This window comes from Hermetia illucens, chromosome 6 (genome assembly GCF_905115235.1).
Source record: "Hermetia illucens chromosome 6, iHerIll2.2.curated.20191125, whole genome shotgun sequence".
Lineage (NCBI taxonomy): Eukaryota > Metazoa > Arthropoda > Insecta > Diptera > Stratiomyidae > Hermetia > Hermetia illucens.
Genome location: NC_051854.1, coordinates 90,667,807 through 91,662,228, shown reverse-complemented (window position 1 = coordinate 91,662,228; position 994,422 = coordinate 90,667,807). Strand labels below are relative to the sequence as shown.

The 994,422-nt window shown below is 44.7% G+C and overlaps 8 protein-coding genes and 1 non-coding gene across 10 annotated transcripts; 4 read left to right on the top strand and 5 right to left on the bottom strand.

Annotated features, from left to right (window-relative positions):
• Positions 1-2,644: 2,644 nt before the first annotated feature.
• Positions 2,645-2,717, bottom strand: Trnak-uuu. The gene has a single exon. It is a non-coding gene; the product is annotated as a tRNA-Lys (tRNA).
• Positions 2,718-42,295: 39,578 nt separating this feature from the next.
• Positions 42,296-43,857, top strand: LOC119659417 (leucine-rich repeat transmembrane neuronal protein 2). The gene has a single exon (XM_038067493.1). The coding sequence runs from the start codon at positions 42,431-42,433 to the stop codon at positions 43,784-43,786; it is 1,356 nt and encodes a 451-aa protein (XP_037923421.1). The 5' UTR covers positions 42,296-42,430; the 3' UTR covers positions 43,787-43,857.
• A 22,117-nt stretch (positions 43,858-65,974) lies between these two features.
• On the bottom strand, positions 65,975-778,066 carry LOC119658931 (furin-like protease 1). Of its 2 annotated transcripts, none has more exons than XM_038066764.1 (12): positions 776,813-778,066; positions 550,771-550,787; positions 462,992-463,138; positions 394,594-396,067; positions 160,874-161,104; positions 151,714-151,842; positions 150,773-151,647; positions 150,483-150,656; positions 134,278-134,396; positions 127,561-127,730; positions 117,686-117,776; positions 65,975-66,939 (listed from the first exon to the last, which is right to left on the bottom strand). In XM_038066764.1, exons 4-12 carry the CDS (start codon positions 395,266-395,268, stop codon positions 66,236-66,238), a joined length of 3,168 nt encoding a protein of 1,055 aa, XP_037922692.1. In that variant the 5' UTR covers positions 395,269-396,067; positions 462,992-463,138; positions 550,771-550,787; positions 776,813-778,066; the 3' UTR covers positions 65,975-66,235. The 2 variants fall into 2 exon arrangements, with proteins under 2 accessions (XP_037922692.1, XP_037922693.1); XM_038066765.1 differs by lacking the exon at positions 776,813-778,066 and adding an exon at positions 609,417-609,522.
• Positions 87,051-88,370, top strand: LOC119658933 (leucine-rich repeat and immunoglobulin-like domain-containing nogo receptor-interacting protein 3). The gene is made up of 2 exons (XM_038066767.1): positions 87,051-87,227; positions 87,282-88,370. The coding sequence occupies exons 1-2, from the start codon at positions 87,136-87,138 to the stop codon at positions 88,309-88,311; spliced, it is 1,122 nt and encodes a 373-aa protein (XP_037922695.1). The 5' UTR covers positions 87,051-87,135; the 3' UTR covers positions 88,312-88,370.
• On the bottom strand, positions 168,292-169,816 carry LOC119658932 (NADH-ubiquinone oxidoreductase 49 kDa subunit). The gene has a single exon (XM_038066766.1). It carries the CDS (start codon positions 169,756-169,758, stop codon positions 168,376-168,378), a length of 1,383 nt encoding a protein of 460 aa, XP_037922694.1. The 5' UTR covers positions 169,759-169,816; the 3' UTR covers positions 168,292-168,375.
• Positions 778,067-778,515: 449 nt separating the features above from the next.
• LOC119660328 (vacuolar protein sorting-associated protein 33B) lies at positions 778,516-786,834 on the top strand. The gene is made up of 3 exons (XM_038068806.1): positions 778,516-778,694; positions 784,784-784,910; positions 784,992-786,834. Exons 1-3 carry the CDS (start codon positions 778,664-778,666, stop codon positions 786,724-786,726), a joined length of 1,893 nt encoding a protein of 630 aa, XP_037924734.1. The 5' UTR covers positions 778,516-778,663; the 3' UTR covers positions 786,727-786,834.
• Positions 786,835-791,627: 4,793 nt separating this feature from the next.
• Positions 791,628-805,781, bottom strand: LOC119658986 (myelin expression factor 2). Its single transcript, XM_038066868.1, has 6 exons — positions 805,589-805,781; positions 804,867-805,439; positions 803,859-804,021; positions 794,207-795,142; positions 793,994-794,129; positions 791,628-792,633 (listed from the first exon to the last, which is right to left on the bottom strand). Exons 2-6 carry the CDS (start codon positions 805,397-805,399, stop codon positions 792,578-792,580), a joined length of 1,824 nt encoding a protein of 607 aa, XP_037922796.1. The 5' UTR covers positions 805,400-805,439; positions 805,589-805,781; the 3' UTR covers positions 791,628-792,577.
• Positions 805,782-805,899: 118 nt separating this feature from the next.
• LOC119658987 lies at positions 805,900-818,030 on the top strand. Its single transcript, XM_038066869.1, has 2 exons — positions 805,900-805,968; positions 815,301-818,030. The coding sequence occupies exon 2, from the start codon at positions 815,307-815,309 to the stop codon at positions 816,468-816,470; it is 1,164 nt and encodes a 387-aa protein (XP_037922797.1). The 5' UTR covers positions 805,900-805,968; positions 815,301-815,306; the 3' UTR covers positions 816,471-818,030.
• A 4,799-nt stretch (positions 818,031-822,829) lies between these two features.
• On the bottom strand, positions 822,830-993,565 carry LOC119658985 (protein fem-1 homolog CG6966). Its single transcript, XM_038066867.1, has 6 exons — positions 992,504-993,565; positions 846,285-846,645; positions 827,328-827,931; positions 826,957-827,210; positions 826,470-826,888; positions 822,830-824,272 (listed from the first exon to the last, which is right to left on the bottom strand). The coding sequence occupies exons 1-6, from the start codon at positions 992,579-992,581 to the stop codon at positions 824,087-824,089; spliced, it is 1,902 nt and encodes a 633-aa protein (XP_037922795.1). The 5' UTR covers positions 992,582-993,565; the 3' UTR covers positions 822,830-824,086.
• Positions 993,566-994,422: the final 857 nt, after the last annotated feature.

Here is a 994,422-nt window from a genome sequence, read left to right as displayed (position 1 = left end):
CGTTCCGGCACCTGGGCTGTGAGGGATGCATTCCAGACGTAACCTTCGCGTCGGAATAACTGGCGTCGCTGGTGGACGAATTCTAGAAGACTTCTCGACAAGCGACAATCAATACATTGCCTTCAAAGTGGTGGACACAAATTCTTGCCGTACGCCACCCCGGCGATCTTTCTGTGCATGAAAGGTCGCGAAGATGAACACCATGAGGTTTGTCGAAAAGCTTGGAACAGGTGGAGCCGCGCTGGAGGGTACTCCTGGGGGCGGTGGCGCTGTAGCCGACACTGTCGTAAATTCAGTTATGAACCTGATAATGACGGCCTGCGGAGCATCCATGCCCAGGAGGGGATCGACACGTGGCAAACATTTTATGTATTGGTGGACGGTGGAAATTGCAGAGTTCCGGAAGGAGTGTCACAGGCTCCGCTGCTTAACGCAGCGTCTAAGCAGCCGGGAGGAGGCATGTACCATAATGACGGAGTAGAAATTAGTCAAAAGGAGACGCCACAGCGCAATAAATAAGATCAAAGCTCGCTGCTAGCAGGATCTGGTCAGCGAGGTGAACGTGGACCCGTGGGGACTCGGTTACAAATTGGTAACCCGAAAAATCGGGGATTTGCGGAAACCCTGCTCACTTAAGGCCGAGCAGATGGAGCGCATTGTAAGGGTACTATTTCCTGGGCGCCCGATATGGGATGATGACGTCGGCGCGGACAGCGCGGAGGGCTGTCCACTTTTCTCTATAAAAGAGTTGGAACAGGCAGTCCGGAGCATTCAACGCTTGCCTGAAAGAGGGCACTTTCCCTGCTCGTTGGAAAGTGGCGAGGCTTGCGCTGATCCACAAAGGGAAAGGCTACTCATGGTTTCAACCTTGCAATTTTTAAGTGTGCATGGAGGTTTTCAGTCTTACTTGCACAAGATTGGAAAGGCGTGATCTTCGGGTAGTGTGTTTTGTAATAGCGTTTTGGATGACGCCCACCACACTTTTTAAGGTTTTGTGTAAACACAAAACCTTATTAAAATCGGTACTGTCTGTTTGTCTGTCTGTCCGTCACACGCATTTTTCTCAGAGACGGTTGTAGCGATTGCCACCAAATTTGGTAGAAAGGTGGGAACTATGAGCGCTCACGCATATAGCGAGTTACATCCTTTTATGACGAATTTAAGGGGGGTCCATTCAAAAGGGGGGTGTAAATTTTTTTTTCATCAAATATAGTCATGTGGGATATCAAATTAAAGGCCTCGGTTAGTACTTTTCGAAGCCGGTCTTACTTTTGACATTTGTTGAAAAGGTGGGTTGCCACTACATGGTGCCTAGGCTCCGAAATACCCCCCATACCAATACCTGGTGAAGTAAAGTTAATAATAATACATTACTATAATTTTTAGCAATTGACGGGAAACCCCCATTAAGATGACCGTAGAATCACAAAATTTTGCTGCAATCTAGGCTACAGCATAGAGCATGATCATGCCAAATTTGGTGAAAATCGCACTATTACTAACAAAGTTACACTAGGTCAAAGCAGTCGCTCCTCTGCAAATTCAAGACTATGAATGTCAATATCACTTGAAAGTGGGTATTTTCACATAATATATGCATATTTTATGTGCTACATGCTAATGGGACAAATGCACACTCAAATCTTTTTATAAAGGAAATACACAAAACCTTTCATACCTGAAGCGCTGAGCTTTCGGTTTCCCGACTTGTTTTTCTTGCGGAAGGTGGGATGGGATTCGTCAGCAGCTCTATTCAAACACAGGGGATCTCTCTCCAGACAACATTGCGGAAGAGATGCTGAGGAGTGCTGACAGGTGGAGCCGTGTTGCCCATTACGTTCGGGTCCTTCTCGTTGCTAAGAAAATAGAGCTCGACCGGTGGAGGAACCGAATGGCGGGGGGTTCCTTGAACTGACAATTCCCTTCTTCCACTTCCCTTCCGTTAGTGAAAGTAATTCCCTGATTTGAATGCTTCACAAGGTGGAGCGTGGCATTCACCTACCCTACCCCCTTTTCATGCCTGAAACGTTCAGATTCTGGTTTCCCGACTTGTTTATCATTTAGTTTATGGGCCAAGGCGGTAAGTTGCACAAGACTCAGAAAATGTTGCAAATCGGCTGGTTTGACTGCGATGTTTGTTGCTGAAGTGTCACTAACTTACTATTATTATTCGGTGAGGATGTTTTTGATTATTGCTAAAATTATTGCATTTAAGGACGAATCATTTGGAAGCAGATGGGTATTGATGTAAGCCCGAAACGATTCCGCAAGGACTCTGTTTTTAGTAAGACCGAAGTTTCGGGATTCGTCAGCTTTTATATGCTGAAACATATTAGGCCCAGGTCTCATGATTGCTAATTTCTGGGTTGATCCTTTAATTGTACTCAGGCAATTAATCCGGGAAGGTAATGTTTTGTATTCTGCATTTGTCAAAAGTCTGTTTTAGGTTCCTGCGTCATATTTGTCTGACTTTCATGTGTAACATGATATTGTGGGGTAGAGAGTTATGTTCAAGTTGTTGCTGCGACCAAGAAAAGTTTTGACTGCAGCTTCATTTCCTAAACCTTTACGTGGTCTTATACAATGTTTCTTGTACTTTGTGACGTTTCATTATGAGCATCGTGAATGTGGCAAAAAGTCATACCGCCCGAGCAGGGACTTGAACCCTGGACCGTTGGATTAAAAGTCCAACGCTCTACCGACTGAGCTACCCGGGCTACATGACCAACCGATTTATTTTGTATTTTTCTTTATTAAAGTTAACGACGTGGGAAAACCGTTCCAGACCGTATCTCCTTTAGAATGTTCTTATCAGTGTTCACCAATAAAAATTTTGGAATGTTGTTGACTCTATCTATCAGCATTCTATGTTCAGTCTTCATTTACTATCCAAATACTTTGCTCAATTTATTGCAATCAGATTATATTATAATAAGATTACATTATAATCTGATTGAATTATAATTTACTTTATAACTCATAATTTTCAGATTGATTCATTGCTCCAGGCAACACCCAGAATCTATTTATTGAATTGGCGCTATTTATAGAAGTTTTGCGAAATTGGCGCTTCAGATACCAGAATAATAAAGTGTATTAAGTTTGAAAAAGTTTTCGTATTTTAATCTGGCAGGAAGTCCATCGTATTTACTATTTTTTTGATGGATCATATTGACTCTGTGTAATTATTTTAAAACGGTAACAACATGCTTCCATATCTTATCTTACAATAATTTCTGTTTAGCAAATGTCGCAATGCGCAGTCGAGGGCTCTGATGACTTGTGGGTCCATAGCAGGAAAAAATGGGGTTGGAGCCCGAAGATACTAAGATTATTAAGATATTCTTTCTAGTCGGTATCCCTAATTACAGATACCAAGGGCTAACATGACAACGAGGTTTCACTTCGATAAGAAGTTTGAAAAACGTTGGAGTAACAAGGGAAACTGGGAGAACGTGGCTGCGACATACGGCTTAAACCAGCAACTGTTTACTTGGTACACTGACGGATCCCTCACAGCAGAGGGAGCGTGTGCCGGTGTCATTGGTCCAACGAAAATGTATTTTGAGCCAATGAGCAGGTACACTAGCATATTCCAGGCGGAAATATACGCCGTACACAGCTGTGCCTCCTTTAATCTCCAAAGGGACTACAGGGGGCAGAACATTGCTATTCTCACCGGTAGCCAAGCAGGGATCAAAGCACTTAGGTCTATCCAGATGAACTCTAAACTGGTAAGGGAATGCCTTGAGAGACTGAATACACTCGGTTCGTCCAACAAGGTCTGGATACTTTGGGTTCCAGGCCTACCAGGGATGGAGCAGTCCAGGGTGCTTATTGGTGGATACGAACCTATGCGTACAAAGGATTGCTTAAACCTTATCAAAAAGAACCGTCGAATCATAGTGGGAATTCTCACTGGTCATTGTCGGCTGAACTATCACCTAGGGAAGCTAGGGATATCTACAGACACTGCCTGCAGGTTTTGTGAGGAATATGACGGAATCTCGATACACGTCCTGGGACAGTGTCCGGCACTTGTGCAAAGTAGGTCCAGGCATCTGGGAGAACACTTGTGTGTGTGTGTGTGTTTGAGGTGGGGTAGAGGCAAAGCCTCTGAGCGCTTAGACCTTAGTGGTCCATTGTGCTCAATTCCTCCGTCTAACGGGATATCATGGATTCATTTATATATCGCAGGATTTCCGTTAGTGAATGTAATACTATCCGCTGTAGTTGAAGCACATCAACACCAAAAATCAGATGTCTGATGCTCCCGTAAGCGGGGCACTCACATAGAAAATGTTCCGTTGATTCCGCTTCCTCATTATAGAATGGACACGACTCATCTTGGATAATTTCTATTCTGAACATATGTCCAGCTAGTGAATTATGGCCAGTCAGAATGCCCACAATACTTCTGCAAGTCCTCCTGCATTTTCGACAAGATAAACTTTGCAGTGTGTTTGTTTGGTTCTGACAGGAAGAGTTTGGTCTGTCTAGCAGCATTAAGGCTTCGCCACCTGTCATTATTTGAAGCTTGTTTGCAGTTTTTGATAGCAGCATCAGTCAATGCTACCGACACCCCAATTGCTGGTTCCAGTCCAGGCATGGCGAAAGTTCAAGCCTCTTTTGCTAACGCATCCGAAATTTCATTTCCTTCTACTCCACAATGACCAGGTACCCAGAGTAAATCCACCATATTGAATCTGGAAACAGAATTCAATCGGTTTCTACATTCCTGAACGATTTTAGAAGTAATCAAAGTATTATACTACTCAACGCCCTCAATGCAGCTTGACTATCGCTACAGATTGCGATGCGCCTGCCCTTCAACCGCTTGTCAATCATCCAGGTTGCAGCCTTTAGAATCGCATAAACTTCAGCCTGAAAGATCATTGTCTATGTCCCAAAGGAAAAGCCCACCTCTCGTTTTTATTCGAGAGGTAGACTCCTGCTCCAGAACCATTTTCTGTTTTTGAGCCATCGGTGTAGAAGACGACAATATATGCTGACACGCATTTTTCTGGTTCGTCCCAGTTTTCTCTCCATTTCAAGATAAAATCATATCTTCTACCAAACAGATGTATGGGGATCTGAGAATCGGAAGGCATCGCGAAAACTCGATTCAGTTCTCTCAGTGCCCCCAAGCCCATTGTTTTCCTATAGATCTAATCGAATTAGTCTATGAGCTGCTCTCATTGCAGTGCTCTGAATAAAGAAATCCAACGGCTGCAAATTGAGTAATGCATTCAGAGCTGCGCCGGATGTGGTGCTCATGGCCCCGGTGATACCCAGACACACAGTTCTTTGCAGTGTGGCTAGTTTGCAGCGAAAACTCCTCTGTGTCACCTTAACCCACCACACTACGAATACATAAGCGAACATCGGTCTAATGATAGCAGCATCTTCTTCTTTTTCTTCAGCCTTTGTCCCGTTCACAAGCGGGGTCGGCTCGTCATGATCGGCTTCGCCATTTGGCTCTATCGAATGCCTGATCTGGGTGCAATCTCGAGGCTTTCAAATCCCCATCCAGCGTATCAAGCCACCGTTGCTTAGGTCTGCCTTTTGGTCGTTTACCATCGACTTCGATGTTCAGACCAATCTTGGCAAGTGAATTCTCGTTTGCACGAATTGCGTGACCATACCATCGAAGACACCTCTCTCGCAACTTTTCCACGATCGGTGCAACCTCATAACGATCGCGGATATCCTCATTTCGGATGTGATCTAAACGTGTGATGCCACTAGTCCAATGTAGCATCTTCGTCTCCATTACCGCAAGACGCCGTTCATTGTCTTTTATGGTTGGCCAACACTCAGAACCATAGAGAGCGACTGGACGGACGACATTGCGATAAATTTCAGATTTGAGACTTTCGTTGATACGTCGATCACAAAGAACACCAGTTGTGGAGCGCCACTTCATTCAGGTTGCGTTAATGCGTGAAGCAATTTCATAACGCAGTTATCTATTGGCCGATAGCGTTGGCCCGAGGTATTTAAATCGCTCAGTTCTGGGCAGATCACTGCCGCTGACAGTGATTGTGCCTGTTTCATGGGGATCGGTCGTCAAGAATTCAGTTTTGTTTAAATTCAATCTGAGACCGTGTTGCATGAGGCGATCATTCCATTTTTGAACAAGTTGCTCGAGATCATTTTTGCTATCAGATGCTAGGAAAACATCATCTGCATAAAGCAGTGTGTAGGGCGCTGGACGTTGGATATCCCGTGTGACGGTGTCCATAACAAGGACAAAGAGGAGTGGTGAGAGGGCACTTCCTTGATGAACACCAACAGAGACACGAAGCGGTTTTGATACACCCGCCATACTTCGAACTTTACTTTTCGGATCGTGGTAGAGCAATTGAACCCAGCGCACGAGTTCTTCTGGCACGAAGTGTTGTCGTAAAGCATACGAGATGAGTTCGTGTGGTACACGGTCAAACGCTTTCTCTAGATCCAGAAATGCAATATAAAGAGGGCGATGCTTCTCACGGTGTTTCTCCATGAGTAATCGCGCAGCGTGTATTGCGTCAGTAGTTCCGCAGTTCTTGGCAAATCCGGCTTGATTCACGGTTATTTCAACTATTTCGCGAATACGGTTGTCAAAAATGCGTTCAAAAATCTTCATGGTATGGGAAAGTAACCGGATCGGACGGTAATTTGAACATTCTGTTGGACTACCTTTTTTTTTCCATATTGAAATAGTGGTACTTTCTTGCCAGTCAGATGGTGTTCTTCCTTCCTGAATAACCCGGTTAAAGAATTCATTGAGCCACAGTGTTGGGTCCCAGCTCTTCGCTTTCCAGAGCTCAGATGCGATGTCGTCAGGTCCTGTTGCTTTCCCCGATTTCATTTGTTTTATTGCCTCCTCGACTTCAGTTGCGCTGACTGGTGGAACTGCTCCAAATGTCGGCAATGATTGTGGAAGTGGAGGATGAGCAAATTCTTCAGTTGAAATCTGCTCGAAGTATTCTCGCCATCTATCCGTTGCGGCTCGACGGTTGGTAAGCAAAGTACCGTTCTTGTCAATAACACAACAGAAGCGTTCGATATCCTGTGTGCTCGGCCAACTGGAATAGAATTAAACGGGCGTTGGCTGACATAGGTGTCCCCGGATACTTAGCGAATTTGGTGGAAAACTACCTCTCAGAGAGGACTCTCTGGTACGGGACGGATGAGGGCCCCAAAGAGTACATTGTCACAGCCGGTGTACCACAGGGATCGGTACTTGGTCCCCTGTTGTGGAATATCATGTATAATGGGGTGCTTGCTCTTCCCGTCCCAGAGGGGACTACGATTGTCGGCTTTGCTGATGACCTAGCTGTGGTTGTTGCAGCAAAACACCCAGAAGATGTGGAGGTTTACGCAACAGAAACAGTGAGAGCGGTAAAGTCCTGGCTAGAAAAGGCCGGGCTGACCTTGGCGGACGCGAAAACGGAAGCGGTCTTAATAACGAAACGCAGGAAAAATAACACTGTAAAAGTGGAGGTCGGTGGACATATGGTCGTATCAAAGCCGGCTATCAAATACCTGGGGGTAATAATTGACACCAAATTGAGTTTTAGGGAACACCTAGAGTATGCATGCCAAAAGGCAGCCAGTGCCACCACGGCACTTGTAAAAATGTTGCCAAATATTGGTGGGCCGAAACATTGCCGGAGGTTGGTGCTAGCCGGAGTGGTGCGCTCCATCCTGCTCTACTCGTCGCCTGTGTGGGCAGAGGCGCTTGCAAACTCTCAGAGACGGAAGCAGGTGAACTCGGTTTACCGGCGGATGGCTTTGAGGGTTTGCAGTGCTTTTAGAACCATATCAGATGAGGCAGTATTGGTGGTGGCAGGCATGATCCCGGTTGACATTCTGGCCAAAGAAATGAGTGTCCTGTACAATGCAAGACATATGGAGGGGCATGCACAGCGTAGAAGTGCGGCAAGGTCAGAGTCGCTTTACCTCTGGGAACGCAGATGGGACGAGTCTGCGAAAGGTCGGTGGACGCACAGGCTCATTCCCAACATTAGGGTCTGGCTTGAGCGAAAACATGGGGAGACCAACTACCACATTACCCAATTCCTCACAGGGCACGGTGGTTGCTACAGGCAGTATCTGCACCGCTTTGGGTTGGATGATTTTCCGAACTGTCCCAGATGCGATGGCATCCCGGAGGATCCAGAGCATGTGATGTTTCACTGCCCACGATTTGCGATGGAGAGAAGGAGCTTAAACCAGGTGCTGGGCAGGAGCGGGACCCCGGAGAGCTTGGTTACTGAGATGCTGGAGTCCGAGGAGAAGTGGCTTGCGGTTGGCTCCGCAATCATCCAAATGCAGGAGGAGTTGCTGAAGGAACAAAGAAGGAGGAAAGCTGCAAATAGGAGAAGGATGAGTGCCTGAGAGCAAACCTACCCCGCCAAGTAATACCTCAATGGTGGTCCCGCGGGGCTGGGGCTGGAGAGACCGGGGGTGGTTTTTAGTGGGTGTGAATCCCACACGCGCCCGCTGTAGTTCCGCCGTTCGGGCGGCGGAGCTGCGGCGGACGTGTCTTTCTAAGATTTTCCACCTCCGTGTACGCACAGAAAAAAAAAAAAATATCCTGTGTGCGTTCATCACAGCTTTTAGCAAGTCGATACAGATCTCTCTCGCCATCCCGAGTGTCCAGTTTATCGTAAAGATTTTTGAAATGGTTCGCTCGGGTGACAGCGGCCGCTTTCTTTGCTTCCCGGTTGGCATTCTTATAAATTTGCCAATTAGCAGTCGTTTTATCGTCGAGAAATTTGTGGTAGAGGTGTTTCTTTTCACGGACCTTCATTTCAACATCATCATTCCAAAGTCAAGTATCTCGGTTGATGTACCGCTTACCCGGCTTGGTGACCCCGAGGGTTGCAAAGGCCGCTTTGTGGATCGTGTCTTTCATTTGGTTCCATGATTCTTCCACATTCGTAATGGTTGGCAATCGTATGAGTGAGACCGTTTCTTCTTTCTTCTCACCAAATCGCCACTATTTAATGCGCGCCGGGCCAGTGCGTTCCTCACGCTGTTTTATCGGTGGCTTAATTTGCAGGACGGCAATCAACGGCCGATGTTGAGGTGCGATGGTCTCATAGGGAACGACTTTGCAATCAGTGACAGTGGTAAAATGTTGGCGTCTTATGAGAATATAGTCGATTTGCGTTTTATTGTTCCCACTATAAAATGTGGGAAGATGAGACAATCGTTTGATGAACCATGTATTCATAAGTACAAGGTCATGGGTGTCCGCAAAATCGATTATACGCCCGCTACCTTCATTACGCGCTCCGAACCCCTTTCCTCCATGGCACATGTTACCGTCTGCCTTTTCACCCACATGACCATTATGGTCGCCGGCAATGATTATATAATCGTCAGCAGGCAGGTGACAAGTCTTTTCAACGAGAAGTTTCCAGAAGGCATCTTTCTCGACATCAGGTCAACCTGTCTGTGGTGCATACGGGGTGAAGAAGTGAATAGTGCGATCAGCTGATATAATGGTGAGCTTCATCAACCGATCATCAAATCATTCGACTTCTTTAATGGCATCACGGAAACCCTCTGAGATGGCAATGCCAACACCATATTGAGTGTATTGGTTACCAAAATAGAGAAGTTTGTAGCCATTTTTACCGCGTTCGCGTTCAATGTCGCAGCTTTTGGCACCAGACCATCGGGTTTCTTGCAGAGCGCAGATGTCAATGCGCCTTTTCCGAAGAGCTCTTGCGAGTTCCTCCGTCTTTCCAGTTAGGGTACCAACATTTAGCGTGCAGACACGTATTTGTTTTGTTCGTTGTGTGCGGATTAACTTGCTTACGTCCTGACGCCGTCCATGCGTCAAGAACCCTTGCCCATTTCTCGACAGGACCGGGGCCCGTCCTGCCGAGTCGACTGAGGTGGACGCCCTAGCATTTCTCCGAGGCTTGTGACTCAATCCGATCATCATGTTTGTAACGACATTGTATGCATATTCTTGGTCGACCTGTCGCGGGGCCTGTCACCAAGAGAGATCAGGTAGGATTTAGCATAGTAGAATAACTCCAAATATAGTCTATTTATCTCTTTCCCTGATCTCAGCATTTTATTTTTGTTTTACTGAGGATAGTACAGAGTACGTTGCCTCAAACCCTCCTCCTTTACCTGGGCTTGGGACCAGCATACTAATGATAGCAACATATATCCACATTACTACCTGAGGCGTAAGTCCCAATGTCGAGGCAAAGGTCCGCCTACACAGCCCATAAGCTGTGAGAGCTGCGTTCAGTGTGGATCTCACCGGCGTTACCAGCTTGTCCTTGTCACGCCAAGAAACTTCACCCTCTTTCGTAGTGCTTTCCGTTGTCGTCGGCTAGAAGCCCTCCCAGGTTCATGCAGTCCGGGCTGCATGGATTTATTTTCACATACCGGCGTTAGACCGGTTGCGTCCATATTACCATATTATCCCTCTCCCCCGTTTTTTCCGGGTACAAGCGAGGAGAAGATTCTGACAGGCAAGTTTCTAGTCCCGTCTCCTTTGCGGTTGAAGTTTCCTTCTGCCGAGCCTTCCGCTCCCATATTTTAGAAGAGTATGATATTAGTGTCACCGACCGACCGACCGTAGTCAGATTTCCAGTTCTTCTCATTAAGGGAGTTGCTGTACTATCCTTTTTGGCTGACCACGCCATAGACTGAACTTTTCAGAAGAATGAACTTTGGCAGAGTCGGTGAGAGGAAAGAAGGGTCAAGGGTCAGTGTTTCAATACAGTAGCACTATTTTCCGATTTCATTTTCCCATTATCTTTTAGTAATTTAAATTTCCACCTGAATTAAAGATGGCCTGTCTATTGCATTTCTTAAAATGGTTCCAGATTGAACGGCCCAATAAAAGCATTCGCGTTTTATCGTTTGGGGCTGGTGCAAATAATGAAATACAAAATTACGTTTCATAGCACGTTCACATGTGGAACTTCGAACTCTCACCTGCATTCCTTATTTTCCGACTGAATCGTCCTCGTACCCGCTTTTGTTTGTATTTGGAGCGTGCCACTCAGAATGCTATTTGCAACATTGCTATGCCCTCGTGAAATGTAAATACTTAACAATTCATATTGAGGTGAAAGCTTATATTCGGAAATATGGACGTTTTTACGTGTTCTCAGATGCATACCTTCCCTAGATTGCCACCTTTCTGCATACTTGTGTACGGTATATACACTTTGCGATGAAAAGGGACTTCCGGGATTTAAGGACTTCAATGCAAGCAAAAGGAAGCCAACTGTTGAAATGTTTCGCTGTAATATTATTTTTTAGATAAAGATACTACTAGAGTCCAAGAAGTTGGGGATTTGGCAATGCCTTTCCCTAATAAACAAAAGAATCTGCCTTTATTAGTTTAATTAATTTATTCCACGTTTTATCGGAACATTCACGTTATGTCTTTATTAATTTAACTAATTTAGGAGGAACAAATGTAGCCTTTTGTAGGTACACGCAGGGCTTTGGAAACCCAGTGTCGACTGCTTCTGGGAGTGAGCAAGAGGTTCTCTTTCGTCGATATCCAAAGACCGTAGTGCCTTAGCTGCTCTTCCCGTAGAACAGGACAATTGAACCGCAAACAAGAAGAACCATATCCTTCTATAGGTTTTCGTAGACCTAGCCATGACCAGAAAAACATCCACTTTCGCGAGACATGGCCTGGTGAATAAGTGAGCATTCAGAAAACCACTTAGTAGTGTGGTGCAGCATTTCGAATGTTGTTAACTCGATTGACAGTGGCCACCATCGGTGTTCTCCGTGGCGGAGCAGGCCGTGATTTAAAAAAAAAATACTGAAATTTGTAAAATGAATTCAGTATATTGTCAGTACGAGAAAAGAGTCGGGGTAGGGCAGAGAGTTGTCCTGCAATTTATTGTTTCAATTGTATTTCACTCAAAATATAGTTAATTTGTTAAAAGCCGTCAATTTCATTTCAAACATTGCTGATATAACAGAGAATTTAAATTAATCCGTAACCAAATATGAAATAAAGTGCTGATTAACAAAAAGTAGTGTTCCTACAGATTAGGAATGGATCATGCGGGAGAAAGGGGTGCTGAAGGAATTTATAGTGTCCCTTTTCCAGTGCCTCCAGACACTTTCCGTTTCTACGGAGCAGGAAAGTTTGGCTGTTTGCCTGAGGTTCCTTCCGCTTGATAACTACCCAGTCGTCCATGAGAATCCTGGGGTTTTGAAGGCGCAAGGATTGAATAAGCTTGTTCTTATCCATTTGGATTTTCGACAACCGGATGCGAGCAACCAGTCTCCTGGGAATCTCGCCATAGGGAATTTCTTTACGACTTGAGAAGGACTGCAGGGGACCTTCGCTTTTTAGTAAGTTTCTGGTGACCGACGTCCTTACATTTGAGGGATCTCCGGTGTCGTCGGTTTTGGGTTAGGAGTACTATGGCTGGTACGCACTACACCGGGCTTCACGGCAGTGAATTGCAAGCTGGAAACCACTACTCCGTCTCCCGCCTCGCTCCGGGGAGCCCATGTGATTGGGTTCAGCACAGCGGTGCTATGGCTGGCCCTCAGATGATCCGTCTGCCATCACCACGTCTTTTTCTCTCGTCAGTTTGTCAGTTTGTTTTTTGTTAATTGAGTCGACGTCTTGATCCCACAAATAGTCCGGGAAGAATGTCGAGCCTAGCTAGCTCGGCCACCAGGATAAGGGTCTTATTTGACACTGAAGGGACCCAAGGTGTTCAGAGCTTTCATACTAAAGGCCGAGTTCCTTGGCCATGCACCTTCGCCGTATGCTTTCCCACCTTGGGTTGAAGTCCTATTTGCGCCTTCTTCAGTGCAGGGAGGATGATCCCCGGGCTATTGCTTCGGCTCATCCTCCCGCTAGATCCACTTGCCTCTAACCCATGACCAGTAGGCAAACAGATCCTTGTAACGACCCACTACGACATTATCTATCATAGTTCCAAACAGTACAGTCGCCGTCGAGAGCAGTACACTCGGTGCCAGCCGTGGCAGCACTGTGCTGAAACCAACCGCAGGGAGGCAGAGGGACTAGTGGTTTCCAGCTTGGAATCCAATGCCTTCAAACTGGGTGTAGCGAGTACCAGACATAGTACTTCTTGCCCGAAAACCTCAACTTTGGGGGATCCCTCAAAAGTGGAAACTGACAAAAAAGTCGGTCGCCTGAAACCGACTAAGAAGCGAAGGCCCACTGATGTCCTGCTCAAGAGCCAGTACCTGAAGTCCAGCATATTCTTAGCAAGATTGCTAAGAATAAGCAGACCGGTACTGTCGACGAGTGGGATGAAAAAGACTTCGCTAAATACCAGGCGATTGTCGACGACTATAATAGTAAACGCCTGGTAGACGAGCAGAAGGCGAAGCCCATAGCTCTGAAACGCAATCGATTTCAAGACGAGGTCAAGCAAGGAGCCAGGAGCCAGGAGCCACTTACGTGTGGCGCTGGCGTTGAGGCCAGGTTATCGGGCATGGTCTTTGAGCATTTCCTGGACACTGACGGCAAACACGCGGAACTCATCTCCTTCTTTGATTCATCTCAGATGGTTCGTGGGTTCTACATTATAGCTTGCATGGATCAGTTCTCTAAGGACTTTCTCGGTTCGTGCGACGCTAAGATCAGCGACGCCTTGGAGGACGTAAAGCTCAAGCTCATCCTTTACGACGAGATTCCCAGGAGATCGGTCGCTTGCATCTGGTTGCCGAAGATCCGCATAGATAAGGACACGTTCGTCTAGTTCCTGCCCCTTCAAAACCCCGGGATTCCCATGGACGACTGGGTAGTTATCAAGGAGGAGGAACCTCAGACAAACAGTCAAACTTTACTACTCCGTATAAACGAAGAGTGCCCGGAGGCATTGAAAAAAGCCAGAGTCCGTTCGAAGTCAGGAATGCAAAGGTAAAAGCGTTCCACTCTACAAAACCGGACGACGACCTAGATCCAATCGACGAGCTGTTGGAGGAGATGACGATCGGCGGTCAGACGGGGACCGACGAACCCCCCACGCAAGCAGATCATGCTGAGGGTAACGCAGATAAATCTGCAGCACGCGAAGTGCGCCTCGGCTAATCTGCATGTCTTCCTCTTGAAGGAAGTCATCGAAATCGCACTAATGCAGGAGCCCTGCGTCGGAGGCGACCGAACCATCAAAGGGCTTCAAAGCAAATATTTTAATTTATTCCACAGCACAGGAGACACTGATCAGGATAGACCTAGAGCATGAATTCTCGTGAGGAAGGGTCTGCACACTGAGTTCCAGCGACCAATTCGTGGTCAAGCTGGAGCAGGCGGGGGCAGAGAACGTACATATTTCCCCGGCTTACATGGCTTACGACCGATCAGCTCCGCCAGAAGAACTACAACATCTGACGAACACCATAGCAACTAAGAAAGCTGACCTTTTGATAGGCTGCGAAGTTAATGCAAGGTATACTTTTTGGGGCAGCTCAGAAATCAACGGGAGAGGTTAGTCATTCTTTGATTTTATTATTACTTCAAACTTATCGGTGCGTAACAGGGGCAGTACACCAACCTTCCATTTCCCCTGCTCGGAGAACTGTGGCGGTTGGGAGGAGGTCCTTGATATCACCTTAATAACCGACAATGTGATTCTTAGGGTGGAGGACTGGAGAGTGTCTGACCAGAGATCCTTCTCTGATCACACTTGGATACTTTTCAGTCTAGATCTCGCCGCAGAGGTCTCCAAACCCTTTAGAGACCCCAGGTGGATCGAATGGAGAAAGTTTGGTCAAGTAATTAAGAACAAACTCTCCGGTGTGCAAATTCGTAAGATTGGCACGACAGACGAACTGGAGTCAAAGGTCGGGGCTCTGGAAACGGCATTCTATACCGCCTTTAAAGTGTCGTGCCCTACTAAGGACAGCAAAAAGACCCTGCCACTGTGGTGGAATGAAGATTTCTCTAGCCTCAGGAAGCTGACCAGCCATACAAGGACTGCCTGAAGAAGTAGAAGTCGCCCATCAGAACCACAGGTTGTTCTATTGCAAGAACATGAAGAGCACTAGTGAATCCGCGAGGCACAGTAAGATTCTGTCCAAGGAACATAAGAACCCATCCTTTCTTAAAAAGTCGGAACGCTTCTGGACGGAATCTTCTAGCGAAACCTTGGAGCTGCTGATTCAAACGCACTTTCCCGCCAGCGAGGAGGACTGTGAGTCAGAACCTTGCTTAGAGGGTTTGCGGCCACCTCAGCTGTGTGAGACTATCAAATCAGTACCGAGGATAAGATCGGCTGGGCTATAAACAGCTTCTCCGCATATAAATCTCCAGGCCCAGATGGCGTAATGCCTGTCAAGGTACAGAAGCAGCAGGAAAGGGTTGTGCCGTGGTTTGTTAAGATTTATCGGAGCTGCATCTCTTTAGGATACGTACCGCAGTTCTGGAGGCGCGCACGAGTGGTTTTCATACCGAAAGCGGACAGGCGCGGTCATGAGTCGATCAATCAGTCTTACCTCTTTCGTGCTGAAGACCCTCGAGCGCGCCCTGGACATTCACTTAAGCTAAGTCCCAGCATACCTACCTCAAAGAAAAATCCACAGAAACGGCCCTCTTCGAGGTAATTGGTACGGTTGAGCGGTCGCTGCAGTACAAGCAATATACCCTAGATGCCTTCTTGGATATAGAGGAAGCTTTTAACAACGTTACTACCAACGCCATCAAGGAAGCCTTGACCGGTATTGGATTGGAAGGGTATCTTACGCATTAGATTATATCCATGCTAAGTACCAGGATAATCCAATCAGATCTGTGAGGCAACCACTGCATGTGGGCCGCAAGATGCGGACTCAGCATAAACCCAACCAAAAAGCAACTGATGCTATTCACTATCAAGACAAGGATACCTAAATTCCATCTATCACGGCTGAATGAACAAAGATTGGTTCTTTCCTCTAATGTAAAGTATCTGGGTGTAATCCGGGATCCAAAGCTAAATTGGAAGTTGAACATACAGCTGAAGGCTAAGAAGGCCTGTATAGCCTTTTATGTCTGCAAGATAACTTTTGCAAAGAAATGGGGTCTCCGGCCGATGATGGTTCTCTGGATATACACCGATCCTAACCTACAGCTCTATTGGATGGTGGAAGGCTTTGAGAAAAAAAATACAATAGGATGAAGCTTAATAGGCGTTGCTTCTGGGGCTCTGCAGTCCTGCCCGGCAGATGCTCTCAATGCACTCCTCCCCTTAGACCTGCACATTAAATACGTTGCAGTGTGCAGTGCCGTCAGACTACGTGAGTCCGGATGGTGGAGCAACATCCTAGATGAAGTACCTCGGGAAATCTGGGCATTCCCCACTGACTATGCCACACGCAAGCTGAATTTCACGAGAAACTTTGCTGTGGACTTTCCAACCAGGACAAAGTGGAAGACCGGCGGCGTGTTGCAAGGTTATGACTCAGTATTCTTTACGAACGGATCAAAGATGGCCTGTGGAGTCGGCGCGGGGGTTTTCTCGAATACACAGTGTATCCAAGTCATATGGTCTCCCAGGTTTCGCCAGTGTATTCCAGGCGGAAGTCCTGGCGATATTGAAAGTCTCTCGATGGATGGAGCGAGATTCGAGCCCGAAGCGTAACATAGCCATTTTGACCGACAGCCAAGCGGCTATCAAAGTCTTGTACTCAGCGACGACATTTTCCAGGTTGATGGGGCAGTGCAGACACGCGCTGAACTGTCTGCGCGGCAGCTCAAGATCACCCTCCTCTGGGTTCCCGGGAATAGGAACATAGAGGGGAATGAGCGGGCTGACGGATTGGCCAACCGTGGCTCTCCTCTTGGCAGTCCTTCGGTGAATACAGTCGGTGTTCCGCTGGAGGCTGTCGGGGGCCGAGTCTACTCGTACTACCTAGCAGCCGCGGGCCTAAGATGGCGAAGGCTTACGTCAGGGAGACTTTGACCCGGCTGTAACATAGCCCGATAACGAGAGCTCCTGTGCCAGACGCGTACAAATGCATTCAAGCTTACGGCGGTGCGCACAGGGCACTGGCCCATAGGGCACCATGCCGCTAGGCTCGGCATACTCTACAATTCGCATTGCCGAAGCTGCGGAAAAGGAAGGGAAACCCTGATGCACTTTCTCTGCAACTGCCCAGCTTTAGCTAGAGTCAGGCTACGGATACTGGGTAAACTCTTCTTCGGGGACCTCAGAGAGATTTCCAGCTGCAGGGTGGGAGAGTTACTTTCGTTCGTGAATGTTACGGGCTGACTCTGAAGATCCGAGCCGGCTAGACTCTGTCTCCCTGCTCCCATAACAGCAGTCACGGTGTTAGGAGTTTGTGGCGTCAAAATGGCGCACCAAAGCGCTAATTGGGCTCCTCGGAGCGGCCACTGATACCTACCCAAACAGGACAGAGTACAGTAATAATGCGAGCTGATGTTATGTCTCGTTTAAATTATCGTCATCATGTGTTTCCGCATATCTAAACTATGAAGCTTTTGGTCGCCTATTGGTTTGTTATCGAAGGCCCCGATCCTGATTTTCGCTCTAGAGTGTAGATGCATGGAGAGGTCATACTTGAAATTCTGTGAGAATCTGACAATTGGGTAAACATTTTTCAACGTCACGTTTTTGGCAATTAAACTGCTTTGAGCGTTTTCCATAATGGTCTTATTAGGAAACATGGATTAAGGATATGGAATCGTGTTTCAGTAAATCCATCATGTGTCTTCGCACAAATTAATTATTATATCATAGGTGACAGTTAATTGGTTGCAATGTCCGGGGAAGGACAATAAAAGGAATTCAATCTTGTCATCTGGAACTGAAATTGTATCCAATTTAAATATGTTCCCACCTCACTCGTGATTGAGCAAATCTTCCGCTGCTGCTCAAGCTTTATAATGCCCAATAAACGGGAGTTCGAGGTTTTAATTACGTTATAAATATTCTTTTTCATTCCTGGGAATATTTCCTCCTTTTTTGTCTAAATGAACCCTTGATACTGCCTAGCCGTTCACAAAATTTAAATATTGATTCCCACAACCTCGGCAATCTGAAGGTGGTAATTTCGGCACTGCTATGGTTAGGAGAAGCGTGTTTGGAATTACATTGAGGTGGCTTGTAAACGAGAGAAAGCCTGTTCCTGGTTAGTTCGTTACGTGACCGTGTGTCCTTATTAGTCTAAATTAAAGTTGACTTTGCGAGTAAACATTGTAAAATAAAATTAATGCCCGAAGAGTCTGATTAAAATGGGCACAATTTATGGGATTCAGGTTTGAAATTGGATGGATGAAGTGGTCGAGCATAAATCGAACTGCTGTCCGGAAATCCTGGCAGATAATGGTCGTTTGTCAGGTGCTGGCCAAATGGAAATTAGCTTTCATCCTACATAGGCAGTGATGAGGTGGTTATTGACGTATTGTGCATGCATTCAATTAAGCAATCGGGTGGAAACTTTGAAGGTGTTATCCAGGCAGGGCTGTCGTAATGCTGCATTCACATTAGTTTATGTAATTGGGAGCACTTTCAGAACGGTTGGCTTATATGACCGAAAGGGCATTCAGATAATTGGCTTAGTAAGTTTTGCATTATGCCCCCTCCCGGTCGCCATCAACCAAACATTGAATAACATCAACGATTAATTTTCCAACCCCGGAGGTATCATTCGAAGGATGAGTTGGTCGGAAACTGTATTGATGCTTTCCCAACTATAAACCGTATATACCCAAGCCCCAGTTTTACAGGCAGAAATCGGATGCAAACCCGGAGCGACAGCACCTTGTCTGTTCAATCAACCTTTGTCTGTAAGCACGATTTCATGTAGTCACAGTGAGGGTTGTTAATTTTTGATATGTTTCCTGATATGTCAGAATCAATTTGCAATTTAGAATAGCTTAATGCCAATCTCTATTGAATCATTGATTGGGAACGCCGAGAATGGTTAATGTGTTAGACAGGTTCAAATATCCAGAAGATATTAAGTACATTTTGAGCTGAGGATTTGGAATACTGAACGTTAGTCTGCGATTCCGTACATAATCCCTGATTTATGGGATCTAAAGGGGATTAAGTGAAGGATATACTTTGGAAGCACGATAATAACCAAATATTCGCACCTCTTTAACTTGCAGAATCTGCTTTACTATTTTCAGATTTAAGTGCATTGGCTGATTGCCATTGAATCAATACTATATTCTTATACTATAGTCCTTTCCTGACTTTGATTTGATTTTCCTGATAGTCCCTGGCAGTACAGCTTGAAATCCACTTTTACTTCCCGGTTCCGAGGTTATGCTGGTCCCACAACACCCTACAGCTTGGGAACTGCGTCTATGTCTCCTTTCTTTGTTTCAAGCGTAAGTTCAACCACTTACTCGCTCCTCCCTCTGAGGGCAATTTGTAACCAGAAAAGGACTTTCTGTCTATTGTCATTAAAATAAATTAATAACCGAAGTTTTTGAGTGTCAGGCTCTTAGATTCGAGATTGAGTTCGGAATCTGATACGGACTCAGGACTCCCTGCATCCTCAACAAAACATCTGTTTCCTGTAATTGACATTTGTAAGAAGAAAAATCTGGAAAAGGGGAGAACTTTAATTTTTCAGCTCAGCCGAAGGACTCCGTTGAAACGTGATTGCTTTGCTATTAAATCCGCGGAAGTGGGTCGGGTATTTGGTACAACATCCCTTCAGACGGCCTTTTGGGATGGATTTTTATTTTCGAAAACCAGGATAGAACGAAACAATTATGTTCTATGTACTCAGGAATCATCATCAACGGCGCGACAGCCGGTATCCGGTCTAGGTTTGCCTTAATAAGGAACAACAGACATCCCGGTTTTGCACTGAGGTCCTCCAATTCGATATCCCTAAAAGCTGTCTGGCGTCCTTACCTACACCATCGCTTCATCTCAACACAACAACAACAACCGTGCGCGAATTTCATCATCATAGCTGTTATCGGTTGTGATTTTCAACCCCAGATAGGAGAAATTTTCAACGGCCTCAAAGTTGTAATCTCCTATTTTTATTCTTCCCGTTTGACCAGTGCGGTTTGATGGTTGGTTGGTTTTCGGTGCTGACGTTGCCACCATATATTTTGGCTTGCCTTAATTGATGTGCAGCCCAAGATCTCACGCCGATTGCCGCCTGCTGGATCTGGATGAAGGCAGTTTTGTACGTCTCGGGTCATTCTTCCCACGATGTCGATATCGTCAGCATAGGCCAGTAGTTGGGTGGACTTAAAAGGATCGCACCTCAGCATCACAGATCACTTGTTCCAGGGCCAGGTTTAAGAGGACACATGATAGGGCATTCCCTTGTCTTATACCGTTGTTGATGTCGCATGGTTCAGAGAGTGATTCTGCTGCTTTTATCCAGTCTCGCATATTGGTCAGGGCCAGCCTAGTCAGTCTAATCAATTTCGTGGGGATACCGAATTCTCTCATGGCCGTGTACAGTTTTACTTTGGCTATGCTATCATAGGTGGCTTTAAAGTCGATGAATAGATGGTGCTACTGATGTCCAAATTCCAACAGTTTTTCCATTGCTTGTCGCACAGAGAAAATCTGATCTGTTGCTGATTTGGCTGGAGTGAAGCCTCTTTGGTATGTGACAATGGTGTTCTGAGCATATAGGGCTATCCGGCCTAGCAAGATAGAGGAGAATATCTTATAGATGGTACTCAGAAACATGATACCTCTATAATTGCTGCACCGAGTCGATAATGAGTTGCTCTTTGCAACCCCTTGACTCAACTCGGCAGCCCTTCTGCTCCTCGGGCAGAATGTTGTTGGTACCAAGGTGCGCACTGACCCTTCCACTAATAATGGACGTTATGAATTTGTAGAGGGTTGGTAAGCAAGTAATCGGTCTTGTGTCTGCGAGGTTCTGCACCGTGTTCTTCTTAGGGATAAGGTAGGTAATCGCCAAAATGAGGAAGGGTGGAAACTCTTCCGGCGGACTTATGATCTGATTTATGCTATGAACCAAACGATTGCCACTGTCTGGATGCTATTTTGGGATTCGTTGAAAGATCTGGAAAAGCTCCGTTGGTTCCTCGTGTATGGTGCATTCTGGACAAGTTTGGAATGACTTTCGCCATACCGTCGTAACCTTTCTGCATACGACAGAAATTTTCTGCTTTAGTGTGTCCAAAATTTCTACTACTGGTGTCTCACTGACGATGGCATCTGAATCAGTCTAGTAATGTCCACCCTTAGTGAGTCCTCCCGACGTTCCAGATGAATTTTCCAGGGTAGATCTCTTTGGCTACTCAATCAATAACCCGAAAGCGAATCTTCTGACCGTTCAATCTGACAGCCGTAACTGCACCACAATACACAAGTGATTGTAGTTTTAGCAGCGACATATCAGCACACAGTCGAGATGCAATCTCATTATTGATTTGAGATAAAATTCTCGGAGTTGCTGGAGATGCATAGAGCCTGGGAATACCTAGTCTATCCAAAGGGTCCATTTCCGAGAATCCTATACTCGTTCTTTTGAATTCGCCTCGAACCTGAGCTGGACGGAAGAGAAGAGTGCTTCGGCGCGTAGTAAAACTGTTGCCTGCAGTGCGGTGTGGTGTAGTTGATGCCGTCGCCTATGCCCCCATCGACTCTCGGTCCCAGTCTCCGCGGTGACTTCAAGTCGACCACGCTCCCTGATGATGACCGGAATTATGTCGCTGCGAGCTATAAAGCGGTACTGATTTGAGACCCGCTGGAAAGTCATATGTGCGAATTGCGGGAAACGCTCGACGAATCTCTGGTGCAACAAGGGACGGTAAGGGGGGTCTTTTCTTTTTTAGAAGCTTCTTCGATTTTTGTTGCAAAACTTTTTGCCCACTCAGCGAAACGATGCAAGCAAACATGGAGGCTATAGGCGACCCAAGTAATCCTTACTGTTTTTCTGGCTTTGTGAAAAATTTAAAGGCGCTAAACTTAAGAGTCGGATGCATATAGTCTTAATATAGGCTGATGAGTGGTGTATGGAGAAAGCCTGATTTAGAGGGCACTTCTTCCAATTGTCTTGTCTCTAATTTAAGAACATTTAGGAAATGTTCGTTTCTTTTTATCCAGCAATAGACTGTCGCTAAAGGTTGCTACCCCCTTACGCACCTTCATTCCCTTTAGATACTCAGCACATGTCTTGGAAAAACAAGTCCTTATGCGTTGAAAAGACCTTTTTGGAATCCCCTACTAAATTACTTCCCAACGTTCAACTCAATGTATCATATATTTCCTACCACTCATCCAACGCAATCTACGAAGAACACATAGAGAAGAAAATCAATTTCCAATGGAAATATTGATGCAATATCTTCTATTCCATGAAACGTTCCTATCAGAAATATCTGTGGAATTTAACGTCATTTCCATCTTCTTTTAATGAGGACATGACGCTGTTGGCACATCTAAAACATTTTACATGTGAATGAATTCGAAAAAAAGAACCTTCCGTTGGTCCTTCGTAACACTCCACATAAAACGAGATGTCATTTTCCAATTTTCTTACCCCATGTTTGCATTTCGGAAATCGGAGCAATGTTTTCTTTTAATCTTTAATTGGATCGAAAATTGGAAAAATCATGAACCGTTCAGATGCTGGCACTAAATGATATGGGTGTATTTGCAGGTCATGTCCTCCCCACCTACTTGCTACTCTATGCATATATTTGTATGTATATAGCTAGGTACCGCCAAATGAGAACAGATATGAGCTAGTTGACTCAAGTTCAAGGGAAATGTAAAATCCATTGATCAAATACTGGTTAAAACGTAAAAACGGCAAATGTTCCGAATTTACACTATTAGCCCCAGAGAAATTGCGGCAAAATTGTCTCTTGTTTTGGAAAAGTCGCTCACTTTTCCAAAATTTCACTAAGAGGGAACTCATCAGATTTTCCCCTTTGTGCTGAGAGCAGTATGACCATACGTGCCGGTCGGATGTTCGTTGCTCTCTTTTATTAATTCGTATACATCATCATCATTAACGGCGCAACAACCGGTATCCGGTCTAGGCGTGCCTTAATAAGGAACTCCAGACATCCCGGTTTTGCGCCCAGGTCCACCAATTTGATATCCTTGAAAGCTGTCTGGCTTCCTGACCTACGCCATCGCTCCATCTCGGGCAGGGTCTGCCTCGTTTTCTTTTCCTACCATCGATATTGCCCTTATAGGCTTTCCGGGCTGGATCATCCTCATCCATACGGACTAAGTGATCCGCCCACCGCAACCTGTTGAGCCGAATTTTATCCACAATCAGACGGTCATGGTATCGCTCATAGATTTCGTCATTGTGTAGGCTCATGTAGGGGGCCAAAAATTCTTCGGAGGATTCTTCTCTCGAGCACGGCCAAGAGTTCGCAATTTTTTTTGCTAAGAACCCATGCCGCCGAGGAATACATGAGGACTGACAAGATCATAGTCTTGGACAGTAAGAGCTTTGACCCTACGGTGAGACGTTTCGAGCGAAATAGTTTTTGTAAGCTGAAATAAGCTCTGTTGGCTGCCAAAAAGCATGTGCGGATTTCATCGTCGTAGCTGTTATCGGTTGTGATTTTCGACCCTAGATTGGAGGAATTATCAACGGTCTCAAAGTTGTACTCTCGTATCTTCATTGTTTTCGTTTGACCAGTGCCATTCAATGTTGTTCGTTCTTTTGGTTTTGGTGCTGGCGTTGCCACCATACACTTCGTCTTGCAGTCCCAAGATCTCGCGCCGCCTACCCGATCTGGATGAAGGTTGACTGTACATCTCGGGTTACTCTTCCCATGAAGTCGATAACGTCAGCTTAGGCCAGTAGTTGGGTGGACTTGAAGAGGATGGTGCCTCTCGCATTTACATCGGCATCACGGATCACTTTCTCCAGGGCCAGGTTGAAGAGGACGCATGATAGGGCATCCCCTTGTCGTAGACCGTTGTTGATGTTGAATGGTCTCGATTGTGATCTTGCTGCTTTTATCTGGCCTCGCACATTGGTCAGGGTCAGCCTAGTCAGTCTTATCGATTTCGTCGGGATACGGATATCTCTCCGTGTAGAGTTTTATTCTGGCCGCAGAGAGAAAATCTGATCTGTTGCTGATTTGCCTGGAGTGAAACCTCTTTGGTGTGGGCCAATGATGTTCTGAGCGTGTGGGGCTATCCGGCCTAGCAATATAATGGAGAATATCTTACAGATGGTACTCGGCAACGTAATACCTCAATAATTGCTGCACTGCCTTCTTATGTATGAGACAGATAAATCTTCGTTCCCAGTCGTCAGGTATTGATTCGCTGTCCCATACCTTGAGGATCAGTTGATGAATTACTTGGTGTAATTGGTCGCCTCCATATTAACCAATTCGGTTGTAATTCCATTGGCTCCTGGCGACCTATGGTTTTTAAGTCGATGAATTGCACGGACTGTTTCTTCTATGCTTGGTGGTGGCAGTATTTGTCGGTCGTCTTCAGTTGGCGGGACCTCCAACTCGTCGATATTTTGGTTGCTGAGCAGTTCATCAAAATACTCAAACCATCGCTCCAATATGCCCATTCTGTCGGAAATCAGATTTCCCTCTTTGTCTCGGCATGATAACCATCGAGGTGTATAAGGCTTCATCTTGCTGACTTGTTGGTACAACTTCCGCGTCTGGTGCGGTTGCTCCCTGTACTTTTCAAGTTCACAGACCTGTTGGTTCTCCCAGGCTCCATTTTTCCGTCCGTGAAGTCACTTCCCCGCTCGCCGGAAGTCGTGATGACTACCGCCCCATTTCCTTTCTCTCCTCTTGCTCCAAAATCCTAGAAAGATACTTCAACGACTGGTTGACCGCGCACTTCGGTCACCTCATTGTCAAAGAGCAGCATGGTTTCGTGAAACATAGATCAACGGCTTCAAATCTTCTGGTCTTTACCAACTTTGTTGCTAAACGCTTGAATTCACGACAGGAGGTACATGCTGTTTATACTGATTTCTCCAAAGCCTTTGACACCGTTGACCATAACATTCTCCTCTCTAAACTTTCTTCGCTAGACTTCCCTCCTTCAGTCATCTCCTGGCTTTCCTCCTATCTCTCATACCGTTCCTGCAAAATTTCTTTTCATGGTCACTCATCTCGTTCCTTCTCTCCTTCCTCTGGTGTTCCCCAAGGCTCTACACTTGGCCCCCTACTCTTCCTGTTTTTTATCAATGACCTCGCCTCCATCCTCACCTGTCCGTATTTGCTTTACGCAGACGACCTTATATTGTTTGCTTCTGTTTCGTCTCTATTGGACTGTGCTCTCTTACAATCCAACCTTGATAATTTAGCCCGTTGGTGTTCGGTCAGCAAGCTAACACTGAATGTCAACAAATGCCACGGGATGTGCTATTCCTTGAAACCCTCCCCATCATCCTTTTCCTATTCTCTCAGTGGTCAACCCCTTTCACTACTGACCCCCTTCAAAGACCTGGGTGTAATATTCGACGATAAACTTCGTGTCCGGATGGCTCAAGTGGTTAGAGCGCTGGGCTGTCGTAGCGGAAGGTCGCGGTTCAAATCTCGCTGGGGGCAGAGGAATTTGTTATCGTGATTGGATGTCGGACACCAATCGACTCAGCTGTGAATGAGTACCTGAGTCAAATCAGGGTAATAATCTCGGGCGAGCGCAATGCTGACCACATTGCCTCCCGCAGTGTACTGTGGTGTACCGTTACGGTCTTGAATGAAGTGCTCTAACACACTTCAAGGCCCTGATCCAATATGGATTGTTGTGCCAACGATTATTATTATTAAACTTCGTTTCAATTCCCACTTCGTTGACATCATCAATAGAGCTTTCAAAATGTCTGGTTTTATCCTACGTTCCTCGTCCGACTTTACCTCAATCCAGCCCTCCTTAACACTCTTCAATTCCCTTGTCAAAAACATCCTTGAATATTGCTGTGTAGTCTGGTCCCCCTACCGCATCCGTGTCGGCCGCGCTCTTGAAGCTGTACAACGCAAATTCACCCGGACCCTCTTTTACAAAAAGAACCTTCCACGGGTTGATTATCCGTCACGACTCCGCACCCTCAATCTCCCCTCCCTACAGCAACGCCATATCTTCCTTGATATGTGTACTCTTTTCAAACTCTGCAATGGTCTGATGGATTGCTCCGCCAACTCGGATATTACTCTCCGTATCGCCTCGTCTCATAACACACGTAATGCGGACATTTTTGATGTACCGTTCGCCGAGCTCGAGATTTACTTTCACTCTCCGATCCCGGGGTTTTGCCGGTCCTACAATGCCCTACAGCTTGGTTCCTTTGACTCTATGTCCCTCCCTAGCTTTAAGCGCAAAATATGCCATTTACTTGCTCCTCCCTCTGAGGACAATATGTAATAAGAAATTTGCTTTCTGTGTATTGTCCTCATTAAATAAATAAATAAATAAATAAATGGGTCTCTTCGCGTGCCCGCGTTCCTTGAGAATGCAACATTACTCGGGATGCAGCATTCTTTCGTTCCGTTGCTAACTTACATTCATCGTCAAACCAGCCGTTCCGACTTTTCTTGTGGCTGGGGCCAAATAACTTTGTGGCCGTATCAATGATAACGTTCTTCAGGTGGTTGTGAAGATCATTTGTTGATGCTTCATCTCCAGGATCTCTGTTGAATGCGGTTATTGCGGCAACCATTTTGCCTTTATAAGTGTTGCGGAGGGCTGTGTTGTGAATGGCTTCTGTATTCAATCTCACCTGACTGTCAGAAGGTATTGTAGGTGGTGTCGTAATTCGAGATAGTGGTCCGAGTCAATATTGGCCCCCCTATATGTCCTGACATTCGTCAAGGCTGAGAAGTGGCGGCGTTCCATCAGCACGTGGTCAATTTGGTTGAAATTGGTCCCGTCTGGAGAGGCCCATATATGTTTGTGGACCGCTTTCCGCGAAAACCTGGTACTCCCAACAACCATTTCGTGTGACCCTGCTAATTGAATAGTGCGCAGTCTGTTATCATTGGTATCCCTATGTAAGCTATGGGAGCCGACGTATCGCCTGAATACGGGCTCCTTCCCTACTTGACTGTTGAAATCTCCAAGTATGATTTTGATATCATACTTGGGACAGGCTTCAATTGCCTCGTAGAAGGTATCCTTCTCCGACTCTGCAGTCTCCTCTGTAGGGGCGTGAACGTTTATGAGTCTTATTTTTCTAAACTTGCCTCGCAAACACAGAGTGCATAGCCTTTCGCTTATGTTTTTAAAGCCGATAACAGCAGGTTTCATTTTTAGGCTGACTAAGAAACCTACGAGCGATACCATGACCGTTAGGTTGCGGATAAAATCCGGTTCAATAGGTTACAGTGGGCGGGACACTTAATCCATATGGATGAGGATGATCCAGCCCGGAAAGTCTATAAGGGCAATATCTACGGTAGAAAAAGAAGATGAGGCAGATCCTGCCTGAGATGTAGCGATGGGGTAGGTCAGGACGCCAGACAGCTTTTAGGGATATCGAATTGGTGGACCTGGGCGCAAAACCGGGGTGTCTGGACTTCCTTATTAAGGCAGGCCTAGACCGGATACCAGTTGTTGCGCCGTTGATGATGATGATCTAGGAAGGATTATCGACATGTCGCTGACAGATAAGCATATAATGTGTAGGATTTGCGACTCCCTGAAGTGACCCTTTCGCCAAATAAATGATTTGATTTTGTCTGTTGCAGACTGCCAAGGCTATAAATATTATATTGAAATTGGGAGTGTATCAATCGCAGCCAGAAGCGTTTAATTGGATTTTAGAACGTTGCATTCAACGTATGCATGTCCTTTAGGATTTAATTGAAATGTCATAGACATTTGCACTTCTAAATGATTTGCAAATCCTTTCGAGCATTTCACCGAAATCCAATATCAGTGGGAATGTTCATATTATAGTCACATTCCTTGATTTAATTTATTTCTGGTTGGAAAACAGGAATCGTGCTAAATGCTTTGGCAAATACCGAATTTATGTGTGTGCGCTGACTTGAATACGAACTTCAACCGAGCGGAATTAACAAAGCCAGGATAATTAAAACATTACGTGATAAGCCAGCTTGTTAATAGACTTAATGGTTTCGCAATTCGAAGCGAAGGCAAAGAAGGCAGAAGGTTCGTTGCGATTAGAAGAAGGTTTAATCGACGTTTATTAATTATTTGGTGGATTAAGTTGGCGGTAGCGAAACTTGCGTTAATGATTTGTTGTATTCGGACGACATCTGATATGGTTGATTAATTTTGGGCTGTTTGAAATAGGTACACTTTGGCTGGCTGCTAAGTTGAATTGATGTGAATAATTTTCTGAAATTGCATTTTCTGCCTCACTGAATTTGGAATTCCGTTGGGAAACTGCTTGTACCGACGGAAATAGCCGGATTAGAATATTAACTTTCCATCTTTCTATTAACGTTTTATTATTATTCTGTTAAGGGAAAGTCGCACCGCGTCCTTGAAGCACTATTGTGCCCCTTTTACTGGTTATAGTGTACCTATTGATCATAGTATCTCAAGCAGGCCTATATCCGTTAGGAAGTTTAGTATGTTCCCTACTTCCAGATCTTCCAGCTTTGCATCTGGTATTAAGTGTTCTTCCAGACGCATCGACCTACTTTGCACAAGTGCCAGACACTGTCCCAGGACGTGTATAAAGGTTTAGTGATCCTCCTCACAAAACCCGCAGGCAGTGTCCGTAGATATCCATAGCTTCCCTAGGTGATAGTTCAGCCGACAATGAACAGTGAGAATTCCCACTATGATTCGGAGGTTCTTTTTGGTGAGGTTTAAGCAATTCTTTGCGCGTATGTGTTCCTATCCCCCAATAAGCACCCTGGACTGTTCCATCCCTGGTAGGCCTGCCCAGTATAGTTCCCTCATCCGATCCTCTTCATTGGCCCGTGTAAAGGCGTCCCTGCTCCCTTCTTGGCTAGTTCGTCCGCTCGTTGCCTTCCAACCCAGCATGGCCAAAGCATCCAGACTTTGTTGGACGAGCCGAGTATATTCAGTCTCTCAAGGCATTTGTTTCTAATTCCAGTTCGCTCCTGATATCATCGCCCCTTTGAAGGTGGGTAATGTTGTTGCTCAAGTGCGTTGCTTAGGATTCCGAATCCGTTCTCCTGGGATTCCTTATTATTCTTTCTATTTCGGAGTTACCCACAATGTCGAATCTGATTATCCTGTGATCAGGCATAGAGGGTTCATCCGACACCCTCCAATTCCTGGCCATTCCGTTTACTAGGGTATTTATTAACGTTTGCTCATCAAGTGAAGCTCAAAAATCAAGTAACCTCTCTGAAAGTGACCTTCTACATTGCAAATAACTTTCAAAGGCTATATTTTCTAATAAGTCATCTAGCAGATGACAATATACGCAATATTCATGTGGAATCTTTAGACACACCTTCCTATATGTCTCCTCGGTCCTCCCCAGGAGTTGCAGTAATTATCGCATTTGGGGGTGGGGTTATTACAATTTATCTGGCTTCCTTTCTTTTACAGACTCTTCCTGAATATCAAGAACTACCTTAAATTAACGAATAGTGAAATAAGTGATATCATTTGTAGAAAAAATTGTTTTGAAAAGACCTCAACTCCCGATATTCAATTCAAACCCCTTCTGCCAATTCAAACAACCACAGGAAAATACATTCCAACAGAGGAATTCGATCATCCTAAGTGGCCGACAATGACCTAGAGGGCAGAGCTATCCCAGAAATCTAGAAGAATTGGCGAAGTTGACCGTGAAGATCCGCCCGCAAAGATTGAAGCTCCATCAAATTGCTCGGTCGACACGTTCTTGCACACCTCTGTGCTAGCCAGGCGCGGGAATGAGGGGGGGGGGGGGGTCCTTTGAGCGCTTTGATCCCTCACACTTCATTACTACAAAGTTAACGTATCTATTCCGATGCGTGGGTTCGCAACGGATTCCAAAATAGACAATACAAGGGAATTCGCGACGGCCTAACGAATAACGACCAGAACGCGAGGTAAAATAAAAAACAGCTCGAAGGCGCGCGTGGAGTCGTAAGTCTCCGGACCCGAGTGCCGCGATCAAGGAGGAGAAGATCCACGACGGATCACAGTCCCGATTATTGCCTCTTCCGCCTCAGATTTTGAATGAGTCGCGGTCTCTGAGGTTCCCACCCTTCCTTGGCATCCTCAGGCCAGTTTGTCTTTTTGAGAATGTCCCTGTACAGGTTCTGCGAGAGGGAGGAAGTCCTCAAATCACTCAGGACTTAGTTAGAATTCATAATGTTATTATTCAAAAAATTCAAATATGATATATAAAAAAATAAAATAAAATAAAACAAAATTAAATTAAATTACAAGTCGAGAAACCGGAAGCTGGACGCTTCAGGTACGAAAGGTTTTGTGTATTTCTTAGTACGTAGCACGTTATATATGCATATACTATATTATGTGAGAATATCCACTTTCGAATGATATTGACATTCGTAGTCTTGAATTTGCAAAGAAGCGACAATTTTGACGTATTATAACTTTGTTAGTAATGGTGCGATTTTCACCAAACTTAGTGAGATCATACTTTATACTACACCCTATATTGTTGCGAAATTTTGTAGTGTTAGCGTGAGCGTAAGGGGGGTTTTGCAGCCAATTACTAAAAATTATAGTAATATACTATTATTAACTTTATTGGTACAGATATCAGTATGGAAGGCATTTCGGAGCCTAGGCACCATATAGTGGCAGCCTCTTGGTTTTTTTTCAGATTGTTCGGTTGGGTAGTTTCTGAGAATGGCCCTCTTAAAGGAATGGTCACTTTCAACCCCCCGCACTCCCCACCTTTCCATCAAATGTCGAAACTAAGATCGGGTTCGAAAAGTACTAATCGAGACCTTTAATTTGATACCCCACATGACTATATTTGATGAAAAAAAATTTTACACCCCCCTTTTACATGTATGGGGACCCCCCCTTAAATTCGTCGTAAGAGGATGTAACTTGCTGTATACGTGAGCGTTCACAGTTCCCACCTTTTTGTCAAATTTGGTGTCAATCGCTATAACCGTCTCCGAGAAAAATGCGTGTGACAGACAGACAGACAGACAGACAGACGGACAGACAGACAGACAGACCAAAATGGCTATGGGAAGGACACTCAGAAAATAAAACCAACATGGACGAATTGAGAAGGAGTAAAGTTACGGTGCAGGGGCTCGGAACCCCAGTACCGGCGGCTTTTGGGAGTGAGCAAGCGGGCTCCCGGCCGTCGATATCCCTCGACCGCAGTGCTTCGGTGGTGGACAACTTGGCCACCGTTGCATATAATACTACAAGTGTTTTAGATTTGGAGAAGGAGGTGTTCAAACGAAGCACAACTCTGCCAAGAACACCAATTGCGAAGGCAAAGAATGATGGGCTAAAAGGAGATAGCTGGCCAAAAAAGGCGATTTCGACACCCATCGGATCTGATCAAGAGGTACTCCAGCAGCAGCAAATAGATCCATTCAGGAGAAGCTCATCAATTTTATGATCTCCTCCAATATCAAAGCCGGCAAAAGAGAAAGCTCATAGGAGCTCAGCAACTGAAAAAGGTGAAGGAGTCAGTAAAAGGAGTAGTCTGGCCAGGACTCACCGAGAACAGAGCCCTGACTCAGAAGAACTACCTTTTATGCAGCTTGGGACTAAAATAGTTGAGCTGTCCGAATTCATCAAGGACAAGCACAACGTGCACCAAGCCATTAAGAACATGGTGAGAGCCATCAGGGTGCTTTATAATAGGTCACAGGAAGAAATAAGAAAGCCTAAGGAAAAGCCGGACATCCCAGCCTCAACAGTGTCACAGGCGACTCAAGTGACACCCAAGCACAAAGTCGCCGACCTTCGCTCAAGTAAAAGAGTGAGAGACAAGGAGGGGGAAGCTTTGACGAATCAACAGGCCCCAAAAAGGAAAAAAGGGGTCTTGACCAGTCCAACAAAGGGAACTAAAAGTTCAGAAGGGCCCAAAGTACCAAAATTAGGAAAGTCGGCTAGCGAACCGAAACTGAAAGAAAATAAGAACGATGGTTGGACTAAGGTCGTGAATAGAAAAAGAAATAAGAAACCAAAGGTGCGAATTCGCCCGGAGGCAATTGTAATCTCCAGCAGAGGACATCTAACATATGCGGAGATACTGAAGAAGGTGAAATCTGACCCCGACCTAAAAGACCTAGGCGGAAATGTTAGCAAAATCCGGACGACCCAGAAAGGTGATCTCATGTTTGAGCTGAAAAAATCCAGCGTGGGTAAAACTGACGACTTTCGTAACCAAGTTTTAAGCTCACTTGGGGAGAATGTCGCGGTTCGTTCCCAAAAACATGAGATCTATATTCAGTGCAAGGATCTCGATCAGGTAACATCCAGAGAAGAGATCTGCACTGCCTTGAAGGAACAATTCAAGTTGGAGGATTTCAGGGAAGAATCCATCGTGAGCCTAAGAAAGGCTTATGGCGGTACTCAAACGGCCACAATGCAACTGCCAGTGGAGTCAGCGCAGAAGTTGTTGGCCGTGGGGAAGGTTCGGATTGGATGGGTTGTTTGCCGACTAAGGGAACAGATCTCCTTAAAAAGGTGCTTCAAATGCCTAATGTTTGGACACTTCGCGAAAGCATGCACTAGCGGCATCGATCGGTCCGATCGATGTCGAAGATGTGGGGAAAAAGGACATATTGCCAAGGAGTGCAATAGAGACCCCAAATGCATTTTGTGCGAAAAAAAGGAGGGAAGGGATAACCGGCATATTGCCGGAAGTGGGAAATGCTCAGAATTTAGGAAGGCGTTAACTGCAGTGAAAAAATGAGGTTAATACAAATAAACCTTAATCATTGCAGGGTCGCACAAGATTTGCTTGCGCAGACCACTTACGAATCCGCAATGGAGATTGCTATCATTAGTGAACCGTACAGAAATCTTGACGGTGCTGTATGGGTCACAGATTCGACTGGTGGAGCGGCGATATGGGCGTGCGTTCGTCAAGCCATACAATATAGCATGGGTCAGGCGACTAGAGGCTTTGTGTGGGCAAAAATAAGCGGTATATTCATATATAGCTGTTACGCCCCACCGAGCCTCACACTGCCCGAGTTTGAAGAACTGTTAGACGATCTTGTTCACGATGCAAAGGGAGGGAATCCAAAGGTGATAGCCGGTGACTTTAATGCGTGGGCTATCGAGTGGGGCAGCAAAGAGACTAACGCAAGGGGGCGGTGCTTATTAGAAGCATTCGCCCAGTTGGATGTGGTTCTGGCCAACGAAGGCGATATAAACACTTATCGGAAAGGGGGAACTGGGTCAATTGTAGATCTGACTTTTATCAGCCCTGCGTTAGCACGTAACATGTCCTGGCAAGTTAGTGAGGACTTCACGTACAGCGACCACCAGGCAATCACCTTTCAACTAAGGATGGAGCCACAAGGCAGGAGACCCGCACCCCGGAAGCCGAAATCCAGAGGAACACCAGGATGGTCTGCCAAAGCGATGGATGAGCAGACATTCATGGAGGTGTGGCTAGACTTGCCTAGCAAAGCAGGCACCTCCACGGATAGAGCTCTCCATGTCACACAGAGCATCTCTAAAGCATGTGACGCGTCGATGCCTAGGAGATGTTCATTCCCCACTAGAAGACCCAATTATTGGTGGAATAGTGAACTTGCCAATCTTCGATCGATTTGCCACAGAGCCAGACGAACGGCTCAGAGGGCAATAGGTAGGATCGATCAGGGGCAAAAGGAGCATGCCTATAGGGAAGCTCGCAAGAACCTCAAGCTCGCCATCCAGCGGAGTAAGAGGGAATGTTTTAAGGGGCTCTGTTCGGAAGCGGACATAAATCCGTGGGGTAGCGCTTATAAAATCGTGACAGGACGATTCAAAGGCCGATCGTCTCCGCAGATCACGTTCCCTATGCTCTTGTTGAAAATAATCCAGGGGTTATTTTCCCAGCAAGAGGGGGGTGCTGACACCTTCCAGCGCCCCCCCAATGTGACGCCGATTCCACCAGTCACCAGGGACGAGCTGCTAGAGATCTGCAGTCGAATAGGCGACAGTAAAGCCCCGGGTCTTGACGGCATACCGAATAAGGCTCTCAAACTTGCCGTCAAAAGTAGACCGGATATGTTCGCGGAGCTGTTTGAAACGTGCATGTCGGAGGGTATTTTTCTTGCACCATGGAAGCGGCAGAAGCTGGTACTGTTGCCTAAGGCTGGCAAACCTCCAGGTGAACCGTCCTCCTATAGACCCATATGTCTTCTAGACACTATGGGGAAAATGTTGGAGCGGGCCATTTATAATAGATTACTTCCAGTCGTCGAGAGCCAAGGGGGCCTTTCAGATAGGCAGTATGGGTTCCGGAAAGCCAGATCAACCATCGATGCCATCAAAATGATTACTGGCTTGGCCGAAAATGCAATTCACGGAAGGGGTTGTACCAGCAAATAGATGTGAGGAATGCATTTAACTCGGCCAATTGGAATCTTATACGAAAGTCTCTGGCGACGATTGGTGTTCCCACCTACCTCGCCGCTATTATCGATAGCTACTTGAAAGAGCGGACACTCTGGTATGATACCGATGACGGATCCAAAGAGTACGTTGTCTCTGCGGGTGTCCCCCAGGGCTCTGTACTGGGCCCACTAGTGTGGAACATCATGTATAATGATGTGCTCAACCTTTCGGTTCCGGAGGAGGCTACGGTGGTGGGTTACGCCGATGATATAGCACTGGTTGTGGTTGCAAAGCATCTCGAGGATGCTGAGTTGTATTCAAGCGAAGCAATCAGTGTTATTAAGGCTTGGTTAGAGAGTGCTGGACTGGCACTCGCGGAGGAAAAGACGGAAGCGGTCCTCATCACTAAGCGCCGCAAAAGAAGTTACGCCTACATTAGAATCGGGAATCGTATCATCACTTCCAAGCCGGCCATCAAATACTTGGGGGTGATGATAGACGGAGGACTTAATTTAAAGCAGCACATAGAGCATGCTTGTAAACGAGCATCCACCACGAGTATTTCTCTGGCAAGGATGATGCCGAACGTAGGAGGCCCGCGGCATACTTGCAGGCTGCTCATAGCCAGGGTGGGGAGCTCTATCATGCTGTATGCAGTCCCAGTTTGGGGAAAAGCACTGCAGGTTTTAGGCAATACACATAAACTGAGTGCGGTCTACAGAAGAACATCCCTAAGGGTGTGTTCTGCCTTCAGGACCGTCTCAGACGATGCAGCGTTCGTCATCTCGGGAATGATGCCGATTGACATCCTGGCAACCGAAATGATGAACATTTATAACACCAGGTCCATCTCTCCCTTATCTCAGGTGAAAAAATCCGAAAGGGAGAGATCCATAAGCAGACGCGATGAGGCCAGCCAGAAAATAGCTCGTTGGACTGACAGGTTGATCCCTTCCATCGGGGAGTGGCTGGAGAGAAAGCATGGGGAGATCAATTATAATCTCACCCAGTTTCTCACCGGCCATGGAGGATACCGTCAATACCTGTACAGGTTTAAATTGGACATCTCGCCTAATTGTCCAAACTGCGGGGTCCCAGAGGACCCGGCGCACGCTTTCTTCCAGTGTCCTAGGTTCGTGGAAAAAAGGAGGAACCTGGAGTAAACTCTAGGTGAAGTGCTATCACCGGAAAATTTTGTCCGAAGAATGGTAGTCTGTCAGGAAGACTGGGATGCGATCAATTCCATGATCGCTGTAATCCAGGAAAAACTGCGAAAAACAGAAGAAGTGAGGAAGACGCGGTTACGAACCCCGCGGGTAGACGGAAGGAGACCTAGCTAAAGTAAGCTAACTTCGCCCCGTGATGTAATACCTAAAGGTGGTCCCACGGGGTAGGGGGGGGGGGGGGAGTCGGGGGTGGTTTTAGTGGGTAAAAATCCCACACTCTGGCGTGCCCAGGCCAGAGTCTTTTGAAGATTTCCACCTCCTCAAAAAAAAAAAAAAAAAGACAGACAGACAGTAAACCGATTTTAATAAGGTTTTGTGTTAAATTTGAAAAAAAACTTTACACTTACATTTGCTATTAAACACTCCGAGCTCGGCGTTGTCAACAATTCTGTGGTGGGAAGAATATTAAGAACATTAGGAATTCCTAACCAAAATCTGCAATTGTTTATATTTTTCTTTTTTTTTTTATAATAAAAAAAGAAAACCTCTTTGGGTTCGGTGACTTGAAATGCTGTGCGCGAGGATTTTCCCCGATCGGGCTGCGAAAACACACTACCGAATTCGGCTAGATGAATGGTTTGTCGTGGGCAAGCCTCCCCGAAAATTTTACATCAATTGAAGCCGCCTCTTCGCCTTGCTTCCGCTTTTTTCTATTGTAACAATTTATTTCCACAATTTCCTACCGTCAATTTTAATCTAAACCACAACACGGCTAGTTTTCGAGGTAGCCCCGGAGGTTTGTTTTGTCTGGAACGGAGACGACAAAGGGTTCGCGCTGTTCACGTCTTTTCATAAACTCCTTTAATTTATTCACTAAATTACTTCCTCGTCACGAATTCGAGTTTTTAAAATAATTATTTAATTGAAATGTTGAAATATAATCTATTTTGGGGAAAGTAAATCACTACCGATTCATTCAATTCACTGTTATCACTCTCCTGGCCTTCGACCTCCTCCTCCCAACCCAAAAAAATCTCATCACTCCCCTGGCCTTCGACCTCTTCCTCAACCCAGCACCGCTTCACTTGCCGCTATATTGCCTTGAACTCTGTTCAGTTCATGTTGCGGCAACATGCGCATGCGCCTGCTGATGTGGCAAATCATTCATCGCTGTCAAGATTAATTCGCCCGAATTCATTCAATAATGTGCAATCTGCGGCGAACATTAGGGTAGTTGCCCATTATGAGATGCATTATTTGAGCGAATTAATTAAGAAAGAGCCGAATGAAATTCCGCTCCCGTCGCGAAGCTGCGGTCACCACAGCATATTGGTCTACCCCTAGTGTCCCTCGTGTGACACATTACCAGTTACCATACAGACCACCTCTAGCTAACACCTTCAATCAGCAACAACCTCAATTACAACCAATTTTATTTTTCCGATCAAATAACTCGGCAATGCAAAAACCCGAAACCATGGACACCAGTAACGTAAACCATAGACAATCGAGAAAATATCCAACAACTCCCAAACCGCAACGAGGCTTTGTTTTACCCTAAACCTTAAAAACTCTACCTCAAGGGGTCGTAACTTTTTATGTACCGTCACGAGTTTTCATTGCTGTTGAAGAGGGTAGACCTCCCCTCTCCTCTTCATAAACGTCCACCTCCCCCGGCGATGGGCTTGGAAATTCAACCTTCACCATGTACCTACTTTTCAAGCGCCCCATTCCCTTTTGGGAGAAACACCTCATTCGGATAGTACCAGTTGCAATCGCTCACCGCTTTTGCATCTATGAGGACTCTCTTTATTTTTAAAATAGTAGCATTCACTTCCGGGGGAAGGTATAGTTACAAAATTTCCGCCGTGAACCATTTCCGAATAAATCATGTGTGACAGACAAAAAGACAAACAGAGATGCAGGCAGACATTAAACAGATTTTAATAGCATTTTGCTTTAATAATCAATATAATTGTCTAGTTTCTGACTTCTGTAAACCACTAACGTTGACTATATCTAGCTGAGATTACCTTAGTTTCCACATTCCGAATTTTCCTCAGCATAAGATGTTAACTTGGGCAGGATTCCCTAAACACAAAAAAAGTTTCCCGGTATCTTCTGCTCTATAATGGGGGATGACTACATTTTAACAAAGTTAAATTGTGCAGGCGAAAATGCACCCAACAGCTGCTGCACTCCTACAGGGACAGGACGGTATTATATCCTAACTGGAAGTATAATGATTTAGATCAGATGAATAAGAAACTATGGAGATTGTGAAGTATCTTCGCAGAACATCTTCAGGGAAATTAAGTTTGAAAGCACGTATATTTTAATAACAGATATTGCAGTCAGGATAATGGGGACGAATGGAAATTATTGTTGACACAGTAAATTAAAGAAATGAAAGGATAATCGATTTGCCGGTGAGTAAGTATCGTAGGACTTCGGTTGCCACAAGGTATTAAAGTTTAGAACAAGAATAATTGAAATCAAAGTATGTATGCCATTATTAATTATTAAGGTGGTCAAAGGGTAGTATAGGTCCCAGGGCGAAACGTGGATTGGTATCCACGATGGAGCATAACACCTGGCAAACGCCTGCTGAACCAGCACCAACAGCTCTACTACCAAACCCTACCTCCACCTCCACTTGGTGACCGCTGGGAGCTCTTTCTTAACGAAGAGCTACAGACAGAGATAGATGAAGGCCCCGTCTCCCGCGCTAAAAACGGGACAAATTGTACCAATTGGTCCTCCAGGTTGGGGGTTGGACAGGGCTGACAACCCTACACAGAAAATAACTTGTTACGAAGCCACAACAGGAGCCGCGAACAGGATGGATTTTATAACGACGAACCCGGCAACGAAAAAGGAGTAACGATTTACGCATTTTCTCATGGAACGTGCGCTCCCTGTATAGAGATGGAGCTGCCAAGCAGCTAGCCGATACCCTCCCAATATAAAGCTGATATAACAGCATTGCAGGAGGTGCGTTGGTCAGGGATCGGTTCCCTGGAGAAGAGTGTTATCGGCTTTGAAAACATAAGCGAACGGCCATGCACTTGTGGCGCAGCATTGTAAACAACATTCGAAATTTAGGAGCCAGGCGCAGCACCGCGAACGGCTTCGAATGAACGATCGCAAGGAGTTCATTTCGTGGACGTGGCCGCCACGTAGTTGAATACTGCCGAGGACGTCCCGTATCAGCGCCGACTAGAAGTGCGGAAATTTTGCAAAAGCGACGATTGTGCCCAGGGAGAGCCGTGCAGCCGAATTCGCATTCGAGTCCCAGCCTAGCAGACAGAAGCTGAGCGCGAGTGCTCCGTCGTTCCTGACCCGCAGCCACATAGCGGAACACGGACATAGGGCCTCAGCTCAAGTCACTCTCCAAAGAAAAGCCGACGACACGGCTTGCCGCCAGGAACACAGTAGCAATGCGATCTCCAGTATATAGCACCAGCCCGAAAGCTACGTCGACGAGTGGTTGTGGCTATTCCCACAACCTTTGAAATTTGCGGCGGCAAATTCTTCGCGCATTAACACATGCGGTTACAGGCAAGTGGACGTGAGTCTCGGCTTGCGTAGGACGTTCCTGGCGGATGTCAGCTTCCCCAAAGTAGGTGCAGACTTCTTGTGTCACTATGGGTTGTTAGTGGACTTGCAGAACAGGTCCCTTATAGACTCCACAACCAATCTTAACTCGTCAGCCAGAATCTCATCACATCCCAACAACAATCTTTGCGTACTTTTGGAGGACATTACTGACTCTCATGTTCGGGCACTACTCCAAAAGTTCAGCCAGATTACTACAGAATGTAGTCTCTCCAAACCAGTGAAGCAAAATGTGCAGCGCCACATTAACACCACTGGTTCCCCTATCCTCTCAAAGGTGCGTCCCCTACCACAACAGAAGCTGGCTTTTGCGCGAAATGAATTTGAGCAACTTATCCAACAGGGTATCTGTAGACTTTCAGACAGCTGTTGGTCTTCCCTACTCTATATGGTCCCTAAGCCAAACGGCGAATGGCGCCCCTGTGGGGATTATAGAAGGCTAAACGCACAAACTGTTCCTGACCGATATCATATCCCACTCATCCACGACTTTGGGTATCATCTCGCAAACTGCCGCATTTTTTCGACTTTGGATTTAACCAAGGCATATCATCAAATCCCTGTAGCTCCAGGAGACATTCCAAGGACGGCAATATGTACACCTTTTGGACTCTCCGAGTTCACTTGGATGGCTTTCGGGTTGTGCAATGCGGCGCAAACCATTCAAAGGTTCATCCACTCGGTGCTACGAAACCTCCACTTCTGTTTTGTATATTTGGATGATGTTTTGGTCGCTTCCTCCTCAGAATCTGAGCATTCAGCCCATCTCGAGTGCATTTTTCAATGTCTCCTTGAGGCCGGTTTAGTCCTAAACGTTGATAAATGCAAGTTTCTCCAGACACAGGTGAGATTCCTCGGCCACTTCATTTCCCCTGACGGAATACAGCCTGACCCAGAAAAGGTGCAAGCAATCACAAGCTTCCTGCGTCCGAAAATTGTTAAGGAGTTGCGAAGGTTCTTGGGCATGCTAAACTTCTATCGTCGTTCCCCGCTGAAGGCCGCCCAACACCAGTCCGTTTTGAACATGTACTTGTTTGGCCTTAAAACAAAAGACACATGAGAGATTGTTACAAACCCCGTCAACAACTGGCTGATGCTACACTCTTGGCATTTCTTCAAAAAGATGCACCCCTAGCCGTTTTTGTTGATGTCATGTCAGAGGCATCTGTTGCTCTTCACCAAAAAGTGAATCAAGTCTGGCAGCCGTTAAGCTTCTTCTCCAGACAGTTAAACCTTGCTCAACGGAACTACAGCACCTACGATCGAGAACTGCTCGCCGCGTACTTGAGCATTTCGCTTCTCCCTAGAAGGCACGCCGTTCACAGTGTTCACGGACCATAAGCTTCTCATATATGCTTTGAAACAGAAGCCCGACAAAGTGTCCCCGCGTCAGCTTCGATAACTGAGCTTTATAAACCAGTTCATGTCCGACACAAAGCACGTGTGCGGCAAAGACAACATAGTTGCTGACACTTTGACACGTGTCTCCGAGGTAAACATCCCGGTCTCAATCGACTTCTCGGCTATCGTGAAGTCGCAGGAGGATGACACAGTGCTCCTCCAAATACAAATTTTGGGAGTTGCCCATCTTCGGCTCGAACCTCACTTTCTGCTGCTAGTACTCGGAAAAGGGACCTAGGCCATCCATTTCGGCCACCTTTCGCAAGGAAGTATTACACGCGGTTCACGACCTAGTGCATCCAGGCATCAGGACGACAAATCGGTTAGTCACCGAGAAATACTTCTGGCCCTCCATGAATAAAGACATCAACTCCTGGGCCAGAGGGTACATCGCATGTCAGAAGTGTAAAGCCACCAGGCATGTAAGAAAAGAAGTGGGCTCATTCCCTACGAACCGCACTGCCAAGCTATTCCACACAATACACCTCGACATCGTAGGCCCTTTGCGAGACTTGCACGGCTTCAAGAATTGGTGACCTGAACCAATACCTCTGAAGGACATTATGGCGCAATCTTGTACCGAAACTCTCTGTCGAGAGTCGATACCTGGCGTTGGAATCACTGCAGTGATTATCACTGATCAGGGAATACAATTTGAGTCCACCCTTTTTCCGAAGTTAGGTAAACTCCTTGGATTTAAACGCCAGCGAACTACGGCATACCACCCGTAATCCAATGGGATGCTAGATCGTTGGCACCGGACGTTGAAATCCGCCATTATGGTCCGCGACGATCCGTTCTGGACTCAAGTCTTGCCTCTCGTCCTACTCAGCCTACGAACAACTCGCCGAGAGAAATTTGCTGCCAGCCCCGCGGAGCTGGTATACGGGGAGAGTCCAAGGCTCCCAAGTGACCCAGTCTTCGACAAGATATCGGGTCTCACAGACTCTGGATTGCTGGGTCTGCTGAGAGACAACCTTCTCCGCCTTAAACTCGCACCTTCCATGCGGCACATATCCGCACTTGCCTGCGCTCCCAAGGAACTGGACTCGTGCACGCACGCCCGGTCAGGACGGTTGTTGTCCGGAAGCCGTTGCAGCCTCCATACGAATTCCCGTACCGTGTTCTCGAGCGGGGAGAACATTTATTCCAGCTTGAGATCGGGGGGACACAAAGAGGCTGTCTCCTTGTCCAGTTTACGCCCCAAATCAACGTCGCGTTCGCTTGGCCGAATGATGGGAAAGGCAGTTCCGGGTTCGGTCGCTGAAACCCCTAGGTTTCATCTGGGGGCGGAGTGATGAGGCGCAGCAGGGTTAACAACATTCGAAATCGGGGTTGTAAATTTTTATATAGCCAGCTCTTAGACTATAAATTTCACAGTAATTGTCAATGGAATGCAATGGAAATATGCTCAAATGAAACTTGCCTTAGCAATTTCAAAATGGGAGTGGCATTCTATCTCACTAATACTAATATTCTCCTTATGCCTCTTTTTTCGACAATTTGTATGTTTATACATACATCAAACCCTGGATAATGACATGTTTGGTACCACTCAGTGTTTCATTCTACTAAAATCTCCCATGAAAATAGCTCAGTAATTCGTTGAACTCCAATAGTTCTAAACCAAGTGATGATTATCATTACTTGCACATGAGAAACTCATCTAAAAGCGATGATGGTCCCGAAACATCAAAGAAACATATCTCAGTCCCTAAAAACTCGCGGAAGACGAACCATCTCAGTAAGCATAGAATTTCCCTTATCAGACGACAGCGTCTAACTTTTGCCCCCGCGTAGACTTCACTCGGTGTTCATTGAAGACTTCTCACATTAAATTTGGAACAATCACCCCCAATGATGTCGAAAATAGTTTTGTCGTTTGTATTTACGATGCTATGTCAAGGGCTCCATGTGGATATCAAAAATATGTGCCCACGATCCGACAAGTTTTGTGTGAAAGTGAAACTGAACCCTTCCGAAAGCTACGAACTGGATCGCAATGTGACCTATCCCCATCAAAAAGTGACCTTCAGTGGCTCGCGAGTATACGCTATTCCTGGGCATTTCTTCTTTGTGTTTCCCAATGTTCGCTTTTTAACAATGAATCGGTGCAATGTTCGGAACTTGGAGGAAGCAGACTTCATGGGGGCGGAGAATCTGGTCCGGCTGGAAATGTGGAAAAATCAGATTCGCGAATTGCCTCGTGACTTGTTCTCGGGGTGCCGAAACTTAGAGTGGTTGGACTTGAGTTCAAATCAAATAAAAACCCTGCACCCCCACAGCTTCCATGGACTAAGACGACTGAGGAAGCTACTACTCTTTAGGAATCAAATCCATACTCTTCCCCCGATACTATTCCGTGACCTGGTAGCGTTGGAGACTGTTCACTTGGAGGATAACAGGATTGAAATTTTGGAGGAGAATATATTCATTGCGAATTCCAGACTCGGTATTGTCCGCATTCGCAACAATCGTCTGAAAGTTGTTCATCCAAGCATATTCCTTTCCATGCGCAATTTATATTGGCTCGACTTATCGCGCAACTATTTCGACGAAATCCAGACAAACACGCTGGACACGCTCCATATAAATGATGGAATGGTGAAAAAGTGCTTCATCAACGGCAAAATTCGGAATCTCCATGCGGACAATAACGAAATCCAATCGCTCTACATTAGGGACCTTACAAATACGCAGGAAATTCACATATCCAGGAACAAACTGTACGATCTGAGCAGCATTCACGGTGCAAAACATTTGAGCAAATTGGACGCTTCCCAGAACAAGCTGGGCCTCTTGAACTCCTTGGATTTTTCTCAAATGGCGGACTTAATGTACTTAAACTTATCAAATACGGACTTGATTCTTCCGGGAAAGAACGCCTTTGCAAGGCTCACAAATCTTGCAACTCTTGATTTATCTCACAACCAAATGAGGGAGTTGCCTCCAGATCTACTGACTCCTTTGCGAAATTTGCGGGAGTTGCACTTGGATTATAACAAACTGACGCAGGTTAACTATTCAAACTTGCGAGACTCCTCGCCCGCTTTGAAGTACCTCGGGCTCCACGGGAATAATTGGAGGTGCTCATATCTACGGGACCTCGTGGAATACATGGATCGCAATGGAATATCAGTGTCAAAAGGAATCTATGACGACAGCGTTGGTGGGACGCATAACGTGGCAGGTATTAATTGCACACTCTTGTAGTTGTTCCATTCGTAATATTTTATTCTGTATAGGAGTTACGTGTTTTATTTAATAAACAATATTAAGTGTGAGACATGGCCAATTTTTGTTAATCGAGGGAATAAGGGGGTACAATATTGTGATTAATAGGTCAATTCCCTTTCACTCAGGTTGTCCTACTTTTAATAGAAAAATAACTGACACTCAACATTGCTAGTTAACATAGATAGCTAGGACCCCTGTAAACTAAGCCATAATACTGAACCCACAAGAAATTTGCTGGCCTATATTTTGATTAAGCAGGTCAAATCAAGAGACTTTTCCGGTGATGTAAGATGGGTTGTTTCTTATCAGTATCTTTATTAGAAAATTACGCCGACTTACGACTTATCGCTGAATTGAGAGCGGATTCCACGCGAATATAGTTCTAATTTTGTCAAACTTTAGAATTTTTGCGAATCATTTACTAGATTGAGAGAAAAAAAGCAAATATTTGGAAGTTCATGAATGAATTATAAAAGATACGCTTACAGACCCAGAGAGCAAAGGAAGTAAATTTTCTAAGCGTTTTTAGAACATCATCACTATCAATGGCGCAACAACCGATATCCGGTCTAGGCCTGCCTTAGTACGGAACTCCAGACACCTCGGTTTTGCACCGAGTTCCACCAATTCGCTATTATCGGCTGCGATTTTCGACCCTAGATATTTATCTTTATTCTTCCCGTTTGACCAGTGCGATTTGATGTTGCTGGTTGGTTGGATTTTGGTGTTGTCATTGCCACCATATACTTTGTCTTGCCTTCATTGATGTACAGTCCAAGATCTCGCACCAATCGTCGCCTGCTCGATCTGGATGAAGGTAGTTTGTATATCTCGGGTCATTCTTCCCATGACGTCGATATCGTCAGCATAGGCCAGTAGTTGGGTGGACTTAAAGAGGATCGTACCTCGTGCATTTACCTCAGGATCACGGATCACTTTCTCGACGGCCAGGTTAAAGAGGACGCATGATAGGGCATCCCCTTGTCGTAGACCGTTGTTGATGTTGAATGGTCTTGAGAGTGATCCTGCTGCTTTTATGTGACCTCGCACATTGGTAAGGGTCACCCTAGTCAGCTTTATCAATTTTGTCGGGATACCGAATTCTCTCACGGCCATATACAGTTTTACCCTGGCTATGCTGCCATAGGCGACTTTAAAGCCGATGAAAAGATGGTGCAACTGATGTCCATATTCCTAGAGTGAAGCCTCTTTGGTATGGGCCAATGATGTTCTGGCTGTATGGGGCTATCTGGCCTAGCAAGATTGTGGAGAATATCTTATAGATGGTACTCAGCAACGTGATACTGTAGAAACATGAAAAAGTATGTTTTTAAGGTTCTACCCATTTATTCAACAAACACCGAGAAGGTCGAGAGAAAGAGTGTGTAAAAGAGTCGGATGGCGTCGAATTTATATCCTTGCCGATCCATATAGTGACGTTACTTTGTTGAGCATATCAGCTGTTGAAAGGCGTTGCCATGTTGGTGCTGTCATGTCATTACCATGTCGCTACACTGCTCCCTCCTGAGTAGTTTTGACGGTTAACGGATGGAAAACTACGTATCGAATATTACTCGCCTCTCACTCGCTGGTTTCGCTCTTGGTCCTACATACGTTTTGGGAGCCAAACTTATTGGTCGTTGGGCTGCTTCCGTTGGATCAGATGTTACTTCGAAATAGGCAGGTTTTAGTCGCTCGACGCTGATATTTGTTGCTTGCTGAATTTCCATTTTAAAAACGTTGTCGGAAAGTCTTTCTAACACCTTATATGGTCCTTCGTACGGATGCTCTAGCGGCTTCTTCACTCGATCAATCCGCACGAACACGTGTGAGCATGTAGAAAGATCCTTGTGGACGAACACCTTCCTTCTATTGGCGTTGCACGAACTTGCGTCATATGGTGACGAAATTTCTCAACGAAAAATTTCGGATCGGGCGGCATTTCTTCGTCAAGAAAGAACTCTCCCGGAATGCGAATCGTTGTCCCATAGACTAGCTCAGCAGCTGTTGCGCCAATATCCTCCTTAACGCTTGTACGAAGACCGAGCAAAACCGTTGGCAAAACTTCGACCCATTCACGGTTGTTGTGGCACATAATAACTGCTTTCATCGATCGGTGCCATCGCTCAATCAATCCGTTAGAAGCAGGATGGTATGCAGTGGTTCGAATCTTTTTGCAACCCACTAAGTGTGTCAGCGACTGGAAGATCAAGGATTCGAACTGGGATCCTTGGTCCGATGTTAATATAGTAGGTGCTCCAAATCGTGAAATCCAGTTGGTGTAGAATGCGTATGCGATAACATCTGCCGTAATTGATCGTATCGGAACCGCTTCAGGCCATCTCGTAAATCTATCGATCATAGTCAATACATACGAGTGATTTTGTGATTGCGTTAGCGGTCCGACAATATCGATATGTACGTGACTGAATCTCGTGTCCGGCATATCGATTTGGCCATGCGATGGTTTTGCATGTCGTCCAATCTTACTTCGTTGACACGCTAGACATGTTCGTGCCCACTCGAGAATGTCCTTGGACATACTAGGCCAGACATATTTTCGGCAAATCAGCTTCTTCGTGACGCGTCCGCTTGGATGAGATAGTCGGTGAGTAATCTCAAATATTCTCCTCCTGAGAAGTATTGGGATATACGGCCGTATTTGGGAAGTTGACACGTCGCAGTACAGCATTGTATCCTTGTCGTCAACTCGCAACTTTTTCAAATCCAAGGTCGTTTCAGAACGCAGTAGATGTTGGAGTTCCTCATCGTTTCGTTGCGCTGTAGCTAATTCTTCGGGCGTTATGGCAACCGGCAATGTAACAGCACTAATTCGGGACAAGACGTCTGCTGTAACGTTTTCCTCGCCAGTGCCGTATATGATATTGGTCGAGAATTGGCCGATATAGTCCAGTTGCCTTAATTGCCGTGGACTAGCTTTATCGGCTTTCTGTTGGAAGGCAAACTTTATCGACTTATGATCGGTTTTGATTAATAACGGACGACCTTCGACCATGTAGCGAAAAAACTTGACTGCACTGTAGATTGCTTGGAGTTCTCGATCGTAAGTGCTGTACCTACGTTGTGTATCGGAGAACTTCTTCGAAAAGAACCCGAGCGGTTCCCAAACATCGTTGTTCCACTGTTCGAGAACTGCTCCCATAGCCGTGTCCGATGCATCTGATTTGATGGCCAATGGTGCATTCTCAATGGGATGTCGTAGTAACGCAGCGTTGGCAATTTGCTGTTTGCACTTTTCAAATGAGACATCTGCTCGTGGATTCCATTCGATTTTGCGTTTATCCCGTTTCCTCGCACCAATGAGATACTCGTGAAGAGGTGCTTGAATTTCGGCTGCATTCTGCAACGATTTTCTATAGAAATTAACAGCTCCTAGACATCGTCACAAATCGGCAATTGTTGACGGTTTTCCGAAATTCAAAATGGTTTCCACTCGTCCTGGAAGGGGCTTGATGTCATTTTCGCTCACCAAATATCCTAAATATTCGGCAGAAGATGTTCCGAAGCTGCATTTATCGACATTGATGGATAATCCGTATTCACGGAGTCGATTAAATATCGTCAATAAGTGCTTCCGATGCTCCTCGTTCGATTTAGAAGCGATAAGAATGTCATCGATGTATGCATAGCAAAAGTTCAATCCGCGGAGTGCATGATCAATGTACCGCTGGAAAGTTTGTGCGGCATTACGTAGACCGAACGTCATTACTCGGAACTCAAAAAGCCCAAAAGGAGTAATGACAGCTGTTTTGGGAATGTCCTCGGGTGCTACAGGAATCTGGTGGTATGCTCTCGTCAGATCAATCGTGGAAAATACCTTGCATCCACTCAGTTTGTGCGCAAAGTCACTAATGTGAGCGATGGGGTACTTATCTGGGACGGTGATAGCGTTCAAACACCGATAATCTCCACATGGTCTCCATTGTCCGTTTTTCTTCCGTACCAAGTGTAACGGGCTCGCCCATGGGCTACTCGATGGTTGGCAAACTCCCTGTTGTAGCATGTAGTCAAATTCGGCCTTTGCTTCGCGCAGTTTTTCGGGCGTTAATCGTCTGGGTCGGTCAAAAACAGGCGGTCTTTTAGTCAGGATATGGTGGTAGATATCATGAGCCATCACTTTCGCTCCGTCAGATGGAATTGTGATGTCGACAAAATCTCTCAGAATGTCATGATAACTTTCGCTAGACTTCAGTGTTGTCATACCACAAGTTATGGTGCGGTGAGCTTTGCGATGCAGGATAAGTTGGTCTTTTCGTCGATTATCTTCCTCCTGCGTAGGTCCACTAATAAGCCATAATGGTGCAGCAAATCGACACCGATTATTGGTTGTCGAACATCCGCTAAAACGCACCTCCAGGTAAACGGTCGTCGTAAGCCGAGGTCGAGCGTTATGATGCGATGTCCATATGTTTTGATCGGCGTATTGTTGACGGCATAAAGCTGAAATTGCGTTGGCGTGTGCTGATTTTTGTCTTTAGGCAAAACTGAAATATCAGCACCGGTATCCGGCTTTTCCGATCGAGTACTAATAATCGGCTGGGTTTACTGTGAGAGGGGTCGTCCTCGACCGCCGAAATTCGGGACGATGAATTAAGTTTTCCGAAGTCGCGGAATTATTTTGCCACTTACATGGCGGTCAGCAATTACGCGCTTGTTTCCCAAACCGTTGATGAAAGAAGCAAAACCCTCGATTCCGTGAACCTGATCATTTCCTTCTGGTGCTCCGTTGTTTGGATCGGGACCGGTTGCGTGTTGCTCAAGTAGCAACGATCTTAGCATGGCGTCAGTTACCTGCTCTTCGCCAGTGTTTCGCAAGTCCTGCAGGTAATGCGATGGTCTCTTTCCTTCCAAATTCTTCCCTTGGAAAAGTTGTCGCAGCTTGGATTCGGCGGACTCTGCAAATGCTGCCAATATCCTCTCCTTCACGGCTTCGTACTTATTTGTTGCCGGAGGATTGCGTGCTATCGAGATCACATGCGGAAGGATTTCCGGCTCGGCAAATTGTATCACGTACTTAAATCTTGTTTCGTCCGACGTGATGTGATTAGTGTGGAACGCAGCCTCTACCTGCGTGTATGCGTGCCGCTTCGACGAATACGCCTGCTGGTCGATTAGCTATCGGCGGCCGGAAATCACTCTGAAGGGATGTTTTCGGCGTCTCTGGCGATTTGGATTCGGTGGCCATTTTGAAACTCGCGCTTGGTGTCGATTAAACGTATAGAAATTTAAGATCACTGCACTTTTTATTTTAACTCTAGTCGTCGGGGTCACCAATGTAGAAACATGAAAAAGTATGTTTTTAAGGTTCAACCCATTTATTCAACAAACACCGAGAAGGTCGAGAGAAAGAGTGTGTAAAAGAGTCGGATGGCGTTACTTTGTTGAGCATATCAGCTGTTGAAAGGCGTTGCCATGTTGGTGCTGTCATGTCATTACCATGTCGCTACAATACCTATATAATTGCTGCACTGTGTGATATCTCCTGTTTTATGTATGAGGCAGATAATACCTCTTTGCCAGTCGTCAGGCATTGATTCGCTGTCCCACACCTTGAGCACAAGTTGATGAACCACTTGGTGTAATTGGTCGCTTCCATATTTAACCAATTCGGCTGTAATTCCATCGGTTCCTGGCGACTTATGATTTTTTAGCCGATGACTTGCACGGACTGTTTCTCCTAAACTTGGTGGTGCCAGTATTTGTCCGTCGTCTTCAGTTGGCGGGACCTCCAACTCGCCGATATTCTGGTTGTTGAGTAGCTCATCAAAGTACTCAACCCATCGCTCCAATATACCCATTCTGTCGGAAATCAGATTTCCGTCTTTGTCTCGGCAGGATGAACATCGAGGTGTGTAACACTTCATCCTGCTGACTTGTTGATAAAACTTCCGCTTTCTGTGCCTGGTGCGGTTGCTCCCGGTACTTTTCGAGTTCACAGACTTGTTGGTTCTCCCAGGCTTCCTTTTTCCGTCTGTGAAGACGCTTCTTCGCTCGCCGGAGTTTGTGATAAGTCTCTGCGCGTGACCGCGTTCTTTGTGAATGCAACATTACTCGGTATGCAGCAATCTTCCGTTCCGTTGTTAGCTTTCATTCATCGTCAAAACAGCCGTTCCGACTTTTTTGCGGCTGGGGCCAAGTATTTTTGTGACCGTATTTATGATAACGTTCTTCAGGTGATTATCAAGATCATTCTTTGATGCTTCATCTCCAGGATTTCTGTTGACTGGGGTTATTGCGGTATCGATTTCCCTTTTATATGTGTTGCGGAGGACTGTGTTGTGGAAAGCTTCAGTGTTAACGATCACCTGATTGTAACAGGGGATTCTAGGTGGTGTTTTTATTCGAGCTCAGAGCACCATGCTAACGAGATAGTGATCTGAGTCTATTCACCTCTGTATAGGGAGCGTACGTTCCATGAGAAAATGCTCAAATCGTTATTCCGTTTTCGTTGCCGGGTTCGTCATTGTATTATCCGTCCAGTCCGAGGCTCCTGTTGTGGTTTCGTAACAAGTTTTTTCCATGTAGGGTTATCAGCACTACCCAACCCCAACTTGGAGGGCCAGTTGGTACAATTTGTCCCGTTTTCAGGCGCGGGAGACTCACCTTGATCCTTCTCTGTCTGCAGCTTTTCGTTAAGGAAGAGCTCTCAGCGATCACCACGTGAAGGTGGAGATAGGGTTTGGTAGTAGAGCTGTTGGTGTTGGTTCAGCAGGCGTTTCGCAGGTTTTATGCTCCATCGTGGGTAGCAATCCACGTTTCGCCCTGGGACCTATACTACCCTTTGACCACCTTATCCCCAATGCGTCCACAAATTTCTCTTAGTTCTTCCTCGGTCACCCCGGAGATTGCAAAGACGTCCTGTTGAACCGTTGGCTGAGCTCCACTTTCTTTCTGTTTAGGGAAAATTATTGCGATTATTTTGAACAAAAATCGCGGGCACGTGTCTTGGGGTGCTTTTTGTCCATGAAGCTTGTTCATTACAACGTTGTACGCAGCGCCCCACGCTTACTTTGCCGTATAGTCTTCTTAAGGTTACTTCGGAAATCGCGGTATCCTTTCTCAGACAGCCCATGGTCTGACTTCGCAATGTCCTTTAGCAAAGCCTCCTCGCTCGGAGGCATGATGCTCTCAACAGCGCAATTGGGGCTGTTGTCTCTCGCGTCCAATATCAAGCAGTCTAGCGCCTCTTCATATTGCGCCAATGTTACACCAGGAGAACTGTAACAGCATAGATATCGATGCCGCTGTAGATGTCGTTTGCCGTTCACCGTTGCCCTATTCACGATATAATGCTTTGCAGATCAAATATATTGGGAAAATGAGCATTGACAAATGGCAATGACAAATTCATACTTCGTACTTCGTACAAATCGAACAATTTTGCACTCAATGTTTCTTCCATAAAAGAATCACAAAGTCTCGCATACCAGAAGCATCCATCTTTGGACTTATTCTAATTAAATCCTGATTGACTTTCCTACGGGCCTATTGTAGGAACTCCATCTTCCCGTTCCACAGTTAAGCCTGTTTTTCTTACTTTATTGTGTTTAGTTATCCAGGAATACCAGTTTCTACTTTTTTGTGCAACATCTTTCACAAGGATAGATTCCCGAAAGGTATATTTACTTGGACTATCTTTTGGGAATCCTTTGCATTGCTCCATAAAGTTTTAATAGCTTCCAACGAACCTGAATAATAGAAAATTACATGATGAATGGTCCTAATCACAAGCAATAAAAATGTCCACCCTGCTCGCATTCAAATCTCCACAATAGTGTCCTAAGTAAAATAATTAGGATGTGGGCAGGATCGTAACCGACAAACTATATGTGGGAGGAGGTTGGCCATTCATTCTAGTTAAATGGGACATCGCAAGCAAATATTATAAATGAGAGAACATTTAGGATGGGATTAAAAGAGAAGTTCATAATCCGGCACTAGTGCTTGTTGGGTATTATGTTGGTTGTAAACTATAAATTTGTGCATGGATTTTGGTAATTGCTAATATGGTTGGGACTGGACCAGAATTGTGAGCTTCAAACTTTAATCCAAAGTGAAATCCTGGGGAAAATATATACCTTCAATACCGCATTGTACATCGGTTACGGGAAAGATGTTGAAAATTCTGAAATAATGTTTTCGTCTGCCATTTTAGCAACGTGGAAGATGCCAGGCTCGTAGCTAAGCATGTCACTGATGTTGAAAAGGATTCATGCAGCATGCAGTGAATTGCGCCATGCTATTAACATAATATGCTGGTCCCAAGCCCAGGTAACGAAGGAGGGTTTGAGGCAAGGTACTTTGTACTATCCTCAGTAAAACAATAATAAAATGCTGAGATCAGGAATGAGATAAATAGAGTATAGTTGGAGTTATTCCACTATGCTAAATCCTACCTGATCTCTCTTGGTGACAGGTACCGCGACATGCCGACCAAGAAAATGCATCCATGCCATTAGAAATAAAGATTGAGTCACAGGCCTCGGCAAAATGCTAGGGCGTCCACCTCAGTCGACGCGGCAGGACGGCCCCCGGTCCTGTCGAGAAATGGACAAGGGTTCTTGACGCATGGACGGCGTCAGGACGTAAGCAAGTTAGTGTGAACAAAACAAATACGTGTCTGCACGCTAAATGTCGGCACCCTAACTGGAAAGACCGAGGAACTCACAACAGCCCGTCGGAAAAAGAGCATTTATATCTGCGCTCCGGAGGAAACCCGATGGTCCGGTGCCAAAAGCTGCGACATTGATCGCGAACGCGGTAAAAATGGCTAAAAACTTCTCTATTTTGGTAGCCTACACACTCAATATGGTGTTGGCATTGCCATTTCAGAGGGTTTCCGTGAACGATTTGATGATCGGCTGTTGAAGCTCACCATTATATCAGCTGATCACACTACTCACTTCTTCATCGCGTACGCACCACAGACAGGTCGACCTGATGTCGAAAAATTTGCATTCTGGCAACTTCTCGATGAAAAGACTTGTCACGTGCCTGCTGACGAATATATTATCATTGCCGGCGACCTTAATGGTCATGTGGGTGAAAAGGCAAACGATAATAGGTGTCATGGGGGAAAGAGATTCGGAGCGCGCAATGAGGGTGGTGAACGTATAATCGATTTTGCGAACACCCATGAGCTTGCCCTTATGAATACATGGTTCATCAAACGATTGTCTCATCTTCCTACATTTTATAATGGGAACAGAAAAACGCAAATCGACTATTTTTTTATATACCGCCGACATTTTACCACTGTCACTGATTGCAAAGCCGTTCCCTATGAGACCATCGCAGCTCAACATCGGCCATTGATTGCCGTCCGGCGAATTAAGCCACCGATAAAACAGCGTGAGAAACGCACTGGCCCGCCGCGCATTAAATGGTGGCGATTTGGTGAGAAGAAAGAAGAAACGATCTCTCTTACACGGTTACCGACCATTACGAATGTGGAAGAATTGTGGAACCAAATGAAAGACACGATCCACAAAGCGGCCTCTGCAACCCTCGGGGTCACCAAGCCGGGTAAGCGATACATCAACCGAGATACTTGGCTTTGGAATGATGATGCCGAAATGAAGGTTCGTGAAAAGAAACGCCTCTACCACAAATTTCTCGACGATAAAACTCCTGCTAATTGGCAAATTTATAAGGATTCCAATTGGAAAGCAAAGAAAGCGATCGTTGCCACCCGAGTGGACCATTACAAAGATTTTTACGATAAATTGGACACTCGGGATGGAGAGAGAGATCTTTATCGACTTGCCAAAAGGCGAAATGAACGCACACAGGATATCGAACACTTCTGTTGTGCTAATGACAAGAACGGTACTTTGCTTACCAACCGTCGAGCCGCGACGGATAGATGGCGAGAATGCTTCGAGCAGATTTCAACTGAAGAATTTGCTCATCCTCCACTTCTACAATCATTGCCGAGATTTGGAGTAGTTCCACCTGTCAGCGCAACTGGTGCTCAGAGGTGGCGGCGAGGAAGATGGGGCGGCAACCCTATCGGCCAAACCAAAACCAAGTGGTCGAGGAGAACCTCCATAGTGGTGGCACCGGGAGATGCTGTAATCACTTTGGTTTGCCGGCCGTGATTCAGTAGGTGTATGCTCCAAAGACCTAATCAGGGTGATCAGATCCGAGTCTGCACGGGGACTCATCTGAAGTGGCTTCGGTCACGAAACCTTACCAGGGGTGTACTGGTACCGGGAAAGCCCCTGGACTCACATACTTCGGGTGAACTCCTGTTGTATGTGAGGACAGCTCGGTTATTTGTGGTTGGCCCCCCTAGTGGGAGTTTCATGGTGGTTGTGGTTGTGCTCAAGCGAGAAGAGACTTTCGGGCCTCGACGTGGTGTTGCGTGTCAACACGGGTGCCGTACTCCATAGTTCGGTAGAGATTTAGGTAATTCTTGCATCCGCCAGTATGAATGCTAAGCCATGCACTTGGTATAGACTGGTACCGTTGTTGCTTGTCTCAGTGGGGCTCTGATTGTGGTCACAAAATCAATCCGTGTCTTAAGAGGACCGTAGGATTAAGTCTCACGACAGGTGCCTACGTAAAACACTATGGGCTTCACTGTCAGCGCAACTGAAGGAGGCAATAAAACGAATGAAATCGGGAAAAGCGACAGCACCTGACGATATCGCATCTGAACTCTGGAAAGCGAAGAGCTGGGACCCAACACTGTGGCTCAGTGAATTCTTTAACAGGGTTGTTCAGGAAGGAAGAACACCATCTGACTGGCAAGAAAGTACCATTGTTTCAATATGGAAAAAGAAAGGTAGCCCAGCAGAATGCTCAAATTATCGACCGATCCGGCTAGTTTCCCATACCATGAAGATTTTCGAACGCATTCTTGACAACCGTATTCGCGAAATCGTTGAAATAACCGTGAATTAAGCCGGATTTGTCAAGAACTGCGGAACCACTGACATTGCTGCGCGGTTACTCATGGAAACACCGTGAGAAGCATCGCCCTCTTTATATTGCATTTCTGGATCTAGAGAAAGCGTTTGACCGTGCGTCACACGAACTCATCTGGTATGCTCTACGACAACACTTAGTGCCAGAAGAACTCGTGCGCTGGGTTCAATTGCTCTACCATGATCCGAAAAGTAAAGTTCAAAGTGTGACGGGTGTATCAAATCTGTTTAGTGCCTCTGTTGGTGTTCATCAATCTCACCACTCCTCGTTCTTCTTGTTATGGACACCGTCACACGGGACATCAAACGTCCGGCGCCCTGTAGACTGCTTTATGCAGATGATGTTTTCCTAGCATCTGATAGCAAAAATGATCTCGAACAACTTGTCTAAAAATGGAATGATCGCCTCATGCAACTCAGATTGAATCTGAATAAAATTGAATTTTTGACAACCGATCCTCATAAAACAGGCACAATCACTGTTAGCGGCAGTGATGTGCCCAGAACTGAGCGATTTAAATACCTTGGGTCAACGCTATCAGCCAATGGAGAACTGCATAATGAAATTGCTTCCCACATTTACGCAACTTGGATGAAATGGCGCTCCACAACTGGTGTTTTTTGTGATTGACATATCAACGAACGCCTCAATAAAAAATGTAATGTATTGTCGTCCGTCCTGTCGTTCTCTATGGTTCTGAGTGTTGGCCAACTATAAAAGACAATGAACGGCGTCTTGCGGTAATGGAGACGAAGATGTTGCGTTGGATTAGTAGCGTGACACGTTTTGATCACATCCGAAATGAGGATATCCGCGATCGTTATGGGGTTGCATCGATTGTGGAAAAATTGCGAGAAAGGCGTCTTCGATGGTATGGTTACGCAATTCATGCCGGAATTCTCAGTGTTTTGAGATAACTAGTCCATAACAATATTATGGAGTTGCCGCGTGAAATTAAATAAATTTGGCAGTTCGGCGCCAGCGAATTAAGAAACACAAAAATGTATGCCCTGAAGGCGCGCATACTGCAGGGCACCCGGGTTGCCAGACCCGGTCAGTTAAAGGCAGCTGAGCATCCATACCGGCGTGGCTGCTACCTATGCTCGTCACTAAAAGTTGTGTCGTCTTCTAGAGGACGTACAGGACTTCGTAATTTTTTGGATGCTATGATCCCATTGGGAATTTAGAACTACTTGATACCTATGGCATTTGCCAGCCAAGAGAAAACACTCGAAGAAGATAACATTTATACCCACCCTCCTTTAAATGCATGATATGACCTCCTTCAAAGTCAATGCAAAATCTTGGTTTTCACTTACGCTTTCCATCATCTTGACAATAAATTAGCTAAAAAGCAGGATATTATCTAAAACAAGCAGGCAAACAGTCTCAGTTCTCCCGAAGTTCTGCAAATTAATGTGCACTTTGTTTTCAAGCGAATTATATTCGATTCAAGGAAAATCACATTATTTTAATCATATTCCAAGGATACACTCTCGTAAAGAGCACTTGGAGGGGACGAGTGAAGGACTTACTCAATATTCATGCACACACCTCCCAATATTCTAAACAATCCTTCCAACTTCGTTATCTGCTGCCTACTTCGCTGAACTAATCTTTGAAGTGTTTCATTTCTGCATGGGTAACCACAAAATTACTAAGTAGTTTGTGATCATTAATATTAGGTTGAATATTCGTACATGAATGTAGTAGTAATAGTAGTCAAATAGCCACAAGGTGATATGAAATCGATATAAATAATTTGCACAAGTACCAGTATCTTAAGATACTCGCATAGAGCAGGAATATTTACGAGAATATTTCAGGAAAGGTAAAATGTTGTTTGGTATTTACTCGGTTTTTCATGGGTAATTGATCAAAGTCATAAGGCATAAATTAATAGGCACCTCGGAATTAAAAATGGTTAGTAAGGAGTGGCGAAGAAAAGATAAAGTCTGCCGAGAGAAGGCCGAAATTCGTCTCTTAAGCGGAAGCGTTCTCAGTGCCGTCTTTTTGGCTATCTCCATGATCGCGGTGCGGTGAATGCAACTTACTATTCCCAGAGTCAACGAAAGCCGCCTACCGAGTCAAAGGACTTAGAGGTGTCATCCTTTTCCATGATAATGATAGGTTACACAATACGAATTTGAGAAAGGACAGATATGATGAAATGTATTTGGCAGTCCTCGAGTACCCTATGTACACTCTGGATTTGTCCCGCTGTGACTAGTTTTTGTTTGAAAATATTTTGTTTTAGTATTGAAAGATTTTAAATACGCATCCACTTGAGGTCAGACCGGACCAAATGGGGAGCAATTTATTCCCTCTTCATGGACCCCTCGTTTGGGCTTAGCAACCCAAGCTTCAAAAAATAAAAAGCGAACGCGGTTTCGTACCAGGGCAGGCCTAGACCAAAAAAGACGAAGTAAGTTGCTCCCCATTTGGCCCGGTCCGACAGAGGTGAGGCAGCGCCTGACAAGTTGCCTCTGTTTTGGTAGGAAACCGTGAAGTTGCCTTCGCTTTTTATTTATTTTTTGTTTGCCCAAAGAAAGAACCGCTTGGAAGGGATCGGTTCGAAAGCGAAGGAGCAGTCGAGCAGTGTGTGCGTAACTTAACACGTGTCCTGAAACTAGTCTCTCAGCTCTTCAAACTAGTAAAACATTGACAGGAGTGCCTAGAATGTGAAGGAAAAGTTGCGAGAGAGGCGTTTTCGATGGTATGGTCACGCAAATCGTGCTAACGAGAATTCACTTTTAAACATAAAAGTCGATGGTAAACGACCAAAAGACAGACCTAAACAACGGTGGCTTGATACACTGGATGGGGATTTAAAAGTCTCGCGATTGCACCCAGATTAGGCGTTTGACAGAGGCAAATGGCGAAACCGATCACGACGAGCCGACCCCGCTTGTGAACAGGACAAAGGCTGAAGAAAAAGAAGAAGATAACTTTGTCAGTAATAGTGCGATTACCACCAAACTTGGTAGGATTGTGCTCTATATTATAACCTACATTACTACTCGTGGTGCTAGGATAAACTTAAGGGGATTCTGCAGCCAATTACTAGAAATTATAGTAATATACTATTATTAACTCTATTAGAACAGAAGGAGGGTATTTCGGAATCCAGGCACCATATAATGGTAGCCTCTTGATTTTTTCCACTTTTTTCGATTGGATAGTTTCTCAGAATGGGTCCGTTAAAAAGATGGTCACTTTCAACTCTCTGCACTCCCCACTTTACAACAAATGTCGCAGAATATCGGCTCTGGAAAGTACTGATTGAAACCTTTAATTTGACATTACATGACTATATTTGGGTGAAAAAAAAAATGTACGCCCCACTTTTGCATGTATGGGATCCTCCCCCTTAAATCCGACGTAAAAAGATGCAACTCACTGTCTGCGTGAGCGTTCACAGTTCTCACCTTTTCACCAAATTTAGTGTTAATCGCTATAACCATCTCCGAGAAAAATGCATGTGACGAGACAAACCGATAGGTGAACCAAAATCCTATAGACCTATTTATCTTCTGAACACAACAGGCAAGGTCCTCGAGCGGGTAATCTATAACCGACTATATCCATTAATTGATAGTAGCGGTTATTTATCAAATAGGCAGTTTGGCTTTCGGTAGGCTTAATCCATTGGGGACGAAACAGAGGGAAACAGCTTCAGATCATCGGCGTATAACAAGCAAGAACAAGTAAGGATAGAGATGAGGTAGTTAATAAAGAATAAAAATAGAAAAGGTCCTAAAATGGATCCTTGTGACGCACCAGAGAGGGTGGGAAAGGACTAGAAGTGCAACCATCAAAGGAAACGCGACAGGATTGGAAGGAGAGGTACGAGCTAAGCCATGTAATAAGTGATGCAGGAATGTTGAGCGCGGCGAGTTTGGGCAATAGTATCTCGTGCTTAACGGAGTCGAAGGCCTTAGAAAAGACCATAAATTCTGTCTACGTCAGAATGGAATAAAATGAAAGGAGGGCTTGGTCGCAGGTGAACAGTGAGAGAATGGGATCCCAGAGCTAACTTCAAACCCTCAAAGTTGCCCTTACGAAAGTTGAGCTTAGATGATTGCGAACATTATGGGAGTTGAAACGTGGCAATTGTATCTTGAACTCAAGTGTAGGATGATGGGTATCAGGAGCAACACAGGGAAGAGCAAGAGGAGATTGAGAAAGGAGCCATTCTGGCATGTTGGAGAGGAATGGTTGGAAGATTTTGGCCTAACTTTATCTAGCCAATGGACAGAAGTTCACAATAACACTCTGCTCCCAATAGTAGGTCGATTCGCTTTGGAGTATTAAACCTCAGCAAGACGAATATTCTGCGGAATAGGCCACGATGATACCTCAGTGAATGATGGTGGTTGGGTAGAAGCAATTATTGGTATAACATATGCTTCAACTCGGGTCGAGTAACCGGAATGCCTTGAACAACCGTGATGCTCCCTCTTTTCGAAGCACGTGTTTCTGTTGCTCCTATTCCGCAAATGTTTATATTTGAATTTAGTCCGGATAGTTTCAACTTCTTGAGCATTTGACAGCTAATGAAGTTTAGCTACGATCCGGAATCGAGAATGGCTGTACACGTTTTGAGAGCTAATATTTGCCTAGGCAGTTCCTAATAAAATGTAGTTGCTGTGAAATGCCCTCTTGATGTGGGCTGCAAGCGTAGTATCGCTAGGTGTGATGGACGGGGAGTTAGTGGTTGTCACCGTTGGTCTCTTCGACTTGGCAACTACCTTTTCCTGGTGCAGCAAGGTATTGTGCCTACCTTGACATTTGGAGCAGCTTCTCGATGTTCAGTTGCTAACAGCGTGCCGGGCCTTCAAACAATTGATGCACAGTTTAAGCCCTTTGATTGTTGTGAAGCGTTCGTGTGGTGCTAGTTTGAGAAGTTGCTCGCAATTTAAGAACTTGTGGTTCCCCTTGCATACTCTGCAGCACTCGCCAGAAGTACATGATACTAAAGATGCCGACTTAGACTTCGGTTGTTTCTCCTTGCATAATGCCTTTAATGACTGAAACCTCGTTTCCATAAATGTGAGAAATGCATCGATAGTCTGTACCTCGCATGGATGCCGGAGTGATTGCTCTCATAAAGTACATGTTGCTCTGTCGAGTTTTTTGAGTAAGAGATGGAGAATGATGGGATCCCAACCTTCTGTTGAGGTGTCTAAATTCGCTAGTCCTAACAGGCACTCCTTGGTTGTGTCATGAAATCCCTTTACGGATGAGGCGGATTCATTAACAATCGCTGGTTATGTTAACAATCTGTCGATTAGTGATGAAACTAAAAGTCGTTGGTTATTGTATCGTGCCTGTAGGGTTTCCCATGCAATCATGTAGTTGCCATCAAAGAGATGGAGATGACGAATCAGCTAACGTTGTTCTTTAGATACCATATCTTCTGGGTATTGCCAAGTGGTTGATCGCGGATCATTTGTTTGAACAAGTCGTGAAACTGCTTTCACTCTAAACAATCACCATGGGTACGGTGATCTTCGGTAAGCTAACTGCAGCCTGTGTAGTGTGCGCGACTGTGACTGGACTTCTTTCCAGGCACTGGTTGAGAAGGATGATCGCCTCTCGGATTGCATCTTCGGTATTGAGATATGTACTTGGCGTGTAGCCAAGTGCTGTTACGTCGTCGGCACTTTCACAGATGTCTTGATGCAGCCTCCGAGCCTCGTCCAAGAATCAATTTCCTCCAATGGTGTATTTGGGGTTTTGAAGCGCTGAACGTCATCCTTCGCCTCTGTTGATATAGGTGATGCGAATGGTGACGCTGCCTCCAAATTATGCAGAAGTTGCCAGTTGGCGAATACGTTCCGGCATGAGGTTCCAGCTCTATATTGTTTGTGTTGAGGGTTCTCCACAACTGCTCCAACTGCTCGAGCTTGGCCTTCAGGTATTCCGGCAGGATGAGTCCTTCCAGCAGTTTACAACAAGGTGCTGGAATTCGTTCCCCAACTCGTTTTGCTTGCTTGCAAGGAGATATAGTTGGAGGAGGAGGAGCCACCCTTCGTCAGTTTCACGCACGAAAGAGGCGACGGAGCTGAACCAGCTTTATTTCGGATGTAATTATGAACTTCATCAGAAGGAGTAGAATAGACAAGCCTGGTAACGAAAAGGTGCTTAGGCGGTGATGCGACTTGCAGTGGAAGGCCCCTCGAGTTCAGAATGAAGGCGGCTGATGTACGGTGCATTGCCGCGGAAGGCATTGATAATCCGGTGGAAAGATAGCGCGTTGAAGATGAGTTAGTTGCTACTGGAAGAGCTATGGAGCTCCCAAGTACTCCTATCGTCGGGTGAATAGCACCCTCTCCTGACGAAGCACGTTCGACGGGCGAAGTTTTGATTGGACGGTTCGCCGGGAAGGTCGAAACTATCGAAGCCGCATCAAAACAGTGCGAAGCAGTTGGAGATACTTCAAAGGCGGGCATAATAGTGTAGTTATATATATGTATAGTGAATTTTTCTTAAGAAAATATCCAAGCGTAGAAATACAGGTATAATATCTGCACATATATTTATCGACTGAATCAGATTCAACTTAAAACGACTTAGCAGCTGAAATCATCAATTCAATATCCCGAAAGCCTCTTGCCGTTAACTACCAAAAGTGCATAAACCCATTGACCAACCCTCTTTACGATAGTCCCTCCGAAATATAATACAATCAAAGAAAGGATCCCATGATTTTTATTCCAGATCAACTTTTATGGTTCCGTTTAAAGTTGAGATATCTCAAGACGAAAGGAAATTGATTGTCGCTACAGTAGACACTCGTCCAGATACCGAATATCAATAGAATCTAAGAAAATGTCATTTCTTTCTGGTTAGATGTCCTTTGAAAACTTTTCCCAACTTTCCAAATGAGAGTGAGAAAGTAGAAAGATTGTAAGAATTTTTGCAGGAAGTTAATAAAAACTTTGGGAGAGTAAGTGGACGTTTTAGGTCTCTGGACGTTAGTGATATAAAGTTTTCGTGGCTAACGCCAGCAACTTTAAAATTGTCTCCAAGCTAAAATTCTAGTTTGAATAAGTCCAAGAAGGAAATTTCGATGAGATTTAGAATTGATATCGGAAATTCAATGAGTTTTTTTGGGAAGGAGATTGGAGCTATTCAGAGTTCATATTGATTTCTAAATGACTTGTGAATGTGACCCACTTTCAGGTCATTCATAAACATGCATTCGGTGGTATTAATAATAGACTTGGGAGGAGAATGGACATTTAGGAATTCAGAGGAATAACAAGCATTTGCAACGGGAAGTACGTTATTGGCTAAGTTCAGATAAAATAAATCAACTGTAAACCTTTAATTTAGTTGAGGAATAGGATTTGTAATTCATCATCATCAACGGCGCAACAACCGGTATCCCTAGACTGGATTTATATACCTCATACAAGAACCGTGGGTTTATGGGTGGAATAGTCAGTGGCCTAAGCTTTCAACATGCTGACCTGTTGTATGCTAATGGAAGCGATCCACCCCGCTCTTGCATGGTAGTCTCAAAAGACGTCCAGGCTAATTTGGTTAACGACCTATGTGATGGCGACGCCACATCGGCTAAACTTACCATAAAAAGTCAACAGGGAGATAAAGAGATACTATGGTGCTCTGCATATTTCCCCTATGACACAGAAGGCGTTCCCAGTGGAACATTCATCAGAGCTATCCAATATGCCAAAAGTAGAAGCATGGGGGTAATAGCAGGATGTGATGTCAACGCTCACCACGTATGCTGGGGAAGTTCCAACATCAGTGCAAGAGGATGGAGACTAGGGAAGAATCTAGTAGGAACCGATTTCCAGATCCTTAATTTGGGTAATCAACCCACTTTCCTCAACGTGGTCAGGCGAGAGGTCATCGACATCACGGTGGCATCTCCTGACATCTCGGCTTTGATCGGAGAGTCGAGAGTATCAAACGATATCACACTCTCGGATCACCAACGCATTGATTTCATAATGCGCATGGATCCACCTTCACTCACACCATTCCGGAATCCGCGGAAGACAGATTGGGTGATGTATAAAATAGAATTGAGTGCCCGAGTAACGATCCCTGGGAAGCGTATTAAATCGATTGCAGGAATTGAGAAGACAACCCGGATGATCACAACTAGCATGAGAGAAGTTTTCGAAGAAAGCTGTCCAATCACGATGCCAAAGAAGGGTATCACCATGGATTTGCCAAAACGAGGGGAACGACAAGGATGTTCCTCAATCGTGCTCTGCAGTGTGGTTCAGACACTAGCTGGAATCGCTATAAGGAGGCACAGAAGGCTCTAAAGAAGAGCATAAATTCTGCTCAACGATCATCATGGAGATGCTTTTGAGAAGAGACTAACTCTCTTGAGGCAACCTCAAACCTGAAGCGGATTCTGGTTAACGAACGTTTACAGAACGGGAGGTACACAGAAAGTGATTGCTTAAAGTGCACTTCCCAGGCAGCATCCAAAATCTGATCTCAGGGCCAACAGGCGCGTACAGCCCTCGACCGAGAGTCTGGAATCTGGCATGCAAAGTAGTATCACTGGAGCGAGTTAAATGGGCATTTAACTCATTCCAGAGATACTAGTCTGCAGGTCCGAATGGCATCATTCCTGCGCTCGTAATAGAGGGGATAGATGCCTAGATGTCTACATATTCGGAATATATATCGCGTATGCCTAGCACACGCTTATATTCCAATAAAATTGCGGGATGTGAAGGTGTTATTCATTCCCAAACCAGGGAAACCCACCTAAACGGACGCAAAAAGCTTCCGACAGATCAGTCTAACGTCCTTTACATTAAAAGGACTAGAAAGATTAGTAGATTGGTTCATAAGGGATACACACATCCTTAAGTGGCCACTTCACCATAGGCAACACACCTACCAGAAAGGCAAATCCACGGAGGCAGCACTCCATGAACTTACGGCAAAAATTGAAAAGGTGATCCTGGAAAAACAATGCGCCTTAGGCGTATTCATAGGCATCGAAGGTGTCTTCAATTATGTCTCATTCGCGGCAAACCGCATGGAATCGAACCGCTGCTAATCAGTTGGATCCTTCAGATGCTAGAGTGGAGAAAAATCCACATATCAGTCGGCAAGAAGTCTATTGAAGCAGGGGCTGCCCACAGGGAGGGGTTCTCTTTTCACTGTTATGGGTCTTGGTAATGGATACCCTACTGTGACTCCTGGAGGACAAAAAAGTCTTCACGCAAGCATTTGCGGCCGTAATAATTAAAAACAGTCAAGTAGTTAGGAGTACATTTCGACTCCAAGTTAACGTGGAGCACCATATCCAGGAAAATTATCAGAAATTCTGCAGATTGCTCTGGTGCTATAGGAATGCGATAGGTAAGACCTGGGAACTTTCACCGAAACGGATATAATGGATGTATACATGCATAATAAAACCCATTTTGATGTATGCATGCATCGTCTGGTGGCCAAGACTAAACTTTTCTAACAGCAGGAAGCTGCTAACGCAGACGCAGAGACTTGGTTGCCTAAGTATCACTGGAGCAAGGAGTACCACGTCGACTGCGGCACTTGAAGCTATCCTAAGTTTACCCGCCATTCACTTGGAGGTGAAACGGAAAGCAGGCAATGGCGCATATAGGCTCGATACTATTGGGGCGTGGAAAGGCGGCCAATCACAAGGTCATGCGTCTATCTGGAAATTCGGGGGTGTTCTCGGGGAATCCGATTATAGCACTGGCCCGATCCCTCGGAAAAATGACGACGCATATATATGTAATTTCACTGGCAGCAGAAGAATGTCTGCGACAAAAATTGAGGGGTTGCACCATTCGAATCCGTTCTGACGGGGCGGGCGGCATTATCATCACTAAATAGCAACGACATATCAAGACAGTTGGTGTGGAGTTGTCATCAGGTGCTGCTGAAATTTAGCCAACATTCCTGATGTGGGTGCGGGGCGCTCAAACATCGCTGGTAAGGAGAAGGCTAACAAATTGGCTCACCGAGGGTCTGGATCCGCAATGGTGGGGTCAGAACCAGCTCTTGGAATCCAACCATCTACTGTCAAGTCCACTCTGAAGGGTGAAATTGCAAGGATTCACGCAGCGGAGTGGAGAAATTTGAACTCTTGCCGGCAGGCGAAAATCCCTGTGAAAGAGCCTAGGGCCACTAGAGCGGCATTTTTGTTGTCTCTTAAAAAGTGGGACATGAAAACCCTAGTAAGGCTTTTAACAGGACACTGCTCGTTAAACTACCATATGGAAAAGATTTAGGTAGTGGTTTCGGCAATGTGCAGCCAATGTGAGGAGGAGGAGGAGATAGCCCTGCACTTTTTATGCAGGTGCGCGGCCTCGTCATATCTAAGACGAAGACACCTTGGCAAGGTTTTCTTCAATGAAGAATCTGCACACTCTCTGCCGCTGGAGAATGTGCTCAGATTCGCTAAAACCTGCGAACACCTTAGGCGGGAAGCCATTGGATAGGCGATTTAGGGGGATAGTAGAATGGGCCTAACAATGGCGTGAGTACTCGGAGCTGCGGCTCCCTCCTGTAAACTAAACTAAACTAAACTAATAGCCCTGCCAATAGCGCGGCCCCACTAATCCAAAGTCCAAAGCCGTTTGCTCAGTTTCAGCGATCTCGTCTGAGTTTCTTTCTGGAGCAGGATCACTACTAGAGTTTCCGAAACGGCAGTGGCATCACTCCGCGAGACTCCTTTGCCGTACGCACCCTGGAGCATCACCGGATGTTTCAGCCATTTATTCTTCACAAGGCACTGCGACGATCGAATCTTAATGCGTCCCCGACCAATACCGGTCCCTCATGGTTCACCCCTTTGCCAAGCACTTACCTTATCACAATATAATGCCGTTTAGGGGCTAGAACTACTTCCGCCGGTGGCTCAGGGAAGCTGCTCCCCGCATCGCTGACGAAGCCTGATAATTTTATATTTCATTAGCAATTACTGAAGAGGATCTAATTAGACAAACCCGTCAAACCTATTCATTGAGATTAGATGCTCTAGATAGTAGTTAGTTTTTAGATGGGTACATGTGTGAGTTTTATTTGTATTTCTTCATCCTTTTGAGATTATTATAGAACAGATTGAAGACATAATACAACTGGACAGCGACACTGGAAAGTTTTGCAAAAAATAAGCGAAAAAACTTTCGCTGGATAATATGTCAATCAAGATAAGAAAGAACTCAGATGTGGATTTTCAAATAATTTATTTTCACTTTCTGTATTAACTACGTCTAGCACTTACACTTTACTGGAAGTATATTCATCTCTGAAAAAATATATTGAGTAGTACGAAATCTACATACTATAATATTGTCATATTTTAATTGAAAAATAAAAAGCTGCAAATATTACGGATTCATATAAACACTTATCTATATTATTAATACTTCGCTAGAAAGCTGAGCCATTTTGGGAATGATAATCACCACCTTCGCTTCGTTATTCATCTTCAACTCAAAACAAATCAGAATCACTACTTGATTCGATAAGAACTCTATGGACATCCGCAGGTCCACTCGTACCATCCAGACTCGTCCTTGCCGGACCTTTGCTTCCAACAACTTCAACCTCTTCATTCGGAACATCAAAGGCTACTTTCTCATATGAATGAGTGTTTGAGTTCTTCCATCTTGATATCAAATGTGCTCCCAGTAAGCTAAAGACCACGACGAACACAATGACTACCATTGATGGTACAACGACACTCCAGAAGGCACTTAGGTCTTTAAGAAGGCTGTCATCATCTATGTCTTCACCAGAAGACAACTGTCCTGTGGCGCGGCTCAGATTATTTCCATTCGTGGCAGGATAACAGTATGTCTCATCAGCAGAGACTATCGTGAGATGGTTCCCGGGATGACACTGAAGGCACTCATTAGGATCAGGACCACGGCATAATAAACAGGATACATGACAGGGGGCACATCTCTTTTGCGGTATCGGTGGCATGATGGCACGCTTTTCAGAAGGTTCATCAAATAGCGTGGAATTCGGCACATATTGATCATCAAGAGTTGACCGAACGGAGATGATATTTTCGTCAGGCTGGAAGTCGTTGTTCCTGTTACGACTGCGCGGGATTTCGGGGACCATATAACTTTGTTCAGGACAGTGGGACCAGCATCGATCCTTGTAAAGGAACGTACCTGGCAGACATTCTGCAAACAAGAGAAAAATGGTTTTAGATAATGAAAAGTAAAGCTGATAACGTGAATATTTATAACAGTTGACTGAATCCTTATTTAGGGTTCTATAGAAATCAGTTAAATTAATGAAACTAACACCATTCTCTTTGTAAATTTAGTTGCAATAGAGGAAAGTTAGTAATGGTTTACATATTCTTCGTATGCAGGGGACATTCAAATATAACAAAATTACATTCCACAAAATATGCAAGGATGGATATTGGTTATCTAAAAAATACCTAAAGGGGTATATTTACTTAAGGATAAAGTCAAGGAAGTGTGTTATTGATATGAGGGTCTTGCATGATATATTTGGAGAGAATTTTCAAAGTGGGTCGGATGATTGGTAGATCTTTTCTTTACTATTTTCTTACAACCGGCGCCGGAAAAGTGTATTTCCCAGGCCCATTTCTAAGCGCTGTAAACGGAAACTATTAGGTTGTTGCATATGAAATGGCTGATTTGGCAATCAAGTGAAGTTAGTTGTGATTTTGCTGTATTAAACCGCCACCAGTTGGCGCTGTTTGTGTCGGATAATGAAGTATAAAGACTCCTACATTTAATGAAGGAGTCATTTCAGTTTTGACCATCGTTGTGATAACAGTGAATAAAAAGGAAAAAAGGATAGAAAAGAACCAAGAACGTATACTTTTTATGTATGAGTTCCAACTCGGTCATAAAGCGGCGGAGGTACCAGCAACATTAACAGCGCATTTGGAGCTTATATGGTAAGCGAACGAACCATACGGCTGTGGTCCGAAAAATTCCGGTCAGGCGACGTAAACCTTCAAAGTAAGCTACGTGGACATCCAGGACGATCGATTGACAACGACGAGCTGGGTTTGCTAGTCGAATTCGACACACGTCAGTCTGTGAGAGACATTGGAGAGAAACTGGGCGTACACTATTCCACAGTTTCCCGGCACTTGGAAAGGTGAAAAAGCTCGACAAATGGGTTTCGCATGTGGCGCTTCGAATGGAAATTTGTATCTCCCGGAACAGAAGCGATCCCTTTTTGCAGAGAATACTGACATATGATGAAAAGTGGATATTAACGACAATCGTCGCCGATCAGCACAATGGCTAGATTCTGATGAGCCACCGAAGCATATGCCGAATCCGAGTCTCCATCCGAAGAAGGTCTACAGCTGGTGTTATCCACCATTCTTTTTTGGCACCTGGAAAAACGATAAATGCACAGAAATACTGTGCCCACGTCGAGGAAATGCACCAAAAATTGAGTATTCAACGGACGAGATTAGTCAACAGAGATGGTGTGATACTCCTTCGCGACAATGCGCGACCTCATGTATTCAGAACAATGGTTCAAAAGTTGGAAGAATTGCAGTATGGGACTCTGCCTCTTCCACCATATTCACCGGACCTTTCGCCAACCGACTACCACTTTTTCAAGCATTTGGATCATTTTTTGGCGGAAAAACCATTTAGGAATGAAGAGGCCATCAAAATTGCCTTCGACGAGTTTATCAACCCCGGAAAATTGGATTGGAGAAGTGTTTTGAATCGACTGGCACCTATTTTGATTATTTTAAAAAAAATTTGTAAGCTTTTCAGTCGTTTCGAATTCTAGTGCCAAATCGGCCATTTCATGTGCAACAACCTAATACATGTCGATCATTTCCTTGGGGTCGGTCAGTTTTAATCGGAGACTATATTGCAGGTGACCATAATTTCGTTTTTGAACAAGGTGCTCTGGGATCAGCTTTGCTATGAGACGTCAGGAAAACATTGTCTAACCAAAAAATAACAGCGAAAGTTTTCAGGACTTCTGGAACTCTCGCTCGACGAATGTACTACCAAGTCGAGCACAGAGGTTGTTATGAAGTCAGTTAGACTTCTATGTACCGACATGAAGATCGAACCAGATCTGCGACATCACCGTCAGCAGTAGTTTTTGAGAGTGCACGTCAAGCGAGTGGAAGAGATTGACCTTAAAAGGGACCATTACTTAATGGCTTATGTTCTTTACTATTTTGGCTCACATACGTCCGTCTTTTTTCGCAAAATCTCTTCTCTTCGTCTCTTCGTGCGGATAAAGGAAGGACGAAAAGGACACCCAAAAAGGCTTTGAAAATCCTCAGGATTTACCTTCGCTGACCAGTCAAGAGCCGAATATTGAAGTGGCGGTAATTTGCGAATCGTAGCGAAATTAAAAGAAAAGTTACTTGCACGAGAGATACATTGAATAACGTCACTATATGGTCATGTAAGATATATGTTAAGAAACAATGGTATGGAGGTACAGAGATCTGGCTTTCTTAAGGGTAGAAATTAACGGTGCATCTACACCTATAGGGATTATTTGCTGAAGTTTAATGTCACCCTGAAGGAACAGTACGGGAAAAAGTAGGAATAGTAGGGGGGCTAATAAAGAGGACGCCAGACAGCTTTTAGGGATATCGAATTGCTGGACCTCGGCGCAAAACCGGGATGTCTGGAGTTCCTTATTAAGGCAGGCAGACCGACAGACAGACCAGCATACGGATACCGGTTATTGCGCCGTTGATGATGATATAGAAAATACCTTGAAGTATTATTCGCCTCAAGGTTGAACTTTAAACGGCATTTGAAGGATGTTGGGCATAAAGCCTCCAATATTAGCAGAATGCTAACAAGGATGCTAGATGATAAAATGTGTTATCAGTGACCACTCAGTATGGATATCAGAGTTTAACAACTTAGCGAGTCACACACGATTTCAAGCGATATTTTGACCAGGAGCATTCCGCACATGCTACATCTATCGATTGTTATCTTGTGGGCAATAAAGGACGTCGATTGGACAGGGCGTAACAAGGGAGGGCAATCAGAGGAAAAATATCGAGATTGATTTGAAGCAATTCCTGAGTGCAAACGGTGGGTATAATAAGTGCCTTCACCAATATAGTGTGAATTGTAACAGAACACGCAGAATATTTCCTCTTGCCGAAGGTTTGCAGGCTCAGCAGGCGGAACCAATGTCATATACTTAAATAGGCTGGCGCTTATGTGCATGAGGTGAAAAAGGGAGTCGAAAATAAAGGCAAGCGTGGAAGAGTGATTACCATAAACAGATCCGTTCAGGGTGACAGAAACTGAAGCTCCACGGATTGCGTAAACACTAGAAGGAGTAGTCTGGGTTTGGACTATCCCCTTCAAGCAATGCTTGAAACGATGGTCTCGAGAAAACCATGGAAAATATTTGGGAGTCAGTCGCCTTAGTGGGGGATATTCTCACATAAAAAATTAAGCCGTAATAACGAACGTGGTCTGCTGATGAACTCTTAATTTGGGTTTATTGGTTTCGATTTGAGGGAGTGTGAGAATTTTCGTTATCTCCACATGATAATTTTTCCCTCAATTTCATTTTTTTTAAATCAGTCACAGCTACGACTCGATGGTAGATGTGTTGCGTAATGAATAATTTGAGTCTCCACGCGGTGGACCTCCTAACATCCATACTCGTGAGAGTAAAATGGGTAAACAAATTGAAAGCATACAACCTATCGTACATGTAAACTGACCCACAGACGGAGGCATATTTCCGCAATACTGATAAAAAGGTCTAAGGTCCCTGATCAGAGGGCCAACGGCTGAGGCTATCATATCAGACATCAAGAAGAAAACAGGCCTCAGTGACGCAGCGCTAAGTGATTTATTCAAAGAAGGTCTGGATCCAGACGATGTCCGCAATAAGGCGCAGAATGTGTGTAGGGTACGAATCCTCCTGGGGGCGGTGGCGCTACAGCCCATACAGACGTAAATTTAGTTATGAATTTTGCAGAGCTCCAGAAGAAGCGTTACAGGCTTCGCCGCTTAACACAACGTCCAAGCGACCGGGAGGAGACTTGCAGAAGTATTGTAAGCATTCTGACAGGCCGTAATTCACTAGCTGGGCATATGTTCAGAATAGGAATTCTCCAAGATGGTACGTGTCTATCCTGTAATGAGTAAGCGGAATCTAAGGTCTGAGTGCTCAGATCCAAGGTTTGAGTGCTTTGCCTCTCCTCCACCTCAAACACACATACCCTTGAATAGAAACTCTGCAGGAACGATTTCATAGGTATGAGGAGAGCTATGAGATGATCGAGGAAGGGCAACGAACATGGTAAAGGCAAGAAGGTTTGAAGCAATAGATCGATATTTCCCGAAACCATGCGACCCTATCAATATGATGTGATCGAAGAACGGGGTCGACCAATCGTTGGCGTATTTCTCGCCGATTTGGGAGCAAGAGGAGAGAAGAGAGATGGTACGGTAGTTCATACCAAGAGAAGGCTCTCCGTTTTTGGTTGTAGAGATAATAAAATCCTCTTTCGAAAGGAGAGAAAAGGGAAGGAAAGTAGCATGCTTTATTTGTTGAGGATTACAGACAGTGGGGGGGGGGGGGATGTTTTGTTTATAGTTAATAAAGGAGAGTTTAGGATACCATCGGGACCAATTTCGACGATGTGGAACGCACCTATGGAAGGGGTAAGAAGAGAGCGCACTGGTCGATGAAGTAACCACGGAATAAAAGTAAAGAAAGTGTAGGTCACAGGATTGTTCTGGGGGGTTGGCAATGGAGTCAGGAAAACTGATAAAGGAGAGACAAATTGGGTGGGAAATAGCGAGTGTAAGATTAAAATGGTGTGAGTGTGAGATCAAAATGTTTTCAAGTCACCTCGGGCAAAGGCGGCCTCAACATTCAATAAGTATTTCTTATGCGCTTTTTGAAGCGCATAGCCTCGAAATGAGCAAGGTCGGCAGGTCCGCAGTGCGTGTTGAACCAAGTTGGGTAAAAGTAGACAAGTTTCTTCATAACAACAGTATTGTTATTAGGGTAGAGAGAAAGCTTTTAATCTAATCGAGGGATATATATATATATAGTTAAAAAAGCCCACGGACCCTCTTCCCGCCCAACCGGACCGAGGGGCGACTAACCTAAGGATGAGCTGAAGGCAACATCCAAAAGCCCGCATCACAGCGATGATGCGTTTTAACGCAAAGTGTGTGCGGCCATGCGAAAATGTATTACTACATCTCGATTGTTGCAAACACTTCAGCGACGCGACGCGGTGGTTCTACACTACAGAGACATGGATCATGTATCGAAGACAGTGCGGATCAAGACTGAAACCCATTATGTCAGATTGTTACCGGACAGGACTCTTCGGACTATAGCAGAGCTTGGAAGGATAACCGCTTTTTGCATCTCCATGTATAGTCCAGCCCTAAGATCGAGCGTTTTCAGCGCTTTATGTAAGTTCTGCGGGACTAATCCCGTCGCTGAAATTACTACTGGGACTACTTCGATCTTTTGTAGTCTGCAAGTCTGCTTATATTGTCTGCCAAAGGGCCGTAGTTCCGGATTTTTTCCTGCTTTTTTTAAATAGTTTTCCGGTCCAACGGTACGGCTACATCGATTATGAAGCGCGCTCGTTCTTCCTTCAGAAGCAGAACTAGATCGGGTCTGTTATGATTAACACTGTGGTCGGTGGCAATAGTGTGATCCCACAGTAGTTTGACCCCATCATTTTCCAAGATTCTCTGCGTAGTATACTTATAATAAGGATGGTAGGTTGCCACTAAGTTATACTTCAACGCAAGGTTTTGATGGAGAATCTTGCAGACGGAGTTATGACGATTGGTGCACTCGGTACTGCTCAACATCCTGCACGCAGATGTTATGTGCTGGATGGTCTCCTCTTCACAGTTGCATAACCTACAACTGGAGTTGGTGATTGAGGAGTCGTGAAGGATGTACCGTTTATAATTTTTTGTTGGGAGCGAAGCATCCTGAATTGAAGTTAGGAATGCTTCGGTCTCATAAAAAAGTGCACCATTAGTCAACCATTTGTTGGAGGCTTCGATGTCAATGCCTGACAATAACAAATTTTTGATATGACCTCCGTGAATGGGTTTCTCTTTCCACATGTCGATCTTCTGTTGGACTGAGGTAACATTCGACATGGGATCCCATTCTCTGCTTCTCAAGTTCAAAGGAGATAATTTATTATCTGCCATGACGGTAGCCTGATGTATTTGGCTAGAGGATTGTTTCTCATAGAAAAACTCACGAAGAGAATGCACTTGATTGTAGTGCAACGTTTTTAAATCAAGTACCCCCCTTCCTCCCTGATGACGTGGGATAGTGATCCTCAATTTTTCGGCAGCTCTATTGTGCATGTTGTTGTTTGCAAGAACTACCCTTACCCGTCTATTGACAGATTCTAAATCCGTATTACTCCACTGTATCACACCGAAAGTGTATAGAAGGACGGGAATGGCGAAGGTGTTGATTGCCATGATCTTATTTTTCCCGTATAGCTCAGTTTTAAGGACAAGATCCAGATGCCGTTCCAATTCCCCCAGCAACTTAGGTTTGATTATTGCCACAGCAGGTGTTGTTGCTTGCAATATGCCGAGGTATTTGTAGACGTCGTCCGAATCCATGCCCTCAATTCGGATGTTATTTTGGCTGTATCCTTCGTTGTCGGTGTGTTTTCCCCGAACAATTGTTTTTATGCGACATTTTTCCAAACCCAACTGCATGCCGATATCCCTGCTGAACTGGATGGTGATCCAGGCTCCAATTCTTCATTACTGCTCTCAGAAGAAGAACGACATTCGGGTTGATTTTATAGAAGCATAACACTTGTAGTAACCACGAGTGTGATATGAAGTCAAAGGCTGATTTATAATCGATGTAGGCTGTCGAGATAGTTCGTTTCTGATGGACAGCCTGCTTTACAGCGACCGTATCGATTATAAGCTGTTCTTTGCAGGCTCGGGAGCCTTTTGCGCATCCTTTTTGCTCCTCAGCTATCAATTTATGAACATCAAGATGTTTTGAGATGTTCGCGCACAGAACTGAAGTGAAGACCTTGTAGATGGTAGGAAGACAAGTAATTGGTCGACATTTTGAAGGGCAAAAGGCACCCTGTTCCTTGGGGATGAGGAAAGTTATCCCCTTGGTGAAAAATGGTGGAACTAAACCAGGATCGGTAATCATCTGATTAAATTGATTTCCAATATCCTGTGAGTGCTCTTGAACCGCTTCAGCCAGAAGTTGTGAATCTTGTCAACTCCTGGCGTTTCCAGTTACCTGCCTTGTCAAGGGCTGCTTCTTCGTCGACTTCAGTTACGTCAGGCATGGTCATTTCGGGGAGGGCCTCGCATGAATGCATAAGGTGTGGGAGCCACGCTGCTTCTAAATTGCAACGGCTGGATTCGCTCCAAATACTTCTCCAGAAGTCTTCTGCCTGATCCAGATTGAAGTTACTTTCCCTACCTGAGTTGATGAGATTTTTGTAGAATCCTCGTTGATTCTGGAAGAACAAGGTGTTGTCTGTCCTTCGCTGAAAGCTTTTCTGATACCTACGGATGCGATTGGAGCATACCGCAAGTTTCTGCTTCAGCACCTCGAGGATTTCTTCGATTGGCATATCATTGGACAGATGGTAGTTTCCAATGATGTTCGCAACGCATCTGTGCACTCTTGGTGATGGATTTCCAAGGAGTGCTTGCGTCACACGACCAATCTCCTTTCTCAAATTTTCGACTCTTTTGTTTAGTCGAAACACCCAGAACGGTAAAGTCCATCTGCGCATACCTCTGTTATTCGCTCTAAGATGTTGGTTATGGAGACGAATAACCGTGGCAGCTGCAACGTAGATCAGACTGTGAACCTCTGTAGTAGTAGTCTCGCTAGCCAAACGATCAGCCAAAATTCTGTCAACGGCAGCAATAATGTTAGTAGATAGTTGCCGAGGTAAACTTCAGTTTTGGGATCTTTGGCCTAGCGTCTGGGAGAATCTCAGCATACTCTGTGAATGCGACCTGGAATGCGGTCAAAGCCTCATTATAAATTGGGTCGACATCCCCAGTTACTAAGCTTCTCCTGACTACTGGATTCATGGAGTGCCTTACAGGTGGAGTACTTGTGTTACTCCTTTGACTAGTCCGGTAATTTGAGCCAGCCCGAGCTCAAGTGAAACCTCTTGGAAGATTTGTTGCCTAGTTGGTAAGGCAACTCGGTTGTTATTCACTATCACCCGGTACTGGTTGACGACGTTCTGTTCCGGAACATGACTTAGCTCCGGAAATCGGGTTATGAACGCGTCATGTAGTCGATGTCTGTACCCTGATGGATTCCGTTCCAAATCCGTGACACGGTAATAGGCGCGGACGATAAATTCGTTGAGTTGGTTCGTCCAAACCATACGACGCCTAGGTCTCCCGTCCCTGGTGGTTGACGGCATAACCGCCAAAACATCCAAGGGCGAAAAGCCGCTCTGATGTTGTTGAACGACCCTTAACCGTGTTGGGTACTGTCTTCGTGTCCCTGGGGTCCCATTAAGAGAATTTAAATTATTTTCCCCAATTTTGTTCCCACGAGTATTGGGGAAGCAGTCAACCCTGCAACAGAGCCCCAATGTTGGGCGCGTCGATCCCTTCACCCCGGATTACGGATTTGTTAAGGAGGTTTACTCCCCCTGAACGGGAAGAATCGGTAAGGGAGGACGAACACAAAGGGAAACGTTCTGCTTGTCCGCGGCTACTTATTTACAAGATTAACTTGCGATATTCGTAGCTGACCCGGTGGGTCATGTCATTATCCGCAACTCATGACACGCGCCTGGTCGCATGCAGCTCTGCGTTTGCAACTCAGGTGAGGATAAACCTGGTACGCCAGGTGGTGCGTCGGCCGGGAATATATATATATATATATAGAGAGAGAGAAAATAAAACCATAGAAAGTCATTAAATAAAAAACAATTATAAATTTTAATTTTGTGCGTATGCTCCCCAAGTAAAAGCGTTGATGCTTGAGTAAATTAAATTGAATCGGGAGACACTTTGGCATCATACATACCTTAAAATTATTGCTTATAAAGTTGTTATTAGAATTGGAGTACAATGTGAGTTAGATGAAATTAAATTAGTTTACAACACCGTTTGACAGGGAAACTGAATTAATCACATGCAAAATGATCCATTTTTCCTGGACTTTTCCATAAAACAAATTAAAGTGAAACTAAATAAATTTCATGGCACCATTACAGTCGCCTATTAAAATCGAAAATAAAACCACAAAAACGAGACTTGACTCATTCGGTCACATTCGCTACTGAAAACCAAGAGTAACATGAACAAAACATAAATTATTCACATTAATTGTAGATAAATCTAAATGAAAAATCAAACTCATTGTCACGTAGTCGGCCTGCGATAAAATCCATAAAATAATGTGTAATTCAAAATAATTGTCAGAAAAATTTAATAAATGCAATGGCTTAGTGATGAAAATTACCATAAAATCGGTTGAGGTATTTAATGCATGTTATCTGCTTCATAACAATTCTAGGAATATCTTTTACGCATTCACGCCAAACTGGCAGAGCACAATGGCCGCTGGATTACCCAAAACAGTAAGCACGTGTTTAACTATCAAAAGCCCTGGACAAACGCAAATATACAGCTTAATAGGATAATATTTATCTTATAAAGGTGGCGAGGACTATTGACGTTCGCGTTGGTCAAGTTTGAAATTTTGAAAATGTTTGTTCATATTCGCTGAAATATGGTGGGGGTTGAAAAATTAAATAACGAGTACCACGGATGTGTTTGCAAGGACTCGTACGGAGGACATCCAGTGCGTCTGTTTTGGATGGCAGGAAATTATTATACAAACTAATGAGCGTCATTTTAAATCTTCTTTTCGCGGGGTAGGGGGATTACGGAATTGTGAACACGACAAATTGTGTTGAACAAGCCAAAAAGTGAGTGTTTCTGTAGAAATTTTCGATTTTTGATAATTGACTGTATTTTTCACTGTAACGTAGTGTAACAAAAAATATCATTCATGGTTATGAAAAAGTTTTGGACAAAACAAAGAAAGAATGAATGATAATGGACGTAACACAATGAAGTGGAAAAATTAAGCATTTACTCTAAGAGGGTAAAACTAGACAAATCACCAAAACCCAATCAACCACAAATTTTACATGTCAAGCTACTTGTACAGCGTTTAGCGCATGCTACTCCTTATTTTATAGGAAATTTTCATCACTCCAATTATGAATTTATCACTTCAATGGCTGAAAATAACAAATTAGTATCGTTTTCTTGACTTGTGTGTGTGTTAAAATTAATCAAAATTAGGATTGGTCTTTTCGTACATATGATACTTAGACGGAATTATTCGAAAGGCCTACAAATAAGTTCTGTCGGTTTTCACAATAGATGGCGTAGCTTGTTTTTTATTCCATTGATTCACATTTCCAAACATTCATCGGAAAGCTACTGTCAATAGGCACAAACGTCAGTATAAATTATTTAATTGAAATGTAAACAACAATACTTTTTTCATCAACGAAAATGGCCAATTTTGAACCAAATAATGTGTTTTTGCGGGGAGTTCTACTTCATTATTTCAATATGAAGAAAAAAGCAACCGAAAGTCATCGCATTTTGGTGGAAGTTTATGGTAACCATGCTCTATCTGAGCGAACGTCTCAGAGGTGGTTTGGATGGTTTAAAAGTGGCAATTTTGACTTGGAAGATGAAAAGCGCGCCGGACGGCCAACAATTTTTGAAGATGAAGAATTAGAGGCATTGCTCGACCAAGATCCATCGCAAATGCAAGAAGAACTTGGAAAACACTTGGAGTCACTCAGCAAGCCATTTCCCACCGTTTAAAAGCAGTGGGAATGATCCGAAAGGTCGGAAATTGGGTTCCGTATGAACTGAAGTCAAGTGACGTCGAACGCCGTTTTTTTCACGTGCGAACAACTGCTTCAACGACAACAAAGGAAGGGTTTTCTGCATCGAATAGTTACTGGCGATGAAAAGTGGATCTATTACGATAATCCCAAGCGTCGGGCAACGTGGGGATACCCCGGCCATGCCTCATCATCGACGGCCAAAGCAAATATTCATGGTGAGAAGATCATGTTGTGTATATGGTGGGACCAGCTGGGTGTGGTATACTATGAGCTGCTGAAACCGAACGAAACGGTCACGAGCAAGCTCTACCGACGTCAAATGATGCGTTTGAGCCGCGAACTCAAGAAAAAACGGCCGCAATACCAGCAAAGGCATGATAAAGTTATTTTGCAACATGGCAATGCTCGTCCACATGTTGCACAGCCCGCTAAAACATATCTAGAAATGTTGAAATGGGAACTCCTACCCCACCCGCCGTACTCTCCAGACATTGCTCCTTCTGATTACTATTTGTTCCGGTCGATGCAGCATGGCCTGGTTGACCAGCACTTCTCCAATTACGACGAACTCAAAAAATGGCTCGATGAGTGGATAGCGGCCAAGCAGGCCAATTTTTGGTGCGATGGTATCTATGAATTGCCGGAAAGATGGAAGAAAGTTGTGGCTAGCGATGGGCAATGCTTTGAACAATGAATGCATAACCAATTTTTCACAATAAAGCTTCAAATTTAAAAAAAAAACCGACAGAACTTATTTGTAGGCCTTTATATTTTTAGGAATCAGTCTTTTTTTCGATAGGGTGACTCCCCTATGGAATATATGTGTGTCTTCTGTTCAGTTTTTTGTTGGGTAAACTAGACCCCTCAGGGGTCGTCAGCGACCTTTAATGTGTTATTCTTATTTTTAGCGGATTCGGCCTCCTTAAAGTGTTCTTACACCCTGGTGTGAACTAGCCGTTTTGTTTGCCTTACGTAAATCACGTCGCAGTCTGGATCGTAAAGCTATCTACAGCCGGGCAAAGGCGAAAACTTAAGAGAAATGGTAACCCGTGAAGAACGTCAACCCACCCTTACCGAGTGGCAATTCTCTTAGTTCATCGACAATTTAGATCCGTGCCTGAACCGAAAGTACGATGAGATTGATTCCTTCCTTATCCAACTTCTAACTGGGCATGGAGGTGTTCAATCTTACCTGGACAAGATTGGGAAGGTGCAATCTCGTAATTGTGTGTTCCGCAATTGAGTGGGCCGATGACCTCAAACACACATTTTTCCTTTGTGGAAGGTGGGACGATTTCCATCAGCAGGTTTAAGCAAACACAGGGGTGCTCTTCCAGGCAACATTGAACAGAATTCCGTATTGCGCATTGTGTTCGGGCTCTTCCTATCGCGAAGAATATTAAGCTCGACCCGCTGACAGGCCAGATGGTAAGGGGTTCACTGAACTGACAGCTCCTTTCCTCTCCTCCCGTTGATAGAAGAAATTCCTTGACTTGAAGGCCCCAAAAGCCGGGAGACCGGGAGGGCTAGGGAGGTGTTTAGTTGGTTGTTCGACGGCGTGTTGTAGCGGGGGTCCAATACTCTGTGCGTAAACGCATTCACCTACCTTAAGTCCAGTCTTTTCATTCTTACTATTTTTTTTACCCCATTTTTTCAATGCGTTTGTACATCAGTTCCATTACACTTAATGTTATGCAAGTGATAAGCCTACTGGAGTGAAACAAGCACAAAGACGAACATCCGAGATGATAATGATTTGAGCCTAGAACAAGGAGATAAGGAGGCCAGCATCTAAATACAGCTCCGTTGAAGCTTTCCGTTGATAAACTTTTACATGGTGTCTTGGAAATGTTGACGAAATTGCGAATCGTTCTATGAATAGAAAGCTCTAATGAAAGGAAACAAGTCGGGAAACCGCAAGCTAGACGCTTTAGGTATGAAAGAATTTGTGTATTCCTCATAAAGAAATTTGAGTGTGTATTTGTTTTATTAGTATGTAGCACGTAATATATGCATATATTATCTGAAAATATCCACTTTCAAGTGGTATTGACATTCAAAGTCTCGAATTTGCACAGAAGCGACAGCTTTGACTTATTATAACTTTGTTAGTAATAGTGCAATTTTCACCAAATTCGGTAGGATCATGCTCTATGCTGCAAAATTTCGTGATTCTAGGATGAACTTAAGGAGGGTTTGGCAGTAAATTTCTAAAAAGTGCAGTAATGTATTATTATTAACTTTTTTTGAACAGATATCGGTATGGAGCGTATTTCGGAGCCTAGGCACAATGTAGCATCCTTCATTTTTTTTCAGATTTTTCGGTTGGGTAGTTTCTGAGAATGGGTCCGTTATAGAAATGATCATGTTCGACCCCCCGCACTTCTCACCTTTCTAACAAATGTCAAAACTAAGACCGGCTGCGAAAAGTACTAACCGATTTGATACCCCACATGACTATATTTGATGAAAAAAAAATTTACACCCCCTTTGCATGTATGGGGATCCCCCCTTAAATTCGACGTAGAAAAATGTAATTCACCATATGCGTGAGCGTCCACAGTCCCCACCATTCTACCTTCTATAACCGTCTCAGAGAAAAACGCGTGTGACGGACAGAGAGAGAGACAGTAAACCGATTTTAATAAGGTTTTGTGTTTAAAGGGTGAGAGAAAGTGTGATGAAACCTCAAAGTAGGCCGATGCATCCGGGAGAGCACTTAATACCAGATGCAAAGTTGAAAGATCTGGAAGTAGGGAATATATTTAGATTCCTAACGGTTATAGGCTTGTTTGAGATACTATGATTAATATCTACACTATAACCAGCAAAAGGGACACAATAGTTCTTAAGGGATGCGGTGCGACTTTCCGTTAACAGAATAATAAATACCCCGTACTTCCTGCGATGTTTATAAGAGAAAAAGATACTGGAACTCTTTTATATTTTTGACATAAATTGATGCTTTTAAGGACCATCAGAACAACATTTAACTCCACTTCTTCAGAGGTTTTTCGAGCTACTGCTCCTGAATTGAATAAAAACACATTAAGAGCCCTACGTAAAGACCAATCATAATTTCATAATTTATCTTCATTTTACTATTTGATAGGTTCCATAATTGGTAGAAGCCAATTGAAATTCGGGACGAAATATATTAATTCAAAGTATTCAAAATTTTAGAGGGAAATAAACGTTACATAATACAAATCCACAATGTAAAAATATTTTTAATAAAAAAAAAATGATTATTTTATTCAAATCTTGCAAATTTCTATGTTAAAAATTGAGAAATTGAACTACACTCACCTATTACGGATTTTTATATTTATTTATGGAAGGTACGAGTATATTTTGAAGACGAGCGCTGCTAAATGTTAATTGAAAAATTTAATGGTAATCCTGTGAATAGAATTAATAGTAACCTTGCCTTCCACATGTTGGTCCTTCGCTAAGGAAAAACCTTTGTAACTATTAATCTTTTTGTCCATGTTATGAATTAGTTTGTTGAGTAGCGAATGATAAAGTCACTTTTGAAAATTATCTCTAATTATGTATATATTTTCATTTATATCTACTGAAAACACTTGTTGAAATTTGTTGCAAAACTGAACATACTGATTGACTTTTGTTTGTAATTAATTCTTAAACAATTCGTGAAGGATACCCAAAGCAAGTACGACAAGTTGTTTATACTACTAATACTTCCTTCAAATTTGTTCTAGAAAAATAAAATTTTCACCAAGTGGAACGCTTTTTGTCAACCATGCATGGACTAGTCTTTCAGGTTCTATTATTGCCCTTCATAAGTACTTGTTTTGGACTTGCAACTGTGATGGCCACTGAGCTTCACAAGCACAAATTCCTGAATAGTGTGCTAAATCCATGTCATTACGGCTGGTCCATTGTCAAAATTGAGCCCTGTGACAAGGTCCCCGACAACGATATCAAGGGTCCTCCGAATGCTCTTGACCTGGGAGCCAGTTTCCCACAGGGCTCTGACTGTAAGAGTCCGGTCTAACTTAAGGAGAATCATAATTGTACAGTGCTATGCGAAGAATGGTTTCTAGGAGCAATTATATGCAGTTCGGGAGAGGCTTCCTAAAGTGGGTGATCTGAATGTCAAGGTGGGATCTGACAGCACCTTGTTCGGACATGTGATTGATGGGGAAATACGGTCTTGGCGACCGCAACGGTAATAGTGTGGGGATTCGTGGATTTTTGCAATCTCCAGCGCCTCGTCATTGATGTTCGAACACGAAGGCTGACATAAGGTAAGTTCAAGTGACCGATGCCATACGAGGAATCAGATCCACCACTTAGCGATCATTAGCAAATTTAGGATCCTGGATATACGTAACAAGAGAGACGCTGTTTTAACTTTTATATTAATTTCTTTGCAAACCACACTTTTAGGTACACCGGAACATAGACTTTATTAAATAATTTGTGTGACTTTATTAAATAATTTGTGTGACTTTATTAAATAATTTGTGTGACTGTGACTGTATGCTCGTTAGAGGCAGAAGAGAGTCTCGCTTCATATGTTTCTTTTCTGCCCCTAACTCATGGCACACTTTTCTCGCCGGTCCTCCACTCCCGTGGCGAGCTCCGCAAAGTGGATAGATCCGCGCCATCTATTCGTTCGCATTCGCAACATTCGAAATAAGTTTCGAATGCTGCGAATCTTGCCGCGCCACACTGTCATCGGCATCGAAAGGAATCACCATCTGAGGTCGTTAACGTCCACTTGCGTGCTGTATTCGCCACTTTTCGCAGGGTTGGAGAGCTGCAAAACTCAAAATGCAACATCGGCCGCTCGTATGATCCAACTGTCGTTGGGGAGTTACCTTGCTGATCGGGCAGCAAAGACACTGAGTAACCCGCCCAAGAATATCGCAATTCGTCGGCCACGTCCCGAAGGGGTGCCATAGGATCTAACTGATTGTGGAATCATAAGGCGAATCGATGAACGGAAGGGATTGAAGACTCTATTGACGGCCGCAAGTGATGGCCCACGTGATCCACTCGAACCCTAATACCGAACGAAATATCGGGAAATTCAACGTAGTGTGCGCCGTGATAAACGATAATTTGCTATTGCGCTGATGAGGGAGCGGTAGATAACGTAGAACGCAATGATTTTAGAAGTGTATACCGCATCCATCACAAAAGAACTTGCATCTGATCACAAATCTTTCCTGTGAAGGACGTCAATGGTCGACTTCTCATCCATGGTGACGAGCATAGATAATGACTAAAAAAATCCTGGAACGCATTGAAAACCATCGCGAAAGCTTGATCGATAGAGAGCAGGCTAGTTGCCGCTCCGGACCCTTTTGCATTGATCACATCAACATCCTACGGATCATTTTGGAACAGTGCGCGGGGTTTAGATTCTCCGGACCCTGGGCCAAATGGCTCTGGATTTGGAAAGAGAGGTAAATAAAGTTGGACTGAAGGCAAACATCAACGAAACCCAGGTTCTCATTGCGACGGGTCTATCATCTCCCTATTTGCATTAAAGGATAGAACATTGAAGGGGTCGATCTGAGTATATCTAGGAGGCGTGGTGTTTGCTGGCAATGGCCCCGAAGTAAATGTCATCCTACACATCAAGAACGCTAGATGCACTTTCGCTGTCTTGTCTAAAATCTGGGAATGCAGTTATTTCAACACCAAGATCAATTTGAGACTGTTCTGTGCTTGTGTCCTTTCTGTGTTGCTACATGGGAGTAGCACATGGAAAGTAAGCACCACTGCCACTCGAAAGCCCTAAGCCTTCGGCAACAGCTATCTGCGCCGTATCATCGAAGTACGCTGGTCCGCTATTATTTTATCGCTCATGCGAAATGCGATCGGAAGAAGAAGTTGCATTGGATGAGTTACACATTAAGGAGGAGCGACAAATTCATTACTGCCTACGCAGTACAGTGGAACCCTCTGTTCCAAGATGGCCGACGAATGGGTCGCTCCAAGAGCACTTGGCGCAGAAGAATAGCGGAGGAAGGTGTAGTGTTCGCGGATTAGCGGACTAATCTGATAATATGTAATATTTTTTTTATACTCACATGTTTTTCCACCCCTTTAGTTTTCCCAATTATCCCTTAAAATTCATGGTTGAATTTCACTTAAACCTTTTCAAATTCTAGTTTTTATAAAATTGCGTGTATTGCACATTATTGAGTGCAGGCAGACGATTGTTTGTGGTTGAGAGGAATGACCTGCCGAATACTTCAGCAACCGTGTATGTTGCTGTTGACACTGAGCTGGCATGGACTCTTAAGTTTCGAGACCGAGACCGGCTGTTCGATGGACAGCTGATGAGCTGAACCGACAGTCATCATTTAATAAGTGAATCTGGTGAGAGAAAGTGCGTGAGTCGTGTGGAAGTATATAATTTTGTGAAAATAAATCAAAAGAAGTGAAATTTTTCACATTCCAGAGGTCAATGCGGAAAGCAAATTGGAGGCGAAATTCTGGGAAATCATCTACGATGGACATGCATCCGACGGTGAACGCGTGCTACGGGTCGTAGTGGTTGATTTGGAACCCGGCACTATAGATTCAGTACGTAGTGGATCATTCAGTCACAGTTTTTTTTTCGCCAGATAATTTAGTATTCGGACTGTGGTGGTGCTGGTAATAACTGAGTCAAAACCCACTACACAGAAACGCTGAATTAGATGCTTCATTATTTGAGGTTGTACGAAAATAAAATCCACAAGTGACAGAAACATGAGTTTCGTAAAATAATTTTTAGTTCCCTGTATTGCATTTTGACTTTATTTTTATTACGGTGATTAGAGAATATCAGATATGATATGCGGGAGGGGATTGCGTGCGCTGCGACTCATTGTCCATATTGATTTTTTCTGATTTTTCTGATAACGGAATGAGCCCCGCACAAGGAATTTAGCAGAAAGTGAAAGTACAGATTCGTCTAGTTTTCCCCGCACGAAAGTGTGCAGCAGGAAAAGTTGTGCCTGCGCCTGGGCAACTTGGCCCATCCAGGACTAGAACAGCCACAAGAAATGCGAACTACATACTTGCGCATTGTTAGCAGAAGCAATCACAGTAAGGGAAGAATTCGCGAGGAACAGTTTAGACTCACTAGCCGCATGTAACTATTATATGTTGATAGCTAGACTGTTTCGCGTCCGGCAAGACCCAGGACTACCGACTTTGTTCTGATAGTCACTAAAAATTTGGGTTTTTTGACGTGTTTCGTGCTGAATCCACGTTTTACAGAATTCTTTAAAGAAGCGTGTAAACGAGAAAAAGAAAGAAACATTGAAGCATTCACTTCTTCCCTTTTTTTCCTTAACCCCGTAAAACTCTTACTACAATTGAGAAACCCTCCAAAATAATGACCTGAGGATATGTGAGGCCACCCCCCACAAAAACATCTGAGATTCACGAATGAAAAAAGAAGGTTAAACGACGCCTTCAACGCAGTTATCGGATCCCATAATTTCGTTGAGGAGATGCCGAGGTCCACAGCAAATTGGAGTGCGATAAAGGCATTAGCAACTGCGATACAGGAAAAGCTGCAGGAAATGGAACGAGCTCGGAAAGCGCGGCGGACGCGTCACTTAGCTGCGTTGGTGTAAACCAGAGCCCTCCTCGCGAAATAATACTTTACGGTGGTCCCGCGGGGATAGGGCGGAGAAGTGGGGGTGGTTTTACTGGGTGTGAATCCATGCAACCTACCGCAGCTCAATTCTATTTTATACATCACCCAATCTGTTTTCCGCACATTCCGAAATGGAATAGGTGGAGGTTGATCAATGCCCATTACGAAATCAATGCATCTGTGATCCGAGAGTGTGATATCGTTTGATGCTCTCCAGTCTCTGATAAGAGCCGCGATGTCAGGAGACGCCACCGTGATGTCGATGACCTCTCGCCTGATCACGTTGAAGAAAGTGGGTTCATTACCCAAATTAAGGATCTACAAATCGGTTCCTATTAGATTCTCCACTAGTCACGATCCTCTTGCATTGATGTTGGAACTTCCCCAGCATATGTGGTGAGCGTTGACATCACATCCTGCTATTACCCCCATGCCTGTACGTTTGGCATATTGGATAGCTCTTTGGAGATGTCTTCTGCGTTATAGAAAAAATATGCAGGTCACCATAGTATCTCTTTATCTCCCTGTTTATCTTTTATGGTTAGTTTAGCCGATGTTGTGTCGCCATCACAGGTCATTAAACAAATCCTGGAATTCTTTTGAGACTACCGTGCAGAAGCGGAGTCGATCGCTTCTGTTGGCATACAACAAGTTAGTATGTTTGAAGTCTAGGCCCCTGACTGCCCCACGAACAACCCACGGTTCTTGTATGAGATATAAGGGCTGGGGCAATGTAAGGATCAAATACTACGACAGACCAAAAATGCGAAAGATTCTGAATGGGATCTGAGAAAAATTTATCACACTATTTGATGACAAGAAAACCCAATAGAAGCCTCGTGGAGTCAACAAGTTAACGACCAAATTAGCCATTCTGTTGGTGAAAAAATTAAAACACGATGAAATGTCGCGTGAAAGGAAACGTGAATAGTTTGCAAACAGAAGCTAGGATTAGAGAGTGTGCATGAATCGGATGTGAAGAATCACAGAAAAATAGATGGAGGTGTGCAAACTTTTGTTATCACACTTATCAAGCCACTAATTCTTTATGAACTTTACTATCAGCAACTTTAAATGGTGGCCGTAAACTCATTGATGTCAATTTTAGAGGTCCCCACTTAATTCTAAAGAACCAGTGTTTACTAAAAAAGTGAAAATAGTGGCGACGTCAGCTACTGTTTATGGAAGGTTATTTCAACTGTAAAATAGGCTCGTGCAGGTGCTAATGAGTAACCATGAAAATATTCGTATACTCACTAGTTCGTCCGAACCATTTCAGGAAGGGGATTTTCATTCATGCCTCAATATTCAACCGCATGTTTCTGCATTTGAGTGTTTCATAAAACAATAAAAGTAATAGCACTCGCTAAGCCATGAATAATAAAAACATTTTGAATAATTACACAAACTGCCAACCTTGGAGTTGCACAGAAATAACTAGGGTATGCCTAATATCCCCTCAAAGTATCTTTTTCTCGCACATCTACGTCTAGGCATAGTAAACATTACGCTACAACAGATACAACTAAGAATGTCTCGTGTTGACCCGGTAACTAATTGCAAGAAGATTCAAAACTTTCTAAAATTGCAGCAGATAACTGGCAAACATTAATTCCTGAATCGTTTGTTTGCCGAGGATTTACTTTGTTTTTATCTTTGCGTCCAATTCTGCGCTTTGCAGAAAGATAATTTACCTCACGAGCTTTGTTATCAGCAACGTATAAAAGTAAATCAAAATCTTTTCGCGAGTTTAGAAAAGTCAACGTGGTCCCACCATCTCGTTCAAAGCGTCGTCGAAAAAGGAAGGAATAGTGACTTGACGCCATGTTCGGTATTAGGAGCGTTAACCTCGCCGTGCTTCTGTACTTCATTAAACTGATCCGGTCGTCAGCAGGTTTTTATCAGTGCAATTTCAGGTAAACTACTGTGTCCTTTGTTTGAAAAGTTGCCTAAAAGTATCTCATTTTCAGTGAAAAGTTCCATGTTTCAAACTGCAGTCAGGGAGTCAATGTTCGGTACATTGGATTGGATCGCGTTGCGCCTACTATTTACCTGAATAGTAGCGAAGTTATGGATATAACACCAAATGCATTCGATACGGTACCAGAGCTACAGAAGTTATATCTAAATGATAACCACTTGCAGGAGATAAAGCCACAGTGGTTCAGCAGATTGACCAGTCTCTCGTTGTTGGATGTATCCCGAAACAAAATCAAAATTTATTTCCCAGGAACATTCCAGAGTGTCCGCTACTTGCAAAGGCTTTACCTTGGCCACAATGACCTCCAAGTGTTTGATGGGAAATCAGATAATTTTGGAAGGACCATAATCGATTTATCTCACAATCCACTCAATGAGATTTACATAGACAGAGTTCACACTCTACACATAAACCACACCAATGTCACGCAACTGCACTTCACCCAGGCGGTAAACATCTTCGCAGAATACGCGAAGATTGAGAGCTTCTCATCGTCGGAAGGAGTCATCGACAAACTGCATTTACGTGGCAATAACATCCGGGACTTGTCGAATCTTACAGATAGTTTCGCTCGGATGTTGTATTTGGATATATCTCAGAACACGATAAGTGCCATACCAGCCGATGCCTTCCGCCACCTTAAGGGACTACGTCATTTGAATATCTCCAAAGTGGATCTCTACGAGGTGTACTACGGAATGTTCTCTAGCCAACGTGCCTTGGAAGTTCTAGATATTTCCTACAACTATCTATGGCATCTGAATATGAATAAGATGTATCCGGCTCGGCTGCGGGAGTTGTATTTGCTGGGAAATTCTGTTTGGAAGGTAACTGATTCAAGAAGGAGTATGAGGTCCCTCGAGAAGATAGGAATAGCTGGAAATGAGTTGAGCTGCGAACGGCTATTCAAAATCTACCACAAAGCAGTCGAGAGGGGAATTGAATTTCTTATTCCTTCGCATATGGCAAATTATACTAGCGATAATATTGCCGGAATGCCTTGCAGAGATGTACAGTAAGAATGGAAGACCATGTATTTTGTGATGTATTATATATGAATAAAATAAAATTGAATAGATTTAGATTGGAAAGTTACTCCTCCTGAATCTTTCAGGTAATTATATAGCTGCAGATTGGTAGCGATAGACAAGTTATCAATCCGTAGGAATCTCGCGGAAGATATGACAGTAATTTTAGGCATAACAAATTTATTAATGACGCTAGTTAACCGCCAGCAAATAAGCAAACTATCCAAATAAAGAACCAACCGACAATGGTGGAGAGTAAATTCTCCAGTCAGTTCTAAATGGCTACAGCAACCTGACAGTTAGGGTATGGAATAGTATCGGGGTCAAGCAGTGCATTGCAGGATACACTGACGCGGAATATAGCTCCCTGATAGCTGCGTAGCTTTTTAGGGCCAAGCCTCTCGTCTACCAAGACTGTTAGTGAGTGGTGATAGTCACACCCTGTACGAGGTGACCCAACTATTAACAAAACGTTACGGCTCTAGACTGGGAAGTCGAAAAACATCTCTCACAATCCAGGCTGTCATGTGAACTGTGCCCATTGGATAGTTTGCAGTTGGGGGTAACTGACTGTATTCGAACGGAGCCTCGTTGATACCTGGTCGCCTCAGTGAGTAAGGTAAGTAACGCTGTGTAACGGCAGACCTCCTAACCGCTATACTCGTGGGAATCAAATGAGTACCTGCATTAAAATAGAAAAAACTACCGCTAAATAAGCGGGACCCCGTACCGCACACAAACTTAAACTTCATCGGGTGGAGGCACATCTCCGAAATGCTGAGAGCCAGATGATTAGACCCAAGAAGAGAGAAGCTGGGACGGAAAGGGGTGGAGATGATGGAGATCTCAATGCCAGACACTCGTCCTGGTTCGATGCACGGTCGAACCAGAACGGGGACCAGCTTAACTTTTTCCTCACAATTTCAAATCAAACTTCACAACCATTCCTACCTAGACCACTTCCTGATTAGCAGTAACCTGACTGTTATTCCCAACCCAAACACCTTTCCCTTCCTTGAAACGGTCCCCGGAATCAGCGACCATGATGCCATAATCTTTCGCATCAAACTCCCGGATAGGGCGGCCTGGTATGATTATGCTTCAGGTTAAAGTTGCATAATTAGGCAAGTCCTCACACGACCTCCGCGTGGTGGGCGTTGAAAACCGTCTTCGGGCGGGCCAAGAGTGTGTAGGGCCGGGCTGGGAGTAGGCTCATCCAACTAACGAGGATCTGCTTGTCTGCTGGTCATGTGTTAGGGGCAAGTAGATCTGGCGGGGGGATGGACTGAAGCAACAGCCCGGGGATCGTCCTCCCTGCACCGGAGAAGGTGCTAATAGGACCCCAAGCCAAGGTGGAACAGCATACGCCGAGGGCTGCGTGGCCAATGGGGAGCTTGGTCTTTAGTATGCGAACTCTGAATACCTTGGGCACCTTCAGTTTCAAATAAGACCCTTACCCTGGTGGCCGGGCCAGCCAGGGTGGACATTCTTCCCGGACTACTCGTGGGACCAAGACATGGACTCAATTAATAAAAAAACCAAAACGACGATAGAAGAGGAGGCGATGATGCCAGGCGCATGAGCTGCTGGCCTCCAGTCAGGAGACAGTGGCCGTCGAGAGCAATACACTCGGTGCCAGCCGTAGCACCGTTATGCTGAAACCAACCGCAGGGACTTCCCGGAGCGAGGCGTCAGACGGACTAGTGGCTTCTAGCCTGGAACCCACTGCCGTCAGGCTGGGTGCAGTGAGTACCAGACATAGTACTCCTGACCCGAAGCCCTCAGCGTCGGGGGATCCCTCGAAAGCGAAAACCGACAAGAATCGCCGGAAACCGGCTAAGAAGCGAAGGTCCACGGGTGTCCTGCTCAAGAGTCAGTACCAGAAGGCCATGCATATTCTCGGCAAGATTGCCAAGAATAAGGATGCCGGTACTGTCGACGAGCGGGATGAAAAAGACCTCGCTAAATACCAGGCGATTGTTGATGAATACAACAGCAAACGCCGGGCTGACGAGCAGAAGGCGAAGCCCATCGCTCTAAAACGCAACCGATCTCAAGACGAGGTTGAACAAGATAAAAAGCGGAGTAGAGTGGGCAAGAGCGCAGACGCCAAGCAACATACGAAGGAAATTGTACAGCAACCGTCAGCCGGCGGGTCACGTACTGCGAAGACCTTCAGCGATGTGGCCAGGAGTCACTTATGGGTGGCGCTGGCGGATGGCAATTCTGCTAGCGGCAAACTAACGCTGGAGGTGTGGACCAGTGTTGAGGCTAGGCTGTCGGGCATGGTCTATGAACATCTCGTGGAAACCGGAGGCAAACACCCGGGACTCACTCCCCACTTTGATTCATCTCATGTGGTCCGTGGGTTCCACGTAATAGCTTACATGGACCAGTTCTTTAAGGACTTTCTCGGCTCGTGCGTCGCTAAGATCAGCGACGCTTGGGAGGGCGTTAAGCTCTAGACTATCCCTTACGACGAGATTCCCAGGAGACCGGTCGCTCGCATTTTGTTGCCGAAGATCCGCATGGAGAAGGACAAGCTGGTCCATTTGCTGCGCCTTCACAACCCCGGGATTCCCATGGACGACTGGGTTGTTATAAAGGAGGAGGAACCTCAGATAAACAGCCAGCCCGTACTACTCCGCATAAACGAGGAGTGCCTGGAGGCACTGAAAAAGGCCGATTACAAAGTGTGGTTCGGAGTCAGGAATGCCAAAGTAAAAGTGTTCCGCCCTGCAAAACCGGACCACGACCTTGACCCAATCGACGCCGCCAACGAGCTGTTGGAGGAGATGACGATCGACGGTCCGACGGGGGCTGACGAACCCCCCACGCAAGCAGATCATGCTGAGGGTAATGCAGATAGATCTGCAGCACTCGAAGTGTGCCTCGGCTAATCTGCTCGTCTTCCTCTTAGAGGAAGACATCGACATCGCATTAATACAGGAGCCCTGGGTCGGAAGCGACCGAACCATCAAAGGGCTCCAAAGCAAATATTTTAATTTATTCCACAGCACAGAAGACGCTGATCAGGCTAAACCTAGAGCATGTATTCTTGCGAGGAAGAGTCTGCACGCTTTTCTGTGCCCGGACCTGAGTTCCAGTGACCTAGTTGTGGTCAAGCTGGAGCAGGTGGGGGCAGAGAACGTGTATATTTCCTCGGCGTACATGGCTCACGACCGATCAGCTCCGCCACAAGAACTACAACATCTGACGAACACCATAACACCAAAGAAAGCCAACCTGCTGATAGGCTGCGACGCAAATGCAAGGCATACGCTTTGGGGCAGCTCTGAAATCAACGAAAGAGGTGAGTCATTCTTTGATTTTATTATTACTTCAAATCTATCGGTGTGTAACAGGGGCAGTACACCAACCTTTCATTTCCCCTGCTCGGAGAACTGTGACGGTTGGGAGGAAGTCCTTGATATCACCCTAATAACCGACAACGGGATTCTTAGGGTGGAGGACTGGAGAGTGTCTGACCAGAGATCCTTCTCTGACCACAGTTGGATACTCTTCAGTCTAGATCTCGCCGCAGAGGTCTCCAAGCCCTTTAGAGACCCCAGGAGGATCGACTGGAGAAAGTTTGGTCAGGTAATTAAGAACAAACTCTCCGGTGCGCAAATTGGTAGGATTGGCACGACAGACGAACTGGAGTCAAAGGTCGGGGCTCTGGAGAAGGCTTTTGATACCGCCTTCAAAGTCTCGTGCCCTGCTAAGTGCAGCAAAAAGACCCTGCCACCGTGGTGGAACGAAGATCTCTCTAGTCTCAGGAAGTTGACCAGAGAAATCTTCAACATCTGCTACAGGCAAAAATACTGGCAGCCATACAAGGACTGCCTAAAGAAGTACAAGTCGGCCATCAGGACCGCCAAGAGGCGGTCTTGGCTAGACTATTGTCAGAACATTGAAAGCACTAGTGAATCCGCGAGGCTCAATAAGATTCTGTCCAAGGAACATAAGAGTCCATCCTTCCTTAAAAAGTCGGAAGGCTCCTGGACGGAATCTTCTAGTGAAACCTTGGAGCTGCTGGTGCAAACGCACTTTCCCTCCAGCGAGGAGGACTGTGAGTCAGAACCTCGCTTGGAGGGTTTGCGGCAACCCCAGCTGTGCGAGACTATCAAATCGGTAATTACCGGGGATAGGATCGGCTGGGCTATAAACAGCTTCTGCGCATACAAATCTCCTGGCCCAGATGGCATAATGCCAGTCATGCTACAGAAGCAGCAGGAAAGGGTTGTGCCGTGGCTTGTTGAGATTTACCGGAGCTGCATCACTTTAGGATACGTACCGCAGTCCTGGAGGCGCGCACGGGTGGTTTTCATACCGAAAGCGGGCAGGCGCGGTCATGAGTCCGCGAAGGACTTTCGGCCAATCAGCCTGACCTCATTCGTGCTGAAGACCCTAGAACGCGTCCTGGACATTCACTTAAGGACGATTATGGAGAGAACGCCTTTCTCTAAGTCCCAGCATGCCTACCTCAAAGGAAAATCCACAGAAACCGCCCTCCACGAGGTAATTGGCACGGTTGAGCGGTCGCTGCAGTACAAGCAGTATACCCTAGCTGCCTTCTTGGATATAGAAGGAGCCTTCAACAACGTCAGTACCAACGCCATCAAGGAAGCCTTGACCGGTGTTGGATTGGAGGGGTATCTCACGCATTGGATTATATCCATGCTGAGTACCAGGATAATCCAATCCGATCTGGGAGGCAACCACTTGACCAGAGCTGTGAACAGAGGCACGCCCCAGGGTGGTGCTATCTCACCGGTGCTCTGGTTAATAGTAATGGACAAAATTTTACGTACATTAGACAGCAGCGGGGTGAAGGTGGTGGCGTATGCCGACGACTTGGTGATACTAGTATCTGGGATGTTTCCTTCCATTATGAGCGACATCATGGAAGGAGCGTTGCGAAAGGTGTGCCTGTGGGCCGCAAGATGCGGACTCAGCATGAACCCAACCAAAACGCAACTGATGCTATTCACCACCAAGACAAGGATACCTGAATTCCATCTACCACGGCTGAATGAACAAAGATTGGTTCTTTCCTCTAATGTGAAGTATCTGGGTGTAATCCTGGATCCTAAGCTAAATTGGAGGTTGAACATAGAACTGAGGGTTAAGAAGGCCTGTATAGCCTTCTATGCCTGTAAGAGAACCTTTGCCAAGAAATGGGGTCTCCGGCCGAGGATGGTTCTCTGGATGTACACCGCTATAGTGCGTCCGATCCTCACGTACGGATCTATTGTATGGTGGCGGGCTTTGAAGAAGAAATACAATAGAACGAAGCTTAATAGGATTCAAAGAACCGCGTGTGCAGGTGCTACGGGGGCTCTGCAGTCTTGCCCGGCAGATGCTCTCAATGTACTCCTGCATCTCCTCCCCCTTGACCTCCACATCAAATATGTTGCAGCGTGCAGTGCCGTCAGACTACGTGAGTCCGGATGCTGGGCAGCGAAGTCCTACGGCCACAGCAACATTCTAGATGAAATACCTCGAGAAATCTGGGCATCCCCCACGGACTATGTTACACGCAAGCTGAACTTCACGAGAAACTTTGCTGTGGACCTTCCAACCAGGGCAAAGTGGAAGACCGGCGGCGTGTTGCAAGACTACGACACGGTATTCTTTACGGACGGATCAAAGATGGCCTATGAAGTCGGCGCGGGGGTTTTCTCGAATACACACGGTGTGTCCAAATCGTATGGTCTCCCAGGTTTCACCAGTGTATTCCAGGCGGAAGTACTGGCGATATTGGAAGTCTGTCGATGGCTGGAGCGTGATTCGAGCCCCAAGCGTAACATAACCATTCTTACCGACAGCCAAGCGGCCATCAAGGCCTTGTACTCAACGACGACATCTTCCCGGTTGGTGGGGCAGTGCAGAGACACGCTCAACCATCTGGGCGGCACGCTCAAGATCACTCTCCTCTGGGTTCCCGGGCATAGGAACATAGAAGGGAATGAGCGGGCTGACGGATTGGCCAGGCAAGGCTTTGCTCTTGGTAGTCCCTCGGGGAACACAGTCGGTGTTCCGCTGGCGGCTGTCGGGGGCCGAGTCTACTTGCACTACCTAGCAGCCGCGGGCCTGAGATGGCGAAGGCTTACAAGCTGTGCCAAATCAAGGAGAATTTGGCCCGCTTTTAACATAGCCCGATCACGGGAGCTCCTGTGCCAGACGCGTGCAAATGCATTCAAGATTACGGCGGTCTGCACGGGGCACTGGCCCATAGGGGACCATGCCGCTAGGCTCGGCTTACCCTACAACTCGCATTGCCGAAGCTGCGGAGAAGGAAGGGAAACCCTCATGCACTTTCTCTGCGATTGCCCGGCTCTGGCTCGAGTCAGGCTGCGGACACTGGGTAAACCATTCTTTGGGGACCTCAGTGAGATTTCTGGTTGCAGGGTCGGAGAGCTGCTTTCCTTCGTGAATGCTACGGGCTGGCTCTGAAGATCCGAGCCAGCTGGACTCCGCTTCCCTGTTCCTATAACAACAGTCATGGTCTTAGGAGTTTGTGGCATCAAAACGGCGCACCAAAGCGCTAATTGGGCTCCTCGGAGCTGCCACTGATACCTACCTACCTACCTACCCTCCCGGATAGAGTCGTTCTATCCACTCTACCTTCAGTTGCCGACTTCCATCACGCAAACTGGAAACACATCAACCTGGTCCTCAAAACCAAACTTGAGCCTCTCCTACTCCCATCCATTGAGCTAGCGGTCCGGGAATACACCGAAGCAATTCGGCAAGTATGGGATGAACTAATCCAATCCCGTCCCTTAAACTACCGCAACCTAATCACCACGCCCGACGACATCCTAACCGATATCCACTACAAAAAGGACCCTCAGGTGGAGATTATTTGGAAATAGGTACTCCTCGCAATCCTCTCACCTCCTCTCCCGAAATCCGTAAACTGGACAGGTCCATCCACGAAAGAATCCACACCCAATATCGCCACAACCGCCTCTCCAACACCGAACTGAATCCTCGTACATACAGGGAACTCAGGAAAACCTGCGCGCGTTTGGGCAAATCAATCGAACAAAACGCGATCCTACCCCAAAACATCCCACCCACAGAAAAGGTGAACGTCCTCGCTCATCACTTCCTCCAAGCCCACCACTGCACTCTCCACTACCGCGAACCAAGTTTCGACAACGAGGTAAACGGAAAGATCTCCCAAATTCTTGCCCACCCTTCTTTCCTCATTCCCCAACCCACACAAAATCCCTTCACCCAAGTCCTCGCCAACCCAAGTCAGCGAGAAAATATCCTCCCCATTCACTTTGTCAGTCTAGACTCCGTCAGTGCGACCATCGCCACCTCCAAAAACAAACAAGTCGGGAAACCGGAAGCTGAACGCTTCAAGTATGAAAGGTTTTGTGTATTTCTTTTATAAAGACATTTCAGTGTGAATTTGTCCCATTAGTATCTAACATGTAATATACGCATATATTATGTATTCACTTTCGGGTTATATTGACATTCAAAATCTTGAATTTCAAAAGAAGTGACCTGTTTATAACTTTGTTAGTAATAGTGCAATTTCCGCCACACTAGGTAGGATCAAGCTCTATATTATAGCCTACATTGCTGCAAAATGTCGTGGTGATGAGATGAGCTTAAGGGGGGATGTTGCAGCCAATTACTGAAAATTATAGTAATATACTATTATTAACTTTATTTGAAGGGATATCGGTATGGAAGGTATTTCGGAGCCTAGCCACCATATAGTGACAGCCCTTTGATTTTTTCAGATTTTTCAATTGAGTAGTTTCTGAGAATGGCCCCTTAAATAAATGATCAATTTCGACCCCCCGAACTCCCCGCCTTTCCAACAAATAGCAAAACTAAGGCCGGCTTCAAAAAGTACTAATTGAGACGTTTCATTTGATGCCTCACATGACTATATTTGTTAAAGAAAAATCTACATCCCCCTTTTGCATTTATGGGGACCTCCCCTTAAATTCGACGTAAAAGGATGTAACTCACTGTATGCGTGAACGTTCACAGTTTCCACCTTTCCACCAAATTTGGGGTCAATCGCGGTAACAGGTTTCGAGAAAAATGCGTGTGGTGGACAAACAGACAGACAGAAAGAGGGACAGATAGGCAGACAGTAAACCAATTTTAATAAGGTCTTGTTTTACACAAAACCTTAAAAATCGGTTGGACTTGACAAAATCCCCTTCATCGCCCTCAAGAAATGCGCCCCTGCGATTGAGCATGCACTCGTGCTCAAATCGGACGCCCTTCTCGGCCACAACCGGAACGCGCCGACCATAGCCTGTCTCCTTGACATAAAGAAGGCTTTCGACTCCATACGGCAATACGGACCCGCATACAAGCTTTCCGAAGCCCTCCATTTCCATCCGCACCTCTGCAAGCTAATTCTTAGCTTTCTTGACGGGCGGGAAATCTCAAGTCCATGAACACCTCTCTTCTCCATATTCTGGCATCCCTCAGGGATCAGTCCTCTCTTCTCCCTGTTACGCGGATGACCTCATCCTCTACACCTGCACCAGAAATATCCCAGCTGGTGAAGCCCGCCTGAGTTCCTATTTGGACGAGCTCCACCTATATTTCACCCGCTGGAAACAATCCCTAAACCCGCAAAAGTTCGAGACCATCGTATTCTGCGGTAACGCTAAGATGACACCGAAAATGAGGAACGACATATCAGCCCTATCCCTGAAGATCCACAGTGACACAATCCCAACACTTACCTTGGGATGACAATGAATTACCGTCTATCCCACCTCCCACATATCACGAAGGCACTAAGCCGTGCAACTGGTGCCTTCAAATCTCTTTACCCAATCCTAAAATACAGCAGACCAACGCCTCAGAAAGTCAAGTTGTTTTGCTACAAGCAGCTTATCCGTCCCCTCCTTATTTTCGACTTCATCTTCTGGTCGGACACTTCCCCTCACCAAATGGAACGATTCTGTTTCAAAGAGCGCAGAATCTTACGCCACTGTTCCAATATCTACAAAAACGAAAACCTCTCCAAATAAATCTGCAACCAGATCCTCTACAACTCCTGACAAACGCCCCGCATCGACGTCGTCCTAGTCCCTCAGGCCCTCAACTTCCTTGACAAATGACTATCCCATCCAAATCCACTTATCTCCGAGATCATGGAGATGGAGATAGTCCAGGAGGATCTTCTACGAGCTCATTTGTTTCCTCAAATCCTCCTATCTCTCCAGACCCAAAACCTCTTTTTCGACTCCGACGGTAGAGTAATCTTCTACAACGGCACCTACTCCTCACCCAGTTTACAAAACCCACCCGTCCTTAGCGCCACTCCTAGGTTCCTTTCCCAAACCCCTCCCGCATGCTCCTCATCCCAGCCCACATCTTAGCTACTTTTTTATATAAAATTCAGCGAGTGGAGGTTTTTTTTTCGACTTTTCCTCCTGATAAGTCAGTTGAAGCCACAGTTTGTACCTTAAATTAAGCTAAGCTGTTAAGATAGTCCATAAGTTAGGTTAATTTAGCTTTGTAGTGATATAGGGTAAATAAAAATGTTGTTTTCAAGAAAAAAATGTTGTTTTCCACGGAGTTCAGTTTAGTTTTAGAGTTAGAACAGATCGCGTCGGTTATAAATACGCCTCGAATTGTACCGGTTGAAGGAATTGTTTTATAATTAATTGTGCAGTATGGTTGTATAATTTAGTGGAAAATAAACTCCTATATAAAATTTATAGAACGGTATGTAAAGTTAGAAAGTAACACTATTGAACATTTTTCTGAAAGGCTATAACCCGGACCTTAGTTCCGATGTTTAAAACCTTGAAAAAGAAAAGTGAGATTTGATCTCTGTATTAATTTTAATTGTAAAATAATTGTTCATTATTTGCAACAAATTTCATCTTCATAATTGTTTGTTTAATGGAAAATCATACTTTCAAATAAATCATATTATGAAATGAAATTTAGGGAATAAAGCATAGCAATTGAAAGATGATTTTTTAGGCAAAAATTCTGTGAAAACAGTTTCTTATTTTTCCATATTTTTAGTATTCATTCGTTATAATGTTTACGTTTTATATTTATTACAGTTGTTTTTATCTAGTCATACATATTTACGTCTAATTATATGTTTCGCAAAATGATTAGCCCTTACATTTTAACGTATTTCTTGATTTGTTGTATTGTGGTTTTATTATAATTATTTTCGGAATATTTTCACGATTTGCTTTGTTCATGTAACTATTTATGTCATCCTGTTCAGTTCATGTTATGTGAAATTTATTTCAAATTTATCTAAGCAATAATATTCATTTTAATGATTTTATTTTTAGATTTTGGTATATAGCAATACCGCTCCAGATATAATTGTTTTCTTTTTGATTATACCATTTGTTTTGTATAAAAAACCTCTAATTCTGATTTCTCTTATATTTTTTGTACAGAAAGAAATAAATTTATTTCGGGAAAGTTAAATATATTATCTAAAGTGGGCAATCACACACTTAGTATAATTATTTTCCATCATCAAAAGAACTTGTAAAAAATTCAAAATATGAATACAAATCTAATTACGAAAAACTGACGTATAGTTATTTAGAATTAAAAATACCAACCAAGCCCTCTTTTTCAAATTAATAGATACACACGTGGTCGTTACTTGATAATTATTTACAAAGGAGATACAGAAATACGATTATAAAAAATAAATGGAGTTTAATAAAAAATCTATTTAGTTATAAAACAAAATAATATCATCCAACCACAGAATTATATAAAAAAGTTTAACATAAAGTTCTCTCTAATAAAATAATATTAACAACTTAGATATGCATGTATCTTGGATAACAAAAAATTAAAAATAAGTAAAAAAAAACACGAAAAAAGAAAGTAATCACAACGGTCAAAAAAGTATTTACGTTCTCGGCCTTAAATTATTATATTTGTAAATATATTCTCATATTCTTTTAAAATATTCAGTTTAATTGAATACAACTAACAGTAATTATTGTTAATCATCTAAGAAATGCGAAGAATCTAACTTAATACCACAGAAAATCAAAGATATGATTTTAGATATCTCAAATATATATGCAATTGTCAATTGTACGTAAAATTATCCTAGTTTTGAATGTTTAGAAATTATTGTTTTATCAAAAATGGTTGCACATCGGAGTAGATTTGTAATGAAGAGCCTATCGCAAGGATGCATTGAATTGAGTAATGATTATTATTTAGGGGAGAACTTTTCTGAATGCATCAAGTCTAGATCGGTTTGTTACCAACTAAGAAAGCTGATTTGCCCTTATTTTCTTAGTCGATCACCCTCATGAGCTGGATTGAAGTAGTGCATGTCAATAAAAGCAAATAACTGACTAAAACTGAACTTTGTCTACGTATTTATGAGACACCAAAGGATTACTGGTCAGTTAGAAGATTATCTAAAACACAAGGACTCAAAGAACAGCACAGAAGAGGACAATATTGATCACTAGATTTTCGGCTTCTTATATCCTGGCGAGGAAATTAGACGTGAATATTGAGATGCAGTTCACCTAAATGTCAGATATTGTAGCATCTTCAAAGGAGTTGTGGGCAAGTAGAAGTATCTTTATAGGAAGCGGACTTGGGAATAGAGAATGCTGTTAATTTCGCTAACAGGATTGTTGTTATCAGTAAACATTACATGGGTATCTTAGGAAACCGATATATGCATAGTTTGTACTCAATGCATTCATTGGAAACCTTTGGGATAAACACACAATTGTTGAAAACGCATGCATGGGGGCTACTGGTTTCAAAGTAGGTTTTTCGTGGACGTAAATTATGTTTCTGGAGATAGTATAATAGCACAGTGGGCCTCCAATAAATTCACTTTGCTCTATCATGGTACAATGATACGCAAATGACTACCCTTTTGGACTAACTGTTAATGTCTTTTGGGAACCAAGCTTCGCATATATTACAATCCTTAGACTACCATAATGTCTTAAACCGTGAGAGTAAAAGCGAAATCGCCATTCGAGTTATCATCAGATTGTTCTTCAAGGATAGTCTAGATTGACATACTACCAGTAAGTCTAAATCGAGGGGAGCACCTTGAAAGAGAAATGATCGGAGGAAGGTGACACCAAAGGTGATAATCAATGAGGCAAATTGTCACACGCATTAGACGGTCCCAGAAAAAGAGACTTTATGTTGGAGCTCAAGAGATCCCAGGATGTAATCACCAAAGAATTTGTAAGGCAAATCGGATAGTCGTTAGGATAGGAAGCCGACACAGAGGCTAGCAGGCCGGAGATCACTATAGTCTGCAAAGATATATCATAGATGAGATAATAACGACAGAGGTTTCAGAGGCCTCGGAAAAGGAATTCTATCTTATCGACTGCAGCTGTGAAAACGTTAAAGAAAGGTTACGATGGAACACAAACCGCCATCAGGAGCCTACTAGTGAAGGCAGCAACCAAACCGTTGGCAGCAGGGAAAGTAAGAATGGGTTATGTGTCGTCTTGGGGAGCAGATGACATTGAAGTAATATCAGTCGAAATGACAGGTCGGCGGAAGGCTATATCAGCAAAGACTCTGGAGCTGACCCAAATTGCTTACTGTGTGAAGGGAAGCAGGGTGGGGACCATCGACCAATTGCAGGCAGCAGTAGGTATTCGGAATGGAGAAGAGTCCGCAATACAAATGGCATATGAAATTGATAAAAATCAATCCCAACCACTGGCAGGTGGCAAGCACTACTCTCGTAAATCATTCACGAGAGAAATATGGATGTGGCCATAATTAGTGAGCCAGTTCCAAATCACGGTGGTGACATTTAAGTCAAACACCAAACGGGCCAAACAGCGCTATGGGCTTGTGCAGAACAATCGTTTCAGGAAATAATGGAGCACCTGGAGAGAGGGTTTATAAGAGCAAAGGTGAAAGGAGTTTACATCAGTAGCTGCTATGCTCCACCCAGCGTTACACTTGCCGCTTGGCAGGTCAGTAAGGACTATATTCACAATGGCCGCCAAGCAATCTGCATGGAAATCAAAGGCGAATCGAGCTCGGAAAAGAGCTCTTGCCGAATGCCCAGCTGGATGGCGAAAACTTTTGAAAGGGACACGTTTTCCGCGGCACTCAAGCCACCGGATAGCATATGAGTAAAAATTGGTTCAAACAGCTGTGCGACTATGTCCATATGAACCCTTGAGGTGGGGCCTATAAGGCGGTAAAGAAAAGACTGCAGAGATCCCCAATGAGGTAACCTCCCCACACCTGCTGAAAGAGATTGCTGTCACTCTGTTTCCTCACCATGAAAACAGCGGAAGGCAAACGGTTGTCCAGCTAAACGAAGCATAATATCCCGAGTAACTGTGGAGGAGCTGGGGTAAGTATTTGGTAAGATTGGCGACAACAACGCTCAGGTTCGGATGTTTGGATGCCTAACAGAGCTTTGAAGCTGGCAGTCAAGACTAGGTTCGACCTTCGAGGCATGCCAAAAAGAAGGAATATCCCCCGCTCAGTTGGAAAAATAAAAGTTAGCGTTGCTTTCCAAACCTAACAACCCACCGACATACCCAGCATTTTACCGCCAGTACAATGGGGAAAATAATGGATAGAGTCATCTAAAACAGACTGTTATTAAATTCCGGATGAGAAAATGACGTTTATGCAAATAAACTTGAATCATTGCACGGTCGCTCAGGATTTACTTGAGCAGACCACGTTCCAATCTAAGATGGAAATTGCCATCATAAGTGAACCGTATAGAAATCGTCATGGTGGCATATGCGTCACAGATTCGACTGCTGGAGAGGCGATATGAGATTGCGGTCGACAGGCCAAACAATGTGTAAGTCAGGCAGCCAGTGGCTTTGTATGGGCAAAAAAAGTTTGAAGTTTGACACTGTCTGAATTCGAGGAAATGATTGATAATCTTGTTCTTGACGAAAGGGAACGAAGCCCAAAGGTGCTGGTGATTTCAACGCTCGAGCCCTTGAGTGGAATAGCAGAGAATCGAATGTCAGGGGCGCAGTTTATTAGAAGCGTTTGCGCAGATGGACATAGTTTTGACTAACGAAGGTGCTGTGAACACTTTTCAGAAAGGGGCGTCAGGTTCGATTGTAGACCTGACCTTTGTTAGCCTGCGCTGGCGCGTGGTATGTCCTGGTGCGTCACGCACAGCGATCAGCAGGCAATCTTCTTTGAGACATATATCCAACCACAGGGCAAAGACCCATCATGCCCAAAACCTAGAAAGTTTTCAGGCTGGTCTACAAAAACTTTGGATGAGTAGCCCTTCATAGAGGTGTGATTAGATCAACCTGATAAAACAGGCGTCTGTACGGAAAGAGCCGTCCATGTGGCTCAATGCATCGCCAAAGCATGTGACGCAGTACCGAGCTAGAAGAGCGGTTCAGAGGGCGGTAGGTAGAGTCGATCACGGGCAAAAAGAGTGCGCCTATAAGGCAGCCGCAAAACTCTCAAGCTCGCCATCCAGCGAAGCAAGAGAAAATGCTCTGCTCAGAAGCGGACGTAAACCCGTGGGGGAGTGCCTACAGAATCGTGGTGGAACGATTCAGAGGCCATTCATCTCTGCAGATCACGTGTCCTACCCTCTTGCTGAAAATCATCCAGGGGTTATTCCCCCAGCAAGAGGAGAGCACCGACGAAGAAGGCTGAGAGGGAGAGATCCATAAATAGATGGCAAGAGCGGTGGGAACGCTCGGGAAAGGGTCGGTGGACTTATAGCCTCATTCCTGCAATGAAGGAGTGGTTGGGGAGACGACAGGGTGAGATTAATTGTAATCTGAGATTAATTGTAATCTCACCCTCTCACGCAGAAGTAATTGATCATCATTAATTTTGGAATAAAATAAATTTGCTAGATTCAAACACAAGACGAGACATCCATCTTCATAAGCGTTGATTTTTTTCGTAATGAAGATGGAAACAAGGCGTTTAAAGGAGGGGGTAATGATCTTATCAAATTGGGAGCAGGTGAGTTGCTTATTGAATCCTTGGTTCTTTTAGAAGTAGAAAACAATAGTGCCAGAAAAGCTTTTTCAAAGGTTCAAAGTTAGTAGGAAAAGTCCATTAAATGTTGGTGGCTCAATCACGATAACTTGAAAGATACTTTAAAGTGCAGTTGCTCCAGTTGATTTCTCTTACTAGTCGCAAATAATTTCACTCACAAATCAGCGCTATGATCTTGATATGCTTCCTGTGAAAAACAAGATTCTTTTAACTTAAATCAAAATCTAATCATATTCTACTGAAGATCACGTTATCCGCATAGTACATACGTGCAACATGTCTGCTTTTAAGTTATGGTTGTTAGTTCATTGTGTATTGTCAGTTAAATTGTCCTATTCAGTTTCTAACGTTCCGATAAAAATTAAAAATAATCTAATAGAGCTTCTTAAATATTTTAGTTTTGATATGGAAAATTATTCTCTGCATGGAAAAATTGCAACTAGAAAAACGTTGAATCATTGCAGATTCATTCGTTAGTTGAAACTTTAACAGAAAATTGGCTCTAAATTGGCAATAATCTCTTATATACAGTAAAAGGAATGACTTTGTGCTACTGGTACAATATAATCTGGATTGTTTTTATATTCGTGATTAATTAGAAATTCAATAAATAAATAACAACGGTTACAGAACTTGTTACTGTCTTGGAGTCGAAGATATGTAGAAACTTATACTTTAGTGTTTAGGCGATATATTACGTAAATAATTTGCCATTCGACCTCTCCCGCAATGAAACAGTAATTATAGATAAATGTAACACAATCTATCAAACGCATATACATATCTGGATCGAATTATATATCAATTTCAGGATATTTAAGTATACATAGTAAAGATACAATAATTTCAAATCAATTTTTATTATTAAGTGCGTTTACCCAGGAACTTGAATTTTCTTTTTTTTTCGCTCTAAATTTTGCCTACTCGTAAGTTTATGCACACATGAATTATTAATTTTCATTTTCACACTCAACTCTACATTACACATAAATTTTTAACTCCATTTACATTTCTCTCTGAGGGAATTCCAGAGACGAACGTTTTTAATTATTCCCGATAATCCTTGATTTATTTGCTTTTAAATCGAAAAGAAAACACTACTACATTCATCCGCGCTACGTTTAAAGAGCTATGTATACAGCAATGATGAGCTTCGGTTCTTATTTAAGATTTAGTTTGTAATCTACTTTCGAAGATACTTTGGATAAGTGCCTTGCAGTGGTTTCCGGTGTGTGGTTAGGTGCATCCTTTGATAGATTTATGAAATACTCGTATTATCTCTAGAGATTCTTTCAAGGATGTCTCTGGGAGGTGTTGGTTTAGGCTTGATCTCTATCAGGGGAGTATATAATTTCGACAGAGTTAAAAAAGTTGAGGCTACGATTGATGGGATAACTGTCCAGATTAAACCTAATTAAAAGAACAGAGAGTACTAATCAACCCAACGGAATTGCTACCCTGTTGTCAAAAATGCTACCGAATTTAGGTGGTCCTAGCCAAAGCCGTTTGCTCCTTATCTCAAGAGATTTCAGCTCCATCTTGCCTTATGCAGACCCAGTCTGGGGATCAGCATTGAAGGTAGAAATAAATAGTAGAAAAATCGCAGCCCAATACCGACTTACATTACGAGTGTCGTGCACTTATTGTACAACATCAAACGAAGCAGCATTTAGGATTGCAGGCATGGGCCCCATTGACATCTAGGCGAACGAGGGTCGGCGATTCTATGACCCGACATATGCAATCGGCGAGTCCTGTACCAATCACAAGCAATTATCACTGCTGTTATGAGAACAAGGAAGCAGATTCCAGTCGGCTCAGATCTTCAGAGCCAACCCATGCGTTCTCGAAAGAAAGCAGCTATCCCACCTTGCAGCTAGAAATTTCTCTGAGGTCTCCAAAAAATGGTTCACCTAGTGTCTGTAGTCTGACTCTAACTAGAGCTGGGCAATCGCAAAGGAAGTGCCTGAGGGTTTCCCCCTCTTCTCCGTAGCTTCGGCAATGCAAATTGTTGGGTACGCCGAGCCTGACGACGTGGTTCCCTATGGGCTAGTGTCCCATGCAGGCTATCGTGATCTTGTATGCATTTGCAAGCGTCTGACACAGGAGTTCTCGTGATCGGATTTTGTTATAAGCGGGCCAAATCTTCCTTGACTTGGTACAGGTGAGCCTTCGCCATCTAAGGCTCGCAGCTGCTAAGTAGTGCGAGTAGATTCCGCCCGCCCGTTAACTTGGAGAGCGATGGAAAAATTGACAAAGGCGATCCACAATCTGCTGAGGAAGGAGGAACTTCGGAGGAAAGTAGCAAATAACGACATGAGCCGCAGGACGTAACTGATCCTGCCCTACGACGTAATACCAACATGGGAGTCCCGCGGGGTAAGCGAAGGAGAAGTAGGCGGTTTTAGCCAGTATCACATAACCGTATGGTAGAAGTCAGTGGGATGTTTTGAACCTTTCCATCTTCCAACGACAAAAACTAAACCGATTTTAATAAGATTTTCTTCTTAACAAACTTCAGACTTTAAAAAGGAAGTTGCCAAATTAAGTAATAAACAAATCGGATCGGATCATAAAACAGATTTGCTGATTAGCAAAGGCTCTAGAGTCGATGTGGTAGCAATGATCGTGGACTTGATTCATGAGCGATGTCGCTTAGGAAATGCTGCGCGGCGGCGACGCTAGATCACAGAGGCGATTTTAATTCGATCGGATTAGGATAAGAGGGCTTTGGTAACAACTGGCTGCCCCTGGATACTTGGTTTGGTTAATCATAGTTACCTTTCAGAGAGGCTTCTCTGGTACAAGACAGGCGACGGATTGAAAGAGGACATTGTGGCAGCTTTTAAGCGTCATGTGCCAGAGGATGGTTTTTGTAAAAACTGGCTCCCCTGGGTACTTGGTTTGGTTAATCATAGTTACCTTTCAGAGAGACTTCTCTGGTACAAGACAGGCGACGGGTTGAAAGAAGACATTGTGGCAGCTTTTAAGCGTCATGTGCCAGAGGATGGTTTTTGTAAAAACTGGCTCCCCTGGATACTTGGTTTGGTTAATCATAGTTACCTTTCAGAGAGACTTCTCTGGTACAAGACAGGCGACGGGTTGAAAGAAGACATTGTGGCAGCTTTTAAGCGTCATGTGCCACAGGATGGTTTTTGTAAAAACTGGCTGCCCCTGGATACTTAGTTTGGTTGATCGATAGTTACCTTTCGGAGAGGCTTCTCTGGTACAAGACAGGCGACAGGTTGAAAGAGGGCATTGTGACAGCTATTAAACGTCATGTGCCAGAGGATATAACGTCGATTCGTTTTGTAGACAACCTAGCGTTGGTTGTAGTTGCGAAACGCCCCGAGGACCTGAAATTATATGCAGGCGAAACCACTCATGCCATTAAATTATGCTTACAAACGGCTAAACCGAAACTGGCGGCCGAAAAGTTTGGGGCGGTTCTAATTACTACTCAAAGGAAAAATAATGCTGTTAGCATCCGGGTTGGTGATCACGAGATCGCTCACCAAATATCTTCGAGTAATGCTCGATTTCATGCTGATCTTTAAGAGGCACTGAGACTACCCCCAAGAGAAGTCACAAATTTTGCATATTGGGTGTTTGCCCAAAACTAAGGGGTCCGTGGACCACAAACAGTGGAACTAAGCTACTTCACAGTTGAACCAGTCCGCCACCAAATGGATGGTACACACAGGACTCCCCAAATTTCTTAAACAAAATTTAGTTCGGCTTCGGTCGGCTTAAGTCTGAATTTTATTAGCCGGTTTTTATCCTGTTGCCTCTTTTATCCTGAATGTCTAATTGAATATAAAGGTTCGGCAAGGATTGCAACAGAAAGTCGGAATGGAAATGCAAAATATCGACACCGCTTACATTGCAGGAACCAGTAAATGCCCAGTGTTTAGAAAGGCGTTCAAAGCTAAGTACAAGCCAGGTAGGCGGTACATCAACCGAGATACTTGGCTTTGCAATGATGATGTTGAAATGAAGGTCCGTGAAAAGAAATGCCTCTACCATAAGTTTCTCAAAGATAAAACGCTCGTCAATTGGCAAATTTATAAGAATGCCATCCGGGAATCAGAGAAAGCCATCGCTGTCACCCGAGCAGCCCATTACAAACATTTTTACGATGGGGGTAAGAGAGATCTGTATCGACTTGCCAAAAGTGGAAACGAACGCACACAGAGGTGGCGGGGAGGAAGACGGGGCGGCAACCATGTCGGCCGAACCAAAACCAAGTGGCCGAGGAGAACCTCCATAGTAGTGGTACCGGGAGACGCTGTATCGCATTGGCTTGCCGGCCGTGATGCAGTAGGCGAATGCTCGAAAGACATAATTAGGGCGATCAGACTCGAGTCTGCACGGGGACTCATCTGAAGTGGCAATAATCACGAAACTTTACTAGGGGTATACTGGCACCAAGGGAACCGGAATAGCCCCTGAATTCACATACTTCAGGTGAACTACTGTTGTATGTGCGTTCAGCTCGGTTGTTTGCGGTTGGCCCCCTAGTGAGAGCTTCATGGAGGTTGCAGTTGCGTTCAAACGAACAGAGACCTTCGGGTCTCAGTGTGGTGTTGCATTTCAACACGGATGCCGTACTCTTTAGTTCAGTAGAGATTTTGGTAGGTCTTGCATCCACCAGTATGAATGCTGAGATCGGCACCGTCGCAGCTTGTTGCGGCGGGGCTCTGATTGTGGTCACGTAAAACCCGATGACGTAACTGTCAACGCAACTGAAGTCGAGGAGGCAATAAAACCAATGAAATCTGGAAAGCGAAGAGCTGGGACCCAACACTGTGGCTCAGTGAATTCTTTAATCGGGTTATTCAGGAAGGTAGAACACCATCTGACTGGCAAGAAAGAACCACAGTTCCAATATGAAAAAAGAAAGGTAGTCCAGAAGAATGTTCAAATTACCGTCCGATCCTGTTACATTCCCATACCATGAGGATTTTCGAACGCATTCTTCACGACCGTATTCGCGAAATCGTTGAAACAGCCTTTAATTAAGCCGGACTTGGCAAGAACTGCGGAACTACTGACGCAATACACGCTGCGCGGTTACTCATGGAGAAACACCGTGAGAAGTATCGCCCTCTTTACGTCGCATTTCTGGATTTGGAGACAGTGTTTGACCGTATGCCACACCAAATCATCTGGTATGCTCTACAGCAGCACTTAGTGCCAGAAGAACTCGTTCGCCCTGTTCAATGGCTTTACCACGATTCGAAAAGTAAAGTTCGAATTGTGGCGGATGTATTAAAACAATTTCGTGTCTGTGTTGGTGTTCATCAAGGAAGCGCCCTCTCACTAGACTTCTTTGTTCTTGTTGTGGACACTGTCACACGGGACATCCAGCGCCATATACACTGCTTTATGCACATGATGTTTTTCTAGCATCTGATAAAAGAAAATGACTTCGAGCAACTTGTCCAAAAATGGAATGATCTCCTCATGCAACACGGTCTCCGATTAAATCTGAATAAAACTGAGTTTTTGACAACCAGTACCCATGCCTGCCCATAACTGAACAATTGAAATATCTGGGGCCAATGTTATCAATCAATGGAAAATTGGACTACGAAATTGCTTCACGCATTGACGCAACCTGGATGAAGTGGCATTTCACAACTGGTGTTTTTGTGACCAACGTATCAACAAACGTCCCAAATCTAAAATTTAGCGCAATGGCGTCCGCTCTGTCGCTCTCTATGTTTCTGAGTGTTGACCGATGATAAAAGACAATGAATGGCGTCTTGCGGCAATGGAGGCGAAAATGTTGTGTTGGACTAGTGGCGTGACACGTTTTGATCGCATCCACATCATTCCTAAGTCAAGATCCTTCGTTGACGCAGTTGATATAGTCTCTGAGCTAGTTTAGACCACAAAGGAGGAAGACAAATGCTGGGCAATAGCAACCTTGATTATAAAGGGTGCGTTCAACTCCGCAAAATGGAGCTAATTCATCCAGGCATTGTTTACATTGTTATCGAATTACCCCTGGGACTGTAGTAGTATTTTCTACAACTTGCGGTGTCCCATAAGTTTCTATTCTACATTCGATTTCCCAATGTTATGTTCTCCATTTGCAATTCCTCTGGTCAAATATCCTTCTGCAGCCAATCTCTCTCTACGACTGAGATGATAAAATGGGCAATCATATAAAACTATCATAATCCTAAATCTCTTACTCCGTGAACACAGATAGCTGCACTATGTGACATCAATAATGCACTACTGCTATCCACAATCCACTTTTCCTCCATTCCTTCGAATTCACGAATCGTTTAATCCAGTCGAAAACACGCAATCACGGTGGCCCTTTCTATACGCCATGCCAAAACTCTAAATTTTTCAGGAAAGTGAAAATTTAAAATGGATCCATTCCGCCGACTCGGTCCAATACGACTTTTGCGGATTCATGCAATTGAACGACACCATCCCAGGGAGATCGCTACAAACTTGAAAGTTAGGACGACAAATGTCCTTGGCAGCCAACCCTGCATATACATATATGTATATCCAAATATTTGTATTGTATCCTTGCATCCGTTTCGAAAGGAGATTTAATAGATGACGAGAGCAAATGGCGTACGTGTGCCTACGCGCGGCATACAGAACGTTGAGAAAATGGCGGCTATGAATGGAATGAGAATGGCGGCCATAAAGAAACATGTCTCCAGTAAAACTGTAACATTATCGCATTTAAAATGTCTCGTTTCGTTGAAATTTATGGTTCTTTGCTGGCTTCGAAATTTCAGAAAATTTGCTAGTTTTCCGAGGACATATAGGAAGCAGATAAGTGAAGTCCAAAAATGATAAATGACGTTGAATATTTAAAACTTTTGCAGTAGCTGGAGGTGATCCAGTTGCATAAGGGAAGGTGGAGTCAGGTTCGACTCTATTAAAGAGCGCGTTGTTTGTTTTAATTTCCTTTTTTGATGTTATGACGTCTTCAGAATCAGAATATCTATTTCAAGACAACTAGAAAAGTTGAAAAGGGACGAAGAAATGTAGTTGGTGTCGTCAACGAAAAGAGCCCCATTAGATGTTGCTGAAATTTGGAGTCGCGTTAAATTTCTTATTGCTACGTTCCTATAAATAGAAGGTTCTGTTATTATCTTCATGAAGAGTATTAAATCTAGAAGAGAAGGCAAGCTATGGTTAAACTGTAAATTTCAAGAATATGTAGGTCGTCTGTGCGGTGAGAAAACAGACCATGGGAAACGGCGGGCAGGCTTAAAGGGCATAGACTCAAAAACTTGAAACCACACTTTGGGGAAGAGAGCAGAAGGAGATACCGAAGAATCAAGATACAGGGTCAGGAGAAACTAACATTGTGGCGTAAAACAATCGCATACGAGGGCTTTCCTGATGGAAGTTGATATTATCGTCGTGTGCTGCCATCTATCAAACGACGGCAAAACCAATTTCAGACTGATAGGTTAGTTTGGATTTGGCAGCCATTCGAATAAGGCGTGTTTCGTGATTTTCGCTAAGATGTTAATTCGCTTTTTGTTTTTGAATAGGAAAAGATGCCAGGAGATAAAAGCAAAGTTGAATGGTATTTATGGGGACACTTCGCCATCTATGACCACAGTTAGATATTGATTCAACTTATTTAAACTTAAGCGAACATTCGTTTTGGATAAGGAGCGACCAGTACGCCCGGCATATGTGGTTAGAGAGGAAATCGACGAACGAAAGTGCGCGAAGTAGCAGAAGCAATAAAGGTGCCAACCGGAACTTCATTTACGTCGAGTTGTCACCGTTGATGAAACCTGGATTCATCATTATATACCAGAAACTAAGCAACAATCAAAACAATAGATTTCTTCCGGTGAATTTGCTTCAAAGAAGGCGAAGACGGTCCCATCGGCTGGAAAGGTCATCGCGACGACTTTTTGGGTTGCGAACGGCGTCATCCTCATGGATTTTTTAGAAAAAGGAAGAACGATCTCTGGACAATAATACAGCAAATTATTGGACCACTTCGACAAAAAATTGAAGGACACACGACTGCAGGTGCTGTTTTACCACAATAACGTACCAGCAAATTCATCCGGTGTGGTTGCATCCAAACCGCATAAATTGCTGCTGCACCCCCGTGTTCACCCGATCTTACCGCCTGCGGCTTCTTCTTGTGCCCTAACATGAAAAAATGGCTCGTGGGAAAAAAATTTTGCTCAAATGAGGAGGTCATCGTCGTAACAGAGGCATATTTTGGATAGTTCGAAAAATCCTATTTTTGGAGGGGATAAAAAATTGTCAAAGTTCAATTAATTGTCAGAATATTTTGAAAGGGGTTTCTATGCCCGTTATTAAAGCAAAACAAAGTTAGACCTTTGCCAACAGAATGCTTCGTTATATTGCTATGGAATATAAAATTAATCATTCAGTTGGCAAATGTCTAACTTAGCAGCAGGTATCATGATACCAGCCGGCGGTATTAAATGATAAAACCAATGTTCTGCAACAGCAGAAACTCGTTGTCGGACTCCAAGAAAAAATTTGACAAGCCTCTGAACCGATATTGTCGCGTTCACTAAAAGGTGCAGAAAAGTAGGGAGTAAAAAGAGTGGTTTTCTCTATTCTCTCTCTGTAAGTAAATTCGTGGAAACCAGAAAAGCAGTTCATAAATGGGTGTTGCAAAATTCTGAGAAACGTGCATGTAGATTCGAAACAAACGTACTGGAGCGTTGTTTTGGGCCATACCGGGTGAACACAGAAGGGGCAATATGTGGCCAATTGAATTTTTTCACGACTTTCCCAACCTTTGGCCCAAGTGTTAGAATCGAATATTACTGACGACTTGCTTCGGTAAAAAGTCCAATCTTTAGTACGAATTCATCAAGTGTGGGCTTTTTCGCAACGGAGCAGGCCCAAATTGTGGTTTTGAATCTTCTAGGTGATACTCAAATATTACTAGGTGTGATCTCTGTATTGCTAGCATATGATGACAATGTCTTTCTGTCTGTCAAACGCATTTTCCTTAGAAACGACTACACGGACGACACGACAGACTGAGATGAAATTCTGTGGATAAGTACATTCTACGCATCCAGTGAAAGGCATGGCTTTGTGTGGAGTTTAAGGAAGGGGTCATACCAGTGCAAAGCCGGGATGTACAATTTTTTTTTTTCCGAATATAGTCGCGTGGGGTGTCAAGCGAAAAGTCTCGGTTGGTATTTCTTTATTTGATATTGTTTGTAGATCAAAGAGCACAGCTCAAAAGGTACAGATTTGAAGAGGGACAGGGCTCGTATTCAGAACAATCTAAACTCATAAAAAAAATCCAATTGAATAAACTGAAGTTGTTGACACAGCAATGTGAAATAGGCACTCCTGATGAGAGTGGATTGGAAGGGGGGATCCGTGTAACCGTGATCATCACCGTAACAGGTTTAGAGATTCTTTGATAAAACCATTGAATAAATCATCAGAATCACCATTACTCAAATTACAAACGGTGGTGGACCTCACCTTCGTCGGTGATGCGCTAGGCAAGGACCTGTAGTGGCATGTCAGCGAAGAGTACATACACAGTGATCATCAGGCTATGATCTTCCAAACTTCGCATAGGAATAATATAAAGACAAAAAACAGAATAATGCTGAGTTGGATAACCAAAAAATTTGATAGTCGCTCCCAATTGCAGAAATGGAAGGAGGCATTCCTGACAAGCAATTCGGATTTCGTAAGGCAAAGTCAACTGTCGACACAATCAAGCATGAAGGCAAATGCTGTGCAGTAGTAACACTAGATGTAAAGAGTGCATTTAACTGTGCAAAGTGGAAAAACATCATGGAGGAACTAGTCAAACTACAGTCCCTGATATACATATACCGTACGCATTGTGTAGAATTTCTCCTGGATTGAAAACTGTATTGTAACTCGGACGATGGATTGAAAATATTCCCGACAACTTGCAGTGGGTCACAGGGTTCTATCCTAGGTCCCTTGCTATGGCTAATTATATAAGATAGAGTGTTGTTATTACGCCTTCCTAACAGTGTGTCAACCACTGGCTTTTTAACAATACAATAGAAACTGAACGCCTAGACAAGATTGAAATTTATGTAAGCGAAGCCATATGCGAGATCAATTCCTGGTTAAGGAATTCCAGCTTATTATTTGCTGAAAATAAAACAGAAATAGTTTTAATCAGCAAGAGAAAGAAGAAAACAACCGTGAAAATTAAAGTTGGCCAACAAATAATTAACTCCCAATCAGCAACCCAATACTTGGTGGTAATGATCGATGGATGGATGATTGCTCACGGTTTCAGCCTTGTGCTGGAAAAAACCAAAGTAGTCATCTTGACCAGAAGGAGAATTCCGAACATACGTCCTCCTTATGGGAGGAACACAGTCGGTTCTTGTCTATGGGGCGAAAGTTATGGGCTGATGCCCTGGACAAAGAGGTGCATCGTAAGCGACTTGCTCAAGTGCAGACCGCAAGTTTTGCGATTGGCGTCTGCTTATCTCTCCGAACCGGCTGTGATGGTGATTGCGGGAGTGAACCCATTGGCCTCCTTGGCAAGGAGCGCAAAGCTATCTACCGGCGTAAGGGCGAGAACTTAAGAGAAGTGGTTGCTCGTAAAGAACGTCAACGCACCCTTACCGGATGGCAACATTCTTGGCAAAATGATCCAAGGAGCAGATAGACTGCGCGGCTCATCGACAATTTAAACCTGTGGGGGAACCGAACGCACGGTGAGATTGATTACTTCCAACTTCTAAACGGGCATGGGGGTTTTCAGTCTTACCTGCACAGGATTGGGAAGGCGCAACCTCCTGATTGAGTGTTCTGCAATGGAGTGGCGGACGACACTGAACACATATTTTTCTCTTGCGAGAGGTGGGATGGCTTTCTTCAGCAGCTTTATGCAGACGCAGGCGAGCTCTCTCCAGAGAACATTGTCAGAGAAATGCTGAAGAGTGCTGGTAACTGGTATCGCATTGCGCATTATGTTCGGGCTCTTTTTACTGCGAAGAAGATTGAATTCGACCGGCGGAGGGATTGGATGGTAAGGGGTTCCCTGAACTGACAACTCCTTTCCTCCCCTCCTCTTCCGTTGGTGAAAGGAATTCCCTGACTTGAAGGCTCCCAAAGCCGGGATAGCGGGAGGGTTAGCCCGAGGAAATTAAGCTGCTCGAAGACAAGAAACCACTTCCAAAATCCAGCCCGCTGATAAGATTAAACCCCTTTGTAGATTCAGAGCTTCCGTCCCCATGTACTCAGGGAGGGCGATCAGACCCGAGTCTGCAAGGGACTCATCTGAAGTGGCTCTGCCACGTAGCCTCACCGGAGCTTATCTGGTACCATGGGAACCGGGATGGCCCTCTGAGAGCATATGCTCCAGGAGAATTCCTGGAGGATGTGCTCTCGGCGCGGTTATTTGCGGTTGGCCCCCTAGTGGGAGTTGCACGGTGGTTGTGGTTATGCCTACATCGCCGGCAGAGCTCCTCGGAGCTCAAGCGTGGAATTGCGCTGTACAACTCGGGTGTCGTACTCCTTAGTTGCGGCAGAGGTGTTACATAGGTCTCGCATCCACTGGTATGAATGCTGAGCCTGCACTCAGTATAAACCAGGAACGCTGTGCTTGCATGGCGGGGCTCTGATTGTGGTCCCAAAATCAATTCGTGTCCAAAGAGGACCGTGGGATTATGCCTTCACGGCAGGTACTCACGTTAAACGACCCCAGGATTTTCTTGTACATTCAGAGCATTTGCTCAAGGTAGGGGGAAGGATAGAACAGAGTTTGGTTTGCGAGAACAAAAGGCATCCCATTATACTGCCAAGAGGACATTTCGCTAATCTGCATCACCACCTAACGTTTCATGGAACAACGCAGTTGGTCCTTAGTACAATAGGAGAGAAGTATTGAATCATAAACGGCTTGATTGCGGTACAATCTTTAATAAGGAAATGCTTGATATGTTTTAAGCTAAATGCGAGACCGACCTAACAATTGATGGAGGAATTGCCTATCGAGCGGGTTCGCCCAGGAAAACTTTTTGCACGAAGCGATGTTGACTATGCTGGTCCTATATCCATCAAATGGAGAAGGGGAACTAAAACACTGAAAGGATACATCGTCGTCTTCGTCTGTTTGGCTACGAAAGCGATACATTTCGAATCGCTTAGACGCTTCGTGGCACGCAAAGGAATGGCTCATATCCTGCTCAGTGACAATGGAACTAATTTTATTGAAGCAAATAAAATATATTGCTGAAGAATTTCAAGAGCATGGTTGCTGAAGCGCAGGTAACATTGGCGGGAAATATAATAATAATATAATATAAATTGGAAATTCATCCCACCAGGCAGCCCTCATTTCGGCGGTATCTGGGAAGCCGCGATGAAATCTATGAAGCGACACCTATTCAAAAGAATCGGTAGCCACGTACTAATCGTAGAGGCAATGTACACGGTGCTAGCGCAAATTGAAGCCTGCATGAATTCAAGACCTTTAACACCGGTTAGTGACGACCCTAACGATTTCACAGCGTTAACTCCAGGTCATTTCTTAATCGGACAATGTTTGTTTGAGATACCAGATGATGACTGAGGGTCTTCTCACGCATAAGTGGCAGTTGGTGCAGAAATTAAAACAACAATTTCGGGAACTATGGAATCTGGAGTACTTGACGCAAATTCAGCAGAGGGCAAAATGGTTTACGGCAAACGAAGAGATACATGAAGGAAACTTGTTGCTCATCAGAACTGAAAATTGTCCATCAATGCATTGGCCACTGGGCAGAATCACAGCGTTGCATCCTGGAGCGATGGCTTAGAATCGTAACCATTAAGACGACTCACAATTTCATTAAACGTCCAAACACCACAGTGTGCCAGCTACCGAAGGACGAACAAGCCTTCAATTGGGCGCTACAACAGAGTAGAGAATGTCACGTCAATCAGGAGCCATCGACTGCGAAGGAAATCGCCAAAAGCAAGAAAACGAAGGACGCAGGCCAGAGGTAGCTCCCAACCCCCTTTTGTAAAAATCAAGCCAAAACCTTCACCCTCCCTATGGTTGTAAAATCGCATCTCGTTAATATGTGAGACATCCTAGTAATTATTTGTATCTTTCTTAACATATATCTATGCTGTTTTTTCTATTCAAATAACGATCAATTAAGTGGTTGGTTTTATCTATTACTGTTACGATTACGAATTATCCTTAAAAATGTAAATTTCAATTTTGGCAACGTTTTTATATAATAATTGCACTTGAGTGGATTTTCCTTTTTATTCTATAAAGTTACGACTTCCACTGGATGTCCTTGTTCTAGATATTGGTATGAAAGTAGTGCTCTTTAATTAAATTCAACAATTTCACCGAACGTCCTGATAAAAAAATCTTAAATTGAGCAGAACCTAGTTTGGATTTCAAAAATAGCCGCCTTAATTTTTTTTTATTTTTTTAAAGATATGCAAAATTATCAGGAATTTTAAAATTTAAACTAAGCTAACTTGAATATCTCGCTTGGAACCGAGTGTTAGGTGAGAAAGCGAAATAAATCTTACAAAATTTTGAAGATTGATTAATCTAAGCTGCTTTGTTTGCCGTCCGCTCTTATTACGCCCAATAAACCATTTTGGCACTATTTACGATAAATATCTCCGTTCCAATGCTCGACTTCCATTAGGGAACATGAAAGTAGATGGGGAACACTCTTCTGCTGAAAGTTCGCATTATTTAATTTCGTGCAATTCACGCTTACGTACTTTCTCCTAATTCCGCTTCTAGTTCGATTATCCGCATCTTAAGTCTAATTAATTTCCATACGAATAACTACTTACTTTACGCCGTTATTTTATTTCATTATGGTTACTTCTTTGATTACTTTATATCAAAATTTGTTCTTATTATTTAGCCTTCTTAAGTTTACATTGAATCTTTGTTTTTTTCACAATTTCGTATTGAAATATAATATCATAAATAAGAAACCAACCTGATCCTTTTTCAAATCCACACTTGACTTAAAATTAAAAAAATTAAAAATTTTGCCTTCAAAAAATCCCTACATCCCTCTCGAGGATATTGTTAGAGTTCACTATATAGATCAAGTGGAGTTTAGAAGAGAAGTTAACGAAAAATGTAAAGAGTTCGGACAGTTACCGCCACGGTTTGAATTTAGTTAATTATTTTTGAAATTAACTTAAAAATAGAAAACAAGATATTAAACGTAGTTCACCGTTTGCGTGTTTAATATTTAATATTATGATAATTTGTTGCTAATTAAAATTCTAGTTGGGGTTTTATTAAAGTAGCTTATTCCTGATGTTAGGTATTGGAATAAAATAAAAATAATTAAACACAAACCTATGCATCGCTGATCGGCTATGAAATTTGTACAAGCGGTACTGGTTTGGTCATTTGTTGTGCGTTGAACATCAACATGGTTTTCGCCAATCTGAAAATTATGAAAATATGGAAATTTGTATTCAATCAACTGAATCAACTGTTTTTGAATTGAATACTATAAATACTGTGAAAAAACGTGGAAGAATTACTACTTATGTTAGTGAGATTAAAGCCTGTTGACTCTAAGAAACGGGGGTGGCAGGGCGATCCCCCGGAAAAAGAGTTGCACGTGCGGAATAGAAATTACAGTGAAAACAAGTCAGAATACCGGGAGCTGGTCGCGGTTATAGGATAGTATAGGTCCCAGGACGAAACGTGGATTTGTACCTACGATGGAGCATAAAACCTGCGAAACGCCTGCTGAACCAGCACTAACAGCTCTACTACCAAACCCTATCTCCACCTTCACGCGGTGATCGCTGGGAGTTCTTTCTTAATGAAAAACTGCAGACGGAGGGGGATGACAGCAAGTCTCCCGCGCCTAAAAACGGGGCACAATGTACCAAGTGGTTTTCCAGGTTAGAGGTTGGGTAGAGCTGACAACCCTACACGGAAAACCAATGTAACGAAGCCAAGGAAGGAGCCTCGGACAGGATAGATTTTACAACGGCGAACCTGGTAACGACAACGGATTAACAACGTGAGCTCCCTCTACAGACCGAATGCTGCGGAGCAGCTAGCTGATATCCTGTCCCAATATAAGGCTGATGCAACAGCGTTGCAAGAGATGCAATGGACAGGGACCGGTTTCCTGACGAAGAGCCACTACACCATATAATATAGCGGCAATCCAGTAAACCATGTGCTCGGAGTAGGTCTCTTAGTCAGCCAAAAAATGAAACCTGCTGTTATTGACTTTGAAAATATAAGCGAAAGGCTATGCACTCTGTGTTTGCGAAGCAAGTTTAGAAATATAAGCCTCATTAACGTTCACGTCTCAACAGAAGAGACTGCACAGTCGGAGGACCCTCAAAACCTGTCCTAAGTATCATATCCAAATCATACTTGGAGATTTCAACAGTCAGGTAGGGAAGGAGCGATACGTTGGCTCTCATAGCTTACACCAAGATACAAATGATAACGGACTGCGCATTATTCAGTTAGCAGTATCGCACGAAATGGTTGTTGGAAGTACCTGGTTTGCGCGGAAAGCGGTCCACAAACATACGTGGGCCTCTCCAGACGGGACCACTTTCAACCAAATTGATCACGTGTTGCTCGACCGCCGCCACGTCTCAGCCTTGATGAATGCCAGAACATATAGGAAGACCAATATAGACTTGGACCACTCAGAATCCCCTTTGACAATCAGGTGAGAGTGAATACCGAAGCCATCCACAACACAACCCTCCGCAACACATATAAGATCCCGCAATAACCGCAGTCAACAGAGATCCTGGAGATGAAGCATCAGCAAATGATCTTCACAATCACCTGAAGAATATTATTATTGATTTGGCCACAAAGATACTTGGCCCCAGCCGCAAAAAGAATCGGAATCGGTTTGACGATGAATGTAAGCCAGCCACAGAACAGAAGAATGCTGCATACCGACTAATGTTGCATTCTCAAAGAACGCAGGCACGCACGGATACTTATCAAGAACTCCGTCGATGGGAGACTTCACAGAAAAAATAAGCAAGCCTGGGTGAATCAACAGATCTGTGAACTCAAAAAGTATGGGGAACAACCGCAACAAGCGCGTAAGTTTTACCAACAAGTCAGCAGGATGAAGCCTTACACACCTCGATGTTCATCCTGCCGAGACAAAGAGGGAAATCTGATTTTCGACAGAATGGGCTTATTGGGTTGAGTATTTTGATGAACTGCTCAACAACCAAAATATTGGCGAGTTGGAGGTTTCGCCAACTGAAGACGACATACAAATACTGCCACCACCAAGTATAGGAGAAATAGTCCATGCAATTCATCGGCTTAAAAATCATAAGTCGCCAGGAACCGATGGAATTACAACCGCATTGGAAATAAATATATATATTGGAAATAAATAACCCCACACCTGACACCATGCCTGCATGCGACCAGGCGCGTGTCATGGGTTGCGGATAATGACATGACCCACCGGGTCAGCTACGAATATCGCAAGTTAATCTTGTAAATAAGTAGCCGCGGACAAGCAGAACGTTTCCCTTTGTGTTCGTCTTCCCTTACCGATTCTTCCCGTTCAGGGGGAGTAAACCTCCTTAACAAATCCGTAATCCGGGGTGAAGGGATCGACGCGCCTATCGGATGAATTGCAGTGACGTTACACTGTATTTCAGCGGCTCCCCTCCAAATACCTTCCCTACCTTTGGAGGTAACCATGGGGCATTGCAACATTGGGGCTCTGTTGCAGGGTTGACTGCTTCCCCAATACTCGTGGGAACAAAATTGGGGAAAATAATTTAAATTCTCTTAACGGGACCCCAGGGATACGAAGACAGTACCCAACACGGTTAAGGGTCGTTCAACAACATCAGAGCGGCTCTTCGCCCTTGGATGTTTTGGCGGTTATGCCGTCAACCACCAGGGACGGGAGACCTAGGCGTCGTATGGTTTGGACGAACCAACTCAACGAATTTATCGTCCGCGCCTATTACCGTGTCACGGATTTGGAACGGAATCCATCAGGGTACAGACATCAACTACATGACGCGTTCATAACCCGATTTCCGGAGCTAAGTCATGTTCCGGAACAGAACGTCGTCAACCAGTACCGAGTGATAGTGAATAACAACCGAGTTGCCTTACCAACTAGGCAACAAATCTTCCAAGAGGTTTCACTTGAGCTCGGGCTGGAGTCATCAAATTACCGGACTAGTCAAAGGAGTAACACAAGTACTCCACCTGTAAGGCACTCCATGAATCCAGTAGTCAGGAGAAGCTTAGTAACTGGGGATGTCGACCCAATTTATAATGAGGCTTTGACCGCATTCCAGGTCGCATTCACAGAGTATGCTGAGATTCTCCCAGACGCTAGGCCAAGGATCCCTAAACTGAAGTTTACTTCGGCAACTACTAACATCATTGCTGCCGTTGACAGAATTTTGGCTGATCGTTTGGCTAGCGAGATTACTGCTACAGAGGTTCACAGCCTGATCTACGTTGCAGCTGCCACGGTTATTCGTCTCCATAACCAACATCTTAGAGCGAATAACAGAGGTATGCGCAGAAGGACTTTACCGTTCTGGGTGTTTCGACTCAACAAAAGAGTCGAAAAGTTGAGAAAGGAGATTGATCGTGTGACGCAAGCACTCCTTGGAAATCCATCACCAAGAGTGCACAGATGCGTTGCGAACATCATTGGAAACTATCATACCATCTGTCCAATGATATGCCAATCGAAGAAATCCTCGAGGTGCTGAAGCAGAAACTTGCGGTATGCTCCAATCGCATCCGTAGGTATCAGAAAAGCTTTCAGCGAAGGACAGACAACACCTTGTTCTTCCAGAATCAACGAGGATTCTACAAAAATCTCATCAACTCAGGTAGGGAAAGTAACCTCAATCTGGATCAGGCAGAAGACTTCTGGAGAAGTGTTTGGAGCGAATCCAGTCGTTGCAATTTAGAAGCAGCGTGGCTCCCACACCTTATGCGTTCATGCGAGGCCCTCCCCGAAATGACCATGCCTGACGTAACTGAAGTCGACGTTAAAGCAGTCCTTGACAAGGCAGGTAACTGGAAGGCGCCAGGAGTTGACAAGATTCACAACTTCTGGCTGAAGCGGTTCAAGAGCACTCACAGGATATTGGCAAATCAATTTAATCAGATGATTGCCGATCCTGATTTAGTTCCACCATTTTTCACCAAGGGAATAACTTTCCTCATCCCCAAGGAACAGGGTGTCTCTTGCCCTTCAAAATGTCGACCAATTACTTGTCTTCCTACCATCTACAAGGTCTTCACTTCAGTTCTGTGCGCGAACATCTCAAAACATCTTGATGTTCATAAATTGATAGCTGAGGAGCAAAAAGGATGCGCAAAAGGCTCCCGAGGCTGCAAAGAACAGCTTATAATCGATACGGTAGCTGTAAAGCAGGCTGTCCACCAAAAACGAAACATCTCGACAGCCTACATCGATTATAAATCAGCCTTTGACTCCATATCACATTCGTGGTTACTACAAGTGTTACGCTTGTATAAAATCAACCCGAATGTTGTTCTTCTACTGAGAACAGTAATGAAGAATTGGAGCACGAAGCTATCGGTATCTTCGCAAACATCAGGAGAGATACCAGTCAGGCGTGGCATTTTCCAAGGCGACTCTCTAAGCCCACTGTGATTTTGTTTGGCTTTGATTCCGCTATCCCATCTTTTGCACGAAAGCAAATACGGGTTCTAAGTCAAGCATGGCATATTGTCGAAATGTACATTACGCCATTTAATGTACATTGACGACATCAAATTGTATGCCAAAGACGAGAACCAACTTCGCTCCTTGCTGGACATCACCATCCAGTTCAGCAGGGATATCGGCATGCAGTTGGGTTTGGAGAAATGTCGCATAAAAACAATTGTTCGGGGAAAACACACCGACAGCGAAGGATACAGCCAAAATAACATCCGAATTGAGGGCATGGACTCGGACGACGTCTACAAATACCTCGGCATATTGCAAGCAACAACACCTGCTGTGGCAATAATCAAATCTAAGTTGCTGGGGGAATTGGAACGGCATCTGGATCTTGTCCTTAAAACTGAGCTGTACAGGAAAAATAAAATCATGGCAATCAACACCTTCGCCATTCCCGTCCTTCTATACACTTTCGGTGTGATACAGTGGAGTAATACTGATTTAGAATCTGTCAATAGACGGGTAAGGGTAGTTCTTGCAAACAACAACAAGCTGCCGAAAAATTGAGGATCACTATCCCACGTCATCAGGGAGGAAGGGGGGTACTTGATTTAAAAACGATGCACTACAATTACGTGCATTCTCTTCGTGAGTTTTGCTATGAGAAACAATCCTCTAGCCAAATACATCAGGCTACCGTCATGGCAGATAATGAATTATCTCCTTTGAACTTGAGAAGCAGAGAATGGGATCCCATGTTGAATGTTATTTCAGTCCAACAGAAGATCGACATGTAGAAAGAGAAACCCATTCACGGAGGTCATATCAAAAATTTGTTGTTGTCAGGCATTGACATCGAAGCCTCCAACAAATGGTTGACAAGTCTTGTACTTTTCTATGAGACCGAAGCATTCCTAACTTCAATTCAGGATGCTTCGCTCCCAACAAAAAATTATAAACGGTACATTCTTCACGACTCCTCAATCACCAACTCCAGTTGTAGGTTATGCAACTGTGAAGAGGAGACCATCCAGCACATAACATCTGCGTGCAGGATGTTGAGCAGTACCGAGTACACCAATCGTCATAACTCCGTCTGCAAGATTCTCCATCAAAACCTTGCGTTGAAGTATAACTTAGTGGCAACCTACCATCCTTACTATAAGTATACTCCGCAGAGAATCTTGGAAAATGATCGGGTCAAACTACTGTGGGACCACACTATTGCCACCGACCACAGTGTTAATCATAACAGACCCGATCTAGTTCTGCTTCTGAAGGAAGAACGAGCGTGCTTTATAATCGATGTAGCCGTACCGTTGGACCGGAACACTGTTGAAAAACAGCACGAAAAAATCCGGAACTACGGCCCCTTGGCAGACGATATAAGCAGACTTGAAGACTACAAAAGATCGAAGTAGTCCCAGTAGTAATTTCAGCGACGGGATTAGTCCCGCAGAACTTACATAAAGCGCTGAAAACGCTCGATCTTAGGGCTGGACTATACATGGAGATGCAAAAAGCAGTTATCCTTGCAACCTGTGCTATAGTCCGAAGAGTCCTGTCCGGTAACAATCTGACCTAATGGGTTTCAGTCTTGATCCGCACTGTCTTCAATATAAGATCCATGTCTCTGTAGTGTAGGACCTCCGCGTCATTGGCTGAAGTGTTTGCGACAATCGGGATGTAGCAATACATTTTCGCATGGTCGCACACACTTTGCGTTAAAACGCATCATCGCTGTGATGCGGGCCTTTGGATGTTGCCTTCAGCCCATCCTTAGGTTGGTCGCCCCTCGGTCCGGTTGGGCGGGAAGAGGGTCCGTGGGCTTTTTGAACTATATATATAAATATGGAGGCGACCAATTACACCAAGTGCTTCATCAACTGATGCTCCAAGTGTGGGACAGCGGACCAATGTCTGACTACTGGCAAAGAGGCATTATCTGTCTCATACATAAAAAGGGGGATATCACACAGTGCAGCAGTTATCACGTTGCTGAGTACCATCTAAAAAATATTCTCCTCTATCTTGTTAGGCCAAATAGCCCCATACGCCCAGAACATCATTGGCCCATACCAAAGAGGATTCACTCCAACCAAATCAGCAACAAATCAGATTTTCTCTGTGCGGTACGCGATGAAAGAACTGTTGGAATATGAACATTAGTTGCACCATCTTTTCGTCGACTTTAAAGCCGGCTATGATAGCATAGCCAGTGTAAAACTGTACACGGCCATGAGAGAATTCGATATCCCGACGAAATTGATAAGACTGACTAGGCTGACCCTGACCAATGTGCGAGGCCGGATAAAAGCAGCAGGATTACTCTCAAGACCATTCGAGATCAACAACGCTCTAAGACAAGGGGATTCCCTATCATGCGTCGTCTTAAACCTGGCCCTGGAGAAAGTGATCCGTCAACCTGAGGTAAATGCAGGCGGCAATCGGGGCGAGATCTTGGGATGCACATCAATGAAGGCAAGACAAAATATATGGTGGCAACGTTAGCACCGAAAACCAACCAGCAACATCAAACCGCACTAGTCAACCGGGAGAAATAAAGATGGGACAGTACAACTTTGAGACCGTTGATAATTTCTTCTATCGAGATTCTAAAATCACAACCGATAACAGCTATGACGATTAAATCCGCGCACGGTTGTTGCCAGCCAACAGACCCTATTTCAGTTTACAAAAACTGTTTCACTCGAAATGTCTCACCCTAGGGTCAAAGCTCTTACGGTACAAGACAATGATCTTGGCAGTCCTCATGTATTCCTCGGAGACTTGGGTTCTTAGCAAGAAAAATTGCAAACTCTTGGCCGCGTTCGAGGGAAGAATCCTCCGAAGAATTTTTGGCTCCCTACATGAGGATGGCCAATTCCGTAGCCTACATAACGACGAAATATATGATGAACCGTCAGGTTGTGGATAAAATCCGGCTCAATAGTTTACGGTGGGCGGGACACTTAATCCGTATGGATGAGGATGATCCAGCCCGGAAATTCTATAGGGACAATATTTATGGTAGAAAAAGAAAACGAGACAGACCCTGCCTGAGATGGAGCGATAGCGTAGGTCAGGACGCCCGATAGCTTCTAGGGATATCGAAAAACCGGATTGTCTGGACTTCCTTATTAAGGCAGGCCTAGATCGGATACAGGCTGTTGCGCCGTTGATGACGATGATGGTATCTAGGCTCCGTCATGGATCTTAGCTTCGTAAGTAATTCGCTGGTCAAGGGTCTAGACTGGCATGTTACACACATAACGACCCTCAGGCGATATATACTACTATTGATAAGGGACCGAGAATAATAAATTCTCACCTGAAGAAACTAGAGCCAGATTGGTGTGAAAGGAGGGATAGCTTCAGTCTGAATGGCTGTACGCCACCGCAGCGTCTCAGGGAGTAGAGGAGGAAGGTGCAGGAACTTTGCAGTCTTGCAGATTACTCACTGAGGAACCTATTCCCACATCTGGCAGCTATGGATAAAATGCAAAACCAAAAATGGGAAAAAATTTCAGGTCCGGTACGGGTAGCCAGCCGAAGTCGTCTGACTTGGTGACTGGGTCGGGCTCTCATAATGGACAGCACGGCGTCGAAACCGCTAGTTGTGGGGCGGTTCGACGTCAACGCGCCACGACGACCAGGAGCATTGCTCCGCCTGCTGCAACTGTTTCATCACAATCTGTGGCGACCACTTCAGCAGATTCGCGTAGGCAGCGAATGAAATAGACTGAAGAGATGACCCTCTTCATCATCCGTTCCTAGTACGAAATAACGGCGGGGCGGATACATCACCTTACTACCCCTTGCTGCACCAGAGATTCGTCCAGCGTTTCCCGCAATTTGCGCACGTGACTGCGTAGCGAGTCGCAGACCATCACGGCCTTATAACTCGCAGCGACACAATCCCGGCTATCACCAGGTAGCGTGTTCGACTTGAGGTCATCGCGGAGACTGGTAAGCAAGAGTCGATGGGGGCAGAGGCCGCAACATCAACAACACCACGCCGCATTGCAGGCAACAGTTTCAGTACTCGCCGAAGTACTCTGCTCCACCGCCCAGCTGAGGTTCCCGGTGAGGTTCGGAAGGAATTCCAAAGAGCGTGTATAGAATTCTCGGATATAGATCCTTTGCATAGACCAGGTATTCCCAGGCTCTATGCATCTCCAGCAACTCCGGGAATTCTATCTCAAATCAATGATGAGATTGCATCTCGACTGTCGCTGCTGCAACTACAATCATTTGTGTATTGTGGTGTGGTGCAGTTACGGCTATCAGATTGCACGGTCAGAAGATTCACTTTCGTGTTATTTGTTTGAGTGACTGAAGAGATTCACTATGGAAAATTCATCTGAAACGTCGGCGGCACTCACTGAGGCAGGACATTGCTAGACTGATTCAGACCAGCGCTGGCAATGGTTGAGAAATAAATTGCAAAGGGTTTAGAGAAACTATGCCATCCCCAGTGAGACACCCGTAGTTGAAATTCTGGGCACACTAAAGCAGAGCTTTCTGTCATATGCGATTCGTTACGATGGTATGGCGGAAGTCATTCCAGACGTGTCCAGAATGCAACATACGCGGGGAACCAGTGGTGCTTTTTCAGATCTCTCAACGAATCCCAACAGAGCATCCAGACAGTATAGTTTTCGGTGGCGGAAGCGAAAGGATTTTAGGGTGGACTTTGGGGGTTACCCGCCCAGCATACTGAGTGTGCCAATACATCTGGCATGAAATTTGTGGATGTTGCCGAAGAGAAAGTTCGACGAGCCATAAACAGCTCGAAGAACTGGAGGGGCCCAGCTCTGGATTGGATGCAGAATTTCTGAGTTACCAGTACCTAACAATTTTGCAAGGAACCCATGCTCGAGTTAGTGATCTGGAGGATGCTCTAATGTCCGAGTTCCTGCGACGTGTAAAGCTGGTGCTGAAATCGCATCTCTCGGGGAAGAATAAAATAAGCGCGTTGGTTGACGTGGCGGCACAACATCATCGCCAAATCGAATTGCTGCGCGCTTATTTTTACAGCAAAGAACAGGCGAGTCCCTTGCATGCAGCTGTCTGTATGGCAGACTGTGGACTGACTCCACTTAACTTGATGGATCGATCTTTCAATCCTCTGAGTGGGTTGAAGTCGGAAAAGGGCGGATCGATGAATGGAAGTCGAAGGCAATGCACGGTAAACGCGTGAATTGTCTTTGGCAGCCATTTGTCGAACAGATGGCTGTGTGCTGGGGAGCTCTTTGCTGAGATGGAGGGGTTCATGTGTGCCATTCAGGACGGCGTGGTCGCCACCCGAGCTTATAAAAACCTCATTAATAAAGAACGGGTGCAGAATGTGTGGTTCGGCGTTGACGTTGGACTCATTTCTGGCTGCACTATTATGACACCAGTGCAATACACTACCAAGCGTAATGCTGTATGTAAGGCTATCCATCAAAACCTTGCATACAAACATGGGCTGATCACGGGAACATGTCCGCTTTACCGATATGAAAACCAACATGCCAAAAAATATGTTACTCACCTGGTGTAAATCTCTCCATTGTCCCATGGTTTCTGGATCTGCATCAAGGAAATTATTGTCTAGGTCTCCACCATATGATCCAAAATGGCCAGGTCGAATTTGAATAGGATCATCTGGTTGTGGTGGAGTATCCGTTCCGTAGAAAATCAGATCCCATTGCGTTATTTGTGCTGTAAAGAAATTAACCCTTCAATAAAAACCGTGTCGACTCTTGGAAAGTCAAGCAAATTTAAAACAAATTAAAATTTTTAAGTAAATAGTAAGATACCAAAAAAACTAGTAATAATAAAAAAGATCTCAAATTACAAGTGAATAACACGGTTCGCTTAACTTCAGGTAAAATATGTATTGTCAGAAATTTAAGGAAAAACTTGAAAACATTTTTTCAATTAATCACGAAGTTCACTGACGAATGCAAGAGGGTGTTGTCTCTTGGAGGCCTTCGCATCGTTAGATATCATATTGGCTAACGATGGTCAGGTTACTTACCGAAAAGGGGAGTCCGGTTCGGTTGTGGATCTGACTTTTGTTAGTCTTTAACTAGCTCGCAATATGTACTGGAATGTCAGTGATCACCAGGCAATAGTCTTTGACCTGAAGAGCAAGTCAAGCGGTGGGAAATCCGCTCGCCCAAAACTAAGGAAAACGTCAGGTTGGTCTGTGAAAGTAATTGACGAGCAAACATTCATATATGTGGGGTTGGACCAGAACACTATACAAGGTACACCATCAGAAAGAGTCCTCCATACCACGGAGTGTATCGCGAAGGCATGCGACTCATCGATGACGAGACCTTATACTTTCCGCAGTAGAAGGCCCAACTGCTGGTGGAATAGTGAATTGTCAGATCTTCGGTCGGTGTGCCATCGGACCAGACGAGTGGCTCAGAGAGCAGTGGGTAGGATTGACCAGAAGGTGAAACAGCAGGCTTACAAGGAAACCCGAAGAAACCTGAAGCTGACTATACAGCGAAGCAAGAGGGACTGCTTCAAGTAACTGTGGGCAGACGCGGATATAGACCCATGGGGAAGCGCCTACAGGGTTGTGATAGGGAGATTTAGAGGTCATGCAGCTCCACAAATTACATGTCCCGATCTACTACTGAAAATCGTTCAGGATTTGTTCCCTTAGTAGAAGACAAGGGGCCCTTAAACTGGCCGTTAAGTCGAAGCCAGATATTTGACTTGTTTGAAGCGTGTTTGGCGGATGAGATCTTTCCTGAGACATGTAAAAAACAAAAGTTAATAATGTTGCCTAAACCTGGTAAGCCTCCTGGTGAACCATCTTCCTACAGGAATATATGTCTATTGGGCACTATGGGGAAAATGTTGGAGCGAATAATCTATAAAAGATTGCTCCCGGCTGTAGAAAGGCTGGGAGGCTTATCAAACTGACAGTTCGGCTTCCGTATGGCCAGATTAACGATCGACCATCAAACTGGTCACTGACTTAACTGAAAATGCGATGCACGGAAGAGGTGACACTAGCAAGTATTGTGCTGTGATTACCCTTGACTGCTTATAGCTAAAGTGGTGAGCTCAGTGCTGCTTTACACAGTGCCAATTTGGTCAACTGTATTGCATACCGCATGCAATGCACAAAATATGAGCGCGGTGCATAGAAAGACCGCCCTAAGAGTGTGCTGTGGTTATAGAACCATATCGGACGAAGTGGCCTATGTCGTAGTCGAAATGATGCCGATTGACATTTTGGCCGATGAGATGACACGTATCTATGATGGACCCGATTGTTCCTCTGATCGGCAAATGAAAAACGTCAAAAGGGAGGAATCGTTAAGCAGGTGGCAGCAACAGTGGGAACAGGCGAAAAAAGGTCGATGGACCCACAGATTGATTTCCAGTATCAAAGTTTGGACGCAAAGAACGCATGGTGAGATAAACAATGATCTCACGTAGTTTCTCACGGGACATGGCGGTTAGCGTAAATACCTCTATAGGTTTAAACTGGACCCAACTGTACCAGCTGCGACAGTATTCTGGGGGACCCGGTACATGTTTTCTTCCATTGTCTTAGATTCGCTGAGGAAAGAAAGAGTCTAGAGGTGACATTAAGAGGAACACTAGCACCGAAAAATATAATTGGAAAAATATTTGCATGCCAGGAGAACTGGAATGCAGTGAACGACATGGTAGGGCGGATTCAGTGCAGATTAAGAGAAGCAGAGGAGGCGAGAAAGGCGCGGTTCCGAATGCAATCGATGGACGAAGGGAGAGGCTAGAGCAATGTCCACCTCGCGACGAAATACTTTGTGGTGGTTCCGCGGGGAAGAGGACAGGAGTTAGGAGGAAGTTTTAGGGGTAAAAGTCCCACATGTGTACCAGTGTCTTTGGAAAATTTCCACCTCCGGAAAAAAAATATTCAGAGGACTGGTTACATGCCGGAAAGTCAGCCTGAGATGAAGGGACTCCGCAGGCCAAGACGCCAGATAGCTATAAGAAATATCTTTTGGTTTACGTTGGGGCAAAAGCGGGATGTCTAGAGTTCCTTTCTGAAGCAAGTCTAGACCAGATAAGGTTGTTCTTCTACCAGATCAAATAATAGAAGATGATGCTTGTAAATGAAGGAAACTATAAGTCAAGATGACCCGGATCAAGTAATAGAAGACTTCCTTCGAGTAGAGGTGGCAGGTGGCAGGTCCCACCTTTTCAGTAGAGTTAGGTTTTTACTTTCTTTCCACAACTAACCTCTATATAGGAAAAAAGTTGTTACCGATGGTCCTTGACCTGGCGAAAGAACTAGAACATATGGAATGGGGCTCTATATCAAAACGGAGCCTTAGAAGGTAGCAAACCTTCGGACGGTTTTTAAATTTTCTTGCAAAAGCATATTGGCTACGGAATGTGGAAGACTCCCTTCCATAAAAAATAAATAAAATAAAAATTTTCACTAATGAGGGAGGCTCTATATGTTTCCAGAAAAGAAGAGCGACAGTGCGGCCACCATATAGGTACATAGGAGCAACATAACTAGTAAGCAAGAAACTGAAGACCCACACCTGATCAACAATAGAAAATCTGTTGGACGTGGTAGCAGGTTTTGACCGGCCTATTCCTCCTCTGAATGGAGACTGCATATCCTTAATCCCACTTCCGCTTTTATATCTCCTTACTTCCTTTTGCCAATATGGAATTCTGCTTGATTCACGCACTGCTGGGATTTTTTACTGCATCATTACCGATAACGCATGTAGGATCGACACTTTCAAATGTACTTTGCGATGTACAGTATAACGTAATAAACGTTTGGCTTCTTGCCCTAAAAAGGACATTTATTTATTTATTCAATGCCCTCAGAGGGAAGAGCAAGTGAATGGCTTATTTTACGTTTAAAACTAGAGAAGGAAATAGTCAAAGGACCCAAGATGTAGGGCGTTATAGGACCGGCATAGCCTCGGGATCGGAGAGTGGAAGTAATGTCCGAGTTGGCGGAGCAGTCCATCAGACAATTGCAAAGAGTACACATATCAAGGAAGATACGGCGTTGCTGTAGGGAGGGGAGATTGAGGGTGCGGAGTCGTGACGGATAATCAACCCGTGGAAGATTTTTTTGTAAAAGAGGGTCCGGGTGAATTTGCGTTGTACAACTTCAAGAGTGCGGCAATCACGAAACGAAGTTTGTCGTCGAATATTACACCCAGGTCTTTGAAGGAGATCAGTAGTGAAAGGGGTTGTCCACTGAGAGAATGGGAAAAGGATATTGGAGAGTGACATTTGTTGACATTCAGTGTTAGCTTGTTGACCGATCATGAATTGACTAAAGTATCAAGGTTGGACTGTATGAGAGCACAGTCCAGCGGAGACGAAACAGAGGCAAATAATTTAAGGTCGTCTGCGTAAAGCAAATACGGCCAGGTGAGGATGGAGGCGAGGTCATTGAGAAAAACAGGAAGGGGAGCGGACCAAGTATGGAGCCTTGTGGAACACTAGAGGAAGGAGAAAAGGAACGAAATGAGTGACCCTGGAAAGAAACTTTGCAGGAACGGTATGAGAGATAGGAGGAAAGCCAGGAGATGACTGAGGGAGGGAAGTCTAGTAATGAAAGTTTAGAGAGGAGAATGTTATGGTCAACGGTATCAAAGGTTTTGGAGAAATCGGTATAAATAGCATGTACCTCCTGTCGTGAATTCAAGCATTTAGCAACACAGTGGGCAAAGATCAGAAGGTTTGAAGCCGTAGATCTATGTTCCATGAAACCATGCTGCTCTTTGACAATGAGGTGACCGAAGTGCGCGGTCAACCAGCCGTTGACGTATATTTCGAGGATTTTGGAGCAAAAGGAGAGAAGAGAAATGGGGCGGTAGTTTACAGCAAAAGAAGGGTCTGCGCTCTTGAGGATAGGGATGATAAGGACCTTTTTCCAGAGACGGGGAAAGTAGCATTCATCTAGAATTTTGTAGTAGATTATACTCAGGGGGAGGGAAATGTATTTTCTACAATTAAGGAGGAAGATGTTAGGAAGCGCATCGGGGCCAAGTCCGAAATTGGGGTCAAAATTACAAATGAGGAACTCAACTAAGGAAGGCGTAAGGAGAGGAATGACCACAAATTCGCAGCAGTTTGCAGTTATGAGAGGTGTAAACGGTGGAGGGCTCGAGGGAGAAAACACTGAAGAGAAGTAGGTATAGAGAAGGTCGCAGGATTGTTGTGGAGAGTTGGCAGTGGAGTCAGCGAAACTGATAGAAGAAGGGAGAGATTGAATGGGATTATGAGAATTGCGAACGTGAGACCAAAAGGGGTTTAAGTTATCGCGGGCAAGGGCGGCTCCGAGGCTCAATAAGTACCTTTTACGCGCTGTTCTGACCATTGACTTCATAGTAGAGCGTACAGGCTTAAAGTGAGCAAGGCCGGCGTCATTGTAAGAAGCTCGAAACTTCTTCCGCAGTGTATCTTTCAAGCGAATGTTAATAGGAATTTCCGTTGTAAACCAAGTTGGGTACGAACAGCAGGGAGGGAAGAAAGGACATAACAGGAGATCGGACAGAATATTGTAAAAGGTTTTTAGAGCTTGATCACAGGATGAGTTGCCTTATACCCAGTTGACATATTGCAGTTTTCAACTTTTATCTGTATCTTGAAGCACTACAAGACAAATTATGAATGGACTGTAACGACTTTCAGAAATCTCATCGCAAACTATAGAATTTTCCCGAATGACTCTCTTTCATTCTGCTGCGTTTCGTGAATAACGTCGTCCTTGTGCAAATTGAGAGAGATATTTTCAAAAAACGACAAACGTCCAATGTCCAGGTAAAAATAAAGCAATCAACAGATCTACAAAGTAAAAAACACATTTACCGACCCAAAATTCTAGGAGATACGAACCAAACAAATTCCAATGAATAAATGAAAACTGAAGGCAGCAAAGATACACAAGCAAAAAGGATGGATACCCTTCACGTTCTTCCTATTGGGGATATAAATCCCTTCCGTTTGTCTCTCGCGCTCGGCATTTTGGAGGTTTTGCGATGATGACAATGTCGACAACGATGATGTTGATGAAAACTTTTTGGCATTCTCACGTGACGGTTTTGGATTTGTAGCTACAACGACAACTGATGTCCCTTCGCTTCTGCCGTTTCCACTATTGTTGCTCCGACCCCCACCCCGATTGTTAGTGTTACTATTTTGAAATGTATTCCCGCTGTTTGGATAGTAAGGATATTGTTTTTTATTGGGGGCTGGCTTTGTTGGAGGAACGTTATCCCTCGATAATGTTCCGACTCCTCCGCCGGTGTAGGGATGAAATTCGGGGAATATCTGTTCGATTTTGTCGTATTGTTGAAATAGTTTAGGTATCCGCGGGTTGGGCTCATAACGAGTATTTTGCGGTGTAATGGACGTCGGATTGGCAGTGGAAGAGACGATGACTCCGTAGGCATTGTTATCCTTGATTTGTTTTGGTGCTTTCACGGCAACTTTTTCGTGAGCACGAGACTTGTCCGACTTGTATGTGGATGAGGAGCTGGAGCCGCGATTGGATCCGCTATTTGTGTTATAGATTGACTGTTGATTCCCGTTTTTAGGCTTCGATGTTGTTAATGATTGTCGCGTACTGCCTGTTGATGACTGGCCACCTGATGCCGAGGTTTGCAGACGATAGAAATTATTGCGTGCAGGCTGCTGGCCCACTGTTTGGGAGTTCACCGGTCGATTCGATGTGTTTCCTTTTGTATTTGACTTTCCCGCATTTGACTGAGAATGATTTTTGGAATTTTTGCCGTTCTTTCTGGGAGTAGTGAGGATGGTCCCGTAGGGGCTTATCCTATGACCTTGTTGCTGTTTTCGTCCACCTGGTCCTCCTGATCCTCCCCCGCTGAGTGGAACCGTTGATGGATTCGCTTTACTTTTTGAGTTCGGTTTAGTCAGAATTGAAACCGGATATTGATTTGAATTCGGTGGATTGTAGACTGCCTGATGTTGTAATGACGCCGAGGGCGAGGAATAGGTTGGTGTATTTGCGGTGGGTCTTACGGGCATTGGATCGTTTTTATCCACAGGAATAGCTGTTCCATAGAATATCAGAGACCAGCTCTTTAAAGCCGCGAAACCTGTTTTCCATTTATACCAAATTCGAAGAAATAAACGACACATACCCCCAACATAATAATCCAGAAAAGGCAAGCATGAATGGATTTCATTGAGATTGTTAGTAGACATACAGACTTTCGAAAGAAGATATTAGTAAAGCGCTACTCACCTAGGAAACGGCCTTCGTTGTGCACTTCTAACAACCAATTTCCATGGGGTGCTTCTCCCCATGTATGGACTGACATGAATGGCCATTCGTTGAAACCTGACCGAGACACATCATGAACTCTGGAAATGAAAAAAAAAAAATGTTGATATGAATATTTTACTGAAAAGTGATGAAATCAATCTATTTGCCGAAATGAATAGTAATTAAACATAAATGATTAAGGAGAGCTCTCCTCATTCCTTTGCACACATATTCCAATCCCATCCTTGAAGTTTACCTTGGACTTCAAGCAATCTAAGTAAATAAGGAAATGATCACGTATCCATTGCAGCTAGGAATCCATAAAAGAAGTCAACTTCGCCTACCTTCTTATCATTCCGGGGATATTTACACTGGAAACCCATATCTCTTGATAGCTACCGAGTGTCCTAAAAGTGAAAATCATTTTCAAGGAACTGGACTTGGACTGACGTAATTATCCTGCCTTTTAGTACTTACGGAACATATCATGCCAAGAAAACATCTCTGCCTGCGGCGGAATACGTGAATGTTCGTAGGGACAATCTTTTAGAGTGTCGGAATGCCCATTTCCGGTAAGCACGGCAGTTCGGATAGGATTTATTGAATCTTGATACTTTTTCCCTTTTTCCGTCTTCCAGGCTCGTCCTCTCTTCTTGTCATTCGACAATCGACCGAGTTGAAACTTACTTAGCACACGTACGAAGTGCAGTCTTTTGATTATCAGGACCATGTGTTTGCTCCTCTGCAGTGTAAATACTACTTTGGACTAGGGTGGATTATATGTGAGATTTAGGAGCCTTTAAGCTACTTTGAGCTTCTACTATTGCGGGCTAATACATAGGATTGAAAGACGTGAATAGTGCCAAGTTTCAGTTGCATTCATTGCGGAAAGAGGACATGATAGGTAGGTATAATGCTTCCATGTAGCTTTGTAGCTTGAGTACATGGTTGATGTCAAATATTGCAGAGTTTCAGCACCATCACCAACGCTAGACATGGAGAACTGTGTCATTGATATGTTACATAAAATGGTTAAGTCGGCAAACCTTTGTATTTCCGTTGTTACGAGGGACTTGGACTTACAAAGAACTTGGAAATGACCCGATAACAAACATGTCATAATAATTTCAAAAGTAAATATAGATGCTTTTATGAAGGTACGCCAAAGGTTTTACTATAAACCCAACTTGAATTGGGCACGGCGAGCGCCTTCTTATGAAAGATCCTTAGGGATTGTCGCCTAACGATGACATGAAGCCTCGGAATGTAGGAGGTAAGTGTAATTCATTTAGGAATTCAATTTATCCTGAAAAAAGTAGTCAATATAGCGCCTAAATTCAGAGAACTACAAATCTAATCCAGAATGTAAAAGTAGGATGCAACCGGAAGCTAGGCGCTTCAGGTATGAAAGGTATGAGGGCCATGGCATGCTCCCAGGCTCCTTATAGCTAGGGTAGTGAGTTCCATCCTGCTCTATGCAGCTCCAATTTGGGGAAAGGCATTGCAGGCTACACTTAACGCTAACAAACTGAGTTCAGTCTACAGAAGAATAACCCTAAAGGTATGCTCGGCATTTAGGACTGTCTCAGATGATGCAGCATTCGTCATCTCTGGAATGATGCCCATTGACATCTTGGCAGATGAGATGACGAATATATACAATGCGAGGTCTGTCTCTCCTTTATCGCAGACGAAGAACGCCGATAGGGAGAGATCTCTAAATAGATGGTAAGAGCGTTGGGAACGCTCGGGAAAGGGTCGGTGGACACACAGGCCTTCTCCCTGCCATCAAGGAGTGGTTGGAAAGACGGCACGGTGAGATTAATGATAATCTTACTCAGTTTCTCACGGGGCATGGCGGATATTACCAATACCTGTTCAGGTTTAAACTAGATACCTCACCCGATTATCCAAACTGCAATGGAGTCCCAAACGACCCAGAGCATATATTCTTCCACTGTCCAAGGTTTGTGGAGGAAAGGAAGAACCTAGAGGAGACTCTAGGGGAGGTGCTGGTACCAGAAAATCTGGTGCGAAGAATGTTAGCATGTCAGGAATACTGGGATGCGATCAATTTCATGGTCGCATATATCCAGAGCAAACTGCGAAAATATTGTTTTACACAAAATCTTAAAAAGACTGAAATTTTACTTCAACTCCTCTTCAAACTCTCTTTCAGCGGATGAAAATTGAGCACAACGAAGAATGAAAGCAGGGATTTGACCAAGCAACTATACTATATTTACATAATTAGGCGATGGCGTCTTTACGGATTTCCACCAGGACACTGGCAAATCGTCAGACGCTGCCTCACCTCTGTCCTGGGAGCAGCGTGACCGAAGCGGCTCGCAGATGTTGAGTGCTCCTTTATATAATTTGTAGAACACCACATAACTACGAATTATATTGAGCGAAAATCCGCCGATACTATTGACCAGAGCTTGGCCACAGCTGAAAGCATTTTTTTGAGAATTGCGGGATCCTAAGTCCGCATCCACTTGACGTCGGACATCTGCGAACCACTTCTGTCGCGCTGCTCCCAGGGCAGAGGTGAGGCAGCGTCTGATGATTTGCCTGTGTCCTGGTGGGAAATCGTAAAGCCGCCATCGCCTAATTTTTTTAAATTTTGGGTGCTAAGCCCTAAACGAGGGATCCGTGAACCAAAAAAAAGGAATAAGTTGCTCCGGTCCGGCATCCAGTTGATGCGGACTTAGGATTCCGCAATTCTCAAAAAAATATTTACGTAAGTTTAAACCAAATTTGACGCCGATTCCACCTAAAGGAAATGAGTCATTATAGTTTGAAGGCTTAGAAACATCTAGACATCTGCGAGAATAGTTAGGATAGCAGCCTAAACCTGGTTTTAGTCGCAGAAATTGAGTGGTCAAAGGCTGTGGGACGAACCCGAATGTTATTTATCAGTGAAGCAGAAATTCCGTGAAATGTCTTTTGTAAGGAAATTCGGCAGCTCTATTATCGAATACTATTTTCTCCGCTATAGTGGAGAAGCTTTACGCAAAGTGAATCGGGAAACTCAGACACACCCAATAACCAATGCTACCATACCAGGACATAGGCCTCAGGTCGGGTTAAAACAATAGCAAAGATTGCGGCAACGGAAATTGGACCAATATTTTATATACTATATATGATTGCCATTCACCTCTTGGTGGCGTATAGCGCGTCAACCACATCTACGCTTTCCAGATAGCCTTAACGCAGTGGATCCCACTGCATGGCGTAGCCAGCAATGCAACTGTCGCCGCTCCTTAAAGTGCGACCTATCCACTGCCACTTCCGCCTTCCGATCACATAGTGCACAGGTCCCAGACCTGTGCGCCGAATAAGTTCTTCGTTTGTAATAGTATCAGGCCAGCGTACTCCGATGTACCGACGAAGACACACATGACAGTGGTAATCACATTCAATGTGCCACTCCCATATAGCAACACAGAAAGAACGCAAGCACAAAACAGTTTCAATTTGGTCTTGGTATTTATATAACTGCGTTTCCAGATTTCAGGCAAGGCAGCGAAAACGGATCTAGCGCTATTAATGCGTCGAGTGACATCCCCATTGGTGGCACCGGAAGCGAAAGTCACGATTCCTAGATAGATAAAGATATATAAGTTGATCGACGCCTTCGATGCTCTATCCATTAACGCAAATAGCGAGAAGACGATCATCCTCAGACTCATAACTTTGGTTTTGTTGGTATTTATCTACTGCCCTTTCTTAGTTACCTCTCTTTCCAAATCCAAAGCCATTTAGATAAGGACCCAATGAGAGAGGAAACAGATATCATCAGCGTAGTTGTGATCTTTGAGGAAAGATGCCAGCGTCCATTGAACCCTCCCACGTTCTACGGGCAAAGTAGCATGACGAATGTCGCCGTTGACAAGGAGAAATAATATCGGTAACAAGATGTAACCCTGAGTCTGCTTGGTATCTTGAAATCCTCTGGGGTTTTGCCTTGGTACAGCATGTGACATTTTGCCCCATCGTATATCGCTCTAACAATAGCTATTAGTTTCTCCGGAATGCCTCTCCTGCGTACAGTAAGACACACACCCTGTTCCCGCTATCGAAAGCTTTCTCGAAATCAATGAAGAGTACAGATCCGTTGGGTGCTGATGTGGCCAACGCAGGAAGAGCTGGAGCGCCTTCGAGATGTTCATTGAGACGGCTTATTCCGTTTGAGAGCATTGATTCTCGAAATTATTTCCATCCTGTTTGAAGGAACAGTCCGTGTACGCATGTTATGATGACTAGCCGTTTCATCCGCAAGTGGAGGAAACTCACCGAATGCAATACGGTTAAGAACCGTGGTCATATGTTTTTTCAATTTTCTCAAGTCACAATACCATCGAAAGATTTGCGACCACATTAGTTGCATCATCTTTTCATCGACTTTAAGACCGAATTCGGTATCTCGAAAAAATTAATAAGACTGACTAGACTGACCCTGACCAATGTGCGAGGCCGGATAAAAGCAGCAGGATCACTCTGAAGTCCATTCGATATCAACTACGGTCTAAGACAAGGGGATGCCTTATCATGCGTCCTCTTTTGTTTGGCCCTGGAAAAAGTGCTCCGTGATTCTGAGGTAAATGTAAGGGGCACAATCCTCTTTCAGACTACTCAACTATTGGCCTATGCTGATGATATCGACATCATTGCAAGAACGATCCGAGACGTACAAACTGCCTTCGTCCAGATCGAGCAAACGGCAATCGGGGCGAGATCTTGGGCTGCACATCAATGAAGCAAGACAAAATATGAACGTCAGTATCAAAAATCAACCAACCAATAACATCAAACCGCACTGGTCAAACGGGAAGAATAAAGATAGGAGACTACAACTTTGAGACCGTTGATAATTTCTCCTCTCTAGGGTCGAAAATCACAACCGATAACAGCTAAGACGATGAAATCTGCGGAAGGTTGTTTGTAGCCAAAAGAGCCTATTCCAGCTTACAAAAACTGTTTCGCTCGAAACGTCTCATCTTAGGGTTAAAGCTGTTACTGTACAAGACTATGATCCTGCCAGTCATCATGTATTCCTCGGAGACTTGACTCACACAATGTGCCACCTATGACGAAGCACTGGAAGTTGCAGATATCTGCAAACCATCCCATCTCAACTCTATAGTTACGGTCGCCGATCGTGCTTCCCCATCACAGGAGGAAGTCGTCCGATGAAGGTGTTGTTAGAGCCTACCCTGGCATTCAGATCACCCACCACGACTACAATGTCAACTTTAGGAAGTATCTTCTGAACTGAGTTTAGTTGCTCATAGAGAGCATCCTACTCCACTATATCGGACCCACGTACTTGAGGAGGGCGATCAGACGCGAGTCTGCAAGGAACTCGTCTGAAGTGGCTCTGCCACGAAGCCTCACCGGAGGTTATCTGGTACCATGGGAACCGGGATGGCCCTCTGAGAGCATATGCTCCAGGAGAAATCCTGGAGGATGTGCTCTCGGCCCGGTTATTTGCGGTTGGGCCCCTAGTGGGAGTTTTATGGTGGTTGTGGTTATGCCTACATCGCGGGCAGAGCTCTTCGGAGCTCAAGCGTGGAGTTGCGCTGTACAACTCGGGTGCCCTTAGTTGCGGCAGAGGTGTTAGATAGGCCTCGCATCCACTGGTATGAATGCTGAGCCTGCACTCAGTATAAACCAGGACCGCTGTGCTTGCATGGCGGGGCTCTGATTGTAGTCCCAAAATCAATCCGTGTCCGAAGAGGACCGTGGGATTAAGCCTTTACGGCAGGTACTCACGTTAAAACCCCCAGGACTTTCCACTATATCGGACGATTCGTTGGTGCATGGCATTGTACAATTGCGATGATCCTTAACCTGGACCAGAATCGACAAATCGACTAACTGGCCAAGAGAGTGCGCTCTGTAGTAGTGGTCAGAAATAACCCGACATCGAATTCGCGTCTGCTACCGCTGGGCTTTCCAGAGTACAAAAGCACACTGTCGCAAGAGGGAGAGGAGAGTCCCACCATTTTACTTCGCTCAGGCCCAGAATTTCCAGCTTATATGGTTGGAATTTTCTCTCGAGAGAAAGCAAGCATTCTGAAGATCCTCGCTGTCATTGTCGAGGAGCATACATACATTTCAGGAACCAACCATAGTCCGTTTTCGATAGCGAAAGGTCTGCGATGTGAGGTCAGTTCCTATCTGAGGCGTTGTTGACGTTTCGGTAGCAGCGAAGTTTCGAAATTTGCAGGTGGTTAGCCTTCAAATTGTTATCCCTTTTAGTCGCCTTTTAGTACAAACAGGGCCGGTATAAAAGTGGCATTAGGTGCTGCTTATCAAATTCAACTGGACTAAACGATCTTTATGGGGTTGGCAGGACATAATTGGTAATGAAAATGGACACAGTAGTGAAAGGAGAGGGGGCCTTTCGGAAATTCTACAATAATTCTTGCACGCAAGCGAAAATCTTCGTGAAGAACACTAGGACAACAAGGTAGTATTCGTAATGTACCTAAAGAAACAGTACAGGAAGATTCCAGTAGGGCTTCTGGCGGAAGCTCCACCATGTATTGCGAATATGAAGAAAGGTAGGAGGTTGCAAAGATACGATGTTCTCCCCACGTGAACTCATAAAAATTTGGAACGTATCTAGCAGCTAAAGGCGACCCGTATCTTGAGGTATGCATCTGGACTGAACCCCTAAACCAATCTATCAATTATCAGTTTAATTTACCAAAGAGTAAATCCTGGACAAATAAGGTGGACCCTCAAAGCAATGTCTACTAACAACGATTTGTAACCATAATTTCACCAAAATTACCTCCAAGCAAAATACAATTTCGCCTGTATCCTTTTGCAGACTTGTGGTGACAATTAAACGAGAAGGACTGAATGTTTCCATCTCGTATTCCAGCAGTGGTGAACAAAGCTGAATGAAAACTACAAATGTTCGTGCATCATTTTATGTATTATAAACACATATGTATGTGAATAAACTCAGCAAGGATTGTAGCTGACTCCAGTCAAGTTATCCTAGTAACATAGGCTGAACTAAACCAAACGAAGGGAACAAGGCAGTAGAAGCAAAGGTACTAATACGAGGCAGCAATGTGAAGGCATGTGCATGCTAGAATGTAGGAAGCAGAAGACTTCAGAGAATAAGGATGCGGAAAATGAGAATTGTTACCGCCTGAAGAGACAGAAAATTTGCTTTGGAAACTTTGCCGCTCACGTCACGGATGGGAAACGTTTAACTAGGAGGAAAGGCAGTTGCGAATTAAATAGAGTTACCCCAAGTTGAAAAATCTCCGAAGACTCTAAATCAAGTCGACTCTAAAGGGAATGTTGTCAATTGGTGCCGTTCTCTGTGTTTCTAGGCATTCTAGGACCAAATCACAGCCGCAATGCATTGAGATATCATTCAGCGAATATGCGGCGAATGGATATTATGGGAATATCAATGTGTCCTTCACTCCTCGACTTTCATTTGTTACCCAATAACGAAGACCATTAATTGTTCCAATTGATTGTAGATATCGTCCTTGTTTTCACTATACATGTATGTCATAGCCAAGGCAGCTTTCTGCTTTTAAAAATGGAAAATAATTTATGCTTAGTTGATGTTTCGACTTTCGCCGGTAGACCCTTATCTATATTCATTAGAATGGTTCGTCCTACGATATGTTTTTATCCATACTCATGACGTCACCTATTGTGAGCAAAGTTGTTTAACTTCCTCAACACCAATTGCTCCATGTGACGTTTCATTTCTGTAAGGACTGCGGGGAATAAAACTGATTTTTTCCTTACCGATTTCATTATGAAGCCTCTTAATGGTACCGGTTAGTTAGTTAGCTTAGTTTACTGGGGGAAGCCACAGCTCCGAGCACTCAGGCCATTGTTGGGCGCATTGTAATATCCTTGTAAATCGCCTATTCAATAGCTTCCCGGCTACGGCGTTTACAGACTTTAGGGGATCTGAGAACATTCTCCAGAGGCAGAGAGTGTGAGAGTGTTCTCCATTGAAGAAAACCTTGCCAAGGTGTCTTCGTCTGAAATCTGAGGAGGCCAGGCAACTGCATAAAAAGTGCAGGATCGTCTCCTCCTCACATTGGTTGCACATAGCCGAAACCCCACCCCATCTTTTCCATAAAGTAGTTTAAGGAGCAGTATCCCATTAAAAGCCCTATTAGGGTTTTCATGTTCCACTTCTTAAGGGACAAGAAAAATGCAACTGTGGCGACCCCAGGTTCTTTCACAACGATTTTCGCCTGCCGGCGAGAGTTCAAATTTCTCCGCTCGGCTGCGTGAATCCTTGCAATTTCACCCTTCAGAGTAGACTTGACAGTGGATGGCCGGATTCCAAAAACTGGTTCTGACCCCACCATTCTGAATCCAGATTCTCGGTGAGCCATTCTGCTAGCGTCCTCATTACCAGCGATGTTTGAGTGCCCCGCACCCACATCAGGAATGTTTCGCTCACTAGGGCAAGTTTCAGCAGCACCTGATGATAACTCCATAACAACTGGCTTGATATGTCGTTGCCATTTAGTACTGATAATGCCGCCCGACTCTCGGAATAGATTCAAATGGTGCGACCCCTCCATTTTTGTCGTATTCTTCTGCTGCCAATGAAATGGCATATATCTCCGTCTGGAATATGATTGTCAATTTTTCCGAGTGGTCGGAGCTGTTTGACTGGCCCGTCCGTGGAGATTATTAAGTCTATAATCTGAAAAGCTATTTATCGACTATTCTTCCCTTTTGGTGCCGTAATCACCGTAGTGTATATCAGTGTATCTCTTTTCAAAGACGAATCGGGAAACCATATGAACGATGTTTGTCAAGGAATTTCCAGATAGACACCTGACCGTATGATTGTCCGCCTTTCCACGCTCCAATGGTATCAAGTCTGTATGTGTCATTAGTTGCTTTCCGTTTCACCTCCAAGTGAATGGAGTAGATTTAGGATGGCTTCAAGTGCCGCAGTCGGCGTAGTACTCATGGCTCCAGTAATATTTAGGCAAGCAAGCCTGCTTTTTAGCAAAGTCTCGGCCACCAGACGATGCATGCATACATCAAAATGGGTTTTATTATGGATGTATACATCCAGTGTATCCGTTTCGATGAAAGTCCCCAGGTCTTGATTATCGCATTCCTACAGCATCGGAGCAACCTGCAGGATTTCTGATATTGTTTTTGGAAATGGTGCTTCCACTGTTTGTGCCAGTTGGATTTCCTCCCCCGCTAAGGTAAGTAGCGTATAGCTGCCCCACCTGACGTTCCTAGTGAACATAACTAATCCAGTTTTCTAGCGTTCACCGTGGACCCATTGCAGCAACTGTGGATTTTATGCATGTCCGTAAATTTGACGGTAATTACTACGGCTAGGTCGTTCGCAAATGCTTGAGCGAAGACTTTTTTGCCCTCCAGGGGTCACAGAGGGGTATCTATTACCAAGAGTCATAACAGCGGAGAGAGAACCCCTCCAGGTGGGTAGCCCCTAAGACATCCAGTATGTGAAGAATTCAACTGATTAACAGTGGTTCGACTCCATGCTGTCGTGCCGCATCACAGATTGCCGCGAATGAGGCCAAATTGAAGGCACCTTCGAAGCCCATGAATGCGCCTAAGCCGTATTCTTTTTCGGACATCGCCTTTCCAATTTTTGCTATGAGTCCATGGGGTGCTGCCTCCGTGGATTTGCTTTTCTGGAAGACGTTTAACTTTAATAGTCCAATTCTTTGCAAATAACAGTAATTTTATTCAAGGATATCCAGATATCACCTTACGACTAGCGAAAATAAACTTAACTCATTATTTAACTAATTCACTAAATTTCACTTTATTAAATAATTTATTTAAAGAATGAAGAAAAAGTGAAGTTTGCTCGTTAGAGGCAGAAGAGAATAATCTCGCTTCATGTGTTTCTTTTCTGCCCCTAACTCCACTTCCACTCCCGTGGCGAGCTCTACAAAGTGGATAGTTCCGCGCCATCTATTTGTTCGCATTCGCAACATTCGAAATAAATTTCGAGTGCGAGTCTCGCAAAGGCCCTACTATGTCGAGGTGTATTGTGTGGAACCGCTTGGTAGTGCGGGGGAATGAGCCCACTTCTTTCCTTACATGCCTGGAGACTTTACACTTCTGGCATGCGATGCACTCTCTGGCCCAGGAATTGACATCCTTATTCATAGAGGGCCAGAAGTATTTTCCGGTGACTAACCGGTTTGTTGTCCTGATGCCGGGGTGCGCCAAGTCGTGAACTGCGTGGAACACTTCCTTGCGAAATGTGGCCGGAATGTATGGCCGAGGTCCCTTTTCCGAGTCTTCGCAGCAGAGCGAGAGGTTTGAGCCGAAGATGGGCAACTCCCGAAATTTGTATTTGGGGTTGGACTTGAGGCTCTAAAGTGCTGCGTCATCCACCTGCGCCTTGGCAATAGCCGAGAAATCGAGTGAGGCGGGGATGTTAACCTCGGAGACACGAGACAAAGTGTTAGCAACTATGTTGTCCTTGCCGGACACGTGCTGGATGTCTGACGTAAACTGGCTTATAAAGCTCAGATGTCGAAGCTGACTAGGGGACGCTTTGTCGGGCTTCTGTTTCAAAGCATACGTGGGAGGCTTATGGTCCGTGAACACTGTGAACGGCCTGCCTTCTAGGGAGAAACGGAAGTATTTGATGCTCAAATACGCGGCGAGCAGTTCGCGATCGTAGGTACTGTAGTTCCGTTGAGCGGAATTCAACTGCTTCGAGAAGAAGCTCAACGGCTGCCAAACTTGATCCACCTTTTGGTGAAGGGCAGCACCTACTGCGATGTCAGAGGCATCAACAAAAACGGCTATGGGTGCATCTCGCAGAGGGAATGCCAAGAGCGTAGCGTCAGCCAGTTGTTGACGAGATTTGCCAAACGCGCAGATAGCCTCTTCAGACCACACGATCTCTCGTGTGTCCTTAGTTTTGGGGCCAGACAAGTACGCGTTCAAAATGGACTGGTGATGGGCGACCTTGGGCAGGAAACGACGGTAGAAGTTCAGCATGCCCAAGAACCTCCTCAACTCCCTCACTGCCTTTGGACGCGGGAAGCTTGTTATCGCTTGCACCTTGTCTGGGTCGGGCTGTATTCCTTCAGGGGAAATGAAATGGCCGAGGAATCTCACCTGTTTTTGGAGAAATTTGCATTTCTCAACGTTTAGGACTAAACCGGCCTGAAGGAGACGTTGAAAAATGCACTCGAGATGGGCTAAGTGATCAGACTCAGTGGAAGAAGCGATCGAAACATCATCCAAATATACGAAACAGAACTCGAGGTTTCGCAGGACTGAGTGAATGAACCTTTGAAAGTTTTGCGCCGCATTGCACAATCCGAAAGTCATCCGGGTGAACTTGAAGAGTCCAAAGAGTGTGCATATTGCCGTCTTTGGAATGTCTTCAGGAGCTACTGGGATTTGGTGAAAAGCCTTGGTTAAGTCCAAGGTCGAAAAGATGCGGCAATTCGCGAGGTGATGCGCAAAGTCGTGGATGAGTGGAATTGGATATCGGTCAGGAACAGTCTGTGCATTTAGCCTTCTATAATCCTCACATGGGCGCCATTCGCCGTTTGGCTTAGGAACCATATGCAGTGAGGAAGACCAACAGCTGTTTGAGGGCCTGCAGATACCCTGTTGAACGAGTTGTTCAAACTCTTTCCGTGCAATAGCCAGTTTCTGGGATGGTAGAGGACGCACCTTCGAGAAGATCGGGGAACCAGTAGTGATAATGTGGTGCTGCACATTGTGCTTCACTGGTTTGGAGAGACTACACTCGGTAGTAATCTGGCTGAACTTTTGGAGAAGTGCCCGAACACGAGAGTCGATAATGTCTTCTAAAAGAACGGAAAGATTATTGCCTGGGTGAGATACCATTTGTCCCGACGAATTAAGGTTGGTCGTGGGGTCTATAAGGGACTTATTTTGCAAGTCCACCAGCAATCCATAGTGACACAAGAAGTCTGCGCCTAATATGGGGAAGCTGACATCCGCCAGGATGAAACGCCACGAAAATGTCCTACGCAAGCCAAGACTCACGTCCACTTGCCTATACCCGTATGTGTTTATACGGGAGGAATTTGCTGCCGCAAGTTTGAGCGGTTGTGGGAAAAGTTGATGTTGCCGAGGTACGGGAAGAACCGAAACCTTCGCACCAGTATCGATGAGGTAGCTGCGCCTGCTGAGGGGGTCGAAAATAGTTAGGCGACGTGGCGCTGCGTTCTGGGTGGCCGTCGCCAAGACCCCCCGCGGACCTAGTTTTTTGCGGTAGGCGCGAATCTACACGGTAGCGTACATCTTGTCGCTTTATCCCCGAATCTGCGGTGGTACCAGCAAATCCCTCGGTCCGCGGACTGTCCTGACGACCTGCTACCTGGTCGCCCTTTCGGGTGGCAGACCGTGAGCGTGCTCGCGATCTGGCGCCCGAACGCTGAGCGTCCAACGTCGCCCGCATCTCGGCCACACTGGCTGTTAAAGCGGCTATCTCGCGCCTCAAGTCACCCACCTCATCCGACGGTGGTTGAACGGCCGCCAAGGTTGAGCGTACGTACACTTCCTGCACCTGGTCGGCCGTCGCTGCCAGTTCCTCCAAGGAACCGGAGACGCAAGCGAGGATCGCCTGGGTGCCCTCCGGGAGCCGTCGCAGCCAGAGCGACTTGATCAGGTCATCGCCAATCTTGCTCCCACCCAATTGCCTCATTTCGCGAAGCAATTGGCTGGGAGTTCGATCACCCAACGTTAAACCCGCCAGCAAGTGGTCTAATTTTGCCGACTCGCTTGCCGACAGGCGCTTGATCAACTCGCTCTTGAGCTGTGTGTACGATGCCGACTTCACTACGTCGGACACCAGCAAAATAGACTCCTCGTCCAGGCCGACCACCGCGTAGTTGAAGCGGGTCGCGTCCGATGTGATGTCGGACATTTGGAACTGCGTTTCCAAATGCACGAAACACAGTTCCGGGTTCCGCCGCCAAAACGGAGGAACGCGTACGGCAAGGGCGGTCACTTGCGGGTCCGATGGGCCTGCCGCGTCTTTGCTGTCGAACGACATCCTGAGTAACGAAAAGTACGAATTTGCAATAAACACGCGGTGAGTTTATAATGAAACGCGGTGAATTTTGCTCCGACACGGCAGGCCGCACCCACAAATGCACGCACGAACACAGAAATGACGACCGAACCAGGCGCTCTCCAGCTCAGACCGAAATCACCACCCAGAAACCCGCCAAGAAAACGGAGAACCCGCGATGAGAAACACTTCAACGTCGTCTCCTGCAGCGATTTTTAATTATTATTATCTGAACTATGAATGATAGCATAGCCAGGGTAAAACTGTACACGGCCATGAGAGAATTCGGTATCCCGACGAAATTAATAAGACTGACTAGGCTGACCCTGACCAATGTGCGAGGCCAGATAAAAGCAGCAGGATCACTCTCAAGACCATTCGACATCAACAACGGTCTACGACAAGGGGATGCGCTATCATGCGTCCTCTTTAACCTGGCCCTCGAAAAAGTGATCCGTGATGCTGAGGTAAATGCAAGAGGTACGATCCTCTTCAAGTCCACCCAACTACTGGCCTATGCTGACGATATCGACATCATGGGAAGAACCACCCGAGACGTACAAACTGCCTTCATCCAGATCGAGCAGGCGGCGCGAGATCTTGGGCTGCAGATCAATGAATCAACCAACAACATCAAACCGCACTGGTCAAACACAAACACGAAGAATAATAAGGATAGGAGAATACAACTTTGAGACCGTTGACAATTTCTCCTATCTAGGGTCGAAAATCACAACCGATAACAACTACGATGATGAAATCCGCTCACGGTTGTTGTCAGCCAACAGAGCCTATTTCAGCTTACAAAGACTGTTTCGCTCGAAACGTCTCACCATAGGGTCAAAGCTCTTACTGTACAAGACTATGATCTTGCCAGTCCTCATGTATTCCTCGGAAACTTGGGTTCTTAGCAAGAAAAATTGCGAACTCTTGGCCGCGTTCGAGAGAAAAATCCTCCGAAGAATTTTTGGCCCCCTACATGAGGATGGACGATTCCGTAGCCTACACAATGACGAAATCTATGAGCGATACCATGACCGTTCGGTTGTGGATAAAATCCGGCTCAATAGGTTACGGTGGGCGGGTCACTTAATCCGTATGGATGAGGATGATCCCGCCCGGAAAGTCTATAAGGGCAATATCTATGGTAGAAAAAGAAGACGAGGCAGACCCTGCCTAAGATGGAGCGATGGCGTGGATCAGGAGGCCAGACAGCTTTTAGGGATATCGAATTGGTGGACTTCGGCGCAAAACCGGGATGTCTGGAGTTCCTTATTAAGGCAGGCCTAGATCGGATACCGGTTGTTGCGCCGTTGATGATGATGATGATGAACTATGAATATAATATAATAATATATATTAAATATACAAATGCGGAATAAATAGTGTAGAAAACTTGTATGTGGTTTTTATAGTAAAAGGTGTGGTTGTTGTGATGAAGTCAATTGGTTGCCAAATAATCGTTCGTTTTCTAAGTTGCTGCTGCCAATGTTGAAAGGTGGTCGCGCTCGTTGAATTTCTGATGCGGCAATAATGCTGGTGTCAGCTACGTTTGAGATGGTGATGGCTGCGGCTGCGGCGGCAAAGATGGTGGCTGCGGCAGTGATGCTGACGTCTGGCACTGCGGTGCTGGCGTCTGGGGCTGCGGTGCTGATGTTTGGTTAACTTGATAAAACGCGCTCGAGATCAGAGGAACAGAACGAGTCACCTGAATTATCGGCTGCACAGGTTGTTCAATAGTTATGTTTACAGGTGAGGGTCCAGCCTCTCTTTCTTCACTTTGGATACTGATAGTACTAGAGCTTTGTGCTCTTCGGGGTCACCAATTTAACTTTAATAGTCCAATTCTTTGCAAATAACAGTAATTTTATTCAAGGATATCCAGATATCACCTTACGACTAGCAAAAATAAACTTAACTCATTATTTAACTAATTCACTAAATTTCACTTTATTAAATAATTTATTTAAAGAATGAAGAAAAAGTGAAGTGACTATTTGCTCGTTAGAGGCAGAAGAGAATGCTGCGAATCCTGCCGCGCCACAGACGTATTGCTTATGGTGAAGTGGCCACTTAGGAATGTGTGTATCTCTTGTGAACCGATCTACTAGTCTTTCCAGTCATTCTAATAGAAAGGGCGTTAGGCTGATCGGTCACCATAGCAGCCAATTGCGAAGCAGTTATAAACGGATGAGTCGATGCACGCCTTTTCTGTCAGCACTCGTGACCCCGGGCTCCAATTGGCATCACCGCTGAGACTAAAGTCCTATCCACCGGACAACACCCTCGGGTAACACAATGGTTTCGGCAGGTCCCCTTCAGGTAAACCGCATTCGTATAAACAGCCTCCGGGACACCCACAACCATAACCTGCGTCAAAGTTGAGGATAGTGGATCGGGACATCCGCGGTTAAAGGTCAACTGAAGCGGATGGATGGCTCTTGTATAACGACGCCAATTCATTCGGTTGAGATAATGAGTGGTATGAAATACCGCGATGCTGAGAGAACGAAACCTGTTATACATTTTGGGAGTCATATTTTGAGCCCTCACTGGTTTGCGTTCCCGTATTAATTAATTGAGCTCTTTCATTTGATACCCGACAAATGATCTTTTCCCAATAATGCTTCCGTCCTTAAATCTGATTATGGTACTCAACGTCCTTAGCATTCGATCCTTTCGTAATTACCCCGTTGGATGCGGAGAATGAGAAAGTGATTTTTTCTCACGGACTAGAAATTCCATTCCCTGTCTTTGCTGTTGACAGCAATGTAGCTCTTAAACGAAACCAAACTCCAAGCAAAACAATTTGAAATTTTCTAATGAAATTAATCACATTTATACACTGCGCGGATTCACCAAGTTCTTCTCTGTAGTCAGAGAAATCGTGTTGTTCCTCATTTCACACAACATTTCGGAAATTTTAATTAGAAAGTTTTCCAAGTGTTCAGAGGAAACTGAAGGTGAAAGTTACCGAAAATTTGTAAATGGAAAATATTGACACTGACAGGTACGTGGCAGATTGCAAAGAACTTATAATGGAAAATAATTACGCAGACAAATTTTTGTTTCATATTGAGTTTCTTTTTTTGTTGCTTACCTGGACGTGAGAAGGGTGACACGGGTACCAGCCGGTGATTGTAAGTAGATTACTATGTCTCCACGTCGTTGCGAGGTTAAGCTGATTTTTGCCTGAACATGCTCCAAAAAGTTGACACCCATGCAATGTTTCACCGTGAGCTGAAGGGTAATGTAGCGTTTGGCTGGAATCATGCTGGAAAAAAACAAGGATTAGATCCTTTTATGCAAAAATGGCAAAGGGATGAGAGTTAATTGAAAATGCGTTTGAGTTCAAAAAAGGTTTGTCAGAAAATATTTTGAAAAACTTACTGTTCCACATGGGGTGCGTTTATCTCACATCGCTGTTGCTCCGGAACCGTTTGCCATGTCCTAGCCACTTTGACCATTGCTGCAGCATCCATTAATCCATAGCCGAATGAATGGCTAACTCTTCGGCCCACTCCATTCTTAATCCACGTTGGGTCCTTGAGGTTTCCTGGCTTTGCCGTTCTTACAACGATGTGTTGTAAGTCACGCCATGTCAGGTTTCTATTCGCTTCCAGGACTAGAGCAACTATCCCCGCTGCTAGTGGTGCCGAAGCGGATGTCCCTGTATGCGATGTCGTACATGAATGATGAAGGTCTGTGGTCACTACTTGCTTTTCGTTTTGACCGCCACTACTGTAGGTTGTTGCTAATGTGGAACTGCATTTTTCTGAGTACCAAGGTACATGTCCTTCTTCCGTTGCGCTTGATATTGAGAGTGTCCATATGGAGTTAGTGTATCCATCACAATTGCAGTTATCCAACTCGCGACCACCATTTCCCGAAGCCCAAATGAAAATACTTCCTTTTCCGTTGCGACCTTTTGTTACACCTTCTATAAAGGCACGAGTGGCTAACTCGCCAGGTCCGTCGACGGTTTTGCCGTCATCATCAGGACCCCACGATGCACTATATATATCGATATGCTGAGGATTAAGGCTGAGTGATCGCGCCTCAACAGCGTCCGTTACATCACCATCAAGCATACGAACGCCTCCTACGCGAGCACCGAATGCTATTCCTACTGAACACAATGAATTATTGGCAGTTGCGGCCACTTCACCTGCACAGCGGGTTCCATGCCGGTTGGAATCGGTCATGTCATAATGTGGCATTGGATCATCATCGTGGCTATTAACGTCATATGATGCCTTGGGGTCCTGCAAAGACGAGAGCAGATTATTTGGATTACTTGCTTACCAACCCAAACAGAGATCAGTACTTACGTAGTTATGCTCTAGATCAGGATGATCGGATTCCAGCCCATCATCAAGGATAGTGACAACAACACCTTTTCCTGTGATACCTTGTTCCCAGGCAGGTATCACGTTCATATCTAACCCATTGCCGCGATTCTAGAAATAAAAGATAAAGCAGACCATCTGTAAATTCAAACTTTCTCTGAATAAAATAGCATAATGTGGAAATCAGGTATGGATTGCATAAAACGACATATTTAGGAATAAAACTTGTGACTAAAGAATCATCTTGCATCAACCTAAGGTTCAGAAGGATTCCAAAGCAGTGGAGAAGCACCGCCCCCCCCCCACTTCCTGTCAAAGGTTTCAAATTTATCGGTGACTTTTTGGTTAAAGGATTTTCTTAGGATGATATATACCAAGACTAAGTGTCGTCATTGGCTGAATGATCTCTTAAGAAATGACCCTTCCAACATTTCCTTGATAGTCCTTAATAGATATTATAACAACGTTAAACTGGGTGGGATAATTACAGGAAGTACAAGTTCGAAAACCCGTCGCCAAATATGAGTACTCCACAGAAAACAAAAGATAGATTTCGTTCTTGGGAAGGCTGCCCGTCACCAAAAGGTGAACAAAATCTGGCAGCCAGTCCCTTTTCTAAGAAATTGAATACAGCTAAAGAACTATAGCACCGATGATTGTGAGCTATAAGCCACGTACATGGCAGTAAAGTACTTCCGATACTCCCTAGAAGGCAGGCCGTTCACAGTGTGCACGGACCACAAGCTTCGCGTTTAAGCAGAAGCCCAACAAAACGTCCCCTCGCTAATTCCGACACCGGAGTTTCATAAACCAGTTTACTTTGGACATCCTACATGTGTCCGGCAAGGATAATGTAATTGCAGATGCTTTGTCACGTTTTCAAAGATTAGAATGAAGATGCAGTGCTTCAGAGCCTCAGGGACAACTTCAAATACAAATTTCAAGAGTTTTCGGCTCAACCTCCGAAATAGTCTTCGTGCCAGAAGTGCCTCTGGCACAATCGTGCGCCGAGGCGAATCCCACGCTTTAGAGTTCCAGTCGAAGTCATTACTGATCAGGGAATACAGTTCAAGTCTACCCTGTTCTTGGAGTTGAGCAAACTTCAGGGCTTCAAGCACCACCGGACGATGGCGCACCACCCACAATCGAATGGGATGGTGGAGCGCTGGTGTAGGATACTGAAAGCCGCTCTAATGGCTTTGTTCTTGTTATGGACACAGTCACACGGGATATCCAACGTCCATCGTCCTACACTCTGCTTTATGTAGATGATGTTTTCCAAGCATCTGATAGCAAAAATGATCTCGAGCAACTTGTCCAAAAATGGAATGATCGCCTCATGCAACACGGTCTCAGATTGAATCTGAACAAAACTCAATTTTTGACGACCGAACACTATGAAACAGGCACAATCACTGTCAGCAGCAGTGATCTGCCCAGAGCTCAGCGATTTAAGTACCTCGGATCAACGCTATCAGCCAATTGAGAACTGCGTTATGAAATTGCTTCACGCATTAACGCAACCTGGATGAAGTGGCATTCCACAATTGGTGTTCCTTGTGATCGACGTATCAACGAACGTCTCAAATCTAAAATTTGCCGCAATGTCGTTCGTTGTGTCGCCCTCTATGGTCCTGAGTGTTGGCCGACTATAAAAGACAATAAACGGGCTTTACGGTAATGGAGACGAAGATGTTGCGTTGGACTTTTTTTTTTGGGGTAGGGTAGGTCAATGCATTTACGCACACAGTGTTGGACTCCCGATTCGGTACGTCATCGGACTACCAACTAAACACCTCCCCATCGTCAGCGAGCTAGCCTGGAACCGTTTGTCACATTACTTCGGGCCAGCCCCCGAACTCTCCCGCCTTGCGGAGTCTTCAAATCAGGGAATTCCTTTCACCAACGGGAGGGGCGAGGAGGAAGGGAACTGTCAGTTCAAGGAACGCGCCTTTCCAATCTTGTGCAGGTAAGACTGAAAATTTCCATGCCCACTTAAAAATTGGGTAAGGAAATAGTCAGTCTCACCATGCTTCCGATTCAGCCACGCACCTAAGTTGCCGATGAGCCGCGCAGTCCATCTGCCTCTAGTTTCATTTTGCCAAGAGAGCTGCCACTCGTCTAGAGTGTGTTGCCGTTCTTCGCGAGCAACCACCTCCCTTGGCTCATCTCCCTTGCACTTGTATATGGCCTGACGCTCCCTAGCAAGAAGGGCAACGGGGATAACTCCCGCGATCACCATCACGGCCGGTTCAGAGACTGTGCGGTACGCAGACGCCACCCGTAAAGCTCCCCGTCTCTGTACTTGCGTGAGGCGTCTACGATATACCTCCTTGTTAAGAGCGCCAGCCCATACCTCTGCGCCGCAGAGCAGGGCAGACTGCGTTGAGCTCATCAGGAGACGTCGCCTACTAGACGTAGGACCCCCAATGTTTGCCATTAGCCTACTTAACGCCGAAACTCCAGCCGCAGCCTTGTTCGCTGCTGCTTGCATTTGCTCAGAAAAACTCATCTTTGAGTCAAGAGTCAACCCGAGGTACTTTACCGCCGATTTTGACTCGATTATCGACTCGCCGAACGATATGGGACGCAGGGTCGGAATTCTCTTCTTAGTCAGGATGACTACTTCGGTTTTTTCCAGTGCAAGGTTAAAACCATGAGTAGTCATCCATCCGCTTACCCGTCGCATCAATATGCCGAGTCTGCTTTGCGCCTGTTCGACAGTGCGTCCAGCAACAAGCGCTGCGACATCATCTACGTAGCCGACCAGGCACGACTCTTCTGGCATGTCGAGTTTAAGCAGACTGTCATAGGTAGCGTTCCAGAGGTCCGGCCCTAGGATGGATCCCTGTGCTACCCCCGATGTGACCTCCATCCACCTTTGACCCTCTAATGTTTCATAGAGCAGGGAGCGGTTCCTCAGATAGTCCCTCAAAATTCGTAAGAGATAGTTCGACACGTTGAAGGTATTGTCTAGTGTGCCTAGAATGTCTTTCCATCTTACGGAATTGAAGGCGTTTCTGACGTCAAGCGTTATGAGGAGCACCACCCGTTGAGTTCGGCGGCTATGTGCCTCTGCTCGTCGAACGGCGTCCACGACCTGCATGACAGCATCAATTGTCGATCTCCCTGCACTAAAACCAAACTGCCGGGGAGATAAATCTCCGGCAGCGCGTATCGCTTCAGCGAGTCTACTTCTGATGAGCTTTTCGAGCACTTTCCCAGCAGTATCAAGCATACATAGTGGGCGATATGAAGACGGCATTTCGGGATCGTCTTTCCCTTTAGGGATCAGCGCAAGCCTCGCAACTTTCCAACGAGCAGGGAAAATGCCCTCTTTCAGACAAGCGTTGAATGCGCCGAGCAGTAGGTCTGGCAGGTGTTGGAATACCAGTTTGTACACCTCTGCTGGAATACCATTGGGTCCTGGCGCCTTCTTGTTTTTCATAGAGAGGACTGCCTGTTCCAACTCTTTTACAGAGAAAAGTGGACAGTCCTCTGCGCTCTCCGCGCCGACGTCACCATCCCATACGGGGTGTGCAGGAAAGAGTGCCCTCACAATGCGGTCCATCTGCTCGGCCTTAAGTGAACAGGGTTTCCGCAGAGCCCCGATTTTTCGGGTTACAAGTTTGTAACCGAGTCCCCACGGATCCCCATTCACCTCGTCGATCAGATCTTGCCAGCAGCGAGCTTTGCTCTTGTTTATTGCGCTGCGGAGTCTCCTTTTGGTTGATTTGTACTCCATCATTGTGGTACATGCCTCCTCCCAGTCGCCTAGACGTTGTGTTAAGCTGCGGAGCCTGTGACATTCCTTCCGGAGCTCTGCGATTTCCACTGTCCACCAATACAAGGTTTGCCGCGCCTCGATGTCTTCCTGGGCATGGAGGCTCCGCAGACCGTCGTTATCAGGTTCATAACTGAATTTACGACAGTGTCAGCAGCGGCGCCACCGCCCCCAGGAGTACTCTTCAGCGTGGCCCCACCTGTTCCCAGAGTTTCGACAAACTTCCCGGTGTTCACTTTCGCGACGTTCCATACACAGAAAGATCGCTGGGGTGGCGCACACCGAGAGTTTGTGTCCACCACTTCGAAAGCAATGTATTGGTGGTCACTTGCCGAAAAGTCTTCCAGAACTCGCCACCCGTCCACCAGCGACACCAGCGATTCCGATGCGAAGGTTACGTCTGGAATGCTTCCTTCGCAGCCCGGGCGCCGGAACGTTGGGGTGGATCCGGTGTTTAGAACTACCAGTCCTGTTCTCGCCGCCATTTCCAGAATTCGTTTCCCTCTGGAATCTGTGTGAGGCATGCCCCATTCAAGTGCCCTAGCATTGAAGTCACCTCCGACCAGGATCCGCCCATCCGTGCTTAAGATAGCGTCCTCCAAAGCCTCAAGCCTCCGACGAAAATCCGGCATCATCTTATTCGGCATAAGATAGACACTAAAAAACGTTATCCCTGAACACCGAATCCAAACAAAGCCGTCCCCTCGGCCTTGGGCAAGAACCCCCAGGAGGGTGCCGTCCCGAACCCAGATGGCAGCGGTACCTGATATGTCTGGGTGCCATGAAACTGGGCCCTTGTTTCGGTACTGCTCACTGATGAGTACTAAATCAGCTTTGGTCTCTGCAGCGAACTGCGCTAGCAACTCGTGAGCGGTTGCACTCCGGTGCATATTGATTTGTAGGATGCGAATCATGTTGATCGTATCCTAGTTCTTTCCAGTTCTGCTCTGAAAACTGGACACCGCCCCGATCCCGCAGTGTGCGCAATGCTCTCATCAGTCGCGCCACGGTCCCTGCATAGGACGCAGCTTTCCTTTTCACTGCAGCTGTTCGCTTTATGGCCATCCTGACCGCATTTACGGCATGTTGCCCTTCTGTCAGGTCCCCGACAGTTTACAGATGTGTGCCCATAGTCCAAACATCTGTAGCATTTGGTTGGGGCGGCCCGAATTCGTATCCTACACACTACCCAACCAATTCTTATTTTCCCGCTGTTTAGAAGCTTCCTCGCGTATTGCTCGGCAACTTCCACCACAGCGAGTTTTTGGCCTCGGGAGTTTGCGGGGCTGATACCAATCCGGACATTGGTTACCTCCGGGCATTCGCGTTTGATGGCCTCTTCTACCTCGTTCTTTTCCGTGAGATAGTCAAGGTCTCGGATTTCTAAAGCACACGTGGGTTCCAGGCTAGAAACCAAAGCTTTTTCTCCTAGAAGCCCCTTGACTGCTTCACAGAACGTGACTTTATTTATAGTCTTCGGGCCTAGTTTAACTAAGACTCCACCACCCTTCGTTTTACGTATGAAAGACACCTCCGCTCCGTTGTCTTCGGGTTTGATTTTGTAACGGATTTCACTGCGGACTTCCGCAAAAGCCTTGCCTCCCGTCGGCTTAATAAGCAAAGCTGGCGGTCCAGTCCTCCTTCGTCTCCCCACCTTTACTTTTGGCACTCCGTCCTTCGTGTCCGCCTTAGTTTTAGGCAGAGGTTTTTCTGATGGCGCGACGTGTTGTTGTCTTTTGATCCTCTTCGCCTTCTTCTTTTCAGCCCCGGAGAGTACCTGAGTGAAGTCTCCTTCAGATGTCCCTTCATCCTTTCGTTTTTTACCAAGTTCGCTCTGCAATGGGCTGTCAGCGATCCGTTTGGTACTCGTGGTGTTCTCCACGGGAAGCGCGGTTGTTTCTGCTTCCTGCGGATTTTGTCTTACTTTCCATGTTCGCCTATAGTATGAAATCCTGTCCAGGAGCTCTTCCAGTTCCATTAGCCCGTTTTTCACCCCCTTACCGACGTTTTTCTGGAGGAACGTCGAAGATCGCATGTGCTTCACAACTGCGGTGCATTTTTTAATAAGTCTTTCCTCTTCCGCTTGTGCCAGAGTAATCGACAGTCCTCCCACTCGGCTTATATTCGAAACCATTTTATTAGTTTCGGCAGTTTCCACTGTGCCTCTTTCTCCAATTACAGCACTGTGCTGTATGGTCTGGGTTCCTCCTATCTGTGTTGCAGGTGCTGCATCACTTTCCGAGTCTTTCTCTCCGTCTGCGCGTCCCGATGTCTCGTCGGGTATTTCAGCCCTTGTTGCGTCCTTCGCTGGGCGCTGGGGGGAACGGCGCATTTTCGTGCTGCGAATAAACGCAGCCAGCTCACTCTCCATTTCCACTATCTCCTCGTTTTCTTCGTTTTTTTTCTCCATTTGAGTTGTTTACCAGCGCATCGTGTGCAAGGGAGCGGGCCGCAATAGTCAGGAACGGGTATAACCTCGGGGACACAGCCCCTACCCCAGTTCCCTGAGGCCTGACCTACGCTTAGCTGATCCCGGAAATCACGGACGGATCAGCGCTCGCTCGGGGCAACGCGGTCTACTAACACCGGTTCAATGCACACTACCCGACCAGGGTCCCGAAGGGGCTGGCTCCTGATACACGCCACAACTACCACCTTGGCAGAGCTAGGCTCACATCACCCCATCGACGTCGACAGGGAGTTGTCGACGGCTCCGGGGACTCCCAGTGTGTCCCAGCGTGTATCGGTCATTAGCAGCTCGCTCTTCACCGAGAAACTTTCTCGAGGCTACTACCTAGGACGAAAGTATTATGCCAGCTAGGGGGTCAGAACTACTTGCTCGGGCACCTCGGGGACGCCACTCCCCGTATCGTAAACGACCCATGAAAGATCGTTGACGATCCCTGAGGGAGCGTTGGACTAGTGGCGTGACACATTTTGATCACATCCGAAATGAGGATATCCGCAATCGTTATGGAGTTGCACCGATCGTGGAAAAATTGCGAGAGAGGCGTCTTTGATGGTATGGTCACGTAATTTGTGCTAACGAGAAATCACTTGTCAAGTTTGGGAGGAAGCATTAGCGTGTGAGAGTAATCGTAGGAGAGTGAATATGACTTACCGCTTAGCGGCGCTAAGGGTGCCTTCAGAACAATATCAGGCGAGGCAGCGTGTGTTATTGCGGGAATGATCCCGATAGACATTCTGGCAAGTGAGACACGCTGCCTGTACGAGACAAGGAAAATTAATCCTCTTGAAAAGGATGCAGAATGCCGAAAGGCAGCAAGGCGAGAGTCGCTGGAGAAGTGGCAGAAACGGTGGGATGATTCGCAGAGGGGTCGCTGGACCCACACTTTGATTCCCCGTATTGAGGAGTGGATCCAGCGACGACACGGTGAGATTAACTACCATCTGACGGAACTCCTGTCAGGACATGGCAGTTACAGGAAGTACCTGCACCAATTCAGGCTGGATGATTCTCCCTTGTGTCCTGAATGTGGTTGCACACCTGAGGACCCGGAGCATGTTATGTTCCACTGTCCACGATTTCTCTCAGAAAGGAGGAGTCTGGAAGACTCCCTGAAAACCACTCTAAGCCCGCAGAACATCGTCGGGGAAATGTTGAAATCGGAGGGAAACTGGTGTGCGGTGAACACCGCCATCAAACGAATACAAGAGGAACTGGCAAGAGCGGAGCGCGCAAGGAGGACGCGAAGAACGGAAGGCGTGGTCGCGTAAAGCGTAGTCCACCCAGCGAAGTAATGCTTTGCGGCGGTCCCACGGGAAAGGAAAAAGGAGAAAGTGGGGGTGGTTTTAGTGGGTGAGAATCCCACATGCTGCTGCAACCTGGCGCGGCAGTGTCTTTCTATGATTTCCACCTCCATCCATAAAAAAAAAAAACAAAAGACAGACAGACAGACAGACGGACAGACAGACACCGTCTCGATTCTAATAAGGTTTTGTTTCACACAAAACCTTAAAAAGGACGATACAATATTGATTTTGGTTCAGTAAGGCGTGGGGAGAATGAGTATTCAAAAGTTTCCAAGAGAACTTGAAAATTGGTGGGCACAAACGGAGCATAACGATCCGTGAAATCAATTTTACGGAATATCTGAAAATTCGTCATGGAAACAGGATGCGTACTTATTAAATTTAAAATTAAGTAGGATCAAAGTATGTTAGTCATTTTATCGTTAATAATTCATGTTTGGCTTGAAGCCTTAAACTGAATTGAGGAGAATACTGGCTTCCCACAATTTTCTTTTTCTTGGAATTGTTGAAAGCAGCTGCTGTCAGGGAGCTGGCGAAATTCACGTTCCTAGTCCTCGTCTTCTGCGTGTTATTTGGTCATGGAAATGGAGATTTTGTTCACCAAAGCCAAAAACCAGAACGAAGAATAATTTGAAAATTGTGTTTTCTTGTTAAATATCAGCATTTCTATACAAACGTACATACATATGGCATCCAGCACAACAGACGTAGTTTTCAATTTCAGGATATGAAAATGAAATGTCAGAAGAACGCAGGCGATACCATTCGATTTAACAACATTGCTGGCACCGATCTGAAAGGGTTCTCATAAATTCCAAGCGTCTGGAAGAGCTTACATTGTAAAGGAAAACTTCCGTGGTCTCTCGCAATCGAGTAGAGGAGCCCATCAAAATCTGGGGCCCTAAGCCAGCAGGAATCAATTTCGTCAGATAAGATGAAGTGTCCGTTCTCGGTTCCTACCTCAAATACTTTGAATAGAAATTGCACATTCAGTACAGGCCGACTTCCTCCATCCACGGAGATAGTGGCAGCATGAACCGCAGAAATTTGCACAGGGGAGGTTTTTAAATGTTTACGAAAACCAGAATCCTTTATTCATGCTTTCCCTACGTCTGTGAGTAATGCACGGATCCACCAACAGCGCCGCCAAGCTAACGAATCCGTTCATTTTAAAGAAAGGAACTCTTTGCATTGTGGAGGAGATGATATTCTGGTCACGAAATGTAATTTGGCTATGGTGTCATGGACACAATCTGATTACATAATAGGAAAGTCGGTAATTGGGAGATGTATATCTACAATATAAGAGAAGATTCACAGGATTTTCTTGAGGAAATGGGGGAAAGGTGAGGATGTGGTTAAGAGCTATTTGCAATTTGTGGGGCTTAGAAATATTTTGAAGGATAAATCGCTGACCGGGATTAGGCTTCAGTTGATTCGATGACGTTGTGATTCTTATATTGGACTTTGTCCCCACCTGATTTTACATGACACCCGCCAAAATTCAATGTAATTTTGATATTCCCTGGAGATACTGTATTTCCTTCGAACGAATCTAATTGACTCATTGTTCCATGTACTTACCAGGTACCACATTTGGGGCCACTTTGGATCGTTCAGTTCAATTCGACTCACTGAAGATGTCCTCGATGGTCGCATTCGAATATAATCTCGTTTCTGCCGGGACTTGACCCGCTGTTGTTTCGACCAGTGAACCCGATGATCATCTTCAAGTCGCTTCTGATGGTGATGAGATGCATCAAGCGATCTCTTTGATACTGAGTTATGGTGGAAATGGTAGTGATCTTCGAAAATCTGGAAAAGAAATTGAAAATAATATTAGAACAACGAAAATAGTCGGTTCAAGATATTTTGATGTTGTTGTTGTTTAAGGCTATTCTGTTTAGGGTTTTGACGTTACCCGCGATGAGCAGCATGTCCTGAAACCATGGCTTCATGGGAATCTTACGGAAGACACGAGAAAAAACTTACCTATATTTAAGGAAGTGAGTTTGAAAGCTTCGGCCTCATTCGATTCTGAACAAATGGTGTTAAGTGTTAGTTCCCAGACGTAAGAAAAAGCATAAGGAGGTGGAGTCAGGATCCCGGTCGTTCTTGCTCGTTTGGCATCATCATTCGCCATTTCGTTGTAAGAATTCCTGCTATGACCAGGAACCCAGAGTGTGAACACTTTTACAAATGAGCTTTCCTCATTTCATCGTGAGCTCGAGCTGCCAGGTAATTGTCGGGGGTTTTGTTAATGAGGGCTTTAATGGCTTCTTCTTTAGCTTAGCAGTACCTAATAGCTTGATTGCTTGGGCAATGGCTAGTACCTCAGTCGAGAGAACAGAGGTTTTGGCTGTCCTGAGCATAGAGCGGAGTTGTTGTACCTTTAAGAAAACCGCATTTCCGGGGTCGACTGAGGTATCTAGGTAGGTAGCTAGGATCGTAAAGTTAAGAGCTTCCCATTTTTGAGTTTCGATTTTACCATAGGTGCAAGAGCCTCTATGAAGGGGGAGTCGTCATCTCCACAGGGGTTTAATATGGAGAAGTGCTTTAGCGGGACGAAGCATACGTCTGCTTGTGAGTTTTCTAGGATAGAATAAAATTTGTTGAAAACAGCAGTTAGTGTGCATGAGGTGATGTACCAGGTGTACAAGCTTAAATTCGCTGTTTGCTCACAGGTGGTGTCAGTGAGCATATCAAACTGTTATGAGCACGCCATATTTTTTTTTAGTACGACATTTGTCAACAATTGTCAGTCCATAACATCAGCAATTTCATGCAAAAACATATTTTTTCACTTCAATAATCATGTCCAGTTTTGCTCCCGGAAAGAAGCATTTGCGGGAAGCTCGGTTTTTTGTTTCAATTTGAAGAACTCAACCACTGAACCGCATCGAATGCTTGTGGAGGCCTACGGCGACAATGCTCAACCAGAAACAACGTGCCGAGTTTGGTTCCGTGGGTGCAAAGATAGCGATTTCGATCTGAGCGACAAGGAGCGTGAAAATCGGCCCAGGAAAGTTAAGAGCCACGAATTGGAGGTTCTTTTGGACGAGGAAGATACTCAAACTCAGAAAATGCTCGCCAAGTAATTAGGTGTCTCTCAACAAGCCGTCTACGTGCAATGGGTAAGGTTCAAAAGATCGGAAAATGGGTGCCGCATGAATTGAACGGAGGATGGAGCTGCGCCAAAACACATGCGAAATCTTTCTTGCCAGACGACAAAGAATGGATTTATTTTGAGAATCCTAAACGAAAAAAATCGTGGGTTGATGCCGGCCAACCAGCGACATCTTCTGCAAGACCAAATCGCTTCGGACGGAAGACGATGCTGAGCATGTAGTGGGATCAGCGGGGTATTGTCTACTACGAATTGTTGAAAGCTGATGAAACTGTCGATGCCCACCGTTATCACCAATAACTCATCAAATTGCATGGTGCTCTGAATGAAAAACGGCCGGAACATCAACAAAAACATGAAAAGCTGATTTTCCTCCATGATATTGCTCCGTCGCACACGTCGAAAAAAGTTCGAAACTACTTAGAAACGATCAACTGGGAGATACTACAACACCCCGCTTATTCACCAGACCTAGCCCCATCCGACTATCATCTGTTTTCATTGATGGGCCACTCACTCGATGACCAGCAGTCCGATTCTTGCCTGTACAGGATCAGGAAGATGCGATCTCCTGATTGTGTGTTCTGCAATGGAGTGGCGAACGACGCTGAACACATTTTTTTCTCTTGCGAGAGGTGGGACGGCTTTCGTCAGAAGCTTTAAGCAGACACAGGGGTGCTTTCTCCAGACAACATTGTCAGAAAGATGCTGAAGAGCGCTGGCAGCTGGAATCGTATTGCGCATTATGTTCGGGCTATTCTTATTGCAGAGGGATTGGACGGTAAGGGGTTCCCTGTACTAACAACAACTCCCTTCGTCCCTTCCCATCCCGTTGGTGAAAATAATTCCCCGACTTGAGGGCTCCCAAAACCGGGGGAGCGGGAGGGCTAGCGAAGTAATGTGTCAAACGGTTCCAGGTTAGTTATCTAATGACAGGGAGGTGTTTAGTTGGTAATCCGACAGCGTACTATTACGGAAGTCAAAAACTCTGTGCGTAAAGGCCTACCCTACTTCCAAAGAAAAATACATTTTCACATAATAATAATAATAATAACTCCGCCGAAGCCGGTCCCAAGCCCGGTTGTGAAAGGAGTTGGGATGGATAGCTTCAGTCTGAATGGCTGTACACCACCGCAGCGTCTCAGGGGTTAGGTGAGGAAAGTGCAGGAACTTTGCAGTCTTGCAGATTACTCACTAAGGAAGCTATCTCAACACCTGGCAGCTAGGGATAAAATGCACCACCAAAAATGAGAAAAAGGAGAAATTTAAGGTCCGGTACGGATAACCGGCGGGAGTCGTCTGACTTGGTGACTGGGTCGGGCTCTCGTAATGGACAGCACGGCGTCGAAACCGCTAGTCGCGGGGCGGTTGGACGTCTAGGCGCCACGACGACCAGGAGCACAGCTCCGCCTGCTGTAGCTGTTTCGCCACAATCTGTGGCGACCACTTCAGCAGGTTCGCGTAGGAAGCGGATGAACTGGACTGAAGAAATGAACCTCTTCATCATCCGCCCCTACTACGAAATAACGAGGGGGGGGGGGGGGCAGGTACAACATCTTACCGCCCCTTGTTGCACCAGAGATTCGTCGAGCGTTTCCCGCAATTCGCGCACGTGACTGTGCAGCGAGTTGCAGACCAGTACAGCTTTATTACTCGCAGCGACAGAATCCCGGCCACCATCAGGGAACGTGTTCGACTTGAAGTCATCGGGGAAACTGGTGACCGAGAGTCGATGGGAGCAGAGGCGGCGGCATCAACAACACCACGCCGCACTACAGGCAACAGGTTCAGTACTCGCCGAAGCACACTTCTCCACCGTCCAGCTGAGGTTTCCGCTGAGGTTCGGGACGAATTCCAAAGAGCGTGTATAGAATTCTCGGATATGGATCCTTTGCATAGACCAGGTATTCCCAGGCTCTATGCATCTCCAGCAACTTCGGGAATTCTATCTCAAATCAATGATGAGATTGCATCTCGACTGTGTACTGATATGTCGCTGCTGCAACTACAATCACTTGTGTATTGTGGTGCAGTTGCGGCTATCAGATTGCACGGTCAGAAGATTCGCTTTCGTGTTATTGGTTTGAGTGACAAAAGGGATCCACCATGGAAAATTCGTCTGGAACGTCGGCGGGACTCACTAAGGCAGGACATTGCTAGACTGATTCAGATAAGCACTGGCAATGCCAGCCGACGGGTGAGAAATAAAGTGCAGAGGGTTTACCGGAACTATGCAATCCCCTGTGAGACACCCGTTGTTGAAATTCTGGACACACTAAAACAGAAACTTTCTGTCATATGCAGTCGGTTACGACGGTATGGCGAAAGTTATTCCAGACGTGGCCAGAATGTAACATATGCGAGGAACCAGCGGAGCTTTTTCAGATCTCTCAACGAATTCCAACAGAGCGCCCAGACAATACAGTTCTCGGTGACGGAAGCGAAAGAGTATTGGGGTGGACTTTGGGGGTTACCTGCCCAGCATGCTGAGTGGATCACCGCCGAAGGCACCCGCAATGCGAATACACCTGGCATGAATTTTGCGGATGTTATCGAAGAGCAAGTTCGACGAGCCATATAGATCTCGAAGAACTGGAGGGCCCCAGGTCTGGATCGGGTGCAGAATTTCTGGTATAAGAAATTTACCAGCGTACACAGTCGGTTGGCACGCAGTATAAATGAGGTCATGAGTCGGCCGGAGGAATTTCCACCTTTCCTCACTGCGGGGATTACCTATCTTATCCCTAAGAAGGACACGGTGCAGGATCCCGCAGACACAAGACCGATCACTTGCTTACCAAGCCTCTACAAATTCATCACGTCCATTATTAGTGGAAGGATCAATGCGCACCTCGAGACCAACAACATTCTGTCCGAGGAGCAGAAGGGCTGCCGAGTTGGGTCAAGGGGTTGCAAAGAGCAACTCATTATCGACTCGGTAGTTGTAGGACAAGCAACTAGAGGCCAAAGAAACCTCTTCAGTTGCTATATCGATTATGCCAAGGCTTTTGGAAGCGTTCCGCATACCTGGTTAATCGACATTCTAAATCTGTATCGCATTGATCCGAAACTAATAAAGCTTTTGGCGACAGTCATGGACGTGTAAAGCTGGTACTGAAATCGCATCTCTCGGAGAAAGAATAAAATAAGCGCGTTGAATGTATTAGCTATCCCTTCACTGGCTTATGCATTCGGAATATTGCCGTGGACGAAGACCTACCTGGAAAACGTCCAGCGGCGGATACGGACAACTATGTCCAAATTCCGAATGCATCACCCAAAGTCCGCCGTGGAGCCGATGAACCTGCTTCGTGACATCGGAGGTAGAGGCGTGGTTGACGTGGCGGCACAACATCATCGCCAAGTCGACTCGCTGCGTGCTTATTTTTACAGCAAAGAGCAGGCGAGTCCCTTGCATGCGGCTGTCTGTAAGGCAGACTGTGGGCTGACTCCACTTAACTTGAAGGATCGATCTTTCAATCGTCTGAGTGGGGTGAAGTCGGACCAAGAGCGGATCGATGAATGGAAGTCGAAGGCAATGCACGGTAAACACGTGAATTGTCTTTGGTAGCCATTTGTCGATTTGTATTAATCACACAAATGGTTGTGTACTAGGGAACTCTTTGCTGAGCCGGAGGGATTTATGTGTGCCATTCAACATGGTGTGGCTACCACCAGAGCTTATAAAAAGCTCATAATGAAAGAGTGGGTGGAGAAGGACTAGTGCAGAATGTGTGGTTTGGCGTTAGAAACCTTGGGCTATCTCATTTCTGGCTGTACCGTACTGGCACCGGTGCAATACACCAACAAACATAATGCTCTGTGTTAGGCGGTAGATAGTCATCAAAACCTTGTATACAAGCATAGACTGAATATGGGAAGATGTCCGATTTACTGATATGAGCAATAGGCGGTACTTGGTAGTCCTGTTTACAGCATGTTTCGGGACTGGTAAGCTCTAACTGATCGCTATATACCATAGAACAAGCCTGGCATGTTGTTAGTTGACAAGACGGTTCAGATTAGACGCTCCGCGCATATTATTGACATATTATTGTTAGCAACATTGAACGGAAATACGTGAAGAGAAGAAGGTGAACTCTGAGCCAGTGGCTCGGAAAATCAAAGAAATTTGGCGTCTCGAGAAAGTGATTGTAGCTCCCATAATGTTGTCAGCTACAGGTGTTGTACCTAAATCCTTCACGGGGACCCTCGATGTCCTGGGACTCTCGCACACTCTGATTCAAACCATTCTGCGTACGTGTTTGATGTTGCGGGGCGTTTCCGCGGATTCTTCCATTGACCTACCACCAGTGACCATCACCAGCGCCCCTCTATCTTTTAAGTGGGTTTGATCGTCCAAGCCTAAATGCTAAATGCATCTGGCATATGCTGAGATTGTGACATCCAAATAAAGGTCGACCCACTCTCCCAAGATGACTGACGAGTGGGTCACCCCAAGAGCAATTGGTACAGAGGAGTAGAAGGAGAATGTGGGCGTCTCGGGAAGTAGAAGGAGTTGGAGCGCTGAGATGCAAAAAGCGATCATCCTTACGACCTGTCCTGTCTAATAACAGTCTCTCCAGATTAGTACTGTTCTCGGTTTAAAATTAACATGACTCTGCAGCTTAGAACCGCGACATTTCTTTACGACAATTGGGGATGTACCAATATATTTTCGCGTGGTCGCAAACACTTTGAAACGCATCAGCGCTGTGATGGAGGCCTTTGGATGTTGCCTTCAGCCCATCCTTAGGTTCGCCGCCCCTTGCTCCGTTAGGGCGGGAAAAGAGTTCGTGAACTTTTTTTTAACTATACTTATAATAAGGAAGGCCGTTCAGCATAAATTGTTTCCAAAACGAAAATTATTCGATCATTGGAGCTACAAGCGTATTCCTTGGAGAAATGATTCTTATTCTCTTGAGCCATCGATAAAGCTGCTTTTTCCATTAAGAACTTTGTGAACCTGCTGTTTGTTCTCCTTTAGTTCGTTGTAATTTCCGCCTATTTGGTCCTTGACTAGTGAGATGAACGATGTTTAATGCATTTTCATAAATTCTGTACATTCATAAATACGATGCAGAAATTTGTAGCTAAGGCAAGAGTATTAACTCCAGTTTGCATTTCTAAAGTCAACCATGTAGAAAAATGTTGCCAGGCCCATAGACATTGTCGGGTCTTATGTAAATTTAGTTCCATACAAGGACTCGGTAAGGTACTAGAACCCAGGTTCCCCATTGTGTGCAATTATTCAAGCCTTTAACCAAGTTTCTGTGAATAGTGGAGCATATACCAGGAGAATTACTTTACCAGTGCCGCCCTTGCGAGCCTCGTATGCCTCGCAAGAGTTACAATGCCTTGTATATCGTAACAATGTCGCTAAGGAAAACAAATGAACCGTATCTTGAAAGGAATGTTCTCAAATGGGTGTGCTGCACGAGGACACTTCGGGAATAAGGGAGGAAGTAAGGAGACATTACCATTTTATAACAATAGGATTTCCATATGTGGCGCTTTATATTAACACGCTGCATTGGAAAGCTGTTTGTAGAAGAAGAGTGCAGATATGTGTATATGCGAACCAGGCGTTGAAATCACTCCTTGACGGCATATTATTCCTGTGATGCTTAAACACAATTCCGTTTGCAGCGAGGGAACGAATGAAGGGTGCCATTTAAATTTTCAAGAATGGCTTGAAGTACTTGTGAAAATTACTTTAATGCCTTTGAGTTTTCCTCCTTTAGAATCTACGTACTCCGATAAAAAGTTTCTAATTTTCTTTTACAAGTTTCCTTCAATCATTTGAATGTGGATAAAGTGAAAATAGCACAACTCAGACCACACCCGTCCTCTTTCCCAACAGTTAAAATTTAGCTGACAAGTAGCATATTCCGTATATTCGAGATACATAAAACTTGGTTTTCACAACATTCACAAACATCATTCTATAATTAAGTACTTAGCGGTCTACTTCTCCAAAGACGACATCCAGAGTGTTTATTATAGCGCAAACATCCGCTAAAAAATGCTTCTTTGAAAGTTTGTTCATAGCCGCTAAATGGGCGAATCCAGGGGATCGAATATGACATCGATAGGGGCGGGAAGAGCCATTTGACACCAAATAAACTCCCAACTCACCTTTAGGTGCTTCAATCGCGGTGTAGGTGCATCCCGGTGGTACCAAGTAACCTTGTGAGTAGTACTTAAAGTGATGGATAAGTGCCTCCATTGAAGTCTTCATTTCGGCCCGTTTCGGTGGACAAACTTTCCAATCATCAGTTTTAATTTCGCCAGGAGGCATCTGATTCAGACATTGACGAATAATTTCTATACATTGCCTCATTTCCAATATTCGACATAAATAACGATCATAGCAATCACCTTTAGTACCGATCGGGATATCAAAATCTACACATTCGTAGGCTTCGTAAGGTTGCGTTTTCCTTAGATCCCATTTGACTCCAGATGCTCTTAGCATTACCCCACTAAAACCATAGTCGATGGCTTCGTGAGCACTGATAATCCCAATATCAACGGTTCGCATTTTGAAAATGCGATTTTCAGTAAACACATCTTCAACTTCATCCAGAACACCCCCAAATTTTTCAATATACTCATAGATATCATCCATTAGACCGAGAGGAAGATCGAACGCCACACCCCCCGGCCGAACGTAAGCTGCATGCATTCTTGAACCACACACTCGCTCTGAAAACTCCCAAAGCCTCTCTCGCTCTTCAAACAGCCAAAAGAATGGAGTAATTGCTCCAATATCTAGGCCCAAAGTACCAACATTCAACAAGTGATTGGAAAGTCTATCGATCTCAGCGTAAAGCATCCTTATATACTTCGCTCTCAAAGGGATTTCGATGTTCAAAAGTTTCTCAACTGCCAATGCAAAACACTCCTCTTGAGAGTGCACTGACACATAATCCAATCGACTGAAATAAGGTACCGCCTGCGTGTAGGTCCTGTATTCAATTTGCTTTTCAGTTGCTCGATGTAAGTGTCCAATAATCGGCTCAGCCCTTTCTACTGTTTCGCCGTCTAGTGTGAGAACCAGTCGAAGTACTCCATGAGCGGCAGGATGCTGCGGTCCAAAGTTGATGTCCTTAAAAATAATCTTGCGATCTTCCATTGGACGTATCTTTCCATTATAGGGAGGAGGCTTCCATCGGCAAGTTTTTGGGTCGGGATACATTACCGCTCCAGCTGAAGCACTGATAAATTCTGGGTCCGGCCACCACTTGTGGCTTCCGAATTTTTGAAATTGATTAAAGTAAAGACTATTTCTGGGAATTATCCTGCTTGAAAATCGAATAAGGGATAGTAAAAACGACATAATAGGTAGGCTCCCTGTTTAAATTTCGATGGGAAATATCCTGTGTCAGGATGAAAATTATGTGTCAAAACCTACTACGCGCAAACGCAATCGTTTTGCAGTCAACCTACTGATTGTCATTTCTACTCTCAATAATGAAGATTTTGAACAGAACTAGTGGATTAGTTAGGAATCTGATGGATTTCCGCTCCAGATGTCTCCCCAGTTCTACTCTAACGGAGCAGCGAATCAAGAACCTTGGCCAAATAGTCCTGGGTTTAGAAATATAGGAAAGGCAACTTCGAATTGAAGATAAATGCTAACAAAGACAAGTTCATCAGTCTGACTAGTCATCACTCTTTCAATCCGTATTAATGGGCAGAGCATTGGAAGCTTCCAGGAAGCGTAGTTCTTGCCGACGGTGGCATCGAACCTGACATTGTTCAACATATTAGTACCTCAAATCCGTTCTCTGATTTCTCCAAAATCTGGAACTATCTCAAAGCCATCATTAAGTTGGACCTTTCCATGGTGGCTCCGGCAATCCACTATCCGAGATTGACTGATGAGTGGGACGTCTAGACAAGCATGTCGCAGAATAGTGGAGAAGGAGCACAAACTTCTCGTACAATTCTGGAGGAATCTTGAATACGTTTCAGCAAACTGTCAAAAAGAGTGCGTAACGCTTCTGATTATCTCATCATCAACAGCCCAACAATCGGTACCCGATCTAAGCCTACCTTAATAGCAACAATGCGGGCCAATCTGTTGATAGGCTGCGACGCCAATGCAAAGCATACGCTTTGGGGTCGTTCTGAAATCAACGAGAGAGATGAGTCGTTCTTTGATTTGCACTCCAACAACCTTCCATTTCTCCAACTCGGAGAACTGTAACGGTTGGAAGAAGTCCTTGATATCACCCTACTACCCGACAATGGGATTCTTAGTGTGGAGAACAAGAGAGTGTCTGACTAGAGATCCTTCTCAGATCATACCCTTCAGAGACCCCAGGAGGATCGACTGGAAGAAGTTCGTTCAAGTAATCAAGAGCAAGCTCTCCGGTGCGCAAGATTGCCACAATAGATGCACTGGAGTGAAAGGTCGGGGCTTGGCAAGAGGCATTCGGTACCGTCTTTAAAGTTTCGTGCTCTGCGAAATACAGCAAGAAGACACTGGCACTGTGATGGAATAAAGAAATGTCCAGTCTCAAAAACTGACTAGGGAAGTCTTCAACATCATGGCATGGCATAAACACTGGCAGTCATACAAGGATTGCCTGAAAAGGTACAAGTCCGCCGTCAAATCTTGGTTGAACTATTGTCAGAACATCGAAAGCACCAGCGAATCCACAAGAACTTTCTTAAAAAGTTGGAAAGTTCCTAGACTAAATCTTCTGGTGAAACCTTGGTGCTGCTGGTTTAGATCCACTTTCCCGCCACCGCTGGAGGGCACTGTCAGCGATGCGAGACTGTCAAATCGGTAATTGCCGAGGGTAAGATCGGCTGGGCTATAAATAGCTTCCCCGCATATAAGTCTCCGGGTCCAGATTGCATAATGCCAGTCTTGCTACAGAAGCAACAGGAAAGGGTTGTGACGTGGCTGCGGTATTGTTCGAGCCCTAAACATAACATAGTCATTCTGACCGACAGCCAAGAGGCCATTACTCAGCGACGACATCCTCCAGGCGCGTTGAACAGTCTTGGCGGCACACTCTAGGTCCACTAGGTTCCCAGTCATAGAAACATAGAGGAATTGAGCGGGCTGACGGACTGGTCAAGCAGGGCTCTGCTCTTGCCAGTCCTTCAGCAGGTACAATCGGTGTCCCGCTGGCGACTGTTAAAGGCGGAATCTAGTTGCCCTACTTAGCAGCCGCGGACCTCCTGCTTATAACAACAACCGATTACGAGAGTTTCTTTGCCAGGCGCATGCAAATGCATACAAGGTTACGGCGGCCTACACGGGGCATTGGCCCATAGGGGACCATGCCGCCAGGCTCGTCATACCCTACAATTCGCATTGCTGAAACTAAGGAGAAGCGGGAGAAACGCTCAGGCACTTCCTTTACGAATCAGGCTCCAGACACTGGGTAAACCATTCTTTGGGGACCTCAAAAAGGTTTCTAGTTGCACGATGGGAGAGCTGCTAGTGATTAGTATTTAGGTGGGACCCATTTATGAATGTCGTACGTTTTCGGAACGATAAATTGTAAATTTGTAAGGAAGAACTGCTTGTCGTCTTACTACAATGTTGAATTCTCTGACAACGAATTTGTTCTGATAACAAAATCTTATCACGTGAAGCAACTTCATACCGGTTTCTAGCTTTTTTTTATCTAATCCAAGTCGAATAAAAGTGAAATATCCTGGAAATATGCGCATAATTAAAAAAATTAAATTTCCTTCTGCATCTACATATTTCCACAATATTTCTATCAATCCAGTCCTGTAAAAATCCGTTTTGAATGGCTTTTTACACTTGGCTATGTTCTCATGGCTTTTCATATTTCTGAGGTTGAGGTTTCAGCTCCAAGCACCGCAGGGTAGCTTGTCGCACATGTGATTCTCCCAATCCGAAAACTATCATTCAAAAATATTTTTTCGGCCCGCGTGCTGAGCACTTTTCCATAATATTTCCCAGCATTTTTCATATTTCAAGCATTTTTATGCAAATGTGTAGAAACTACACTTGCATATGCACACACAAATGGATGTTGCACTTCCTGCAGTGCATCTGGTGCTCGTCAATGTAAAATCCCATGTTTGCTATGTCGTAATATGCTTTCAATGCTACTGCAACTGCTGGAAGTGCCACTTGAAAAATACTTTTTAGTCAAATTTCCTTTTTGAATTTTCCCAATTTGATCTGATCATTTTTGCGTTCGTGGTAGTCCATGAAAGAGTGAATTTTATTTCAAGGAGGTCCCTTTAAAAATGTGGGGAATTGGAAAAAACTTTGATTGCAAGAAAAAGCGGGAGCAAAAGGAGACCGCTTTTCAGAGTAGCAAATTGGTTGCGATAATGTTAGTATCGCAGTCAGTTTTCCAATTTGAAAATTTATTAAGTGGGAAAAGTTTCAAATAAGGAAGCGGCGAATACCTATATCCTGATGTGCGCTGTGAGCTGGAGCCTCAAAATACACTCAAAGTCTCTCATGCTTATTGTAAGAGGCGGCTAAAAGGGATAGAAATTAGTGGACTAGCAATTTGAAAATCTTGAAACTTTATTGCTACCGAAACATATATATATTCCCTGAAGACAAAATTGTCTGGTCAATTATTTCTCCATGTTTCCAGTCGAAACGAGAAACCAAAAACCAAAAAATCATGATAATAATAATAGCAATTCCATCCATCTAATGAGAAGAAGAAGAAATTTGAGGTTCGGTGCTGATAACCGGCGGGAGGCGTCTGACTTGGTGACTGGGTTGGGCTTTCGTAATAGACAGCTAGTCGTGGGGCGGTTCGACGTCTAGGCGCCACGACGACCAGGAGCATAGCTCCGCCTGCTGCAGCTATTTCGCCACAATCACCAGGTTCACGTAGGCAGCGGAAGAAATGAATCTCCTCATCATCCGCTCCTACTACGAAATAACGGCGCGGGCAGATAGAGCATCTCACCTCCCCTTGTTGCACCAGAGTTTCGTCAAACGTTTCCCGCAATTTGCACACGTGACTGTGCAGCGAGTCGCAGACCAGTACCGCTTTATTACTCGCAGCAAAACAATCCCGGCCACCATCAGGGATAGTGTTCGACTTGAGGTCATCAGGGAAACTGGTGACCGAGAGTCGATGAGAGCAGAGGCGGCGGCATCAACAACACCACGCAGCACTGCAGGCAATAGTTTCAGTACTCGCCGAAGCACTCCTCTCCACCGTCCAGCTGAGGTTTCCGCTGAGGTTCGGGACGAATTTCAAAGAGCGTGTATAGAATTCTCGGATATGGATCCTTTGCATAGACCAGGTATTTCCAGGCTCTATGCATCTCCAGCAACTCCGGGAATTCTATCTCAAATCAATGATGAGATGATATCGCATCTCGACTATGTGCTGATATGTCGCTGCTACAACTACAATCACTTGTGCATTGTAGTGCAGTTACGGCTATCACATTGCACGGTCACAAGATTCGCTTTCGTGTTATTGGTTTGAGTGACCAAAAAGATCCACCATAGAAAATTCGTCATATGCAGAAAATGTCTGTCATATGCAGTCGGTTACGACGGTATGACGAAAGTCATTCCAGACGTGTCCAGAATGCTACATGCGCGAGCAACCAGCGGAGCTTTTTCAGATCTCTCAACGAATCCCAACAGAGCGTTCAGACAGTACAGTTTTCGGTGACGGAAGCAACAGAATATTGGGGTGGACTTTGGCGGTTACCCGCTCAGCATGCTGAGTGGAATTTTGCGGATGTTACCGAAGAGGAAGTTCGACAAGCCATAAACAGCTCAAAGAACTGGAGAGGCCTCTTCAAGTTCGTAACGTCCATTATTAGTGGAAGGGTCAATGCGCACCTCGGGACCAACAACATTCTGTCCGAGGAGCAGAAGGGCTGCCGAGTTAGGTCAAGGGGTTGCCAAAAGCAACTCATTATCGACTCGGTAGTTGTAGGACAAGCAATTAGATGCCAAAGAAATCTCTTTAGTTGTTATGCCGATTGTGCCAAGGCTTTCGATAGCGTCCCGTATACCTGGCTAATCGATGTCCTACATCTGTATCGCATTGATCCGAAAATAATAAAGTTTTTGGCGACATTCTTGGAAGGGTGGTATACCACCTTATTAGTGCGTATATCTGAGGGTGCTAATACCTCAGAGCCCATCCATATACGGAGGGGCATCTTCCAGGGGGATTCGTTGAGTCCCCTTTGGTTTTGTATGGCACTGAAGCCCCTTTCATTGCTACTGAATGATGCCAGAGGGCATTGTTTTGCAATAAAGTATGGCCTACGTGCGAACTGACACACTTGATGTACTTAGATGACATCAAGTTGTGTGCTAGTACTGACGACCATCTTAGAAGTCTGTTTCGAATAATAGACATGTTCAGTCGTGACATTCGGATGGAGTTTGGATTAGACAAGTGTCGAATCCACGACCGCATGCCGGACATAGCATTGGTGACCTCCACATCGAAGTACCTAGGAATTCTGCAAGGAACCTATGCTCGAGTTGGTGATCTGAAGGATGCTCTGCTGTCCGAATTCCTGCGACGTGTAAAGCTGGTGCTGAAATCGCATCTCTCGGGGAAGAATAAAATAAGCGCGTTGAATGTATTCGCTATCCCTTTCACTGGCTTATGCATTCGGAATATTGCCTTTTCCCCTTGTTTTTTGAAAAGACGAGCGAGTGATGTTTTAAGGAAAACTGGCTTAGATTTTGGCATGTGGGTTATTTCCTCTATTAGGTGTAAATTTACCGATTCGCACAGGTTTGTGCGCTTCTGCTTAAACATTCGTAAAGGTATCGAATGTAATCTCTTATTTTACACAAAACCCTAATTGTTGAAGATATTGCCCTTACAGACTTTCCGGGCTGGATCTTCTTCATCCATACGGATTAAGTGACCCGCCCACCGTAACCCATTGAGCCGGATTATGTCCACAACCTGACGGTCTTGTTATCGCTCATAGATTTCGTCGGTATGTAGGCTACGGAATCGTCCATCCTCATGTAGGGGACCAAACATTTTTCGGAGGATTCTTCTCTCGAACGCGATCAAGAGTTCGAAATTTTTCTTGTTAAGAACCCAGTCTTCGAGGAATACATGAGGGCTGGTAAGATCATTGTCTTGTACAGTAAGAGCTTTGACCCTATGGTGAGACGTTTCGAGCGAAACAGTTTTTGTAAGCTGAAATAGAGTCTGTTGGCGGCCAACAACGGTGCGCGGATTTCATCATTGTAGCTGTTATCGGTTGTGATTTTCGACCCTAGATAGGAGAAATTATCAACGTTCTCAAAGTGGTAGTCTTGTATCTTTATCCTGCCCGTTTGACCAGTGCGGTTTGATCCAATAACGGTTGATTTTTGTTGCTGACGTTGCCTTTGGAAAATAAAATTAAAAACAATGGTCGTTCGTTCACTTGAGGTTGAAGAAACTAGTCACCACGCCCGGATGAGAAAGGCCCTATAATTGAGCAGGTAATTAGGAAAACTATGGACGAATGTTAGAGAAGAACAGAGCCTGATGGTCCAGGAGCATCAGTTTGGAAGTGGCTCTCAAATTAACAGGTAAACCTATCCAGAAATAAGCAAAACTTCAACCGTTCTAACTGAAGGGAAAGACAAAAACAAATGGAGACACAGACTTGCTATCACTGTTAGGAAGCATAATAATGTCCTTTAAAGCGAGACTGGGAATGTTAAAAAGTGATGAAAGAACAAGCTAGAGTAAGCATTGAAAGGTCGAAAAGGTTAGGAGATGATACCAGCCCTAAACAATTGTTTTTTGGGGCGAGAGGTGGCGACAGGATACAAAATGGGGGCGGGGTGGTGCTTAGAGTCGGAAGCAACGAGCCACATGAAACGTTTCTTCGACATCGTTACAGACTTGATGACAGTTTGATAGTCCAGAGAATCATCGAGAGGATTCAAATTGGTCTTTAAGAGTAATGGATGCAAGGTTTTCTAAGAATAAGAGGTTCTGTCTTAATCAGCAAATCATGGCAATCTATACAGGCTGAAATTAAAGGGTGCGAATGAGAGACCACGCTTGGCGAGAGAAGCAGTGTGCACTTACTAGTGGCATGCTCCAAACAGGCAACAAGAATACGCTTCTCTCCCTGCAAGGATGAATCAACTTGTAAGAGCTGCACCAAGCCAGTCGAAATTTCAAGAAGTAAAGAGAAAAGAAGACCAATCAGCAATATTGATCCATTCAGCGAACCAATGCAGAGACACCAAATAGACACAGATAATTTCTGATACTCGTCAACGACTATTTCCAGTTCACAGTCGTCATGTTGCTAAAATCGAAAACAAAGGTAAACGAAGCAATGAAATGTGCCGCGGCCTAGAGACAGATTTGGCAAAAAACCAGCGTCGGTCAGATCTGGGAACAGAAAGGAATACGCCTGCAAGGAACTACAAGATTTTCTTCGATGAAAAGGAGTGGGGGCAGCAATTTATGTTCGCATCCACCATTCCGTTCTGGAAAGAAAGAATAGGAAGCAGATTGAATGTGCGAAGTTCTTGCTGCTTGAACTGCTTCTGGGGTGTTGACAGCGGCGTACTTCGAGAACGAGACAAGAACATCGGTTGATCGTTGATAGGTGAAAAACCAAACCTGTCACGTGGAAGAATACTTGGCTCCAAGTTTTCTAGCTCGCTTCAAAGTAAATATGAAGAAAGTGGACAAGAAGGAGTCTTGTTAGGCCATCACGGCAACGTCATCGGATACAGGGTCATGGATCAATGGAAGAGGCCTTGGTTAGTAGGTCGGCGAAGATCGACGATTCGAGCGAAAGAAGAGTTGCTATGAAGAAAACTGAAATAAGACGCCGAACAACGCAATGAAATCACTGGACAAACAAGTCTGGGAAATGCAGATCCTCGAGGTAGAAACACAGAAGCCAACGGTATTGTGTAGAACTACAAACGCACACAAGGCTCGTTTCGTCGTTGGCGGAGGGGAAGGGGGCAACGGTAGAGGGTCCAGGTTCGTTCCTGTGGTCAAACACGAGATAGTCTCAGTTCTACTTACATTGATGCGCAGCAGAAGTTTGATGTTCGGCACTTTGATGTGAAGAGTGCATATCTGAACCGAGAACTTATATGAAGATCGTCATGAAGCCTGAAGGATATCTTGTACCAGGGCAGAAAGACAAGGTCTTGAGATTATCCAAAAGCCTATACGGCCTGAATCAGCCTGTAAGGGTTTCGAATTTGAAGACAGCAGCTATTCTTGAAGAACTACGGTTTAGTAGTGGAAGTGCAGTCAGAAAAGGATGGAACAATGACCTAGGTCGACGGTTTGCTGGCGGCCAGAGCAACGTATGAGATTACGAAAGCAACGAGCAAACAATGAGCAAATACTTCCAACAAAAAAAAAAAATTGGGAAAAGTTAGCCACTATCTGGAGAACCAAATCGAATTTAAAGATGACGGTTCATTTTTGGTAAGCCAAAGGGTCAAAATTGTCAAATTATTGGAAGGGAGGGTTTACTGGACGCAAAACCAGTTGCGATATGATCCGAAATTCCTCATAGCTTCCAAAGACACCATGGAACTGGAAAACAACAAGCTGTACCGAAAAGTGATAGAATTGCTTTTATACATGGTTACAGTGTTAAGACCAGATCTTGCAGTGGCAGTTGGTTTGCTCTGCTGGCGAGTGGAGCACCCAAGTGAAGCTGATTGGAACGGAGCCAAGCAAGTAACGCGATACATGTCACCGTTGACGCAAAGGTAAGATTTCTCTTTGGAAAAGCAGTCTCACTTTCTACGTGGACGTAGGCTGGGAGGGGGGGCAATAAAAGGTGGAAGTTGACAAGCGGATATGTGTCCTTGTATTGCAAAGCGGTGTTCACCTGATGCAGTAGGGAGCACACATCTGTAGCAATATCATCTACATAAGCAGAATATATTGCAGCTTCCTTTTTGAGCATAGAGCTGTTAAGGCTCAGGCAGCTTTTCAAAACGTGGTATTCCAGTGAGAGGGCTAATCACCATGTTCGAAAACAACCACGATTTATATAGAACAGGTTCCGGATTAGCCAGGGGGGGCATGCACATTGACATCTGTTATCACCAGATGAGGATCATCGAGTTCCCGTACTGCCCAACAAAACTGATACTAACTGACATCCTGGCGAACTCGTTGGACAAAGACAAATTTGAAGAACTAGCAAAGGGCGGAGTTCGTAGTATTTTTCACTCGATGCCAAAGAGGCGACAAGGCGAAAAACGCTGTGGTAGATCCACGCTTTTGAATGTCTTCCCGAAATCGATGAAAAGCAGGTGAAGCAATGGGGTGTTGACATGGTCAATGTAGGAGGTTCCAGAGCGAAAACCATCCTCTCTGTCGGTCAAACCTTCTGGATGTTGCTTAATTATTTTAACTATTGCCTTTGCAACGGCAGCGACTACGCAAACACCCCTCCAATTGTCATAATCAAGACGGTTCCCTCTATTTAAGAAAAATCAATTCAAACTGAACAAAAAAAAATTGCGTTGGAGCAAAAAGGCTTACTCAAATTAAAGAACTTTCGTTGTTTTTTCTCTGCTTTCCTAATGGAAATATCATATTCATGGAAACTTCTCAAATTCCCACGCGTTTTCGTTTTATTCCTCCTTTTTCTCTCCTTTAGCAATCAAATCACGATCTCGGAATATCGTTTAATGAAATTCACCTACAAATAATTGCGCCAGGCAAAAAAACGAACCATTTTTGCATTTACATCATCGTCACCATCGAAAAGGAATAATGAAAAGAAGTCCTGACAAACATACAAAGAAAAAAATCCATTCCACCCTCATCATTATTTCAATGCTGCTATCATGAGCCAGAGTGGTGGAGCTTTAAAATATGCCCCGGATCCCATCGAGTGGTCTTGTAAAATGGCACTTAATTGTAAGGCGCTTTCCCAGGAAAAATTAATTTATTCGCTTTGCCAACGGTGGGTAGGAGGAGAAAGTAGAGAAGACATCCTTTTGTCAGAAATTGCATCGCAAAGTACCTGCTTTGGCATTAGATATGGTTTCAGGGATATACGGTATGCAAACCAACGATCTAGATTCTGTTCAAAGGATCTCTGTCGACAAAAAAGCTGCGGAAGTTAGAGTTCAGATTCTGCAATTATTGCTTTGAATTCGCTCAAAGGGTAGTTTTCATTGCATTTTCTAAGAATTGCAAGAAGGCTAAATTGTATGTTGCTTGCTGCATAGATGGCATTTGAGTCGATAAACTCTGGTTACAGATATCTATCAGGAATATAGGATAGAAGACAAACAGAACACACATACGATACAGACTTCAGCCTATATCCTTTCTGCTCATATCCCGACAAAGCTTGCTTACTATGTAAGCAAGTTATCCTTGCTCTGGCAAGTAAAACATTTGGTTCCTGATCAATTTGTGCGGAACATTTATTGAAATTGGTTACGGGCAAGTCCTAGAACGACCTTGGTGGTGGCCCATAACCTAATCTGTTGATTTTGTTTAAAATGCTCAAAATTATCAGTAGCCTAACCTTACGGTTAGACTTCCATATGAGTCATGGGCTATATTCAAATATGTGTACTTTCTCCTTGCTGGATTGTGAATCGAAGAATTCGTTGGGAAGGCGTAATGATTGACCATACCCCATGTCCCCAGCGCAGCGGTTACACCGGAGTCTGCCTTCCCACTTGTGCGAATGCCTAGTAGCATAACTGGTAATACTTCCATCTAGCATGTATTGGGACAGCATATTGCTGCTTTGAGCTAACAATGAAAAAACTTGAAGATACCATTAGCTGCAGGATTGTCCCCTGTAGTTCTGCTAAGGGTTGAACAGGTCAGATTGTTGAGTTCCAGAAACAACATCGATTCAAATTCTCTTTCTTGATCTGAGCTTATCCGAAGTGGTGTGCCGAATCTGGAGTTTCATACATCAAGAAACGCTCTGGAAAATGAGATGGGTATCACTTTCCAGAAGACTTGTGCCGACTTCCAATTTAACCTTTGCAGAAACCACTTAAACTGCACTCTTGATCCGGTGCTCTCTAACCTTTCTGAGCGTTACATTTTTCAATCCCCTCGTGCCCGCACTATCGTTGCTTCTGACGACCATAATCCTGTTTTCGCGTTTGATTCTCAGATCTCCCGACTCTGCTCCCCCTCGTGTGCAAGCCTGCCAAGTTAACTTTCGTAACGCAAATTTCCAAGGTCTCCTCTCTCCGTTCACGTGTAACCAAGCACTCAACACCATCTATACCATTTTGTCAGATCTTCCTGCCTGTTACGTCCCTCCTCTCTTAAGTTCCTGAGCTCTTATCCTCTCCGCTTAACCACTGAAGTTCTCCAAAAGAACTTCGTCAAAAACACCCTGCGAGGAAAAAGTTCCTGTTCTTTTTTATCTATGCTGACGTTGTTTTTTTTTCAAAATTCTGCATTGGTCATTATTAAAGACTCACTGGAGCTCAGAAACCTCAAACCTTTCTGGCCCCACTTTCAAAGCTCCCGCAGTTCCGCCCAGCTGTCTCCTCCTTCCATTAAATTTTCTGGCTCCTCTACTAACTCCCCCCAATTATCTTGCGATTTATTTTGTCACTACAAAGTCTATTTTCCCTTTTCTCTCTCGTCTTCGCACCCGCGGCCAATCTCGTCCTTACCTCTCTTCTTGTCTAGCACCTCATTGGCAAATGTCGACCTGGCTACGACGGTTTTCCAAATCTTTTTTGGCTTAAAGCTGGTCAGTGCATCTCTCTTCCTCTCCAGTATTTTCAACAGAACCATTTTTCTGGTCTATAAAAAGGAGGACCATCCCCTTTTACCAAAGGGGCGATCGCATTCTTGCCGAGAACTACCATCCCAATTCGCTCCCTCCCCTCCTGTTCCACAATCTTGGAAAGGTATGTCAGCGGCTGGTTGTCCGCGCACTTTGGCCACCTCATAATGAAAGAGCACCACGGATTTGTTAAGCGTAGGTACATTGCCTCCAACCTGCTCGACTGCACCAACTTTGTGGCCAAATGTCTAAATTCACGGCGCAAGATACTTCTGCCCAGAATCTCGTCTCTAAGGTTCCCATACCGCTTGTTTCATGGCTTGCTTCTTACATTTCCAATTGATCTTGCCTCGGCTGCACTTCGCCCCCTCCTCAGGCGTTCCACTGGTATTTATTTTGAGTACTTTATTATTTTTATTTTTTATTAACAATTTCCCACTTCTTACTTGTCACTGTTTGCTCTATGTCGATGACCCTAAACTGCTTTCCACTTCGGTTGAATAGGTTCTAAGAACGAGACCTGTTACACTTTTTGAGGGTCATATTTTGAGCCGTCACTCGCCTACGTCCTACCTGATATCAAATATGGGACCAGTTTCAAAAAGTACTAATTGAGCCCTTTCATTTGATACCCCACGATCATATTTGGTAAAAGAAATTTGCATCCTGCTTTCACATGTATGGGGAGTCCCCCTTAACCACTACAAAATGGCGCTACTTTTTATATGTAAACACAAATCACACGTTCTCATCAAATTGGCAGGCAGAGATGTAGAATAATTTTTAAATATACGGTTTTTATGGAGTCATTGTCATTACTTATTTGTCTAACCTCGTAGAAGTACCGACAAATTTTATTCTCATGAACGCTTATGTGGACCATGGTAGTGGATGAACTCCTGGCCGTGCTAACAAATACTGGAATACAATTCCACGGTTGCGCGAATGACATTGTTTTAACCTGTAGGGGCAAATATGAAGATACCCTATGTGATAGAATCCAAACTGGACCAAGGGTTACTAGTGTCTGGTGCAGGAAGGTGGGACTGCGGATCAACCCAGCCAAAACCACCATAGTACCATTCACTAGGAGGCGTAAGCTTGATCACCCGAGAGCCATAAAATTACATGATATGGAGGTGAAACGAGAAACAGAGGTCAAATATTTGGGAATTACGCTAGACCAAAAATTACTCTGGAAAGCCACGAGGACTCTGATGACTTGTAGGTTCATAGCAGGAAAAAAAGAGGGTTACAGCCCGAAGATACTACTTTGGATATATACTGCAATAGTAAGGCCAATGATTAGCTATGGAGCGGTAATCTGGGCAGAAAGAACTGAACTCAGCACACAATCTCCAAAGGCTGGCTCGCTTGGGTATCAGTGGAGTAATGAGGACATGCCCAACGGCTCCCTGGAGGTCCTTCCGGGATTAACCCCTCTTCATCTGCACATACAGATACAAAAAAGGAGGACAATATTCAGGATGGCCGGGAGCTGCCTAAGCCCAAGGAAGTTTGATATTCTTTCTAGGCGGTATTCGGAATTACTGATACCAAGGGATAACATGACAACGAGTTTTCACTTCAATAAGAAGTTTGAAGCACGTTGGAGTAACAAGTGAAACTGGGAGCGCTGGCTGCGACACACGGCTTACCTAAGTCCAGGAGTAATTCCATCGTTCCTGGGAAAGTGCTAGCCAACCCGGACCCCCGACCTAACTTCCCATCTTCAGAAAATCGCGGCTCATCGACAGCTTCCATTCCATTCATCCCATTCAATGAATACGAAACGCAGACCGCATCCTACTCACTTAGTATAAACTAAATTTCTGAAGATACTCTGAATAGTTTCAGCCTTCACCTTGTTTCGTTCAATTCAAAGCATCCGATCGCCGAAGGATATGAATGCTGAGAAAATTAATACTATTTATTTGGATTTAAATGGATTAGATGGAATTGGATTATTAGACAAATAGCCTTTCACTCGTTGAAATACCTAGAATTGCCTTAAAGGTATACATGCACTACAAGGACCTCACTTCAGGGTCGTCAAAAACACATATCTACAATACACATGTAATTAAATCAGAAGCAAACAACTCCCTCGATGTTGTTATGCATTTGCAGCAAAGCAATTCATATGGCGAATGTTGGATTTGAATGGAGAATGCTGGACAAACATGTATATGTGCTGGAAACTTTCCATAGACGGGCATAATCATGACCAAGTTATGATTACGTAAACTGGGACTAGATAAATACTCCTACGTATGCACATAGCCTCTACCCTCCCCATGTGAATGCCAACCGACATTTTCTGACGTCTACGCCTTCAGTCATAGTTTTTACCTATCTTGTCTAACCTACGTGCCGTTTTCTCAATCCAGATAAAGCGGGAAGTGATAAATATTCATTCAGGAGACGATTGAAGTCAAACGAGGTTATGCTCCTTTTCATCTCGCCAGCATCTTTCAATAGGGCGAGGATATTATTCTTCGTCCTATGCAAGCTGACATACATTCGTAAGAGGACTTCCGACCATAAACGCATTCCTTTGCCGACAGGATTTAATTAAAACAGGAAGTACCTGCCATTTCAATTTATTGAAGTTATTCGGATTCTATACTGGCAGCATAAATGAGAAATTACGACTTGATGAGCACCATGTAGTGATAGGGATATCAAGGACGGAGACGAAATGCAGTATTAAATGAAGCCTCGCAAAGGACAAAGGTGTAATTTGTGCGACAAGGGTTGTGGGATTATGGGTAGGAGTGTCTAATTCTGGTGTTGAATTGAGGTTTTTCAGAAGTTTGTAGTTGATGAACGTGCGTTGATTGATGTTGAAGTACTTTGGATGTGTATGGTCTTAATCAGAGTCAAACCCTGGAGTAGAGCTCTCGTCTCCAAAGAAACAAAGATTCGGAATGAGTTCGAACGCCCTTTTAATGTCGTTTTATAATTATTTTCCTATAAAGCTGTTTAGTCGGTTCAATTAATTTATAACTCTTTACAAAACTTTGGTTACTTGGTTACGGAGATGAAAGGCTTTCTTTCTTCTTTGTTCCTTCAGCAACTCTTCCTGTATTTGCACAATTCCGGAGCAAACCGTAAGCCACTTCTCCTCGGACCTCAGCATCTCCGCAACTAAGTTATCCGTGCGCACGCTCAACATATAGTTTAGACTCTTCTTTTCCATTGCAAATTTTGGGCAAACATCATATGCTCTAGATCTTCAGGCTTGCCACCACATAAAGGACAATTCGAAGAATCATCCAATCCAAAGCGGTGCATATACTGCCTGTAGCAACCATCGTGTCCCGTGAGGAATTGGGTAATGTGATAGTTGGTCTCCCCATGTTTCCGCTCAAGCCACGCCCAAATGTTGAGAATAAACCTGTGTGTCCACCGAACCTTCGTAGACTGTTCCATCTGCGTTGTCACAGATCATGCGTCTCTGACCTTGCCGCCTACGCTCTGCGCGCCGCTCTATACGTCTTGCATGGCACAGCACACTCAATTCTTTCCCCAGAATGCCGAAAAGGATCATGGGATCATGCCTGTCACCACCAACACTGCCTCATCTGATGCTGTTCTAAAACCGCTGCAAACCCTCAAAGCCATCAGCCGGTAAAACGAGTTCACCTGCTTCGGTCTCTGAGAGTTTGCAAGAGCCTCTGCCCACACAGGTGTCGAGTAGAGCAGGATGGAACGCACCACTCCGGCTAGAACCAACCTCCAACAGAGTTTCGGCCCACTAATATTCGGCATACCGTGGTGGCATGCCAAAGACAATACATATTCAAGGTGTTCCCTAAAGCTCAATTTGGTGTCAATTATCACCCACAGGTATTTGATACCCGGATTTGATACGACCGTATATCCACCGGCTTCCATTTTCACAGTGTTATTTTTCCGCCAGGTTAGGTCGGTTCTTTCTACCCAGCACTTTACCGCTCTCACTGTTTCCGGCGCGTAGACCTCCACATCTTCTGGGTGTTTTGCTGTAACAACCATAGCTAGGTCATCAGCGCAGGCGACAATCGTAGTCCCCTCTGAGACGGGAAGAGCAAGCACCCAATTATACATTATATTCCACCGCAGGGGACCCAGTACCGATCCCTGTAGTACCACGCCTGTGGCAATGTACTCTTTGAGGGTCTCATCCGTCCCGTATCAGAGAGTAATCTCTGAGAGTAAGTTTTCCACCTAATTCACTAAATACCCATTTGACCGCGTTGGATGAGTTTTTGACGTTCAGCGCCAACACGGCACAGTAGCCATCATAAATCAATGCGCTATTTGCCAGGATTACTATCATGCTAATTGCGTCGACCGTAGAGTGGGCATGTCGGAACCATCACTGCCACAATGGTTAGGAGTCTGTTGTAGATGACTTTCTCCATCATCTTCCCCATTGTATCTAGCAGGTAAATAGGACAATACGATACTATGCCACTAGTCACCTGGAAGACTTGCCAGGTTTCGGGAACAATACCAACTTTTACCTTTTCCACTGGACTGGTAATATTCCTTCTTTTAGGCTCTTCACTACCAGTTTCAAAGCTCGGTTGGGGATACCATCCAAACCTAGGGCCTTGTCGTCACCGATCCTACCGCACATTTCACGAAGCTCCTCCACAGTACTCGGAGTATTATGCCCTCATTTAGCTGAACCAGAATGGTAACAATCTGTTTTAGGAGACGCGGACAGGTCACCTGGAGTGATCTCCACCGCCTTTCCATTACCATTCTGTAGACTTCACTCCAAGGGTTTATGTCGATATGGTCACACAGCTCTTTGAAACAGTTCTTTTAGGCGTGTGTGTGCCTCCTCTCAACCATCGCCGCCGGGTTTTTTCCCTAAGCCTCTGGCAAAGTCTTTTTGCCCGGAAACATGCGGCTGGAGAACTTTGGATTTCGTTGTTCCACCAGTAGTAGGATTCCCTACTGGGGAGCAATCGCCTTTTGATCATATTAGCGTCGCATGCTTCCCTCACACACCGGGTGATATGGGTGGCCTTTTCCCTAGCCGTACCATTCAGGGCTATGTTATGATTTGAGCGCCGTGGAAAACGTACCCCTCAAAAGCTTTCGCTGTCCCGCCGAGCATACCACCTGACATTGTGCGAGAACTCTTTTCGAGCTCGATTGACCTTTCCATGCAGATTGTCTGGCGGTCGCTATAAGTATAGTTATCACTGACATCCCAAGCGACTCTAGTGACTAAAGCGGCCCTCACGTGTGTCACGTCCACTATGGACCCCAGGCCCCTTCCCCGGAAAATGAACGAGGTCCCAATATCCGCCAGTACCACTTCTATCCCCGCGAATGATTCGAGGAGAATAGGTCCCTCACGATAATTGTCCGCTGCGTCGAAAACCAGAGCGGCAAGTATCTGCCCATACTCACCAAATGTATCGTTGGGTGGAGCATAGCAGCTATCTATATAGCTGCTCCACATCTATATGTGGATGCCTTTCACTTTCGTTTTGATGAAGCCCTCCTCCGGGTGCCCTATTATTTCCTCTAAGGCTTGTTCTCCATAAGCCCATAGCGTTGCTTGGCCCGTTTAGTCTTTGATCCAAATGCTACCACTGTGATTTCGATATGGCTCACTAATTATGGCCACATCGATGTTTTTCTCGCGGATGGTTTGCGAGAGTTGAACCTGCGCCGCCTCGCAGTGGTTGAGGTTGATTTGTATCAACCTCATCTGCGATTTGTGTTAAGGGCCCTCCTGTATTCCGGGCATCTGCTGATGCCTACAATGTGCCGATGGTCCACCCTCTCCTCCCCTCCACAGTCCTTGCTGATGTGGCCCTTCGCTCCGCATCTCTGTCATCGGCACTGGAACATGTCTTCGCGATATGACAGAACCCAAAGCATGTAAACAACCGATACCTGCTCTCTGTTCTCTCACATAATCCAGCCTAGTTTTACTCGAACTCTTTTTCCAAAGCCTCATGAACCTCCTCCTTGCAGATTAAGATATCTAGCCCGAATTTCGGCTTCCCAAAGACATTTCAATTTAACTCAAGAATTTATTCGCCGTTATACCCTTGGACTTCTTGAGCTCCAGCATAAGGTCTCCTTTCTGAGACCGTCTAATGCGGCTAACATTATCCCTCAAAAGTGGTAAGTTCGGGGCTGCCTTCACTATCTTGAGAATGTCAGCGTATGACCCTTCGCCACGACTGGAGATGATGATAGCCTTCGGTCGTATCCTCCCCCTATCTCCCTTTTTCCGAGGAGCCATCTTTCTCCAGGCGAAGAAATATTAAGGCCACTCGACTATGCAGCGGTAGCACGAGCGCAACAAGACGACAAGAAACTGAAACAACTATTCGCTCCTTCATCTCTAGCTTTCGGACGAGAAATCTTCGACTTAACACATCGCCTATCTTATCCGGGCATCAAGGTAACTGCGCACGCTTTGAGCATGTACACATCGACATAATCCTTATGCCATGCTCAGAAGGTAAACAATATTGTCTTACGTGTGTATACAGATTCTCTCGGTCACCTGAAGCGTTCCCAATGTCGGACCAAGAAGCTGACACCGTTGCTCGGGCATTCTATAACGGCTGGATATGTCGTTTCGGCACACCTCTTCGAGTGACAACTGATCAGGGAAGACAGTTCGAATCGCACTTATTCAAATCACTCAGTCAGTTGACATGTACGACTCACTTCCATACAACGCCATAACACGCTTAAGCCAACGGACTTGTGGAGCGTTTCTATCGGCAGCTTAAAGCTGCTACCCGATGCCACGAGAATGCTCAATGGACGCCCATATTACCAACGATCCTTCTCGGATTTAGAAGCCACTGCCGCTGACCTTGTTTACGGCCAACCTCTTCGGCTTCCCGGCGAATTGCTTACGAAATCTGAACAACCAGGATCTGGCTTCGTTCATCAACGAGCTGCGTCAACATTGCACCAGTTCAGGTGAATGACCGAGCGACGGCTCGGTGAAAACCAAACGTTCATCTTCAAGGACCTTGCTTCTACGAAACATGTCTTTGTAAGACACGACGCCGTTAAAAGAACGATGCAAATGCCATACCCTGGTCCTTTCCCGATCATCCGCGGCTCAGAGAAGAATGATGAGGAAATTCACGTTCACCCCAGGGAGGCAAATAACGCGATCGACCGTTTGAAGCCTGCCTGTGTTCTTTGGGAGAAGCCAGATGATGAGCAACGAGCCATTCCCAACGATGACATACGACCGCACCAACAATAGCATCCAGCCGTGCAGGACGACGAACAGCTGACGACACATCCGAATATCGACGCTATGGTGCTAGAACCAACAATACATCTACAGAAGGAGTCCGCGGGCACGCCCACCGAGAACCGCTCCGAACATCAACTGATTAGTAAGTCCCATTTTGTACAATATTGCGGTACATAGCCGACGAGGCGCGACTCTTCTGGCATGTCGAGTTTAAGTAGACTATAATAGGTAGTGTTCCAGAGGTCCGGCCCTAGAATCGATCCCTGTGACGTGACCTCCATTCTCCTCTTATCCTCTAGTGCTTCATAGAGCAGGGAGCGGTTCCTCAGATAGTCTTTCAGTATCCGTAAGATATAGTTCGGCATGTGGAAAATATTGTCTAGTGTGCCTAAAATGTCTTCCCATCTTACGGAATTAAAGGCGTTTCTGACGTCAAGCGTTACGAGGAGCACCAAACGTCGAGTTCAGCAGCTATGTGCTTCCGCTCGTCGAACGCCATCCATGACTTCCATGACAGCATCAACTGTTGATCTCCCTGCTCTAAAACCAAATTGCCGGGGAGATAAATCTCCGGCAGCGCGTATTGCTTCAGCGAGTCTACTTCTGATGAGCTTTTCGAACATTTTTCCAGTAGTGTCAAGCATACATACGTCGAGCAGTAGGTCTGCCCGGTGTTGGAATACCAGTTTGTATACCTCTGTGGAATATCATCAGGTCCTGGCGCCTTCTTGCTTTTTATAAAGAGGACTGCTTGTTCCAATTCTTTTATAGAGAACAGTGGACAGTCCTCTGCATTCTCCACGCCGACGTCAAAATCCCATACGTGCTGTGCAGGGAATAGTGCCCTTACAATGCGGTCCATCTGGTCGGCCTTAAGTGAACAGGGTTTCCGCAGAGCCCCGATTTTTCGGGTTATCAGTTTGTAACCGAGTCATCACGGGTCCCCATTCACCTCGTCGACCAGATATTGCCAGCAGCGAGATTTACTCTTGTTAATTGCGCTGCGGAGTCGCCTTTTGACTGTACTCCGTCATTATGGTACATGCCTCCTCCCGGTCGCTTAGACGTTATGTTAAGCGGCGAAGCCTGTGACACTCCTTCCGGAGCTCTGCGACTTCCACTGTCTACCAATACATAGGAGGTTTGCCACGGGTCGATGCCCTCCTGGGCATGGGGGCTCCGCAGCCCGTCGTTATCAGATTCATAACTGAATTTACGACAGTATCAGCTGCTGTGCCACCTCCCCCAGGAGTACTCTCCAGTGCGGCCCCACTTGTTCCAAGAGTTTTGACAAACCTCCCGGTGTTCACTTTTGTGACGTTGCATGCAAAGATAGATCGCCGGGGTGACGCACACCAAGAGTTTGTGTCCACCACTTGGAAGGCAATGTATTGATGGTCTATTGTTTAGGATAGTGAGGGATCCTAAGTCCACATCCATGTTGATGTTGGGCCGCACCAAATGGAGAGTAACTTACTCTCACGTTTTTTGATCCACGGATCCCTCGTTTGGGGCATGGCACCCAAGCATTGAAAAATAGGGACTAATGGTTACGTTTGTTCGTGGACGAAGCCTCCATCGACCATCGTAGCCAGGTCTGGCATTGGCATTAAGTTTGCCAAAGGATAGGGGTAAGAAGGGGAATGGTAGGCGATGCGGGGCAGGCTACATTCACTATCGGGAGGGATTCGGAGGAAGGAGGAGGAACATAGACTGACGAAAAATAGTGGCAGTGTAAAGATAGTTGGGGGGAGTTAGCTGAGAAGCCAGAGAATTTAATAGACGGAGGGGATAACTGGGCAGGGCAGCGGGAGTTGCGAATGTTTGACCAGAAAGGTTTCAGGTTTCCGCGCTTTAGTGAGTCTTCCACACTGGTCAAATATTTGTTTCTGGACTTACATATTAAGGATTTGACCGAGTAACATAGTGATTTGAAAAAAAAAACCAAGTCAGTATCGTTTCTAGAAAGCGGGAACTTCTTCCTCGCAGTCTGTTTTTGACGTAGTTTTTTTGTGAACTTCAGTGGTGAACCAGCCGGGGTAAGAGCGTAAGCACGTAGGAGAGGAGCGAACGTAATAAGGAAGAAGATCAGATAAAATGGTATAGAAAGTGTTGAGTGCTTGGTCACCCGTAAATAGAGAGAGGAGGGGGCCCCGTTGATTGACGCGATGGCTGAGTTCAGACCTTCGAAGTTCGCCTTACAAAAGTTGAACTTGGTAGGCTTGCAAGCGACAGAAGAGTGGAGTTGGGATATCTGAACATCGAACTCGAGACCAGGATGATGGGCGTCAGAGGCAACGTAAGACGGAGCATGAAGGGATTGAGAAAGACAACGCAGAGGAAGGTTAGAGAGGACAAGGTCAAGAGTGCGATCTAAGTGGTTTCTGAAAAGGTTAAACTGGAGGGCACCACAGGTGTACATGAACGTGGATAGAGGAAGAGAAGGGTGGGTCGAGTTATTAAGGAGGGAGGGAAGGCCAGGAGAACATAGGAAGATTAAAGTCGCCACAGAGTATGAAATCCTGTCCAGGAGCTTCTCCAGTTCCATTAGCCCGTTTTTCACCCCTCTGCTGACGTTTTTCTGGAGGAACATCGCAGATCGGGTGCGCTTCACAACTGCCGCGAATTTCTTAATAAGCCTTTCCTCTTCAGCTTGCGCCAGAGAAGTTGACAACCCTCCCACTCGACTTATATTCGAAACCATTTGATCAGTTTCGACAGTTTCCACTGTGACTCTTTCCGCAATTATAGCACTGTGTGGTATGATCTGACTTCTGGCCAACCATAGATGCCGTAGAAAATCATAACTGACGAATGCACGGACCAATTTCGCGCGAACTATACTTAGGAAGATATTCTCAAATTTTGATGACAATCGGTTGGTCCATTACAACGCACTTGCAACAATATTTTAGATATATAGATAAAGATGTAATTTAACTATCTAAGGGTGTAATTCCCAGAATCAGATTGTAAAAAATAAAAAGGCTTTTCCCCAAAGTTCTACGACCTCCAGTTTTTTAATTAGGTTTGAAGGAGGGGGGATTGGTAAGGATTATGCTGCAACTGAACAGGCTGCACTGTGCTGAACTAGAATTTGGGAAATACGGCTCCCACTGCTGTTTATTATTCCACATTGAGGAGCGCGTAAAAGGAATACTTGAACGATCGCACACATGTCTGTACCATTAACATGCGGAGCCAGCCAAATTGAATATAAATCATCAAAGGGAGCCATAATGGCTTACCTTCCCACCCAGGATGCCTATGCCGTAACCGCTCCACTGAATTTCGAAGCAGGCGTACGAATTCCCACGCGGACACGATTTCAACCGGAAGCTCACTCTGCTTTTGACAAATTCTTGAAAAATTCAGGCAAAGCATATCAGGAACAGCTTGTTTGCAACGACATAGCGGGGACGGAATCCCATCGATAAATCAATCAAATGTAGCGTCACTTCTGCAAAAGACTTTCTGTACGTTTGAAGCGTCATCTTTTATGCAGGAATTTCGGAAAATTTCAAAGCTTGGTTTTACAGGCTCCTAGCCATTTACACAGGAGTAGCTAAGCGAATGTATTGGACGCCGATTGTTGTCCTGGCAGACATGTGGCGAACAGGATAAATGGCGAGATTTATGGGAATTGCGGGTAAGGAGAATTTGAAAGGACCGATAATGTTGGTAGTTTGCTGCCGAGGGTATCCGTTGAGGGAGAATGGCCCTCAATGACCACAGATGTCTGCAAGGGTTGAGAGTTATTGCGATAGTAAAAAGTTATAAATTTTGTCTGGTTGTAAAATCGTGCGTTTATGAAGCTATTTGATTTAGGACTGGCAAGCGGCAACTGAACAGGACCCAAATCAGCATAGTCCTGACAGGGTATATATACATTAGGCTTACAAAAGGCGAACAAATGATTGTTTATGTCTAGGATTTATGAATAGCCAATTTGCTTCCGTTATATTTCATCAGAAATTGGGAGATAATAGTGTGTGGCCATCGCTATTTACTCTGCAAGGACGAGCGCGAATGAAAATTGAGAGAATGGCAAAGTGACATCAAATGAGACAATGGCAGTGTGTTTCCTGTATTTATTTCAATATTGTCGATATTTATTGATTCATCCCAACAACTCACAGCTCCATCAATTTCTCCTGGAAGGAATCAAGTCCACAGCCTTGAAGCGTAGGAAGCACTTGAAAAAATCAATGTTTTCGTTGAATACTTAATATGAAAAAAAAAGTTTGATGTTTAAGGAGAAAGCAGAGAAGAAGCGCTTCCCCAAAGGATATTAAAAGTGTTTTCGTAAAGATGCTGTAACCATTCGCATCGTTAAAGGAACGTTCCCGACATAAATATAACTCCATTAGATGCAATTTGTGTAATACCAGCTGCTAAGCCGGAATGAGTCGTTACAAGGATAAGCGGCGAAAGTGGTCCCGCCGTCAGCTGGAGGCAGTAGCGTCTTATCTCACGATTGATGCTTAAACTGCGAATGGAGGGCATACGGTTTAAATGAATCCCTATCAAGTGAAAGTGGCTCGTTTACGAATATGAAAATGTATTTATATCCCGTAAATGTCTGCTGGGGTAGGATTCCAAAGGATTCCCACAAGACATTCGACAGGTAAATGGCGAAATTGAAAATTTCAATGAGTGAAATGTATGCGTGGCGTGTTCGCTTTAATGGTAATGGGACGGCAGCTGTGCAGGTGGAAATATAATGCCTTTTGGGGTTAATGGAGTATGGTCTCAAAGTGGAAATAAATGCTCTGAATGTTCTGACGAATAATTAATATGATCATGGTCTTAATGCTTTCGATAAATTTCCATGAACAGAACATATTTCAGGAGAATTCAAAGTGGAAAGCCAATGGAGGTTGTAAAGTGTCGGTTTAATGTGAATACCTCACTAATTTAATCTAGTTTGAGCCATGATAATGTAGGTATATACACAGGGGGCGGCATAAACTACTATAGTGCCACAGGGATTGAAAACTGATTAATAATTTAACTAGAACTTTATGAAGGAAAAAAGCTTAATATAGAAATTCATCGGCTCATCCCATAAATTTATTGTTTTTGTAGATTTTTGTTTGTCTCCTAGGACCCGGCAGGCTAACAGTCCAAAATAGGGACCTGATACCAACCACGAAGTGCACCAACAGGATTAACGGCAGGCACTTAGCCAATGTTACTAGAGGCACACTATCGTTCTTGGCCAAAAAGATCAAACACAAACTTGTTAAGTTCGATTCTTCATTATCACTTAGAACCACTTCAATGTCAGAATCTATCCGAACAGACTAGACCCAAGCCCAGGTAAAGGAGGGAGGCAGCGTACTTTGTACTATCCTCAGCAAAACACAAATAAACTGCTGAGATCAAGGAAAGAGATAAATAAAGTATAGTTGCAGGTATTCCACTATACTAAATCCTATCTGATCTCTTTTGGTGACAGGTCCCGTGACAGGCCGACCAAGAAAATGCCTCCAATGTCATTAGAAACAACATAGTCGGATTGACCAACAAGTCTCGGAAAAACGCTAGGGCGTTCACCTCAGTCGACACGGCAGGACGGGCTCCGGTCCTTTCGAGAAATTGGCAAGGTTCTTGACGCATGGACAAATACGTGCCAGCACACTAAATATTGGCACTATAACTGGAAAGACCGAGGAACTCGCAGGAGCCCTTCGGAAAAGGCGCATTGACATCTGCACCCTACAAGAAACCCCTCTCCCCCTCGGACACTACCTTGTCGTGGTGGGGGAGCCTGTAGTAGTTTACCACTACACTAAGGGTGTCAAAAATATGAATACGGAAACGAAGGATATAAACTCTCCAAGTGGTAAGACGTCACAGACTTCGAATCCACTCGCGACCATGAGAAATCATGTCGCAGCCGAGGCGCGGATTTTGGAGACCTCACCACATTCATACCCCCCTATAGATAAATCTGTAGAAGGCATGCTTTCCGACTCAGTGGAAAGCTTGCATTTAGTGCCTATGGCGAACTCTCAACTGTTACCAGTTTCTCCCCGAAAACAGGAGCACTCTTGATATAAATCAAGCTCAATCACTACCAGGCAGTGGAGGGTCTACCCGTGCAAACCATCCGCGAGAAAGATATGAATGCGCCCATAATTATTCAGCTACATATAAATCAGGGTTGTGGCACCTGGGTCAAATACCCAACGGGCGAAACAGCGCAATGTGATTGCGGGGGACAAATCTCCCCTGAGAAATGAAGTATCCGGAGCATAGCTTCCTTAAAGCAGAAGTGAAAAAATCTGCATGTAGGGGATTTTACCTTGTGGGCTCTTGAGAAAGAGCTCTGGCAGGTTGCCTGGTTTTCTACGTCGTTCAAGCCCGCTATAAGCCTGAATGGTACCGCCAGATAAATACTCACCAAAATCACTCAAACATGCGATGACACTATGCCGATATGTCGGCTGCTCCCTAGTAGCAACCAAAACAATGGTGAAGCAACGAAAAGCAACTTTGTGAGCAGCATGTTTTCGGATAAGGACGTTTGAGCAGAAGCTGAGCGGAAAGCCTGGCTAGCGATGATAGAGAAGGGACACACAGATAAGTGAATTGACGCTTATGGGAAGCAATTCAGAGGAGTAAAGTGAACTGCTTCAAGCAGTTGTGCGACCATGTCGACATAAACCCTTGAGGTGGGACCTACAAGGTGATAATGAAAAGGATGCGAAACCTCCCTAGGTCATCTGCCTTTACCTCCTGAGAGAGATTGTTGTCATTCTGTTTCCTCACCACCAAAACAGCGGAAGGTAGTTTAGGTCAACGAGTGTGTAAAACCTCCAACCATCGAAGAGAAACTGCCAGAAATATGCGCCACCATCGGCGCCGGCAAGGTCTCATGTTAGGATATAATAGAATCTCTACCGCAGGTAATTTTCATTATTTGTATTCACGATGATTGGTAAGCCCCTGACGATACGAAATATCGGGATTCTACTGCAGTAAAAAGAAGAAGAACACTGTGAAAGTGGAAGATGGTGGTCTTCTAGTCGGCAATCATAAACCTGGGGGTGGTGATTGATGCCAAATGGAATTCTAGAGAACGACTGCTTGCCAAAAGCAAGCTAGTGCCACCGCGGCACTGCGATAATGTTACCGAACGAATGCTAGCATGCCGAAACGCTGTCGGAGATTGCCTTTCGCTGAAGTGATACGATCCATTCTGCTCCATTCATCACCTGTGTGAGAGAAGACGCTTGCAAACTCTCAGAGAAGAAAAAGTGATGAACTCGATTTACCGGCTTATGGTTCTGAAGGTTTACACAAGCGGACAGAAGCAGAAGCACGAGAGCCTATAGGCACACCCATCCTACGAAGTAATTCCTAAAAGGTGATCTCGAGCGGCCTTTTAATGGATGCTTATCCCACACGCGCCACCCTAACTCTGAGCTGGAGTGGACGTGTCCTTCTAAGGTTTTTATACCTCCGTTTGGGAACAGAAAAAAATGGAGAAACTAGTAATCTGACTACGGCCGGCCGCCCGCGATACTACAGCCCAAATCTACCCGCAAACGGAAGAGGAAGGCTCGGCAGAAGGGAACTTCGGCCACTAAGAAGAGGGTCTGCCAGAACCTTCCCCTTCAGCCTTACCGGAAAGAGCGGAAGAACGGGAAGCTTTTGACGTGGACGCTATTGGCTTAACGCTAGTATGTGAAAATAGATCCAGGCGGCCTGCACACCGTGAACCTGGAAAGGCCCCAAGCCGGCGGCAGAAGAGAGCACTGCGAAGGAAGATTAGGCACGTCGGGAATGAGGACGTGGACGTGGCTGCACCACTAGGTGCGGTAACGTTCAGAGAAATCAGGACGCAAGGAAGCGGAATCTCCGGCGGAAGCTGGGGACAAACTACAAACCTTGGTAAGATCCACACTGGACGCACCAGACTCTTCTGTCAGCGGTAATGCGCACAAGAAGCGTAAAACCAACACATTATTTTTATTGTACTCCACTGGCTTACATCCACACGTCTCGCAGGCATCAGGACCGGTGTGCCGGAAGTTGACCGAATCGGCGAAAGAGATCTCAATGGAGCTGGTCCCTCCCATAGGAATATGGACACGACAGCGGGAAGGAAGGCCTCTGTTCTGACTACTAAGGTGAGAGTTTCCTCTAAGCATGGCAAAATGTCAGAGGGACAATCTACAATCCTCCGGGGATGCCGGTGGAAAAAAATGCTGGAGCCTGGAACGAAACCACGATTCAACAATCACGGTTTTCGCGATGGCTTCTCCATTTGGAGTGTACTGACGAGGCTGCCTTAAAGTGGCTCCAGCACGCAATCCCAACTTTGAGTTCCGGCGGTCGGCTCAAGTTCACTATTGTAAACACTGAGCTACGTAGGACAGGGGCCCTCGAAGGAAGGCAGAGGATATCATCCGCATTCTGGGTGAACAGAACCCGGGCATGCACTTTGGACAATGGAGGGTAAAGTTCATGAATGCCAGGAAGGACAAATCTACAAACGGAGGGTTTCAACTTGGTATTCGAACTGGACCAAAAGAGTCTGAATGTGTTCAAGGGAAGTCACCATACGGTGCTCCACTTTCTCCAAGACTGAAATTGAGTCATATCAGGAAACTGTAGAGCATCATCTCCAATTCGAGAGCGAAGAACAATGATGGTCTTCGACTCACAGAATATAGAGCAAATTGCAACATCTTCGGTGCACTCTCGCACAATGGAGCTGCGCGCGGAAAATAGTGCATACAGGAGCAGAACTCCCGTATGGGGGCTCGCACTGGTGAAGGGAATACAGAGTGAATCAAGCCGAAGTTTATGCGATCTTAAGGGCGGCAAACTGGGTGATGGACGAGCGGTTGAAGGGCAGGCACATCGCAATCTGCAGTGATAACCAACTTTCCACAAACAACTCGACTATGCTGACGATATCTGTTTGTTATCTCACAGAGTGGACAAATGGCTCGGGATTAGGAAAAAGAGCCAAGTAGAGTTGGACTAAAGATTAACATGGACAAAAACCAAAGTTCTCAGCCTGGCGCGTCATCACAATCTCCCTATCTGCATTAGTGGGTAGAGCAACGAAGGAGTCGATCAATTTATATATTTAGGAAGCGTGGTTTCTGTGGACGGTGGCACCGAACAGAATGTTGCCCGAAGCATTAACAACGCTAGATCCCCTTTCGCTATGCTGCTACCCATACGCACTGAGACCGGAAGACGGAACTGGCAGTGATTAGAAACATTTTAAGGAGGGGCAACACTTGCATACTTTGATGAACTACTGAACAACCAGAACATCGGCGAATTGGAGGTCCCGCCAACTGAAGATGACGGATAAATACTGCCACCACCAAGTATAGAAGAAACAGTCCGTGCAATTCATCGGCTTAAAAATCATAAGTCGCCAGGAACCGATGGAATTACAGCCGAGTTGGTTAAATATGGAGGCGACCAATTACACCAAGTGATTCATCAACTAGTCCTCAAGGTGTAGGACAGCGAATTAATGCCTAATGACTGGCAAACAGGCATTATCTGTATCATACATACAAAAGAAGATATCACATAGTCCAGTAATTATAGAGGTATCACGTTGCTGAGTATCATCTATCTTGCTACAAAAGGGGATATCACACAATGCGGCAATTATTAGATTTTCTCTCTGTGGCAAGCGATGGAAAAACTGTTGTTACACCATATCTTCATCGAATTTAAAGCCGCCTATGATAGCATGGGCAGGGTAAAACTGTACACGGCCATGAGAGAGTTCGGTATCCCAACGAAATTGTTAAGACTGACTGGGCTGACCCTGACCAATTGCAAGGCCAAACAAAAGCAGCAGGATCAATCTCAAGACCATTCGACATCAACAATGGTCTACAACGAGGGATGCCCTATCATGCGTCCTCTTTAACCTGGCCCTGGAGAAAGTGATCCGTGAGGATGAGGTAAATGCAAGAGGTACGATCCTCTTTAAATCCACCCAACTACTGGCCTCCCCATCATGGGAAGAACCACCCGAGACGTACAAACTGTCTTCATCCAGATCGAGCAGGCGGCGCGAGATCTTGGGCACGTCAATGAAGGCAAGACAAAGTATATGGTGCAACGTAAGCACCAAAAACCAACCAACCAACAAAATCAAACCGCACTGGTCAAACGGGAAGAATAAAGATAGGAGACTACAACTTTGAGACCATTGATAATTTCTCCTATCTAGGGTCGAAAATCACAACCGATAACAGCTACGATGATGAAATCCGCGCACGGTTGTTGTCAGCCAACAGAGCCTATTTCAGCTTACAAAAACTGTTCTGCGCGAAACGTCTCACCATAGGGTCAAAGCTCTTACTGTACAAGACCATGTTCTCGCCAGTCCTCATGTGTTCCTTGGAGACTCGGGTTCTTAGGAAGAAGAATTTCGAAGAGGAGAATCCTCCGAAAAATTGTTGGTCCCTCCATGAGGACCGGTTGTGGATAAAATCCGGCGGATGAGGACCACCCAGCCCGGAAAGTCTATAAGGGCAATATCTATGGTAGAAAAAGAAGACGAGGCAGACCCTGCCTAAGATGGAGCGATAGCGTAGGTCAAGACGCCAGACAGCTTTTAGGGATATCGAAGTGGTTTATCAACGTGTGCTCAAGGTATGGGACAGCGAATCAATGCCTGACGATTGGCAACGAGGCATTATCTGTCTCATACATAAAAAGGGAGATATCACACAGTGCAGCAATTATAGAGGTATCACTTTGATGGGTACCATCTATAAGATATTCTCCACTATCTTGCTAGGCCGGATAGCCCCATACGCGCAGAACATCATTGGCCCATACCAAAGAGGCTTTACTCCAGGCAAATCAGCAACAGATAAGATTTTCTCTCTGCGACAAGCGATGGAAAAACTGTTGAAATATGGACAACAGTTGCACCATCTGTTCATCGACTTTAAAGCCGCCTATGATAGCATAACCAGGGTAAAACTGTACACGGCCATAAGAGAATTCGGTATCCCGACGAAATTAATAAGAGTGACTAGGCTGACCCTGACTAATGTGCGAGGCCAGATAAAAGCAACAGGATCACTCTCAAGACCATTCGATATCAACAACAGTCTACGACATCATGCGTCCTCTTTAACCTGGCCCTCGGGAAAGTGATCCGTGATGCTGAGGTGAATACAAGAGGTACGATCTTCTTCAAGTCCACCCAACTACTGGCCTGTGCTCACGATATCGACATCATGGGAAGAACCACCCGAGACGTACAAACTGCCTTCATCCAGATCGAGCAGGCGGCGCGAGATCTTGGGCTGCACATCAATGAAGGCAAGACAAAATATATGGTGGCAACGTCAGCACCGAGGACGAATCAACCAACAACATCAAACCGCACTGGTCAAACACAAACACGAAGAAGAATAAGGATAGGAGAATACAACTTTGAGACCGTTGACATTTTCTCCTTTCTAGGGTCGAAAATCACAACCGATAACAACTACGATGATGAAATCTGCGCACGGTTGTTCTCAGCCGACAGAGAATATTTCAGCTTACAAAGACTGTTCCGCTCGAAACGTCTCACCATAGGGTCAAAGCTCTTACTGTACAAGACTATGATCTTGCCAGTCCTCATGTATTCCTCGGAAACTTGGGTCCTTAGCAAGAAAAATTGCGAACTCTTGGCCGCGTTCGAGAGAAGAATCTTCCGAAGAATTTTTGGCCCCCTACATGAGGATGGACGATTCCGTAGCCTATACAATGACGAAATCTATGAGCGATACCATGACCACCAGGTTGTGGATAAAATCCGGCTCAACAGGTTGCGGTGGGCGGGTCACTTAATCCGTATGGATGAGGATGATCCCACCCGGAAAGTCCATAAGGGCAATATCTATGGTAGAAAAAGAAGACGAGGCAGACCCTGCCTGAGATGGAGCTTTTAGGGATATCGAATTGGTGGACCTCGGCGCAAAACCGGGATCTTCCTTATTAAGGCAGGCCTAGACCGGATACCGGTTGTTGCGCCGTTGATGATGATGACAATTGCATTGCGGGCTACGCCGTGGAGGGGAATTCACTCTCCCAGGATGGCCGAAGATTGGGTCGCCACAGGGGCACCGGAGGCACAACAATAGAGGAGGAGTGCGAGTATCTCGGGAAGTCTAAGGGGGCAGTAGTTGACGCAATATACCCAACCGAGGGTGAATGACAACCATATTCCTTCCACACAGACCAATTTTGTGATTAACAGAAGTAGCAAATCCGGTCCAGACGAACTGACCGCACTACCATACGGGACGAGGGTTAAAGAAGAAGAAACGGATGTCTGGACTTTTTATGTCTAGGAATAGAAATCTAACACGTGACGACTGGCCGAATCAATATAAGATATTGCCGTATTGGGTGAATTGAGAAAGGGGCTCAAAACTGATGGTCGCTAAAATTGATTGGTTCGTGACTTAGGGAAAATGTCCTTCATTTCGTCTATTATCATCGCTGATACCCATACCATTCTACTGTCCACAAAAAGAGGAACGCAAAATCGTAACAAAATTAGGATCATTCACGTTCGTATACCGAAACTAAAACCGATATCCTGGAAACTGACTTCCAGATCCGTCATCCAAATAATCTGATCTGCTAAGATTCTCACATATTTATTTCATGGATATCCTTATATGTTATTTCTTATAAATACGAACTCAATATTTGGTAGCGTTGAGCCTCCATTTACAGTGGTACCAATGTTTACCTCAACCGACCTTTTCCTTTTTCAGAACAATTTTCTGAATCGGACAAGCCACGTCCGTCCATCAGATTTTGAAAGTTCGAAACCTTATCCGATTATAAACTACCACTCACCACACACACCACCCAATTCATTACAATAAAAGTTTCCTGCAAACTTAAAATTTGAATTCTGCTTGAATACTCCCCAAAAGCTTTGCACTTCAAATCTCATTACTGTATCCTTTGATGGTCCGATTACATGAAGAGCAGGTACAGGAGCAATAGGGCCTCAACAGTTCGGTTTTATAATGCATATACATATGTGCTCCTGGATAAAAGCAGACTTCAAAATATTTGAGAGATAAAAGCAAGAAATCATCCCTTGGTCCTTTCCATTTAACTTCTAGTCGAGTTAGTTCGAACAGTTCGCACTGGTATCATTCCCCATTTGTACTGTACGTCTATCTAGTCGGAAGTGAAGGTCCTCCGGGAGAACGCTAGTAATGCTTTTATGTAGCTTATACGAATTAGCAATGCGTTCCTTCAATGCATGAATGATACTATTCAGGAACAAGCGTCTTGAGAGTTTTACATCTGTTATCTTTCTCCTAGACTAGGTTGGAATGTAACGTGGAATGGAGAACAAGAGGATTTCCTGGGAAGTTTTTGTAATCTTCTACAATTTTCTCCAGTTGATTGTAGTTGTTTCAGTTTTGTGATCTAATCGTTATAAAAGTTTTGGAAGTTTAAGTACAGAAAGAGAATTTCGAGAGATCTGAACTTTTCTACCTCGTTAATGGTGCTATGTTAACCTGAAGCAGAACGCAATGAAATAATGGCATTTAACGGGCAACTTCTATTCTAGGCTTGAAGAAAGTACTTAATTCAACAAGGATTCGCCCACCTAGCGAAAATCCAGTAAAATATACAAATATTGCCAGGGACTCTCGGAACCCGAACGTCACAATCGAGATCTAAACTTTTAGTTGAATACCTTTACCACGACTCTCTTCAGACTCCATTGAAAACCACTTTATTATTTCATCCCTCAAGGTTACATCCACCACTACTGGATGCGGTCTTGTCAAGGACAACATCCCCACTCTGGTCGACTGATTCTATTAACAGAATCTTTCATGCATGAAAGCAAACTATTATCCAAGAGAAAATTCTATCATGTCGACATCGTCTCCCCACAAGCTCCTGTCCTCCTTCCATTGTTTATGCAACGTTTTATGCATGAGCATGAAAGTCTTTTCTGCTGTTTTCAAGATATGGTAATCCAATGGTATAGTAGTCCTTGGCAGACATCTCGGTGCTTGTCATTCAATCAAATATACGAGGAATGAGGCTGCACTCAGTGAAAAATAATCTGATGAAGCTAAAAGGACAGGGTCTAGACAAAACCTGCCAACCCTTCTTCTGAAAAATATACAATGCCTCGGGATAAAGCATTGAGTGGCTGATGGGTTTCTGAGGCAAGGTTGTCCCGGTTGTCAGCGCCCTCGGCAAAGCGCTACCCATGTCGAGTATCTCGATAAATCAGCTTACGTTCCGTAAAAATCCTTTTACACTCTGTGATTTCTAATTTCCCCCAAATTTCGATCTTTTGGGAAACTTTTTAAATAAAAGTCACCAAAGAAATTCCCTACTGAATGGGACTTCTTTCCTTCAAAATGGTGTGTTACGAAGCATGAGATTATATCGGAATAATTGCCTTAGGGAGCAATTTGAATATTCTGATGGTTGAGAGATTAAACGAAATTATCAGCCCCTCTAATTTGCGGTAATCGATATTGCGCATCTTGAGTAGCTCTGTTTAGATTTCATGCTTGATTTTACCTTCATGGTCGAATGGAAAATGGCAACAATAATGATCTTTTATTAAAAACGAAGTATACCTTGGATGGAGTGGTTCCTTGCACACAACGAACATACGAGGGGATAATGGCCACTTTGGTTTTCTTTAGATACGAAAAACCCACAAAGTATCTATTGTTGATGGTTTCGTTCGCCAGAGCAGAAGGAAACTAATCTGTTCTGCGAAGAAAGTTGCCCGAAAACTGGTACGGACGTTGTTCGCTCCCAATGTAAAACCCCAAAATGGGTATGAACTATAGCGACTGAAAAACGTATCTTTTCAATTATTCCTTTTTTTAATTTGTCCTAGAATAAACTATTGTTTCCGTTTCGTTAAGAATTGTTGTGGTTATTATCATTCCCAGGTGATCAAAGGGTAGTATAAGTGCCAGGACGAAACGTAGATTGGTACCCACGATGGAGCATAAAACCTGGGAAACGTCTGCTAAACCAACACCAACAGCTCTACTACCAAACCCTATCTCCAAGTGGTGACCGCTGGGAGCTCTTCCTGAACGAAAAGCTGCAGACGAAGAAGGATGAAGGCGAGTCTCCGCGCCTAAAAACGGGATAAATTGTACCAACTGTTCCTCCAGGTTGGGGGTTCGGTAGGGCTGATAACCATACACGAAAAACCGAAGTTACGAAGCTACAAAAAGAGCCTCCAACCGGAAGGATAACACAAGGACGAACCCGGCAACGACAACGGATAAACGATTTGCGCATTTTCTCTTGGAACGTGCGCTCCCTGTGTAGAGATGGAGCTGCCAAGCAGCTAGCCGATACCCTGTCCCAATATAGGGATCACGTAACAGCGTTACAGGAGATGCGTTGTACAGGGACCGGTTTCCTGGAGAAGAGTCACTACACCATGTATTATAGTGGCCGTCCAGTAAACCATGTGCTCGGAGCAGGTTTCTTAGTCAGCCAAAAAATAAAACCTGCTGTTATCGGCTTTCAAAACATAAGCGAACGGTTATGCATTCTGTGGTTACGAGGCAAATTTAGAAATATAAGCCTCATTAATGTTCACGTCCCTACAAAGGAGACTACAGAGTCGGAGAAGGATACCTTCTACGAGGCAGTAGAATGAGCCCTATCCCAGATATGATATCAAAATCATACTTGGGTATTTTAACACCCAAGTAGGGAAGAAGCCCGTATTCAGGCGATACGTTGGGTCCCATAGCTAACATATGGATACCAATGATAACGAACTGCGAATTATTCAATTAGTAGTGTCCCATGAAACGGTTTTTGGAAGTACCTGGTTTGGGCGGAAGACGGTCCACTACCAAACGTGGGTCTCTCCAGGCGGGACCGCTTTCAACCAAATTGACCTCGTGTTGATCGAACGCCGCCTCTCAGCCTTGATGAATGGCCATCATATATAGACATGGATCACTATCTCGTTGGCATGGTGCTCCGACCTCGAATAACAACACCCAGAATCCCCTCTGATAATCAGGTGAGAATTAACACTGAAGCCATCCACAACACAGCCCGCCACAACACCTATAAAAGGGAAAAGGATGCCGCAATAGCCACAGCCAACAGAGATCCTAGAGATGAAGCATCAATAAATGATCTTCACAATCACCTGAAAAACGTTATCATAAATACGGCCACAAACATACTTGGCCCCAGCTACAAAAAGAGTCGAGACGACTGGTTCGACGATGAATCTAAGCTAGCAACGGAACAGAAGAATGCTGCATACCGAGTAACTTTGCATTTTCAAAGAACGTGGGCGCACGCAGAGACTTATCACGAACTCCTTCGACAGGGAAAGCGACTTCACAGACGGAAAAATTAAGCCCGGGAGAACCAACTGAGCTGTGAACTCGAAAAGTACAGGGAGCAACCGCACCAGACGCGCAGGTTTACCAACAAGTCAGCAGGATGAACACTTACATACCCCGATGCTCATCCTGCCGCGACAAAGAGGGAAATCTGATTTCCGACAAAATGGGAATATTGGAGTGATGGGTTAAGTACTTTGATGAACTACTGAACAACCAGAACATTGGCGAGTTGGAGGTCCCGCCAACTGAAGGCGACGGACAAATACTGCCACTGCCATTGGCTTAAAAATCATAAGTCGCCAGGATCCGATGGAATTCCAACCAAATTGGTTAAATATAGTGGCGACCAATTACACCAAGTGGTTCATCAACTTGTGCTCAAAGCGTGGGACAGCGAATCAATGCCTGACAACTGGCAAAGAGGCATTATCTGTCTCATACATAAAAAGGGAGGTATCACACAGTGCAGCAATTATAGAGGTAGCACTTTGCTGAGTACCAGCTAGAAGATTTTCTCCACTATCTTACTAGGCCGGATAGCCTCATACGCTCAGCGTATCATTGGTCTTACCAAAGAGTCTTCACTCCAGACAAATCAGCAACAGATCAGATTTTCTCTCTGTGGCAAGTGATGGGGAAACTGAATATGCACATCAGTTGCACCATCTTTTCATCGACTTTAAATCTGCCTATGATAGCATAGCCAGGGTAAACCTTTACACAGCCATGAGAGAATTCGGTATCCCGACGAAATTGATAAGACTGACTAGACTGACCGTGATCAATGTGCGAGGCCAGATAAAAGCAGCAGAAACACTCCCAAAACGATTCGCCATCAACAACGGTCTACGACAAGGGGATGTCCTATTATGCGTCCTCTTTGATAGGCCCTCGAGAAAGTGATCCGTGATGCTGATGTAAATGCGGGGGATACGATCCTCTTTAAGTCCACCCAACTACTGGCCTATGCTGACGATATCGACATCATGGGAAGAACGACCCGAGACGTACAAACTGCCTTCATCCAGATCGAGCAGACGGCAATGGGGCGAGATCTTGGGCTGCACATTACTGAAGACAAGACAAAATATATGGTGGCAACATCAGTACCGAAAACCAACCAACCAACAACATCAAACCGAACTGGTCAAACGGTAAGAATAAAGATGGGAGACTACAACTTTGAGACCATTGATAATTTCTCCTATCTAAGGTCGAAAATCACAACCGGTAACAGCTACAACGATGAAATCCGCGCACCGGTGTTTGGCAGTCAACAGAGCCTATTTCAGCTTACAAAAAGTGTTATCTTCGAAACGTCTAACCATAGGGTTAAAGCTCTTACCGTATAAGACAATGATCTTTCAGTCCTTATGTGTTCCTCGGAGACTTGATTTCTTAGCAAAAAAAAATTGCAAACTCTTGGCCGCGTTCGAGAGAAGAATCCTCCGAAGAATTTTCGGCTCCTACATGAGGAGGGACGATTCCATAGCCTGCATAACGAGGAAATTCACGAGCGATCAGTCAGGTTGTGGATAAAATCCGGCTCAATAGGTAACGGTGGACGGGTCACTTAATCCGTATGGATGAGGACGACCCAGCCCGGATAGTCTATAAGGGCAATGTATATGGTAGAAAAAGAAGACGAGGCAGACCCTGCCTAAGATGGAGCGATGGCGTAGGTCAGGACGCCAGACAGCTTTTAGGTATATCAAATTGGTGGACCTCGGCGCAAAACCGGGATATCTGGAGTTCCTTATTAAGGCAGGACTAGACCGGATACCGGTTGTTGTGTCATTGACGATGATTCTCATACCCTTCCCCAACAACTGGTGACCATAACGTAATCTGGAAGGTTCAGCAGGCGTGACGTCAACGATACCCAACCAAAAATTTTAGATAGGTCACCCTTCGCCCAAGGGAAATACTACGCACTTGAGGCGCAAATGTTGGGCACACTCACCATGTTGGCAGACACAGAAAATCGGGAGCTGCTGGTCGACCTCAAGCTTGAGGACCGGATGCCGTCTCAGCTACTCCACATAATGTAAACAAAAGCCGCGGATCGAAAGCTCCATAATTTCTTCAAGACTTTCTGGCTTCAGTGATTACAGTGATTCAGTGATTACATCACTAGCAGGCCATCTTCAACATAGATTTAACCAAGTTGTCGGAAATGGCGCATCGGATCCTTCAGATGCCGGAACCCGGTGGCATATCAGCGGTTTTTTCTTCATAATCGCCTTTGCAAATCAATATTAGGACGAAACTACCCTATATACGGAGGTTGCTCGAGATTACTATGCCCGTAGGCCCGTATTCGAATTGGGAACCATATCATTATTTTTAAGCCCGCCATCACATACTGCCAAGTGATGATAGACTAGAAGCTCAGCTATAAGTACGTGCAGTATGCTTATGATAAAGTCCCACCGCAAGTTTGGCCCTGGCAAGAATGATACCGAACGTGGGAGAGCCACGGAATATTTTAAGGTTGCTTATAGTCAGGGTAGTCAGTTCGATCCTGCTCTAGTTGGGGAAAGGCATTGCATATTTAGCGCTAACAAACCGAGTGCAGGCTTCGTAAAACACTCTTCAGGGTGTGATCTGCATTCCGGACTGTCTCAGATGATGCAGTATTCGTCATCTCAGGAATGATGTCCATTGATATCTTAGCAGATGAAATGACGAACATGTGCAAATTGCAATGGAGTCCCAGAGGGCCCAGAGCACGTTTTCTTACACTGTCCAAGGTTTGGGCTAGACAAGCTTGAGAAAGAGGAGCTAGAGGAGATTCTAGGAGAGGTGCTGGTACCAGAAAATCTGGTGCGAAGAATAGTAGCATTTCAGGAAGAGTGGGATGCGATCAATGCCATGGTCTATGCAGAGCAAACCACGTAAGACAGAGCAGCCGAGAAAAGCGCGATTACGTACACCACGTACAGACGAAACGTGACCAAGCTAAAGTGAGCTGACTCGCTATTGATTCAAGGTCAATCTCTCCACGGGTTCCATAGGCAACGTATATGCAAGTGAATTTTTGTTAAAATGACCTAGCAGGGCAGAAGTGTGAAGAACTCGTCCATTTTCCCGAACTGTTTATCGCAGTGGCATTTCAGCATATAAGGAATTCGTCTGGGACACTTTGTTGGGGATTATTTTCTGCGGTCACTATTTGTCACTTTTTTACGCATCGTTTTGTACTGCTTCGCTCATGTGATTGAAAAATCTTAAAAAATCATCACAAAAAATTCAAAAGCTCCTGGAAATTAAGCTTTTCTAGCCTGTTCTAAAATTAAGCCAACTAGAGAAAAAAACTGGGAATATTCTCTTAATTTTATCATGATACCTTCCGAAAATTAATCTTACATATGGGGGGCAGTTCGCCCCGATGAGGAAGATATTCCATTACCTGAAAGAAGAAAGAAACTATGTTAGCTAAGTCAAAATAGTTTCAAATTACGAAGAGGAGTTCATACATTAAACTATAAAAAAGTCTTGAAACTTGTCACTATGACCTTATACACGCATTTTAATTTCGCTTTTTTCGTGAACTTCAACACTTTCTCTACTAATCTACTAATTTCCAGAATGTCTACGAGAGTCACATGATAATGTATACCGCTGTGATTTGGTATACAATCGCGTACAAACCTGTGAAATGCCCCCCGTAAATAATGTCAACAACTCTGCTACTGAATCCTGGTTTCATCTCCGTGCACCAAAACAAAAAGCCAACCAGAATACCTATCCAAGTTGGAGGTTCGGCGACACACTGACAATGTGTCCCTAGAAAAAGATCCAACTCAAAATATGACATCAGATTGGACGAATTAAGCGATAGTGATAGGCCAAAGGGTAGTATAGGTCCCAGGGCGAAACGTGGATTGGTGCCCACGATGGAGCATAAAACCTGCGAAACGCCTGTTGAACCAACACCAACAGCTCTACTACCAAACCCTATCTCTACCTCCACGTGGTCACCGCTGCGGGTTCTTTCTTAACAAAAAGCTGCAGACGGAGAAGGATGAAGCTGAGTCTCCCGCACCTAAAAACGGGATAAATTGTACTAACTGGTCTTCCAGGTTGGAGGTTCGGTAGGGCTGACAACTCTACACGGAAAACCAAAATTACGAAGCCACAACAGGAGCCTTGGACTGGACTGACAACACAACGACGAACCCGGCAACGTCAAAGTGATATGTTTCTTCTTCTGCTGGTTTTCCTTAACAATCGCCTGGAATTTAAAGAGGTTCATTTGCTGCTTAGAAGAAGCTTTCAGCAATGATCGCAATTTCTTTCGAAGTTAAGAGTAATGCTTTGTTCTTTAGCTCTAAGTTGAGAATGACATCAGTTAGCCAAGCAAGATGCAATGCTTTAAGGAGCGCTGCTCAGAAGCAGGCGTAGACTTCCTGGGGGAGTGCCTATAAAATCATAACGGGACGATCCAGATGTTGTACACTGCCGCAAAACAAGCACCCTACCCTCTTGCTGAAAATCACCCAAGGCTCATTGCCCCTGCAAGAAAGGGAACTGATAGCTTCCAGCGGCTTCTGAATGTGAGTCACCAGAGCTGAGCCGCTAGAGATCTTCGGCAGAATAGGCGACAGTAAAGCCCCGGGACTGAACGGAGTACCGAGTAAGGTCCTTAAGCTCGCCGTGAAATTCAGACCGGATATGTTCGAAGTGTGAACGTCCGAGAGGATATTTCCTGCGGTATGGAAGCGGCAAAAGATTGTGCTGCTGCGTAAATCGCTAGGTGAACCATCCTCATATAGACCCATATGTTTTTGCACAGTGTGGAGAAAATATTAGAGCGGATAATCTATAATGGATTACTCTCGATTGTTCAGAGCCAAGGAGGCTTCTGGTCGACAGTATGAGTTCTGTACAGTTAGATCAACTAACTGACTTGCTTGAAGATGCAACTCATGGCAAGGGTAGTACCAGCAGTTATTGCGTGGTGGTGGCCTTGCACGCGAAGAATGCATTAAATTCGACCAATTAGAATCTAATACCGAAATCCCTAGTACAGGTTGATATTCCCGCCTACCTCCCAGTTATTGTCGATAGTCATTTAGCAAAAAGCTGATGACGGACTCCAGAAGTACATTGTCTCTGAGGATGTCCCGCAGGGCTCACTATTGGGGGCATTGCTGTTGAACATCAGGAGGAGAGAAAACCACGATTATCGGTTCCGCCGAAGACATAGCACCGTTTGTGGTAGGAAAGCATCTCGAAGATGCTGAGTTGGCTAGAAAGTTCTGGTCTGACTCTGAGCTCCTTCTGGGATTGACTTCTCTCCATCTATACGTACAGATGCAAGCAGGTCTCCTTTGCTATTTAGATAGCAGAGGAAAAGCTACCCTAAAATGTTTATTTATTTAAGATAATATACAGGAAAAACCACCATAGTACCATTTACTAGGAGGCGTAAGCTGGATCACTTGAGAGCCATAACATTACATGATATGGAGGTGAAACGAGAAATAGAGGTCAAATATTTGGGAATCACGCTAGACCAAAAATTACTCTGGAAGACACATGTCGGAAACACTTGTCGAAAAGCCACGAGGGCTCTGATGACTTGCAGATCCATAGCAGGAAAAAAATGGGGTTGCAGCCCGAAGATACTACTTTGGATATATACTGCAATAGTAAGGCCAATGATTACCTATGGAGCGGTAATCTGGGCAGAAAGAACCCAACTCAGCACACAAGCTAGCGAATTACATAAGCTCCAAAGGCTGGCTTGCGTGTGTATCAGTGGGGCAATGAGGACATGCCCAAAGGCATCCCTGGAGGTCCTTCTGGGATTAGCCCCTCTCCATCTGCACATACAGATGCAGGCAAGGAGATCAATATTCAGGATGGCCGGGAATATGAGTGAGGCGGGGAGCTGCCTAAATCGAAGGAAGATTGATATCCTTTCTAGGCGGTATCCCGAATTACTGATACCGAGGGACAACATGACAACGAGGTTTCACTTCGGTAAGAAGTTTGAAACACGTTGGAGTAACAAGGCAAACTGGGAGAGCGTGGCTGCGACATACGGCTTAAACCAGCAACTGATTACTTGGTACACTGACGGATCCCTCACAGCAGAGGGAGCGGGTGCCGGTGTCATTGGTCCAAGGAAAATGTACTTCGAGCCAATGGACAGGTACACTAGCATATTCCAGGCGGAAATTTACGCCATAGACAAATGTGCCTCCTTTAATCTGCAAAGGAACTACAGGGGCAGCTATTCTCACCGATAGCCAAGCAGCGATCAAGGCACTTAGGTCCAACCAGGTGAACTCTAAACTGGTAAGGGAATGCCTTGAGAGACTGAATACACTCGGCTCGTCCAACAAGGTCTGGATACTTTGGGTTCCAGGCCATGCTGGGTTGGAAGGCAATGAGGCAGCGGATGAACTAGCCAAGAAGGGAGCAGGGACGCCTTTACATGGGCCAGAACCCTTCTGTGGAATCGGAAACAGTTTCATGGCTATGAATCTAAGGAACGAAGAGAAACGGTTGAGGGAACTATATTGGGCGGGCCTACCAGGGATGGAGCAGTCCAGGGTGCTTATTGGGGGATACGAACCTATGCGTACAAAGGATTGCTTAAACCTCACCAAAAAGAACCTCCGAATCATAGTGGGAATTCTCACTGGTCATTGTCGGCTGAACTATCACCTAGGGAAGCTAGGGATATCTACGGACACTGCCTGCAGGTTCTGTGAGGAGGAGGACGAAACCTCTATGCACGTCCTGGGACAGTGTCCGGCACTTGTGCAAAGAAGGTCGATACATCTGGGAGAACACTTAATACCAGATGCAAAGCTGAAACTTCTGGAAGTGGGGAACATACTAAAGTTCCTAACGGTTACAGGCCTGCTTGAGATACTATGATCAACAGGTACACTATAACCAGTAAAAGGGGCACAATAGTTCTTCAAGGACGCGGTGCGACTTTCCCTTAACAGAATAATAATTATACAGGAAAAAAATTCTTGGTTACATATTTCCTAAGAGGGAGGGGCAAGTGAATAGCTTATCTTACGCTTAAAACTGAAGAACGAGCCCGAGTCAAAGGATCCAAACTGTAGGGTGTTGTAGGACCGGCATAGTCTTGGGATTGGGGAGTGAAAGTAGATGTCGAGCTCCGAGAAGGGTAGTTCAAAAACGTCCGCACTACATGTGTTATGAGAGGCGGCAAATAATATCAGAGTTGGCAGAGCAGATGATCAAACAATTACAGGGACATGTGACGTTGCTGCAGAGCAAGGGGATTGAGGGTACGGAGCCGTAGCGGATAGTCAACCCGTGGAGGGTTCTTTTTGAAGAAGAGAGCCCGGGTGAATTTACGTTGTTCAACTTCAAGAGCGTGACAGTCACGGATGCGCAGGGGGGACCAGACTACACAGCAATATTCAAAGATATTTCTGACAGGGTGGGTGTTGAAGAGTGTTAATGAGGGCTGAATTTAGGTAACATCGTAGGAGGAACATAGGATAAAATCAGACATTTTGGAAGCTCTATTAATGATATCAACGAAGTTGGAATTGAAACGAAGTTTATCATCAAATATTACAATGTCCACTAAGAAAATAGGAAAAGAATATTGAGGAGGGTTTAAACGAATAGGAGGTCCAGTTGCCTTCTGACATTCAGTGCTTGCTTGTTGACCAAACAACAACGGACCAGAGTATCAAGGTTGGACTGCAAGAGAACACAGCCCAGCAGAGAACAAAAAGAGGCAAATAATTTAAGGTCGTCTGGGTAAAGCAAACACGTGCAGGCGAGGGTAGATACGAGGTCAATGATAAAAAACAGGAAGAGTAGAAGGAAAGAGATGAGTAACCATGGAAAGAAACTCGGCAGAAACGGTAAGAGAAATAGAAGGAAAGCCGGGAAATAATTGAGGGAAGGAAGTTGAGTAGAGAGAGTAGAGGCAGTTTGGAGAGGAGAATATTATGGCCACTGGCATCAAGGGCTTGGTGAAATCAGTATAAATAGCACGTGCCTCTTGTCATAAACTAAAGCATTTAGCAAGGAAATTGGTGAAGACAAGAAGGTTTGAAGCCGTAGATCTATGTTTCAGGAAACGATGCTGCGGTGATCGAAGTACGCGGTCAACCAATCATTGACGTATCTCTCGAGGATTGTCGAACAAGAGGAGAGAAGAGAAATAAGGGGTAGTTCAAAACAAGAGAATGGTCTCCGCTCTTGAGGATAGGGATGATAAGAGTCTCTTTCCAGAGGTGGAAAGTTGCATTCGTGTAGACTTTTGTTGTAGATTATACACAGAGGAGGGGTAGCGGGAATGTGTTTTCTATAGTTAAGAAGGATGAGGGTAGGAAGACCATCGGGGCCAGGTCCGACGTTGATGTCAAGATTACCAATGGGGAACTCAACCAAAGAAGTCGTAAGGAGAGGAATGGCCAATGATTTGGAGCAGCAAAACTGAGAGAAGAAGAGAGAGATTGGGTGAAGTTGCGGGATTAGCGAGTGTGGGACCAAAACGGCTTTAACTTACCGCGAGTCAGGGCGACTTCCACGTTTTGACATACGAAGATGCGCAAGGAAATAAAGAGAGGTGATGCTCGCGGAGATCGGAAAGAACGAGATCGAGAGTGCGGCCCAACGAGTTTTCCATCATCATCAACGGGGCAACGACGAGTATTGAAAGTGGTATTGAAAGCGCAGACCAAGTGTTCATAAAGGAAAAAAGTAGAAGGGCAGAATGGGAGAGGTAGTTGCAAGGTATTGGAAGGCTAAGATGATTAGGCCAGTGGAGCATGGGAAGGTTAAAATCTTCTCAAAGAATGAAAGGGAAGGAAGGGAATCTGACAGTACCAAGTTCAGACAAAATGTGAAACAATTCTTCGTACAGGTGAGAAAAGCAAGCACAGGGAATGTATATACGTATCTTGTATGAGTTGTAGAGAGTTGTAGGCTATTCCGAATCGGCCCAAAAAATGCGAGATGAGATCCTACACTGACTCCCCTAACGCTAACAAAAAGCTCTCGCAAAAAACCTTGCTCAAGGACACATCGTAATTCATTTTGTGTATACTCATTACGACATACGTGTATTGAAATGTTCACATTATTTGCTTTCCTTTTCCATTTGAATCCTTGATTATCCTCAGCCTCAAATGCAAATCATTATTGACTCCACTTCACATTTCGTTATTCATTCCAAGAGTGCTGCCTGCAAATTGATAGAAAGCCGAAATTCTTACAAACGGAGAGAGCATATAAGCTTTTTCGGGCCATTAAAATGATTCCCTCGGGTGCTCATTATATCGCTTTCAAACTCCTGTTTCAAGGATCGCAGGCGGTTTTAAGTACATAATTAAGGTAATAAAATGTATAACATCGCGTGAAAGAACACATCAGCGTACCGCATAAACGCAGAAGCGGCCAATGGGACTTCACCAGAAAGTGGAAGCTCATAGTATTTGCTCTGCTTCGATGAGTACTCCATTAAATTCGAGTGAAATTCGCATGACCGAAAATGAAATGTCCTTTATGTCAGGCTAGTGTCGTCATTACTTTCATTACATTGAAGGATCCGCTCACCTAATAATGGCAAACTTTTGTAATGGCTTGCATAGAGCCCTGTATGCTAATCTTGTTTGGGCTTCGTGGTGCCACTTAATAGCATATGAGATGAGGCATCTAATAATGTCCGGCCCGACTCATAGCTTCGCTTAGCTAGTCCAGATTCCCTAGTCCGTTGTGTATCTTTGTCCGGTAATTAAACCTCAGTACACAATTCCATACAAGGAAATGGAAGCAAAATTGGATTAATTTCAGAAAAATTGCCATGTGGGAGCGTAGGAGTGTGTGTGATCGACTTGTGAATATGCTATGCTTCTTGGGGTTGTTAAAATGGGCTTTGCGTAACGGATACATGTAGGTAGGTGAAAGCCGATTTATAACCCAAAATATACCATTATTAGGAATAAAATACCGAACTTCCATAGCAACCAGGTAGTTATAGTTTCCGATTAATTGGCTGCTGGGGTTGTTCAGTAAGAGCAAATATTGGACGACGTGAGTTCCTTGATATTCAGAAACAATGAGGTCTTACTCGAAAATTGGAACGGAGAAATTAGATGTAATATTGATTGGTTTGAATACGTCTTGCGTTTCTGGTATATACTGCATGTGCCGGAAGTCCCACGTGGAGCAACCTCTCATCATTGCTGTTTATTGACGTGCACGTAACTTTATCAGCACTCAAGGCATCATTCAAATATTCGCAGAATGTTTATGATCATAGGCGATGCCTTCTAACACGCTTGGCTTAAGGACATACAAAGCTAAATAAGGCACAAAAACGTATTATATATTTGCGATTGAGGGATGTTAACAATGGTCAAGAGGTGAATGTGAAATGACGATGAACCCGAATTCAGCCAGGATAGTGACTTGGTGCAGTAGAAGTGACCAGGAAAAGCAATCCTGGACTATTTTGTTGGATCTTTAAATATGTAAGACCTGTACAGGCCCAGAGCATTCAAAACTGTTCAAATCTAGCGAGCAAAAGTCCTTCATGAAATCATGGATGTGAGATCGTATAAAATATTAGATGCATTTTATGAGATAGCGTCAAGCTATCTTGGAACCAACTTCATGATGAAGCGCCATCATCAGACTTCAGATCTTAATATATCCCATTTCGTTATAGTGTAAACAACAGTCTTTTGCCAAAGAAACGCGGGGGAAGCTTTACTTTTTTGTTTCAATGGGAAGAAAAAAGAAGCAGAAAGTTACCATGTTTCATCGCAAGAAACGTGTGAGTACTGATTTAAAAATTGAGTTTTTGACGTTGAAGACAAGTAACGGCTTGGATAGCCCAAAAGGAGAGAGAGTGCAAAGGTGTTTTTCAAATGTAAACAACTACTTCAACTGCAAAAGAGATTGTTGCATAACGACGCAAGGGGAGGAGGTCCAAAGGTGATAGCTGGTGATTTTACTGGGTGACCACCAGGCAATCACCTTTGAACTAAGGACGGAGCCACAAGACAGGAGTCCCGCACCCCGGAACCCGAAATCCCAAGGAACACCAGGATGGTCTACAAAAGCAATGGATGAGCAAACATTCATGGAGGTCTGCTTAGACCTGCCTAGCAAAGCAGGCACCTCCACGGATAGAGCTCTCCATGTTACACAAATCATCTCTAAAGCATGTGAGGCATCGATGCCTAGGAGATACTCATTCCCCACTGGAAGACCGATCGATTGCCACCGAGCCAGACGAACGGCTCAGAGGGCAATAGATAGAATCGATCATGGGCAAGAACCTCAGACTCGCCATCCAGCGGAGTAAGAGAGAATGTTTTAAGGAGCTCTGTTTGGAAGCGGACATAAATCCGTGGACCAGCGCCTATAAAATCGTAACAGGACGATCCGGAGGCCGATCATCCCCGCAGGTCACGTGCCCTATTCTCTTGTTGAAAATAATCCAGGGGTTATTTCCCCAATAAGAGGGGGGTACTGACACTTTCCAGCGCCCCCTGAACGTGACGCCGATTCCACCAGTCACCAGGGACGAGTTGTTGGAGGTCTGCAGTCGAATAGGCAACAACAAAGCCCGGGGTCTGGACGACATACCCAATAAGGCCCTCAAACTTGTTGTCAAATGTAGACCGGATATGTTCGCGGAGCTGTTCGAAACGTGCACGCCCGAAGGTATCTCCTGTACCATGGAAACGGCAGAAGCTGGTGCTGCTACCTAAGGCTGGCAAACCTTCAGGGAAACCGTCCTCCTATAGACCCATATGTGTTCTAGACACTATGGGGAAAATGTTGGAGCGGGTTATTTATAATATAATAGATTACTCCTAGCCGTTGAGAGCCAAGGGGGCCTTTCAGATAGGCAGTATGGGTTCCGTAAAGCCAGATCAACCATTGATGCCATCAAAATGGTTACTGGCTTGGACGAAAATGTAATTCACAGAAGGGGTTGTACCAGCAAATAGTGTGTGGTGGTGACCCTGGATGTGAGGAATGCATTTAACTTGGCCAATTTGAACCTTATACGAAAGCCTCTGGAGACGATTGGTGTTCCCACCTACCTCTCCGCTATTATCGATAGCTACTTGTAAGAGCGGACACTCTGGTATAATATTAGTGATGGACCCAAGGAGTACACTATCTCCGTAGGTGTCCCACAGGGCTCTGTACTGGGCCCACTACTGTGGAACATCATGTATAATGATGTACTTAACCTTCCGGTTCCGGAGGAGGTCGCGGTGGTGGGTTACACCGACGATATAGCAATGGTTGTGGTCGCAAAGCATCTCGAAGATGCTGTACTCAAGCGAAGCAATCAGTGTTGTTAAGGCTTGGTTAGAGAGTGCTGGACTGGCACTCGCGGAGGAAAAGACTGAAGTAGTCATCATCATTAAGCGCCGCAAGCGAAATTACGCCTGCATTAGAATCAAAATCGTGTCATCACTTCTAAGTCGGCCATCAAATACTTGGGGATGATGATAGACGAAAAACTCAATTTTAAGCAGCGCATAGAGCATACTTGCGAAAAAGTATCCACCACGAGTATGGCTCTGGCGAGCATGATGCCGAACGTAGGTGGATTGAGTTTTATCTTGTTGTACGCAGTCCCAGTTTGGGGAAAAGCGTTGCATGTTTTAGGCAATGCACAAAAACTGAGGGCGGTTTACAGAAGAACAACCGTAAGGGGGCCTTCAGGACCATCTCAGATGATCCAGCGTTCGTCATCTCGGGAATGATGCCGATTGACATCCTGGCCACTAGAATCATGTGCATTTATAACACCAGATCCATCTCTCCCTTATCGCAGGTGAAAAAAGCCGAAAGGGGGAGAGATCCATAAGCAGACGCGATGAGGCCACCCAGAAAAGGCTCGTTGGACTTACAGGTTGATCCCTTCCATCGGGGAGTGGCTGGAGAGAAAGTGTGGCGAGATCAATTATAATCTCACCCAGTTTCACACCAGCCATGGAGGATACTGTCAATACCTGTACAGGTTTCAATTGGATACCTCGCCTAATTGTCCAAACTGCGACGGGTCTCAGAGGACTCAGTGTACGTATTCTTCCAATATCCTAAGTTCGTGGGAGAAAGGAGGAATCTAGAGGAAACTCTAGGTGAAGTGCTATCACTGGAAAATTTTGTCCGGAGAATGGTAGCCTGCCAAGAGGACTGATATGCAATCAATTCCATGATCGCAGTAATCCAGGAAAAACTGCGAAAAGCAGAAGAAGTGAGGAAGGCGCGATGACGAACCCCGCGGGTAGACGGAAGTAAACCTAGCTCAAGTAAGCTAACTCCGCCCCGTGATGTAATACATAAAGGTGGTTCCATGAGGTAGGGGGGGAGTCGGGGGAGGTTTTAGTATGTAAAAATCCCACACTCTGGCGTAGCCAGGCCAGAGTCTCTTGAAGATTCCCACCTCCTTAAAAAAAAAAAGAAAAAAAAAAAACAGTCTATCTGGACAGACAGATACAGTCGCAGATTACTTGTGGCCGGAGTCGTTCGCTCCACACTATTATACGCGGCATCATCGGAGGAAGCACTAGCGTGTGAGAGTAATCGGAGGAGGGTAAATATGGCTTACCGCTTAGTGCCGCTAAGGGTGTGCAGCCCCTTTAGAACAATTTCAGGCGAGGCAGCGTGTGATATTGCGAGAATGATCCCGATAGACATTCTGGCAAGTGAGACACGTTGCCTGTACGAGAAAAGGAAAATTAATCCTCCTAAAAAGGTTGCAGAATACCAAAAGGCGGCAAGGCGAGAGTCGCTGAAGAAGTGGCAGTAACGGTGGGACGACCCGCAGAGGGGACCCACACTTTGATGACACGGCGAGATTAACTACCATCTGACGCAATTCCTGTCAGGACATGGTGGTTACAGGAAGTACCTGCACCAATTCAAGCTGGATGATTCTCCCTTTTATCCTGAATGTGGTTGCATGTTATGTTTCACTGTCCACGATTTTTCTCAGAAAGGAGGAGTCTGGAATACTTCTTGAAAACCAAACTAAGCCCGCAGAACATCATTGGGGAAATTTTGAAGTGGGAGGGGAATTGGTATGCAGGGAACTCCGCGATCAACAGGAAAAGTTGGGGTGGTTTTAGTGAGTGAGAATCCCACACGTTGCTGCAACCTGGCGCGACAATGTCTTTTTTCCACCTCCATCCATAAAAAAAAAAGATAGACAGACAGTAAACTGATTTTAATAATAAAAATAATAAACGGGACTGGGGAGAACTGAATTCTTCATGAATAGAATTTTTATATTTCACTCGAATGTCAATTATTCTCGATAATTATGATGTCAGCATCTTATTTGCCTGGCTTTGGAAGCAGTGAATTCGCGCGAAATTGTTAAGTTTGAACTGCTATAACTTTGGCGTTAATGCCCAGATTTCCATGAAATTTGGCATGTGTTGGTGGGTGGGCTGGGGTTTTTCAGTAAATTTCTAAAAGTTGGTATTATAATATTAGTAAGCTTATTTGAGCAGATATCGGAATGGGACATATTTTGAGGCCTAGATTTTTGAGTTGAGTATAATAGTTTCCGAAAATGGGTCCTGTCTCCCTTTAGATGTGTACATTTTGACTTCTTACTCGCTCGCTCACTTTGCAATTCACGTAAAGACTAATATCAGATTCGGAAAGTACTCATTGAGTTCATATGATATCCCATATGACTATTCTGTTAAGGGAAAGTCGCACCGCATCCTTAAAGAACTATTGTGCCCCCATATGACTATAGTCGATGAAAAGAAATGTTACATCCCCTTTACATATATGGGAAGCTGCCCTGCTGTTTTACGCAAAACCTTAAAAAATGAGTCGATTTGTAAATTACATCAAAATTCGCATAGCCATTTTCGCACGGACTCCTTATACTACCAGAAAGATTGGAAAACGTAGTGGCTAACGATGGAAAATATTTTGAATAATCGCACTGTAACCACTTTGGCACAGTAAAGGTTCAATTTTACGAAAAATCACTAGAAAAAAAATGGAAGCCATAATGTCGCCAATCCCATTGCAGAACAATCAGGAGATCATGTCTTCCCAATCTTGCGCAGGTAAGACTGAAAAACTCTGTACCCACTCATAAGCTGCTTAAAGAAATAGTCAGTCTCACCATGCTTACTATTGAGCCACGCACTTAAGCTCCAAATGAGCCGTGCAGTCCATCTGCCTCTTGACTTGTTTTCCTAAGAGAGTTGCCATTCATTTAGTGTACGTTGCCGCTCTTCAACAGCAGCCACGCCTCTTGAGTTCTCTCCCTTGCGCTTGTATATAGCTTTACGGTCCTTGGCAGGAAGAAAGACATCACAACCGGTTCAAGGACAATGCGATAAGCAGACGCACCTGCAGAGCCCCTTTTCTCTCCTTTGTGCAAAAAACTTATAATACATCTTTTTACCAACAGCATCAGCGCCGGAAAGCAGAACAGACTGCGTTGGGCTTATTTGAAAACGTCATCTGGTAGATGTGAGACTACCAATGTTTCTCAATAGCCGACTTAAGGCCGAAACTCTGGCCCAAGCCTTGTCAATCTAAAGTACTTAACAGTTGGTTTTGACTCGATTATCGACCGGCCGATCGATATGGGATGCCTCGATTCTGCATCCCATATCATATTCTCCCAACTTTACGAACCGCATCTAAGGTGCGCACGACAGCATCCTACGTGGATCTCCCTGGTTTTAAACTGAACTGCCTTGGGGATAAGTCCCCAGCAGCACGGATCGCTACGGCGAGGTTACTCTTGAAGAGCTTTTCGAGCACTTTCCCGGACCAGTCAACCATATAAAGACACAGTTCCCTTTCCCTTTGCTGATCAACGCAAGACACGCCGAGAAGGTAAAGTGTCGAATGCGACGAGCAGTAAGTCTAAACTATGATGGAATACAAGCTTTTAAACCACTGCCATGGTACCATCAGGTCCTGACGCCTTTTGTTCTTCATGGAGAAGACTATCTACGGGATGTGCCGCAGGACCCGAGGAAAGTTTAAAAAATATGCATAAATCCAGATAGGATCTACACTGCTGTAGGAAGGGCAGGTTCAGACAATGGAGGCAGGAGGGATAGTCCACACCAGGAAGGTTTTCCTTTTCTATTCAAAGAAGAAGGAACGGGTAAATTTACGTTGCACATATTCAAGGGCAAGACAATCACAGTTACGGGTAGGTAACCAGAGCACGAAGCAGTACTGGAGGGTACTTCTCACGAGGAAATTGAAGAGAGCTAAGGAGGGTTGGATGGAGTTCAAATTAGAGAAGGAGCGAAGTTTAAAGCCTGACAGGCAAAGGGTGTCAAAGCGGAGCTTATTGTCGAAACTGACTCCGAGGTCTTGAGTGGAATTTAAGTATGATGTATGAGGAATGTCCGCTAAAGGAGTAGGAGAAGGAAATGGGTCAGGATTTACGCGAGTTGCACACAGAGCGACACTTTCTCACGTTTAGCGGTAAACAGCAGAGCACCAACGAACCAGAAGGTCTAGGTTAGATTGAAGGAAAACACAGCTCATAGGCGACGATGTAGCGAAAAACAGTTCAAGGTCGTCAGCGTAGAGGAAACAGGAACAAGGAGGGGAAGAAGGTCGTTGATAAAAAATGAGAATAACAATTAACCCAGAATAAATCCCTGTAGGAAGCCAGGAAAAGGGGAGAATGGAGCCGGATATACAGCCATCAGAAGAGACGCGACATGATTGGTTGGCAAGGTAAAAGGCAAGCCATAAAACAAGTGGGGTGGGAATGCTTAGATATGAGAGTTTGGATAGTAGTATCTTGTGATTTACAGTGTTGATGGCTTTAGCAAACTCAGTGTAAATGGTATGCACTTCCTGTCGTGAATTTACACATTTAGCGACAAAGTTGGTAAACTCGAGCAAGTTGCAGGCAGTGGACCTGCGCTTAACAACAGCCGTCTGGCCCTTTCAATATGTGATGGCCAAAGTGGGCGGACAACCACTCGCTGACATACCTTTCCAAGATTTTGTAACAGGAGGAATGGAGGGAAATGGGACGATAGTTCTCGGCAAGCGTACAATCGCCACTTTTGTGAATGGGGATGATGTGAGCCTCCCTTCACAAGCCGGGAAAATGATTCTCTTCGAGGTTTTTGTTGAAAATGCTGGAGAGGGGTTTGAAAGACAATCGTAGTCAGGCCGACATTAGCATCAATTTTGCAAATGAGGTACCCCCACTTATAAAGAATCTTTCATCTCTGGATTTTCTTTTTGCTTCTTGATTGATTTATTTTAAAATATTTGGATGTGAAAAAGCAGAGTAACAAGGACCAAAATGTCAACCATCAAATACTCACAAATTTATGTGAATGCACGGTAAGAAGGTCCTTCGCAGACCTCCCTTTGTTGCCATGTCAACTAAATATCCTCCGAGGAGAAGTCCTTTCTAAATTTACCATTTTTTATTCATTTATTTCTGAAGAAAAACCGTCCACAAATAATGTTTAAAGTTCGGTATGTGTTCTCCATATCACCCACACCGCTGCTGGCCATTCTACAAAGCTGAGAATAAAAGGACGAAAAAACAACTACAGCGACGAATTCTGGATAAAAGGCAAGCGAATAGTCCATCAGCAGTGGGCAATATGTATATTCCTGTAGGGAAAATCACAAGAGTAATATCTCGTGTGGCTCACCTAAATTTTTCCCAAGGCAGGATTACAGCAAAGCCCGACTCCGGACGACACGAACGAAGGAACGCCTGGAAGGCTACATACATAACCAGCCAACTTTGAAACTACTCGGATAAATACAATCGAAACATGAAATCTCATTATGTGTTCATTGTTTCTGGTTTAGTATTGCCTTGAAGGGTAGCCTATGTTAACATAGAGCAAACATATCCTGTAATGATATTACTACCGCAACTGACCAATGAACTTCGTTGAAATCCTGCTGTCATAAGGGTAAATGCAATGAAGTAGTTGCATTTGAATTTGGATGACGATATTTTGGTGACTGACGAAACAGGACACTAATAGTCAATTGTTCAAAAGGATTAATCAAGCAAATTGTTTACTTCCATTTGTAGGTTTTCGCGTCTATCAAAACAACAGGACTTTAAAGTGGAGATGATGGGAAATTGCCTGGCCCAGCATTAAAGGGCACACATCCTTCACAAAAAGTTGATATGATTTGAGTTGCTGATCATTGTTAGGTTGCAATGAACTTCTGAAGAGAGAACGAGTTAGTGGAGTTGGTTTCCAAGAATTGTACAAATATTTCGTAATCAACTTGTGTGCAAAAATTTTCCCTGTTCACCCCCGTCTGCTTAACAATGACATTATCATGGAAATATATTCCATAACAATTTAAATGGGCTTCATGATGGTGAATCCATCCAACCAGTATGCCATGAACAAGGACGTGCTAGTTACAAACAGAGTTATTGCCCACATGGAAGGATGAACTTACGATAAAATAATATCCCAAAGTGAAGACTACTTGCTGAAATCAATTTTGGGATTCGTTGGCATACTTCCATTGATCTTTTGCTTAAATATGTATGAATTGGAGTGCAGCCAGCAGGGTAACTGCAACTTTTCTGCTTCCATTTCCATTCAAATCAGCCGCATCCCCACTCAGCCCCGAATTTTCACAATAGTGATCCAACCAAATTTGCCATAAGCTGTGTGCATGGCAGAAATCCTTTTTCACCGAAATATTGTATATTCCAATCACATCCTTTACCAACATCACATCGTGCACAACTGTAACCACATCACTATGTCTACATGACGTTTTATCTCTCGTTTCCGTTTCGATGAACGAAAACCTATTATCGTGGCCCCCACTACTTTCGGGATAGTGATGGAATACGTAATACTCGGATTTCAATAGGTCCTTAGACAAAAAGGCCAAAAAAGAACCAGGTCTGCTGCTTTTTCGCCTCCTTGTAATGCATAATGTAGGAGAACTTGAAACACACAATTCTTTCCTTCTTTTGCGGGAGTACCAGAAAATGGAGAACCACAAAACTTTTGAAGCATAAATTTGAAACAACGGAACGCAGTGGTCTGCCACGAGCATCTGCCCTAGTTCAGACCAGAGCATTTTTGTCCTGGCTGAGTTGCATCATTCAAGCACCGCTTGAGTAGCATCCAGGGGAAATCGATAGTGTGATGTTGGTTGCAGGGACTATGTGAAAAAATCCTTTCAGCTTTACTATTTTAAGCGTGGGAGGAAAATTTAGTTGTTACAAACTTTGTTGTAAAAAGTGCTTTGGCTTTCTTTTTGTAAGTCCTGAATCCTATGACAATTTTTTATAAGGGTGCAAGCGTGCTGTTCCTGTAGAAATTGTAAATGGTTAGCGGCTAGTAGTCATTGGGAAGACGGAAGCAATTTTTCTATTCCAGAAGAAATATGTGAACAAGCTCCATCATTGTTTTCAATGCATTTTGGATTTCATTATCGTCGGTCTAATTTGCAAAACTATTATAATATTTTGAGTGATGGAGAGGCTTAGCAATTAGTCCGCCAATGTGACATTCCTTTTTTTTTTTTTTGTGCGTACACGGAGGTGGAAAATCTTAGAAAGACACGTCCGCCGCCCGAACGGTGGAACTACAGCGGGCGCGTGTGGGATTCACACCCACTAAAAACCACCCCCGGTCTCTCCAGATCCAGCCCCGCGGGACCACCATTGAGGTATTACTTCGCGGGGTAGGTTTGCTCTTAGGCACTCATCCTTCTCCTGTTTGCAGCTTTCTTCCTTCTTTGTTCCTTCAGCAACTCCTCCTGCATTTGGATGATTGCGGAGCCAACCGCAAGCCACTTCTCCTCGGACTCCAGCATCTCAGTAACCAAGCTCTCCGGGGTCCCGCTCCTGCCCAGCACCTGGTTTAAGCTCCTTCTCTCCATCGCAAATCGTGGGCAGTGAAACATCATATGCTCTGGATCCTCCGGTATGCCATCGCATCTGGGACCGTTCGGAGAATCATCCAACCCACAGCAGTGCAGATACTGTCTGTAGCAACCACCGTGCCCCGTGAGGAACTGGGTAATGTGGTAGTTGGTCTCCCCATGTTTTCACTCAAGCCACACCCTAATGTTGGGAATGAGCCTGTGCGTCCACCGACCTTTCGCAGACTCGTCCCATCTGCGTTGCCAGAGATGAAACGACTCTGACCGTGCCGCATTTCGACGCTGTGCATGTCCCTCCATATGTCTTGCATTGCACAGGACACTCATTTCTTTGGCCAGAATGTCAACCGGGATCATGCCTGCCACCACCAATACTGCCTCATCTGATGTGGTTCTAAAAGCACTGCAAACCCTCAAAGCCATCCGCCGGTAAACCGAGTTCACCTGCTTCCGTCTCTGAGAGTTTGCAAGCGCCTCTGCCCACACAGGCGACGAGTAGAGCAGGATGGAGCGCACCACTCCGGCTAGCACCAACCTCCGGCAATGTTTCGGCCCACCAATATTTGGCAATATTTTTGCAAGTGCCGTGGTGGCACTGGCTGCCTTTTGGCATGCATACTCTAGGTGTTCCCTAAAACTCAATTTGGTGTCAATTATTAGCCCCAGGTATTTGATAGCCGGCTTTGATACGATCGTATGTCCACCGACCTCCACTTTTACAGTGTTATTTTTCCTGAGTTTCGTTATTAAGACCGCTTCCGTTTTCGCATCCGCCGAGGACAGCCCGGACTTTACCGCTCTCACTGTTTCTGTTGCGTAAACATCCACATCTTCTGGGTGTTTTGCTGCAACAACCACAGCTAGGTCATCAGCAAAGCCGACAATCGTAGTCCCCTTTGGGACGGGAAGAGGAAGCACCCCATTATACATGATATTCTACAACAGGGGACCAAGTACCGATCCCTGTGGTACCCCGGCTGTGACAATGTACTCTTTGGGGCCCTCATCCGTCCCGTACCAGAGAGTTCTCTCTGAGAGGTAGTTTTCCACCAAATTCGCTAAGTATCCGGGGACACCTATGTCAGCCAACGCCCGTTTAATTCTATTCCAGTTGGCCGAGTTGAATGCGTTTTTGACATCCAACGCCACCACGGCACAGCAGCCGCCAGAAATCAATGCACCTTTTGCCAGGTTTACCACCATGCCAATTGCGTCCACCGTAGAGTGGGCGCGTCGGAAACCAAACTGGCGTTCCGACAAACCATTGCTGGCTTCGACGATGCGCAGGAGTCTGTTGTAGATGACTCTCTCCATCATCTTCCCCATTGTATCCAACAGGCAGATAGGACGATAAGACGTTGGGTTTCCAGGTGGCTTGCCAGGCTTCGCAAGCAACACCAACTTTTGCTTTTTCCACTGGGCAGGGAATATTCCTTCTTTTAGGCACGCCTCGAAGGAACTCCGCCATGCTATTAACATAGTACCCTGGTCCCAAGCCCAGGTAAAGGAGGAGGGTTTGAGGCAACGTACTATGTACTATCCTCAGTAAAACAAAAATAAAATGCTGAGATCAGGGAGAGAGATAAATAGAGTATAGTTGGAGTTATTCTACTATGCTAAATCCTACCTGATCTCTCTTGGTGACAGACCCCGCGACAGGTCGACCATGAAAATGCATAGAATGTTGTTACAAACATGATGATCGGATTGAGTCACAAGCCTCGGAGAAATGCTAGGGCGTCCACCTCAGTCGACGCGGCAGGACGGGCCCCGGTCCTGTCGAGAAATGGGCAAGGGTTCTTGACGCATGGACGGCGTCAGGACATAAGCAAGTTAGTCCGCACACAACGAACAAAACAAATACGTGTCTGCACGCTAAATGTTGGTACCCTAACTGGAAAGACGGAGGAACTCGCAAGAACCCTTCGGAAAAGGCGCATTGATATCTGCGCTCTACAAGAAACCCGATGGTCTGGTGCCAAAAACTGCGACATTGAACGCGAACGCGGTAAAAATGGCTACAAACTTCTCTATTTTGGTAACGCACACACTCAATATGGTGTTGGCATTGCCATATCAGAGGGTTTCCGTGATGCCATTAAAGAAGTTGAACGATTTGATGATCGGCTGATGAAGCTCACCATTATATCCGCTGATCGCACTATTCACTTCTTCACCGCGTATGCACCACAGACAGGTCGACCTGATGCCAAGAAAGATACATTCTGGCAACTTCTCGATGAAAAGACTTGTCACGTGCCTGCTGACGATTATATAATCGTTGCCGGCGACCTTAATCGTCATGTGGGTGAAAAGGCAGACGGTAACAGGTGCCATGGGGGAAAGGGGTTCGGAGCGCGCAATGAGGGTGGCGAGCGTATAATCGATTTTGCGGACACCCATGACCTTGTACTTATGAATACATGGTTCATCAAACGATTGTCTCATCTTCCCACATTTTGTAGTGGGAACAATAAAACGCAAATCGACTATATTCTCATAACACACCAACATTTTACCACTGTCACTGATTGCAAAGTCGTTCCCTATGAGACCATCGCGCCTCAACATCGGCCGTTGATTGCCGTCCTGCGAATTAAGCCACCGATAAAACAGCGTGAGGAACGCACTGGCCCGCCGCACATTAAATGCTGGCGATTTGGTGAGAAGAAAGAAGAAACGGTCTCACTCATATGATTGCCGATCATTACGAATGTGGAAAAATCATGGAACCAAATGAAAAACACGATCCACAAAGCGGCCTCTGCAACCCTCGGGGTCACCAAGCCGGGTAAGCGGTACATCGACCGAGATACTTGACTTTGGAATGATGATGTTGAAATGAAGGTCCGTGAAAAGAAACGCCTCTACCACAAATTTCTCGACGATAAAACGCCTGCTAATTGGCAAATTTATAAGAATGCCAACCGGGAAGCAAAGAAAGCGGTCGCTGTCACCCGAGCGAACCATTTCAAAAATCTTTACGATAAACTGGACACTCGGGATGGCGAGAGAGATCTGTATCGACTTGCTAAAAGCCGTGATGAACGCACACAGGATATCGAACACTTCTCTTCTGTTAATGACAAGAACGGTACTTTGCTAACCAACCGTCGAGCCGCAACGGATAGATGGCGAGAATACTTCGAGCAGATTTCAACTGAAGAATTTGCTCATCCTCCACTTCCACAATCATTGCCGACATTTGGAGCAGTTCCACCAGTCAGCGCAACCGAAGTCGAGGAGACAATAAAACAAATGAAATCTGGGAAAGCAACAGGACCTGACGACATCGCATCTGAACTCTGGAAAGCGAAGAGCTGAGACCCAACACTGTGGCTCAGTGAATTCTTTAACTGGGTTATTCAGGAATATGGAAAAAGAAAGGCAGTCAAGCAGAATGTTCAAATTACCGTCCGATCCGGTTACTTTCCCATACCATGAAGATTTTTGAACGCATTCTTGACAACCGTATTCGCGAAATCGTTGAAATAACCGTGAATCAAGCCGGACTTGTCAAGAACTGCGGAACCACTGACGCAATACACGCTGCGCGGTTACTCATGGAAAAACACCGTGAGAAGCATCGCCCTCTTTACATTGCATTTCTGGATCTAGAGAAAGTGTTTGATCGTGTACCACACAAACTCATCTGGTATGCTTTACGACAACACTTCGTGCCAGAAGAACTCGTGCGTTGGGTTCAATTGCTCTACCATGATCCGAAAAGTAAAGTTCGAAGTATGGCGGGTGTATCAAAACCGCTTCGTGTTTCTGTTGGTGTCCATCAAGGTAGCGCCCTCTCACCACTCCTTTTTGTTCTTGTTATGGACACCGTCACACGGGATATCCAACGTCTAGCGCCCTACACACTGCTTTATGCAGATTATGTTTTCCTAGCATCTGATTGCAAAAATGATCTCGAGCAACTTGTTCAAAAATGGAATGATCGCCTCATGCAACACGGTCTCAGGTTGAATTTAAACAAAACTGAATTTTTGACGACCGATCCCCATGAAACAGGCACAATCACTGTCAGCGGCAGTGATCTGCCCAGAACTGAGCGATTTAAATACCTCGGGTCAACGCTATCAGCCAATGGAGAACTGTGTTATGAAATTGCTTCACGCATTAACGCAACCTGGATGAAGTGGCGCTCCACAACAGGTGTCCTTTGTGATCGACGTATCAACGAACGTCTCAAGTCTAAAATTTACCGCAATGTCGTCCGTCCAGTCGCTCTCTATGGTTCTGAGTGTTGGCCGACCATAAAAGACAATGAACGGCGTCTTGCGGTAATGGTGACGAAGATGCTACGTTGGACTAGTGGCGTCACACGTTTAGATCGCATCCGAAATGAGGATATCCGCGATCGTCATGGGGTTGCACCGATCGTGGAAAAGTTGCGAGAGAGGCGTCTTCGATGGTATGGTCCCGCAATTCGTGCAAACGAGAATTCACTTGCCAAGATTGGTCTGAGCATCGAAGTCGATGGTAAACGACCAAAAGGCAGACCTAAACAACGGTGGCTTGATACGCCAGATGGGGATTTGAAAGCCTCGAGATTACACCCAGATCAGGCATTCGATAGAGCCAAATGGCGAAACCGATCACGACGAGCCGACCCCGCTTGTGAACGGGACAAAGGCTGAAGAAAAACAAGAAGGGTTTGAAGGCATTTTCGGAAGAGAATGTAAGAAGCCTAGCAAATAACTTTTTACTTCTACTTACTTTGTTTTTGTTCCCAGAAATCAACAGAATTTTCCCATTCCCAACATTTTTTAGCTGTTCCAAGCACTTCTGTCAACGTATAACATCGCCTTTGTTTCATTGGTTTGTTAGTTGAACTTTTATCAATCTCAATCTGATTTGGAAGTCATCGATGGTGCCTAACACTGCCCCATAGAAATGTTCCTCATTCTGGATCGAAATCCAAGTAATGCCAAGTAATGGAGGTGCACCTTGCGACTGCGTAAGCGGTAATCTAACACCGGATTAACACTTACTTCCATCAAGCTTTCCGAAGTAAAGTAGCACAATGCCACAAGAACGAGATGAGCGCTGTCCAGATCCCCATCATATAACCTCACTTAACTCTAAAAAGTCCATCCAGTACTGCTGGAACTCTTGTCCCAGTTTTGGCAGCCTTGATACTGTTATCGAGGAGCGTACGCACATACTAAAAACCAATTCGTGCCCTGATACTATCGCCAAAGGTTGTCGCTGGTATGTGCGTCCTTATCCGAAGCATGGAGAACGTGTCTGCAACGAAAAGTTTCAAAATCTTCAGATTGCTGGTCCACAATTTTCCACTTCGCCTGTTGCGACAAACAGAGAATACTTTGAGTGAATCCCTCACCTCAGTAGGGTAAAGACACAATAAATTAACAATGAATACTAGTAAAAAGACCCTACTTACTCCCTGAAACATTTGGATGCTACATGGCCATTTAGACTAAAAAGACTCATCGCTGCTACTTCCTCGAACGGGCATGGGATGCCTTTAGGAGTCTAAATCCGGTCAATTCCGTCGGCGGCTGCAGAAACGCGGAGGATCATATCCACAAGAAACTCCGGAAAACCTTTCTAGAAGCTCACTTCCAAGTTCTGAAGTAAAGATAACGACGGTATGGATGCAGATTAGAACGACCTTCCTGTCTAAGGTAGGGGCGAACCAAGTTCAGCCAAGCCACTTAACTTATTGGGCGGTTGTCCAAAGACATTTCTGGTTGACCGAAGTCAAAGGGGAGGGCTATCCTAAAAACCTAAAAGATGGCGAAAATAACCGTGAAAGTCCGGCCGTAAATTCTAAAGCTTCACCGAAGTATTCAGTCGCCAGCCAGGACCGGGAGTGTGGGAATCCTTTGAACCCTTCTATCCCTCATGTATTATATCATTTTACAAAAACTTCACGAGTCCTTAAACTGATGCATGGGTCCCGGCTGGGGCCTCGAACCATGAATATTGCGCGTACCTATCGGGAGTAAACCCGAGAGCTAAAGTTCCAAATAAAATAAAAACAAGTCGGGCAACCGAAAACTAGACGTTTCAGGTATAAAAGGTTTTCTGTTTCCCTATATAAGGAGCGATGAGTGCACAATAGTGCCGTGCATACATGGTTCAAAATTCCATTGCTTTCTATTTTTAAAAAGCCATTTACATAAATAATTTGATCCTGAAAGCACTGTATTGATAATAGTTAACCCCATACGCTTCACACTAGAAATTCAATACTATTAGCAAATGTGGAGAAGTTAACCTACAACAGATACAAAAAAAGCTGAGTTGAAGTAGATTCCTCGTGAATAGAATTCTAGTATTTCACTCGAATGCCAATTGTTCTTATTAATTATGAATGAATTATGAAATTATGAATTCATGCGAAATTGATAAGTTTGAACGCCAAAACTAATATCAGTTCCGGAAAGTACTAATCGAGACCTTTCATTTGATACCCCACATGACTAGATTCAGTGAAAAAAAATTGCATCCCCTCTTTGCATGTATGAGGAGCTTCATTTTAAACTTCAGGTAAATTTATGTCACTCAGTATATGCGTGGGATTCGAGAGTCCTCATATGACCATCAAATTTCGTTCGGATCGGTTTAGTAGCTTTGAAAAAAGGTGTCTGTGACAGACAGACAGACAGACCGTAAATCGATTGTAATAAGGTTTGGTTTTACACAAAAGGTAAAAATAAGGGCCTAACCGCGAGAATGGAGCTGGAGTGCCGCGATCCAGATGGAGAATTCACGGCGGGTTACATCCTTAATAGATGCTTTTCCTGACCCAGAGCAATTCCACGTGTCACCGCCACCGAACTTGAGCTAGCAATAAAACGAATGAAATCGGGGAAAGCAAGAAGGCTTCAGAACATCGCAGATGAGCTCTGCGGAGCGAAAGGTTGGAACCTAACACTGTGTCCCATTCATCCAAAGCTTGGCCGGAGCTAGACATTTTTGTTTGCGGATTGAGGAGTCCTAAGTTTCCATCCACTTGATGTCAGATCTTACCAAATGGAGAGCAACGGTCCGACATCAAGTGGATACGAAGTTGGGACTCCTCAATCCCTGACACTCAGGAACGATTCGCAAGGACTTCGTACAGCCTAGTTCCAGTCGGATATTCTCTCCAAAAAGGATTAAGACTTCACCCGCCTAAGCAACGCATTCAACCACCGAACGAAGAAGACCAATTTAGGTAGTGAGATGCGTCTTTGAAATCTACAAAGTTTCCAAATATTTACTTGTTTGGAGAGCGGACAAGAAGGCTTTCCACATACATTAATACATCCTCGGTGGACCTGTCAGTTCAAAAGTCCCATTGCCTGCCCGACATTAGAAGAGTTATTCTCATCCCCAGTCGTTGGACTCTTCCCCGTAGATAAAGCTCTAAGGTTCAGTATGTACATCCAATAAGGGATCGCTACAACGACCGATCCTGATCCACTTAGAAGAGAGAAGAACCTTCAAATTCTGACGTGAACAATCGATCAGCGAAAGCTGGTATCAAATAAGAGTGGTATCGATCAGGCTTTCGCCTTATGATGTCAAATAAGAGGCGAAAGCCTGATCGATACCGCTCTTATTTGACACCAGCTGCGAACACACAAAACTGCCTTCATTTATTACATTTAACATAATCGCTTTTTCTGAATTTTAGCAACCATCCAACACTTCCACTGTTTCGGAAACGTTTCAGTCTCATGCCTTCATAATCAAGCCCCATTCATAGTGATTAGCCTTTCCTTCCTAGCACTTTCTTCCGAACTGGTTACTTAATAAGGCCAGTATAATGAAGAGAACCGTAAAGCAAAGGCAAACTCGTGAAAGAGATTCTGTGAGAAAACGGAGGCATTGCAAACGGGAATGCTCTTCTAGAAGACCTCAACTAAAAATCCGATCAATATCATCGGGCGTTGGAGAAACTTACCGGATCATAAACAAGAATTGGCGAAGAACCTCTGGGAGCACTTCTAGAAGCTTACTTGTCAGATCCTGAGATAAGAACCAATGATGAAATCCAGTTGAGGATTCGGTCCTAAATTACAGAGGAAACAACGATAACATATGTTAACCCGATCGTAATTTGAGCAAGTAAAATGGGCAGTAAACACATTTGAACCTACAAAAACATTTGAACCTACAAACCATTTGGCCCAGACAGAATCTAGTCTGTGCTCTCGCAGCAGGGACAGCATCATTAGTGAGGGATCTTGTAGAGGACCGAGGACGTGGAGCTTTATGCAAATGAAGCCATTCATACCATCAAGTCATGGTTACAAATGGTCAAGCTGGACCTGGCGGACGAAAAGACGGAGGCGGTCCTCATTACCAACCGTAGGAAGAACAACACGGTTACCATCCGGGTTGGTAATCGTGAGGTCGTCTCAAAATCGGTTGTCAAATACCTGGGGGTGATGATCGATGCCAAGCTGAGTTTCAAGGGACACTTGGATTATGCGCGAGAGAAGGCAGCAAATGCCAGCTCATCCCTTGCAAGGATGATGCCTAACGTGGGAGTGGTGAGGTCGATCCTGCTATACGCGGCCCCTGTCTGGGCGGGAGCGTTGAGCCACGCTGTCAACCGGAGGAAGATATGTTCGGCATACCGGCCAATTGCGCTAAGGGTGTGCAGCGCATTTAGGACGGCGTCGACGGAGGCAGTGTGTGTCATCGCAGGAATGATCCCTATAGATCTTCTAGCGAGCGAGGCACACTGGCTCTACGAAAAACGAAAGGCAAATCCAGCCGAGGTGAATGCGGCTTTCCGAAAAGCCATCAGGAGAGAGTTGTGTAACAAGTGGTAACAACGATGGGATAACTCCGACAAGGGCCGGTGGACCCATACATTGATCCCGTGTATCGAGAAATGGGTCAACCCAAAGCACGGAGAATTGAATTACCACCTGACACAGTTCCTTACGGGACACGGTGGCTATAGGAAGTACTTGTATCGCTTCGAGTTGGACGAGTCTCCCAACTGTCCTGAATGCGGTGCTATACTCGAGGACCCGGAGCACGTTATGTTCCATTGTCCCAGATTTCTGCAGCACAAAAGGAGGTTGAACAGCATCTTAGGGGCGGGCATCGAGCCCTCAAACCTGGTGGAAGAGATGCTGAAGTCGGAGGAAAATTGGATGGCGGTAAATGAGGCAGTAGCCGTGGTGCAGACAAAACTCCAGGAGTTGGATCGAGCTCGGCAGGCGGCGCGACGGAGACGTGACATGGACGAGCTGGTATAGCGAACCAGAGCCTCCCCCGCGAAGTAATACTTCACGGTGGTCCCGCGGGGAGGGACGGAAAAGTGGGGGTGGTTTTAGTGGGTGCGAATCCCACACACTGCTGCAACCTGGCGCAGCAGCGTCTTTCTAAGATTTCCACCTCCATCCATAAAAAAAATAAATATCAATATTCATATTATAGGAAAACTGTAGCAACAATTCTTAGAACTTGCACAGCCAGCTCTGCGTTTGGAGGAAGGGTGGCGTGATCGAAAAATACTAACCACAAGTCCTAGCAAAACAAGTCCCTTTGCTTTTAATAAGAAGAAAAAGTTTGGATGAATTCGACCTTCAGCTATCAAATAAGGCCAAGTATCTGGGAGTGATACTGAATACACAACGCACATGTAATAGGAAAAAGTAAGCACGAAGGCTTTGCTACAAGAGGAGACATAAGGATTAGAGCCACCCATGGTACACTGGATATAGTTCTTGAGTATAGTGGCCAAAGATTGAGCGCACGAAAGCTGGCGAGGATTTATTTCGATTCCCGAGGCTTTCCTTTTTCTGTATTGTGGGTGCCACGATGGGTCAGTCCACCTTTGCCTTAGAAGTATTGCAGTAACCGCCACCTTCGGACTTTATAATAAAAACAGAGTGAAGGCTTTCTGCAAAAAGGCTCAGATGAACTGCATGTGAGCAGCGACTTCATGTTGTGGTTTGAAGTGCTGCCTAGACTTCAAATTCGGGAGTTCAATAATTAAGGAGGATTGCAGTTCCTGGAGAGAGGCAACCATCTGAGAAACTAGATGATAGGTCAAAACAGAAGATGTATACACAGCAGCAGGGACACATGGAGTGAATCTGAAAGGCAATATATGGATACCCCTAGAACATTACACCACTAAATTTCAGGCAGAACTGTATCTGATAAATTTGTGCGATAGAAAAAATCTATGGAGAAAATGTAGGTGTGCTCAAATCCATGTTCTCTCTGACAGCCAGGCAGCCTTAAAAGCTATTGCATCACTCCAAATCATGGCAATGCCAGCAAAACCTTAAGACTCTGGCCACTAAAAATGAAGTAACTTGGAAGTAAGTAGCAGAATATAAAGGTGTTGACAATAGTGTAGATAACCCTCTAAGGAAGCAATTCTTAGTTTCAGTGACATCGCGTTATATTCATTACTAAGCTCTCTTTGCTCAATGACGAGCGGATGAAAGATCTATTTCCTGAAATGCACCACCAACACCTCCATTTTCTTCCTTATAATTCCCGACACTCATTCATTTTAGAATATTAATTCAGAAATTATAAATTTTATTTTCCATTCTCACAATTTGATCTATAAAACCCCTTTTCAACTTCCCAAAAAACCTTAAGATTCATTTAAATATTTTAAAGTTAATATACAAAAATTTCTAACATTTTGAAAGACGATGCTCGTTCCCCTTTACTGTTGCTGTTTACACATAATTCTAGATCATATTGCATAATGCGAAATGCAATCCTAACGATTGTTTTTGGCTAGAGCGAAAAATATGTGAATGCAAATGGACTTTGTTGTTGGAAGGAGGCCTCTTTGGGGCATACAAATTGTGAAAACGGTGGAAACAGCTTTTGCTCTTGTCCCAGGATTTGCAGGACACTGGGTTCAGTTGCATCGTTCGTGCGAGTTGCTCGCACTGTGTCTATTTCTTGGTGGGCAGTTTCTGCGGTACATATTAGGAAAATTGAAGTAATGTATCTTCTTAAGTGGTAAAAGTGACTCAAAGTTTCCCGTTGCAATTTTTGGGGTGTCGGTGGTGATCAAGTCTTGAAGACAGGGACTCTGGCCGATGGTCTCCTCAGGGCTCTGTGAAGGAATCCGGATCTGGATCGGTAGTGGTGGCCCTTCGATAGGCAATCTGCCTGAAGGAAACATTGATAATCCTAGTGTGCAAGGAGGTTTTGTTCGTCGTGGCTCCAAAACGGGCTCTAGAGGATCCTTTCCAAGTAAAGCCAAAACAGTATTTGCTTTTTAATTGCAATTGGGATATTGAAGGAACTGAGATAGGCACGCCAGAATTTGCGGCATGAACGGTGCGTTCATGATTTTCAAGTGTTGGTCAGTTTCAGCAGCAATCCGAGGTACTTGAAAAGTGTATTTGAGTCGGAGCTTTGATGACGTCGCCTTGTGATATCCAAACTCCTACTTTTCGATAGATTTACAATGTGATCATGGTGCCTGACGCTACCTCGGACAGAACTTCGAGCCCGAGAATGACTCAGGTGTTTATTCGTTGGTTGAGAGCAAAGATCCCCGCGTGAAGGGACCGTTTCTCGGGGCGCCCAAGGATGCTGGGCTACAAGAATCTATTATCGACGTAAACGCATAGAGTGTGCCTGTGTCTGTCGCCGACCGCACATCAAACCAGAGTACCCAAGAGAGTCCGCGCTCCATTGGATCCCGATGAGGCTTCGCTGGACTATGTGGCAATTCCCCTCAGTGAAGTTTGTCTACTGAAAACCTCGATGAACATACTTTTAAGACAAATTACAAGTCTGAAAAGAAAGTGACAATCTAAATGCAGAAAAACATTTACGCGCCTCATTGAATATCTGAGACAGGAGAAGCATCAATTGAGGATCATCATCATCTTCAACGGGATAACAACCGGTATCCGGTCTAGGCCTGCCGGTCTGCCTGCCTTAATAAGGAACTCCAGACATCCCGGTTTTGCGCCGAGGTCCACCAATTCGATATCCCTAAAAGCTGTCTAGCGTCCTGACCTACGTCATCGCTCTATCTTAGGCAGGGTCTGCCTCGTCTTCTTTTCCTACCATAGATATTGCCCTTATAGACTTTCCAGGTGGGATCATCCTCATCCAAACGGATTAAGTGACCCGCCCACCGTAACCTATTGAGCCGGATTTCATCCACAACCGGACGGTCATGTTATCGCTCATAGATTTCGTCGTTATGTAGGTTACGGAATCGTCCATTCTACTCGATCGAGGATGCAATGTGAAAACTACAACGGACTTGGAAAGTAAACAATTAGTCCATCGATGAGGTACAACGGTGGACTACCAGCCAATCCACCCATTCATTCTGAAATCAAAAAGAGAACGCTGATGGGTAGTTACATTGGAGACCTAACATGCAGAATGAGAGAGAGAAAATTGCCTTTCATATCATATTAGAGGTCTCACCCTGCACTTGGGGCTTGATGAGGTGCACCTTGCCAAATATCTTCCGAACCAAGCGAATAAGGACGATTCATTTAACAAATTTTGGTAGAAAATACAACAAGCCACTGGCTGCAGTAAGGAGTCGCAAAAGCCTCTTCGTTTTTCCGTTTAGATTGACAACGAGTATTCTTGAAATTTTGGTATTTACATCAAAGGACAGAGTTAATCCATGGTTGCCAATAATCTGAAATGGGAAATAAAATACGCCTCCAGTCTCGTTTGCTATATTTGAATGAAGCTGGAACTAGGTATTCTTTGAGGAAAACCAGAAATGCTACTACTGGTTTCAGTCAGTCACTCGGTTTAAACTGACCAAACCGAAAATGACCTCAGAGTATTCATATCACCTGCGAGGTGACATTTTCAAAATATGCCCGAAACTGCATTATTGTCCAGTGAAATTAGTGAAAATCCGTGGACCATATTCAATCGCTGGAAACCACGGAGACGGCTTTTGTAGATTCCATTTACTGAGAGGCGACGAACGATAGAGAAAGCTGACCGACGGCCGGGTTCTATCACGTCCTGTCTGTTTTCCCATAGACCGATTTCCCACACTTTTGTGGATCTGCATAGTGGCGTTGTGCATATTCCGTTCCATGATATGAACTAAATTCCCAGATTACGAAACGGGCCCCATTCAACGAGGGGATGAATTCGGGAAATGTAATTAATTACTAGCTTGTGCGGTTGAAATGATATTCAGAGTCTCCGCATTGGTGGCAGTACTACGGTTGGCTTTGTTAACCATAATGCCATGTTTGAGCCTTTGTAGAACGTTTTCTAATTAGACGTCATTAGTTCGAGCACATATTTATGTACATGGTGTCAGTAGATAACACCCTGGAAGAGCGTCTGTTATTTAGTCATTGAGTAATTAAAAGGAAACCTCGGTATTTTCATTGAAACGATTCTGTTGCATAATTCCTGATTTATTATCGCTGGCCATTTGCTATCTAGATTCTACCGGTCAACAGGATGCACTGAAAATCGGCATCGACAATTTATGTCCGTAAACTTCCAACTGAACGAATAATTCCATCCCTTCCTAGTCTACAAACCAATATAATTTCGCCTTGGAAATTCAACTCAGTTGGTGTAGATTTTATCCAGATGACTTGCTGCACCAGGCATGCATTTTGCATTCCATTAACTTAAATGCGATGCCATTCTCTCACCTAAAATCCGAATGCTTTGAAGATCTGCATCTTTGCACTCCCTTAATGGTTCTGGCAGGAAACAAGATGAACTGCTTTTGGTATAGATTTCAACAAAGTTCAAGGTGCAATCTGTAGTGGAACCTTTTCTATGCGTTCTTTTCCGTTTTGACGCCAGAAACCATGACATCCTCTCAATTTTTCAAAACCAATTTTGCTTGGCAGCGGACTAGGGTATAACTTACGCGAGGTAAACACTCTTTTCACTCAAAAGTGGAAGCATTAGATTGCTTTCTGTAGGCACATGAATAATACTCAAATCTCTCAGGAGCGGTTTTGATGTTACTTTCTACCTCATTCACAATCGTATCCAGTAGCCTAGAGGGGTTTGCCCTGGAGTATTCACTTCGTTGCAAATTCAATGCCGCCACCCCATCGGTGAAACTGGGTTATGGGATTGTGCTTTCCTTTGGGTAGACACGATATACATGAACAACCATTCAATTAAGAGATATTTCCAGGTGCGGGATTATTGGGCGATTTCCGCGATGAATTCGATAAACAGGCACCTTGTGTAGACGATTCCGATGACTGTTCAGAGAATTGGGTTAAACATGCGTCTTTAGAAGGATCCAATTTACTACGTGATTCCACACTACGGACAATGGGAGGCGACTTTTATAAAATATGGGCAAATGACCTACCTATCTAGTAATACATATATGGTTGCCATTCATCTCTAGGTGGGGTATAGCGCATCCATCACACTTACAGGACATTGCTCGCGGCTATTTGGAATGCCTTTCAGCTAACCCCACGAATTACCGAAACGCCCGCACTCCTCCTCTCCTGTTCTGTGCCAAATGATCCTGGGGCCACCTTACGCCATCTTACGAGAGTGGATTCCACTAAATGGCATAACCAGCAACGCGATTATCGCCCCTTCTTAATGTGTGACCTATCCACTGCCACTCTGTGATCTTCCGATTATAATGCGTGCGAGTGCCAGGCCTGCGCGTCAACCCAGTTCTTCGTTTGAGATCGTGTCAGGTCAGCGTACTCCGATGATGCGCCGAAGACAGGTATTGACGAAATCTTGGAGATTTTGAGTAACAGTGGAGTTCACTTTCCATGTACTACTCCCATATAGCAACACAGAAAGAACGCTAGCACAGTACATTCTGAACTTGATTAATGCGTCCGGCGACATCTAATTCGGTGCCATTCTCGGCAGAAACCACGCTCAACTCACAAAACTAGGCTCGCTAGATGCTTCGGCGGCGGCTACCCGGAGCGCAGTACTAGGTCACCTTTCAACTTTCGACCGTCTGAACAGACGTTGCTTTCTAGTCGAAACGGGCATGGAAGTTTCGGTTCTCCCCGTACACCGTCTAAACTCGCTAATACCGCAAAACTTACGGCTGACTGCCGCAAACTCTTCTTCCATCCGCAATTACGGCTACAGGCTAGATTACGCCGAACGTTTTCGTGGCGATTCGTTTTGGGAGACATTAGCACCCCCATGTAAGGCGCAGACTTCCTGTGTCACTATGGGCTGTGGTGGACCTGCAGAATAGGGTCTTGATAGACCCCATAACCTCATTGAAGTTGTCAGGAAAAATTTCCACCTGCGCAAACGACACTCTTTCTATTGTTTTCGAGGACATTGCCGGCCATCAGCACTACCGGTTTCCTGATCTTTGAAAAGGTACGTTCCCTATCCCTCCAGAAGTTAGCTGTTGCAAAAAAAGAGTTTGATAATCTTATAAAAGAGAATAAATGTAGATTTTCCAGCAGCTATTAGTCATCTCCACTCCATATAGTCGCTAAGCCAAACAGCGAATGGAAGCCTTGCAAAGATTATAGGAGTTTGAATGCTCAAGCAATTCCCGGCCTATACCCTATTCCACTTATCCATGATTTCGCGCATTATTTGTCAAACTGCCATATTTTCACGACTTTATCATCCCTGTAGCTCCCGAAGACATACAGCGATTTGCACACCTTTCGGACTCTTCGAGTTCACCAGGACCATATTTGGTTCGTGTAACGCAGCGCAGACATTCCGGAGATTCATCCATTCTGGCCTACGAAACTTCAACTTCTGCTTCGTCTACATGGATGATGCTTTGGTTGCTGTTTCCTCAGAGTTTGAGCATTCTCGAGTGGATTCTTAAACGTCTCCTTGAGACCGATATCGTTCTAAAGCAGGTGAAATTTCTCGGCCGCATGATTACCCCTGGCGAAATGCAACCAGACCCAGATAAGGTACAAGCCATTTCAAGCTTCCTGCTCCCCAAAACCGTGGAGGATCTGCGAAAGTTTTTGGGTATGTTTAACTTCTATCGTCGTTTCCTGCCTAAGGCCGTGGATGATGAAGGTTTTTGGGGATTCTAAACTTCTATCGTCGTTTCCTGTCCAAGCCCGTGGAGGATCTGCGAAGGTTTTTGAGGATGCTAAACTTCTATCGTTGTTTCCTGCCTAAGGCCGCACCAAGTAGGATCACTTACTTATCTAGACCCAAAACGACGGACTTTCGCGAGGTTCCATGGTCTACTGAGGCCGCCCAGGCGTTTGAAATCGTCAACCAACAGCTGGTTGATGCTACATTTCTGGTATTTCCTCGGCTAAATGCACCTCTAGCTGTGTTCGTCGATGCCTCAGACATAGTGGTAGGCGCTGCTCTTCAAAAACGGGTAAACCAAACCTGGCAACTGTCAAGCCAGTTTCCTAAGCAACTAAGCCCAACTCAAGTCAACTGCAGCGCCTGCGATCGTGAGCTACTCGCCGCGTACCTCTTCCATTATATACTTTTGTTTTTTCCTTGAGGGCAGGGTTACTGTGTTCACAGACCACAAGCCCCTTAAGTTCGCGCCCGACAAAGCGTCTCCTCGACAACTGCGCCAACTGTGCTTCACCAGCCAGTTTACTTTCGATATCCAACCCACGTTATTTCAAATCTAAGAGGTTACAGTTACCGCCACGGTCGATTAAAAAGTATTGTGTTCACTTACCACGAGCCTCTTACGTTCGCGCCTAAAGGATAGCCCAACAAAGCATCTCCTCGCCAACTTCGGCAACTGAGCTTCATCAGCCAGTTCACTTTCGATACCCAATACACTCGTTGCAGACGCTTTCTCACGGAGCTCGGAAGTTATAGTCACCGCCACGATTGGTTTTACGGCAATCGTCAAAGAATAGAAGGACGACGCAGAGCTTCAAACTCGAGGAGTTTCCTATCAAACTCAAGGAGTTTCCTATCTTCGGCTCAAATGCCTACTTGCATACTGCGAGAACTCAGACAAGGGAACTAGGTCATTTATTCCGGCTGAATTTCACAAGGAAATATTCAAAGCAGTACACGATCTTGCGCACCCAGGCGTCAGAACGACAAATCGGTTAGTCAAAAGAAGAGGCTTCTGGCCGTCTATGAAAAAGGTGGTAAACTCTGGGGCCAGACAGTGCATCGCGTGCTAGAAGTGTAAAATCAACTAGCACAAAAAAAAGGAAATATGCGTATTCCCTCGGTCGACGAAGCGTTTCCATACCATCCATCTCGACATCGCTGGCTCTTGCGGGACTCGAGTGGTTACTAGTATTTCCTCACAATCATCGATAGGTTTACGCGGTGGCCTGAAGCAATACCTCTGACTGACATTACTGCACAATCGTCTATCGAGACCCTCTGTCGAGAAGGGATCCCTCGCTTTGGTGTACCAGCCGTAATCATCACCGACCAGGGAATGCAGTTTGAATCTACTCTTTTCTAGCAGTTCAGCAAACTCCAGGGCTGGAATGTTGCCACGGGACGCTGAAGGCCGCCTTATCAGCTCACAAAGATCCGTCGTGAGCGTAGTCCATGCCTTTTGTCCTCCGGCCTTCGGACAGCCCATCAAGAGGGATTCATGGCTAGCCCCGCGGAGCTGGTATACGGGAAGAATCTGCGACTCCCCGACAACCCTGTGCTGGATATCAGAGATTAAGCGACTCCAGCATGCTGCGTCTGTGGTTTCAAGACTGCAGCCGACTCAAGCTTCCCGACATATGACGCCGGAGGTCGACTCACTCAGGGCCTTCAGACATACTCGCAGGTCCTCATTAGGATCGAAGCTCTTCGGAGGCCGTTGCACCCGCAATATGAGGGTGTCCTGGAGTCCTGGAGCGACGGGAACATTTCTTCAAGCTCGACGCCCCGGGCCGGCCCAAACGGGTCCCCTTGTCGAAACTGAAAGTTTTCGCTGAATCGCGAGATGCGCCCAAAAAGCGTGCATGGAGCGTTATGTTCGTCCGGTGATATCATTGGCGGAATCATGCCCCTGGTCGCTCCATTGAACCCGCGCGGTTTCAATTAGGGGCGGAGTGATGTGGCAGCACAGCCCAAACGATTGGATTGCCGACTACGCGTTGCATTGAACGCACCTTCCCTGGATGCACTGAATATCCGGCGGCCTGGCACGGAGCGGTACTTTCTTTCTTCTGCAGTGTACAGCCGAACGAAGATATTTATCTCTTACTACTGTATACACTTATTGTCTCTCTCAAGTGAAGTTCTAGTCGCGATTTTCTGCAAAATCCACCGTTGCTAATCGTTTCGACTTAACAGTAGTGAAAACAAAGTGACGTGCTTAAGGTGTAGGCTGGTAAAAAATACTATGACGCTAATAACAGTTGGCACATGCCTGTATTTTACACATTTGGAACTCCCATGGCCATTGCATTTTATCACATAAAATGCAACCATATTGAAGGTGCTAGTTCGGTGACGCGTGTCCAACTCGCTAGTAGCTTTTGCACTGCTGAATCTGAGCCTAGAGACTAGAAAGTGGTAAATCGCCAAACTGAAATGACCTGTTCCATCTCTAAAAGGGCATAGTCACACGTTTAGTTTACGTCCCTCTTGCTTTGGAGATGCCTTGGATCCTTAAGTCACTAACGATACCCTCCGTTTTGTAAATTCGATCGGGATTATAGATAATTAGCAAAATCGAGTGAAGAACCTGCCCATTCAATTTCTGAAACCATTATCATTTATATGTTGTTCCAGCGCCGCTTCTCTTTACTTTTCAAGAGAGGGGGGAGGATTTTACCTAATAAGTGGCCGCCTTTCCTAACCTCACGAATTTATTTAAATTCGAACAATTCCAAATTTTATAATATCTTACCTTCCAAATAGTGCAAGCCAATATTGAACGGTGTAAATGTACATTCATCTCATTGGCTTGTACCTAATTGTGAAACATTGTTATTGTTTTCGCAACGCAACGTTCTAACATCTCGAAAGGATCACTGTGTTGTTTGATACATGCTTTATTCGTTCTTTTGTTTTTCAGCGAGGCATGGGGTGCTGAGCCAGCATGCACTTCTAAGTTCAACGCCATGTTTGGGGAATCAGAAATGAACGGGGCCAAGACCGGCTGATCGAGAAACAGCAGAACAGCTGGACTGATGTATACGTTTTCGTCTTTGTAGAAGGGTGAGTGTTTTTTCCATTTTGGTCGTGAACAAGGGACGCGGTAAATTCCTGCAAAATTGAAGTGTCTGCATTCTGAATCGAATCGAAAACGTCTATAAGATCGAGAACTGGAAGACATTGAAATTGTGGGGAGTATTATCAGCGCGATGGAATTGTCGTCAAAAAATGCGCGATTTTCGGCTGCCAAAGACTGTGTGTGGAAGTAGAAATTTCGTGGAAAGCTGGAGAAAGCCAAAGGATCGGGATTCAGAAAGAAAGTTCCTAGCTTGAAGGTTGACAATTGAGGAGTGCTTTCTTTTTAAGGCTTTTCTTGTATTAATTCTCTCCGCTATCATCTAGTTTATTATACATTGAAATAAATTCGATATAATTTCTTTTTAATTCGAGGACTTCCTTCTTCCCTTCTCCTCTCTAGTTCCGCAAAACTCTGTTAGACAAGGGACGTCCTTCAATATGATGCTCTAGGGATGTGAAGGCAGGGAGGGAACCTCAAAGGCGGCACCTCCCAATACATCTGAAGTACTGGAAGCTTCGATCGAGTATGCTATCTGTTGTGAATGGTTTTTCGACCGCGAAACTTGGGTCCGGTTTTACGGCTCCACACGCACGATCGAGCCGGTGCGAACCCATCGGACGCATCGGAAAGGACACGTGAACTTCTGTGAAATTGCACGTGAAGGATTGAATTGTTCAAAGTCCCCGCCCCCTTTTCCGAGCCTGATTAGCACAGAAGCGTGCAAGCACGTGGTGACGGAGAACTTCGATGGAGTTTCAATATTTGCGAGCGGACCTTCACGGTCCATTTCCCCATCTTTTCAGGGTTTTGGGATGGCCTTCTCTTCTTGGTCGTCTTCGGCCACTTAGGATGGTCTTTTGATCATCGTAATCTCATTTATGTCATTACAAACCATTGGCTGATAGCATTGATCCCAGGTATGCACATCACTCAGTCCTCGGCAGGTCGCTCAACTGACAGTGATAGTGCCAATTTCATTGGGTTCGTATGTAAAAAATTCTATTTTATTGAGATTCAGTTTCAGACCGTGTTGCATGGAGCGTTTGTTCTACTTTCGACAGATTAGCTCTGTTATAGGAAAGCATCTACATGGAGTAGTGTGTAGGACCCTGGACGTTGGATGTCCCATGTGACATTGTCCATAACAATAGCAAAGCGAGAGGGCGCCTCCTTGATGAACACCGATAGAGATACGAAGCGGTTGTGGTATACCTGCCCCACTTCGAACTTCACTCTTCGGATCGCGGCATAGTAATTGAACCCACCGCACGAGTTCGTCTGACACTAGATATTGCTGCAGAACATACGAGATGAGTTTGTATAAAGCACGGCCAAACGCCTTTTCTTCTTGATCAAGATTTGATACGTACTTAATTATTACCGCATAATAGTCAGGTTGGAGAAAAGGGAGTAGTAGCCACTATAATGCAGGTGGTTGTCTCAGTACACTTTCAAACCGCTACATTAAGATGTCAATTTGGATTCTCAGCAGCAATATCCTGTAGTTGTTAACTCATGTACACTCAATTCCATATCCTCTTTCCAAGTCACATGTTCGTCTGTAACCACAGGAATTTTTGTTAAATCATCCCCAAACTGTGCAGGGAATCCTTTCTTTGTTGGTCTCTAAGTCCTTCGTTGCATGAAAGTTGGTTCCGCTTCACATGTCCTTTCGTCTGAATAGATTGAATTTCGCAGGATACTTACAGAATCGGGGAAAGAGAAAATAAAAGCTATGAAAGAACTTTTGGCCTTAATCCCACAATGGGGTCAAGCAGTGCACTGCAGGATAGACTGATCCGGAACATAGCTCCCTGAGGCGAACCTATCTCTCTCTAAGGATGAGTTGTTTCTCCTTTGGGACGGTGTGTGCCTTTTCAGGGGCCAAGCCTCTCGTCTACCAAGACCGTTAGTGAGTGGTAATAGCCACACCCTGTACGAGGTGACCCTACTATTAACAAAACGCTACGGATCTAGACTGGGGAGTCGAAAAACACCTCCCCCAATCCAGGGTGTCATGCGAACCGTGCCCATTGGATAGTTTGCAGTCGGGGGTAACTGACTGTATTCGAACGGAGCCTCACTGATACCTGGTCGCCTCAGTGAGTAAGTTAGACCTTACCGTCCTACGGGGGGCTATGGCACGGCGGACCTCTTAACCCCAATACTCGTGGAAATCAAATGAGTACAAAACTAGAAAAGAAAACAAAAACCAAAAAAGCGGGGCCCCGTACCGCACCAAAACTGGTTAATCAGGCGGAGGCACGTCTCCGAATTACTGAGAGCCAGGTGACTACACCCAAGGAGGGAGAAGTTGGGACGTCCAGCAGTGGATCCAAGGTGAGCATTAGTATACTGCGTGGACTACAGCTAACGAACACCACTGCTCAAAGAGCAGGGACCAGAAAAAGCACGTCTGAGATAAATTTAACAGACGTCAGGAAGGAGACAGGTCTCAGTGGAAGGAAGGCCTGAAACCAGAAGAGGTCCTTAAGAAGGCTCAGGACAGACCTAAGCCATCTCTACCGGAGCCGAGAAAGCGGGGAGCAGCAGAGATCAGCCCGCATGAAGGGAATGCTCCCAAAAAATCCAGACCTGAACCCACGGGAGGAGAAAACCCGGGCAGGTCAGGAGTGAAGGCAGGACCCAGGAAGCCCGGCATTAGCTATGCTAGTGCGATCAAGGGCATTCGACTGGCCATACTGCCAAAAAGATTCCCCGAGCAAATACTCACTCGGGAGGAACAGGAAATCATTGAGGAACTTGTCATCAAGCAGATGATCAAGGGTTGGACATCGAAACTGGTGTTCACCGGGATACGCTTTCGACCAGGCCTTATACTGGTGGACTGCGCGACGGAAGGCACCGCAGAATGGGTTAGAACCATAATTCCTAGATTGTTAGATAGTTTTTCTGCCAAAGGCCGCGGCAATAGAAACAGAAGACCTTATGAGACTCCTAACTGCTTAGAATGAAGATCTCCATACTCGACTATGGAGAGTCTTCAGAAGCAAGGTGGAGGAAAAAGGTAAACTCCTCACGATCGGGGTAGATGACCGATCCCTGGAGGCAATTAAACGTCGGAGTTGTCATATCAACTACCGATTTGGCAACATACCCGTGCATGTGCACAAGGAAAAGCCAAGGAAAGAGACCTCGGAGGAGGCATCGGTTGGAAAACTTACCGAGGTCTCTGAAGAAGTCGCGGAAGCCATAGAGGCGGAAAGAATTGGATCAAACAGGGAAATAGACCTGCCGCCCAGTGAAGAGCAGAAGCTGGACGACCAAGACCAAGGACTCCTAGGGCTCCGGGTGGACAGCGGCGCGCAGGAAAGCGCCATGTCGGAGGAGGAGGGTGACACTCCGACAGTGGAGAAGAGCTCCAAACAATAACGGAGCCAATGGCCAGCACTAGGATAGCCCAGATAAACCTCCACCATGCGAGAGCTGCATCTGCAGTGATTGCAAGGGCAAATTCCAAGGAGAACATTGGAATAGTGCTGGCTCAAGAGCCCTGGGTGTACCGGAGGCAGATTCGCGGTCTGCAAGGAGGAGACATGCAGGTAATTTGGGACTCCTCTTGTGAAAAACCAAGAGCTTGCATAATTCTCAAACGTAATTTAAAATACATATGTCTTTCAGAGTTCTTAACCGGGGACCTTGTGGCTATCCAAGTCTCATTGGAAGCCGGGAGGAGTACTTGAGAGGCAATTGTAGCATCGGGATACTACCCAGGAGACGACAGCCGGGCTCCACCGGAACAAGCCGCAAAGCTGACGGAGTATTGCGAGGAGAGGGCGTTACCACTTCTTCTCGGCTGCGATGCCAACGCCCACCACGAAGTGTGGGGAAGCAGCGACACTAATCGTAGAGGTGAGGACCTTCTCGAATTTATTCTTAGTAATAAGTTAGAAATATACAACGTAGGGAACACTCCAACATTTGTGACCAGCACCAGACAAGAGGGACTAGATATAACTCTAGGAAATACCCTAATGAACGGGATGGTCAGGAATTGGAGGGTGTCGGATGAACCCTCAATGTCTGATCACAGGATAATCAGATTCAACATTGAGGGTAACTCCGAAATAAATAGAATAATAAGGAATCCCAAGAGAACGGATTGGGAATTCTACACAACGCACCTGAGCAACAACATTGCCCACCTTCAAGGGGGCGGTGACATCAGGAGCGAATTGGAATTAGAAATGGTGGTGGAAGACCTCAACACAATCGTCATTGACGCATATGAGGCCAGCTGTCCGGCTAAGACAGTCAAGTCATCAAGGGATGTACCATGGTGGAACAGGAACCTAGCCAGAATGAGAACGGAGGTACGAAAACTCTTTAACCGGGCAAAACAAAACGGGGACTGGCGGAGGAATAAAAATGCACTGACTGCGTATAGCAACGCCATCAGGGAAGCGAAACGGAACAGCTTTAGGGAATTCTGTGAAGGGATTGAACAGATCACAGAAGCAACCAGGCTGTACAAGGCTGTAGCCAAAGACGGAGGAATATCCTCTGTCTGCTTGAAAAAGGAAGATGGGACATTCACCGAGAATGAGGAGGACAGGGTACACTTGCTTCTCAGAACTCATTTCCCGGAATCCTACCCCTTGGCGGCAGGCGACAACAATCCGCCTGACACCCCAACAATGAATAAAAGGGGAGGGAAAGAGAGCTGGAAACTAGCAAAAGAGGTATGCTCAGAAGCTAGGCTAAGATGGGCAGTGGGAACTTTTCAACCAATGAAATCTCCCGGAGTAGATGGCATTTTCCCAACACTTATCCAGAGAGGCCTAGGAATTATCTTAGAGTCTCTTCTGAGGGTGGTAAGGGGGAGCATAGCACTGGGTTACATACCAAGGGCATGGAGACGGGCAAGAGTGGTCTTTATTCCGAAAACGGATAAAAAGGATCCTTTTCACCCTAAATCTTTCAGACCAATCTGCCTAACATCGTTCGTACTCAAAACGGTGGAGCAGGTCATAGACAACTATATTAGAACTAACGTTCTAAAGCGTAATCCCCTACATCACTGTCAACCCGCTTACCGGGCAGGACGGTCAACTGAAACTGCCCTGTATCAGCTGACAGAGGTACTACGGGACGCCATAGAAACAAAAGAAATTGCACTGTGCGCGTTTTTGGATATCGAAGGAGCATTCGACAACACATCGCACACAGAGATACAGGATGCCCTGAGCCGCAAAGGAGTGGAAAATACCCTGGCACTCTGGATGGGCAAAATGCTAGAAGGCAGACAAACAGAGGTACAAACAGGTACAAATTCTATTATCATGAACACCACTCAAGGCTGTCCACAGGGTGGAGTACTATCGCCGCTGATGTGGAGTATGGTAGTGGATGAACTCCTGGACGTGTTAACTAATACTGGAATACAAGTCCAGGGCTACGCGGACGACATTGTTCTAATCTGTAGGGGCAAATATGAAGATACCCTATGTGAAAGAATCCAAACTGGATTAAGGCTTACTAGTGCCTGGTGCAGGAAGGTGGGACTGCGGATCAACGCAACCAAAACCACCATAGTACCATTCACTAGGAGGCGTAAGCTGGATCACCTGAAAGCCATAACATTATATGATATGGAGGTGAAACCAGAAGCAGAGGTCAAATATTTGGGAATCACGCTAGACCAAAAATTACGCTGGAAGACACATGTCGGAAACACTTGTCGAAAAGCCACGAGGGCTCTGATGACTTGCAGATCCATAGCAGGAAAAAAATGGGGTTGCAGCCCGAAGATACTACTTTGGATATACACTGCAATAGTAAGGCCAATGATTACCTATGGAGCGGTAATCTGGGCAGAAAGAACCCAACTCAGCACACAAGACAGGGAATTACATAAGCTCCAAAGGCTGGCTTGCGTGTGTATCAGTGGGGCAATGAGGACATGCCCAACGGCATCCCTGGAGGTCCTTCTGGGATTAACCCCTCTCCATCTGCACATACAGATGCAGGCAAGGAGATCAATATTCAGGATGGCCGGGAATATGAGTGAGGCGGGGAGCTGCCTAAATCGAAGGAAGATTGATATCCTTTCTAGGCGGTATCCCGAATTACTGATACCGAGGGACAACATGACAACGAGGTTTCACTTCGATAAGAAGTTTGAAACACGTTGGAGTAACAAGGCAAACTGAGAGAGCGTGGCTGCGACATACGGCTTAAACCAGCAACTGATTACTTGGTACACTGACGGATCCCTCACAGCAGAGGGAGCAGGTGCCGGTGTCATTGGTCCAAGGAAAATGTACTTTGAACCAATGGGCAGGTACACTAGCATATTCCAGGCGGAAATTTACGCCATAGACAAATGTGCCTCCTTTAATCTGCAAAGGAACTACAGGGGGCAGAACATAGCTATTCTCACCGATAGCCAAGCAGCCATCAAGGCACTTAGGTCCAACCAGGTGAACTCTAAACTGGTATGGGAGTGCCTTGAGAGACTGAATACACTCGGCTCGTCCAACAAGGTCTGGATACTTTGGGTTCCAGGCCATGCTGGGTTGGAAGGCAATGAGGCAGTGGAGGAACTAGCCAAGAAGGGAGCAGGGATGCCTTTACATGGGCCAGAACCCTTCTGTGGAATCGGAAACGGTTTCATGGCTATGAATCTAAGGAACGAAGAGAAACGGTTGAGGGAACTATATTGGGGGGCCTACCAGGGATGGAGCAGTCCAGGGTGCTTATTGGGGGATACGAACCCATGCGTACAAAGGATTGCTTAAACCTCACCAAAAAGAACCTCCGAATCATAGTGGGAATTCTCACTGGTCATTGTCGGCTGAACTATCACCTAGGGAAGCTAGGGATATCTACGGACACTGCCTGCAGGTTCTGTGAGGAGGAAAACGAAACTTCTATGCACGTCCTGGGACAGTGTCCGGCACTTGTGCAAAGTAGGTCGATACATCTGGGAGAACACTTAATACCAGATGCAAAGCTGAAACTTCTGGAAGTGGGGAACATACTAAAGTTCCTAACGGTTACAGGCCTGCTTGAGATACTATGATCAACAGGTACACTATAACCAGTAAAAAGGGCACAATAGTTCTTCAAGGACGCGGTGCGACTTTCCCTTAACAGAATAATAATAGTAATCCCACAATGGCAATGGAATTTGAAATTTCATTACGTTTTCATAGTGTCGAATTAAATTGAGTGCGCAAAACGCGACTGAGCATTAAACATTAACCACAGGCATGATGTCTGCCATTGCTGGTATTGTACGAGTGTACATTATGCATTATCCAATGCACCAGTGGATTTTCCGGAAGAACTCATCCATGGCAAAAAGTTTTCCTTTTTTGAAGAGGCCAAAGCAAAGCAGAAGACTCGACTCCAGGATGAACTTGCCGAAAAAACTTGCGGGAACCACAAGATCCAGTTGAAAGTTGAAAATTACTGGGACAATGCTAGTGGTGTTACCGTTTTCCCTGCTATCTCTTCATGCTAGCGGGCAATTTTTTTCCTGTTTTCAATTCAATTTTCCATCAAGCCTTGTAGGAATTAGTTTAGTTTTCATCGAAAATATGTAGCGCCACCCCCGGTGCACACGTATTCATATATAAATTCAGTATTTCCCAGCTAAATAAATTGCAGAACTGTTTTCATTGAAAATTCTCCACACTTACCAGGCGGAACACAAACGAAACTCAATTTTAACACTTTGTTTGCAAGCAAGGATTCAGGAGCTAATTATTCAGCTATATTTGTACCAGTAAAACTTTATGAAATTACGCCCCGTTGTTTTCATCTACTTTCCTAAGCAAATGAGGAACTTCTTAAGTAACTTTCCCTAACTGAATAACGAAAACGTATTGGTTCCCACAATACGCGTCAAATTGTAAACTGGCTCAACATCAGCCAATAATACCGCTGACAACACTTTCCCGCCCCAACAACCCCACAAAAGTAAGCCAATTTTCCACATATCATGTTACCATCCTACTTGCAATACTTATTATGCAAATTTTCAAGAGGTTTCATATTTTTCTTGGTTGTACTCAAAGAGAAACTTCTTGGCGAAGGAGAATATCCTTATTAACAAAATTCGAATGCTAATTCACTCTGGAAAGCCAAGAAAATGCGAGCACACAATGCAGGACGAGGACTGAGAGAGAGAACTTTGTAAATACAGAATGTCATATATGATGGGTTAAAATAAGTGGGATTTTAAGGGCTGGATAAGTAAAGGATCCACTCGAGTCATCTCCGTTTGGATGCTTGCATTCAAGCAGGAAGTTTTATTGGTAATCGTTCATCCAGCGAGAAATTGAACTACTTATTCTCCCGGGAAAGTGGAAGGAGATTAGCTAAGTTTAGATGAGCTTAGAATATTTCCGAGAAAATGTAGTTTTCCTTCTAAAATAATTTTCTGAATAATTCTAAAGCCAAACGCTTTGAATATACATTTTCCACCTTCTTTCTAGATGTAGTTAAGGTAAGACTAGCCGGAAGGAAAAGGACCTTTTTCAGAGTCAAGCAGGCGCGGTGAAGCTTCTAGTCAATCACTGATTTTGGTGGAAGTGGCCACCCATGCTTTTCACATAAATACTTATGAGACGACGTCGGATTGATCTTCTGGAAGACACCGTCTCAAGCACCGGGAGGTGGATCCTGGTTGAGAGAGACTTTAATGTTAAAGCACTTGAATGGGACATGTCTCATCCAGATGTTGGACAGGTGAAAGCACTGCATTTGACACTATCATAAGTTCAGTTGTGGCCTTGATAACATCAACTTACTAGAGATCTATGCGCGGTAGATCACCACAAATCTCTATACCACCAGTCAGTTTTGAACCCTCAGACAGGCTAGCGTAAACCATCTATGGATGACGGAAGTTATCAAGCTGTGCAATGATCTAATAAGGAGGAGAAGACATGCACCAGAAACACGTGCTAGAGATTAGCAGGAAGATCATACGAACCTCTAAGAAATTCTGGCGGACTAAAGAAGGATGAAGATCACGTCATCGGTAGTATATGGGTCCATCTTAGAGATGGGTTTCTGGAACGTTTCCAAAGAAGACTGCACCGGTGAAAATCGAAGAAAAACCGAAACCGGCTAGAAATGTTCAACCTTGGCTCCTGCAATGATTGGTCCGATGATAGTAAAGTGAAAGCCCACCTTCGATTCATGAGCGTAATACAGTCCGTTCTGCCCCATAGTGCGGAAGTATGGACCCCGACAGAGAATATTTCCCCGACATGGAGGTTCCCTGACGCAGGAGAACGCTAGAGCCAACAGTAATGATTCACACGGCTGCAGACTAATTCTCTGATGATCAAAAAATTGGTGCTTCTTTATAAGCTGTTAGTTGCTAGTAGTAGGTTACTTGATTATATATCATTTAGGTTTTTAGCTCAGAAATTCAATTGTGACCACAGGAGAGTAAAATCAATCAATCAATGAACTGGGCGTTTCCCTTTCCAACCAATTTGTTCGTCGATATCGAAACTTTACGACGACCTATTCGTAATTTCGTACAATCAGATTAATCCTCACAACCCTTATGCTACACCGTACATAAGCACTTACAAATTTTGGAAAAACTAGCATTAGCAGGGCCTTGGGGAACAGCATAAAATATTTAATATACCAAAGGGCATAAAAATAAGATGGACTCAACATTTGAAGCATCTATCCAACGCGATCTCATTCCCTAAACGACCTTAAAGAATTAAAACAGGAAAAAAAGGTCAAGAAATCGATAAGATTCCAGCTGAATTTTTGAAATCCACCGCATCACTCTCTTATACCAAACAATTATAGCCATGAGGAGGCGTGGAAACTTCTTCAGAATTGACTCTAATGGATTACTCCGCCCCCAGAGGCACGTCTGTCCAAAAACAAGGAGGCTGCATACCAAAAGCCAGGAGCAGAAAAGACGAGGAAACGAAGAAAGACTAGACCGTCGGCTCTGCTCATTAAGCCGACCGAAGGCAAGACATTTGCGGAAGTCCTGAGTGAAATCCGCTATAGGATGAAACCCGAAGACAACGAAGCAGAGATGTCTTCTATACGGAGAACGAAGAGTGGCGGAGTTCTTCGCGAACTGGGCCCAAAGACGACTAACAAGAGTACGTTCTGCGAAGCGGTCAAGGGGCTATTGAGAGAGAAGGCTCTTGTTTCCAGCGTAGAACCCATGTGCTCTCTAGAAATCCGGTTTGTTTGGATCCAGTGTTTGTTTTGTTTTTGTTTTTAAAATCATTTTTATTTTTAAGAAATGGGTAACAATAGTATATAGACGGGTAGGGAGTCCTAGAAGACTTCTCGGAAAGTGATCACCAGTACATCACGTTCGAAGTAGTGAACGATACTTGCCGGCTAGCACCAACACGACGCTCCTCCTGCCTGTGGTATGTCGCGAGGGTAAACATCAGGAAGTTCGTTGAAGCTCTTGGAGCAGGCAGGGCCGCGCTGGAGATCGCTCCGGGGGGTGGTAGTGTCATAGCTGACATCGTCGTAAATTCAGTGATGAACCTGATAACGACAGCGTGTGGAGCTTCCATGATCCGGAGGTGCCCGAGGCGCGACAAGCCGTCTATGAACTGGTGGACGGCTGAAATTGCCCACCTACGGAGGGAGTGTCATAAGCTCCGCCGTTTGGCACACCGTTTGCACGCCAACGAGGAGGCATGTGCCGTAAAGGCACAGTACAGATCAGCAAAAAGGAGAGTCCGCAGCGCTATAAATAAAAACTCGCGGCTGGCAAAACTTTGTTAACGAGGTGAATGAGGACCCACGGGGACTTGGCTATAAGTCACCCGGAAAATCGGGGCTCGCAGAGGCCCTGCATACTAAGTACCGACCAGATGGACCGCATTGTGCGGAAATTGTTCTCCAGACACCCTGTACAGGTTTTACATCAACCATCAATAGTACGGAAAGCGTTGAAAATTGCCCCTTTTCACAATGAGAGAGCTCAAAGTAGCGGTTCTCACTATGAAAAACAAGAAGGCGCCAGGCCCTGATGGCATCTCGGTGGAAGTTTACAAGCTGGTGTTCCGCCAATGGCCAGAATTGCTGCTGGAATCGTTCAACGCTTGCTTGAAGGAGTGCATTTTTCCTTGCTGCTGGAAAGTAGTCAGACTAGCATTGATCAGTAAGGGTAAAGGAGACCCGAAACCCCCGTCTGCATACCGACCGCTATGTATGTTTGACACGGCCGGAAAAGTGCTCGAGAAGGTCATCAGGAGTAGCCGCGCTGAAGCGATCCGCGCCGTCGGGGAGGCAGTTCGGGTTCAGAACATCTCGACGGATAGTGCTCCTCATAACGCTTGATGTCAGAAATGCCATAAGATGGACAGATATGGACACTAGAACACTCGTTTCACGTGCCAAGCTGTCTCTTGCGGATATTGAGGGATTATCTGAAAGACCGCTCCCTGATTTATGAGACGCTAGAGCGCCAAAGAAGGATGGAATTCATGCCGGGGGTAGCACAGGGATCCATCCTAGGGCCAGATCTCTGGAACGCTTCTTATGATAGTCTGCTGAGACTCAATATGCCCGAAGAGTCGCACCTGGTCGCTTATGCAGACGACGTTGCGGCACTTGTTGCCGGACACACTGTTGAACAGGCGCAAAGAAGACTTGATGCGACGGGTAAGCGGATGGATGAGTGCTCACGGTTTCAGCCTTGCGCTGGAAAAAATCGAAGTAGTCATCTTGACCAGAGGGAGAATCCCGACCCTGGGTCCCATTTCGATTGGCGACTATAGAGTCAAAACCAGCGGTTAAATACCTTGGTTTAATGCTCGAATCGATGATGAGTTTCGTCGAGCAAATCAAAGCAGCAGTGGACAGGGCTGCAGCTGGAGTCGCGATCTTGAGTCGGCTAATGGCGAATGTCGGGGACCCTATATCTACTAGGAGACGTCTCCTTATGGAAGCAACGTAGTCGGTTCTGTTTTATGGCGCGGAGGTATAGGCTGATGCCCTTGACAAGGAGGTGCATCGTAAACGCCTTGCTGAAATGTAGAGGCGGTAAGCTTTGCGAGTGGCGTCTGCTTATCACACCGTCTCCGAACCGGCTGTGAGGGTGATCGCGGGAGCGATACTCGTTACCCTCCTTGCCCAGGAGCGCAAAGTTATCTACCGCCGTAAAGGCAAGAACTTAAGAGAGGTGGTTGTTTGTGAAGAACGTTAACGCACCCTTACCAAGTAGCAACTTTCTTAGCAAAATGAGTCAAGGGGCAGATGGACTGCGCGGCTCATTGACAATTTAGACCCGTGGGTGAACCGAACGCACAGTGAGATTGATTACTTCCTTACCCAACTTCTAAGTAGGCCTGGAGGTTTTCAGTCTTACCTGCACAGAATTGGGAAGGCGCGATCTCCTGATCCACCCCAATGGGGTGGCGGACGACACACCTTTTTCTCTTGCGAGTGGTGAGACGGCTTTCGTCAGCAGCTTTATGCAGACACAGGGGAGCTCTCTCCAGACAACTTTGTCAAAGAGATGCTGAAGAGCGCTGCCAGCTGGAATCGTGTTGCGCATTATATTCGGAATCTTCTTATTGCGAAAAAGATTGAATACGACCGGCGGAGGGATCGGACGGTAAGGGGTTACCTGAACTGACAACTCCCTTCCTTCCCTCCCGTTGCTGAAAGGAATTCCTTGCCTTGAAAGGCCCCAAGCCGGGAGAGCGGGAGGGCTAGGTCGAAGTAATGTGTCAAACGGTTCGAGGTTGGTAGTTGGTAGTTGGTAGTCCGTCAGCGTGCTGTTGCGGGAACACTCTGTGCGAAAACGCATTGACCTACCCTACTCAAAAAAAAATGTATTCTTCTTTTTCGGCTCAACAACAATTTTTAACAAAATCCAATTATTGGCTTTCTATTTTTCTCCTAATAGTATGCCAGCCGATGCATTTTGCCTAAGGGCTTAAAAGAGGCAATAGAGAAACTTTCGTAAAGGACGATCGAAAATCGGCTGGTCGTGGACCTTTTTCCGCAACATCAAATGGAATAAATTAAAGGGGGGCTTGTTATTTCAATTAATAATGAAGTTAATCTAATAAATTTTATTTCCATGTAGGATTGGTCAAATTGAGGGAAGTTATCAGGCGAGCGGCCACGTGCCCGGGATAAAATGCTCTGTTGCAATCTGTTCATAGTTGAGAATTGGAATTCCATACCTATTTCACTTTAATACTAGTCGACTCGGAGGCTTCAAGCACGGTGAACCATATTTAGAAAAGATTCCTGAATAGTATACGAACCTCTAATTTGGGCATAGTATATAAAGGACCTCACTACGGTGGAGCTGAAACATTTTGCTAAAGCCGGGTCGCGAAATATCGTATATCAGCATGTGAACTAATGAAACTAAATTCAAAATTTCTAATCTGATCTGAAATTAAGCTAGGCTCAGGGATAGAGTCATCGCTGTTCGTATACGACAGCAATTATTTACGCTGAGGACGTTACTATTCATCAAGTACCTTTCAGTCAGATTTTGCTGCCTTTCTCATATAAAACGTGTTTCAAGCTTAAACGCCAGTTATGAACTCAGATTTCAATTTTGACTAATATTCCGGGGATAGTTGCTAGTAAAGTCTTGCCAGAGTTCGTAGCCCAACATATTTCATAGGGTCAGAACTAGAAATGCAACATCTAAAGATCTTTAAAACCGATCCACTCTGGCGCCAATGTTGACTTTATGAAGATAATATAGGAGGAGTATCATTCTTAATTTAGTGAAGTCCCAGGACGATAATGCTGACTAAACTGCAAGTTCGTAAAGATCTGAGTGCGAAAGCCACTGCTGATTACACAACCTTAGCCGTTGAGAATATGTATTGTACGTAATCCGCAAAATCAGCTTATTCGTCGGAATCGGTACTTAGGCCTCAGGTTAATACGGATATAGGTTGCTATCATTAGGCCGATGTTCGCTAATACATCCGTAGTGTGCTAGGTTAAGGTGAAACAAAAGAGTCTACCAAAATAGAGGCAAGTTCTCGGTAACTGCTAGGGCCGCACGTGTGCAGTCGACGTAGGCGAACACAGCGTAGTGCTTTCAGTTGAGGCCCAATTAACTTTAGCCGGCGTCACAATGGACGAAATTCGATACAGTCTTTGTTGTTGCAGAGGCTCCCGGAGAGCACAAAGGTCATCTTAGCCGGTTAGCCGAGACCGAGGACCAAATTAATGAGGTCCACGCAGCACATAAATCCAGGTAACCCAACAGTAGCAGACGGATCAACATTCTGAGTTGGCAGAGGCCGTCTTTGCTTTGCTTTCGGGAAGTAGGATTAGATCAAGCTCTAAATGTGCCTCCCGAAATGGATGATCGGATAGTAGGCCGTCAGGATCTTCAACCTTCGACACCGGAGATGCTGGTGTCATCTTAGGATCGCCGAAAAGTCTAAACAAGTCGGAATACCGGAAGCTCGCGCTTCGGTTATAAAGGTTTTGTGTTCATCTTATGTGAGAAACTTCAACGCACATTTTTCTATCCGTATATAGCTACAAATCCAACATAATCCTTCATATTTTTCCAAACTACGAGACATACGTACATATTACAGCCATAGATATGACGCTCACCCTAAACAAACAAACTGCCTATTACCGAATACTGTACACATATATGCACATATATAAATTGATCGTACCTATATTTCCGATTTACTTCTTATATCTATCTGAATTAGGCTCTACCCGCAAAGTTCATTAGCACGCATATATTATATACCTACATAAACACATGTCTGGCTGACAAATAACTAAAAAACTAAAACAAAATAATTCTCTGCGACCCAATTCATAAGAAGTCATTTCGTTGTGGTATTGACGAATTGATATGTCATGATGACGTCATGCAGGTTGTAGGGTGCACGAAATTCACAAAAAATTGTAAAGTTTCACCCCCTATAACTTTGTTAATAATAGTTCGATTTTCTTCAAACTTGACCAAACTGTGCATTATATTCTTCGTTACACGCATGCCAAATTTTGTACTTCTGGGATGAACATAAGGGGGGGTGCTGGGTAAATTTCTAAAATGTGGAAATATACTATTATTAACTTTATTTGTGCAGATATCGGAACCGGATATATTTTGAGGCCTAGATTTCGTAGAGATGCACCACTGTGATTTTTTTCAGATTTTTCGGTTGGATAGGTTCTGAGAACGAGACCTGTTACACTTTTTGTCGGTCCTATTTTGAACCCTCACTCCCCCCCCTATGTTTCATCTAATATCAAATATTGAACCAGATTCGAAAAGTACTAATTGAGACCTTTCATTTGATACCCTACATGGCTACATCCTGTGAAAAAAAAATTTGCACCCTCCATTCACATGTATGGGGAGCCCCCCTTAAACTTAACACAAGATGGCGCCACTTACTGCATGTAAAGGGATCACCAGATTACATACTCTCACCAATTTTCGTGACAATCGGTCTAGCCGTTTCCGAATAAATCGGGTGTGACAGACAGACAGACAGACAGACAGACAGACAGACAGACAGACAGACAGACAGACAGACGGACAGACGGACAGACAGACACCGTCTCGATTCTAATAAGGTTTTGTTTCACACAAAACCTTAAAAATGTACCAGTCCTTGCAATTTCTCACTGAAAAAACTAGACTTGCCGGAATTTCGCGCACTCTACCGCAAACTGCCGTACTTTCCTCACCTTGGACTTAGTCAAGGCATATCATCAATTCCCTGTAGCTCCCGAAAACATTCCGAAAACGGCAATATGCACACCTTTCAGACTCTTCAAGTTCACTAGGGTGAGTTTGGACTGTCCAACGCGCCGCGAACCTTTCAAAGATTCATCCACTCTGTGCTGCATAACCTCAACTTCTGTTTTCTGTATTAGGATGATGTTCTCGTGGCGTTTTCCACTGAGTTTGAGCATTAGATGCTCCTCGAGTGCAATGTTCAACGTCTCCTTGAAGCCGCTCTAGTCCTTAACGTTGAAAAATGCAAATTCTTGCAATCGCAAGTGAGATTCCTCGGTCATCTGATTACCTCTGAAGACATCCAACCGGGCCCAATCAAAGGGCAAACGATTTCGAGCTTACCGCTTCCAAAAACTGTTAAGGATTTGAGAAGGCTTTTGGGCGTGTTAAACTTCTATCGTCGTTTCTTGCCCAAGGTCGTCCACCATCAATCAATCCTTAAAGCGTTCTTGTCTGAGCCGAAAACCAAAAACCCCCGTCTGATTGTGTGTTCCTCAAAGGCTATCCAGCGGTTTCAGGCCACCAAGCAACAGTTGGTGGATGCTACACTTCTGAAATTCCCTCAGGAAGATTCCACTATCCGTGTTCGTCGATGTCTCAGACATTGCCGTAGGTATTGCTCTTTACCAAGAAATGAACCAATTCTGGCACTCGTTGAGTTACTTCTTCAAACAGCTGAATACCGCGCAACGGAACTACAGTTTTTATGATCGCGAAGTTATTAGCCGCGTATTTCGCAATTAAATACTTCCGGTATTTCCTTTAAGGCAGGTAATTTGCAGTATTCACGGATCATAAGCCAATCACTTTTTGTTTCAAACAAAAGTCCGACAGGGCGTCCCTTCGCCAACACGAGTATGGAAAGATAACGTAGTTGCTGACGCTTTGTCATGTGTTGCAGGGGTCGAAATCCGCGCCACGGTCGATTTTCCGGCAATCACCGAGGCGGGGCAAAACGACCCAATTCTTCGAAGCCAGAGGACCAACTCTAAATACAAATCTAAGGAGTTTCCTATGCTCGTTTCAACATCCCGTATATACTGCGAGACCTTCAGTCCGGGGATTAAAACCATATATTCCGGCCAATTTTCAAAAGGAAGGATTTCACGCCGTTCACGATCTGGCATACCCAGGCGTTCAGAGAGCCAATCGGTTAGTTATCGCAAAGTATTTCTGACCATGAATAAGGACATTAATTGTCGGGTCAAACAGTGCATTGCATGTCAGAAGTGAAAGAAGACAAAACATATGAGGAAAGAGGGAGGCGGTCCACCAAGCGTTTCCACACAATCAAAATTGATTTACTTGGCCTATTAAGAGACTCGCACAGTTTCAAGGGTTCACAATCATTAAGAGGTTCACGCAGTGGCCTGAGGAGTATTCTTTGATCTATATACCGAGAGATATTGAGCCTGGGGATGCTAATTGTGAAATTGATCCACTCCTTTTTGATTTGCTTGCTCGCTTTTTCTAACACTGAGACAAAAGCAAACTTCCTAATATTTTCGAATTCTTTAAAACGCAAATTCAAGTATTTCCAAATCTACTGATGATCGCAATGGGATTGATTGGGAACTCTATCTCCAATGCTAAACAAGATAGTAGTCCCATGTCATAACCAACATCATTGTACGGGCCCTAAATTATTTTATAATGTCAGAAGTAGAGTCTCTCTATGTCAATAGTATAGAAACATCAATCAAAAGCTTTTTCGTCTTATCGCGTTGGTATTGAAAAATTCAAATAAGGGACCTGCACTTCTGAATAGGATCGAAACATTGACTACATAGTCCTCTTTCGCAAGAAAATCTCCTAAGCTCATATGAGCATATGTACGTCAGCATTAGGACGTTATTCACTAAAAGAACTCAATCGAAAATCTGTGAAAATGGGAAAAGAGATTTGTAGTCAAGGACTCAACGTTCTGTGATTTGCAGGCGAACTGAAAGTATCTTGCTATTGCCTCTTTTGGCTGCTCCATTCTACTAGTTAGCAATTCTTTGAAATTCAAAACTCAGCTACTTCCTACGCCGTTGTTGACGGAAGAAGTCATTTTCAGAACAGTTTCAGTTTTCAAAAATTGCCAACACGCTTAACAGATGATATTTCAATAGGCATTGAATTTCTCGTTGCCCATTAATATTCACTTCAGCTACCTACGCTACCTATTCTAGGAACATCCGATCCACATTGTAAAGTTGTAATTGGGCATTTCACGTAAGGCTCGTTCAATAAAAGGACAATGCGCTTCAGCAGCATCCCAATTAAAACAGATCGGTAGCCATGGTATTGCCTCCTGCATAATGAACTACGTGAATTTTCCTCCATTGCTTCCGGTGCGAACGGCCAATATTTCTCAAGGAACGAATAAACTTCAACAATTTCATGGAGAAAGTTGAATAAATACTTAAAAAAGATTCAAGATGACACGTACATGGTAATGCGTCAACAAATAGGCAATCACAAGATGTGAAAAATTCGCTGTGTCCTCCTACTTAGGCGTATCGTCATCGGAATACACATGAGTGCTTTTGTAATTCATTTAGTCCTGGGGTGTGCGTGAAGAAAGTTTGGGAGGCGACGATGAAGAAAATCGGATCAGACAGACAACGTGTGTAGGAAGAAGTCCTCGTATGTATATGCAGAGGAATAGAATTATACTTCAAAAGAATGAAATGAGGAGCTGAATAAGGACGACTAGAGAATTTAATTTGGTGTTCAGGGCCAGGGCTAATGGTTGATGGAATTCGATAATTCAATAAGGTGAAAGTTTGGGTTTCAAACTAATGAGTCCTCCGGATAGAAGCTTGTCCTGGAGGTGGAATCCTGGAAAATATCTAAAGATATTTAAATTCAATTTAATGTTATATGAAATCCAGGAGGTCAATAAGTAGTATAAGTCCTGGGGCGAAACGGATTGGTACCCACGATGGAGCATAAAACCTAGGAAACGCCTGCTGAACCAACACCAACACCTTTCCTACCAAACCCTACCTCTACCTCCACGTGGTAACCGCTGGGAGCTCCTTCTTAACGAAAAGCCGCAAATGAAGATGGATGATGGCGAATCTCCCGCGCCTGAAAACGAGACAAATTGTACCAACTGATCTTCCAGGTTAGGGGTTGGGTAGGGCTGACAACCCTACATGCAAAACCAAAGCTACGAAGTCACAACAGGAGCCTCGGACTGGACTTATAATAAAACAACGAACCCGGCAACGACAACGGAATAACAATTTACGAATTTTCTCATTGAACTTGCGCTCCCTGTACAGACCCAATCCTGCTCAGCAGCAATTTAGGCTGATGTAACAGCGTTGCAGGAGACGCGATGGACAGGGACCGGTTTCCTGGAGAAGAGTCACTACACAATATATTATAGCGGAATAAATTTCTTAATCAGCCAAAAAATGAAACCTGTTGTTATCGGCTTTAAAAATATCAGTGGACGGTTATGCACTCTGCGCTTGCGAGGAAAATTTAGAAATTTAGATATATAAGCCTAATTAACGTTCACGCCCCTACAGAGGAGACTGTAGAGTCGGAGAAGGATACCTTCTACGAGGCAGTAGAACGAACCCTCCAACCCTCTCCCAGATATGATATCAAAATCATACTTCATTTCATATTCAGGCGATACGTTGGCTCCCATAGCTTACATAGGGATACCAATAATAACGGACTGCGGATTATTCAATTACCAATGTCACACGAAATGGTTGTTGCAAATACCTGGTTTGCGTGAAAAGCGGTCCACAAACAGACGTGGGCCTCTCCACATGGGAGTACTCTCAACCAAATTGACCACGTGTTGACCGAACGTCCCCACCTCTCAGCGATGTCAGAACATATAAGGGGGCCAATATAGACTCGGATCACTATCTCGTTGGCATTGTGCTCCAAGGTCGAATAACAACACCACCCAAAACCCTTTCTGACAACCAGGTGAGAGTTAACACTGAAGCCATCGACACCTATAAGAGGGAAATAGATGCCGCAATAACCGCAGCTAACAGATGTCCTGGAGATGAAGCATCGACAATCACCTGGAGAACGTCTTGATAAACACAGCTACAAACATACTTAGCCCCAGTCGCAAAAATAGTCGGAACGGCTGGTTTGACGATGAATGCAGCTAGCAACGGAACGGAAGAATGCTACATACCGAGTAATGTTGCATTCTCAAAGGACGCGGGCACGCGCGGAGACTTATCACGAACTCCGCCGAGAAGCGACTTCACAGACGGAAAAAGGAAGCCTGGGAGAACCAACAGGTCCGTGAACTCAAAAAGTACAGGGAGCAACCGCACCAGACGCGCAAGTTTTACCAACAAGCCAGCAGGATGAAGCTTTACACACCTCGATGCTCATCCTGCCGAGACAAAGAGGGAAATTTGATTTCCGACAGAATGGGCATATTAGAGCGATGGGTTGAGTACTTTGAGGAACTACTGAACAACCAGAACATCAGCAAGAGGTCCCACCAACTGAAGACGACGGACAAATACTGCCATCACCAAGTATAGAAGAAACAGTCCGTGCAATCCACCGGCTTAAAAATCAAAAATCGCCAAGAGCCGATGGAATTACAGCCGAAATAGTTAAATATGAAGGCGACCAATTACACCAAGTGGTTCATCAACTTATACTCAAGGTGTGGGACAGCGAATCAATGCCTGACGCCTGGCAAAGAGGAATTATCTGTCTCATACATAAAAAGGGAGATATCACGCAGTACAGCAATTATAGAGGTATCACGTTGCTGAGTATCATATATAAGATATTCTCCTCTATCTTGCTAGGCCGGATAGCCCCATACGCCTGGAACATCACTGGACCGTACCAAAGAGGGTTCACTCCAGGCAAATGAGCAACAGATCAGATCTTCTCTGTGCGGCAAACGATGGAAAAACTATTGGAATATGGACATCAGTTGCACCATCTTTTCATCGACTTTAAAGCAGCCTATGATATGATGTACACGTCCATGAGAAAATTCGGTATTCCGACGAAATTGACAAGACTGACTAGGCTGACCCTGACCAATGTGCTGGGCCAGATAAAAGCAGCAGGATCACTTTCAAGACCATTCGATATCAACAACGGTATAAGACAAGGGGATGCCCTATCATGCGTACTCTTTAACCTGGCCCTGGAAGAAATGTCCTCTCTAAGTCTCAGCTCCATGAATTCCGTTGGGCGGGACACTTAATCCGTATAGATGACGGTGATCCAGCCCGAAAAGTCTATGGTAGAAAAAGAAGACGAGATAGAGCCTACCTGAGGTGGAGCGATGGCGTAGACCATGATGCCAGGATCCAGATAGATTATTTCAAACTTTACTGAATGCTTCAGAACACTTGTTAGTTATAAGCTATTGGTATTCTAGAGAAGGTTCGATGGGAAATGACCTAATGGCTGTCCAAATTAGCGATGGCGTGGCACGATAGATGATGAGCTAAGAACTTCTCGATTCCACTCGGTCCAAGTCAATGACCATGAAAAGGGGCGAATTTGCTAATGTTCTTGCATTACAGACGGAGAAATCGTGCTGTTATGTAGTGGGCCAAAAAGCACTTAATCAGAGACGATACATAGAAATTATTGTCCTCTAGGGATGTAGGTATATTCGGTTGTTGAAGGATATCATGCTTTCCAACAGGCTTTCCCGTAGCAAGAGCGTTAGTAAGGAGTCGTCAATGGTCCACTTCAATGTAAAAAATTCGAAGCACGTTAAAGTACCATGTTCCAGGACAAGCAAGGACGAATCCTAGAGTTGTACCATGCTTTTAGTGCAAGGGGCTGAACTGAAACTTCCGAAGGACTCGGGCATGTTTTTCCACTCTCCTAGATTCGCAGAGGAAAAGAAAATCTAGGGGAGAGATTGGGAAAAAGAGCAGTACCGTGAAGTCTGATTGAAATATGCTTTTGTGCCAGAAGAAGTGAAATACAATCAACCACATAGTAAGGCAGATTCAGTGGAAGTTAAGAGAAGCAGAAGATGTGATAAAAGGCGCGGTTGCGAATGCAATCGATGGGCAAAGCGAGAAGCTAGGCCCAAGTCCTTTCGCGACATAAAACTTTGCGTTGGTTCGGCGGAGAAAAGGAGAGGAATTAAGGGGTGGTTTTAGCGAATGAAAATCGTACAGGCTGGAACATATGAAGCAGTGTCTTTTAAAGATTTTCTCTTCCGGAAAAAAGACAGTGAACCGAATTTAAGGAGGTTTTATTTTCCACAAAATCTTAAAAACGCTAAGTAGAAAATCAGTATTAAACCCGATCCTTTTGCTCGTGAAATACGAAATTTACTTTCCTATTAGTAATGAATGTGTTTCTTGGTCAATCTTTAGATACAAATAAACAGAAGCTTCCTAGTTTAGTTAGATATTTTCATTGAAATAACGCAATTTCTCCATTTGATTTGCAGGCTTATCACTTCTGCGACGAGATGTCAGGTTTTAGACAAAAGGATTAGATTGTACATGCAGCAATGAAAGACAATATCCATTCAATTATCGAATTGTCTTTATAGAGTTCTGTGTAACCTCTATTGATCCGGTTAGCTTCCAACTAAAACAATTTGTGAGGAATTGAATCTTTGTGTCATAATGAAAGCCATGACAATCCATCGTCCTATGGTATCTATTGCTTCAAATATCAGTCAACAACGACTGACCACAAAAGAGCATTTTGTCACAAATCAACGATACAATCCACACAACATATGAAAATAATATTTTTTCAATTGAATACCTACACGTTTTCCAGAATTCTGATCACATTTTCGAACTCCATCACTTGACGGTTTCCAAAGTAACACGTTCCATATTGAAACCCTTCTGTACGTTCAGCGAGGTGAACAGGTTGCCAAGCAACACCAGAAACCAATTTCATTTTATTACATCTCTGAAATCCACCCTACGCATCGTTTTACCAAGAATTCAACGCCATATGTATACATTTTGCCTCAAATCATGTTGCACTCTCAACCTGACGAATTCACTGCCATCAATAGTCCATCCCTTGTGCAAAGCGTAATCCTAGACATGACGAGGAAGTAAAGACCATAATACATTGTAGATTTAGTACATCCTTCTGCCCTGGCAGTTCCGGGCTGGATCGAACGTGCAGCATCCTGGGGGATTAATAATGTCACATGTCCAACCAAAAAGAATACTCGACATCGTCACCATTTCATTTTTACCTTTCATCCCCCAGATATATTCACGCACAAGGATGAGTACATAGTCGTCCATATGCATACGTATCAGAAGATATCCAAATATAAGGGGACCGAAATCGTAAAACATGAACAGGTCAAGAAATTGTTGGGCAGGAACGCTCATTTTTACGACTCGGCAAATATAGGTTTTCGTCAAATTACGTAGGACACCAGCAATAATACCAACATCCTTGTACATTGTCATCACCACTTCGAATGGTATTTTCGCCAAAGATTATCAGGACGAGTTTGAAAGGAACAACTGTATGCAAGGGGGTGATTTTATTTTCTTCCAATTGTGTCTCCTTTTCGCGACGTTGGTTTTCGCATTTTTCTTATTTTCAGGAACCCCCAGTAAAATGTCCTTTATGTTTCACTTCTACAGTTACGCACAAAAGTTAGATTATAAGAGCATCAACAACCGAGTAAACCTGTGCGATGATCCATTAGACTGTAGACCACACATGCACGCCATCATTCGCGATTACTTTAAATGCCCTGCAAGTCCCCCACACGACTTCCCGAGGCGCCCGCACTGCTCCTCTACTGTTCTGCACCAAGTGCTCCATGGACGAAACAATCCTCGGCCACGTTTGGAGTGTAGATTCCACTGCGTGGCGTAGCCCGTAATGTAATTGTCTTCCCTCTTTAATGTGTGATCTATGTATCGATTGCCAATTTCGCCTTCCAGTCGCAGTGCATATTAGTTGCAGGCCTATGGACCAACCAAGTTTTTCGTTTGAGATAGTGTCAGAACAGCGTACTCCGATGATATGACGCATGGAAGGTTTTGTGTATTCCTTGTCTAAATTAGTCCGTAAGGGTGAACAATACAGAGGAAGACACCACGCGTCACTCTATCTGGACAATTTCACCACAGGATGGTCACAACGCCGCCCAAAGAAGACAAGAACCAAAAGAAAATGAACCGCATCCTCGCCACAGCAAAGAAACGGGTTGAATAGGGATATCATTTTGAATCGGATCCAAAAGAAGCTGTAATAGACTTCAAGGTAACAATTTGCTACATTCCTCCAAGAGGAAAGCATAGAACCATGAAAATGGTTAACATTAAATTACCCAGACTTAACGCATCACACCAAAAGACAGCTGTAAAAATATGGATTCCAGGTCACCTCAACCTGTACACGCTACTTACAGAGGACTCGGCTACAATCGTTTAAGGACAAAAAAGAGAACACGGAAAATAGGGGCGTATATAGTACAAGATTTTCTGTCCATATTGTGGCATGGTTTACACAGGACAGACCAAACGACTAGTCCACACGGGGGTCATGGAGCATACAAGAGAAGCCGTATCAGTAAAAAAGAGCAAATGTAGATTACATATGAATTCCACGGTAGCCAAACATATAGTAGGACGAAGACACTAGAGGTGCGCAAAACATAACCTTAGTAGGTAATATGATATCAGATCACTTTTCGAAAGGTGATATTACAATATAATATCACACATTACAATGTAACACAAGCATCGCCTTTCATCACGGTGGCACCAAATAAGTACAGTACCATTGAACAAGGAATGAACCTTTCATGGAAGAGAGGAAAAAAAAGATCCCATAGGGATAGGATAAGATAATATATAGACGAATATTTTCACATGCAAACAACAGGGAATCGCGATTTTTACGAACAAGCATTACTTAACTTAGATGTTATCTTCGCTTGGCATAATTAAACTTTGCCTATTACACTCCAAAGCAAAATCACCTTTTCATATCCAAGTTGGCCAAGGGAACAGATTCGCAACTGATAGTCGATATCAGTACTCGATAGTCACCCTGGCTGCTTCTACTAGGAAATATTACGTGCACCAACGCCATATAGCATCCGACATTTATACTAATCTGTAACATTACAATCTATAACTGAAAGCCAAGGATCTGCATTCCCATATGCGTGTGCACCCGAAATCATTTTCTAGCCCGAAACCAGTCCAAAAGCCAGCCGGAAGCCAACCTAAAGCAAAACCAAGGCCAAAGCCAACCCGAAAACAATCCAAAGGCCAGCCCGAAGCCAGCCCAATGCCAACTCAAAGCAAGCTCAAAGCCAACCCAAAAGCCAACCTAAAGCAAGTTCAAAGCCAATCCAAAAAAAAAACAAAAAATCAGCCCAAAACTAGACTCAAGCCAACCTGAAACAAATCCAAAGCTAGTCTGAAACCAGTTCAGAAGTCAGGGTGAAACCAGCGCGTAGCCAACCTAAAGTAAGCCCAAAGCCAGGGCGTCGACATCTGCCACCGCGACTTGTAGTACGAAGAGCGCTAGCGTTAGGTGATGCTATATTATAACATCACTTTTGCAATGAGATGATGCTTGGTTCCATTTGATGATACTAGGTAATGGGATGATGCTTGGTGATGCGATGATGTTAGGTAATGAGATGATGCTTGGTAATGCGATGATGCTAGGTAATGATGGTTCCCGAAGACGCCAAATGTTTAAGCAAATGAAGGGACTAGTCCTCTCTGCCCGTTAAATTTTATCTTTCTGGGCTCAAGAATTTTGTGTATGAAGAGTGAGCGGTGTCCACATGATGTATCCCCATCCCAGGGTTGGTTAATGCGCAAGCACATGCGCAGCTCAACTGAAGCTGCATTATTGGTAGTAGGCTACCAAGACGGTCAAGATTCATCACTTTTTCGGATTCATTTAAAGTCAAATAAAAAGTCCGACATTCCTGATAGGTGTGATGATTTTCCTGCTCTTTTCTTTAGCAATTGGGGAATTTAGGTAGATTCTCTGGAGATTTTCCAGTTGCACTCAAAGATAAAATTTAATTCTGTGAAAATGTTCTTTCTGGTAAAGAGTTTTGTTCATCTTATCCATTTCGCAGAGTATCTAAGAGGATTTCAATGTGTCAATAAGCACGAGCTGTGATTCGTCAGAAAAATTGTGATGGAAACGCAGTACTTATGGGGACTAGTATGGTGGCCAAGGAAAGAACAAAGTAAGCCGAGAGGAGAATTATTTCACCTCCAAAAACTTGCTAGTCTCTACGTCATTGGCGCCATGAAAAATACACTCATAGTTGCCTTGGAGCTCTTGTTGCAACTGCAACCTCTAGGTCTTATAATAAAAGGACGTACGAGGCTTACGGCTCATGAAATCAGACTAAACGGCATGGCGGTACCTGGGGCGGAAACAAAAATATCATCCACAAAACCATAAACCCATTCCGTGTTACAAAAGTTATGCCGGAGCTCCAAAATAAAGACTTCAATAATTAGGCAGAGAGGTTGTAATTCTGAGAGGGAGCAAATTCTATGATATACAGATCGCTCAAACACAAAGGCTGAGTTCACGATCCCATGGAGTGAATTCAAAACACAATATACAGGTTCAACAAAAATGGTGAACTATAGTCACAGCATGTTTGCCCTGGAACTGATTAAAATCAAAACGAGACACTGACAGGCCTAATAACTGATCAATGTCCTCTATGGAAATATCTGGATGCGAGTCTATAATTGACGAAAAACATGCAACTTAACTTATGGAATCTGTCAAAGTAGCGGAGCGGTGTGGCTGTCTGAAACTACTGCTGGAAAAAAGGCCTACATTGGACAAACGCAGCAGTTTGTTTGCTATGAGTCAGGAGCTACTTGTCGCGTTATGAATTCCGTCTCCCTAATGGTTTTAGGACTGAATCTCGCAAATCTTTCGGAGAGATCATTCCATTCATCTACTCACGAAGTGCGGTGATATCCTACGGAAAATGGAGACTGCTACCATTGTCCAGCGAAACATCTCTATGAATGTCAAAAAAGAAGAGAATCTGAGGAAAAACATATCTCTAGTACAGACCCTGATTGGACAAAAACATAGTGTCCTCAACCTACCACATGGGGATCAAACAATCGACAAAAAAAACCAAGTCAGGGAAAACAGGGTGGATCTACTGAAAAGGACGTAGCAAGAAGAATTCCGCGAACTGGTAACCAAGCGGAGCCAGCAGCGACAAACAGAAGAAAACTCAATAACCAGAACCTAATTTGAATAGTGACGGGAGTGGTTTTACTGTAGCTAAGTCGAAGTCGACTACAAAGACAACATCAGCGTCAACAAAAATGAGAAAGGGCAGACCACTGTCAAAAGCCATTATTATCAAGCCGAATGAAGGAAGATCTTTTACGGAAGTTCTTCGAGAGTTCGTCTTGTGGTTCGGATAGATGTCAAATCAACAGTCCAGAACATTCTAAGCGCGAAACCATTGGTCTCCAACCTACAAGCCATATGCACCCTCGAAGGAAGAAATCTGGATAGTTTCACTCACACAAAAGAAGCATGAAAGGAGCGTTAAAAATGGATTACATACATGCGAGCAACTTTAATCCGCTGGGCTTGCGAACGTGTACCAATGGTCTGTAAAAGGCAGGGCAGAACCACTTTGTGTTACAAGGGTGGCGAACCTGGGCACAAAACGGAAGAATGCTTGTCGTCAAAATGATGTGTTCTTTGCAAGGACCGCGGTCTGCAGAAAAAAATGTTGCTCTTGTACCCGCTTCCGGGCGGTGCCAGGTCTTCAAAGAAGAGCTACACAAAGCGAAAAGCCAAGCACTGTGATCCACGTCCTACAAGTAAACATGCATAGGAATGCAACTGCTGCCATCCGGATAAGAGATACGGTTTACTTGTGAGTTCGGGTCCATGGTGGAGGACTTCATTTGGGTTCGTTGTACGGGACTGACTTTTCAGCTTTTAGCTTACACTGAACGAATCTATATCCGTTTTTCGCAATAGGCTCGCCTTCTTGGCGGAAGAGATTAGAAATACAAACAGGAGAATTCTAGTCGAAGGAGATCCAAAGACACGAAAGTCCCCACTTGGGCATGCCCCAACCTAGATTCTCTAGATTCACAGACAGACTTATTGTGCTAAATATCGGTAGCACTCCCACATTCAGACGTCCCGGGTGTGAATCACTATGCCTGGCGTAACGTTTACCACGAATTCCTTAGTGTCAGCAATTCAACGATAGAAGGTACTGGAAGATGTCACCACCAGTGCAGTTAATTCAAAGTAGCAAACGGCCTCCCTAAATATTCAGACGTCTTACAAACACGTTCCGGGTGAAACATTGGGAAAATTTTCATTGGAAAATTTTGCAGAAGCTCTCTCAAAAGGGGTGATTGAACAAAAAGACCCAGACGTGGACAGAACAACAGTGAACGTTATGACCACAGCTTGGAATGCATCGGCGCCCAAAAGGAAATTCCGCTCCGAGAAGTTGCTTGTGTACTGATCAACGACTGAAATAGCAAATCTACGAACTGCCTTAGAATAGAATATAAGAATAGAATATAAGAAAGGGAAGAAGGAACAACGCCACGAAATTAACAGGCAGAAAACCGGCTGCTGGCAGGAGGTAATTAGCGATGATAATAAGGACCCATGAGATGTTGGGTGTAAGCTGGTTATCAAGAAACTCCATGGAAGCAGTTAAAATGGAAAAATTGTGCAGGCCCTTTTCCTGTCCACCCCATCCGAGCTGACGCTGTCGTTGAGATACTCATTATCTCAGTAAGGAATTCCATGAGAGACCAAAAAGCACCAGGACCCAATGATATTCCAAGCGAAGTGTTGAAAATTGCGCATTCAACGCATGTTTGACAGCGAGTGTTTTCCTCCCGATAGAAGATTGTGAGACTTGTGTTGACAAGGAAGAGCAAAGGCGTCCACCCAGTATGTTGGACACAGCAGAGAAACCGCTTAAGAAGCTCATCAAGCCAAGACTAACTGACATAATACGTGCTGCAGGAGACTGCTCACCAGCCCAATATAGTTTTAGAGCTCCATGCATTGATGCAATGCGATCTAAGCGATGAAACTAGTTGAGATATACAACCGCCACTGACGGCAAGGGGTGATTCTCGTGACCCTAGGCGAAGGAAACACCTTCAATTTTTCGAGACACTGGAAAATCGTTTCCATACTGCAGACTTCCTATTGTGGATATTGAGGGACTATTTAAAGGACCATGTCCTGCTCTACGAGTCCCGGACAGTGCGAAATCAAGGGCAAATCGGGGTGGCTCAATGAGCCTATAACCTAATAATCGAGATGGCTGATGAATCGCATTTGGCCGGATAAACGGATAATGGGGTGGCACCAGTTACCACACGCGCGGTTGAGCAAGGTCAGTGTACACAAGAAATGATGATGCGGCGAATCAACAAATGAAGGGCTGGGAATGGATTCTCCCTTGCTCTGGAGAAAACTGAAACTGAAGTAGTTGTCCTGACCAAGGAAAGTAGTTCTCACAGTCCTCCCTGTTCAGGTTAGTGAAACCATGGTCTTGTCGAAGCCGGCGGTGAAATACTTCGACATCGTGATAGATACGAAGATGAGCTTCTTCGAATAGATTCGCCACAGCACAGAAAAGGCTGCGGTTAGAATGTTTCCGATTTACCGGATGGCCCATTGTTCATTAGGCGTCCTGCTACATCCTTCTTTACGGTTCCGAACTATGGGATGACTCCCTCAGTAACAGATGTACCGCCAGAGCGTAACACAAATACAAACGTGAGTAGTTTTGCGAGTTTCGTTCACCTATTGCACCGTCTCGGTGCCAGCAGTAATGTTGATAGCAGGAGTTTTTCCGACCGCTCTCCATGCTGCTAAGCGGAGGTTTATATACCTCGGAAAAGGTAAGTGAAGCTCGTGCTTTTTGCCCATCACAGCAATCTCGAGAAAAAGTGTCGAAGGGTAGATGGACCGTGGATCTCATCAATCGCGTGCAGCCGTGGTTCAATCCAAGGCACGATGAGGTTGACTATTGCCTAACCCAGCTGTTCAGCGAACATGGGTATTTGCAGTCTTACCGACCAACATTCGGGAAATCACAATCGCTCGACTGCATTTATTGCAAGGATAGGGAAGAAGATCATGCCTGCCACACCTTTTCTTTCAGTAGAAGGTGCTATCGCCATCCTCATCACCTCATCGATGGAAGGGTGTTAAGTGTCTCCGGATACCATAATTAAGGGCATGTTGCAAAGCGAGGACATGTGGAACCGAGTGGCTCCTTCCCGCCAAGGCATTTTTAAGGCGAAAAGGAGGGAGATGGGTATTAGAAATTCCAGGGTAGCTGATGCTTATTGAACCATGCGGTTTTGCTCCCACACTGAATAGGCTTTATCCGCATTAGCCCTAAACGCGTCAAGGGGATGTTTTAGTCGATAGTCTTCCTGAGACAGGAGTCCGGCACTTTGTGCGTAAAGGAGTTTCATCTCCCTATCCCAATAAAAAAAACTATCGGCATAAAAGGGTGGTAGATGTGACGGTATATCTGGAAGGCCTTGGGTCAGAACATGAAAATCGCTAGTAATATTTATTAACCTTGCAACTACCGGGAGTAATCGCTAGAAACACCACGAGATTACGCTTAGATCTGATGATAGTTATGTGGGCAAATGGCAGAACAACAACAGGAGCTGGAAAAAATGCTTCATATCGGAAAATCATCTCGAAAACTTAGTTTGGAGTAGAGGACGTGAAAACCATGGGGTTTAAGATGAGTACCTACCGGTACAAACACGGATTGATTTTAGGACCACAGCCCTATTATCAGTAGTATAGCGGTACTTATTTATACTGATCAAAGGCTCAGCATTCATACCAGAGGATGCCAGGACTACCGAAAACATCTGTGGGGATTAAGGGATTCGATGGGGGTTGTAACTTGCAACTCCATGCATTGAGCTCGCTAAAAGTTTCGCGTATGATATGGGAGTAACCACTACCACCATGAAGCTGCCAGTAAGGATTGAGAGCACATCCTCCAGGAATTCTCCTGCAGCATATGATTTTACAAGGCCACGCCTGATCGCCCTTTCCGAGTACGTAGTACGTCAAATAAAACAAACATCCAACATTCACAGCCATAGGAGACAGGTATTTTTGTATCAAGATAATCTATCTGAAACTAAATTATGAGTTTGCCAGTTCTTACCGTCGTCATACTTCTTGCATGTGCTGTAGAACGCACATTGACGATGAAGGCAATGTAACAACTGCTCTTGTTGTTTAACACGAGGCTCAATAATATCGGGCTCTCCCCTCAAAGGTTCAGTACCGAAAAGACATTATGCTCAATATTGACATTTATCCTCACCATTTCTACCCATACCTGCTCCATATATACTCGTGCAACCACCTACATATGACAGGACGGTACCTTCCTCCCTTTTCCTTATGAACTGGATATATAATAAAGGATCCCGTTTCGTCTCATATTTGGAATTTTCCTTGGAAATCGAAAGTGAGCAGAGGAACTCCATCCATTCAGTATTTGTGTTACAAGGGTGGCTGCAACAGTTGGAAAGTAATTCGGCTAAATATTTCTTCTTTAGCTCGGGGCTGTTGCTCTCGAGGGTGAAATAAATGATTATTGGGGTGCTTTGAGCGCTTGCATAAAGTTGTCTGAGGGAGACTTCCAAAGATTGAATAAAATATTCCTGGCAGCCCAAATATGCGAGAATATATGCCATCTTATGAGGTGCGGGTGAGAGTTAATATTTTATCCTGAAGTAAACAATGTATGGAGCTACAAATTCTTGTATGCGGAAACGCCTTATCCTTTGCAATGAAATATTTGAAAATTTTTTTTTTACTGGTATCACGTTCCAACAAATTCGGTTTCTTTGGTTGCCACATATGTGTTTGCAACAACAAAATACAAGTTGTACCACCAAAACAGATCCTTCATCAGTTTTGTCGGACGAGTCCTATATTTGAATTGACAGGCTTTTAGTCGAGGATACTGATGAAATTTCGCTCCCATTATTTCCTTAGGAGTCAGTCATGTGAGCAGTAGCCAGATCTCCCACCAAACACGTCTCCAGGTTTCCAGTGGAAATATTAACTTTTGATGTGCAAAATGTGGATGTGTGCTCTCTTGCAGATTCCGCATAGATAGGCCACCTGCCTTGCACATTTTTGGAGCAAAGGCCGAAATGGCTCTCAAAAGGATACTGAGAACACAAAACCAGTATGGAGAACAAGCGAAGAAAGGAAGTTAAGGCGAACAAGCTCTGAACTAGAATGGTCGCGTTTTGTGGAGATGTTCAAGTTGGCCCCGACTGCAATGCCTCGGGTTGGAGGAATCAGCAGTCGGGAGGGGTGATCTAGAATGATAAGTGGACAGTCGGTTGAATTGTGCGGTAGGGATCGCTGGAAATGTGTAGGAATGCTGCATACCGAATAATGTTGCATTCTCAAAGAACGCAGGCACGCGCAGAGACTTATCACGAACTCCATCGAGCGGAGAAGCGACTTGACAGACGGAAAAAGGAAGCCTGCGAGAACCAACAAGTCTGTGAACTCGAAAACTACAGGGAGCAACCGGACCAGACGCGGAAGTTTTACCAACAAGTCAGCAGGATGAAGCCTTACACACCTCGATGTTCATCCTGCCGAGACAAAGAGGGAAATCTGATTTCCGACAGAATGGGCATATTGAAACGATGGGTTAAGTACTTCGATGAACTACTGAACAACCAGAACATCGGCGAGTTTCTAGGTCGCACCAACTGAAGACGACCGACAAATACTGCCACCACCAAGTATAGAAGAAGCAGTCAATGCAATCCAGCGGCTTAAAAACCAAAAGTCGCCAGGAGTCGCTGGAATTACAGCCGAATTAGTTAAATATGGAGGCGACCAATTACACCAGGTGGTTCACCAACTTCTGCGCAAGGTGTGGGACAGCCAATCAATGCCTGATGACTGGCAAAGTGGCATTATCTGTCTCATACATAAAAAAGGGGGATATCACACAGTGCAGCAATTATAGAGGTATCACGTTGCTGAGTGCCATCTATAAGATATTCTCCGCTATCTTCCTAGGTCGGATAGCCCCATACGCTCAGAACATTATTGGCCCATACCAAACAGGCTTCACTCCAGACAAATCAGCAACAGATCAGATTTTCTCTCTGCGGTAAGCGATGGAAAAACTTTTGGAATATGGACATCAATTGCCCAATCTTTTCATCGACTTTAAAGCCGTCTATGTTACCACAGCCAGAGTAAAACTGTACACCGCCATAGGAGAATTTGGTATCCCGAGGAAATTTATAAGACTGACTAGGCTGACCCTGACCAATGTGCAAGGCCAGATAAAAGCAGCAGGATTACTCTGGAGACCATTCGACATCAACAACGGTCTAAGACAAGGGGATGCCGTATCATCGAAAATTACAACCGATAACAGCTACGATGATGAAACCCGCACACGGTTGTTGGCAGCCAACAGAGCCTATTTCAATTTACAAAAACTGTTCCGAAACGTCGGAAATGTTTCACCGTAGGGTCAAAGCTCCTACTGTACAAGACAATGATCTTGCCAGTCCTCATGTATTCCTCGGAGACTTGGGTTCTTAGCAAGAAAAATTGCGAGCTCTTGATCGCTTTCGAAAGAGAATCCTCAGAAGAATTTTTGGCCCCCCTACATGAGAATGAACGATTCCGTAGCCTATATAACGAAGAAATATATGAGCGATGTCATGACCGTCCCGTTGTGGATAAAATCCGGCTCAATAGGATGCGGTGGGCGGGGCACTTAATCCGCATGGATGAGAATGATCCAGCCCGGGAAGTCTATAAGGGCAATATCGATGAAGAAAAACAAGACGGGGCAGACCCTGTCCGAGATGGAACGATGGCGTAGGTCAGGGCGCCAGACAGCTTTTAGGGATATCGGCGCAAAACCGGGATGTCTGAAGTTCCTTATTAAAGCAGGCCTAGATCGGATACCGGTTGTCGCGCCGTTGATGATGATATTGATTCAGACAGGAAGAATACCATGTGACTGACAAGAAAGTACCACATTTCCAATATGGAAAAAGAAAGCTAGTCCAGCAGAATGTTCAAATTACCGTCCGATCCGGTTATTTTCCCATACCATGAAGAATTTTGAACACAGTCTTGACAACCGTATTCGCGAAAACGTTGAAATAACCGTGAATCAAGTCGACGACACATTGCGATATGCTGTTCAAGCACCTACGTTTCAAGAGCAGGTACACCATTCATAAAATCAGCGAACTTTACATCATCCCTACCCTCTTCATGGTAGCATGGGAAGGCTACTTGTCAAAATGTTTACAGCGGTCTTTGGGGTCAATGATGAAATCTACAACGATTCTCTTCGACATGATCAGATCACGACTCTACAAACAATGACCCAACGAAACGTGTTGCTCAACACAAGCAAGTTAGAAGAGTTCTTCAAAAAACTGGATGAAATTCAAATCAACAAAATGAGTACTCCAGGATTAGAAATGCATTGTGTGGCCTTGGGGATATCTTTGGTCTGCTGGACGCCGATAGTCAGTCCACGAACATCCAGAAAGTACTAACCAAAATTGACGAATGTCAGTGCCGAAGGATAATGAGCAAATCATTAAATTCGGGTACTTTTACATCAACGGGAAGCATGAGTGCGATACCCTAGGCGACCGGGATTGACGCTTCCTGATCCCTCGAGTATGTGCCCTGATTTTTGCGTAAACTTCACTCAGGAAAATTATTTCAAACTCAATGAGTCTAAGCTCACAACATGCCTTACTCAGGACAGCATCTTCTTCTATGCGTCAACATTTACCAAGGACATTGATTTGATATCCAACTGAATGATAGATCCGATCTAGGGGAGACCGGCTAACCCGAGTTATCCGATCGACAGAATAATGAACAACGAGATATCTTGGAAGGAACTAATGGGACTAATAGCTATAAAAATTTATAAAGTTTCTACAAAATTTGGCCCTGCTGGAGCTTACTGTTCCATCAACCTCTGTGTTATCATTGACCAAATCATTCATCTTTTGAGAGAGATTTTGTAGTGCCCGCGTCTTAACGCCTTGTACGAGGCTAATTTGACAAGATAATGCATTTAATAATGCGTAATAGTCTCTTTATTCTCACCTTTTTTCTACCCTTCAAGTTTTCCAATAAAGAAGGATATCCTTATTTCACAATTCCCATCCCGTCCTCCATTTAAATACAATACTTAATACTTCAATTAATTAAATTTTCTTATGTTTTAAACAATCCAAAACTGGTCCCTTTCCCTTAAATTTCCTGGTCCAATTTCACTTAAGGGAACGTGGCAGGTTAAATTTTTATAAATTTTTATTTTTTTTTTATGATTGATTTTGGTTAAAAATAGATCCCGAAATATGTTTCAAGAATATGAAAGTCATATTCGATTTTGAAACTGAATAGCCAGTGTTTATAGCGCGGCGGGTCAAACCGCATTTTGAGCCTCTTACTTCTTGTACCTTTCTTTTCAAAACGCCTGCCTTATATGTGTGTATTACACATATTTTGCTAGCATATTGTATACATAGAAGGGAACACTTTGAAAACTGGTTTTGCCGGTTATGATTCAGCTTTTGTAGTGAAAAGTCACTACTGTCAATACTGTAATAAATTTTTAAACGCGTTTTTCTCAAAACAACCTTTTTTTGGGTTGGCGTGGAGAATTAAAACAACCACTTGACCATTCGTTTTCAAATTTTAATATGCAATTGTACACATTCAAAGCAATAGAATTAACCTCGAAGGCGGAGACAGGTGCTAAATATTTTATTTTTTTTTTATTTCATCAACTTAATGCTGGACCGGATCGAATGGGGAGCTTAGGGCTTGCACCCCAACTTTACAAAAAAGTCAAACGATGACGGCTTTACGGTTTCTTACCAGGGCAGAGGCAAATCGTCAGAGCCCCGCGCACAGAATTTACCGGAAAATAAAAGTGAATATTCGCGTAGTTTTCCAGCAATGCGCAGCGAGAAAAAATGTGCCTTTGCCTGCTTATACCTGAATTGTATTTGCTGTGCCGTTCCGTGCCCAGAACAATCCGCCACCGCAAAAAGTAGTACGAACTGGAAACTTGCGTATTGATCTCAGGAGAAATCACAGTCGCGGAAGTACTCGTGAAGAATAATCCCATGCAACTGCGTTGCTAGCAAAACTGTATCGCGTCCACCAATGCCCGGGATTACACACTTTGTCCTGACAGTCACTGAAAATTGGATTTTTTTGAACTTGTTTCATGCTGAATTCGCATTTTGAAGAGAATTCTCGACTTTTTTCCTGGGAAAAAAGTATGACCACACGGATCTCTGAATGAAGTAGTTTTTTTTTCAATTTCAGGACTCCCTTCTTCCATCCTCCTCCTTAATCTACGTGGTACTCTCAAATAATATGGTCTGAGGATGTCAAGGCAGGGACCTCAGAGGCCGCGCCTCATAGTACATCCATCGGGGATCCTCCTTTTCGATCGCGACAATCCAGAGTTTTACGGCTCCACGCGCGCGGTCAAACCTTTTTTTTTAAAGATTTGAGGTTTACTGTCTACCTACTTGTCTGCCTGTCTGTCGGTCACACGCATTTTTCTTGGAAACGCTCATAGCCCTTGACAGCAAATTTGGTGGAAAGGTGTGAATTGTGAACGTTCACGCATACAGTGAGTCACACCATCCTACGTCGAATTCAAGCAGGGTCTCTATATATGCAAAAGGGGAGTGTATTTTTTCACCAAATATAGTCATGTGGGACATCAAATGAAAGGTCCCAGTTAATACTTTCCGAAGCCGGTCTTAGTTTTGACATTTGTTGGAAAGATGAGTGCGAGGTTGAAAATGACCATTTCTTTCACGGACCCATTCTCAGAAACTACCCAACCGAAAAAAACATGAAAAAATCAGGAAGCTGCCACTATATGATGCCTTCTTATTTTTCTTCAGCCTTGTCCCGCTCACAAGCGGGGTCCGCTCGTGCCACTATATGGTGCCTAGGCTCCGAAATATCCTCCATACCAATATCAGTTCAAATAAAATTGATAATTGTATTTGTTTAGGATATGAGGGACCCTAAGTCCACATTCACATGATGTTGGACCCGACCAAATGGGAAGTAACTTACTCCCATATTTTTTGTTCCACGGATCCCTAGTTTGGGGCATAGCACCCAAGCATTCAAAAACCAAAAAAACCAAAAAAGACTCAAACTACTGGCGGTTTAGTTCAATATAATTCGCAACCTGTTGCCACTTTCGGTCACGCTGCTCCCAGGGCAAAGGTGAGGCAGCGTCTGAAGAGTTGCCTCTGCCCCTCAAATGTTTTTATAAAAGAAATACATAAAGCCTTTCATACCTGAAGTGTCGATAGATGTATGCGAATCCTCATATTTGAGTATTTTTCAAGATCCAATGTAGAGCCACGTATCAGAAAGGACACGCGCATTTTTGTGAAATGACAGGTGAGGGATCGAAGTGTTCAATTACGCCATCTTTTTTTAGGTGATTGGGATAGCTCTTCATCTAGGTCGTCTCCGGCTACTCAGGGTGGTTGTTTGACTATCGACAATATCATTTTGTCATTACAATTTGCATGTCTAAATAATGTAAATAACCACCAGAATTGCAATTTAGGACCAACAATAAGGACTTTTCTCCTTCCGCTGTAAATCTGAAAAATATCCAGAACCAAACTTTAAGCTTCCTATCAAGTCGCTGCGGTCAATTTTCAACTAAATGCAACATATTCTGCAGTTATTGGATGCTAACGTGTTCAGATAAGTTATGATGTAGCCACGAAGCGCGTAAGTGACCATAATTGAAATTCTCTCTCCTGCAGTGACTACGTCTATCCAACCGTTAAGTGCAGACTGTTCACATCAGCAATTAATACGTATAGTCCATGCACCTGAATTTACCAGCTTCATTGGAATTTTCGGATAAGTTTTCTGCTTGATAGTACGCTTTAACCGTTTGATAGTGCTCTGTGACCATGAGGACGGAATCCATCCGCCAACCCTTGTTATGGGCTATGCATATGCTTCGCAAATTTGATTCCATTTTGGATGAAGTCATCAGAAATTTATCGACATAGTCATCTAGCAAACAAGTTGGGCAGCCACAGCTCAAGCAATCCCCCAGCTATGAGCACAAGCTTTCCTACCGGCAGAAGCCGGAGGAAAGGTGTTTTAACCGTCATCACCATCAACCCTCACCGTCCATATCGCTTGTTTGAATTTACGGTGATGCATGTTGGTGTGTAGCGATAAACGACTGACCTCAATTAATCTTATTTTATGTTTTAAATACTCACATTGAAATAGGACGACCTGCATTGGATACGATGCGGGTATAAATTATTCAAAGGTAAACTCACCTGAAAATTTAGAAAAGAAACGCATTATTAACTTTATTTAGGGGAATGATAAATTAGTTCCTAACCCGTAATTTTGAGAGCGAAACCAAGTAAAGAATGGAATCCATTTTAAGATCTGCATAGAATGTTACATCGCTGAAAAGGAGAATTTTGGGAATAATCGATAATAATCACTAGCGTTGAGCCAAATCCCGTTCAATAACTATCGCATAACAAAAATGCCTATTGACCCAACCATAACTAAATTGCCTTAAGTTCCTTGATATATCTGCTCTATTCGGCGAACAGTCCTTCTTTATATTATTGAATGATGACTTTGCGAAATCAGGTCGCGCCCAAGGCACGGATTTTGGAGGCCTCACCAGATTCATGTTCCCCCACGGAGAAATCTGTGGAAAACAAGCTCTCCACTTCAATGGAAAACCTGTACCCAGGCAGATAGGATAGTACAGCAACTCCCTTAATAAGAAGAACTGGAAACCTAACTACGGCCAGACTGTCCGTGACACTGTTGCCTAACTTTTCCAAAAAACAGGAGAGGAACGCTCGGTAGAATGATACTTTAGCCGCAAAGGAGAAAAGACTACAGGCTTGGCCACCAGGAAAAGCGGAAGAAAGGGAAGTTGATGAGGTGAACGCAACAGGTCTAATTCCAGTATGCGGAAACAGATCCATGCGGCCCAGACACCGTGAACCTGGAAGGGACAATGGAAGGTACTACGAAAAAAGGCGAAGTTTCTTGGGACTGAGGACATAAGCGCTGAGAGGCGTTGAGACATCCTCGAGATCGGGAGCCTGCGTGCTGATGTCAAAACTGTTAGAGGCAACCATGCTGAGACAATTTTGTTCCCAAGACCTTGTTGCGGCCAACTTACAATACCAGGTTAATGATAAAATAACACCATAGTTGCCTGTGCTTACTTACCCTATGATTCTTTGTGTCCTCCGCTGACGCAAGAACTAAGGGATCTGGTAGTGAATGCAGAATCGAGTGGGTTTAAAGGCCCAACAGGCCAGTAGAATCCTAGAAGAGGGAAGTTGTTTGATTTTAATGTAATTTAAAGACCGAATCCTAGGAGAATGGACTGAACAAAGTTCAATGAACTTCTTGGCGACAAAGTAGAGCCCGCTAGAAAACTAAGGACTCCTATGGCGATAAAAGATCAATTGGAAACTCTGAATCTCACACTTCTAGAGTGCTTTGAAGAGGTTTGTTCTATTTCCCGAGGCCAGCCCGACAAAACGGTTCCATGGTAGAACCGCGAACTGCAAGGTCTCAGGAAATCCATTAGACGACCTCTAAATCTTGCTTGCAGAAGCAATAAGGATGAAAACTGGTTGAACTTCCGGAACTCAAAGTGTGAATATTAGAGGCTTGTAAACAGCAAGACTTTTTAAAGCATACTGTGAGGAACTGGAAGGTAAAAAGGAGACTTCAAGGTTGTGTAGAGTCCTTAATAAGGATGAGTCCACCAAGTTGGACCCTCTTAGAAAACTGTATGATACCAATGAAAAGGCGAGAGCAACTATACTATTGTGGTGCAGCAGGATTAGCAACGCCGTCGCTCTCCACGGCTTTTCTAGAACTTGCCACGAGAATGGAGAGCCAGCGGTGAAGGAGTCCGCATCTCTCTTCTACTCTAACGGCCGGCGTGATTACACGCACTCTCACATAGTGAAGTTGAAGACATGTGATATGAAATGAATTTGCGAGAGCCACGCAGTAGGGACAGGAGTAGCCGCGGCAGCGATCAGCAGTAACCCAAGGATATCAGTTCAAGCCTCCGCCCCGGTGAATCGAATCACCCGCGACTGCCGCCCGGATTCACGTCAGGCCGAACCGGAGTGCAACCGATCGCTGGAGCTGTCCGGCCGACAACATCCGACCCCGACAGCGGCGTCGTCTTTTTGTACCCGTCGCAACGGTCCGCTCGAAAAGTATGTTAGTAGCAGCAAGTGCAGCGGCAGCAAAACGTCAATCGGCTGAATTCGACGACGTCGCCGCATCTATTTAGCAGTGAAGGAATAGCTTTAAAATTCAAAACTTCGTTTCAATTTATAATGAATGCGAAATTATTGGAATAATATTAAAAGTTAAACCGCCGCAAGGGGGGGGTCGGATTTCCACTCTTTTGGAGAGCTATTTGTGTCCTTTTCGGTCTGCGCATCAAGCGTCCGCTTCGGGGTGCGTCACTGGTTTCTCTTTTTCGCTCATGCGGAATTTGTGGGTGCGGCCTGCCGTTGTCAAATTAGGGCCCTGCAGAATTCGGTATCGCCGCGTCTTCGACAGAAATTCGCGTCGTAGTATTAGCTTCTGGAAATGTCAATTGACAATAAAGACGCGGCAGGCCCATCGGACCCTCAGGCGGCGGAACCCGGAGCTGTGGTTCGTCCATCTAGTCGGCCTGGATGTCCTTCGAAACCTCGACTTCTGTTTCGTGTATTTGGATGATGCTTGGTCGCTTCTTCCTCAGAGTCCTGAGCATTTAGCCCATCTCGAGTGCGTTTTTCAAACGTCTCCTTTAGGCCGGCTTAGTACTAAACGTTGATAAAAGCAAGTTTCTCCAGACACAGGTGAGATTCCTTGGCCACTTCATTTCCCCTGACGGAATACAGCCCGACCCAGACAAGATGCAAGCAAGGTCTGCCCAAGGCCGCCCAACACCAGCCCGTTTCGAACACGTACTTGACTGGCCCGCAAAACAAAGAACACACGAGAGATTGCTTGATCTGAAGAGCCTGTCCACGCGCGTTTGATAAATCCCGTCAACAACTGGCTGATGCTACACTCTTGGCATTTCCTCAAAAAGATGCACCCCTAGCCGTTTTTGTTGATGCCTCTGACATCGCAGTAGGTGCTGCTTTCATCAAAAGGTGAATCAAGTCTGGCAGCCGTTGAGCTTCTTCTCTAGACAGTTAAACCCCGCCCACGGAACTGCAGCACCCTACGATCGAGAACTGCTCGCCGCGTACTTGAGTATGAGGTACTTCCGCTTCTCCCTAGAAGGCACAGGGAGGCCTCACATATGCTTTGACACAGAAGCCCGACCAAAGCGTTCCACGTCAGTTTCAACACCTGAGCTTTATAAGCCAGTTTACGTCCGACATACAGCACGTGTCTGGCAAGGACAACATAGTTGCTGACGCTTTGTCACGTGTCTCCGAGGTTAACATCCCCGCCGCACTCGACTTCTCGGCTGTCGCCAAGGCGCAGGAGGATGACGCAGTACTTCAGAGCCTCAAATCCAACCCCAAATACAAATTCGGGAGTTACCCATCTTCGGTTCGAACCTCTCTCTCTCTGCTGTGAATACTCGGAAAAGGGACCCCGGCCAGCTTTTGCAAGGAAGTGTTCCACGTGGTTCACGACGTAGCGCAGGCATCAGGACGACAAATCGGTTAGTCCATCGAGAAATACTCTGGCCCTCCATGAATAAGGACATCAACTCCTGGGCCAGAGAGTGCATCGCACGCCAGAAGTTTAAGGTCACCAGGCATATAAGAAAAGAAGTGGGCTCATTTCCCCGCAGTACCAAGCGGTTCGACACAATACACTTCGACATCGTAGGCCCTTTGTGAGACTTGTACGATTTCAGATATTGACTCACAATCGACAGGTTTACGCGATGGCCTAAGGCAATACCTCTGAAGGACATTACGGCGCAATCTTGTGCCGAAGCCCTCTGCCGAGAGTGGATCCCTCGCTTTGGTGTCTCTGCAGTGATCATCACTGACCAGGGAATGCAATTTCAGTCCACCCTTTTTTTAGGAGTTTAGGCAAACTCCTGGGACTCAAACGCCAGCGGACTACTGCATACCACCCGTAATCTAATGAGATGCTAGAGCATTGGCACTGGGACGCTGAAAGCCGCCATTCTGGCCCGCGACGATCCGTCTTGGGCTCAAGTCTTGCCTCTCGTCCTACTTGACCTACGAACAACCCGTCGAGAGGAAATTTGCTGCCAGTCCCATGGAGCTGGTATACGGAGAGAACGCAAACGCTCCCAAGTGATCCGGTCTTCGACAAGAGATCGGGTCTCACAGACTTGGGATTGCTGCGCCTGCTGAAAGACAACCTTCACCGCATGAAAATCACACCTCCTATCCGAAACACATCCGCATTTGCCTGCGCTCCCAAGGAGCTGGACACGTGCACGCAGGACCTGGTCTGCAGCCTCCATACGAAGGCCCGTACGTATTCTCGAGCGGGGAGAGCATTTCTTCCAGCTCGAGATCGGAGGACACAAAACAGCTGTCTCCTTATCTAGGCTGAAACCCGTGTGCGCCCCCAAATCAACGTCGCGTTCGCTTCGCAGAATGATGGCGAACGCAGTTCCGGGTTCAGTCACTGAAACCCCTAGGTTTTATCCGGGGCGGAGTAATGGGGCGTTAATGTCAATTCGACTGACGGATGCCACCACCGATATTTTCCGTGGCGGAGTAGGCCTTGATTTTGGAAATGTAGAAAAAGAAATAATTGAAGTTAAAAAGTGAGTTGACAATGAATTTTCAGTCAAGCTAGACAAATTATTGAAAAGTTGTAAAATTTGGTGGTCAAAAGGTAGTATAGGTCCAGGGCGAAACGTGATGGTACCCACGATGGAGCATAAAACCTGGGAAATGCCTGCTGAACCGACACCAACAGCTCTACTACCAAACCCTATCTCCACCTCCACGTGGTGACCGCTGGGAGCTCTTTCTTAACGAAAAGCTGCAGACGGAGAAGGATGAAGGCGAGTCTCCCGCGCCTAAAAACGGGACGAATTGTACCAACTGGTCCTCCAGGTTGGGGGTTGGGTAGGGCTGACAACCCTACACGGAAAACAACTCGTTACGAAGCCACAACAGGAGCCTCGGACAGGACGGATTTTAAAACGACGGACCCGACAACGAACACAGAATAAAGATTTGCGCATTTTCTCATGGAACGTGCGTTCCCTGTACAGAGATGAAGCTGACCAGCAACTAGCCGATACCCCTGTCCCAATATAGCGCTGATATAACAGCGTTGCAAGAGATGCGATGGACAGGGACCGGTTTCCTGGGGAAGAGCCACTACATCATATATTATAGCGGTCATCCAGTAAACCATGTGCTCGGAGTAGGTTTCTTAGTCAGCCCAAAATGAAACCTGCTGTTATCGGCTTTGAAACGTAAGCGAACGGCTATGCACTCTGCGCTTGCGAGGCAAGTTTAGAAATATAAGCTCATAAACGTTCACGCCCCTACAGAGGAGACTGCAGAGTCGGAGAAGGATACCTTCTACGAGGCAGTAGAACGAACCCTCGACGCCTGTCCCAGATATGATATCAAAATCATACTTGAGGATTTTAACAGCCAAGTAGGGAAGGAGCCCGTATTCAGGCGATACGTTGGCTCCCATAGCTTACACGAAAAAACAAATGATAACGGACTGGCGGACTATTCAATTAGCAGGGTCACACGAAATGGTTGTTGGAAGTACCTGGTTTGCGCGGGAAAGCGGTCCACAAACATACGTGGGCCTCTCCAGACGGGACCACTTCAAACAAATTGACCACGGTGTTGATCGAACGCCGCCACCTCTCAGCCTTGATGAATGTCAGAACATATAGGGGGGCCAATATAGACTCGGATCCACTATCTCGTTCGCATGGTGTTCCGAGCTCGAATAACAATACCACCTAGAATCCCCTCTGACAATCAGGTGAGAGTGAACACTGAAGCCATCCACAACACAACCATCCGCGACACCTATAAGAGGGAATGGATGCTGCAATAACCGCAGCATCAACAAATGATCTTCACAATCACCTGAAGAACGTTATCATGGATACGGCCACAACATACTTGGCCCCAGCCGCAAAAGGAGTCGGAACGGCTGGTTTGACGATGAATGTAAGCTAGCAAACGGAATGGAAGAATGCCGCATACCGAGTAATATTGCATTCTCAAAGAACGCGGGCACGCGCAGAGACTTATCACGAACTCCGACGAGTGGAGAAGCGACTTCACAGACGGAAAAAGGAAGCCTGGGAGAACCAACAAGTCTATGAACTAGAAAAGTACAGGGAGCAACCGCACCAGGCGCGGAAGTTTTACCAACAAGTCAGCAGGATGAAGCCTTATACACCTCGATGCTCATCCTGCCGAGACAAAGAGGGAAATCTGATTTCCGACAGAATGGGCATATTAGAGCGATGGGTTGAGTACTTTGATGAGCTACTGAACAACCAGAACATCGGCGAGTTGGAGGTCCCGCCAACTGAAGACGACGGACAAATACTGCCACCACCAAGTTTAGGAGAAACAGTCCGTGCAATTCATCGGCTAAAAAATCATAAGTCGCAAGGAGCCGATGGAATTACAGCCGAATTGGTTAATATGGAGGCGACCAGTTACACCAAGTGGTTCATCAACTTGTGCTCAAGGTATGGACAGCGAATCAATGCCTGACGATTGGCAAACGAGGCATTATCTGTCTCATACATAAAAAGGAGATATCACACAGTGCAGCAATTATAGAGGTATCACGTTGCTGAGTACCATCTATAAGATATTGTCCACTATCTTACTATGTAGGCCGGATAGCCCCATACGGCCAAGACATCATTGGCCCATACCAAAGAGGCTTCACTCCAGGCAATCAGCAACAGATCAGATTTTCTCTCTACGGCAAGCGATGGAAAAACTGTTGGAATAGGACAACAGTTGCACCATTGTTCATCGCCTTTAAAAGCCGCCTAGGATAGCATAGCCAGGGTAAGACTGTACACGGCCATGAGAGAATCGGTATATCCCGACGAAATAATAAGACTGACTAGGCTGACCCTGACCAATGTGCGAGGCCAGATAAAAGCAGCAGGATCACTCTGAAGACCATTCGACATCACAACGGTCTACGACAAGGGATGCGCTATCATGCGTCCTCTTTAACCTGGCCCTCGAGAAAGTGATCCCGTGATGCCGAGGTAAATACAAGAGGTACGATCCTCTCAAGTCCACCCAACTACTGGCCTATGCTGACGATATCGACACCTTGGAAGAACCACCCGAGATGTACAAACTGCCTTCATCCAATCGAGCAGGCGGCGCGAGATCTTGGGCCTGCACATCAATGAAGACAGACAAAATATATGGTGGCAAACGTCAGCACCGAAGACGAACCAACCAACAACATCAAACCGCACTGGTCAAACACAAACACGAAGAAGAATAAGGATAGGAGAATACAACTTTGAGACCGTTGACAATTTCTCCTATCTAGGGTCAAAAATCACAACCGATAACAACTACGATGATGAAATCTGCGCACGGTTGTTGTCAACCAACAGAGCCTATTTCAGCTTACAAAGACTGTTCCGCTCGAAACGTCTCACCATAGGGTCAAAGCTCTTACCTCTTACTGTACAAGACTATGATCTTGCTAGTCCTCATGTATTCCTCAGAAACTTGGGTTCTTAGCAAGAAAAATTGCGAACTCTTGGCCGCGTTCGAGAGAAGAATCCTCCGAAGATTTTTTGGCCCCCTACATGACGATGGACGATTCCGTAGCCTATATAATGACGAAATCTATGAGCGATACCATGACCGTCCGGTTGTGGATAAAATCCGGTTCAATAGGTTACGGTGGGCGGGTCACTTAATCCGTATGAATAGGGATGATCCAGCCCAGAAACTCTATAAGGGCCATATCTATGGTAGAAAAAGAAGACGAGGCAGACCCTGCCTAAGATGGAGCGATGGCGTGGGTCAGGACGCCAGACAGCGTTTAGGGATATCGAATTGGTGGACCTCGGCGCAAAACCGGGATGTCTGGAGTTCCTTATTAAGGCAGGCCTAGACCGGATACCGGTTGTTGCGCCGTTGATGATGATGATGATGTAAAATTTTAACTTTGAGAGAGTCTCGCTAAGTATTCCTTGACTTTGAGAGAGTCTCGCTGATTATTCCCTAACTTTATATCAATAAATTTATTTAAGCTGTGATTTCTAAGTTCATTTTAAAATGTTAAAGCTCCGAATCGAAAGCAGTTGCTAGCGATATTCATATTCAATATCTGAAAAATCTAGAACAATCAGGTCGTATCAAGGCCAAATACTTAGTAAATTGCAAGCGAACAAAGTCCATTTTATAGAGCTCTTCTCGCCATCTACTAGTAGAAGCAGAATGCAAGAAATGGAGGCCGTTAAAACTAATCCTTTCCAGCTTCACAAAAATCTTCAGCTACGATTCTCTTCAAGCTAGCAGCCCCCTGCGAAGCATTTTATTTCAATAGTTTCCTAGCTTAAATTCTCCTGGGCTATTCGTTTTCATGAACGTCTACATTGTTCCGTGCCCGCCACCAATCGCAGAATTATTTTGACTACAAAGGATAAGGCCAAGACTGGGGATGGAAAAAGCCGTGCAATTTAAACTCAGAGTGGATGCCATTGAAATTCTTTGGCAACTTTAGCACAAACTTTCGAATTCCAATTTTGCAAGATTATTGTCAACTGTCGTAAAGATACTCGACTGTAGCAGAATCTAGTTACTTATGGTAACTATAGTATAGGACGTGCGTTCCATCAGGGACGAAGAATGCTGGGGATGGAAGAAGCACTGGAAATAAATCCAGCTGTAAATACGAGAATAACGAGTGACATTTTGGATAATTAACACGTAACCGTTTCCAGGATTTTTTTTGCGAAAATAAAGGTAAGACAAGCACCGTTTCTTAGGGACTTACAAAAAGGGAAATTGGCTGCAGTTTAATAGAATTAAACAGCAAATGGGGACATCTGAGAGTCAGTACCGACTCATTTGCTGTACGTTAATTGAAATCGGTTTCAGATAAAAACTTAAAAGAGTATGAGTTCTCATATTTTTTTACGGTAATGTAGGTTTAAACGGCAATTTATAGCAAGATTTCGCGAGGATAGTCCGTACCGGAAGAGATAAATTTTAAAATGCACGAATTTATATGAAAGGACATTTCGCCATCAGAAACAGACAATATCCATCTGAGCCCTGTAGATCCCAAAAAAAAAAAAAATCCAGCGACAAAGACGAGAAAAATCCCTGAATATTATTATGAAGAGGCGACGACAGCCATCGCGAAGAATAGCTTCTTTGCCGGCTCCGCTTGACTGTTATTCTACTGCCAACTTGTCAGCCTGAGCGGACAACGCTAACATTTTTGCAGACTCGACCAAAATTGCTCACGACTGGATTCAGCGAGAATGCCAATTTTATTATACCCACGACGACAGAAAGACGTTGCGAACAGTATTATGCACGAAAGGAGGACGCTGAAAGAAGTTCCAATCTTTTCTTTTCGTCCTTTCTGCCTAGTTTGCGCTGAAATTGCCCGATGATTTCAATATGGTGATACAAAGGATATAATCAGTCGAAAATAAGGATGAGAAGGGAAACGTAAATTGCTGAATAGATTTTCTTTCATTCACTGTATAACTTTGCATAGTGCTGCTCAGTTCAGTGGAGATGAGGGCTCTTTAAGACGCTTTTCATCCTTTATTGGTTATTTGCACAGAGAGTCCCTTAAGCCTTCATCTTCCCTTTTCTCACAGCGAAGACGAAATCGAGTGTTCTATATTTAAATTGAATCCTGGTTTGAATTGATGAAACATTCAAAAAAAAATCTCATATCCTGTCTTCTTCCCTACTATCAACACGTCATCCGTTTGTTTCCCTAAACTACGTCCTTATCTGCCATCAAATTTTATGAGCACCATATTTCTCCCCAGATATCAACTCAAAAGTCGTGTACCTCATTTGTAAATTCTTTGTCGTTCTCAACATTGTAAATACTTTTCCGGTTCAACTGCCAACCACATATCATAAAAGTCTCCATAAACTGACACTCATATTCCTTCCGATGCTTTGATAAAATCTTTGCCAAAGACCCCAAGTTATCCTTTTCACTAACTTTCTCGGGACATCTTGAATGTTATCAAATCTCCACATGTAAGAAAAATCCTAAACGTCTTTTCATTCTCTAGGTTCCAAGGACATAGAATTTCATAATGGGAGACATGTCCACGATATTGTATCTTTTTAAGCATTTGTGAGAGCAAATTTAAACGAGGATAAATTCCTTATATGAAACGTCATATTTTATGTTAACGTCTGGGCGAGATATTTTCAGTATCTGAGAGGATATATGAGCGAACCCAGAGCAGTTTATTCTTAGTTTTATTTAAATTTATTTTCATACCCCAACAATACACAGAAGAAAGGAATCATTTGGAACCAATTTAGCAAGTCCTTGGAAAGTGAAGGCTCATTGTAGTCAACATCTGGGATCATAAACGTAGGGAAAGCCATAGGAAAGGCAGTCGAAACTTGAAATTTAAATCGAAAAGGAAGTTGATTTTTTTTCTAGACGAACCGTTCGAAATCCTTAATGTAACGGTAGATTGAAAATATTTTTACCTAAGGATACTAAATATTATATTTCATGTAAGGGTGTATAGAGGAAAGAAGGTCAACTGGTAGACGAATCGAATCTAGAATGGTATCCGGTGATTACAATCATTCGATAGTCATTTGGGTAAAATTTTCTCGGTATACGAAACGAACTCCGAAACCGCAACATCAACTTAAAGATACGATAGCTTGCAGAGTATCGCCCCATCGTATCGTCTTTTTTCTGCCATATATAGACTTACTTACACAGACAGATTAGGTGCCCCGCCCACCGCAGCAGATAATGCCTGGTCCCCCCCCCACTCAAAGTTCCTTCTTTGCGAAGTCTGACTTTCGATATTGTCCGCCTATGACTCTCTTCTCTTTCGAAACCGTTCTGAAAAATAGGCTAACTACAATTCCTGCAATACACAAGAACAGCTAATCTACCATCATGCTGTAGATGCATATATGGGCATGCTTATGCGCAGGCCGAATATAACAGGATAAAACGCATATATATAAACAACTATAGTAAAGCTACCCAAAAATAAAACCAAAACCGCAATGCCTCAGCAACAAGGACACACAATAAGAAACATTCTCTACGGAACCTGAAGCTAATCTATGACTAAAACCCGAAGCCAAGCTGAATGGTCACAGGGGTTAAGATATGGCCGTAAACGGTGAACTCCGGGTACCAGGCGACCCCCTATTTCAGCTTGCCTTGCCTCGGCAAAAAAGGGGCTCTGCCGAGATCGACCTAGTTTCCCCGGAAAAAAAATAAGGCTATGGCAGCCAATTATGAAAAACAAAAAAAAAAATCGAAAACTTATCTTAATCGTGAGGATTCACCCCCGAGTGAAGGAGCAACCCTAAGCTCATCATCAGGTTCTCCACTTATTCAAGTGGGAAACAATTCGACTGTGGCCCAGTCCTTAATCTCTCCCTCGGACACCATCTTGTTGTGGTGGAGGAGCCTGTAGTAGTTTACTACTACACTAAGGGTGTCCAAAATATGAATATGGAAACGAAGGATTTAAACTCTCCAAGTGGTAAGAATTCACAGACTTTGAATCTACCTGCGACCATGAGCAATTATGTCGCAGCCGAGACGCGGATTTTGTGAGTCTCACCAAATTCATACCCCCCTATAGATAAGTCTGTAGAAGGCATGCTTTCGGGCTCAGCGGAAAGCTTGCATTTAGTGCCTACAGCGAAGTTAGTTAGAAAGGAAAGTACGGTAACTCTCAACTTGGGAAAACTGCGGAAAACGGCCAGCCCATTCGCGGTTCTACAGCGCAAATCTTCCCGCAAACGGAAGAAGAAGGTTCGGCAGAAGGAAATTTCGCCCACTAAGGAGGGGGGTTACAGACTGAATCCTGCTTGTCAGAACCTTCTCCTTCACCATTACCGGAAAGAGCGGAAGAAAGGGAGGCTGGTGACATGGACGCTACTGGTTTAACGTGGGTATGTGGAAATGGATCCAAGCAGCCCCGACACCATGAACTTGCAAAGGCCCCAACCCGGCGGTAGAAGAGAGCACTGCCAAGGAAGATGAAGCACCTTGGAAATGAGGACATGGATGTAACTCTACCACTAGGTGCGGTAACGTCCGGAGAAATCGAACGCAAGGAAACACAATCACCGGGGGAATGTGGGGATAAACTAGAAACTCCGATGAAATGCATACTGGACGCGCCAGACTCTTCTATCAGCGGTAATGCGCGCAAGAAGCGTAAGACCAACACATCTGTTGTAGCCAACGCTTTATTGGACTTCGCACCAGGGCTTACATCCACGCGTCCAGCGAGGATTAGGACCGGTGTGCTGGGAGGTGATCAAATCAGCGAGAGATCTCAATGAACCTGGTCCCTCCCATAGGAATACGGACACGAAGGCGAGAAGGAAGAGGACGTATGCACAAGCTGCAGCCCCTGTTCTGACTGCTGCCATGGGAGCTTCCTCCAAGGACGGCAAAATATCAGAGGGACAATTTACCATCCTCCGTGAAGCCTGTGGAAAAAAATGCTGGAGCCTGGAACGACGGCACAATTTAACAATAAAGGTGTTTCGCGACGGGCTGCTCTATTTGGACTGCACTGACGAGGCTGCTTAAAGTGGCCCTGGCAGGCATATAGTGCATACAGTGCAGAACCCCCGTATGGGGGTTCGCACTGGTGAAGGCTCTACAAAGTGAATCCTACCTGCTAGTAACGTCTCCTACACCTTCCAAGGAACAGGCGAGAGAAGGAAGCCAGAGACGTGAACGGAGCTGACTTGATGCGAGTTCGAGTGATCGAATCTATGCAAACCGGACACCGCAAACGAGGTCAAGGTGCTACTAAGTGGGAAACAGATGAATGCTCTGCCGAAGGAGATGAGATTTTCATGGATGAGGATATGGGGAACTGCGGAACCTCCAAGTGCCGCTTTTCTCAGAGAAATCAAACACGAGGGGATCGAATATCCGGCGGTGTGGGGGAAACCCCGTCATACGCGGACTGTGGCATACGCTCCTCACTGGTTTCCATAGCACATTAGACTAAGTTTATGTCGAAAACATAAAGATTGGTCAAATTAACCTGCAGCATGCCAAAACCTCGTCCTATCTGTTGCTGAGACTGACGAAGCTGCAGGATTTCCCCTACATCTTTCTGGTGCATGAGACGATTTAACGGAATCTGTGGCATGGGATCAGTAAAGGGAGCTAGGATCTTCTACGATGAAAGATCCATAAAACCGAGAGCTTGTGTCCTGATGTCAAGACGGTTAGAGGCAACCATGCTGAGACAGTTCTGTTCCAGAACTTAGTTACGATCATCAGCGAGAGGAAAAATATCATAGTTGCCTCCGCTTATTTTCCCTATGATTCTTTGTATCCTCCACCAACGCAAGAGCTTAAGGATCTGGTGGCGTATTCAGAATCAACTGGTCTCGAACTCTTAATAGGTTGCCATGCGAATGCTCAGAGAAGGTATTTAATTTCGTCACTTCAGCTGGCCTTATGATTGCCAAACGTAGAGTGCGCCCCTACAATCGTGAAACCAAGGAGAAGCGAAGTAAATGATCTAATAATCTGTGGCTCAAAAGTGTTAGAGCGATTAAACACTGGCGGGCGCTAGACGAGGTCTTACTGTCAGATCACCGATACCTAGAATTCAATCCGAGTATTGCGGGTGAACAGCCTGCATACAAAGGCAGAACCCTAAGAAAACGGATTGGACTTCTTGGCAATAAAGTACAGTTCCTAGGCGACTAAGGACTCCTTTGGTGTTGGAATGATAAATTGAAAACTATGAACTGCATACTTTAGAATGCTATGAAGAGGCTTGTCCTATTTCCCGAGGCCAAAGCGGTAAACGGTTCCTTGGAGGAATCGGGAACTGCTTGCAAAACTAATAAAAACGAAGGCTGCTTAAATTTCAGGAGCTCACAGGGTGAATATAAGAGGCTCGTTAGGTTTTCGAAACGAGACTGGAAGGCGAAAGAGAGACTTCAAGGCTGTGCAGAGTCCTCAAATTGGACTCTCTAGGAAACCTAACGGTACTTTCTCGAGCTCCAGACTGGATTCAGTACAAAACCCTCCTGAAAGTACACGACCGGTGAGAACGGGCGAGTGAAGTGGCAGGGGGGGAAGTTGACGGTTCTTAAACCCACCTTCAAGGCGCAAGTACTGCAAGGGGACTGAACACTGCGAAAACGGTTGTTACCCATGAAAAGGTGAGAGCTGCCATATTGTCCTTTGAACGTTTCAAAGCCCCAGGCATGGATGTGCTGTGTACTTAGAGCAACCTCTAAGAAATATTTTTCGAGGATGTCTTGCTCTGGGCTACGTCTCTTCCTCTTGGCAAAAAGTTAAGGCAGTCCTTCATATCGAAAGCTGGAAAGAGGACTATTCTAATCCAAAGACTTCAGACAGATCAGCTTGACCTTCATGGAAAACGCACTAGGACGCACCTATTTAATGAAAACCAACATACTTACCAGCGTGGAAAGTCCTGTGAGTCTGCTCTTCATTCTTTGGTTACAAAGATAGAGCATGCAACTTTAAATGGTGAGTACGCGATGGGGATGTTCGGGACATTGAAGGGGCTTTTCACTGTGAGCCTTCTCAAAAAACTTTATGATGCCGCCAGAGAGCGTGGTGTTGATGATGCTTTAAACTAAGTGGATTCCATGCTATGCTAAAGCAGAGATTACTGTGCGTTGAGATGGGTGTCGATCGCTATCTGCCTGCAGAAGCAACGAAGGGCTGCCCACAAGGAGGTGTAATTTTGCCACTTCTGTGGAGTATCTGATCGGCTCACTACTGTGCGAATTGCAAACTTTGCCAATACACGCTCAAGCTTATGCTGATAACGTTTGCTGTGCTTGCTGTGCTTGCTGTTGATCGGGATCTTGGAACCTCAGACATGGTCTCTCAGTTAATCCAGATAAAACCATAATGGTATTATTCACAAAAAGGAGAAAAGTCGATGGATTTTGCCGCTCTGAGATGAGGGATACTACCCTTCACCTCTGCGAAGAAGTGAAATATCTGGGAGTCACACTAGATAAAAAACTTCTTTGGAACAACCATGTAGAGGTAAAGATGAAACGAGCTCTCATAGCTTATTGGATGTGCAGAAGGACCTTTGCCTCGACATGGGCACTTAGGCCTCATGTGGTTATGTGGTGAGTTAAGGTGAGACAAAAAGGTTTTCACCGTAAACTAGCCGCACTGCAAAGAACTGTATGTCTAGGTATCACCGGTGCCATGGGTACGACATCCGGTGCAGCTCTAAATGCACTACTTAATTTGCAGCCCCTGGATATATTTATTCAAAGCACTGCAATGAGAGCAGCTCATAGACTAATTCCGGCACAAAACATCAGAAGAGTTACTGGGAGTACTGAATCCAGTTCTCACAATGCTTTCCGATTCTCGTGTCCCCTTACATCTGTTTAGAAGAAGATATGAAGTTACCCTGAAGCGTAGAGAGAACCGGGAAGTCCCGGAGGAATGCGATGGCTCAAAAACAGAACAGGGTTCGGGAGCCAGAGTCTACCTCTCGAATAAAAACGAGAAGTTGGCTTCTCCTTTGGGACAATATGCAACGGTTTTTCAAGGAGAAAGTAATGCGATCCTAAGGCCGGCAAACTGGGTGATTGAAGAGCGGTTGAAGGGCAGGCGCATCGCAATCTGCAGTGATAGCCAAGCTGCATTGAGGGCGTTCAATAGTCTTTTGATCACCTCGAAAATCGTTCAGGAATGCAGAAACCGTTTGAACTCTGTGTCTAGATTCAATATGGTACAACTACTCTGGGTACCTGGTCACTGTGGCGTAGAGGCAAATGACATCTCGGATGCTTTAGCGAAATAGGGTCAATCTCCCCTATGCCGGGACCGGAACCAGCAATTGGAGTATCAGTAGCATTGGCGAAGTCTGTCTTCACAAACTGGAACAAGCTTCCAACAATGACAGATGGCACAATCTGAATGCTACTCGACACACCAAACTTTTCCTGCCAGAACCGAACATGCGTACCGCAAAGTTTATCCTGTCCGAAAAGCAGGAAGACTTTGAGGAGTATTGTGGGCATTCTGACAGACTATAATTCACTAGGTAGACATATGTTCAGAATAGGAATTACTCAAATGATACCTGTCCCTTCAGTAATGAAGAAGCGGAATCCACGGAGCATTTCCTATGTGAATGTCCCGCCTATGGACGTATCAGCCATCAGATCTTTGGTGCCGAGTTCACTAGTTGCGACGGGTAACACCACATCCACTAACGGAAATCCTGCGATACGTTAACGAATCCGGAATATTCCGTTAGATGGGGGTGGAGAGTACAATGGGCCAACACGGCCTGAGTGCTCAGAAGCTGTAGCTTCTCCTCCACTACACACATCTACATATATTTGATTAAGAAAGTGCTGAAAAACGGAAAAAAGTACTGAGGTACTGATCAGCTTGCAAAGATATAAAGTTTAGTACGCTTGGTACTAAAATTTCAACACTGACTGGCGATATAATTTCGATTGGGGAGAGAAGGTTTTTTTATTTGTTTTATTAATTATTCATCAGTGAACTGTAGAATGAAGTATTCATGAATGGGGGGGAAATATTCCCATTCTCTCGCATTCTCTGCGGTGTTCGTGTTAACCACTGCTATTTAATGATTTCATGATGGATCAATCAAGATATAAGAACACAAATATAATGTTGATACCACCAAAACCCATCTCTCATATTATCCGAATCCATTATTCATAATCTCTTCCATGGAATCATTTATCAATGACGCCAACAACCAACAACTCCATAAACGTCCAAATCCTGCTGGGTTTAATTCCGTGAGCTATCCCAAGCAACCCACAAGAAAACTAAAAAGACCCCACGTAATCAATCCAAAAGGAAATGAACTTCTATTTTGATATCCACTTCGAAAATGATTTATTAAGAGTAATTTTTCAAGCATTTCCGACATCACACTCCATCCACTCCACAAAAATTTCAATTTCAGTTAAACTTGTTATCTATGAGGGGGACGCGGTTTTCCACCCCAAATACGGGGGGACCGTCGTCACTCATGAGGGTGGGAATATTATAAACGCACAACAGCTTCGACACACTGCTGGCCATGAGTGCTGATTCAAATTGATCTGGAAAATAGCGTCGATGATAGGGTAAATGGGCCCGAAGAGTGCTCAGACAATAATGGATTAATTGAAATGTAATGAATATGTAATTGGATGTGAACATTCTGTAGTGTGGCGCCTTTCAATTGGGTGCAATTAAGAGTTCTCTGCACCGCAATGAATTCTTGTGTCGTTCAATAAAACGTGATTAGAATGGAGTTGGGTGCTTGATTGAACGTTGCAGGTTTTAATGGTTTGAACACCTTCATCTTCAAAGTCCGATCATTACCAAAAATATCAAACTCGTCAGTGCCGCATCCCGGCAGGTTCACCATGCAGGGCAGGTCAAACCGGTCCACCATACAATGATTCCCAACAAGAACGGAAGAGTTCTTTAAATGCCGCTCATCAAAGTCGCTTCTTAGTGAGATTTCGCGAACCAAGGTTCCCGGGGAATGTCATACAAGATTTCAGCAAAAAACTTCCCTTTCTCCAAAGAGATCAGTTTCTATTCTCCGTTGCAATCAGCGCGAATGATGCTGCGAATAGAGAGCCATCTATGTAAGCGAAGGGAGGAGGAAGAGAGATTACAGCCAGCCTGGCTTGTTAAGCACCGTCAGTTGGCCTTTTCAATATAAAAGCTAACCGCTATGCCCAGGAAACTAGACGCTAATAACACCTTCCCCCGGGTTTCCCTCATTTCGTCGTGTGCCCGAGCGGCCAGATAATTGGTTGGGGATTTCTTAGTGAGAGCTTTAATGGCTTGCAGGGAATCCGTGATGATTAAATTTTTTTTCTATCTTTACGGCCCCTGACAGTTTTATGGCTTGCATAATGGCGCGCAGCTCTGCTGAGAGGATTGAAACTGCGGAAGTCATAAACAGGGAACAAAGTGATTCGAGCTTTGAGAAAACCGTGCGTCCGGAGTTTGCAGAGTCAACTGAAGAGTCGGGAGTCAAAATTGTGGAACCTGATGCTGCTCAAGCGGTCAAAGGGTAGTATAGGTCCCAGGGCGAAAAGTGAATCGGTACCTACATAGAGCACAAAACCTGGGAAACGCCTGCTGAAGCAACTCCAAGGGCTCAACTACCAAACCCTATCTACATTTCCACGTGGTGATCGTTTGGAGCTATATTTTTTAATGAAAAGCTGCAGACGGAGAAGGATCAAGGTGAGTCTCCCGCGCCTAAAAACGGGATAAAATTCACTAACTGGTTTTCCAGGTTGGAGGTTGGGTAGGGCTGACAACCCTACACGGAAAACAACTTGTTACGAAGCCACAACAGGGGCCTCGGACTGGATGGATAACACAACGGCGAACCCGGCAACGAAAACGGAATAACGATTTGTGCATCTTCTCATGGAAAGTGTGCTCTCTGTACAGAGATGAAGCTGCTGAGCAGCTAGCCGATACTCTATCCCAATATACCGCTGATGTAACAGCGCTACAGGAGATGCGTTGGACAGGGACCGGTTTCCTGGAGAAGAATGCCACACCATATATTATAGTGGCTATCCAGTAAACCATGTGCTCGGAGTAGATTTTTTAAGTCAGTCAAAAAATTAAACCTGCTGTTATCGGCTTTGAAACATAAGCGAACGGCTTATGCGCTTGCGAGGCAAATTTACAAATATAAGCCTCATTAACGTTTCACGCCCCTACAGAGTCGAAGAAGGATACCTTCTACGAGGCAGTAGAACCAACCCTCTCCCAGATATGATATCAAAATCATGCTTGGAGATTTTAACAGCCAAGTAGGGACGGAGCCCGTATTCAAGCGATTCGTTGGTTCCCATAGCGTACATCAAAAGACAAATGATGACAAATGATGACTTCGGATTATTCAATTAGCAGTGTCACACGAAATGGGTGTTGGAATTAGCTGGTTTACGCGGAAAGCGGTCCACAAACAAACGTGGGCCTCTCCAGACCGGACCACTTTCAACCAAATTGACCACGTGTTCATCTAACGCCGCCACCTCTCAGCCTTGATGAATGTCAGAACATATAGGGAGGGCCAATATTGCCTCAAATCACTATCTCGTTGAGATGGTGCTCCGAGCTCGAATAACAACACCTCCTAGAATCCCCTCTGACAATCAGGTGGGATTTAGCACTGAAGCCATCTGCAACACAGCCCTCCGCGACACCTATAAAAGCGAAATGGATGCCGCAATAACAGCAGTCAACAGAGATCCTGGAGGTCTGTGAACTAGAAAAGTACAAGGAGCAATCGCACCAGGTCCCAAAGCGGAAGTTTTACCAACAAGTCAGCAGATGAAACCTTATACACCTCGATGTTCATCCTGCCGAGACAAAGAGGGAAATCTGATTTCTGACAGAATGGGTATATTGGAGCGATGGGTTGAGTACTTTGATGAGCTACTTAACAACCAGAACATCGGCGAGTTGGAGGTCCCGCCAACTGAACAGGACGGACAATACTGCTACCATCAAGTGTTGAAGAAACAGTCCGTGCAATTCATCGGCTTAAAAATTCATAACTCGCCAGGAGCCGATGGAATTACAGTGAATTGGTTAAATATGGAGGCGACCAATTACACCAAGTGGTTCATCAACTTGCACTCAAGGTAGGAGACAGCGAATCCATGCCTGACGACTAACCGAGAGGCATATCTGTCTCATACATAAAAAGCGAGATATCACACAGCGCACCAATCATTGAGGTATCACGTTGTTGAGTGCCATCTACAAGATATTCTCCGCTATCTTGCTAGGCCGGATAGCCCCATACGCCCAGAACATCATTGGCCTATACCAAAGAGGCTTCATTCCACGCAAATCAACAACAGATCAGATTTTCTCTCTGCGGCAAGCACTAGAAAAACTGCCGGAATATGGACATCAGTTGCACCATCTTTTCATCGACTTTAAAGCCGCCTATGATAGCATAGCCAGGGTAAAACTGTATACGGCCATGAGAGAATTCGGTATCCCGACGAAATTGATAAGACTGACTAGGCTGACTCTGACGAATGTGCTAGGCCAGATAAAAGCAGCAGGATCACTCTCAAGACCATTCGACATCAACAAGGTCTACGACAAGGGGATGCCCTATCATGCGCCCTCTTTAACCTGGCCCTCGAGGAAGTGATTCGTGATGCTGAGGCAAATGCGAGGGGTCCAATCCTCTTTGAATCCACTCAACTACTGGCCTATGCTGACAATATCGACACCTTGGAAGAACGACCCGAGACGTACAAACTGCCTTCATCCAGATCGAGTAGGCGGCAATCGGGGCGAGATCTTGGGCTGCACATCAATGAAGACAAGACAAAATATATGGTGGCAACGTCAGCATTGAAAACCTACAACATCAAACCGCACTGGTCAAACGGGAAGAATAAAGATAGGAGACTTCAACTTTGAGATCGTTGATAGTTTCTCCTATCTAGGGTCGAAAATCACAATCGATAACAGCTACGACGATGAAGTGCACCCGCGGTTGTTGGCAGCCAACAGAGCCTATTTCAGCTTACAAAGACTATTCCGCTCGAAACGTTTCACCATAGGGTCAAAGCTCTTACGGTACAAGACTATGATCTTGCCAGTCCTCAATTTTCCTCGGAAACTTGGGTTCTTAGTATGAAAAATCGTGAACTCTTAGCCGGGTTCGAGAGAAGAATCCTGCAAAGATTCCCCACATGAGGATGAACGATTCCGTAGCCTATATAACGACGAAATCTATGAGCAATACCACGACCGTCAGGTTGTGGATGAAATTCAGCTCAATAGGTTACGGTGGGCGGGTGCGGGGTGGGGATGATCCCACCCGGAAAGTCTATAACGGCAATATCTATGGTAGAAAAAGAAGGCGAGGCAGACCCTGCCTGAGATGGAGCGATGGCGTAGGTCAGGACGCCAGGCAGCTTTTAGGCATATCGAATTGGTGGACCACGGCACAAAACTGGGATGTCTGGAGTTCCTTATTAAGGCAGGCCTAGAGCGGATACCGGTTGTTTCGCCGTTGAAGGTGATGAAGCTTCATAATTCAAGTCAGGGATTTCAACAAACTGGCGAACCTCCCTGGCCCCTACGGATTTCAATGAACGCCTTGCCATTCGTAATGGAACGGCATGGTTGAACACTTCCATCAGGGCTGCATTCATGTATAATTGAAAACGTACCTTAACTCAAGCTACTAAGGGCAATCTTCATCGGATTCCGGAAATCTTTCACCACCGAAATGCTTTTTGGAACAACAGTTTCAGGCGTATTTTTCTCTTCGCTAGAAAGAGTCGAATCCTTCGAAAAGGTTTACGCCATCTCGGTCAGGTTATCAGTCATCCCCAGCATACATCCCTAAGAGTTGAAATTTGTAGGCAATAAATAACTTATTCGACCCCTCCAAATTTTGGCATCATCTTCTAAATCGCCGAACACATCTTGCCCAAATGTCAACCTCACCCCCATTTCTCTCATTTTTCCAAGTTATATAGGTTGATATCGCAGAAGAAAGCCTTCTAGGGAATCATCTGTTCCCTCAAGTACTCCTATCCCATTCACATTCGCAATCATTTCGGCTTTCTACTTCCTTAGTATTTTTTTTTTGGAGAATTTTCAGCTATGGCCAAGCTCTGATCAATTTGCGCTCAATATAATTCGTAGCCATGTTGTGTTCCGCGAATTATATAAAGGAGAGCTTAACTTCTGCGAATTGGTTCGGTCACGCTACTTCTAAGGCAGAGGTGAGGCAGCGTCTGAACGATTTGCTTTTGCCCTGGTAAGAAACCGTAAAACCGTCATCGCCTTATATTTTAACTGTTTCCTTAGATCTTCGCGATGCTGCATCTGATTCAATCAATTCAATGTTAATCAGAAACACTCAAGTTGGATATCACATTCCAGTTTCAGTCATGACTTTCTGGTCACCGAGCAATGATTCCTAAGTTTCAATTTATCGGAAAAGTTCATTAGTCTTGATCTTACGCAAGACACCAATATGTGTTCACTTGTGGATGTTTGTTATCGGTTGGCACCTCGTGACTTCTTAATAAAGATTGCCGCACATTTTCACATCACGTATTGTTGTTCACTTCTATCGGTCATTAATCTCATACGGGGCGGACTATCGTATGTGCAGCTGCAGGTGTAAATTGCATGAGACCTTCTGGGCTAATGGAAATGAAAAGGCCAACACCAATATTAACTAAGTAAACTTGCAGGATTAAATATGAAGTTATAGTTGATGCCGCACTGTGTCGTGAGGGAACTATTGGTGAAAGATATTTTTATTGAGTAAACCCGGCACGGGGTTCTCTTGCGCATACCTCGCAGGGCTGGAAAATCTAAAGCTATGGTTACCTACGAAAATCAATCTACAATGTAAACTTCAAGTAAACATTCACTTACTCTACGCTTTCAAAATGTTGGCTTGGTACAAACTCCCAGAAAATAAGCAGATACTTGGGGTACATACATAGTCGAGAATGTCCATAAATGTGTGAATATTATAACACCCAACTGACGACATAGAAGCCACCCAGTCGTAATTGATTGATATTTGCTGTTTAATAGAAGTTTTCTTGCTGCGTTTGCCTTGGGTTAGTTTTTCCGACGAATTTGGTGGAAGCTTTTCAGATAGTAGATTCTCTCAGCTTACCAGCTGTACCACACAGCAAGTAGATATATTTTAATCTGTCTTTCATGGAGATGAAGAAATTTGTGGAAAAGGTTGCCTCAAGTAGATTTATCTCTTGTATGTAAGCACATTTTTAGGAGTAAAGATATTACGAAATTCGCGATTTCGCCATTAAAATAGATTGGATTATCAACAAATCTGAAAGGTCATGTTTAAAGTGTCGCAATTGAGATACGGTGGAGTATAATACATTTGGCTTAAACTGCTTTCTTGACGTAATTTCATAGATTTTTTTGGATCCATAATTCTTGGAAATTGAGTAATCAGTTCAAAAAAATCAGGAAAATGTATTTACTTACGTCTAAACCTAGATTTAACTATATACACTAACAAAGTTTGGAAGTACTTTTCTTGTGCATCTAAACAGTTCTTGGAGCGATTTTCCCAGGAGATGGAAATGTCGTCACTGCGGCTTAAATCGTCTTGATATCGTTGTTGATTTTAGAAACAAGTGGAAAGAGCCAAATTGGGGTTGTTAAAGCGTTTTAGTAGTGGTAATATCAAAAAAATGATACCGCCTTAAAGTAGAATATCACAGCAGTAACACCGAGCGCGATCCGAACATCATAGCATCACAGCACCACAGCATCACTTCACACCATCACATCACCACCTAGTATAGAAGCCATAATGATATTAACCTAGTGACAAATATGTCCATCCAATGTGATATCACATTATAAGACATCACTAAACATCACCGAATATCGTTCGATACATCACACCGCTATTCCAAGTACAAATGGTGGTTGTCGTTGCCGATGCCGACTATCGCTTGCGAATCTGTCAGTATTATGATTCCTTGCTAGTCTGGCTGGCTTTGGTTTTATTAAAAATATTTCGGGTTTATGTGTGATAACTTTTCACTATGGGGATTCTTTGCAATGCAACAAAAAAACGCATAAACTTCTCGGTGATAAGTAATGGTCGTTTGCAAAAATCAAGATTCTTCCCCCTTCGGATACGCTCATACGTTGCTATATATCTCTTGTACGAAAGTTTAATTATTTATTCATAGCCATGGTACTGACATACATTTTACGCCAGGAATATGTTTCGTGTGCATGTGTGTATTTGAGGCAGGGGAGAAATATAGCCGCTCAGGGCTCAGATAGTACTAGTCCGCTACACTCGACTCTTTCGTCTAACGAAATATCCCACACATACGTTTATTTATCCATTAGTAAATGGAATATTACCTGCCGCAACTGGTGTACATCAGCACCAATAGATCCGAACTGTGATGCGTCCATAGGTGGGGCATTCACATGGAAAATACTCCGTGGATTCCGCTTCTTCATTACAGGACACGTATCGTCTTGTAGAATTCTTATTCTCTTATTCATGTACCCAGGTGGTGGTGCAAGTGTTTCGCCCTACACTACAGAGAATACAAAGAGAATAGAAATAGAGTTTCAATCGGTTTATACATTCCTGAACGATTTTCGAGGTGATCAAAGGGCAACTTAACATCATCAATGCAGCCTGACTATCGTCATTGACTGCGATGTGCCGGCCTTTCAACCGGTCGTCAATGTGCCTAGTTATCGCCCTTAGGATTGCATACACTTGAGCGGGTTTTCCTGGCTGCGTCGATAGGCAGGGCATTCACATAGGAAATGCTCCGTGGATTCCGCTTCCTCATTACAGAAGGGATACGTATCATCTTGAGTAATTCCAATTCTGAACATATGCCCAGCTAGTGAATTGTGGCCTGTCAGAATGCCCACAATACTCCTCTAAGTCCTCCTACTTTTCGACAGGATAAACTTTGCGGTACGCATGCTCGGTTCTGGCAGGAAAAGTTTGGTGTGTCGAGCAGCATTTAGGCTCTGCCACCTGTCATTGTAGGAAGCTCGTTCCCAGTTTTTGAAGACTTAGCCAATGCTACTGATACTCCCATTGCTGGTTCCGGTCCTTTGACCCCTCTTTCGCTAAAACATCCGAAATTTCATTTCCCTCTACGCAACAGTGACCAGATGCCTAGAGAAGTTCTACCGTACTGATTGTAGAGATAAAGTTCAAACGGTTTCTGCATTCCTGAATGATTTTCGAGGTGATCAAAGGACTACTTTACGCACTTAATGCAGGTTGGCTATCACTGCAGATTGCAATTCGCCTGTCCTTCACCCGCTCGTCAATCACCCAGTTTGTCGCCCTTAGGATCGCATAAACTTCGGCTTGAAAAACCGTTGCATATTGTCTCAAAGGTGAAACCCATATCTCACTTTTACTCGAGTGATTGACTCCGGCTCAGAAACCTGTTCGGTTTTTGAGCCATCGGTGTATTTGATTTCCGTATATCCCGCCTCGCATTTTTCTAGAACTTTCCAGTTTTCAATACGTTTCAGGATAACTTCATATCTTCTACTAAAAAGATGTATGCGGAATCAGAAGGCATTGTAAGCATTGCATTCAGTTCTCCCAATAACTTTTCCAATGCTCTTGCCCCTCACGTCCATAGCTTCCACATAGATCTACACGAATTAGTCTATGAGCTGCTTCCATTGCAATGCTTTGAATATATGCATACATATATCCAAGGGCTGCAAACAGTTTTATGTAAACACAAAACCTTATTTCCGTTCTTCCTAGTAAGGGTGGAGGAGCTTCCTAGACGATTACCTACCTTGTCGTGGTGAGAGAGCTCAGTTAGGACGATCTTCCTGGAAACCAGAGGTGAAACCTGAAGCCAAGCGGTAACCAAAACCCCAAGTCAACGTATGTCCCCCGTGCCGAGGGCTGAATGGTCACAGGGGTTAAGATGTGGCCGTGAACGGTAAACTCTGAGTACCAGGCAATCCTCAGTTTCAACTAGCCTTGTCCCGGCGAAAAGGGGCTCAGCCGACATCGACGTATTTTCTCCGGTAAAACAAAGACCACGGCTGCCAATTATGAAGAAACAGAAAAAAACAAAAGAATTCAACGGTACTCTGGTCATGACGATTCAACCCTGAGCGAAGGGACAACACTGAGCTTTCCGATGGAGAACTTGAGTCTAGACTCAGATTCGCCACTTATTCGAGTGGGAAACAACCCTATTCTGACCCAGTTCTTAACGGACGAGCCGAAGCATCTGTCAGCATTCCTGATCTCCAATCGGCGCCACCTGCTGAGGCTAAAGCCTTACTTACGGGTGAGCATCTGTCTTCGGGCAGCAAACAGTCTCCGGGCAAACAGCCTTCGGAAAAACCACCCCACGGAAACTGTCTTCGGCAAACCCCCTCCGGGCAAACCGTCTCCGGGTAGACCGCCTTCGGGCAAAACACCACCCCCGGGTTGTGCTAATGTTAAAGGGAAAGGATCTTCAGGGGCATCTGCAACTAAGGGCAAACCATAGCGACAGCGATCTTCTGATGATCCTAACTCTTTGGGTTAAATGGCTGCAAAGAAGTCTTCATTTACATCCAAGGTTATCGAACTCGACGGATGGGTCTTGTGTGACGACACCAATCCTTCCAGTTACGATACAGAGCAGCGTGAGCAACTTAGGAGGAGGCTGCACTCTTGCAAGGCATTACGCTACGCTTCGAGTCGATAGATGTATACCGTAATATGTTACAGATAAACTTTGCCGACAAAATCACGAATGAGTGGCTTTGACAGTACCGCTCCTCCTTCAACGATGCGAGGCTGACCCTGAAGAGGGTTTCCGAAGTCGCATCGTTTAGAAAGTGCTATCTGGCTTCTAAAAGAGGAACGTAATGGTGGTGACGATCTGGAACAACTTGGAGTCTAGAATAACCTCAACACCTCCACCTGGATGCTGCTAGGCAGTAAAGTAGGGGGAAGAGTCGATAGGCCGAGAACTTTCCTTACTATCAGCGTTCCTGAACCGAATATTTGGGACCGTGACATTACAAGTGTCGGTTCCTGAAACCATCGAGGGGACGTGCAACCTACGGCATCTTAATCTGAACCGTAGATGAGGTGCCATATGCTCCAAATAAATTTGCAGCATTGTATAGCGGCGACAGCCTTTGTCAGTCGTCGGATCAATAGCTGCAAGGCATGTATATACCTCATACAAGAACCATGGGTTGTTGGTGGGGAAATTAGTCGCTTAAACTTTCGGCATGCTGACTTACTGTATGCCAATGGAAGTGGTAGACCCCGCTCCTGCATGGTGGTTTCAAAAGACTTTCAAGCTATCTTGGTTAACGACCTATGTGATGGCGACACCACGACGATCAAATTCACCATAAGGAGTCAATAGGGAGACAAAGAGATCCTATGGTGCTCTGCTTATTTCCCTTATGACATAGACGAAATTCCCAGTGGAAGATTCATCAGAACTAACCAATATGGCAAAAGTAAAGGCATCGGAATAATAGCATGATCTTAAGGCCCACCGTATATGCTCGGGAAGTTCCAACATCAACACGAGAGGATTGAGACTACTGGAGTACCTGGTAGGAACTGAATTCCAGATCCTCATAGAGCCCTAAGTGGCCACTTCGCTGAAGGCAACGTGCTTACGAGCTTTCAATTATTCCTCATTCGCGACGATTTGTAACACGGCAAGACAGCTGTTAATCAGTTGGATCCTTCACATGCTAGAGTGGAGAAAGATCCACATATTGTTCGAAAGGAAGTCTATTGAGGTTGTCCACAGGGAGGGGCTCTCTCTTCTCTGTTATGGCTCCTGATAATGAACACTTTACTATGGCTCCTGGAGGACACGAAATTCTTCACGCAAGCGTTTGCGGACGACCTAGCGGTAATAATTATTGGCAAGTTTGCGGGCACAGTATGTGACCGCCGGAACGCAACTCTGCATGTAATCCACAGTTGGTGCTCCATAGCGAACTCTCGGCGAACGCTAGGAAGACTGGACTAGTTCACTAGGAACGTCAGGTGGGGCAGTTACATGCTAGCCATCTTGATACAAACAGCCAAATATTTAGGAGTACATCTCGACTCCAGGTTAACGTGGAAGTACGATATCCAGAAACAATACCAAAAATCCTACAGATTGCTATGGTGGTGAAGGACTGCGTCGACCTGAGGACTTTCACCGAAACGAATTTATTGGATGTATACATCCACAATAAAACCCATTTTGATTTTTGCATGCGAGACTGAACTTTGCTAACAACAGAAAGCTGCTGACGCAAATTCAGAGACTTCGCCTGCCTAAGTATTACTGGGGCAATGAGTAGTACGCCGAACGTAGGACTCGAAGCTATTCTAAATTTATCCCCAATCCTCTTGGAGTTAAAATGGAAAGCAGTTAAGGACGCATATAGGCTTGATACCATTGGGCATGGAAAGGCGGCCAATCAAAGGGCCATGCGTCCATCTGGAAATTTCTTGACAAACAGATTCCAGATTCATCTTCGAAAGCATATTCCGTCGTAATCACCAAAAGAGAAGAATCTTTTGGGATTGCAGACCTAATAATCTTCAGCAAAGGGTCAGTCATGGGAAACGGACCGGGCACAGAGGTGTTCTCAGGAAATCCGAGTATGGAACTGGATTGACATTTCCAAATGACGACCATATTCCAGGCAGAAACATATGCCATTTTATTGGCAATAGAAAAATGTTTGCGGCAAAAATGGAAGGGTGGCATAATTCGAATCTGTTCTGACAGTCCGGAAGCATTATCAGCACTAAACAGCAACCATATATCAAGCCAGTTGATGTGAAGTTGTCATCCGATGCTCCTGAAACTTGGCCGAATAGGTGAAACTAGGAGGAGAGAATTCTGATAGGTAGAGGTAAATCTGTAATCCGCTCTCCATGGTGGCTATAGTTTCCTTCTGTTGTATCTTCCTCAATCAAATCAAATTATTCCCTATTTTATATTGTATATGCGACAGAGGTTCGTGAACATCTAACAGAGACGGCGTATATCCTTCGATAGAAGTCAACAAACATCTCTCAATATCTCGGTCGCTTACATAGATACAAATGTACAGGTATTTATTGAGTGGTTTGTTGGGATAGGGAATCATGACTCATCTCATTTCGAAAAAGTTTGTTTTCAAATTTTGTCCAATTAAAAGTTTAAAACGAGTGGAGTTGAGTGGAACCGCCCAGGCGGAGCTTCATATTCAATGGAATTATTCTCTACTTGACCCTACTCCGTTGCAATTTGGTAGGAGTGTTGTATTCGGGATAATATAATATGAATGAGATTTCACCTCTATTGAAAAGTTTTTGGGAGGGTATGCATCGTTCTTTTTGTTTTGATTTTAGGTTGAATATTTAAGATCTAATTTACGAACTAACTTTGTTATTTACCATGGTGAAGACTAAGTAACCTCTTCTTTAGCCAACATTAAGATATACTCGCAATTGAGTAGCTTTGAAACAATCCAATTTGTAAGTTATTCTTCCTCGACGAGGCTGCCTTAAAGTGACTCCAGCAGGCATATAGTCCATACAGTGGCAGAACCCCCGTATGAGGGTTCCAACTAGAGAAGAGACTACAGAGTGAATCCTACCTGCTAGTAACGTCTCCCACACCTTCCAAGGAACAGTGAAGTCCTCGGTGTTTTACGCAGGTACCTGTCTTGAGACTTAATCCTACGGTCCTCTTAAGACACGGATTGATTTTGTGACCACAATCAGAGCCCCGTCTATACCAAGTGCATGGCTTAGCATTCATACTGGTGGATGCAAGAATTACCTAAATCTCTACGGAACTATGAAGTACGGCACCCGTGTTGATACGCAACACCACGTCGAGGCCCGAAGGACTCTTCTCGCTTGAGCACAACCACAGCCACCAAGAAACTCCCACAAGGGGGCCAACCGCAACCAACCGAGCTGTACTCAGATACGACAGGAATTCTCCTGAAGTATAAGAGTCCAGGGGTTTTCTCCTGAAGTATAAGAGTCCTCGGTTCTCATGGTACCAGTATACCCCTGGTAAGATTTCGTGACCGAAGCCACTTCAGATGAGTCCCCGTGCAGACTCGGGTCTGATCGCCCTTGCTAGGCCTTGGAGCATTCGCCTACTGCATCACGGCCGGCAAGCCAATGCGATACAGCGTTTTCCCGGTGCCACCACTTGGATGTTCTCCTCGGCCACTTGGTTTTGGTTCAGCCGACAGGGTTGCCGCCCCGTCTTCCTCCGCGCCACCTCGAAGCATCACCTTCCAAGGAACAGGCGGAAGAAGGGAAGCTGAGACGTGAACGGAACTGACTTGATGCCAGTTCGAGTGATCGAATCTATGTGAACAGGACACCGCCAGTCAAGGTACTACTGAGTGGAAAACAGACGAATGCTCTGCGGGATGAGATGAGATTTTTCATGGATGAAGACATGGGAACTGCGGCACCTCCAAGTGCGGCTTTTCTCAAAGAAATCAAACACGAGGGGATCGAGTCTGTGGCGGTACGGTGTGGGGCATAAGCGGACTACGTCATACGCTTCTCACTGTTTTCCATAACACATTACCATGCTGAGGCAGTACTGTTCCCACTTAGTTACGGTCATCATACAATATCAGATAAATGGCGAGAGGAAAAACATCATAGTTGCCTCCGCTTATTTACCCTATGATTCTTTGTATCCTCCACCGACTGAAGAGCTCAGGGGTCTGGTGGCGTATGCAGAATCAAGCGGTCTCGAACTCTTAATAGGTTGCGATGCGAATGCTCAACATTGGGGCTGTAGCAAATGCAATCCAAGAGGAGAGAAGATATTTGATTTCATCACTTCAGCTGGTCTTATGACTGCGAACATACGTTCGTGGGACCGAGAAGAAACGAAGTAGTTGACCTAACAATCTGTACCTCAAAAGTGTTAGACTACACGTTGGCGAGAGCTAGACGAGATCTCACTGTCAGATCACCGATACCTAGAATTCAATCTGACTATTGCGGGCAAACAGTCTGCAGTACAAAGAGGGAACCCTAGGAAAACGGATTGCACAAAATTCAATGAACTTCTTGGCAATAAAGTACAGTTCCCTAGGCGACGAACGACTCCTTTGGTGTTGGAAGATGAATTGAAAACTCTGAACTGCAGACTTTTAGAGTGGTATGAAGAGACTTGTCCTATTTCCCGAAGCCAAAGCGGTAAAACGGTCCCTTGGTGGAACCGGGAACTGCAAAAACTCAGGAAATCAACCAGGCGACTTCTCAACCGTGCTTGCAAAGTAACAAGAACGAACACTGGTTAAATTTCAGGAACTCACAGGATGAATATAAGAGGCTCGTTAGGTGTTCAAAACGAGACTCCTTTAAAGCGTACTGTGTAGAACTGGAAAGCGAAAGAGAGACTTCAAGGCTGTGCAGAGTCCTCAAACGGGATGAGTCGGCCAAGTTGGACTTTCTTAGAAATCCCGACGGTACCTTCACAAGCTCCAGACTGGATTCAGTACAGACCCTCCTGGAAGTACACCACCCGGGGGAATGGGTAAGAGAAGTGGCAGGGGGAGAGTTGACGGTTCTTGCAACCCCTTCAAGACGTAAGTTCTGCGAAAGCGGTTGTTACCCATGAAAAGGTAAGAGTTGCCATACTGTCCTTTGAACATTTCAAAGCACCTAGCATGGATGGCATCTATCCGGCAATGCTAGAGGAGAGCATGAATCACTTAGAGCAATTTCTAAGAAATACTCTTCGAGGATGTTTCGCTCTGGGCTGCGTGCCTTCCTCTTGTCAAAAGGTTAAAGTAATCTTTTCACCGAAAACTGGGAAAGATGACTATTCTAATCCAAAGAACTTCAGACAGATCAGCTTGATTTCATTCTTGTCGAAAGGTTTGGAGTGACTGGTGGAGCGTCACATTCGTGGAAACGCACTTAGGTCGCACCCACTTAGTGAAAACCAACATGCTGTCCTGTGAGTCTGCTCTTCATTCTTTGGTTACAAAGATAGAGGATGCAACTTTGGATGGTGAGTACGTGATGGGGTGTTCGTTGACATTAGAGGGGTGTTTGGCTGTACGCCTTTTCAAAAATTTGATGATGCCGCCAGAGCGCATGGTGTTGATGATGCTTTAATTAAGTGGATCTATGCTATGCTAGAGGCAGAGATTACTGTGCACTGAGGTGGGTGTCGATCGCTATCTGACTGTAGAAGCAACGAAGAGCCGCCCCCAAGAAGATGTGCTATCGCCACTTTTGTGGAGTATGCTAATCGACTCACTATGCGAACTGCAAAATTTGCCAATACACGCTCAAGCTTATGCTGATGACGTGACTGTGCTTGCTGTTGATCGGGATCTTGGAACGGTGTGTAGAAATACACAACGCGCCTTTTGATTTGATAGGCAGTTGGTGCCTCAGACATGGCCTTTCAGTTAATCCTAATAAAATCACAAAGGTTTTATTCACAAGAAGGAGAAAACTGGATAGACTTTGCCTGCCTGAGATGAAGGGTACTATCCTTCAACTCTCCAAAGAAGTGAAATATTTGGGAGTCACTCTAGATAAAAAACTTCTTTGGAACAAACATGTAGAGGTAAAGATGAAACGAGTTCACACAGCTTATGGGCTGTGCAGACGGACCTTTGGCTCGACATGGGAACTCAGACCTCATGTGGTCATGTGGACATATGTTGCTATCATTAGGCCGATGTTCGTTTATGTATTCGTAGAGTGGTGGGTTAAGGTAAGACAAAAAGGTTTTCACCGTAAATTAGCCGCACTGCAAAGAACTGTGTGTCTGGCTATCACTGGTGCCATGGGCACAATATCCAGCGCAGCTCTAAATGCACTACTTAATTTGCAGTCCCTGGATACATTTATTCAAAGCACTGCAATAAGAGCAGCTCATACACTAATTCGATGATATCTATGGGGAAACAACGGATGTGGGTTACTGGGAGTACTGAACCCAGTTCTTACAATGCCTTCCGATTCTTCATACATTTGTTTGGTAGAAGATATGAAGTTACCCTGAAGCGTAGCAAGAACTGAGAAGTCCCAGAGGAATGCGTGGCGGGATATACGGAAGTCAAATACATCCATGGCTCAAAAATAGAAGACGGTTCGGGAGCCGGAGTCTACCTCTCGAATAAAAACGAGAAGTGGGCGTTTCCTTTGGGACAGTATGCAACGGGTTTTCAAGCTGAAATTTTTGCGATCCTAAGGGCGGCAAACCGGGTAATTGACGAGCAGGCGCATCGTATTCTGCAGTGATAGCCAAGCTGCATTGAGGGCGTTGAGTAGTCCTTTGATCACCTCGAAAATCGTTCAGGAATACAGAAACCGTTTGAAATCTATCTCTAGATGCAATACGGTGGAACTATTCTGGGTACCAGGTCACTGTGGCGTAGAGGGAAATGAAATCTCGGATGCTTTAGCGTAAGAGGAGTCAATCTCCCCTTTGCCGGGACCGGAACCAGCAATTGGAGTATCAGTAGCATTGGCAAAGTCTGTCTTCAAAAACTGGAAGAAGCTTCCCACAGTGACAGATGGCAGAGCCTAATTGCTACGCGACACACCAAACTTTTCCTGCCAGAACCGAACTTGTGTACCGCAAAGCGCCTGTTGAAAAGCAGGAGGACTTTGAGGAGTATTGTAGGCATTCTGACAGGCCATAAGTCACTAGCCGGACATATGTTCAGAATAGGAATTACTCAAAATGATACATGTCCCTCCTGTAATGAGGAAGCAGAATCCACGGAGCATTTCCTATGTGAATGCCCTGCCCATGGAAGCACCAGGGATCAGATCTTTGGTGCCGATGTTCTCCAGTTGCGACAGGTAGCATCACATCCACTAACGGAAATCCTGCGATACGTTAACGAATCTGAAGTATTCCATTAGATGGGGGTGGCGAGTACAATGGGCCAACACGACCTGAGTGCTCATAAGGTGTAGCTTCTCCCCCACCACACACACACGCAAGTTATTCTTCGTATTTGCTAGCCTTTTTAGTCCTTTATATCGGATACATGTCAAGTATCTGAGGGTAGTTCTAATTTCCAGAAATGCCTTTTAAATTGGAGGTTTCATGATGCAAGTATATCATGAGGAATATCCGTATAAAACCTTGGTCTACTTCTATTTGAAAGCGAGAACAGACCGGAAAAGCATAAAAGGAATACCGTTCGTTTGCAACGCAATCAACGGCTTAAGATGCGTTTTCAATTCAAGAGAGATCACCGCACTTACTTTTTGTTCCATCTCTATAATGATGTCTGGAACATGACGATTTTCTCACGTAATTCTGAATATCTGAGATTTGCCATAAACTTATAGGTTTTCTTGCAACCCTCTTGCAGAAGCATATCCTTACATTAGCTTAAATACATAACTACATTTATACCCCAAACTTAGACGAGCAATTACACGGTGCTATGGAGATAAATCATATTTCTCTGAAAAGGCTGCACCCAAAGTGTCCTGATTTCACTAGCATACCTCCGACTACGGATACTCTACACTCTGAAATGTTGAATATGTTTCTACGTAATTTGAATTCAGTCTAGAATTACATTCTTTCGACAGGATCAAGAGGTTCTGAAGATAGCAAAAAGGAAAATACTGCGTCTATCTGAAAAATGTGTTGCCTAGTGACCTTAATCAGTGCATCAGCTTTTATATAAATTGAAAATAATAAAGAGAGAAATAACAGTTCAAAGAATGTGAGCGGCAAGTGGTAGTCTCTTTTGGGTTGCCGATGATGGTGCTCCCTTATTTCGACCGACTACCAGGTCAGAGAGCACCGTTCGGGTCTGGGGAAAAAAGGAGTCTAATTTGAATGGCGTTGTTCAATTCTATCCCCTGTATCTGATATATATTTTTTTTCAGATCCCGACTACCATAAATACTTTGTCTATAGACAAAATTGAAATGATTGCGCTGAGAATTCATTAGACCAACACAATTCCATCCAACTCCAATCACTTTTATCTACCATCAATGATGGTCTCTAAACTTCATATTGAGTCAATAAAGTCTTGATGGCTATCCACCATATGGAAGGGGAGTTGGCCGTATTTTATTGGATTATCGGTTGAAATTGTTTGTTTCCTTTCGCTTTCTCATCTTCAGTTTGAGTTACTTTCTGTCAATTTTCCTTACGTAATTGTGTCAGACAATCTTTTCGTTGATTCAGATAATTCGACTGCAGACAACACAATGTATCTCTAAGAGATTACGAGTATTTTCTGTCAGTTAATCTGTGATTAAATCCCATCTTGGATTATTGACGAACGACAGAGAAATTCGTAGATAATTGAAAGTAAAATGCAGGAGGGGGAGGGGGCGGCGGGGGTTGGTGGAGCAAGTGGCCTACCAAATAGGAATAAGTACTACTGGAGTGAAATGAAGAGGCATCTTGAAACATAATATAAAGTTAGTAGAAATCCAATCATTAAATGCGTAATGGATGGAAGCGATGAGAAAGTCGGGCCTCGGAATCGTCGGTAATACAATCTTTCAATGGGAGTTTGACTAAAAGTTCTCCGACTTATGGTTTTAGAAAAATTCCTTAACGCAACTCTGGCGGTCACAAAAAAAGAGAAACTTCTAAAATTTCTGGACTTTTTCCAAAAATTGTAGCTGGCCCAGCATGGCCACACACTCAATATGGTGTTGGCATTGCCATCTCAGAGGGTTTCCGTTATGCCATTAAAGAAGTCGAACAATTTGATGATCGGCTGATGAAGCTCACCATTATATCAACTGATCGCACCATTTACTTCTTCACCGCGTACGCACCACAGACAGATCGACCAGAAGCCAAGAAAGATGCCTTGAAAGATGATGTCATCCTATGAGACCATCGCACCTCAACATTGGCCATTGATTGCCGTCCTGCGAATTAAGTTACCGATAAAACAGCGTGAGGAACGCTCTGGCCCACCGCGCATTAAATGGTTGCTATCTACCAAGCGGTTTTTGCAGCCCTCGGGGTCACCAAGCCGAGTAAGTCGTACATCAACGGAGATACTTGCTGAAAGAAACGCCTCTACCACAAATTTCTCGGCGATAAAACGCTCGCTAATTGGCAAATATATAAGAATGTCAACCGGGAAGCAAAGAAAGCAGTCGCTGTCACCCGAGCGGACCATTACAAAAATCTTTACGATAAACTGGATACTTTGGATGGCGAGAGAGATCTGTATCAACTTGTTAAAAGCCGTAACGAAGGCACACAGGATAACGAACACTTCTGTTGGGTTAATGACAAGAATGGTACTTTGCTTACCAACCGTCGAGCCGCAATGGATAGATGGCGAGAATACTTCGAGCAGATTTCAACTGAAGAATTTGCTCATCCTCCACTTCCACAATCATTCCCGACATTTGCACCAGTTCGACCTGTCTGCGTAACTGGTGCTCAGAGGTGGCGGTGAGGAAGACGGAGCGGCAACCCTGCCGGCCAAAGCAAAACCAAGTGGCCGAGGAGAACCTCCATAGTGGTGGCACCGGGAGACGCTGTATCGCATTAGCTTGCCGGCCGTGATGCAGTAGGCGTATGCTCCAAAGGCCTAATCAGAGCGATCAGATCCGAGTCTGCACGGCCACTCATCTGAAGTGGGAAAAGTCACGAAACCTTACCAGGGGTATACTGGTACCATGGGAACCGGGATAGCCCCTGAATTCACATACTTTAGGCGAACTCCTGTTGTATGTACGTTCAGCTCGGTTGTTTGGTCTCTGTTGGTGTTCATCAAGGAAGCGCCCTCGAACCACTCCTCTTTGTTCTTGTTATGGACATCGTCACACGGGACATCCAATGTCCATCGCCCTACACCCTGCTTTATGCAGATGATGTTTTCCTAGCATCTAATAGCAAAAATGATCTCGAACAACTTGTCCAAAAATGGAATGATCACCTCATGCAACACGGTCTCAGATTGAATCTAAACAAAACTGAATTTTTGACGACCGATCCTCATGAAACAGGCACAATCAATGTCAGGGGCAATGATCTGCCCAGGACTGAGAGATTTAAATACCTAGGATCAACTCTATCAGTCAATCAAGAACTGCGTTATGAAATTGTTTCACGCATTAACGCAACCTGGATGAAGTGGCGTTCCACAACTGGGGTTCTTTTTGATCGACGTCTCAACGAACGTCTCAAATCTAAAATTTACCCCAATGTCGTCCGTCCTGTCGCCCTCTATGGTTCTGAGTGTTGGCCAACTATAAAAGACAATGAACGGCGTCTTGCGGTAATGGAGACGAAGATGTTGCGTTGGACTAGTGGCGTGACACGTTTAGATCACATCCGAAATGAGGATATCCGCGATCGTTATGGGGTTGCATTGATCGTGGAAAAATTGCGAGGGAGGCGTCTTCGATGGTTTGGTCATGCAATTTGTGCTAACGAGAATTCACTTGCCAAGATTGGTCTGAACATCGAAATCGATGGTAAACGACCAAAAGGAAGGCCGAAACAACGGTGGCTTCATGCGTTGGATGGGGATTTAAAAGCCTCCAAATTGCACTCAGATCAAGCATTCGATAGAGTCAAATGGTGAAACCGATCACGACGAGCCGACCCCGCTTGTGAACGGGACAAAGGCTGAAGAAAAAGAAGCCGAAGAATTATTTTTATTTGAGCATTGAGTTAGTCTGAAATGAGGACATCCGCGATCGATGGGGTTACACCGATCGTCAAAAAATTACGAAATGGGCGTCTTCTAATCTGCTAATTTGTATTAACATTGGCTTCAAAATAGCACGACAGAAAATTTGCTTGCTTCTTTTGATTCATAACCATGCCACGCCTGTAGATCACATACAGTAACACGATCAAATTCTGGCTTTACGCCAAGGAGTGAGAGAAGAATAGGGAGGAGGACATGTGTAGTACAGTGGTTCTCTAGTTGGATAGTGGGTTCCATTGTACGGCATAACCCACAATTGAATTCCCATCCTTTCTCGCATACGACATATTTTGAACCACTTCCGCATTCCGTTCACTCCAACCCAAGAGAAAATGTGGAGATAAAAGCCACTGCCAGTCAATGACTCCGAAACTCCCTTTAAATGAACAGGGAACAAAAATGCCCCAGCAGTAAAACCCGGTGGGTCAACGACAACCTACAAGGAAGCGCTAGCGCCTCCAAAGATGGCCGTGGTGCTATAAAAATACTCACAAAAAAATCTGTGCACCGAAGAAAGCAGAACAGAGTGATGTGGAGATTTGCACCCTACATTAGGCTTCAGTTCATGAGTGACTATTTGGACAAAGAGTGTCCAGATGGCTAACGAGGTTAGAACACTGAGCTATCGAAGCGAAAGGTCGCGATTCAAATCTCACTTGTGGTAGAGGGATTTGTTTTCGTAACTGGATGTTGGATACCAGTCGACTCAGCTGTAAACCAAATCGGGTTAATAATCCCGGGCGGGCCCAATGCTGACTCCCATTGAATGAAGTGCACTTACACACTTCAAGGCCCTGATCCAATATGAATTGTTGCACCAATGATTATTAATACTATTTGGACAAAGAAGTCCTGTTTGAAACCAACGCAAATCTGCGGGCTAAAGATTGACTATAGGCTATCCTACCGAATATTTTTCCTTGATATGGTATCATCCAGAGAGTTGGTGAGGCCAGGAAGGGGATCAAAACCAGCAGATGCTGATTACCCGAAGAAATCGCTGAGCTTAAATCTAAGAATGTGGACGGCAAAGGAAGCGGAATGTCGTCAATTCGAGGAGAAAACTCGACATAAGCAAGCGGCCGACAAATACCGAAGGTAACCCAGATAGACTTTCAACATGCAGCACAGTGTCACCGGCAATCAGCTGCCCCGTCAAAGTTGAGTATCTGGACATGGTTCTGATGAAAGAACCTTGGCTGGCGAATAGGAGGATAGTTGGCCTAGTGAATAGGAGGCCAGTTGGACTCGCAGATGAGTCCCCGTTGCAAAAAAAAAAAAACAAATTAATTCGCACAAAATTCAGTACAGCCAACAATCTAGAAATTTCATATAGCAACAGACTGTAAGCGAAACCTATCAATTAAGATGGGGGCGAAAGAAGGGTGCTCAAAAGCACATACCATATCCAGGTGGGTGTAGACGAACTTAACAATTATAACCTCATATGAGAAGGCAGGTCGACAGAAAAACGATAATATACAAGATGTAGTTGACGAAATCATAATCTGACATATCTACGGTAGAGGAGGGAGGAGTATAACCAAACATCCAGTACAACGGTGTGATCCAGAAGAAAACCAAGGCTGGCTCGTCGAGACGCTTCTAGGAGGAAATAGAAATACTTCCAGAAGAAATGCGCCTTCAGAGGACTCTAAACTAAAAAGATAGCTAATCCCGTTGGGACACCGAAGAAACCCATCGAAGGACACACAAAAACTCGAAAGGAGGGTCTATAAATCCATATAGGAACGCACCTTTCACGTTCTCAAATAAGAATCAATGCGAGATCTTGTTAATTAGAACAGTTCGAAACAATAAGTTGAGTAAAGACGATCAGAAACTCGCAAGACTTGATTGTCACATTAAATAGGACGAAAAGGACGATAAGGTCATTTTGACCGCAGACCGTAAATTACTTAACCCCAGATGAGCAGCAGACGACTTCATTCCTGAAGAAGTCATCTAGTTAAAATCTACAAAGCCAGTGTCGCATTGGGTCATGTACCGATAGGATGACGGGAAGTTAGGGTGGGCTTTCTAAAAAAGTTTCATCTCCTTACTTTTCAAGACCCTACCAGAATTGATTAAGCGATACATGAGGAAGAGATTGATTTCGTGGGTTTTTTGCAACGAGGACTACTCGATAGTTTTTGAGAAGAACCTTCTTATGGTGTCATCGGGAAACGTTTTCCCGCGCGGTATGCTGCCAGGATTGGTAAGAGAAAACTGCCCTTGGGACATTACGATATTACATAAAGAATGAATATGTTAGGCGCAAAAGTGTTAAGAACAATCCTGTATAGCTTCCATCAATCCTGGCACGCCAATGGGGAAAGCTTTTCCCTTATTTCCTAATCGATGCGCCAATACCCTTAACTGTACAGGTCACCCCTCCCCAGAAGCGAGAAAGCGAGCCTCCCATAAGGGAAGGGATTGGTTATAGAAATAAGGCTCATGGAGGTTTCGTTTAAAATCCAAGCTTATAACACGTTCTGCTGTCCGTCCCCGTGCAGTTGATAAAGTAGATGAGCGTCCATCTTTGACCTAAAAACTATGACTTGATAAACGTAAAATTAACTTTCCCAGGATTTGAATGAGTTCCTATGAGATGCCCAGTCCATCTAGGTCACAATTCTTCATGAGAAAAGAAAACATTCTGATGTAAAGTAGAAGTCTGTTGCGAATAGTAGAAATATTCAGCGGTGATATTCGGATAGACAAGTGTCGAATCCAAGCCATTCGCAGAGATCATCACGAACCGCATCCCGGACATAGCATTGGTGACCTCCACATCGAAGCTATGACTTAGGAATTCTGCAAGGAATCCATGCTTGAGTTGGTGATCTGAAGGATGCTCTGCTGTCCGAATTCCTGTGACGTGTGAAGCTAGTGCTGAAATCGCATCTCTCGGGGAAGAATAAGATAAGCACATTGAATGTATTCGCTATCCCTTCACTGGATTATGCCTTCGGAATATTGCTGTGGACGAAGACCGATCTGGAAAACGTCCAGCGGGGGATACGAACAACTATGTCCAAATTCAGAATGTATCATCCAAAGTCTGCCGTGGAGCGGATGAACCGGCCTCATGACATCGGAGGTAGGGGCGTGGTTGACGTGGCGGCACAACATCATCGCAAAGTCGACTCGCTGCGCGCTTATTTTTACAGAAAAGAGCAGGCGAGTCCCTTGCATGCGACTGTCTGTAAGGCAGACGCTGGACCGCTACAGGTATTGTACCTAGATCCCTCACGGCTTCTCTTGATGTCTTGGGATTTTCACAGAGTCTGCTTCAAACCATACAGAAGTACACCATTCTACATATGTGCTCGATGTTGCGGGGAGTTCTCGACGGATTCTCCCATTCCCCTACCACCGGCTACCACCACTAGCGCCCCTTTAGGTTTTAGGTAGGTAGGATCGTCCGAGCCTAAATTCGTGGCACTTCATGCTAGTATTAGGTAAAATCCGGCATCTGCCGAGATTGTGACAACTCGGAATATAATATAATACGTTTCTGGGAAGACGCCGTTGAAAGCTCATTGCTACAACTAGAATAACAATAATAAGTTAAGCGTTATTAGGGATGGCTAGTACTTTAGTGGGGGACCAGATAGGAAGGTTTTATGTTTTGGACATCAGATCCGTGAATAATATGATAGATCAGAAATGCAACGGTATAAGCCTGAAATTAATGGAGAAACCTCGAATTCCATCCCGCTCAAACGACGTTACACAGAGTAGATAATAAACGCAGAACTTTAAGCAAATCAGAAAAATGTCGGCACAATTTTTCGAATCCCAAATTCACAGCATGTTTCCGGGAAGCTTTAAAATAGACTTTTATGTCCAAAATTTTAAAAAAAAGACTCACTAAGCTTTTAACTTCCGTTTCTAGAATTCATAATTCTGGCACGAGTGCATAAATTCATTAGTAAGTCCCAAACATAAGCTTGCTCTTCCAAAGAGTACAATGCAAACGTTAAGACTACCACAACGAGATCAGACTGAAAGCGAGTCCCAAGGATAAATGGCTAGAAACGTATATAGAAACTAGCTGGAAACTGACCAAACTCAATTTGCATAATTTTCGCATTTATAAATTCCGCCCATGTTTCTGTATCAGTTCTGGGATTTATCAGTTGAATCTAAATCATGAGAAATGTGTCTGAGGGTAAAGTGCACACGAATGTATTGGAAAAGTTTAGCAATATGGCGAAGAGTGCAAGCGTATTTCATTTTCTAGGACTTTGCAATAAATTTTAAACGATCCTTGTGAAGTGCATACACTTCTACTTATCACAGGGCTTTCAGTATAATCAAATATTTGTTCTGCTTCCAGAATAAAATTTATCCAATATTCAAGAATAAAGTGATAAATCCTTCGTATTTATAAATTGTCATCACGCAGAACCTAATAATATAAACGTACTGACCGTGCAAAATAGGCTAATTTGATTATTGATCGAAATAAGTATATTCTGCGAGAACGTGCCCCTGGCGGCCCCCTCGCTGATCAGATCGCAATAAGCGCAGGGTGGTTGCGATAAGGACATAGAGGAAAGATAACACGGTACATCGAAGGCGCGAACCTATACGCCATTATGAATTCGCCTCCGCTGCTGCATTCAATGGCCGCAGAAACAGCTGACAGACTAACACGATGGCGGTGAGAAATGTCAACAATAACATTTGTAAACTTTCTCATAACCATATAGTCCTGTCCGCAGACCCACAAAAAGCGATAACAGTAATGTGTTTTAAACTAATTTGTAGTGACTTAGTTTTAAGTAAATTTTTCAAATAAATAAAAGTGAATTTTAGTCTCGCCTCATAGTTTATCATTTCCCTAGTAAACAACAACAAACCGTCCATATTCTGGAGATATTATTCAAATGGTCATGAAAGGAGCATCCTGAAATTGAGCTTCTAAAAATCCACAGAAGAAAGGAAGATCTTGATCTTCAGAGCACCGTGGAAAACTCTACTTCAGGAAATAAATAATTAAAGATGGAGGGTCAACCAGCGCCGCAACCTAGAGAAAGGAAATTTAGTACAGGAAACTTCATATAGGGTAAACGGTTCAACTATTAATTATTGGAGTGTTCGGGGACAAAGTGATTTATTGGGGGCAGCTTTTATCCCACGTGGTGATAAAGCTAAGGAAGTTTATAAAATTCGTATATGCCTATAGCCCAGAATCGTAAAAGTATTAAATGGAATATGGGAGTATCCTCAGAACATGCAATCAGAGCAAGAAACAATGGAAAGAACTTTCGGCTTGAACGAATCAATTCAATAAAACTCCTAAAAAAATATTATCAGTTGACAAATCGGACTTAGGACTCTCTCAATTCCCAAACAAAATTTAGATTAGCTTCGGTCGGCTTTAGGTCCCAATTTATATTCGACGGTTTTGTCCTGAATAGATTCGCACACATGACGTGTTTTTGAATTTATGTAAGAGAGCAAATACCAATTAGGGTATGCTGACCCCAGGGTAGAGGTGAAGCAGCGTCTGATGAGTTGCCTCTGCCTTGGACGAAACCGCAAGTCTAAGGAAGATGTTGCTCGTGAAGAACCAATTATCGCAGCATTTGCCAACCAAAAACAGAAGGAGAATGCGACCTGAATCATCATGCTCCAACCAGGAGATGAAACATTTGTAGACATTTTGCAAAAGGTAGAGACAGACCCAGAACTTCATACCCCAGAAAAATATATGAATTGAGAGGTTTCATAGGAAACTGTGCAGCGGATTGATTAAAGTTTTGACGGCACATTGAAGGCGGGAACCTGGGCGCCATTGTAGATTTGCCTTCACCGCTGCATTCATTGATTGCAGAGAGCAGCTGGCGGCCTGACATGGGACTGGCGAACAAATGTGAATAACGACATTTTGTCAACTGTCTCAGAAAACCCAAATCTCCGCCGGCCGGAGAAAGCCAAGTTAAGTTTCATCTCGTCAAATTCCAATCAGTATTTTTGTATCAAAATTCGTTATAGAGAGCTGTGATCAAATTGTGATAATTGATGTTTTGGTTAGATCAATGAAGTTCCAAAAATTCAGAAACGATTCTTGAATTATTAGGGAATAATCGTTCTCCCTATTACCGCAGAAGGGAGCAGTGTGATTAGACAATTTTAATTAATACAATTTTAGTTTATATTACAAACCAATAATTTAGTTTTTTTTGTAGCAAGAAAACAAAAAACAATTAAAATCTGCATCAGTTCATTTGCAGTCCTAGCATAACATAACATTGCTCATACGTCCGCTTGAAGGAACAGCTGATTCAGCGCCTTTCACTACGTGAAGAAGCGAAGCTTTATCACTTGCTGAATAACCTGACGCTGGACGACCGTACCCCCAGCCAGTTCCTTCGATAAATGAAGCAGCTGCGTGGGGAGAAGGTCGACTCTGAGCTGCTACATTCTCTCTGGATGCAACGACTCCTGGGACGCATCCTCCCCATCTTGGCCTGCGTAGACTAGGGATCGCTAGAGGTGTTGTCCGCCACGGCCGACAAAGGATACGAGGTGTACGCGCGGCCCGCGGTCGCGGAAGTTTCCCGAGACACAACTCGGAAAGTGGAGGAGCTTAAGTCCATGGTGATGATCTTGGCCCACGCGGTTACAAAGCTCGCAGCGACGGTTGGTATTTTGCTTTCGGGAGGCAGATCTCGATTGCAATCACGGTCGAGATCTGCTTCCCGAAATGGGCGTTCGCATAATCGCACGCCGGGACCCTAATCGGCATTGACGATTTGCTGGTACCATCGTAAATATGGAGCTTCAGCGAATAAATGTACCACCGGATGCAGGTTTAATGGAACAAAAAATTAGGCCTCGGCGACGACTTCCCACCCGAAGGCTAGTACTATATGGCCTTACAATCTTCGACTCTCTAAACAGACGCTGCTTCCGGGTCGACACGGGGGCTAAGGTGTCGGTTCTGCCTGCACCCCGTCGGAACACCATAATTCCGCAAAACCTACGACTAGGAGCCGCAAACCCTTCTCCCATCCACACCCATCGCCATGGGCAAGTAGACGTGAATCTCGGACTGCGCCGAATGTTTTCGTGGCGTTTCGTTTTGACGGACATCAGCATCCCCACATTAAGCGCAGGCTTCTTCTGTCACTAAGGGCTGCTGATGAACTTGTAGTAGGCTTTGATATACCTCGCAATCTAATTACAGACGTCAGGGAGAATTTCTAGCTGCCAAAATAATACTCTTTCAATAATTTCCGAGGATGTTGACGACCACCCACTCCCGCACCCCTCAGAAAGTATCGCAACATTACTACGGAAAGTAGTTCCTCCTAGCCAGTCAAGCAGGATGTGCAGCACCACATCAAGACCATCGGCTTTCCTATCTTCTCAAAAGTGCGTCCACTTTCACTCCAGAAGCTTGTTTTTGCGAAGAAATAGTTTGAAAACTTGATGAAACAGAGTATCTGCAGACCATCTAATAGCTGTTGGTCCTCTCCACTTTGTTTGGTCCCTAAGCCCCACGGCAAATGACGGCCATGTGGAGATTATAGGTGTCTGAATTCTCAGGCAGTTCGAGGCCGATATTCCATTACACACGTCTATCTGCACACCTTTCGAACTCTTCGAACGCACTAGGATGGCTTTCGGCTTGTGCAACGCTGCGCAGACTTTCCAGAGGTTCCAGACTTTCCAGAGGTTCATCCACTCAGTCTTACAAAACTTGAACTTTTGTTTCGTCTGTATGCATGACATTTTAGTCGCTTCCTCTTCAGAATCTGAGCACTTGGAATATTTCGAGTGCATTTTTCAACATCTCCTTGAGACTGGTCTTGGCCTAAACGTTGAGAAATGCAGATTCTTCTAGAGGCAGGTAAAATTTCTCAGCTTCTTGATAACCCCTGACGCTATCCAACCTGAACCAGACCCGATTTAGGCGATAAAGAGCTTTCCCCTACCAACCACGGTAAAGAATCTGCAAACATTCTTGGGCATGTTAAACTTCTATAGTCGTTTCTTGCCCAAGGCCGCTCATCACCAAGCGATCCTGAACGCTTACTTGTCTGGTCCCAAAATTAAAGACACATGCGAGGCTGCGTGGTCTGCTGAGGCCATCCATGCTTTTGAGACAGTCAAGCAACAGCTTGTTGATGCAACACTACTGGCATTTCCTCAGGCAGGTGCCCCCTAGCTGTGATACAGCGGAAGGCGCTGTTCTTCACTGACGGGTGTATCAAATATGACAACCAACCAAACAGCTCAACCCGGCTCAACGCAACTACAGCGCTAACGATCGTGAGCTACTCGCCGCATACCTCGCTATAAAATACTTCAGTTTCTCCCTTGGGGGCAGGCTATTCACCGTGTTCGCTAATCACAAGCGCCTTACTTTCGCACTTAGAAAAAAGCCCGACAAAGCATCCTCTCGCGGACTTAGGCACTTGAGTTACATCAGCCAGTTCACTTCTGATATGCAACACGTATCTGGAAAAGACAATGTTGTTGCAGATGCTTTGTCTCGAATCTCGGAGGTCACAGTCCCCGCCGCGGATTATGCGGCAATCGCCTAGGCACAAAAAGATGACGCAGAGCTTCAGAGCCGGAAGGTAAACTCCAAATACAAGTTCAAGAAGTTTCCTATTTTCGGCTCAAAACCTTATTTACTCTGCCCGACTAACCTCAGATAAAAGATGCAGGCCATTCATTCCGGCCGATTTTCGCAGGGAAGTATTTCATGCAATACGCGATCTTAGGCACCCAGGGATCAGCACGACGAACCCGTTAGTCACCAAAAAATACTGCATACAGCAAGCTTTTCGCTCTGCGCCAGAGTCGTGCAACATAACCCATAATAGGTAGCGACAACGAGAGGAAGACCGAACTTCAATAAGAAACGGCAAGTATATGTGAACCTTCGAGGTAGGCTTAAGCAGGCTATACGGACCGGCATGCGAGAATGCTTCAAGGAACTTTGCGCAGAGGCAAACTAACCTCCACCATACCTGCGGTAACTGAGGAGGAACTTGTGCAAATTTTCCGGAGAATTGATGATAAAAAAGCACCTGGTCTGGATGCTTGTGCCAATAGAGAAATTCGCTGTTAAGACCAGGCCCCACTGGTTTATCAACGTTGTCGAAACATACATGGTAGAAGGAGTTTCCACCGATCGGTGGAAGAGGCAAAAACTAGTTTTGTTCCGAAGCCGAATAAGCAACCCATCATCATACCGACCGATTTGTCTCATCGACACGGCAGGAAAAATGCTCGAAAGGGTCATCTATAATAGACTGCTCCCTATCATTGAATATAAGGATGGACTATCGGAGCGACAATTTGGATTTCGACAAGCCGACTCAACGGTCGATGTTGTTTTGAAGCTGGCTCGAGACGCGATGTCGTCCAAAAAATGGTGTACCGTGGTAACGTTGGACTCTAGTTATTTGACTAACCTCCTCGACAGTTACTTTTCGGAGAGGACACTTTGGTGCGACTCGGATGAGGCATTCAAGCAGTACACCGTCACCACAGGAGTACCCCAGGGCTAAGTGTTGGGTCCTCTCCTGTGGAACGTCATTTACAATAGAGTCCCTGTCCTTCACGTGCCAAAAGAGGCCACGATAATCGGTTTCGCAGATGATCTAGCTATGGTTGTCGTCGCGAAACAACCTGAAAACGTTGAATAGTACGCTAACAAAACCATTACCGCCATAAAAGTGTGCCTGGAGATGGTTCAGCTTGACCTTGCGAAACAAAAGACGGAGGCGGTCTTGATTGTCAACCGTAGGAAGAGGAATACGGTTAATATTCGTGTTGGTGGTCACATCATCAATTGGAAACCGGTTATCAAATACCTAGGGGTGATAATTGACGCTAAAATGAATTTCAAGGGACACCTGGACTATACCTGTGAGAAAGCGCAAATACCAGCGTATCATTAGTGCAGATGATGCCTAACATTTGAGGCCCAAGATACAGTCGCAGATTACTTGTGGTCGGAGTAGTTCGCTCCACACTATTATACGTGGCACCAGTTTGGGAGGAAGCACTAGTGTGTGAGAGTAATGGGAGGAGGGCAAATATGACTCACCGCTTAATGGCGCCAAGGGTATGCAGCGCCTTCAAAACAATATCAGACGAACAGCGTGTGTTATTGCGGGTATAATCCCGGTAGACATTCTGGCAAGTGAGACATGCTGCCTGTACGAGAAAAGCATAATGAATCCTCCTGAAAAGGATGCAGTATACCGAAAGGCGGCAAGACCAGAGTCGCTGCAGAAGTGGCAACAACGGTGGGACGATTCGCAGAGGGGTCGCTGGACCCACACTTTGATTCCCCGTATTGAGGAGTGGATCCAGCGGCGACACGGCGACCCAGAGCATGTTATGTTCCACAGAGGAGGAGTCGGGAAGACTCCCTGAAAACCAACCTAAGCCTGCAGAACATCGTCGGAGAAATGTTGAAGTCAGAGGGAAACTGGTGTACGGTGAACTGCGCAATCAAAAGAATGCAGGAGAAACTTGGAAAAGCGGAGCGCGGAAGGAGGACGCGAAGAACGAAAGGCGGTTAAAGCGCAGTTCAGTCCGCGAAGTAATGCTTTGTGGCCCTCAGAGGTTTTTATTGATCTTTCTCATTTTCTTCTTTTTTCTTTAGGCTAGGTATTTATGGGTAATTAGTCAAGTATAACCTTTTTTGTATAATCTTCTATCCTGTCTGTCTTCCGTTAATCAGTTTCTGTGCTTTTCCTCTGTTAGTTTAAGTTTTGACAAAAATAAAATTGTGTTTCTATCGTACTGTCAAGCCCAGGGGCCTTACTCTGTTTGAGTCCATTGATGGCCGAAATTAGTTTTCTTCTCTAGGAGGAACAGTCCGTATCCGCACCTTGCAGTGACTGGCATTTCATCCACAAGAGGAGAAACCTCACCCGGATGTGATACGGCTACGAACCGTGGTGAAGTGTTCACTCTATCTCTTCAGTTGCTCATCATCGTGGATGAAAAGTCGATCGTCAGTCTTCACAGGACCATCGAAAGATTTGCGATGTGATGTGGGCTGTGGTACTTCTGAAATCATTACGTTCTGTGACATTGTCCGTTTTTCTGTCCAATGCAATAGCAAATTCTCTCTTGCAACGGCGCATTCTACGCTGTATTTCTCGGAATTTCGCTCGGCAGTACAGCGGTCCATAAAGCCTTCAATCCGGTCGATCCGCTTCCGCGATTCCTGCCAGATCTCCCAAAGGGGCGTCACCGTATAATACCAGAGAAAAGAACAAGAATTGGTAATCAAGATAAAAGTAAACAGTAATCTAAGATTTCGAAGACTTTGGATGGAGCAGCGCTGGAGTAGGTGCAGTAATAAGGCAGCTCATGATCCCCGTGTTTATAGTGTTAATCACCGAGATCGGATTGACTATAGACTTGCACTTACTAGTTTCACTCCGGCGATGAAACAAAGTTTAATAGTACACCATCCCTAGAGTTCCGACTATCTGAACTTCTTCCTTTTAACATCGAATCCAACATTTTGCTGACCCATAGATAACTCTAACTTTACCCGAATCACCGTTAAAAGTTGTTTCGCCATCTTCCACTCGAGGGAATTTCAACTTTTGAACGTGAAAAACTGCATCATGATCCGTGTAACTTCCGCTTACTCCTTCAGCGCTACTATGCTAGTGAACCAATAAAAAAGCCACTCAACGTGAGTGCCGCTCGGGTAAGTTTTGTATTTTCACTGTCTCAACCCCGTTTGGGGGGCAAAAAACGCACACGACAAAAACCCGGAAGGAAGAGCAGAAATCAAGGAGCTCAGGACCACTGTATATTTCTACATATTTTTCCTGTTTATTCCCCCAAACTATTCGAACTTTCCACTTTTAGTTTTTCTTTAAAATTGCTACCAACAAAATTTTGCTAAGGGTTTTTCCCTTTTTGCAGAAAACGTGATGCTTCCATGCTTGAAAGTTTGAAAGGATGCCCAAGGCGATGATAACTACAACTTGTCACGACTATCATTTTCATTTTGTGTAAAACTACTCTGGTTGCAAGAATGGAAAATAATATTTTTCCCGACGGGAAATATCCTGTTTGCAAACTATTCCGCTAAAGGGTAAGGGTTTTCCTTGCGTTCAGCGATAGAATGGTATCCTGCGATAGGATTTGTGCAAATTGTCTCTAATCTGATGTGAAGGAAATATAACAAGCGATGATCACTAGAGAGCGGATATCCTTGTGACTTATGCAAATAAAATTGCAAAGTTAAGGAGACTCTGGAGCCGTCATGCATATATGTTACTGCAGGTAATAGAGCATCAGACAATTTTCCAGAGGGTAACCGACGGAGTCCTTTTCTCTAGTGATTTTTTTTCGAATATCCTTTCGCTGTCACTCAAAAGCAAATTTTGAAGTTGTCAGTATGTAAGGATGCGGCAAACAATTATAAAAGAGGGACACTGGTTGAAACTTCCCTCGAGCGCGTTGTTAAGCTCACCTGCAACCATTTACGGGAAGGTATAATACTTTTAATTTATCCTCTAACAAGGAACAATTATCTAAGGATGAAATTTACTCAATTTTCTACGGTTTCAACATTTCTGCTGGAAACTTCCACCAGATACACGAAATTTTTGAATTAATTCTACCCAAAGGACTACAATATTCGTAACCTCATTAGAGAAACTCAAAACATAAAGGATCGTCTGGAATTGAAATGTTGCCTTAATTTTGTTCCCTAAGGACTGATGGAAAACTTTCCAACAAAATCGAATAATTAGCTGGAAAATGTTCATGTCGAAGTATAAACAGTTTGTAAATGTCGGAAAGAACATCAATTACACAATTTGACCGAATGACTTTCTCCTCTAATTAAATTCCGAAGGGACCTTTGCCGATGCAGGCAGAATATTCCTGGCAGTTTTTTTCGAAGAGTAATTTGAATATTCATTAAAATTCGAAATTTGATATTCTGGTCGTTCTTTCCCTTATTTTGAAATGAAGAATAACATTTACATCATTCGCAATTCAATATGCAAATAGAGTCCTTTTCAATATTGCTGATTATATCGACTTGATTTTTTTTTATTGCACAATAGCGCTAGGAAATAAAAGCTACTTCAACCCGGTCTTTGGCTTGGGATGGGCCAAAGACCCTTCGCTACACAGAGTCGACGGCAGGACTGACCGAGGATCAGGGGCTATACACTGAAGCAAATAACTGACAAACTTCTGGGCTAACCATGGTTGCGCATACACGTATACCTGCGAGGCCCTAAGACGGATCATTAGAACAAACAGCAGCTATCAGAGACCGAAGAACAATTTGTCTGTGAGAACTGCACTGAAGGTTCCGGGGGTGAGTACCCCGGGTAAGTATAATCTCACGGCCGTCTTCGAACACCGATTGATTTAGAGACCACAGTCAGAGCCCTCCTGTGACTGGCACAACGGTAATAGTTTATACTGAGTGCAGGCTCAGCATTCATACTCTTGGGTGCAAGACCTATCTAAAGTCTCTACCGCACCCGAGTTGTACAACACAACTCCACACTTGAGCCCACAAGGAGCTATGCCCGCGATATGGGCATATCTACAACAACCATGAAACTCCCGCAAGAAGGCCAACCGCAAATAACTGGTCCGAGAATATATCCCCTAGGAAATCTTCTGGAACATAAACTCTCAGAGGGCCATCATGAACCCTATTGCACCAGTTAACCATCGGTGAGGCTTCCTAGCAACAGCGACTTCAGATGAGCCTCTTGTAGACTTGGGTCTGACCAACGAGCACGTGGGGATGGCACTCTGCAACGAATTGACTGGAAAAAGCAATATAACCCGAACTGTTGGCCATTTAGAACAAAACATCCCCACTTGTTACCCCCCGACCATTAAAAAGTGTTTGTTTATATTTTACTACACAAAAATTCTATAAGTTGGTCAGAAACAATCTCGGGGTAGGTAGGTATCAGCGGCCGCTCCGAGGAACCCAATTAGCGCCGTTTTGATGCCACAAACTCCTAAGACCGTGACTGCTGTTATGGGAGCAGGGAGGCAGAGTCTAGCCAGCTCGGATCTTCAGAGCCAGTTCGTAGCATTCACGAAGGAAAGCAGCTCTCCCACCCTGCAGCTGGAAATCTCTCTGAGGTCCCCAAAGAATGGTTTACCCAGTGTCCGTCGCCTGATTCTAGCTAGAGCTGGGCAAACGTAGAGAAAGTGCATGAGGGTTTCTTTTCCTTCTCCGCAGCTTCGTCTCTGCACCGCCCTGCCAGCCTGGATGTCGATCAGAATAGCTATGTTACGCTTATAGCTAGAATCTCGCTCCGGCCATCGACAGACTTCCAATATCGCCAGTACTTTCGCCTGGAATACACTGGCGAAACCTGGGAGACAATACGACTTGGATAGACTGTGTGCATTCAAGAAAACCCCCGCGCCAACTCCACAGGCCAGCTTTGACTCTTCGGTAAAGTATACTGAGTCATTACCTTGAAACCCGCCGCCGGTCCTCCACTTTGTCCTGGTTGGAAAGTCCACATCAAATTTTGACGTGAAGTTCAGCTTGCTTGTGGTATAGTCCGTGGGAAATCCTTAGACTTCCCGAAGTACTTCGTCTAGGATGTTACCGTGGCCGTAGGATTTCACTGCCCACCATGCGGACTCACGTAGCCTGACGGTACTGCACATTGCAACGTGTTTAATGTGGAGGTCTCGGGGGAGGAGATGCAAGAGTACATTGAGAGCATCTGTCGGGCAGGACTGCAGAGCCTCAGTAGCACCTGCACACGCAGTTCTTTGAATCCTGTTAAGCTTTATCCTATTGTATTTTTTCTCAAAGCCTGCCACCATACAATAGAGCCGTACGTTAGGATCGGCCGCACTACAGCGGTGTACATCCAGAGAACCATCCTCGGTGGAAGACCCCATTTCTTTACAAGCGCTCTCTTGCAGGCATAGAAGGCTATATAGGCCTTCTTAACCCTCAGTTCTATGTTCAATCTCCAATTTAGCTTTGGATCCAGGATTACACCCAAATACTTTACAGTAAAGGAAACTACCAACCTTTGTTCATTCAGCCGTGGCGGATGGAATTCTGGTATCCTATGTATGTCGGTCATAATGGACAGAAACATCCCTGATGCTAATATCACCAAGCCGTCGGCATATGCCACCACCTTCACCCCGCTGCTGTCCCCATGTTAATTGGAAGTCTTTACAAAAATTAAATCTGTAGGGAAAGTGGGTTACCAGAGTTAAAGATCAGACGATTCTCACCAAATACTGAACAAAACGCCGGCAGACTATTCATGGCGATCCTAATCCTGGTGGAGAACAACATCAAGTCCTTTACCTACACCTTCTCCTCCTAGAAGATGACAAGCCTCTTTCTCAGAGGTCTTGGAGTTTCTTTCTTCCCCCCTGAAATCGCGGAAGTCTTGAAACTGAAGGAGCCTCTAGCCTCTCTAGCTTCAGGTCTTTCATCAAAACCTGAGTGTAGACTATGAATGTGCAATCAGACCTCCCGCTAATCACAGTCAACTCCTGCTCATATCAACGCTATTCAGTATACCTTCGTGCGATTCGAAGGAATCAAAAATCAGCAGATGTTACAGTATAAAAACTGTCAACGAGTGGGTCACGCAGCAACTAACTGTCACCTTTCCTAACGCTGCGTAAAATGTGATCAGGTTCATGGTCCGGGAAAATGCCTGTAAATATTGGCTCAAGCGCCAAAGTGCGTGAACTACGGGGCAATGACCACCCTGCAAACTATCGGAACTGCACGAGTTACATCCAAGTCGAGGCGAAGAGGAATGTTCAGAAAGTAACAGCACCCTTCGATCCAAACACACACTTTTTCTCGGCTGCAATGCCAACGACCACCATGAGGTCTGCGGAAGCAGCGACATTAATCGTAGAGGTGAATACCCTCTGGAATTGATTCTCAGTAACAAGTTAAAAATACATAACGTAGAGAAAACTCCAACATTCATGACCAGCACCATTCAAGAGGTACTAGACATAATGCTAGGGAATACTCTGATCAGAAACTTGGTCAAAAATCGTAGGATGTCGGATGAGCCTTCTATATGGGATCACAAAATAATCAGATTCGACATTAAGGATAACTCGGAAGTAGAAAGAATAGTAAGGATGTCTCATCTACAGGTAAGCAGTGGCACCAGGAGGGAAATAGAGTTAGAAACTGTGGAAGGTCCCAACAAAGTCGTCACTGACGCATATGAGACAACCTGTCTGACTAAGACGGTAAAGTTATGAAAGGATATAACCCAGTAGACCAGGAACGTAGCCAGAATGAGAAAAGAGGTGCGGAAACTCTTCAACCGGGCGAAACAAACCGGTGAGTGGCAAATGTACACGTATAGCAGGACCACGTATAGCGACGCGATCATTGAAGCAAAACGAAAGAGCTTCAGGGAATCAGCTAAAGTAAGATGGGCGGTGGGAACCTTTAAACCACTGAAATCACCCGGAGTAGATAGCATTTTCCCAGAAAAAAGAAAGAAGCCTTGCAATAATCGTAGGATCTATCCTGAGAGTGGTAAGGGGCAGCATAGTCCCAGGATATATACCAAGAGCACGGAGACGGACAAGAGAACTCCTTATTCTGAAAGCGAGTAAAAAGGATTCTTTTCACCCTGAATCATTCGGACCAATTTGCCTGGCATCATTCGTCCTTAACACGGTGGAAAAGGTAATAAACAACTATATACATTATAACTAACTTTCTAATGCGTAGCCCGTACGTCCATGTCAGCACGCTCACCGAGCAGGACGGTCAACCGAAACTGGCCTCTATCAGCTGACGGATGTAGTACGGAATGCCATGCAAACAAAGAAAATAAAACTGTGTTCACACACAGAGATACGAGATGCGAGATCCGCAAGGCATTGGGAAACCCCCTGGCCTACTGGATGGGCAGAATCTTAGAGAGTAGGCAAATTCTATTGTCATGAACATTACTTAAAGTTGGCCACAGGGCGGAGTATTATAACCATTAATGTGGAGCATGGTAATTGATGAGCTCCTAGGAAAGCTAACAAACATTGGAATACAGGTCCAGGGTTACGCTGATGATATTGTTTTATTCTGTAGGGGCAAATATGCGGATACCTTATGCGACAGAATCCAAACCGAACTGCGAATTACTAGTAACTGGTGCAGGAGAGCTGGAAGCCAAGGTGAAAGGTGACCATTCACTAGGAAACGCAAGCTTGATCCCCTGAGAGCCATTAGATTACATGGCATGGAAGTGAAACGAGTAACACCAAATATTTGGGAATCACACTAGGCCATAAACTACTCTGGAAAACATATGTCGGAAAGCCACAAGTCCATTGCAGGGAAAAGAAAAAAAAGGGAGCGCACCGAAAATGCTGCAGTGGATATACACTGCAATAGTGAGACCAACGATTATGAGGCGACAATCTGAGCAGACAGAACAGAATTCAGTACAACAGCCAGGGAGATACACTAACTTCAAAGACCGGCTTGCGTGTGTATCAGAAGGGCAATGGGAACTTGCCCAACGGCATCCAGGAGTCCCACTGGAATTAACTCCTCTCCATCTTCACAAACAGATGCAGGCAAGGAGGGCAGCATGTCCAGGAGTACCAGTGAGCTGAAATAGATATTTTTTCTAGAATACCAAGGGATAACATGACAACAAGGTTCCACTTCGGTAAGAAGTTTGACACACGTTGGAGCAACAAGGCGTGGGATTGACATACAGCTTAAACCAGCAAGTGATTAGCTGGTACACTGACGGATCCCTTACACCAGATGGCGCAGGGCCGAGATCATTGGTCCGAGGAAAATGCACTTTGAATCAATGGATAAGCACAGCAGCATATTTCAAGCGTAAATATACGCCACAGGCAGATGTGCTTCCTTCAACCTCGAAAGAAACTAGAGGCTCAACTATCACCTGGGGAAGCTAAAGAACCAGGAATTCAAGGAAAGGTAGATAACGATATTAAAAAGAAAAATGAAGGAACGCAGGGAAAATAGGTTGACCATTGACAGATGTAGGACGCGATAAGGAGATAACGAAAATTATTATATTTCAATCATACTTACAAATCACGGAGTGCACGAATAGTATTTCAGCTTACCTGGAATAGAATAAGATTATCTATTAGCAAAGAATTGATAAATTTAACTTAAGAGTCTAGAGAAAGACAGACAAAGTTGCATTTATTATCAGTTTTGCTTTTACATTCATAAGCGAGAAGCTCACAAAGAGCAATTGCGGTTAGATATCATATTGGCTAGCGATGGTCAGGTACTACTTACCGGAAAGGGGGTCCGATTCGGTTGCGGATCTGACCTTTGTTAGTCCTTCCCTAGCTCGCGATATGTACAGTACACCCACAGTGATCACCAGGCAATAATCTTTGACCTGAAGAGCAAGTCAAACGGTTGGAAATCCGCTCGTCCAAAAATGAGAAGAACGTCAGGTTCGTCTGTCAAAGCAATTGACGAGCAAACATTCATAGATGTATGGTTGGACCAGGACACTATACAAGGTACACCCTCGGAGAGAGCCCTCCATATCGCGAAGGCATGCGACTCATCGATGCCGACACCTTATATAGTACTTTCCCCAGTAGATGACCCAACTGAAGCTGGAATAGTGAATCGTCAGATCTTCGATCGGAATGCCATCGGACCAGACGAACGGCTTAGAGAGCAGTGGGTAGGATTGACCAGGAGGTGAAATAGCGGGCTTACAAGGAAGCCCGAAGAAACCTGAAGCTGGCTGTACAGCGAAGCAAGAGGGACTGCTTCAAGCAACTCTGCGCAGAGGCGGAAATAGACCCATGGGGAAGGGGCCTAGGTCAGGCAGCCCTACAAATTAAACGTCTTGATCTCCTACTGAAAATCATTCAGGGTTTCTTCCCTTAGGAGAGCACAAGGGGTTACAGTCTACAGACATCTCAAGATGTGGCTGTAATACCCCCAGTAATGACGAAAGAAGTACTGGAGATTTGTGGTAGGCTGGAAGACAACAAAGCGCCCGCACTCAACGGCATACCAAACAAAGCCCTTAAGCTGGCCGTTAAGTCGAGGCCAGACATATTTGTAGAGTTGTTTGAAGAATGCTTGGCGGAAGAGATCTTTCCTGAGACATGGAAAAAACAAAGGTTAGTGTTGTTACCTAAACCCGGTAAGCCTCCTGGTGAACCATCTTCTTACAGGCCTATATGTCTATTGGACACTATGGGGAAAATGTTGGAGAGAATAATCTACAACAGATTGCTCCCGGCTGTAGAAAGTCTGGGAGGCTTATCAAACTGACAATTTAGCATCCGTACGGCCGGATCAACGGTCGACGGAGGTCATTGGCGGCGATTGGTGTACCCAGCTACTTAACTGCGCTAGTCAGCTACTTAACAGATAGAAGGCTCTGGTACGACACAGACAATGGAAGCCAAAAACACATTGTCGCCGCGGGTGTTCCACAGCGCTCTGTGCTGGGACCGCTATTGTGGAACCTCGTGTATAATGATGTCCTCAATGTCCCAGTTGCTAGCGAGGCCACAAGAGTGGGTTACGCCGATGACATAGCCCTGATTGTTTTTGCTAAAGGTCCTACGGACGTGGAATTATATTCATCTGAAGCAATCACTGCTATAAAGAAGTGGCTGAAAGATGCACATCTTGCATTCCCAGAGGATAAAACAGAAGCGGTGCTTATCTGGAAGCGGCATAAGGAAACCATTGCTTATAGTTAGAGTGGTGAGCTCTATACTGCTTTACGCAGCTCCAATTTAGTCAATTGCATGTATAGAAAGACCGCCCTAAGAGTATGCTGTGGTTATAAACCCATCTCGGACATGCCGATCGACATTTTGGCCGATGAGATGATACGAAGGTGCGAAGGTAGAGGCTAGAGCCATGTCCACTCCGCGACGAAATATTTGTAGTGGTCCCGCGGGGAATAAGACAGGAGTTAGGGGGTGGCTTTAGTGAATAAAAATCCCACATGCTGGAATATTTGTAGCAGTGTCTTTGGAAGATTTCCACTTACGGAGAAAAAAGACAGACATCGACTTGATTCTAATAAGGTTTTGTTTCACAGAAAGCCTAAACCGGTTATAGTAGTAAATCATAAACTCTAGTTTTGATAAGGATTCTACAACCGTGAAAAGGACAAAAGGTTTTTAGGGCGTAATATAGATCTCCTTAGTATTATTAAAATGGCTCCTGCCTCAGCCTCAGTATCAAGCGCTACGCTTTAAATTATGAGCCCAAAAGAAGCATGATTGCCCACTCTGTGGGCCAGATGAGGTAAGGATGGAGAGGACTCTATACTTCATTCGAAGTTGTCCAGCTTGCTTGAGAATAGGGTGGTGACATTTATGTTTATATCTCACTGTTTTAGGGGAGATCCTTTAAGCCTGTCAGCGGGGCAACCAATATAAAGGGCTAAATGTGAGGCTTGACAGTGCCAAAATATAATTCAATCTGATCTCTTTGTTAACCTAAACGCAGAAGCCAGTCCTAAATCTATATTGACCGAATAAATCTTAAATGTATTCGTACCTTAGCGAACAACAAGTAGTAGAGAGATAATCATGAAGGACTTCCCGAAATGTCATCATTTCATTGACAACTCGTCAATTTATTTTGCTGGGGATTCAAATGAAATTGTCATTCCTGCCGAACCAGATTAATACAAATCCAGGATGTAGTCAACTTGGTCTGTTTTATTCCAAAACATTTCGTTGTCAAAAACGCATCTTTTCAATTTGCGGACCACTTAACATTTCGGATATTGACACAATTCATACTCCCATCATTCATTGAATTCCTCATCGTAATCTCGTTAGCAAATTCAGGAAAGTCATGACAATGACGAGCAGCAGAATCCATTAGCTTCCCCTAGCCCATACTATGTGGAAAGGAAATTAAATGTTCACTCGCCAAAAATACGCATTTTACACGCGAGGGTGAAATGTTTTTGTTAAATTTAATCAGTCAACGTTTCCTCGAGAGGACCCCCACAAAAAGGCCATTCATACGTATTACTTTTTACATATGATCAAAAACAAATCCCATTTCGGTGAACGACTCAATGCGGATATGGGAAAAAAGCGAAACGCCCCCAAATCCCAGTTTCACTCCATTCATGAATAAAGGCCGTGTCTTTTCGATGCGGCAAGCCACCATCATAACAGAGAGGATAAAATTAACCTTTCCCCCAACTCTGGTGCCACTCATCTCCAAGGAGTAATATCTCATGAATTCATGGGCAAGCTGCTAGGGGACACCATAAAAAGTGTTTGGGTCAAGGAATGAGGCGACAGGAAAATAACGACAGAACGCTGTCATTTAATTCTCAGATTCCCGCAAGGACAAATCCAGTAAGAATAGGTTGCAGAGCTCTAGAAGTGGGACCACATCATTGTGATGAAAATATGGAGGAGTTTGTAAGGATATGCCGATAAGCAATTGTGCTACGTAATCCTTGAGGAGGATATGAAGAAAAAGTTAAGTAAGTTGCAGGATTTTATCCTGAAAATGTACAGAGATTTGTGAAGTTGGGGTTGACATTTTTGGTTGCATTTCAAACAGGATTTGGTCAGGTGTGAAAATGTTCTACATTTGTACAAGTTCCTTTACAATTGCCATTAACATCTAGTTCCTCCATTATTAAATGAAAAACAAGTCGAAAACCCGAACGCCCGGACGCTTCAAATATAAAAGGTTTTGGGTATTTCTTTTATAAAGACACTTGAGTGTGCATTTGTCCCATTAATATCTAGCACGTAACATAATGCATTCACTTTCGCGTGATATCGACATTCCAAATATTCAATTTGCAAAGAAGTGACAACTTTCATCTATTATAACTTTGTTAGTAATACTGTGATTTGCACTAAACTTGGCAGGATTATGGTCTATATTATAGCATACATTACTGCACCTCAAATGGATCCGTCAAAAAAAGCACATTCAACCCCTGCACTCCCCACCTTTCCATCAAATGTCAAAACTAAGCACGACTTCGGAAAGAACTAACTGAGACCTCCAATTTGATACCCCACATGACCACATTTGGTGGGAAAAATTTACACCCCCTTTTGCACATATGACGATCCCCCTTAAATTCGACGTAGAATGATGTAACTCACTATATGCGTAAACGTGTGTAGTTCCCACCCACCGTTGCACCAAATTTGATGTAAATCGCTATAACCGTCTCCGAAGGAAATACACCTGACAGACACACAGGCAGACAGACAGAGGAGTTGCGAGATCTCCCATCAGACGCGACCTCAGCTGGCGGATTGGGGCATACCTATTGATGTGTAAATATGTGTTCACGCACTTTTCTTTTCTGACTGTGCATGCGCTTGTGTTTGCTCACCTCTGGTGCGTGGACCAAAATGGCTATGCAAATGATACTCAGAACATAAAGCCTCCATGTAAGACGAGAAAGGGAGGAAACTTACGGTGCAAAGGCTCAGAACCCCCGTACCGGCGGCTTTTGGGAGTGAGCAAGCATATAATGTTACAAGTGATTTGGATCTGGAGAAGGAGGTGTTCAAGCGAAATACGGCCTTACCGAGAACACCAGTAACAAGAACAAACAAAGAAGAACTGAAGCCAGATTGTTGGACGAAAAAAAAACCGTGATAACACCCACCGCATATGTTCAAGATGCGCGACAGCAAGAGGTCCTCCAGGAACAAGGAAAGAATCCATTCAAAAGAAGCTGGTCAACTTTGAAACCTCCACCAATCCCAAAGACAGTGAAGGATAAGGCAAGGTCAATAAACGCCAAAAGTGAAGGAACGTATAAAAGGAGTAACCCTGCCGGGGCTTATAGGGAACAGAGTCCCGTTCCGGAGAAATTACCCTTCACCCAGCTTGGGGTAAAAATAGTTGAGCTGTCCGAGTTTATCAAGGACAAGCACAACGTCCACCAAGCCATAAAGAAGATGGTTAGGGCTATTAGAGTCCTCTATAATAGATCGCAGATGGAGGAAAGAAATAATAAGGATACCCCGACCCCCGTTGTTTTAACAGTGTCACAAGCAACCCAAGTGACGCCTAACCGTACTACCATCGAATCACGGCGAAATAAACGAGTAAATGAAAAAAAGGGGGATCCTCCAAATAATCAGCAGGCGCCTAAGAGAAAAAAAGACGGACAGGGCATTCTGGAATGTAGGAAACTCGACCAGCGTTGCGAAGCCCAAGACGAACGAAAACGATGCGTGGCCTAAAGTTACCAACAAAAAAGCGACACGGAAAGCAAAAGTTCGAACTCCTCCAGATGCAATTGTTATCTCCAGTAAGAGCAATCTGTCCTACCCAGAGATACTCAAAAAGATCCAAGCTGATCCTGGCTTAAAAGGTCTGAGCGGAAACGTGAACAGAATCCGAAGAACCCAGAAAGGGGATTTCATGTTCGAGCTGAACGTAGGCAAAACTGATGACTTTCGCACTCAAGTGAAAAACTCACTTGGGAAGAATACCGCAATGCGTACCCAAAAACATGAGATCTATATACAATGTAAGGATCTCGATGAAGTGACTTCGAAAGGAGAAATTTATACTACCCTAAAGGAGCAATTCAATTTGAAAGAACTTACTGGGGAGTCTGTTGTGGGCTTACCAGCCGAGGCAGCGCAGATGTTGTTGGCTGCTGGAAGGGTTCGGATTGGATGGGTTGTCTGCCGTTTAAGAGAACAAACTTCACCAAAGAGGTGGTTTAAATGTCTCATGTTTGGGCACTTCGCGAAGGTATGCACCAGCCGCATTGATCGATCCAATCGATGCAGAAGGTGCAGATAGAGCCGTTCATCTGGCTCAATACATCGACAAAGCAAATGAACTGTCTATGCCTAGGAGGTATTCATTCCCCAGTAGAAGACCAAACTACTGGTGGAATGATGAACTGACCAACCTTCGATCAGCCTGCCACCAAGCCAGAAGAGCGGCTCAGAGAGCGATAGCTAGAGTCGGTCAGTGGCAGAAAGACTGCGCCTCTAGGGCAGCCTGCAAAACCCTCGAGCTCGCCATCCAGCGAAGCAAGAGGAAATGCTTTAAGGAGCTCTGCTCAGAAGCGGACGTAAACCCGTGGGGAGTGCTTATTGAATCGTGATGGGACGATTCAAAGGTTCACCTCCGCACATAACGTGCCCTACCCTCTTGCTGAAAATCATCCAGGGGCTATTTCCATAGCAAGAGGAGAGTACCGACACACTCCAACCACCTCTGAATGTGACGGTAATTCTGCCGGTCAACAAAGACGAGCTGCTGGAGATCTGCGGTAGAATAGCAGACAATAAAGCGGCGGGCTTGGACGGACTACCGAATAAGGCCCTTAAGCTTGCCGTGAAATCCAGGCCGGACATGTTTGCTGAGTTTTTCGAAGCGTGCATGTCCGGGGGAATATTTCCAGCGGCGAGGAAACGGCAGAAGTTAGTACTTCTGCGTAACCCAGGTAATTACTCCCTGTTGTTCAGAGCCAAGGTGGCCTTTCAGATTGCCAGTATGGGTTCCAAAAAGCCAGATCACCATTGATGCCATCAAATTGGTTACTGGCTTGGCCGGAGATGCAATCCACGGAAAGGGTAGTACCAGCAAATATTGCGTGGTAATAACCTTGGACGTGAAAAATGCATTCAATTCGGCCAATTGGAATCTAATACGCAAATTCCTATCGAAGGTTGGTATTCCCGCCTATATCGCTGCTACCGTCGATAGTTATTTAACTGAAAGGTGGTACGCCACTGATGACGACCCCAGGAGTACGTTGTTTCCTCTAGTCTCCCGCGGGGCTCCGTATTGGGCTCACTACTGTGGAACATCATGTACAACGATGTACTCTATCGTCCGCTTCCGAAGGAAGCCACAGTGGTGGGTTATGCTGACGACATAGCGCTGATTGTTGTCGCAAAGCATCTCGAAGATGTTGAGTTATTCTCAAGGGAGGCAATCAGTGCTGTTAAAAGTTGGCTAGAGAGGTCTGGTCTGATACTTGCGGAGGAAAAAAACAGAAGCGGTCCTCATCACTAAGCGCCGGAAGAGAAATTACGCCTGTATTAGAATCAGGAATCATATCATCACTTCCAAGCCGACCATCAAATATTTGAGGGGGTGATAGACAGGAAGCTCAGCTACAAGCAACACGTGCAGTGTGTTTGCGATAAATCATCTACTACTAGTATGGCCTTGGTCAGGATGATGCTGAACGTGGGAGGACCACGGCATACCTCTAAGTTGCTTATAGCCAGGGTGGTGACCTCCATCATGCGACCCCAGTTTGGAGGAAGGCGTTGCGGATGTCAGTTAACACTAACAAACTGAGTGCAGTCTACAGGATAGCCTTGAGGGTATGCTCTGCTTTCAGGACTGTCTCAAATGACGCAGTATTCGTCATCTCTGGAATGATGCCGATTGACATCTTGGCAGATGAGATGGCGAATATATACAATACGAAGCCAAGCTCTCTCTTATCGCAGACGAAGAACGCTGAATAAATGGCAAGAGCGGTGGGAATGCTCGGGAAAGGATCGGTGGACTCACAGACTCATTCCTGCCATCAAGGAGTGGTTGGAGAGACGGCATGGTGAGATTAATTGTAATCTCCCCTAGTTTCTCACGGGGCACGGAGGATATCACCAATACCTGCACAGGTTTAAATTGGAGACTTCACCCGATTGTCCAAATTGCGATGGAGTCCCAGAGGACCCAGAGCATGTATTCTTCCACTGTCCGAGATTTGTGGAAAGAGGAATCTAGAGGAGACCCTAGGAGAGGTGCCACCAGAAAATCTGATGGCGAAAATGGTAGCACAACAAGAGAATTGGGGTGCGGTCAACTCCATGATCGCATCTATCCAAACCAAACTGCGAAAGGCAGAGGAGAGGAGAAAAACGCGGTCACGTACGCCGAAAGGTGATAAAGCTAGAATGAGCTGACTCCGCCCCGTAATGTAATATCTGAGGGTGGTTCCGCGGGGCAGGGAGGGAGTCGGGGTTGATTTTAGTGAGTAAAGGTCCTGGTGTATCCAAGCTAAAGTCTTTTAAAGATTTCCTTCTCCTTAAACAAAAAAGAAAGGCAGACAATAAACCGATTTTAATAAGGTTTTGTTTGACACAATACCTTAAACAAGTCGGGACACTGGAAGCTAAACGCTTCAGGTATGAAAGGTTTTGTGTATTTCCTTTATAAAGAGATTTGAGTATGCATTTGTCTCATTAGTATGTAGCACGCAAAATATGCATATATTATGTGAAAATAGCCACTTTCAAGTGATATTGACATTCATAGTCTTGAATTTGCAGAGGAGCAACAGCTTTGACCTAGTATGTATAACCGCGTTAGTAGTAGCGCGATTTTCACCAAATTTGTCAGGATCATGCTCTATACTGTAGCCTACATTACAATGATTAACTTTATAATTCTAAGGTGAACTTAAGGGGGGTTTCCTGTCAATTACTAACAATTACAGTAATATCCTGTTATTAACTTTATTTGAACAGGTATCGGTATGGAGGGTATTTCGGAGCCTAGGCACCATATAGTGGCAGCTTCCTGATTTTTTCAGATTTTTCGGTTGAGTAGTTCCTGAGAATGGGTTCGTTAAAAAAAGGACCACTTTCAACCCCCCGCACTCCCCAGCTAAGACCGGCTTCGAAAAGTACTAACCGAGGCCTTTCATTTGATACCCCACATGACTATATTTGATGGAAAAATATTTACACCCCCCTTTTGCATGTATGGGCCCCCCCCCCCTTAAATTCTCCGTAAAAAGATTTAACTCACTATATGCTTGAGCGTTCACAGTTTCCACCTTTGTACCAAATTTGGTGTCAATCGCTATAACCGTCTACGAGAAAAATGCGTGTGACGGACAGACAGACAGACAGGCAGACGGACAGACAGACAGACGCGATGTCGTCTAAAAAATGCTGTGCCGTAGTGACGTTGGACATCAAAAATGCGTTCAATTCCGCAAGCTGGGAGTGGATAAAAAGTTCACTGGCTAAAAGGGGTGTCCCTAGTTACCTGACAAAGCTCCTCAACAGTTACCTTTCGGAGAGGACACTGTGGTACGACACGGATGAGGGATCCAAGCAGTACACCGTCACGGCAGGAGTACCACAGGGCTCAGTGTTGGGTCCTCTCATGTGGAACGTCATGTACAATGGGGTCCTTGTCCTTCCCGTGCCAAAGGAGGCCACGATAATCGGTTTCGCAGATGATCTAGCTGTAGTTGTCGTCGCGAAAGAACCTGAAGACGTCGAAATGTACGCTAACGAAACCATTAGCGCCATAAAAGCGTGGCTGGAGATGGTTGAGCTTGACCTTGCGGAACAAAAGACGAAGGCGGTCTTGATTACCAATCGTAGGAAGAGGAATACGATTAATATTCGCGTTGGTGGTCACGTCATCACTTCGAAGCCGGTTATCAAATACCTGGGGGTGATGATTGACGCTAAGATCAATTTCAGGGGACATCTGGACTATGCCTGTGAGAAAGCGGCAAATACCAGCGTATCATTAGCGCGGATGATGCCTAACATTGGAGGTCCAAGGTACAGTCGCAGATTACTTGTGGCCGGAGTGGTTCGCTCCATACTATTATACGCGGCACCAGTTTGGGAGGAAGCACTAGCGTGTGAGAGTAATCATAGGAGAGTGAATATGACTTACCGCTTAGTGGCGCTAAGGGTGTGCAGCGCCTTCAGAACAATATCAGGCGAGGCAGCGTGTGTTATTGCGGGAATGATCCCGATAGACATTCTGGCAAGTGAGACACGCTGCCTGTACGAGGCAAGGAAAATGAATCCTCTTGAAAAGGATGCAGAATACCGAAAGGCGGCAAGGCGAGAGTCGCTGGAGAAGTGGCAGAAACGGTGGGATGACTCGCAGAGGGGTCGCTGAACCCACACTTTGATTTCCCGTATTGAGGAGTGGATCCAGCGACGACAGGTGAGATTAACTACCATCTGACGCAATTCCTGTCAGGACATGGTGGTTACAGGAAGTACCTGCACCAATTCAGGCTGGATGATTCTCCCTTGTGTCCTGAATGTGGTTGCACACCTGAGGACCCGGAGCATGTTATGTTCTACTGTCCACGATTTCTCTCAGAAAGGAGGAGTCTGGAGGAGTCCCTGAAAACCACCTTAAGCCCGCAGAACATCGTCGGGGAAATGTTGAAATCAGAGGGAAACTGGAGTGCGGTGAACACCGCAATCAAACGAATACAAGAGGAACTTGGAAAAGCGGAGCGTGCAAGGAGGACGCGAAGAACGGAAGGCGTGGTCGCGTAAAGCGCAGTCCACCCCGCGAAGTAATGCTTTGCGGCGGTCCCGCGGGGAAGGAAAAAGGAGAAAGTGGTGGTGGTTTTAGTGGGTGAGAATCCCACACACTGCTGCAACCTGGCGCGGCAGTATCTTTCTAAGATTTCCACCTCCATCCATAAAAAAAAAGACAGACAGACAGTAAACCGATTTTAATAAGGTTTTGTGTTTACACAAAACCTTAAAAAGGATATTCATGAGAACTAGCATTAAACCAATGACAATGCACTTCACTCTTTAAAACGTTGTTCAAAACGACATCCTTCCGCCACATTAGGATGGAAATAGATAAAATATTAACAGTAGAACAGTTATTCTAACGACTATTCCATCAGAGCAAAAGAAATTCCCTTCCGAACTATGATAGATTTCCAACTGGATGCTACAATGAAGCTTAGAACTAAGTTAGCCATTCCAGCCGCAAACTCGGTTGAATGCTAATCAAAGAAGCTCCTTAAAGTGCAGCCAGGAAGCAGAAAACCAACGAAGATTACATGAACACTCACAGTAATGCATCCTTCAAGGGCTTGGGATAATTAAATCTCAGAGAATACAGTCACCAAGGAAGAAGACAATAATCCTTTTGCAAGCAGGAAACACAAACAGATTTTCCGGATAAAAATCCTCTGGCGGACCATTACTTGATGAATCCTTCCATAGCAAACAAAATCCTTTCCTTCTGTCAAATGAAGTCAACTTAATGAAGGAATTCTTCTGCTGGAGACTCCCGGGGATTTCATAGCATTCCCAACACAATTTGGTAAAGCTTTTCGACCTGAGATTCAAAAAGTGCTTTTTACTCTCTGTTAGCGTTAAACGTATTCCAACATCAGCTGCGACCACCTGCTAAGCATGTGCCGCATTCTGGTCCTTCGTAGCGTCTTTCATGGTTTAATACAAACATTAAAATTTCCTGTTGTCTGGTCTCTAACTCTTCCCTGCAAAGGAAGCAGAAATGGTTCAAAAAAAGTCACGGCTCACCGCCAGGATGCATTCAAATAGAGAAGCTCCTGATGCTGCGAACGCCACAGAATTAATTAAAAAATTCTCATAATGACGATGAAAGCGGTACTGTTGCTTCTATGGCTTTTATTAACAGTATCGCTTCCCAACAGCAGGGGGCGTCAGTTCGCTAACTAATGAATGGAGGTTCGCATCCCCTTGGTGTATAGGCGGCTGTGCTTTGTCTCGTTCCCATGCAAGGCGCTAGTGAAAACTTAGTAAAAGTTACCCCAGATTTTTCTGCTTGTTTTATCTGTTGTGTATTTAGCTACAATTTCTCGGTTTTTTTTCTGATACAGCGGCTGAGCGTTGATTCAGGGAAAGAGGAAGCAGCAATCAAAGGAAATCATGAAAGTAACGATGAAAATGAGGAAAAACGACTAATTTCCGCAGAAGCTTTCACATCTGCTTAATTAATTGAATCTTCCCCGGGCAAGTTCTTGTTGAATTTTATAAAACTTTACAAGATGCCTGGAGTAATCGGGGATGCGCTGAATTGAGTGGCCGGAAAATGGTAAGGGAGAAATTTAAATAAACGTATTTTGAGGGCACTTGATCCTAAAAAAATATGGAGGAGCAAGTGACCCAGGGCAAATATTTGATAGAAATTCTTAAGTTTGCGAGATAATTGACCTTTCTTATTCGAATTTTATAACTTTGACGGCATCCAATTAGCCCAAAAATTTCCCGGAAAATAAACAGGCAGGCAGGGGTGGGCACAGAATTCCTTGAATCAAGTTTATGCACAGACGGAAATGAATTCAATCTGACTAAATTCGGGCCCTGCCTGCCAGTAAAGCAGCTCTGCCATTATAATCACGTTAAGAATGTTGTGACAGAGTGTGACATAAAGCCACTGCTTTCACAATTCTCCAATTTGCGGTGTTGAGCACCGTACGCCATGTATCTGAGAACGCGAAGAGAGGGGAAGAAGGAGGCCAGGCACCCTGGCTCGCTTAACAGAATCATTTGTCTTTTCACTATAAAAATTACCGCCCAGAACACCAAGGGATGAAAACTTCTTTAAGCCGAACTTTCCTTAACCATGCGGTCAGTTAGTTGGTCGGGGCTTTGCTGGTGAGGGCGTTATTGGCTTGGAGGCAATTCGTGATAATGATAATTTTGATGAACTTTGCATCAGCTGATACCTTCACTTCCCTTTTGATCTAGGGCTTAAGAATATACTCAAAGTCTTCCCTGATTGTCGTAAGACGCGACTAAAAGGGAAAGTAATTTAGGCGCTAGAAACCTCCAAATTTTAAAGCTTTCTTACTACCGAGAGGGCAACAACGCCTCGGATAGAGACCAACATCACGCGGAAGACCATTGGCTATAGAAAATGGACTATGATTGGTTTCTAGAATATGCGTACGCTCCTCAACAACGGTAGAGAGGGTCCCCAGAACGCTGGCTTTCTCCAACTCGAGCAAGAATTCCTATCATATAAGCCCAACAATCTGGGTCTAAGCGAAGGAGGAAGTAGGAATCTGGAGAGTACTCCTCCCCATTTGTAATCTGGAAAGCCAAATGGCAACAGACGCAAATTCGGTGTTAGATTGCTTCTGGCGGCTACCGCAAAGCACGCTCTCTTCACCTGGGAGCCAGTTTCAGACAGACTTCCAACTGCAAGATGCCGGTCCATCCTCCAAAGTGGAGAAGGATGCTTTCTAGGAGTAATTATACGCAGTTCGGGGGAGACTTCCTAAAGCTGAAATTTTGATCGCGATGGGTGACCTGAATGCCAAGGTAGGATCTGACAGCATCTTGCTCGGACAAGTGATGGGGAAACACAGTATTGGCGACCTCAACGATAATGGTGGGAGGTTTGTGATTTTCCACAACTTCCACCTTGTCATTCGTGACATATTTATCGAGCACAGAGCCTGCCATAAGGTTAGTTTGTTTTCAACTGATCGACGCCATACGAGGAATCAGATTAACCACTTCGCGATCAGCATTAGATTTAGGAACTGTCTTCTGGATATGCGCAACAGGAGAGGCAATGACATCGGCTTCATAAGGGATCACCACCTGGTAGTCGCCTATGTTTGCTTGCGTGTTGTGTCCGCCGCTTTTCACAAGGTTACGGAACTGGGACCGCCTAAGTTCAACATTTATCAGCGAGCGAAATACAGAGAAGTTCAGTATAGTGTACGCCGTGACAAGAGAGAATTTGCTATTGCACTGGTTAGGGAAGCGGAAGATGCTGCAGATCGCAATGGTTTCAGAACTGTATGCTGCATCTCGAAAGAGTTTGCATGTGGTCGTAAATGTTTCGATGGTCCTGTGAAGGAAGTCAACGGTGGACTTCTCATTTTCGATTATGAACAGCGGAAAGTTTCGAAAGAACACTTCACCACGGTTCTTAACCGTATCACATCCGGTGAGGTTCTTTCTCTTGTGGATGAAATGGCTAGTGACCGTAACATCCTGATACGGACGGTTTCTCCAAGCAGAAGAGAAATCATTTCGGCCATCAATGCACCCGATCGGAGTAAAGCCACTGGGCAGAGAGAGGGAGAGCAGGCTGGTTTCCGCTCCGGATCCTCCTGCATTCACCACATCAACGTCGCTGCATCTTCTCTTCATCGATTTCGATAAAGCTGTTATCAGAGCGATATATTATGGCGCAAATTGTTACGTGCTGTACCGAAGTAAAATCTCGGAGGATTTTGGGGTTGAAGGCGAAGTTTTTCAGGGTTGCATCCTGTCACCAATATTATTTCTACCTGTTATCGGTAAGGTTCTTCATGCTGCTGACAACTTTCTTCAAACACCTCAACTACACTGATGACATCGATTTACCCTTCCATCGGATCCACAAATGACTCCGGATTTGAAAAGAGAGGTAAGTGGAGTTGGACCGAAGATAAACACCAACAAAGCGAAGGTTCTCACTCTGATGAGTCATCCCACTTTCCCTGTCTGCATTAATGGCAGTGGCCGTGGCGAGGTCACACATTGAGGAGGGGCGACAATTGTATGGCTGGCTACGTCATGCAGTGGAATCCAGTGTCCTAAGATGGGAATTGGTGCAAAATAGTAGAGGAGGATTGCCAGCGTCTCGGGAAGTCGTGAGGGGGGGGGGGGGGGTGCTAAAGGGCATTTCAGTTAACCGCGAACGATGGTGCGTAGGTGTGGTTAACGCACTATAATCCACCAAAGGGTGGATGGCAACCATATAACATATATATTGCCAGAGAGCGAGGAGAAGAGGACCAAAACTGGAAATGTCGTGAACAGGGAACAAAGCGATTAGAGCTTCGAATAAACAGCTCATCCGAAATTCGCGAGGCCAACCAAAGCATCGGCTGTCAGGATTGTGAAACCCAAGGCTTCTCATTTGTGGGGTTCCTCCTCACAGCGGGAGGCGAGGTCGATTGTGTCGCATGCGACTTCCTTCCCGTATAGACTTAAAAAGGTTTTTGAAAATATTGGGGGTTCTATCAGCAACGGTGTTTTCTGTATGGAATTTATTGAAAATTGTAGTTAATACGCTAGAGGCGACATAATTGCCTCTGAGGAGAGAGTAGAGAGGAGGGTTGAAGACTTTGCCATTCAAAATTTCTCTCACCGCCACCAGAATTCTTCTGGACGAGAGAGGAGGCTCGTTTGCTAGAGTAAAGAGGACATGAGTTTGGATTTGTCTGGTGAGGACTCAGGGAGGGGTCCGCGGGGGATGCTACCTTCTTCTCATGATATTTGGGCGTAAAGATTGTTGAGGAGGCATAGTGCAAGACGGGTCGTACATCCCTTGACGGTATCTCTTGCTAGTGACCCCAGTTGGCTCCGCACGTAAAGTTGAGAACTTTTGCAGCTTTTTACTTTTCTTAGTGGTATTCTCCCAAAGAAGGCAATGGTTTTTTTATGCTCAAGGAGGGCGTGCCTTCGTGTTGGGCCTGCCTTCCACGGCTTGTGTTTTTTGGGTAATTTCATGGCTGCAACTTGAGAAAAATTTCTGTACCGGGCAACACTTCGTTGACATCGGCTTGAGAGTTCTCCAGATATTCTCAGGCGGAACCACGAGGATCAGGAATTTGGAGGAATTAAGGTCCTTGAAAGAGTTGAAGAAAATTTACCTGGTTTCTCCCATGGTGGTGTTTTGAATGGCTGCTGGCTGAACCAACCTCAAATATTCTTCCCACTTCGGGCATGAACAAACAATAGCGTGGTGTTCAGGGCTTTTGCACAACAGGCAAGACTTCGCTTGGCAAATCTCTTCACATTAGCTTTCTTTTCTACAGCTTCTTTCATTATTAGACTTGAAGATTTTTTGATGTGACCTATTCGCCCACATTAATAGCATTGCTTGCTTTTGGAGGTTTTCCATGGGGACCCGTGTGTACTCGAAGACGTTGTATTCCGGAAGCTCAGTACCGAAAAAAGCCAGTTGCACAGTGATTGAAGTTATGTACTCTTGCGGGTTCTGAAGTTCTATGCTTTGCTTGTTTTATCCTTTTTATCCTGAGGCTCCTAGTTAATTTGAAGAATGTGACTCTGTCTACCACAGAGTAGCTTTCCTTTGGGATTTCGAAATTCTAAAGCGGAAGTCTCCTTTCAACATTGCACTTTTTTTTTAGCCAAGGGTAGGGTTGGCTCCGTCTTCATCCATTTGCATATCATACAACCCATGCGTTGGAGGGTCTCCAGGGGGATATTTCTCTTATCGTCCATGCCCCCGGACCAAAAACTAAGAAACTCCACCGGTCCGACTGCCAAATCTCCTTTAGTCATTACACCATGATTAGGTCTTAAGTCCTCTGCAATAGACTGCTTCCTATCTCCAACTAATGAAAGCAAGACGTCGTCATCTTTTGGAACCCTTGCCGCAGTTGGTCATCATACTAGCTAACGATGGCCGCGGTTGAAAATGAGGAGCACACCAAGTTAGTCTGTGAAAGTAATTGGCAAGCTAGCATTCCTGTAAGTGCGGTTCGACTAGGGCATCATACCAGGCACACTCTTATCGATGTCAATACGTTATCATTTCTTCAGTGGAAGGCCTGTGATGGAGCAGTAAAATGTCTAATTTTCGGTCAGCGAGTCATCGAGCTCAAAGGAAAATGGGCATGACTGACATGGAGGTGATGAAGTGTGTCTACAAGGGAGTTTGAAGAAACCTCAAGCTAGCTATAGAAGGATGAAATAAATAGTAGAGATTTGCAACAAGCTGGGGATAACAAAGTATCGGAAATTGATGGTATAACGAACAAAGTCCATAAGCTGGATGTTTAGTTAAGGCTGGACATATTATTGGAATCGTGTGACCCATGCTTGATTCTGGAAGCATGGGAACACCGGAAAATAGTGCCGTTGTCTACAGTTAATAAACTCCCTGATAAACCATTCTAGTACAGGTGTTTATTTCTATTGGTCATAATGAGGAAAATGCTGAGCTGGATAATATATATGTAAAACAGGAGGCTTATACTACTCACAACTCAGCTTCCGTACAGCTAAATCGATCATCACTCTAGTTAATAACTTAGTTGAAACGGCAAGCTATGGAAGGGGAAGTAGGAGCAATTATTAGGCAGTGAGTGATTGGTGGAAACTGCATTCAACTTGATCAGTCGGAACCTAATAATGGCTAAGAATACTGTACCAGTTTCTTGACTACGCGCATCAATAGTTTTCTAACTGAAAGAAGGGACGATGGCCTTTCCATAGGGGTCTCTGATGGGACCACTACGCATCATGGTGGCAAATGCCGAGGCCCGCAATCCACCCTCAAACTGCTTATAACTGAAGTGGTAAGTTTTACACTACTCCATGCAGCACCAGCTTGGGGAATTGCATTTACCAGGCAGGGATGCCTTAAAAGTATGCTGCAACCTCAGAACCATCTCAGACTACGGGGCATACCAGATAGCAGAAATGGTACCAATCGACATTCTGGCCGATGGAAAAACACTCATTTAAGATGGGACCGGCTCTTTCTCTGAACGGCGCTTGAAAAACGGCGAAACACAGAAGGCAGAAAAGGATCAATGGGCCCATAAATGAATTCCCAATATTAGCAAAGGCACGAAGAAATAAATTTCAATCACACGCAATCCTTCACGTAGCATGGCGGATTCCGCGCATACCTCCTATAGGTGCACAGTGCCTAACTCATCTAACTTTTTGAACTGCGGTTGTATCTGGGATAAACCGGCTCATCCCAGATTCAACGTAGGCTGAGAGAAGCAAAAGAGGGGAGGAAGACTTGGTCGATAATGCAATAGATGGTCGGAAAGAGAAGTAGCTAGGGCTATGCTCACTCAGCAAGGTAACCCATTGCGGAGGTTCCACGGAGAAGAGGAGTTGGGAGTTGGTTTTATTGGATTAAAACTGCTCACTAAGGGCATATGTAGTAGTATCTCTGCAAAAAAGATTAAGGTAGACAGTATTGTCTATAACACCTTATTAGAGATATCCCCGAAAAGAAAAAATCTCAATGTCCTTCCTTTTGAACCTTGAGACCAAGACAGGAACTAGGTGAACTACAAGCACGATAGTGTAACGACCCAAACTAACAATAAACGCTGAGAATTAGGTTCGAATTAGCTGCCGGAAACTACTGGGTGGAGCTCTCTCTCCAATACCCACCAAGCAACATTTTTGAAACGACCAAATCGTTGAAGGGAGCTGCATATAGATATACATATCCCCTTGGTCGACTTCGGGCGGAAATAATGATCTACAATTAACTTATTCCCTTTCATAAGGATTACTCGCCTGGTATGACTGGAGGTCACATCTCGTAAGTCATAAATATCCTCAGAGTCTTCATATTACACTACCTCTATCTCTAATCTATCTATCTGGTTGGCAGATAGTTTTATGGTATCATTGAATATATCAGCACCATCAAAATGAAAGACGGCCGCAATCCATTCAATCAGGCGTCTTCTTTCACATCAATTCAACAATTGATGAACTCACCACGATTCATTGACTGCTATCCCATTGACCTTATCTACCTACCCCTAACTGATGATAAGCCTGATATTAATCATTCCCATGAAAGGAGCCACCACATAATACCAAACTGACAATCGTCGCCAGGTCATCCACTCGCGGGAAAGGGAAACTGGAAATTGCCGAAACATCAGCCATGACTTGTGGCAAAAAATACCAAGGAAAATTGAAAAAAAGACAGCGGTGAATCAGGATTTCAACGTCCTTTCAAACGAGTCAGTAAGATTGATGAGTATCAGACTACAAAGTCACTGCTAGAGTAATTTATTACGTCTGGGCGAAACCGCCCTACAATAACCGCAATGACGTTTTCTTTGTTTAAGGAAAGGATTTCGTGGTTTTAGCCATCTAATCGTGCTTCAAATATATCCATTGTGGTAATTGGAAAGTTTAATTGACCACTTACTAGCGATTGGTTTGGGGCGATTGCCACAATGAAGTCTCACTTCCTGCACTCTAATCAGGAGCGGATATTCAAAGCCAGTCTTCCGGTTATCGTTGCTGATGGTTTAATTTTTCTTGGAGGAAGTCAATTATTGCTACCATTGCCCTTAACACTGTTTTGTTAGGCAGAAGAGATAATGATGACCTGCAGACAATCCGAAAGTTAAATACATTGTTCCGAAAGGTTACCCTAATGAAGAAAGTGACAGCTGAAAATGTTTGGATACGAAAAATGGGGATCGAATTTGAAAAACAATTCGCGCAAGTGATTTTCGTGAGACAGAATATGAACTCCCCATGCCAATTGCTCAGGAGCGGCACACTTGGATACAGTTAAAAATTTGTTGGATACAAGCCTGCCAATTTTATTGTTGCTACCGGCACTTGCCAAACTCATGTATCATCACAACTGTACGTTCCCTGCTAGCGCTACTGTAAAACTACCCCCAGCACAACACGTTCCAAACAAAAACGCTCAAAGGTGTTCAACAGAAACGGCCAGTTTCCATTCCTGCACACAATAAAATACTTTCATTGTCCTTCCAATTAGTCGAACTCCAATGACCGCCCATCCACAGACATGACCACAAACTAATTCTTCTTCCTTCTATTCAGCATTCCAGTCGTACAGGAAAATCGTGCTGAACAAGGAACAATATGGATTGCTAGGAAGTTCGCTCATTAAATGAGTGCCAGCTTCCTACCGCTCCACCCTTTGTTTCCGCTCATGTCCTTCTTTATATAGTCAAGTGGAGTAGCAGAACAACGGAGCTCATACTATGCATGTCAGACCTTGTGTCCGGAAGAATAATATCTTAATATTCAGAAGCAAGACAATCAAATTGAATCTGCTGACCATTGGCGAAGGGGTGAGCCATTCAAGAGGGTAGACATGCGAACAGAATGGAATATCAGACCGCAAAGGCATGAAGTTTTCGGAAAACATCGAGAACCTTTCTAGTGAGTGGAGTCGAATTGAGTGCTTGTTGGTGCGGCTTCAGAGCCCCCAGCCATAGAAAAAAAAACAACTCTTAAAGGAAATTAAACAATTGATTGTTAATTGATTACTAAAGGATTGAAAGCGACCATGGTAGCGGCTCCGATACAATCAAGTGCGGAGAGTTTTCAGAGGAAATTCTGCACGAGAAGTCATAAATTCGCTTCTTGAGAAAGGATTCCCTGGAAAAGTCCTTTCACCCGACTGATTTCTTGGCTCGGAAAATGGTAGAATTCCTTTCGTTGGCATGTGTTTTTTTTGTGTTGGATGAAAATTCGATTTGATGTAGCTTTTCCCATTTCGTGTTCATGAGCGCTTTTCTCGTTCATGTCAGCATAGTATCGCGTGCATTACAGCTTTGGCAAGAGTTCAAGTGGCGCATTAAGTTGGCGGAAGTTGAATGGCCTTCGGGTTTATTGAACTAGACCTACCCCAAGATATTGAAATAAGTGCGGAGTTGACTTTTTGTCGCATTAGAGAAATTATTTTCAGTTGTCTTCTTTGAGGTAACATTTCCATCCAACAAGTCAAATTCGAAGAAATACACAGAAGGCATTTCAAACTCAGATTTCTATCCGTAGGACTAGATGATATAGCTCGCGCTTGATTTTCTACGAAGTTTTTCAATTTTTTCCCGACTTTATCTCCGTTTTGAATGGGACTGTGGAGAGCACTAACCTCCTTCTTGCGGTACTGCGCGTTTGTACTCAAGGAAGCCTAGTGTCAGACTGATGATAAGATGTTTGATAAGATGTAGGCGCGGTATCTTGTCCTGGAAGCGAGACTCCCTTCCAGGTTAACTCTTCTTTTACTTTTCCTTCAGCCTTTGTCCCGTTCAAAATACCCCGGGGGTATCAGAAGCAAAAGTAACTCAACTTTGTCACCTCTTTCCTGTGTGAAGCTGACGAAGGATGGCTCTCCTGACCGAGTGATAGCTTCCTTCAAAGTGACATATCCCCATGACTTCGATGCTATCGTCCAATTCTCCTTTTGGCCACAGGGGGTGTTCGTTAAGCCTTATCAGAGGTCTAAGATTCGTGAAAATTTCCGGCCCGCCCGCCTGCCTCGCCGAACATGAATGATTCCAATAACTATACGCTATTTTATCAAAATGTAAGGGGTCTAAGGACCAAGCTGTCGGATTTCAAACTGTCTGCCTTAGCATTCCAACATCATGTCATCTGCATTTCTGAAACCTGGCTGGATGACAGGATTTTAGATTCTGAGCTCCTCGAAGGTTACTCTGTCTTTCGTTGTGACAGAGACTGCGTTACGCTTGGCAAGACAACTGGCGGAGATGCCCTAATAGCTGTTAAGTCCCCTCTCCGTGCCGAAATCATCTTTTCCTCCTCCTCCTCCTCCTACGATTCTGTTACCATGCGTGTCCTTCCGCCAAACGTATGTCCCTTTATCATATCGTGTGTATATTTTCCCTGCCTAAGCCCGACTTCTCTGTACGAGGATTTCTTCGACAGATTATCAGAGGCCCTAACCGTTTTGTTTCCCTCACTTCCTTTCATCCTCTGTGGTGACTTTAATCTTCCTATGCTCTCCTGGCCTTCCCTCCTTCCTTAATAACTCGACCCACCCTTCCCTTCCTCTATCCACTTTCATGTACACCTGTGGGGCCCTTCAATTTAACCTTTCTAGAAACCACTTAGATCGCACTCTTGACCTTGTCCCCTCTAACCTTCCTGTACGTTGTCTTTCCCAATCCCTTCATGCTCCGTCTTATGTTACCCCTGACGCCCATCATCCTGCTCTCGAGTTCGATGTTCAGATATCCCGACTCTACTCTCCTGTCGCTCGCAAGCCTACCAAGTTCAACTTTCATAAGGCGAACTTCGAAGGTCTGAACTCAGCCTTGGCGTCAATTAACTAGGTCCCCCTGCTCTCTCCATTTACATGTGACCAAGCACTCAACACTTTCTATACCATTTTATCTAATCTTCTTCCTTGTTACGTTCCCTCCTCTCCTAAGTGCTTACGCTCTTACCCCGTCTGGTTCACCACTGAAATTCACAAAAAACTACGTCAAAAACAGACTGCGAGAAAGAAGTTCCTGTCTTCTAGAAACGTTGCTGACTTAGTTTTTTTTAAATCCCTTCGTTCCTCGGTCGAATCTTTAATACGTCAATCCAGAAACGAATATTTGACCAGTGTGGAAGACTCACTAAAGCGCGGAAATCTGAAACTGTTCTGGTCCCATATTCGCAATTCCCGCTGCCCTGCCCAGTTATCCCCTCCGTCCATTCAATTCTCTGGCTTCTCAGTTAACTCCCCCCAACGATCTTGTGATTTACTCTGCCGCTACTTTTCGTCAGTCTATGTTCCTCCCCCTTCCTCCGAATCCATCCCGATAGTAGATGTAGCCTGCCCCGCATCGCCTACCATTCCTCTTCTTACCCCTATCCTTGTCGAATACCTCATTGGCGAACTTGATGCCAAGGTCGGACCTGGCTACGATGGTCTTCCAAACCTCTTTTTGCTCCAAACTGGTAAGTTCATCTCCCTTCCCCTATCTCTTATTTTCAACAAAAACCCTGAAAAGAATCATTTTCCCAGTTTGTGGAAAGAGGCCCTCATTATCCCCATTCACAAAAGTGGCGATCGTTCGCTTGCCAAGAATTACCGTCCCATTTCCTTCCTCTCCTCCTGTTCCAAAATCCTGGAAAGATATGTCAGCGACTGGTTGTCCGCCCACTTTGGCCAACACATAGTGAAAAAACAACACGGCTTCGTTAAACGTAGGTCCACTGCCTCCAATCTGCTTGACTTTACCAACTTTGTTGCCAAATGTCTAAATTCATGGCAAGAAGTGCATACCATTTACACTGACTTCGCAAAAGCCTTCGACACTGTAAATCACAAGATACTTCTATCCAAACTCTTGTCCCTAAACGTTCCCATACCACTTGTTTTATGGCTTGCCTATTACCTTTCCAACCGATCCTGCCGCGTCTCTTTTGACGGCTGTACTTCCCGCTCCTTCTCCCCCTCCTCTGGCGTCCCACAGGGGTCTATTCTGGGTCCTTTGCTATTTTTATTTTTTATTAACGACCTTCCTCCCCTCCTTACTTGTCGCTGTTTGCTCTATGCGGACGACCTTAAGCTGTTTTCCGGTATATCGTCGCCTATGGACTGTGTTTCCCTTCAGAATAACCTGGACACTCTGGTTCGTTGGTGCTCGACTAATGGTTTAGCGCTAAACGTCAGAAAGTGTCACTCTATGTGCTACTCCCTAAAATCCTCACCCACTTCTTTCTCCTACTCGCTTGACGGACATTCCCTTATCCTGCTTAAATTCCACTCAAGACCTCGGAGTCACTTTCGACAATAAGCTCCGCTTTGACACCCATTGCCTCGATGTCATCAATCGAGCAGCAAAATTGTCAGGCTTTATTCTTCGCTCCTCCTCTGATTTTACCTCCAACCAACCCTCCTTAGCTCTCTTCAATTCCCTCGTAAGGAATACCCTCGAGTATTGCTCCGTGATCTGGTCACCCTCCCGTAACTGTGATTGTCTTGCCCTTGAAAATGTGCAACGTAAATTCACCCGTTCCCTCTTCTTTAAGAAAAGCTTCCCTCGTGTGGATTACCCCTCCCGCCTCCGCTTTCTAAACCTTCCCTTCCTACAACAGCGTAGATCCTATCTGGATCTATGCACATTCTTTAAACTTTCCTCGGGCCTAATGGACTGCTCCGCCGCTGACGAGATCACCTGCCCTCCTACATCTTATAACACACGTAACGCAGATATTTTCAACGTGCCCTTCACGGAGCTCGAAGCCTATTTTCATTCCCCGATTCCCAGGCCGAAATTATAATGCAAAACAGCTTGGTCCTTTTAACTTCCCTACTTTAAGTAGTTTTAAACGTAGGATAAGGTTTTTGCTTTCTCCTCCTCCTCCTGAGGACAATAATTAATTGGAATTCTCTGTTTGTTGTCCGTTAATTAAATTAAATAAATAAATAAATAAAAGCAGGGTCGGCTCGTCGTGATCGATTTCACCATTTGGCTCTATCGAACGCCTGATCTGGGCGCAATCTCGATGCTTTTAAATCCCCATCCAGCGTATCAAGCCACCGTTATTTCGGCCTGCCTTGTACTATCGACTTCGATGTTCAGACCAATCTTGGCAAGTGAATTCTCGTTAGCACGAATTGCGTGACCATACCATCGAAGACGCCTCCCTCGCAATTTTCCAACGATCGATGCAACCCCATAACGATCACGGATATCCTCATTTTGGATGTGATCAAAACGTGTCACGCCACTAGTCCAACGCAACATCTTCGTCTGCATTACCGCAAGATGCCGTTCATTGTCTTTTATAGTTCCCTAACACTCAGAACCATAGTGGGCGACTGGACGGAAGACATTGTGGTAAATTTTAGATTTGAGACGTTCATTGATACGTCGATCAGTTGAGGAACGCCACCTCATCCAGGTTGCGTTATTACGAGAAGCAATTTCATAACGCAGCTCTCCATTGGCTGATAGCGTTGACCCGAGGTATTTAAATCGCTCAATTCTGAGCAGATCACTGCCGCTGACAGTGATTGTGTCCAGGTTAACTAACCCCGCCTCGAACGGAGGAGGAATTAAAAACCCCGACTCAAGAGAAACGCTGCGAAAACCATGATGGTGTCGCTCCATAATCGATGCAGTCTTGGTATAAGGACATTTTTGTGTCTGAGTTTGCGGTAACAACAAGCACGAATTCCGATATAAACCACGGCTCCAATAACACCAAAACTTTCTTTTCCCTAAGGGAACAAAATTTACCCTCCTTCGCAAGCTAGAGGAGACATTTGTTAAAACCGAGTCCGAGTCCAACCGAGTCTGAAAAAACTGGTCCAGGGATAAACCAACGATTGCTTCCTTCCAGAGAATTGTAGGGCCACCCAGACAATGCTTCTGTTACCAAGAAGTCTCTAATAAAAAAATCAAGAAACTACAATAACCAGATCCTCCTCAAAGAACAGGACTGCAAAACGACCAAAGACCTGTTCGTGAACGACCGAGCGAAGTTCGTCACCTATACTCTCCCCTCGAAAAAGAGGACATTTCCGATAATTCGTAGCCTGAACCACACTTACATCCCGCAGGATACTGCTCAAGACCTAAAGCCTCAAGCATCTCTAGCACACTATATAGTAAGCTCTTCTTCATAACGAACAAATGGAAGAGGGCCATAGTATGAGGGTGGTACACGAGTTCGACGATCCAAAACCGATCAAAACCCATTTTGTTTCGCTGCACAAACACTGCCAACACATTCGACATGCAACACCGAAATGCCGCCTTCAGTATGACTGCATCAAAGGTAACGGCACGCTCGAGCCAGGCGAATGCACCAAAATGCCCGGCGAGAGTTCCAAATGCATAAACCACTCTGCCAATTACCGCAAGTGGCGTTAGTTTGCCGAAATTATGGCGAAGAGGAAGACTAAAAAAGGGCCCAACCGCGCGTGATTTCGACGACATCCACCACTCGGCCATCCATATCCTTCGCCGATGCACTTCACAGAAGCAGTCCAATCACACCAGCTTTTTAAATACCAATCAACCAAACCTTAACAAATTCGCACCACTTTTCCGAGCAATCACGGCAATCTATGCTGATGTTCAATACGATGACTAAACTTCTAGCATCCAAACATGGATGTGAGGATCATCGAATTAACATTGGTTTCTTAGTCGATCGGGTTGTAGCCGAGTTCTTGGTGAACATTAACCATAAATAGTGCTTTTGTGAGATGGTTTCACACACACACACAAGTGCAGTACTGTCACAGGTCCTCATTTTCTAGTTTCACACACTTCTGAACCCACAGACACCATCCCAACCAAATATACCCACCCCTTGCCGGATGCAAAGCAATACGATAATTGTTTCACCCAAACGACCTCTCAACCATTAGATCGTTCCGCAAACCCGTCCTGGTATCAAGGGTAGTTTCTCAGAATGGGGTCGTTAAAAAAATCAGCACTTCCGACCCTCTGGACCTATTGTCTTTTCAACAAATGCCAAAATTAAGACTGGCATCTATGGTGGCCACCGCTTTATTGACATATTGGCTTCTGACCCGTGCTTGCAAAGGGAAAAAGAACGAAGACTGGTTAAACTTCCGGAACTCAAAACGTGAATATAAGAGGCTCATTAGGTGTTCGAAACGAGACTACTTTAGAGGGTACTGTGAGGAACTGGAAGGCGAAAGAGAGACTTCAAGGCTGTGTAGAGTCCTTATGTAAAAGGGGTGAGTCGGCCAAGTTGGACTCTCTTAGAAAACCCAATGGTACTTTTACGAGCTCCAGACTGGAATCGGTACAGACCTTCCTGGAAGTACATCATCCGGAAGAAGGGATGAGAGAAATGGTAGGGTTGACGATTCTTACAATCCCTACAACACGCATGTCCTGCAAGGAGAACTGGAACACTGCGAAAGCGGTTGTTACCTATGAGAAGGTGTGAAATGCCATACTGTCCTTTGGACACTTCAAAGCACCTGGTATGGATGGCATCTATCCAGCAATGCTAAAGGAGGGCATGGAGAGCTTAGAGCGATTGCTAAGAAATATTCTTCTAGTAAGTCTTGCTTTGGGCTATGTGCCTACCTCTTGGCAGAAGGTTAAGGAAGTCTGGGAAGGATGACCATTCTAATCCAAAGAACTTCAGACAGATCAGCTTGACTTCAGTCTTGCTGAAAGATTTGGAGAGACTAGTTGAGCGTCACATTCGTGGGAAGGCATTTAGGTCACCTATGCTGACCGACTCACTGCTATGCGAACTGCAAAATTTGCCAACACGATCAAGCTTATGCTGATGACGTGGCTGTGCCTGTTATTGATCGGGATCTTGGAACGATGTGTAGACACATGCGACGTGTCGTTGATGTGATAGCAAACTGAGTGATTGACGACGGGTGATGGGCAGGAGCATCGCAATCCACAGTATTAGCCAGGCAGCATTGAGGGCGTTGAGTAGTCTTTTGATCACCTTGAAAATCGTTCAGCAATGCAGAAACGATTTGAACTCCATCTCTAGAGTCAATACGGTGGGACTACTCTCGGTACCTGGTCACTGTGGCGTAGAGGGAAACGAAATCTCGGATCATCATCATCAACGGCGTAACAATCGGTATCCGGTCTAGGCCTGCCTTAATATGGAACTCCAGACATCCCCGCTTTGCGCCGAGGTCCTCCGATTCAGTATCCTTAAAAGCTGTCTGGTGTCCTGACCTACGCCATCGCTCCATCTCAGGCATGGTCTGCCTTGTCTTCTGTTTCTACCATAGATATTGCCTTTATAGACTTTCCGAGCTGGATCATCCTCATCCATATGGATTAAGCAATTCGCCCACCGTAACCCGTTCAGCCAGATTTTATCCACAATCGACGGTCGTGGTATCGCTCATAGATTTCGTCGTTATGTAGGCTACGGAATCGTACATCCTCATGTAGGGGGCCAAAAATTCTTAGGAGGATTCTTCTCTCGAACGCGGCCAAGAGTTCGCAATGTTGCTTGCTAAGCACCCAAGTTTCCGAAGAATACGTGAGGACTGGCAATATCATAGTCTTATACAGTAAGAGTTTTGACCCTATGGTGAGTAGTTTCGAGCGAAACAGTTTTTGTAACCTGAAATAGGCTCTGTTGGCTACCAATAACCGTGCGCGGATTTCACCGTCATAGCTGTTATCGGTTGTGATTTTCGACCCTAGATAGAGAAATTTTCAATGGTCTCAAAGTTGTAGTCTTCTATCTTCATTGTTTTCGTTTAAGTAGTGCGATTGCGGTTTTGGATTTGGCGCTGACGTTGCTACCACCATAGTCATCACCAAATGCTACAGGTGTCTGGGCTATGAACACATGTCAGCAACTTGCAAGCGACCGGACAGCATGCCGGAGATGCGGTCAGGTGGATCACCAAGCGAAGACCTGCAATGAAAGCGAAAACTGCGTTCTCTGCAGGGATCCTGGCGCGTCTGGTGAAAACGTTACACACACTGCGGGTTTGGGACAATGTTCAATCTTTAAGGCGAAACTGGAAAGGGCTAGGGCGCGAATGGCATAATCCATAATGCCAGTGCAACACCTCACCAGCTGCTAGCGCAATTCGCTACGAAGGTAAATTCCGATCTAGTGCTAATCAGCGAGCAATATCGAAACAGGGACCCAGCTTCATGGCATCTATACTTACAGGACACCGCTGCAATCTGGATTCGGGACGACGTTCGACTTCATGTTCTTTCCGAAGCCCGAGGGAATGGGTTTGGGTGCATTCGGTGTTTAGGGATAACGTTTTTTACCATTTACCTCACGCCGAATGGGACGATGCCGGACCTTCGCCGCCGGCTTGGTGTTTTGGAGGTCACCGTTTCGGGCAGGGAGAGGCGAATCCTGGTAAGCGGTGATTTTAATGCTAGGGTCCTTGAATGGGGCCTGCCTCAGCCAGACTCCAGAGGGAAACGGATTCTGGAAATAGCGGCGATAATCGGGCTCGTAGTTTTAAACACCGGAACCACGCGAACGTTTCGGCCCTCAAACTCCGCAGGAAGCACTTCTGACATCACTTTTGGCGTCGGAATCTCAGGCACCATCGGTGGACGGGTGGCGAGTTCTGGCAGCCTTCTCGGTAAGTGATCACCAGTTCATCGCGTGTGGAATGCCGCAAGGGTGAACATCAGGAAGTTCGTCGAAGCTCTTGGAGCAGGCAGAGTCGCGCTGGAGGGCGGTCCAGGGGATGGTAGCAGTGCAACTGACACCGTAGTGAATTCAAAATGATGATGGTGATGAACCTAATAACGACGGCGTATGAGGCGACAGGCCTTCCAGGTATTCCGACCTACGGAAGGAATATCATAACCTCAGCCGTTCGGCACTACGCGTACACGCCAACGAAGAAGCATGCGCCATAAAGGCAGAGTATAGATCAGCAAAAGGAAACTCCGCAGCGCGATATTTAAAAGCAAAGTTCGCGGCTGACCGAACCTGGCGAACGAGGTGAATGAGGACCCATGGGTACTTGACTAGAGGCTTGTTACCCGAAAATCGGGGCTCTGGCATTATTCCCCATACATCCTGCAGGGGTTGATGTCAATAGCGCGAAATCGTCGAGGATTGTCCCCTTTTCATAGTGAGAGAGTTCAAGAAGCAGTTCTCACTATGAAAAACTAGAAGACGCCAGGTCCTGATGGCATCCCGGCGATTTACAAACTGGTGTTCCGCCAACGGCGAGAATTGCTGCTTGGGACGGTCAACGTTTGCCTGAAGGAGGGGATTTTTCCTTGTCGTTGGAAGGTGGCCGGACTCGTGCTGATCAGCAAGGGAAAAGGAGGCCTGGAGCTTCCGTCTGCATACCGACCGCTATGTATGCCTGATATGACCGGGAGAGTGCTCTAGAAGCTCATCAGGAGTAGACTCGCTGAAGCGATCCGCGCTGCCGGGGACTGACCCCCAAGGCAGTTCGGGTTCAGAACAGGGAGATCCCCCGTGGATGCTGTTATGGAGGTCATGGATGTGGTTCATCGAGCCGAGGCACACAACGGTGGATCTCGACGAATAGTGCTCCTCATAACGTTTGATCTCAGAAATGCCTTCAATTCCGTAAGATGGACAGATATGCTAGGCATAGAAAACTCATTTCACGCACAGCAAACTCATTCCACGTGCCAAGCTATCTCTTGCGGATATTGTGAGATTATATGAAAGATCGCTCTATGAGACGCTAAAGGGTCAGAAGAAGATGGAAATCACGTCGCGAGTAGCACAAGGATCCATCCTAGGGCCGGACCTCTGGAACACTTCCTACGATAGTCTGCTGAGACTCGATATGCTCGAAGAATCGCACCTGGTCGGTTATGCAGACGACGTTGCGGCACTTGTTGCCGAATGCATTGCTGGACAGGCGCAAAGCAGACTTGGCATATTGATGCGACGGGTAAGAGGATGGATGACTGCTCACGGTTTCAGGCTTGCGCTCGCAGCTGGAGCCTCGAACTTGAGTCGGCTAATGAGGACCCTATATCTACTAGGAGACGTCTCATTATGGGAGTAACGCAGTCGGTTATGCTCTATGGCGCAGATATATGCGCTGATGCCCTTGGCAAGGAGGTGCATCGTAAGTGCCTTGTTCAATACAGAGACGGGGAGCTTTGCGAGTGGCGTATGCTTATCGCAATGTCCGGTACAGAACCAGCTATGATGGTGATCGCGGGAGTGAACTCTGTTGCCTTGCTTGCCAAGGAGGATAAAGCTATCTGCTGCGGTAAAAGCGAAAACTTACAAGAGGTGCTTGCCCTTGAAGAACGTCAACGCACCCTTATCGAGTGGCAACTCTCTTGGCAAAATGAGCCAAGGGCAGATGGACTGCGCGGCTCATCGATAATTTAGATCCGTGGGTGAATCCAATGCACGGTAAGATGGATTACTTCCTTACTCAACTTTTAAGCGGACATGGAGGTTTTCAATCTGTACAGGATTGGGAAGGCGCGATCTCCTGATTGTGAGTTCTGCAATGGAGTGGCGGATGACGCTGACACACCTGTTTCTTTTGCGAAAGATGGGACGACTTTCGTTAGCAGCTTTATGCAGACACAGGGGAGTTCTCTCCAGACAACATTGTCAGAGAGATGCTGAAGAGCCCTGGCAGCTGGAGTTGTATTGGGCATTATGTTCAAGCTCTGCTTATTACGAACAAGATTGAATTTGACCGGCGGAGGGACCGGATTACAAGGGGTTCCCTGAACTAACAATTCCCTTAGTCCCCTCGCCTTCCGTTGGTAAAAGGGATTCCCTGCCTAATAATGCTCGCAAAGCCGGGACAGCGAAAGAGGTAGCCCGAAGTAATGTGTCAAACGGTTCCAGACTAGTTCTCTGATGACAGGGAGGTTTTTAGTTGGTGGTCCTACAGCGTAGTGTTGCGGGAATCGAACACTCTATGCGTAAACGGACTTATATCTCAGCTCACTAATATTGAGGCTATACTAGGAATCTATTGCTTTTTCAAATTGTAATAATCCATATAAAATACTAAAGTTTAGTTTGGCTTCGCTGTTAGCAGTACGATTTTCACCAAACTTTTCGATTTTGGTGCCTATTTTATGGATTCTAAATATTCATATTCTTATTTTGACGAGCTCAAGGTATTTCTCAGTGCAATGGAAGGAAAATTTCTTCCAGCTCTCCCCATTGCAAAGTTTCTGAAATCAAACCAAAATTCTGAGGAATGCATGTTGGATATTGTTTCTGGTGCATTAGTTTAGGGTTGCCTGCTGACTTTCAATTGTTATATCAATGGCGTTTCTTCTACGAATTAGGAAGGACTCAAATTCACTTACATCATGCCATGACTGAACTCCAAAAATCCTAGTGCACCCACACAGCCTCTAAATACCAAAAGCTTACATTCTTCCTTTAATTACCAAAAGAGCAAAGCTATTTTACTTTGCACAGCTTACGAACGATTTTGAGGATATGTAGCGCATAAAAATTAGCCCTTGCACTAAAGCAGAATAAGATGGAGTAAACTTATTATTGCCTACATTAGACGTAATAACAGAGCAATGCTCGTGAATAAGGTGAACACCGACAGCAAACAAGGCTCCAACGTATGCTTCAGGTGATTATAATTCAAGTAGCGACTCACGACCGAGAAAACGTGCTGAGTATTTGATATCCAAGTTACCGACTACCAAGAGCCAATTTTTTCCTTCTTTCAATCTCATTCCAGTTCCTTGGTATAGTGAAAGAGTTCTTTGTTAGTTTTCTACCATATTTTCGTTCTCTTTGCTAAGCTTAAGGATATACGAGTATAATGACGGTATTCGGTGCAACAAAGTTCCTAGCAAAGCAACGAGAAAATGAGGAGTAACAAAGGGGTTAGTATCCTGAATATACTATACACAGGTGAGGAACACACTAATGATGATGGTAATAAAGATGACGGCAAAGTTATCTTGAAGAGTATGTGCTTCTAATTAGCTAACTACTTCGCGTAAAGGATTTATTAGGTAATTGAATTGCTTGAGAAGGATGAAATCAAAAAGCAGCATTTCCTTTCCCTTACAATTTATAGAAGGAGTCGAGTAAAGTTTCCCAGATAATTCCGGAAATGGAGGAGGATTATTATGAAGCTGGCTAGGTCGTGGGTTTTATAAGCGATGCAGGAACAACTGGGAAGTCTTTACTCGGCTAATTTAGATAAGATAAGGGAAATAGATTAAACCAACTTCTACTCCTTTTTTTGTGAAATTTTATAGTTTATTTAAAAAGGCCATAAAAGCATATTATTGATAGTATTGCCCATTGTTAGCAAGTACTTTTGACCATTCTTCTGTCTTTGAAGACTATCTAAAATTGCAGTCCTGCTCAATGCTAGGACTAACATAGTAATCGTCTTCCCTTCAATACTCGACGCAATTGCGACCAATAGTATTGGTTTTCTTCGGTCGGAGTAGCTTATAGTGAGATACATCCACCCAACTTTGCTATATCCACTTTTAATAGTAAATTACGAAAATATGCAAGAGGGAAGTCGAAACTCGGCACTTTAGTACTACAACCCGTGCGCACGATGGTGCCAATGGTATATATGGATCGAGTACGTCGGACTATTCATTTTAATGTGATATCGACATTTTATGTCTTAGGGTGCAGTAATTTCACTTGAAAGAGGCAATCCTGATCTTTTATAAATTTGTTAACAATAGTGAGATTTGCACCAAATTTTTCAGGACCGTGCTCCATATTATATTCTATATTATTGCACTTTGCGGTTCTAGGATTAACTTGAGGAGAGTACGAAATTTTAAAAACATAATATCATATATTATTTGAACAGATATCGGGCACATATAAAGAGTATTTAAAGGACTAGGTATCATATACACGCACTAACTTGACTTTGTTGGTTGGATAACTTGTAAAAATTATTGCCTGAAATAAGTGGTCCTTTTCAAATACTAGTTGCGACATTTCATTCGATACCCTACATGCATATATTTGAAGAAAAAAAAATTACACCCCCGTTCGCAGCCCCCACCCTTAAACTCAAAATGGAGCGATATCATTCGGGGTGCACAGTTCCAACAATTCCACACAATTTCCTGTCAACTGTTACCGTTTCTGAAAAAGTGCATGCGACAGATAAACAGGCAATTTTCCTTTAATTGGAAAAAGAGCCATGCATAGTGCGTTCGCGCGGATGACGAGCTAGAAATCAGGGTTGGTCCGTGGAAAGTTTTGAAAGGGAAGCGTTCATAGAGATGCTATTTGGTTTGGATGTCGTAGGAAAGATCAGAGAAAGGGTCATCCACAATAGACTTCTCTCTAACATAAAATATAGGAACGGTCTATCGGGATAACAGTTTCGTATTCGTCAACCTCCTTCAACGGCCGACGCCACAGAAATGGCTTTAATATTCAACATTGGAGCACCGAGATATAGATGCAGAATGCTTGTAGCCGGAGTGATTCTCTCTACACTGTCATATGCAGCAACGATCTGGGAAGAAGCACCAGAATGTGAGGGCCATTGGAGGAGGGTAAACATGACTAACTGCTCAGTGGCGTTAAAGGAGTGCAACACATTCAGGATAATCTCATGAAAGATCGCGATGGACCATTTGGGAAGTGAGGTACGCAATGATACAGAGTGTCAAAAAATAAAAAAGTGAGAGTCCCTCGAAAAATACAGGAATGGTGCGATGGCTCGCTAGACCGACACAATGGTTTCTTGTATTTAGCACTAGATTCACCGACGACATAGGAAATATAACTACCACCTGATCCATTTTCTGAAAGGGTGTGGCGGTTGAGGTTGGATGATTCTCCCTTTTGCCTTGAATGTTGTGCCACGCTTTAGGAGCAGAGTATGTCATATTCTACTGTCCATGACATGAGATGAGAAACCACAAATAGAATCTGCCCGATACTCCTTAATCCTCCCTGACGTTTCCACAAATAAATCTGGTATTATTGAGAAGTATGAGCCGCACTGCTAGGATAAAACGGACATCTTCTAACGCAATTGAAATTCGATTATATGCTCTAGTTTCAAAGATTTTACAACTTTTTAACTTGTGAGTGCAGATTTGCAATCGAATCATTATCATTATCAACGGCGCAACAACCGGTATCCGGTCTAGGCTTGCCTTAATATGGAACCCCAGATATCCCGGTTTGGCGCCGAGGTCCACCAATTCGATATCCCAAAAAGCTGCCTGATGTCCTGACCTACGCCATCGCTCCATCTTAGGCAGGGTCTGTCTCGTCTTTTTTTCCTACCATAGATGTTGCCCTTATAGACTTTCCGGGCTGGATCATCCTCATCCATACGGACTAAGTGATCCGTCCACCGTAACCTATTGGGCCGGATTTTATCCACAACCAGACGGTCATGATATTGCTCATAGATTTAATTTCATTTCATTAGAATCGTCCATCCTCATGTAGGGGGCCAAAAATTCTTTGGAGGATTCTTCTCTCGAACGCGGTCAAGAGTTCGCAATTCTTCTTGGGACGCGAATAAGAGCGGAAAAGCAGCGATATGGACATGCGGAAATCGAGCCATAGAAGGAACCATGAAGATTCTCGAGAGTGCCTTCACCAGGACAAAAACAGGCAGAACAGCTATTTACAGATTATATGCGGCTCCAAGCCTTACGAGAGAGGAGTTCCATTCCTTGGTGGAGAGGCTAGAAATGGATGCAAACGACCATAGCCTTAAGATAGTGGCTTCAGCGCATAGACTGAACAATGGGACAGCCGAGAAACAGACGCAAGAGGACGTATAACATTCGAAACTCTTTCTCGTCTGAATCGTGTAGGTGCCAACACTGGATGTGTGAACACTTTCCGAAAGAGAGAATTAGGTCCGTGATAGATGTCACTTTTGTTAGTGATATTTTAGCTAAGAATCTCCAGTGGTATGTCAGGGAAGAATATACACATAGCGATCACCAGGCCATCATTTTTGAAACTATACATGGTACACGAACGAAATGGTCCCGAGCATATGACGCCTCCATGCCAAGGTGTGCTGTATCCTAGAAATGAGTTCCGAACTTTTGGTGGAACTCTCAAATCGGAGAATGCCGCAAGGTCTGCCTCAAATCGAGAAGGCGCAGTTAGCGAAATAGAAACCGATCTGAATACGAGCAGCTACAGGTCCGTGCTAAGGCCACTCTTGTGGATCATTATGTATAACAGAGTACTCACGCTAGATCTTCCTACTGGTGTGGCCTCCATTGGTTTCGCGGACGGTATTGGTGTGACAGTTGTTGCACGCATTTTCGAAGAAGTCGAGCTTTGCGCAATGAAGCAGTCTATGAGAATTAATCCTGGTTAAACAATGCTAGTCTTCAGCTCGCAGAACATAAGGCGGAAGTAGTACTTTTACCAAGCGGATAAAGTGCACTTCCATGAAGATCAAAGTTGGAACGCAAACAATTCATTCGAAGCGCTTAAGTACTTAGGCGTAATGATTGATCAGATTGCATGTGGAGGATGCAGCAACCAAGATTGCGAGAATGCTACCAAATATAAGTGGCTCAAGGTCGAGTTCGGTCAGTTCGGTTACATTGTATGTAGTCCCAGTGTGGGCAGATGCACTGAAAACTGCAGCAAATAAGAGGAAGATTGGAGCTGCGCATCGCATAAGTGTACTCCGAGCATGTTGCGCTTACAGAACAATTTCTAATGAAGCAGCTTGCGTGATAGCAGGAATGATCCCGATTGAGATTCTGGCGAAAGAAATACAACGACTTTACGATCAAACGTACCTCACCAGAGAATCTCCTGCCCGTCGGCGACAGTTCGCACGAGCTGAAACTGTCGCGGAATGGCAAGAGAAGTGGGACGAGTTAGAAAAAGGCCGTAGGACTCACAAAATCATATGGGATATGCGGAAATGGATCGAGCGACCTCACGGCGAAGTAGGTTTCGACCTAAGTCAATTCTTGAGCGAGCGGACACGGAGGCTATCGAGCATATCTGTACCGATTTGGGCGCGATGATTTGCCATATTGCCCACAGTGTGCAAACATTCCAGAGGACGCAGAACACGTCTTTTTTCACTGCCCCAGATTCGAAACCCAAAGGGCTACATTAGAAACTACAACCGGGGAGCACTTTACACCCGAAAATATCATGGAGCTTATGGTGAAAGCCAAGGGGATATGGACCGAAGTTGAAAAAGTGATTACAGCCATCGGAAAGAAGCTTAGGCAGGAGGAAGCCATCCGAAAGAATGAACGCGGGAGGAACACGAATGTTGACATGAGCGCAGAATAAATTCTGATCCAGCCCCGCGACCTAATACCAAATGGGAGTCCCGCGGGGAGAGTGGAAGGAGAAGGAGGTGGTTTTATTGGGTAAGAGTCCCACATAACCGTGTGGCAGGAGCCTGCGGTAGCTTTTGAAGCTTTCCAAAAAAAAAAGACAGACAGACAGACATCGAATCGATTCTAGTAAGGTTTTGTTTCACACAAAACCTTAAAAAAAGGTACATTTATGGGTTCATTGTAACCCCATTAAAAGACACAAAACCTCTAATGGAGAGAAACGAAATGAATTCATAGTGACAGGGGTGAAACTATTTTTCAGAAGAATACACAGTGCATTAGCTTTTCCCTCGGAAACTGGTAAGAATACAGCAGTCAATACAGTCTCCTTTGATGATGGATAAACTATTCACTAGGCAAAGCCATTCAGTTGAGTATAGCTTAGAAATTCTCCAACAAATTCATCCCCAATTTCAAACAGTATTATTGGATCCTTTGCGCCCTTCAGTTGAAAAACTTTCCATTGTGTTTGTCGAACATAAAATATGACTTCAAATAAAAAGTAGCACAAAGAATATCGGTAACAAAACATATATATATTGGAAAAGTTTCGCTCCTAGAGAAAATGTATACACAGGATCCTTCCCTCCCAATTCATTCATATTTACTATGGCTGAAAAGTTCGCTTCAAAACTTTATCCTGGGAAAAATTTCTCTGGCAAATACGAAAACATTCTAAAATATCTCAAAATACTTCGTCAGGTTGAGCGTAACCAAAAAATAGCATGACCTTTGAAATATTCTCCATGCGAGGGTACAAGGACCAAATGAAGATTCAGAGTAAAAAAATGCCAATCATATTCCGAAATGAAATAGGAGAAGATATCAAAAGGAGCACATACGCCGACGTAGGCGGAATTTCAACAGGAGTTTGTTTATAAATTATGACTTTTCAGAAGAAATGGAGATGGTGGTGAGACAGATGACAGCTACAGGGGATATATTTACAGCTCTCCTGTGAAGAAATTGAGCTCAAATGGGATACCTAAATTCGATATATTATTCATATGATCATTTTTTGTAATGGATTTGGTTACCTTTGATCCAAATTCTGTTGGCCTTTGCGATAAAATTCTGGTTTTTCCATAAAGCACCTTAAAAAGATTGTTTTTAGGTTTACAGGAAGTTTCAAATTCTTCTTAGGATGCCGCAAATGTAATCAGATTCGATAGGTACGATTCATGGAAATGTGAAATTCGATGATGATTGAAACAATAATATATTCAAGACCAATGAGGCCCCTAGGACAAAGCAAAGGGGGTGTGTGTATGTGTTTGCGGAGAGGGAGAGGCAAAGCCTCTGAGTACCCAGACCTTAGTGGTCTATTGTATTCGATTCCTCCTTCGGGAGGAATGAATATGTGGATGTGATGCTACCCGCTGCAGTTGGAGCACATCAGCACCACAAATCTGACGTCTGATGCGTCTGTAGGCGTGGCACTCACATCGAAAATGTTCCGTGGATTCCCCTTCCTCATTACAGGATGGATGCGTATCATTTTTGATAATTCTTATTCTGAACATATGCCCAACTAGGGATACTTCGGCAAGTCCTCCTGCTTTTCGACAGGATAAACTTTGCGGTAAGTGTGTTTGGTTCTGACAGGAAGAGTTTGGTCTGTCTAGCAGCATTAAGGCTTCGCCACCTGTCATTATGGGAAGCTTGTTCCCAATTTTTGATACCAGCATCAGCCAATGCTACCGACACCCCAATTGCTGGTTCCAGTCCAGGCATGGGGAAAGTTGAAGCCTCTTTTCTCTCTACACCACAATGACCAGGTACCCAGAGTAAATCCATCGTATTGAATCTAGAAAGAGAATTCAATCGGTTTCTACATTCCTGAACGATTTTTGAAGTGATCAAAGTACTACTCAACGACGTCAATGCAGCTTGACTATCGTGACAAATTGCGATCCGCCTGCCCTTGAACCGTCCGTCAATCATCCAGGTTGCCGCCCTTAGGATCGCATACAATGCAGCCTGAAAGACCGTTGTGTATTTTCCAAAGGAAAAGCCCAATTCTCGTTTTTATTCGAGAGGTAAACTTCTGCTCCAGAACCATTTTCTGTCTTTGAGCCATCGATATAGAAGACGTCACCTGACACGCACGCATCTGGTTCGTCCCAGTTTTCTCTCCGTTTCAAGATAACCTTATATCTTCTACCAAACAGATGTATGGGAATCTGAGAATCGGAAAGCATTTGCAAAAACTAGATTTAGTTCTCCCAATGATTCTTCCAATGCTTTGTGACCCCCAAGTCCATTGTTTTCCTATATATCTAATCGAATTAGTCTATGAGCTGCTCTCATTACAGTGCTCCGAATAAACATATCGAAGGGTTGCAAATCGAGTACTGCATTCAGAGCAACGCTGCATGTGGTGCTCGTGGCACCGGTGATACCTCCCACAGTTATTTTCAGTGTGGCTAGTTTACAGCGAAAACTCTTTTGTTTCACCTTAACCCACCACAGATTGACCGAACATTGGCCTAATGATAGCAACATATATCCACATTACTACCTAAGGCCTAAGTCCGCCGGACCTTTGCCTCGAAATGGGGGCAAAAGTCCGTCTACACAGCCCATAAGCTGTCAATCAAATCAAGGACGCATTGTATATTTTTGCACACCATTCCGCGATCTCGATCTCGAGGAGATCTCGACGAACAGCCAGCACATCCACGTCATCCGCGTAAGCTTCAACGTGTATTGGTAGATTTTGCAGTTTGCATAGTAGTGAGTTGATCAGCATACTCCACAAAAGTGGCGACAGTACACCTCCGTGAGGGCAGCCCTTCGTCGCTTCCGGTGTTAAGTAGCGATCAACACGCACTTCAGCACACAACAATCTCTGCGTAAGCATAGTGTAGATCCACTTTATTAGAGTTTCGTCAACACCATGCTCTCTGGCGGTTTCACAGAACCTTTGGAAGGGCACACGGTCACAAGCCCCTTTAATGTCCACCAACATCCCCATCGCGTACGCACCCTTCAGAGTTGCATCATCTATCTTTCGAACCAGAGAATGAAGAGCAGGCTCACAGAACTTTCAACGCTGGTAAGCATGTTGGTTTTCATTTAGAAGATGCGACTTCAGCGCCTTCTTGCGAATGTGACGCTCAACCAGTCTCTCCATACATTTCAGTGAAAATGACGTTAAGTTGATTTGCCTGAAGTTCTTTGGATTTGAATAGTCATCTTCCCCAGGCTTTGGTATGAAGACTACTTTCACCTTCTGCCCAGAGCAAGACATCCTCAAAAAATATTTCTTACAAGTTGCTTTAAGTGTTCTATACCATCCTTTAGCATCGCTGGGTAGATGCCATCCATGCCAGTTGCTTTGAAGTGTTCAAATGGTAGTAGAGGAGCTCTCGCTTTTTCATTGGTAACAACCGCTCTCGCAGTATCCCAACTCCCCTTGCAACACCTTCGTGTTGAAGGGTTTACGGAAACCGCCAATTCACTTCTTCCCACTTCTGAGACCTGTTCTCCCGGGACTCAACTCTGGAGTTCGCGAAAGCGAAGAGAGTCCAACTTGGCCGACTCACCGTTATTAACGATTCTGCACAAGCTAGAAGTCTCCCTTTCACCTTCCAGTTCCTCACAGTAGTCTCTAAAAGAGTGCCGTTTCGAACGTTTAACGCTCCAAACGCTGTGAATTCCGCAAGTTTAACCAGTCTTCATCTTTATTGCTTTTGCAAGCACGAAGAAGAAGTCGTCTGGTTAATTTCCTGAGTCTCTGCAGTTCTCGGTTCCACCATGGAACCGTTTTATCACGTTGGTCTCGGGAAATAGGACAAGCCTCTTTAAAACACTCTAAAAGTGTGCGATTCAGAGTTTTCAATTGATCTTCTATCGTCAAACGAGTCCTTAATTGCCTAGGAAGCTCAACTTTGTCGTCAAGAAGCTCATTGAACTTCCACCAATCCGTTTTCCTAGGATTCCGTCTTTGTGTTACAGGCTATTCGCCTGTGATAGACTAAATTCTAAGTAACCCTGATCTGAGAGTGAGACTTCATCTAGCACTCGCCAGTTTCTAATTAACTCTAACAGCTTTGAAGTGCAGATTGTTAGGTCAATTATTTCACTTCTTCTTGGCCCCACGAACGTAGGGGCGCACCCTACTTTGGCGGTCATCAGACCAGGTGAAGTGCTAAAATCAAACAGCTTCTCTCCTCTAGGATTGCATTTGCTACTACCCCAACAAATATGCTGAGCGTTCGCATCACAACCTATTAAAAGGTCAAGGCCACTTGATTTTGCATACACTACTAGATCCCTTATTTCTTGCGTCGGCGGAAGGCATAAAGAATCATAGGGTAAGTAGGCAGAGGCAACTATGACCTTTCTCCTCTTACCATTGTGCTGGTATTGCAAGTTGACCGCAACAAGTTCCTGGGAACAGAATTGTTTCACCATGGTTGCCTCTAACACTTTTGACATCAAAACAGGCCCTGGGTCTCGAGGATCTTTCATCGAAGAAGATCCTAGTCCCCTTGACTGATCCAATACCACATATTCTGTTAAAACGAACCCATGGCTCTTGAACCAGAAATATATAAGAACAGTCCTGCAACTTTGCCAGCTTTGCCAGCTTTGCCGCCAGTAGATAGGAAGAAGCTTTGGCATGCTGCAGGTTGATTTGACTCACTTTTATGTTTGTAGCCATAAGTGCAGTCTAATATGAAAACCGCCGATAACTGAAAATTCTGTTGCGTTCAGTGTGGATCTCACGTGGGTTACCAGCTTGTCCTCACTTTTCATCGAAAGTTCCTCTTTCTTGCGTCCGATTTCTCTGGATATTGTCACACTTGGTGGTGTAGCAACGTCCATGTCCGCATTCCCAAGAAATTTCACCTTCTTTCACAGTGCCTTCCGTTATCATCGACTAGAAGCCCTTTCAGGTTCACAGAGTCCGGGCTGCATGGATCTGTTTTCACATACCGACGTTAGACCAGTTGCGTCCACATTACCAGCTTCCTTTTCTTCCGTTTTTCCGGGAGAATTTTCTGACAAGCAAGCCTGTAGTTCCTTCTCCTTTGCGGCTAAAGTTTTCTTCTGTCGAGCCTTCCTTCCCCGTCTTTTAGAAGAGTTAGGCAACAGTGTCATTGATAGGCCGGCTGTAATCAAATTTCCAGTTCCTGCCATTAAGGGAGTTGCTGTACCATCCTTTTTGGCTGACCGCGCCTTAGACACCGGGTGTAGGTTTTCCACTAAAGCAAAGGATGACCGAATGGAATAATCATAGTTGATTATATTAACTGAAACCAACTGTTCAGCTCAGCAACCTTCATCAAATCATAGTCCTTCCTCCTGAATAATAAATCCTTGGACTCTAACCCACAATAAAGTTTCTTTTAACAGTTTCTATCCCATTGTCTAAATACCAGGCGAGAAAAAAGTACAAAAATCACTCCTGCCACTGATAACCATATTCAATTCCCAGGATCCTTGAATTTGCTATCACTTCTCAAGTCCAGAAAAAAGAAAGTCACATCATATTTCATAGAAGGACAAAAAAATATAAAAGATAAAAATCGATTGTTTTCGCTTTCTTCTCGTTGCCTGTGGACCCCCAGAAGCCAAGCTACTAAATCCAATATCTATGTAGGCTTGCTTTGCGTGATTCACAATGAGAGATGAGAGATGTCCTTTGGCGTGGCGAATCGTTCGCATTCATCATGAACAATGTGAGGACAATGCGGGAGATAAATGAAAAGAACACTTGCAGGAAAAAAATAAAATCCTTTGTTCTGTCTGATGGCAGATTCACCCGCAAATTCTAATGGTTACGTTGCTTTCAACGTTGCCTTCATGCTGTGGTGAAATTGTAAAGTTCCCCACACATTTCGAGTCCTTTTTTAAAGGAATACACGGAAGTATCTTAGTGGCTTAAACACTTGTGTTTTGATGAGATTTTTACATAAGCTGGTTTCTGATATACTGGATATTGCAATTTAATCTTCCCAGGATGTTCGGCAAACAACCGCTTCAGGATACATGATTGCTTGACAAGGATCCAAAATATATTTTAAACGAACTTTTGCTTTGAGAAAGACATTCAATTTCCTTGCCAAGTAAATATGAGAATATTTTCAGTTTGAAACACTGAGTAATTTCCGTATCCTTTGTCACCAAGTTTAGTAGAGTTGAGAGTAGAAAGGAACGGTACTGAACGTAGGTATAAAGGGTAGCCGATTCTACTGGTTCGAATATTCACTCACTTGATTTGTTCCTCAAAACATCCATCTCCATTATAAATTACACTCAGCACTTAGAGAGAATCACAATCTTTGAAATATCCTATCCCCACCAAACTTTTCTCTAAGAATTCAGACTCCATAAAAAAAGGCCTTTTCAAAATGTCTGCCGCCCGAGAGTGGACAGACTCTTCTTTGAAAAAGCTCCCGCCCCCAAATACCTTCGTTTGAGGTCCCAGTAAGTTGGATACCTGCATATGAAATGCTGGGTCGTATTCCTTCATTCCTCGGATTGCCTGCATATAGCCCTACATGCACTTTTAATTTCTTCATGTGATAGTTTACGGAAGAATGTGCCATTGAAAGCATTGCTAGCGTTCACACGTTCTCTCTCCTAATAATAATATGGTAGCGATAAGCACATTAACCACCCCAATGAGTCCTGCTCCACGCTTTTGGGAATCCGTTGCCCATCTGGGCTTTCTGGTAAGCATGCACTCTGCCTCTACTATTCTTAAGTTCTACAATTTACAACTTCCCTCTAATACCATTATGACAATCCAACGAATTCTGGCCCTATCATTATTGAATCAGAAAACTGAAGAGCCTCCTGTCAGACTCCTCCTTCCCAACAAAGTTCAAATGTCCTGATACCCACGCCAGTAACGTTTCATTAAGTTGACTGAGCTTTGCTTAACACCAACTGGTTTGATGTGCATTTTAGAGCTGTTTGATTGCGTCCTGTGAGTTGGGACTTAAGAATACACTCAAAGTCTTCCCTGCCTGTCTAAAGAACCAGCTTAAAGGGATCGAAGTTGCTGGGTTAGCACCTGCAAATTTTGAAACTTAATTTCTACCGAAACATTAACAACGCCTCGGATATGAACTGAACTCACACCGACCTTTGACTATCGAAAACTGACTATGACTGTGACTGGTTTCGATAATGTGGTGGTAGCAAACGTCCTCAAAGTAACCATTTTGTAAGTTTGACATTCTGGGCCTAAACGAAGTAAGATAGTGGGACTGTGGAGAGTATTCCTCTTCATCTTGCGGCAATAAGCGTCTGTAGTCTGGAAAGCCAAGGGATAACAGGCATGACTACGGCGTCGGGTTGTTTTTGACGACTACCGCAAGACGCACTCTTTTGACTTTTGAGCCGGTTGCTGATAGACTTTTTACAAGATTCCGGGCCAGGTTAAAGAGCACCACAACTGTACAGTGCTATGCAGCAACGGATACTTTCAATATAGTGGAGAAGGATTTCTATGAGCAATAAAACGCAATTCAAGAAAAGCTTCCCGAAGGTGATCTGAATTCTAAGGTGGACTCTGATAACACCTTGCTCGGACAAGTGATGGGGAAACATAGTATTGGCGACCGTAACGATAATGATGGGTGGTTCATGAATTTCTGTAACTTCCATCCCCTCGCCATTGTTCGAGCACAGAGCCTGGCAACCCACCGACGCCGTATGTGCAATCAAATCGATCACTTTACGATCAGCAGTAGGTTTAGGAGTTGTCTCCTGGATGTGCATAAGAAGAGGGGCGCTGGCATCCGCCTCGAAAGGGATTCGTCACTTCAGCAAGATTCCCTATGTTCGACCGCTTGCATGATCTAACTGTCACTCAACACTGGTAGAGCTATTTTGCTGATCGTACCGCAGATATACTGAAAAAATCGATGAACATTGCGCTGCCATCAAAAATCTCTTTTCTAGGGTGCTACACGAATGGGCGTCATAAGATCTGACTGACTGCGAAATCTTGGAAGTGGATCGATGAACGGAAGGTGTGGAATGCTCTATTGAAATCGTGGAAGCGGATCGATGAACGGAATAGGTGGAAGGCTCTATTAACCGCTGCAAGTGATGGTGGGCGTAACGCGCTGGAACTCCAATATCGAGCGAAATCCTGAAAAGTTTAGCGTAGTGTACGCCGTGACAAGAGACAACCCGTTGGAGAGTGCTGTCCTCACGTACTTTAGGAGGATGACCAGACCCTAGTCTGCGTGGGACTCATCTGAAGGGGTTCCTGCCATGAAATCTCACTGGAAGCTACTTGGTACAATGGGAAACGGACCCCTCTCGTGGATGATATGACCCCATAACATACGCATATAGACTGCTTTTCCAAACAGAGGCGAAATTATCGTTGCCATCAATGTACTCAAAGGACACCTCGAAAGCTGGGACTCCACAGAGAGCAAGCTGGTTTTTGCTCTGAATACCCTTGTACCGGTCACATTAACACCCTCCGGACCATTGTAAAGCAATGCGCAGAGTTTATATCACCGCTTTACCTGTCTTCCATCGATTTCGAGAAAGCTTTCGATAGTGTGCGCAGGGAGTCTATCTGTACGTAAAAGGGGCATTCCGGAGAAATTAACAGCTATTATCAGACCGAAATATGACTGGCAAAATATCGCTTGCTGCACTGAGGTTAAGCCCTAGAGAGAGATCTTGTCACCGATACTTTTTATTCTCATTATCGGTGATGTCCTTCATGATGGCTGGAGGATGATGATGGCTTCTTGGAATAGTCCATACATAGTCATCTTTCCTCAAACATCTCAACTACGCTCTTCTGCTTGTTCTCTCAACGAGTCAAGGCTCTTAATTGGGAAAAAGAGGCAAGCAGAATTGAATTAAAGATAAACTCCAACAAAACCAAGGTTCTCAGTCTGATTACTCATCACTCACACACACTCTCCCTATTTTCATTAATGGACATCGGAGGCGTTGATCAATTTATATATTTAGGAAGCGTTGTTTCTCCAAACGGCGGCACCGAGATTGATGACACCCAAAGCATTAAAAATATTAAATCTGCCTTTGCTCATGTGTCCAAAATTTGGAAATCCAACTATCTCACCAACACCATCAAGTTGAGGCTATTCTGCATCAGTGTTCCTCGTGGTATTATATGGGAGTAGTACATTGAAAGTGACCGCTACAGCGACTCAAAAGTCGTGCCATCCGGGATTTGCCCTAACACAATAACTAACGAAGAACATCCATTAAGAAAGGGCGACAACCCAACATTACCAGTTATGCACTATCCAAGGATGGCCGACACGTAGATTGAGCAGAAGCGCGAACTTCTCAGAAAATCATGGAAGGAGTTGAAACACATTGCCGGGAATTAAGAGCAATGGCATGTAGGTGTAGTTGCCGCCTCATACCTTACATAGGGAACTGCGCCAACCGCAAATATCAATCTGGAAATAATATGATCCAGCTTATGTTTGCCCAAGAGTTTCTAAATGAAAGCATGGCCGCACCACTAATAGATTTAGGAAAGCTTGAAGTGGCACGAAAGGTATAATCGCATAGCTCCAGTAGTCAAGTTAGTAGAGCTTACCCACAGCCACCAAACGACGTACGAACGCATCAAAGTGGATATGGATAGGGGCATCCAATCAGTGTCTGCAAAGCTTGCCTATTTTGCGGCATCAGAGCAATTCGCAGTTCTGATTTTGTTCCTGTTGCGCGTTAATTTAAAACCGTAATGCCTTAAAATACAATTTGCACTAAATGGATTCTTACCCAGCGAAGACGATAACTTCCCTATGGACGATCCTAGTCTGTTTGAAGGAGGAAACAGAAAGAATCACTTTCATGTGAATGATAGTGCAGCATCTAGGCGCGCTAGTTTGGCAGTGGGGCAAACCTTACCCGGGCTAATAGCATGTGCTTTGGGGCAAAAAAGTAATGCTACGCTAAGGTAATGACCCTTGCGGGTTAGGAATTCACTCAAAATATTTCCTGTTTGCAGTAAAAGGCTGGCATGCCCCACAGGCTATAACCTTTTACATTTCGCAATGGATTATGATTGGGTCATAAAATGTGCTAACGCTCTCAGGTGAAGGTACCGAGGATCCCCGAAATACTCGCTTGTTCCAACATCACCGACGCACGACCCTGAAGGACGTTGGATGCGAGGTAGGCTCTGATAATATATTCCTTAACGGCGAAACACTGCTTTGAGGACCATAATGACAATGGAAAAAGGTCTATAGTTTTCTGCAGCTTCCAGCGCTTGGTCATCAGAGACACACTGTTTAAGCACAGGACCTCCCAAGACGACAGTTGGATTTCAAATGGCTGCGAGTGTACCTCTAAGGAGTTGTCTTCTGGTTGTCTGCAACAAGAGAGGAGTTAACTTGAGGATATAAATGAGCCAGGAAATCTTCATGAATATTAGGCCACCATCGGCTAGACTCTGCCTCTCCGCTCTTATAACAGCAGTCACGGTTTTAGGAGTTTGTGGCATCAAAACGGCAGACTACAGCGCTAATTGGGCTCCTCGGAGCGGCCACTGATACCTACCCTACCTAGGTCACCATCAAAAGCGTTCTTATGTCGAGTGCAAATTAAGTTTTTGGGGACATACTAAACTTTGATGACGTAATAAACGATGGAGCAATTGGAGGCGTTGCGTGGGGGCCAGATACCGGCGAATGAGTTAATTAAAAGATGGATATGGCAGTGAATAGGTCACAGGCCAGATACCCACAAACGAGTTAATAAAAAAACGGATGGCAGAGAATATGTCGTACTTTATGTAAAGGCAGCAACTCCAGTGCTACTGTGACGCAAAGGAATCCACTACTCAAGAGTGGGCTATCCTAGAAACACTTGACGCGTGCTTCTAGGAAACATCTGGAGGGAGCTGAAACACATTTCAGCAAACCGATAGCGATGGCGGTTAGGTATGATTGACGCACTATGACCGATTTCCGCTATTCGAGGATGCATGACAGGCTGAGTTTGCTCTAGAAAATATGGAGAAGGATTACAGCTTGCCGAATCTGAATTCTTGCTTAGCGCTACAAAACCCTGTGATGTGAAAATATAACAACTGCTCATCATCATGCGAAGAGTGACAGGTAACTAGGTGAAAAAACCTCTTTGATTCTTACATCGGTTACGCTAAGGCTAGGGTCCCGTACTCCTGCCTAATCAATGTCCCGCACATGTATCGCATTCTTCTTCTTCTTCTTCAGTCTTTGTTCCGTTTAGAATTGGAGTCGGCTGATCGTGATCGGTTGCGCTATTTTACTTTGCAGAGGCTTGATTTGGATGCAGTCGCCAGCCTTCTAAATCATCATCCAGCATATCATATGTATCGCATTGATCGCAAACTATTAATGTTTTTGGCGACAGTCATGGAAGCTTGGCATACCACCTTGTCAATGCATTCATCTGAGGGTACCAATACCACCGAGCACATCCGCATATAAAGAGGCATCATTCAGAAGGATTCATTGAGCCCCATTTGATTTTGTATAGCATGAACCCCATTTAATAGCCATCTATTGATGCCAGAGGGAGTAGTTTTGTACTTACATGACATCAAGTTGTATGCTTGTACTGATGACTACCTTAAGAGTCTGTTGCGAATGTTGGTTTAAACAAGTATCGACTCCAAACCAGTCGCGAGCCGCAGGCCGAATATGACATTAGTGACCTCAACATATAAGCTATAATCGAGACAGACTTCTACAAATACCTAGGAATGCTGCACGGAACACATGATCGAGTTGGTGATGTGAAGGATGCATCTGAAGGCCGCATTCCTGAAACGTAGGAAACTGGTGCTCTCTCGGGGCAGAATAAAATAAACGCACTGAACGTATTTACATATATTTATATTGAACCCCTTCTCTGGCATATGGATTCGGAATATGATCGTGGACGAAGAGCCATCTGGATAACATCCAGTGGCGCATACGGATTACTATAATCAGATTCTGAATACATCTTCCAAATTCTGCCGATGTTGTGGCACAACATCACCGCCGAGTCGACTTACTAGGCGCTTATTTTTACAATAAAGAGCAGACGAGTCCCTTGCATGCAGCTGTTTGTAAGGCAGATTGTGGATTGATCCCAATTAAGTTGAAGGATCGGATACAAGACCATGAGAGAATTCGGTATCCCGACGAAATTGATAAGACTGACTAGGCTGACCCTGATCAATGTGCGAGGCCAGATAAATCACTTTCAAGACCGTTTGACATCAACAACGGTCTAAGACAAGGGGATGCCCTATCATGCATCCTCTTAAACCTATCCCTGGAGAAAGTGATCCGTGATGCTGAGGTAAATGCGAGGGTTACGATGGGCGGGTCACTTAATCCGTATGGATGAGGATGATCCAGCTCGAAAAATCTATAAGGGCAATATGGTAAAAAAAGAAGACGAGGAAGCCCCTGCTTAAGATGGAGCGATGGCGTAGGTCAAGGCATCAGGCAACTTTTAGGGATATCGAATTTATGGAGCTCGCCGCAAAACCGGGATATCTGGAGTTCGTTATTAAGCCAGGCCTAGAGCGGATACCGGTTGTTGCGTCGTTGATGATGATGATGATCGTTTGTCAATGGTCCTGGAAACGGAAAAACAAATTGGGGTCCAGAAAGGGTGATTGCAGTTCGCTAAAACTTTCCAAAGTAACCACTTTATGCGCTACTATATATCAAAAAGAAAGAGTGAACCACCGTTGCCTCTGACTTTCTAAGTGTATACAAAAGAAAGTGATGTCAGGGCTAATTTTTTCAGAATCTAATTAAAAGTGGTCCCTTCAACGTCATTTTTTAGAGTCTAGCATCCAATCTTTCCACTGAAATTTCAATCCAGCTCACTCAGGTAAAAATTGAACATGCTTTGGGTGGATATTGACTTTTAAATGGAAAAACGTTTCCACTTTTCATACAAAAGATGTAGTCAAGCACACAATGTACACTTTTTAACTTGACATACTTCAGCCCCACCACCGATAAGCATTTCCTATGTTATGTTCCTTATTAGACTAGAAAAGCTATTGAAATTTCCATTTGGAAGCCAACCAAGAAGCTTTTCAATATTCCCAATCTACCCTCTCCGCTTTGCTACCTTGTCCCTGTTGATACTTGTCAGCCCCTGTCCATTACATCAGGAAAGCATATAATGAGGAACGAATGGGAGGCACCTTGAACAAGGAGTGGACACTGATCGATGTATGCTGGTTCCCCCCAACTCCACTGCATCCAGTTCCGTGTGTACACAGCGGCAGTTCCCTGCAGTAATACTTCCGGGAAATGGTTTTCCTGCAAATTGGTGACGTGCATGGACACAAACTAGTGAAAGTATAATGGGAGACACTTCTCTGAGGTGCAGAAAATGCTTTTAAAATTTAATTGGGAAAAAAGTTGGATTGCAAGTGGTACATAATTTGAAACTGCATTAAAAATTCTGGGGCATGAAAAGATAGGTATCCTGTCATTATTAAAACTTATAACCAATGAGGACGGGGGTAGAGCATTGGATTAATTTCCGTCTGATAACATTATGGATGAATAATTTTCAGGATGGAAAATTACAGGTGAGTGATATCGGCAATGCAGCAAAGAGCATATCTGCTTTCTAGGATCGAAAATTGGATATACGTTTCCGAGTAAGTGAAGCGAAAGAATTCCATTTTCAGGATTTCTACAGATATGCGTGGAAACAGACTCAAACCCAAACTGTATGTTTTCCTATGGCATTGACTTTAAACAGTCCCCAATATACACATATATTCGCTGTTAACAGGAGGCAAAACAAATTAGGGTTGACAGGAATTACAGCGTCTATTTATTTCTGAGCCAAATACAGCTGTACTGGAGAAAGGTAAGAAACTCCGTAGGAGCTGAAAAGTATGCACCTCCACCGACTGTTCTTCCTTCGCATTAAATTCGAATAGATAATATCCTAGAGCAACGATAATTATGAGCGATGACACGGTAAGGACCCTCATATAGAGTCTGCGGAGGCGTTTAACCTTGGGGGATGTCCTTTGGTCGTGTGTCCTTTTAACCAATGCGCGGGTCCACACTAACACCTGAAAAATACAACCAAAACGCGACTTCGAACGACTCCCAACGAATGAGCAATTCGCGAGCTAAATCGGGGATGAAATGAAACCCAAAATAAAGGTGCCACGATCTAAAGTGACGATCCTCGATCCAAGGTTCTCCTGGCTCAGATGTATGGTAAGGCGTGGCCTTAGAGGTCAGGTTATGATTATGGGAACAACAACCAGATCAAGCAAGCAGCTCAACATAATGGGCTGCACATTAATAAAGGCAGGACGAAATATATGATTTTTAAAAAATTATTCATCGAATTGGGAGTTTTTGAATCCCATCTTCATAAAATTTCTTTGGACGTTTTTGAAGCCACTAGCGCACGAACATCAAACCGCTTACCTCCAAGCGCTTATTTTAATGGCCCAAAAAGATGGAAATCGCTAGTAGACAAGCACGGACGTGACACCTTGCATTGTCATGAGGAAGAACTATGCTGACGGATTTTCCCATCCTTTTTCGCCGAAGTGCCGATTTTGGCGGCATCCAGCATTTCGCAGTAATACTGTGCCTTAATAATGGGTCGATCATTATGCAAATTGAGATGAATAACACCTTTCTAATAAAAAAAACAGTTGCCAATACCTTACCGGCTGACAATCTCGCTTTGGTATTCGCTGGCGTCTTCTCGCCACTCTTCATCGACTCTATACTGCCCTGTTTCGACTTGGGTGTATAATGGTGCACCTAAGTTTCGTCACAGGTGACGACTCAATCCAAAAGCGCGTCCCCCTTAGGCTGGAATCGTCCAAACAGGCTCTGAGAAACTTCTAATCGATGCCGCAATGGGAGACGCAGCACCCACCTAGCAGAGACTTTTCGAAATTCCAAGTAATCTGTCACGAGTTTTTGGACACTTTCATAGCTTATGTGGACTTCCTCAACGATTTCGAATTGGGATATTCTGCTCTATGGACTAGTGGATCGCCGCGATAACACTCGTCCTTGGGCGGCAATCGTGGCTCAGATTCTTGACTTCTTCACGCCTTCCTTTTTATGCCACGCAAACACCCGAATCCTCGAAAGGGAATTTTATCGTAACTGTCCGAGCAATCGGTTTAAAATTCCCTGGCCAAAAACCTAATAATAATCCTTTGCTCCACGGACAGCTGCACTTCTTTATCGCTCATGGTTTCTTTCGATATTAAGAGGTTCGAGAGAATTACAGTCTTTTCAATAAAGACGCTGGCGACCTGAACATCAATTCCTTCCAGGTATAAAACCTCTCGGAATCTTAAAAAGAATCAGTCCCGCTTATATATGATAGACCCTGCCAAATGTTAGTATTTCTACCAGAGCTCTTAACTTCTTTGTTGTTTGTTTTAGTTTTGAAAATCGGAAACCTAGTCACTAAACAATCTTAAAGTTAAAAAAAGTTAACTGACGTTTTCGTCCAAGGCAGAGGCAACCGAACAGACGGTGCTGCCCTGGGGGCAATATGACCGAAACCCAGAAAAAAGAAGTTCCTGTACTACAAGAGAGTGAGTAAGTTGCTTCTCAAGTGGTCCGGTCCGTTATCAAGTCATCAAGTGGATGCGGACTCAAGACTCCCAGCATCCTCAACAAAAAAATCACTTTGGACTGATTTAAGTCTGAACTTACGACGGATTTCACTTCAATATAATTCGCACTCAAGAGGAGTCCGTGGACTACAAGAGAGGGAGTAAGTTCATTTTCTACGTACGGGTCCTCTATGTTGTATGATTTTGTGATGACGGCACAGGGCAGCAAACTGAAACGTTGTTAGCGTGTCTTCCTGTATGTCGTACAGTCTCGACCAAAGCCACACAAGTCTTGTTGGGTGTTCCTCCTCTTCGTCTGGAGGTAGTCCGCCGTGTCATGGCCCATAGGATCAGGAGGGGCGTACCATTGCTGCAAACAGACTTAGTAAATGGGTCTAGGACTGCTTGCGACCAAAAGGGTGTTAGATGATAGTGTAACAGCTAAGTGGCAGCTTAGATGGAATTAATGTGGGGAAGGTCGAGTTACGACGTCAGAAATGTGTGTGCCAGAGTAAGTTTCGTCATGGGCTTCGGGCTTGAAATGGGCTTCCTCCTGACGGGGGATAGTAGCTTGAATGAGTATCTCTTCTCGCGGAACCGTGTCATCAGTCAGAGTTGTGTTCTGTATGGGGCAGACTCAGAGGACTGGTTTCACGTCCTTTGGATCTGTTCAACGCAGCGTGACATCCGTAATCTAGATGATATGGGCGTTTAAATGGTGAACGGCATCTATGATTTTAGCCAGTGTCTTGCTAACAGTGATACACTTCAATGCATTAATGAATTCGCTCGTGCTGCCTTTCGAGGGAGTTCCTCGACGCAGTATAATGGGCGTATATAACAATCCATATTGGATCAGGACCTTGAAGTGTGTTAGAGCACTTCATTCAAGACCGTGACGGTACACTACAGTATACTGTAGGGGGTCTGAGAGCATATGCTCCAGGAAAATTCCTGGAGGATGTGCTCTCGGTCTGGTTATTTGTGGTTGGCCCCCTTGTGGGAGTTCACGGTGGTTGTAGTTATGCCTACAGCGCGGGCAAAGCTCCTTGGGGCTCAAGCGTGAAGTTGCGCTGTACAATTCGGGTGCCGTACCCCTTAGTTACGGCAAAAGTGTAACATAGACCTCGCACCCACTGGTATGAGTCCTGAGTGTGCACTCAGTGTAAACCAGTACCGCTGTATCAATCATGGCGAGGCTCTGATTGCGGTCTCCAAACCAATCCGTGTCCAAAAAGGACCGTGGGATTATGCCTACACGGCAGGTACTCACGTTAAACCCACTGGGCCTTCATGTCAGCGCAACTGAAGTCGAGGAAACAATAAAACGAATGCAATCGGGGAATGTAACAGGACCTGACAACATCGCATCTGAACTCCGGAAAGCGAAGAACTGCGAACCAACACGGTAGCTTAATTCTTTAATCGGGTTATTCAGAAAGGTAGAACACCATCTGACTGGCAAGAAAATATTACAGTTCCAATATAGAAGAAGAAAAGTAGTCCAGCAGACAATTCAAACTACCGTCCCATCCGGTTACTTTCCCATATCATGAAGATTTTTCAACGCATTATTGACAACCGTATTCGCGAAATCGTTAAAATAACCGTGATTTAAGCCGGATTTGTCAAGAACTGTGGAACTACTGACGTAACACACGCTGGGCGGTTAGTCATGAAGAAACACCGTGAAGTATAGCCCTCTTTATATTGCATTTCTGGATTTAGAGAAAGCGGTTGACCGTGTGCCACACAAACTCATCTGGTATGCTTTTCGGCAACACTTACTGCCAGGAGAATTCGTGCACTAGGTTCAGTTGCTCTACCACGATCCGAAAAGTAAAGTTCGATGTATGGCGGGTGAATCAAAACCGCTTCGTGTCTCTGTTGGTATTCATCAAGAAGGCGCCTTCTCACCACTCCTCTTTGTTCTTGTTATGGAGACTGTCACACGAGACATCCAGCGTCCAGCGCCCTATACACTGTTTTATGTAGATGATGTTTTCCTAGCATCTGATAGCAAAAATGATCTCGAACAACTTGTCCAAAAATGGAATGATCGCCTCATATAATACATTCTCAGATTGAATCTGAATAAAATTGAGTTTTTGTCGACTGATCCCCCGGTCAAAGGGTAGTATAGGTCCCAGAGCGAAATGAGGATTGGTACCCACGATGGAGCATAAAACCTGGAAAACGCATGCTGAAACAACACCAATAACTCTACTGCCAAACCCTATCTCCACCTCCACGTGGTGATCGCTGCGAGTTCTATCTTCATGAAAAACTGCAGACGGAGAAGGATGAAGGCGTGTCTCCCGCGCCTAAAAACGGGACAAAATATACCGACTGGTCCTCCAGGTTGGGAGTTGGGTAGAGCTGACGGGCTCCGAGCATATGGTTTCTTAGTCAGCGAAAAAATGAAACCTGCTGTTATCGGCTTTGAAAATATAAGCGAAAGGCCATGCACTCTGCGTTTGCGAGACAAATTTAGAAATATAAGCCTCATAAACGTTCACGCCCCTACAGCGGACCCTCGAAGCCTGTCCCAAGTATGATTTTTATATCATACTTGGGAGAAGGATACCTTCTACGAGGCAGTTGAGTGGACCCTCGAAGCCTGTCTCAAGTATGATATCAAAATCATACTTGGAGATTTCACCAGTCAACTAGGGACGGAACTTGTATTCAGGCGATACGTTGGCTCCCATAGCTTACGTAGGGATACCAATGATAACGGACTGCGGACCATTAAGTTAGCAGTATCGTACGAAATGGTTATTGGAAGTACCTGGTTTGCACGGAAGGCGGTCCACAAATACAGACATGGGCCTCTCCAGACAGAAAAACTTTCAACCAAATTGACCACGTGCTGATTGATCGTCGCAACCTCTCAGACTTGATGAATGTCAGAACATATAGGGGGTCAATATTGACTCGGACTACTACCTCGTTGTAGTGCTCCGAGCTGGAATTACGACAGCACCTACAATCCTCTGACAACCAGGTGAGAGTGAATACTGAAGCCATTCATAACACAACCCTCCGCAACACCTATAAGGGCGAAACGGATGCCGCAATAACCGCAGTCAACAGAGATCCTGGAGATGAAGCATTAACAAATGATCTTCACAACCACCTGAAGAACGTTATCATTGATACGGCCATAAAGATACTTGCCCCAGCCGCAAGAAAAGTCGGAGCGGCTGGTTTGTCGATGAATGTAAGCTAGCAACGGAACGGAAGAATGCCGCATATCGAGCAATGTTTCATTCTCAAAGAACGCGCAACGAGGCATTGCTGAGTACCATCTATAAGATATTCTCCTCTGTCTTGCTAGGCCGGATAGCCCCATACGCCCACAACATCATTGGCCCATACCAAAGAAGCTTCACTCCGGACAAATCAGCAACAGATCAGATTTCCCTCTACGGCAAGTGATGAACAAACTATTGGAATATGGACATCAGTTCTACCAACTTTTCATCGACTTCGAGCCGTCAATGACAGCATAACTAGGGTAAAACTGTACGCGGCCATGAGAGAATCCCGTATCCCAACGAAATTGATAAGACTGACTAGACTGACCCTGACCAATGTGCGAGGCCAAATAAAAGCCGCGGGATCACTCGAGACCATTCGACATCAACAACGGTCTACGACAAAGGGACGCTCTATCATGCGCCCTCTTTAACCTGCCCCTCGAGAAAGTGATCCGTGGTGCTGAGGTAAATGCAAGGGGTACGATGGTCTTTAAGTCCACCCAACTACTGGCCTATGCTGACGATATCGACATCATGGGAAGAACCACCCGAGACGTACAAACTGCCTTCATCCAGATCGAGCAGGCGGCAATCGGGGCGAGATCTTGGGATGCACATCAATGAAGGCAAGGGAAAATATATGGTACCGACGTCACAACCGATAACAGCTATGACGATGAAATTCGTGCACGGTTGTTGGCAGCCAACAGAGCCTATTTCAGCTTACAAAAATTGTTTCGCACGAAACGTCTCACCATAGGGTCAAGGCCCTTACTGTACAAGACTATAATCTTGCCAGTCCTTATGTATTCCTCGGAGACATGGGTTCTTAGCAAAAAAAACTGCGAACTCTTGGCCGAAGAATCTTTGGCCCCCTACATGAGAATGGACGATTCCGTAGTCTACATAGCTACGAAACCTGTGAGCGATACCACGACCGTCTGGTAGTGGATTAAATCCGGCTCAACAGGTTGCGGTGGGCGGTTCACTTAATCCGTATGGATGAGGATGATCCAGCTCAGAAAGTCTATAAGGGCAATATCTATGGTAGAAAAAGAAGACAAGGCAGACCCTGCCTGAGATGAAGCGATGGCGTAGGTCAGGACGCCAGACAGCTTTTCGGGATATCGAATTGGTGGACCTCGGCGCAAACTCGAGGTGTCTGGAGTTCCTTATTAAGGCAAGCCCAGACCGGATACTGGTTGTTATGCCGTTGACGATGATGATCCCCATCAAACAAGCACTATCACTGTGAACGGCAGTGATCTGCCCAGAACTGAGCGATTTAAATATCTCGGGTCAATGCTATCAGCCAATGGAGAACTGCGTTATGAAATTGTTTCACGCATTAACGCAACCTGGATGAAGTGGCATTCCACAATTGGTGTTCTTTATGATCGACGTATCAACGAACGTCTCAAATCTAAAATTTACCGCAATGTCGTCCGTCCTGCCGCTCCCTATGGTTTTGAGTGTTGGCCGACTATAAAGAACAATGAACGACGTCTTGCGGTAATTGAGACGAAGATGTTACGTTGGACTAGTCGCGTGACCCGTTTTGATCACATCAGAAATGAGGATATACGCAGTCGACATGGGGTTGCACCGATCGTGGAAAAACTGCGAGAAAAGCCTCTTTGATGGTATGGTCACGTAATTCAATCCTAAACAAGAGTTCGTTTGCCAAGATTGATCTGAACCTCGAAGTCGACGGTAAACGGGCAAGAGGCCTGCCGAAACAACGACAGCTTGATACGCTGGATGGGGATTTAAAATCCTAGGAATTGCATCCAGATCAGGCACTTGGTAGAACCAAATGGCGAAACCGACCACGGGGGCCGACCTCGCTTATGAATGGGAAAAAGACTGAAGAAAAAGAAGAAGATCATTGTAAATTTGAATTTGCTTACTCCATCCTCGGAAGGGAAGACGATAAGGAAGAGACACATGAGAAAGAGGAAAGGTTCCCCCTTTTTAGACGCACTAAAACTCGCAGCACTGTAAAAGCCTCAAATATTTCATTTACAGCTACAATAAGTTTGCTAATATCTATTTTGATGAATCGTCCATGATTCACTTAGAGTTATCTGAATGTGAATGACTCAAAAGACGGTGCATATCTTTTTCTTCAGTCTAAAAATATTCCCAAAAACAAGTTTTTGTCACTGTACGCAATGGAACAATATGCACGACTTGTTGATTGCACTTTATCTACCCGTATCTCAAAATCATCTGGAAATTAGCTCATTATTTTGATTTCTGTCGGCTTTCTCTGATAATTGTTCACAAATCTTGCAATAGACGTCAATGCATTTTGTCTCTAATCAACCTAATCAAAGTTATAGAAAACTAAACAATTGAACACTTAATAATTGATAACGAAAATACTTCCTAGAGAGCAGATTTGATCTATTGGGTATTCACAGATTATCTTACCTTTCCCAGATTGATAAAACCATGATCCCTTGCCACCTGATCCGCTCTTCCATCGACGTCGCCATTGGGTATGTGAACCGCCCATGTTGGGGTATAATGGCCAAGCCCGCTGCCATCACTCAAGTCACTATCACTGAATTCATTGTAGACACTATTCTCGCCATTGATGGTTTTATTTTTATCCGTGCTAGTACTAAAATCACTAGTCGCGTAACCGGAAACCATCACAAATTCACTACTTATCGCATATACTAAAAACACTACTAAAAATCCAAATTCCCGATGTTTGGATGCAGATGTATACGCACTCCCTCGGATCGACGCAACCCGGGGGCTGGTTAGTGCCACGGTGGAGGAAGCCATTGATCCATACTTCTTAGTACTCGCCAGGCAAAAAGACAATATTCGCGACATTAATACTAAAAAAATCCTAAAACTAGTAAACAGATGCCGTCCCATTCGCTGGTCGGAATGATCTGGTTGTTCATAGCTCTCGTTTTTGGCGAAACCTCCTGGAGATGCTTTCTCTTTGATAAGATCCTCCCGAGTGCTTCGGCAGCTACTTTTGGTTATTCCGCTTTTCCCGATATCGCCTGCGGCTGCCATTGCATAGTATTTTGTCGAACTACTATCACTGAATTTGTTTGAGGTCCATCGAACTGCGTCGCCGACCATTTTCACGCGAATTTCGGATTCTATTAACTCTGGGTTATCACTCAGAAATCACAAGACAATTTGCGTCGAATACCAAACTCTGGGCTATTTTCACGGATCATAAGGGTGACTCCGACGATACTCAGCTCGTAATGACTACTAATCGCAACAATGCATGAATACAGCATTAACCTCACAGTCAAGTGAAAAATCTCGTGAAATAACGAATAATTGATAATAATTTACAACAAAAAATATCACATTGGAGCCGATCAATCTGAGCGCGTCGATAGCCGAGCGCGAACCCGGTGACGTCAGAGACAGCTAATCGGAAAAATAGTAATTGTGGGTTATGGGAAGAACCCAGAGTGCCATAAACAAACAGTTCGCTAAATGGTCGTCTACTAGCTCTTATCTCGTAGATTTTACATGGTCTCTCTAATTGGGAGCTGAATTATATCATTCTGGAGCGACTGGATGCCTGCTTCTTGATACCACGATGAACACTATCCGTGCAGATTGCGACCAAAAGTTCATCTTTCCTGGAGATACGCGGTCATAATGAATACACTTGCTCGTAGGTAACGGCTTCCCGAATTTACACAATTTACTCTGCATATGCCACTACCGACCGCTGCTGGAACGTTACTTCCACTGAAGTGGGCTCCAATGATTAGCGAGGTGGCCTATTCGTGCTTCCCCAATCTAGATACTCGTGGCGTGGTTGTTTACTTGTTCACAGATATGCAGTCAATTTGCCGACTTTTCCGGTGAGTGATATCTTCGATGTCTTTGGTGACATTTTCAATTATCCAAGAGTCTGAAAAAAAGAAAGAAGTTATCATTATTGCTGAATTAATTTTTTGTTGTTGTTGAGTAATTTTATGATAACGTGGTTGCTTGGGACAATCATATTTTATAGAAATCAATTTATTTTCCTATTTTTCATTATCAGCAATTGTTGTGTTCCAACTAATCAGCAAATCATGTTCTACCATTAGTTGACAAAAATGAGGAAGCGAAAAGAGTTTTCATACTTAACCCATTGAGGGAATCAAGCGAAAATCTACAAAATCTCAAATGCTTTCCAAGACAGAACGAATACCAACCCCATTTAGCAATGACTAAAGTCTCTCATTGTCTTTTTATTGAAATCGGTTTACTGTCTGTCACTAAAACCACCTCCTCCCCCTTGCACTCTCCCTGTGGTGATGCTTGGATGAACGTAAGGAGGATTCTGCAGCCAAGTACTGAAGATTATAGTAATATACTACTATTCACTTTATTTTATAATAACAGATATCGGTATGTACGGTATTTCGTAGCCTAGCTATCATACAGTGGAAACCTCTTAATTTTTTCAGATTTTTCGGTAGGGCAGCTTCTGAGAATGGTTCCATTAAATAAATGATCACTTTCGATCCCCTCCAAATCCCAGCTTTCCAACAGATATCCAAAATAAGACCAGCTTCGGAAAGTACTCACCAAGACCTTTCATTTGATATCCCACATGACTATATTTCGTGAAAAAATATACACCCCCCTTTTGCATGCATGGGGACCGCTCCTTAAATTCTACGTAAAAGGAAGTAACTCACTGTATGCGAGAGCGTTCACAGTTCCCACCTTTCCACCAAATTTGGTGTCAATCGTTGCTACAGTGTTCGAGAACCATGCGTGTCAGTGACAGACAGACAGACCCTGGTTGAAAATAATCCAGGCGTTATTTCCCCAGCAAGAGGGGGGTACTGACACCTTCCAGCGCCCCTGAATGTGACGCCCATTCCACCAGTCACCAGGGATAAGCTGCTGGAGATCTGCAGGCGAATAGGTGACAGCAAAGCCCCGGGTCTTGACGGCATACCGAACAAGGCCCTCAAACTTGCCGTTAAATGTAGACCGGATATGTTCACGGAGATGTTCGAAACGTGCATGTCGGAGGGCATCTTTCCTGCACCATGGAAACGGGAGAAGCTGGTGCTGTTGCCTAAGCCTGGCAAACCTCCAGGGGAACCGAAATGTTGGAGCGGGTAATTTATAATAGATTACTCCCAGTCTTCGAGAGCCAAGGAGGCCTTTCAGATAGGCAGTATGGATTCCGTAAAGCCAGATCAACCATTGATGCCATCAAAATGGTTACTGGTTTGGCCGAAAATGCAATTCACGGAAGGGGTTATACCAGCAAATATTATGTGGTGGTGACCCTGTATGTTAGGAATGCATCCAACTCGGCCAATTGGAACCTTATACGAAAGTCTCTGCTGACGACTGGTGTTCCCACCTACCTCGCCGCTATTATCGATAGCTACTTGCAAGAGCGGACACTCTGGTATAATACCAATGATGGACCCAAGGAGTACGTTGTCTCCGCAGGTGTCCCACAGAGCTCTGTACTGGGCCCCCTCTACTGTGGAATATATAATGATGTACTTAACCTTCCGGTTCCGGAGGAGGCCACGGTGGGGTTACGCCGATGATATACCACTGATTGTGGTCGCAAAGCATCTCGCGGATGCTGAGTTGTACTCAAGCGAAACAATCAGTGTTGTTAAGGCTTGGTTAGAGAGTACTGAACTGGCACTCGCGGAGGAAAAGACGGAAGCGGTCCTCGTCACTAAGCACCGTAAAAGAAATTACGTCTGCATTCGAATCGGGAATGGTATCATCACTTCCAAGCCGGCCATCAAATACTTGGGGGTGATGATAGACGGAAAACTCAATTTTAACCAACACATAGAGCATACTTGTAAAAGAGCATCCACCACGAGTGTGGCTCTCGCAAGGATGATACCCAACGTAGGAGGATCGCGGCATAATTGCAGACTGCTCAGAGCCAGTATGGTGAGTTCTATCATGCTGTATGCTGTCCCAGTTTGAGGAAAAACGCTAGACAATACACATAAACTGAATACGGTGTACAGAAGAACATCCTTAAGGGTGTGTTCTCCCTTCAGGGCCGTCTCAGACGATGCAGCGCTCGTCATCTTGGTTTTAGTGGGTAAAAATCCCACTCTCTAGCGTGCCCAGACGAGAGTCTTTTGAAAATTTCCACCTCCTTAAAAAAAAGGACAGACAGACACCCTGGCTAACATCAGAAGGGTAAACACCTTTAGGCGTGGAGAGCTAAGCTCCGTTGTAGATCTTACTATTGTGAGTGATTCGCTGGTCAAGGATCTAAACTAGCATGTTAGCGAAGAATACGCGCATAGCAACCACCAGGCGATATATATTACTATTGATAAGGAATCCAGAACAATAAATCCTCACCTGAATAAACCAGAAACAGGTTGGTCATCAAGAGCACTTGATGAGGATACATTTCTCGAGGTATTGCAGTGGAACACCGAGTTTACTGGAACACCCACAGAAAAAGCATCGCAGCTGTTCCAATATACCGAACATGTGACGCTTCCATGCCAAGACGTGCACACTCTCGAAAGCGTAACCCTAACTACTGGTGGAACGCTGAAATAGCGAAGTGTCGTACAGAATGCATGAATGCCAGAAGGCCAAAAGTCAACGCCGAAGAAACATGCCAGAGTATGAACAACAGTACCTCGAATATAAACAAGCACGAAAAAGTTGCAGTGGGCCATCGCGAAAAGTAAAAATTATTGCTTCAAGCGACTCTCTGATGAGCAGACTTAGATACATGGGGAGGAGCGTACAAATCCATTATTCAATAAAAGGCAAAAGGTCCCCTCCTATTATGTTTCCTCGATTATTGTGGGAGATGGTTTCGACATTGTTCCCCCAAAATCTGGAAACAAATTTGCCAATGATACCAATGAGCACCGAAGGCATAACTCCAGTAACCACAGACAAAGTCTTGGGCGCAGCGAAAAGGGTCCGGATTGCTGTAGCCCCCGGCATTGATCGAATCCCGAACAAGGCACTGAAATTGGCAATGAGAATGGCACCAAGCATGTTTGCACGAGTATTTACAGACTGCCTAAAAGAAGGATCAAAAGCTTGTATTGATCCCGAAGACAGGTAAGCCGATAGGTGAACCTATAGAGCTATCTGTCTTCTGAATAAAATAGACAAAGCCCTCCTAATCTATAACCGGCTATATCCATTAATTGATAGTGGCGGTTATTTATCGAATAGGCAGTTTGGTTTCCGGAAGGCGGTTGATGCTATCAAACTGGTTTTTGAGCTAGCCAGAAAAGCCTACGACGAAGGAAAATACTGCGCACTGGGGAGTCTTGACATCAAGAACGCGTTCAATTCTACCAAATGGAACCATATCATCGAAGCGCTCATCGCGGCACAAACACCAAAATATATATTAAATATAATCTTCCATTACTTCCGACAGCTGAAGCTACTTTATGATACGGACGAAGGCCATTGCTGAAATACCTGGGAGTAATATTCTGTGATGATTCTGTGAGTCCAGCGGCCCTTTTCTAACTCTTCCCACTTCTCTTGCCATTCCGCAACAGTTTCAGTTCGTGCGAACTGTCGCCTACGGTGAGATATGCTCGATCGTAAAGTCATTATCTTTCTTTCGCCAGAATCTCAATCGGGACCATTCCTGCTATCACGCAAGCTGCTTCATTGAGCCAGTTATGTCAACGGACAACTGAGGAATGCGGCTCTACAATGCTGCGACGCAAGTTCCATCACAGTAGGAAACCAAACTTCTGGTGGAACCAAGAAATCGCGCTGTTGAGAGCATCGTCTCTGCGAGCGAGGAGGCTTTGCCAAAGGGCTAGAGGAGAGTCCGAAGATTGGCAGTCGGAGAAAGAATACCGCGATCTTTGAAGTAGTCTTAAGAAGGCTATACGGGAAAGTAAGCAGAATTGCGAAAAGCAGTTGTCCCTTGATGCAAATACGAACCCGTGGGGCACTGCTTGCAAGGTTGTAATGAACAAGATTCGTGGACAAAAATTACCCCAAGCGAAATACCTACGACTCTTTTTCAAAATAATCGCAATCATTTTCCTACAACCAGAAGAAAGTGTGAGATCTGTGGACGAATTGGAGACAATAAGGCTCCGGGATTGGACGGGATTCCGAACAAAGCCCTGAAGTTGGCCCCTAAGTTAGGCCCGCATTTTTCATAAGTACATTTGAGTCATGCATGATTGAAGGGGTGTTTCCCGCTCAGTGGAAGAGGCATAGGTTGGTTCTGATGCCGAAGCCCCAAAAACCACCTGGCGCACTCTCTTCATATCGCCCTATCTGTCTCTTAGAGACTATGAAGAAGATGTTGTTATATAACAGGCTGCTTCCCTTCGTCGAGGTAGAATGGTGGTCTATCGGAGCGGTCGTATGGTTTTCGTAGAGCGGGGTTCACAGTTGATGCCATTGCAACGGTCGTGGACCTGGTCCGGGGGACATCGGCCGCTGATAAGTGCTGCACGGTGGTAACGGTGGATGTCAGGAATGCCTTTAACTCAGCCAACTGGGGTTTGAATAAGGGCACCCTGGCTAAACTGGGAGCCCCTGGTTACTTAGCTCGGATAATAGAGTTATCCATCGGAGAGATTTCTTTGGTACGGACCGAAGGAAGATGTTGCGCCAGCAGGTGTTCCGTAAGGCTCCGTATTGGGGCCCCTGCTGTGGAACATAATGTATGACGAAGTGCTCGGCCTTTGCGTGGCCGCGAGCTTCCTAAGAGCCACTAGGAAAGAGCTGTACAGGAGATGGCAGCAACGGTGAGATGATTCCGAAAAAGGTCGCTGGACACATACACTGATCTCGGACATTGAGAGATGGGTCGAGTGGAAGCAAGTGTGGAGTGGAAGTAATTAAATTACCACCTAACGCAATTCCTTACGGGACATGGTGAATACAGAAAGTACTTGATTGGATGAATCTTCAGACTGTCCCGAATACGCCGCTACACCCAAGGACCCGAGGGAAGTTGAACGATGCCCTCAACGCAGTTATGGGACCCCATAATTTTGTGGAGGAGGTGCTGAGGTCCGCAGTAAACTGGAATGCAATAAACGGAACTGCGATACAGGAGAAGCTGAAAAAAACTGGAACGAGCTCGGAAAGCGCGACGGACGCGTGAAACCAGAGCCCTCCTCGCGAAGTAATAGTTCACGGTGGTCTCGCGAAGATATGGGTTTAGTGGGTGAGAATCCCATACACTACGGCATCCTGGCACAAAAAGCGTCTTTTTAAGATTTTCACCCTACATCGCAATCAATTTGTTACGAAGCCGCAAAAGGAGCCTTGAACTTGGTGGATATTATAACGACAGCGGATTAACGATTTCCGCATTTGAAGAGCCAAGTAAGGGCGGAGCCCATATTCAGGCGATACGTTGACTTCCATAGTTTAGGGGGGCCACAACTAAACGTGGGGGAGGGGGGAGGCACTTATAAGCCAGACCAAATTAACCATGTGTTGATGAAGCGCCGCCACCTTTCAACCTTGATGAATGACAGAACATATAAGGAAGCCAATATATGTACTCCAAGCTTGGACAACAACACTGTCTAGATTTCCCTCTCACTACACTGAAGCCCTCTGTAGTACCTATAAGAGGGAAATAGATGCCCAATAATTGCAGTAATAGAGGCCCTCTTGGAGATAAAGCATCAACAAATAATCTTCATAACCACGCAAAGAACATTGCTATTGATACAGCCCCAAATATATTTAGCCCCAGTCGCAAAATTAGTCGGAACGGCTGGTTCGACAGTAAATGTCAGCTAGCAACGAAACGGAAGAATGCTTATTACCGGGCAATGCTGAACTCTCCAAAAACATGAACGACAAGCGACTTCACAGACAGAAAAAGGAAGCCTGAGAGAGCCAAAAGGTCTGTGAACTCGAAGAGTGTAGCAAGCAATTCGAGGAGGTCGATACCAAGATGGAAATCTGATTTTCGACAGTATGGACATATTGAAGCGATGGGTTGGGTATTTTGATGAACTACTGAACAGCCAAAATATCGGCGAGTCGGAGGTCCTACCAACTGAAGACGATGGACAAATCCTGCCACCACCAAACACGGAAGAAACAGTCGGTACAATTCATCGGCTTAAGAATCATCAGACGCAGGAGCCAACGGAATTACATTCGAATGGATCTTCAGATTATGCTCAATGTGAAGGACAGTAAATCAATGCCTGATGACCGCTGTTGGAATACGGCCATCAGTTATACCAGATTTTCAATGACTTTAAGGCCGCCAACGATATAAAAGCCAGGGTAAAACTATATACGACCATGAGAGAATTCGGTATCACGACTAACTTGATAAGTCTGACTGGGCTGATCCTGACCAATGTTTGAAGCTAAATAAAAGCAGCAGAATCCTCTCGAGACCATTCAACATCAACAACGGGCTAAGACAGGGCGACGCCTTATCCTTCTCGTATATTATATAACGAGGAAATCTATGGACGAGAACATGGCCGTCTGGTTGTAGATAAAATCCGACTCAATCAATCTATAAGGACAATAACTATGATAGAAAAAGAAGATGTGGCAGAGCCTGTCCCAGACGCAGCGATGACTTAGGCCAGGAAACCAAGAAGCTTTTAGGGATATCCAATTGGTGGACCTCGGCACAAAACCTGGATGTCTGGAGTTCCTTAGTAAGCCAGTCCTACACCGGATACCGGTTGTTGCGCCGTTGATGATGATGATGACTTATGCACACCCTATTGCTAAGAACATACAATTATTGTGGTTTGTCTGCTCTATGAAATTGTATTATCACAGAATCTGCCCTCTCTATTTATGTCAAAATAGAAAATAAAATCCGTCCACTTTCAACATCCCATCTAAGAACTTCCAGCACATCCATCTACAGCACCAAATAAAACCGTAATTAAGGACTTTCGACGTGTACATAAAGTGAAAATTATTTCTGAAATAATTTGGCAGATTACGTATATCCACGTGAAAGTGCACACACATGGTAGACGACACTTAAACTTTCCAAATCTCCATTAAAGTTTTCCGTTACGAGGACGCTTTTCCCGTGATACCCTTAAGCGTTAGCTATAATAGTAGACCAATGAACTCTCCTCAGAAACTCTTTCGATGGCGATAGCGAAACAATGTTTCATACCACTTACACGTTTTCAATTATATACACAAGGAAGCCGAGTGACTCCCACGTGAACTACCCGCAGTCGTCAATTATACAGAAATTACAGCAGACAAACTTTCCGCTACCATGGGGTGGGAAGCTGGAGATAGTTAGTTCAAGTGGTCAACATCTAGGTATGGACGTAACGATAACGAAATGACCAATTAAATTAGAGACACACCTGCGAAGCGTGCAAAGGTGGGAATTCTCAATGCTGCAGAGTTTTAAGCAACAAAATTGGAAAATATCCGGGAAACTATAATTTCCAAACAGTAAGGGTTGCGAACAGAAGAGAGGGAGAGAAACTCTTAGTAAATAGTTGCTACGTTCGCTTCTGCATTACTAATTGTTTTGTAAATTGACTTTTTCAGTTGGTGTTCTTCGCCTTTCCATTTCAGGAGTTTTTAGGTAATGCGGCACTCAATTCGAGTTCGTCCGTTTGCTTGAGAGGTATCTTCAAAATTATAGGAGAATTCGTTTAATTAGAAAACTTTACTAGAAAATTGACCTCATCTGAAGAAAAGGAATCAGCAATTACTTCAATTCAGGTCTATTTTGTTCAAGCGTAGTCTTTTTTTTTTTTTTCGGGTAGGGTAGGTGAGTGCATTTACGCACACTGTGTTGGACTCCCGATTCGGTACGTCGTCGGACTACCAACTAAACACCTCCCCATCGTCAGAGAGCTAGCCTGGAACCGTTTGTCACATTACTTCGGGCCATCCCCCGAACTCTCCCGCCTTGCGGAGCCTTCAAATCAGGGAATTCCTTTCACCAACGAGAGGGGAGAGGAGGAAGGGAACTGTCAGTTCAAGGAACCCCCTGCCATCCGACTCCTCCACCGGTCGAGTTCTATCTTCTTAGCAACGAGAAGGGCCCGAACGTAATGGACAACACGGTTCCACCTGTCAGCAGTCCTCAGCATCTCTTCGACAATGTTGTCTGGAGAGAGATCCCCTATGTTTAAATAGAGCTGGTGACGAACCCCATCCCACCTTCCACAAGAAAAAAAGTGTGGTGGGCATCGTCCACAACTCCATTGCAAAACACACAATCCGGAGAACGCACCTTCCCAATCTTGTGCAGGTAAGACGGAAAATTTTCATGCCCACTTAAAAATTGGGTAAGGAAATAGTCAGTCTCACCATGCTTCCGATTCAGCCACGCACCTAAGTTGCCGATGAGCCGCGCAGTCCATCTGCCTCTAGTTTCATTTTGCCAAGAGAGCTGCCACTCGTCTAGAGTGTGTTGCCGTTCTTCGCGAGCAACCACCTCCCTTGGCTCATCTCCCTTACGCTTGTATATGGCCTGACGCTCCCTAGTAAGAAGGGCAACGGGGATAACTCCCGCGATCACCATCACGGCCGGTTCAGAGACTGTGCGGTACGCGGACGCCACCCGTAAAGCTCCCCGTCTCTGTACTTGCGCGAGGCGTCTACGATATACCTCCTTGTTAAGAGCGCCAGCCCATAACTCTGCGCCGTAGAGCAGGGCAGACTGCGTTGAGCTCATCAGGAGACGTCACCTACTAGACGTAGGACCCCCAATGTTTGCCATTAGCCTACTTAACGCCGAAACTCCAACCGCAGCCTTGTTCGCTGCTGCTTGGATTTGCTCAGAAAAGCTCATCTTTGAGTCAAGAGTCAACCCGAGGTACTTTACCGCTGATTTTGACTCGATTATCGACTCGCCGAACGATATGGGACGCAGGGTCGGAATTCTCTTCTTAGTCAGGATGACTACTTCGGTTTTTTCCAGTGCAAGGTTGAAACCATGAGTAGTCATCCATCCGCTTACCCGTCGCATCAATATGCCGAGTCTGCTTTGCGCCTGTTCGGCAGTGCGTCCAGCAACAAGCGCTGCGACATCATCTGCGTAGCCGACCAGGCGCGACTCTTCTGGCATGTCGAGTTTAAGCAGACTGTCATAGGTAGCGTTCCAGAGGTCCGGCCCTAGGATGGATCCCTGTGCTACCCCCGACGTGACCTCCATCCACCTTTGACCCTCTAGTGTTTCATAGAGCAGGGAGCGATTCCTCAGATAATCCCTCAAAATCCGTAAGAGATAGTTCGGCACGTTGAAGGTATTGTCTAGTGTGCCTAGAATGTCTTTCCATCTTACGGAATTGAAGGCGTTTCTGACGTCAAGCGTTACGAGGAGCACCACCCGTCGAGTTCGGCGGCTATGTGCCTCTGCTCGTCGAACGGCGTCCACGACCTGCATGACAGCATCAATTGTCGATCTCCCTGCCCTAAAACCAAACTGCCGGGGAGATAAATCTCCGGCAGCGCGTATCCCTTCAGCGAGTCTACTTCTGATGAGCTTTTCGAGCACTTTCCCAGCAGTATCAAGCATACATAGCGGGCGGCATGAAGACGGCAGTTCGGGATCGCCTTTCCCTTTAGGGATCAGCGCAAGCCTCGCAACTTTCCAACGAGCAGGGAAAATGCCCTCTTTCAGGCAAGCGTTGAATGCGCCGAGCAGTAGGTCTGGCCGGTGTTGGAATACCAGTTTGTACACCTCTGCTGGAATACCATCGGGTCCTGGCGCCTTCTTGTTTTTCATAGAGAGCACTGCCTGTTCCAACTCTTTTACAGAGAAAAGTGGACAGTCGTCTGCGCTCTCCGCGCCGACGTCACCATCCTATACGGGGTGTGCAGGGAAAAGTGCCCTCACAGTGCGGTCCATCTGCTCGGCCTTAAGTGAACAGGGTTTCCGCAGAGCCCCGATTTTTCGGGTTACAAGTTTGTAACCGAGTTCCCACGGATCCCCATTCACCTCGTCGATCAGATCTTGCCAGCAGCGAGCTTTGCTCTTGTTTATTGCACTGCGGAGTCTCCTTTTGGCTGATTTGTACTCCACCATTATGGTACACGCCTCCTCCCGGTCGCCTAGACGTTGTGTTAAGCGGCGGAGCCTGTGACATTCCTTCCGGAGCTCTGCGATTTCCACTGTCCACCAATACATGGAAGGTTTGCCGCGCCTCGATGTCTTCCTGGGCATGGAGGCTCCGCAGACCGTCGTTATCAGGTTCATAACTGAATTTACGACAGTGTCAGCAGCGGCACCACCGCCCCCAGGAGTACCCTTCAGCGTGGCCCCACCTGTTCCCAGAGTTTCGACAAACTTCCCGGTGTTCACTTTCGCGACGTTCCATACACAGAAAGATCGCTGGGGTGGCGCACACCGAGAATTTGTGTCCACCACTTCGAAAGCAATGTATTGGTTGTCACTTGCCGAAAAGTCTTCCAGAACTCGCCACCCGTCCACCAGCGACACCAGTGATTCCGATGCGAAGGTTACGTCTGGAATGCTTCCTTCGCAGCCAGAAGACGGAATGCTTCCTTCGCAGCCGGAACGTTGGGGTGGATCCGGTGTTTAGAACTACCAGTCCTGTTCTCGCCGCCATTTCCAGAATTCGTTTCCCTCTGGAATCTGTGTGAGGCATGTCCCATTTAAGTGCCCTAGCATTGAAGTCACCCCCGACCAGGATCCCCCCATCCGTGCTTAAGATAGCGTCCTCCAAAGCCTCAAGCCTCCGACGAAAGTCCGGCATCGTCTCATTCGGCGTAAGATAGACACTAAAAAACGTTATCCCTGAACACCGAATCCAGACAAAGCCGTCCCCTCGGCCTTATGCAAGAACCCCCAGGAGGGTGCCGTCCTGAACCCAGATGGCAGCGGTACCTGATATGTCTGGGTGCCATGAAACTGGGCCCTTGTTTCGGTACTGCTCACTGATGAGTACTAAATCAGCTTTGGTCTCCGCAGCGAACTGCGCTAGCAACTCGTGAGCGATTGCACTCCGGTGCATATTGATTTGTAGGATGCGAATCATGTTGACCGTATCCTAGCTCTTTCCAGTTCTGCTCTGAAAACTGGACACCGCCCCGATCCCGCAGTGTGCGCAATGCTCTCATCAGTCGCGCCACGGTCCCTGCATAGGACGCAGCTTTCCTTTTCATTGCAGCTGTTCGCTTTATGGCCTGCCTGCCCGCATTTACAGCATGTTGCCCTTCTGTCAGGTCCCCGACAGTTTGCAGATGTGTGCCCATAATCCAGACATCTGTAACATTTGATTGAAATAATAAAACTTGTTGTTTCTTTTTCGTTGGTGTGGGTATTTATTCTTGCAAATACCGATATTTCGGGAACCACTTGTTCCCTTCATCAGTGCAAACAAGGTGTAACATTTGGTTGGGACGGCCCGAATTCGTATCCTACAGACTACCCAACCAATTCTTATTTTCCCGCTGTTTAGAAGCTTCCTCGCGTATTGCTCGGCAACTTCCACCACAGCGAGTTTTTGGCCTCGGGAGTTTGCGGAGGTGATACCAATCCGGACATTGGTTACCTCCGGGCATTCGCGTTTGATGGCCTCTTCTACCTCGTTCTTTTCCGTGAGGCAGTCAAGGTCTCGTATTTCTAAAGCACACGTGGGTTCCAGGCTAGAAACCAAAGCTTTTTCTCCTAGAAGCCCCTTGACTGCTTCACAGAACGTGACTTTATTTATAGTCTTCGGGCCTAGTTCGACTAAGACTCCACCACCCTTCGTTTTGCGTATGGAAGACACCTCCGTTCCGTTGTCTTCGGGTTTGATTTTGTAATGGAAAGCGTAGTCTTAGCATTTAGTGGTATTCTCCTTTCTCTATGAATAATCAAAAGTCTACATGGTCATGAGAGAATTCGGTATCCCGACGAAATTGATAAGACTGACTAGATTGACTCTGGCTAATGTGCGAGGCCAGATAAAGGAAGCAGAATCACTCTGAAGACCATCCGACATCAACAACGGTCTGTGACAAGGGGGTGCCCTATCATGGGTCTTCTTTAACCTCGCCCTGGAGAAAGTGATCCGTGATGCTGAGGTAAATGCAAGGGGTACGATCCTCTCTAAGTCCACCCAACTACTGGCCTATGCTGACGATCCCGACATCATGCAAGGAACGACCCGAGGCGTACAAACTGCCTTCATTCAAATCCCGCAGGCGGCGCGAGATCTTGGGCTGCACATCAATGAAGGCAAGACAAAATATATGGCGGCAACGTCAGCACCAAAATCCAATCAAACAACAACATCAAACCGCACTGGTCAAATGGGAGGAATAAAAATAGGAGACTACCACTTTGAGACCGTTGATAATTTCTCATATGTAGGGTCGAAAATCACAACCGATAACAGCTACGATGATGAAATCCGCGCATGGTTGTTGTCAGCCAACAGAGCCTACTTCTGCTTACAAAGGCTGTTCCGCTCGAAAGGTTTCACCATAGGATCAAAGCTCTTACTGTACAAGACTATGATCTTGCCAGTCCTCATGTATTCCTCGGAGACTTGGGTTCTTAGCAAGAAGAATTGCGAACTCTTGGCCGCGTTCGAGAGAAGAATCCTCCGAAGAATTTTTGGCCCCTACATGAGGATGGACGATTCCGTAGCCTACATAACGACGAAATCTATGAGCGATACCATGACCGTCCGGTGGTGGATAAAATCTGGCTCAATAGGTTACGGTGGGCGGGTCACTTAATCCGTATGGATGAGGATGATCCCAACCGGAAAGTCTATAAAGGCAATATCTATGGTAGAAAAGAAGACGGGGCAGACCCTGCTTAAGATGACCGATGGCGTAGGTCAGTACGCCAGACAGCTTTTAAGGATATCGAATTGGTGGACCTCGGCGCAAAACCGGGATGTCTGGAGTTCCTTATTATGGCAGACTTACGTCGGATACCGGTTGTTGCGCTGTGGATGATGATGATGATTATTCAGTTCGTCGACCACGTCCCGAAGCGGCGTCACAAGATCTGGCGGAATGTGGAAGCGGATCAATGAACTGAAGGAGTTTAAAGCTGTATTGTCGCAAATGTTTCGATGGTCCTGTGAAGGGCGTTAACAGTTGACTCCTCACTAATCATGATGAGCAGCTGAACAGGTGGTAAGCACCCTTCACCACGATTCTTAATTGTGTCACAACCGATGAGGTTCCTCCTCTTGTGGTGAAATGGCTAGTCACCGTAACATGTGGATACGGACTGTTCCTCCAAGCTGAAGAGTAACCATTCCGGCCAGCGATAAACTGAAATTGAGTAAAATCGCTTGGCTTTACCGTATCCCCATAGAGTTATACATTTATGCAGTGCAGGTTTGGTCAGCAGAGAGCAGGCTGGTTTCTACTCCGGATCCTTCTGCATTGACCACATCAAAGCTCTAACGATTATTTTGGAACAACGTGCGGAGTTTAGAATTTCGCTGCACCTGCTCTCCGTTGATTTCGAGAAAGCTTTCGATAGCGTGAACAGATCATCGTACTCCCTATTTGCACGGGGGCAAAAAATCGAACGCGACGATCATTTTATATAACTAGAAAGTGTGGTTTCTGCCGACGGTGGCACCGAGGTAGATGTTGCCTAATGCATTAACAGCGCTAGATCCGTTTTCGCTGCCTTGCCTTATATCTGGAAATGCATTTATCTCAAGATCAAATTGAGACTGCTTCGTGCTAGTGTTCTTTCTATGTTACTATATGGCAGTAGCGCATGGAAAGTAAACCCCACTTTTACCCAAAAGCTTCAAATCGCGACATCAGAGTACGGTGGACTGATACTATTACAAGCGAAGAAATTGGCACCCGTACGCCATGTGATCGGAAGGCGGAAGTGGCAGTAGATAGGTCACTCATGGTGGAAGTGGCAGTAGATAGGTCACCCCGGGAGGGTTGATAATTACAGTGGTACCTACGAAATGAAGTGCAACCTACTCTCCCAAGATGGCCAACAAGTGAATGTTCCAAAAGATACTTGGCGCAGAACAGAAGAGGTGGAGTTTGGACGTCTCAGGAAGTCCTGGGGGGAGCTGAAGCGCAGCATCGATACACAGTTGATTCCTCTCCGATTCCGATTTTCAGCTGTTTTAATCCGCTGTCCATTTTGTAGTATCAATTTGCTATGCCTATATTTCTCTGGTACCTCCCAACGATATGGGTTAGTTGATTGGGCAGGCTCCGGTCCGGTGCTGCAAGTTCATCTGCCCTCCCGTTCCCATCAATATTCCTGCGCCGCTGTATTCGTTTTAATGTTATCTTGTCTGGCCCGGCCCGTAAGTAGTTGAAAATGATTAATGAACAGAAAAAACGGCCCTGGGGCTGGTGGATTAATTAAAAGATGAAACAAAGAGAGGTCATGATTCGCAAATAAAGTTCCAGCATCTGCTAACAGACTTATTTATGTCCATTTCTAGATTAAAAGGTGCAATGAAATAATTTAATGTCCTTCAAACGAACTAATTAAGCTTGTTATTAAGATAGCAGAGGCTGATACAGCAAAATAATATTTCAGAAAATGGTACTAATGCTTGGAAATGCGTCGAAAAGTATGCATTCATCCGGAGTAAACTGCCTAGCCTAAAGTGGCACTGGAAAGCGTATTGAAAAGTGATTGTACAAGTGCATGTTTTCCCATAAACTCAATCTTAATCACAAAACTCGTTGTCCACATTACGTCAACAAATAGATTGAATGACTTTCTCTATCTAAAAATCGTTTCCATCGCACTTATTTTGACCTAATTGTGATTCAAATCACGATCGCCATTACCTAAAGCTTATGGTCTTGACCTCAAAACATTTGTCGCGAATATGGTATCAGTTCCTCGCGTCCCCAGCCATTCCAAGCATTACGCTTCTCCTATAAATATTTATAACTTTCTCCCCCAAGATTATTAGCTATCTAATCTGATTTTACCACTAACTTACTAAAGACACAGTCCAAGTCAATAGTATAAAAAAAGAATGTACACATCTATCGGAAAACTTTGTGGCAATAATTCTTCCCAGTAAGTGGCAATTTGGCTGCAAACTGATTTTCCAAGCCAATAAAATAGAATTTGTCTTATCTGGGAAATTGTCCCAAGTCAGATACATCCGATGAAGAGAGGAAGAAAAAAAATGGAAAGCGATTTACCAGTCGGAGTAAGAAATGCGAAGTAGATGGGCTTCATTATTGCATAAGTTTCCCTTGGGTACCAATTACAGTGTATAACAGGACATGCTTTTTGGGAGAACTGTGGGAAAAGGAAGTTCATTGTCTTTAAGACATTGATAGGGCGTCCCTGGAAGGAGGTCATGAGCTGGCTGAAGAGAAACGGAATTCGTATGAATGAAGGAGCCCAGTTAAGGTAAGATAAGTTCACCAGTTAACGTGAGTTACGAGTGTTCGATTTAGAAATGCTTTCGAATGGATTTTTCATGATCGGCTATCGCCATTATTCTCCGATTTCAGAAAGCTTGTACAGAAAATGTTCCACTGAATTAATTTGAGAAAGGTCCCTTGCACCATTTTATAACAATACATTTTTAAAGTATAAAATTCGCTTAGAAAGAAAAGCTAAAAAGGGCTTTATACGGTATACTACTACAGAGAGAAAGAGAGAGTTCTTTCCTATAATTTTATATAATTGATTAAGTTAACCCTTTGTCCTTTAATCTAGCCTTCCTTGCCACCAAAATGGAAGACTTGATCAGAAAAAAATTGTGTTTATGGGCTAATCATATATTACGCAGGACGCAGTAATAACGTTTCCATTGTTTACAAAGCTATGTGATATAGACCACCAGAGCAACAGAGTGATAAGTGCAAAACGTATTCACCGATTCCATGATCGGCGGCCTGGTCTGATTATGCTTCAGGTTAAAGTTGCGTAATTCGGCAAGTCCTCACTGCTTTCGGTCGGGCTAAGAGTGTGTAGGACCAGGTAGGCAATAGGCTAGCCCAAGTTGCAAGGATCTATTTGCCTACTGGTCATGTATTAGAAGCAAGTGGATCCGGCGGGAGGATAAACCCAAGCAACAGCCCCCGATCTTCCTCCCTGCACTGGAGAAGGTGCTAACAGGACTTCAACCCCAGGTGGGACAGCATACGGTGGGGGTGCAAGGCCAAGGAGCTCGGTCTTTAGTATATGAGCTCTGAACACCTTGGGCCTCTTCAGTTTCAAATAAGACCCTTATCCTGGTGGCCGGACAAGCTATGGTCGACATTCTTCCCGGACTATTCGAGGGACCAAGACATCGACTCAATTAACAAAAAACAAAATAACAAATCGACAAGAGAAAATAAGGCGGTGATGGCAGACGCATCATCGGACGGCGAGCTGCTGACATCCAGCCAGGAGGTAGTAGCCATCCAGAGGGCTACAATCGCTGCCAGTTGTAGCACCGCTATGCTGAAATCAATCCCATGGACCCCTCGAAGCAAGGCGGCAGACGTAAAAATGGTTTCCAGCTTGGAATCCACTGCCGTGAAGCCGGGTGTAGTGAGTACCAGACATAGTACTCCTAACCCAAAACCGACGACACCGGGGATCCCTCAAAAGCAACGACGTCGGTCACCAGAAACTGACTAAAAAGCGAAGGTGCACTACAGTCCTCCTCACTCGTAAGGCAATTCCCTACAACAAGATTCCCAGGAGACCAAAGGTCAAAGGGTAGTATAGGTCCCAGGGGGAAATGTGGATTGATACCCACGATGGAGCATAAAACCTGAGAAACGCCTGCTGAACCAACACCAACAGCTCTACTAACAAACCATATCTCCACATCCACGTGGTGATCGCTGGGAGTTCTTTCTTCATGAAAAGCTGCAGACGGAGAAGGATGAAGGCGAGTCTCCCGTGTCTAAAAACGCGAAAAATTGTACCAAATGGTCCTCCAGGTTGGGTAGGGCTGACAACCCTACACGGAACACCGAAGTTACGAAGCCACAACAGGAACCTCGGACTGGACGGATAACGAAACCACGATTTGCGCATTCTCTTATGGAACGCGCGTTTCCTGTACAGAGATGAAGCTGCCAAGCAGCTAGCCGATACCCTGTCGCAACATATGATTGATGTAACAGCGTTACAGGAGATGCGTTGGACAGGGACCGGTTTCCTGGAGAAGAGTCGCTACAACATACATTATAGCGACCATCCAGTAAAGCACTCCGTGCACATGGAGTAGGTTTTTTAGTCAGCGAAAAATGAAACGTGCTGTTATCAGTTTTGAAAACATAAGCGAACGGCTATACACTCTTTGCGCTTGCCAGGCAAATTTAGAAATATAAGCCTCATTAACGTTCACGCACCTACAGAGGAGACTGCAGAGTCGGAGAAGGATACCTTCTAACCAGTAAAACGAACCCTCGGAGCCTGTCCCAGATATGATACCAAAATCATAGTTGCGGATTTTAACAGCCAACTAGGGACGGAGGCCGTATTCAGGCGATACATTGGCTCCCATAACTCACATCAAAATACAGATTATAACGGACTGCGGATTATTCAATTAGCAGTGTCACACAAAATGACTGTTGGAAGTACCTGGTTTCCGCGGAAAGCGGTCCACAACCGTACGTGGGTCTCTCCAGATGGGACCACTTTCAACCAATTTGACCACGTGTTGATCGAACCTCTCAGCCTTGATGTATGTCAGAACATATAAGGGGGCCAATAAAGACTCGAATCACTATTTCGTCGGCATGGTGCTCCGAACTCGAATAACAACACTGCCTACAATCCCCTCTGACAATCAGGTGCGATTTAACACTGAAGCCATCCACAACAACAGGGAAATGAATGCCGCAATAACCGCAGTCAACAGAGATCCTGGAGATGAAGGATCAACAAATAATCTTCACAATCACCTGAAGAACGTTATCATAAATACGGCCACAAACATACTTGGCCCCAGCCGCAAGAAAAATCAAAACGGCTGGTTTGACAATGAATGTAAGCTAGCAACGGAAGGGAAGAATGTGGCATACCGAATAATGCTGCATTCGCAAAGACCGCGAGCACGCGCAGAGACTTATCACGAACTCCATCGAGCGGAGAAGCAACTTCACAGACGGAAAAAGGAAGCCTGGGAGAACCAACAAATCTGTGAACTAGAAATGCACAGGGAGCAACCGCACCAGGCGCATAAGTTTTACCAACAAGTCAGCAGGACGCAACCCTATACACCTCAATGCTCATCCTGCCGAGACAAAGAGGGAAATCTAATTTCCGAGAGAATGGGTATATTGGAGCGATGAGTTGAGTATTTTGATAAACTGCTCAACAACCAAAATATCGACGAGTTGGAGGTTCCGCCAACTGAAGACGACGGACAAATGCTGTCACCACCAAGTATAGAGGAAACAGGCCGAGCAATTCATCGGTTTAAAAATCATAAGTCGCCAGGAGCCGATGGAATTATAGTCGAATTTGTTAAATGTGGAGGCGACCAATTACATCAAGTGGTTCATCAATTTGTGCTGAAGGTGTGGGACAGCGAATCAATGCCTGACAACTAGCAACGAGGCATTATCTGTCTGATACATACATAAAACGGGGAAATATCACGCAGTGCAGCAATTATAGAGGTACCACGTTGCTGGGTACCATCTATAAGATATTCTCCACTATCTTGCTGGGCCAAATAGCCCCATACGCCCAGAACATCATTGGCTCATACCAAAGAGGTTTCCCTCCAGGCAGCAGATACGGTTTTCTCTCTGCGGCAAGTGATGGAAAAACAGATGGAATATGGACATCAGTTGAACCATCCTTTCATCGACTTTAAAGCCGTCTATGACAGCATTTTTTTTTTTTTTTTGGGAATAGGGTAGGTGAATGCGTTTACGCACAGAGTGTTGGACTCCCGCAACAGCACGCTGGCGGACTACCAACTAAACACCTCCCTGTCATCAGAAAACTAGCCTGGAACCGTTTGACACATTACTTCGGGCTAGCCCTCCCGCTCTCCCGGCTTTGGGAGCCTTCAAGTCAGGGAATTCCCTTCACCAACGGGAGGGGAGGAGAGGAAGGGAATTGTTAGTTCAGGGAACCCCTTACCGTCCGATCCCTCTGCCGGTCGAGTTCAATCTTCTTCGTAGTAAGAAGAGCCCGAACATAATGCGCAATACGATTCCAGCTGCCAGCGCTCTTCAGCATCTCTCGCACAATGTTATCTGGAGAGAGCTCCCCTGTGTCTGCATAAAGCTGCTGGCGGTGCACAATCAGGAGATCGCGCCTTCCCAACCCTGTGCAGGTAAGACTGAAAACCTCCATGCCCACTTAGAAGTTGGGTAAGGAAGTAATCAATCTCACCGTGCTTTCTGTTCAACCACGGATCTAATTTGTCGATGAGCCGCGCAGTCCACCTGCCCCTTGGCTCATTTTGCCAAGAAAGTTGCCACTCGTTAAGGGTGCGTTGACGTTCTTCACGGGCAACCACTTCTCTTAAGTTTTCGCTCTTACGGCGGTAGATAGCTTTGCGCTCCTTGGCAAGGAGGGCAACGGGGATCACTCCCGCAATCACCATCACAGCCGGTTCGGAGACGGTGCGATAAGCAGACGCCACTCGCAAAGCTCCCCGCCTCTGCACTTGAGCGAGGCGTTTACGATGCACCTCCTTGTCAAGGGCATCAGCCCATACCTCCGCACCATAGAGAAGGACGGACTGCGTTGCTCCCATGAGGAGACGTCTCCTAGTTGATATAGGGCCGCCGACATTCGCCATTAGCCGACTCAAGGCCGCGACTCCTGCTGCAGCCCTGTCCGCTGCTGCTTTGATTTGCTCGAAGAAGCTCATCTTCGAATCGAGCATTAAACCAAGGTATTTAATCACTGGTTTTGACTCTATAGTCAACTCGCCGATCGATATGGGACGCAAGGTCGGGATTCTCCTTCTGGTCAGGATGACTACTTCGGTTTTTTCCAGCGCAAGGTTGAAACCGCGAGCAGTCATCCATCCGCTTACCCGTCGCATCAATATGCCAAGTCTGCTTTGCGCCTGTTCAACAGTGCGTCCGGCAACAAGTGCCGCAACGTCGTCTGCATAACCGACCAGGCGCGACTCTTCAGGCATATCGAGTCTCAGCAGACTATCGTAGGAAGCGTTCCAGAGGTCCGGCCCTAGGATGGATCCCTGCGCTACTCCCGACGTGATTTCCATCCTCCTCTGGCCCTCTAGCGTCTCATAGAACAGGGAGCGGTCTTTCAGATAATCCCTCAATATCCGCAATAGATAGCTTGGCACGTGAAGGGAGTTCTCTAGTGTGCCTAGCATATCTGTCCATCTTACGGAATTGAAGGCATTTCTGACATCAAGCGTTATGAGGAGCACTATCCGTCGAGATCGGCGGCTGTGTGCCCCGACTCGATTAAACGCATCTACGACCTCCATAACAGCATCCACTGTAGATTTCCCTGTTCTAAACCCGAACTGCCTTGCGGATAAGTCCCCGGCAGCACGGATCGCTTCAGCGAGTCTACCCCTGATGAGCTTCTCGAGCACTTTTCCGGCCGTGTCAAGCATACACAGCGGTCGGTATGCAGACGGGAGCTCCGGGTCTCCTTTACCCTTACTGATCAACGCGAGTCTGGCCACTTTCCAGCGAGAAGGAAAAATGCCCTCCTTCAAGCACGCGTTGAACGCTTCGGGCAGCAATTCTGGCCGTTGGCGGAACACCAGTTTGTAAACTTCCGCCGGGATGCCATCAGGACCTGGCGGCTTCCTGTTTTTCATAGTGAGAACCGCTTCTTCGAGTTCTCCCATTGTGAAAAGGGGGCAATCCACGACGCTTTCCGCGCTGTTTACATCAACCCGTACAGGGTGTCTGGGGAATAATGCGCGCACAATGCGGTCCATCTGGTCGGTGCTCAATATGCAGGGCTTCCGCAGAGCCCCGATTTTCCGAGTGACAAGCTTATAGCCAAGTCCCCACGGGTCATCATTCACCTCATTAACAAGCTTTTGCCAGCCGCGAGCTTTGCTTTTATTTATAGCGCTGCGGAGTCTCCTTTTTGCTGATCTATATTGTGCCTTTATGGCACGTGCCTCCTCGTTGGCGTACAAACGTTGTACCAAACGGCGGAGCTTATGACACTCCTTCCGTAGGTCGGCAATTTCTGCCGTCCACCAGTACATAGAAGGCTTGTCGCGTCTGGGGCCACTCCGGGGCATGGAAGCCTCACACGCCGTCGTTATCAGGTTCATCATCGAATTTACGACGGTGTCAGCTGCGACACCACCACCCCCCGGAGTGCCCCCCAGCGCGGCCCTACTTGCTCCAAGAGCTTCGACGAACCTTCCGATGTTCACCTTTGCGACATTCCACACGCAGGGGGAACGTCGTGCTGGTGCTCGCCGGCAAGTAGCGTCAAACACTTCGAACGCAATGTACTGATGATCACTTGTCGAGAAGTCTTCTAGGACTCGCCACCCGTCCACCGATGATGCCAGAGATTCCGACGCAAAAGTGATGTCGGGAATGCTTCCTTCACAACCTGGGCGCCGAAACGTTGGCGTGGATCCGGTGTTTAAAATTACGAGCCCGGTTCTCGCCGCCATTTCCAGAATCCGTTTCCCTCTGGAGTCTGATTGAGGCATGCCCCATTCAAGAGCCCTGGCATTAAAATCACCGCCAACCAGGATTCGTCCCTCCGTGCTCAAAACGGCGTCCTCCAGAGCATCAAGCCGGCGCCGAAAGTCCGGAATCGACTCATTCGGCAACAGGTAAACGCTAAAAAACGTTATCCCTAAACACCGGATCCAGACAAATCCGTCCCTCCGGCCTTCGGCAAGAACACGAAGTCGAACGTCGTCCCGAACCCAGATGGCAGCGGTGCCCGATAAGTCGAGATACCATGAGGACGGGTCCTTGTTTCGGTATTGCTCGCTAATCAGCACTAGATCAGCATTTACTTCCGCAGCGAACTGTGCTAGCAACTGGTGAGCGGTTGCATTCCGGTGCATGTTAATTTGCAAAATGCGGATCATGGCGTTCGCACCCTAGCCCTCTCCAATTCCGCCCTGAAGACTGGACACCGTCCCGAGCCCGCAGTGTGTGCGACGCTTTCGCCAGACGCGCCACGATCCCTGCAGAGAACACAACTCTCGCTTTCCTTGCAAGTCTTCGCTTGATGACCCGCTTGGCCGCATCTCCGGCATGCTGTCCTCCTGTTCGGACCCTTGCAAGCTGCTGACGTGTGTCCATAGTCCAGACACCTGTAGCGCTTGGTGGGGACTATCCGCATTCGTACCCTGCATACTACCCATCCGATTTTGATTCTCCCGCTGTTAAGGAGTTTCCTCGCATATTGCTCGGGGACATCCACCACGGCAAGTTTTTGGCCTCGAGCATTTACAGAGGTAATACCTACCCGGGCATTGGTTACCTCTGGACATTCACGCTTTAGCGCCTCCTCTACTTCGACCTTTTCTGTGAGGCAGTCAAGATCCCGTATTTCTAGAGAGCACATCGGTTCTAGGCTGGAAACAAGAGCCTTCTCCCCCAATAGCCCCTTGACCGCTTCGCAGAACGTGCTCTTGCTGGTCGTCTTTGGGCCCAGTTCGACGAGAACTCCAACACTCCTCGTTTTCCGTATCGAAGACACCTCTGCTCCGTTCTCCTCGGGTTTCATCCTGTAGCGGATTTCACTAAGGACTTCCGCAAATGTCTTGCCTTTCGTCGGCTTAATGAGCAGAGCCGACGGTCTAGTCCTTCTTCGTTTCCTCGTTTTTTCCGCTACTGGCTTTGGGTTGGCAGCCTCCTTGTTTTTGGACAGACGTGTCTCTGGCGACGGAGTCCGTTGTTTCTTTTTATCCTTTTTCGCCTTCTTTTTTTGTGCCTTGGAGACTACTTCGACAAAGTCTCCTTCAGGCACATCGTCCTCTTTCCGCTTTTTCCCCTGTTCACTTTGCAGAGGGCTATCTGCAGTCCGTTTAACGCAAGCAGCATTCTCAGCGGGGAGTGCGACTGTTTCTGCTCTACAATCGTCTTCCGCTGCTCTCCACGTGCGTCTATAAAAGGAAATACGATCCAGTAGTTCCTCCAGTTCCATCAGCCCGTTTTTGACGCCTTTGCTGACGTTTCTCTGAAGGAACGTTGCTGACCGCATACGTTTCACCACTGCTGCGCACTTTCTGATGAGCCTTTCCTCTTCGGCTCTAGCGAGGACAGTCGAATGCACTTCCACTCGATTTGTGTCCAAATCCATCTGCTCAGGACTAGCGTTTCTCACTGAGCTTACTTCCAAAACAGGGGCACTGCAAGGTAATGGAGTTGCCATCTCCGCACGGTCAGTCGCGCCACTTGATGAGGCTTCCTCTTTATTTGGGCGCCCCGGTGTCTCATCGGGTATATCAGCCCTCATTACCTCTTTCACTGATCGCTGCGGTGAACGACGCATTTTTGTGCTCCGCCCAAACGCACCCAGCTCTTCCTCCTTGTCTGTTGTTTCGTCGTTTTTTTTTATAATTTTCAGAATATTCTCCATGAAAAAGGTACCAGCGCATCGTGTGCAAGGGAGCGGGCCGCAATAGTCAAGAACGGGTATACACTCGGGGACACAGCCCCTACCCCAGTTCCCTGAGGCCTGACCTACGCTTAGCCGATCCCGGAATTCACGGACGGATCAGCGCTCGCTCGGGGCAACGCGGTCTACTAACACCGGTTCAATGCACACTTCCCGACCAGGGTCCCGAAGGGGCTGGCTCCTGATACACGTCGCAACTACCACCTTGGCAGAGCTACGCTCACATCACCCCGTCGACGCCGACAGAGAGTTGTCGACGGCTCCGGAGACTCCCAGTGTGTCCCGACGTGTACCGGTCATTCGCGGTTCGCTCTTCACCGAGAAGCTTTCTCGAGGCTACTACCTAGGACGCAGGTATGCTGCCAGCTAGGGGGCAGAACTACTTACTCGGGCACCTCGGGGACGTCACACCCCGTATTGTAAGCGACCTGTTTAAAAATCGCTAACGACCCCTGAGGGGGATGATGGAAAAACTGATGGAATATGGACATCAGTTGCACCATCTTTTCATCGACTTTAAAGCCGTCTTTGACAGCATAGCTAGGGTAAAACTGTACACGTCCATGAGAGAATTCGGTATCCGAACGAAATTGATAAGACTGACTAAGCTGACCTTGGCTAATGTGCGAGGCCAGATAAAAGCAGCAGGATCGCTCTCAAGACCATTCAACATCAACAACGGTGTAAGACAAGGGGATGTCCTATCATGCGTCCTCTTCAACCTGTCCCTGGAGAAAGTGTTTCGCGATGCCGATGTAAATGAGAGAGGCACCAACCTCCACTAAGTCCACCAAACTACCCCGAGATGTACAGTCTACCTTCATCCAGCAGGCGGCGCTAGATCTAGAGCTGCATATTAATGAAAACAAGACGAAGTATTATATATGGTGGCAACGTCAGCGCCAAAACCAAAAGAACGAAAGAAAACATAGGGTTCAAGGTTTTAGTGTACCAGACTATGATTTTGCCAGTTCTTATGTATTCCTCAGAGACTTGGGTTCTTAGCAAGAAAAAATGCCAACTCTTGGCCGCCTTCGAGAGAAGAATCCTCCGAAGCATTTCTGGCCCCCTATATGGGGATGGACAATTCCGTAGCCTACATAACGACAAAATCTATGAGCGATACAACTACCAGGTCAGGTTGTGAAAAAGATCCGGCTCAACAAGTTGCGATGGGGGGGTCAGTTAATCCGTATGGATGAGGATGATCCAGCCCGGAAAGTCTATAAGGGCAATATCTGTGGTAGAAAAAAGAAGACGAGGTAGATCCTGCCTGAGATGGAGCGATGGCGTAGGTCAGGACGCTAGATAGTTTTTAGGGATATCGAATTGGTGGACCTCGGCGCAAAACCAGGGTATCTGGAGTTCCTTCTTAAGGCAGGCCTAGACCGAATACCGGTTTTTGCGCCGTTGATGATGATGTTAAATTTCCAAGCAGTGCATAAAAGGCCCTTATGTATCTGAACTAAATCTGCACATTTTCCGGTTAACGAACGATGGAAATCCCATTTATTTGATGACTTCACCTGACTAAGGCAGCAGTTCTGTAGCTCTCCTCCCCATACATGCTGCCCTTTATGGTACTAAAGTACAATATTAGCCTGTCCACCGCTTCCGCTTGCTGCATTTCAAAAGTTCATTACTTCCAATTTCGTTCCTGACAGAATTTGCTTGCGTAATCACATATCACACAGCAAAAAGCTGGCCAGATTTACATATGCAAAACATTGGAAAATAAACGACTTTCCCGCATGGCATTCACTTGATGAAAAATGAATCTAGTCCAGGGTTCATGTAAAGCGGGTGAAGGCGATGCCCGTCAGGCCTGGTTAGTTTTTCCGAGTGTCATCGTGCCTTTCACTCGACCATTATTCACCGGTTTTGATGTGAAACTTTATTTTAAACTACGAAATAAATCCGGGCAGACTGCAAGGGTGTAACGCAGATGATGTAATTAAAAATATTCTGTTTAAACCGCCAGGAGAGGGCGACAAGTTCCGAGTGATCTCCTTTTATGAGTTTGTTTATCAGCCCATGCACAACATGAAAATGCGAGGCTATTAAATAAAAGTTGAAATACTTTCCCATTCGCAATGGATGGCAAAAATAAGCCATTTTCCAAGGAAATTGCTTATTTGGCAATTTATCAAGGATAGTAAATATAAACTCGGAATCGTAATGACTTCCGCCGGCACTACGATATATGCATATAAACGCGAGTGATAATGATATTGAGATGGTATCTTTATGTTTCTGACTCCTCATGCCGAGGCGAAACAGCAAAAAGTCCAAAGTTGAGCCAACTAAAAAGGATGAAGTCATGTCTCCATTTTGCTGTTCCACTTTGCTTTATCACTCGACTTTCAGCTTCGCTAGCCGGAACGCCTCCCGACTCTATGTATGCTTGCAATGTTCGAAAAAGATATAAATTTTCGCGAGGACTTTTCGTGGTTACCATCATAAATTTTTTCATTGGAAGTTATACTTCTGGATTTATGTCGCATTCAGTGTGGAAATGTATGGATATGCGTGTCTGTAGGAAAATCTGGCTATAAATTTTATGATTAGTGAATATAGGCGGTGGAATCCTTGCAGAGAAGATAGCTTTGTCAAGGATGCACAATAGATGGTGTGGCGATTGTCTTATACAAGGATGCTGCTGACAACTCGGATTTAGCAGATAAATGTGTACCAACAGGAATAATATGGTCTGGTTGAAATAGATGTATTCGGAAATAAACATTGCATCGTCCTTTCGTAAGTGAAAGGAAAAGGTCGAAAGAAAGAAGTGTTGACCCTCATAATTTATCGTATGGGGATCGAGATTATATTGAATTAGGCGATTATTACTTAGATAAAGAGCTCCAGTTCCCAATAAACTTCCCCTTCTAGATGGTGATCATTCACACTAAATTTCTGCAAAAAGGATATGTTTTGAAAGGGCAAGGACAACTTAGAGAAATTTATGTGAAGCACTTTCAAGGAAAACCAACGAAATGCTTAGAAAACAGAAAAAGGACATTACCAATCAGGATTTTCGGGATGCGCTCCTTCTTTTAGAGGGCACTTTCAGTTAATTACTTCAATTTGGGTTATTCAAATACTTCGGCTTCGAAAAGTACTAATAGAGACCTTTCATTTGATACCCCACATGACTATATTCGGTGAAAAAAAAAATGAACACCCCCCCTTTACATGTAAGGAGGGGGGGGGGGGGTCTCCCTCCTTAATCTCAACGTAGAAGGATATGTTATCATTCACTGCATGTCTGGGTGTTCACAGTTCCCACCTTCTCACCGAATTTCCTGTCAATCGGTATAGCCATTTCTGAGAAAAGTGCGTGTGAAAGACAGACAGACAGCCTGTGAGGAGTTTCCAGATCTCCCATCAGGCGCGACCCCAGGTGGCGGATAAGGGCATACCTATTGATATGTAAATATGTGTTCATGTACTTTTCTTTTCTGACTATGCATGGGCTAGTGTTTGCTCATCTCTGGTGCGTGGACCAAAATGGCTATGGGAAGGACACCCAGAAAATAAAACCAACCTGGACGAATTCAGAAGAAGCAAAGTTACGGTGCAGGGGCTCGGAACCCCAATACCGGCGGCTTTTGGGACTGAGCAAGCGGGTTCCCGGACGTCGATATCCCTCAACTGCAGTGCCTCGGTGGTGGGCAACTTGGCCACCGTTGCATCTAATACTACAAGTGTTTTAGATTTGGACAAGGAGGCGTTCAAACGAAGCGCAACTCTGCCAAGAACACCAATTGCAAAGGCAAAGAATGATGGGCTAAAAGGGGATAGCTGGCCAGAAAAGGCGATTTCGACACCCAGCACCAGCAAATAGATCCATTCAGGAGAAGCTCAGCAATTTTACGAGCTCCTCCAATACCAAAGCCGGCAAAAGAGAAAGCTCATGGGAGCTCAGCAATTCAAGAAGGTGAAGGAGTCAGTAAAAGGAGTAATCTGGCCAGGACTCACCAAGAACAAAGCAATGACCCAGGAAAACAGCTTGATACTAAAATAGTTGAGCTGTCCGAATTCATCAACGACAAGCACAACGTGCACCAAACGATTAAGAACATGGTGAGAGCCATCAGGGTGCTTTACAATAAGTCACAGGAAGAAATAAGAAAGCTTAAGAAAAAGCCGGACATTCCAGCCTCAACAAGTAACACCAAAGCACAAAGTCATCGACCTTCGCTCAAGTGAAAGAGTGCGAGACAAAGAGGGGGAAGCTTCGCGGAATCAACAGGCCCCGAAAAGGAAAAAAGGGTCCTGACCAGTCCAACAAACGGAAATAAAAATTTAGAAGGGCCCAAAGTACCCAAAGTAGGAAAGCCGGCTAGCGAAGTGAAACCAAAAGGAAATAAGAACGATGGTTGGACTAAGATCGTGAATAAAAAAAGAAACAGAGGAAACAGCAGAGGACATCTAACGTATGCGGACATATTGAAGAAGGTAAAATCTGACCCCCACCTAAAAGACCTAGGCGGAAATGTCAGCAAAATCCAGAGGATCCAGAAAGGGGATCTTACGTTTGAGCTGAGAAAACCCAGCTTGAGAAAAACTGATGGCTTTCGTAACCAAGTTATAAACTGACTTGGGGAGAATGTCACGGTTCGTTTCCAAAAACATGACGTCCATATACAGTACAAGGATCTCGATGACGTAACATCCAGAAAAGAGATCTCCACTGCCTTGAAGCAACAATTCAAGTTGAAGGAATTCAGCGAAGAATCTATCGTGAGCCTAAGAAAAGCTTATGGTGGTACTCAAACGGCCACAATCCGACTGCCAGTGGAGTCGACGCTAAAGTTGTTAGTCGTGGAGAAGGTTCAGATTGGATGGGTTGCTTGCCGACTAAAGGAACAGATCTCTTTAAAAAAAGGTGCTTCAAATGCCTAATGTTTACACTTCGCGAAGGCATGCACTGGCGGCATCGATCGGTCCGATCCGATCCGATGCAGGGAAAAAGGAAATATTGCTTTAGCTGCAGTGAAAAAATGAGGTTAAAACAAATAAACCTCAATCATTGCAGGGGCGCATGAGATTCGCTTGCGCAGACCACTTACGAATCCGCAATGGAGATTGCTATCATTAGTGAACCATAAAGTAATCTCGACGGTGGTGTATGGGTCACAGATTCGACTGGTGGCGCGGCAATATGGGCGCGCGGTCGTCAAGCCATACAATGTAGCATGGGTCAGGTGGCTTTGTGTGGGCAAAAATAAGCGGTGTATTCGTATACAGCTGCTACGCCCCACCGAGCTTCACACTGTCTGATTTTGAAGACCTGTTAGATGATTTTGTTCACGACCCAAGGGGACCAGGTCCAAAGATGATAGCCGGTGACTTTAATGCGTGGGCTATCGAGTGAGGCAGCAAAGAGACTAACGTAAGGGGGTGTTGCTTATTAGAAGCATTCACCCATTTGGATGTAGATCTGGCCAATGAAGGCGATATAAACACTTGTCGGAATGGGGGAACTGGTCCAATAGTAGATCTGACTTCTGTCAGCCCTGCGTTAGTATGTAACATGTCCTGGCAAGTTAGCGAGGACTCGACGTATAGTGACCACCAGGCAATCACCTTTGAACTAAGGACGGAGACACAAGGCAGGAGCCCCGCACCCCGGATTCCGAAATCCAAAAGAACACCAGGATGGTCTGTAAAACCGATGGATGAGAAAACATTCATGGAGATGTGGCTAGACTTGCCTAGCAAAGCAGGCACCTCCACGGATAGAGCTCTCCATGTCACACAGAACATCTCTAAAGCATGTGACGCGTCGATGCTTGGGAGATGCTCATTCTCCACTAGGAGACCCCATTATTGGTGGAATAGTAAACTTGCCAGCCTTCGATCGCTTTGTCACAGAGCCAAAGAACGGCTCAGAGAGCAACAGGCAGGATCGATCCAAGGCAAACATGCCTATAGGGAAGCTCGCAGGAACCTCAAGCTCGCCATCCAGCGGAGTAAGAGCGAATGTTTTAAGGGGCTCCGTTTGGAAGCGGACATAAATTCGTGGGGTAGCGCCTATAAGATCATGACAGGACAATTCAGAGGCCGATCATCACCGCAAATCACGTGCCCTATGCTCTTGTTGAAAATAATCCACACCTTCCGGCGTCCACTGAATGTGGCGCCGATTCCACCAGTCACCAAAGACGAGCTGCTTGAGATCTACAGTTGAATAGGCGACAGTAAAGTCCCGGGTCTGGACGGCATACCGAACAAGGCCCTCAAATTTGCTGTCAAATGTAGACCGGATATGTTCGCGGAGCTGTTCGAAGCGTGCATGTCCATGGGTATTTTTCCTGCACCATGGAAGCGGCAGGAGCTGGTGCTGTTGCCTAAGGCCTGCAAGCCTCCAGGGGAACCGTCCTCCTATAGACCCATATGTGTTCTAGACACTATGGGCAAGATGTTAGAGCGGGTTATTTGAAATAGATTACTCACAGTCGTCGAGAGCCAACGGGGCCTTTCAGATAGGTTACTGGCTTGGCCGAAAATTCAATTCACGGAAGGGGTTGTACCAGCAAATATTGTGTGGTGGTGACCCTGGATGTGAGGAATGCATTCAACCCGGCCAATTGGAACCTTATACGAAAGACTCTGGTGACGATTGGTATTCCCATCTACCTCGCCGCTATTATCAATAGCTACTTGCAAGAGCGGACACTCTGGTATAATACCGATGGTGGACCCAAAGAGTACGTTGTCTACGCAGGTGTCCTACAGGGCTCTGTACTGAGCCCACTACTGTGGAATATCATGTATAATGATATACTTAAACTTCTGGTTCCGGAGAAGGCCACGTTGGTGGGTTACGCCGATGATATAGCCCTGCTTGTTGTCGCAAAGCATCTCGAGGATATTGAGTTGTACTCAAGCGAAGCAATCAGTGTTGTTAAGGCTTGGTTAGAGAGTGCTGGACTGGCACTCGCGGAGGAAAAGACGGAAGCGGTCCTCATTACTAAGCGCCGCAAAAGAAATTACGCCTGCATTAGAATGGGGAATCATATCATCACTTCCAAGCCGGCCACCAAATACTTGGGGGTGATGATAGACGGAAAACTCAATTTTAAGCAGCAAATAGAGCATACTTGCAAAAAAGCATCCATCACGAGTATGGCTCTGGTAAGGATGATGCCAAACGTAGGAGGACCGCGGCATACTCGCAGGCTGCTCATAGCCAACGTGGTGAGTTCCATTATGTTGTATGCAGTCCCAGTTTGGGGAAAAGCGCTGCCGGTTTTAGGCAACGGACATAAACTGAGTACGGTTTACAGAAGAACAGCCTTAAGGGTGTGTTCTGCCTTCAGGACCGTCTCGGATGATGCAGCGTTCGTCATCTTGGGAATGATGCCGATTGACATCCTGGCAACTGAAATGATGAACATTTATAACACCAGGTCCATTTCTCCCTTCTCGTAATCGAGAACAGGAAAAAAGTCGAACAGGAAAGATCCATAAGCAGATGACAACAGCGATGGGGCCAGTCAAAAAGGGTCGTTGGACTTACAGATTGATCCCTTCCATCGGGGAGTGGTTGAAGGAAAAGCATGGGGAGATCATCTCACCCAGTTTCTCACCGGTCATGGAGGATACGGTCAATACCTGTATAGGTTTAAATTGGATACCTGACCTAATTGTCCAAACTGCGACGGGGCCGCAGAGGACCCGGTGCATGTATTCTTCCAATGTCCTAGGTTCATGGAAGAAAGGAGGAACCTAGAGGAAACTCTAGGTTAAGTGCTATCACCAGAAAATATTGTCCGGAGAATGGTAGCTTGTCAGGAAGACTGGGATGCGATCAATTCCATGATCGCAGTAGTCCAGGAGAATCTGCGAAATGCAGAAGTGGAGAAGGCGCGGTTACGAATCCCGCGGGTAGACGGAAGGAGACCTAGCTAAAGTAAGCTAACTCCGCCCCGTGATGTAATGCCTAAGGGTGGTTCCACGGGGTAGGGAGGGAGTTGGGGGTGGTTTTAGTGAGTAAAAATCCCACACTCTGGCGTGCCTAGGCCAGAGTTTTTTTAGGATTTACACCTCCTTAAAAAAAAGACAGACGATTGGACATTGAACGGATTTTAATAAAGTTTTTTTTTACGAACAAGACCTTAACAAATGGGTTGATTACTTCGAGAAACTTTTCAACACCATAACAGTAACGGCCAACTTTGAAGTGGCTGGAATCGAGTAAATGACTGTCACTAGTAGAAACTGAAAAGCAAATTATATATTTCGGTAAATATTGTGAGAGTCCTAAGCAGCGAAACAAGCACAAAGACGAACAGAAACGTTCATGACGACTGTCATTCGAATCCAGGGAAACGGTATTGAAAAACTGGTGCTCTAGCCCACACACTGAAGGTTGCTCCAAACAACCGTCACTAACAGGGAAGTGCTGATATGGACAAGCTTCAAACGACGAGTCCTCAGGATAACATCGGACATAATGACCTTCGCCTTTGTCGATTAGTCAGTATGGTCACAACTGAATCTGGAAGGTAGAAAATTCAATGGCCGCTTTAAATATATCTATTCGGAACATTTTTCCATTGTTTCTATTCAGCACTGATTTCAAAAATTAATCCATTCCCAATAACTTCTTTAACAATTTCGAACGGGGAAAGCAAAGGACTGAATGTTCCGAATGATTATATTCAATTCATCGATATGGAACTTCATATGAAAGCTAATTAGGTTAGAGTTACTGTTACTAGTTTTTACTGAATGAGGACTTTTCAAATACGGAAAATAAATTGTAAGCAAAAATAAGAGCCATTTTTTCCTGGATAGACTAGGATAAAGCGAACAAAAAGGGCTCTGATTGCAAGGATTTCCCTGTAGTATTTACAATTCCACTCGAAAAAACATCCCTTTTATGACTGCCAATCATGAGGCTGAACAGATTGCCAAATGGAATTAGTGCACGGGAAATACACCACCATGTTTTTCATTACCTTCGTTTCATATTCTCCCAGTCGTTTTTCCAAATTCCCACTACATTTTTTTCTATCTCAATTAGTTATCATGCAAGGTCCATTGATGTATGTACAGGAAAATCGTTCCATTCATCGCTAAACCGAAATAGAAAGAAGGAAATACTGCAGAGAATATTTCATGCAGATAGGATTGAATTTAAAAAGGTTTATTTGGCATAAATACAGCTGCTTCATGGATTCAGTTAAATCAAAAACTACCCTGCGTGCCCACATATACTGTATTTCGGCTTTTTCAACTTCTAGCGATTTTTCATTTCCATGGAAGTTACCTTTCATCTGGTTCATACGTAGAAAATTCTACGCAAATAAGGTTCTATAGTACCTGAAAAGTGGTACGCCACGGTGGCACCGGGGATGGATTTGTCACATAATAATTGGGAGAAAATGGTATTTAAAAAGGATTTCAACAAGTGGACAAGAATGATGACAAGAGCGTGTTGCAGAAGAAACTCCAGGGGGAGAATATTTATTCATGGAACGTTCCAGAACAATGAAGTATGAGAAAGATAAATTAGAGTTTAGCCGGTCCAGAAGTAAAGGTATTATCTGAAAAGAGCTTTGACATAATGACTGGAATACCGATATTAAAAGAAAATTCGAATTTCCACAAGTCTTCAAACCCATTGAGGATTCCTCAATCAGGACATCCACAATGAATTATGAAAAGAAGAGGGAAACAATCACTACTCTTCCTCCGGAACTGCTAACAGTCCAAACATCCTGCAGATATCCACCATGATGTCTATCTAAATATCTAACATGGGCAGAAAAGTATCAGTCATTCCGGAAAAAACTTAAGGCCCAAAACCGCGGAAGTGGTGAGGATCAAAGTGCAAAGAATCCTTAGGTTTATAAAAACACCTTGGAGAGTCAATAAAATTCGAACCTAATAATCTGTATCTGTAACTACAACCTCTAAGCGGGAAACTAGACATATATAGCGTGTTCTCCTCGAAGCATTCGCGGAGCTGGACGTGGTACTGGCGAATGCTGGGTCTTCGTACACTTTCCGGGGAAGGGGCCTGGGGTCTATAGTGGACCTGACATACGTGAGTGCCACTTTAGCCAGTAGAATCGCTTGGCATGTCAGTGAGGACTATACTCACAGCGACCACCGGGCAATCTGCATGGAGATCAAGGGCGGATCGAGCTCGAAAAAGAGTTTTCGCAGAATGCCGGGTGGTATGCTTGGCTGGACAGTGAAAGCTTTCGAGGGGGACACGTTTTCCGCGCTGCTCAAATCCGACATATCCCTGAATGGTACGGCTGGAGAGAAAGCCACCCAGATCACTCGCTGGGTGACGGAAGCATGCGATGCTACTATGCCCAGAAGGCGATTGCTCCCCAGTAGGCAACCCAACTACTGGTGAAACAACGAAATCGCAAGTTTGCGAGCCGCATGTTTTCGGGCAAGGAGGCTTTGCTCAAGGGAAAACCCGGTGGTGACGGTCGAGAGGAGACACACAAGCAATTGCGTGGCCGCCTAAAGGAAGCCATTCGGAGGAGCAAAAAGAACTGCTTCAAACAGCTGTGCGACCATGCCGACATAAACCCTTGGGGCGAGGCTTACAGAGTGGTGATGAAAAGGCTGCGGAAATCACCCCAGGTGACCTGTCCGCGCCTCCTGAAACAGATTGTTACCACTCTGTTCCCTCACCACGAAAATAGGGGAAGGCAAATTTTTGTCCAGCTAAATGACGACATAATACCGCCTGTAACTGTGGAGGAGCTGCGGGAAATATGTGGTAGGTTCGGTGACAACAAGGCCCCAGGGTTGGATGGCATCCCCAACCGAGCTTTGAAACTGGCAGTGAAGACTAGGCCCGACCTTTTCGCCAACACCTTTGAGGCGTGCCTAAAAGAAGGAATATTCCCTGCCCAGTGGAAAAAGCAAAAGTTGGTGTTGCTTCCGAAGCCTGGCAAGCCACCTGGAAACCCAGCGTCGTATTGTCCTATCTGCCTGTTGGATACAATGGGGAAGATGATGGAGAGAGTCATCTACAACAGACTCCTGCCCATCGTCGAAGCCAGCAATGGTTTGTCGGAACGCCAGTTTGGTTTCCGACGCGCCCACTCTACGGTGGATGCAATTGGCATGGTGGTAAACCTGGCAAAAGGTGCACTGATTTCTGGCGGTTGCTGTGCCGTGGTGGCGTTGGATGTCAAAAACGCATTCAACTCGGCCAACTGGAATAGAATTAAGCGGGCGTTGGCTGACATAGGTGTCCCCGAATACTTAGCGAATTTGGTGGAAAACTACCTCTCAGAGAGGACTCTCTGGTACGGGACGGATGACGGCTCCAAAGAGTACATTGTCACAGCCGGGGTACCAAAGGGATCGGTACTTGGTCCCCTGTTGTGGAATATCATGTATAATGGGGTGCTTGCTCTTCCCGTCCCAGAGGGGACTACGATTGTCGGCTTTGCTGATGACCTAGCTGTGGTTGTTGCAGCAAAACACCCAGAAGATGTGGAAGTTTACGCAACAGAAACAGTGAGAGCGGTAAAGACCTGGCTAGAAAAGGCCGGGCAGACCTTGGCGGACGCGAAAACGGAAGCGGTCTTAATAACGAAACGCAGGAAAAATAACACTGTAAAAGTGGAGGTCGGTGGACATACGGTCGTATCAAAGCCGGCTATCAAATACCTGGGGGTAATAATTGACACCAAATTGAGTTTTAGGGAACACCTAGAGTATGCATGCCAAAAGGCAGCCAGTGCCACCACGGCACTTGCAAAAATGTTGCCAAATATTGGTGGGCCGCAACATTGCCGGAGGTTGGTGCTAGCCGGAATGGTGCGCTCCATCCTGCTCTACTCGTCGCCTGTGTGGGCAGAGGCGCTTGCAAACTCTCAGAGACGGAAGCAGGTGAACTCGGTTTACCGGCGGATGGCTTTGAGGGTTTGCAGTGCTTTTAGAACCACATCAGATGAGGCAGTATTGGTGGTGGCAGGCATGATCCCGGTTGACATTCTGGCAAAAGAAATGAGTGTCCTGTACAATGCAAGACATATGGAGGGACATGCACAGCGTAGAAATGCGGCAAGGTCAGAGTCGCTTGATCTCTGGCAACGCAGATGGGACGAGTCTGCGAAAGGTCGGTGGACGCACAGGCTCATTCCCAACATTAGGGTGTGGCTTGAGCGAAAACATGGGGAGACCAACTACCACATTACCCAGTTCCTCACGGGACACGGTGGTTGCTACAGGCAGTATCTGCACCGCTTTGGGTTGAATGATTTTCCGAACTGTCCCAGATGCGATGGCATACCGGAGGATCCAGAGCATGTGATATTTCACTGCCCACGATTTGCGATGGAGAGAAGGAGCTTAAACCAGGTGCTGGGCAGGAGCGAGACCCCGGAGAGCTTGGTTACTGAGATGCTGGAGTCCGAGGAGAAGTGGCTTGCGGTTGGCTCCGCAATCATCCAAATGCAGGAGGAGTTGCTGAAGGAACAAAGAAGGGGGAAAGCTGCAAATAGGAGAAGGATGAGTGCCTAAGAGCAAACCTACCCCGCGAAGTAATACCTCAATGGTGGTCCCGCGGGGCTGGGGCTGGAGAGACCGGGGGTGGTTTTTAGTGGGTGTGAATCCCACACGCGCCCGCTGTAGTTCCGCCGTTCAGGCCGCGGAGCTGCGGCGGACGTGTCTTTCTAAGATTTTCCACCTCCGTGTACGCACAAAAAAAAAAAAATGACATATATAGTGAAACTGAAGGCCTAATGGAAGCTATCATATAATGGTCTAAATCGCTTGGCACAAAAAAGAATAGAGTTCATAGGGGCCTTGGTCAATTATTTACGGGCAGTTTTGGTCGGTTCATTGCATGTTGCGTTATATAAAGCTGAGGCAAATAACAGGTACTTTGTTTGGAACATCGGCTGCAACAGGTAAATAAGACTACATCAAAGCAACATGGATCAGTCTTTGATCTACCGCAAATTAATTAACGATTCAACTAAACCTAAGGTTCGGCTGATGACGACACCAGAATATTCAGCAGTCATTCCAATACGCAGCCAGGACAATAGATCATTAGATTATTACTATTTCCGAGCTGTCACAATCTCGACAGATGCCAGATTTGACCTCATACTAGCACTAAGTGCCAAGCATTTAAGCTCGGACGATCCTACCTACTTAAAAGATAAAGGGGCGCGGGCAGTGGTAGGTCAATGGGAGAATCCGTCGAGAACTCCGTCTTGTCAACTAACACGACGTCAGGCTTGTTGTTTGGAATGTGCCGATCAGTTAGAACTTGCCGGTCCCAATACATTCTGTAAACAGAACTATCAAGTACTGCTTGCGGCTCATATCGGTAAACCGGAACATGTTCCCGTGATCAGCCCATGCCTGTATGCAAGGTTTTGATCGATAACCTTACATAGAGCATTATGCCTGGTGGTCTATTGCACCGGTGCTATAAGAGTGCAGCCAGAAATGAGATGGTCCAAAGTCTCTCACGCCGAACCACACATTCTGCACTGGTCGTTCTCCACCCGCTCTTTCATGATGAGCTGTTTATAAGCTCAGTTGGCGACTACACCGTCCTGAATGGCACCCCCCCCCCCCCCCCCGCATGCAAGAGACTCGCCTGCTCTCTGCTGAGGTTCAATACCGCGCAAAACCAAAAAATCTCCCTGAAACATGCCGCTCCGTATATTCATAGGCATTGAAATATTGGCACCCTCAGGTGACTGTCGCCAAAAACGTTGGTAGTTTGGGATCAGGGGGGATACAGATATAGGACATCGATTAATCAGGTATACAGGACGCTGTCGAAAGCCCTCGTATAATATATATAGTAACTAAAGAGGTTTCCCTGGCCTCCACTTGCTCGTCCCGCAACTACCGAGTCGATAATGAGTTGCCCTATGCAACCTGTTGAACCAGCTCGGCAGCCTTCCAGCTCCTCGGACAGAATGTTGCTCGCTTCGAGGTGCGCATTGACCCTTCCAATAATGATGGACGTTATGGTGGAAATTCCTCCGGCCAACTTATGACCTCACTTATGCTGTGAGCCAACCGACCTTACCAGTAGTAATGGCATGGCGGGTGCCTTCGGCGGTGATCCAGTCGGCATGCTTAGCCGGTAACCCCCAAAGTCCACCCCAATATTCTTTCGCTTCCGTCACCGAAAACTATACTATCTGGACGATCTCTTGGGATTCGTTGAGAGGTCTGAAAAAGCTCCGCTAGTTCCTCGCGTATGTTGCATTCTGGACACGTCTGGAATGACTTTCGCCATACCGTCGTAACCGACTGCATATGACAGAAAGTTTCTGCTTTAGTGTGACCAGAATTTCAACTACGGGTGTTTCACTGGGCATGGCATAGTTCTTAAGAACCCTCTGCACTTTATTCTTCACCCGTCTGCTGACATTGCCAGAGCTGAGTTGAGTCAACCTAGCAATGTCCTGCCTTAGTGAGTCCCGTCGACGTTCCAGACGAATTTTCTATGGTGGATCTCTTCGGTCACTCAAACCAATAACGCGAAAGCGAATCTTCTGACCGTGGAACCTGTTTGCCATAACTACACCAGAGAGATAGAATTCGCGGAGTTGCTGGGGATGCATAGAGCCTGAGAATACCTGGTCTATGCAAAGCATCCATTTCCGAAAATTTCCTTGCCTTTCGTTTCAATTTCTTGTAAAATGTCTTCCTTTCCTTTTTCTAGAAGTTGCTGAGCGATAGAATCATGCGAATCAGAGATAGATCATTTCTCAATTCGTAATATGAAGACCTTTACATCACTCTCAATAAAAAAGATATTATGCAACCAATACATCTAATGGCTCATCTTGGATATCAAGCGAATATCCACTAGTATAGGAAGTTTGTACATTCTGTTTCAAACTTTCTGTGGTTTCATGCTTCCATGAGTGCGTTACATCTTTCAAGGCTCTTTCAACGTCCTTCGAAACTTTGGGTAAAGAAAAAACATGGAAGTTATTTAAACGAGTAAAACTTTTTTAAATGCTTTTAAATTGCTTACAGAAAGAACATTATCCAAAAGGTTAGTTTGCAATTTTTCAATAGGTGAAAGAAGCTTCTCTGCTCAATTGCAATGACCAAATTCCAAAAAGGAGTATGTGGGATCTACCAGTCCAAATGCTCAACTGTGGGCAGGAAAAACTCATTAGAAACCATTTAGTTTACTTAATTGTATGCAGAAATCAGGCACATAAACTGTGAATATAGAAAGATACTTTCAAAATTTGCTTTCCACAGTTTGGCAATTATGTGGCAATGAAAAAGGATTCAAAATTAAAATATTTTTTTTATAGTGATAAGGGGGGTCAAGCAGTGCATTGCAGGATAGACTGACGCGAAATATAGCTCCCTGAAGCCAACCTATCTCTCTCTTTGAGGGTGAGCTGCCTCTTCTCTAGGGCGACGTGTGGCTTTTCAGGGACCGAGCCTGTGGTCTACCAAGACCGTTAGTGAGTGGTGATAGCCACACCCTGTACGAGATGACCCTACTATTAACAAAACGCTACGGATCTAGACTGCCGAGTCGAAAAATACCTCCCCCAATCCAGGATGTCATGCGAACCGTTCCTATTGGATAGTTTACAGTCGGGGGTAAGTGACTGTATTCGAACGGAGCCTCACTGATACCTGGTCGCTTCACTGAGTAAGTTAGACCTTACCGTGCTACGGGGAGCTATAGCACGGCGGACCTGCTAACCCCCATACTCGTGGTAATCAAATGAGTACCTGCAATAAAACTAAAAAAACTAAAACCAATAAAGCGGGACCCCGTACCGCACGCAAACTGGTTAATCAGGCGGAGGCACATCTCCGAAATACTGAGTGCCAGGTGATTACACCCAAGAAGGGAGAAGTTCGGACGTCAAGCAGTGGATCAAAGGCCACTGCTCAAAAAGCAGGGACTAGCAAAAGCATGTCTGAGATAAATATATCAGATGTCAGGAAGGAGATAGGTCTCAGTGACGCAGGTGCTAAATGGTACCTGCGCTACCTGTAGGAAGGCCTGAAACCAGAAGAGGCCCTTAAGAAGGCTCAGAATAGGCCTAACCTATCTTTACCGGAAACGAGAAAGCGGGGGGCAGCAGAGATTAGCCCGAATCCCAAACCTGAACCCAATGAGGGAGAAAATCCGGGCAGGTCAGGGATGAAGGCAGGATTCAGGGAGCCCGCCATTAGCTATGCCAGTGCAGTCAAGGGCATTCGACTGTGGTTAAGGGCATTCCATACTACCAAAAATGAGGAGCAGGAAACCAGTGAAGACCTTTTCGCCAGGCAGATGTGCTTTCGACCAGGCCTTATCCTGGTAGACTGCACGACGGAAGACACTGCAGAGTGGATTAGAAACATAGTTCCTAAGTTGCCAGGCTGAGAAAGAGCAGAACTGTCAATATGTGCTGGAGATGTTATACTAGGAGCACACATGGTGACCATTTTTCTCCCAAAAGCCGCGACAATAGAAGCAGAAGATCTTATGGGCCTGCTAATCGCTCAAAATGAGGAACTCCATAAGCGACTATGGAGAGTTTTCAGAAGCAAGGTGGAAGGAAAGGGTAAACTCCTCACGATCGGGATAGATGACCGATCCCAGGAGGCCCAGTTACCATATCAACCACCGATTTGGCAAAAAAGCCCAGGAAAGACACCTCGGAGAAGACACCGGGTGAAAAGCATGCCGAGGTCCCCGAAGAAAACAGTGGAGAAAAGCCCCAGACAATATCAGAGCCAATGGCCAGCACTAAAATAGCCCAGATAAACCTCCACTATGCGAAAGCTGCATCGGTAATTGCAAGAGCAAGTTCCAAGGAGAACATTGAAATATTACTGGCTCAGGAGCCCTGGGTGTACCAGGGGCAGATTTGCGATCTGCAAAGAGGAAGCATGGAGATAATTTGGGACTCCTCTTGTGAAAAACCAAGAACTTCTATAATTCTTAAACTTAATTTGAAATATGTAGGTCCTTGGGAGTTCCTGACCGGGGACCTTGTGGCTATCCAAGTTTCATCGGAAGCCGGGAGGAGCACTCAAGAGGCAGTCGTGGCATAGGGATACTTCCCAGGAGACGAACTCCAGGCTCCACCGGAACAAGTCACAAAATTGGTGCAGTGCTATGAGAATAGGGAGTTACCACTTCTCCTCGCTGCGATGCCAGCGCCCATCACGAAGTCTGGGGAAACAGCGACACCAATCGAAGGGGGATGTATCTTCTTCAATTAATTCTTAGCAATAAGTTAAAAGTATATAACTTGGGAAACACTCCAACATTTGTGACCAGCACTAGACAAAAGGTACTAGACATAACCCTAGAAAATAATCTAATGAACGGGATGGTCAGGAATTGCCGGGTGTCGGATGAGCCCTCTATGTCTGATCACAGAATAATCAGATTTGACATTGAGGGTAAGTCCGAAATAAAAAGAATAATAAGGAATCCCAGGAGAACAGATTGGTAATCCTATGCAACGCACTTGAGCAACAACATGGCCCACCTTTAAGAGGGCGGTGACATCAGGAGCGAACTAGAACTAGAAACAGTGGTGGAAAACCTCAACACAGTCGTCATTGACGCTTATAAAGCCAGCTGTCCGGCTAACACAGTTAAGTCATCAAGGGATGTACCATGGCGGAACAGGAACCTGGCTAAACGTCTCTGTATCAGCTGACGGATGTACTACGGGATGCCATAGAAACAAGAAATAGCACTGTGTGGTTTTTTTGGATATCGAAGGAACATTCGACAACACATCGCACACAGAGATACAAGATGCCCTGAATCGCGAGGGAGTGGGAAACAACTGGCATTCTGGACAGGCAAAATGCTAAAGAGCAGGCAAATTGAAGAGCGGACAGGTACAAATTCTATTGTACTGAACACTACTCAAGGTTGTCCACAAGGCGATGTGTGTGTGTATGGTGGGGGAGAAGCTAAAGCTTCTGAGCACTCAGCTTGGCTGTCACTGCAGATTGCGGGTTGAAAAACCGTTGCATATTGTCCCAAAGGAAAAGCCCACTTCTCGTTTTCATTCGAGAGGTAGACTCCGGACAAGGCGGTGTACTATCGCCGCTTATGTGGAGTATGGTAGTGAACGAACTCTTGGACGTGATAACAAACACTGGAATAGGTTACGCGGACGACATTGTTTTAATTTGTAGGGACAAATATGAAGATACCCTATGTGATAGAATCCAAACTGGACTAAGGGTTACTCGTGCCTGGTGCAGGAATGTGGGACTGCGGATTAAACCAGCCAAAACCACCATAGTACCATTCACTAGGAGGCGTATCCCGAATTACTGATAACATTGGATAACATGACAACAAGGTTCCACTTTGATAAGAAGTTTGAAACACGTTGGAGTAACAAGGCAAACTGGGAGAGAGTGGCTGTGACATACGGCTTAAACCAGCAACTGATTACTTGGTCCACTGACGGATCCCTCACAGCAGAGGGAACGGATACCGGTGTCATTGGTCCAAGAAAAATGTACTTCGAGCCAACGGGTAGGTATGCTAGCATATTTCAGGGGGAAATATACGCCATAGACAGATTTAATTTAATCTCTAAAGGAACTATAGGGGCACAACACCGATAGCCAAGCAGCGATCAAGGCACTTAGGTTCAACCAGGTCAACTTTAAACTGGTATAGGAATGCCTTGAGAGACTGAATACACTCGGCTCGTCCAACAAGGTCTGGATACTCTGGGTTCCAGACCATGCTGGGTTGGAAGGCAACGAAGCAGCGAACGAACTAGTCAAGATGCCTTTACACGGGTCAGAACCCTTCACGGCTTCAAGACTATACTGGGCGGGCCTACCAGAAATGGAGCAGTCCAGGGTGCCTATTGGGGGATACGAACCCAAGCGCACAAAAGATTGCTTAAACCCCACCAAAAAGAACCTCCGAATCATAGTGGGAATTCTTACTGATCACTGTCGCCTAAATTATCACCTAGGGAAGGTAGGGATATCTACTACCTCCATGTTCTGTGCGGAGAGTGATGAAACCTCTATACACGTCCTGGGACAGTGTCCGGCACTTGTGCAAAGTAGGTCGAGGCATCTGCGAGAACACTTTGTACCAGATGCAAAGTTGAAAGATCTGGAAGTAGAGAATACACTAAAGTTCCCAATGGTTATAGGCTTGCTTGAGATACTATGATTAATAGGTACACTATAACCGGTAAAAGGGACACAATAAATCTTCAAGAACGCGGTGCGACTTCTCCCTAACAGAATAATAATAATAATAAGTATCTTAAAACTCGCAGTATACTTCCGCTGATTACCTACCGAATGAAAAGATTGTATTCCATCCACTTTAAATTGCAGATTCATGGTAAAGTTCAGAAACGATACGCTAGTTCTAACAGAGATCGCAGGTTTCAGGTTTCAATAATATCCATTTGTTTCAGCTTTTCCATATTCCAGTACAGTTTATTTTTCCACAAACATTGGAAATTTCTCCCTTGGAAAGGAAAACAATAAAAGTAGCTAAACGACAAAAAAAAATAGTTGAAAGCAGAAACAGAATCCAAGTTGGTGGGTGTAAACCATAAAAATAAAACTGAGTGCATACAGGGTGTGGGGGGTAGACAGAACTAGAGGTCTAGTGCTGCAAGGATTGCTGAAAGCTGCATTTCCAGAACATGCACTGAAGCAAATTTTTGGCTTAACTTTTTATCCGGCAATCTCTCCATGCATTAGTGAAATATGAACTGTTTGAATTTAATTCGGATTTCGGTAGAGAAAAGTATTATATTATGTGGTTGCAGGATGTAGATCTGTCTGGTTGTACGTTTGAATAGATGTTTTTATTTTGAAAGCAAACTTTTAACATCATGTGAGTGATAACGTTTTCAAACTCAGAATGGGGAAAGCATAGTTCAGATATGATGAAAATTCCTTTATTTCAGAATTTCTAGCTGAATTAAGGGAAAAGTATCGGAAAAAATTTAGCACTACGTTACTCAAAAATATTTGAATATGAAAGAAGCAGCCAGGAAGCCAGTAGTGAATTATTTTTTGTTATTTCTCTGCAAGGATTTATTGACAAAATCTTTCATATCTCCAGTAAAAGCAGGGAAAACATGGGCAACAAATACATATATCCATCAGGAATTATATAGGAAGATCATTTCAAACAGGAATTTTTTTCTAAAAGTTTATTCTTAAAAGGAATCTTTATCAAACCTCAACTGACTCCCGACGACCCTAAAGCAGTTTGGTTTCAGTTTTCAATCCATTGACATCGAGCGTGGTATCAAAGAAAATTCACCCATTAGACAGTAAACGCAATGGGAGAGATCACAGACGACGATGTTGGAGAAGGTGCTTATTTTCCCACTTTTACTTTTCAAACACAATCTTCAACTCAGGACGAAATCTTTGAGATACTGGCAAACGGACGACCCGCCAGTCGTGTTACCAATCTATCTGGTTCCGGTGCCGCAGGGCGAAGTGATTTGTCCATTTGTTCGAGGTCTGCCTCCGTGCTATGATGAGCCTGATCCAAGAATAATTTCGGGTTTTGGACCACTCGCTCGGTCGCACGCTAAATGAATAGCGTATTGGTCCCAAGACCAGGTAAAGGAGGGTTTGAAGCACCGTTCTGAGAGTACCATCCTCAGTAAAACTAATGATCGGGAAAAGTAAGGGCAAGAAGTAGAATTGTGCGCCCAGTTTAGTAATGATACTAAATTCTACTTGATCCCATACCTTCGCAAAGGGCGTCTCAACCATGTAGTGCCCTCGGTTTCGCGGCATGTGCAACATTTAATTCGCTTTCTCAAAATCCCACCATATTTTCCCCAGAACCTTAAGATCGATTTAAATATTTCCAAATATTTCCCAATATTCCGAGTATGATCATTAACCTTTTTGTTGTTGCTTTCACGTAAGCTGATATCGGAGGTGAATAAATCCACGAAGAAGTCGGCGAATAAATTCCGTGGCTAAGTGGGGAAGGGGCTAGGTGAGAAACGAAAACACAAAAGACAATGATTGAGCGTAAGGACTTAGACGAGGTTAGATTTCCGAAAGATATGTCCTGTTCACGACATCCCCATGTTGCCAAGTCAATCTATGAGGTGCGTCCGAGCACAAATTGTGCTAACATTTTTCTGTTCTTCCATATGGACCGATTGCATCCACCTCCGCCAGGACCAGACCTGCTAAGCCCATCGAATACCATAAGCATAACTCGACTGAGTAATGTAGGATATGACCAGCATTCATGCACTAAGCAATCGTCATTTCGATATTAGGAGAATCGTACTCTATGTCATTGATCGCATAAAAAACGTTGAATACGAACCTTACGTATCAACAGCTACAGACACCAATTGGAAGCTGTTCCATACCGATGTCCTTGCTGTCCAATAACAATCGGTGGCGCAACAATCCTATCGGAACTAGGCCTTGAAGCGTATTAGAGCACTATAATCAAGACCAAGTTACATTAGGAGGCAATGTACTTAGCGTTGCGCTAACCGGTAATTAATACCCTGATTTGACCCAGGTGCTCATTCATAATTAAATCGATTGATATCTGACATCCAGTCTCGATACAAATCTCTCTGCCACCAGTGAGATTTGAATGGTAACCTCCCTGGTGGCTGAGAAATTTGAACCGCAGCATTCGACTGCGAACAGCCTAGTACCAATCCGGACATCCGAATATACGCTATGCGAGAAGAACACTTGCAAATTGATTACCGTTTTTTTTTGAAAAACTGTAAGCCTTCAGTGTTTTTTATCCTGGATCTGCCATCATTTTGCTTTGGCCTGATCCAAATTCAAATCAAGAACGTCACTTGCAAAAGTTTCAGAGAGACCATGTTCAAAGTAGTGGGTAGATCACCCAGTAAGAAGGGATTATAATTGTATTGCCTGTTGTGCTTTGCTGCTAAATCAATTTTGCCGTAACTAATAGTGCGCCGGTAGGTAGGTGTCAGATATTATCCATTGCATAAGACATCCCTCCCATCCTATCTCAGTTAGAGTTTCCTTGATGGTTTTGGTATTAACGTTATTGAATGCCCCTTCTAAAAGAAAGACAGCTGGAGTATATTGCTTGTAGTGTAGTGACCCTTCAACAACGCTAATTACTTTGTGAATAGCGGTTTCTGTAGATTTGCCTTTGAGGTAGGCGTGCTGACATTTGGAGAAGGGCGATCTCATCATAATCATCCTTAAATGAATTCCCAGGTCGCGCTCTAGGTGCGGCAACATAAAAGAGATGAGGCTGGTTGGTCGGAAGTCTTTCGGGGGCTCATGGGCGCGCATGCCCTCTTCCTCTATCTCAAAGAAATGCAACTCCGGTAAACCTCTACAAGCCCCCCCCCCCCCACTTTCTTGCTCTTTCTGTAGCATGACTGGAATTATGCCATCAGTTCCAGGGAATTTTACGCAGAGAAGCGTTTTATTCTCCAGTCGATTTTATCCTTGGTAATTACCAATTTGATAATCTCACAAAAATTTGATTGCATACCAACACCATCGTCCCCACCCTCCCCCTAGCCAACTCTTGACTGATAGTCAGAAGACGTTAGCGAAGAATCACTGACGGAGAAAAGCGTCTGTCCCAGCGACTCCAGGGTCTCAGCAGAAGATTCCGTGTAGGAACCTCCCCGCTGTGAGAAAGTATGGACTCCCATATCCCTTGGACAGATTCTTACTGACTTTCGCAGTTTCGCTCGTGCTTTAAATGTTCTGAAAATATTCCAGAGACAACCGCAGTCTTGATGGCTAACTTGTACCGTGATAGGTAGTCTTTGTATGGCTGTCAATATTTGTGCCTGTAGCGAATGTTAAGGACCTCTACAGTAAGCTTCCTGAGGTTGGACAAATCTTAATTCCACAACGGTGCGGTGTGTAATTGCGGAGACAGTTCCGAACGCCTTTTCCAGAGCCTAGGCCTTTGATTCTGACTCGTCTTCCATGCCTTGCGCTGGAGAGTTTGTTGCTGATAACTTGGCCAAACTTCCTCTCCTCCTGGAGACTCTGAGAGAATTAGTAATCTCTGCAGCGAAATTTAGACTAAAAAATCAACTGCAACATGAGGATTTTTGATCAAATACTCTCCAGTTCTCCACTCTCACTCCACTTCAATCCCATTATCGGCTAGTAGGGTGATATCAAGGACTTCCTCTTAACCGTCTAAGTTCCCCGAACTGGACAAATGGAAGGTTGGTGTACTGTCCCTAGTACACACCAATAGGGAGACCCACCTTTTTCATTGACTTCCAAGCTACCCTAAAGCATATGCCTTTAAGTCGCAGCCAATCGACAGGTTCGTCGTCGTTGTTGCAATGGTGTACGTCAAACATTGTACTTCTTTTGGTTCTTTTCGTGGAGCTGATTGATCGTCAGTCGTGTAAGTCGAGAAGATATACACGTTCTCCGCTTCCGTTTGCTCCCATTTGATCAAATTTTGGTCGTTAGAACTCAGGTCCGGATACAGACAAGCATGCAGGCCCTCATTGGCATGGATACATACTCTAGGTCTGCTCCGATCAATGTCTCTTTGGTCTCTTTCGATTCAGGGTTCCTATGTTAATACGACGTTGATGTCTTGGTCTAGAGGTAAGGCGCACTTCGGGTGCTGTAGATTTATTCACGCTGCCCTTAGCATGATCTCTTTGTGTGTCTTCTCCAACAGTTTGTCGGCTATGTCGGCTGGATTCAGGCCGCCATCCGGTTTCGCGGAGTGGAACATTTTCACCTTTGCGTTCCTAACTCCGAACCGAACTCTCCAGGCACTCTCCATATATGCGAAGTAGAAAAAGTTTGCTGTTCACCTGGGTTTCCTCCTCTTTGATAACAACCCAGCCATCCTGAGAGATCCAGGGGTTATGAAAACGTAAAGAGTGAACGAACTTGTCACTATCGATGCGAAGTTTCGGCAACCAAATGAGAGCAGGTCTCCTTGTGAAGACATGCGGGAGAATGCATACTTGATGTTAGGAATAACATAGCGGAAAAAATATTGGTTAGATCATCTGGGGGATGTATTTGAGGTTTGCTAACTGGCAACTGGTCGTATGTAGAAATGATATCGCTTTCGAAAATGTTAAGTCCTAATATGTTGTTGCCTGCAATAGCGGATAATACAGGGGATGAGTTTTCTCATTCATTCAGGATTTTTCAAAATTGGCTTGAAAAGTTTATGCGCAATTCCACCTCATCTCTACGAAGTTGTATACTCGAATGCAAGCAGATTGTTCTATCTGTAGGTTTTATGACCAGGAACAAAGTGATTTCTACTGTGTCGTCTGTAAGAACCGTATCGCGCTGATTGAATGTAATGACTCCAGGACTCAAAAACATCTGTAGAACTTAAATCCTGTTTCTCCCAACCAACTTCCAAATTACATATGAAGAGTCACTGAGAACTTAACTCAGAGGGTCGAAGCTCTTACTGTACAAGAGTATGATCTTGCCAGTCCTCATGTATTCCTCGGAAACTTGGGTTCTTAGCAAGAAAAATTGCGAACTCTTCGCCGGGTTCGAGAGAAGAATCATCCGAAGAATTTTTGGCACCCTACATGAGGATGGACGATTCCGTAGCCTATACAATGACGAAATCTATGAGCGATACCATGACCGTCCAGTTGTGGATAAAATCCGGCTCAATAGGTTACGGTGGGCGGGTCACTTAATCCGTATGGATGAGGATGATCCCACCCGGAAAGTCTATAAGGGCAATATCTATGGTAGAAAAAGAAGACGAGGCAGACCCTGCCTAAGATGGAGCGACGGCGTGTGTCAGGACGCCAGACAGCTTTTAGGGATATCGAATTGGTGGACCTCGGCACAAAACCGGGATGTCTGGAGTTCCTTATTAAGGCAGGCCTAGACCGGATACCGGTTGTTGCGCTGTTGATGATGATGATGATGAGAACTTGACTAATGGTGATATTTATTTAATCAGATTACTTTCTCGAATATCCTCGCCACTCAACCGGCCATTACTCAAATTTAAAAAAAAATCCATTATCTACGACAAACATGAATTGCCACTTTATTTAATTTGGTTAAATCAAAAATTCTGAAATTTTCCACCGGGAAAAGTGCGATTCCATTACTTTTCTGACGCCATTAGTTAGTTTAGCAGCAACGGTTACAGTAATCCTCCATATATAGAACTGTGCCTACTGAATGGCGTCGATAACATCTACAGGCGACTGCAGAATGGATACCAAAAGTTTTAGTCGATAAATTTTCGCACATGAATATTACTTCGACTACGTACGACTACATAAATCTAGAGTGAATTGTGTACTATGGGCTCCAAAAAGATAAATTGGAAAGCCAAATCGATTCAAACGTACTCGTAATAAATGTGCACATATAAAAAGATAGTTTTGGTTTGGAAGACGGAAATTTAGAGGGAATCTCTGATAGGTTGAAGGGATTTCGCAAATAATCAGGATATCAAGGATTCTTCCCTTATTCTCATGAGACCATTAAGTAGAGTTGAACTATGTATTATACTGCGTGTTGCCTGAATTATCTATTGCTGCAAACTAAAAGATCCTGTGTGAGAGTAGATACTTTGTATACTTTCTGAAAGGACAGCAAGCTTCTAGCTTTGTTATCTAAATCCTATTTATTGGACGCAAACCCAACCTTCAAGGATCTAATAGCGGATCTCATGACCAGAAAAGGATTTACCTCTGGACTTTTATTGGATTCTGTTTGAAATAATCCTTTTTCGTTTTCAGATAGAGTGAAGTTAGTAATGACGTCCTGCTTTTGCAGTATGGATTGGCAGTATTTTAAGGAGCTTAAAAGTCATAGCCAGATCAATATTTAAACTAGAACTGAAGCTGCTCACCTTGGCGGTCGTATCCGAAAAAGATGGAAAACTTTTCACTTAACAGAATCGTCAACGGAATGCACTTCTTTTGTATGGAAGTTGTTAATAATGAACTCAGATGCTATTAGATATCAGAAAGATTTTCAATGGAAGAAAGGGATCTGAAGCTAGTTTCGACCCTCTAAATTCAACAGCGATTGCCTGCATGACCCAGCTTTCGTTCAGCAGGAAGGGAATTATCTCCTACTGATCAGACGGCAAATATCCCCCAAAGTTCAACAGATAATATTAATGAGCATTGAGCCACCCTTAAAAGTGTTCTTTTTTCAGTTTGTTGGCCATGTCTCGATGGGACATCGCAAGATCTGGAATTAAGGAAGCGAATCGGAACAGTTATTTTATGCTGAATGGTCTACGTAGGAGAGGTATTCCGGAGAAACTAAAATCTTTCACCAGAGCGTGTTCCATCGAGGTAGAGTCTCAGGGCAATTTAATGTCGAAAGCAGAAGAGGCAGTGGATAGGTCACACATTAGGGAAGGCGTCCCAGAATGGCTGATATGTGGGTTACAACTTATATATGACACCAGAGGAAAAGTGCCTTTAAAAATCTTGGCGTGAGTTGAAGCATTTTGTCAACGGCGATGGTTAATTCCGTCTGTTTGTTGTACGAATGGCTAGTACCACGATAGGTGATACTTCAATCTAGCGATTACTGTAAGAGCGTGCTGCTGCGTTTTACTATACCATTAGCCGAGCATATTCATTGTCACTGCCCATATCTGCGTTCTCTCTCACTGAATCACGGGCTTTGACCAAATAGCTCTGGATTCGGAGAACGAGACAAACATATTTGTCGTTGGTCTTGAGAGTCTCCTCGGCGAACTCTTCTTCGCAGCCCATCTGTTCCAAAAATCCTGGGTAGCTAAAGTGTTCTCCACGCTATGAAAGAAAGAATGACTGTTAAAATTCCGAAAACAGGCCCCCGTTTCGAGTGCGACAATTGGAGGAGTGTTTAAGAGCTAGCTTCTCCCGGAAAGACACTAATAACAGTGTGGGGACGGAATTCCCTAGCAGCTTGACTGGAATCAGCCCGCTGCGGAAAACATTTTTCAATCAATTACCGCTCTGTGTACAACACAATACATAAGACATCACAAAAAAAACACTAACGAAAAAAACGGAACTGATGGCTGTCGACCAAGGCCTCTTTCCCACTTTCGTTGAACGGTCACTGACAGTCATTTCGTTGATGAAAAGTCAAGTCGCGCTCGTCGTCCATGTTCTGAGGGAAGGTTCCTACGTTCGTCTCAAAGAGTAGTTCATCAAACGCTGTCGGTGAAACAGCAAAGCTGAATCACATGCTGAAAGACTTGACGCTTGGCGACCGCAACCCCCGAATGATCATAAAGTAGCTGGGTGGGGATAAGGTTGGTAGAGAACTCCTAACTTCTTTGTTACTTCAGCGGCTGCCGGAGGGCACGCAGGCCATAGTAGCGTATGCCAACAGCAGCTCCCTGTAGTTGAACGTTATGAACGACAGGGCCGATAAAATACACAAAATGCACGCGTGCCTCGCGATCGCGGAAGTATCATGCGAGAACGCCGAGATGGCTGCTGTTACGGCCAATATGGCCACGCTGACAGCGACCGTTAATGCTATGTGTTCCAGAGGGCGAACTAGGAAACGTTCGACTTCCACCTGACAATATGGGCGGTCGAGTAGCCGTGCCCCCTCATCACTCAATACATAAATCTTCGTAAACGGTTATGGAAATTTTTTAGAAACAAGGTGGACCCCAAAGGCAAACTCCTCACCATCGGAGTAGATGACCGATCCTTGGAGGCAATTAAATGTCGTCACTGCGTCTAAAGTTTGTATGTGCACAGGGAGAAACAAAGGAAGGAGCTTCAAGCACTAACGGAGCCAATGGCCACCACTAAAATAGGCCAGGTAAATATCCACCATGCAAAAGCTGCATCTGCACCAATTGCAAGTGCAAGTTCTGTGAATAGCATAATGATAAATAAAATAGTGTTGGATGCACCGGGGGTCGAGTCGCGTTCTGCAAGGAGGGGGAGCTTGCGTCATTCTCAAGCGAAACTTCAAATATATACGTCTCTGAGAGTTTCTAATTGGAGCCCTCGTGGCTGTTCAAGTCTCACTGAGATCTGAGAAAGCAGCGACATCAATCGAAGAGGTTCAACTTTAGTAAGTTAGAAATACATAACGTAGGGAACACACCAAGATTCGTGACCAGCACTAGCTTGATTAAGATTGGAGGGTGTCGAATTAGCACTCTATGTCGGATCATAGCATAATCAGATTCGACAGCAGGCAAAAAATGGGGCTGCACACCGAAAAAGCCGCACTGGATATACACTGCAAAAGTAAGGCCTATGATTAAGTTTGAGGCAGTAATCTGGGCAGACAGAACTGAACCCAGCACAACAGCTAGGGGTTTATAAAAACGTCAAAGACTGGCTTGCGTCTGTATCAGTGAAACAATGAGAATTTGCACAACGACATTCCTAGAGATCCTTCTGGGATTGAGTCCTGTTCTTCTTCACATATAGATTCAGGCAAAGAGGGCGATTTTCAGAAGGCCCGGGAGTACCAGCGGAGACCTGCCTGAATTGAAGGAAAATTGATATTCTTTCTAGGCGATATTCCAACAACATGACAACGAGGTTTCTTTTCAACAAGAAGTTCAAAACACTTTGGATCAACAAGGCAAGGCACTGATTTACGACTTAAACCAGGACATGGTTGCCTGATATGCTGATGGATCTCCTTCGGCAAAGGCACCGGACGCCTTGTCACTGGTCCAAGGCAGATGTACTTTGAACCAATAGCTAAGGATACTACCATATTCCCGCCGGAAATTTACGCCATAGAAAGATGTGCTCGCTTCAACCTCGAAAGGAATTATAAGGGGAAGAACATTGCTATTTTAACCGAGAGCGGCTATTAAGGCACTTAGGTTCTACCCTGATGAATCCCAAACTGACATGGGAATGCCCTAACATTCTGGACTCACTCGGCTCCCTCAATAAGGTCTGGACACTCTGGGTTCCAGACCACATTGAGTTTGAAAGTAATGAGGCCGCTAACAAGCTGACCAGGAAAGGAGCAGCGCTATTCGAGGCAGACCCATTCTGTAGAGTCGGAAATGGGTTCATGGCCATGACATCGAAAAATGGAGAGGAATGGCTGAGGAAACTTCATTAGGCGAATTTACCAAGAATATAACAGTTCCAGGGTGTTCATGGGAGGATACGAACCCAAACATTAGAAATATTGCTAAAATTTCACCAAGAAGACCATCCAGATCATAGTGGGAATAATCAGTGGTCGCCTGGGGGAAACTAGTGAGGAGAGCAATGAAGCCTCTACACATGTTCTGGGACAATAATCGACACTGCTATAACCAGTAAAGTGCCGCAATAGTTCTTTTAGGACGCATTGCGCCGTATCTTGACAATATTATTATTATCATAGTTCATGAATGTGAGCCCTATTCATTATATACAGGTCGATGCAATCATAATATATGTACCTAGTAGTGTATATACAGAGGCATTCCCTGCTGACTGGTCAAAGGGCAGTATAGGTCACAGGGCGAAAGGTGGATTGGTACCCACGATGCAGCATAAAACCTGGGAAATGCCTGCTGAACCAATACCAACAGCTCTACTACCAAACCCTATCTCCATCTCCACGTGGTGACCGCTGGGAGCTCTTTCTTAACGAAAAGCTGCAGACGGAGAAGGATGAAGGCGAATCTCCGGCGCCTAAAACGGGACAAATTGTATCAACTGGTCCTCCAGGTTGGGGGTTGGGTAGGACTGACAACTCTACATGGAAAACAACTTGTTACGAAGCCACAACAGGAAACCCGGACTGGACGGATTACACAACGACGAACCCGGCAACGACAAAGGAATAACGATTTGCGCATTTTCTCTTGAACGTGCGCTCCCTGTACAGAGATGAAGCTGCCAAACATTCTAGCCGACACCCTGTCCCAATATAGAGCTGGTATTACACCGTTACAGGAGATGCGTTGGACAGGGACCGGTTTCGTGGAGAAGAGCCATTACACCTATATATTATAGTGGCCATCCAGTAATCCATGTGCTCGGAGTAGGTTTCTTAGTCAGCCAAAAAATGAAACCTGCTGCTATCGGCTTTGAAAACATAAGCGAACAGCTATGCACTCTGCGCTTGCGAGGCAAGTTTAGAAATATAAGCCTAATTAACGTTCATGCCCAGAGGAGACTGCAGAGTCGGAGAAGAATACCTTCTACGAGGCAGTAGAACGAACCCTCGAAGCCTGTCCCAGATATGATATCAAAATCATAGTTGGGGATTCTAACAGCCAAGTAGGGAAAGAGCGGCGATACGTTGGCTTCCAAAACTTACATAGGGATACCAATAATAACGGACTGCGGATTATTCAATTAGCAGTGTCACACGAACTGGTTGTTGGAAGTAACTGGTTTGCGCAAAAAGTGGTCCACAAACATACTTGGACCTCTCCAACCGGGACCACTTCCAACCAAATTGACCACGTGTTGATCGAACGCAGCCACCTCTCAGCCTTGATGAATGTCAGAACATAAAGGGGACCTGGAGATGAAGATTCAACAAATGAGACTTATCACGGACTCCGTCGAGCGGAGAAGCAACTTCACAGACGGAAAAAGGAAACCTGGGAGAACCAATAAGTCTGTGAACTCGAAAAGTACAGGGAGCCTTATACACCTCGATGCTCATCCTGCTGAGACAAAGAGGAAAATCTGATTTCCGATAGAATGGACATATTGGAACGATGGGTTGAGTACTTTGATGAGCTACTGAACTGAGCTACTGAGAATTCGGTATCCCTACCAAATTGATAAGGCTGACTAGGCTGACCTTGACCAATGTGCGAGGCCAGATAAAAGCAGCAGGTAGGGGCAATCCTGCAGCTTTGTCAACCTCGCTGCCAACAGAAAAGAGGAGGTTTTGGCATACTGTAGGTTAATTTGACCAATCTTTATGTTTTTCGACATAAACTTAGTCTAATACAATATGTTAGAAACGTATGCCGCGTGTGACGGACTTTCCCCCACACAGTACCGTCAGAGACTTGGTTTCCTCGTGTTTGATTTCTCTAAGAAAAGCCGCACCTGGAGGTACAGCAGTTCCCATGTCCTCATCCATGAAAGGTCTCATCACATCCCGCAGCGCATTCGTCTGTTTTCCACTTAGCACCTTGATTGGTTTGCGGTGTTGTATTTGCATAGATTCGATCCCTTGGACTGGAATCAAGTCAGGTCCGTTCACTTCTCTGCCTTCCCTTTCTTCCGCCTGTTCCGTAAAAGGTGTAGGAGAAGTTTCTAGCAGGTAGGATTCACTCTATCCCGTCTCCAGAGTGAATCCCTACGGGGATCCCGCCAATGTATGCACTATTGTCCACACTCAGTTCCCTTGTGGGGGAACGTACCAAAATTGTTGCAATTTGCTCAATATTGTATGAGTCAAAGACCATCATTGTTCTTCAAAATGAAGGTGATGCTCTACAGTTTCCTGATATGATCGAATTTCAACCTATCTAGGGAGAAGTGGAGCACCATATGGTGACTTCCCCTGAGCACATTCAGACTCTTTTGATACAATTCGAACACCAAGCTGAAACCCTCCACATTTGTAGATTTATACTTCCTGGCATTCATGAACTTTATCCTCCAGTGTTCAAAGTTCATGCCCGGGTTATGTTCACCCAGCATGCGGATGATGTCCTTTGCCTTCCTTCGAGGGCCTGGGAGCCAACATCCGACATGTTCTGTCCTGCGTAGCTCTGTGTACAAAATAGTAAACTTGGGCCGACTGCCAGAACTCAAAGCCAGAATTATCTGATGGACCCACTTTAAGGCAGCCGCATCAGTGCCATCCAAATGGAGAAGTCCATCGCGAAAACCTTGATTGTTAAATCTTGGCTTCGTTCCAGGCTCCAGCATTTTTTTCCCCATGCATTCCCGGAGGATGGTAAATTGTCCCCCTGACATTTTGTCATCCTTGGAGGAAACTCCCGTCTTCGTGCCCGCATTCCTATGGAAGGGACCGGCTACATTAAGATCTTCCTCGCTGGTTTGATCACTTCCCGCACTTGGCCACCGCAGATGTTGGTCTTATGCTTCTTATGCGCATTCCTGCTAACAGAAGAGTCTGGTGCATCCAGTGTGGATCTCACAGGGGTTACCAGTTTATCCCCACCTTCCGCTTCTTCTTTGCGTCCGATTTACAGCCACCTCCATGTTCTCGTTCTCAAGGTGCTTCATCTTCTTCGCAGTGCCTTCTTCTGCCGTCGGCCTAGGGCCTTTCCAAGTTCACGTTGTCTGGACCGCTTGAATCCATTTCCATTTACCGGAATTAAACCAGTAGCGTCCACGTCACCAGCTTCCCTTTCTTCCACTCCTCATGGTAAGGGTGAAGAAGAAGCTTCTGATATGCAGGATTCAGCCTGTAGTCCCCGTCCTTAGTGGCCAAAGTTCTGTTCTGCCGAGCCTCTTCCATTCCAGCCGTAGTCGAATTTCCAATTTCTCCCAGAGAGTTTCCATACTTTCCTTTCTGAGTAGCTTTGCCGTAGGTACTAAATGCAAGCTTTCTATTGAGTCGGAAAGCATGCCTTCTACAGATTTATCTATAGGGGGGTATGAATATGGTGAGGCCTTCAAAATCCGCGACTCAGCCGCGAAATGATTGCTCATAATCGGATGGATTCAAAGTCTGTGACTTCCTATCACTTCGAAAGTTCAAATCGTTAGCTTCCATATTCATGTTTGGACATCCTTAGTATAGAAGTAAACTACCACGGGCTCCCCCATCACGACAAGGTCTATCTAATCTACTTGGCCAAAAATTTGGGGGTGTGGGGCGTATTCAATGCAGATTGGGAAAGACAGAGGACAGAAAAAAGAGCAGCTTCAAATGCGATCGTTGGCGATTGGAGAAGCGAAAACCGTACGCACCTCGCGGCGTTACAGTTTAGGTGGTTCCGCATGGAAAAGGAAATGAGCCAGGGATTGGGTTTAATAGGTAAAAATCACGCAACCTGGAACATATCAATGTCTTTTGGAGATTTTCAGATTCGAAAGAAAGACGATCAGGCAGACAATGAACGGATTTTAATAAAGCGTTATTTTCATAACCTTAAACATGCTGGCATCATTAACGGTGACGGCTCTCATTCATATCAGAAGCAAAGCTGAAAGGAATAGATAATTGAATCACTAGCATAGATTGCTTAGCACAGATGGAAAGTGTCTAAAGGAATACAGTCAAAAAATGAATTATAAACACGAAAATTAAATTTGTTCTTCCAGACTTGACCTGACTCTGGAGAAAGTGATCCGTGATGCTGAGATAAATGCAAGAGGTACGATCCTCTTTAAGTCCGCCCAACTACTGGCCTATGCTGACGATATCGACATCATGGGAAGAACCACCCGAGACCTACAAACTGCCTTCATCCAGATCAAGCAGGCCGCAATCAGGACGAGATCTTGGGCTGCAAATCAATGAAGGCAAGACAAAGTATCAATATCAATTCGCACTAGTCAAACGGGAAGAATAAAGGAGAATACAACTTTGAGACCGTTGATAATTTCTCCTTTCTAGGGTCGAAAATCACAACCGATAGCAGCTACGATGATGAAATCCGCGCACGGTTGTTGTCAGCCAACAGAGCCTATTTCAGCTTACAAAAACTGTTCCCCTCGAAACGTCTCACCATAGGCTCAAAGCTCTTACTGTACAAGACAATAATCTCGCCAGTCCTCATGTATTCCTCGGAGACTTGGGTTCTTAGCAAAAAAAATTCCGAACTCTTGGTCGCGTTCGAGAGAAGAATTCTCCGAAGAGTTTTTGGTCCCCTACATGAGGATGGACGATTTCGTAGCCTACAAAACAACGAAATCTATGAGCGATACCATGACGGTCAGGTTGGGGATAAAATCCGGCTCAATAGGTTACGGTGGGTGGGTCACTTAATCTGTATGGATGAGGATGATCCAGCCCGGAAAGTCTATAAGGGCAATATCTATGGTAGAAAAAGAAAATGAGGCAGATGAGGCGATGGCGTAGGTTAGGACGCCAGACAGCTTTTAGGGATATCGAATTGGTGGACCTCGGCGCAAAACCGGGATGTCTGGAGTTCCTTATTAAGGCAGACCTAGACCGGATAACCAGTTGTTGCGCCGTTGATGATGATGATTCCCTGCTGAGCTCGAGACTAGCAAGACACTAAAAAGATATTTGAGATATTGAACTGAAATTTTCAGTGCACACTGCGTAATTTGTGATCCTTTATTCGTTAGTTTACTTCCAAGGCTGACTTCTACTAATGATGAACCGAAGAAACGAAAGAGGAATATGGAGGCGAGCTTGCGTACAATATCAATTGCCAATTTCTCAGACATACATTTAATTCCAGTCAACATTTCAAATGGATTTAATGGATAAATTAAACTACTTCACTCAAAAGGCACACAGCGACTAAAGGCACGGATGTTGTGTTGAAACAAATGGGAAAAGTTGTGAAGCTATTCCAACCACTCAACGACACATATGTCAACGAATAGAAGCTTTACCAGGAAACTCCCGTCTAATTCCAAGTTCTATTCACCCACGAAGAGCATCTCAAAAGTCCTCAGAAGGTGCAACCTGGTTACCAGGAACCTCGACAACAGAAACATGCTCACGTTGCGAATTCAGGAGCAAATACTGCACATAACCATTCCATCTCCAAAATAATGAATACAAATTAGAAAAGCCACTGATTCTGTTTCACATATCATATAGAGGAAAGCCCGAGGACTATGCAAACTCATGTCGAGTGTAATTCCCATTATATAATGCTCTCAGTTACTTGGCTTCGCAGAAACTCCAGGCATGTTTACCGACATGACTCATGAATTATTCCATTGTCTGGAGTTCTATTAGAATATTAGCTTATCTAAACTAAGCAAATATAAATACAGTCAGATGGCATTCAACTTTGCTTTACCTCTGCTTCCTCTGGAGTCGGAAATTAATTAGAACAGCTATAAAGGCAGGGAAGGATGTGAAACGAGAGAGTTACACGAGTGAACGGAAACAGTATAAATGAGTACATTGTTGAGAATCTGCCTCCAGGCAAACAGCGCCACAAGTGTGCTTCAGACAGTGAATTATCGAACAGAATTATTATTCGGCACTTGTACCCAGGGATATCGTGTGTCCTACGGGGGCAGACCTTTGAAGGATTCTGTCTGCCTTAAATAGTATCAGGAAGGCATTAGGTTCATACAATTATTTCGATACATACTCATGACCCTCTATCGCTTCGACGCCAAACCGCGGTACAAGTGTACTAAGGGTTCTCAGCAAAACCGAATCATACAATAAATTTCCACAATATCTCTCAATTTTCTACAATTTGGCACACATTTCACGTAAACTAGATTCGCACTCAGCACACGACAACCGCCAAAAGGATACACAGCAGGCGACATTGTAATACCAGAAAATCCAATTCCCTTTCTAAAATTCCGCTCAGCATCACACATACAAAATCCGCAACAAGGTTAAGTATATCAAACTCTATCTGAAAAAAAATCAGCTACAGACGAGGGAAAGTAAAAAATAATCGGATACGTTCCTGTCCTTCGTCCTTTGGAGAAAGATAGTAGCTCACATATCCTCAAGACGTTTACATTCTGGTCTATACAGTTTCCACTCTTCCTAGCATTTTTAGATACGAATTTCACGTGAAGCCGCCTGTGATATCGCAAGCAGATATCAGGTTCTATAGATACAATATGTGAGTGCATACTTCCCACGCGAATCTTAAGGATGAAAGAAAGTGCAAGAGAAAATTGTGTCGAGAACGGAGCTGTTTCAGCTTTCAACGGTTGTCAAAAAGGAGTCGAAACAATGCGATGAATGTTTTCATGTGAAAATAGCTGATGTCAAAAGGATATTTGTATTTTTTTTTGTTTGCGGAAGTCTCGTAGATGGATCTGCAATGAAATTTGAACCAATACTCGCTTACTTCTCTCCTCTCCTCTTGAGCCAGAAAGGAAAGGTTTTTCCGGTGGTGAGTTGGGATATTGATTTATTTAGTTCTTTCCTGAGCATGTTTCTCCTGAAATAAATGATAAAAGAGTCTCACAATTCTTGCTGTTATTTCTGAAAGAAACTTCGATTATCGGTAATATTGTTCAGTGAAAGGACTTCCTGCCTTATATTGTACATTCTCCTTTCCTTAATCCTTCTTAATCATCACATCTGCTCAAGACCCAACTTGCAAACATAGAGACTCATGACATCAGGCGCATCATGATTCGCGAATAATGGTATGACCCATGGAGCTCATGCCCCTTAAGCTCCCTTGCTTGTCGTAAGAGGCGACTAAAATGGATAGAAATTGGTGGGCTGGCAACCTGCAAATTTTGAAACTTTACTGCTAGCGAAACGTCAGCCGCACCTCGGATAGGAATAACCTCAAGGCAACTACCTTTGGCTAACGAAAACTAACTATGATTGGTTTCTGGAATTTGCGCACGCTCCTCGACAATGGTAGCGAGAGTCCTAAAAATGATCGCTTTCTCCTACTTGAGTGGGAATTCCAGCGATATAAACTGGACATTCTCGGCCTAAGCAAAGTAAGATGTTGAGACTCAGGAGAGTACTCCTCCCCCCTTGCAATAATGTGCATTATCCTGGAACGCCAAGTGGAAGCAGACGCGAATTCGGTGTTTGCTTGCTTCTGATGGGTATTGCAACACGCCCTCTCTTGACCTGGGAGCCGGTTTCTGACGGACTTCTAACTGCAAGATTTCGGTCCTGGTTAGAGAGCATCACAATCGTACAATCCTATGCAAAAATGGAGACTACTACTCGCAAAGTTGGGGAGCTGCGACCCCCTAAGTTCACCATTGACCGCTTGTGCGGCCCAGCTGCTCCCCCTCAGACAACATCTTGTCGTGTTGGAGGAGCCTGTAGTAGTCCACTACAAACTTCGAATCCACCCGCGACCATGAACAATTATGTTGCGGCGGAAGCGTGGATTTTGGAGGCCTCACCACATTCATACTCGCCTATAGATCAATCTGTAGAAGGCATGCTTTCCAACTCAGTGGAAAGCTTGCATTTAGTGCCTAAGACGAAGTTAGTCAGAAAGGAAAGTACGAAAACTTTCAACTTGGGAGAAACTGTAAAAACGCCCACGACTAGCCCGACCGCGTTACTTCAGCCTAAATTTACCCGGAAAAGGAAGAGGGAGGCTCGGTAGACGCGAACTTCGGCCACTAAGGAAGGGGGACTACAGGCTGAATTCTGCCTGCCAGAATGTTCTCCTTCACCCTTACCGGGAGAAGCGGAAGGCAGGGAAGCTTGTGACGTGGGCGCTGCTGGTATAACGCCGGGGTGTGGAAATGGATCCAAGCGGCCCGAACACCATGAACCTGGAAAGGGCCCAAACCCGTTGCAGAAGAAGACACTGCGAGGGGAGATGAAGCACCTTGGGGATAAGGACATGGACGTGGCTGTACCACTAGGCGGAAGAGGAGGATAAAGTGGTAATCACTGTGGGATCCACACTGGATGCACCAGACTCTCTTGTCAACGGTAATGCGCGCAAGAAGCGTAAAACCAACACATCTGTGGTGGCCAACGCTTTATTGTGCTCCGCACCAGGGCTTACATCCACGCATCCCGCTGGGATTAAGATGGATGTGCCGGAAATCAGCCAGAGAGATCTCAATGAAGCTGGCCCCTTCCCTTAGGAATATGGACAAAAAGGCAGGAAGGAAGAGGACATATACACAAGTAGCAGCCTCCGTTTTGACCGCTGTCGTGGCAGTTTCCTCCATGGATGGCAAAATGTCAGAGGGACAATTTACCATCCTCCAGGAATGCCTGTGGAAAAAAATGGGGGGCTATGGCACGGTGGACCTCCTAACTCCCATACTCGAGGGAATCAAATGAGTACCCGTATTAAAATAAAAAAAACTATAATCAATAAAGCGGGACCCCGTACCGTACACAACCAGGCGGAGGCACTTCTCCGAAATGCTGAGATTACACCTAAGAAGGGAGAAGTTGAGACGCCAAACGGTGAATCAAAGGTCAACATTGGTATACTGCGAGGACAACAACCAACCAACACCAGTGCTCAAAAAGGAGGGACATGCAAAAGCACGTCTGAGATAAATATATGAGACGTCAAGAAGGAGACAGGCCTAAGTGGCGCAGATGCTAAATGGTACCTACGCTACCTGAACGAAGGCCTGAAACCAATAGAGGCCCTTAAGAAGGCTCAGGAGAGACCTAAACCATTTTCATCGGAGGCAAGAAAGCGGGAAGCAGCAGAGATTGGCCGGCATGTAGGGAATGCTCCCAAAAAATCCAAGCCTGAGCCCAAGGGGGGAGAAAACCCGCGCAGGTCAAGGGTGAGGTAAAGAGCATTAAATTGGCCATACTGCCAAAAATGTTTCCCAAGCCATTACTCATTCGTGAGGAGCAGGAAATCATCGCAGATGTTGTCGTCAGGAAGATGTGCAAGGGATGGACTGCGAAACTTGTGTTCACCGGGATACGATTTCGACCAGGTTGTATACTGGTGGACTGCTCGACGTAAGACACTGCAGAGTGGCTTAGGCTAGGACCATAGTTCCTAAATTTCCAGGCCGAGAAGGAGCAGCATTGTCAACATGTGCTGGTGATGATACACTAGTAGCACACATGATGACAGTTTTTCTCCCAAAAGCCACAACAATAGAGACGGAAGATCTCATGGACCCCCTAATCGCTCAGAATGAGAATCTCCATACGCGATTATTGAGAGTCTTCAGAAGCAAGGTGGAGGGCAAGAGTAAACTCTCACGATCGGGTTAGAGGACTGATCCCTGGAGGCAATCAAACGTCAGAGTTGCCATACCAACTATCGATTTGGCAACATATCACTGCATAGGGAAAAGGCGAGGAAAGATACCTCGGAGGAGACACCGGGTGAAGAGCATACCAAAGTACTCGAGGAAGTCTCGAAAGTCATAGAGGCGGAAAGGACTGGATCAAAAGTAGACCTGCTGCCAAGTGAAGAGCAGAAGCTGGACGACCTAAACCTAGGACTTCTAGGGCTCAGGGTGGACAGCAATGCGCAAGAAAGCGCCACGTCGAAGGAGGAGGCCGATATTGCGACAGTGGAGAAGAACTTCAAAAAATAGCGGAGGCAATGTCCAGCACCAAGATAGCCCAGATAAACCTCCATCATGCCAAAACTGCATCTGCGATAATTGCAAGGGCGAGTTCCAACGAGAATATTGGAATAGTGATGGCTCAGGAGTCCTGGGTGTACCGAGGCAGATTCGCGGTCTGCAAGGAGGAAGCATGCAGATAATTTGGGACTCCTCTTGCGAAAAACCAAAAGCTGACATAATTCGTAAACGCAATTTAAAATATATATGTCTTTCAGAATTCCCGACCGAAGACCTTGTGGCTATCCAAGTCTCATTGGAAGTCGAGAGGAGCACTCAAGAGGCAGTTGTGGCATCGGGATACTTCCCAGGAGACGACATGCAGGTTCCACCGGAACAAGTCGCTAAACTGGTGCAATACTGTGAGAAGAGAACGTTACCACTTCTCCTCGCTGCGATGCCAACGCCCATCACGAATTCTGGGGAAGCAGCGACATCAATTGAAGAGGTGAATACCTTCTTGAATTTATTCTTAACAATAAGTTAGAAATACATAACTTAGGGAATACTCCAACATTTGTGACCTGCACTAGACAGGAGGTACTAGACATCTCCAAGAAATACTCTAATGAACGAGGTCAGGAATTGGAGGATGTCGGATGAGCCCTCTATGTCTGGTCACAGAATAATCAGATTCGACCTTGAGGGTAACTTCGAAATAAAAAGAATAATAAGGAATCCCAGAAGAACGGATTGGGAATCCAATGCAACGCACCAGAACAATAACATGGCTCAGCATCAAGGGGGCGGTGACATCAGGACCGAACAAGAGCTAGAAACAGTGGTGGAAAACCTCAACACAGCCCTCATGGACGCATAAGAGGCCAGCTGTCGGGCTGAGACAGTTAAGTCATCAAGGGATGTACCATATTGGAACAGGAACCTGGCAAGAATGAGGTACGAACACTCTTCAACCGGACAAAACAAAAATTGACTGACTGTGTACTTCAGAGAATTCTGTGAAGGGATCGAACAGATCACAGAAGCAACCAGACTTTACAAGGCTGCAACCAAAGACAGGGCAATATCTTCTGTCTGAAGAAAGAAGATGGAACATTTACCCAGAATGAGGATGACGAAGTACACCTGCTTCTCAGAACTCATTTCCCCGAGGTCGAAAAAATTCTGCCTGGCAACTGAACAACGAAAAAAGAGGAGAAAAGGAGAACTGGAAACTAGCAAAAGAGGTATGCTCAGAAGCTAGAGTAACGTGGGAAGTGGGAGCTTTTACACCACTGAAATCACCCGGATTAGATGGTATTTTCCCAGTACTAATCCAGAGAGGGCTAAGAAACATCTTAGAGTCTGAGGGTAGTAATGGGGAGTATAGCACTGGGGTATATACCAAGGGCGCAAAAGTGGTGTTTATTCCGAAAGCAAAAAGCAAAAAGGATTTTTTCCACCCTAAATCTTTCAGACCAATTTGCCTAACATCGTTCGTACTCAAAACGGTGGAGAAGGTCATACACAACTATGTATATTAGAACTAATGTTCTAAAGCGCAACCCCCTATATCAGTGTCAGTACGCTAACCGGGCAGGACGGTCAACTTAAACTGCTCCGTATCTGTTGACGTATGTACTACAGAATGCCATAGAAACAACAATGTGTGCGTTTTTGAATATCGAAGGAACATTCAACAACACATCGCACAGAGAGATACAAGATGCCCAAGTCGTAAGGGAGTGGGAAACACTCTGGCTTTCTGGATCGGCAAAATGGTAGAGACTAGGCAAATTGAAGTACCGACAGGTACAAATACTATTGCCATGAATACTACTCAGGGTTGTCCACAGGGCGGGGTACTATCGCCGCTTATGTGGAGTATGATAGCGGACGAACTCTTGGACGTACTAAGAAATACTAGAATACAGGTCCAGGGTTACGTGGGCGAAATTGTTTTAATCTGTAGGAGCAAATATAAGGATATCCTATGTGAAAGAATCCAAACTGGACCAACGGTTACTAGGGCCTGGTGCAAGAAAGTGGAGCTGCAGATCAATCCAGCCAAAACCACCACAGTACCATTCACTAGGGGACGTAAGCTTGAAAACCTGAGAGCCATAAGGTTACATGACATGTGAGTGAAACGAGGAACAGAGGTCAAATATTTAGGAATTACGCTAGACCAAAAATTACTCTGGAAGACACATGTCGGAAACACTTGTCGGAAAGCCTCGAGGACTCTGTTGACTTGTAGGTAGATAGCAGGAACAAAATTGAGTTGCAGTCCGAAGATACTACTATGGGGCGGTAATCTGGGGAGAAAGAACTAAACTCAGCACACAAACCAGGGAGTTACACAAACTCCACTGGACTGGATTGCGTGTTTATCAGTAGGGCAATGAGGACATGCCCAACGCCATCCCTAGGGGCCCTTCTGGGATCATTTCATTTGCACATACAGATGCAGGCAAAGAGGGCAATATTTAGGATGGGCGCGAGTGTCAGTGAGGCGGGGAGCTGTCTAAAGGAAAGGAAGATTGATATTCTTTCTAGGCGGAATTACTGATACCAAGGGATAACATGACAACGAGGTTTCACTTTGACAAGAGGTTTGAAGCACATTGGAGTAACAAGACAAACTGGGAGAGCGTGGCTGAGACATATAGTTTAAATCAGCAACTGATTAATTTATGCACTGACTGATCAATCACAGCAGAGGCCAGGCCATGTTGGATTGGAAGGCAATGAGGCAACGGACGAACTAGCCAAGAAGCAATCAGGGACGCCTCTACACAGGCCAGAACCCCTCTGGGAGGGTTGAGGGAATTATATCGGGCGGGCTTACCAGGAATGAAGCAATCCAGGGTGCTTATTGGGGGATACAAATCTATCGCACAAAGGATTGCTTGCACTTCACCAAAAAGAACCGGCTAAACTATCACCCAGGGAAGCAAGGGTGTCTACGGACACTGTCTGCAGGTTCTGTGCGGAGTGTGATGAAACCTCTATACACTTTCTGGGAGTGTCCGGCACTTGTGCAAAGTAGGTCGATGCATCTGGGAGAACATTTAATACTAGATGCAAAATTGGAAGGGTCTCAAAGTAGCGAATATACTAAATTTCCTAATGGTTTTAGGCTTGTTTGATATACTATGATTAATAGGTACACTATAACCAGCAAAACGGGCACAATAGTTCTTTAAGGACGCGGTGCGACTTTTCCTTAACAGAATAATAATAGACGATTCAGCTATGAAACGTTCTGTTAAGTTTCTATGTAAGAATATTTGGCTACCCGATAGTTGCATTTGTGTAACACAAAGGTCGTAGTGCGTGGCTATTTATTTCAATGTGATATGGACTTTTTATGTCTGAGGATGCGGCAATTTCACTATGTTGACAATAATAGAGTTTCCACCAAACTTTCCAGCATGGTGCATCATACTGTGGCCCATATTATTGAGGCCTAGATGTCTTAAACAGGCAGCATCTCGAGCTAAACAGCTTCTGAGCATGAGTCCTTGAAATAAGCGGCGAATTTTGAATCCTGCATTCCTCGACTTTGTAACCTTAGTCAAAACTAAGACTCCTTTAGATGACACCCCATATGCCAAGTCAGTGCAAAAAAATATGCACCTCCTTTTGTATATATGAGCCCCTCTTAAACTCAATACACATTTTTCGATCCTAATAAGGCCTTTTTTTACACGAAGCCTTCCTGTTCCTCGAAGGAAGATAAATTTAAACTTCAATTGGAATAATTAAATTTAATCCTGCTCGGGAATTCTGCACAGAAACAATTTAAATTCCAACTTCGCAGAGGTGCTTAATTTCAATATAACCGAGTAAACTTTCCAGGCTGTGGAACTAATAAATCGAATCCCAAGCTTAACAGCTAAAACAATTTCCTGCCAGAAGCACGTACTACTTCATAATTTTCCCTGAGAAGAAAAAATCATAAACTGAGGAAAAAAGAAATTTCAGTTCGTGACACTACATTGCAGACGATCAAATGAACAGATTTTCTCTTATCGCAAAGATACGAAATGCACATAATATTTTCCCCCCTTTGCAAACCTTTCACGGTTTTTTTCGTTTCGACCATTTGCCATATTCCTCCCTTCAGGCTTCGCGGGGAGTCGTCCTTTAGCACACAGACTTGCTTTATGAATGAACTCGATGATTCTCAGCGGAGGGAAATTTGTGCAATTCACAATGTTCCAGGGTGGCTTTGGGTACTGTTTGCTGTACATTGTTCTTGCTAATGACATGATAAGCACGTTCCACTTACTTGTTCGTAAAGGTCCTTTCCCGGTCCAATCGGTGGAGTCGAGTCACGTGGGATTTTATTGTACAAGTGACGGACATGTACAGGATTATATGGTGCAGGCCATTCAAGGATGTGATGAACGATGTGGTCAGTATATGATGGTAAGGTCTGAAAAGAGTAAACAGGTTACTTAGTTAAGGGTGGGATTTTATACCAAAATAAATTTGGAAAATATTAATTCTGAAAGAAACGTGATTTTGAATAATTAGCCGCGGCCGCTAGATTTAGTAAACAAGTCGGGAAACGGGAAGCTGCACGCTTCAGGTATGAAAGGTTTGGGTATTTCTTTTATAAAGACATTTGAGTGTGCAACTATAGTAATATACTATCATTAACTTATTTGAGCAGTTATCAGGATGGAGAGTATTTCGGAGCCTAGGCACCATAGAGTAGCAACCTCTTGATTTTCCCAGATTTTTGATTGGCTAGTTTCTAAGAATGGCCCCGTTAAAAAAATGACCACTTTCAACCCCCCGCACTCCCAACTTTCCAACAAATGTCAAAACTAAGACCGGCTTCGAAAAGTAATAATCAAGATTTTTCATTTGATACCCCACATGACTATATTATCATAACATCCCCATTTCCATGTATGGGGACCCTCCCCATGATGTAGGATGATAATATAACTCACGGTATGCGTAAGCGTTCACAGTTCGAAACTTCTCACCAAATTTGGTGACAATCGCTATAACCGTCTCCGAGAAAAATGCGTGTGATTTTCCTGTGACGAGTGGCCAGATCTCCCATCAGGCGCGACCCCAGCTGGCAGATTAGGGCATACCTATTGATGTGTGAATATGTGTTCATGCGCTTTTCTTTTCGTTGCTCATCTCTGGTGCGCGGACCAAAATGGCTATGGGAAGGATACCCAGAACATAGAACTACCATGGAAGACGAGAGAAGCAGGAAACTTACGGTGCAGGGGCTCGGAACCCCAGTACCGGCGGCTTTTGGGAGTGAGCAAGCGGGCTCCCGGTCGTCGATATCCCTCGACCGCAGTGCCTCGGTGGTGGACAACTTGGCCACTTTGGCATATAATGGTACAAGTAATTTGGATCTGGAGAAGGAGGTTTTCAAGCGAAGTACGACCTTACCGAGAACACCAATAATAAGAGCAAACAAAGATGAACTAAAAGCAGCTTTTTGGACAAGAAAAACCGTGACAATACCCACCGCACATGTTCAAGATGCTCGACAGCAGGAGGTGCTCCAGGAACAAGGAAGAGATCCATTCAAAAGAAGCTCATCAATTTTGAGATCTCCACCAATGCCAAAGACGATGAAGGATAAAGTGCAGACCAAAAGTGAAGGACCATGTAAAAGAAGTAACCCTGCCGGGACTTATAGGCAGCAAAGTCCCGATCCGGAGGAATTACCCTTCACCCAGCTTGGGGCAAAAATAAATGAGCTGTCCGAGTTTATCAAGGACAAGCACAACGTGCGCCAGGCCATAAAGAATATGGTGAAGGCTATTAGAGTCCTCTACAATAGATCACAGATGGAGGAAAAGAATAATAAGGACACGCCGAACCCCGCTGTGCCAACAGTATCACAAGCGACCCAAGTGACGCCTACCCGCACTACCATTGAATCCCAGCGAAATAAGCGAGTACGTGATAAAGAGGGGGATCCTTTAAATAATCAGCAAGCGCCTAAGAGAAAAAAAGGCGGACAGGACATCCTGAAAACCAACACCAACAGCTCAGAAGGAGGAAAGCATACAGCGAATCTAGGAAAATCGACCAGCGTTGCGAAGCCCAAGGCGAACGAAAACGATGGATGGACTAAAGTTACCAACAAAAAAGCGAAACGAAAAGCAAAAGTGCGAACTTGTCCAGATGCGATTGTTATCTCCAGTAAGGGCAATCTGTCCTACGCGGAGATACTCAAAAAGGTCAAAGCTGATCCCGACCTAAAAGATCTGAGCAGAAATGTGAACAGAATCCGAAGAACCCAGAAAGGGGATCTCATGTTCGAGCTGAAAAGGTCCAGCGGTGGCAAAACTGATGACTTTCGCACTCAAGTCAAAAACTCACTTGGGGAGAATGCCGCAGTCCGTGCCCAAAAACATAAGATCTATATACAATGTCAGGATCTCGATGAAGTGATATCGAAAGGGGAAATTTGTACTGCTCTGAAGGAGCAATTCAAGTCAAAAAAACTTACCGAGGAGTCTGTTGTGGGTTTACGAAAAGCCCATGGTGGTACTCAAACGGCCACAATACGAGTACCAGCCGAGGCGGCGCAGATGTTGTTGACTGCCGGAAGGGTTCGGATTGGATGGGTTTTCTGCCGTTTAAGAGAACAAATTTCACTGAAGAGGTGGTTTAAATGCCACATGTTTGGGCACTCCGCGAAGGCATGCACCACCATGATCGATCCGATCGATGCAGAAGGTGTGGTGAGAAAGGCCATATTGCCAGAGAGTGCAATAGGGACCCCAAATGCCAACTGCGCGAAGTAAAACAGGGACAGGATCACCGGCATATTGCCGGAAGTGGTAAATGTCCGGAATTTAGGAAGGCGCTCACTGCAATGAGAAAATGAGGTTTATTCAAATTAACCTGAATCATTGCAGGGTCGCTCAGGATTTACTTGAGCAGACCACGTTCGCATCTGAGATGGAAATTGCCATCATAAGTGAACCATATAGAAACCGTCACGGTGGCATATGGGTCACAGATTTGACTGGTGGAGCGGCGATATGGGCTTGTGGTCGACAGGCCATAGAATGTACTGCAAATCAGGCAGCTAGCGGCTTTGTGTGGGCGAAAATAAGTGGTGTATATGTATACAGCTGCTGCGCCCCACCAAGTTTAACACTGTCTGAGTTCGAGCAAATGCTTGATAACCTTGTTCTCGACGCAAGGGGACGAAGTCCAAAGGTGATTGCCGGTGATTTCAATCTTTGGGCCCTAGAGTGGGGCAGCAAAGAATCAAATGCTAGCGGGCGCAGTTTAATAGAAGCTTTCGCGCAGATGGACATAGTTTTGGTTAACGAAGGTACTGTAAACACCTTCCAGAAAGGGGGGTCAGGCTCAGTTGAAGACCTGACCTTTGTCAGCCCTGCGCTGGCGCGTGGTATGTCCTGGTGCGTCAGCGAACGCTACACCCACAGCGATCACCAGGCAATCTTCTTTGAGACATGTGTCGAGCCTCAGGCCAAAGAGCTATCATGCCCGAAACCGAAGAAGATTTTAGGCTGGTCTGCAAAATCTTTGGATGAGCAGACCTTCATAGAGGTGTGGTTAGATCAACCTGATAATGCAGGGGCCTCTACGGGAAGAGCCGTCCATCTGGCTCAATGCATCGCCAAAGCATGTGACGCGTCCATGCCTAGGAGATGCTCATTACCCAGTAGAAGACCAAACTACTGGTGGAATGATGAACTGACCGGTCTTCGATCAGCCTGCCACCGAGCCAGAAGAGCGGCTCAGAAGGCGGTAGGTAGAGTCGATCAGGGGCAGAAAGAGTGCGCCTATAAGGTAGCCCACAAAATCCTCAAGCTCGCCATCCAGCGAAGCAAGAGGATATGCTTTAAGGAGCTCTGCTCCGAAGCGGACGTAAACCCGTGGGGGAGAGCTTATGGAATCGTGATGGGACGACTCAGAGGCCGTTTATATCCACAGACCACGTGTCCCACCCTCTTACTAAAAATCATCCAGGGGTGATTCCTCCAGGAAGAGGAGAGCACCGACACATTCTAACCACCTCTGAATTTGACGGCAATCTCGCCAGTCACCAGAGACGAGCTGCTGGAGATCTGCAGCAGAGTAGGAGACAATAAAGCGCCGGGCCTGGACGGAGTACCGAATAAGGCTCTTAAGCTTGCCGTGAAATCCAGGCCGGACATGTTCGCTGGTTGTTCGAAGCGTGCATGTTCGAAGGAATATTTCCAGCGGCTTGGAAGCGACAGAAGTTGGTGCTTCTGCCTAAGTCTGGTAAACCTCCAGGTGAACCATCGTCATACCGACCCATATGTCTTTTGGACACGATGGGGAAAATGTTAGAGCGGGTAATCTATAATAGATTACTCCCGGTTGTTGAGAGCCAAGGCGGCCTTTCAGATCGGCAGTATGGGTTCCGAAAAGCCAGATCAACCATTGGTGCCATCAAATTGGTTACTGGCTTGGCAGAAGATGCAATTTACGGAAAGGGTAGTACCGGCAAATATTGCGTGGTAGTAACCCTGGACGTGAAAAATGCATTCAATTCGGCCAATTGGAATCTAATACGCAAATCCCTAGCGAAGGTTGGTATTCCCACCTATCTCGCTGCTATCGTCGATAGTTACTTAACTGAAAGGAGGCTCTGGTATGACACTGATGACGGACCCCAGGAGTATGTAATTTCCGCGGGTGCCCCGCAGGGCTCCGTATTGGGCCCACTACTGTGGAACATCATGTACAACGATGTACTTAATCTTTCCCTTCCGGAGGAAACCACAGTGGTGGGTTACGCTGACGACATAGCACTGATTGTTGTCGCAAAGCATCTCGAAGATGCTGAGCTATACTCAAGCGAGGCAATCAGTGCTGTCAAATGCTGGTTGGAAAGCTCTGGCCTGACGCTTGCGGAGGAAAAAACAGAAGCGGTCCTCATCACGAAGCGCCGGAAAAGAAATTACGCCTGTCGGGAATCATATCATCACTTCGAAGCCGACCCTCAAATACTTGGGGGTATGTTTGTGATAAATCATCCACTGCCAGTATGGCCCTGGCGAGGATGATGCCGAACGTGGGAGGGCTACGGCATACCTCTAGGTTGCTTATAACCAGGGTGGTGACCTCAATCATGCTCCATGCGACCCCAGTTTGGAGCGAGGCATTGCGGATGTCAGCTAACACTAGCAAACTGAATGCTGTCTACAGGAGGAAAGCTCTGAGGGTATGCTCTGCCTTCAAGACTGTCTCAGATGATGCAGCACTCGTCATCTCTGGAATGATGCCGATTGACATCTTGGCAGATGGGATGGCGAATATATACCATGCGAAGCCAATCTCTCCCTTATTGCAGACGAAGAACGCTGAGAGGGAGAGATCCATAAATAGATGACAAGAGCAGTGGGAACGCTCGGGAAAGGGTCGGTGGACTCATAGGCTCATTCCTGCCATCAAGGAATGGTTGGAGAGACAACACGGTGAGATTAATTATAATCTCACCCAGTTTCTCACGGGACATGGAGGATATCTCCAATACCTTCACATGTTTAAATTGGAGACCTCACCCGACTGTCCAAATTGTGAGGGAGTCTCAGAGGACCCAGAGCATGTATTCTTCCACTGTCCGAGATTTGTGGAAGAAAGGAGGAATCTAGAGGAGACTCTAGGAGAGGTGCTGGTACCAGAGAATCTGGTGCCGAAAATGCTAGCACATCAAGAGAATTGGAATGCGGTCAACTCCATGGTCGCATCTATTCAAGATAAATTGCGAAAGCCAGAGGAAAGGAGAAAAGCATGGTCACACACACACAAAAAGACAGACAGACAGTAAACCCTGGGCGAAGTTGCCAGATCTTCCATTAGACGAGTCCGTTTGTACGGTTAAGGGAATGCCCGGCGGATACGTGGGAAATACACATGTACGCATTTGGAGGTGTACGTACTTCGGCATGTTTATGCGCATTTCGAGTAGATGGGAGAAAAACACCCACCCGTGGACAAAAATGGCTATAAAAAGGACACCCAGAACAAAAAACCAACATGGAAGAAGAAAGGAAAGAAAAAGTTCCGGTGGATGGACTCGGAACTCCAGTACCCGCGGCTTTTGGGAGAGACAGGCAGGCTCCCGGCCATCGAAAACCATCGTCTGCAGTGCCTCAGTGGTGGATTACTTGGCCACCGTTGCATCGAATGCTACAAGTAGTCTGAAGAAAGAGGCACGAGGCAACCAGTACATTACACCCGATAACGCCTGTTCAAAATACATGGAAAGATACCCCACAAACTGGTCAGTCATTAGCCCATAGTGGGATGACTACACCTCGTTGGAACATCTCGCAGGACTTAATGATTGACCCATTTAGGAGAAGCTGGACGATCCTGCGATCTCCTCCGAAATCAACGTTGATGAAGGAATGAAATCAGGGTAGCTCCCGGAAGGCTAATAAATACGGAAGTGCCCAGTGAAAACAGCAAGCAGAGAAGCAGTGTCAGAATATGAACGAATCATCGTTTGCCCTACTCAGAGGAAAAATAATAGAGTTGTCCGAATTCATAAAAAGACAAACACAATGTGCACCAGGCCATCAAAAACTTGGTCCGAGCCATTCGGATACTGCACAATAGTGCCAAGGGCGAAAAAATATCTCAAAGAAATAAAGCGTCACCCAGACAAAAACAGGTGACACCCCTTCGAAACCCAAAGGGTGGTAAGCTTGAAAAGAGAAATAGAGAAGGAGCGAACAATTCTTTCGGATCCTCGCAGCACGCGAAAAGGCAACAAAGCCTCTCATCGGCAAAGGGGAGGGCAAACAAAGTTACCAAAATCGTGGAATCTGCGGCGCCGGCTCCAATCGACCCAAGGGAGGTAAAGCCCCAAAAAAGAACCAAGTAAGCATGGACCAAAGTTGGCGGAAAGAAAAATGCGACACACAAAAGAAGATTACGGCCCGAACTAATTCTCATCTCAAAAAAAGGTGGTATGACTTATGCCGATATCCTTAAGAATCCGATCCTGAGCTGATGCACCTTGGAGAAAACATCAGCCAAATCAGACGTGCCCAAAAAGGATTTTTGACGCTGGAGTTGAAGAAGTCGCCGGGCAAAACGGTAGAAAATCCTCAGGAGAAGAAGCACAAGTACGGGCCAGAAAGCAGGAGATTGTTATACAATGTAAAAACATTGATGAAATCACGACCAAGAAGGATATCCGCGACGCCTTAGAAAAGCAATTCCGACCACTTCGCTTGCAAGATTCCGCAATTAGGGGACTGAGGAAGGGATACGGAGGCACGCAAACGGCAATCATAAGCTTACCAACTGAAGCAGCGTTTAAACTGCTTGCGACTAATAAAGTAAAAATAGGTTGGGTTGTTTGCCGACTCAGGGAGCAGGTATCCCTCAAGCGCTACTTTAGATGCCTGGAATTTGGCCCTATAGCGGCGAAATGCACCGGTGATTGTGACAGATCAAAAAGTTGCAGAAAATGTGGGGGAGAAGGTCATATGTTCAGGGAGTGCAAAGCTGAGCCTGAATGCATGCTTTGCAAAGAGAAAAAAGGTGTCAACTGTCGGCACTTTGCAGAGAGTTGCCCAGAGTTTAGAAGAGCCTTGAATGCAGTGACGAAATGAGGTTGATACAAATCAACCGCAACTACTGCGAGGTAGCGCAAGACCTTCTATCGCAGACCATCTATGAGAAATGAATCGAAGCTGCCATAATCAGCGAGCCTTATAGCAATAATAAGAGCGGGCCCTGGACTGCATATGTAACTGACAAGGCGGCAATATGGGTGTGTGGAAATCAAGCCATTCAAGTGATGGAGTTTCCAGAATTTTGATTCGTCAGGGCGTCAGGCCATGGATTGGGGCAGTCGCGCAACGAACACCAGGGGTCGTATCCTGCTCGAGGATTTCGCGGAGCTAGACTTGGTGCTTGCAAATACGGGAAATTGGATTGGGAAATTTTTTGTATTACTTTTATATTGTGAGCTAAGTCTTTAAGCTAAGAGAGTAAATATGAAAACGGCCGCCACCTATGCCAATATTATCATAGTACTGATCAATTTATTCACTATTCTTAACAGACATATAGGCAGAGAGACGGATGCACAGATTGATAGACGCCGAAGCTGCTTGTACTCCATTTCCTTGGCGTATCCGTATAAGGAATTGCATGCAATTGCACCTTGCATTATTGCTATGCACCACTGGCGTATCCTCGAATTGAACAAACATAATCCTCTCAGCGTTTGAGGTATAAAGAAAACCGTTGTGAAATTTATTGGCCTCAATCCAATGGGGAATTCGTCTTGCTTCTAAACACTACCGGACTGCATTGGAAGACAACGCTAAAATACTTAGCCAGGGACAAATAATCCAGTAAGGCCATGACACAAGATCATCAAATCTGTCAAACAGAAAATAATGAAGGATAATTCCCAACCTTCCACTTGAAAGTTTTAAGGTTTTATTTAAAACAAAACCTTATAGAATCGATTCAATGTCTGTCCATCTGTCACACTCGATTTACTCGGAAACGGCTAAACCAATTGTCACAACATCTGGTGAGAGCGTGTGATCTGTGAATCCCTTTACATACAGCGGGTGGCATCATTTTGAACTGAATTTAAGGGGGGCTCGAGATACATGTAAAATGGGAGAGTACATTTTTCTTCACACAATATGGTCGCATGGGGTATCAAATCAAAGGGCTCAATTAGCACTTTTCGAAAATGATCATAGTTTTGACAATGGGTGAAACGGGGAAGTGAATGTGTTTATCACATGAATTTATCGCACTATAGGACATGTATGACGTCATCCTCACATGAACGGCGGAGTTGGAGGTTGGAAATGCATATGTATATCGAGGAATATTTGGAATTGGAGGTATATGCGAATAGGAAACTTCTCACATACGATGAACACAAAACCTTTATAGCCAAAGCGCGGTATCTCGACTTGTTTTCAACTGCAATTAGGTTATCCATCAAAGTCGCTCATAACATCTTCATTGCCTGCGAGAAAAGAACAACATATCCAGTCACAAATAGATATGCCACAATACAAAAGAAAACCACCCCGGAAGTAACTATTCTGACTGGGATGTCATTTTCTATTTGATATACTTGTTTGAGGCCAATATCTTTCTTCCTGTTATCCTTCCAATAAAGTCGTTATTCATTTTCCTTTCTCTGTATTTTCTACGTTTATTACGTTGTCTTTTTCGTTTTATCCCCCATTGATCCATAATCCATTGTCATGTGTCGTAATATCGCAAGACTATTTTCCAATTGAATGGACATTGAACAGCCGGATAACAAGGGATCACAATCATGACGAGGCAAAGGTGAAGTCAATATGATAGAGGTTATTCCAGTGTGGATGCTACTGAAAGTAGGAATTTGGATGTTAGCTGAAATGCCATTTCTTTTATCTACTGGGAGCCTTTGAGAAATGCGTTCGAGTGAAGTAAATTGAGCTGGAAATATCAAGAAAATTCTCTGTGGTATTTCGATAGGTTCAGAAGAATAGAACATTAGACGTTAGCACTCCAAATTGACTGGCTGGGAATTCATCTTATTGTTTTCCTTTGGAACTTAAATGACAATCACATAATGACAACCTCAGAGTACAGGCTTTTTATGAAAACGCCCAGAATTCCTTAATCGGAATTTCCACATGAACTCCAAAATTACCTTGATTGTCCTCACTATCAATAGCAGGAATTGCACATACCTCTGGGCGATACTACAGCTCAATACTTCGAATTCCATTACTATTGATTGATTGGTATAATTTCAAAGTGCTTATATTACGACGCCAACGACACTTGTTCGTCTGTAGTAAGTACTCGTATCTTTGCCTGCTTTCGCAGATGTCCCGTTTCAGTTTCGACTTTTCACATTTCAAATTATTCGGGAAGAGACTTTATTGATGTCCTTTATTACCATAAACAGTCCGGATTTCGATTGCGAGCCTAGTGATTTTGCCTTTTCATTGTCGAATTTCGAGTAACTCTACTTGATCCTTGTGGAATGTATTTGCGTCCTCTCGCCAGCACTGATGACGACTTTGGACCATTTACGTCATTAAATTCAAATGAATTTTCAATATAACTTTTTGGCATATTACACGGAGCATTTCGTCTTTTTTTTCAATACAAATCGTGTTTATTTTGGATATCTGAGATTGCAGCCGAATCCTTTGCAATTGTGTCCTAAGTTGCCTGACTCACCTCACTAAGAACCGTGGGTTGTTGGTGGAGTAGTCAGGAGCCTAAACTTACAACATGCTGACCTGTTGTATGCCAATGGAAGCGATCAACCCCCCTCCTACATGGTAGTCTCAAAAGACTCCAGGCTAATGTGGTTAACGACCTATGTGATGGCGACACCACATCGGCTAAACTAACCACAAAAAGTTAACAGCAAGATAAAGAGATACTATGGTGCCCTGCCTATTTCCCCTATGACGCAGGAGACGTTCCTAGTGGGACCTTCATCAGAGCTATCCAATATGCCAAAAGTAGAACCATGGGGGTAATAGCTGGATGCGATGTCAACGCTCACCACATATGCTGGGGAAGATCCAACATCAATGAAAGAGGATCGAGACTAGTGGAGAATCTAGTAGGAGCCGATTTGCAAACCCTTAATTTCGGTAATGAACCCACTTTCCTCAACGTGGTCAGGCAAGAGGTTATCGACATCACGGTGGCATCTCCTGACATCGCGGCTCTGGTTGGAGAGTGGAGAGTATCAAACGATATCACACTCTCGAATCACAGACGCATTGATTTCGTAATGGACATGGATCCACCTCCACCCACCCCATTTTGGAATCCGCAGAAGACAGATTGGGTAATGTATAAAATAGAATTGAACGCCCGTGTCACGATCACTGGGAAGCGTATCAAATCCATTGCTGGAATTGAAAAGACAACACAAATGATCACAACTAGCATGAGAGAAACTTTCGAAGAAAGCTGTTCACTCAAGATGCCAAAGAAGGGTAAAACACCATGGTGGAACTCGGATTTGGCAAAACAGAGGAGACCGACAGGGACGCTCCTCAACCGTGCTCTAAAGTGTGATTCAGGCGCTAGCTTGAATCTCTATAAAGAGGTACAGAAGGCTCTAAAGAAGAGCATAAGATCGGCTAAACGATCATGAAGGAGACGCTTTTGCGAAGAGACTAACTCTCTTGAGACAACCTCAAAGCGGAAGCGGATTCTTGTTAAATAAAGTAGCCAGAAATTTACGTTTACAGAACGGGAGGTGCACAAAAAGTGACGAAGAAACGGCAAACCATTTGCTTGAAGTGCACTTCCCAGGCACCATCCAAAATCTAATCTCGGGGCCAACTGGTGCAACCAGCCCTCACCCGAGAGACTGAAATCTGGCATGCAAAGAAGTATCAGAAGTATATCAGTGTGATGTGAAGTTGTTATCCATTCCCAAACCAAGCAAACCGACCTATACAGACGCAAAAAGTTTCTGACCGATCAGTCTAACGTCCTTTCTACTAAAAGGACTAGAAAGACTACTTGATCGGTTCATAAGGGATACACAAATTCCTAAGTTCCCACTTCACCATAGGCAACACGTCTACCAAAAAGGAGAAACATCCACATATCGGTCGGTCAGAAATCTTAGACGCTGCCCACAGAGAGGGGTTCTCCCTCCACTGTTATGGCTCTTGGTAATGGATACCCTGCTGTGGATCCTGGGGGACAAAAAAGTGTTCGCGCAGGCATTTGCGGACGACCTAGCCATAATAATTACCGGCAAGTTTGCGGACACATTATGTCACCGCTTGAATGCAACTCTGCAAGAAATCCACAGTTGGTGCCTCCGCAATGGACTCACGGTGAACGCTAGGAAGGCTAGAGTAGTTATGTTCACTAGTAGCATCAGGTGGGGCAGCTATACTCTACCCACCAAAGAAGGGGCGGAAATCTAGCTGGCACAAACAGTCAAGTACTTAGGAGTACATTTCGACTCCAAGTTAACGTGGAAGCATCATATCCAGGGACAATATCAGAAATCCTGCAGATTCCTCTGGTGCTGTAGGAATGCGATAGGTAAGACCCGGGGACTTTAACGGATATACTGGATATATACATCCATAATAAAACCCATTTTGATGTATGCATGCATCGTCTGGTGGCCAAGACTGAACTTTGCTAACAGCAGGAAGCTGCTAACGCAGATTCTGAGATTTGGTTGCCTAAGTATCACTGGAGCAATCAGTACTCCGCCGAATGCGGCATTTGAAGCTCCTAAATTTACCCCCCATTCACTTGAAGGTGAAAGGAAAACCAGCCAATGGCGCATATAGACTCGATACCATTGGGGCGTGGATAGACGGCCAATCACACAGTCAAGCGTCTATCTGGAAATTCCTTAACAAACATCCAGTAAACCTGATGCCGACCGATCATATGGTTTCCAGATTCGTCTTTGAAAAGACATACACAGTCGTAATCACCGAAAGAGAAGAATAGTCGATAAATGGCCATGAGTCTTTTCAGATTACAGACTTAATAATCTTCACTGACGAGTCAGTCATGGAGGGCGGATCGGGCGCAGAGGTGTTCGCGAAGAATTCGATTATAGAACTGGCCCGACCCCTCGGAAAAACGATGACCATATTCTATGCGGAAATTATGCCATTTCATTGGCAGCAGAAGAATGTCTACGATAAAAATGGAGGGGTCGCATCATTCGAATCTGTTCCGACAGTCGGGCGACATTATCAGCACTAAACAGCAACAACATATAAAGCCAGTTAGTGTGGGATTGTCATCAGGTGCTGCTGAAACTTGGCCAACTGAACGAAACATTCCTGATGTGGGAGGCGGGGCACTCTAACATCGTAGGTAATGAGGAGGCTGACAGACTGGCTCGCCGAGGGTCTGGATCCACAATGGTGGGGCCAGAACCAGCTCTTGGAATCCGACCATCTACAGTCAAGTCTACTCTGAAGGGCGAAATTGCAAGGATTCACGCAACCGAGTGGAGAAATTTAGACTCTTACGGGCAGGCGAAAATGGGGAAATAAAAACCCTAGTAGGGCTTTTAACGGGACACTGATCCTTAAACTACCATATGGAAAAGATTGGGGTAGTGGTTTCCGCTATGTGCAGCTAATGTGAGGAGGAGGAAGAGACAGCCCTGCACTTTTTATGCTCTTGCCCGGCCTCATCAGATCTCAGATGAAGACACCTTGGCAAGGTTTTCTTCAATAAAGAATCTGCACACTCTCTGCCTCTGGAGAATGTTTTCAGATTCGCAAAAGCCCGCGAACGCCGTAGGCGGGAAGCCATTGATTTACGGGGAGAGTACAATGTGTCCGGATGGCTCAAGTGGTTAGAGCGCTGGGCTGTCGTAGCGGAAGGTCGCGGTTCAAATCTCGCTGGGGGCAGAGGAATTTGTTATCGTGATTGGATGTCGGACACCAGTCGACTCAACTGTGAATGAGTACCTGAGTCAAATCAGGGTAATAATCTCGGGCGAGCGCAATGCTGACCACATTGCCTCCCACAGTGTACTGTGGTGTACCGTTACGGTCTTTAATGAAGTGCTCTAACACACTTCAAGGCCTTGATCCAATATGGATTGTTGCGCCAGCGATTATTATTATTATTACAATGGCCTGAGTGCTCGGAGCTGCGGCTCCCCCCAGTAAACCAAACTAAACTACGCTACCTGACTTCCGCCTGTTATTTAATTCTTGATGCAGCCTCCATTTTCCTGTCAATTCTCAACAATTTCTTGATTTCGATACCTTAGCCCTAAAGTTAGTCCTTCTTTTCTCAAAAACCTCAAGAGGCAAACACCAGTAGATCTTAACATGACTTTCTTTAATGAGCATTCCTTCCCATTTCCACTTTGCATCTTTTCTGACATCTACATTTACATTTCAAATAGCCTTCTCCCATCGCGGTGCATTTTGGGCTTTGGCTATTTGTCAACTTCTCCGATGATTCCAGCAAAACTTTGCTACTTTTTTTCCCACAAATCTAATGCTAGTGACCACAAGATTCAACGAACACATAAGAGAGTACACCAAACGAAAAAGCGACGACCCTCTAAACATTAAGCCAATGGTAGCAAGGCACATGGTGGTAGCAGGACGTACCGTAACAATGGACATCTACCATCAAGTAGATGGGGACACTAAGGACCAAATCATCATCATCGTGGCACCACAGCCCGACGACGGACCCTGGCCGCCTGGATCGCTCATTGGCTGGAAATGACTTGTCCATTGAAGGTGTTGTGGGTTAACGACTTTCGAGACTTCTCGCTCATCGTAGTTCATCAAGGTCGCGAACTACTCCGAAAATTCGCCGAAGGACTTACCTTTCGAATCTGTTTAGCAAATTTTCAAAGGTTTCGACTAGGGTCCAGATTTCGCACCTATAGCATAACACTGGGCGTATGATAGTTCTGTTTAGGCGAAGCTTCGTGTTTCTGTGCACATCCTTAGACTTTATTATAAGAAGGACCGAAAAGAAAGTCTTACTCACTAGCTGTATCTGTCGCTTGATTTCGTCGATCTCATTCGTGTCCTTTGACAGACTGTTACCTAGTTATATAAAGCTGTCTACGAATTCGATGTTGAGGTCCCCTACGTTGATGCTCGACTGAGCTGGCGCTCTATTGCATCATTATCGTCGTTGTGTCCTCATTAATGCGTTGTCCAACTTTTTTGGCAGCAGTGTCAAGACTATGCAAAAGTTCCTCTGTGTCGTTCACTTTTCGGGACATGATTTTGATATCATCTGCGTGCGTAAACAATTGTGTCGATTTAATAAGCAGCGTCCAGCTAGTGTTGGTATCCATTGCTCGGTTAGCGTATTCGAGTGCTAGGTTAAAGACTGTCGGCGCCAATCACACGCCCTCCTTAAAACCAGTACGCGTTTCAAAAGGATCAGTCAAACTGTTCTGGAACTGTGAGGTGGAGTTGGTCATAGTCATCTTCGTCAGTTGTACTAGTTTAGCTGGTATACCAAATTGCGGCAATTTATTGTACAGTACTCCATGATCTATACTGCCGTATGCCTGCTTGAATTCGATAAAGACTTGGTACACATCAACGTTATATTCCCAGCACTTTTGCAGGACTAGTTCAACGGTAAACACCTGGTCGGTTGTGAAGCGATCCGCGAAACCGCTTTGGTACTCGCCAATAAGTCGTTCGGCCCATGGTCTTATTCTATTCTCCAGAATTTTTGTCAGAATTTTATAGAAAGTCGGATACCAGTCCACTCAGCTGTGAATGAGTACCTGAGTCAAATGAGAGTGAGTCAAACAATGTCTCCAAGCATGCATAAAGCTCGTCTTTCACTGCATCTTCCTTGACTTCAGTCGGGCGTGCACGTTGATGAGCCAGAGATTGAAAAAACAAGTCCTGATGTCAATCGCACACAACCTTTCATTGATAGTTTTGAAATCGATGACGTGCGGCTTGAGCTGCTTGTTCACTATAAATGCAACTCCAAACTCGTTGTGAACTGATCTTCACTTACTTCACTTACTTCGGTACCAATCCAATTTGTTTCTTATTGAAGGAGAGCCTTGACACGCCCTAGTTTGTTCAAGGAACACAAATTCCAGGATCGGAAAGAATAGTTCGTTAGCCGTTTGCTTGGTCGTCGTTTTTTTATCCAAGGCAAATGTTCCAGGTTTTTTGACATGGAGTAGTCTTTACATGGATGGGTTGCTGGCCCATCGCAAAACCATATTCAGGAGTGGCCTCGGTGGTAGCTACTTCAGAGAGTTCATACAACTATGTTGCATATCCGGCCACGTCGTTCGTGACACCCTACTCATCGGAGACGCTGAGGTATTACTCAACCATTCAGGCTACAGCTATCCCTAACTCCTCCTTTCTCAATCATGGCTTGGGACAAGCTACGGCGGAGTTAAGGACCGCTTAGTCTTCAAAAAAAAAATGTTCATCTAAGCTTAAGCCAGATAAAATCTGAACAGAAGCGACGGTATGTCGCTGGATATGGTACATACCCATGTCAGATGTCAGGGTAAAATATATTTGGAACCAAGAACACCAGTACCCGCCTTCGGTCACGTTGCTGTGAGTCAGTAGTTTTTCTAAGAAAGTAGATATTTGTCCAAAGATATAGTGGTCCGTGCACCAGAGGGTAGCAGTCGGTTTTTCCTTAAAATTAGCGCGGACAGTCGTCAAATAAATGAGAAGAAGGCGGACCCAGCACCTATGCTTGCTTATCGACGCATAAGTCTTTGTTTCGTAGCCAATGGGGCGTCGTTCTTGGTAAAGAAAGAGATTATAAAACTCTAAGCAATTATCAACCGATCATCAAATCGATGAAATTCATTAAGGTCATCGTGGAAACTTTGAAGGATGACAATGCCAACACCATATTGAGCAGATGACCTACCAAAATAGAGGGTGTATAGCCACTCTTGGCATGTGCACATTTCATATGGCATCTCTTGGCACCACAGTATCCTGTAGAATACAGATCAGAATGCGTCTCTTCGGGCAGACTGACAAATTGCTTCGTACCAGGGTAGATTATACAAACAAAAGATTTGTCTGTGTCCCACGACGGCATGGCGTTGTCCTTGCATCAAGAACCATTGATAATTTTCGATAAGATCTGGACCCAGATGGATGCATCGACTAGGACAAACGCCCTAGCATTACACCGATCACACTTGCCACTAGCTGAGGTGGTCATTTGGTTGGCAATATGCAGTGTGTTTCTAAGACCTGTCATCAGGCGAGACCAGCTAAGATGTTACAAGGTGCTTTGTTTTCTTTTTGTAGCTTTCCCTAATCTCAGCAATTTTTTGGTTATATTATTGGAGATAATTCTAGGTATATTATTCCAAACCCTGCCCCGCTACTTGAGCTGGCCTAAATTTTCTATCCACTTTCACGTATAGTCCAGTCCATTCAATTGACGTTTACTTTAGATGAAACACATTCTACCAAACAGAGAAGGCTCCCAATACACTGTCCTACGCAGTGCCAATTTTTAGGAGCCTGGAAAGTGGAATCGAAAAAAAAAATCCTGCAATTTATGAAATGAGTACCATCAGGACGACCAATCTGAGCGAGTATTTAAGGCTTCAACTCTCTTGATTGGATTTTTTATTTAAAATGGGAGCTGCTTTACAAGGCCAATTTTTGGTAAGCTAAGTTATCTTAGAACGCTATCATTGATACGGTTACAAAGATACTTGGCCCCAGCTGTAACACAAGTCGGAACGGCTGGTTTGGCGATAAAGGTGAGCTCGATACGGATAGGAAGAATGCTGCATACCGAATAATGATACATTCTCAAAGAACGTAGCCACGCACAGAGACTTATCACGAGCTCTGTCGAGCGGAGAGGCGACTTTTCAGACGGAAAAAGAAAGTCTGGCAGAACCAGCAATTCTGTGAACTAGAAAAGTACAGGGAGCAACCGCACCAGGCGCGCAAGTTTTGCCAACAAGTCAGCATGATGAAGCCTTTTGCACCTCAATGCTCATCCTGCCGAGCAAAAGAGAGAAATCTGATTTCCGACAGAATGGGTATATTGGAGCGATGGGTTGAATACTTTGATGAACTGCTCAACAATCAAAATATCGGAGAGTTGCTGCCACAACCAAGCATAGAAGACACAGTCCGTGTAATTCATCGGCTTAAAACCATAAGTCGCCAGGAGCCGATGGAATTACAGCTGAATTGGTTAAATATGGAGGCGACCAATTATACCAAGTGGTTCATCAACATGTGCTCAAGGTATGGGACAGCGAATCAATGCCTGACAACTGACAAAGAGGCATTATCTGTCTCATACATAAAAAGGGGAATATCACGCATCTATAAGATATTCTTCTCTGTCTTGCTAGGCCGGATAGCCCCATACACCCAGAACATAATTGGCCCATACCAAAGAGGCTTCACTCCAGGTAAATCATCAGTTTCACCGTCTATTCATCGAATTTAAAGCCACCTATGGCAGCATAGCCAGAGTAAAACTGTTCACGGCCATGAGAGAATTCGGTATCCGAACGAAATTGATAAGACTGACTAGGCTGACCCTGGCCAATGTGTGAGGCCAGATAAAATCAGCAGGATCACTCTCGAGACCACTCAACAAGGGGACGCCCTATCATGCGTTCTTCTCAACCTGGCCCTGGAGAACCATCCTCTCCAAGTCCACCCAACTACTGGCCTACACTGACGATATCGACATCATGGGAAGAACAACCCGAGGTGCCTAGTCAACCTTCATCCAGATCGACCAGGCGGCGCGAGATCTATGGATGCACATTAATGAAGGCAAGACGAAGTACATGGTGGCAACATCAGCACCAAAACCAAAACCGAAAGAACAACATCAAATCGCAGTGGTCAAAAGAAAATAATGAAAATAGGAAACTACAACTTTAAGACCATTGAAAATTTCTCCTATCTAGGGTCGAAAATCACAACCGATAACAGCTATGACGATGTAATTTGCCCACGGTTGTTGGCAGCCAACAGAGCCTATTTCAGCTTACAAAAGCTGTTTCGCTCGAAACGTCTCGTTCTTAGTGTATCAAACTATGATCTTGCCAGTACTTATATTCATCGGAGACTTGACACCCAAGCAAAAAAAACTGCGAACTTTTGGTCGCCTTCGAGAAAAGAATCCTCCGAAGAATTTTTGGCCCAGTACACGAGGATGGACGATTCCGTAGCCTACAAAACGACGAAATCTATGAGCGATACAACGACCGTCTGGTTGTGCCTAAAATCCGGCTCAACAGGTTGAGATGGGCGGGTCACTTAATTCGTATGGATGAGGATGATCATCACCATCAACGGCGCAACAACCGGTGTCTGGTCTAGGCCTGCCTTAATAAGGAACTCCAGACACCCCGGTTTTGTATTCATCGACTTTAAAGCCACCTATGGCAGCATAGCCAGAGTAAAACTGTTCACGGCCATGAGAGAATTCGGTATCCGAACGAAATTGATAAGACTGACTAGGCTGACCCTGGCCAATGTGCGAGGCCAGATAAAAGCAGTAAGATCACTCTCGAGCCCATTCAACAAGGGGACGCCCTATCATGCGTTCTTCTCAACCTGGCCCTGGAGAACCATCCTCTCCAAGTCCACCCAACTACTGGCCTACACTGACGATATCGACATCATGGGATGAACAACCCGAGGTGCGCAGTCAACCTTCATCCAGATCGACCAGGCGGCGCGAGATCTAGGGATGCACATTAATGAAAGCAAGACGAAGTACATGGTGGCAACATCAGCACCAAAACCAAAACCGAAAGAACGAACAACATCAAATCGCAGTGCTCAAAAGAAAATAATGAAGATAGGAAACTACAACTTTAAGACCATTGAAAATTTCTCCTATCTAGGGTCGAAAATCACAACCGATAACAGCTATGACGATGTAATTTGCCCACGGTTGTTGGCAGCCAACAGAGCCTATTTCAGCTTACAAAAACTGTTTGTACCAGACAATGATCTTGCCAATCCTTATGTATTCCTCAGACACTTGGGTTCCTAGCAACTGCTAACTTTTGGCCGCTTTCAAGAGAAAAATCCTCCGAAGAATTTTTGGCCCTCTACACGAGGATGGATGATTCCGTAACCTACAAAACAACGAAATCTATGGGCGATACAACGACCGTCTGGTTGTGCCTAAAATCCGGCTCAACAGGTTGCGATGGGCGGGTCACTTAATTCGCATGGATGAGGATGATCATCACCATCAACGGCGCAACAACCGCCTGCCTTAATAAGGAACTCCAGACACCTCGGTTTTGCGCCGAGGTCCACCAATTCAATATCCCTAAAAGCTGCCTGGCGTCCTAACCAACGCCATCGCTCCATCTCAGGCAGAGTCTGCTTCGTCTTCGTTTTCTACCATAGATATTGCCCTTATAGACTTTCTGAGCTGGATCATCATGGAAGATGAATGGATGAGGATGATCCAGCCCGGAAAGTCTATAAGGGCGTAGGTCAGGACGCCAGACAGCTGTTAGGGATATCGAATTGATGGACCTCGGCGCAAAACCGGAGAATGACTCACCTATCTCGTTGATTTCTGAGCTGCCCCAGAGCGTATGCCTTGCATTGGCCCCGCAGCCTATCAACAGATTCTTTGTTGCTACGGTGCTCGTCAGATGTTGTAGTTCTTCTGGCGGACCCGATTAAGCTGAGAAAATTTACACGTTCTCTGCCCCCGCCTACTCCAGCTTGACCAGCGTTCAAACTCTTCCTCGCGAGGATACATGCTCAAAGTCTTTCCTAATCAGCGTCTCCTGTGTTGTGGAATAAATTAAAATATTTACTTTCGAGCCCTTTGATGATTCGGTCGCCTCCGACCCAAGGCTCATATATTAGTGTGTTGCACTAATTAAATTAGATTAATGTTTCCCGCGAAAAATGAGGAGAACGTAACTCACTCCACTATGAAATGCAAAATATCCCCAAAGTTTGTTTAGAGAAAGTTGACATCAAAACTAAATATAACCCTGGCTAAGACAAGATTCGTATCCATCACGCTCCTTCCTCAAGTTTCCAAAATAAAATCCCTCGCAATCACCCTCCTTCACATTTAAGGTTCTAGATCTGCACATAAATAAGAAGCATTTCTTTTGCAAAGATTCCCTAATTAACCTGATTTCCTCCCTTGAATGTAAGGTTAAACTAACACGAAAAAGGCAGATAAATAGGATCCTACAACCGTAATCCTGACAAAATCTAAATAATTTATCATTGACTAGAGTGTCATTTACTGCTCGGCAAGGGAATCAGAGCGGAACGAAAGGTGAATACGTTCCATCATAAAGAACCTCTACAGGTACATTGCCTTTGCGTAACTGCTTTCCATTTTGACGACCGCTGAAGGTCTCCTCGTGCTTTCTTTCCCCTTTTCCTGGAACAACTGAAGGGTTTTCCACTTCCTTGTAGCTAAATACCTTGCAATGAGAAGAAATAACAAGGAGCATAGCAGGTAGACATTAAGCTATTCCAGGGTGTCAGAAATCGCTTAAGATTAGCCTCAGCCTCACCTCACCCTCTGGGTACCACTCGAAATGAAGAAGATTAATTAGACACCAAAGTATTGTTTTTAGCCTGATAGGAGCAAGGATACAAAGAAAGATTTTCACCTGAGGAAGCGAGTGCCTAGTAGATGCTCGTTATGACGTAAATGTGTTTTATAAGATTATTTGGGATAAAGCGTATAAAAATTATGATGAGGTTGATGGCTCATAAAGATATGCTCACAGGAGTTATCAGATGTGATAAGAAAGTGACTTAAGAGCATGGATAATGACTACAATAGCTTGTATCCTCCTTGGGGATTCATAAATTTCCAAAGGCGGGCATAATTATCTCTCTTTCATTATGACTTACTCTGAAAGTACTAAAGCATTTAGGAGGACCTTTATCAGCACGGATTGTTTACGTTTTATGGAAATGTGAAAGTGGTTCGCTCTGGGCCTAGGACTTCATACAGATCAAACAAGAAATTTGGAGTGTAGCTAAGATTCTACTTAATTAGTAGAGATAATTACAACCTTTCAATGGAAATGCTTTATCAATCTCTGATGGTTCAGCTTTTTACCTATTCTTTGGTCAGTTAATAAAGAAAATGTAAAAACAAGAAAACAAGCAATTGAAAGGTTGTTTTTTAGCGAAAACAAGAAAATCTCTTCTAATATCTGTATTAAATTTGAGAACATCGGCTAGCAACACGGACTTTGGAAGCGCTGTCAAACCAAAAAGACGGCGCGTGGGAAATGACTGAAGTTATCAGTGATAAAAAAATCTTTATACCCCTTCATGGAACAGGAAACATAATCTACAGAAGTATCTGAAAGTGGAGGATCGTCCTCCCTGCACTGGAGAAGATGCTAAAAGGAGCCAAGGTGAAACAGCATATGCTGAGGGCTGTGTGGCTACTGGGGAGCTTGGTCTTTAGTATGCGAACTTTGAATACCTTGTACATCTTCAGCTTCAAATGAGGCCTTTATCCTGGTGGCCGGACTAGTAACGATGAACATTCTTCCCGGACTACTCGTGACACCAAGATATGGACTCAATTTTAAAAAAAAAACGACGGTAGAAGAGGGGGTGATATCAGGCACACCATTGAACGACGAGCTGCTGGCATCCAGCCAGGAGAGAGTAGCACCAACCGCAGGGGCCTCCCGAAGCGAGGCCGCAGACGGACTAGTGGTTTCCAGCCTGGAATCCACTGCCGTCAAACCAGGTGTTGCGAGCACCAGACATAGCACACCTAACACGAAACGCACGACGTTGGAGGATTCCTCAAAAGTGAAAACCGACAAGAGCGTCGGTCACCGGAAACCGACTAAGAAGCGAAGGTCCATTGGTGATCTGCTCAAGGGCCAGTACCAGAAAGCCATCCATATTCTCAGCAAGATTACTAGAAATAAGGGGGCGGCGCTTTTGAGGAGCGATCCCTCAGGGATCGTCAACGATCCTTCATGGGTCGTTTACGATACGGGGAGTGGTGTCCCCGAGGTGCCCGAGCAGGTAGTTCTGACCCCCTAGTTGGCATAATACTTGCGTCCTAGGTAGTAGCCTCGAGAAAGTTTCTCACTCAAGAGCCAACTGCTAATGACCGATACACGCCGGGACACACTGGGAGTCCCCGGAGCCGTCGACAACTCCCTGTCGACGTCGATGGGGTGATGTGAGCCTAGCTCTGCCAAGGTGGTAGTGAATTCCGGGATCAGCTAAGCGTAGGTCAGGCCTCAGTGAACTGGGGTAGGGGATGTGTCCCCGAGGGTATACCCGTTCCTGACTATTGCGGCCCGCTCCCTTGCACACGATGCGCTGGTAAACAACTCAAATGGAGAAAAAAAATGAACGAAACGAGGAGATAGTGGAAATGGAGAGTGAGCTGGCTGCGTTTATTCGCAGCACGAAAATGCGCCGTTCGCCCCAGCGCTCAGCGAAGGACGCAACAAGGGCTGAAATACCCGACGAGACATCGGGACGCGCAGACGGAGAGAAAGACTCGAGAAGTGATGCAGCACCTGCAACACAGATAGGAACCCAGACCATACAGCACAGTGCTGTAATTGGGGAAAGAGGCACAGTGGAAACTGCCGAAACTAATAAAATGGTTTCGAACATAAGCCGAGTGGGAGGACTGTCGATTACTCTGGCGCAAGCGGAAGAGGAAAGACTTATTAAAAAATGCACGGCAGTTGTGAAGCACATGCGATCTTCGACGTTCCTTCAGAAAAACGTCGGTAAGGGAGTGAAAAACGGGCTAATGGAACTGGAAGAGCTCCTGGACAGGATTTCATACTATAGGCCAACATGGAAAGTAAGACCAAATCCGCAGGAAACAGAAACCACCGCGCTTCCCGAGGAGAACACCACCAGTACCAAACGGATCGCTGACAGCCCATTGCAGAGCGAACTTGGTAAAAAACGAAAGGAGGAAGGGACATCTGAAGGAGACTTCACTCAGGTACTCTCCAGGGCTGAAAAGAAGAAGGCGAAGAGGATCAAAAGACAACAACACGTCGCGCCATCAGAAAAACCTCTAAGGCGGACACGAAGGACGGAGTGCCAAAAGAAAAGATGGGGAGACGAAGGAGGACTAGACCGTCAGCTTTGCTTATTAAGCCGACGGAAGGCAAGACTTTTGCGGAAGTCCTCAGCGAAATCCGTTACAAAATCAAACCCGAAGACAACGGAGCGGAGGTGTCTTCCATACGTAAAACGAAGGGTGGTGGAGTCTTAGTCGAACTAGGCCCGAAGACTATAAATAAAGTCACGTTCTGTGAAGCAGTCAAGGGGCTTCTAGGAGAAAAAGCTTTGGTTTCTCGCCTGCAACCCACGTGTGCTTTAGAAATCCGAGACCTTGACTGTCTCACGGAAAAGAACGAGATAGAAGAGGCCATCAAACGCGAATGCCCGGAGGTAACCAATGTCCGGATTGGTATCACCTCCGCAAACTCCCGAGGCCAAAAACTCGCTGTGGTGGAAGTTGCCGAGCAATACGCGAGGAAGCTTCTAAACAGCGGGAAAATAAGAATTGGTTGGGTAGTGTGTAGGATACGAATTCGGGCCGCCCCAACCAAATGTTACAGATGTTTGGATTATGGGCACACTTCTGCAAACTGTCGGGGACCTGACAGAAGGGCAACATGCCGTAAATGCGGCCAGGCAGGCCATAAAGCGAACAGCTGCAATGAAAAGGAAAGCTGCGTCCTATGCAGGGACCGTGGCGCGACTGATGAGAGCATTGCGCACACTGCGGGATCGGGGCGGTGTCCAGTTTTCAGAGCAGAACTGGAAAGAGTTAGGATACGGTCAACATGATTCGCATCCTACAAATCAATATGCACCGGAGTGCAACCGTTCACGAGTTTCTAGCGCAGTTCGCTGCGGAGACCAAAGCTGATTTAGTACTCATCAGTGAGCAGTACCGAAACAAGGGCCCAGTTTCATGGCACCCAGACATATCAGGTACCGCTGCCATCTGGGTTCGGGACGGCATCCTCCTGGGGGTTCTTGCCCAAGGCCAAGGGGACGGCTTTGTCTGGATTCGGTGTTCAGGGATAACGTTTTTTAGTGTCTATCTTACGCCGAATGAGACGATGCCGGACTTTCGTCCGAGGCTTGAGGTTTTGGAGAACGCTATCTTAAGCACGGATGGGCGGATCCTGGTCGGAGGTGACTTCAATGCTAGGGCACTTGAATGGGGCATGCCTCACACAGATTCCAGAGGGAAACGAATTCTGGAAATGGCGGCGAGAAGAGGACTGGTAGTTCTAAACACCGGATCCACCCCAACGTTCCGGCGCCCGGGCTGCGAAGGAAGCATTCCAGACGTAACCTTCGCATCGGAATCACTGGTGGACGGGTGGCGAGTTCTGGAAGACTTTTCGGCAAGTGACCACCAATACATTGCTTTCGAAGTGGTGGACACAAACTCTCGGTGTGCGCCACCCCAGCGATCTTTCTGTGTATGGAACGTCGCGAAAGTGAACACCGGGAAGTTTGTCGAAACTCTGGGAACAGGTGAGGCCACGCTCAAGGGTACTTCTGGGGGCGGTGGCGCCGCCGCTGACACTGTCGTAAATTCAGTTATGAACCTGATAACGACGGTCTGCGGAGCCTCCATGCCCAGGAAGACATCGAGGCGCGGCAAACCTTCCATGTATTGGTGGACAGTGGAAATCGCAGAGCTCCGGAAGGAATGTCACAGGCTCCGCCGCGCTTAACACAACGTCTAGGCGACCGGGAGGAGGCATGTACCATAATGATGGAGTACAAATCAGCCAAAAGGAGACTCCGCAGCGCAATAAACAAGAGCAAAGCTCGCTGCTGGCAAGATCTGATCGACGAGGTGAATGGCGATCCGTGGGGACTCGGTTACAAACTTGTAACCCGAAAAATCGGGGCTCTGCGGAAACCTTGTTCACTTAAGGCCGAGCAGATGGACCGCATTGTGAGGGCACTCTTCCCTGCACACCCCGTATGGAATGGTGACGTCGGCGCGGAGAGCGCAGAGGACTGTCCACTTTTTTCTGTAAAAGAGTTGGAACAGGCAGTCCTCTCTATGAAAAACAAGAAGGCGCCAGGACCCGATGGTATTCCAGCAGAGGTGTACAAACTGGTATTCCAACACCGGCCAGACCTACTGCTCGGCGCATTCAACGCTTGTCTGAAAGAGGGCATTTTCCCTGCTCGTTGGAAAGTTGCGAGGCTTGCGCTGATCCCTAAAGGGAAAGGCGATCCCGAACTGCCGTCTTCATACCACCCACTATGTATGCTTGATACTGCTGGGAAGGTGCTCGAAAAACTCATCAGAAGTAGACTCGCTGAAGCGATACGCGCTGCCAGAGATTTATCTCCCCGGCAGTTTGGTTTTAGGGCAGGGAGATCGACAATTGATGCTGTCATGCAGGTCGTGGACGCCGTTCGACGAGCAGAGGCACATAGCCGCCGAACTCGACGGGTGGTGCTCCTCGTAACGCTTGACGTCATAAACGCCTTCAATTCTGTAAGATGGAAAGACATTCTAGGCACACTAGACAATACCTTCAACGTGCCGAACTACCTCTTACGGATTTTGAGGGACTACCTGAGGAACTGCTCCCTGCTCTATGAAACACTAGAGAGTCAAAGGTGGATGGAGGTCACATCGGGGGTAGCACAGGGATCCATTCTAGGGCCGGACCTCTGGAACGCTACCTATGACAGTCTGCTTAAACTCGACATGCCAGAAGAGTCGCGCCTGGTCGGCTACGCAGATGATGTCGCAGCGCTTGTTGCTGGACACACTGTCGAACAGGCGCAAAGCAGACTCGGCATATTGATGCGACGGGTAAGCGGATGGATGACTACTCATGGTTTCAACCTTGCACTGGAAAAAACCGAAGTAGTCATCCTGACTAAGAAGAGAATTCCGACCCTGCGTCCCATATCGTTCGGCGAGTCGATAATCGAGTCAAAATCGGCGGTAAAGTACCTCGGGTTGACTCTTGACTTAAAGATGAGCTTTTCTGAGCAAATCCAAGCAGCAGCGAACGAGGCTGCGGCTGGAGTTTCGGCGTTAAGTAGGCCAATGGCAAACATTGGGGGTCCTACGTCTAGTAGGCGACGTCTCCTGATGAGCTCAACGCAGTCTGCCCTGCTCTACGGCGTAGAGGTATGGGCTGGCGCTCTTAACAAGGAGGTATATCGTAGACGCCTCGCGCAAGTACAGAGAGGGGGAGCTTTACGGGTGACGTCTGCATACCGCACAGTCTCTGAACCGGCCGTGATGGCGATCGCGGTAGTTATCCCCGTTGCCCTTCTTGCTAGGGAGCGTCAGGCCATATACAAGCGCAAGGGAGATGAGCCAAGGGAGGTGGTTGCTCGCGAAGAACGGCAACACACTCTAGACGAGTGGCAGCTCTCTTGGCAAAATGAAACTAGAGGCAGATGGACTGCCTTCCTTCCTCCTCTCCCCTCCCGTTGGTGAAAGGAATTCCCTGATTTGAAGGCTCCGCAAGGCGGGAGAGTTCGGGGGCTGGCCCGAAGTAATGTGACAAACGGTTCCAGGCTAGCTCTCTGGCGATGGGGAGGTGTTTAGTTGGTAGTCCGACGACGTACCGAATCGGCAGTCCAACACTGTGTGCGTAAATGCATTCACCTACCCTACCCCAAAAAAAAAAAAAAGTGCCAGAAAGCCATCCATATTCTCAGCAAGATTACTAGAAATAAGAGGGCGGCGCTTTTCAGGAGCGGGATGAAAAAGACCGCTAAATACCAGGCGATTGTTGAGGCATACAACAGCAAACGCCTGGCAGACGAGCACAAGCCGAAGCCCATCGTTCTGAATCTCAAGACGAGATCGAGCAAGATTACAAGCAGAGCGGAGAGGGCAAGAGCTCAGACAGTAAACAACATCTGAAGCAAATTACGCAGCAACAGTCAGCCAACGAGCCACGAACCGCGAAACCCTTCAATCATGTGGCTAGGAGCCACTTACGTGTGGCGTTGGCGGATGGTAATTCCGTTAGCGGCAAACTAGCGCCGGAGGTGTGGACCAGTATTGAGGCCAGGCTGTCGGAGATGATCATTGAGCACCTCCTGAACACCGAAGGCAAACACACGGGATTCATTCTCTCCTTTGCTTTCTCTCAGGTGGTCCGGGGGTTCCACGCCATAGTTTGCGAGGATCAGTTCTCCAGGGACTTTATCGATCCATGCGTCGCTAAGATCAGGGACACCTGGGAGGGCGTAAAGCTCAATGTCATCCTCTACGACGAGATCCCCAGGAGACCGATTACGCGCATCTGGTTGCCGAAGATCCGCATGGATAAGGACAAGCTGGTCCACTGGTCCTCTTTTCTCCTAGTGAAGAAAAGATATGAATATCTTATCTATGAAACCAATTAATGAGGGTCTCGCTTTGCTCTCGGTTGGAACTAAAATCTTGCCAGAAATCTTCTACCCAAAGATTCGGAGAGAGAAGGCTTATTATATCATGAATGAAAGACACAGACCTCATGCCATCAGACGGTCTTATTTGCGCTCAGAAACGCCATCTAATGAACGACAAATAAACTTTTATAATCACCTGCCAAGTTAACCAATGGCATGGCATACTAATCAAAACTGGCAGACCCCTAGGAAGCTCCGATTCAACGCTGGACTAAATGTGTTTGCAGTTCAAAGCGTTAGTAACACCAAATAGAATCAGGAGAAGCTCATCAACTCTGAGATCTCCGCTAATGCCAAAGACCGTAAGAGATAAAGCGAAGGCAAGGTCAGTGAATACCAAAGGTGAGGAACTTTATAAATCCAGGCAAGACTCATGGAGAACGGAGCACTGACCCAGAGCTGTTACTAGTCCTACAGCTTGGTCCAAAAAAGTTGTTGTACCCGAGTTCATCAAGGACAATCACAACGGATAAGCTAAAAGTTGCTGCCCCAACAGTGTCACAAACCACCAATTTGATACTGAAAAGTATTGTCATCAACCTGCCATGAAAGAAGAGATTGAGGGAAAAATATGTGGACTTTCTTAAGATGAATACAGGCGTACTAGCAGTTCCAAGAAACGAAACTAAAAGCACGGGAGGGAGAAGACCTATTCTCTAAGCGTGAACCCCGGTAATTAAAGCGAAATACAAGGGGAACCAAATTGGTAGGTTGACCAAGGTCATTAGCACCAAAAAGGCGAAGAAGAAGAAAGCAAAGTTGAGAATCCTCCCAAAGGCAATTAAGATCCCCTAAAAGAGCAGCATGAAATGTAGAAGAAGGTCAAAGCTGACTCCAACGTAAAGGATATAGGCGGAAATGTCAGCACGATTCGAAGGACCCAGAAGGATGGCCTAATGTTTTAACTGAAAAAAAAAATCCAGCTTGAGCAAAACTGACGGCTTTTTCATCCAACTTGAACTCATTTGTAGAGCATTGCCCAATACAGCCCAAAAACCTGGAATACAGTGCCAGGATATCGACGAAGTAACATCTAAAGGAGGAATTTGCACTGTTTTGAAGGAACACTTCAAGTTGCAGGAGGTGCCCGAGGAGTCTATTGTGAGATTGAGAAAAGCCAATGGCCGTACTCAAATGGCCACAATGCGATTACCACTGGAGGCAGCGATGAAATTATTGTCGGTCGGAAAAGTTATCTACCGCCTGGGAGAACTGACTTCTTTAAAAAGATGCTTCAAGTGCCTCATGTTTGGACATTTCGCGAGGGAATAAACCAGCGGCATTGATCGATATGATCGATGCAGAAGATGTTGGAAGGAAGACAATATTAAAAAGGAGTGCAATAAGGACCACAAATGTCAATTATATGAAGGAAAGGAGGGACGAGATAACCGATAAATCGCCGGAAGGGGTAAATACCCGGAATTGAAGAAGACATTGACCGCAGTAAACAAATGAGGTTTACTGGTCGCACTGGTCCTCGCACATTGACAAACGCTATACTACGGTCAACCATTTTCGAATTATGGAGAGAGCCACGGCAAAGAAAGTGAATACCAAGTCTTCAATCAGCCTGCCACCGAGCTAGACGAACGGCTCAGAGGACTTCAGGTGCAAAGAGAGCATCCGTATAAGGCACCCCATAACCTGTGAAAAACCTTAAGCTCGCTATTCAGCGTAACAAGAGAGAATATTTTAGGGAGCTCTGCTCTGAGGCAAATGTAAGCACCTGGGAGAGCGCCTATAAAATTGTTTTTGGATAACTCGAAACCGACCTTCTTGCTGAGAATCATCCAGGGATCCTTCTTTCACCAAGAGAGGGGAGCTGAAACCTTCTAGAGATCTCTGAATATAGTGACGATTCTGCCAGTACTTGGCCTAACCTGTTGGATATCTACAGTAGAATAGGTAACAACAAAGCTCAGGGCCTGGACAGAATTTAGAGCGAAGCGCTTGAGCTTATCGTAACCAGACCGTACATGTTCGCTGAATGGTTCGAAACGTGCTGTTAAGGCCCGATTAGAGGGCACTGGACTAGCACTTGCTGAGGAGACATTAAGGGGGACATTGTGAGTCATATCATTTCCAAACCGCCCATCAAATACTTGGGAGTGATTATAGATGTAAAGCTCAATTTTAAGCAGCACAAGAGTATAATGGCGAAAATGCATCCACCACGAGTATGGCAAGAATGACGTCGAAAGTAGACGGTCACGGTATACTTCTAGAATGCGTATAGCCAGTGGTGGTGAGTTCAATTATACTGTATGTGATCCCAGTTTGGGGAACGCACATAAACTGAATGCAGTGTACAGAAGGACAGCCCTAAAAGTATCGCCTATACCCGTACAAGTCACCAATTTAACCTTACCTTTCGTTTCGAGCTGCGATGGAGTCTCGGAGGATCCAGATCACATATTCTTCGAATATCCGATGTTCGTAGAAGAAAGGAAGAGCTTATAGAGAACTCTAAGTGGGATGCTATCACCGAAAAATTTCGTCCGAGAATTGGCAGCATGCCAGGGAAGAAGGACAGCCCTAAAGTATCGCCTATACCCGTACAAGTCACCAATTTAACCTTACCTGTTGTTTCGAGCTGCGATGGAGTCTCGGAGGATCCAGATCACATATTCCTCGAATATCCGATGTTCGTAGAAGAAAGGAAGAGCTTATAGAGAACTCTAAGTGGGATGCTATCACCGAAAAATTTCGTCCGAGAATTGGCAGCATGCCAGGGGAACTCCGTGATCGCAACGATCCAGGGTGAAATGCGGAAACCAGAAGAGGTTAAGAAGGCGAACGCCGCGCATAGAAGAGAGGAGACCTAGGTAAAGTAAGCTAACTCCGCCCGGGGTACAGAGGGGTAAGTAAGTAAGTAAGTAATTAAGTAAGTGTGGTTTTAGTGGGTAAAAAACCCACACACTAGCGTGCCCAGACCGATTTTACTAAGGTTTTGTTTTACACAAAACCTTAAAAATGAGGCTTGCAAGCAATATATTGAACGTTCAACGTTACAAACAGTTTAGTTCGAACAGGCTGTAATGCAAAGAGGGAATTGTAAGGAAGTTCCTTGAGCAAAGTACAATGGACTTTTCTTCACTCCCAAACACGACTAAAGTCTAAGAGCGCCGAAGAGGTTTGGCCTATTATCCGTGGTAAATCAGATAAGACAGTTCACTGGTGACGAAAAGAACTGTGAAAATTCAGCCAGATGACTTCCAAATCACGCTTGAAAAAACAATAAGAATGATACTGGTTAGACATCAGGAATTGCTAGCGTGAACTATAAGAGACTCATGAGAACTTCAAAACGAGACTCGCTTAGGATACACTGTAAGGCGAAAGAGAAGCTGAACCAAGCCGAACGCTCTCAGAAAACTCTATGCTGATGTCGTAAACTCTAAAGTTTAGTCAGTGCAGACTCCCTTGCAAATACACCATTCGGGAGAACAGATGGTAGCACCAGAGAAGAAAGAACTGGTGGCCTTTGTAAACCTGCCAACGCGAAGCTTACACAGGAGAAACTTTAACATTACCAGAAAAAAAACATGGATATTAAAAGAACTGAACCAAGTTTTTATAATCCCTTCTAATTCTCGGATTCCCATACATTTCTTAGGAACTATTAAGTGACAAGATATACTTCGATATTTTAAAGCGATGACGTAAAAACCGAACAAGGTTTTGCAGCAGGGATTTACCTCTCAAAAACGAAAGGTGAGTTTCTTCTTTGGGGTAATATGCAATGGTTGCTCAGGATACACGTGATCCTAAGAGCTATAATCTGAGTTACTAACGGGCGATTGAAGGACAGACGCATCGCAATCTTCAGCGACAGTCAAGCAACCTTGAGGGCACTTCAAAGGTCTGTCAAAAATGCAGAACTAGTTTGAACGCTATAGTTAAATTCAATATCGTGGAACTCTTCTAGGCAACTGATTACTGTGGCTCTAGTTTCTGGCGGCTCCTTTGCCGTGTTGGCTTTCGATGTCAAAACCGTGTTCAACTTGGCGAAGTGGAACAGAAGTAACGGGGCGGTGTTCCCGGGTATTTAGTAAATCTGGTCGAAAATTTCCTCTCAGAGAGGACTCTCCGGTACTGGATGGTTGAGGGTCCCAATGAGTACATTGTCACAGCAGAGGTACCACAGGAATCGGCACTGGCTTCCCTGTTTTGGCATATTATCTATAATGGGGTGCTTGACGCGCAGATCTACGCGACTAAAACTGTGAGATCTGTGAGGTCTTGGCTAGAAAGAGTCGAGCAAACCTTGTCGGACGAAAAAACGGAAACGGTCTTAATAATACCACAGGAAAAAGAAGGAAGAAGTGGCTGTCAGGCTATCAAATATTTGGGTGCGATAATTGACACCAAACTAAGCTTTAGGGAACACCTAATATATGCATGCCAACGGAAGCCAGTGCCACCGCGGCATTGGCCAAAATGTTACCGAATATTGGTGGGACGAAACACGTAGATTGCTTCTAGCCGAAGTGGTGCAGTCCATCGTGCTTTACTCGTTATCTGTGTGGGCAGAGGCACATGCAAATTCTCAGAGACGACAACTGGTGAATTCAGTTTACCGGCTGATGACTCTGAAAGTTTGCAATATTTTTAGAACCACTTCAGATGAGGCAGTAGTAGTGCTGGCGGGAATGGGCCATTCAGCGAAAGAAATGAATGTGCTGTACTATTCAAGACGCATGAGTGGCACACAGAACGCAGGAATGCGACAAGGTCAGAGGTGAATGATCTCTGGCAACGCAGTAGGGATAAGTGTACAAAGGGTCGATGAACGAATAGGCCTGTCCCCAGCATTAGGCTGTGGCTTGGGCGGAAATATGAAGGACCAACTACCACACGTTCCTCACGCGACACAGTGGTTGTTACAGGCAATATCTGCACCGGTTTGGGTTTGATGATTCACCGAATTATACTAGATGCGGTGACGTACCGGAGGACCCAGAACATGTGATTTTTCACTACTCGAGATTCGCAATGGGAAGGAGGAATCTGAACTAAGCGTTGAGCAAGAACGGAAGTCCGGGGAACTTGGTTGCGGAGATGCTGAGGTCGAAGAAAAACTGGCTTACCGTTTCCCCCGCAACCGTGAAAATACAGCAGAAGTTATTGAAGGAGAAAAGCCGACATGGTCCTGCAGGCAGGGACTGGAAAAACCGAGGTTGGTTTCTAGTGGGTGGGGTCCACTCCACCTCCGGCGTTTGTTCGGTGCAGCGGACGTGTCTTTCTAAGATTTTCCACCTCCGTGTACTACAAAATCACAAAACACAAAAAAGTAACTAACAGAAAGAGACAGAAGACGCCTTTTGCTTGTTTTTTTCTCTTGCATGAAAGATTCATTTTTCATTGATACATACATATTTGATGCTGCCAAACATTTTATGATAAGTAATATTTGATATCGACAAACGAATATAATACGTGATGTTGGTGATATAACATCACACATAAGTTTGTGATATTACTTCGTAATTGCTTTGTAATATCACTTCTCACAAAATATTCTGATATCACATTGCCTACCAAGGTGATGTTTTCCACCCTTCCAGTTTCCGTTAGTTGTACTAGCCAATATCACGGCATCATATCACGATCTCATTGTGCAACGCTGCATCCTATTAAGCATAGCGTTATTATTACACTTGGAATAAGTTACGACGTAAAGGAACACCTTAGCCAAAGCCTCCATTATCATTGATATCTGATAACACTCAGTCTTATGTGCGAGTGCAATAATGTCTCGATGGCACTTGCAAAGTGTATGTATCTCGTGTCTGACAACTAACAATGTGATAAATTTATAGATACATTCAGTGAAATTCAAACGTGGAAAAACTGAATGGAGCTGGATATAGATGTTTACTATATGTAGCTCGTTTCAAACCATTTTTTCTCTTAATTGCGCTACTCCACCATGACAATATAAAACGCTTGGATATTGTGATCATTCAATGGAAGAGCGAATACAAATGAATTAAACTTTGACTTTATTTTCAGAAGTATTTAATCAATATTCTGGCGTTTTAGAAATCAGTGATATACGGAATGAAAGCCAGTTTGAAGAGCGTCTCATGCAAATGCTGTAGATGATGATAAATTGTGGAAGATAAATGAAGAATACTTTATCATAATATCACACAAAAAAGTATGGAAATGCAAAAACATAAATTTACCGCACGTGTGAATCTCAGAACCTGTGGGTCTGGCTCTGGCAACGTGACATTTGTGGAGTGTATTAGAAGCCAGCCCCTCGGGACTCTCGTCGAGTAGTGTGCATTGAACCGTTGTTGAGTTTCCAGAGCTGATAAGTTTAGATCAGGCCTCAGGGAACTGGGGTAGTGGCTTTGTCCTCGAGGATACACTCATGCACCATTGCGACCGGGTCTCTTGCAGACGAGGAGGAATAACTGGCTGCTTTTAGACGTCGCTGTACTCTGCAATGTTTGTGTCCCAATAAGGAGGCTGACCGTTAAAACTAGGCAAGTTGAAGCGCATGCAATCTGCAACCTACCTCCAGAAAAACGTCAAGAAAGGCATAAAAAACAGTTTGATGCATCTAGAAAGCCACTACCGTCCCCTTTTACAGAACATGGATGGCAAAAACACAAAACATGTAAAAAGCCGAAGCTGTTGTCATCCCTACTGAGAGCACCGTAATCATTAAAAAAACCCCAAACAATCCATCTTTCTAGGGAAAGGAAGAAGACACAAAAAGTGAAGGCAAACAAGTGCAAGAAGAAACAATCCCCCCGCGTGGATAAAAACCATCTACCTGAAGTCGAGACAGATACGAATGGACCTGACAAAAAAAGGCGAAGAAACGGAGTAGACTTAAATTACCAGCTCTGCTCATTATACCGAAGGATAGCAAGACCTTTGCAGAAGTCTTCGACGAGCTCTGCTGTAAGATCAAGTCTCAAATACAATGGAGTAGATATGACTCCTATTCGGAAAACAAAAGCTGGTGGAATCCTCGTTGAACTGCACCCGAAAACAACCGGTACCATAAGACACGCTGCAATCAGTGAAGGCTTTAGTTTCTAACTTAAGGACTATGTGACCTTTGGAAATCCGAAATTACCACTGTTTTACTGAAGAGACCGAAGTGAACGGAAACTAGTACAAGCAACCCTCAGAAAGCGTTGCAGTTATTGGTAATATAGGCACACATCGGCAGTCACTGATCTCACACCTTAGAATAGAACTTGAAAACACGAAGATCCAGCTCACATGATTCAGATTCTACAAATCACCGGAACAAGGACACAGTTTTATCGCATCTCGACTGATCGGGTACCTCCATTATTTGGGTCCGAATTGGCATGCAACTATTGGTGGAATGAAGAGATCGCGGTGTTATGGGATGAATGTTTTCGAGCTAGAAGGATCTGCCGACGATCTAGCGGTAGACCAGACGACTTCGACGAAAAACGGCAAGTATATGTGTACCTTGGGGGTAGGTTCAAGCAGGCTATACGGACCAGCAAGCGAGAATGCTTCAAGGAACTTTGCACAGAGTCAGACCAAAGATCCTGGGGAACAGCGTACAGGATGGTGGTTATCAAGAAGATGAGAGTTTATCAGCGTTTTTGAAGCATGCACGGTAGAAGCAGTTTTCCCCGACCGGTGGAAGAGGCAAAAAGTAGTTTTGCTCCCGAAGCCGAATAAGTACCCAGGACACCCATTATCACACCGACCGATTTGCCTCATCGACACGGCAGGAAAGATGCTCGTAAGGGACATCTACAATAGACTGCTCCCTATCATTGAATATAAGGATGGACTATCGGAACGACAATTTGGATTTCGACAAGCCCACTCGACGATCGACGCCGTAGACGTTGTTTTGAAGCTGGCTCGAGACGCGATGTCGTCTAAAAAATGCTGTGGAACGTCATGTACAATGGGGTCTGACAGTCTGACGACGTTGATGTGTACACTAACGAAACCATTAGCGCCATAAAAGCGTGGCTGGAGATGGTTCAGCTTGACCTTGTGGAAGAGAGGCGCTCTTGATTACCAATCATAGGAAGAGGAATACGGTTAATATTCACCTGGACAATACACACCTGGACTATGCCTGTGAGAAAGCGGCAAATATCAGCGTATCATTAACGCGGACGATCCCTAACATTGGAGGCCCAAGATACAGTCGCAGATTACTTGTGACCGGAGTGGTTCGCTTCACACTATTATACGCGACACCAGTTTGGGAGGAAGCACAAGGGTGTGAGAGTAATCGGAAGAGGGTAAATATAACTCGCCGCTTAGTGGCGCTAAGGGTGTGCAACGCCTTCAGAACAATATCAGGCGATGCAGTGTGTGTTATTGCGGGAATGATCCCGGTAGACATTCGGGCAAGTGAGACATGCTGCCTGTATGAGAAAAGGAACCTGAATCCTCCTGAAAAGGATGCAGAATTCCGAAAGGCGGCAATGCCAGAGTCGCTGGAGAAGTGGTAGAAGTGGTGGGACGACTCGCAGAGGAGTCGCTGGACTCACACTTTGATTCCCCGTATTGAGGAGTGGATCCAGCGACGACACGGCGAGATTAACTATCTTCTGACACAATTCCTGTAGGGACATGGTGGTTACAGAAAGTATCTGCACCAATTCCGACTGGATGATTCTCCCTTTTGTCCTGAATGTGGTTGCACACCTGAGGACCCGGAGCATGTTATGCTCTACTGTCCACAATTTTTCTCAGAGAGGAGGAGTCTGGAAGACTTCCCGAAAACCAACCTAAGCCCACAAAACTGGTGTACGCTGAACTCCGCAATCACAGGAGGAACTTGAAAAAGCGGAGCGTGCAGGAAGAATGCGAAGAATGAAAGGCATGGTCGCAGCCCCTTCAGAGATATCAAAGATAAGTAGAGAAATGGATCTAAATTGTTTTATAATGATCCGCATATTGTTCATGTGGTCAATACAGGAGACACCTCGGTGGTCTGCAAATAACTTAACATATTCGGTGCACATGCCGCATCAGGTGCGATGCCATGATTATTGCTATGAATTGTACTTCTGTAATGAATTGTACTTCTGAGGCTTGACCTGATGTTAAATTGTCTCTCAACTTAAAAGCACTTCAAAGCCAACTTTACATCTAAACGATTCTGGTTTGAGATGATTATGGAGAAGAAGGCTTGTTGTCATGTGAGGACTGAACGTGTCAACCACTTCTGAAGTAACATAGTTAATGAATTGTGTCTTCCGATTTTTCGGATACAAAAGTTAAGGGGCTACTACCAGGAAATATATAAGGACAGTCCTGTAAAGCGGTCATGATGCTTTTACGGATACGTGAATAGCAATCCCATAAGATTTAATGTGCATGATACAAACCCATTCACAGAAGTTAGGCAATGAAATCCACAATACTTCATGCAATTAGCATCAGCAAATGATTTTTGAGCCTTTACCGTAATGCATAACCCCAACGTTTAATTGAGTCCTTATTTTAATTATAGATTTGTTATACACATTTCATCGAAAATATTTGCGCTCAATGTGAACAAAGTAACTCATAATTTCGTTTTTCGGTATTGGAAAATCCTTGCAGCTTATTGACTTCAAATATTACACAAAGAAAAAGCGAACTATTGACTATGTGCACAACAATCGTACAAAATTAATTAAGGATTCATAATTATCACAACCTTTGTTGATATCATAAAACCAACAAACGCAGGACACAAACACTGGTAATTGTCATTCCAATGCAAAAGGTGTAGCGTTTCCGAGATTTCATTTCAGACAAAATTCAGTAGTATTTTCTTTACAAAATATAAATTTAATGAGTAGACCAAGTAATAATGAAAATCCTAATTAAAATTTCCTGGGAGAAGTCATATTGAATTAAAATAAAAAAGCCTGCCACAATAGGATAAACAAAAAGGTAAATAAATCCTATGCACAACTAGCTCTACATCCAGCCCAGACATTAGAACTCTCCACCAACAACAATTCTACCGCTATTCGGAGAACAAAGTCAGAAGAAAGTCAGCCCGGAACCAGTCCAAGGCCAACCCCAAGCCAACCAAAAACAGGCAACCATACCAACCTTAGATTCGCAAGCAATACACACCGTCGGAACTCGGTGGATGATTTTATGTGGTATCACATTACAAAACATTACCTATCAGAGAAGTAATATCACCATCACTTTGGTAATGCGATGATGTTCGATAATGCAATGATGTTGTGTAATCCGATAATGTTTGGATCGCACTCGCGGATAGTACAGTGATATTACTATGAAGGTGATAACACTTTTGTGATATTACATATATCACTACCTACTAATCATCTACCTTGGGGAAAACATCAGTCTCTAAAGGAATTTGTCAAACGAAATACTACATTAACCCATATCACCAAAGCAATATTAAATCGCAATGCTAGGAAACGCCAGAAAATATTTGCCTCCATATTTACATCATAGAAGTACCCTTTCAAATCAAATATAGACAAAAGTTAATTGCTCATTAGTTCATATTTCCATTTTTTTTTCTTGGAAACTTTACTGGCTTTGCGCAGGGTATTAGGAAATGGAAAGTCCGATTATAAACTTTTCTGAATATTTTGACATCTCTACTACAGGCTAAAATTTTCAGGAGTTATTACAATGGTCCCTTTCATCACTACCATTCTTGGCTATCTACCATCCACCTCAAATTCTGCGACTAAACATCTTATTTTCTTGGATGACCTAACCACCGGTAGTTTTATTTTCTTACAAGTTCTTTTACTAGAATCCGACTTGCACCCGTAGGTAGCCCTTTACTAATAGCTTTCTTTGCTATTAGTGCGCAGCGGTTCCTATTTGACACAAGCCTTGAGTAGATACTTTTTCTAGATTTTAAACAGCTCCCCGGAGATACTACCTTTAATATTGCTTCCGCTTGCAGTGTAACCAACAGAAGAAAGGGGGGGGGGGAGTTTACTACTACACTAAAAGTGTCCAAGAATGCATGAAGATGCAAACAATGTATTGTAATTCTCCAAGTGGTAAGAAGTGACTGACTTCGAATCCACCCTCGACTCTGACGAATTAGATCGTGACCGAGGCAAAGTTGTTAGAGATGATTAAAAACTGGCGAGTGCTAGACGATGTCTCACTGTCAGATCACCGATAGAATTCAGTCTGATTATTGCGAGCGAACAGTCTGAACAAAGTCCAATGAACTTCTTGGCTATAAAGTATAGTTCCCTAGGCGACCAACGACTCCTTTGGCGCTAGAAGATGAATTGAAAACTCTGAACTGCACACTTTTAGAGTGCTATGAAGAGGCTTGTCCTATTTCCCGAGGTCAAAGCGATCAAACGGTTCCTTGGTGGAACCGCAAACTCCAAAAACTCAGGAAATAAACCAGGTGATTTCTGAAGCGTGCTTGCAAAAGTAATAAGAACGAAGACTGGTTAAATTTCAGGAACTCACAGCGTGAATATAAGAGGTGAAACGAGACTCCTTTAGAGCGTACTGTGAGGAACTGGAAGGCGAAAGAGAAACTTCAAGGCTGTGCAGAGTCCTCAAAAGGGATGAGTCGGCAAAGTTGGACTCTCTGGATGGCATCTCTCCGGCAATGCTAAAGGAGGGTATGGAATACTTAGAGCAACCTCCAAGAAATATTTTTTTCCAGGATGTCTTGCTCTGGGCTACGTGCCTTCCTCTTTGCAAAAGGGTAAGGTAGTCTTCATACCGAAACCTGGGAAAGTTGACTATTCTAATTCAAAGAACTTCAGACAGATCACCTTGACTTCATTCTTTTGTTTGGAGGAGGAGGTTTCTAGAGACTGGTGGAGCGTCATATTCGTGGAAACGCACTTAGTTCGCGCCCACTTAATGAAAACCAACATGCTTGCCAGCGTGGAAAGTCCTGAGAGTCTGCTCTTCATTCTTTGGTTACAAAGATGGAGGATGCAACTGTGAAAATTAAGTACGCGATGGGGGTGTTCGTGGACATTGACTGTCCGCCTTTTCAAAAACTTTGTGATACTGCCAGAGCGCATGGAGTTGATGATGCTTTAATTAAGTGGATCCATGCTATGCTAACGCAGAGATTGTTTTGCGCTGAGGTGGGTGTCGATCGCTATCTGACTGCAGAAACAATGAAGGGCTGCCCCAAGGAGGTGTGCTTTCGCCACTTCTGCGGAGCATGGTGATCGACCCACTACTATGCGAACTGAAAAAATTGCCAATATATGCTCAAGCTTCAGTCGATGACCTGGCTGTGCTTGCTGTTGAACGGGATCTTGGAATAGTGTGTAGGAATATACAACGTGCCGTTGATATGATAGACAATTGGTGCCTCAGACATGATCTTTCAGTTAAAAAGGAGAAAGGAGAAAACTGGATGGATTTTGCCTCCCTGAGTTTAGGGATACTACCCTTCAACTCTCCGAAGAAGTGAAGTATCTGGGAGTCACTCTAGATAAAAAACTTCTTTGGAACAAACATGTAGAGGTGACCTCTAACAGCTTATGGGCTGTGCAGATGGACCTTCGCCTCGACATGAAGACTTAGGCCTCATGTGGTAATGTGGATATACGTTGCTACCATTAGGCCGATGTTCGTTTATATATCCGTAGTGTAGTGGATTAAGGTGAGACAAAAAGGTTTTCACCGTAAAATAGCCGCACTGCAAAGAACTGTGTGTCTGGTTATCACTGGTGCCATTAGCACGACATCCGGCGCAGCTCTAAATGCACTACTCAGTTTGCAGCCCTTGGACATATTTATTCAAAGCACTGCAATGAGAGCAGCTCATAGACTAATTCGATTAGATCTATGAGGAAACAATGGATTTGGGGGGCACAGAACATTGGAAGAGTTATTTGGAGTACTGAATCCAGTTCTTACAATGCCTTCTGATGCTCGTGTCCCCTTACATCTTTTTGGTAGAAGATATGAACTTACCCTGAAGCGTAGAGAGAACTGGGAAGTCCCAGAAGAATGCGTTGCGAGATATACGGAAGTCTTCTACATCGATGGCTCAACAACAGAAGAGGGTTCAGGAGCCGGAGTCTACCTCTCAAATAAAAACGGGAAGTGGGCTTTTCCGTTGGGACAATATACAACGATTTTTCAAGCCGAAGTCTATGCGATAAACTGGGTGATTGAAAGATAAGCGCATCACAATCTGCATTGAGGGTGTTGAGTATTCCTTTGATCACCTCGAAATTCGTTCAGGAATGCAGATTCAATACGGTGGAACTACTCTGAGTACCTGGTCACTGTGACGTAGAGGGAAATGAAATCTCGGATGCTTTAGCGAAAGAGGGGTGAATCTCCCCTATGGCGGGACCGGAACCAGCAATTGGATTATCAGTAGCATTGGCTAAGTCTGTCTTCAAAAACTGTGAACAAGCTTCCCACAATGACAGGTGGCAGAGCCTAAATGCTGCTCGACACACCAAACTTTTCCTGCCAGAACCGAACATGCTTATCGCAAAGTTTATCCCGTCGAAAAGCAGGAGGACTTGCAGATGTATTGTGGGCATTCGGACAGACAATAATTCACTGGATAGGTTCAGAATAGGAATTACTCAAGATGATACGTGTCCCTCCTGTAATGAGGAAGCGGAATCCACTGAGCATTTCCTATGTGAATGCCCCGTCTATGGATGCATCAGGCATCCGATCTTTGGTGCCGATGTTCTCCAGTTGTGACGGGTAGCATCACATCACATCACATTAACGAATCTGGAATATTCCGTTAGATGGGGGTGGCGAATACAATGCGCCAACACGGTCTGAGTGTTCAGAAGCTGTAGCTTCTCCCCCACCACACACACACACTCATTTCTGAGATTTAATTCAAAAGAAGGAAGAGCGGGGGCTTAAATGGTCACTATTTTGACGAACTCATGCTCAGAGATGTGTAGATGTATTTCGTAGACCACATATCCCATTCTTCGAATGGCAAAATATGTGTTACTCTTTCATTTCTTCAATTGAAACCATCTTTCACTAGAATTAGACAACACTGAATGATTGCAAAAATTGGCAAATCTATGACAAATTTTGCTGTCTATTAGCAGCTTTTTCGCAAGAACCACACCACAAATGGTAATCGATAGGACCATTGAGCAAATTAAGAACTCTCATAACTACGTAATTCCCATTTCAAATAGACACAATCTTTCTTTATGGAAACAATGTCTCTACCTCTCCAGACAAATAATATTTTAATTAAACGGTTCGTTTGAAGCAAAGTCAAATCGGAACCCATTTAACGAACTATGAAAGGTTTGAGCAACGCAAAAGCAATCACTGGAAAGGTATCGGAACCGCATGGCCATAAAATCTAGGAAAGGACCATTGGTGCTAATATTTCCATCTAAGGCAAGGACTCAATATCATATAAATTTGCGCGAATAATTTCTGGTATGGTTACTGTTTTTACGATTTGAGCGACTCCTTTTTCGGCCCCCGCCGTTACGTAAAGCAGCCTCTCAAAAGCACCAGGGTGGGTAAATAATTTCCTTTCGTTACACAAACCCTCACTCATTCCGATTATTGTTCAGGGAGCGTGAATAAATTCAATTGCCTTCAGTTTTTCTTCATGACTGATTCTCCTTTTTCCAATCTGCATTCTCTGTCGGTCCGTTTTTTGGGTCACACTGAAGCCGACCCCTCTATCTGCTCTCGTTTCCCAAAATCTTGGAAGTTTCTTGGTAAAATGTTTATGGTGTCTCGCCGTGCCTTGCCTTAAACAGATATAAATCATTCCATAAGCACTGAGAAAGGCTGAGTTGTGTTAGATTTTCATCCATCGTATTCGCTCCTTGTTTTCTGCAATTATGACAAGTTTACGAAAAGATTTCCGCTTTAAGAAAAATTTCTATTTGTTCGGAATTCTCCCTCCAGCCACTTGTCATTTCCACTCGTTAGCTCGAGTCCGTGCCACGTTCCTTTCCCTAACCCAATTTCCTAGGGAATCTCGTTTATTATGGTGCCCGATGAATGAGAAAAGTTTCGCCTTCACGATCGATTCGAAGACTTCCTGGAGCAGGACTACGAAAAAATAACATTTATTCTGTCCAGGTCGATCATCGTGCCTATTATGTCAGCTTAGGGGAGGAAGTGATGTACCAAGTTTCATCATAATTTTATGATTTGAGCAGGCTAAAAGGAACGTCATTAAGGCATAGCAATTTTCACACATCCGCCTGTTTCAGGAGACGGAAGAAGCGGCCTTCCTTTGAGAATTCAATGTCCAGACCTTGAGGAGGACAAGCAGTAAACGGCAGAAATCAACGAACTTCGACCACGTATGGACCTAGGGCTAATTTCGTCGTTTTATCCCCTAAACTCACTTTCCTGTTTTTCGGCCCCACGACAATTTCAAATAATCCTCAAATTACCCTAAGGCTTTCGCTTTACCCTGTAATAATTGAAAATTATACAAGTGAAAATAAAATGAAATTCAAAGGCATTGGATGAAAAAAGGAATCAAGCCTAGGGGCACAATGTGGATATAATTTTCGGAATAAGCCCAAGTTAAAATTTTACAACCACCAATGAATTTTTTACAAATGCCAAAATGGCTTCAGAATCCTCTCGCGAGGGTAAACAATAGATTTGATTGTGAAATGAAAGAAGATCATGAAAAGGACCAACAAGCGATGAAAGCAAGCACAGCGCAAGAAAATAAAATTCAGGGATGTATTCTCTTAGGCTCAGTGGATATTCCGAAGATATTGGGAGGAGCGCAGATACTTTGCTAAATCTCAAACAGAATTATCGGGATTTTACTTTAAGAAATTGAATTTCAGCTCCAGTCCATCCCCAAAACTTTCTCATAGGATTAGTCGTCCTTGTAATTCCTTCTTTTTCGCCCCCCTCTTCTATCGAACAATGAAAATTTAATGATGAGAGTCAAAAAGCGATTCAATTAAATTTCCGATTGACGAAGATTAAAGTGGTTTCCAATGGGACCTTGCAAGGATCATGTGGGGATGTAGAACGAAGTACACCTGGTTATGGGGGAATTGAGATTTTTAATTAAGATAACGGTAATTGATATCGTTCAGAAGGAATGGATAAGTTAAATATAGAATCAGCTCCCATGTTTCCTTGATTCGTTCTCAGAGAAAGCAGACAATGCTGCCATTTCTACTCAACTGAGTATTGTTGTAAACTTAATGCATCAACGACCCTTTCCCAGTTTACATTTTTACTGAACATGAGGAAGCTTTGTTGCTTTTCATTACTAACTGAAAACTTTCTGTCAGAAAGCAAGGAAGGATATGTTAAGGCATTGTCTCGTATAGGTAAGCCACAACACTACCGAGCTTGATAGAAAGGGCAAATAATCGGTTTGCAGTAGAATTCAAAGCAAATCCTTCATAATGAAGATTTTGACAAACAAGTAGTGGAGTTTCATAATGGAAAGAAAGAGCTCAGAATTGTATTTGCATAACGGATGGAGACAGGCGGCTTATTTATTCGTCCCAAGTGACAGGCCTTGATTTACTCTACTAGCAAGCAAGAACGAGTCTTCAGTGTGAACGCATGTCCGTGACCCCTCGACTTAGAGGGATCCCTCAAAAATAAAAAACCTTGGTTACCGGAAACCAACTAACAAGCGGAGGTCCACTAGTGTCCTAATCAAGAGCCAGTGCCAGAAGGCCATCCATATTCTCAACAAGATTGCTAACAATAAGATGGCCGGTACTGTCAACGAGCGGGATGAAAAAGATCTCGCTAAATACCAGGCGTTTGGTGAGGAATACAACAGTAAACGCCTGACAGACGAGCAACATGTGAAAAAAGTACGCAGTAACAGCCAGGCGACGAGCCGTGAACCACGATACCCTTCAGCCACTTACGTATGCCGCTGGCGGATGGTAATTCCGCTAGCGGCAAACTAGCGTCGAAGGTGTGGGCCGGTGTTAATGCCAGACTATCGGATTTGGCCACTGAGCATCTCCTGAACGCCGAAGACAAACACACGGGATCCATCCCCCGCTTTGATTCCTCACAGGTGTTCCGCGGATTCCACATTATAGCTTCCGACGACCGATTCTCCAGGAACTTTATCACTCCGTGCGTCGCTAAGATCAGCAACACCAGGGAGGGCGTAAAGTTTAAAGCCATCCCCTATGACGAAATCGCCAGGAGAAAAATCGCCCCCATCTTCTTGCGAAGATCCGTAAAGATAAGGAAAAGCTCAGCCAATCCTTGCGTCTTCAAAATCCCAGGATTCCCATGGACGATTGGGTTGTTATCAAGGAGGAGGAACCCCAGACAAACAGCCAACCTTTTCTACTCAGAGTCGGGAATGAAAAGGTAAAAGGGTTCTGCTCTGCAAAACCGGACGACGATTTAGATCCAAACGACGCCGCCAACGAGCTGTTGGAGGAGGTGAAGATCAACGGTATGGCGGGGACTGGCGAACCCTCCACACCAGCAGATTATGCTGAGGGTAACGCAGATAAATCTGCAGCACTTGAAGTGCGCCTCGGCTAATCTGCTTGTCTTCCTCCTAGAGGAAGCATCGACATCGCACTAATACAGGAGCCTTGGGGCAGAGATGACCAAACCATCAAAGGGCCAAAAACAAATATTTTAATTTATTCCACAGCACAGGAGACGCTGATCGGGACAGGTCTAAAGCATGTATCCTCACGAGGAAGAATCTGCACGCTGGTCAAACTGGAGCAGGCGGAGCCAGAGACGTATATATTTCCTCGGCTTACATGGCTCATGAGCTCCGCCGGAAGAACTACAACATTTGATGAACACCGTAGTAACAAAGAAGGCCAATCTGTTGAAAGGCTGCGACGCCAATGCAAGGCACACGCTTTGGAGCAGCTCGGAAATCAACGAAAGAGGTGAGTCATTCTTTGATTTTATTATTACTGCAAACTCATCGGTGTGTAAAGGAGGCAGTACACCAATATTCCATTTCCACATCTCGGAGAACCGTGAGGTTTGGCAGGAGGTCCTTGATACCACCCTAATAACCGACAATGGGATTCTTAGGATGGAAAACTGGAGAGTGTCTGACCAGAGATCCTTTTCAAACCACAGGTGGGTACTTTTCAGTCAAGATCTCACAGAGGTCTCCAAACCATTCAGAAACCGCAGGAGGATTGACAGGAGAAAGTGTAGTCAACTAATTAATAACAAACTCTCCGGTGCGCAAATTGGTAAGACTGGCACGACAGACGAACTGGAGTCAAAGGTCGGAGATCTGGAAAAGACATTCGATACCGCCTTTAAAGTCTGGTGCCCTACTAAGCACAGCAAGAAAACACTGTCACCGTGGTGAATTGAAGATCTCTCCAGCTTGAGGAAGCTGACCAGGGAAATCTTCAACATCTGTTATAACCATAAATACTAGCAGCTACTAGAAGTACAAGTCGGGCATCAAGACCGCCAAGAAGCGGAAAGATTCTGTCCAAGGACCATAAGAGTCCATCCTTTCTTAGAAAGTCAGAAGCCTCATGGACGGAATTTTCTGGTAAAAACTTGGAGCTGCTAGTTCAGACGTAATTTCCCGCCAGCGAGGAGGATTGTGACTGAGAGCCTAGCTTGGAGGGTTTGCGGCCACATCAGCCTTGCGAGACTTTCAAATCGGTAATAACCGAGGATAAGATCGGCTGGGCTATAAACAGCTTATCCGCATATAAATCTCCGGGCCCAGATGGCATAATGCCAGTCATGTTATAGAAGCAGCAAGAAAGGGTTTTGTCGTCGCTTGTTGAGATTTCCCGGAGCTGTATTTCTTTAGGATACGTACCACAATAAATATTCTGAAAAAAAAAATTAAAGATTTAATAACTAAGGTGAAAATTTCGCGGCAAATCCCGATGAAAATTATACCGAAAATCAGGGGCGAAAACCATACCGCTCCTCAGGTCGCTCTTTACTTCCACACCTCAACGCTCCCAGCCATCGGCGCAGTCTTGCAACAGAAACAACACGGCCTTTGAGCACCACTCGCGTATTTCTAAATAAGGCTCAGTCCACCTGAAGTTGTTCACAGTTCATGAATATGAATATGCCAGGAGGACAAGCTTCTGGGCATCTACTGCAGCATCCGCCATTTTCAACATTTCCTCGAGGGCGCAAACTTTCACGTCGTTTATGCTTACCAGCAAAAGGCTGTTCACGGTAACCCTCGACGGTCACGTCAACCCAGTTTCATTTCACAATTTTTAACTGACATAAGACGCATACCAGGAATTCACGACTGTATTGCGGACACGTTATCGCGGGTGAATACCGTATAGATGCCAACTTTCATTGATCTAAAGCAACTTGTAAGTCAACAAGCTAATAATGGTGAACTTGTAGGTTTACTGACTGAAAACACGACTGCACTCACCTTGCGGCGGTAAAACTGAGCCCTTTTGCAACATCTCCAACGATCGTATTCGCCCTTTCATTCCTGCGTTCCTCCGAAAGAATTCCATACTTTCTACAACCCGTCACATCCTAGTGGGTGTTCGACAGCCAAGACAATATCGCGAAAATTCATCAGGGAGCGGGATGGCAAAAGACAACGGCAACTGGGCGGGTATCATGCTAATATTCTAAGGTCAGCCGACATCAAGATTCGAGCAGGCCCATCTTGACATCATCGGTTCTCTGGTTCCTTTGCAAGGTTACAAATATTGCCTTACAAAGATAGACCGGTTTACGAGGTGGCCTGAAGCAACTCCATTGGTGGACCAAACAGCCCATTCCGTCGCCAAGGGCATTTTATAACAATTGGGTCGCGAGAGGCGTCTTCGATGGTATGATCACGCAGTTCGTGCTAACGAGAATTCATTTGCCAAGATTGGTCTGAACATCGAAGTCGATGGTAAACGACCAAAAGGCAGGCCTAAACAACGTTGATTTGATATGCTGGATGGGGATTTAAAAGCCTCCAGATTGCACCCAGATCAGGCATTCGATAGAGCCAAACGGCGAAACCGATCACGACGAGCCGACCCCGCTTGTGAACAGGACAAGGGCTGTAGAAAAAGAAGAAGTTACTTGGTCTTCGCAACAGCTTCAAGGAGGATTTTAGAGTATCAAGCGGTGAGCTGGTTTATAGCACTACACTAACGCTATCAAGCCTCCTCAAAGCTATACAGAGACAAAGACTTTCCTGAATATCGTTCGACGAGCCATGGGACAAATTTGGCCAACACCAAACAACCACCACAGCTCGCGAAACACTTTCATCAACAAAGTTCTTCGAACATTCTCTCATGTTTTCTTACGCATTGATGCCGTGCGCAAACCGTTTTTGGGACCTCGCAGGATTGGCAAACGCATCACTGGCAAACTTTGTATTGTCGACATCATTAGCCGGGGTAGGAACATCTCAACCGAGCGTTTGAAACCCACATATCTGAAAGGAATCCCACGGGATGGCACGTTCAATCAACCAACGAAGAGTATCAGAGCGAAACAAAGCAATCGGTGCAACTCCCGGCAAACCACCAGTGAACTCATCGTCGTCGTCTCCGGATTTCATAGAGACAGGTCCATCGTCAGCCACTGTAACGCCCGAAAAAGTACCCGACGAAGAAACAGAAAAACTAAAGTGATCTCCGTATCATCAAAACATATCCACCCAAAAACAACATCGTTCGTAAAACATCCTCACTCAGAGGGGAGCGGCCCAAGACTACATCAAGTTCCAACGCAAAAAAAAAGAAATCGAGAAGAAGACTGAGCAAAGAGTAGTCACATTTTACAACTGGTGATTTTCTTTAATCCTTTTTACCCCTGACACCCTGTTCTTTCAAAACTTCAGAAGATTTTACGAAAAGCTCACCAACTCAGGTCGAGAAAGCAACGTCGATCTAGATCAGGCAGAAGACTTCTGGTGAAGTGTTTACAGTCAACCCAACCGTTGTCTTCAATGAAGTGATCTAACACACTTCAAAGCCCTGATCCGTCTGACAACTCTGGAAGTGATATTGGACTGGTCCTTGAAAAGGCAAGTAATTGGAAAGCGCCAGAGGTTGACAAGATTCGATTCTCCAGGGAAAACACACCGAAAATGAAGATACAGCCACAATGAGACTGTAACTGAGGATAGGGATTTGGATGACCTGTACAAATACCTCAAATTGCAAGCAACAATATCTGTTCTGGATCTTGTCCTGAATATCGAGCTGTTCGGCAAAATGATAACAATCAACACAATTATCATTCCCGTCCTTTTATATAGCAGAAATACACGGAGACGGAAAAAGCTGTTTGTCCGATAACAGTTTGACCTATTGGACTCTCTAAATTCGCATTACGACTTTCGATCTACATGTCTCAGTAGCTTGGAACCACCACGTTAGGGGTTTGCAACAACCGGAGATGTGTGTGTGATGCGGACCTTTGGTGTTGCCCTTAGGCCATCCTACACTAAGGGCTGGCTTTGAAAACCTGAGCCAGCAACGTACCACGGTAGTAATTGGACTCCTCGGAGCGGCCACTGATACCTAGCTGCCTAACTAATCTTAGAGTGGTTGCCCAGCGGTCCAATTTTGCGGGAAGAGGGTTCCTAGGATTTTTGCTGTGTATGCATATATGTGTGGTGAATTACAATCCTACAAATTCAAAATGCCAAAATGTCAAAAGTTTCAAAATTACAAAAATGTAAAGTCAGGTCGAAAAAAACACTTACATATCTCAAAAGTGTACCAGAAATACAAGGAATGAGTTCTCCTATACAAGTCACCAAATCAAAAAATTTGGATCCTGCGAACCAGTATCACCACTCTCTGTCTTCCTCTTATGATCTTTCATCAACTTGACGTACTCACCTGAAAATAAAGTAGAAAATATTTCACTCTCAGGTACTAAATAAATTGTGAAAAGGTTTCATAAGTAGCAACGTTACAGCCGATCCCCCGATCGGCGGATACACTGATTACAAAATTAGCCCTAATTCCACCGACTACCCTAAATGTCAACTCTGACGAATATTATCTCCCAATTCTTATCCATATTGTCTTTTCCTTCTATTAAAGTACCCATCAGCACTAAACATCCTATTTACCATGCAAACTACTTAAGAAATGAGTCCATCAAACTCAGCCGAAGCGTCTAATCTGTTCGTATCGTGTTTCGTCTCTTCGATTACACCCCTAAATACCCAACAAATCACTTCGTATCGAATATAATCCTTCGTCACAATGGCGCCCTGTTGCTAATTTGCATACGCCGTGGAAGCAGCGCGTGGATACCATCCATCGGTGAGAAGCTTAGGGTTGGTGTAAGGCATTTCTAATTCCCGATGGAATCATCAGAATGCATCGCGGCCTAGTAATGTCGAAGGCAACAGCTACCACGTTCTGCATACCACCCTCGCCTCCTTTCTACTTATTCAATTGCCACTTGGGTAATTTCACGGATGTGCGAACACTGAGTTTTTGTATTATCTGAATTGGTTGTTTCGTGTGAACAGGGAAACATGGTTAAATATGCACGGAATCTTAATTTGTTTGAGGGGGAAGAAACAGTGGATATAAACTTCCTCTAGGTGGGGTTACTAAGCGCTAAGTTTTGGGCGCTCCTACAGTCACTGTACCTTTTTCATCCCTTAACCACGGGGAAAGCACTCATCCAACCTTAATTACCTTCTACCAGCACTACTAGCAAAACTAATATTGCTTCCAGAGCCATCCAACATCCAGAGACATCCTACCCTCTATCCTTACATCGACGCCGGGTCTGCAACCACTGCAAGCCACCAGGCAACCCTTTGCAGAAGATTTTGCAGCGAGTTCAAAATGCAATTTGTGCAAAACGTATTAGATTACATACAAAAACCACCTGCGACCATTAAATTATGTAGGGTTTGCAAAAAGTCATGAATGGTTTGATGAGGGTGAGTAATCCCTCGCTCCTAAGTGTTCCACTTCAGGTTTAATGCAATTGCAAATGAAACGCTTCCACCAATTATACAAAAAGGATTGAACTAGATGGAGCACTTTAAGGGAAGAGACTTTTCAATAGCAGAACGTGGTCTCGAACTCTCAACTGGGTGAAAGGGTTGAAAGGACTTTATTTTGGGAATCAAATTTTTGATTGAAAGGATGCAACTCAGAGATGAATTCCTATCAAAAGGGAGGAGCGTAAAGTCATCAATTTATACTGGAATATAGAAGACGTACGCGAAGCTATCCTAAGCAATAGAACGATAGCGGTGAATTCTGGAGCCGAAAAAAGAGGCAGATATATGGCGGAAATACCAACGAGAAAGCAAATCGACTTAAAAATGGAATTTGATGTGAGCAGTAAATTCTTGAATATACTTTTATCACACCTGATACGACGCTTGCGTCTGTTAAAAAAATCATCATTTTCGACCCCTTGTACTCCGCGTCTTTCCAAAAATGTCGAAACTCAGACCGGCTTCAGAAAGTGCTAATCGAGACCTTTCATTTGATACCCGACATGACTATATGCGATGAAAAAAAAATTGGGCACCCCCATTTTGCGTGTATGAGTACCCTCCCTCCCTTAAACTCAACGTAGAAAGATATATCTGCTTGTGCGAGCGTTCAAAGTTCCCACCTTCGCACCAAAATTGGTGTCAATTCGTGTAGCCGTTTTTGAGAAAAGTGCGTGCGATAGACAGACAGACAGGCAAACAGGGAGGAGTTCCAGTCAATGGTGAAGAGGCTCACGAGGGATGCAAACAAGCATGACCCTAAAATCATAGCTGACGACTTGAAGTCGCCTTAAAGGCATGAGCTGAAGAATGGGGCAACTGAGAAGCGTACGCGAGAGGGCGTGTATTACTTGAAGCTCTTTTTGGTCTGAATATTGTTCTAGTAAACAATGGATGCGTCAATACTTTTCGAAGAAGATAAATGGAGTCAGTGGTAGATGCCACATTTGTTAGTGACACTTTAGTGATGGATCTCCAGTGGCACGTTAATGAAAGTTACATACATATTATGAGATCTCCCCCAATATCCAAAGCGGAAAAGGACCTGGGACCCAGGAATCCGTTAACGCCAGAAAATGTGCGGAAAGAAAAATGGAGGCTTTGGAACAGAAGACCGACCTGTAAGAGTCATCCTTGATTTTGCTTAGAACGAAAATTGTTGAGTTGTCAGAATTCATCGAAGATAAACACAACGCACACCAAGCAATTAAGCAAATGGTAAGAGTAATCAGGGTTCTATGCAACAAATCGCGGGAAGATGAGAAATATTTAAAGGCGTGCCCTCAAATTACTCTTTTGACGATGACGCAGGTGACACCCCACCGTATACTCGCAGATGGGCAGAGGAAAAAGAGAGTTCGGGATCCAGGACATCAGCAGGTTCCCAAAAAACAAAAGGGCATACCACCCGCTTTGAAGAAGGAGCTAAAAACCTCGGTAGGCGGGAAAATAGTGCCTAAAACACGAAGACAGCCGATGTCTCAAAAGGTGCACGATGATTGTACTAAGATTGGACCAAAGAAGCCACAAAATGAGAAGGAGAGAATCAGGATCCGTCCCGAGGCAATCATGATTTCAAGCAAGGGTAGTATGTCCTATGCAGACATACTCAGAAGAGTGAAAGCAGCAGAAATGGGGGGGGGGGGAATATAAGCAGCATCCGGAGGAACCAAATGGGAGATCTCATGCTGGAGCTAAAAATGTCCAAAGAGAGCAATTTACTTGGGGAAAGTACTGCCGTGAGTGCTCAAAAGCCTGAGATCACTATAAAGTCCAAGGACCTAGATGAGGTCACTTCTAAGGTGGAAGTCTGTACTACCTTAGCGGAGCAGTTCAAGCTACACAACTTGCAGGAGGCATTTATTGTAAGTTTTAGAGGGCGTATGAAAATATACAGACGGCGACCATCCAGCTGCCAACAAAAGCAGCGCGCAAGCTGCTGGATGTCGGGAAGGTCCGTATTGGATGGGTAGTTTGTCGCCTTAGAGAGCAAATCTCATTGAAAAGGACTTCAAGTGTCTCTCGTGAGGACATCTAGCCAGAGTGTACACAAGTGAGGTTGATCGGTCTAGCCGATGCAGACGGTGTGGTGAAACAGGTCACTTTGCTTAGGATTGTAAAAAAGGTCCCAAATGCATGTTGTGTGATGGGGCCTGGGCAGCGGCCATACTGTCGCACGCGGCAAGTGTTCCGAGTTCAAAAAAGTGCTAAGTGCAGCAAGAAAATGAAGTTGGCCCAAATTACCCACACTCTCGCAGACCACCCACGAATCAGGGGAGCAAGTGGCTATAATAAGCGAACCCTACAGACACCTTGTGGACATGCGGGGACCAAGCCATACAGGAGTGTATGAGACAGTCCACAAGTGGATTCGTATAGACAAAAATAGACGCCTGACGTTAGCCGAATTCGAGGACATGCTAGACAGATTGATTCTGGATGCAAAAGGACGGAAACCAAAAGTCATCGCCGGTGATTTCAATGCATGGGCCACAGAATGGGGAAGCTCACTAACAAATGAAAGAGGGCGCTGTTTCTTGGAGGCTTTCGCGCAGTAAGATATCAAATTGGCTAACGATGGTCTGGTTAATACTTACCGGAAAGGCGGGTCCGGTTCGGTTGCGGATCTGACTTTTGTTAGTCCTTCACTAACTCACGATATGTCCTGGAACGTCAGCGAACAGTACGCCCATAGTGATCACCAGGCAATAGCCTTTGACCTGAAGAGCAATTGACGAGCAAACATTCATAGATGTGTGGTAGGGCCAGGACACTATGCAAGGTACACCATCGGAAAGAGCCCTAAATATCACGAAGGCATGCGACTCACCGATGCCGAAACGTTTTACTTGCCGCAGTAGATGGCCCAACTGCTGGTGGAATATTGAATTGTCAGATCTTCAGTCGGCTGGCCATCGGACCAGACGAGCGGCTTAGAGAGCAATAGATAGGGTTGACCAGGAGGTGAAACGGCGGGCTTACAAGGAAGCCCGAAGAAACCTGAAGCTGGCTGTACAGCGAAGCAAGAGGGACTGCTTCAAGCAACTCTGCGCAGAGGCGGATATAGACCCATGTGGAAGCGCCTACAGGGGGGGTGATTTAGAGGTCAGGCAGCCCTATAAATTACATGGCTCGATCTCCTACTGAAAATCGTTCAGGGCTTGTTCCCTCAGGAGAGCACAAGGGATTACAGTCTACAGACATCTCAAGATGTGGCCGTAATATCCCCAGTAACGACGAAAGAAGTACTAGAGATTTGTGATAGGACAACAAAGCGCCCGGCCTCGACGGCATACCAAACGAAGCCCTGACCGTTAAGTCGGGGCCAGACATATTCGTAGAGTTGTTTGAGGCATGCTTGGCGGAAGGGATCTTTCCTGAGGCATGGAAAAAACGAAGGTTAGTGTTGTTACCTAAACCTAGTAAGCCTCCTGGTGAATCAGCTTCCTACAGGGCTATATGTCTATTGGACACTATGGAGAAAATATTGGAGAATAATCTGTGCCGCAGAAAGCCTGGGAAGCTTATCAGGCCGACAATTCCGCTGCCGTACGGCCAAATCAACCGTCGACGCCATCAAACTGGTCACTGGTTTAGCTGGAAATGTGATGCATGGAACTCTACCAGCTGGGACCTTATAAGAAGGTCTTTGGCGGCGATTGGTGTACCAAGTTACTTAACTACGTTGGTCGACAGCTAGTACAAATAGAAGGCTCTGGTACGACACAGACAATAGAACCAAAGAATACATCGTCTCCGCGGGTGTTCCACAGGGTTCCGTGCTGAGACCGCTATTATGGAACATAATGTATACTGATGTCCTCAATGTCCCAGTTGCTAGCGAGGCCACAATAGTGGGTTACGCCGATGACATGGCGGTGATTGTTGTTGCAAAAGACCTGGCGGCTGTATTATAGAATTATGGTCGTCCAAAGCAATCATTCCGCCCCACGTACTCGAGGAGGGCGATCAAACCCGAGTCTGCAAGGAACTCATCTGAAGTGGCTCGGCCACGAAGCCTCACCGGAGGTTATCTGGTACCATGGGAACCGGGATGGCCCTCTGAGAGCATATGCTCCAGGAGAATTCCAGGAGGATGTGTTCTCGACCCGGTTATTTGCGGTTGGCCCCCTAGTGGGAGTTTCATGGTGGTTGTGGTTATGACTACATAGTGGGCAAAGCTCCTGGGGGCTCAAGCGTGGAGTTGCGCTGTACAACTCGGGTGCCGTATCCCTTAGTTGCGGCAGAGATGATAGCTAGGCCTCGCATCCACTGATATGAATGCTGAGCCTGCACTCAGTATAAACCAGAACCGCTTTGCTTGCATGGCGGGGCTCTGATTGTGATCCCAAAATCAATCCGTGTCCGAAGAGGACCGTGAGATTATGCCTACACAGCAGGTATTCACGGTAAACCCCCCCCAAGGATTTTCATCCGAAGCAATCACTGTTATAAAGAAGTGGCTGAAGAATGCAGGTCAAGTACAAGCCGAGGATAAAACAGAGACGGTGCTTATCACGAAGCGGCGTAGGGAAACCACTGCTCCTTTCAGAATGGGGAAGCATATCATCAGTTCAAAGCCAAGCTATTTAGGAGTGATGATAGATGCGAGGCTGGATTTCAAACAGCACTCACAAAATGTTTGCATGGGCATGTTAGCATGGCCCTGACAAGGATGACGCCAAATGCTGGAGGCCCATGATAGCTGGAGTGGTGAGCCCTATACTGCTTTGCGTAGCGTCAATTTGGCCAACTGCATGGCATACCGCATGTAATGCTCAAAAGATGAACGCGGTGTATAGAAAAACCGCCCTAAGAGTGTCCTGTCCTGTGTTATAGAACCGTCTCGGACGAAGCGGCCTATGCAGCAGCCGAAATGACGCCAATTAACATCTTGTCCGATAAGATGGCAAATGAAAAACGCCAAAAGGGAAGAATCCTTAAGAAGATTGCGGCAATGGTGGAAACAGACGAAAAAGGGTCGATGGACTCACACATTCATTCCCAATATCAAGGTTTGGACGCAGAAAACGCATGGTGAGGTAAACTATGATCTCACGCAGCTTCTCACGGACATGGCCGTTACCGTAAATACTTCTATAGGTTTAAATTGGACAGCTCATCCAACTGCTGCGAGGATATTTCGGAGGACCCGGGGCATGTTTTCTTCCATTGTCCTAGATTCGCTGAGGAAAGGAAGAGTCTGGAGGATACATTGGGAGGAATACTAGCACCGGAAAATATAGTTAGGGAAAAACTTGCTTGCCAGGAGCGTTGGAATGCAGTGAACGGCATGGTAGGGCGGACTCAGTGCAGAATAAGAGAGGCAAAGGAGGCGAGAAAGGCGCGGTTACGAATATAATCGATGGGGGAAAGGAGAGACTAGAGCCAATGCCACTCCGCGACGAAATACTTTGCCGTGGTTCCGTGAGGAAGGGGACAGGAGTTACGGGGTGGTTTTAGTGGGTAAAAATCCCACACGCTGGAACATGTGTACCAGTGTCTTTGGAAGATTTCCACCTCTGGAAAAAAAAGACCGACAGACAGGCAGTAAGGCGATTTTAATAAGGTTTTGTTTTACACAAAACCTTAAGAAAAAAGGCTTCTGCTAAAACTGCTCCATTTTGAACTTGGAGCATTAGAACTTGAGAATTTCTCTATTTGAAATTGAACATGGAAACACAGTGACAGCAAAAAGTGGAAAGGTGGAACGAATTAGACCTGCACTCGCCCTTATGTGTATGATGTCCATATTACATTCTTGCCAACGAATTAATCAAACTGCTCCCTCCATTTCTGCAATATTCGACTAAGTAATGCAAAATATTTACTTCCATTTCCCAGATACAGACCCCAGACCTTAGTATCACAATCATAGAGGGAATAGTGGATGAAGGATTTCAGGGAAGACAGTACCGGGTCATCAATATCGGATTATTGCGGTCCCCGAACGAAAGGACTTAAATGAATGAGAGGACGCTTGAAGATAGTCAGATTTGTGCAATCCAAAAGAAGATGCATATACATATGTGTACCGACAGCAGTTACCATTCAAGGCTCACTTCCATTTTCAATACAGACTATTGCGGAACAACTTCAAATTTTAGTGTTTACTCTGTAGCGAACGCTAGCTGATACCTTCGATGAGTAGACCGTACGGTTCCCAGAACTCATGACTTTCAACATAGGCGTTTGTTCGGTATTAATTGGTCATGACATATCGCTTAGACCTAGTTGTATCTAAGGAATTCTCAGGAGAGTGCCTCCTGGACCTTGACTTTTCCGTCCATAGTTCATGTCTTCATGTCTTTGCCCTGACAAGCATTGCCATTTCTTCGAACAGAAAAGAGTCATTTATTTCGCCAGTCATAATCTGATTGAAATAAAATCTGATTCTAAGATTCCGCGCTCCTTCTGTATGCAATGCAAGCTGAAAACTTGATAGTCTTGCTGCATCTCATTTCCACATTTCCACTTGAAATTTGGCACGCTTTCAGAGTCATTTTTCATGTTTTTCCAAACGACCTTATCGCCGTCATTGTCGCAGTGTAGTTAAAGTCGCATCAGTTTGCATTTTACTTTGGAAATTCGAGATACTATTGCATGCATGCACCCCTGCACTCACTTGCATATCACGACACCGAAAGGGGAGTATCTACTGTGAACTTCCAACTCCAGCAACAGAAGTGCTCGGGACAAAAATGCTCACCTACCTTTACCTTCCTTTCCTGACGGCTACCGTTTGATGCTACTCGAAGCGGAAAAACTATGCACCAAGGAAAAACGATGACAGCACAAGTGAATTTATCTGTAAGTACATGCACATGTATCTTGAATGCGGAAATTTTTCAGACAAAAATAACATGTCATGGTATGTAGCCATATATTGGATTTCAGACGATACTATAATGGGAAGATGGTGTTAAGTTTTCCCGGAATATTTACGGAATCGAAAAACGACGTTAGGTGGTTCCGGACACGACCTCTCTACTGGGTGATGTGGGAATTCGATACAGGTGCTTTGTGATGGATGGTGACAACAGGTAAACACCGTGGGATATCCAATAAATACAATGCGGTTATAAAAACAGTTTGACAGTCAATCTAGGCGAATCGTTGCACATTAAACTATATGAAGGGAAAGTGAAGGTTGATTAAAGCATGTAGGTCACCTGGAATAGTATGATTTGATTTCCTTGAACCCACTGGATATCGTATCAGCAACCTAGTGAGGGTGAGAATACATACTCAGAATAAGGATACAATTTTCATTTCATTGCCGGCTGCTAATGGATGAAAGGTAGCCAGGTACACAGGCGAATAATTCATCATCAACGGCGGAACAACCGGTATCCGATCTAGGACCACCTTAATAAGGAACTCCAGACACCCCACTTTTGAGTTGAGGTCCACCAATTCGATATCCCTAAAAGCCGTCTGGCGTCCTGACTTACGGCATCGCTCCATCTCAGCCAGGGTCGCCTTGTCGGCAAGGAGTTTGAATGAAGCAGATATAAATGTTAAATTCTGAACCCCAAGCCTATGTTTTTTTAAAGTAGGACCAATTCAACTCAGGGACAAAATCAAGTCAATTTCAATCAAGCAGGCTGTGTCGCTGCTACCAAATTGGTGAATTTTGCTATATATCATCCTTAATAGACCCTTGTTACTACGAGAGTAGATCTTATACTCGCAATACTACGCGGAGATAGGCAGAAGGATCTGTTGACACTTAATCGCATTACTATACTGTTCAGTTTGAGAAGACCACCATAAGGTCCACATGCTTTCTTGATAGTTACCAAAATACCAAGGAAGCATGTGGTCGCATTTTCCACTATAATCAACCAACCAAACCCACCATAATCAACCTTTTAACGAAGGTCAAAGAAAATGACGTTCAGTGCCGAAACACAGTTGTATACGCAAGACTCCTTAAACTCGAATGCCGCAAGTCAAAACGAACGCCCTGGTCCCGTTTTCTTGCTCGACGAATGGCTTTAATCAAGCTAAGGAGATCCTTTTGACTATGACCCCGATATTGAGGTTATAATGGTGCCGGCCTTGCTCAAGGGTTTCGAAGGAGCCCTCATAAGGTGGCTGTAACGGCTTCCGAGAAGCGTCCGTCCTAATTTGGACATGAGTATAGGATTCGAGATCTCCGGGCGCGTGAGTCACACTTTTCGCGTAGTTGGCGGGTGGTGGCGGCTTCAGTTTTGACATTGTGTCCTTGAACAGACGCACCAAAGCGGTAGCGTTGAGTCCCAACCTGATGTCTCTCGATTGGCACTCCAGAGGTCAAGTAGAGCGAGTGGCAGCACCTGCGACCAAAAAGGATCGTCTGGGACCATCATTGCGGCTTTCAGTGTCTTATGCTATCTTTTGAGCATCCCATTGGATGGCCGGTGGTGTGTGGTTGTCCGGTGATGTTTGAAGCCGAGGAGTTTGCTCAACTCTGAAAAAAGTGAGGACACACCCTGCATTCCCCGGTCATGTGATTAAAATGGGTACACCAAAGCGTGAAATCTATTCTCAACAGAAGGGCTCTGAACAAGACTGTGCAGTAATTTTGAGCCCCCATATCAGAGATGCAAACTCTGAACGCCATTTAGAATTCGTCACTGTTGCCGCACTGAACGAACGTGGAATCAGCTGACGGCCTGATAATAGCCTAGGGGAAAAATCTCCAAATTGGCTGATCCAGATTGATATTCTTTCTAGGCGGTATCCCGAATTATTGATACCAAGGGATAACATGACAACGAGATTTCACTTCGGTAGGAAGTTGGAAACACGTTGGAGTAACAAAGCAAACTAGGAGAGCGTAGTTGTGGCATACAGCTTAACCCTCTGCTTGGAGGGATCCGTATTCAAACAGAGGAAGCGGGTGCCTATGTCACTGGTCCAAGGAAAATGTACTTGGAGCCCATGGGTAAGCACACTAACATATTCCGAGCGGAAATATACGCCTTAGGCAGATGTGCCTCCTTTAATCTCCAAAGGAAATACAGTGGACAGAACATTGCTATTCCCACCGACAGCCAAGCAGCGATCAAGACATTTAGGCCCAACCAGGTGAACCCTGTGTGTCCGGATAGCTGAGTGATTAGAGCGCAAGGCTGTCGTACGGAAGGTCGCGGTTCAAATCTCACTGGTGACAGTGAAATTTGTATCGTGATTTTTCGATACCAGCCGACTCAGCTGTAAATGAGTACCTGAGTCAAATCAGGGTTATAATCTCGGGCGAGCACAATGCTGACCATATTGCCCCCTATAAGGTACTGTAATCCTATAGTCTTGAATGAAGTGCTCTGACACACTTCAAGGCCCTGATTCAATATGGATTGTTGCGCCAACGATTATTATTATTAGGTGAACCCTAAACTGGTATGGAAATGCCTTGAGAGACTGAATACGCTCGATTCGTTCAACAAGGTTCCAGGCCGTGTTGGGTTGGAAGGCAATGAGACAGCGGATGAGCTAGCGGACCAGAACCCTTCTGTGGAATCGAAAACGGATTCATGACTATGACATTAAAAAATGAAGAGGAACGGTTGAGGGAATTGTACTGGCCGGGCCTACCAAGAATAGAGCAGTCCAGGGTGCTTATTGGGGGATACGAACCCAAGTGCACAAAAAAGTGAACCTCACCAGAAAAAAAACCTCCGAATCATAATGGGAATTCTCACTGTCCAATGTAGGCTAAACTGTCACCTAGGGAAGCTAAGGATATCTGCGGACACTGCCTCCAGTTTCTGTGCGGAGTGTGATGAAACCTCAACACGGTCTGGGACAGTGTCCGGCACTTGTGCAAAGTACGTCGAAGCATCTGCGAGAACACTTAATACCAGATGCAAAGTTGAAAGATCTGGAAGTAGGGAATATACTAAAATTCCTAACGATTATAGACTTGCTTGAGATATGATTAGTAGGTACAATATAACCAGCAAAACGGGCACAATAGTTCTTTAAGGGCGCGGTGCGACTTCCCCTTAACAGAATAATAAATGGTTCCGAGTGTTGGCCGACTATAAAAGATAATAAAAGACGCCTTGCTGTGATGAAGATGCCATGCCATGATCACATCCGAAATGAGGATATCCCGATCGATGTTGCGAAAGAGACGTCTTCGATGATATGGACTGTGATTCGTGCTGATGAGAATTCACTTGCCAAGATTGTTCTGAACATGGAAGTCGACGAGAAACGACGAAAACACGGGCCGAAACAATGCCTTGATACGCTGATCATGATTTAAGAGCCTCGCGACTCCGTCCAGATCATGCCTTTGACCGAGCAAAATAGCACAACTGATCAAGACAAGCCCACCCTCTGCTGAAAGGGCTGAATAAAAAGAAACTGTGAAGGTAGTGGAAGAACGTTACGTTACGTGAGCAAAAGCAGCCACTTATGTTCAAAGTTCATAGAAGAAGAACGGGAAACAGTGCCTGTAAGAAAGTCAAGTTCTAGCAAGCGTGTCCTATTAGGCGTAGTGTAGACTCTAGGAATGAAGATGGCAAAGTAGCTGGAGTAGAAGATTTTACGACACACTATTACATTTTAACCCCCCTTTTGCACCTATGACGACCCTCCCCCCCACAATTCCCACGTTCTCACCAAATTTCGTGTCAATCGGTATAGCCGTTTCTGAGAAAAGTGCGTGTGACAGACGCACAGACAAACAGACAGACGCTAGATAAATTCATATTGATGGTGGAAAAATTAGCTTCCGAAGCAAGCCGCCACAACCCAATAATAAAAGCCGGCGATTTTCACGCTTGGCCCGAAGATTGGGGTAGTCGCGCTGGGGGCCGCATATTGTTTGAAGTATTTTCACGTCTAAATGCCATTCTGACAAATATTGGCGGCGTCAATGCCTTTCAGAGACGGGATATGGGATCGGTGATAGGCCTTACGTTTGTTAACGATACATTATCTAAGGATCCCCAATGGCAGGCGAGCGAGGAATATACGCACAGTGACCATCAGGCTATCATCTTCCAGATGGAGCGTACGATAGGAGCAAAGCGAATCAACAACACTGCAGTATCGGGTTGGACATCCAAAGATCTTGATAAAGAAATGTTCGAGGAAATACTTCCGCAGAAAGAGATGCCGGTGAGAAATGCACGAGAAAATTTGGCACAGGTTCTTGAAAAGATAGAAAAAGCGTGTGACGCTTGCATGCCCGCCGCACGGTACTCAAAAAACGAATGCCCAACTTCTGGTGGTACGCCGAAATCGAAGAACTCCGTAAAGTTTGCCTTAAAACCAGAAGACACAGCCAACGTAGCAGAAACCACCCTGAGTCTGAAGAGTTGCACAAGCGATATAAGAAGGTGAGGAAAGAATTAGTAAAACTGAACACTTCAAGAGGTTATGCAAGGAAGCGGACTTCGACCAAAGGGGAGGTGCATACAAGGCAGTTATGGCATCAATCAAGGGAAAGCGCTCATCGCCGATCACCAACCCTGATTTGCTGCGGGATATCATTAGCACTTTCTTCCCACAAGCGCCAAGTGAACCGATCCTACCCATTGTCCAGATAGATCCCGGTGAAATTCCCGAGGTAATCATTGAAGAAGTCCTGGGAGCCGCGAAGAAGATTGCCGAAAATAAAGCCCCAGGTTTAGACGACATTCCGAATAAAGCACTGACTTACAGACATATATGCTTGCTAAACAGTGTCAGCAAACTTTTCGAACAGATCATCTTAAATAGGCTTCTACCAATCACAGAAAAGGAGGGTGGTCTCTCAGACAAGCAGTTCGGATTCCGAAAGGCAAGATCCACTGTCAATGCCATCAGCACGGGGACACAAATTGCAGAAAAAGCAATGGAGGCCAATAAATCTTGCGCAGTAGTTACTCTCGACGTGAAGAATGCTTTTAATACGGCTTTAGTCAAATTGGGCGCTCCTAAATACCTCCGGGAGATGATGTTGTGTTACGATTCGGACGATGGACCTAAGACGTATACAACAACCTGCGGGGTTCCACAAGGATCAGTCCTCGGTCCCCTCCTGCGGATAATAAAGTTGCAACTACCCAAAGGAGTGACAATCATTGGCTTCGCAGACGATATCAGAGTGACTATCGTGGCACAAGATATTGATGAGATCGAGGTACTCACAAACGAAGCAATTTTTGAAATCAGGTCTTGGCTATAGGAAGCTGGTCTGACACTCGCGGAGAATAAAATCGAGGTAGTTGTGATTACCAAGCGAAGGAAGCAAACGGCGATAAAGATCAGGATTGGTGAACACATCATATTGTCGCAGCCAACGCGTAAATACCTAGGAGTCATGGTTGTCCAAAGACTGAAATTCAAGCCCCATTTTGATAATTTAGCAACCAAGGCCACCGGAGTAGCTACATTGTTGGCAAGAATGTTACCAAATATAGGTGGTCTTAGGCAAAGCCGTCGGCTCCTGATCTCGAGGGTTGTCACCATCTTTGACGTTGAAAGCAAATAGAAGAAAAATCGCAGCCCCATACCAATTGAGTGCATTGCGAACGTCGTGCAATTACCGTACAACATCAGACGAGGATGATTCAGCTAAAGGACGCTGGACACACAGGATTATTTAAAGTGTCTCTAAATGGATCAACCGAAGGCACGGTGAGGTCAGTTACCACTTAACTCAATTCCTATGCGGACACGAGGGGTACAGTGTATACCTTTATCGCTTCGGGCGTGACGACTCCCCGTATTTCCCGGCATGCGTGATGATCCTGGACAATGTGGAGCATGTTGTTTCTAACTGCCCGCGGTTCGCCGCACACAAAGCGAAGGCGGAAATTGACGCCGGAGCACGGTTGACCCTCGAGAATATCGTGCACCACACGCTAGCCTCTGAAACATCTTGGATGGCGGTGGAAAAATGAATGAAGGTGATCCACAATCTGCTGAGGAGGGAGGAGCTTCGGAGGAAAGTTACAAATAACGACAGGAGACGCAGTTCATAATTGAACCTTCCCTGAGACGTAATAACGAAGAGGCAGTCCCGCGGGGTAAACGAAGGAGGTGGTGGTTTTATTGAGTAAAAGTCTCACATAACCTTATAGCAGGAGCCAACGGTAGGTTTTGAACCTTTCCACTTTCCAACGTATAAAAAAAAGACAGACAGGCAGACGGATGGACAGGCAGGTCCTGCCTGAGATGGAGCGATGGCATAGGTCAGACAGCTTTTAGGGATATGGAATATCATGGTGGACCTCGGCGCAAAACCGGGGTATCTGGAGTTTCTTATTAAAGCAGGTCTAGACCGAATACCAGTTTTTGCGCCGTTGATGATAATGGCGGTGATTTGTCATTTTTGGAGTATTCTCAGGATTTTCGGCCCCGTAATTTGTTTCTATTTCCAAAGTTTCGTGAGCAGTTTGGCTCACTTTTTCAGGATGGACCTGAGAATGGTATTCAATGTCTCTTGAGTATTTTTTAAATTCAATAGTCTCATGATGTTTTCGGGGGTAATATGAGGCAATTTTTGACAGTACCCCGGTTCCGTCGAAGGAAAATCGTTGCCTTAATACCAATTTGTGCTTCGATAGGGGCGAGTGGTTGTATTTTACATCGCTTTCGGGGTCCTTAGTCCGTTGTTTGACCATCCTACCGGTCTCCCCTATGTAGACTTTTTTGCAGGAGCAAGGTATTTCATCCCTGGTGTGTCAAGTGGCGGCTTTGGAGTTTTTAGCATTTGCCCTATTTTGGTCAGGGGCTTGAAGATGGTGTTTCTGAACAGCCCGCGTTATTTTCCAGGATGTATATACGTTGATGAAGGCTTACCTTACCTGTGAATCTTAGAGTGGATGACCGATTGTTTTTGGGATGAACAGTGATTTGACGGTGCATGTAGATATCTATTGGTGTGTTGGTGGTCCATGTATTTTGCTACTAATTGCTGATTGAATGCGAGCTGCACACAATAATTAAGATCCAAAAGCCTGTTTGCGTGATGTGATTTCTGTGATTCCGCTTGCAGCAGTAACTTTCAATTATAACCTCAAAGTTCATATCTAGGACACCAGGGTGGATAAAGCTAATCTCAGTCGATTACAAACGAAGCAATTAATCAAATTGCGTTTCAGGGGCAATCAAATGCAATAGATTTGAAGTGGCTATCGGCTACTTTGTTTGATAACAATTAGCATTATTCTCTCTACATAATCTCTCTCTATCCTTGGTATCACTTTCAAAGTGTGAGTTCACTAGTTCGGAAATTAGTCTAAATTTGGAACCCCATGCATTTGGTTCCTGTTTAGGATACATAATGGCATTGCAGAATAGTTACCGAGGCAAAGTAGGACTATATACCCGCCCTGGAAAGCAATCGGGAAATTGTGTGCCCTATCAAATAGCTACGGTAAAACCTCGTGCTCTCCTTCATCAGCTCTTCGTCTCTGAAGTGATACTGAATTCACTGGAGACCATCGTGACAATGCAGACTCTTTCAATTGATAACTAGTTGGATTGAATCGATACTTCCTTTTCCACGTTGCAGAAAATATAACAAAGAAATAGGTGGGGATACATTATCCTGATAGTTACCTCTAAAAAATCATCTCACTTAAAGTGCGCCAAATCACCGTTTTCTACCTTCAGCAATCACCCCTACGACCATCAATCCATGCGATGCAACATAACCCACTTGTTGTATATTTTCCATAACTTTCCATGAAGCAAAACTGACCCCCTACAACATGTTGTCCGTCAGGTTCTACCGTACTAACAGCAAGGACAAAGCCGTCGTATTATTCATGAGCGAAAAACCATTGTATGTAAAGCCCCAGCAAGTAGCAACGGCATCACTGAAAATTTCAGGATATTACGGCCAGCATCGTTATTACTGGACTGGAAATAGTAGACAAGGACTAATTTTATCTGCAGTAAGTAATGCCCGGATAACTTCAATTTCAATTTCTATGAGTGATATTTGCCTAAGGATGTAGGAGACAGGAAGCGGGTGGAACCTAGAGAGGAAAATAATAATGCCAAGGACCATAGAGAGGAGTTAATACTTTTTTGTGTTGTTTTCAAGCAGTTACATCCTCGCCTATTAGAGAAGGGTTCCTGTTCGTTGAGATTTCACGGGAAAGTTTCATGAAACGATAATGGCTTCTGTGTGAATTGGGTTAAATTGGAAGATCCACTTTGGAACCCCGTATAAAGGAAGACTTGGAAGTTAAAATTGCCTCTGAAGTTTAATATAGAAATGCGGCTAATGTAGGGCGTGAGAATGAGATTAAACCGTAGGGATAAGGAGATTAAAGTGACTTGTCAAGGACCGCATTTAAAGGGTATGCCCTAATAGTGGAAGCATCTACAGATTAATAATAAACTTAATTAGCTAATCCCCGCAGATTCCTTCTGCAGGGATCGGGAAGACTCAGCAGGCTCCAGGCTCAAACCAAGCGGAACTCACATAGAACAATGAATTTGGCGAATCGTCCGATTGTCTGCACTAATACCATTTGAAGAATGGACGTTTTCTCCAGTATTATGGTCATGAACCTTTACCGTCGCTTGGTGTTTCCTGGCAATTTTACACAGATCATGCCATACTCCCCAAAAATCTGAAAAAGTAATTCAGCTTGGCTGTCCCACTTGCTGACAGGCGTCTGTTGAGCTGGTCGTAGGAGCACTCGCTCAGCACATCGGCGACGAGTGCGAAGGATTCCCCGTCCAGAAACAACAAGCTGTATCCCCAGCAGCTGAAATTACCGCCAGCAAACCCTACGCCCATTGCAACTTAGGCTACAGGCAGGTATACACGAGTCCTGTTGGCTTCGGAACTTTTTGTCATGCTTCATTTTGACTGACATCGGTGTCCCCATATTAGACGCAATGTGTCACTATGGAATGCTGGTAGATATGCAGCATTGTCCCTGATAGATCTCACAACCTCTCTTCGGCCGTCAGGGAAAATTTCAACCTCCTCTGACAACAACACTCTTTCATTCATTCATTTCATTCATCATTTTGGAGGACGTTGCCGATCCACGCATTCACGGACTTCTCCAATTATATCCCAACTAGCCTCCCTCAGCTCGTTAAGTATGATATCCAGCACCACATGAACATTACGGGTTTCCCAATATTCTCAAAGGTGGGTCCTCTCCCACCCCAGCTTGCTGTTGTGAGAAAAGAGCTTGGATAGCTACTTAAGCAGGGTATATGCAGGCCTTAGAATAGCAGTTGTTCATCCCCATTCGACTTGGCCCCCAAACGCAATGGCGAATTATAGACGCCTGAATGCTCATATGATTCCAAACAGGCACCCCGCTCATCCGAAACTTTGCGCATTACTTCGCAAACTATCTTGTTTTCTCGAACTTGGATCTCGCCAAAGCCTATCATCAAATTCCAGCGGTTCCCGCAGATATTCCAAAAACAGCCATTTGCACCCCTTTTGGATTCTTCAAGTCCATCCCGATGACTTTTGGTCTTTACAATGCAGCACAAACCTTCCAGAAATTCATCCACTCTGTACTACGAAATTTGGACTTGTGGACTTGGATGACGTTTTGGTCGCATCTTCTACCGAGTCCGAGCATTTGGCACAACTTGAGTGACTTTTTCAACGCCTCCTTAAAAAAAGCTTCACTCTCAACATTGACAAATGCCAATTCCTGCAGTAGGCGGTGAAATTTCTAAGCCATTCCATTACCCCTGACTACATTCAACCTGAAACAGACAAAGTGCAAGCAATCACGAGCTTTCCACTGCCAAACACGGTCAAGGACTTTAGAAGGTTCTTGAGCAAAGTACACTTCCACCGCCGTTTCCTGCTCAAGCCGCTCACAACCAGTCTCTCCTTAACACCTCAGTGTCTAGTCCTAAGACCAAAGATTCGCGGAGACTATGTGGTTTCGACAAGCCGTCGAACTGAATGAAACCACCAAGCAACAGCTAGTACCCGCTAAAACTTCGGCAATCCCCCAAAAAGATGCACATCTAACCATATTCGTCAATACTTCAGACACCCCAGTAGCCGCTGTTTTTCACCAAAGGCCAGGCCGTTCACCACTAAACTTTTCCCTTAATGGAAAAGCTCGTCAATGCATCCTCCCGCCACTTAGCCTACATCAGCCAGTTCACATCGGACATTCAACATACATCTAATAGTCGCTGACGCTTTGTCCGAGGTCTCCAAGGTCAACATTCCAGCCGCAGTAGATTTTTCGGCAACCGCTGTAGCCCAGAAGGATGACGCAGTTTTTCAGAGTCTAAAGCCGAACTCCAGATACAAGTTCAAGGAGTGCCTTAGCTTCGACTCACATTCCTCTATCTACCGCAAGACTTCTTAATAGGGACTTAGGCCATATATTCCGGCCGCTTCTCGTAAGGAAGTGATTCGCTCGGTCCACGATCTTGCACACCCTGGCATTCGGGCAACGAACCGGCTAGTCTCCAGCAAATATTTCTGGCCGTTCATGAACAAGGACGTGAATTCTTGGGCCAGAAAGTGCATTGCATGTCAAAAGTGTAATGTCATTAGACATGCTAGGAAAAAAGTTGATGCACTCCATAAATCGACAAGGCGCTTCCACACTATATACCTCGACACCTACGGCGTACGGCTAGAAGTATTGCCTCACGATCATTGATTAAGGTACGCAATGGCCTGAGGCAATACCTCTAAAGGGCACAGCAACACAACCATTTGCTGAAGACTTCTGTCGAGAGTGGATTCCGCGCTTTGATATTCCCGCGGTAATCATCACAAGGAATGCAATTTGAATCTACTTTCTTCTCAGAGTTCGGAAAGCTCTTGGAATTCAAACGTCAGCAGGCGACAGCATACCACCTTCTGCTTGGTTTGCGTACAGCAGTCCGCGAAGACTTTGCTGTCAGCCCTGCTGAGCCGGTGTACGGAGAGAACAGCCGACTCGCTGGCGACCTAGTCATCGACAGGAGAGACGACCTTGGTGGGATCGAATTATTGCGTCTACACACTACACTCTGCAGCCACGATACCCTCTAAGGTCCTCGAGCGTGGGGAGAACGCGTTCAGTCTGGATGTCGGTTGGAAATCAAAGAGGATCTTCTTGCGTAGGCGGAAGCCTTTCTTCTAGGAAGCAGATAACACTGGAAGGAAGCGAGACTGCCCCGTTCGTTTTATCGTCCACCAGTCAGTCGCAGCGAAGTAGGCTCGCCACGGGTCCTCTCGTCGAATTCCCTAACTGTCGGCTGGGAGCGGAGTGCTGTGGCGAGGCGATATCAGGAGAGAATGTGACAGGCCACAAGGCCGATTAGAGAAAACCGAGACTACTTCACAGTTCAATCTCAAGAATTTTAAAAGCAATCATTTACAAAATTAATTAAAAATCCCCGATATATTGTAGTGTAATCAAAAATATGACTACATGGTTTCTATTTATCCCTAAATGGGGCATGATGCGTCAACAACTTAGTGTTGTCAGTTCGCCTAAATGTGTTTCAGCGGTTTCCACCACTTACCAATATGCTTGCTCTTCTAAAGTTTTGTGCCACGTTTGCCAGTCATTCTGTAATAGTGGCTTGCCATTACTCTTCCTGACAATATGACCTACCCAATGCAAATTACGCCTTCTCATCAACAGGCACCTGGCTATTATGCCGGCGAAGCTTTTCTTGTAATCTGTAAGGTGAACATCCTTTTTGGGCTGATTAGCTTTTTACAAATTTTCCACCGACTGAAATTTCAGAAGCATCAGTGGCGTCACCTTGGCAGCATCCTTCTCACACCTATCATTACTGTATAAATTCTGAATGGTTTGATCACGTAAGTCAATTAAATTATATCGGACAGTTTCCCACCGATACTCAGCGCCATGTAATCTCTTTACTGGTATTATTCTGGAAAAGCGTTTTCAAGGACTTACTTCACCTATTCCACCCTAGCGCAGACGTCACCAGTAAAGTAATACAGACGTATGTTATATGTTGCATGCTGACTATCAACAAGGACGCAGGAAAAAGGCGTGGCTACAATAATTGTCAGAGTAAGAGGCTTTCAGAGGAATCAGAGAAAGCAATTTGAATCAAGGTTATTTCAAGAGCTTAAGAGTCTGACCGTGCAGACCACTAATTGGCATCGTAACCGGATCTCCTCAGCAGTAGATGAATCCTTAGTCGCAGTTGCCCGAGTTTTCTTTGCTGCTTATTGAGTCCAAGAATTGTAATCGTTAGCGGGCCGCTGCCGCCTCGATTTGCTCTTCTCTACCCCAGGAGTTGTCATTTGCTCGAATTGGAGACTGCTGTCTGTCCCAAGACAAGTACTTACCCGTGGATAAGACTTTAGCCTCTGCAGGTGGGCCTGATTAGACCCCGAGTTCGAGAATGCTGGGATTGCGAGGTACCCAGCCTTCAAAGTTCACGGCCACAACTCAACCTCTGTGATCAATCAGCGCTCAGCACGGTAGCCACATCTTAATATTGAAGGGAAAAGAGGATATTAACACCATTCTTGTTGATTATGGGACCATCGAAGTAGATATTACAACAAGTGATAAAAAGGAAGTAACGAACCTGGATTCCTTTAAGTGGTAAAATGCTACGCTCTCCACCCACGTCCGTGAAGACGGATGGACGACCATATATTGATTGTGGTAAAGGCTGTAAAGGGCCCAGCAAAGAAGAAGCAGTGTATGCCAACGACGAGAGAATTGATGCAATCCTAGCAAAAGTATTATAGTCAGAGTTGATAAATTGCCTGAATTGCCGCTATATGAATTCGTCGGGCCGAAGCATAACGTTCATCGCTATATTAAGGTGTTGTTTGAAACCTTAAAGACACCTGCGAAAAGGCCATGGGTAAGTTAAGTTCATAGAATACAGGACAGTTACAAACTCCTACGGTGAACCCATTGCGACAGGTCCCTATTGCTACCAAAAGGGTGGAATGAGCCACTCAAGCAAGTCGAAAGTGGAAATTTGTAGAGGGGGTAAAGAGGACCAGAAAAAGAATGGATGATAGCCGTGTAAAGCTTCCAACACAATCGAAAAGCCGAGGATCCAAGGAACCAGTTACGGAGAGTGTACAACGTTTGGACCTCAAATCGGCTCCACAAATGAAATCCCAGGGAATGGGAGCAAATGTTTGGGCAACCGTGAAACCAAGGAAGCAGGCCCCGTCCGGATGCAATTGTTATCAAAAGCAGAGGTGATCTCCCTTACGCTGAGATTATGCGGAAGATCAAGGAAGATCGAACGCTAAGCAGTCCGGGACAACAATGTCGTGGGACGCAAACGGCAATAATTAGCTTACCAGGTGCTTGGGCAAACAAGTTGCTGGAAGCTGGCAAAGTGAAGATCGGATGGGTTGTCTGTAGGATTCGAGAGAAAATATCTCCTGCTATAAGTTTTAAATGTGTGAAGTGCTAGCACAAGCAAGCACGATAGGTCTGACCGGTGCAGGGGGTGTAGCGAAAAAGGATACCTGGAGGAAATTGTGAGAAAGACCAAGTGCAACAAGCGTGGAATATGAGCGAATGTTACATGAACTGGCATTGGATGTAAGTGTATGATCCCCAATTGTCATCGCGGGAGACTTCAACGCATGGTCCACCGAATGGAGAAGCAAGGTTTCTAACAATAGAGGGTTCATATTGCTGGAAGCTTTTTCTTTGCTGGACAATGTTCTTGCTATTATCGGAGGATAGGTTCTGTGGTAGACATTATCTTCGTAAGGAATGGCAACGTCAGCACAAAAAACCAACCCACCAACAACATCTAACCGCACTGGTCAAACGGGAAGAAATAAAGAATAAAGACTACAACTTTGAGATCGTTGATAATTTCTCCTATCTAAGGTCGAAAATCACAGCCGATAACAGCTATGACGATGAAATCCGAGCAAGGTCGTTGGCTGCCAACAGAGCCTACAAAAACTGTTCCGCTCGAAACGTCTCACCATAGGGTCAATGCTCTTACTGTACATCTTGCCAGTCCTCATACATTCCTCGGAGACTTGGGTTCTTAACAAGAAGAATTGCGAGCTCTTGGTCGCGTTCGAGAGAAGAATCCTCCGAAGAATGTTTGACCCTCTACATGAAGATGGACGATTCCGTAGCCTACCTAACGAAGAAATAGATGAGCGATACCATGACCGTCAGGTTATGGATAAAATCCAGCTCAATAGGTTACGGTGGACGGGTCACTTAATCCGAATGAATGAGAATGATCCAGCCCGGGAAATCTATAAGGGCAATATCTATGAAGAAAAACAGGACAGGCAGATCCTGCCCGAGACGGAGTGATAGCGTAGGTCAGGACACCAGACAGCTTTTAGGGATATCGATTGGTGAACTTCGGTGCAAAACCGGGATGTCTGGAGTTCCTTATTAAAGCAGGCCTAGATCGGATACCGGTTGTTGCGCCGTTGATGATGATGAGGAAGGAGTGCGTTGATGAGGGACATTACCTGGATATCGGAGAACTGGACATGGTAATCTCTTTCTGTATTGAAATCCTGAAGATCTATATCAAATATTCGTACATATGTTTGCAGAGATTTCAGAATGGAAGAACTCTTCAGATATCACTGGACCTGCCTCTGCTCCAACACTAACACTTCCAGCTGAAATGCATCCCTAACATCTTCTAGGATAAATCGCACAATTATAGACATGTTAGGGTTTAAAATGGACACAAAAAAGTAAAACTGACAAATTGAAAACTGATTTGGTGCGCGAGGGTAGTACTGAAGGGTGAAGAGAGGCCTTCTTGGAGTATTTACCTCAAGCTATTAAAATCTAATGGGAATTGCCAAGCAATGTCGCCCTCTTGTGCCGTAAAATAAACATTGGATCCCTTATCCAAATCCTTCTTCGTTTACTCATTACAATTGGAAATAAGAAAAGCTACTGAAAGAACGTAGCCTACTATGCTGTATTTCCTTCCACCTCAAATTCTTCTCGATTCCGGCAACATTTGATTGACGTTCTTAAAGACAAACACGACAATTCGTAGCCAATAAACGAGAATTTGTTGGTTTTTGCGTTACTCGTATACATCCCCTAAAAAGTATCAACAAAAATAAACTTAACGAACACGGGAGTTAACTTTCTCGTCATCGTCCTCGCTCCTTTTACAATAAAACCCTACCTTAGCGCCTTACAATTTGATCCTTCTTCCAATGTCTTATACGTCCATGTGTTGCAGATTCCTTGGCAAACTGTGAACGATCCAGCTATTTACTTGGCTCTCTGCTTCGGAACTCGTAAGCGGTTTCCAACCAGAGCCATGCTCGCAAACGATAGCGTTTCAAAAGTCACACGTAGACAATTTTATGAGATTTCTTTCAGTTGAAGGTTTATGGGGTGTTATCAGAACGCCTCAAGTTACTATCAACAGACAATGCTGGATTGTTAGGTGCCACTCGGCTGTAGATTTTAGCGAAGAAGAATGAAAAATAATAAGAACAACAAAAAGATAAAAAAGACAAATGATGAGAGCAATAAATTCGCAAAGTAATAATAAAGGACCAGAAATTTCGAGGGTGGTTTTGGTGGTTGGGGATTTGAAATGTTCAAGGACAGGAAGTTTCAGACTTGATTAGGGAAGTCAACAGTTTCATGAATCCTTGCAATTACAAAAGACGTACTTCTTAGAATGAAATACAGGGAACAGCCGAACTGGAATAGACATAAGTTTCTAGATATCTTGACATATCTTTTTAAGGTTTTGTGTGAAACGAAACCTTTTAACGATTCAATGTCTGTCTGCCCGTCACAGTTTACTTGGAAATGGCTGAACCGATTGTCACCAAATTTGGTGAGAAATGTAGTCTGTGTGTCTTCTTACATGCAGCGAGTTGCACCATTTTGTATTAAGTTTGAAGGGGAGCTCCCCATGCATGCGAAAAAGGAGTGTTAATAAATATGGGGTATCAAATGAAGGTCCTTTCCGAAACTGATCTTATCTCTGATATTAGGTGAAACATAGGGTAGATAGGGTTCAAAATGTGTGCCCCAAACAGGTCTCGTTCTCAGAACCTATCCAACCGGAAAATTTGAAAAAAATTTCAACTTCAACGTGAAGATGGCAGCACTCGCCAATAAAAGCTGGTGGTTGCGCATCTTTTGACAGATATTCACCAAAATTTCAGCCATTTTGGACGCGCAGTTGTTGTTTGACAATCGTCTGAGTAAGTCGATGTGTGTTTTTATGAAAATGGAAAAAATCGAGTATTGAGCTGTCATTAAATATTTGTTTTTGAAAAACAATTCACCGTTAAACCAAAAACGTGTCTGAGTGAACATTTCCAACGCTCAGTTAGCGAAGTTTGAGCGCAATAAATCAGAGTTTTGGCCAAGATTAATTACTGTAGATGAAACTTAGATACAAAGTCAAACGCCAGAAATAAAAATACAGTCATCGACTCCAAAAGAAGTAAAAACTGTTAGTTCGGCTCGAAAACTGATGGCGACTACTTTTTTGGGATAGTCATGGAGTTATCTTAATCGATTATCTTTAAACCGGAAAAAATATTACAGGAACATACTGCATATCATTACTCGGCAAGCTAAAGGCAGAAATTGCGGAAAAACAGCCACATTTGAAGAAAATTCTATTTCACCAAGACAATGCACCGTCTAACCTCTGTGTGTTTGCCATGGCGAAAATCTACGAATTACGGTTTGAACTGCTTGACCGCCCTCCTTATTAGGTCTAGATCTAGCCTCAAGCGATGCGATGCGATGGATTCCCGCCGTGCTAGTTGCCGTCGAAATACGCTAGGCTCCCGGATTGTACACATTTTGCCGAAGAGGCGTCGGCCTTCATTTGCCAAGATGTCTATGGGGAGTATCCCTGCGAGTATGCTGCTTTTCCTGATGTTGTTCGATAAGCTCTGCATACGCGGGGTGCACTTAGTCGATACGCCATTCCTAGTCTTCCACAGTTTGATTTGTTTTCTAGAACATTTGCCCAAACTGGCGCTGCGTAGAGTAGCACGAAGAGAAACACCGTGAGAAACATCGCCCTCAACACAACACTTAGTGCCAGAAGAACTCGTGCGCTGGATTCAATTACTCTACCATGATATTGGTGTTCATCAAGAAAGCGCCCTCTAACCACTCCTCTTTGTTCTTGTTATGGATACAGTCACACGGGACATTCAACGTCCAGCACCCTATACACTGCGTTATGCTGATGATGTTTTCCTAGCATCTGATAGCAAAAATGACACAATCACTGTCAGTGGTAGTGATTTGCCCAGAACTGAGCTTTTTAAATACCTTAGGTCAACGCCATCAACCAATGGAGAACTGCGTTACGAAATTGCTTCACACATTAACGCAATCTGGATGAAGTGGCGTTTCACAACTGGTGTTCTTTGTGATCGACGTATCAACGAACGTCTCAAATCGAAAATTTACCGCAATGTCGTCCGTCCTGTCGCTCTCTATGGTTCTGAGTGTTGGCCAACTATAAAAGACAATGAACGGCGTCTTGCGGTAATGGAGACGAAGATGTTGCGTGGCATGTTTTGATCACATCTGAAATGAGGATATCTGCGATCGTTATGGGGTTGCACCGATCGTGGAAAAATTGCTAGAGAGGCGTTTTCGATGGTGTGGTCACGCAATTCGTGCTAACGAGAATTCACTTGCCAAGATTGGTCTGAATGTCAAAGTCGATGGTAAACGACCAAAAGGCAGGCCGAAACAAAAGTGGCTTCATACGCTGGACGGGGATTTAAAAGCGTCGAGATTGCACCCAGATCAAGCATTCAATCACGACGAGCCGACCCCGCTTGTGAACGGGACAAAGGCTGAAGAAAAAGTAAGAAAAGGAGGTCGAAGTTGTCACTTCTGTACAGATTCTAAGACTTTGAATGTCAGTAGCATGCAAAAGTGGATATTCTGACATAATAAATGTATATATGTGTTAAGTACTAATGGGACTCAAATAATCTTATAAAAAGAAATACACAAAGCCTTTCATACCTGAAGTGTCCAGATTCGAGTTTGCCAACTTGTTTACTTAAGAATCTCGAAGGTCCTCCCCTTCAAAATCTACACATTCCGAAAGTGATAACGCACACCTCAAGTGCTTATCGATTTTCCATCACACGCCCAATAAAAGTAAAGCAAATAAATTAAAAATAGAACGTTGGCGAGTTGTTGAAAAAGACAACAATGCTTTCAACACAACCTTCACTTCCTCTGGCACAAAATTGAAATCCAAGCAAAAGTTTTAATGCCATCTTCCCCAGTTTCCAGAATTCTGTTTTACTTTTCCTGAAGATTTTGTATGGAAAAGACGAAAGGAAAACACATTTCTCTGAGCTGCTACAATAAAACTTTTTCGTCTCCTTTTCTGTCGCTCGGTGTGTAAGGACTTTTATCCCGTCATTAAATTTTTCTCAATGGAATGGTTTTCTGATACACAGAGCACACATTTTTTAGTAAATTTGTTGATGCTCTTTAACGATGTGAACGCGAGAGGGGTGGGGGAAACAATTTTAAAACTGGAAACTGAGGAGTAGCGATAGTTACAACTTCGGCAAGTTCTTGAACGTCTTAGGGGTTTCTATGCCGCACAAGCAAGTAGTTAAAACTTAAAAATCTTCTCGAATTACATAAGTTTTCAGGTGGAGACTATTAAGAACTCTGCAGGTGGAAAATGCAATCAAATTGTCAAAATAAATTTCAGACACTTTAGAAGGAGCTTGAGCAAAGTTTTTACAATTTCCGGAAAATTAAGTGCAAATATAACAGTTTCAAGCAAGAGGAACTTACAACTTAAATAGGAGCTTCTCAAGTAGTATTTGGAATTCGATATTAACTGGCAAAAATACAAATTTGTGCAAGGATATCGTAATAAGAGTTAAATATTGTTCCGAATATGAAAGCCAGAGGGTGCCATCTGAAGAATGTATCTATTGTTTTTTTGTGAATAAAATCATTAACAAAATCATGGAGTTTTAAGATCCGTCTTCTCTAGGACGTATTACTAACTTCCCAACTCAGTCAGGGTAAGGTTTCTTATGTCCTTATATCGACGCGCAGAAAAACACTCGAAAAAGAGCTGAGGCCCTAGTGCACGACATGTGATCTACCGCTGCGATTGATAATCTGACAATGCTCTCGCAGCTGTGAGAGAGAAACTCAGACTGGTTACAGTCGTTGCTACTGTCTACGAACCATTTACCAGCCGAAGACCGAATTCAAAAACCAATTCCGCTGACAATGAATCAATATCGTCCTAAAGGCTATTCCGTAACCCGCCCATTACCGTGAGAAGCAGGTGAACCCAGTTGGGTTTGTCCTCCTGACACATTTTTTTTTGTTTTTTTTTTTGGGGTAGGGTAGGTGAATGCATTTACGCACACAGTGTTGGACTGCCGATTCGGTACGTCGTCGGACTACCAACTAAAAACCTCCACATCGTCAGAGAGCTAGCCTGGAACCGTTTGTCACATTACTTCGGGCTAGTCCCCGAACGCTCCCGCTTTGCGGAGCCTTCAAATCAGGGAATTCCTTTCACCAACGGGAGGGGAGAGGAGGAAGGGAACTGTCAGTTCAGTTCTTAGCAACGAGAATTGCCCGAACGTAATGGGCAACACGGTTCCACCTGTCAGCAGTCCTCAGCATCTCATCGACAATGTTGTCTGGAGAGAGATCCCCTGTGTTTAAATAGAGCTGCAGACGAACCCCATCCCACCTTCGACAAGAAAAAACAGTGTGGTGGGCGTCGTCCACAACTCCCTTGCAAAACACACAATCCGGAGAACGCGCCTTTCCAATCTTGTGCAGGTAAGACTGAAAACCTCCATGCCCACTTAAAAATTGGGTAAGGAAATAGTCAGTCCCACCATGCTTCCGATTCAGCCACGCACCTAAGTTGCCGATGAGCCGCGCAGTCCATTTGCCTCTAGTTTCATTTTGCCAAGAGAGCTGCCAATCGTCTAGAATGTGTTGCCGTTCTTCTCGAGCAACCACCTCCCTTGGCTCATCTCCCTTGCGCTTGTATATGGCCTGACGCTCCCTAGCAAGAAGGGCAACGGGGATAACTCCCGCGATCACCATCGCTGCTGCTTGGATTTACTCAGAAAAGCTCATCTTTGAGTCAAAAGTCAACCAGGGGTACTTTACCGCTGATTTTGACTCGATGATCGACTCGCCGAACGATATGGGACGCAGGGTCGGAATTCTCTTTTTAGTCAGGATGACTACTTCGGTTTTTTCCAGTGCAAGGTTGAAACCATGAGTAGTCATCCATCCGCTTACCCGTCGCATCAATATGCCGAGTCTGTTTTGCGCCTGTTCGACAGTGCATCCAGCAACAAGCGCTGCGACATCATAGACTGTCATAGGTAGCGTTACAGAGGTCCGGCCCTAGGATGAATCCCTGTGCTACCCTCGACGTGACCTCCATCCACCTTTGACCCTCTAGTGTTTCATAAAGCAAGGAGCGGTTCCTCAGATAGTCCCTCAAAATCCGTAAGAGATAGTTCGGCACGTTGAAGGTATTGTCTAGTGTGCCTAGAATGTCTTTCCATCTTACGGAATTGAACGCGTTTCTGACGTCAAGCGTTACGAGGAGCACCACCCGTCGAGTTCGCGTCCACGACTTGCATGACAGCATCAATTGTCGATCTCCCTGCCCTAAAATCAAACTGCCGGGGAGATAAATCTCCGGCAGCGCGTATCGCTTCAGCGAGTCTACTTCTGATGAGTTTTTCGAGCACTTTCCCAGCAGTGTCAAGCATACATAGCGGGCGGTATGAAGACGACAATTCGGGGTCGCCTTTCCCTTTGGGGATCAGCGCAAGCCTCGCAACTTTCCAACGAGCAGGGAAAATGCCCTCTTTCAGGCAAGCGTTGAATGCGCCGAGCAGTAGGTCTGGCCGGTGTTGGAATACCAGTTTGTATACCTCTGCTAGAATACCATCGGGTCCTGGCGCCTTCTTGTTTTTCATAGAAAGGACTGCCTGTTCCAACTCTTTTATAGAGAAAAGTGGACAGTCCTCTGCGCTCTCCGCGCCGACGTCACCATCCCATACGGGGTGGCCAGGGAAGAGTGCCCTTACAATGCGGTCCATCCGCTCGGCCTTAAATGAACAGGGTTTCCGCAGAGCCCCCATTTTTCGGGTTACTAGTTTGTCCCCACGGATCCCCATTCACCTCGTCGACCAGATCTTGCCAGCAGCCAGCTTTGTTCTTGTTTATTGCGTTGCGGGGTCTCTTTTTGGCTGATTTGTACTCCGTCATTATGGTACATGCATCCTCCCGGTCGCCTAGACATTGTGTTAAGCGGCGGAGCCTCTGACACTCCTTCCGGAGTTCTGCGATTTCCACTGTCCACCAATACATGGAAGGTTTGCCGCGCCTCGATGTCTTCCTGGGCATGGAGGCTCCGCAGACCGTCGTTATCAAGTTCATAACTGAATTTACGACAGTGTCAGCTGCGGCGCCACCTCCCCCAGGAGTACCCTCCAGCGTAGCCCCACCCGTTCCCAGTATTTCGACAAACTTCCCGGTGTTCACCTTCGCAACGTTCCATGTACATGTAGGTCGCTGAGGTGGCGCACACCGAGAGTTTGTGTCCACCACTTCGAAAGCAATGTATTGGTGGTCACTTGCGGAGAAGTCTTCCAGAATTTGCCACCCGTCCACCAGCGACACCAGTGATTCCGACGCGAAGGTTACGTCTGGAATGCTTCCTTCGCAGCCCGGGTGCCGGAACGTTGGGGTAGATCCGGTGTTTAGAACTACCAGTCCTGTTCTCGACGCCATTTCCAGAATTCGTTTTCCTCTGGAATCTGTGTGAGGCATGCCCCATTCAAGTGCCCTAGCATTGAAGTCATCTCCGACCAGGATCCGCCCATCCGTGCTTAAGATAGCGTCCTCCAAAGCATCAAGCTTTCGACGAAAGTCCGGCATCGTCTCATTCGGCGTAAGATAGACACTAAAAACGTTATCCCTGAACACCGAATCCAGACAAAGCCGTCATCTCGGCCTTGGGCAAGAACCCCCAGGAGGATGCCGTCCCGAACCCAGATGGCAGCGGTACCTGATATGTCTGGGTGCCATGAAACTGGGCCCTTGTTTCGGTACTGCTCACTGATGAGTACTAAATCAGCTTTGGTCTCCGCAGCGAACTGCGCTAGCAACTCGTGAGCGGTTGCACTCCGGTGTATATTGATTTGTAGGATGCGAATCATGTTGACCGTATCCTACCTCTTTCCAGTTCTGCTCTGAAAACTGGACACCGCCCCGATCCCGCAGTGTGCGCAATGTTCTCGTCAGTCGCGTCACAGTCCCTGCATAGGACGCAGCTTTCCTTTTCATTGCAGCTGTTCGCTTTATGGCCTGCCTGACCGCATTTACGGCATGTTGCCCTTCTGTCAGGTCCCCGACAATTTGCAGATGTGTGCCCATAATCCAAACATCTGTAACATTTGGTTGGCGCGCCCCGAATTCGTATCCCACACACTACCCAACCAATTCTTATTTTCCCGTTGTTTAGAAGCTTCCTCACGTATTGCTCGGCAACTTCCACCACAGCGAGTTTTTGGCCTCGGGAGTTTGCGGAGGTGATACCAATCCGGACATTGGTTACCTCCGGGCATTCGCGTTTGATGGCCTCTTCTACCTCGTTCTTTTCCGTGAGACAGTCAAGGTCTCGGATTTCCAAAGCACACGTGGGTTCCAGGCTGGAAACCAAAGCTTTTTCTCCTAGAAGCCCCTTGACTGCTTCACAGAACGTGACTTTATTTATAGTCTTTGGGCCTAGTTCGACTAATACTCCACCACCCTTCGTTTTACGTATGGAAGACACTTCCGCTCCGTTGTCTTCGGGTTTGATTTTGTAACGGATTTCGCTGAGGACTTCCGCAAAAGTCTTGCCTTCCGCCGGCTTAATAAGCAAAGCTGGCGGTCTAGTCCTCCTTCGTCTCCCCACCTTTTCTTTTGGTACTCCATCCTTTGTGTCCGCCTTAGTTTTAGGCAGAGATTTTTCTAATGGCGCGACGTGTTGTTGTCTTTTGATACTTTTCGCCTTCTTCTTTTCAGCCCTGGAGAGTACCTAAGTGAAGTCTCCTTGAGATGTCCCTTCCTCCTTTCGTTTTTTACCAAGTTCGCTCTGCAATGGGCTGTTAGCGATCCGTTTGGTACTCGTGGTGTTCCCCTCGAGAAACGCGGTTGTTTCTGTTTCCTGCGGATTTTGTCTTACTTTCCATGCTCGCCTATAGTATGAAATCCTGTCCAGGAGCTCTTCCAGTTCCATTAGCCCATTTTTCACCCCCTTGCCGACGTTTTTCTGGAGGAACGTCGAAGATCGCATGTGCTTCACAACTGCCGTGCATTTTTTAATAAGTCTTTCCTCTTCCGCTTGCGCCAGAGTAATCGACAGTCCTCCCACTCGGCTTATATTCGAAACCATTTTATTAGTTTCGGCAGTTTCCACTGTGCCTGTTTCCCCAATTACAGCACTGTGCTCTATGGTCTGGGTTCCTATCTGTGTTGCAAGTGCCGCATCACTTTCCGAGTCTTTCTCTCCGTCTGCGCGTCCCGATGTCTCGTCAGGTATTTCAACGCTTGTTGCGTTCTCCGCTGGGCGCTGGGCCGAACGGCGCATTTTCGTGCTGCGAATAAACACAGCCAGCTCACTCTCCATTTCCAGTATCTCCTCGTTTTGTTCGTTTTAATTCTCCATTTGAGTTGTTTAACAGCGCATCGTGTGCAAAGGAGCGGGCCACAATAGTCAGGAACGGGTATACCCTCGGGGACGCAGCCCCTACCCCAGTTCCCTGAGGCCTAACCTACGCTTAGCTGATCCCGGAATTCACGGACGGATCAGCGCTCACTCGGGGCAACGCGGTCTACTAGCACCGGTTCAATGCACACTACCCGACCAGGGTCCCGAAGGGGCTGGCTCCTGATACACGCCACAACTACCACCTTGGCAGAGCTAGGCTCACATGACCCCATCGACGTCGACAGGGAGTTGTCGACGGCTCCGGGGACTCCCAGTGTGTCCCGGCATGTATTGGTCATTAGCAGTTCGCTCTTCACCGAGAAACTTTCTCGAGGCTACTACCTAGGACGCAAGTATTATGCCAGCTAGGGGGTCAGAACTACTTGCTCGGGCACCTCGGGGACGCCACTCCCCGTATCGTAAACGACCCGTGAAGGATCGTTGACGATCCCTGAGGGACACATTAAGGACGCTTTGAAGGAACGATGCCTTCGCTCCATGAGACGATTAGACTCTGGATGATACAGCAAGGTGCGAGTACACATACATCCAATAAGGTTCGTTGACGCTCGAAAAAGCGCGTACTCAAAATAAGTCGCCTCATCAGTGGTGATAGTGCCCGGTGTGCCGAAACGGGATACCCACCTTGCGTAGAAAGCTCAACCTACCGACTCCGCTGACTCATCATTGAGCGGGCATATCTCCGACCAACGCGAAAATCTGTCCAGCATGGTCAGACACAGGAACCCTTTAGACGGACGAAACGGCCCAACGATGTCGACGTGAACCTGCTGGAATCTTTTATCTGGAAGTGGAAATGACTGAACTTCATTCCTTTTATGCCTTCCGATTTTAAACCGCTGACACTGGGTACATTCGCGTGCCTATTGTCGCACGCCGCGACACATTCCAGGTCACACAAACTTCTTAGCAATCGCACGAAGGGCGGGTCGCACTCCGGGATGTGAACAACGATGGAATATGTCGAATGTTCGTTTACACAAGGTCGGTTCTGAGTGTTGGCTGACTATAAAAGACAATGAACGGCGTCTTGCGATAATGGAAACGAAGATGTTGCGTTGGACTAATGGCGTGACAGGTTTTGATAACATCCGAAATGAGAATATCCGTGGCCGATATCGGATTGCATCGATCATGCAAAAATTACGGTGGCTTGATACGCTGGATGGTAATTTAAAGACTTCGCGCCTACATGCGAATCAGTGCTTTGATAAAACAAAATGATGCAACCAATCAAGATGACCTGACCTCGATTGTGAATGGGACGGAAAGGCTAAAGAGAAAAAAGGTTATAGGATTAAAGGACATATTATAAGTTAACTGTGGCCAACAAAGGGACAGAATAGTTCTTTTAGGACACAGTGCAGCTTCCCATGCAATATAATGAATGAAAGTAAGGAAAAATGAAGCAATCCTGACTTGTCCATTCTATTCAGCTGCGCTATGAAAGGATTACTCTGCTTGTGTTTTGCTTAAATAGTCCCGTCTTTTGTATCATAACATTGCCGAGCGAATCTATTTCAAGTAAATGAAGAATCTGGAAATGGATTGAACTGAAGGTGATAATAAAGCTTTACGTTCTGACGGAGGATCATAACCAACCTTTTACCATTATACCTTCCTTATATACGCGCGAATGCTTCCTGAATCCATTTTGATATGAACAAAGTAAGATCTAAAGAGGAATTAATATTCACGTGCACACTTGAGCAGACGCTACTGGGATACAGATGCACTATCCTCCTGCATTGTACTCTGCTCACCGTTGACTCCTAGCAGGTTTTACTTTACATTTCATTACCATTTGCTCCAATGGAGAGGAAGGAATCAAAGCTTCTCCATTCTTCACGACCAGATATTTCATTATGTGCATTCTCTTTGCAACGTGAACACGAAACCAGTTCACAGTGATGCAGTCATAGAGAAGATGGATTACTACAGGGAATTGCTGCTTCACGTTCATGCCAGAAATATTTATGACTTTGTTGCATGCCCTTTTATCGCATTTTACTGTTTGACACCATCACTTTTGGTTACGTGCAAATATTATGACGCAGAGCAAAGTTGGAATCTTAAAGGAGTGATGTCAGCTTGTTGCCTAAAAGAAGTTATCCATGATAATTATTTGCAGTTGAATAGATAAGACTAGCTGACAATATATATCATACGTAAACATTCGCTACTTACATCAATCACATAAACTTCTAAAATTAATGATTTCATTTTATTTCCTAAAACCTACACAAGCCTTGTCAACTTGTACATAATAGCAATGCTAGGTCATTAATTATGGAATGCAGATCTAATATTTGTTCTACTTGAGGCAATTGAAAATGTATTTTGCATGGTGAATTAGCGGGGCCGGCTGATCGATGGACAGCAGAACAGCTGGGCCGAGGACGTGTTGTTATGGTCTGGAGGAAGTCAGATATTCTGGTGGCTTAGGTATCGATTTTGGATGATGTGTTTCATTTCGAGCTGCTTGTAAATTAGGGAATGAAAAGGAGGTGCGTGGAGGCATAACGTTTCTTGGAAAACGTACGTGAAAATCTCTTGGGAGTAAAATTTAAATTTTGTTGGCACTTCGCCCCTTCCAAGATAATTATTATTTTCTTAGTCTTTGACTTTTATATTTGCAATTTTTCTTATTTTCATTAGTCCAAGATATTCTTATTCACATTTCCTTTATTTACTATTTTCTTCCACGCGGGCGGTCGAGCCCTTATTTTTTTTTGCTATTTTATTATTTTATTTTTTTTTTTTTTAATTTAGCTAAAGTTTTGGTCATTCTGGGGAAGTGCGAACATCAATGCAAGAGGATCGAGACTACTGGAGTATCTAGTAGGAACCGATTTGTAGATCCTAAATGTGGGTAATGAACCCACTTTCTTCAACGTGGGCAAGCGAGAGATCATCGACATCACGGCTCTGATCGTAGAGTGGAGAGTATCAAACGATATCACACTCTCGGATCACAGACGCATTGATTTCGTTATGGGCATGAATCCACCTCCGCCCACTCCATTTCGGAATCCGAGGAAGACAGATTGGGTAATGTATCAAACAGAATTGAGCGCCCGAGTCACGATCCCTGGGAAGCGCATCAAATCCATTGCTGGAATTGCGAAGACAACCCAGATGATCACAACTAGCATGAGAGAAGCTTTCGAAGAAAGCTGTCCACTCAAGATGCCAAAGAAGGGTAAAACACCATGGTGGAACTCAGATTTGGTAAAACAGAGGAGAACGAGAAGGATGCTCCTTAATCGTGCTCTGAAGGGTGAATCAAGCACTACCTGGAATCGCTATAAAGAGGCACAGAAGGCTCTAAAGAAGAGCATAAGATCGGCTAAACGATCATTTTGGAGACGCTTTTGCGAAGAGACCAATTCTCTTGAGGCAACCTCAAAGCTGAAGCGGATTCTGATCAAAGAACGTACCCAGAAACTGGGTTATTTACGTTTACAGAATGGGAAGTACACAGAAAGCGATGAAGAAACGGCAAACCATTTGCTTGAAGTACACTTCCCAGGTAGCATCCAAAATCTAATCTCGGGGCCAACAGGTGCATACAGCCCTCAACCGAGAGACTGGAATCTGGCATGCAAAGTAGTATCACTAGAGCGAGTGAAATGGGCATTTAACTCGTTCCATAGATACAAGTCTGCAGGTCCGGATGGCATCAACCCTGTGCTAGTAATAGAAGGAATGGATGCTCTGGGTCTACACATTCGGAATATATATCGCGCATGCCTAGCACACGCTTATATTCCAATTAAATGGCGGGATGTGAAGGTGTTGTTCATTCCCAAACCAGGAAAACCCACCTACACAAACGCAAAAAGCTTTCGACCGATCAGTCTAACGTCCTTTCTGCTAAAAGGACTAGAAAGACTAGTAGATCGCTTCATAAGGGATACACACATTCATTCATTCATTCATTCAACACGCCTACCAGAAAGGCAAATCCACGGAGACAGCACTCCATGAACTTACGGCAAAAATTGAAAAGGCGATGTCCGAAAAAGAATACGCCTTAGGCGCATTCATGGACATCGAAGGTGCCTTCAATTATGCCTCATTTGCGGCAATTTGTGATGCGACAAGACAGTATGGAATCGAACCGCTACTAATCAGTTGGTTCCTTCACATGCTAGAGTGGAGAAAAATCCACATATCGGTCGGCCAGAAGTCTATTGAAGCAGGATGTCTCAGGGGCTGCCCACAGGGAGGGGTTCTCTCTCCACTGTTATGGCTATTGGTAATGGATACCCTGCTGTGGTTCCTGGAGGACAAAAAGGTCTTCGCGCAAGCATTTGCGGTTGACCTAGCCGTAATAATTACCGGCAAGTTTGCGGACACAGTATGTGACCGCTTGAATGCAACTCTGCATGTAATCCACAGCTGGTGCCTCCGTAACGGACTCACGGTGAATGCTAGGAAAACTGGACTAGTTATGTTCACTAGGATCGTCAGGTGGGGCAGCTATACGCTACCCACCTTAGCAGGGGCGCAAATCCAGCCGGCACAAACAGTCAAGTACTTAGGAGTACATTTCGACTCCAAGTTAACGTGGAAGCATCATATCCAGGAACAATATCAGAAATCCTGCAGATTGCTCTGGTGCTGTAGGAAAGCAATAGGTAAGACCTGGGGGCTTTCACCCAAACGGATATACTGGATGTATACATCCATAATAAAACCCATTTTGATGTATGCATTCATCGTCAGGTGGCCAAAACTGAACTTTGCTAACAGCAGGAAGCTGCTAACCCAGATTCAGAGACTTGGTTGCCTAAGTATTACTGGAGCAATGAGTACTACGCCGACTGCGGCACTTGAAGCTATCCTAAATTTACCCCCCATTCACTTGGAGGTGAAACGGAAAGCGGCCAACGACGCATATAGGCACGATATCATTGGGGCGTGGAAAGGCGGCCAATCAAACGGTCATGCGTCTATCTGGAAATTCCTTCAAAAACATCCGGTAGCCCTGATGCCGACCGATCATATGGTTTCCAGATTCGTCTTTGAAAAGACATACACTGTCGTAATCACCGAAAGAGAAGAATGGTCGACAAGTGGCCATGAGTCTTTTCAGATTACAGACCTAATAATCTTCACCGACGGGTCAGTCATGGAGCATAGATCGAGCGCAGGGGTGTTCTCGGAGAATCCGATTATAGAACTGACCCGACCTCTCGGAAAAATGACGACCATATTCCAGGCGGAGATATATGCCATTTCATTGACAACAGAAGAATGTCTGCGACAAAAATGGAGGGGTCGCACCATTCGAATCTGTTCCGATAGTCGGGCGGCATTTATCAGCACTGAATGGCAACGACATATCAAGCCAGTTGGTGTGGAGTTGTCATCAGGTGCTGCTGAAACTTGGCCGACTGAACGAAACATTCCTAATGTGGGAGGCGGGGCACTCTAACATCGTCGGTAATGAGGAGGCTGACAGACTGGCTCGCCGAGGGTCTGGATCCACAATGGTGGGGCCAGAACCAGCTCTTGGAATCCGACCATCTACTGTCAAGTCTACTCTGAGGGGTGAATTTGCAAGGATTCACGCAACCGAGTGGAGAAATTTGGACTCTTGCCCGCAAGCGAAAATCCTTGTGAAAGAGCCTAGGGCCACTAGAGCGGCATTTCTGTTGTCCCTTAAGAAGTGGGACATGAAAACCCTGGTAGGGCTTTTGACGGGACACTACTCCTTAAACTACCATATGGAAAAGATTGGGGTAGTGGTTTCGGCTGTGTGCAGCCAATGTGAGGAGGAGGAGGAGACGGCCCTGCACTTTTTATGCAGCTGCCCGGCATCCTCAGATCTCAGACGAAGACACCTTGGCAAGGTTTTCTTCAATGAAGAATCCGCACACTCTCTGCCTCTTGAAATTGTTCTCATGATTCGCTAAAGCCTGCGAACACCGTAGGCGGGAAGACATTGAATAGGCAATTTACGGGGATAGTACAATGGGCCTAATAATGGCCTGAGTGCTCGGAGCTGCGGCTCCCCCCAGTTAACTAAACTAAACTGGTTATTCCATGGGCTCGCGCGAATTACTTTTGTGTTTATTTTTCAGGATCTGGTGCGGAGCCACCGACGGAGCACTGCAATGGAAATTCAATATTTGCGGGCGGCCTTTTGCAGTCAATTTAGGCATCTTTTTAGGTTTTTGAGATAGCTCTCCCCTCTTGGTCACTTCCGGCCACTCAAAATGGCCTTGTGACCACCGTCAATCCATATTTCTTTTTACACCTCCCAAACTCGTATGAACGAGATAACATTTACTGATTTTTTGTGAAAGAAACGAAGTTATCGAGAATAAAATTGCAATTGCAAACCTTCATTATATGTCACTCAAAAACGACAGCATCAGGAAAGAATTTATTACGGATTTACATCAAATATTCATCCAATCACCTGCTGCGACCACTTACCCATCACAAGCGTCATTCTGAAAATATAATGGAAAATTGATTATAGAACATTATTATTATATTTTAAATTTGAAAGGCTAAAAGCATAAAACAACACAACACAACACTGAATATTTTCCCAACACACCCTACCCTGCATATTCTATTTTATTCAATCAGTACGTTAAGTAAACAAAACGCGAGTAATTAAAATTCTGTGAAAACTTGTATACCATGGACGTGTTTACTTGGAACAATCGCCATAAAGTGCATTATTTTGTAAAATATCGAGTGAACTAAGATCGGCCTGTATCCATTAAGCCCGATTCCCAGATACAACCGAGGTTAGCAGAGGCATCGAGGGGTCGCGTCATCTGGTCATGAAATAACAACATGTTGCCCGGTTGATCATTGGTAATTTATTTTACAAAACAGTCTACGCAGTAGAGTTGTTAATTTACGTTATCGAATGATATTTGTAAACAGTATGTTGACAGCTATGAGAGCGTAAATAAACACTTTCCTCCTTTGCAAAGCTTCGTGTTGCCCAGTCAATAGTTTGCAACCTCAACATATTTGACCTTCCTTTTATGGTAGGGGCACAGTGTTAGAAAGACCCGTCAAACGCCCAAAATGTAGCAGACACAGGTAGAACAGTTGAATGAACTTCCTGGAATTTTACACGGTAGCGAAGCTCAAGGGTGCCACGCCCACCATCGCTCGCAACGGCCAATAGAGTCTTCCACCAAGGTCTCCGCACTCAGCCAGATTTTGTGAAACCCCAACGGGAATTGACCGACGACCTGCGACCTAACAATGTGCCACCAATAGTGACGCAATCGAAGCTGTAGAAATCCAAAAACCTCCCCCCATTAGCGTTATGGTCACCGATGCAGTGCTTCCCCAACAATTGCCCGAGTAAGCTGTTGTCAGAGCCGACCCTGACATTCAGGAAGCCTATCCTGACCTATGTGTAATTGCTCAAAGAAAGCGTCTTTCTCCAGTACATCGAAAACCTCAATTGCGGATAGCGCTTTATAATCCCTTAACCTGGACCGAAATATTACAGTCAGACAGACTTCTGTCAGAAACCAACTACCAAAACACAATTAGAATACAATAATTGCAAGAATACCTTCAAAAACGCAAATCAGAAGGGAAAGTTTTCAAAAAATGAAACACTGAAGAAAGCTAAATTTGGCACCCGAAATGTCAATAAAGGAAACTATCTTCCAAATCCACCTTTTACTTAAATATCTTTTTACTTAGCTTGATTAATCGAAATTTATCTCTCGGTCACGGTTCCCTGATTCAAAACAGACGGCAGACCGAAAGGACACCTCGACCTAGCAGAATCCGCCAGGTTCCATTTAAGATACTTGATCACACAGTTCCGAATTCAGCAGAGGTAGGTTGTTGATAGGACGCGCATCTAAGATATAATCATCATCATCAACGGTACAACAACCGGTATCCGGTCTAGGCCTGCATTAATAAGGAACTCCAGACATTTTATGCCGAGGTCCACCAATTCGATATCCCTAAAAGCTGTCTGGCGTCCTGGCATACGCCATCGCTCCATCCCAGACAGGGTCTGCATCCTCTTCTTTATCTACCATAGACTTTCCGAGCTGGATCATCCTTATCCATAAGGATTAAGTGATCCGCTCACCGTAACCTATTCTGCCGCATTTTATCCATAACCTGAAGGTCATTGTATCGCTCATAGATATCACCGCTTTGTAGCCTACGGAATCGTCCATCCTGTAGGGGGCAGGTTAAAAAGGACACATGATAGGGCATCGCTCGTTGCAGACTGTTGATCATGTCGTATGGTCTTAAGAGTGATCCTGTCGCTTTTGTCTGGCCTCGCACATTGGTCAGGGTCATCCTAGTCAGTCTTATCAATTTCGTCGGGATACCGAATTCTTTCATGGCCATGTTCTACCCTGGCTATGCTATCATAGGCGGCTTTAAAGTCGAAGAAGAGATGGTGCAACTGATGTCTATATTCCAACAGTTTTTCCATCGCTTGTCGCAGAGGGAAATTTAACCTGTTGCTGATTTGCCTGGAGTGAAGCCTTTTTGGTATGGGCCAATGATGTTCTGGTCTAACAGGATAGCGGAAAACATCTGATAGATGGTACTCAGCAACGTAATACCTCTATAATTGCCGCACTGTGTGATATTCCCTTTTTATGTATGAGACAGATAATGCCTTTTTGCTAGTCGTCAGGCATTGATTCGCTGCCCAACACAATTTGATGACCTACTTGGTGTAATTAGTCGCCTCCATATTTAACCAATTTAGCTGTAATTCCATCAGCTTATGGCGACCTATGATTTTTAAGCCGATGAATTGCATGGACTGTTCCTTCTATATTTGGTGGTGACAGTATTTGTCCCTCATCTTCAGTTGGCGGGACCTCCAACTGGCCGATATTCTGGTTGTTCAGTAGTTCATCAAAGTACTAAACCTCATCGCTGCAATATGCCCATTCTGTCGGAAATCAGATTTCCCTCTTTGTCCCGTCAGAATAAGCATCGAAGTGTGTAAGGCTTCATTCTGCAGATTTGTTGGTAAAAGTTGCGCGCGCGGTGCGGTTCCTTCCTGTATTTTTCGAGTTTTCAGAACTGCTGGTTGTCCCAGGCTTCTTTCTTCCATCTGTTAAGTCGCTTCTCCGCTCGCCGGAGTTCAGGATAAGTCTCCGCGCGTGCCTACGTCCTTTGAGAATGCAACATTACTCGGTATTCAACATTCGTCCGTTGCTAGCTTACATTCATCGTCAAACCAACCGTTCCGACTCTTTTCACAGGTGGGACCAAGTATGTTGGATGGCTTTAGTGGTAACTCTCATCTGATTGTCAGCGGGGATTCTGGGTGGTGTTATTATTCGAGCTCAGTGCACCATGCCAACGAGATAGTGATCCCCCTATATGTTCTGACATTCATCAAGGTTGAGAGGTGGCGGCGTTCGATCAACATATGGTCAATTTGGTTAAAAGTGGCCCCGTCTGGAGAGGCCCACGTTTGTTTGTAGACCGCTTTTCCGCCCAAACCAGGTACTTCAACAACCATTTCGTGTGACAGTGCTAATTGAATGATCTATTTGTGTTTTGGTGCGAGCTATGGGAACCAACGTATCGCCTGAGTACGGGCTCTGTCCCTACTTGGCTGTTAAAATCCCGAAGTATGATTTTGATATCATATCTGGGACAGGCTCCGAGGGTTCGTTCTATTGCCTCGTAGAAGGTATCCTTGTCCGACTCTCCAGTGTCCTCTGTAGGAGGGTGAACGTTATTGAGACTTAGCAGCAGGCGGCGCGAGATCTTGGACTGCAAATTAATGAAGGCAAGACGAAGCATAAGGTAGCAACGTCAGCGCCAAAACCGAAAGAACGAACAACATTTAATCGCACTGGTCAAACGAAAACAATGAAGATAAGAGACTACAACTTTGAGACCGTTGATAATTTCTCCTATCTAGAGTCGAAAATCACAACCGACAACAGCTATGAAGATGAAATCCGCGCACCAGAGCCTACTTCAACTTACAAGAAAAATTGCGTACTCTTGGCCGCTTTCGAGAGAAGAATCCTCCGAAGAATTTTTGGCCCCCTACGAGAGGATGGACGAATCCGTAGTCTACATAACGACGAATTCTATCAACGATACCACGACCGTCTAATTGTGGATAAAATCCGGCTCAACAGGTTGCGGTGGGCGGGTCACTTAATCCGTATGGATGAGGATGATCCAGCCGGGAAAGTCTATAAGGGCAACATCTATGGTAGAAAAAGAAGACAAGGAAGAGCCTGCCTGAGATATAGCGTAGGTCAGGACGCCAGACAGCGTTTAGGGATATCGAATTGGTGACTGTCGGCGCAAAACCGGGGTGTATGGAGTTCCTTATTAAGGCAGGCCTAGACCGGATACCGGTTATTGCGCCGTTGATGATGATGAATATGAAGGAATATTTTGAATTTATAGATATTTGCGAAAAGTAAAAACCGTGCATAGAAGGTTCCTTACATAGATGAACACAAAACCTTTATACCTGAGGCACCCAGCTTCCGGTATTACGACTTGTTTTATGAGAAGCTCTTTGCATTCGAAGAAGTAGGAAATCTGCCTTCTGGCATCTAGCTGGGATATACCTTGAGAAACTAGAACCTGGAAAGTGAAAAGCTACTTGGTACCTGCGGACAAGTTGATTAAAAAGTCGGATTGGTAGTGGCGAAAAGGGTGACGATTATACTGATTTTACAGGGTAATCCTAGGGGTGTGGTTAGCTGAGGAGGAACTTTGTGGAGGACTAGGATATTACAGTAACTAATTATTATTATATTAATGGTGGCAACCAAATTAAGGTAGCAAGTGTTCTACACACAGCAAGACTAAGAAGCTCATATTTAGGACTTCAAGTCCTCTTCACCGACAGAAAGGGAAAGGCGACCCTGTGTTGTCGTCTTCATACCGCCAACTTTGTATGCTTGGCACTGCTGGAAAAGTGCTCATAAAGCTCATCGATTCGCAGCTGCCGGAGATTTGTCTCCACGGTAGTTCGGTTTTAGACCCGGGAGATCCATAGTTCATGCTGTCATGCAAGTCATGGATACCGTTCGACGAGCACTGAACTCGTCGGATGATGTTCCTCGTAACGCTTGACGTTAGAAACGCCTTTCATTCCGTAAAATCGAAAGATATTCTAGGCACAATAGACAATACTTTCCATGTACCGAACTATCTCTTACGGATATTGAGGGACTATCTGAGGAACCGCTCCTGCTCTATGGGATGGCAGAGTGTTAGAGGAGGATGGAGATTACGTGGGGAGTAGCACAGGGATCCATCCCAGGACCGGACCTCTGGAACGCTACCTATCATAGTCTACTTAAAGTCGACATGCCAGAAAAGTCACGCCTAGTCGATTAAGCAGATGATGTCGCGGCGCTTGTTGCTGGACGCATTGTAGTAAGCGGACTCATGGTTTCAACTTTACACTGGAAAAAACCGAAGTGGTCATTCTGACTAAAAAGAGAATTCCGACCCTGGGTCCCGTATTGTTCTGTGAGTCGTTAATCGAGTCAAAACCAGCGAGGAAGTACCACCTCGAGTTGACTGATTCAACGATGAGTTTTTTTGAGCAAATCAAAGCAGCAGCGAACAAGGCTGTAGCTGGAGTTTCGGCGTTAAGTAAGTTGATGATAAATATTGGGGATCCTACGTCTAGCAGGGGACGTCTCCTGATGAGTTCAACGCAGTCTGTCCTGCTCTACGGTGCAGAGGTATGGGCTGACGCTCTTGGCAAAAAGATATATCGTAACCGTCTCGCGCAAGTACAGAGACGGGAAGGTTTGCGGGTGGCATTTGCTTATCGGACTGTCTCTAAACCGGCTGTGATGGTGATCGCTTGCCGTTGTCCCTCTTGCTAAGGAGCGTCAAAGCATGTTGCTCATTACCTTCGAGTCCTTCTCGTTGTAAAGAAGATAGAGCTCGACCGGAGGAGGAGGAGCCAGTTCCTTGAACTGACAGTTCCCTGCCTCCTCGCCCCTCCGGTTGATGAAAGGAATTCTCTAATTTGAAGGCGCCGTAAGTCGGGAGATTTCAGGGACTAGCCCGAAGTAATGTGACAAACGGTTCCAGGCTAGCTCTCTGACGATACAGAGATGTTTAGTTGGTAGTCCAACGACGTACCGTTGTCGGGGAGTTCAAAACTCTGGGCGGAAATGCATTCACCTACCCCACCTCCCAAAAAAAGTCCTCTGCATGAGCCATTCTGTTGCTAAGCCCCTTGTAGAATTCCACTTGATTATTATTTCTACTTTTTTCAGTTTCGATTTTTACCCCAGTTTTTCCGACCATTACAACACTATGTCAAACGTAAGACATTCATTGCAAATATTCTTGTATTGTCCGCTTAATATTTGCGTTGTGCATTGTATACGCTTCCAATTTAAGACCACTAACCAATGTTGTCCTATTCATTGATGGTGTGTTACGTGAAACGAATAGAATTTTCCCGTGGAATGCTATGCCACGTAACTACTCCAACATGACTCTACATACTCCCTATGCAATTTTCTTGTGACTTTTATGCACTTTTGCATTCTACTTTGTGATGCTCGCCATCTTCCTAATGCTCATGGAAAAGCATTCAGCATGGAAAGAGAATCGTGACTGAGTCATTTAAATTTTAATTTCCGAACAATGGCTAGGTTGGAAGATGATTGCGGTGCGCATTATAATAATGAAGGGGGTAGACGAGGATCTGAACCGGGACGAAGTTTAGGATAGTTGCATGAGTGCCCAATTAATAGGTGACTCATTATAATCTGGACGCGGTACGTTCATTCAGTTTTGATTGAAAGACATTCGATAGACACGATATTTGAAGTGCATGTGCAACTTGTAACAGACAGCTTATCTTATCTTCTTCTTTTTCTTGAGCCTTTGTCCCGTTTACAAGCGGGTCGTGATCGGTTTCGTCATTTGGCTCTATCGAATGCAATCTCGAGGCTTTTAAAACCCCATCCAGCGTATCAAACCACCATTATTTCGGCCTGCCTTTTGGTCGTTTACCATCAACTTCGAGGTTCAGACCAATTTTGGCAAGTGAATTCTCGTTAGCACGAATTGCATGACTATACCAGCGAAGATGCCTCTCTCGCAATTTTTCCACGATCGGTGCAACCCCATAACGATCGCGGATATTGTCATTTCCGTTGTGCTCAAAACATGTCACGCCACTAGTCCAACGCAAGTCGTTCATTGCCTTATATAGTCGCCCAACACTCAGAACCATAGAGAGCGACAGGACAGACGACATTGCGGTAAATTTTAGATTTGAGACGTCGGTCACAAAGAACATCGGTTGTGGAACGCCACTTCATCCAAATGCAATTCAGTTTTATTCAGATTCAATCTGAGACCTGTTGCATTACGCGATCATTCCATTTCTTAAAGAAGAAGGAACGAGTTGCACCTTTTCAATGATAAGAAAATCACAGTTACGGGAGGGTGACCTGATCACATGGCAGTACTCGAAGGTACTCCCCAGGAAAGAGTTGAACAGATGGATGGAGTCAAAACCAGAGGAGCGAAGTATAAAGCCCGACAGTTTTGCAACCCAATTGGTGACTTCGAGGCAGTAGGTGTCGAAGCGGTGCCTATTGTGAAAGTGACTCCGAGGTCTTTAGTGTAGTTCTGATTCATAAGAAATATCCGTCAAGAGTGTAGAAAAAGGAAATCGGTCAGGTCTATTAGCAGAGCATCAGCGAAGAGTGTCTAGGTTTGAGGGAGACACAGTCCATAGACGACGATATAGCGGAAAACAGTGGTCGTCGGCATAGGGCAAATAAGGAGGGGTTAGATAAAGGTCGTTTATTAGAATAAAAAGAATAAAGCGCCCAGAATAGATCGCTATGGGCCGCCAGAGTAGGGGGAGGGGGAGGAACGTCAAAAGAAACTATGCAGGATCGGTTGGAAAGGTAAGAGGCAAGCCATGAAATGAAAGTGACGACCGGAGGTTATGATCATCTCAAAGCGAGGCGAAGGGTCATACGATGACATTCTCAAAAGAATGAAAGCAGGCTCAGAACTCACCAATTTGGGAGATAACGTTAGCCGCATTAGACGGTCTCAGAAAGGCAATTTTATGTTAGATATCCAGAAATTCAAAGATACAGCGACGGATAAAGTTGAAAAGTCCTTGGGACAGGAAACCGAAATTAGAGTTAGTAGGTCAGAGATCTCCATAGTCCGCAAGGACATCGATGATGTCACCACGAATTGGGAAGTTCGCGAAGCTTTGCAAAACGAATTCAACTTTATTGGTCTTGAAGAGTCAGCGGTGTAGACGCTACGGAAAGCCTACAATGGGGCAGAAGATGGCATCATCAGCCTTCCAGTGTCCGGCCCGGCGGATTTATCCCACGGTCTTCTGAAAATACGGATTGATTTCGTGACCGCAATCAGAGCCTCGCTGAGACAAGCACAACGGTACCGGTCTACACTATGAGTATACTTCTGCTAAGGTTTCGTGGCCGAAGTCACTTCAGATGAGCCCCCGACTAAATAGGCCATGGAGCATTCGCCTAGTGTATCACGGTCAACAAATCAAAGTGACTGCGGCGTTTATCAGTGCCACCACAAGGAGGTTCTCTACAGCCACTTCGTTTTGGTTTTTGCCGACAGCGTTGCTGCCCCGACTTCCTCACGGCCACCTTGTACACCGGGAAGGAAGGGATGGACCATCGGCACATTGAAGCCAGCAAGAGATGCCTGGAATTCAGGAGAGCCCTCAGAGTTTGGTATAACTCAATCTCAACCACTATCAGACGACGCAGGACCTACTCTCGCAAATCATCCGCGAGAAAAAAATATCAATGTGGCCATAATTAGTGAACCATATCGAAATCACGGTGGCGGATCAAGGATCGAACAAGGTCAAACAGCGCTATGGGCTGGCTTCCAGGAAATAATGAAGCACCCTGAGCAGAGCTTCATCAGAGCAAAGGAGCAAGGAGTTTATATATACAGCTGCTACGCTTCCCCCAGCGCTACACTTAACGAGTATAAGCCAATGTTGACCGCTTTGGTTTTGGATGCAAGAGACCGTTGGCTTATAATCGTAGCAGATTACTTTAATGGGTAGGAACAGGGCGACGAATGCGTTGTCTGACTGCGTCATCTGCTAGAAACATTCGCATGGCTAGACATGTGGGGACCCCATATACTTTCAGAGGAAGGGCGGCGCTTCAGTCAGAAGAGTTGCTTGGAATAGTTTGTGAGGACTACGCTCACAATGACCACCAGGCAATTTGCATGGAGATCAAGAGCGAATCCATTTCGAAAAAATGCTTCGACAGGGTGCCGAATCGGACGGCGGAAGCTTTAGAGGGAGACATGTTCCCTGCGGCGTTTGAACCTGACTTATCCCTGATTGGTATGGCCATATCGCCCTTCCGCGCAAGGAGGCTTTGCCAGAGGCTCGGAGGAAATCCAGGTATCGACGATTGAGAAGAGACGCATAGATAACTGCGAAGCCGCTTAAAGAAAGCAATCCCTAAAAGTAAAAAGAACTTTTTCAAACATTTGTACGAAAACGCCGACGGGCGAGGGATACAGGGTGGATAACCGCAGGTGACCTGTCCGTGGCCCCTGAAATGACGAATGAGGTCCCCAAAGAGTACATCATCACAACGGGTCCATAGGGTCCCCTGTTGTAAAATGTCATGTATAATGGCGTGATTATGCTTCTCTTCCCAGAGGAGAGTAGATTGCAGGCTATGCCGATGACCCGGTGTGGAGGTTGCCGCGACGGAGACGGTGAGAACGGTAGAGTATCAGCTGAAGAAGCCCGAATTGGGATGATAAAACGGAAGAAGTCTTAATAACGAACCGTAGAAAACAAACACCGCGAAGGTGAGGATATATGGTCGTGTCTATGCCTGAGGGGGAAAACTGACGTGAATTTTACAGTAGCGGCACGGCACCTGCAAGAACACTATAGAAGACTGCGTTTAACCGGAATGGTGCGATCCATTTGGCTTTACACGGGGTCTGTATGGGCGGAAGCGTTCGCTGACTGTCAAAGACGAAGGTGAATTCGGTTTACCGGCTGATGTCTTTGAGAGTTTGCACTGCTTTTAGAACCCCATCAGGTGGTGGCGAGCATGATCCCAATCTGGCGAATGGAATGAATGTACTATACCATGCACGGAGAGCACACGGAACGCAGGAATGCGGCGAAGTCAGAGTCGTATGAATTCTGGCAGCGCAGATGGAGTCTTCAAAGGGCCGGTGGATGCACAGTCTCATTCCCAACATTAGGGCGGAAGCACGGAGAAACCAATTACCATATTACCCAGTTCATCACGGAACACAGTAGTTGCTACAGGCCGCATCTAGAAAGCTGAAGGAAGGAAGGAACGAGGAGGAAAGCTCAAAGGATAAGAATCGTGAGGGCCTAAAGGCAAACGCACCCGCGAAATAATACCTAAATGGGGGTCCGACGGTGCTTACTGGTTGATAGTAATTCCCCGAACAAGTATCTGATCCTAGCTGCATTGTTTATATCAATAAAAATCAAAGTTTTTCATCGAAATTAAACTCAACTCCAATTACTAACATTAATTTATAAACTTTAAGTCATCAATTAGAATTTCTCAAGCCATTGAGCAGCTCAAATTATTCTTCCGAGCTCGCCTAGCAACTTTGTCGCTAAATTTTCATTACCACGAAAATTCAATAGAAGTTCATTCATGCTGGAGAAATTTCCGAATAATTAGTGGTTGAGGGATGAATTTATCGTCGTTACCACATTCGCCGTTAACGATCGAAGTAAGCAGAAACCAAACAGACGAAGACAATGTAGGACGACGCATTGCTATATTCCGTGGGGGATGTAAAGTGGTTGTGTTGCCAGCAGCGATCTGATAGGGTGGGATGGTATACGAGTTTAGGTTAAAGCAAACACGTTAAACAGAAACAAGAACACGAATCAAGTCTTTTGGTTATTAAAATTCTTCTAGGAACTACCCTACCGCCAACTGGGAATCAAGGAAATTAGCTGGTACGAAGACCGTGGCAACTCCAAAATATAATGCAAAGCAGCCTTTATCTCATTTAATTAACCAGATACTGCCGCCAATGATGTCTGCAGCCATCTTTTCCAATAAAACTTCCGCTTTCCAGATTAGTTTGCTTCCTCCCAGACTATCCATTGTCGTCCTTTGCCCTTTCATTTACTTTCTCTCCAATGCTCGTAGTCGCATCAAGTGAACCGAAACTACTTCGTAATTTGCTTAAAATTTAATTGTACAAATTCCTGTAATAAAGTGCACACCACAGGACGACAGCGATAGGGCTGTCACCAAGTTCGAGTCCTTTAAGACAAGTTACCGCCAACATCTACGACCAAAATACATAATTTCAGCAGCATTTAAAGCTCTGCGATTAGCTAGTTGGCGGAGGTACTACGGACAGCGTACTGATTCACATTTCAGAAATTATTCCACACCGCAACCAGCAACCTCAGCACTAGGAACGAGAACAATGAGGGTAAAGTTAGTTACAAGGAATTGGGTCGAACTTTCCCAGAAATAATGCAATTTATTAAGGGACTTTTCGTTTGTAAAATAGGTTGGCGACGGGGTTGAAATCGTTGGACTGGAAAGTAATTTTTCCAATTCATGCTGTTTCCTACGTAAAAGGATTAAATTAAAACGTTGTAGGTGCGAATGTTGGAACTGCACCCTGAGCACGGCAGGGATTTCAAACAATAACTAGATTACAAGAATAAATGGGCCAGTTTTTCTGTAGAATAGAAATTCAATCAACCCGACGAGCAGTACTGCAAACCATCGCAGACACGATATCTCTGAAGAGAAATCGAAGAACGCCTTCTCCGAAAGTCACCTGATTGCCACCTTGTACTCATTGTTAACATCCACGTGAAGCCATATATTAATTTACGACGAAAATAGATTCAGAACGAAATGCATGATGTGGGACCCTTGATCAGCCTTTGAAGGATAAATAGCTTAAAAACCTCATCAGTGACCTAGATGCCAGTCGCTAATGAAGCGTTTTTTTTATGGATGGAGGTTAAAATCTTAAAAAGGTACTGCGCCAGATTCCAGCAGTGTCCACTCCCACTTCGCCGTCCATATCCCCACAGGACCACCGTGAGGTATTACTTCGCGAGTAGGGCTCCGGTTTACACCGATTAAGTCACGCGTACGTTGCCCTTTCCAGACTCGACCTGGTTCCCGTAGATTTTCCACCACGCTCCAATTTGCTTCCGACCTTATAGGGTCCGATGATTACGTTGAGGGCGTCGTTTAACCTCCCTCTTTCAATCGCGAGTCTCCGACAAGGAACAGAACATACTCCGGGTCCTTGGGTGTAGCAGCGTATCGAGCAGTTTGGCGACTCGTCCAATCCGAAGCGATATAAGTACTTCGTGTATGCACCGTGTCCCGTGAGGAACTGTGTTGGGTGGTAATTCAATTCTCCGTGTTTCCACCTGACTCATCGCTCAATACACGGGATCAGTATATGGGTACAATGGCCTTTCTCGGAATTATCCGACCGTTGCTACCATCTCCTGCGCAGCTCGTTCCTAGTGGCTTTTCGGAAGCCCACAGTCACATCGCCTGGATTCACCCTCCTTCACCGGTAGAAACAGTATGTGTCTCATTCGCTAGAACATCCTAGGGAGTCACACCGCCGGGTGAATTTTATTAGTTTCGAGGGTTACCCGAATCCGCGTTTAATAATCGCGTCGCGTCTTCTCTCAAAATTTCTAAACTTTCCCACGGGTCCAAGGTTGTCTTTCGGTTCACATGACGTAAGAGCTCAAGATTTTCCCGTTGACTGGTATGACCTTCTTCAACTATGTGCGGTGCAACTGATTATCTTACGACTTTTGTTTCCGGACACTACGTACCGCTCCCTTCATGTGTTCGTTGAATCTAGTCGTTATCAGGCGTTTAGCCTGTCCTATGTATACCTTGTTGCAATCGCTGCACGGGTCCTTACGCTTCCGAGTAATTTCCGCAAGGTGGACGTTCGACTTGAACCTACAATTACCAGTTGAAACTTCTTCATCCAATTCCTAATGTTGTTGAATGGGTAGGAATACGGGATACCTATTCGCCTCGAGGTGGCTTCCTTATGCTGTGAAAATAGTGTTGTATAGGCATGCCTGTTGTGTTGCTTGATTTTCCTTACGGTAAGCTTCTTAATAGTCTAAGGATTATTCCCATTCTTAATGGCGGTGTCAATAATGTGTTGTCGTTCCTTATTGAAATCGACAGGTCATCGACATCACGGTGGCATCTCCTGACATCGCGGCTCTGATCGGAGAGTGGAGAGTATCAAACGATATCACACTCTCGGATCACAGACGCATTGATTTCGTTATGGGCATGGATCTACCTCCACCCACTCCATTTCGGAATCCGAGGAAGACAGATTGGGTAATGTATCAAACAGAATTGAGCGCCCGAGTCACGATCCCTGGGAAGCGCATCAAATCCGTTGCTGGAATTGAGAAGACAACCCAGATGATCACAACTAGCATGAGAAAAGCTTTCGAAGAAAGCTGTCCACTCAAGATGCCAAAGAAGGGTAAAACACCATGGTGGAACTCGGATTTGGCAAAACAGAGGAGAACGACAAGGATGCTCCTTAATCGTGCTCTGAAGGGCGAATCAAGCACTAGCTGGAATCGCTATAAAGAGGCACAAAAGGCTCTAAAGAAGAGCATAAGATCGGCTAAACGATCATCTTGGAGACGCTTTTACGAAGAGACTAACTCTCTTGAGGCAACCTCAAAGCTGAAACGGATTCTGGTCAAAGAACATAGCCAGAAACTGGGTTATTTACGTTTACAGAATGGGAAGTACACAGAAAGCGATGAAGAAACGGCAGATCATTTGCTTGAAGTACACTTCCCAGGCAGCATCCAAAATCTAATCTCGGGGCCAACAGGTGCATACAGCCCTCAACCGAGAGATTGGAATCTGGCATGCAAAGTAGTATCACTGGAGCGAGTGAAATGGGCATTTAACTCGTTCCACAGATATAAGTCTGCAGGTCCGGATGGCATCATTCCTGCGCTAGTAATAGAAGGAATGGATGCCCTGGGTCGACACATTCGGAATATATATCGGGCATGCCTAGCACACGCTTATATTCCAATTATATGGCGGGATGTGAAGGTGTTGTTCATTCCCAAACCAGGAAAACCCACCTACACAGACGCAAAAAGCTTTCGACCGATCAGCCTAACGTCCTTTCTGCTAAAAGGACTAGAAAGATTAGTAGATCGGTTCATAAGGGATACACACATTCCTAAATGGCCACTTCACCATAGGCAACACGCCTACCAGAAAGGCAAATCCACGGAGACAGCACTCCATAAACTTACGGCAAAAATTGAAAAGGCGATGTCCGAAAAAGAATACGCTTTAGGCGCATTCATGGACATCGAAGGTGCCTTCAATTATGCCTCATTTGCGGCAATTTGTGATGCGGCAAGACAGCATGAAATCGGACCGCTGCTAATCAGTTGGATCCTTCACATGCTAGAGTGGAGAAAAATCCACATATCGGTCGGCCAGAAGTCTATTGAAGCAGGATGTCTCAGGGGCTGCCCACAGGGAGGGGTTCTCTCTCCACTGTTATGGCTCTTGGTGATGGATACCCTGCTGTGGCTCCTGGAGGACAAAAAAGTCTTCGCGCAAGCATTTGCGGACGATCTAGCCGTAATAATTACCGGCAAGTTTCCGGACACAGTATGTGACTGCTTGAATGCAACTCTGCATGTAATGCACTGCTGGTGCCTCCGCAATGGACTCACGATGAACGCTAGGAAGACTGGACTAGTTATGTTCACTAGGAACGTCAGGTGGGGCAGCTATACGCTACCCACCTTAGCAGGGGCGGAAATCCAGCTGGCACAAACAGTCAAGTACTTAGGAGTACATTTCGACTCCAAGTTAACGTGGAAGCATCATATCCAGGAACAATACCAGAAATCCTGCAGATTGCTCTGGTGCTGTAGGAATGCGATAGGTAAGACCTGGGGACTTTCACCTAAACGGATATATTGGATGTATACATCCATAATAAAACCCATTTTGATGTATGCATGCATCGTCTGGTGGCCAAGACTGAACTTTGCTAGCAGCAGGAAGCTGCTAACCCAGATTCAGAGACTTGGTTGCCTAAGTATTACTGGAGCAATGAGTACTACGCCGACTGCGGCACTTGAAGCCATCCTAAATTTACCCCCCATCCACTTGGAGGTGAAACGGAAAGCAGCCAACGACGCATATAGGCTCGATACCATTGGGGCGTGGAAAGGCGGCCAATCAAACGGTCATGCGTCTATATGGAAATTCCTTGAAAAACATCCGGTAGCCCTGATGCCGACCGATCATATGGTTTCCAGATTCGTCTTTGAAAAGACATACACTGTCGTAATCACCGAAAGAGAAGAATGGTCGACAAGTGACCATGAGTCTTTTCAGATTACAGACTTAATAATCTTCACCGACGGGTCAGTCACGGAGGATGGACCGGGTGCAGGCGTGTTCTCGGAGAATCCGATTATAGAACTGGCCCGACCCCTCGGAAAAATGACGACCATATTCCAGGCGGAGATATACGCCATTTCATTGGCAGCAGAAGAATGTCTGCGACAAAAATGGAGGGGTCGCACCATTCGAATCTGTTCCGACAGTCGGGCGGCATTATCAGCACTAGATGGCAACAACATATCAAGCCAGTTGGTGTGGAGTTGTCATCAGGTGCTGCTGAAACTTGGCCGACTGAACGAAACATTCCTGATGTGGGTGCCGGGGCACTCTAACATCGCCGGTAATGAGGGGGCTGATAGACTGGCTCGCCGAGGGTCTGGATCCACAATGGTGGGGCCAGAACCAGCTCTTGGAATCCGACCATCTACTGTCAAGTCTACTCTGAAAGGTGAAATTGCAAGGATTCACGCAACCGAGTGGAGAAATTTGGACTCTTGCCGGCAAGCGAAAATCCATGTGAAGGAGCCTAGGGCCACTAGAGCGGCATTTTTGTTGTCCCTTAAGAAGTGGGACATGAAAACCCTAGTAGGGCTTTTGACGAGACACTGCCCCTTAAACTACCATATGGAAAAGATTGGGGTAGTGGTTTCGGCTGTGTGCAGCCAATGTGAGGAGGAGGAGGAAACTGCCCTGCACTTTTTATGCAGCTGCCCGGCATCCTCAGATCTCAGACGAAGACACCTTGGCAAGGTTTTCTTCAATGAAGAATCTGCACACTCTCTGCCTCTTGAGAATTCGCTAAAGCCTGCGAACACCGTAGGCGGGAAGCCATTGAATAGGCAACTTACGGGGATAGTACAATGGGCCTAATAATGGCCTGAGTGCTCGGAGCTGCGGCTCTCCCCATTTAACTAAACTAACTAAACTAACTATTGAAATCGTATTCCAAAAGGGCGTATATGATCCCTCGGTGAATCATATAATTATAGGCTGTCATTCCCTCTTGTCCTTTTGCAAAATCTTTATCTGTTGTCCTGGGGCCTAATTCGATTACGACTCCACCACCCTTCGTTTTTCGAATGGAAGACACTTCCACTATCTTCGGGCTTGATTTTGTAACAGATTTCACTGAGGACTTTCGCAAAAGTCTTGCCTTCCGTCGACTTAATAAGCAGAGCTGGCGGTCTATCCTTCGTATCGACCTTAATTTTAACCAAAGATCCTCTTGATGACGCGGCGTATTTTTGTCCTTTGTTCCTTTGAGCCCTGGAGAGTACCTGAATGAAGTCTTCAAATGCCCCTTCTTCATTTCGTTTTATGCCCAGTTCGTCCTGTAGTGGGCTGTCTGCGATCCGTTGAGAACTCATGATATTCTCATCGGGAAGCGCGGTTGCCTCTGCTTGCCGCGAATTTTCTCTTACTCTCTACGTCCAAATATAATACGAAATTCTGTCCAGTAACTCCTCCAGCCCCATCAGCCCGTTTTCCACCCCTTTGCTGACATTTTGCAGGAGGAATGTCGGAGATCGCATGCGCTTCACAACTGCCGCGCTTTTATTAATAAGCCTTTCCTCTTCAGCTTGCGCCAATGTAGTCAATAGCACTGTGTGGTACTGTCTGAGTTGCCGTCTCCGTTGCAGGTACGGCATCACTTTGCGAGTCTTCTTCTCTGTTTGCGCATTCCGATGTCTCGTCGGGTATTTCAGCCCTTGTTGCATCCTTTGCTGGACGCTGGGACGGGCGACGTATAAACGCAGCCAGCTCATTCTCCATTCCCACTATCTCTTCGTTCGTATTGTTTGTACTCGCCATTCAAGTTTTTACCAGCGCATTGTGTGCAAGGTTGCGGGCCGCAATAGTCAGGAATGTGTATACCCTCAGAGACAAAGCTCCTACCCCAGTTCCCTGAGGCCTAACCTACGATTAGCTAATCCCGGAACTCACGGACGAATCAATGCTCACTCGGGGCTTCGCGGTCTACTAATCAAGTGAACCGACTCAATGAACACTACCCGACCAGGGTCCCAAACGGGCTGGCTTCGGATACATGCCACAACTACCACCTTGCAGGGCTAGACGCAGACAAGGAGTAGTCAACGGCTGCGGGGACTCCCAGCGTGTCCCGGTGTGTATCGGTCATTAGCAGTTCGCTCTTAACCGAGAAATTTTCTCCAGGCTGCAGTGTTTTGTTCGAAGAAAGTCATCTTCGTGTCTATCATGATGACGGAAGATTTAATCTTCGGTTTGTATAAGACCATGGTTTCACCAACCTGAATAAGGAGAACTGTGAGAACTTTCTCCTTGCTCAGGACAACGACTTAAGTTTTCTTCAGAGCTACGGTGAATTTATGTTCAGCCATCCATCTCGCCACATCACCGTTCCCGTACGGTAACAAGTGCCGTACATCATCCGCGCATCTGATCAGATGGGATTCATCAGGCATTTCGAGTCGTAGAAGACTATCATATTAGGCGTTCCAAAAGTTCAAGCTACTGATAGATCCCTGGGCCGCTTGCGCGATCCTTCCCAGCCCTCGTAGAGCAGGGCACGTTCCTTTAAATAGTCCATCAGTATACGCAATAGGTAGCCTGGAGTATGGAAACGACTTTCCAGTGCCTCAAGCATATGGCACCACTGGACAGTATTGAAGGCGGTTTCACTGCTTGAACCATTTCCTCAGTGGCATCAATTGTGGATCGCATCGTTCTCAAACCAGATTGTATTGGTGAGTAGTCTCCCGCAGCACATATTGTGTCAGAGAATCTTAGCTTGATGAACTTCTCAAACAGCTTGCCCGCTGTGTTCAACACACTGAGAGAATGATACGATGATGGTACCTCGAGGTCGCCCTTGCCCTTGCTTATCAGCACAACTCGAACAACCATCCAACGGGAGGGCAAAACACTCGCTGCGCATGCGTTGAATGCGCTGAGTAGTAAGTTCAGCTTGCATTAACATACAAGTTTTAACATATTACTTTTTGTCTTTTACGAACAAGACCGCGCCTTCTAGTTCCTTTGCAGTGAAGAGTGAGCATTCCTCAATACTAATTCCTTCATTGACAGGTCAGCTTAGATTACGTGGGCAGGAACAAGAACCTGCATGATTTCTTCCATTTTTGCTCCTTCCATGGAACAGGGCGTTCGATGGACACCAAGTTTTTTGGTAACTAACAGGCTCCGTGGCTCTCTCGTCCGTCGGCATTGTAGGGTCGTATGCCTCAGTTGGGGGTCGTGATCACCTCCTAAGGCCGCTAGGAAAGTCTCATCCTCGAAAGCTCCAGTAGACCAACCAGCTTCCTGGTTTTTCCACTTCAGTTGCTCATTCGACTGTCGCCTCTTCCATTTCTGATGTCCTCGCAGACATATCCAACGTTGGCGAATATGATATCCAGCTCCACGAAAGTTTTAAGTAGGATTTGGTCTCCGGCGACGCCGTCTAGCATCTCCTGATAATGCGCTAATTTTGCACTGCTTCCAGGGCGCGGGTCTACTGTCTTGTGGCTCCGTCCTTAGTTCAAAGGTGATTGCCTGATGGTCGCTGTACGTGAAGTCCTCGCTAACTTGCCAGCCAACTTGCTTGAAGGAAAGCATTTTTTTGTTGTCGCTAGAAAGTGGCCAGACTCGCGCTGATCAGCAAGGGGAAAGGAAACCCGAAGCTCCCGTCTGCCTACCGACAGCTGTGTATGCTTGACACAGTCGGGAAAGTGCTCGAGAAGCTCATTAGGAGTAGACCCGTTGAAGCGATCCGCGCTGCCGGGGAATTATCCGCAAGGCAATTCGGGTTCAGAACAGGGAGATCCACAGTGGATGCCATTATGGAGGTCGTAGAGGCGGTTTATCGAGCCGAAACACACAGCCGCCGATCTAGACGGATAGTGCTCCTCATAACGCTTGATGTCAGAAATGCCTTCAATTCCGTAAGATGGACAGATATGCTAGGTACATTAGAAAACTCATTCCACGTGCCAAGCTATCTCTTGCGAATATTGAGAGTTATCTGAAGGACCCCTCCCTGCTCTATGAGACGTCAGAGGCCCAAAAGAGGATGGAAATCACGTCGAGAGTAGCACGGAGATCCATCCTAGGGCTGGACCTCTGGAACGTTTCCTATGATAGTCCGGTGAAACTCAATATGACAGAAGAGTCACACCAGGTCGGTTATACAGACGACGTTGCGGCACTTGTTGCCGGACGCACTCTTGAAGAGGCGCAAAGCAGACTTGGCATATTAATGCGACGGGTAAGCGGCTGAATGACTGCTCACAGTTTCAGCCTTGCGCTGGAAAAAAACCGAAGTAGTCATTTTGAACGGAAGGAGAAACCCAACCCTGTGTCCCATATCGATCGGCGAGTTGACTATAGAGTCAAAACCAGCGGTTAAATACTTTGGTTTAATGCTCGTCTCGTTATGGGAGCAACGCAGTCGGTTCTGCTCAATGGCCCGCAGGAATTGGCTGCTGCCCTTGACAAGGAGATGCATCGTAAGCGCCTTGCTCAAATGCAGAGCCGGGAAGCTTTGCGAGTGGCATTTGCTTATCGCACCGTCTCCGAACCGTCTGTGATGGTGATCATGGGAGTGGTCCCCGTTGCCCTCCGTGCCAAGGAGCGCAAAGTTATCTACCGCCGTAAGGACGAGAACTTAAGAGAGGTGGTTATCCGTGAAGAATGTCAACGCACCCTTATAGAGCGGCAACTCTCATGGCAAAATGGGTCAAGAGGCAGATGAACTGCGCGGCTCATCGACAATTTAGACTCGTGGTTGAACCAAACGCACGGTGAGATTGATTACTTCCTTACCCATGGGGGGGGGGCATGGAGGTTTTCTGTCTTACCTGCACAGGAAGGCGCGATCTCCTGATTGTGTGTTCTGCAATGAAGTTTCGGACGACGCTGAACACATCTTTTTCTCTTGTCAGAGGTGGGACGGCTGTCGTCAGCAGCTCTATGGAGACACAGGGGAGCTCTCTCCAGACAACATTGTTAGAGAGATACTGAAGAGCGCTGGCAGCTGGAACCGTGTTGAGCATTATGTTCGGGTTCATCTTATTGCGAAGAAGATTAAACTCGACCGGCGGAGAGATCAAATTGGATTATTGCGGAAGTCCAACACTCTGTGCGTAAACGCATTCACCTACCCTACTCCCAAAAAAAAGGCAATGGATTTGCAAAGTGTTCGATAATCCCCAGAGAAGTAAATATTTATCGTCCGAGTTTCGTATTTTGAAAACAATCACTTGATGGAGGTCGACTATATATTTTTTCCTTGACAAAACATTCCATACCGTTCAAGGCACAAGATGGGGAGGGGAGGCATCGATATATTTATTTTAGAGAAATGACCGAAAATCTCCTGAACAGAACTCAATAAATCACATTTTCCAAAACATTTTTTCCTTGACTTTTTACTGACGACTTCTCATGGCTGCAATAATATCCTGATTCCACTGAAGCCAGAATATTTATCCAATTTGATTCGAATTTTCTTTCTTCGGAACGAAATCTTTCCAGGAAATTCAATTCTACAGAAAATTCCGAATTGGCATTATTCGCCTAATCTTAAGGAAAGCATGTGTTTTTTGCTTTCAGACTTTCTTCCCAAGGAACAAATGTCAGATATAGGAATATAGTATATCTAATAAAAATTCTATTTTGCGATACCAGAAGAATCTTCGTCATAGTTTGAACAACAAAAGAAGGAAATTGAAGGAGGAAATTATTCTGCTTGGAAGAGATTTTCAATTTAAATTCTATGAATAATTTTTTTTTTCATTTTTTGAAATGCTGTCATGCTCAATTTTCAATTGTCAGGACCTCTTGCTTGGTTCGCCGAGAATTTGAATATAAAACTATTTCACTTCAATCCCAAAAAAGTCGTAAGAAAAGGGTGAAGCAGTAAGCTTGATTTCAACACAAGCTAATCGAAATTTAACCCCATCAAGGATCATGCCACAATATTTCAAAGTTCCTAGTTCCACCACCTTTCGGATGCCTGGCCACGAATTTCCATTTTAGCTCGGACAGAAGACGCGCAATCAGATATGCTGAACAGATGACAGAAAACTAGAATCTATGCGAATAGTAACTACTTATGCGAGATGATGAGCGGAAGGAACAGAAAGTGAATCCGAATGCCTTACACCGACTAAAGTTGAACGTGACTCTAGAGTTGATATTGCAATTTGAAAATCAAATTAATTCACACGCGGAACTCCTAAGAAACTCTCAAACTTTGAATACGACAAACTGAAACAGCATTTGAAGAAGTGTCCAAAATACTAATCATCCGGGCGATCGGAAGTTTTTCATGTCAAGGAAGAAGGATTTTACGCTACCTATGTGCAACAGAGTTCGTAGAGAGACCTCCATCTTAGAAAGGAATCTAATTCAAGTGAGGAGTATCCACTTGGAAATTTTCTTAAATTAATACTTTAACATAATTGAAAACCGTCCTGTTGCTCTCCATGGTTCTGAGTGGTGCCCGACTATAAAAGACAATGAACGGCGTCCTGCGGTAATGGAGACGAAGATATTGCGTTGGACTGGCGGCGTGACACGTTTTGATCACATCCCGGGATCGATATGGGGTTGCACCTATCATGGAAAAACTGCGAAAGAGGTGTCTTCGATGATATCATCAACGGCGCAATAACCGGTCTAGGCCTGCCTTAATAAGGAACTCCAGACACTCCGGTTTTACGCCGAGGTCCACCAATTCGATATCCTTAAAAGCTGTCTGACGTCCTGACCTACGCCATCGCTCCATCTCAGGCAGGGTCTGCTCGTCTTCTTTTTCTACCGTAGATATAGCTCTTATAGACTTTCCGGACTGGGTCATCCTCATCCATGCGGATTAAGCAACCTGCCCACCATAACTTGTTGAGTCGTATTTTAGCCACAATCAGACGGTCGTTGAATGATATCACCAAATACCAGTAACACAGGAGGACGCCTCCAAGACGACCGTTATCACCCTTTTTGAAATTCTGGAAATGACGTTTGACCCAAAAAATGCGACACCAATCTTTCATCTATCTGTCCGGATAGCTCAGTGGTTAGAGCACTAGGCTGTCATACGGAAGGTCGCGGTTCAAATCTCACTGGTGGCAGTGGAATTTGCATCGTGATTTGACATCGGATACCAGTCGACTCAGCTGTGAATGAGTACCTGAGTCAAATCAGGGTAATAATCTCGGGCGAGCGCAATGCTGACCACATTGCCTCCTAGTGTACCGTTACGGTCTTGAATGAAGTGCTCTAACACACTTCAAGGCCCTGATCCAATATGGATTGTTGCGCCAACGATTATTATTATTATTAATCTTTCAACGATATATAGACACTGCCCTCAAAGGATTCGAATTCGAAGGATGCGACACCCGCGTAAAAACGCAATCCTCGACGAACATATTTTAGATACTTGGTAGAGAGCTACAGCGCCGCAGCCCAGCGAGCAGATGAGAAATTATCAAAAATTCTGGAATCTAAGGAGCTCCAGCTACTACAGGAAACTAGATTCCAGCACGTTCGCATTGACCTAGTCGGTCCCATGATGATTCACAAGCGTAGCATCGATCGCTCAAAGTAGAAATACGACTGGATCAGGATCCTTCCATCTGTTCTCCTAGGTCTCCGTAACATTCACAAAGAGGATCTCGGGATATCTGCTGCATACGATATTCCGTTCGGTTACCAGAAGAAGAAGAGAAATTCAGAAAGCAGATGAGACATTTACGTCCGACAGCACACCACCACCGCAAAAAGATCTTCGTCCACAAGGACCCGGCAACATGCTCATATGTGATCATTTCTAGACTGTTGGACCTAGTTTTCTCTGTGGACATGAATGGACGAGAATCAAATGTCAGCAACATTAACATTTAGAGCAACCGTAATGGTCAGTCTCTCCCTCGGACACCATCTCGTCGTGGCGGGCGAGCTTGTGGTAGTTTGCTACTACATTAAGGACGTCCAAAAACACATGAAGATGGAAACAAAAGACTGTAACTCTCCAAGTGGGAAGAAGCCACACACTTCGAATCTACCCGTGACTCTGAGGAATCAGATTGTGGCCGAGGCACGGACTTTGGAGGCCTCACCTAGTTCATGTTCCGCCACGGAGAAAGCTGTGGAAGACAGGCTCTCCACTTCAACGAAAAACCTACACCCAGTGTCTATGGTGCGGTTATCCAAAAAGGATAGTACAGCAACTCGCTTAATGAGAGGAACAGGAAATCTGACTACGGCCGTCCGATCGGTGACACTGTTACTTAACTCTTCTAAAATACGGAAGGGGAAGGCTCGGCAGAAAGAAACTTTAGTCGCAGAGGAGAAGGGACTACAGGCTTGCCTCTCAGAACCTTCTCCTCTGCCTGTACCAGTGAAAATGGAAGAAAGGGAAGCTGGTAATGTAGATGCAACTGGTCTAACACCGGTATGTCACAACAGATCCATGCAACCCAGACACCGTGAAACTGGGAGGGCTCCTAGGCGACGACCACGGAAGGCACTGCGAAAGAAGGCGAAATTTTTTTGGGAATCAGGATCATGGACGTTGCTATACCACCAAGCGTGGCAATATCCAGAGAAATTGGACGCAAGAAAGCGGAACTTTCGGCAGAAGGTGAGGACAAACTGGTAACCTCCGTGAGATCCACAGTACACGCAGCAGACTTTTCAGTTAGCGGTGGTTTTATATTAGACTGCACTTATGGCTACAAACATAAGAGTTTGTCAAATTAACTTGCAACGTGTCAAAGCCTCTTCCTATCTACTGGCAGCAAGGCATATTTTACCTCTGTTTACTTACCATACGGTTCTTCGTGCCTTTCGCCAATGCAAGAACTAAGGAATCTGGTAGTGTATGCAGAATCAAGTGGCCTTGAACTTTTAATAGGTTGTGATGCGAAGGCTCAGCATATTTGTTGGGGCAATATCAAATGCAATCGTGAGAAGCTATTTGATTTGATCACTTCAAATCACGTTCCTGGGTCCAAGAAGAAGTGAAGTAATTGACCTAACAATTTTCACTTCATAGTTGTTACAGCGAGTACTAGATGAAGTCTCACTGTCAGATCTCCGTTACTTAGAATTTAGTCTAACAGGCGAACAGCCTGTAATACAAAGTCGGAATCCTAGGAAAACGGATTAGACGAAGTTCAATAAACCTGTTGGCGACAAAGTTGAACTCTCTAGGCGGCTGAGGACTCTTTTGGCGATAGGAGATCAATTAAAAACTCTGCATCGCACATTTTTTTTTCATCCTATTTCCCGAGACCAACGTGGAAACGAGCAGAGACTCAGGAAATCAACTACACGACTTCAAAATCGTGCTTGCAAAAACCCAAATGATGAAGATTGACTAAACTTCGGCAACTCACAGTGTGAATATAAGACGCTCGTAAAACGTTCGAAATGAGACCCCTTTAGAGCATACTGTGAGGAACCGGAAGATGAAAAGGAGACCTCCAGGTTGTGCAGAGTCCTTAATAAGGATGAGTCGGCCAAGTTGGACTCTCTTAGAAAACCGGATGGTACTTTCACGAACTCCAGAATTGAGTCTATACAGACTCTCTTTGAAGTACACCACCCGGGACAACAGGTCTCCGAAGTGGGAAGAAGAGAATTGGCGGTTTCTGTAAACCCTCTAACACCAAGATGTTGCAAGGGGAATTGGGGCACTGCGAAAGCGGTTGTTACCGATGAAAAGGCGAGAGCTGCTACAGTATCATTTCAACACTTCAAACCACCTGACATGGATGGCATCTACCCAGCGATGCTAAAGGATGGTACAGAGCACTTAGAGCAACTTCTAAGAAATATTTTTCGAGGATGTCTTTCTCTGGGCCATGTGCCTTCCTCTTGGCAGAAGGTGAAGGTAGTCTTCATACCAAAGGTTGAGGAAAGATGACTATTCAAATCAGCTTAACATCATTTTCGCTGAAATGTCTGAACCGTCGCATCCGCGAGAAGGCCCTAAGCTCACACCCACTAAATGAAAACAAACACACTTATAATACTAACGGCGAAAGTCATGTGAGTCTGCTCTTCGTTCTTTGGTTTCAAAGATAGAGAACGCAGTTCTTAAAGACGAGTACAAGATGAGGGTGTTCGTGGACATTGAAGTGGCTTTTAACTGTGGGCCCTTGCAAAAGCTCTGTGATGCCACCAGAGAGCATGGTGTTGATGAAACCCTAATAAAGTGGATCTACGTTATGCTATCACAGAGATTGTTGTGTGCTGAAGTGCGTGTTGATCTCTACTTTACAACGGAAGCGACGAAATGCTGCCCTCAAGGAGACGTGCTATCGCCACTTCTGTGGAGTATGCGTACTCAAAAATCTCCCAATACACGTTCAAGCTTATACGGATGACGTGGCTGTGCTAGCTGTTGGTTGAGATCTCGGAATGGTGTGTAGAAATACACAACTCGCCGTTGATTTGATTGACAGTTGGTGTCTCAGGCAATCCAAATAAAACCCCAATGATATTATTTATAAAAAGGAGGAAACTGTATGATCTTAGCCTTCCAGGGATGAGCGGTACAACCTTTCAACTCTCCGAAGAAGTGAAATATCTGGGAGTTGTTCTAGACAAGAAGCTTTTTTGGAACAAACACATCGAAGTAAAGATGAAACTCACAGCTTATGGGCTGTGTAGGCGGACCTTTGCCTCGACATGGGGACTTAGGCCTCAGGTGGTAATGTGGCTATTTGTTGCTTTCATTAGGCCGATGTTCGCTTATGTATTCGTAGTGTGGTGGCTTGAGGTGAAACAAAAGAGTTTTAGCTGTAAACTAGCCGCACTGTAAAGAACTGTGTGTGTGGGTATCACCGGTGCAATGAGTACCACATCCGGCGTAGCTCTGAATGCATTAATCAATTTGCAGCCCTTGGATTTCTTTATTCAGAGCACTGCAATGAGAGCAGCTCATAGACGAATTCGATTAGATCTATGGGGAAACAATGGGCGTAGGAGCACCGAGCATTGGATGAGTTATTTTGAGAGCTGAATCTGACTTTCGCAATGCCTTCCGATTCTCGGATCCTCATGCATCTGTTTGGCAGAAGATATGATGCTATCTCGAAACGAAGAGAAAACTAGGATGAACCAGAAGAGTGCGTGTCCGGATATACTGACGTCTTCTACACCGATGGTTCAAAATCAGGGTTCTGGAGCAGGAGTCTACCTCTCGAACAAAAACGGCAAGTGAGCTTTTCTCTTCGGACAATACACAACGGTCTTTCATGTTGAAGTGTATGCGATCCTAAGGGCGGCAACCTGGACGATTGACAAGCGGTTTAAAGGCAGGCGGATCGCAATCTGTGCGATAGTCAAGCTGCATTGAGGGCGTTAGGTAGTATTTTAATTACTTCAAAAATCGTTCAGGAAATTTTGGAATTGACCGAAACCAACAATTGGGGTGTCAGTAGTATTGGTTAATCCTACCCTCAAAAACTGGGAACAAGATTCCCATGATTACAGGTCGCGAGGCCTTAATGGTGCTAGACACACCAAACTGTTCCTGTCAGCACCAAATAAACCTACTGCAAAGTTTACCCTGTTGAAAAGTAGGAAGACTTGCAGAAGTATTGTGGGCACTCTGACTGGCTATGATTCACTAGCTGGGCATATGTTCAGAATAGGAATTATCCAAGATGATACGTGTCCATTCTATGTGAGTGCCCCGCCTATGGAAGCATCAGACAACAGATTTTTGCAGCTGCAGCTGGTAGCACCACATCCACTAACGGAAATCCTGCGATACATGGAATGAAATCCAGACTTCACCTTTATTCATAACAACCACCATTTTCTGACTTGCTCATTGTGGATTTTTGCCTTTTGGTAGGTTGTTTTATAAGGATCCATTCACAATTTCAAGTATTGAATTGTATCTATTATTTCAGTCTCTTTATCTCTTTATAGATTATAGGCAAAGTCTGAGATGCGGCCATCACAATGCCCAAAACATTTGCAAAATATGTACAACTGAACATAATCATTTTAACTAATTTATATCCCAAAATAAGGAGCAGAAAATAGATGCCCAAATAATAGTCCTTGTGTCTATCTTCAGACAAAATGGATTATAGCTGAAGCTAATGAGATTAACTAGGATTAAGTTCCATCGTAATATTCAATCATAATCTGCTTCCACAAAATACAAGAGGGATATACACACTCCATACATTATCCCTTTTATGATGTTAATGAGATAGCAGCAGTTGAATAGGATCCTGTTTTCAGAGTACATTAAAGCATCCTCAGACAACTTCTGACCTCATTGCTTGATAATGCCATCACTCCAACAGAAGATCTAGCCATTATCCTTTCCCACCATCCAGTTGTCTACATGTTATGGAAGGGCATTATGCTCATATCAATGTTGAAATGGTATCAGATTAAGACAAAGCCCCAGCATATTAATATAAATTTGTGGGCTTTATGCATGTCGCCTCTGTTTCAATATCCCTTCTGGAATGTTTTATTCATCTGACGCAGTTTGTCCGTCGAATAAATTCAACAATTGAGCTCTGACAAAATTGTAAATTGCACATCATTTGCAATAAAAGTTCTGAACTCCAATCCTATAATATTCCAGAAAATCGACAATAAACCATTCTAAATTCCATTTTAGCATTATGATGTACATTCTCGGGTTCTATGACTGTTAGGGGTTTGTAATGTATTTCGGCGAAATTGTGAAAGAATCGGCTGCAATCCCGTCACTCTTCAAGTTCAAAGGATTTATTGGTGCCTGAACTAATTTGATGATTTGAAAGTGAGCCCCAAAGGATTTTCCTGCCACTAGGCTAGAATATTTTCCATGAGACCTGCCCACTTTAAGAGCCCTCTCATTATCCTTCAACCCTCAACTGGTATTGCTTGGTTTTCTTTGCATTAAGGTCCCAGGACCACAACTATGCTTCACTCTTTGCAGGCTCATGAAAATCTTCTCAAAAGAGACGGCACGGAAAGAGCAACAGAACCCTTCAAAGCTACGACAGTTCTCACTGTCCCGGACTATTATTATTACAAACGGCAGAGAGAGCATAAATTTGCTCTATTCCTGCTTGAACTCATGCACGAATATCTAAGTCAGCACAAATATGTACCTCCATAAATTGACCCTTTTAGATTGGTTTGCAGGGGAATTGGGACAGCAATTACTGGTCTTATATGACAAACGATATGTGTTCAAATGAGTTTGTTCGAGCGTACATCAACCATGGACACAGAATGTGACCAGCAATTGCATTTGCTGAAATTTACGAGGCTCATAGAGGTATTTCGACCCATGTGGTGGGAAAGTCCTTACAACGTATATGACCTGCTTTAATATTCAATTATATTTGTAAAGTCCAGTCTGGCGAAATATTGAATTTCCAATATTTACATGAATGAAATATTCAGAAGCAATTAAAAAACGACGAAAGGCAAGGCCACGAATTAGGTGACTCTTATTTTATCCTTTTTAATGCCTTTTTCATCCCACGAAAAGTCTGCACACAATTTCTTAATAAAAATGGCCACAAAAAACCTTTTATTCTAATTTCATTTAAGGGGATGGTAACTTCCCTCCCCAAGAAATGATAGTCGACATTCTTGTCCTTTTGCATTGTTCGTCAAACTCCCTACGTTCGGTTTGCATTTCTTCCTTCTTGATTTTATATACTAGCATAGAAGACGATATCCTTTAGTGTAAACTTCGTTTAGCTATTCCATCTTTTTCACGATGCTCGGTTCCTTACTACTTTAAGATGTCCCTATCTTATTCCATCCACTCTGCTTCCTATTAAAATAACAATTTCCATAGGGAAAGTTACAAACACTTCTCCCACTCTTCCCACCAAGCATGAAAATTAGACGGAGTTAAACGTCGGAATAAATGAAACAAGTAAAGTTTCTCATGAACATTTCACAGATACCACTCCATTTTCATTACTGAAAAAGGAAAAGGATATAGAAGGGAAATCTTAAGAGGAAAACCTGGCATTTTTGCTGGTGCATTACTTTCTCGCTTTTTGTTGTTAAGGTACTTTGCTGTGCTGTTTCGTCCTTTTGAAATTATTCAGGGAGAGCAGTTTGTTAGAAAAGTATCCGTTTAAGCAAGTTTAGCATCTTTTGAGACACAAAGCAACCAGACTGGAATATCATTAACCGTTGGACTTGTTGGTAAAAAATCTGATTCTCGTTTTGCATCCATCCCTTGGATTGAAATCAGAGTCAGATGATTTTCGAAAGACATACTTTAACTGCGTTTAGGCTACGAAGAACAGCTCCTCGTAATATCACAAAGATACATCAATCTGGACCGCACAGGCCTTTGCCGTCCGAGCTTCTATGGGGTGAACTTCCATACTCTTATGTATGCATGTGTGCAATTGCCAAATCTTCCAGCAGGTACATCCCATCATGCGGATAAGGAAACCCTTGGCGGATGTGTTAAGGACATGCACATGAACACATCCGGTGATGCACATGAACACATCCGGTGATGCTCATGAACCGGCCGGGTAGGCGGTGACAAAACGCCAAAATTGGCTGTGAGAAGGATACACAGAAATAAAACCGAACATGGTGGAGCAGAAGAGGATCAAAATTACGGGGCGTGGGCTCCTGGTCGTCGTAACCAACGACTGCAATGTCTTAATACCTTGGGAACCTTGGCTGCTATGGCATCTACTGTTACAAGCGCGCGGAAGAGACTAGAACGGACTCCATCGACGGATCAGTTCAGAAAAAGCTATACGGGCACAACCCCCCGCGATCCAAAGCGCTACTCCCCATAAGAAATGGAGTATACGAAGAGGAAGAAACGTTCACGCCAAAGCACCTGAACGATATACGACGCATCGACCATCCGGAGGCTGCCTTAATAGTGTTTGTGAATTAATCGAGGAGCGCCGAAATGTTCACCAGGATATCAGAGGCATCCGGTTAGCGCATGATAAGGTGTGAGCCAGGCGACACAAATCTTCTTCTTCCTTTTCTTTAGCCTTTGTCCCATTCATAAGCGGGATCGGCTCGTCGTGGTCGGTTTCGCCATTTGGCTCTATCGAATGCCTGATCTGGATGCAATCTCGAGGCTTTGAAATCCCCATCCAGCGTATCAAGTCACCGTTGTTTCGGCCTGCCTTTTGGTCGTTTACCATCGACTTCGATGTTCAGACCAATCTTGGCAAGTGAATTCTCGTTAGCATCGAAGACACCTCTCTCGCACGATCGGTGCAACCCCATAACGATCGCGGATATCCTCATTTTTCATGTGATCAAAACATACCACGCCACTAGTCCACTGCAACAGCTTCGTCTCCATTACCGCAAGACGCCGTTCATTGTCTTTTATAGTCGACCAACATTCAGAACTATAGAGAGCGACAGGACGCACAACATTGCGGTAAATTTTAGATTTGAGACTTTCGGTAATACGTGGATCATAACAAACACCAGTTGTTAAACGCCACTTCATCCAGGTTGCGTTAATGCGTGAAGCAATTTCATAATGCAGTTCTCCATCGGCAGATAACATTGACCCGAGGTAGACATAGCTCAGTTCTGAGCAAATCACTGCCGCTGACAGAGATTGTGCCTGTTTCATAGAGATCGGTCGTCAAAAATTCAGTTTTGTGTAAATTCAATTTGAGACTTTGCTGCAGGAGGAGATCATTCCATGTATGCTAGGAAAACATCATCTGCATAAACCAGTGTATAGGTCGCTGGACGTTGGATGTCCCGTGTGACGGTGTCCATAACAAGAACAAGGAGGAGTGATGAGAGGACGCTTCTTTGATGAACACCAACAGAGAAACTGTGCGGTTTTGATACACCCGCCATACTTCCCGCCATACAATTGAACCCACTAACTGTTGCCGTAAAGCGTACCAGATAAGTTCGTGTGGTACATGGTCAAACGCCTTCTCTAGATCCAGAAATACGCTGTAAAGAGGGCGATGCTTCTCACGGTGTTTCTCCATGAGTAACCGCCTGTTTAAAATACGAGAGAGAAAAAACCGGCGAACAAGTCAACTAACCCCGAAGAGAAAAAAGTGTTCGACTCCCAAAAAAAAGTGGAGCAGATAAAGAGGGAGTGAATCTCCCAAGGACGATGTGCAGCCTGGAGAAAGGTAGCACCCCGAAAAAGGGCCGATCATAGACTAATAAGACTGGATGTTATCGTCGTTTCCAAACGAGGTGAAGGATCATAGACTAACATTCCTAATAATTTGAGAGAGAATGTTAGCCGCATTAGATAGAAAGGAGACCATATATTGGAGCTCAACAAATCCAAGAAATAATAATAATCGTTGGTGCAACAATTAAATTGGATGAGGACCTTGAAGTGTGTTGGAGCACTCTATTCATTTATTTAACGGTACAGTACAGGACTACAGTCCCCTATAGAAAACTCAGCGGTGAAAACGCTAAGCAAAGCCTCTAGTTGACCTGCAGCAGGGAGAGTAGGGCTTAGGGAGCCGATAACTATGATGTAATTCGACGGCGTACACCAGACCAAACAACAGATCGAAAAAATGCAGCAGAAGTGGAGCGGAAAATCATATCAGCAAAAACTGTGGAGTGGACCTAACTTGCTTTTGTGCAAAGGGAAGGAGATTGTAGATCATCGGCACATGCATAATACAAATTGTAGATGACGTTGATACAAATCAACCTCAACCAACTCTTAACCTACTCCCCCACCATCCGCGAGAAGAACATCGACGTGGTTATATAATACTTACTGAGCGACATCGAAATCACAGTGAAGCATTTGGATTAAAGTCCAAGCAGGCCAAGCAGTACTATCGGAATGCAAGGAGCAAGCATTCCAGGAATTAATTGAGCCGCGAAGGATGGATTCGTCAGAGCAAAAGTGAAAGAAATCCACATACGAGGTCTGATGAAAAACTTCTAGGACTTTTCAAATTGCACGGTTTCACGTTAAGGTTGTCAGCTGCTTCGGGGCTCATTTTTTAGCGGGAACCTTCCTGAGTGACCTCCATTTCGTCTTGTTTCTCTAACCTTCTCCAAACTGCTTGTTCCGCTGTTTTAATGAAATGCTGCAGCAAGCCTTTGGTGATGAAGTGAAGAGTCGTTCATGGCATCACGAGTAATTTAAACGATTCAAAGAAAGCAGAATATCAATGGAACATGACCCTCATTCAGGAAGGCCTTCAATCTTCATTGACGACTTTCATGTGGCCAAAGTGAATGCCCTTGTGTGTTCCGATCGTCCTTTAACGATTCGACAGATGGCGGAGGAATGTGACATCTCATTTGGATCATGTCAAGAGATGACTCAAAAATGGGGGATGAGAAGGGTTGCAGCCAAGTTGTTTCCACGACTGATGACAGAGGATTGAAATGCGCATCGCCTGAAGATTTGTCAGCTCTTGGAAATGGCTAATGCAAATGGAAACTTCTTGGAAACCATCATTACATATGACGAGTCTTGGGTTTATAGCTAGGACGTGGAAATCAAGATGCAGTCGTCTCAGTGAAAATTAAAAAATTCACAAAGTCAAAAAAAAGTCTCCAGGTGAGGTAAACCGATGAAGTGATAGTAATAGTAATCGTTGGCGCAACAATCCTTATTGGATCAGGGCCTTGAAGTGTATTAGAGCACTTCATTCAAGACCGTAACGGTCCGCTATAGTACACTGTAGGAGACAATATGCTAAGCATTGCGCTCGCCCGAGATTATTACCCTGATTTTACTCAGGTACTCATTTACAGCTGAGTCAACTGGTATCCGACATCCAGTCACGATAACAAATCACTCTGCCACCAGTGAAATTAACCACTTGAGCCATCCGTACACATTAAAGTGATGCTCACTGTTTTTTTCGATTCGAAGGATGTCATCCATCATGAATTCCTTCCACAAGGTGAGACAATCAATCGTTATTGATACCTCCAAATCCAGGTATCGGAAAAGGCCAGAATGGGGGCAACAAGCAAGTGATTTTTCCACCACGACAACGCGCCTTGTCACATCAGCCTCCTCATTTGTGAGTACATTGTCACAAGTAGGGTACCACAAGCGTCCATACTGGGTCCCCATTGCGGAATATCATGGGGTGCTTACTCTTGCCGCCCCGGAAGAGACTACGATTGTATGCTTTGTGGAAAACCTGGAGTAGTTGTTACAGCAGAGCGCCCAGAGGATGTGGAGGTCCACGGTGAAAACAATCAGAGCGGTAAAGTCCTAACTAGAAAGAGCCGGGCTGACTTTGGCGGATGAAAAACCGAAAGCGGTTTTAATAACGAACCAGAGAAAGAAGAACACTGTGAAAGTGCAAGTCAGAAGATATACGTCTCAAAGCCGACTATCAAACACCTAGCCGTGATGACTGATGCCAAACTGAGCTTTAGGAAAAACCTAGAGTATGCATGTCAAGGGCAGCTAATTCCACCGCGAAGACTAGCGGACCGAAACACTTTTAGAGGTTGCTTCTAACTGAAGTGGTGCGATATGTTCTGGTGCGTGAATAGAGCGCTTGTAAGCTCTCAGAGACGGAAACAGGTGAATTTTTTTATTGTTTGATGGCTTTGAGGATTTGCCGCGCTTTTAGAACCAGATCAGATGAAACAGTACTGGTGGTAGCGGACATGAGTGTCCTGTACCATGCATGACGTATGAAGGGGAATGCAGATGAGACAAGTCTACGAAAGGTCGTTGGAAACACAGGTTCCTTCCCAGCTTCAGGGTGTTTCTTGAGCGGAAACATGAGGAGACCAACTACCATATTACCGAGTACCTCAAGGGATGCAGTGGTTGCTACGAGCAGCATGTGCATCGCTTTGGGTTGGATGATTTATCGAATTGTCCTAGATGCGATGGCATACCGGCGGGTCCAGAGCGTCTGATTTTCACCGCCCAAGGTTCGTAATGAGGAGAACAAATTTTAACCAGCCGCTGAACAGGAGCATGAGTCTAGAGAATACAATTACGGAGACGCTGAGGTCAAAAGAGAACTGACTTACGGTTTCCTCAACTACCGTAAAAATATAACAAGAGTTGTTGAAGGAAGGAAGGAGGAAAGCAGAAAGAGGTAGAAAGGCGAGCGCCTCAAGGTAAACTCATCCCGTGAAGTAGTGCCTAAATGACAGTGGTTTTTCATTGGTTATGGATACCGTAAAATGTTACGGATAAACTTTGGCGACGAAAGTTCGATAGAGTGGCTTAGACAGTACTGCTCTTCCTTCAACGATGTATGGGAGGGTGGGCGACTGACGCTGAAGAGGGTTTCTGGGCTACCTTCGTATCAGCATTGTGAAGCGACGACTGATCAGCCGTCGAATCAATAGCTGCACATGGAGGGATAAATGGCAAGGATTCACGCAGCCGAATGGAGAAATTTGAACTTCTGTTGGCAGGCGAAAATCTTTGTGAAGATACCCGAGTTTGCTAGAGCGGCATTTTTGTTGTCCCTTAAGAAGTGGGACATGCAAAACCCTAGTAGGGCTTCCAACGGGACACTGCCCCGTAAACTACCATATGGGCAAAATCGGAGTGGTGGTCTCGGCCATATGCAGCCAATGCGAGGAGGAAGAAGAGACGGTCCTGCACTTCGTATGGAGCTGCCCGGCCTCCTCAGACCTCAGACGAAGATACCTTGGCAAGGTTTTTTTAGCGAAAAGTCTGCGCAGTCTCTGCAGAATGTACTGTGATTCGCCAAAGCCTGCGAACGCCGTCGTACAATGGGCCTACCAAAGGTCTGAGTGCTTGGAGTTGCGGCTCCCTTCACTAAACTAAAGCAACTTATTAACCACAAGGAGGCCAACCGCAAGTTAGATGGCACCTCTCCCACGAATTCTTCCGGGGCATTTGCATTAGCCAGCGCGGTTCCGATCGCCAGAGCCATGAAGCCCATTGCAGGCTCGGATCTGATCGTCCTGCTCGAATACGTGGGGACGAAGTACAAGGGCAAGAATATACTTAGGCAGAACAACGCTTGCCGGCCCTCCCTCATGAGCAGTAATTCTTAATGTATTCAATTTAAATACAGTCGAACCTGGATATAAGGAACTTGGATATAAGGAAAACTTCTTTAAATGGAACATTTTTTCGTGCACCTTCAATTTTCAAAGAAAAAATAACATTTTTCAATTTTTCGAACTTCTATATATGGAATAGAAAACCTCTTTATAAGGAATTCATTTTTTTTCCGGAGCCTCTATAAATGGAAATTTTTATGTTATTCAGTTGTCATGACCTCTATATATGGAATTTTCCCCTGAACGACAAAAAGGGAAGGTCTTTTTTTTTCTTAGAATCGTGCAATTTTCTATTGTGACACGTTTTGAAATTTTTTGTTTATTCAAAGTTTAATTTGAAACTCGGTGATAGTGGTGACGATTCTTTCACTTGCAAATTAAACCTTTTACTGTTCCTTTGCCGCTATAACTTTTGTTTCTTTTAATAATAAAAATATGTATTCGACTGATTACAGTGACGACTTATGAAATAAAGAATCTTTGATATTGATATACTCTTTTTAATTTTATTTATCATGCGGATTATTTATTTGTATTTAAATGAAAACTCAAAGTTGATGTAATACTAAATACACCAGGTGATTTTAAAAACCTGGATAAAAGGAATTTTTTGCTGAAAGCCTCTGTATAAGGAAAACTGGATAAATGGAAAACTTGTTTATAAGGAATTTAAGTGAGTTTCCCTTGCAATTCCTTATATCCAGGTTCGACTGTATTATCAAAATAAATCACTCTTTCGCTCTTCCCAGAATCCAACCGCATTACCGGAATATCCTCTCAAATAAAAATTAACTTTTACAATGTAAACTCCCAAAGAATCTGATTAAAATCAAACCAAAAGGAACGGAAGTAAATTTGCAAAACGCTTAGCAATCTGAAAAAGCAATTACAGAAATTGCAAGTCCTTACAACCCCCACCGCACATCCCAATGATATTGCCATAGCAAACTTTCGACACTATTTCATTGTAAAATGCAAACAATAATTGTCTGGTGGTAGCTCCCTGTATGTGTACGAGTATGTTTAACATCTTAGTGGGATGCTGCAAGCAGATGTCTGCACAGGAAACGAGAATTCTAAGGAACTCTTTTTTCTCAGATTTTTAGGAACAATTTCACATCTTGTTGGATGCAACTCTCAGAAAACGGGGATGATGCAGTGAATGTTTTGATGAGCGACCCAAAGTAAGCGGTTTTCTTGTGGAAAAGTCCATAAAAAGGAAAAGTAGAAAATGATTGCGTTTTGTTTTTGTGGTTTTTCGAAAAGGAAGTATATACACAGGAGTAAGTTTTTACGTTCAAAAGTTTCTGAGGTATGCAATACGAAGGTCTCATAATGGAAAGATAGCTCAGCCTTTCTCCCTTTTCTTCAATTGAGAAAAAAAGTTGTTTGCGCTCCTCTGATCCTTAAATCATTGCAAGATTTCGGGAAGCATCGCAAAATGCATGTATGTCAGGAAGCCTGAAGTTTGCTAGTCCGCAATTATGAGCATCCTTTGCAATAAAATGCAAGGGGTCCCCCGTGGAAGGAACTTACAAAGTGCTCCCTCAACTCAAATCTTGCGATGAGATATTCCCATTCAGACGTTTCGTCCGTAACTCAATAGTTTTCAGAAAACTTGGAAATCTATTTTCTGCTATTTGGGCAGATTTTACCTTGAATATACTCAACTGAAGCAGATTTTACATCGAAGATAGATTTCATCGCTGAAATCGGCAAAATTTATAGGAAAATCAAGCGTTCTATTATTCGATTTCAGGAAGATTTTATCGGACGAAGAAAGATATCCGAAATTTATACATAGAGCATGAAATGTGAGCAACGAAAAATATTTCGCATACGTAGATGTACGCAAAATAAATTGAGGCGATCTGGGTAGGTATCTGAAGTAATGAAAAAGAATTCAATTGCGTTTACCTTCAGCCTGGCAAACCCATGTATCTGACTAATCGGGCTTGAATTTTCATTGCATAATGGATGTTTGCGTTCACTTTTGTGAATGATGTTGCTATTGTGGGCTTTACCTGTATCTAGTATCAAGTTCAGTCACAGCCCCATTGAAGATGAAATGAGAAAAGACAATAAGAGACTGCGCGAAAGGCCTATGTTCTACAAAGAAGGCAACAGCAGACTTATTAATGTAGATCGTCGTTATTCACCAGTGTGGCGCGTCAACCAAACCTACGTGTAATCATTGGTAGTTTGCAGAAATGCGCTTCAACTGCTCCAGGACTTATTGAGACGCCCGGACTCGTCTTATGCTGATCTGCGCTCTTGAGGCAACCCACTCATCCCTCATATCAGGAAGATGGGTTCCACTGCACGGCGTAGCCAGCAATGCACTTTTCGTTGCTCCTTAATGTGTGACCTATCCACTGCTACCTCTGCCTTCCGATCACACCACCTGCAGGAGACAGACCTATGCGCCAAACAGCAATATCCTGAGATAACTTGGAGCTTTTGAGTGAGCAGGGGGGGGCACTTTCCATGTGCTACTTCCATATAGTAACACAGAAAACACATTAGCCAGATACGTCGGCAGAAACCACGAAAAGAAGGGGGGAGGGGGAAGTGCCATGACCCTTCAGACTGAGAACCTTAGTTTTGTTAGTGTTTATCTTTAGTCCAACCTTACCTCCCTTACCCTTTCTTTCCAAATCCAGACATATTTGATCAAGGTCCATGAAGCGGTAAGCAAAAAGATATCATGCCGAATCCGTCTATTACAGTGACTAGCCATTTCATCCAGAAGAGGAGGAATTTCATCGAATGTGATACAATTAAGAACCGTGGTGAAATGTTCTTTCCTCTCTTCGTTGATGATGAGTTGACCGTTAACGTCCTTCAAAGGGCCTTTGAAAGATTTACGACCACACGTAATTTTTTTGTAATATACACTTCTGTTGCATCTTCTGCTTCCCTGACTAACGCTATGCCAAATTCCCTCTTGTTATGGCGCACACTACACTGAAATTCTCAGGCTTTCGGAGCGTTCGAGCGCGTCACTCCCACCATCACTCGCAGCGATCAATAGTCTTGAACCCCTTCCGTTCATCCATTCGTTTCCACGAATCCGCAGCCAGTCAGATCTTACGACGTGATCTGCGTACCACCCGAAAAAATAGCACTTTTGATTGCGACCCAACGCTCATGGATATTCTCGGTCTCCGCCGTCTAATCAGCAAGACAAATCTCCCATTATAGAGCGACAGCTATTGTACAAGGGGTCGGTGTAGAACTTGGCGGTCACAGTTAACCGATCCTGCGAGAAGTAGCGAATGCAAAACGCAAGCGAAGATAAGCGACCATCATAATCCCCTTTGAGTCAGATGTCAGTGCTTCTCTTGTTAAGCGCATCCAGGAAACAACTCCTAAATCTACTACCAAAGATAAATTAGTCAACCTGATCAATCATACGGTGCCGGCTAGTTGAAACACAACTGAACTTGGCAGGCTGTGTGCTCGAACAATGCACCTCCAGTAACGAGTAGGTGGAAAATGCAGAAATCCACAAACCTCCCACCATTATCGTTACGGTCGCCAAGACAATGCTTCCTCATCACATGTCCGAACAACGTGTTGTCAGAACTCACTTTGGCATTCAGATCACCCATCACGATGACAATATCACCTTAAGGAAAACTCTCATAAGCTGCATACAATCACTCATAGAACGCATTCTTGTCTACTATATTGGAAGTCACCGTTGGAGAATAAAACTATAAAATTGTGATGTTCCTTAACTTGGACCCGAATTTTGCAGTCAGAAGTCTACCAAAAACTGGCTCCTAAATCAAAGGAGCACGCCTTGCGGTAGCCGTCAGAAACGACATCAGGATGAAGCCTTATACACCTCGATTCTCATCCTGCCGAGACAAAGAGTACTTTGATGAACTACTGAACAACAGAACACCGGCGAGTTGGAGGTCCTGCCAACTGAAGACGACGGACAAATACTGCCACCACCAAGTATAAAAGAAACAGTCCGTGCAATTCATCGATTTAAAAATCATTAGTCGCCAGGAGCCGATGGAATTATAGCCGAATTGATTAAATAAGGGGGCGACTGTGCTTAAGGTGTGGAACAGCGAATCAATGCCTGGACTGGTAAAGAGGCATTATCTGCCTCATACATAAAAAGGAAGATGTCACACAGTGCAGCAATTATAGAGGTATCACGTTGCTGAGTACCATCTATAAGATATTCTCCGCTATCCTCCTAGGCCGGTTAGCCCCATACGCCCACAACATCATGGGTCCATACCAAAGAGGCTTCACTCCAGGTAAATCAGCAAAAAAACTGATGGAATATGGACATGACCAGGGTAAAACTGTACACGGCCATGAGAGAATTCGGTATCCCGACGAAATTGATAAGACTAACTAGGTTGACCCTGACTAATATGCGAGGCCAGACAAAAACAGCAGGATCATTCTCAAGATCATTTGACATCAAAAACGGTCTACGACAAGAGGATACCCTATCATGCGTTATCTTTAACCTGGCCCTGCAAAGAGTGATCCGTGATGCGGAGGTAAATGCGAGAGGTACGACCCGCTTTAAGTCCACCCAACCACTGGCCTATGCTGACGATATCGACATCATGCAAGGAACGACCCGAGGCGTACAAACTGCCTTCATTCAAATCGAGCAGGCGGCGCGAGATCTTGGGCTGCACATCAATGAAGGCAAGACAAAATATATGGTGGCAACGTCAGCACCCCCCTCAGGGGTCGTTAGCGATTTTTAAGCGGGTCGCTTACGATACGGGGTGTGACGTCCCCGAGGTGCCCGAGTAAGTAGTTCTGCCCCCTAGCTGGCAGCATACCTGCGTCCTAAGTAGTAGCCTCGAGAAAGCTTCTCGGTGAAGAGCGAACCGCGAGTGACCAGTACACGTCGGGACACACTGGGAGTCTCCGGAGCCGTCGACAACTCTCTGTCGGCGTCGACGCCCCTTCGGGACCCTGGTCGGGAAGTGTGCATTGAACCGGTGTTAGTAGACCGCGTTGCCCCGAGCGAGCACTGATCCGTCCGTGAATTCCGGGATCGGCTAAGCGTAGGTCAGGCCTCAGGGAACTGGGGTAGGGGCTGTGTCCCCGAGGGTATACCCGTTCTTGACTATTGCGGCCCGCTCCCTTGCACACAATGCGCTGGTACCTTTTTCATGGAGAATATTCTGAAAATTATAAAAAAAACGACGAAACAACAGACAAGGAGGAAGAGCTGGGTGCGTTTGGGCGGAGCACAAAAATGCGTCGTTCACCGCAGCGATCAGTGAAAGAGGCAACGAGGGCTGATATACCCGATGAGACACCGGGGCGCCCAAATAAAGAGGAAGCCTCATCAAGTGGCGCGACTGACCATGCGGAGATGGCAACCCCATTACCTTGCAGTGCCCCTGTTTTGGAAGTAAGCTCAGTGAGAAACGCTAGTCCTGAGCAGATGGATTTGGACACAAATCGAGTGGAAGTGCATTCGACCGTCCTCGCTAGAGCCGAAGAGGAAAGGCTCATCAGAAAGTGCGCAGCAGTGGTGAAACGTATGCGGTCGGCAACGTTCCTTCACTGGATCGCATTTCCTTTTATAGACGCACGTGGAGAGCAGCGGAAGACGATTGTAGAGCAGAAACAGTCGCACTCCCCGCTGAGAATGCTGCTTGCGTCAAACGCACTGCAGATAGCCCTCTGCAAAGTGAACAGGGGAAAAAGCGGAAAGAGGACGACGTGCCTGCAGGAGACTTTATCGAAGTAGTCTCCAAGGCACAAAAAAAGAAGGCGAAAAAGGATAAAAAGAAACAACGGACTCCGTCGCCAGAGGCACGTCTGCCCAAAAACAAGGAGGCTGCCAACCCAAAGCCAGTAGCGGAAAAAACGAGGAAACGAAGAAGGACTAGACCGTCGGCTCTGCTCATTAAGCCGACGGAAGGGAAGACATTTGCGGAAGTCCTTAGTGAAATCCGCTACAGGATGAAACCCGAGGAGAACCGAGCAGAGGTGTCTTCGATACGGAAAACGAGGAGTGGTGGAGTTCTCGCCGAACTGGGCCCAAAGACGACCAGCAAGAGCACGTTTTGCGAAGCGGTCAAGGGGCTATTGGGGGAGAAGGCTCTTGCTTCCAACCTAGAACCCATGTGCTCTCTAGAAATACGGGAACTTGACTGCCTCACAGAAAAGGTCGAAGTAGAGGAGGCCCTAAAGCGTGAATGTCCAGAGGTAACCAATGCCCGGATAGGTATTACCTCTATAAATGCTCGAGGCCAAAAACTTGCCGTGGTGGATGTCCCTGAGCAATATGCGAGGAAACTCCTTAACAGCGGGAGAATTAAAATCGGATGGGTAGTATGCAGGGTACGAATGCGGATAGTCCCCACCAAGTGCTACAGGTGTCTGGACTATGGACACACGTCAGCAGCTTGCAAGGGTCCGGACAGGAGGACAGCATGCCGGAGATGCGGCCAAGCGGGTCATCAAGCGAAGACTTGTAAGGAAAGCGAGAGTTGTGTTCTCTGCAGGGATCGTGGCGCGTCTGGTGAAAGCGTCGCACACACTGCGGGCTCGGGACGGTGTCCAATCTTCAGGGCAGAATTGGAGAGGGCTAGGGTGCGAACGCCATGATCCGCATTTTGCAAATTAACATGCACCGGAGTGCAACCGCTCACCAGTTGCTAGCACAGTTCGCTGCGGAAGTAAATGCTGATCTAGTGCTGATTAGCGAGCAATACCGAAACAAGGACCCGTCCTCATGGTATCTCGACTTATCGGGCGCCGCTGCCATCTGGGTTCGGGACGACGTTCGACTTCGTGTTCTTGCCGAAGGCCGGGGGGACGGATTTGTCTGGATCCGGTGTTTAGGGATAACGTTTTTTAGCGTTTACCTGACGCCGAATGAGTCGATTCCGGACTTTCGGCGCCGGCTTGATGCTCTGGAGGGCGCCGTTTCGAGCGCGGAGGGACGAATCCTGGTTGGCGGTGATTTTAATGCCAGGGTTCTTGAATGGGGCATGCCTCAATCAGACTCCAGAGGGAAACGGATTCTGGAAATGGCGGCGAGAACCGGGCTCGTAGTTTTAAACACCGGATCCACGCCAACGTTTCGGCACCCAGGTTGTGAAGGAAGCATTCCCGACATCACTTTTGCGTCGGAATCTTTGGCATCATCGGTGGACGGGTGGCGAGTCCTAGAAGACTTCTCGGCAAGTGATCATCAGTACATTGCGTTCGGAGTGTTTGACGCTACTTGCCGGCGAGCACCAACACAACGTTCCCCCTGCCTGTGCAATGTCGCAAAGGTGAACATCGGAAGGTTCGTCGAAGCTCTTGGAGCAGGTGGGGCCGCGCTGGGGGGCACTCCGGGGGGTGGTGGTGTCGCAGCTGACACCGTCGTAAATTCAATGATGAATCTGATAACGACGGCGTGTGAGGCTTCCATGCCCCTGAGAGGCCCCAGGCGCGACAAGCGTTCTATGTACTGGTGGACGGCGGAAATTGCCGACCTACGGAAGGAGTGTCATAAGCTCCGCCGTTTGGCACAACGTTTGTACGCCAACGAGGAGGCATGTGCCATAAAGGCACAATATAGATCAGCAAAAAGGAGACTCCGCAGCGCTATAAATAAAAGCAAAGCTCGCGGCTGGCAAAAGCTTGTTAATGAGGTGAATGATGACCCGTGGGGACTTGGCTATAAGCTTGTCACTCGGAAAATCGGGGCTCTGCGGAAGCCCTGCATATTGAGCACCGACCAGATGGACCGCATTGTGCGGGCATTCTTCCCCAGACACCCTGTACGGGTTGATGTAAACAGCGCGGAAAGCGTCGTGGATTGCCCCCTTTTCACAATGGGAGAACTCGAAGAAGCGGTTCTCACTATGAAAAACAGGAAGGCGCTAGGTCCTGATGGCATCCCGGCGCAAGTTTACAAACTGGTGTTCCGCCAACGGCCAGAATTGCTGCTCGAAGCGTTCAACGCGTGCTTGAAGGAGGGCATTTTTCCTTGTCGCTGGAAAGTGGCCAGACTCGCGTTGATCAGTAAGGGTAAAGGAGACCCGGAGCTCCCGTCTGCATACCGACCGCTGTGTATGCTTGACACGGCCGGAAAAGTGCTCGAGAAGCTCATCAGGGGTAGACTCGCTGAAGCGATCCGTGCTGCCGGGGACTTATCCGCAAGGCAGTTCGGGTTTAAAACAGGGAAATCTACAGTGGATGCTGTTATGGAGGTCGTAGATGCGTTTAATCGAGCCGGGGCACACAGTCGCCGATCTCGACGGATAGTGCTCCTGATAACGCTTGATGTCAGAAATGCCTTCAATTCCGTAAGATGGACAGATATGCTAGGCACACTAGAGAACTCCTTTCACGTGCCAAGCTATCTCTTGCGGATATTGAGGGATTATCTGAAAGACCGCTCTCTGTTCTATGAGACGCTAGAGGGCCAGAGGAGGATGGAAATCACGTCGGGAGTAGCGCAGGGATCCATCCTAGGGCCGGACCTCTGGAACGCTTCCTACGATAGTCTGCTGAGACTCGATATGCCTGAAGAGTCGCGCCTAGTCGGTTATGCAGACGACGTTGCGGCACTTGTTGCCGGACGCACTGTTGAACAGGCGCAAAGCAGACTTGGCATATTGATGCGACGGGTAAGCGGATGGATGACTGCTCACGGTTTCAACCTTGCGCTGTAACCGAAGTAGTCATCCTGACCAGAAGGAGAATCCCGACCTTGCGTCCCATATCGATCGGCGAGTTGACTATACAGTCAAAACCAGCGATTAAATACCTTGGTTTAATGCTCGACTCGAAGATGAGCTTCTTCGAGCAAATCAAAGCAGCCGCGGACAGGGCTGCAGCAGGAGTCGCGGCCTTGAGTCGGCTAATGGCGAATGTCGGGGGCCCTATATCAACTAGGAGACGTCTCCTCATGGGAGCAACGCAGTCCGTCCTTCTCTATGGTGCGGAGGTATGGGCTGATGCCCTTGACAAGGAGGTGCATCGTAAACGCCTCGCTCAAGTGCAGAGGCGGGGAGCTTTGTGAGTGGCGTCTGCTTATCGCACGGTCTCCGAACCGGCTGTGATGGTGATTGCGAGAGTGATCCCCGTTGCCCTCCTTGCCAAGGAGCGCAAAGCTATCTACCGCCGTAAGAGCGAAAACTTAAGAGAAGTGGTTGCCCGTGAAGAACATCAACGCACCCTTAACGAGTGGCAACTTTCTTGGCAAAATGAGCCAAGGGGCAAGTGGACTGCGCGGCTCATCGACAAATTAGACCCATGGTTGAACAGAAAGCACGGTGAGATTGATTACTTCCTTACCCAACTTCTAAGTGGGCATGGAGGTTTTCAGTCTTGCCTGCACAGGGTTGGGAAGGCGCGATCTCCTGATTGTGTGTTCTGCAATAGAGTGGCGGATGACGCTGAACACACCTTTTTCTCTTGTGAGAGGTGGGACGGCCTCCGCCAGCAGCTTTATGCAGACACAGGGGAGCTCTCTCCAGATAACATTGTGCAAGAGATGCTGAAGAGCGCTGGCAGCTGGAATCGTATTGCGCATTATGTTCGGGCTCTTCTGACTACGAAGAAGATTGAACTCGACCAGCAGAGGGATCGGACGGTAAGGGGTTCCCTGAACTAACAACAACTCCCTTCCTCCCCTCCCTTCCTGTTGGTGAAGGGAATTCCCTGACTTGAAGGCTCCCAAAGCCGGGAGAGCGGGAGGGCTAGCCCGAAGTAATGTGTCAAACGGTTCCAGGCTAGTTCTCTGATGACAGGGAGGTGTTATAAGAACTGCTCCGCTTGAAACGTCTCACCATAGGGTCAATGCTCTTACTGTACAAGACTATGATCTTGCCAGTCTACATGTATTCCTCGGAGACTTGGGTTCTTTGCAAGAAAAATTGCGAACTCTTGGCAGCTTTCAAGAGAAGAATCCTCCGAAGAATTTTTGGTCCCCCTACAAGAAAATAGACGATCCCGTAGCCTACATAACGATGAAATCTATGAGCGATACCATGACCGTCCGGTGGTGGATAAAATCTGGCTCAATAGGTTACGGTGGGCGGGTCACCTAATTCGTATTGATGAGGATGATCCAGCCCGGAAAGTCTATAAGGGCAATATCTATGGTAGAAAAAGAAAACGAGGCAGACCATGACTGAGATGGAGCGATGGCGTAAGTTAGAACGTCAGACAGCTTTTAGGGATATCGAATTGGTGGACCTCGGCGCAAAACCGGGATATCTGGAGTTCCTTATTAAGGCAGGTCTAGAACGGCTACCGGTTGTTGTGCCGGTGATGATGATGACGATGACTTAATCCTCGTCCTGAGAATAATATGTATTTAGGCGAGCCGTAAGATAAATGCCTCCTTTCTAAGGATGACAAATAAACTCGTCTTCCAGTATTTCCCCGTAACCCTTTGGAGTTAATACTATACTTGAGTTTACTGTTGGTAAATCAGAATTCATATTCATGCAGGTGTACGTGATCCAATTATTTGGACTTCAACAGCCCTGACAGATATCTAGGCAAGTACGAAATATTTAAAAAATGACAACTTAATTCCTTTTCTACTTCAAAACTAAGCCTAGATAAATATAAAAATATTTACAAATCTCCTACTCTTGACAACTTGAAAATGTAGCTTTTCTGTCGTCTATTTATTCATGCTTTTCGTCTCTAATGCTAAATTAAATACTGTGACAATTGATAAGACTCCATACGCTCCTTGCAAATAAGCACGGCTGCTCCTTATTCTGCCATTCCTCATCTCTCACGTTGATTTCCTTCCATTATAATGAACAGTCGACTTACGAATTTCTCCTGAGGAAAGTCTTCCTACTTTCTGGGTTTCAGTAACAGGTATGGGACAAGGAAGTTCAGGCAGTTGTACGGGCGTATTCCTGGGCTGATATTGTACCACCCTCAAGCTGAAAAGCTGAAATGTTTATGCAAATTGATGCCTGAAAAAAAAGGAAACAGTCTAAATGGGGTTCTGTTTGCAATGGGATATAAAGACTAGGACTTTCGTAAAAAGATGTTTGTTCCGCATGCAGACTCTTTGCTGGCAGGATCCTCCGATATCTAAAAGTACTCCAAATTTGAATGACAACTCCTACATGTTACGAATTGGGATTGAAATTAAATAAATTCTGGAGGATATTTTCTTTGATTATGTCTGCCAACGAATTGTTTCCGCAGCCATCAACGAAGGCATATTTTCGGCTTACATCCTTAAAAGGCTGGTAAATTTTAGTGTGTCACTCAGTTCTCCTAATGCGGTAGATGAGCGTCATTTCTTCCGAAAAAAGTGAAAACGTCCTCAATGTTCCATGTACTTCGCAATTTCGACACCATTACCAGTGAATGCTTAATTCCCTAAAGGAATCAACAATACTTAAGACGGCCAGTAGGGAGGGTAGCATTCGATAGCTCCTGCAAAAGCTCACTTTTAACGACTTGTTAATTATCCTACAAATGTCATTATTCTTGAAATATCCTGATGGGAAACAACATTAGCACAAAAAATGCTTTTACGCTCTGCCGAAGCGTATAATCTCCCAAAATCAACCCTTTTCAATACCCATCGAATTCCTTCTGCAAATTTTATTTTCAACGTTTTCGCCCAAAAATACTGACAACCCCCTAATCGGAAACGAATTCCTCTCGAGGCGAATTTTTCAATTCAATTCTTGTGTTGGAGCTCATTTGTCAATGAAAATAGGATGTTGACATGAACTGGAACAAAAGGGACGATCAGGGTCTGGAAGGTTATCCTGGGGGCGTGCTCTTAGCCTTCGAATGAAATCAATCAACACCCAACCCTCTTCTTTCTAGGGGACAGAACTAATTGCAAAATTTCAAGAAGAAATAAACAACAATAAAGTTAATGCTCTTGTTTTGGGGTTGTCGGAAAAGGCAATTTGAGCTTTTTACTCAAGTGTAAATTATCTGACGGGAATGATTCATATTAAGAAGATTCAGGATCCCCTAAGCGTTCTGAGAGATATCCTTTGAGTGTTCATTGTCTCAAGAAATGAAAAACGAATTGTTGTTTTCTAGGCAGATTATCGTCAGAGATTAAACAGTAGAAATGCGAAAAAGGAATTAAATCAATTTAGATAATATGGTTGAAGTTTAAAGCCTCTTCGCTTGTAAACACTCCCAACTCCTTGAATAAATGATGAAATTCTTCTAAACGGTAGGACGTGACTTTGTTCATTATAATGATTGGATCTCCATAACGGTGGTAGTGAAAAATTTACAACAGAGTGCTACTCAACCTGTGTTAATAATAATCTGTGGGTTGTGCCCTCCAGATACGGAAAAGTAGTTCTCCAAAGCTCCTCTAAACATCTTCATCAAACCCCTCCCCCACACCAGAAATGTGAATAGAATGTATCTAGTTAGTACAATCTACGTCTCCGCAGTGTAAGTTAAATAAGATTTTGAGACCCGTGCACAACCTATCTTCACCTTGAAGCACGTCAATACGGACAGTTTCAACATAAGATCCAAGATGCCGGATACAAGGAGCGAGAAGTCAGCTTTACTAGCGAGCGCGAATGTACAAAATTACACTTTCAACAGTATGGCAAGGATGAAGCGAAACTATTCCAAGGACAGTCAAGAACGTGACAACTTGGAATATTTCCAGGCACGTCTACATCGGCTGCAGGAACTATGGGCAGTCTGTCAAAAGCAGCAGGCTCTGGTACTTGCAGAAACGGCAAGCAGCCTCAGCTAGCGTAGGATGTACTTGGACAAATACGAGCAACTGTACTTGGATCTCATGGCAACCTTCAGGAGGGGTGTCAACCAATACCAGACTCACGCAACTAGTGAACCTGCACCACCTAGACGGAGCAAGATTCAACTAGAACGATTGACAATTCCCGCGTTGGACGGGAAGTATACGCAATGGCGTACGTTCTCCGACTTGTTTACGACAATGCTGGACAAGGACCAGGCGTTAGATGTGGTCGAGAAGATGCAGTACCTGAAGACCCATCTAACCGGAGATGCAGCGCGCACAATTCAACACTTGAGCGTCACCAGCAATAATTATGAAGCAGCATTGCTGGCGCTTCGCAACCGTTTCGAAAACAAAAGGACGATTGCGTGGAACCAGATACACATGTTCCACCGTCTGCCAATAGCGAAGGAGGAAGACGCCTTCACCATAAAACAATTTATGGACTCCACGGCGGAACTGAAGACCAATATGGAAAGCCTCGGCATCAATACCGAGCATTGGGACTTTCTGATAATTTATACAAGACAAGACGACAGTGGGAATTGTCTACCGGAGCATTGACACACTACTAAGTCGTTTCAGAGCATTAGAAGCCACAGACACACCGAAAACCGCACAAAAACCGAGCACGCTCACGGTCTGAGAGGCACCGCAGTGCGACTTATGCGGTGGACTGCACTACTTGCGACAATGTGAGAAGTGCAAATCGATGAATTTGGAGCAACGAAGATTGCCTAAACAAAAGACATAACATCAGCACGTGTCCATAAAAATCTAAATGCTGCATTTGTGATAAGCGACATCACAGGTTGCTACACAACATCATTCATGCGATGCAACTCTCACCCAAAGAAGGAGACATCGAAGCTAATCCAGTGGGAATAACCACAGCAGCCCTTCTAGCTGGAGAGAGCTCACATTACCAACCGGTGTTGCTTGCCACAACCAGAGTAATGGTGAAGAACGCATCATAGGGATCAACGACACTTAGAGCATGAGTTGATACCAGGTCGCAACGAAGCCCCATTACAGGGTCTGAATAGCAGACGCTGCGATGTGCAGGTATCTGGTCTTGGAGCAGCTTCGAAGTTTCGGGCAAAAGGAACAGTAAATTTGCAAATGAAGACCAAAACCGAAGCTGAGATGATCAATGTGCTAGCAGTAATCATCGGTAATATTACTAACATCTGCCCTGCAGCATCGGTCAGAATTTTAGTTACCTCCAACATTGACCCGCGCTGATCTTGCCGATCCATCATGTGGAACGCCTGGACGCGTTGATATCTTGCTCGGAGCGGACATGATCAATTTAATAGTTGCACCAGGATTCAAACAGGAATCTCCTTGCACGCTCCATACAAAGGTCCCTTGGGTGTTATTCGGGCCACTCTCAACTCAAGCCCTGCCAAGGACTTCACACCGTTCATTGGCATTGAGGACCGAACAGACGATTCTGGGAAATCACAGAATCACCAGTTAAACCCAATTTGACACCAGAAAAAGAAGCTGCTGTCAGTTGGTACCAAAGAACGACCAAACGCGAGGAATCTGGGAGATACAGAGTGAGGCTCCCATTTAAAGACGATTCTAAACCGACATTGGATCTACGTGATCCCCAGAAATTGGCACACATAAGGTTCTCGCAGCTAGAGAAGAAGTTAGTTATGGATGAAGCATTAAGAAGTCACTACGTCGGCTTCATGGAGGAATTCCAACGATTGGACCACAAGATTGAAAATCCTGAACAGGAGAAACGTGCAGTTCGTAGCTACTACCTGCCACACCATTCCGTCTATAAACAGCAGAGCATGACCACAAAGCTGAGAGTGGTTTTTAATACATCCCAAGAAGCACCATCAGGAAAGTCTCCCAACGACGTCCTGCTGACAGGACCAAGCATCCAGAACAACCTCACAAATATATTCATGAGATGGAGGACTCCCCGATACGTCATTGAGAAGATGTATCGGCAAATTATGGTGGATCCTCAAGATCAGGATTTCCAACGCATAATCTGGCGACTCGACCAGACACGACAGGCTGACTACAGACACCTATGAAACCGATAGCGCTCCATACCTAGCGTTACAAACATTACGACGGCTAGCTATGGATGAAAAGCTGTGGTACCTTCAGGCTTGCCAAACCATTATCGACGACTTTCACATGGACGACGTACTCACGGGAGGATACACTATCGAACATGTTAGAGGCCAAGGGGAGGTTTCAAATTGCGAAAATGGGCTGCCAATCATGACGCTCTGCTATCATCCCTACCCGACATCGACCAAGAAACTAAGACGCTGCTTAGAATTCAAGACGATGGACCCTTGGATTGAGATGGCTTCCAGCCAGAAACTCATTCTCATTCAAAGTGCAACTTAAATCTCCAAAATTTTGTTTAGGAATTGAAGCATTCCTAAGTCCGCCATGCACTTAATAGCGGCTCAGAGCAAGTTGGGTGCTTGCCCAAGAACGAGGGTTCCGCGCTATTTTTTGAAAATGACATCTTTGAAATGTTTGCCTTTGGCCTTGATGGCCAAATATGCTCTTTTTTTAGCGTTTTCCATCGTTTTGGCCAGTCTTTCAGCGGATATGGCTATTTCGCGTCGAATGTTGCTTCTGAGTTGAGCTAGAATCCTTGGATTGTTGATATATACCTTGGATTTGAGATAGTCCCACACAAAAAAAAAATGTATACAGGATGGGCGGTTCGGCTGCCAGAAAAATTTCTGAAATATCGACGAATCTTGGGAAAAACTTTAAACGCTTATGTCTCCGTTACTATTGAGAATTTCGCAAAAAGGAGCTTAATTTGTGATCACTGCTACTGGGGGAGGTGGCGTCAAATCTGGTGATCTCGGTGGCCATGGGAAATCACCGCCGCACCAGTCACTTTTTGGTCGAAGAGAGGCTGCTCTTCAATTAATTGAGGATTTTCGGTAGCGTAGAAGCGACCGTTTTGCTTATTTACGCCTCCATTTAACTGAAAATGGGCCTCATCTGACATGATAATTTTTCGCCAAAAGTCTGATTCATTGCGAACAATTTCGACGACGCATTTGACATAATCAAGGCGTTTCGGATAATCAGCTAGGTTTAATTTTTGTACCAATTGAATTTTGTACGGAAACATTTTTAAATCGAATTATGCGCCTGAGTGTGGTTCTTGCAATGCCGGCGATAACTTGATGTTCTCGGAGTCTCCTCAATACTGGCTCGTACAGCTTCAATATTTTCAACGGAACGCCTTGTACGTTATCGGGATGCGTGACTGGCATTGCTGAGACTATCGTGGTTAATAAATTTTGCGTATAAACGCTGCAAAGTGCATTTAGATAGAGCACTTTTCGCTTTATTTTTTTACGAAATGCACGTTACAATGAGAGCTTATTTTGAATGTAAAGCTGAATTATTTCAGCGCGTACTTTTGGAGTGTACTGCTCGAAGCTATAAATTGTCTTGGACTGACGCTTCAAACGCGGTATGTCATTAGTCAATCTGACATTCCTGCCAACAGTTACAGGGTTGCCAGGTGTGCCCACATAAATGGCCTACCCTGTACTTTGTTACTATGACTCCTACATTAATCCTATTCTGCTGTAAATAGTGATGCTACATTTTTACCATTCCATGGTCCATAGCCACCACGGGTATATAGCATATAAAGCTTTTGAGGCAATTTTAACAAATACCAATGTCCTAGATTGGTTCCAGTCGCCTAGACGGGAGATATTATTTATATCATTTAAATACGATAAACTGAAAACATATAAAGTTGTAGATCGTTTCAGCCCTAGTCCATTTCCCTTCCACACACACCAGAAGCGGGATTTTAACCCCATGCTTTAAGACTAGAGAATTGTTACATTCAGAGGATTCTAATTATATAGAATTGTAAATAAATTCCGAAAAGAGGAGGCAATTAATTTACTTCGAACTACCAACAAAGCCTCCTGAATTTCGAAAATGCTCGTAGGGCTTTGACTCGAACAATAGACCAAGAGCATAACATATTTAATGAAAACAAATCCAATTCCGAAATCCTACAAGCATGTTTACATCCATCAACCACAGGAACCTACAAAAACAATACCTGATAAAACAAATTCCGATACTTAACTTGAAATTCACCCTCGTCTCATCACAATAACCTCATCCATTCATTTCATTCCAGTTCGCTTATTACTGTCAAGTCCAGATATCACATGGCCGACATGCACGTTGAGTGCGTGCCCAACTGAAAAGTGGGAAAGCTTCCAGCCATCAATAAAGCCGAAAAGGACCCTTTACCCCTAACTTTTGTCGAAAAGGTACAGCATTGTTTATATTTTCCTGCCGGATCTGGAACCAATTCCAAATTATTAATTGGAGGCAAATTAAAAGACAAATTGGAATGGTCCCCGAATCCTCCACTTCCTTTGAGCGGGTGGGCCTCCAAATTTGGATATGTGTAGGACGTAGTTCGAACATAGGATATGATAATTTCTCACAGCAAAAACTTCCGGGAATTTTGTGGAACGATTAAACGAGCCAAGGAAGGAAGGGGCAGAGATATAGACAGGACGATGATAAAGAAAATACATATCCCGTACATGACGTAATCGAAAATTAATGAACGTTTTTACAGAGAAAGTTCCCAAACGAGTCCTAATTAGTTTTCGGATGTATGAGTTGGGAAAATGGGATATGCAAAATATGGACTTTAGCCTTTGAGGAAAATATTGACGTTACAGATTATCTGTGAAATTAATTCTGACAGTAAACTTCTTTCAAAAGGCTGATGATATCCTGTTGGGCATTTCATAGCTTCATGTGGATTTAATAATGCGACGGGCAAACAAGTACATGTGCATGGGAACGATTTTAAAGCCACTGGCTACTCACATTAATTATGGCCAGGTTTATTGTTGAAAACATGGGAACCTTAATCAAAAAGTGGCAATCGGAATTAATCAGATTGTTAACGCTTTTTCCCTGTTTATATTTACTATTACTCAGTGCAATCAGAATAATTAATGCAGCATTAATGAAATAAAAATTGATTCCATTTCACACTTCGAGCATAACTTTTAACAAAAAATCGTTTTTGTTGTCGCTTCTGAAACTGGAAATGAAAGCCACCATGTGGCACCAGGAGCCAAGCCTCTAGTCTACCAAGCCCAGTAGTGATTGGTGATAGCCAAACCCTCTACCAGGTAACCCTACTACTAACAAAGCGCTGCAGATTTAGACTGGGGAGTCTAAAAACACCTCCTTCAATCTAGAGTGTCATGCGAACGGTGCCTGACTGTATATGAAGGAAACCCCATTGATACCTGGTCGCATCAGTGAATAAGTTTGACCTTACCGTGCTACGAGGGGCTATGGGATGGCAGATTATAGGCACACATCTGCAACCTGTCGGGGACCTGACAGAAGGGCAACATGCCGTAAATGCGGTCAGGCAGGCCATAGAGTGAACACCTGCGATGAAAAGGAAAGCTGCGTCCTATGCAGGGACCGTGGCGCGACTGATGAGAACATTGCGCACACTGCGGAAAGAGCTAGGACACGGTCAACATGATTCGCATCCTACAAATCAATATGCACCGGAGTGCAACCGCTCACGAGTTGCTAGCGCAAATCGATGCGGAGCCCAAAGCTGATTTAGTACTCATCAGCGAGCAGTACCAAAACCAGTTTCATGGCACCCTGACATATCAGGTACCGCTGCCATCTGAATTCGGGACGGCGCCCTCCTTAGGGTTCTTACCTAAGGCCGAGGGACGACTTTGTCTGGATTCGATGTTCAGGGATAACTTTTTTTAGTGTCTATCTAACGGAGGCTTAACACTTTGGAGAACGCTATCTTAGGCACAGCTGGGCGGATCCTGGTCGATGGTGACTTCAATGCTAGGACAACTGGAGGGGGCATGCCTCACGCAGACTCCAGAGAGAAACGAATTCTGGAAATGGCGGCGAGAACAGGACTGGTAGTTCTAAACACCGGATCCACCCCAACGTTCCGGCCAGACGTAACCTTCGCGTCGGAATCACTGGTGTCGCTGGTGGACGGGTGGCGAGTTCCGGAAGACTTCTCGGCAAGCGACCATCAATATATTGCCTTCCAAGTGGTGGATACAAACTCTAGATGCGCGCCATCCCGGCGCTCTCTCTGTGCATGGAACGTTGCGAAAGTGAACACCGGGGGGTTTGTTGGAACAAGTGGAGACGCGCTGGAGGGTACTCCTGGGGGCGGTGGCGGCGCAGCTGACACAGTCGTAAATTGAGTTATGAACCTGATAACGACGGCCTGCGGAGCCCCCATGCTCAGGAGGGCACCAAGACGTGGCAAACCTTCTACGTATTGGTGGACAGTGTAAATCCCAGAGCTTCGGAAAGAGTGTCACAGGCTCCGCGGCTTAACACAACGTCTAAGCGACCGGGAGGAGGCATTCACCATAATAACGGACTACAAATCAGCCAAAAGGAGATTCTGCAGCGCAATAAACAAGAGCAAAGCTGGCTGCTGGCACGATCTGGTCGACGAGGTGAATGGGGCCCCCGGGGGGCTCGGTTACACACTGCTAACCCGAAAAATCAGGGCTCTGCGGAAACCCTGTTCACTTAAGGACAAGCAAATGGACCGCATTGTAAGGGTACTGTTCCCTGCGCACCCCGTATGGGATGATGACACTGCTGGAAAAGTGCTCGAAAAGCTCATCAGAAGTAGACTCGCTGAAGCGATACGCGCTGCCGGAGATTTATCTCCACGGCAATTTTAGAGCAGGTAGATCCACAGTTGTTGCTGTCATGCTAGTCGTGGATGCCGTTCAATGAGCAAAGACACATAACCGACAAACTCGACGGGTGGTGCTCCTTGTAATGCTTGACGTCAGAAACGCCTTTCATTCCGTAAGACGTTCTAAGCACGCTTGACAATACTTTCCACGTACCGAACTATCTCTTACGGATATTGAGAAACTATCTGAGGAACCGCTCCCTGCTCTATAAAACACTAGAGGGTCAAAAGAGGATGGAGGTCACGTTGTCGGTAGCACAGGGATCCATCCTAGGGCCGGACCTCTGAAACGCTACCTATGATAGTCTACTTAAACTCGACATGCCAGAAGAGTCACGCCTGGTCGGCTATGCAGCTGATGTCACGGCGCTTGTTGCTGGACGTAATTTCGAATAGGCGCAAAGCAGACTCGGCATATTAATGCGACGGGTAAACGGCCGGAAGATTACTCATGATTTTAGTCACCCTGACCAAAAAGATAATTACGACCCTGCGTCCCATTGTTCGGCGAGTCGATAATTGAGTCAAAAGCAGCGGTAAAGTGCCTCGGGTTGTCTCTTGACTCAAAGATGAGCTTTTTTGAGCAAATCAAAACAGCAGCGAACAAGGTTGCAGCTGGTGTTTCGGCGTTAAGTAGGCTAATGGCAAACATTGGAGGTCCTACATCTAGCAGGCGACGTCTCCTTAGTTCAACGCAGTCTGTCCTGCTCTACGGCGCAGAGGTATGGGCTTATGCTCTTAGCAAGAAGGTATATCATAAACGTCTCGTGCAAGTACAGAGAGGGGAACTTTGCGGATGGCGTGTGCGTACCGCACTGTATCTGAGCTGACAGTGATGGTGATCACGGGAGTGAATCGGAAGTATGGTGGGACTGACTATTTCCTTACCCAATTTTTAAGCGGGCATGGAAATTTTCAATCTTACCCGCAAAAGATTGGAAAGGCGCGATCTCCGGATTGTAGGTTTGTTAGCAGTTCTATTTAAACACAGGGAATCTCTCTTCGGATGGCTCAAGTGGTTAGAGCGCTGGGCTGTCGTAGCGAAAGGTCGCGGTTCGAATCTCGCTGGGGGCAGAGGAATTTGTTATCGTGACTGGATGTCGGACACCAGTCGACTCAGCCGTGAATGAGTACCTGAGTCAAATCAGGGTAATAATCTCGGGCGAGCGCAATGCTGACCACATTGCCTCCCACAGTGTACTGTGGTGTACCGTTACGGTCTTGAATGAAGTGCTCTAACACACTTCAAGGCCTTGATCCAATATGGATTGTTGCGCCAACGATTATTATTATTATTATTAATCTCTCTCCAGACAACATTGCCGAAGAGATGCTGAGGAGTGCTGACAGGAGGAGCCATGTTGCTCATTACGTTCAGGTCCTTCTCGTTGCTAAGGAGATAAAACTCGCCCGAGTTGAAGGAGCCGAATGGCAAAGGGTTCCTTGAGCTCACACTGTATGATGGCAGGTACTGAGCAAAAAGTACAACAGAACACTTAGTAGGATTAAACAAGTCGGGAAACCGGAAGCTAGACGCTTCAGGTATGAAAGGTTTTGTGTATTTCTTTTACAAAGAAATTTGGGTGTGCATTTGCCCCATTAGCATGTAGCACGTAAAATATGCATATATTATGTGAAAATATCCACTTTCAAGTGATATTGACATTCATAGTCTTAAATTTGCAAAGGAGCGACAGTTTTGACCTAGTATAACTTTGTTAGTAATAGTGCGATTTTTACCAAATTTGGCAAGATTATGCTCTATGCTGTAGTCTATATTGCTGTAAATTTTGTGATTCTAGGGTGAACTTAAGGGGGGTTTTCCTGTCAATTACTAAAAATTATAGTAATGTACTATTATTAACTTTATTTGAACAGGTATCGGTATGGAGGGTATTTCGGAGCCTAGGCACCACATAGTGGCAGTCCCCGGATGTAGCTCACTATATGGGTGAGCGTTCACAGTTCCCACCTTTCTACCAAATTTGGTGCCAATCGCTACAACCGTCTCCGAGAAAAATTCGTGTGACGGACAGACAGACCGACAGACGGCAAAGTGGACGAAAATCGTAGAGGCTCTAACCAAACTACAGGCTCCAAAGTGCATTGTACACATTGTTGTTGCATTTCTTCTTGGAAGAAGATTATATTGCGACTCGGACGATGGAGAGAAATTATTCCCAATGACGTGCGGCGTACCACAGGGGTCTGTCTTAGGTCTCTTACTGTGGTTAATTATGTACAATGGAGTGCTGACGCTACGCCTTCCTAACGGCGTGACAACTATTGGCTTTGCGGACGATATCGGGATAACAATAGTGGCAAAACGCTTAGACGAGATCGAAATCTATGCAAATGAAGCGATATGGGAGATCAATTCCTGGTTGAAAAAGTCCGGTCTATCACTTGCTGAACATAAAACGGAACTAGTGCTAATCAGCAAAAGAAGGAAAGACACGACCGTGAAAATTAAAGTTAGTGAAAAAACAATTTACTCCCAGGAGTCGCTTAAATATTTGGGAGTAATAATTGACAAAAGACTCAATTTTAGAAAACACATTGAGTGCGCTGCAACTAAAGCATCTTCCATCGCTGTAACGATCTCGAGGATACTACCGAACATTGGTGGACCAAGACAAAGTCGACGTCGTCTTATTTCAAGGGTAGTTAGTTCCGTGCTACTCTACGCAGCTCCAGTTTGGGCAACCGTTCTGGAAAACAAATCAAACTGCGGAAAACTAGGAATGGTGTATCGACTAAGTGCACTCCGGGTATACAGTGCTTATCGAACGACATCAGGAGAAGTAGCATATGTACTGGCAGGGCCAATCCCCATAGACATCTTGGCGGATGAACGGCGGATGTCTCTACGACAAAATGTACGCAATCGGGGAGTCTATTGTACTTCGGCGGCAACTACCACGGCGGGAATCCATGGCAAACTGGCAAAAGAGATGGAACGAGGCACAAACTGGCCTTTGGACCTATCGTATCATTCCACACATTCAAAGATGGATGGAAAGGAATCACGGGGAACTAAGCTACGAGCTAACACAGTTTTTAAGTGGACATGGAGGTTATCGGGCGTATCTTTATCGATTTGGACACGACGAGTCACCATGGTGCCCAAGATGTGGTAACGTGGCTGAGAATGCGGAGCATGTTGTATTTGAGTGCCCAAGGTTTACAGCGCACCGAACTAGGCTGGAGCCGATCGCAGACAGGCGCTTAACACCTGGAAACATAGCGGAGTCTATGTTGGAATCAACGGAGGCTTGGAATCAAGTGGTAATTGAGCTGAAAATGATTCATCAACAGCTAAGGCATGAAGAGCTGCGAGGAAAGCAAGAAAGGGAGCGAACAATAATGCGCTGCAGTTAAGAATTAATCCAGACCCACGATGCAATGCTTATAGCAGTCCCGTGAGGAGAGTGAAAGAAGAAAAAGGTGGTTTTAGTGAGTTAGAAATCTCACATAACTGTAAGGCAGAAGCCAGCAGTAGGTTTTGAACCTTTCCACCTTCCAGCGATGAAAAAAAAAGACAGACAGACGGACAGACAGACAGACAGTAAACCGATTTTAATAAGGTTTTGTGTTTACACAAAACCTTAAAAAACTGGGTGTGCAATTGCTACTGGGGCTTTACACTGCTATATTTCCTCCATCTAGACCCCCACATTAAAAACGCTGTAATGTGCAGTGCTGTGAATCTACGTGAGTTGGGCGGCGCAACCCTACGGCCATAGTGAAATCCTAGATGAAGTACCTTGGGAACTGTGGACATTCCCCACGGACTACTTCACACGCGCGGAACTTCATGTGAAATTTTGCTCTGCGAGGCGGTATCCGGTTTTGTTGAGTCTAAGGGGGCTCCACATACATGCGGAATGGGGGTGTACATTTTTTTCGCCGAATATGGTCATGTGGGGTATCAAATGAAAAGGCTCATTTTCTAATTTGATACAGTTTGCTAAGGTTGAAAGAAGACAGAGGAAATTCAGTGAATGATACCGGGTGAAATGGAATCATTAAAGTCTAATTATGAACGTAATTCGTCCTAAAATGTTTCCAAACACACACTTACCTTAAACTAAATCCAAATCGTTTTGAAGTTAGGGTCCCATAACCTTCGATTTACAAAAGGTCCTCAAAATATATTGTTTGATCTAAAAGTAGCAACGTATTTTTACCTGCAAAAAGTAGAATGCATGTTAGTAGAGTGCTCATTACCAGCCATTTCAGCAAATAAAATATTCAAAGCATCAAATTCTCTCTCAATAAACATTGAAAAATCTCCAGATAATTTCACTTCATAAAGAATATCAGTTTCCCATTTGCATCTCGAGTCTCTTATCCAATAAAGTTCAGAAGATATCCAAACCCCAGATACTCTCGAGCCAAACAGGAGAATCATGAAAATAAATTATGAACGAGAATATGGTCCACTTCACAGACAACAAACAGCATCGTATCCCATGGATTCCCAGCCAACTGACGTGCGCCTTCAACGCAAAAAAAAAGAGGGAACCCCTCCATTTTCATCTTCATAAATATTTCAATCATATTTTTTCACATTAGATGAGTGAATCTATCTTGTATCGAAATTTTCCACCTCTATCCTCCCCGGGGTAGGCACGAAACGCGAGGGCGCTACGAAAATTGAGAGCTGAAACAGAATATTGGCCCCCGGTCGACATCGACGAATACTCAATAACCCCTGAATAATTTATTCAGTTATAATATTCAACGGAAAAAGGGTAACTCCAACAGGATCAATACGCAGCGTATTGGAAAATATTAGCAACTACCGAATATATCTTCACATTATCCTGTTGTGGCTTGGAAAGCGCTCTACCAGGAAGTTTACTATGTGTTCGATGATGGGTTTTAAATAATCCATCAATGTCGATGCGGATTACGGCTTTGAGGAGCTGAGACGACGGTATGACCTGCTCATTTGGTTTGGATACAGATAAAGAAACATGTCAACGATAATACGGGACATGGAGATCAAGTTTGGATGGAATATTAAGAATATCGGAAATATTTTGAAATTCGGCTCATCGAAATCGAAGGAGCGAATATCAGATTCCTGGAAAAAATCATGGTCATCAATCTTCCTAAAACAAATCAGAAGGGATACGAAGAAAACATGAAAATATTCACGCATCGAGCCTTAGTAGGAAACTGGTATATTGAAAGGACTAGGGACGAAAATATTCCCATGTGGGAGACTTTCAAAAAGGTGAATGTCAAGAAGACGCTTGTTTCATTTGAAAGTAAAATATCCTTGAATTTAATGGGCGGACATATGCATCTACTACTTCCTTCTTTCCTGTGGTATATTTTCGAACATTCTCCGAACATTTGATTATTTACAAAAAAGACAGGATCGAATAGAAGCCCTTCACTGAAGCTTCCCTTACAAAAATAAATCGGCCTTAATTGAAAAAAAATTAATTAACATCTCTCGTCCAATCTATATACTACATAGCCGGGAAAAGATAAAATATATTTATGGGGTATAACGATGGAAGTCCTGGGGCTTTAATTAAATAAAGTTCAATTTTAATTAGATCTGGAAAAACTCATTGCTGTAGTTATTTTCCGAACTCTTGTTCTTCATTAAAGTGCAACCCAAGGGAGGTAGATTTACGAAGTTTAATTCAACAGAAACAGGTTGAAAATTTGATAAAGTTTTCACATCGGACAGGTCGTTTATCGCGAAGAAGACGATCAGCTATAGAATAATTTGTATAAGGCCAAGCCCTGGAAAACCTTGGAAGGGATCCCGGAGTGAGCTATTTTCTACCAAAAAATTAAAAGTCGACCAACTTTGCATGGCTCTCTATCAGTTCTCACGTTCAGACCATCTTGTTGTGTAGAAGTATACTCAAAATGCCCTTCCCCTCGGACACCACCTTCCCGTGATGGGGGAGCTTGTGGTAGTTTACTAGGGGTCAAGCAGTGTACTGCAGGATAGACTGATGCGGAACATAGCTCCCCGAGGCCAACCTATCTTTCTCTAAGGATGAGTTGTCTCTCCTCTGGGACGGTGTGTGCCTTTTCAGGGGCCAAGCCTCTCGTCTACCAAGACCGTTAGTGAGTGGTGATAGCCACACCCTGTACGAGGTGACCCTACTATTAACAAAACGCTACGGATCTAGACTGGGGAGTCGATAAACACCTCCCCCAATCCAGGGTGTCATGCGAACCGTGCCCATTGGATAGTTTGCAGTCGGGGGTAACTGACTGTATTCGAACGGAGCCTCACTGATACCTGGTCGCCTCAGTGAGTAAGTTAGATCTTACCGTGCTACGGGGGGCTATGGCACGGCGGACCTCTTAACCCCCATACTCGTGGGAATCAAATGAGTACAAAACTAGAAAAGAAAACAAAAACCAAAAAAGCGGGGTTCCGTACCGCACCAAAACTGGTTAATCAGGCGGAGGCACATCTCCGAATTACTGAAAGCCAGGTGACTACACCCAAGAAGGGAGAAGTTGGGACGTCAAGCAGTGGATCCAAGGTGAGCATTGGTATACTGCGTGGACTACAGCCAACGAACACCACTGCTCAAAGAGCAGGGACCAGCAAAAGCACGTCTGAGATAAATATAACAGACGTCAGGAAGGAGACAGGTCTCAGTGGCGCCGGGGTTAAATGGCACCTGCGCTATCTGAAGGAAGGCCTGAAACCAGAAGAGGCCCTTAAGAAGGCTCAGGACAGACCTAAGCCATCTCTACCGGAGCCGAGAAAGCGGGGAGCAGCAGAGATCAGCCCGCATGAAGGGAATGCTCCCAAAAAACCCAGACCTGAACCCACGGGAGGAGAAAACCCGGGCAGGTCAGGAGTGAAGGCAGGACCCAGGAAGCCCGGCATTAGCTATGCTAGTGCGGTCAAGGGCATTCGACTGGCCATACTGCCAAAAAGGTTTCCCGAGCAAATACTCACTCGGGAGGAACAGGAAATCATTGAAGAACTTGTCGTCAAGCAGGTGATCAAGGGTTGGACGTCGAAACTGGTGTTCACTGGGATACGCTTTCGACCAGGCCTTATACTGGTGGACTGCGCGACGGAAGGTACCGCAGAATGGGTTAGAACCATAATTCCTAGATTGCCAGGATGGGAAGGGGTGGAACTGTCAACATTTGCTGGAGATGATATACCAGGAGCCCACATGGTGACAGTTTTTCTCCCAAAGGCCGCGGCAATAGTAACAGAAGACCTTATGAGACTCCTAATTGCTCAGAACGAAGATCTCCATACTCGACTATGGAGAGTCTTCAGAAGCAAGGTGGAAGGAAAGGGTAAACAATAACGGAGCCAATGGCCAGCACTAGGATAGCCCAGATAAACCTCCACCATGCGAGAGCTGCATCTGCAGTGATTGCAAGGGCAAATTCCAAGGAGAACATTGGAATAGTGCTGGCTCAGGAGCCCTGGGTGTACCGGAGGCAGATTCGCGGTCTGCAAGGAGGAGACATGCAGGTAATTTGGGACTCCTCTTGTGAAAAACCAAGAGCTTGCATAATTCTCAAACGTAATTTAAAATACATATGTCTTTCAGAGTTCTTAACCGGGGACCTTGTGGCTATCCAAGTCTCATTGGAAGCCGGGAGGAGCACTCGAGAGGTAGTTGTAGCATCGGGATACTTCCCAGAAGACGAGAGCCGGAACAAGTCGCAAAGCTGACGGAGTATTGCGAGGAGAGGGCGTTATCACTTCTTCTCGGCTGCGATGCCAACGCCCATCACGATGTGGGGGGAAGCAGTGACACTAATCGTAGAGGTGAGTACCTTCTCGAATTTATTCTTAGTAATAAGTTAGAAATATACAACGTAGGGAACACTCCAACATTTGTGACCAGCACCAGACAAGAGGTACTAGATATAACTCTAGGAAATACCCTAATGAATGGGATGATCAGGAATTGGAGGGTGTCGGATGAACCCTCAATGTCTGATCACAGGATAATCAGATTCAACATTGAGGGTAATTCCGAAATAAAAAGAATAATAAGGAATCCCAAGAGAACGGATTGGGAATCCTACACAATGCACCTGAGCAACAACATTGCCCACCTTCAAGGGGGCGGTGACATCAGGAGCGAATTAGAATTAGAAACGGTGGTGGAAGACCTCAACACAATCGTCATTGACGCATAGGAGGCCAGCTGTCCGACCAAGACAGTCAAGTCATCAAGGGATGTACCATGGTGGAACAGGAACTTAGCCAGAATGAGAACGGAGATACGAAAACTCTTTAACCGGGGACTGGCGGAGGTATAAAAATGCACTGACTGCGTATAGCAACGCGATCAGGGAAGCGAAACGGAACAGCTTTAGGGAATTCTGTGAAGGGATTGAACAGATCACAGAAGCAACCAGGCTGTACAAGGCTGTAGCCAAAGACGGGGGAATATCCTCTGTCTGCTTGAAAAAGGAAGATGGGACATTCACCGAGAATGAGGAGGACAGGGTACACCTGCTTCTCAGAACTCATTTCCCGGGGTCCTACCCCTCGGCGGCAGGCGACAATAATCTGCCTGACACCCCAACAACGAATAAAAGGGGAAGGAAAGAGAGCTGGAAACTAGCAAAAGAGGTATGCTCAGATGGGCAGTGGGAACCTTTCAACCAATGAAATCTCCTGGAGCAGATGGCATTTTCCCAGCACTTATCCAGAGAGGCCTAGGAATTATCTTAGAGTCTCTTCTGAGGGTGGTAAGGGGGAGCATAGCACTGGGTTACATACCAAGGGCATGGAGACGGGCAAAAGTGGTCTTTATTCCGAAGGCGGGTAAAAAGGATCCTTTTCACCCTAAATCTTTCAGACCAATCTGCCTAACATCGTTCGTACTCAAAACGGTGGAGAAGGTCATAGACAACTATATTAGAACTAACGTTCTAAAGCGTAATCCCTTACATCACTGTCAACACGCTTACCGGGCAGGAAGGTCAACTGAAACTGCCCTGTATCAGCTGACAGAGGTACTACAGGACGCCATAGAAACAAAAGAAATTGCACTGTGTGCGTTTTTGGATGTCGAAGGAGCATTCGACAACACATCGCACACAGAGATACAGGATGCCCTGAGCCGCAAAGGAGTGGGAAACACCCTAGCACTCTGGATGGGCAAAATGCTAGAAAGCAGAAAAATAGAGGTACAAACAGGTACAAATTCTATTATCATGAACACCACTCAAGGTTGTCCACAGGGCGTAGTACTATCGCCGCTGATGTGGAGTATGGTAGTGGATGAACTCCTGGACGTGTTAACTAATACTGGAATACAAGTCCAGGGCTACGCGGACGACATTGTTCTAATCTGTAGGGGCAAATATGAAGATACCCTATGTGATAGAATCCAAACTGGATTAAGGGTTACTAGTGCCTGGTGCAGGAAGGTGGGACTGCGGATCAACCCAACAAAAACCACCATAGTACCATTCACTAGGAGACGTAAGCTGGATCACCTGAAAGCCATAACATTACATGATATGGAGGTGAAACGAGAAACAGAGGTCAAATATTTGGGAATCACGCTAGACCAAAAATTACTCTGGAAGACACATGTCGGAAACACTTGTCGGAAAGTCACAAGGGCTCTGATGACTTGCAGATCCATAGCAGGAAAAAAATGGGATTGCAGCCCGAAGATACTACTTTGGATATATACTGCAATAGTGAGACCAATGATTACCTATGGAGCGGTAATCTGGGCAGAAAGAACCCAACTCAGCACACAAGCCAAGGAATTACATAAGCTCCAAAGGCAGGCTTGCGTGTGTATCAGTGGGGCAATGAGCACATGCCCAACGGCCCCTGGAGGTCCTTCTGGAATTAACCCCTCTCCATCTGCACATACAGATGCAGGCAAGGAGATCAATATTCAGGATGGCCGGTAGCATGAGTGAGGCGGGGAGCTGCCTAAATCGAAGGAAGATTGATATCCTTTCTAGGCGGTATCCCGAATTACTGATACCGAGGGACAACATGACAACGAGGTTTCACTTCGATAAGAAGTTTGAAACACGTTGGAGTAACAAGGCAAACTGGGAGAGCGTGGCTGCGACATACGGCTTAAACCAGCAACTGATTACTTGGTACACTGACGGATCTCTCACAGCAGAGGGAGCGGGTGGCGGTGTCATTGGTCCAAGGAAAATGTACTTTGAGCCAATAGGCAGGTACACTAGCATATTCCAGGCGGAAATTTACGCCATAGACAAATGTGCCTCCTTTAATCTGCAAAGGAACTACAGAGGGCAGAACATAGCTATTCTCACCGATAGCCAAGCAGCGATCAAGGCACTTAGGTCCAACCAGGTGAACTCTAAACTGGTATGGGAATGCCTTGAGAGACTGAATACACTCGGCTCGTCCAACAAGGTCTGGATACTTTGGGTTCCAGGCCATGCTGGGCTGGAAGGCAATGAGGCAGCGGATGAACTAGCCAAGAAGGGAGCAGGGATGCCTTTACACGGGCCAGAACCCTTCTGTGCAATAGGAAACGGTTTCATGGCTATGAATCTAAGAAACGAAGAGAAACGGTTGAGGGAACTATATTGGGCGGGCCCATCAGGGATGGAGCAGTCCAGGGTGCTTATTGGGGGATACGAACCCATGCGCACAAAGGATTGCTTAAACCTCACCAAACAGAACCTTCGAATCATAGTGGAAATTGTCACTGGTCATTGTCGGCTGAACTACCACCTAGGGAAGCTAGCGATATCTACGGACATTACCTGCAGGTTCTATGAGGAGGAGGACGAAACCTCTATGCACGTCCTGGGACAGTGTCCGGCACTTGTGCAAAGTAGGTCGATACATCTGGGAGAACACTTAATACCAGATGCAAAGCTGAAACTTCTAGAAGTGGGGAACATACTAAAGTTCCTAACGGTTACAGGCCTGCTTGAGATACTATGATCAACAGGTACACTATAACCAGTAAAAGGGGCACAATAGTTCTTCAAGGTCGCGGTGCGACTTTCCCTTAACAGAATAATAATAATGGTAGTTTACTACTACACTAAGGGCATCCAAAAACACATGAGGATGGAAACAAAGGAAGTGGTAAGAAGTCGAATCCACCCCCAACTTTGAGAAATCAGGTCGTGCTCGCGGCACGGATTTTGGAGGCCTCACCAAATTTATGTTCCCCCACAGAGAAATCTGTGGAAGGCAGGCTTTCCATTTCAGTGCAAAACCTATACCCGGTGTCTACGGCGCGGTCAGTCAAAAAAGATGGTGCAGCAACTCCCTTAATGGGAGGAACTGGAAATGTGACTACGCCCGGCTTGTCGGTGAAACTGTTGCCTAACTCTTCTAAAACACGGGAGAGGAAATCTCGGCAAACGGAAACTTCAGCCGCAAAGGGAAACAGATTACAGGCTTGCCTCTCAGAACCTCCTCCTCTGCCTGTATCCGGAAAAACGGAAGAAAAGGAAGCTGGTAATGTGGAGGCAACTGGTCTAATTCCGATATGTGAAAACAGATCCATGCAGCCAGGACACCGTGAACCTGGGACAGCTCCTAGCCGACAACAATGGAAGGCACTGCTGCATTGAAAATGGAATTTCTTGATAATAAGGACATGGACGTTGCTACACCACCAAGTGTGGCGATCTTCAGAGAAATTAAACGCAAGAAAGCGGAACTTTCGGCAGAAGGTGAGGACAAGCTGGTAACCCCGGTAAGATCCACAATGAACGCAGCAGATTTTCAGTTAGCGGCGGTTTTCATATTAGGCTGCACTTATGGCTACAAACATAAGAGTTAGTCAAATCAACCCGCAACGTGCCAAAACCTCTTCCTTTCTACTGGTAGCTGACAAAGTTGCATAACTGTCCTTATATATTTCTGGTTCAAGAGCCATGGGTTCGTTTTAACAGAATCTGTGGTATTGGATCAATCAAGGCGACTAGGATCTTCTTCAATGAAAGATCCTCGGCACCGAGGGCCTACGTTCTGATGACAAAATTGTTAGAGGCAACCATGCTGAGACAATTCTGTTCCCAGGGCCTTGTTGTGGTCAACTTACTTGGTTAATGGTAAGAGGAGAAACGTCACAGTTGCCTCTGCCTGCTTACCCTATTATTCCTTGTACCCTCCGCCGAAGCAAGAACTAAGGGATCTGATAGTGTATGCAGAATCAAGTGGCCTTGAACTCTTAATAGGTTGTGATGCGAACGCTTATATTTGTTGGGGCAGTAGCAAATGCAATCCTAGAGGAGAGAAGTTCTTTGTTTTTATCACTTCAGCTGGTCTGATAACCGCGGACGTAGGGTGCGCCCCTACATGCGTGGAACCAAGAAGAAGTGATTGACCTAACAATCTGCACTTCAAAATTGTTAGAGTTTAATGAAGTCTCCCTCTCTGATCACCGTTATTTAGAATTTAATTTGACTATTGCAGGCGAACAGCCGTATCACAGGCAGACGGAATCCTAGGAAAACGAATTGAACAAAGGTCAATATACTTGTTGGGGACAAAGTTGAGCTCCCTGGACGAATAAAGACTCCTTTGAAGATGGAAGATCAACTGAAAACTCTGAATCGCACACTTTTAGAGTGCCTTCAAGAGACTTATCCTATTTCCAGAGACTAACGTGATAAAACAGTTCCATGGTGGAACCGAGAACTGCAGAGGCTCGGGAAATCAACTAGATCACTTGCAAAAGCAATAAAGATGAAGCCTGGCTGAACTCACGGAACTCACAGAGTGAATATAAGAGGCTCGTAAAACGTTCGAAACGAGACTTTTTTAGAACATACTGTCAAGAACTGGAAGGTGAAAGGAAGACTTCCAGGCTGTGCAGAGTCCTTAATAAGGATGAATCGACCAGGTTGGACTCTCTTAGAAAACCGAATGATACTTGCACGAACTTCAGAATTGAGTCCATACAGACTCTCTTTTGGAAGTACAACACCCGGGAAAACAGGTCTCAGAAATGGGAAAAAGTGAATTAGCGGCTTATGCAAACCTTTCAACACGAAGGCGTTGCAAGGGGAATTGGAATACTGCGATAGATAGCGGTTGTTACCAATGGATGGCATGGATAGCATCTACCCACGGATACTAAAGGAGGGTATAGAGCACTAAGCAATAGCAATTAGAGACTTCTAAGCAATATTTTTCGAGGATGTCTTGCTCTGGGCTACATGGCTTCCTCTTGGCAGAAGGTGATGGTAGTCTTCATACCAAAGCCTGGGAAAGGTGACTATTCAAATCCAAAGAACTTCAGTCAAATCAGCCTAAAATCATTTTCGCTGAAATGTCTGGAGAGACTGATTGAGCGTCACATTCGCGAGACGACGCTAAGGTCACACCCACTAAATGAAAACCAACATGCTTACCAGCGTCGCAAATCATGTGAGTCTGCTCTTCATTCTTTAGTTTCAAAGATAGAGGATGCAACTCGGAAGGGTGAGTACGCGATGCTGGTGTTCATGGACATTGAAGGGGCTTTTGACTGTTTACCCTTCCAAAAGTTCTGTGATGCCGCCAGAGAGCATGGTGTTGACAAAACTCGAATGAAGTGGATCTACGCTATGTTAACGCAGAGATTGCTGTCTGCTGCAGTGGGTGTTGATCGCTACCTAACAACGGAAGCGACAAAAGGCTGTCCTCAAGGAAGTGTGCAGTAGCCACTTCTATGGAGTTGCTGATCAACTCACTACTATGCGAACTGCAAAATCTGCCAATACATCCTCAAGCTTGTACGGATGACATGGCTGTGCTAGCTGTGGGTCGAGATCTCGGAATGGTATGTAACAATGCACAAGGCGCCATTGATTTGATTGACAGCTGGTATCTCAGGCATCGACTTTCAGTAAATCCAAATAAAACCACAATAGTATTATTTCCAGGAGGAAACTGAATGGTCTTTGCCTTCCAGAGACGAGGAATACAACCCTTCAACTCTCTGAAGAAATGAAATATCTGGGAGTTATTCTAGACAAGAAGCTTCTTCGGAACAAATATGTAGAGATTAAGGTGAAACGACCTCTCACAGCTTATGGCCTGCGTAGGTGGACCTTTGCCTCAACAGGGGGACTTAGGCCTCAGGTAGTAATGTGCTGTTGCTTTCGTTAGCCGATGTTCGCTTATGCATCCGTAGTGTGGTGGCTTAATGTGAAACAAAGTAAGTAGTCAGCAGATGTCGAAGAGCTACCGAACTGGAACGATATCCGCCTGCGCTTGACAAAATACTTGATATCCAACCTCTGCAGTTAGTAATAAACCAGTGCAAGGAACAACCATTCCAATTAAACCCCATTCTAACTACTTTCCTTCACTCCGAAAATTTTGATCTTAAGTGCATAGCGACGAAGTAGATGATAAAGCTTTTGTCGGTCCTTACAATGCTCAATTGAAGTTCACGGTGATAGCCACTCCAGGTTTAGGATTGAGTTGTTGCGCCGATGGCGACATTCGACATTGCAAACTGACTCGTTGTATGAGGCAGCATACATGGGATATGTCGGCTTGTTCGCGGTAGAAACGCTAGGCACCTCTGAAGCCTTTTGCGATCTTGAGAGAACATAAGAAGGCCGTCTTGAGGGGGCTACATGATGTGAGCTTGGCCCCGTTGAGCTCAGGAAACTCTCGTGATCGTAGTTAACAGCGATAGAGAGGACGTTAAACTGTACAATGAAATATCGTCCCTCCAATAGGTTTTATCTTTCTCTAGACATTGTCGACTACTTTGGTCGAAACAAACAAACGGGTCAAACGGGGCCGAACAGACAAAGAAAAGTCGCGGGATGGCAACAATCCTTGTTATTTTCGAACCAATTCAACTCACACTTCCCAGTTGGTAGCCTCGGGTAACCACCAGTCACCCCAGTGGGGAACCAACGTAACCAGCGATAACGATGATAACCCGACATGGCATGAACTTATAATTTGGTAAACAACTCGGGATAGGTTACCTTACTACACAGTGTCATCGCGTGGAAACGGTTTTCAGGTTAATATTACAGCTGCGGCCGTCCCGATAATAATCAGGCAAGGCTGAAAGTACGTCCAAAGCTAGCTAGAGAGAGTTAACACAGAGTTAACAGTGCAGGCTCAGATAAAATGGACTCCTGACACACGCCTGATCCCAGCTCTGAACACAAACTCTCATAAGGATTTGCGCCAACCCACGCGTGACGCAAAGACATTAAAGCGACTGTACTTTCTAGCCGATATAGTGACTTGAAATTGAGACCCAAAATGCAATGACAACATCAACAACAATAATTAGGACTGCACAACCAGCAATAGCGGAAATTTTTGCAAGGAACAACAATACACCACGCGCATCGCTTCTGGCAACTAAAATGGAAGATTCCACTATGAATCCCCTTGCATGAAGCGCGAAGTTACGTCGAACCTACTAAAAAGTAGAAAAGCCCACGGCTTCAACAAAGAAGGCGACTGTTTGTGAAAAAAGGACTGACATCGGGATAAGAATTTAGGCGGCTAAAAAGGAGAAAGGCGACATCGAGTTCTTCCGAGAGACAAGGATAAAGTAAGAAAGGCTACTCAAAAAGTGCGGGGTGGGCCTACAGATAATGAATGCTGGTGCCATGGAAGAACTGCTGGACGTTATTGCACACCAGCGAAACTCCCGGAAGAGAGCCGAAGAGGAGCTGGAAAAAACCACATCACTTGTGCAGCCGCTAACAGCACAAGAGAAGAGAAGGATTTCATGCCAAGGACACAGCAAGAAGAATTTCACGAGGTGGTAACCAAACGTACCAAGCAGCATCCAAAAAAAGACGAAAGTTCAACAACAACAAAATAAAGTGAATAACGACCATAGTGGTTCCAGGACAGCATCAGTGCCAAAGAAAAAGAGAAGGGACAAACCACCGTCAGAGGCCATTCTAACCTTCTTTCGCAGAAGTTATTTGAGAAATACGCAACTACGCCAAACCAGAAGACGATGGGATAAACGTTAAATCTATCCAGCGGACTTGCACCGGCGATGTACTTGTCGAGCTTGGGCCAAAGACTAACAAAAAGAGTACGTTTTGCGAGACAGGCACGAAAGCGGGGGGGGGGGGGATCTGGATTCTCCCAAAAACATGGAACAGGTGGAGCAAGCGATAAAAGGGATTAGGTACCAGCACTGATGAAGGAGGCACGTGGTCTCCGAAACAATTGTATGCTGAAGGAAAATAAAAATATTTACAGTATAAAGAACAATTCCTAGTTCTTTTCTTAATTTAGATAAAAAGGAATTACCCAATTGTGAGCAACCTCAAGCTGGCAGGTCCATCTGTCACCTCTAGAGGACAAAAATTGGCCATTGTCACTGTCCCTGAAAAGGGAGCGAGTCAACTTCTTCATTGGGGCAAAATAAGTAAATAACTAAAGATCGGATAGATGATTTCGAGAATCAGGCGAAAGACAGTTTCAATCCACAGCTTTTGCTGGGCCCACGGGCATATAGTAGGAGTTCGCATAGTGCAGAACAGAAGAACTTAGAATTACAAGGGTAGTGAACTCGGAAACAAAGCCAAGATTTGCGGGTCGGGAAAATGCTTTATTCTTTGCCAGGACCACGGAAGAAGATGTGACTCGCGTTTCCGATTTCGAGAAGTACCAGTTCTTCAATGAAGAGTTATTGACTTGTTGCTCCGCAGTAAGCAGTACCGAGATAGGAGTTCAACATCTCTTCTTGATCTTCTCCGGCCACTCAGAATAGTCTTTTGACCATCGCCTAATCTAATTAGTACTGTCATTACAAAGCATAAGTAGGCATTTGTCCCATTTATACCTAGCTCATAATGTTTATGCATTTTTTCAACCCTTCACTTTAGTATGATACTGACATTCAAAGTCCAGAAAGCAAGAAATCTGCACAAAAGTGACAACTTTGACCTACTATAATTCGATTGTATTAGTGCGGTTTCCACCAAAATTGGTAGTATTGTGATCTATAATGTAGCCTATAACTGACCCAGTTCAGATCCCCGCACTCCCCCAAGTTGCAACCAATGTCAAAACTAATATCAGAAAGTACTAATCAAGACCTTTCATTTGACGCCCCACATGACTATATTCGGTGAAAAACACTTTTACACCCTCATTTTGGATGTATAGGACTCCCCCCTTAAACTCAATGTTGAACTATGGTACTCACTGCCTTTCCCCAAATTCCCAAATCCCCAACACCTTTCTACCAAATTTCATATCAATAGGTGCAACCGTTTCTTAGATAAAATGTGTGAGAGATAGACGGACGGACAGGCAGACAAACGGGCAGTATGGTAAACCGATTTTAATAGGGTTTTGTTTTACACAATCCTTAAAAGAACAAATCCTCGAGATAATAAAAAATATGTCATTGATTGAAAATGGCAGAAATCCCTTACAATTTGAAAGGCGTGTTTCTAAAGGAAAGGAGAGGAAGCTTCGAAACGACCTAACATTTTATGCACTGGGTGTTTTCAGCTCCATCAATCCGACCACTTTTGTATTTCTCCTTCCTGCGAACGACAGACAAATTGACAACGAAAAATTCATGAGAAGAAAACCAGATCAATTTGTTCAGTTCGGAGACATAATCACCCAAAAATGGGCTAACAGGCGAAAAAAGTGAAACGATGCTCTCATATGACAAGGTCAAACAATGATTGCCTCTCATGCTTTTTTCGTATCTAGGAGTCCACCCTCCTCAGCATGCACAATAAAGTACGGAGATAATAATATGATAATAATGTTAGGCAGCTCAGAGATTCATGGGTTAAACAGGATCGGAATCGATACTGTAAGCAGGCGAAGCTTATGGAAAACATTAGACGACAAGTACCTCCACTCTACAACCACATTCCCGTGAAGTGTCAACCTTGCTTCTTCTCCGTTTCATCTTCCAACGTTTTTGTACTCAATACAACTTTAAATGTTTCCTGCCAGCGGAATCCACAAAAATTAAAAGGACGATGAATTATGATACAGAAAACTTCCCCTGGCAAGAATAGAACGCATTAAAGAGGTAATAAATCAGTTCCTTTTTGCCAGCGGTAGCGAGGATGTGGTGAGCACAGGATAAATGAAAAATATCTTCACTTCAGCAAGGATATTTAGGATTCGAGGTTCGAAAATGGGGATGTTTACAAGTGCTTGATCGAATCGTTTCAGCTTCAGCGAGTGTGAAGTTGTTTATGATGAAAACGTAAATAGATTCAAGGATTAAGATAAATAATCAAATTTTTGGCAGATTGAATATTTGATCAATGTTTTAAGGACAATAAAATGTTGTGAGTACCCAGTACCCTACGATGATTACTGAAACTGATAGGTGGGTAGAGCGACAATCTTATTGTCCCTCGAAAATGCGAACAAGCCTAGCGGGGATTCAAACAGAATCCTGAAAAAAATAGCGGTGATAGACTCGAGTATATAAAGCCCTCTATAAAGAAGAAATGATCCTGTACTTCATATACAGTGGTCCGGGTTTTACAGAATTAAGACCTAAGTAGTTCGGAAAGGTATTTTTTAACATAAATACGAATCTGCACACTCTTAGGAGATGCCCTCCGATTTTCAAAAACCTACGAATGAGGTGGACAGAAAAATGTCTGAATAAACGTACCTAGAAACAACACAATGGACCTTATACGACCTTAGCTCGAGGAAGTGTATTTTCTTTCAATTTCTTAACTAACTTAAAATCAGTACGAGCAGTACAGCATTGACTCCAACATGAGCTAATCTAAAACCCGTTTGCTGCAAACCAAAGAAATGGGCAGGATTTTATAGTGACCGGGGATTTTACAATATACTGGTCCGGTCTGATTATACTTTAGGTTAAGGTTCCATAATTCTACCAGTCCTCACACTACCTTCTCACGGTGGCTGTTAAAAACCGTCTTCGAAAGGGCCTAGAGTGGATCGCGGGATCAAAACATGGACTCAAAAAAGCAGAAGTGGTGAAACCAGGTGCATCATCGGAGGACGAGCTTCTCGCACCCAACCAGAAAGTAGCAGTCGTCGATGACAGTATAACCTATGCCAGCCATATAACCGCTGTGCTGTAACCAACAACAAGAAACCTCGGGAGCGAGGCGGAAGGAGACCGGTCGCTCGCATCTCATTGTCAAACGTTCACATGTATAAGGACACGCTCAATCAATCTTTGCGCCGTCGACAGCCCAGGATTCCCATGAACGAGGAACCCTAGGTTACCCCTCATAAACGAAGGGGCCCGGAGGCACTGGAAAAGCGGATTTTAAAGTGCAGTTCGAAGTCAAGAATGCAACACAAATCTATCAGTGTGTAACAGAGGCATCAACATACAATTTCCCCAACAAGAGAATTGTTACGGTTGGGGGAAGTCCATAATATCGCCCTACTAACCAACAATGTGACTTTTAGAGCGAAGAACTGGAGTTTGTCTGACCAGAGATCATCCTCAGATCTCATCTGGATACTTTTCAGTTTAGATGTCGTCGCAGAGGTCTCCAATCCTTTCTGAGACCCCAGGAGCAACGACTGGAGGAAGTTTGGTCAAGTTATCAGGAACAAGCTCTCCGATGCCTAAATTAGTAACATTGGTCGACGCTCTGAAAAAGACAATCGTGCCCTGCTAAATACAGCAAGAAGACCTTGCCACCTGGTGGAATAAAGATTTGCCTAACCTCAGAAAGCTGGCCTGGGAGGTTTTTAACATTTGTTATAGGCACAAATATTAGCAGCCAATCAAAGGCTACCGGAAGGTTACAAGTTGGTCGTAAACACTGTCAAGAAGCGGTCCTGGTTAGACTATTCTCAGAAGATTGAAAACACCAGCGAATCTGCGAAACCCAGTAACATTCTATCCAGGGAACATAGGAATATAAGAAAGGATTCTTAAAAATTCGGAAGACTCTCCGGCGGAATTTTCTGGCAGAACCCTGCAGCTGCTAGTTCAGACGAACTTCCCCGGCAGCGAGGAGGCCTGTTCGATGGTATATAGCCCCAGTCGTATGTGACTATCAAATCGGTAATTATCGAGGACGACATCGGCGGAGCTATAAACTGCTTCTCCGCATATAAATCTCCGGGCCCAGATGCTATAATGCCAGTCATGCTACAGAAACAGTTGTGCTCTGGCGAGATACCACATTCTTGTAGACGCGGATTAAAGCGGAACGAGTCTCCATGAGTCTACGAAGGACTTTTGACTCCTGATTTCTTCGTTTTACAGAACCTATAGCGCACCCTGTACATCATTTTAGGAACAATTGTGGAGAAAAAACTCATATCGAGGTCTCAACACGCCTACCTCAAAAACAAATTCACAGAAGCGGCTCTTTATGAGGTAATTAGAACACTTGCGTGGTCGCTACAGGACAAGCATCAAGGAAGCGTCAACCAAAATACAATTGTATAATATTCTAAGAACGAAGATAATCCAGTATGATGTGGGAGGTAGCAACTTGACCGGTGCTCTGGATGATGGTAACAGACGAAATTCTACGCATATTGGCCAGCAACAGAGTGACGACTTGGTTGTATTGGTTTTAGGCACGTTCCCTCCTGCGTTAAACTATGGAAGGAACGTTGGGAAAGGGATGTCTGTTGGCTGTAAAATAATATATTATTATTCGTTTTTTATCGTTGGGGCAACAATCCATATTGAATCAGGGCCTCGAAGTGTGTTAGAGCACTTCATTCAAGACCGTAACGATACTGTAGGAGGCATGGCGCTCGCCAGAGATTATTACCCTGATTTGACTCAGGTACTCATTCACAGCTGAGTCAACTGGTATCCGTCGTCAAATCCCGATACAAACCCACTTCCACCAGTGACATTTAAACTGCGACCTTCCGTACAACAGGCTTGTGTTCTAACCACTCAGTTATTCGGACGGGCTGCAAGATGCAGACTTATAAATTCAATCAAACGGAGTAACCAAGCCAAGGGTACCCGAATTTCACCTGCGCGACTAAATTAACAAAGATTGGTGCTCTTCTCCAATGTAACGTATCTGGGTGTAATTCTGAATCGTAAGTTCAACAACAATCGAATTGGTGGACCTCGGCGCAAAATCAGGATGTCTGGAGTTCCTTTTTAAGGCAGGCCTAGACCGGATACCGGTTGTTGCGCCGTTGATGATGATGAAGTTCAACAAGAGATTAAACATAGAACTGAGGGTTAACAAGCTCTGTATAGTTTGTACGCCTCCAAGAGGGCCTACACAAGTAGGATGATTCTCAGGATACATAGTCTTGGTTCATCCCGTCCTAACGTACGACTCTGTTGAGTGGTGGCAGGGACTGAGCAAAAATTACAATAGAATGAAGTATAATAGGATTCAAAAGATCGCGTGTTTCGGTGCGACCAGGGCTTTATAGCCCTGTCCGGCAAATACTCTGAATGCAGCCCTAAGCCGCTATTGCGTACAATGCTCTCAAACTACATGAGTCCGGATGTTGGTCGGGGAACCCTACGGCGATAGTAACATCCGAGACAAACTACCCCGAGAATTCTGGGCGTTCCCTACAAACTACATCACACGCAAGCCGGGCTTCACAAGGCACTTTGCTATGGACTTTCCAACTAGGGTATAGTGGAAGACCGACATTTTGCAAGGTTATGACAGCATTCTTTACCGACGGATCAAAATGGTCTGTGGACCCGATGCGCTAGTTTTTTTCGAATACACACAGTCTCCCAGGATTCGACAGAGTATTGCATACAAAAGTAATCGTGATGCTAGAAGCCTGCCAATGATTGAGCATGATCCGAACCCCTAGCGTAACATAGCCATCAGGATCGACACCCGAACGGCCATTAAGGCCTTGTATAGAATAGCGACATCCTCCAATCTGGTGAGGCACTGCAGAAACGCGCTGAAGAATTTTGTTGGTACGGTCAAAGTCTCTCTCCTCTGTGTTCCTGGTCATAGGAACTTAGAGATGGGCAGGCAGGGCTCTGTTCTTACCAGTCAGTGGGGACAGTCTGTGTTCCGCTGGTGATTGTCAAGAGAGGAATCTACTCGTAATACTTAGCAGCCGCTGACTTCAGATGACGAATTCTCAGCAACTGCACGAAGTCAGGGACGATTTGGCCCGTATATAATAAGACCCGATCGAAATAGCTCTTATACCACATGTGCGAATGCATACAAAATTACGGCGTAACCCTACAAATCGCAGTGTTGAAGCTGCAGAGAGGAAGGAAAAACTCTCAGGCACTTCCTTGGCGATTGCCCAGCTGTAGCTAGAGCAAGCCTACAGACAATAAGTAAACTATTCTTTGAGGACCTCAAAGAATCTCTATTTACTGGGAATAGAAGTGCTTTCCTTCATGAATCCAACGGTCTGGCTCTGAAGATTTGAGCCGCTGAATTTTGCCCTTGCTGTTGACACCATAGTCGTGGTTTTAGCAGCTTGTGACACCAAATTCCTTATTTTAAGGAATTACACGTAACATTATCATCCGAATCTCAATAAAGTAATGCTCTGGTAGTGTAGGCTGGTAGAACCACATTCACGATCACATAAAGGAACAGAAATCGCTGAATCTTCAATGCCCATTTGGACAATCTATCTGATTCATGAGCCATCTGAGCGGAGCTTAGTCAGCCACTAGTTTGAATGGTATGCATTATAGTTTTGCCGAGCCTTAATAGACTAGTTTTTTGGTGTTGGAATAGATAGCGGAGGGTCTCTCTGGTGAGTTTGTGATTCCACTATGAAATTTGTATATCAACTCAGATAATCTGAATATTTCTTCCTTGGCAACTTATTCTGCAGTAGGGACGAAATCGTCAGCCCCTTCTAGAGAATGGAGTGTGGGTTGGGTTAAAAAAAGTAGGATAAAACCAGACACTTTGAAAGAGCGATGGATGATGTCATCGAAGTGGAAACTGAAACGAAATTCGTCCTTGTAGACAGCATCCAGGTCTTGAAAGGAGATCAGTAGTTATAGCGGTTGCCCATCAAGAGGCTAGAAAAACGATGTGTGGGAGGGTTTAAGCGAATAGCACACCCAGTGGAATTTGATTTTGGTTGAACTGCACCAGAATACAGTCCAGCGGAGAGCAGAGGGTTGTCGGCGTAAAACAAAGGCTGACAAGTGGGGATGGAGAAGAAGAGAGGTCGTTAAGAAAAAATAGGAATAGTAGGGGCCAAATATAAAGCCTTGGGAAAGACCAGAAGAAGGAGAGAAGGAGCGGACTGAGTAACCATGAAAACAAATTCTGTAGGAGCGGTTTGATGGGTAGGAGCCAGAGCTATAGGAGAATATTGTGGTGAATGGTATCAAATATTTTAGTGTAAATAGCGTGTACCTGTTGTCGTGAATTAAGGGTATTTAGCAATGAAGTTGATAAAGACCAGAAGGTTTGAAGCAGTAGATCGATAATTCACGAAACCATGCTGCACTTTTACTATGAGCTGACCGAGTGTGCGGTCATTGACGTATCTCTTGGAGCAGCTAGAGCAAGGTCTCGACTTTTGAGCATAGAGATAAGTAAGGGCCTCTTTTCAAAAATTGGGAAAGTAGCATGGTTTGAGACTGTCGCTGAAGATTATACACAGAGGGAGGGAAATGTATTATTTACAGTTAACAAGAAAGAATTTAAGAAATCCATCGGGACCAGAACCGACACTGGTGTCGAGAGTGCCAATAAGGAACTCAATTAAGAAAGGGGTATGAAAGGCAATACTGCGGAACTCGAAGTGTAATATTTTATAGTCAAGCAAGGTTTCGGAAATACAGATGTCATGATGTTACTGAGAAAGTACGAATGAATTGAAGACCCCCAGCTGGGTTCTTAAATCCCTAACATTTAGGTAAAACGACGGACAGAGAACATGAAGCCAATTAAATTGATCGGCAAGGCAAGTGGGCTGTTCTGAAATTTGCTTGCAAAGTGGTGCGCGTACACGGCTTGATGAGCAGAAGGAAGGATTGCCGTTTGAGCATGCATCAGGGTTGGATGACAATTTATATCCGGTTTGAAGGAAGGTGCGTAAACTTCAGTGGGATTGGAGAGTTTTTTGCTTCAAACTCTCTCTACCCTCTGCGAAACTGGGGCTCAAAATTAAACCCTACCCTCTTCAAGGATGACTGAGGTAACTCTTCAACGGAGTTAAGAGGAAGGACCTCCTTTCTCCTGGCTTTCATTGCCCCTATCCCTCGCCTTCCGGGAGTAAGGTTGAAAATAAGGTTGAACTTAGAGATAAAAAAACTCGCTTTAATTAGGGATAACTTGTTAAAGAGTTGGCGAGTTCAAAATGTCAGAAATAGTGTCCACCTTCGGTCTCCGCAAGAATTCAACACGGTTTTAATGATGTTACATTTATGAGCTGGTAATAAGAGAACGAAACCGAATGTCGCAACTCTTAAAATACCGACAAGGACGTCACAGGAATGTGGAACATTTCGCCCCCAGCGCAGTTGCTAGTTCCTTCGCCTCTTCAAATCGCTAAGGAATTCTCCTTTGGAAGCACTGGGGTATGGTTCTTTCAGTATAATCACGAAGGAAAATTCTTGCATTTAAATTTCAAATATGCCAATCAATTAATGTCTATCTCTACTCCTTTAAAATTCGTCTCGTTCTCAAATCTTTTTTTATTTTTTCCCCGAATACCTCGAATATCGTAGCTTATCATTTTTCCCTCGAGAAGAATTTGCAATTCAAATTCCAGTCAGAATAGCTTTAATTTGCAAATCATATTTGGCAAGATACGTTTTTCGGATGAATGTTATCATATTGCGTAGAAAGGAATTTTCATCCATCCACTATCCAGATCAAGGGAATCGGGCACGACGTACATATATTTAGATCGTCGGGACGAGAAGATAGGAATTCTTATTGCAGAAAACGAGCATAACATATTATTCGCTATTCTGAGACTAATCAAATCATTCCACAGATATTCGAGGTACAGAATGCTTGATATCCCAAACAGGAAGGAAGGAGCGTTGTTCTCAAAACAAGACCATTTTCTTCCTCGCAATTCAACTTATATTAGCTCAGCTTTTCTCCGGAGTGGCCCACTTTTTCTCTAAATGAGTTCGCCGTTCAGAGTGAGTCTTTCGTTTATGTCATGGAAATAATTCTAAGTAGTAGGTCTTACAAAACTGAATACGATACGTCCTTATTATTCTGTTAAGGGAAGGTCGCATTGCGTCCTTGAAGAACTATCATATTATGCCCCGACACATCCTTATTTGCAAATTCAAAGTGAAAATGAAAAGTGAAGCGGAATCCGAGGAGCAGCCAGCAGCCATTTGGTAACACCAGGACGGGATTGAGGGCAGGATGTCCGCCAAGAGACAAAAGATGAAGCCTATAGGCGGAGGAGGCCCCACAGGTAGTTGGATGGGAACTCGGGCCTCCTAAGCCAAATTCAAGAAGGAGCAAACGGCGTTCATGGCGAACAAGCTTGAGTACCTGCAGACACTTACCCTTCCACTGCAAGAGAGGTTGCAAGGTATGAGAAAAGATGAGGTTCAACCGGAACAGCAGTGTCACCAGCATGAAGAGCATCACCATCCAGAACAACACCAGCAAAAAGCGGCATCAGCCAACATTAACGTAGAAAAATGCAGCAACAGAAGACATGTCCTTGGAAGTAGCTTTAAACAAGGATAAAACAACGAATCCATTCGACTTTTGCAGCGGCTCGCAGAAAAACACCTGAGCAGCAGGGTAGTGCTAAGCATGTAAGTGCTCCACAGGCATCTCCTTCCTAGTCCAATTCAAACCAACCTACAGTCCAGAAAAGTACAAAGGAAGATATCACCGGGTGTAATTTGAATGTACCACGACTTCAACGGGTTTTGAAGCAAAAGGGATTGAAAGCTACCCTAAAAACATGAGGGCAGATAGGATCCTCATATTCGCGGAGTTCGTCGAGGACCATGGAATGATTTTCGCTCTTCTACAGCTACAGCTGAACGCCACAACGAGTACCCCTTTTTCGTTAAGGACGCAGTCCTTAATTAACGAAAACAGACTCAGTCTATATTCTGACGGATATCAGGCTGAAGACTGTGTCCCGTTCACAAGCGGGGTCGGCTCGTCGTGATCGGCTTCGCCATTTGGCTCTATCGAATGCCTGATCTGGAAGCAATCTCGAGGCTTTCAAATCCCCATCCAGCGTATCAAGCCACCGTTGCTTAGGTCTGCCTTTTGGTCGTTTACCATCGACTTCGATGTTCAGACCAATCTTGGCAAGTGAATTCTCGTTTGCACGAATTGCGTGACCATACCATCGAAGACGCCTCTCTCGCAACTTTTCCACGATCGGTGCAACCCCATAACGATCACGGATATCCTCATTTCGGATGTGATCTAAACGTGTGACGCCACTAGTCCAACGTAGCATCTTCGTCTCCATTACCGCAAGACGCCGTTCATTGTCCTTTATGGTCGGCCAACACTCAGAACCATAGAGAGCGACTGGACGGACGACATTGCGGTAAATTTTAGATTTGAGACGTTCGTTGATACGTCGATCACAAAGGACACTAGTTGTGGAACGCCACTTCATCCGGGTTGCGTTAATGCGTGAAGCAATTTCATAACGCAGTTCTCCATTGGCTGATAGCGTTGACCCGAGGTATTTAAATCGCTCAGTTCTGGGCAGATCACTGCCGCTGATAGTGATTGTGCCTGTTTCATGGGGATCGGTCGTCAAAAATTCGAGCCCACTCAAAAGCTCATTGAAGTCCTAAAAATTAGGCGCATCCATCATCAAAAGTAACTTTTGAAAAGGCAAAGCCAGTTGAACACGGGCAATGCCTTAACTTCTAGAACTTCAGGCACATCGATCTAAACTGTATGTTTATACACAGGTGCGTGAAGTGCACAAAAAGTCATCCACGCGGGGAATGCATGAGACCAAGAAGTGATGTTCCGCACTATTGCAACTACGGCCAAATTGGCCACCATGCGAGTTACTGCGGGTGCCGAGCCTACACAGAAATAGTAGTCAGAAAGGAGGCTGTCAAAAATCGGAAAGCAACAGAATTCTCCCATGTCAAGCAGACGGTGACACAACTGTCACAAAGGTTGACAAGTCCCGCAGTTTCTTAGGCTGAAGCCCGCAAGGTTGCGAAAAAAGCGGCTGTTGAACCTGTTCAAAATCCACCAACCAACGCTTTCTGCGAATTGGTTGAAGTACTTGCTTCAAGGCCCACCATTGTAACTTTTAGCTCTGCATCTTCGATCTCACACAACCAACATGCCACTGCCACACTGCGTTTCGGAAACCCATCTTAAGGGCAAGAACAGTGCTCAACTGGCACAACACTGCTCTTTTAATCAGAAACACTATAAATCTGAAGAAGTCGTTATCGAGAGCCTGATCGCCTTTTCCGCTGCGGCGGTAATAGTGAAAACGTCAAATAATAGACGAATTTTAGGCGTCTCCATCTACATTAAATGCAGTTCTCACGCTGAGCAACTGGGCCAAGACCTGGAAGTTTTGGGCAAGTTAAAGTCTACCTACTTCATTTTCAGTAGCGACTTCAACTTGAGGCACACCTTCCCAGACGAGGCGGGAGTTAACTCCAACCAACCTTGAGATGGTTTTAACGAATTTTCCAACAAGACCTTCTAGTCAATCCTTTTTTGACTACTTCCTGCTGTCTGAGGGAACAAGACAAAGCTTTCCGGTGATCTCCTGTAGAATCCTACTAAGTATGTCCGACCAATATGTAGTAGAACTCAAAGTGTCTTCGACCTCTGTACTGCAAAAACGAGTAATGACAACTGTCAGATATTTCACCCAGACAACTGGGATGAATTTAAGTCAGATAAAGAAATTAACGTAGCGGTAACCATTTAGGCGCCAGATTTGGCGCAGAAATCTCAAGCGAATGTTCGGTCAACAGGGAAATAGAGTTATTGCTGTATGTAAAGCATTGCTCTCCGGAACGAACTGCCAGAGGATGTTAATCCGGAAAATGGTGGCGAACTTCCGTAAGAAAGAGCTGACCCACAAATGAGCAAATATCAATCTCGGGCCAAATTTGTTCCAAGACATAAATAGGCTAACCGGAAAGTACAAATCCCGCAACTTCATTCTGACTAAGAGCAGGGAACATATTGGCAGCGACCCTGGAAAAACGGCAGTCTTGCGGAATCTTTTGAGTGACAGCTCAATGTATCTCCTCCACGAGAGAAGCGAACCCTCGTTCAATCAAAAATCAAAGAATTCATCCCGAAAAATTGGCGAGAAATCCGGCCCAAAAAGCAGTTAAAGCGATAGACGAGTTCCTCGTACTACAAGTTCCTGGTACTTCTCTGCAAATACTACCACAAATGGGAAATAAAAAATAAACGAGGAAAAGACAAAAGTCTGCATTTTTCAGAGAATATCTAGATAACCCGGAATGAAAACCACTTAAAGCTCAAAGTCGGAAATACCACTTTGAGCAGGTCAGATTCGATTCCTAAATTTCAATCATCACCCTAAGTTCGCTATGAGTAAGGTACGCGATGCACTGTGTAGAGTTTACTTTGTTCTTCATAAGATGGCAGGTCTAAGCACCAAAACCACACCGACTCTATATAAAACCCTGATACACAATCATCTGTTACGGAGTCCAAACGTGGATCACATGTTCATCGGAAGACATAGAAAAGTGTATGGCCTTGGAATGCCGGATATTAGACACTGCACTGGACTGTCTGACAGGGAGACCAAAGATGGCGGTCGGAACGCCGAAGTAGCGGCGAGCAAATGTCAGACCACTTACAAAAAGGTTTTTCGAAAGAAAGGAAAACCATCCAAATCCTAACATTAGAAGACCACACCAGGAGGGTAAAATAACTCCATAGGCCAAATTTCTTCGGCCTTACCAAATAGTGAGTTCCATCCTTAAATCCCATCTCTCCCTCCTTGACACTCCTTGTCTGGTAGAAGTACATAGAGAATAAGCACAGGAAATGTGCTCATTGTAGAAAATATTGTTCAAGTCATCATATTAGGTTAAGTTAGACTAAATGAGCGTAAGTAAGTAGTTTTAAATCTTCTCACATTTTAGTGCGGGCGCAATTCTCTCAAGTCTCCTTACAAAAATGTTAAGATCGATGTAATGAACACATAAAAAAATAAAAAAAAATAAAAAAGTAAATGCAGAGAAGGTCGGGTTGCCCAAACAAATGTAATAGCCATCCAATTGCAATAAGTTGAGGTAGTCTTTTTAGCTAATCATAATATAGTCACCCCTTGTTGGAGTCAAGTGCGCCAACACAACTACGCGCCCTCTTTCGCGGTTACCTCAATTGCGCGTCAGCACGAATCCCGAGACGTTCGTACTCCTTCTCTACTGCTCTGCGCCAAGTGCCGTTGCGGCGACCCACCCGTCGAACATCTTGGGACACAGGATTCCACTGAACAGTGTAGCTCGTAATGCAATTGGCGCCCCTCCCTTCTCTCCTACTCTCCTAAGAACTAACTCAAACTAAGAACCTTGGTTTTGTTCGTGTTTATTGTCAGTCCAACTCTGCTTGCGTCTCTTTCTAAATCCAGAGCCACTTGGCCAAGGTCCATGACCCGGTGAGAAAGCAAACAGATGCCATCAGTGTAGTCGAGGTGTTTGAGGAAAAACGTCCACCAAACAAGGCACAATGAAGAAGGTCATCGATAACAAAAGGAAAAAATATCGGAGACAGGATCAACCTTACCGAAATTCACTTTGGACCTAAAAATCCTACTAGATTTTGCCTCGGTGCATTTTGCACCATCATATGCCGCTATGATGATACCTTTTATTATTAGTTATTAATTTCTTCGCAATGTCGTTCCTGCGTAGAGCACTCCAGATGTACTCTTTGTTCACACTATCGAAAGCTTTCTCGAAGTCAATGAAGAGCAGATGGAGCGAAGATCTTAACTCCGCGCACTGTTCCAAAATGTTCATTGCAGGAGGATCCCAGCAGCGATAAATAACTCTGGCCACCGAGTTTACTCCGTTGTAGCACATTGATGGCCCAAATGATTTCTCTTCTGCTTGGAGGAAGAGTACGTATCCGCATGTTACGGTGACTAGCCACTTCATCCCCAAGAGGAGGAACTTCAACATGTGAGAACTGCGATGACGTGTTCTTTCCACCTCTTCAGTTGTTGATCATCGTGAATGAGAAGTAGACCGTTAACGTTCTTCACAGGATCATCGGAAGATGTGCGACCACATGCAAGCTCGTTCATCATGCGGTATGCATTTCTGAAATCATTACGAACTATGACATCTTCCATTCCAATTCTTTCTTGTCACGCCGGATTTCGCTCGGTCCGTCATCACTCGCAACGGTCAGTAGAATCTTCAACCCCGATCCGCTCCGCGATTCCGCAGTCAATCACATCTTCTGACGGGATGTGGTCGACAACCTGGGTAGCACCCGAGAAAAGAGCACTTTTGATGTCGATCGAATGCACTCCCCCACTGTCAAACGACAGCTGGGTAATACATGTGGTCGATGTTGAAGTGGGTCGCAGCTCCCCAACCCTGCGAGAAGTGGCGGACGCAACACACAAGCGAACGTAAGCGACCCTCAGATGGTGATTCCTTTCGTGGCCGATATCAACGCCTCTCTTGTTACCCACCTCCAGCGGACAACTCCTAAATCCACTGCTGATCGCGAAATGGTCGATCAGATCTGACCTTACGGCAAGCTCTCTGCTCAAACAATGTGCCTTGAATCATGAGGAAGCGGTGCAAGTTGTTGAAATCCACGAACCTCCTACGATTACCGTTCCAGCCACCAAGACCGTGTTTCCCCATAACGTATCCTAGCAAGGTGTTATCAAATCCCACCCTGACATTCAGATCACCCATCGCGATTGCAATGTCACCTTTAGGAAGCCCCACCTAAACTGCGTTGTTGACGTTTCGGTAGCAGTAAAGTTTCAAAATTTGCAGGTTGCTAGCCCACAAATTTGTATCCCTTTTAGTCCTCTCTTACGACAAGCAGGGAACACTTGGAGTGTTTTCTTAAGCCCCAACTCACAGGGCCCCAGCTAATCAAAAACTTAACATAAATCGTACCTACGTGTAACTTACTATGAGAGAATAGGAACTTAAAACGTAACACGGTTCTCCCGACAACAGCAGCCATGGCAAACATATTACTCCCAAGTGCCTGTTCCTATCACCCCGAGGATCACCACCAATCGCCTCAACATCCAATTAGCCCCAATCATTTATATTTAAGTGAGTGGTGACTGAAGAGTAGTAAATAACCACCCTTAGGTCAACATAGGTTCAACTTACTTTCGCCACATTTCTCTCTCTCTCTTCTCTGAGTGAAATTAATGACAAAAAATCACCAAGTGTTTGTCTCATCGCAAGGAGCGGAAAAGCAGAGTAATGTACACAAACAAGCTACCTATGGAGCATATTTCTCGTGATAACACATCCAAGCGGGAACAAGGCGATAAATTGCTGAAATTGGCCATTGTGAAGTGACTTGAAGCCGGCAAAATAGAATTTATAGAACGTACGCTCAGACTCGCTCAGGACGACGGAGACGAGCTCGACGGAGGATTCACTGAGCAATGAGCGTAATCATCTGGGAGTTTAGTGAAAAAGTTGTATTTACTTTTCCTTCCCAACGATGTGAAGTATTTTTTAATTAAAAAGTTTTTTTTTGTTCAGTTGGTCGGAGAGATAAACAAAATGCAGTAGCGGAGGAGACAGAGAATCCATGGGTCTATGGGACCGTCGCCATTGGGAGGCCGAAGAGAATTGAGAAAAATTGCCGAGACTTGTGACTTGCATAAGACTGCCTGGATTAAAATGGATCTTGGGTATATGCACTGTTTACTTTTCGCATAAAGTACTTAAATGGAATAATGTGGAGTTTTCAGGCTTTTTGTTCGAGGAAACCCCAGTGAGGAGTTTATGAGAAACTTTTGGACAGTTTTACGGTAATCCCAGTGTTCTAAAGGCGGCATTAATGCTATAATTTCTAGATAACCTTGATTCTTAAATGACGGTGAACTTATCAGAGAAGAAGTCGCACCATCCACCACCGTTCATCTGGCCTAATCACTCAAGCTTTCCAATTCCTTCTAACAACCTCCCTCTTTCTCCTTCTATTATATTCTTTTATAAATACTTGTCCTTCAACACCACCGAGAGCACTCTCGATCTTTTCTTTTGCAAAGAGAACTGTTTCGTTCAAACTCCAAAACCGCCCGTAAATCAGCTAAGTTCATTTCACGAAAAGTCAAATTTGACGGTCTCAACTCGTCCTTGGCCTCAATAAACTACGTATTATCTTTTTTTTTTCTTTTTTTTTTGCGTACACGGAGGTGGAAAATCTTAGAAAGACACATCCGCCGCAGAAAGACACATCTCTACAGCGGGCGCGTGTCGGATTCACACTCACTAAAAACCACCCCCGGTCTCTCCAGCCCCAGCCCCGCGGGACCACCATTCAGGTATTACTTCGCGGGGTAGGTTTGCTCTTAGGCACTCATCCTTCTCCTATTTGCAGCTTCCCTCCTTCTTTGTTCTTTCAGCAACTCCTCCTGCATTTGGATGATTGCGGAGCCAACCGCAAGCCATTTCTCCTCGGACTCCAGCATCTCAGTAACCAAGCTCTCCAGGGTCCCGCTCCTGCCCAGCACCTGGTTTAAGCTCCTTCTCTCCATCGCAAATCGTGGCAGCGAAACATCACATGCTCTGGATCCTCCGATATACCATCGCATCTGGGACAATTCGGAGAATCATCCAACCCAAAGCGGTGCAGATACTGCCTGTAGCAACCACCGTGTCCCGTGAGGAACTGGGTAATGTGGTAGTTGGTCTCCCCATGTTTTCGCTCAAGCCACACCCTAATGTTGGGAATGAGCCTGTGCGTCCACCGACCTTTCGTAGACTCGTCCTATCTGCGTTGCCAGAGATCAAGCAACTCTGACCTTGCCGCATTTCTACGCTGTGCATGCCCCTCCATATGTCTTGCATTGTACAGGACACTCATTTCTTTGGCCAGAATGTCAACCGGGATCATGCCTGCCACCACCAATACTGCCTCATCTGATGTGGTTCTAAGAGCACTGCAAACCCTCAGAGCCATCCGACGGTAAACCGAGTTCACCTACTTCCGCCTCTGAGAGTTTGGAAGCGCCTCTGCCCACACGGGCGACGAGTAGAGCAGGATAGAGCGCACCACTCCGGCTAGCACCAACCTCCGGCAATGTTTCGGCCCACCAATATTTGGCAACATTTTTGCAAGTGCCGTGGTGGCACTGGCTGCATTTTGGCATGCATACTCTAAGTGTTCCCTAAAACTCAATTTGGTGTCAATTATTACCCCAAGGTATTTGATAGTCGGCTTTGATACGACCGTATGTCCACCGACCTCCATTTTTACAGTGTTATTTTTCCTACGTTTCGTTATTAAAACCGCTTCCGTTTTCGCGTCCGCCAAGGTCAGCCCGGCCTTTTCTAGCCAGGATTTTACCGCTCTCACTGTTTCCGTCGCGCGAACCTCCACATCTTCTGGGTGTTTTGCTGCAACAACCACAGCTAGGTCATAAGCAAAGCCGACAATCGTAGTCCCCTCTGGGACGGGAAGAGCAAGCACCCCATTATACATGATATTCCACAACAGGGGACCAAGTACCGATCCCTGTGGTACCCCGGCTGTGACAATGTACTGTTTGGGGCCCTCATCCGTCCCGTACCAGAGAGTCCTCTCTGAGAGGAAATTTTCCACCAAATTCGCTAAGTATCCGGGGATACCTATGTCAGCCAACGCCCGTTTAATTATATTCCAGTTGGCCGAGTTGAATGCGTTTTTGACATCCAACGCCACCACGACACAGCAGCCGCCAGAAATCAGTGCACCTTTTGCCAGGTTTACCACCATGCCAATTGCGTCCACCGTAGAGTGGGCGCGTCGGAAACCAAACTGGCGTTCCGACAAACCATTGTTGGCTTCGACGATGGGCAGGAGTCTGTTGTAGATGACTCTCTCCATCATCTTCCCCATTGTATCCAACAGCCAGATAGGACGATAAGACGCTGGGTTTCCAGGTGGCTTGCCAGGCTTCGGAAGCAACACCAACTTTTGCTTTTTCCACTGGCCAGGGAATATTCCTTCTTTTAGGCACGCCTCGAAGGTGTTGGCGAAAATTTCGGGCCTAGTCTTCACTGCCAGTTTCAAAGTTCGGTTGGGGATGCCATCCAAACCTGGGGCCTTGTTGTCACCGAACCTAGCTGGACAAAAATCTGCCTTCCCCTATTTTCGTGGTGAGGGAACAGAGTGGTAACAATCTGTTTCAGGAGGCGCGGACAGGTCACCTGGGGTGATTTCCGCAGCCTCTTCATCACCACTAAGCTCGCCCCAAGGGTTTATGTCAGCATGGTCGCACAGCTGTTTGAAGCAGTTCTTTTTGCTCCTCCGAATGGCTTCCTTTAGGCGGCCACTCTCTCCAGCCGTACCATTCAGGGATATGTCGGATTTGAGCACCGCGGAAAACGTGTCCCCCTCGAAAACTTTCACTGTCCAGCCAAGCATACCACCCGGCATTCTGCGAAAACTCTTTTTCGAGCTCGAGCCGCCCTTGATCTCTATGCAGATTGCCTGGTGGTCGCTGTGAGTATAGTCCTCACTGACATGCCAAGCGATTCTACTGGCTAAAGTGGCACTCACGTATGTCAGGTCCACTATAGACCCCAGGCCCCTCCCCCGGAAAGTGTACGAAGACCCAACATTCGCCAGTACCACGTCCAGCTCCGCGAATGCTTGGAGGAGAACACGTCCCCTGACATTAGTTATCCGGCTGCCCCATTCAAGAGCCCACGCATTGAAATCGCCTCCTATTATGATCGGCCAACGTCCTCTTGCATCCAAAACAAGAGCAGCAAGCATCCGCTCATACTCGACGAGTGTAGCGCTGGGTGGAGCATAGCAGCTGTAGATGTGGATGCCCTTCACCTTCGCTCTGATGAAGCCTTCCTCCGGGTGCTCCATTATTTCCTGGAAGGCTTGTTCTCCACAAGTCCACAGCGCTGCTTCGCCCGTTTGGTCTTTGACCCAAACGCTACCACCGCGGTTTCGGTATGGTTCACTTAGTATGGCCACATCGATGTTTTTCTCGCGGATGGTTTGCGCGAGTAGATCTTGCGCCGCCTCGCAGTGGTTGATTTGTATCAACCTCATCTGCGATTTGTGTTAAGGGCTCTACTGTATTCCGGGCACCTGCTGCTGCCCGCAATGTGCCGATGGTCCACACCCTCCTTTCCTTTGCACAGTAGACAATTTGGGTCAGCTCCGCAGTCCTTGCTGATGTGGCCTTCCACTCCGCATCTCCTGCATTGCTTTGACCTGTCATTTGGGTTAGTGCATGACTTCGCAATGTGACCAAAGCCAAGGCATCTAAAGCATCGTTTTAACGCCACCTGTTCCCTAAGGCGTCACATAACCCAGCCTATTCTCACTCTCCCTGCTGCTAACAGTTTGAGTGCGTTCTCCACTGGTAGGCTGATGATGGCGGTTTGTGTTCCCCCATAGGCTTTCCTTAGCGTTTTCACCACTGACTCTTGTAGTCCGACAAGATCGAACTGTTTCTCCAACGCTTCGCGAACCTCCTCCTTCGTCGTAATTTCATCTATATCTTTGCAGATTATAGTGATCTCCGGCCTGCTCGCTCTTATGTCGGCTTCCTGCCCTAAGGTCTTCCCGATTTGGCTTAAGAATTTGTCCGCGGTTACATCCTTGGATTTCTAATGCGGCTGACGTTGTCTCCCAAATTGGTGAGTTCGGGGTCTGCCTCCACTTTCCTGAGAATGTCGGCGTATGACCCTTCGCCCCGTTTGGAAATGAAAATCACCTCCGGTCTAATCTTCCTCCGATAATTTCTTTTCCGCGGTTCTACCTTCCTCCAAGCTTCCGCATCCGCCTTTGAAGGTTCGATCCCTTTTCTCGAGGTAGCCACTGCAGTATTTTCACTGGCAGCCTCAGACGTACTTTACATGAACTCCGCCTTTTTGGGAGTTGAGTCCTTTTTTCTTTTCGGGGTTTGCTGGCCTGTTGAGTCATTCAGCTTCTTGCGCAGCCTCTTCCCCGGTTTCTCCCCTTTTGTGTTTTGAACCGGCGTTACTTGAGTTACCTGGTTCACTTTTCCAATCGGCGACTTCCCTACTCGTTCATCCTGGGCCTTGCCGTACGTCAAACGGATGCCTCTTATCATGGTCCTTATATTTTGGTGAATGTTCCTGCGCTCCTTTATAAACGCACACAGCTCCATGATCTTTTTACCGAGGGCAGTAAAGGCAGCTCCAGACTGATCATTGCCCAAAACATCGCTCGGGTAAATCGGCGTCAGTGATTCTTCCCCATCGAAGACTCCCGCTATATGCTTCCCACTGGGGGTAACGATCGTGGGGGCTTGTGCCCGTGTGGGAGGGGATCTGCGAAAAATTGAGCTCCTTCTGAACGGATCCATCACTGGAGCCAGTTCAAGTTCCTCCCGTACGCTTGTAACATTAGATGCCACAGTAGCCAAGGTTCCCACTACTGAGGCACTGCGGTCGTATTATCTAACTCAACGTGTAATCAAGCTCTTAGCAAATTTTGTGACATAATTTTCAATCTTCTTTCTTATTATCTCCTTTCTTCACCTATTTGTCTGCGTTTTTACCTAATTTGGTTTACCTCGGTGAAGGTTTCTAAGAATGACGCCGACCTTGCTCATTCCAAAGCTATACACTCTACTGTGAGGTCGATGGTTAAAAAATTGCATAGCAGATACTTATTGAGTGTTTCGACGTCCAGTCCTTGCTCGTGGTGATTTGAAACCGTACCGTACCACCCAATCTTCCCCTTCTTCCATCAATTTTGCTGACTCCATTGCCAACTGCCAACAACAGCCCTTCCTACTTCTTCGACAACTGCACCCTCTACGCCCCTTCTAGGTACAGAATGCATCGAATCTCTCGCCATTCCTCTTCTTGTCCCTTCCTTGGTTGCATTTCTCAGTGATAATCTTGACACCATTGTCGGACCTGGTTCCGATGGGCTTCCTAACCTCTTCCTTGTTAACTGTAAACAATACATTTCCCTCCCTCTGTGTATAATTTTCAATAAATGTCTCTACGAACGCTACTTTCCTGATTTTTGGAAAGAAGCCTTATTGTCACTATTCTCAAAAATAGATAGTCTTCTCTAGCTATGATTTACCGCCCCATCTCTCTCCTCTCCTTCCAGCTCCGAAATCCTTAAAAGGTATGTCAATTACTGGTTGACCGCACAGTTCGGTCACCGCATAGAAAAGAAGTCAACAACAAACATTGCATATTAATGCATGACGATGCATATACTCGTATGTGCACATCTAAATTGATCTAACGCATTAGTTACTAACCGCAAGTTTTATTAGCATATACATATCATCATCAACGGCGCAACAACCGGTATCCCGTTTAGGCCTGCCTTAATAAGGGCCCTGAGCTTCACCAATTCGATATCCCTAAACGCTGTCTGGCATCCTGACCTACGCTCCATCTCAGGCAGGGTCCGCCTCGTCCTCTTTTTCTACCATAGATATTGCCCTTATAGACTTTCCGGGCTGGACCATCCTCTCTTTCGGACACGACCAAGAGTCCGAAATTTTTCTTGCTAAGAACCCAAGTCTCTAAGGAATACATGGCCAGCAGCCCATGATCTGGATGAAGACAGTTGGTACGTCTCGGGTCGCTCTTCCCATGATGTCAATGCCATCAGCGTAGGCCAGTAGTTGGGTGGACTTAAAGAGGATCGTACCCCTCGCATTTGCATCGGCATCACGGATCACTTTCTCCAGGGCCAAGTCCCCTTGTCGTAGACCATTGTTGAAGTCGAATGGTCTTGAGAGTGATCCTGCTGCTTTTGTCTGACCTCGCATATTGGTCAGGGTTAGCCTAGTCAGTCTTGTCAATTTCGTCGGGATACCGAATTCTCTCATGGCCGTGTACAGTTTTACCCTGGCTATGCTATCATAGACAGATTTAAAGTCGATCAAAAGATGGTGCAACTGATGTCCATATTCCAACAGTTTTTCCATCGCACAGAGAAAATCTGATCTGTTGCTGATTTGCTTGGAGTGAAGCCTTTTTGGTATGGGCTAATGAAGTTCTGAGCGTATGGGGCTATTCGGCCTAGGAAGATATATAATTGCTGCACTGCGTGATATCTCACTTTCTTAGTATGAGACAGGTAATTGTCAGGCATTGATTCGCTGCCCCACACCTTCAACACAAGTTGATGAACCGCTTGGGGTAATTGGTGGCCTCCATATTTAACCAATTCGGGTGTAATTCCATCGGCTCCTGGCGATTTATGATTTTTAAGCCGATGAATTGCACGGACTGTTTCTTCCATACTTGGTGGTGGCAGTATTTGTCCGTCGTCTTCAGTTGGCGGAACCTGAAACTCGTCGATGTTCTGGTTGTTCAGTAGTTCATCAAAGTACTCAACCCATTGTTCCAATATGCCCACTCTGTCGAAAATCAGATTTCCCTCTTTGTCTCGACAGGATGAACATCGAGGTGTGTAAGGCTGCATCCTGCTGACTTGTTGGTAAAACTTCCGCGCCTGGTGCGGTTGCTCCCTGTACTTTCCGAGGTCACAGACCTGTTGGTTCTCCCAAGCTTCCTTTTTCCGTCTGTGAAGTTGTTTCTCCTCTCGCCGGAGTTGGTGAGAAGTCTCCGGGCGTGCCCACGTCCTTTGAGAATGCAACATCACTCAGTATGCAGCATTTTTCCGTTCCGTTGCTAGCTTACATTCATCGTCAGGTGATTGTGAAAACCATTTGTTGATGCTTTATCTCCAGGATCTCTTTTGACTGTGGTTATTGCGGCATCCACCTTATAGGTGTTGCGGAGGGCTGTGTTGTGAACGGCTTCAGTGCTAACTCTCACCTGATTTTCATAGGGGATTGTAGGTGGTGTCGCAATTCGTGCTCGGAGCACCATGTCAACGTGTAATAGTGATCCGAGTCTATATTGGCCCCCCTATTCTGACATTCATCAAGGTTAAGAGGTGGCGACGTTCGATCAACACGTGGTCAATTTGGTTCAAAGTGGACCCGTCTGGAGAGGCGCACGTATATTAGTGGACCGCTTTCCGCGCAAACCAGGTACTTCCAACAACCACTTCGTGTGACACTGCTAATTGAATAATCCGCAGTCCGTTATCATTTGTATTTTGAGGTAAGGTATTGGAGCCAACGTATCGCCTGAATACGGGCTCCTTCCCAATTTGGCTATTAAAATCCCCAAGTATGATTTTGATATCATATCTGGGACAGGCTTCGAGAGTTCGTTCTACTGCCTCGTAGAAGGTATCCTTCTCCGACTCTACAGTCTCCTCTGTAGGGGCGTGAACGTTAATGAATGGCCACTATAATATATGGTGAAGCGACTCTTCTCAAGGAAACCGGTCCTATCAGTCCTATATTGGGACACAGTATTGGCTAGCTGCTTGGCAGCTCCATCTCCGTACAGAGAGCGCATGAGAAAATGCACAAATCGTTATTCCTTTGTCGTTGCCGGGTTCGTCGGAACGGAACAGCTTCAGGGAATTCTGTGAAGGGATCGAACAGACCACAAAAGCAATAAGGCTTTACAAGACTGTAGTCAAAGATGGGGGAATATTCTCCGTCTGTTTGAAGAAGGAAGATGGGACTTTTAACCAGAATGAGGAGGACAGAGTATACCTACTTCTCAGAATTCGTTTCCCGGGGTACCACCCCATGGTGGCAAGCGACAACATTCTGCCTGACACTCCAACAACGAATAAAAGGGCAAGAAGGGAGAACTTGAAACTAGCAAAAGAGGTATGCTCAGAAGCTAGCCTAAGGTGGGCGGTGGGAACTTTTAAACCACTGAAATCATCCGGAGTAGATGGCATTTTCCCAGCTCTAATCCAGAAAAGCCTAGAAGTCATCTTAGAATTTCTTCCGATTAGACAAGTATCGAATCAAAGCCAACCACAAAGGTCATCACGAGCCGCATGCCGGACATAGAATTAGTGACCTCCAAATCGAACCTATAACCGAGACAGACTTTTACAAGTACCTAGGAATTCTGCAAGAAACCCATGCTCGAGTTGCACGGTAAACACGTGAATTGTCTTTGACAGCTATTTGTCGAACAGATGGTTGTGTGCTGGGGAGCTCTGTGCTGAGACGCAGGTTTTCATGTGTGCCATTCAGGACGGCGTGGTCGCCATCCGAGCCTATAAAAAGCTCATCATGAAAGAACGGGTGGAGAACGACGGGTGCAGAATCTGTGGTTCGGCGTTAGAGAGGTTAGACCATCTCATTTCTGGCTGCACTGTTATGGCACCGGTGCAATACATCACCAGGCATAATGCTGTATCTAAGGTTATCCATCCAAATTTTGCATACAAGCATGGGCTGATCACGGAAACATGTCCGATTTACCGATATGCGCCGCAAGCAGTACTTGATAGTTCTGCTTACAGCATGTATTGGGACCGGCAACTTCTCACTGATCGTCATACTCTACATAAGAAGCGTGACGTACTTTCAGTTGACAACACCGGCCGCTTCGCGTATATAATTGATGTTGCTACCCCCATAACAGCAACATCGAACGTGGAGAAGAAGGTGAACTATGAGCCACTGGCTCGGGAGATCAAAGAAATTTGGCGTCTCAAGCGGGTGCTTGTAGTTCCCATAATATTGTCTGCTACAGGTATTGTACCTAAATCCCTCACGGCTTCCCTTGATGTCCTGGGACTTTCGCACAATCTGGTTCAAAGCATGGAGAAGTACACCATTCTGCATACGTGCTCGATGTTGTGGGGAGTCCTCGACGGATTCTCCCACTAATCTACCATTGGCCACCACCATCAGCGCCCCTTTAGTTTTTAAGTAGGTAGGATCGTCCGAGTCTAAATGCTTGGCACTTCGTGCTAGTATTAGGTAAAATCTGGCATCTGCCGAGATTGTGATAACTCGGAAATAATTAGGAATTCAGTAGAAGTATTGAAATTTAAGTCCAACGCATAGATGAAATAGGACAATTATGCGTTGGGCTGCCTGTGCATAATAGCCTAGTCGTTTGATTGGTTCGGAAAGAATACATTTAATGTTCACAAAAAACCTGAAGGGTACAAAAACGTAGATATCAATACATTCCTTTTTATAAATTAAATTAAGTTAAGCGTTGCTAAGAATGATATAATTTAGTTGGGGGACCGCGAAAAATTGGAAAACTATCCTTGACGAAACCAATGAGCTTAACTTTAGCTTAAAGATTATAGGACGGCGGCATTGAATATCAAAATCCTTGGTAGCTTCTAAGGCCTTCTACGTATCTCTGCGGCAACTTTTAGCTATTTACAACGTTACTGACAAAAAAAAAAGATTTATAATGTCTAATATTTTTCCAGTTCTTTAAATAAATTAATCAACTTATGTACCATAAAGAAAGATAACGAATAGCTAATATGACTCCTCCGCTAACGTTTAGTCCCACTTGCAAGAAAGACTACATAATTTGTTTACTATCAGCTTTCTAGCGCCATTGCAAGATACCACTGCAGCATACCTAAGTCAGCCTAGCATAAATTATATCCAAAGAGCATGCAAGTAGTACCCTGACACCTTTTTAAATGAAATTATGGAATCTACCGATAAAATTGAAGTTGTGTACTCAAGAGCTCTGAATGATTTTAAGTGAAAGTCAGTGAATATTCTGAATGAATACATTAAGCCTCTAATGCATTAATTGATAGAATTTATCATGCTACCCAGCTTTAAAGTATCAAACGGGATAACCATGGTTCATGCATATAAATTTGAATTAAATTATCAATGAAATCTTAATCATGATTTATATCTAATGAGCAAACCCACCTTGATAATGGCAATTGAAAAGGCTTATAAAGAGTCGTAGAACGATAAGGAAGAGAAAATGTGCATTCCAGAAACAATTTGTCTGAATTGTTTGCGCCTTTTCAAATCTTATCTTTAAGCTTTCGCTTTCTTAATTACTTCGCAATGAACTTGATAAACTCACGTATTTGTGTGTGTCACTTAAATATTTCGTGATGCTCATATTGTTGACAGTGCCATTGTCTTCCAACGAGTAGGAAACTGTGGTCACTTGTGCACTTCTCTTTTCCGCCTATGAGACTCCCCCTCGCGCCTCAAATTCAATGTGGGACAATGTAATTCAGCGCATGTGAGGGGTTCACAGTTCCCACCTCTCTACCAAATTTCCTGTCAATAGGTCTGTCTGTCAATGTGTGACAGACAGATAGACAAACAGACCTATGAAGAGTTGCCAGATCTCTTGACAGCCGCGTCAGCTGACGGATAGGCGTACACATATTGATGTGTAAATATGTGTTGATGCACTCTCTGGTATGACTGTGCATGGGCAAGTGTGTTTGCCACCACTAAGGAACGCGTAAGAAGGAGGAAACTTACCCTAGTACCGGCGGTTTTTAAAAGTGAACAAGCGGGCTTCCGTTCGTCAATATCCCTCGACCGTAGTGCCCCGGTAGCGGACCACTTGGCCACCATGGCATCTAATGCTACAAACGTTTTAGATTTGGAATAGGAAGGGTTCAAGCCAAGTACCACTTTACCGAGAACACCAGTAGGAAAATCAAAGAAATATGAGTTGAAAGCAGATAGCTGGACAACAAAAACAATAAGAACTTACCCATCCTCCACCGCACTTATTCAAGAGAGGCAGGAGATATGAGGACAAAGCGAAAGACCCTTCCCCCATGATGCCCACCGATACCAAAAAATCGTGAAAGATAACGCGAAGGGAAGGCCATTAAATGCCAAAGGTGAAAGTAGAAGTAGTCTGGTCAGGACTCATGGAGAACAGAGCTCTGATCGGGACGAATTACCTTTGACACAGATTGGTACAAAATAATTTAAGTTGTCCGAGTTTATGAAGGACAAGCAAAACATGCACCAGGCCAGAACAAATTTGGTGAGAGCTATTAGAGTGGTCAGGAAGAAGAACGGAATTCCAAGGATACACCGAAATCTGCTACTCCTACAGTGTCACAAGCGATCCAAATGATACCGAATCATATTGCCATCAACCTGGCCCCAAACGAGAAAGTGCGAAGTTGTGTATTCTCTGGGAAATCAGTAGAAACCTAAAACCTGAAAAACATACTAGCAGTTCCAAAAAACGAAACTAAAAGTATGGAGGGAGAAAGGCATGTTCCTCACGTGCGAGCTCCCGTAATCTAAGAGGACCGAAAAAGGTGGATGGACAAGTCAGTCACAAAAAGGCGAGGAAGAAGGCAAAACTGTGAATTCGTCCAGATACAATTGTGATCTTCAGCAAGGGCAATTTGTTCTATGAGGAGGCATGCATTGAAAAAATCAAAGCTGACCTCTAGAAGTGTAATATAAAGTTTAAGTCAACGATCCTTAACGGATCATTTACGATATGGGGAGTGATGTCCCCGAGGTGCCCGAGCAAGTAGTTCTGACCCCCTAGCTGGCATAATGCTCGCGTCCTAGATAGTAGCCTGGAGAAAGTTTCTCGATGAAGAGCGAACCGCTAATGACCGATACACGCCGGGACACACTGGGAGTCCCCGGAGCCGTCGACAACCCTTTGTCGACGTCGATGGGGTTATGTGAGCCTAGCTATGTCAAGGTGGTAGGTGTGGCGTGTATCAGAAGCCAACCCTTCGGAAACCGGCTCTCCTCCTGAACTCTAAACTGATATGGGAATACCTTGAGAGACTGAATACACTCGGCTCGTTGAACAAGGTTCTGGATACTCTGGGTTCCAGGCCATGCTAGGTTGGAAGCGACGGCAGCAACGAGACAGCGGAACAACTAACCAAGAAGGGAACAGGGACGCCTTTACACGGGCCAGAACCCTTCTGTGAAATCGGAAACGGTTTCATGTCTATCACACTAAGAAATGAAGAGGAACGGTTGAAGGAACTATACTGGGCGGGCCTACCAGGGGTGGAGCAGTCCAGGGTGCCTATTGGGGGATACGAACAAAGAGTTACTTAAACCTCACCAAAAAGAACCTCCAAATCATAGTGGGAATTCTGACTAGTCACTGTCGGCTAAACTATCACCTAGGGATATCTACGGACACTGTCTGCAGGTTTTGTGCGGAGTGTGATGAAACCTCTATACACGTCCTGAGAGTGTCCGGCACTTGTGCTAAGTAGGTCGAGGCATCTGGGAGAACACTTAATACGAGGTGCAAAGCTGATAGATCTGGAAGTAGGGAACATACTAAAGTTCCGGATTGTTATAAGCTTGCTTGAGATATTGGTTTGGGGACAAAGTAATGTCGTATTTGTGGTCGAAATTTGACGCTTTATTTAAAATACTTAGAATTATCCGATTTAAGTCAAATATGCGCCATATTGTTCGCAAATTGGTTGCCATTTAGAAGGCAACTTCATTATCCCCCCTTATGAAACCCCCTCCTTAGTTTGAAAAAACTCAGACATCCAGTTTTCGCAAGCCTCTTTTGAGGCGAACTTAGTAGCACCAAGAGCGTTTTGCATGGACCAGAAGAGATGGTAATCACTTGGTGCCAGGTCCGGACAATATGGTGGGTGTGACAGGACATCCCATCCGAGCTTCCGTAGCTTCTGGCGGGTCATCAAAGATGTGTGAGGCCGAGCGTTGTCCTGGTGAAACACAACACCATTCTTATTGACCAATTCTGGCCGCTTCTGGTCAATCGTCTGTTTCAAACGGTCGAGTTGCTCACAGTAGAGGACCAAATTGAGAGTTTGGCCATAGTTGAGCAGCTCATAGTGGATCATTCATTTCCAATCCCACCAAACGCACAGCAAAACCTTCCTGGTCGTCAATCCGGACTTGGCGATAGATTGGGCCGGCTCGCCGCGCTTCGACCACAATCTTTTTCGCTTGAGGTTGTCCTACGAGATCCACTTTTCATCACCAGTCACTATTCGCTTCAAAAATGGGTCGAATTCGTTCCGTTTCAGCAGTGCAACGCAGGCCTTGATTCGGTCCAAGAGATTTTTTTCCGCAACTCGTGTGACATCCAAACTTTCAGCTTTTTCTGGAATCCAATCTGCAAATGGTTCCAAACGATTTTATGGTCTATACCCAGTTCCTGGCCAATCGAGCGAATGCTCACATGCCGGTCTACTTGGATGATTTCGACGATTTTATTGGTTTCTACGACGATTGGCCTACCAGTATGGGGTGTATCTTTGACATCCACTACACCAGAACGAAATAAATCGAACCAACGCTGTGCTATATAAATCGTTACAGTATCGGACCCATGAACTTCATAGATTTTTTCGGCCGCCTTCGTTGCATTTTTACCTCTCAGGTAGTAAAAATGTAAAATATAGCGAATTTCTTGCTTGGTGGACTCCATCTTTGACGCGCTATAACTTGAGACTGAAACGTACGATCACAACGCTGTCAAAGAGACAGTTTTAGCACAGATTGTCGCCTTCAAATCGCCGTAAAGTATGACCCGATGCAAGATTGTAGCGACATGGTAATGACATGACAGCACCAACATGGCAACGCCTTTCAACAGCTGACATGCTCAACAAAGTAACGTCACTATATGGATCGGCAAGGATATAAATTCGACGCCATCCGACTCTTTTACACACTCTTTCTCTCGACCTTCTCGGTGTTTGTCGAATAAATGGGTAGAACCTTAAAAACATACTTTTTCATGTTTCTACATTGGTGACCCCGACGACTAGAGTTAAAATAAAAAGTGCAGTGATCTTAAATTGCCATACGTTTAATCGACACCAAGCGCGAGTTTCAAAATGGCCACCGAATCCAAAGCGCCAGAGACGCCGAAAACATCCCTTCAGAGTGATTTCCTGCCGCCGATAGCTAATCGACCAGCAGACGTATTCGTGGAAGCGGCACACATACAAAAATTTCCGTCATTTTATCGACTCGACCCGGCATTTTGGTTTGAGCAGGTAGAGGCTGCGTTCCACACTAATCACATCACGTCGGACGAAACAAGATTTAAGTACGTGATACAATTTGCCGAGCCGGAAATCCTTCCGCATGTGATCTCGATAGCACGCAATCCTCCGGCAACACATAAGTACGAAGCCGTGAAGGAGAGGATATTGGCAGCATTTGCAGAGTCCGCCGAATCCAAGCTGCGACGACTTTTCCAAGGGAAGAATTTGGAAGGAAAGAGACCATCGCATTACCTGCAGGACTTGCGAAACACTGGCGGAGAGCAGGTAACTGACGCCATGCTAAGATCGTTGCTACTTGAGCAATTGCCCGAAAATATTCGAATGGTGTTAGCGATTTCTAACGAAGCAGACGTCGATAAATTGGCGAAAATGGTGGATTTAATGATCGAGATGCAACAACTGCCTTGCATTTCCGCCGTTAAGAAGGCATCCACGGAAAATGATGTCTTGGAGCAAATATTGAGCCGAATTGACCGACTGGAAATCACGACACGCAACCGGTCCCGATCCAAACAACGGAGCACCAGAAGGCAAAGATCAGGTTCACGGAATCGAGGGTTTTGCTTCTTTCATCAACAATTTGGGAAACAAGCGCGTAATTGCCGACCGCCATGTAAGTGGCAAAATAATTCCGCGACTTCGGAAAACTAAATTCGTCGTCCCGAATTTCGGCGGTCGAGGACGACCCCTCTCACAGTAAACCCAGCCGATTATTAGTGCTCGATCGGAAAAGCGGCATGCATTTACTGGTGGATACCGGTGCTGATATTTCAGTTTTGCCTAAAGACAAAAATCAGCACACGCCAATGCAATTTCAGCTTTATGCCGCCAACAATACGCCGATCAAAACATATGGACATCGCATCATAACGCTCGACCTCGGCTTACGGCGACCGTTTACCTGGAGGTTCGTTTTAGCGGATGTTCGACAACCAATAATCGGTGTCGATTTGCTGCATCATTATGGCTTGTTAGTGGACCTACGCAGGAGGAAGATAATCGACGAAAAGACTAACTTATCCTGCAATGCAAAGCTCACCGGCACGATAACTTGTGGTATGACAACACTGAAGTCTAGCGAAAGTTATCATGACATTCTGAGAGATTTTGTCGACATCACAATTCCATCTGACGGAGCGAAAGTGATGGCTCATGATATCTACCACCATATCCTGACTAAAGGACCGCCTGTTTTTGACCGACCCAGATGATTAACGCCCGAAAAACTGCGCGAAGCAAAGGCCGAATTTGACTACATGCTACAACAGGGAGTTTGCCAACCACCGAGTAGTCCATGGGCGAGCCCGTTACACTTGGTACGGAAGAAAAACGGACAATGGAGACCATGTGGAGATTATCGGCGTTTGAACGCTATCACCGTCCCAGATAAGTACCCCATCGCTCACATTAGTGACTTTGCGCACAAACTGAGTGGATGCAAGGTATTTTCCACGATTGATCTGACGAGAGCATACCACCAGATTCCTGTAGTACCCGAGGACATTCCCAAAACAGCTGTCATTACTCCTTTTGGGTTTTTTGAGTTCCGGTCTACGTAATGCCGCACAAACTTTCCAGCGGTACATTGATCATGCACTCCGCGGATTGGACTTTTGCTATGCATACATCGATGACATTCTTATCGCTTCTAAATCGAACGAGGAGCATCGGAAGCACTTATTGACGATATTTAATCGACTCCGTGAATACGGATTATCCATCAATGTCGATAAATGCAGCTTTGGAACATCTTCTGCCGAATATTTAGGATATTTGGTGAGCGAAAATGGCATCAAGCCCCTTCCAGGACGAGTGGAAACCATTTTGAATTTCGGAAAACCGTCAACAATTGTCGATTTGCGACGATTTCTAGGAGCTGTTAATTTCTATAGAAAATCGTTGCAGAATGCAGCCGAAATTCGAGCACCTCTCCACGAGTATCTCATTGGTGCAAGGAAACGGGATAAACGCAAAATCGAATGGAATCCACGAGCAGATGTCTCATTTGAAAAGTGCAAACAGCAAATTGCCAACGCTGCGTTACTACGACATCCCATTGAGAATGCACCATTGGCCATCAAATCAGACGCATCGGACACGGCTATGGGAGCAGTTCTCGAACAGTGGAACAACGATGTTTGGGAACCGCTCGGGTTCTTTTCGAAGAAGTTCTCCGATACACAACGTAGGTACAGCACTTACGATCGAGAACTCCAAGCAATCTACAGTGCAGTCAAGTTTTTTCGCTACATGGTCGAAGGTCGTCCGTTATTAATCAAAACCGATCATAAGCCGATAACGTTTGCCTTCCAACAGAAAGCCGATAAAGCTAGTCCACGGCAATTAAGGCAACTGGACTATATCGGCCAATTCTCGACCAATATCATATACGTCACTGGCGAGGAAAACGTTACAGCAGACGCCTTGTCCCGAATTAGTGCTGTTACATTGCCGGTTGCCATAACGCCCGAAGAATTAGCTACAGCGCAACGAAACGATGAGGACTCCAACATCTACTGCGTTCTGAAACGACCTTGGATTTGAAAAAGTTGCGAGTTGACGACAAGGATACAATGTTGTACTGCGACGTGTCAACTTCCCAAATACGGCCGTATATCCCAATACTTCTCAGGAGGAGAATATTTCAGATTACTCACCGACTATCTCATCCAAGCGGACGCGTCACGAAGAAGCTGATTTGGCGAAAATATGTCTGGCCTAGTATGTCCAAGGACATTCTCGAGTGGGCACGAACATGTCTAGCGTGTCAACAAAGTAAGATTGGACGACATGCAAAACCATCGCATGGCCAAATCGATATGCCGGACACGAGATTCAGTCACGTACATATCGATATTGTCGGACCGCTAACGCAATCACAAGGTCACTTGTATGTATTGACTATGATCGATAGATTTACGAGATGGCCTGAAGCGGTTCCGATACGATCAATTACGGCAGATGTTATCGCAGACGCATTCTACACCAACTGGATTTCACGATTTGGAGCACCTACTATATTAACATCGGACCAAGGATCTCAGTTCGAATCCTTGATCTTCCAGTCGCTGACGCACTTAGTGGGTTGCAAAAAGATTCGAACCACTGCATACCATCCTGCTTCTGACGGATTGATTGAGCGATGGCACCGATCGATGAAAGCAGTTATTATGTGCCACAACAACCGTGAATGGGTCGAAGTTTTGCCAACGGTTTTGCTCGGTCTTCGTACAAGCGTTAAGGAGGATATTGGCGCAACAGCTGCTGAGCTAGTCTATGGGACAACGATTCGCATTCCTGGAGAGTTCTTTCTTGACGAGGAAATGCCTCCCGATCCGAAATTTTTCGTTGAGAAATTTCGTCACCATATGACGCAAGTTCGTGCAACGCCAATCTCTCGACATGATAGAAGGAAGGTGTTCGCCCACAAGGATCTTTCTACATGCTCACACGTGTTCGTGCGGATTGATCGAGTGAAGAAGCCGCTAGAGCATCCATACGAAGGACCATATAAGGTGTTAGAAAAACTTTCCGACAACGTTTTTAAAATGGAAATTCAGGGCAACGCAACAAATATCAGCGTGGAGCGACTAAAACCTGCCTATTTCGAAGTAACATCTGATCCAACGGAAGCAGCCCAACGACCAATAAGTTTGGCTCCCAAAACGTGTGTAGGACCAAGAGCGAAACCAGCGAGTGAGAGGCGAGTAATATTCGATACGTAGTTTTCCAGCCGTTAACCGGCAAAACTACTCAGGAGGGAGCAGTGTAGCGACATGGTAATGACATGACAGCACCAACATGGCAACGCCTTTCAACAGCTGACATGCTCAACAAAGTAACGTCACTATATGGATTGGCAAGGATATAAACTCGACGCCATCCGACTCTTTTACGCACTCTTTCTCTCGATCTTCTCGGTGTTTGTTGAATAAATGGGTAGAACCTAAAAAACATACTTTTTCATGTTTCTACAAGATATGTTTAAGTGTCGCCATCTATTGACAAAATATGGCATTTCTTTTTCCCCAACCCAATATTATGATTAATAGGTACACTATAACCAGTAAAAGGGGCACAATAGTTCTTTAAGGACGCGGTGCGACTTTTCCTTAACAGAATAATAATAATAACTTTTTAATAATTCGAAAATTCGAAAAATGTTGCCACCTTAACTTCCTCATTTACTTATAACAGGTAACAAAGAAAACCTGCTCGCATTTTTGCTTTTCTTGAGTTTCTTGAATTCTTGAGATTCCACTCCATAATTACCATAAGAGGCAAGAAAAACTGCACCCTTGATCCAATGCCCACGAGGGAAAAACTAGTACAACTGCGTTTATGATTGATTTTCAGAACGAAAAGTTGAGTTGGCTTTCATGCTTTGACCTTCTCCGGAGAGTATTCATCTGGACGAGATGAATTGAGTTAAGTGTTTTGCTATGGAGCCGACAACTTCTGGAGTGGCTCAAATTAAAATGTTAAAAATCAGTGGACGATCAAGAGGAGAGCAAGCTTCAGGCCCAATTAAATGATACATGGTCCTTTGACGGTGATCATTAAAAATAATTATTTGCCTCAGGCAATTGAAATCTATGAACAAGTAATGAATGGCGGATCCATACTTGAAAAACATCAGATATTTGTCCAGGAAATCTGAAAAGACCAGTTTCAATTCTACTACAAGATAAGGCATCCATTAACATTTGTCAAAAGGACAGTAATTACAGCATTTTCGGAGTTAATGCTCCTTGCATTCTCCCCACAGTTGGTTTCATCGAAAAAGATAAATTATTTCATTTAGATACAAGACTCACCTCTTAGAAATCACTTAAGGTTCAGATAATTGCAATTGTTTATGAAGCGTCTTCATCTGGAAAGCCAATTAAAATCATACGCCGGTCGTCTAATCGACGGAAATGTTCATTTTGCAACTTAACCAGATTCTCCCGGCATCATAAGTATTTATGGTTACACAAGATATCACAGATAGGCAGGTAATGTCGTAGTCGTACTTCCATGTTCCTTCAAAATCTTACTCACTGGCTTAGAAAATTGCGCTCAAGTAACAAAAACATAGCTGAGCGGTCATCGATAATATTTCCAAGGTGATCGTGTGTTCACCTCCACCGACCGCCATTAATACTCATTTCCAAACAGGTAGGCAACTGCTGACGGACGCTTATACAGTTCAGAATGTTTTTCCTAGGGTTCTTCTCTTCCCGTAGTTTTCCTTTTAATGAGGCGAAGACGCAGTCTTGAGAAACAAGTCGTTAGGTAATCTTATCCATCATTGAATGTCTTCTAAATGAGCCCAAGCCGTAAGTTAACTCCAGGGACGACTTCTTTCGAGAGACGGTAACATTTAGCTACTTTCATTTTCTTATATAAAAGCTCTGCATGTTTTGGAGACGCATCTCTGATACTTAGAAATAGAACCTTCTTATCGAGTTGCCTTTCTTTCTTCAGTTATCATTAACTGAACAGAAGGGGTTCTCTGGAGCATTCAAAAGCCAATTAGAATTTACACAGCAAAAAGTGAATCCAGCCATCCGCCACTATCGTATCATGCTATCTTCCCAACCCCTTGTCTGCTCGACCACCAGCACGTACTGCATCCGCATCGACACTCCCATTGTAAACAACTCCATGGTGCTGACACGAAAACATCTCACCGAAATGGACAATAAGATCTTGGGATGGCCCACAAAAGTTTTGATTCGGACATCATTTCATCAATTAATTTAATTTCTTCTTTCATGTTGTATTGAACCGAACATTTGTGTCAGTTCTTTTCCATTCTAACTTAATTGGCTTCTATAGATTTGTTTTTGAAATACGAAATTGATGTGGGTAACAGAAAGGATACCCGTGGAAGAAGTGCATGTTAAAAGAAATCGCACATCAACGAATTTGTGGACAAAAGATTTTATGTACATTTAGGAACTGGACGGCCATGGATTATATTGAAAGAATGGCTCAAAAACCAGTTGTAAGCAAAACAAGCCGGTAAACCGCAGGCTGGACGCTTCAGGTATGAAAAGTTTTGTGTATTTCGTTTATAAAGACATTTGAGTGTCCCATTAGTACGTAACACGTAATATACGCATATATTATGTGAGAATATCCACGTTCGGGTGATACTGACATTCAAAATCTTGAATTTCCAAAGAAGTGACAACTTTGACCTATTATTATTATCATTCTGTTAAGGGAAAGTCGCACCGCGTCCTTGAAAAACGATTGTGCCTCTTTTACTGGTTATAGTGTACCTATGCATCTGGTATTAAGTGTTCTCCCAGATGCCTCGACCTACTTTGCATAAGTGCCGAACACTGTCCCAGGAGGTTTCGTCCTCCTCATCACAAAACCTGCAGGCAGTGTCCGTAGATATCCCTAGCTTCCCTAGGTGATAGTTCAGCCGACAATGACCAGTGAGAATTCCCACTATGATTCGGAGGTTCTTTTTGGTGATGTTTAAGCAACCCTTTGTGTGCATGGGTTCGTATCTCCCTATAAGCACCCTGGACCACTCCATCCCTAGTAGGCCCGCCCAGTATAGTTCCCTCAACCGTTCCTCCTCATTTCTTAGTGTGATAGGCATGAAACCGTTTCCAATTCCACAGAAGGGTTCTGGCCCCTGTAAAGGCGTCCCTGCTCCCTTCTTGGCTAGTTCATCCGCTGCCTCGTTGCCTTCCAACCCAGCACGGCCTGGAACCCAAAGTATCCAGATCTTGTTGGACGAGCCAAGTGTATTCAGTCTCTCAAGGCATTCCCATACCAGTTTAGAGTTCACCTGGTTGGACCTAAGTGCCTTGATCGCTGCTTGGCTATCGGTGAGAATAGCTATGTTCTGCCCCCTGTAATTCCTTTCCAGATTAAAGGAGGCACATTTGTCTATGGCGTATATTTCCGCCTGGAATATGCTAGTGTAGCTGCCCATTGGCTAAAATTACATTTTCCTTGGACCAATGGCACCGCCACCCGCTCCGTCTGCTGTGAGGGAGCCGTCAGTGTACCAAGTAATCAGTTGCTGGTTTAAGCCGTATGTCGCAGCCACGCTCTCCCAGTTTGCCTGTTACTCCAACGTGTTTCAAACTTCTTATCGAAGTGAACCCCCGTTGTCATGTTATCCCTTGGTATCAGTAATTCGGGATACCGCCTAGAAAGAATATCAATATTCCTTCGATTTAGGCAGCTCCCCGTCTCACTCATACTACCGGCCATCCTGAATATTGATCTCCTTGCCTGCATCTGTATGTGCAGATGGCGAGGGGTTAATCCCAGAAGGACCTCCAGGGATGCCGTTGGGCATGTCCTCATTGCCGCAAGCCAGCCTTTGGAGCTTATGTAATTCCCTGGCTTGTGTGCTGAGTTCGGTTCTTTCTGCTCAGATTACCGCTCCATAGGTAATCAGTGCCTTACTATTGCAGTATATATCCAAAGTAGTATCTTCAGGTTGCAACCCCATTTTTTTCCTGCTATGAATCTGCAAGTCATCAGAGCCCTCCTGGCTTTCCGACAAGTGTTTCCGACATGTGTCTTCCAGAGTAATTTTTGATCTAGCGTAATTCCCAAATATTTGACCTCTGTTTCTCGTTTCACCTCCATATCATGTAAAGTTATGGCTTTCAGGTGATCAAGCTTACGCCTTCTAGTGAATGGTACTATGGTGGTTTTGGTTGCGTTGATCCGCAGTCCCATATTCCTGCATCAGGCGCTAATAACCCTTAGTCCAGTTTGGATTCTACCACATAGGGTATCTTCATATTTTCCCCTACAGATTAAAACAATGTCGTCCGCGTAACCCTGGACCTGTATTCCAGTACTTGTTAACACGTCCAGGAGTTCATCCACTACCATCAGCGGCGATAGTACTCCCCCCCGGGGGACAGCCTTGAGTGGTGTTCATGATAATAGAATTTGTACCTGTCGGTACCTCTATTTACCTGCTTTCTAGCATTTTGCCCATCCAGAGTGCCAGGGTATTTCCCACTCCTTTGCGGCTCAGGGCATCTTGTATCTCTGTGTGCGATGTGTTGTCGAATGCTCCTTCGATATCCAAAAACGCGCATAGTGCAATTTCTTTTGTTTCTATGGCATCCCGTAGTACCTCTGTCAGCTGATACAGAGCAGTTTTAGTTGACCGTCCTACCCAGTAAGCGTGCTGACCTATTATAATTTTGTTAGCAATAGTGTGATTTCTACCAAACTTGGTAAAATCGCGCTCTATATTACATTGCTGCAAAGTTTCGTGGTGCTAGGATGAAATTAAGGGGAAGGGGGGGGGGGTTGTGCAGCCAATTACTGAAAATTACAGTGATATACTATTATTAATTTTATTTGAAGGGATATCGGTGTGGAAGGTATTTCGGAGCCTAGCCACCATGTAGTGGCAGGCTCTTGATTTTTTTCAGATTTTCCGGTTGGGCAGTTTCTGAAAGTGACCCCGTTAAACAAATGATCATTTTCGACTCCCCTGAACTCCCCGCTTTTCCAACAAAACTAAAACCAGTTTCGAAAAGTACTAACCGAGACCTTTCATTTGATAACCCACATGACTATGTTTGGTGGAAAAAAAGTTCACACCTCCCTTTTGCCCGTATGGGGTCCTCGCCTTAAGCTCGACGTAAAAGAATGCAACTCACTGTATGCGTGAGCGTTCACAGTTTCCACCTTTCCACCAAATTTGGTGTCAATCACTATAACCGTCTCCGAGAAAAATGCGTGTGACGGACATACAGACAGATAGAAGTGCAAGGATCTCAATGAGGTAACATCCAGAGAAGAGATCTGCACTGCCTTAAAGCAACAATTCAAGTTGGAGGAATTCAGCGAAGAATCTATCGTCACCCTAAGAAAAGCTTATGGCGGTACTCAAACGGTCACAATGCGACTGCCAATGGAGTCAGCGCAGAAGTTGTTGGCCGTGAGGAAGGTTCGGATTGGATGGGTTGTTTGCCGACTAAGGGAACAGATCTCTTTAAAAAGATGCTTCAAATGCCTAATATTTGGACACTTCACGAAGGCGTGCACTAGCGGCATCGATCGGTCCGATCGATGTAGAAGGCGTGGGGAAAAAGTACATATTGCCAAGGAGTGCAATAGAGACCCCAAATGCATTTTGTGCGAACAAAAGGGAGGAAGGGATAACCGGCATATTGCCGGAAGTGGTAAATGCCCAGAATTTACGAAGGCGTTAACTGCAGTGAAAAAATGAGATTAATACAAATAAACCTCAATCATTGCAGAGTCGCACAAGATTTGCTTGCACAGACCACTTACGAATCTGCGATGGAGGTTGCTATCATTAGTGAACCGTACAGACATCTTGACGGTGCTGTATGGGTCACAGATTCAATTGGTGGAGCGGCGATATGGGCCTACGGTCGTCAAGCCACAGAGTTTATCTACACATGTAAATAACACGGCTTCTCATGGGATTCAATTCTTAGTTATAACAAACCCCACTAGTCGTATAACTTTAAGATTTATTCCCCGTAAATTTTATGAAAAATGTTTATCCAGAAAAAGATAAATCACCTTAGTCTGCTTTAACCTAGTACCGGGCTCGGGACGGTGTCAAATCCTCAGGCTGGAATTGGAAAGGGCTAGGGTGCGAATGGCATGATCCGCATTTTACAAATTAACATGCACCGGAGTGCAACCCCTCACCAGCTGCTAGCACACTTCGCTGCTAGCTGAACAAGGACCCGCCCTCATGGCATCTCGACTTATCGGGCATTGCTGCCATCTGGGTTCGGGACGACTTTCGACTTCGTGTTCTTGCCGAAGGCCGGAGGAACGGGTTTGTCTGTAGGGATCACGTTTTTAACGTTTACCTGACGCTGAACGAGACAATGCCGGACTTTCGCCCCCGGCTTGATACTCTGCAAGACGCCGTTTCAAGCGCGGAGGGACGAATCCGGGTAGGCGGCGATTTTAATGCCAGGGCCCTTGAATGGAGCATGCCTCAATCAGACTCCAGAGGATTTTGGAATTTTCGATTCTGGAAATAACGGCCTCGTAGTTTTAAGCAACGGATCCACGCCAACGTTTTGGCACCCACGCTGTGAAGGAAGCATTCCTGACATCACTTTTGCGTCGGAATCTCTGGCATCATCGGTGGGCGGGTGGTGAGTCCTCGAAGACTTCTCGGCAAGTGATCACCAGTACACCGCGCTCGAAGTGGTTGACACCGTCGTAAATTCACTGATGAACCTGATATTGACGGCGTGTGAGGCTTCTATGCTCCGGAGGGCGCTCCGGGGGTGGTAGTGTCGCAGCTGACACCGTTGTAAATTCACTGATGAAACTGATATTGACGGCGTGTGAGGCTTCTACGCCCCGGAGGGGCCCAGGCGCAACAAGCCTTGTATGTACTGGTGGACGGCAGAAATTGCCGACCTACGGAGGGAGTGTCATAAGCTCCGCCGTTTAGCACAACGTTTGCACGCCAGCAAAAAGGAAACTCCGCAAGGCGATAAATAAAAGCAAAGCTCGCGGCTGGCAGAAGCTTATTAACGAGGTGGATGAGAACCCGTGAGGACTTGGCTATAAACTTATAATAATAATAATAATCGTTGGCGCAACAATCCATATTGGATCAGGGCCTTGAAGTGTATTAGAGCACTTCATTCAAGACCGTAACGGTACACTACAGTAGACTGTAGGAGGCAATGTGGTCAGCATTGCGCTCGCCCGAGATTATTACCCTGATTTGACTCAGGTACTCATTCACAGCTGAGTCGACTGGTATCCGACGTCAAATCACGATACAAATCCCACTGCCACCAGCGAGATTTGAATCGCGACCTTCCGTACGACAGCCTTGTGCTCTAACCACTCAGCTATCCGGACTATAAACTTGCCACCCGGAAAATCGGGGCTCTACAGAGGCCCTGCATACTAAGTACCGACCAGATAGACCGCATTGTGCGGGCATTGTTCCCCAGACACCCTGTACGGGTTGATGTCAATAGCGCGGAAAGCGTCGAGGATCGCCCACTTTTCACAATGAGAGAGCTCGAAGAAGCGGTTCTCACTATGAAAAACAAGAAGACACCAGGTCCTGATGGCATCCAGTTTACAAACTAGTATTCCGCCAACGGCCAGAATTGCTGCTTAAAGAGTCCAACGCTTGCTTGAAGGAGGGTATTTTTCCTTGTCGCTGGAAAGTGGCCAGACTCGCGCTGATCAGCAAGGGTAAAGGAGACCCGGAGCTCCCGTTTGCATGCCGACCGCTGTGATTGCTTGACACCGCCGGAAAAGTGCTCAAGAAGCTCATCAGGAGTAGACTCGTTGAAGCGATCCACGCTGCCAAGGACTTATCCCCAAGGCAGTTCAGGTTTAGAACAGGGAGATCCACATTGGATACTATTATAGAGCTGGTAGATGCGGTTCACCGAGTCGAGACACAAACCCGCCGATCGCGACGAATAGTGCTCCTCATAACGCTTGATGTCAGAAATGCCTTCAATTCCGTAAGATGGATAGATATGCCAGGGACACTAGAAAACTCATATCACGTGCCAAGCTTAACAGGCGCAAAGCAGACTTGGCATATTGATGCGACGGGTAAGCGAATGGATGACTGCTTATGGTTTCAGCCTTATGCTGGAAAAAACTGAAGTAGTCATCTTGACCAGAAGGAGAATCCCGACCATACGTTCCATATCGATCGGTGAGTTAACTAAGAGTCAACACAAGCGGTTAAATACCCTGGTTTAATGCTCGACTCGAAGATGAGCTTCTTCGAACAAATCAAAGCAACAGCGGACAGGGCTGCAGCTGGAGTCGCGGCCTTGAGTCGACTAATGGCGAATGTGGGGGGCCCTATATCTACTAGGAGACGTCTCCTTATGGAAGCAACGCACTCGATTCTGCTCTATGGCGCGCAAGTATGGGCTGATGACCCTTGCATCGTAAGCGCCTTGCTCAAGTGCAGGGACGGGGAGCTCTGCGAATGGCGTCTGCTTATCGCACCGTCTCCGAACCGGCCGAGATGATGATCGCGCGAGTGATCCCCGTTGCCCTCCTTGTCAAGGAGCCTAAAGCTATCTGCCGCCGTAAAGGCGAGAACTTAAGAGAGGTGGTTACCCGTGAAGAAGGTCAGCGCACCCTTACCGAGTGGCAATTTTCTTGGCAAAATGAGCCAAGGGGCAGATGGACTGCGCGGCTCATCGGCAATTTAGACCCGTGGGTGAACCGAACGCTCGGTAAGGTGGATTGATTCCTTACTCTAAGCGGGCATGGAGGTTTTCAGCCTTAGCTGCACAGGATTGGGAAGGCGCGATCGCCTGATTGTGAGTTCTGCAATATTTTGCAATGAAGTCGCGGACGACGATGAACACACCTTTTTCTCTTGCGAGAGGTGGAACGGCTTTCGGCAGCAGCTTTATGCAGACACAGGGGGGCTCTCTCCAGATAACATTGTCAGAGAGATGCTGAAGAGTGCTGATCGTATTGCGCATTATGTTCGGGCCCTTCTTATTGCGAAGGAGATCGAACTCGATCGGTGGTAAGGGGTTCCGTGAACTAACAACACAAGTTAGCTGCTCTTCCGTTGATGAAAGAAATTCCCTGACGGCCCCTGAAGGCCCCCAAAGCCGGGAGAGCTAGCCCTCTGATGACAGGGAAGTGTTTAGTTGGTAGTCCGACAACGTACGGTTGTGGGAGTCAGAGAGATCGGACGGTAAGGGGTTCTCTGAATTGACAACTCCCATCCTCCCCTCCCCTCCCGTTGCTGAAAGGAATTCCCTGACCCTGGCTCCCAATGCCGGGAGAACGGGAGGCTAGCCCGAAGTAATATGTCAAACGGTTCCAGGGTAGTTCTCTGATGACAGGGAAGTGTTTAGTTGGTAGTCTGACAGCGTACTGTTGCGGGTGTCCAACACTCTGTGCGTAAACACATTCACCTACCCTACTCCCAAAACAAAAAAAAAAACCTAGTTCCATTGCCATTTTTTTTATTTCTCTCGAAACTCACAAAATTAAAATATTCTGCCAAAATTTCCGACATTCTCAACGAATCATTTCCATTTATGATTTCTCTGAAGACTGTAGGATTCAGATTTGATATTGCCACAAGGATAATTTAGGTAATCTGATATTCTTCGTATTGTCCTACAGATACCAGTCGGTTCCCAGTATTGAAGTAAGCCCTGCCCATGCTAGGCAAAGTGAATAAAGCAGTAGGACATCGGCTTTTAGAAGAAAGAATAAGCTGCAATACTCTTTTAGTGTGGGTTCATAAGCTCAAAGCAATACAGCCCTTGAAACCCTGTACTAGTATCTTTGGGGTGATTTATTCAATCTTCATTAAAATTATATGCAAATTCATATTTTATTCTTCTCATCGCTGGACTCCCATTTCAAAAACTTGAATGGAATTGTTAACTTCTTATTGCATCGTTCTCCCTGCGGAGACAGAGGACTCGTCTGACTCTCTCTCCTAAAATAGAATAACAAAACGTCCTAATCTACACAGGAACCTTTGCTGCCTCGTCAGCAAAAACCCAATGCCTGATGGTGCCTTCCACCCGGGGTACCATCATGCAATCTCCCATCAAATCATTATAAATCCTGGAAAAAAATGCAAGAAACGCTAGGAACAGATCCCAAGCCTTCTCAGATCCGTCCCTTTCCTCAATCGCTTCTTCTGGGACTATTACTATTCCAATCTAATAGGCATAATATTCACATTTACAGTTGATTTAATATCGTAATTTTCATTTTCACACACAGTAAAATCATAGTATTTCCCGCAGGCATCAAAATATTTGCTCCATTTACATGGGAAACTGGCAAGATAAATTGTTTCTGTATCAGACGAGGCACAAATGAAAGAGTCGAGTGGGGGGTGTCCTGGGTATAACTGGCGGCAGCAGGGCAAACAAACAATTGATGAAAATGAGTGAAATAGGAAAAACGAAATGAAAGCAACCGTACTTTAGTCTCGTCCCGAGCAGCTTACTCCACCTTCTTGGCCTTTTTCGCGCAAAGGACTATTCCGAAGAAGAAAAAAATAAATGGCTACATCCGAGTGAAATAGAGGTCGGTAAATACTGACCGTAAATCCTGACTGGATTTTATATTTTATTTTTTCCTTGGCAAATTTACGGCTACTTTACATTGGAAGGATAATTTTTCTTGCCCGTTGGGTTTTGCAATGTGTTTTTCCTCTCCGTTGATGCTTTTTTGCTTAGGTTTCTTTTCGCCCTTTCTCTATGGGGTGGAAAGTGCGGAAATGAGCAAGGACGTAAATACCTGCTATTTTCGTGCACGTAAAGCATGTCTGAAAACAGGGACTCTGGAAGGGAATGGGATCTTGTCACGGCACTTAGGGAGCAGAAGTTGCAAAAAAATGAACACGTATGAAACTCAAGTTAGCATATCTCCCAAATGGATCACCTTTCCTGAACCGGACTTCGGAGGACTATATCATTGTTCTAAAGGACGAAATCACCTAAGAACCCCAACTTTCAATGCTGATTACTATGTATTATTCTTTCGCAAGCCGCCCGTTTTTTCCATAAATCATGCCCCTAATTCATCATCATTATCAATTCATGTCCTTAACTAGGGTCCTGAAAGCTCTTTTCCACATCAGACTGTATTACCCACGCTGCGGCAGGAGCCATTAAAAGCCCAATACTCAAAACAACCTTAAATCTCTTACCTCCTACTAGTCCTTATCATTTGTATCACGAGACGGTTGGTGTGAGAGAGTTACTTATTCCTGATTTAATTTCAAGTCCTCCTTTGACATCCCTTTTGTATTGCATGTACGGATGAATTCTTATAAGTCCCTATGAACATGGTTATAAGGACATGATATATGCATAAGTATGTATAGGTATGGATGTGGTATATAACGCAAACATTAAGAAGCTTCATCAGCTCAGAATTGTGTAGCGGCAACGTAAAAAATTGCCTTTGTCCCTGTACTAAATTGTCCACATTATACGTAAGCCGCAAACCAGGACGAAAAATGGGGATTGTTGATATAACACGAATTTGGGGGAGTCGCATATCCACGTACTAAAAAATTCATATCACAAATGAGAGATATAATTGATGATTAAGCGGTTGCTGGTATTATGAGTGCCTTTGAAATGAAAGCGAAATCTGAGACGAATAGGAAGTAAATATTTGCAGTGAAATGAACAAATACCAAATCAGCCCTTTGAATATGCGAGACCGAGTGTGAATATTTCCTATATATTCCAAGGCTGTGGGGTGATCGACATTTGTTAACTCTCTGATGAAGAAGAAGAAGAATTATATATGGTTGCCATTTACCTCTGGTGGTCAAAGGGCAGTATAGGTCCCAGGGCGTCCCTGTCCCAATATAGGGCTAATGTAATAGCGTTACAGGAGATGCGTTTCACAGGGATCGATTTCCTCGAGAAGAGTTGCTACACCATATATTATAGCGGTCATCCAGTAAACCATGTGCTCGGAGCAGGTTTCTTAGTCAGCCAAAAAATGAAACCGGCTGTTATCGGCGAGTGGAGAAGCGACTTCACAGATGCAAAAAGGAAGTCTGGAAGAACCAACAGGTCCGTGAACTCGAAAAGTACAGGGGGCAACCGCACCAGGCACGTAAGTTTTACCAACAAGTCAACAGGATGACGCCTTACACACCTCAATGTTCATCCTGCCGAGACAAAGAGAGAAATCTGATTTCCGATAGAATGGCCATATTGCAGCGATGGATTGAGTACTTTGATGAACTACTGAACAACCAGAACATCGACGAGTTGGAGGTCCCGCCAACTGAAGACGACGGACAAATACTGCCACCACCAAGTATGAAAGAAACAGTCCGTGCAATTCATTGGCTTAAAAATCATAAATCGCCAGGAGCTGATCGAATTACAGCCAAACTGGTTAAATATGGAGGCGACTAATTACACTAAGTTGTTCATCAACTTGTGCTCAAGGTATGGGACAGCGAATCAATGCCTGATGACTAGCAAAGAGGCATTTTCTGTCTCATACATAAAAAGGGAGATATAACGCAGTGCAGCAATTATGGAGGTATCACGTTGCTGAGTACCATCTATAAAATATTCTACCTTCCTAGGCCGGAGATCCCCACCATACGCCCACAACATGATTGGCCCATACCAAAGAGGCTTCACTCCAGCCAAATCAGCAACAGATCAGATTTTCTCTCTGTGGCAAGCGATAGAAAAACTGTTGGAAAATGGACAGCAGTTGCCTCATCTTTTCATCGACTTTAAAGCCGCCCATGATAATATGTCCAGGGTAAAACTGTACACGGCCATGAGAGAATTCGGTATCCCGACGAAATTGATAAGACTGGGGGGCTGACTCTCACCAATGTTCGAGGCCAGATAAAAGCAGCAGGATCACTTTTTAGACCATTCGCCATCAACAACAGTCTACGACAAGGGCATGGCCTATCATGCGTTCTATTTACCCTGGGACTGGAAAAAGTGATCCGTGATGCTGAGGTAAATGCAAGGGGTACGATCCTCTTTAAGTCCACCCAACTACTGGCCTATGCTGACGATATCGACATCATGGGAAGAACCACCCGAGACGTACAAACTGTCTTCATTCAGATCGAGCAGGCGGTGCGAGATCTCGGACTGCACATCTATGAAGGCAAGACAAAGTATATGGTGGCAACGTCAGCACCAAAAACCAACCAACCAACAACATCAAACCGTACTGGTCAAACGGCAAGAATAAAGATTGGAGACTACAACTTTGAGACCATTGATAATTTCTCCTATCTAGGGTCGAAAATCGCAACTGATTACAGCTATGAAAACGAAATCCGCGAACGGTTATTGGCACCCAAAAGATCCTATTTCAGCTTACAAAAACTGTTTCGCACGAAATGTCTCACCGTAGGGTCAAGGTTCTTACTGTACAAGACAATGATCAGTCCTCATTTATTCCTCGGAGACTTGGGTTCTCAGTAAGAAAAATTGCGAACACTTGGCAGCGTTCGAGAGAAAAATCCTCCGAAGAATTTTTGGCCCCCTATATGAGGATGGACGATTCCGTAGCCTATATAACGACGAAATCTATCAGCAATACCATGACCGTCAGGTTGTGGATAAAATCCGGCTCAATAGGTTACGGTGGGCGGGTCACTTAACCCGTATGGATGAGGATGATCCAGCCCGCAAAGTCTATAAGGGCAATATCTATGGTAGAAAAAGAAGACGAGGCAGACCCTGCCCGAGATTGAGCGATTTAGGTCAGGACGCCAAATAGCTTTTAAAGATATCGAATTGGTGGACTTCGGCGTAAAACAGGGATGTGCGGAGTTCCTTATTAAGGCAGGCCTAGATCGGATACCGGTTGTTGCGCCGTTGATGATGATGAGCTAGTGGGTGGTTTTTCGGAGCGGCAGTACGGGTGTCAGTGTCCAGATAGCTGAATGGTTAGAGCACAAGGCTGTCGTACAGAAGATCACGGTTCAAATCTCACTGGTGACAGTGGAATTTGTATCGTAATTTGACGTCGGATACCAGTCGACTCAGCTGTGAATGAGTACCTGAATCAAATCAGGGTAATAATCTCGGGCGAGCGCAATGCTGACCACATTGCCTCCTACAGTGTACTGTAGTGTACCGTTACGGTCTTAAATGAAGTGCTCTAACACACTTCAAGGCCTAGATCCAATATGGATTGTTGCGCCAACGATTATTATTAGTACGGGTTTCACAGACCGCGATCCACAGTCGATGTCATTGCAACGGTCGTAGACCTGGCCAGGGAGGCATCGACCGCTGGTAAGTGCTTCGTGGTGGTGACGCTGGATGTTAGGAATGCCTTTATTTCAGCAAACGGGGGTTGGATTAAGGGCACCCTGGCTAAACTGGCTTTCCCTTGTTATTTAGCTCGGATAACCGAGAGGTACCTTTCGGAAAGAATTCTTTGGTTCGAAACGATCGACGGGCCGACGGAATACATTGTGACAGCAGGTGTTCCCCAAGGCTCCGTGCTGGGGCCCCTGCTGTGTAATAATGTACGACGAAGTGCTCGGCCTCGCGTGCCAAAAGAGGCAATATTGATTGTTTTTGCAGACGACCTGGCAGTAGTAGTAGTTGCGAAAGACCACCAGGATGCGGAACTGTATGAAAGCGAAACCATTCATGCTATCAAAGCATGGCTCCAAATGGTGAAATTGGACCTGGCGGAAGATAAGACGGAGGCGGTCCTTATTCTCAGTCGCATGAAAAACAACACTGTCAAAATCCGGGTTAGTAATCACGAGGTCATTTCAAAATCGATCATTAGATACCTGGGGGTAATGGTCGATGAGAAGTTGAGCTGCAAGGGGCACTTTGCGCGCGAAACAAAGGCTAGCTAGGAGGGACAAAATCTAGTCGCCGGCTGCTTATCCAAGGGGTGGTGAAATCCATCCTGCTATTCGCGGCTCCTGTATGGACGTGCGCACTGGATAACACAGTGAACCAGGGAAGGTTAAGTTCGATATACCGACCAATCGTGCTGAAGGTGCGCAGTGCATATAGGACGGTATCTGGTGAAACAGTGTGTGCCATCGCGGGGATGATTCCGTTGGATCTTCTAGCCAATGAGGCACACTGTCTCTATCGGACAAGGAGAGCTAATCCGGCTGAAGTGACTGTAGGCTTCCGAAAGGCCACTAGGAGGGAGTTGTACAGAAGATGATAGTAACAATGGGATAATTTCGAAAAAGGCCGCTGGACTCATACACTGATCCCGTGCTTTGAGAGATGAATCAAGCGCAAACATGGAGAACTAAATTGCCACCTACCGCAGTTCCTTACAGAACGCGGTGGATATAGAAAGCACTTACATCGCTTCGGATTGGATGAGTCCCCAGACTGTCCCAAATGCGCCGCTACACCCGAGGACCCGGCGTATGTTATGTTCTACTACCCGAGATACGCGAATGAAAGAGCGAGGTTAATCGACGCCCTCAACGCATTTATCGGACCCCATTATTTCGGGGAAGAGATGCTGAGGCCCGCGGCAAATTGGAATGTGATAAACGTAGCAGTAAGTGCGATACAGAAAAAGCTGCAGGAACTGAAACGAGCAAAGCACGACGAAGACGTGACTCAGTTGTATTGGTGTAAACCAGAGCCCTCCTCGCGAAGTAATAATTCACGGTAGTGAGACTCCCACACCCTGTTGCAACCTGGCGCAGCAGGGTCCCCCATAAAAAAAATTAAAAAAAAGAATATATAATACGAACAGCATTGGCCTATACCAAAGAGGCTTCACTACTGGTAGATCAGCATCCGATCAGATTTGCCCTTTAGACCAAGGTATGGTAAAATTGTTGCATCAGTTGCACCATATTTTCGCCGACTTCAAGATCGTCTATCATTCATTGCGTAGCCAGGGTAAAACGTCCATTAGAGAATTTAATACCCGGTCCGTGTTAATAAGAATGGTGAGGCTAACCTTGACTAATGTGTGAGGCCAAACAAAGAAAGCAGGATCACTCTCGAGACCATTCAACATCAACAACAATCTAAGAGAAGGGTATGCCCTATCATGCTTCCTTTTTAACCTGGCTCTGGAACAACAGCGATCCGGGATCCTGAAGTACTGGCCTATGCTAGCGATATTGGCATGATGGAAAGGACAACCAGAGATGCACAAATTGCTTTCATGCATATCGAGCAGGCGGCGCACATTATTGAAGCCAGGACGAAAAATATATTGTGGCAACGTCAGCACCAAAAGCCAAAGAACCAACCAACACCAAATAGCACCTGTCAAACCAGAACAATAAAGATGGAAGCTAACAGTTTGAGACCGGTGATAATTTTTCCTAACTCGGGGGCGAAAATCATAACCAATAATAGCCGCAAGGGACTCACCTGAAGCAGATCTTGACACCAGACTTCACGGAAGATCTATGGTATCAAGGAAATGCAATACCGCTTTGAGAGCCCATGCTTCAGGAGAAACATTGGAGGAATATGGAGTTATTCACTGCAACTCCATTGCAGTAAAAATGTTAGATATACCTCGCATCCGCGGATATAAGCACTGACTCTACAGTCAGTGTAACTGGTACTACTCCAAAGGATTGGAATGATACTTCAGTAGTCAGTGTCGAGTAGCCCCGAGTATCCAAAAAACTCAGTCAACTGTTGGGTCTCTCGACGCTTTGCACTGCTTTTAGCTTCCATTCGTTGTAATAACTTGAGGCTGGTGCATACCCCTTGGATTGCCATCCATTTAAAGTGACGAATCTTAACTTGTCATGCTCATGTTTTTGTTTAGTAATTATAAACATTTACTTTTAATCAAATATTGTTTCCGTATGAGCAATCAACACACGAATAAATATTTGTTCTGACAAAAATGAATCGCAGATACCAAATGGAAACTTTACCCAGTGGTTCAGTAATCTCCTGTGACAAAGCAACAAGTGCTGATGACAAAAGCAAGTAAGAATTCGTAATCAACAAAAAAGCACATATTGAATTAACAGAAACAATATTTGAGCAAATGCGATGAAAGAATGGAAACAAAAGATTACCCTAACTACGAGGAATTGTGAATTTTTTGAATAAAAGTAAATATCGATGATTTACGGTAATCGAAGAAGGTGTCAACAAGTGGATTTAGCAATAAAGATAAGAAATTTATGCCTGAAAGTTCTATGTTAGATAATATGCAGACCATTTTGGGACTCTTAATTTTTGGTCCTGATATCTATAAAATGGTGAGCTACAGGTCCCTATATACATACGAATATCATTCAATTAGTTTCAAAAGATACATACCAGGTGGACTCCTAATTAATTTCCGTTTTTTTCGATAGATGGCGTTCTATGTTTTGTGCCGCAGTTGGTCATATATACCTGTCATTTTATTTAATTGTTGTCCAGTGTCTAAACTGCGTTAACGTTTCCCCAAAAAAGTCCTCTAGCAAGTTTTTATTACGCTTCAAAAATGTCGGCGTACGTACCGAATTTCGAGCATATGCGCCATGCGCCATATTCAGTCAAGGGAAAAGAGTGTTCGAGAGCCACTGTGCACTTGTCGAAGTTTATGGCGATTGGGCATTAACGCTTCGAACTTACGAAACGTAGTTTCGACAATTCAAAAATGGAGATTTCGACCTGAACGACGCCGCGGCAAGGGAAAATCGTTTGATGACGACGAATTGCAAGCATTATTGGATGAAGACAACACACAATCGCAAAGACAGCTTGCAGATACGATGGGAGTTCAAAAGCAAGCAATTTCAAAACGTCTGCGAGCCATAGGAAAAAATCAAAAGTGTGGAAACTGGGTGCCGCATGAACTGACCGAGCGACAAATGGAGAACCGAAAAGTGACGTGTGAAGTAGAAAGTTGTTCGCGACACGCTGGAAAAACTCAAGTGGGAGGTGCTTAACCATGCGGTTTACTAGCCAGACCTGGCCCCATCGGGTAACCACCTCTTTGACTCGTACGAAAATTTTCGGAAATGGCTCACTGAGTGGTTCACCTCCATGGACAGTCAATTCAGTCAATTATTCACAAATTACCAGAAAATGTGTAGAAAGCGATCGAAAATATTTCGAATAAAATAACTATTATGTAAAAATAAAACTAGGTAGCTTGCTCCTACTACAATATATTTTATTAGTTAGTAAATATGTATTTCGAGAGCTACCTTAAGTACTGAGGAAGAGAGTAAGTAGCTCTCGAAATACGTATTTACTAACTATTAAAATATATTGTAGTAGGAGCAAGCTACCTAGTTTGATTTTTATTTAGAAGAACTACAAGCATCGGAACGATAACTATTTTAACTATTATGGTTCCCTTGGAATTATGTGTTTCATTCACAAAAAAAAAACAGAAATTAATTACGAGTACACCTGGTACTAAACTCGTGAATTAATATAAACCACGGTTTAATTTTAAAGGATTAACTCTTAATACTCACATGCTAATTTGCCCTCGATAGTAATTAAATGAATTGCACATGTTTTCAGTGATCATTTTAATGTGGCCAAAATTATGAACGTCACTCACCTGGAATGAGAGAATGAGTGAACAAATTAACAACTGTATGCCGAAATATTTATTTTATAAGTCGAAAAATAAAATTACTCAATATTAAAACCACAAATCAATAAAATCAAATTTGGGGATATTAATAGATATTTATTTATCTTTCGGAAAATAATTACAGATCCATGGTAGTAACGGAAATGTTTAAATAGCATCCATTTGGTGATTATTACTAAACTCAGTAGATAGCAAATAATGACGCTTTCATGTGAAATAATAAACACAGGAATGTATCAGCATCATCCCGATCCCCATGCAAAAGGGAGGTGTAAATTTTTTTTCACCAAATATAGCCATTCGGTATCAAATGAAAAGTCTCGGTTAGTACTTTCCGATGCCGGTCTTAGTTTTGACATTTGTTGAAAAGGTAAAGAGTGCGGAGGGTCGAAAATGATCATTTCTTTTACGGACCCATTCTCAAAATCTACCCAACCGAAAAATCTCAAAACAATTATGAGACCGCCACTATATGGTGCCTAGGCTCCGAAATGCCCTTCATATCGATATCTGTTCAAATAAAGTTGATAATAGAATATTTCTATAATTTTTAGTGATTGACTGCAAAACCCGCCTTGAGTTGATTCTAGAATCACGATTGCAGTAATGTAAGCTACAATATAGAGCATGATCCTACCAAATTTGGTGGAAATCACACTATTACTAGCAAAGTTACAAAAGGTCAAAGTTGCCGCTTCTGTGCAAATTCACGACTTTGAATGTCAGTATCACGTCAAAGCGCATATTCTCACATTCCCATAATATATGCATAAATTACTAGGTACTAATGGAACAAATGTCCATTCAAATATTTTTATATAAGAAATACACAATTTCCCCGACTTGTTAATTTCGTTTTCTAGAGTGTTAAGCGGAGTTTTTGAGGGGGAAGCCAAGGATTCCGATACAACAGGTAAGTATGCTGAATATGTATATCTTTAAAATTGTCATTTGCTGACAGTGAATTTTTAAGGTTTTGTGTGAAACAAAACCTTATTAGAATCGATTCGATGTCTGTCAGCCTTTTCTTTATTGATGAATGGTGGTGGAAATCTTACAAGGACACTGCCGCGCCAGGTTGCATCAGCCTGTGGAATTCTCCCCCACTAAAACCACAACCACAACCAACCCCACCTTTTTCTTCTTCCTTCCTCGCGTAACCGCCGCAAAGTATTACTTCGGGGGATGCACTGCGCTTTAAGCGATCAAGCCTTTCGTTCGTCGTGTTCTCCTTGCGCGTTCCGCTTTTCCAAGTTTCTCCTGTAATCTTTTGATTGCGGAGTTCACCGTACACCAGTTTTCTCCGACTTCAACGTTTCCCCGACGACGTTCTGCGGATTTAGGTAGGTTTTCAGGGAGTGTTCCAGACTCCTCCTCTCTAGGAAAAATAGTGGGCAGTGGGGAACATAACATGCTCCGGGTCCTCAGGTGTGGAACCACATTCAGGACAAAAGGGAGAATCTTCCAACCTGAATTGGTGCAGATATTTCCTGTAACCACCATGTCCTGTCAGGAATTGTGTCAGATGGTAGTTAATCTCGCCGTGTCGTCGCAGGATCCCTCAATACGGGGAATCAAAGTGTGGGTCCAACGACTCCTCTGCGAGTCGTCCCACCGCTTCTACCACTTCCCCAGCGACTCTGGCCTTGCCGCCTTTCGGTATTCTGCATCCTTTTCAGGAGGATTCATTTTCCTTTTCTCGTACAGGCAGCATGTCTCACTTGCCAGAATGTCTAGCGTCAATCACCACCCCTAGGTATTTGATAACCGGTTTCGAAGCGATGATGTGACCACCAACACGAATATTAACCGAATTCCTCATCATACGGTTGGTAATCTAGACCGCCTCCGACGTTTGTTTCGCAAGGTCAAGCTGAACCATCTCCAGCCACGCTTTTATGGCCCTAATGGTTTCGTTAGCGTACACTTCAACGTCTTCAGGTTGTTTCGGACTGACAACTACAGCTAGATCATCTGCGAAACCGATTATCGTGGCCTCCTTTGGCACGGGAAGGACAAGGACCCCATTGTACATAACGATTCACAAGAGAGAACCCAACACTGAGTCCTGTGGTACTCCTGCGATGACGGTGTACTGCTTGGATCCCTCATCCGTGTCGGACCAAAGTGTCCTCTCCGAAAGGTAACTGTCGAGGAGCTTAGTCAAATAACTAGGACACCCGTTTTAGTCAGTGGCCTTTTTATCCACGTCACCACGGCACAGCATTTTTTAGAAAACATCGCGTCTCGAGCCATCTTCAAAACAACGTCTACGGCGTCGATCGTTGAGTGGGCTTGACGAAATCCAAATTGTCGTTCCGATAGTCCATCCTTATATTCAATGATAGGGAGCAGTCTATTTTAGATGACCCTTTCGAATTCCGTTTTTTTTCTAAATCGTTAACAGATCCTTCTAGCTCGAAAACATGGATCCCTTAACTCCGCAATCTCTTCACTCCACTAATAGTTTGAGCGCCTTTTTGCAAGGACTCGCCACCTCGGCAATAGCAGCGTCACATGCTCTCGTTATGCGCCCCATCATTTACTCTACTTTTTCTGTAGCCGCACCACCGGGATTTTGCCTTTCCAATAGCATCTCTATGAATGCATCCTCTTCAAACTTTTTCACGGACCAGCCTTGGTTTCCAACTCCGCGAGAACGCACATCGCCGCATGACCCATACTCGATCTGGAGGAAAATTGCCTGGTAGTCGCTGTGAATATAATGCTTACTGAAAAACCATGCTATTCTGCTCGCCAAGGTGGTAATCACATATCTCGGATCGACTATTGAGCCCGAGGCTGTCCCACGAAAAGTGGAAACATTTTCCATATTGGCAAGCGAAAGCCTCGAGCAGGATACGGCCTCTGGTGTTCGTAGTGCGACTGCCCCAATCCATTGCCCACGCGTTGAAATTACCCGCTATGATCTTGGGGTTTCGACTTCTTGCATCGAAGACTAGCATACCTAACAATCCTTCGAATTCTGCTATCGTCGAGCTTGGTGAAGCATAACAACTATATAGATAGACGCCACTCTTATTATTGCGATAACGCTCGCTGATTATGGCAGCTTCGATTCCCTCCTCATAGATGGTTTGCGAGAGAAGGTCTTGCGCTCCTTCGCAGTGGTTGAGGTTGATTTGTACTAACCTCGTTTCTTTACTGCATTCAAGGCTCTCTTAAACACTGGGTATCTGCTGCTGCCTGCAACGTGCCGACAGTCGACGCCCTTTTTCTCCTTGCAAAGGATACATTCAGGCTCAGCCTTGCACTCCCTGAACATGTGACCTTCTTCCCACATTTTCTGCAACTTTTTGAAGTGTCACGGTCACCGGTGCATTTCGCCGCTATGTGGCCAAATTCCATTCATCTAAAGCAGCGCTTGAAGGACACCTGCTCCCTGAGCAACCCAACCTATTTTTACTTTACCAGCCGCCAAGAATTTGAACCCTACTTCAGCTGGTAAGCTTCTAGTTGCCATGTGCTCGGAGTGAACACGAAATGGTTGCTGGAAGTACCTAATTTGCGCGGAAAGCGGTCCACAAACATAAGTGGGCCTCTCTCCTCTTCACAGTCACCTGAAGAACGTTATCATAAATAGAGCCACAAACATACTTGGCCCCTGCCGCAAAAAGAGTCGGAAAATGAATATAAGCTAGCAACGGAACGGAAGAATGCTTCATACCGAGTAATGTTGCATTCTCAAAGGACGCGAGCACGCACGAATACTTATCACGAACTGCGGCGAGCGGAGAAGCAATTTCATAGACGGAAAAGGAAGCCCAGGAGAACCGACAGGTCTATGAACTCGAAAAGTATAGGGAGCAACCGCACCAGGCGCGCAAGTTTTATCAACAAGTCAGCAGGATGAAGCCTTGCACACCTCGGTGTTCATCCTGCCGAGATAAAGAGGGAAATCTGATTTCCGATAGAATGGGCATATTGGAGCGATGGGTTGAGTTCTTTGATGAACTACTGAACAACCAGAACATCAGCGAGTTGAAGGTCCCGTCAACTGAAGACGACGGACAGATACTGCCACCCCCAAGTATGGAAGAAACAGTCCGTGCAATTCATAGGCTTAAAAATCATAAGTCGCCAAAAGCCGATAGAATTACAGCCGAATTGGTTAAATATGGAGGCGACCAATTACACCAAGTGATTCATCAACTTGTGCTCAAGGTGTGGGACAGCGAATCAATGCCTGACGACTGGCAAAGAGGCATTATCTGTCTCATACATAAAAAGGGAGATATCACACAGTGCAGCAATTATGGAGGTATCACGTTGCTGTGTACTATCTATAAGATATTCTTCGTTCTCCGCTACCTTGCTAGGCCGGATAATCCCATACACCCAGAACATCATTGGCCCATACCAAGAGGCTTTACTCCAGGCAAATCAGCAATAGATTTCTCTCTGCGGTAAGCGATGGAAAAACTGTTGGAATATGGACACCAGTTCCACCATCTTTTCATCGACTTTAAAGCCGCCCATGATAACATAGCCAGGGTAAAACTGTACACGGCCATTGGAGAATTCGGAATACCGACGAAATTGATAAGACTGACTAAGCTGACAATGACCAATTTGCGAGACGAGATCAAAGCAGCAGGATCACTCTCAAAACCATTTAACATTAACAATGGCCTACGACAAGGGGATGCCCTACCATGCGTCCTCTTTAACCTGGGACTGGAGAAAGCGATCCGTAATCCTGCGGTAAATGCGAACGGTACGATCCTCTTTAAGTCCACCCAACTACTGGCCTATGCTGACGATATCCGACATCATGGGAAGAACGACCCGAAATGTACAGTCTATCTTCATCCAGATCGAGCAGGCGGCAATCGGGGCGAGATCTTGGGCTGCACATCAATGAAGGCAAGACAAAATGTTAGGTTGGGGAAAAGGTAATATCGTATGTTGTCAATAGATGGCGACACTTAAACATATCTTGTGCTGTACTTAACGTATCGTACTATACGGCGATTTGAAGACGACAATCTGGGCTATAGGTGTCTCTTTGACAGTTTTATGATCGTCCTTTTCAGTCTCAAGTCATAGCACGTCAAAGACAGAGTCCACCAAGGAAGAAATTTTTACTTTACATTTTTACTACCTGAGAGGTAAAAATGCAACGAAGGCGCGCAAGAAAATTTGTGAAGTTTATGGGTCGGATACTGTAACGATTCGCACAGCACAGCGTTGGTTCGATCGATTTCATTCTGGTGTAGTGGATGTCGAAGATACACCCCGTATTGGTAGCCAATCGTCGTAGGAACCGATAAAATCGTCGAAATCATCCAAGTAGACCAGCATGTTAGCATTCGCTCGATTGGCCAGTACCTGGATAAGGACCATAAAACCGTTTGGAACCATTTGCAGAAGATTGGATTCCAAAGAAGGCTGGATGTTTGGGTGCCACACGAGTTGACGGAAAGAAATCTCTTGGACCGAATCAAGGCCTGCGATGCACTGCTGAAACGGAACGATTTCGACCCATTTTTGAAGCAGATGGTGACTGGTGATGAAAAGTGGATCACGTACGAAAATCTCACGCGAAAAAGATCGTAGTCGAAGCGCGACGAGCCGGTCCAAACCGTCGCCAAGCCCGGATTGACGGGCAGGAAGGTTTTGCTGTGTGTTTGGTGAGATTGAAAGGGAGTCATCCACTATGAGCTGCTCAACTACGGCCAGAACCTCAATTTGGTCCTCTACTGTGAGCAACTCGACCGTTTGAAGCAGGCGACTGACCAGAAGCGGCCAGGATTCGTCAATAAGAAGGGTGTTCCGTTCCACCAGGACCACGCTCGGCCTTACACATCTTTGATGCCCCGCCAGAAGCTACGGGAGCTCGGATGGGATGTCCTATCGCACCCACCGTATAGTCCGGACCTGGCACCAAGTGATTACCATCTCTTCTGGGCCATGCAAAACGCTCTTGGTGCTACTAAGTTCGCCTCAAAAGAGGCTTGTGAAAACTGGCTGTCTGGGTTTTTTGCAAATAAGGAGGGGGGTTTTATAAGAGGGGGATAATGGAATTGCCTTCTAAATGGCAACAAGTTTGCGAAAAAAAAACGGTACATATTTGACTTAAATCGGATAATTCGAAGTATGTTAAATAAACCGTTAGAATTCGATCACAAAGACGACATTACTTTTTTCCCAACCTAATATATGGACGCAACGTCAGCACCGAAAACCAACCAACCAACAACATCAAACCGCACTGGTCAAACAGGAAGAATAAAGATAGGAGACTACAACTTTAAGATCGTCGATCATTTCTCATATCTAGGGTCGAAAATCACAATCGATAACAGCTACGATGATGAAATCCGCGCACGGTTGTTGTCAGCTAACAGAGCCTACTTCCGCTTACAAAATCTGTTCCGCTCGAAACGTTTCACCATAGGATCAAAGCTCCTACTGTACAAGACAATGATCTTGCCATTCCTTATGTATTCCTCGACGAAATTTATGAGTGATACTATGACCGTCAGGTTGTGGATAAAGTCCGGCTTAACAGGTTACGGTGGGCGGGTCACTTAATCCGTATGAATGAGGATGATTCAGCCCGGGAAGTCTGTAAGGGCAATATCTATGGTAGAAAAAGAAGACGAGGCAGACCCTGGCTGAGATGGAGCGATGGCGTAGACCAGGATGCCAGACAACTTTTAGGGATATCAAATTGGGTAGGAATCGTCGCGAAACCGGGGTGTCTGGAGTTCATTATTAAGACAGGCCTAGACCGGATGTTGTTGCGCCGTTGACGATGATGATTGTGTATACGCTTCCTTTTAATGCATAAGTTGCTTTTCGTAGCCAATTTGGTTCTGAAGTAAGAGATTTCTGAGATCACATCCACTTGAAGACAGACCTCGACCCTGGGCGAAATAGTCAGTCACTACCCCATTGCATATTTGCCGAAATTTGTGTAAACTTTCTGACAAGCTGTACATGACGGTTAAGCAAAAGGGGTCTATTTTTGACAGAACCTCGAAAGTTATGAGATGATTCCTACGGGATTGACATGAACGACAGATTCTATCTATCACTAAAAACTGCTTTTTACTCAACACATTTCCACCTGACCGTTCTTGAAGATGAATCTAGACGAATAGATTGCCAAAGTATCAGATGTCACCCCAAGGCTATAACGTGTGAGTGATAAACATTCTCATTTAAGCTAAATATTAAGTTCGCTCCCCCTTTTCAATACCAAACAATGCAACACTCAACAGGCATTGCATGCTCTTGAAATTCTTTCCGGAAAAAAAGTCTATTCTCAACGTTCGAAACCATTGTTTTCTATTTAGCTTCCAGAGCGATATCTTCACATTGTGCTACAAGAAAAAAGCTACGCTTCGTTTGTTCGCATTTATTGTGCATGTTCAGAACTTCTTTTTTGCAGCTCATCCTCCTCAACCGTACAAAGCATTCTAAATGCTTTCCTCATCTTGAATATGATTTAATGCACATTTGTGCATATTTTCGCTACCATCAGCGTCGGCATAAATTAGGAGTACGAGTATATTCGACCCCTACGATTTTGCATTTTAATTTGGCCTCAATAGCACTGCATTTTCAAACCACCGTCCCAGTGCTATGTAGACATCCAACCTCGCTTTACGTTCATTTTCGCGCTATCTTTGAAGTGTGACTTTATAATGGGACGAGTTCAAGTTTAAGGGGGATTGCATTGCACACAAACGTTTAAGGGTAGTCACATGAAGTGGACATTCTGCTCCAGAAACAACCGAGTCATTCATTGCCTAATGTGACATTTCCTCAGATTAGTAACTGCTATTTTCACTGATTAAATTTGGGACCACCTTAACTAAATTGGAATTTTTGTAAGCGTCAGAAAATTACCCTTAGAACCCCCCCTTAGTACTACACCCCAAAGAACACACAAAACCTGGAAACAAGACAGAAATATGGGAAGCAAATAGAAGTGTTACTATGTGGGGATCTATGCTTTATGACTTCATCCAAAGCTAAATATCGTTTTTCTGACGGTATCAATGGCACTTCACTCCATCCTGCCTAGTATCACCCTGACATAGCTCAAGTACCGCACTTTGATCAAGCAAAGGGAGATGAGTTTTAACGTCATTCTGTCCTCTTAATAACACAACTAAGCCCGTGAATGCCAGTTTCAGCCGTTTCAGTCGGATGGATAGAAAAATTCATTAATGCATGCTACTTCTGTGCACATATGCACATGGTGGTGGCGCTTCTATAACTGCACGTTTTAAGTATGGCATGCAGCCACCAACCATCGATCCGGGTTGTCGAAAGAGAGTTTTCAGATACATGGGAGGATTGTATCTTTTTTAGAAAGCTCCGTTGATTTGATTCCACTTTATCTGGAAAATTTAAAGGGAAAGAGAAAGAAGTCAATCGAGGACTGTTATTTGAATGCCAGGATCATTGAGATTTGAAGCAGTGAACATGTTTTCTACAACCAAAGGAGGTCCACTTTTACCGTAGCGCTACAGTTCTTTCCTTAATTGCATTCAAGACGTTGTAAATCATTTGACCAGTCCTTCCCCGTTTTTTCCTTGTTAGTTGAGGCTTAGCACTTCCTAGTTTTCTAAAAGGAAAACTAGTTTGTAGGCCACTTACTTTCGACCCGCCGCACAGTTCCGCATTTCTAACAGATGTCAAAGCTAAGATCGGCTTTGCAAATTACTAATCGAGACCTTTTATTTGATACACAACACGACTATATTTGAAGAAGAAAAACTTTCGCTTTTTCATGTATGAGGACGTCCTTTAAAATCAACATAGCAAGATGTACGAAGGGGGACCCATAATTTCCAGGAATTACGCTGTGGTGGAGAGAGAGAGTGGAGGAACCTATTGTTTGACCACATGTCCGTTAGTGTTATGCCACCTGCGACAGTGTGCGGAGTCGTGTCGCTGTGAGTGCATCGGTTCGCCTGTGAGATTTTTTTAGTAAAACAACTTTTTACATTTCGGCGAAAACACAATGGCAGATTGTCCAGAACAACACGCAAATCGGCCGCGGAAACTATTATAATGCTTAAGACTGCTTATGGGAATGCGGCCTTAAGTAAAACCAGAGTTTACGATTGGTTTTCATGCTTTAAAAATGGAGAAATATCTATTGAAGACCAACTTCGTTCAGGACGCCTCTCAGCGTCAAGAACTGATGAAAACGTCGACAAAATCAAAGCCCTCGTTCGCGAAAACCATCGCCGAACCATTGATCAACTCTGTGAGATGTCGGGAATGTCATGGAGTTCAATTCAGAGAATTTTATCCGAAGATTCGCATATGAGAAGGATTGCAGCCAGATTCGTCCCGCGCCTTCTCACAGATGAGCAAAGCAAGCGTCGACTTCAGGTATGTTTTGAGCTTCAAAATCAGCTCGAAGAGGACCCTGAATTTTTTTCCATGGTGATTACTGGTGATGAACCGTGGTTCTATGGATACGACTGAAAAGGAAAATGAAAGGAAAGCGTTTTGCCACTGTGGAGGAGGTGAAACAAAAATCGCTGGAAGACTTAAAGGACATCCCGAAAAAAAAGGAGAAAACCGGGTACAAGGCTGAGCGGAGAAGAAAAGTCTATTTAACTTTCTGAAGAGAAGCAAAGTGTTGCGAGACTATAAATCTAAAAACGGAAGATGATGAACTGAACTAAGGATGAAAAAACATGAAACCGAGCTCAGAGTAGAAATAGTTGCCCCAAAGTCGGAGGTAGATGCGGCCTGAGGGGCCCTCCATTTATAATAACATTTCTACTGAGAAGTCGCCGATAGCTAACTGCGAAAACTCATTCAAAAAAAGCACTAGGATAACAAGGCCACGACCAAGGACCGTCAGAGCTTCTAAACTCTACTTACAACATAGCTAATGAGACAACCGAATCAACTGGAGCAACCGCCGCGGGGAAAAAGGAAACGACCCGGTCTAAAAAAGTAATTAAAATCAGGTCGGTTTCAACGAAAATGGAAGAATTTATTAGGTTGAGTTTGCTCACTATATACGGGATGGAATACGTCAGCCCAAGGAATAATGTGCCATCAAAAATCAGATACGGGCTATCAGAGCTTCTTATAACAAAACCCTTGAGGAACGTTACAAGGATTGCCTAACATTTCCAAAGGAGACGACGGCGGAGAAAGCAACACAAAAGTCCCCAACTACTTGCCCGGCCGCTTTCTGTAGGTCGCCTCACAGCATGACAGTAAACACAACAGCGTGTCAGAGAACCTGTTGACGATCCTGCCTTACATCAACCGGCACAAAACAAGTCGGGAAACCGGGAGCTTGACGCTTCAGGTATAAAAGGTTTTGCGTTTCCCTATGTAAGAAGCATAACGCAGTTCTCCATTGGCTGACAGCATTAACTCGAGATATTTAAATTGTTCAGTGCTGTCAGTTTCAATAACCTGCAAAGAACTGATCGAATTAAATATCTCACGTCAATGTAATCAGCCAATGGAGAACTGTGTTCGTGGAAAAACTGCGTATGAGGCGTTTTCGATGGTATGTTCACGTAATTCGCGTTAACGAGAGTTCACTTACCAATATTGGTCTGAACATCGAAGTCAACGATAAGCGACCAAAAGGCTGGCCGAAACAACCGTGGCTTGATACGCTGGATGGTCAGGCGTTTGATAAAATAAAATGGTGGAACCGATCACGACGAGCTTGTGAACGGGACAAATGCTGAAGAAAAATAAGAAGATGTGAGGAACGACGAGTGCATGACAGCTCCGTGTCACATAGTTAAAAATTCCATTGCCCTCTATTTTTTAGAAAGCGATTTAAATAAATCATTTGATGGAAAGCCCTGTATTGATAATAGTCAACCTCATACGCTTCACACTTCACACTTTGAGTTTAATATTATTACCAAATGCGAAGAGTTTAACCTACTACAGATATAAAACAAGTCGGGAAATCGGAATCTTGACGCTTCAGGTATAAAAGGTTCCGTGTTTCCCTCTGTGAAGGGCATAACGTAGTTCTCCATTGGCTTATAGCATTGACCCGAGATATTGAAATCGCTGCTTACGGAGAGAGTATGGCGGAACGCAGACTGCGGTGCAAACTATGTCTGTGGCGTCAGCTAAAACAGCATTATCTGCGGGTAAAGTCCGCTTCGAATGGGTCCTGTGCCGGCTACATGAGCAAATTTCACTAAAAAAGTGCTTGAAATGTTTTGGGTTTTGCACATATGGCGAAGGATCGCACTAGCACTACCAATAGATCTAAACTTTATCGAAGATCCTGGGGGAAAATAATTTACCAAAGGGCTACACTAATAACCCTCACTCCCCTCAATGTAGAGAAGCCAAAGATCCGTATTGCCACCGCATAACTGGTGTCCAGCCTACAGAGTTGCTTTAAGTACCGTACATAAAGGAGAGTCATCCAGCTGAATTGAAACGACCGCCAAACTGCTCAGGAAAAACTTATGAAAAGAAAATTGATGCTGCTATTGTTTGCGAGTTGGTCAAAGGGTAGTGTAGGTCCCAGGGCGAAACGTGGATTGGTACCAACGATGGAGCATAAAACCTGGGAAACGCCTGCTCAACCAACACCAACAGCTCTACTACCAAACCCTTCTCCACCTCCACGTGGTCACCGCTGGGAGCTCTTTTTCAACGAAAAGCTGCAGACGGAGATGGATGAAGGCTAGTCTCCCGCGCCTAAAACCGGGACAAACTGTATCAACTCCTCCTGCACTTCCTCCACGTTGGGGGTTGGGTAGGTCTGATAACTTTACACGGAAAACCGAAGTTACGAACAACCTCGAACGGGCGGATAACACAACGACGAACCCGGCGACGAAAAAGGAATAACGATTTGCGCATTTTCTCATGGAACGTACGCACCCTGTACAGAGATGAAGCTGTCACGCAGCTAGCCGATACCCTGTTCCAATAGAGGGCTGATGTAGCAGCGTTGGACAGGAAACGGTTTCGTGGAGAAGAATTGCTAACAATATATTATAGCAGCCATCCAGTAAACCATGTGCTCGGAGTAGGTTTCTTAGTCAACTAAACAATGAAACCTGCTGTTATCAGCTTTGAAAACATAAGCGAAAGGCTATGCACTCTGCGATTGCGAGGCAAATTTAGAAATATAAGCCTCATTAACGTTCACGCCCGTACAGAGTCTCCTCCGGCAAAGCCGGAGAAGGATACCTTCTGCGAGGCAGTAGAACGAACCCTCGAAGCCTGTCAAAGATAAGATATCAAAATCATACTTGGAGATTTCAACAGTCAAGTAGGGACGGAGCCCGTATTCAGACGATAAGACGGCTCCCATGATAATGGACTGCGGATTATTCAGTTAGCAGTATTGCACGAAATGATTGTTGCAAGTACCTGGTTTGCGCAGAAAGCGGTCCACAAACATACGTGGGACTCTCCAGACGGGAGTACTTTCAACCAAATTGACCACGTGCTGATCGAACGCCGCCATCTCTCAGTCTTGATGAATGACTTGGAATGGCTCGAAACACTATTCCGTTAGCATAGTGCTCCGAGCTCGAATACATCACCTACAATCCCCTCTGGCAATCAGGTAAAAGTGAATACTAAAGCCATTCACAACACAGCCCTCTGTAACACCTATAAGAGGGAAATGGATGCCGCAATAACCGCAGCTAACAGACGTTTTGGAGATAAAGCATCAACAAATGATCTTCACAACCACCTGAAAAACGTTATCATTATCAAAGATACTTAGCCCCAGCCGCAAGAAAAATCAGAACGGCTGATTGAATCAATCTCATTAGGGCCTTGTATTTAGCGCTCTTCTGAACACTGGACATCTGCTACTATCAGTAATATGTCGGTAGTCGAAGGCCTCCTTCCCTCCGCACAACATGCATTTCATGTCCGCTGTGCACTCCTTGGAGATATGACCCTCTCCTCCGCACTTTCTGCACCGCTTTGATCTACTATATCATCGGCGCTGGTGCATATTACGACTATACGCCCAAGATGGAGGCACCTAAAGCATCTCTTCGTATCCACTTGTTCTCTGAGCCGACAGTTGACCCAACCTATTTTCATCCTGCCCGCCGCTGGTATTTTAAACGCTGTCTCTGCGGGCAAGCTGATAACTGCAGTCTACGCCCCCTTATAAGCCTTTCGCATCGATTTGATTGCCCACTCCTGTAGTCCCGGAAACTCGAACACCTTTCCTAGTGCTGTGCGGACATTCTTGTTTCTAGTAACCTCATCAATACCCGTGCACTCGATAATTACCTCCTGCCGTCTGGCCCTTAATTCCGCCTGCTGGCCAAGCGATTTTTCCACCTGAGCGAGGAATTTCTCCGCTGTTTTGTCATTCGACTTTTTTAGCTCCAACATGAGGTCTTCCTTCTGTGAACGCCTAATTCGGTTGACGCTGTTCTCTAGATCCCTAAGCTCTGGATCCGACTTAACTTGCTTAATGATGTCGGCATAAGTTCCTTCCCCCTTTTTGGAAATGACGATCACTTCTGGCCGTATCCTCCTATTCTCCTTCCTCTTCTTGAAGACAACCTTGCTCCATGTGTCCGTGCCTCACACGTCTCCTTTGTAGGCATCACAGCAACCGCCTTTGCTTTGACATCCTTGGCTGCTCCGGTTTCTTTCAACAAGGGTGTTTCATCTTTTTAGGGATCTGTTGGGGTCTTGGTATTTCACCCATCCCCTCGCAGCTTTCCGCCGAGTAACCTTTACAGAGGAGATGTCACTTGTGTTGCTTGGGTGACTTTCTTGCCATACGCCATTCTGATACCTCTGATCATAGTCCTAATCCATTCTCTTCTCACCCTGTGCGCCAAATGCCGCTCCCGAGTGATCATTCGCTCGCTGACATTCGTCACACCCATCATCTGATATCAGAATTACATCGCTGGGCTTCTCCTTTATGGTCTGATAAACACCTCGTCCCTGTACCGATCTCGCTCCGTGAGGTGGCGATCTAAGGAGCACCGAAAAGGATCCGATACCGAATTAGGAAAATTCCCTTAATACAAATTTACGACAGTTAATTTTCAATCAAGGAAATAAAAAAGATCAGATTTCATGCTAGCAAATGAATTTTTTGCTACTTTCACAATTGATGCTGTAAAATCAAAACACCCTCTTTATTCGGTAACCCTGACTTGGATGCAGCTTGCGTCCCTAAACCAAAGTTATTTTTGGCACTTAATCATGCCCCAATAAAAACTGCTAACATACCATCATACACGTGACGGCTGCAAGGAATAGCGAACAAGACTAAGTGCATCAATTGCAAGCTGCAGGCATCCAAACGATGTACGAATGATGGATACGTCCAGAAGAGAAATTTGTTTGGTATGCCTGGCAGTCGATGTGTCGCTTCCCATCTGGTATTTGTGAATTGAAGACTGCGGCTATGCTCTAGGAAGTAACCAGAATCCGGAATGTACATCAGGTCATATCCTTCACTGACAATTGGAATTTGGTCGCTCTAAGGACGCCCAGACATCATATCGAGTGCTGGTCAAGCGTTCAGTGAATTAAGTCAATAAATCCTGAGGAGTCATGTTCAATGGACTCTCGATTCACCACTTTTGATTTGCTAGTGGTGGATCTAAAATTGAAAGGTGCAAACTTGTAAGATAGGCGAGGATATGAACGCTGAGACTGATGAAATACGACCGTTCAAAAGCGAGATAAATGTTGTATCTTTCGAAGTATATCCGGAGGACAAATAGAATGGAAAGCATCCTTAATCAAGCTTTTTTCAAAAGGGAATGACAACTCATTTCTCGTTTGTGGCAACATTTTATCCAAGTTCAAATTTTCTTCAACTGAGGGAATCTAGAGTCATTATAACATAATTAGATACTTGGAAAGATCTCAAGGTGCACCTTGTCAACTTCACAACAAAACAACGACAAACCACCTCAATCTCTTTTCTTTGAATTACGGAGACTTCTCAGTTCCCACAACGAATCATAATTACCGCATTATCCACCGCTCCGGGCTAGCAAAAATCATAAAGAAAACGCTGTTCTCCTCATTATGGCGCAACACATCCCCATCTATTGTCTGTTGTCTTACGCTTTGTATCTGATGTAGTGCTTTCAGCGCAAACCATTTTCGGGTCAAGTTCGCGGCGCTATTTTAATTTTGTGCAAATTGCGTGTTCGCAGTCTACACTACGCCAATTTTTGTGGATTATCCGTCAAGTGGGTTGAAGATATCAATTTTTCTCTATCCAATCCACATAAATAAGAAGATTGACTCCGCTTTGATGTTCACGATGTACTCTTGTATCTTTGAGATGTTTGGGAGAAATGACTTTGGGATTTCCTTTGAACATTTCGATATTTTTCATTAACAAACACCGCAACGCTGAGGCAATCTTTTCGTAGATTATTCTACCATTGATACTGGGAAATCTGCGGTTAGTCTAAAAATAATGAGCAGCAATTATGAACACCAAACAGATATTCGACATGAAATTAAGATGACGGTGGGTGGGAGAGAATTTTTGCCAGTCGATTTAGTGCTAGGGTGTGTAATTGACAGTGATGGATACTAGGGTCTATGGGGAGGAACAAAAGACTCATTGCTTCCTAAAGATGAAAATGCATTTTGGCACAACAGGCTTCCGATTGTTGTCCTGCGACTAATTGGTTTCGGAATAAAAGAACGTTCTCCCTCTTAGCAAGGTAGTGAATTTACGTTGGGTCATGGACAACTCTAACCAGTCGATTAATTTTCCAGGATCCCATTATGTAAATTTTTATGTCGGCAATCAAGTACATAATTGTGGACCCTTCGGATAGACGCCTTCGGTTAATTATCTTTTCCTGTGTGGGATTTATTACCACCCATAACAGAGTGGGCAAAAAGAAATTGATTTAGGATCCATCTTACGATTTTGGTGAAAACAGAGGACTAAGGAACATGAAGCACACGTGCGAAACGAAACCGTTGGCAATACAAGAGATAGAGTCATTGATGACTGTGATGTTCTGAAATCTGAAATGATATCATAGCCTGAACCCTGACAACGTTTCCTTTCAGGGAATTGTCCCTACACCTTTGGAACCTGTTCTGGTGGAAACTCCAAACTTGACTCCCCCAAGTTTGATACACCAGGCTCTTACTAATAAAGCGTACCTTTCTGATGTGCCTACAAATATGGGGTGATCAGAAACATCCGCCTCTGTTATGGCATGCAGAGGATTGTAAATGCTGAATCTTCGATAAAAATTGTTAATACTGAGAGACTAACTCAGTGTGAGGTTAACCTTCCTGGGGAACAACTTACATAATCTTATATATAACAAGTCGGGAAACCGGAAGCTTGACGCTTCAGGTATAAAAGGTTTTGTGTTTCCCTATGTGAGGAGCATAACGTTCTCCATTGGCTTATAGCATTGAGACGAGATATTGAAATCGTTCAGTTCCGGGCAGGTTACTGCCATTGCCAGAACTGAGCGATTTAAATATCTCAAAGGGCAGGTTACTGTCATTGCCAGAACTCAGCGATTTAAATATCTCGAGTCAGCCAATGGAGAACTGCGTAATGAAATTGTTTCACGCATTTATGCAACCTGGATGAAGTGGCATTTTACAACTGGTGTTCTTTGTGATCGACGTATCAACGCAGGTCCCACATCTAAAATTTTAAATGTCGTCCGTCTGCCGCTCTCTATAGTTCTGAGTGTTGGCCGACTATACAGGACAATGAAAGGCGTCTTGCGGTAATGGGGACGAAGATGTTGCATTGCAATGGTGGCGTGACACGTTTTGCTTACGTCTGAAATGAGAATATCCGCGATCGATGTGGGTTTGCACCGATCGAGGAAAAACTGCAAGAGAGACGTTTTCGATGGTGTGGTCACGTAATTCACGCTAACGAGAATTCAACAACCAGTATTGGTCATTTATTTAAATATCTCGAAGGGCAGGTTACTGCCATTGCCAGAACTCAGCGATTTAAAAATCTCGAGTCAACGCTATCAGCCAATGGAGAACTGCGTAATGAAATTGTTTCACGCATTAATGCAACCTGGATGAAGTGGCATTCCCCAAATGGTGTTCTTTGTGATCGACGTATCAGCGCACGTCCCAAATCTAAAATTTACTGCAACGTCGTCCGTCTGCTACTCTCTATAGTTCTGAGTGTTGGCCGACTATAAAGGGTAATGAACGGCGTCTTGCGGTAGTGGGGACGAAGATGTTGCATTGCACTGGTGGCGTGACACGTTTTGATTACTTCTGAAATGAGAATATCCGCGATCGATATGGGTTTGCATCGATCGTGGAAAAACTGCAAGAGAGGCGTGTGGTCGCGTGTGTGGTCACGTAATTCACGCTAACGAGAATTCAACAACCAGTATTGATCAGAACATCGAAAGCAATGGTAAGCAACCAAAAAGCCGTCCAAAACAATGGTGGCTTGATACGCTGGATGGGAATTTAAAGGTCTCGCGATTACATCCTGATCAGGCATTTGATAAAATAAAATGACGAAACCGATCATCACGAGCCGACCCCGCTTGTGAACTGAAGGCTGAAGAAAAAGAAAAAGATGTGAGGAGCGACGAGTGCACGACAGCTCCGTGTAATATAGCTAAAAATTCCTGGCTGTCCTCTATGTCGGTGCAAAATTTAGTACACTTAGGATGAACTTAAGGGGAGTTTTTTAGTCTATTTCTAAAAGTATTGGTACATTTTTTGAGCAGATACCGGAATGGGACATCTCTCGAAGATTAGATTTCACATAAATGTTTTACACAAAACCTTAAAAACGGCTGCAGATAAATAGATTCTTCATAAATGTGACTTTAATATTCGACGCGAATGTCAATTATTCCGGGTAATTAAGACGTCAGCATCTGATTTGCATGGCTTTTGAAGCAGTAAACTCGCGCGAAAGTGCTAAGTTTGAACTGCTATAACCTTGGCGTTAATTACCAGATTTCCACGAAATTTAGCACGTGGATACGTAATATTGTCATCTATGTTGGTACAAAATTCGGAAGTCCTAGGACGAATTTAAGGGGGGTTTTTCAGTGAATTTCTAAAAAGTAGTAATATACTATTAGTAAGTTTATTTGAGCAGATATCGGAATGGGACATATTTTGAGGCCTAGATTTCATCTAGGCGCACCACCCTGATTTTTTTCGGATTTTTAGGTTGGGTAATTTCCGAAAATGAGTCCTGTCTCACTTCAAGTGCGTACATTTTGACTCCTTACTCACGCAATTTGCAATTTATGCCAAAACTAATGTCAGTTTCGGAAAGTACAAATTGGGACCTTCCATTTGATACCCTACACAACTATATCCGGTGAAAAAAATTTTTGAATCCCCCCTTTGCATGTATGGGGAGCCCCTCTTTAAACTCCACCTAAATTTATGCCACTCGCTGTATGCGTGGTATTTCATAGTTCCCATCTGTCCACCAAATTTCGTTCGGATCGGTTTAGCCGTTTTGGAGAAAAATACGTGTGACAGATAGACAGACAGACAGACATTGAATCGATTTCAATAAGGTTTTGTTTTATACAACTCGCTAAAACTCGAGAACGGCTGAACGGATTTATCTTATCTTGATTTTGAAATGTCCGTGGAGGTCTAGGGAAGGTTTAGAAGGTGAGAAAAATTCGAATAATTGCCGGTAAAACCCTAAAAACAGCACTTTTGCTCTTCCCATATAAACGTTTTTTTCTAAATAAAATTTAGAGTCAATTTGAACTTTATTGATATTCAATAAAGTTCAATCACTCACTATGTTCATCGGACCTCATATTACAACCAAGTGGCAATCTTTTATTTCTAAAAAGACAAAAGACATCAAATGTTTCACAGCTCAGAACATGTTGTATTGGAAAATAGAATTTCTGTTTTTAGTATTTCTGTTTCTCACCGTTTAAACCTTCTCTGAATTTCCATAAATATTTCAAGACCAAACTAGACTACCCAGACCTAGACTAGATATTAAGTTTTGTTACAAATTAAATTTCTGAATGCAACGATAATATTTGACATTACATTTGACAACCAACTAATATGTCAATCCATCCTCTTGCACTTTAGAACACGGAAAGAAGTATTACGATATTGTGTTACGATATCTATGAGTGCGCGAGAACTTTCTTTACTTTGGCGATCCTTTGTGATAGTGGCATTCCAGTAAATGTGTTCTTTTTTTTTGATATTTTGCGATTGTGACAAATTTTCTCACTTTGATTATTTACAATTTACGATGCCAAGGAGAAGACGACCTGACTTAGGTCGTCGCAGTCAATCAAATGTGCGGAAAGCTACCTCACGTGGTAACCGCACTGATGACCAGAGAGAGACAGATCAAGAAAATAGTCGTATTGCTCTGTCAGAATTGTGTTATTTAGTGAGTGATAATGAAGTAGATAGGCTTAGAATGCAACGAGTTCGTGCACATCAAACATAGCAACAGCAATCACGACATAATGAAATTGATCGAATCCGCAGACGGAATGCTCCTGTGATTCTTGAACGAGCTGCATCCGGCAATTGATTATAGTGCTGACAAATCGGTAACAATTGTTGTGCTGGAGGCAAAGTAAAATTGCCACCATTGCTCCTACCACCAGATCCTTGACGATCTTTAGTTTCTGGGATTGGAAATGATTCTAAGCACTTCTTGGCCAACATTCAGAAATATAACAGCTGTTTCCAGATGATATCATTTGGCGCTACACATATTATACAGGACAATTTCATGCCCACTTTCAAGGTTCTGGTATATAATATTCAATATCTACTAAAATGTATGTATCGGAAATAATTAATCGACAAATTTTTAAAAATTACAGATACAAAGACAAATTTATCACTTATTGGGGACACTGTTACCAGTACCTGATGCAGATTATCAATTTTTACAAATTTATTTTATGGGCAATTCAGATGCGGAAGTTGATAATCGTTGTGCTCACAATCCAACAGTGAAGAGAACCATTGTCCATGAATTACAAATGTTTCTGCATCAGAATAATAATTTAGTAAACATTTCAAAATAGCATTGGATCGGATGCCATCTGATAGCCATAATATGATCGTTCGAGCTGACAAATCGATTGAAGCAGTTCGAAGTCTGCCGGGTCAGCTAGTCATATCTATTTCTCTTACACGAGAGTCGAGGTCTCCTACTTCAAACTAATGGTATCGCAATGATTTCAGTGTGGTAGACCGGTCCACATTAGCAAGTTTTACAAGGCCCCAAACTGCAGATGTCTTAATTGTGCTGCAGAAAATTGCTCTGGAACCTGTGAGGTCAAAAAATGTCTATTATGTAAGGAGGTTTCTCACAGCAATAGGGATATGAGGTGCCCTAAATGTGTAGAATATATCAAAAATGTAGAAATTGCTTTGATTAGAAACATAACTGTTACAGACGCTGCTCGAGAGTCAAACAATTATTATAGCCCACTGCAAGGATCAGATAGCTACAATAGGTTTTTCCCCTCTCTTCCCAGTAAAGGGAGCTCCCGTTTCAGCTCCAAAGGCACCACTGTAGACAATAATAGGGTTGCCAGAAGCTCAGCCAAGTTTAGTAACGATGTACAGAAAAGAAATCCGGGCTTAAACCAGCAACAATGTTTTCAAACCAACGCCCCCTGCTATGAGAATCCTTTGTACGTTGTAGTAACGAAGTACCAAGGAGAAATTAGCAAAATATTGCTAATGCACACGGAAACCTGAAACCTTTCTGGCCCCACATTCACAACTCCCGCTGTCCTGCCCAGTTATCCCCTCCGTCCATTAAATTCTCTAGCCCCTCAACTAGCTCCCCACAACTATCTTGTGATTTCCTTCTCCTTCTCCCCAATTCCCTCCCGATAGTGGATGTAGCCTGCCGCGCATCGCCTTCCATTCCCTTGTTACCCCTATCATTGTCGAGCACCTTATTGGCACCTTATTCCAAACTTCTTTTTGTTGAAAACTGGTAAGTCCATCTCTCTTTCCCTCTCTCTTATTTCCAACAAAATCCTCGAAGAGGCTTGTGGAAAGAGGAACTCATCATCCCCATACATAGAAGTGGCGATCGTACGCTTACCGAGAATTTCCGCCCCATTTTCCTCCTCCTGTTCCAAAATCCTGGAAAGATATGTCAGCGACTGGTTGCCCACCCACTTTGGCCACCACATAGTGGAAGAGCAACACGGCATCGTTAAGCGTGCCTCCAACCTGCTTGACTTTACCAACTTTGTCGCCAAATGTCTAAATTCACGGCAAGAAATACACTGATTTCGCTAAAGCCTTCGACACTGGAAATCACAAGATACTTCTATCCAAAACCTCGTCTCTAACCGTTCCCATACCACTTGTTTTATGGCTTGCCTCTTACCTTTCCAACCGATCCTGCCGCGTCTCTTTTGACGGCTGTACTTCCCGCTCCTTCTCTCCCTCCTCTGGCGTCACACAGGGATCTATTCTGGTCTCTTTGTTATTTTTATTTTTTTATTAACGACCTTCCCCCCTCCTTACTTGTCCCTCTTTGCTCTATGCAGACGACCTTAAGCTCATCCTCTTCTTTCTCGTACTCTCTTCACGGACATTCCTTATCCTACTTAAATTCCATTCAAGACCTCAGAGTCACTTTCGACAATAAGCTCCGCTTTGACACCCATTGCCTCGAAGTCACCAATCAAGAAGCAAAATTGTAAGGCGCTTCCTCTGATTTTGACTCCATCCAACCCTCCTTAGCTCTCTTCAATTCCCTCGTGAGGAACACCCTCGAGTACTCCTCCCTGATCTGGTCACCCTCCCATAACTGTGATTATCTTGCCCTCGAAAATGTGCAACGTATGCAATGTGCAATACTACCGTAAACCCCGATATGTATGATTTAAATAAAAGTTGAAGAAAGTTTTTTAACACCATATGAACTTTAGCAGTGCACTTACGAACAATTGGATAGTGTCAACGAAATCAAGCGAGCTGTTTGTTACCTCGTAAGATATAATATCCACGGTAAAGTTCAATAGATAAGAGAACTAAATGATATGTTCAATAGAAGCGACAAATTTGCGCAATCAAGAGTCGAACCCCCTTTTGGTTACTTGGCAAAACTTTCTGATCCTTTTTTGAGGTTCCTCAGTTTGTAAAGTACAAATCTCATTTTGGAACATCACCATTATTCTATTTATTGCAAAATCTGTGTACAGTTGTAGTGGTCAAAGGGTAGTAAAGGTCTCAGGGCGAAACGTGGATTGGTACCCACGATGGAGCATAAAACCTGGCAAACGCCTGCTCAACCAACACCAACAGCTCTACTACCAAACCTTATCTCCACCTCCACGTGGTGACTGCTGGGAGCTCTTTTTTAACGAAAAGCTGCAGACGAAGAAGGATGAAGGCGAGTCTCCCGCGCCAAAAAACGGGAGAAATTGTACCAACTGGTCCTCCAGGTTGGGAGTTGGGTAGAGCTGACAACCCTACACGGAAAGCAACTTGTTACGAACCCACAACAGGAGCCTCGGACTAGACGGATAACACAACGACAAACCCGGCACTGACAACGTAATAACGATTTGCGCATTTTCTCATGTAACGTGCGCTTCCTGTATAGAGATGGAGCTGCGAAGTAGCTAGCCGATACCGTGTTCCAATATAGGGTTGATGTAACAGCGTTACAGGAGATGCGTTGGACAGGGACCGGTTTCCTGGAGAAGAGTCACTACACCATATATTATAGCGGCCATCCAGTAAACCATGTGCTCGGAGCAGGTTTATTAGTTAGGCAAAAATTCAACCTGCTGTTACCGGCTTCGAAATAGTAAGCGAACGGCTATGCACTCTGCGCTTGCGAGGCAAATTTAGAAATATAAGCCTCATTAATGTTCCCTACAGAGGAGACTGCAGAGTCTACGAGGCAACAGACCAAACCCTCAAAGCCTGTCCCAGCTATCATATCAAAATCATGCTTAGGGATTTTAACAGCCATATAGGGAAGGAGTCTGTATTCAGGCGATTCATTGGCTTCCATAACTTACATCAAAATACAAATGATAAGGGACAGCGGATTATTCGATTAGCAGTATCACACGAAATGATTGTTGGAGGTACCTGGTTTGCGCAGAAACCGGTCCACAAACATACGGGGGCCTCTCCAGACGGGACCACCTTCAACCAAATTGACCACGTGTTGATCGAACCCCGCAACCTCTCAGCCTTGATGAATGTCAGAACATATAGGGTGGCCAATAAAAAACTCGGATCGAATAACAACACCGCCCAGAATCCCCTCTGAAAATCAGGTGAGAGTTAACACTGAAATCATCCACAACACAGCCCTCCGCGACACCAATAAGAGGGAAATGGATACCGCAATAACCGCAATCACCTGAAGAACGTTATCATAAATACGGCCACAAACATACTTGGACCCAGCCGCAAAAAGAGTCGAAACGGCAGGCTTGACGATGAATGTAAGCTAGCAACGGAAGGGAAGAATGCTACATACCGACTAATGTTGCATTCTCAAAGGATGCAGGTACGGGCGGAGACTTATCACGAACTCCGTCGAGCGGAGAAACGACTTCACAGACGGAAAAAGGAAGCCTGCGAGAACCAACAAATCTGTGAACTAGAAAAGTACAGGGAGCAACCGCACCAGGCACGCAGGTATTACCAACAAGTAAGCAGGATGAAGCCTTATACACCTCGATGCTCATTCTGCCGAGACAAAGAGGGAAATCTGATTTCCGGTAGACATATTGGAGCGATGGGTTGAGTATTTTGATGAACTACTGAATTACCAGAACATCGGCGAACATCGCCAACTGAAGACGACGGACAAATACTGAAATGGAGCCGATAGAATTACAGCCGAATTGGTTAAATATGGAGGCGATCAATGACGCCAAGTGGTTCATCAACTTGTGCTCAAGGTGTGGGACAGCGAATCAATGCTTCACGACTGGCAAAGAGGCATTATCTGTCTCATACATAAAAAGGGAGATATCATGCAGTGCAGCAATTATAGAGGTATCACGTTGCTGAGTACCATCTATAAGATATTCTCCGCTATCTTGCTAGGCCGTATAGCCCCACAAGCCCAGAACATCAATGGCCCATTACAAAGAGGCTTCACTCCAGGCAAATTGGCAACAGATCAGATTTTCTCTCTGCGGCAACCGATCGGAAACCTGTTGGAATATGGACATCAGTTGCACCGTCTTTTCATCGACTTTAAAGCCGCCTATAATAGCACAGCCAGGGTACACGACCATGAGAGAACTCAGTATCCCGACGAAATTGGTAAGACTGACTAGGCTGACTCTGACCAATGTGTGAGGTCAAATAAAAGCAAGGCCATTCGACATTACCAACGGTCTACGACGAGGGGATGCCCTATCATGCGTCCTCTTTAACCTGGCCCTCGAGAAAGTGATCCGTGATGCTGAGGTAAATGCGAGAGGTATGATGTCTTTAAGTCCACCCAGCTACTGGCTCGAGATCTTGGGCTGCACAATAATGAAGGCAAGACAAAATTTAGGGTGGCAACTTCAGAACTCTGTGTACGAACTCTTGGCCGCGTTCGGGAGAAGAATCCTCCGAAGAATTTTTGGCCCCTACATAAGGATGGACGATTCCGTAGCCTAGATAACGACGAAATCTATGAGCGATACCATGACCGTGAGGTTGTGGATAAAATCCGGCTCAATAGGTTACGGTGACCGGGTCACTTAATCCGTATGGATAAGGATGATCCCAACCGGAAAGTCTATAAGGGCAATATCTATGGTAGAAAAAGAAGAGGAGGCAGACCCTGCCTAAGATGGAGCGATGGCGTAGGTCAGAACGCCAGACGGCTTTTAGGAATATCGAATTGGTGGACCTCGGCGCAAAACCGAGATATCTGGAGTTCCTTATTAAAACAGGCCTAGACCGGATACCGGTTGATGCGCCTTTGATGATCGTCATCATCATTGGATACCTAGTCCGACTTTTTTGAAAAAAATCAGAGCTTTGTGAACATGTCGGAAACTGAAGGCTAAATGCTTTAGGTATAAAAAGTTTTGCCACTTCCTTATGTAAGAATTTTCGGGTGCCCCAATTCGCCTTTAAGTGAAGTTGTCGATGAATGACCCCCTAGAGTGCAGTATATTTACAATTGTGTTAACAAAATCTTAAAAGTGAGACAATATTCTTATCGAAAGCAAAATATATAACACAATATCATTGTTTAATTTCGTAAAAAAATAGTCCCTTACTTAAATCAGCACCTACTTAGTTGCCAGCCCAATAATATGTTTTCCCCGGAATATATACGAATAGCACCATTTTGGCCTCCAGCATATAATCATACCTGCAAAGATAGAACAAAAACGGATTATTTAATAAAACTCCCCCAAAAATATGTAGTCATAATAGCCAAATAAAAAATTGACAATTTAGGCAATCAAGCCACCAACGAATATTTGAATATCTGGATTAGGTCAATAAATGTGATAATTTAGAAATTTGGTATTTATGGTTTTGTGAATACACATTCATTGATTATTATCACTACCCAACAAAATACGAGTCTAACATTCTAATAATGACTTCCATGGCTATGATTTGCATGATGTTGCGGTGTTTATTAATGATTCTGCGAAAATTCCATCAATAAAATATGTTTTGTTTCCCATTCATGTGGATTAGGTCGCCCGGCAAACAATGGCAAATATGAACATTTATGATATATTGGAATGATTTATAATAGTTCAGCTATCATTCCAATTGATATATCGTAGAATGGAAATTCGAGCATCTATTTAGGTCCATTGCATGAGAAATAGATTCAGATTAATTTCCGTAATTTACTAATTATTCATTGGTGAATGCATGTACACAAATACAAAGAAATATGCCTCAGGAAATGAAGCTTTTATTGCGGGCATAGATTCTGTGGTTACCATAATATAATGAAATTTACAAAGAACTTGTAAAATACACCCTGTTAAATAGTTTTATGGCGCAGCAAAAAAATCATGTGTAAAACAAAACCTTATTAAAACATATTCACTGTCTGTCTGTGTGTCTGTCGCACGCACTTTTCTCCAAAACGACTAAATCGATCCAAACGAAATTTGGCGGACACATGGGAACTATGAAATCTCATACTCCCCATACGGCTCCACCTGTCAGCACTCCTCAGCATCTCTTCGACAATGTTGGAGATAGATCCCCTGTATTTAAATAGAGCTGCCGACGAACCCCATGTCACCTTCCACAAGAAATAAAAGTGTGGTGGGCATCGTCCACAACTCAATTGCAAAGCACACAATCCGGAGATCGCGCCTTTCCAATCTTGTGCAGGTAAGACTGAAAACTTCCACTTAAAGATTGGGTAAAGAAATAGTCAGCCTCACCATGCTTCCGATTCAACCACGCACCTAAGTTGCCGATGAGCCGCGCAGTCTATCTGCCTCTAATTTAATTTTGTCAAGAGAGCTGCCACTCGTCTAGAATGCGTTGTCGTTTTTCACGAGCAACCACCTCTCTTGACTCACCTCCCTTGCGCTTGTATATGGCTTGACGCTCCTTAGTAAGAAGGGCAACGGCGATCACTCCCGCGATCACCATCATGGCCGGATCAGAGACAGTGCGGTACGCAGACGCCACCCGCAAAGCTCCCCGACTCTGTACTCGCGCGAAACGTTTACGATATACCTCCTTGTTAAGAACGTCAGCCCCTACCCCCGCGTCGTAGAGTAGGACAGACTGCGTTGAACTCATCAGGAGACGTCGTCGTAGACCCCCAATGTTTGCCGTTAGCCTACTTAATGCCAAAACTCCAGCTGCGGCCTTGTTCGCTGCTGCTTTGATTTGTTCAAAAAAAAGCTCATCTTTGAGTGAAAAGTCAACTCGAGGTATTCCACCGCTGGTTTTAACTCGATTATCGACTCACCGCACGATATGGGACCCAGAGTCTACTTTGCGCCTGTTCGACAGTACGTCCAGCAACAAGCGCCGCGACATCATGTGCATAGCCGACCAGGCGCGACTCTTCTGGCATGTCGAGTTTAAGTAGACTATCATAGGGAGCGTTCCAGAGGTTCGGCCCTAAGATGGATCCCTGTGCTAGCCCCGACGTGACCTCCATCCTCTTTGACCCTCTAGTGTTTCATAGAGCAGGGAGCAGTTCCTCAGATAGTCACTTCATATCCGTAAGAAATACTCTGGCATCTCTAGTGTGCCTAAAATGTTTTTCCATTTTACGGAATTAAAGCCCTCTCTGACGTCAAGTGTTACGAGGAGCACCACCCGCTGAGTTCGGCGGCTTTGTGCCTCCGCTCGTCGAACGGCATCCACGACTTGCATGACATCATCAACTGTGGATCTCCCTGTTCTAAAACCAAACCGCTGGGAAGATAAATCTCTGGCAGTGCGTATCGCTTCAGCGAATCAAACATAGTGGGCGGTATGAAGACAGCAACTCGGGGTCGCCTTTCCCTTTGTGGATCAGCACAAGCCTCGCCACCTTCCAACAAGCAGGGTAAGTGCCCTCTTTCAGGCAAGTGTTGAATGCGCCGAGCAGTAGGTCTGGCCGGTGTTGGAATACCAGTTTGTATACCTCTGCTAGAATACCATCCGGTCCTGGCGCCTTCTTGCTTTTCATAGAGAGGACTGCCCGTTCCAACTCTTTTCTAGAGAAAAGTGGACAATCCTCTGCGCTTTCCGCGCGCCACGTCTCGATGAACCCCTGGGCATGGAGGCTCCGCAGGTCGTCGTTATCAGGTTCATAACTGAATTTATGACAATGTCAGCTGCGGCGCCACCGCCCCCAGGAGTACCCTCCAACGCGGCTTCACCTTTTCCAAGAGTTTCGAAAACCCGGAGGTTTGTCGAAACTCTCTTCACTTTCGCGAGGTTCCATGCACAGAAAGATCGCCGGGGTGGCGCATACCGAGAGTTTGTATCCACCACTTGGAAGGCAACGTATTGGTGGTCGCTTACCGAGATGTCTTCCAAAACTCGCCAACCGTCCACCAGCGACACCAGTGATTCCGACGCGAAGGTTAGGTGGTGTTTAGAACTACCAGTTCTGTTCTCGCCGCCATTTCCAGAACTCGTTTCCTCTGGAGTATGTGTGAGGCATGCCCCATTCAAGGGCCCTAGCATTGAAGTCACCCCCGACCAAGATAGCCTCCTTCGAAAGTCCGACATCGTCTCATTCGGCGTAAGATAGATACTAAGAAACGTTATCCCTGAACACCGAATCCAAACAAAGCCGTCCCCTCGGATTTGGGTAAGAATCCTAAGGAGGGTGCCATCCCGAACCCAGATGGCAGCAGTACCTGATATGTCAGGTTGCCATGAAGCTGGGTCCTTGTTTTGGTACTGCCCACTGATGAGTACTAAATCAGCTTTGGTCCCCGCAGCGCAGCTGCTCCAGCAATTCGTGAATGGTTAAACTCCGCTGCATATTGATTTGTAGAAGCCAAATCATGTTGTCCGCGTCCTAGCTCTTTCCGATTCTGCTCTGAAAACTGGACACTGACCCGAGCCCGCAGTGTGCGCAATGTTCTCATCAGTCACGCCACGGTCCCTGCATAGGACGCAGCTTTTCTTTTCATTGCAGGTGTTCGCTTTGTGGCCTGCCTGACCGCATTTACGGCATGTTAGCCTTCCGTCAGGCCCCCAACAGGTTGAAGATGTGTACCCATACTCCAAACATCTGTAACGTTTGGTTGGGGCGCTGGGATTCGTATCCTACACTTTACCCAACAAATTCTTATTTTCTCGCTGTTTAGAACCTTCCTCGCGGATTGCGCGGCAACTTCCAACACAGCGATTTTTTGGCCTCGGGAGTTCGCAAAGGTGATACCAATCCGGACATTGGTTACCTCCAGACATTCGCATTCTACCTCGTTCTTTTCCGTGAGACAGTTAAGATCTCGGATTTCTAGAGAACACGTGGGTTTCAGGCTCGAAACCAAAGCTTTTTCTCCCAAAAGCCCCTTGACTACTTCACAGAACGTAACTTTTTATTGTCTTCGGTCCTAGTTCGACTCCACCACCCTTCGTTTTACGAATGGAAGACACTTCTCCTCCATTATCTGCGGGTTTAACCTTATAACGGATTTCACTGAGGACTTCCGCAAAAAGTCTTGCCTTCCGCCAGCTTAATAGGCAGAGCTGGCACTCTAGTCCTCCTTCGTCTCCCCACCTTTTCTTTTGGAGCTCCGTCCTTCGTGGCCGCCTTAATTTTAGGCAGAGATTCTTCTGATGGCGCGACATGTTGTCTCTTGTTCCTCTTCACCTTCTTCTTCTGAGCCCTGGAGAGCACCTGAGCGAAGTCTCCTTCAGATGCCCCTTCCTTCTTTCGCTTTTTCCCCTCTGCAATGGGCTCTCTGCGATTCATTTGGCGCTCGTAGTGTTCTCGTCGGGAAGCGCGGTTGTTTCTGCCTCCTGTGGATTTTACTTTTCGTATCCGCCTATAATATGAAATCCCATCCAGGAGCTCCTCCAGTTCCATTAGCCCATTTTTCACCCCCTTGCCGACGTTTTTCTGGAGGGACGTCGCATCGCATGCGCTTCACAATTGCTGCGCATTTCTTAATAAGCCTTTCCTCTTCAGCTTGCGCCAGAGTGGTCGACAGCCCTACCACTCGGCTTATATTCGAAACCATTTGGTTAGTTTCGGCAGTTTCCACTGTGCCTCTTTCCATAATTATAGCCCTGCGTGGTATGGTCTGGGCTCCTGTCTCTGTTGCAGGTGCCACATCACTTTGCGGGTCCTTCTCTCCGTCTGCGCGTGCGGATGTCTCGTGGGGTATTTAAGCCCTTGTTGCATCCTTTGCTGAGCGCTGGGGCGAGCGGGGCATTTTCGTCCTGCGAATAAACGCAGCCAGCTCATTCTCCACTTCCACTATTTCCTCGTTTGATTTGTTTTTGTTCTCGATTTAAATTATTTTCCAGCGCATCGTATGCAAGGGAACGGGCCGCAATAGTAAGGAATGGGTATACCCTCGGAGACAAAGCTCCTACCCCAGTTCCCTGAGACCTAACCTACCATTAGCTGATCCCGGAACTCACGGACGGATCACCGCTCACTCGGGGCAACGTGGCCTACTAATACCAGTTCAATGCACACAACCCGACCAGGGTCCCGAAGGGGCTGGCTCCTGATATACGCCATTACTACCATCTTGGCAGAACTAAGCTCACATCACCCCATTGACGTCGACAAGGAGTTGCTGACGGCTCCGGGGACTCCCAGTGTGTCCCGATGTGTATCGGTCATTAGCAGTTCACTTTTCACCGAGAAACTTTCTCGAGGCTACTATCTAGGACGCAGGTATTGTGCCAGTTAGGGGGTCAGTGCAGTGGGAACCTTTCAACCAATGAAATCTCCCGGAGCAGATGGCATTTTCCCAGCACTTATCCAGAGAGGCCTAGGAATTATCCTAGAGTCTCTTCTGAGGGTGGTAAGGGGGAGCATAGCACTGGGTTACATACCAAGGGCATGGAGACGGGCAAAAGTGGTCTTTATTCCGAAGGCGGGTAAAAAGGATCCTTTTCACCCTAAATCTTTCAGACCAATCTGCCTAACATCGTTCGTACTCAAAACGGTGGAGAAGGTCATAGACAACTATATTAGAACTAACGTTCTAAAGCGTAATCCCTTACATCACTGTCAACACGCTTACCGGGCAGGAAGGTCAACTGAAACTGCTCTGTATCAGCTGACAGAGGTACTACGGGACGCCATTGAAACAAAAGAAATTGCACTGTGCGCGTTTTTGGATATCGAAGGAGCATTCGACAACACATCGCACACAGAGATACAAGATGCCCTGAGCCGCAAAGGAGTGGGAAACACCCTGGCACTCTGGATGGGCAAAATGCTAGAAAGCAGACAAATAGAGGTACAAACAGGTACAAATTCTATTATCATGAACACCACTCAAGGCTGTCCACAGGGCGGAGTACTATCGCCGCTGATGTGGAGTATGGTAGTGGATGAACTCCTGGACGTGTTAACTAATACTGGAATACAAGTCCAGGGCTACGCAGACGATATTGTTCTAATCTGTAGGGGCAAATATGAAGATACCCTATGTGATAGAATCCAAACTGGATTAAGGGTTACTAGTGCCTGGTGCAGGAAGGTGGGACTGCGGATCAACCCAACCAAAGCCACCATAGTACCATTCACTAGGAGGCGTAAGCTGGATCACCTGAAAGCCATAACATTACATGATATGGAGGTGAAACGAGAAACAGAGGTCAAATACTTGGGAATCACGCTAGACCAAAAATTACTCTGGAAGACACATGTCGGAAACACTTGTCGGAAAGCCACGAGGGCTCTGATGACTTGCAGATCCATAGCAGGAAAAAAATGGGGTTGTAGCCCGAAGATACTACTTTGGATATATACTGCAATAGTAAGACCAATGATTACCTATGGAGCGGTAATCTGGGCAGAAAGAACCCAACTCAGCACACAAGCCAGGGAATTACATAAGCTCCAAAGGCTGGCTCGCGTGTGTATCAGTGGGGCAATGAGGACATGCCCAACGGCATCCCTGGAGGTCCTTCTGGGATTAACCCCTCTCCATCTGCACATACAGATGCAGGCAAGGAGATCAATATTCAGGATGGCCGGTAGTATGAGTGAGGCGGGAAGCTGCCTAAATCGAAGGAAGATTGATATCCTTTCTAGGCGGTATCCCGAATTACTGATACCGAGGGACAACATGACAACGAGGTTTCACTTCGATAAGAAGTTTGAAACACGTTGGAGTAACAAGACAAACTGGGAAAGCGTGGCTGCGACATACGGCTTAAACCAGCAACTGATTACTTGGTACACTGACGGATCCCTCACAGCAGAGGGAGCGGGTGCCGGTGTCATTGGTCCAAGGAAAATGTACTTTGAGCCAATGGGCAGGTACACTAGCATATTCCAGGCGGAAATTTACGCCATAGACAAATGTGCCTCCTTTAATCTGCAAAGGAACTACAGGGGGCAGAACATAGCTATTCTCACCGATAGCCAAGCAGCGATCAAGGCACTTAGGTCCAACCAGGTGAACTCTAAACTGGTATGGGAATGCCTTGAGAGACTGAATACACTCGGCTCGTCCAACAAGGTCTGGATACTTTGGGTTCCAGGCCATGCTGGGCTGGAAGGCAATGAGGCAGCGGATGAACTAGCCAAGAAGGGAGCAGGGATGCCTTTATACGGGCCAGAACCCTTCTGTGGAATCGGAAACGGTTTCATGGCTATGAATCTAAGAAACGAAGAAAAACGGTTGAGGGAACTATATTGGGCGGGCCTACCAGGGATGGAGCAGTCCAGGGTGCTTATTGGGGGATACGAACCCATGCGCACAAAGGATTGCTTAAACCTCACCAAAAAGAACCTCCGAATCATAGTGGGAATTCTCACTGGTCATTGTCGGCTGAACTACCACCTAGGGAAGCTAGGGATATCTACGGACACTGCCTGCAGGTTCTGTGAGGAGGAGGACGAAACCTCTATGCACGTCCTGGGACAGTGTCCAGCACTTGTGCAAAGTAGGTCGATACATCTGGGAGAACACTTAATACCAGATGCAAAGCTGAAACTTCTGGAAGTGGGGAACATACTAAAGTTCCTAACGGTTACTGGCCTGCTTGAGATACTATGATCAACAGGTACACTATAACCAGTAAAAGGGGCACAATAGTTCTTCAAGGACGCGGTGCGACTTTCCCTTAACAAAATAATAATAATAATAGGGGGTCAGAAACTATTTGCTCGGGCACCTCAGGAACGCCATTTACATTCTTCCAATTAGAAGGTCGAAATATTTCTCAGCGACCAGTTTGATAGAATTCCTGCTTCTGCACCAGACAGCGTATTGTCAAGACGTAATGCTAGACGAAAAATTATTAAGAAATTCAATATATCTAGCGGAAAGAAAAAACTTTTCTTTATTCACAGCAAGCAGTTTCCCCATTTCTACCACTTCTTCTTCACGCTTTGCCAGAACCTTGAAAGGTCCATGACTCCCAAGACAAAGTTACTGTAGCTTGATTTGACTTTCATCATAGGAAGACAATATCTCTTCCCTTTGAATAAATCCATTTTATAAAAGATTTAGCTTGAAATGGAAATACATTTCAATTTACAATGACTGCACACGTCACTTAAATTTCCATTTAAATCCAACCTTCACGTTCAATTACCATTCGGCTATCTCGCCTAATTGATCGCGCTACTTCTGGAAAATTTCATTCTCATCTATTTTTGTACATCAGAAGTATTGGAAAGATAAAACTATTTTATTCGTTACTCGAATACAAGATGTAGATATACCGCATGGAAGAGAGGAGCCAAATGTATTTGAAAAGTGGAAGACGTGTTAGAAGCTTGACTAATCGATTTTTCATTTTTCATTAATTCAATTAAGGCTTTTGATTCACATTCACCGAGGCAACCTACATAGAAATTATCCCTCAAATGAAATGCCAGTTCATTATTAATTTCTGACAAATGGGTTTCTGGACAGTCATCGATTTGAATATATTCGAAAAATTTGAAACTCACTTCTGATGCTCTCTCAGTGAAAAGCCGCTCAGGTATTGGACCAACTTCATCCACGGTCTGGCCTAGGGTAATAGGAAAACAGAGTACAATATACTGGTGGAACTATTAATAAATTAATATCCATTCCAGAAAATTGGCAAGTTCGGAAGTCTTAAATGCATTTTAGGAAGCAATGGAAAACCTACTTCCCTAAAAATTTGACTCATGCTGGCCAGCAAGTCTTGTATGATGTCACGAGTGAGAAATTTAAATAGTTTGGACTAGAATATTACTTTTTCAAAATTTTTATGACTATGGTAATTAAGAAAATCGCAAAGGATGAAAATCTCGGGTATGCCAATCTGATTCATTAATTGTCATGGTCAGAGTACTCAGGTATCCACCGTAGAGAAGGGGATAGCTTTACTTCACCATCTTTAATGGGAATTCATTATTCTCGGCTCTTATAGTCAATGGGAAGTGAAAATATTAGGAGTCAGTGACTACTTACTTGAGATAAAAGTTATGAGACCTCTCAAAAAATGACCCTCATTGCATTGCTGTTTTCGTGCTCAGATGGCATCACGATGATAGGGTATCTACTTATCTACTTCTAAGAGCTGTCGTTTTGACAAAATCTTCAGTATGGAAATAGTAAACTTCACAAAACTTGAGAAGCACCCAGTCACGACTTCTGTCTAGTGATTTTTTTTTACGAAATATATTTTCCATGTTCACGTTTTTCCACACTTTGACGAATTTGTAAAAACCTTCACGGAACACTTTAAAATGTTTCTAAAAATTACTTTGGTCAGTAATGCTTTCGTACAATCAAATATAGTACGAATACGTACACTTTAGGCGAAACCTTGCAAGATACCAATTTCAAATGGCCCTGGATATGGTTTTGAGATGGGCCACTATAATATATGGTGTAGCGGCTCTTCTCCAGGAAACCGGTGCTTGTCCAACGCATCTCCTGCAACTCTGTTACATCAGCCCTATATTGGGACAGGGTATCGGCTAGCTGGCAACTCCATCTTTGTACAGGGAACGCACGTTCCATAAGAAAATTCGCAAATCGTTATTCCGTTGTCATTGCCAGGTTCACCGTTTTGTTGTCAGTCCAGTCCAAGGCTCCTTCCGAAGTTTCGTAACCTTGTTTTTCCGTACTTCGTACAGATGGGACAAATAATGTCTCTTTGCTAATTGTCAGGCATTGATTCGCTGTTGACACCTTGAGCACTAGTTGATGAATTGATGTAGTTGATCGTCTCCATATTTAACCAATTCGACTGTAAATCCATCGGCTTCTGGCGACTAATGGTTTTTAAGACGATAATTTGCACGGATTGTTTCTTCCATGCTTGCTGTCACCACAGCATTTTTGCTTCGTCGATATTTTGGTTGTTTAGCAGGTCATCAAAGTACTCAACCCATTGCTCCCTGCACTTCTCGTGTTCACAGACTATTTGGTTCTCCCAGGCTTCTTTTTCTGTCGGTGAAACCGTTTCGCCATTCGAAGGAGTTCGTAGTAGGTCTCTATGTGTGCCCGCGTTTTTTTCCAGATTGCATCCAGATCAGGCATTTAATAGAGCCAAATAGCGAAACCGATCACAACGACCCGACCCCGCTTGTGAACGGGACAAAGGCTAACGAAAAAGAAGAAGCATCGCACGGTATGCAGCATTCTTCTGCTCCTTTGCTAGCTGACATTCATTATCGAACATGTCGTTCCAACTTTTTTTTTGACGACTGGAGCCAAATATGGGTGTGGCCATATCGATGATGATGTTTTTCAAGTGGGTGTGAACATCATTTCTGGATGCTTCATATCCACGACCTCTGTCAGCTGCGATTATTGCAGCATCCATTTCCCCATTATAGGATGGTTTAAGTATTCACTCTCACCTGATTGTCAGAGGGGATTCTAAGCAGTGTTATAATTCAAAACCGGATCATTGTGTTAACGAGTCTATATTGGCTCCCCGACGTGTTCAGACATTCAACAATGTGGTGGCGGAGGAAAGTAGCCTCGCCCGGAGAGGTGTTTGCACGTTTGCTTGTGGGCCACTTTCCGCGCAATTAGGTACTGTCAACAACCATTTCGTGCGATACTACTAACTGAATAATCGGCAGTCCGTTATCATTGGAGTTTTTGTTAAGCTATGCCGACGTACCTTCTGAATACGGGCTCCGTCCCTATTTTACTGTTGAAATCTCCAAGCATAATTTTGATATTGTACTTGGGAAGGTCACTGTAATATATGGTGTACTGAGCCTCGTGTGTTTTCGTTGTCAAGTTCGCCGTCGTAAAATTCGTTCAGTCCGAGGCTCCTTTTGTGGCTTCCTAACTTCAGTTTTCCGTGTTGGGTTATCAGCTCTATGCAACCCGCAATCTGTAGGACTAGTTACTACAATTTCTCCCGTTTTTAAGCGCAGCAGACTGGCCTTCAGTTTTCTCCGTCCGCAACTTTTCGTTAAGAAATTCCCAAAGATCGTCACGTAGAGGTGGAGATACAGTGTGATAGTAAAGCTGTTGGTGTTGATTCAGCTGGCGATTCCCAGGTTTTAAGCGTCGTGTTTACTAATCCAGGTTTTGCACGCTTTCCAGCAATTGAAGGTTGAGCTCTGCAGGTCTATTCAGACTCAGACCGATCCAGTGATAAAGCAAATGAAGCCCGGAAGTCGATGATATATCGGCAGAGCTTTGAAGAACCTTCGAACGATAGCACGAAAAAGCGAAAGAGGGAGGGATTTCCAACAGTAAGAAAATCATCTGCCCCACCAATAAAAAGGCAACAAACTAGTATGAGATAAATGCATGGGAAGTTCACTGCTTTGCTTTATCTACCATAAAAAGTGACCGGATTTCACAATTCTTGAAAACAGGTTCAAGTTTAACGCGGAAAACATCATCGTGGCCATAAAGTGGGGAATTCTCTTGAAAAACATCATTGTGCGATACTAGAGTTGTTTTAAAACTGGATAGGTATTCGAGAAATGCCATGTGTCTAGCGTCAACGTATAACAAATATTCGCCAACTTCAAATGAGCGTACAACAGAATCGGTCGCAACATGCTTCAGTTTGGCATCCCAGCAAAAGTAGTTCCAGGATGAATTGGAAAAAGTCTGACGTGCTGTCCTTTAATTGGCATACCTTGTTGGACAAATTAAAGATACAAAAACACCCCTGTTTGGAAATATGGAGGTCTGGGTCAGTAAAGTGGTAGGCGATTGGGTGGAATGTTTTCTTTGGGATAAATAATTAAAGCTAAATGTATGTAGATGTTTTTGTTTAGGGATTGATGAGTCCTAAGTCAGCATCCCCTTGATTTCGGACCGGACCAAATGGAGAGCAACTTACTCCCACCCTTTATGGTCCACGGAGTTCCTTTTTTGGGTTTAATACACAAAGTTCAAAAATCAAAAAAGTAGCGAAGACCGCTACAGTTTCGTATCAGAGCAGAGCCAACTTAGGACTCCTCAATCTCTAAGCAAAAACTGTCTAGCTCCGGCCAAGCTTTGGTCCGAACTGTGGGCGGATTTACGTTGGATATAATCCCCACCCTTGTCATGTTTTGCGAATTATAAAAGGGGGCGTATAACAACTGCGAGCCGCTTCGATCACCCTGCTTCCAGGGCAGAGGTGAGGCAGTGTCTGATGAGTTGCCTCTGCCCTGCTACGAAACCGTAGCCGTCTTCGTCCCTCTTCCGCGTACTGTCCGTCTTTTCTGTTACCAGCACCACTCCTAGAGTCTTAGTCAACTCTCTTAAAAATTCACCGATAATGCAAGAATACGTGCTCTGTGTCCTCTGGGACTTTATCGCAGTTTGGACTATCAGTTAAAACCTGTAGAAATACTCGCGATATTCTCCGTGCCCCGTACGAAACTGTGTAAGGTTATAATCAATCTAATCGCGTCTTCTCTCCAAAAAATCCTCCATTGCGACGCTTTTGCCATCTGCAATACATATCTACAGATCTGTCCCTTTTGACGTTCTTCATCTGCGATATAGAAGAGATAGGCTTCGCAATGTAGATGTTCGTCATCCCATTGGTCAAGATGTTAAGCGGCAACATTCCCGAGATGACAAACGCTGCATCATCTGAGTCAGTTCTAAAGAATAAAAACGAGAAGTGGACTTTTCCCTTGGGACAATTCACAACGGTCTTTCAGGCTGAAATGTATGCGATCCGGCGGAAACCTGGATGATTGACGAGGCAGGTGCATCACAATCTGTAGCGTTAGTCAAGCTGCATTGAGGGCGTACTTTGATCACTTCAAAAATCGTTCAGGAATGTAGAAACCGATGGAACTCTGTTTTTAGATTCAATACGGTGGATTTACTCTGGGTACCTGGTCATTGTGTCTCGGATGCCTTAGCAAAAGGGGCTGCAACTTCCCCATGCCCGGACCGAAACCAGCAATTGGGATGTCAGTAGCATTGACTGATGCTGCTATCAAAAACTGGCAATAAGGTTCCATAATGACAGGTGGCGGAAGCCTTGATGCTGCTAGACAGACCGAACTTTTCCTGTCGGAACCAAACAAACATACTGGAAAGTTTATCCTGTCGAAAAGCAGAAAAACTTGCCGAAGTATTGTGGGCATTCTGACAGGCCATTCTGTAATGAGAAAGCGGAATCCACGGAACATTTTCTATGTGACTGCTCCACCTATGGACGCATCAGACAGCAGATTTTTGGTGCTGATGTGCTCCAAATGCAGCGGGTAGCATCACATCCACTAATGGAAATCCTGCGATACATAAACGAATCCGGGACATTCCGTTAGACGGGGGAATCGAGTACAGTGGACCAATAAGGTCTGAGTGCTCAGAGGCTTTGCCTCTACAGATTTACGTCGGCCTCGAGCAGAGCATCTCCTAGACAATGCCGGGTCACATGTTTTGGCGATGCATTGTTCAACTTTCTCCTAAAATCTGCGATCAATTTTGTGGATTTTTTGACGTCACTTGAATATTGTGTGCCAAATAACTAACAGATTCTTTCTGATGGTAGTAATGCACCACAGGTATATATACGTTATAAAGACTTTCCTTCAATGTAACAATTGTGGTTCCAGTTTAGTAGATACTCACATGTCTATGGAGCTAGTGGATGCATTACACATTTTGCCTGTTCCTTTCATTGTAATTTGATAACATTTCCTTGAACTTGCTTCCAGAATGTTAATGGAAAATTCCTTGCACCAGAAGCACTGTCATGTTTACCGGCGAAGGTGCATGTATCTCAATATTCATATAAGATACTTCCTCATTTTCTATAAATCTCAAGGGGCTTATTGCAATATATGTACTAAATCATAAGCTCTTGCCAATAACAATAACTTCCTCAGACTTACGAGAAACTAAAATTAAATTGATATCAGTATTACCTCAACATGTTACAATATATTCATGATTATGTTACATCATTTCTGATAAAGCTTTCTGCAAGAAATTTATCTACGTGCTCATATGTACACTAGGAGATAACATGTAACCAACAAGTCGACAATCTGGACACTCTCTTTTGCCTGACAGGAACTTCTCGGAACGTGTACCAGCCGTTTCTGTACGCAAGGAAAGAAGATAACATATGAGAGCCCCGACAGCATATGTGACTCCAAACTATTTATTTATATAGCAGAACCGGGCAACAGCAACGACCGGGTTGCCTCATGTTGCCGGCAGTGTTTGCTGACAGCAACTTGCTAATAACATCTGCAGCTCACGATACAACAACACAACTATCTTTACTTTGCCAAATAGATCTTTTAAGATGGTTTATAGTGTTCTACGCATATTGGGAAGATAGACAAGTGCTTATGTGTGTATCTGATGCCCTAGAATTTCTAGTTTATGTGTCCCATATAAGTTCAACAAACTCTATCAACTTCAGAATGAACAGGGTAAGACGAACTATTCAGGCTGTGGTGAGATTCACTCATGAAAGGAGACCTGCATACTTGGAAAGTGTTGAATCATGTCAACTCCATTGATAGTAAACTCATGCATATTTGGGTGTCGGATCAACTCCATTGATTTGGACTTTCGAATTTGGGATGATTCATGGAAAATCTGGATCTGTTTCGAATTCTTCGGGAAAGTTTGTTCCAGTTTAAAATTTTATTGAAGGTCCAACTCCAACTTTCATCCCCAACTGCGATTTCTGATCAATATTCCTCATAATTTCTAAAATCGAAATGAATACGTAATCTCTCCTCATAATTATCTGCGTTCCATTTCCATAACCAGATAAAAGGCGAAAAGCCGTCATCCACGCAAATTCTGCAGCTTCCTAATGCGGGGGTGGATTCTCATTTACCCAGCGGCATACAAACATACATTGAGGAAGAAAGTAATCAAGTTACTGAGCCAAGTTTATGGTGCGTGAAACATAATTACATACACGGGAAGGTCAGTTATTATGGATATTGGATCACGACGTCAACCGGTCGATCTGAATTAATTTAGTTTCGATGACATGAATTCGTTATCTTCTTGCTAAGTATCTGTTAGCATAAATAGATCCACCTGAACCGTCATAGCTTTGGCATCCCATACTAATCGATAGTGGTTTATTTTGATGGTTGTATTTACCTAGGTCGAGGGGGGAATCCAAACGTGACCATTCATCATCCCCATAAAATGTAGTGTGTGAGCGGAACATGAAAGATATTGAATTTGAATTGTGATGTCATAGATTGTGACCTACTTGAGAATTATGAGCTAAGCCCGGTTATTCACATTTATGGCAAGCTCGGGGAGTATCTTTTTATATTTGATTCTCTGGCATTTTATGCAAATAGAGGAGGAGGTGATTAGTAGATTCCAGTTTCGAGAAATGTTCGCTATGTTCACATGTTTATTTCAAACAAATCGAGTTGAAATTTAAAAATTACAAGCGAGAATGGAAATGTTCGACTTGACATTAGTCTAGTTCCACTGCCAATATTTGTAGTGATTAGTGCATCGATTGGGCCTATGATTGCCGGGGGGGGGGGGGGGGGATGTTACATACTTCTAGGTGTTTTATGCTTCAACCTGGTATTAAGTAAATATTGAAGATTTCCACCTCCTAAAAAAGAAAAAAAAGACAGAAAGACAATAAACCGATTTTAATAAGGTTTGGTTTTTTACACAAAACCTTGCAAACAACAAGATCTCGTGTAATATAGTGATAAAAACAGAAATATATGCATTTTTTATTCATTTACTCGGTACTGTGTGTAAACAACGAATCCTTTACTTAAATTGCCATCTGTCACCGACAAAACCCGAAATAATTTTTCCAACAGATTCGCAAACGATACTCGACACCGGCCCGGCACTCGATCACCGTCACCTATACTACGAACAACGGTGAAGTTTGGGGATGTTTCGTAATATGATATCACATGGGCATAGCCATTATAACACATGACTTATCACGAGAGTAATATCATCATCACTTTGGTGATGCGGTGATGTTAAATGATTCTCAATGTGTGGTATATTAATTGCCATGCACCAAACGGAGGCAAAAATGATGTCAGTAAAGACGGATTCTACACTCAATTGGACAGAATTTTTAACGGGTTGCCCTCCAATGACATTAAAATATTATTGGGAGACTTCAACGCTAAAATTGGCAACGAACTGTTCTATAGAGGCATAACAGGAGGGTAGAGCCTCCATAATGAAACGATAATGGCCAAGACTAATGGAATTCACCAGCAGCAAAAATTTAGTCGCACGCTCCACTTGTGTTTCCTAAAAGAGCATGTATAAAATGACGTGGACGTCACCAGACGAGTAGAGCGGAAGACTAGATCCTCGTCGTAAAAAGAGCTGCCTGAGGACACTACGAGATGCTAACTGTGATTCGGACCATTTCCTTGTTAGAGGAAAATACCGTTGTCGAATAGCCAAAACAGCCACAGGAGCTGGACTTCTAGTTGGATTACATGTCCCCAATCAAGGCACACTTCGACGCACTACCCCATGCCGGTCCTGAGGTAGTAATGAAATGTGGCAAAAAATTAGGGATGGTATCCATAGTGCAGCTAAAAGCATCCTTATGGAGGTATAGCAGGAGAACCGTAACTCTCAATGATGCCTGTATGGAAGCGAATAATAAGAAAAACGAAGTTTACCGATTACTAATCGAAAAATGAACACGAATCAGAGAAAACAAGTATCATGAACTAAAGTTATACATTAAGAAGATCTGCAGACGAGAACAACGAAATTTCAGCAACAACAAAATACTTGACGACTTGAAGAAGAACGACGTATGAGTAGCATTTAGCACAATGACTCAGATGAGGATAGGTATTAAACCGCGAACTACCATCTGTAGAGATCAGAATGGCAATATCATCAGCGATAAAACTCAAATAAAAGCAAAAATGAGTTCAATATTTTTAAGGCCTCCTGAACCCAACGACGGCACGTTTCCACCCCCCTGCCATTCAGGATAATCCAAAAGAAAAACAAGTATCCACACCCCGACTTTGTACGAAGTAGAGACTGCTTTGTTTAAATTAAAATGACTTAAAGCTCCCGGAATAGATGACATCCCAGCCGAGCTCTAAAAGAAGGGGGAGCAGAGCTCACCATCGAGTCTACAAACTAATCAGCAGAATTTGGACAACCGAACAAATACCTGATGACTGGAGGAAAAGTGTAATTTGTTCTGCATAGAAAAAAAAGATCTGCGTAGCGACAACCACAGGGGGATTTCATAGCCGTGCAAGGTACAATGTGGCTACAGATCTGGACGATCGAAAACAAACCAGATATTCGCAGTTAAGCAGGTGCTTGAAAAGTGCTGCGAGTATGACATATGTGCACCAACTCTTCGTTAACTTCTGTCAGGTGTACGCTAGTGCCAAATAATGATCGAGCTAAAAATCCCACCAAAGCTAGTCTGGCTAATGAAAGAAACCGTGATTAACAACGAAGACCAGGTAAGAATCCAAAGTGAACTGACACAAAGCTTCCCTATAATGTCAGGATTTTAGAAAAACGATGGTCTTGCCCCCACCCTCTTCAACTTGGTGCTCGAATACGTCGTCAAGAAGGCGGCCTCAGTTGATACCACAGGTGCGTTACTGCTAAAATCGGGCGCAACTGGCAACGTACGCAGACGATGTATACATTCTTGTCCAATCGGTGCTTCGTGCGAAGTAAGTATTCCAGCAGGTCGAGTCAGCAGCGAGTGAAGTGGGACTCAGTGTCAATGAAACCAAAACAAAATACATGACCCAAACTCGAAAGAAGGCTGCTAGTATGCAGAACGCTGCAATGACCAATTCGTCTAGCAAGGAGCTCTATTCTCGAAGGACGGAAACGAAAAATATGAAATCCAAAGGCGGATCATTACTGCTCGTAAAGCATTTTATGCGGTCCTCCTCATAATAAGATAACAACATAGACACAATAAACTACCCATCTACAACATATTAATTCCTACCGTGCTGCTGTATGAATGCGAGACATGGACCTTGATGCAAATGCCGGAAAAACAGATCGATATCTTCGAGAGATAAATCCTCCGAAAGATTTTCGAAACCGTAAAGGAAGGAGATGCTTGGCAATCAGATACAACCAGGAATTGTACAAATTATTTGACGACAGTTCAGTATCGACCCTTGTCAAAATCCGGAAATTGCAATATGCTAACCACATCGAGCGAACGCACGAGAGAAGCTTTCCGAAACGAGTGCTGAAAGACAGAGCCGATGATAGCCGACCAAAAGGGAAACCAAGGAAACGTTAAGGGGACTCAGTGGACGCAGATTGACGCGATCTTTGCATCGAGATAATTGGAGGTGAAGCATTCGGTAGGCTAAGGTTCGATTTGGGCTGTAACACCATCGAAGGAGAAGAATATTAAGTGATATTACAATGTTTGGATCGCGCTCCGTGATAGTAATGTGATATTGTACTTCCGTTCACGTCAATTATGTAGAACACACTGGATATGCGGCGAATCAAACGGTGGGGTCCGGTGTATGGTTGCGAAAGTGACTTCTTTACTGGGGGCACTTGCATGAAAACATGAGAGCACGCTTTGAGACTTTTATGGACGAAGGCGGTACGAGCGTTGCAATGAACCACGGACGTTGGTCGAATTTCTCGCATTTGTTAATGAAATTGGTCAATAAACAACTTTGGATCGCTGTCGGTGTTATCGTTGATGAACAATTCTCCGAGAAGTCGCAGAGTGGTTCCAAAAAGGAGGTCAGCGCAGCTGGCGCCTAATTCCTCTTTGAACGATTTTCGCAAGCCCAAAGGAACAGTGTGCAAAATTCCAACCCAATTGGCGTTGTCCTCGTGGCACATAGTAGCTGCCTTTAGGGACCTATCGAAACGTTCGACTAATCCGTTGGATGTCAGATGGAACGGAGTTCGTAAGCGACGTGAAGAACGCGGATTCAAATTGTGTTCCCTAGTCGGACATGACCATGCTAAGAGCTCCATAGCAGGAAATCCATATAGCATAAAAGGCGTCAACGATGGACTCAGCACTTTGATCTGGTAAAGGCACTGCTTCGAGCCAGCGCAGGCACTGCGATGTGAGCATCGATGGTGCCTGTCGAAGATTCGCTTACGTAGTGTCGCTGGTGCAAAAGGCCTGATATAACTCGATACGGAACGGCTGCAACCGAAGGGAACTAGAGTTGTCGTCCAACAGCATACGAAGCTTTATGTCGGCTTGCTGTTCGCTGGCTAACTCATTGGTGCTAATTAGAACTCGCAAACTTATAGCTTCAACCCGGGAAAGTAAATCAGCAACAATCTTGGCTTCGCCTTTAATATAACGAATATCCGTGGAAAATTGCGAAATATAGTTTAGGTACCTGACGTGGCGATGCCTTGTCCGCCTTCTGCGAAAAGGCGAAGGTAATCGGCTTGTGGTATGCTCTGATTACGAACTGAGAATTTTCTAGCAGATGTCTAAAATGACGAACGCTGCTGTAGATTGTAAGCATTTCGCGATCGTACACGCTGTATTTCTGCTCGGTGGAGGTGAGTTTCCGCTGGTAAAGAGCGATAGATCACCATCGGTGATCACTTTGCAAATACTCGAGCACTGCACCTGCCGGAACATCGAATGCGTCAATGATCAGATCGCGGTTGATAATGAACCAGCAATGCGGCTTCAGCTAGGCTGCCTCTACACCTTTCAAAAGCGGCTTCAGCTTCTGAAGCCCATACGATAGGTGTTTTATCGCCTTTCTTAGAATCGGCCAGATATTCGAGTAAAGGTGCCTGCAGGTTAGCGACGATCGGTACAAATCTTCGATAGATGTTGAGGGTCACGAGAAATCGTCGTAAATGTTTGACGGTGTCAGGTTTCCTAAACAGTCGTATTGTCCCTATACGCGATTCTGGAGGTGAGATGCGATGTTTGTCAATCGTATTACCTAGGTACTCAACGCGTTTTACACCGAACCTGCATTTGGCAACGTTAATCACAATTCCGTATTTGAAAAGTCGCATCAAACAGATGTTGTTGCGGGGACGCAGATGCCATCAAGAGATCGTCTACGTAGCAGGAGCAGTACCCGAGACCCCAAAGGAATTCATCCATGAAACGCTGGAAGGACTGAGCAGCGTTGCGCAATCCGAATGTTATTACCGTAAATTCGTACAGCCCGAACATCGTAGTAACGGCGGTTTTGGGGATCTCCCCTTCGGCAACAGGAATCTGGTGACATGCTCTAAGCAGGTCGCAGGTTTTCGAAAAACACGACTTCTCCGGCGAAACTTGTGACTACGTCCTGAATGTGAGGCACCGAGTACCGATCCGGCTTAGTCGCGGCATTAAGGCTGCGGTAAACCCCACAGGGTCGCCAATAGCCTTGTCCCTGTTTTGGAAAGAGGGGCAAAAGGCTAACCCATGGACTTTTAGAAGGACGGCAAAATCCTTTTTGCAGCAAATATTCAAATCCTGCTTTCGCGGTTTTCAATTCCTCCGAATTGAGTCTGCGAGCGCGCTCTGCAACAGGAGGACCGGTGGTACGAATATGATGAACGACGCTGTTTTGGTTGCTCTCTCGGAGTCGATGGATACGTTATGGCGGGATACTGCTTCAGCAAGCTGTGGTAATCGGGATCACAGACTACCGAAGAAAAAACATTTTCCACGGCACATGTGTGACAGGATCCATTACGGGTCTATTTTTCACGCTATGAGCCCGGAACTGTGCTTCGATGCGAGTAAACCATAATCCAGGGCGCGATTTCCAATTTTGGGTGACCACTATGTAATTAATTTATCAATATTATTTTGGGTGGTAGAAAACTCCGCCATGCTATTAACATATGCTGGTCCCAAGCCCAGATAAAGGATGAGGGTTTGAGGCAACTTACTCTGTACTATCCTCAGTAAAACAAAAATAAAATGCTGAGATCAGGGAAATAGATAAATAGAGTATAGTTGGAGTTATTCTACTATGCTAAATCCTACCTGATTTCTCTTGGTGACAGGTCCCGCGACAGGCCAACGAAGAAAATGTATACAATATCGTTACAAACATGATGATCGGAAAAATGGGCAAGGGTTCTTGACGCATGAACGGCGTCAGGACATAAGCAAGTGAGTCTGAACAAAACGAACAAAACAAATATTGTCTGTACGATAAATGTTGGTACCCCAACTAGAAAGATCGAGGAACTCGCAAGAGCCCTTTGGAAAAGGCGCATTGATATCTACGCTCTGCAAGAAACCCGATGGTCTGGTGCCAAAAGCTGCAACATTGAACGTAAACGTGGTAAAATGGCTATAAACTTCTCTATTTTGGTAACCCACACACTCAATATGGTATTTTCATTGCTATCTCAGAGGGTTTCCGTGATCCCATTAAAGAAGTCGAACGATTTGATGATCGACTAATGAAGCTCACCATTATATCAACTGATCGCGTTATTCACTTCTTCACCGCGTACACACCACAGACAGGTCGCCCAGATGCCGAGAAAGATGCCTCCTGGCAACTTCCCGATGAAAAAACTGAACTCTCGGGATGGTGAGAGAGATCTGTATCGACTTGCTTAAAGCCGTAACGAACGCCAACAGGATATCGAACACTTCTGTTGCGTTAATGACAAGAACGGTACTTTGCTTACCAACCGTCGAGCCACAACGGATAGATGGCGAGAATACTTCGAGCAGATTTCAACTGAAGAATTTGCTCATCCTCCACTCCCACAATCATTGCCGACATTTGGACCAGCTCCACCTGTCAACGCAACTGGTGCTCAGAGGTGGCGACGAGGAAGATGGGGCGGCAACCCTATCGGCCAAACCAAAACCAAGTGGTCGAGGAGAACCTCCATAGTGGTGGCACCGGGAGACGCTGTAATTACTTTGGTTTGCCGGCCGTGATTCAGTAGGCGAATGCTCCAAAGACCTAATTAAGGCGATCAGACCCGAGTCTGCACGGGGACTCATCTGAAGTGGCAAATTGGTCACGAAACCTTACCAGGGGTACACTGGTATCATGGGAACCGGGAAAGCCCCTGGACTCACATACTTCGGGTGAACTCCTGTTGTATGTGAGGACAACTCGGTTATTTGCGGTTGGCCCCCTAGTGGGAGTTTCATGGGGGTTGTGGTTATGCTCAAGCTAGAAGAGACCTTCGGGCCTCGGCGTGATGTTGCGTTTCAACACGGGTGCCGTACTCCTTAGTTCGGTAGAGATTTAGGTATGTCTTGCATCCACCAGTATGAATGCTAAGCCATGAACTTGGTATAGACTGGTACCGTTGTTACTTGTGTCAGCGGGGCTCTGATTATGGTCACAAATTCAATCCGTGTCTGAAGAGGACCGTAGGATTAAGTCTCACAACAGGTGCCTACGTAAAACACTATGGGCTTCACTGTCAACGCAACTTGTACGCAGAGCGCATTTCATTGGCTGCTTGGAAATACAAAGAGTTATGTGGGATTCAATTTTAGCATCAGATATTCGTATCATTCCGCATATGATAAACACACTCTCACGTGCAGTCTGTGAGGTTGTTTATTATTTAGACAGCAAATCCAGTATTTGATTAAACATATACAATCCGGCTATAAACTTGGCGCCTAATATCAACAGTTGCCTCCAGTAATGAATTCGTACTTTATGTTTGAAGCTTCAAGGTAACTTTACGCGGTGCTCGTTTTCTATTAAGAAACCCCACATTTCCATTCGTTCTAACCACCAGTTTCAGAATAATGTGCACATATACCCCACAGTAATTGACGAACTGCTATGCCGTACTCAAGCTATTTCCAGAGGTGCCCTGAATGCTAATCAGTAATAATAGTTTGTTGCCAAGATGCGGGTACTAACTGGATGTGTGGATTATTTATTCTTGTTGAAACGTCCCAGCAAACAGGCAGGGAAGCATGCAAACATGTAAGACTATTTAGTTGTTATTCCGCTCGTGGAGAGACCACTCGTTAGTATTTTTAGAATTCCCTGAAATTTGAATTTCACAAGCCCCCAGGGAAATCGGTTTTTTTGCTTTTAATACACAACAGGATATATACGTGCAAAATCCAGTCTGGCTTGCTCCAAGGCTCGTAATACAGTTCCAAGGGAAACTCCTGTGATTTACACCGTCATGACCCAGCAACATCATTAAATAGATCTGAATATTCAGTTAAACCACATCTTCTGGTCCATATTGGATTTGACGTGATGCTGAAGTAACCAGTGGTGTTATAATTTCAAGACGATTTTTCTTCTAGAGATTTTTCTGGAAACTTCTTCTGGAGATTTTTCTCGAAACCAGAGAAAGCAGAAAGCAATTTTGAGATAGATTTCAGCTCCATGACCGTGATTAATTCTCCGCGAATTGGCATTTTTTTATTACAGCTGCAAAAACGCCCTCCAGCACCCAACCAGCTTATTTGCACAACATGCAAAATAGCAAACATATTGGCAGGATGTGCCTGTTTACGGCCAGCATTGGCATTTATACATTCAAAATGGAAAATGCCCATTTCAATTTCGTATGCAGCACGCGGAAATAATATGCGCACCGACCTCGGCAAAATTCTAATGCTCTTTGAAATTCTGTTTTGTGTTGTTTTTCTTGTTAATTCAAAGTCAAAACATCGAATCTGATTGTGCCTGGAAAATTTATTCTGTATCTCAATTACGCGTACTACACATCCCGGACCAGTGGGCTTTATTCCGCTCGAAATTCCGACATGTTATACGAAATTACCATTGCCCAAGCTTCATAACTCCCCGGCTAAGCAGTATTGGAAAGCCACGTTCCAGTTATAAAATGCAAAATCAGTGGTATTTGCTCGGAATGGGTTTCCAATGTACTTCGTCCTTTTTTGCTTATTCATTTAGGTTTGCAGCTGACGAGAAGGAAATTTATGTGCAAAAACATTGTTGCGGTTTGATGATTTGTGACACTATTTCCATAGAATAACAATGCCGGGAGCGAACGTGCTTTGGAAAATAAATTTGAGAAATCCTGGAGTTTTCCGAAACTTTTTCGTAAGCTGATTGAAGCGCAGTAAGGAGTTCGTGTATAAGAAAATTGAAGAGGACACTACAGTTGATTAAGCAATGCAGTACTCCACAGAGAGACACTGAAAATGAAGCAGAATTTATAGTAGATAAGCGAGATATGCACTTTATCGCAATCAAGGGATGATACTCCCCCTCGGACACCACCTTTTTTTTTTAAGGAGGTGAAAATCTTCAAAAGACTTCGGCCTGGGCAAGCCAGAGTGTGGGATTTTTACCCACTAAAACCACCCCCGACTCCCCCCTACCTGTGGGCATTCTGACAAGCCATAATTCACTAGTTGGGCATATGTTCAGAATAGGAATTACCGAAGCGGAATCCACGGATTTATGTCCGCTTCCAAACAGAGCTTCTTAAAATATTCCCTCTTACTCCGCTGGATGGCGAGCTTGAGGTTCTTGCGAACTTTCCTATAGGCATGCTCCTTTTGCCCTTGATCGATCCTACCTATTGCCCTCTGAGCCGTTCGTCTGGCTCTGTGGCAAATCGACCGAAGGCTGGCAAGTTCACTATTCCACCAATAATTGGGTCTTCTAGTGGAGAATGAGCATCTCCTAGGCATCGACGCATCACATGCCTTAGAGATGCTTTGTGTAACATGGTGAGCTCTATCCGTGGAGGTTCCTGCTTTGCTAGGCAGGTCTAGCTACACTTCGATGAATGTTTGCTCATCCATCGCTTTTGCAGACCATCCTGGTGTTCTTTTGGATTTCGGCTTCCGGGGTGCGGGTATCCTGCCATGTGGCTCCGTCCTTAATTCAAAGGTGATCGCTGTGGGTGAAGTCCTCGCTAACTTGCTAGAACATGTCACATGCTAGCGCAGGGCTGACAAAAGTCAGATCTACAATTGAACCAGTTCCCCCTTTCCGATAAGTGTTTATGTCGCCTTCGTTGGCCAGAACTACATCTAACTGGGCAAATGCTTCTAATAAGCACCGCCCCCTTGCGTTAGTCTCTTTGCTGCCCCACTCGATAGCCCACGAATTAAAGTCACCGGCTATCATCTTTAGACCTCGTTTCCTTGCGTCGTGAACAAGATAGTCTAACAGTTCTTCGAACTCAGGAAGTGTGAGGCTCGGTGGAGCGTAGCAGCTGTATACGAATATACCGCGTCTTTTTGCCCACACAAAGCCACTAGCCGCCTAACCCATGCTATATTGTATGGCTTTACGACCGCTGCACAACGCGCACGTTGTGCTTATCCTTGATGAATTCGGACAGCTCAACTATTTTAGTCCCAAGCTGCATAAAAGATAGTTCTTCTGAGTCACGGCTCTGTTCTCGGTGAGTCTTAGCCAGATTACTCCTTTTACTGACTCCATCGCCTTTTTCAATTACTGAGCTCCCTTGTACTTTCTCTTTCGCCGGCTTTGGTATTGGAGGTGATCTTAAAATTGATGAGCTTCTCCTGAATGGATCTATTTGCTACTGCTGGAGTACCTCTTGATCAAATCCGATGGGTGTTGAAATCGCCGTTTTTGGCCAGCTATCTCCTTTTAGCCCATCATTCTTTGCCTCTGTAATTGGTGTTCTTGGCAGAGTTGTGCTTCGTTTGAACACCTCCTTCTGCAAATCTAAAACACTTGTAGTATTAGATGCAACGGTGGCCAAGTTGTCCACCACCGAGGCACTGCGGTCGAGGAATATCGACGGCCGGGAGCCCGCTTGCTCACTCCCAAAAGCCGCCGGTACTGGGGTTCCGAGCCCCTGCACCGTAACTTTACTCCTTCTCAATTCGTCCATCTTGGTTTTATTTTTTGGGTGTCCTTGCCATAGCCATTTTGGTCCACGCACCAGAGATGAGCAAATACTAGCCCATGCACAGTCAGAAAAGGAAAAGTGCATGAACACATATTTACACATCAATAGGTATGCCCCAATCCACCAGCTGGGGTCGCGTCTGATGGGAGATCTGGCCACTCCTCACAGGGTTCGGACACCACCTTGTCGAGATGGGGGAGCCTTTAGTAGGTTACTACTACACTAAGGGTGTATTACGGAATCCTAGCCGCAACTGGATAATCCCGATTTCCGGGTCAGAGCAGCGTGAAGCGCTGTAGCTCTAACCAGGTGCGGTGGTAAACACGGGATCAGGGGCGAGCAGCTAAATAGCTTTACCTCGACTTCCAGTGCAGCGTGAGCGCTATAGCCTTGGCCTGACTGGTGGGAAAGCTGTAGAAGCTAAGAAGCTATCCTCCTTATTCCAATCCTGGAGAAACTGAAAAGCTATGCTCCTTTTGAGCAGTAAGAAAACTGCTGTGGCTCAGTTAGATAAGGAATGAATTTTATTCCGAAAACAACAAAACCCTAAAATACTATAAGACTGGAGAGGTTCTCGTCGACGATCTCGATCTGCATGACCTGGGAGATAAGTGGATTTGGATGGAATAGGCATTTCTCAAGGAATTTGAGAGCGTGACCGGCTAGGACGGCGTCGATGTGGGGCGTTTGACAGGGGTCGTAGAGGATCTGGTTGGAGATGTATTTGGAGCGGTCTTCGTTCTTGTAGATGTTAGAACAGTGGCGTAGGATTGTGCGCTCTTTGAGCTGGAGTCGTTCAATTTGGTAAGGGGAAGTGTCGGACCAGAAGATGAAGCCGAAAATGAGGAGGGGACGGATAAGCTGTTTGTAGCAAAACAGCTCGACTTTCTGAGGTGTTGAGCTGCTGTATTTTAGGATTGGGTAAAGGGATTTGAAGGCGCTAGTTGCACGATTTAGTGCCTTCGTGATATGTGGGAGGTGAGATAAACGGGAATTCATTGTCATTTCAAAGTAGGTGACTTCGTTTACGATTGGGATTGTGTCATTGTGGATCTTCAAGGATAGGGTTGATATGTCGTTCCTCATTTTCGGTGTCATTTTAGCGTTACCGCAGAATATGACAGTCTCGCACTTTTGCGGGTTTAGGGATAGTTTCCAGCACCTGAAATACCGATAGAACTCGTCCAAATAGGAATTCAAGCGGGCTTCACCGGCTAGGATATTACTGGTGGAAGTGGAGAGGATGAGGTCATCCGCGTATTGGAGGATTCGGATTGGATTTGGGCGTGGACTTGGTTTGATGAGGTCTGCGGTGAACAGTGAGAAGAGGGTAGCGGAGAGTATTGATCTCTAAGGGATGCCAGCCGGACTAGAATATGGGGAAGAGAGGTGTTCACGGAGTTGGACTTGGGATTTCCGCCCATCAAGAAAACTAAGAATTAGCTTGCAGAGGTGCAAATGGAACTGGAGGACTTCGGAAAGCTTGTATGCGAATCCGCGCCATACAGAGTCGAAAGCTTTGTTTATGTCGAGGAGACAGGCTATGATCGGTGCGTTCCGGTTGAGGCCGAGAAGGACGTCCGATTTGAGAACGAGGAGTGGATGCTCAACTGAGTGTTTGGGTCGATTGGCGAATTGGAATTCTAGGAGTGAATAGTTGGAGTCGCAGTGCTCGTCGATGATGACTTTAATGATCCGCTCGAATATTTTGACGGAGGATGAGAGGAGGCCTGTAGCTATCGGGATTTGGAGGATTTTGGTTTTTTTTTTGGGATAGGAACAATTCGAGCACTCTTCCAATCGGTTGGGAAGTTGGCGTTGATAAGGCAGCGGTTGATGATGGAAGACATAACTGATTTTTTGCTTTTGGAGGCGGCGAGGGCCGCCTGACGGAGTCTCGAGAGTGGCTGAAGGGATTTCGTGTGGGTTGGGGAATGAAGTAGGAAGGGTGGGCTAGGAGTTGGGAGATCTCTCCGCTTACCTCGTTGTCAAAAGTTGGTTCATGGAAGTGGAGGGTACAGTGGTGAGCGAGGACGTTTACTTTTTCTGTGGGTGGGATGTTTCGGGGTAGGATCGCGTTTTGTTGGACTGATTTGCCTAAACGCAGGCAGGTTTTCCCGAGTTCCCTGTATGTACCAGGGTTCAGTTCGGTGTTATAGAGGGGGTTGTGGAGATATTGGGTGTATAGAGTGAGGATTCTTTCGCGGATGGACCTCTCCAGTTCGCGGATTTCGGCAAGCAGGTGAGAGGATTACGGAGAGTATCTATTCCTAAATAATTTCCGCCTGAGGGTATTTTTATAGTGGCTATCGGTTAGGATGTCGTCAGGCAGGGTTATTAGGTTGCGGTAGTTCAAGGTACGGGGTGGGATCAGTTCGTCGCATACTTGCCGAATTGCTTCGGTGTATTGACGAACTGTTAGGTCGATGGAGTCGTTGGGAACTGTCCAGTTAGATGGGAGTAGGAGAGGCTGAAGTTTAGTTTTGAGGGCCAAGTTGGTGTGTTTCCAGTTTGTGCGCTGGAAGTCGGGAACTGAAGGAGGGAGAATGAATTTTATTTGTAAATTCTCGGCTTTATATACAATTTGAAATGCTTATGTGGCTAATTTCTTACGGCGGGTAGGAAGAGGACGTATGCGCAAGCTGTAGCCTCAATTCTGTCCGCTGCCGTGGAAGTTTCCTCCAATGATGGCAGAATGTCAGAGAGGCAATTTACCATCCACCGGGAATATCTGTGAAAAAAATGCTGGAGTCTGGAACGTAGCCAAGATTTAACAATCAGGATGTTCGCGATGGGCTTCTCCATTTGGAGTGCAGTGATGACGCTGCCTTAAAGTGGCTCCAGCAGGTAATCCCGGCTTTAAGTTCTGACGGTCGGCCCAAGTTCCCTATTCTGAACACTGAGCTACGCAGAACTGAACATGTCGGATATTATTTACCGAGCCGAAGGAAGGCAGAGGACATCATCCGCATGCTGAATGAACAGAATCCGGGCATGGACTTTGGACACTGGAGGATAAAGTTCATGAATGTCAGGGAAGGACAAATCTAAAAACGTTGAAGGTTTCAGCTTAGTATTCGAACTGAACCAAAAGAGTCTGAATGCGCTCAGAGGAAATCCCCCATATGGTGTTCCACCTTTTTCCAAGATGGATTGAGATTCAATCATATCAGGAAACTAGATTATAAACTTCATTTTGAGAGCGAAGAACTATGATGGTCTTCGGCTCACACAATATAGAGGCAATTGCGCGCGGAGGATAGTGCAAACAGTGGCAGGACCTCTGTATGGAAATTCGCACTGGCAAAGGAACTAAAGGGTGAATCCTACATGCAAGTAACTTCTCCTCCACCATTTACGGTACAGGCGGAGGAAAGAGAAGCCAGAGACGTGAACGGAACTGACTTGATGCCAGGATGATGATGATGAGTGATCGAATCTATGCAAACCGCAAGCCAGTCAAGATGCTAAGTGGAAGACAGACGAATGCTCTGTGGTATTAGATGAGACATTTCCTTCATATACGAACTGCGGTTTTTCTTTTCAGAGAAACCAAACACGAGAGGATCGAGTCTCTGGCGATACAGTATGGGGGAAACGTCATACGCGGACGCCGGGACACGATTCTAACAGTCTTCCATTACATATTAGACTAATATTAAATGGAGCCGGCTTATTTTCATTGACTGTTTTATAAAAAAACCAAATTAATCCTTTCTCTAATAACCCACTGATGACGGTAGCAAGTTGCTACCAAAATGTACATTTGGAACAATAAACCCCTCGCAGACTTAAAAGAAACAATTTTTAATTTTTCTATATTAGACTAAGTTTATATCGAAAAACATAAAGATTGGTCAAATTAACCTGCAGTATGCCAAAGTTTCCTCCTATCTGTTGGCAGCGCAATTGACAAAGCTGCAGGACTGCCCCTACATTTTTCTAGTGGAAGAGCCATGGGTTCGATTTAACAGAATCTGTGGCATTGGATCGGTAAAGGGGGCTAGGATCTTCTACGATGAAAGATCCATTAGACCGAGAGCTTGTGTCTTGATGTCAAGACGGTTAGAGGCAACCATGCTGAGACAGTTCTGTTCCCAGGACTTAGTTACGGTTATCGTAAAATATCAGATTAATGACGAGAGGAAAAACATCATAGTTGCCACCGGTTCTTTACCCTAGCATTCATTGCATCCTCCACCGGCGCAAGAACTAAGGAATCTGGTAGCGTATCCAGAAACAAGCGGTCTCGAACTCTTAATAGCTTGTGACGCGAATGCTCAACATATTTGTCGGAGCAGTAACAAATGCAATCTAAGAGGAGAGAAGCTATTTGATTTCATCACTTCAGTTGGTCTAATGACTGTAAATGTAGGGCGCGTCCCTACGTTCGTGGGACCGACAAGAAGCGAAGTGCATTTAAGAGACTCGTTAGGTGTTCGAAAGAAGACTCCTTTAGAGCATGCTGTGATGAACTGGAAGAAAGAGAGACTTCAAGGCTGCGCGGAGCCCTTAAAAAGGTTGAGTCGGCCAAGTTGGACTCTGTTAGAAAACCCGATGGTACTTTCGCGAGCTCCAGATTGGAATCAGTACAGAACTTCCTGGAAGTACACCATCCAGGAGAGCGGGTGAGAGAAGTGGAAGGAGGGGAGTTGACGGTTCTTGCAACCCCTTCAACACGCAAGCGGCTGTTACCTATGAAAAGGTGAGAGCTGCACATACTGTCCTTTGAATATATCAAAGCACCTGGCATGGATGGCATAGAGCACTTAGAGCAACCTCTAAGAAATATTTTTCTAGCAAGTTATGCTTTGGGCTATATGCCTACCTCTTGACTTACCGACGCCTGGGAAAGATGGCTATTCTAATTTAAAGAACTTCAAATAAATCAGCTTGACATCATTCTTACTGGTTTGGAGAGACTGATTGAGCGTCGCATTCGTGGGAAGGCACTTAGGTCGCAATCACTTAATGAAAACTAACTTGCTTACCAGTGTGGAAAGTGGAAGTCGTAGGTGTCGATCGCTATCTAACAAGAGAAACAACGAAAGGCTGCCCTCAAGGAGGTGTACTGTTGCCACTGCTGTGGACTATGCTGATCGACTCACTACTATGCGAACTGCAAAATTTGCTAATACATGCTCAAACTTATGCTAGTGACGTGGCTGTGCTTCCTGTTGATCGGGATCTTGGAACGGTGTGTAAACAGTTGGCGCCTTAACCATGGCCTTTCAGTTAATCTGAACAAAACCACAACGGTATTATTCAAAAAAAGAAGAAAACTGGATGAACTTTGCCTTTCAGAGATGAGGGGTACAACCCTTCAACTCTCCGACGAAGTGAAATATCTGGGAGCACTCTAGAAAAAAGCTTCTTTGGAACAAACATATAGAGGTAAAGTTGGAACGAGCTCTCACAACTTATGTGCACAACCCATACCAGACAGACCTTTGCCTCGACATGGGGACGTAGGTCTCATGTGGTAATGTGGATATACGTTACTATCATTAAGGCGATGTTCGCTTATGCATCCGTAGTGTGATGGATTAAGGTGAGACAAAAAGATTTTCACCGTAAACTAGCCACACTGCAAAGAACTTTGTGTCTAGGTATTACCGGTGCCATGAGCGGTGCAGCTCTAAATGCATTATTCAATTTGCAGCCCTTGGACATATTTACTCAAAGCACTGAAAGGCGAGCAACTCATACACTAATTCGATTAGATCTATGGGAAAACAACAGATGTATTGAACACAAAGTATTGGAAGAGTTATTGAGAGTACTGAATCCAGTTCTTACAATGCCTTCCGATGCTCGTGTCCCTTACATCTGTTTGGTAGAAGATATGAAGTTATCCTGAAGCGTAGAGAAAACTGGGAAGTCCCAGAGGAATACGTGGCGGGATATACGGAAGTCTTCTACACCGATGGCTCAAAAAGAGAACAGGGTTCTGAAGCCGGAAACTATATCTCGAATAAAAACGAGAAGTGGGCTTTTCCTTTGGTAGAATATGCAACGGTTTTTCAAACCGAAGTATATGCGACCGTAAGGGCGGCAAACTGGATGATTGGCGACTGGTTGAAGGGCAGGCGCATAGCAATCTGGCATTGAGGGCGTTGAATAGTCCTTTTATCACCTCGAAAATCGTTCAGAAATGCAGCAACTGTTTGAATTCTATCTCTAGATTCAATACGGTAGAACTATTCTGGGTACTTGATCACTGAGGCGTAGAGGGAAATGAACTCTCCGACCAGACAGGACCAGAACCAGCAATTGGAGTATCAGCAGCATTGGTTAAGGGTGCCTTCAAAAACTGAGAACAAGCTTCCTACAATGACAGGTAGCAGAGCCTAAATGCTGCTAGACACACCAAACTTTTCCTGTCAGAATAGAACATGTTTATCATGTCGAAAAGCAGGAGGACTTGCAGGAGTATTGTAGTTGTAATTATTCAAGATGATATATGTCCATCCTGAAACGGAACCCCAGGGGCATTACCTGCTTCTTCATTTCTTCGGTACCGATGTTCTCCAGTTGCGACGGTAGCATCACATCCACTAACGGAAATCCTGCGATACGTTAACGGGATATATCATCAGATGGGGGTGTCAAGTACAATAGGCTACCATGGCCTGGATGATCAAAAACTATAGCTTCTTCCCCAGCGACCATAAAAGGATCACACCAGAAATTTTACAAAGAAATGCTACATTTTACCGGGAGCAAAGTTTTGACCCCAATATGTAGATTTCAGAATGACGTAAACCAACCAAACCAAGATTTCAGCCTCTGCAATCAATTTTCTTTCAAATGTATGCTGGAACTTCTCAAAGAACAACCATTGGTCACTCCATGAAGAGCCCGATTACTGTAAATGGAATTGTTCGTACCTATTTGCTTAGAATTCGGTGCACGTAGTTGTTAAAATCCAGCATCAACTGAATTGTGATAGCTTGAAAGTACTACACAGGAGCAGGAAACTATATAGAGCCCCTTTACCCTATACACAGTAAGCAGGAAAGCAAATACACCCGTTTTGAAAGGATAATGAACTGTATGCTCTGATATTGACGTGATACACGTACTATTTCGGACCACGTATGTTCACAGATGTCGGCAAAAAGAGTTGCTCTTGCCACAATTTTAATCGCCCGAACACAAAATCCCCCACATACTGTCCATGACACCCTATAAACGTTTTCCAATATATTGTTTTTCAAAAGCATAGTTCCTGCTATCGTGACGTACAGGATGAAAAAACCAGTCCCTGACGTTACTTCCAAATGATTGAACATCAGCTTATAGTGTGTGTTCAGAGGATAGATCTGGTACCTGCTGGTAAATGCCATCACTCTCCCTCAAATAACTAATGACAATCTATCATAACACCAGCAGCCACTAGCAATTCATATTGCTTCCAGCTTTTTAGCATAGTGTCCGCACGCAGCTATTGTCAATATGTATCCTGTGTGTAAGTTCCGCAGATGATACCTTGTAATGAAAAACGGAACTACAACAACAGAAAATAGAAGGGGAAGGGTCTTCCCTGGAATGGTATCCATTGTACAAGGAACATGAACATCGCAATCTATCTATCTATCAACTTAACTGAATGTTTTCCTTTCTATTTACCGCACAAAGGCATAGCCCACAATCAGAATCCTGCTCCCTTACCGTTTGGAACGATTTTGAGTAATGGCACAGCGTTGGTGGCAACTCGTGCTCGTGGAGCTGAAAGGGAAGACATGCATTTATGTTTTTCTCTGATAAATCTGTCTTTTGACATCGTACTAACAGCCTGAAGTATGAGGTTTATTACACGAACACACTCATGAATGATCGATTAATGTCAGGTGGAATTTTCACGAGACACTCCAACTAGGTTATGGAGAAATAATTAGAAAATCTCACGAACTTATGGTTGTTGAACGTTGCCGTTTGATGGATGAACATTTTATCCATAGATATCTCAGCCAGGGCGGTTTGGTCCGATTTTGCTGCATAATTCAGCAAATTATCACATGACCTCCTCGCGATTGCCGCTGGAAACCGTCTTCCGACAGGCCAAGAGTGTGAAGCGCCGAGCAGGAAGTAGGTTCATCCAACTGACGAGGATCTGCTTCTCTGCTGGTCATATGTTAGGGACAAATGGATCTGGCGGGAGGATGGACCGAAGCAACAGCCCGGGGATCGTCCTTCCTGCGCTGCAAAAGGTGCTAATAGGACCCCAAGCCAAGATGAAACAGAATACGCCGACGGCTGCGTGGAGAGTTTGATCTTTAGTATGCGAACTCTGAATACCTTGGGGACCTTCCGTTTCAAATAAGACCCCTACCCTGATGGCCGGGCTAGCCAGGGTGGATATTCTTCCCGGACTTCTCGTGGGACTTAGACACTCAATTATTAAAAAACAACAAATCGACGATAGAAGAAAAGATGATGATGCCAGGCATATCATCGGAGGACGAGCTGGTGGCATCCATCCAAGAGATAGTAACCGTCGAGAACAGCACACTCGGTGCCAGCCGTAGCACCGCTATGTTGAAACCAACCGCAGGGACCTCCCGGAACGAGGCGCAGATGAACTAGTGGTTTCCAGCCCGGAATTCACTGCCGTCAAGCTGGCTGTACCGAGTAGCAGACAAAGTACTCCTAACCTGAAATCGTTGACTTCGGGCGATCCCTCAAAAGTGAAGATCGACAAGACGGTCGGTCACCGGAAACAGGCTAAGATACGAAGGTCCACTTGTGTCATGCTCAAGATTGCTAACAATGAGAAGGCCGGTACTGTCGACGAGCATGATGAAAAAGACCTCGCTAAATGTTGAGGAATATAACTGCAAACGCCTGGCAGACAAGCAGAAACCGAAGCCTACCGCTCGCAAAAGTAATGAATCTCAAGACGAGGTCGAACAAGATAACAAGCGGAACAGAGTGGGCAAGAGCTCGGACGACAACCAACATCTACAGAAAAGTATGCAACAACAGCCAGCCGACGAGGTACGAACTGCGAAACCCAACGATGTGGCCAGGAGTCACTTACGTGTGGCGCTAGCGAATGATAATTCCGGTATGAGCCAGTGTTGAGGCCAGGCTGTCGGAGATGGTCAATGAGCATCTCCTGAACGCCACAGGCAAACACACGGGATTCATCCCCTGCTTTGATTCCTTTCAGGTCGTCCGTGGGTTTCACGTTATAGCTTGCGAAGACCAATTCTCCAGGGACTTTCTTGGTTCGTGCGTCGCTAAGATCAGCGACGCTTGGTTGCCGAAGAAGCGCATGGTTAAAAACAAGTTCGTCCAATCCCTGCGCCTTCAAAACCTCAAGATTCCCATGGACGCCTGGGTCGTTATCAAGGAGGAGTAACTGCAACCGGACAGCCAACTGTCTCTGCTCCGTATAAACGAAGAGTGCCTGGAGCCACTGGAAAAGGTCGACTATGAAGTGCGGCTCGGAATTGGAGAGAGTGTTCCACTTTGCGAAACCGAACCACGACCTGGATCCAATCGACGCCACCAACGAAAGCTGTTAGACGAAATTAGGAGCGACGGTCCAACGGAGATTGACGAACACCTCACAGAAGTAGATCATGCTGAAGATAACACAGATAAATCTGCAATACTCAAAGTGCGCCTCAGCTAATCTGCTTGGCTTCCTCCTAGAGGAAGACATCGGCATCGCACTAATACAGGAGCCTTGGGTCGGAGGCAATCGAACCATCGAAAAATTCAAAGCAAATATTCTAATTTATTCCGCAGCACAGGAGACGTTAATCAGCACAGACCTAGAGCATGTATCCTCGCAAGGAGGAGTCTGCAGGCTTTTCTGTGCCCGGATCTGAGTTCCGGCGACCTAATCGTCGAGCAAGTGGCGGCAGAGAACGTGTGTATTTCCTTGGCTTACATGACTCAAGACCGATCAGCTCCACCAATAGAAATACAACATTTGACGAGCACTATAGCCTATATATATAAAGGAGGCCAACCTGCTCATACGATGCAACGCCAATGCAAGGCATACGCTTTGGAACAGCTCGGAAATCAACTAGAGAGGTAAGTCATTCTTTGATTTTATTATTACTACAAATCTATCGGTACGTAACAGGGGCGGCACACCAACCTTCAATTTCCCCAACTCGGAGAACTGTGTCGGTTGCGAGGAGGTCCTTGATATTACTATACCACCACCCTATCCTACTGACCGACAATGGGATTCTTAGGGTGGAGAACTAAAGAATGTCTGACCAGAGATCCTTCTCAAATCACAGTTGCATAATTTTCAGTCTAGATTTCGCAGCAGATATCTACAAACCCTACAGAGTCCGAGAAACGCGCACGAGTGGTTTTCATACCGAAAGCGGACAGGCGCGGCCATGAGTCCGCGAAGAACTTTCGACCAATCAGCCTCATCTCTTTCGTGTTGAAGCTCATCAGTAAACTCGCTGAAGCGATCCGCACTGCCGGGAACTTATCCGCAAGACAGTTCGGGTTCAGAACAGGGATATCCGCAGTGGATGCTATTATGGAGATCGTAGATCCGGTTCATCGAGCCAAGGCACACAGCCGCTGATCTCGACGGATAGTGCTCCTGATAACGCTTGATGTCAGAAATGCCTTCATCTCCGTAAGATGGACAGATATGCTAGGCACATTAGAAAACTCATTTCACGTGCCAAGCTATCTCTTGCGGATATTGAGGGATTATCTGAAAGACCACTCCCTGCTCTATGAGACGCTATAGGGCCAAAGGAAGATGGAAATCACGTCGGGAGTAGCACAGGGATCCATCCTAGGGTCGGACCTCTGGAACACTTCTTATGATAATCTACTGAGACTCGATATGCCCGAAGAGTCACGCCTGGTCGGTTATGCAGACGACGTTGCGGCACTTGTTGCCGGACGCACTGTTGCGACAGGCGCAAAACAGACTTGGCATATTGATGCAACGGGTAAGCGAATGGATGACTGCTCACGATTTCAGCCTTGCGCTGGAAAAAATCGAAGTAGTCATCTTGACCCTACGTCCCATATTGATCGGCGAGTTGACTATAAAAACAAAACCAGCGGGTAAATACCTTGGTTTAACGTTCGACTCGAAGATGAGCTTCTTCGAGCAAATCAACGCAGCAGAGGACAGGGCTGCAGCTGGAGTCGCGGCCTTGAGTAGGCTAATAGCGAATGTTGGAGGCCCTATATCTACTACGAGACGTTTCGTTATGGGAGCAACGAAGTCGGTTCTGCTCTATGGCGCGCTGGTATGGGGCTGATGCCCTTGACAAGGAGGTGCATCGTAAGCGCCTTGCTCAAGTGTAGAGGCGGGGAGCTTTGCGAGTGGCGTCTGCTTATTGCACTGTCTCCGAACCGACTGTGATGGTAATGGCAAGAGTGATACCCGTTGCCCTACTTGCCGAGGAGTGCAAAGCTGTCTACCGTCGTACGGGCGAGAACTTAAGAGAGGTGGTTGCCCGTAAAGAACGTCAACGCACCCTTACCAAATGAGCCAAGGGGCGGATGGACTGCGCGGCTTATCGACAATTTAGACCCGTGGTTGAACCGAACGCACGGTGAGATTGATTACTTCCTTACCCAACTTCCAAGTGAACATGGAGGTTTTCAGTCTTACCTGTACAGGATTGGGACGGCGCATTCGCCTGATTATGTGTTCTGCAATAGAGTAGCGGATGACCTTGAACACAACTTTTTTTCTTGCGAGAGGTGGGGCGGCTTTCGTCAGCAGCTTTATGCAGACACAAGGGAGTTCTCTCCAGACAACATTGTCAGAGAGATGCTGAAGAGCGCTGGCAGCTGGAATCGTATTGTGCAGAAGATTGAACTTGAACGGCGGAGGGATCGGACGGTAAGGGGGAACTGGTTTGCAGCCAATTACTAAAAATTTTACTAACATTACATATTAACTTTATTTGAATAGATATCGGCAGGAAGTCCTAGGCACCATATAGTGGCAACATCCTAATTTTTTTCAGATTTTTCGGTTGGGTAGTTTCTGAGAAGGGGTCAGTTAAAGAAATGATCACTTTCGACCCTTCGCACTCTCGACCTTTCCAGCTAATGTCAAAAATTATCAAGCTGCGCAGAATACTTTGGTTAACGTCGATCCATAGCGTGTTGATGTGCTGTGACTCGCACTTCATAAGGACACTGATTCTATCCCGTCCGACATAAAAATAAGATATAAGGCAAAGCTAGTCAGAGTGTAATATGTTCACATGCACCAAGGGAAACCAACCACACAAAATGAGATCTCGGCAATAATATGGAAAACAGCATCCTTTATAGCTCATTAAAAAGTCATTCTCGGTTACTCAAGCAATAATTGAAACCTCCCTCCGTCATTTGCGGTCAACCTTTCTCCACATGATACAACTGAAACAAGGATATTTCATATTTACTGCGCGTTCGCCATGAAGAATAATTCCAAATAATATTTGAATATTACAAAATGAAAATAATAACATACTCCATTTCACCTTGTATGAAGAAATGGATGGGCTGGGGTAGGTAATTTTTCCCCTTCATTGTCATTTTATTGCCGACATAATGGCTTTACTTTTGCCGCATGAATGTTTATATGAATCGTGTGCGAAATTGAGAGAGTTTCAACGGAATCATTTTTGGTTATACACGGAATGAAAACGAATTGAAAAATGAATCCATTATTCTTTGGAACTCATCAAGGATGTAAACTGGTTTGATGACATAAGAATTTTGTGAATATTTGTGTGGCTTTCTGTTAAATGAATCCCAGCGCCAAGTAAGAATTAATTATTTGATAATGGGCCTTCAATATCGTGGAAGGGTTGGAGGATCCTCGATAAGAACCCCTTATGACTTTGCGAAAAACCTATAGCGGTACTCAAAAGACCACAAAGGCTAGTGGACACAGCGCAGAACTTGTTGCAATTGGATGAGTAGCGTGCCCTCTGAAGGGACAGACTTTATTAAAGAGTGCTCCAAGTGACACTTCTCCAAACCATGCACTAGCGGGAGAAAGGGGACACATTACCTACCAGGCACTTTTTTCGAACTAGAGCCACTAGAATGAGAGATGCATACTCCCTATTAGAAGCACCAACTACAGGTGGTGTAGTGAGGACAATTGGTGGGACTGATCAGGGCCAAAAAGAACATACCTATATAAGAAAGCCCGCGAAAACTTCAATCTGGCTATCGAGCGGAACAAGAAGGGGACTTCTACTCGGAGACGGATGTAGATAGAAAAGAATTGTGATAGGAAGAGTTAGAGCCTATTTCTCTCCATAGACGCCATGGCCTACTATGTTGCTGAAAATTATCCAGAGACTATTCCCCCATTAGAGACACTAGCACCTTCCAGAGAACTCGGAATATAACGACAACTGTTGCATTGACTAGAAACGAGCTAGGCTCCATACTCAGCCCACTGCTGTGGAATACCGTGTACAATGATTTATTGAATCTTCCAGTTCCGAAAGGAGCCACGGTAGGGGGTTGCACAGATAGCATAGCGCTAGTTGTAATTGCAAAGTATCTAAAAGGTGCTGAGTTATACACACAGGAGGGAATAAGTGCTGTTAGTGCTTGGTTAGAGATATCTGAACTTACATCACGGAGAAAAAAGGGAGGCGCTCCTCATCGACCAGTGACGAGTGCTGAGCCCGTTCTTGCTCTATGCAGTGTCAATTTAGGGAAAAGTACCTCAGATTTCTTGTAACGCAGATAAACTGAATGCGGTTTTCAGAAGGATCGCTCCCCCCAGGGATGTGATCAACTCCATAATCGGCAGTTTAGAGTAGACGAGCTACTTTTGAAGATTTCTACCTTCTAAAAGAACATCAGAATATTTTGGAGGCGTTTGTCCTATCTCGTAATGTATAAGCGTGTATTACGTCAGACTATTCACTTTAGTGTGATACTGACACTCAAAGCCTTAGATTGCAGCAGATTTGCACAGCTTTGACCTATTATAACTTTGTTAGCAATAGTGTGATTCCCACCAAACTTGGTAGTTACAGCATGATACTACCTACCATAGCTTGCATTACTACATAATTCTAGGAATCCATCTAATTTCTAACAAATATAATAGTATACTGTTATTAACTTAATTTGAGAAAATATATAGCAGGTATGGAGGGTATTTTGGAGCCTAGACAGCATATAATGGTAGCGTTGTGATTTTTTAAGATTTTTCGGTTGGGTTGCTTGAGAATGGGTCTGTGAAAAAAATAATTAATTTCTTTTACAACAAATGTCAGAACTGAGGCTAGCTTCGCTATATTCCGTGAAAAAAATTTAGACCCGCTCTTTTGCAAGTATGGGGACACCCTCCCCCACCGCCCTAAACTCCACAGTTCCCCTTCCCTAGAGAAATAAACCGGTAGGCAGACAGACAGAGACCTGCGTGAGGAGCTGCCAGATCTCTCATCACGAGCGTCTCTTCGTGCGGATAAGGGATGGCGTACGAACATGCTCTTGTATGCATTTGGCGGTGAACGTGCTTAGGCATATTTATACACCAGTTGGATAAGTAGGAGGAAAACGCGTAACCGTGGACAAAAATTACTATAGGAAGCCAGGAACCCAGATAAAGAAAACTAAAAGTCGTTAGTATGTGAAGACTGGTGGCAGTAACCACGTCCCAGACACACACGCACGCCCCAGTTGGATATAGTAACCATCTGTATCGCCTTTTAAGCCCTGTAGCCCCTTTCGCATTCGCACGCATGGGGTTGTTATTGGTCGGTTAAGGTGAACATCTGCAGGTTTCTGAATTCAACGTGAGTACCTGCCGCGAAGGCATAATCCCACGATCCTCTTCGGACACGGATTGATTTTGGGACCACAATTAGATCCCCGCCATGCAAGCACAGCGGTCCTGGTTTATACTGAGTGCAGGCTCAGCATTCATACCAGTGGATGCGAGGCCTATCTAACACCTCTGCCGCAACTAAGGGGTACGGCACCCGTACAGTGCAACTCCACGCTTGAGCTCCGAGGAGCTCTGCCCGCGATGTAGGCACAACCACCATGAAACTCCCACTAGCGGGCCAACCGCAAATAACCGGGCCAAGAACACATCCTCCAGGAATTCTCCTGGAGCATATGCTCTCAGAGGGCCATCCCGATTCCCATGGTCCCAGATAACCTCCGGTGACGCTTCGTGGCAGAGCCACTTCAGATGAGTCCCTTGCAGACTCGGGTCTGATCGCCCTCCTCGAGTACGTGGGGACGGAACTCCCCAACGGGTTAACTGGAATCAGCCCGAGGCGAAGAACCGCAACGGAACATTTCACCAACTAACTACCGCTCTGTGTACAATACAACACAAAGGACATCACAAGACAACACTAACACCAAACACACAAGACTGGTGGCTAACCACCGCTGCCACTAGGCCATTCGCCCATCAGCTGGAAGCGAAGCAGCGTCGAGGAGCTCCCTCCTTCGTCGGAAGGCAGCACCCGCGAACTCACTAGCGCATTTAAGTGTCTCACTGCTAGCAAGGCACTGGCTAACATCGAAGATACAGTTGAATACGTGAACACCCATGTCGTCTAGATTGCGGATGTGACGGTCACTGGACAGACACAGAGAACATGTAACCAGTCCTCCGTGTTAGCCCCACATAAAACACAGCCCTGACTGGAGCCAACGTTGCGCTTGAAGAGGAACTCATTCAAGCTACCATGCCCCGTCAGGAGGAAGCCCATCTCGAGTCCGCAGTCCACGACGGAACTTCCTCTGATAAACTGTGAAGTCATAGAAACAGGTAAAACAAAGGAAGCCCTGCACGGATATGATTGTTATCGAGAGCAGATGTGAACTTTCACGCTGAGATTCTGCGCAAGGTCAAGAGAGATCCGAAGCTAAACGGCCTGGGAGGCAATGTCACAAGAATTAGAAGAATACAAAGGGAAGAACCGCTCTTGGAGCTTCAGAAGACGTAGGACGAAAGGACTAGTTGGTAGATCCTCACGTAAGGAGGTTACGGTTAGACAATTGACCCACGAGATAACTGTGGGCTGCAAGGACCTTGAGATTATGTCGAAGAAGAATATGTAAAAGGAGCTGGTACGGCAATTTCAAATTTCAGAAGGGAGTGTCGAAAAGAAATTGCGGAGCACATACAGTGGCACGCAAACGGCAATCATCAACTTGCCAGTTGTTTCAGTAAAGAAGTTGTTACAAGCTGGCCAAACCAAAATCGGATGGATTATGTGTAGGACAAAACTGAAAGTGCGCAATTTGGAAAACATTCGAAAAAATAACCCCAACACATGGTAATGGCTAAAATTAATGATATATATGTCTATAGTTGTTGCTAGTGTTAGACGCAAGTGTACGATCTCCCATTGCCATCGCGGTAGACTTCAACGCATGGTCTACTGAGTGGGGAAGCAAAGTTACTAATAACACGGGCTAGTATTGCTGGAATTTCTTGGCTAGACATTGTGCTTGCTATTATCGCAAGTACCTATACTTTTCGTAAAGGGCGGGACGAAAGAGCCGACATCAAACTGTGGGAAGGAGCCTATGGAGAGGTTATCGCGAACGGCCCAAAAGATACCCCAAGTGTAACAGAGGATGAGCCCGAAATGGATCGAATACCTAACGTGGCTTTGAAGGTAGCAATAAAAGCCAGCATGGGGCGGTTCATTTTAACTTTTAATAACTATTTGGAAGAAGGCATCTTCCCGCGTCAGTGGGAAATACTAGTACCAACCAAAGAATGGTAAACCACCTAGTGAGCCACCGTGCGTCGTATCGTTCGATTTATTTACAAACAGAAGACATATCCATACAGCAGTATAGTTTTCGCACTGACCGATCAACGGTTGATGATATCAATGCGGTGGTCAATCTGGCAGAGGAAGTTCTACAGGTATAAGATGGCAGGGCAGTTTCAAAAAACACTACGCTATCATCACCCTCGTCGTGGGAATGCTTTCAACTCAGTGTAATGGCAGCATATAATAAGATCCTTCAGGTTGCTGAATGTACCCACGAATATTCAGCTAATCATCAGAGACTATTTCATGGATACAAAGCTTCTCTATGACACCGAGATAGGCCCAGCTGAATATTTGATAACTGGCGGTGTACTTCAAGGATCGGTGCTGGGTCCACTACTCTGGAACGCGATGTATGACCATTACTACCCATCAAACTACCGTGACAAGTTGCCCACGTTGACTGCGCAAACGGTATTGCAATTATGGTAGTAGAAAAACATCTGGAGGGTGTTGTCTGAGCATATGAGACACCGGTCAGGTTGATCAAGAAATGGATGGTACTACATCGATTAGAATTGGGGAAGACAAGACTGTGGCTGTACTAGTCAATAGTCGCAAGCTAAAAGAAGAAGAAGCATATGATAGAGTCCAATCCTTTCATCAAATACCGCGGTGTTATGCTGCATCATCGATTAAACTTCAAGAAGCACTTGAGCTACGGGGGCGAGAACGCAGAGAAAGTTGTAGCTGCGTTAAATGGCATGATGCCCGATAATGGAGGACTCAAACCACCGGAGATTGTTGCTAGCCAGAGTGTGCTTATCTATTTTGCTGGACGCAGTACCAGTTTGGACAAAAGTCTTCGCTATTGGGGTGTGGTGTAAGCAGGATCCGGGGGAACCAAGAGGGAGATCTCAAGGTTTGAAGAGAAGAAAGCCGAAACTTCCGCAGCCAAGTCAAAAATTTACTTGGGGAAAGTGCTGCCGTGCGTGCTCAAAAGCATGCGCACCCTATACAGTGCAAGGACATAGATGAGGTCACTTCCCAAGGCGGAAATCTGCACTGCCTTAGCGGAGCAGTGCAAGCTGCACGACTTGCTGGAGACAACCACTGGAAGCCTTAGAAAAGTGTATAGAAATACGGCGACGTACGGGAATACAGACGGCGACCATTCGGTTGCCAGCTAAAGCAGCGCGCAAACTGCTGCCGGGAAGTTCCGTATTGGATGGGTAGTCTGTCACCTTAGAGAGCAAATCTCATTGAAGAGATGCTTCAGGTGTCTCTCGTACGGACATCTAGCGAGGCTGCACAAGTGCGGTTGAACACGGTCTAGCCGATGCAGACTTTGTGGTGAAACAGGTCACATTGCTCGGAATTATAAAAAGAATCCCAAATGCATGTTGTGTGATGAAAAGGAGGGCCTAGAGAACGGGCATATTGCCGGGAGCGGCAAGTGTTTGGAGTTCAAAAAGGCACTAATACAGCAAGAAAATGAGGTTGATCCAAACCAACCTCAATCAGCTTACAAAAACTGTTCCGCTCGAAACGTCTCACCAAAGGGTCAAAGCTCTTACTGTACAAGACAATGATCTTGCCAGTCCTCATGTATTCCTTGGAGACTTGGGTTGTTAGCAAGAAAAATTGCGAACTCTTGGCCGCGTTCGAGAGAAGAATCCTACGAAGAATTATTGGTCCCCTACATGATTCCGCAGCCTACATAACGACGAAATCTATGAGCGATACCATGACCGCCAGATTGTGGATAAAATCCAGCTCAATAGGTTACGGTGGGCGGGTCACTTAATCCGTATGGATGAGGATGATCCAGCCTGGAAAGTCTATAAGGACAATATCTATGGTAGAAAAAAAAGACGAGGCAAACCCTGCCTGAGATGGAGCGATGGCGTAGGCCAGGACACCAGACAGCTTTTAGGAATATCGAATTGGTGGACCTCGGCGCAAAACCGGTATGTCTGGAGTTCCTTATTAAGGCAGTCCTAGGCCGCATACCGGTTGTTGCGCCGTTGATGATGATGAAAACCCTAACAATAATGTATGGGTAGCCGATCCAACAGGTGGGGTGGGCTTGTGGGCATGCGGAGACCAAGCAATACAGAAATGTGCGAGGCAGCCCACAAGTGGGTTCGTATGGGCAAAAATAGACGGCATGTACGTCTACAACTGCTGTGTTCCTCCAAGCCTGACGTTGGCCGAATTCGAGGAGATGCTGGACAAATTGGTTCTGGAAGCAAAAGGACGGTAACCAAAAGTCATCGCCGGTGATACCAATGCATGGGCCACAGAATGGGGAATTTCGCTGATAAATGCAAGGGGGCGTTGTCTCTTGGAAGCTTTCGTGCGATTAGATATCATATTGGCTAACGATGATCAGGTTAATACTTACCGGAAATGGGGATCCGGTCCGGTTGTAGATCTGACTTTTGTTAGTCCTTCATTAGCTCGCGATGAAACATCAGTCTTTGATCTGAAGAGCAAATCAAGCAGTTGCAAATCTGTTCGTCCAAAAATGAAAAGAACGTCACTTTGGTCTACGAAAGCATTTGACGAGCAAACATCCATAGATGGGTGGTTGGACCAGGACACTATACAGGGTCCACCCCTCACAAAAAGAGTCCTCCATATCGCGGAGTGCATCGCGAAGACATGCGACTCATCGATACCGAGATGTTATACTTTCCCCAGCAGAAGGCCCAACTGGTGGTGGATTAGTGAATTGTCAGACCTTCGGTCGGCGTACCATCAGACCAGACAAGCGGGTCAGAGAGCAATGGGTAGGATTGACCAGGAGGGGAACAGCGAAGTTACAAGAAAGTGCGAAGAAACCTGAAACTGACTATACAGCGAAGCAAGAGGGACTGCTTCAAGCAACTCTGCGCAGTGGTGGCTATAGACCTATGGGGAAGCGCCTACAGGGTTATCATGGGAAGATTTAAATGTCAGGTAGCTCCGCAAATTACATGTCATGATCTCCTACTGAAAATTGTTTAGGTTTCGTTCCCTCAGTGTACAGACATCTTTAGATGTGCCTTTAGTACTAGTCGGCCTCGACGGCATACCAAACAAAGCCCTTAAGTTGGCCGTTAATTCGAGGCCACGGATGTCATTTAAAGCATGCTTGGCGTATGGGATCTTTCCTGAGGCATGGAAAAAACAAAGGTTATTTTTGTTGCCTAAACCTAGTAAGCCTCCTGGTGAACCATCTTTCTACAGACCCATATGTTGTTGGAACGAATAATCTACGACACATTGCCCCCTGGGAGATTTATCAGGCCGACAATTCGGCTTTTGTACGGTCAGATCAACGGTCGACGCCATCAAACTGGTCACTGGGTTCGCTGAAAATGCAACACACGGAAGGGGTCGCACTCGCACGTATTGTGCTGTGATTATCCTTAACGTGCAAAATGCGTTCATTTTTCCTTATAAGGAGGTCGTTGACGGCGACTGGTGTACCAGATTACTTAACTGCGCTAGTCGACAGCCACTTAACAGATGGAAGGCTCTAATACGACACAGACAATGGAAACAAACAATACATTGTCTCCGCGGGTGTTCCACAGGGATCTGTGCTGTGACCGCTATTGTAGAATATCATGTACGGGTTACGTCGATGACATAGCGGTGATTATTGTTGCAAAATATCTGGCGGATATGGAATTACATTCATCCGAAGCAATCACTGTTATAAAGAAATGGCTGAAAGATGCAGGTCTTGCATCGCGGAGGATAAAGCAGAGGCGGTGCTTATCACGAAGCGTGCTCTTTTCAGAATGGGGAAGCATATCATCACTTTTAAGTAATCCAATTAAGTAATTATGATTACTTATTATTTTTATTGAAATATTTAAGCGAACTCAATGCGAATTTTATACAGCAAACTCAACGCGAATTCTATACAGTAAACTCAACTCAAATTCTATTTTCAAAAAGGACTTCCATCTTCTTTAGCAATTTTCAACTTAATAATTAAATTCAGTGACAGGTCTGAAAAACATGATTACTGCGATCTTCCACTCCCTTGGTGTGCCACGCAAAGTGGATAGATCCGCGCCATCTATTCGCTCACAACATTCGAAATAAATTTCGAATGCTGCGAATCCTGCCGCGCCACATCACTCCGCCCCCAGATGAAACCTAGGGGGTTTCAGCGACTGATCCCCGAACTTCGTTCGCCGTTAATCCACAAAGCGGACACGACGTTGCTTCGGGGCGCACGCGGGTTTCAGCCTGGACAAAGAGACCGCCTTTTTGTGACCACCGATCTCGAGCTGGAAGAAATGTTCTCCCCGCTCGAGAACGCGGTACGGGCCCTCATATGGAGGCTGCAGCGGCTTCCGGACGGCATCCGTTCTGATCAGCACATGCGTGCATGTGTCCAGTTCCTTGGGCGAACAAGCAGGTATGGACGAGTGTCGAGTGGGTGGTGTCGCCTTGATGCGCCGGAGATTGTCCCTCAGCAGACGCACCAACCCCGACTCCGTGAGACCCGATCTCTTGTCGAAGACCGGATCGCTTGGGAGTCTTGGGTTCTCCCCGTAAACCAGCTCCGCGGGGCTGGCAGCAAATTCCTCTCGGCGGGTTGTACGAAGGCCGAGTAGGACGAGAGGCAAGACTTGCGTCCAGGACGGGTCGTCGCGTGCCATAATGGCGGCTTTCAGCGTCCGGTGCCAACGTTCCAACATCCCATTGGATTGTGGGTGGTATGCCGTAGTCCGCTGGCGTTTAAAACCAAGGAGTTTGCCTAACTCGGAGAAAAGGGTGGACTCAAATTGCATTCCCTGGTCAGTGATGACCACTGCAGGGACGCCAAAGCGAGGTATCCACTCTCGACAGAGGGCTTCAGCACATGATTGCGCCGTGATGTCTTTCAGAGGTATTGCCTCAGGCCACCGCGTGAACCTGTCGATGATTGTGAGGCAATACTTATAACCATGCGAGTCTCGCAAAGGCCCTATAATGTCGAGGTGTATGGTGTGGAAACGCTTGGTAGTGCGGGGGAATGAGCCCACTTCTTTCCTAACATGCCTGGAGACCTTACATTTTTGGCATGCGATGCACTCTCTGGCCCAGGAATTAATATCCTTGTTCATGGAGGGCCAGAAGTATTTTCCGGTGACTAACCGGTTTGTTGTCCTGATGCCGGGGTGCGCCAAGTCGTGAACTGCGTGGAACACTTCCTTGCGAAATGTGGCCGGAATGTATGGCCGAGGTCCCTTTTCCGAGTCTTCGCAGCAGAGCGAGAGGTTTGAGCCGAAGATGGGCAACTCCCGAAATTTGTATTTGGGGTTGGACTTGAGGCTCTGAAGTGCTGCGTCATCCACTTGCGCCTTGGCAATAGCCGAGAAATCGAGTGAGGCGGGGATGTTAACTTCGGAGACACGAGACAAAGCGTCAGCAACAATGTTGTCCTTCCCGGACACGTGCTGGATGTCCGACGTAAACTGGCTTATGAAGCTCAGGTGTCGAAGCTGACGAGGGGACGCTTTGTCGGGCTTCTGTTTCAAAGCGAACGTGAGAGGCTTATGGTCCGTGAACACTGTGAACGGCCTGCCTTCTAGGGAGAAACGGAAGTATTTGATGGACAGGTATGCGGCGAGCAGTTCGCGATCGTAGGTGCTGTAGTTCCGTTGAGCGGGATTCAACTGCTTCGAGAAGAAGCTCAACGGCTGCCAAACTTGGTCCACCTTTTGGTGAAGGGCAGCACCTACTGCGATGTCAGAGGCATCAACAAAAACGGCTAGGGGTGCATCTTGCAGAGGGAATGCCAAGAGTGTAGCGTCAGCCAGTTGTTGACGAGATTTGTCAAACGCGCAGATAGCCTCTTCAGACCACACGATCTCTCGTGTGTCCTTAGTTTTGGGGCCAGACAAGTACGCGTTCAAAATGGACTGGAGATGGGCGGCCTTGGGCAGGAAACGACGGTAGAAGTTTAGCATGCCCAAGAACCTCCTCAACTCCCTCACTGTCTTTGGACGCGGGAAGCTTGTGATTGCTTGCACCTTGTCTGGGTCGGGCTGTATTCCTTCAGGGGAAAAGAAATGGCCGAGGAATCTCACCTGTTGTTGAAGGAATTTGCATTTCTCAACGTTTAGGACTAAACCGGCCTCAAGGAGACGTTGAAAAATGCACTCGAGATGGGCTAAGTGCTCAGACTCAGTGGAAGAAGCGACCAAAACATCATCCAAATATACGAAACAGAATTCGAGGTTTCGCAGGACTGAGTGAATGAACCTTTGAAAGGTTTGCGCCGCGTTGCACAATCCGAAAGTCATCCGGGTGAACTCGAAGAGTCCAAAGGGTGTGCATATTGCCGTCTTTGGAATGTCTTCAGGAGCTACTGGAATTTGGTGATAAGCCTTGGTTAAGTCCAAGGTCGAAAAGATGCGGCAATTCGCGAGGTGATGCGCAAAGTCGTGGATGAGTGGAATTGGATATCGGTCAGGAACAGTCTGTGCATTTAGCCTTCTGTAATCCCCACATGGGCGCCATTCGCCGTTTGGCTTAGGGACCATATGCAGTGGGGAAGACCAACAGCTGTTTGAGGGCCTGCAGATACCCTGTTGAACGAGTTGTTCAAACTCTTTCCGTGCAATTGCCAGTTTCTGAGATGGTAGAGGACGCACCTTCGAGAAGATCGGGGAACCAGTAGTGATAATGTGGTGCTGCACATTGTGCTTCACTGGTTTGGAGAGACTACAGTTGGTAGTAATCTGGCTGAACTTTTGGAGAAGTGCCCGAACACGAGAGTCGGTAATGTCTTCTAAAAGAACGGAAAGATTATTGCCTGGGTGAGATACCATATGTCCCGACGTATTAAGGTTGGTCGTGGAATCTATAAGAGACTTGTTTTGCAAGTCCACCAGCAATCCATAGTGACACAGGAAGTCTGCGCCTAGTATGGGGAAGCTGACATCCGCCAGGATGAAACGCCACGAAAACGTCCTACGCAAGCCAAGACTCACGTCCACTTGCCTATACCCGTACGTGTTTATGCGGGAGGAATTTGCTGCCGCAAGTTTGAGCGGTTGAGGGAAAAGTTGATGATGCTGGGGTACGGGAAGAACCGAAACCTCCGCACCCGTGTCGACGAGGTAGTTGCGCCTGCCGAGGGGGTCAAAAATAGTTAGGCGACGTGGTGCTGCGTTCTGGGTGGCCGCCGCCAAAACCCCCCGCGGACCTAGTTTTTTGCGGTAGAAGAGAATCTACACGGTAGCGTACATCTTGTCGCTTTATCCCCGAATCTGCGGTGGTACCAGCAAATCCCTGGGTCCGTGGACTGTCTTGACGACCTGCTACCTGATCGCCCTTTTCGGATGGCAGACCGCGAGCGTGCTCGCGATCTGGCGCCCGAACGCTGAGCGTCCAACGTCGCCCGCATCTCGGCCATCATCATCATCATCATCAACGGCGCAACAACCGGTATCCGGTCTAGGCCTGCCTTAATAAGGAACTCCAGACATCCCGGTTTTGCGCCGAGGTCCACCAATTCGATATCCGTAAAAGCTGTCTGGCGTCCTGGCCCACGCCATCGCTCCATCTTAGGCAGGGTCTGCCTCGTCTTCTTTTCCTACCATAGATATTGCCCTTATAGACTTTCCGGGTGGGATCATCTTCATCCATACGGATTAAGTGACCCGCCCACCGTAACCTATTGAGCCGGATTTTATCCACAACCGGACGGTCATGGTATCGCTCATAGATTTCGTCATTGTGTAGGCTACGGAATCGTCCATCCTCATGTAGAGGGCCAAAAATTCTTCGGAGGATTCTTCTCTCGAACGCGGCCAAGAGTTCGCAATTTTTCTTGCTAAGAACCCAAGTTTCCGAGGAATACATGAGGACTGGCAAGATCATAGTCTTGTACAGTAAGAGCTTTGACCCTATGGTGAGACGTTTCGAGCGGAACAGTCTTTGTAAGCTGAAGTAGGCTCTGTTGGCTGACAACAACCGTGCGCGGATTTCATCATCGTAGTTGTTATCGGTTGTGATTTTCGACCCTAGATAGGAGAAATTGTCAACGGTCTCAAAGTTGTATTCCCCTATCCTTATTCTTGTTCGTGCTTGTGTTTGACCAGTGCGGTTTGATGTTGTTGGTTGATTCGTCTTCGGTGCTGACGTTGCCACCATGTATTTTGTCTTGCCTTCATTGATGTGCAGCCCAAGATCTCGCGCCGCCTGCTCGATCTGGATGAAGGCAGTTTGGACGTCTCGGGTGGTTCTTCCCATGATGTCGATATCGTCAGCATAGGCCAGTAGTTGGGTGGACTTGAAGAGGATCGTACCTCTTGCATTCACCTCAGCATCACGGATCACCTTTTCGAGGGCCAGGTTAAAGAGGACGCATGATAGCGCATCCCCTTGTCGTAGACCGTTGTTGATGTCTGCATCTCGGCCATACTGGCTGTTAATGCAGCAATCTCGCGCCTCAATTCACCCACCTCATCCGACGGTGGTTGAACGGCCGCCAAGGTTGGGCGTACGTACACCTCCTGAACCTGGTCGGCCGTCGCTGCCAGTTCCTCCAAGGAACCGGAGACGCAAGCGAGGATCGCCTGGGTGCCCTCCGGGAGCCGACGCAGCCAGAGCGACTTGATCAGGTCTTCGCCGATCTTACTCCCACCCAATTGCCTCATTTCACGAAGCAATTGGCTGGGAGTTCGATCACCTAAGGTTAAACCTGCCAGCAAGTGGTCTAATTTTGCCGACTCGCTTGCCGACAGGCGCCTGATCAACTCGCTCTTGAGCTGCACATACGATGTCGACTTCATCACGTCGGGGTCACCAATTAAGTAATCCAATTAAGTAATTATGATTACTTATTATTTTTATTGAAATATTTAAGCGAACTCAATGCGAATTTTATACAGCAAACTCAACGCGAATTCTATACAGTAAACTCAACTCAAATTCTATTTTCAAAAAGGACTTCCATCTTCTTTAGCAATTTTCAACTTAATAATTAAATTCAGTGACAGGTCTGAAAAACATGATTACTGCGATCTTCCACTCCCTTGGTGTGCCACGCAAAGTGGATAGATCCGCGCCATCTATTCGCTCACAACATTCGAAATAAATTTCGAATGCTGCGAATCCTGCCGCGCCACAACTTCAAAGCCAGCACCTAAATACTTTGGAGTGATGATAGATGGAGGCTGAATTTCAGACAGCACTTACAAAATGTTTGAACCAAGGCGTCCAATGTTAGCATGGGCCTGGCAAGGATGATGCCCAATGTTGGGTGCCCGCGATGCACTCGCAGGCTGCTTATAGCTAGAGTGGTGAGCTCTATACTGCTTTACGCAGCGCCGATTTGGTCAACTGCATTGCATACCGCTTGCAATGCTCAAAAGATGAACGCGGTGTATAGAAAGACCGGCCTAAGTGTGTACTGTGGTTATAGAATCATCTCGGACGAAGCGGTCTATGCAGTAGCCGAAATGATGCCGATTGGCATTTTGGCCGATGAGATGACACGTATCTATGATGGAGCCGGCAAATGAAAAACGCCGAAAGGGAGGAATTGTTGAGCAGATGCCGACAATGGTGGAAACAGACGAAACAGGTCGATGGACCCACAGATTTATTCCCAGCATTAAGAGGTGGACGCAGAGAACGCATGGTGGGATAAACTATGATCTCGGGCAGTTTATTACGGGAAATGGCGGTTGCCGTAGTTCCGCAGGGAAGAGGACAGGAGTTAGGGGTGGTTTTAGTGGGTAAAAATCCCACACGCTAGACATGTGTACCAGTGTCTTTGGAAGATTTCCACCTCCGGGAAAAAAAGGCAGACAGACATACAGTAAGTCGATTTTAGTAAGGTTTTGTTTTACAAAAAACCTTAAAAAAGTGCCGAAGAGCCAGGCAAACACAAAACCTTAAAAATGAACCAACTTCTTTGAATTCTTCAAAAATGTGCATGTCCTCATTTGCTGGTTTTGTAGCAAAAATGATCAATTGAAATTTCAAATTGTTAATATAATAGGAAGCTATCGATTGATATCAACAACTAATTTGAAATTTAAATTCATTCATTGTTGATGATAATTATAATTTGCTGATTTGAATTCTCGTCTGCATGATGAACATTCGAACTAAACACAGAGCTTTACCAACCTAATTGAAGTTTTGTGTAATATTGCTGAAGTGGCTTTAAATAGTTATCATTTGCATTGACACCAAACTCAGCAACTAGTGAAAATACATTACGAAATCGAGTAGATATTCAACCGCTGAGTATTTTGAATTGCATTCCAAACGTTGCAACAATTTCATGATTTTCGCGTTGCTTTTCGACAGGTGTTTTACGAACAAATACACGACACCAAATTGATCCACTTAATTTATAGTTGAGTGTTGAAATTAGACCTGCTTCATGCATAATTGTAACCCCCACATGTACTAAAATGTTCTGTCCATTAGCACTAAATTGTACGTGAATCAGATTATCATCGAGTGAAAATTTAACGATCATTTCTCAAAAAAAAAGATGGAAATTCAAGTCCAGTTCGCACATACGGGGTCGCATGCAAAGGAGGAAGTAAATACATGTGTTACTTAGTAATTGCCTTTAAATCAGACTATTTCTGCCACAGTAGCTTTTTTTGTTTATCCAGGCCCGACAGATATCCAAGATACTTATATAGCTAGCACTGCAGATAGTGAACAAGAATTACAAATAACAGACGTCGTCAAGTAGACTTCATGCAATCATTTCGCGATTATTTGTTTAAAAATAGCAATGGAAAGAACAATAAATAATAACAGACACCTAGGACTTCCCAATGTAAGCATATTTACGCAGTATGTCAGCTTTGTCAATAAGTGTAAAGCAAGTCAATCTATACCTTTACGGAAATGCTTAAATTCGCGTTTACACACCTTTAAACGGCTACAATAGCAAACAAAACAGAGTTGCAAAGCTGGACACCTTTCAATGAATTCCGACACCACTTTCTTAACTAATTCCAGTTTACGATGATGATTCAATGCTTTGGATAAATTAAAATGTTAATAAAACTTTAAACATGGCAGAGAACTCATGTTTATGGCGTGCAAACCTGAATCCAAACAAGTTTGCATATCTTTACAATTTTGTGTTGCAAATTCAGATGAAAACCGTTGTGTAAATGTTTATTTGGATGACCTGATTTTTAAATATGACTTCAGGGTTCCTTCTAGCCATTCCATATTTTGCTATTAACCAAAATGTAGTTTAATTTTGGATTATGACCTCAGAAGTATTCGTATTCACGCAACGGTAAATACAAGAGTTAATATGTAGACTGTAAATCATCAAGAGGCGGAAAAAAACTCTTTTTGATAATATTAAATAATGCCTAGTTTAAGTATCTTTCACCTAACTCCAACTCCCTCCATTCTCAGTTATAATATTCTTTCAAGGACGGGAAATTTTAGCCTCGATACAAATCACCGATACCGAGTTAGCCACTACGGTCACCAAGCGTATTACTCGACTGCAACTGCTTCTCTGGAATCTCTCGTGACTACTTCAACAAATCTATGGAGGTGTGTAGAGGCCGCGGCTTCGCAACGAGAGCGTATGTTGCTGGCAACGTGAACTCTATAAGTTCAAGGCCGGATTTAGCGAGACCGGCTGATCGAGAGACAACTGATAGGCAGGGGAGAACGTCAGTCTTTAGCAAAGGAGTTCACCGATGATAAGCAAACGGGAAGCGGCGATGGACTTGAGATGTGAGATGTGTGTGGCTTGACTGTATTGTGGCGCAGCAGGGTTAAGAGCATTCGAAATTTATTTCGAATGTTGTTAACTCGACTGACAGATGCAAAAAAAAATGAAAAAAAATAATTGAAGTTGAATAATTGAAAAAAAAAGGGCGGCCTGGTCTGATTATGCTTCAGGTTAAAGTTGCATAATTCGGCAAGTCCTCACACGACCTCCGCGTGGTGGCCGCTGGAAACCGTCTTCGGGCGGGCCAAGAGTGTGTAGGGCCGGGCTGGGAGTAGGCTCAGCCAGCTGACGAGGATCTGCTTGTCTGCTGGTCATGTGTTAGGGGCAAGTAGATCTGGCGGGGGGATGGACTGAAGCAACAGCCTGGGGATCGTCCTCCCTGCACCGGAGAAGGTGCTAATAGGACCCCAAGCCAAGGTGGAACCGCGTACGCCGAGGACTGCGTGGCCAATGGGGAGCTTGGTCTTTAGTATGCGAACTCTGAATACCTTGGGCACCTTCAGTTTCAAATAAGACCCTTACCCTGGTGGCCGGGCCAGCCAGGGTGGACATTCTTCCCGGACTACTCGTGGGACCAAGACATGGACTCAATTAACAAAAAAACTAAAACGACGATAGAAGAGGAGGCGATGATGCCAGACCCATCATCGAAGGACGAGCTGCTGGCCTCCAGCCAGGAGGCAGTGGCCGTCGAGAGCAGCACACTCGGTGCCAGCCGTAGCACCGTTGTGCTGAAACCGACCGCAGAGACCTCCCGGAGCGAGGCGTCAGATGGACTAGTGGCTTCCAGCCTGGAACCCACTGCCGTCAAGCTGGGTGTAGCGAGTACCAGACATAGTACTCCTGACCCGAAGCCCTCAGCGTCGGGGGATCCCTCGAAAGCGAAAACCGACAAGAATGTCGGTCGCCGGAAACCGGCTAAGAAGCGAAGGTCCACGGGTGTCCTGCTCAAGAGCCAGTACCAGAAGGCCATGCATATTCTCGACAAGATTGCCAAGAATAAGGACGCCGGTACTGTCGACGAGCGGGATGAAAAAGACCTCGCTAAATACCAGGCGATTGTTGATGAATACAACAGCAAACGCCGGGCTGACGAGCAGAAGGCGAAGCCCATCGCTCTAAAACGCAACCGATCTCAAGACGAGGTCGAGCAAAATAAAAAGCGGAGCAGAGTGGGCAAGAGCGCAGACGCCAAGCAACATACGCAGGAAATTGTACAGCAACCGTCAGCCGGTGGGCCACGTACTGCGAAGCCCTTCAGCGACGTGGCCAGGAGTCACTTACGTGTGGCACTGGCGGATGGCAATTCTGCTAGCGGCAAACTAACGCTGGAGGTGTGGACCAGTGTTGAGGCTAGGCTGTCGGGCATGGTCTATGAACATCTCGTGGAGACCGGAGGCAAGCACCCGGGACTCACTCCCCACTTTGATTCATCTCAGGTGGTCCGTAGGTTCCACGTAATAGCTTGCATGGACCAGTTCTCTAAGGACTTTCTCGGCTCGTGTGTCGCTAAGATCAGCGACGCCTGGGAGGGCGTTAAGCTCAAGATTATCCCTTACGACGAGATTCCCAGGAGACCGGTCGCTCGCATCTGGTTGCCGAAGATCCGCATGGAGAAGGACAAGCTCGTCCATTTCCTGCGCCTTCACAACCCCGGGATTCCCATGGACGACTGGGTTGTTATAAAGGAGGAGGAACCTCAGATAAACAGCCAGCCCATACTACTCCGCATAAACGAGGAGTGCCTGGAGGCACTGAAAAAGGCTGATTATAAAGTGTGGTTCGGAGTCAGGAATGCCAAAGTAAAAGTGTTCCGCTCTGCGAAACCGGACGACGACCTTGACCCAATCGACGGTCCGACGGGGGCTGACAAACCCCCCACGCAAGCAGATCATGCTGAGGGTAACACAGAAAAATCTGCAGCACTTGAAGTGCGCCTCGGCTAATCTGCTCGTCTTCCTCTTAGAGGAAGACATCGACATCGCATTAATACAGGAGCCCTGGGTCGGAAGCGACCGAACCATCAAAGGGCTTCAAAGCAAATATTTTAATTTATTCCACAGCACAGGAGACGCTGATCAGAATAGACCTAGAGCATGTATTCTTGCGAGGAAGAGTCTGCACGCTTTCCTGTGCCCGGACCTGAGTTCCAGTGACCTAGTTGTGGTCAAGCTGGAGCAGGTGGGGGCAGAGAACGTATATATTTCCTCGGCGTACATGGCTCACGACCGATCAGCTCCGCCAGAAGAACTACAACATCTGACGAACACCATAACAGCAAAGAAAGCCAACCTGCTGATAGGCTGCGTCGCAAATGCAAGGCATACGCTTTGGGGCAGTTCCGAAATCAACGAAAGAGGTGAGTCATTCTTTGATTTTATTATTACTTCCAACCTATCGGTGTGTAACAGGGGCAGTACACTAAGCTTTCATTTCCCCTGCTCGGAGAACTGTGACGGTTGGGAGGAGGTCCTTGATATCACCCTAATAACCGACAACGGGATTCTTAGGGTGGAGGACTGGAGAGTGTCTGACCAGAGATCCTTCTCTGACCACAGTTGGATACTCTTCAGTCTAGATCTCGCCGCAGAGGTCTCCAAGCCCTTTAGAGACCCCAGGAGGATCGACTGGAGAAAGTTTGGTCAGGTAATTAAGAACAAACTCTCCGGTGCGCAAATTGGTAGGATTGGCACGACAGACGAACTGGAGTCAAAGGTCGGGGCTCTGGAGAAGGCTTTTGATATCGCCTTCAAAGTCTCGTGCCCTGCTAAGTACAGCAAAAAGACCCTGCCACCGTGGTGGAACGAAGATCTCTCTAGTCTCCGGAAGCTGACCAGAGAAATCTTCAACATCTGCTACAGGCAAAAATACTGGCAGCCATACAAGGACTGCCTAAAGAAGTGCAAGTCGGCCATCAGGACCGCCAAGAGGCGGTCTTGGCTAGACTATTGTCAGAACATTGAAAGCACTAGTGAATCCGCGAGGCTGAATAAGATTCTGTCCAAGGAACATAAGAGTCCATCCTTCCTTAAAAAGTCGGAAGGCCCCTGGACGGAATCTTCTAGTGAAACCTTGGAGCTGCTGGTGCAAACGCACTTTCCCTCCAGCGAGGAGGACTGTGAGTCAGAACCTCGCTTGGAGGGTTTGCGGCAACCCCAGCTGTGCGAGACTATCAAATCGGTAATTACCGGGGATAGAATCGGCTGGGCTATAAACAGCTTCTCCGCATACAAATCTCCAGGCCCAGATGGCATAATGCCAGTCATGCTACAGAAGCAGCAGGAAAAGGTTGTGCCGTGGCTTGTTGAGATTTACCGGAGCTGCATCACTCTAGGATACGTACCGCAGTCCTGGAGGCGCGCACGGATGGTTTTCATACCGAAAGCCGGCAGGCGAGGTCATGAGTCCGCGAAGGACTTTCGGCCAATCAGCCTGACCTCATTCGTGCTGAAGACCCTAGAACGCGTCCTGGACATTCACTTAAGGACGATTATGGAGAGAACGCCTTTCTCTAAGTCCCAGCATGCCTACCTCAAAGGAAAATCCACAGAAACCGCCCTCCACGAGGTAATTGGCACGGTTGAGCGGCCGCTGCAGTACAAGCAGTATACCCTTGCTGCCTTCTTGGATATAGAAGGAGCTTTCAACAACGTCAGTACCAACGCCATCAAGGAAGCCTTGACCGGTATTGGATTGGAGGGGTATCTCACGCATTGGATTATATCCATGCTGAGTACCAGGATAATCCAGTCCGATCTGGGAGGCAACCACTTGACCAGAGCTGTGAACAAAGGCACGCCCTAGGGTGGTGCTATCTCACCGGTACTCTGGTTAATAGTAATGGACAAAATTTTACGTACATTGGACAGCAGCGGGGTGAAGGTGGTGGCGTATGCCGACGACTTGGTGATATTAGTATCAGGGACGTTTCTGTCCATTATGAGCGACATCATGGAAGGAGCGTTGCGAAAGGTGTGACTGTGGGCCGCAAGATGCGGACTCAGCATAAATCCAACCAAAACGTAACTGATGCTATTCACCACCAAGACAAGGATACCTGAATTCCATCTACCACGGCTGAATGAAAAAAGATTGGTTCTTTCCTCTAATGTAAAGTATCTGGGTGTAATCCTGGATCCTAAGCTAAATTGGAGGTTGAACATAGAACTGAGGGTTAAGAAGGCCTGTATAGCCTTCTATGCCTGTAAGAGAACCTTTGCAAAGAAATGGGGTCTCCGGCCGAGGATGGTTCTCTGGATGTACACCGCTGTAGTGCGTCCGATCCTGACGTACGGATCTATTGTATGGTGGCAGGCTTTGAAGAAGAAATACAATAGAGCGAAGCTTAATAGGATTCCAAGAAACGCGTGTGCAGGTGCTACGGGGGCTCTGCAGTCCTGCCCGGCAGATGCTCTCAATGTACTCCTGCATCTCCTCCCCCTAGACCTCCACATCAAATATGTTGCAGTGTGCAGTGCCGTCAGACTACGTGAGTCCGGATGCTGGGCAGCGAAGTCCTACGGCCACAGCAACATTCTAGATGAAATACCTCGAGAAATCTGGGCATCCCCCACGGACTATGTCACACGCAAGCTGAACTTCACGAGAAACTTTGCTGTGGACCTTCCAACCAGGGCTAAGTGGAAAACCGGCGGCGTGTTGCAAGACTGTGACACGGTATTCTTTACGGACGGATCAAAGATGGCCTATGGAGTCGGCGCGGGGGTTTTCTCGAATACACACGGCGTATCCAAGTCGTATAGTCTCCCAGGTTTCACCAGTGTATTCCAGGCGGAAGTACTGGCGATATTGGAAGTCGGTCGATGGCTGGAGCGTGATTCGAGCTCCAAGCGTAACATAGCCATTCTGACCGACAGCCAAGCGGCCATCAAGGCCTTGTACTCAACAACGACATCTTCCCGGTTGGCGGGGCAGTGCAGAGACACGCTCAACCATCTGGGCGGCACGCTCAAGATCACTCTCCTCTGGGTTCCCGGGCATAGGAACATAGAGGGGAATGAGCGGGCTGACGGATTGGCCAGGCAAGGCTCTGCTCTTGGCAGTCCCTCGGGGAATACAGTCGGTGTTCCGCTGGCGGCTGTCGGGGGCCGAGTCTACTCGCACTACTTAGCAGCCGCGGGCCTGAGATAGCGAAGGCTTACAAGCTGTGCCAAATCAAGGAGAATTTGGCCCGCTTATAACATAGCCCGATCACGAGAGCTCCTGTGCCAGACGCGTGCAAATGCATTCAAGATTACGGCGGTCTGCACGGGGCACTGGCCCATAGGGGACCATGCCGCTAGGCTCGGCTTACCCTACAACTCGCATTGCCGAAGCTGCGGAGAAGGAAGGGAAACCCTCATGCACTTTCTCTGCGATTGCCCAGCTCTGGCTCGAGTCAGGCTGCGGACACTGGGTAAACCATTCTTTGGGGACCTCAGTGAGATTTCTAGCTGCAGGGTCGGAGAGCTACTTTCCTTCGTGAATGCTACGGGCTGGCTCTGAAGATCCGAGCCAGCTGGACTCTGCTTCCCTGTTCCTATAACAACAGTCACGGTCTTAGGAGTTTGTGGCATCAAAACGGCGCACCACAGCGCTAATTGGGCTCCTCGGAGCGGCCACTGATACCTACCTACCTACCTAGAAAAAAAGAATTGAATTTTTGGACAGTCCGCAGCCAGCCGTTGGATAGACAGAGCAATTGATAATTGAATGGTTTTAGAAAATTAATTAATTTTGATTATTACATATTGATGTATATTATTGTAATTTAACTAATTATTATAACATATTTTAACCAAATTGGTTAATTGTTGAATAAATTGGTGACCCCGTGTTAAGGCACGTATACAGTAAAGTGTTGTTCAGAAGTTTCTGTGCAACAAAGCAAGAATCATCAAATTGGAAATAAGCCGGCGGAAAACGGAATTCTCAGATCGATCGCTCGTGCCGTGAAGTGGAGGAAGATACAAGTGAATTTCCGCGACTGCTGCATTTCCCGAGTATTTCCTGGATCCCAAAGTCCAGTACGCTTCCCTGATTCCAGCTACGAGTTCAGATTCAACAACACTCGAACAAGACGCAACATTAGCAGTAATCGGTGTTACCGAATTCAGTACAAGCCGTTCAAAACCAAGTGATATCAGCTCTGCAACAACAGAACGTCCAAAATTCGCAGCATCCACCATCGCTTCAACCACATCAAATTCAGCATCACCATAATCAACAACAAATCATCGACAATGCAGTGCAGAGGCCAACGTTGGTGAATCAATAGTTTCAGCAAAAGCCGCCTCTACAGCAGCAGCAGCCATCTCAGCCCAATAAAACCCTAGTTAAGTTACAACAACCTCAAGTGCAGCCGTAGCCTACGGGGCAGCAACCGGCGATCCACACGTAAATTCAACAACAAGCGCCTTATCATCATCAACAAATATTATTGTTAAGTAGGTTGTCATTATTCGTTTTGTTAACCTTAAAGCCGCCGCAAGAGACTGCATCGATACTCTTTTGAAAATTCATCGTTGGAGTTCCGCTCTTTTGGCCAGTGTTTATTTTGATCTGCGCTTCCAGCGTTCGCTCCGGAGTGCGTCGGTTGTTTCTTCTTTTCTTTGTCGTACGGGCATTTGGGGGTGCGGTATACCGTCGTCACAGTAGGGTCTTTTGAAATTCGTTACAGCCGCGTCCTCGACTCAATTCAGAACTTAGCTTTTGTCATGTCGCTAGACGACAAAGACGCTGCAGGCCCATCGGACCCTCAGCTGACCGCCCTCACTGTACGCGTCCCTCCCTTTTGCGGAGTAATCCGGACCTATGGTTCGTTCATCTGTAGGCGCAATTCCAGATGTCCGGAATCACAGCGTACGCGACTGAATTTAATTATGCAAATGGGGGGCTTGGATGACGAGTCCATCCTCCTGGTGACCGACAACCAAGTCGGCCTCCTACATCATATTGAAAACGGAGTTGATCAAGCGCCTGTCGGTAAGTGAGTCAGCTAAGCTGGATAACTTGCTGGCAGGTTTGACGTTGGGTGATCGAACTCCCAGCCAATTGCTTCGCGAAATGAGGCAATTGAGTGGGAGCAAGATCGACGACGATCTGCTGAAGTCGCTCTGGCTGCGACGACTTCCGGAGGGCACCCAGGCGGTCACCGCGTACGTCTCCGGTTGTTTGGATTCACTGGCAGCTAGGGCTCATAAGGTGCACGCGCGTCCAACGATAGCGGCCATTCAGCAGCCTTCAGATAAATCACGCGAGCTCAAGCGTGAGATGGCCGCTCTTGTAGCCAGCATGGCAAAGATGAGGGCGACGCTGGACGCCCAGCGTTCCGGCGGCAGGTTGCAGTGGGAGTAGCAGGTCGTCAGGACAGCCTACGCACCGAAGCATTTGTTGGTGCCATCGCAGATTCGGCGAAAAAGCGTAAGTTTTACCAACAAGTCAGCAGGATGAAGCCTTACACACCTCGATGTTTATCCTGCCAAGACAAACGAGAAATTTGATTTCCAACAGAATGGGCATATCGGAACGATGGGGTGAATATTTTCATGAATTGCAATTGAAATATCGGCGAGTTGCAGATCAAACCAACTAAAGACAACGGACAAATACTGCCATCACTAAGCATAGAAGAAACAGTCCGTGCAATTCATCGGCTTAAAAACCATAAGTCACCAGAAGCCGATGGAATTACAGCCGAACTGGTTAGATATGGAGGCGAGCAATTTTACCAAGTGGTTCATCAACTTGTTGTCAAGGTTTGGGACAGGACAGCGAATCAATGCCTGACGATTGCAACGAGGCATTATCTGTCTCATACATAGAAAGGGGGATATCACGCAGTGCAGTTAGGTATGCAGAGGTATCACGTTGCTGAGTACCATCCATAAGATATTCTCCGATATCTTGCTAAGCCGAATAGCCCCATACCCCCAGAACATAATTGACCCATACCAAAGAGGCTTCACTTCAGGCAAATCAACAACAGATCAGGTTTGCTCTGTGCGGCAGGGTAAAACTGTACACGCCCATGAGAGAATTCTGTATCCCGAGAAAACTGATAAGACTAACTAAGCAGACCTTGGCCAATGTGCGAGGCCAGATAAAAGCACCAGGATCGCTCTCGAGACCATTCAATATCAACAACGGTCTATGACAAGGGGATGCCCTATCATGCGTCCTCTCTAACCTGGCCCTGGAGAAAGTGATACGCGATGCCGATGTAAATGCGTCCTCCTCCTCGGAAACTTGGGTTCTTAGCAAGATAAATTGCGAACTCTTGGCCGCGTTCGAGAGAAGAATCCTCTGAAGAATTTTTGACCCTCTACATGGGAATGGACGATTCCGTAGCCTACATAACGATGAAATCTATGAGCGATACCATGACTCTGAGATTGCAGTGAGCGGGTCACTTAATCCGTATGGACGAGGATGATCCAGCCCGGAAAGTCTATAAGGGCAATATGTATGGTAGAAAAAGAAGACAAGGCAGATTCTGCCTGAGATGGAGGGCTGGCGTAGCTTTTAGGGATATCGAATTTGTGGACCTTGGCACAAACCGGGGTCTCTGGAGTTCCTTATTAAAGCAGGCCTAGACCGCATACTGGTTGTTGCGCCGTTGATGATGATGATGATGATATCCCACAAACTAGTGAAGGAGCATTCTTGATTTTCCATCCATAACTACTTTCCCTTGTAATTTGATACTAGACCACACTACGTGCAAGCCTTTCACTAAAAGTTGGCACGGCTGCCAGAGCAATATATCTTTTATGCCACCAAAGCAATGAATTTAGTAAATCAGCAAGCGATGCAGACAAAGCTACGAATGAATTTATCTGAATTGAATCAGTTCAACTGTGCAGCGACATGATTTCAAAACTTTGGTAAGCCGATATATCTCCTAACAGACTGGTTGCATCAAATTACATGCGCCGTCTAAATTTGCTGATCGCAATAATTCAAATTATAATTACATTTTCATTTGAAACACATTCTCCACTGGTGACAAAGGCGTTAATGATGCGGAAACCCTAGAATGCTTTTCCATAAAATTCATGCATTCCGGACTACACTAATAGCGGGTATCACACAAAAGTTTATAACGACTTCCTGCCACTATCAAATCCCCTCCCATTCCACAAATGATTGACCGCAAAACTCAACAAGGCCGAAAATTACATGGAACCGAATTATCTACGATAGTCGTAGCTCTCATTTCTCACCGATTTATCTGACCGCATAGAACTTTTCACATAACAATCCAAATAAGTGAGTTGGCTCTTGTGGGCTACACATTCCCGACAGTCATCGTCCCTCGGGGAAACATCACGAGCGAAGACAATAGAATTGTTTTGTTCTGAAAAAAGACCCTTGGCTTTCTGGGCATACTTGAAACTGAAAACGTGTAATGTGTGGCAGAATCCCAGATAGTTCTTGTCATGTCTTCATCGTGAATTTCACCGTAAGGCAACAAATAGCGACCGCTGCTGTGCCGGTAGCCATCCACCTAAACTAAACAAGAACAGAAACAAACCCAAAGCTTATGCGACCCCTGGGCCTATCATAAATCCTCCAGAGGTAAGCATCCGACTACTGCCCGATTTCCCTGTCAAGTCAACGTAAAGCAAAATAAATCCCTGCCTGTCTATAAATTCTGGCGCCAAATATAGAACCTGTTTTGTTTACGCTTTACGCTCATCTATTTTGAGCCCCAGTACGTATCTGAGTATCTTTAACTGCCAACTCCATGACACACAATCTCCGAATCGCCAAGAATGCACAAGAAAAATGGTTTCGGTGGTTTCAGATTATTGGGATGTTATTATGGATGGTTGCGATGACAAGTGGTTATCGCCAGTTCACTATGGAGTGCACGCAGGAGATCAACTGGTCCAGGAGCAAGATACGAAGCTAAACTACAGACCTGGAGAGTGGGTCATAAATAAAATACCAAAGAAGTAAACCAACAGGTAAGCGGTTGGTTGGCCTATGTAAAACGAAGGAGAATGCGAGACAAGTGGACCAGTAGGAGGCTGAAAACCCGTCTGAAATCCCAGCACAGGCAATCCCAACCCCAACCTGCATTCTCAAAATGGTTTTTTTGTAACACATTTGTTGGGGTTTACTAATGACTATGCAACGTAATTATTTTCAATTTCTCAGTATGGAATCAAGAGGAATTTCTTTCAGGAAAACAACAGCCATCAATTAACTGAAAATTTCGATCCCAAGGAAAAGTGAATTTAGATTTTAAACTTGCACATATTAATCCAAGTCATGCATTAATTATTATTCAAAATTGTGTTCCGGTCTTGGAAGCTACCAGGCATGTAATCATAACAATGAAAATCAATGTCACGGATATGTACTTACTCACACGAGATGGATGTGCTTGAATCTGTGTAATTAGTAGCACGAAATCGTTTTTGAATAGAAATAATTTCTGGAGGAAACCGGGAAATTCTGTAATCTCTAGATAATATGCGTTCTTGATAGTTACCCGTATATGCCCCCTACTCCATAGTTTTCAAAAAAAAGGAATCCGAGCTGGCCAAGGTCTCATCACCAAAGCCTTTGCAAATAAGGTTTCCACAGACCGTGGGTCGATTATTTTTCTGAGAGATGCCGGGGGCTTCGTTCGCTATGGATTACCTTTAGTTAGTTAGTTTAGTTAACTGGGGGGAGCCCCAGCTCCGAGCACTCAGGCCATTGTTAGGCCCATTGTACTATCCCCGTAAGTTGCCTATTCAATGGCTTCCAGCCTACGGTGTTCGCAGGCTTTAGCGGGTCTAAGAACATTCTCCAGAGGCAGAGAGTGTACAGATTCTTCATTGAAGAAAATCTTGCCAACGTTTCTTCGTCTGAGATCTGAGGATGCCGGGCAGTTGCATAAAAAGGCCGTCTCCTCCTCCTCCTCACATTGGCTGCACACAGCTGAAACCACTACCCCAATCTTTTCCATATGGTAGTTTAAGGAGTAGTGTCCCGTCAAAAGCCCTACTAGGGTTTTCATGTCTCACTTCTTAAGGGAAAACAGAAATGCCGCTTTAGTGGCCCTAGGCTCTTTTACAAGGATTTTCGCTTGCGGGCAAGAGTCCAAATTTCTCCACTCGGTTGCGTGAATCCTTGCAAATTCACCCTTCAGAGTAGACTTGACAGTAGATGGTCGGATTCCAAGAGCTGGTTCTGGCCCCACCATTGTGGATCCAGACCCTCAGCGAGCCATTCTGTCAGCCTCCTCATTACAGACGATGTTAGAGTGCCCCGCCTCCCACATCAGGAATGTTTCGTTCAGTCGGCCAAGTTTCAGCAGCACCTGATGACAACTCCACACCAACTGGCTTGATATGTCGTTGCCATTTAGTGCTGATAAAAATAAAAACACACAAACCTGCTAAGCAAACACAATTAAACTTCGATCGTGACGATCCAACCCCGAGTGAAGGGGCAACCCTAAGCTCATCGATGGAGAACCTGAGTCTAAACTCAGATTCCCCACTTATTCAAGTGGGAATCAATTCAATTGGGACCCAGTCCTTAACGGATGAGCCGAAGCAGGCCCCTTCTGTCAGTACTCCTGACCCCAGGCTCCAATCGGCGCCACCTGCTGAGGCTAAAGTCTTGCCCATTGGTAAGCACCTGTCCACGGACAGAAAACTGCCTTCGGGCAAACAGCCTCCGGGCAAACCGCCTTCGGGCAAACCGCCTTCGGGCAAACCGCCTCCGGGCAACGCACAACCAAAGAGCTGTGCCAAGGTTGAGGGGAAAGGAGCGTTCGGGGCACCTGCGGCTAAGGGGAAACCGAAGCGGCAGCGGTCCTCGGACGATCCTAACTCTTCGACACAAAAGGCGGCAAAGAGGGCTCGGCCGGCAACGGCTAGGCCTTCATTTGCAGTCAAGGCTATCGAAGCCGATGGATGGGTCCTGTATGACGACTCTAATCCATCCGGCTACGATACTGAGCAGTGCGAACAGCTTAGGAGGAAACTCCTCCTAGCTGTAAGGACTGCGTCCGCGCAAGGCATTAAGCTTTGCTTTGAGTCGGTAGGTGTATACCGTAAAATGTTACGGCTGAACTTTACCGACGAAGACACGAACGAGTGGCTCAGGCAGTACTGTTCCTCCCTTAACGATGTGTGGGAGGGTACGCGACTAACCTTGAAAAGGGTCTCTGAGCTGCCATCGATCAAAAAGTGCTTTCTCTGGCTTCCAGAAGAAGAGCGAAATGGTGTCGGGGTTCTGGAACAACTTGGTGTACAGAACAACCTTAACACTTCCACCTGGTTGCTGCTAGGCAGCAAAACAGGAGAGAGAACCGATAGGCCGGGAACTTTTCTCACTATCGACGTTCCCGAACCTGATGTTAAGAAAGTTCGGGAAAAATCGGGTTGCCAGCTCTACTATGGGCTGGGGACCGTCACGTTACAAGTGTCGGCTCCTAAAACCATTGAAGGGGACATGCAGCCCCCGGCATCTACATCTGAAACATAAATGAGATGCCACATTTCCCAAGTAAATTTGCAGCATTGTAAAGCGGCGACTGCACTTATCAGTCGTCGGATCAATAGCTGCAAGACATTTATATACCTCATACAAGAACCGTGGGTTGTTGGTGGGGCAGTCAGGGGCCTAAACTTCCAACATGCTGACCTATTGTATGCCAATGGAAGCGATCGACCCCGCACCTGCATGGTAGTCTCCAAAGACTTCCAGGCTAACCTGGTTAACGATCTATGTGATGGCGACACCACATCGGCTAAGCTAACCATAAAAAGTCAACAGGGAGATAAAGAGATACTATGGTGCTCCGCATACTTCCCCTACGACGCAGAAGACGTTCCCAGTGGAACATTCATCAGAGCTATCCAATATGCCAAAAGTAGAGGCATGGGGGTAATAGCAGGATGTGATGTCAACGCTCACCACATATGCTGGGGAAGTTCGAACATCAATGCAAGAGGATCGAGACTACTGGAGTATCTAGTAGGAACCGATTTGCAGATCCTAAATGTGGGTAATGAACCCACTTTCTTCAACGTGGTCAGGCGAGAGGTCATCGACATCACGGTGGCATCTCCTGACATCGCGGCTCTGATCGGAGAGTGGAGAGTATCAAACGATATCACACTCTCGGATCACAGACGCATTGATTTCGTTATGGGCATGGATCTACCTCCACCCACTCCATTTCGGAATCCGAGGAAGACAGATTGGGTAATGTATCAAACAGAATTGAACGCCCGAGTCACGATCCCTGGGAGGTGCATCAAATCCATTGCTGGAATTGAGAAGACAACCCAGATGATCACAACTAGCATAAGAGAAGCTTTCGAAGAAAGCTGTCCACTCAAGATGCCAAAGAAGGGTAAAACACCATGGTGGAACTCGGATTTGGCAAAACAGAGGAGAACGACAATCGTGCTCTGAAGGGCGAATCAAGCACTAGCTGGAATCGCTATAAAGAGGCACAGAAGGCTCTAAAGAAGAGCATAAGATCGGCTAAAAGATCATCTTGGAGACGCTTTTACGAAGAGACTAACTCTCTTGAGGCAACCTCAAAGCTGAAGCGGATTCTGGTCAAAGAACGCAGCCAGAAACTGGGTTACTTACGTTTACACAATGGGAAGTACACAGAAAGCGATGAAGAAACGGCAAATCATTTGCTTGAAGTACACTTCCCAGGCAGCATCCAAAATCTAATCTCGGGGCCAACAAGTGCATACAGCCCTCAACCGAGAGATTGGAATCTGGCATGCAAAGTAGTATCACTGGAGCGAGTGATCTTATGCTCTTCTTTAGAGCCTTCCGTGCCTCTTTATAGCGATTCCAGCTAGTGCCTGATTCACCCTTCAGAGCATGATTAAGGATTATCCTTACTCATACGCCCTATTATGAGAATAAGAACAGATAAAAGAAGCTGGGGGACGAGTTTCAGCGCCTTATCAGAAATCATAGGAAACACCCTTCCAGTCGGGAAACTCCCAAATACTCGAAAGCCGAACCCAAGCAGTTGTGGATAATCTTTAGCACAGCTAACTCAGAACTGCAACCTCATACGGGGCTCTATCCGCTTCATCCATACTTCGAAAGACAGTATTTGGCTAAAGTCAGTACGGAACACACAAAGGTGAAGGACATCCAACAAATTTTGCGTAGTCTGCAAGCATCATCACCTTAAGCTGAAGGTTGACATTCAACGTGCAAAATTCCAGAGGTAATGGATTACCCAGGAGCCGACCTTAGACGTATAAAAAATCTCATCAGGCGACAAGGAGTAGCCACACGGGCATCTCATTGATGGGATTAACAGCCCGACAAGACAGACAGCTCATATAATCGCTTCCGCGAGAAATTAATAAAGCCAGGGGAGAAAATGAGACAACTCATGAAAGACACATATCTGGATGACGAGAAATCCTCCCAACTCCTCCACTACCTGTACCACAGTTCCGTAGCCGCTGATGAGAAATCTATGATTAACACGGCTGCCATCTGCCCTCCAGCCGCTTATGACAACGATGGATGCCACTACAAACTGCAGCCGACTTAGCTGATAAGATCTACGCCACACTTCCGTCAACATCCTCGCCTTCACCAGTGACAACCTGTTTAACATAGCTAGTCTAGCAATTATCAAGTCAGCTTGCAGAGCTACGAACGGAGCTACACACGGTCAAACAGGAGTCCCAGCCTGGGAATTCTTCCGAACGTAAACGCTCTCATTCCCGATCGCATTCACAGCTCAAATCCGAAATTTTCCGTCCCCAGGATATATGTTGGTATCACTGGCGATTTAATATCGCAGCCACCAAATGCGTAAAACCGTGTAACTGAACTTCGGGAAACGCCATCGGGAGCCATTAACAGTACAGGAAACCTGACCACATCAAATGCCTAGGTATTCCTGCAGTATTTTTAAAGATTCGAGCAAAGTTCGCCAACAACGTATCGTATCGCTGCAACACTTGTCATGGCTCCACGCTGTCAGATGCAATACAGCTACTTAATAAACAGTCCTCGACCTTGGCAGCCATTCAGCACGCCGTTGAGGCTTCTGCTTTGGTACCGAAGTCGAACGAAGTCCCTCTACCGGCGGTATCTACTGTATTTACTGTATCTCCAGTTGTATCTACTTCTACCAAGGATGACCTTTCCAAGCCCAGCGATTCAGCCCAATCACTGAATTCCCCCGAAAACGTGAACCTCAACACTGGTGCAATGCCAAAAAAGCAACGATCTACTAACTCGTCCTTATCTACGTGTTTCCGGCGGCTTAGGAATTCGTTTGGCGAGACTTCGACTTCTGAAAGGTTGCTTCCTACTGTGCCTAACAGTGTAGCCTCAACATCGTCTAAGGAGCCTATGCACCAGGGCTCTGAATCTGAGTTTATTTCGTCTGCAACGTCTTTCTGCATCAGGGTGACTTCCACTGGCCCTACACCCCTGATCCAGCGGCCACGGTCCACCGAGCATTCGATACTGCCTCGCTCCATCGCGCCCACAACGGGACCATATCCGCAGCGTCCTCAGCAAGTCACGCCCAGAGTTGAGCTAATAATGTTACAGCTTGCCGGTACGTGGATGGTGCATTCAGTTAAAGTGGCAGCCGGTTGCATTGCAGGCCGTTTCGGCGCAACTAACAGGACGAACCGAACGGATGGCGGGTTTTCAGGCTTCGCCCGTTCTTAGACGGCGCTACAGCCCAAATCAACCCATGGCCTCCAATTATCTCGATCCAAAGCCCGCGTCCTTCAGTTGGAAAATGTAAGAATTGATCTGCAATCTGTGTCCACCTCCCAACATTTCCTTAGCTTCCCTTTTGGTCGGTTACCATCGGTTCTGCCCTTCAGCACTCGTTTCAGAATTCTTCCCTCGTGTATTGGTTTGAAGTGGCCACCCCATTGCAGTTTCTTGATTTTGACTAGCGTCGATACTGGTGGGTCATTCATACAATTCATGATTGTATTTGACTCGCCAGTCATCTCCTTCCTTTACGGCTCCGATAATCTTTCTGAGGGCTTTTCTCTCGAAGATATTGATCAGTTTTTCGACATTCGCGTTAAGGTCGACATCTCGCATCCATACAGCAGCACTGGATGAATTAATATCTTGTAGATGCGTAGTTTATTGCGTCGGTGTACTTCCGATCTCATTATGAGGAGGACCGTATAAAACACTTTATGAGCAGTAGTAATTCGCCTTTGGATTTCGTGTTTTTCGTTTCCGTCCTTCGAGAGTAGGGCTTCTAGGTAGACGAATTGGTCGACCTGTTCAAAATTATACTCGTCCATTGCAAGTTTCGGCATACTAGCAGCCGTCTTTCGAGTTTGGGTCATGTATTTCGTTTTGAATTCATTGACTCTGGGCTCACAATTCCCTCGCTGCTGACTCGAATTGCTTAAACCCTTCGTTCGCACGAAACACCGATCGGCAAAGAATACCCACGTCGTCTGCATACGCCACTAGTTGCGCGGATATTACCAGTAATATATCTCTGGTATCAACAGAGACCACCTCCTGACGACGTATTCAAGTACCGAGTAAAAGAGGGTGGTGGCTAGACCTTGCTTAAGTCCTGGCACTATAGAACAGCCGCTCCACTTTTCGACGTCATTCCTGTCGCCCACGAAGCTCCACTTCCCGCCGCTGCCATATTTCCTGGCGCTTCATTCACCCATTCCAGTGGCCCCAAGCTAATGGTGGCGTTCCCACCTAAACAGCTCTTTATTCCCAGGATAGCTTTCGCAACTTTTACGGACGATGTTCTGGAGCATATAAAGAGCAAAGTTGGCTTACTTTCTCCTCTGTCCTGCATCAAACTGACAAAAGACAAGAAAACCGACTGGGTGATTGTATCTTTCAAGGTGACTTATCTACAAGAAGTTGACGACCTCGGCAACCTTTCTTTCTGGCCTGAAGGTGTATTCATCAAGCCACACAAGCTTCCCAATTCGCGGGTAAATTTCAGGGCAACCCGCTTGCCTCACCGAGCTTTATAACTGAATCCATGTTCACTGTCCGCTCGTCAGAACGTAAGGTATTTAAGAACCCAACTGGGGGCCTTCAGTTTATCCGCGCTGGCTCATCAACACCATGCCATCAGTATCTCCGAAACCTGGCTGGACGGTGCCATATCAAACTCCGAGCTCCCCGAAGGGTACTCCAATTTCCCTTGTGACAGGGTTCGGAATGCATCTCGTAAGTCCACCGGCGATGGGGTCCTAATTGCAATAAAAGATACACTCCCCGCCGAACTCGTCTTCTCGTCCTCTGGCTTTCCTTTTGACTGTGTTGTTCTTCGTGTCTCCCCGCCCAACTTCCTCCCTTTCATTGTATCTTGTGTATATGTCCCTTGTGCTTGCCCTTCTCACCTGTAGGAAGAATTGTTTAACAATTTGTCTGAACTCCTTACTGTCAGATTCCCTTCCCTCCCTTTCTTCCTTTGCGGAGATTTTAATCTCCCTAGGCTCCACTGGCCTACTCCTCCTAGCTTCACAATTCCTTCCAACAACCTCTCCCATTCTTCCCTTCTACTTTCTTCCTTTATGAACACATACTCTGCCCTGAATTTCAAAACCACCAAAAACTCCGGGCTTCTAAGAATGACGCCGACCTTACTCACTTTAAGGCTATAAGCTCTACTGTGAAGTCAATGGTTAGAAAAGCGCGTAAAAGGTACTTATTGAGCGTCAAAGTCGCCCTTGCCCGCGGTAACTTAAAACCCTTTTCATTTCACGCTCACAATCCTCGTAATTCCTCTCAATCTCTCCCTTCTTCTATCAATTTTGCAGACTCCACTGCCAACTCACCACAACAATCCTGCACCCTTCCTCTTCAGTGTTTTCTCCCTCGATTCCTCCACCCTCCACACGTCTCATAACTGCAGACTGATCCGAATCTCTGGCCATTCCTCTCCTTACGCCTTCCTAGGTTGAGTTCCTCATTGGTAATCTTGACCCCAATATCGGACCTGGCCCCGATGCACTTCCTAACCTCTTCCTTCTTAATTGTATAAAACACATTTCGCTCCCCCTGATTATAATCTACAACAAAAGTCTAGAAGAATACTACCTTCCCCATCTCTGGAAAGAGGCCCTTATTACCCTATCCTGAAGAGTGGAGCCCCTTCTTTTGCTATGATCTACCGCCCCATTTCCCTTCTCTCCTCTTGCTCCAAAATCCAGGAAAGATACGTCAACGACTGGTTAACCGTGCACTTCGGTCACCTCATTGTCAAAGAGCAGCATGGTTTCGCGAAACATAGATCTACGGCTTCAAACTTTCTGGTCTTTACCAACTTTGTTGCTAAATGCTTTAATTCACGACAAGAGGTGCATGCTATTTATACCGATTTCTCCAAAGCCTTTGATACCGTTGACCATAATATTCTCCTCTCTAAACTCTCATTACTAGACTTCCCCCTCCAGTTATCTCCTGGCTTTCCTCCTATCTCTCATACTGCTCCTGCAAAGTTTCTTTTCTTGGTTACTTATCTCGTTCCTTCTCTCCTTCCTCTGGTGTTCCCCAAGGCTCTATACTTGGCCCGCTACTCTTCCTGTTTTTTATCAATAGCCTCGCTTCCATCCTCACCTGGCCGTATTTGCTTTACGCAGTCGACCTTAAATTATTTGCCTCTGTTTCGTCTCCGCTGGACTGTGCTCTCATACAGTCCAACCTTGATAATTTAGTCCGTTGGTGTTCGGCCAACAAGCTAAAACTGAAGGTCAACAAATGCCACTGGATGTGCTATTCGCGTAAACACTCCCGAACATTTTTTTCCTATTTTCTCAGTAGACAACCCCTTTGACTACTGACCTCCTTCAAAGGCCTGGGTGTAATATTCGACGACAAACTTCGCTTCAATTCCCATTTCGTTGGCATCATCAGTGTGGTCCCCCTTCCGCATTTGTGATCTCCGCGCTCTTGAAGTTGTACAACAACAATTCACCCGGACCCTCTTTTACAAAAAGAACCTTCCACGGATTGATTATCCGCCACGACTCCGCTCCCTCAATCTCCCTTCCCTGCAGCAACGCCATATCTTCCTTGATATGTGTACTCTTTTTAAACTCTGCAATTGTCTGATGGACTGCTCCGCCAACTCGGATATTACTTTCCGTATCGCCTCGTCTCATAGCACACGTAATGCGAACATTTTTTATGTACCCTTCGCGGAGCTCGAGATTTACTTCCACTCTCCGATCCCGAGGCTACGCCGGTCCTACAATGCCCTACAGCTTGGGTCCCTTGACTCTATTTCCTTCTCTAGTTTTAAGCGTAACATAAGCCATTCACTTGCTCCTCCCTCTGAGGATAATATGTAATAAGGGATTTGTTGTCTGTTAAGGTGGCAAAAGGTGACATCGTCTTTATGCCGCCTGTTTATGTTTGACAAAAATAGGAGGATTCCCCGACCAGCGCAATAGCAAATTCTCTTTTACCACGGCGTACATTACGCTGAACTTATCGATATCGCAGTTCGAGCGCGCCACGCCCGTCATCACTCCCAGCGGTCAGTAGAACCTTCAACTCCTTACGTCCGCTTCCACGACTCCGCAGTCAGCCAGATCTTATGGCGCCCCTTCGGGACGTGGCCGACGACCTGTGTAGCACCCCAGAAAAGAACATTTTTGATGGTGGCCATGCTCATCGATATTCTCAGGTGAGTTACTCAGTAGATCTGCCGCTCGATCAGCAAGATAACTCTCCAATCCAAGCGACAACTGGGTCGTACAAACGGTCGATGTTGAACTTTGGTGTCCCAACTCCCCAACCCTGCGAGAAGTGACGGACGCAACACGCAAGCGAACGTAAGGGACCATCAGATGGTGATCCCTTTCGAGGCCGATGCTCTTGGTACGGACATCCAGAAGACAACTCCTAAATCTATGGCTGATGGCGAAGTGGTCGATCTGATTGTTCGTAAGGCGTCGGTCATTTGAAACCCAACTGACTTTTTGGCAGGGTTTGTGCTCGAACAATTTTCCACCAATGACGAGGCGGTGGAAGTTGCAGAAGCCGGCTCCTCGGTCAAGAAAACGCGCCTTGCGGTAGCCGTCAAAAGCAACCCGACACCGGATTCGCGCCCGCTACCACTTGGCTCTCCAGAGTACAAAATGACATTGCCATTAGTATAGCAAGAGGAAGAGGAGTACTCTCCGGAGTCTGACCATCTTACTTCGCTTAGGACCAGAATGTCTAGTTTATATCGCTGGAATTTCCGCACAAGTTGGAGAAACCGAGCATTCTAAGGACCCTCGCTACGGTTTTCGATAGCTAAAGGTCATTGCCGTGAGATCAGTCCCTATCCGTTGTTGACGTTGCGGTAGCAACAAAGTTTCAAAATTTGCAGTTTGCTAGCTTCCAAATGTCTATCCCTTTTGGTCGTCTCTTACCAAAAGCAGGGACTCTCGTTTATGAACATTTTATACCAAATGTTTTAATGTTAAAAATTTTAAAGCGTTTTTTCCACAACTCACATTTTCGAAGCCGGTGGCCCTCATAACTACAAAATGGCTGCACCGATCCTTTTGAAATTTCGAACAATATTCACCACAATTCTACTTTTTTCGCAGATACTCGCGAATAATTGCTATCATTGCCTTATTTTTTAATATTTCTTCGAATGTCAGACCTGTCCGTCTGACTATGTCAAAAAAAAAATCACAAAATTGACGCATTTATAAACGTTACCCTCAACTTTACGAATGTTAACAAGCTCGTGTCCATGAACTCTATCGAATAGAAAAGGACGAATCATACAGAGTTGATCCTAGTCGGGAAGGTGAATTATTGATGACGTTCTTGTTACCTCCATTTTCATGATTTCCAATAAAGGGACTTGATCTGCTTGATCCGGCTGCGGAAGGGCAAAAATTTGAAGCAAAGACGGCAGATTCACTTGTTCGGAAGGGGCGGTGACCATAAGCTTACGCATCGCTGGGGTGACTAGCTGGGATTTCGAAAGTATCGAGCGGTCGATGAAAGATTGGTCATTTGACTTTTTTTCCTTAGTTGAGGATTCATTGGAAACCTTGTGAATTAGGAACTGGGACTTTTAGCTGCAAGTACATCTGAAACAGACTCGCAGACGCGAGTGGTTTTGATCCTTTAAGTCCCGGAATTCCGAACAAAACTCAACAAAAAGATTGCTTCCAAACCCAAACTCGAGTGATGCGTGGAAATATTTCAATCATGCATAGTGAAAGGAGTGTTTGTTGCACAGTAGAAGGGGCAAAGGTTGATCGTCCTATCCAAGATCCAAATAATATTCTTCGTTGCGTCTTCATATCCTTTCGGCCTTTTAGGCAACATGTGAAAAATGATGGAGAACTCCGCCATGCTATTAACATAGTATGCTAATCCCAAGCCCATGTAAAGGGGGAGGGTGCGAGGCAACGTATTCTGTACTATCCTCAGTAAAACAAAAATAAAATGCTGCGGTCAGGGAAAGAGATAAATAGAGTATAGTTCGAGTTATTCCACTATGCTAAATCCTACCTGATCTCTCTTGGTGACAGGTCCCGCGAGAGGCCGACCAAAAAAATGCATATAATGTCATTACAAACAAGATGATTGAATTGAGTTACAAGCCTCGGAGAAATGCTAGGGCCTCTACCTCAGTCAACCCGGCAAGACGGACTCCGGTCCTGCCGAGAAATGGACAAAGGGTTCTTGACGCATGGGCGGCGTCAGGACGTAAGCAAGTTAGTCCGAACAAAACAAATACGTGCCTGCACGCTAAATGTTGGTACCCTAACTGGAAGGATCGAGGAACTCGCAAGAGTCCTTCGGAAAAGGCACATTTATATCTGCCCTCTGCAAGAAACCCGATGGTCTGGTGCCAAAAGCTGCGACATTGAACGTGAACACGGTAAAAATGGTTACAAACTTCTATAGTTTGGTAACGCACACACTCAATATGGTGTTGGCATTGCCATCTCAGAGGGTTTCCGTGATGCCATTAAAGAAGTCGAACGATTTAATGATCGGCTGATGAAGCTCATCATTATATCAGCTGATCGCCCTATTCACTTCTTTACCGCGTACGCACCACAGACAGGACGACCTGATGCCGAGAAAGACGGCTTCTGGCAACTTCTCGATGAAAAGACTTGTCACGTGCCTGCCAACGACTATGTCATCATTGCTGGCGACCTTAATGGTCATGTAGGTGAAAAGGCAGACGATAACACTGCCATGGGGGAAACCGGTTCGGAGCGCGTAATGAAGGTGGCGAACCTATAATCGATTTTGCGGACCCCCATGACCTTGTACTTATGAATACATGGTTCATCAAACGATTGTCTCATCTTCCTACATTTTATAGTGGGAACAGTAAAACGCAAATTGACTATATTCTCATAAGACGCCGACATTTTACCACTGACTGATTGCAAAGCCAAGACCGTTGCACCTTAACATCGGCCATTTGTTGCCGTCCTGCGAATTAAGCCACCGATAAAACAGCGTGAGGAACCCACTGGCCCGCCGCGTATTAAATGGTGGCGATTTCGTGAGAACAAAGAAGAAATGATCTCACTCATATAATTACCGACCATTACAAATGTGGAAGAATCGTGGAACCAAATGAAAGACACGATCTACAAAGCGGCCTCTGAAACCATCGGGATCATTAAGCCGAGGAAGCGGTACATCAACTGATATACCTGGAATGATAATGTTGAAATGAAGATCCGTGAAAAGAAACGCCTCTACTACAAATTTCTCGACGATAAAACACTCGCCAGTTGGCAAGTTTATAAAAATGCCAACCGGAAAACAAAGAAAGCGGCGCTGTCACCCGAGTGGACCATTACAACAATTTTTACGGTAAACTGAAAACTCGGGATGGTGAGAGAGGTCTGTATCGACTTGCAAAAAGCCGTAACGAACACACACAGGATATCGAACACTTCTGTTGGGTTAATGACAAGAACGGTACTTTTGAGCGATTTAAATACCTCGGGTCAACACTATCACCCAATGGGGAACTGCGTTATGAAATTGCTTCACGCATTAACGCAACCTGGATGAAATTGCGTTCCACAACTAGTGTTCTTTGTGATAGAACGAACGTCTCAAATCTAAAATTTACAGGCAATGTCGTCCGTCCTGCCTATGGTTCTGAGTGTTGACTGACTATGAAAGACAATGAACGGCATCTTGCGGTAATGGAGACGTAGGTGTTGGGTTGGACTAGTGGCGTGACATGTTTTGATCACATCCAAAGTGAGGATATCTGCGATCGTTATGGGGTTACACCGATCGTGGAAAAATTGCGAAAGATGTGTCTTCGATGGTATGGTCACGCAATTCGTGCTTACGAGAATTCACTTGCCAAGATTGGTCTGAGCATCGAAGCCGGGCGGAACAACGGTGGCTTGATACGCTGGATGGGGATTTAAAAGCCTCGAGAATGCAACTAGATCAGGCATTCGATAGAGCCAAATGGCGAAACCGATCACGACGAGCCGACCCCGCTTGTGAACGGGAAAAACGCTGAATAAAAAGAAGAAGTGGAAGACGATGGTACAAAACAGGTAACTTCATCGGCAAGCGGTAGCCTGTCAAGGTGCTGTGAGCTTTCACGAGCTATGGTCGTTGCAACAGCAATGGTCGTACATTGAGGCCTCTAATGGAGGATGGAGTTTTTGGCCTTCGCCTGCCAGAGAAAAAAATATTGATTAGTTTCGTGGATTACCTAAAATAATTTTAGGCTGAGTTCTGCTTCTACGAGTTGTTTTTATTTTTGCTTTACGCGAAAAGCACAAGTTTCCCACTTCTTAAATGAAGTCGAATAGTTGCCTTCCCGCATTTTCTCCTAATTAAGGACCTTCAGTGATTGGAATTTCACCTTATTTCCATCTACCCTAAGGCATTCGGTTCATTAAGGGTGCCTAACGAAAAGGACGTGACTTAACAGAGAAAAGCCAATGATCCTCAGATCCTCGAACAAAAATAGCGAAGTATTCAAGGATTAATCGCTACCGGAATCGAAAGCAAACGAAGACAAAATTTCCCAGAAGATCCGACACAAAAAACAAGAAGATAAGACACGAAACAAGACATCAACCCTCGACTAAACTAAGCCAAGGGAAGGATCCTAACGAATTCCACAAATCATGTCTGGCACGTTCTCCTCATGAGTGGGTTCCCTACGAGACTACATCTGAATGCAGCTTACCTGCACTAGTGCTACTCGCAGACGATTGAGATGCTGCCTCGTTCCGGTGCGTGGTTAAACGATTGCAAGGCGGATCTGAAATCGGGAGCACTTCACATTCAGTGCAGAGACGCGTGCTCCCAACGCGTACGGCACTCGCGACACAAACAGGTAGCTAAGACCGCTCCGAATGCGGAAGGTCCTTTGATGCACACAACACTCGTCCACGCACTGCACTTCACAACTATTGCACTGGAATCGCGCCCGCTACAACCAACTTGCCATCAGACTTTATGCAAGACAACAAATCCCGCACGTGCGCACACACTTCTCCCGCGCCTCCTGTTTGTTTGGAGGCGCCGAATATTCTGTTTGGGTATCAGCACGAATAATTCCGTGGCGGACACCCACTCGGCAGTGTCGGCAGCTGGGCGACACTGGGCCGTGCAGCAACCCCGCGGGGGCAAGGATTCACCAGCGACCTGTGTGGCGAAGTGAATCAGGACGTTCTCCGGCAGACACTTGACCTCCTCACGGCGTACGACCTGCTCTTGCAGCACGGTGCAGCCTAGAAACCACTCGACTCCCTTGGCGATTTTCGTTTGACAGATGACGGTGAAAACCCGGTCAAGAGGCAGCCGTTGGGGGCCGTGGTGGAATGCGCGAATTCAGCCAGCGATTCTCTCGGGGAGGCGGGCGTGTGGGATCGATCTCACGCACGATTGTCAAGGTGGACAGGGTGACGGGAACTCATTCAAAGCACGAAGGGATGGGCTTGGATACATGCCAACGAAAACTATTTATTTCAAATGCACACACTTTCGCTGCCGCTCAGCACGCAAAACTCACGACCGGGACGCAAAACTATCCAAGGCTAGGCGCGGACCAGGGACTTCACGGTACACCCGGACTTACTGCTCAGCAGTGCAAATATTCACAGCCACTGACTCGTATTCCTCAAGCAGACACGGACCACCCAGCGCTGAGCTAACGGTGCTTCAGCGATGAATCTATTCTTGTGGAAATTTGCACTTCGATCCGGATACAGAAAACTCCACACTTCACTCGCAGAGAAACCTACAAATCTCGCCGCCTCGGGGACCGAAACTCTCACAACAATTGGGAATTGGCTCGCGTATCCCAAGTCTCGTTCACCAAACTCTTGAGATTTTCTAATCTATTTTTCCACAAGTCACGGACGCGGCATCCACTCAGCACAATCGACTACTCCTCGACGTCCAAAATAGCAACAACCACCCGAGATGACGTTCTCCAAGTGACTGATTCTGGATGTCGTTCGCCCGCGTACACATTCTCACAAAACTGGTTTTCGGGGAGGTGTGTGCGTGAGCATATGTCAAAAAAGATGGAGTGTGGGTGAAATCGCCGCAGGTGGCGTGTACAGACGCGAGTGTTTATAAATGAAATTAACGCGTGTTAGTGGAATGTTTACAAAAGAACTGACAGGCGCGGCGAAAAATCAACTGTCAAGGACTTTGACGGTTCTTTTGGTGGGTGTACACTTGGAGGGGGTTTGTAATTGCGCTAGAAAGGATTGCTCAATTATATACTCGAGAGATTTATTATCTTCAGATTTATTTGTGCTCTGTAAGATGGATCAATAAATCTCACTAATTCCCGGAGTAATGGCCCCCAAGGACGTTCACATTCGATGGTAATCTCGCGTACCTGATTTGACGTTTCAAACAGCTGTTCGGAAACATCACAGTAAACTTTGTTTCATAGTACGTCATTCTGCTTTGTTGATTTCTGCTATTTAGATGTTATCCGGTGTATTTATATTTGGCTTAGTGCAGATACCGCTGTAATTTCGTCCTTAATGGTGTTAAGACCCTCGATTGAGTAACGAGCATGGATTATACTCTCGATAAGAAGCTACAAGGTACGTAAGCCCAATTGGGATTCACTTTGATATGTGGATGAAGATGAAATTGATAAGGCACGGATTGTGAAAGTTCGCAGAATATCACGAAGAAAGTTCTGATGCGGGAACCTGGGCCTGAGAGTCGACGTCATCCGCAAGTACAGGTCAATGGCCCACTCACTGTTTACGATTTTCCATCTTCACCGACCACTTTCGTTCATTTCAATGCACTGTAGAGCGCCTCTTACAAATCCTTTCCGCATTATTCGGTGTCAAAACAGCTGGTGAAATTTCAAACAACTGCGACTTTTATAGAAATTTAGTTGTTATTCACTCTTGTTGATGAGGGTTCAGTGTTGCATCAACTTGGCACCAGCAACCAACAGGTTTGCCAGTCCACGCGCCCCGCGGGGATTATGACCGATGTGCGGGGAGATGCTCAAATCAACAAGTGAGATCTCAATAAAGCTGGTCCCTCCTATTGGAATACAAACACGAAGACCGGAAGGAAGAGGACGTATGCGCAAGCAGCAGCCTCAGTTCTGACCGTTGCCGTGGGAATTCCCTCCAAGGATGGCAAAATGTCCGAGGGACAATTTACCATCCTCCGGGGATGCCTGTGGAAAAAAATGCTGGAGCCTGGAACGAAACCACGATTTAACAATCAAGGTTTTCGCGATGGGCTCCCCCATTTGAAGTGTCTTAAAGTGGCTCTAGTAGGTAATTCCGGTATTGACTTCTGGTGGTCGGCCCAAGTTCACTATTGTGAACACTGAGCTGCGTAGAACAGAACATATCAGGTGTTGGTTACCGGGCCCTCGAAGGAAGGCAGAGGACGTCATCCGCATGCTAGGTGAACAGAACCCGGGCATGGACTTCCGACAGTGGAGGGTAAAGTTCATGAATCCCAAGAAGGACAAATCTGCAAACGTGGAGATTTTCAACTTAGTATTCGAACTGGACCAAAAGAGTCTGAATGTACTCTGGGGAAGTCACCATATGTTGCTTCCCTTTTTCCTAGATAGATTGAAACTCAATCGTATCAGGAAACTGTAGAGTATCATCTCCATTTTGAGAGCGAAGAACAATGATGGTTTTCGACTCACACAATATAAAGCAAATTGCAGCATCTTGGGTGCCCTCTCCCACAATAGAGCTGCGCACGAAGGATAGTACATATAGTGGCGGAACCTCCGTATGGGGGTTCCACTGGCGAAGGGCTACGGAGTGAATCCTACATGCAAGTAACTTCTCCTACACCATTTACGGTACAGGTGGAAGAAGGAGAACCAAGAGACGTAAATGGCAGTTGGAGTAATCGAATCTATGCAAATCATCATCATCGACGGCGCATCAACCGGTATCCGGTCTAGGTCTGTCTTAATAAAGAACTCCAGACTTCTCGGTTTTGCGCCGAGGGCCACCAATTCGATATCCCCAAAAGCTATCTGGCGTCCTGACCTACGCCATCGGTCCATCTCAGGCTTCGTCTTCTTTTTCTACCATAGATATTACCCTTATAGACTTTCCGGGCTGGATCATCCTGCCCTGTACTTTTCGAGTTCACAGACCTGTTGGTTCTCGCAGGCTTCCTCTTTCCGTCTTTAAAGTCGCTTCTCCGCTCGCCGGAGTCCGCGATAAGTCTACGCGCGGGCCCGCGTTCTTTGGGAATGCAACATTACTCGGTATGCAGCATTCTTTCGTTCCGTTGCTAGCTTACATTCATCGTCGGACCAGCCGTTCCGACTCTTGTCGCGGCAATTTGGTTGAAAGTGGTCCCGTCTAGAGAAACCCATGTTCGTTTGTGGACCGCTTTCCGCGCAAACTAGGTACTTCCAACAAGAATTTCGTGTGACACTGGTAATTGAATAATCCGCAGTCCGTTATCATTTGTATTTTGAAGTAAGCTATGGAAGCCAACGTAGTTAGTCTGAATACGGGTTCCGTCCCTACTTGGCTGTTAAAATCCCCAAGTATGATTTTGATGTCATATCTGGGACAGGCTTCCAGGGTTCGTTCTACTGCCTCACAGAAAGTATCCTTCTCCGACTCTGTAGTCTCCTCTGTAAGGGCGTGAACGTTAATGAGGCATATATTTCTAAATTTGGATGGTTTTAGTTGGGGACCGGGTTTGATGGGAGGGATTGGGTCGGGCTTTGTGGGGAAGGACGGTTGTGTCTGGCGGGCCCGGGCTTGAACAAACATTGACCTGTTGCGCTAACTCGCCGGATGTTTGTTGGCTTTTCAGGCATTGACGTGGGCCATGAGGGAAGTTGTATTTCCCGCAACGGTAAGGTAAATGCAGTTAGATGCAGCGTGTTTTATGCGCTGGCGGTTCCGGCACTGCGTAATTTCATGTGGTTGAACTGCCTCAAATTTTACAATGTAGGGCAACATCAGGACAGTTGTTGAAATTTGGGGCTAAACGTAACGAGGAATAGGTGAAGGGGTTTAGAGTTCCGAAATGATCCATGGGTTTGAGGTAGGATGAGGTGTAAGTGAAAGAGAGGTGATTACCTTCTTTGAGAATGGTTTTGACGGATTCATAGTCCGCCTGAGATGTAGCGAGGACGTGAGTGGAGTGGATGGAGGTTTTCTTGAGGGTGATGTTGGTAGCAATTGAGGAAAGGATTTTGTTTGTAATGGATTTTGTCGTGTGGACTGCCCGGAAAATTAAGGGAGGAAATTTTTTCTGGCTCACCTGTTTTTGATTTGTTCTGGATGATTGCTTCAGCATTATTGGCGGCGCCTATCTTCGGATTATGGAAGCCTGGCTGTTGGGTCTCTTGTGCAGGATGGAAGCTGAATTTCGCCGCAGTTGTAGTTGGTAGGATTAGGCCCGTAGCTGATGTTGCACTTACTATGCCTTGGTGGATTCCGGGCTCGGATATATGCATGAGCTGGCGGAGTCGCTCTTCGCGGTTCTCTTGATGAGATATCTTCAGAGAATCTTCAATTCTATTATTATTCCATTCTTCCTTAGTAATAAGTTAGTTTAAGCCATACGAGGTAAGACAATCAAGTAATGAGACTGATTTTATTGCCGCGCTTGTGGTAAATCTGCAACCTTCAAATTCCCTTCGCCGGCATCCTTCCCCTCTCCATTGATGTATTCACCATCGCTCTAGGTTGTTTAGTTCGCCTGCTGTGTCGTGTCGAGGAGACATGTGTTGGTGGTCCTCGTCACGAAAATGAAGAAACGAAATCTAGAGCAACGCGTCACAATAAAATTTTGAACCAGATTGGGCAAAAAAAACTTGGGAAACGTACGCTAAAATTGTAAAAGTGTATGGTGATAGTGCTCTTAGTCGTCCCCAGGTGTTTCGATGGCATAAAGAGTGTAAGGAGGGGCGTGAAAGCGTGGAAGACCAGGCGTGGAGTGGGAGACCAACCGATGTGCGGCCTGACGCGAATGCGCAGCGAAGATCGGCGTTTAGCAGTTCGAATGTTGGCCTCGGAACTGGGTATGAACCGTGAAGCAGTCAGACAAATTTTAAAAGGCGATTTCGGGATGAAAAAGTTGTGCGAGAGAAGCTTTCTGAGGAGCAAAAGCAGCATCGAATGACCGTCGCAGAAAACTGTTTGGAACAAGTGGAAAACCATCTCACGCTACTTGATCGATTTATAACAGGCGATGAGAGCTGGTTTTTCCAATACGATCCAGAAACCAAAGGCCAAAGCTCACAATGGTTGTCTCCGCACGCTCCCCGCCCGAAAAAAAATCGCATGAGCAAGTCGACGGTGAAAACGACGATTATTACCTTTTTTGATAGCGGTGGAATCGTCCACAAAGATGTTGTTCCACCGAGCCAAACCCTAAATCAAGTCTACTATCGCCAAGTACTTGAAAGATTACGAAAACGATTCAACAGGGTGCGCCCAGACATCGCTCGTAACTGGATCCTTCATCACGACAACGTGCCGTGTCACACCGCCCTCAGCGTGTCCTAATATTTAGCCTCTAAAGGGATCGCTGCGTTGCAACAGCCACTCTTATTCGCTTGATATGTCACCCTGTCATTTTTTTTTGTTCCCTAGAACAAAATCGTTGATCACCGATTTTGTTTACCCATTTTAAGTCAATTACCGACATCCAAGCAGCCGTGACGAGGGTACTCGCGGACATCCCAGTCGAAACGTTCCAGAAATGTTACGAAGAGTGGAAAACGCACTGGAATCGCTGTATAGCTGCCCAAGGGGACCACTTGGAAGGGGATGGCAGAGTTGTAGAATAATTTTTAAATATACGGTTTTTATCTCGTATCTTAGATTAAGCTAAGCTGTTAAGGTAGTACATAAGTTAGGTTAATTTAGCTTTGTAGTAATATAGGCTAAATAAAAATGTTGTGAAATCGGAATTGTAGGGGCATGTTCCTTGCGTCGAGAAGAGCAGCGAGTCGGTCGTATCGACTCGTTAGCTTTTTTAGGGCCGCTACTGCCTACCTACCTACTACCATGTACTTGTCTCCGCAGGGTGGCGACTTCGTCTTTAAAGGTTTCGCGACCCATGTCGGATTTCCTATCCTGGGGGGCGGTTTCTGGACTGATTTGAAGTTACTCTAAGTGCTCTATATCGTCCTTTAGCATCGCTGGGTAGGTGTCATCCATGCCAGGTGCTTTGAAGTGTTCAAATGATAGTATAGTAGCTCTCGCCTTTTCATTGGTAACAGCCTCGTAGTATCCCAATTTGCCTTGCAAAGTTTGCAGAAACCGCCAATTCTCTTCCTCTCACTTCTGAAACCTGTTCTTCCTGGTTTGTGTACTTCCAAGAGAGTCCAACCTGGCCGATTCACCCTTATTAAGAACTCTGCACAACATGAAAGTCTCCTTTTCATCTTCCAGTTATTCATAGTATGCTCTAAAAGAATCTCGCGCTGTTAATTCGGGAAGTTTAACTAATCTTCTTCCTTATTGCTTTTGCAAACATGATTTAGAAGTCGTTTCGTGGGCTTCTTGAGTTCTGCAGTTCTCGGTTCGACTACGGCACAGTTCGTATCGACTTTGTTAAGTAGGACAAGCCTCTTCAAAACACTCTAACAGTGTGCCACTCAGAGTTTCCAATTAATCTTCTATCGTCCAAGGAGTCCTTAGTCTCCAAGGGAACTCCATTTTGTCACCAAGAAGTTCATTGAACTTTGTCCAATCCCTTTTCCGTAATAATAATAATAATCGTTGGCGTTAGAGCACTTCATTCAAGACCGTTACGGTACACTACAGTACACTGTAGGAGGCAATGTGGTCAGCATTACGCTCGCCCGAGATTATTCCCCTGATTTGACTCAGGTACTCATTCACAGCTGAGTCGACTGGTATCCAACGTCAAATCACGATACAAATCCCACTGCTGCCAGCGAGATTTAAACCGCGACCTTCCGTACGACAGCCTCGTACTCTAATCACTCAGCTATCCGGAAATTTTTTCCGTAATAGTCAGAATAAATTCTAAGTAACGGTGATCCGGGAGTGAGAAATCATCTAGCACTCGCCAGTCTCTAATCAACTCTGTAGTGCAGATTGTTGGGTCAATTACTTCACTTCTTCTTGGCCCCACGAACGTAGGGGCGCACCAGACTTTCGCGGTCATCAGTCCAGTTGAAGTGATGAAATCAAACAGTTTCTCTTCTCTAGGATTGCAATTGCTACTGCCCCAACAAATATTCTGGGCGTTCGCATCACAACCTATAAGAGTTCAAGGCCACTGCAGAATACACTACCATATCCCTTAGTTCTTGCGTCGGCGGAGAGCACGAAGTGGTAGAAAGTGGCGAGTTTCTGTTTTAAGAATTTCTGCTAGTTTAACCGCCCTCGATAACAGTTAATGCGGAGAGGGGATTCTTAACACAAAGTTCACAATGGTGAGCCTGCTATTTTGGTAAGTTGATGGGCGCAACGAAAATACACTAATAATGCCAACTCTTAGACGCATCTAGAATTTTAGCTGCGCTCCCCACTGGTAGCTCACACTCCTTGGAAGCCAAGAAATTTGTTGTAACTTTCTTTCCTTATTTCGAATCTTTTTCTTGTAAACCACTGCTAACAGTATTTCACTTTCAATTTTAATTAAATTCGTACTTAAATCTTGTCTTTTTTTCAACTTATCCTTTCAGGTTTTAAACAAATTGCTCAGGAAAAGCTTCAGGCCACCTTATGTTCAATTCCCAGTCAAAAAGATCTCATTATAGAGCCAGCTCTGATTAAACCTTTGGAGAGGGTTTGCGTAGCGTCATGGATTAAGTACGTATCCTTCATACAAGGCAGATATGCATGTAAATGAGCTTTTTTACTTATATCTATATTAATCCGGATATTTTCTAGATCGAAAGGCGTGAAAAAAATCTACAAGCTCGATGCAAAACAGTCGGTCCCGAAGACTGAAAACAGTCAAGTCTTCCTAATCGGAGCAAACGCGAAAACGTTTAGAATTGTTTTGGAACAAATCCACGGTCATGAAAGTGGAAAAATTACCTCCACAACGCTTGGTCTTAGGAATTATCACATCATAATTGTCCCATTTGTACCCCAAAGCTTCCACACAATGCTTGAGGAAGAAGGACTATACGGATTGGTTACTCTCCATCGCTTCTCATGGGATTTCATTTACTTAGATGAAGGTGTTATGAGTCTCGAAATCCCACAAGTTTTCCCTGATGTATTCATCTGTAAGGATACATCGTCACTGACTGCAATAGCGCATAGTTTTCGGCTCTTTGATTTAGTTATTGGGAAACCCGATCTAATCTTAAGTTACGGTGAGAACTCGGAGAAAATTCTGAATATGGTCGAACGTTTAGAGAAATCAAACGCCGAATCGAAGCCTTCAGATTTTAGTGCAATGATTATCATTGACCGTGATAAAGACTATCCCTCGTGCCTTCTTACGCCTGCTATATATTCTGGACTCTTATTGGAGGTTTTCAAATACAAATCCGGTGAACTTGATATTCAAGAAGATTCAAATCGGATAGCGAATGGGAAAATACAAGTTTTGAGAGTACCTCCAGCCACACCTGTAAAATCAGTTCCACCCACTGTGCTACGAATGAACAGTTCCTACGATGAAATTTATGCCGAGAATCGGTACAAACATTTCGCAGAAGCTAGCAATCTCGTTCGATCGCAAGCTAAAGCCTTGGGAGTGGAAGTGCAAAATATTAATAAAATGAAACTGAATGAAATGCAGGATTACGTGTCAAAAAAGCTACCGAAAATCACAGAAATGAAGAACAAAATCACCAAACATTTGAATGTTTGTGAACAAGTTATAAACGAATTAGCTGGAAATTTCCAAAAACAACAATCGCTGGAGGACGATATTTTGAACAACACAAACAGAAAGCGAGTCCTGACGCAAATAGATGAGATCTTAACTATCGATGGACATAAGTTCAACGTGATTCGAATGATGTGCCTGGTTCACATCGCGATGTCTTTATCGTCGGACGAGTTGTCTGTGTTCATGCGAAACTACTGCAACGCTTTTGGTCACAAGTATCTGTACATTTTCCATCGACTCGCCAAAGCGAACCTCTTGCCCGACTTAGATGCAATCAACAAATCAAAACTGAGAGCCAACCTGCAGATTCCCATGTTTCAGCAAACAGAATTTCAAATAAACGCTAATCGACTGAAACTTCTGGCAGCGACCCCTGATAAATCAACGCCCAACAATGAAGCGCCAAAAGCTTGTGCCAGTTACGTTTTCAATGGCCTTTACATACCTTTAGCGGCTCAGATAATATCATTTCTCTTAAGAGCCCAAAATTTTGATGACTTTTGCTTGAAGATGGGTGCGTTAGAAGGAGTGCAAATGAGATTGAAAGACTTAGCTGGACCGAAGGAATTGAAGCAAATACAACAAGCCCTCAAAAGGAAGGAAATCACTGATAAGCTCCCACTGCGACATCGAACCATTTTTGTGTTTGTCGTGGGTGGTATTTCGTATGCTGAAATTTCCGCGTGCAATCTAGTTAGTAAGATAACCGGGTCGAAAATCGTTGTGGCGTCGAATTGTATATGGTCTGGATCCGATTTGATTGCGTCCGCGTTTTGATATTGTCGTTTATCACTAGCGAAATATGTTAACAATGATGTTATGCTTGTTTTTGTGTAGTTAAGCCAAATACGCTATTAAAGTTGAATTTTTCTAAGAAAATATAAATACGCTCTTTTATCTGAAATTCTATTATCTTTCCGCAACTATGATGGAACGAATTTCCTAACCCTTTTGAATTTCACTTTGCCACTACTTCCACACAAGCTTTCAGGTAACAATGCATTTGAATCCATCTTCCTGGCTCATAGGTTAGCTAAAGTGTTGTTGAGGGAATATAAGCTACCCATTCCTGAAGGGTATTGACCAAGATTTGGCACTTAACGTTGTTGGTAAGTACCCTGCTGTATCTGTTCCGATCCTCCCAGACGTTAGTAACATTGAAAACTATGGATCATTCGAAACAGCCAACCTAGACCGATGACTACTATGGCCCTCTCCCTCGTCCCCTAGTGGGCGCGAAAACGACTGTCCTTGTTAGAGCCGAAGAGGAGAAGCTTGTCAGGAAATATGAGGTAGTAGCAACCTTTCTCAAGAAAAACAAGCTGATGGAGTTGGAAGAACTTTTAGACTCCGCTCCCGCTGAGACCACTGTAAATGTCAAAAGATCGCAGATAGTCCATTGCAAAGGGACCGGGGGAAAAAGCGGAAAAAGAAAAACATATTTGAAGGAGACTTTATCCATATCCAAGGCTCAAGAAAAGAAAGCAAAGAAAGACAAAAGGAAACAATACGCCCCGCCGTTAGGAAGCCATTTGCATAAAATCAAGAGAGTCAGAATAGATGCCCGGACTGTGAATTTTCGAGGCCAAAAAGGAGGAGGGGAGAAGTTGTGGAGCAATACAGGAGGAAATTATTTAACAGCGGGAAAATTAGTATTAGTAAAGTGTAGGGCGCGAATGCGATTAGCCCTATCAAGTGCTACAGGCACACATCTATAATCTGTCGACGATCTAATAAGTGGGCAGCATGCCGCAGATGCGAGCGGAAACGAAGACTTACATCAAAAAGAAGAGTTCTCTTCTTGGCAATGCCCTGATCTTGTGCTAATCAACGAACAGTACCGGGCCAAGGCATATATCATACAACGCCTAAGTTTCGATGGTCTTGATGCTCTAAAGGTGTCTTGGGCACGGACGGAGGATCTTCAATGCCAAAACTTTTGTACGGGGCATGTCTCACGAAGCCTCCAGGGAAAACGCATCCTGGAAATGGCGGCTAAAACTGGACTCGTAGTTTAAACAAGCTGCGAAGGAAGCATCTGCGACGGAAACATTGAAGTCGCCGGTGGTGTTGTAGAAGACTTCTCCGGCGTGCATGGAACGTCGCGAAGCTGAACATCAGAAGATTCGTCGAATGGAATAGACGGAGTCCCGCTGGACACCAACGTCCCAGGTGGTGGCGTTAGCTTACTCTGTCGTAAATGCAGTTATAGACCTGATAACGACAGCCTGCTGAATTAATCAGCACAAAGGAAACTCTGTACATGTCAACAGTGTCAAGATGACAAGGATTGCTCTCTCTTTATAAGGCAAAAGCAAAGATAGGCTAGATTCTTGAGGAAAAATACCAAGGCGCTAGGACCCGACGGTAGGATGGGAAGATATGACTGGTACACTAGAATCTACACTGGCTATCCCTTGCGGGTATTATCTAAGACAGCTCCCTGATCTATGCGAAGGATGGAGATATTGGGAGGAGCATTTTTAATATAATCAGCACAATATGCCTGAAAATTCGCGTCGGGTCGGTTAGGCAGATAATTCTGCGGCTCTTGTTGTCAGACGCACTGTTGAGCAGGCGTGGCATATTTATCTGGCGAGTAAGCGGATGATTTTTACTTTCTGTTGGAAAAACTCTTCACGTGTGTATGGGCTGATGTTCTCGGCAAGATAGTATATCGTAAGCACCTTGAGCAAGTGGAGAGAGTCTTGCAGGTAGCACCTGCCTATCGAACTGTCTTGGAACTGTTTAACCCCCGTCGCTTTCTTTGATTAGCAACGTAAAACCATCTCTGGTTGCTCGTGAAGGAGTCGCCCTATTAGTAAAATGAGAAAAAACGCAGATAGATTGGGTCCGTAGCTGAACGGAAAGACTGGCGAGCTTGATTATCTGCCCAAAATTGAGAAGGCAAGTATGTTTTCGAATGGAGTGGCGGACGATGCCGAACAAACTTTCTTAAGGTTTTGTTCGCAATACATGCAAAAGGAGTGTACAATTTTTTTCACCGAATATAGTCATGTTGGATATCAAATGAAAGGTACACCACAATGACCAGGTACCCAGAGTAAATCCACCATATTGAATCTGGAAACAGAACGATTTTTGAAGTGATCAAAGTACTACTCAACGTCCTCCATGCAGCTTGATTATGGCTACAGATTGCGATGCGCCTGCCTTTCAACCGCTCGTCAATCATCCAAGTTGCAGCCTTTAGGATCGCATACACTTCAGCCTGAAAGACCGTTGTGTATTGTCCCAAAGGAAAAACCCAATTCTCGTTTTTATTCCAGAGGTAGACTCCCGCTCCAGAACCATTTTGTCTTTGAGCCATCAGTAGAAGACATCAATATATCCTGACACGCATTCTACTGATTCGTCCCAATTTTCTCCCCGTATCAAGATAACATCATATCTTCTACCAAACAGATGTATGGGGATCTGCGAATCGGAAGGCATCGCGAAAACTAGATTCAGTTCTACCAATGCCTCTTCCAATGCTTTGTGGCCCCACGTCCATTGTTTTTCCATAGATCTAATCGAATTAGTCTATGAGCCGCACTCATTGCAGTGCTCTGAATAAACAAATTCAAAGGCTGCAAATTGAGTAATGCATTCAAAGCTGCGCCGGATGTGGTGCTCATAGCACCGGAGATACCCAGACACACAGTTCTTTGCAGTGTGGCTAGTTTACCGCGAAAAATCTTCTGTTTCACCTTAACCCACCACACTGCGGACGCATAAGCGAACATCGACCTAATGATAGCAACATATATCCACATTACTACATGAGGCCTAAGTCCCCATGTCGAGGCAAAGGTCCGCCTATACAGCCCATAAGCTGTGAGAACCGGGATGTCTGGAGTACCTTATTAAGGCAGGCCTAGACCGGATACCGGTTGTTGCGCCGTTGATGATGATGATGAAGCTGTGAGAGCTCGTTTCATCTTTACCTCTACATGTTTTTCCAAAGAAGCTTCTTGTCTAGACTAACTCCCAGATATTTCACTTCTTCGAAGAGTTGAAGGGTTGAACCCTTCATTTCTGGAAGGCAAAGCCCATTCAGTTTCCTCCTTTTTGTAAATAATATCATTGTGGTTTTATTTGGATTTACTGAAAGTTCATGCCTGAGACACCAACTGTCAATCAAATCAACTACGCGTTGTGTATTTCTACGCCCCATTCCGAGATCTCACCAGCAGCTAGTACAGCCACGTCATCCGCATAAGCTTGAACGTGTATTGGCAGATTTCGCAGTTCGCATAGTAGTGAGTTGATCAGCATACTCCACAGAAATAGCGATAGCACACCTCCTTGAAGGCAACCTTTCGTCGCTTCCGTTGTTAAGTAGCGATTAACACCCAATTCAGCACACAACAATCTCTGCGTTAACATAGCGTCGATCCACTTTATAAGTTTCGTCAAAACCATGCTCTCTGGCGACATCACAGAGCTTTTGGAAGGGCGCACAGTCAAAAGCCCCTTCAATGTCCACGAACACGGCCATCGCGTACTCACCCTTCAGAGTTGAAACCAAAGAATGAAAAGCAGACTCACAGGACTTTCCACGTTGGTAAGCATGTTGGTTTTCATTTAGGTGGTGCGACTTTAGCGCCTTCTCGCGAATGTCCCTCCAGGCATTTCAGCGAAAATGATGTTAGGCTGATTTGCCTGGAGTTCTTACCTTCTGCCAAGAAGAAGGCACGTAGCCCAGAGCAAGACATCCTTGAAAAATATTTCTTAGAAGTTTCTCTAAGTGCTCTGTACCTTGCTTTAGCGTCGCTGGGTAGATATCATCCGTACCAGGTATTTTGAAGTGTTCAAATGACAGTATAGCAGCTCTCGCTTTTTCATTGGTAACAACCGCTCTCGCAGTGCCCCAATTTCCCCTTACAACACCTTCGTGTTGAAGGGTTTGCAGAAACCGCCGATTCTCTTCTTTCCACTTTTGAGACCTGTTTTCCCGGGTGGTGTACTTCCAAGAGAGTTTGTATAGACTCAACTCTGGAGTTCGTGAAAGTACCATCCGGTTTTCTAAGAGAGTCCAACTTGGTCGACTCATCCTTATTATAGACTCTGCACAGCCTGGAAGTCTTCCTTTCACCTTCCAGAGTTCCTCACAGTACGCTCTAAAAGAATCTCGTTTCGAACGTTTTACGAGCCTCTTATATTCACGGTGTGAGTTCCGGAAGTTTAGCCAGTCTTCATCTTTATTGCTTAGAAGTCGATTTAGAAGTCGTCTGGTTGATTCCTGAGTCTCTGCAGTTCTCGGTTCCACCAGTTTGGCCTCGGGAAATAGGACAAGCCTCTTCAAAGCACTCTCGATTCAAAGTTTTCAATTGATCTTCTATCGCCAAAGAAGTCCTTAGTCGCCTAGGGAGCTCCACTTTGTCGCCACGGCCACGGGCCTACTTGCGAATGATATTGATATAACTTGCTTGATTAAGCCCTTTTCCCTCGTATATAAGGACCGGATCCTTAGATCGAGGGTTTTCAGCACTTTATGTAAATATTCTGGGACTAATCCCATCGCTGAAATGACAACTACGTTTGCTTAGATATTCTATAGACTCCATATTGGCCCATCGGTCGTAGGGTCCGGATTTTTTCTTCCTGTTTTTCAACCGTGTTCCGGTCCAAAGGTTCAACTACATCGATTCCAAATAAAACACTGGTCTTAAGACTAATGGATTATTATATTATATTTATAATGTTTTAAACACAAAATATCTTAAATCTAAGATCCGTTCGAAAAATGTATTCTATTCATTTTGTATGTCGTTTAATTGAATTTGCAAATCCATTTTAGGATCGTCCACATAGATCCGAATATAGGTTGATACCCCATGCAGTAAATTTCATTTCACATATTGCGGCATATTATTTTGGTGATACTAAAATAGATCCACAAGCAATTTGGCGAGTTTGGTTTCGTCACAAGCCTCAGGTATCAGGTGCGAGCTTGCCAAACTCACTTCAGTTGCTAATTTACATACAGATATCAAGGTTGTCCTCAAAACTTTTATGCAGCTCTGATATTCCATATTTCAGAGAATTTAGACATCAATCGCAACATCATTGACATTTACATCAAGCATTATTTTTCAAGGAATAAAAGAGTCCTAACACATAATACTAAATGAAGAAAATTCAGGTTCTCAAATGTACAATTCTCGGCAGCCATAAAATTTATCTCGTTAGATTGATTTCCATTCATAATTTAAAAGCATTCCAAACATGTGATTATGGAATATTCGGAACTCTGACTTCATGACTTTCTATAATTCTAAACGTAAGAAATTTTCTGCGTCATGGGATCCTTACAATTTGCATTAAAAACTTGAGGTTGCCAGCCAGGAATAAAAGAAAAAGTCAAGTAAACATAAGAAAAAAAAGTTCCGGATATAAAAGTCAGCGAAACTTAGCTAAGTGCATTTACATAAATCTTAAATGTTGTCAATATTTAAGAACTAGTTCTAAGGATGTTTCATAGGAAGATTTATTTAATAATACTCGGCAGCGGATTGCCGATGCAGATCTATTGTTTGGCGGTTTTATATTTATCTCAGTAAATAAAAAAAGTATTAATGAAAAAAAAAAAAAAAGTCGGGACTTTTCTATTTTAGTAAAATTAAAAGAAGCTCACGCTCACAACACGTCCATCCATTCGAGATCCGTCCATTAATTCTGAAAGAGGAAAAGATTTAAAATGAACTTTTTGTTTAATTCTGTGTGAAGAAAATTAAAATCGCTCTGACATGTCTGAAAACTCTACGTAGGGAACCATCAGGCATTATTCGAATTCATATTTGCTTGACAACTACCTTAAGTTGAGCCGACAGAAATTTGAACTAATCCGACTTGACCTGTATTCAAAATGATCAAAATATTAGATTGGGGAAAAAGTAATATCGTATCGTATTGTCAATAGATGGAGTGTTGTACTTATCGCATCGGGTCATACTATACGGCGATTTGAAGACGGGCTACAGGTGTCTCTTTGACAGTTTTATGATCGTACGTTTCAGTCTCAAGTTATAGCGCATCAAAGATGGAGTCCACCAAGCAGGAAATTCGTCATATTTTACATTTTTACTACCTGAGAGATAAAAATGCAACGAAGGCAGCCAAAAAAAAAATTGTGAAGTTTATGGGTCCGATACTGTAACAATTCGCACAGCTGGTTCGATCGATTTCGTTCTGGTGTAGTGGATGTCGAAGATACACCCCGTACTAGTAGGCCAATCGTCGTAGAAACCGATAAAATCGTCGAAATCATCCAAGTAGACCGGCATGTGAGCATTCGCTCGATTGGCCAGGACCTGGATAATGACCATAAAACAGTTTGGAACCATTTGCAGAAGATTGGATTCCAAAAAAGCTGGAGAAAAAAATCTATTGCACCGAATCAACGACGCATTTTTGAAGCAGATGGTAACTGGTGATGAAAAGTGGATCACGTACAACCTCAAGCGAAAAAGATCGTGGTCGAAGCGCGACGAGCCGGCCCAAATCATTGCCAAGCCGTCAATCCGGGCTTGGAAGGTTTTGCTGTGTTTGGTGGGATTGGAAGGGAGTTATCCACTATGAGCTGCTCAACTATGGCTAGCCCTCAATTCGATCCTCTACTGTAAGCAACTCGACCGTTTGAAGCAGGCGATTGACCAGAAGCGGCCAGGATTGGTGTTCTGTTCCACCAGGACAACACTCGGCCTCACACATCTTTGATATATAGTATAGTCCGGACCTGGCACCAAATGATTACCATCTCTTCCGGTCCATGCAAAACGCTCTTGGTGCTACTAAGTTCGCCTCAAAAGAGGCTTGCGAAAACTGGCTGTCTGATTTTTTTGCAAATAACGAGGGGGGGTTTTATAAGAGGGGGATAATGGAGTTGCCTTTTAAATGGCAACAAGTTTGCGAACAAAATGGCGCATATTTGACTTAAATCGGATAATTCTAAGTATGTTAAATAAAGCGTTAAAATTCGAACACAAATACGACATTACTTTTTCCCCAACCCTATATATAAGAAATGGATACTCACTTATAGCCAATTCGGCATCTTTGTCTTTGAAGAAGCGAACAACGCCCACATCATTTCCCCGAATTTCTGCAAATTTCACTTCTCCAATATCACGGAATTTATCGCGCAATGTCTGCCAAGTGCAGCTCAATGGAATCTGCAGAATCACAAAGAAAACAAAAATTGCATTAAAAAAAAAAAAGGAACAACTCCTTAAACCGAGTAATAACTTACATTTTTGATGATAATCGTATCTGACTTTCGAGCAGCAGCCCCAATCTGGCTTCCGCCTAGTTGCCCACCGCCCAAATTACCTCCGCCTAGCGATTGATTTTGTGAACCGAACAGGGGCATGTTTCCAGCTCCATAGTCTGAGGTATTCTGTTGTGGTTGTGTATTATAGCTTCGAACTGATGGTTCGAAGTCCTGACGTCCGGCGCCGGTATTATATCCAGAGCTCGAGTAGCCAGAATTGAAACCGCTCCCAGTATTATAGTTATTGGCGGCTGGGGTGACATTTCCTGTATCAGCTGGTGGTGCTGCGCCACCGCTTCCCCCACTGCTACCCAAATTCAATCCTAAATTGGAAAGGCTGCTGGACAATAGGGGATTGGAAGCAATAGCGTTACTCAATGCAGTTAAATTGGAGCTGCTTAGCACACCCGTTTGGCTCAGTAAATTAGCAGCTGCTGGTCCATTTAGTGGTGGAGCTACAGGAACCGGTGCGCTATTCTGGTTGAGAAGATTATCTAATGTGTTAGCAAGGTTCAATGCTGCTGATCCTGAATTCAAGTTTCCAGCTCCACCACCTCCGGATGGAGCACTCTGACAACCCGCACCACCACTCATATTTGGAAGATTTCGAGCAACATCACGAAGTGGTTCGCCATTTGGACCAAGGCCAATACCTATTCCACCAAGACCTTCTGGTAATTTGATGCTTTCACCTTTGTCAGGGATTCGATCCAAACGGACAGTCATGCGACGTTCAAAGAGCATTTGACGATCAAACATAGAAATTGCTTGAACGGCTTCTACGGGATGATCGTATTCGATGACAGCGAAACCGCGGCTGTTACCTTCCTTGTCCACAGAAAGATCAACACTTTGTACTTTCCCAGCAAGCTTGAAGACTTGCTTCAACTTTTTACTGTCAACTTTATAGTCCAACTGTAAATGTAAAGTTTTCGTTAGTTGAAAGTATTTGTCATTAACTAAACTTAATAACAAAGCTGCAATGTATTCTGAAAAAATATTCTTAGAACTTATTATTTAAAGCAATTCTAGGCCAATTTCCGATCACCGTGATCACAACATATTTTGAAAATTTAAAAACTTGCTGTTCGTTTTTCGTACAGAACACAGCGCAACGAACAGACAAATTAGAACAACATTTTCTGTCAATATATTGCAGATTAAAAGACATCATTAACATGCTTGAATCCTAGGCTATAATTAACAATTAATCTGACTCTAGATGGATTCGTTAGAAAATTATAATCGTGTGTTCTGAAGCTCTTCTCAAACCAATATTTGATGGTTGTTCTACATTATCATCCACAAACCAACTAACATCACGTAACCTCCGAATTTATTCGAAAGCAACTGTACCTTTTATCACGAAATTGCTGGAAGCATGTCAGGGCTATAGGGACTGATTCTTCACTGCTCCCAATTAGGAAGAGGAATGTAATGTAAGACCTTACTCAATAAGTTTTTAGCCAGACCCAAAAGTGGAATTATTACCTACAAACCTATATGAATTCTGTGCAGTACCAACCTTCAAACTATATAAATTCAAAAATTTTCGACAATCTTACGTATGCGCGTTGAATCCTACCTTCCCAAAGTCAATAAATCTTTCAAACATGGAAGATAAAAACAAGATCGTAAATCAGAAAAAACAAGATGTCTCTTTTGTGGAAATAGAAGTTAACTTTGCGGGAAAATGCACTAATATGAGATGCCTCCTGTGCAACACTTATCCGCACAAAGCCAGAGACTGCGCGAAGTAGCAAGATCCAGAGAGGATCGTGCACTAGTAGCCATTACATTACTGTCATAGGGGAGGCCAGTGAAATATCGAGAAATTACTATGAACGGAACGAAGTAGGTGATTTAGTATCATAAGTAAGAGGAATTAGCTAAAAGATACGATTGAAGCAGGCCGACAAGTAAGCAAGACTCTTTTTCTTTTAAAGCTAGCGGTGAGTCTACACTAGCGCTTGATTCACATTCCTTAGCTCTTAGCCAGTTTGAATCTGAAAGATCAGTCTCCAATTCTACATTTTCGGTCCGTCAAACCGGATACAGACAATTTCGAGTTCTGACGCAACCAATACTCATCATCTCCGCCGACAAATTGACATAATTGCAATTAGGTGCAGGCGGGTTACTTGGTTCCGTTGACAAAAGAAAAAGTAGTCGTTTCCAGCATTACAGGACGAAGTAGTGGTTTCTGAGCGATTCAGTATGCCAGAAACAAGGGGCGAAAAGGCGCCAATCAGCAAACACTACTGTGCAATACGACAACTTTTCGAGCATCGTCAGGTTGAGGACGAACTATAGGAAAGACAGCACAGAGCGACACAGCCTTGCTTATTTCGAAGCAAGGCTCCAACGACTGGAGGAGCGCTGGACGGCATGTCAGAGGAACATCCGCTAATTGTTGCCGAGACCGCCACCAACTCTGAGCGATACAACTCGTACCCCGACGAGTTCAAACGACATGAGGAGTACTATTTGGATCTTCTATCAGCATTCAAAGACGGTATCAGGCGATATCAAAGCGGCACGAATAACGAAGAAAACCGCACTGGAACGGTCGGATTAGGAGCGAACCGGATTCAGCTTGAGCGATTAGTGATCCCGAGATTCGATGGGAACCTCCACTGAATAGTGGAGGATGTTCATCTCGATGGTGGACGAAAACGAATCATTATCTGCAGTCGAGAAAATGCAGTATTTGAAGGCTCATCTAGTTGGAGAAGCAGCACGTGTTATCCAGCACATGGACATCAACAACGACAACTACGAGACGGCAATGGAGCTGCTCCGTAAAAGATTTGACAAAAAACGAGCATCGCGTGGAATTATCTGCACAAATTTGCTACTGCCAGGGATGAACGTGACTAAACCATAAGGCATCTCATGGACGTCACAGCTGGGATTTTTAGTAAATGCGTGAGTTGTATCGGGATAAGTACTGAACACTGGGACATACTTATCATATACGCTATTATTCAGAAATTGGATCGGGAATCCCGACAGCTATGGAAATCATCCATTGGAGCAGGTTCAGACATACTCAGCTTAGACAATCTCATCGAATTCCTTACAAGTCGCTTAGGACATTGGAAGCTTTGAACTTACAACAAAAACCACACTCACTGTTCAACACACTAAGGTATGCGTCTTCTGCGAAAAGTCACACTATGTAAATCAATGCGACACATTCAAGGCATTGGACAGCGGAGAGACTCGGTGAAAAAACATAGGCCGTGCTTCAATTGCCTGAAGAAAGGACACGTGCTCAGCAAATGCCCATCTGCTTCGAGATGTCGTACCTGGATTAAATCACACGTTACTCCACAATAACAATCCTACTACCCAGACCAACAAGCTACCAACCGACGCATTACCCTTTGTTCCAACCACCAATTCGTTGATAGGTGAGGGAAATGCTCGATCACGACCGGTGCTATTAAAGGTGAGAAATGCTTCACAGGAACTGATAACGCTGAGAGCTCTTATCGACTCGGGCTCACAACGAAGTTTAATCACCGAATCAATCGCCCAATTACTTGGAATACACCGCAAGTTTGCGTGATTGGAAATTTGCGGTCTTGGAGCAGGATCGAAAGTTCAAACCAAAGGCATTGTAGTATTAAAGATTCACGCAAAATCTGGACGTGAAGTGATTAGCGCATCGACATTGGTAGTACTAAATATTACCAATATTTGCTCTTCGGTCCATGCTCAAGTGACTCTTCCAAAGAAGTGGTCCCGTGATGATTTAACAGACCCACCCTGCGACACAGCTGGCCGCATCGATATCCTGCTAGAAGCAGACATTTATAGTTCGGTGGTACTGCCAGGATTAATCAAGGGATCTCCATGTGCACTCAACTCGAAATTTGGTTGGGTGCTGCTTGGGCCAACATCCACTACAAATTGTCTAGCAAGGATTGTATCTCTTATTGGCACCGATGAGCGGACGGACCGAATAGTACAACGATTCTGGGAACTCACGGAATCACTAATCAACCATGTTTTAACACTGGAAGAGACAGCGGCAGAAGAAAGATACAAAAGAACCACGAAGCGGAAGTATTTGGGAGATACGTCATCCGACTTCCGTTCAAAGGAGACTCAGAGCCTGCACAGTTCGGTCATATGGTTGAAATATCAGAACAGGACAGACATTCGAAGTATAATTATCATTTACCACATCATGCTGTGTGCAAGGAAGAGAGTTCAACGACAAAATTGAGAGTGGTATTCAACGCATCCCAGCCAACGAGCTCTGGCAAATCACTCAACGATACACTTCTAGTCAGCCCAAAAATTCAAACTAACCAAATCCATATCCTGATGAAATGAAGGACGTATAGATATGCCATAGCTACAAATATAGAGAAAGTGTACAGACATACTCATGGTCCCACAAGATTAGGATTACCAGCGGATTCTGCGGCGAAGTCATCCTTCACAACTGATCAAACACTATAATAGATTAAAGACAGTTACGTACGGAACCGCCAGTGCTCCATTTTTGGCAATACGAACCTTGCATCAACTCGCAGAAGATGAAAAATTGTATTTTCCTCAGGCGTGTGAATCAATAGAACACGATGATTGAATCTAAACAAAACTGAATTTTTGACGACCCCATCCCCATGAAACAGGCACAATCACTGTCAGCGGCAGTGTTCTGTTCAGAACTGAGTGATTTAAATACCTCGGGTCATCGCTATCAGCTAATGGAAAACTGCGTTATGAAATTGCTTCACGCATTAACACAACCTGGATGAAGTGGCGTTCCACAACTGGTGTTCTTTGTGATCGACGTATCAACGAACGTCTCAAATCGAAAATTTACCGCAATGTTGTCCGTCCTGTCGTTCTCTATGGTTCTGAGTGTTGCCCGACTATAAAAGACAATGAACGGCGTCTTGCGGTTATGAAAGCGAAGATGTTGCATTGAGCTAGTGGCGTGACACATTTTGATCACATCCGAAATGAGGATATCCGCGATCGTTATGGGATTGCATCGATCGTGGAAAAATTGCGGGAGATGCGTCTTTGATGGTATGGTCACACAATTCGTGCCAACGAGAATTCACTTGCCAAGATTTGTCTGAACATCGAAGTCGATGGTAAACGATCAAAAGGCAGGCCGAAACAACGGTGGCTTGATACGCTGGTTGGGGATTTAAAGGCCTCGAGATTACACCCAGATCAGACATCCGATAGAGCCAAATTGCGAAATCGATCTCGACGAATCGACCCCGCTTGTAAACGAGACAAAGACTGAAGAAAAAGCAAATGAACGAAAGTATCGCCTTCTATAACTTTGCTAATAATAGATTTCCTCCAAACTCCCCAATGTTAGACCTTTAGTTACCTCTTATGTAAGTGGCAAATTTTGTAGTTCTAGAATAAATCTAAGTGAGGTTTCCGGTTAAATTTCTGAAATATGCTAATAAATTATTATTAACTTAATTTCTGCAGATATCGCAGTGGGATATATTTTGAGGCCTAGATGGTTTAGATACATCACTGCGGTTAGTTTTTTTTTTCAGATCTTTCGATTGAATAGGTTCTGAGAACGAGACCTGTTACACTTGTTGAGGGTCATATTTTGAGCCCTCACTCCCCTACGTTTCACCCGATATAAAATATGGGGTTTCGACAAGTACTAATTGAGCTCTTTCGTTGCATATCCCACATGGCCACATTCCGTGGAAAAAAATTTTGCACCCTCCATTCATATCTATGCGCAGCTTTCAGCAACTCTACTACCAATCCCTATCTCCACCTCCACGTGGTGACAGCTGGGAGCTCTTTTTTAACGAAAAGTTGCAGACGGAGAAGGACAAAAGCGAATCTCCCGCGGCTAAAAACGAGACAAGTTGTACCAACTGGTCCTCCAGGTTGGGGTTTGGGTAGGGCTGACAACCCTACGCGGAAAACAACTTGTTACGAAGCGACGGCAAGAGCCTCGGAATGGATGAAAGTTACGACGAACCCGGCAACGAAAACGAATTGAAGGTTTGCGCATTTTCTCATGGAACGTGCACTCCCTGCAAAGAGAGGGAGCTGCCAAACAGCTAGCCGACACCCAATATAGGGCTGATGTGACAGTGTTGCAGGAGATACCTTCGACAGGGACCGGTTTCCTAGAGAAGAGCCACTACAGCATATACTATAGTGGCCATCCAGTAAACCATGTGCTGGGAGTATGTTTCTTAATCTGCCAAAAAATGAAACCCGCTGTTATCGGCTTTGAAAACGCAAGCGAAAGACTATGCACTCTATGCTAGCGAGGCAAATATATATATATACATATAATATAGACCTCATTAACGTTCACGCCCCTGCAGAGTCGGAGAAAGATACTTCCTACGAGGCAGTAGAACGAACCTCGAACCCTGTCATACTTAGGGACTTTAACAGCCAAGTAGGGACGGAGCCTGCATTTAGGCGATACGTTGGTTCCCATAGCTTACATCAAAATACAAATTCAATTAGCAGTGTCACACGAAATGGTTGTCGAAAGAACCTAGTTTGCGCGGAAAGCGGTCCAAAAACATAACGGATCACTATCTCGTTGACATAGTGTTCCCAGCTCAAATTACGACACCACCTACAATCAAGTGAAAGTGAATACCGAAGCCATTCACAACACAGCCCTCCACACCACCTATAAGGGCGAAATGGATGCCGCAATAAGAGAGATCCTGGAGATAGAGCATCAACAAATGATCTTCACAATTACCTGATGAACGTTATTATAAATACGGCCACAAAGATACTTGGCCCCAGCCGCAAAGAGTCGGAACGGCTGGTTTGACGATGAATGTAAACTAGCAACGGAACGAAAGAATGCTGCATACCGAGTGATGTTGCATTCTCAAAGAACGCGGGCACGCACGGAGACTTATCACGAACTCCGGCGAGCGGAGAAGCAACTTCACAGACAGAAAAAGGAAGCCTGGGAGAACCAACAAGTCTGTGAACTAGAAAAGTACAGGGAGCAACCGTACCAGGCCCGAAGGCAGGATGAAGCCTTACACACCTCGATGCTCATCCTGCCTAGACAAAGATGGAAATCTGATTTCCGACAGAATGGGCATATTGGAGCGATGGGTTGAGTACTTTGACGAACTACTGAACTACCAGAACATCGACGAGTTGGAGGTCCCGCCAACTGAAGACGACGGACAAATACTGCCACCACCAAGTTCAGGAGATACAGTCCGTCCAATTCATCGGCTAAAAAATCATAAGTCGCCAGAAGTCGATGGAATTACAACCGAATTGGTTAAATATGGAGGCGACCAATTATACCAAGTGGTTCATCAACTTGTGCTCACGGTATGGGACAGCGAATCAATGCTTGACGATTGTCAACGAGGCATTATCTGTCTCATACATAAAAAGGGAGATTTCACACAGTGCAGCAATTATAGAGGTATCACGTGGCTGAGTACCACCTATAAGATATACTCCGCTATCTTGCTAGGCCGAATAGCCCGATGCGCCCAGAACATCATTGACCCATACCAAAGAGGCTTCACTCCAGCCAAATCCGCAACAGATCAGATTTTCTCTCTGCGGCAAGCGATGGAAAAACTGTTGGAATGTGGACAACAGTTGCACCATCTCATCATTCATTGACTTTAAAGCCGCCTATGATAGCATAGCCAGGGTAAAACTGTACACAGCCATGAGAGGATTCGGTATCCCGACGAATTTGATAAATCTGACTAGGCTGACCCTGGACAATGTGCGAGGCCAGATAAAAGCGGCAGGATCATTCTCAAGACCCATATCATGCGTCTTCTTGAACCTGGCCCTGGAGAAAGTGATCCGTAATGCTGAGATAAATGCAAGGGGTACGATCCTCTTTATGTTCACCCAACTACTGACCTGTGCTGACGATATTGACATCATGGGAAGAACGACCCGAGACTTACAAACTGCCTTCATCCAGATCGAGCAGGCAACAATCGGGACGGGATCTTAGGCTGCACATCAATAAAGACAAGACGAAATATATGGTGGCAACATCAGCACCGAAAACCAACCAACCGACATCAAACCGCACTGGTCAAACAGGAAGAATAAAGATAGGAGACTACAACTTTGAGATCGTTGATAATTTCTCCTATCTAGGGTCGAAAATCACAACCGATAACAGCTACGACGATGAAATCCGCGCACGGTTGTTGGCAGCCAACAGAAGACAATGATCTTGCCAGTCCTTATGTATTCCTCGGAGACTTGGGTTGTTACCAAGAAAAATTGCGAACTCTTGGCCGCGTTCGAGAGAAGAATCCTCAGAAGAATTTTTGGCCCCCTACATGAGGATGGACGATTCCGTAGTCTGCATAACGATGAAATATATGAGCGATACCATGACCACCAGGTTGTGGATGAAATCCGACTGAATAGGTACAGTGGGTGGGCCACTTAATCCGTATGGATGAGGATGATCCAGCCCGGAAAGTCTATAAGGACAATATCTATGGTAGAAAAAGAAGACGAGGCAGATCCTGCCTGAGATGGAGCGATGGCGGAGTTCAGGACGCCAGACAGCTTTTAGGGATATCGAATTGGTGGCCCTCGGCGCAAAACCGGGATGTCTGGAGTTCCTTATTAAGGAAGGTCTAGATCGGATACCGATTGTTGCGCCGTTGATGACGATGATAAACTCTGAACGCCGCCTCCTGCTTATAGAATCAGATACAATTATTTTTGGGTGGATGAAAGGACACTCGTGATCAAGATAGCGTCGTATACACAGTCGAGGAATTGTGCCTTTTTAACACCCAAATTGATAGGAGACGGCCCAGGGCCGTTTAAAACCGCGATGGCTTGATTTAGTAGACAATAATTAGAAGATATCTCGACTTCACCCGGACCAAGCTTACAGCTGATAGAACTGGTAAACTTGATCCAGACAAATCGATCTCGCTAGTAATCGGGGGCAAAAGCTAACGAACGAAAATTGGCATAAAAACAGGACATCGAAAATCCAACTTGAAGGGTAAACCAAAATATGCGTCCGATATAAATGTTAAAAGGATTTCAAATTCTTCTGAAGTCTGAAAATAGAAAAACTAAAAAGCTAAGAAAACAAACCAAAAACTTATCGACTTAGAATGTCCTGAATCCTGAAAACTTCTTAGAACTGAGAAATCTGAACATTGCCTCATGAAAACCTGAATTTTACTGGCTCTTGCATGTGAATTTAAAGACGCTAAACTTATTCTTGTTTGTGCGAAGTAAAACCTTTCCAATGAACTTTTCTAAACAAAGTGTAGACCTCCAATACGAACCCGAGGTGAAACCACAACGTGCCCACTTCATAAGGTTGAACTTCCAGCCGGCTTGGTCAGATAAACAATTCTGTGCGCAATAAAACGTATTTTGTGGATTCTTCGTCGCACCTTCACTCATGAAAACCACTTTCTACCTCCAACAATAAAGCCAACATCTGGCGAACCAACCGTTCGGAAACTGACAAGTCGCAACCACAATTCTTAAATCTACGTGGTAATCTAAGGCCCAATACACTTGTTACGCTACGCATTCATATTCAACAGAAATACAATATTAAACTCTAATTTACGCAAGAATAGAAGATGCAAATACTCACATTAGCAACAAAAACTTTATTATGCAAAGGTCCATTAATGCCGAGACTCTCCAAGAACGAGGTACTAAGACCGTAAGTATTATATGGCATATCAAAATCATTGGGGCCCATCATGCCACCACCACCAACGCTGCCACCCATGCCACCCATCTGACGACCAGATCTAGAGAGAAAGAACGAACGAAGAAAAATCATAAGCAAATGAGCACCTTCAACGGTAAATACATTTTATTTTCTTTGCAGGAGCGGCAGCGAGCTGCCGAAGACATCAGCAGGGAAGAATTGAAGCCGGGCAGGAAGGGAAGGTGTTGCTGGGAAATGAAGCGATAACTGCAGGCAACTAGCCTGCACAAAGTGCTCCATTCAGAGAATAATTGCTTGCCCCTCGTTGCGAACAGCTCAGGCGCCCAAGGTGCAGGTTACGGACGTTTCAATGTACAACAGACGAACCATCAAGTTAAGCAAGACTGGGAAGGAAACCAATGAAGTGCCCCGAGCTCAAGTAGACCAAGCGGTCGAGCGACGTGCATCCAGACGAGCCATGTGCTTGCCAATATTATTGGAAATTGCAGGTAGATGCGTTTCAGAACGTGACGTGAAGCAACGACTTGAAAAGGCACAGAAAACGGAAAGTACGAGGCGCAAACGAGCTTGGAAATCTTAGGAAAAGAAGAGACGGGAAGACAACTCCGAAACTGGGCTCCCTGAAAAATGGAAGTTGGTCGAATGAGGTAAGATGAGAGCTGCATAGACAAACAGAAAGGACATCAGGACCAAGTCCAGAACCAAAAAATTGCCGAGAGCTGAACGCACAAGCGTTGAAATCAACCATCCCGAACAACACGTGCATGACTCGCCCACTCAACCTGAAAGCAACTACCTGCGAACCAAGAGAACTATGTCCGTTCCTCCTGGGAACCACCTCCTGAGAAACCCCTGCAAGGACACGTCCGACCTCTGCTAGCTGAAAAGCAATGAAAAAAGGAAAGCGAAACATGTGCTACTAACATTCTGTCGTCGTCGCGATCGCGCCTGAATCCGCCACGATCGCCCCGGTTTCCACCGCCGCCGCCGCCACCACCAGCTCCTCCGTCGCGCACGATCCTGCCGTACTGGTCACGATTCTCGCCATGGTCCTCCTTCACCACGATCTCACGCCCGTTGATCTCGTAGCGATTCATTTTCTCCAGGGCCTTCTGCACGTTCTCAGGATCCTTGAACTCCACAATACCGCACCCGCGTGCCTTGCCGAACTCATCTTGGAAGAGCTCAACGTACTCTACGCTGCCCACCACCCGGCGGAACAGATCCTTAAGGTCCTGCCAGCGGTAGTCGTACGGAATGTTGGAGACGTAGATGCGGCAATTGCGTCGCTCCCTGCTACGGTCGCCGCCTTCGTTTGCATCCGAGAATCGCGTTCCACGTTCTCCTCGGCCTCGACGGTCCCGTTCACGTTCCCGGTTGTTCTGGTTGTTGGCGCCGCCTCCTGCATTTTGCGAGTCATCGCCATTCCCATTGTTTTTGCTGTCGTCGTACTCCATCTCAATGCTCGGATTTCAAAGTGAGACCGTTCACCCAAGCCTGTAATTTGTAAGGGAAAAAGTTTACCGTGAGTTTGTAAATACTGCTGCCGCCATCGCCAAAATTTTCGCCGGCTTCAAGTGCCGCGAACATGGCGGCTTCGGCTGCAAAGATTTTCCCAAAGAAATTTCACTTTGATCTTCACCTACCGCGGTTTAAAAATGGTCACGTTCCAGACTATGAACCACTAACTTTCAAACAATCACTATTTCACTATGTTTCGTCCGCTTTCTGCTGCTTTTATTTTTGTTTTGTCAGAGAGCACACGCCGAAAGTCGGTCACACCGCCAAAACTCGGGGAAGAATCGATACGCGAAAAGATGGCGCGTGCAGTCGGCAAATTCAATTGGTCGAATCTTAAGACTGTTTTGGTCGAAAGCCGGCTTGGAAGATGGTCAAGTGTTGGACTTCCAGTGGGGTGCCATAGCGACTGTTTGTTTCAGATGGCAATGCTGGCAATGTTTTGAATTTTCTGAAATGTGTCAAAGTCAGTGGATAGGTTGGGAAATGTGTGGAAATTCGATTTTGGGTGAGTTATTGGTTAAGAATCAATAAATATTTCGCGTCAATTTTAATTTAAGTCAATATTCAAAAACTGAGAGGTGCATGTCGAAGCATATCATGGTGGATCGAATTTCAATTGTTCATGGCGCGAAATTTAATTTTAGCTGAATTTCTGGATTCCTACCATTCTTGACACCAAAGAAAGTTGGAAAACAACAATTATTGTAGCCCTTAATAGAGCAAATGTTTTCTCACATGCTTCGGATTCGGGTAGGTCTCGTTTAAAGCATTTTGAGGAGTCAAGTTTTCAATGGGTATCTTCCGTTGAAGACAGGACAGGATGGCCCACGGGAAAAAATCGTTCAAATGTTCTTCACATCCCTAAGCATGTTAAGGATTTTTTTCACTGCTCATTATATGGGCAATGAGGATTTTAATAATCATTTAAGTAGGTAGGATCGTCCGAGCCTAAATGTTTGGCACTTTGTGCTAGTATTAGGTAAAATCCGGCATCTGTCAAGATTGTGACAAGTCGGAAAAAATAATTTAATAAGATCAATCGTTTAAAGGCTCCTCCGCAATGGGAAGTTCAACGAGAAACCTACTTGAAATGTCACGCGAAACTGGAGTATTTCCATTCAATGTTAGATTTTTTATTAGTCAAAAAAGTTATTAGTAAACAAACATAGCACAAAATAGTACTCCGTACTGGGAAACGGGAAAAAGGGAGTTTTTAGGCACCGGTGGACAGGATTGATTAACGGAATTGGAGTAAAGCGCAGTCCTTTCTCAATGGTGTTAGCATTCTAAGAAAGGGCTACCTTTTACTCGATTTGGGCCTGTGCGAGGTCAGTGACCCAAGGCGGGAGGGATGAAAAGGACTGTGGGATTGCGGGGCATGTATTGTGGGGCTTAATTGGTAGAAGGAGGGACCTTAATTTAGGGTAGAAATTAATGCTTGGAGGTATTACATTATGTACAGGCTAATTAGTGTCTATTGTCTTAATCTGGACTAAATAAAGAAAAAAAAATAATAGAAGGTGATCTACACCTGCGCGGGGATTGACTGCCAGAACATTGGACTTATGCGTTTAGCCTCTGTGAAAGTCCGGGGAGGAGTTTTGATAAAAGGAGGGGAGGCGTGATGGTTGAGAGGAGAGTCAGCCCTGACACGTAGTACCTCTGCTCGCGTAATAGTGCATTGCGTTTAGCGAGATTTTTTATCAGCGGGTTAGGGTAGGACACCCACTTTTTCAGTCTGACGCGCGACAACTTGATCATGTGCGGAATTATGGGGCAAACCCCTGAAAGGTCGTACAGAAGAGAGTTTTGGTGAAATTTTAGGTTTGGCCTTCTGTATTTGGCCGTGCATTTCCTGGGTATCGTCCTTTCAAAGCGTTGGAGGGCTTCTGCTACGTTCAGTGACATGGTAGCCCATGCTGGGAAACCGTAGGTCAGGATTGGACGAATGAGAGTTTTGTATAAAAGGGTTTTGGTGGCAGGGTACAGGGCCAGGGATGAGAGGAGGTTTTTTAAGGCAGCTGAGGCCTTAGAGGCCTTGGCGATAGCAGATCTGACGTGAGGGTTGGATTTGAGTTTGTTGTTGAGGGAGATTCCCAGGTATTTAATATTTGATTTCGGCTGGAGTGTGTTGTTAGCAATGCGTAAATGCAGGTTTTTGCTTTCTGGTACTGTGCGCCAGTGGCACTTCCCACTGGGGTTTCTGAAGCAAATAACCTCAGACTTAAGGGAATTAACGGTAAGGGCCCACCGGTTGAAATAAGCGATGACCCTATTGGTTAGGATATTGAGAGAGAGGGAGGCTATTGAAGGCCTGAGACCACTCGCAAAAAGGATGGTGTCATCGGCGAAGAGGATCCCTCCTGACGCGGGAGGACCATTGTCGTTGGGGGAAGAGGGCGAGAGAAGGGCTGCCTGAATTGCCGTTGTCGTGGGGGATAAGTTTATGGGAGGAAGGGGAATATCGTAGAGGAAGATGTTAAAAAGTTTGGGGCCTAGAATAGATCCCTGAGGGACTCCTGAGTTTACCGGGAAGTCGCAGGAGCGTAATCCATCGAAACGCACATGGCAAGTTCTGTTGGAGATGAAATCTGCGAGGATTCTGAATAAGGGGAGGGGGCAATTGGACTGAATTAGTTTGTAGAGCAATCCCTCTTTCCAAACAGAATCAACCGCCTTTTCGAGGTCTAAGGCGCAGGCTACGGTGCAATGCCTGTTTTTCAGTTGATTGAGGATATGGTCTTGCAGGTACATGATTGCCTGCTCGGTGGATCTGAGGTTTTCGAAGCCGAATTGGTTAAGTGGAATGATGGCGGAGTAGTGTCTATTGAGGTGACTTAGTAGGATACGTTCGAAGATTTTTCCAATATTGGAAAGAAGAGAGATGGGTCTCATATCTTTGAGATCGCCCGAGCACCCCTTTTTAGGGATCGGTATGAGGAGGGCGGATTTCCAAGATACCGGAAAGTGGCCGTTGTTCAGGCAGTTGTTGAAGAGGATGGCGAGCCGTTCACTGATGGTAGGCGCACACTTCCGCAGAACAAAGTTCGAGATGCCATCGGGGCCCGAAGATTTTTTATTGTTGCACCGGGAGATTGCAAGTTCGACTTCTTCTAGGGAGGTAAAGAAGGGGGCGAACGGGCCTGTTCTGACTGCATCAGCCGGGCATCTGGGAGAAAAGGGGCAAAGGTAAGACCCTTCCAAGCTCAACCTTTTACTGTTGACAGCATTGGCGACCACCGAGTTCCAGATGGGATCCGCTGGTGGTTTTGCTCTAAATAAGTGGCTGAAATAGTCTACGCAGGCGGATATTTTTTCCTCGGGGGAATGACACTGGAGGTTACCTATTTTTATCGGGGTTTGGTGGAAATTAGTACATTTTTTCTTTCTTCCGGTCAATCGATTAATTACTGAGAAAACTTGTGGGCCGGGTTTGAGGGATTTGAGGAGTTTCTTGTAAGATGCATTCAGTTCGGACCGAATAGCTCCATTGATTTTGTTGGACAGGTCTTTGATGATCTCGGAGAGGAGACGGTAGTCAGCGTTGCATCTGTTCCGTGACTGGTGAAATAAACGTTTCCTACGCTGCAGTAGTGTGTTTCTATCGCGGACTAAAAGGAGAGTTGAGGGGGAAAGGCACCCGTATTTGTAGTAACCAGGTTCTTTAACTGGGGCGTGTTTTGTCGATTGTAGTTTCGAAGGCAGAGTTCACTTTCCGGATGTATGTATCTAACTCAACATTAGAGTGGATGCGCGATTTGTCCAGGGGAGGGCCCAGCACGCTGTCTAAGTCGCGTTGGAAATCGTCCCAGTTTGTCAGATTGAAAGATCTGCATATGTGCGGATGGTGGAGTGAAGGGAGAATTTGCTGTAGATGTAGAGAGAGGCTGAGGGCATGATGGTCCGAGTGGGCTGCTAGAGAGGAGCAGCTAGTGATACATGCTGAGAGATTGGACGAGATTATAAAGCCGTCTAGGAAAGAGGATCCACGAGGAAAGGATGGCACTCCCGCGTTAATGATGTCCGCGCTAAGGAATGGACCTGATTGAAACCAATCGATGAGCACTTTGCCGTTTTCGTTGTTGACTGAGTCGCCCCAAGATACGTGCTTCGCGTTAAGGTCGCCGCCGAGGATGAATGCGTCGAAGCTGCTCGCGATTTCCCAGAGTTCGTCCAGAATGGGAGTGAGGTGACGACCTGTGCCACCCGGGAAGTAGAGAGAGCCGATTAGGACTCGGAGGGCGCCAGCACCCCTGACAGGAAGTCTGACTACTGCTAACAGGCTGTTTGACGCCAGTGCAGCCGATGGGATACTATTTGTCCTTAGTCCCGCTTTGACTAGTATGGCTGTGCCTCTACCCGCGTCATTGCGGAAAGTACTGTAACCGGGAGCATGTAATTTTACGTTGGGGGCTTCCCCCAGTCTGGTTTCGTTTAGGAGAGCGAGATTAGAATTGGAATCCTCTAAGAGCTTGTGGAGAGCGAAACGTTTGTCGTTAGAAATGAGCAAATTAGTGTTGAGTGTGAGCACCTTCATTTTGGTTGTCTAGCAATTTGAAGAGGAATTGTAGGTACGCTTCGGGTTTGTCTTCAGGGGGGAGACGGAGATAGTTGTGATAGAAGTCGGAAATTGTGCTCCACAGCGAGGAGAAAGACATATTGAATAGAGCCCACGCTTCCATGAAGAAGCCCCTTGGAATGGAAGAATGTGCAGGCGATAAAGGGCTAAGGGTTTCGGGTCTTGCTTGACCCCTGGTCACTGCGGCAAAAGACGGGGTCAGTGAGGGAGGGGCGGTCCAGTTGGCATGAGGCAGAGTGTTAGGTTGCGAGACACAGGCGAGGGTCTGTCAAGGTGGGGGAAGAACGAGGCAGATCGAGAGTGCGGGATGCTTTTTGCTCTTTCTTTGTGCTGGATAGATTCCAGTCTGCGGGGGCACTTAGAGAAGTTGGCCGGGTGACCCAATTGGCCACAATTTTCACATTTTAGTGGTGCGCCGACTCCTTTTCGGCGTTGTCTTCTACATTGGAACGGGGGCAATCCCTGGAGGCGTGTGGGCCCGCGCACTTCACGCATCTGGGGTCGTATCTGCAGTTTGCGGATACGTGGCCAAATTGTTGGCAATTGAAACATTGGGTGACTTCCCCTTTTCGGGGCTTCTCCCAGCTAATCCGTTGATGCAGGAGGGTATTTTTTTATGTGATTATATTAGCCTCTGCGTCAGAGTTGAAAGTCACACGGAAGAGGTTCAGATTAGTGTTATTGGCTCGTGACCACGGGGTGGAAAGTCTAGTTACTCGGATAGGTGTGATCTGCGTTAGCTCCTTGATTTCCGAAGCCACGTCTTCGGGAGTGAACTCATGGGGGGAGATTCCTCTGAGGTTGAGGGTTGGCTTCCTCTCCTCTTTCAGCGTGAAGGAATGTCCTTCCAATTTGGTGATCTTAATTAAATGTATTAGTTTCCTATGGATATTGGGACAGGTGAGCCGGACTTTGAGCCTGTCGGCCGGTAGGTTGGTAATTTCAAATGTAGCATTTTTATCTATGTTTTTAATTACAAGGCCCAGTGCCCTGGCAGTCAATCCGTATAAGAAAATCGGGGGGAGAAGGCTAATCTTATCTTTAACCAACGGTGGAATGGTCGAGTCAGCGGATTTCGAGGTTCCGGGACGTTCGTGCGTCGCTTCGGGGCGATGCTCGTTGTCGGAGAGGAGATAAAATCGGTTTTTGTTCGCTGGGGCCTCGTTGTCCGAGATGCCGGAGTCTGTTTGTTTCCGTTTGAAAACAGACTTACCTGAAGCAAGTTTGAATTCATCTTGGGATCCTTGGATGTAATTAACGCAGTAGTTTTCTTCACCAGTCCGAGCATCGGGCTGGTTCCCAGGAGGGAAGCTCTGGTCGTCGTCGACAGTTATGACGGGGCAGTCGTCATTTATCATTTTTTCGGACGTAATGGTCTTGTCGGCCGCATGGAGCAGCTGTGTGGAGATATTAGAGTTGCCCAATCCATGGGCGGCGGCAGTGTAAGCTGGTTCCGCTTCCTTTACCCGCTATGGTTTCGTGTCCCTCGAGTAAGAATGAGTTCCGCACTCGAGGCGCGAGGCTTGTGCCGGCTTCACTGTTTTACAGTTAAATAAACCGTTAATCAAACACGGCTAAACAATTGAATATCGATGATCGTAAACTTGGCAACAGTGCACAAGCCCGATCAGAACACAGTCGAGAGCAATCGTCAGAACGAACCATTCACTTCGGCGGACACAAGCGAACTTTCACTTGTTTGCGCTTACGAGCAAAAGTTGGTGCTCTTTGGCATTGTTCAGGCAATTTTTTCCTCGATCAGACCGTAGCAGGGTTCTTCTTCTTTCTTTCTTTTTCTTCAACCTTTGTCCCGTTCACAAGCGGGGTCGGCTCGTCGTAATCGGTTTTGCCATTTGGCTCTATCGAATGCCTGATCTGGATGCAATCTCGAGACTTTTAAATCCCCATCCAGCGTATCAAACCAGACCAATCTTGGCAAGTAAATTCTAGTTAGTACGAATTGCGTGACCATACCATCAAAGACGTCTCTCTTGCAGTTTTTCCACGATCGGTGCAACCCCATAACTATAGTGGATATCCTCATTTAGGATGTGATCAAAACATGTCACGCCACTAGTCCAACGCAAGCCGCCGTTCATTGCCTTTTATAGTTGCCCAGCACTCAGAACCATAGTTCTCCGTTGGCTAATAGCGTTGACCCGAGGTAATTAAATCGCTCAGTTCTGGACAGATCACTGCCGCTGACAGTGATTATGCCTGTTTCATGGGGATCGGTCGTCAAAAATTCAGTTTTGTTCAGATTTAATCTGAGATCGTGTTGCATGAGGCGATTATTCCATTTTTGGACAAGTTGCTCTAGATAATGTTTGCTATCAGATGCTAGGAAAACTTCATCTGCGTAAAGCAGATTAATTTCAATTTCCCACAATCAAACAGCCAAATGTTTCTGGAATTCTACCAGTCACGGCTCAACTCAAAGCTTTCCCTGAGGTTGCCCAGTCTCAGGACCTAAGTGAAACTTTTTCTCCCATGGAGAAACAAAAATGTGATTGACCATTACTTGAATAGGCCAAGACAATGTTTCGCTTGTGGTAGATTGGGCACATTGCCACGAACTGTAAAGCGAAATCGAGTAGATGCTTAAAATGCAACGGACCTAAAAATCAGTGTGATGGCAACTCTTGCGAAAAAAAATGTGTTCTATGCGGCAAGACAGATCATGACGCCAGCGACAGAAATTGCACCATCTGGGTTGAACATTTGAAGATCATCAAGACAGCAGCAATAAAAAATATCTCCATGAGGGAAGCTACCAAAGAAGTTAAGTCTTTGGGGTTTTAAAGTAGGTACCTGTCGTGGAGACTTAATCCTACGGTCTTCTTAAGACACGGATTGATTTTGGGACCACAATCAGAGCCCCGCTGTGACAAGCAACAAGGTACCAGTCTATGCAAGTGCATGGCTTAGCATTCATACTGGTGGATGCAAGACCTATCTAAATCTCTACCGAACTAAGGAGTACGGCACCCGTGTTGAAACGCAACACCACGCCGAGGCCCGAAGGTCTCTTCTCGCTTGAGCATCACCAACAACCCCCATGAAGCTCCCACTAGGGGGCCAACCGCAAACAACCGAGCTGTACTCATATACGACAGGAATTCTCCCGAAGTAGATGAGTCCAGGGGCTACCCCGGTTCCCATGGTACCAGTATACCCCTGGTCAGGTTTCGTGGTCGAAGCCACTTCAGATGAGTCCCCGCGCAGACTCGGGTCTGATTGCCCTAATTAAGCCTTGGAGCATTCGCCTACTGCATCATGGCCGGCAAGCCAATGCGATACAGCGGTTCCCGGTGCCACCACGTGGAGGTTCTCCTCGGCCACTTGGTTTTGGTTCAGCCGACACGGTTGCCGCCCCGTCTTCCTCCCCACCACCTCAGAGCACCACTACCAAAGAAGTAAAAAACTATTATGATTCATTGGATTACGATGTATACCCAGATCAGGCATTCGATAGAGCCAAATGGCGAAATCGATCATGACGAGCCGACCCCGCTTGTGAACGATACAAAGGCTGAAGAAAAAGAAGATTGGACTGCGATGTTGACTATGACGTTGCCTTCCCTCCGCTGTAGAAAACAGCAAGTCCAAGCAACTGGACGAGGAATCCTCAAGATGAGTTCAAGAGAACCAACCAATATTCCGTTAGATGGGAGAATCGAGTTAATTGGGCTTCTGGGGTCTGAGTGCTCAGAGCTTATCGTTTCTTGTTTTTGCCTTGGGGATTTATTGCCTCATGGGTGATTGCCTCCCAGAAGATTCCGAATTTAGGGACCTTTGCGGCTATAAGCTGAAAGGTATTGTCGTCTGAACTTCTGATGAGGTATTTCCCTACCTCTATGTGGAATGACCATCTCCTCGTTATTATTTGAATAATTTTAACACGGTGGCATTTCGCCTAAGCTGCGCTATTCCATACGCAATGTTTCATTCTCAGTCTGCTTTCTGATCCTAAACGAGGAAGGTGTCGAATTTTCCAGGTTACATTTTTGTTTGATTTAGTTAACTGATCGTCTATGGCGGAAAGTAACTCATCAGTAACGCACTGTGTGCGGGAATTTTTCTGTCAGCAAATTTTGAGGCTGAGACAGTATTTTGCATCAGTGAGTTCTGCATGCTCAGTGATCACAATTTGCGGAAAGAAGTCATAAAGTTGCATCTTCGCGAATAACTGCTTATTTCTCACTCTGATCATTATTTGGGATTATTTATTGGGAGAAGCCTTCCTCACTTCTCCTATAGATTTTTATTGGATTCAGTGCTATACTATATGGCGGAGAAAAGACACGCTGACCATACGGACCAGATATGGACCAGCCAACTGCGAGGCAGGTCATCACAAAGGGGCATTTTCTACTATCATGGGTTGAAAATACCAAGATAGGGTGGGGACGATGAAAAACATCGATTGAAGATGCGGTCCGTCCTATATCTTCTCTGTCAATCGAGACATTGGGGTTACGAGTTTTACAGGTCATTTTTAGGGTTTTCTTGAAAACATTACATCTTCCCATGTGGAACTTAAACAAGGGTCCCCCTGCAAAAGAGGGGTGCAAATTTTTTTATCAGAACGTACATAGTTATGTGGGGTATCAAATGAAAGGTGTCGATTAGTACTTTCCTAATCAAGTTTGCGTTTTGAAGCCAATTCCGAAACGGACGAGTATGGGGGACATAAAGGGGTTTCTTTTAAATTAAGAAGTCATTCTCAGAAACTACTTACCAGAAAAATTTGAAAAAAAAACATGATGATGCTTCTATATAACATCTAGGCTCCGAAATATCCTCCATACCAATATCTGCTAAAATACTATTTTTTATTTTATTTTAATATGGAGCAGCCTACTGGAAAGTTGGGTGGAAATCCTGCTATTGTTAGCAAAGTTACAGTAGGTCAAATTTGCTTCTTTTACGTCAAATTGGTACTCCCTAAGAGATAGACGTAGAGATAGAAGTACTTTAGGCAGTACTTGGGGCGTATGATTTTTTGCTAATGACATAAGAAGGAGTGAAGTGCCGAAAAAGACCCCTCACTCCACATTTCCTAGCCTAGAGGTAGCAAGGAGGTGCAAAAATGAGAGTTACTCCAGTAGAGCTTCACTTGGGTGTTGGTGAACCTACACAATTAATTTCGTCACTTTTCGTAGGCTCTTGGAATAGGCATTCAATAAATTTTGTAACTTTTGTAGATAAAAATGTTTGCTTAATCTAAGGTTTAAATTTGGTTCCTTTTTCCGCAGGAAAATATGCTTCGACATCTGGTTCCAATTCGAAACTATGCGCGAAGAGCCGGCATACCTGGTCTCAACAAATTATCAAAGGAGCTCAAGGATGTTAATGAAATATTTGAAGATCCTGAGGGATTCGGCGATATAGAATCCGATTTCATGGAAGTACATAAAAGCCATAAACAACATGAACGTGAGATGCAAGATCATCGGGAACGAATAAGACACTTCACCGTAGGCAACAAATATTTCAGAACTAAACAACCAAACTTTCTTACTTATGCCGAAAAAGAACAAATTAAATTACTTCATTCACGTGATCCACAAGAATGGGATCCGGAAAAACTGTCTGAAAGTTTTCCGGCAACACCTGAAATTATTGCTCAGATTATCAAAGGAAAATGGATAGCAGCGAGGTCCCAGCGGGTACAACGTCATGACGAAAGTGTCATAGAAAATTGGAAAATGTTTCGGGAAGGGAAATTTACAGAGCTGGATCCAGCTTTGGAGCAACATCTTCGCAAGTTCGCAAATAGAACACCTGAGGATTTGAGAAGCTTGCACACTGTGACCCTCCCCAAACCAGAACTGCCCAAACCTAACAGGACTGAGTTTTTAAGTATAATCACCGAAAGTACGAAATTCCGAAGATTAGCACAACCAAGATTGTCTGCCTCTTCAGAGGTTGACGACTCGACAGGCCAGCAGGAACCTGATGAAGATAAAACCAACTCCAGTCGTATTCCGTCACCCAATAATAATCCTCCACCGCTTGCTACAAATCAAATGATGGACGATGAGACCTATTTGGTTGACCAAGTTCAGAATAAAACTCCAATGAGATTCAGAGATTTGGTGCGTCGCAATCCCGAAGTTCAACAGGATAGCAAGGAAACAGCCTTGCATCAAATAGCAAATCCCCAAGGGACGGGCGTGTTAGCGTCTAATTCAAAGGATAACGGAAGAGATCTGTCTGAAGTAAATAAGTTCGCAGTGAATGAGGTTGAACTTAATGCTCGAGATATGATCAGCTTGAGCAGTGGAATCCGAGAAAGAATCCATATACCTAGACGACTTTGGAAGAGAGGATCTATATATAAAGTGAGTGACTGTTATTATGATAGTGATGGGGAATTTTTGTACAGAGTACCGGGTATGACTGGTCGACATGTAGAAGAATAGAAATAATTGATTCAGGTTAGGCTCTTTGGCCGAGCTTATGGAACTACGTATCCACGGACTAGTAATCGGGAATAAATAAGAAAATTGGCTTCATTTCGATTAGTTAGTAACAAGTTTACATACAATGGAATGGAATGTAAGTGCTATTGTCAGCACAATGCCTCCTCAGTAGATTTACTCTTACCTTACCGGCATTGCAAAGGTTGATGCAATTGAAATTTAAGACGTGAATTCCGGATGAAGTGAATGCATGTCATTGATATTAGCACAATGTGTAACAAGATATACAGTGGTCAAAAAAAGTTTGTCAACAACGCTCAATAAAATGACCACGAGGGGAAGGGTAGGAAAACAATTCGTTTATTTAGCCAGAATGGGTTGTAACATACAAAAGAAACATTAGTCAATACACATGTACAAAAAAATAATGGAGAAAAGTGAATCAAATTAGCACAGCCGTAGGAAAATGAAAGAAAATCCAACTTCACAGTTAAAAAAAAGTATGTCAGCACTACAAATATGAGGTTAGACAATTAAGTAATGAGACTGATTTTATTACCGCGCTTGTGGTAAACCTACAACCTTCAAATTCCCTTCCCCTTCCCCGGCATCCTTCTCCTCTCCATTAATATATTCACCGTCGCTCTAGCTTTTTCAGTTCGCCTGCTATGTCGTGTTGAGTAGACGTGTGTTGGTGGTGCTCGTCACGAAAGTGGAGAAACGAAATCTAGAGCAACGCGTCGCGATAAAATTTCGCGCCAGATTGGGCGAAGCAGCTTCGAAAACGTACGCTTAAATTGTAAAAGTGCATGGTGATCGTGCTCTTAGTCGTCCCCAGGTGTTTCGATGGCATAGAGTTTAAGCAGGGGCGTGAGAGCGTGGAAAAGGAGGCGCGGAGTGGGAGACCAGTCGAGGTGCGGACTGACGCGAATGCGCAGCGTGTGCGTGTCCCAATCCCTGAAGATCGGCGTTTAGCAGTTCAATTGTTGGCCTCGGAACTGGGTATGAACCGTGAAACAGGCAAATTTTAACAAATGATTTCGGGATGAAAAAGTTGTGCGCGAAGATAGTTCCAAAGAATCTTTCTGAGGAACAGAAGCAGCATCGAATGACCGTCACAGAAGACTGTTTGGAACAATGGAACAAGAGGAAAACGATCCCACGTTGCTTGATCGAGTTATAACGGGCGATGAGAGCTGGTTTTTCCAATACGACCCGGAAACCAAACGCCGCGTCGTTTTGCTTTTCATTTTTCCTGTGTCCGTGTATTCAGTTATGTTTCTTTAGTATGTTACCAAAAATTTGGGCATACTCAACATATTTTTCTCATACTTTGACCCCCATTTTCATTTTTTGACCGTTGTTGACAAACTTTTTTGACCACTGTAGATACATACGATGGGATAGGTAGACATTTGAGTTTTCGTGTTTTAGATATGGCAATTAATGATTCTGTTGCTAAATTAATAATTAGGAAATTCAACTTTTGAACTAATAACTATGTTGTTATACAATAACGTTGATAGTGTTTGTTAATAAATAAATCATAATTAAAATTGAGAGAATGTAGTTTTTCATAACTAGAACGGCACAAAATGAACGCTTTTGTTTGTTGATTGGTTGCTGCTCCGCAAAAAACGTACGCAGACTCAATTAGTGGAGTTACGTCGTTTGAAATCACCAACTCATTTGATCTCCATACGCAATCCGATGTGTGATTCGAAATCCATAAGGGACACCTTCAGATCAAATTGGTAGTGTTCAGACAAGCTTAAGGACGATCCCGTGTGTCGGATCCGAGGAATCGATTTTTTTTGGCATCAATTGTATCTAGATATAGTGTAGAATCTATTGGTAAAGTGATTTTTTGATATTCAGAGTCGTTCGGAAATGTTAAACAGGTAAAATGGCACATCATCATCATCAACGGCGCAGCAACCAATATCCGGTCTAGGCCAACTCCAGACATCCCGGTTTTGCGATATCCCTAAAAGCTGTCTGGCGTTCTGACCTACGCCATCTCTCCATCTCAGGCAGGGTCTACCTCGTTTTGTTTGTAGCCATAAGTTCAGTCTAATATGAAAACCGCTGTTAACCGAAAAGTCTGCTGCATTCAGTGTGGATCTCACCGGAGTTACCAGCTTGTCCTCACCTTCCACCGAAACTTCCGCTTTCTTGCGTCCGATATCTCTGGATATCGCCACACTTGATTCATTCCCAAAAAACTTCACCTTCTTTCGCAGTGCCTTCCGTTGTCGTCGACTAGAAGCCCTCCCAGGTTCACGGAGTCCAGGCTGCATGGATATATTTTCACATATCGGCGTTAGAACAGTTGGGTCCATATTACCAGCTTCCCTTTTTTCGGTTATTCGGGTACAGGCGGAGGAAAAGTTTCTGACAGGCAAGCCTGTAGTCCCTTCTCCATTGCGGCTGAAGTTTCATTCTGCCGAGCCTTCTTCCCCCGTATTTTAGAAGAGTTAGATAACAGTGTCACCGACTGGCCAGCCGTAGCCAGATTTCCAGTTCCTCTCATTAAGGGAGTTGCTGTACTATCCTTTTTGGCTTACCGCGCCATAGACACTGGGTGTAGGTTTTCCACTGAAGTGAAGAGCCTGTCTTCCACAGATTTCTCCGTGGAGGAACATGAAATAGATGAGGCCTCCAAAATCCGTCCCTCGGCCACGACCTGATTTCTCAGAGTCGCGGGTGGATTCGAAGTCTGTGTTCTAGCATTGGATGGCGGGTGGTATGCAGTAGTCCGCTGGTGTTTAAAACCCAGGAGTTTGCCTAACTCCGAGAAAAGGGTGGACTCAAATTGCATTCCCTGGTCAGTGATGACCACTGCAGGGAAGCCAAAGCGACAGAGGGCTTCGGCACAAGATTGCGCCGTAATGTCATTTAGAGGTATTGCCCCAGGCCACCGCGTAAACCTGTCGATGATTTTAAGGCAATACTTATAACCATGCGAGTCTCGCAAAGTCGTGAACTGCGTGGAACACTTCCTTGCGAAAGGTGGCCGGAATGTATGGCCGAGGTCCCTTTTCCGAGTCTTCGCAGCAGAGAGAGAGGTTCGAGCCGAAGATGGGCAACTCCCGAAATTTGTATTATGTGTCATCTTCCTGCGCCTTGACAATAGCCGAGAAGTCGTGTGCGGCGGGGATGTTAACTTCGGAGACACAAGACAAAGCGTCAGCAACAATGTTGTCCTTGCCGGACACGTGCTGGACGTCTGGCTTATAAAGCTCAGGTGTCGAAGCTGACGACGGGCCGCTTTGTCGGACTTTTGTTTCAAAGCATACGTGAGAGGCTTATGGTCCGTGAACACTGTAAACGGCCTGCCTTCTAGGGAGAAGCGGAAGTATTTGATGCTCAAGTACGCGGCGAGCTGTTTGCGATCGTAGGTACTGTAGTTCCGTTGAGCGGGGTTCAATTGCCTAGAGAAGAAGCTCAACGGTTGCCAGACGTGATTCACCTTTTGGTGAAGAGCGGCACCTACTGCGGTGTCAGAGGCATCAACAAAAACGGCTAGAGGTGCATCTTGCAGAGGAAATGCCAAGCGTGTAGCTTCAGCCAGTTGCTGTCGGGATTTATTGAACGCGCGGACAGCCTCTTCAGACCACACGATCTCTCGTGTGTCCTTAGTTTTGGGGCCAGACAAGTACGCGTTCAAACCGGATTGGTGTTGGGCGGCCTTGGGCAGGAAACGAAGATAGAAGTTTAGCATGCTCAAGAACCTCCGCAATCCTTTACAGTTTTCGGACGCGGGAAGCTTGTAATCGCTTGCACCTTGTCTGGGTAGAGCTGTATTCCTTCAGGGGAAATGGAGTGGCCGAGGAATCTCACCTGTGTTTGAAGGAACTTACATTTCTCAACGTTTAGGACTAACCCGGCCCCAAGGAGACGTTGAAATGTACTCGAGATGGGCTAAGTGCTCAGACTCTGAGGAAGAAGCGACCAAAACATCATCCAAATATACGAAACAGAAGTCGAGGTTTCGCACCGGATGAACCTTTGAAAGGTTCATCCGGGTGAACTCGAAGAGTCCAAAGGGTGTGCATATTGCTGTCTTTGGAATGTCTTCTGGAGCTACAGGGATTTGATGATAAGCCTTGGTTAAGTTCGAGGTCGAAAAGATGCGGTAATTCGCGAGGTGACGCGCAAAGTCGTGGATGAGCGGAATTGGATATCGGTCTGTAACAGTCTGTGCATTTAGCCTTCTGTAGTCCCCACAGGGGCGCCATTCGCCGTTTGGCTTAGGGACCATATGAAGTAGGGAAGACCAACAGCTGTTTGAAGTTCTACAGATATTCTGTTGAACAAATTGTTCAAATTCTTTCCGTGCAATAGCCGGTTTCTGGGGAGGTCGAGGACGCACCTTCGAGAAGATCGGGGAACCAGTAGTGATAATGTGGAGCTGCACATTGTGCTTTACTCTTTACTTTAAAGAGACTACACTCGGTAGTAATCTGGCTGAACTTTTGGAGAAGTGCCCGAACACGAGAGTCGGTAATGTCTTCAAAAAGTACGGAAAGATTGTTACTTGGGTGAGATGTCATTTGGCCCGACGAATTAAGGTTGGTCGTGGGATCTATAAGAGATTTGTTTTGCAAGTCCACCAGCAACCCATAGTGATACAAGAAGTCTGCGCCTAGTATGGGGAAGCTGACATCCGCCAGGATGAAACGCCACGAAAACGTCCTACGCAAACCAAGACTCACATCCGTTTGCCTACTCGTAGGTGTTCATTCGGGAGGAATTTGCTGCCGCCAGTTTCAATGGTTGCGGAAAAAGCCGATGATGTCGGGGTACGGGAAGAACCGAAACCTCCGCCCCAGATCAAAAATCGTTAGGCGACGTGGCGCTGCGTTCTGGGTGGCCGTCGTCAGGACCCCCCGCGGACCTAGTTTTACTTTTGCTTTACTAGGAACAAAACTATGCGCGTATCTTCGGTGAAGGCTAGAGCAGAAGAGACCGGTTGTTCTCCATGCGGCCCCTCTGTCTCCAACTAACGGCACTTTCTTACCGCTGGCTCTCAACTCCTGTGGTGAGTTCTAAAAAGCGCGTAGAGTGCCGGCGGCGTCATCTATTCGCTCGCATTCGCAACATTCGAAATAAATTTCGAATGTTGCCAATCCTGCTGTGACACATGCCGAAACCGCGCCTCCTTCCGAAGAAGGTAACGTTGAGTGTTTGGTGGTCTACAGCTGGAGCTGTCCACTATTCTTTCTTGGCACCTGGAGAAACGATAAATACACAGAAATGCTGTGCCAAACACGAGGAAAAGCACCAAAAATTGAGTATTCAAAGGCCGAGATTAGTCAACAGAGATGATATGATACTGCATCACGACAATGAATCCAGAACAAGGGTTCAAAAGTTGAACGAATTGCAGTATGAGACTCTGCCTCATCCACCATATTCACCGGACCTTTCGCCAACCGACTACCACTTTTTTAAGCATTTGCATCATTTTTTGGCGGAATAACAATTGAGGAATGGAGAGGTCATCCAAATTGCCTTCGAGGAGTTTATCAACCCCTGAAAATTGGACTCCTACGAAACTGGTATACATGCTCTTGTATCTCGTTGGGAGAAGTGTTTTGAATCGACTGGCACCTATTTTGATTAATTAAATAAATTTTTGTAGGCTTTACAGTCGTTTCAAATTTTAGTACCAAATCGGTCATTTCATGTGCAACAACCTAATATATTGGTATCATCAGATCATTACCTTCATCCGTTCGTTTCCGCCTCTTTTTATTCATGCAGACTTTGTAGCGATATGTAAGGAAGTGGAAACTTGAGTTGCCCCGCTGCTTATTTCTATACTCTGGCGAGTTATTCTAGATTTTGACTGTTCGTTTCACAAAATGTTTCTTCCATTTTAGAATAACAACGAGAAAACTGTGCGAAATGAATTTGATTGGTCTCGTAAGTATAATCGTATGTATGAAGTTGATGGTCTCTTTAAAGGTTAATGGTGTGGTGGTCGAGGTAATTGGGCAGCTTCTGGGGCCCTGGATGCTAATCTTGCTTGCAGTTACACTAAGTGGGTTCTCTGCTCGCCAGGCAGCGAAAAGTGCTGAAATTCAAATAACGATATTTATTATTTATTTAGTCTTAAAAGAATTCCTTAATGATTACATCAGATCTGAATGAATGCTGATCCGTCGCTTGTAGGTGCTCCTTACATCCCTCTAACAAGAATTGAGATATCTCTAATGAATGGACAGTATCCCTGGGAATTCGAATATTAAATAAAATGTCAATTCACTGAGTAAAATATTGAGAAAGAAACGTAAACATTATTTTAAGTGAAATTTGAAATGTAAGTGTCGTATTCACTTGGAAACAAACAATTCAGTTATTCAAAACTTTATATTTTCATTAAATTTCTTTTCGAATTCAATTCGTTTTCAACTTCCATTGGGACGAATTGTAAAATATAATATTTAGTTTCACATTAAATTAACAGAATCCTTAAATTATTCAAGAGTCTCTCTAATCTAAGAAACAAAATGTTACATATGTATAGTACGTAAATCTTTGCAAATTAAAGATCTCACTCTAACTTAAATACATAATGCGTAATACAAAAAGATCTCGAGTTGTTCGCTATAAACTATGAATCCAAAAAATGAAAACAATATTCTTCATAGTACAGTCGCGTCTATATATAACTGATGCTGTATATTCTGGTCTATTTCACTTGTTTACATTTTTTCCAAAACGTATACAATAAAAAAACAACACAAGAAGGAGAGAACTTACAGTCCCGGATTACCTCGTACAAAAAAGCCTCCAGTAATTACAACTTTCCCCCTTCTCCAAGGAACGAACCTAGCCAGCCACTAGCTGGCCGGCTTGCTTCTAAGTATTTATAAATTTGTTTATAGATTTCTGCGATATGATCAAAAAGAACTAAGAAAATCCATAGCGCATTTCGACAAATTGATCGTGCTTGTGTTCCTTCTAGTTTCTGACGATGACCGCTTTTTACAGATGTCCCCATGTTTTATTCAAAAAATAAAATGTATGCCACCCGCGTGGTTTAAGCTATTCTCTCTTATCACAAATATGAATATGTTTGTCTGCTTCATTCTTGCGCCGGAATCTAATCTATATATATATTGGCATTTATATCATTTTAAGTAGATTGAAATTGCGTTTCATCGAACTGGCCTCAAACTTCGAAGGACTTGCTGCGCTCAGTCGCGATCTCGACAAGATTCCCATCATTAAGAAACTTAGGGAGGGCATCCGCCTGATCCCTGAGTTCAAAATCAAGCGGAGTGTTCAGGACATAGATGTAGATATGTAAAAGCAGGAAACAATCTATTGACGTCTACTAAATCTACGCAGTAAACATTTAACAATCAAAATTCCAACTGATACTGATCATCAGGATAAAGTTTAAGTAATGCTTGAGAGATTGATGCAAACGAAACGTATCAGCCATTCGCCTGCAGTTTAATTTGGTTTATGATGTCGATGTAGGGTCTAAAGAAATGTTTTCAAAGCGTAGGAGGATGATTATTTTCATCTTTAATTTGATGAGCTTCTCTGATGTGCAAAATCTCGCTTTCTCCGGAAAACGAAATTGTCCACATTCCTCTTCAATGTGTTTCGATGAAATCGTGTAAGGTGCGGGGTACTCGATTCGCATAGGGAATTCCGTGCTTCTTTACGGCGCGCGCTGCTAAACAACTCAGTCTCGTGTATTTTACTGGATTGATAATGTCGTGTATTCGTTGATTTTGTAGGAGAGTTTCGAAGGTGTCACCGTCCGCATTTGTGGTATCCTGCAAGGGAAAGAATTTATCGATTAGACAAAATTTCATCATTAATTTCTGAATAAGAAAGCTAAATGTTGGTACCCTAACTAGAAAGACCGAAGAACTCGCAAGAGCACTTCGGAAAAGTCGTATTGATATCTGCGCTCTGCAAGAAACCCGATGGCCTGGTGCCAGAAGCTGCGACATTGAACGCGACCGCGGTAAAAATGGCTATAAACTTCTCTATTTTGGTAGCCCATACACTCAATATGGTGTTGGCATTGCCATCTCAGAGAGTTTCCGTGATGCCATTAAAGAAGTCGAACGATTTGATGATCGCCTGATGAAGCTCACCATTATATCAGCTGATCGCTCATTTGCTCATCCTCAACTTCCACAATCATTGCCGACATTTGGACCAGTTCCACCTGTCAGCGCAACTGAAGTCGAGGAGGCAATAAAATGAATGAAATCGGGGAAAGCCACAGGACCTGACGACATTGCATCTGAGCTCTGGAAAGCGAAGAGCTGGGACTGTGGCTGAATGAATTGACTGTGGCTCAGTGAATTCTTTAATCGGGTTATTCAGGAAGGAAGAACACCGTCTGACTGGCAAGAAAGTACCACTGTTCCAATATGGAAAAAGAAAGGTAGTCCAGCAGAATGTTCAAATTACCGTCCGATCCGGTTACTTTCCCATACCATGAAGATTTTTGAACGCATTCTTGACAACCGTATTCGCCACTCCTTTTTGTTCTTGTTATGGACACCGTCACACGGGATATCCAATATCCAGCGCCATACACACTGCTTTATGCAGATGGTGTTTTCTTAGTATCTGATAGCAAAAATGATCCCGATCAACTTGTTCAAAAATGGAATGATCGCCTCATGCAACACGGTATCAGATTGAATTTAAACAAAACTGAATTTTTGACGACCGATCCCCATAAAACAGGCACAATCACTGTCAGCGACAGTGACAGCCCAGAACTGAGCGATTTAAATACCTCGGATTAACGCTATCAGCCAATGAAGAATTGCTTCACGCATTAACGCAACCTGGATCAAGTGGCGTTCCACAACTGGTCTTCTTTGTGATCGATCTATGGTTCTGAGTGTTGGCCGACTATAAAAGACAATGAACGGCGTCTTGCGGTAATGGAGACGAAGATGTTACGTTGCACCGATCGTGGAAAAGTTACAAGAGAGGCGTCTTCGATGGTAAGGTCACGCAATTCGTGCTAACGAAAATTCACTTGCCAAGATTGGTCTGAACATCGAAGTCAATGGTAAACGACCAAAAGGCAAGTCGAAACAACGGTGGCTTGATATGCTGGATGGGGATTTAAAAGCCTCGAGATTGCACCCAGATCAGGCATCGATAGAGCCAAATGGCGAAACCGATCACGACGAGCCAACGCCATTTCTAAACGGGACAAAGGCTGAAGAAAAAGAAGAAGAAAGAAATGATGCATCATTGCGAGCCGCTATTGAATCGGCATTGGCCGATAAGGGCGACTGTGTGGCCTTACAAACAATGAGATTAAAAAAATCTTTTAAAAATACGTATGTTAAAAAAATTATTTGTCTGCAATTTGACGCTGGTGCTTAGAGGTGGCGAGGATGAAGACGGGGCAGAAACCATGTTCGCCGAGTCAACACCAAGTGGGCAAGGAGAATTTCCAAATGGTGGACCGGGAAACGATGTATTTACATTGACTTGTTGGTCGTTATACAGTACGCGAATGCTCCAAGCCCTGGGGTGATCAGAATCGAGTATGCATGTAATTCATCTAAAGTGGCTTCGGCCACGAACCCTCAAAAGAGGTAACTGGTACCATGGGAATCAGGGTAGCCCCCCGAATAACATGTCTCAGGAGAATTCCTGATTCGATAAAGGTTTTAGGTAGGTCTTGCATACCAGTATGTATGCTCAGACTGCATTCAGTATAAACTGGTACTGTTGTACTAGTCACAGCGAGGCTCTGATTGCGGTCACCAAATCAATCCATGCCTTAAGAAGTCGTAGGGTTATACCGACACGGCGGATACACATGTGGAAGCACCAGGGCTGTACTTTGGCGTAGCACGCTGTATGTGCGTTCCAGTCAATGGGACTTATTTCGAAACGGACAATATCGAGTTCGATAAATACTTTGAATTTTTATCAATACCAATTGGTTTAACCTAAATAATATAAACGAATCAACTTAAAACTTACCAAATGTGCACCGTGCTCAAGCAGTGTTTGCGCCAATGATTTATTGCATGGCCTTGATAATGCCGCTAAATGTAATGGGGTATTGCCTGCCTCATCTTTTGCATTCGGATCAGCTCCAACCATCAACAATGCTTTGGCCAATTGCGCTGAAGGGAATTGACATTCTGGATAGCGACCAACTAATGCTGCCTCCCGATAGCATGCTAAGTGCAACGCTGTCCTTCCCGAACGAAATACAACTTTAAGGCTTATCAATTTATAAATGGCGGAGAGAATACGTTGCTTAACTAATTTACAACAGTCTTTATCATCGACTAGACGAGCTAAAAGGCAGGCAAGATGCAAAGCGCTCACAAGAACACGACTAAGGGCATTCTGATCTTGCTCGGAATCGGGAAGGGATTCAAACATTTTTTGACCTGCAAAATAGAGAAGAAAAAAAAACACAAAATTATTTTGTTCTTGAATTAGAATAAGGTACACTTACCAAGTTCAACTTCTTGAACTGCCTTTCCGAATATTAAAAGCATATCATCTGTTTCAATTGGTGGTACTACTCGACCTCGGGTTACAGGTCGTCCAGCTTGACCTGACATAAAGCTAAATAGTTCCGCGAAGGATAGGAGCGATGATTGCGTCATTGGACTGAGTGGTTCGAGAATACTTTGTTGCATTGTAAGAGCATATGTCCACAGTTCTATGCAACGATCAAAACGTCCAGCATCAGCGTAGTGTGCACCTCTAAAAGAGAAGGAAGGATAGGTTACACCTTTTATGTTCTTGCAAGAAGCAGTGAAGTGAATTTTACCAAGAGCTCATATCTCTCGAAGAACAATGATTTTTTCGGGTTATACTAACCTGTATCTGATATAGTAACTTGTGTCTGGATGTGCTGGTCCAAGTATTCTCTCTCGTATCACTAACGCCTGCATCCTCATTTCATCCGGGTCCATAGCCAAATCATCTAATGCATTAATATCATTAAATTCTACAGCATAGTCATAGGCAGCTATCGGTTCGTTGATAATCTTTGGTATCTTTGGTACTTGTCCATAACGCTCCACCATGGCACGTCGCCACAAGGAGAGGGCACTCAACATATCACGTTTCTTATCTACATATGTGGCAGCTAATAATTCTAAGGCGGCTATTCTATCTTGGCGTTTCACAGTTGGTAATGTAATTAAATGTTCTACGATCGGTAAATGTCCTGTTACACTTGCCGCCAACAATGGTGTCATACCGTAAGAATCTACATCCATCGTGGCACCATGTTCTAGGAGTAATTTTAAAATTTCTAAAGAACCCGATTCGGCACAATCGTGAAGGGCTGTATTTCCCTTCACGCTACGTCGGTTCACATTCGCTTTTAGGGATAGTAAGTACTCAGCGATTCGATAGTGCCCTTTGTAACAGGCTATCATTAGACATGTGTGACCATGTCTGTTTGCTACTTCGAAATCTGAAAAGAATAGAAGAAAGCGGAGAGTTAGTTACGGGATATTGTAAGATTGGAAATTTATTTATTTAATTAATTAAGGCACTATACTGAAAAATATATTTCTAGTCCAATATTGTCCTTAGAGGGAGGAGCAAGGAAATGGCGTAACATGCGCTTAAAGCTAAGGAAAGAGGCTGAGCCAAAGGACCCAAGGTGTAAGGCGTTATAGGACCGGCATAGCCTTGGGATCGGAGAGTGGAAGTAAATGACCAGCTCCGCGAAGAATACTTCAAAAGTATTCACGGTCGTGTACTCCGAGAGACGATGCGAAAAATTATATCGGAATTGGCAGAGCAGTCCATTAGACAATTACAGAGTTTGAAAAGGGTACACATATCAAGGAAGACGCGGCATTGCTGCAGGGAAAGGAGACTGAGGGTGCGGGGCCGTGGCGGACAGTCCACCCGGAGAAAGTTCTTTTTGAAAAAGAGAGCCCGAAGCAATTTATGTTGAACAGCTTCAAGAGCGCGACAATCACGGTTGCGGAAGGGAGACCAGACTACATACCAATATTTAAGGATATTTCTGACAAGAGACTTGAAAAGTATTAAGGAAGGCTGAATTGACGTAAAGTCGGAGGAGAAACGTAGGATAAAACCAGACATTCTGGAAGTTCGATTGATTATGTCAATGAAGTGGGAACTGAAATGAAGTTTGCCATCGAAGATTACACCCAGGTCTTGAACGGAGGTCAGTAGTGAAAGGGGTTGTCCGCCAAGGGAATAGAGAAAGGGAGGGTTTAAGTGAATAGCACATCCAGTGGTATTTGCTGACATTCAGAGTCAACTTATAAACCGAAAACCAAAAGACCGAGAACTAAAGAGTCAAGATTGGGCTGCAAGAGAGCATAGTCCAGCGGAGATGAAACAGAGACAAATAATTTAAAGTCGGCAGCGTACAGTAAACATGGTCAGGTTAGGATGGAGGGGAGGTCATTGATAAAAAAACAGGAATAGGAGAGGGCCAAGAATGGAACCTTGGAGAACACCAGAGGAGAAAAAGAAGGAACATGACGAGCGTCTATGAAAAAATTTTTTTGCAGGAACGGTATGAGAGGTAGGAGGAAAACCAATAAATGATTGAGGGGGGGGATCAACTAGAGAGTTGATTGTGTACCTCCGGTCGTGAATTAAGGCATTTAGGAACGAAGTTGGTAAAGACCAAAAAATTTGAAGCAGTAGTACGGTGTTTCACGAACCCATGCGGTTATTTCACAATAAGATGACCGAAATGCGCGGTCAGTCAGTCGTAGGCCTCTTTCCAAAGATGAGGAAAGTAGCCTCCTTCTAAACTTTTATTGGAGATAATATACAGAGGGAGAGAAAAGTGTTGCATACAGTTAACAAGGAAGAGATTAGGAACCATATCGGGACCAGGTCCGACATTGATGGCAAGATTACCAATGAGGAACTCAACTAAGGAAGGCGTGAAGAGAAAAATGGCGAGACATTCGGAGCAGCCTAGATCAAGAAAAGGCTTAGAGGGCGCAGTGGTTAAGGGAATAAACACGGAAGAAAGTAAGAATAAAGCAGGTCGCAGGATTGTTGCGGGGAATTGGCAGTGGAATCGGGAAAGTTGATGGAAGAAGAGAAAGATTGGGTGACGTTACGGGATGGCGAGTGTAGGACCACAACAGTTTCAAGTTACGGCGGGCAAGGGCGGCCTGGACACTCAACAGGTATCTCTTATAATAATAATAATCGTTGGCACAACAATCCACTTCATTCAAAACCGTAACGGTACACTATACTGTAGGAGGCAATGTAGTCAGAATTGCGCTCGCCCGAAATTATTACCCTTATTTGACTCAGGTACTCATTCACAAATGAGTCGACTGGTATCCGACGTCAAATCACGATACAAATTTCACTGTCACCAGTGAGATTTGAACCGCGACCTTCCGTACGACAGCCCAGTGCTCGAACCACTGAGCTATCCGCTCTTATGCGCTATTTTAATCATCGATTTCACAGTGGAACAAGGTCGGTGTTACTTTTTCAAGTTCAGGCGGATCTCCGTGGTGAATCAAGTTGGGTAGGAACGAAAACAAGTAGGGGAAAGGACGTAACAGGGGAGGAGATTGGACAGGATATTATAAAAGATACCGAGACTTTGATCACACGTAGAGCGACGGAGCTCTGCATCAAATTCAAGCAGGGTGTGGTGAGTGTCAATTTTGATATATAAGGATGGGCGAGGAAATAAAGATGGCACTCGGGTGGTTGGAAAGGAAGAAATCGAGAGTGCAGCCCAAGAAGTTTTTGGAAGTGTTGAAATGCAGGGCAGAATATCTGTTCATAAAGGAAGCGAGTAAAAGGGAAGAGTGAAAGAGGTTATTGGAAGCGATAAGATTATAAGGGCATTATCTATGGTAGAAAAAGAAGACGAAGCAGACCCTGCCTGAGAAGGGGCGATGGCGTAGGTCAGGACACCAGACAGCTTTTAGGGATATCGAATTGGTGGACCTCGGGGAAAATCGGGATGTCTTGAGTTCCTTATTAAGGCACGCCTAGCCCCGGATACCGGTTGTTGCGCCGTTGATGATTATTAAAAGGCAAGGACGACTAGGTCAATTGAGCATAGGGAAGCTAAAATCTGCTCAGAGGAAAAAAGGGAGTAAGTGAATTTGGCAGTAAGGAGTTCCGACAAGCTGTCAAACAATTCTTCGTACAGGTGGGAAGGGCTAGCACACAGGGGACGTAGATACAAGATATAATAAACAAGTCGGAGTTCGTAACGTAGGGCAATTATGGTCCGCCAGAGGAGGAAAAGGCGAGTTCGGTGCGGAGCAATTAGGACTCTACCACCAATTGTCGCAGCGGCAAATGAAATACCCTTCAGGGAGCTCAGATTACATGATATGAAATATTTAAGCATTTAGTTTGTAGTCTGAAATGAATAAAATCTGGGACATTCGATTGGTTATCAAGACAGTAGTCATTTTTTAATAATATAAAACAAGTCGGGAAACCGGAAGCTTGACGCTTCAGGTATAAAAGGTTTTGTGCTTCCCTATGTGAGGAGCATAACGTAGTTCTCCATTGGCTTATAGCATTGACCCGAGATATTGAAATCGTTCAGTTCTGGGCAGGTTACTGCCATTGCCAGAATTGAGCGATTTAAGCATCTCGAAGGGCAGGTTACTGCCATTCCCAGAACTAAGCGATTTAAAAATCTCGAGTCAACGCTATCAGCCAATGGAGAACTGCATAATGAAATTGTTTCACGCATTAATGCAACCTGGATGAAGTGGCATTCCCCAACTGGTGTTCTTTGTGATCGACGTATCAGCGCACGTCCCAAATCTAAAATTGACTGCAATGTCGTCCGTCTGCCGCTCTCTATAGTTCTGAGTGTTGGCCGACTATAAAGGACAATGAACGGCGTCTTGCGGTAATGGGGACGAAGATGTTGCATTGCACTGGTGGCGTGACACGTTTTGATTACGTCTGAAATGAGAATATCCGCGATCGATATGGGTTTGCATCGATCGTGGAAAAACTGCAAGAGAGGCGTTTTCGATGGGGTGGTCACGTAATTCACGCTAACGAGAATTCAACAATCAGTATTGATCAGAACATCGAAAGCAATGGTAAGCAACCAAAAAGCCGGCCTAAACAATGGTGGCTTGATACGCTGGATGGGGATTTAAAGGTTTCGCGATTACATCCTGATCAGGCATTTGATAAAATAAAATGACGAAACCGATCATCACGAACCGACCCCGCTTGCGAACTGAAGGCTGAAGAAAAAGAAAAAGATGTGAGGAGCGACGAGTGCACACCAGCTCCGTGTAATATATTATAGCTAAAAATTCCATTGCCCTCTATTTTCTGGAAAGCGATTTAAATAAATCATTTGATGGAAAGCCCTGTGTTGATAATGGTCAACCTCATACGCTTCACGCCCTCAGGTTAATATTATTAGCGAATGAAAACAATTTAACCAACATCAAATATAAAAAAGGGCTACGGAGAATTAGATTCTTCTTGAATGGAATTTTAATATTTTACTCGAATTTCAATTATTCTCGTTAATTATGACGTCAGCATCTTATTTGTATGGCTTAGAATGCTGTTAATTAGCACGAAATTGATAAGTTTGAACTGCTATAACTTTCCCACTAATAGTTGGATTTTCATGAAACCTGGCATGTGTATGCACGAGGCTGTCCTCTATGTCGGTGCAAAATTTAGTACACTTAGGATGAACTTAAGGGGAGTTTTTTAGTCTATTTCTAAAAGTTGATAATATACTATTAGTAAATTTTTTGAGCAGATACCGGAATGGGACATCTCTCGAAGATTAGATTTCACATAAGTGTTTTACAAAAAACCTTAAAAAGGGCTGCAGATAAATAGATTCTTCATAAATGTGACTTTAATATTCCACGCGAATGTCAATTATTCCGGGTAATTATGACGTCAGCATCTGATTTGCATGGCTTTGGAAACAGTAAACTCGCGTGAAATTGCTAAGTTTGAACTGCTATAACTTTGGCGTTAGTTGCCTGATTTCCATGAAATTTAGCAAATATATACAAAATATTGTCCCCTATGCTGGTACAAAATTCGGAAGTCTTAGGATGAATTTAAGGGGGGTTTTTCAGTAAATTTCTAAAAAGTAGTAATATACTATTAGTAAGTTTATTTGAGCAGATATCGGAATGGGACATATTTTGAGGCCTAGATTTCATCTAGGCGCACCATCCCGATTTTTTTCGGATTTTTAGGTTGGGTAGTTTCCGAAAATGAGTCCTGTCTCACTTCAAATGCGTACATTTTGACTGCTTACTCACGCACTTTGCAATTTATGCCAAAACTAATGTCAGTTTCGGAAAGTAAAAATCGAGACCTTTCATTTGATACCCTACACAACTATATCCGGTGAAAAAAATTTTTGAATCCCCCTTTTGCATGTATGGGGAGCCCCCCTTTAAACTCCACCTAAATTTATACCACTCGCTGTATGCGTGGGAATCCATAGTTCCCATCTGTCCACCAAATTTCGTTCGGATCGGTTTAGCCGTTTTGGAGAAAAATGCGCGTGACAGACAGACAGACAGACAGACAGACAGACAGACATTGAATCGATTTTAATAAGGTTTTGTTTTACACAAAACCTTAAAAAACATTTCGCCATTTTCGTACAGTTCTACAGCATATTACAAGAAAAGAAAAAGTTCTGAAAAACAGAGAGCTCTTACTGAAATCAGTCGCCATTTCGGTTTTTACCATCTGTTATGAACGAAGAATGATTTCTATTTATATATTCAGAACACTAAAATCTGTTTACGAAAGGCAAAAAAGATTTCTTGCATAAATTAACGATTCATCGACCTAAATCGAATAATATCAGGTTGTCCACAAAGTTTTCGCACAAATCAAAGACAGAATTCAGCAGATAAGTTTATAAAAACCTTTAATTATTTAATCTAATATATAATTGCCTCCATTAGATACGACTTCCCTCCATCTATCGGGCAACTTCAAAATCCCCCCTCTATAAAACTCTTCCCCCTTCCCCTCAAAGTACGTGCGAAGTGCACTTTGGAGGTCAGCTTCAGAAGTCATTTTTTTACCATCCAGAAAATGTTGGAGGGACCTGGTAATCAGAAGGAGCAAGGTCGGGACTATACGCAGGATGACTCAAAACTTCCCAGCCAAGCTCACTCAATTTTCGCTGAGTAGTTAAAGATGTATGCGGCCGGGCGTTATCATGATGAAAGACAATATTTCGCCTGTTGACCAATGCTGGTCGTTTCGAACGTAGCTGGGTGTTTAATCTGTCGAGCTGCTCGCAATACTTATCGGCGGTAATGGTCTCGTTTGGTCCCAAAAGCTCGTAGTGTATGGGGCCATGAACGTCCCACCATATACTGAGCATTCGCTTCTGCTGATGAATAGACGGCTTTGCTACCGATGGACCCGGTTGATCTCGATGAGTGTAGGCTCGTTTCTTCGCTACGTTTTCGTACACAATCCATTTCTCATCGCCAGTTACCAATCGATTCAAAAAAGGGTCGTTTTCGTTCCGTAAAAGGTTAGCGGAGCAAATTCTCACTCTATCGGCCAGATTTCGCTCAGTCAGTTCGTGCGGTACCCACTTTGTGCTCTTCAAAACATATCCAAGACGCGTAATGGCTACTGCTACTCCTGATTTTGATACACCGAGATCCTCTGCAAGCACACGTGTCGAAAGAAAAGGATTCGCTTCCAGTTTGTTGCGCAGGATATCGTCGTCAATCGTATAGGGTCTTCCTGAGCGAGGTTCATCTTCAAGTGTCAGGTCTCCGCTGTAGAATTTTTCGAACCAATCGTAAACTGTCCTGCGCTTTACCTTTCCTTCACCGAATACCTTCGACAAATTTTCAATCGCCTTCGGCACCTTCGTCCCCATTTGAAACTCGTACAAAATGCAATGACGAAAATGTACTTTGTCGAATTCCATGTTTATCCTTGAATATCCTTCACAACACTGATCCTTCAAGGATAATTTACCATGCATTTTATAGTTAGGACTCTGACCTTTCCATTGGGATATCACATGTTGTACCTGCTGTTTTGGTTTGTCTGCTAATTGCTTTTTAATTGTCACATTAATATTTGTGCGAAAACTTTGTGGACAACCTGATATATAAACTTTAACGATATGCGCCTACCATTGATATTAATACTGTATTAAGGTAGACTCAAAAGGCCGTTGGGAGTATCTTTTTTATCAGGGATCAAATATATTTGCGGACGTTCTATTTTTATATTAAATCTTCCGATTTGAAAGCCATTGTAGAGGCAACGAACTATTGAACAAGTTTGAAATATTAACCTTTGCGTCTCATACGCGCATGTGTGCAACTAAAGCATTTACGTGGGATTTTTTTTAAGGTGATTGAGATTGAGTGCACAGGTAAGGATAGCTGACAGCTTTCCGAGAAGATTCAATAGAAATTCAGGACCTCAGTGAAGTGGTTTACTTCGTTAAGAACTTGCGTACTTCATAATGAAACTTCAGCCATTTCTTTATGAATAGATACCTATTCCCGTGCTCTATTGTTCTGACACTTTCCATTATTAGTAAGATCCATTCATATGAGCAAAATAGATAACCGCACCTAATTCTTCCATTGTTTCACCTAAATAATTACATGTTTTGTACAATTGTGCCAATATTTGTTTAGTGATAGAAAAATATAGGCGTGCGGTCATGAACCAGCAGACATTTGCAATGGACGGCCTTGGCAATAGGTAGCTTAAGTGAACAGATAAACGAACGCTTATCGCCAAAATAACATTGTATGGTAATGGGTTTATCTCACAAGATATTTATATTTTCACGACGTGACAGTCTATGTTGGTATCTGTTCATGGTGGAACACTTCGAACCGAGCCTTGGCCTTTCCTAACCCATGGTTCTAAGCGTCTCGATTTAGAGACTGGATTCTTGGACCATTCCTTGCATGCAACGGCCTTATTGGTACGTAGGGCAGAGGATCACCATTTTGGAGATCATGTGGCACTGCAAAGAAAATATGTTTGGCAGATGAGCTGCTCGAAGTTTATCATGGGCTGGCAGCCCAGGAGGAAGGAGTGAGCCACTTCCCCGTAGAATTGCAGCAAGCTTTGCGGGAAACGGAGAAACGCGTTCGTCTACTATAGCAGCAACTGAACGAGGTGAAGAATATTCAGCATTTGGCAATGCCTATCATACAAAGCTACTCTCGGATAGAGCTGCTGCAGGGCCAAAATTTAGGAAGAAGTGTGAGCGTAACCGTGTTAAAAACTTGATAAGGATAGCGATTTGGAAAAAAGCCATCTTTAATACGGCCACAAAGATACTTGGCCCCAGCCGCAAAGAGTCGGAACGGCTGGTTTGACGATGAATGTAAGCTAGCTACGGAACAGAAGAATGTCGCATAGCGAGTAATGTTGCTTTCTCAAAGAACACAGACGGAAAGAGGAAGCCTACGAGAACCAACAAGTCTGTTAACTAGAAAAGTACAGGGAGGAATCGCACCAGGCGCGCAAGTTTTACCAACACGTCAGCAGGATGAAGCCTTATAAATCTCGATGCTCATCCTGCCGAGACAAAGAGGGAAATCTGATTTCCGACAGAATGGGCATATTGGAGCGATGGGTTGAGTATTTTGATGAACTGCTCAATAACCAAAATATCGACGAACTGAAGGTCCTGCCAACTGAAGACGACGGACAAGTGCTGACGCCACCAAGCATAGAAGAAACAGTCCATGCAATTCATCGGCTTATAAGTCACCAGCAGCCGATGGAATTACAGCCAAATTGGTTAAATATGGAGGCCACCAACTACACCAAGTGGTTCATCAACTGATGCTCAAAGTATGGGACATCGAATCAATGCCTGACGACTGGCAACGAGGCATTATCTGTCTCATACATAAAAAGGGGGATATCACGCAGTGCAGCAATTATAGAGGTGTTACGTTGCTGAGTACCATCTATAAGATATTCTCCGCTATCTTGCTAGGCCGAATAGCCTCATACGCTCAGAACATCATTGGCCCATGCCAAACAGGCTTCACTCCAGGCGAATCAGCAATAGATCGGATTTTCTCTCTGCTGCAAACGATGGAAAAACTGTTGGAATATGGACATCAGTTGCACCATTTTTTCATCGACTTTAAAGCTGCCTATGATAGCATAGCCAGGGTAAAACTATACACGGCCATGAGAAAATTCGACATCCCAACAAAATTGATAAGACTGACTAGGCTGACCCTGACCAATGTGCGAGGCCAGATAAAAATAGCAGGATCACTCTCGAGGCCATTCAACATCAATAACGGTCTACAACAAGGGGATGCCCTATCATGCGTCTTCTTCAACCTGGCCCTGGAGAAAGTCGTTCGCGATGCCGATGAAAATGCGAGAGGCACCATCCTCTTTAAGTAAACCCAACTAATGGCCTACACTGACAATATCGATATCATTGGAAGAACAACCCGAGATGAACAGTCTAGCTTCATCCTGATCGAACAGGCGGCCCGAGATCTTGGGCTGCACATGTAGGCAAGGCGAAGTATATGGTGGCAACGTCAGCGCCAAAACCAGAAGAACGAACAATATCGAATCACACTTGTCAAACGAACACAATGAAAATGGGAGACAACAACTTTGAGACCGTTGAAAATTTCTCCTATCTCTCACCATAGGGTCAAAGCTCTTACTGTACAAGACAATGATCTTCCCAGTACTTATGTATTTGTCGGAGACAAAAAAGGTAAAAAACTGCGAACTCTTGGTCGCGTTCCAGAGAAGAATCCTCCGAAGAATTTTTAGCCGCCTACATGAGGATGGACGATTCCGTAGCCTACATAACGACGAAATCTATGAGCGATACCACGACCATCCGGTTATGAATAAAATCCGGCTCACCAGGTTGCGGTGGGCTGGTCGCTTAATCTGTATGGATGAGGATGATCCAGCCCGAAAAATCCATAAGGGCAATATCTATGGTAGAAAAAGAGGACGGTGCAGACCCTGCCTGAGATGGAACGATGGCGTAGGTCAGGACACCAGACAGCTTTTGGGGATATCGAATTGGTAGACCTCCGCGCAAAACCGGGTGTCTGGAGTTCCTTATTAAGACAGGCCTAGACCGGACACCGGTTGTTGCGCCGTTGATGATGATGACAAAAGCATGCTGACTCAGATTCTTCGTTTATTCACTTGGGACCCACTTTTTAACGGATGAGTCAAAGCAGGCGCTTTCTGTCAGCACTGCGGACTCTGGGCGCTAGTCAGCTGCCATGGGTAAGCATTTGCTTCCGAGCAAACCACAACTCCAGAGCAGTACCAAGGTCGAAGGGAAAGGACTGTAATGGGCATCTGTGATTAAGGTCGAACTCCCAATCATAAATCATCAACACAAATGTTAGAAAAGAGGGTTCAGCCGCCAACGGCTAAGTCTTCATTTGAAGTCTAGGCTATCGAAACCAACCCATCACGTTACCATAGTGAGTGTAAGGACTGCATCATCCCAAGGTATCATGTACTCATGTCTATTCTCATTAGTACCATGTGGAGGATAATTCTACAACATTTAATTACGGTTCGGTAATTATAAGTAGATATCCAGGATAATTGGATAAGTTTTGTTCATTCCGCTGAAATACAATTGACTGATAGAAGTACGTGTACGGATTGAATAAAAACCACCAACCATTAAAATGAAACGAGAAAAATTTTTAATTAGGAAGTACATGTTTGAATAAAGGAATATTCCCGTTAACAACACCAACTTCAACTTATTTTTTTGTCATTTCGGGACTTCACGACAAAGGACCACTACTCGTTAAAACATTCAGAGTGTCAAACCTTGTTAGGCAAAGTTTGCAGGCATTTTTGCATCGAGTCGTTCCTGATAATGTTATTTGGATCCATAATTATACGCCAGAAACCAAACGATAATAAAAGCAATGAACGCTTCTAATTGTCCCATCAACCAGAAATTTCACGCTTGCTCATTAGCCTCATTTCACCACGGCAACGCATTAACTCATTCGCCTGATATCCTGTTGCAGCCAAATTGAATAAACTCTGCTATGAATTGCTACTGCATCCACTGTAGTCACCTTTGAGGCTTTTGCAACAAGGACACATAGTTCAGAGGAAATTTTTCAACTCTATCGGGGAAGTCACCCTGGTGATAGGTGTGTGTTTTGAACAGATTTACAAATCATATTTCATAGATAGCAGGGACGATGCGGAAAGTGTGTGAACCTGGTAGGAAATTACATTGGAAAAATACAGAAGTGGAAAAACTGGCGTCCTCTTTCTCGTGGTTGAAATAGAAACTTCCGATTCGAACAAACAACAACACAACATAAAGTTGATAATTTTCAACATAAGGGGTGAGAGCGTTGATATTTTTTCTAATTTTAGGTAAGGCCGTGCTTCGTCTGCACAACACAATAAATGCATAATCCAGAAATTTCAAATTGGCTACGGTTCCATTATGACATCCAGTAGATAGCATTTCGGTTAAACTTTCTCTTTCACTGGATCAGCACCTCAGTATCTCCTTGATAGCGTGCAATAAATGACAAATAAAACCTTTGAGATAAAAGTTCATAAATCATTCGAATCACATAATGAGCCCAACGTGTAGTTCGGCCAGAAACATGTAATTTTTTATTAGCTGGTCCGGAGAATGACCAATGTTCTTACCACACGTGTGCCTCAAGCTCCATCCATTAGAATTAAGATATCTGAATTTACCAACATTGAAAGTAAGACGAACAGAAGAATACGTGATAGCAGTCATGCACCAATGGAAACTTCCATGCACGCGCGTTGCCAATGGTCAAGTTCCGAATCTTAAGCAGGTTTAATTGAAAATGAGGATGAACCCATAACTTCAAAACGAATCATGGACCAAGATGTTTCGTCCAGGGCAGAGGGAACTCATTAGACGCTGCCTCACCTCTGCCTTGGGATCAGCGTGGCTGGAAGCGACTTACAGATGTTAATGATCATCTTTTATACATTGGCAGAAAACAAAATGATCACGAATTATATACAGCGGAACTAGGTGTGTCAAGATCAAAACGAAATTTGCTTGGTTACCCCGAAACATCCTAGTGGATGCCATTGAAACCCTTTCCTTCACACCATTCCTTACATCTATTCCCACATCAGGATACTGGTTCTGTTTCAAGGGCTGGGGGTGAGGAAGTCAGGGTACTTGATAGCTAAAATAGTTTTCCAATTCCAATATTCTACCGAGTTTCAAGCTTGGTTCTCCAGCGCTGGCGTAAACAGTGTTGATTTTGTATCGATATATGACAACTCGTGTTAATCCGTTCTTTCCTGGATGGAGCGTCAGGACTCGAAATCACTGCATGAGCACGAAACTGTTTGTTTTGATGAAGTCGTTCAGTTTCAGCGTTTGACTTGCAGTGAACCATTTAGCTCGTTTTCGAAGCTGGGTTAGATATTCTAGGCTCCATCCATTTTCGGTTTAGATTGCCCTCCGTGTTTTCATCATGTAATTCGAAAATGTTTTCGCCTGTGAGGAAATGTGCAGGCTTTAGCGCGTCCAAGTCGTCTGGGTCTGAGCTTATAGATACCAGCGGTCTGGAGCTGAGGTAAGCATCAACCTGGGCTAACAGCGTGTCATCTCCTCCACGCAGATGAACTCCGACCACCTTTGTCAAGTGTTGTTTCATGGATTTCGCGGCTTCGAATTGCGGGCTTCCAGGTGTGATGAATTTCTACCGAATGTTGTTAGACGCCAGCGTTTCTTGCGTCTCCTAACCATTTGTTTCCCCGCCTCTTTTAGCAGCTCACCAACTCCAAAAAAGTTGGCTACATCGTCGCTGAGCAACATGGAACACATACCTTTTCGATTGAAATAATTAAAACTTGTTATTTCTTTTTCGTTGGTGTGAATATTTATTCTTGCAAATACCGGGATTTCGGGAACCACTTGTTCCCTTCATCAGTGCTAACAAGTCCTTGCTGGTGTAGATATTTATTCTTGCAAATACCGATATTTTGGGGAACCACTTGCTCCCTTCATCAGTGCCAACAAGGACTTGTTAGTGGTGGTTCCCGAAATATCGGCATTTGCAAGAATAAATATCTACACAAGTCCTTGTTAGCACTGATAAAGGGAACAAGTGGTTCCCGAGATATCGGTATTTGCAGAAATGAATATCTACACCAACGAAAAAGAAACAAAAAGTTTTAATTATTTCAATTAATTAATCGTTGGAAACACCGCATAATTTCAGGAATCTCCTGATAACCGCAATGCACATCTTCGCGGATAGATCACATGTGCATGTACATGGTGGACAGAGATGATGGCAATGCCTGATTATCATGTTCGCAACGTGCCTGCGAGGAATATGCTGTTGGGTTTCCTTGCCCATCTCTGGTAGTATGCGATAACACGTATGAGTTTTGTGAAGGACGAGAATCTCTGAGAGACGTTCACCTCATCTCTATTCACGATACTGATGAAAAATGTGCTGCTGGATCGGTGCTCAATGTCAGCATTGTCAGCTTCCATCTTTGTTAATGGCCACTTAGCGCTTTGGTCGCTAATCTATTCTGGGCCGTTCCACCCTAATTTGTAACGATTAGCGCCTGGGGAAGTGATTCGCGGAATTCGACTTGCTACTTACGTGTCTCCATTGTCTTGTGTCTGAGTCTGACTGTATATGGCAAACTCTGTTCGTTACGAAGACCTTCCATTTTGCCGCTGGATTTCGAATCAACTGTAGGACGATCGAAGAATCGGCCCAGTAATACGGTGTCAGCTGGTCCCAGCTGTGCGATTTCAGTGGAGCGACTTTGGATGGTTTTGACCCCATTTCCTCCACTCTCAAGTAGTCGCAGAATCCGTGAATCTGGATTGTGTTGATGGACGAATAATTGAGGTGACCTGGCATCGTTAAATCCTCAAGTGCTGGCAATTGTGCTCAGAATGTGCGCCATTCCAGACCTAGCACGGTTGTAACTAACCCATTGGATCAAATAGCTTAGTGACTTCTGAGAGGAGTTGCCTTTTTGTTAATGTCTCTTTATTCGGAGATTCTAGTCTCACGTTGAATGAAAAGGAGTCAGCCCAATCACAAGCCAAGTGTGGTAATACGACCATCCTCTTAAATGCTAAACGGCTCTTCTTCTCGGTCGGTGATGGGATGATGATAGCACTGTGATTAGTAACTCATTTCCGTTATCTTAAGCCCCTCTTTTTGAGTACTGTGATCAAGTCTTTCATTTATTTGATAGTATCTCCTCCCGGACGTCATCTACATAAAAATCCTCAACGATGGTTCGACGTGCCTACGAATTCCACAGCTCCTCATCCTTACTAGCCATTCCATAAGTGACTGTAGTTAACCTGTAGTGAGATTGAGTGCGAGGGTGACTCCGGCAGATAATGTGTTGGAAATGCTGATCCTGAGGATCCAACGTTATTTGCCGATGCATCTTCTCGATGTCGGCCGCGATGATATATCGATGTCTCCATCGCGTAGCTATAAGAAAGAGCTTGTTCTGGATGCTTGGTCCTGTCAGTAGGATGTCGGTTAAAGACTCTCCTGATGACGTCCTTGGGACACATTAACAACCTCCCTTAGCTTCGTAGTTATGATCTCCTGTTGTAGACGTGGTATGGCAAGTAATAGCTGTGTGTTACACGTTTCACCTTTATAGTGATTTCTACCATGTGGGCCAAGCGTGGTAATCTTCCATGTAGACGTTGTATTCTCGCCTTAAAATCTCGTCACAAGCTACTCCATTTTCTAGCTGGAAGTAGCTATGTGTGCCAATTTCTGTGAACCACGTAAATTCAATGCCCGGTCAGCGTTGTCCTTGAATAGAACCCTCCCTCTATATTTCCATGAGATCTAAGTGTTGCTCCGAACGAAGTCTTCCATGTACATCTTACGTAGATCAGGGTTATGGACATATATTTAACATATTTAGCACAGGACACGTACAACAATGTCGATGGTTGTCACTGGCCATTGCGTGGCCGTCACCCCTGGAAGGACGTATCGAGGATTGTCTGATAAAAGTGATGGAACGGCTGGAGGATGAAGCATCTGGAAACTTCGGGGTGTGACGCGAGATCCGGTTCTGGCAACATATGGCGCTAGTCGTTCCTGCCAGTGATGAAATCATGATAAAAATTTATGTTAATTGATAAAAATAAATCGACACGCAAAACTCATGGATCGTGATTCTTGCTTGTCCTGCAAAGCTGGTTGCTGGTGTTATTGTTGAGCTCATCTGTCATCCGTGAAAAAGCTCGTTGCTCATCATCTGGCTTCTCCCAAAATATGCAGGCAAGCCTCAAACAATCGATGGAAATTCTTTCTCTTAGGCGCTGATGATCGGGAAAGGACCATTGTACGATATTTGCAGCGAACTTTTGACATAGTCGTGCCTTACGAAGACGCGTTTCGTAAAGGCAAGGTCCTTGAAAAGGGACGTTTTATGATCATCGTACTCTCACTCGGCCGTTGGCTTGAGCTACTGGATATCTTGAAGCAGAGAATACTTTGTAGGGGCCTGGATTGTTTACACGGGTTGTGATGAAACTCGGACTCCCTTTGCTCCGTTGTTATTTGCCTACCGTGTGGCTATCTCCTTAATTTGAATATAACCGTCTGGTGTTCACTGTGGGTGTAGTCTTCGCTAACGTGCCAGATCATACAACGCGTCAGTGCAGGGCTAACAAAGGTTAGGTCAACGATTGGACCAGACCCTTCTTTCCGAAAGATACTCACATTTAGCAATATTTAACTGGGCAAAAGCCTCTAGTAGACTTCGGCCTCTTGCGTTGTTCTCTTCATTGCAGTCAACGCCTTCCTGAATTCCGGCATTTACTACTTTTGTCAAAATGCCCATTATCCCGTCCCTTCTTTTCTTCACACAATTGGGGTCCCTATTACCTTCCTTGGCAACATGTTCCCGAAATATCGGTATTTGCAAGAATAAATATCTATACCAGCGAAAAAGGAAAAACAAGTTTTTTATTATTTCAAATAATAAATCGCTGGAAACACCGCATTGAAAAAAAAGTTCAATATAACTACTTCCATGGCCTCTTGAAAAGGCGTTTTATTGAACATTTATATGGACGTAATAAAGCGACATAATCGCTTAAAATATGGCAGTTTCTGAAACCGAAACCACGATGCTAATTATAGAATTCTATATCAATCAAAAGAAGATTACATATTGCTTTATTTCTTCGTTTGATTTAGGTTATTGATATGCATGCTTATCCCCGACGCCATAAGGTTCGATAAGGTATGGAAAATATACAAAATATCAGCTGAGTCATGGACATTTTATTTTGTTTATTATGGAACACGCGCAATTATATTGAATATTTTGTCCTAGAAAGATTATTTTCCTCGATGTAGCGAGGGTACTGCAAATAATAGAAAAATAATATGTATTTGGAAATAGGGACGAAAATAGACTAAACTTTAAAATTTATTCTTTCTGTGTTAGGCATCACTGATTTAGTGACTAGAGCTTTAGATGGTCTAATTACGATTTAATCTGAAGAAGAATGTAATGACATATTATATATTGTAAATTCAACCAGGAAACAGCCCGACCTTCTTTTTAACGAATTGTGTACTAGGGGCCCAAGCAGCGGAATGCAGGATAGACTGATGCTTGCTGGGAGTCGATCTGTCTCTCTCTGAGAGTGATATGCGGCTGGGAGCAACAAAACCCATCCCCCACTTCAGGGTGTTATGCGGACCGTGCCCATTGGATAGTTCGCAGTAGGGGTTAAATGACTGTATTCGATTGGAACATCACTGATACCTGGTTGCCTCAGTGAGTAAGTTTGACATTAACATGCTACGGAGGCCTATGGCACGGCGGACCCAAATGCGTACACTAATGAACATAAAAAAACCTAAATCCAAACAAACTGTCCAACCAGGCGGGAGCACATTTTCAAAACACTGGGGCGTCAAGCAGTGAACCCAAGGTCAACATTGGCATACTGCGCGGATTACAACCAACAAAGCCCACTGCTCAAAAAGCAGGGACAAGCAAAAGCACGTTAGAGATTAGTATATCAGAAGTTAGGAAGGAGCCAGGTTTCAGTGGCATAGGTGCCAAATGGTACCTGCCTGAAGCCACATGAGGGCCTTAAGAACACTCAGGACAGATCCAAGCTATCTTTATCGAAGCCCAGAAACCGGGAAGCAACGAAGAGTAACCCCCATGAGGGGAATGCTCCCAAAAACCCAAATCTGAACCCGAGCTCACTGGGATGGTATATAAGGGGCACAGATAATGACTGTGCCTCCTAATTGATCAGAATGGTGATCTCCATTACAGCAAAAGTAAACTCCTCACGATCGGGGTACATGGCTAATCCCTGAACGCAATCAAGCGTCAAAATTGCCATATTAACTATAAATTTGGAAACATACTCACGCACGTTCAAAAGGGAAATTAAAGGAAAGATCTACCGAAGTTCCCGAAGGAATCTCAGAGGCCATAGAGGTTGAAAGGACAAAATAAAGCAAGGAAGTAGACCTGCTGCTCAATAAAGCGGAGAAGCTGGACGACCTAGACCCGAATCTTCTAGGTCTTAGGGTTGACAGGGGGTCCGACAGTGGAGAAGAGCTCCAAAAATTAACGGAGCCACTAACCAGCACTAAGCCAGCCGAAATAAACCTCCGCCATGCAAGATCTGTATCTGCAGTGATTGTAAGGGCATTCTCCAAGAAATAGCGTTGGCCCGAAAGTCCTGAGAGTGTCGGAGGAAGATTCGCGGTCTACATGGAGGAAGTATGCAGGTAATTTGGGACTCTTCCTGAAAAACCCAAGAGTTTGCATCATTCTTAAATGAAATTTGAAATTTATGTCTTTCAGAGTTCCTAATCGGAGACCTTGTCGCTGTCCAAGTCTCACTGGAACCTGCTGCTAGAGCTCGAGAAGCAGTCGTAGGTTTCGGTTGGATATATACTGCAATAGTAAGGCCAATGATTACCTATGGTAAGCGGTAATCTGGGCAGAAAGAACCGAACTTAGCACACAAGCCAGGAAAATACAGCAGCTCCAAGGACTGACCTGCGTATGTATCAGTGGAGCAATGAGGACATGCCCAACGGCATCCCTGGAGGTCCTTCTGGGATTAAACCCTCTCCGTCTGTGCATACAGATGCAGGCAAGGAGGGTAATATTCATTAATTCATTCAATATGCCTTGAGAGACTGAATACACTCGGCTTGTCCAATAAGGTCTGGATACTCTGGGTTCCAGGCCATGTTGGATTGAAAGGCAACGAGGCAGCGGACGAACTAGTCAAGAAGGGAGCTGGGACGCCTTTACACGGGCCAGAACCCTTCTGTGGAATCGGAAACGGTTTCATGGCTATGACACTAAGAAATGAAGAGGAACGGTTGAGGGAACTATACTGGGCGAGCCTACCAGGGATGAAGCAATTCAGGGTGCTTATTGGGGGATACGAACCCATACGCACAAAGGATTGCTTAATCCTCACCAATAAGAACCTCCGAATCATAGCAGGAATTCTCACTGGTCACTGTCTGCTAAACTATCACCTAGGGAAGCTAGGGATATCTACGGACACTGCATGCAGCTTTGGGGCGGAGTGTCATGAAACCTCTACACACGTCCTGGGATAATGTCCGGCACTTGTGCAAAGTAGTTCTTTAAGGACGCGGTGCGACTTTCCCTTAACAGAATAATAATAAAAGTCCGGAGCATCGAAATACTATCTGATCTGATCTAATATAAATAAAAATAAATATTTCTTACCTGCTCCACTCTTAATTAAATATTTGACTATTTCAAAATGTCCATCGAAACATGCTGCTCGCAGTGGTGTTGAATTTGTTCGTGTCGTACTATTCACATTAGCCTTACGTTTAACTAATAATTTAACTATTCCTAGATGTCCTGCTGCAGCAGCACACCACAAAGGCGGTGCATCCTCTATCGTTTCACCATCGAAAGTCACTGATCCAACCTGTTCGGCGTCTGCATTACATTTGGTTAATAAAAAATCGACAATATCATAATGGCCATGTCGACAGGCTATCACTAGTGGGGTTGCACCACCTGTTTTTGCTGATACAAGCATACAAATTTCGGCTTGTGAACGTCCATAGAAGCATGACTGAAAAGATAAAATGATAAAAAAGGATTTGTGAATAGAAAAGTTTTCATTCAAGATTTTTTCTAACAATTTCTAAAAATATTATGTGAAGTCCAATGAAATCCATCCATGCATAAAACTGACGGCCTTTTTAAGCATATTTAAAACGATCTGATTTAGGTTAAATATGCGCCGTTTCGTTCGACAATTTTTTGCCATTTTGAAGATAGATGTATTGTGCCTCTCATAGAAGCCCTCGTCCCTATTGATGAAAAACTGGGACAGCATCTTTAACGCGTTCGCGATTACCGGAAATGCCCTTCAGCTACCCGAGGACCTTGAACTCGTCGTCTACTGCTGCACACCAAGTGCCCTTGGGGCGACCCACTCATCGGCCAACTTGGAAGAGTGTATTCCACTGCATGGCATAGCCCGCAATCCAAGTGTCGCCCCTGCTCAAGGTGTGACCTATCCACTGCCACATCTGCCTTCTGATCACAGTGCGTATGAGTGGCAGGCTTATGCGTCGACCAGGTTCTTTGTTTGAGATAGTAGGGGGGAGCGGGGGGTTTGAAGTTCTCTTTCCATGTGCTACTCCTATATAACAATACAGAAAGAGCATTAGCACAGAACAGTCTTAACTTGATCTTGGTGGATAACTGCATTTCCGGACTTTAAACTAGGCAGCGAAAGCGGATCTAACGCGATTAATGCGCCAGGCAACACCCAGTTCGGTGCCACCGTCCGTAGAAACCACGATTCCCAGATATATAAATTGATCGATGCCTTCCATGTTCTGTCCATTAATGCAGATAGGGAGAAAGCGATAACCAATCAGATTGAGAATTGGTTTTGTTGGTGTTTATCTTCAGTCCAATTCCACTTGCCTCTCTTTCGCCGCCAAAAAGAAACAATACCGGTGACACAATGCAACTCTGGCGAACTCTGCTTTGGACCTGAAAATTCTCCGAGATTTTGCCTCGGTGTAACACGTGACATTTTGCACCATCATATGTCGCTCTCATAATAGTTATTAGTTTCTCTGGAAAGCCCCTCCTGTGTAGAACACTCTAAATATACTCTTTCTTCACGCTATAGGAAGTTTTCTCGAAATCGCACTGTTCCAAGATGATCCGTAGGGTGTTGAAGGATCCCGTGCGAGAAACCAGCCTGTTCTCTATTGATCAAGCTATCGAGATGTTTTTTGACGCGTTCTAGAATTATTTTAGCTGTTATCTTTGCGACAGCAAAGAGCACGTAGATACCAATCCATTTGTCACAATTAAAACGGGTCCCCTTTTTTGGAATCGTAACAATCATTCCTTTCTGCCACTCTCTGCGAAAGGTTTCGGATTCCCAAGATTTCTGTACGAGTGGAAACAGCAGGTCTGCAGTAACTCCAGGTGCAGCGATAAATAACTCTACGGGGACACCATCAATACCAGCGGTTTTCCTCTGTTTGGGTGCATTGGTGATCAAACTGTCTTCTCTTCTGCTTGGAGGAACAGTCCCTATCCGCACCCGAAAAAGAGCACTTTTGATGGCGGTCCAATGCTCATCGATATTCTCAGGCGGGTTACCCAATATATTCGATCAGCAAAGTAGCTCTCCCACTGTCGAGCGATAGCTGGGTCATACAAGCGGTCGATGTTGAACTTAGGGGTTTGCAGCTCTTCAACCCTGCGAAAAGTGGCGGATGCCGCGCGCAAGCAAACGTAAGCGACTATCAGATGGTGATCCCTTTCGAGGCCGATTTCAGCGCCTCTCTTGTTACGCAAATCAAGCGGCATCAACTGAGATACTTGGCTTTGGAATGATGATGTTGAAATGAAGGTCCGTAAAAAGAAACGCCTCTACCACGCTGACTAATTGGCAAATTTATAAGAATGCCAACCAGGAAGCAAAGAAAGCGATCGCTGTCACCCGAGCGAACCATTATAAAAATCTTTACGATAAGCTGGACACTCGGGATGGTGAGAGAGATCTGTATCGGCTTGCCAAAAGCCGAAACGAACGCAAAACGGATGTCGAACACTACTATTGCGTTAATGACAAGAACGATACTTTGCTTACCAACCGTCGAGCCGCGACGGATAGATGGCGAGAATACTTTGAGCAGATTTCAAATGAAGAATTTGTTCATTCTCCACTCCCACAATCATTGCCGATATTTGGAGCAGTTCCACCCGTCAGCACAAATGAAGTCGAGGAGAAAATAAAACGAATGAAATCGGGGAAAGCCACAGGACTTGACAACATTGCATCTGAGCTCTGGAAAACGAAGAGTTGGGACCCAACAGTGTGGCTCAGTGAATTCTTTAATCGGGTTATTCAGGAGGGAAGAACACCATCTGACTGGCAAGAAAATAACACAGTTCCAATATGGAAGAAGATAGGTAGTCCAGCAGATGTTTAAATTAGCATCCAATCCGAATACTGTCCCATACCATGAAAATTTTTGAACGTATTCTTGACAACCGTATTCGCGAAATCGTTGAAATAATCGTGAATCTTGCCGGATTTGTCAAGAACTGCGAACTACTGACGCAAAACAAGCTGCGCGATTACTCTTGGAGAAACACCGGGAGAAGCATCACCCCTTTACATTGCATTTTTGGATTTAGAGAAAGCGTTTGACCGTGTGCCAGACGAACTCATGTGGTATGCCTACGACAATACATAGTGCCAGAAAAACCGGCGCGCTGGGTTCAATTGCTCTACCACGATGCGAAAACTAAAGTTCGAAGTGTGACGGATGTGTCAAAAGCGCTTCGAGTCTCCGTTGATGTTCATCAAGGAAGCGCCCTCTCACCACTCCTTTTTGTTCTTGTTATGAACGCCGTCATTCGAGGCATTCAACGTCCAGGGCCCTATACACTGCTTTATGCAGATGATCTTTTCCTAACATCCAATAGCAATAGGACCAAATGGCGAAACCGGTCACGACGAACCCCCCGAGGGATAGTCCACACGAGGGAGATTTTTTTAAGAAGAGGAATCGGCTGAATTTACCTTGCACATTTTCAAGGGCAAGACGGGATAGTGACCAGATCACGGAGCAGTACTCGAGGATACTCCTCACGAGGGAATTAAAGAGAGTTAAGCAGGGTTGGATGGAGTCGAAATCAGAGGAGGATTGAAGTATAAAGCCTGACAATTTTGCTGCTCGATTAGTGACTTCGAGGCAATGGGTGTCCATGCAGAGCTTATTGTGGAATTTAGGTATGATAAGGAATGTCCTTGGAGAGAGTAGGAGAAAGAAGTGGGGGAAGATTTAAGCGAGTAGCACATAGAGTGACATTTTCTGACGTTCAGTGCGAAACTATTAGCAGAGTACCAACGAACCAGAGTCTCTAGGTTAGATTGAAGGGACCACAGTCCATAGGCGATATAGCGGCAAACAGCTTAAGGTTGTCGGTATAGAGTAAACAGAGACAAGTAAGGGGGGGGGGGGGGGTTGTTGGGAAAGTCGAGCAAGCTCGAGGCGATGGACCCACGCTTAACAAAGCCGTATTGCTCTTTCACTATGTAGTGGCCAAAGTTGGCGGAAAACCAGTCATTGACATATCTTTCCAAGATTTTGGAACAGGAGGAGAGGAGCGAAATGGGACGATAATTCTCGGCAAGCGGTACGATCATCACTTTTGGATATGGGGATGATGAGAGCCTCTTTCCACAAGCCGGGAAAATGATTCTCTTCGAGGCTTTTGTTGAAAATAAGGGATAGGGGATACAAAATGGACTGACCACTTTTAAGCGGAAAGAGGTGTGGGTGACCACATTGGCATCAAGTTTGCCAATGAAGTACTCGACAAGGAGAAGAATTGTAGGCGATGCGAGGCAAGCTACATCCACTAGTGAGAGGGAAGAGGAGGAAGGAGAGGGAACATAGACTGGGGAAGGGTAACGGCAGAGTAAATCACAAGATAGTTGGTTGGAGTTAGCAAATGAGCCAGAAAATTTAATGGACGGGTTGGATAGCTGGGCAGGACAACGGGAGTTGCGAATATGGGATCAGCAAATTTTGACATTCCCGCGCTTCAGTGAGTCTCCAACACTGGTCAGATATTCGTTTCTGGATTTACGCATTAGGGATTTGACCGAGGAACGCAGAGTTTTGAAAAAAACTAGGTCAGCATAGGTTCTAGAGGACACGAACTTCTTACTCCATTGTACTGTTAGAAGCTTGATCTTGTACTTGCTCGCCGGTGGAAGTAGGTTTTTTACAGCACCAGATTTGTTTAGTAATCTAACATTCCAGGATCCAAGAGCGCAGTCATTTATTCGTTATCGTGGTATAAATCTTGTTGTTCATCCTGTTTCTGTGCAGGGCGTTCGAGTTTTTGGTAGATTAAGGGTTGTAGGTCAATCACATCCAACTCTCAACCTGGAGAACCAAGTCAATCGAGGCAGACCCCCTTAATGAAGGGGTGTGATCACCTAGGGAGCGTTCCGTAAGGTGAAACTAAGGTCCGCCCAATTTGCTTCCCTTTTTAAACCAGGACTCCCTCCTCGTGTTTCTAACTTATCGTGCAAGCCCAAGCGGGGAATATATTAGGCGAACCATAGTGTGTCCCTATCTCCGTATTATTCTTCGAGGTTCTCGCAAGTAAGGATGCTATCCTTTTACCATTGGCCTTTCAGTTGGTGGGTGATTCCACCCCTGTGCATGTTCATCAACTGAATGTTGACGTGCATTCGAGAATAACAGTATAATTATCGCCACCAATAAATTATAAATAAGTGAAAATAAAAATCACAATAGACACAAATACCAAATGGATACTGAATACCAAGCAGCCACGTATGAGTACAAAGCGACGACACGAGCGTAAAGACAACTTTCCATAAAGAGGCAAAGTATTTTTGTGACAGTAAATTGCACATAATTCATTGCTTGCATGAATAAACAAAGTTGCCTCAGCTGTAGCTCATATAACGACAAAAACCTCTCCCATTATGGGAGCTCTGTACAAGGAAACTTGGTTGCTATTGTGCATTCTCGCTTCTTGGCGATCACTGGGAAATGATGGAAATCCAAATGAAATCGAAAATGGCAAGTTAATAGACAACGCAATGCATGAGATGAAACCGTCAACGTCCTACTGGCCACAACCCCCTCTGAATGTTCATACCAGCTCAATCATATGGAGTAGACGCAAACGGTCGTGATATTCAATTGATTTATTTCAGAGTTGTCTGGATTTTTTCGCATATTTCTCAAGAGTGCAAAAAAGGTCAAACCAGTTTTGAAAAGATAAAGAGAAGTCAGCAATGATCTTGAAACTTATTTTAAACTTGACCTTGCGTGGAAAGCATGGACGGTGGGTTGACAAAAATAGACATTTTGAATCCATATTTATGGGCAAGTCTCGCTTTTCCACAGCAAACAAAAGGAATTACTAGTACAGATCGCGTATTGTGCTTAGGCGTCTATGGTTCACCTTTTTATTCGAATTTACTTTGTTTTCATTGTGCTCGGTTTTTTGTTTATGGAATCTGAAGGCGAGGATACTTCAGATGGTTCTCCATAGATTTGATGCAGTGCATATTTGGCCTGCTACACGGCGCCACGTTACTTTTATGCCAAATAAATTTGAATCCTTGGTTTTTAGGCGCCTAAACTGATTTGTGTGTTCTCTAATCACACTCCCAAAAGACCTTAAACACCATGTAATATTCCTCAATTTTTGGCAAGCTCCAAATGCTACGAGTCATAAATAAAATGTGAAGACTTGCAGATGGTAGCGTTTGAGCGGAATATGACGACAGTCGAAGGTGTAAAATGTTAAGGCAAACGAATTGGAGATTTAAAGGTCACTCTGAGTAAATAGCCAGATATAATAAGCGATATTTTGGATAAAAACTGCTTCAGAATGATATGTTCAGTGTTTACAATATCACAGCCTCTGTTCCGTTTAATTTCGGTTTTATGGTGGTTATGCGAACATACATCTCTTGACCAAGCATCAACTGCTTTGACAAACAAAGTGCAATCTTTAGATACTTTTTGTGGGAAATCTAATGCATATAATAAAAGTGGTTGGTCTCTCTTCTGCTATCACGAGCGCGAATTTGGTGGCGATACAATCGGAGAGAGGTACATAATCCGCGCTGATGACAATTCGCTAAGCTGTCCTAGACATGTTAATTTTTTTGACAAACAATGACTTCATATGCTAGATGCTGACTTAAGTATCTCCACCAAATAGTGGCAGCCCCTTGATATTTTTTTCCGAGTTTTCGTTGGGCAGTTTCTGAGAATGGCCCCGTTAAATAACTGACCAATTTCGACCCTCCGCACTCCTCGCCTTTCCAACAAATATCAAAACTAAGACCAGCTTTGGAAAGTACTAACCGAGACCTTTCATTTGATACCCCACATGACTATATTTGATGAAAAAAAAATTGACATGCAAAAGAGGAGTGCATGTAAATTCGACGTAAAAGGATATAACTCACTGCATGCGAGAGCGTTCACAATTCCTACCTTTCCACCAAATTTGGTGTTAATCGCTGCTACAGTCTTCGAGAAAAATGCGTGCGACGAACAGACAGACAGCTTGACACTGCCCGAATTCAAGGAAATGCTCGACAATCTTGTTATCGACGCAAGGGGTCGTAGTCCGAGGGTGATTGCTGGTGACTTCAATGCTTGGGCCCGTGAGTGTTGTAGCAGAGGGACAAATGCAAGGGGCCGCAGTGTATAAGACGGTTTCGCATAGTTCGATATCATTCTGGCCAATGAAATATATGTTAACATCTTTCAGAAAGGGGGTCTGCCTCAATCGTAGACCTAACTTTTGTCAGCCCTGCACTGGCACGTGGTATTTCCTGGTGCGTCAGCAAGAACTACACCCACAGCGATCACCAGGCAATCTTCTTTGGGCTATGCGTGGAGTCACCGGGCAGAAGACCATCATGTCCGAAACCGAGAAGGATGTCAGGCTGGTCCGCTAAAGCTCTAGATGAGCAGACCTCTATGACATAGAGGTGTGGTGAGACCAACCTAATAAAGCAAGCGCCTCTACGGAAAGAACTGTCTATGTGGCCCAATGCATCGCCAAAGCGTGTGAAGCGTCCATGTCTAGGAGGTGTCATTCCCCAGTAGAAGACCAAACTACTGGTGGAATACTGAACTGGCCAGCCTTCGATCAGCCTGTCACCGAGCCAGAAGAGCGGCTCAAAGAGCGGTAGGCAGAATCGACCAAAGGCAAAAGGAGCGCGCCTATAAGGAAGCCCGCAAAACCTTGAAGCTCGCCATTCACAGGAGCAAGAGGGAAAGCTATAAGGAGCTCTGTTCGGAAGCGGACGTAAACCCGTGGAGGAGCGCTTATAGAATCGTGAAGGGGCGATTCAGAGGCCGAGCATTTCCGCAGATCACGTGCCCTTCACTTTTGTTAAAAATTATCAAGGGGTTATTCCCCCAGCAAGATGAGGGCATAGACAGCTTCCAGCGACCTCTGAACGACACGGCAGTACCGCCAGTCACCAGTGACGGGTTGCTGGAGATCTGTACTAGGATAGGAGATAACAGAGTTCCGGGTCTGAATGGCGTGCCGAATAGGGCCCTTAAGTTTGTCGTGAAATCCAGACCGGACATGTTCGCTGAGTTGCATCATGGAAACGACAGAAGTTGGTGCTACTGCCTAAGGCTGGCCAACCGCCAGGTGAGCTAACCTCCTACAGACCTATTTGTCTTTTGGACACTGTGGGCAAAATGCTCCCGGTTGTTGAAGCCAGGGAGGTCTCTCAGATCGGCACTATGGATTCCGTAAAGCCAGATCAACCATTGATGCCATCAAAATGGTTACTGGCTTGGCCGAAGATGCAATCCACAGAAAGGGCAATTCGGCCAATTGGAACCTAATATGGGAATATGGGAAGTGATCAGTGCTATAAAGGGTTGGCTAGAGAGTTCTGGTCTGACACTTGCGAAGGAAAAAACGGAAGCGGTCTTCATCACCAAGCGCTGTAAAAGAAATTTTGCCCGTGTAGAATGTTTACGACAAAGCATCCATTGCAAGTGTGGCCCTGGCAAGGATGATGTCGAACGTTGGAGGGCCACGGCATTATTTCAGGTTGCTTATAGCTAGGGTTTTGAATTCAATCCTGCTCTATACAGCTCCAGTTTGGGGAAAGGCATTGCAGGTTGCATCTAACGCTAGCAAACTGAGTTCAGTCTACAAAAGAACAGCCTTAAGGGTGTGCTCGGTATTCAGGACTGTCTCAGATGATGCAGTATTCGTCATCTCTGGAATGATGCCCATTGACTTCTTGGCAGATGAGATGACGACTGTATATAATGCGAAGTCTATCTCTCCTTTATCGCAGACGAAGAATATCGAAAAGGAGAGATCTCTAAATAGATGGCAAGAGCGTTGGGAATGCTCGGGAAAGGGTCGGTGGACACACAGGCTCAGCCTTGGGGTGGTTGGAGAGACGGCACGGTGAAATTAATTATAATCTTACTCAGTTTCTCACGGGGCATGGAGGATATCGCCAGTACCTGTTCAGGTTTAAACTAGATACCGCACCTGATTGTCCAAACTGCGATGGAGTCCCAGAGAATCTGGTTCGAAGAATGTTAGCATATCAGGAAGACTGGGACGCGATCAACTCCATGGTCGTATCTATTCAGAGCAAACTGCCGAAGGCAGAGGAGACTAGAAAAGCGCGGTTACGTACACCGCGTTGAGACTAAAGGGGACCAAGCTAAAATGAGCTGACTCCGCCCGTGATGTAATACCGTACGGTGATTCCACGAAGCTTGGGGAGAGTCGGGGATGGTTTTAGTGGGTAAGAATCCCACACGCTGGCATGTCCAGGCCAGTGTCTTTTGAAGATTTCCACCTCCTCAAACAAAAAAAAAGACAGGCAGACGGACTGTAAACCGATTTTAATAAGGTTTTGTTCTATACAAAACCTTAAAAATATCATGTTGTCCCTATATAACATCTCGAAATACCGGATATCGGAAGGAGATTTGCTCAAATAATACTTTGCAAAAATACATAGAAATGGCGCTATCTAGTTTGACATCATATTACCAATCTATAGAATTTTCCAAATGAAATTAATGGCTGTCCACACCAAATTCACATCGTTCCAAATCATATTAACGATTTTCAAAACAAAATTAACATTTTTCCAAATCAAACTTGCAGGATTATTAAGTAATCTAAAGGAAAAATTACGTTTGAAAAATGTCATACTCGATTCGACTCTCTAAATTTAGTTTGAAAAAAATGTTAATTTTATTTGGCAAATCGTTAATTTGATTTAGAAAAAGTTAATTTCATTTCGTAAATCATGAATTTGATTTGGAAAGATGAATTTAAACAAGTTCTCCGTAGTTTTATGTTAGGGAAAGCATCATCGCAAAGATATTGAATAAAGTTGAGCTTGAAATGAAGCCGGCTGATACTCTGAAATTAGATGAGTCCTTCTGGAAGGAGCTTATTTCAAGTCTGGTTTTTTGCTTCCGAAATTGTTGTAGGATCGCTCTGTTAACGCAAGCTGATTACTGACTCTCAGTCGGAAGACCACTAACTTTTCCATAAAGAAAAAGTTGAGTAGCATTTGATGCCATTGACTAACTCACTTCAATAAAATCTGAAGGATGGTCCTAGGTGAAGTTTCCAAAATCGACCTCTATTGTATACGAGAGTTCTGTTGCGAATTTAGATAGCTACAAAGTGGATACAAGTGAGCTGGTAAGGGTAAACGGGGTAAACCCACATTTTATAAAGTTCTGTCACGCTCTCTAGTTTTAAGGTGGATAAAGTGTGGATTCCACCGGTTGTTGATACATTCTTCATTCACTTTGAAGCAGGAGGAGAGAACTAAAATAAGAGGAACATTTTGACAGAGTATCACATTTTTTGCTAATCGGAATAATAAGGACTTGTATACAAAAGTCAAAACTCAGTTACAGTTGATTGCTGCCAGGAACTATCTAGGTTAGCTTTTGGAAAGCTGTTTTGTGTCCAATATAGGAACTAAGAAGAGCAATTTATGTATCGAATTCTTATCCTACGAAAATATAGTTTGCTTTGTTAGGAGGAGAAGATACAGCTTTTTTATTATTGTGTTTCAAATGGATCCTGGTGAGTGTTTATGCATAGGAATAGAAGTAGGAAGGGGCTGAAAAAACTATTTGAGAGAAGTAGAGAGTGGTGGGAAAAGTTGTTAGAAAAGATTGAGGAGCTCAGATCATTTATGTGCATTGGATGTGGAGAGGTTGGAATCATCAAAAGCAATCAAGGGAACAGAGGAGAACAGCTTTGATTTGTAACAACAACCTCCCTCCTAGAACATTATAGGGCTTTAATGGCCCGGCCCGTTCATATTATCCAATAGTATCGACTTCCTTAGTAAGGCCGACATGTCACGTTCAAACGAGATAGCACAAAATAGTTTAAAGAAGTGAATTTTCCTGTCAGATGCTTGTAGATCGTGATAGTTGTAGACTCTAATGCAATATTAAGAAATGAAGCAATTGCTGTTATATATCCCTGAAACTAATTGAACATGAAATCATAATCAATCGCACTAATTGCATTAGCATTCTAGACAACTGTAACGCAACTTGTGTTAATAGATTGTTTAGTATGGTAATTTACAATCGAATCTGACATATTAGTTCCAATAAAGCCAGTTATATTAACACTTAGCGTGAAATCGTCTGGGAGCCGTATGCATACTTGACACCACAATTTAAAAGACAAATATTGCCTATATATTATTAAAGGCGATTTTCTGAAAAATATCTAAATTTTAAATTTCTAAGTAATATGCAGGTTTTCATTAAAGTTATGAGTGAATATTTTATCTTCCATTAATTACAGTAATAAATGATTGAACAGAAAATGCTCATATTTTACACTTCATTGGGTATTGACGTTTAAAGTAGAAAATGTAGGAAATATAATAGATGATTGAATGTTATCCTATAAAGATTCAGGTGGCAGACAGAGAAAACTAATCATGACAAGTTTGAACTTTCGACTTTAGTTATTTATTGGATGTAAACCTTCTAATTGTCATTATAGGAGTAGATAAGTCCTTCTCCTGCAAAACTGGTAAAGCTAGACAAGCGGTAGCTCCCTCCAAACTACAAACAAGCTTTCTGCAAACTACAAACTACTAGTACCAGACGAAAATCTAATCTCCTGGTAAAGTTAAGTAGATTAGTCACAGTAGATCAACGTCGAACCACCAACTTACATAAGAGGGCCGAGTTACTTAGGACGAACGGAAAAATTTGGTCTTTCAGGTCCGCCCGCCTGTACCATTAGTCTATCCCAGCACGACACGTACATGCTTTTCTTCATCATCATCAACGCTTGCCTTAATAAGGAACTCCAGACATCCTGGTTTGCCACCGAGGTCCACCAATTCGATATTCCTAAAAGCTATCTGGCGTCCTGGACTATGCCATCGTTCCATCTCAGGCAGAATTTGCCTCGTCTTCTTTTTCTACCAGAGATATTGCCCTTATAGACTTTTTAGGCCGGATCATCCTCATCCATGCGGATTAAGTGACCCGCCCACCGCAACCTATTAAGCCGGATTTTAACCACAACTTGACGGTCATTGTACCGTTCATAGATTTCGTCGTTGTGTAGGCTGTGGAATCGTCTATCCTCATGTAGGGGACCAGCAATTTGTCTGAGGATTCTTCTCTTGAACGCGACCAAGAGTTCGCAATTATTCTTGCTAACAAGCCAAGTCTCCGAGGAATACATAAGGACTGGCAAGATCATTGTCTTGTACAGTAAGAGCTTTGACTCTATGGTGAGACGTTTCGAGCGAAACAGTTTTTGTAAGCTCAAATAGATTCTACTGCTGCTTGATCTGGATGAAGCCAGTTCGTACATTTCGAGTCGTCCTTCCCATGATGTCGATATCGTCAGCATAGGTCAGTAATTGGGTGGACTTAAAGAGGAGCATCACGGATCACTTTCTCCAGGGCCAGGTTACCAGCCTTAGACCGTTTTTGATGTCGTATGGTCTCGAGAGTGATCCTGCTAGTTTTATCTGGCCTCACATATTGGCCAGAGTCAATCTTGTCAGTCTTATCAATTTCGTTGGGATACCGAATTCTCTCATGGCCGTGTATAGTTTTACCCTGACTATGCTACCATAGGCGGCCTTAACGTCGATGAAAAGATGGTGCAACTGATGTCCATATTCATGCTTTTGCGCTAGCCAATTGGAGAATGTATCCTTTAGAATTAAAACTTCAGTCCGAAAGGGGTGAATTATTTACTTACTTCTCAGAAACTACCCAACCGGCAAATCAGAAAAAAGCTATGGTGGTTCATCCTAGGTCTAGGTATAGTAGGTCAAAATTGCTTCTTTCACAACAAACTACTACTCTCTAAAAGATAAAATGCCAGTACCACATCGAATTGAATATATTTAACGTATATAAATTAGCTAGAAATGTGTACTCAAATACTTTTACGCAAAAAAATCAGCAAAACCTCTCATACCTGAAGCCAGCCGCGTAAAAAAAACAGCGGTGATTATCTTAGTCAAAATATGCCAATCTTCTCTGTTGATATGATCGAGTAGATACAAACAAAGTTGCTGTTAAAAGACAGTTTTGTATAAAACCAAACCCCTTTTAAAATCGGTTTACTGTCTGTCTATCTGTCTGTCAGACGCATTTTTCTCGGAAACGGTTATAGCGGTTGACACCAAATTTGGTGGAAAGGTGGGTACGCATACAGTGAGTTACATTACTCTAGGTCGAATTTAAGGGGGGAGGGTCCCATACATGCAAAAAGGTTTTTTTTTCACCAAAAATAGGCATGTGGATGGGTTATCAAATGAAAGGTCTCAGTTAGTACTTTTCGAAGACGGCCTTAGTTTTGATATTTGTTGGAAAGGTAGGGAGCGCGGGGGGTCGAAAGTGATGATTTCTAACGGACCCATTCTCAGAATCAGTCAGAAACTACCCAACCGAAAAATCTGAAAAAAGGGGCTGCCACTATATTAGTCCTAGTCTCAGAAATACTCCCATGCCAATATCTGTTCAAATAAGGTTGTCCTAACAAGTTTCGTGGAAATCTCACTATTGCTAACAAAGTTATAAGGGGTCAAAATGGTCGTTTCCTTGCAAATTCAAAACTTTGAATGACAATATCATCCGAAAGTGGGTTTGCATACATTATGTACTACGTACTAATGGGACAAATGCACACTCAAATGTCTTTATAAAAGAAATACACAAAACCTTTCATAATTGAAGCGTCCAACTTCCAGTTACCCGACTTGTTGGAGATATTATCATTCTGTGGCCAAGAAAAACGATTGTGTGATATTATTGGAGATTAAGGGCAAGTTTCCACTAGATAAAGTACTCGTAAAGCTCGCCCAAATTTGAATTCAGGCTACCTTGATCGCATATAATATCCTTCGTGCAGGTGTAAGGATGAGATCATCGGTATATTAAAGGATTTTTCCTGGATTGCAGATTTTGCACCACAAGGATGTCCACTGTGAATAGCGAGAACAAGGGTGCGGAAAGGACAGAGCCATGTAGAATACCAGCAGGACTCTTATGAAGTTGAACACTCACCTAGTATTGCGGCCCGCCTAGGAAGCTAAAGATTAGCATACCGAGTGGAAGTTTAGGATGTTTTTCAGTTTGTAGACGAGTCCTTATTGCCATACGGCGCCAAAAGCTTTTCTTATATTAAGGAGACCGGCTATTGTTGGTGTCTTGCGATTAATTCGGAGGAGGACATACGTTTTAAGGATAAGAAGAGCGTGTTCATCCGTTCGGTTGGGTAATTGGAAGTCTAGGATAGAATTGTTACTATCACAGTCCTCATCAATAATTGTTTTGATGGTCTGCTCGAAGATTTTCGCGAAGGTTGAAGCACGAAGATAGGCCGGTATCTGCCAGAAAGGCGAGGATTTTCGCCTTTCTTAGGAATGGGCATGTTTTGAGTACACTTCGAGGGAAGTGGGCCTTCCGTAGACAATGGATAATGAGGTGGGACAGGAAGAGCAACATTTCTTCAGGATGATGGTTGGGATTTTATCAAGCCCGGTCGAGTTCTTGTTTTTGCGCCGCTTAATGAAGTTTACGACCGTTTAGGTTTGACAAACTTGGTTGATGAAATCGAGCCACGAAGTCTGGTTGGCAGAAATGAGGGTTGGGGGGATAATCCAGTTTGGTTGTTTGGCAACACTATAGATTGGTTATAAGCAGTACGTTTAATACATTGACTACGGCTTTAAAGCTTCGATCAAGCATGTAGGGCGGAGTGGTGAACTTTGAGAAATATTTCGCCGGACTTTGTTTTTTTCGGGAAGGGAAATGTTTTAAGGTAAGATGTCATTACGGCTGGTAGTTCTACCAAGCCGGGGAGTGATTATACGAATTTCCCTGCATGTTTTTGTGTTTAATTCTATGTCGGACGGTTCGTTATGAAAATGGGTGGTGTATAGGGTGAGAATTCTTTCGGAAATCGTAGATCTCGTATCTATTTGTAAATAATATCTATCGCAGCGGTTTTTTGTAATAAATATCCTGGAAATGAGATTTCGGGAATTAAGGGCGCATATCGGAACTAGTTCTTCGTATACTTCCTGAGCCGGTTCAGTGTATTGGTGAACTGTACTGTCAATGGTCTTATTCAATATCAATATCAGATTTAGAGGAAGTTGAATTTGGGAAAATCGTGATCTTAGAAACTGGTTAATGAGCCGTCAATTCGTATTCCTGTAGTCTGGCGCTTCAAGAGAAGGTGGCGGATGACTCGATCTGGGAGTTGTATGTCGAGGATGATATCATCGTTGTCGCTGATGCCAAGAACGGTATTAAGAAATAGAAAAGTGTTTGGATTTGAATTTATGTTGATGTTGATGTTGATGCTGATAAGGGTGTGGTCAAGGTAGCAGCTCCTCATGTTGTATGTAGGGAGAGAGCGTCGGACTAAAATAGGAAATATTACGTGCAACAGGACTTGTCGCGTCATAGGAGTCACACCAAGAGTTATGTCTGGCATTTAAGCCGCCGCCTAAAATTAGGGACCGCAATTTACCAGAAGGGCGTGGTTGACTCGCGAAGAAGAAACTGATGGTGGAGAAGTCATTCGGATCAAAGTTTCGTTTGAGACAATTTACGGAAAGGATTTCCAATGAGACGACCGTCGCTTGTGTAGTGAAGAATTTGTCGGAGATTAAAATGGCGGTGCCTCCGGCCAGGGATGTAAGCGTTTGGATAGTGTCTGTTGATACGAAAAGGTTGAAGTTTGGAAATGAGGGCCTATCACGGTAATGCAGCCTGGTTTCATACAGGAGCACTATTTGCGAGTTAGGTTCACCGATGAATAATTCAAACTCGTGTCTTCGATCTCGACCAAATGAAGAGTTTAGGATTAATTCAATAATCCCAACATCCATGATTACACGTCATTAGGTTGTTCATCGTGCTAAACATTATCATAATTTGTCGGAATTGCTTGAAAAACTTGCGGAGATCCGGGATGTTTTGGTTAGGCAATGTTAAAGGAGCTGCTGTAGTTGGATTTCCGTTACGAAGTTCATCGGCGAAAAATACTGATGGCCGAGTGTAGGAGGGCGTTGAAATCATGCGTGGTTTGTCGGGCTAGGCAGGGTTAGTCCGGGATGGAGAGGCCTGTTTTTGGGCATTCTTCCTCGCCACATATTGAGCAAAGTTTGGGCTCTTGCGGTAGTTGCCGAGGTGGTCGCTTGCCATGCAGTTCACACATTTAGGACTTTTGTCTGGCGTCTTAGAGAACTCAACAGGCCCAGATTCCCATGGACGATAGAGTTACATCCTTTAATCCCTACGTTTTGTGTCAAAAATGTAGTTCGACCGCTGTCGAGTTGTACAAAACTCAATTGAATGTCTATCCTCGAAACCTAGTTCGAAAAATGGTTAAGTTATTAACTGGTCCATCTTGCTTTTTCCTTTGGGGTATCAGGTAGGTGGTTACATGTCAACGACATTAATTTTATCAAACTGAAATTAATAAGTAATGACTATGATAAATGAGCACAGTTTGTTTGAATATATTCGTTTATTATGTCTCGCAGGCAAGTAGTAGTTCACTAACTTTAATAAAATTATGTATGTACATATATCAGGCAAGTTTACATGGAATACAAAAAAAGGCAATTAAAATGCTCTACATTTTAATAAATTCGTTTCTGAATATCTCAATGATTTTCTATTTTCCAGACAAGATTTACATCCGAAAATGATTTATAAAGTAGACACTCTCAATGTTCTACTGAGCACGAGTACTTTCAAGTCAAAAACACAAATTAACCTGAGAATACCAGTGCATTATTAAATACACAAACAAGTCTCTATTTGCACTTCAATAAATAAACAATCGCTACCTCAATTCGAATGAGGTATGACCCTTGAATCGGATTTATAATAAAGTGTTCATTCAGAGTAAATCTGTGCCACCTAATTAAATGGTTAGTGTATGTTGGTGAATTGATTGACGTTTTGGTTCACAGCGCTCATTTGAATCTAGCCCCAAGGTATTATGGGGGAATCCGATTAATAAGCATTCATGGTCACTTGTGAAATAATGATTACGAGTAAAAAATGTTAGACGTTGTGAAGAGTGCATAGAGACATTGACCTGAGCTTGTAGTAGGACTGAAAGATTGACCTGAACTCATTTTTCATTCGTAGTCGAATGTAAAAAAGTCCCAAAAAATAATGGCTAAAGACTTAGGCCTCCGGAGCTATGAAATTTACATATTTTCTCTCAATGAAATTGTTTAAATTTTAAGTAGAGAAATGGTAGCAAATTTTAGGGAAAACAATGGTTCTTTATTAAAATCAATTAAATGTCTGTCTGCCACACGGAAACGGCTGAAGCGATTGTCATGAAATGTCCTGAGAACATGTGGTCTGTAAGCCCCTTGTGTGTTTGAAGAGGGGCTACCCATACATGCGAAAGGAGGGTGTACATCTTTTTTCACCGAATATAGTCATGTGGGTTATCAAATGAAAGGGCTCGATTAGTACTTTTCGGAATTGATCTTATTTCTGATATTGGGTAAACCGTAGGGAAGATAGGGTTTAAAATACGTGTCCCAAAAAGTGAAATAGGCCTCGTTCTCAGAACCTACCCAACCGAAAAATCTGAAAAAAAAAATCACAGTAATGGAACCATAAGAAATCTAGGCCTCAAAATGCATCCAATTTTGATAGCTGCACAAATAAAGCTAATAATAGTATATTACGATAACTCCGCCATGCTATTAACATAATATGCTGATCCCAAGCCCAGGGGAAAGAGGAGGGTTTGAGGCAACGTACTCTGTACTATCCTCAGTAAAACAAAAATAAAATGGTGAGATCAGAGACAGAGACAAATAGAGTATAGTTGGAGTTATTCCACTATGCTAAATTCTACCTTATCTTTCTCTGTTGGTGACAGGTCCTGCGACAGGCCGACCAAGAAAATGCATACAATTTCGTTACAAACATGATGATCGAATTGAGTCACAAGCCTCGGAGAAATGGTAGGGCGTGCACATCAGTCGACGCTGCAGGACGGGCCCCGGTCCTGTCGAGAAATGAGCAAAGGTTCTTGACACATGGACGGCGTCAGGACATAAGCAAGTTAGTACGAACAAAACAAAAATGCGTGTCTGCACACTAAATGTTGGTGCTCTAACTGGAAAGACTAAGGAACTCGCAAGAGCCCTTCGGAAAAGGCGCATTGATATCTGCGTTCTGCAAGAAACCCAATGGTCTGGTGCCAGAAGCTGCGACATTGAACGCGAATGCGGTAAAAATGGCTATAAACTTCTCTATTTTGGTAATCCACACGCACAATATGGTGTTGGCATTCCCATCTCAGAGGGTTTCCGTGATGCCATTAAAGAAGTCGAAGGATTTAATGATCGGCTGATGAAGCGCACCATTATATCAGCCGATCGCAGTACTCACTTCTTTACCGCGTACGCACCACAGACAAGTCGACCTGATGCCGAGAAGGATGCTTTCTGGCAACTTCTCGATGAAAAGACTTGTCACGTGCCTGCTGACCACTATATTATCATTGCCGGCGACCATAATGGTCATGTGAGTGAAAAGGCAGACGGTAACAGGTGCCATGCAGGAAAGGGGTTCAGAGGGTGGGGAGCGTATAATCGATTTTGCGGACAAACATGACCTTGTACTTATGAATACATGGTTCATCAAGCTATTGTCTCATCTTCCTCCATTTTACAGTGGGAACAGTAAAACGCAAATCGACTATATTCTCATAAGACGCCAACGTTTTATCATTGTAACTGATTGCAAAATCGTTCCCTATGAGACTATCGCACCTTAACATCGGCCGTTGATTGCTGTCCCGCGAGCTAAGCTACCGATAAAACAGCCTGAGGAACACACTGTCCCGCGGCGCTTCAAATGGTGGCAATTTGGTGAGAAGAAAGAAGAAACGATCTCACTCATACGATTGGCGACCATTACGAATGTGGAAAGATCATGGAACCAAATGAAAGACACAATCCACAAAGCGGCCTCTACAACCCTCGGGGTCACCAACCGAGATACCTGGCTTTGGAATGATGATGTTGAAATGAAGGTCCGTGAAAAGAAACGCCTCTACCACAAATTTCTCGACGACAAAACGCCTGCTAATTGGCAAATTTATAAGAATGCCAACCTGGAAGCAAAGAAAGCGGTCGCTGTCACCCGAGCGAACCATTACAAAAATCTTTACGATAAACTGGAGACTCGGGATAGCGAGCGAGATCTGTATCGACTTGCTAAAAGCCGTAACGAACACACACAGGATATCAAACAATTCTGTTGCGTTAATGACAAGAACGGTACTCTGCTTACCAACTCCCACAACGGATAGATGGCGAGAATACTTCGAGCAGATTTCAACTGAAGAATTTGCTCATCCTCATCCTCATTGCCGACATTTGGATCAGTTCCACCTGTTAGCGCAACTGGTGCTCAGAGGAGGCGGTGAGGAAGACGGGGTGGCAACCCTGTCGGCCAAACCAAAACCAAGTAGCCGAGGAGAACCTCCATAGTGGTGGCACCGGGAGACGCTGTACTCACTTTGGTTTGCAGTAGGCGAATGCTCCAAAGGCCTAATTAGGGCGATCAGACCCGAGTCTGCACGGGGACTCATCTGAAGTGGCAAATTGGTCACGAAACCTTACCAAGGGTATACTGATACCATGGGAACCGAGATAGCCCCTGGGCTCTCATACTTCGGGTGAACTCTCGTTGTATGTGAGTACAGCTCGGTTATTTGCGGTAGGCTCCCTAATGGGAGTTTCATGGGGGTTGTGGTTATGCTCAAGCTAGAAGAGACCTTCGGGCCTCAGCGTGGTGTTGCATTTCAACACGGGTACCGTACTCCTTAGTTCGGTAGAGATTTACGTATGTCTTGCATCCACCAGCATGAATGCCATGCACTTGGTGTAGACTGTTACCGTTGCTACTTGTCTCAGCGGGGCTCTGATTGTGGTCACAAAATCAATCCGTGTCTTAAGAAGACCGTGGGATTAAATCGCAAGACAGGTGCTCACGGGAAACCCTCAAGGACTGAACTGTCAGCGCAACTGAAGTTGAGGAGGCAATGAAACGAATGAAATTGGAGAAAGCCACAGGACCTGACGACATTGCATCTGAGCTCTGGAAAGCGAAGAACTGGGACACAACACTGTGGTTCAGTGAATTCTTTAATCGGGTTATTCAGGAACACCATTTGACTGGCAAGAAAGTACCACTGTTCCAATATGGAAAAAAGGTAGTCTAGCAGAATGTTCAAATTACCGTCTGTAAAGTTCGAAGTATGGCGGGTGTATCAAAACGTTCGTGTCTCTGTTAGTGTTCATCAAGAAAGCGCCCTCTCACCACTCCTTTTTGTTCTCGTTATGGACACCTTCTTCCCCAAAAATAGAATGATCGTTGCATGCAACACGGTCCCAGATTGAATCTAAACAAAACTGAATTTTTGACGACCGATCCCCATAAAACAGGCACAATCACTGTCAGCGGCAGTGATCTGCCCAGTGATTTAAATACCTCGGGTCAACACTATCAGCCAATGGAGAACTGCGTTATGAAATTGTTTCACGCAACCTCGTGTTCTTTTTGATCGACGTATCAACGAACGTCTCAAATCTAAAATTTACCTCAATGTCGTCAGTCCTGTCGCTCTCTATGGTTCTGAGTGTTGGCCGACTATAAAAGACAATGAACGGCGTCTTACAGTAATGGAGACGAAGATGTTGCGTTGGACTAGTGGCGTGACACGTTTTGCGCCAATCGTGGAAAAATTGCAAGAGAGGTATCTTCGATGGTATGATCACGCAATTCGTGCTAACGAGAATTCACTTGCCAAGATTGGTCTAAACATGAAATTCGATGGTAAGCGACCAAAGGGCAGACCGAAACAACGGTGGCTTGATACGCTGAATGGGGATTTAAATGCCTCGAGATTGCACCCAGATCGGGAATTCAGTAGAGCCAAATGGCGAAACCGATCACGACGAGCCGACTCCGCTTGTGGCTCGTCCAAAGGTTGAAGAAAAAGAAGAAGATCAAAATTGAAGGGGGTGGTATCCATGGGGTATTTCCTGTTTTGCGCTCTAAAAAGTAGAGGGTTTCCTTGAGACTAAGGTGAATTAAAAACATGTCAATTTTCTCTCAAATATCCTTAAAAATTCTGTTTCATGTCTGAACAGGTAATAGTGTGGAAAATACATTTGAAATTGTTTTCTTTACTAATATCGAAATTATGAATTCTTAAGAGTCCTCGCAATGGTTTCACTTTTCATCTCGGAAGTCGACTAAATTCGAAATATCTTTTATTGCAGTGCCTCACCTAAAAAGCAATTGGTCCAAAAAGCATTTGCATTATTTTTGCACTATGGATGTGTTTTAGGTTTTCTTTTTATTGGATAAAATACTAAATTAAATTTTCCACTATTCTACGCAATATAATTAAATTTTGACCAATTTGTACGTGCATAGTAACGAGAGCGCTCATTGTTTCTTTATTTAGACATTCATAACTACTGCAGGATTTGAATATGGCATTTCATTAAAACGGAATTAATGCCAACCAGATTTCGCAAAACATAAATTGCATTGTTTTTTTTTATTTTAATTACTCAATATAAAAGGAAAATTATACAAATTTAACTTGTCGATAATTTTTTGTTTCTCATTTTTTATATCATTGTGAAAACTTGTTAGGAAGGTTAATATTAAACAGTTGTTGATGTTTTTTTTTCAAATTCCAATTGCTGAAAAGTATTTTGTATATATTTATTGCGTCAGAATAAAATACACCCACTATAGATAGATAGTTGGATCGCATGCAACACAATGTTTGCTTCATCACTAAGCAAGGATTTCGGGTGGAAGTTTTGTACCACCTAAAATAGCAAACTGAAGGTTTCGTAATGTAAACAATAATGTATTTGGGATAAAAACTATAAAACTCTAATTTTGGTGATTCAATTTATTTACATATTTGAAATTGCTTATGAAACACATTGGCTCAACGTTTTTGCGTGTTTAGTAGCTGATTGTATTAAACTTAAGGGGGTCATCCCGTGTGAAGGCCGTTTTTTTCGCTCTTTTTAGAAATTTTTTGTGAAGAACTGGATAAAAATACAAACACGTATTTTTCACCAAATATTTATTGATATCTTGTGCATGCGTAATAATTTTTTCAGTCCGATAGCTTAGTTCATTATTGAAATACAGGGCAATTTATACACCCATCTCCAAAAAAAGGAGTTTTTATGCTGCCCCGCTAGATGGCGCTGCGATTATCGTAAAGAAAAAAGTAAACGGCATTTTAACGTGCATATTTAACTAACGTCCGCAAACTACGATTATTCAAAAATATTAAAAACTAAATTTTTGGTGCCGTGTTAAACTTTTTTTTTGTGAATTTTGGTGTTTTTTTGAGGCTTCTTTAATGAATAAAAAAAAACTACTGAATGGATCGCAATGATCCTAGTTTGGGGATCGTAGAAATATGTTCTGAATAAGTCGTGAAAATATCAATGAATTTCGCTGGATAGATTTTGGGCTATGGTAGCAGCAAATTTTCAATATTCAGTTTCGAGAAAAACGCATTTAAAAAGTAGAATGTGATTTTTAGCCATAAAATCTTAACTGATCATTAATCTGCTATACCTAGTCCATAAACCTTAGATTTCTTCAAGAGACGCATGTACAGCCTCGGCTTCAATTCTTGTCCTCTTAGCGAAGTCATTCGGACCGATAAATACGCGCTTTATTAAAGCGATCTTCATAAATCTGGCGAATGCAATTGATTCCGCGGATCTGACACACAGGATGACCCCCTTAATCTCTGGAAAAAATGGCGTTAAAGTTAACAAGTCGGGGAACTTAACTAAGTTAATTCAGTCAAAAAGAGGCTCTCGTTGTAAGTAACTACATACAATTTCTACCAGCTGCAACAAATTCAATGAGTATTCTGTTTTGTAATGAATAAATAATTGCGCCTTAAATAATTTCATCAGCAAGTATCCGTTAGTACCCATCACAATTTCATTAAACTTCGTTATCTGCGTTCAGATTAGAAATCATACAATCTATCTGTAGTTTGACGTCAATGAACGACGTCTTGCGGTAATGGCGGCGAAGATGTTGCGTTGGACTAGTGGCGTGACACGTTTTAGTCACATCCGAAATGAGGATATCCGCGATCGATATGGGGTAGCACCGATCGTGGAAAAAGTGCAAAAGTGGCATTGCAGGATCATGTAATTCGCGGTAAGGAGAATTCACTTGCCAAGATTGGTCTGAACATCGAAGTCAATGGTAAGCGATCACAAAAGGCCGGCCGAAACAACGGTAGCTTGATACGCTGGATAGGGATTTGAAAGCCTGGCGATTGCATCCAGATCAGGCTTTTGATAGAACCAAATGGCGAAATCGATCACGATGAGCTGACTCCGCTTGTGAACGAGATACAGGCTAAAGAAGAAGTTTGACATCAATTCATCAGTACTCGTCAGTTCACCAAAAGCCACCTCATAAATCCTTTGCGAGATTCGCACGGCTTCAAGTATTGCCTCACAATCATCGACAGGTTCATGCGGAGGCCTGAAGCAACACCTCTGGCCGACATTACAACACAATCTTGTGCCGAAACCCTCTGTCGAGAGTGGATCCCGTGCTTTGGAGTCCGGGCAGTGATAATCACTGATCAGGGAGTGCAGTTTGATTTGAAACTCCTGGGATTCAAACGCCATAGGACCACTGCATACCACCCACAATCCAATAGGATGCTAGAACGTTGGCACCGGACGCTGAAATCCACCATCATGGCCCGCGACGATCCGTCCTGGACGCATGTCTTGCTTGTCGTCCCACTTGACCTCCGAACAGCCAGCTGGGAAGAGTTTGCTGCCTGCCCCACGGAGCTGATATACGGGGAAAGCCTGAAGCTCCCGAGCGACCCGGTCTTTAACAGAAGATCGAGTCTCCCAGACTCAGGATTGCAGCGTCTGCTGAGAGAAAACTTAAAAAAAAATCAAACCACCACCACCCACCCGTCACCCGTCCGCGGTAACCAGCGCACCCAAAGAGCTCGATAAATGTACGCACGTCCTGGTCACGACGGCTGCGATCCCGAAGCCGCTACAACCGCCTTATCATGTGCTTAAGCGGGGAGAGCATTTTTTCCAGCTCGAGGACGGACGCCAGCTAAAAAAGGTCTCCTTATCCAGACTAAAACCATTCTTTCCATCTGACACAACTCCTAACCAACGGTGCGTACTCTTTAACATTTCAATGAAGCCACATTCAGGGTTTAGTCGATAAAACTCCAGGTTTCGGCTGGGGGCGGGGTAATGTGGCACCGAGTCTATTGGAAAAGAAGCGGGACTCGCCCCGGTCTTTCGACAGCCGCGGGCGAGCACGGAGCTCACACATCCTAAAAGTAGATTATTTAAATTATGAATTAAATACAACAACGAGAATGTAATGTTTCATTCATACCACGGACAGAGGAAAAAATTACTCCAGCCGAGCAGAGTTTTGACATCCATGAGGGCGACAAACTAACCGAAGACGTAGAAAATGTCAACATACAAAACACAGCTTTAAATCACTGTAAGCGGACACATCTCAAAGCTGCAAATTGTATTCACCTTCCAGTAAGATGGTTGCAGGAAATTTTATTTACGCAAAGTTGATCATTCGGCTGATTGGGTCTTTCGTCGATTCCAAAAAAAAATTTAAGCTTCCTGTTCTGCTATTGAAATCCACATTCAAACTATGTTTGACCAGCTTTCACTTCAGTAAAAGGGAGAGTTAGGTAAACTCTTCTCCTTATGCGCTTTCGTTCGATCAATCCTTATCACTGAAAAATTCTCTTACATTTGTTGATCAAGCTGTTGATGGTCACTTCTCATTGCTTCTAGGATGTGTTTGAAATCTTTCAGCAGGCCCTCCGAGCATATAAGAACAGTTATTGTTCGATGGTTGAAAAATGTTTGAATTGGGGGATGACCCGGTTGGTACCCTGCAGGTTATTGTACATGTGCAGTTTTAAAATTTTCTGTTCTCCCGCAATGATAGGTCTTAAAATAGTAGTTGATCATCCTCATCTCCAGGGTGAATTCTACATTATATGTCCCTTATTAAAATCGGTTTACTGTCTGTCTGTCTGTCTGTCTGTCTGTCCGTCTGTCTGTCTGTCTGTCTGTCTGTCGGTCACACGCATTTTTCTCGGAGACGGTTATAGCGATTGACACCAAATTTGGTAGAAAGGTGGGAACTATGAACGCTCACGCATACAGTGAATTACATCCTTTTGCGTTGAATTTAAGGGGGGTCCCCATACATGCAAAAGGGGGGTGTAAAATTTTTTTTCATCGAATATAGTCATGTGGGTATCAAATTAAAGGTCTCGGTTAGTACTTTTCGAAGCCGGTATTAGTTTTGACTTTCGCTGAAAAGGTAGGGAGTGCGGGGAGTTGAAAGTGGTCATTTTTTTAACGAACCCATTCTCAGGAACTACCTAACTAAAAAATCTGTAAAAAATCAGGGGGCTGCCACTATATGGTGCCTAGGCTCCGAAATACCCTCCATATCGATACCTGTTCAAATAAAGTTAATAATAGTATATTACTATAATTTTTAGTAATTGACAGGAAAACCCCCCTTAAGTTCACCCTAGAATCACAAAATTTTGCAATAATCTAGGCTACAGTATAGATCATGATCCTGCCAAATTTGGTGAAAATCGCACTATTACTAACAAAGTTATACTAGGTCAAATCTGTGCTCCTCTGCAAATTCAAGACTATGAATGTCAATATCACTTGAAAGTGGCTATTTTCACATAATATATGCATATTTTACGTGCTACATGCTAATGGGACAAATGCACACCCAAATCTCTTTATAAAAGAAATACACAAAACCTTTCATACCTGCAGCGTCTAGCTTCCGGTTTCCCGACTTGTTTATAATAGCGGTTGGTAACATATCTTCTGAAAAATCTTGGTATCAGAATCTAAATCTGTTCTGAGTTTGGACAGGAAATCATCAACGGTTTCAAAGTTGTAGTCTCCTATCTTTATTCTTCCCGTTTGACCAGTGCGGTTTGATGTTGATGGTTTATTGGTTTTTGGTGCTGACGTTGTCACCATGTATTTCGTCTTGTCTTCATTGATGTGCAGCCCAAAATCTCGCGCCGCCTGCTCAATCTGGATGGAGTTTTGAATGGCTATGTGTAGCAGTATTAATGGCGCCGTTGGGCAAAATAGTAACTTCTTAATTTCTTTGTCCGATAAATTAGAAGTGGTCGTAATTTTTTCGAATCAAGTTTTGACGAGGATAGTTCAAGCAGAACTGTATAGTGGTTGCACTTGACTGGTAGCAGTTAGCATGATATCATCCGAACACTTTGCCAGTTTTCAAGTCAAGCATGGATTTACTTTAGAGCCTTGTTGGAGAATCCGACAAGACTTTTTCAAGTTTGGTTGGCGTCTAAAAATCATAGATATATTTAAGAAAGCTTTCCTTTTTCCGCAACTTTAGAATGAGATCCCTTGCGGTTTGGTCTGCGTAAGTTTGTTTGCTTTATCAGTTCTCCTTCTGGAACTACTTCTTTATATGCCGAACATTAGAGATGAATAGGTGATGTATGTCATATCACAAAGTGATATCCTCTTAAATGTAATATCACACAGCCCGATCCAAACATCACCAAAGATTACAACATCATTGCGGCACCAAAGTAATAATGTGTTCTCGATTTGTGTAGACTTGAAAAAAATTTATTTAAGGACCAAAAAATCATGTTTAGCTTTAAGTTTCATCTGGCGGTGCTGCTAGCGATTTGGAATAATTGGATGGTTTTTACTTTTCCGCTAGTATTTTGATTTCACTCGCATATAGCGATATTTCAAGAACCATTTGTTCCCTTCGCCAGGGCTACACGCTTTTTTTTATTTGAAATAATTTGACGGTTTTGACTTTCTCGCTAGTACATATTTTTATTTGATCCGTACATATCGAGGTCAACATGATGTTTCGCAAGTCTCTATTAAACAATCGGGCTAGTTAACGGGATGTCCCGTTTGGTCACAATCGTATTAGTGTGATGTTTCTATCGTACCATCGTGACGACGATAAGTTTTTGTACATTTAAGGAACCTATAGTATACAGGCAGCAGTTAAACATTGAACTTTTTCAATGTTCCTTATTTTATCAAGAACGATCTTATGATGAAGAATACACTTCATCCTGAAAACCTCATTAAACTCCGGAGAGGGCTTACTTACAGTTGACAATCTGAATTGATACCCACCATTGAAAGTGAAATATATTCTTTGTGGGAAGCCTTGCTCCTCTTGGCCACAAAATTAGCGACCGAACATAACTTGAAGGTTACAAAGAGTACAAACAGTAGCCTGTGTTTTTAAGTCTAGTGCGATATTTACTGAGGCATTCAATGAATTTCACTGATAAGAAAATAAGGGTTTTACTGCCTTAGTCATCTTGAGTGCTGCTTTGAAGCCCTTCTAAGAGAAGAGTTCTTAAAATTGAAAATTGCACCCAATGATTGCCTTCATTTTTACTTTGGATAAAATCATATCTGTGAAATTTGCGTCCTGGAAAGGTACCTTCGGCTTTAATACTAAATTTTTCTTTTTTTGGTCGGAGGATGAAGAGGAAGCAATCTAGGTCAAGGCACATATCGACGTTTCCTGGTTGCCATTTTCTTCATTTGGGACTGGCTTGGCTATAACCTGTTATGGTGCAGATAGACGGTTCCACGTGGAAAGCTTGAAGGGACTTCACTGGGCGCGATTCAAACATTATAGCATTACTTATCATCAATGCATTACTAAATATTTCCATACTACCCAACATCACTAAGTGATATTACATTACAATACATTTTCAACGTTATCGCTCTCCTTAGTACAAGTGTTGGAGGCAGTTGTCAAGTGCATAGCTGATGCCAACGACGAGCAACGCTTGTGAATCTATCGTAGTTATGGTTGCCTGTCCTTTGGGCTGGCTTTGGGCTAGCAGATGATTTTGGGCGCATGGGAGTGCAGATTCTTGAGTTCAAGTAATTGATTTCTAATGATTTTTTTGGCTCTGAATGAATATTGGCTGCTGGTTGATGTCTGTATGGCATTGGCCTACGTAATATTTCTTAGTACAGGCGGCCATGACGACTGCGGAGTGTAAATATTGACATCGGTGATGAATCTATTCTCTCAACTGACTTTGGTGTAAAAAGATGATTTCAGCTTTGTGCCGGACAAGATAACTTCTAAGTGAAGTAATGCCTGTGGAAATATTATATGTACTATCTAATACCTTATATAGGATCTTTTGTTTTTTTTCCTCTCCTTCATGAAAGGTTCTTTTATTTTTTATTGATACCTGTTTACCGCTGCCGTAGCTTTGCGCTATGAATGTAATAAATAGAGGGCAAGTCACTCTAGTACTTATCACTAGAGTGGCTTGCCTTGTATTTATTTGGTAATATGCACATTATGTACACCAATAAGATTTCACCTTTTAAAAAGCAATTCTTCCAGAGTCACCCTTCTTCGTATAAACCTATGAGATTGTGATTTTTCTTATCTGGACAGACAAAAAATTCTTCTTGGGTATTTAATAATACGAAAAAGCCCATGATGTGAACATTTGCTTATCCTGCTTCCTTCGAGCGGAAAAAACCAAATTTGATAACCCTTTTCCAGATAAGGCCAAAATGGGCGGAAATATCTTCCTTCGGGAATGTATACTTAATAGAAAAAATGTATTAACAATACAAGTTAAAGGGGACAGTCAAGGACTACAGACATATCACCGTTATAAGAAATTTTCAAAGTCGGTTGGTTGTTTTATTGTTTTTCATTGAGAGAATTACGATTTATTCCTCCTTTGTGCTGCTCCTATGATTTTCCTAGAATAGCAAAAAGCTTTCATAGAATCAGAATCATGAACTGCGAACTCAACAAAGTAACAAAGAGTACGCACGTATATCACTATCTATAGGAAAAGTGAAAACTTTCCAGACAAAAGCGGCGTTCATCTCCTACGTAGTTGCTTGCCTTTCTGCCGGTGCTGTCTGGTTATTTAGCGATAATGCTTTGTTATCTTTTGTTGCATTCGCGACCTCTGGTATTTGCTCATTCCCGAGATTGCTTCTCTCTACACTGTACCGTGACTTGTCACCAATAATAAAACACCTTATGTACCTCCGTAGATGGATATTACGGAAGACTTTTCAGATTCGCTCGCTGAAAAGAATCTTATAAAATTAAATGGTCGTAAAATAGTAAGAAATCCAACCATACTTCAGATATTGTAATGATCTAGAGTTAACGTTCAAGTTGTAAAGGCAAAAATGACTGGAGTTGAAAACGTGATAGAAAGATTCCAGATGAATCATTTTGCTCAAGGTTCCTAAAGGCTCCTCACGCCAAAGAAAGCCAAGTAACAAAGAAATGTTGATTACTAAGCACAGTTGGTACATAAAGCTTGTTTGCAAGGAAAATCTACTTTTGCAATGTCCAATGTCATTTGTGAATAGAAAACAAATGTTTATTTCATATGGAAAAGAACCTAACGTCGGTTAGTGCTAAGCTATCTGAATAGAAGAATCTACTGCATTAGGAATAATGCCTAATTATACTTGAGTAGACCAGGTAGGGACAGATTTGTCAGAAATTTTTAAGGAAGGATATCATATAAACAATTTACGCTGATGTCGGAAATAAAGGGCTACTTCACCCTGTGAGGTATCCACATAGATAATATATTCATTGAGTCCTTGATCCGCGTCATGATAAAGACATTTCTCTAGCCGGTGTCTCTCTACAAAAGCCACGAGGTAACTGAGTGTGTCAATTGGCCTCACATCCACAAAATTTTATGATTTCAATACTGACATCATTTTACGGAAATCAGAATGCCAATCTGAAGAGAGAGCAGTCGTTACTCGATTATACGCTATTCTCGTAGTGTGAGATAGTAAAAGAATGGCTGCCTTGTAGGCTGACCAGATTTGGGTAGTAAGACAAGTTTCTGTGGGCATGTTCCGCATAACTAAATATATCTGGCCCTATTTTTACCGCGAGCTTGATACTTTTAATAGGTTTCACTCACGGACTCCGAACTTCGCTTCCCATATCCTACTGTGACTCTCCGGTAATTCTTTTCGAGGATTTATGTGAAACAAAACCTTGTTAAAATCGATTCAATGTCTGTCTCTCCGTCTGTCTGTCACACCCGATTTGCTCGGGAACTGCTGAACGGATTGTCACAAAATTTGGTGAGAATCTGTGGTCTGTGTGTCCCTTTACATACAGCGAGTGGCACCAAGTTGTGTTGAATTTGAAGGGGAGCTCCATGTCCATGATACTTACATACTCTATTCTCTCCAGTGCGACCAATGTCCATATCGTTATCTAGGAAAACCATATTCCATACGTCTCCCTCTTCATCGGGTTCTTTGGCAATTAGATTCTCAGTGCTAACGTCTGCCGCAAGAAAATCGTCAGTCGTAAATATGCCAGAATTTACAGGAAAAATGCCTGTTGATGCTAAGGCTTTTCGGATATTCAAGACCGTGCAGCCCTGAATCAAGCCTTGTCAATCACTACTACAGCTACAATCACACGCTACATCGTGTAACTCGAATTTTCGCCTAGCATTACTGAGATACCATTCATGGACTTTCACCACGTATGATGTGCTTTTCCTTGATCAACAGTAGCGGATTGTCTTTCGAGGCCGAAATGAGCTTGATGAAATGCTTCAGGAAAATGACAAAATCCGTTACTGTCAACCAGCCGCTTTCATTTGCATATCCAACAGATCCCCGCGGTGAAATGCAAAAGGGTTTTCATGGTTTTGCTAGAAAACAAAAAAAAAAAGGTGGAATAGTTTTGCCAGCAGCGCTTACACCGACAGCAACGGTAACGTTGGTCCCACGCTCACCTGCAATGAAAGAACTAAGTTTGGCCCCTCTCTGTGCGACTACTTTTACAGGTCGGGTCGGTACAGTTGAGCAGCCACTTTCGTCGATATTCCAGATTCAATGCCACGCAAATTGCGTCTCCTCGAAAATAGCTTTCAAACTAGCGAAAAAATCGTCTACCGATGCTCTGCAAAATCCTTTCGATCATTGCAAGCTGGTTGTGACACAAAAACCCTGGCTTAGTGGTCTCGGCTATATGCAGCCAATGTGAGGAGGAAGAAGAGACGGCCCTGCATTTCGTATGGTGAGGTTTTCTTCAACGAAGATGTGCGCATTGTCTATCTCTACAGAATGTTCTCAGATTCGCGAAAACTTGTGGTCCACGACTTAGGTGGAATGCTTGAGACGTCACCCGGAGATTGGTTTGGCAAATTGAATTGGTTTGGTCATCTTTGTTTGTTTCATGTTCAAATATTCCCGGCAGTATAAAAATACTTTTTATTACATTTACTGACACAATTCAATTTTCAAAGTTTTCCAATACTCATCTAATAAACGAGGTAATTTCGCACACGTTAGAAATTGCAGCCGAAATGTGAGATCCTGATGGAGGAAAGTGCCTGTGATGTTTCAAACAAAGAAATAGAAATTACCGCCGTGGATTAGAATTAGAAGGGTCTTGAAAAAATGTTCGACTAGAAGAATTGTACGATGCATAAAAGTTATTCTGGGACAATCTTCCATCCCTTGCCGCCACTAGGTCCGAGTTTTCCGACTCCGGCGGTCCTTTTAGCACTTCGATCTCTCACGTGTAATTGAACAAAATTTACGTATTTCTTCCGGTGCGTGGGCCCGCATCGGGTCCTGAAAAATAAAGCAAACACGGGATTTGTGCGCACCTATCGAAATAAATAACACGTGAGCTAAGCCTGGAAAGGAAAAAATAAAAAAAAAAGACGCCTCGACCGCGCGCGTGGAGCCTTTAGACTCCGGACGCGACTGCCGCGATTGGAAAGGTGGATCCACGACGGATCACATCCTCGATCCTTAGATATATAGTGAGGCGCTGCTTTTGCGGCTCAAACCCAACCTTCACATCCTAGGGCCATGATTTTGGAGGATGTCCCTTTATTATCAGAGTTTTGCGTGGCTAAAGAGAAGTAGGGAAAAAGAAGGTCCTCAAATCCAAAGGAAATTAGTTGAAATTCATTCCCATGTTGGTCTGAACATCGATATAGATGGTAAACGACCAAAAGGCAGGCCGAAACAACGGTGGCTTGATACGCTGGATGGAGATTTAAAAGCCTCGAAATTCCATCCATATCAGGCATTCAATAGAGCCAAATGGCGAAAGCCATCACGACGAGCCGACCTCGCTTGTGAACGGGACAAAGGCTGAAGAAAAAGAAGAAGATGTGTAACTCATATATGGTTGTCGGCTTCTAACTGTGTGGTTGTGGATAAAATCCGGCTCAACAGGTTACGGTGGGCGGATCACTTAATCAGTATGGATGTGGATGATCCAGTCCAGAAAGTCTATAAGGGCAATATCTATGCTAGAAAAAGAAGACGAAGTAGACCCTGCCTGAAATGAAACGAGCTTTTAGAGATGTCAAATTGGTGGACCTCGGCGCAAAACCGGAGTGTCTGGGGTGGTGAACTGTCTTGACCACTAGATCTCCACTTTGTTATCCAGCAAATTACTTCATTATCACTTCTTTTTTACTCCAACGCAATAGAACCTCTCACTTCATTTTCTAATTATGTTCGCACCTCGCCACAGAAGCACTGGCCACTAATCTCCCTGTCCAAAATGAAAATGTCCACATCATCTACTTTCCGGTCCAGCTGCTCCGCTGTCCATCGATCAGATCAGCCGGTTCCGGTTCCGCTAATTTGCATTCCCGGTACATGGCCTTGAACTTAAAAGTTCATGCCAGGCTCATAGTCAACAGGCAGGTCATTCCCCTTAGCCACGATTAATCGCCTGCCTGCACCCAAAAATGTGCAATATGGGCAAGTTTATTAGGGATAACGAACTGTTGACCCGGTCAATTGGCTTGCATCATTGCAAATTTATTAAAAAATAGAATTTGAAATTGTTTAAGAGAAATAGGAGTGTGAAATTTAAGGAAAAGGGACCAGATGCTGGATTGTTTTCAAAAAATAAAAAAAAAATTAATTAGTTGAAGTCTGAACTATTTTATTTAAATGAAGGATGGGATAGAAATTGTGGAATAAAGAGGAATAATTTGGGAAACAAAAGGGGTATGTAAGGATAAAGCGGCGATTACACATTATTGAATGCATTATTATGCATATCGCGAGCGGAATATGTTCAATATCTATTTAAACTAGAAAATTAAACTGTATTTTGTGCCTTTCAATGTGAACAAAGGCTTGTTTCGAAGCTCACAGCTGCGTATTTCATTTCAAGTGATGCTTTCAATTCTTCCGGAAATCTATTATTAGAGCTTCCCAAAAAACACCGATTTACATGTCGTTCACCTATAAGGAATCCACCCAAAATTTTTATATCAAAATCTTTTTTCTTCATGTTCCGTCACATTCAGTAAACATCTCATGTTTTTCCTATTTTCTGACTTTATTGCTTTCGAACCAGTGTACATGCCAAATTCAAAATTAGTCAGAAAATTGCGTCTGATTTTAATTTATGCCACATTCTTGAACATTTTTACTTTCAACAAGATGATGAATTTCACAAATAAGATTGTTTCAAAATATGATAAACATTCCAGGCTAAGAAGAAAAACTAGCATGCGGATTCGTATGCTTATTTATAAGGTAGTAAGAAAATTAGATCCACATGAAGAAAAAAGTTCCGCAGATTAATTTTAAAAGTAAGATTGAAAGGAAAAAAATGAACCCCAGCACATATTTGAGTGCAATCTTTATTGAATGATATTTCTCGTATGCTTTGTTGTTAATCAAATGGACAAAACCGATTTGGAATATATAAAATCAACTACAAACAATGAATGTGTTGAATGAGAGATAAAACTCGCATCTTAAACTAGAGATACTTCACAATGCATATTAGTGAGAAACATTAAATGAAAAAGTTGAGAACTTCCTAATGCAATTATAAATCTTATAAGTGTGCACAGACATATGTAGAGTGATTAATTATTTCTCTAATTATTCTTTGCTCATGAAGCATTAAATTAAACGATTCGCTACGTTAGGTTGATCGGTTGTTATTTAGGCTTACATAATAGCAAACGGGGCTGACGACGCTAGCTAGTTGCCCCGTGTCAACGTATTTGCGTCAATTTTCCGAATTGCAAACACATAACTTGACGTGGGCACGTTTTTCTACTCAAATTAGATCTCATCATGATGCAGCATTATTCTGAGGAGGATATGTCACGTTATTTGACTTCTAAAAATTTTTCCTTTTTTTTTTCTAAATATGATAGAACAAAACTTTGGCATTCATGCCGAATCGGCCTCTCTACTTGAGTGACAATTTGCGCCAATTTCCTAAAATTAATCCAATCATTTTAAGGATCTTGTTCGTTGGTTGTGACCTAGTCCCAATAAAAAGGTCGTTACAAGAGTAACTTCGACTTTCCTATGCGTGCCAATCAGAAATTCCGAAAGTTGTAATCCAGTCGTTTATGCTATCTTTTTATGAAATCTTAAACCGTATCTGATAGTTTTTCTCCATCAATGAGAAAAAAGTATTCGTGACAATAGTTTGACCCAAAAACAAAAGTAAGGAGCACTATAATTAGCTTTTTTTTGGAAAATTCAGAACGTCCGGCCAGTTAACCGCATTATAATTCGCCGCGAGACAATGGGTAGACAGATTTCACTTGTAAGGTCATTTGTCGTTGTGAATATTATGGTAGATATCCGCTGAATGGCGTCTGGGAGTCGTGTGCCACCCGACCTCTTTGCTTATTAAAAAAGTTCACCGACATTTAGACTAGATATAAATATCTATGTATCAAAGTGAACAGTTGCAATGGAAGATAGATACATTTTGACCTTACCTACTTACCTACAGAATTTAGGATTTATATGCCCTAGCTCGAACTTACATAGTTTCATCCGTTACACTGAACATAAGTTTTCCTAAATGCTGTTCTGCTTTTTCATCTATAAACTAATATTGTCATTCAGGAGAAAAAAATTTTTAAGGAGCGGGCCCAATGGCAATGACACGACACGACAATTTTGCTAACACTCACTGGGAACGACACGGCACGACATAATATTGTCTGGTGTATTTGCAAAGTATACATACATATTGATAAGATATGCATGCATGCATGCTGTCTGGAGGAAAGGAGGACATCGACAATCGACATATTACTGGCAGTAGCAGATGTCCAGTGTTTAAGAGAGCGCTAAATACAAGGCCCAAATGAGATTGATTCAAATCAATCTCAACAACTGTAAGGCGCCGCAAGATCTCCTCTCACAGACCATCCGAGAGAAGGGAATTGACGTTGCGATTATTTGTGACCCCATCGCAATTATATCTACAGCTGTTACGCTCCCTCTAGCGAATCATGTGCGCAGTACGAGGAGGAGGATGCTGCACTATTTGGTGCTGGACGCAAGGAGTGATGCGGATGACTTCAATGGCTGGGCCTGTGAGTGGGGTAGCCGAAGGACAAACTAGAGAGGAGGTATCCTGTTCGAGGCATTTGCCGAGTTGGATGTTGTACTTGCCAATGCTTTGAACTCATTTACTTTCAGAGGGAGAGGTTTGAGCTCTATCGTCGACCTCACGTACATGAGCACCGCATTGGCAAGGGGAACTACCTGGTATGTTAGTGAGCACTACACCCACAGCGACCACCAGGCGATCTTTATTAAAGTCCCTGGTTGGCCAAGTGGCACGTTGAATGCTTGCAGAATGCGAATAGGGATGCCGGGCTGGACGACGAGGGCGTTTGAGCAGGATACGTTTTCTGAAGCTCCGGCGACCTTACTGGCACGGCGACAGAAATAGCATCGAGAATCATGCGATGGATGACCGTGGCATGCGACGCTGCTATGTGGCGGAGGCGAGAGTTTGCAAGCAAACAACCAAACTATTGGTGGAATAGCGAAATCGCGGGGCTAAGATTGGCATGCCATTGAGCAAGAAGGCAGTTCCAGCGATCCAAGGGAAGACCCGATCACGAGGAGCACGAACGGGATTATAGAACGTTGCGTGGCAGAATAAAAGAGGCCATTCGTAGGAGCAAAAGGGATTGCTTTAGGCGACTGTGTGTGGATGCCAACATAAACCCCTAGAGCATGGCCTACAAGGTGGTTATGAAGAATTTGCAAGGCCAAAGGTCGCCTCAGTATACCTGTCCACGGCTTCTACAAAAAATTGTAAAAATTGTAACTTCGAAAGGTCTGCGGAAGGATCGGCGATGGCAAGGCTCCGGGTTTGGATAGCATTTCTAATAACGCGCTGAAGCTGGCGGTGGGGACCAGACCTGATTGCTTCATAAATACCTTCGAGACGTGCATGGCGGAAGACAAACCTCCTCCACGATGAAAAAGCAAAAACTAGTGCTGTTGCCCAAACCCGGGTACCCAGCATATTATCGACCTATCTATTTGTTTGACACTACAGGGAAGATGTTCGAGCGCATCATTTACAATAGATTGCTCCCAGTCGTGGAAGACCGGAATGGTCTTGCGGATGAACAATATCCGGAAGGCTCGCTCTACTACGCGGTGGGAAGAGTGGTCAGACTCAAGAGGCAATGTTTTCTGGCAAGTGCTGTGCCGTGGTGACGCTGGATGTAAAAAATGCAGTCAACTTCGCCAACTGGGGCCGTATTAAGAAATCATGGGCCAGAATTAATGCACCTGGTTACTTGGCTAAGCTAATCGAGAGTTACCTGTCGGACAGAGCTTTCTGGTACGGGACCGACGACGGGGCCAATGAATTCATCATCAAATCGGGGTACCACAAAGTTCGGTATTGGACACTCTTCTCTGGAACGTGATATATAACGGGGTGCTCTTGCTTCCCGTAGCAGAGGAGGCCACGTTGGTCGGCTTTGCAAATTACCTAGCCATAGTGATCGTTGCAAAACTCCCGGAGGATGTGGAGGTTTACGCCACCGAGTCGGTTATGGCTATAAGGTCCTGGCTTTAGGGTCCCGGACTGAGGCTGGCGAAGGAAAAGACGGAGGCAATCCTCATTACAAATCGCTGAAAAAGAAATACGATTAGTCTGCGGGTTGGAAATTATATGATCGTCTCAACGCCGACCATCAGATACCTTGGCGTGACTTTCGATGACAGGCTGAGTTTCAAAGGGCATATATTGCACGCCTGTGCAAAAACTGCGATGGCCACCACGGCCCTTGCCAGGATGATGCCGAATGTAGGTAGGTAAAAACAGTGTAGCAGGCTGCTGACAGCTGGGGTCGTGCGTTCCATATTGTTTTACGCGTCATCTGTGTGTGCGGATGTATTGGACAACGCACAGAATTGGAGGAAGATAAATTCTGCCTAATGTCTGATTACGCTGAGGATATGCAGCGCATTTCGAACTAGTTCCGATGATGCGGTGTTCGTAATCGCGGGGATGGTCCCTATTGACCAATTAGCCAGAGGAATGCAATGCCTGTATAGGCGGAGGCAGGCGGGCCCATGAGGAACGGAAGCAGATTACCGGCGAACGGCAGGAGAGGAGTTGCATAGCCTCTGGCAACGACGGTAGGATGAGTCGTCGAAGGATCGGTGGACACACAAGTTTATTCCTGATATTAAGGAATGGTTTGACCGACGACGTCGGGAAATGGACAATGACCTCACGCAGTTTCTCACTGGACACGGTGGATGCTACCGAACGTATCTGCATCGTATCGGTGTGGATGATCCCCCAAACTGTTACAGATGTCGTGGGATCCCAAAGGCCCTAGTTTCCGGGAGGAAAGAAGAAGCCTGACCGAGGTCCTGGGAGTCAGCGTGAGCCCCCAAAATTTAATCCGGGAAATGCTCAGGTCGGAGGCAAACTGGACTTCGGTCATCCACACAATTGTGCGGCTGATGCTGCTATCAGAAATAATAATGAAAATAATGACAGGTAGCGAACTCCTTATGCTGCTAGTCAGACCAAATTCTTCCTGTCAGGACCAAACAAACACACTGCAAAGTTTATCCTGTCGTAAAGTAGGAAGACTTGCAGAAATATTGTGGACATTCTGACTGGCCATAATTCACTAGTTGGGCATATGTTCAGAACAGGGATTATTCAAGATGATACGTGTCCATCCTGTAATCAGGAAGCGAAATCCACGGAACATTTTCTATGTGAGTGCCCCGCCTATGGACGCATCAGACATCAGATTGGTGCTGACGTGATCCAACTGCAGCGGGTAGCATCCACTAACGAAAATCAATCAATAACACCTATGTTATGCTACGATTGTGAAACATGGACTTTCACATTAACTTCTTAGAAATGACTGAATTCATTTGAAAGGTAGTTCTCAGGAGAATGATAAGAACAAAACGGAATGAAGACGATGATGAACCATCCGCAGCGAGGAATTCTATGAAATATTCAACTAACCTGCGGAAGCTGCAGTTGACCTGCCACGCTCGAACAATGCTCAGATACCCAAAAGAAAATTCGAAGGGAGAACGGGCAGATAAAAGCTATTAGGAAAACTACGAAGGCGCTAGGCAGATTCCGTAGACGAAATGCAATACTGGTAGGATGTAGGAATTGCAGGACGCGATCGGAGGTTCGAGGTTGTTGGAGAAGTAACATCCTGCGCTCAAGAGCCTTGACAACAGTTTATGTGACTGGGTAACAATAGATCTGAGATGAGAAAAAAATTGTAGACTCCTCAGATGAATCTTTGGCATCCTACAAGAGAATGGAAGATGAAATTTACGAACGATACCACATCCGGTTGATTGTGGATAAAATCCGGCTCAAGGGGCTGCGGTGGACAGATCATCTCTGTAAACCGTATTGACCAGAATGATCTAGCCTTAGCATTTACTAAATTCAGATATTTAGCTTAGTCAAATCTGACTTGACTTGGACTCATCACAAAAGATACTTTACAATTAACCCCGAAATTTTAATTATCCTTTTTCATATCCGTTAGGATTTGGGTCTCATCCCTATCTAAGGTATTCCCATTAGCAATCTGTATGAAGATAACATGGAATAATTTACTCATTACATTTGTAGAATCTTTGTTGAACTTAGTGATAATAATTGCGGCGTTACAGCAAACTGTAAACATTTAATGAACAGAGTGCTAGTAGTGCAAGATTAATTTTTCCACTGTCAATAAACATAGATACTACAGGCGAAAGTTGTCAATTTTTATATATTAAATAATCCATTCATTCAAGATTAATTACTCACTTGTAAAATACTTTGCGGTGGAACATCTTATATGCAATGCTAATTGTGTAATTGTGGTTTAGCTTACCTGGAAAATAAAATATTACGATTAGATTATGGAATGTGTAGTAATGCTATAATCTACTCGTAATTGGTAATATATATGGATACGATTCAATTTCAAAAAGCTTAGAAAATGACCATATTGGAAATTACCCAGAAAAAAAGGTTAAACCTTCAATCAAGTAGAAAACGCATTAACTTAGATAGTAACAGAAGGAATGATTTATTACGGAAAACTTTTAATTTGCACTAATAAATGAAATTTACTTTTGGGCATTGAAGTGTAGGAAAATTGTTCTTCAAGAATAGACTAACCAATGCTAACCAGTTCGTGAATGTGATGAGGGTTATTATCACATTGCATTGGTCACTTGCTTTCACTGTCAAGAGGTATATACTCAATCGAACAGATACCAGGAAACGATGAAATTATTCATGAATTCTTGACGAATGCAATTAGAAATCTAAAGAAAAATAAGGAAAATATAACTGTTAATGGCAGAATGTCAGTTTATATTAAAATTGTTGAACGAGTTGATTGAAAACATAATATGCTCTTGCCGTATCTTGTAATGGAATAACATTAGGCAATAGCTGAAGATATCATTTCCTGATAGTACTGATAATTTCCGGTGATACATTGCTGAGTAATATGAGGTTTGCTTCACTTCAGCTGGACTTTCAAACTTTTGGATCGGAGAATGGGAAGGGGAAATCTTTATAAGTCGTAAACCAATATATGCGACTTCACTGTGCCGTATCTGATGCTAAAAACATCATGCAGCGCACAAAACCTTAAAAAGTAAAAGCAATGTTTCCTCTAATAAAGTTGTTGAAATCTGTGTGTCTTTTCCGGGATCAATTTGATCAAATAATGCATTCAATAAGTGTAATAGTCCTTTTATCCTCACATTTTTTCTACCCCTTTAGCTTAAATAATTAACTTTATTTTTTCAAAACAATCCAACAACTGGTCTCTTTCCCCTAAATCCCATAATCCAATTTCTATTACAAAAATTAACCGGCCTAAACGTCCGCTGAAACTCATAAACTTGCCCATATTGCACATTATTGGGTGCAAGCAGGCGATTGATCGTGGTTGAGGAGAATGATCGGCCGCACATCTCAATACAACAGTGTGCATTGTTGTTGACGCTAAGTCGCCATGAACTTATTAAGTTCAAGGCCATGTACTGGGAACGAAAGTTAGCGGGGCGAGACCGGCTGATTCATGGACAGCAAAATAGCTGGACCAGGGAGTTGATGAAGTGGCAGGGATTCATTTTGAACGGGGAGATTAGTGGCGAGTGCTTCTACGATTTCTTTCTTTAAAATACATATAAAGTAGCAAAGGCTTGGGATATAACGCTACGGAAGCCAACATGTAGTTCGGTTTTGCTTTCGTAAACAGAGGAAGTGAGAAAAAGTAAGATGCCAATATAGGGAAGAGCACCCTTTCGAAAAGACGTGCGGAATGTGACGAGTTCGACGGAATCGGAAGCGAAAATTGGTGAGTTAGATAAGAAAAAGTATTTGATGCATTCTGATTTGACTGTAAGACAATTCTATTTTCGTTTAATTCATAAATGTACTCATTTACCCCCAAAGGATGCTTTTTTCTTTGCGAGTGTTGTCATTAATACGACGTCGGCGTCATTGGGATCATTGTACCAGGAGCGCCGGAGGCGACGAGAGCTTCAGCATTCCAAGTGGCACCGGATCGGAGGAGGCCAGAGTGTGTCAGCGGACGACGCAATGTGGTTGAGGAGGTCGATGAAGCCATCCACATCTGGTGTTCGCTGCATCATTAATTTCCGAACACCTCTGACTCAATGAGTACGTCGAGCGGTAGGGCTCCAGCTGCCCATCGCCACTTTCTTCTGCCCCAGGATGTCCTGATTCTAACATTTACGAAGTTGCTCGGCTTTGCTGCCTGAACCACCTGCCTCCAAACATGTGAGGCATCGGACTGCACTCAACACGCGGCATTTTCGCGATCGCTACCCAGTTGTCAATTACGATTCCATGCTTCTCTTAGCAGCAAAGGAGGACACGCAAAATACGTAACAGTTAATCTGAGGCAGGAGAAACATTGATCAAGGATGTGATCCGTCGTGGATTCTCCTTTTTTTCGATCGCGGCACTAGGGCCTAAAGAGATCTCTAATCGTAGGGTGGGAGGACAGGAGTGCTATCCTTCATGAATACTACAGATTGGCTCCGAAGATCTGGGGTAACTAAATATAATTTTAAAAGACCGTACTTCAGTACTTCTCAGACCTGCCACTTATACCTACCTACCCGACCTTTGTCAGGCAACTTAGCGAATCCGAATGAACAGTTCAGTTCGGTTTGTGATAATGGAAGCGAGGTATTATTTGGTTGCACTTTGAGGTGCATTCCTGCTTTGCATGCTCAATAGAGTACTGTCAAAAACATTCGCATGTTGCTATGACGGGTATGAATTTGTAGACAACTACTGAAGACGAGGCCAATTCGAAGAACTGGAAGACTCTGGCATGGATCGGGTTCCGAATTTGGATAGCAACTGACAATCTCTCATAAATAAATGGAAGAACGTTTCCTACACCTCTAGTAGGAACAACAACAGGAGGAGGCTTCTTTGTGAACAAAGCTCGCCAACAAACAATGAAGATAAAGATGGCATTCGCAAATTGAAAAATCATCACGCTGAAGCGGTGGTGAAATCCTAGCGGAGCTACTTTAAGCGGGTAACAGTGATATGACCCTTTGTAAACGTAGAAGATAGAAAAAATGACAGCTAAACTTCCAAAGCAAGAGTATTTAAGGATACAATGTAAAAGATCCACACAGGCTCTAGAATAGAACCGCACATAGAAGACAACTTTCAGGAAGAACATGCTGGATTTTGAAAAAAAAGGCTTCAAAGCCTTTCCATAATTTGACTCTGCGTCGTATCAAGGCATCTTGGAGTTTGTTATAGAATTCGAATTCATTTCACTCACTATTGGAGATACACAATTGCTAAGAAAATCTGAATTCATCCAAAAGTTGCACATTTACCTATTTTTGTCTCCCATCCAATTTTCAATTTAAACAAATCATATTCAAGACAAAGAACTTTCCGTCGCGTTTCTTTCTAGATTCGTTCCTGTATTCGTTTGAAATGAAGTAACCCAACAGTCCCCATTTTCTTTAAAATTGAAAATTTTCGGTGTTAATTTTTTTATTATAGAAAATGGACTAAACATTTCAGCGTCGCAGTTAATCATCACTCCTCCTCAGAACTATGTCATGAACCAGGTATGTTTAATTCGATTTGATACGTAAGGATAGGGTGTTGAAAAAAAAACTTTGCAGTTGAAAAATTTAGTATGTATATTCTTGGTGTTAATGAGAGTCGAATGAAGTTCTTGGCTCTTTAGATTTTATAAGATTAAAAATTTGATGAAATTTCAAACAAATTTTATTCATTTTTGAAATTTTATGTAAAGCAAAACTTTATTAAAATCGGTTCAGTGTCCTTGCTGCCAGAAACTGGTAACGCATGCATTGAGAGAAAATAATTTAACCTGGAATTTAAGGGAACCACCCCATACACGCTAAGAGGTGGGTTTACTTTTTTGCAAAGAATATAGCTCTCGTGGGTTTCGATTAGTTTTTTCCTATGCCGGCTTTTATTTTTGTGTTGATTGTAAGGGTAGTTTGATTAAATGCTCACTAACCTCAAGGGACCATTCTCAGAAACTACCCAACCAAACAATTTGAAAAAATCAAGATACTGCCTCTAAACCATAATATAGAACCCGACATTGGAAAGTTTGGTGGAAATTAATCGCGAAACACCTAAAGCATGTCTCCTTAACTTAAAGCAAGCATTGGAGACTTAGAGAAAAAAACAGGCTTACGGACTATAAACTAAATGCTACCCTAAATCTTAAGTGAAAAGTTCAACAGGAGTCGTCCCCACCATTCACCCGCTCTGTTGGCATTCGACATGGACCGATCTTATACGGAACCCTTTTCCCTCTATTAAAAGTGGATATACCAAAGTACGCGAACGAGGAATATACATTTCTTCTTCTTCTCTGGGGGAAGATAGTGTCCTTCCTGATTCCTGCGGTGAAGAATACTTTCTCATCCAATATTTTTGATAGATGATTATATATTTTCAACGCAAGTAAACGATATACTAAATCCCCATTTGTCGAATTCACGGCAATAACCAGTATTCCAGCCCGGATAGAACGCATATAATACATCAGCATCATCATCAACGGCGCAACAACCGGTATTCGGTCTAGGCCTGCCTTAATAAGAAACTCCAAACATCCCGGTTTTGCGCCCATGTTCACCAATGCGACATCCCTGCGATTAAGTGATCCGCCCACCGTAACCTATTCAGGCGGATTTTATCCACGACCTGACGGTCATGGCATCGCTCATAGATTTCGTCGTTATGTAGGCTACGGAATCGTCCATCCTCATGTAGGAGGCCTAAAATTCTTCGGAGGATTCTTCTCTCGAACCCAATTTTTCTTGCTAAGAACCCAAATCTTCGAGGAATACATGAGGACTGGCAAGATCATTGTCTTGTAAGGAAGAACTTTGACCCTATGGTGAGACGTTTCGTCAGCTGAAATAGGCTCTGTTGGCTGTCAACAATCGTGCGCGGATTTCATCGTCGTAGCTGTTATAGGTTGTGATTTTTGATCCTAGATAGGAGAGATTATCAATGGTCTCAAAGTTGTAGTCTCCTATCTCTATTCTTCCCGTAAGACCAGTGCGGTTTGAAGTTGTTGGTTGGTTGGTTTTTGGTGTTGACGTTGCCACCATATATTTTGTCTTGCCTTCATTGATGTGCAGCCCAAGATTTTGCCCCGAATACCCCCTGCTCGATCTGGATGAAGGCAGTTTGTACGTCTCGGGTCGTTCTTCCTATGATGTCGATATCGTCAGTATAGGCCAATAGTTGGGTGGACTTAAAGAGAATTATACCCATCGCATTTACCTCAGCATCATGGATCACTTTCTCGAGGGCCAGGTTAAAGAGGACGCATAATAGAGCATCCCCTTGTCGTAGACCGTTCATGATGTTGAATGATCTCGTGATTGATCTTGCTGCTTTTACCTGGCCTCGCACATTGGCCAGGGTCAGCTTAGTCAGTCTTTCAATTTCGTTGGGATACCGAATTCTCTCATGGTCGTATACAGTATTACCCTGGCTATAATAAGCGGCTTCAAATTCATTTATTTAAAGAGAGCAATAGACACAGTTAATCCAGTTAAATAATGCTCACAGAGTGAGGAGGTAGGAAAACAAGTAAACAGCATGCTTAAACGGTGGCTGACAACGGAGCATATTTCAGCTTACAAAAACTGTTTCGCTCACCACCGGGTCAGAGCTCTTATTGTACAAGACAATGATCTTGCCAATCCCCATGTATTCCATGGATAGTTGGATTCTAAGCATGAAAAATCGCAAACCCTTGGCCGCGTTCAAGAGAATCCTCCGAAACATTTTTGGCCAACTACATGTATATATTATAATAACGAAATTTATACGCGCTATCACCACCGTTTTATTGATGTGGTAAAACCCGCCCCAACGGGCTGCGGTGGGCGGGTCACTTAATCTGTGTGTGTGAGGATGATCCAGTCCCGAAAGTTTATAAACGCAATATGTATGGTAGAGAAAGAAAACGTGACAGACCCTGTCTCAGGGCGATGACTTAAACCAAGACGCCAGACAGCTTTTATGGATTTCGAATTAGTGAACCTCGATGTAAAACCGGAATGTCTGAAATTCTTTACTAAGGAAGGTCTATATCGGATACCGGTTGTCGCACCGTTGATGATGGCATGCTTAGTATGAAAAGGAGCCTAGCGTCTGGTGGTCACCAATCCTGCGGGTGGTGATTATGTTAGAATCGCCTCGGGATTTTCCTCCCTTAGATCTGGTTTGATAATCGAAACTATGATTTGACAGTAAGAATGGCTAACTAGCCATTAGTCCAGCGCCAAGATTCAACGACGGTGAGTCGGTATAATTTCCTTGGAAAATTCGCGAGTAAAACCTCTTCAAAAAACTTCAGAATTGGAACTAGGCAGTATCATAAGCATAATGATCATGGACGCTCCGAGAGAAACGATAAACCTGTAATGCACTGTTTTAATTTCACAAACTCCTAATACCATGACTGCTGTGGAAAGGACTAAGGGAGCAAACTCTAACCGGCTCATATCTTCAAAGCCAGCACGTAGTATTCACGATGATAACTCCCCTACCCAATAACCGGAGATCCCTTTAACAGCCAGGTCCAAAAGCTTTCGCGTCTTGCTGTAATAGGGCGAGGTTCTCGATGAGCCTTCGCTCATTGTTAACTTCATTATTATTTGGGCAACTTTCCAAATTTTCCAAACTTCTACTAAACTTTTGCCAAAACATCGATTAGTAAATTGACTTGAAGTTGAAGAATGCAGAATTATTTTTTAACTTCCTAAAAAAATCAAGAGGAAATGACGTCCTTCAAGTGACTCTTCCAGTAAAAATTGTAGTCTGCATTTAGCGCAATAAAAATGCTAATTTTGCATCTTGAAAATTAATTCAATTTTACGAGTCACTTTTATTATCTGGAGACCGAATCACCAAAATGCTATACTTTCGTAATTTGCTGTTTCCTTTTAAATTTATTTTTTAATATGAAAAGTTTTTTTTTGTAATTTTTTAGAGGTGGCAGTTTTTTTGGAGAATTTTACGTATATTTTTGATTTTCCCTCTAACCACTCATTTCTATAACGCATTCGGGTACTGTCTCCGCTGACTCAATATCAGTATTTATTTAGTAAATATGCCATTTACTTGCTCCTCCCTCTGAGGACAATATGTAATAAGAAATTTGCTTTCTGTGTATTGTCCTCATTAAATAAATAAATAAATTAAATAAATAAATAAATAAATATTCTTTAGAACGTGTACGTTTGATTTTTGTTTATTTATGCAGTTGATGGAGTCAGAAGTCGTCATACATCTGACGTTAAACCTGATCCACTGATAAGAAAATGTCGCTTCCTTCCTGACGCAGAGCCCTTTCTTATGGTCTGATTCAATCCAGGGCTCCAGACTCGAACCCAAGTAATTTTCCCTTGGATATTATTCCCAGATATAATCTGCTTACGCATTAATGAAAGCGGCTATCCTTTGCAAACTTACATTCAAGGCAGGGGTCGCGCAGCAAATAAGCAATCGTCGCCCACATACACGCCCACAGTTCACTTTTCCTAACAAAATAAAGATCTCTCTGTTTCTTCAGAGTTTTTTGTAGTTCACTCCGGTGCTTTGAGGTGGCGGCGAGGAAGACGAGGTAGCAGCCCTGTTGGGCAAACCAAAACCAAGTGTATTCACTTTGGTTTGCTGGCCGTGATGCAGTAGGTGAATGCTCCAAAGGCCTAATTAGGTCGATCTGACTCATCTGAAGTGGCAATCAACATCATCATCAACGGCGCAACAACCGGTATACGGTGCCTTAATAAGGAACTCCAGACATCCCGGTTTTGTGCTGAGGTCCACCAATTCAATATCTATAAAAGCTGTCTGGCGTTAAGTGACTCGTCCACCGCAATCTATTGAGCCGGATTTTATCCACAACCTCACGATCATGGTATCGCTTATAAATTTCCATGGTAACCGGGGTAGCCCCTGAATCGATATGTCTCAGGAAAATTATTGTCTCATGTGCGTTCAACTCAGTTATAGTGGTTGGCTCCCTAGTGGGAGTTTCATGAAGGTTGTGGTTACGTACAAGAGAACAAAGACCTTCGAGCCACGATGTGGCATCGTGTCTCAACACGGGTGCCGTACTCTTTAGTTCGGTAAAGATTTAGGTATATCTTGCGTCCACAAGTATGAAAAAACTGAGCCGTGCGCTCAGTATAGACTGGTACTGTTGTTGAGTGTCTCAATGAGCGTCTGACTGACCTTGCGATTAAGGTACATCGACAGGTGCTCACATAAAACCACGTAAAAATACTTCTGCTTTCAAAGCATATCCAATGCTAAAAACTGAAAAAATCAAGATGATGCGCCTATACCCACCAAACCAAAAACGCCTCAAAATAGTGAATGGCTTACGGTTTAACATAAAGAAGCGATCGATGAGAAACAACAGTGAAGTCATCGAAAAATTGGATAATGACGGAAGGTTACAAGATGATGAATGATGGACCCCTTAGATGTGAAGGCATTCTTTCCCGTTGTACCAATAAAAGTAGTCCTACACCGCTCTGAGATGGGATTAACACCTGTGAGGTTCCTACTAAATACGGAAACGTACAATTCTGCATCTAAAGATAATAGGGAAAGATAGAAAGATCGAACATGATGTTTTGAGAAAACCGATAAGTGCGGCATACAATGCTATGATACGAAGAGGAAACTTTAGGAGGAAAACTATATCAGAAACACAGCTGTGAAGTGGGACCTGATCTTAAACATAACAAAAAGAAAGATTTGCCTTACAGAACGACTGAAACAGCTAACGGTCATCTACTCACAATTGACACGAGGGATGAAAACCCTTTACAGAAAATGGGGATTCCAAGTAGAAATAGCCAGTAGGCGACTACAATCTATTAAGGACCCAAGAAGAAGAAAATAGAACAAAGCGGAAGTCATGCACAGAATGCGTCAACATTTACGTCGAACAAATCAAGATTGGTCCACACTCGTATTATGAAACAGACCGAACAAAAAAATCACCAAAACAAAACAAATAAGGTCCTGCAGTGACCAAGCATTAGGGCAATAGATAACATTGGAAAATGCAGCATTAATGAAAGATGTAAACAACCGGAACAAACTTGGCAGAGAGGCAGACCTAGGCAATAGATTTTGCAACGAAAATAAATTTTAAAGATTAAACAAAGGACATAAGTAGGTTCCCATCCACTCTTGTATCTCAGAATATAGCAGTTTGTGAAGTGTAAACAACCAAAATATCTGTGTCACTCCAATTTGTATCCGTCGAATTAATCGTCCTCCTATGTAAGCTCCAGGCGATCTTCGCAACCCTAAGTCAATTTATCTCGCAACCCTAAATCAATTTATCTGTGTAATATAGGCCCACATCAAAGGTGTTTAATAAATTCTTAGTATCTCTATTTTTCTTATGAATGAACACAAAATAGGATCATAACTGATGAAGTTGGCATGATGAGGATCAATAACTTGGTGGCACACAAAAGGGTGCGCGTCCTCTAGTTTCTGCAGCTTCATTTGGAACATGGAGAAGTGATAAATGAACTTAAAATTCAGGGACCGCCGCTAAAATCAAAACTCTTGAAATGTCCAACAGGTCTCTATATCCATGAGGTATGCAAGTGGATGTGGAACATCTTAGTAGAGCTACATATAGATGCTAACGGACCTGAACGTTCCATTTTTATCAATTTCCATGCCCTTTTGGCTCTCCGAATTGGACATACGTACCAGTCTTGAAGCAACAAAAACATATTTTAAATACACTACGAAAACGGTGTTCCAACATGGACCATTCCGGGTGATCATTCACGACTCACGCCTAAAGAAAAATCTCCATCTCAAGCTTAGTACTGGGAATTTGTTCTCTTGCAGTTACTTGTCTTGAGTGAAATTTTTCAAACCGCTCACGATTAGCGCTGGAGATTCGGAAAATATATCCCAGAAATATTTAGAACTGTCATAAAAATAAAAGCTTCACAACAGATCAAATAAAAATAAATAAATAAAAAAAAACATGCTCAAATAAATGAAATTTTTCAAACCAATCCTTTCGCGACGTCTCAAACATTCCGCTCAAGCCGTAGATCATTCGACTAATTCGTATAAATTTGCTGGTCTCCAGAGGTAATTTTCCTTATTTTGGTAACCCAGATATTTCGTACCAAATCGTCAGTCCCTCAACCATACGAATTATCGAGATTTTATTGTACTGAATTGAATTGAATGCCTAAAATCTCAAGCCTATACCTATCTATATGGTTGAAAAAAGAGAATCGCAAGATTGGGAAGGGAAGAAGAGCGATTTGTGTCACTAGCAATTGATTAGATGGTGAAAGTTATAAACGGCTGCAGGTTTCAAACGGTCGACCTTTCCGGTGCCAAAATTCCTCATGGTCATCATAGCTCAACTGCTTGATAAGGACAGATCCCTCAAGACTGAAATTCTTGTTTTTTAAGTGCATCTGTCAAAGCTTTTAAGGATAATTTATTGTTTGAAAGATGCCATGCTGTCGTAGGAATTATTCCACAAGTATTTGCCGCGGAAAGACAAAATTGAATTTATCTAAAATGTATCACAACTACATCACCCTGTCAATCTAATAAACATCTATCACACCTTATTCCACTTCTCCCTCATGACTAAATGCAAACTTTTGTCAGTTCCTATTTTCAGATCATCAAAATAAATTCACTGAAAATACACGACCACAGTTTCATTTTATATCGTGGGTCCGAAAAAAAATCTCTCGTCAAATCTATTTTCTACAATTGCAATCATTTCTTATCTTCGTGACTGACAATTTTCGGTTCGTTAGATTTTCCGCAGCGCAAAAAAGATACATTAGCATAAGCATAGATTATATCGGCGACTATAGAAAGTGATTTGCGGTGTCTTTACTAAACGGGCAAGCAGTAGGATAGGCATGTACTTCGACAGCCTACATGTTCTCATTATGCAGATTATAAACACTTGCAACATTGAATTTCCTCACTGTGAATGTAATTTAAATGTTCATTGAACCACAATGTCAGCTTTAAGTGAATGATTCATGGCTGAGACTTGAGATTCGAATATTTACAAAATTTAACCATTGCAATGGATTTCTATTCTGGAAATAAGTTTCTCCTTAGCGTAAAATAAACGTTGGATAAAATGACTATCGTAGGTCGGAACACAATTTTCATTATGCGGTGTTAATGTTCTTCACCTACCAATTAATGTGTTGTTCCATTTGCAACATGAAACTTAGATGGTTTTCATAAGCGAGAAGAAAACCAAGATTGCCACTTAGTGAACTAGGAAAGCGAGCCCTTTCATTTGATACCTCACATGGCTACATTGGTGAATTTTTTTTTTGTATTTTGCGGCACGAAGTGACCTACAATGCGTTTAGAAAAGAAACAGTAGAAGTAGCCACACACACGCCCCCAAATTAATACACCTAATAGAAACTTGGACTAGAGGCAGAGGATTGCTTTCGAGATAAAAAGAAATATCAGAGCCCCACAAACCGTCTAGGGACACTAACAGAGAATCCTTAAAACGGACTCCAACGCATAAGAAGGGGGAAAACACAGCTGGTGCAATCAGCACACTTATCCGGTGAAAGTTTGCGGAGACGCGTCAATGACTCTCCTTGGACCAAAGTAGAGAAAAAAGAAAGACCGCAAAAGCGATCGCGGGGGATTCGTAAATCAACAAGTGAACTGACATATGCTGAAATCTTGTGGAAGGTGAAGGCCAACAGTGCCCTCCTGGACCTGGGTGAACACCTTGACCGGATAAGACGCACGCAGAAAGACGATTTCCTTCTTGAGCTTAGGCCTAGCGAGAGTAAATCCCGCGATCTCCATAAAAATATCGGATCATCACTGGGCAAAGCAGCGGAGTTACGGGTGATTCAGGGCTCAATCCAATGCAAGGATCTAGAGACCTAGAGGATTTAAAGTCACAACTCGCAACTATGCTATCATAGGCGGCTTTAAGATCGATGAAGAGATGGTGCAACTGGTGTCCATATTCCAACAGTTTTTCCATCACTTGCCGTTCAGAGAAAATCTGATCTGTTGCTGATTAGTCCGGAGTGAAGCCTCTTTGGCATAGCCCAATGATGTTCTGGGCGTATGGGGTTATCCGGCCTAGCAAGATAGCGGAGAATAACTTATAGATGGTACTCAGCAACTTGATACCTCTATAATTGCTGCACTGTGTGATATTTCCCTTTTTATGTATGAGACAGATAATGCCTCTTCGCTAGTCGTCAGGCATTGATACGCTGTCCCACACCTTCATCACAAGTTGATCAATCACTTGGTGTAATTGGTCGCCTCCATATTTAACCAATTCGGCTGTAATTCCATCGGCTCCTGGCGACTTATGATTTTTAAGGCGATGAATTGCACGGACTGTTTCTCCTATACTTGGTGGTTGCAGTATTTGTTCGTCGTCTTCAGTTGGCGGGACTTCCAACTTGCCGGTGTTCTGGTTGTTCAGTAATTCATCAAAGTACTCAACCTATCGCTCTAATATTCCCATTCTGTCGGAAATCAGATTTTCCTCTTTGTGTCGGCGGGATGTGTAAGGCTTCATCCTGCTGACTTGTTGGTAAAACTTCCGCCGTCGGGCCTGGTGCGATTGCCCCCTGTCTAGTTCACAGACCTGTTGGTTCTTCCAAGCTTCCTTTTTCCGTTTGTGAAGTCGCTTTTCCGCTCGCCGGGGTTCGTGATAAATATCTGCGCGTGCGCGTGTTCTTTGAGAATGCAATATTACTCGGTATGCAGTATTCTTCCGTTCCGTTGTTAGCTTCCATTCATCGGCAAACCAGCCGTTCCAACTCTTTTTGCGGCAGGGGCCAAGTATGTTTGTGGCCGTATTTATAATAACGTTCATCGGGTAATTGTGAAGATCATTTGTTGATGCTTCCTCTCCAGAATCTTTGTGGACTGCGGTTATTGCGGCATCCATTTCTCTCTTATAGGTGTTGCGGAGGGATGTGTTGTGGATGGCTTCAGTGTTAACTCTCACCTGATTGTCAGAGGGGATTCTGGGTGGTGTTGTTATTCGAGCTCGGAGCACCATGCCCCCCCCCCCCCCCCCTTCAGCAAGGCTGAGAGGTGGGAGCGTTCGATCAACATGTGGTCAATTTGGTTGAAAGTGGTCCCGTCTGGAGAGGCCCACGTATGTTTGTGGACCGCTTTTCGCGCAAGCCAGGTACTTCCAACAACTGTTATCAGTTGTGATTTTCGATCCTAGATAGGAGTAATTTCCAACGGTGTCAAAGTTGTAGTCTCCTATCCTTATTGTTTTCGTAGGACTAGTGCGATCTGATGTTCGTTCTTTGGTTTTTGGTGCTGACGTTGCCACCATGTACTTCGTCTTGCCTTCATTAAAGTGCAGCCCGAGATCTCACGTCGTCTGCTCGATCTGGATGAAGGTAGACTGTACATCTCGGGTTGTTCTTCTCATAATGTCAATATCGTGAGCGTAGGCCATTAGTTGGGTGGACGTGAAGAGAATGGTGCCTCTCGCATTTACGTCTGCATCGCAAATCACTTTCTCCAGGGCCAGGTTGAAGAGGACACAAGAAAGGGCAGACCGCTGTTGATGTTGAATGGTCTTGAGAGTGCTCCTGCTACTTTTACTCTGGCATCGGACATTGGTCAGGGTCAGTCTAGTCAGTCTTATCAATTTCGTCGGGATACCGAATTCTCTCATGGCCGTGTACAGTTTTACCCCGGCTATGCTGTCATAAGTGGCTTTAAAATCGATAAAAATATTGTTCCAATGATGTCCGATTTCACATCGATATAATTCGGTTGTCAGCCAACAGAGCCTATTTCAGCTTACAAAGACTGTTCCGCTCGAAAAGTCTCACCATAGGGTCAAAGCTCTTACTGTACAAGACAATGATCTTGCCAGTCCTCATGTATTCCTCGGAAACTTGGGTTCTTAGCAAGAAAAATTGCGAACTTTTGGCCGCGTTCGAGAGAAGAATCCTCCGAAGAATTTTTGGCCCCCTACATGAGGATGGACGATTCCGTAGCCTACACAATGACGAAATCTATGAGCGATACTATGACCGTCTGGTTGTGGATAAAATCCGGCTCAATGGGTTACGGTGGGCGGGTCACTTAATCCGTATGGATGAGGATGATCTCGCCCGGAAAGTCTATAAGGGCAATATCTATGGTAGAAAAAGAAGACGAGGCAGACCCTGCCTAAGATGGAGCGATGGCGTGGGTCAGGACGCCAGACAGCTTTGAGGGATATCGAATTGGTGGACCTCGGCGCAAAACCGGGATGTCTGGAGTTCCTTATTAAGGCAGGCCTAGACCGGATACTGGTTGTTGCGCCGTTGATGATGATGATAATTCGCAGTCATGTCATATGTAAATAATAATTCGTCTGGACCCCACAGGGCATTTAGATATGCTAGTTTTTCCCTTTTCAAAGGGCCATTACCATAGATCTAGAAAATCAAATGAATATCAATGAACGAGAAAATACCGTGTTAGCAAACAAAGGTATGTTTTTGTTTCGCATGAATAGTATGAGTCGACAAAGAGGCTCACGATTGAGAGGAGAAGAACTGGTTCCTGAAATACAGGTTCTTCAACTCCTAGCTGAATATGTAGAGCAAGAGCTGCAAATCTTTGCAATTGGAAAATCGTGGTCGTATCGAATAAATGATCTCATTCATCGCTGAAGATTAAAATGCCCATATATCGAATTACCCATCCACCCAAACTATTGCCGGCCTTATTTTGTAACTACATATTACGCTAACTCCTTACGTAATGGAACCACTCCATTCAACGTTGAATCATATCTTCCTTATTCGCAAATATACACACGCTACTGGAAAACTCGAAACACTTCCTTTTCTGAACTGAACTATTCGAACGGAACGGCTGAACATTTCTTCACAGCATGATTTGCCCCAATTTTGTATCTTTTTCCATACTTTCAAATTCGATTCAGTTCTTTTTGGATTCATGCGTTATTGAACTGAAAGTACGAGAGGAAAACTGGCACATGTGCTTCCATATGTTTCTCGTTTGTTTAGTTCATATTATAGCATGTTGAAAAGGTTCCATCATCTTCATCGCATGGTGTACAAAAAAGATAGTTCTTTTTCTCTTTTTAGCTTCGCCTAGCCTAGTTCAGATAAAGTACGGCGAAGAAAATGATTGGGAGTCAAATACAAGCTTCTAAAGGTTAGAAGCTTGTGGCATGACTCATAAATGTGATGATCTAGATTAAAATGACTTCAAGAAAAAAAGTAGGCGGCAGTATGGCGAGGGAATGGAAGCTATTTTGATTACTCGCATACAAAGGGCTCTACTTTGGATGAATTGCTCTAAAAATATACTCGGCAAATTGGAATAGCCATGAAAACATATCTTCATCCATAAAACCATTAGTTAATAATGCATTAGTCAAAGGAGCCCTCAAGCAAGCATAGCATATTTAACTCGAATCCGGTGAGCGCTAATATTCTTTTCGATACTTTCAAGGTTGACTCCTGGCTCCACAAAGCTCGAGTACATACGACACGAAGGCATTTTGCCACAAACCTCCATAGATATCGAACCATTCCATAATCTCAAATCTGCCAAGTAACAATCTAGATAAACGGCATGAGCGTGGGTGTACTATGAAGTAGAGGAAAAATCAATGACATTGTTACCTAACGTTGAAGTGCAATTCAGATTCAACTATCTTTTTCATGGATATTTTAAGGCAATTCCACAACAAAAGTGTACCTCCCAAGGAAAAATCGATATTCCCATTGCAATAGATAGAAGGACACGACTGTGTCAGTTTTATGCATATCTTATGATTGGCGTATTTTTGTGCATGATGCTTGCAAATTTTATCCAGAGCTTGTATCTATTATTAATGAAGAAAAAAAGATTGGTTACAAAATAAAGCTTAAAATATAGTGACAGAAACCATACGGACTAGTCTCGATTTTGGAAAAACGATTGTGATTTTAAGTGTCATGGCTTCTTTCACTTCGAACAGCATCTTTGTGCGCCAAGGTCTTTGATAAAAGTTTTATTATTCCAATGCCGCATTTCTCTTCGCTATCTAAATTTGATGATCAGAAAATTGCTTTAATTGAGCTAGTGAATCGCAGAAATGTTCCAAATTCTTCTGGGCCTACATTCGCAATTTCGACAATTCCAATGTGTCTATGTTCTTGTAAATTTTCTTTGAAACAAGTCGGAACCGAAAGCTTGTTTTGAGTGCAAAATTACCCCATTTGTAGCCCGCAATATATATGTTTTGCAAGTCAAATTCAGAATTTTGCAAACCAATTCAGAATTTTCTAAACTAATTTTAGAAATTTACAAGTTGACTTCGGACTTTCCAAGTCAATTTCAGAATGTTCCACCCCCTTTCCTTCTTTTGTCCTTCAGTAACTCCTCCTGTATTTGCACGATTGCGGAGCAAACCGTAAGCCAGTTGTCCTCGGACCTCAGCATCTCCGCAACTAAGTTCTTCTCGGACCTCAGCATCTCTGCAACTAAGTTCTCCGGACTCACGATCTAGCCCAAAACTTGGTTCAGGTTCCTCCTCTCCATTGCAAATCTTGGGCAGTTAAAAATCACATGCTCCGGATCCTCCGGTATGCCACCGCATCCAGAACAATTCGAAGAATCATCCAACCCAAAGCAATGCAGATACTACCTGTAACAACCACCGTGTCCCGTGAAGAACTGGGTAATGTGGTAGTCGGTCTCCCCATGTTTCCGCTCAAACCACACCCTATTGTTGGGAATGAGCCTGTGCGTCTACCGACCCTTCGTAGACCCGTCCCATTTGCGTTGCCAGAGATAATGCGACTCTGACCTTGCCGCATTTCTACACTCTGTGTACTCTTTCAAACGTCTTGCATGGTACAGCACATTCATTTCTTTAACCACAATGTCGACAGGAATCATGCCTGCCACCACCAATACTTGCTCATCTGATGTAGTTCTAAAAGCACTGAAAAACCTTCAAAGCCATCAGCCGATAAACCGAGTTTACCTGCTTCCGTCTCTGAGAGTTTGCAAGCGCCTCTGCCCACACAAGTGACGAGTAAAGCACCACTCGAGCTAGAAGCAACCTCCGACAGTGTTCCGGCCCATCAATATTCGACAACATTTTTGCAAATGCCGCATTGGCACTGGCTGCCTTTTGGCATGCATATTCTAGGTGTTTTCTGTTTTTCTAGTGTCAATTATCACCCCCAGGTATTTGATAGCCGGCTTTGATACACCGATTTCCACTTTCATAGTGTTATTTTTCCTGCAATTCGTCATTAAGACAGACCACTTCCGTTTTTATGTTCGCCAAGATCACCCTGGCTCTTTCTAGCCAAGACTTTACCGCTTTTACTGTTTCTGTCGCGTAGGCCTCCATGTCTTCTGGGTGTTATGCTGTAACAACAACAGCTAGGTCATCAGGATCCCTGTGGTACCCCGGCTGTGACAATGTACTCTTTGGGGCCCTCATCCGTTCCCGTACCAGAGAATCCTCACTAAGAGGTAGTTTTCCAACAAATTCGCTAAATATCCGTGGGCACCTATGTCAGCCAACACCTCTTTAATTTTGTTCCAGTTGGTCGCCAACACGCAACAGCAGCAGTTAGAAATCTGTACACCTTTTACCAGGTTTCCTACCATTTTAATTGGTCCGACAAACCATTGCTGACTTCGAAGATGGAGTACTGTAAATGACTCTCTTCATCATTTTCCCCAGCAGACAGATAGGACGATATGACGCTAGGTTTCCAGGTGGATTGCCAGGTTTCGGAAGCAGCACCAACTTTTGCTTTTTCCATTGGACATGGACAATTTCTTCTTTTAGGCACGCCTCGAAGGTGTTAGAGAAAACGTCGGGCCTAGTCTTCACTGCCAGTTTCAAAGCTCGGTTGAGGCTACCATCCAAACCTGGGGCTTTGTTGTCACCGATCCTACCACATATTTCCCGCAACTCCTCCACAATTACTGGAGGTATTATGCCCTCATTTAGCTGGACAACAATTTGGCTTCCCCTATTTTCGTGGTGAGGAAAAAGAGCGATAACAATCTATTTCAGGAGGCGCGGACAGGTCACCTGGGGTGATCTACGCAGCCTTTTTATTTCCACACTGTATGCCTCGCCGGAAGGGTGTATATGTCAGCATCGCCAAAAAGCTGTTTGAAGCAGTTTTGCTCATCCGAATGGCTTCTTTTAGGCAGCCACGCAGTTGTCAGGGTGCCTCCTCTCGCTACCGGGTTTTCCCGTGAGCCTCTGGCAAAGCCTTCTTGCCCGGAAACATGCCGCTCGCAAAATTGCGATTTCGTTGTTACACCAGTAGTTGGGTTGACTGCTCCCCAGTAGTCGCCTTCTGGGCATAGTAGCTTTTTCTCTAGCCGTACCATTCAGAGATATGTCGGGTTTGAGCGCCGCGGAAAACGTGTCCCCCTCAAAAGCTTTCGCCGTCCAGCCGAGCATACCATCCGGCATTCTGCGAGAACTCTTTTTCGAGTTTGATCCGCTCTTGCAGATTGACTACCGGTCTGAGTGTGAGTATAATCCTCACTGATATACCAAGGGACTCTACTGAGTAAAGTGGCATCCACGTAAGTCAGGTCCAATACAGACCCTAGACCCCTTACTCGGAAAGTGTACGGAGCCCCAACATTCGCCAGTACCACGTCTAGCTCCGCGAATGCTTCGAGGAGAACATGTCCCCTCACATTAGATGTCCGGCTGCCCCATTCAAGAGCACATTAAAAGCACCTGCTATTGTGGTCGGGCAACGTACTTTTGCATCCAAAACCAGAGCGACAAGCACCTGCTCATGCTTGCCAAGTGTAGCACTGGGTGGAGCATAGCAGCTATATAGATGTGGAGGCTTTTTAATTTCACTCTGATGAAGCCCTCCTCCATGATTTCCTAGAAGGCTTGTTCTCCACAACCCCATAGCGCTGCTTGGCCCGTTTGGTCTTTGACGCAAATACTGCTACTGGTTTCGATATGGCTCACTAATTATGGCCACATCGATGTTTTTCTCGAGGATGGTTTGCGAGAGTAGATCCTGTGTCGTCTCGCAGTGGTTGAGATTGATTTGTATCAACTTCATCTGCGATTTGTGTTAAGGGCTCTTCTGCATTCCGGGCACCTGCTGCCGGTGGTCCACACCTTCCTTCCCTTTGCACAGTAGGCACTCCGGATTTTCTGTATTGCTTTGACCTGTCATTTGGACTAGTGCATGCCTTCGCAATGTGACCGAAACCAAGGTATCTAAAGCATCGCTTGAACGCCACCTGCTCCCTAAGACGGCACATAACCCAGACTATTCTCACTCTCCCTGCTGCTAACAGTTTGAGTGCTGTCTTTACTGGTAGGTTGATGATGGGGGTTTGTGTTCCTCCGTAGGCTTTCCTCAGCATTTTCACCGCTGCCTCTTGTAGTATGACAGGATTGAACTGCTTCTCCAACACTTCGCGAATCTCCTTCTCCCTGGTGATTTCGTCTATATATTTGCAGATTATGGTGATCGCCGGTATATGTTGGCATCCACCCACAGTCGCCTAAAGCAATCTCTTTTGCTCCTACGAATGACCTCCTTTATTCTGCCATGCAACGTGCTATAATCCCATTCGTGCTCCTCGTGATCGGGTCTTCCCTTGGATCGCTGGAACTGCCTTCTTGCTCGATGGCATGCCGATCTTAGCCCCGCGATTTCGCTATTTCACCAATAATTTGGTTGTTAGCTTGCAAACTCTCGCCTCCGGGGCACAGCAGCGTCGCATGCCTCGGTCACCCTTCGCGTGATTCTCGGCGTCATTTCGGTCGCCGTGCCATTAAGGTCGTCATGAACCGCCAGAGCTTCAGAAAACGTATCCTGCTCGAACGCCATCGTCGTCCAGCCCGGTATCCCTACTTGCTTTCTGCGAGCATTCAGCCTGGTGGTCGCTGTGGGTGTAACGCTAACTGACATACCAGGAAGTTCTCCTTGCCAATGCGCGACGTCGACGATAGAGCTCAGGCCTCTCCCTCGAGCAGGATACGTCCTCTCTCTTTTGTCCTTCGACTACCCCACTCACAGGCCCAAGCATTGAAGTCACCCACTATGATTTTCGGGGTATGATTCCTTGCGTCCAGCAACAAATGGTGTAGCATCTCCTCGTACTGCACACGTATTTCACTAGGAGGAGCGTAACAGCTGTAGACATGAATACCGCCCATCTTTGCTCTCACGACACCAGCTTCCGAAAGTTTCATAACTTCCTGAATGGCCTGTCCGCTGCACGCCCATATGGCTGCTTTACCGGGCTGGTCCCTGGTACAGACACAATCACCGTAGTAGGGATAGGGTTCACAAATAATGGCAACGTCAATTCTCTTCTTTCGGATGGTCTATGAGAGGAGGTCTTGCGCCGCCTCACAGTTGTTGAGATTGATTTGAATCAATCTCATTTGGATCTTGTATTTAGCGCTCTCCAGAACACTGGGAATCTGTTACAGCCAGTAATATGTCGGTTGTCGATGTCCTCCTTTCCTTCAGACAGCATGCATTTCGGGTCAGCTGTGTACTCCTTGGCGATATGTCCATCTCCTCCGCACTTTCTGCACCGCTTTGATCCATCGTGGGCGCTGGTGCATGCTGCGGCTATGTGCCCAAAGTCGAGGCATCTGAAGCATCTTTTCATGTCTACACGCTGTCTGAGTCGACAGTTGACCCAGCCTATCGTCACTCTGCCTGCCGCTAGTATTGCTCCATGCCTTCATGCCTCACACTTCACGCTCTGCATCGCAGCTATCGCCTTTCCTTTGACATCTTTGGATGTTTCAATGCCTGATCCGGTTTTTTTTTTGGAGAAGGGCATTTCAACCTTTTGGGGATCTATTGGGGTCCACGTATTTCACCCATTCCCTGGCGGCTTCTTTTTCCAGCGTTCTCGTCGAGTAACCTTTGCAGAGGAGGTGTCACCTGGGTGACTTTCTTCCCTGATTTATACGCTCCTTCCTCCTCCTGGACTCTGCCATATATATCATTGTGTAAAGCACCTTTTTCAGACATAAACTAGGTCGAAGCATTTTTTCTTAAGGATTGTGGCAGTCCTGAGCCCGTATCTACATGATAACGAATCGCACCATTTGGGAAGAATGGAATGTTGACGAAGAGAGTATACCGTACAGGAAGTACGATGCTCTCAGGTGGCGGTGGGGAAGACGGAGCAGCAACCCTGTCGGCCAAGAAAAACCTCCCTAGTGGTGGCACCGCGAAACGCTGTATGCACTTTAGTTTGCATGTCGTGATGCACTAGGCGGATGCTGGAAAGGCCTAGTAGGGCGATCAGGCCCTAGTCTGCACTGCAACCTATCTGAACTGGCAATTGGTCACAAAACCTTACCAGGGGTATACCATGGGGACCGGGATAACTTCCGAATTCACATGTCTCACGAGAATTCCTGTCTCACGTGCATTCACCTCGATTGCAGCGGTTCGCTCTCTATTGGGAGCTTCATCCGGGTTGTGGTTACGTTCAAGAGAACGGAGATCTTCGGACCTTGGCGTGGTGTTATGTTTCATCCACGGGTGCGATACTCCTTAGTTCGCTAGAGATTTATGAGGTCTTGCATCCACCAGTACGTATAAACTGAGTATAGGCTGCTACCGTTGTGTTTGTCTTAGCGGGGAATTGACTGTGGTTACAGAATCAATCCGTGTCCCGACTCTACGAGGCGGGTACTCACGTAAAACAATAGAGACGTAACTGTACTTCCTGTATGCCAAGGTCTTTTTGGTGCCTTCAGACTTTCACCTTTTCAACTCTCGCCTCACCGTTTTAATTGCCCCAAGGAAGGAAAAGCCTCCACATGAACTTTCAGTGAGGTAAATAATGACTTTGAGGTCAGCCAGAGCAAGAAATCAATAATGAGTATTCAAAGGGTAACACGGAACTTCGCAAAATCCCAACCCATAATGTGAAAGATATCCGGGGGCAGATTATGAACGAAAACTAGGCTCAGAGTATTATCCGGAAAGAAGAGCTTTGAACCATAAAATTTCTGAAAACAATGACCTCTCTTCTAGGCGAATTACACCCACGAGAGGTTTAACAGATAAAAGTTGCGGATGATTAGACACATTTGGGCAGTGTTTTGACATCAAGCAAGTGTTCCACCCACATTAACTTTATCTATACTTTCAAGTTCAATTAATTAGCCTTTTCCGTATCTATTCTATTGTGCGCATATGAAAAGGTCGACAACCTGGGCCGAACAGCAGACTTGGTTTAATAAATGAGTCACTGCATTCATCACTTTATAGTGTTTCTGATTAGGCTTAAGGTCAAATGGAAATAGGGGAAAACTAAGCCAAAACTAAGCCTCTGTGAAATTGTATAAAATCGACATTGTTCGATGTTGTTTATGTTTTTGCATCATAAATTTTGAGCGTTCACTCAATTTGGTAAAATTTTTTGGCTACAATCTACGAAAAAATAACATGAACGACCTTGACCAGCCTTTTGAAGCATCTTCTTCAAATCTTCACATCAAACTATGTATAGTAGTCACACATCACACAGAAGAGTCAAATGATGAGCAACTTTTCGCAAAATTATACAAATTTATTTTATGGCGTTGAAGACATTGCCTTACTTTTTCGACTTTGGCTCCCCCAAAGTGGAAATTTGCTGGAATGTGTGCTTCTAAATTAGGTTACGTCTATTTGATGGTTGGCGAGATCGAATATCACCTTATGGGTATCGTTACGGCATCAGTGAATTTTTAGTTATATCATCGATGCTAGCTGCCGTTGAATTATTGTAAGAAGAAGTTGGTACCTGTTAGAGCAGATATTTCCTCAAAATTGTGGTCAAAATGCGATTTCAGTAAGAGCTACACAAATTGTTTGAGATACTCATAGCGAGTCCGATCAACTTTCGAAAGCGATCTCCGATAAATCTGACTATTCGAACAATGTTTACGTCGATAATGACGATAACATAGGTACACTGATCTGAAGGGAACTTCGGCCACTAAGGAGGGGGGACACAGGCTGAATCCTGCCTGTCAGAACCTTCTCCTTCACCCTTACCGGGATGAAGCACCTTGGGAATGAGGATATGGACGTGGCTATACCACTAGGCGCGGTAACGTCCAGAGAAATCGCACGCAAGGAAGCGGAATCTCCGGCGAAAGGTGGGGATAAACTGGGAACCCCGGTAAGATCCACACTAGATGCACCAGAGTCTTCTGTTAGCGGTAATGCGCGCAAGAAGCGTAAGACCAACACATCTGCTGTGGCCAACGTTTTATTGTGCTCCGCACCAGGGCTTGCATCCACGCGTCTCGCGAGGATTAGGAACGGTATGCCTGGAGGTGATCAAATCGCACTGGTGAAGGGACTACAGGGTGAATCCTACATGCTAGTAACTTCTCCTACACCTTCCAAGGAACAGGTGGAAGAAAGGGAAGCCAGAGACGTAAACGGAACCGAGTTGATGCCAGTTCGAATGATCGAATCTATGCAAACCAGACACCACAAACCAATTAAGGTGCTAAGTGGAAAACAGACGAATGCTCTGCGGGATGAGATTTTTCATGGATGAGGACATAGGAACTGCAGTATCTCCAAGTGACGCTTTTCAAAGAGAAATCAAACGCGAGGGGATCGAGTCTCTGGCGATACGGTGTGAGAAAAACTCCGTCGCAAGCGGACTGCCGCATACGCTTCTGTTTCCCATAACACAACAGACTAAGTTTATGTCGAAAAACATAAAGATTGGTCAAATCAACCTACAGCATGATAAAGCTCCCTCCTACCTGTTAATAATAATAATAATCGTTGGCGCAACAATCCATATTGGATCAGGGCCTTGAAGTGTGTTAGAGCACTTCATTCAAGACCGAAACGGTACACCACAGTACACTGTGGGAGGCAATGTGGTCAGCATTGCGCTTGCCCGAGATTATTACCCTGATTTGACTCAGGTACTCATTTACAGCTGAGTCGACTGGTGTCCGACATCCAGTCACGATAACAAATTCCTCTGCCCCCAGCGAGATTTGAACCGCGACCTTCCGCTACGACAGCCCAGCGCTCTAACCACTTGAGCCATCCGGACACATCCTACCTGTTGGCAGCAAGAATGACAAAGATACAGGATCTCCCCTACATCTTTCCGGTGCAAGAGCCGTGGGTTCGATTTACCAGAATCTGTGGCATTGGATCAGTAAAGGGAGCTTCTTCTACGATGAAAGATCCATAAGGCCGAGAGTTTAAGTCCTGATGTCAAGACGGTTAGAGGCAATCATGCTGAGACAGTACTGTTCCCAGGACTTAGCTACGGTCATCATACAATACCAGATAAATGGCGAGAGAAAAAACATCATAGTTGCCTCCGCTTATTTACCCTATGATTCTTTGTATCCTCCACCGACGCAAGAACTTAGGGATCTGGTGGCATATGCAGAATCAAGTGGTCTCGAGCTCTTAATAGGTTGTGATGCGAATGCTCAACATATTTACATCTGTTTTGTAGGGCAATTCAAGAGGGGAGAAGCTATTGGATTTCATCACTTCAGCTGGTCTTATGACTGCAAACATAGAGTGTGCCCCTACATTCGTGGGATCGAGAGGAAGCGAAGTAATTGACCTAACAGCTTTTGAGGCACAAAAGTCTATGAGTTGATTTCACACTGGCGGTCACCGATAGCTAGAACTCAATCTGACTATTGCGGGCGAACAGTCTGCAGTACAAAGACGGAACCCTAGGAAAACGGATTGGACAAAGTTTAATAAACTTCTTGGTAATAAAGTACAGTTCCCTAGAAGACTAAGGACCCCTTTGGCGCTGGAAGATGAATTGAAAACTCTGAACTGCACATTTTTAGAGTGCTATGAAGAGGCTTGTCCTATTTCCCGAGGCCAAAGCGGTAAAACGGTTTCTTGGTGGAACCGGCAACTGCAAAAACTCAGGAAATCAACCAGGCAACTTCTAAACCCTGCTTGCAAAACTAATAAGAACGAAGACTGGTTAAATTTCAGGAATTCACAGCGTGAATATGAAAGGCTCATTGGGTGTTCGAAATTAGACTACTTTAGAGCGTACTGTGAGGAACTGGAAGGCGAAAGAGACACTTCAAGGCTGTGCAGAGTCCTCAATATCTTCGAAAACCCGACGGTACTTTCACGAGCTTCAGACTGGATTCAGTACAGACCCTCCTGGAAGTACACCACCCGGGAGAGCGGGTGAGAAAAGTGGCAGGGGGAGAGTTGACGGTTCTTGCAACCCTTTCAATACGCAAGTGCTGCAAGGGGAACTGGAACACTGCGAAAGCGATTGTTACCCATGCAAGGTGAGAGTTGCCATACTGTCCTTTGAACATTTCAAAGCACCTGGCATGGATGGCATCAATCCGGCAATGCTAAAGGGTATAGAGCACTTAGGGTGATCTCTAAGAAATATTTTTCGAGGATGTCTTGCTCTGAGCTACGTGCCTTCCTCTTGCCAAAAGGTTAAGGTAGTCTTCATACCGAAACCTGGGAAAGATGACTATTCTAATCCAAAGAACTGCAGACAGATCAGCTTGACTTCATTCTTGCTGCTGGTGGGACGTCACATTCATGGAAACGCACTTAGGTCACACCCACTTAGTGAAACCAACATGCTTACCCTTCAACTCTCCGAAGAAGTGAAATATCTGGGAGTCACTCTAGATAAAAAACTTCTTTGGAACAAACATGTAGAGGTAAAGATGAAACGAACTCTCACAGCTTATGGGTTGTGCAGACGGACGTTTGCCTCGACATGGGGACTCAACTCTCATGTGGTAATGTGGATATACGTTGCCATCGTTAGGCCGATGTTCGTTTATGCATCCGCAGTGTGGTGGGTTAAGGTGAGGCAAAAAGCCGCACTGCAAAGAACTGTGTGTCTGGGTATCACTGGTGCAGCTCTGAATGCACTACTCAATTTGCAGCCCCTGGATATATTTATTCAAAGCACTGCAATGAGAGCAGCTTATAGACTAATTCAATTAGATCTATGGGGAAACAACGGATGTGGGGGGCACAGAGCATTGGAAGAGCTACTGGGAGGATTGAATCCAGTTCTTACAATGCCTTCCGATTTTCGTGTCCCCATACACTTCTTTGGTAGAAGATATGAAGTTACCCTGAAGCGTAGAGAGGACTAGTAAGTCCCAGAGGAATGCGTGGGGGGATATACGGAAGTCTTCTAGACCGATGGCTCAAAAACAGAATAGGGTTCTGGAGCCCGAGTCTACCTCGCGAATAAAAACAAGAAGTGGGCTTTTCCTTTGGGACAATATGCAACGGTTTTTCAAACCGAAGTTTATGCGATTCTAAGGGCGGCAAATTGGGTGATTGACGGGCGGTTGAAAGACAAGCGCATCGCAATCTGTAGTGACAGCCAAGCTGCATTGAGGGTGTTGAGCAGTCCTTTCATCACCTCGAAAATCGTTCGGGAATGCAGAAACCGTTTGAACTCTATCTCTAGATTCAATACGGTGGAACTATTCTGAGTACCAGGTCACTGAGGCGTAGAGGGAAATAAAGTCTCGGTTGCTTTAGCGAAAGAGGGGTCAATCTCCCCTATGCCGGGACGGGAGCCAGCAATTGGAGCATCAGTAGCATTGGGTACGTCTGTGTTCAAAAACTGGGAACAAGCTTCCCACAATGACAGGTGGCAGAGCCTAAATGCTGCTCGACACACCAAACTTTTCCTGCCAGAACCGTACATGCGTACCGGAAAGTTTATGCTGTCGAAAAGCAGGAGGATTTGCAGGAGTATTGTGGGCATTTTGACAGGCCATAATTCACTAGCTGGGCATATATTCAAAATAGGAATTACTCAAGATGATACGTGTCCCTCCTGTAATGAGGAAGCGAAATCCACGGAGCATTTCCTATTTGAATGCCCCGCCTATGGACGCATCAGGCATCAGATTTTTAGTGCCGATGTTCTCGAGTTGCGACGGGTAGCATCAGATCTACTAACGGAAATCCTGCGATACGTTAACGAATCCGGAATATTCCGTCAGACGGGGGTGGCGAGTACAATGGGCCAACACGGCCTGAGTGCTCAGAAGTGGGTAGCTTCTCTCCCACCATGCACACATACACACACACTCCATCTGCCCCTACTGTTGGAGTATAAACTCGAAGTAGTTTACAAGCGTCACATGTTTCCAAGGTTTCGGTAGAAAATTAATGGAATCCACATCAACCACTCAATTTGTTTCAATCAGCCTCTTTAATAATCTCGAAAATAAATCAATTAAACCAAAAAAAAAAAACACTTTTCGCCTCTGATCTCCATTTCAAATATTTCCACACGCCAATATATCTTTACCGCGAGTTTTCTCAATTTAAAATGAAAATATATCGGCGGCTTTACGCAATTTCAGCGGTCATGGTATAACTCGCCGCTGAGCAAATGTGCTAGATGGCTGCGTCTATATATCTATATGCTGAGCCACTCGGTATGTAAAATTTAATTATCATTCAGTACAGGCAATAAACCGGAGAGCGCCATTGAATCACGCTCTCAAAGGAAATTACGAAATTTCGTATTGCGCCAGCTTTTTGGCACCGATCCCTCACACAATTCACCAAATGTTTTTATTTGCCGGATAAATAGATACTCAAACTTTGTGCTAAGATAGACAGATTTGAGCCTGAGCATCGGTCAATTTTGAGATACAATTTGGAATGCTGTTCTTTTTCACGTCTCCGCTTCAATAGATTTTGTGTTTTTTTCGATTGTGATGAAAAATTTACAAAAAGCATTTTAATTAGACCTTGACCGGATTACGAACGATAATTGGGAACGCGGTAAGTTGTTAATGCTGACGGAGTGATTGGAGTCTGGTTGCGATTCGTTGTTAATTTGAATCTGAAGTGTCTTAGTGGATACGGATTAACCTGAAAGTTGTTAAGTTTGAGATGCATTTTCATTGCATCCATGCTGCGTGCTCCGATTTCCAAAGGTAATGATGAAACCCGTGTATAGTTGTGATCTCCGCGAATTATGCTTAAGGGATATTCATGTTGAGTTTGGTGGTTTATTTTTCAAAAGATTTAATAAAACCAAAACAATACTCCATAAACTGATTTACCGCGAACACCCGATTCAGATGAACTGCGAGTCTTTTTGTATTTCAAAACTAACATGTGCCACCTGACACCCAATATTGGGGTCAATTCGGAATTTGACTGTCAAAAAAACTCGAAACCGATCGTCAAATTGAATCAGATTATACAATATATGCAGTGACATGGTGATATCTTTACATTGTATTATAGATACATATCCTGTATTCTGTGACAAAAGCACGTTGTTTAAATTCAAACCATCATGAACACCATTAAACATTCAGTTTACCCTTTCGCTCTGCATATGCCGTGGACAGCAGATGCTTTTTTCAGGCTCAAAGAAACTGGACTGGACACAGTGAAATCCCTGAAATCTATGCTGGGGACAATTTTTCCCGGAATGAACGTGGGACAGCACGCTGCTACCCTAACCAAGCCAACGGAAGTACCAGCTGACTACCCCCCTTCCCCTTCCGCGAGCCACGTCAAGGGGCGACTTTGTCATCCTGTCCAACGCGGGAGGAGCCCGGAAGTGAGCCGAAAGAAGGACCCAAAGGAGAAAAGATGTGCCTTGAGGTAACAAGAAGACGCCTTTAAATTCGTTTGTCGACGGAAAAAGCCCAAGAAACAACAGCTGAGTGCTAAAAATGTAAGTGCTCCCCAAGTGCCAGTGCCTTCTCTGCTGGTTTCTTAAAGCCCAAAAAGGGAGAAAATTCCTTCAACTACGGCGTATAATATTAATGTCATACCGCTACTAAAATTCCTAAAGGGCAACGGCCTTAAGGCGACCCTAAAAACCACGATGGGTGATAGAATCCTCATTTTTGCAGAATCCATAGGGGACCATGCCTAAATTCCATTAAATTCATTCATCTCATTAAAGAGGCTTAGTGCCAACACAAGAACACCTCCATCCCTTAGAACTCAGTCCATTATCATCCGCGATCTCCATAGAGAAACTGACCCCGAAGAAATTACAGCCGAACTCACTTTAGAGTACCCACTGCTGAAAGTCCGATCGGTTGCAAATTTTGTGACCAAACAAGATAACGTTCTCCACAGGGAAAATCCCTCAATTCTTATAAAATCTTAATCCGGTCTTTTTATAGCCAACGTCGAGCCTTCCCAAGAGCTAAGTATTTTCAAGGTGAAGTACATCCTTCATCAAAATATTATCTTCGAAAAGGTCAAACCAGTGGAGGAAGTGCAGTGTTACAACTACCAAAACTTCAGGCATATCGACCAAAATTGCTCGATATTGCACAGATGCGTTAAATGCGCAAAGAACCATCGGTGTGGGGAATGCTCAAGATCCACGACGGAACTTCCGCACAGCTTATAAAGAGATGGTAACCAGATGGGAAGCTGTCAAAACCCGGAAGGCAGCTGAGAAATCTTCAGTCAAGCAAACAGTGACCCAACTTTCACAGAGTTTGACCAGTGCAAGCATGTCATACGCGCAAGCTGCTAAGAAATCTCTTCCCAAAGCAGCGAATCAAGCAAACCCTGTCGTTCTGCGCCCAGCAACAAGTAGCGTCAATTCGCTTATAAAACTTACGGAGTTAAGTATTATCACTTTCAACTCCGCGATCTTCCAGCATGTCACCCCCCAATTGGCACTGCCCTTCGAGTCCGAAAAAACTATTTTTTGAGGGAGTTACCATCGAGAACCTGCAAACATCTTCCGCTGCGCCGGCAATAGTTAACACTGCCGATGGTAGACGGATCCTGGTAGTCTCCGTCTACATCAAATGTAATTCTAAAACTGAGTAGCTGGGCCATAACTTACAAGTCTTAGGCAATCTCCAGTTAAAATCAAAATACCTTCCTCTCGGGGGCGATTTGAACTCAAGGCACATCTCCTGAGGCGACAACCCTTCTAAAATGGATCCATGAACCTTTTTCGCTCACCAATATTGAGATGGTTTTGCCAGATACATCAACAAAACCGAGTAGTCAGTCAATCCTCGACTACTTTCTGCTGTCTGACGAAACCAAACAAAGTATTCAGGTGAAATCCTGTAAAACATCACGGGGCATGTCCGTCCACTTTGCAATTGAACTCCAAGTTTCCTCGTCTTCTCAACTGCAAAAGCGAGTTCTAACGACTATCAGATCCTTCGCTCACACAGATTAGGACAAATTCAAGTCAGACTTAGCGCCTAATTTGAACTTGAAAAAACTCGTTATAACCCGGAACATGTTAGATAAAGAAATCGATGAAGCAACTATGTCAACAGGTGCTGCTGAAACTTGGCCGACTGAACGAAACATTCCTGATGCGTGTGCCAGGGCACTCAAACATCACTGGTAATGAGGAAGCTGACAGACTGGCTCGCCAAGGTTCTGAATCCACAATGGTGGGGCCGGAAGCAGCTTTTTGTATCCGGCCATCTACTGTCAAGTCTACTCTGAAGGGGGAGATGGCAAGGATTCCCGCATCTCAATGGAAAAATTTGAACTTCTGCTGGCAGGTGAAAATCCTTGTGAAGGAACCCGGGGCCGCTAGAGCGGCATTTTTGTTGTCTCTTAAGAAGCGGAACATGAAAACCACAGTAGGGCTTTAAATGTCCCTTAACTTACCACAACCCATCGCTCCAATATGCCCATTCTGTCGGAAATCAGATTTTCCTCTTTTTCTGTGCAGGATGAACATCGATGTGTATAAGGGTTTATCCTGCTGACCTGGTGTGGGTGCTGCCTGTACTTTACGAGTTAACAGATCTGTCGGTTCTCTCAGGCTTCTTTGTTCCGTCTGTGAAGTCGCTTCTCCGTTCGAAGGATTTCGGAATAAATGTCCGCGTTCTTTGAAGATGCAATATTACTCGGTATGCAGCATTCTTCCGTTGCGTTGCTAACATTCATCGTCGAACCATCTGTTCCGACTTTTTTTGCGGCTGGGGCCAAGTATCTTTGTAGCCGTATCAATGATAACGTTCTCCAGATGGTTGTGAAGATCATTCGTTGATGCTTCATCTCTAGGACATCTGTTAGCTGCGGTTATTGCTGCATCCATTTCACCCTTATAGGGTGTTGTGGATGGTTTCAGTATTCACTCTAACCTGACTGTCGGAGGGGATTGTAGGTGGTGTTGTAATTCGAGCTCGGAGCACTATGCTACGAAATAGTGATCGGAGTCTATATTGGCCCCCCCATATTTTCTTACATTCATCAAGACTGAGAGGTGCCGGCGTTCAATCAGCACGTGGACAATTTGGTTGAAAGTGGTCCCGTCTGGAGACGCCCACGTATGTTTGTGAATCGCTTTCCGCGCAATCTAGGTACTTCCAATAACCGTTTCGTGCGATACTACTAGCTGAATAATCCGCAGTCCGTTATCATTGGTATCCCTATGTAAGCTATAGGAGCCGACGTATCGCCCGAATACGGGGTTCGTCCCTACTTGACTGTTGAAATCTCCAAGTATGATTTTGATGTCATATCTGGGACAGGCTTCGAGGGTCCGCTCAACTGCCTTATAGAAGGTATCCTTCTCCGTCTCTGCAGTCTCCATTGTAGGGGCGTGAACGTTTATGAGACTTATATTTCTAAATTTGCCTCGGAAACACAAATTGCATAGCCTTTCGCTTATATTTTCAAAGCCGATAACAGCAGGCAGCATTTTTTGGCTGACTAAGAAACCTACTCCGAGCACATGGTTTACTGGCTGGCCGCTATAATATATGACGTAGCGGCACTTCTCCAGGAAACCGGTCCATGTCCAGCGCATCTCTTGCAACGCTGTTATATTAGCCTTATATTGGGACAGGGTAACCGCTAGCTTCTGAGCGTTGGGTTTGTACAGAGCGCGCACGTTCCATGAGAAAATGCGGAAATTGTTATCCCGTTGTCGTTACCGGGAGACTCGCTTTCATCCTTCTCCGTCTGCAGTTTTTCATTAAGAAAGAACTCTCAGTGATCACCACGTGCAGGTGGAGATAGGGTTTGGTAGTAGAGCTGTTGGTGTTGGTTCAGCAGGCGTTTCCCAGGTTTTATTCTCCATCCATGGGTACCAATTCTTTGAGATCATATAAAGAAGCGTTTTGCACCTATTGCTACTTTCGGTTAAGTTACTGCGAGAGCAGAGGTGAAGTAGCGTCTGATGAATTGCCTCAGCCCTGGACGAAACCGTCAGCCTTCTTTTCTTTCTTAGCTTCTGGTCCAGGGACCCCTCTTTTATGGGCTAGAACCCATAAATAAAAAAATATAGACGCTTCCCGTTTCGTCCAGGGCAGAGGCAATTCATCGGGCGCTGTCTCTGCCTTTGCCCTGGGAGCAGCATGACTATTGGAGGGGTATCTGTGTGCTCCGTGTTTTTGCAAAGATAATAGCTAAAATAATCCTGGAATGCACTAGACAACATTTCGAAAGCTTGATTGACAAAAAACATACTGGTTTCGACTTCGGATTTACCAATGTTGATCACATCACATCCCTCGGATAATTTTGGAACAGTCCACGGAGTTTAAATTTTCGTTTCACCTGCTCTTCATAGATTTCGGGAAGCGGGATAGCAGGTACAGGAAAAGCATTTGGAGTGTTCTACGCAGGAGGGCCATTTCCAAGAAACTAATAACCATTATGGGAGTAACATATGATGGCGGAAAATGTCATGTGTCGCAACGATGTAAAAACTCAGGTGATTTTGAGGTCCAAAAGCGCGGTCCGTCAAGGCTGCACTCTGCCACCGATATCATTTCTTCTTTTTATTTCCATGCTGCCTGGTCCAGACGACATGGAAGTGTTCAATGGACTATGATATCTTTTCTTAAACACCTCAACTACGCTAATGACATCTGTTTGTCCTCTCACCGGGTCATGAACTTTGGCGAAGTAGCTCTGGATTTGAAAAGAGACGTAAGTAGAGTTGGACTAAAGATAAACACCAACAAAACGTAAATTCTCAGTCTGACGGGTCATCACACTCTCCCTATCTGCATTACTGGGAAGAACATCGATCGATGTGCATATCTATGAAATGCAATTTGTGCCGACGGTGACACCGAACTGGATGGTGCCTGGCGCATTAACGGCGCTAGATCCGATTTAGGTGCCTTGACTAAAATCTAGAAATGCAGTTATCCCAACACCAAGATCAAGTTCTTTCTGTGTTGCTATATAGGAGTAGCACATGGAAAATGAACTCCACTGTTAGTCAAAAGCTCCAAGCCTTCGTTAATACCTATCTATCGGAGTACCTTAGCCTGATACTATGTCAAACACAAAACTTGGTCTGCATGCAGGCTTGACACTCATACACACTGCTATCGAAAGGCAAAAGTGCATTGGATAGGTTACATATTGAGGAGGGGCGACAGTCGCACTGCGAGCTACGTTATCCAGTTGAATCTACTCTCCCAAGATGGCCGAAGGTCAGTCGTCCCAAGAGGACTTGGCACAGAACAGTAGAGAAGGAGTGCAGCCATCTCAGGAAATCGTGGAGAGATCTGAAGGGCATTTGAGATAACCACACACGATGGAGTGGTGGTCTGGTATGTACCCAATGCAGCTGCCCGACCTCCTCAGATCTCAGACCATGATAAGGTTTTCTTCAACGAAGAGTCTGTGCATTCGCTGTCTCTGGGGAATGTCCACAAATTCGCGAAAGCCTGCGAACGCCGTCTGCGAGAGGCCGATGAATAGGCGATCTCAGGAGATAGTACAAGGGGCCCAGCAAAGGTCCGAGTGCTTGAAGATGAGGAGGTACCTCAGTGCTAGGTTTTGAATGTGGTTTTGTTCTTGTTGTTGGTGTCAGAAAATTTGTTGTCACTTACAGATGGGTGCAAACGGTGGAGGTGGATGGTGTGTCCTGAAGAAGTTTCCCGTAGTTACAAATTTAGTTTTATTGATGCATTACCACTTGGAGCAACAAGTGATAATCATTTTATTCCGCTTGTCACTTTCTCTCTCCCATTCATTCTACAAAATCTGCAAATCATTATGAATATTATATGTCAATAGCTTTTGACCGAACTATCGAAGACTAACAAGGAGGCCACTAAGCTTCCAATATGACAAAAATGAATAATGATGACACGAATACTTAAATGTGACCATTTTCGGATTAAAACTTCCGCAAAGATACACACGCTTGAAGAAAATATAACCGTTGGCGGTTATTATTCAAGTGTGCAAAGAAAAGTAATTGCTTATTTATGTAGTAAAACTTTAAAAGGTAAGATACATAGAGGAAGAATGTAGATACGATTCTACAGGGAAGCAATGTATTCAGGTATATCGGAAAAGCAAAGATCGAGAAGGCTAGACACGAAAAGCATTATTGCCTGTTTCTGTTAAGCACGTTGGCCACTAACCCTGACAATTTTCATAACGAATAATTGCAATTTCATGTATTATAATATACAGACATACGTACAGTCAACCAATTGAAAAGTTGGACAGTTACTGCAGTACACTTTGAAGTCAAATACCTCAAAAAAAAAGGTGAGGGTTTATCGCAGCTAAAGTGAACAATGGGCAGCTGTCCTACGGAAATAAAAACGATCCGGAGGAAATAAAAGGGAGAAAAGCCGAAAGCTTCTGCAGCCAAGTTAAAAATTTACTATACTGCAAGGACCTAGATGAGGTCACTTCTAAGGCGAAAATCTGCACCGCCTTAGTGGAGCAGTGCAAGCTGTAAGACTTGCAGGAAGCACTCATTGTAAGCCTCAGAAAGGCGTATGGAGGTGCACAGACGTCGATCATACGGGTGTCAGCAGAAGAAGCCCGCAAGGTCCTGGATGTCGGGAAGTGAGGTTGATTGGTCTAGCCAATGCAGAAATTATAGTGAAACAGGTCACATTGCTCAGAATTGTCACAAGGATCCCAAATGGATGATGCTGTGTGACTGAAAGGAGGGCCTGGACAGGAGGCATATTGCCGAAAGCGGCAAGTGTCCCAAGTTCTCAAAGGCGTTAAGTGCAGCGAAAAAATGAGGTTGATCCAAATTAACCGCAATTACTGTAGGATCGCTCAAGATAATTTATGTAGCCTATCCAACAGGTGGGGGCGGCCTTGTGGGTATGCGGGGACCAAGTCATACAGGAATGTATGATGCAGTCCACAAGTGGGTTCGTATGGCCAGAAATAGACGGCATATTCCTCAACAGCTGCTATGCTCCTCCAAGCTTGGTGGAATAGTGAATTGTCAGATCATCGGTCGGCGTGCCACCGGACCAAGAGCAATGGGTAGAATTGCCCAGGAGGTGAAACAGCGAGCTTACAAGGAAGCTCAAAGAAACCTGAAGCTGGCTATACAAAGCAAGAGGGACTGCTTCAAGCAACTCTTCCCCAAGGCAGATATAGACCCATGGGGAAGCGCCTACAGGGTTGTGATGTGGAGATTTTGAGGTCAGGCAGCTCCACAAATTACATGTCCCGATCTCCTACTGGAAATCGTTCAGGGTTTGTTCCCTCAGGAGAACACAAGGGGTTACAGTCTACAGACGTCTTTAGATGTGGCTGTAATACCTCCAGTAACGACGGAAGAAGTACTAGAGATTTGTGGTAGGCTGGGAGGCAACAAAGCGCCCGGCCTCGACGGCATACCAAACAAAGCCCTTAAGCTGCCCGTTAAATCGAGGCCAGACATATTCGTAGAGTTGTTTGAAGCATGTTTGGCGGATGGGATCTTTCATGAGACATGGAAGAAACAAAGGTTAGCATTGTTGCCTAAACCTGGTAAACCTCCTGGTGATCCATCTTCCTACAGGCCTATATGTCTATTGGAACTATTGGGAAAATGTTGGAGCGGATAATCTACAAAAGATTGCTCCCAGCTGTAGAAAGTCTGGGAGGTTTATCAGACTAACAATTCGGCTTCCGTGCGGCCAGATCAACCTTCGACGTCATCAAACTGGTCATTGGCTTAGCTGAAAATGCGATGCATGGAAGGGCTGGTGCTAGCAAGTATTGTGAATCACAGCACAATACTTTGACATGTATAATGCGTTCAACTCTGCCAATTGGAAACTTATAAGGAGGTCATTCGGGGCTATTGGTGTATCCATTTACTTAACTGCGCTAGTCGACATCTACTTAACAGATAGAAGGCTTTGGTACAACACAGACAATGGAACCAAAGGATACATTGTCTCCGCGGGCATTCCACAGGGCTCTGTGCTTAGACCGCTATTATGCAACAGCATGTATAATGATGTCTTCAACGTCCCAGTTGCTAGTGAGGCCACAATAGTGAGTTACGGAATTATATTCATCCAAAACAATCACAGTTATAAAGAAGTGGCTGAAAGATGCAGGTCTTACACTCGCGAAGGATAAAACAGAGGCGGTGCTTACCACGAAGCGGCGTAAGGAAACCACTGCTCGTATCAAAATGGGAAAGCATATCATCACTTCAAAACCAACAATTAAATACATTGGAGTGATAATAATAAATGCGAGGCTGAATTTCAAGCAGCAGTTACAAAAGGCGTCCAATGTTAGCATAGCCCTGGCAAGGATGATGTCAAATGTTGGGAGCCCGTCACGTACTCGTAGATTGCTTACAGCTATAGTAGTGAACTCTATACTGCTTTGCACAACGCCAATATGGTCAACTGCATTGCATACCGCTTGCAATACTGAAACGATGAGCGCGGTATATAGGAAGACCACCCTAAGAATGTGGTTTGATTATAGAATCATCTAGGACGAAGCGGCCTATACAGTAGTCAGAATGATACCGATCGACATTTTAGCCGATAAGATGGCACATATCTATGATGGACCCGAGTCTTCCTCCGATTGGCAAATAAAAAACGCCAAAAGGGGGAAATTGTTAAGCAAGTGGCAGCAACGCTGGGAACACGCGAAAAAGGGTCGATGGACTTACAAATTGATCCCCAGCATCAAGATGTGGACGCAGAGAACGCATGATGAGATAAACTATGATCTGTGGTTACCGTAAATACCTCTATAGGTTTAAATTGGAAAGCTCACCTAACTGTAACAGCCGAGACGGTATTCTGGAGGATCCGAAGCATGTTTTCTTCCATTATCCTAGATTCGCTGAGGAAAGGAAGACGCTAGAGGAGACATTGGAAGGAACACCAGCACCGGAAAATATAATTGGAAAAATGTTTGCATGCCAGGAGAGCTGGAATGCAGTGAACGACATTGTAGGGCGATTCAGTGTAGATTAAGAGAGGCAGAGGAGGCAAGAAAGGCCCGATTGCGAATTCAATCGATGAGCGAAGGGAAAGGCTACAGCCATGTCCACCCAGCGACGAAATACTTTGTGGTGGTCCCGCGGGGAAGAGGACAAGAGTTAGGAGATGGTTTTAGTGGGTAAAAATCCTACAGGCTGGAACATGTGGAAGATTTCTCCTATCTAGGATCGAAAATCACAACCTATAACAGCTACGATGATGAAATCCGCGCACGGTTGTTGGCAGCCAATAGAGCCTATTTCAGCTTACAAAAACTGTTCCGTTCGAAACGTCTCACCATAGGGTCAAAGCTCTTACTGTACAAGACAATGATCTTGCCAGTCCTCATGTATTCCTTGGAGACTTGGATTCTTAGCAAGAAGAATTGCGAACTCTTGGCCGCGTTCGAGAGAAAAATACTCCTAAGAATTTTTGGTCCCCTACATGAGGATGGACGATTCCATAGCCAACATAACGACGAAATCTATGAGCGATACCATGACCGTCAGGTTGCGGATAAAATCCGGCTCAATAGGTTACGGTGGGCGGATCACTTAATCCGTATGGATGAGGATGATCCAGCCCGGAAAGTGATGATGGCGTAGGTCAGGACGCCAGACAACTTTTAGGGATATCGAATTTGTGGACCTCGGCGCAAAACCGGAATGTCTGAATTTCCTTATTAAGGCAGGCCTAAACCGGATACCGGTTGTTGCGCCGTTGATGATGATGATGACATACCAAACTAGTACATACAAGTTACGGTTGCTACATTTAGCTTTCCATCTGACAGAATGTTAGACCATATCAATGATCCAAAACACACCGCCAGGATAGTTAAGGAATGGGTCGCCTTTAATGTGAAAAGGACTCTTGCTCAGCGATTTGGGAATCCGGATTTAAATCTGATAAAATTCTTGCGGGCATACGTCGAATAGGAGCTACACAAAAGAAAGTTAAAAGGCAAAAAAGATTTGAAGAATCACATAAAAGATATCTGGAGATTTATTCCTGCAAAAGTTACCAAAAAACTTATAGGATTAATGAAAAGAAGATGCAATTTGAAAACCTAATGGTAACCACAGAAAATAATAATTTACTCAATTGTTATCATAAATTTGTTCTCTTTGTATTAAATTTGAAGTGTCCAAGTTTTTTTTTGGCTTCGCAAAACGCTCATTTTTAAGATTTTGTGTAAAACAAAACCTTATTAAAATCGATTCACTGTCTGTCTGTCTGTCTGTCACATGCACTTTTCTCCAAAACGGCTAAACCAATCCGAACGAAATTTGGTGGACAGATAGGAACTGTGAAATCCCACACATACAGCAAGTGACATAAATTTTGATGGAGTTTAAATGGGGGCTCCCCATACATGGAAAGGGGGGAAGAAAACATTTCACCGGATATAGTCGTGTAGGGTATCAAATGAATGGCGTGAATTGCAAAGGGCGTGAGTAAAAAGTCAAAATGTCCGCACTAAAAGTGAGACAGGACTTATTTTCGGAAATTATCCAACCCAAAAAATCAGGAAAGGGCGCTTAGATGAAATTAAGGCCTAAAAATATGTCCCATTCCGAAATCTGCTTAAATAAACTATAAATAAATTTGCTGAAAAAGCTCCCTTAAATTCATCCTAGGACTACCAAATTTCGCACCAGCATAGAGGACCACATTTCGCATATACAAATTATATACAGTCTGTCAAGTAAGAGCGTGGTCGTGTTAATTTATAAAAAAATTTATTTGATGAAACTTTCAAATTCCATTCATGAAGAATATTTTTCTCCCCAGCCGTTTTTAAGGTTTTGTGTAAACACGGGGGGGGGGCGGGGGGAAGGTCCCCATTTTTGAAAAAGGGGGATGTAAATTTTTTTTTTATCAAATGTAGTCATGTGGGGTATCAAATGAAAGGTCTCGGTTAGTACTTTCCGAATCCGGTTTAGTTTTGACATTTGTTGGAAAGGTGGGGAGTTCGGGGGGTTGAAATTGATCATTCCTTTAAGGGGGCCATTCTCAGAAACTACTAGACCTGAAATCTCAGGAGGCTGCCACTATATGGTGCCTGGGCTCCGAAATACCTTCCATACTGATATCTGTTCAAATAAAATTAATAATAGTTTATTACTATCATTTTTAGTAATTGACTGCAAAACCACCATTATGTTCATGATAGCACCACCGCAACAATATAGAATATAATATAGAGCATGATCTTACCAAGTTTGGTGGAAATCACACTATTACTAAACAAAGTTATATGTCAAAGTTTTCGCTTCTTTGCAAATTCAAGACTATGAATGTCAATATCATCCGAAAGTGGATATTCTCACATAATATATGCATATATTACGTGCTACGTATTAAAAAATACACAGAACCTTTTGTACCTGAAGCGGCCAACTTCCGGTTTCCCGACTGGTTTATATCTGGTGTTGGTTAGATTCTTCGCATTTGCTAATAATATTAAACTCAGAGACTGAAGCTTATGAGGTTGACTATTATCAATACAGGGCTTTGCATCAAATGATTTATTTAAACAGCTTTCTAAAAAATTGAGATCAATGGAATTTTTAGCTATGTGAAACGGAGCTGTCATGCGCTCGTCGCTCCTCATATCTTCTTCTTTTTCTTCAGCCTTTGTGCCGTTTACAAGGGGGGTGGGCTCGTCGTGATCGGTTTGGCCATTTTATTTTATTAAATGCCTGATCTGGATATTACATCCAGAGGCTTTGAAATCCTCATCCAGCGTATCAAGGCACCATCGAAAACACCTCTATCGCAGTTTTTCCACTATCGATGCAACCACATATCGATCGCGGATGTCCTTATTTCGGATGTGATCCAAACGTGTCATGCCACTTGTCCAATGCAATATTTCAGTCCCCATTACCGTAAATCGCCGTTCATTGTCTTTTATAGTTCGCCAACACTCAGAAGTATAGAGAGCGACAGGCGAACGACATTGCGGTAAATTTTAGTTCTGAGACGTTCGCTGATACGTCGATCACAAAGAACACTAGTTGTGGAATGCTACTTCATTCAAATTGCGTTAATGCGTGAAGCAATTTCATTAAGCAGTTCTCCATTGACTGACAGCATTGACCCGAGATATTTAAATCGCTTAGTTTTGGGCAGGTCGCCGCCACTGACAGAACTGAGCGATTTAAATATCTCGAGTCAATGCTATCGGCCAATATACCTGAAGCGTCAAGCTTCCGGTGTCCCGACTTGTTTTTTTTTATCGCTCCTTCCTCCTCCGAGATATTTGACTTCAAAGTGTGTTGTAGTAACTGTCCAACTTTTTAATTGGTTCACTGTACGTAGGTTTTAAGCTTTTAATGGCTGGAAAATTAGTTTTATCAATCTTAGAGAATAGGTCTCATTTCCGTCCATGCTTTGACTTTAAGATTTCATGATAAATGAAGTAAAGTACTTTAAACCAGAGATACAGATACAGTTAAATAATTTAATTAATTGCAATTTCATCGTAGTTTAGATAATGAAAGTTGGATTTATTTGCTACAAAACATGTGTTATTTGCCATGTGAGTAAGCAAAGACTGGCAATCAAAAGGTAAAAAGATAGATCAGAATCACAAAATGAAGCTACCAATGGAAAACAAGTTGTAGAACACGTTTTCAATTTGGATAAAAGAGGGTTATACTCTGTCGTTAAATCTGAAACCAACGAGCCGCAACTGAGGAAACGTCACCATATGGTTAAATATATTCAAAATGAATCTGTTTTCGCGCAATCACTAGCAGACATAATACGTTTTTATATAACGATTATTTGAAATCCGAAAAAGATAGATGGCACAAGTAAATTGTTTCAAGTAGGAGTTGTGACAAGTCGTTGTCACCAAATATATTGCTGAAGTAGATCTGTAAATCTTCCCGGAGCGAAGATAGAAATCGAAACGCCTCTGAGCCAGTCAGTGAAGCACAGCATCTGAGATGACCTATTTTGGTAACAAACATGTCACGACGGTTAATACACTTTATGGCCAGGAAACCTGGTTTCATATTTGTATTCAACTGTAGTATTTATGGGAATATAATTGGCTTCAGTGCGCCGCTTTTGATATGGAAATTTTAAAAGCGATAGTACGGGGGTGGGTTGATCTTTAAAAGTTAATCGCATTGTTAAAGACTTGCTTAAGTTTTACATGATAGTTAATTTATTGGACACAATAGTCATAATTAGGCTCATTGAAATTATATTGCTGAGCACTTGAAGTCGACCTAGATTCAAATCCAGCAAAGGTGAGTGAATCAAAATACCGTAAAGGTCTTTTTTCAAAGTCAACATAATTGGATAATGCGATAAAAGATAGCAGTTTAGATCGTATTTTTAAAATAATCCATTCAACTACTGATTTTAGAATAAATGTATAAATACTGAAAAGCTGTACCGAAGCGAACGAGCAGAGTGTAGTGACCATTGCAGGCATATTTAGTGAGTTTGCTCAACCTTTATCATGACCCAATCGCTGTCACACCCTGACAAGTGAGATCTCCACTGCTCCCTGTGTTCGTCGTGTTCTGGACAGTATCCACAAATCAAAATTCCATTCAATACAAAGAAATCAAGCAATATCCCTGAGACCAAAAAACTAAGGCACATGCACAACATATCGCCAACCTCTAGAAAGCAAAGAGGTGGGTCCCAACACTGTCACTAAGTGAGTTCTTCAATCGGGTGATTGAGGAGGGTAGAGCACGATCTGACTGGCTCGAAAGCACCACATTTCCAATGTGGAAAAAGAAAGGTTGTCCAGCAGAATGTTCAAATTACTATCCGAGCTGGTTGCGTTGTCATACCAAGTCGAGTTTGTCAAGAACTATGGAAATACTGGGGCAATACGGTTACTCACAGAGAAACACCGTGAGAAGCATCGCCTTCATATATTGCATTTCTGGATCTGGAGAAAGCGTTTGACTGTGTGCCAGACGAACTCATTTTGCATGTACCACGGTACAACCTAGTGACAGAAAAATTCGTGCGCTTGGTTAAAACCACTTCGTGTCTCTGTCGGTCTTCATTAAGGAAGCACCCTCTCAGCGCACCTCTTTGTTCTTGTTATGGATACTCTCCCATGGGACATCCACCCTCCAACGTCCTACAACGTCATGTAGCAAGGTCTTAGATTGAATCTGAACAAAACTGAATTTTTGACGACCAACCACAATAAAACAAGCCCTATCACCATCATTGGCAGTGACCTGCTCAGGTTTGAGCGATTTAAATATGTTAGGTCAATGTTATCAGCCAGTGGAGAACTGCATTATGAAATCGCTTCACGCATTAACGTAACCTGGATGAAGTAGCGTTCCACAACTGGCGTTCTTTGTGATGCGGCAGTGTCGGCCGCCCTGTATGGTCCTGAGTGTTGGCCGACTATAAAAGACAATGAACAGCGTTTTGCGGTAATGAAGACGAAGTTTTTACGTTGAATCAGTGGCTTCACACGCCTTGATCTCATCCGAAATGAGGATATCCGCGATATGAGGTTACAATGATTGTAAAAAATTGCGAGAGAGGCGTTTTTGATGGTATGTTATGTCATTCGCTCTAAGGAGAATTCACTTCTGAACACCGAAGTCGATGGTAACCGACCAAAAAGCCGGCCGAACAATGGTGGCTTAATACGCTGGATGCTGATTTTAAAGCCTCGCGATTGCATCCAGATCAGGCCTTTAGTGGAACAATATGGCGCCACTGATGACGACGCGCCGACACCGCTTATGAACGGGACAACGGCTAAAGAGAAAGAAAAAAGCAGTTTGCTAAGAACCTGACTTAAGGTTCGAATTTAATATCTGTAGCATATTACAGGTCTAATAAACACATTGAAGAGACCAATATACATAAATCTGCCCCAAAATTCAGGAAAAAGTGGAGAGATCCCGCTTATTCCTTTTTTCGTTCGATCCAACATATTGCAGAGGCACTTCGGTGTGGAGTCGATTAGCAGAGATTCGTCTGAGCTCCACACCAGAGTGATGTAATTCACCACGAAGCAAAACTCACCCGCCTGAGTGAGTCGCCTGTCTGTTGGCAACGGACTGATGGACGGGGCCCGCAAAGCAACCTAGGAGAACTAGTGACAGGGAAAAAGAGAATGATGAATTTGATGACTTTGAATTTGGAAGGAAAAATTTATTTTCAATTTTAATGATTGCTGTTAAATGTAAATGGGATAATGTAAATAATGATTTCTAATTAAAATAAACCTAGTTAAACCAAAGTGGTGACCCCGTAAAAATTAGAAATAAATTGTAATTGGGAAGACCACAATTTTCCACCTCCCCCTCATGAAGCGACTGTCAGTAAGTGAGTCAGCAAAGCTGGGATCAGATTGGGGTTGAGCTTCTAAAGTCGCTTTGTCTGCAGCGTGTTTCGGAAAGTACCCAGGCGATCTTGGCCTGTGCGGACTCCAGATCTTTGACGGTGATAGCGAATACTGCGGATAAGATCCATGAGATACATACGCGCCCCGTGCTTCAGTAGATAGTGGCAACCCCTGCGGCTATCATCTCTAAACCGGCGGCAACGGTAGGAGCTTTGCGTTCGGGTGATAGGTTCTCGTTCGCGGTCCGCCAACTGAACAGGGCGATTGGGTAGCCCCGCGTCGGGGACATCAACCAGTCCTGCGATTTCCTGGTACCACCGCATATTTGCCGACAAAGCAAAGAAATGTATCAGCCCGTGCACGTTCACGGCTTCAAAAAACTGAACACGTTGGTAGCTCCGGCAGCGGCTTCCCAGAACACAGATCCACGCTGCTTAACAATATATGATCCCTTGGGCAAGCGCCACTACCTGATCAACACAGGCGCAGACGTCTCAGTTCTTTCTATATCGTGGATTCACAAAATGATTCCGGATCAACTCAGACTAGCGACAGCAATCTCTTCAACTATATACCCTTGCGGCTACAGACAAGTGGACGTAAGTCTGGGATTTCGACAAACGTTCTCATGGCGTTTTGTTGTTTTGGACATCAGCAGCCCCATATTAGACGCAGACTTTCTAGGCCACTATGGATTGCTAGTGGACCTGAAGAATAGGTCTTATAGATCCCGTAACTTCGCTCAGGCTTTCAAAAAAACTTGCCACCTGCTCTATTGTCAATGTTTCAATCATTTTTGAAGACCCTCGCGCGCTTCTTCAAAAATTCAGCAACATAACTACCGAAAGTAGTCTCTCGCAGCCAACTAAGCATGATGTACAGCGCCACATCTGCACTACTGGTTCCCCGCTCTTTACTAAGGTGCGTCCATTACCACCCCAGAAGATCGGTGTGACTAAGGAAAAATTCAACACACTTTTAAATCAGGGTATTGGCAGATCATCAAATAGCTGCTGGTCTTTTCCACTATACATGGTCCCGAAGTCAAACGACGAATGGAGACCATGTGGCGATTACAGATGTCTGAATGCTCAGATCATTCTAGACCGGTATCCTCTACCACTCATCCACGACTTTGCGCGCAGCCTCGCTAACTGCCGTGTTTTCACGACTTTAGACTTGTCAAGGCGTACTATCAAATCCCTGTAGCTCCCGAAGATATTCCGAAAATGGCGATATGTACACCCTTCGGATTTTTCAAGTTCACGCGGATACCTTTTGGTCTGTGCAATGCGGCGCAAACTTTTCAGAGGTATATCCATTCTGTCCTGCAAAACCTTAACTTTTATTTCATGTAGTTGAATGATGTTTTGTTCGCTTTCTCCCCTGAGTCTGAGCATTTGGAACATCTCGTCTCATTGAAGCCGGTCTTGTGCTTAACGTTGAAAAATGTTAATTCCTTCAAGGGCAGGTGAAATTTTTAGGCCACATAGTTTCCCCTGAGGGAATTCAAGGTTCAGGCCATCACAGACTTCCCACAACCTAAAACGCTGAAGAACCTGGGAAGGTTTTTGGGCATATTTAATTTCTATCGTCGTTTCTTGCCCAAAGCCGAACAACATCAAACGATCCTCAATGCCTACTTGTCTGGGCTCAAGAGAAAAGACTTACGCATGATTGCGTGGCCCATTGAGGCCACCCAGGATTTTGAGCTAGCCAAACGACAACTGGCGGACGCTACACTCCTGGCATTTTCTCAAACTGATGCACTACTAGCCGTATTCGTTGATGTCTCAGACATCGCAGTAGATGCTCCCCTTCACCAAAAGGTGAAACAAATCTGGTAACCTTTAAGTTTCTTTTCCAAAAAATTGAATACAACCCAACAGAACCACAGCACCTATGATCATGAGCTATTAGCCGCGTACATGACAATAAAGTACTTCCAATACTCGCTAGAAGGCAGGTCGTTCAGTGTTCACGAAACACAAGCCTCTTATCTTCGCGCAGAATCCCGACAAAGCGTCACCTCGCCAACTCCGGCACCTAAGCTTTATAAGCCAGTTTACTGCGGACACCAAGCACGTATTCTGCAAGAATAATGTTATTGTAGACGCTTTGTCACGCGTTTCAGTGGTTAAAATCCCTGCCACGGTCGATTTTTCGGCAATCGCCGAGGCACAGAAGGATGCCGCGGTATTTCAGAGCCTCAAGGACAACTCCAAATACACATTTCAGGAATTTCCCCTTTCGGCTCAACCTTCGAAATACTCTGCGAGACCTCTGAAAAGGGACCTAGCCCATATATTCCGGCCGCTTTTCGTAAGGAAGTATTCCATGCAGTACATGATCTTGCGCACCCAGGCATTCAGAAAACGAATCGGCTTGTCACTAAGGAATATTGATGTTGGCTCCTAGCATCGCGTGCCAGACGTGTACAGTCACCAAGCACGTACAGAAAGAAGTAGACTCATTCTTGTGGATGCAGACAAATTAAAAAATGCCATTGATGCCAATGGTAGGGTCTCTGTAAGGAATGCCAGGAAGGAGTTTGGCGTTGGCCGAATGTCTTTAAGTCGTCACCGTGAGGCTGCTGATCCTGAAAATGTAACAATCACTCAAGCAGGATTGACGCCGGTGATTTTTTTAAATGATGAATCACCACGATTTCAAAGACGTTAAACAATTTCAAAATTTGTTAAAAGAAAATAAACAATTGTTAACATGATTTAGATATTCATTTTTTGGAAGTTTCTGACATTTATTTCGGACTTTCATCAAAAGAAATTCGAAAATTGGCCTCCGAGTATGCGAGACCACTGAATTTGGACATACCAAATTCCTGGGCGGAACAAGAAGATTGATTCTCAAATTTTTTGAAACGGCACCATAATTTATCCATACGTAAGCCCCAAGCTACGAGTCTTGCCCGAGTCTCCGCTGTTAATAGAGTGACTGTCAATTCTACCAAAATCTACAAACTATGTACAACACAATAGACCATCCTCCACGATCCACCTATAATATTGACGAAACTGGTCTTACCACCGTACACACTCTCTGTAGAATTGTAAGCCGCAAAGGGTTTAAACAGATTGGACGGATTACCTCAGCAGAAAGAGGTTTATCAGCGCAAAGAAGGTATGTGCCACCATTTTTCGTATTCCCACGAGTAAACTTCAAACGTCATTTTTCGTCCAAAGCACCCACTGGCAGCGCAGGAAGCGCAAACCAGAGTGGCTGGATGATTACTTCTGATTTATTGTTGTTTTTGAGATACCTTCGAGACCACTCTCAGGCTGCAACAAATCCAGTGTTTCTCATTTTAGACAATCATCGATATCTCTAGTGAAGCTCTTCAGTTTTGTCAACACAATCATATAACAGTTTTGTCTTTACCGCCACATTGTTCGCATAGACTCCAGTCCTAGGATCGGGGTGTTTTCGGTCCATTGAAAAATCATACAATCATTATTGTAATGTTTGGATGTTAAGAAATCCTGGAAAGACAATGACAATATATAACATTTCTTCGATTGTCACATCTGCGTTGCCCTTGGCTGCAACAAATTCAAACATAATATTTTGATTTAGAGCAGCAGCAATTTTGTCCCTGAATCCGAATATTTTTGGCGAAATTGATTTCTCGCCCGGTCAAATCACTGATAAAACATGGAGTGAAAAACGACCGACTACGGTCAAGGGCGTCAGCCGAAAGCAATGTGTCGAATGCCTCAGGGTCGAACCTGATTGGCGATGATATTCCTCTCATTCAGGTTCTCCAAATTCGATCGTCTCCAAAAGCACAAAAAAAAGGTCGAAAACGCAGAAAGACTGCAATTCTGACTGACTCCACCGAAATGAATGCGCTGGTGAAAGAGGAAGCAAAAAAGTTCAAGAAAACCAAGAAGAATGTGAGGATGAAGCCTTTCGCAAATCAGCCAGTTTGCAAACAATGTGGACGCCCAAGAAAAGTTATCTGGGATATATCTGATCATGACTAGAACATTTCTCGTTGAAAACAACTTTGGTAACAGTTTTCATGATGATTGAAGTACCTAATTCTCAATAATTTTTGGTTTGAGTGATATTCTAGGCTTCAAGGTTAAAATTTTATCTACGGTGAAAGTATTTTTCAAATTTCGAGCCAACAGATGTGCTATCAAGCTTCGTAAACAATTGCCACGATTCAAGAAGGAGCACATATCCTGGCATTTAAATTTATTGCAACAAATCATATAATTGAAATCTGTCAATCGTAAAAATAATGGGAATGCAAAAAAAATCCTGTCATGGTCTCTAAATCATCTGAAAATTGCGTCTTAGCAAAATATATTTTCCATTTCATAGGAACAACATCGAGAAAATGCTCCAATTTTCTAGCAATGCCATTTGTCGTCTGCCTCTTTTTTATCGATTTCACAGCACATTCTACTTTTAGGAGGCGGTCAGACGTATTGCTGGCAGATATCTGTGGGAAGAAAGGATGAGGAAATATACGTAAATGTGTTTTTAACGATTGTAGAACAAGAAAAGAGAAAGTGTCAACTTGTAATCTATTAAATGACGTTTCAGCTATTGCATGCTTCTATGCCCGACGTACATACGTAATTCCAATCAATACGAATGACAATGGCGGACTTCGTTGGTTCAAGAAATATGCATGCATTAAGTCATACCCTTCGAAAGATTGACAATCTATGCACGTTTACTATATGTGGAATAATGGCATAAGATAAGTAAGGTTGGAGCACGTGGTCAGTTTTAATGCATATAATTTGAAGATGTCGAGGTTTCCTAAATGACTCCAGTAATAGCTTCCATTATATTCACAGAAGCTATCACCTACCACATTGATATGAGAAGATTTTGATTCAAGTGAGGACCATACCATGTGACTAAGATGGGACCCTCTGAATACCAGACAACTGGCAATTTCACTTAGCATTTTCTTGACAACAAGAGTCTCTGCCAATATTGACATAATTTCCCCATAATTCGATCCAACTCTTAGAAACTAACCGAATTTAGACTCAATATCTAATGGATGGCGGACAACTTCGATAGTACTTCTAACATTACGCTCCAATTAGCGCCAAATACCGCGAGCTAAGCCAAGACCTTACCTACGAACACAGGTTTACCCCCGAGCAAAACATGGGCGCTGGGTAAACCACCTCCGGCCAAATTATCTGGATACCAAGATTGAGGAAAGCATCATCCGAGTTATCTGCGCCCAGCAGTAAATCCAAGCGGCAATCGTCCTCTGACGTTGACAAACTCTTCAACACAAACGGCAACAAAGAAAGCTCAACCGGCAACGATTAAGTCAAGGCTATTGAAACCAATGGAATGGTTTTAGGAGGACCAATGGAATGGTTTAGGAGCAGTTTACGAAGAAACTCCGTAAGAAAATGCCGTAAAATTTTACGGCTAAACTTTGCCGACCAAAGTGAGAAGATTGAATCAGGCAGTATTGCTCATTTCATCTGCGCGACTAACCCAACGAACATTGTCCAAAGAGTTCTTTCTCTGGCTTCCAGATGAGGATCGAAAAAGAGCTAATAGACCATGAACTTTCCTGTCTATTGCTGAATCGAAAGTAAAGAAAATTTAGGAGTCTCGTCTAAAGCATTCAATTGCTGTAAGACATGTGGGGGTTACAATTCCGACATGCTGATCTATTGATCCAAGGGAAGTCCTAGAGATAAATATGTAAAAAGCCCATTCTGTATGCATGCATTGTCTAGTGGCCGGGGGTGAACTTCGGTGGTAGCGACAAGCTTCTAGTACACGTTCAAAGCCTTGTTTGTCTGATTTATTGGAGCAATGGCAACTGCACATTCTGCGGTGTTCGATGGACACATACGTGGTTGCCATTTACCCCTTGGTGGGGTATAGCGCGTCATCTTTCGCGGTTACCAGAAATACGCTGCAGATCTCCCCACGATTTCCCGAGATGCCCCCACATATTCTCCACTGTTCTGTGTAAAGTCCCCTTCGGGCGACCATTTGTCAGTCATCTTGGAATAGTGGATTCCGCTGCATGGTGTAGCCTGCATTAATGCCCTACGCAGTGCGTACGAGTGCCAGGCAAGTGCGCCGACCAATTTTTTCATTAGAGATAGTGTCAGACCAGCGTAATCCGATGGTTCGACGCAGATAGACCCACAAAGGCTTGGAGCTTTTGAGTAATAGTGGGGTTCACTTTCCATGTGCTACTCCCATATAGCAGCACGGTCAAGGTCCATGACCCAGTGGGAAAGCAGATATGCCGATAACATGAAGAAGTAATATCGGTGACAGAATGTAATCCTGGCGGACTCCACTTTCAGCCTCGAAATCCTCCAAGATTTGGCGCCATCGTATGCCGTTCTGATAAAATAACTATTAGTTGCTTTGGAATGCCCCTCCTATGTAGAGCACTCCACACATACTCGCTGTTCCCGCGTTCGAAAGTTTCCTCGAAATTAGGGGAAACGAAGATCTAAACTGCGCGCACTGTTCCAAAATGATCCGTAGGATGTTGATGTGAACACACGGAGTGGAAACCAAGCTGCTCTCTGTCAATTAAGCGTTCGAGATGTTCTTTGATGCGTTCCAAGATCATTCTAGCTATTGTCTTTACGACGGTAGAAATCACTCAGATACCCCTTCTTTGGAATTGTAGCGGTTGTCCTCTTTTTCCATTATCTGGGAAAGATCGCGGATTCTCCAGATTTCCATACGAGTGGAAGTAGCAAATCTGCAGTAACTTCCCAGCGACTTTACTCCGTTTCATTGCGTTGATAGCCGAGATGATGTCTCTTCTGCTTTCAGGAATAGTCCGTATTCGCATTACGATGATTAGGTATTTCATCCAAAAAAGTAGGAACTTTATCGGATCTGATACAGTTAAGAACCGTGGTGAAGTATGCTTTTCACTTCTTCAGTCTCACGGCATCGTGGATGAGAAGACGTCCGTTAACGTCCTTCACAGGACCATTGAAAGATTTGCGACCGCGTGCAAGTTATTCCGTGACGCGATATACACTTCTGAAGTCATTGTGTCCAGCACAATAACAATTTCCTTTTGCCATTGTGGACACTACGCTGAACTTCCCGGTATTTCACATGGCATCGAAATTCGAGCCCGTCACGGCAGCCATCACTCGCAGCGGTCAATAGAGCCTTCAACCCCTCCCGTACATTGATTTTCTTCCACAATTCCTAGGACAGCCAGATCTTACGCCTCAGTTCGCTCCGAGTTCTCGAAGCGAACGGTCATTAAGAGCAGAGCTGAACAAGAATCCGGAAGGAAGTATACGATCTGGACAGTGGTGCCATTCACGTCCGAAAAAGGGTAACTATTATAAGAACATTAAATTAAAAAAAATATTGTTACATTCCAGAGCTGCTGTGCACAACAGCAAATACGGGCTTGGGGACAGGATGTCCGCCAAGAGGTGTAAGATGATACACCCCGAGGAGATGTCATCGGAAGAAGAAGGCAGCTCCCCAGAGCTGCAAGCAATGAACGCGACCCTCCTCGAAAAAATCGAGGGGCTAAAGCAAGAAAAGGCTGCGATGGTCCAGCAGCTGGACTGTCAGCTAAAAATTATAAAGCGGCTAGAGGATCACTTGGCATCTCTCGAAGGGAGGATGCCAATCGCAACGTCGGAGCAGCAGCAACGACATCATCATGAACAACGGCAACATCAACATGAACAACAACAACACGACCAACAACAGAAGGATCAACAAGATCATCAAGATGGAGAGATGTGCGTCGTCATCCAAGAAGAGGAAGGCGACGAGTTCAACTTCATCCAGCGGAGGAAAAAGAGAAACAAAGAAAAGGTGAGTCTAAGTAGAGTTAATTCCCCTCCGGCAAACCCTCAGGCACCCTCCCCCCAGGTTACCCGCCCAAAAAAGGCAAAAATTCCGCCCATCACTGGGTATAAAATTAATGTTCCTCAATTCTTGAGGATATTAAAAGAGAAAGGGTTAAAAGCAACCCTAAAAAATACGAGGGCCGATAGGACCCTCATTTTTGCTCAAAGTCTTGAGGATCATGCAGCGATCTTCAACCTTATTAAGGAAAGGGGACTGCATGACACCACCAGTACCCCTCCGGCTTTAAGTACTCAGTTCTTGGTCATCCGTGGTTTTCATAGAGAGACTGACCCGGCTGACATAATGCGCGAACTCAACGAAGAGTACCCGCACCTAAAGTTGAAAAGTGTTTCAAATCTAGTCACGCGAGCCGACAAACTGGCCCACAACCTGAACCCGGCGCTTCCGTTGAAGTCGCAATCGGGGCTGTTCATGGCTACTTTCGGGCCAGAACAAGATTTAAACGAAGCATTTAAGGTGAAATATATCCTTCACCAGAAAATTTCGCTTGAGAAAGTCAAGCCGATTCAAGAAGTGTAGTGCTACAACTGCCAAAACTTCGGGCATATCGCCATCAATTGCTCCATCGTACACCGGTGCGTGAGGTGCACGAAAACCCATGTGCTCAAATCCCACCGCAGACAAACCAACTTGCTGCAATTGCGGCCAGTCCGGACACCCCGCCAACTACCGCGGATGCCCGGCATACAAGGACATGGTTGCCAGAAGGGAAGCTGGCAGGGCGAAAAAAATGCCGAGACCATGAAAGCCAAACAGGCGGTGACTCAGATGTCACAAAGCTTGGCCAAACCGGGCGTTTCTTACGCTCAAGCAGCTAGGAATACACTCCCTAGAGCTGCAGCCCCCAAACTCCACTTACCCAAACAATTAGGAACACTATTCCTAGAACTACAGCCCCTCAAGTCCCTCAAGGCAACAAATTGGCCTTCCAAAACTTGGTCGAAATTCTTGCTTCGGCCCAAACAAATGAACAGCGACAATTAGCCACTATCCAACTTTTGATGAGTTTATGGAGTTAAAAGTCGTCACATTTAACTCCGCGTCCTTGGTCTCACACGCCCAACGTGCCACCGCACAAGAGTTGGTCGATTCCCAGAAAGCAGACTTCTTCTGTGTTTCAGAGACACATTTAAAAAGCAGGCACAATGTTAATTTTACCGGATATAACATTATCCGGGACGACACCAACAGCGGTTCCGCCCTTTTAGTCAGAAAAGACTATGCATTTGAGGAAGTCTCCATCAAAAATCTGCAGACCTGTTCCGCGGCAGCGGCCTTAGTTAAAACTAACGACAATAGATGCATCTTAAAAGCTGCAGTCTACATAAAATGTGACTCTCCCTCTGAACAACTGGGCCAAGACTTACAAATCTTGAGCGATCTCCAGTCTAAATCTAAATACCTAATTTTTAGTGGGGACTTTAACTCACGGCACACTTCTTGGGGCGATTTGGCAAAAAACCGAAATGGGGTTGCCCTCGAGAAATGGATCCATAATCAAAGTTCATTAAACCAGCTTGAGATGATATTGCCAGACACACCCACAAGGCCTGCAAGTCAGTCAATACTTGACTATTTTCTAATGTTCGCAGACGCCACTCTCACACTGCAGGTGTTAACGTGCAAAACTTTACCAGGGATGTCCGATCACTTCGCAGTTGAACTTATACTTTCCCTAAACTCTCAACTGCAAAAGCGAGTACCCAGCGCAATAAGATCATTCGCCCATACTAACTGGGATAAATTCAGTTCGATTGTAGACACGACAACCAAAGACTTTCTTCATGAGCATTCACTCAAACTAACTACCTTCTCCACCTTTAACCCATCCTGCAAACCAAATGACCCAAAAACCTTTTTGAGCTTATCACAGCTCGCAGCCATTACTAATAGCCTTAATGGCAAAAAATCAACTGGACCAGATGACATAGCAAATATTGTCATCAATAACCTCCCTAGGGCATCAATGAAGTTCCTTCTTGCAGTCTTCAACAACTGCATCAATAATGGTTACTTTCCCACTACTTAGAAAGTAGCTCTCTCCTCTCCAACTTGGGCAAGCTCTTCGAAAAAGTATGGACAGTGGGATTAGTCCAACATTGCGATCGGAAAAACATTATTCCGAACCATCAATTCGGGTTCCGGACAAAGCACGGGACCCAACACGCACTAAGCTACCTTCACGATTCAGTGAGTAGCAGACTTAACGTCAATAACAAGCCCACAGTAGTGTGTGCATTAGACCTCGAAAAGGCATTTGATTCCGTGTGGGTCAACGGACTTATCTTCAAATAATTCAGCCTTGATTTCCCTATCCCGGTGATCAGATTTATAATAAGTTTCTTCGAAGATAGGCATTTTTACGTCAGCGTGAGAAATGATTATTCCGATCTCCTACCGGTCACCTCTGGAGTACCGCAGGGATCCATTCCAGGACCTACACTCTACAACATTTTCACGGCCGACGCTCCAATCCCAGAGAGCGGCACAGAACTATTACAGCTCTGTTACTATTACGAGCCTCCGACCCGGTAAGGCAGCTAATGCTATAAAGAAATACTTAACAGATCTCTGCAAGTACTACCAGACCTGGGGGATAAAAATCAACGAGGCTAAAACACAGGTTATTACTCTTCGGAGAAAATCCAGATACTTGGGATCTAGATCTATCCACAGAAAAGCTAAACGCTTAAAGCTACGCATCGGGAATACCGTAGTAAACAGTTCACAACAAATGAAATACCTGGGAATGCTATTTCATGAACACCTACGATTCGACCCCACCTTAATCTTGCTCTCAGCAGAGCACGCGGTGCACTAAGTAAAATCTACTCTATTCTTCGTAAAAGAGTAGGACTTTGCACTAAACCTAAACTGACCCTATGGAAAGTCCTCATAAGACCGATTCTTTGCTACGGAGCCCCTACATAGATCTCTTGCTCGACCAAAGCTATGAAGAAGTGCGAGTCCTTCGAGCGTAAAATTTTGAGACACTGCGTCGGCTTATCGTACAATTGGAAAACTAAAAAGTGCGAATGATCTTACGCCACCGCTTCGGACCTGGCCAATGGCCTGTTCATCATTAATGCTCATCAATATTCTCAGGTAGATTAACGACCCATATAAGCTTGATAATATTGGCGCGGGTTGTTATACGGCCATTTGGAAATCCCTGAGCAAACATGAATCGACTCTGATAATGGTATCGTTTCCAAATTTGTCTTTGAAAAGATATACTCCATCGAAATCACCAAAAAAGGACAACAACCGACAAATGGTCACGGGTCATGGGATTACAGATATAATAAACAACCCTCATCGACCGAGCAGTCATGGAAGGTGGGTCGGGTTCAGGGGTTTTTGGAGAAACCTGATTATTGAACTGAACCGTTGCATGACGACCATATTCTTCACAGAGGTATATGGCATTTTATTGGCATCAAAATGCTATCTGCGACAAAAATTGCGGCGTCGCATGATTAGAATTTGTTCTGATAGCCAAGCAACGTTATCAGCACTAAATACCAATACCATCTCAAGCCACTTAGCGTAGAGCTGTTACTAGTTGCTACTAAAACTTGACTCACTAAAGGAAAAATCCTTGATGAATGAAAATAGACTTCGAGCTCCGCGAAAGGCACGTTGAAAATGTCTGCGTTACGTGTGTTATAAGACGCAGGACGGCAGGTGATCTCGTCAGCGGCGGAGTAGTCCATCAGGCCCGAGGAGGTTTAGAAAGCGGAGGCGGGAGGGGTAATCCACACGAGGGAAGCTTTTCTTAAAGAAGAGAGAACGGATGAATTTACGTTGCACATTTTCAAGAGCAAGACAATCACAGTTACGAGTGGGTGACCAGATCACGGAGCAATACACGAGGGTATTCCTCACAAGGGAATTGAAGAGAGCTAAGGAGGGTTGGATGGAGTCAAAATCAGAGGAGGAGCGAAGAATAAAGCCTGACAATTTTGCTGCTCGATTGATGACATCGAGGCAATGGGTGTCAAAGCGGAGCTTATTGTCGAAAGTGACTCCGAGGTCTTGAGTGGAATTTAAGCAGGATAAGGAATGTCCGTCAAGCGAGTAGGAGAAAGAAGTGGGTGAGGATTTTAGGGAGTAGCACATAGAGTGACACTTTCTGACGTTTAGCGCTAAACCATTAGTCGAGCACCAACGAACCAGAGTGTCCAGGTTATTCTGAAGGGAAACACAGTCCATAGGCGACGATATAGCGGAAATTAGCTAAAGGTCGTCTGCATAGAGCAAACAGGGGCAAGTAAGGAGAGGAGGAAGATCGTTAATAAAAAATAAAAATAGCAAAGGACCCAGAATAGACCCCTGTGGGACGCCAGAAGAGGGGAAGAAGGAACGGGAAGTACAGCCGTCAAAAGAGACGCGGCAGGATCGGTTGAAAAGGTAAGAGGCAAGCCATAAAACAAGTGGTATAGGAACGTTTAGGGACGAGAGTTTGGATAGAATTATCTTGTGATTCACAGTGTCGAAGGCTTTCGCGAAGTCAGTGTAAATGGCATGCATTTCTTGCCGTGAATTTAGACATTTGGCGACAAAGTTGGTAAAGTTAAGCAGGTTGGAGGCAGTGGACCCACGTTTAACGAAGCCCTGTTGTTCTTTCACTATGTGTTGGCCAAAGTGGGCGGACAACCAGTCGCTGACATATCTTTCCAGGATTTTGGAACAGGAGGAGAGGAGGGAAATGGGACGGTAATTCTCGGCAAGCGAACGATCGCCACTTTTGTGAATGGGGATAATGAGAGCCTCTTTCCACAAGCTTGGAAAATGATTCTCTTCAAGGCTTTTGTTGAAAATAAGAGATAGGGGAAGGGAGATGGACTTACCAGTTTTGATCAAAAAGAGGTTTGGAAGACCATCGTAGCCAGGTCCGACCTTGGCATCAAGTTCGCCAATGAGGTATTCTCTTCTGAACATATGTCCAGTTGTTCGACAGGGTAAACTTTGCAATATGTTGGTTTGGTTCTGACAGGAAAAGTTTTATGTCCAGCAGCATTAAGTGTCTACCACCTGTCATTATGGGAAGCTTGTTATCAGCTTGTCCTAGCAGCATTAGCCAATGCTACTGACACTCCAATTGCTGGTTCTGGATCCCGCTTGTTGGCACTGATGAAGGGAACAAGTGGTTCCCGAAATATCGGTATTTGCAAGAATAAATATCTACACCAGCGAAAAAGAAAAAACACGTTTTTTTATTATTTCAAATTTCTATCTTCTTTCCCAATCTCCTGCCATCAATCCCTGGAGTAACAACTGAATTGCTTTATACTAATGCAAAAAATTAATAAAAGTCCCCTTAATGTTAATGTTATTGTTAACAATAAACCAATAATTCCATGCTTAATTTTATTTATAAATTATGAGTGCACATAAAACTGAATTAAACTTGCTTTTTGATTTAAGCTTGTTGACGTATTTTAGCAGGAACCTGACAAAGTGATCTTTTTTAAGCCGCGTTTAATTTAGATATTGAGTGATTTACTCGCAAATAACCTTGGCACGAACGCATTGACTGGCGTGAGGTGATTCATTGGAAGTTTAATAGCTAATCTCGCACTTTGAAACGATTTCCTCATTGCGATGAACCCCTCAAGGTCTAGAACTTGTTTCGTGACTTCAGAGCATTCTTGAGATTAATTTGGTACTGAATAACCTTTTTTTTTGGTACAATTTATTCTTATTGAGTCTGAGTATAATTTCTTAGATATTTATACATTTCAATGGAAATTTGCTTTGCTCACCCCATGGTCCATAAAACTATTCTTGAAATCGAGAATAGCGTCTCAATATTCGCGGTAGGCACCCGGAAGTTGAATTTGATTCTCAAAAAGCGTTACCAAAGCTCCTGCTTAAGAACTGCATGTATTTTAAAATTTTAGCCGAAAAGGAAAAAAAAAAATTAAAAATAAAAAGGTAATTAATGAGAAGAAAGATTCGGTCCGGAAAAACTACTTGAGTCCTTGAAACGTTAAAATCCAAATCACTTATTTTTTTTGAGAATTGTGGGGTCCTAAGTTCGCATCAACTTAATGCTGGACCGGACCAAATGGGGAGCAACTTACTCCCTCTTTTTTGGTCCACAGACCCCTTGTTTAGGACTTAGCACCCAAACTTTCTAAAAATTAGGCGATGACGGCTTTACCCATTGGTCCGGTCCAGTATTAAGTTGATGCGGACTTAGGACCCCACAATTCTCAAAAAAATATTTTCAGCTCTGGCCAACCACTGGTCAATAAGGCGAATTTGCGTTTAATATAATTCGTAGTCATGTTGTGTTCTGCAAATTATATAAAGGAACACTCAACATCTGTGAGGCAGCGTCTGACGATTTGCCTCTGCCCTGGTAAGAAACTATAAAGCCGTTATCGCCTAATTCCTAATCACTTGTAAAACGCACGCTCTATGAAACTTCCATCATAATAGGTAGCATGTGCAGCCTGGAAGTTCCCCAGAATTACGTATCTATGAATATTTTCATTTGAATGCGTCAATAACGTGAGGTATTTACTCTCTTATCCCAACTGACAAGAATGCCCTGTCACAGCCACTAGCAACGAAAACGTGAACTGCTTTATTGATCCAATTATTTTCGCGTGTAATTTTTCAATTGGAACAGCACACACGATACCATGCTTCCAACAGTCTGACTTAGCGCACGTGTAAAGGAAGCATGTAGGGCAAGCATACAGAAACGGTGCTTAATGAAAATTAACGTGGAAAATGGCAGCATGCTTCTCCGATAGGGTAGGAAAATTTACTCGTGTAAATGTCAAACCAACCGTAAAAATGAAACGACATCACCACTTAATGTGTGTGTAATGGAAAATCTTTTGGGATCGGTTTCAACAATAAGTTGCTTGAAAAGATAAGACCCTGGTCACCTGGATAAGCAACTGCTTCTCTAATTATTCTCTCCAAACACCTTGAGACGTGCGGAGACCATTTTAACACGTGAGCTTATGCTAATGGTGTAACTTTCTGTTAAAGCGTTGAGCACTTTAGTCACAATAAAAATTCGTGTTGAAAAATAAAGATATTTGGTTCCCAAATCACGTTGTCGACCGTTCATATCATATGGATACCAAGAAGTAACTGAATCTGAATGATAACGAGTTTTGGAATATTCTTAGCATTTGGTCAAGTGTGCAGATTATGAAATGTATATGGACTTGACAGCCTAAGTAAGAAGAAAATGAGGAAAACTTCAGACTAGTAGAGAATGGAGTACCCAAGCTAATAATTTCAACGCAACATGATGAATATTATCATATACACTGGCCAAACTTGTTGCTCTGTGAGTTGGGGCTTAAAAATAGCCTGAAAGTCTTCTTTGCTTATCTTAAAAGGCGACTAAAAAGGAAAGAAAGAAAGAAATCTGTTGGCTAGCAACCTGCAAATTTCGAAACTATACTGCTACTGAAGCATCAACAACGCCTCAGATAGGAACACACCACACGGCTACAACCTTTGGACTATGATTCCTTTGATAGAATGCTCGCTTTCTCCAACCCGAGTAGCGGTATAAGCTGGACATTCTATGCCTAAGTGAAGTAAAATGGTTGGACTCTGGAGAGCGTTCCTCTCCCTCTTTATACACTTATGGGCACGTGCTCTAATTCTCAGGAAACCCAAGTCTTAACCCAACCGAATCCGTACTGTCCTTGACGACTACAACAAGCCGGCGCTCTCTTGATCTGGGAGCCGATTTCTGACAAATTCCTAACTGAAAGATTCCGGTTCAGATTAAGAAACAACACTTTTACAGTGTCATGCACCAACGTTGGTTTCCGATATAATAGAAAAGGATACTTTCTGCACACAATTACATGCAGTTCAGGAGAGGCTTCTTAAAGGTGACATTGTGATCGTGATGAATGGTCTGAATACCAAGATGGACTCTAACAACACCTTGCTCGAATATGTGATGAGGAAACACCGTCTTGGCCACCGTAACGATAATAGTGGGGTGCTAGTGGATTTCTGTAGCTTCCACAGCCTCGGCATTGATGGCATATTGTTCGAGCACAGAGCTTGCCTTAAGCTCATCAATTGGGTTTCAACTGACCCACACCATACGAACAATCAGATTGACCATTTTGTAATCAGCGATAGATTTAGAAGTTGTCTTCCGGTTATGTGTAACGAGAGAAGCGCTGACATAGACCTCGAGAAGAATCACCATTTGAGAGTCGTTTACTTTCGCTTGTGTGTCCGGATAGCTCAAGTGGTTAGAGCGCTGAGCTGTTGTGTCGCTGACCACATGTCCCGTTACGGTCTTGAATGAAGTGCTCTGCCACACTTCAAGCCCCTGATCCACCAATACGGATTGTTGCGTCAACGATTATTATTATTACTTCGGATGCATGAAAAGGGAGTGTATCTGCAGTTCTCTACGCTAGAAGGGCGCTCCAAAGAAACTAAGAGTTATTATCAGAAAGACATATGATGGCATCAAATACCATCGAGGTAAAATATCAGAGGAGTTTGAGGTCGAAAGCAGAATCAGCCAGGATTGCATTTCGTCACCAATATTATTTGTTCTTGTTATCGGTGACGTTGTTTATGATGCCTTATCCGGAGGACATGGAGGAGTCCAATAAACCATGATATTTTCAACCGCTCGACTACGCAGATGGTATCTGTTTGTTACCTCATCAGGTCATGAACCTTGCTCAAGTGGCTCTGGATTTGGAAAACAAGGCAAACACAGACAAAACTTAGATTCTTAATCTGACAACGGGTCATCACACACGTGGTTTCTGACGATGGTGGCAAAGAACTCGATGTCGCTTGACGCATTAACAGGGGTAGATCCACTCCGTTACTTCATTTAAAATCTGGATATGCAGTTATCTCAATACCAAGATCGAGATCAGAATCCTCTCTGAAAATCAGGTGAGGGTTAACACTGAACCCATCCACAATACAACCCTTCGTAACACCTATAAGGGGTAAATGAATGCCGCAATAATCGCAATCAACAGAGATCCTGGAGATGAAGCATCAACAAATGATCTTCACAATCACCTGAAGAACGTTATCATTGATACGGTCACAAACATATTTGGCCCCAGCCGCAAAAACAGTCAGAATGGCTGGTTTGACGATGAATGTAAGCTAGCAACGGAACGGCAGAATGCTGCATACCGAGTAATGTTGCATTCTCAAAGAACGCGGGCACGCCCAGAGACTTATCACGAACTCCGTCGACCGGAGAAGCGACTTCACAGACGAAAAAAAGGAGCCTAGGAGAACCAACAAGTCTGTGAACTCGAAAACTATAGGGAGCAACCGCATCAGACGCGCAAGTTTTACCAACAAGTCAGCAGGATGAAGCCTTATACACCACGATGTTTATCCTGCCGAGCATATTGGAGCGATGGGTTTAGTATTTTGCTGAACTGCTCAACAATGAGAATATCGGCGAGTTGGAGGTCCCGCCAACCAAAGGCCCAGAACATCATTGGCTCATTCCAAAGAGACTTCACTTCAGGCAAGTCAGCAACAGATTAGATTTCGTCTCTGTGGCAAGCGATGGAAAAACTGTTGGAATATGGACATCAGTTGCACCATCTCTTCATTGACTTCAAGGTCGCCTATGATAGCATAGCTAGAGTCAAATTGTAGGCGGCCATGGGAGAACTCGATATCCCGACGAAATTGGTAAAACTGACTAGGCCGACTCTGACCAAAGTTGCCAGATAAAAGCAGCAGGATCACTCTCAAGACATTCGGCATCAACAACGGTCTAAGGTCTAGAGGGGATGTTCTGTCACGCGTCTTCTTTAACCTGTCCGTGGAAAGTGATCCGCGATGAGGTAAATACGAGAGACACCATCCTCTTCAAGTCCATCCAAATACTGGTCTATGATGATGATATCGACATCATGGGAACAACCAGAGATGTAAAAGTTCCTTTATCCAGATGAAGCAGGCGGCAATTGGGGCGAGATTTTGGGCTGCACATTGATGAAGACAAGACGAAATATATGGGGTAATATCACCCCAACTCCCGCCCAGAAACCCAAAATACCGGTAATTACCGGATACTCCCTAAACGTCCCTCAATTACTAAGGTCAGTATAGGCCAGTAGTTGGGTGGACTTAAAGAGGAACACTTTCTCGAGGGCCAGGTTAAAGAGGACGCATGATAGGCCATCCCATTATCGTGGACCGTTGTTGATGGCAAGGAAAAGTATATGGTGGCAACGTCAGCACCAAAAACCAACCAACCAACAACATCAAACCGCACTGATCAAACGGGAAGAATAAAGATAGAAGACTAAAACTTTGAGACAGTTGATAATTTCTCCTATCTAGGGTAGAAAATCACAACCGATAACAGCTCCGACGATGAAATCTGCGCACGGCCTATTTCAGCTTACAAAAAATGTTCCGCTCGAAGCAACTCACCACAGGGTCAAAGTTTTTACTGTACAAGACAATGATCTTCCCAGTCCTTATGTATTCCTCGGAGACCTGGGTACTTGGCAGGAAAAGTTGCGAATTCTTAGCTGCGTTCGAGAGAGGAATCCTTCGAAGAATTTTTGGCCCCCTACATGAGGATAGACAATTCCATAGCATATAATGACGAAATCTATGAACAATATCAGACCGTCTGGTTGTGAATAAAATCCGGCTCAATAGGTGAGGATGAGGATGATCTAGCCCGGAAAGTCTATATCTATGGTAGGTAGAAAACGAAGACGTGGCCGACCTTGTCTGAAATGGAACGATGGCGTAGACCAGGACGCCGGACCTCGATTCAAAATCGGGAATCCTGGAGTTCTCCTCCTCGTTAAGATAGACCTAGACCGGATATCGATTGTTACGCAGTTTGATGATGAAAATTAGTTCGCGGAAAGGAAGCGTCCACGTACTTTATCAAACAAATCAGAAAAAGATCGTAGAAAGTTGCTTCGCTAAACTCGACACCATTGCGATTGGATGGATGAATTGGAAACAAGAAAACTCAAAATAATCGGAAAGTCAAACCACGGGATGGATGATATTAAGTGGACAGATGGACCTAATTCACCATTATAATGAGTGCAATCCTAGGTGAAGATGACCTCTTTCCTGTCTTCTTCGTTGCAGCTAAAATTAGATTCGATAAAGACACTATGATTGCCAGTAAGTATTGAAGCATAAACCTATGAGCGATAATCATTCAAAGAAAAGTGGGACATCATCGTATTTACACATATTGTAACTCTAGGCGTTCGGATAGCTCAATTATTAGAGACTATGCTGTCGTACGGAAGTTCGCATTCAATATAGCCACCACCGCAGATTATTTAAGGCGATTTATTTTTCAAGTATGCAGCCCCCTCTGATACCACGTTGTCGTGGTGGGAGAGCCTATAGTCGTTTACCACTACACTAAGGCTGTCCAAGAACACATGAAGATAGCAAGCATAGGATTGTAACTCTACTAGTGGTAAGAAGTCACGGGATCCATATTCCCTTCCAGAGAAATCGGTGGTAGACCGGCTCTCCACTTCGATGAAAAACCTGTACCCGGTGTCTGTGTCCCCCTTTAACGAGAGAAATTAAACACCTGACTACGACCGGCCTTGCCGATGACACTGTTGCCTAACCCGGGCTCTACCTGGCTACCAGAAAAAACGAAAGAAAGGGAGGCTGGTAATGTGGACATAACTGATCTAATTTCGATATGTGGAAGCCGACGGCAACGGATGGGACTGCGAAAGAAGGCGAAGTTTCTTGGGAATGTGGGCACGTGCGCGTTGCTACAACACCAAATGTTTCTTTTCCTGTCAGAACCAAACAAACATACTAAAAAGTTTATCCTGTCGAAAAGCAGGAAGACTTGCAGAAATATTGTGGACATTCTGGCTGGCCTTAATTCACTAGCTGGGCATATGTTCAAAATAGGAATTATCCAAGATGATGCATGTCCATTCTGTAATGAGCAAGCGGAATCCATGGAACATTTTCTATATGAGTGCCCCGCCTAAGGACGCATCAGACACCAGATTTTTGCTAATGTGCTCCAACTGCAGCGGGTAGCATCACATCCACTAACGGAAATCCTGCGATACATAAACGGATCCGGAAATCGAGTACAATGGACCACTAAGGTCTGAGTGCTCAGAGGAACAAAATGGCGCACTCAGCAGTAAAAGCAGCTCTAATCAGCGGAAGAACCATGGTTTCATGTTTTGCAGCTGAGGATGTACTATGGGTGCAGAATAAAATCAAGAAAGACTAGTAAGATGAATACCAGGCAACGTCAAGATAACATTGTCAGAGAGATGCTGAAGAGCGCTAGCAGCTGGAATCGTATTGCGCATTATGTTCGGGCTCTTCTTATTCCAAAGAAGATTGAACTCGACCGGCGGCGGAACCGGACGGTAAGGGGTTCCCCGGACTAACAACAACTCCCTTCCTCCCCTCCCCGGCCGTTGGTGAAAGGAATTCCCTGACTTGAAGGCTCCCAAAGCCGGGAGAACGGGAGGGCTAGCCCAAAGTAATGTGTCAAACAGTTCCAGGCTAGTTCTCTGATGACAGGGAGGTGTTTAGTTGGTAGTCCGCCAGCGTGCTGTTGCGGGAGCACTCTGTACCTAAACGCATTCACCTACCCCACTCCAAAAAAAGTCGAGATTAAAGGGCAAAGACTTCGGGGTAATCTTTCCGGAAATGCCAATTAAAATACCAGTTTTCCTTTCAACAAATAGGGTAGCAATTGTAAAAAGTTTCAATAGTGTTTACTCAAACCATGTCTACAGCAAACCTTTTCTTCGGAAGATTGGCAAAATCAACAATGATAATTGTCTAAAGTGTGGCGTGCAGGAAACCATAGACCACCTTATTTTTGAGTGTAGAAGACACAGTGTGGTTAGGAACAAATTCAGTTGGAAAGAGTTTTTCCACTCCATAAGAGTTTTTTTAAAAGAACTAAAGTGCCGAAAAACCGAGTGACAGCTAGCACACATACGCCGAAGGCCTGACCAATTCTCGTCTCCGCGTACGATCATCGTGGGCCGAACCAGAGAACTTAGCTTTCTCTGTTAGCCTGCCGGGACATCATGGGACAACTAAAACCTGCAACAATATTTTTCAAGTATGCCTTGATTCTGAAGTTTTTCGCTTGTTTTTGATATTCTCACACGAACACACTATTTATTAATAGGAATCTGATATGAAATAGCCCGTTAATATCTCAGCAATAGAAGGGAGAAGTGACATCTAAAATCAATCATTACCACTTGACCTTTTCGCGACAGAATTCCTCTATACCACATGACACATCAGGAACCAATTATACTTCGATCAATAAAAACATAGTTCCCTTGTCTCCCACTTTTGCCCACTCGATGGGTAATGAATCCTGAAAAAAGTGGACTAAAGAGCGAATATTAACGGATTTTCACATGAATATTTTATTTGTGAAATTTCAATTTTTCAATTTTCAATACTTTATAGCCAATAATTTGAATGTACTTAGAAACTAGTGGAATTTTTATAGATGAAACTAATCCGCAGAGAGTAGTTTTGATTTTTAAGTCATGTGACATTTAATGTATTCAATTACCTCCTTATACGGATATCATGTTTCAATGAACAGAATTAAATTTACCTGGAAGAAATAGAAAAAAAATTATGATTAATTCACTGAATACAAAGAGGTCATTCGAAAAAAAATTGCATTTCCATAAATATTCCAAACCACCCAAGGTACCCAAGTGTCAAAAGTCATTAGTTCCTTCATGAGATACGAGAATCATGTCTTGCTCAGCAATCCTAGGAAGTTTATTATTAAGGACGTCCAATAGATGCAAATTTTATTCCTTATTTCACTTAAATGCAAGGCATATGTCTGTCTGACAGCTCTCGCTCCTGTGAGACTTCAATTTGCATTATTTACCTATTTTCTGGTCCTTTTTGGATTACTCACCACATTTTCCTTTCCGAAAGAAAGCCCTAATTGTGCGAACTAAACCATAGAACGACTGTTTTATTCGGAATTATATTTCAAGTGAAATGAGATACGGAAAATGTGTACATTTATGGAAACTCTGAAATAGTATGGCCTAAATTAGAGTGAAGTTACTTTGACGTCATCAAGTGTCCAAAAAGTCAATAATGGGAAAATCAATAGACGAAAGAGAACAGACATTAACTCACTTGGGACAGAGGGAATAATAGGCTTAGAAGGGAAAATGGAATTATTAAATTCAGCTTAAGAAAACTTCAAAAGGAAGAAATGTAATTATAAACCCATTTTCTTGTCCTGGAGAATGATCTGTCCTGTCATTAGAGTAGAACTCTGTAGAGTCACATTTCCGGCATTGGTTACTCTAGTAAGACTTTCTGGCTCTTACCGTCAATACTGCAACGATTTCTAATCGATAATTTCAATGGAGCACATTTCTAGTTTCATTGAAATTTTCCATGATTACATACAATAATTACACATGTGCAAACCTGCTTTGCCACTTGATTGTACTTGTAACTGCGGCGCAACAACCTTCGCTCTTCGATTTTCCTTCTTCAATGTGGACATTTGATCTTTTCTGTTTTGCCTCATATTACGGCAACCTTATCACAACCGCATTTATGGTGGCTTGAATCGTCAGAATTATTAAGCTTTGAAACTGAATTCCCAACGCATAAGGTCAGTTAACTTGTGGTCAGATATAAAAGAAAATTGAGTAGCCATAACTATACCCGGTCTATCTGCAAACGCTGATATGGGCATACATTTCTCGAATTTCTCATCTATTCGTTTTTTGAGAAAATTATCGAAAATATTAAAGAAATTGCAAACATCACAAGTTCCTTGTGCGAAGCCATTACCAGAAATTATCTGATGCCTATCAACCCCAGGAAGTAATTATCAACTAGGCCAAGAACGATTTCCACTCCATTTTAGCTAAGAGAAAAAATATGGGTTATAGTGATCATCCGCTGCCCAATTGCTTAACTGACCAGGAGCACAGCAAGCACATGCATTGCTATCAATGCAACCTATCGTCCTATTGTGCCATCTACCATAGTTCTAGAGATGGAGAAGGAACACTTTTACCAGACTTACCTGTTCTCCAAAAAAATCCTACGAATGGTCTTATCTGACAAGGTATGAAAAATCAAAAAATCTAAAGGAACAAAAACAAAGGATTTTTTTTGAGGATGCTGGGAGTTCGCACCCACTTGGGGTTCTAACCCAAAAGAAGAGTCCGTGGACTACAAAAGAGGAAGTAAGCTGCTTCCCAAGAGCTCCGGTCCGTCACTAAGTGGATGCAGACTCAGGACTCCCAGCATCCTCAACTAAAATTTTACCTCGGCCTGGTTTAGGTCTGGACTTATGACGAATTTCATTTAAATATAATTCGTACCCATTATGTGTTTGCGATTATATTTAAATGGAGCGACTACCATCTGTCGTTACTTACTTTCATCCACTGGAAACTATCCCTAAACCCGCAAAAGTGCGAGACCATTGTATTCTACGGTAACACTAAAATGACATCGAAAATGAGGAACGACATATCAACCCTATACCTGAACATCCACTATGACACCATCCTGACCTGATCCTGAATGACTTCCCGCCTGTCCCACCTCCCACATATCACGAAGGCACGAGGCCGTGCAACTGGTGCCTTCAAATCACTTTACCCAATCCTAAAATACAGCAGCGCAACACCTCAGAAATTCAAGCTGTTTTGCTACAAATAGCTTATCCGTCCCCACTTTATTTTCGGCTTCATCTTCTGGCCCGACACTTCCCCTTACCAAATCGAACGACTCCGTCTCAAAGATCGCAGAATCCTTCACCACTGTTCCAATGTCTACAAGAACGAAGACAGCTCCAAATACATCTCCAACCAGATCCTCTACGACTCCTGGCATCGACGCCGTTCTAGCCCGTCACGCCCGCAAATTCCTCAACAAATGCCTATCCCATCCAAATCCACTTATCTCCCAGGCCATGCAGATCGAGATCGTCGAAGAGAATCTTCTACGAACTCATCTGCTCCCTCAAATCCTCCTATCTCTCCAGTCCCGAAACCTCCTGTTCGACCCCAACGGTAGAGTAATCTTCTACAACGGCATTTACTCCTCATCCCAGTTTTCAAAACCCATCCTCCTCAGCGCCACTCCTAACTTCCTTTCCCAAGCTATCGCAAAGAGCAAATCCGAACATTTCAAGCGACTCTGACCTATGAGGTGGCGCATACAGGTCGGTGATGTCATCATTGAAAGGCGAGCGCTCGCCACCGATTACTTGTCCAGAGTTGTTGCAGAATATAGTGAACACTCTGTTCCCAGTAAATGTGAACTGTAGAAGTCTTCCTGCAGTACATTTAAATCCCGAGGAAGTTCGGGTAGTGGTAATGAGGTTCTAGACGCAGCGAAAAGATTGACTGGAAAAAAGACTCCAGGACCGAATGGAATCCCTAATATTACCCTGAAAGTAGCCGCCAGGACAGCGCCAGGTTTGTTTGCCCAAGTTTTCACGGTATGCTCTAGGGACGGAGAATTCTCTAAGCAACGGAAACTACTGTGACTTCTCCTCATATAGAACGATATGTCTGGTCAATTCCATTGGCAAACTATTTGAACGAGTAATATACAACAGACTGCTCGCTGTTGCGGAAAAGGAAGGAGGCCTTTCCGACAAACAATTCAAATTTCGTCAGGCGAAATCAACTGTCGACGCAATCAGCATGGTGGTTTGGTTGATGTTTGGATGTTTTCCTAACAAACAATTTACTCTCAACCATCGCTCAAATACTTACGGAGTAATTATTGACAAAAGACTCAACTTTAAAAGACAAAGAACATTGGTGGGCCAAGATAAAATCGACGTCTTCTGCTTTCTAGGGTAGTCAGCTTCGTGCTACTCTACGCAGCTCCAGTTTGGGCAACTTTTCTGGATAACAAAGTGAACTGCCGAAAATTGGGAATGGCGTATCGGCTAAGTCCACTCCGGGTATGCAGTGCGTATCGAACAACATCAGGAGAAGCAGCATGTGTACTAGCAGGGATGCTCCCCATAGACATCTTGGCGAATGAAGGTCGACGACTCTACGACAAAACGTATGCAGCTGCTAGCGCATTTCGGCGGCAACTGGAACGGTGAGAATCTATCGAAGGGTGCTAAAAGCGATGGGACGAGTCACAAACTGGTCGTTGGACATACTGCATCATTCCGGATATTCGGAAATGGTTTGAACGAATCCATGCGGAATTAAGCTACGAGTTAACACAATTCTTAAGTGGACAAAGGGGTTATCGTGCTTATGTATATCGATTTGGTCACGATAAGTCACCATGCTGCCCAAGATGTGAGAACGTGGCTGAGAGTGCGGAGCATGTCATATTTGATTGCCCCAGGTTGACCGCGCACCGAACAAGAATGAAAGCGGTCGTAGACAGGCGTTTAACACCCGAAAACATTGTGGAGTTCATGCTGGAGTCAACGGATGCCTGGAACCAGGTTGTAAAGGAACTGCAAGCTATTCACCAACAGCTTAGGCAGGAAGAACTATGACGAAAAAAAGGAAGGGAGAGAACCATAATGAGCCGCAGTTAAAAGCTGGCCCAGCCCCGCGACGCAATACTATAGGAATTCCATGGGGAGAGTGGAATGAGAAGGAGGCGGTTTTAGTGAGTAGAAGTCTCACATAACTGTGTGGCAGGAGCCAGCAGTAGGTTTTGAAACTTTCCACCTTCCAACGCCGAAAAAAAAAGAGACAGACAGACAGTAAACCGATTTGAATATGATGATTGTTTTATACAAAACCTTAAAAAGCAGCTCCGCTAAAACCGTGGTAAGCGCAAGAGGGCCAACCTCAAACAACCGGAAAAAAGAAGTCCTTCGAAAAGGTCCGGCTCCAGAGGGCTATCCCGACTCTCGTGCTACCAGATCAAACCTCTGATCAGGTACCAATTGAGTCCCGTTCAACTCGGTATCAACACTTCCGTGATGTAGGAACTCCCCATGGCTATCAGAGGAATCGAGTCGTAATCTGTCAACCAATGATAACTCCCCACTTGGAAATGCCGCAGCAAAATTTCTTTTGAAGTCCAACTTTCGTGTGGTATTATTAGTTCGGGGTATTCAATCTTTTTGGAAGAGTACCAAGTTATGCAGGTCTTCTTAACCCATTGATCTATATTTAGTCTTCAATTTACCTTCGCACCTAAGGCTACCACAATATATATTCAAAGATAGCCTTAACGTTTGTTTTTTCATCCCCGGGAAATGGAATCCAGGTGTGTTTGGCTTCAATTTTTGCTAGATGTGTGCTAAATCCACTAATATTGGGCGGGAGAGCACCTTTTTCATAGGTCTAAAAGAATCTAGGACTAATTAGCCTGAAGTCCGTTTACGATTTCATCGCCACGTCTACCTAGCTTCGAAATAAAATCACAACCCAAAAGATTTCTCCTTTATGATTACTGGGGAGTAGGAGTGTAAAACTGGCAAACAGGATTATAGCTCAAACTACTAGAAGCTCCCAAGTCACAGTTCAGTCGGGACAGCGACGTTAATCGGACGGATAACATATATTTTTAATATTTTCCTGATTCTCCACAGATGGATCACATCCCCCGGACAACAGGATTGCAGGCAGCAGCAGAAAACTAAGGAGACGTCCGCCAAGAGGGCGAAGGTCGGGGGCCCCTCTGACGAAGAGGGGGGCCCGAGCCCCGGAGACGAGACTCAAAATTATTAGTATGCTGAAGGAGGAGATTGCTTAACTCCGAGCAAAACTCAAAGCGTAAAGAGAAGAACGGCAGGAAAAGGAAAACCAGCAGCAGCTGCAACAGCAAACGGAACAAACGGGACAACCGATTGAAATGGACGACATCGTGGGATGTTCTGCTTCCGCCGAAGCAGTAATAGTAGAAGGCAGCAACAATGAAGCGGCAACATCGGAGGACGAAGATCAGTTTAACCACGTGACAAGGTGAAAGTCGAAAAAAATTAAAGTTAGTGCCAAAAGTGTGAAGATTACTGGAAGCACTCCACAGGGTAATATCACCCCAACTCCCGCCCAGAAACCCAAAATACCGGATACTCCCTAAACGTCCCTCAATTACTAAGGTCAGCGTAGGCCAGTAGTTGGGTGGACTTAAAGAGGAACACTTTCTCGAGGGCCAGGTTAAAGAGGACGCATGATAGGCCATCCCATTGTCGTGGACCGTTGTTGATGGCAAGGCAAAGCATATGGTGGCAACGTCAGCACCAAAAACCAACCAACCAACAACTGTTCTGTAGGGTCGAAACTCTTACTGTACAAGACAATGATCTTACTAGTCCTCATGTACTCCTCGGAGACTTGGGTTCTTAGCAAGAAAAATTGCGAACTCTTGGCCGCGTTTGAGAGAAGAATCCTTCGAAGAATTTTTGGTCCCCTACATGAGAATGCACGATTCCGTAGCCTACATAATGACGAAATCTATGAGCGACACCGTGACCCTCAGGTTGTGGATAAAATCCGGCTCAATAGGTTACGGTGGGCGGATCACTTAATCCGTATGGATGAGAATGATCCAGCCCGGAAAGTCAATAAGGACAATATGTAGAAAAAGAAGACGAGGCAGGCCCTGTCTAAGATGGAGCGATGGCGTAGGTCAGGCCGCCAGACAGCTTTTAGGAATATCGAATTGGTAGACCTCGTAAATCTTGTCGCAATTTGGGCAGGAAACCTTACAAATGCCGCTTTTCTTCCAGGTTTTCCTGGCTGTTTTGTCCTTGACTGATTGTAACCGGGTCCTAAGTAAGTATCGTCTGCTGGACGAAGTGATCCGGGATCCACGTTTGTATAGCCGCCTTTTGATGTTCTGCTTCCGACTCGAGTAGGTTAATATGATATTATCCATTGCTTAGGTTTTGTGTTCACCTTCTGGAGGAGTGTTCCATTGCCTAAGTTCTGTGTTCACCTCCTGAACGAATGTTGAAAGTTGCTGTCTTTTCGATGAGGTTCCTATTGTATCTATTTTTCTTGACTGTTTGCAGAATGTAGTTCAATTTTTTATTTTTCCTTTCCTCATTGAGCAGTGCTATGCTGTGACCATGCTGTGAATCATCTTATGATGGAAATCGTGATTGGAGGCGTATGTAATGGTTCGTGGCGTCCGAGTCGGTTTCCTGTAGATATCGAATTCAAAATCCCCTCTTTCCTGGATTATTTTCAAGTCTAGGAACGGCATCTCCCCTTCCTTTTCGATCTGTATGATGAACTCGATGTTCCCGTGTGCCCGGTTGAGTTTCTCGAGAATTGTTCCTGCTTCTTCCCTTTTGATGATTGCTAATACATCCTCCACGTATCTGATCCAGAATCCCGGGAGTGCTCCAACCTCCCCGAATTCATTCTCCAGGTTCACTATAAATACCTAACATAGCAGCGATTAAAGGGGTTATCCATTGCTGCCCAGAGTTTGTTTTATAAAATTTATTTCTGAATGTGAAATAGGATTCACTCATGCATCTGAAGACCAGTTTCATATACAGTTTAGCCTTCTTCCTCCATTCGGATGAGTTTTCATGTCTCGTGATCCATTCCTCGAACAAGTATAGAACTTTCTTCATCGGTACGCTTGGGAACAGCACTTTTGCGTCGAAGGACACTAGTATTTCGTCACTTTGTATCCCAAGGACTCGTTGACTCTGGAACTTCTCTACTGTTTCCCACTGCCCGTTTTCTTATTTTAAGGCTTAACCTTTTGACTTCTTCCAAGAACCACTTCACAATAGTTTGTGTTGGTGAATTCGTTGCTACTATTATCTCTCTGACCTCGTTGTCTTCTTTATGTATTTTGGGGAGGCATTTGATTCTAGGCAGAGATGGGTTAGGTATTCCTTATTCGACTTTTTCTTAATAATGGGTTTCCATTCAGCCAGAGCCTTTTCCACTCTTTTAACGGAGTCTGACAGAGGATCCTTCCTGATGACGTGAAACTTGTCTTCTTCCAGTTTTCTGCGTACTAAGACGTCGTATACTCCTTTGTCCATGATGACCACTGCATTTCCTTTGTCTACTGGTAAGTAAAAAACAATTTTCTCTTCCAATTCTTTAAGGGTTTTGTGGTGGTTGGACGATGCTCTTCTTCTTGTGGCCATTCGCGGTCAGTAATCGCCTAATTTCTTCTCGGGTGCCGGGTTTTGCTTCTTGTGATGTATATTTGATTCCTGCCTCGATGTCAATAACGATGTCCTCTTTGGGGAAAGGGGGCGTCTCTTATGGCGAAGTTCAAGCCTTTATTGAGGAGTCTGTTATCACATAGTAGATATGAATTCTTCCTTCGGTTTCTCTTCTCTAACCCGCAAACCCGTCATGGGTGCCAATTACGAAATTATATATAGGAATACTGTCTAGAATTTCTAACTTAACCCAGCCGAAGTTAAGCTCTTCTCTAAAATAACTGCACCCGTTCATAAAGCGGAGCAGAAGAACCCTACCCTTGGTCAGCCAGTTGACAAACTCAACCAATGAATGCAATCTACAATTGACAATATACTATAGCCACTAGATACAAAGCAGTACAGGAAAGTATACCTGCACATTGACTTGAGTGTAATTATGCATTTAATTGTTCGCTAACTGGAAAGTACACAGCATTAGAACAATAAAATGGCAAAAGATCATTATTTTTAAGATTTGGGATCAAATGTGTTTGGATTAAAATTTTGAAAAAAACCTCATGTAAAAGTTATTCATCGATTGCGACAGCGTCAATAGAGAGTCTGTTTGGAGTGCTCTAGGCAGGAGAGGAACTCCAGAGAGACTTAAAGCTAAGACGCATATTATTAACTGCCGGATTTCTTTCTCGACATTAGAAAACCCAGGCCCACACATTCGTATCCTCTTTTGTTCTGCAGCTCGGGTTTTCTATCTCCCAACTCCCAATATCAAATTTAGTTACCAACAGAAATATTGCATTTCCACTTTGTGGCGATGTACCCAACAAGTTGCTTTGATCCATTCGAGCATTACCTTAGCAACGATATTGTGTAACCCAATTACTCTACAATTTCCATTCCGCGAAACCAAACATAGCCTTACCCATAAAATGTTCAATAAAACTTACAAGCCCATGCACATTCGTAATCCAATGACAATGGACTGCATATGATGTTCCCAATGCTGTAAATTCCGGATATTATTTCCGGCCACATTATAATCGATTTATGAAGTGATAAAGGTCAATTGTTACCACAAAGAAAATTACTTACTTTAGGCGTGTTTGTGTGTACACAGGCCTTTGCTCAATAATCCGGAAACATTTTCAACCCCGTACACATAGTGCACAGGAGAGGAAAATCGCGTTTCCACAAATTAAAGTAAATTGCAAATTTTCAGTGTTGTTTTTTGTTCTGTAGCTATCTTTGACCTTCTATCTGAACCCGTACATCATCTGAGTGAGATTAATGCTACTTGTGTATATATGCATAAAGTTTTCTTGATATCATTGTACTTCCACTGACTTTGTGTACATTGTGTGCGGCGCAACTAATTATAAGCACTTTAATGTCAATGCACGTTTTTAGCCTCGAAACAAAACGGAATCCTTCCTCAAGTTTAAAATTAGATTGAAATTCAATGGGTGTGTGGTAGTGAGGCGCGTTTGCTTGTGGTTCAAGTAATTTTGATTATCAAGTATAGTTTGTAATTGAATATATGCAAGATAATCAAAATGGCCAGGATGGCCGCTGATGGCATGAAAGTCCTGGGGGGTTTAACGTGAGTACCCGCCGTGAAGGCATAATCCCACGGTCCTCTTCGGACACGGATTGATTTTGGAACCACAATCAGAGCCCCGCCATGTAAGCACAGCGGTCCTGGTTTATACTGAGTGCAGGCTCAGCATTCGTACCAGTGGATGCGAGGCCTATCTAACACCTCTGCCGCAACTAAGGAATACGCTCCACGCTCGAGCTCCGAGAAGCACTGCCCGCGATCTAGGCATAACCACAACCACCATGAAACTCCCACTAGGGGGCCAACCGCAAGTAACCGGGCCGAAAACACATCCTCCAGGAATTCTCCTGGAGCATATGCTCTCAGAGGGCCAGAAGGTTCCCATGGTACCAGATAACCTCCGGTGAGGCTTCGTGGCAGAGCTACTTCAGATGAGTCCCTTGCAAACTCGGGTCTGATCGCCCTCCTCGAGTACGTGGGGCCGCTGATGGCAACCATATTTGAAAAGCAATATATGACATCTTCTGTCATTTGTCATCCTTCTAATGGACTTTTTCATCACAAAAAAAAATTTACGTGGCCATAGTGTTTGGAAATTGTGCAAATATTTTATCAAATTCGAGGAATTCTATGTTTAATGAAGGAATTTTTTGTTCCCAACGTTTGTCAGATTAATATTTTCATCTACGGGTGTTCTAAATATAATTTTCTTTACAAATCACGATAGTTCCCTAATTGACCATGTCTAAGTTTGATTGAAAGATTTGTTGTTTGTTCCCTGTGACCTGGCAGGCTAACAATCCAAAAAAGACATGATACTACCCACGAAGTACACCAACAGGACTGATGACAGGCACTTTGCCCAACTTCCCGCACTCACCACCTTTGCAACAAATGTCAAAACTTCGTAAAGTACCAACCGAGACCTTTAATTTGATACCCCACATGACTATATTTGATGAAAAAACATTTACAGTCCTCTTTTGCATGTATGGGGACCCCCTTAAATTCGACATAAAAGGATGCGGTATGCGTGAGCGTTCACAGTTACCACCTTTCCACCAAATTTGATGTCAATAGTTGCTAGTCTCCGAGAAAAATGGGTGTGACGGACAAACAGACAGAGAAGCTGACGGAAGGTTTAAATTGGACACCTGACCTAAATGTCCAAACTGCGACGGGGTCCCAGAGGACCCAGAGCACGTATCTTCCAATGTTCTAGGTTCGTGGAAGAAAGGAGGAACCTAGAAGAAACTCCGGCTGAAGTGTTATCACTGGACAATTTTGTCTGCAGAATGGTAGCTTGCCAGGGAGACTGGGATGCAATCAATTCCATGAAAAGCAGAAGAAGTGAGGAAGGCGCGGTTACGAACCCCGCGAGTAGACGGAAAGAGACCTAGCTAAAGTAAGCTAACTCCGCTCCGTTATGTAATACCTAAAGGTGGTTCCACGGAGTAGGGCGGAGGTCGCGTGCCCAGGCCAGTCTTTTGAAGATTTCTACCTCCTTAAAAAAAAAGACAAACAGACGGACAGACAGACAGTAAACCGATTTTAATAAGATTTTGTTTTACACACAACCTTAAAAAGTATTATAATCTGACTCTACCCTCCTTAAAAAAATATAAAAGGTCATCAATCATGCAAGGATCCTTATTCAACAGGATTTGTTGAAGATTAAAATACTTGTTATATCATCTATATATATATACTCGTACTCCTTACACCAGAAGATTATATGTTCATGTTTCCCTAACTTTACAAGTGTTACATATGCTCGAAACTATGTTTACAAATCTCTTGAGAAAGATTTTATTATATGTGTGATTGGTTTGAAGACGATTCAGTAATTTTTCCTCGGAAGCTGTACCTGCCGCAAGGCATAATCTTACGATCCTTTTCGGACACGGATTGATTTGAAGACTACAATCAGAGCCCAGCCATGACTGGCACAGCCGTACTGGTTTATACTGAATGCAGGCTCAACATTCATATCAGTGGATGCAAGACCTATCTAATACCTCTGCAGCAATTAAGGGGTGCGGCACCCGAGCTATATAGCGCAACTCCACACTTGAGCTCTGCCCGGGAGTCAGCATAACCTCAATCGCCATAAAACTCCCACAAGGGGGCCAACGGCAAATAACCGGGCCGAGAGCACATCCTCCAGGAATTCTGGAGCATATGCTCTTAAAGAGCCAATATGGTTCCCATGATATCAGATAACCTCCGGAGAGGCTTCGTGGCAAGAGCCACTTCAGATGAGTTCCTTGCAGACTCCGGTCTGCCCGCCCTCCTCGAGTACGTGGGGCCTGAAGGATAGCAAAACGTTCAGCTGCCAAAACCGAATTAACATTCAAGGAATAGCGTGAGACCTGGGTCTCGTCGCAGCCAACCACCGCACAGACCGAACCATGACGTCTGAAGGCAGCATTCGACGCCAGGACCAGTAAACTTCTAGCTTTCAGGCCAACCTACCACAAGCAGCCGCCACTTGGGCCCTGCCCCAGGTTCCTCCCAAATCATAAGACAAGATCAGGTCATCTTATTTGAAATCACGAGAACTTCATCGGGAACTACAGGGTCAAACAGGTTCCGGAAAGCCCTACAGATCGAGGACAGACCATTGTCAGCATCCGCGTTTTATACCACCAAATTATAGGTTTTAGGACTCCTTTTCCTTAGTTTCAGAAGTTCTTTGGCTGCCAAGAGAAGCCTTCTGAAACGGGGCGGCGGCTCCTTAGCCAGAGCAAAAATTTGGTGCAAGAGAGTGGTTGTAGTCAGCCTCAGGCATCTTCTCAGAATACAAGTAGATATAGAGTTAAACTCACTTACAAAGTAACTAGGCGGATTCTTAGTGGACGTAGCTGGATGCTCTAAGATAGGTCTTACCACCGATCAATAAAGATTAATGGCCTTCTGGGGTGTGAGGCTCCAAGAAAAACCAGTTGCAAAATTAATCACCCTACCGGCCTTTAAGGCTTTCGGGATAATAGATTTCACATGATCTCTGACCGAAGGAGTCCTTATTATTTCCCTGCCTAAGAAAGTGATGGACTTGACATAAGGAAGGGTGTGATTACTAACTTGAATGAGCAGAGGTGTGACCCTGCTTCTCTTAAAGGATATAGGTTGGAATTTGGTTGTTGCTGGTAGGCCCAATCTAAAGGATTCATCAACCAAGAGATTAACCTGTCTTTTCAGACATTTGGAGGTCTCCAAACTCTCCAACTCCAATTGTCTCCGGTTGCCAAAATAAGAAAATCGCCTGCATATTGGACGTTTTCAGTACTATCAGAACATTTATTGTGCAGGGATGCTGTTTAAAAGTTGAGCAACATTGGACTTTAAACGCATCCTTGGGGGATGCCATTACCAACTTGACTGCTGTCCTGGTCTAGTTGAAGACGTCGATTGGACATTATCCTTGACATCCATAGAATAATTTCAGCAGGAAACGTGACATTATGTCACACAGAGTCGCAAGATCCACCTTCTCCTAAGTATTCTTTACATCCAGCACCACAAACAAAATCTGCTGACCCTTCCCCTTAGCTATCGAGATGCACAACAGAACATCATTAATGCAAGCAGACGTAGATTTGCCTGCAGAATAGGTGTAACAGTTGCACTTTGTATTCATCATCAAATTATTGATATGAACCTTGATAATCTAATTTAATAGTTTGGCAAACACATTAATGATGGCGATACAACGGTAACTCGTCAAAAGATCCTTAAGAACTTTGGGGATGGGTACCACCCGAACAATGGACCAATCCTCAGGTTGGATCAAATTTCACCAGATGAGATTAAGCCCCCTTAGCAAAGCCGAGAGGGCTTCAGGCGCCAACCAGCGTGTACATATTGGTAAGTGACGTTGTCAGCACCAGGGGCAGAAGTACGCTTGTGCTTAAACAAAACGGCAGCAAGCTCTTCTAAAGAGAAAGGCAGAGACACACAGGTTATCTGAGGACATCAACAAGAGAGGGAGGGGCTGTACTGCCCAGCTAGATAATCAAGATATTTCAAATTCTTCCAAGGGTCCCAAGTTGGGGGCAGTCACTAAGATAGCCATGAAATCCCTTCATGAATTTCCAAAAGGACATAACATCTTTTGTGGTGGAAACGGTCCCCGTTTGATACGCTAGGTACTGGATCGTATGAATAGAGCTTAACGCGTCGGTCGTGTGAAGTTATTCGCACAAGGAGACCTGAATTGTGAGTCGACAATTCTGAGTTTTTGCATCACGATAATGCACACCGCATTCACGACTTTTTCGCCAAAAATTCAATGCATGTCGGTCCACAACCACCGTATTTGCCTCATTTAGCAACGCTCTGACTATTCCTGAAAATCAAAAGACCACTGTGGGGATATCGTTTTGAGACAATAGAAGAAATATAGCGTGAATCGTTACACGCTCTGAAAGCCATCCGGAAGGCTACTTTAATTTTAAGTGTATTGTGTCTGGAGGGGATTAGTTTGAAGGCGACGAAATAGATTTGAACGAAAAAATATGTTAAATCTATCCATAGATCCGAGTGAGCGCCGATCCGTCCGTGAGTTCCGATATCAGCTAATCATAGGTTAGGCCTCAGGCAACTGGGGTTTAAATGGCGAACAAAAACAAATCAAACGGGGAGATAGTGAAAATGGAGAGTGAGCTGGCTGCGTTTATTCGCAGCACGAAAATGCGCCGTTCACCCCAGCGGCCAACGAAGGACGCAACAAAGGCTGATATACCCGACGAGACATCGCGACCCACAGATGGAGAGAAAGACTCGCAAAGTGATGCAGATCCTGCAAGGGAAACAGGAACCCAGACCATACCACACAATGCTATAATTGCGGAAAGAAGCACGGGGATCCATCCTAGGGCCGGACCTCTGGAACGCTACTTATGATAGTCTACTTAAACTCGACATGCCAGAAGAGTCGCGCCTAGTCAATTATGTAGATGATGGCACGGCACTTATTGCTGGACGCACTGTCGAACAGGCACAAAGCAGACCCGGCATATTGATGCGACGGGTAAGCGGATGGATGACTACCCATGGCTTCAACCTTGCACTGGAACCAACCGAAGTAGTCATCCTAACTAAAAAGAGAATTCCAAGGCAATCTGTCCTGCTCTACGACGCAGAGGTCTGGACTGACGCTCTTGGGAAGGAGGTATATCGTAAACGTCTCGCGCAACTACAGAGACGAGGAGCTTTACGTTTGGCGTCTGCGTACCGGGAGTGAGTACTGCGGAAGTAGTCCCCATTGCCCTTCTTGTTAAAGAGCGCCAAGCCATATACAAGCGCAAGGGAGATGAGCCAAGGGAGGTCGTTGCTCGTGAAGAGCGGCAACGCACCCTAGACGAGTGCCACCTCTCTTGACAAAATGAAACTAGCATGGTGAGACTGACTACTTCCCAACCTTATTTTCTAACTTTCAAGTGGGCATGGAGGTTTTCTGTCTTACCTACACTAGATTGGAAAGGCGCGATCTCCGGATTGTGTGTTTTGCGGTGGAGTTATGGACGACGCCCATCACATTTTTTTTTCTTGTGGAAGGTAGGATGGAGTTCGTCAGCAGCTCTATTTAAACATAGCGGATCTCTCTCCAGACAACATTGTCGAAGAGATGCTGAGGAGTGCTGACAGGTGGAGCCGTGTTGCCCATTACGTTCGGGTCCTTCTCATTGCTAAGAAGATAGAGTTCGACCGGTGGAGGAGCCGGATAGCAGGGGGTTCCTTGAACTGACAGTTCCCTTTCTCCTGTCCCCTCCCGTTGGTGAAAGGAATTGCCTGATTTGGAGGCTCCGCAAGGCGGGCGATTTCGGGGACTAGCCGGAAGTAATGTGACAAACGGTTCCAGGTTACCTCTCTGACGATGAGGAGGTGTTTAGTTGGTAGTCCGATGACGTACCGAACCGGGAGTCCAACACTGTTTGCGTAAATGTATTCACCAGCTGATTAATTAAGCAACAGATAACAATTAAAAATAATACCAAATGACGCAAATTTTTTATCTAATTGTCGTTGGCATCAATTATTTTTTTTCAATCTGTAATGCTTGATAATAAAATCTTTTTTTTTACACATCTACATCTTGAAATACATGATCATATGGTGATCACTTTCTCAGATAGAATTGCTAGAAAATAGATCACTTTGTCTAATATTCGCTTAATAAATCGTCTTGATTGAAATAGACTTGATGAAAAGTCAATGATAAAAGGATATTTTCGTTGCAAGTATTTCTGAATCAGCTCTGAATAATTTTTATGTGTTCTTTTTGCATATTTTTATGTAATTGTGTGCACGTAATGAATTTTCAACTCTATGCTGTATTTTTTAGATATTATTCCGTATTTTTATTTTTTTTATTATTATTTTTCTAAATTTCTCATATAATTTATAAAGATAATCAGGCATGTATCTTCTGCGGGATCAAAATAACATTTTTTTTTTTAAATTTTGATTATGTTCAGGGAAATGATTTTTCGTGATTTATTTTCTTGTTTAGTTTCCAACAGAAACGTCTTTTCTGACGTTTTAAACGTCACTGCAACAATACTAGCTCCTTCCTTGGTAGTTTGCATTCCTGGATTTTTTATTGGTTTTGAATGAGCTCAAAAATGAGAAGTTCAAAGGAGACCAACATCCAACAGTTTTCTTGTCACTTCCTTGCCAAACAGAAGACCTCTCTCCACCACATGTGGCAATCAATTGTTGACGATCACCCATTTAAATCACATGAGAGTCCTTCAACTTCCTCATCAAATTCAAGGTGACGCCAAAACAAATTGAAGAAATTTTTTATTGCAAACAGAAAAATCAGCACCATCAATACAGTGTGAAATGTTTAGGAAACTACTGAAGATTAATGTGGCATCGCAATTTCTTTTTTCAAAGTGTGTTGCTGTTGGTTCTATTCCTGACTTGAACTAATGCAAATTTTTGATCATTTGCCAATTGCGAATTGGCTCATTTCGTTGCAGCTTTTAATAAACGAATATAAATTTTGAGAAAACTAAGACAGAAGGAAGCAATGGATGTTGGCTTTATTTTTGTACAGTGCAGTATGTAACGAAATGTAATTTGACCTGACGTCTATTGCAGCTTGATGAAATCAGGGTGTTTGGAATGCCGTTCCTTTCCTGCAGATTCCAAGCAAATTCTGCATAGGTTCCAAGTCTAAAGATGCGCCCCTGACAACAAGTTTTTTTAGTTTTTCGGTAAAATGAATCTGTAATTGCGATCTATACATCGTCAATAGTTGCTTATCACGAAGAAACTGTGCGAAACACTTATCGAATCCATTTTAACGGCTGTGATGCGATGGTCGAGTTGGTTGAGCGTAGCCCTCACATTCTCATGTCCCAGGTTCGAATCCTTGTTGGGTCATGGATGTTAAATATTCGTCTCCATGTTTGTTTCGATGCTATAGGCTTATTAATTGCATAGTACATTTGACTGAGATGAAAGCCACGTCACACGCCTACGAACGCTAAAATCTGTGGCTTTTGCTCATATCATGCAACACATCATCCCAGTCGACAAGCTAGAGGGGGAACTACAATCTTCGTTAAAGAGGATATCAGACACTACGAATAACTTTCTGTTCTTGATGAACAAGTCGGGAAACCGGAAGCTCGGTGGTTCAGGTATGAAAGGTTTTGTGTATTTCTTTTATAAAGAGATGTGAATGTGAACACATAATAGAATATTCACTTGTGGGTGATATTGGCATTCCAAATTTCCAAAGTGACAATTTTGACCTATCATAACTTTGTTAGAAATAGTGCGACTTCCACCAAACTTGGTAGAATCAAGCTGTATATTATAGCCTATATTAGGGGCTTCTGCAGCCAATTACTGAAAATTATAGTAATATACTATTATTAACTTTATTTGAACAGATATCGATATGGAAGGTATTTCAGCCTCTTAATTTTTTTCAGATTTTTCGCTTGGACAGTGTCTGAAAATGGCCCCGTTAAAGAAATGATAACTTTCGACAACCCAAACTACCCGGCTTTCCAACATATGTCAAAAGTAAGCTCCAGCTTTGGAAAGTACTAACCGAGACCTTTCATTTGATACCCCACATGACTATATTTAGTGAAAAAAGAATTTACACCCCCCTTTTGCATGTATGGGGACCTCCCGTTAAATTCGACGTAAAAGGATGTAACTCATTGTATGCGTGAGTGTTCGCAGTTCCCATCTTTTCACCAAATTTTAATTTTACTTCAACCGATTTTAATAAGGTTTTTGTTTTACAAAAAAACCTTAGAATGCAGCTCTTTAACAAAGTTCTGAAGATCTCCTCAACATACTGTCCCCCGGATCCGGTGTTAAAAAAGGAAATTTTGCTCGACTCTTCCAGTTCATCGGAAACCCCTTCATCTTAGGAGGTGACTTTAACGCAAAAAATGAATTATGGGAATCTAGGCTAACAACATCCAAAGGCAGAGCGTTATTTGAAGCAGGAAGAGCACAAAAGTGCACTTTCCAATCCAACGGTTACCCTGCATACTAGCCGACTGACGCAACAAAAACACCCAACGTCATTGACTTCTTCGTAACTAAGGGGATCTCAGACGACTACATCCATGTTGCCAATAATGCAAATATAATGTCAGATCATTCGCCTGTTATGATTCTGCTCAGCGAAAAAGTGAGGAGAAAGTACAGGAAAACGGGCAATGGGTTCGTTCTGTACAGGATAAGGCAGATCCATTCGTGAAGTATCTAGAAAGTACCTTCCAGCCTGTAGATACACAAGCGTCTACATGCTAAACGCCAGTCAGTAAAGTGGACCATTCCCCAATATGGCGTGCCAAACTAAATGAGCTGAGGACATAAATTAAAACAAATGTGCCTCCTAACAAAGCTCCTGGCTATGAACTTATTACAGGGAGAATACTAAAAGAATTGCCAGAAAAGGGTCTAGTCAAATTATTACAAATAATTAATGCAGCTTCAGACTAAAATATGTTCCTCGACAATGGAAAGCTGCCGAAGTTATAATGATCCCAAATCAGGGAAGGAGCCAAGCAGCCAACATCACCACTTCCTACCAAAGCCAAGCTATTTGAAAGGCTTCTCCTTAAGAGAAATCGAAATCTAATATCACCTCACCAATTCCATTTCCGCGAAAAGCACTCCACAATCCAACAGTTACACAGGATCACGAATCCGATCGAATCCGATCTGTTCAGCTATTTTTCTCGATGTCGCCCAGACGTTTGATAAGAAGTAGCATCAAGGACAGTTGTATAAATTGTATAGGAACCTCCCAGAAGAATTTGCCGATATCTTAAAATCAAGTATATATAATAACTAAAAAGAATTGCAGCTTATGTACCACAGGGCAATGTCTTGGGCCCTGCTTCTCCTGTTTATCAATGATATACCTTGCTGGGAAGAAGCGAAAATATAGCGGCATTTGCGAACGACACTTCCATCCATAACACGGGTAAAGCTACGCAAGAAGCACTCTCTCGACGATTACCTACCTACGCTGTGGGGGAGCTCAGTAAGGAAGATCCTCTAGGAAACGAGAGATGACACCTGAAGTCAAGCAATAATCAAAACTACAAACCAAGGTGTGAGTACCGTGCCGAGAGCTGTAAACAGTAAACTCTGGGTACCAGGCGACCCCCAGTTTCAACTAGCCTTGTCTCGGCAAAAAGGGGCTCGGCCGAGATCGACTTACTTTCCCCGATAAAACTAAGGCCATTGCAACCAATTATGAGAAAACAAAAAAGGCAAAAACCTTTTAAAAAAAACTAAAATTTAATCTCGATCGTGACAATCCAATCCCAAGTGAAGGGGCAACCCTAAACTCATCGATGGATCACCTGAATCTAGACAAAGATTCTCCACTTACTGAAGTTGAAACCAATCTAATTGGGCCCAGCCCTTAACGAACGAGCCGAAGCAGGCCCGTTCTATCAGCACTTTTGACCCTAGGCTACAATCAGCGCCACCTGCTGAAGCTAAAGTCCTGTTCAAAGGGTAAGCACTTGCCCACGGACAGCAAACAGCTTTCGAGAAAACCGCCTCCGGGCAAACAACAACCCACGGGCTGTGCCAAGCTTGAGGAGAAAGGATCGTTCAGGACACCTACAGCTAAGGGCAAACCGAAGCGATAGCGGTCCTCGGACGATCCCAACTATCCAAACAAAAGGCAGCAAAGAGAGCTCGGCCGTATACCGTAAAATGTTACGGCTAAACTTTGCCGACGAAGACATGAACGAGTGGCTTAGGCAATACTGCTCGTCTCTCAACGATGTGTGGGAGGGTGCGCAACTAACCCTGAAAAGGTTCTCTGAGCTGCCATCATTCAAAAAGTGCTACCTCCGACTTCCAGAAGAAGAGCGTAATGGTGCTATTTTTATGGCACAACTTGTTGTGCAGAATAACCTCAACACTTCCACCTGGAGATAGCAAAACAGGAGAGGCCGATAGGTCGGGAATTTTCCTCACTATCGGCGTTTCTGAACCCAATGCTAAGAAAGTTCGGGAACAATCGGGCTATCAGCTGTACTATGGGATAGGGACCCTTACGTTACAAGTGTCCTAAAACCATTCAAGGGGACGAGCAGCCCTCGTCATCTTCATATGAAGCGGCGACTGCACTTATCAGTCGTCGGATCAATAGCTGCAAGACATACATACATACAAGAACAATGGGTTGTTGGTGGGGTAGTCAGGGGCCTAAACTTCCAACATGCAACTTCCTGCATGGTAGTCTCGAAAGACTTCCAGAATGATTTGGTTAACGACCTTTGTGATGGCGGCACCACATCGACTAAACTAACTATAAAAAGTCAGCAAGGAGATAAGGAGATGCAGAAACGCAGAAGAAGTTCCCAGTGGAACATTCATCGTAGCTAACCAATATACCGAAAGTAAGTGGGGTCAATGACAGGATGTGATGTCAACGCTCACCACATATGCTGGCGAAGTTCCAACATCAATGCAAGAGGCTCGAGACTACGGGAGTATCTAGTAAGAACCGATCTGCAGGTCCTTAATCTGGGCAAGAAAAAAGAAACCCTATCCTAACCCCTATCAACGTGTTCAAGCGAGAGGTCATCGACATCACGGTGCCATCCCCTGACATAGCGGCTCTGGTTGGAGAGTGGAGAGTATCGAACGATATCACACTCTCAAATCACAGACGCATCGATTTCGTAATAGGTATAGATGCACCTCCACCCACTCCATTTCGGAATCCGCGGAAGACAGATTGGACGATGTATAAAATAGAACTGAGGGTCCAAGTCACGATCGCTGGGAAACGCATCAAATCCATTGCTGGAATTGAGAAGACAACCCAGTTGTTGACGGGAGCAATCGCGCTTCCCGAATGTCTTACTTTATATTGCGCACCTCTCCTGACTTTGGCACTCCTCAATTCCCTCGTTCAAAGTATCCTTGAGTATTGCTTCGTAATCTGATCCCCTTCCCGAAACTATGATTGCGTTGCCATCGAAAAATTAAGACTTCCCTTTTCTTTTCGCTAGTAATATTTATTAACCTTGCAAATACCGATATTTCGGCTGGTAGCACTGACGAGGGGAACAATTGGTTCCCGAAATATCGGTATTTGCAAGGTCGACAAATATTACTAGCGAAAAGTAAAAGGCAAGCCTTAATTATTTCAAATAATTTAATCGTTAGAAACACCGCGAGATTACACTTAGATACATAACAAGAATTAACTTAATCAAAACATTTTCAATTGATAACAACATCAATTCCCCTGAAAAGCGGAATTTCCACTGGTTCATAGTCTACGATATCGCAACTGCTATTTTTCGCAGAATCATAATATAAACAGAATTTAAATTACGCAATCAAATGCCAGGTAACAATCAGACTAAAAAGTCCCCATTCTTAAGAGAACACGAGGACTTACTGTTCAAAACATGACAGCACGTCTCTTCCGCGAACCAAGAGGCAATTACATGCAAAATTCCAAGCAAGTCTCTTGGATAAGTCACTAATGATACAAATAGATACACGAGTATAAAACGAATAGGTATTTTGCGAAACAGGTTTTCCATTCATCATACTCCCCTTCTCGTTTTGTTGCTGGAACATCTAGGTAGCCCCAGATAATCAGCAGGTCTTCCACCTTTTCGTATGAATAGCCAATTTATTTTGGCTGTTCAGGTGACTCATCAAGTAATCGTTAACATTTCACAATTGCCGAGACATTTAACCGTTTTTTAACGCTAGCCATTAAATGAAATTAATTTTTCCGTTAGTGTTCTTTTCGAGCAGACGAAACGTGATTTGCTTTTTTTTCGTTTCAAGCGTATGTCGGTCAAATCAAAGGCACTTTCGATCGGTGAATATCTTACTGTGATTTAGATAATCTAGATGGGTAGGTATTCAAGAATAATTTACCTTGACAGATGAAACTGTAGCTACTGTCGTGACCAACTTCCTAATATCTGGTGATCAGTAAGTACTATGTAACAGGGGTCTTGAAATGCTAAAATTGGCACGCTATTTTTCAGCCACAGTTTACAGGTCAAATGCCTGACTCTGCCTCAAGAGCAAATTTATCAAATGGCAGTCCCTTTTCAAAAATGCATACAATTGCCCCACAACTGTTAGAACAAATAGCAAAGAATGAAGATACGAAGATTGCCGAATTAACCGGACCATATCATCATAGGCTTACCTACATCTTACGGTGATAAGTTCACCTTATTGAAGAACTTATGTGCAAGAGACGTGATCGCAGCTTTCTGGGTCAAGTCGGTATCTACCAAGTGACTTCACAATATTACGACCTTGTGATAGCGTCATTAAAGCGAATGTTCAACGCATTTATCTCAATTTCGCACGCTTCCACGCAGCCGCTACTACTGCAGCTAAGTTAATCCGACCCCGTCTTTGTAATCTGTTGCAAGCGATCTTTTGCAATTCCTCTCAGCTTTTGTCTTTCTTTCTTTGCAGATTCATTGATTTTTTGCGAACATATATGATTAGTGGTTTTCGTAACTGCATTTGGGTAAGAAATCCAACAGTGCATTGGCAAACAAATCTGCATTAAAGCGTTCATGTGAAACCTCCAAATATTTGCCTTATTTATCGCGAAATTCTCAATTGCTCGGAACCTAATTGAAGACATTGTGAGCTGGTCTCAATGCTGAGTACCAACCATTGCAATGCATGGAGCGGAAGTGCTTCATTATATCTGAGGGTTCTGCCATACAGTGCAAATTTTATGGACTTAGTTCCGGTAATTTCGCATCCAATAACCCAGTTTTTCTGAGACTATATGAAAACCTTCATGTAAGGGCACTCCATTGGCCCTGAGTTTGATGAAACCGTTGCACAAAGAAAGTGCAACGAAGAAATATCTTTTTTTCGAAATAGACCGGAAGAAGGAAGTTGGAAGTTAGATAGGAGCTATATTTTGTCTGGTCCATTACTGAATTGACCGTGAATTTCCTTCAAACAAAAAGATTACGATATTGAAAACTTGTTCAATGTTGGCAGCAATACAGACTTGAGTTGAATAATAGAGGTTCGAAAACTTGCCACATTATTCACATAATATGCTGCTCTCAAGCTCAGATAAAGGAGGATGTTTTGAGGCAAAGCAAATCAGGATTTTGTTTTTGACAAATTCTTTTATGATTTTTTTTTAAATCAAATAAATCATAATTTTTTTTAGTCAAATAAATCATTATTTTGTTTTAAATCAAATAAATCAGGATTTTTTTTAGTTATTTTTAATTGTTAAAAATCCATGTCCAAATTTTGGCCCAAAATATTGAGGGATTTAAGCTCAATATAATTCATAGTCATGTCATGTTCTGCGAATTGTATAAAGTGAGCTTTTACATCTGCGAACCGCTTCGGTTAAGCTGCTTTAAGGGCAGAGGTTAGGCAGTGTCTAATGAGTTGCCCCTACCCTGGTACGAAACCGTGCATCCGCCTTTGCTTTTTATATTTGAAGCTCGGGTTGCTAAACCCAAACCAGACGTCCGTGAAACAAAAAAAAGAGAGCAAATTGCTCCCCATTTGGTCCAGTCCGGCATCAAGTGGATACGGACTTAAGGTCCTGCAATCCTCAAACAAAATATTAATCATTGATTTAAATCAATCAACCCTCCTGATGCTGTAAAAGACAAGCTTGGAAAATATCAGGCCTCTGATACGGGGCGTTAAGTTGTTCTATATTAGGCCGGTGAAGAAGAAAAACCTTCAAGCGTCATGTCGGAGAAGCAGGTGACGCCTCCTTAACATCAAGTAGGTGAGAACGCGAACAAACAGAGAAGGGACGGATTAAATGAACCGCTAGGTGACCAGCAAGCAGCCAAGAAGAAAAAAGCTTCATTGCCCAAGAAAACTGAGCCGGCGAGGTAGATCTTCAAATACGGCCCCAACTTTAACAAAACGGGAGGAGTGTACAGCTTGCAAACTTGAACAATCGACAAAAGTGGGCGGCAAAAAGCCACAGAAGGACAAAAAAGAAATATCGTTACCAAGCCAGGTAAACGGTACATCAACCGAGATACTTGGCTTTGGAATGACAATGTTGAAATGAAGATCCGTGAAAAGAAACGCCGTCTCAAGACGATAAAACACTGACCAATTGGCAAATTTATAAGAGTGCCAACCGGGAAGTAAAGAAAGCGCTCATCCTGCACTTCCACAATCATTGCCGACATTTGGAACAGTTGCACCTATCAGCGCAACTGAAGTCGAGAAGGCAATAAAACGAATGACATCGGGGAAAGCCACAGGACCTGTCGACATCGCATCTGAGCTCTGGAAAGCGAAGAGCTGGTACCCAACACTGTGGCTCAGTGAATTCTTTAATCGGGTTATTCAGGAAGGTAGAACACCATCTGACTGGCAAGAAAGTACCATAGTTCCAATATGGAAAAAGAAAGGTAGTCCAGCAGCATGTTCAGATTTCCGTCCGATCCGATTACTTCCCCATATCATGAAGATTTTTGAAAGCATTCTTGACAACCGTATTCGCCAAATCGTTAAAATAACAGTGAATGAAGCCGGAATTGTCAAGAACTGCGGAACTACGGACGCCATGGACGTTGCGCGGTTACTCATGGAGAAACTCCGTGAAAAGAATACATTGCATTACCGGACCTAGAGAAAGCGTTTAACCGTGTGCCACACGAAGTCATCCGGTACGCTCTTTGACAACACTGAGTTCAGATTCATGAAGAAAGCGCCCTCTCATCACTCCTCTTTGTTCTTGTTATGGGTACCGTCACACAGGATATCCAACGTCCAGCGCCCTACACACCGTCTTATGCAGCTGATGTTTTCCTAGCACCTAAAACCAAAAATGATCGCGAGCAACTTGACCAAAGGTGAAATGATCGCCTAATGCAACGCGGTCTCAGATTGAATCTGAATAAAACTGAATTTTTGACGATCGATCCCTATGGATCGAGCACAATCACTGTCAGCGGCAATGACTTGCCGAGAACTGAGCGATTTCAATACCTGTGGTTCACGCTATCAGCCAATGGAGAATTACCTTAAGAAATTGCTTCACGCATTAACGCAACCTGGATGAAGTGGCGTTCTACAACTGGTGTTTTTTGTGATCAACGTATCAACGAACGTTTCAAATTTAAAATTTACTGCAATGATATCCGTCCTGTCGCCCTCTATGGTTCTGAGTGTTGGTCGACGATAAAAGACAATGAACGACGTCTTGCGGTAATGTATACGAAAATGTTGTGTAGGACTAGTGGCGTGACACGTTTTGATCACATCCGAAATGATGATAACCGCGATCGATATGGGGTTGCACCGATCGTGGAAAAACTACGAGGGAGGCGTCTTCGATGATATGGTCACGTAATTCGCGCCAACGAGAATTCCCTTGCCGTGATAGGTCTGAACATCGAAGTCGATGGTAAACGACCAAAAGGCCGGCCAAAACAACGGTGGCTTCATACGCTGGATGGGGATTTTTAAATTGACAGACCTGGGCGGCAGTGTGAGTCGTATGGGGTTTACATAGAAGGGGGATCTGATACCGGAGCTAAATAAATCCAGCGAGAAGACAGCGGATAGGCCACATGGGAAAGGTGCTAGGTGAGCAAGCTGAAGTTAAAGGTCGACAGCAACAGATAGTAATCGAATGTAAGAACTTAGACGAGGTCATATTACGGGAAGATATCTTTGCTGCGAGAAGGGAACAATTCAACCTTAGATCGCTATTATTAGCTTGCCGCTTGTATCAGGGATTAAACTGAATACCGCGAGCAAGGTAAGAATAGGTTGCATCGTGTGATGATTTAGTTAGCAAGTATCTTTCAAGAGATGCGGTGGGTGAAAGACTCATGTAGAAACATGACAATATAAGAATGCAGACGGCAAGCCAATCAAGATACAATGATATTCCCGAGAGGCGGCTTTGTAAGGGCCAAAGTCAACAGCGTCCATATCTACGGTTGTTCCGCTTCTCCTAGTGCAACACTAGCGCAATATTAGGAGATGCTAGACAGCATGGTGTTGGACGATACAAACCACAGCCAAAAAACCATTGCCGATGATTTCGACGCGTGGGTCTTAGACAGACGAAGCCGCGTGACGAACGCCAGAGTCCAAATTCTGCTAAAAACTTGCGCCGGGCTGGACATCATACTAGCCAACGTTAGATGCATGCCCACTTAGGTTCAATCGTCGATATGATGGCGATGGTATGTTGGGTGAGTGAACACTACAGCCACAGTAACCACCAGACAATTTTCCTCGACATCAGAAACGGAGGAGGCGATAGTCGAGTGAGCAACAGAAGTGTAAAAATCAGGATAGCTTGGGTGGTTCACTGGAGCTTTCGAGGAAGAGACTTTCCTGACGGCTTTAGAAGGAGGTCATGACATGAAGAAAACGACGCTAGAAAAAGTGAGCTCACTGTTTCAGCGGGTAACTAAGGCATGTAACTCTACAATGCTCCGACAGAAGCTCCACCACAGTAGAAAACCAAACTATTGGTATTCTTATGGAAAATTGTGCCTTGAGACAAATACGAACCCGTGGGACACTGGGACACCCAAAGTGAGGTGCTCGCGATTCTTGTTCAAAATAATCGCAATACTTTTCCCGCAACAGGAAGGAAATGGACCTCAGTCAACGGTTCAACAGGACGCTTCTCAATTCCCGAGGTGACCAAAGGGGAACTACGAGAGATGTGATTTGGGGATAGTAAGTCTCCGGGACTGGACTGGCTCATAAGCCCATTTTAATCGTCCATGGTGGAAGAAGTGTTTCCCGCCCAGTGGAAAACGTAGAGGTTAGTTCTGCTACCAAAGCCTCAAAAATCACCTGGCGAACCCTCTTCATATCGTCCTATCTATCTTTTAGACACTATGGGAAAGATGTTGGAGAAGATGATATACAATAGGCTGCTTCTGTTCATCGAGCTAGCGGATGGTCTATCGAAGCGACAGTATGCGTTTTGCAGAGCGCGGTCCGCTGTCAATGCAATAGCAATGGTCATAGATCTAGATGATTGGTTTTGCAGACGACCTGGCGGTGGTAGAAGTGCCGAAACACACCCCGGACGTGAAACTGAATGACAGTGAAATCATTCATGTCATCAAAGCATGACTCCAAATGGTATAACTGGACCTGGTGGAAAATAAGACGGAGGCGGTCCTTATTATCAATCAAATCAAAAACGATACTGTCAAAATCCGAGTCAGTAATCACGAAGTCATTTCAAAATCGATCATTAGATACCTGGGGGAGGTGATCGATGCCAAGTTGAACTTCATGAGGCAACTGAATTATACTTGTGAAAAGGCAGCAAAGGCTAGCTCATCTCTAGTAAGAATGATGCTTAAAACTGGAGAGCCAAAATATATTCGGCCGGCTGCTTATCGCAGGGTGGTGAAATCCATCCTGCTATACGCAGCTCCTGTCAGGGTGTGCGCACTGAACAAAAAATGAACGAGGGAAGGGTAAATTCGGCATACCGGTCAATCCTGCTGAGGTTGTGCAGTTCATATAAGACAGTATCCGGCGAGACAGTGTGTGTCATCGGAGGGATGATTCCCTCTTCTAGCGAATGAGGCACACTGTCTCTATCGGAAAAGGAGGGCGAATTCGGCCAAAGTAACCGCGGGCTTCCGAAAAGTCACAGCAAGAGATAGCAGCAACGGTGGGATAATTCCGTCCCCTGCACCCATACATTGATCCCGTGTTTTGAGAGATGAGTCGAGCGAAAACACACACAGTTTCTTACGGGACACGGTGGATACAGGAAGTATTTGCATGTAAAACCAGACTTTAACCTTATCGACTGTGAATTCTATATTAGTCTTCGCAGTACCTTTATAGGCAGAACTAACGACAAACGAAAGGAAAGTGCTCAGTGCAGTTTCAGCTCAGGTCAATTCGAACCAACAGAACAACGTCGGGAAAAACATAACATGTTATAGCCATAGCATTTTCTAAGATGAAAAGTAGAGACTATAGAATTGACGGCGCAGCCCTCAAGACAAGCAAATATCCGGAGAAATATGGCAAAGAAAATGAAAACAATGTGCGGCTCAAGAAGACTGTATACAGGAGATTCAATTCTTAGCGCATTCTTCGAAATTTTATGGTGAAGAAAAATCATTGCACATCTCCGACTATCGACGGTAACTGCGGGACGATAATTCCACGCATAACCTTTGGTGTTAGTACCATATATGTGATACAGCGCATTGGTGTGCGACTAACGAAACACCAAATTTCACTTTTTGTCCATTTCTTTGGGTCCACCGGTGGACGAAACTGTTGAAGATATTTTTATAAGGCCAGCTTCATTAGAATACAAAGCAGGTGAAGGTGCTGTACGGACCATGCTATATTGCATCTATGTACCGTGCTTACCACATCGAACGCATTGGATCACTGAATGAGAGCGTCTACCACTTACGTCAAATGAAATATTCAAAACCTCCTACAGCAACCAAAATTTCCTACCCAACAGGATAATATTAAGAATTGGCAAAAACAGGATCATTTATTTTTCAAACAACTTAAAGGTCCTTTGTAAATATATGTCAGACATCACACAAAAATACCCCTGATTTACCTCTTATTTATCAATCAAAATTCAAGTAAAAAACGTGAACATGACGAAATCGATTGAGGAAACCAGTTTGATAAATGCACTCACATGAATCATTCGAACCAGATAACAACCAAATCAGATAAACGTGTTTCTAGATTGTGATTGGAGTTATGTGACTTCTTTGCTAAAAACATTTATTGAGAATTCAGGATTGAGTAAGATGTTTGTAAACAAGAGTTCGATGTTGTTAAAATTTTATAGATATTTATTTCTTTCGGTAATTTTGACATTTTACTGGAGAATGCCAGAATAAAATTAAAGGTAAAAAGATTTATATCAAAAGATGCAAAATTGTTGATTTAGGTTTTTAGGTCGCTGTTTTATTTTCTTGAGTTTGGCTCATTAATTTGATTGTAAACAACATGCCCTTTTTCTACTATATATGCTTCAAAGTTTCAACCTTCACTTCAAAATCATCCCTAAGCCTACCTCATCTTTACATAATTATATACTTTCCGAAACAAGAACGATCAGTGACCTTATTGACCCGACGTAATTAGGAGTGCTAACGCACAAGTAAATGCATTTTTGCCTAACGGATCGGGGCAAGCAATAGAGAAATACTTGTGTATACAAGGTCATAAAATTGCCGAATACGCCTGGGTTGTCTTTGTTGCGCAGGCATAGATTCCTTTGGCAGCGGTGTTGGTGTCAACTAGTAGAAGTGATATATTTACTTCCTCGTTAGATAACTCTGGCTAGAAATCGAACAAGTAACTTAGCATACAGAATCCATGCAATATCTTCCAGGTATACAGGTATAAGTTGGTGTTCAGGAAGCCACTTGATGAGAATTGCTTATTCAATTCGCGGTTAACATGCGAAAAGAAGCCACTTTCTGCCTTCTTTAGTGAAATAAGCATCAAGTTGTCATACGACAGGACCCAGGATGAAAGAGAAATGAATGCGTCAACCGAAAAAAAACTGAACCAAGGAACACAAATGACGCCCATCCAAAACACGGATAGGAGAAACCGAAAAAGAAGCTGCGTGAACGATTCAACAATTCAACAGGACGACAAACTCTCAAGAGAAAACGACTCAACTCCAAAAAAAGTGGAACACGTAAAAACGACGACGGAACACAAACCTCTATCATCAGCTTTGTCGGGACAGTTTTCCAAATGCTGCCAATAGAGAGAGTAAAAATAGGTCGCGAGGAGCAGGTCGTACTGAAATGGTGCTTTAGATTCCTTGACTCTAACCAGTGCAAATGGCAATTCCCAGCAATGCAGGAAATGCGGAGTGGAGGAACATATCAGCAAGGATTGTGGAACTGATACGAATGCACACTATGCAAAGGGAAGGAGTGTCTGGACCATCGGTCCTTTGCAGAAAGCAGTGGATGAGTACAGGAGAGTCTCAACGCAAATCACACTTCAACCTCAACCCTGCGAGGCGGATTTATGGTACTCTATGGTACATCCGAAGGATATCGACATATTTTCTGAGCCATATTGAAATCTCAACCATGGAGTTGGGATCAAATACGCAGCGTATCAAGCAGCGTTATGGACTTGCGGAAAACAAATTTTCCAGGCAATGATGGCACACCTGAAGGAGGGATTCAAGAAAAGTGGAAGAGATCCACATATACAGCTGCTATGCTCCACCCAGTGCTACACTTCCCGAGTATGACCAGCTGCTGAGCATTCTGCTTTGAACGTGGGCCGAAAATCATAGCAGAGAATGTTAACGCGTGGATTCTGAAATAAGGCAGCCGAGAAACCAATGTGAGAGGTCATCTTCTGTTTCAACCATAAGCGAACCTAGACGTGCGAATGTTGGGACCTCATACACTTTCAGAGAAAGGGGCTAATAAAGGACCCAGCATACGTGAGCGCTACTTTGTCCAGAAGAATTGCTTGGCAAATTAATGACTGTATTATACAGTGAATACCAGGCAATATGCATATATATATGTTAAGATAGTCGCTGGGAAGCTGGGAGGGGGAAAACTTTTGAGGGGATATATTTTCCGCGGCACTCGAGCCGAACAAAACTCTGGATGCTTCGTCATAGAAAAAATCACACGGATCATGCAATGAGTGATGGAAGCATGTAATACTACTATGGCCAGAAGCGACTGCTCTTCAGTAGAGAACTCAACGACTGGTGGAGCAGCGAAATCACAACGCTGTGAGTCGCATGTTTTCGGACAAAGAGACTTTATCAGAGGCTTGGATGAAAACCATAGAACGAGGACCGACAGAATCCCACAGGCAGCATTGCGGTCGCTTAAAGCTGCACATCCGAAAAAACAAAACGAACTTTTTCAAACAGCTATGCAGAAATGCTGACAGGGCACTTTTACGCCAAGAATTTCGAGGCACGCGTAAAAGAAGGAATATTCTCTGCTCAGTGGAAAAAGCAGCAGTTGGTGTTGCTTTTCAAACCGAATAAGTAAACCACAGTCATTTCTTTCTTATGACTTTTTTATTTCTATGAAGCTGTGCCGCAATTTCCATCACACTAAGTGCCTAACATAACGATAAGCTTATAGGAACGGGAAATGCATAGGAACGACCGCAGACATTCACGGCAAAAGCGGAATTTGAACCCGTAACAGGAGATCGTAACCTGTTGCCTCATTTTGATATATGTTGATAAAGGAATAACTTCCATAGATATATGCAAGGTTTTCGACCCATCTCCGAAGGGTAAATATGCGACAGTGGTGAGGCATATGCGGTCGTCAACGTTTCTCCAGAAGAACGTCATCAAAAGTGTGAAGGACCGCAACTTCCTTCCTACAGGCGAACGATGAGAGCAGCGCAAGACACGCGGAAAGCAGAAGCAGTCGCATTTTCCGCTGAGAGCACTGCAAGCGCCAAACAGATTGTGATCCGTCCGATAGTCCACTACAAAGCGAACTGGGGAAAAGCGGAAAGACATGCTTAAAGAAGACTTTTTCTAAGCAGTTTCTAGGACCCAAAAAAGAAGACAAAGAAGAATAGAGGGAAAGAGCTGGCCACGCCGCCAGAGACTCATCTGTTCAAAGACAAGGATGCTACAATCAAAAGCCAGTAACAGAAAATATGAGAACACGGCGAAGGACTAGACCCTGGGCTCTGCTCACTAAACAAACGAAAGGCAAAACATTTGTGAGAGTTCTTAGTTAAATACGCTACAAGATGAAACCCGAAAACAATGGAGCAGAATTGTATACGGAAAACGAAGGGTGGCTCGGTCCTCGTCGAACTAGGCCCGAAGACCGAAGTGCCAAGAGTACGTTAGCGTCAATATCCAGAGGTAACTAATGCCTGGATAGGTATCACTTCTGTAAATCCTCGAGGTCAAAAACTCGCTGTGGTGGAAGTCCCGGAGCAATATGCGAGGCAAGGTACGAATAAAGGTAATCCCCATCAAGCACTACAGGTGTGTGGACTATCGTCACACCTCAGCAACTTGCAAGGGACCCGATAGAAGAACAGCATACCGCAGAGGCGGTCAGGCAGGTCACCAAGTTATACCTACAATGATAAACCTGATACCGACAGGGCGTGGGGCCTCCATGTCCCGAAAGAGCCCCAGCCGTAACAAGCCTTCTATGTATTGCTGGATGGCAGAAATTGCCGACCTACCAAAGGAGTGACATAATGTTTACACGTCCGCGAGGAGGTATGCGCCATAAAGGCAGAGTATAAATCTGCAAGGGAGACTCCAGAGTGCAATAAATAAAAGCAAAGCTCGCGGCTGACAGAACTTAGTCAACGAGGTAAGTGAGGACCCGTGGATACTTGGCTATAAACTTGTCATCTGGAAAATCGAGGCATTATAAGGACATTATTCCCTAGACATCTCATACGAGTTGATGCCAATAGTTTGAAAACCGTGGAGGATTGCTCCCTTTTCACAATAAGAGAGCTCAAAAAAGCAGTTCAATATGAAAAACAAGAAGGCGCCAGGTCCAGATGGTATCTCAGCGGAAGTTTACAAACTGATGTTTCGTCAAGGGTCAGACTTGATGTTCGGGGTGTTTAACGCCTAAGAAGGACATCGTTTCTTGTCACTAGAAGGTAGCAAGACCCGCGCGTATCAGTAAAGGGAAAGGAGAACCTGAGCTGCCTCTACATACCGACCGTTGTGTATGCTTGACACCGGGAAAGTGTTCGAAAACCTCATTAGGAGTAGACTAGCTGAAGCGATCCGCGCTGCCCAAGGCAGTTCAAGTTCAGAGCAGGGAAAGCCACCGTGTATGCTGTTATGGAGTTCGTAGACGCAGTTCATCGAGTCAACGCACACAGTTGCCGATTTCAATGGATAGTGCTCCTCATAACGCTCGATGTTAGAAATGCCTTCAATTCCCTAAGATAGAGAGTTCATTCCACGTACCAAGCTATCTCTTGCGGATATTGAGGGATTATCTGAAAGATCGCTCCCTGCTCTATGAGACACTAGAATGCCAGAGGAGAATGGGGATCAGGTGGAGAGTACACAGGGATCCATCCTAGAGCCGGACCTCTGGAACGCTTCCTACGATAGTCTGTTAGGACGTGACATGCCAGAATAGTTGTGCCCGGTCGGTTATGCAGAAGACGTTGCGGCACTTGTTGCTGGATGCACTATTGAGCAGCCGCAAAGCTGCTTTGGCATATTAATGCTACGGATAAGCCGATGAATGACTGCTGGTTTCAACCTTGCGCTGGAAAAAACCGAAATAGTCATCTTGAAAGAGAATCCCGACCTTACGTCCCATATCGACCGGCGAGTTGACTATAGAGTCAAAACCGGCAGTTAAATACCTTGGTTTAATGTTCGATTCGAAGATGAACTTCTTCAAGCCAATCAAAGCAGCAGCGGACAAGGCTGCAGCTGGAGTTCCGGCCTTCATATTATATTTACTAAGAGACGTCTTCTTAGAGGAGCAACGCAATCTATTCTGCTCTATGACGCGCAAGTATGGGCTGACAAGGGGGTGCATCGTAAACGCCTTGTTCAAGTGCAGAGAAAAATTTAGGAGAGGTGGTTGCCCGTGAAGAAATCCAACCATTTACCGAGGGGAACTCTCTTGACAAAATTACCCTAGAGGCAGATGAGCTGCGCGTCTCAGCGACAATTTAGATTCGTGGTTGAAGCGAACGCATCTCGAGATTGATTACTTCCTTACCCAACTTCTAAGTGGACATGGAGGTTTTCAGTCTTATCTGCATGAGATTGGAAAGTCTCGTTCTGCAATGGAGTGGGGGACGACGCCGAACACATCCTTTTCTCTTGTGAAGGATGGGAAGGCTTTCGTCAGCAGCTTTAAGCAGACACACGGGGGGCTCTCTACAGAAAAAGAGAGATGTTTGTGCATTATTATGCATTATGTTCGGACTCTTCTTATTGCGAAGAAGATTCAGCCCGATCGGTGGAGAGGCAAGGGGTTCCTTGAACTAATAACTCCTTTCCTCCCCTCTCCTCTCGTTAGTGAAAGGAATTGTCTGACTTGAATGCTCCCAAAGCCCGGAGAGCGGGAGCGCTAGCCCGAAGTATTGTGTTAAACGATTCCACGCTAGTTCTTTGATGACTGGGAGGTGTCTAGTTGGTAGTCCGGTGGCGTACTGTTGCGGGAATCTAACACTCTGTTCGTAAACGCATTCACCCACCCTACTCCCCAGGGGGGAGATTACCGATGAAAACTCGTGAAGGTGAAGGTTTTTTAAATAGGAGAGATATAGGGGGAGACGGGGCCTTCCCTCCGGAGATAGCATTGACAACTTTACAAGGACTAGTGAAAGAAACAGCATCCATAAACTATTCACTACCTAATAACAATCCCAGCAACAAACAGACTATTAGAGCTTGTTTTCCGCCTTAAAGTAGTTTCAAATCCAGACGCTTAAATGACCCCATAGAACTTATAAAACACTAGAGAATGTGTCAACAAGGTGATAATTAAATTTAGATAACACCATTTGCATTCTTTGTCAACCTCACATTAAAATTTATTAAGAACGTACAAAACTGCTTTTCTTTGGAGATAGATAACCTGCCCTCCGTTTGCCATTGCAAATTGATTCCCTCTGGGCAAAACAACGAAAGTTTGCAACCACGACACTCACGATTAAAGATAAAATGTAATGGCTCATTTAAACGGGCAGACAGGGGCAGAAAGACTGCATTATTTATCATTCTACGCCATACACTGACCACTGGCAATATCCAACCGAGCAAAAACTAAAAAAAGATGAATTGAATTGAGTGTGTTTCGCTGCGTTGACTATGAATAATCGCACTTGAGGCAACAGGAAATATAATAATCAATTTCAACTGATAAATAGCAAGTGGATTACGAGTACTTTATGATTTTGCGACTGTCAACCCCCTTACGGTAGAACTACGGCACAATCCTTGATTGTCAAGTGAACTCCTCAAGTTTGATTGGTGCCAGCATCATTATTCCCGACATATCGGTGTTTTCCCTAAAATTTATTCTCTTGTTGATAAAAGTAAAAGATTGCAAAATTGTCTGCACACGAAACAAAAACCTCGCTTTTCCGGAGCAGCTATTTTTGATGTGCTGAGTGGTTTGTTATATTTGTTTCTCGTGTGTGGCGGTTTATTTATTGTTGCTGGTTTCCTGTATAGCTTTTGTCTTGACTTGATAAGAAAGGCAGGAAGGAATAATGAGATCTGATAAATTTTTAGGTGAATCAGCAAAATTACTATCAGAGAACGCCAGTCAGTGAAACAAGTAAATATTTGATTTCACCTCGATTTAGATTTGATATAAAGGTTTCAAATGCAGAGAAATCTTAATGGTCATAAGGACTGTCAGATCCAAAATGATGAATCCAACGATAAACAATAAATTGTCCTTTTACACAAAGACTTAACACCCTAAATCAGCATTAGCCATCAATCCTTGTTGGCTTGACGCACACGTCAAAGGCCAAATGGCGTGATCACGAACTAATAGAATGATCGCCCTGAACAGCGAAAACTGCCTTCAGCGATTCATCAGCTAAAAGCTTGTGATCAAACATTTTCCCCCTTACCTATATCAACCTGTAAGCGTGACCTGTAGGAACCAAATCTTTAGGGACGATCTACTATCTATATTGCTTCTGCTCCTACAATAGCAGACGTGACTTTTTCTGATGTTGAGTTCCTCAAGGATTTTGTATGTTATTTACTGTCCTTGGGTGACCATCGATTCCAACTTTCTCTCTTCCTCTAGAATATTCCCTACTCCATTCAAATCTTTCGCTCCATGTCCACATAAGCATCACAAAATTTCGTTCGGATTAAGCCCCACCATGACGCCAGGCTCAGCATACCCTACAATTCGGTTGCGGAGAAGGAAAGGAAACCCCTATGTACTCTCTCTGCCCAGCTCTAGCTAGAGTCAAGCTACGGACAATGGGTGAATCATTCTTTGGGGACCTCAGAGAGATTTCTAGCTGCAGGGTGGGAGAGCTGCTTTCCTTCGTGAATGCTACGGGCTGGCTCCGAAGATCCGAGCCGGCTAGACTCTGCCTCCCTGCGCCCATAACAGCAGTCACGGTCTTAGGAATTGTGGAATCAAAACGGTGCCCCACAGCGCTAATTGGGCTCCTCGGAGCGGCTACTGATACCTACCTACCTACCCCAACCCCACCCTTGTCAAAAACCTTATAATGATTGTTTGTTCCACCGAAATAAGCACCTGTTTTTTAGCGTTCATAGTATCAATTGATACTAAAGACACTTACTAGAAGGACCGGAGTCGGGTTCATAACTTTCCTAATGGTACAGACTGCCTGTTCACCCACCCCTCGCAAGTAAAGGACTCTTTTACAATTTTGTTAAAAATTTTTGATACGTCCTTGTAGGTTTTGTCCGGCCTTGAACTTGCACACAAGGTCACTATCAAGACAAGTTTTTCATTATTGACGAGATAACGAGTTTTCGTATTTCATTGTTTTGAGTGGTCCTCCTTCTAAGGAATGTGGCGGTAGGCTCAAGTTTTATTCACTGTTATAAACGGTCATAAATAATCCAAATAATTTTAACTAAACTACTCCAACAATGATTTAGATAAATCCATTCAAATCGTTTAGGAGTGAAGTGAGCTAAAGCAACGGTCAAAATATGAAAAAGGGTTCTTTATATATCATAGCGACTGATATGTCTCTAAAAAACCGATTTCGTGCAATACAGTTGACGAAGTTTTCCAATACGATCGCTGATATACGAATGTCAGGCCCGCGTGCTAACCAAGTTCTTCGCTTGTGATAGTATCAGGTCAGCGTACCCAGATGATATGCCCCAAACAAAGGTTTGGGACTTTTGAAAATAGGGAGGTTCACTTTCCATGTAGAACAGGCTCAACTTAATCTCGATGTTAAGACAACTGCATTAACAGATTTTAGATAAGACAGCGAAAGCGGATCTAGCGCTGTTAATGTGTCGGGTAACATCCAGTTCGGTCCCATTGGCAGAAACTACACTTCCTAGGTGTACATTCCCATTAATGCAGATAGGGAGAATCTGATGACCCATCAAATTGAGAACCTTGGTTTTCTCGGTGTTCATCTTTAGTACAACTCTTACTTGCCCCTCTTTCCAAATTCAGAGCCTTTTGGCAAAGGTCCATAACCCAATGAGAGAACAAACAGATATCATCAGCGTGGTCGAGGTGTTTGAGGAAAGACAACACTGTCCATTGAACGCTTGCTCGTCTTCCAGTCAAGGCCACGCGAAGAACGTCGCCTACAACGTGAAGAAAACGGATCGATAACAAGACGCAACCCTGACGGACGCTTTGGACTTCAAATTCCTCTGCGAATTTGCCTCGATGTAGCACGTGGCATTACGCGGCTCTAATAATGGCTAGCAACCTTTCCGGAATGCTTCCCCCCTAGGGTATACGAATGTAGCAACTTTACAAAGACTGCAAGCTCTGCACGGAAAAGTTTTGCGAAGAGGCCGTCAAGGTCGAAAATTTTGGTTCTCTTTGGAGATCCGGAATTTCACCTGATGTTATACAATTCAGAATCCCTTTAGCTCCTCAACATCGTTAATCAAGAGCCTAAAACTAACATCCCTCACAGAACCATCGAAAGACAGCCATCTGCATACTTTTTCATGATATGCGGTAGCGAAATCACTGCTATTTAAGGCAACTTCTACTCTCCTGGCCAATGTGTGTGGAATTCCTTTTGTCATAGCGTAAGCTATGCTCACTTTGCAAAGTAACGGAACTTCAGCACGTTGCACCCACCTCCAGTCGCAGCCATCAACATACCTCTCAGGTCTTTACGTTCAACGATCCGCCTCCCGATTTCCTAATCAGGTCCTGTAACACCCTTTTGGAACATGGCCGATAATTCCATTTGCACCAGAAATAAATGCACTTTTAATCTGTTTATCAATATTTTCAGGTGGATTGCTTACAGTTTGTATCGTATGGGCAGCATGACAATTTTCCCACTGCTGGACGACGGCCGGACCGCAGAGATAGCGCGTACTGAATTCAGGGGCTCACGCTCGGTTTCCATGTGAGCAAATGCAGTAGCCACACGCAAGTGAAGCAGCAATTATCAGATAATGATTCCATCCGAGGCCGAAGTCAGCACCTATTTTGTTGCGCGCTTTCAGAAAACAACTTCTAAATTTACTGATGATCGTAATTCTGATTAGATGTTTGTTCCCGATTAGTCGAAACTCCATTTGTCCTTGTGTTCGAACAGTGTGCTGACGATGACTTAGCGGTGAAAGTTACAGAAGTCAGTCTATAAATCTTTCACTGTTGTTACGAGCAAGTTGTTGTCAGAGCCCACCTTGGCATCACCCATCGCGGCCACAATGACACATGAAGCCTCTCGTAAAATACATGTAATTACTCATAGAAAGTGTCTTACAGTTTTATATCGCCATTGGTGTGATTGGTGTGTAGCACCGGAATCTGGCAATGAAAATCCTGTTAGAAACCCGGTTCCAGGTCATAAGAGCGCAATTTCCAGTAGCCGTCAACATAAGTCCGCCACCGACTTCACGTATGTTCCCACTGGGCTTTCCAGAGTGCAAAGGCTTAGTGCTACACCAGAGAGACTAGTACTATGCCAAGGCTCACCATCCCGCTTCGCTTAGTTCCAGAAAATTCGACTTATATCGCAGGCTCTCTTCCTCGATTTGGAGAAGGCGAAAATTCTGGGGACCCTCGATACCGTTGTCGAGAAGCGTGCGCACTTAAAGCGTTTTCAATGGCCAATAGTCGAAGTGAGTCAGACATTTCGATAGCAATAACTTTTCAAAATTTCCAGATTGCTAACACATCGTTCAATAAGTCCCGGAACTAACTATGAAAGCAAAATTCTTTATTTATCAACATAATCTCCTTCAAGGGTTATACAATCATTCCAACGCTTCTCTAACTTCTCAATGCCATGTTTGTAGAACGATTTGTCTTTTGACTCAAAATGAGCCTCAGTAGCAGCGATCACCTCCTCATTTGAGCCAAATCTTTTTCCCTGGAGCATCTTTTTGAGATCCTCAAAGAGCCAGCAGTCGCTGGGGGCCAGATCCGGCGAGTACGGAGGATGAGGAAGCGGTTGGAAGCCTAATTCGTTGAATTTGGTCATCGTTTTGATTGACTTGTGGCACAGTGCGTTGTCTTGATGAAAGATGACTTTCTTCTTCTTCATGTGTGGGCGTTTTTGCGCTATTTCGGCCTTCAAACGATCCAATAACACCATGTAGTAGTCGTTATTGATGGTTTTTCCTTTTTCGAGGTAGTCAATGATAATTATACCATTCGCATCCCAGTATACGGACGCCATCACTTTGCCGGCCGACTGTTGTGTTTTTGGACGCTTCGGGCGGCTTTTATCGATCGTACGCCATTCAGCTGACTGCCGACTTGAATCTGGAGTGAAATGGTGAATCCATGTTTCGTCCACTGTCACATATCGGCGCAAAAAAATCCTGTTTATTGCGAGGAAACAGTGCCAAACAGCTCTCCGAATCATTTATACGTTGTTGCTTTTGTTCCATTGTGAGCAAACACGGCAGCCATTTGGAAAAAACCTTTTTCATAGCCAATTTTTGGTGCAAAATAGTAAATGCACTACCAGTTGATATGTTTGCGGTCGCCCATCACGATTTTCAATACTTGCTTGGTGTTTTCGGGAGTTACTCCCTCATTTGGCCGACCCGAACGTTCCGCATCATTTGTATCAGCACGACCGCGTTTCACGTCGAAAACCACCGACAAATGGTTGTTTTCGACGGAGTAGAGTCCGGATAACGTTTTCCAAACCATTGCTGAGCTTGAACAGTGTTTTTCCCCACTAGAAAACAATGTTTTATCAACACGCGAAACTCGTCTTGGTCCATTTTTTCACGATTGCAAAGGTAGCCTCAGTTTAACCACTATAGCTTTCTTGGTTATGTTTCGAGTTACATCAAATTTTGACACATCTTATCTGAAGGTTGGTACTTCTGAACCTTGGTATATAAATGGTATTATTAGCGCCATTTCTACGCCAGTCCCGGGACTTATTGAACGATGTGTTAGTACACAAATGTCTACCTCCGTTTAATCGTTCTAACGACAATCAGGGAATACTCTGTGTATATTCTTACACCCCAATCAAAACAGAAGTATTCTTTCAGGAGTGAGACAATCCTGTGTCTGCATCCTCTTGACGGCACACGGCACCAATTGGGGTAAAACTGTGTGTTCCCAATTATTTTAGTCCACGGACGCCTCGTTTTATACAAAGCACTGAATTGTTTCAAATATGAGGACTAACTGTTTTCTCCAGGGTTGAGGGTCCCAGATGCAGTATGGCACCTTTGGCTTTGCAATATGCAAATTGTTGTGTTTCATTCCCTAGACTCTTGATTCCACGCAGCATTTCCATCACCTCATTTGCTATTTCCCCAATCCTAGCTGCACGATTATAAAAAGTGATCATGTTAATTTCATTTCAAAATTTCTCCCGAAACCCCGCCGACTTTCAAATTTCTCTAAAGCCTATATCCTATTAAAATAATCCTAACATTATCTTATTCTTTTTCTTCAGCCTTTGTCCGGTTCACAGGTGGTTGGGCCATTTTGTTTTATCAAAAGCCTGATCTGAATACAATCGTGAGGTTTTCAAAACTCCATCCAGCGTATCAAGCCACGGTTGTTTCTGCCGGCCTTTTGGTCGCTTACCATCGACTTCGATGTTTAAACCAATCTTGGCGAGTGAATTCTCATTAGCGCGAATTACGTGACCATACCATCGAAGACACCTCGGTGCAACTCCATATCGATCACGGATATCCTCATTTCGGATATGATCAAAACGTGTCACGCCACTAGTCCAACGCAACATCTTCGTCTCTATTACCGCAAAACGCCGTTCATTTCTTTTATAGTCGACCAATACTCAGAACCATAGAGAGCGACAGGACCGACATTGCGGTAAATTTTAGAGTTGAGACGTACGTTGATACGTCCATCACAAAGAACACCAGTTGTGGAGCGCCACTTCATCCAGGTTGTGCTAATGCGCGAAATAATTACATATTGCAATTCTTCAGTGGGTGATAGTTTCAGTTTTATTCATATTCAATCTGAGACCGTGTTACATGAGGCGATCATTCCATTTTTTGACAAATTGCTCGAGATCATTTTTGCTATTAGACGCCAAGAAAATATCCTCTGCATAAAGCAATATTTAGGGCGCTAGACATTGAATGTCCCGTGTAACGATGTCCATAACAAGAATAAAGAGTGGTGAGAGGCGCTTCCTTGATGAACACCAACAGAGACACGAAACGGTTTTGATACACCCGCCACACTTCGAACTTTACTTTTTGGATCATGGTACAGCAATTGAATGCAGCGCACGCGTTTTTCAGGCACTAAGTATTGTCGTAGAGCATGCCACATGAGTTCGTGTGGCACATGGTCAGACGCTCTCTCTAGATCCAGAAGAGTAGAGTAGAGAGGACGATAGTTCTCACGGTGTTTCTCCATGAGCAGCCGCGCAGCGTGTATTCCGTCAGTAGTTTCGCAGTTCTTGACAAGTCCGCCTTGATTCGCAGTTATTTCAACGATTTCGCGAATACGATTGTTGAAAATGCGTTCAAAAATCTTCACAACCGAATCGAACGGTAATTTGGACATTCTGCTGGACTACCTTTCTTTTTCCATATGGGAGCTGTGATACTTGGTAGCCAGTTACTTCGTTCCTGAATTTGTTGGGGCCCAGCTCTTCGCTTTCCAGAGCTCGGATGCGATGTCATCAGGTCCTGTGGCTTTACCCAATTTAATTCGTTTTACTGCTTCCTCGACTTCAGTTGCGCTGACAGGTGGAGTTGCTCCAAATGTTGGCATTATATACTGTTCAAACCAAAAATAATCATTGACCCCCTTTTCTGGGGGCTTCGCATGTTATGTGCATACCCATGTCATTGTGCAATTAGATGCATTTAGCACCTAGCGGATCAACGTGGAGATCCAAACTAACAGCTGACAAATGGGAACAGAAAAGCTAAGAATATTTTTTACCAAGATCAAGGTCCCGTTTCCATTAAAGAACTAAGTTAAGTATAATTTCGCGGGGACCCCTACTTTTCTGCATGTGAAGATGTGGACTACTATGCAATCTCACGTGGGCATTGAAATCCAGCTGTTTGTTATCGTGAGTAGGGTACGCGACCGATAACCTCATTCAACTGTGGGTACAACAACTCTCTAAAAGTCGTCTCTTGGGCAATTCATAACCCAACCAAAAGGTTTCCTCGGAAATGAATCATAATCCGGCATGGGCGCCCTGCTTCCATGCAGTTGGCGAGGTAAATGACTCATTGCTTGCCATAACCCAGGTCAACAACAAACAAACTCCTGACTGTCAACTTCAGGCCAAAATCCCTGACTGCGTGCACTTACCTTGAGTTGCACCAAATTGTTATCCCGGGCCGCGTTAAAGACCAGAACTTTGTAATCCATTATCGTTTGATGTGTCATTTAACATGTAGGAATCCAATTATCCAGGAAGGAAGGCAGTCGTGCTGTGCGGAAGGCAAGCAATCTCGCAAGGCTGGCAGTCGCAGGCAAAATCGGCTTCGCGGCTGATTCTTTTCACTTTTCTCACGGCTCCCGTTTTACCTTAAAATTTCTCGCTCAAGCACAATTCCGACTGATTTTATTCGGACGAAAATAGCATTCGCTGATTCGACACACAAATCACACGGCCTCGAATCGAAATCTCCGGGAAGTCGCACGGAGGCGAACACAAATATAGAACGCAGAGTACCCGGGTAAAATCCGACACAAAGTCTGCAAGTTAATCAATTTTCGAAGTGTCTTCGACGAAAACAAAGCACGGGACCGAGCAACCTCGGAGTGTTGTGCAACTTCTTGGAAAGTGAGTGCACTCGTCGATTGGGTCCAAAGTGGCACCTGGAAGCTGATGGTTACGGGGTACACTTTGGCTCCGTGTCCTGAACAGGACAAAACCTCGGATCCAAAACAAAGACTTATCCTTCTTTGTTCGCGCGGGACACTGCTCCTTCCCGATGGGTTCAGGACTTGCTTCCACCTAATGCGACACCACAAACTTCCAACAAATTAGCGCAACTTGGAGCGTGTGAAATTCTGATTGCAACTCGCCACTCGAGTGCTTCCCGTTGGTGCGGTCTCCAAACGGGAATGAGTTCTTGGAACAGATTGAAATTCAAAACACTCGCACTCCGCAACGTTTCTGCCCACTGTGGACAGGGGCAATGGCTTGAAATCGTTGAACTGCTTGCGCACGAATCGAACAAATTTTATTTGTGGATTTCACTGAAACAATTGACTTCACTTTTTCGCTAAAACTCCACCAAAAAATATTTCCTATCGCGACTTTGACAGAACAAATTGGACACGAACGTCTTGCCACTGGCGCTCCGACAATTGGCCAATGCACACAACTCGGCGAATTGAAGCAGACTGTTCAATGGACGGTATTTTGCCGTTACTTCGCCTCGGTGTGTAGGAAGAGCTGTCAGAAATTTCGCCTTGGAATGCGAGCGGTCGAGCGTGTTGTTTTGAAATGGAAACGACGGTGGGGTCATGTGTGACGGGACAAAGGCGAACATATTAAGGTTGAAATCATTCTTTGAATGGCGACATTGTCCACATTAAGACTGTCCAGGGCAACGAACGGGTTTAAAAATGATTTTAATGGAGGGTGAAGGCGACTATGATCACCGAATTTTTAAATTTACCGCAAAGAAATGCGAATGAACGGCGTAATGTCTAACTTGAAATACAGATGTCAGGGCAGGCGCTGTGAGGCACTTTTTATCAATGGGGTTATTAGTTCCAATAATGTCTCCGTGGATGGTTGCATCGTTATTACATTCTAAAAAAAAGATTATTGTTTCACATTTACATTCAATTTAAATCCTCTTTCTTAAAAATTGCTCGTTTTTATAAGCTTAATTTTTCATAAACGGGTTAAAGAATTAATAGTAGAATCTTAAGTAGTTGCTACGGCTGACACTCCCAATATTTTGTAGGACGTTTTTCTCTCAAGCAGAAGATTTCTCGCTAATTATTAAATTCATGGCCTTAATATCTCGAGTTGGATAAATGAAAATTTAAGACTGCACTTTTCCTTGGCTTTGGATTAGAAAAAGTTTCGAAGCAACAGCTGCCGGAGTGTGCTCTGTGAGGGGGTTTAAGAATACAATCAAAGTCGAATCGAATCCGCAGTTAAATAGTAATAACGTCGAGCATATTGATAACTGCGTAATAAACAAAACGGACATTGAACAGACCGAAAACGAAATGAAGTTGTTAAATAACGGTCTTGTGTTCGC

Excerpts from the sequence above, each read along its gene's own strand:
- LOC119659417 (XM_038067493.1), top strand. The coding sequence starts at position 42,431 with ATGATGTCGAAAATAGTTTTGTCGTTTGTATTTACGATGCTATGTCAA.
- LOC119658933 (XM_038066767.1), top strand. The coding sequence starts at position 87,136 with ATGTTCGGTATTAGGAGCGTTAACCTCGCCGTGCTTCTGTACTTCATT. Across the intron at positions 87,228-87,281 it reads TTTTATCAGTGCAATTTCAG|TGAAAAGTTCCATGTTTCAA; the intron begins GTAAACTACTGT and ends TCTCATTTTCAG.
- LOC119658932 (XM_038066766.1), bottom strand. The coding sequence starts at position 169,758 with ATGTCGTTTTTACTATCCCTTATTCGATTTTCAAGCAGGATAATTCCC.
- LOC119658931 (XM_038066764.1), bottom strand. The coding sequence starts at position 395,268 with ATGGTCGGCGACGCAGTTCGATGGACCTCAAACAAATTCAGTGATAGT. Across the intron at positions 161,105-394,593 it reads GTTTTATCAATCTGGGAAAG|ATTTTCGAAGATCACTACCA; the intron begins GTAAGATAATCT and ends TTTCTTTTCCAG. Across the intron at positions 66,940-117,685 it reads AGCCGATCAGCGATGCATAG|AATGTCTGCCAGGTACGTTC; the intron begins GTTTGTGTTTAA and ends TCTTGTTTGCAG.
- LOC119660328 (XM_038068806.1), top strand. The coding sequence starts at position 778,664 with ATGGATTATACTCTCGATAAGAAGCTACAAG. Across the intron at positions 778,695-784,783 it reads TCTCGATAAGAAGCTACAAG|GTTTTAAACAAATTGCTCAG; the intron begins GTACGTAAGCCC and ends TTATCCTTTCAG. Across the intron at positions 784,911-784,991 it reads TGCGTAGCGTCATGGATTAA|ATCGAAAGGCGTGAAAAAAA; the intron begins GTACGTATCCTT and ends GATATTTTCTAG.
- LOC119658986 (XM_038066868.1), bottom strand. The coding sequence starts at position 805,399 with ATGGAGTACGACGACAGCAAAAACAATGGGAATGGCGATGACTCGCAA. Across the intron at positions 795,143-803,858 it reads ATAAAGTTTTTGTTGCTAAT|TTGGACTATAAAGTTGACAG; the intron begins GTGAGTATTTGC and ends TTACATTTACAG. Across the intron at positions 794,130-794,206 it reads ATACGATTATCATCAAAAAT|ATTCCATTGAGCTGCACTTG; the intron begins GTAAGTTATTAC and ends GTGATTCTGCAG.
- LOC119658987 (XM_038066869.1), top strand. The coding sequence starts at position 815,307 with ATGCTTCGACATCTGGTTCCAATTCGAAACTATGCGCGAAGAGCCGGC.
- LOC119658985 (XM_038066867.1), bottom strand. The coding sequence starts at position 992,581 with ATGACACATCAAACGATAATGGATTACAAAGTTCTGGTCTTTAACGCG. Across the intron at positions 827,211-827,327 it reads AGTTACTATATCAGATACAG|AGGTGCACACTACGCTGATG; the intron begins GTTAGTATAACC and ends CTTCTCTTTTAG. Across the intron at positions 824,273-826,469 it reads TTGAGCACGGTGCACATTTG|GATACCACAAATGCGGACGG; the intron begins GTAAGTTTTAAG and ends TTTCCCTTGCAG.